This window comes from Saccopteryx leptura, chromosome 8 (genome assembly GCF_036850995.1).
Source record: "Saccopteryx leptura isolate mSacLep1 chromosome 8, mSacLep1_pri_phased_curated, whole genome shotgun sequence".
Lineage (NCBI taxonomy): Eukaryota > Metazoa > Chordata > Mammalia > Chiroptera > Emballonuridae > Saccopteryx > Saccopteryx leptura.
This window is the reverse complement of record NC_089510.1, coordinates 67,927,513-69,080,945: the sequence shown is the minus strand read 5'-3', so window position 1 is coordinate 69,080,945 and position 1,153,433 is coordinate 67,927,513. Positions and strand designations below refer to the sequence as shown.

The 1,153,433-nt window shown below is 42.6% G+C and overlaps 8 protein-coding genes, 4 non-coding genes and 6 pseudogenes across 21 annotated transcripts; 9 read left to right on the top strand and 9 right to left on the bottom strand.

Annotated features, from left to right (window-relative positions):
• Positions 1 to 38,317: 38,317 nt before the first annotated feature.
• Positions 38,318 to 58,684, top strand: EPHB3 (EPH receptor B3). Of its 2 annotated transcripts, XM_066347005.1 has the most exons (16): positions 38,318 to 38,881; positions 47,582 to 47,646; positions 48,817 to 49,489; positions 52,092 to 52,247; positions 53,016 to 53,366; positions 53,663 to 53,787; positions 53,958 to 54,117; positions 54,196 to 54,304; positions 54,663 to 54,715; positions 56,030 to 56,152; positions 56,283 to 56,530; positions 57,011 to 57,226; positions 57,338 to 57,487; positions 57,575 to 57,768; positions 57,869 to 58,024; positions 58,140 to 58,684. In XM_066347005.1, the coding sequence occupies exons 1-16, from the start codon at positions 38,764 to 38,766 to the stop codon at positions 58,246 to 58,248; spliced, it is 3,006 nt and encodes a 1,001-aa protein (XP_066203102.1). In that variant the 5' UTR covers positions 38,318 to 38,763; the 3' UTR covers positions 58,249 to 58,684. The 2 variants fall into 2 exon arrangements, with proteins under 2 accessions (XP_066203102.1, XP_066203101.1); XM_066347004.1 differs by having other exon boundaries at positions 57,011 to 57,487.
• Positions 58,685 to 91,479: 32,795 nt separating this feature from the next.
• On the top strand, positions 91,480 to 91,555 carry TRNAV-GAC (transfer RNA valine (anticodon GAC)). The gene has a single exon. It is a non-coding gene; the product is annotated as a tRNA-Val (tRNA).
• An 11,853-nt stretch (positions 91,556 to 103,408) lies between these two features.
• Positions 103,409 to 104,014, bottom strand: LOC136379439 (large ribosomal subunit protein eL38-like; annotated as a pseudogene).
• A 93,496-nt stretch (positions 104,015 to 197,510) lies between these two features.
• Positions 197,511 to 198,950, bottom strand: MAGEF1 (MAGE family member F1; the record flags this gene model as incomplete). Its single annotated transcript, XM_066346921.1, is given in 6 exon segments — positions 197,511 to 198,175; positions 198,178 to 198,317; positions 198,319 to 198,524; positions 198,526 to 198,591; positions 198,593 to 198,652; positions 198,654 to 198,950. Coding segments are annotated over 6 exon segments (963 nt in total), but the record flags the coding sequence as incomplete, so codon positions are not given.
• Positions 198,951 to 295,071: 96,121 nt separating this feature from the next.
• VPS8 (VPS8 subunit of CORVET complex) lies at positions 295,072 to 692,382 on the top strand. Of its 3 annotated transcripts, none has more exons than XM_066346811.1 (47): positions 295,072 to 295,110; positions 312,287 to 312,537; positions 313,337 to 313,405; positions 348,994 to 349,124; positions 354,131 to 354,224; positions 357,549 to 357,581; positions 358,519 to 358,573; positions 369,119 to 369,243; positions 373,481 to 373,567; positions 376,176 to 376,243; positions 377,837 to 377,990; positions 378,090 to 378,149; positions 379,801 to 379,908; positions 385,241 to 385,321; positions 388,436 to 388,606; positions 393,817 to 393,891; positions 394,726 to 394,761; positions 396,747 to 396,837; positions 397,272 to 397,318; positions 400,014 to 400,103; positions 425,466 to 425,512; positions 433,300 to 433,522; positions 436,792 to 436,881; positions 440,257 to 440,308; positions 458,301 to 458,343; positions 460,071 to 460,143; positions 460,436 to 460,555; positions 490,684 to 490,755; positions 510,217 to 510,336; positions 511,783 to 511,839; positions 516,992 to 517,074; positions 517,815 to 517,899; positions 519,022 to 519,120; positions 526,750 to 526,839; positions 532,259 to 532,305; positions 565,016 to 565,163; positions 569,190 to 569,279; positions 571,710 to 571,752; positions 574,998 to 575,101; positions 580,872 to 580,953; positions 581,289 to 581,371; positions 596,475 to 596,555; positions 598,165 to 598,334; positions 601,656 to 601,821; positions 624,964 to 625,017; positions 681,528 to 681,608; positions 691,033 to 692,382. In XM_066346811.1, the coding sequence occupies exons 2-47, from the start codon at positions 312,385 to 312,387 to the stop codon at positions 691,180 to 691,182; spliced, it is 4,281 nt and encodes a 1,426-aa protein (XP_066202908.1). In that variant the 5' UTR covers positions 295,072 to 295,110; positions 312,287 to 312,384; the 3' UTR covers positions 691,183 to 692,382. The 3 variants fall into 3 exon arrangements, with proteins under 3 accessions (XP_066202908.1, XP_066202910.1, XP_066202909.1); XM_066346813.1 differs by lacking the exon at positions 295,072 to 295,110 and adding an exon at positions 295,449 to 295,467; XM_066346812.1 differs by lacking the exon at positions 295,072 to 295,110 and adding an exon at positions 295,521 to 295,607.
• Positions 344,170 to 344,625, top strand: LOC136380057 (ubiquitin-ribosomal protein eS31 fusion protein-like; annotated as a pseudogene).
• Positions 352,906 to 352,981, top strand: TRNAT-CGU (transfer RNA threonine (anticodon CGU)). The gene has a single exon. It is a non-coding gene; the product is annotated as a tRNA-Thr (tRNA).
• On the top strand, positions 446,777 to 446,899 carry LOC136380268 (small nucleolar RNA ACA64). Its single transcript, XR_010746935.1, has one exon. It is a non-coding gene; the product is annotated as a small nucleolar RNA ACA64 (small nucleolar RNA).
• A 6,458-nt stretch (positions 692,383 to 698,840) lies between the features above and the next one.
• Positions 698,841 to 786,333, bottom strand: C8H3orf70 (chromosome 8 C3orf70 homolog). Of its 2 annotated transcripts, none has more exons than XM_066347146.1 (3): positions 786,313 to 786,333; positions 785,368 to 785,614; positions 698,841 to 701,782 (listed from the first exon to the last, which is right to left on the bottom strand). In XM_066347146.1, the coding sequence occupies exons 2-3, from the start codon at positions 785,561 to 785,563 to the stop codon at positions 701,226 to 701,228; spliced, it is 753 nt and encodes a 250-aa protein (XP_066203243.1). In that variant the 5' UTR covers positions 785,564 to 785,614; positions 786,313 to 786,333; the 3' UTR covers positions 698,841 to 701,225. The 2 variants fall into 2 exon arrangements, with proteins under 2 accessions (XP_066203243.1, XP_066203242.1); XM_066347145.1 differs by lacking the exon at positions 786,313 to 786,333 and adding an exon at positions 785,944 to 786,076.
• A 48,211-nt stretch (positions 786,334 to 834,544) lies between these two features.
• EHHADH (enoyl-CoA hydratase and 3-hydroxyacyl CoA dehydrogenase) lies at positions 834,545 to 872,433 on the bottom strand. The gene is made up of 7 exons (XM_066347143.1): positions 872,299 to 872,433; positions 864,773 to 864,876; positions 862,489 to 862,661; positions 857,458 to 857,569; positions 855,005 to 855,109; positions 838,778 to 839,119; positions 834,545 to 837,479 (listed from the first exon to the last, which is right to left on the bottom strand). Exons 1-7 carry the CDS (start codon positions 872,370 to 872,372, stop codon positions 836,218 to 836,220), a joined length of 2,172 nt encoding a protein of 723 aa, XP_066203240.1. The 5' UTR covers positions 872,373 to 872,433; the 3' UTR covers positions 834,545 to 836,217.
• On the top strand, positions 842,487 to 842,562 carry TRNAA-AGC (transfer RNA alanine (anticodon AGC)). Its single transcript has one exon. It is a non-coding gene; the product is annotated as a tRNA-Ala (tRNA).
• Positions 872,434 to 885,419: 12,986 nt separating the features above from the next.
• MAP3K13 (mitogen-activated protein kinase kinase kinase 13) lies at positions 885,420 to 1,060,918 on the top strand. Of its 6 annotated transcripts, none has more exons than XM_066348049.1 (14): positions 885,420 to 885,548; positions 1,018,851 to 1,019,410; positions 1,027,249 to 1,027,432; positions 1,033,021 to 1,033,212; positions 1,037,222 to 1,037,380; positions 1,039,438 to 1,039,596; positions 1,039,987 to 1,040,095; positions 1,047,074 to 1,047,183; positions 1,047,911 to 1,048,027; positions 1,048,907 to 1,049,044; positions 1,050,440 to 1,051,205; positions 1,053,811 to 1,053,881; positions 1,056,218 to 1,056,515; positions 1,058,118 to 1,060,918. In XM_066348049.1, the coding sequence occupies exons 2-14, from the start codon at positions 1,018,936 to 1,018,938 to the stop codon at positions 1,058,217 to 1,058,219; spliced, it is 2,880 nt and encodes a 959-aa protein (XP_066204146.1). In that variant the 5' UTR covers positions 885,420 to 885,548; positions 1,018,851 to 1,018,935; the 3' UTR covers positions 1,058,220 to 1,060,918. The 6 variants fall into 6 exon arrangements, with proteins under 6 accessions (XP_066204146.1, XP_066204148.1, XP_066204150.1 ...); XM_066348051.1 differs by lacking the exon at positions 885,420 to 885,548 and adding an exon at positions 918,725 to 918,786; XM_066348053.1 differs by lacking the exon at positions 885,420 to 885,548 and adding an exon at positions 918,737 to 918,790.
• On the bottom strand, positions 905,623 to 906,092 carry LOC136379538 (transmembrane protein 230 pseudogene; annotated as a pseudogene).
• On the bottom strand, positions 944,443 to 944,856 carry LOC136379537 (ubiquitin-conjugating enzyme E2 variant 2 pseudogene; annotated as a pseudogene).
• LOC136380256 (small nucleolar RNA SNORA33) lies at positions 1,051,732 to 1,051,828 on the bottom strand (annotated as a pseudogene).
• Positions 1,060,919 to 1,064,020: 3,102 nt separating the features above from the next.
• TMEM41A (transmembrane protein 41A) lies at positions 1,064,021 to 1,072,548 on the bottom strand. Its single transcript, XM_066347534.1, has 5 exons — positions 1,072,337 to 1,072,548; positions 1,070,415 to 1,070,568; positions 1,068,133 to 1,068,294; positions 1,067,477 to 1,067,615; positions 1,064,021 to 1,065,488 (listed from the first exon to the last, which is right to left on the bottom strand). The coding sequence occupies exons 1-5, from the start codon at positions 1,072,453 to 1,072,455 to the stop codon at positions 1,065,268 to 1,065,270; spliced, it is 795 nt and encodes a 264-aa protein (XP_066203631.1). The 5' UTR covers positions 1,072,456 to 1,072,548; the 3' UTR covers positions 1,064,021 to 1,065,267.
• A 3,181-nt stretch (positions 1,072,549 to 1,075,729) lies between these two features.
• On the top strand, positions 1,075,730 to 1,076,226 carry LOC136379536 (large ribosomal subunit protein eL21-like; annotated as a pseudogene).
• Positions 1,076,227 to 1,083,146: 6,920 nt separating this feature from the next.
• On the bottom strand, positions 1,083,147 to 1,141,245 carry LIPH (lipase H). The gene is made up of 10 exons (XM_066348029.1): positions 1,141,083 to 1,141,245; positions 1,111,341 to 1,111,708; positions 1,110,050 to 1,110,158; positions 1,101,995 to 1,102,096; positions 1,098,157 to 1,098,246; positions 1,093,621 to 1,093,788; positions 1,092,280 to 1,092,375; positions 1,089,923 to 1,090,034; positions 1,086,468 to 1,086,641; positions 1,083,147 to 1,084,004 (listed from the first exon to the last, which is right to left on the bottom strand). Exons 1-10 carry the CDS (start codon positions 1,141,156 to 1,141,158, stop codon positions 1,083,917 to 1,083,919), a joined length of 1,383 nt encoding a protein of 460 aa, XP_066204126.1. The 5' UTR covers positions 1,141,159 to 1,141,245; the 3' UTR covers positions 1,083,147 to 1,083,916.
• Positions 1,141,246 to 1,153,433: the final 12,188 nt, after the last annotated feature.

The following is a 1,153,433-nucleotide window of genomic DNA, read 5'->3' as shown; positions in this document are numbered from 1 at the left end:
TATTCTTTCCAAATTATTTTATTTTTATTTTTTGTTTTAATTTTTTATCTTTTTCCTTTTTCTAGATTATTCTTATTTACTATTCATTTTTCTCTTTGTTAATTTGGAAGTATTATTGGGCTTTTTCTAATCAAAAATATATTTTTTAATATATTTTTAAATGTTATTTATTGATTTAGAGAGAAAGAAGGGAGAGGAGAGAGATAGACATTGATTTGTTGTTCTACTTTTTTTTTTTTTTTTTTTACAGAGAGCAACAGACAGACAGAAAGAGAGAGAGATGAGAAACATCAGTTCTTTATTGCAGCACCTTAGTTGTTCATTGATTGCTTTCTTATATGTGCCTTGACCTGGGGTCTACAGCAGACTGAGTGACCCCTGGCTCAAGCCAGCAACCTTGGGCTCAAGCTGGTGAGCCTTGCTCAAACCAGATGAGCCTGCACTCAGCTGGAGATCTCGGGGTCTCAAACCTGGGTCCTCTGCATCCCAGTCCTGTACTCTATCCACTGTACCACCACCTGGTCAGGCTGTTTTTCCACTTATTTATGTATTCATTAGTTCATTGTTGTATGTGCCCTGACCAAGGATTGAACCCACAACCTTGGCATTCTAACCAACTAAGCTACCCAGCCAGGGAGAAAGTATATTTCTTTACAATTTTATCAAAACATGCTAACAACTCTCCTTTCTTAACATGTAAGTGTTCACTTTTTGTGTGCCCTTCTTGCCACAAGATAAACCCTTTAAAACATTTTTGCCTCTTGACTCTTCCCTCATTTTAAAAATTTCTTGTTTTTTTGTTAAGAAAGTTCAATGTTCTTGGTTTGTAATTAATATTAAGTTTTTTCTGTATGATTTAAGAGTTCTTACTTAGCACTTACATTACAACCACACTACAGTAATCCATTTAAATTTAAGTATATACAATACAGAGATCATTACTCAATAACTGTCTCCCTTCCTTTCTCATCTTTCCCTATGTGGAAGTCTATCCAGATTAATTTCTTATTTGATTAGAGTACATCCTTGGCATCTTCCTTTTACCTGACGGTGAGTGCTTTCTTGTCTGGTCATAAATATCTTTGATCATTGACCTTTCTTTCAATATCTGTAACTATTTCTTCTGTCTCTTCTAGTTTAAGGTTGTGGGAGAAAAACTTTTAGCAAGCTAGTAATAGAAGGAAATTTTCTTATATAATAAAGATATTTATGAAAAATATTTATGACAAACATTAAAATTGATGGTAAAATGTTGAAAGTTTTCACCTTGAGGTAGCAAATGACCGCCAATTATAGCACTTGTATTTAATGTGCTTTTGGAGATCCTAGCCAATATAATAAGGAAGATCAAAGAAATAAAAATTATACAAATTTAAAAAGAGGAAATAAAGCTGTCATTAATTATAGACAGTATGTGTATGTAGAAAATCCAAAATAATCTACAGACTATATATATTTTATTTATTTATTATTAAGTGAGAGACAGGGAGGCAGAAGTAGACTCTCACATGAGCCCCTGACCAAGATTCACCTGGCAAACCCCCTATGGGGGAATGCTCTGTCCATCTGAAGCCACTGCTCTGTTGCTGCACAACCAGCTATTTTAGCACCTGAAGTGAGGCCATGGAGCTATCGCTGGTGCCTGGGGCCAACTTGCTCAAACCAGTGGAGCCATGGCTGTGGGCAGGGAAGAGAGAGAGAGGAGAAAAAGAGAAAGAGAAATAGAAGGGGAGAGGTGGAGAAGCAGATGGTCACTTCTCCTGTGTGCCCTGACTGGGAATTGAACCTGGGACTTCCACACACTGGGCCAGTGCTTTACCACTGAGCAAACCAGCCAGCGCTGATATATTTTATTTAATAAGTGGATTTAGCAAGGATGTTGGAGTGCAAGGTAACCATACAAAGTGTAGTTTAATTGCTTATTATCATTACTGCATATGACAAAGAAATAATCTCACAAGCATAATGCAGACTGAAAGAAACAAATTATATTATTCCATTTAAATAATGTCTGCAAAAGGCAAAACTAAACTACAGTATATTGTTTAGGGATACATACATAGTTTATTTCAGAAATCAGTTAATACAGAAATTAGGAATCCTTCCAGCAGGAGGGGAGGATGAAGATTGTCATCTACAAAGAGCATAATGGGACAGGGGAAGAGCTTCTAGGGTGTTAAAGTGTTGACATATCCTGTTTCTATGTATATATTATATATATTATATATTATATACACAAATATATAATACAGTTTGTTATGTGTATATAGACTATAAAATTCCTTTTTTCTGTATGGAGATATATACCATATTTATCAATAGAAGTCTCAATAGCATAAGGATATCAATTTTCCAAAATTAATATATGAAATAATTGTTTTAATCAAAATCCCAACAAAGATTTTTATAGAATTGACAAGCTAATTTAATATAGACATATTTAACTATAAAATGCATGTAAAGTACTAGAATGAAAGATAAAAGAATTTAAAATAGTAATTTTGGAGTGGGGAAAGTCTAAGTAAGGGACAAAACTCAGAAGCTAAGAAATGGACATGTGTTAACATATTAAAACAAAATTCTGCATGGTGAAATACCAAATACCAAATAAAATATAAGTGAGAAGTTAGAAAAATAACTGCCACTCATATGTCAGATAAATGGCTAATTTCTTTCATATATAATGAACTTGTACAAATCAATTTTAAAAAAACACCCAGCCCAACAGAAATATGAGCACAGAGCAAAAAAAGATATGCAAATGAAGAAAAGCCTAAGATACTCCACTTCACTTATATATATATTTAAGGAAATACAAATTTAAAATGAGATAACTTTTTCATAAATAGATTGATAACCAAGTGTTAGCATGAATGAAGGCAATGCAAACTGCCATTCTCATATATTTGGTGGAATTTTAAATTGTTGTAATCTTTTTGGAGAGCAATTTGGCAAAGTCTATCAAAATTACACATGCATTACTCTGCCCATCCTATACGTATACTCTTATTTGTGTGTAAATCTGTATGTGAAAATATGTTGACTGCAGTGTTGCTATTTTAAAAGACTACAAACAACTTCATGTCTACCAATAAGGAACCAGGAGATGAAACTACTATGTAGTTATTTTTTAAAATTTTTATTGATTGATTTTAGCAAGAGAAGAAGGGCAAGAGAGAGAGATAAGAACATCAATCTGTTTCTGTACTTTCCCTAACTGGGAATTGAACCGCCAACCTCTGCACTTCAGAATGATGCTAACCAACCAAGCTGTCCAGCCTGGGCTACTATGTATTATTTTTAAAAGGAGCTAGATTTTATGTCAAGATCAGGAAAGATTGTAGGTATATTATTCAATTTAAAAAAACAAGGTGCTGAACTGTGTGTATTTATATGCTTCCATTCTCATCAAAATGGGTGGGATAGATTTTGGGAGAGCATAAATCATACATGATTGCAGGAGACTAAAATATTACAAGAATTTAGTAGCAGCAGATGTTTGGAGAAGGTTGCGGGGTGCCTGAGAACCTGAGGTGAGCAGGTGGGCAGTGGAGTTTTCCATGCATTTTTCATCCTTTTTACTTTTTTTAAAGCCAATCAATGCTGATCTTTATCTTTTTTTTTAAGACTCTCTTTCTTTCTTTCAGAGAGAAAGAGAGAGAGAGAGAGAGAGAGAAGAGAGAGAGAGAAGGGGGAGAGGAGCAAGAAGCATCAACTCCCATATGTGCCTTGACCAGGCAAGCCTGGGGTTTTGAACCAGCGACCTCAGCGTTCCAGGTGAACGCTTTATCCACCGTGCCACCACAGGTCAGGTAACTTTTTAATTTTTTTTAATATAAATCTCTTCTCCCACCCCCTTTTTTCTCCCACACACCTTTTTTTCAATTATTAGGTGCATTAAAATAAAGTCCTCCTTCTTCCAAAGGTTCTAATATTTTTTATCCTCTCAGAAAATTGGCTATGAAAAAGACATTCTTCCCCTGACCCCAATCTGCATGTTCATTTAAATTCTTTAATACTAGAAGAGATTCACAATTAAAATAATAAATAAAGATTTTTTCCAATTATGAAAGTGACTCCTGGAGACTGCTGAAATTTTGTAGAAATATAGAAATAAAGCAGGGGAAAAAAATCTAACAGAAGATATTAGATGTCTGTGAAAACCATACGAAACTCATTGCAGGGTTTTGAAGAAGACCTAAATAAATGAAGATATATGCCATGCTTATCAATGGGAAGACTCATTATCATACAGATGGCAATTTCCAAAAATTAATTTGTGAACTGACTGTATAAATAGAAATCCCAACAAAGATTTTGTAAAACAAGCTAATTCCAAAATGTATATGAAAATGTAAAGGACCTCAAACAGTTGCCAAGATCTTGAAAAGTGTGGGAAAACATGCTCTCATATCCAGAAATCAAAACTTATCATCTGGGTACAGTAATTAAGAGAAGGTGGTATTGCTCAAGAAAGCAAATAGTACAAGAGAACAAATCAGTGAGCCCAGAAACAGACCAACATACTTTGGAAAGTTTGATTTCTGGCAAAGATAATATTCCAAGTGACCAGAAAAGGATGGGCTGTTTAATAAATTGTTCTAGGACAACTATTATTCATAAGAGCAAGAAATCTCTCCATAACTACCTTTACAAAGACTCAAACCAAGGTGCATGTAAGAATAAATATAAAACAACAAAAACTTAATACTTTTAGAATAAAATATAGGGAGATTTATGACCTTGGAATAAGAAAGAGTATTTTAACGAAGCTACCCAAAGTATAAACTATAAAGAAATAGTAAATTATAATACATCAATATTTAAATTTTCTGTGCAGTAAAAGACACTGTAAAAAATTAGAAAACAAGCCACAACATGAATTATAATATTTGAAATATATTCATCTGACAAAGAATTCATATCCAAAAATATAAACAATTCTTACAAATCAGCAAGAAAATTACAATAAGCAATAGAAAAATAGAAAAAGGTTATGGATAAGAATTTACAGAATAAAAAACACAAATGAGTAGTACGAACAATGTCTAGCTTCGTAGTTATCAGGGAAATGCAAATTAAAAACATAAAAAAATAAGACTACAAACCCATTACTAGGGGGTAGGGTGGATTTTAAAATCTGACAATAGCAAGTATTGATGAGGTTTGGGAACCTCATCTATTGCTGGTATGATGACTTTGGAGAGCATGTTGCAGTAACCAGAACACTGAAGTCCGGCATCTTCCGTGACACTGCAGCCCCAATCTTAAGCATGGACCCTACAGAAACTCTCACACACGTGCTCAAGGAGACAAGGGCTATCATGTCCATAGTAGCATTGTTGGTCATTAGGACAAAATGCAGTCTAAATTACCATCATTAGGAGAATGAATAAATGTACAGTATTTAATATAATATTAACACAAAGTATATTATACAGTGAAAATAAATTCTTATTTAGAAAAAAAAAACTCAAACCAACCTAGAACTTGTGTGGTACCATGTGCCGGGTTCTGTTCTAAGATTAAAAAAAAAACCTGCCCTGGCCGGTTGGCTCAGCGGTAGAGCGTCGGCCTAGCGTGCGGAGGACCCGGGTTCGATTCCTGGCCAGGGCACACAGGAGAAGCGCCCATATGCTTCTCCACCCCTCCGCCGCGCTTTCCTCTCTGTCTCTCTCTTCCCCTCCCGCAGCCAAGGCTCCATTGGAGCAAAGATGGCCCGGGCGCTGGGGATGGCTCTGTGGCCTCTGCCTCAGGCGCTAGAGTGGCTCTGGTCGCAATATGGCGATGCCCAGGATGGGCAGAGCATCGCCCCCCTGGTGGGCAGAGCATCGCCCCTGGTGGGCGTGCCGGGTGGATCCCGGTCGGGAGCATGCGGGAGTCTGTCTGACTGTCTCTCCCTGTTTCCAGCTTCAGAAAAATGGAAAAAAAAAACAAAAAAAAAAAAACAAAAAAACAAAAAAAAAAAACCTAACTCATTTATTGAATGAACCAGAGCTACATTTATTAATGAGTCAACATGAATAAATCTCAGAAGGATTAGTTGACTAAAAATAGAAGTATATATATAGTACTTTGCCATGTATAGTACACAGAAGTATATATATAGTACTTTGCCATGTATGTCACGTTTGTAATATTTAAAATGGTATATAATGCTCAGGAATTCACTCATATTCAATAAAAATATAGAGAGAGGAGTAAAGCGGGTCCCTGAGGACCTGCATCAGGAAGAATGAGCATTTCTTTCTTTTTAAGTGTGAGGAGGAGAGATAGTGAGACAGAATCTCGCATGCGCCCCAACCAGGCAACCCCTGTCTGAGACGGATGCTCAAACCAATCCAATCAAGCCATTGGCTGTGGGAAGGGAAGAGGGCGAGGGGAAGAGGGAGGAAGAGAGAAGCAGATGGTCGCTCCTCTCTTATGTGCCCTAATGGGAATCAAACCTGGACATCCATATGCTGGGCTGATGCTCTATCCACTGAGCCAACTGGCCAGGGCTGAATGCTGCATTTCCAATGCTTAGTCCTGGCTAATTTATTATCTATACTTTGATGTGTCTCTAAAATAGTTCATAAAACAGGAAAAAGTAAAGGGACAAATTACCCACTGCCATTTAATCGATTTCCTTCCAGTCTTTCTTCTATGTTTATTTTATATAGTACTTATGATTATCTCATATGTACAAACTTTGTCACTTAATAAGATCATTTATCACATTATTAAAAACTCTTCATAAAACAAATTAATGGCCACCAGATGGGAGGGAAGTTAGAGGGGTCGATGAAAAAGGTGAAAAGGATTAAGAAGTACAAATTATCAGTTATAAAAAAGTCACAGGAGGCCTGACCTGTGGTGGTACAGTGGATAAATCGTCAACCTGGAATGTTGAGGTTGCCAGTTTGAAACCCTGGGCTTGCCTGGTCAAGGTACATATGGTAGTTGATGCTTCCTGCTCCTCCCCCCTTCTCTCTCTCTCTCTCTCTCTCTCTCTTTCTCTCTTCAGCCCCTTTAAAATGAATAAATAAAATATTTAGGAAAAATAAAGTCACAGGGAAGTAAAGCACAGCATAAGAAATATAGTCAATAATATTGTAATAACTATGTATAGTGTCAGATGGGTAGTAAATTTATGGGGTTATTTAAATGTGTAATCACTATGTTGTACACTTGAAACTAATATATTGTATGTAAACTATAATTGCAAAATAAATTAATTAGAAAAAAAGAAACCCTTTTTCATACATCTGAGTTTATGTTAATGAGGTGATTAAGACCCTCCGGATGGAGCTGGTTGCCAAAGGGCCACAGAATTAGAGGGCTGGAACTTTCAGCCCCACCCACTAACCTGTGAGTGGGAGTGGCTGAAGAATGAGCTGGCTAAACCGTCTGGACCAGTGAGATGTGATTAACTTCGGAATTGGCAAGCATACGTATGTATGTGCTGGGGTGAGGGCACACCCCAGCTCCAGGGGCACAGAAGCTCCTGTGCTTAGGACTCTTGCAGACCTCACCCTATGTACTTCTTTATCAGATGTTAATTTGTATCCTTTCTAATAAACCAGTAAACATTTCTTTTAAAACTTTGTAAATATTATTAATGGCAATGCCATTCCAACTTGTGGATGTACCATAATACGCTTATCCAATTCCCAACCTGTTGATTCCAATTTTAATAAATTCTCATTTTTCAGTACAAACAATGTGTGCTTTGGGGATATTGGGATTATTCCTTCTGATATATTTCCACAAATAGAATTACAGTGCTAAATTGTATTAAGTCTTCAAAGACTCGTAATACTCTGTATTATTACTTTTTTTTTTTAACCAAGAGTGGGACCAGTTCACTCACCCACCCCCAGCCGCACTTGGGTGACATTTCTTGTGCAGATTTGTCAGCACTAAATATTCTTGTTTTTTAAAATCCTTACTATTTTGATATGTGAAAAAAGTTTATTTGTATTATTTAAAATATATATTCTTTCAACTGCGTGTCAAACGTTTATAAAGGCAGAAAAGCTTTGCTGTTGAGGACACCGTAAGCCCTTGTCCTTGCGGAGCTGGGCACAGTGGCCTCGATGCTGGGGCAGGTGCAGCTCCGAGGGTCGCCTTTGGTTCTGCGGGACTGAGCGCCCACCCAGCCCTTCCCACACCCAGCGCTGTGGGGACTGCGGCTGTGGCCCGGGAGCCCAGCCTCCGCGGAAGCATCGTCCGGTCCCAGTTCACTTGCCGCTATCATTCTTTCCTGCCCGACCAGTTGTATCGCGTTCACCCCCGGCCGGGTCGGCTGGGGCTAATTTTCAGGCTTGCCTCACACCCGTCCGTGGGCCTCTTTTCACCAAGTGACACACTGGCCGTTGACACCCCGCCCACAGAGTGCGGGCACACAGGGTTCCATTCACCCTCCCTGGGAGGGGTGAGCCGGTGGGCGGGCCGGGCATCCTCCCCCGGGACCCCCGCCCCCACCTCATCTCGGGCCACACACAGGAGGGGTGGGACCAGAAGAGCTTTTTCTTTCCCATGGACAGGACTGGAATTTGGGTGGGAGGTGGGAATTGAGGAAGTTGCAAAGGGAGGAGTGAAGGGGTAGGTGAGAAGAGGGAGGCTGTTTCCCGGGATGGGGGAGTGAAGAAAGAGGCGATGGGAGGGAGACCGAGGGAGCGATTAGGGGCGACATTCAGATTGAGCTGGGGGTTACAGGAGAGGGAAGAGAATGTGGGAGTTAGTTACAGGACGAAAGGAATCTCAGGAGGGGCGGAGGCACTGCAAGCCTCTGCTGCCCCCTGGAGGGACCCGGGCAGTGGCTTTTGTCAAGGGTTCTGGAGCATAGATAGGACGTGGATGGAGTCTGCAGCTCTAGGCCTTGGTCCCGGTGGAGGAAGGTGTGGGCAGAGGTGCCAGTGTTCAGCCTGTGGGGAACAGGTGGAGAACAGGTGGGGAACAGGTGGAGAACAGGTGGGGAACAGGTGGGGAACAGGTGGGGAACAGGTGGAGAACAGGTGGAGAACAGGTGGGGAACAGGTGGGGAACAGGTGGAGAACAGGTGGAGAACAGGTGGGGAACAGGTGGAGACAGCGCTTCTCAGCTGTCCAGTCTCCTAGGAGGAGACCCTGAAAGGGGTCCAGAGGTCTTTGAGAATTGGAACCCACATGGAGGAAAGAGCATCTTGCTGGAGGGAGGGTCTGAAAAAGCACAAGGACCTCGGTGGGAAGCCCAGGATCCCCCAGAGACCAGCTGACTATGGGGTAAAACTACCACCAGCGAAAGATAAATTATGGTTTCGACAGGTTACGGAAGACTCTGTGGCCTTTAGAAACAGCAGTGTAAGGTGATGCTCCTCAAACTACTGGTCACATAAAGTCTCTGGGAGAGCGTATGAAAGTGTAGGTCTGACTCAGCAGGTCAGGGGTGGGGCCTGAGACTCTGCGTGTCTCACAAGCTCCCAGGCGATGCCTGTGCTGCTGCTTCAGGGCCACACCGGCAGCAGGAGTGTAAGAAATTGTGTACTGATGTAAAGACATGTCTAGGTTACATGATAAAGTGAGAGGAACGTCAATGTGGGAAGAACAGCATTTTGTTTTTTAAATTGTGTCTTACTTAAACATACAAATACATATACGTACATAGAAAAAAAGATGCAAAAATTACACCAACTGTATTTTTCCAGCAATGGGATTACAAAGTGACATTAATTTTCTACTTTCTGCTTATCTTTATTTTCTGAGTTTTCTTCAGTAAACATGTACTGCTATTGCATGAAAAACAGTTTCTCTCAAAGCTTCAAATATTATGTACTATATTTAAAAAGAGAACTCGGGCAGAAGTTCACAGATTTCTCTCAGTTGGGTTGGCTGCTCCCCTTCCTCCCACACTCTCCAGAGCATCCGTTTACATGCTACATGGAAGGGGCCCTCCGACCCTGGGGCTTGATGCTTGGGCTCCCTTCTATTCTGCTAAAGCTTGGTTCAGCCCCCCAACAAATGTGTGCTCACCTGAATGAGCATACAGAACAAGGTCCCACTGAGGTAAATTTGGTTATGCAAACTCTAGGAGTATGTTTAAATTGCACTGTGAATGTAAAATTTTCTTAGTGGTTATTGCTTACATTGCCTGTATTGTGTAAGCTGCTGAGCTTGGAGATCTTAGTGCTATAAATAGAAAACTCTTTTCATTTCTATGTTTTCTGGTCATTTATACTTTCTTATTGATCATCTCATTTGATCCTCTGAGGTAAACATTCTTATCTCCCTCTTGTAGAGGAAGAAATGGAACCTCAGAGAGTTAAATACACTTGCCCAAGGCCAACAACTAGTAAAAGACAGAGTACTGAACTTTTTAAACTCAGAATGTCTGACTCTAGACTCAAATTTCGTACTGAGGTGTTTTTCACAAGATACTGGACTCAGGTTCGGAAATCTACCTTGCCCGGTGCGTGCGCATCCATGTCTCCGGAGCTTTGTCTTCCCGTGTGTGAGTGTGGGGTGATAAGACCTTCAGCACAGCGCAGGCTACAGAGAGGGGAGCAGCATAGACTCAGGTAGAGCAAAGCTGGGCACCTGGAAGGGGCGATGTGATGATGGGGGGCATGGACATGGTGAGTTTATTCATTTCAAAGAAGGATAACATACAAATGAAATCTAGGAACTGATTACTGGGAACCATCTAGATATCCTTGAGATGATATTTTTTCTTCCCTAAACTTCTCTATAAAACAAGAAATGCTTATTATGGTTTCCCTTCATCTTTGAAAAGATTTAGTCTACCAAACAAATTGCATTTGTTAATTAATAATTGGTTCTCTCTTTTAAAAAATTATTCAGTCATTTGTAACTACCCTACAGCTTCTAATCAACGTGAAATATAAATATAACCACACAGAGCAGCTGCAGTTCTATATGAAAGAAATTAGGTATTTTATTTGGCTTATGCAGCTTTATGAGAAATAAATGTTTAATTATTGTTAAGAATTTAAAATAGTGAAAAAGACCCATGAACTTCCTAAGAAACTGTTCTAAAGAAACAATTTAATTTACAGGAAAAAAATGTATTTATAAAGATGTTCATTGCATTATTTATGATAATTAAACAGTGGAAAATCACTAAATATTCATCTGTAAATAAATTAGGGCACATTTGCATGTTTGCACAATAGCCGATTTTGCAGCCATTAAAAGTTCTGTTCAGCCTTAAGGAAGAGAAAGATTTCTTATGCAGAGCACCAAACCCAGAAGCTATTAAGGAAAAGTTGACAGATTTGACACCATAAATATTAAAAATGCTTGTCTTTGAAAGACATCATAAACAAAGTGAAAATACAAGTGACATACTGAGATAAATATGCAGGAACAATATTAAACCCATGTATTTTTATTTTCCCCATAAATCATGCCCTGCCACGCTTCTCTCCTCCAAGGCTGAGCCATGTACCTCCATGCCTGGAGAAGAAGGAGCAAGGACCGCCTGGGACCGAGAGGCCCTGGGGAATCTAGGAGTCTCAGTCCTGAGTTCCTTCTCCCCTTTGAAAGACGACGGTTTCCAGTGCCAGCCTTTGTAGAGAAAAGAAATGACTTTATCCTGAAGCTTGTCCTTTAATTAATCAAAGACCATCTTTGGTGGACTTGATCATAAGCATCTACAGAGGGAGAACTACTATCGAGAGGAAGTGGGAAAAATGCCATCCCTTCTACTCAGAGGATTGTGGGAGAAAAAGAAAGACAAGGATAAGAGAGCGATGCTGTGTCCTGTCCTGACTGTTGCAAATTTCTAGCCGAGTAGATTGAAGGAAACATCAAAAGCAGAAGACAGGCTTCGGACTCCATTTTTGTTTGGGGTTTTGGGATGAGAAGCCTCACGAGATACCTGCCTTGGAGCAAACTCTCTGCCTACCTGGGCAGAGAAGGGGCCGGCATTCAGCTACTCAGAGTTTCCCTGGAATTCATTGGCATGAAAGGTGTCCAGAATTTCCTGGACACCCTTGGGAAGGAAGAGCTGACCCTGTGAGGACTGGGTAGTCACTCAAGATGGAGCTGAATGGGAGTTGCAGCCAGGCTTCAGGGGGTGCAGAGCACTGATAGGGTTAAAGTGGAGAGGAATCCATTGAAAAGACCCTTGGACCCGAAAGAAGCTACAGAGGACTTTGAATTTCTTAACCATCGATGTAAGCAACAAGTCAGCAAGTTGCATGTGTAGTGACAAGATCAACAAGAAATATGGCTACAGAAGTCAGAGGAGCCAGAGGGTCATACAAGGACCTGGGCTCAGGCACCCGCATCTCCCATGCACCCCAATAGCAGAGAATTAGCAAGAGCAGGAGTAGAGCAGTTACAATAGTAAATAGGGCAACTGTAACAAAGAGATTATAAAATATAAAGCTGGTTTCTCTGTCAGACGAGAGTGGGCAGTGCATGTCCACGTGGCAGCTTGAAGGCGTCATGACTGAGTTCCATCATGCCATTTTGCTGTTCTTAACATTTGACTCCCAGCTCATGATTTAAGCCAGGGGTCTCAAACTCACGGCCCGCGGGCCGCATGCAGCCCGCCAAACAATTTTGTGCGGCCCGCAGACTAATCCACGAAGTTCAAAATATTTTGGATAAAATTAAGTAAGCCTAGGGGCCTACTTGTATTTTTCATTTCTCTAGCATCCTAGCTAGATATTAGCTTAGTTAACAGCAGTTGTGATGCGAACTACAGTTTCTGGTCGTTTTGTGACACTGAGTAAACTGCATGTACGATTGTGCTTGTTGTACTGATTTTTTTTTTGTTTTCAACTGCAGTGAGAAAAGTGTTGCGTAACAGTTGCCTTTTGTAGACCTAGTGCGGCCCGCCGAACGGCTGTGATCTTGCTCTGCGGCCCACATGCTGAGTTGAGTTTGAGACCCCTGATTTAAGCTGTCTATTCTAGCGCCTGGCATCTTGGATGTATTCCAGCCAGTGGAAAGAGGGAAAGCCTTAAGTCAAAGGCACACTCCTCTGCATTCCTCTAACAGGCATGATCTGGCAGTCATGCCTATCAGGGGTGCTCACATACTGTTGTCCACAGCCAGGTCATATTGCTACACTGAGCGGCAAGGGAGGCTGTGAACATCTTCTGCTGAGAGCCACCCAAATATCCATAGATCTCATCCACAGAGCACATGTTCCCTTCTCCAGCTCAAAGTTCAGGCTTTTTGGGTGCTGCAGGGTCCTCTCCCACAGATCCAGATGCGACTCTGTATGTCTGGTGACACACCCAATACGCACCTATGAAGAAGGATAAGGATGATTAATAAAAACTTCCATTCAGAAAAGGGAAGAATGGAAACCACACAACAGTCAGTAGTCTACAGCAATTCTAAAATCCTGCCACATGAGGGTTACAAACACTCCCTTTCCTGGAAGTGGAGTCAGTGCCTTGGTTTGTCCACCTGGTAGCCACTGGCGGTTGACCCCAGAGAGGATAGTTTAGTTTTGGGGGAGATTTTCCTCCATGGCCTCATCCCAAGTGGGCATTAAAGAGTGTGTCTTTTTGCCGGGACTCTTAGATTTCTCCACCTATTTCCTCCAGTACCTTTTGGGGGACCTATGAGTTACTTTAGGTGTCAAAACAATCACAAGTTTTCTTGGGCTCCACTTGCAGATATTTCAGCATTACAATTCCCTCCCAGAGCTACTAGTCCACTAGTCCATTTCTCTCCTGTCAGTGCCATCTGCAAGTAACCATAGTCAAAGTTCTTCTCTAGGCATGGTTTTGCACAAGGAAATTCTGTTCTTTCACGTTCTCACTGGCTTCTGACTCTACCCCTTTTGTTCTGGAAGGCAAATTACTAGTGGATCTCATAGACTCTCACGTTTAGTCTGTTTGGGTTTTGTCCTTAGTCATGAGGAATGGTTCTTACTCTAGGGCATGGTCCTTACTCTTCACTTCAGATTGGTTGGAACTCCTTCATCTCCCAACACTGTGCACCTCTGATGTTCCCATTCAGCCATCAGCCCCACTGTGGCCACTTTCTTCTAGGCCTCACGGTGTCTTACCTGCGCATGCTTAGTCAAGCCCTCGGCCAGGGACCACTGGAAAACCCAAATGTAAGCTTTCTAGCACCTTTATCCTCATGCAGCTCCCTCATCTTTGTTACCTTGCCTTGAAATCTCTCAAAAAGGAACTATACAGATGTGATTTAATTAAGGATTTTTCAATTGAAAAATTATCCCAGATTATTCAGGTGAGTTCCATGTAATCACAAAGGTCCTTAAAAGTGGAAGGAGTGGCAGAAGAAGTCAGAGTGATACAGTGTGAGAAGGATTGACCCGTGGTTGTAGGCTTTGAAGATGGAGGAAGGGGGCCATGAGCTGAGAAATGTGGGCAGCTTCTAGAAGCTGAAAAAAGTATGAAAATGAATTCACCCTTGCTATGGACTGTATTGTGTCTCCTCACAATTCATAAGATGTAGTCCTAACCCCCAGTGCTATGGTATTTGGAGAGGGGGCTTTTGGGGGGTAGTAAGTGGGGGCCCTCCTGATGGGATTAGTGCCTTTGGAAGAAGAGCTGTAAGACAGCTCCCTCCCCCATTACACCCCCATATGCGCATACAGCAAGAAGATAGCTATCTGCAAGACAGGAGGAACACCTCACCAGAACCTGACTGTGCTAACATTCACATCTCAGACTCCCAGTCTCCCAAACCATGAAAAAAAACCACAACATTTCTGTTGTTTAAGCCACACGATCTGTGGTACTGGTTATAGCGTAGAGCCTCTGGAATGGAAGGCAGTTCTGAGGACACTTTGATTTTAGTCTCATGAGACCTGTGTCAGACTTCTGACCTATAGAACTATAAAATAATATTACATTTGCCATTCTTTAAGCCACTAAGCCCATAGTAAGTCGTTACAGCAGCAATAGAAAACTAACACACCCAGCAATTCCTCTAGCTATTTACCCAAGAAAAATGAAAACAAAAAAATCCACAAGAGTTACTGTGTGTGAATATTTTTTCACAATAGTAAAAAACTGGAAAGAACTCAAATGTCCATGAATAAAAGAATGAATAAATTGTGGTCTATTTGTACAATAGAATACTATTAAACAATTAAGACAGAATGAACTATGGATATATGAAGTGTCATGCATAAATCTCAAAAACATTATGTTGGGTGAAAGAAAACCAGACATAAATGAGTACATAATCAATGTATGATTCTATTCATATGGTGTTCAAGCAGGGGCAAACTAATTTATGATGATAGAAATCAAAATGGTCATTCCCCATAAGGATTGAACACAAGGGAATTTTCTGGGGTGATGGACGTAGTCTACATTTTAAATAATATGTTTGTAACATAAGAGTAAAATTCAGTAACACAAAACCTTTTGTTACACATTTGAGATCTTTGCATTTTACTATATGTAAGTTTTCCTCAATTAAAAAAAGGGGGGATGTCTGGCCTGTGGTGGTGCAGTGAATAAAGTATCGACCTGGAATGCTGAGGTCACTGGTTCAAAGTCCTGGCCTTGCCTGGTCAAGATACATATGACAAGCAATCAATGAACAACTAAAGTAAAGCAACTATGAGTTAATACTTCTCACTCTACCTCTTTCTCTCTCCTCTCTCTGCAAAATAAATAAATAAAATCTTTCTTTTAAAACAATGGAAAAAATAAATATTGGGGGATACCTCACTCTCTAGCACAGGGGTCGGGAAACTTTTTGGCTGAGAGAGCCATGAATGCCACATATTTTAAAATGTAATTCCATGAGAGCCATACAACGACTCGAGTATGTTAGGCATTATCCAATAAAAATTTGGCGTTGTCCTGGAGGACAGCTGTGATTGGCTCCAGCCACCCGTGACCATGAACATGAGCGGTAGGAAATGAATGGATTGTAATATATGAGAATGTTTTATATTTTTAACGTTACTATTTTTTTTATTAAAGATTTGTCTGCAAGCCAGATGCAGCCATCAAAAGAGCCACATCTGGCTCGCAAGCCATAGGTTCCCAACCCCTGCTCTAGCATATCCTTTATGTATCCTATATTTTTTCACATAACATAAAAAACTCCCTTGTGCAATAATGTTTGCTGCTGTAATTGCTGAATCTAAAAATCCCACTGTCTAGCCTGACCAGGGGTAGCTCAGAGCATCGACCAGGGATGCTGAGGATCCAGGTTCAAAACCCTGAGGTTGCCGGCTTGAAATTGGGCTCATCCAGCTTAAGTGTGGGATCATGGACATGATCCCATGGTTGCTGACTTGAGCCCAGAGGTTGCTGGCTTGAGGCCCAAGGTTGCTGGCTTGAGCAAGGGGTCACTGGCTAAGCTGAAAACTCTTGGCCAAGGCACATATGAGAAAGCAGTTAATGAACCACTAAGGTGTTGCAACAAAGAATTGATGTTTCTCATCTCTCTCTTTTCTTGTCTGTCTGTCCCTTTCTATCTCTCTAAATTAATTAATTAATTATTTTAAATAAAAATTTCACTGTTTTAACACAAAAATGTTTCTCATTCAGCTGAAGCCCAAAATGAATGCTCATGATCTTGAGCAGTTCTCCAGGTAATTTTTTGTTTTTTAAGTGAGAGAAAGAGAGAGCGATGAGAAGCATTAACTCACAGTTGCAACACATTAGTTGTTCATTGATTGCTTTCTTATATGTGCCTTGATTAGGGGTTTACAGCTAAGCCTGTGACCCCTTGCTCAAGCTAGGGGCCTTGGGCTCAAAGGACCTTGGGATCATGGCTATGATCCCACGCTCAAACCAACAACCTCGTGGTTTCAAACCTGGGTCCTCAGCATTCCAGGCCGACGCTCTATCTACTGCGCCATTGCCTGGTCAGGTTCCAAGTGGTGATTTAAGAATCTATCTTGGCCTCCACCATCTCCAGAGCATGCTTCCAAAGTCAGGGCATTTGTCTGCAGCAAGCCAGCCGCAAGGTTAAAGCTTAGAGACAATGCAGGAGAGGTTTCAATGGAACAAGCCTGGCAGGGGCATTGCTTCTGCTCTCGCTCTGTTGGCCTGAACTTAGTCACATAGCCACACCTAACTGAAAGGGAGGCTGGTCATTGCAGTCTAGCCAGGAGCCCCAGAAGAAGGTGAAAAGGATTTGATAATGAGTTAGCAGTCTCTTTCACACCATATTATTAAAATCTCTTATTAGCAATATGTTAACTATTTACAATTCATGAGCAACTGTTCTAAGAGATTTACAGTCTTCAACAATTCTTTGAGGCACATACTAGTTTAATCTCTATTTTACAAATGAAGAAACAGAAGTATAAAGAAATGTGAGTGAGTTCTCCAAGTCATGCAGCTCAGAAGAGGTGGAACTTGGATTTGAACTCAGGCAGCCTGGGGTCAGAGGAGGTGGCCATAACCATTACTCTATGATGCATCCTTTTAAAGATTGCATAAAAAATTTAGATGAGCCAAATTTTACTCAACCATCTTTATACTGTTAGAGATTTAGATTACTTGTCTATCAGGGCTTTGCCAATAATGCATTACTGAACATTTTAAAGTCCCCCCCAAACACATTATGGATTGATTCCTTAGGATTAATTCTTTTTTATTTTTTGAAGTTTTCTAAATTAAGCTGACAAGACTCTGCTTCCTCTCTGAATTATGAACTGCATACAAATGACCTCATTATTGACAAGCCATTCATCATGAGATGTTAAACGTTTGGGTTCAGCTCTCTCAGTTTGTAAATTACTCTCTACAGAATATTAATCTGCTCTGGTTGATATTTGGCCCTGAAGACACTTGAATAGACAGGCAGTTTCCCACTTTAAACAACAGAGTTATGAATTTTTCATTGGAAAAGATCTCAGAGCCTAGCTAGTCCAATTCTTTAGCTGATGGGGGAAAGATAGTTCTAAAAATGTTAAGACAAAAATAGAAATTTTAGAAATTGAATCACATTTTTTACTTGCTAAAGGAACTTGCTTTCAAAGAGAGTCCATGAGAAATGCTGCAGTAAGAATTTAGCTTGTGAACAATTAGCCGCTGTTAAAGCCAAGATTCAGAAAGGGACCAAACTTTGAACTGATAAACTGGACCTCAGCTCTGGAAGTGATTTGGCTGTTATGAAATAGTAGTTACATAGAGTCCCTGTGTGTATCAAACACCTTGCTCAGCCTTTTTTACATGCTTTGTCTAATGTAACCCTTTCAGCAAACCTATGGGGTATATATTGTTAATATTTCTGTTGTACAACTAAGAAAACTGAAGTGTACAGAGGTTAAATAATGATGCATTAATTTTTAAAGATCATTCATTTTATTTTATTTTTTTAAAGAAATAAAGGTAGAGAGAGAGAGAGAGAGAGAGAAACACTGGCACTCATTGGTTGATTCTTGTAGGTGCCCTAACAGGGGATCAAACCTGTAACCTGGCGTGTTGGGATGATGCTCCAACTAACCAACTGAGCTACTTGGCCAAGGCCCCTGGGCTGATGCATTACTTTTAAAAGCAGAAAATCAGCCCCACCAAAATAGCTCATGGAACTTCATTAACACTGTTTATATCTTTTTTGAGACTTAGTTTATCAGGTCAAGATAGAGTGGGGACTCCACTCAGGGGGATAATACCCAAACCTTAAAATTCTCTTAGTTTCTCAGGTTAAAAAAAAACGGAATAGGATAGAAAGTTAACAAGTATGGCAAAAATCTAACCTTTCTTGAACTCAGCATGGGAGGGATGGGTTACTAATATTGATTGATTGGTTGATGACCTTTCAAGAAAGGTTGACCCACCAGGAAGTCTGTTATAGAGTTTCCATTCTCTGTCACTTGCTCACTCTCTTTCAAAGCTCTCCTACCAGGGGTCTGGGGATCCCTCCTTCCTTCCTTTTTCTCCTTCATCTTCTCCCACAGCTTCTTCCCAGCTTCTTTCAGGCCCCGCTTTCTCTGTCTCTCTCAGTCCTCCCCTGTCATTGTGGCCACACTGTGGAATCTTCTTGGAACTTTTCAGAAGGTAGAAGCCGGCTTCCATCAGACTTCAGCTGTTTAAATGAGAAATTCCTTCCCAGATGCCAATCCTTATCCCACAGCCCCCTTTCCTTGGAATACAGGGGTGTTACAGGGGTTGTCTATTCCCCTGATGACTGTGGAGGCTGAGCTGTCACTCACAGGGAGGGCGGGTTCCAGGCATGAGAATCAATGGGTTCTTTCTGGTGCTCCTGTGGGCACTGTGTGGGCTGAGGACAGCCAGGCACTGGATGAGAGCTTGGCCTGAAGATAACCTCCTAATTCCAGTGCCTGTGGCCTCTGGTGTGCCCACCTGGACGGTGGCAGCCTCCTCTGGGTCAGGGGAGGCGATTCCAGGGAGAACAGGCTCAGAGGGTGGTGAGGACTGTGTGGAAAGGGTCCTTGGTTCCAACCACCTGAGTCCAAGGCCGTTGGGACATTAGGTCTTGGGTTGACACTGGCTGGGGTGCTGGGAGACCCACAGGAGGAGTCACACAGGCTGACTTCCTCTGGAAGGAAAGACACACATGTGCGAGCGTGCTCATGCACACCACAGTCACACACATGAAGCATCAGTGATGTGAAGATACCCAAGCCCAGTGAAGAACTGGCTGACTGCAATGCTGCAGCCATTGACTCCATTCCAGTGGGCGGATGCTGGGCCTGTTGGACCTTACAACTTGGCCCGTCTCACCAGACCCAGCTCACAATGGGAAGTTCTGGCTACATGGTCCTTTGGCCCCTGTTGAAGATGGCATGGCTTTGGTGGAGAACCCCGGGGGGCTCTTTGTGAGTCTCCCATGGGAGCTGGCCACCAACCCCACTGGCGACTTTCCCATCACTGAAACCTTCAGCACCATAATGTCAGCTGGGTGACATGGCTCAGGTGCCAGAGCTGCTTGCATCTCGGGTAACACAGGCAGGGCCACTTGGAGACACTGAGGTGGGGCAGCCTGAGTAGGGGCTCACCTTCCTTCTCAGGTGTAGTTCTGCAAACTAAACACACTAAGTGCTTAGAAAAAGACCCAGCAAAAGAAATGAAGCTGTTCTTTGCTGGATTGCCTTGCATCCTTTTATATACATGTCCCCCAATTAACTGTGAGTTCCTTTAAGGCAAGATTGGAATCCCAGCCTCTCTACTTATCTAGCTGTGCGATCCAGGGCAAGCCACCTCACTTCTCTGAGCCTCAGTTTCTCTGAAAACGGGGGCAGTGTCGGAGCCCACAGCCCAGAGGTGTCGTGAGCGTTCCTAGGGAGAAAGCTCGCGAGCCTCTGGCGCAGGGTCTGCACAGGGTCAGCTCTCCTCAAAGGCTGGCTACCATTCTCCTTCCCTGTGATTCTCTGACAAAAAGATTCCCCATGCCAGCCCCAGCACTCAGTAAATCTGTGCTAATGTGTTAGTGGGTGTTGATGAGTTCATGTAACCTTGGGTCACATGTGGTTAGCATGTGTGCATTTTAATAGGCTCTTTTACAGTGACTCTAATGATGTGTGGATTGTCTGGGGGCTCTGGGGGTTGTTCTCTCAAGCTGTAAACTCACCGCTGCTCTGTTCTCCATTCTCCTCGGAGAATCTAGTCTCCCTCCTCTGCAGCCCGGCATCTGCCCACCGCCGCCTCCTCACAGGCTCTCAAAGCCCAGGACTGCGGGGTGCATGTGGTTTGTGTTGTGTGCACATGTGTATGTGTGCTGTTTGTATGTGTATGTATGTGATATTTGTGTTGTATGTATATATGTGTCCTATATAGTTAAGACCCCAGAAGCAGGAGAAAACCATGGACTGACCCTGCCTGGGTGCTACTTCCTCACCTACTTCTGAGGGTTCTGAGCCTCTTCCAGCTCCCCAGACTCGACTGTGGGCAGCACCTGTGCCCTGGTCTTTGTATCTCAGCATCTCAATCCACGTCTTTGGCTAAACGGGTGCTGAATGCAATAGTACTTCTTAGCTAATTGAATGGAAAAAGGCAACGCTGTGCTGTGCTGTAGTGCCCTCTAGTGGATTTTTTCTGAATTTCTCAATGTTTGCAGTTACGCTGGTCTTTGCACCCAAAAGCTCAGAAGATTGTCCTGGGAATCCAGCCAGGTTTGGCCTCTTGCTGTTGGTCATTCCTCCGCCTCCCACAAAATACAGCTCAGTAGGAGGTATGGGGTTGAAGCTGAGGTCAGTCTGGGGCAGGAGCTGATTTCAGCCTGTACCACCCAGGAGATAGAGTAGAATGAGTCTTGCTTACCCAACATCCAGCTTAAGAAATAAAATGTGACAGACACAATTGAAGTCTCCGAATTTCCCTCCTGACCTCCTCACCTCTCCTCTCTCCAACCACTGTCCCAAATTTGGTGCTTATTATTTTCATGTATGTTTATATACCTTTACCATATATCCAAGGATTTATAAAGTACGTAGTATCTGATTCCATATTTAGAGCATTTTATAGATGGTGTCAAAGAAAAAAATCCTCCTGCAGCTTTGTCTCTCAGAATTGTTTTTGCCATTTATCCATGTTGACACATATATCTCCAATTTATATATTATCACCGTTTCTTTTTATTGTGATATGCCATATTTCCCCATGTATAAGATGCACCCTTTTCCAAAAAATTTGGGTCTAAAAACTGCGTGCATTTTATACAGTGGTTGTAGATTTTTTTATTTACATGTTTCCATTTTTTCGCGCTTGTTTTTGCGCTCATTGTTGAAGACAGTGATTCATCCTCAGACACAGATGAGGACAAGCTAATGAATGGGAGTTTTGACAGTGATAAGGAGTTGTATGAATTTTATGATGAATAATACTTGAGTTCAATAACTTTATTAATACATTTTTTTTCAAATTTCAGACCCTAAAATTAAGGTGCGTCTTATACATGGGAGTGTCTTATATATGGAGAAATAGGTAATTGACATACAACATGGTATTAGTTTTATGTGTACATGATGATGCTTTGATACATGTACACATTGTGAAATGATTACCGTAAGTTTACTGAGCATTCATCACCATACAGTTACAATTTTTTTCTTGTAATGAGAACTTTAAGATCTACTCTTTTAGCAACTTTTAAATATACCCTTGTTAGCTATAGTCATCATACTGTATGTACATTACATCCCAGGATTATTTATTTATAACTAGAAGTTTGTACCTTTAATCACCTTCACCCATTTCACCCACTCTCCCACCCCCGCTTCTGTTAACAATCAATTTGTTCTCTGTAGCTATGAGTTCAGGTATTTGGTTTTTTTTTATTTAGAGTCCACATGTAATTTTGATCATGTGGTATTTGTCTCTGTCTGACTTATTTCACTTAGTATGATGCCTTCAAGGTCCATCCATGTTGTTGCCAATGGCAAGATTCCCTTCTTTTTATGGCTGAGTAGTATTCAACAGTACATATGTACCTCGTTTTCTTTATCCATCCATCTGTTTGTGGACATTTAGGTTATTTCCATGTTTTGGCTATTGTAGCAAATGCTGCCATGAACATGGAGGTGTGGATATCATTTTGAAATAGTGATTGTTTCCTTCAGAGAAATACCCAGCAGTGGTATTTCTCAGCTTTGGAATTCCTGGGTTATATGGTAGTTCTATTTTTAACTTTTTGAGAAACCTCCATACTATTTTCCATAGTGACTGAACCAATTTACGTTCCCACCAACAGCGCGCAGGGGTTCCTTTTCTCCACATCTTTGCCAGCACCTGTTATCTCTTGTCTTTTTGATAATAGCCATTCTAACAGGTGTGAGGTGATAACTCATTGCGGTTTTGATTTGCATTTCCCTGATGATTAGTGAAGCTGAGAGCTTTTTCATGTTCCTGTTGGCCATCTGTGTGTCTTCTTTGGAAAATTGTCTATTCAGATCCTCTGCTCATTTTTTTAAATAGAGTTCTTTTCTCTCTCTCTCTCTCTCTCTCTCTTTCTTTCTTTCTTACTTTCTTTTTTTTAATTTTTAGAGGGAGATAGGGAGAGAGAGAGAGATAGAAACATCGAGCTGTTCCTATATGTGCCTTGACCAGGGATTGAACCAACAACCTCTGAGCTTTGGGACGGATGCTCCAACCAACTGGGCTACCTGGCCAGGGCTTGGGATTGTTTGTTTTTATCATCACTTTTTAAAATCCATGACTCTGTTACTCTGTTAATGGCCCTTTAAGCTACTAGCATTTATTACTTTTTTTTCATGTGTTTATATCTTTATTGTCCATCTCCTCCCAGTAGAGACTTTGTCTTTGTTCACTGGCATTTCTTTAACAGCTATCACAGTTGTGGCACATAGTAAGTAGGCCCTCAATGAATATTATAAAACAATAACAAAATCAATCATTATGCTATTTGCAAGGTTGGCAAAAGAATCTCAAAATGCATGCATGCATGCATTATTTTATTATTATTTTTTTGTATTTTTCCAAAGCTGGAAACGGGGAGAGACAGTCAGACAGACTCCCGCATGCGGCCAACCGGGATCCACCCGGCACGTGCATGCATTCTTATGTTCACTAATTAATCCTTTTATTTGTTACTTTTAAAGACAATGTCTCTACAAACATTTTTGTTCAGGTGTCCTTTGCACACCCATGAGAATTTCACAGGGGTATACACCCAGAATGGATTCCTGGGCTGAGGGCATTGTGCTCTTCAAATTAATCGTGCAGTCTCCCCCACCCCCACCCCACCCCCGGTGTCAGCGGCATGCCTGCTGGAGTTTCTGTTGCTCTTTGCCCTCACCCACACTTAGTATTGCCAGATCTCACATTTACAAGCCTACCTTCTTATTCTGTGCTTAATAGCCTTTTGTGGTTAAACAAACAAACAAACAAACAAAATACAATGGAAGAATAGTTACACAGGGAATGCATCTAGGCTATATTCTTGGCTATGAAGTCCACAGAAAAGTCTGAATGGAGGTCACTAAGACAACCTGTGCTATTATGAATTCAGAACATCCTGCTGTGAATTATGGGGTGAGAGACACGAAGTGCATTAGGCATTTGGGCTGGCTAGTTGGCTATCTCCACCACCAATCTGTTTGAAGGCATTATCCTTTTGTCTTGACCTTTTATTTGAAAGAATAAATAGGGAGCCCAAACAAGTAGGCTTGCCTGAGGTGGTTTCAGTTCATGCCAGTTGTCTCTGCAAAATTACTAATAGCACCTTCTTGGACTCTTCAAAGTGTTCAGGTTTAAAAGATGAATTATATGGTCACAATAAATATAAAAGTGGCAATTCAGATCAATTTCCTATCCAAAGCACTTAGGTTTCTAATATTCTGCTGTGGTCAATGTGGATATGCACGAAGGCCAGAGAGCAAACCATAGGGGAAGAGCTACAATTGTTGCTACAGTGACAAGATTTAGGAGCCCCCGGAACCTTTCAGAGAGGGAGCTGACCACAGCACCGTTCTCTGTGGAGTTCGAGGCTCTTGGTCACTGCCCCTGGGACGGTCAGCTCCAGGGGCACCGGGAGCTGACCACAGCACCGTTCTCTGTGGAGTTCGAGGCTCTTGGTCACTGCCCCTGGGACGGTCAGCTCCAGGGCAGGTGGTGCCGAAAAGCCTGGCGGGTGTCCCCCTCCCTGTCTCCTCAAGATGGGAATCCGTTCCAGGCCACCAGACAGTGCTCCCTGCCAGCCCTTTCACGAACACAGTTCCTGGATATGTGCTTGGTGAGTTGTGGCCAAGCTCTTGTGACAACACCTCCTGGAATAACAAAGGGATCCTTTGTGGGAAGCCGGCTCCAGTTAACAGCTTGTGGATGGCTGGACTCCCTCTGGCACTTTCTTTTCTAGACAGCTCCCCGACTCCCATCTATTCAGTTCAAGACAATCTGGGATCCTACATAGATAATTGCGCCATTTGATCAACCTGAAGAGGTAGGTCAGGGCGGCCTTCCAGCATGAAAACTTCCGGAGGAGATGGAAGGACACAATGGGAGACCTGTGGTGGGAGGCAGCTGAGTGGTTCCCTTCTAGTTCAGCACACCTCCCGGGTGAAGGCTCCCGCTCAGCAGCGTGCCCCGTAACAAAGGCTCATCCTTAGAAGTAAGTCCACAAAGGATTGCCAACTCGGCTGCCTAGCCTTTTACTCTAAAGAGTAGACCCATTGAGGATCACTCCCACCAGTGGCGTTTCCAGACCCCTCTGGGGTCACCACCTCCATGGCATCTTTGTTGAGCTTCCACCCACGCTGGCCCGGATAACAGTGACCCTCTGGCTTTTGTGCTTTCTTCGTTATCACTGTGTGACGTGTGTGTGTGTGTGTGTGTGTGTGTGTGTGTGTGCACATACACACATGCCTGTCATTGCACAATGTCACCCTCAAAGACAATGACAGTATTTTACTTATGTCATGCACTATAAGACTCAATAAAACTTTGTTCAATGAAGAAATGAGACGATCCTTCACCTACAGGGAGTTAGTCCCAGAAGCAGACTTAATGGAGGGACTCAAATGATATGTCAAGGCTTTATTGCCTTCCGCCTTTCTTCTCTCGTTTCCTATTATGCAGACAGACTATCCCCATGTCCGGGAAGGATGGCCACCAGGAAGTCCCGAGTCACAGCCTCTCAGCTCTGGAAGTGAAGGTAGTAGCTGCATGGCCTCCCCCTAGGCCTTCGGTCATCCCTGGGCCATGGCACGGGGTCCCTTGGCTAAAGGGTCCATTAGAATCATCTGATTGGACTGGGAAAGAAGCAGTTTCCCAAAATGGGGGGATTAAGGTGATACTGAAGAGACAAATTAAACAGATATCCAGAGGAAACTCGAGGAATTCCTGGGAAAACAGATTCAGACCTGGGGACCAGGATGGATCCTGTGAGAGGGATGACTACGGACCTCTAATAACCACAGGCCAAGGAGGTCAGGCCTGGGGACCAGGATGGATGCTGTTAGAGGGATGCCTACGGAACCCTAATAACTACAGGCCAAGGAGGTCAGGCCTGGGGACCAGGATGGATGCTGTGAGAGGGATGACTACAGAACCCTAATAACCACAGGCCAAGGAGGTCAGGCCTGGGGACCAGGATGGATCCTGTGAGAGGGATGCCTACGGAACCCTAATAGCCACAGGCCAAGGAGGTCAGGCCTGGGGAGCGTTTACACGGACCATCGCCTCTGAAAGAACAGCAAGTGGTTCTATCTGCAGACCCTGAACATCAGCAATACTAGATACCTACTGAGGACCGTGCAGACACCGTGCAGCCTGCGGGAAGCAGGGGAGGGGTCGCCAGTCAGTAAACCACACGCAATTCCTGCCCTCATGTGGCTTGCCATCGACTGCGTGCCCACGGTCCGCTGAATGGCCCCCATGGCACCTCACTTCTCAACAGGCTTTGGTTCCAGGTTGATTGGGGTGGGCAGCCATCATCCCAATAGCTAATGTTCTTGGAACTGATGGCCCATTTCATCCTGGCAACAGCACTATGATGTAGGTTTTAGATTTAGGGTCAGAAACTGGCCCTAATTTAAGCAGAGAAAGAGAGAGGAAGAGAGAGGTTGAGAGAGAGAGAGAAGATAGGTCAGAAAATTGAAGGAAAGGCTGAACAGCCAGGCTTTGGACTGAGACAAGACCAGGACCGGCCGTGGCTGCACACGGACCCCGTCTAGAGGACGCTGCCCTCTGGCTTGGCTCCAGCTCCCTGTGTCCCTGCACCTTCTCTCCAGCCCAGCTCCCAGGAGGAGGCTCTGACTGCCCTGACCTGGGCCAACCACCCCTGTGGTCCCTGCACCTTCTCTCCAGCCCAGCTCCCAGGAGGAGGCTCTGACTGCCCTGACCTGGGCCAACCACCCCTGTGGTCCCTGCACCTGCCCTCCAGCCCAGCTCCCAGGAGGAGGCTCTGACTGCCCTGACCTGGGCCAGCGCCCACCCCTGTGTCCCTGCACCTGCCCTCCAGCCCAGCTCCCAGGAGGAGGCTCTGACTGCCCTGACCTGGGCCAGCGCCCACCCCTGTGGTCCCTGCACCTTCTCTCCAGCCCAGCTCCCAGGAGGAGGCTCTGACTGCCCTGACCTGGGCCAACGCCCACCCCTGCGATCGGGAGCAGGTTCTGCAGCCCCACCATGTGGAGTGGAGGGAGGCAGCTCACCCAAAAGAAGGGCGAAGAGGAGGGAAACATATCGGGGGTGGGGGTGACAGAAATAGTAGCTATGTTGATGTTTTATCTCTGTTTTCTATTACCCAGGTGTTGTTTAGCTCCATTTTCCAGGTAAGGAGACTGAAGCTTAGAGAGGTTACATGGCTTGCTCAAGGTCACACTGATGGCATGTGACCAAGACCCAACCTGCTTGATGCAGAGCCCACAAGCTCCATTTCTATGCCAGAGATGAGAGACTGGCGGCGGCACCTCACTCAATCACAAACGATAATTTAACAGAGCAACATAGTGGTTAAGAGTTTGGCGACCGCCTGACCAGGCGGTGGCTCAGTGGATAGAGCGTCAGACTGGGATGCGGAGGACCCAGGTTCGAGATCCCGAGGTTGCCAGCTTCAGCGCGGGCTCATCTGGTTTGAGCAAAGCTCACCAGCTTGGACTCAAGGTCGCTGGCTCAAGCAAGGGGTTACTCGGCCTGCTGTAGCCCATGGTCAAGGCACATATGAGAAAGCAGTCAATGAACAACTAAGGTGTCGCAACAAAAAAGTAATGATTGATGCTTCTCATCCATCTCCATTCCTGTCTGTCTGTTCCTATCTATCCCTCTCTCTGACTCTCTCTCTGTCTCTGTAAAAAAAAAAAAAAAAAAAAAAAAAAAAAAGTTTGGGGACCAGTTAGAGGGTAATTGTGATTAAACCGGCAAGACAAGAAAGACTAACTTACACCGAAGCAGAGGACAGGAGGATGTGAATGACCAGAGAGTATGAAAAGAAATGTTAAGTAACTAAAATCTGTCACGCGTGATAACCACTAGGATGGATGAAGGAAGGAGAAGAGTCTATGCAGTCACTCAGGTTTCTGGTGTGGGCACCTAGTGGACAGAAGTCCTTCGCTGAGACATGGAACCGGAAGGAGACAGTGTCGCAGTTGGAGTGGTCAGAAGACAGCTATACCTTTGGACAGCTTGCATTTGGAGGTGCCTGAGGGACACCCAAAGGGAGACATCCAGGGGCTAGCGATAGGTGGGGCTGGGGCCATGAGAGAGCCACGCATAGCTGGTCTCCCCAGGGGTCACAGCGTTTCAGGCAGTTCAGAATACTTTCTGGGTTCTGCAATTTTGTGAGAGAAGATACCAGGAAAGACGCCCCATCAGCACTGTGCCCCTTCCTGCCCTGGCCCCTCTCCCACCCTGCCTCACCTGGGTATGTCAACCCCAACATTTTAACCTCCGCGGCACTTCCTGAACAGAGCCTGCTGAGCCTCCTGCCCCTGCTTTACAGGAGCCCTCATTTCTTCTGGATAGCACTTATTACGTTCTCATAACTTAATCTTATCAGGGATGCTTTCCCCTGCCAGACCAGAAGCTCCGTGAAGGCAGAGACCAGGCCTGTCCTGCTCATTGCATCCCTGCGGGATGAGCACATCTGCCTCCTGGCCCTTTCTTTGCTTCCCTGCCTGACCCCCTTCCCAACTTCCAAGGATGCTGATTGACTTGGTCAGTTTCCAAGGTACAGATAGAGGCCGAGTCACCGCATATTACCACTAACCTACATTCCTGTGGCCTCGCTCTTCATCCTTCGCCTGTGCCACTGGGTCAGTGACACAACCCGGACTGCCTAGGGAGCTAGCCTCTTCTCTTCTCCTGTCTTCCCCAGGAATACTGGAGCACTTGGGAGGGCTCCTCGTTTGGTCCGGGAGCTCCTGGGAAGGTGCCGTCTGGGGTGTGAGGCTACAGGAGGCACCCCCACCACGGCGCCCGCAGAGAGCCCTGCCTCGGGGAACTGTGCTCTCCGCCAGCTGGTAACAAACGGTCACTTCGGTTTCTCATTTATTTTTACCCTCACAGCCTTGGGAACTTTATGGAAAGAGGGCTGACTTGAGGGCAGGATTTGGTCATTTCTGCGTTCTCTGGTCAAATTCCATCTACTAGACCAGGGGTCCCCAAAATTTTTACACAGGGGGCCAGTTCACTGTCCCTCAGACCACTGGAGGGCCGGACTATAAAAAAACTATGAACAAATCCCTATGCACACTGCAGATATTTTATTTTAAAGTAAAAAAAAACAAAACGGGAACAAATACAATATTTAAAATAAAGAACAAGTAAATTTAAATCAACAAACTGACCAGTATTTCTTTTTTTTTTTTTTTTTAATTTTTTTTCATTTTATTTATTCATTTTGGGGGGGGGGAGAGAAGGGGAGGGGGAGGAGCAGAAAGCATCAACTCCCATATGTGCCTTGACCGGGCAAACCCAGGGTTTCGAACCGGCAACCTCAGGGTTCCAGGTTGACGTTTTATCCACTGCGCCATCACAGGTCAGGCTATACATGTGGGGTTTTTTTTTTAATTTTTTTTTTATTCATTTTAGAGAGGGGGGGAGAAAGAGAGAGAGAGAGAGAGAGAGAGAGAGAAGGGGGAGAAGCAGGAAGCATCAACTCCCATATGTGCCTTGACCAGGCAAGCCAGGGTTTTGAACTGGCAACCTCAGGGTTTCCAGGTTGACGCTTTATCCACTGCGCCACCACAGGTCAGGCCTGACCAGTATTTCAATGGGAACTATGCTCCTCTCACTGACCACCAATGAAAGAGGTGCCCCTTCCGGAAGTGCGGTGGGGGCCAGATAAATGGCCTCAGGGGGCCGCATGTGGCCCGCGGGCCGTAGTTTGGGGACCCCTGTACTAGACCTTTCACCTCATTTAATTCCCGCTCAGGGGATGAAGGAAAGAAAGAGGGAGAACATGCACAAACCAGAGCCGGCTTCTACCCTAGAGCCACAATCACTGATGGAGATTTGTCCCTGGGAGGACCTATCTCTGAGTGTTTGAATTCGATGCAAACCCTGGGCTTCTGCTCTTGCATACGTGAACTGTGTGCCAGACACTGATGACAGATGCCACAACCCCTGCGTTTCATCCTCATGCATTTTCAAAGGCCCCTGTCAATCTACCAGCCAGTAGTGCTGTAAATGTCCACGGTGAATTGAAGTCAGATCTGAAGGGCTGTTAGGTGTTCAGCATTTTCTTGGCCCCTGAGTAATAAAAAAGTCTCGAACTGTCTGCACGCACACTGTGCTCACAGCAACTCTACAAGCTGGACGTCAAGTCTTCTCCTTATTTGACAAAAGAAGACAAGAGAGCTCAAAGAAATTCTGTAATGTAGCGGAGCACCCAGCACTAGAAATAATAGTTAACATTAATTTACAACAGTAAATGGCATTACCTTGTATTAAAGACCTACTGTGTGTTGGTCTTTAGACTTTTACATACTTCCCTCATTTAATCCTGAAAACTGTTCACTGAGGTTGGGTGTCATTATTTTACAAATGAGGAAACGGAGAGTCAGGTGAGGTGACTTGCTGAAGGTCACAAGCTGATAAGAGGCAGGGTCAGGTTTCTAACCCAGGCCGACCTGACTCTGAAGCCCTTCTTCCTTTCACTGTGGCCTCTCCTTCCAGCGGGGAGCAAGAGGTGCAGCAAGGACTCTGTGAGTAGCAGCAGGGGCCCAGACAGGCTGGACAAAATGCATTCTGAGGAGGAAAAAGCAATTAGGTCTGACCCCAGAGCGGCAGCTTCAGTAATCAGAGAGAAAAATATATCTGTCTCATCCCATGCCTGCTGGAACACTGGGCACACCAGGAGCCGTGTCTGGATGAGCTGGGAGAGAAGTCCAGGATGAAATTAGCCAGAGCCAGTACCTGGGAAGATGCTGGGAGTGGGGACCAGTAAGGAGGAGGGGCAGGGCACCCCAATGAGCCTTCCTTCCCCACCTGAGACCCGCAGCGAGGTCTGGCAAAGGCCTCTAGGTCTCCAGAGGGAAGGGGAGCAGGTCCATTGGCCCTGGTGGTCCTGAGTAGGCATCTTTAGGGATACTTTTGTATCAGGTGGAGGTGGGAAGGGAGGAGGGAAAGTGCAAGACTAAAAGGTACTGTTCTAAAGAGCAAAAGTGACTGACTTTTCCTCTGCTTGAAACGTTAAAACCCAAATTATATCTCCTTTGGACTGGACTCCAAACTCCTTAACTTGGCTGGCGGAGCTCTCTGCTATGTGGCCCAGCTGACCGTATCAGTGACTCTTGAATTGTCCTTGCAACCCAGACTTGTGATCTAGTGGTTCTCCTTACTGGCCCCCAACTTTAGACTCACCTGGGGAGCTTTTAAAACACATCAGTGCCGCCTGACCAAGTGGTGGCTCAGTGGATGGAGCGTCGGATTGGGACACAAAGGACTCAGGTTTGAAACACTGAGGTTACCAGCTTGAGCGCAGGCTCATCTGGTTTGAGCAAGGCTCACCAGCTTGAGCCCAAAGTCACTGGCTTGAGCAAGGGGTCACTCGCTCTGCTGTAGCCCCCTGGTTAAGGCACATATGAGAAAGCAATCAATGAACAACTAAGGTGCCGCAATGAAGAATTGATGCTTCTTATCTCTCGCCCTTCCTGTCTGTCTGTCCCTATCTGTCCCTCTCTCTATCTCTGTCACACAAAAAAAAAACCCAAAACAACAACACATCAGTGCCCAGGCTCTGTCTCAGACAAGGATCTGGGGGAGAGGGGCAGCCTTTATTTTTAAAAAACTCCCAGGTGATTCCATTGTGTGTCCAGGGCTGCTGTTCAGCCTTTTCCCTCTGTCATCAATCCTGGCCAATTCCTCTTCATCTCCAGACCTCAGCCTGGTCTAAAGCTCAGTGTCTGCCTCCTCTGGAAGCCTTTTGTGACCTCTGTTCTGGAGTTCTCGGCAGGGTAGGTCAGTGCCTGTCTATGCCTGCTCCCCATAGCACACAGTAACTGTTCAATAAATGGACTGAAAGGTTAAGTATCAAGCTAAAAATCTGTCTCCTTAAAAATCTCCCATATGCCTGACCAGGCGGTGGCGCAGTGGATAGAGCATTGGACTGGGATGCGGAAGGACCCAGGTTCGAAGCCCTGGGGTTGCCAGCTTGAGTGTGGGCTCATCTGGCTTGAACAAAAAACTCACTAGCATGGACCCAGGGTCACTGGCTCGAGTGAGGGGTTACTTGGTCTGCTAAAGGACAGCAGGCATGGCACATATGAGAAAGCAATCAATGAACAACTACAGTGTCGCAACGAGAAATCTCCCATAGTCCTTGATATTTCCTCCTTCCTAATTAAACATGAAAGACCCAGGCTTTTCCATTTTTAAACTTTCCCCAAATGTCTATGGGCCTTGGTCTTTAATTAGCAATTCTGGATCCCTCTGGGTCTTCACTGTCCTCCTGAGCCAGAGCTGGCTCTCTGTTCCTGCAAACATTAGTGTTTCCTCAAATAGCTCCTGGAAAAGGAAGCGTGGCCTCTCCAGTAGAAAAGATGGTTTGCAAACAAGAGCTCTGCACAGGCAGGCTCAAAGACAAGTAAAGCGTCCCCCTCTCTGGGAGGTGTTTAAAGCACCTCCACTTCAGATCACAGAGAGGTTTAGTCAATAGTCATCCATTTATTCCTCCACCTTTTGTCAAGGGAAGCCAGAATGGAGCTCTTGTCAGAGAAGGCATTGGTTGCAGAGTAGCGCCAAGAGAATGAAGAGGATGATCCAGGTAGGATCAGAAGCAGATGAAGGCAAGAAGCGGCCAACAGGGCATTAATTGTCTTTGGAACAGCTGAGAACCTTGAACGGGCCCAGACAACCTGAGGCAATTTCTGAAAGCAGCTGTGGAGAAAGAAGCCTGCACCTTTCTCACCTCCTCTGAATGGGTAGCTCGGAAGTGGGGGAAGGAGCCAGGAATCCACAGGGCATCCTTCTCCTGCCAACTGCCCAGGGCCTGGAGGAAAGCCAGGCTGCCAGCCTCCTGGGGCTTGGGAATGTGCCCGAGTCAGAGGAAACTGCAACCCCCCACCCCCATCATGGAGAGGAGGTGCTGACGCGAGTGCCCAGGCCCCTGGGGGATCCAGGGGACAGAAATGGCTGCTGCCAAAGTACTGGGTGTGTACAACTAGTCTTTGTTGTATTTCTAGCTCCATTGACTTGCCTTCTCTGAGCTCAGTTTCCTCACCTGAAAATGAGGGTTTTGTTGGACTAGGTGCTTCTAGCACTTGCTTTCTGGGGCTGGTGAGAAAACCAGGAAGCAGAGAGAGAAAGAGAGAGAGAGATTGTGATTCAAGGGAAAGACAGAAACTGAGCCCCCTGTCTGGGGTATTTGACATGCCTGAATGCAGCATCTGGCTCTAGACTGGAGGCCCAGACCATAAAAGAGGTGTGGAAAGACTCCCCTACATCTTGGGTAGGGGAAACTGAGGCCCAAGGAGCTTTCTTAAAACTCACACAAGGTCATATGGGCAACAGGCAAGGGACTTTTGTCCACTACAGGGATGGCAGTTCAGTGAAACTGCATGCAACTACCTGATAGGGCTGTCGGCAGCACCACACAGGCGTAACTGATGAGCGACATCTGCCACAGACTTGGGAAGAGGCAGTAACAGCATGGATACTACAGATCTGCTGTACTTACTGATTCATTTAGTGAACTGTTACCGAGACGCTACTTCATGCAAGGGCACTGGCATTTACACTCGGAATTCAGTGGTAAATAAGACAGGCCCCTGCCCTCAGGAAGCTTCTATTCTAGAAGGGAAGACAGGCACTATGCACGTAACCAAATGACTATATAATATAATCTCATCTAGTGCTAAGGAGAATAAGGAAAATAAAAGTAGAACAATGGGATAGGCAGTAATGGTGTAGCGGGGAGGGGGGAGATCAAAGTAGTCAAGGAGGTAACCTAACTTAAGCAGAGACCTAAATCCTGAGAGGAGGCAGCTCAGTAAGAGCTGGAGGAAGCCTGACCAGGTGGTGGCGCAGTGGATAGAGCGTCGGACTGGGATGCGGAGGACCCAGGTTCGAGACCCCAAGGTTGCCAGGTTGAGCACAGGCTCATATGGTTTGAGCAAAGCTCACCAGCTTGGACCCAAGGTCACTGGCTTGAGCAAGGAGTTACTTGGTCTGCTGTAGCCCCACGGTCAAGGCACATATGAGAAAGCAATCAATGAACAACTAAGGTGTCGCAACGAAAAACTGATGATTGATGCTTCTCATCTCTCTCTGTTCCTGTCTGTCTGTCCCTATCTATCCCTCTCTCTGACTCTATCCCTGTCTCTGGAAGAAGAGCCTCCAGGCAGAGGAAACAGCCTGTGCAAAGGCCCCGAGAAGACGCCAGCATTGAGGCTTCTTTGATGGCACGGAGAGGATCAGTGGACGAGATGGGAGTGGGGAAGCCAGCTGTCTGCTCAGTGAGCTCTTTCAGATATGTGACATGTCTCCCAAACAGCCAGTCCAAAATGACATGCTCAGTTTCCAGCCCCCTCCAACTAAATTGCTCTTCCACAGGTCTTTCCTTCTCTTCCCATAAATGATCACCCGTGCTGCTGCTCAGACCACTGAGCTACATACAAGCTCAGTCCTGTTACCATTAACTCTGGGCTGTGGCCTCCTCACTGGTCTCCTTGCCTTTACACTGGTCCTCAACCAAAGCCCCAAACCTCTCATCCAACCAATTCCACCATCACTTACTGCTCCAAAGCTTTCTTCTCCCACTTTTGTCTTTCTTAAAACTATCCCCAACCCACAAACTCAGGGACACAAATTTCTTATCTTTTTTTTCCCTCTAAATAGTTTATTTATTCATTTTAGCAAGAGAGAAAGGAAGGCAGAGAGAGAGAGAGAGAGAGGAACATCAAACTGCTCCTGCATGTGTCCCAACCTGTGATCAAACTGGCAACTCCAGCACTTCAGGATGATGCTGTAAACAACCAAGCTATCTGGCCAGGGTTCACATATTTCTTACTTTTTAAAAAAAGAATCTGGAGCCTGACCTGTGGTGGCGCAGTGGATAAAGCTTCGACCTGGAACGCTGAGGTCGCTGGTTCGAAACCCTGGGCTTGCCTGTTCAAGGCACATGTGGGAGTTGATGCTTTCTGCTCCTCCCTTCTCTCTCTCTCTCTCTCTCTCTCTCTCTCTCCTCTAAAATGAATAAATAAATAAAGTTTAAAAAAAAGATCTTAAAAAAAAAAAAAGAATCTGGAGTTGATCACAGCCACAGGGACACTGAGACCCAATTCAATTCACACACATTCCTCTAATTGTTCCCAAACTGACAGTGTTTCCAGTTCTGGCACTGGGCATTAATTATCATCGGGACCGTTTGTCAGGCCAATGCAGTGCTCCTGGCCTTGTGGCCAGTGTTTTGATAACCCTGCAAGGGAGATATAATTATCATCCCACCTCAGACTCAGAAGGTTTAGCTTCTTATAAGTTCCCCAGCTGGTTGACGGCTGAGCCAGGATTTGGAGTTAAGTCTCTCTGATGCCAAAGCCCAAACTTTTGCTTCTGCACTAAACTTCCTCCAAGACTTAAATGGGCAAAGGATGATGGGTGCTCAGAGACAGGTGCTTTGACTTCAGTCTTGATGTTTTCTTTTCCTTCCAAATCAGAGCCTGCTCCTGGGTTCCTTGGCACTACCTCAGCCTGGAAAGATAAGAAGTTTAGCACCTTCTGCCCACCTCGCCCTGAAGAGATGAAGGTGTTCCAGTCCTTATCTGGGCTGGCTTTCAGTCCCCATCCCTCCACCTGCCACCTCTCACGTCCTCTATGTTGCCAGGCGGTCACCTTCCTGCCATAGGCTGTTGTAGCCAGTACCCAGATGCCCTTCGGTTTGTCGGCCTCTTGATCAAGGAGCATTCCCGTGGGAACCATGGTGCCAACATCCGGTCAGGATGGGCCCTCTGATACTTGCTGGCCCCGCTGCCTCTGCGCCCCAGCCTAAGAACAAAGGAGCCGGGTGCCTGCCACCCAGCAGGCCGTGTTTGCCCAAGGCGAGGCCTAGCCTGGCACAGATGCCGCGCAAACAGGAGTGTCGGTTTCACAGATCCGCCTCACAACCAGCAGGCTTCAGCTGGGAGGTGTTGCTGCCAGGCCACCTGCTGAAACGTTGCCCTGTCCAACTCCAGTCAGCCCCCCAGGGCAGAGGGCACTGTAAGGCAAGCACTATACTATTCTCTGGGCCTCAGGCTCTCCAGCTCTACAACGAGAGAGTTGCACAAGATGACCTGCCAGGCACCTCTTGTGGTCTAGGGCCTTAAATGATGTTGCTGGAAATCCACAGGGCTTGAGAACAGATCTGGGAGGCAGAAGTACCTGGGGCTGGATGTGGAATCTGGGCCTCTGGCTCATGCATCCCCACCTCTCAGAGCTAGGTCCTTGAGCACTGAATGCATGACCCCATTTATCCAATGGAACTTCCAGAACTGGAACTAGAGACCTTCACAGTAAGATGATTGTTGCTGTTTTGCTTGTGAGGCCATCTAGAACCTGCTCTTACTGACTGCCTCCAGAAATCTTAGGGTAGCTGGAAAAGGCTCAGAGGGACCATGGAAGAACGTTTCTCCAGTTAGGACAGTGAGAGGCTGCATAGTAATAGTGATTCTCAGATGTCAGTGTGCATCAGAATCGCCTGGAATGCTGGTTTAAAATACAGAGTGCTGGGACCCTGTCTCAGAGATTCTGAGTTCCAAGATTCGAGGTGGGCTGGGTAGCTCAGGCTTCTGAGTTTTTAACAAGCACCTAGCTTATCCTTGGATCTCTGATGAAGTAGAATAAATAAGTCTAAAAACAATACATTCCTGGGTTCAAATCGCACCCCTGGTACTTATTAGGATTGTGATGTGGGGTAAGTCACTAAACCTTTCTAGATGTCAGTTTTGTTTGTAAAATGAGGCTATAATAACATCTATCTATTAATAAATGAGACCTATTGTTTCAGAGTGTTTATTGCACTGTGTAAATGTTTGTTGAGCAAATGGGGTAGAAGTCCATTTGTCTAAACCAGAAAGCTGCGGTTATCCTTGATGTCTCCATCTACCACGTATCTTTCAACTACTCAATCACAAATCCCATGAACTCCACCTTCTAAAACATATTAGACCTGCACACTTCTCTCTATCACCAGAGCCACCACCCTAACCCAAGCCACCATCTTTTTTTCTACCTGACCACTACACAGCTTCCTCTCTGATCCGATTTCCACCTTTGCCCAGCCATGCTAATCTGATTGGTTAGAGCCTCTGCTTCAAACCCTAGCTCTCAGGTAGGCCTTATGGGTTTAAAAAAAAATTCCTCTGCCTGACCTGTGGTGACATAGTGGATAGAGTGTTGACTTGGGATGCTGAGGTCCCAGGTTCAAAACTCTAAGGTTGCTGGCTTAAATGCAGTATCATCAGCATGACCCCAGGTCACTGGCTTGAGCAAGGAGTCACTGGCTGGGCTTTAGCCTCCCAGTTAAGGCACTTATGAGAAGCAATCAATGAACAATTAAAGTAACACAACTACGAGTTGATGGTTCTCATCTCTCTCCCTTCATGTCTCTCTCTAAAAATAAAAATAAATAAATAATTTTCTCTGGTTACTCTACACCTACTTCTACTTCTAAGCCTCCTTGCAGCCTCTCTCAGACTCTGCACTCAAGATCTGAATTTCTTTTAGATCCCTTTAATGAATATCAGTTTTTCTTACCCTGGAACTTCACACGTTTGCTCTGTTTGAAACAGCCACCACCCCCACTCCTAAACAACACATCATTCACATTTCAGCTCAAATGTCATTTCCTCAGGGCCAGACATAGCCATCCCCTCAAATGTGCTCTGGAAATTCTGTCCTTCCTTCATAAGACCTGTTACACTCGCTATAAAGACTTTATGACTGCCTCTACCCCTAAACTAGCTCCAAGAGAACACAAACCTCTGTCTTATCTATTGCTGTGGCTCCAATAGTTTCTGGAGACTTTGGCTCAAAGAAGGATGAAATACACGTCTGAATGAATAAGTGAATGACCAAAAAGTCCTTGGTCGCAGGATATGTTGACCTACGTGCTTCCTGGTTGTACCTAAACTGAATTTAGGGTCTGGACTCGAGAAAAGACCGACACGTGGGGACGTCCCTGGGCATGTATAAGCCACAAGGGGGCGCCCCCAGTTCATTGTATCTGAATAGCAGCTCCTCGGTTACTAATCGCCAAAGGACGACAGGAGACGGGGTTTTCTCTCTGATGGACAGTATTGCCCCGCCCAATCTAATTCATTTTTTCCTTGGCCCCGCCCACTTCAGGCCTCGGAGACCCTAAGGTTGGGCTTGATGGAGGCGCCGCCAACTGAACTACAACAGAGCGATGTGAGGGACGAAACCAGCTCTCCTGGAGGTCTGTGAGTGGGCGACCGGTGGCTAGGGGCGGGGCCTACGCTTTGACAGGCAGGCGGCCGCTCCCGCCCCTCTCGCCCAGAGCGGCCGCGCGAGCTCTGGGGACAGCAGAAGTGAGTACGTGAGCGCTGCTGCAAGATCGGTCCTCGGACCCCTGACTGCCTGCGCGCCCCAAGCCCCGTATCGGAGTCGATCCCGCGGCAGTCGGCCGGATTACCGTGCGCCCCGAACTACGACCACTTGACCGCTCTCGCCTTGGCCTGCCTGCCCGAGTCCTCGGGCTCCCAGCACTCCAGCGCCCCGAATCCTTCTGGACCGGTCCGTCCGGATTCCCGTGGGACCGACCTGCTAGCACCGCCGGCTCGGGGCGCCACCTCGGACCAGAGCCGCTCGCCTGGGTCGCACCCCTTCCTTGCCGTATCTCCCGGGACCGTGCGCGAGCCTTCCTCGGAGCCCGACGAGCGGAGCCTCCCCCGGGTGTCCTCACCCCCGCCGGCGCGGCTAGGCGCGGCCCGGCTTGGCTCCCGGAGCCCGCCTCGGCCATGGCCCGAGCCCGCCCGCCGCCGCCGCCGCCGCCGCCGCCTGGGCTCCTGCCGCTGCTCCCTCCGCTGCTGCTGCTGCCGCTGCTGCTGCTGCCCGCCTGCTGCCACGCGCTGGAAGGTGAGCGCGTCGGGGGGCGCGCCCCAAGGCTCAGTGCTCCGGCCGCCCGAACGTGGGCCGGAGAGGACCCGCGCGACCTGGGTCCGGTGCGGGCTGGGCGTACGTCGGGGGAGGGTCCCCCACCTACGCCCGCTTCTGGGGCGGGAGGATTGGATGACGAGGACGCCCACAGAGACGCCTCGGAGCCTCCGGCTGGTTCCGAGGCTAGCGGTCCACGGTTTGCAGGACCGCCGGCAAGTAGACTCGGGTTGAGCGTCTCCATGAATCCCGGCCCGCCGCGCGCTTTCGTGCGAGTAGCCCGCGGAGAAACGGGGCCCGCGGCCCCTCGAAGAGGCGAGGAAGTGTAGGCGACCCCAGGCAAGGCGGAGGCTCCGAGGCTGCCGCAGAGTTGAGGCGGGTGGGGGCAAAGCGGGACTCCTCGGGCTGGCGGGCGGCCTTGGGTAGGAGCCCGTTGGAGTTCGTTCATTGTGAGTGTGAATGCGTGTACCCCGCTTTGTCGGGGGATGGCTGCGGGGTGAAGAGGCAGGGGCCTGTTACTGTTTATGGTTCACCGAGTCCCACTGGAGGTGCTGTGTGCACAGACGTTGCACACCTCTCTGCGGATCCTCCACCTTCTAGCAGGACACCCCGAGTGCTCGGGTCTCCACTGACCCTTGGAGGTGGTGGGCTTTGCCCCAGGTAGCACTGGAGTGCGGTGCCCTAACCTATAAGCCGTGGGAAAAGGCAGTGCTTTTCAATGGGTCCTGTGAAGCCTGCCAAGACTGCTGCTGAGGGGGTAGCTCCAACTTCCAAGTGACACTTGGATGAACAGCCCAAGTGCTTTTGGCCCTGGTGGGAGAGCTCACACACATGCCACTTGACAGAGGCACTGACACTGGTCATGAACAACACGCACATACACAACTTAAAAAATTTCAGAACCATTAAACGAGGGAAGAAAAACCTTCTGTAAGGAGGAGGAAAGAGCACCACAGAAATAGGGGGAAGTTAGAATGTAGGTAGTACTTATTTTGGGGGTCTTTAACAGATCCATTCACTTTCTTAATTTAAGAACAAGAAGGACCTGGCTTCTGTGTAAACATGGTTTGTTCATTTGTTCACAATGGGTAAAGTTAAAGGTTGGAAGGGAAAAAAAGTTCCAAGAGAAAGGCATCTGCTGGTGCTTTCTGTTCTTCTCTCGGGGGAAAAATGATCCTACGGACTCCTATGCCTTTTATTTCTAAGCCCACTGGTCCTGACAAACCGATTCACACAAATGGACACATGCAAATTCAGACAGACACACTGAAGTTGCACCCACACTTGCGTGCACTCATCCATATGTGTGTGATAGGATCGCTGGCGTGAGAAACTAGTGTGGGGCTTTGTTTTTGATTGCCTCAAAGGTCTGAGCCAGGGAGCCTGTTGGAGTTCCCAGGTCTGTGTCTTAGCCCAGGAGGGGTAACACAGGCATACACACTTAGGAGCTATGTGTGCCAGCTCTAGAGCCCTTGTTTGGGGGGACAGTGGGTGCTGGTGCTCAGAGTGGGATGGGGGTGAGGTTTGGGTCAGGTGAGCTAGGACTCCCTGAGGGGGTTCTCCCCTGTTCCTTCTGTCTTTTCCTCCTTGTCCTCATCCTTTTTACCCCCCACCATCTGCTAGACCTCTGAGGTAGGCCCCTAGTGGGGAGCTGGCATCTAGAGACCAAGGAGCTGAGAGGCTGACTAGGCAGCAGAGACCTGATGAGCTGTGATCCCTATCCTGTCCCTCTCCTCCCCGCTCAGCTGTGAAGTGGGATCCAGGCTGCTTTCTGGCTGAGAGGCCAGGCCAGTGTGGGGTGCCCCTAGGAAGCAGCAGTGCCTTCTATGTGTGGCTTTCACTGGGTCCTTTTACCATCCTCAGACCTTCGGGGTTTTGGTTTGCAGTCTGAGAAAGAAAGGAAAAAAGAGAAGTGCCTCAGGGTGCTGACCCAGCCCAGCCCAGATAGTGCCCCTACCCACCTCCCGGCCTCCCCCACAGTGAGCTGGGATAGGATTGTGCCCACCACCGCCTAAGGCTGGTGTGAGGATCGAATCCTTAATGTGTGTAAAGTGCTTAGCACACAGCCATTGTTATTCAAGGATTAGCTGTTACTATTATTTTCATAGGGTTTGCTCCTTGGGGAACATCAGAAGTGAAAATTCACAGTTGTGCCCCTTCCCTGCTGGAGGCGATTACAGGAAAGAATAAAGGGGGGAAGAAAAGTTGGTCTGAAGAGAGAGAAGTTGTCACCCCACCTCTTTCTCCCTTGAGCTCCGGTACGGAAGGGGTGAGATGGGAAGAGAACTATCCCTGACTCCAGCCTGCCCCTCACCCCTATTCTGGGGCTGGAAGGGTGGGATGGGTAGACTTGGAGGTCCTGGGCTGTGAGCAGAGAGTGAGCACTGAAGATCTCTTCAGTGCCTCAGGCTTTATGGGGGGGGGGTCTAGCCTCCTTGCTCCAGCTTCCCACTTGGCTTTGACAGGATATGGTTTGCCTTTGGCCTAGGGGAGACTTTGGGTCTCTGCATCTGGGGGTCATTATATTAAAGGCTCAGGGTCCTTGAACTGAAGGTGCTGCCCCTCATGGACTGGTTCATTAGATACTATCTTGCACTTGGGTGCTAGGGTTCAACAAAACTCTGTATCAAAAGATTGCAGTAGTTTTCCATGAGGATGTCCTCCCTGGTTGAAGAAACACTTCTCCCCTTGCCTTTTGATTGATTACCCCACCCTCTAACACACACACACACACACACACACACACACACACACACACAAAATTGCCCTCGGATTTGACCACAGACACAGGGAAACAAGGCCACCTTGTTGCTCATGCTCCTTTCGAATAATGTTTCCCAGTTTCCCAAGCCGAGATCAGTCTCCCTTTCAGAACCAAGACCGGGTGTGGGAGTGGGATCCAGTAGGCGAAAGGACTAGGATCGGGGTGTGGGACGAGGAAGCCTGTTTGAACCGTGGGGCTCTTGTTTATACCTGAGATGGGTAGAGAGGGCTGAGCTGGTAACGCCAGACCCTTTTGAGGAAAGAGAACACAGTTGTGAGATCGCAAACCCGCGCAGCCCCCTCCCGGCCAAGCCACGTTAGCTGAGTTGTTAGCTGAGTTGCAGCTGCAGTGGAAGTGGTCCCTGAGGGGCGGGCAGTGTGCGAGTCCACCTCTTTCTCCGGTGGCAGCAGTGACCACTGTGGAGCTGGTAGCCGAGCGGGAACAACAGCCTGGGATTTTTGTGGCTGGCTCACTTGTTTGAGTTACCTCTGGCACCTCCCACCCTCCCTTCTTGTTTGTCATGAGCTGGCACTTCAGAGCCGCCGCTGAGGGACAGTGGCAGGTATTTGGGGGAGCCAGTCGCTTGTCACTGCTTTCCCTTAGCCAGAACTGCTGCTGCCACCGCTGCTGTGGCCTCGGCGGCAGCGAGCTCAAGCTGAAGCTGCCGTGGGCAAGGCCTCCGCCACCCGGCCTTACACTAATTAAACAGCACGAAGAGGCTGAATCACCAGGCCTGCATAGTTTGAAAATTGTAGCCCTGCCTGTTGTGCTGAGTCAAACTGGTTTGTCGGGATTGGGCAGCTGTGGTGGGGGGAGGAGAGACTGGGTACAGCTGGGCACCTGATGCGGTGGGAGAGGCCCCTGCCCCAAGGGCTGGCCCTGGCGCCAGGTCTCCTACTGCCTTCTGTCCCCAGACTACTGGCCAGACCCACTGTGACCCGGACCCATGGGAAGGGCTCAGAGGCCTCACCTAAGGGTTCACTGTCCCTCCACCCTTCTGAGGAGCAGGCTAGGCTGGGACTGGAGTGGGGGGCACGGATGAGCACCGAGGCATCTGGGCTCCCTGCCCTGTGCTTCTTCCTCCTGCTCCTCCCTCTCAGGTTTATTTAATTATAAATCCCCATGATCTGAGGGGAAGAATGAAAAACAAAATGTGTTCTCTGTTCTGAGATGCTCCCCATCCCTCCTTCCTAGAGTCGAGGGCCGTGGGGCCACAGTGGGGGCGGGGGGCGGGGGAGGTGGCCCTGAGTGCGTCCGGCTCCTCCAGGTCCCATGGCAGGGTGCCCCCAGGATCCCTTGCTCCTCAGGCTAACCACCCCGAGTGTGCAGGCTGGTACATGCGTGTACATACACCAACACATGAGAGAAGACTGGGGACAGGTTGGTGGGCTGGGGCAGGGACCCTGTGGGGTGGGGGGTGCAACTCGGGACGGCATGCGGTTCTCCCTCTCTGTAGGCAAGGCTCTGAGATGCGCCTTCCTGCCCAGACCACGGCCTCTCTGTCTTCCTGCCCTGCACACTCTGCTGGTCCAGCCCTGGAGCATGACCTTTCCACCACCTCAAATTCCCTGGGCTGGAATTTGACCTGGAAACATCTTGCTTCTATCTCTACAACTTTTTGGCTCCCTGCGCCTCACTGTTCCCAGGGTGGCATGTTGTAGGGCCTGCAGGTGTGGGCCCAGGCAGGTGGCAGGCTCCCAGCTGGTGCCCCTGTACCATGGTGGTCCAGGAAGCCCTCAGACAAAGGTTGGGTACCCTGTTCTCATGCTGGGCCCCCAGTTTATGTGTGGAAGTTTTGCCTGAAGTTCCTGGGGATCCATCTCTTCATGATGCTGCCCCCCCCCCAAGGACTCCGGGGCCCTTAGGACAGTGCCATTGTCCTGCTTGGCCAGAGGCCGTGCCTGAAGAGGCTGCACCCAGCCTCAGCCAGGATTATCTTCGTGCCCCTGCCCCACCCCTAGCCTTGTGACCTGTGACAGCTCCTGCCTGTGCCAGGATGACAGGAAGCCAGTCTGGGGCTCGCTCCTTCCCTGCACCTCTGGTCACTGCTGCCCCAGCGCCACTGCTTTCTGAGCAGACACTGCCTCCTCCCAACTCTTCCCGTAGAAAGACTGCACTTGCAGTATTGCATGTGTGTGAAGAGTGCACCTCTGAGGCTGTCTGTACGCTCCTGCGGCACGTTTCAGTGCAAAGGGGCCTGTGTGTGTGCAGTGGTGTGTAAGAGCAGGTACACCCTATATAGGAAAATTGGTGCTTGTGTTTGCACTTGACTACACTCAAGACTGTGACTTGTGACTGACCATAGTGTGTGCAGTTGGGTGTGTGTGCCTCTGTGTATGCCTCTATCTCAGGAAATCGGCACATATGAAGACTGTAAGAGTGAGTCTTGGCCCAGAGCAAGCCAAACCTGTGTGTAGGAAAGACTCACTGTATGCAGATGTCTGAAGAAGACTGCTTTGTTTGTACCATGTGCATCTGTGTATCTGAGAAAGACCGTGCAATGTGTGAAGCCTTGTGTGTGTTTGCGGGCAGCTGTGGCTTGGTGTGTTTTTGTCCACCATATGTGTTGACTTGTCACTCTTTGGCCCAGGGGTGGGGAATGAACCTAGCCACTGAGAACTGGATGGAACGTGTGCATCTGTGTGTTTGTGCACAGGTGAGGGCCACACAGCTGCTGCCACGTGGCTGTTCTCTGTGGCTCTTTGGAAGCCTGAGCGGTATTACTTCACTTATAAGCATCAAAGGCCCAGTACCAGAAAGTCCCCAGGCCTGGGGTCCACTTCTCTGCTTGCTTTTGGGGCCATTGAGGTTCCCTGGCTGACCTAGCCCAGTATCTGGGAGTGGCCAGCCCCTCTCTGGTCTCCCTCCGGTAGCCACATGGTGGAACAGAGAAGGCTAGGGTTGCAGGCAACAGCTGGAGAGTTTGGAGACTGCTCACTCACTTTTGTCCTTTTCCCTGTACCTCATATTCTTTAACCCTAGCACCCCCACAGACACACCACAGAGCAGAAAAAAGGTGGGCTATGTTGGTTTGGGTCTCTCCCTCCCAATGCCACGGATAGAGAGACTCTGCCCTCCCCACACACACACACACCGCACCACACACCCCTTTCTAAGGCTGGAAGCAGGCACCTCAGGTCTCTGTCTTGGTGAGGGAGTAGACCCCTCCCCTCCCCTCCCCCAGAGAGCAAGCCTCCTCCCGGTCAGAGTGACCGGAGCCCTTCCTCAGGCACACAGGACTCAAAATCCAAGCCCTCTCCTCATTAATGGGAAAAATGTGCCGAGATTGAGCGATGGCCAAGGCTGAGCGATGGCCAAGGACCGATCCCCTCCCTCCCTCTCTTGCTCCCCAGAAATTAAACAGAAATGAAGAGCCTCCCCCTTTCTCCTGCCCGCCCCCTCCTCCCACCTCCCACCTCCCACCTCCCACCGTCCCTCCCTCCACTCCCTCCCTCAGAGCCAGCGCAGGGCTTGTTTTAAACTGTGGAGGAATCTGGCTGGAGGGGGAGGGGGCTGAATATTTGGGTTTAAACAGTTCCAGATGGGTTTGGCACAGGCTGAGCAGAAGGAAGTGAGGGAGAGGGAGGAGGGGGCGGCTGAGGGAGCGGTGGGAGCCTTGCCTGCTCGGGCGGCGGGCGGGCGGCGGGCAGCGGGCAGACAAGCAGGCGGACTGGCTGGCTGGCTGGGGGAGGGGTGCTTTTGGCTGGGCTGGCTCCCAGGGACAGGACTACTTCGGGCTGCTGGCTGGGAAGAGGCCACTTGGCAACCTCCCTTCTCTGTCTCTGTCTCCTTAGACCTCCTTGTCTCCCCATCTCGCTGTCTTTTGTAGTGTGCCGCCGGCCATCCCAGCTGTCTGGTCCTAGCCGCCGCCTCTGCACATCCCTCCGCTCGGGCCGCCCACCACCCGCCTCCGGGAGGCCCCTGCTCTGCCCGCCAGCCTTTTTCCCCACTTGTCTCTGGGCCCCTGTTTCTGCCCATCTCCTCTTCCCTCTCATCCTCCTGCTGAATGTCTGTGTCTGTCTGCCTGCCAGAGGGGCCTGTCAGGCCACCGGGGAGGAGGCTGTGGGATCTCTCCCTGCAGCCCCTCCAAGGACCAGCGCTGCAGCCGAGAGGGGCTGGGGCCTTGTTCTCAAAGTGAGTGGCTGCTGTCTGGCTGTCCCCATTGCTTCACTTGAGGGCCTGGGGCCACAACTACCTCCTCCACCGTCCTCAGCGCAGACCCAGACTGCAGGGAACCAGCCAAGGCCACAAGCCTGGAGCCGGTGGGGTCTGGGTCTCCCCTCTGCGTGCCTTCAGCCTGCCCCACTGTTGATGTAGGGGCCTCCAGAAGTTCTGGGGTGACTGTCCCATTTCAGCTGAGAGTTGAGGGGAAGATGGCTGATTGCTCTGGCTTCTAGGCTGTAAGAAAGGAGTTGACACTTCTTTCTCCTCTTGCTTGCTCCTAAATCTGATCTTGGGGTCATGCTGTGAGAGAGCAGAGTTGTCCAGCCAGAACCCAGAACCAGGCTCCAAGGGGAGCAAGTTTATGTCAGAAACATGAACAGCTCCTCTTGTCGCTGAGCAGGGAAAACCAATAATAAAGCGCAACTCAGAATAGGATCGGTGCTGTGACAAAGCCCTGTCTGGCCCTGGATGTACAAAGGAGGGATCTGACCTGGACGTACAGGTTCAGGGAAGGCATCCTGGAGGAGGTGACTGCTTGGTTACCTTAAAGCAGTGGTCCCCAACCTCTTTTGGGCCACGGACCGGTTTAATGTCAGAAAATATTTTCACAGACCGGCCTTTAGGGTGGGTCAGATAAATGCACAAAATAAAATTATGCGACCGGTGTAAAAACTGTGGTATTTTAAAATATAATATAATTGTCGAACTTATGAGACAAGTGTCAAGAGTGAGTCTTAGACGATGTAACAGAGGGAATCTGGTCATTTCTTAAAAATAAAACATTGTTCAGACTTCAATATAAATAAAACAAAAATAATGTAAGTTATTTATTCTTTCTCTGCGGACCGGTACAAAAGCCACGGACCTGTGCCGGTGCGTGGCCCAGGGGTTGGGGACCACTGCCTTGAAGAACACACAGCAGCTTTCGAGGCTTTCTGTTCCTCTTCCACAGAGAACATATTGCAGCGAGGGTGCCCCGGTTAAGGAGTTAGTTGTGGAATCACGTATACCTGAATTTGAGCCACCTTTCAACCCTTCACCCTAACTCTTAGCCGTTTTACCTTAGGCCAACACTTACTTTACATGAGCTTTGGTTTTCTCTCCGTAAAAGGAGTATACCAACCTTTATCTAAAGATTATGGGAAGAATTGCACTAGCTCTGAAGGAGCTGGTCGGGTCTCGATGGCCTTCTTCCCACCCTCACAGAGCATTCCTGCCCCATCCCCCAGAGGTGGTTGAGTGGGAGGCCGGGCAGAGTGGGCTGCAGCCTGTCACTGCCCTCCCCTTCCCCTGGGTGTGCGCGGCGGGGCCTTTGTGTTGGGAATGGAGTCAGAGGAGGCCTAGGCAGCAGGGTCTGAAGCACACGGCCCTTTGTTCCAGGATAAAGGCCCTGCTGGCCCCTTTGTGTGGAGATTAGCAGAGACTGTAGGTGTGTGAACTGGCCCTGGCTCTTGCCTCATTAACCCGGACCTGGGGTCAGCCGCAGACACCCACTCTCAGCTGGCCTGACCTGACAGCTCTGGGCTGTGACAGGTCTGGCAATGGCTGCAGGGTCTTTTCCAGGGTAGGGGAGCTGAGGGCTTTGGGGACTTAGGGGAGGAGTGGGGTAGTTCCTGGTGGGAATTGGTCTCTGGTGTCCTGGCTTTTTTGTTTGTTTGTTTGTTTTTGTTTTTCTGGTGTCCTGGCTTTTACGGGGTGACTTCTTCCTATTCTGAGCTAAGCCCCTGACCTTTTTTCTTCTGTTGCTTTCCCAGAGACCCTCATGGACACAAAATGGGTGACGTCTGAGTTGGCGTGGACATCTCATCCAGAAACTGGGGTAAGACTTCCTCACCATCTCTCCTGAGTGTTGGTTGCCACTTGCGTCTCCAGCACCCATCCTCCTGGCCTTACCCCTTACCAGGACTGGGGAGAGGCCGCCTCTCTCTCTCTCTGCCTGTCAGTTTCACCCCTGCAGCATCCGCATCCTTTTCACTGTCACCTGCCTTCTTTATCTGATGGCCCATCCTTGGGGCATTTTTATCTCTCCCCCTTCATCCTGCCTGTGTCCCCCCTCCCATGTACCTTATCTTTGTCCTGTTCTCTGCCTGCCGCTCAGCCTGTCTCCAGCCTGTTCCCATCCCCTGCTGCCTGACAGCCCCTTGCACGTCCACCTGACTGTCTCCCTCCTTGCAGGGTTCCTGGGAAGAGCCCTGGCTTGGGAACCGGGAAACCTTGGGCCCTGATCTCTAACTTGCTCTGTGACTTTGAGCAAGGCAGTTACCTTTCTGGACCTCCGTTTCCTGACTGTTAAACTCTTGACTGCAGTCCTGACGTCTCTAAAATATTCTAATTAACCTCCCTAGTTGGCCTCCACAGCTACGACTAAGCTCTGGAATGCTAGGGTTGGGTAGCACTACAGGCCTTCAGTCACCAGTGGACTGTGTGACGTTGGGCGAGTCGCTGCCTGTGTGAGCCCTGGCTTCCTTTCCTCTAGAGTGGGAACAACAGGTGCACCTTCTAATGGGCTTGCTGTGAAGGATAAATGTGATAGCCACTTTTATCACATTTATCAGAGCAAGAATGCTTGTTCTGTGTCGGGCACTGTTACAAGCCCGTCACATGTGTCACTTCCACACAGCCCCATTAACTGCCAATCAGCCCTTCTTTACAGACAATGAAACTAAGGCACAAAGGTAATAATTGTTATGGCTAATACTCACATAGTACTTATCAATGCCCTAAGTGCTTATTCATTTAAAGTCATTTCTTCCTTGTATTCTTGCCATGTTACAGGTGGGGAAATGGAGGCACAGGGAGATTAAATGACTTACTCCTAGTTACACAGCAGGCAGAGAAATGGGATTTGAACCCAGATACAGTCTGTGTGTTCAGCTACTACACCACAGAAGCATCTCTGTGAAGTACAGATAGCAGATCTGGGCATGTGGTAAGCACCTGGCAAATGTTGGCGCTCACTCCCTGTCTTTTTCACTTGGTCCATGTACAGTGGGAAGAGGTGAGTGGCTACGACGAGGCCATGAACCCCATCCGCACGTACCAGGTGTGTAATGTACGTGAGTCAAGCCAGAACAACTGGCTTCGCACGGGGTTCATCTGGCGGCGGGATGTGCAGCGGGTCTACGTGGAGCTCAAGTTCACTGTGCGTGACTGCAACAGCATCCCCAACATCCCTGGCTCCTGCAAGGAGACCTTCAACCTTTTCTACTATGAGGCTGACAGTGATGTAGCCTCAGCCTCCTCCCCCTTCTGGATGGAGAATCCCTACGTGAAGGTGGATACCATCGCGCCCGACGAGAGCTTCTCGAGGCTCGATGCTGGCCGTGTCAACACCAAGGTGCGCAGCTTCGGGCCGCTGTCCAAGGCTGGCTTCTACTTGGCCTTCCAGGATCAAGGTGCCTGCATGTCGCTCATCTCCGTGCGTGCCTTCTATAAGAAGTGTGCATCCACCACCGCGGGCTTTGCCCTCTTCCCTGAGACCCTCACTGGGGCCGAGCCTACCTCACTGGTCATTGCCCCTGGCACCTGTATTGCTAATGCTGTAGAGGTGTCGGTGCCACTCAAGCTCTACTGCAACGGTGACGGGGAGTGGATGGTGCCTGTGGGCGCCTGCACCTGTGCCACCGGCCATGAGCCAGCTGCCAAGGAGTCCCAGTGCCGTTGTAAGTGGGGACTGGCCTGGGGGCGGGGGAGAGAAGGGCTTGGACCACACCTAGGCGCCCCCTATCCACTGCTTCCTACCTGCCAGACTGGTGTCAGGTCTGCGGTGGGAGGAGGAAAGTGAAGAGGGGTATCAGGTGCAGAGAATGTGGTAAATGAAGGGAGATAGAAGAAAATGAAGAGAGACACCAGGATAAAAAGAGAAAAAATGAAACTAGAGAGAGAGGAAGAGAGACATGGAGAATTCTTGACAAGGAAGTCCCTGGAGAAACTCAGGAAGCTGGCAGGTACCTGCTTGTCCTACTCCAACGGTACGCCTCACCCTGGAAGTTCAGCTGTGGGCACGGGGCTGTGCGCACGTGCGCCTGTGCCTTTCACTGTGCAGTCTAACTTGTTCCTTGGAAGGCGGTATTTATGCAAAAGGGACAGGGGCCCAGTCCCTGAAATCTGAGTCCTGTCTCTTCCTCCTAGCATCTGTGAGACTTTGGGCAAATTACTTAACTCTTTTTTTTTTTTAATTACGTGGGAGTTGGGGAGGCAGAGAAACAGACTCCCGATAGCGCCCCGACCAGCGCCCTTACCAGCTCCCCTACTGGGATCCACCTGGCAAACCTGCTGTGGGGTGATGCTCTGCCCATATGGGGCTTGCTCCGTTGCTCGGCAGCTGAGCTATTTTAGCACCTGAGGCGAAACCATGGAACCATCCTCAGCACCCAGGGCCAACTTGCTCGAGTCATTCGAGCCATGGCTGCAGGAGAGGGAGAGAGAGAGAAGGAGGGGGGGAGGGGTAGAGAAGCAGATGGTTGCTTCTCCAGTGTGCCCTGATCAGGAATTGAACCCAGGACTTCTACATGCTGGGCTGATGCTCTACTGCTGAGCCAACCGGCCAAGGCATTACTTAACTCTTGAACCTCGGTTTCCACGTTGCAGAATGGGGACAGTAATGATTTATTCATAGAAATGTAGTGGGGCTTGTATGGGTAGATGCATGTGAGGCCCCGGAGCAGTGCCTGGCACATGGCGAGCGCAAATGCTATATGAGTTTAGTTGGGATTTTCAGGAGCCAAAGGATGCCTAGGACCAGGGATTGTTTTGTCCTTATTTCCCACATGAGCAGGTTCAGAGGCTTGTCTCTGGTGACTCACCAAGACATGTAAGACCTTACAGTGTACTAGACTTCTCTTATTTGAGTCTCATCTCAACTTTATAAGCCCAATTCCAGTTATGTCCCCTATTTTGCCAATGAGAAAACTGAGACTCAAAGAGGTTATGCACTCAAGACCGCATAACTAGCACTGGGGGAGCGGGGCCATGCCGGATGAGGTGCCCCATGCCTTTTCTTCTGTCCCCTTGCCCGATTCTCTCTCCTGCAACTGGAAGCATGTAGCTGTGATGGGTGGGCGCTGGCTCTAACCACAGCCCTAAGTGTGAGGGGGCTGGCGGCCCCTACCTGTCCGTGAGGTCAGGCTTGGGTGTTGTCCGGAGAAGGTGAGCAGTGCCTTACCAGGCCTCTCTCACTTCTCTATAGGAACCTGCCCCAGACTTCCTCTTCCTAAGTGGAGAAAGGGGGTGGGGGTGATGAGCCTGACAGCCTGAAGAGGGGCTAACACTCTGCAGGTCCCTGGCAGGAAATGCATGCTGGTTCCCATAGCAACCAGCCTGGCCTGGCCTCTGCCCCCTCCCCCACTGGCTCAAAAGAGGTTGGATGGAATATCACCTTAACGCTGGGAGATTAAACCCCCGAGAAAGGCAAAGCCCCAACTCTAGGCATCTCACACTCTGGATGACCCTCCCTAGAGGTAGTCATTTCTAGATGGGGTGACCTCATGTCTTAGTGTGTGTCCAGGGGATTCCTAGTTTATGCCCATTGTCCTAACATGATTATTTCTAGTGACCCCTTTCACTCCCAGAATATTTCAGTTTGAACAATGTTATATGGCTATCACAGATTTGGGGATTTACGGAGCCCAGGTACAAAGAGTAGACAGCAGGAGGGACAGCAGAGAAGGGATGCGCAGGCATCCAGCTCTGGGCTCTCTTTGAAGCCTGGGGTTCCACTTGTGGATGCTTTGAGGCCTCTGAACTCCAGGTGACCCCAGCTTTCCTGCCTGCTTTCCTTCTCTCACTTCTCCTCAGCTCCACCCCTGCCCACGGGCAGAGGGAAACTGCTGCCCATCCTCAGCCTGTCTTGGAGTGGCCTTGAGGGTCCTATGATTTTCCTTGAGCTTCAGGGAGGAATGGGGCATCCCCAGAGAGTACCGAATGCTGCCAGCTCACTAGAGGTCCCTTTCTGTCTTCTGCTTCTTCCTCCTCTCCTAACTTCCCTGCTCAGTAAGCCAGGCTGTCCAGGCTGAAGTCTTCGACAATGAGGCCCCAGGTTGGGGGAAAGGGTCAGGAGGAATCCGCTGACCTGGGGTTTCCATAGGGCGAAAGGGCCTTTTGTAGCTGCAGCTGAAGTTAAGCAATACCAGCGTGGCCCCCACAGTCTAGGAGTGGAGGGGCCGAGACCTGTGCTGGGGAAGGGCCAGACTCTCATGGCGGTGTGGAGAATCGGTGTCTGCTGGGGCAGGGAGGTGAGCGCGTCCTTCCTCTTCTCCCCCACAGCCTGTCCTCCCGGAAGCTACAAGGCGAAGCAGGGAGAGGGGCCCTGTCTCCCCTGTCCCCCCAACAGCCGCTCCACCTCACCAGCTGCCAGCATGTGCACCTGCCACAATAACTTCTACCGCGCAGACGCGGACTCTGCAGACAGTGCCTGTACCAGTGAGTGCGTGAACGCATGTCCTCCCCTCTCTGGCTCCAGGCCTCGCCTCTGCAGGCTGCCCGGGAGGGCCACCTGGCACCCTGAGTATCTCCATTTTCCAGGTGGAGAAACTGAGGCTCAGGAAGTTAGATGTTGTGCTCAACATGGCACAGCTAGACAGTGCCTGTCCCTGAGCCAGAGCCCACGTCAGCCGGCTCAGCCCTTTCTCCAACATTTAATAAGCACCTACTAACTCCTGAGCTTCAGGAACTGGCTGGAGCCTTCTAGTCCATCTTCTGTGTAGAGCTGCTGCTCCTTGGCCCAGCTCGAACCCCAGAGAGGGGCCTCCCATCCTTGGAACAGCGTGGCGTCTCACTTTCTCCCGGCTCTGGCCTTTTGTGTGCCGGGCACCAGGATGTGGAGGAGAGAAAGATCCAGTCCCTGCCCCAAACACAACCTGGTGGGAGAAACAGATACGAAAACAAACAAGGACCATATAATGTGCTAAGTGTTGGGTGGGAGGGATGCCCAGGAATTGTGTTATGGGAGTGCAGAGGACAAGGGAAGGTGAATCAGAAAGGCTTCCAAGAAGAGGTGACATCTCAAGTTGAGCCTTGAAGTCTAAATAGGAGTCTGCCCAGTGAAGAAGTATAGGAAAGGTACTCTGCTTATTAAAGCAGATACAAAGGATAGGAGGTAGGAAGTAGGTTGGCGTGTGCAGGAACTCCGAGCAGAAGGGTGCTCCTAGGGCTCCAACTCACTGCCCTCTCGTCCCTCCTTCTCCACAGCGGTGCCATCTCCACCCCGGGGTGTGATTTCTAATGTGAACGAGACCTCGCTGATCCTTGAGTGGAGTGAGCCCCGGGACCTGGGAGGCCGGGATGACCTCCTGTACAACGTTATCTGCAAGAAGTGCCGTGGGGGCCCTGGGACCGGGGGTGCCTCGACCTGCTCACGCTGCGATGACAATGTGGAGTTTGTGCCTCGGCAGCTGGGCCTGACAGAGCGTCGGGTGCACATCAGCCATCTGCTGGCCCACACACGCTACACCTTTGAGGTGCAGGCAGTCAATGGTGTCTCGGGCAAGAGCCCCCTGCCCCCCCGCTATGCAGCTGTGAATATCACCACCAACCAGGCTGGTGAGGAGGGGACTCTGGAGGGAGGGCCCGGGTAATTTCCCTGCACAGAGTTGAGGTTTTACAGGGCCTGCCAGCAGACCACCAGGGCGTCCTGGGAACTGGGTCCTTGGGAAAGATACCAGGGCCCAAGGAGCCCCTGGTGAACTCCCGCTCTCTCCCCCAGCCCCGTCTGAAGTGCCTGCACTCCACCTGCAGGGCAGCTCAGGCAGCAGTCTGACACTGTCCTGGGCACCGGGTCCTTGGGAAAGATACCAGGGCCCAAGGAGCCCCTGGTGACCTCCCCCTCTCTCCCCCAGCCCCGTCTGAAGTGCCTACACTCCACCTCCACAGCAGCTCAGGCAGCAGTCTGACACTGTCCTGGGCACCCCCTGAGCAGCCCAATGGCGTCATCCTGGACTATGAGATGAAGTACTTTGAGAAGGTCAGAGACTTAAGGGGCAGCAGGAGGCCTTGGGAGAAGAAGATTACCCCCAGATAGTATCAGGAGCCCTTGGGAGTAAGGCTGGCTCTTGAGGGGCCATTGGGGTAGGCCTGGGGGTGAGCAGGAGCCTCTGGACCCACCGAGACGCCTCCTTCCTCCTGGTGTTACAGAGCGAGGGCATTGCGTCCACGGTGACCAGCCAGAAGAACTCTGTGCAGCTGGACGGGCTGCGGCCCAACGCTCGCTACGTGGTCCAGGTCCGCGCCCGCACCGTGGCTGGCTATGGGCAGTACAGCCGCGCGGCTGAGTTTGAGACCACGAGTGAGAGAGGTACAGACGCTCCATGCCCATCGGTGCCCCGGCCCACACTTGCCATCCCTTCACTCACCAGCGCCCTCTCGTCTCCAGGCTCTGGCGCCCAGCAGCTCCAGGAGCAGCTGCCCCTCATTGTGGGTTCTGCCACGGCTGGGCTTGTCTTCGTGGTGGCTGTTGTGGTCATTGCTGTGGTCTGCCTCAGGTACAGCACTCCCATGACCGACTAGAGTCTCCCTTTAGCACCCTAGTGGCCACATGCACAGATGAGTCATTACTTGGGCCCAACCTTCTTGGGCCCAGGCTCTCCTTGATGGAAAGTCCTCTCCAGCCCACGCCCACATTTTCGTCCTGTTCCCTTCGCACCCCCTGAACTGGCAGAGTGGACCAAGTCCCCTGAGTCCCTCGTCCAGAGACCGAGCAGCTGCTGCTGTAACCCCCAGCCTTGGGACCAGGCACTGGCCCATCCGCTGGGCACTCTGCCCTCCTGTGTGCCCGAGGGTCCCCTGAACAAAGGTTGCTGTGGGACTGGTCTCAGGACTCCCCTCCCCCTCCTCCTCCAGGAAGCAGCGGCATGGCTCTGATACAGAATACACGGAGAAGCTGCAGCAATACAGTGAGTTTGTGTCCTTAAGCTCTCTTGGTTCCCTCCGAGCTTGGAGGCTGGGTTTGGAGAAGCCTCCTCCTGCTTCCAATCAGTGCCATTTCCTTAGCCCCTGCCGCACTCCTGCCAGCTGAAGAGATGAATGAGATGTGACCCCTGTCCTCAAGGGCAGTTAGTTCCGTGAAAAAGACAAGATGCATATACACAGGAAACAATGAGAGAGCAATTAAGTGTTAAGCTGGGTGTTCCTGTTCTAAAGGGTTGTAAGAGTTCAGAGAAGAGGAAGGCTTCCTGGAGGAGGTGGCCTTGAGCTGAGCCAGCCAGGATGAGCAGGGTTTAGAGAGGTGGGGGAGAGCATTCTTGGCTAGAGGAGCCCCTAGAAAGTAATGGGTGGAGTAGGAAGAGTGTCCAACTGTGGGGGCAGTGAGAAAACTGGTCTGACAGCTGCTGGGAAGCAAGGCTCGGTAGTTGCGGTCAGTCCTTGGAGGGTCGTGAAAGGCAGCCGAGGAGTTGGGACTTGACTCCACCATAGGTAATGGGAAAGGCTCTCAAGCTGGGGAGTGATACAATGAGAGTATTGTTTTAGGAAGAGAGGCATGCAGGTAGTTTGGTGGGAAAAGTCCAGAGGCAGTGAGCCCAGCTGGGAGGCTGTTTCAATAGTGTGAGTGTTGAAGGCCTGGACAAGGTCAAGGGCAGTGTGAGTGAGGGGAGTGAGGGGAGGGGCACACTTGAGAGGTTTGACATGATGAGAGATGAGGGTAGAAGAGGAATCCCAGGTGTTTTTTTTTGGGGGGGGGGCAGACAGGAAGGAGAAGAGATGAGAAGCATCAACTCATAGTTGCGGCACTTTAGTTGTTCATTGATTGATTCTCATACGTGCCTTTATGGGGTGCGGGGCTCCAGCTAAGCCAGTGACCTTGGGCTTCAATTCAGCAACCTTTTGGGCTCAAGTCAGAGACTATGGGGTCATGTCTATGATCTCAATCTGGCAACCCTGTGATCAAGCTGGTGAGCCCACGCTCAAGCTGGTGACCTCAGGGTTTTGAACCTGGGACCTCAGCATCCCAGTTCAATGCTCTATCCACTGTGCTACCACTGGTCAGGCAAATCCTAGGTGTTTTTTATGGTCACTAGTTCTCACCGAGGGGATGGGAGGGGGGCGCTGTGGCTTCAACAGATAGGAATATGGAGCTATTTTAACAAGGAGGTCACAACCTATGCTCCCACCAGGGGTGACAACCAGAGGGTGCAGTCTGATGATGCATTCCCTCTCCATCCCCAGCCTGAAGAGCTGTCCCCCTTCATGCCCACCTCTTCTTCCTCTAGTTGCTCCTGGAATGAAAGTTTATATTGACCCTTTTACCTATGAGGACCCTAATGAGGCTGTCCGGGAGTTTGCCAAGGAGATCGATGTGTCTTGCGTCAAGATTGAGGAGGTGATTGGAGCTGGTGAGTCCCCAGAGGCACAGTAAGGATGAGAGATTGTGGAGGTTACCCAAGGGAGGACTGAAGCAAGCTGGGTATAGGAGCAGTCCCAGAAATAGCTTACTACCTGTGCCCTGTGCCCTGTGCCATGCAGGAGAGTTTGGGGAAGTGTGCCGGGGTCGACTGAAACAGCCTGGCCGCCGGGAGGTGTTCGTGGCCATCAAGACACTGAAGGTGGGCTATACAGAGAGGCAGCGGCGGGACTTCCTGAGTGAGGCCTCCATCATGGGTCAGTTTGACCACCCCAACATAATCCGGCTGGAGGGCGTGGTCACCAAAAGTCGGCCAGTCATGATCCTCACCGAGTTCATGGAAAACTGTGCCCTGGACTCTTTCCTCCGGGTAAGAGCCAGCGCCTAACCCACGCCCTGCCCCTGCCCCTGCCCCTGCCCCAGAGAACAGGGTTGGGCAAACCACCCCATCCCACAAGTCACACAGACCCTATTCAAGTCCATTAATATTTATTAAGGTGGCATGATATAGAGAAACAGCAGAGCCTTCAGAGCCAGAGAGATCAGGGTTCTCATCCTGACTCTCCTTGACTGCCTGTGTGACCTCAGGCTTTGCTTACCCTGAGTCTAGCTGCCCTGGTTGTAAGATGAGAGTGGTAAGATCTGTTTGGGTCCTCACTGGGATTGACTGAGATGTTGTATACAGATGCCTGCTACACAGTAGGGCAGCTTCGTTATTCTCAGTGCCCTCTGGAGACGGTCGCAGGGATAGGACATGAAAGGCCGGGAGAGGGTGGGCAGGCAGGCCTTGGGCAGACCCTGGGCCAGGTCGGAGTGGGAGGCCCATCCTGAGCTTGCTTTTTGCCTCCAGCTCAACGATGGACAGTTCACGGTCATCCAGCTGGTGGGCATGTTGCGGGGCATTGCTGCTGGTATGAAATACCTGTCTGAGATGAACTACGTGCACCGCGACCTGGCTGCCCGTAACATTCTTGTCAACAGCAACCTGGTCTGCAAAGTCTCAGACTTTGGCCTCTCCCGCTTCTTGGAGGATGATCCCTCTGACCCCACCTACACCAGCTCCCTGGTACAGGAAGCAGCTGGGAGGGAGACCGGGGGCGGGGCCAACCAGGCAGGGGCTCGGGGCTGGGGGCCCGCCTGGAGTCACAGGGTGAAGGGCGTGTGCCCCCCTCACCAGGGTGGAAAGATCCCCATCCGCTGGACTGCCCCAGAGGCCATAGCCTACCGGAAGTTCACCTCCGCTAGTGACGTCTGGAGCTATGGAATCGTCATGTGGGAGGTCATGAGCTATGGAGAGCGACCCTACTGGGACATGAGCAACCAAGATGTGAGTGGGGCAGAGCAGTCAGCGGGGTGGGAGCTGGCGGGGGAGCAGAGTGGTTGCTCACTCCAGGTCTCCCTGCTCTCGGCTCAGGTCATCAATGCCGTGGAACAAGATTACCGGCTGCCCCCACCTATGGACTGCCCCACAGCACTGCACCAGCTCATGCTGGACTGCTGGGTACGGGACCGGAACCTCAGGCCCAAGTTCTCCCAGATTGTCAACACCCTGGACAAGCTCATCCGCAACGCTGCCAGCCTCAAGGTCATTGCCAGCGCCCAGTCTGGGTCAGTACCTCTGCGTTAGCTGCCACCTGCTCTTGAGCCAGCAGCCCTGCCCCCTGCTTCCCTGTCATAGGACTCACCAGGCCCCTCTCTTCACCCACAGCATGTCGCAGCCCCTCCTGGACCGCACAGTCCCAGATTACACAACCTTCACGACAGTTGGTGACTGGCTAGACGCCATTAAGATGGGACGGTACAAGGAGAGCTTTGTCAGCGCAGGGTTTGCGTCCTTCGACCTGGTGGCTCAGATGACTGCAGAGTAAGTGTACCTCAGATTTGGAGGGGCAGGGCAGGGCAGGGGGCTCTGGACTGGGCCCAGAGTGGTGGGCAGGGGAGGAGTGGTGGGGACTGACCTGCCCTTGGTCCATCCGCAGAGACCTGCTCCGGATTGGAGTCACCTTGGCTGGCCACCAGAAGAAGATCCTCAGCAGTATCCAGGACATGCGGCTGCAGATGAACCAGACGCTCCCTGTGCAGGTCTGACATCCAGCTCCCTCCGGCTGTTTGCCCCAGGACTACACAGGGATTCTGACCAGTTGGCTGGACTATTGGACTTTTGGATGCCTGGCCTTAGGCTTTGGCCCAGAAGATGAAAATTTGGGGAGGGCCCAAGCTGGGACTTCTCCTCCAGGCCTGTGCTCCCTCCCCAGAAAGCGTTCCCAAAACCTCTTCATATTGAAGATGGATTAGGAGAGGGTGATGACCCCTCCTCAAGCCCCTCAGGGGTCCAGGCCTTCCTGCTCTCCAGTGGGGGATCCCCACCACCTCAGACTTGGCTATTCTTCAGTGCTGGAGGTCCTGGCGGGGGCAGGTTAGGAATAAGCCTGGGTTCCATAGGGCCCGGCCCTGGCAGGGGTCTGGCCCCCCAGGTAGGCATAGAGCAGTCACTCCCTCAGGAACTGGACAAGGGGACTCCAGGAATGGGGAAACGTGACACCCCTATCCCAAAGCCAGCTGGCACCTCCAGTTTGCACAGGGATTTGTTCTGGGGGCTGAGGGCCCTGCCCACCCCCGCCCTTGGTGCTGTCATAAAAGGGCAGGTAGGGGCAGGCTGAGGAGCTGCCCTTGCCCCCCAGAGACTGACTCTCAGAGCCAGAGATGGGATGTGTGTGAGTGTGTCTGTGTGTCTGTGTGTGTGTGTGTGTGTGCACGCACTGGCCTGCACAGAGAGTGTGGGTGAGCGTTTAAAAGCTTGGCCCTGTGCCCTGTAGAGGGGCCAACTGGGCCGTCAGCGGAATAAAGGCAATAAGATGATTCTCTGGCCCCTCTCATTCCGTTCCCAAGGCAGGATTCCCTAGTGCCTTCAAGTCTACACCCCCTGGCCGCTGGCCCTTCAGGATTCCCTGGAGTCATTGGGAGACCAGATCCAGGCCTATTCAAGCTCAGCTCCTCCTTTTGCATTAGTATCAGTACATCTGACTTCTTGGTAGTGGGGTGGTGACAGCAAGCACAAACTATCCCCAAGCTCCCTCTAAGGCCCAGGATTCCTGGGTGGTGGGGCAGACACTTGGATCAGGATGGATTTCACAAACAGCATCCTTTCACACCCATTGTCTCTGAGGGGAGCTCAGGGTAGAGAGGGTTGGTCAGCTCCCATGGTGACCTGGCTAAGTACAAAGGGGCAAGAACCCACTGGTGTTTAGATGCAGAGGCCAACAACTTTCAGCAAACATCAGCCCAGAAGTGTGGCTGTTCTTTTCTGAGCACTTACTATGCTCCAGGCATTGGGCGAAAATGCTCCAAATATACACGGATCTTATATATTTTAATCTAACAACAGCCTAGCCAGGGAAGGAAGTATTTCTATTTCCTTTTTACATAGGAGGAAAGGGGGAGTTTAAGTAACTTACCCAAAGTTGCTCAGCCAAATAAGTGAGGCCCGGGGCTGGGGTTCCCACCCAAAGACTGCCCGCACACTTGAAAGTTTCAGAGGATAAATAAGAACCAGGGAGAGGGTTAGGAAAACAGCTTCTGGAAACGTCAAAGGAAGAAAATGTGAGGGGTGCCCAGAGATCCCTTGGATGCAGAAGCGAGTGGCGACAGGGTAGGTGCAGTCGTGTCCGGGAGCAGCCCTTGGGCGGCTAACTCCTTGCTAGTATGGAACAGGTTTCCAAGGTACCTGCATAGTCTGTGGAAGGTCGTCGGCTGGACCCGGTAGGAGGAGGACAGCGGACAAATCTCAGTCTCTGGGTTCGCCTATCAAGGCCCCTCATACATCCAGTATACCTCCAGGCAGGCCAACCTTCGTAGGGGACTTCTGAGCGTGGTGGTCGCTAGCGGTTGGCGGGCCTGCAGGCCTGGAGGCTCGGAGCAGTTCTTGTAGATCAGGGGACCAGGCCGAGGAGGGCGGCGGCGGCAGGAGTCGGAGGCTGAGGGTTGCGTCCACCGGGCGGCGGGGCAAGGTGCAGGTTGCTGCGGCCACGCCACCCTCGCAGCGCGCTCCGACCGCGCCGGCCCCTCGGTTTTCCCCCACGGAGCCCAGCGCCGCACGGCGGGAGCTGGTCGGGGGAGGGGCGCTCCGTGAAGCTCCGGCCCACGGCGTCCCCCTGGCGGGGTGGGGTGGGAACGGAGCTCCTTTGTGAGGTCTCCTTTCTTCCCTGTTTGGGGATTCTGCCGAGGGCGGGGATGGGAGGACGATGCGGGGCCCGAGATTGCCTTGAGCTTAGGCGCCAGAGCTGTCTACGTCGCGAGGTGTCAGCCGCGGGGGGAGGGGACGCGGTGCTGCGTGCCGTCCTGCACACCCCGCACTGCATTCCCGGGCTGAGGTCTCAGATAAAGGGGAGGAGGCGCCCCAATCCCCTGCTCAAGGATCCACTTCCTATTCCTCAGGCTCTAGGATGGGGGAGGGCCGCGGCCCAGACCTCCTGGAGTGACTGGAGTGACACCCCCCCCCCCCCCCCCCCCCCGTCACTCTCCTTTTTAGCAGGAGTGTGGAATGGGGGCTCTGACGGAAGAGGTAAGACGTCGCCCCCTACTGGGTCCGCAGAGAGGGCAGGATCGTGGACTTGCAGTGGGGCGCGGGGGCAGGGAGCTGCACAGTGACCAGGGACACTTGGTGTGTGTGCCCCAGGCGAAAGATTTCGAGGGACCTCTTGAACCCAGAAATCCAGGGTACATAAGGCACTCTATTGGCTGTGCCGGGTGCAGCACACCGCACATGCCTGTCCACGTGTGTCCAGATAGCCTGGACAGCCTGCATGCACACCTCTCTCCTTTCACTCACACACGGAAACAGCCGGCAGGGGCACCCTCCACTTACCAAAGCCACACCCCCACCATGTGTCCAAGTCACCTCCCTTACTTAGGTTCACACATCTTCGGTTACAAGACCCTCCCTGGCCCCACCTTCCAACCCACATACCCTAAGAGGTGGGGGGAAGGGATGCGAAGAAGGAAGGACAAAAGCCATCCTCTTCCTTGCAGGCGCCTCCCCCTAGTGCATTCCTACCTGGGCGGCTTAACCAACCCAGTGACCTGTCGTATCTGAAAAGGCTGGCATGTCTTCAGACTCCTGAGCAGGGGTACAAATAGGAGTGGGCCATCCTTACAGCAGAGGAAGAAAGAGGGTACTCAGGAGGGGTCAGGTTTTCCTGGAGGCGCATGAGGACTAAAGGGAAGTGAGGTCTTAATCTGCCCAGTCTTGGTTAATTACACACACTCCTGGGGGTAAATTAGATCTCCATGTTAGTGCTTAGAAAGGGAAGCCAGTGGGAGGGGGTGTTGCAGTTTGAGGAGAGGAGAGGTAGCTCTCCCTTACCCCCCTTATCTCATCTGCCCCAGATGACCCATTTTTATTTAATTTTTATTTATTTATTCATTTTAGAGGAGAGAGAGAGAGAGAGAGAAGGGAGGGGCAGCAGGAAGCATCAACTCTCATATGTGCCATAACCGGGCAAGCCCAGGGTTTCGAACCGGCGACTTTGGCATTCCAAGTCGATGTTTCATCCACTGCACTACCACAGGTCAGGCCCCAGATGACACATTTTGTGTCCCTTTCTATGCCTGAACTCAGAGTAGGGACAGGTAGGGAGAGCAAGCTGCTCTGGGCTGTGCTCAACCCCTAACTGCCTCCCTTTCGTCCAGGGAGACCCCAGGAAGCAGGAACCTAGAGAGCAGCCCTTAGATCTAAGCCTGGGTGGCCAGACCCTTGATTAGAACCTGGAAAGTCTGGGGCAACTGGGGTAGTGCAGTGGGAAGGGCATAGATTTAGAGTGCAGGCAGAACTTGGGGTCAGCGCCCAGCTTCTGTGACCTTGGGTATGTTGACCTTTCTGTGCCTTGTGCCCTCATCTAGAGAAAGATGTAGTAATCTTCCTACCTTATGAGACTCTTATGAACATCAATCAGTTAATATGTGTAAGTGCTAGGATCATAGTAAGTCCTCAAAAATGTCAGCTTCAAATTAATATGAAGTTTAAGTAAAATATAGGAACAGATAGGAAAATGCTGAATAGTGCTTGGCACATAACAGGGTTCAAAGAAACCAAAGCAGTTGAGGAAATCCACCAACCCAATTCCACCCATGGAGATGCTGAACACTTTGATGCAGGCTTAGTCCAGGCCCTGGCCCACTCCCTAGGTAAAGGCTCCTGGGGCCTGGCTGGTTTGAAGGCAATGAGGGTGCGGAAGCTCATTAAAGGGTAAAGAATGCAGCAGGTTGCTGAGGGAGCCTGCTTTCTTCATTTCTCCCTTTAGCCCACTGATCCTGGGTCTGGGTGGGAGGCTCCTTCCCTCCAATATTCATTCATTCATTCTTCAAATATTTGCTAGATATCTATTATGTGCCAGGAACTGTGCTGAGCCCTAAAAGATACTAGGATGAACAAGAACAGAGACAGCTGCTGCTTCAAAGATCTCAGTCTAATAGGGACATGGAGGCTATTTAAACAATCATACAAAGAAATGTATATAATTAGAAGTTGAGGTAAATTGTGCCCATGTGGGATGGCATCACAACTCTAGGGACCTGAGCTAGTCTGGGACAAGGCTGAGGGCCCTCTAACCGGTTACCTGATACCCAGGAGAAGGAGCGAAGCCTCTGTTACCATTCAGGTCTCTTTCATCTTTGGGTGTCTGACCCAGAGTATATCTTCATTCACTGCCTCCCTCCCTCATTCATTTATTTATTCAACATACTTCATTGAGCCCTGGCACATGCCAGTCCCAGTGTGTGGAGCTGGGCAAGGAGAGATGAACCGCTACAGCACCACTCCCTGGCGGTGCACACAGCTCAGAAGAGAACACGGATAGATAAATCAACTAATATGACGTGATGAGGTAAGTGCTACAGCTAGGTAAACACCAGGTACTGGAAGGGACCCAGGCCAGAAATTCTGTCAAACAAGGTTTCCCAAGAAGGCAACTTGAACTAAGCCTTGGAGGCTGTTAGCAGTTAGCAAGAGGGAAGAAGAGAGAAGTATACACAAAGGTTCTGCAGCAGGTAAGAGCATGCCACTCTACTGGTTAGTGTCATTCGTACGGGACCCTGTTCCTTCCTTACTCCAGCTCAGAGGATGTGAAAGGAACAGGGTCATAGACATGACGTTAACCAAGCCTACAATTCCCCATAATTCATCATCAGCGAGGGCCATTTGCTCCCCACAATCCAGAGGGTCAGTCTTGGGCACCTGGTCCCAGCAGTTCTACAACTCCAGTGTTTTCTAGGCACTCTGTAGGTTGCTACTTCTGCAGTCCTCTGCTCTACCTCTTCCCTGCTGCAAGGCACATTTGCCCACCAGCATTTCTGGACCATGGTGCATTCTATCCCCATTTCCACAGAAGAGCTAGAAGAGATTACGTGGCTTACCTGAGGTCACAGAGGCAGTCAATGGCAAAGCAAGATTCAGATCCGACCTAACCCATCCATGCTTCTGTTTTCTTCCCACTATATTAGGGTACCTTGGATGAGGGCCCAGGGGAATCGGAAATGCTACTCCTGGAGGGCACACGCAGGCCCTTCCTGGGTGCTGGGCTCGGGGCCACTTCAGAGTGATACTCTCCCCCACAGGAAGGGGGCTCTGTGCGCAGGAGCAAGGGCTGCCTGGGCTCTCCTTTCTCTGAGAGGGGAGGGGAGAGAGAGGAGGAGAGCAAGGGTGGGGGCCCCAGGTGCTGAGGGCACTTGTCAGTCCAGTCCAGGAATGGTAGAGGGTTCCAGCTTGGGGGTGGCAGCACAGGTCGGACAGGCAAGCAGCTCTGTCCCTCTGCTTTCCCTCTCCCCCCTCTCTGTTTCCCATTAATTATTCCCATCTCATGGAAGAGAAATGAAAACAGGCTCAGGATCTGGCTAGAGGCCTGCTGTGACATCAGCCCCGAGGTGGCTGCGCTGACCCTGATGGTTGGGGGCTGGGGAAGACCCTCTGTTCCACTCTGTCCTGGCCTGACAGGGAGAAGGAGAGAGGCAGGAGACAACTCGCCCTTCTCTGGGCACTGCACCTCAGTAGGTGAGAGCAGTGCTTGCCTGAGGGGTCCAGGAAAGGGCGTGTCTGAGGAATGTGGGGGGTACAGGAGCTGGCTCTCTTTGGACACCGCTGCCTCCCACACACCCTGCCACTCCTTCCCCACAGCCACCCCAGCTCCACTCACAGGCACTGTTCTCCCATCATTCTCTCCACTTCCCCTTGCAGCCATCTCCTCTATTATTGAAATCTTCCCTCATACCACCTTCTTCCCACCCTGACCTCCCCGGCACCCTTTCTGAGGCTAGGGTTCACAGTCAGGCTACTTCTAGGACTTGGTTCATTGTCAGCCAGATTCTTCTTGGTTTTTACACGCAGACCTCCTCTTTCATTCCCAGCTGGCCTCCAACAGCAGAGCGGGCTCACCGCTTTGATCCTCGTTATCAGGTAGCCATCTCCTCCAAGACTGCAAGTCTGATATCCCAGGCTCCCATCACTTCCTCCTGTCTTCCCAGTTTGGAAATCTCTGGTCCCCACACCCCGTTTTCTCCTGAGCAGAGAGCCTTCTGGCGTGTACTTCTTTTCCTGCCCAATCTGGACTGCTCCTAGTCCCAGACATTCCCGCCATGATCTCTCTGAGCAATCCTTTTCTTGTTTTGCTGACTTCCCATTAGCAGCTGGTACAGACTTTTCTACACGACTCAAGCCCCGACTGGACTACTTCCTCACAGGCACTGAGCCTCCGACGATGAGATAAGTGAGGCACCCTCAGGAACCCTAGAGTTCAGTGGAGGAGAAAGATAAGTAACAGGGTGACCTAAGAATATTACAGGTGTCCCTGATGGGTTTTGAGGAAGAGAGTGACATCTTGTGAACAGTTATTTTGGGAAGTGAAGTGAGGCAGGTGTGGGCTGGATTGGAAGACAAAGAGATGGTGGCAGGAAAGCAGGGAAGAAGGCCACAGTCTAGGTGAAGGGTAATAAGGTCCTGGGTAGAAATGAGGTGAGGAGGAGGTGCTGTAGGGATGGCAAGGAGGGGGCAGGTAGGAAGGATCTGATCTTACAGTAATAAGTAGCAACATGCTTAGTGACTGATAGGGTGTGGGGAGGGGAGAGACGGTAAATATCTGAGCCTGGGTGATTCTCAGGACTGGAATTTGGGTATACTTTGGCACCATTTATTGGATTCAGAAAGCACAGGAAGAAGAACAATATGTGTGGAGAATAATGGGTTCAGTTTGAAGCTTTCAAGGGGAGATGCCCACAAAGTCACTGAATATATGATCTGGAGCTCAGGAGTGAGGTCTGAGCCAGAGTATTAGGCACAGCATGGAGACTAGGGATGAAGTTCAGAGAGTGGGCAGGATTGCCCGGGAGAGTTGTAGAGAGAAGAGAAGAGGCTGAAGTAGGTGTATGGGGAATGCCCTCCCCCCCAAACTGCTCCTACAGGCATCCTTCATGCTTCTTTGAGAGTTTTTATCACACTGCATTGTAAATGTTCCTGTTTGTTTTTGCTGCTCCTTAAGGGAGACACCACATCTTTTTTTTTTAATTTTTCTTTTTATTAATTTTTAGAGAGGAGAGAGAGTGAGAGAGAGAGAGAGAAGGGGGAGGGAGGAGCAGGAAGCATCAACTCCCATATGTGCCTTGACCAGGCAAGCCCAGGGTTTTGAACCGGCGACCTCAGCGTTCCAGGTCGACGCTTTATCCACTGCGCCACCACAGGTCAGGCAAGGAGACACCACATCTTTATAATGCATATTTCCTAGGGAGATGAGCATAAGATAGGGGCTCAGTGATGCCTGTGAGATGGATAGATAACACTGGGGAACAATTTTTTTTTCATTTTCTGTTGCATGTGGTTTTAGAACTGTTTCTATATATTTCTGCATCGCTGATTCCAAATCTGAAATTTGTTTTTTGGTGCATGCTCTAGTTTTTAATTTCTTTTTGTTACAGTTAATGGCATGCATTGGTTTTTAAATTGGAGTTAAAGGGCAACAACTCTTGGATTGAACATAACCACAAGGCAATTAATGTTTTACAAACATCACTTTTCCATAATTGTAGTTGTTTTTAAATGTAAAAAATTATTATCTGATAAAAACACCATCTTATTTTGTTTTAAGATTGAATCATGGCTTCTTCGAGTAGCCATAAATGTAAGAATAGTCCTGATACCTTCTGTTATATATGTGGCTGTTACACACTTCAACGTCAAAGGCGCAATATTTCATCATTTGTGACACGTGCATATATTGCCTATTTTCAAGTTTCCCTTGGTGATCAAGACAAGAATTGGGCTCCTCATATTGTGTGTCATAATGGTGAGAAAATGCTTCGTGACTGGACAAAAGGAAAATGCAAAAGAATGCCTTTTGGTATTCCCATGGTTTGGCATGAACCTAAGGACCACAGCAGTGACTGTTATTTCTGTCTGATCTATACAAAGGGCATCGGCAAGAAAAAATAGCATATGATCGCATATCCTAATATTCCTTCAGCAATACAACCTATCCCACACTCTGAGACACTCCCGGTTCCAGTTTCCAATGGTTTTATTTCTTGTAAGGATAAGAAAGTGAACATGGTGATCAAGTGTATTTTGATAAGATGCATGAGGAAATGGTTGTAGAATCTGAAGGGTCTTCTTCTGATGCCAAGCAGTCATTAACCCCTCAGCAGTTTAGCCAACCCAAATTGAATGACTTAGTAGGAGATTTGGGCCTATCAAATAAAGCAGATGAGTGGTGGTAAATTTCCTGCTAGAACAATAGAGAGGTTTCACGAAGTATCCTTGCTTTCTGTGTTTGTGGGATAGCCGAGCTCGGGAGAAACACTGGACACAGAAGGAGTGGCCAAAATGTGAATGAAGCTCTTGGAAGTAGGGAAGCAAAATATTGTGAATGAACCTGTAGTTAATCGACACAGGATCATTTTTCCCCCACTTTACATCAAACTTGGCTTAATGAAGTAGTTTGATGCTTCATTCTCTTTGAATAGAGAAAGTGAATGCTTTCAACATATTATTTCTGCTTTTCCTGCCTTGTCTTTCGAGAAGATAAAAGCAGGTATATTCGATGGACCTCAAATTTGAACCCTCATACGTGATGAAGAATTTGCCAGGAAGATGAATAAGGAGGAGAAAGCAGCATGGCAGTCTTTTGTGGCTGTTACAAAGAACTTCCTTGGCAACAAAAAAGCAGAAAACTATGAACTTCGGGTTCAAAGGATGCTGTTGGCTTTCTGTGACATTGGATATAACATGAGCGTTAAGATTCACTTCCTGAACAGTCACCTTGATAAGTTTCCCAAAAATCTTGGAGCTGTTAGTGATGAGCAGACTACTGCTAGAGCATCAAACGAGATTGTTCTCAACAAGTACACAAATACAAGAGCTACAAATGCAAATTTTTGCCTGAATAGAATTTAAATAAGTTTTGTGCAAATTTTATGATTAAAATAAATGTTTTAATATGTTCTATTTTGAAATTGTAGACAAATTCTGATGCAATCATATCTTTTAGTGTATTTACTGTATTATACAAATTATTATATTTTCACAAAGATGATGCCCAAGAAGACATTCTACTTCATTATGTTAAAGTAAATGTTGAAAATTTTACAATAAGATGAAAACCTAAAATCTTGAATTGCAAAAACACAGTAGCTTACAGGAAAAAAACTAATGTCAGATTTGAGATCAGCACACCCGAATTAGGTAAGAACAAGTGTTTTTGTGGATGCAACAAAAATTTTGTTCCCCAGTATAATAATATAATGTGTTGAGGGCTAACCACATGCTAGGCACCATTCTAAGTGTTTTACATTTAGTAATTCATTTAATCTTCAGGACACCTATACATTTCTGACTCTCAATGGACATGTACTCTTACCATTTCCATTTTACAAATGGGGAAGCTTAACTAAGAGAAGTTAAGTAACTTTTCCAAGGTCACAGAACTAGTATGTGGCAGAGCCAAGATTTGAATTCAGGTAGTCTAACTCCAGAGCTGATGTTTTTTATTCCCACACTATTCTGCTTCTCAAATAAAATCTTAGAATAAACACAACTATTTTGATTATAATTATTGAATGCTTACAGTGCCAGGCACTGTGCTAAGAACTTTATTAGATTTAATTCTATATAAATGAGTTAATGGATGAATATATTGATGGATGGAGTTAACTATATATGTATGTGTATACCAGTAGATGAATGGATGGGTGAATGAATGAATGAATGGGTAGATGAGAAAGTAAATGGGTAGATAGGTAGAGGGATAGATGGATAGACAAGTGGATGTATGCATAAATGAAGAATAGTTGAATGAATGGATGATTAGGTGCATGGATATGGGGATATATAGGTGGATGTATAAATGGTAGGATGAATGAAAGAATAGGTGTTTGGATGAGAGAATGTGTAGGTGGATGGATAGATGGATGGATAGATATGTGAATTGATGGAAGAATAAGTGAATGGATGAATGATAGAAGGATGGATGGAAGGATGAAAGAGAAATAAGTAGGTTAATGGATGAATAAATAAATGAGTAGATAAATGAATGGGTGGATGGAAAGATGAACAAAATAGTAGGATGAATGAATGGGTAGACAATGGCTATATGGATGAATGAATGGACAATTAGATGATTAGGAGTCGGGCTGATTGGATGAATGGATGGTTGGATGGATCAAGAGGAATGAATCACACATAATCATAACCAGGCACCAAACTTGGTCCTTAACCACTTACCTTCACCCCTGAGTACAGAGACATCCTGAAATGGATTCCAGTCATCCTGACTCCTTTCCTCCTCTTCTGCCTTGATATCTAGGGAAAGCACCTTTCAAATAAGAAGCCTAGGAAGAAGGCAAGTGGTTATTATTGTGGGGTTCCTCCCTCTGTCCCTATTATGGTATCTTTAATAGGTCTACCCTGGAGTCCCCCGTATCTGAGCAGATGCCAGGGTTGGACGGTTGTGATTAGAGTAGGAAACTAATAGGTATCACAGAAAGTGTTAAGGGTACAGTGTCAGGGGTGACGGGTGTTCTGTGGGTCTGGCAGGACAACCATATCTATTTTCAGGTAGAGAAGGGGTTTTAGGAGGTAACAGGCAAGACTAGACAGAATGAAGCCTTGCTGAGTTAAAAGGCAGGATCCATCTCTGAAGGCATCCAGTTGTAAGCCCTTGGCTCTACTGCATAGGAGCTGTGTGGCCATGAACAACTCAGCCTTTCTGAGTTTCCTTACCTGTAAAATGAATTCATAACATCTATCTAACGTGGTCACTGAGAGAATGAAACAAGATGATGCAAATAAAGTGTGCGGCATGTGGAAAACCTTTAACAAATGCTTTCAGAAAGTAATCAAGTGCCCTGGCCAGATAGCTCAGTTGGTTAGAGTGTCAACCTGACATACAAAGGTTGCAGGTTCAGTCCCCAGGCAGGGCACATACAGGAACAGATCGATGTCTCTGTTTCTCTCCCTCCCCCCCCCTTCCTTCTCTATCTAAAATCAATAAATAAGTTTAAAAGAAGTAATAAAGTATGTATATTTCATTTTTTTCCCCTGGGGGAAGTTAAAAGTAAGAGACCTGTGCCCTGTGTCTGTTTAGGAAGAAGTGTGGGGTTGGGGGGACAATGACATAGGTCTAGAGTCCCCATGGCCTCTGAGTACAGCACAGCTTCGTGGAACCTCCTTGAGAAGCTCCTCCTGCTTCCTGCCCCATAAGCTCCTTCCCCAGCCCTGAGCAGAAAGAAGTGGCATCAGTGTGCAGGAGGAATGGGAATTGGCCGTGGACCCCTGAGGGGTCCCAGACACCTCCACACACAGCCCCTGACCTTCCCTCCCTGGGTCAGGTGCCAGCAGGCAGGGCACCCAGCGCTGTGTTTAACAAAAAGATCTGCTTGTTATGGAAGATGAGCATGCAGACCCTAGCCCCAGAATGGCCCTGGGAGGAGAGGAGGCGGGTTCTTCCCCTGCCCTGGCATGGACCTTCTGCCACAGCCAGACCTTAGAGTGGAGCATGTGGATTACAGTGTGGGGTTGAGGGGGACAGAAACGGGATTTCTATCTTTTCCTTTCTGGTTGCTTTCTTTCACCTTATTTGTCTCACTCTATTTCCATTTTCAGATGGAAGAACAGAGGCTGGGGCTCTTGCCTTAGGTTTCACAGACACATTAAATATTAAATCGCTGGACATTTAACTGCTGGGCGCTTTCTCCTGCTAAACTGGGCTTGTCCTGGATTTGAACATAGGTTATATGAATGGAGGAGAAGAGCATGACTACATCTTATACTAGACATTTTACGTTGTTTCATCCCCATAGCAACCCTGTGAGGTTGTAAGGAAAATATTATTATCCCATTTTACAGATAAGGAAACTGAGGCATGGGGAAGTAACTTACCCAAGGTCACATGCCTGTAAAAGTTAGAGCCTGTATCTAAACGAGGGTCTCTGACTCTTGATCAGAGAAGGGGCCTTGAGGACAAGGACTACAAGGGTCTGGAATGAGAGGCAAGAGGCTCTAGCGGCACGGGGAGGAGTGGGGTGCCGTTTTGTTTGACTCGGCGCCAGGCCTCCTGGCTCCACATGCAGCTCTGCGCCAGGAGCCCGGCTCTGCATGTGCAAAATGAAGATGCTGAACTGGTGCCAGCAGAGCCATACCCAACCCCAGCCCCCACCCGAGGGCTCAGGAAATGACACACCTGAACTGCAGAACAGATTGTTGGACCTGTCTCCAGGATTACCTCCCAGGGGAGGGGCTGCAGCTGGTTGCTGAGCAGCCCCCAAGGAGGCAGGAGGGTCAGGCCTCCTGGCCGAGGTGAGCCCTCCAAGAGGACCCAGCCCCGCAATGTGGTGTGCTGGACACATCAGCCTGTGGGTCAGATGGCTGGGGCTCAAGTTCTGCTGTGTGATCTTAGACAATTTGCTAAATCTCTCTGGGCCTCATACTTTTTTTGTTTTATAAACAGAAGGAGACATTTTTTCTGCCTACTTTCTCAGCACAGGGCCTGGAGAAGAGACCTCCTACCCCATACCCCATGGTGGTCTCACTCTGTGTCAGAGTAGTCTCCAGAGAGAGGTGGGGCACAGGGATCTCTGCCTGATTTTTCTAGGGGCTGCCTGTAACTTTTTCCACAAATCTGGCTAGGCATAAGGGACAGTTTCCTCTTGAAACCCTTGCTGTGATACCTGAAACACAGAGCTTTTCCTGCTCCTGGGCTAGAGACTGTTGGGGAAGGGCAGGCGAGGATGGCTAGTGAGATGGGAAGTTGCTCTAATTTGAGAGCTAAGCTCTACTGTGGGCAGGGCTGAGCTCTGGGCTCAACTCTAGAACATCACCTGCCCCTGGCACAGGTAGGGTGACTGAGGCTCCAGTGGGACAGCCAGCGGAGCCCAAGCTCCCAGGGCCTCAGGCCTGAGGACAGAGCTCTGAGTGGCGAACCTCCGGCCGCCCTGGGCGATGCAAGCTGTGTGCATGCTGGGAGTGCCCAGGGGAGGGGAGAGAGCTGTTGTCATTTCAAGTGTGTGCTGGACTCCGTCCCTTCTCCTTCCACGCCGGCCCTGGCTGAGGCAGCCGCTCAGGCAGAAGGGAGGTGGGGGGAGGGGAGGGCAGAGCTTTGCAAAGGAGGAGGCAGGAATTCTGGTTGGAAATCATTCAAATGAGGCTATGAAACCAGAACCCTGTCTCAGAACAAATTGGCCAGATTTGGCCTGGGGGAGGGGGGTTACAAGGGGAGTGGAAGAGGTTGGGCCCCGGCTGAGGGGGTGGGATTGGCAGGGCTCCTACTCCTGTTCCCTAGAGGAGCCCAGGCCTAAACTGTGATGGGCAGAAGGGGGCGATCGCACCCCCCCCCCATTGCCTGTCATGATATCAGACGGAGAAGCCAGCCCCACCCCGGCCTCCCCCGACCCCCAGCCCGCCACCCATCTAGCCTGTCCTGGAGGAGATGGAGCTAGTCCATCACACACTCTTTAGAACTGCCCAGCTGTCACAATGCTCCTGTCCTCAGTCCTGCTCTGCCTCCGAAGCAGAGAAGCCCCTACAGCTCCATCATCTCCATCGTCTCCATCATCCCTAGAATTCAGTCAAGATTTCTGTTTCCCTTGTAAGTCCCTTGCTCTGTGCTGAGCCCTGGGATAAAGGGTGAACTCGGACAAGGTTAGGTAGGGAGGTGTAACTTTAAAAATGGATTCTCATTCCTTTTTTTAACTGGGGAGGTGTCTGGCGGGCCTCTCACAGAGCAGGGCTGCCTGGGCAGCTTGGGGAATGCCTCTGCTCCCCAGTCATGGGCTGGAAACAGAGGAAGGGTGGGCAGTGCGGGTTCACACGGGGTCAGGCAGGGGCCTGCCGCTGAGGAAAACCAAGGCCTTCAGAGACTCATCAAAGGAGCTGCTGTGTGAAAGAGGCAACCTTGAAGGGGTCACTGGGTTCACACTGCCTGGAGAGGGTGAAGGCCTGGTCTGACTGGGGGCTGGGGGAGGGGGCGAGGGGCAGGCTGGGCGAGGGGACAGGCTGGGCGAGGGGCAGGCTGGGCGAGGGGACAGGCTGGGCGAGGGGACAGGCTGGGCGAGGGGCAGGCTGGGCGAGGGCGCAGCTAGGCGCGGGGCAGTAGACTCCTCATCCAGCTCTGGCTCCCTGTCCAGCTGGCCACCCAGCCACAGGCGGAGCTCCAGAGAGGTCTGTTCCAGGGAGAAGCTCTGTCTGCCTGCCTGTTGTGGTCTGGGTGTCTTGGCCCCTTCTCAGAGAGGAAACGGGGTTCCTCGACCAGCCTGCCCCCATACCTTCATGTTTCCTCAAGGGCCAAAATCATTGTCAGAGCAAGAGGGAAGCAGGATGCAGACTAGCTGGAACCCTCCCCACCCCCCACCCCTGCTTGCCCGGATCTTTCCCTACTCTGATCCTAGCCCTGGGGTCTGTCTGGCTTGCTGCTCCTTCAACACTGCCTACATCGTGCAGGGTTCTGCCTTCTTCCCTTGTGATTCAAATCTCACTCTGTGGAGAGGGCACCAGAGACTGATCGGGCGCCCTGTCCCACTTTTCCCCAAGCCCACTGACCATCGGAAGATCTCACTCCCCACTATCTCCAGTGTGGACGGCTCACAGGCCTCTCGTGCTTCCCCTCCTGGAGTTATTAGAGGCCCCAGGATTCTCTCTGCTTGGCCCTCAAGGTGGATTCCCAGGTCTTCACTGACCTGCCTGCTTCCTTGGAGTATGGGTCTTACTCACCACTGCTGACACCCCCACCCCCCTCAGTGGTCTCAGAATCCTCCCTGTCCTCTCCTAGCCCCAGTGTGGACTGCGCATGCCCTAATGGGAACCTTAGAAGAAAGTCACTTCTGAGGGAATGAGGGGGGGTAACCGTGGCTCATCACAGGAGGGACATGGGCTGGACCTGGACATCCACTCTCAACCCCTCCTCTCAACAGAGGGGGCCACTGTGGCGGGTGAATGAGCTGGAGGGGGGTGGGAGGGGCAGAGGTGGTGGGGGAACTGGTCTTGTGTTGTTCTTGGCTTGGAGCCCCCAGCCCCAGGGAAATCCTGACTCTGTGGAAAACTGAGCAGGCAGTCAGGCAGGGGAGGAGGATTTGGAAGAGGAAGAGGAGGAGAAGGGGGAGGAGGACCAAGGGCTCAGGGCGAGGTGGGGGTAGGGACTCCTCTCATAAATCAATCCCACCAGCTCTCAGTCCTGACAAAAACCAGAGACCCAGCATCCCTTGGGGGCCGGGGCCGGGGAGGGGGGTTCAGCTCATCCAGTGGGCTTAGGGGAGGAAAGGATGAAATGAGGGGCAGCATCTTGTTCAGAGAGACCTGCTCCCCAAAAAAACAACAACAGGTGTGTGTGTATCAGAGGAGGAGTCTGAGAAAACTTCATAACTACAGAAGCTGAACCAGGGTGGGTATGACAAATTGATGGAGAAGGGAGGGAGTACCCCACTGGTCAGCAATTCAGAACACTTTTATCACCTTGAAATGTGGCCTCCTTCAACTGCTAAGGAACCGTGTGACTTCAGACAAGTTGTTTCAGCTCTCCAGGCCTCCCCAGATGGCTGAGCGTGCGGGATGGGTCCAGTCCCACCGTGGTGTCTCCTGACACCCCATGACAGCCTTTCTCAGTGCTTGGCAGGGGGGGAGAACATTGCTCTGGAGCTGGCAGGCCAACAGTTAAGAGTGTAGGCTGTGACCTGTGGAGGAACAGTGGATAAAGCATCGACCTGGAACGCTGAGGTCGCAGGTTCGAAACTCTGGGCTTGCCTGGTCAAGGCACCTATGGGAGTTGATGCTTCCTGTTCCTCCCCCTTCTCTCTCTCTCTCTGTGGCTTCGGGTGGATCACAGAACCTCTCAGATCCTCAGTTTCTGCATCTGTCCAATGGGCATAGTAATGCCTCCCCAGCATTGCTGTGATGCCAGTGAGTGAGACAACATATGTGTGAGTGAGACAATGTGTACTAAAGGGCCTGGTACGATAGAACATCAGCCAAAGATCATTGTTATTTTGTTTCTACCTCTTGGGTATTTGCAAGTCTCCCAGCCTTCCAAGGATCACTGCTTTCCTTTAACATGTACATAGCATAATAATCAAGTCGTTTCCATTCTCAAACCAGTGACCTTGACAACCTCACAACCCACCCCCTCAATATTTGCAAGGACTCCCGAGGTGTCTGTGCTTCCGCTCCCACTCACCCCTCTGCCATGGTGTTTTCCTGCAGTTGCCCCACTTGGCCAGTGCCCCACAGTCTGGACTTGTGCCTTGTGGACCATAACCAAAGTTCTGGGCTATGGAAGGACGATGCAGCCAGCATGGTGCAGCCAACCACGTGCACTTGAACATCAGCTGCACTGTCCTAACCACTTCCCTTAGTCTTGCCAGTCACTGAATTCTTCCTGCAGAGTCCGGCCTTTTCTGAGCCCTTCCCCTCTCGGTACCCCTCACAGTGTTCTGCTCCTGCCTCTTATTCCATCCACCTCAGAACCCTGTGGGTATTGACAGAGCCCCTCAGCACCCTCTTGTGTTGTCCTCCAGAGCCTGCCGAGCCTGGGCCTCACCTGGTTTCATTTCAACCAGACCCCCATTCTGATACAAGATATTTCAACCAGCAAGAGGAGCCGAGCTTTTTTTCTTTTAAGATTTTATTTACTAATTTTAGAGAGGGGAGAGAGAGAGAGAGAGAGAAGAAGAAGAAGAAGAAGAAGAAGAAGAAGAAGAAGAAGAAGAAGAAGAAGAAGAAGAAGAAGAAGAAGAAAGAGAGAGAGAAAGGAGAGGAGCAGGAAGCATCAACTCCCATAGGTGCCTTGACCAGGCAAGCCTAGGGTTTTGAACCAGCAACCTCAGTGTTCCAGGTCGACACTTTATCCACTGCACCACCACAGGTCAGGCAAAAGGGGATGACTTTTGAGGCCTATTCTGTGCCTCTGAGAGAATGATGAAGGGCAGCACTGTGTTTATTTCCTTAAAAAAATAATGTTTCTTTCATATCATTTCATATCTTTCATATCAACTATGTGATAATTATTATTTCCCAGGAAAGGAGCTTTGACCAATCCATCTTCTGCCCTAAGCTCGCCTCCCAACCCACGGACTCATCTCCTGCAGGGGTCCCCAAACTTTTTACACAGAGGGCCAGTTCACTGTCCCTCAGACCGTTGGAGGGCTGCCACATACAGTGCTCCTCTCACTGACCACCAATGAAAGAGGTGGCCCTTCCGGAAGTGCAGTGGGGGGCCGGATAAATGGCCTCAGGGGGCTGCATGCGGCCCGCGGGGCCGTAGTTTGGGGACGCCTGCCTAGAATGTATATGTGGGTGGTTAGGGAGTGGAGTGGTATTGGCCCAGGCCACTCCAGGTCCTTATTCTTGAGTCTGAACAGACCCACTGGGCTGGGCCACGCTGAGGGCACAGCTTGGGGTGAATAGGAGGGGGTGGGTATGATCCTCCCCTTGAGGCTTCTAGCTGGGGTTCCATTTCTGGGGAGGTCTTGCTTTCCTTTAGGACTTCATAACTTGAAGCAGATATAAGGGTCTGTGCCTTATGATGCATGGGGAAAGGAACTAAGAGACCTAAGAGGGCCTGGACTCTGCTGGGTGACTCTTGTGGGGACCAGTACCACTGCTGTCTGAGGCATGGGCTCCCCATGGTGAAGGAAGCATGAGGAACCTGGAGGAGAGGGATGGCTGGTATTCCCAGACAGTCCATTTCTTTCTTTCTTTCTCTTTCTCTTTCTCTTTCTCTTTCCCTTTCTCTTTCCCTTCCCCTTTTCCTTCCTTCCTTCCTTCCTTCCTTCCTTCCTTCCTTCCTTCCTTCCTTCCTTCCTTCCTTCCTTCCTTCCTTCCTTCCCTCCCTCCCTCCCTCCCTCCCTCCCTCTCTCTCTTTCTTTCTTTCTTTCTTTCTTTCTTTCTTTCTTTTTCTTTCTCTTTCTTTTTCTTTCTTTCCTCCCTCCCTCTTTCCATCCCTCCCTCCCTTCCCTCCCTCCTTCCCTCTTTTCTTTCCTTCTTTCTTTCTTTCTTTCTTTCTTTCCTTCTTTCTTACTTACTTTCTTTCATTCTTTCTTTCTTTCTTTTTCTTTCCTCCTTCCTTCCTCCCTCCCTCCTTTCTTTCTTTCTTTCTTTCTCTTTCTTTCTTTCTTTCTTTCTTTTTTTCTTTCTCTCTTTCCTTTCTGACAGAGACAGTGAGAGGAACAGATAAGGACAAACAGACAGGAAGGAAGAGAGATGACAAGCACCACTTCTTTGTTGGGGCATCATAGTTTCCTTAGTTGTTCATTGACCGCTTTCTTTATGTGCCTTGACTGGGGGGCTACAGTAGAGCAAGTGACCCTTTGCTCAAGCCAGAGACCTTGGGCTCAAGCCAGTAATCATGGAGTCATGTCTATGATCCCACACTCAAGCCAGAAGAGCCTGTGTGCAAGCTGGTGACCTCAGGGTTTGGAACCTGGGTTCTCTGCATCCCAGGCCAAGGCTCTATCCACTGTGCCACCACCTGGTCAGGCCCAGACAGACCTTTTATAAATACGTCTCCTCCACTAGATGCTAGCCCCCAAGGATGTGGCTAAGTCATGGATGTTGTGGTGGCCCTCTGAGCCCTCTGTTCTTGTGAGGCTTATCTTCACTTGAGTAGCCCCAGGGCTGGAAGGAGTCCAGCCAGTCAATCGGGAATGTTTAGAAAGAACTTTTTTTAGACAGCAGGGTCCCCACTATGCAATCTTCAAGACAAGTGGGCATCCAGCCTCTGGTGACCACTTCCAGGGACCAGGCATTCATTATCTCACAAGACCGGTCCCTCCTGGTTGAGTAGCTAAGTTGATTGAAAAGTTAGAAATGGAGACTCCAACAAGTATTCTTAGCTGGTGCCTCTGTGGGCGTGAAGAGGGATCAGGGAGCAGCTGCTGTGTCTCCCTGAGGAAGGAGGGTAAGGCAGCGCTGCCTGTTTAGGGTGAGGCCCAGGACCTTGGGGAAAAGGCTCAGGTCTGAAAAGCAAAGGGCAGAGGTTGAGTCTTTGCTCTGTCTTTGCTCTACCATTAACGCACTTTGTGGCCTAGAAGGAGTCCCTCCCTTCCCTGGGCCTCAGTTTCCATAACTGTAAACTTTACAGGCTGGATTTGGGGACTTCTAAGTTCCCTGCCCCTGGCAACGGATGCTCTTCCTTGAATCTATGAATAGCTAGTACAGAGGGATCAGGTCTTGGTCCATGGGGGCCGGGCTGGCTGAAAAATGCTCAGAGAATGGGCCTTGTGTGGGATGAGACAAGGTTCCCTTTCATTTCATGAGGCCTTGGCAGCAGCCCAGGGCCCACAGACTTTCCCTTCCGCCAAGGTCAACCTGACCCTGACCTGGGGGGCACAACTGCCTGGGGCAGTTGAGGTCAGAAGCTGGCAACTTAGAGGAACCAAGTGAAGAGGTTCAGATTCCCGTTCCCTGACTGGGGTGAGGGTCTGAGCAACTGAAGTTCTGTGTGCCTCGTGTTCAAGACAGTGACCCAGGGTCCCACCCCCTCTGCAGTCTTGGTGGTCCCTGGAAAGACCTCCATTGGTCTAAGTGTCAGATAAGCCTGGTATGGAATCCAGACCCGCTACTTACTAGCCCAGTGACCTTGGGCAAGTCACTGTCCCTCCTCATCTGGAAGTAGGGGACTTTAATTTCTACCTTGTACAGTTACTGGGAAGATAAGGAACATGTTAAGCATCATGCCTACAGCATGTGCTCAGTAGAGTATGGCTGTGATTATCATTATCAGAGGCCTAGCTAAGCAAAGACAGTGACAAGAAACCGGAACAAGACTGGACTCTCTTCCTGCTGCCTCAGCCCTCTGTCTCTTGGTCTGTTTGTTCATTAGGGCATTGGGGGCTTTCAATTTTCAGGCCCTAAAATCTGCACAATTTAAAGTAGTCAAAACAAACCCTCCACTCTACGTACACTGAGAGGGAACAAGCTCCTGGCCAGGCCTAATGGGTTCCAGGTGTGCTCTATGCCCTGCAGTTGCTGGCGTAGCCTCGAGAGCTGTGGCTGTGACTGCTCAGCTGGCTGGGAAGACTCAACTAGCCAGACCTTTCCGACCCCACCCTCCAGCCTGTGAAGAGTGCAGAGCGGGCCCTCTGGGCAGACTGGGCAGTCACTGTTGGGGGAGGACTAGAGACCCACTTGAGAACTACAGGTGGTATGTGGACAGGATTGCAAATCAGGGGTTGCCCTCAGCCCTCCTGTTTGGGTAATTATAAGTAATAGTAACTTTCTCAATAACATCCCATACATACAAACTTATTGTTATAACTCCTCAAAGTGCTCGATTCTGTTCTCCACAACACCAATTTGTAATTATAAATTTATTTACATATTTATTTGGTTAATTCTGCCTTTCTGCTAGACTGCAAGCTCTAAAAGGGTAGTCTGCTTTTTACTCTATCCCCAGTGCCTGGCACAGTGTTGTAGGTACTTGACAAATTTTTATGGAATGTATTTATGAATGAATGAATGAAATGGAGTCAGTGGGAGGCTAAGAGGAGTAGGGCAGAACCAAAGGCTGAGGAGCAGGACAGGTACGAGGATGAAGCTTTTGGAGCTGTCTATGGAACTGGGTGGGGCAGCACGGCCAGTGCCCCTGAGCAGCTCCGGGACGGGGCAGCTGAGCTGTAGGATCTCTTCACCTGTCTGGAGCTGAACTGCGGCAGCCTCCCCAAGGGAAGAAGTCAGACAGATCCTGTGGGCCAAGGCCTCTCTTGTATCTCTAGTTCAGGGGTCCCCAAACTATGGCCCGCAGGCCGCATGCAGCCCCCTGAGGCCATTTATCCGCCCCGCTGCACTTCCAGAAGGGGCACCTCTTTCATTGGTGGTCAGTGAGAGGAGCACATTGACCATCTCATTAGCCAAAAGCAGGCCCACAGTTCCCATTGAAATACTGGTCAGTTTGTTGATTTAAATTTACTTTTTCTTTATTTTAAATATTGTATTTGTTCCCGTTTTGTTTTTTTTACTTTAAAATAAGATATGTGCAGTGTGCATAGGAATTTGTTCATAGTTTTTTTTATAGTCCGGCCCTCCAATGGTCTGAGGGACAGTGAACTGGCCCCCTGTGTAAAAAGTTTGGGGACCCCTGGTCTAGTGCCTTACAACACAGAAGGGGCAGCAGCCGCTAACTTTTCCCCACTTGCCACTGACACTCTCAAAATGGAATTCAGAAAGGACCTCTCTGTATTTGGGCCACTCTAGAAAAGCCATGGAAAGCCTATCTAAAGTTAAAGGACAGATCTTTCCCAGCCTGTATTCCCTACCCCCTGGTTTCTAGGTCTGTTCAGCGCATGACATTCTCTCCATCCTTCAACCCCCACTCCTTTGCCCCAGTATTCTGGAGCTGTGGCGAGGGAAGTTGTTAGAAATATCTGGGTTTACAACCAGCTCTACCACTTTCTAGCTGAGAGATCTTGGGCACACTGAGCTCCTCCAAGACTCAGCTCCCTCATCTTTAGAAGAGAGGCACTAATCTCCACCTTGAATTATTTGCTATAGGGTTAAACAAGATCATGTGGACAGAGCTTTTTTAGTGCGGGCCATCTAGTAAGCACCCAGTGAAGACCTGGGCCCTCATTCCTGCTCTTGCCACCATCTATCTATGTGATCTTGGATAGGACTCATGACGTCTCTGGGCTCAGCCACATCTGTCAAACAAGAAGGTGGATCAGATCATGGTGATGGCCCCTTCCAGCTCTGACTTGCTTGGTTCTATTCTGAGCAGTGAGCCCCACCTCTGGGGCAGGGGCAACATGAACATTCTTTCAGCTCAGATTCAATCCAGGCACATGCTTGCCCAGCCCCATCCCTCACATTTAGCCTGTAGCTGTTGCCACACTGGCCGCACCCTTGGCACCGTGTCTCCCCCCAGCCCCACCCCACTTGCCGGGGCCACAGTGGGTAGCTCATTCCTGGGAAAGAATCAGGGAGGACAGAGGAAGAGGATGGGAGAGAAGAGGGAAGGGTAAAGAGTGACAGGAGGAGAGTAGTGAGGTGGAAAGGGTAGGATATGACCTTGAGCCCTCTGAAATTCTAGTTCTGTCACTTTCTGGTGGTGGGTGTCCTTGGAGAAATCTGTTTCCTCATTTATGAACTAATAATAATTTTTTAAAAAACCATCAGACTGCTGTGAAGATTAAATAAAATAATACACGTCAAGTGCCTGGCATTCTAGTTTTGTTCTCTGGGGTGCCAGGGACAAACACCCTTCCTTCAGTCCCCAGGGAGGGTACATTTCTATGAAGGCCCTGTGGGGGCGCTTGGGCGACTTTCTCGCGAGCCGGTCCTCACCTCGAGCCCTGTCAGAGCCCCCTTCCCCTGGGCTGGCAGCCTGGAGTCCTTGGCCAGGGAGCCCTAGCCCACGGAGAAGGGAAAGCTGAGGCCGAGCCGCCCCCCCCCGCCCCCCCGCCGCCGGCTCTCACCCGCACCGCCTCTGCCTCTGAACGAGCGTCTTTGATCTGCAACCTTATGGGGGATTAAGAGCCCGAGAGCCCCTCTCCCCGGGGTCCCCCGTTCCTCGCCGCCCTCCCTCCGGGCTGACCTCCCAGTCGGCGGCCCAGGCTGGGGGCTGGCTCCGCCGCCGGTGGTCCCCGCCGGTCCTGCCCGCCGCGCCTCCGGGCAGGCCACTTGGATTACAGGGGCAGCAACCGCGGCGGGCGGCTCCGGGAACCCCCAGGGCTGGGGCCCTGGGGGAAGGGGGCGGCGCGAGGGGGAAGGGCTGGGGGCGGGCGTGGGTGCAGGCTCGGTGCCTCCCGGCCATTTTGGCCGAGGAATCTGTGTAAAGTGTTTAAAAAGAAAAACTCTCCGGAGGAGGACGTAACCTTTTCTTAACATCTGGGGCTCAATTAGCTAATGACAGCAAAGCCTTCTCCGGTGTCGCTGACCCCTAGGCAGCAGCCCCGCTCCCCACCCCCGGTATTTATACAGCTGCGGCCCCTCGCTGGGACGCGGGGCAGGGGGCTTGGCTGGGTTATCTCGGCGGAGATCCGCCGCCCACCCCCAAAAAGAAAGGAAAGGCTTAGCGCACGGTCCCACCCGCCGCCCGCGCGGCCTCCTCGTCGCGCTCCCTCTTTCTTCCCCTCTCCCAAACACTTCGCGGCCTCGCTGCCTCCCTCTGGTCCTCTCGGCTCTCCCTCTTCTTCCCTCCCACTTTCGACTCTCCTTTCTCCTCTCCGCATTTTTGTTGCCTTTCCCTCTCCTCTCTTTGCTTTCTCCCTTTTCTCAACATTCTCCTTTGTCTCTCCTGCCCATCTATCTCACTCTACTCTTTCCCTCTCTGCTTTTTCTGCCTCCTCCCTTTCTTGCTCACCACCCTCTTCCTGTCTGTCTGTCTGTCTTCTCTCCTCTGTCTTTTCCCTCTCCCCAGTGGCCTCCCCTCTCTTTTTCATGCTGAATAGCTCCCTTGTTCCTGCTCTGGGTTCCTGTCTCTCCCTCTCATTCTAGTGATTCCTTCCCACCTTTGTCTCTCCCTGTCTCAGCTCTGAATGCCTCTCTGTCCTTTCAGAGGTGAATCCTGTCCTGGCGGCCAGGCAGAACCCCCCGAGGGGAGCGGGCCTAGTGTCCCCAGGCAGAACCGGGCAGGTCAGGGGCTGGGCACTCGCTGACTGCTCCAAGCCCCAGTGTGGAAAGTGGGAGAAAGCAGTGTTTAAGGCACCAACTCGTGGTTAGGACCAGAAGGGAACCCCAGGGGCTTCCCTAGATGTCCTGACATCCCAGCTCTGGGAATCTCGCCTTCCCTGCCACTCTGCCCACCCCAGCACCCGCCCGGTATTTTGAACCCAGATGCAAGTGCAGACACATCTTCCGCTTTGCCTTTCTTCAGCACAGTTTAAGACAGGCTGGAGTCTTTTTTTTTTTTTTTTAAATCACCAATACTAAGAAAAAAAAGTCGTAAGTGCAGACACTATAAATAGTAGAGTAACAAAAGAAGAGCACAGGATTTGGAAGGAGAAGAGTTGGGTTCAACTTGGAACTTTTCTTTTTAAACAATTATGTAATACTGGGGGAATCACTTTAGCCCCAGTTCCCTCATCTATAAAATGGGGATAATAATAGCTATTACTGACAAGACCGCAGTCAGTGGAAGATTAACTTTTTTCATTAGGGCATTTGCTTTTTGTTTTCCGAGAGCAAATCTTGGAATCTATTATTTTTAGAGGATAGCACCGTATTCCAAAAGTCTACTTCTTCCTCTTACAAATACACTAGGAAACTTTCACAGAATAACGCAAGCAGATAACATTTGCAAACAAGAGGGTTGGGAGGAGGTCCCAGAGCCCCTGGAAGCCCTTGGGTTGACGCTGGTAGGACCCTCGGCTCACCGTGCACGAGGCACTGCTGGCGGGTGCCTCGCAAACACGATCGCGAATCCTCAGGAGAAACAAACGAAAAGGGTATGATTGCTCCTGTTTTTCACCTGGGGAACCAGAAGCATTGTCCAAGTACCACAGATATCTCAGGGCAGAAGTTGGGCTGGAACAGGGCTCTCGCCACGGATAAGAGGTGCCAGAGGGAGGGGCTCTCGGGCCGGTTCCGCAGTCCGAGCGGGCGGAGGAGGGGCGCAGCCGGCCCTCTCCGGGGAGGCGGCGGGAGGTGGGCTCCACCCTTCGACTCCGAGGTGGCCGGCCTTCGGCGCTGGCGGGAGGGGGCGGGGTGGACGGTGGGTGCCGACCCCGTGCTGCCGCTGCGCCCTCCCCTCCGCCGCCCCCGGGACTCGCTCCCCGCGCGCCAGGCTCGCCGCCGGCACCGGATGGAGCGTCCTCAGAAGGCTGAATCTGCAGTAAGACATTCTCATCAGATCGCGTCTCCGGCAGCCGAGCGCTGCTGCCGGGGCTCGGCCGGGGCTCCTCCCAGCGCCCCTCCCCCGGGCCCTGGCAGAGCGAGAACCCGAGATGGTGACAGCAGAAACTGGAGCCCCGGCGCCGGGCGGCCGCGAGGGGCTGAGGCCTGTGCGGGCTCGGCTGCCTCTTGCCAAGGTCAATCAAACCCTCCCACGCTCGGGCGGCGCGCGCCGCGTGCGCCAGGCGGGGGGCGGGGGGCCGGAGGTGGGCGTTCCGGCAGGGGCCGAGCCGAGCGCGGCGGGGGCCCGGCCTCGGTGGACGCCGCGGACCCCTCCCCGGGCAGGTGCTCGGAGACTCCGGGGCGAGGGCAGGGGGACGGCGGTGATGGGGTGGGGGGTGCTGGGGCCTGAGGCTGGGACCCCGTCAGCGGCGTATGACCCACCCAGACGGAAACGGAGACTAATTAGGGACGTTTTTATGCTAATATGCACCTGGCTGGGCTTTCTTTTTAGGGCGAGAAAGGGTGTAGAGTACATAGGAAGAAGTTCCGGAGAGCCAAAAACGTCCGGAAGCACTTGATTCCCTGATAAAAGGCAACCCGGCTCCACTGCCCACCCGCTGTGTGGCCTTGGGGAAGTTACTTGGGGATGTCATTAAGTTTCAGTTTTCTTGGAAAAAGAGAGAACTTGGATCAGGTTTCTTCCCAGGCTCATTTACTATGGCAGCAAAGAGATGGAAGGTAGCCCTGAAGGTGGGTTGAAGACTGAATGCAGAAGTGTGAGGCAGAAGCATTCGACGTGGCTTCGGCCACTGGAGGAGCGTGTTTCCATGGGGGGCCTGTGGCTGTAGCCACTGTTGGCCAGAAGTGAAAGTGAGGGGAAGGAGCCCGAACAAAGGTTTCTGGTTTGATGGCAGGTGCACCAGGAGGTAGCTGGGTGGTAAAAGAATTATGGGCAATAGGGTAGGAAGCAGGGAAGAGAAGTGGCTGTTTTATGGGGGTATTCACCTGAGCTTAATCATAAGGCTGGGGTGGAGGGGAGGGATGAGTTGAAGACGCCAATGAGGGAAAGGGGAGATAACTGATGGGGTCGTGTCCTGAAGAAGGATGAGGGATGGGAGTTGGGCACAGGTGGGAAGGAGTAGGAGACACTTTGTGTGGTGGGTAGGGGATGGGGAGAGGACTTTTTGATGAAGGGGTCACTCTTCATTGGCCTTATGCAACTGAGTCCTCAGTGCCACCATTGAGTTGAATGAGGAACCAGAGTGGACCCAGGAAGAATCCACCATGGAGACTCCAGCAGGAGTAGGGTAAGGAGGATGGAGGGGCAACGAGGAGGGATGCAGTGGAGGTTGGATTATAGGAATTTGAAAACAAACTAAAAGAAACCTTTGATGAACAGGAGACAGGTGGCATTTTACTGAGATTGTCTATATATTATCTCATTTAATTTCTACCACACAGTTTGGTAGGTATTATTAACCCCATTTTATAGATGGGGAAATGGAGGCTCAGAGTGATGAGGAACCTGGCCCAAGGCCACTCAGCTGGTAACAGATGGAGGCAAGATATGAACCCATGTCTGTCTGCCTCAGAATGGAGGCAGCTTCCATTGGTGCTCCACTGGGCAAGCGTCCTGACCCTCAGGACTCAGCAGTGCTTCCTTCCCCAGGTGTGGTCATCCTGGGGCACTGACCCATTTGGCTGGGAGGAAGGGGCTGGGCTTTCAACCCAGTGCAGCCTGAACTTGGCAGGAAACCTCCACCCAGCTGAGAGGAGGGAGAAAGGGTGGGGTTCCCCCCTCCCAAATGAGCTCAAACCATATATGTTCTGGAACATGCCATTTTCCTCTTAATCATATATATATATTTAATTTTTTTAAGTTGTATAGTACTTCTTTGCGTAGATATTCCATTTATTGTTTATCTATTCCCCTATCCCTAGACATTATATTGTCTCCAAAGTGTTGGGGTCAAGAAACGGTGCCTTAGTATGCCTCCATCTTTGTAAGAGTATCTCTGCGCAGATAGAGGTAGATACGATAGAGTCATAGAAGTGGCATCAGTGGGTTAAGGGTACGCTTGTTTTAAATTCTATAGATAGAATTAAACTTCCCTACAAAGAAGTTATATCAATTTACACTGCCTCCATCAAAGTATGAGTGTGTCTGTTCTTTCACATCCTTGCCGCTGAGTATCATATAACATATACATATTTGCCAATCTAGTGAGTAAAAACCTTTTTCATTTTTGTTTTTATTTCTGTTTCCCTGAGTCTGTACAGCTCAACCAAATCCCATTAGCTAGAAAGCACTGTTTGTGAAGACCCGAAGAAGAGCTCAAGAGTGAGAAACAGAGATTTAGGGCAGCTCTGAGGAAGAACTGAATGTCAGTAAATGCTGTCAGGACCTAGATAAGGGAGACAACAGAATTCCTTCCTCTGAGCATAGAGAGTCCTATGCACCTTGGTGGGTGGGATACCCCCAGAGCTCAGAGTGAGGGCTGGCCAGCTAGGGTCTCATGCTCAGCAACCAGATATCCTTTGGGAAAAGCCTGGCTCCACAGAGTTATGGGAACAAGCTAACAGGCTGCACGGGGCAAAGAGGGCAGGTTTTAGGCAGGGCACAGGAATGAGTTCAGCTTCCTGAAAGAGCAAGGTAAGACCAGGGTGCTAAAGGAAAACATGCTCAGGTGGTAAATGAAAACTGGGAGGCCATAGGCTGGGGAGGTGAATGATGGGAAGAGAAGGGGACTCCAAAAACCTTAGCAAAGGAGAGGGGGAGTATGTGCAGAGTGGTGGCAGCACACGCTCCCCCACGGACATTTCTGTCCCCAGCCTATTAATAATAATCACAGAGCTGGTATTTTCTGAGTACTTATTATATAAGACATTGCTCTAGTGTTTTTATTTATTGTGTGTGTGTGTGGATGGGTGTGTTTTTAGAGAGAGACAGGAAGGGAGAGAGACGAGAAGCATCAACTTGTACATGTATCACTTTAGTTGCTCATTGATTGCTTCTCATATGTTCCTTTACTGGGGGGATCTAGTCAAGCCAGTGACCCCTTGCTTAAGCCAGCAACTTTGGGCTGAAGCCAGTGACTTTGGGCTTCAAGCCAGAGACCTTTGAGCTCAAGCCAGTGACCATGGTTTCATGTTGATGATCCCACATTCAAGCTGGTGAGCTTGTGCTCAAGCTAGATGAGCCTACACTCAAGCCAGCGACCTTGGGGTTTTGAACTTGGGACCTCAGAATCCCAGGTCGACACTCTATCCAGTGCACCACCACCATGCGCCATGGTAAGGCCATTTATTGAATAATGTTATCCTTGTAATAACTATGTAGTAGGTATAATTATTATCCCCATTTCACAGATGAGGTCATGGAGGCATAGAGTTAACTGGCTTTCCCAGCATCATGTAGCTAGAATGTGGCTAAGCAAGGATTCAAACTCAGGCCATGGGGCTTCAGAGCCCATGCTTCCAGAAACCAGTACATTTGTTTTCCTTAGCCAACATAATAATAACCGCCATTCACGGAGAACAGAGTAGAAACACCATTTTTTTGTTGATGTTTGTTTCTAATGCTTACAACAGTTCCATATAATAGAAGATGTTATCCTTAATTTAAAGATGATAAAAGTAAAGTTCAGAGAGGCTGAGGACCTTGGCTAACATCACCCAGCTAAAAATAATTTGCGCCAGAATTTGCACTCAGATATGTATGAATCAAAAGCCTCTGTCTTGGCCCTGGCCGGTTGGCTCAGTGGTAGAGCGTCGGCCTGGCGTGCAAGGGTCCCGGGTTCGATTCCCGGCCAGGGCACACAGGAGAGGCGCCCATCTGCTTCTCCACCCCTCCCCCTCTCCTTCCTCTCTGTCTCTCTCTTCCCCTCCCGCAGCGAGGCTCCATTGGAGCAAAGATGGCCCAGGCGCTGGGGGTGGTTCCTTGGCCTCTGACCCAGGCGCTGGGGTGGCTCTGGTCGCGACAGAGCGATACCCAGGAGGGGTAGGGCATCGCCCCCTGGTGGGCAGAGCGTCGCCCCCTGGTGGGCGTGTCGGGTGGATCCCGGTCGGGCGCATGCGGAAGTCTGTCTGTCTATCCCCGTTTCCAGCTTCAGAAAAATAAATTAAAAAAAAAAAGCCTCTGTCTTTTCCACATCATCACAGGCCTTTCACAATATAAGAGGAGAAATGATACAACTACAGAATGGGCAGGCCTGGAAGGGACCTTGGAAGCCATCTAATCTGAATCTCTGATAGATGGAGAAAGGGAAGGACAGAGAGAGTACATACCCAAGTTACATACAAATCTCACAACAAGACATATCTCCTGGCTCCTGCTCTTTGATGGGGATTGAATTGTTTGCCTCATCTCTGCAGAGGTGAGGGCATGTGAATGCAGCGTGGAGGGATAATCTCTTGGTGTGTGCATGTGCGTGTGTGTGTGTGTGTGTGTGTGTGTGTGTGTGTGGGTGGTGGGCGGAAGTTGGGACGGGGCTGTGTGTAGTGCTGGGAAGAGCCTTCCCTCAGCAGAAGGGGTAATTGGGAAGCAGAGAGGCAGTGTTGAGGGGAATCTAGGGAAGCTGTTCCTTTCTTGTAACTGGAACCTGGAACCCTCCCTCGATCCCCTCTCCATGCCCTCTCCCCGTATATACATATCCACCCTCAACCCAAGCAGAGCATGCGCTGGTGTCCTGGACAGAGCTTCTCTTGAAGTGTTCCAAGAGCCTCCCACCCTCTGGGTGACCCAAGGACTGCTATTTCACATTATAGGCCACCTGATAATCCATTGTCCTTTCCCAGGACACATGTAAAAATGCAAATTACCCTGAGACCCAGTGGCACAGTGCAAAGAGTATATGTCAGTCATTCACACCTTCCTAACACAGGCCATGTTTCTCAAACTAGAATATTCATCCTAAGAGTTCCTAAATTCTCTGAATATTTTTTAAATTTGGATTTTTTTGATATGAAAATATTTCAGCAGTTGTAAATTCAAAATTCTTTGCAGTTGAGCATTTTTAGAGACTAGGACTTCAATGCATCAAGTTGGTGTTGCATAAACATGGGTCTGAACTGCTAGGAATTCAGACGAGAACTGCTTTCCTTTCATGAGGTCCGTTCATACGCAGGTTTGGGAGACTCTAATCAAGTAAGACAGGTAGTCCAGAATTCTGGGCTCTAGTCTCAGCCGCTTGACCACCTGAGATCTCGATTTCTTCAGGTGTAGACTCACTCACTCTTCACCACTTCTGCATCCTCTCTGCTAGGCTTGTGCAGGTTGCTGTGAGGAATAGGAGATGGATGGGGTTCAAGCCTATAGGCTCAGATAAGCTGGTGCAGGCTCTGAGCTTGGCACCCTACTGTCTGTCAATTCAAGGCAGAGGGTGGGTAAAGGCTACAGGGTTTAGTAGTGGAAAAGGTCACTTCTACCTGGTGAGTACAGGTGTGCTAAGTGCCAGATCTGTCTTTAAGCTGGACCTTGAGGCAGGGCTACAGTGACCAGGAGTCTGGCTGTATAAGCAGAAAGGTTGGATGAAACAGGTCAGGTGGGGTGGGCTTATAGACAGAGCCGGGTGTCAAGTATGTTTAGGGGACTAAACCCCTAGCTAAAGGACCTCTGAGGCTACCTCATCCAACTCAAAGGTACAAGGGAACGTCATGAATCCTAAGTCAGTTTAAGTACCACCCTGCACCCCCACCCCTACTCTGGGTTACACAGCCAATTGGGGCCTTGCAGACAACAGTAAAGTAGGCAAGAATTTTTTCAATCTAAGCTGAGTTCCCAGCTTCAAGAATGTTTTCAAGGGGTCCAGCCCAAGTTGGCAAGCTCCTTTTCCACCACACACTCTATGAAGCCCACTATAGACTCCAGCAATTCATCTCGCTCCATCCCAAGACCTCCTAAGACACAGACCTGGGGGTATTTCATTTTTATTTATTGATTGATTTTAGAGAGACAGACAGACAGAAACATTGATCTGTTCCTGTATGTGCCCCGGCCAGGGATCAAACCAGCAATCTCTGCACATCAGGAAAAGACTAACCAACTGAGCTATCCATCCAAGGCCTGGGTATTTTAATTTTATTTCCATTCAACAGAACAGCCACATCCTGGCAAAAACCAAGGAGGATGGAGGTTGTTAGCCCACCTTTCCAGCTCCTCCTTGAGCTATAGTAATAGAACTCGGGGTGGTAAGAGGTAGGAAGGCCAGAACTCACAAGAGACCTCTTCAGACCCAACCTGCACAACTTCCTGGGTTGGGGGACCTCCAGTAGTTAGCTAACAGGGATTATAGTTTTCAGTCCTGGGTATGGACAGCCTGCCTACACTTGGTCCTGGGAACATTTTCCCTGGGCTGTGGGGGACTCTCAGGCTGTGCCCACGCTGTTGGGCTGGGAGAACTCCCTTATCACATAGGCTGTGTAAGGTCTGCAGCCACTTATCCTGTCTGGGCAGAGGGGGCTCATTGCCCCAGGACTAGCAGGGTAGGGGTGAGGCAGTCAGAATGAGGCTGGACCCAAAATGCCTGGAAACTTGTGCCCCCTTCCACAGCCGCTTTCACTGTATTCCCACTACCACTGTTCCCACAATCTCTGCCACAATCACCCCCTTAACCACCACATTATCACTGTCTCCTTCTCCACCAATATCTGTCCCCATCTCCACCACAAGCACTGTTTCCCTCTCCATCACTATAGCCACCACTGTCAATAGCTCTATCATGCTCATCACTGTCATCTCCACTATAACCACCACTATTAGCATGTCCATCTCCATTTCAACCATGATGTACATCTCCTCAGACATCACTACATCTTTCACCACTAACACCTCTGCCACAACCATCACTTCTGTCTCCACCATCGTCACCACCGCTGCCTTCCTCACCACGGCCATCTGCACCATTATCACCACCTCTCTCACCACCACCACTACCTCTCACCTTCCCTCACACTGTCCTGCCACCACCAGCTCAGTTACCCTGCCCCCTCCCCACCTCTGCCCATTGTAATCAATCCATCTATAGGACACAGAACATAGAACATAACAGTATTTTAGGTTAGTCCTTCAACTTCATATTTGCTCAACCCCAGAAAGGCCAACTCTAGACCCGATTTCCCCCATTTTTTCTTTGAGACTTCTTATGGAAGATGAAGGTAAATAAATGCTTTGCTCTTTAAGTTAGGGAAGATTATGTGTCTCTTGCCATTCCTGATTTACCAGGGCCATCATTCTGTCCTGGAAGAAAATTGGATTATTCTGACAGACTGTGTTCTTTGGAAAGCAGTGCTGTTATTACCTAATTCCTTATGACCTAGTGTTTGTAGATTGATTTTTTTTGACGATGTGTCCCAATAGTTTTCTATTATAGCAGCTCGGCTGATGGGCCCAGCACTTACAGAGGCATCTGCTCTTCCCCAGGTTTAGAGAGGCAGGGACAGGCTGCCTGAATCCTCCTCTGGTCTCCAGGCCCCTCACCAGTTCTCCATAAATCCCCTCAGAGTGAAAACTAGTGATCTGACTCCACCTTGGGCCAATTCCTTAAGTACCTAAGCATGTAAGTCATCAGGGCCTGTGGATGTGAATACTGTACACAAGCTCTTTTCTCATTCCCTCCTGGCTTCCTGCCGTCTCATGATCCCAAGCAGTGCCTCTTTTCAGTTTGCAGATCACAGATGACCTTTTTAGGCTAAGAAAAAAATTAAAAGCCTCTGCTTTTTAGTGTCATTGCTTTATGGGCTTTCTCTCCCCACCTCAGAACGAGCCAGCAATCTCCTGATCCCCTCTCTCTGGCCTGTTAGAGTTAGAAAATGTGTTTCCCATTCTTTGCTGCCTTGTGCAAGTTATATCTCATTTCTTTTTCTAAACTACTCTTCTGATTTTATCTCCACAGCCTTTTGTTTGTTTGTTTGTTTGTTTGTTTTGTTCATATCCCTCTTTCCTATCCTGGCCTGATCTCCACTTTCTTTGGCATGGCCATTATCATTTTAGTTCCCTGGGAAGCTTTCTGCATAACTAACAAGTAATCTCGGCCCTGGCCGGTTGGCTCAGTGGTAGAGTGTCGGCCTGACGTGCAGAAGTCCCGGGTTCGATTCCCGGCCAGGGCACACAAGAGAAGTGCCCATCTGCTTCTCCACCCCTCCCCCTCTCCTTCCTCTCTGTCTCTCTCTTCCCCTCCCGCAGCCAAGGCTCCATTGGAGCAAAGATGGCCCGGGCGCTGGGGATGGCTCCTTGGCTTCTGTCCCAGGCGCTAGAGTGGCTCTGGTCGCAACAGAGCGACGCCCCCTGGTGGGCAGAGCGTAGCCCCTGGTGGGCGTGCCGGGTGGATCCCGGTCGGGCGCATGCGGGAGTCTGTCTGACTGTCTCTCCCCATTTCCAGCTTCAGAAAAATACAAAAAACAAAAACAAAACAAAACAAAACAAAACACAAGTAATTTACAGGTCCCCTTGAGCTAGCTACTTTATGCATCAGGGTAGTTTCATTCTCTTCTAATTTTGTTGTCTTATGTGGACACTTCCAATTATCCTTAGAGAGTGCTTTGGTTCTTAAACTTAGTATTTGTGTTTTCAATCATGGTTCCCAATGCTTGGTATGGAAAGCTTTTAGAAAGGGTCAATGTTTCAATCTTGTTTGAGTTTATGCTTTTCTTCCCTTCTTTCAGATGCTGGTCATCTTTCTCAATACTCCCATTTCTTCTCCAGCACCTGCTCTCCGGGGTCCACACCGAGGTAGCCCCACAGGGAGGGGTCTAGTACCTGAATCTGGTCACTGGTGCCACACTAGAGTGTGGATGGGGACACTTGCCAGGACAGGACTGCTTGGTTAACAGGGAGGACTCTCTCCATTCATAAGCCCATTTGTTTATTCTTGGACTCCTCCCTCCCCCTTTTTTTTGCAACAGAGAGAGTCAGAGAGAGGGACAGATAGGGACAGACAGGAAGGGAGAGAGGTGAGAAGCATCAATTCTTTGTTGCAGTTCCTTGGTTTCCTTAGTTGTTCATTGATTGCTTTCTCATATGTGCCTTGACCAGGGGCTACAGCAGAGTGACTGATCCCTTGCTCAAGCCAGTGACCTTTAGGCTCAAGCCAGTGACCATGGGTCATGTCTGTGATCCCACATTCAAGCCAGCGACCCCACGCTCAAGCTGGTGAGTTCGTGCTCAAGCCCACAACCTCAGGGTTTCAAACCTGTGTCCTCTGCATCCCAGTCTGATGCTCTATCCACTGCACTACCGCCTGGTCAGGCCCTTCCTTCCCTTTAGAACTTCTATCGGGCCCTCCTAGCTACAGGCTCACAGGGCAGATGGGTCCTGCCGAGAGTCAGGTTGATAATGGCTGGGAGGAGCACTCTGGCTAGTAAGGTATACAGACCTGATATCAGATCAAATACAGAGAACGTGGTGATCGCGAGGCATGAGGTCGATGGTGTGTGTGTGATATGCTCTGCGTCTCCTGAGGGAGGCTTCTCCAAGAAAGCCGTGTTTGAGCGAGCTCTTTAAAGGTAGGAGGGTGTTTTCCAGGGAGAGAGATGCAGCAGGGCATTCCAAGTAGAACAAGGCATGCAGAGGCAGAAAGGACCATCTGGGACTGGCCATGTCGGGCCAGCTGAGTTTCCTCATTCCATGCAGGCCCGTGTTATTTGTTGTCATCTCCAAAATTGCCTCTTCCTTGAAGACTTTCTCTGGCCAACCTATGTCCTTGTATCCCTGAAGGGAGGCTTGGAAACGCATCCCTTTTCTTTCTTAGGTCTGTGACGGGAAATCCATGAGCCCTTCCTGTACAAACATAGCTTTTCATGGGCTGAGTCTGCTCATCTCTAACACAGTTTGTCTGGTGGACTACTCATCTGGCTGCACTCTGTTAGACATTGATTCTGTGAGGGTTTCTCTGACCTGCTCCTTCTCTCAGGGCAAAGTGTCTGTCAGCTCTACTATCATAGACTGTGCTTACTATTCTAATCACCCCTGAATCCTGGTCCTTTATTAATTGAATGAATTCCTTTTTGGCTTGACTCCTGTGTCTTGTATATTATTTTTCATTATTCCCATTTTACTGTATGTGTAACCTCTTCCAGGGGTCCCCAAACTTTTTACACAGAGGGCCAGTTCACTGTCCCTCAGACTGTTGGAGGGCCGCCACCTACAGTGCTCCTCTCACTGACCACCAATGAAAGAGGTGGCCCTTCCGGAAGTACGGTGGGGGGCCGGATAAATGGCCTCAGGGGGCTGCATGCGGCCCGCGGGCCGTAGTTTGGGGACGCCTGCTTAGCTATGCTCAAAGGATGGAAAGATTCATTCTGTTTCCAGAAATTCTTCCTATGGAAGACATTCTTGTTGCCTACTCAAGAGTCATTCTCTACAGTTTTCTTTGCTAATAGACATTGATCTTGTTCAAGCAGTTCTGTGCCCAGAGATACCTTTGCCAGTGATTGGTCAAAGATTGGTCTAAATCCTGCCAATGAAACATATAGGACTACTCTTCAGTTGGCTTCTGGGAAAGGTTTTTTCTTCTGAGAAGAAATGAGAGGTAAATGCCCCCTTTTATACCTTTTCCTTGTCTCTTGTTTGGGACAGAATTGTGGAAGGGTGTGATGTTTGGAGCTGTGGCATCCATCTTGTGACAGTGAGGCAAAGACCAAAAGAAGCACAGACATGGATCTAGCACCTTGGCATCACTGAGGAACTAAACAACCCCAGATCCTCTTACCTTCTAACTTCTTGTTATGTGAGGCAATTAAATGATGTTACTGCTTACAACAGAAGCAGTTGGGTTTTCTGATATTTGCAGGTGATGGCATTCTTAACTGAAAAATTTTGTGAATAAACTTTTACTTTGAAATAATCATAGACATTATACATTTGATGAGGTTAGGAAGCATTTACCATCCCGACAGTACAGAAGAACACGTACCACATCTACCGTGAGTGGGTCTCGGGAGGACTTTCCTTTCTGTCTGCTTTTCTGTCTGCTAACATTGAACCTCCCCTAGAAAGGGGAAAAAGCACTTCTTCCCTTGGACTCGGACTTAGGCTTTAGTCAGTCAACTCCGTCTAGTTTTCTCCCATTAGAACTAAGAAGAGAGAGTTTCAGGTCCTAGATTGTCTGCTTAGCAACCCACAAAAAAAGGTATTGTTACTCCATTTTGTAGATATATTGAAAGTCAGGTTAGTAAAGAGCCTGAGTGTGATTACACAGTAAGCAGAGAAGCACCATAGTGAGGTTTGCCCAAATGCATCATCTTTACACCTCAACACCTAGCCACCCTTGGGCTTAAATAATGTCAGCATCAAGCTGGTGGTGGCACCACAATGCTTAAGGTGGCAGCCCTGGAAAGGTGCCGCTCAGCGCATACTGCAGGAGTGTAACTGACCAAGGGCCTCAGCTCCCGAGTGTTGGTGCCAAGGCCATACTTCCCAGGGGCTGCTCCCCAATGAGCACTGGTCACAGCAGGGCTTCTAAGATGGGCCCAGTCCTGAGAGATGCAGGCCTCCTCTTGGGACAGTTTTAGCTCAAGGGTTTCCTACTGGCTTGGCAAAAACCTCTTTCGAGCTACGCTGCAGTCCGAGGCTCTGGCCGTCTAACCCTTTTCCTCCCCTCGCTCCCTGACAGGGTTTAGGTCTGTATCATGGTCTGACAGTTGCACACCTCCTCTGGCTCACCTCCATTTTTCCTTCAGAGATGTTTCTGCAAATAAATATCTTGCATATCTAATCCCATCACAGGGTCTGGCTTCTTAGAGGACCTGAACTAACGTGCTTTGGTTTTTAAACTTTCAAACTCAACCTGGCAACCTGTGTATAATGCACCTGGCATAAACTGTGTTGTTCCTTCTGTCTTTTCTTCTCAGGGTATATGAAGGGGTTCCTTTCTCCAATAGGTGCAAGTGGGACCCATGACCAGAATATGTGCATACCTGGAAATCTGTATCTTGATTTCAGAGAGTCTGAAGCACTCACCCAAGGGCACACAGCTCTCGCCCAGGCACGCACACATATACCACTGATGCATGGAGTGGAGAGACCACGTCAGAATGAAGAGATAGGGTCAGGATACAGTGTGGGGCAGGCGAAGACATGAGGAAGCAGCCCTTTCCTGCCCCTCCCAGTTTACTTCCCACAGTTGGTTTGTGTATTTTGGTGCCATGGCAACTGGCTGTGAGATCTGCAGGTGGAAGGGGAAGCTTAACTTTAGGATGCTGTGGTTAGCTTGATGGGCTTAGAAGATACCAGGTCCATACTGTAGCCTCCCAGCCTTGCTCCATCTTGTAGACACTGGCCAGCCAAGCCCTCAGTCATTGAGAAATGCCTTTTTCTTTTCTTTTCTTTTTTTCTTTCTTTTTTTTTTTTTTTTTTTTTTACAGAGTCAGAGAGAGGGATAGACAGGGACAGACAGACAGGAATGGAGAGATGAGAAGCATCAATCATTAGTTTTTCGTTGCGCATTGCGACACCTTAGTTGTTCATTGATTGCTTTCTCATATGTGCCTTGACCGTGGGGCTATAGCAGACCAAGTAACCCCTTGCTCGAGCCAGCGACCTTGGGTCCAAGCTGGTGAGCTTTTGCTCAAACCAGATGAACCTGCGCTAAAGCTGGCGACCTCGGGGTCTCGAACCTGGGTCCTCTGCATTCCAGTTCGACGCTCTATCCACTGCGCCACCACCTGGTCATGCAAGAAATGCCTTTTTCTGTACATACTCATACTGCCTATCCAGCCAGTTGGGCCCCCCTTCTCGGCAGTACCAGCTCTGATTTTGGAATTCCCTGCTCTCTTATGTTTGTCCACATCTTCCCCATCTCGCAGGGCTGAGTTCCAATCTTACCTCCATCTGGAAGCCTTCCCTGATTTCCCGAGTCCACAGAGCTTTCTTCTTCCTCTAAACTTGTCTAGCACTCACTGTACTCTTTGTCGCATTCACATTATAGTATTTGGATTTTATCCCGATCGAATTCAACCAGCTCCTAATATGTGTTAGTCACTGTGCTGAGTGCTCATGTGGGGGTCTTGGGGCTAAGTCGGCTCTGGGCTCATTAGACCTCCGATGGGACTATCAGATCATCTAGCAGCTCTGGCTTTATGACCAGAAGAGGCCCCCACTGGCTCCCAAGCTGGGCAGGACAGAGGGTGCGGGTTGGGGTTTATTAGAACCTTGCGTCTGAGTCCAGATAGGTCTCTGTCTGAGTCTCATTTTTCTCAGCTATGAAAAGAGAATGATAGTGCCTACCTCACAGACTTGTTCTGAGGACAAATAAGGTAATACATGTAAAGTACCTGAGTACAGTGGTAGACCTGTTAGTCCTCTGCCTCTCTCCATGCCAACCCCACAGCCTGCCCCTTTGAATCTACCTAAATGGAAACATTCTGTTCTCCTCTTCCCCTCAGGACTGTGCAAAGAACTCACTGTCTTGGGTCCAAGAGCTAAATGAGGCAGAGGCCTGACCACTGGGAGCTCAGCATCTAGTGCCTTCACACCCTGGGCCCTTCATCAGCTCTGGGACAGGAAATGGTATTGCTGTGTTAAAGATGATAGTGCCAGGGCTCAGAGAGGCTGAGCCCCACCGCAGATCACAGGGCTAATAAGCAGTGGAATTGGCCTTGGGATCACACCTGAGACGTAAGAGAAATCTGAAGGAAACAGAGAGAGCTCCTGTGACGGTATCAGTCCTGCCCAAGGAATTCTATAAATTCAACATAATGGCAATCAAAATCACAACAGGATTTGTGTGTGTCTGTGTGAAATTTAGCAAGCCAATTCTAAAACTAATCTGGGAGAATAACTGTGTTGGGCTAGTCAAAAAATATTTGAAAAGAAGCACAGTGAGGGCCTGGCCTGCGATAGCACAGTGGATAAGCATCGACCTGGAATGCTGAGGTTGCCATTTTGAAACCACGGGCTTGCCTGGTCAAGGCACAAAGGAGAAGCAACTACTATGAATTGATGCTTCCCGCTCCTTCCCCACCTTTCTCTCTATCTCTCTACTCTCTCTAAAATCAATAAATAAAATCTTTAAAAATAAAGAAAGAAGAAGTATGATGAGGGAGGACTTGCCCCATCAGATCAAAAAACATCACCAAGCTGTGCAATTAAAATGTGCCGGAATACAAGACATATGCACCAATGCTGTGGAACAGAGTTTAAAAGGTTTCTTATAAGAGAAGTTCAGTGTAGAATAGAGTAGCATTTAAAAGCAGTAGGGAAAGAATGAACTCTTCAATAAATATTGTAGAGACAATTGGCTATTCGTGTGGAAAAAAACCACAAAGATGATTTCTGTTTCACACCATTCACTAAATACATTCCAGATGGATTAGAGAGCTAAGTGTAAAAAAACAAAGCTATAAAACTATTAAAAGAAAATATAGGAGAATTTGTTTATAACCCTGGGGTAGGAAAGGCTTCCTTTAGCAAGACATAAACACAAAAACCATGAAGAAAAAGTTTGCTAAATTTGATTATGTCCAAATCTAAAACTGTTGTATGACAAAAAAACAACAACCCATAAATACTGTTAAAAGACAAGTGACAGATTGGAAGAAGGTATTTGCAATACTGTATATACAATTGAAAAAGATTAACAACAAGGATTATGTAATAAATTCCTACAAATAATAAGTAAAAGACAAACTACCCAAAAGAAAAAAAGTGATATTTCAGAACAGATGGGCAAATAGTTCGCCTCGGAGGAACTGCAAATGGCTAATAAACGTTTAACACAGGCTCAGCCTCACTAGTCATCGAAGAAATGAAAGTCAAGCAACACTGAGGGCAGCTGGACACCTTTTTTGCTGTTGGTAAGTATGGAATTTGTAGTGGTGTTTGGAGAGTGTGATCTGGCAGTGCCTGTGAAAATGCCAGTGCCCAAGCCTTCCCCACAATGCCGCGTCTCTCCCTGGAGAAGTGCTCCCAGTGCACGAAGAGGCCTGGCCCTGGGACCGTGCTGGGAGTGGCAGACTTCTGAGCAATCAGAAGTAACACAGATATTCATTAATAGAGAAAGGGCTAAGTACACTTTTGTTTATTCATTTTTTTAGAGAGGAGAGAGACAGGGGGGAGGAGCAGGAAGCATCAACTCCCATATGTGCCTTGACCAGGCAAGCCCAGGGTTTCGAACCAGCGACCTCAGCATTTCCAGGTCGATGCTTTATCCACTGTGCCACCACAGTTCAGGCAAGTACACTTTTGAATATCCACGTTAGTAATGGTTTTCTGAGGTCCAAACCAAAGGTAGCCCTTTGCACCCTGAAGTGAAAAGGTCTCATTATGAGAGAGAAGCAAGACTCAGAACAACTGGTTCTATTTATGTAAACACGGATGCACACTTTGAAACTATTGCACGAGGAAGACTATTTTGGGAATGTACAGTGTGTCCGTAAAGTCATGGTGCACTTTTGACTGGTCACAGGAAAGCAACAAAAGACGATAGAAATGTGAAATCTGCACCAAATAAAAGGAAAACCCTCCCAGTTTCTGTAGGATGATGTGGCAGCATGTGCGCATGCGCAGATGATGACGTAACACCGTGTATACAGCAGAGCAGCCCACGGCCATGCCAGCCGAGATGTGGATGGTACAGAGGAAAGTTCAGTGTGTTCTGTGGCTCGCTAAATTCAAATCTGTGACCAAAGTGCAACGTGAATATCGGCACGTTTATAATGAAGTGCCACCACCTAGGAATAACATTACTTGGTGAAATAAGCAGTTGAAGGAAACTGGCAGTTTGGTGGAGAAACCCTGTTCTGGTAGGCCATCAGTCAGTGCCGAGTCTGTAGAGGCTATACGGGATAGCTACCTAAGGAGCCCTAAAAAATCTGTGCGTGAGCCCACATTGAACTGCACTAAATAGGTATGAAACTGGGAGGGTTTTCCTTTTATTTGGTGCAGATTTCACATTTCTATCGTCTTTTGTTGCTTTCCTGTGACCGGTCAAAAGTGCACCATGACTTTACGGACACACTGTATATACTAAACTGACCATCCCTAGGGAGAGGAGTTCAATTGTGTAGGAGCCAAGGTGAGCTTAATCTGAACTATTTAATTTTTTTTTTTGCAGTGAATAATACATGTAGACATATATTACTTACATAATAATAATAAAATAAATTTCAAATAACTAGAAAAACCAGCTGTAACTCAATGCTCAGCAGCATATGTCCCTAGTTTTTAAGCCCTGCACCTGCCGGTGCCCTAGACCTGTTGCTTCGATCCCTTGCCTGGTTTCTGACTGCACACATTCCCCACTCTTCACGACCTCCACCCCACTGGGCTCCTGGCTTGGGTTCTTGTGCCATTGGTCTGGCCTGGGTCAGAAACAAAGGGGAACTGTACATTGCCTTAGCCCCAGAAGAGCATATGGTCTAGTATAATAAGAACTTCAGAAAAGATGTGGTTAGAAAAACTGAGGAAGGCTTCCTAGAGGAGACGTGGCATTTGAGCTGAGGCTTGAAAGATGGACCATTGCCTGACCTATGGTGGCACAGTGGATAAAGCATCAACCTGGAACACTGAAGTCGCTAGTTTGAAGCCCTGGGCTTACTTGGTCAAGGCACATATGGTAGTTGATGCTTCCTGCTCCTCTTTTCTCTGTGTCTCTGTCCCCCACCTCTAAAAAAATAACTTTTTAAAAAAGGAAGATGGATCATTTTTATTCCAAACCCTCTCTGCTCTCCTAATTATGTTGAAAACTACGTAACACCATTATAGAAGTGTTGAACAGAAAAAAAAAAAAACTCACGCATAATTGCATCCATCTAAGCCAACAACTTTTTTGAACTCCCTTCATGGCTTTGTCCACAAGGCATGCATACATTTACGCATTGCTGCGGACTGAATTGTGTTCCACCAGGATTCATGTTGAAGCCCTAACCCAGAATGAGTTGGTATTTGGAAAGTGAAGCCTTTGAAATATAGAAAGGGTCACGAGGGTGGGGTGCTCGTGGTGGGATTAGTGCCCTTGTAAGAAGAGGAAGAGACACCAGAGTTTCCCCTCCTCTGTGTGCATATACTTAGGAAAGGCCAGTGAGAACAGTGGGGAGTTGGTTGTCTGCAACCCAGAGAGTTCTCACCAGGCACAGACTGCCGGCACCTTGATCTTGGACTTGAATCTCCAGAACTGTAAGAAATAAATTTCAGTTATCTCAGCCAACTAGTCTATTGTATTGTTATGGCACCCCAAGCAGAGTATGCAGTTCAAATAATATATTTGATCATGTTTTGTCTTTTAATATAACATTTTATTGCAGCCCTTTTTCACATCACTAAGTGAAATTTATAATGATCACTTTTTTTTTTTTAACAATCGAACTTGACTCAAAGGAACCGCTGAGCTAAAGCCAGTCCTGATCACTTTTTTCAAAAAAAGATTTTGTTTATTGTTTTTACAGGGGATAGGTAAATAGCAAGAACTATCAATTCATAGTTGCTTCACTTGAGTTGTTCATTGCTTGCTTGTCGTATGTTCCTTGACCAGGGAAGCCCAGGATTTTAAACTGGTGACCTCAGCATTCCAGGTGGATGCTTTATCTACTGCACCACCACAGGCCAAGCTATAATGATCACTTTTAATGGCTGTGCAATATGCCATCCAGTGAGTGTACTATGATTTAATTACTCATTCCCTTATTGTTGGATTTTTTGGTTATTTCTTATTTCTAAAGCTATAATGAACATCCTTGAACATGTAGGGCTTTTTACCCCTTTTGGGTTATTTCCTTGGAACAAATAAATTCTCAGAAGTGGAAACACTGGGTCAAAATTTATGAACACTTTTATGGCCCTTGAAACACATTGCCAAATTGCTTTTAAAAGTATAGTTCCAGAATACACTGAAGGCTTTGTTAGGCTAATATGAAAGGTATAGGAATGGAATGGAGGTCCCAATTACAGGAAATAGCCTGTATAAAAATGTATTGACCAGGACAGACTTCTGTGATTTATTCTTGGAATGCCATCACATGGCCAAAACATAGAATTCTATGGCAGATTCTGTTGGTTGGCAAACTCAGTAGCCATTCTTAACCTCCTTCTTTCTTGGTATTCTCTCACCATAGAAGGCAAAAACTAGATAATCTGTTTCCCCGCTTCTTTTGCAGCTAAAAGTGGCCATGTGATTCCATTCTCTCCAAAAAGATGTTGGGAAAGGCTCTGAGAAGAATTCCTTCCTTGTTTCCTACTTCCTCCCATCCTCCCACCCTGTCTTCTTTCATTCTCTCCTTTCCTCCCTCTTTTCCTCCCTCCTTCCCTCCCTTCCTTCCCCTCTTTCCTCTACATTTTCAACCAGTTTATTAAATCTTTCAGTTAGCAAGTTAAAATCTTTTGATTTCTTGATTAAAGAGGAAAATGCCATTGGCGCAATCTCTCCTTGCCTTGAATGCAGATGGAAATACCTGGAGCTGCAGTAGCCACATTAAGATCATATGGTTGGACATGCATGAGAACAAAAAGCCCACATAGTGAGAATGGCAGAGGGCAAGACAAAATCCTTGATAGCACCCTTTGAGCAGCTGAGTCAATATCACCAATCATCTACCACTAACTTCTTGTTTTATGGGAGAAATAACCCCTTATTTGATTAAACCCCTGTTAGTCACATTTTCTGTTACTTCCAGTCCAGTGCTTCCTAATAGACATAAGACTTCACTGTCATGCCTTGTCTCTCTCAGCACCTGGGATTTAAATTATTTTAAATTGATTGCAGCCAGGAAGGAAGGAAGGAAGGGAGGGAGGGAGGGGGGAACGTTGATCCATTCCTGTATGTGCCCTGACCGGGTATCAAACCGGCAACTTTTGCTCTTTGGACCAATGCAACCAACTGAGCTATTCAGCCAGGCCTTTTTTTTTCCTTCCCTTCCCTTTTTTATTTCTTATTTATTGATTTCAGCCAGAGAGGAAGGGGGAGAGAGTGAGACAGAGAGAGAGAGAGAGACAGGACACCTGGGATTTATAGTCTAGTCGCATTATATTATAAATTAATAATGTCTCTTGGAACTGGTGACATAGATCTCTGACACTTAATACATTTACTGCCTGCCCGTCCCTAGTCTGGGTGGTGTTCCCATCCTAGCTCTGGATTCTCCTAGCAGAACTCAAAGTCTGAGGCTTGCTCCTATAGTCTCCGAGCCACCCCACATCCACCCCGTTTTTAGGAGCAGCCTTTAGGTCAGGACCTCGTGTTCTAGGTATACCAGTCACCAGCTCCCTTTGAGGTCTCAAGAAAATCTCAAGCCAAGAGTTTTGGATTCATTTCTGGATCATTCTCTTGCTAGTTGTATGATTTTGGTCAAGTCAATATCTCTGGACAACAGTCTTCTCATCTGTAAAATAGAGGTGATCATGCTGTTGGCAAGATTTAGAACAGCAAATCTGGTAACATGGTGGGAGCCCAAGAATAGTTTTTTATTTGAAAACAAGTGAGAATCAGAGAGGAGCAACAAGGAGCCCCATTTCCTCATGGAAACCAACCAGGGATGGAGTCAGTGTACCAGGTTGCATCAAGGTGGGTTTCAGGAGCTGTGTGGCTCCTGCAGAGATCTGGTGCTGGGAGTGATGCACGTTCTTCCCTCGTCACTGAGAATGGCACCTGTAGCTGGCCACACGGCAGCAGGGCCACATGCTGCAACAGGCCTTCCAGGGAAGGAAGGAGCCTCCGCTTCTGACCACGGCACCCGCGTGGCCTGCTGAGACGCGGAAGCTGGCGAAGTCGGCGTGTTGTCCTCAGGCCCCTGGGCTACAGCAGGGGTTGGGGGGCCCTGCACCCCTGTATGTGCCCAGAATCAGTTCACACTACTCGCCTCCCTTGCACAAAGTTGCAAAACCACTTCAGGTCTCTCTTGTACTTTCCTAGCTGACAATTCAAGGGCTACCTGCCCCAAGCCGAAATTGGGACATGTGCTCTGTCAAAGCATTCTTTCCATGGCTGAATGTACTTATTGAAAAGTTCTTTTTTTTTTTAATTTTTAGCTTTTTAATACGGCTCAGCGTGTGTGGTTCATTTCAGCTCCTTCACTGCCAAACCTGGGGGCAGGGACTGCTTCAGTCTCTCTGCTTTCTCTTCGTCTGTGATGACCAAGGTATAAAGGCATCTGCTGCACCAGACTTTAAAATCACATTACCCTTATTTTTCTTTTCTTTTTTGTTTTCTTACAGGGACAGAAAGTCAGAGAGAGGGATAGATAGGGGCAGACAGAAAGGGAGAGAGATGAGAAGCATCAATCATTAGTTTTTCATTGCAACACCTTAGTTCATTGATTGCTTTCTCATATGTGCCTTGACCATGGGACTACAGCAGACTGAGTGACCCCTTGCTTGAGCCAGCGACCTTGGGTCCAAGCTGGTGAGCCTTGCTCAAACCAGATAAGCCCACACTCAAGCTGGGGACCTTGGGGTCTTGAACCTGGGTCCTCTGCATCCCAGTCCGACACTCTATCCACTGCACCACCACCTGGTCAGGCTACCCTTACTTTTCTTGATCTTGACAGATTTGGCATCCTTTTGTCTGGCTGTGAGCAGGAAGTCCTTGATTTCTTCAATGTCACAAGGCATAGCTGTGTGCGGAGAGCAGGCGGCCGGCACAATGAGCAGCAAGATGCAGAGAACTGGAAAGTTCTTATCGAGGAATAAAAACAAACTTCCAGAGGTGTAATGAATCACCCTAATTAGAAGGAACACAAAATGTGCAAACGGAGCTGTCCTGAGGACACACTAATGACATCAGGACAGGTTTCCTTCTCAACAGCTGAGAGGTTGAAGTCCTGGGCTCGGGCGGAAGTGAGGAGGTGGACAGGGTGGCCATGGGCAGAGGTTACTTGCTTTGAACAAATTCTCCAGACAGTTTTTAAAAGCATGATGATTAGTGAAACCAGAATGAAAAGATGTAAATGGATGTAGTGTGAAAGCAAACCCAGGGGTCACAGAGAGCAGCTGATCAAAGGGTTGGCATTATCATTTTATTCACTCACTCCCTTGTGCCCTCTCCCCAGCTGGCCAGCCGTGTGGGTCCTGTACCCAACCCAACCCAGCCCCAGATTTCCCGTGTAATTGTCCACCCCAGACTGGCCCATGCACTGGGGGAGACCAGGTTCCGACTCCCTGTACACAGTTTCCATCTACCTTTAAAGTCACCCATAGCCTGAGGGAGGGAGAGAAGGGTGTGAGGCCCAGGACAAGGAGTCTCCACCATCCCAGAATAAAGGTGGGTCTCCTATTAAGTCTGGTCACCATCACCCGTGCCCCAGGGGACACACAACATACTCTCCTTCCCCAGTTTCCTCCACTCACCGTGCGAGAAAGCACTGTGCTTGGATGGCAGAGACCAACATTCTGATTCTGACTGGGTCCCAGGATCCCCTTGAAAGGAGCCAGTTGGGGGACAGGGGAAGCAAAATCTTGTCCTGCATCTTCCTGTGTGACCTCGGTCAAGGTAGTTAATCTCACTGAGCATCAATTTACTTATCTGTAATAAAGACCTCACAACCTCTCCCTTATAGGCCTGGTCATATGCAGAGCACCTACAGTGTGTCCGTAGTCATGGTGCACTTTTGACCAGTCACAAGAAAGCAACAAAAGACGATAGAAATGTGAAATCTGCGCCAAATAAAAGGAAAACCCTCCCAGTTTCTGTAGGATGATGTGGCAGCATGTGCGCATGCGCAGATGATGATGTAACACCGTGTACACAGTGGAGCAGCCCACGGCCATGCCAATCGAGATGTGGGCGGTACAGAGGAAAGTTCAGTGTGTTCTGTGGCTCACTAAATTCAAATCCGTGACCAAAGTGCAACGTGAATACCGATGCATTTATAATGAAGTGCCACCACATAGGAATGACATTACTTGGTGGGATAAGCAGTTGAAGGAAACCGGCAGTTTGGTGGAGAAACCCCGTTCTGGTAGGCCATCAGTCAGTGACGAGTCTATAGAGGCTATACGGGATAGCTACCTAAGGAGCCCTAAAAAATCTGTGCGTGAGCCCACATTGAACTGCACTGAATAGGTATGAAACTGGGAGGGTTTTCCTTTTATTTGGTGCAGATTTCACATTTCTATCGTCTTTTGTTGCTTTCCTGTGACCGGTCAAAAGTGCACCATGACTTTACGGACACACTGTATTTTATTGTCCGGCACATAGTAGGTCATTGATAAATAGTGACTCTTAGTATATAAAAGCCATTAAGACATATAAAAGTGTAAGGGATACCAACATTAATAATAATCATCCCATTTTCCTTGTTCCTCCAGGCGGAGGAGGTGAAGAGAGAGAACTATATTTTACAGCCATTTCAGCCCTGATGCCTGACTTCTCATGGGGCTCCTTGCATTGCTCTTAGGCAGATGGGGTCTAGCTAATTTCCATGGCAACTTTCCTCTTCCCCAAATCCATTCAGACCCACAGATCTGGTATGACCCTGTCTTAGGGGGCTAAGGTGTCACTCCCGCCCACGCCATAGCAGTCAGGGCCGAGAGCAGGGGTATCCCTCCCTGCAGCCACCAGCCCTTGCCACTCCTTGTGAGAGCCCCAGGAAGCTCTCCCTCCAGCTTTTCCAGCTCCCACACTCCTGTGCACGACCCCTTCTCACCCCTCCTCTGCCCCACTCAGCCTGCTCAAGAGCAATGGCAGCAGTGTACGTGGTGGAAGGGGAGACTCAGAGGAAAGCCTGCTCGCTCTACTTGTCTGCCCTGTCACCACATGCACCAGGGCTGGGCAGGTGGAACCCCTGCTAGATGTCCGCAGCCTGGGCTAGCCTCGCAGTCGGGTCCTCCTCCCTCCTCCCAACCCCTCCAGCCTGTGGGGATGGGGGCTGAAAGGGCGATCTTAATTTCTCCTGCTTCTCAGCACAGCTGGGAGAACCAGCAGGCAAGGGCAAGAGGAGGTGAAAGGCCAGGGGCCTAATCTACAAGCCACCCAGCCACCAGAGCCCAGCTTCCCTCCTAACAAGCCGTGCAGCAAGCAAATTATCTTTGTTGTTCCTGGGAAATCTGCAAGTACTTACCCGTGTAATTAGCATCTGTGCCTTGTGCCGGCAGTTCAGGTGAACAGGCCACGGCTATCCGGTGCCAGGCCGCCTGTAATCAAAACCAAAGCAGCCGCCAGGGTGCTCTCCAGCAAAGACGATGTCAAACTCAATCACCTGGGATGGCGTCCCCAAGAGCCAGGGCACACAGGGGCCTCAGTAGCTCTGAAATGCAAGAAAGGGATGGGTGGGAGGCCAGTGTTTCCACAAACCACCCTGGCACTCTGAAGCTGGGCCAAATAGAAGGCCTAGGGCCTGACCCACTGATGCAAAGGCTCTGGGCCAAAGTATCTGCATTTTAAGCAGCTTCCCAGGTGACTCTGATGCACAGCCCCAGCTTGGTAAGCACCGGATGTTCTCCGAGATCCCTTGGGTTGGCAGAGTAGTAATAGTGATAAGTATCATTTATAGGCATACCTCATTTTATTGAGCTTTGCTTTATTGTGCTTTACAGATGTTACATTTTATTTTTTACAAATTGAAGGCAAGACTATGCACCAGCAAAAAGATTGTGATTAATTTTATTGTAGTGGTCTGGAAGCAAACCTGTGATATCCCCTAAGTATGCCTGTATCAAATGCCTACTAGGTGCAGGGGCTTTACTTGTGTGTAAATCCGTTATTTCGTTGAAAGGTATGAATGTACCCTTTTAAAAGAGAATAACTGGCTTGGCTAGAGTCTCAGAGTGGCAGGGCTGAGAGTCTAACTGAGGTATGTCTTTCTCCAAACCTTGTTCAGAGACCCTCTCGAGTTAGTTCCCACCTGAAGCTATCTGTCCCGTGCCATGTGGAGGCAGGCTAAGGGCGTCTCCCCAACATTGCACACGGAGTGGCAGCTCCCTCTCTCAGCGGGGACAGCAAAGGTAGACACAAGAAGCTCCTGAGTGTCTTGTTCCTGTCCGATAGGGGAAGCTGTCTTCTGCTCCCTGCTCAAAGCAGGGAATAACACACAGCTCCCTTTCTTTCACTGGGACAGAAGGCGGCCCCTATGTAGAGCAGGAAGGACAGGCCAGATCGGACAAACAGGCAGGCTATAGGAGCAGGACTGAGAGCAGGGGCTCAGCAGCAAGCCCAGGAGGGAGGCGCTGCTCCCTTTGACAGCAGGAGGTGGCGAGGGCCGCTCTCCTGAATACCGCTGACAGAGATTGCATTTAAATAAACCCCGACTGTGTACACCCTTGGAGACTGAGGGTCCAGTCCAGACTCTGGGGCAGCCAGTGTGGAACTGGAGAGGAGGGAGCGGTGGTGAGGAGCAGCGGGTTGCACGGAGATGTACGGTGTATGCAGACGTTGCCTCCAGCCTGGATAGCACAGAGGCTGGGTTTTCATCAGTTTCTTAGTGAGGAGGAAATTGAAAATTAATATCAATATCCCACTGAGTAGTGTCCATAGTTTCCATATGTAATCATGCTTGGCTTAGCTAGGTAGTAAAATGTTTATGATTTTCTTTCCAAGGTTGAGTTTAGTCATTCTCAACGAACCATTTAGTTGGCTTCAGGAAGTCCTGCATTAAAGAACCCCTCTAGGTGATGCTATAGATGGATAGATACCTGGCTAGGTAGACCCTCCTGGCTGTTAAAGTGAAGGCTTGGGGCCCAGACTGCACAAGTCTCAGGAAGTCATCCTCCCAGACAGCTGTTTTGACAAGGCTGGGGCGCCACACGTTACACGAAACACTGGCTTGGCAATGAATGAACAAGACTGTTTTGAAGACATTTTATGGCATTTGTGACTCATATACAGGTATTCAAATAGTATGCCCCTACCTCCGGCGTGTTTTCGGTAAATCGAGGCATTGCTGCACTGCCAGCTCACCCCTGGAATGGAGCTAGGTAGATGTCATCATGGTCAGGCAAACTCTGGTGCTTCCTCCTGCTCCATCCTGGAAAAGGCAAGAAGTGCAGCAGCCTCTTGGCGCCTACCCTGATCTTTAGCTCACTCTACACTAGAAACGCGGAGACAGACTTAGAGACTAATGCGCACAAGCCCCTCACCATCTGCCGGGATCTGGAAGCAATGAGGGTGGTTGGGCAGGCTGAGGGCCTGAGGACCCTATCTCATCATCTGTCTGCACACACTCACACTCACACACACACACATGCATGTGCCTGCACATACCTGCTCACACAGAGACATAAACATTTATATACACACATACTTACACACAGACACACAGGCAGACACATCTTCACTCACAAAGACTCATAAACAGACTATACACACACCCAGAAATAGACATGTATACAACTGATATACAAAGAGACATATTCTAAAACATAGACTCATGCATGTATACAGATACTAACATACTTATACAAGACACACCCTTACCTTGCCACACACAGACTCTGTACTCTCAGACATACCCATGAGCACACACACAGCCCTTCTCAGTTGCCCTTTGGACAAGAGAAGTCAGTGTCTGACCCGCCATGTGTGGAATGCCTAGTGGTTGCAGGTGGGGTGAGGCCTCCTGCCAGGCCCCCCCCTGCTGCCCTCGTCAGGGCCACTGACAAATGTCCTGAGGGTGACCGCACACTCTGCCCGGCCTCCCCGTCTGTCTGATCTTCTCTCCCACACACCAGCAGCCTCTCTCACAATAGCATGGTATCCCCCACACAGCTTTTAAAACACACTAGCACACACACAAGCACACAGAGCGTGTTCTCTCTCTCTCTCTCTCTCTCTCTTTGTCACCATCTCACTGTCACACGGGGCTGCTCTGTCTCCAGCCTCTTTCAGTCACATCCACGCCATTTGCCTGTCAGCTTGCCCCCACCCCGCCCCCAGCTTTGGTCTTGTCTCGTGCACAAATATACACAGTCCCATGCATACACCCTGTATCTGTCTGTCTCCCACACGCATGAAACAACTTGAGCCATGGCAAGTGGGAGAGGGTGTCAGGCCTGATGGAAGCTGTTACTCTTAGCCTTGTCACTAAACACTTCCACCCCTCCCCGCTCAGTCCCTGCCCTGCCCATCACCCTCCCCACTAGACACCGACAGAGCCAGCCGGACCTGAGGCCAGTCTAATTCCCCATCTGTGGAGAAAGAGGGGAGGCAGTAGGGGATCACAGCCCAGCACTGCAAAGGAGGAGAAAATGGGATTATTTTTGTTGCCCCCACCACCCGACTCTGCCTCCAGCTGCTCAGAGAGCAGTTGTGTGGGGAATGATGGAAGGGAGGGGATTCGCATTCGAAAATACTTGTTGGTTGGTCTGAAACATTTGTTGCCATTGCTGATCCAATTCTGTGCATGTGTGTGTGTGTGTGTGTGTGTGTGTTGTTTATATGTGTAGGGTGCAGGCATCTGGGGGCATGAATGAAGACCCTGAGGAGGCAAGACTCAGGAGAGGGTATTAGGCAATGTCTTTACTAAGCATTTAAATTTTTTTTAATTGATTTTTTTTTTTTTTTAGAGAAAGAGAAAGGAAGAGAGAGAGAGAAAAACATCAATTTGTTGTTCCACTTATTTATGCATTCATTGGCTGACTTTTTTTTTTTTTTTTTTGAGAGAGAGAGAGACAGGAAGGGAGAGAGAGAGAGAGAGATGAGAAGCAATAGTTCATAGTCATGGCACTTTAGTTGTTCATTGATTGCTTCTCATATGTGCCTTGACTGGGGGCTCCAGCCAGTGACCTTGGGCTTCAAACCAGTGACCATGATCCCACACTAATGCCAGTGACCCTATGCTCAAGCAGGATGAGACTGCACTCAAGCCGGCAATTTTGGGGTTTTGAACCTGGGACCTTAGTGTCCCAGACTGACACTCTATCCATTGTGCCACCACCAGTCAGGTTCACTGGTTGATTCTTGCATATGCCCTGACCAGGGAATGAACTCACAACCTTGGCATATTGGGATGATGCTCTAACCAACTGAGCTACCCAGCTAGGACCCCTAAGTCATTTCTTACCCTTTTTGGCTTTGAAGCTGGGACTGGCCATAAGTATATCAGACCCCCAAATGAACCTCTGCTCAGCCGGGGACTGTCAGCTCCCAGAACTCACGGTGCCCCTGGGCTCTCTCTAGGCCTGCAGCTGCCAGGAGTTCAAGTGGCAGAGGTGGCGAGGGTGGCAGAGGGAGGAGTTCTATCCCCAGAAAGTCCAACAGATACTTCAAACCCAAAGGTCTTGGTCTTTTCTTCTAAATATCTCCTCCTCCTGGCCCTGGACAGGTGGCTCAGTTAGAGTATTGTCCCGATATGCCAAGATTACAGGTTCAGTCCCTGTCAGGGCACGTACAAGAATCAAACTATAAATGCATAAGTAAGTAGAACAACAAATTAACGTTTCTGTCTCTGAAAACAAAACAAAACATCTCCTCCTCCTGTGTTCCCTAAGCCGGACACTTCAGACGTCCCCAACTTCCTCCCGACCCCTCACCCCTTTCTGGCTGGGTTTCACATATTCTCTCTCAGAAGGTGCCCCCCAGAGTTGAGTTGCCTCCGTCTCGTGAGCGCAGCCTGGCCAGGACTGTCGCAGTGGCTGTGGGCTCGTCTCCCCACTCTCAGTCTCCCTTCCTGCCAGTCCATCTTTCAAATAGCTCCCAATGATTTTTTAAAAAAACATAAGTAAAACCTGACCTTTCACTCTCTGTTCAAAACTCTTCCCTGCAGCCGGCAGACAGCCCCCTGGGGCGGCCCAAGCAGCTCCTGGTCCCTGTCCCTGTCCCTGTCCTCGGCACCTTGCGGTTCCTTTGCTTGAAATGCCTTTTCCCTCTCTTCCACCTTAGGAATTAGAAACCAACTCAGCTGTCATTGTCCCTTATGAAAAGGTATGCCTCTCCCCACCTACCACTGTGTGGGTAGTTTTTAATCTTCTCTCTGCTCTGGTGCTTACACAGACCTTAATTCCTGCCCTTAAACCAGTGCCGTGGAGGGTCCCTCACTGACCCCCACCTCCCTGCCTTTGCCGGTTCAAGTCCCCCCCTTGGGTCCCGCCCTGCTTCTCTGTTTGACTCAGTCCCGGTTAGCTCGAGCCTAACCTTTCTCTGTGACGTACACTCCAGTCTCCATTCCTTTGGGATTTTCCGGTCTGTGGCCAACACTGGGCCCTGGATACCTTTTTTTTTTAATACTTTAAAATTTTTTCAATTACAGCTGACATACATTATTATTTCAGTTTCTGGTGTACGCCCCACTGATTAGACATTACAAACTTACTAAGTCCCGAGAAATCTCTCACCCACCTGGGCCCCTGTGTTGTCCACACTGCTCTCCCATATGGTGTGTGGTCACCCGAGCTGGCCTGTGAGCTCCTGACTCTCCTGACGGATGTTGGGGTGGAGTTGCTGTCACAGTGCCCCCATGGAGCTCGGAGGTGCTGGCTCACAGCCAGGGCTCAGGTTCTTTGGGGGCTCGGAGTGAGGGCACTGAGTGTAAAGTCCGGGAGAGGGAAGGGAAAGGGAGAAAGGAGCTCTCAGCAGGTGCTGAGTGCACACAGGTTTAGCCCCTGGGACTCGTGTGCACAGAGCAAGGCTGGGGACACAAAGCCTGGTCTCACTTGGCAGTTGTTGGCAAAGCCTGTCCTCAGCAGTGTTGCCAGAGGTCGGGGCCACTGGGCAGGCTCTTGCTCTGACATTGGCCTGCTGAGTGTCCAGGAGAGGGGGGTGCTCAGAATGGGAGAAGCAGAGATAGGGTAGCAGAGAGGCCGACTGGGAGAAAGCCAGCGATAGAGACCGAGAGGCCCAGGTTATGAGGGTGACAGAGACATGGTGACAGAGAAAGGGACAGATAGAAAGAGAGAAGATAGAGACACGATGCCAAAAGAGAGACCGACAATTCAGAGACAGACTGAGGTACTTAGACACACACACAAAGATAAAAACGAAGTCATAAAAAGGAAGAGAAAGTCAGAGAGAGACAGGTAGAAAAGGAGACAAAAAGGAAGGTAGGCAAAAAGGATAGGAGACGCAGAGAGGGGAGAGAGGCCAGATGTCAGGAAAGAGAGCGAGGCAGAGAGATAGGGAGATATAGACAGACAGGCACATGGGCGTGGGAGATCTTGAGAGAAGCTTGACAAACATGTGCCCGCACACAGGCAGAGGAAGCCAGGAGAGCCCCTGCAAAGACAGTCAAGGCGTCAGGGGGGACAGGCTCGTGGGGGTCAGGGCAGACCTGGGGTGGGGGCAGGAGGAGGCCAGGCTCTGGCAGCTGGATCCTCTCCTCGGCTGTACACTCGGGGAGTGCAGGATGGTCAGGGGACAGTCTGAAGGCAGGGCCGTGTGGAAGGGTTCTGCGGGGTCAAAGGAGAGCCTGCTGCAGCCTTTCAGCATCTGGAGCCACTCCCGGGGAGCGCCAGGAGAGGGGCCCAGACCCGAAAATAGCAGGTGGTGAGAGGCCCATGCCCAAGCCATGCCTAGAAACAGGGTGGGCCAGCTGCTCCCGGGTCCAAAGGGGCTTCCTGCACATGAAGCCTCTCAGCTCAGCAGAAGAGCTGCTGGCAAACCACAGGGCTGAGCCCATGGGAGACCCCCGCACGGACAGGGTCCTGCTCTGTGCCCGAGCCCCAGGTCGACCCCACAGGGCCTTGGCAACTCATCTCATTGTCCCACCACCCAACACAGAGAGCCCGTTGGAAGTCCCTCCTGCTGTCTAATTCAGATGCCTCCCACTACAAGTGCAGCCAACTCAACTCTGTAGGAGTTTTAAAAAAACACACACAAAAAACCTCCACCGAAATCTGAAATGCCACAGAGTGCTCAGACAAAGACTCCTTTCTGTACAGGTCCACTCCTCCTGCACCTCTCGCCCCCCTTCACGCCCTCCCTTACTGCAGGCTAAATTGGCAGTGGAGAGGTTTTGAGTCAACAAATGCAGTGGGCTGAGGAAGGGAGCTCTGAAGGGGATTCCTGTCTGGGAGACGTTTGCTGACAGCAGTTACTGTGACAACAAGGGAAGCCTGCAGCAGCCCCGCCAGCAGCCCCTGCCTCCTGCCTGCTGTCCCCTGCCCATTGCTCGCTCTCCCTACACCTCCTGCCCCAGTGCATTCACTTACTCACTCATTCATTCGTCATTTACTCAACTTAGCGATCTCGGGACATCAACCATGTGTCTAGCATCTGTTTGGCACTTTTGTGCAGGGGTGGGCAAAAGTAGGTTAACAGTTGTGACTATTCAAGAGTTTACTTTTGTATTGTCATTTATTAACTGTCATGTTTTCTATCTGAACTGTAAACCCACTTTCGCCCACTCTGGTTCTGAGTACTTCATTCAGCCCTCATGGCCACCAGTAAGTTCTCCATTATTCTGCCTTTAACAACGCAGAGAGCTGAAACCCAGTACACTGATGAGACTTGCCCAAAGTCCCACAAGATGACAGAAATGGAATTTGAACCCAAGAGTTGGTGTTGAGATTAGAACTCAGGTCTGTCTGGTCCCAAATCAGTCTGTGGACCGATGGCCAGTGCTAGGAAGCCAAGGACCAGGTAGTGAGCTCCATGAGAGCTGAGACTCCACCATCCTTAGCTGTACATCCCTACAATTGTCTCAGGGCTGGCACACAGTAGGTGTTTGTGGCATGAATGTTAACTTATCAAGGGGAGTGAAGGGGTCAGTGCAGTTGGGGGCCTTCAGAAGAGAAGGCCTTCTACTTGGAAAAAGCTGTACCCGGATTCTGCAATCCAAGTCCTCAAGGGCACTTGTGGAGTCCAGGCACTGTGTTAGGACCTCTAAATACAATTTTAAAAATTAAAAGAAGACATCTGTCTTTTGCCCTGAAGAAAGTATTTGTTTAGCTGGGGAGATGAATACATAAACAGGTAGAGGTGGAGGTGCTAGAGATATAAGTACTGAGTACTGTGGGAATCCGGTGGAGTGGGACCTAAATGTAAGGAGCAAAACAATAAAGCTGTTAACAAAGCAGTAAAGACAACATAGAAAAATATCTCCATGACCTCAGGGTAGGGAGAAACTTTAGGGAAAAACAACACATAAAAATAATGCTAGCCGTAGGGAGACGTTCTGTTCTTCAAAAGACACCATTAAGAGAGTAACAAGGGAAGTCAGGGGGGGAAGAGATTTTGCAGCACATACAACCAACAAATGGCTCATCGCCAGAATGTGTAAAGATTTTGCAAATGTGGATGCAGGAGACTGACAACCCAATGGGAAAATTGGACCAAGGAATTGAATATGCAGAAATCCAAATGGCCAAAAACATATGACAAGGTGCATGACCTGATTGGTAATCAAGGAAATGTTAATTAACATCCCAATGAGATTCTCCTATATACTCATCAGATTAGCAAAAGTATAAAAGTGTGATAAAAACCAAGTATTGGTGAAGAGGTGGAACAAGAGTCCTCAAATACCTCTTTGGAAGCAGCCCATCAGTATCAGTATAGTCAAGTCCAAGATATTCGCTTCCCAAAGGTGAATTCTCATACGACAATGTTCATGGCAGCTGTTGTTCATGAAGGCCTCGAACTGGAACTAACAGATATTGTAGATTGGGTAAACTGAGTACAGGGAAACAGAGAGGAGGACAATTCTACTGGAGGGGCTGGGCACCTGGGAAGGTGACCTCTGCATTTGTTCTTGGAGGATGAATTTCCCAGGTAAGAAAGAGGGAATGGATATAGATAAAAGTGAAGTGGTTACCAGGGAGAAGGGGGTGAGGGTGAGGGTAGTAAAAAAAAACAGGAAGGAAGGAAGGGAGGGAGGGAAGGAGGGAGGGAGGAAGGAAGGAAGGAAGGAAGGAAGGAAGGAAGGAAGGAAGGAAGGAAGGAAGGAAGGGAGGGAGGAAGCAGGCATTACAGACAGAAGGACTGGCAAATGGCCAGGCATGGGGTCTGAGCAGTTCCTGCTTGTCCTGGAGGCAGTTGGGTTGGGGGTGTCACAGAGAAAGGAGAACAGAGAGGGGTTCAGACTTGTAGAGTGTGAAGGCCTTTGTGGGCCCACTGTAGGAAGTTTGACTTAAATACAAAAGTGGGAGAGAGTCAGGGGCAAGGAGCAGTTAGAAGTGAGTCCAGTTAGAGGCTATTGTAACAGATAAGCAGCTTGATGGAAGGTAGAGAGTAGATTTGGGAACCAGTCACCTCTGAGACAGAATAGATAAGATGTAGGGATTGGGCATGGGGAAGAGGACAGGAAGGAGCTGAGGCAACTCCACGGTTTCTAGCTTGGGGAGGTGGGGGGGGGGGGTCCTGTTTAGGCTGTAACTGGACATCCAGAGACTGAAGGAGGGAGGGAGAGGTCAGAGGAAGGAACTACGAGGCCCAATTGGAAACATGCTGCTTTGGTGCTTCCTACAAGATGGACAAGTAAACATCCAGGACATCAGGACAAGCTTGGACATGGAGCCACAGATATCAAAGTTACTAGAGCAAGAAATGATGGGTTTAGATGAGAAAATTTGGGGAGCAGGTGCAGAGTAAGGCCAGAAGTCATAGATGGAGCCCTGGGAATCAGAGGTGGTGGGCAGAAGAGAAGTAAGTGGAAGAAACAGAGAAAAGATGGTCAGAAAGGAAGAGGAGATCTGGAAGAGGGTCATGGTATCACAGCGGCTAAGAAATGAAGGAGTATCACAAGGCTGGGCGGCCTGTGGAGTGCAAACAAGGTACTGGAACTCAGGAGGATTGGATTGGTAATAGCAGAGAGGACATGATGGAAACCGGGGGAGTTATGGTCTAAAAATCTTTATTTTCTCTGTCAGTTAAACTTGAAGGAGAAAGCAGACCAGAAGCCTGAAAGGGTGGTAAAGGGTTAGAACAGGAGCTGACCACCAGAGACCCAGTGGCCTGGAGGGCCAGGCTGACGTCAGAGACCATAAATCTGGAGTGGCACTAGTTTGCACGGTTGGGTGATTTTCCTATGCCTTCTTGTAGCCTGGGAATCATGATGGGGAAAGCAGACGACGGGAGTCCTCCAGGGCTGGGAAAGGCAGGATGAGGGGGTGTGGGAATCGAGGTGCCAGGGAGAATGAATGATGTGGCCAATCACAGGCAGGGCGATAGGGGAGGAAGTGGAGCCAGGAAGGGGTTGACAGCCTGGCAGAGTGCCTTGTCTGAAGCCAGCACTCCAGTCCCTTAGCTGAATGAGCAAGATAGAAGGGGAGAATTGGAGAAATCTCTGCGAAAGGAGACCCGGTTTTATGAGAGGAAAGCAAAAAAAGTTGTGGCTCAAGAGTTCAGGATTTTACAGGAGACATTCCAGGCAGTATGTGGTAGCTGAGGCGGAAAGAACAAGGTCATTGAAGATGGGGAGGTGGAGAATCCAAGAAGTGAAGATGGTGGGTTGTCCATATGGATATTGAAGGTACCCAAGATGATGGCTGGGGTTGGGATACAGAGAAGGATCATGAGCCTGGTGCCCAAGTCCTCAAAAGATGCTGAATGACCTATGGGTGAGTATGTGATATTGGCTAGGTTAGGTACAGAGTATAATGGCTGGATGGTGGGAACTGGAGGTCTGATTTTGAGTGACAGAGAGAATGTAATGTACTCAGGTGGCAGAGGGCGGTAGGAGAATGCTGACTCTCTCCAGCCAGGCCAGGTGCCACCTCCCGCAGGTTCCCCGAGCACTCTCTTTTAGGCCTTCATTGTTCTTTGAGTCTGACTCTACTTAACCCTTGAGTACGCACAACCACGATAAATGCTTTTCTCCCCTTAAAATCATAGGGCGAGACTATTCCATGAATGGATGTGGCCCGTATATATTGTGGACCCAAAATAGTCTGAGAAACAGATCGTGGATGTGGGACAAAGAGGCCTGGTCTTCAGCTTGGGATAGTGAAGTGCGGGGCTGTTCGGAGCAGTCATGCTGTCCCCTGGCCTTCTCTGCCCCTTGCCCATCTCCCTGGGACACGCAAAGCTTTCTACCCTTCAACCTCCACCTTGAAAATTAAGCCAACACAAAGAGATGGCGAGAGTCAGGGCATGACTAAGGCATAAGGCTCACTGTCTTAAATATCTACCCCTTCACCAGTTCTCAAAATCTGCTCAGCCTTCAAGGCCCAGACAAGATGTCACCTCTTTTCTGATCTCCCCTTCTCAATATCAATTTTTTGATAGCAAGATTCTTGGTCCCTCCATTTGGTGCTTGTTTCCTGCCAGTCTTAAAGTTGGGTCATTAAGACTAAGAGTCTGTATTTTCTATAAGACTTCATCCTTGATGACCTCTGAAGGGGCCGCGGAGACAAATAAGACATGGTCTCTGTGGGTAGGAGTTTGCATTCTGATGGTTATTATGTGAGTGAATTTGATTAATTTCCAAACCTGAAGGGTTAGGCTTCCCAAAGGCCAGTGTGTCCCCAGGGAGAGGGGATAGGAACCACCTGGAGAACATTTAAAAATTATGGAGGCCACACCCAAGCATTCTGATGTAGCTGGTGGGAGAAAGGGTTAGGACGTCTGAGTTTTTAGAAACCTCAGGGGGTTCTGAATCTTACTGTTAGTTGAGAATCACTATTGGGGAAATAAATGAAGTGCATTGGGGACTAACAAAGTAAGAAAAGAAAACCCAAACGCATTCTGTTCATATGATGGTCATACAAATGACAACCATTTACAGCCCTGCTTACAACCAAAAACTCATCCCTGTGAGGCACAGTAACAACTGGGCATGTCATTAGAAATGTCAGCTCAATTTTTGTAGGAGACATTAGATTATAACCATAAACATCTCAGGACTGGCTGGGTTGGTATATACTGTTCAGGCACCAAGTGCTAATCACCATCTTTCTCTCACTGTCTCTCCCCTCTTTTGTCTTTGAATCTTTTGGGTTCTGGAGCTAGATACCCAGAAAGAAGGAAATTAATGCATGCTGAGTATCTATCATATGCCAGGCACTTTGAAGTATATATTTATTTCATTTAATCTTCAAAACTTCCCTGTGTTGAGAAGTAGTGAAGAAAAAAACAGTTTAGAACAGTGACCTCTGCTGACCCAGGCTCAGGTAGCTCACTAGTGTGACCCTGGGACAGTTTCTTACCCTCCACAGCCTCAGGATCCTTATCTGTAAAATGGAGCTAAGACGATTTACCTCATCAGGCATACGATAAATGTTTAATACTTTATAGTTATTCATTGCTATCGCCCCCATTTTGTAGATGAATAAACTGAAGCCCAGTTGTAAGTAGGTATAGATATTTGCACTCAAGTCTGCTGGGTGGTCTAGGGTAGGCTCTTTCTTCTATGGCTTCACCTCCAGGCAGCCTGGCCTTGGTGTGTGTGCCATGGGCACCCTGGCAGAGGCTGTGGACCTTCCCCGGGGGCTGGGGTTGGGGGAACACCTGTGGCCGTTAGGTTTGCCTTTTATGAGCCTCTTCTACCACTGGTCCCTCCCCCCAAGTCTGCAGCACATTGACGCTCTTCCTGTTTGCTTCCTAGCAGATGGTGCTGGAATCTCTCTACACCAACTCCCATTCATAAATCACTGCCTTTCCCTTGGTACTGGGCGACTCTTCTAATTACAGTGGGGGAGGTGTGTATACATGGGTGTGTGTGTTTGAGGAGACATAGAGACTGCTGGCCAGAAGCTGCCACCTCTTTTTATTGGGGATTCAGCCTCTTTCCTCAGCAGTTCTCCCAGCCCACCCTGCTTTAAGAGGGTAGTCTGGGGTCCTGGCCTGAGGAAGGAGGCCTTGCTGGTGGTGTTTCCGACTTCATGTGGCACTCCCCCCAGCCCCACCAGAAGAAACCAGGCAGCCATTCTTAACTCCACACTTTCTGGCTCCAGGGTCTCTGCATGGTGGTAGGGCGAGGGGGGTGCATACTATTAACAGAGACCCTAATGTGTCCCTGGTGGCCTGATGAGTACTCGAGAGGTTGTAAGGGGAGAGGAGTGGTTGGAGATAGGGAAGGAGACCTGGTCCCAATCAGGTCAACTCTTATCTGCCTGGTGAGACTGATTGGAGGGGTGGGGAAGAGAATGACAAGCCGAGGGACGTCAGGCTGGGGACCCTTGCTGGGCACTTAAGCTAGACTCCAGAGCTCTCTGGGCCCCTTCCTGACCAAATATACCTGAGTGTGCAAGTAAGTTTGGATTTGGTTGTGGATCTGGGGGGTGTAGTGCTTGTTGTGTGAGGATGAATGGGCTTGTGTGGGTGGGGTAGGGCCTGGAGCCTGTGTGTTGGGGTAAATAAGAGCATCTTGGCGGATGTCTGTGTTTAGGGTGTGAGAAGAGGGACTTAATTTGTGTCGGAGTCTCAGGTGACAGGTATGAGGCATGGCTGTTGCTTGTTTACCATTGCGTGGATGTGTTTGGGACAGTGTGACACTGGCTGCGAGAGTGCACTGTGTGTGTGGTCCCTGTCCCCTCCACCCCCTCATTCTGAGCACCTGACTCTGAAGGTGTGTCCAGAGGTCCCGATTCTTCCCCCTAGCCCCTGGGACTCTGAAGGTGTGTCCAGAGGGTCTGATTCCTCCCCCTAGCCCCTGGGACTCTGAAGGTGTGTCCAGAGGGTCTGATTCCTCCCCCTAGCCCCTGGGACTCTGAAGGTGTGTCCAGAGGGTCTGATTCCTCCCCCTAGCCCCTGGGACTCTGAAGGTGTGTCCAGAGGTCCTGATTCTTCCCCCTAGCCCCTGGGCTCCACTTACCATCTGAGGCCTGAAGTTCACCATGGGCGGTGGGCGGTGGGAGGGGACAAGGGCACCCTCTCCTGTTAGCCTGAAGGCATTTCTGTCCCCACATCTCCACCTCGGAACAGTGGCCACCCTGCAGGCTCATGACTGACCTTCACTGTCTTTCCTCCGCAAATCCCTTCCCTGTTGAGACCCTTATAAATGGGATCCCACCTAGGGTCCTTCCCCAGGCGAGGCCACTTTCAGGGGGTCCTCCTTCTCCCTCCCCTGCTTCCAGAGAAGTCTGAAACTACCTGTCCATGTTCCCTCACCTGCCTCTTGCCCTCACTCTGGTATTAGGTGGCACACTGAAGCGAGGGGGGTGACAGAGGGGTGAGGGGGGGTGTGGACACCATAACAGAGGCAGCTGAGAGGAAACACTTCTGTTCTCCCCCTCCCTCCCCACTGCTCATCTTCATCCCTCAGTACCCCCCCCCCCCCTCAAGCAGCTCCAAGCTGTCCCAGTGGAAAGAGCCCTGGCTTTAGAATACAAGGCCCACACTTGCCACTTGTTAGCTCTGTCTCCAGCCACAAGTCATTGCTTTTCTCTGAAACAGTTTCTTCATCTGCAAAGTGGATATTAAAATATCCACCCGCCTACCTCACAGGATTATTGTAGGGACTGAGTGAGATCATGCATAAGAAAGTAGCTAGAAATGATGAAAGACTAATATACACATACTAGCTATTATTACTTCTGGTTTTTCTTTTAACTTACCAACACAGGTGGCCCTTTTCACAGACAGAGGACTGAGCCCTGGAGAGACTTGAACCTATGCTGCTCCTGTGGCTTTTTGCCAGGACCCCAGTCCCCACCACTCAGCCCTCACTCCTGGTCCTTAGCACAGGAGAGCCTGACCTTTGCTGTCCCTTCATCCACCTGCCCCACCTTGCCTGCTTTGAAAACTCTTAAGTATCCTTCAGGCAACAGCTCAAAGGGCACCTCCTCCGGGAAGACTTCCCAGGTTTGAGCAGAGTGGGAATCTCCTCCGCCAGGCTTCTGCCTCTCTGAACACACCTAGTGGCAGCTCTTATCAGGCTGCTCTTTAATTGTTTGTTTTCCCAACATAGTTTCACAATTACTGTGCAGTTTACAAACACGGACAGTGCAGTGTGATCCTGCTTTGGCAGCTCCTGCGAGCTGCCACCCAGGTGCTAGTTCCCACAGGGCCAGCCCCTGCCAGGTAGAACCACCCTTACCCAAGCTCCTACCTGTGACCACCCACAGCCCAGGGCCTTAACCCAGAGCCTGGCTCCAGGAGGCTCTTGGTAAACGGATATTGACTGAAAGAACATGTGAATGAGGGAAGAAGTAGAGACTCTGGGAACAAGACAGAAGGGAAGAGATGCTTCTTGTTAACATCTCTTTGTAAAAAAGCCTGCGAGTTCCTACATCCAGCTGGTGTCTGAATTGGGGCCAATCATAAAACAAGGAGGCCCCCGAGGCTGAGGGCAGCTGGCTCGCCAGTGGGCTTTATAAGGCAGTTTTATGGACTCAGCTGAGATGTGGTGATGAGAAGCCAGACTTTAAACATCCTCTTAAAGTTTGCTTTCACTCCCCTGGGCCTTGAGTTGAACAGAATTGAGGAGAAGAACTACTGAGGAGGTGCCCATGAAGGGATGATGAAGATAGCATCATCCACATGGACCAAAAGGAAGCAGGCAGGAATTGCAGCAGGAAGGGTATAAGTTAGATATGAGAAAGGACTTCCTTCCGTGGCTGGGCCAGGCAGAGAGTGATGGGAACGGAATTGGCTTGTAACCTATTGCTCTGCAACTTAAGAGAGTCATGTCATGTTTACTTCCTCCAGCCTCCACTGACCTTTCTTTCAGGAGAGCTACCACCTCTGCTCCCATCTCACCCTGCTCACTACTGATCTGTCTCCTGTTTGGAGCCAGGCAGAAGCCTCCAGAAGGAGGAAGAAGAGAAAAAGAAGCTGAGGTCAGTACCAGAATCTGCTTAGGCGCTGGGAGCCCAGGCTAAGCCCAGTGCGGCCAGGCTGTGAACACAGGGTCCCCATGATCTGAGATGCAAAGCTTTTCTTTCAACTTGCCCCCCACTCCACCCCAGCTCCACTGTTTCACTTGTGGAGAGAAAAGCAACCAGCCTGAAGAAAGTGCTGAGAAGACATTTAGGGCTGAAAAAAGGTTAGAGACAGGAAAGAGGAGAAATAAATGAGGGAAGGGGATTAGCATGCTTGGAGCCCACAGGGCAGGCTTAGGAGGGTGACCTCAGCCATTTTCACAAGCTTCAAAAAACGTAGCACCTCACACATGGGGACCCCCCACTTGTAGGGGCTCCTCGCAGGTGAAGGTCTTAAACACAGGGCTATTTGAATCAAGCCCAGGGCAGTTCCCTAGGGACTGCAGGGTTTCCACATGATGCCACCCAGGAAAGAGGCTCCGGGCTTGTTCTGCATGAACTCAGGTAGCCCGGGATGCTCCGAGCGCCAGTCCATCTCCCTGGGCCCACTGGGCCTGGGCTAAGCCGAGAGTTGCTCTTTAAGGCTGAGCTTGCGGCCAGGCTATCCTCTGGGAGGATTGACCACTATGCTCTTGAGAATTAACGGCTTTTCATCTGGGGCCAGCGTCCTCAGCCAGAGACCATGATCTTTGCCTTGGGGGCAGCAGCTCATTCTCTGGATGGAAGCCTTTAGTCTGAGCAGGATTCAGCACCCTCCCCTTCTGCAGTGATTGACAGCTCCTGCCTGCTGAGAGTGGTCAGGGTCAGGAGAAGCTTGCTCTTCAGCCCCACTCCTTCCCAGTGCAGGGGCTGGTGGGCCTGAGACCGGGAAGTCGAAACAGTGTTCTGCTAGGCCCACCCCATGCACACCCAGCCGTGAGCGCCTGGGGTGGGTGGGGCAGGGTGGGAGGGTGTGGAGATGGAGGGGGAGGCTTCCTCCCTCCCCGTCCCTGGCCTTGACCTTAGCAGGAGTATGGATGGCCCCAGCCCTTCCTGATTCTCCAGGGCAGCAGGGAAGGAGGGAAAGAAGGAAAGGGAAAGAACCTGGCTGGAGCACCTGTCACGTGCCAGGAGCTTCACATACATTAGCATTTAATCGTAACAGCTACAAAAAGGGAAAATTATTACCTTCATTTAACAAGCAACAAAAATGAAGTTCAGAGAGGTTAAATATCCCACTCAGGCCCACACAGCCAGGAAATGGGGGTACTGGGATTCAAACTCCCAGCTCTCCCAGCCTTGATCCTGCACTCTGGGGAGAAGGACTTGACCATCCTCCAGAACCTCCAGGCCCCAGGCATTCCCAGGCACACTCCATGTGTGCATCTGGCCTCTGGGGCCCAGGCTCCCAGCTCTAACAAACACCCTTCAGACTTTTCCGGACACTTCCCACCCCTGCTCCGGGTCCTTGGGAAAACCGGGTTGCCTTTGAAGGGGCCCCCCAGGCCCATCAGCATCTCTACTATTTCACACTTTCCCTTCAGGATCATCAGATGAGGAACAGCTGGGCCTGCAGATTTATTAGGGTTTTGCAAGTGATTCCATCCGCTGGCTCTTCCCTTCCCCAGCTAAGCCCCGCCCTTGCTGCCATTAGGAGTCTGGAAAGAAAGAGCAAAGGCAGTTCCTTTGTCACAGCCCCAAACCCAATGAGCTGGTATGATTTTTGCCTCTTGCACTCCTCATAGCAATGGAAAGAGCCATATATTGAGAGAGAGGGAGAGACAGACAGACAGACAGACAGAAAGAGAGGGAGAGAGGGTTTACTCTGTTTCAGAAAACAAAACACACAGAAGACCCAGATTTTCCTCCTATGTGACTGGAGGCAAGTCATGTAATCTCTCTAGGCCTCAGTTTCCTTGTCTAGAAATAGGAACAGTATCTACGCTGAGTACCCGGCAGGGAGGACGAGGGTGACACACCAGTGCTTTGTGCTCTCTGAAGGCCTGTCCCAGCCTCCTCCTCACTGTCCTGCACTGGAAACCTGGTGGTGACCTAATGTGTGAGCCCACCTCGGTGGCGCCTACCCTCGTATACACTGAAAACACAATGTGACCATGGAGTTCCCACCCCAGCCAGCCTTTGGAAATATTGAGCATTTCTTATTTTTCTTCTTTGTTTTCCAGGTATCACCTACTGACCTACACCTGTGTGACATGCATGTTTGGGAGCTCCCAGTGGTCATGTGACGTCAGGAGAGCCAAGGGGAGGAGGCGCAAGAAGCAGTGGGCGCTAAGGCACAATATAAACATTCAGTACCAAACAAGAAACAAAAGGCCCCAGCCACCCCAGGGGTCAGAGTTCCACGTGTGACCAGCAGTAGAAGAGCTGGGAAAACCCGCAGGGAGTTGAGCAGAGGCCCAGACTGCTGATGGTGTTTTAATAATAAATCATTATTCATTATTCTAATTATTAAACAAAAGATATTAATATTTGGTTAACTATTAAAATACTAATGATAGTACTTATGAATTAATGGCTCAGAATGATTATGATAGTTAGTGCAATAATGCTATGCTGAAGGAACTATTTTTGCTAATAGACAAATCAGAAAGCCATTGAGGTCTATAACTGTGATTGCATGACTGACAGGTAATGACAACAAAAAATAAGTATGTATGTGTCCAAATAAGAATGCAGATGTCAAAATGCCAATTGTCAACCCTGATTACCAAGCTTGGTCAAAGGGCTCCACCACAAAGAGGCTTTGTGCCGCCACGGCATGGCTTCCGGAGCCAGCGCAGGCAAGGGCAGCCGGCAGCCTGGGCCTGACGCAGGCTGAGTCCCACCGGAGCCTGAGAGTGGGCACTGAGAGAAGGTGGCTGTAGGAGCTCGAGGGAGGAAGGCTAGCATGGTGACTGTGGCAGGCTCAGGAGTACAAGCTGGCACAGGGTGATGCGGTGAGAGATGGGGGTGAGAATTGGCAGCAGAAAAGCTCTCGAACTGTGTGCCAATTCTGCAGCCAAGCATTGCAATATAGTCACCAGGTATTAAGAAAATAGAAATGGGATCTCCAGGCACCAGGCAACATTGGCAGATGAAGAAGACAGAAATTGAAAACATGGAAAGATGACGGCGTCCCAGGTCAGCAAGAGGCTCACCTATCCGTGCCAGAGGAGCAGGGATGGGCCGCTCGAACCAGAAAGACAACCATGCTTTACACCTGTAATTAGGCAAAATGCTTACTTTAGTTGTTTAATAACATTGTACTTCACTCTTTCCGTGATTTGGCGATTTACCAGGAATTCCTTTGTTTTAACGTTCCCACTTAAGAGCTTCAACTGGGATGGATCTGCCTAAACTTCTGGCATCTAGGCAGAACCATTCCCATTGGAGAGTCCAGAAAGAGACATTTTGACCAATTGATCCCAACTAGGGACAATGCTGTGTTCAAAATTCGCCCACAGGAATAAGCAACCCTATTAACAAAGATTTGAGATAAGCCCTGCTGTCTCTCTTACTGGGTAGAGAAGTAGGGTCATGTGACCCAGCCAAGAAAGAGCTCACCAGGTTTGTGATAAGTCAAGTGGGGAGGAAGTTTGGGGGCAGTGGTCTGTAACTTCCTCACTGGAGAAAACCTTCAGGAGTTATCTGAATCTGCTTTGAATTCTTCCAAGGTCCAGTTTATGCAGGCTCTTAATCAACGAGAAATGACAGTCACCTTAGATGTAGGCAAGGAAGCTGAAGCTAGACTGACTGGGAGAAGCGTATTTTTAAATACTCAAACATTTCCTTTGTGGAGAGGGGGCAGGGCTTGGGGTTCACACTCTACTTGGCTTGAATCCTTGGAAACCTAACGAAGGGCCTCACATTGTCTTTTTGTAATCATGCTTACCATGTGGTGTTAGAAAGAAGTTTAATGCATTAAAGAGCCAGCCATTCTGTAATGTAAAGTAGGAACATTCCTACAATGTAACAATTCCGCAATGCCTGAGTCTTTCAGTGAGTTCTAGGGCTGCCTTCCTCTGGCAGCCAGCTTGCTATGGGGCTGTGCACACAGTAGGTTCTCAAGACCATCCATACCCCCTCCCGCTCCTCATGGCCCAAAACATTTAAGGTTATTATAACAGGTCAGGTCTCACCGGCAGATTTGTTAAACCTCACACCATGTTGGATACAAATTCCTTACTCTAGTAACAAGTCACTCATTTCCCCTGCTTTGAAACAACAGTCTGCCCACGTGATGCCCAAGTGATGCTCATGTGCTGTCCACTCTTGTTCCTATGATGCCCACCTGACACCCACATGCTGTCCACTTGCTGTCCACGTGACGCCCGTGTGCTGCCCATGTGTCACCCACCATATACTCTCAGGTTCCTCAGTTCCAAGACAAAAGGCCTTTTTTACCCCCCTTTAATTCTGACTCGCCAGTGTCTGTTAGAAGTGCCCAGATGAATTACTTCTGTTTGCCTCCCTTACGGTGTGGCCCGCAGCCCTGTGGACCAGGCCTGTGCTTACCCTGGCCCTGGCAGGTTTCACATACTTCTCCCTGTCACTAGACTAATGGTTTCTCTAGAACACTTCAGCCCTCCAGGCTGCAGTGTCAGCAGCTCTGGGTGGCCCAGCGCACACTTCCTCCAGGTACATGTGAGTGTGCTAAAAATCCTGATCCCACCCACACATTTTGGCCTGGTAACCTCCCCCGTTTCACTTTGCAGCCTTCACATTCTCAACTCCCACATTTATATTTCATCAGAATCCACCCAGGCTCTCTGCAATCCCCCCATCAATCCACGGTGATGTTTTTGGCTACACCCTGCCCCTGGAAATGATTCCCCACCACTCCACAAACAGATAATGTGCACCTCCTTTTTCTCCCAGCACTTTCCCTTCTCTGCTCAACTATCCCGGGAAGGGCCAGGAAATGCGTTTAGGGTTCATTCGCTCATTCAGCAAAGTTGTCTGCATATCTATTACGCATAAGATCAGATTTCTTACCTTCAAGATTTATAATATAACCTGAGAGGAGGTGAGAAAAACAACAACAACCAAAAACACAACTAGTAATAACACGTGAGAAAGTGTCTTTTATGAGAGAGGTAGAGGGAGACAGAACACAGGAACGACGTAGCCTGTATATTCACTTTGGGAATTCTGGGTTATCATGTCTGAATGGTAAGGGACCTCTAGGAAACAGTAAAAAGGACTTTGGGTCTGATGGTCATGTCTCGGAAGACTCTGTTGGAGATTCTTAAAGACAATACAAAGGATGAAGGACCTCTGGCTCTGCCCTGTGGACCCAGAACTCACCTTCAGCTGGAAGGGAGGGAGAGAACATCGAAAGATCCAGCTTCCCTTTTCTAACAAGGAACTGAATTAGCTTCCTAAGAAGGGCTTCCCCTAATTTTGGAGTTCTTTTTGGCAATAAGCCCTGTTAATTGCTCTAAAGTTCACATGATTGTTTGAAGCAAAGATTATAACATTGCCTTGTGGGTTTTATAATGTATGCAGATGAAATACATATGATAACTATAACATAAAAGATGAGGGTAGGGAGTAAAGGACCTCTGTGGTTACAAGATTTCCACATTTTACTTGAAATAGTAACTATAAGTGGACTGTGAAAAGTTAAGGATATATATTGTAATCCCTGAGGCAAGCATTAAAAAATTAATGCAAAGCAGTAGAGCTACAAATTTAATAGATACATTTTAAATGGAAAAAATCCAAAAGAAGGCAGGGAAGGAGAAACAGAAATAGAAAACAGAGGGGGCAAATAAAACTAAATTCAACCATATCAATAATTATATTAAATGTTAATGGACTAAACATTTCAATGAAAAGACAGAGATTGTTAGAACAGATTTTAAAAACCTAAATATTTGCAGTCTATAAGAGAAATATTTAAAATATAAAGACATAGATATGTTAAAAATAAATGAACTAAAATAATATACATTCAAAAGATGGAGAGGCTATATTAGAATCAGATAAAATAGACTTCAAGAAAAGGGGATAAAGAGAAGACATTTTTATAACGGTAGATGGGTCAGTTCATCCGGAAGGGAGAACACTCATAACCGTGTATGGAACTCATAACAGTGCTTCAAACCCATGAAGCAAAAAGTGCAGAATTAGAGGGAGACATAGATAATACCATAATCACAGCTGGAGCTCTCATCAGTAAGGGTGAGTTATCTGATTGCACCTCCAGGACAAATGAATTTGGGAGGCCATCCCAGGGGCCAGGGCTGAGCTATGGGCTTTGGACTGTGGAGAGACACCTCAAGAGGAGGCCAGGAGGGAGCCAAGTAGCAGTACAGCAGCAAAGCTGGCAGAGATTCTGTGAGGCGCACACTTATAGTCCCCTGTGATGTCTATGGAGTGCCTACAGCTTAAGCCCCATCTGAGTAGGGAAGCAGTGGTTGAGGGATGTGAAGCTGGTTCCAAAGGTAGTGGTGATAGTGCCTAATGGTCACTTTTATTAGCTGTTCCAGAACAGGATGCCAAATAGTGGAGTGGAAAACAGCAGCAGAGGTGAACAAACAAACAAGCAAATACCCCCCACCAAAACCTCATTCGTTTCATTATTAACCACTCAGGATCACATTTAATATACCTGATGAGGTAGGCTCAGGAGTCAAAGACCACAAGAGCTAATCTTATCCTTAATTGTCACCAAGCCTGATGGGATCTGGAGAAACAAGAGGTAGCCCCGTGGTTCTCAAGTTTGAGTGGACATCAGACTCACCTGGAGGGCTTGTTAAAACAACTCTGGCCCCATGCCCAGAGTTTCTGATTCAGCAGGTAGGAGGTGGGAGCTGGGATGCCGCTGGTCTGGGAATCACTAAGGTGAGCAAAGCGCCAAGGGAGCCTAGAAGAGGGAAGAGCCTTTTTGGGCATACTAACTCAGTGTAGAAGGCCACTGTTGGAGGGCAAGGTGAGGGGACCGCAAGGTAGGGGAGATAGAAAGGACAGCGTGCATTTATGGGGACAAATTCTAATGTCCACGTAAGGAGCAGAGCAGAGAAGCCTAGTAAGATGGACTGACCTGAATCAGGCATGGCCTAGCTTAGAAATAAAGAGCCCAGACTCAGAAATCAGATCCACGCATTCAGATCCTATTTCTGCTACTTATTAGTTGCATGACATGAAAGTGGTTACCTAAACTCTTAGAGCCTCAGTTCTACAATCTGCAAAATGGGGCTAATGCTAATACCCACTCTCAGGATTGCTTGTGAGGGAGTGCAGGTCAACACTCGGCCCAGAGTAAGAGCTCAGTCAGGCAGTGCCGAGAGCAAGGCTGACGCTTACAGGTCCCGAGCACCTGGCTGACTCAGCTCTGGACTGATGTTGAGCTCTGCGGGCCTGGGCTGCATCTTTGGCAACAAGCTAGTCTGACAGTATTTATGAAACCCTTCCTGAGGACACTAAGCTTTTGGCTCAAAGAGTTCCAGGCCTCCATCTCAAGGTAGTCACTTCTCTCTAACTCAGGTTGCCCCTCAGACCTGCTCTGATCCTTCACAAGCCCCTGGGCAACCACTGGGAGGGGCTGAGACAGCTCCCCTGGGGCCCAGGCTGAGGAACTGCAGGCAGCCCTCTGGATTCACCTCACCCCCCACCCCCTCAGAGTTATCAGTTGGCATCCAATGGAACAAATGGCAGCAGCATTTAGGTTTCTTTTTTAAAGCAAGAAGCAAAGGGGACTTAGTCCATCTATATTAAGGAAAGGGGATGACTTTTTCCCCCTTCTCTGTGTTCTGAGATAAACGGGTTCCTTTCCATGAAAATCGAAACTCAGAGAAGAATCCTAGCTGCAGTGCTTTTAGATGGTGAGCTATAAGGGTTCAGAGCAATGTACAAGGGACAGAGAATTGTGCCTGTGCCCTATCTCCGCTTCTGGTGCCACAGAGGACCCCAGGGCATGGGCACTGGCTTCTGAGTGGCCCCTGGATGGTCTGAGCCTCAGTGCTGGCGGCTTTACAGGAATACGGTGGAAGTCTAGATTAAACTGATGTTTCCATAACCCCTGGGAAATCATCATCAGGCTCTTACTTTACATCTTCCCTGGGAGCCAGCCTGTTACCCAGGCCACCACTCCTTGCCCTAGTCTCATATAATTCAAGTTTATTCTTCCTCTTCTTACCAACCCACCACTAAGTCTTTAGTACGTCTTGTGGGCATGTCCTCGTAGGACCTTACAGGGATGGGGTGGGCAGGCATGGGTCCCAGAGACTAGTGTTAGTTTTCTCACCCTGCTCCTTTTCTCCCTGCGAGGCTTGTCCACAACCCATTCTGACCCTTCAGTAAGGGTCCCTGGACCCCAGTACCATCTCCACAAATCCCCATCCCCACTCCCTGCTTTCTGTCTTTGTGGTTTGAATGGAGCTCAGAGTAAAGCCAAGCTTGGTCATCTTGGGGAAGCATTGTTAGTGGTTGGAAATCATGAGTTCATTTTGAAAAATAGTCAAAGAAAATCCTGCTTAGGGAAGCAAGTTTCCCAGCAAAGGGAGAAAAAGCCAACTGGCAAAGTCCAACGAGAATAATTAGAAATAGTCTTTGGATTATTCACCTCGGGTACTCTCCACCCCCGTCTAACCGTCCTGCAGCACGGGTAACAGAGAGATACCACATTAAGGTGATGGTCCAGGAAGAATCAACTTAGACACGAAGCCAAATTCCTGAGCAGTTTCCACTGCAATCCAGGTTTCCTCACGCTGCCTTCTCCGACTCCTTCTTCATCCAAATGCAGTTCACATTATGTATCTGCTCCCTGGGGGCTGTTGGCCTTGGCAGATGTTTGCGGCAGAACCCTGGGACCAATCCAAGGGTTAGACCTTCTGGGCCCTGCGTGGGGGAGGCACCGCTTAAAGGTGTAGGTGGATTTATCTCATCAGCCAAGTATCGCCTAAGTGAGTCTGCATGAACAAAAGGACAGTGAACTCCCCTCACTTAGCCTTGCAAATCAGTTCCTCAACTTTCCCAGCCCATGTGGGGGTACTTTCCTCCCCAGGGATGGAGTAGAATAAATGATGCAGCAGCCCAGGTGGGAGGCAGGGGTCTGGTCCCTAACCGACTGACTCATCCCTCCAATCCTCCCCTCCTCCCCATCTTCTGCCCTAGCTTTAATTCAGCCTCCACCTTCCCTTGTCCCAAGGAGACGTCAGCCTCCCTGCCTCCACTCTCCACAAAGCAGCTTCTTAAAAAGCAAATCGGAACATGTGAATGGCTTGGGATTTACGCACAGGGACGACCAGATGTGGAGCTTTGCAGAGGCCTGGAAGAGAGATGGCAGGGAAAGCTCAGGCTGCCGCAGGCCCCTTTCTGGGTCCAGTGGGGCCAAGAGGCTTTCTATCAAGTCTGAGCTGGTCCGCGCTCGTCCAGGTCATGTGCTAGGGGAGTCGTGTCTCCCTTAGACTGTTATCACACAAACTGCTGAAAACACTTAAGCCCTACATTTCTTCAGTTACCCTGGGGAAGGAGGGCACTGCTCTCAGAGCCCCCCGTGCCCAGTCTGTGAGGTGCAGGCCCCGCAGATGTTTGTGGAGTGACTCTGCCCCCGAGGCATCTGGGAGTGCAGCAGTGTCCCGGCAGCTTTGCAGTGAGGTTGAGGGTGGATCACGTTTCTCTCCCAAGCCCTCCCCCAATTCCTCGGGACCCAGGAGCCAGGCCTCTGAGAGTTGACAGGCTTATTTTTAGTTTGGTTTCTGGCTCACGAGCCCTATTGTTGTTGTTTTTTTGTTTGCCTCATTTGGGCCAGGTCTTGTAGGTAGGTGTCTCCCAGGACTCTGACTTGGGCTGTTGAAGGTCTGCAGGCCATGAGCAGTTGGGAACAGGGAAGTCCCACCAACTTCCTGTCCCAAGGCATTGGCCGAACGCAGAGCACCTAGCCTGCTGCCTTGGGACCGGGACCAGCCTCCCCTTTTGGAGGGAGAAGGGACCTGGGCCTCCCAGAGCTGGGTCTTTGGTGACTTGGGGTGGGAGGGGTATAGACTCAACATCCTGTTTAAATTTGGCACTAGTCGCGTTTTTTTAACAGGGGTTATGACCCACCCTCCTCCCTCTCGCAGGCCTTCCTTACATATTCCTCTAATCAGTTTTTCAATTTTGGCTCTAATTCTGCTCTTCACCTTGGAGTTTGGGGCCTGACCAAGGAGGAGAGGTCTGATTTCTTGAATGCTGCCTCTGAATAGAGCTTACCCTTAAGAGGCTGCTGTGAAGCCCAGCAGTGGCCAGGAGACCAAAGACGGGAGAGAGGAGAGGAGGAAGGCACAGAGGAGGACAGTGAGGAGGAGAGGAGAGACAGAGGGTGTGCGTGCATCGGAGGGCACTGGGTTTCTGCACGTGGATGTGTTGGGATGGGAGGTGGTGATGCAGGAGCTCTGAGAGGAACGGCAAGAGAGAGGGGAAAATGCCTAATTACAGCCAGGCACAACTGCCCTGGAGCCCAGTCCTGGCCAGCTGGCCGTGTGAGCCGAGACTCTGCCGAGCAAACACCCAGCCCTCTGTGACTTCTAGGCGGAGGAGCCCACATTCCTGCCCAGCAAAGGCCACTTTAATCAAGGCTCCAGATCCTTCCTGCAGCCGCCCCGGGGGGGACTGTAACGCTGAACACATTAGTGTGCGAGATTGAAAGGTAACATTCTCATGGAGCCCCCGGAACAATGGGCCCTGGGTCTGGGTTTCATTTGGAGGAGCTGTGCGGTGGGAATTTCTCTAATCAAATAAAAGGAAAAAGAAAAACTCTATCGTTTGCAAACTTTAATGCTCTTAATTGTATTAATTTGAAAAACATACAAGGTCTTTCTGAGTGTGGTGTTGGAGCCTGACAGGAGAGGAAGCTCGGGACCAGGCTGGGAAGAGGCAGTCACCTGGAGGCAGAGAAGGGAGCCGGGAGAAGTGGCCAGTGTGGCCGAGGCTGAAGGACGGCCTGGCACAGACCCAAGTGAGGGGGTTCGCCTCTGCCTCCCCTCCCAGCCTTGGTATTCCCAGGGCCTCCATGGTGGCTGAAGAGGCCTGAGAGCTCCATCAGGCCACTTGGCTGGGACCTGCTGCTGTCACTCAGTCCCCATCTGCCCCAACTCAAGGGGGAAGGGCAGATCCCCTGTGCTCTGTCAGCACCCACCGCCCAGGGCCAGCTGCTCTTCTGACAACACACCCACCTTGAATCCTTGGATGCCTCCAGAAACCCACACCCCAGCCCGCCCCTTCACTCCCGCTTCACCCTACCCAACCTGCAAGAGCTCACCAGCCCCTTCCTGTCCAGACCACCATCTTCACGGAGGGTGCAGCGGCCAGAAACACCTGTGTGAGAGCAGAGTCCGTCAAGATGCGCTTCAGGCTCCCTGAGGCCTGACTACAGGCTTCCCTCCGCCAGGCCGGCAGGGCCAGGAGCTGGTAGGTGCTCAGATGTGCTGTTTCTCAGCTGGAGGAGCACTGCTCTTCACAGTGTCAGGGCTGAGGGACAAGGAATTGCGCCCTGCAGAGGGCTCTGAAGCCTGCAGGTTCCTAACCATGCTGAGGCACAGCCCTCCTTGGAAATCTGATGAGAGCTAGAGGACGCTATGCACACACATCTACACAAACACACACAGCCACACAAAGATGCACACACATGGACTTGCACATGGTTTCAGAAGTCTCACAAGCACCTGTCATCCATGTCCAAAGAGCCAGGTTAAATCCTGCTCCTGAGTCTTTTAGGACTTGCTAGAAGTCCTTCCAGGGGTGGGACTCTGGGCACCAAAGTCAGTGCAAGATAGGAGTGAGGATGGAGCTCTGGAGTTGGGCAGAGCCTGCAAGACTGGTGTCCAGTCCTGTGACTCACAGAGAGAGGAGCCAGGTGTGTTAGGGTTTACCCCCAGCTTCTCCATTTCAACCGGCATGACCTTGAGGCAGTTGGCCTTCATCTGTAGGAATAATGTAAACCCTCCCAGGGCTCTGCTGAGGATTAAATAAAGCATGCTAAATGTACAGCAAGCAGCGGGGGTCCCATAAATGTTGGTTCTTCTCGGGGGGGGGGGCAGTCCTTAAGTGACAATGGCAGGGGGTGGGAATGAGGTTTGGCTATGTGAACATGGGAGCTTCAGGCTTTGGTTTTTAGTGGCCACACAAAGGCCCCTCTTACTCTGTCCCATAGTTTCCTCCCTGAATTATTGTTGTCTGTGGATCCCTCAACTTGGGGTTCCTGTCTCATCCTTGAACTTAGAGTAAGCTTATCTCATTTCCTGAGTGTCCCCTCCTCTGTGAAATCCCTGGGAGACCTGACTCCCCAGGGAAGTAGGCTGGGGATGTGTTTTTATTCTTATTCTCCAGAAAACCAAAATTCTGAAAAGTTTGTTGACTTGCCTAAGGTTGCACAGTGGCAGAATCAGAACTAATATTCCAGGTAATGGCCTCCACTCTCTAGCCCCTGCCGTGAGCCCAAGCCATGTGACTACACCGTTCGGTCCCTGTGTGTATGTGAGCTTGCTGCATTTTACAGAACCGAAGTGTTTTGGCTCCAGGTCCACATTCTTTACGGCACCACACTGCCTCCCAAAGACAAGGATGGAAAACTAGGAGGCTTCCAGCACTCGTTTAAAATCTTCTTTGTGAAGAATTTTGTCAGCCATCAGCCAACACCACTTACTCAGAGCTCTGGGCGTGGACTAATGAGAGGACACAGTCTTTGCCTGGGCGGAATGCAGGCTCCCAGGGCAGCCAGACCCACCACCCTTGAGGGAAAACAGGAGAGAGCTGAGTCTCCCCAGTGTCTGCTGGGCTGATTCTGCCACTAACGATGCCTCTCCTGGCCTCAGTTTCCCCACTCGCACCATAAGAAGCTAGAAGCATAAGGTCTCTAAGGACACTCCCAGCACTAAGGTTCTAGGTTCTAGTATTCTGTGACATGTGACAGTGCTGCAGGCTAGGTGTGCCAGGCTCGGGGAGGCAGTGAGCAGCAGGGGTCGCAGGAAGGTGCCTTGGTCTGCTGTAATCTTGTAGCTCCGTTGTCTGCTGGAGTTCCGAGCTCAGGAGGGGCTCATCTGGGACACGGGAAGAGCCCTGGTGATGATGATTTGCAAAAGCAGGATGTGCTCAGGTTAGCAGGGCCTAACAGTGTGCTGGGGAACAGGCAGATGTGCTCCCTAAGCTGGCAGATGTTATTTTTTAAGAACTTCTGAAGGCAGAGTCCTAGGGGGCAGGGAGGCAGGGAGGGAACCTCATGGTCTAGTCTCTTCTGTGCCTCAGCAAGTGTTCAGTGACTTATGAACATGACCTGATTTAGTCCTCCTACCCATTCTGTTGAGGAAGAATATTGATTCCCCTACCCTGGCCCCCCTAGATCCATCCCAGCTTAGAGGCAAAAGCAGCCTATAGGATGTGTAAGGTTACCTGGCTGGGAAGTGGCAGGGCAAAGATTCAAACCCAAGCCCAGCTGGTACCAATGTCCAGGTGCTGTCCCCTCCACTGTGTCACCCTGTACCTCATCTCCTTGAGGAAGAAGTGCAAATGACACCATGGGCAGTTGAAGTTGGACACCAAGGAGGCAATGAGAAGGAAACCTCAAATGAAAGGGTTGCAAACTGGATACCGGTGCCTCAATTGGAGCAAATCTGGTATACCCAAGTTTAAAATAGCTCCTTATATCGGAACTCCTTCCCATATGAATTCATTCCCATATGAAAAAGAATCACTGGTTCTTTTCTTAAAGAAGCCAACTCCATTAGTGCATTAAAAACCCGACTCAAGTTGCCAAATGTGATTTCATATGCAATCCTTTCTCCCCACCCTCGGCCACAACATACTTCTCACTGCTGATCCCTAAGGAGTACTCGCCTTGCCTAAAGAGAGGTTCGCCGGTAGTGAGGGGGGCTGGTGATCAACATGGCAAACACATGTCCTGGATTTTCTAAGACTGGCTCACTTTCTAATATTAGGTTTCCATTGTCCCATGAGAACACTTGTAACTATCAGGCCTTGGGGACTGATGCTTTGGTTCATACAGTGTGGTCACTGTAGAGAGGAGAACACTGGTCTGTTAAACCCATTTTCCAGCCTGGTCGGGCTGAAGGGTAGGCCCGGTCAGAGAAGGGATGACATGGGGAACCCAGAGCTGAGTCTGTGAGGAGGGCTGGGGAATGATGGGTATGGATGAGTCAGCTGAGAGGCAGCCCCCTGGTTCCTGGGATCTATTAGCGAGCTTGCCATGCAAAACAGGCAGTTGCAAAGACCCAGAGCTCCTCCATGGGCACTCCGCTGCATGGGAAGTAGGAGGGCGGGCCCTGGAGGGTGGCCAGGGAAGAGCAGCTCCGTGATTAAAGGGTTGGAGAGCTAGACTTTTGAAGTGAGACTGGGATGGCCGGTTACTTATGCATTAAGCTCTGGGTCCTGCCTCTACCCTATGCCACCCCACCCCACCCCATGACCTAGCAACTTTGACCCACAGTCCAGCCCTGGGCCACACACAGGGCTGGCTCTGGGAGAGTAGCAGGGAAGGCAAGAATGCCAAAACCTTAACTGGGGACCTGGGGTGTACTGGCAGGGCCTTCACACACATGCGTTGTGACTCCTCCCAATGCACGTATGGGGGCTGGAGTCACTTTAGTTGTGGAGACACTGAGTTAAAGTGCTTAGCTCAAGACGACATGGCCAAGTGGAACAAGGACTCAGGTCTTTCCTGATTCCACCTCATTACAGCCAAATAGAAGAAACAAAGCATGAGGGTAGGGAAATGTGACTGAACCCCTCCAAGGACTGGGTGGTTTCCTCGGGGCTGTTTATGTGTAAAATGATAGTTCTCCAAGTAGTAGCAAGAATGAGGTTGGTGCTACATATCACTTAGGGAGAAGCTACCACATGCTCAAGATAGCTACCTGTAGTTCTTACAACAATATCCTAAGGGTAGTGTCATAATCTTCATTTTACAAATGAAGAAAGTGAGACTCAGAGACATTACCTGACTTACGGTCACAGAACTAGTAAAGGGCAGAACCAGGATTTTGAACTTGAATTGTTCTGTCTTCAAAGCCCACAGTACTTCCATCATTCCATGCCCTGACCTTACAATTACTGAAACTGCTGTATCTATGGGGAGGTGGGGTAGATGGGGTAGATGGGGTAGATGGGGTAGGTGGGGTAGATGGGGTAGGTGGGGTAGATGGGATAGATGGGGTAGATGGGGTAGATGGGGTAGGTGGGGTAGATGGGGTAGGTGGGCCAGGTGGGGTAGGTGGGGTAGGTGGGGTAGATGGGGTAGGTGGGCCAGGTGGGGTAGGTGGGGTAGGTGGGCCAGGTGGGGTAGGTGGGGTAGGTGGGGTAGATGGGGTAGGTGGGGTAGGTGGGGTAGATGGGGTAGGTGGGGTAGATGGGGTAGATGGGGTAGTTGGGGTAGATGGGGTAGATGGGGTAGATGGGGTAGGTGGGGTAGGTGGGGTAGATGGGGTAGATGGGGTAGGTGGGGTAGGTGGGGTAGATGGGGTAGATGGGGTAGGTGGGGTAGATGGGGTAGATGGGGTAGGTGGGCCAGGTGGGGTAGGTGGGGTAGGTGGGCCAGGTGGGGTAGGTGGGGTAGGTGGGGTAGATGGGGTAGGTGGGGTAGGTGGGGTAGATGGGGTAGGTGGGGTAGATGGGGTAGATGGGATAGTTGGGGTAGATGGGGTAGATGGGGTAGGTGGGCCAGGTGGGGTAGGTGGGGTAGGTGGGCCAGGTGGGGTAGGTGGGGTAGATGGGGTAGATGGGATAGTTGGGGTAGATGGGGTAGATGGGGTAGGTGGGCCAGGTGGGGTAGGTGGGGTAGGTGGGCCAGGTGGGGTAGGTGGGGTAGGTGGGCCAGGTGGGGTAGGTGGGGTAGGTGGGGTAGATGGGGTAGATGGGGTAGGTGGGGTAGGTGGGGTAGGTGGGGGTAGGTGGGGTAGATGGGGTAGGTGGGGTAGATGGGGTAGATGGGGTAGGTGGGGTAGGTGGGGTAGGTGGGGTAGGTGGGGGTAGGTGGGGTAGATGGGGTAGGTGGGGTAGATGGGGTAGATGGGGTAGGTAGGGGAGGTGGGGGAGGTGGGCCAGGTGGGGTAGGTGGGGGTAGGTGGGGTAGATGGGGTAGATGGGGTAGGTGGGGTAGGTGGGGTAGATGGGGTAGATGGGGTAGGTGGGGTAGATGGGGTAGGTGGGGTAGATGGGGTAGATGGGGTAGATGGGGTAGGTGGGGTAGATGGGGTAGATGGGGTAGGTGGGGTAGGTGGGGTAGATGGGATAGATGGGGTAGATGGGGTAGATGGGGTAGGTGGGGTAGATGGGGTAGATGGGGTAGGTGGGGTAGGTGGGGTAGATGGGGTAGGTGGGGTAGGTGGGGTAGGTGAGGTAGGTGGGGTAGATGGGGTAGATGGGGTAGGTGGGGTAGATGGGGTAGATGGGGTAGATGGGGTAGGTGGGGTAGATGGGGTAGATGGGGTAGGTGGGGTAGGTGGGGTAGGTGGGGTAGATGGGGTAGGTGGGGTAGGTGGGGTAGGTGAGGTAGGTGGGGTAGGTGGGGTAGATGGGGTAGATGGAGTAGGTGGGGTAGGTGGGGTAGATGGGGTAGGTAGGGTAGATGGGGTAGATGGGGTAGGTGGAGTAGGTGGGGTAGATGGGGTAGATGGGGTAGATGGGGTAGATGGGGTAGGTAGGGTAGATGGGGTAGATGGGGTAGATGGGGTAGGTGGGGTAGATGGGATAGGTGGGGTAGGTGGGGTAGATGGGGTAGGTGGGGTAGATGGGGTAGATGGGGTAGATGGGGTAGGTGGGGTAGATGGGGTAGGTGGAGTAGGTGGGGTAGATGGGGTAGAAGGGGTAGGTGGGGTAGATGGGGTAGGTGGGGTAGATGGGGTAGATGGGGTAGATGGGGTAGGTGGGGTAGATGGGGTAGGTGGGGTAGGTGGGGTAGGTGGGGTAGATGGGGTAGATGAGGTAGGTGGGGGTAGGTGGGTAGATGGGGTAGGTGGGGTAGATGGGGTAGATGGGGTAGATGGAGTAGGTGGGGTAGATGGGGTAGATGGGGTAGATGGAGTAGGTGGGGTAGGTGGGGTAGATGGGGTAGATGGGGTAGATGGAGTAGGTGGGGTAGATGGGGTAGATGGGGTAGATGGGGTAGATGGAGTAGGTGGGTTGATGGGGTAGATGGAGTAGGTGGGGTAGATGGGGTAGATGGGGTAGATGGGGTAGATGGAGTAGGTGGGGTAGGTGGGGTAGATGGGGTAGATGGGGTAGATGGAGTAGGTGGGGTAGATGGGGTAGATGGGGTAGATGGGGTAGATGGAGTAGGTGGGGTAGATGGGGTAGATGGAGTAGGTGGGGTAGATGGGGTAGATGGGGTAGATGGGTAGATGGAGTAGGTGGGGTAGATGGGGTAGATGGGGTAGGTGGGGTAGGTGGGGTAGGTGGGGGTAGATGGGGTAGGTGGGGTAGGTGGGGTAGGTGGGGTAGATGGGGTAGGTGGGGTAGGTGGGGTAGATGGGGTAGATGGGGTAGGTGGGGTAGGTGGGGTAGATGGGGTAGATGGGATAGTTGGGGTAGATGGGGTAGATGGGGTAGGTGGGCCAGGTGGGGTAGGTGGGGTAGGTGGGCCAGGTGGGGTAGGTGGGGTAGGTGGGGTAGATGGGGTAGGTGGGGTAGGTGGGGTAGATGGGGTAGGTGGGGTAGATGGGGTAGATGGGATAGTTGGGGTAGATGGGGTAGATGGGGTAGATGGGGTAGGTGGGGTAGGTGGGGTAGATGGGGTAGATGGGGTAGGTGGGGTAGGTGGGGTAGATGGGGTAGATGGGATAGTTGGGGTAGATGGGGTAGATGGGGTAGGTGGGCCAGGTGGGGTAGGTGGGGTAGGTGGGCCAGGTGGGGTAGGTGGGGTAGGTGGGGTAGATGGGGTAGGTGGGGTAGGTGGGGTAGATGGGGTAGGTGGGGTAGATGGGGTAGATGGGATAGTTGGGGTAGATGGGGTAGATGGGGTAGGTGGGCCAGGTGGGGTAGGTGGGGTAGGTGGGCCAGGTGGGGTAGGTGGGGTAGATGGGGTAGATGGGATAGTTGGGGTAGATGGGGTAGATGGGGTAGGTGGGCCAGGTGGGGTAGGTGGGGTAGGTGGGCCAGGTGGGGTAGGTGGGTAGGTGGGGTAGATGGGGTAGATGGGGTAGGTGGGGTAGGTGGGGTAGGTGGGGGTAGGTGGGGTAGATGGGGTAGGTGGGGTAGATGGGGTAGATGGGGTAGGTGGGGTAGGTGGGGTAGGTGGGGTAGGTGGGGGGTAGGTGGGGTAGATGGGGTAGGTGGGGTAGATGGGGTAGATGGGGTAGGTGGGGGAGGTGGGGGTAGGTGGGCCAGGTGGGTAGGTGGGGGTAGGTGGGGTAGATGGGGGTAGATGGGGTAGGTGGGGTAGGTGGGGTAGATGGGGTAGATGGGGTAGGTGGGGTAGATGGGGTAGGTGGGGTAGATGGGGTAGATGGGGGTAGATGGGGTAGGTGGGGTAGATGGGGTAGATGGGGTAGGTGGGGTAGGTGGGGGTAGATGGGATAGATGGGGTAGATGGGGTAGATGGGGTACGTGGGGTAGATGGGGTAGATGGGGGTAGATGGGGTAGGTGGGGTAGGTGGGGTAGATGGGGTAGGTGGGGTAGGTGGGGTAGGTGAGGTAGGTGGGGTAGATGGGGTAGATGGGGTAGGTGGGGTAGATGGGGTAGATGGGGTAGATGGGGTAGGTGGGGTAGATGGGGTAGATGGGGTAGGTGGGTAGGTGGGGTAGGTGGGGTAGATGGGGTAGGTGGGGTAGGTGGGGTAGGTGAGGTAGGTGGGGTAGGTGGGGTAGATGGGGTAGATGGAGTAGGTGGGGTAGGTGGGGTAGATGGGGTAGGTAGGGTAGATGGGGTAGATGGGGTAGGTGGAGTAGGTGGGGTAGATGGGGTAGGTGGGGTAGATGGGGTAGGTGGGGGTAGGTGGGGTAGATGGGGGTAGGTGGGGTAGATGGGGTAGGTGGGGTAGATGGGATAGGTGGGTTAGGTGGGGTAGATGGGGTAGGTGGGGTAGATGGGGTAGATGGGGTAGATGGGGTAGGTGGGGTAGATGGGGTAGGTGGAGTAGGTGGGGTAGATGGGGTAGATGGGGTAGGTGGGGTAGATGGGGTAGGTGGGGTAGATGGGGTAGATGGGGTAGATGGGGTAGGTGGGGTAGATGGGGTAGGTGGGGTAGGTGGGGGTAGGTGGGGTAGATGGGGGTAGATGAGGTAGGTGGGGGTAGGTGGGGTAGATGGGGTAGGTGGGGTAGATGGGGTAGATGGGGTAGATGGAGTAGGTGGGGTAGATGGGGGTAGATGGGGTAGATGGAGTAGGTGGGGTAGGTGAGGTAGATGGGGTAGATGGGGTAGATGGAGTAGGTGGGGGTAGAGGGGGTAGATGGGTAGATGGGGTAGGTGGGGGTAGATGGGGTAGGTGGGGTAGGTGGAGTAGGTGGGGTAGATGGGGGTAGATGGGGTAGGTGGGGTAGGTGGGGTAGATGGGGTAGATGGGGTAGGTGGGGTAGGTGGGGTAGATGGGGTAGATGGAGTAGGTGGGGTAGCTGGAGTAGATGGGGTAGGTGGGGGTAGGTGGGGTAGATGAGGTAGGTGGGGGTAGGTGGGGTAGGTGGGGTAGATGGGGTAGATGGGGTAGGTGGGGTAGATGGGGTAGGTGGGGTAGATGGGGTAGATGGGGTAGGTGGGGTAGATGGGGTAGATGGGGTAGGTAGGGTAGGTGGGGTAGATGGGGTAGGTGGGGTAGATGGGTTAGGTGGGGTAGATGGGGTAGGTGGGGTAGGTGGGGTAGATGGGGAGTGACTCAGGAGCCATCCTGGAAGCATCCTTAGAGCACAGGATAGTTGCCCCAGGAGGCCCCTTGCTGGTTAGCTGTTTCCAAGTGCCCTGTACTAGCTCATCTCCATGCTTTGGCTCATACTGATTTCTTCCTACATTAGAAACACTTTTTTTTTTAAACATATCAAATCCCACCCATCCTTAGTACTGAATTCAATGGTCTGTTCTCCTATAACTCTTCTGGATCTCCTAATTCTATCTGTGCACTCCCTCTCCGAATTCTCTGCCATTTGTGCGGCAGTGAGGTTGGGTCTCCCCATTTATCTGGCTCAAAATGGTTGGAGGAGAGAGATTGAGTTATGTTTAAGGAAGGCTTCCTGGCTGAAGTTTCAGAGTGTGGATTATGGAGTTCTAATTTGGGGAGCTTGAATGAGTCATAGAGCGCAGCTTCTCTTGGTGAATTAGGGGACGGGGCAGCGAGGCCCACCCCCGCGCCCACAGCCTCAGGCACAGCTGCACTCGGAAAGGCCTCTGCTTTCCCTCACCTTCCCTCCCAGGCCTGTGCTGCTCCTTCACGTTTGGAAGTCTGAGGTTCCCTGGCAGGCACCCCATAACCCTTCTTCTCATGCTGCATAATTGTGCTAGAGAAAACACTCTGGACCAGGGCTCCCACAGGCCTGGGGTTTGGTAGCCTCGATCTATGTGTGCCAGTGTGACCTTGGGCAAGTTAGCTCTCCTCTCTGGGCCTCAGAACTGACCAATGGGTGTTCCAATGAATTCAGGAAATACAAGGGTCAATAATAGAGTGTCCCTGCCCTCAAGAAGCTCCCAGTCTAGAGAGGGATTCATTCAAGTGAGTAGATCATTGTAAGTCAAGCGGCTACTTCTATAGTAGAAGGAATCTGAATAAGGATTTGAAGAATGATTGGGTGTCTGTCCCCTTTGGAGTTTTGTGGTCTAGATTCATTACCTGACTTTTATTCCTGACTTCTAATAATGATGTGCCCTGTGTTACTACTTGGTTTTCAGGAATGGTCCGGGAACCTCTATGGAAAACCTCAACTCAGCCATCATTTAAATTCTGGAAAAACAGTGAGCTCACAAAGGAAATGCATGTAAGATCGGGGTTAAGATCTAGAGAGGCAGGCCAGAAAAGAGTTTAAAGAAGAAAATATTCTTTAAAAAAACATATTTTTTAGATTTTTAAATTCATTTTTAGAGAGAGAGGAGAGAGAGAAAGAGAAGGAGGGAGAAGCAGGAAGCATCAACTCCCATATGTGCCTTGACCAGGCAAGCCCAGGGTTTCGAACTGATGACCTCAGTATTCCAGTCGATGCTTTATCCACTGTGGCACCACAGGTCAGGCTAAAGAAGAAAATATTCAACAACATTACGCATTAGAGGGACCAGAAAAAGATGAGGATGGGGAAAAGTAATACAATCATTAGAATAAGAAAAAAGACTGGAAGGAAGAATGCCAAAATGCTCGCAGTGTTCACCTCAGGGTGGTGTGATTATGTGTGGGTATCTTTTGTCTGCTCCTAGGCACCGCTCTGCACTTGCCAATTTTTCTACAATGAAGCATTTATTTGATAATTAAGGAATAGAATAATTGAAACTTGTTTAGGAAAGAAGCCATTGGAGACCTTGGTGAGAGCAGATGCAGGAGAGTTGTACCGCCAAGCCAGATTGCAGGGCATTAAGAGAGCGGCAGGGGTGAGGACGCGGAAGTGTGTGGGAACACTCAGCCAGGTCTGGCAGCGAGGGGAAGGGCAGAGGAGATACCTGGAGGCAGCGGGCCAAGAAAAGGTGTCTGTTCTGTATTTAATAGGAACTTTAAAAAGTAAAATTTCTTGAGTTAAAAAAAATCAAGATCATATAAAGGACTTTTGTGTCTCTTCAAGCTATATGACACAGAAAGAGGAAAATTTTTGAAATTTCTAGGACTCTTCTGTGGCTGTGAAGACAACAGAAAAAGAATTATATAAAGCTGGGATTTTTCTGAAAAATCCAGACTTTGTGGCTGTTTAATGTTTTGTTTTTTGGGGGTTTTTTTGGTTTCCAATCAGAGGAGAAGAAATGAATAAAGGAAAGATAAAGAAGAAGCCAGGCAGTCAGGGATACACATGTTCACAGCAAGCGTCATTCACAATAGACCAAAGCTGGAAGCAACTAAAGTGTTCATTGACAGATGAATGAACAAAATGTTGTCTATAACTGCAATGGAGTATTACTCAGCCTTAAAAAGAAAGGAAATTCTGAAACGCTGTACAACATGGATGAACCTTGAGGACGATATGCTCTGTGAAATAAGCCAGTCGCAAAAGAAAAGATACTTCCATTTATACGAGATATCTGGAGTCATCAAACTCAGCGAGACAGAAAGTAGGATGGTGGTTTCTAGGGGCTGGGGGCAGGGGTCAGTGAGAAGTTATTCTTTAAAGAGCAAGAGTTTCTGTTCTAGAAAATGAAGAAAGTCTGGAGATGGATGGTGGTGATGGTTGCATAACAATGTGAATGTACTTGATGCCGCTGAACTGTCCACATAAAAATGGTTAAGGTGGCCCCGACTGGATACCTCGGTTGGTTAGAGCATTGTCCTAAAGAACAGAGGTTGCCAGTTCGATTCCCAGGCAGGGCACATACAAGAACAGATTAATGTTCTTGTTTCTCTCTTTCTAAAATCAATAAAATAAACATTAAACAATGGTGAAAATGGTAGATTTTGTTATGTATATTTTACCACAATTTTTAAATTAAAAATAAATAAGTAAAAAAGAATTACAAAAGAAAGAGGAGGTGAAGGAGGAGGAGGAGAAGGAGCAGGAAGAGAAAAGAGGAAGGGCAAGAACTCCTGGTAGTCAGAACTCAGGGACGAGCTGGGTGTCCCATTAGGGATGGGTTTGGGCAAGCGCAAAGAACACTTTTTATTCAGGTCACAGAGCAAATGAGAAGGGTAGGTAAAGAAACAGGAGCCTGATGAAGGAGGATGAGGCCAGACCAGGTATCCAGGAGAGTCTGCCTGTCCGCTATGGTTAGGATTTAGGGAGCAGGTTGGAATGATTAACTCATTGATTTGTGAGGTAGGACTTTGGCACCAGCAGGACTATCAGCATTTACACAGCAGCTCCGTCTGAGGTAGAGAAAAAGCACCCCCACTCCCTTCCCAGGCAGACACAACCTCGAGGTTAGAGGGTTGAGTGAGTGGTCAGCATCTCTGCAGGAGTGGGATTCCCACCCCTGCCTGGCTGCTCGGCCGAGTGCTCTATACTGTCCAGAACCCGAATGTGCCCATCAGCCCTGTGTGCCAGGTATTGTGCTGGACACTGGAGAGTGTTCTGAGCTGTAGAAGACCCTGACGTATCCAGTGTTGCTAGGGTTGAGGGAACAGAGGACAGTCACGGACAGCACAATCCTGCACCCTGTACCTCATTTCTGCAGGGCACCCTGGCCAGGATACAGGGATAAAGAAGATGGCAGGGGTGATTGGGGTGGACACTGTCAAACCCAGTGCAGATCAAGGGGTAAGAGGTATAGGTGGACCACACTGAAGCGGTTGACCTGGGACCCAGGCCGGGGAGGGAGCCTGGCTTGGCTGGAGAGGAAGAAACCTGAGGACAGCAGATACGCATGAGGTACTAATTCTGCTTAGCACCTGGAGGAATGGCTGGTAGTGCCGGGCCTCCTCAGGCAGTGACGCTTCCCTGTACCAGCCTGGTACACAGAGATATAGATGGTCAACAGCACTGACTATTTCTGGACCATCCTCGGGGCAGGATGCTTACAACCAATCCTAACTAGAGGTTGTCTGACATGCCCGGTGACTCTGGTATGTGCTGCCTCTTCGCTGTCAGCACAAGATAATGATCTGTGGCCTATTTGTGGCCTGAGGGGTTGGGGAGACCAGGGTTCAAATCCTAGCTCTTGGCTCTACAATTTACAAGCTATATAACCCTGCGTAAGTGTCAAGTTTCTTTATTTGAAAAATAAATTCAATTATACCATCCCCTCAGGAGTTTATAAAAATTGAATGTGCTTTATATATATATATAAAGCACCTAGCACAATGCTTGTAAAAACTAATGAATGTTTACTAGATGTCACTTTACACACACGCACACACGCTTGATTGGAATGTCTATATCAGTAGGGTTTGTCACCTGGCCCAAGCTTCTACCTGTGTACCTGTGGGCACACAGAGACCTACTCGTTTGGTCTCCAGCCTTCCGTCTCCCCTCTGGCTCCTTCCTCACATCCAGTGTGCTTACAGACAGGGCGGCCTCTGCTGACCGAGGCAGGGCCTTGGACCTTCAATACTACGTTTGTTTCGTATTTGTGAAGAAGTAGGATGTAGTATACTGATCAGTACACTGCGGTGGGGAGGTGAGGGTCACTGTGACGAGGTGGAGGACACTGAGTGGAGGTGAGAGTCACTGTGACGAGGTGGAGGACACCGGGGAGGTGAGGGTCACTGTGACGAGGTGGAGGACACTGGGGAGGTGAGGGTCACTGTGACGAGGTGGAGGACACTGGGGAGGTGAGGGTCACTGTGACGAGGTGGAGGACACCGAGGAGGTGAGGGTCACTATGACGAGGTGGAGGACACTGGGGAGGTGAGGGTCACTATGACGAGGTGGAGGACACTGGGGAGGTGAGGGTCACTATGACGAGGTGGAGGACACTGAGTGGAGGTGAGGGTCACTATGACGAGGTGGAGGACACCGGGGAGGTGAGGGTCACTATGACGAGGTGGAGGACACTGAGGAGGTGAGGGTCACTGTGACAAAGTGGAGGACACCGGGGAGGTGAGGGTCACTGTGACAAAGTGGAGGACACCGGGGAGGTGAGGGTCACTGTGACGAGGTGGAGGACACCGGGGAGGTGAGGGTTACTGTGACGAGGTGGAAGACACCGGGGAGGTGAGGGTCACTGTGATGAGGTGGAGGACACCGGGGAGGTGAGGGTCAATGTGACGAGGTGGACGACACCGGGGAGGTGAGGGTCACTGTGACGAGGTGGAGGACACCGGAGAGGTGAGGGTCAATGTGACGAGGTGGACGACACCGGGGAGGTGAGGGTCACTGTGACGAGGTGGAGGACACCGGGGAGGTGAGGGTCACTGTGACGAGGTGGAGGACACTGAGTGGAGGTGAGGGTCACTGTGACGAGGTGGAGGACACTGAGTGGAGGTGAGGGTCAATGTGACGAGGTGGACGACACCGGGGAGGTGAGGGTCATTGTGACGAGGTGGAGGACACCGGGGAGGTGAGGGTCACTGTGACGAGGTGGAGGACACTGAGTGGAGGTGAGGGTCACTGTGATGAGGTGGAGAACACCAAGGAGGTGAGGGTCACTGTGACGAGGTGGAGGACACCGGGGAGGTGAGGGTCACTGTGACGAGGTGGAGGACACTGGGGAGGTGAGGGTCACTGTGACGAGGTGGAGGACACTGAGGAGGTGAGGGTCACTGTGATGAGGTGGAGGACACTGGGGAGGTGAGGGTCACTGTGACGAGGTGGAGGACACTGGGGAGGTGAGGGTCACTGTGACGAGGTGGAGGACACCGGGGGGGTGAGGGTCACTGTGACGAGGTGGAGGACACTGAGTGGAGGTGAGGGTCACTGTGATGAGGTGGAGAACACCAAGGAGGTGAGAGTCACTTTGACGAGGTGGAGGACACTGGGGAGGTGAGGGTCACTGTGATGAGGTGGAGGACACTGAGGAGGTGAGGGTCACTGTGATGAGGTGGAGGACACTGGGGAGGTGAGGGTCACTGTGACGAGGTGGAGGACACTGGGGAGGTGAGGGTCACTATAACGAGGTGGAGGACACTGAGTGGAGGTGAGGGTCACTATGACGAGGTGGAGGACACCGGGGAGGTGAGGGTCACTATGACGAGGTGGAGGACACTGAGGAGGTGAGGGTCACTGTGACAAAGTGGAGGATACCGGGGAGGTGAGGGTCACTGTGACAAAGTGGAGGACACCGGGGAGGTGAGGGTCACTGTGACGAGGTGGAGGACACCGGGGAGGTGAGGGTCACTGTGACGAGGTGGAGGACACCGGGGAGGTGAGGGTCACTGTGATGAGGTGGAGGACACCGGGGAGGTGAGGGTCAATGTGACGAGGTGGACGACACCGGGGAGGTGAGGGTCACTGTGACGAGGTGGAGGACACCGGGGAGGTGAGGGTCACTGTGACGAGGTAGAGGACACTGAGTGGAGGTGAGGGTCACTGTGACGAGGTGGAGGACACTGAGTGGAGGTGAGGGTCAATGTGACGAGGTGGACGACACCGGGGAGGTGAGGGTCACTGTGACGAGGTGGAGGACACCGGGGAGGTGAGGGTCACTGTGACGAGGTGGAGGACACTGAGTGGAGGTGAGGGTCACTGTGATGAGGTGGAGAACACCAAGGAGGTGAGGGTCACTGTGATGAGGTGGAGGACACCGGGGAGGTGAGGGTCACTGTGATGAGGTGGAGGACACCGGGGAGGTGAGGGTCACTGTGATGAGGTGGAGGACACCGGAGAGGTGAGGGTCACTGTGACGAGGTGGAGGACACCGGGGAGGTGAGGGTCACTGTGATGAGGTGGAGGACACCGGGGAGGTGAGGGTCACTGTGATGAGGTGGAGGACACCGGGGAGGTGAGGGTCACTGTGACGAGGTGGAGGACACTGAGTGGAGGTGAGGGTCACTATGACAAGGTGGAGGACACCGGGGAGGTGAGGGTCACTGTGATGAGGTGGAGGACACTGGGGAGGTGAGGGTCACTGTGATGAGGTGGAGGACACTGAGTGGAGGTGAGGGTCACTGTGACGAGGTGAAGGACACCGGGGAGGTGAGGGTCACTGTGACGAGGTGGAGGACACTGAGTGGAGGTGAGGGTCACTGTGATGAGGTGGAGGACACCAGGGAGGTGAGGGTCACTGTGACGAGGTGGAGGACACCGGGGAGGTGAGGGTCACTGTGACGAGGTGGAGGACACCAGGGAGGTGAGGGTCACTGTGACGAGGTGGAGGACACCAGGGAGGTGAGGGTCACTGTGACGAGGTGAAGGACACCGGGGAGGTGAGGGTCACTGTGACGAGGTGGAGGACACTGAGTGGAGGTGAGGGTCACTATGACAAGGTGGAGGACACCGGGGAGGTGAGGGTCACTGTGATGAGGTGGAGGACACTGGGGAGGTGAGGGTCACTGTGATGAGGTGGAGGACACTGAGTGGAGGTGAGGGTCACTGTGACGAGGTGAAGGACACCGGGGAGGTGAGGGTCACTGTGACGAGGTGGAGGACACTGAGTGGAGGTGAGGGTCACTGTGATGAGGTGGAGGACACCAGGGAGGTGAGGGTCACTGTGACGAGGTGGAGGACACCGGGGAGGTGAGGGTCACTGTGACGAGGTGGAGGACACCAGGGAGGTGAGGGTCACTGTGACGAGGTGGAGGACACTGAGTGGAGGTGAGGGTCACTGTGACGAGGTGAAGGACACCGGGGAGGTGAGGGTCACTGTGACGAGGTGGAGGACACTGAGTGGAGGTGAGGGTCACTATGACAAGGTGGAGGACACCGGGGAGGTGAGAGTCACTGTGACGAGGTGGAGGACACCGGAGAGGTGAGGGTCACTGTGACGAGGTGGAGGACACCAGGGAGGTGAGGGTCACTGTGACGAGGTGGAGGACACTGGGGAGGTGAGGGTTACTGTGATGAGGTGGAGGACACTGAGTGGAGGTGAGGGTCACTGTGACGAGGTGAAGGACACCGGGGAGGTGAGGGTCACTGTGACGAGGTGGAGGACACTGAGTGGAGGTGAGGGTCACTGTGATGAGGTGGAGGACACCAGGGAGGTGAGGGTCACTGTGACGAGGTGGAGGACACCAGGGAGGTGAGGGTCACTGTGACGAGGTGGAGGACACTGAGTGGAGGTGAGGGTCACTGTGACGAGGTGGAAGACACCAAGTAGGTGAGGGTCACTGTGACGAGGTGGAGGACACCGGGGAGGTGAGGGTCACTATGACGAGGTGGAGGACACCAGGGAGGTGAGGGTCACTGTGACGAGGTGGAGGACACCGGGGAGGTGAGAGTCACTGTGACGAGGTGGAGGACACCGGAGAGGTGAGGGTCACTGTGACGAGGTGGAGGACACCAGGGAGGTGAGGGTCACTGTGACGAGGTGGAGGACACTGAGTGGAGGTGAGGGTCACTGTGACGAGGTGGAGGACACTTAGTGGAGGTGAGGGTCACTGTGACGAGGTGGAGGACACCGGGGAGGTGAGGGTCACTGTGACGAGGTGGAGGACACTGAGTGGAGATGAGGGTCACTGTGATGAGGTGGAGGACACCGGGGAGGTGAGGGTCACTGTGACGAGGTGGAAGACACTGAGTGGAGGTGAGGGTCACTGTGACGAGGTGAAGGACACCGGGGAGGTGAGGGTCACTGTGACGAGGTGGAGGACACTGAGTGGAGGTGAGGGTCACTGTGATGAGGTGGAGGACACCGGGGAGGTGAGGGTCACTGTGACGAGGTGGAGGACACCAGGGAGGTGAGGGTCACTGTGACGAGGTGGAGAACACCAAGGAGGTGAGGGTCACTGTGACGAGGTGGAGAACACCAAGGAGGTGAGGGTCACTGTGACGAGGTGGAGGACACCGGGGAGGTGAGGGTCACTGTGACGAGGTGGAGGACACCAGGGAGGTGAGGGTCACTGTGACGAGGTGGAGGACACCAGGGAGGTGAGGGTCACTGTGACGAGGTGGAGGACACCGGGGAGGTGAGGGTCACTGTGACGAGGTGGAGGACACCAGGGAGGTGAGGGTCACTGTGACGAGGTGGAGGACACCGGGGAGGTGAGGGTCACTATGACGAGGTGGAGGACACTGAGTGGAGGTGAGGGTCACTGTGACGAGGTGGAGGACACCAGGGAGGTGAGGGTCACTGTGACGAGGTGGAGGACACCGGGGAGGTGAGGGTCACTGTGACGAGGTGGAGGACACTGAGTGGAGGTGAGGGTCACTGTGACGAGGTGGAGGACACCGGGGAGGTGAGGGTCACTGTGACGAGGTGGAGGACACTGAGTGGAGGTGAGGGTCACTGTGATGAGGTGGAGGACACCAGGGAGGTGAGGGTCACTGTGACGAGGTGGAGGACACCAGGGAGGTGAGGGTCACTGTGACGAGGTGGAGGACACTGGGGAGGTGAGGGTCACTGTGACGAGGTGGAGGACACTGGGGAGGTGAGGGTCACTGTGACGAGGTGGAGGACACTGGGGAGGTGAGGGTCACTGTGACGAGGTGGAGGACACCGGGGAGGTGAGGGTCACTGTGACGAGGTGGAGGACACTGAGTGGAGGTGAGGGTCACTGTGATGAGGTGGAGGACACCAGGGAGGTGAGGGTCACTGTGACGAGGTGGAGGACACTGAGTGGAGGTGAGGGTCACTATGACGAGGTGGAGGACACTGGGGAGGTGAGGGTCACTATGACGAGGTGGAGGACACCGGAGAGGTGAGGGTCACTGTGACGAGGTGGAGGACACTGAGTGGAGGTGAGGGTCACTGTGACGAGGTGGAGGACACCGGAGAGGGGAGGGTCACTGTGACGAGGTGGAGGACACTGAGTGGAGGTGAGGGTCACTGTGACGAGGTGGAGGACACTGGGGAGGTGAGGGTCACTGTGATGAGGTGGAGGACACCAAGGAGGTGAGGGTCACTGTGACGAGGTGGAGGACACCGGGGAGGTGAGGGTCACTGTGACGAGGTGGAGGACACTGAGTGGAGGTGAGGGTCACTGTGACGAGGTGGAGGACACCGGGGAGGTGAGGGTCACTGTGACGAGGTGGAGGACACTGAGTGGAGGTGAGGGTCACTGTGACGAGGTGGAGGACACCGGGGAGGTGAGGGTCACTGTGACGAGGTGGACGACACCGGGGAGGTGAGGGTCACTGTGACGAGGTGGACGACACCGGGGAGGTGAGGGTCACTGTGATGAGGTGGAGGACACCGGGGAGGTGAGGGTCACTGTGACGAGGTGGAGGACACCGGGGAGGTGAGGGTCATTGTGACGAGGTGGAGGACACCGGGGAGGTGAGGGTCACTGTGATGAGGTGGAGGACACCAAGGAGGTTAGGGTCACTGTGACGAGGTGGAGGACACCGGGGAGGTGAGGGTCACTGTGACGAGGTGGAGGACACCGGGGAGGTGAGGGTCACTGTGACGAGGTGGAGGACACCGGGGAGGTGAGGGTCACTGTGACGAGGTGGAGGAAACCGGGGAGGTGAGGGTCACTGTGATGAGGTGGAGGACACCAAGGAGGTGAGGGTCACTGTGACGAGGTGGAGGACACCGGGGAGGTGAGGGTCACTGTGATGAGGTGGAGGACACCGGGGAGGTGAGGGTCACTGTGACGAGGTGGAGGACACTGAGTGGAGGTGAGGGTCACTGTGACGAGGTGGAGGACACTGGGGAGGTGAGGGTCACTGTGACGAGGTGGAGGACACTGGGGAGGTGAGGGTCACTGTGACGAGGTGGAGGACACTGGGGAGGTGAGGGTCACTGTGACGAGGTGGAGGACACCGGGGAGGTGAGGGTCACTGTGACGAGGTGGAGGACACTGAGTGGAGGTGAGGGTCACTGTGATGAGGTGGAGGACACCAGGGAGGTGAGGGTCACTGTGACGAGGTGGAGGACACCAGGGAGGTGAGGGTCACTGTGATGAGGTGGAGAACACCAAGGAGGTGAGGGTCACAGTGACGAGGTGGAGGACACCGGGGAGGTGAGGGTCACTGTGATGAGGTGGAGGACACCAGGGAGGTGAGGGTCACTGTGACGAGGTGGAGGACACCGGGGAGGTGAGGGTCACTGTGACGAGGTGGAGGACACCAGGGAGGTGAGGGTCACTGTGACGAGGTGGAGGACACCAGGGAGGTGAGGGTCACTGTGATGAGGTGGAGGACACCGGGGAGGTGAGGGTCACTGTGACGAGGTGGAGGACACCGGGGAGGTGAGGGTCACTATGACGAGGTGGAGGACACTGAGTGGAGGTGAGGGTCACTGTGACGAGGTGGAGGACACCAGGGAGGTGAGGGTCACTGTGACGAGGTGGAGGACACCGGGGAGGTGAGGGTCACTGTGACGAGGTGGAGGACACTGAGTGGAGGTGAGGGTCACTGTGACGAGGTGGAGGACACCGGGGAGGTGAGGGTCACTGTGACGAGGTGGAGGACACTGAGTGGAGGTGAGGGTCACTATGACGAGGTGGAGGACACTGGGGAGGTGAGGGTCACTATGACGAGGTGGAGGACACCGGAGAGGTGAGGGTCACTGTGACGAGGTGGAGGACACTGAGTGGAGGTGAGGGTCACTGTGACGAGGTGGAGGACACCGGAGAGGGGAGGGTCACTGTGACGAGGTGGAGGACACTGAGTGGAGGTGAGGGTCACTGTGACGAGGTGGAGGACACTGGGGAGGTGAGGGTCACTGTGATGAGGTGGAGGACACCAAGGAGGTGAGGGTCACTGTGACGAGGTGGAGGACACCGGGGAGGTGAGGGTCACTGTGACGAGGTGGAGGACACTGAGTGGAGGTGAGGGTCACTGTGACGAGGTGGAGGACACCGGGGAGGTGAGGGTCACTGTGACGAGGTGGAGGACACTGAGTGGAGGTGAGGGTCACTGTGACGAGGTGGAGGACACCGGGGAGGTGAGGGTCACTGTGACGAGGTGGACGACACCGGGGAGGTGAGGGTCACTGTGACGAGGTGGAGGACACTGAGTGGAGATGAGGGTCACTGTGATGAGGTGGAGGACACCGGGGAGGTGAGGGTCACTGTGACGAGGTGGAGGACACCGGGGAGGTGAGGGTCACTGTGACGAGGTGGAGGACACCGGGGAGGTGAGGGTCAATGTGACGAGGTGGAGGACACCGGGGAGGTGAGGGTCACTGTGATGAGGTGGAGGACACCAAGGAGGTGAGGGTCACTGTGACGAGGTGGAGGACACCGGGGAGGTGAGGGTCACTGTGACGAGGTGAAGGACACTGAGTGGAGGTGAGGGTCACTATGATGAGGTGGAGGACACTGAGGAGGTGAGGGTCACTGTGACGAGGTGGAGGACACTGGGGAGGTGAGGGTCACTGTGACGAGGTGGAGGACACTGGGGAGGTGAGGGTCACTGTGACGAGGTCGAGGACACTGGGGAGGTGAGGGTCACTATGACGAGGTGGAGGACACTGAGGAGGTGAGGGTCACTATGACGAGGTGGAGGACACTGAGGAGGTGAGGGTCACTGTGACGAGGTGGAGGACACTGGGGAGGTGAGGGTCACTGTGACGAGGTGGAGGACACCGGGGAGGTGAGGGTCACTGTGACGAGGTGGAGGACACCGGGGAGGTGAGGGTCACTGTGACGAGGTGGAGGACACTGGGGAGGTGAGGGTCACTGTGACGAGGTGGAGGACACTGGGGAGGTGAGGGTCACTGTGACGAGGTGGAGGACACCGGGGAGGTGAGGGTCACTGTGACGAGGTGGAGGACACTGAGTGGAGGTGAGGGTCACTGTGACGAGGTGGAGGACACCAGGGAGATGAGGGTCACTGTGACGAGGTGGAGGACACCGGGGAGGTGAGGGTCACTGTGATGAGGTGGAGGACACCAGGGAGGTGAGGGTCACTGTGATGAGGTGGAGGACACCAGGGAGGTGAGGGTCACTGTGACGAGGTGGAGGACACTGAGTGGAGGTGAGGGTCACTGTGACGAGGTGGAGGACACCAAGGAGGTGAGGGTCACTGTGACGAGGTGGAGGACACCGGGGAGGTGAGGGTCACTGTGACGAGGTGAAGGACACTGAGTGGAGGTGAGGGTCACTGTGACGAGGTGGAGGACACTGAGTGGAGGTGAGGGTCACTGTGATGAGGTGGAGGACACTGAGTGGAGGTGAGGGTCACTGTGACGAGGTGGAGGACACTGAGTGGAGGTGAGGGTCACTATGACGAGGTGGAGGACACTGAGTGGAGGTGAGGGTCACTGTGACGAGGTGGAGGACACTGAGTGGAGGTGAGGGTCACTGTGACGAGGTGGAGGACACTGAGTGGAGGTGAGGGTCACTGTGATGAGGTGGAGGACACTGAGTGGAGGTGAGGGTCACTGTGACGAGGTGGAGGACACCGAGGAGGTGAGGGTCACTGTGACGAGGTGGAGGACACCGGGGAGGTGAGGGTCACTGTGACGAGGTGGAGGACACCGGGGAGGTGAGGGTCACTGTGACGAGGTGGAGGACACCGGGGAGGTGAGGGTCACTGTGACGAGGTGGAGGACACCGGGGAGGTGAGGGTCACTGTGACGAGGTGGAGGACACCGGGGAGGTGAGGGTCACTGTGACGAGGTGGAGGACACCGGGGAGGTGAGGGTCACTGTGACGAGGTGGAGGACACCGGGGAGGTGAGGGTCACTGTGACGAGGTGGAGGACACCGGGGAGGTGAGGGTCACTGTGACGAGGTGGAGGACACCGGGGAGGTGAGGGTCACTGTGACGAGGTGGAGGACACCGGGGAGGTGAGGGTCACTGTGACGAGGTGGAGGACACCGGGGAGGTGAGGGTCACTGTGACGAGGTGGAGGACACCGGGGAGGTGAGGGTCACTGTGACGAGGTGGAGGACACCGGGGAGGTGAGGGTCACTGTGACGAGGTGGAGGACACCGGGGAGGTGAGGGTCACTGTGACGAGGTGGAGGACACCGAGGAGGTGAGGGTCACTGTGACGAGGTGGAGGACACCGAGGAGGTGAGGGTCACTGTGACGAGGTGGAGGACACCGGGGAGGTGAGGGTCACTGTGACGAGGTGGAGGACACCGGGGAGGTGAGGGTCACTGTGACAAGGTGGAGGACACCGGGGAGGTGAGGGTCACTGTGATGAGGTGGAGGACACTGAGTGGAGGTGAGGGTCACTGTGACGAGGTGGAGGACACCAGGGAGGTGAGGGTCACTGTGACGAGGTGGAGGACACCGGGGAGGTGAGGGTCACTGTGACGAGGTCAAGGACACTGAGTGGAGGTGAGGGTCACTGTGACGAGGTGGAGGACACCGGGGAGGTGAGGGTCACTGTGACGAGGTGGAGGACACTGAGTGGAGGTGAGGGTCACTGTGACGAGGTGGAGGACACTGGGGAGGTGAGGGTCACTGTGACGAGGTGGAGGACACTGGGGAGGTGAGGGTCACTGTGACGAGGTGGAGGACACTGGGGAGGTGAGGGTCACTGTGACGAGGTGGAGGACACCGGGGAGGTGAGGGTCACTGTGACGAGGTGGAGGACACTGAGTGGAGGTGAGGGTCACTGTGATGAGGTGGAGGACACCAGGGAGGTGAGGGTCACTGTGACGAGGTGGAGGACACCAGGGAGGTGAGGGTCACTGTGATGAGGTGGAGAACACCAAGGAGGTGAGGGTCACTGTGACGAGGTGGAGGACACCGGGGAGGTGAGGGTCACTGTGACGAGGTGGAGGACACCAGGGAGGTGAGGGTCACTGTGACGAGGTGGAGGACACCGGGGAGGTGAGGGTCACTGTGACGAGGTGGAGGACACCAGGGAGGTGAGGGTCACTGTGACGAGGTGGAGGACACCAGGGAGGTGAGGGTCACTGTGACGAGGTGGAGGACACCAGGGAGGTGAGGGTCACTATGACGAGGTGGAGGACACTGAGGACGTGAGGGTCACTGTGACGAGGTGGAGGACACCGGGGAGGTGAGGGTCACTGTGACGAGGTGGAGGACACCGGGGAGGTGAGGGTCACTGTGACGAGGTGCAGGACACCGGGGAGGTGAGGGTCACTGTGATGAGGTGGAGGACACTGAGTGGAGGTGAGGGTCACTGTGACGAGGTGGAGGACACCAGGGAGGTGAGGGTCACTGTGACGAGGTGGAGGACACCGGGGAGGTGAGGGTCACTGTGACGAGGTGAAGGACACTGAGTGGAGGTGAGGGTCACTGTGACTAGGTGGAGGACACCGGGGAGGTGAGGGTCACTGTGACGAGGTGAAGGACACTGAGTGGAGGTGAGGGTCACTGTGACGAGGTGGAGGACACTGAGTGGAGGTGAGGGTCACTGTGACGATGTGGAGGACACTGGGGAAGTGAGGGTCACTATGACGAGGTGGAGGACACTGAGGAGGTGAGGGTCACTGTGACGAGGTGGAGGACATCGGGGAGGTGAGGGTCACTATGACGAGGTGGAGGACATCGGGGAGGTGAGGGTCACTGTGACGAGGTGGAGGACATCGGGGAGGTCAGGGTCACTGTGACGAGGTGGAGGACATCGGGGAGGTGAGGGTCACTATGACGAGGTGGAGGACACTGGGGAGGTGAGGGTCACTGTGACGAGGTGGAGGACACTGGGGAGGTGAGGGTCACTGTGACGAGGTGGAGGACACCGGGGAGGTGAGGGTTACTGTGACGAGGTGGAGGACACTGAGGAGGTGAGGGTCACTGTGACGAGGTGGAGGACACTGGGGAGGTGAGGGTCACTGTGACGAGGTGGAGGACACCGGGGAGGTGAGGGTCACTATGACGAGGTGGAGGACACTGAGGAGGTGAGGGTCACTGTGACGAGGTGGAGGACACCGGGGAGGTGAGGGTCACTATGACGAGGTGGAGGACACTGAGGAGGTGAGGGTCACTGTGACGAGGTGGAGGACACTGAGGAGGTGAGGGTCACTGTGACGAGGTGGAGGACACTGAGTGGAGGTGAGGGTCACTGTGACGAGGTGGAGGACACTGAGTGGAGGTGAGGGTCACTGTGACGAGGTGAAGGACACCGGGGAGGTGAGGGTCACTGTGACGAGGTGGAGGACACCGGGGAGGTGAGGGTCACTGTGACGAGGTGGAGGACACTGAGTGGAGGTGAGGGTCACTATGACGAGGTGGAGGACACTGGGGAGGTGAGGGTCACTGTGACGAGGTGGAGGACACCGGGGAGGTGAGGGTCACTATGACGAGGTGGAGGACACCGGGGAGGTGAGGGTCACTATGACGAGGTGGAGGACACTGGGGAGGTGAGGGTCACTGTGACGAGGTGGAGGACACCGGGGAGGTGAGGGTCACTATGACGAGGTGGAGGACACCGGGGAGGTGAGGGTCACTGTGACGAGGTGGAGGACACTGGGGAGGTGAGGGTCACTATGACGAGGTGGAGGACACTGGGGAGGTGAGGGTCACTATGACGAGGTGGAGGACACCGGGGAGGTGAGGGTCACTATGACGAGGTGGAGGACACTGGGGAGGTGAGGGTCACTATGACGAGGTGGAGGACACTGAGTGGAGGTGAGGGTCACTATGACGAGGTGGAGGACACTGGGGAGGTGAGGGTCACTATGACGAGGTGGAGGACACTGAGGAGGTGAGGGTCACTGTGACGAGGTGGAGGACACCGGGGAGGTGAGGGTCACTGTGACGAGGTGGAGGACACTGAGTGGAGGTGAGGGTCACTATGACGAGGTGGAGGACACTGAGGAGGTGAGGGTCACTGTGACGAGGTGGAGGACACCGGGGAGGTGAGGGTCACTGTGATGAGGTGGAGGACACTGGGGAGGTGAGGGTCACTGTGACGAGTTGGAGGACACTGAGGAGGTGAGGGTCACTGTGACGAGGTGGAGGACACCGGGGAGGTGAGGGTCACTATGACGAGGTGGAGGACACTGAGGAGGTGAGGGTCACTATGACGAGGTGGAGGACACTGAGGAGGTGAGGGTCACTATGACGAGGTGGAGGACACCGGGGAGGTGAAGGTCACTGTTACGAGGTGGACGACACTGGGGACGTGAAGGTCACTGTGACGAGGTGGAGGACACCGGGGAGGTGAGGGTCACTGTGACGAGGTGGAGGACACCGGGGAGGTGAGGGTCACTGTGACGAGGTGGAGGACACTGAGTGGAGGTGAGGGTCACTGTGACGAGGTGGAGGACACCGGGGAGGTGAAGGTCACTGTTACGAGGTGGAGGACACTGGGGACGTGAAGGTCACTGTGACGAGGTGGAGGACACTGAGGAGGTGAGGGTCACTATGATGAGGGGAAATGCTCTGTTAAGAGACTGTGCTGTCCTCCACTTCATACTTCTCTCTTACCTCCCTGCTTTTGTTTCTCCACTCTTAAATTAGACATCATGGATAGGGTCCTTTCCCTAATGTACCTACAAATGTCCCTCTGCAACAGCTACTACGTTGAGAACAGCCCTGCGGCCTCTTACCGGGCGCCCTCCGACCAGCACCCCCTGCTGCACCGCAGTGTCACTTCATGCAGTGCCCACATGCCAGGTCCGCCCCTGGGATCCTAAGGAGCCTGAGGCATGGCTGAGAGCATTAATGAGGGGATGAGCGGCAACAGGTGACAACTCTGCCCAGACTCACGCAAGCCCTCTGAGTGTCATGTGCTGTGCTAGTCAGGGGAATCAGACCTCCATAAAAACTGACCGTACTCTCAAAGGCTCTGTGGCAGAGGACATTGAACCCTAGATTCACCTGGGCTTAGAGAGCGGCTGAAGGCATAAACCCCTCCCTCCCTCCCTCCCTCCCTCCCTCCCTCCCTCCCTTCCTCCCTCCCTCTCTCCCTCCCTCCATCCCTCCCAGCAGCTCCCTCCCTCCCTCCCTCCCTCCCTCTCTCCCTCCCTCTCTCCCTCTCTCCCTCCCTCCCTCCCTCTCTCCCTCCCTCCATCCCTCCCAGCAGAAAACCAGCAACCGGATCTGCCTAGGAGAGTCTGTACAGCTGCCCTCCAGTGATGATCTCTGAGGGGGGTTTGAAGGAGGACTGCGGTAGAGATGCAGGGACCAGGAATTCCACATTAGACCTCTGGCTCCAGAAGGTTCTGACTGGTGGGGGATGAGTCCTAGGGAGGTTTTCTAAAACCCATGGGGACCTCAACAGAAGGATATGGTCTGTGATGGGGCTACTGCTTTTCTATTTAAAGGGAGGAAGAAGAAGGGTGGTCAGAGCACCACGCTGTACCCATCTCTCCCAGTCAAAATTTATTCATTTCCAGTCAAGAAAGGAGAGGGGCATGGAGGGAGAAAGAGGAGCTGGGTGGGCCGGGCTAGGCCAGCCTGGCGCTGGAGGGACTGGCCGCTGGGTAGAGGATGCTGTTTATTTGACTACGTGTATATTTAAAGGTCTCAGTTACAATGGGCCCCCGGCACTCTTTAACAAGCTGCAGCTGTCTGGTCGCTCATTTGCTTTCCTGACATCCTCCCTTGGCTGGGCCTGGGGGAGCAGTCCCCTCCCTGCTTGGAAGCTGACATTTCCCCCCCAGTCCTGGAGCCACCATGATGAATGGGGCTCTTGCCCCATGCAGACAAACGTCTTCCTGGAACAAGCCCTGTTAGTTTAAGACAAACAATCCCAGTTGACTCTGGCAAAGCCCCTGAATTGAAGGTCTCGGCCTCACCTGCCATCACCTGCCCCTCTGCCTGTGGGCACTGGGAAAAGACACATCAGCTCTAGCCACTGTCCTCAGGATGGGGATAGAGCAGGGTCTCCACGGTCAGCAGGGCCTGGATGCCTCTGAGGTGAGTCGACAGAGAGAACCAACCCTCCACTGAGAAGTGGAGAAGCAGGCAGGTCCTGGGAGAGCAGGGGCTCGGGTAGCGCGACATCCGTTCTCTGCTGCCCCCACATACGTCTGTGGGCAGCTTCCACCTCCCTGGGCCGCAGAGCCCTCAAACATAACCTAGGCCGGCTAGTTCCATCAATGGTTCTCATCCCTGGCTGCATATTGCGATCACCCAAGGAGCTCCGAAGAAATACCAATGCCCAGAGTTCTGATCCAGTTGGGTTTTAGAAACTGGCACCACCATCCCCCTTCCCGACAAAGCCCTCCAATGATTCTAATGTGCACTCAGGGTTGAGAGCCGTTGGTGTGGGTGGTTCCCAGCATCTCTCTGACTCAGGTTTATTAGGTCTTCCTTGAAAATTCCTGGTTCCTAAGCAGACACCTCCAGGAAGCCATTAATGTGCAGAATGTGGGCCCCAGAAGTTCTTGGGCTAGGAGTTCCTCCTGAATGAACCCACCTGGACCGGAGGAGGAAGGGACCTCAGAATTATCTGGTCCAAGTCGGTTTTAGAGATGGCAAAATGGAGCATTCTCTCCTCAGTGAAAGGAACTCCAGGCCGTACGGCAAGTGCTTTGTGAAGGTAAGCATCAGCACAGGAAATGATCCTCATTCCACATGGAAGGGTTGAAGATGGAAGGCAAAACTGGAGCACCAGGTTTACAACTCCTCTCTGTCCTCTCAACTCGACTGCCAGCCCTTTAAGAGCAGACACCAGACTCCTCCCCCTCCAGATCCTTTTCCTGACTTAGCAGTACTCAGCTGTGTAGACGGGTGGATGAATGGGGTGAATGCATGGGGCGTTCTCCTTTGGGGCATGCATCATTAGATTCATTTGTGGGTCACCTAGGCTGCTTCACCACTGTCACTGCTGTGAATAATGGAGGGGCTGGGGTTGAGGGCGGCACTAAGAACCTGTGAGCCTTGGAACTCAGGGAAGGGTCCTGAAACTGGTCTTGGCAGACTTGCTGGGAATGGCGGGGCTAGATCACACACCTGTTATACTACGTTCTGAATTTAAATCACCAAAGCCCATCGCACAGCATAGACAGGAGGGTCTTTTGGCCAAAAAGGTCATCTCGGCCAATGGATGAATGTGGTCCTGTAAGCATCAGGTGGGAAGGAGAGGGGCCCAGCACTTGGTGAGGACAGAAGTGGATGCTCTGAACTAGGTCTGACACTCTCACAAACTCTCAGTTCCTCCAAAAAGCGCCCAACAATCAACCAGCCACCCTTTGTTGAGCTCCCCTTGGGCAGACACTCTGCTCTGATGAAGGCACAAAGGTAAACAATAAAGACCCTGCCCTCAAGGTACTTACAGCCAAGGAGTAGAAGCTGTCAGAGAAAGAGCAAAGGGAACCACAGAAGAGGAAGTGCCTGACAGGGTCTGGAAGTTAGGCATGACACCTAGAGGTGACATTTCAGTTCAGTTGGGGTCCTTCAGGGTGGGTTCCAGGAATCTGAATTCTTCTAAAAATTCATCAAGGATTCTGTTGTGCAACAGGTTTAAGAATCATTTGGCTAGTGGATGGTGGGGAGGGCATCACAGGCAGAGGGGCCTACACGAGCGGAGGAAGGAAGTTGGTCCCAGGCCATGCAGGAAATGGCCAACAGTCAAATGTGTCTGGAAGCCAGCTTATTTGGGGGAAAAGGAGATGTGATTAGCGTGGGAGGATGGGCTTGAAATGCCTTTTTGTTAGAATAGTTTAGAATAATTCCCCCGGGAAGCAATCATCCGTTTCTGTCCTCCTCACTCAGCAGAGATCTCCCCAGGTTGCGGGGAGATCTGGTGCCGGTACCAGGCTTCGGTGCATTAAGTAATGCAACAATAAAATTTGGGTCATTGCAGCACAAAGTCCCCTTTATTTTGACAAGTGTAGTTTTTACTCTGAAGTGTTATCATAAATAATTAAATTAAACCAGTAAATGGCGTGTAGTGTGCTTTGCTGAAGTAACAAAGTCTCTGTAACCTCAGACACTGAGCCACTCCTCTGGGGATTCTTAGCTCAGAAACATTTGGGAATTTTCCAGAACTCAACGGTATATGAACTAGTCAAGGGAGAGGGCCGAGTGAAAGGTTCATCTCATTCCTTTGTTGCTCCTCCTTCCCATCAGTGTGTCCCCATTCCGCTGTGCCCCATCCTGGCATTTAACCTATGGTCATTTGAATTCCTAAGAGGGGTTGTTCCCCAGCCCCAGGCTGGCCCGATATTAGGGGGTCAGGACCTGGTGCATATGCTGGGCACTCGGTTTTTCCAGGACGCCTGCCCAGGCACCAGACCTCGAGAGGTCAGTGCTTCCGATCTTAAGGTAGCAGAGTTTGCTGGAACTCTCAGCACCATTGGAGACCTCACTCTACCTGCAGCTCCCATCGTTTTATAAATAGGAAAACCCAGACCCAGGGAAGTGAGGTGGCTTGTTCTGGTGCCTATTGGCTGATGGATGGGGATGAGCAACTTGCAGTGAGTGAGGAAGAGCCAGAGGCCCAAAAGGAGAACGTGCTGGAGGGACAGTGGCTGCAGGACAGAGAAAGGAGAAGTGGGGAGGACAGAAGGAGTGAGGAAACAAAGAAAGGAACAGAAGTGAGATTTCTTGGAGGGTGGGAAGTTTGAACCAGGCTCTCAGAGGCCATCCAGGAGGAAACCCTGAGGGATAACCATCAGGGTCCTCAAGCATCAAGACCTCTGCCCACTGCATTGAGGTGGTTCTTAAACTCTGTAGGAAAAAGTGAGAGTTTTCCAGTGGAGAGGGGAAAGGTGCTGGAGAGACTCCCTAAGGTAGAACAAGCTGGTTAAAAGCAGAAAGGAGCATTCAGACCCTCCACAAAGTGAGTGGACAGCCTCCCCTCACCACCCGCCCATCCTCGCCCCTCATCCTGCCTGCTAAACATCCTAGTATAAGATTCCCTCGTCCTCCTCGGGACCCTCAGACAGGGTGACGGCTGGCAGTTGGATGGGAGGAGGGTGCATTCCCATCACCCCTATTTTGGCAGGATTCCAGGCCTGTAAAACTCCATGCAGGGACAGCTCCCTTCTTAGAGCCAGAACTCTCAGTGAGAGTCCCAGAACCCAGGCTCCCTCAGAGTCTCAGGCCACTTCCAGGAACTCCTCGGGCCTCAGGGCTGAGCCAGCTCTGACTGTCACAAACAGGTATCCTGGATGGAGGAGCCCATCAGAATGAGGTGCCTGACAGCACACATGGCCTTTCCACCTGGCCCCTCAGATGGGGTGTTTTTCATAGCACCTGCAGTGGAAGGGAAAGCATGTTGTTCTAACTCCATGGAACACTGGGCTATGTAAACAATAGACATGGAGCTTGGAACAAAAATCACCTACGGGGCCAGCAGAGCCGCACCAGAAATCCCAAAGAGAAGGCAGCCAAGGATCTGAAAGTTCCAAGTGGCGGTGAACAGTAATACACTCAGAACAGCACATACACTCAGAACAGTAATACACTCAGAACAGCACATACACTCAGAATAGCACATACACTCAGAACAGTATATACACTCAGAACAGCACATACACTCAGAACAGTAATACACTCAGAACAGTACATACACTCAGAACAGCACATACACTCAGAGCAGCACATACACTCAGAACAGTAATACACTCAGAACAGCACATACACTCAGAACAGTACATACACTCAGAACAGTAATACACTCAGAACAGTACCTACACTCAGAACAGTAATACACTCAGAATAGCACATACACTCAGAACAGTAATACACTCAGAACAGTAATACACTCAGAACAGTAATACACTCAGAATAGCACATACACTCAGAACAGTAATACACTCAGAACAGTACATACACTCAGAACAGTAATACACTCAGAACAGTAATACACTCAGAACAGCACATACACTCAGAACAGTAATACACTCAGAACAGTACATACACTCAGAACAGCACATACACTCAGAACAGCACATACACTCAGAACAGTAATACACTCAGAATAGCACATACACTCAGAACAGTAATACACTCAGAACAGCACATACACTCAGAACAGTACATACACTCAGAACAGTAATACACTCAGAACAGTACCTACACTCAGAACAGTAATACACTCAGAATAGCACATACACTCAGAACAGTAATACACTCAGAACAGTAAAACACTCAGAACAGTAATACACTCAGAACAGCACATACACTCAGAACAGTAATACACTCAGAATAGCACATACACTCAGAACAGTAATACACTCAGAACAGTACATACACTCAGAACAGTAATACACTCAGAACAGTAATACACTCAGAACAGCACATACACTCAGAACAGTACATACACTCAGAACAGTAATACACTCAGAACAGTACCTACACTCAGAACAGTAATACACTCAGAATAGCACATACACTCAGAGCAGTAATACACTCAGAACAGCACATACACTCAGAACAGTAATACACTCAGAACAGTACCTACACTCAGAACAGTAATACACTCAGAACAGCACATACACTCAGAACAGTACATACACTCAGAACAGTAATACACTCAGAACAGTAATACACTCAGAACAGTAATACACTCAGAACAGTACATACACTCAGAACAGTACCTACACTCAGAATAGTAATACACTCAGAACAGTAATACACTCAGAACAGTACATACACTCAGAACATCACATACACTCAGAACAGCACATACACTCAGAACAGTACATACACTCAGAACAGTAATACACTCAGAACAGTAATACACTCAGAACAGTACATACACTCAGAACAGTAATACACTCAGAACAGTACCTACACTCAGAACAGTAATACACTCAGAACAGCACATACACTCAGAACAGTAATACACTCAGAACAGTAATACACTCAGAACAGTACCTACACTCAGAACAGTAATACACTCAGAATAGCACATACACTCAGAACAGTAATACACTCAGAACAGCACATACACTCAGAACAGTACATACACTCAGAACAGTAATACACTCAGAACAGTACCTACACTCAGAACAGTAATACACTCAGAATAGCACATACACTCAGAACAGTAATACACTCAGAACAGTAATACACTCAGAACAGTAATACACTCAGAATAGCACATACACTCAGAACAGTAATACACTCAGAACAGTACATACACTCAGAACAGTAATACACTCAGAACAGTAATACACTCAGAACAGCACATACACTCAGAACAGTAATACACTCAGAACAGTACATACACTCAGAACAGCACATACACTCAGAACAGCACATACACTCAGAACAGTAATACACTCAGAATAGCACATACACTCAGAACAGTAATACACTCAGAACAGCACATACACTCAGAACAGTACATACACTCAGAACAGTAATACACTCAGAACAGTACCTACACTCAGAACAGTAATACACTCAGAATAGCACATACACTCAGAACAGTAATACACTCAGAACAGTAAAACACTCAGAACAGTAATACACTCAGAACAGCACATACACTCAGAACAGTAATACACTCAGAATAGCACATACACTCAGAACAGTAATACACTCAGAACAGTACATACACTCAGAACAGCACATATACTCAGAACAGTAATACACTCAGAACAGTACATACACTCAGAACAGTAATACACTCAGAACAGCACATACACTCAGAACAGCACATACACTCAGAACAGTAATACACTCAGAACAGTAATACACTCAGAACAGTACATACACTCAGAACAGTACCTACACTCAGAATAGTAATACACTCAGAACAGTAATACACTCAGAACAGTACATACACTCAGAACATCACATACACTCAGAACAGCACATACACTCAGAACAGTACATACACTCAGAACAGTAATACACTCAGAACAGTAATACACTCAGAACAGTACATACACTCAGAACAGTAATACACTCAGAACAGTACCTACACTCAGAACAGTAATACACTCAGAACAGCACATACACTCAGAACAGTAATACACTCAGAACAGTAATACACTCAGAACAGTACCTACACTCAGAACAGTAATACACTCAGAATAGCACATACACTCAGAACAGTAATACACTCAGAACAGCACATACACTCAGAACAGTACATACACTCAGAACAGTAATACACTCAGAACAGTACCTACACTCAGAACAGTAATACACTCAGAATAGCACATACACTCAGAACAGTAATACACTCAGAACAGTAATACACTCAGAACAGTAATACACTCAGAATAGCACATACACTCAGAACAGTAATACACTCAGAACAGTACATACACTCAGAACAGTAATACACTCAGAACAGTAATACACTCAGAACAGCACATACACTCAGAACAGTAATACACTCAGAACAGTACATACACTCAGAACAGCACATACACTCAGAACAGCACATACACTCAGAACAGTAATACACTCAGAATAGCACATACACTCAGAACAGTAATACACTCAGAACAGCACATACACTCAGAACAGTACATACACTCAGAACAGTAATACACTCAGAACAGTACCTACACTCAGAACAGTAATACACTCAGAATAGCACATACACTCAGAACAGTAATACACTCAGAACAGTAAAACACTCAGAACAGTAATACACTCAGAACAGCACATACACTCAGAACAGTAATACACTCAGAATAGCACATACACTCAGAACAGTAATACACTCAGAACAGTACATACACTCAGAACAGTAATACACTCAGAACAGTAATACACTCAGAACAGCACATACACTCAGAACAGTACATACACTCAGAACAGTAATACACTCAGAACAGTACCTACACTCAGAACAGTAATACACTCAGAATAGCACATACACTCAGAGCAGTAATACACTCAGAACAGCACATACACTCAGAACAGTAATACACTCAGAACAGTACCTACACTCAGAACAGTAATACACTCAGAACAGCACATACACTCAGAACAGTACATACACTCAGAACAGTAATACACTCAGAACAGTACCTACACTCAGAACAGTAATACACTCAGAATAGCACATACACTCAGAGCAGTAATACACTCAGAACAGCACATACACTCAGAACAGTAATACACTCAGAACAGTACCTACACTCAGAACAGTAATACACTCAGAACAGCACATACACTTAGAACAGCACATACACTCAGAACAGTAATACACTCAGAACAGTACCTACACTCAGAACAGCACATACACTCAGAACAGCACATATACTCAGAACAGTAATACACTCAGAACAGTACATACACTCAGAACAGTAATACACTCAGAACAGCACATACACTCAGAACAGCACATACACTCAGAACAGTAATACACTCAGAACAGTAATACACTCAGAACAGTACATACACTCAGAACAGTACCTACACTCAGAATAGTAATACACTCAGAACAGTAATACACTCAGAACAGTACATACACTCAGAACATCACATACACTCAGAACAGCACATACACTCAGAACAGTACATACACTCAGAACAGTAATACACTCAGAACAGTAATACACTCAGAACAGTACATACACTCAGAACAGTAATACACTCAGAACAGTACCTACACTCAGAACAGTAATACACTCAGAACAGCACATACACTCAGAACAGTAATACACTCAGAACAGTAATACACTCAGAACAGTACCTACACTCAGAACAGTAATACACTCAGAACAGCACATACACTCAGAACAGCACATACACTCAGAACAGTAATACACTCAGAACAGTACATACACTCAGAACAGTACCTACACTCAGAACAGCACATACACTCAGAACAGCACATACACTCAGAACAGTAATACACTCAGAACAGCACATACACTCAGAACAGCACATACACTCAGAACAGTAATACACTCAGAACAGTACATACACTCAGAACAGTAATACACTCAGAACAGTAATACACTCAGAACAGTACATACACTCAGAACAGCACATACACTCAGAACAGTAATACACCCAGAATAGCACATACACTCAGAACAGTAATACACTCAGAACAGTACATACACTCAGAACAGCACATACACTCAGAACAGTAATACACTCAGAATAGCACATACACTCAGAACAGTACATACACTCAGAACAGTACATACACTCAGAACAGTAATACACTCAGAACAGTACCTACACTCAGAACAGCACATACACTCAGAACAGTACATACACTCAGAACAGCACATACACTCAGAACAGTAATACACTCAGAACAGTACCTACACTCAGAACAGCACATACACTCAGAACAGTACCTACACTCAGAACAGCACATACACTCAGAACAGTAATACACTCAGAACAGTAATACACTCAGAACAGCACATACACTCAGAACAGTACATACACTCAGAACAGTAATACACTCAGAACAGCACATACACTCAGAACAGCACATACACTCAGAACAGTACATACACTCAGAACAGTATATACACTCAGAACAGCACATACACTCAGAACAGTAATACACTCAGAACAGTACCTACACTCAGAACAGCACATACACTCAGAACAGTACCTACACTCAGAACAGCACATATACTCAGAACAGTAATACACTCAGAACAGTAATACACTCAGAACAGTAATACACCCAGAATAGCACATACACTCAGAACAGTAATACACTCAGAACAGTACATACACTCAGAACAGCACATACACTCAGAACAGTAATACACTCAGAATAGCACATACACTCAGAACAGTACATACACTCAGAACAGTAATACACTCAGAACAGTACCTACACTCAGAACAGCACATACACTCAGAACAGTACATACACTCAGAACAGTACATACACTCAGAACAGCACATACACTCAGAACAGTAATACACTCAGAACAGTACCTACACTCAGAACAGCACATACACTCAGAACAGTATTATACACTCAGAATAGCACATACACTCAGAACAGCACATACACTCAGAACAGTACCTACACTCAGAACAGCACATACACTCAGAACAGTAATACACTCAGATGCTGGTGAGGCGTCTGGTGGCATGGGCTTTTGTTTTTTTTGTTTTTGTTTTTGTTTTTAAATTTTTATTTTATTTTATTTATTCATTTTAGAGAGGAGAGAGAAAGGAAGAGAGAGAGACAGAGAGGGGGAGAGAGAGGAGAGAGAGACAGAGAGAGAAGGTGGGGAGGAGCTGGAAGCATCAACTCGGCATGGGCTTTTGCCTTGGGGCTGCTGGTCTTCTTTTGGAGGGTTATAGGGGCTGGTTGGCTGAGTGGCAGCCCTTTTTCTCTCTTGTCACCCAATGCAACCGTCATGGAGTGTGAGCAGGGGAGGAGCAGTGAGCTCAGCTGACTGGGAAAACCCCAACCCCATGAGGCCTGCGCCAACTGGGAAGCAGGTGGGCTACTGGTCCCCTCCACACCCCACAGACCCATGGGTCCTAGGCCACCTCTTGAGCAGTGACGACAAGGCAGGGATGGACAGGGAGAGGTGGCCTGCACGCTGGGTGGGATCTGATACTGCTCCCAGAAAGCCACTGTCGCTAAGCTGGCCCCTCAGGGAGCTCTTTCTGAGCTGACTCCCCTCACTGGGGCCTCTTCCTCCTCTGAGGCGTCTTCTACTCCAGGAAGTTCTCTCTGAGAACCAAGGCCGAGCTGGGCTCCTCTGTGCCTCACTGTATGTACCCTGTCACATTCAAGCTTTATCATCTCCAGTCTATCTTCTTAGGGCAAGTCTGAACCCTACTTGTCTCTGTGCCCACCTCCATATATAGTAGGTGCTCAATAAGTGCTTGGTGTATAGAACAGGGCATCTCTAGACAAGGCCTGATACTTAGAACTGGAGTTTTTAGTGGGAGGCTCCATTCTCCAGTGAGGCTGCACTTGGCCTAGGGGTACCAGTTGGGCGGAGAGGTTAGGAGCCAGAGCTGTGTGCACTGCCCTCAATCCAGCCATCCGTCTGTTCCCTGCCCCAGCCAGAGCCTAGTCCTCTTCACCAAGCAGGTCTGTGGCTACTGCATTCCCTCCCTGTCAGGCACTGTGGGGATGTGTGTGTGTGGCCAGGTTGGGGGGAGGGGGCTTTAAACAAACAGCCCCTGGCCCCAGTGAGTGCCAAGGCTCACCATAGTCCTCTCCCCAGACGGAGGCTGCTTGCTGGACCATGTGACAAGGAGCCAGCAAAATTCATTTACAGAAACGGATTTGGTGCTTTGCCTCCCACTCCCTCAGCCAGGCTACAGAGCGCCTGGGCGTCGCTCCTGCTCTCCCTCCCCCTTGGGCCTTTTACCCCCTAATCCGCTGAGTGGGGAGCAGTCACGTGGGCCCCCAGCTCTCGACAGGAAGCTGTCGGCACCACCGGCTCGAAGGGCCCACTCCCTCACCGCCCGGGGAAGGCAGGCTACCTTCCCCCAGCCTCGCTTGCTGAAACCCAACCCCTCTTTCCAGCTGTAGCACGAAAGAGCCCCAGGCCCAGCCTTCCCCGGGGACCCTGCAGCCTGCAGATCTCACGGTCAGGGAATTTTCCCTGCGCAGTGTTCCAAGCCGGCAGAGCCTCCAGAACAAAGGCCAGGGAGAGACAGCGACCTTTTCCACCCCTTCACTGCACACTCCCACCAAGTCAGGGCAGGGAGACGCAGTGGGCAGACCATCCGTTCTGTCGCATGGACGCTGTGCTTTGGGAAGCAATCCCTGGAGGAGCCAGGCCCAAATCAATTTGGAGCAGTCTCCAATTCTTTCAGCTCTTTCCCCTCAGGCAGGAAACTCTCAGATGCTGGTCCTGACGTGAGTTAAGAGTCAGGTCTGCTCAACAAGGCCTCCTCAGAAAAGGGTACTGCGAGTGGGTAGCAGGGAAGCACAGATTCCCAAACTCACTAACCCGGACCTGGGGAAAAGGCTATTGACAAAAGAAAACTTGGGCTTTTTGTTGTTATTCCCAAGAACAGACTATTCCTCAAAGTCAGCCAATAAAGTGTTATGAGGCAGCAGTCCTGGCAACAGTATAACGGAGTGGAAAGATCCCAGAGAGCAAGGAATGGTTCAAAGCACGGTTTCACCAGTTACTAGCCATGGGGCTGGTCCAGCTGTAGCAATGCCCCACGATGCGTTATCTACAACCCTGAGACAGGCTCATTTTCTCAACTGTAATATGGGACGATTACTATTTGCCATGCCCACCTCCACTGAGCAACTACTATGTTCCAGGTCTTAAGTTAATTGCTGGAAACTGAAAAGTAAGAGGATCTCCAACCAAGATCTCCCAAGACGGTCGCGTCAGATAACATGTATGAAGGTGTTTGGAAAACTGAAATATTGACATAGATAAGGACCGGCTGTAATGATCTCGTTAAATTTCTGTGAATGCGGCTGCTAAAGCGATTTTTAAAGTTTTCTCAAATGGTTTAAGTAAACCAGACCTGTCTCTGTAATCTGTCCTGCACTGTTTATTTGCTTAGCAAACCATTTCTTCATAGATAGTGCATAAGGAAGGACTTCAGACCAGCCTGAGGCAGAATTTTATTCCAGATTCAGAGAGAGTGGGGTCTGAATTAATTAGGTTTTTCTGTAGCTTAATGTATAAACCTGGGCTCAGGAAATTTGGCCTTTAAAGCAGGTGCCCTTTCAAATGAGGTGGGTTTCATGTGACTATTTTAACTTCAGCTCCATTACCCTTTATGGTCTACAGGGGTGGGGGTGGGGGAGCAGGTTGGGAGAGGTCTGGTGCAAGTCTGCTTCCGTGAGTGGGGAGCCAGAGGAACAGTAAAACAGCCCACTCCCAGCCAGGTAAATCATACTCGTGCCCTGCTGGGGTCTCCACCAGCTGGGGTGAGGGCAGGTGCCAAGGTTTTCAGTTCTACTTATGGGGCTGATCCCCTGCTGGGGTCTTTCTTCCAACTTTTATTAGCCCCTCATCATCTTTGGACTTTTTTCCTCCAGCTTTATTGAGGCGTAATTGACAAATACTATTGTGTATATTTTAAGCATACACACAATGTGATGATTTGATATACACATACATCATGAAATTATTACCACAAACAAGGTTCTCATCCACCACCTCACATAGTTATTATTATTATTATTTTTAGTGAGAATTCATAAGATTACTCTCTTAGCAAATTTCAAGCAGAGGTCCCCAAACTACAACCTGACCCGTGGGCACATGCAGCCCTGGGCGCATTTACCTGGCCCCCTCTGCACTTCCAGAAGGGGCACCTCTTTCATTGGTGGTCAGTGAGAGGAGCACATTGACCATCTCATTAGCCAAAAGCACGCCTATAGTTCCCATTGAAATATTGGTCAGTTTGTTGATTTAAATTTACTTGTTCTTTATTTTAAATATTGTATTTGTTTTCGTTTTGTTTTTTTACTTTAAAATAAGAGATATGCAGTGTGCATAGGGATTTGTTCATAGTTTTTTTTTTATAGTCTGGCCCCCTGTGTAAAACGTTTGCGGACCCCTGAGATACAGTATTATTAACTACAGTCATCATGCCTTACATTCGGTCCTCAGAATTTATCTTATAACTGAAAGTTTGTATCCTTTGACCCTCTCCCTGTCTCCCTTACCTCTCAGTCCCTAGCAACTGTCATTCTTCTCTGTGTCTAAGCTCAACTTTTTTTTTAGAGTCTACCTAAAAGTGATATCATACAGTATTTGTCTTTCTCTAATTTTTCTTAGCAGAGTGCCCTCTAGTTTCATTTATGTTGTAAATGACAGGATTTTCTTCTTTTTTTTATGGCTGAATAATATTTAATTATATGTTTATGTATGTATATGTGTGTGTGTGAGTGTTTATGTAAATATCGCATCTTCTTTATCCATTCATCTGTTGATAGACACTTACTTAGGTTGTTTCCGTGTCTTGGCTATTGTGAATAATGCTGCAACAAATATGAAAGTGCAGATACCACTTCAACGAAGTCATTTAATTTCCTTTGCATATATACCCAGAAGTGGGATTGCTGGGTCATATAGTATTTCTATTTTTAATTTTTTGAGAAAAATTCATACTATTTTTCATAATGGCTATACCAATTTACATTCCCATCAATGTGAATAAGGGTTCTCTTTTTTTCTACCTCCTTACTAACACCTGTTATCTCTTATATTTTTGATAACAGCCATCCTGACAGGTGTGGGATGATATAGCTCATTAAGGTTTTTATTTTCATTTCTTGATGATTGGTAATGTTAAGCACCTTTTCATGTACCTGTTGGCCATTTGTATGTCAGGTCCTGTGCCCATTTAAAAAATTTGGTTATTTGGCCTGACCAGGCAGTTGCACAGTGGTTAGAGCATCAGACTAGGATGCAGAGGACCTAGATTCGAAACCCTGAGGTTGCTGGCTTGAGTGCAGGCTCATCCAGCTTGAGCATGGGGTCATCAGCTTGAGCATGGGGCTGCTGGCTTGAGTGTGGGATCATAGACATGACCCCCATGATTGCTGGCTTGAGCCCAAGGTCGCTAGCTTGAGCAAGGGGTCACTCACTGTGCTGTAGCCCCCTGGTCAAGGCACATATGAGAAAGCAATCAATGAACAACTAAGGAGTTGCAACAAAGAATTGATGCTTTTCATCTCTCTCCCTTCCTGTCTGTCTGTTCCTATCTGTCCCTCTCTCTGTCTCTCTCACTGTCTCTGTCACACACACATACAAAAAAAATTGGGTTATTTGTATTTTTGCTATTGTATTGCCTTATATATTTTGGATATTAATTCATTTTTGGATATATGGTTTGCAAATATTTTTTCCTATTCCACAAATTGCCTTTTCATTTTGTTCATTGTTTCTTTGGCTGTGTAGAAACTTTTTAGTTTGATGTAGTCGCATTTGATTATGTTTGCTTTTGTTGCTTGTGCTTTTGGTGTCAGATCCAAAAAATAATTGCCAAGATCCATGTCAAGGAACTTTTCCTCTATATTTTCTTCCAGGAGGTTTATGTATTCAGGCCTTATGTTTAAGTCTTTAATATATTTTGAGTTGATTTTTTGTTTATGGTGTAAGACAGGGGTCCCCAAACTTTTTACACAGGAGGCCAGTTCACTGTCCCTCAGACCATTGGAGGGCCAGACTATAAAAAAAACTATGAACAAATCCCTATGCATACTGCACATATCTTATTTTAAAGTAAAAAAACAAAACGGGTCGGCCTAGCGTGCGGAGGACCCGGGTTCGATTCCTGGCCAGGGCACACAGGAGAAGCGTCCATTTGCTTCTCCATCCCTCCGCCGCTTTCCTCTCTGTCTCTCTCTTCCCCTCCCGCAGCCAAGGCTCCATTGGAGCAAAGATGGCCCGGGCGCTGGGGATGGCTCTGTGGCCTCTGCCTCGGGCGCTAGAGTGGCTCTGGTCGCAACATGGCGACGCCCAGGATGGGCAGAGCATCGCCCCCTGGTGGGCAGAGCATCGCCCCTGGTGGGCATGCCGGGTGGATCCCGGTCGGGCGCATGCGGGAGTCTGTCTGACTGTCTCTCCCTGTTTCCAGCTTCAGAAAAATGAAAAAAAAAAAAAAACAAACAAAAAAAAACAAAACAAAACGGGAACAAATACAATATTTAAAATAAAGAACAAGTAAATTTAAATCAACAAACTGACCAGTATTTCAATGGGAACTATGCTCCTCTCACTGACCACCAATGAAAGAGGTGCCCCTTCCGGAAGTGCGGCGGGGCGGATAAATGGCCTCAGGGGGCCGCATGTGCCTGCGGGCCAGGCCGTAGTTTGGAGACCCCTGGTGTAAGATATGGGTTGGATTTTATTCTTTTGCATGTGGCTATCCAGTAGGATTACTTGTTCTGGCTTATGGGTGGCCTCCAAACTCTCCAGCCATCCAGTGCCATCTTGGACTCTAGGATATAGGACACTCTTACTGAAGAATCTCTTGGCTGATTCTGAAACTCCTTACCCCAACCTAGGGATCTTTCCCACTTCCTCTTATTATTTGCCCAGTAGGATTCCAGGTCTATACCTTAGCCAGTCCAATGCAATAGCCACTAACAACATGTTGCTGTTGGGACTTGTGGCCAGTCTCAATTGAGATGCGCTTTATGTGTAAAAATACACACCAGCTTTTAAAGGCTCAGTGTGGAAAAGGTTATGTAAAAGATCTCATTAATAATTTTTATATTGATAACATGTTGAAATGATAATATTATGGGCATATTGGGTTAAAGATATATATTTTTGCCCTGGCCGGTTGGCTCAGTGGTAGAGCGTCAGCCTGGCGTGCGGTAGTCCCAGGTTCAATTCCTGGCCAGGGCACACAGGAGAAGCACCCATCTGCTTCTCCACCCCTCCCCCTTTCCTTCCTTTCTCTCTCTTCCCCTCCCACAGCCAAGGCTCCATTGGAGCAAAGTTGGCCTGAGCGCTAAGGATGGCTTTGTGGCCTCTGCCTCAGGCGCTAGAATGGCTCTGGTTGCAGCAGAGCGATGCCCTAGATGGGCAGAGCATCGCCCCATGGTGGGCATGTCGGGTGGATCCCAGTTGGGCACATGGGGGAGTCTGTCTGACTGCCTCCCCATTTCCAACTTCAGAAAAATACAAAAAAAAAAGAAAAAGATATAGATATTTTTTTATTTTTAAAAATTTAAATAAGAGGAGGGGAGATAGAGAGGCAGACTCCTACATACACCCTGACTGGGATCTACCCAGCATCCCCTGTCTGGGGTTGGTGCTTTGCCCATCTCGGGCCAATGCTTGTAATTGAGCTATTTTTAGCACCTGAGGAGGAGGCTCCATGGAGCTATTCTCAGAACCTGGGGCTAATGCACACTGGAATCAATCAAGCCATAGCTGCAGGAGGGAAAGAGAGAGAGAGAGAGAGAGAGAGAGAGAGAGAAAGTGAGAGGGGGGGAGGGGAAGGGGAGGAAAAGCAGATGGTTGTTTCCTCTGTGTGCCCTGATGGGAAATCAAACCTGAGACTTCCACACACCAGGTTGACACTCTACCACTGAGACAACCGGCCAGGGCCAAAAGATATATTTTAAAAATAAATTTCACCTGTTTCTGTTTAATTATTTAATGTGACTATTAGCAAATTTGAAATTACACCTATGACTCCATTTATGGTTCACATTATGTTTCTATTGGACAGTGCTGTCCTAAAGCATCAAGCACTAAAATACTGTCTGGATGGGGTGGTGGGCACATTTCAGTGACCTTTCTAAATCTCTGCTTCCTTTTGTCTCAAGTAAAATTAAATGTATATGCTTTAGATGACTGTTGGGAGAATTTAGGTAAGCTAATACATAGTTGTGGAAGCACCTAGCACAGGGGTCGGAAATCTTTTTGTCTGAGAGAGCCATGAATGCCACATATTTTAAAATGTGATTCCATGAGAGCCATACAACGACCCGTGTACGTTACGCATTATCCAATAAAAATTTGGTGTTGGCCTGACCAGGCGGTGGCGCAGTGGATAGAGCGTCGGACTGGGATGCCGAGGACCCAGGTTCGAGACCCCGAGGTTGCCAGCTTGAGCGTGGACTCATCTGGTTTGAGCAAAAGCTCACCAGCTTGGACCCAAGGTTGCTGTCTCCAGCAAGGAGTTACTTGGTCTGCTGAAGGCCCGCGGTCAAGGCACATATGAGAAAGCAATCAATGAACAACTAAGATGTCACAATGTGCAACGAAAAACTAATGATTGATGCTTCTCATCTCTCCGTTCCTGTCTGTCTGTCCCTGTCTATCCCTCTCTCTGACTCTCTGTCTCTGTAAAAAATAAATAAATAAATAAAAATAAAAAAAATTTGGTGTTGTCCCAAAGCACAGCTGTGATTGGCTCCAGCCACCCGCAACCATGAACATGAGCGGTAGGAAATGAATGAATTGTAATACATGAGAATGTTTTATATTTTTAATGTTATTATTATTTTTATTAAAGATTTGTCTGCGGGCCAGATGCAGCCATCAAAAGAGCCACATCTGACTCGCAAGCCCTAGGTTCCCGACCCCTGACCTAGCATATATTGAATATATAAGTTAACTCAGTACGTGTTGAATTCTTTTCCAAACCACAGTTCAAACATCTTCTAGAACAGTGGTTCTCAATTTGGGATGCACCTGGATTTACATAGGCAGCTTTTAAAAACTATGCTTAGGCCTGGCCCCCGTTCTGGGTCTGCATGGGGCCTGGGCATGAGCAGAATTTCAAAGGTCCCAGCTGCTTCTAACGCCTGGCCATGGTGGAGAATCCTGCTCTAGAAGAATTGTTCTCTCCTTTATCCCTCAGTGCTCTGACCCCCTTGCGTTACATGTGTCCTTTTAGCATTTTACATGTGTTTTGTACTACTTTAATTATAACCAACATTTCTGAAAGCCTACCAAATGCCTGCCACTTTACATATATTGCTTTTAATCCTTACCACAACTCTGCAAGGTGAATTAGATTAACACTGTTCTGCAGATGGGAAAGCTGGGGCTTAGAAAGGTTAAAGGAACTTACTTGTTCAATAAGTGGAGGGAAGACAGAGGGAAGTATTCAACCCGGCTAAGTCTGGCTCCAGAGTGTGAGCCATTGACCATTAGGCAACAGTGCCTTCATTTTAAATTCTTCAGTAACTAGAATATAGGTTTCCAGGAACAGGAATGATTTTGTTTTATTTACAACAGGGATCATGTGATGCATTCAGTACCCGCCTCGATAAATACCTTTTCAAAATAGGTGGTTTATTAAAGGCTTGCCTGAGTGTGAACAAGTTTTCTATTGTTGTAAGACTTTAAATAAATATAAACATTCTTAAATCAAGGGGTGAAAACATTTGCTTCCATCCACATGATGGATTCACCTGCAGCCATCCAAAGGGACAGATGTCTTGCACATGACATGGAAAGACAATTATGGTGTCATGACAAGTGGTGGGAAAATCTGGATCCACATTCTGGAAATGGTACAATTAAAATTATTTAAAAACATTAAAAACTTTTTTCCCATTGACTTGAGAGAGAGAGAAAGTGGAAGCAGGGGAAGAGAGAGAGAGAAACATCAACTCGTTGTTCCACTTAGTTACGCACTCATTGGTTGCTTCATGTATGTGCCCTGACTAGGGATTGAGCCCACAACCTCAGTGTACCGGGATGATGTTCTATTCACTGAGCCAAGGCCTAGAAACATTTTTTAAATAGAAAAGAGGTGGGAGAGCTGGGAATGAATGACATGAGAATGCTACTACGGGTTGTGTTATGGTGGTAAAATTACAGATAATTATTTTTCTTGTATTTTCCAAATCTTCTGTAATGAGTCTATATGACCTTTAGACAAAGTAGAAAGAAAAAATCCTTTGAGTTGACCCATCCCAACAAAAACCATAAGATCTGATCTGCACTCCTTTATCCTCTGCCTCAGTCCAGGCCACCTTGCCCCACCCTTTTGACAAGAACAGCAAGGGGAAGCTCAGCAGGGCTCCTTGGAGAGCCAGCCAGCCCTGCCATGGGGTGAGGACTGAGGCACTTTCCCCACAGCCAATCCAGGAGTGGAAGACTGAAGAGCTGCATCTTTCCCTCCATAAGCAGGACCCTGTTGTAATGCACTGAGCAGGAAGGGAAGTGGGGTGCCCTCTTTCTGGGCCTCCCAGTGCCTTTCACAGGTTTGGAGTCAAGCATGGGAGCAGCAACCCTTGACACTTGTCCCAGGCAGGCACAGTAGCCCTGTGGTCTTAGTCTGGTGCATGTAGGGCTGGTGGGTGTCCAGATGCACAGTTACTGAGAGGAAATGACTTCCCTCTTAGGCTCTCTCCTCTTTCCGGTGTGGCAGGGGACCCAGAAGCTAGGCCAGCCCACTGTGCCATTGGGGGCCAGCCCACTGACTAGCAGACAGTGGGTACAGAGGTTTTGAGCAACCTCAGGGAAATGATATGCCATCAGAGTCTCATCAGAAGAACGGCATAATAACCCCTGTTTGTCAGGGTTGTGATTAGGGTCCAATGAGAGAAGATGGGCAGAAAGCACTCAGCACAGGCTCAGCAAACAGCAGCTGTTATTGGTGCTTCTGTCTCCCTGGCCCCTCCTGACCTAGGTAGGCTCTTGGAGCTGGTCGAGGACCCTGGATTTGACTTTAGGGATCAGCTCCTTTTAGTGCTTTGCTCTCCTGACCCTACCGCTGAGGTTGTCTGGGAAGCCACATGACTTTAGTGGCCCCCTTGCCGTCTCTACTTCTCCCTTTACGTCTGCCTGGCTCTGGAGAAGTAAAGAAGTCCCTCGGGAGAGAAGCTCACTCTTCCTCAGAAGGTGCAGCCAGCATTCTCTTGCTGGAGGTCGGACAGTGATAGTGAAAGGGCTGACCTTGCCCTGACCCTCCCATCCTGGCGTGCTCCACTGCAGGATCCTTCAGGAGGCTGGAACTCTAGTCCAGAAGGTTCTGGTGGTATTCCCCCAGAAAACATACCCAGACTTTGGGGATATTTCTGAGGGACAGGGCTGTTTCATAGTACTTGCAGCATCATAGTACTTGCAGCACTGTAATAATATCCATGATGATGATGATGTAGCACTCTGCAGTTTGCAAAACACTTTTTTTGTTATTGTTTGTTTGTTTTAATTTTTGACAGAGACAGAGAGAGTCAGAGAGAGGGACAGACAAACAGGAAGGGAAAAAGATTAGAAGCATCAATTCTTTGTTGCAGCACCTTGATTGTTTGATTGCTTTATCATATGTACCTTGACCAGGGGGCTACAGCAGAGTGAGTGACCCCTTGCTCAAGCCAGCGACCTTGGGCTCAAGCCAGCGACCTTGGGCTCAAGCCAGCAATCATGGGATCAAGTCTATGATCCCACGTTCAAGCCAGCGACCATGCGATCGAGCTGGTGACCCTGTGCTCAAGCCAGATGAGTCTGTGCTCAAACTGGCGAGCTTGGGGTTTTGAACCTGGGTCTTCCGCATCCCAGTCTGACACTCTATCCACTGCGCCACTACCTAGTCAGGTTGCAAAGCACGTTTTCATACCTCATCATATTTACTCTTCTCAACAAACAACTTTTCAGGGTGATATTTTTATTATCTCTATTTCACCAGTGAGACCACTGAGGCTCAAAAGAGTAACTGATGACCACAGGGAAATGACAAAGGAATGTCTCCTGACTGCAAATCCTGGAGAGCAAACAGGGGCTCGGTCTCCTAGGGGTTCTCCCTTTGTTTTGAGCCCCTGAACATACCCAAAGGAGGTTCTTTCTTGTCTCTCTTCAGTAGAGAATGTGGGAATCTGATTAAAATGAAGAGGGGGCGGGAAATGGATTGGGAGGGGAGGTCCTGGTCCTTTTCCCCAGGCACTGGGTGTGAAATGTGCAGACGAGAAGGTGGATGTCCTGGTGCCATGGGTGGATTTCAAGTGTAGAAGGGTTAGCTGGCTCCCTACAATGCAGCCACAACTTTGGGGAAGAGAACTAAAGTCTCCTTTCTGGGTGCCCCTGGCAATGGGGGGAAATAGACATTTCTGGAAAGGCTTCCTGGTGAGCAAGACTCCCCACAGTGCCCAGAGGGGCAGGAAATGAAGCCCTGCTCCCACTTGTCCTGTGTCCATGTCATCTTCTCGGAGAATGGGAAGGATGGGGACAGTCTTGCTGAGACCAGGAGAGAGCTGCTGGCAGCCCTCCAGTCTCCATTTCCCGTCTGTCTGCAGAGAGAGTGTGGTGGCCCAGGATCCTACCACCTGTGAGGCCCAAACCCTGTGACAAAAATTTGTTTCAAGGACCTTTAGGCCCTGGCCGGTTGGCTCAGCGGTAGAGTGTCGGCCTGGCGTGCGGGGGACCCAGGTTCGATTCCCGGCCAGGGCACACAGGAGAAGCGCCCATTTGCTTCTCCACCCGCCTCCCCCCCCCCCCCCCCCCCCCCCCCGCTTCCTCTCTGTCTCTCTCTTCCCCTCCCGCAGCCAAGGCTCCATTGGAGCAAAGATGGCCCGGGCGCTGGGGATGGCTCCTTGGCCTCTGCCTCAGGCGCTAGAGTGGCTCTGGTCGCGGCAGAGCGACGCCCCGGAGGGGCAGAGCATCGCCCCCTGGTGTGCAGAGCGTCACCCCTGGTGGGCGTGCCAGGTGGATCCCGGTCGGGCACATGCGGGAGTCTGTCTGACTGTCTGTCCCCATTTCCAGCTTCAGAAAAAAAAAAAAAGAAAAGAACCTTTGACTTACAAATTGCTGTGGGATGCTATGGGGGGGGGGGGGGAGTCCTGGACTAAGTGTCCCGAAGCCAGCTGTCAGTTTAGTTTGGCCATTTCCTTTCCCTCTGCCTTTGTGGCAAACTATGTGGTGGTACTATTTTTGGCATAAGCAGCAGGAGCACCAATGTCCTTGTGCGCTGTCAGCCAGCTTCCCAAAGTGAAATCCTATCCTGGAGGTCCCAGGCACCTACCCCCCCAGGCAGGCTGGCCCGCAGAGGCTCAAACTAGTTCCTGGAAACTTTATGGCCTCTCTCTGCTCTGCTCAGTGCCTCTTTGAGATTGCTCAAATAAATAATAAAATAAGGCATTATAATAACAGTGACCATTTATTAATCACCTACCGTAGGCCAGGTGTTGTGCAAGGCATTTTGTTTATATTCACCTCATAAGTTCCCAGCATGTCCTGCTGCTTCTACATCCAGCTTCAGAAAGAGGAATACTATGTAGAGCAGTGGTCCCCAACCTTTTTTGGGCCACGGACCAGTTTAATGTCAGAAAATATTTTCATGGACCGGCCATTATGGTGGGACAGATAAATGTATCACGTGACCAAGACAAGCGTCAAGAGTGAGTCTTAGACGGATGTAACAGAGGAAATCTGGTCATTTTTTAAAAATAAAACATCGTTCAGACTTAAATATAAATAAAAAGGAAATAATGTAAGTTATTTATTCTTTCTCTGTGGACTGGTACTAAATGGCCCATGGGCTGGTACCGGTCCGCAGCCTGGGGACTGGGTTAGAGCAGCAGTCCCCAACCTTTTTTTGGGTCACGGACCGGTTTAATGGCAGAAAATATTTTCACAGACCAGCCTTTAGGGTGGGGAGGATAAATGCACAAAATAAAATTTTGTGACCGGCGTAAAAACTGGTATTTTTAAATATAATTGTCAAGCCTGACCTGTGGTGGCGCAGTGGATAAAGCGTCAACCTGGAAACGCTGAGGTTGCCTGTTCAAAACCCTGGGCTTGCCTGGTCAAGGTACATATGGGAGTTGATGCTTCTTGCTCCTCCCCCTTCTCTCTCTCCCCTCTCTATAATGAATAAATAAAATCTTAAAATATATATATATATATATAATTGTCGAACTTCCGAGACAAGCATCAAGAGTGAGTCTTAGACGGATGTAACAGAGGGAATTTGGTCATTTTTTAAAAATAAAACATCGTTCAGACTTAAATATAAATAAAATGGAAATAATGTAAGTTATTTATTCTTTCTCTGCGGACCGGTACCAAATGGCCCACGGACCGGTACCGGTCTGCGGCCCGGGGGTTGGGGACTACTGATGTAGAGAACATGGGTATGGTTTCCATTTCATTATATATGTGGCTAATAGAGTAGGTCCCATCCCCCCGCTAAAAAAAAAAAGACAACACATCGTTTTGACGGGAGAGAATAAGACTTTGTTTATGTTGTTTTCAGGGAACGTCCAGACACCTGAGTCTGTGCCAGGCCCGGAGCCGCTGGTGTCCACTGCGGGCACAACCCCTACAGACATGTCTCCTGTAATTCACATTTTTTTCTGGTCCCAGCTGTTCTTCCCATCAAAGAGGCTGTGTTTGAGATGTTTTTCTCTCCCTTGCTCAACAGCTAAGGTCTTTCCTATCAAAACTGGAGGGACAGAGCTTCTGGGTCCAGTTACAGCTGATGAACCATACAGGGGCCTGGGCAAGCCCCGCTCCAGCGCTGGGCCCTGGATGCTGCCGCTGCAGGGGCTGCCAGCAGAGTGGGGGTTTGCGGGGAGGGCTGCTGGTGTAGGGTGGAAAGGGGGCACATTCCTCCATCTGGTGGCAGGAGCTGGCTAGCCAGAGGCCTTTTTCACGGCCCAATGCAGTGCGGCTCTTGTGTTTATGAGCTTTGTGAGATTTAGATTGCTCTGTATTAGCCACAGGTTTTTTTGGGTCACATCAAAGGTTAGAAAGCTGTGGAAAGAGTTCTTTCCCCATGAATCACACTTCCCAAAAATCTAATTCTCTGAGAGGAGCCGGCTTGCTTTATGGAGCTGGCAGGCGAAAGGGACTAGCAGGGGCTCCTGGAGAGTTCTCCTGAAGAAACCTCTGGGAGGCTGGACAAAGGAATTCTCAAACAGGAGACGAGCCAGAGGAGGGGAACGACCTGCTGGGACCACGTTGATAGACTTGGCTTTGGGGATTGGGATGAGATGGCAAGAGGGCTTCAGGTGCTGCAGGCCTGGAAGGATTGGGCCCCTGCATTATACACCTCCAGGGAGAGCCCTGGCTTGTGCAGTTATGACCTGCATGGCTACACATAGCAACCTTGTCTTGTGTTACTCCCTCCTGGGTGAATAGGGTATCTCTTTAATGGACATCCATGAATCTTGGTCATAGATTATAATTATCTGTACCCTATTCCTGGCCACTTCATATTATACCTTTGAGGACAGAAGCCAGCGATATCTTCTTAGCATTTACTTTCTAACAAGGTACATAGTATATGCTCAGTAAATGCTTGTGAAATGAGTAAATAAACATTGTTGAAGGAGTTCTAGCATATGGGGACTGGTAGGCTAATTTAAGTATTAGGAGTCAAGAAGGGCTTTGATTTCTTTGAAGAAAAAGTACACCTGCCCTGGCCAGATAGCTCGGTTGGTTCAAGTGTCAGCCCAAGCAGAGAGGTTATCCGTTCAATCCCCAGTTAGGGCACATACAGGAATAGATTGATGTTCCTGTCTTTCTCTCTTTCTCCCTTCCTCTCTCTATAAAATCAATCAATAAAAAAAAATCTTTAAAAAAGAAAAAGTACTATCCAAATACACCAACTCCTTTAAGACGCAGATCGACCAGTACCTACTTCAGGAAGCCCCTGATCAATCTCTGTTCACTTACTTAACCCCACCTTCATTTCTCAGATACTTACCAGCCTCTTTCTTGGGCACTGCAGTCCTGATAGGGTGACAGACATACATGCTGATCATTGCAGGGAGTGACCCACACTGTCGGAAAGGCACACGTGAGGCATGTGCAGGGGCCACAGAACTAGGAAGGGAGTGGCCCGCTCACTGTCAGAACGGGGCTTACAGGGGGGGCTGGAGAGCAGACAAGGAGGGAGTCCATTGTCATGCTCTTTTACAGGCTTTGGCTCTCCTGAGCCCAGAAAGTCAAGCGTCTATTCCAAGGTCACATCGCTAATAACGACTCAACCCGATTCTGCAATTCTGTATCCTGTGCCATATCACCGCTTTCTATCCTCAAACCCAGGCATTGATTCCCTGTCCACCCGAAGCCCCCGTGGCCTCACAGAGCGTTTGATTTACAGGGAGGCCTCAGCAAGGGCGATAGAGTTTATTTCTGAGCCATCAGGTGACCTGTCTGGGCCTGCTTTTATCTGTGGTTGCCTTGTTAACAATCCAGCTTGTTCTCAGCTCCTTGCCTATCTAGCTCAACAGTTTGATGCTCTGCTGACCTACTTGGCAGCAATCATACTCCCTAGGCCCTGCATGGTCATCTCCCTCATGGTGATTTTTTTTTTTTTTTTGTATTTTTCTAAAGCTGGAAACGGGGAGAGACAGTCAGACAGACTCCCGCATGCGCCCCACCGGGATCCACTCGGCCTGCCCACCAGGGGCGAAGCTCTGCCCACCAGGGGGCGATGCTCTGCCCCTCCGGGGTGTCGCTCTGCTGCAACCAGAGCCACTCTAGCGCCTGGGGCAGAGGCCAAGGAGCCATCCCCAGCGCCCGGGCCATCTTTACTCCAATGGAGCCTCGGCTGCAGGAGGGGAAGAGAGAGACAGAGAGGAAGGAGAGAGGGAGGGGTGGAGAAGCAGATGGGCGCCTCTCCTGTGTGCCCTGGCTGGGAATCGAACCCAGGACTTCTGCACGCCAGGCCGACGCTCTACCACTGAGCCAACCGGCCAGGGCCCCTCATGGTGATTTATAGTGCCTTTGCACCCTCGGGCATTTGGACTCCAGGCTGTCATGGGGCATTGTGGGCCTCAGTCCTTCTGGGTCTGGGCACACCCCCACCAAGCCTCCTGCACTGGCTGAGCCCGGAGTCCCTGCCTTCTGCTGCCAGATATCCCCAGCCAGTCTCCTTTGCCAGGACGTCCTGTTTCCCTCAGCTCACCATCTGCGACACTGCCCATCCCTGCCTGCTAGGCTGCAATAGGAGAAAGGGCTTGGGCCTCACAGTCAAATCTGGTTCAACTCTTGCATCTGTCAGTTTTCAAAAGTTCCTTAACTTCCCTGAGCCTTATCTTCCTATCTGTAAAATGGGAATAATAATAACTATGTCACTGAAATATATGCTTAATATGTGAAAGTGCTCTTTTCTACCCTGCTACATGGCTTAGGAAGTGGAAGCTGATAGCAGCTACTGCTTATAAAAATTTTTCAAAACATTTTCACTATCTGGGCTTTGGCTCTCTTGAGCACAGAAAAGTTAAGTGTCTTCTCCAAGGTCGAGTGGCTAGTAGGAATGTCTCAAACGCAATTCTTCCACTCCATATCCTGTGACATACACCATCTCGCTTTCTGTCTTGGGTCTAGGCCTTGATAACCTGTCCTTCCTACTGCTTTAGTTTGACCTTGAGACAGAGAAAGCTTGATTCAACCCATTTTACAGTGAGGCAATTTGGGCTCAGTGAGAGTAAGTGAGTTAGTTGCCCAAGGTCACACTGCTCCTCAGAGGGAGCTGGAGGAGAACTTGTTTTGATTCTGCATTCTGAGGCCTCAAAATAAATCTTCACCTCCTTTATTCTCCACTGTTAGAGCATCCCATCCCTATTTTAAGACCTCTCTCCCCATGCTCAAAATGTCAGAGAGCTGGAGCATAATTCTGGCTCTTTCCATGGTCCCAAGCAGACCCTCAGTGGGTGAGAAGGACGCTCTGGGTCTTGGGGCGTAGGTTTCTGGGAGCAGAAGAGCACAGTGCCCAGGGCTGCGGGAAGGGGGTACTGCTGGTTGAGACCCTCCCCTCAGGGCCCCGAGTCGGCCCAGACTCTGCTCTTCCCACACCCCAGCCCCTGGCCAGGGCAGCCCTGCGGCCAGTGGCAGCTGCTGCCCAGCCCCCAACGCCAGGCTGCCAAGGTTGGCAGCCTCAGGCCACACTGCACAACTCCGCGCCTCTCCTCAGTTTATTCCTTCCAGATACACAGTTGCTGCTTTTTATTTGGATCACTTTTCTGTGTTATGCTATTTCAGTTGTTTTTCCAATCCCTCCCTCCACCCCCCTGCCTTTCCCGTGGCAGGATTCCTAAGAAGATGAGTTTTTGAAGAGAGCTGTAAGCACATCTGCTCTCTGGCTGCAGCATTCCAGGAGGGCCCCGTCAGGGGCGCAGGTCCAGGGAGCCAGGACAGGCTGGGTAGTGGAGGCCGGTGGGCAGGGTGCAGGGCCCCTGGCAGTGGAGGCCTGTCATGGGCACACTCACTGCTGCAGGCAGGGCTGAGCCTCAGGGATCGCGGGCGCTGCCAAAGTCCTGAAGCCGCAGCTCGCCAACTCCCTGGCCCTGCTGGCTGCGGCTGCTGGCTGTCTCGGCTAAGGTCTGTGACTGCCAGGCTCGGGGTGAGGGAAACAAGGAGGCTTCAAAGGCACTCTGACCGTCTATCTCCACTTTTGTCAACGGTTCTGAGGGGGTGCAGGTCCTGTGTGTGGTCGGTGTGGGAGTCAGTATGGGAGTGTGAGAGTGTGGTGGTTGCATGCAGGCTCAGAAGTACAGGGCCCGGGTTCAATTCCTGACCTTACCACCGATGGCCATGTGAACTCGGGCAAGTTACTGTGCAGTGGGGATGATGACATGTCTCCCTGGCAGCGTTGTTGACGAGGTGAACTGAGTTAATGCACGAAAATACTTCCTGGCACATAGTAAGTGCTTAATAAATGTTTCAGCTTGTATGTATGTATGTATGTGGTTAAGTATGTGGGTATGTATGGGTGTATGTATGAAATGTAGTAGATTTAGGTGGGGTGGTTCTTCTTGGACTTTGGAGTGGAGAATCGCCTGGGCAACTTGTTGAAGGTGCTAGCTTCTGGGCCTTACCCACAGATTCTGATTCAGCAGGTCTTGGTTGGGCTCGGAATTTACTCTAATCTGGAGGCTCTGGTAGTGCTGAAGCTGGCCCAGAAGCTGATCTGCAGTCACTTGAGGTGTCTGGGTGAACAGACCTTTGAAATCTTTGGACTCAGGTACATCGATCAGAGCTGCCTTGCAAAGGTAGGCAGAGACCAGATGAAAGGGTGGAGTGGGATGAGGCTAAGAGCTGGGCTAAGCTTTGAGGCTGACCCTTGAGGCTTGAAAAAGAAATGAAAGTTATGGGGGTTTTCAGCAAGGGATCGACAAGGTCCTACTAAGTGATTTGGGTTGGACCGGCTTGGTTTACCAGCCTAGGGCAGAGCCGCTGGCAAGAAGGGTGTAAAAGTGCGGTTAGCTCAAGACCAGAGCGGCAGAAGGGTCTGTGCTCTGAGAGGAGAAGAAGCTGTGTCTGGAGGAGGAGAGAACCTCCAGGTTGAGCAGTGGTGCCAATGCCCTCCTCCCTCAGGCTGGGCATCTGAGCCGCTGGCACAGCCTCCGGGCTGGGCCTGGGCGACGCGGGCTGTCCCTGCACCAGGGAGCCAGGCTGCGGCCAGACTCCAGGGCGTGGCTGAGGAGAGGAATCCAGCTCTGTCAACTCATTCCCTCAGAGCGTATAGTTTCCTGATTTATTTTTCTCTGCTTTTCCTCTTAGTAAAGATCTTTTAGAAAAATTCTTTTATTTATTTTTTGACTAAGTTAAGGAAAAAGGAAGGTGGGCTGTTCTGAGGCCAGAGAAAGGGCTGGTGGCCAGCTTCAGGGGAGAGACTGGGAGCCAGAGGCGGGGCCCCTGCTGCGGAGGTCCCCCTCTAGAAGCAGGCTGGTGGGGCAGCTCTGAGAGCTGGGTCCTCCTCACCTGAGATTTCCTTTCAGGTGGTGACTTTGATGAGTCTATAAGTGTGTACGAAGGTGAGTGACTCAGTGAATGAGTGTGTGTGTGTGTCTGTGTGTGTAGATGTTATGTGCACAGGTGAGTGTTATATGTGTGTGTACTCATTCAATTCATTTAATGACAACCATAAAATATTTACTGATTGTGTACTATGCACCAGACATTTGTCTAGGTGCCTGGGGGACACCAGTGAACAAAATGAAGACACCTGCCCTCGAGAAGCTTATACTTGATAGGGAGTTTGTGTATCTAGAGGGGATGGGTATGTGTTTGTGTGTATGAGTCTGCTGTGCACACATATGTGAAGAATGAAGAATAATAACAGGTGGGTGCACAGACAGACCTAGGTCAGGAACCATGTGCCATTTTCCAGGCATACCTCTGAACAAATTATTTAACGTTTCTTAAGTTTTCTATAAAATGGAAAAATAATCTCTTTCTTTCACAACTGTTGTGAGTCTAAATGTGAGAATACTTAGGAAAGCTCTAAGCACCTGGTATATGATAGTTGCCAAACGTTCTTCAAGTCTCCTGCACAGTTGGAGGAGATATTTCTTTCTTTCTTTTTTTTTTAAAATTATTATTCAGTGAGAGGAGTGGAGGCAGAGAGACTCCTGTATGTGCCTGGACAAGGATCCACCTGGCAAGCCCACTAGGGGGTTATGCTTTGCCCATCTGGGATGTTTCTTGATAGCTCAGCAACCGAGATTTTCTTAGAGCCTGAAGAGAAGGCCATGGAGCCATCCTTAGCCCCCAGGGCCCAATCACTCCAACTGAGCCATGGCTGCAGGAGAAGTAGAGAGAGAGAGAGAGAGAGAGAGAAGAGAGGGGGGGCGGGGTGGAAAAGCAGATGGGTACTTCTCCTGTGTGCCCTGAATGGGAATTGAACCTGGGACATCCATACGCCAGGCTGACACTCAGCCACTGAGCCAACCAGCCAGGGCCAGAGGAGATATTTCTACATGCATATACCAAGTGTGTGTTTGTGTCTGGGCAAGAAACTCCATTTGTCCAAGGTCTAAATGGGTTCTCCCTGAGTAAGAACCTTCTTCCTTAGGATATATCTTGTGGTGTGGAGATATCTCAGGTCTGATTAAAGGTAATAGTGCTGCCTGGAAAGTTCTGTTCCAAGCCACAAAGTCCACTATATAGTGGGGAGAGAAAAGCTAATACACCTGAAATCCCATGAGTTGGCCCATGTGAGCCTTGGCTTAGGTCTGTATGAGTTCATTCAGAGCAGTGTGACTCTGTTGTTCATAGTTCTGCTTTCAGTGAATACAAAGACTCTTGGTCACCCCTTAGTTGATATCCATCTACAGCAGGGGTCCCCAAACTACGGCCTGTGGGCCGCATGCGGCCCCCTGAGGCCATTTATCCGGCCCCTGCTGCACTTCTGGAAGGGGCACCTCTTTCATTGGTGGACATTGACCATCTCATTAGCCGAAAGCAGGCCCTTAGTTCCCATTGAAATACTGGTCAGTTTGTTGATTTAAATTTACTTGTTCTTTATTTTAAATATTGTATTTGTTCCCATTTTGTTTTTTTGTTACTTTAAAATAAGATATGTGCAGTGTGCATAGGGATTTGTTCATAGTTTTTTTTTATAGTCCAGCCCTCCAGTGGTCTGAGGGACAGTGAACTGGCCCCCTTTGTAAAAAGTTTGGGGACCCCTGATCTACAGCAATAGTCAGTTTCTCTTTTCCTAGTTTCATGACTCTCTGGCCGTGCTGCTTCCTTCTGAGACCTTCTTTTTATCTCCTGATCATTTGTAGAAGTAAATTTAGAAACTGGATACAGAGAAACCCCCAAAGGCAACTGTGGGACATGGACTGCATTTCTGGGTAATATGCTTAAGAGTTTCCAAGATCCTTGCTTTCTCCCACAGCAAGAGAGAGATGGGTCAAGTTCCTGTTTCCTTCCTCTAAACTCTCCCAAGGAGAAAGTCCATGGTTTTGGCTGTGTCCTCTAAAAGGATGACTCAGTGTGTCTGCCTTCAGCCTCAGTGTCCCTCCTGTGCTCTGTCTCTAAGTGTCCATCAGATGTCCAACTGAGCAACTGAGACTCAGTCTGCCCGAAGTCCTCTTTATCTTCTTGACCCCAAACCAGCTCCCTCCGGGCATCCAGCTGTTCTGATTAGACTCCAGTGTTCTGCCAGTCACTCAAGCTTGAAATTGCTGAGTCATTTCTCACCTATCCCTCTGTTTCATTTCCCTCATCTAATCAGTTATCTAATCAGTTCAGCTTATTCCCCCACCCAGTCTTTTCCCACCCCCATTCCTGTTGCCACCGCTCCCCTGGTCAGGCTTCCTCGACTCCTATTAGGACTATTGCAAGGTCTCCTACTTGGCCTCCCTGCCTCATCTCCTCCTTTACAACCAGCCAGTCCCCTCCTACAGCACCACCATGCACTCATTGCTGTCCCTCAGCCATGACCCCTAGCAGCTTTCTCTGCCCACAGCACCCTCTCCTCTCCTCTGTACACTCTCTGCTCAACCTAACTGGTTCCCTTGTGGTTCCCAGGACACCACGTACATTTCTGCTACCCTACCTTTGCTGGAGTTGTTGCCCTCTCCCAATGGGGCTTTCTCCCATTCCATCCCTTTACCTAAATTCTAGCCACTGAATATAGCACCTAACATTTTGAAAACATGATAGGAGAGGTGGGGAAAGTGGAGGGAAGGGAGCAATTTGCTTGAGGTGAATTTAGTTCACCTTGGGATAGACAGACTTTTGCTTTGTACTGAAACAATCAACATGAACCTCAAACTGTAGTCACTGTAAGCCTGAATGCAGATGTTTATTGTTCAGCAACATAAACAGCCATGCCTTTGGAGATAGGGGCTGCCTTTCCATTCCTTTCTTATTGAAGGTTTGTGGACAGGAATTGTGAAGGAAGGGAGCCTGCCCTGGTCCATGTGAAGGTGACTATTTTCAGCTGAAGTTTGGAGAGTTGCTTGCAAGATATCACAACCTTCCTGAGGATGTTGGAGAGGGCCTGGAACTATTGCTTTGGGACCCAGGTGACATATCTTGGCACAGAGCTGGGGAGAAGGACACTCTGTCTACCTCTTTACAGAATATAGTATTCTTCCAGAATCCTGGGACATAGAGGAGGCAGCAGTCATGGATGCTGGGGACCCCACAAAGAGCCTCTCCAGCGGAGGCCTCCAAGAGCCCCACACAGTGACTGCTGTGAATAGATGAATTTGTGACATCATCTGATATGACCCATTTGGAGCTCCCAGAAATATTTGAGAAAAATATTGCATGGAGTGAGGCTCAGTGTCATTGTAACTCATTGTTAAAGTAGCAACAAATCAGTTATATCCTAGGCAGGTGAAAACTAAATTCATAATACACCTTTAACAACCATGGTTATCTCTGGGTGCCATTGTCTTCTTTATATTTCTATGGAACATTTCATATTTTCCACTATAGTGCATTTGTAATTAGAAAAACAAAAAGCTATGAATAAAAGGGTATTTTCTCTCCCTTCCCCTTCTGGGCCCAGCGGAAGCTTCCACACTGCCTAAGGCTGCTGTGGTTTCTTCCCCTCCTGAACTCCTACAGTGACTCTGGAGTGTAGATCCCAGTTCATTCCTTGTTTCAAGTACTTGTGCCAGCTCTGTGAGCTTGGTCAGGTAAGGGCCTCATCCCTCCCCTGCGTTCACTCTGCATTCAGAAGCTTTCTCAGCACCTGCCTGGCCTGCTCCCATGTCCGCCTTCATGGTTGCTGTTTCATCTGCTAGAGCCCTCTCTGCCCCCATTGCCCAGACAGTTTTGACTCAAATGTCACCTCTTAGGGAGGCTTCCATATAGCTGCACACCTTCCCAGCACTCTCTCCCCCTCTCCTGCTTTATTTCTCTCCCTAGGACACAGATCTCCATCTGATGTGCTATGTATTATACTTCGTTATCTGTGTCATTATGCTTGTATATGTAAGCTCTATGAGGGCAAGGATTTTTCTGTCCATTTTGTTCTTTGCTGTAATTATACTACCAGTATGTATGCCTAGTAATGTATACTAGATGCTCAATAAATATTTGTTGAAAGAATACATTATATAACAATAGTTATCATGTACCAGACACTGTGGCAGGTGCTTAGTAATTCCCTCATTCTGTCTTCACAATGTTTGAGATAGGCAGCATTATCTCTCTTTAAAGATGAGGGAACCAAAGCTCAGAGAGGTTAGGTAACTTAGCTGAAGTCACATGCAATTGTATAGCAGAACGGGATGTTTGCTGTAGGGGCCAGGAGCTCCCATCTCAGGGGGTCTCCCCTGTCTTGTGGCTGGGCACTGAGGCTTTCCGTCTCTCCTTGGGCTCAACACCCAGCAGGCCTCTTTTTTTTTTTTTGTATTTTTCTGAAGCTGGAAATGAGGAGAGACAGTCAGACAGACTCTCGCATGCGCCCGACCGGGATCCACCCGGCACGCCCACCAGGGGCGACGCTCTGCCCACCAGGGGGCGATGCTCTGCCCACCAGGGGGCGATGCTCTGCACCTCCGGGGCATCGCTCTGCCGCGACCAGAGCCACTCCAGCGCCTGGGGCAGAGGCCAAGGAGCCATCCCCAGCACCCGGGCCATCTTTGCTCCAATGGAGCCTTGGCTGCAGGAGGGGAAGAGAGAGACAGAGAGGAAGGAGAGGAGGGGGTGGAGAAGCAGATGGGCACTTCTCCTATGTGCCCTGGCCGGGAATCGAACCCGGGTCCCCTGCACACCAGGCCGACGCTCTACCGCTGAGCCAACCGGCCAGGGCCAGCAGGTCTCTTGAATAAACTCAGGCTGGGCCTACTGCTTCCCTCATGCCGATTCCCACACTGCAGGGACCACAGAACTACAGCTCACAGGTATCATTTCTCAAAACTGGTCTCCTCACCTGACCTGTCATGGTGCAGTGAATAGAGCATCAACCTGGAATACTGAGGTCGCTGGTTCGAAAACCCAGGCTTACCTGGTCAAGGCACATATGAGAGGCAATCCATGAACAACAAAAATAAAGCAACTATGATCTCTCTCCCTCTCTCTCTAAATCAATAAAATCTTTTTAAAAAATGGGCTCCTCTTCCAATTTAGGTCACTTCTTGTGACAAAAGGCCCATGATCCTACAACCAGAGATGCCAACTTGCCTCTCCCTCTTCCTCTACTCTCTAGCCTGGGTTCTCTAGATTATGGTGTAAATGAACACAAGAGGGTTTTTTTCCTTCCCTCTCACTCATTTCCCCAAAGGAAAATCGGGCTGCTCCCAAAGAACTTTCTGAATACTAGCAGAGTGGAGCACCAGCAAGAACCCAGGAGCTTTAGGTCCAAGTTCTGTATCTGCTGCTCACTAGCTATGCTTGGCCAAGTCATCTAACTTATACATTGACAGAGCAGAATTATTCCTTCCCTGTAGCTGCCCTATAGTATTGTAATATTGGCAAATGTACAACCTGCCTCATGGTTGTTCAGATGCATAAGACAATGTGGTTATCATATTTAGCGCCACGTCTGACACATAAGACTTAAGGAAATGCTGGCTGTTATTGTTATTGGTCATGCCTGGCTCGGGAACTGGGCAGCAGGGTCTGCAATCAGCTGGTACGACGGGCTGTGGGCTGTAACTGATCACCACTCCAATCACTCACCAGACTCTTTCCTAGAGCTTCAGTTCTCAGAGTTCGTATTCCTTGTTCAAGGTCACAGCCATGACTTTTAAAAGCCCTTGATTAGGACACTTTCCAGAATACCTAACCTCCTAAGTGAGTACACTGTTTCTGCTGGGAGGTCATTGTTGCCAACGCCGCTGGGCTGCACAATTTGAGGAATAATTTGCACAAGCATCAATTGCCACCATGACCAACACGTGAAGCATAATTATCTCCAGTGAAAACTGTGATTGAGCCTGTGAATTGAAGCCTGATTTGCAGGGGCTGAAATTACCTGCCACCTCTGGAACACTACGTGCCTGCTAGATACTGGGCTGTAATCAACCTCAGCCTGTTTCCAAACACTCAATCTCCAAGTTCCAGCGTGTCGAAAGTCCTGCCTCTGGGGAGTGTCAAGATCCCTGCATAGTTTGTGGCTGCACTGAGACCTTTCTATTGTCCAAGACATGATTCATAGTTTTCAGGGGACTTTCTTTACTGTCTCTGCTTTCTAGTTGTAATATAATAGGTAGGACTTGGAGCAATCCATCTGTCACCACTCCACCAATAGCAATGCCCTGCTCTCCCGGCTCAATGGTTGACCTGGGAAGATCTAGTTCTATTTGTGGCTGAGGGGGAGGAGCTGGGGGATCCAGGCCTTCCTCCTCCCTCATGTGAATGACCGTGCACAATAGGAGAATGCATCTCTTGACCTCACCATGGTCAATGTCGGCTCTACACATGGGCCCAGAAGCCATACTGTGAGTACTTCTGAGAAGCTGACGATGGCCTGTGACATGGGAGGTCTTTCATCCTGAGCCAAGGGCACACATCTGCCAGCCCTTTGTACTACCTAAGAACACACTGGGAATCGTACTTGCAGGTCCACAAATGTTATTTGATTGTTCCATGGTATGAAGAACTTAATTCGAGGCTTAGTGGAGAGAGCAGACTAAAGATTGAGGCAACATGGCTTGAACAGGTGGTGGTACAGTGGAAAGAGCATCAGACTGGGGTGCTGAGGAGTCAGGTTTCAAACCCCGAGGTCACCGGCTTGAGCACAGGGTCATCCGGCTTGAGCGCGGGCTCACCAGCTTGAGCGCAGAGTCCCTGGCTTGAGCATGGGATCATAGACATGACCCCATGGTCACGGGCTTGAAGCCCAAGGTCACTGGCTTGAATCCAAGGTTGCTGGCTTGAACAAGAGGTCACTCAGTCTGCTAGAGACCTCTGGTCAAGGCACATATAAGAAAGCAATCAATGAACAACTAAGGTGCCACAATAAATAATTGATGCTTCTCATCTCTCCCTTCTTCCTCTCTCCCTTCTTCCTCTCTCTCTCTCTCTCTCTCTCTCTCTCTCTCGCTAAAAAAAAAAAAAAAAAAAAAAAAGGTTGAGCCAACATGGTCTATAAGAGCAAAACATGCTGAGTTTGAGCAAAAATACACATTTTCTATGTAGTCAGCACTTTGCAAACACTGGGGAGAGAGCAGGCAGAGCTGGGATCAGTGTTCACAGATATTTCTCCAACTTTATTTTAGCCTTCTTTTTACCCTTCTACAGGCCATTGTCTTGTCATAATTACCTTGGCTACACAATCCTTGTTTGTTTGTATTTCCAGAGAGACAGCAGTCTTTGAAGAAAGAACACAAATCTAGAGACAGATGACCCAAGTCTGGAAGGAGTCCCAAGATGAAGAAAATGTGTAATAGTGAAAAGTGCAGGCTTTTGACTGAGTCAGACTTCAGTTCCAATACTTTTTTGTGATACACTATCTGTGAGGCCTTTGTAGCTTATCCAAGTCTCAGTTTGCTTAGTGCAAAATAGAACAGATCGCTATCCTGTAAGATTGTTATAAAAATCATTAAAACATATGTAAAGCATAAAAAAGCTGGCTCATCTTAGGTATCGAATAAATGGCAAGTATTACCATCACTTACATCTGTAAAATGGAGATATTTAGTAATACCTACTTTGCAATGTGGTTGTGAAAACTAAGAAGAAAAACACCTTTGGTCTGTAGATGTTTAATAAACGGTACTGCTGTTAATTCTGTCTTTGCCAGGTATACACCTCTGACCTTCAGCAAAGTCGCCTCTGTCACTGATAAAATAGGGAGTATTTCTATTCTACTTCATTCTCAAAAAGACTGCAGTGGCAGCTGGAGATAATTACACACACTTTGCTTGTTTCTTAGAGTTACAATAACTAAAATCACACACACATATTGGAAGCCAAGAATGGGGAACAATGTGCTAGAATGAAACACATTGATTTGGGGGAGGGGGGGCAAGGGACTTGCGTTCTAGTCTTGGTGCTCTTTTGCTGACAAGAGGCAAATCACCAAGTAACCTGACCTTTAGGCGCACACAGTGCTGACATCTCCACAGCTGTGCGAAATAACTGTTTCATTCCTTGAGGGTAAGGCCAGTCTTCCCCTTTTAATCTTCAGAACCCAGCAAAGGCCTTGCCATAAAGTAGGCACTGTTTTATTTTTGTTTAATGAATTATAAGCTGCTCAGAAGTAGTATTTTTAAACTTCAGTTAACTTTTGCCCGTAAGTTTATAGCTTTGGGTCTCAGTCTGATTTGTTGGATCCCTGGGCACGTGTCTGAAAGGATTTTATTCCATGCTAACTTGAATGTACTCAGAAATGTTCGGCATAACTAAAGAAGAGGGGTAAAAAAACTGGGCATTTAAGGGAATAGAAAGCAGCTCTTTTATATATGACAGCTGCAGCAGTTTCACAATTCACCTAACACCCGTCTCTGGTTTCTGGTTTGGTTACCACTCCTCTAGGTTCCCTATTATTCTGTGTACCCATTCTATAGGATTTATGCCCAGAGTGGAGGTGGTAGGCATTGCAAAGTCCTGATCTGCTTATATAGATGTAGTTAAATATGTGAAGGATGCCTACTCCAAATGGGAGGTGGCAGCTGGAGCGTGACAGGTAGAAACACGGATGAGGACATTGGGCTTCCTGGTGCCAGAGAGATCTGAACAGGAACTTGTTGGTAGGAGGGGACACCATATGTGTCCTCCCCACCCACACTACATACTGTCCCAGAACTGTTACATTATTTGGTCTCTGAGGGCATTGGCAGAAGAGGGAACCTTGCAGATGTTAAGAAAAGGGATGGGGAAGACCAAAATGCTAATAGTCACCAGTGCTGTTTGTGCACTGTGATAAACTGCCTTGGAACAAGAGCACTGGCAAAGGTAGAGGTTTTCCAGATCTGCCATGTATCAAGTCTTCTTCCCCTGTTACTAAGGAAAATGTGATCCTAACAATTTTAATTCTATCTCCCCACTCCCAAAGTCTTCTTCCTCATTTCCCTGCCCTCCTCTCACAGACACCATCTTTTCTGCCTCTTCCCCAAAGCCTGAGTAAAGCCTCGCCCAATCACTCTTGCTGGGCTAGGTGTCCCTCTGTGGCCTTTAATGCACTGTACTGTAATTTCTAGTTTATTTAATTACTGTCCAGTTCTGAAAAGCAGGCCCTTTATCTTGTTCAACATCCTATTCCCAAATGCCCGAAATAGTGCACCACAGTGAAGATGATGCTCAGCAAATGTTTTATTTAGTATACCAGAGTGTACTTCTAATTTATTGCCATTTAAATTTTTCTCTGTATGCTATAATAGCTAAGCAAATAGAGATACCTGTCAGTCTTTTTCTTTAAAAAACAAAGTGTTGGGAAGATAGGCACCAAAGAACTATTTTTTTCCTGGTACCAGATCATCATGTTGCAGAGTTCCTTCGAACCATTCCAGTACAGCACTTCAACGCTGCATGATTTAAGATCAGAGAATAAAATACAAACAATTTCAAACCATTTTTCAAAACTCTTATTAACAAAATCCTATAAGAAAAAGTAGACCAATCTCATTTATAAACACCAATTTAACAGTGCATTAAATGTAACATAGCAAGATACAAAACTTAAATTCTAAATACACAAACACAACTCCTGCAGAATAACCCTCCCATTACCTATACTACTTAACTCCAACAGTAGCTTCCATAGTCATGGCGCCCCACCCCCACCCCCACCCTTTCTCAGCCCTCGCCAGGGGCGGATGCCAGCCCTAGCATTAGCTCTGGTCCTAACCCAAGCCCTCACGCTGGTTTCAGCTCTGGCCTTGGAGGCCTCATGATTCTGCACTGGCCAGGACTGGGGTTCCTTTTTATGGAGCTTGGACATGAAACCAGGAATTTCATCTTGTTGGTTTCCAGGTTGCTTTGGGGATCCCAAGATAATTCACATTCCGGTTGACTGTTGTGAGGTACCTGCGTGTAATTGAGGTATCGCTGCTGCATGAAATCTCCCATAATAAGCTTCTTCATGTGCCCAATGAGGTAGACACTTTGAGGAACACACCTCCAACCCACGCAGCATCTCCCAGGCCGGTGCCTGCCTGGCGCTTTTACCTTTCATGTAGATAAAGCCCAAGATCATCATTAAGAGACCCAATCCGGGGACATCGCCTCCCAGATCCTACTCTTCCTTCTCAAGAGGTTTCAGTTTGTTGATAAGGATATAAGTATATGGTGCTTTCTGCCAAGCTGATTAGCTCAAAACCAAGGACATACCGCAGACGTTCTGCGGCCCTAGCGATGATCTCAGGGAAAAAGATCCTTTAAGTCTCCGGTAACGTATTTCAGCATCTCGGAGCGAGCGATGGGGCTCTTCTTTTTTGCCTTTCACCAGCAGGAACTGCCCCAACTCCGCCACCGTCCGACCCAGACGGCGGTGGGCCCTGCGCCGGGCCAAGGCTTTGACTGCCAAGCGCCTCGTGCCTTTCCGAGTAAGGGCGGGCTCTGCACCCCCACCCCCACCCCCACCATCCCCGCCCTCAAGGCGCCAGGGTCCTCTCTGGGGCTTTCCTGCAGGTTGGGGCTCAGGGCCTCCTCCTGCGAGGCGGCAGGGTCTCGTCTCACCGTCCTGGCCGCCATCCTTCTGCCCCTCGGCCTGAGGAGTAGGGAGAGGCAGCTGTCAGGTTTCTGCAACAGGTTTTCCGGCAGCCAGGTACAGAGCGCGTGCACGGGCTGACGCGTGTGCGAGCCGCTGCACAAACCCCGGCGGAGCGCCTGACGGCGGCTGGAGCGGCGGGAGGACTAGGAGAGAGGACAATGCGGATTCCGTGGCTGCTGGGCAGCACCGCAGAGAACGCGGAACAGTCACCGCAAAGGTGCCGGCACAGACTCGCTGCACCAGTTCCACCCAGCACAGCCTCTATCCAACCCCGCGCGCCGACTCGCGGGGCTACTTCCGGCTCACTCCCGCAAGTTGGTAGCGCCGGGGCCGCACGAAGCCCCTCCCCTTCCGGTCCCCTCTGGGTTGAGGGAGACCTCGCTGCTTTTTAGGCTCAAGAGCTAAAAGGACCCGGTTTTCACATCAAGACATGCAGAGGTGGGGGGATGTTTCCATGTATAAGGATGAACTAGGGATGGAGTTCTAGCCTTGTCTTTCAGCAGGTGCTTACTTATAAATGTATGTATCTAGGATTTTGAGTGACCTATTCTGCCCCAAGTGCAGAGTGCATGGAGGTGAAAGCTGGGAAGTAAGGCTGTGCTGGCCAATTAGTGAAGCGCCTTGAACAGGGTGTTAGGGAGATTGAAAATTATTCTGAACACGTTGGGAAAATACTACAGCGAGATTTAAGCACAGGAGTTCCCGGACCAGTCTGTGTTTCACAGCAGTGTGGAGGATGGATTGGAGAAGATCAGACCAAAAGCTGGGAATCCAGTTTGAAGTATTATTATAGTGCAGAACAGGAACTGGGATTTGGCCTGGCTTGTTCATTGGTGTATAGCTCCCCGAACAGTACCTGCTACGTTGAGGTACTCCATAAATATTGTAAAATAGATGATGAAGGGGTAAGGATAGCAGATTCTACAGGGATGAAAGAAAAATGATGAGATATATTGAAGTACAACCGACAGAAATAGGGACTGTGAGGAAAGGGGATTTTTTAAAAATATCAAATTTTACTACTATTTTTTCTTTTGCATACCCTACTGTGAACTTTATTTCACTTTCTGCTCCTTTCCCTTCTCCTTCCTTCCTTCCTTTCCTCCCTGCCTGTCCTTCACTTTCTCCCTTTCTTTTCTCTCCTCTTTCTCTCTCTTTCTCTCCAGGATTCAGTTTAAATGCCACCATTCCAAAGCCTTCCTTCATCCCCATGAACAGAAGTTATTTCTTGCCATGTCTGAACCACCATAGCATTTTGTATTTATTTAACATCCACTTAAATAGACCTTATTATGTGCTAGGCTCTGTTATAACCACTTTTCAAATATTAATTTGCTTAATTCTCATTAATGTAGGTACTATTATCCCTATTTTATAAATATGTCTTTCCTATGGCATTTGTAATTTACTTGCTATATAATCTTGGGCAAGTTACCTAAACTCCCTGCTCAGTTACCTTATCAGTAAAATGAGTATAATATTAGAACAACATCATGGAGAGTATGTGAAGTTATGCATGTAAAGCATTTAACAGACTGCTTGGCAAATATTGAATGCTCAATAATGTTAACTATTATTTAATGTGCTGATACTGTGCTAAGTACATCTATTAGCTCATTTACTCCTCATAACAGCCCGGCTAGGTAAGTGCTGTTATTATCCCCATCTACAAGTGAAGCAATGCACAGAAAGGTTAAGTAACTTTCCCAACATCACATGATTGGGATTTGAACCATACAGTATAACTCTAGAGACCATGCTTTTAACCACTATATTAACGGATGTTAATTATTATCATCAACCATACCTTGTATTATAATTATTTTTGTGCTTATCTTATTACCCTCCAAAACCAAATATTCTAAAAGCTAGGGCTGTGTCTTTAACTTTTTTGAAGAGCCCCTTAGAGTTGGCACTCAGTATATAATTGCCATTGAATAAATGATGGAAGGCTTTACTTTTTTACATAGGAAATAGCGTTTATTTTAAGTAAATAGCTGACAATTAGACTTTTCTAGATATAACTACGGACTTAATTTTTAAAACTTCTGGAAATATATACCTGTTTGTACTATATGAATTACAAAATCCAAAAATGTGTGAATGAAGCAAGATGTTTATTATAGTCAAGCTTCAGGCTATTATTAGTTTTCATTGTGCCAAACGTTTTATGTACAGTATAATTTAGTCCTCGCAAATCCTTATTAAGAAGGTATTATTATTATTTTTAAAATGGGGAAACAGTCGCAGTGAGGTTAAATTACCTTCCCAAACCACCCATCTGTTAAGTTCTAGATTGGAAATAAGAATCAAGATTTGTCTATTTAGAAGTCTGTACTCATGACTGCCATGCTGGATTGCTGATTATCTGTTTCTCCTGAGGGTAGAGGGAACCACTCCTACTTAAAAGGACAGCACTAGAGAAAATAATCCACTTAACATAGCTTTCTTATATCAAACATTGCCAAGGAGATATGCAGAAGATATATGTATAGAAAGAACTATGGCTTGACCAGGCGTTGGTGCAGTGGATAGAGCATTGGACTGGGATGTGAAGGACCCAGGTTCGAGACCCCGAGGTCGCCAGTTTGAGCACGAGCTCATCTGGTTTGAGCAAAGCTCACCAGCTTGAGCCCAAGGTCGCTGGCTCGAGCAAGGGGTCACTAGGTCTGCGGTAGCCACCCTGTCAAGGCACATATGAGAAATCAAGCAATGAACAACTAAGGAACCGCAACGAAGAATTGATATTTCTCATCTCTCTCCGTTCCTGTCTGTCTGTCCCTATCTCTCTCTCTCTCTGACTCTGTCTCTCCCACAAGGAAAAAGAAAAGAAAGAACTATGTATCTCCTGCAAATTAGCAGTAATATGACAACTTTAAAAAAATGAATGAATAATGTACTCATCAAAAAAAAAAAAGGAACAAACTACTGATAAAACATGGATGAGTCTGGCAGACATGTTGAATGAAAGAAGAAAGATACAAAAGATTATATACAATATGATTCCATTTAAGCTGATGTTCAAGATAGGTTAAGCTAATCTGTGGTGATAGACATTAGAACAGTAAAGTGGGGTTGACTGGAAAGAGATATGCATGAACTTTCTGGGGGTGATAAGAATATTCTGTATTTTTGTTTCCAAGTAGGTATACATTTGTCAAAAGTTATCAAACTGTACCCTTAATGTATATGCATTGCATCTCACAGTATATAAATATACCTAAAAAATTATAGAAACAAGTTTTTTACTGAGGCATAATTGACACAATATTAGTTTTGAGTATGTAACAATAATTCTATATTTGTATATGTTGCAAAGTGATCACAGTTAAGTCTAGTTTAACATCCATTACCATACACAGTTAAAAAAAATTTTTTTTTCGCCTGACCAGGTGGTGGCGCAGCAGATAGAGTATCAGACTGGGATGCGGAGGACCCAGGTTCAAGACCCTGAAGTCACCAGCTTGAGTGCAGGCTCATCTGGTTTGAGCAAAGCTCACCTGCTTGGACCCAAGGTTGCTGGCTTGAGCAAAGGGTTACTCAGTCTGCTGTAGCCCCACAGTCATGGCACATATGAGAAAGCAATCAATGAACAACTAAAGTGCCACAACGAAAAACTGATGATTGATGCTTCTCATCTCTCTGTGCTCCTGTCTGTCTGTCCCTATCTATCCCTCTCTCTGACTCTTGCTCTGTCTCTGTAAAAAAATTAATTAATTAATTAATTAAAAAAATTTTCTTGTGATGAGAACTATGAGTGTGTATTTCTGTCCTTACTTTCTAGAAGAGGAACCTGAAGCTCAGGGTAATTAACTTGCCTAAAGTTACCCAGTGAGTAAATGGGAATGCCAGACCTAGTCCAGATATTTTTAACTGCAAATCTCATAATACTTTCAAGACCATTGGTGTGGCTTTCAGAATCAGATTGTCACTGAAATTCGCAAGATACAATGGCATGAATTTTATGTGACCTTAAGGGATACAGAATATGAAGCAGAACAGCATGCTGAGCTAACATTATCATAAAGGCCTTCAACAACCAGAGCCGACATCTAATGTCCCAATCATCATTTTGGTCTTTTTTTTTTTTTACTTAAGGAAAACTTTATTTAGCTTTCTTTTCAAAGCAATCTTGTTTTAAAGTGAGATGGGATTAAGGGAGAAGAAAGAACATGCACCCTAACACAGTCAGACACAAGAGGGAGGATGCTCACTGGACAGCCTTCCATGTCAGAACTTACCTGTCTTGGAAATGAGGTCACAGATTCTGGTAAGTCCATTGTTTTCTTTATTTTTCTGCTTAATGGTCTTCCCCAGCAAGTGGATATGCACAGGCTCACCTGGAAGGCCAAGGCCTCCTCTTGGGCCTTGCTGGGGACCTGGGTGAGCTCCTTGTTTGCCTGCTTGAGTTTCTCTTCTGCCTAGGGCTTCAGTGCATGGTGTGTTTGGCCTTCTTTTTCAGTTCTTAGTACATAATCCTCAATGTACTTCTTCAGTGGTTCTTTATTCTTGCTGCAGCCTTCAATAACTTCCTGCTTCTCAAACTGCTTTAAGTGGTCAGAGAAAGATTTCCTTTTCATGGGATTCTGGTCTGCAATAAGTTGGTCTTTTACTTTCAGAATCTTCAGGGTTCTGGCTTTGGCAAGTTCCTTCTGTTTCTGAGCCTCCTCCATCATTTGGGGCACAATCTCAAGCCCATCCATGGTCTTATCCCACTGTAGGTTCTTTACGTGGAGCTCTTCACACCTGCTCTTTAGCAACAGGGTCTCCCTTTGTGTCACTTCCACTGACTTGCCCAGGTCCTTCTGCCTGCGTGTCTGTGGAGGGAGCTTGTGCTAAGGACACATGGGTTGGTCTGGCCCAGGGATGCTCAGAGCTCCTAGGAAGTCAGGTTCTCCCAGCACTGCTGCAGGGAGACTCTCTGCCTGTGGAGGGTGGCTGCATGTGCCAGCTACTCCAGAGCCTCACCTCACCTTTCCAGTGCCAGAGCCTCACCTGGCTCTCAGCAGTGCCTCTTCCTTAGGGCCAAGGGCGCAGGGTGAGACGTGTGGTCAGCTGTCCAGGCCATGAAGGGCGAGGCTTATGCTGAAGAATTTGTGGTTTCCTGCTCACCTGCTGCTCAGTGGTCCCCACTGTGGTCTGCACCACAGGAGTGTCACTGCTGAGGTGAAATGAAGTAAAAAATTTAATGAGTAGGCCTTTAGCTGTAGGAGGTGGTGAGGGGTATGAAAGAGGAATGGACTGCTCTACCACTTGCCTGTCCCAGGATGCTACAGTGTTACACTGGGAGGGACCTAGACAATTAGTTTTCCAGTTTTCATTATGCCTGTGTAGTACTGGACAGGCAGACTGTTTAAACAATCCTGGTGAATAAAGTGGGTCAAATATATGATAAAGGGAGGAAACCGGGCTTTGGATGGTGAGTAATTAGTGGAATATACAGACGTCAATTATAATGTACACCTGAAAATCATGTAATCAACAAGTGTCACTCCAATAAATTTGATTTTTATTTTTTTATTTTTTCTTAGTGAGAAGTGGAGTGGCAGAGTGACAGACTCCTACATGCACCCCGACCAGGATCCATCCGGCAACCCCCCTACCGAGGGATGCTCTGGCCATCCGGGCCACTGCTCCATTGCTCGGCAACCGAGCTATTTTAGTGCCTGAGGCGAAGCCATGGAGCCATCCTCAGCACCTAGTACCAGTTTGCACCAGCAGAGCCATGGCTTCAGGAGAAGAGAGAGAGAGAGAGATAGAGAGAAGGGAGAGGGGGAGGGGTAGAGAAGCAGATGGTTGCTTCTCCTCAATCTGTTCCTGTATGTGCCCTGACTGGGGACTGAATCTGCTACGTCTTTGCTTTGGGATGACACTCTAACCAACTGAGCAGTCCGGCCAGGGCACTAGATTGAAACCTTCTTGAGGAAGGATCCTAGTAGCCTAGACTAGAGCCTTTGAAAGCCCACAGTGCCCAGCACAGTTTAGTATGCAGAAAGGGATGAGGGAGTTATCCTGAAAAAGGTGTAGGATGAATTATCCTGGAAATGTTCAGCATTGTGGATATAGGACACTTGTGTCCTAGAACAAAACACTGAATTAAGTCAGAAGACCTAATTCCGAGTTCTGGTGTCCCTCCTCAAGTACTTGTGCAGGAGACTTAATCTCTCTGGGCCACTGTTCCTTCATCTTTAAGGCCTGACAACCCTTGCTTTGCCCATCCCCATAGAGTTATGTTGAGGTTCAAGTAAGATTATAAGTGCAAACATACTTTTAAAGTGCTTTACCATTAAGGAACAAATATAAAATGTTACAGACTTTTTTTTTTTTAAGAGAAGTGGTAGAAAAATCTCAGTAATGAGTGTGACTGGCCTCTCATGCAGACATTTTGGAATGAGCTTACACATTCCTGTTTGAAAAAAACCGTCTGGCCAAAAAAGATTAAATAAAGAAATGTCAAGTCCTGACACTCCTTCTAAAGCCAGTGAATGCTTTGGTGGGGAGCCAGAGTTATCTTGTTGGATTCCTTCTAAACTTGGCAATAGAGTCCTCCAAACTCTGAGAGCCTTCTTCACACAGATGCTGAGTAATGTCTCAGCCCAGAGCTGAGTGAACCCCAACTGCATGGGTGCTTGTGTCTTTCCTGTTTCCCAGCAGTCTCGACAGCCGTGCAGCTGATCCGGCTCACAGAAGGGATCAGAGGAAGAGCTTTGTCCCACATTCTGGAGCCCACTTTTGTCACAGTAGAACGGGCAGAGCATGACGCCATGGGTCCTGTACGTGCGCCTAGAGTTGAGGCAGGATGGCTAGGCAGATGATTTGATCTGACTTGGGTAATGAAAATTGTTTGTTACTGTTTGAAGAGCAATTGTGTAAGCCACAGTACTCCTGTGTTGGGCTGCCTGTGACCCACCAGTGTCTGTAACGTAACACCCAACCCAGAGGAGGAGCAGAGCTCGGCCAGTGGGGGAGGGGAGAGATGCAGGGGGCACAGGGCCGTCCTTTCCCTCCTCCACTGTCCCACCCCCTCTCTAAACCTCGAAAGAGAGTTGGCAAGAAGGCATTTGCCACCTGGACACAATGAAGCCCAGTGCGAGGGGCAGGCGTGAGGCTGGCCTGGAGCCAGGACCCTGGTCTGAATGGCTGTCGCCAAGGGGCTGCCAACAACCCATCTCTATCCCTCTGAGGCTGGGCCAGGCCGGGGTGGGAAGTCCCCCCCCCCCCCGAAGGCCCGACTCACATCACTCCCTGGCGTGATCAGAATGCACGGGACACAGGCTTTGAGCAGCTGAACAGAGCCGTTTCCCTTCCGTGGGCCACTGGTTCATTTGGATTAGAGCAGGCTCTCCGAAGTCCCTTTGTTGGCTGCTTGTTATTCCGAACGCACTGAGCACTGTGCATTCATCTTTATTAGTTCTAATTGCTTCCCTATTCTAATGGGATCTTGATATTCCCATACAATTGAAAGGAAATGTATTCATTAAAATAATTCTTCTCCTAACTGCTGCTTCAAGCTGCTCCTCTAAGTGACATTGTCTCTCTAGCCCCAGCCTGCTGAGGCCTCTTATTAAGGCTCTAGTCAAAAGCCAACTTTGGGCAGCAAACTTTCCTCACAGGAGTTTCCAGACACTGAAGAGAGGGCGCTTTTTAATCGGCTCACACACTGAAGTGAAGTCGGAGGCCAGCTGGTGTAATTGGGGGTGCTGCTGCAGTGGGTGGGGGGAGAAGGGCTTGCCTCCAGCCCTGCGCCCATAACAATGACCCCTTTCTGTACACCAACTGCCTAATTTAGCCAGGGCTTTTCCTCCTGTCCTCCGTGTGAAGCTTTTTGTTTATGCCCCAGCAGTTCTAGGTATGTTGTCGGTGCAGGGCACTGAGTAGGTGCTCTGGGAAGTGGGAAGTCGCAGCTGTAGTCCCAAGGTGTTTATGGTCTCCGTGGGTGGCTCCAAACTCCTAGTCCCTAAAGGTGGGCAGCAGAGGAAAGGCTGAAAGCTCTCAGTATTGAAAACGCTTAATCAGATAGAGAACTTAGAAAAGCAGGATGCTATGTCAAAAAGCGTTTGATTTAATAACCAAAATCAGTCAAGCCATGAGATCATAAGGGTAACACAAGAATCTTCTTTGGGACATTGGGAACTATTGATCTGTTCGGGGGGAAATAAGCCAGTATATAAAAAAAAAGTGGCTACGTACATGTGTGGCATAAATAAAGTGCAATAGGAGTTTGGAAGCATGGAAGGGAGCATGCACTGAGCACTGTGCTGTCTCCTGAATCTCATTTAATCCCTTTAATAGACCTGTGAGAGAAGCATAATTAGTCTCCATTTTACAGATAATAGCTCAGAAAAGTTAGATAATTTAGCCAGTATCAACAGCTGGAGCCTGGATTTTTTTTTTTTTTTTTTTTTACAGGGACAGAGAGAGATGAGAAGCATCAATCATCAGTTTTTCTTTGCAAGACCTTAATTGTTCATCGATTGCTTTCTCATATGTGCCTTGACCGTGGGCCTTCAGCAACCCCTTGCTTGAGCCAGCGACGTTGGGTCCAAGGTGAACTTTTGCTCAAACTAGATGAGCCCGCTCTCAAGCTGGCGACCTCGGGGTCTCAAACCTGGGTCCTCTGCATCCCAGTCCGATGCTCTATCCACTGCGCCACCACCTGGTCAGGCTGGAGTCTGGATTTAAACACCAGCCTTCTGATTCCAAAGCACCAGGCTGTTTGCAGGACATCATGCTACCTCTCACGTTGTATCTGTCAGGAGCCATCAGAGGAAGTTTAATGTGGAAGGTGGTATTTGAATCCCTTTGAGACCTTTAGGGATGAGGTTGTCAGCAGATAGAGAGTGGGGTCTACCGGAAGGAAGGAAGAGCCTGAGCAGAAGCACAGGGTCTGGAAAGAAGCTAGCACAGCAGGAAATGACAGGCGTCCAGGTGGCCCAGCAACTGGAGAGCATGCAGGGGAGCAGAGGGAAGAAGGCAGGGATGTCTGTGACAGCCGCACTGTGAAGAGCCTTGGCTATCAGGAGTTTAAGTTCTATAGGCACTTATTTCTCCAGGGAGGATATTTGAGCCTCCGGATAAACACAATATTTCTTTCAGGAGCATCAATATTCCTTAAGGTGAATAATTTTAAACATCTTTATATTAAAAGAAATTCAGACATATCATGGAATAGAATGCAAAATTCTCATGAATTTTTAAGAGAAAACAAGATTTCAAAGAGAGCCTGGGTGTGCTGGTAGGAGCTTCAGGCTATGCAGTCCCTCTGGGGATGGAAGGCATTTCTTTTGTCTGCCATTGGTGTATTTCAGCGGGAAGGTGTGAGAAGTATTAATTTTGAATAAAATGTTTGATACCAGGTATAAAATAATTAGGTATATTTCAAGAAGCATGTCAGGGGCTTGGAAGATGGGTTGGACTGGGCAGAGACCGAGGGCAGGAGACTAGTAAGAGGCTGTTACGATAATCTCTGAGGAGACACCAGGAGCTCAGAGCTCACCTCTTTGCCCTGGCCTTTTTGGATGGGGCCACCTGATAGATGTCCCGCCCTGAAGCCGCTCTTTCCTTTTAAGGAAGGACTAGGATTAGACTAGGATGGCTGGTAATACTGTAGCAGAAACAGCCAAGTGAGGGCCTGAGCCTGGGCCAGGAAGGAGCCCTTCCAGAGAAGCGTTGTGCCCTGGCCACATCAACAACCATGCTGCCTGCTGTTTAGTGCCTGCCAGCCACCTTCAAGCCTATCAGAAGGCAAGTAATTGGATGGATAATTCTCTTGTAGGGAGGGGTGGCATGAGGGAGAGAGGTCCTGTCTTGTCGCAGCATCCTGCCATCTTAAACTGGTAGGCAGTGATGTTGTACCAAGCAAGGTAGCCAACAGACAACTTGTGGTTGAGAGACTCAAAGGAAGGAAGGAAGGAATAAGGCAACTCAGTTTAGGACCAAGGCTAGCTTTACTTCCCCTTAATCATCAGTAGATAGAGATAGCCCACCTTAGTTAGACTCTCCTTTTGATTGGATGATTTTTTTGATAGTTTAGAATATGTCTCTTGAAACATCATTTTTAAACAGTATTAAATCATTCCATAATGCTTTATTTTTTCTTACTTTAGAAGGGATTGTTTGTTGTATGTAGTGTATTGAGAAAACCTTGGTTATCAAAACAGACAAACAAACAAACAAAAAAACACCCTTAATTCTACCACTCAGGGATAACCATAGCTAGCAAATATCTTGATGTGTATCCTCCCCCAATTTTTCTAAGCATATACATTTTAACAGCATATAATTAAAGGTTAATACATGTGCCTGGGAAAGTCACATAGACATGATAAATCCATGAAAATTCCCAAAGACAGAAAGGCAGCATTGGATATATAAGACATTTTGGACAAAGAAGAAAGGAGGAGGGTGATGCAGTATTACCTTTCAGAAGTGAGAGTGGGCAATTTATACGTAGTTAAGGAAGAAGGGAACACACAGGGCAGGGAAATCCCCCTTGGTGTGTCAGAAACTCTGGGACACACGGGTATTCAGCCAACAGGAACCTGTCTGAAGCCCTCTTGTACTACCTTTCTTAATTCAAATTAGGCTAAGGCAGCATCCTAAGGTCTCCTTCCTGAAGCAGGATTTTCTGTTTGAATTTCTTGCGCAAGAAAGGGGGAGGGTCAAACGGTTCTGATTCCTTTGCTTCTTTCTTTTTCAAAACAATATTTTGATTTATTTTATTATTTGTCATTGAAAATTTATTGGGATGACACTGGATAACAATTAATTATAAGCATATACATTTTTACTTTTAATGGCATTATCTTGTATATACTGCTATATTGTATATACTGCTATATATGCATAATATATTTCTTCACATACTGTGTACTTTTTATACTAATAAATATTTTTCTATACTGTAATTATTTGTGGTTGAAAATAACCCACAGACCCCCATGTCACCTTTAATACCTATTACATATTTAGGTTTTCAGTTTTTCATTTTAAATACAATGTGGTAAACTTACTTGTGGCTAAATATTCACAAAGCAATATTGCAAATAATGTTTTCTTTTATAGTATACAAATAACAATTTCATTGCAGAAAAATAGAAGTTAAAACAAGAAAAATAATTATCGTATTTTTCGCTCCATAAGACGTACTTCCCCCCTCCCCCAAAAGTGGAGGGGAAAATGCCTGTGCGTCTTATGGAGCAAAAAATACAGTATTTTATTAAATATTTTAACACACCATTTGGTTCAGAATATTTTTTTTCTTATTTTCCTTCTTAAAACCTTAGGTGTGTCTTATGGTCAGGTGAGTCTTATGGAGCGAAAAATATGGTAAGCGCCTGTAATCCTACCATCCAGAAATCATATTCATTTACCTTTTAGAGCCTGTCCTTCCCAGCTTTATTCTGTGCATATACACTGCTCACAAAAATTAGGCGATATTTCAAAATGAATATGAAGTAATAATATATCCCCTAATTTTTGTGAGCAGTATCCATACATAATACATGCATCAAATAAAGTCTGTAAGTTTGATATAGATACATTTTATTAAATGAGACTATTCACCAACCCACTTTTCCTTCTTAATATACATGACTGTCCTTGCCATTAAATAGTGTTCAATATTGTTTTATTGCTTTCTAATAATACATTATACAAATGCACAAACATTTATTTATCCTGTTATTGTTCATTTGAGTTTTTCCTAGAGCATTCTTTCATTTGTTATTATTTCTAACAAGAGTTCTTTGAATATTAAGGATACTAAATTTGTCATGTTACAAATATTTCCTGGGTGATTATTTTTCTTTGAGGCTTGCTTAGGGTAAGTTTTTCTCTTTATTTTGTAATAGAGATAAAACATGATTATTGTACAAATGTTAGAAAATAGAGATAAAAATAAAAATAATTAAAATAAATAATTCTAAATCCTCCCCAACTTGAGATAACCACTGTTAATATTTTAAAGTGTGTCCTTCTAGAATTTCCTATTTCCCAATGTATTTAGGAATATGATTTTTTTAAAAAAAACAAAATTTAGATTGTTCTCTCTATATATTTCTGTGACCTACTTTATGCACTAAATCTATTTTGAAAATCTTTTGTGTCAACACAAATGAGTCAGTACCATTATGTATTAAAATAATTCTATTTTTAAGATAGACAATATTTTTACATAGTTTAAAAATCAAAACAATATAAAAAAGTATACATTGAGATATCTTGCTTCCACCCACATCCCTCTTCAACTGACTTTCTAATTTTTCCTCCCATAGGTCACTGCTTTTCATATTAGTTACCGTGCTGCTTTTTGAAAATACAAGCAAATGCAACTAGATATGCCCTATCATTTCTTACATAGAAGTTAGCATACTATATACATTATTAGGTACCTTGCTTTTGAAAAGCAATTTAATAGTATATAGTGGAGACTTTTTTTTTTAATATCAGTACATTGAGTACTTCCTGGTATTTCATGGTGTGGATGGACCTTAATATCTAGCCAATTCCATCTAATTAGACATTTGGGTTATTTCCAAATTTTCACAGTTATAAGCAGTGCTGTAATATATGCACATGTCATTTCTGTATGTATACAAATATATTTTCAGAAAAGATTCTGGGGGTGGGATTGATGAGTCAAGGGGTAAATATGTTAGTAACATTAATGGAAAATGCCAACCTGTCCTTGAAAGAGTTATAAATTTTGTATTCCTACCCACAGTGCATGAGGGTGCCTATTTCCCTACAACTTCCCCCAATCAGATGTATTTTGGATATTTGTAAATCTTAGGTGAAAAGTGGATTTATCATTGCAACTATGATCTGTATTCTTCTTATTATTAATGAAGTCAAACATTCATACGATTAAAGGCTATTCCTTTTTTCTGAAAATGGCTATTTTTACTATTGGGTTATTGGTCTTCTTGATTTATAGAAACAAATTTTGTATTAGAGTGATTGAAATGAGTTGTGATTTTTTTTCCAGTTCATCACTTGTTTTTTGGGTTTTTTTGTTTGTTTGTTTGTTTTTACAGAGACAGAGAGTCAGAGAGAGGGATAGACAGTGACAAACAGACAGGAACGGAGAGATGAGAAGCATCAATCATTAGTTTTTTCGTTGCGACACCTTATTTGATCATTGATTGCTTTCTCATATGTGCCTTGACCGTGGGCCTTCAGCAGACCGAGTAACCCCTTGTTCAAGCCAGCGACCTTGGGTCCAAGCTGGTGAGCCTTGCTCAAACCAGATGAGCCCACACTCAAGCTGGGGACCTTGGGGTCTCGAACCTGGGTCCTCTGCATCCCAGTCCGACGCTCTATCCACTGTGCCACCGCCTGGTCAGGCACTTGTTTTTTGTTTTTGTTTTTAATTATCATGATCATCATCATTATTATTTTCTACTTTGCTTATGGTGCTTTTACCACATAGGAGTTTCAGAATTTTTATATAGATGTATTTATCAGTCTTCTATTTCATGACTACTGGTTTTGAATTAATTAGAAAGGTCTTCACTACTCCAAGATTATAAAGGAGTTCTAGTATTCTTCCGGTAATTTATGATCTTTTGTGCATTTAAATCTTTGGTTTAGTTGACCATTTTTCCTGGGATAGTATGTAAAATATTGGTCCAGCCTCTATCTTTGCCCAGTTAGCTGAACACCATTTATTAAAAAAGTCTGTTTTTACCTCACTGGTTTGATATTTGTCATATACTAAATTCTCATATATATTTGGATCTGTTTCTAGGCTTTCTTCTATTCCATTGGCCTGTTTATCTATACAACATCACTTTTAGCAGTTGTATAATATTGCTTCTTATGCACATAGCATAATTTATTTGACTAATTCATTTTTGTTAAACATTTAGGTTGCTTCCAATTTTTCCATATTCTAAAGAATGCCTTATTGAATAAAATCTTTGCACATATTTTACATGTATGTACATGTGTAGTGGATCAGTATTTTCCTTTGGATAAAAATTTTTATACATAAGATTATTGGGCCCAAAGGTATGTGCCTTCTTAGGCTTTTTTTTTTGTCATACATATTGCCAAAATGCCTTCCAGAAAGACTGTACCAATTTACACTCCCTCTAACCTCATTATGAGTGCTGATTCCCCTTCACCCACGCCCACTCTCAGTATTATCATTCTTTGTAATCATTGCCAATCTGATCAACAACAAAAAAAGTGGCCTCTCATTGCTGTTTTAATTTGCCTTTCTTTGAATACTAGTGAGGTTGAATATTTTTTCAATTTATGGTGGCTTTTTGATGTACAGAAGTTTTTAATTTTTTATGTAGTCAAATCTATCAATCTTTTCCTCTATGGTTTCTGCTTTTGTTGACATGTTTAGAAAGTCCTCCCCCATCTTAAGATTATAAAATATTCACTTATATTTTCTTCTAGTACCTTTATGGTTTCATTTCCATCTTTATCCATCTGGTATTCATTTTGATGAATGGTGCGAGCTGGGAAATAACTTGTATTATTTATTTATTTCCCAAATGGATACCCTGATCTTTCATCACTGTTAAAATGTGTGTGTGTGTGTGTGTGTGTGTGTGTGTGTGTGTGTGTGTGTGTGTGTTTGTGTGTAAGTAACTATTCCTAAAATGAACAACTTATATAGCTGGATACTGAAGAGTACTCCAACTTTAGAATTTGAGTCATCATTAGAAATATCAGTTATAGTACTAAACAGGTATATATGGCATTTTCCAATATATATGGACTTTTGAGTCAAATCAACTGACATTTGACATTCAAATCCCAGCATTAAAGGTCCATGCTTGTATAACTTTTGGTGATTCTTCTTTCTCCCCTTCTTTTTATTGAATTTATTGGGGTGACACTGGTTAACAAAATTATACAGATTTCAGATGCACAGTTCTACAGCACATCATTTGTACACTGTATTGTTCACCACCCCAAGTCAAGTCTCCATCCATCACCATTTATCCCCCATTCCCTCTCCTACTTTGCCTTACCCTGGCAGTCACTACACTGTTGTCTGTGTCCATGAGTTATTTTTCTTTTTTTTTCTTTTCTTTTTTGCTCAATCCCTCTACCCCCACTACTTAGCTCCCCACTCCTGACAGCTGTCAGCCTGCTCTCTATCTATGAGTCTCAGTGATTCTTGTTGAGTCTTGCTTTCTTCTTCTGTAAAATGGGGCATTAATATTTGTCTCTTAGCACTGTGATGAGAATTAAATGAGGTAATGTTTACAGCAACTGTCAACATAAGCCTTAATAACATGGACAGTTAATGTACATCATTGCCCTTCACACTCAGCCCTCCCACTCCCCATCCCGTCTAGGGATCCCCTCAGGCCCTTACTATAAATAGCATATGCTGTAGAAGGGAGGGGTTGAGTGCTGTGTTTGCTTTTTATAGGTTTATTATCTTTACACTTGTGATCAGACTCTCATTTGTTATGTCTTGCTGCTTTTAGTGTCTTTTCATTAGTAGCTTTTTTCTTCCCCTTCTAAAGAGGCTGCTTTTAATGTATACCAGCAATGGAACCAGACAACGGGATTGTTAGAAGTATGTATAAATTAAGAGTAACTGGGATCTAAGTGAGGTCCTGAGGGCCTCTTCTGTTGTATAATGTAGTGGTTCTCAACTTTAGCTGCACCTTAGGATCACCTGGGGAATTTTTAAATATATCCACTCTTGAGTCCTACCCCAGACCAGTTAAATTGGACTCTCTGTTCGTGGGGCCCAGGCCTGGGTGTGTTTAAGCTCTGCAGGTAATTCTAACGTGCATGCAGGGCTGAGAACCATTGATTGAGTGCACTGGCTTTGTGAGCTCTGTATTCACACTTAGCTGTTGGTCTTCCCATCTGGTTCTCTCTCAAAATGTGCCCCAAGTTGGGGAGGTTGCTCTGTGAAGCAGAAGGCCAGATGGTAGAGATGTCAGGCTGCTGGGATTGCTAAAGAGAGCAGCTTCAAGTCTCAGGTCTATGTCATCTTTAGGTTACATACCTCTGGACATTTAGAAATGATGCTGACAGTTTCTGTTCAAAAGACAGCGCTGTCCCAGTCTCCTCCCAGGCATGCTTCCTGCCTCTTGAGGCTTTCTGGGACCACCATGGCTGAGGAGAGCGAAGATGATGAGAAACAAGCCTTCATAAAATACCATTACTTTTTATTTCTATTTTGTTTACTTGTATATTTGTTCTGTTTTTCTCTTGGTCCCTTCTCTGTCCCCCAGAAAACATGTAGGTGATACATGTTAAAGCTGCTTGGTTCCCAGCCTTGGTGGATCCATTCTATCCAGGGATGGAGGCACTCCAGAAGCCAGGCTTACTGACATTAACTATTGGTGGATCCACTTTGTCACCTGGCAAAATAGATACAAGTGTGCTCTATACAACCATAGGATGGGTCCCAACATTAAGTCTCTTTGGTACAAGATCAACCTTTATCTCATTCTCAAGATTTGATAACCTGTTTGTAGACTTAGCCAATGGACTTGCTCTCCTTCTAGGTGTCTCATCTGGTTCATCTAAAACTAGGGCCTCCTTGGTTCCATGAGACCCTGTGGGGAAGAGTCATCACCTTTCCTAATTAATTAAAACCAACTCCTCCAAGCTTAGCAATGGAGGGCAAATCTCTGTGGAAAGAGGTGAGTGAAATTTTTCATTGGGATTTCTCCTCATTGACATTTGTCAGTGTTACCACCCTCCAAAACACACACACACACACACACACACACACACACACACACACACACACAAGGAAGTTCAGACCAGGTCCTTCAGACCAACCTTTACTGCAGATTGGAGCTAACAAAATAAAAGAATAAACAGAGAGAGTAACATGACTCCATATAATCTTGTTTTCAAGATGTGACTTGATCATGAAGACTGAGCCTGCCTTTTTCTCATGCAGAGGCTGCCTTGTGTGGTGAGAATCATCACAGCAGCCCCGGAGTCGTGGCAGAAGCCTGGACAATTGCCCTCTGGAAATTTCAGAAGAATTCACTAAAAGAATGAAGCTGAGAAGGAGATGGGAATTCCCCTTCTATCCTCTGCCACCATCTGAATTCTAGTTTTCTGTCTGAGAAGCTGCTTCTTCCTGGGAAAACTAAAATGATTGCTTCTTTTTAGAGAAAGTGGGTCCTCAGATTCAAGTAAGATTTTGTGATCATTAAGGCTGCACATGAAAAGGAATGAGGTGGGCACACATGAATTCACCTCAGTGACATGACTGGTCTTGAAGTGCAGTGTGCATCCACAAAAGACAATGTTTTTTCTTCAGATATGTTCGTTCAGTCAAGAGGCAAAATTCATAACATTGTAAAGTACTCTTTGCTGCTGAATCATGATTGAGCCATAGGTGAGCCATCTAAGGGTTATTTATAGAACGCTGAGGAACTACTTTTATTTATTTATTTATTTATTTATTTATTTATTTATTTATTTAGAGGAGGGGAGGTGGATAAACTCCCAATGTGCCCCGGCTGGGATCTAGCCGGCAACCCCATCTGGGGCTGATGCTCTGCCCATCTGGAGCTGAACTATTTTTAGTACCTGGGTGGAGGCTCCACAGAGCCATCCTCAGCACCCAGGGCTAAGGTGCTTGAATCAATCAAGCCATGACAGTAGAGAGAAAGAGAGAGAGAAAGAAGGAGGGCGGAGAAGCAGAAGGTTGCTTCTCCTGTGTGGCCTGGCTGGGAATTGAACCTGGGACTTCCACACGCTGGGTCTATCACTGAGCCAACCAGACAGGGCCAGGATCGACTTTTCAAAGAGGTGTCATAGTTGTACAGGGAGAAAAAAAATACAAGAATCTGTAGCTTGGCCCTGGCCGGTTGGCTCAGTGGTAGAGCGTCGGCCTGGCGTGTGGAAGTCCTGGGTTCAATTCCCCGCCAGGGCACACAGGAGAAGCGCCCATCTGCTTCTCCACCCCTCCCCCTCTCCTTCCTCTCTGTCTCTCTCTTCCCCTCCCGCAGCGAGGCTCCATTGGAGCAGGGATGGCCCGGGCGCTGGGGATGGCTCCTTGGCCTCTGCCCCAGGCGCTAGAGTGGCTCTGGTCGTGACAGAGTGACGCCCCGGAGGGGCAGAGCATCGCCCCCTGGTGGGCGTGCCGGGTGGATCCCGGTCGGGCGCATGAGGGAGTCTGTCTGACTGCCTCCCCATTTCCAGCTTCAGAAAAAAAAAAAAGAAAAGAATCTGTAGCTTGCTGAGAATTTTTCTCTACCTGGAAGTCTATGGGACATAGCTCTGCCTATTTTGGTGCTGATTTCTTCATTCTCTCCAAGAGAAACCTCACCCCTGTGCCTCAGGGAATGGCCTTACCCTATGGCTCTAATCATACAAGAAAGTAGCAGGACACAACAAAACACTGGGGCAGAGTATGATGTGCTGATAGATTTACCTAACGCTGTCTTTGTGGCCTGTGTTCCTGGAGACTGTATGGCTATCGTTCTATGTTCTTATCATTGAATAACTGCTTCAACTCTGGCTTCCTGATCCTCAATGGAGCTAGTGCTGCCCCTAGAGGCATTTTAGAAATGTGTGGTGTATTTATGTTTGTTACATTGGTGGCAGGAGCACTACGACTTAGAGGCAGAGGGAATCAGATTTCTTGCTTTAGGTGGGGCAGTTTTGTTCTGCACTCTATGAAAGAAAAGAAAATTTCTTTCAGTTGGTCTGAGCCTAAAACCTAATTTTATTTTGTGTATAAAACAAGACACTTTTGCACAGTTTTAATATACACCGAAATTTTCATGAATGTTGCCATCATCATATAAATCGAGATGTTACTATATTTTATCTTTACCAGGACTTGTTCACCATTTCCAAAACCACAAATAACAACAGCAAAATGTTCATGGTACTTGAGTTGCCAAATAACACACCTCTATTCTTCTGCATTTGTTCACATCTCTATGAATATATAGTACTTATATTGTCTTGCTTCAGAATGTCAAATACAAAGAAGTACCCATAATATTCCAGTCAATGTTATTTTACTTCTCTTAAGTTCAAACTTATTCATAATAAGTAGGTACAGTTGTCATATATCTTCTAGTGTAGTTATACATTAGTATGTTAAAATCCATATTATTTTATCCTAAGTTATTTCCTTTTAGTTCTTTATTCTGAAGCTAGGGCAACATGTTGATTCTTTAAAAAGATTATGTGTGTAGCCTGACTGGGCGGTGGCGCAGTGGATAGAGCGTCCGACTGAGATGCGGAAGACCCAGGTTCGCGACCCCGAGGTCGCCAGCTTGGGCGAGGGCTCATCTGGTTTGAGCAAAGCTCACCAGCTTGGACCCAAGGTCGCTGGCTCGAGCAAGGGGTTACTCGGTCTGCTGAAGGCCCGCGGTCAAGGCACATATGAGAAAGCAATCAATGAACAATTAAGGTGTTGCAATGCGCAATGAAAAACTAATAATTGATGCTTCTCATCTCTCCATCCTTGTCTGATTCTCTCTCTGTCTCTGTAAAAAAAAAAAAAAAAAAAAAAAGATTATGCGTGTAAGTGAGTTATATTATCTATAATTTTTGTTTCAGAATAGTAAAGGTGAGTTTACGAATGTTTGCCGTAAAAAGGGAGCATTGGGTCAGGTAGGCTTGGGGTCCCCTGCTCTCGGCAACCACCTAGAAGATGTTTATTTCATCTAATTTTTACAACAGCTCCAGGAACTAGGTCCTATTGTGACCACTATTGCACAGAAGGAAACTAAGTCGCAGAGAAAGGAGATAACTTGCCCAAGGTCACATATCTAGAAAAGAGGAAAGCCAGGATTCTAGAGCCCTCCCAACACACTCTGCCTTCTACCCACCGTGTCTGCCCCATCTCCCGTGATTGTCCAGAAACTGGGGCCCTTCCACCTGGAAGCTCATCCTCTGGTTCTGCCAGGCCCTTTACAGGGACCAGCAGGGACTCAGAGTGAAAGAAAAGTGACTTTTCCCTTTTGGATAGAATTTCGGTTGAGTAAATCAACAAGAAGTGCTTTGCATGGAGCAGACCCCCAATAAACTTTGTTGGTTGAATGACTGAATTCATGATTTGGTAGTGTTTGGGGAGAGTGTGCTGGGTCCTTCGGAACAACCCTGGACTTTTAGTAATTGATCTCAGTAAACTGATGTGAGTTTCTCAGGAGTTGACACCAAGTTCACAGGGTTCCCAGCTCAAGTATGGACGTTTTTATTGTTTCCCTGAGGCTGAGGGATGCTGGCCACTCTCTTTTCCCCAGGAAGCACAGCTGTTGAAACAGGAACCAGCACATCTCCCTCACTCTTTCCTCATGCTCATTGACATGGGGCCCAGGTCCCGAAGGTCGGAATGTTCTCTAAATAACAGCCTTTCTTCATGCTCTTTGGTCTGTGATCTAACTGACCTAGGGATACCAACTCCTACAGTAGGCAGCGGGCAAAGGGCAACACTGTGTTTCCTATGGGTCTTTGGCAGGGTCCCACTCTGAGCTACTGCATTTTCTTTCTTTCTTTTTTTTCAGAGACAGAGAGAGAGAGTCAGAGAGAGGGATAGAGAAGGACAGACAGACAGGAACGGAGAGAGATGAGAAGCATCAATCATCAGTTTTTCATTGCAACATCTTAGATGTTCATTGATTGCTTTCTCATATGTGCCTTGACCATGGGGCTACAGCAGACCGAGTAACCCCTTGCTCAAGCCAGCGACCTTGGGTCCAAGCTGGTGAGCTTTGCTCAAAGCAGATGAGCGTGTGCTCAAGCCAGAGACCTCGGGGTCTCAAACCTGGATCCTCCGCATCCCAGTCCAACACTCTATCCACTGTGCCACTGCCTGGTCAGGCTGCATTTTCTTTCATTCAGCAAATGTTTTTAGAGGTCTTGCTGGGGTGCAGGGATGAGCAACAATATATAAACTCCACCCTCCAGAGACTCAGATTTAGGACAGAGGACTGGCTTCTGCAGTAAACTGTGGAAAAAGCTGTAACAAAGTAATGTTCAGAGGCCTTGGGAGCCCAAGAGGAAGGGTCATCGATCCAGACTGAGGAGAAGAGGGAAGCCTTCCTGGAGGAGGTGTTGCTGAGCTTACTCCAAAGGAAAGGTTATGATTTAGCAGAGACAATGGATGACTGTGTTAGTCAGGGTCCTAACAAGGAATCATGTGAGACACAAGTGAGGATAATTAGAGGAAGATTTATGCACAAACAGGTTATTTGCAAAGATATGGGCAGGGTATGGGGAAACGTGTCAAACCCAGGGTTAGGAGCAGCAGAGCATTCACCATCCCCAGGCCAGAAGTCGGGAGGGGACTGCTATATTCCGGAAGGAAAGAAAGTTTATCCTTGACAAAAGGAGTAACTTTCTATCTGGGACCAGCCGGCCTGATACAACCTACAGGCAGTGAATGGTTACCTTGGCTACATTCTCTCCTATCCTTCCATCTCTACTGGTGCTTCCCATTGGCCAGAACCAACCAGAAGACAGAGGACACTGGACTTTGTTTATGTGCCCCGTATTGGACAGGCTCTGGGGCACAGAGCAGGGCAGGCAGTGGGTCTGGAGGGGCAAGCAGATCTACTCGGCACACTAGTTTAGGGAAGACATTCCCAAGTAGAGCAGAGCAGTTTGTGAAGGCGGCAGTTGTGGGAGAGCGTGGTCAGTTGGGGAAGTGCATTCAGCCTCCGGGCCGGTGCTCGGAGGGAGCAGGGTGCGAGGTGTGCGTCAGGAAAGGCCTTGCATACATTTCTGAGGAATTTGAAAATCTATACAGGCCAAGGGAGCACTGAAGTCTTTTAGGAAGGAAGCGACATGATCAGGTTTGTGTTTTAAAATGGCCACTCTAGACCTCGTGTGCAGAGATGGTCTAGAGCAGTGATTTTCAACCTTTTTTGAGCCGCGGCACATTTTTTACATTTACAAAATCCTGGGGCACACCACCTACCAAAATGACACAAAATGACACTCTAACTGTTAGAATTTATTTAAAGTTTAAATAAATTACATTTATTAAAAAAAAGTTAAATAAAAAAGGATAACCCCCTCATATATACAGTCCCATGTAACATCCCTCATATATACAGTCCCACGTAACATCCTCTCATATACAGTCCCATGTAACCTCATATATACAGTCCCATGTAACCTCATATATACAGTCCCGCTAATAGATACTGGAGCTTTCATCAAGGTTGTGGGTTCAAATCAATTTGGCAAATACTCTCTCTATATAGAGACTGGACAAAATCAATTTTAGAAAATGTTGGGTACTTGTGTAACATCATAAGTCCTCAGAGCATCTCTACTATCAGATTGAGAAGTTTGCTTTCTAGGTAAGGATTCTGATAAATACTAGAGTTCTCCCTGAGGTTGTGGGTTCAAATCCCATGGTCAGCTGGGTGCAGGGGCCTTGGTTCTGTCTGTTTTGATGGTGTATATAAAGATTTGAGCTCTTTAAGAAGATGACCCTTCAGGAGGCCATATACAATATAGATAACATTGTGATGCATTGTATATCACCCTCTGTGGGGGCCTCTTTTAAAAAGAAAAAGGTCAAATATCTATATATATACCATCAGGATAGACATAACCAGCTGAGGCTGAGGCTTCATCTAGTGGTGGCAACATTTACCTCCAGTCCTGACCAGGATTAGAAATCGGGACCATGGGGAGGAGTAGCAGCTTCAACTACTCACCATGGTCACACAATGACAAGTGCGCCACAGCCCGAGCGGGGACCTTCCTGGGTGTGGATGAGAGGTGGCCTACTATTGGTTCATCGCTAGTGGTTGGGATGAATCCTAGAAGGTGATTGGTCAGTGAGCGTTCCCTGTGCCTCCACTCTTCCTGTCGCTGATAGCTGGAGGAATTGTGAGGGGAATGTTTATGTTCGGATGGAGGCGGCTGGTGGTGGGCTGGATAAATAGCCTCCGTGGGCCGTATCCAGCACGCGGGCCATAGTTTGGGGACCCATGTTTAATTTCCCCACGGCACACCTGACCATGTCTCACGGCACACTGGCTGAAAAACACTGGAGTGGTGGTCAACCTGGTCCCTATCGCCCACTAGTGGGCGTTCCAGCTTTCATGGTGGACGGTAGCGGAGCAACCAAAGTATAAATAAAAAGATAGATTTAACTATAGTAAGTTGTTTTATAAAGATTTATTCTGCCAAACTTAGTAAAAATCTGACATAAAGTACTTGATAAGTAATTGTTATTATATGCTTTAACTTGCTGTAACTCTGCTTTATAAATTTTATAAAGTAAAGTTACTTCCTTACTTTATAAATCACCATTACTGTGGAACTGGTGGGTGGTTGAAAATTTTACTACTAACAGAGATACAAAAGTGGGTGGTAGGTATAAAAAGGTTGACTACCCCTGATCTAGAGGCACCTTTCAGACCAGAGAAGGTGAGACCTCAGGACAGTGGCAGTGGGAAAAGAAAAAAGTGGATAGATTTGAGAGATTTTTAGGCATGAGATTCAAAATGTGATGGAAGATTGGGAGAATGAAGGAGAGACAGGTGTCAAAGGAAATGCCCTGCTTTTGACTTGAAGCTCAGGCAGGGGAAGGAGCAGGGAGTGAGCGGGTCCAGTTGTCACCTCCCCAGCTTTGCTTTCTAGATTCAGAAGATGTAGATGGTCCCTTACTGGCAGGACCTTTGGCTGTCAAGGGGGCTTTGGAGAGGCTTCCTAGTCATGCATCAGGGTAGCCTCACCTCAGCTGTTCCCAGAGCAAATCAGACTAGAGAACAGAAGTCACCTTCTGCTACCACTCTGTGGTCTACGAAGCCGGGGCCTGCTTCCCTCCAAACCCCTGCCCCTGCCCAGATGGAGAGGGGGTATGTTTTCCTTTAACGTGCTTCATAGCAGGGGCAAATGAGGCCCAGCTAAGGGGAGAGCGCCAGCAATGACGCAGAGCGCAGGCTCTGCAGGCGGGGGCGAGCTCTGGGGTCCTGTCATCCCCAGTTTCCTTCCCTGGCTGTTCTGAAGGCCCCATCTGTCCCCATAGGCTCATATTTCATCACTAGTAACTCTGAAGAACCTGCTATCCAGTAACAGGTCCCATTCCTTGGAGTGCTCTGCCCAGAAACCTGGAATAATTTTCTTTTGTTTTAGAGGGAAATGCTGAGGTAGTTCTTTCATGTTCTAAGAAGTTGGGTAGTCATGGCAACACATTAGGGTGGGGTGAGTGAGGTGGGGGGCTTCTTAGCAGCATTTCATTTCAAATGCCAGATTAAAGGAAAAGCTTCTTTGGAGTTTGCCTCATTAAGACATAGCTGGGTTCAGGCGTGCTGGCTGGTTTTCTGGTTCATCATTTTACGCATTACATTTTTGCCTACATTTCTCACCTGATGGACAGTCTTCTGGGACTTCTCCCTGAGAATCTTGGCTCAAAGACTTCTCCAAGAATTTCAGCTCTTTCTTGGCAAGAGAGGTGGTGGGAGTGTTGTCTTTGTTCCTAGCTGGGGCCTGTCCTGTAAGTCCCTTTCTTACAATGGGACTACCACTTTTAAAAAAAGAAAAAAGGTAACTTGTTTATTGAGGTTTTGTTCAGTCTATGGAAGGAAAGATGTTCACTGAGAAGTGATTTCATTCCACACTGCACTTTTGGTCCAGGATCTTTCTCCCAGAGTATGACCTGGCCCAAGGACAAGGGGAGTCGAAAGCTGGCTCTGCCCTGGGGCTCTGGGGACCCTTCCCACCGCTGTCTGAGGGGATCTAGGAGAAAGTGAAGGTGGAAACGTTTCACCCAGAGATTGAACCCAAGCGCTGTTTTCCTAAACTGAATGGTATATCCTGCCTTGGCGTGGCTTCAGAATTCTCCTTCAGCTGGGGCTGACTCCCCACTCCACCGCAGTCGAACCTCCTTCCGCAGCAGGGGATTCCAGTTCTGACCCACAGAAGATGCTCAATCCCATTACAGTAGTCCAGGTGTCAACTAAAATATTTCCCCCACTCAGTCACCAAGCCCTGTCCTTTATTCCTTCCAAGTCTCTCCTAGTGTCATCTTTTTACTAAGGTTCTTCTGAACACCAACCCCCATTTATTGAACACTTAATGAGAGCCAGAATTTCTATGTATCACTGAATTTAATAGCAGACACTATGATTCTCATCTTATAGAGAAGGGAACTGAAGACCCAAAATATTAATTTTTCCAGAGCAAAATAGCTGGTCAGAGTAAAGCTGGCTCTGTGTGATGCACACCCAGTGCTCTTTCCCCCATGCACACCCAGTGCTCTTTCCCCCACGACGGAGCCTGTGTCCTCGGCCAGCACCCCGGCTTGCATGCTCTCTCACTGGGTCTCAGCAAGCACTCCAGTGCAGACCTGCACCTCCTTTCTGTCCTGTTTTATTCTGGCCAGCATGTAGACACTGCATGGTCTTCCTAAAGCTCCCCTTTCATTGCTCCCCCACCAGGCTCAGTTTTGTGGTACAAAGACCACAGCTGTTTTGCTCACCACAGTGTCTATAGGACACAGAAAGTGCACAACAGGTGTTTACTTACTCACTTAGTGGATCAATGAAAAAAATATATTTTTCCTCCACCAGCCCTTCCCTCATTCTCTCTTCTTGGGTCCCTCCCAGCTGGAGCCACTGCTGCCCTCCGTCATCAGACAGACATGGCTTCCCTGGTGCCTGGGCCAATCCTGTCCAGACAGGTGGCATTCCATCAGAGTATGCAAGTGTGTTCATAGGGTACATTCCTATGGCACTTCCATAGCTCCGGCTGCTTCTGCTTCCGCAGGGAAAAGTAGTTCTGTGATAGGTCCAAGATCTGGGTGCAGGGGGTGACTCCTGGTCCCCTAAATGACCCTTGACTGATATGGTCCTCAACTCCCTCACATATCAGCCTTGTCCATAGAGTAGCCATTTACTAAGCACCTACTTGGTTGGGTACTTAACATACATTATCTTATTTAATTGATAAAAAACTCAAAAGGCCGATATTAGGATTTAGTTTTACAGATGAGGAAACAGGCTTGAAGGGATTAGTTCACTTGCTAAAGGACTCACAGATAGGCAGAGATGCAGGAGGAATTTGAGCAGTTTGTCTGTAGTCGAAGCCTTTGTATTTTTCCTTCACTGCCTTTTCCCGTCAGGGCTGGGCTTCTGCCATTTTTACCCATCAAACCTCTAAATCCTTCCTCATTTTCTGGGAACCTGACAATTTCAGGGGCTAATAATAGTAGTGAGATCAGGTACAATTGTGTGAACATCTAGATCTGCCAGAAGCTCCACCCCTATGAAGAGGTGCTATGATTATTCCCACTTTACAGACGAGGAAACTGAGAGACATTAAATGTCACCTCCAATGTCATATAGTTACTCAGGTGAGGGAGCTGAGAGTCAAGCCAGGCTTGTTGGAATGCAAAATTCATGCTCTTTGCTGCTCTGGCTGACTGGGAGTGGGCCTTGACAGTCCCCTGTTCCTCTCACTGCACCCCATTCCTAGCTGAGGTGCGGCCCCCCAAAGCCAGCGTGGCACTGCCTTTCGTCCTTGGGACTTCTGCTGCTCTTCCCCACCTGCCTGAGTTGACCTGAGTCGTGTTCCCCTGCCCCTCCGATTGCCGGGCTTGGCACTGCTGGCCACCCTGGCAGCCCCTGACCTGGCCTCTGCATGGAGATCCCGGGGTGGTTTTCATCCCCACCCCACGTGCCTGGTTAACAGGCTCTGATACTCTGCTCTTGTCCCTGCATGGCTTTCTCAGGTGGACTAAGTGAGTCTCAGCTCCTCTGTCTGCTTTCCTGGGTGTCCTGTAGTTCCCCGCTTCTATCTAGCAGCGAAAACCTCTTCCCTGTGGCCCCGTGGCCCTCACATTCGAAGCCAGTCCCTGTGGTTGACCAAGTATGGCTTAGGGCTTTCTGGGCATTGTGGTAATGCCCCTTGTTGTCTCCTGGCTCTCTGCTGACCAGCTGAATGCCCTGTTCTGCCCTGTTCTGCTGTTTGATACCTGCCTTTCTGCATTACCCCTGGCCCTTGTCTCCTCCGGCCTCTGAGTAGCTTGCCTAGTCACCTCTCAGCACACTGGGACATTTCCCAGCCTTTCTTTCTCAACAGCTCCCCATTTGGAATCTGCTTCACTTAGAGCAGAATCAACACTCAAGTAATAATTTATGCTAGCGGCCCATGTACAAGACCTTGAGTGGGGGCACTGAGACCTCCCAGCTGCTCCCTGCTCCCAAGACCCCTGTCACAGCCTCTGCCTGGTTTCTGCTGTTCTCCTTGACTCCCACTATTGCAGCGAACCCCTCCCCTTTCCTCACCCCACCAAAGCCTCCTATGTTCAGAAGCCCACTCTGAGGACTGTCAACTTGGCTTTTCAACATTCTTTGCACACAGACGAAAGGCAAACTGGGATAAATGGGAAGCTGGCAGGAAGAGCCAGTCTAGAACCCTGAGCTTGGCCCAAGGGCTAAAGGGGTAGATGGAGTCTCTGCTCACCCAAGACCCATATTCTGCTAAGCTCTCCTCTAAGCCATGGCAAGCTATAGCTTCCTCTTACCCAATGATTAAAATGTGCCAGGAATTTATATACCTCTCAGGTCCTCTAAGGCAGGTATTCGTTATTCCATTTTACAGATGAGGACCAAGGCTCAGAGAAATTCAGTAGCTTGCCCAAGGGCTTTGCTTCCTTGAACTTGTAATGTTCTTAAAAGTCAGGTATATGGGATTAACCCTATGGCATTCTTTGTTTCTTCCATTTGTACCCATCTTGCAATGAAACAGGGAACTCTTGAAGAGCAGAGCTGTTTCTGATTCCTGTCTGTGTCCCCGCCATGCTGGCTTATTGTAGGTGCTCTGTGTTACCTATTCTCCAGGTCCTTCTGGGAAGCCCAGGGCTCCTTAAGCCCAGCTCCCACTTTGATCTCAAAGGAATAAACCCACATGTCTTCCCCAAAGAAGTCTAGACCCCTTATCTGCAGAAGCTTTTTGGGAAATGGAGCTGAGAGTTACCAGGCAGTTTGGTGACTGTGGCCCTATGGGAGTAGAGTGTTTCCATTCTATCTTGTATATGGACGGTGTTAGGTCAGCGTCACCCTAGGAATTGCTGAACTGGTCCAATTTCTCCCCTTGTAGATGGCAAAGCCAAGAACTGAAGAGAGGGCATGTTTCCTGAAGGTCACACAGGGACAAGAGACAGAAACAACCTGACTCTCCGTCCGGGGCTCTTCCCACTGAGGATGCTTCCGCATCAGCTCAGTCACTGAGGTGCTGCCACCCAGGTCAGGCTTCTGGACGTCGCTGACTTTTCTCAGTTGCTTCTTGGTTGGAAGACTTTGTGCCTCGTCCATGGGAAGTGGGTATTGGCAGGTAAGACCACTAAAGGGCAAAATTGTTAATGTCCCTTCTTGGTCCCTGCAACACGACAAAGTGGCGGGCTCGGCTGCTGTGCTCATCATTGCCCACTCTCTCTCTGTTCCCGTTGGAAGCCTGGCAGGAGAGCAGTTGCCTCTGTGTGTGTGTGTATATGTGTGACAGAGACAGAGAGATGCAGAGTGAATAACAGATAGGGACAGACAGACAGGAAGGGGGAGAGAGGAGAAGCATCAGTTCTTCATTGTGGCACCTTAGTTGTTCATTGATTGCTTTCTCATATGTGCATTGACCGGGGGACTACAGCAGAGCAAGTGACCCCTTGCTCAAGCCAGCAACCTTGGGCTCAAGCTGCTGAGCCTGTGCTCAAACCAGATGAGCCCGCACTCAAGCCGGAGACCTCAAGGTTTTGAACCTGGGTCCTCCACATCCCAGTCTGATGCTCGATTCCCTGCGCCACCGCCTGGTCAGGTGGCAGTTGCCTTTATTTTGAGGACTATAATTGCTATGGGCCCATTAGTGGTACAAAGGTCTGTGCTCTTTGACCAGTCAAAGGGCCTGGCTATTCCTCAGCCTGACAAAATCAGTTGGGTTAGCTGGGAGCTGCCCTCCTCCTCCTCATCACCGTTTCTTTCAGAGGAGCGAGCTCTCTGCCATCTACTTATTTTCAGCTGAGTTATATTTTGCATAAAGTAAACTTAGCAAACAGAGAACACAGTGAGAATATATTTGGCTTTGAAGCGTCAGTGTTCTGACAGGCATTTCCTATTAGCTATCTCTGAGCCGACCAGCCCAGCTAGGTTTTGCTTAAGTGGCATAATTCTCCTGCAGTGGAGACAGCTCATTCATTAGTCATTCCAAAAGCCACATACAAAATATCCTTCTGTAAGCCAACTCCCCCAACCAGCTCCGCAGCCGCAGCCAGGGTGGAACAATGAAACTGTGGGGCTCACTGGGCCTGGCAAAGGTCAGCCTGAGAGCCACCTGTCTGCTGGCGTTGGAGGATGGCTTTGGCTCAAGCCCTCATTCCCTTTGGAGCAGGAAGGGTACATCTTCCTTTCTTGGCAGAGGCCTGGGGAGCCTTTTTGAAGGTGGGCGCCGTCCCATTTCACTACTGAGTCTTTTGCAATAACTTGAAGCCCTGACTGAATGCACTTTGTTTTGTTTTTATTATATATATATATATATATATATATATATATATATATATATATATATATATATATATATTTTTTTTTTTTTTTTTTTTTTTTTTTTTTTTTTTAGGTCCTAGAAGCTAAAGGTACTCATTCCAAGAGGAAGTAAAGGAATGTGTTCTTTCCTGCTTGGTTCTTTCAGCTGAACTCAGCCCTTCCTTGATTGGCATCTTGCATGCTCTTTTAATCCCTGCACAGTGAGGACTGATGTCCCCATTTTATAGACGAGGAAACTGCAGCTCAGAGAACGGAAGTGATTTGCCAAGGGTTGCACAGCCAGGGTTCAAGCCTGTTGGCTCCAAAATTCGTCTCTGTCTTCTCTTTCAGGAAACCTCCTTTGGGATAATTATCTTGAGTTTAAAAATGAAAATATGCATGGAGGTGATGGTTTCCTTTATTCAACTTCAGAACAAAGAGTGCCACTGTGTCCCAGACACTCAGAGCAGGGTGGGCTGAGAAGCCAGCGGGGAGAAAGCTGGGGAAGGATGAAAACTCCCTGGGATGGAAAGTGGGGCTGTGGGTTGGATATTTCTGATGGGGGCAGAGCTTGGTCTGAGTTGGGCCAGGAGCTGGGACTAGAACAGAGACAGGGAAGGGTTTGTTGTGGTTCCATGGTCCAGCTGGGGATTCTACATGTGCCCCACTGAAAGGGCCATCTGGCAAGCCTGACCAAGCAGAATGCCATGGGGCAAAGACTCCACTAACACAAGGAATGGGGGCAACACCAGAGGGGCACCAAGAGAGTTCCTGTGCAGAGGCCAAGAGCTGAGATTGTGAGTGCAGCTGGTGGTTGGCATCAGACTCCCAGGAGGGCCTAATTAGCACTCCAGGTGGACAAACACAGATGCCCAGGCCAATGGGGAGAGTGTGTGTATGGGGATAGAGACAGGCCAGATCAGAAGTAGAGTATATGTGTACATAAGTTAGGAATGAGAATCTCGGAGTCCTTCCAAAGGAGACCTCCAAAACTAAAACTCTCGAGTGGTGCCCTCCTGAGCCTGGCATTGAGGCCTTCCTCAGGCTGTCCTAACTCACCTCTCCAGCATCATTTCCCACCCTCCCCTTCATCCCTCCACATTCTGTGTCCAACTGCTTGTTGTTTCCAAACACTCACAGCACTTGTCCTCTACAGCTCTTCCACCTACTGTTTTCTCTGCATGTACTTCACCTCTCTCATCCAGAGCCCCACCTGGCAAACCTGTACTCACCCTTAAAACCCTGCTTAAATATATGTGGAAGCGTCTGACCAGGCGGTGGCGCAGTAGATAGAGTGTCGGACTGGGATGCAGAGGACCCAGGTTCGAGACCCCAAAGTTCCCAGCTTGAGCGCAGGCTCATCTGGTTTGAAGAAAGCTTACCGGCTTAGACACAAGGCCGCTGGCTCACGCAAGGGGTTACTCGGTCTGCTGAAGGCCCACGGTCAAGGCATATATGAGAAAGCAATCAATGAACAATTAAGGTATCACAACAAAAAACTAATGATTGATGCTTCTCATCTCTCTCCATTCCTGTCTGTCTGCCCCTATCTGACTCTCTCTCTCTCTGTCTCTGGAAAAAAAAATTAAAAAAAATATATATCTGGAAGCTTTTATTTCCTCAGGACACCTTTTTCTGAGTTCCTGACCCATTGTCTATAACCCTAATAAATCACTGATTCTAGTGCACTGTCAGGGACCCTGTCCTATTTTATCTCTAGATTCCCAGGACCTAATGGAGAGCCAGTATATAGAAAGTGCTCAATTAATTGATAAAGCAATGCAGCCTAAATGGCTGTATCATTGAGCCTCGATCTGGAATAAAAAATACACTTTATCTAAATAAGCCACCTCTCTGATGTTTGAACCCCTCATCTGTATTCCCAGCCTGATGTAATGTACATAAACCACCTAATCTGCTAACTGGCATATATGATATTAGATGTTCAATGAATGGCAGCTGATAGTATTGTTGTTTCTCAGGTACTGAAAACGGACCTAGAAGAGTTCATAGAAAGAACACTGAATCTGGAGTCAGGACTGTGGCTTTGCCTCTAGGACTCTATATGACTTTGGAGGCTAAAATGTCTATATGACATTTTAGCCTCTCTAGGCCTCAGTTTCTTCATCTAGAATAAGGGATACATTTAGATGTCCTATAATAGGGTCCCTTTCAATTCTGATTAAAACAATGCAAACGAAAGCAAGCATCCCCAATACATCTTAGGGATTCCAGTTCCGGTCTTCCTGGTGTGACCTATGAAATCAGTGAACTAGTCTTGACATTAATGTATCTTCCAGGGGAGTATGCTCTTCTCCCAGGCAGAACCAATCTTCAGGGAGGCAGAAACAACTCCTGGCCAAACTCAGGGCCAGCCATAACCCCTTTGCCATCCTGGAGAAGGAAGGAGGCAGTTTGTCATGGAGCTTGTGGCAAAATCTCTCTTCCTCCCCAACCACCATCTATGATTAGCTGTGTTCTCACCACAAAACTGCAGGGGTGTGTGCGGGTGAGTCACAGATGTTCAGATCACATTTATAGAGTGCTTGTAAGGTGGGGGGGGGTGCTTGGTGGCAGGGAGGGGGCTGTCAGAAGCACCCCAGTTCCTTTCCCTATCCCCAGCAGTTGTTGAAATTTTAAGACCCATGTATTTGACTTATAGAGTTTAAGAACCACTCTCTGATGCCACCTAGCTTCTAGGTGGCTCCTTATGCCAGGCCTCTGACACTCAGAGCACCTCTCCGAGAGATGGACAGGAGCTTGTCCCTCCTACTATCACCCCCATTCTACCTCACCCCACCCAGGAAGGCTGTTGTGAGGTCAGACACAGGCCTGGACACTCTCTCTTGAACCCCACTCTCTCTCTTGAACACCTCTCTCTCCGGTCCCTGCTATCCCCAGGGCTACTCAGAAGGAATCTGAATATCTCTCTAGAATTTGATGGTCTGAACCTCACAACCTCCGGGGGCTCCAGTGCCCACCACTCCCATACCCTAGGCTTACTTTGTGGCTGCTGATGTGAGGCAGGGCTATGACCAATGGCGGAGTCATAGCCCCTCTGAACTGAGCACACTGTTCCCAAATGTCCCCCTCCCGCCCCCTTCGCATCCAGCAGTAGAGAACCCAGAGCTGCATTCAGGAGCTGGGAAGGAGGTGGAGACCTCTTATGTGGAAGGGTTCTGGCAGGCGGGCAAGTCCCAACAGGTGGACCGGGGCTGTAGCCTGCAGACAGTGAGTCACCTGGGTCCCTACTGCTTACTGGACAGAGCCAGAATAATGACAGTAATAATAGAGATCCAGGGTGCTGTTATTAGCACCCACCTTTCCTCCCAGGACGGTATCTCCTGCATCCATCTGACAACCCTCGGAGGCAGGGAGGAGCTGAAGGCAGAGACTTTGTTGCCTGTCTTAAGTACAAGGGAAACTGAGGCCAAAGATATTCTCTGCTGAACCAGGTAATCCTGAGAAAAAGAGCTCTCTGCCTCCTAATGTCATTCTGCTATCAGGAGAGTCACATGGACCCACAATTAGTCTTCCTCACTGGCAAAGCTTTAGGTTCAGAAGCTGAAAGAACCCATATTTTTTTTGAGTTCTCATAGCCTATCTTCTAATCCTTACTTATAATAACCTTAGGGGGTAAGGATAACTATTTTCCCCATTTTACAGATGAGGAAATTAAAGTTCAGAGAAGTTGAGTAATTTTCTCATGGGCACACAGCAAAGGAGTGGCAGAGCCAAGATTTGAACCTGGTCAGTTTGACTGTGCCTTCTTAGCCTCCTGTGCATCCATAGCATCCACAGTCAAGAATCCCCAAATCTCTAAGGCTGGCTTCCAAGGCTTTTGGGCCTGGCCTTTTCCAATTGCCTTCCCCTCCCCAACTCACTGTATTTCAAAATTAGGGCTCTTCCTGGGGCTTCCTGGAGGCCAGCTTCCATTTTCGTCTTTGAGCAGTTGTGGAAAAGGAAAGACTCAACACTTTAATTTTGGGGTCTTAGTAATTATCTAGTATTCACCACCCACTCAACTCTACCCACTAGTTATTATAATAACAACAATAATAATTTAGAGAAGCAAAGATAATGATCACAGCATTCACTGGTCCCTCATTGAAGGCTGGACACAATAGATATAGTCTTGCCATTTTTTAATTTCAAAACGGTCCTGGACTTAGGAGTCAGGAATATTGGATTCTAGTCTTAGTTCTGGCAAGGATGCCGCACATCATATGGCTGAGTGAACCCCTAAATTCTTCCATGCCTTCATTTCCCCCTCAGTAAAAAGGGGGTAATAATCTTTTTTTTTAATTCTTTTTTATTATTATTAATTTTAATGGGGTAACATTGATAAATCAGGGTACATATGTTCATAGAAAACATCTCCAGGGGTAATAATCTTGCAAGATGTTGTGCTTTAAACTTCTTGAAAGAAAGTCCTAATCAGACAATTTTTTCTCTAAGTATCACCACCCCATAGTCCCTATTAAAAACAACCCAGCAGTCTGTTGCCTTACTGTTGCATTATCTTCATGCTCCAGTGTCCCGCTGGTCTGGCTGCCTAGCCCTGGGAAGGGTGCTGGGTCAGGCTGGGGGCTGATCTCTTGGTTGCAAGAGTAGTCTTGCTTTTCCAGCCCTCGCCCTCAACAGCTGCCTCTGCCAAAGCCCTAGAGCTAGAAAAAGCCAGGCCATTGCCTGAGCTCAATAAATGCTTTTATTAGTCCTTTTATTAATGATGGTGGGTATTTGTCGAGAAGCTGGGACAATAGTTATTCCAGTAAGAGGATATTAAGCTCCCGCTGACAGGTCTTGTATATCTAACATGCTCTGCCTCCCCCTCTCCCAAGCTGCTTTATTACAATGCACCATGCCCCTAGCCTCCTAGCAACTCCAAAAAGAGAGAGGAGGTGGGGCGGGGGGGGGGGGGGGTAGGGATAAGCTGCTGTCATTAAACATACAGGTCTTTTCAGAGGTTACTGTAAACCAATAGCTGGAAGCTTTCCTTCCCCCCTGAGAGCTTAGAAAGCCTGTGTGATTTTTGCTTTCTTTTTCTTTCTTTTTTTTTTCTTCTTTTTTTGGCCACCTCTGGACTCTTGGTTTTTTTATAGCCAGAGCTGCAGGCCATGAGTTGATAAAGGAGGAAGACGTTCTTGAACCATTTGTTAAATCTGAGACCATTCCCATTCTTTATTTTCAGCCATTTTACATTATTTTTAATTTATCAAATATTTAGAATACTTATTATATGCTTACAGTGTTTTGAATGCTTTTCAAATACTAATTTGTTTAATCTTTATAACATCCCTATGAGGTAGATACTATTATTATTACTATTATTATTTCACAGATGAGAAAATTAAGGCCCAGAGAGGTTAAATGACTTGCCCAAGGTCACACAGCTAATAAATAACAGCATCAGCTTTGAACCCAGGCAGGTGTCTCCAGAGTTTTTGCTCTTTATCTGAAATTTTAAAACTGAGCCTAGAAGAACTAGGAAATATTCCCAAAATCCAACATCTCTATTACTTTATCAAAGGGAGTTAGATATTTTCATGTAGAGGATACTATAATAAATTATAATAACCATCCCCAGAATCAGAGAAATCTGTGAGTTGCAAGGATCCTTAAAGGTCATCTGATCAAATCCTATGATGAAAACAAGAATTCTCATGGCAGCATCCCTCACCTGTGGTCCTCTAGCTTTCGCCTGAATACCCCTAGTGACAAGGACTCATTTCCTCACCTGCAGCCCATTCTTCTTTGCACACTCCTCGCTGCTAGAACAGAAAATTCTTCCTCAGACTGGATTGAAATGAGCTCCCTGTAACTTATTCTCATGTACCTACTTTCGTCCACTAGTGTTTGGTGGCAGGGAGGAAGCTTTATCCCCTTTGTGTAAGACATCCCCTAAAGTACTTGAAAACAGCTTTCATGTCGCCTTCAATCTTTTTTTCTCTTTGGGGTTAAACTTCCTTGGTTCTTTCATGATCCTCGTTTGTTATAATTTCCAGATTCTCCATCTTCCTGTTTCCACCCCTCTGATGCATGGTAGTTTGTCAGTGTTCATCCAGAGTGTTGTCAGAAGGAAACACGACACATCAGGTGTGATCCCGCCGTGCTGAGAAGGGCAGGATCATTGCCTCCTTCACCCCTTTCTCCTCCTTCCTTTGTGCTCTGTTTTGAGCGCCGCAGCCTAAACTTGCCTTAGATTTTTGGAGAGTCACATTATCCCCTTGACTCATATTGAGTTTGCAATTGATGTGTAGCCCATTTAGGTCCACCTTCCAAATTCTGAAATTATACAGTTGTGTTCTTTGTTTCCCAGAGCCCAAGGGTGGGGCTTTACATTTCCCATGAGTAAATTTCATCCCGTTAAATTCAGTTCCTTGTTCCAACCTATCAAGGTTGACTTGGAACCTTACCCTTTTACCCTATTTAGCGATTCCCCAATTGTTTTTGCATCATCTGAAATTTTAATGAATATTCTATCTGTGTCCCCATTCAGGTTGTCATTGATTTTTTTTTTTTTCCTTGAGCTGGTAGGAAATTTTCTGAGGTTGGGTTTGCAAAGGACTATGAAGCAAAGCTGGAGTAACCCCAAAGGGACGTTTTCTGTTTGAATCAACATGAAAGACTGGTGCCGTGCACTTCCTGGCTGTGAGTGGCTGGGTAACCAGGTAAAGACTCGTACAGCATCACTTCTGCGTCAGAGCCTGTGACCCATGACGAGGCAGGAAGCAAATATTGATAGCTTGATTCAAACAGCTGATTGTTTCCTGAATACCCTCTACCGACCAGTACTGAGCACTGAAAGGAGGATGTTATGAAATAGAAGCTAGGCCCACTCACTGTGAGGTCACAAACAGGCCTCCCAGAACAGAAAGAGTCAGGTGATCACTGTATGCACTAAGACCTCCAAAAGCAATAAAGAAGACATTCTTGGAATAAAGACCCCCCCCCCCCCCCAAAAAAAGGAGCTTTAGCACACTGCATGGAGTTTGAATAAGTTTTTCTTAGCTCAAATAACCATTCTCTTCTGTTATTCTTTAAAGGTCACACCTAAAAGCCAAAGAGTCAGACTGAGGCTACATCATTGGGGTTCATAGCAGGGGATCTCGGTTGATGCCAAAAGGTGTTGGAAATCAATTTAATGTCCCAATCTTGCTACCATTGGCCCTTTAAAGACTCTAGTCCACTCATGCCACATACCACAGGAATATATTTTCACTGTCTTTCTAATATTCACTCAAATTATTCTCCTTCTCGTCCATTCCTTCCCACTCCTTTTTATCTCCAGTTCCCACCCTTCCTCCCACACACCCCCTCAACACCCATCAGGAGTCTGGCATGCTATGGTGTCCCAGGTACCTAAGTTGGATGTAGCTGCAGAGACTGAGGTAGATTTTGGTGCCTATGGGTAATTCTTGGTGGGTAAGACTGTGGCACTTCCAAGATAGTCATGAAGCAGAAATGGAACCAGGTTGCTAAGTCCAGGTAGGGCAAGCCAAGAAGGCTGAAATGGGAGAGAGCATGGGGCCAAGTGGGAGTTAATATCTGGGGCAGAACGCAGCAGTGGACACTGAACTGGTGAGCAGGCAGGTCTTATGTGGCTCCTGTGACCCAGGCAGAGGCATTTTTCTTGGGGTTTGGGAAGAACCTCCCCAGCTCTGTGATTTCCTGCTTCACACTCCAGCCCTGATACCCAGGAAGACACCATTTTGTTCCCATAATGCACTATGTTAGTCGTCTGGGGCAGCATAACAAAAATACCATAGATTAGGTAGCTTAAGCAACATTTATTTCTCCCAATTCCAGAGGCTCGGAAGTCCAAGATCAAAGTACCAGCTGATTCAATATCTGGGGAAGTCCCACTTTCTAGTTAATTGATGGTCACCTTCTTATCTTGTCCTCACATGGCAGAAGGGGTGAGAGAGCTCTCTGGGGTCTTTTTCATAAGGGCACTAATTCCATTCGCAAGGGCTCCACCCTCATGATCAAATCACCTCCCAAAGGCCCTCCTCCTGATACCACCTCCTCCTGATACCATCGTATTGGGGATTAGATTTCTTTTTTTTTTTTTTTTTTTTTTTAGATTTCAACATATGATTTGGAGAGGGGGAACACACAGATATTCAGTCTATAACAGACCTGCTTTGTCAGTCTGCTAAACTTGATGTGCACAGCTACTCAGAACTTGGTAGGCATATCCCTTCCACTCAGAGGGCCTGCCACCTGCCTTAGCTTGTTGGAGCCCGCTAGGTGGACAAACTCACCTGGCCTCTTGCTCAGCTGGGTGGGGGGTGAGGCCACGGTCACTTAGTCTGCATCACACACTGTACCCAGTTAGACCTGGGCTCAGACAAAGGGGGGAGGGAGCAACCATAAAAGGATGGAAACCACTTTCTGCATAGAGTCAACGTTTCCATTAATTTAGTAAATTAAAACTCTGGTGAAGTCATTAAAAAGAAGATGAAAGTAAACGGAATCTGTGTTTTAGTCATATATGTTAAAGGAACACACAACCCTACACTTTGCTTGGGTTAGTACTCCACTTGACAATTTATCTTTCAGTTACCTCAGTCCAACCTTTGGCAGATCATTGGCCTTATTTTTCATTTTTATTATTTCCTATTATTAGCCAAATTCTTATTTGCTTGTGGTCTGATTCTTTCAAGTCTAGGCTTGTGGGCCTGTGTTAATTTTCAGGGTTGAGTTATTTATGTTGTGTTATAATCTAGCCTATCAATTTTCTACTCATTTTTTCCTCAAGATGAGCACTAATTCAATATGCATTAAAACCCTAAACCCAGGGATGGGAAGAAAGGGGTGAGACTGGAATTTGAGAACTGAAGGATTCTTTTTCTTTTTCTTTTTTAGATATTTTATATATATATATATATTTTTTAAATTAATTTTAATGGGGTGACATTAATCAACCAGGGTACATAGGTTCAGAGAAAACATCTCCAGGTTATTTTGACATTTGATTATGTTGCATTCCCATCACCCAAAGTCATATAGTCTTCTGTCACCTTCCATCTGGTTTTCTTTGTGTCCCTCCTCTCCCCACACCCCCCTCCCCCCACCCCCGGTAACCACCACACTCTTATCCATGTCCCTGAGTCTCATTTTTATGTCCCACCTATGTATGAAATCATATAGTTCTTAGTTTTTTCTGATTTACTTATTTCATTCAGTATAATGTTATCATGTTATCAAGGTCCATCCATGTTATTGTAAATCAGTGGTCCCCAACCTTTTTTGGGCCATGGACCAGTTTAACGTCAGAAAATATTTTCACGGACCGGCCTTTAGGGTGGGATGGATAAATGTATCACGTGACCAAGACAAGCCTCAAGAGTGAGTCTTAGATGGATGTAACAGATGGAATCTGGTAATTTTTTAAAAATAAAACATCATTCAGACTTAAATATAAATAAAACGGAAATAATGTAAGTTATTTATTCTTTCTCTGCGGACCAGTACCAAATGGCCCACGAACCAGTACCGGTCCGCGGCCCGGGAATTGGGGACCACTGTTATAAATGATCCGATGTCATCATTTCTTATGGCTGAGTAGTATTCCATAGTGTATATGTACCACATCTACTTTATCCAGTCATCTATTGAAGGGCTTTTTGGATGTTTCCCTGTCTTGGCCACTGTGAACAATGCTGCAATAAACATGGGGCTGCATGTGTCTTTACATACCAGTGTTTTTGAGTTATGTGGGTATATTCCCAGTAGAGGAATTGCTGGGTCACATGGTAGTTCTATTTTTAATTTTTTGAGGAACCACCATACTTTCTTCCGTAGTGATTGTACTACTTTACGTTCCCACCAACAGTGGCTGAGAGTTGAAGGATTATCTTTTTGTATTCCACCCAGGATCCTAGCCCCCGCAGGCAGGCGAAAGGCGGCAGGCAGTCCCACTTGCTGCTCACAGCTCTCAGTGAGAAAGAAAAGGAAATGGGAAGATAACACCAATAAAAACACCAGCTCCACCCAAATGACTCAAATGAAGGTATGTCTCTGAGTTGGTGTTTTCCTGTAACTTCAAGGTCTGAAGAGAAAATAGAACTGTCCAGCTCCTTGTGCTCAAATGGGAACTTCATAAATCTCCAGAAAGCCTCTGACCCTTTCTCTTTTCACTTTGGCTCTGTTTCCTTCTTTGCTGAAGGTCCCTATTTGTCAAAGCAGAAGGGAATTGCATCAGTCAGTTTTGAGTCAGACAAAACAAAAATAAGTGGATAGCCCTCCTTGAAAAGGAAAAAGTAGTGATGAAAATTTTTTTCAATCATCTGACTTATTAGGCAGCACAAAGCATGTTAGGGGAAGGTAGCCAGGATTTCACATACAGTGTAAAGGGGAGCAGTTTGAACACTGGGGGTTGGGTAGGAAATCAAGGATTTGAATTCAACCTCATGGTTCTCCCTCTCCCCCTGCAGGTGAGAAGAGATACACAGAGGGACAGAGCAGAGCAGCACAGGGACGTGCAGGTAAGAATGTGTGTGTGCAGGAGTGCCCGTGCAGGCGCTGACGTAAGGAGTAAAGAAAAGGTGCATAATGATAGTAAGAACCATGTGCTACACGCATCCATTCAATATGTATTTATTGACTGCTGCTCTGGGCAGGGCACGTTGTAGGCTCTGAGGATGCAGCAATGAATGAAACCAAGCTCGTGCCTGCAAGCAGCTTATGCTCTAGTGTAATACATGTCAGGGCTGTAACATACAGTATCTCTTTTACGAACCCCGTGGCTTGGTCTCTGTTATCCCATTCTACAAATGCTGATACTGAGGCACAAAGAAGTTTGAAGAGCTTGGCTGAGCCTCACAGTAGAGCTCAGCCAATATTTGGATTCAGGGCTGCTTGACTCCAACGCCTCTGCTTCTAACCCCCAGGACCTGACACCCACCCCCACAGGTGAGCCCCAAGCTGAAGCCCCACTGGCCCTGTGTTAGCTATCAGAACAGACCATTTTTCCTCCTTGAACCTCAGTCTACCCATCTATGAAAAAAAAGCGGTGGATTAGTTGATCTCTAAAATCTGTTCCAACTCTGGAGTTTTATGTTTATGGGGGAAAACCCTCTATATTGTTATTCTCCCTGCTCCCCAGTGTTTCTTGTGGAGTTAAGCAGGAGTTCAGTAAATGTTTGAAAAGAGATGAACACGCGGAGTCATGTTTCCCACACTGGGTTCCAAGGATTTCTTTCCAGGGATTTGGAACTATGAGAATTTAATTTTTATAGAACAGATTCCTCGAGGGTCCTCAGCTCCAGACAGAAATGGCTCTGGGTTTGCCCTCTGGCCAGCAGAGGAGGGAGAGAAAGGGGTGGGAGGGAGGGTGGGAAGAGGGCCTGCTGGGGGTTGGGACTCAGCTAGTTCAGGCCCACGGCTCAGAGCACAGGAGGCCAGGTGTGGTTCAGGCTGCACCCAGAATTCTGTGAGGATCTGGCTAGAATGTTTGAGGAGGGAGGGACCTGTTGCCAATTGTTAATGTGTGTGACCGAGCAAGGTGAGACGGGTCCCAGCTCTTCACCTTAACCCTGACTCACCTCACCTGGCCGGTCAGCTGCTCCTAATGTGAGCTTTGTCTGCTGGAAAAGTGAGGTGGCAATGAGAGCCCAGCTCACCGGAGGCTTAAATGCAACCTGGGCGCCCTGATAAGCTTAGTCAACTTATTAAATTACACAGGAAAAATCGAGATGGAATATTAATTCCACACACCTCTCCTCTCAGCCTGGAGAACCTGCCTTCCTGGGTTTCACTTTTCAAAGGCTGAAATAGATATGGAGATTTCACACTTAAAGGAGAAGGGTGCTCACTTCAAGTCTTTTCAAAACCATTTTGGTTCTGAGCTCAGTGGAGCCAGTGGTGACCCAGTCACCATCTGGCACGAAAGGTGTTAACTCGGAGTCTCCCTTCAACTCTAGACATCAGATTCAGAAACAAAGAGAATTAATTTCGGAGGCCCCTTCAGCGGCCCCTCCCCCTCCAGCCGTAAATTGAGAGCCTGTGTATTGACTTGCTAGGTATTAAAAAGTTAGGTCTGAGAGGTCACCTGCAATGCAGAACGCCAGGTGCCAGAGCTCACCCCACAGGGCAGATTATCTTATCAGCCAGGCTGATAAAACTCAGGAAAGTCTGGCCATAAGGAACAAATATTTATAAGCCCAACACCTTTCAGTTCCTAACCGATTAGGCACAGAATGTAAGCAGGAGCAGAGGGGTGAGTTAGCAGTCAACCTTGGCAGTGGGAGCCTGATTTTTGATCAGAACCTTCCTGGGCTTGTCAGGCCTCCGTAAGAGGGACATGCTGAACTGTGTAGGAGGCACTTTCACATCTGTCACCTCACATGACCCCACTGACAACCTGGTGAGGACAGAGCTAGTCTTACTCCCATAATACAGATGTGCAGACAGCTTAAGTGCCCTTTTACACAACTAGTCAGTGGAACCTGGACTCAAGTCTCCTGATTCCAGAACCTGTGTGCTTCCCACACACCACTGGTGGCCTCGACTTGTTCTCTGCTCACTCAGCTAGCCTTTAAATTAGCAGCTCCCCAGAAAGACCCCCACCTGCTTTGTCCTCGGTTCCCCAGTCACAGGCCCTGCTAACCTGATGGATGAGGCCAACCAACATGAGGAAGAGGTGAAGGAGCCAGTGACTCCGATAGAGATGGCTGTTGTAAGATAGCCCTGGGCCTAGCATACATCCCTGTGGTCTCAGCTGGGGTTTGGAATTCATTCCTTTCGGTCTCCAATTCTTTTCTGTTTATTGATTCTTCCTGGGAGAGATTATTAAAAGAGTAAATATGCCTGACAAGATGGTAGGGCAGTGGACAGAACATCAATCTGGGATGCTGAGGACCCAGGTTTGAAACCCCAAGGTCACTGGCTTGAGCACAGGCTCATCAACTTGAGCACTGGGTTGCTGTCTTGAGAGTGGGATCATAGACATGACCCCAGTGGTTGCTGGCTTGAGCAGGGGGTCATTGGCTCAGCTGGATCCCCCCCCATCAAGGCACATATGAGAAAGCAACCAATGAACAATTAAGGTGCTGCAACAATGAAGAATTGATGCTTCTTTCTTCTGGTCTGTCTGTCCCTCTCTCTCTGGCTAAAGAAAAAAGTAAATGTAAATATAAATACATTAGAATGAAAGTCTCTTGGTGTCAGTAAAAGGGTTACTGATTTTCTCTCGTGCTAGTGTGGAGAGGGTGTGGGTGGAAACTGGAGAAAGCCCCCTCCCTCTGGGGGCCTAGGGTTCTCCTCTGCCAAAGGTGCAGTCACATTAGATGACCTTAGACCTCACTACTGCTTGGACCTCTCAGGCCACGTCTCCTGGGCTGAGGTGCCCCTTAAGCCTTTTTATTTCAATCCTTAGCCATGAGAGTAAGAGTGTTTTGAAGGAAGCAATGTCTAAGCGGAGAAGAGAGGTGAGTAGCTGGGGTTAGGAGGCAGCTGGTGTGGAGGCCGGGAGGCGAGCGCAAGGCCAAAGCTTAGGTTACTAAAGGCTGAGGGATGAGGCTCGAGAGATAAGCGGCAGCCAGATCACAAAAAGCCTTGTTAAACCAAGTCTGGGAGCTTGGGCTCTATCTAAAGAGCAGCAGGGAGTCAGCGCGAATTTAAAGCAAGTAAGTGGCATGACAATGTTTGTGTTTCAGAATGTTCCCTCTGGTGCAAACCTAGAGAGAGAAATGGAGGCATAGGGACAGGAGAAGGTGATGGGAGGAGAAAGGGAATGAAAGAAAGACTCCAAGTGGACTTATTTCTGCTTCCCATCCCCCTTCCCCTGACCCAGGCCGGCCTAGTTCTGATAGCAATATTTGCGAGAGCAGTAATAATGGATACCATTTATAGATGCTTCCGTGCCTGGCACTGTGTGGGGTGTTGTGCATGCTTTGTCTCATTTAAGCCTCATATTACCCTGTGAGGTAGGAACTATTACCACCCATATTTTATAGATGAGAAAACTAGGCTCAGAGAGGGTAGGTGCCTTGCCTTGGGTCACCCAGCTGGCCAGTGGTAGCATGAGGACACAGCAGAGGTGTGGCTCATTCCAAAGCTCCTACTCTGAACCATTGGGTGCCCTGCATCTCAAAATGGCTGCACAGCAGTTAGTGTGCACCGTCCAGGGCTGGGCTGGAGGCCTGCTGGCCAGCTTCCTGCCGCTGAGGACGGTGAGAGCAGTCACAGTTGGTACAAGTATGATTTGCTGCGGATCCCCTTGAAACAAACTGCAGGCCTTTGTCTGGGGAGGGTGTGAGGTCTTCGAGAGATTTAGGCTGGTTCACCTTTGCCTGTCCGAGGAGACATGGAGCAGGGTCTGGGCTACTGCTCTCTATCCTCCCCTCACATGAACGGGCTTCTCGGACGCCTTGGGGCTTCAGGAACAACTTCCCTATCAAGGGGAACCAAGAAGTCACACTTCCGAGGAGACATGGAGCAGGGTCTGGGCTACTGCTCTCTATCCTCCCCTCACATGAACGGGCCTCTCAGACGCCTTGGGGCCTCAGGAACAACTTCCCTGTCAAGGGGAACCGAGAAGTCACACTTCCCAGAGGTTGGAGAACACAGGGAGAACGGCCACTGAGCTTTCACATGCTACCTTTTCCGAAAGCGGAGCAGGATCCCATGCCTGGGACACGGAGGCTGATTTAAGGGCAGGTGCACGGGGCACATGCCCTGGGCCCCGAATTCTGAAGGGCCACACAAAACCCCAACTTCACACTTTTTTCTAATGACACCAAGTTTGGTTTCATATGTGCAATTTTAACATTAATAGTACATAATATTTTTTATTTATTTAAAAATATGGTTAACATGTATTTTTATTTTCTCTCTCTTTTTTTAAAGGGCCCAATATTTTCTTCTGTGCCTGGGGCCTGGAGGGTACTTCAAAGTGGTTGTTAGAGCAGGGGCAGTCTCGCCAAAGGGGAGAAGGGCAGATTATTATCTCCAAAGTCGCCAGAGACCCTCAAAGGCAGCAGTGGAATTCACCCACCAGGAAGGAGTGCTGATAATGAGCATGGAGGTTGCCTTGCTGACAGCCAAAAGTGCAGGCTTCTGATCTGGACCTACCGTAAAGGGGCACCTTGGGAGAACCCCTCCCCTATTCTCTGTATCTCAGTCTCTCCATCTGATGAGGTAAGCCTGAAATCCCTCCTTTCCCGGCGCTGGATTCCGTCTCCACAGCCTGGGTGAGACTGTGGTCCAGGCTGGCTGGTTCCCAGCCCTTTCAACCCATCGGGGCCGCTCTGGAACCCAGCTGGGTAGCAGTCTGCCCCGTGGGCCCTCCCAGCCTGAGGCGGCTCAGCTCCCGGCTGCACAGTGCTCCTGCCCCACTCTCTACCTCACCCCAAGGAGACTAGCCATCTGGTCTGAGCTGTCAGTGGGAGAATAGGGCTCCTACACCTGCAGCAGGGAAACTGATTAACTTATTTTGCATCATTTTGCATTACCTGGCTCCAAGACCTCCAGTTTGACATGCAGATTTATGTAAAAGAGGCCTGACATGCAAATGAGCCAGGCCTACCACTTGTTTTAGTAATGGGGAGTGCCACATCACTCGTTCCTCCAGCCCAGCTGTTCTTCCCTCTGCCCGCTGGCTCTCACAGGCTGGGCAGGTCCAGCAGCCCCAGTGCCTCTGCTCTGTGCCAAGCCCAAACCAGGTGAGAAGTCAAGGAGACTGTGAATGAGGTCAGAAGGAAGGAGGAGGCGAAAAACAATGCTTCCCCAAGGAGTTTCTGGCTGAGTTATTTGTGAGAAGTGGAGAGATAGATGAACACACACAACAAAACAGAGAGAGAGGGAGAGAGGTGGATTCAGAGGGGGCCAGGAGACAGGGTTGCACAGCACACGTGGACAGAAAGGGACAGACGAACCCCAAGCAGACAGACGGCAGAGTCAGAAAGGGTGAAAGCACAGACAAGAGACAGGAGAGATGGGGACACAGGAGGGGCTGCTGTTGGAGGGGGTGGTGAGGGGAAAGAAACAGATTTCAGAGTTGCTGTGGAGGAAGCAGTGAAGATATAGCAGCAGCCTGACTGTGGAGGAAGAGTGCGGGAGGAGCTGGTGACAGCGACAGCTTGCTGTTGGGGAGCTGAGAAAAGCAGTAGCAGGCGGAAGCAACTGGACAGACCTGTGAGGAGAGATCAGGAGCTGCCCCTTGGAAACGCTGGCAGCAGCTTGGCTGCCACTGGCAAGCGCATCAGTGCCACTTCATCAGCCTTGATTGTACCCACCTATCTATATTTATACACACGCATATCTCTAGGCACGCACAGCCGTGAGCCACACAGGCACACACTGGGTAGAAGGAAGCTCTCTAGAGCCACTAGGCTCTAGAAAGTGAGCTTGACAGGTTATCTAGGACAGTAGTGCATCTGTCCCAGAACAGGAGAGTGTCAACTCTTCCTCAGAAGGCCCAGAGGAACGCCCACAGCCACCTCCCAGCTGGCGCTGGCCCCTTTAACACCAGCATGTCTGGTGCCAGGATGCTCCATACCCGCCTCCCCAGACTCTATCCTGTGAATGCGCTCAATTTGACCATGGAAGCAAGCAAGAGACAAGTCAAAAAAGGAAGAGGAAAACCCCTCGATTTCCCACAGCCTCTTTTGTAGGGAGGTTGACCTTGTGGAAGGAGGGGCCTCGTGTAGGCCCTGGGTGGGTGGTCTTGGAGTGCAGGGGGAGATTGGGAAAGCTTCCTGTGGCTTTGAGATACTCCCTTCTCCCACACAAGAACTCCAACAAGGGGACATTTCTTAAAACCTAAGGTGGTGCCCTGGCCGGTTGGCTCAGCGGTAGAATGATGGCCTGGTGTGTGGAAGTCCTGGGTTTGATTCCCGGTCAGGGCACACAGAAGAAGAGCCCATCTGCTTCTCCACCCTTCCCCTTCTCCTTTCTCTCTGTCTCTCTCTTCCCCTCTAGCAGCCAAGGCTCCATTGGAGCAAAGTTGGCCTGGGCACTCAGTGGCCTCTGCCTCAGGTGCTAGAATGGCTCCAGTTGCAACAGAGTAATGCCACAGATGAGCAGAGCATCGCCCCCTGGTGGGCATGCCGGGTGGATCCTGGTCTGGCGCATGTGGGAGTCTGTCTGACTGCCTCCCCGCTTCTAACTTCGAAAAATTCAAAAACAAAACAAAACACAGTGCTAAGGTGGCAGCACTGAAAGTACCCTCAGAGATCCAACAGTCCAAACTGTGATGGAGAAAGCCAATAGCTTGGTCAGTGCAGAATTAGGCTAAGGTACATTTTGCTAAGCAACTATCATTTCTTCCAAATTGCCCCCTTGGCATTGATGTGAGTTCTCTAACTTGCCCATATCAGTGCTGAACACACTCCAAGCTCCTTAAAGAGTAGGTGCTAACTTTGCTCTGAGACAGGTGAACTTCAAACGTATTTTGAAAGTTATGGGCACAGACCCTTCTGTGTCTTTCCCTGATGCCCTGGGAATACCTGGGGTAGCTTTGACTATCTCACCAGCTTGTACCTGCCGGTGTCCCAGCAGATAAAGCTAATTCGCAGCTCAGCCCAGTGAAGGGTACACCATGTGAACCATAGGATTGCACCTGGCAGACATCTGCTGTCAGATGGGGTCCCCAGGAACCCAGGTAATCTCTGGGAATCCCCCTCACTCATCTCACAAACATACGTGTAGAAGTGAGGGTCACCTCCTCAGATTCACATTACTGCCTGACATTGACCCAGTCTACTTGTTTCAGTCAGAGGTCATCTGGCTCCACTCTGGCCTGGTCCTTTGAGTCACTCTGGCCAGCCTCAAGGGTCACCTTTGTGTTATCTATAGTCCTGTGGTTTTTAACCTCTTGGGGTAAGGGATCCTTTTGAGAATGTGATTAACCCTTTGAGTACTGAGCTTTTTTCTATGCTCGCTGACTCCTGGGAGTGAGGTTTTTTTTTCAAAAATGAAATTAGTTACAGTTACAGTTTTATTAACTTAAAATCATGTTTGTTTGATAACCAATTTATGGAAACAAGAAGAACATACATTTGCATTTTTTTAAACGTTGCCTTACACATGTATGATGGTGCTCTGGATGGTCAGGAGGCACGAGGACGTACATGAACGCTCGTACTGCTCACGGGGTTAAGGCCATGGAGGTTCTCCCCAGGATGATGTCTCCATCCACAATGCATACAATGTCCAGAGATCCGTGGTCTCTGCAGCCCTCAGAACACGACAGATCACAGAGTCCTCCATGCATCTTCCAGCCTTCGGAAACCAGTGTGCGTATGTGGAGCCCCAGGACCCCACCCATCTGAGAGGCAACTGTAGCCCTGACAAGGTCGTATTCTAGAATACTTCCCACAGACTATCTTCTTTCCTTATTTCTGTCTCAGGTATTCGTTTCTAGGCAACTATTTCTTTTCTTTCTTTTTCTTTCTTTTTTTTTTTTTTTTGTAACAAAGACAATGAGAGAGACAGAGAGAGAGACCGATAGGGACAGACAGGAAGGGAGAGAGATGAAAAGCATCAATTCTTTGTTGTGGCTTCTTAGTTGTTCATTGATTGCTTTCTCATAGGTGCCTTGACTGGGGGGCAGGGGGAGGCTACAGCAGAGCAAGTGACCCCATGCTCAAGCCAGCGACCTTGGGCTTGAAGCCAATGACCTTTGGGCTCAAACCAGCAACCATGGGGTCATGTCTATGATCCCATGCTCAAGCTAGCAACCTCTTGCTCAAGCTTGTGAGCCTGTGCTCAAGTCGGATGAGCCCGTGCTCAAGCCGGTGAACTCGGGGTTTCGAACCTGGGTCCTCTGCGTCCCTGTCTGACACTCTATCCCCTATGCCACCGCCTGGTCAGGCTCTAGACAACTGTTTCTTCCATGTTGAAAGTCTGACCTAAGGTACTGCTTATCCCCTAGCTACACATCAAGGCAAACTCAAATGTCACATAATCCAAAACTCATTCCTACTTTCTGTTCATTCTCTCTCTCCCACCCCAGCCCCTCTCCGCAGTAGCACCCACCTACTCAGTTTGAGACTTTGACCTGTTCTGCTCTATCTCAGGCCAGGGCTCAGCTGAGCAGTAGATCCTGAGGCGGTTTCAGAGACGTGCAGAGTAGATGATACTCTCCAGAGAGTTGAAAGTTGGTAAGTCTTGTTTCCTCATCAGCCCAGGCAGACTTTGAATGGCCACATTTTCAGAAAAAGGGCCTCTGAGGGCAAGAGTGTATGCAAGGAGCAGAGAAGCCAGAGCAGGGGATGGGAGGAACAACCAGAGCAGATTCTCTCTGCAGATTCCAGCCCCCGAACACTATCCTGCCCCACCCCACCCCCACCTTTCCTTTCCCAAGAGCTGGTGATAGAGGAGGTTGTGAACTCGAGGCTCTGGGCTTGCCTGGAGATGCTGGGAGGCCTCCATGTGAAGAGGTAATGATGGGAAGGCCGGAGTCTCTGGGGGCCCAGGGCAGGGCAGGGGCATGGGAAGCTCCCTGTGGAAGGCCCGTACTCCGGGTGGGCTGGGGCTCTGAAGAGTGAGAGCAGGCCCCTCGCCAGAGAGGGGTCTGGCCAGCCCAAGGGGTGGCCCCGGCGTCCAGAGTGCTGTCGATGGAGAAAGCTGCTTAATATCCCCCTGGAACTCAGGAAGTTGGAACCCACACAGCTGATTATGAGGCCAGAGGAGCAATTTTAAAGAAAAAATTAAAAGAATTAAAGTTGGCTCAAGAGGGAGCAGATGAGAGGGAGCTAGGTGCAGGGATGGGGTTAGACGGGGTGTCTGCAAAGCCCCTGCATCCTGATCCTGGCTCGGAGGGCTTCTGGGGATGGAGGTGGGGGGCCTTGTTGAGGTGGAGTCTGTGGGTAAGGGTCAGTCCTGTTACCTCAGGGGGTCCTGAGGGCATGAGGGTCAAAGGTAGAATGCCAAGGAGGTCTGAAGATCATTGCGAGCTTGAGGAAAGGTAAGTTCATTTCGAGCTCTGAGAAGGGGTAAGATTATTGCGAGCTCTGAGAAGGGGTAGCGAGAGGCCAGGAATAGAGCTTAAGCCCAGATTTCCAGTCCCGGCAGGGCCATTGGAGGGGTGGCTACATGAGCAAGATTGGTCCTCTCCCCTGCCCCTCTCCTCCAGGCCTAGAAACTCTAGCCTGAAAATTTATGGCTAAGCAAGAAAGATAAGAAAGTATATGGTGGTGGTGGTGGTTGGGGGGCGGGGGCTATTACTTGCATAATGTGCATCGAGGCCATCCCAGGGCGGAGGGACAGGGACAGATGCTACTGCCCCAGGAGACGCTAGGTCGAAGGACAGTCTGGGTAACGGCCTTGTCCTGCTTCAGATCTAGACAGGAGAGTCAAGGCTGGAGAACAGCTGGGGCTCAGGCAGAAACTGGTGATTCCTCTGCTCTGCTGTCTACTCTAGTCACACATGTGTGTGTACACACACACACCCCACTTAGCCATCATTGCTCTCTTATTCCCCTCCCCCCAACATGCGCAGGCGCGCGTGCGCACGCACACACGCACACACACACACACATACTTAAACATACATTTAAATAACTTGCAGACGTATATTAACAAAAACATTCCATCTGGGCTGGGATTTCTCTCATTGCTTTGAATTCCCCTGGGTTTGAACTTGAAAAAAAAAATAGGAAGAGGCAAAGATTTGACTAATGTTGGGTTAAGGTTTTTTCTTACCCCTTTCTTTCTTGGTTACTGACTGCCAAGAATTTATGTTTGTAAAAGGAAAAGAATTAACTGTGTTGATTAAGAGGCAAACTCCCTGGAAGTGTTCTCTCTTAACCCTTTGATACCCTCTCAGTGAGAGATACTGGGGTTCACCAGAGGCCCAGAATCTTCCAAAGGGGCTGATCCCCCCAAAGGGAACTTATAGAACTTGCCCTTGGTGTGCAAGTGTGTGTCTCAGAGCAGGTGCATGGGTAAGTGGTGTGAGAGTTGTGTGTGGGGGTGGGTACTGTGGGGGGAGTGTGTGCGGGGTGTGAGTGTGCCCTCGTGGGAGTGAGCGTGGTGACTGCACGTGCATGTCTCTCAGCAGATGTGGGTGTTCTGGGAGTGTTGCAGTCTGCTGGCTGCACGGCAGAGCTCCAGGAAGGTAAGGGGGACTTCATCTTGACCAAACTAGTGAGAACTGATTTGGCAGGAGCAGGAGCCAGAATAGGGAGACAGAGGGGCTGGGGGTAGAAAGGCTTCAAGGGGGAAGCAGGTTCTTTCCTGATATCGAGCAGTTGTTACCATGGACTTTCAACAGCCCAAGGCTAACCCTGGCTATTGGTAGGTGTTCTTGAATGGGGAGCGGGGTGGGGGTGGGGAATTTTTTCCCCCTTCCAGCTCAGCCTAAGCAAAGGTCTCCCCTCCCCTTTTTCCTTTTACAGCTTTCCTGTCCCTTAGTTAGGACACCAGAGGGACTGAAGCCCCTGGGAAAAGGGGGAGCTAGGGCTGGGCTGAGAGGTCTGGCCCGTGCATATGCATTCAGCCATACAGAATGACTCATTTTCCCTGAGCCTTCCACTGAGTCTCACTCCTCCAGGACTTTGAGCAGGCTCTTTCCCTCTACCTAGACGGACCTTCAGTCTCTCCCTTGTTTAGCCAATTCCCGTATGTTCTTTGAGTCTTAGATGCCACCTCCTCCAGGAAGTCTTCCCTCCCCCATCAGTTAGTTGTCACCCTCTAGCATGACAGCACCCTGGGCACAGAGGCACTTTCCACATGCTGTAATCCTTACATCTTTTTGTCTGTTTTTCCTGCTAGAGCCTGCACTCCTTAAGGATAGAGGCACTGTCCTCATCCTGTGTCCCCAGTGCCTAGCGCCATGTCTGGCATAGAGCATGGGCTCAGTCAGTACTCGCCAAGTTTGATTTAAGGCCCTTGACTGCTGAGATCAATGTTGGTCATTCTACAGGTCGTGATCTAGAGCACCTTGTATGCCCCCATCATGACACTTACCACAAGACCCCAGGATTGTCTGCACGCATATTTGACCCTCTCGTTTTTTCTATAAGTTCCTCAGGGCAAGGATTGCGTTCAATCATCCCCAGAGCCCTAGCACAGCATCAAATAGTAAATATGTAATAAATGTTGAATGAATAAAAGAGTAACCAACTCATGGTAAATATTCAAGAACATACATAAAGTAAGCTGGCTGTGGCTGTAAAGATGATTAAGGGTTAGATACAGAGAAGAGACTGTGCTATCAGAGGAGGGTGGAAAAGAGAGAAGGGGAACGTTTATTGAGCACGTACTGTGTGCTGGCACTGGCCCCTCACTGCCCAAGGCATCTCGGGTCGTTATTCCACTCAGGCTCTCCTTCATCCTCTGAGGAAGGGTGACTTCCATCATTCGACAGACTAGGAAATTGAGAGTAAGAGAGGTTAGGTAATTTACCCAAGGTCACACAGCTGGTATAGGGTAAGCTGGGATCCAAACCCAGGTCTCTCTGAGCCCGAGCTTATGCTTCTCCCACGGTGCCATGGTTCAGGAAAGATGTGAGTTTGGGGCAGAGTTTTGAAAGGTGAGAGAACATGGCTTTGTAGAGAAGCATCTCAAGCCTAGGCAGGGGAAGGATCCAGGGTTCCCAAGAAGGCAGAATACTGGCTAGCTTGTAGCATGAGCTAACACATGAGCAGGAGGTAAGGACAGAGCGAGTGTGACAGGGCCAGCACCACTGTGGAGGAAGGCACAGAGCAGACAGAAGTCAAGGGAAGCCTTCAGAAATAGAGCTGACGCCCGCTCTGGAGAAGGCACTGGGTAGGATTTTCGAATGGAGCTAGAGCAGATGTAGGGCTTGTTGGGCGGCCAGCACGGTGCTGAGCACCATGTTGACACATTTTATTCTTTCTTAAAAATTTTACTTTTCAATTACAGTTTACATTCACTATGATTTTGTAGTCGTTTCAGGCATACAGCACTCTACAAAGTAGGAGGGCACTTTCAGCCTCTTGGTAGCTCAGCTCTGAGTTTTCAGGTACCCACCTGGCACTGGACATATTTATTACAGTATCAGTGACTACATTCTTTATGCTGTACTTTATCTCCCTGGGACTATTTTGTGGCCACCATTTTGTAGTTTTTAAATCCTTCACCTTTTTTCATCCACATCTGGGTATATGTGTAAAGAAACCCAAAACATTAATTTGTAAGAATACATGCACCCCTTTGTTGATTGCAGCATTATTTGCAATAGCCAGCTATGGAAGCAGCCCAAGTGTCCACGAATAGATAACTGAATAAAAAAACTGTGGTATATGTGTACACTGGAATATTACTCAGCCATAAAACAGAATAAAATCTTCCCATTTGTCCATGCATGGACCTAGAGGGTATCGTGCTAAGTGAAATAAGTCAGACAGAGAAAGAAAAATGCCCTATGATTTCACTTATATGTGGAATCTAAAGGACCGAGTGAAAACACATTTAATTATTACAACAAGGGTATGCAGTGGCTCTTTCAATTATCCCTACATGCTGATGGAGAAGTGGAGACCCAGAAAGGTTAGTAGCTGCCAAGGTCACAGGACTGACTAATGGCCATGAGAAGGGAGAGTGTGGCTCTGGAGGGCCCTCAGCATGGGAGGGGGGGGGGCAATGTGAGCCAGACTAGCAGGCAGAGCCTGGAGCAGGGGTCCCCAAACTACAGCCCCGCGGGCCGCATGTGGCCCCCTAAGGCCGTTTATCTGGCCCCCACCACACTTCCGGAAGGGGCACCTCTTTCATTGGTGATCAGCAAGAGGAGCATAGTTCCCATTGAAATACTGGTCAGTTTGTTGATTTAAATTTAGTTGTTCTTTATTTTAAATATTGTATTTGTTCCCGTTTTGTTTTTTTACTTTAAAATAAGATACGTGCAGTGTGCATAGAGATTTGTTCATAGTTTTTTTTATAGTCCGGCCCTCCAACGGTCTGAGGGACAGTGAACTGGCCCCCTGTGTAAAAAGTTTGGGGACCCCTGGCCTGGAGTGTGATCCGAACTTGGCTGGAGGGGCAGGAGGGGTCGAGTTAAGAAAAGACTTAAACCCAGGCCGATGAGTTAGGAAATCATCTGAGGCTGGGGAACACTTATAAGTGGGGTACAAAGACAGTTTCTGATGGCCAAACCTTCTCCATGCACGTGGAGAACTTGTCTTTGCTTCAGGGATTTGGGGGTTCATCAAGTCTGTCCCAGTCCCCATGAGGGGAGCCCCAAAGGACTATAACAATGTGGATCATCCCTAGGCTTCCCCCTGGAGAACTCTAACCTATTTGCCCTCTCCCTCCCCCTTTCCCCACCTGCGGGGGAGGAGGAGCCAAGCCAGAGAGGGAAGTGACAAGAAGGCTCTGCCTCTGGCCTTATGCTGATTCCTGCGGGATGCCCTTGTTCCTGCGGGATGCCCGGGATGCCCTTGTTCTTGCGGGATGCCCGGGATGCCCTTGTTCCTGCGGGATGCCCCGGAAGCCCTTGTTCCTGCGGGATGCCCGGGAAGCCCTTGTTCCTGCGGGATGCCCTTATTCCTGCGGGATACCCGGGAAGCCCTTGTTCCTGCGGGATGCCCCGGAAGCCCTTGTTCCTGCAGGATGCCCGGGAAGCCCTTGTTCCTGCGGGATGCCCGGGATGCCCTTGTTCCTGCGGGATGCCCCGGAAGCCCTTGTTCCTGCGGGATGCCCGGGAAGCCCTTGTTCCTGCGGGATGCCCTTGTTCCTGCGGGATGCCCGGGATGCCCTTGTTCCTGCGGGATGCCCCGGAAGCCCTTGTTCCTGCGGGATGCCCGGGATGCCCTTGTTCTTGCGGGATGCCCGGGAAGCCCTTGTTCCTGCGGGATGCCCGGGATGCCCTTGTTCCTGCGGGATGCCCTTGTTCCTGCGGGATGCCCGGGAAGTCCTTGTTCCTGCGGGATGCCCTTGTTCCTGCGGGATGCCCGGGATGCCCTTGTTCTTGCGGGATGCCCGGGAAGCCCTTGTTCCTGCGGGATGCCCTTGTTCCTGCGGGATGCCCTTGTTCCTGCGGGATGCCCGGGATGCCCTTGTTCATGCAGGATGCCCGGGATGCCCTTGTTCCTGCGGGATGCCCTTGTTCCTGCGGGATGCCAGGGAAGCCCTTGTTCCTGCGGGATGCCCGGGAAGCCCTTGTTCCTGCGGGATGCCCGGGAAGCCCTTATTCCTGCGGGATGCCCCGGAAGCCCTTGTTCCTGCGGGATGCCCTTGTTCCTGCGGGATGCCCGGGATGCCCTTGTTCCTGCGGGATGCCCCGGAAGCCCTTGTTCCTGCGGGATGCCCCGGAAGCCCTTGTTCCTGCGGGATGCCCTTGTTCCTGCGGGATGCCCTTGTTCCTGCGGGATGCCCGGGAAGCCCTTGTTCCTGCGGGATGCCGGGGATGCCCTTGTTCCTGCGGGATGCCCTTGTTCCTGCGGGATGCCCTTGTTCCTGCGGGATGCCCCGGAAGCCCTTGTTCCTGCGGGATGCCCGGGAAGCCCTTGTTCCTGCGGGATGCCCGGGAAGCCCTTGTTCCTGCGGGATGCCGGGGATGCCCTTGTTCCTGTGGGATGCCCTTGTTCCTGCGGGATGCCCTTGTTCCTGCGGGATGCCGGGGAAGCCCTTATTCCTGTGGGATGCCCTTGTGCCCGCTGCCCTGGAGCCCTGCACATCGCTCCCTCTGCGGTACCTTCCCCTCTCCATTCAGGGCAGGCCTACCTAGGAAGGGGACTTTTAGTCTCTTGGTAGCTCAGCTCTGATTTTTTTCCTTATCATCGGGAATCTGCCACCGTCCAGCCATGCTCCTTCGTGGTCTGGGTGAGTGGGGGTCACCAGCTCAGACCAGCCCCGTGCTTTGTCCCAGTAGTCCAGAGACATTTGGGGAGGCTGCCACAGCCGAGCCGTGGGCCACGGTAGAGGGCCACTCCCATACACTGTCCTGGTCTCAGAGTTTTACTTTTTTTTTTAAAGAGAGGTGCTTTGTATCAGAACACCAAGAGATGTTTTCTTGAACACCCATGTTCAAGAAATACTTTCTACCCAGCTTTGGAACTTTGGGTCTAGAGGGAACTGGTGTTCTGTGGACAGCCCTCCCCGCTCCAGTGACTTCTTTCATTGCTGCTGCAGAGCAGCCCCCGGCTGTCATCTCCTTACACTGCCCTGGGTGGGAAGTCATCTAAACACAGACCCTTGAAACATCCCCTCAAACTGTGTCTTTTCTTAGTAAAACATCTAGGGTCACCAAGCATTCTCACCTCCTCAGCCCATGGGACTCTCCTCATATCAGCCCCATAGGACAGGCAGTGTGGAGATTATTAGACCCATTTTACAGATGAGGAAAGTTAAGTCACATGGTTGATGAGTCACATCAGGTATACTGTTAGTTAGATTTCTAGGCAGTGGGACCAGAAGGTAGCCCAGGAGTGGTGGATGGGGTCCATGCAGCCAAGGAGATGGAGAAATTGGAGGGATGGGTGATCATAGTTTCTCTGTGCCCGAAAGTCCCATCTTGAGTCACTGCCTTTACTTCACCTACCCACCAGAAGTCTCCCTTCTGAGTAGTGGTGAGTCACTCTCTAGTGTCAGTGCTCTCAGCCAGGCCTTCTGCCTGGCTTTCGTAGGATCTGACTCAAGGCCCGTTTCAGGTAGGCCCCCATCTAAACAAGAGAAGGCGTTAGTCATCAAAAAAGCGCCCCATGAACAGTGTTTGGGCTCTTCGGAGAAAAGAGATATACAAGGCCTCAGGGGTGGTGGCAATAGTAGTACCCAGTTTCATAACCGCTTTGACAATTACATCGTGCATTTATTTAGCAGCTGTTTCCAAAGAGCTTCAAGCACCTTCAGGTTTATTAGGCTATTTGATCTCATAAAAGTCCCACAAGTGGGTGGTGATAGTTATTACCATTTTATAGATTAGGAAACTGAGGCTAGAAAGGTGTTAAGTGATTTGTTCAAGGCCTTGCAGCAAAGGAGTGGGGAAGCAGGGCTTCGTCTGTCCTGTTTCTGTAAGTTTCTCTAGGTGTTTCGTGCAAGGGACTCTCTTTTGGTGTCTACATTCCTATGAGGCAAGGTGTGGACAAAGAAGGTGACTGGCAGCAGGCTCAGAGAGTTTTCCTGCACAAGGTCACTCAGAAACAATGAGTCAGGCACCCTTATATTGAGGTCAGTTTCCTCTTTCACTTCCCCAAACAATTGCTGGGGAGTGAGCTCACTAGTTGCCTATACTCAGATCGGGAGCTTTTTTCAGGGTATTTGTATAGTTGCAGTAGTAGTTGTGATCTGAAGACGAGGCCAGCACTCTGACCTGGGACTCGCCTATCTGAGTCACCCATCCTCCAGCCAGGTCTGGGGTCCTCTCTGTCCCTCCCTGTCTGTGACCACAACTGCTGCACCGATTGTCCTGACCTGTGCTACCATTCCCATTCTATCTTCTCTGTGACTGATCTTTCGAAAACTCTTTCCCTTTTCATGAATTAGTGGATTCCCAGTACTTCCAGCCTCAGTCTGACAGTCAAGGCCCCACCCAGCCACATCACAAACTGTCTTTCCAGTCTTGGCTCCTCTCCCTCGTCCTCCTCTCCAAAACCCTGTCTTCAGCCAAGACTGTAGAACTTGCCTAGACGTGCTTTGTGTTTTCTCGACTGTCCTAGCATTCCCTGTCCGGGAAGCCACTCCCAGCCCTCTGCCCACTGGATTTCTCTCCATCCTTCAAAACCTATGGCATGTGTTGTCTCCTTTATTCTACCTGCTTGATTCCATCATGAGGAAGTGGTCTCTCCCTCCTGGGCGGCTTCACCTTTTGTATAGGTCTCTATATAAGCAGTGCTCTGATTGTGTATTGTGGTGATGGTGTAAAGCTTCGGATATTTTCAAAGCTACAAAGAGTGCAAAATTCTGCAATACAACTTGTGGGTGTGTGTGTGGGTGTGTGTGTGTGTTGGTACAAGAGATAAACACGGCTATGCAGAATACCTAAACACAAAGAAGGGGTTGAACATATACTGGGTTTAGAGTGTGTCAATCACTTTTGCTCTGCCAATGACTAGAGAGCCAGCTGTCTCCTTCGGAGGTCAGAGAACACTCACCATCAAGTCTACAAACACAGTTGGAGGAAGAAAGACTAGAGAGAGGGAGGATGTGAACAAGTATGTATTTGCTCACTTATTCTATTCTAGGCACTATGTTGGGTAGAAAATTTCATGTGAACACTGAGCTCACTTACCCGCACAATAGCTCTGACAGGTAGAAATTATTGCCCCCACTCTGCTAATGGTCAGGTTCCTTAGGAAACAGACCTTGAGAGGAAGACCTGTGTGCAGCAGGTTACCTGGGGGATGTTCACAGAACAACCACTGTAAGAGAGTCGTGAAAGCAGGGTGGGTGGAGGGAGAGGGCACAGGGCAGTGGGGCTGCCACAGGCCCTGGCTATTCCTAGCGGGCATGCTGAAGTGTGGGTGGCCCTTTGAAGGTGTTTCCCCAAGCAGGCAAGGGGCTATGTCATTAGATCCTCCTAGGAAGGGGCATAACTTAAGCCAAGAGCAATTCAGATAGAGCTTGGGACTGAGAAGTGCTGCCCAGCTCTGTGTGGAGGGCTTGGGGCCTGGCCTGGCCGCCTCTGTCCTGAGGCCCTGTGTGGAGGGCTCGGGGGCTGGCCTGGCCGCCTCTGTCCTGAGGCCCTGTGTGGAGGGCTTGGGGCCTGGCCGCCTCTGTCCTGAGGCCCTGTGTGGAGGGCTTGGGGCCTGGCCTGGCCTCCTCTGTCCTGAGGCCCTGTGTGGAGGGCTTGGGGCCTGGCCTGGCTGCCTCTGTCCTGAGGCCCTGTGTGGAGGGCTTGGGGCCTGGCCGCCTCTGTCCTGAGGCTCTGTGTGGAGGGCTCGGGGACTGGCCTGGCCGCCTCTGTCCTGAGGCCCTGTGTGGAGGGCTTGGGGACTGGCCGCCTCTGTCCTGAGGCTCTGTGTGGAGGGCTCGGGGACTGGCCTGGCTGCCTCTGTCCCGAGGCCCTGTGTAGCTTCCAGTGCACCTCAGAAGTCATCCTGTGCCCAAGAAGCTTATTTAGGAAGATCACACCCAGAAAGTCCCAATGGAAACTACCCAATGAAGAGAATGGTCTCCCCTTTTCTGAAAGATCTCTATATATTTGGTGTCAAATAATAGCAGTGAGAAGGCAGGTATCGCTGATCTAGTTCCTGATGTTTTCTGTTGCTATCTGGTTTTCACTCGCACTATGCGAACTCTGATTGTGGGATCCAAGTGTGATATTCAAAATATTTAATAGCCAGGAGAACACTCAGGACAGTTGGAGTGGGTGCTGGCATTCTGCATGCCAGCTGAACACGAATTAGATCTGGTGGGTTCTGAAGGACAAGCATGTATGTCCCCTGAGCGACATGTGCGGGGGAAGAACCCCGAAAGGGCTTTCTTCAGAAAACAAAGCAGAAGGAGGCAGGTTTCCTGGTTAAACTGGGAGGTCGGTTCAGCGTCTGAGGTGGAAATAGTAGTAATCTATGCTGTAAGCTTTTCCATTTTGCAAGGACTATGTCTTACTCAGTTCTGCATTCCTCCATACCTAGCACAGTAAAATTTGTTCCATGAAATCTGTATGACTCTGGGCTAGGCATCAGCCAGCTCTGTGCCTCAGTATATTCATTTATAAGATGAGAGGTATCCAAACCTTGTTTCTTCTTGAAACAGGAAAACCCCGTGAAGCCCCCTTAGGAGAAGGAAGGTGAGTGGGCTGGGTCCAGGGCCTCCTCCGCAGCTTTCACCAAAGCAACTCCCCTTGTATTTGTTTATGCTTCCATTTGGTTTCACTTAAACCAGCATTCCTCAGCTAAAAACAAAGCCTGGGAACCACCAGGCTGCATATGATATATGAGGTCCCTTACATGCAGCCCTGACATGCATGAATATAAGGGAGCGAATGGACCAATGGGTGAATGACTGACTGACTAAATGAATGAATGAACTCTTTGTGCACTGAACTAACGTAGGCCAGTCCCTGGTCACACCCATATTTGGAGCAGATGGCCAGCTGTCCTGGTTTAGTATGGAAACTTACACAGGGCTCGATCAGAGCTCTCCCGATGGCCTGTCCATCGCAGGGTTCTGTCTGTCTCCACCACAGCTACCGACACGAGGCCTCCTCCCTTCCAGGCCCCTCAGATGCCACCAGTCTAAACTGCACTTGTCTTGTTTGACTCTCCCAGTACGTTGACTCAGCTGGAAGAGGTACTGACAACAACAGTACGAGTCACTGGCTGGTTTGGCAAACGAAGCATTGGATTTTCTCTGTGTCTTGGGGTGCGGCATCAGATCTGGCTTGCTTCGGCTCTCTCCCATGGCAGGGAAGGGGTTCCCAGGGCCAGTTTTGGCCCTGCCCTCCCTCCCACCGTCCCTCCTTTCTTGCCTCTCTTCCTTTCTTCTAAGGCCGTGGTCCTCGATGGTGACTGCATGCTGGAATCACCTAGGGAGACTTAAAAATTACTGATGCCCAGAGATGCTGATTTCTTGGTTTGGGGTGTGGCCGTGGCAATAGGATTTGGTGAAGCTGCCCAGGGAATTGTAATTTGCAGCCAAGGTCTGAGGACATAGAATAGGGATTCCAACTTCAACCTAAACCGTTTCTAGCCGTGGGAGTCAGATGAGTCTGCTGGGTTTGGGGAAGCATGAGGCATAGGCATCTACTAGCAGTGGGGGGAAGGCAAGAGGAGAAGAGGAGGGGAGAGCATTGCACCCCCGCCCACTGCCAGCATCTGAGTCCTGTGGACAGAGAGGTGGAAGGGGCTATTTTCAGTAGGGGTCCTATGAGACTCAGAGACGTCAGTACTGTTTGGTGTCCAGGTGATAGGGGGTGGCAGAAACAGGGAGAGGCCCAGGACACCACGAGGTCCCAGTGCCCTGAGAACACTGGGTGGGCAGTAGGGCCACTGAGGAGCTTCGGGACAACGTCCGGGGCATGGTCAGCAGCATTCTTACAGGGTTGCCGGCATCAGAGAGCAAACAGGGCGGGCAGAGGGAAGCTCTGGTGAGATACCACATCCACTCACTGGTGGTATTGTCCATGCACACATGTGGGGCATTCCCACGGGGTCCCCCAAGTCACAGAGTGAGCCTATGGCAGATGGGTGCAAGCAGCAGTGAAATCTGGTGACTTCATTGATGGGGACCTACCTGGACTTATGGAATGATGAGGTTTGGGGACGTGGTCACAGAAACAAGCCACAGTGGTGAGACTGGCAGTGGCAGTGGGATGGTAAGGTACAACAGTGTTTCACCAGAGAAGCAGACATTTGCCACCTTCTCTGAAGTTCATCCCAGTTGGGTCAGTAACCGTGCAGACGCCCCTCCACGCGGGAGCTCCCCATGCAGTCAGGGTCCTCTCGGCTCAAGGCTTCTCTGCATGCATGTTCTCAATGAGAAGTATTTGCTTTGCTTCCTGTGAGTCCTTTCACTCTCTCTCTCTCTTTCTTTTTAAATCACATTTTCTCCTAAATTAGAAAACCTCTTTAATTGTTAGCAGGAGCTGGGGTTCTGCTCCTTGCATGGACAATATCATTAAACACCAGAAAATAAACAAATGGGAAAAGTTTAAGACATTTTCAAACCCTTTGCTTCCCAGAGGGCGTCTGGGGCCCTGGGCAGGACAAGGTTCTGCTGGCCTGGGTTTACACTGTGTTGATGATTTGACCCCTCCAGCTGTGAGAAGCCAAACTGACAGCAGGGTTGTTTTTACTAAACTTCCCAGGATTGCAAACTTGATTTGGGAGGCATTCGCACTGATTTGTGCTGTGGTCTCCAGCGACTGCACCGAGCTTCCTCCTTGGGCAGAGTGCATGATGGGAATGGGCCAGTGGCTCTCGTAGCTGACAGCTGTTGTAAACCATCGCTGTCCTCCAGAGCTATTCCACAGGGCTGAGGGAGAAGAGGGGAGCCGGGGGAGGAGAGGGGAGTGGGGGGAAGGGGTAGTGTGTGAGAACATTTCTTTCCATCTTGCTGAAATGTGAGTCTAATGAAATGATAATGAGGTTGTGGCCTTTAAGCTCCATTGAGCTTCTTGTGCATTGTAATTTTACCCAGAGTGGGGCTAGTTTTTGAAATGATTAAAACTATCGATTCCTAGGCCTGTATGGCTTGAATCAGAATTCATTAGGGGCCCAGAGGTGAGGGATAAACATTTCTCCCTCATCTTGCCAGGAAACACACCCTATTTGTGTGTGTGTTGGGCCTGCCCACCCACCTCTCCAGGAGGAGATCTTGTGATATGGCAGACAGATGGGTCCAGCATCCACAGAGCCACAAGTTAGGAAAATCCCAACTGTGAATCCCAATCCATTTTTCTGGGATCTCTTTCTTCTGTCGGAGAACGGAAGTTCTCAGTATTCAGTCTTGGTCTTATTTTCTTACAGGCACTGTAGATGAAATGTCTTCTCTGTAGAAAGAAACACACAGAAAAACTTTAGAAGAATATTAGAAGGAGAGACTCCACCTGGGAGCGGTAGCTGACAACATGGCCTGAACTTGGCTCCCCTGAGCACTGGTTATCTTTCTTGGGATAAAAAGAGGGGTTTCTCCCTCTGATTTTTGTTGTCACCACTGTGCTGGCTCCCAGGAGCATAAGATTGCTCCTTTCAAATTCTAGAGCAAGTTCTATAGAGCTGAGACAGTTTGGCATCTTAAAAAACAACCTTACTTGGAAAACAGTATGGAGGTTCCTCCAAAAATTAACAACAGAACTACCATATGATCCAGCAGTTCCACTTCTCTGTATTGATCTGAAAGAAATGAAAACACTAACTCAAAAAGATATATGTATTACAATGATCACAGTGTCCATTAATGGATGAATGGATAAAGAAATTGTGGTATACACACATAGACAATGGAATATTATTCAGTCATAAAAAGAAGGCAGTCCTGCCATTTACAACAACATAGACGGGCCTTCAGGGTATTATGCTAATAAGTCAGACAATGACAGAAAAATACCATATGATGTCACTTACACATGGAATCTAAAACCAAACAAAACCCCAAAACTGAACTGGGTGTCAAAAAACTGAAGGGGGTCAAAAGGTACAAACTTCCAGCTATAAAATAAATAAGTCATGGGATGTGATGTACACCATGGTGACCGTATTTAACACTGCATTGTATGTTTGAAAGTTGCTAAGAGTAGGCCTGAAGCAGACTGGCAGCAGTGTAAATGACTTAAGGAGACAGCTGGGATGCTGTCCTCCACGTGGGGAAAAGCAATCTGGCAAAAGTCCTCTTAAACCCCATCTCCTTTTTGTATAGCCTCACTGGGCAGTCATGGTCATAGGATGCACACAGCAATAATTATATTCAGACCAGAGCATCAGGATCCGCCGTTAAGGTCACACACACCGTGATCATGTTGACAGTTTGGAAATGCTGTGATACATTTCTAATTTTCCTGCTCGCCTATCAGGCATCCCCATCCTGAAACCCTCTCTATACTAGGCAAGTAAGGTGCCTTTCCTCTGACTTTCCAAATCGCCGTGGGCCTCTAGGGTCCCACATCTCACATCGTATTATTATCCCTCTCCTGTTTTTCTTTGTGTGGTCCCCACTAGACTGTGAGCTCCTTGAAGGCAAAGTTTGCATTTTATTTCTTTCTTGTATCCCAGCACAATGTCTGGCCCATAACGTACCTGGGGAGATGATTGCTGAGTGAATGAATGAAGAATCCATGATGGATGTCATTTGATTCTCAGAACAACCTTGTGAGTCAAGCAGGGTAGGAATATGAGCTCTGATTTCCTGGAAGAAAAAAAAAAGAAAAGAGAAACGGAGCCGCTAGGAGGGTAGGGCCTTGCGTAAGGTCACCTGACCCCGGAGCTGGCGCCAGGGCTGAGGTGCAGTCTCGCAGGCCTGAGAGCGCCCTGTATTCTGCTGCCCACATTTGCTCCAAGTCTCACAAGGCCCCCTGCCGTTTGTGAATCTCTGCAAAGGTGACTCCCACACAGGTGGTTCCCAAGTGGTTCATATCAAGGTTCCCTTTTATTTTCTACCCCTGTCCCACCCCCAGCACCTGGGCTTTGAAAGATTTGGCCTAGCAAAATGAACTGCAATTATGCAGCAATAATGACTCTATTTTCTCGTTTTTATTCATAAAAGACATATGCAACATGCCTCTCAAATCTTTCAATTGAGAGAAAACGAGTTTCCCCACCAGGTGAATAGGATTCCACCCAGAGACCGACAGTTGGACAGTTCACAGACCGCGGGCTCTGCTAGGGCTGGGGTCACAGCACTGCACTTGACAGCCCTTTCGGAGGGCCTCCATCGAGCCAGCGGCCGTCTGCCCTGGGTCTCTGAAGTTGCAGGAGACGGGCCATTTCAGCTGTTCCCTGCTTGCCTTCCCATCCCCGCTGCAATCAGCCGACCCTGACTTCTGGAGAAGCGTTACTGCGATGTGTCAGCTGCGCCCGGAGAGCCCGAGTGATGTGTTCCGAGAGCTGTCAGGAGAAAGGGTTTACAGTCAGTTAGGAACTGAAAACTCCTTCCCATGGAATTGGTGGTGGAATTTTAATACTCTGTCTCCCTCTGCCTGGGCACTTCCTTCCACCCTTGGCCTGCTCCTCAATGCACATGGAGCAGGGTGAATGTAGGAGGGTTCCCAGGGCGAGCAAACGGCTTCACTCGGTCCAAGTGTCATGACTGAAAACAGAGGTGAAGCTCAGACAGGACGCCAGCCTCCTGCCACCTGGTCCTCGTGTAGTTCGTTCTCCACTGCTCCCTTCCCTTTCAGCGCAGGGGTGAGGCCTGCAGAGGCCTGAAGGGAGGGGCAAAAAACAAAAGGCATGCTAGCCTGGCTTCTCCTTCCTTCCTTTATTCAGGCCAACAAATACTGAGGGCCCACTGTGTGCTGCTTAGGGAGCGAGGAGCTGGAGAACGAGAGGGTCACTGTCCTTGTCCTCATGCAACTCCTCCTGCTGCTGTTCAATTCCGATCAACCCACAGAGAATAAACAAAACAAAACAAACAAAAACAGGAAAAAGAGAGAGGAGGATACCAGATGAAGAGTCAGAGTTGGGAATGACCTCCCGGGGAAGTGAAACAGGAAGCCGGGCTCTCTGAGTGATTTGGGAAGCCCGGATCACCCACTCCTGCATTAATGGCTATGTGCCCACCACTCTTCTCTCCAGACGACCTGTCTACCACATCCACACCGAGAACTACAAAGCCTCTATTTCTTGCCCAGACTTCACTTTTGAGGGTCAGACCCCCTATACTCAACTATCTTTACCTGGGGATCCCAAAGGCAAACCCTCCATGACCATACTCACTGCCTTCCATCAGCTTTCCCTCAGCCTTTTATCAGCTCTTTAATTATCATCTTTGACTTCCGTCTTCTCCTTCTGTACTAGACCATGAGCAATTTGAGGCTAGTGTCCACTTCTTGGCTACCTCAGCCTCCCCAGCGCCCAGTGCAGCCCCTGGTTCATGGTGGACATGCAGGAATATTGGTTGAAAATGAGCAGTACCACTTTATAGAAGAGGCGGCTTTTATAGGATCAATTTTCCTAGTTTTCCCCTAAAACTCCTCTCATCTGTTTCTCCTCAAGAAAAGGCCATACTCTGCCTACAACTCTCAAGACTGTTGTTTTTATAGAATCAAAATGGAACCAGTAAGATTTTTTCATCCCATAGGGAACTCCTTTGACTAATTTGGGGGTGGAAGGACTGTCAGGACTTGCCTTTGTGTCCTAAGTCATCTTGCAAAGAACTGAATTTGCATATGTTAATATGGAGAACTGTAGCTATTTAATGAGAAGCAGTGGGCCATGTGGGTGAGCGGAATTCCTCAGAGTATTTTTTTCAGATGTCTTAATTCACTCTCTTTGTTGTAGTTCGGCAGATCCAGGTGTTTGGATTGAGTTGGTCCTAGTCCCCACTCCCCTCCCCCAATCCCTGAAGAAACAGATTTCTCTGGTCGCCAAATTCAGCCTTATGTCGAGAGAGTGATGGTGGGGGGAGCGTTCTGCCCGCCTGGAAACAACCCCGAGGAGATGGCCTGAGGGAGCCCAGAGGTTAGAGTGCAAGCCCAGGGGTTGGGGTGTGTGGATGTTCCTGATTGGGGGGGGACAGAATTCCAGAGACAAGAACCCTCTATGGAGACAGCCTGCTGGGCTTCCAGCCCTCCATCTGGGTTCCACTAAAAACACATTTTGCATGTTTCTGTTGTTCTTAAGTCTGGGTTTATTTCAAGGGGAAAATTATAAAGAAACATCTCTGCCTTTATTTCAACAGCAGCTTGTGCTTGGGTAGATTCTCGTTTGTCCGGCCTGTTCCACTTGGAAGTGAGAGGAGGGAGCCCGGCTGCTGGTGTCCCAGGCCACTGAGTCTGGCATCAGCTCTCACCTGCCCAGCTGATAGAAACAGCAGTGGACAGAAGAGACCCTTGGTGGTGTGAGAACGAGAGGAGGGGACTGGGGAAAGCACAGGGCAGGGAGGGAGCTGCTGAGGCTGCCCCACCCGGGAAATCTTCACGACAGAAAGGCAAGTGGCAGCATCCCCACGGGTATTTGAAAGCCTTCATCTCAGAATTAACTCCACAGGTGAGTCTGAGTTTTGCCCTGACACAAAGTCAGAGGTTGTGGAGACCCATTCTGAGGATTCAGATTCTAATCCAGTCTGAGAACCCTCGAGGTAACCTGGAGCCCTTGAACTTGAATCAGAAATACAAAGAATGAATGTCAGAGCTATAAAGGCTTTATAGAAAGGCCACCCACCCCAGTGGTTTCATTTCACAGGTGAGAAAACTGCAAGTTCAGGGAGAGGAAGCTGCTTATTCAGGCCACAGCCAGATTGTAGACTAGTCCTACAACCCAGGTGTCAGCACTGGTTGGCACTTATCTGTCACACTGTTTATGAGGATAAGTGAGTAGCCAGATCTCCACAGATGAGCCAAGAGCTCTAGAAACATGCCCATTCAGAGACTCACACATGTGTGCACACACATGTAACTTGGGTCTCAGACTGTCAGCAGAGGTTGTCAGTTCTTGCCTGCTTTTTTCCTCCAGGGTCATCTTGAACACTTGGGCTCCAGGCAGATACAGGAACTCAGAACACCATGGTTGATGTGGTCCTGTTTTTGTACAGAGCTAGTGTCAGACACAAAGAGAGAATTAGCAGCCCAGGACCTAGGCTCTGGCCTTCACCCAGCGGAGCAGTTCTTACAAAGCTCTCTCTCTCTTTAAGAAGAGCCTCTACAATGACACCTCAACTTGCTTAGGAAGTGCTTGGTTTCCCCCTGGTGGTCATGTCTGATATCTTCAGTCCCAACTCCCCAAAACTTCAGTCCAGTCATTCAGCAAATTTGTATCAAACCCCCTGGGGTGGACCAGGGAAAGACGTAGTCTCTAGAGGTTGGAGATTTATATGCAAAGTCACAATTACAATGCAGGCTGATTTGTGCTATTAGAGAGGTAAACTCAGGGTACAATGGAAGCTAAAAAAGAAGGGAGGGGCAGGGGTGTTATCCCAGCTTCTAGGCAAGGAGCCTAGGAAAGTTTCCTCAAGGAGTGTGTGTGGACATGCTTCCCAGGCTATGCATAGGCAATCAATAATTAACATGCATTTGTCTAGGAGTTTATAGTTTATCAAAATATTGCCTGAAACTTTCTAGTTTATCCTACCAACAGTCCCATGAGTTACATGTGATTGTCTTCATTTTACAGATGAAGTCGCTGAGGCTCAGAGAGGCTAAGTGATTTGCTCCAGCTCACATTCTTGTAAGTGACTCTTATTTGATTACTGAAGTTTCCAAACTACTCCAATGGACCAGACCGCCCACGGGGCGGTGGGTACACCAGACAAAGGTTGCGGGTGAGGGTTGACCATCTCGGCCGCAAAACGGTTGGTAAATTACAAGTTTGAACAATAAGCAGCTTGCTCCCATCCCTCAGAAAGCAGAGTTCTCTTCTTCCAGAGCTGTGCAGGTGTCTGGTGGGCCTTATGGGGCAAATGCAAACTGGAGAATCCTGGGTCCGGTGGCTATGGCAGTCTCATCACATACCTGGCGAAGATGGACATGGAGGGATATTTAATTTCCTCTTTACTACCATCGGGCATGTGGTTAGATCAGAGCTCTGGAGCACAACAGGACAGTGAAAGGCCCTTGCTAGACGGGGTCCTTCACAGCCACACTAGGGTTGGCTCGATTCTGGATAGGGAGGGTAACTGTAGGAGGAGCTGCATCTTTCACACCCCTGTCTACTGCCAAGCACAGGCTGCGGGTCCCAGTGGGCTCGCTGTGAAAGAGGAAGGGAACATCTGGTGCAGCTGGTTAAAAGCGAAGTGGCCAGCAGCAGTCGGGCAGTATCTGGGAATCATCCCCCACTGTCAGCCCCAGAGAGTGGCCTTGCGTTCCTGGCCAAGGAGGGCTGTGGATCTACGGAGACTCCCTCCCGCCATCTTCATGCCCCAGAACCCGCTCATCCTGCAGACACCTTTCCAGGACGTCTCGACAACCCCATTGCTGCCCTAGGGTCCAAGTCCCATCACTCTTTGCTTGGAGAGCTGCTTTGTTTCCCTGTGTTCTCCCTCTCTTCTCCCCAAAGACTCCCTGGACAGGGCACCACCAGTGCCTCAATCCCACCTGCTGGGCTTCCCCAGGGTGGGTCTGGACCTCTGGGTGACAGATATCTCCTAGGGGTAGGGGGCTGCCTCTGGAAAGGGGCTGGAGAAGGCTGAGGGGAAAGGCCAGGGATAAAGAGAGCTCCTGCTGCGGGGAATCACCAAGGGCGGCTTCAGCGAGAGACTCGTGGCTGTGGACCAACAGGGTGGGCTACTGCGCATATCAACATTCAGGTGCGAGACGATGTGAAGACTCTGCTGGGGCTCATCCTTCCTCAGGAATCTAGGTCCATGTGTGTTCTAAGGAGCTATAAAATGGAGATCCCAGGGAGCCATGCTTCCCAGGGGCAGGGCTCAACAAAGAAGGCCTTTTGGACCAAAGGAAATGGCAAGGAGTAGAGGCTTTAGATTCTATGAACCTTCACTGACAGCCTACCATGTACTCAGCACTGTGATAAATATATGTTCATAATAAATCTCATTTAATCATCACCATAGTCCTATAAGGTGATAAAACTCAGAGAGGTTAAGTAACTGCCCCAAGATCACAAAGCCAGTAAGTGTCAGCACTAAGATTCAAACCCATTCCTCCTAAGTCCTGTGTGGGCTATAATAAGAGCAATTTTTGACCTTGCTAATTTCTGGACAGATGTAGAGACTTCCGTGAAAGAGTCAAATATTTGGGAAGCCAAACGTTCAAGGGAAGGAGTGCCAGGTATTTTTGTATGAGTAGACTGTCCCTGCCATGGAGTGTGGGTCCCTGCCAGCTCTGCCCTGTCCCAGGACACATACTCTCTGCCACACATTTGGTTTTGCCAGTGCTCTATGGGACTGAATTTTCAAGGACTCCATTACTCCCCAAGCATACAAATGTCTCTCCTTTATTCTTCCCGTTAAGCAGATTTAAAGAATGAACTAAGAATCTTGGCCACCATTAATTTCACCGCCTATAATTATTTGCATCTCTTTTTTTGTTTGTTTGTTTGAGTCATTTATAGAAGCCCTTATGATTCCTTTAATCCCCTTTGGTGGAGCAATTCCATTCTCTTCTCTCCTAACCTCCTCTCTCCTGAATGTTCCACCCCACCCCCACCATGGAAAGCTTTAAATAATGCAGCAAATTCTCGTTTTCTTTCCTTTGCTCTGTTTCCAGATGGATTTTTCTCCCTAGAACATCCCTGGGAATCACTCTGTCAGACGCTTCACTGCCTGTCCCTTGGTCTTTACACTCATCTATCCCCTTCTACCCTGCCCCCCTCCCATTCTCCTGAAATTGCAATTTGCTGTTTTAATTATAGTTTCTCTCGCCACACTTGAGGGGTTTTTCCCTTTGCAGTCTTCTACCTCGCTTAGATTTTAATCCTTTCTTTCAGTACAGAGAAGCCATTAAGATTTCTAGATTCCTCTGAATGTGTGTTCTTAATAATGACCAATTCTTCTTAGTCTATGTATGATTTGATTGTTCAGATGCTGAGCAGTGAGGCCAGGGTGCCCCGTGTGAACAAGTGGCTTCCTCCAAGTGAAGACTGAATCGCCACTCTTGAAATGAAGTGTCCCTGGATCTGTCTGGTGGCTGCAGTCCTGGGGTTGACCATTTCCAAAACCCAACCATGGGCCTAAGTAGCTGGTCATGCGCCTCTTCTTCCCTGGCCAGCTGGTGAGAGCTTCTTTTTTATATATATAATTTTTTTTTAGATTTTTTATTTATTCATTTTTTAGAGAGAGGAGACAGAGACAGAGAGAGAGAAGGGGGAGGAGCAGAAAGCATCAACTCCCATGTGTGCCTTGACCAGGCAAGTCCAGGGTTTCAAACCAGCGACCTCAGCATTCCAGGTCAACACTTTTACCCACTGCGCCACCGCAGGTCAGGCTGGTGAGAGCTTCTGAGACTGTCTTTGGGTTCCATGACTTTTTCCTCGCAGGCTGGACCACCTTTTTGCCTTGACTGCAAACCTCCTTCATCACCAGCAGCTGTTTTCCAAGTGCCTGCTGGGCCCATGAGTTGAGGCCGAAGCTGGCAGTGAATCTGGGCAGGAAGAGAATGGGAAAGTGACTGGTGTTACTAAGAGTTGATGAGGCCTCCATTGGAGGGGAGGACCAGCAGACAGGTCTCTGATACATTCCAGGTGTAGAGGCTAAGCTACTCAGCACAAAGAGGAACTGCTTGAAAGCTGCCATCCATCCCATCTGGGCTCATAAGCCTGTCTCTGTTCTGTCCTTCAGGCAGGTATGTAGTAGTAGGTCAGCACTAGTAAAAGTCATATACTGTGAAAGCATGTAAACTTCACATTTGAGCCTGGCTCAGTCAGAAACATGAGTGCTCCAAGGTGACCTAACCTCCCTGGGAGGGAGCACTTCCCCCCCAGCTGCAGGGCTGATCTGATACAATGTCCACAAAAGGCCACTCATGGGCGACCCTGGTATTGTTACACAGGTGAGGACATGTGAGAGACATTCTCTCATCTCTTGGTCATTCATTTCCTACCCTATTCTAAAAGGGATTTGAGGTAAGAGACCCAGCTGGAAAATGGATGAAGGAAAAATGATTTTGAGACGTTAAAGCATAAGATACAATCTGGCTCTGTCCTCGATGGGAGTAAAGGAAGCAAACAGGTGAGTAGGGAAGATACAGAGGCCGAGGCCCTAGACAGTCTGGTTTCTGACACAAGGTTGATGTCTTCTTCACTTAGATGTGATTATTTAAGCCCCTCTAGAAAAGTTGCTATTTTTATTGATCTGTGAATAGTCAGCTGCATTCCCGTCACAGCTTTGAGACGAGTCCCCATTCCCGCTTCCAACTGGATTGCTGTTTCTCAGTCTCTCCCAGGCAGAAAGCCTGGAGCCCCCACCCCAGGGCACTCTGTGAGGGAGAGGAGGCTGGTCTGGGGCCCCGGGATGAGTTCAGGGCACAGAGGGGATTCAGCCATGCTGGATGCGGGGAAGGCCGGGGCACACCTCCTCTGGGTGGAGGGTGTGGTCAGAGACGGAGGGGATTCAGCCATGCTGGATGCGGGGAAGGCCGGGGCACACCTCCTCTGGGTGGAGGGCGTGGTCAGAGACGGAGGGGATTCAGCCATGCTGGATGCGGGGAAGGCCAGGGGCCGGGGCACACCTCCTCTGGGTGGAGGGCGTGGTCAGAGACGGAGCTGGGAGAGAGGCCGGCTGTTTAGGGAGCTGTAGGGTACGTCTGTCGGAAGGGAGGTTGCAGAGATGGTGGTGCCTGACCCGAGGGGGTCTTCAGTGCTGGGTGAGGGGCTGCTCTGTGTCCCAGAGCACGGAAGGCCTCTGAGCCCAGGAAAGCTGCAGGGGAAATCAGATTTTAGAAACATTTGCCATATATAGGATAAACTGGTGCACGGGGCCTAGTCAGGCTTTGGCTCTGAATCCAGCATGAGAGGCAAGAGCCTGGGTTAGCGTGTGCGGCATAGAAATGAAAGAGTAAAAAGTGAAACGGAAAGGACCTGACAGTAAGACAGGGGGATAGCCCAAGAGTGAGAGGATTTAAACATCACGAGAGTAAAAATGCACCAGGAGTGGGTGACAAGGATACTTTATGTTCTTGGAGAAGATTCCCAGAAGGGGCCTAGTTAGGTAGGTTGCTGTTCAGCCTCTGCTGTTTTGTGCACAAGTCAAGACAAGAACAGTGAAGAGATTTTCCACAGACCTCCCCCAGGAAACAGCAGATTGAGGTAGGTAGGGGTTAATGTGGTCTGCAAATAAACTGAAGATTAATCCTCAACAGTACTTAATGTAGGGTAAAATGTGATAAATTATTCACGTCGTGCGGTGTAATAAGCAGGCTGAGTCTGTGGCGCTGGGCCTCTTGAGTGGTCTGTTACACTTGGGTCTTCCTCTTACTCCTCTTATTTAATCATTTTCTGAACACCCGACTTAAATAGGTGTTTCAGCTCCCATTTTTTTTCCTTCCAAAATAAATTAGATCATACATTCATCTCATGACATTCTGACATTTACCATATTCTTACATTAAAATAAGCATGATTAGAAAGAAAAGAGCTCAGTAATTAGACACAGGAGAAAGCGGAAACATACTTTTCCCAAGGTTACCCCTCTGGCCTTCATGGAAGAAGGTCTGTTCTACAGAGAGGTTTCAGAAAGCTCGTTTGCATATGGGGTATTCCCAGTGTATGCTTAATCAGAGGGAATTAAATCTGGTGTCTTTAGTGCTGACAGGGATGCGCTCTCCTGTGGAACGGGATGCTGGGTAGAGGTCCTTACGCCCTCTAGGGTGTCTGTAAAATGTACTAAAATGAACGGGACTTTTGTAGAGAAAAGATTCTTGCTGGTGGGCAGTGAATTGCCCGTAACAATGGTGGGTTTGCTCTACCTTCCTAAGGTAGTCACTTCCAAAGGGTGCAAACGTCTGTGAGGAGAAGATCCTTGAGGAGGGACCATTTCTATCACAGTCTTACTGTCTATGGGACTTAACAGTTGGTGGGTAAGTGCTAAGCATCCACAAGGGAAGGAAGGTAAAGCAAGGCATGACCAGGACAGGGGAGAGAGCAGAGAAAGAAGAGAGGGGGAGCCTGTCAGGTGGTGGCAGACTGAAGAGTCAAGCAACAGGGAGACACGGCCCCTCGAGAAAGGCGAGCTGAGGTGGAAGGAGGGGTGCAGAGAACAGCCAGGGCTGGCAGCGATGCCTGGGAGAGAGAAGCAGGGCTCTCAGGAAGAAAAAGAGCCAGCACTGAGGCCCAGGGGAGAGTTCAACAAGGGAAAGAGCTCCAGGAACAGCACGGAAGGCAGTCTCCGTCCGTAGCCATCCTGAGGAGCCAAACTAAGGGAGATGTAACTGCGTGATCCCGAATCTGCTTCTTTCTGTAGAGAGCAGGGCACAGACACACAGGTCCATAGTTTTCGATTTCTTTACGGCATTGCTCTTTATAAAGTGCTTGGCAAACTCAAACTGCTCGCTCCTGTCCCTACCCAGTGACAATGCTGTGGGTATGTCCCTCTTGTCACTTCAACAGCCAGGCCAAGCAGGGCACTCGTGATACTCAACTACAAATACGAGACAGACAGGGACTGTTAGGGTCTGCAAAATTCTAAAAGCAGTGGTGGGCTCTTTGTGTTTCCCAAATGGGGTTTCAGTGCCCTGGGCATTCGGCAGATCTGGTGAGATCTGACCCTGGCCCTGACAGGGAGTTGCTTCCGTGGGAGGGAGCTGGCACAGATGGGCATGGCTGGGACACCGTGATGGATGGAGCCTTGTCTTGCAAGGGGGAGAACTGACAGCAAATGTTCAGAAGTAAGTTTCTTATGAATATTTAGCAACAAAATGTACATACCATATTTTGTCGGGTGAAGGCCATGGTTCCCATATACTACATTATGTAAGAAATCAGAGAGAGAGAAAGAGAGAGGAAGAGGAGGGGAGAGAGAGAGAGAGAGAAAGAGAGAGAAAGAAATGCAGCCCACATTTCCCAATGACTATGAAAAGCTGCTGACACTCAGATTTTTACTACTGAGACAGAGGCACCCGATGTGGTGTGTAACAGAGGGGTGAGAACGGCTGAAGGAAGAAACCCAGAATGTCTTTTGGGAGCTGGCAGTCGAGCCCCAAGATAAGGAGACATCAAGCTGCAGTCCATGCTGATGCTCCTCAGAGCACCAGGAGGGTGTAGCTGTCATGAGCTGCTGGCCTGGACACCCCAAAGCCCAGCTTGCAGCCCCCTAAGCAGGCACATCAGAGCTTTCCTATTCATGTCACTTAGCACAGGTGGTGAGCTGGATGTCAGGCTCACCTTCCTCTCCTCAGGTTGGCAGGGAGGCCCCGTGCCCAGACTCCCCTGGCACGACGGTGCTGAGGACAGCTGGTGGCGGTGTGGAAGCCTGAGATGGCGCGCCTGCGGGCAGCGGGGCTGCCAGGCGAGCTCGGAACACAAACACTGCAGACACTGCAGGAGAGCCGTGAACGGAAGGGAGAAGTTTGCAGCAGCCCCTTCCATGCAGCCCTTCTGACTGTCCTACAGAAGGTTGTCTTCCTTTCATTCAGTCAGTTAAATGGGATCAACATTTGCTGAGCCCACCTTTACAGACTGGCCCTCAAGGAGCGCCCAGTTCAGTGAGCTCAGTCTAAGGGGCAGACAAGTGAACCAGTCATCTCATCTTGTGTTAAATGCATGACAGATTTTTGAACAAGGTACAGAAATGAGATAGAATAGGGAGGGTTTTTTTGAGGAATAAATAATAATAATAAACCCAGCAAACTGTTGAGTATTTCTCATGTTCCAGACACAGTGCTAGAGCCTTCCAGCAATTAACTACCTTAATTATCCAGAAAGCCCAATGAGGTAGGCTCTGTTGTTATTTCATGTTACAGAAGAGGAGACTGAGGCACAGAGGGTTTAAGGACAGTGAGCCACGCACAGCCCGTTGTGGCTGCGGGTTGAGCGGACGATGGGAGCAGAGCAGTTGGAAGGTTATTGTGAGAGTGAACAAGGCAGCTGATGAGGAACTACCTGAATGAAGGCAGTGAAAGAGGACATCTTTTGGAAACAGTATTTAAAAGGTTGACTCAAGAGGCCTTTCTGTTTGACGGGATGTAGAGGGTAAAAAAGTGAGAGGTGAGGAGGATGAGTCTTAGGTTTCTGACTTGAGAACCACTGGGGTCACCTGTCAGGGTAGAAAGAGCAGGTCTGTGGGCAGGTGAAAATAGTGAGCCCATGAGTTCAATTTTGGCTGCATCGCTTTGGGGGTGCCTGGGGAACTCCCAAGTATGCAGAGAGCAGCAGGCAATTAGATACATGGATCTGGATGGCCGCTGGCCACTGTTCCATCTTTCCTGGCCTGTCCTGCAGACAGCTTCTCTCTGGGAGCACAATGACAGGAAACATTAGACGATGGAATCTGGAGTTGGCAAGGCTGAGCGTGATTAATGCAGAAGAAATGAAGTCAGTATTGGATGGCAGGAAAGCCAGACTCTGTTAGACACAGCAGAAAGTGATCAAAGCGGATGGGATAAAGGTGGTAATGGATGCTCAAAATATTCACTCCACAGACAGTGGGAACTCTTAAGTGATCTGGAGAGAGAAGACTTCAATAAAGGCACTGTCTTTTATTTTTAGTGTCAACTTTTAATTCAATACAATGAAATTTGTTGAACAGAACCATTCTATTCATTGATTCAACATTTCTTAAACACCTACTGTGTGCCAGGCCTCTTTATAAGGCCTGGAGATATAGCAGTAAATAGAATAGACAAAAACCCCTGCCTTGTAGAACTTATGTTCTGGTGAGACAAGGTGGGGAAACAAATGATAAAGCAAAAAAGAAGTGAAGTAGATAATATTTGGGTATCCACTATCTTAGACATCATCTTCGTGCCAATTAGGGAAAGGCCACTCCTCTGAGCTGAAGCAACCCTGTGCCTGGGCTCACAGCTCGGCCCGCAGAGCCTGGGCTCTTGCTCCTTCTGCCAGGCATCCGACCTGCACACTTTGCAGGGCAGCCCTGTACAGAAAGCCAAGTGCATGATGGAGAGAAATTAAACCAGATAAGGAAGACAGGTGGTAAAGCAGAAGCAGTGTTGCAACTTAAAAAGATGAGAAAGCCTCGTTGAGATGATGCCCTTTGAACAAAGACCTGAAGGTGGATGAGTAAGTAAGCCTTGTGACTCTCGGAGGGAAGAGCATTCCTAAGCAGAGGGAACAGACAGTGCAAAGGCTGGAGACTAGAGCACACTTGGCATATCTCAGGAGCAGAAAGGGGACTCAGGGAGCCGAGAGAACAACTGGGGACCAGATAATGCTGTGGAGGCCATCGTAAGGACTGTGGCTTTCACTCTGAGTGACAAAGGAAAGAATTGTGTATGAGGAAGGGGAGGCAGAAGATTTGACTTACTATTTAATGTGCTCCATCTGGCTGCTGGGTTAAAAATACAGTACAGGAGGCAGAAGTGGAAGCCAGGGACCCCTGAGGAAGCTACTGCAATGACCAAGGTGAGAGGTGGTAGCAGCTTTCCAAGGAGGAAGCAGTGGAAGTGAGAAATGGTCAGATTCTGAAGATATTTTGTGAAGCACAGAATTTGCTGCTGGATTGGATTTGGGTTACGAGAGAAAAATGACTTCAAAGTTTCTGACCCGAGCAGTGGAAGAATAGCGTTGCCATTTATTGAGAATGAGAAGGCTGCGGGAGGCAACATAATCAGGCACAATGTCAAAAACTTTAATTTGAGCACTGATTACAGCATAACCCTCTCCTGTAATAGACCCTGACCCTTGCAGCGGTCCCAAATTACAGAGGACAAAACTAGAAACCAGAATAACGTGTTTGAATCTTGCTCAGCTAATAAGTGACAGAATTAGAATTCAAACGGATCGGTGGGACACCAACACCCATGCTCTTTGACCCAAACCACATAATCTCAGAGAATTCCTTGCCCACCCAGGGACCAGACAGAAACTGGATCATGAGTTGAGGCTATATCCCTTCTAGCTCTGTAAACCCCGGGTCAGGATCTGGTTGAAGCAACTATAATAACACTCCTCTCTTGATCTGGGACCTACTGAGAGACGACATGAGAGTCATGCAGGTAAAATAAAATAACCCTGCTTTAGCTTTGATGAATGTGGGGTGGAAGAGGAGGCTTGAATGCACAGCCACCATGGGCTTCCTGACATCGGTCCCTTCGGCTAAGTGGGCAGAGCTTGGACATTGCAGGCCCCTTCCTGGGACCTTCTCCTGGACAAGCGACCCAGATGCCTGTGTCCTGCTGGCAGACCAGCTCTGAGAGAGAGAGGAAGGGACGGGAAGGGATTGAGCTTTGCATACTCAGGTCTTTCTCTAGGATTTACTGTCAGATAAATCACTTTCCTCACAGAAAGCCAAGTAATGAAGGTAGCCTACCCCCTACCCAAAACCTGGTGCACAAAAGACACTCAGCAATTGCGGAATTTTCTTTTATAACTAAAATACAAGCAAGCATTTGCTTCCTTGAAAACACTATAGAAGGCATTTTATATACACATTTAGTCCGCTGCAATCCCGTGAGGTGGGAACTATTTTATTTGTGTTTCACAGATGAGCAGATGGAGGCACTGATAGATTAAGTGCTTGACCAAGGGTAGAGCCAGGATTTAAACCAGGGTCAGACCACGGAATCAGCACACGTGCTCCCCGCACATGCTGGGAAGATCCCAGGCAATAAGGACATTAGAGAGACTCTTAGACATCAGTACGAAGTGTGCTGGGAACCAGATGAGTGAGCAGTTAAGTCTGCCTGGAGTTGGGGTAGAGGCAGAAGAAGTCATGAACAGTCACAGAAAGAAGGTGACAATTGACTTGGGTCTTGAAAGACAAGAAGGGATTAGTCAAAGGGACAAGATTAGAGGAGGGAAGAAATAGCCTTCCAGATGGAGGGAAGAGCTTGGGCAAAGACCCTGAGACTTGAACACCATGTGCTGTGGTTGAGGAATAATGAGAGGACCAGACTGCTCAAAATAGAGGTCACAAAGTGGCAGCCCACCCTCCGAATTCAACCTGAAGATGCGAGTATATACGTATTCATATATAATATAATATAATATAATATAATATAATATAATATAATATAATATAATTAATATAATATGATATACATATATAATATGTTATATATTATATATATAATATATGTATAAAATTGTCCAACATTTAAAAACTGAGTTTAAAAATTTTTCATAAAATTCTGGACTTTTGGCTTTTTTTGAAAAAAAAAATCAGAAGATATTGCCAGGTAACCCTAGGTTTGTGCTCCCATTTGACCACTTCTGTTAAGAGCTGAGAACATGCTATCTCCTCTGATGAACATGTGCTTCCTACCACCACCTCTGACTCCCAGCACCTGCCTGCTTCAACTTACCTGGCTTCCATGGGCCTTTGAGTTTGTAATCCTTGGGGTAGATACTCAGATTAAAGGGTCTGGTGTTCCATGCTTTAAATTTTATTCTGAAAGCAATCAGTAGTCTTTGAAGGCTATTAAACAGAGGCTCACATGCTCAGATGAGTACAAAAGACAGGATGGATGGAAGAGAGATGGAAGCAATGTTGTAATTATTAGGCCTGAGGGTACAAATGGATTCTCCTGGAGAATTCCTCTTCTGGCTGAAGCAGTAGTTATTCCAGGGGGGTCACTGTTGTGGGCACTGAACTCAGAGTCAGAAGGCCTGAATTAAAGATGGTTCTCCTTTTAAACACGGTTACCCCCACCTCTCTAGTAAGTTCTGCTATGTAGTGAAGAAGAAGATAAGCACAAATCCAGGTCCAAGTCCCTATTTTACCATTTGCTTCCTGAATCTTTGGCATGTCACTCAACTTCTCTGAGACTCAGTTTCCTCAACTCTAAAGGAGGTATAACATTACCGAATTTGCATGTTTGAATGTGTTTGTAGATGACAGAGGTCATAGGGAGAGCAGAGAATTCCTGGGATTGGTCTTATAGGAAGACCACCCCATCCCATGTGGGATGTGGCTCTGGGAATGTCAGCTATCTAGAGGTGGCACCAAACCCCAAATAGCTGGAGCTCCTGACGTCCTGGGGCTTTTACTAATGACACAGGCCACATTAAGCTACATGAACAAGAACAAATGCATAAGTACTTATATCCCCTGCCAGTCCCCACCTTCTTACACACACACACACACACACACACACGTTTGGTATAAAGGCAAAATCCCAGCATGTGGTCTGAGATGGACTCAGCTTGGGGTTGGGGCACGTTACAGGGGAACCAAACCTCCTGTGTCCTGCGTACAGTATTGTGGTGACTTAGGGACAGAGGCTGCACAATTAATCTGGTTCCAGGCTCTCCTCTCTTCTCTCCCTTCTCTGCCCTGCTGCTCCCTCCTCTCTCCTCCCCTTCACTGTCTCCAGCCCCGCAATTCATCACAGCTCTGTGTTCATGCCCTCTGTGACCGTGTCTCTCTGCAACACTAGTTCTGCATTTTGATGTTAAAACAATATTTTACCCATTATATGACAGCACTTGGAGGCTTTGCAAAGGCCTTTCACATCTGTTATTTCATTTGATTCTTGCCAGGTTGCTGTCAGGTAGGCAAGGAAGGTATTATTAGCAGGGGTGATAGTCAAAATATTTAACAATCAATATACTACGGGCCCAACCAATTGTAGTGGATGCAGTCCATAGGGCAGAGAGAGGGCCCTGGAAGTGTCCTACCTTGGTTAATGAAGGAAGGTCTGGGGGTGGGCGCAGTCCAGAGTAGGGGGCAGTCCCACCAGGTAGGTGAGAGAAGGGAGGGGGTAGACATGAAAGACTCGGGCAAGCAGCTCTTTACCAAGCAGTCTGGAAGAATTGCTGTGTTTCAAATGTATAACTGTACCAGTGCTACAGTTAACTTTGATGATCAGACCAATTATGCTGATGTAGGAACTGGGGTCCAGGGAGATCAGTAACGTGCCCAGGGAAAAGGGGAACCAGAAGTTAGGCCCCTGACTCCAGGGGCCGAGGTTTTACTCAGGCCACAGTGAGCAGGCTAAATGTAAGGGCCTTTGTTTGCATTGCCCTCCGATGACAGCACAGCAGCCTTGAACACTGACAGCTGCTGCTCTTGAAATCTGATCCCTGACCTCACACTTGTCTTCACACTTCTCTCACCAGTCTTCTTATCTATTCACTATCTCCTCCGTCTCACCTTTCAATGTGTCAGCATCATCCTGCCCAGAATTCCCTCACTTGACTGTTTCACTGATAATCTCCATTGATCCCCTGCTGTTATCTGGCTGATAATTTCCAGAAACTACTGGACACCCTATTTTGCCTCCTCCTGAGCTGCCCATGGACTATGTCCCCAGGCAGTCTCCTAGCTGCCCCACCTCAACATGCCCCAAAGTGGCCTCACCTCCTTCCCCTCCCAAATCTGCTCTCATGGTACCTAAAAACAGCAGCACCATATTTTTCTGTCCTCTAGACCAGTGTTTTCCAACCACCCACCCACGGACCCATCCACCAGAAATTCTGTGCTGGTCCAAGAAGGAGTTAACCACCCTGATGTTATACAAAGATTATAGAGACAATGATCTTAGTTAAATTTGCTTATGCTCCGGGTGATTTCTGCCTTAGCAGTCAGTCCCTGAAATAATTCTCTATTTTCACCAGTCCCCAGTGTGAAAAGGTTGAAAACCTCTGCCCTAGACCATGTAGGAGTCATCCAGCAGCCCACCCACAGCGAGTACCCCAAGATGGCAGTCCTCCTGCTGTCAGCTGGTGTTCTCAAATCCAGTGAAGAACAGCTCTGGTCAAGATTGAGGCTGGGGTCTGGTTTTTCCCACCCTGAGATCATGACTCTTATCTTCCCTTGCACTGACCTGTTTATCCTTTGATAAATATATTTTAATTTTTTATTAAACTAATACATATAATGTTTAGAATGCTAAGTTGTCCTACTAAGTTTAATTTTTTTTTTTTTTTCATTTTTCCGAAGCTGGAAACGGGGAGGCAATCAGACAGACTCCCGCATGCACCCAACCGGGATCCACCCGGCATGCCCACCAGGGGGCGATGCTCTGCCCCTCTGGGGCATCGCTCTGTTGCATCCAGAGCCAGTCCAGCTCCTGAGGCAGAGGCCACAGAGCCATCCCCAGCACCCGGGCCATCTTTGCTCCAATGGAGCCTCGCTGCAGGAGGGGAAGAGAGAGACAGAGAGGAAGGAGAGGGGGAGGGGTGGAGAAGCAAAGGGGCGCCTCTCCAGTGTGCCCTGGCTGGGAATCAAACCTGGGACTTCTGCACGCCAGGCCGACGCTCTACCGCTGAGCCAACCAGCCAGGGTGTCCTACTAAGTTTATAGTGAGAAATTGCTCCCTGCTTCATTTCTCCCGTCTTTGATCCTACTTCTTAGAGAGAATTTCTTTTACAATCATATTTTGTTGTTATTATTTCTTCTGGTGTATACTTCCATTTTTGCAAAGAAGGTGTTGGCAGATAAAATATATTATGCTCACTTTGTTAAAGATGGCACTGCCCACATGGAAGCCCATCGTCCAGGTGATTGCTTGGGATGGGCATGATTGTATTAATGTGTGTTGGGGGCGGGCTGTGGGCAGGCAGTATCCTTGTAGCCTGAGGCTTGGTTTTAGGACTAAGCCTTTCCCACCCTTTTTGATGTGGGGTGGTGCACTCTCATGAAGAATCCCATTATGCCTCAGATAAGTGATTTTATATTAGAGACTTCCCTATTTTGTGTATTGGATTAAAGGTTTTGATTTCTGCACTATAAAGTGGGGCAGACCGGGAGCTTGCTCTCTTGGGTCCTGAGATTAACATTAGAGAGGAGAGCAGGGAAAGGCCACGTGGAGGAGGCCAGGAGAAGCAGCCAAGATGGCGGAGTGCTGAAGGAGAAGACAGTTTGTGTAGAGTTTGTGCAGAGAGAAGGAGATGGGGAACAGAGGTGAATGAGTCTGGTGAGCTAGAAACCTTGGATTCTAGGAAACTCAGATAAGTCAGTGGCTTTGTGAGCACTGAATGAGTGGGTTTTGGAGCCCCGTGTGTGTTTTTACTTGCCTGCCGGGTGCAAGCTAGGATTAAAGATGATGGCCCACCAGTTCTTGGCTCTGTTGTTTCATTACCGACTGTCCGAATCCAATGCGAACCTGCGTGGGCCAGGCGGCTGTGATGGTGGCCGTGTATACTGGCTATACAGAAGGTAAATGTTTGCATTGTAATTTTAGATATTATCTATTGACTTCTGTCTCAGATGCTATCAATGCCACACCTGAATCCCTTTCCTTTCGTCACTTCCAACTGCTAAGGTCTGCATCTCCGTAGTGGAAGGCTTTGGGGCTCTGCCCTTGGACACAGCAGACTGCCACTCTTGGAGAAGAAGATGCCATATCCGCAACCCCAGCAGTCTTACAGTAATTACTCTCCAGAGTTGGTGTGTAAATACCTCTGCTGCCTCCCTTCCAGGTGGAATAATTCTGAAGCATGTGTTTGCCTCGTTTCCCAGAATTATCCTAGAGGAATTAAGCTTCAGTCACCCACAGTGGTGTCTGGTTTTATCCACATTTCCTATTGGTTGTTTTCCCTTTCCTGTATCATTTTCCCACTTTTCTATCACTGTCCCCAGCACTTCTCAAAGAAATTGTACTTGCTTGAAAATCTCTGTTTCGGGGTCTGCCTCTGGGGAAATCCAAACCAAGGAGCTTCCATAGGAAGATAAGGACTTATCTCTCACATAGTCCCCTTCCCAGAACACACACACAATAGAGACACACACACAACCCTACACTCTCTCAATATTGTTGAAGCATGGTTTTAGTTAAATCAACACTTAGCATTTACATTATCATGACTATGCCAATATTGTTCACAGCTGAGTGACAGAATAAACTATGATTGCATTTCTTTTTTCTAAATAATATTTTCCCCATAAGTTGATAATTGTTTCTTTTTTTTCTTTGCTCAGTTTTCTATGCACTTAACACTAATCCCCAAACTCTCTTATAGGCTAGAATTCTCTCTATGGTTAAACAAACAAGGTTATCTATACGTACATATGTTCTATTATTTTCCTGGAAGTTTCACTCCTGGAGCCTGAGATTTGCTTCCCCCAGTCTGGATTGGTTGCTTTCTTGGTTTGCTGCACAACCAACTTTCATCTTGAGCCTTTCTTTATCATCTTTCTGAAAGATCCTTTAGTCTTTCTCTTGTATTGGAATCTCGCCTTTTGGGGGGGTGATCCCATGCCTTCTTTTTTGGTTTATTCCTCATTGCATCCTTTAGTAGCTGTATAAGTCAAATTTTTAAAAAATGTCTGCAAATAACTTTGTTCATGTTTCACAGTTTGATTGGCTAGAGAATTCCAGAAAGAAAATAATTTTCCTTTAGAATTTGGAAGAAATGGTTCTATTCTAGCTTCCACCCAGTATTGCTTTTTATTTGTTTTTTTTATATATAGTTATTTATTTGAATGATATGTTTAATATTTATACATTGCCTGTTTTACCAGCTGTTTTAGGATATGTTTACACACTTTTGTATTTGAAATATTTATATGTAATTCCACGTTTTTTTTTTATTTTATGAATTCTTTTTTTTCAACATTACTGAGGTATATTTATAAAATTCACCCGTTTCAAGTGTACTTGAAATGATTTTTACTAAATTTACCAAGTTATACAACCATCATCACAAAACAGTTTTAGAACATTTTTACCACCCCAAACCCCTCATGCCCATTCATTGCTGCTCTTGAGAAGTGGGATGCATTTGGAACCCCAATCCTTTGTATGTGTCCTAATTTTCTCTCTAAAAGCTTTGAGGATCTGCTCTTTATTTCTGATGTCTGAAATATCACCGTGGTATATGTACCTTAATAAGATATTAAAAAAATATCCTGGAACCTTAAAAAATTATTTTTCTGGCAATTATTTCCCAAACTTGTCTCAGTCTCCTCTTTCTGGAACTCCTGTTGTCCTAATATTGAGTCTTCTGGAATAATTCTTTTTTTTTTTTCTTTTTTCTTTTTTGTATTTTTCTGAAGTTGGAAACAGGGAGGCAGTCAGACAGACTCCCGCATGCGCCCGACCGGGGATCCACCCGGCATGCCCACCAGGGGGCGATGCTCCACCCATCTGGGGCATTGCTCTGTCGCAACCAGAGCCATTCTAGCACCTGAGGCAGAGGCCATGGAGCCATCCTCAGCGCCAGGGCCCACTTTGCTCCAATGTAGCCTTGGCTGAGGGAGGGGAAGAGAGAGACAGAGAGGAAGGAGAGGGGAAGAGGTGGAGAAGCAGATGGGTGCTTCTCCTGTGTGCCCTGGCCGGGAATCAAACCCAGGACTCCTGCACGCCAGGCCGACGCTCTACCACTGATGGAATAGTTCTTTAATGTTCTTGTTTTTATTTCTTTTATTTGTTTTTTTTTTTTTTAATCTTTAATGCTTTACTTTTGGGAGATTTTCTCACTTTTTTTCTTTCAAACATATACACTTTTTAAATATTTGCTATTTTTATCTCCAAGAGCTCTTTTCTTACCTCCGAAGTTTCTTTTTCTATAGCCCCGTGACCTTGTTTCATGGGTGCAATGGTTTCCTTTCCCTCTGAAGATATTACTTATGTTGTTAAAAGTACTTTTTTCCCCTTGAATTATCTGTTTCTCCTTAGCTCAATAAAATCTCGACATCTGTGCATGGGGCTGGTTGAGTGCTGGACCATGCCTGAGGATTATCTGGTAGAAAGCTAATCTCTTACTGGAGACTCCCCCAATGCCAGTATCAGTAAACCTTTCTCTTGAATCAGTTGGTTGACCAGAAGACACCTCTCCAACCTTTTTTCTCCCGGCATTCCTGGAGCCCACAGGGGAAGAGGTGGGTGATTCCATTGTTCAGGATGGAAACTTTCCCTTAATCCTTATTTTCCACATGGTGCCTTACTGCTTCCATCTGCTTTCCCTGGTGTCCTTCCCAAGTCCAGAGAATATCTCCATATTCTCTGACTTAAAAGAAAATGTGCATTTTAACCACATTAGTTTCTAACACTCACAGTAATTCCATGAGGTAGAATATTAGCTTAAATTTTTAGGTAAGGAAGCTGATACTCTAAATATCTCTTGTATTTTAGTGAGTGGGGTATAGGAAAAGTCATCTGTATACAAGGACTAGGAGAGAGATTACACCTCCAACTCATCCTTATGTTTTCAGCCCAACTCCATTATATCAACTTCAGAACTACCTGGTACCTCTAATTTCTAAACTTTTCTGGAGTTTTGTTTTTTTCTGTTTCCATATAACATTGACTTCCTTCTTGAAAGCTTCTCCACCTACTGCCTGCCTTGCAAGCAGCTCTCTTTTCTTTATTAAGCCAGTTAATACTCATCCAACTACTATTTGTCTTCCAAATTTTTTTTGACATCTTCCTTAGTCTTCTCTCTTGTTCCTAGAGTCCCTGTGGGTTTACATTTTATTACTTTACTGTCATTTTAGGAACAGTGTCAAATGCATATGTTTAATGTGTCGAGTCAAACCAGAAACTCCCTTCCTGCTCTGCCGCCACACTCTTGGCCTGACTCACATTTCCAGCTGGACTGCTTACTGTCTCCCAAACAAGCTCTTTCTGGCCCCTTAGCTTTGCCAGTAAAGTTTATGAAATGCTCTCCGCACCTTCTCTGCATCCTTCAGGGCTAATCTCAGTTATTGTGTTCACGACAACGTCTCCAATTGTTACTGCTAAGAGAAAGCTTGCCCTCCTCTAATGACCGTTGCATGCTTTGCCTCTTCTAAGACACCTCCTACCAAGTGCTGTATATGTCCAACAGTTCCCCTATATAAGCTTCTTGAGGGAAGGAATAGTATCTTAAATCTCTTTCAACCAGATCGATATATATTTGTTGAATAATAAAAATTGTAATAATCACATATCTGCCCTACTGTGTACATTTTTTTAAGTGTACATTTTTAACCACATTGGCTTCTAACACAGTAATTCTGCAAGGTAGGATATTAGCTTCAATATTTAGATAAGGAAATTGATACTCCAAGATGTTAAGGCCCTGGCCGGTTGGCTCAGTGGTAGTGTCGGCCTGGCGTGCAGGAGTCCCAGGTTTGATTCCCGGCCAGGGCACACAGGAGAAGCACCCATCTGCTTCTCCACCCCTTCCCCTCTCCTTCCTCTTTGTCTCTCTCTTCCCCTCCTGCAGCCAAGGATCCACTGGAGCAAAGTTGGCCCGGGCGCTGAGGATGGCTCCGTGGCCTCTGCCTCAGGCACTAGAATGGCTCTGGTTGCAGCAGAATAACGCCCCGGATGGGCAGAGCATCACCCCCTGGTGGGCATGCCGGGTGGATCCTGGTCGGGCGCATGCAGGAGTCTGTCTGACTGCCTCCCCGTTTCCAGCTTCGGAAAAATACAAAAAAAAAAAAAAAAAAAAAAGATGTTAAGCAACTTGCTTAAGGTTTAGCAAGAGGAAGGAACAGAATTCAAATCCTGTTTTTTCTGTCTCTTTAAAGTATTAAGCCGAGATGCTGTATCTCAGTTATCTTTAAAAATTTGTTTTGTTAGTTACTGTTGTTTTGTTAACATGAGTACTTTATATTTTCTTCCACCTGTGTGCTCCTCCCAGCACTCTGTGTAGGTGCATTGCGGCTATCTTGTTCATTCCAAACCCTTGTCCCTCAAGCTAGAATTTTCAGCGTGGCCCCTATGGATTCATATCTGTCATTTACTAGGCATTTACTCTCTGCCAAACAATTAGTAATAAATATGCTTAAGGGTATAGGATCTACAGAAAGGCTCACATCTGAACTCTTCCACCTACTAGTTATGAGTGTGAGCAGGTTCTAACTTTTCTATGCTTCACTTTCTTCCTCTGGAAAATAGACTTAGTAATAGTTGATATCATGTGAGTGATGGTAAGAATTACATGAATTAAAACATGTAAACTTATTAGACCAGTGTGTACTAATTAATGTTATGTAATATTTTCCACATAGGTTATCTTGTTTAACTTAACTTCATACCATCCCTATCAGGTAGAAATTATTATCCTAACTACAATGAGGAGCACACTGTAGAAATATAAATTAAGCTCATGTCAGAATCATGTTCTTAACAGTCTGTTACACAACCAGAGAAACAGTTGCTATTTGTGGACACTTTTCCGGCTTTTAAAATTTGGACAATTTATGAACAAGAAGTCAGGACACCTTTGGTCTCCAGTACAAGTCTAGAGAGAATGGGCGAGCATCATTACTGTGTAGGGATCAGAGCCACCCTAGGCTGAGAGTGAGGAAACTGGGCTCCAGCCCTTACTGCTGAATGACATCCCCAACCGTACCCTCCCTTGGTCTCATTTCCCTCATCTGTAGGATGAGAGGTTGCACTGGCCATTTCCGAAAGCCCTTCAGCTCTCCTGCAGAGGCTCCCAGCAAAGCCCAGGTGTTATGATCTGAATGCCAGCTCCATCTGGTGGTCATGGGCCATAACCCAAACTCATTGACTCCCACTGCCATCTGGTGGCCACTAATGTCACATTAAGTTTGCAGGACATTTCAAACTAACACACACACACACACACACACACACACACACACACACACACACACACACACAGAGTTATTTTTATAGCAACCTGATAAGTAGGGCAGGTGTTGTACTGACTTTTGCCAACAAGAAACTGGTGCCCAAAATGGTGAGATGAATGGCATGGCAGGCTGGTAAGCTGTAAGATCCTGGTTTAAAAGTTTTTGGAATGTTAAGCTACCTCTGAAACAGATTTAGCTGATATTTATTGAAAACTTACCATGTGCAATGTGTTTCATATAGATAATTTCATTTAGTCTGAACACACAAATGAGAATGAGGTTAAATCATTCAGCATAGGGTGTGGCAGAGATAGGATTTCAACGCAGATTCTATACCTCTTCCCAGCCATATTTCTCCTCCTCAATGCCTGGGGCTGTCACATGGAACAACCATGCTATCTACTCTCCAAAATTCTGTACTTCCTCTTCAGGATAGAATCCTTAATTTTTAACTGGGCTGAGAGTCACCCAGAATAAAGATATATTTCCCAGCTTCCCTTGAAGCTAGATATGGGCAGGACTGGTGTAGGCAATTTCAGGAAAGAGTTTTTGAAGAGAGTGTACAAGAACCTTCTTTGCTGACAGCCTCTAAAAGAATCCCAGTGATTCTGCTTCCTGGAAGTCACACTCTTGTATAATTCCCCTCTTCTTGAACGTGGGCTGGAGCTAGTGCATCTAACAAATAGAATGTAGCAAAAAATGATGGAAAGTCACTTCCAAAATCAGCTTACAAAAGACTGTGACTTCCATCTTGCTTACATTCTCGATGGCTCTTTTTGCTTGCCTGCTTGGATGAAGCAAACTACCATGTTGTGAACAGCTTTATGGAGAAGCCCACGTGACAAGGCGCTGAGGACACTTGTGGCCAACGACGAGTGAGGAACGGAAGCCCTCAGTCCAATAGCCTGAAAGGAAGCAAATCCTGCCAGTAACCATATGAGTGATATTGGAAGCAGATCCTTCCCAATTTAAGATCTTCTAGCCTGGGCCAACACCTTGGCTGCAGATTTGTGAGAGACCCTGAGTTAAAGGACCCAACTAAGCCATGGAATTGAATTCCTGACTCACAGAAACTGTAAGATAATACATGTTTTGGTTTTAAGCCTCTAATTTTTAGAGTAGTTACACAATGAAGATGATTAATATACCTTCTTCATTCCTCTTTTCTTGCTTGCCAATTGGAAGGTGGGCGTGATGGTTGTTGCAGAGTCTGGGACCATGAGATAGACTTAAGAATTGAGGCCCTCCATGGAGAAACAACAAGACAGAAGGAGTCTGGGTCCTGACAGAGTGGAACATTGCTATTATTTTGAATTTTTTCTCATTCTTAGCTGAGTCTAACTCTTCATTTTTTCTGTGTGTGTGTGTGTGTTAAAGAGGTCATGTGTGTCTTTTTACATAAGCAAGGCTATCTCTAGGCAAAATGGTGAAATAGTTCAAATATGCCTCTGATGCCCTTTTTGTTGCTGCATCTTCTTTGCTCTTTCCTTATCTAATGCCCAGTCCTGTTCAGTGCCTGCCAACGACCTTATTTCTAGTTCAGGTCCCATCCCCAGACCTGCGTTTCCACCCTCTTTTGGCTATGAAGTTCCGACAGGGCTCCTGTGATGCCAGTCCTCAGTTTAAAAAGCTGGTAAATTCTGTGCTTGTTTCTTACAGGGATAAGAGGGGTGGAGATGGAAGGCAAAATACTCTAAGCAGATTTTCAATGATGTCATTTCTGGAACTGTGAAGTTATCAGGAGGAAAAATGCTTTTAAATAGTGAGATTTTCCAGGTTTCTCTCATCTAAGTGCATATGGGCTGTTATGTACTCTAAGGCTGAGGGGAAGAAAGATGTGCGGAGACCCTAAAATGAATGGGTGAATAATAAGTGAAAGGGCTGGTTGGCTCAGTGGTAGAGCACTGGCCTGGCATGTTGAAGTCCTGGGTTCAATTCCCAGTCAGGGCACACAGAAGAGGCAACCATCTGCTTCTCCACCCCTCTCCTCCCCCTCCTCTTCCCTTCCTGCAGCCATGGCTTGATTAACTCGAGGGAGTTGGCCTCGAGTGCTGAGGACAGCTCCATGGCCCCCACCTCAGGCGCTAGAAAATGGCTCCAGTTGCAACAGAGTAATGGCCCCAGATGGGCAGAGCATCGCCCCCTAGTGGCCCCTCTAGTGGATCCCAGTCATGCATGTGGGAGTGTGTCTCCCTGTCTCCCCTCCTCTCATTAAATTTTTTTTTTTTAAAGTGAAAGTAGCCTGCTGTCAAGAATATAAAATGATAGAGAATATAGATCTCTAGTCTTCCTTTTTTTGAGTGGAAAATTCACTCTTAATTTACACCTTTTTTATTTTGTTTATTTTTTAGAATTTTATTTATTGATTTTAGAGAGAGAGGAAGGGAGAGAGAAAGATGGATTTGTTGTTCTACTTATTTATGTAGTCATTGGTTGATTCTTGTATGTGCCCTGACTGCAGATTGTACCTGCAACTCTGGCATTTTGGGACAATGCTCTAACTAGCTGAGCTACCTGGCCAGGGCTAGATTATTTCTTTTTCTTTTCTTTTTTTAGTGAGAGAAGGAGAGATATAGAGACAGATTCCCACATGTGCCCAGCCAGGATATAGCCAGCAACCCTGTCTGGGACTGATGCTCAATCAACCAAGCTATCTTCAGTGCCTGGGGTTGACACTCAAACCAGTTGAGCCACTGGCTGCGAGAGAAGAGGGAGAGGGGGGGAAAGATGCAGATGGTCACATCTCCTGTGTGCCCTGACTGGGATTGAACCCAGGAAGTCCATACACCAGGCCTACGCTCCATCCACTGAGCCAACCGCCAGGGCCTAGATCTTATTTCTTTCATGACTTTGGGAAACAACTTATGATTCCCTAGTCCCTTAACTATACCTTCCTACCCCAGCTTCTTTTTTTTGTTGCTATTCTGGTAATGTTAGGATGTTAAAGTCAACTTCTCGCTAAAGATCAGAAGATTTGGACTTAAGCTCCCATAATTTATTTCTATTATGAATTTTAGTAAATATTGCATTTTAAAATTGTTTATTCCTGGCTAAGGGTCAGAGGCTGTTTCTTATAACAGTGTTTCTGGCACCAGGCACAGTGCCTAGCTCAAAGTAGCACTCAATACATGTTTATGTGTACTACAAGGGTTTTTTTTTTTTATTCTTTGGGAAGCATCTCAGGTCAGTGTATGTAATACCCCTAATAACCCTTCTATTCACAGATATAGAGGTCATTGCAGAATTCATTCATGTATTTAATAAAAAATTATGTAACCCCTACCATATGCTAAGTACTGTCCTATATGCTAAATGAAGCAGACAAAATTCTCAGCTCTTATGATACTTATGCACTAGTGAAGAGGACAGAAACTTAAAAGTAAAGGTTAAAAGGGTGGTGAGAGTGTGCTGCAGGGAAGGAGGAATGGTCAAAGGGAACCCGAGGAGACCACCATGGAAGAGGCAGCACGTGCTCCCATGTGTTCTGAGGGTGCCCTGCACTCAGTACAGCAAGGCAGGGGGCTGGTGCTGGCCAATGGGTTGTGAGCTGAAGGGTACATGTTGCTTTCAGAGTAAGGCAGCTCAGAGCTAGTGGGCCTTTTCTATCTCCTTGCCATGGAGAACTTGGAGGTCATGTGTTCAGCTGAGAGTTGTCACCAAATGGAAAGAACCTGGGTCCCTGAGACCTGAATGGAGGAGAGTACTCCTCCCTCATTTGCCTAGGCCTGGTATTTGTTGCCCTAATGCACTGGCATTTGAGCAAAGTCTCAAAGAAGGTGAAGGAGTGAGCCAGGTGTTTATCTCAGAGGGAAGCGCATTCCAGGCAGAGGGAACCCGAGAATGACGTTGGGCTTAGTTTGAGTAACTTACAGATAACCAATTTCACTTCTCTCCAGGCAGAGGGAACCCGAGAATGACGTTGGGCTTAGTTTGAGTAACTTACAGATAACCAATTTCACTTCTCTCCAGGCAGAGGGAACCCGAGAATGACGTTGGGCTTAGTTTGAGTAACTTACAGATAACCAATTTCACTTCTCTCCAGCCAACTTGGATATTTTGACTCCATAAAAGAACCCTGTACCACAGGTTCCTTTTTAAAAAAGGAAAAGAGGCCAATTTATTTTGTGATTGTAAGCAAAAAGGAAGTGACACAACTATCCATCTCCTAGGCTCTGCCCCTTGTTTCCAGGTATCACACATTTTTCCTTCAGGATATGTATGTCTTATTCTGGATGCAACGTTAACAGCAGTGTCTGGACAATGCTGTCCACCCTAACTCTCTTGGGAGAGCTGGAGCAGTAAAGCTGGGTGTCAGGCCATCATTCAACTGCAGCAGCCCTTGAGTGACGCTCCCCTTCTAGCTCCTGGCCATCGGCAGAGCTGGCCTCCACTGACTGCCATGCAGAAAGGTGCCTATACTACATGTGACATTTTTCTCACGGGTTTAATTTCTCCTAAGTCCACTTCACAGAAGTTCCATTTTAATTGCTATCTGCTCACTGTTTTGTCTCACTTAAAAAAGACAAGTTTAATCAATCCAAACATTTTTCTTTCTAGGTCTTACTGACCTGTACGAAGTTAATTTTTATGAATGGTTTATTTATTTATTTATTTTAAAATATTAATAGTGGCTTTCTTTTTTAAATTTTTATTTATTTATTTATTCATTTTAGAGAGGAGAGAGAGAGGGAGAGAGAGAGACAGGGGGGAGGAGCTGGAAGCATCAACTCCCATATGTGCCTTGACCAGGCAAGCCCAGGGTTTTGAACCGGCGACCTCAGCATTTCCAGGTCGACGCTTTATCCACTGCGCCACCACAGGTCAGGCATGAATGGTTTATTTTAAGCCAAATTATACTCTCTGCACCTTAAACATAAGGAAAGAAAATCATAACACTATTCTGTACATAAGAATTCCAATATTATGTAAGCTGACACCACTTTTACCATTGTAAAAAAACAAACAAACTCAATGTCTGTGTTAGAATAATTACAAAGGAAACTTAAGAAACCTCCTATACCAATGTTTCTCAAACTTAAATAACCTTAAGATTCCTTATAAAGGAAAAAGTTCTCACAGGTCTCTAGAGTTGGCTTAAGTTATTTTTATAATGTTACATACATATATATGCATATGTATAAACGGGCAGACACAAACCAAAGGAAAAGACTCATTCATTAAAGATTTTATGCCTTTATCAAACTAAAACAAGTTTATAAATTAAAAACAAACAAAACTACCAAATGAAGGAACTAAAATTTACTAAAATGTTTGTTTAATATAAAGAATGTTATTTTGCTGAAACCAAATTGTTCTTCTCAACATGAATATTTTCTGCAATGGCACAGACAGACCTATTTAACCACATACCGTGTGATGACTCAATCATCCCACTAAACTTTTTTTGTATGGTACACCACAATAAAATTTGGCTATAACATGGTATGACCACATCATTTATTTTTGAAATCCCTCTCTGTTTTTTCTCATACATGTGCAACAATTCAGTTAGTATTATTTGCGAATCACAAATGCAAACCTAGGCAGTAAAACTGCATTTCCAGAATAACTATAAAGGGTTGATAAATTTATAAAGATATTCCACCCGACTAGTAATCCAATACAAATTGAAATGAGAAGCAATTTCCTCTACCAAACTGGCAAAGCATTTTTGAAAGATAAAATAAATGTGGGTGGGTATGAGTGATGGGTATCCTTGAGCACTTCGGGTGAGAACAGGAAATGGCCTGACCTTTCTGGAAAGCAGTTTGGCAGTAGGTTTTCACAGACTTAAAGCTTTAAAAACCTTTGAATTAGTAATTCCACTTACAGGTTTCTATCCTAAGTAAACAATATTAAAATATGAGCAAAATTTTTAGTATGAGGATATTCATGGCAATGTTCTTGTTAAAAATGAAGAAATAGAAACCCCTTAAATGTCCAAAAATAATAAAAAAACTATATTATTAGTAATTATATAGTCATTACAAATAGTATTTGTGAACAACTTTAATAACTGTATATAGTGTTCAAGACATAACATTGAGCAAAAAGAAAAAAAATTAAGATATAAGACTATATATTCTATATAGTTCTATTCCATCAAAAATGTAAATATGAAAAGCAAAAGGCCCAAAGCCAAAACCATGGGTGCTTTTTTTCTGGAACATGGGCCATTTATGTTTTAATTTTTTTTTTTTTTAAATTTTATTTATTCATTTTAGAGAGGAGAGAGAAAGGGAGGAGAGAGAGGAGAGAGAGACAGGGGGGAGGAGCTGGAAGCATCAACTCCCATATGTGCCTTGACCAGGCAAGCCCAGGGTTTCGAACCGGCGACCTCAGCATTTCCAGGTCGACGCTTTATCCACTGCACCACCACAGGTCAGGCATATGTTTTAATTTTTATATTTCATGATTTTTCCAAGTTTTCTATAATAAGCATACAATATTCTTATTTTTAATTAATGTAAATAGCTCTGTAAAGCACAGTAGGTCAGCTGAGACCATCCTAAAACACTCTTTATTGTGAATTGGAATCACTTCCCAACAATATCCATCCGAAAGTCTCAGATTTACTTTCTACAGTTACTATAGCTACAGTCATGCCATTCCTCTGCTTAAGAACCTCAGAAGTCTCTTACCAGGCAAGTAGATGCCCTCCACCCCTCCCCAGCTTGGCATTCATTGTCATCCTGGATCTGGTCTCTGTCTCACCAGCCACATATCCCAGTGTAGTTCTAGCTCACTCTGCAGTGCTTTCAAACTATGGATTGCTATGCATTAGTGAGTCATGAAATCAAGTTAGTAACAACCATTAAAAAAATAGAATAGAATACACCAAGTTGCGTTGCACATGCTAAAAGCACTTACTGTCTCAGATGTACACATACACAGCATATGTATATATTCTAGGACATAGCTGAAATGTATTTATTATTGTGAGCGATGATCAAAGAAGTTTGAAAGCTACTACCAATGTCACAGCCACATCAGACCAGCAGGTAGTCTCTAACATTGCTTTGTTCAGTAGTATCCCCTTATCAACAGTTTCAGTTATGTGAGGTCAACCGTGGTCCAAAAATATTAAATGAAAAATTCCAGAGATAAACAATGCGTAAACTTAAAACTTCATGCTATCCTGGATAGTGTGATAAAATCTTGCTCTGCCCAGCTCCATCCTGCCCTAGAATTGAATTGTTCTTTCTTTCAGAGTATCCACACTGTACACACTACTGCCCGTTAGTTAGTTAGTTAGTAGCCATCTGGGTTATCTGATTGACTGCAGCAGTATTACAGTGCTTGTGTTTGTAACCTTTATTTTACTTAAAATGGCTCCAAAATACAAGAATAATGATGCTGGCAATTTGGAGATGCTAAAGAGAAAAAAGTACTTCCTTTAAGTGAAAAGGTGAACATAGTACAATGAGGTATTTTGATAGAGAGACCACAATTCACATACATTACAGTATATTATTATAAGTGTTTTATTATAGTATTAGTTATTGTTGTTAATCTCTTCCTGTGATTTATTTATTTATTTATTTATTTATTTATTTATTTATTTATTTATTGTATTTTTCTGAAGCGAGAAGCAGGGAGGCAGAGAGACAGACTCTTGCATGCACCTGACTGGGATCCACCTGGCATGCCCACTAGGGGGTGATGCTCTGCCCCTCTGGGGTGTTACTCTGTTGCAACTGGAGCCATTCTAGCACCTGAGGCAGAGGCCAATGGAATCTTGACTGTGGGAGGGGAAGAGAGAGATAGAGAGAAAAGAGAGGGGGAAGGGTGGAGAAGCAGATTGCCGCTTCTCCTGTGTGCCATCAGGAATTGAACTCGGAACATCCACATGCCAGGTCGATGCTCTACCACTGAGCCAACCGGCCAGGGCACTGTGACTGATTTATTAATTAAACTTTACCATAAGTATGTATGTACACATGAGTAAAAAACAGTACATATATATAAGGTTTGGTACTACCTTGGTGTCAGATATCCACTAGGGCTCTTGAAAGCTTGACTACCCTACTCCACTGGGGCTCTTGAAATGCATCCCTTGAGAACAGGGGTGGGTGGACTACTGTACTGCCTTTAATACCACTGTTCCCCAGCTAGGCATTCTCCCTGCTGTCTGCTGGAATCCTTCAAGGCCCTAATAAGACACCAGGTCCTTCCTAAGTGTTCTACCTTTTCCCTTTATCTGTGATCCTAAAACAATGGTGTCACACCTTTCATATACCACTCAAAACAGCCTGCCTTGTATGGCTATGTCTGTACAACCAGTTCTTAGACGAATAGTGCGTGGAAGGCAGAGCTGTGTTACCCATCTTCAGGTCGTCAAAGGCCCAGAAGTGTATGAACCTGGTTGATGCTCAATAATGTTTTCCCAACAGAATATTATCTGTATCTCTTTCCAGGAACATGTTGTGGTGCTCTTTATCTTTCCTTTCCTTTCCTTTTTTTTTTTTTTAACCATAGGCTCCCTGGAGCCAATGTTATCTACAGTGGTGCATTTAACAACCAGTTTGTCCTGAAAGCTTTCATCTTTTTCAGGAGGAATGAGAGAAATCAATATATGTTTTTATCCATTTTAAAAATATTTCCTTTATTTGAGAGTGTGTCTCTCCTATATTTTTGGTGTTAAGATGTATTTTTGTGGAGCAATGTTGATAAATTAGAAAATACTAGTTGGTTTTTAGTGTGTGGTTTACTGTCCTTACTTGGAAAAATAAAAAGCTGGCAATTCTATGTTCATCTTTAAAGACTGAAAGGAAAAATTACTGGTTGCAAACACCAAAAGCCTTGGGATCAATTCCACTTCTGGGATCGCTGAAGATCATAGGTTCACTTTCTTAAAGGCTAGATAAATTCATTGACAAAGGGCTGGAGAAAGACTTCTCTTCTTATTTCAAGGACTATTTATTGGGTCCGCGCACCCCTTCCAATATTTCTATTCTCTCATTCCCTAAGATATTAATCATCCATTATGTCCCCAGGATGAGACCGTGTATTTCTGGCCCTTTAAATGAGGGCGTGGTGCAGAGGGGCGGACCGCCTAGGAGAGACAGCTGTGAGCGGAGGAAAGCGGAAGCGTGGCCAACAGCGGTAGCTATTGCGCGTGCGTGAGGCTCGAGCAGGGGGCGGGGCCACGTGGGCCGGGGGGTCCTGGGCTGAAATGGCTACGGGCGCAGGTAAAGAATCTCCCTAGGAGGGTCGATGGGGGTGGGGACAGTGGTGAGGAGCTGTCGCCCCCGGCGGGAAGAGAACGCGCGCCGGGTTCCCGAGCCGCGGCCCTTTTCCCCGCGGGACAGCAGCGCGGCCTCGGGTGGCTGACGGAGCGGCCCCTGTCGGGCGGACTGGACCCGGGCCCACCCGCGGGGCGGGGTTGACTCGGGCGGAAGGGTGTGCTTTTCGCTTGGCTTGGGACTGGGTCGGGCATTTTCCACTTGCTGGTTACAAACGAATGGGAGGCTGAGAGACAGGTGCACCCGCTCCCCTAGATGTGAGATTAGGAGGCCGGTGATCACACCTTCCCCGGGACGGAACAGGTGTGCAGCGCTTCGGGCGTGGGGCACAGGTGTAGGCTTCTCCGTCCCTGGAGGGCTGGGATGAGTGTGCTCCCCAAGTGTGAGCCTGGGGCTTAGATCGGGAGATGGCGTGTCCACCTTGTAGAGTCGGTGCGCACTCGGTGAGTCTGGTTCCAGTTTCTCTGCCTGGACGGTGTGCCCCCGAGTGAGAGCAGCAAGAGGACAGGTGGTCTCTAACGTTCGAGGCCACTCCTGTGTCCTGGGTTAGTTCTCCCAGGTGTGGTACCTGGGGAAAGAGGGAAACAGCAGCCTAAAGTGTTTAGCTGTGTTTCAAAAGAAATTAGGGTGGGAGAAATTAAAGAAATTAGTAGGATCAGCGAGAGAGGCTCCATGGCCATTAGTAATCAAGAACACCTGGGGAGCCTTCTCCAACTAGGCATGTGTCCTCCATACTCTTATTAATATTAGACTAACATTAGAATGGACAGAAAGGTTTGTGTCTTCTGCATTGCCCGCGCTCTGCCACACCCTCCTGAGTGCCCTTACCCCTAAAAAAACCCCAAACCCAAGCCAAACATGGATGTTAATTGGTGGCACCAACTCTATTACAGATGGCTGTGATGAGATAATTACGTGTCGTGTGTGTTTGAAGTATATTTAATAAAAATAGGGATGGAAGATCTACATATGTTTGTGTGAGATACGGGTTTGCTCTTGGTTACGTTTAAGCAGAGTAGATACTGAATCCTCTGGCAATAGCTGGTCTGTTCCACAGAATGTAGTTGGGGTTGGGGAAGGATTCTGGTTGAACAATGGGGCTTCATATGTTAAAGTGACATACTTATATGTGAAAAAAATTTCTTTCCAGACCTCTAAATAATATGTTGATTTTCCTTTATATATTTTCCTTTGTGCCTGGATGGATGTTTTCCATCCAGCTTCCAAGCAGATGGATGTTTTCTGTCTTTGAGATTATTGTGACATCTTGATGATTTTTAGCTGTACTTTTTTTCATAGACATCTGAGATGCCAGATATCAGTTATGTATGTGAATGAAAAGTCAAGTCTTTTGAACTTAATGAAGTATATTTAACTTTTGATCTTTATATATAAAGTTTTTGCAGAGGTTAGTATCTCCTCTTGATCCACAGCTTCAGGTGTATATTTGTAAGATTATACTGTTCTGTTCTTAACTGAACTTTGAATTATGTTTGCATTATCTCCATTCTGTATAACAGCCCCTGTGTTACATCTTCCAAGTTTCCAAGCACTCAGAGTAAAGAGAAAACCCCTACCTTCAGTATTTACATAATCCAGGAAAGGATACTGATTGGCCAAATTGGAGACAAGAATGTCCTCTGCCTACTCTTTTGGCTAGGCAGATGGGGTGTTTGATTGGTACCACCACCAATATGGTTGGTGTGGAGGAGGAGCAGTTTTCCAGAGGAAGAAGGTGCTGGGATGTTGTAACCATATTCAAAGTTGCTTTTTCCTCTGAAGTTCAGCAAGAAGCCTCCTCTTGCTCTTTGAAATAATAAAAAATAAAAATAAATCTTTTGTGACTCCACATCCTCCTTGATATCTAACCCAGACAAACTGAGGTGACAATTTAATTAATTGGTAGTTAATTAAGATGGGTGGGAAGGACTCCTGCAACTGAGTGGAATCCTATCTTCTGTGAATTTAACTTCACCCGTACCAGTTCAGTGAAGAAGAAAAATGAATATATTTCAGCCTGCACAAGGCCCATGTGCTTTGTGGGAGAAATTTTCTGAGGTTGGGGTGAGTCTTTGATAGAGATTCTTATACACTGCTCACAAAAATTAGGGGATCGGGTAACATGCAAACACTCCAGTACTTTCAGCGTTTTGTATAGTACATTTGCACCAATGGAATAAAAGTTGGTTTTGCATCTCATTTGCATAATTGAACAACTTTCTTTGACTTGTCGTTTGCTTTTCTGATGTTCTTGTTTAATTTTAAAAAATCAAATGCCTTTTTTTATTGCTTCATATTCCTTTTGAGATATCCCCTATTTTTTGTGAGCAGGATAATATAAGGGAGTTCTTAGAAGCTGGAAAGTAATGATAATTTTTTTTATTCATTATATTTATAAAGCTGATGGGGTTTATACATAATATAGGTATTTGTTTTATATGTATTACAAGGGATTTAGATTTTTGTTTTCTGGAATGGGGCTATCAGAGTTGTGTCTGACAATTCCTAGTAGTAACTTAGCACCCCACACAGGTAGGTCTTAGGCACTGCTCTTTTTTTCTTTTTAAATGTCATTTATTTTTAAAATTAAATTTATTGGGGTGATATTGGTTAATAATGTTAATATGTTTCAACTGTAATACATCATCTGTATATTACGTGTGCTCACCCCCAATGCCCCGTCTCCCTCCGTCACTGCATATTTGACTCCTTTACCCTCATCATCCTTACCTCACTCCACTTTCCCTCTGGTAACCACACTTTTGTGCCTCTGAGTTTGTTTTATTTGTTCTTTTGTTGCTTTTGGTTTTATATCCCACATATTATTGAAATCATGTGGTTCTTGTCCTTTTCCATCTGACTTATTTTGCTCAGCATGATAGTCTCAAGATCTATCCATATTGTCACAAATAGCAGTATTTCACCCTTTTTATGTATGGCCCAGTAGTATTCCATGGTATATATATATGTACCACATCTTTACCCAGTTATCTATTGAAGGGCTTTTTCGTTTCCATGTCTTGTCTACTGTGCATAATGTTGTAATGAACATGGGGTGCATATATATTTTTTGTTTATTTATTTATTTTTTATTTTTTAATGAGAGGAGGGGAGGCAGAGACAGATTCCTGCATGCGCCCCGACCAGGATCCACTTGGCAAGCTCAGTAGGGGGCAGTGCTCTGCCCATTTGGGTCCATTGCCCTGTTGCAGCTGGAGCCATTTTTTAGCACCTGAGGCAGAGGCCATGGAGCCATCCTCAGCACCCGGGGCCAGCTCATTGAGCCATGACTGCAGGAGGGGAGGAGAAGAGAGAGAGGGAAAGATAGAGAAGTAAGAGGATGAGGGGTGGAGAGGCAGATGGGCACTTCTCCTGTGTACCCTGACTGGGAATCGAAACCCGGACTTCCACATGCCGGGCTGACTCTACCATTGAGCCAACCAGCCAGGGACTACATATATCATTATGGATAAATGTTTTCAAAATTTGGGGGTAGATACCCAGAAGAGGGATTGCAGGGTCATATGGTAGCTCTGTTTTTAATTTTTTTAGGGGGAATCACAGTATTTTCTGTAGTGGCTGTACCAATTTACAGCATATATGAATGTTCTTTTTTCTCCACATTCTTTCCAACAGTAGTTATTTCTTGTTTTATTGATAGTAACCATTCTAACAGATGTGAGATGGTATCTCACTGTAGTTTTAATTTACATTTCCCTTAGAGCTTGTGAAGTTGAATATCTTTCCATGTATCTGTTGGCTCATTGTATGTCTTCTTGGAGAAGTATCTGTTCAGGTCCTCTGCTCATATTTTGATTGGATTGTTTTTGATGTTGTTGGGTTGAATACGACGTTCTTTATGTATTTTGGATATTTTTAAAAATTTGTTTTTTCTTTACAGGGACAGAAAGAGAGAGAGAGTCAGAGAGAGGGATAGATAAGGACAGACAGACAGGAATGGAGAGAGATGAGAAGCATCAATCATCAGTTTTTCGTTGCGACACCTTAGTTGTTCATTGATTGCTTTCTCATATGTGCCTTGACTGCGGGCCTTCAGCAGACCAAGTAACCCCTTGCTTGAGCCAGCAACCTTGGGTCTAAGCTGGTGAGCATTTTTTATTTTGCTCAAGCCAGATGAGCCCGCGCTCAAGCTGGTGACCTCGGGGTCTTGAACCTGGATCCTTGGCATCCCAGTCCAGTGCTCTATCCACTGTGCCACCGCCTGGTCAGGCTATATTTTGGATATTATTATTTGCAAATATCTCTTCCTGTTTGGTTGGTTGCTTTTTTTGTTTTGTTGAAAGTTTCTTTTGATGTCTCTAAGCTTTATAGTCCTTTTTTTTTTTTTTTTTTTTTTTTTTTTTACTTCTACTTCCTGGCCTTGTAAAATGCTTTCAGAGACCAAGGTCCAAACGTTTAGTGTCTATGTTTTCTTCTATGTATTTTATTGTTTCAGGTCTGATATTAAAGTCTTTAATCCATTTTGAGTTTATTTTTTAGAATGGTGTCAATTAGCATTCTAGTTTCATTCTTTTGCATGTAGCTTTTCAGTGTTCCCGACACCACTTATTAAAGAGGCTTTCATTTCTACATTGTTTCTCTTTGGCTTCTTTGTCAAAAATAAGTTGCCCATGTACATGTGGTTTATTTCTGGACTCTCAGTTCTGTTCCATTGGTCTAGGTGTGTTTGTTTTTCTTTCTGGTATCATACTGTTTTGATTATTGTAGCTTTGTAGCATAATTTGAAGCCAGGGAGTATGATACTTGGTACTTTTTTCTCAGGATTACTTTGGCTATTCAGGGCCTTTTGCGTTTCCATACAAATCTGATGATTTTTGTTCTATTTCTTTGAAAAATGCCATTGAGATTTTTATCGGGATTGCATTATATCTGTATATTGCTTGCATAATATGGCCATTTTAATTATGTTGATTCTTCTACTCCATGAACACGAAATATTTTTTCATTTCTTTGTATCTTCTTCCATTACTTTCAACAATGTCTTACAGTTTTCAATGCATAGGTCCTTCACTACTTAAATTTATTTAAGGTATTTTTCCTAAATATATTTAAATATATTTATTAAATATATTTATTCCTAGGTATTTTAAATTATTCCTAGGTATTTTTTTTGTAGCAATTGCAAATGGAATTGTTTACATTTATTCCTAGGTATATTTAGGTAGGTTAAATTTATTCGTAGGTATTTTTTTTGTAGCAATTGCAAATGGAATTGTTTACATTTTTAAAAATTTTATTGTTAGTATGTAGGAATACAAGGGATTTTGTACATTGATTTTGTATCCTTCAACTTGACTGTATTTGTTCACTGTTTCTAATAGTTTTGGGTGGCTTCTTTAGGGTTTTTTTTATATAGAGAATCATGTCATCTGCAAAAAAGTGACAATCCTAATTTTGACACCTTTTCTTTCTCTTGCCTGATTGCTCTTGCTAGAACTTCAGTACGATTCTGAATAACGGTGAGAGTCGGTGTGCTTGTCTTGTTTCTGATCTTAGAGGAAAAACTCAGTTTTTCACCATGGAGTATAAGAGCTGAATATCATATATGGCCTTTATGTTGAAGTACTTCCCTTTTATACCCATTTTACTGAGTGTTTTAATCATAAGTGGGTGGTGTATTTTGTCAAGTGCTTTTTCTGCACCTCTTGATATAAACATATCTTTATTTTGTTAATGTGGTGTATCACATTGATTATTTGTCTATGTTGAACCATCCTTGTGCCCCTGGAATGAATCCTATTTGATCATGATATACTATCTTTTTAATGTGTTGTATTCAGTTTGCTAGCATTTTCTGTAGAATTTTTGCATATATATTCATAAGATATATTGGCCTGTCATTTTATTTTGTGTTGTCTTTGACAGGTTTTGATATTGGGGTAATGAGTTAGGAAATATTCCCTCTTCTTTTTTGGAAGACTTTGAGAAGCATAGGTATTAAATCTTTGAATGTTTGGTAGAATTCACTAGTGAAGCCATCTGGTCCTAGATGGCTAAAAAATCTTATTTTTTGAGAGGTTTTTGATGACTGTTACTGTTCATGATTCAGTCAAGAAGGTTATATATTTCTAAGAACTTACTTATTTTTTCTAAGTTATTGAATTTGGTGATGTATATAGCCTTTCACAGTATTCTTGTTTAGTGCTTTGTATTTCTGTAGTGTTCATTGTAATTTCTTCTCTTTCTTTTTTTTTAAAATTATTTATTTATTTATTTATTTTTTACAGAGACAGTGAGTCTGAGAGAAGGATAAATAGGGACAGACAGACAGGAACGGAGAGAGATGAGAAGCATCAATCATTAGTTTTTCGTTGTGTGTTGCAACACCTTAGTTCATTGATTGCTTTCTCATATGTGCCTTGACCGCGGGCCTTCAGCAGACCGAGTAACCCCTTGCTGGAGCCAGTGACCTTGGGTTCAAGCTGGTGGGCTTTTGCTCAAACCAGATGAGCTCGCGCTCAAGCTGGGGTCTCGAACCTGGGTCCTTGGCATCCCAGTCCAACGCTCTATCCACTGCGCCACTGCCTGGTCAGGCTAATTTCTTCTCTTTCATTTCTGAAGTAGTTTATTTGGTTCCTTTCTCTTTCTTTGTTAGTGACTTTAACCAGAGATTTGTCAATTTTATTTATCTTTTCAAAGAACCAGCTCTTTGTTTCATCAATTTTTTCTGTTGTCTCTTTGTTCTCTATTTTATTTAATACTGCTCTCATTTAAATTTTTTTCCATTGATTTGAAAGTGAGAGAGAGAGGAAGAGCGAGAAAGGGAAAGAGAGAAGCATCAACTCATTCCACTTAGTTCCACTTAGTTGTGCACTCATTGATTGCTTCTCGTATGTGCCATGACCGGGATTGGATATGTGACTGTGGTGCACTGGATGACACTCTATTCACTGAGCCACCCTGCCAGGATCAATTCTCTCATTTTTATGATTTTTTTGTTTATTTTATTGATTTTAGAGACAGAGGAGGGGGGGGGGGAGAGAGAGAGAGAGAGAGAGAGAGAGAGAGAGAGAAAGAGAAAGAGAGAAAGAGAGAGAAACATCAATCTGTTGACAGGAACATTAATCTGTTCCTGTATGTGCCCTGACTGGGGATCAAACCAGTAACCTTGTGTTTTGGGAGGAGGCTCTTACCAACTGAGCTATCTGACCAGGGTTCATTTTTATTATTTATTTCCTTCTGTTGACTTTGGACTTTGTTTTTATTTTTCTAGTTTTCCTAGGTGAAATGTTAGGTGTTTATTTGAGACTTCTCTTGTTTCTTGACGTGGGCCTGTAATGCTGTAAACTTCCTTTTTATTACAACTTTTGCTGCATCTAGAAATTCTTGATATGTTGTATTGTCATTCTCATTTGTCTCTATGTGCCGTTTGATCTCTTCTTTTATTATTTCTTTGATCCAGTCGTTGGTCAGTAGCATGTTGTTTAATCCCCACATATTAGTGGTTTTTCCAGATTTCTTCTTGCAGTTGGTTTCCAGTTTCAAAGCATTGTGGTTGGGGAATATGCTTGATATGATTTCAATCTTCTTAAATTTGTTGAGGCTAGTTTTGTGCCCTAACATGTGGATTCCTTGAGAATGTTCCATATCAGGCATTCTTCCTTCACTTTTCTTCTTCTTTTTTTTTTTTTTGTATTTTTTTTTCCTGAAGCTGGAAACGGGGAGAGACAGTCAGACAGACTCCCGCATGCGCCCAACCGGGATCCACCCGGCACGCCCACCAGGGGCGACGCTCTGCCCACCAGGGGGCGTCGCTCTGCCGCGACCAGAGCCACTCTAGCGCCTGGGGCAGAGGCCAAGGAGCCATCCCCAGCGCCCGGGCCATCTTTACTCCAATGGAGCCTTGGCTGCGGGAGGGGAAGAGAGAGACAGAGAGGAAGGAGGGGGGTGTGTGGAGAAGCAAATGGGCGCTTCTCCTATGTGCCGTGGCCGGGAATCGAACCCGGGTCCCCCGCACGCCAGGCCGATGCTCTACCGCTGAGCCAACCGGCCAGGGCCCACTTTTCTTTTTAACATTTGTTGTTCTGTATGTACTTCTTAAGTTTTAAGTGACCACTTTTCTCATTTAGACATTTACCAAGAGAAAGAAAAAGAAACAGTGGTTTGGGTACTTTCATAGTAGCAGCTTTAAGCACTGTGGGCCGTAGTTACCTAAATGTGCCTATTCTAGGGCTCAAGTAAACAGCTCAGGATACAGTAGCACTGTACTAACACAGGGCCTGTTTCTGAAGTGCATGAGTAAGGTGAAATTGAGTACGTTTGAAAAGTTCCTTGAAAATTGAGTACCCTTAAAGTAGCCTGGGAAGGAGTCATGTTGGAGACTGACATGCGATCTCTCAGGAAGTCCGGCACAGCCAGTTTTGCTCCATGTTGGAACAGCATGGTGTTTGTTATTTTGAGCACAGATGAAATTGATTGCTTATGTATGGTGTATGTGGCATGCAAAAACTGCGACTAACCAAAAGGATAGCAGATACATATTCCCTCTCCCAGGCTCACTCTGAAACGTACTTATTGAGTAGAACATATACAGAGTCCCCGGCTCTGTGTGAATCACTTTTTTTTCTTTCCCTTCGCTGAAGAATAATAGTTGAATTCCTGTAAACTGAATGGACATATGATACATTTTCACTGTTTCCATCTTGGCCTACAGATTGACTTAATGTAAAACAACATGAAACATCTGAAATGGCAGAGTTGTTTCATGTTACACATGAGCAAATGTGATCACTAAAAAATAAAATCAGTGTTATGGATTAAAAATCTCACCTTAGATGTAAAGAATAGAACTTGCAAGGTGAGGGACTCAGCACATTTTATTTTGAATGACCAGAGCTGCTGTTTGAAGCTCTGGAGGCCAATGATGAAGTGTTGCTTCGTTAGGGCTGTTTAGCTAGGGAAGGAGGGAGAGGATGACTCCCTGCTGGATTGGTGGGTTGATTAGCTACTAGTAATTAGGGAATACAGTGGTGAACAAGACAGATCTAGTCTTGGCTCTCCTGGAAAATGCATTCCAGTAGAGGGAAGGGAATGATGGCTTAGACACTAAAAAAGTTATTCAATGTGTTAAGTATAATAAAAGAGAACAGTTATAGGTGTGTATTAACAGGAAACCTAGTCGAGTTGAGCAGGACAAAAAAGGCTTTTTTAGGAATCAGTGTTAGCTGGTATCTGAAGGAAGAATATGATCAACAGTAGTTGACAAATCTGGTTAAATAAAGGTAGAACTCAATTATAACTTGGTTTATTATGGTATAGATTCCTATATGCTGTGAGACAATTCCTCTGAAGCTTAACAATTACAGGTAATAAAATTGATATGTTTAAATTGCAGCACAGGTGTTATTCCTGTCTTCCAGTTTCTATGTTAACCAGTGATGTGGAGTATTCAAAGAAGCATGGCCCGCCTGACTGGGTGGTGGCGCAGTGGATAGAGTGTCGGACTGGGATGCGGAAGACCCAGGTTCGAGACCCCGAGGTCGCCAGCTTGAGCCAGGGCTCATCTGGTTTGAGCAAAAGCTCACCAGCTTGAGCCCAAGGTTGCTGGCTTGAGCAAGGGGTTACTTGGTCTGCTGAAGGCCTGCGGTCAAGGCACATATGAGAAGGCAGTCAATGAACAATTAAGGTGTTGCAATGCGCAACGAAAAACTAATGATTGATGCTTCTCATCTCTCCGTTCCTGTCTGTCTGTCCCTGTCTATCCCTCTCTCTGACTCTCTCTCTGTCTCTGTTAAAAAAAAAAAAAAAAAGAAGCATGGCCCAGTTTTTATTGTATAGTTGGGGAGAAAAGACAAAGTCACATGGTAAGTTAACTAATAAATCAATATGAGGAAAGTGACATGGCACTGTTCTAAAAAAGATAAGCATTTCAGATTCAGAAGATGCTTGGGGAAAGGAAGGTGCCCAGAAGGAAAGAAAGGAAGAAAGAACTTAGATAAATGGCGAAGAAATGGAAAGGGAAGGTGAGCTACCATGAGCAGACATTGAGGGAAAGTGGAAGCTGTTCTTGAGGACTGAATACAAATAGTAAGTTTAGCTATAAAGGAAAGTTGGGTCAGCGTATGTTAGTTATGGAATCAGAGGCTTAGAATTTGGGATTTTATTTTGTAGGTGTTGGGGAGGTGTTAAAAATGAATCCATTTACTCAAGAAATATAGTAGAAAACCAATACAAGTGGATCTTCTATTGTATTTTTCTTCACAAAACAAACCACAAGAAGACAAAACAAAACAAAGAAATGAAAGAAAAAAAAATACTTGGTTTGGGAAGGCCAGACACAAAGTTGGCATATAAAATCATTTCCATATCGTGATTTTCTGATATCTTTCTGTGTATATAGTAAATTAAAAAAACAAACAACCACACTTGATTTGATTTCACTGTGATATGAAAAGTGCCTCAGAAGTCACTTTTACGAGGAAAAGAATGTCAGTCAATAAAATAGGATCCTGGAACTTGAGAATAGTTGGGAATGTTTGCCAAAATAAAAAAAGAAACAAAACAACAACAAAAACTGTTGAAAGAGCTTCATATTAACCTGGCCTAATCTAGGTCGCATTCTAGAGGTATTATTCAGTTGGCCAATGTCATAATCAGGTCATTGTTGTTTATATGGCACATACTTATTTTTTTAATGGTCCTTGAATCTGTTATTAATATTGATTGAGAATAACCTTGTTAATTAAGAGGGAACAACCTTGGGAACTTTCAAAATGTCAGATAATCTTACGTCAACTATTAAAATATTAGTTTATCAGCATTTAGAACAGAACAGCACACTGGGTAATCATGATTCTGTGACATACATTTTCTGTCATATTAATCTGATTTCATTCTGGGATTGACTAAGACAACTGATGTTGCCTTTTGTGTTGTCTGTAGATACTGTCCGGCATTGCATCATCTTAAGAATGATAAGAGCACTAGATCACCCAATGATTAGGTGAAGAACTAGTTGTAGGATTGTATCTCAAGAGGAAATTATCAGTGGTTTCTTGTTAACATTTGTACTGAGATAGCACTTAAGTAATATGTGAAGGCAGTATCTGCCTCAAGTGTGTATTATTATGTGTCATATAGTAAGCATTTCATCATTGTTCTGCATATTGAAATGAAGAGCTTGCCCAATAAATATTTGGGCAACACCGAGAAACAAGGGAGGGGTTAGTATTTCAGAGTGTTGGAGATCTTGTCAGAAACAGATTAACTGAAGTTTGTCAATACATTGTTTCCTAATGTTAATGTGACAAATTGTCACAAACTTAGTGGCTTAAAGCCGGGTAGATTTATTGTACAGTTCTGTAGTTTGCAAGTCCAGCATTGGTCTTATTAGGCTAGATTCCAGCTGTGGCGAGGCTGGGGTCCTTCTGGAGGCTCTAGGAGAGAATCCATCTCCTTGTCTTTTGCAGCTTCTAAAGACTGTTTGAATTCCTTGGCTCCTGGCAGATACCCTTTATCTTCAAAGCATACAAGATAGCATCTCTCTGCTTTTGTCACATCTCTTTCTCTGACACTCTTCTTCTGTCTCCCTTTAAAGACACTTGTGATTTCATTGGGCCCACCACATAATTCAGGATAATCTCCCCAACTCAAAATCCTAATATAATCACATCTGCTAAATCCTTTTTGACATGTAAAGTAGCATAGTCACAGGTTCTGGGGATTAGGATGGGTATCATTTAGCACTGTTATTTTGCCTACTACAGGTAGGTTCAGGCACAACTCAGTTTCTGAAAATTTTACAGCTGTTCTAGTGAACTTATTTTTTTAAATGAGCCTGTGACCCTTTGATTCAGCAGATCTATTTGGGTTGGAAAAATTTGTTGACTAACATAAAGAAAGGAAAAACTTCTGATAAACAACAAAAGTGGAAGTTGACGTAAAAACAGGCATAATTTTAGAATAAATGACACCATAATTAATTGAAAGTTTTTATTAAGCATGAGTGTTGCTTTGCTGGGGGCTGTACTAATCTTAGGCAAAACTTCACAGTTCATCTCTTGAAGAAACTTCTAATGTGGTATTAGAAGCATATCCTCCAATAAGGTTTTCTGATATGCTTAGCATGGGTTATATCTTTACAAAATACTAGATCTTGTTTCAGGGTCTTTAACTTTAGAAGAATTTGGAGATCTTGTGGAAATTTTAAATGGTAAGAGCTAATGTCTCTTGAAAACCTATTCTGGACTGACCTGTGGTGGCGCAGTGGATAAAGCGTCGACCTGGAATGCTGAGGTCGCCGGTTCGAAACCCTGGGCTTGCCTGGTCAAGGCACATATGGAAGTTGATGCTTCCTGCTCCTCCCCCTGTTCTCTCTCTATCTCTCCCCCCACCCAATAAAAATGAATAAATAAAATCTAAAAAAGTAAATAAATAAAAAAAATTTTAAAAACCCAAAAAACAAACAAACAAACAAAACCTATTCTGTGCCCCGACATTATTTTAAATGCTTTACAGTCATGGTATTGTTTATTCCTCAAGTAGCCCTGCAAACTAGGTAGCTGCATTCCTAGGAGTCAGGACTAGCAATTGTAAGCGACCAAGAAAAGAAAATTGGGGGAGTATGTTCGCTTATGTAGCCAAACTGCTGGAAGGCTGTGGCCAGAGCTAACTTCATAGAAGATGAACTTGGGGCCTGAATGATAACGGGACACTCTTTCCTCTTCTTTTCTGCTTGTGTTTTTGGGTTGATTTCATTCTTGCTAGAGAATCTGTACCTAGGATGTAAATTTTTAGGATGTACCTCTGTAGAGGTAGATCTCCAGTAACAGATGCATAGTAGGTGTTTGGTTATGTGTTGAATAAATAAACTTTTCTGCAGAACAGGGGGAGGTGGAGGGTGGGGGTGTTGCCTAATCTTATTACTCATTGTTTCGAGAACAGTAGAAATGACTTTTCCTCACCAGTGCCCTTTTAATGAATCCTAGTGATGGACTCGGGCTATTTTATGCAGTTTCTGTTACTAGGGGATTTTTGATTGGCAGTCTCCACAAGAACCACATGGTTTGAAGGAGCTGTTCTGTGTAAACAACACAAATGGCCACAGGAGTTTCTCTTACAGATGTGGAAATAGGCTCCGGAAGGGTAGACAGATTGACCCAGGTTACAGGTAGGAACTGGTAAAGTCCAGATTGAAACCTGATTTTAATTGACTCTTCTACTTGTGTGCTTTCCACTTTGCTACCACATCACATCAATCACAGGAGCACAGTGAAGGGAAGGTTGGAAAGGAAGTAGGGTAGCATAGCAGGACAATGTTCTTTTACTGGTGTTCACAGATGCTGAGCTGCTCTGAGAACCTTTAACTCCAGACAGGAGATATAAAAAAGAGCCAGAAATAAGTTGTTATCCTTTCTGAGTTATTTTGTAAAGACAAAAGAACGAAACAGTTTAGTTTACTGATCATTTATTTAGAACATTTTAAAAATTTATTGATCTTAAAGGGAGGTGGGGGAGAGAGAGAGATTGAGATTGATTTGTTCCACTTATTTATGTGCATTCATTGGTTGATTCTTTGTGTGCCCTGACCGGTGACTGAATTAATGACCTTGGTGTATTGGGATGATGTTCTAACCCAGTGGTCCCCAACCCCCGGGCCGCGGACCGGTACCGGTCTGTGGGCCATTTGGCACCGGTTCGCAGAGAAAGAATAGATAACTTACATTGTTTCTGTTTTATTTATATTTAAGTCTGAGTGATGTTTATTTTTTAAAAATGACCAGATTCCCTATTACATCCGTCTAAGACTCACTCTTGATGCTTGTCTCGGTCACATGATACAATTATCCGTCCCACCCTAAAGGCCGGTCAGTGAAAATATTTTCTGACATTAAACCGGTCCGTGGCCCAAAAAAGTTTGAGGACCAATGTCCTAACCAACTGAGCTACCTGGCCAGGGCCAGGTTATTGATCAATTAAATAAAAGTTTTTTTTTCCTGTGTTGTCTTTTCTACTATTAAAAAAATATATATAGATGAATAAATCTCAGCAACTGTCCTCAGGAACCACTGAATATAAATTAGATTGTGCATGTTTGCAAACATTCCTTGACCGATTGTAATCATTTTGGCTAAGTGGTACAAATAAGAGTGAACTTTTTATTTTTCATGAGCCAACGCAGTTTTCTTTGAAGAAAGGCATATAAACACTAGTATTGCTACTATATTTGGCTTACTGCAAAGGAAGCAGTACATTTAATAACTGAGACTGGAAAGATACTTTCTAATGTTGCCAGATACAGAGTACCCTCAGTTATGTCTTCTAGGAATATATTTCATAGTATGTGTTTTAGAACAGAGCCTTAGAGTCTATCTTCTGTAACATGTGAAAGAAATTAGTCTGTACTTGGTAATGTACCAAATGTACTAGCTAGAAAAAAATTGGTTTCAGTTCTTAAAAAACCAGTCTTCATGTTTTACACTTAGGAAGTATTAATTTCTTTTAGTATGGCAAAACTGAAACATTGAAGGAAGTGAAATTAATTGAAAGTACTAAAAAATGAACCTAGTTAGATAAAATGTTGTGTTTTGGGAATGTTATATATTTTTGACAAAACAACTAATTCGCCACTTCCTTTTAAAAAATTAGTTCTTTCAGTGGCTTAGTGATTGTCAGCCCCCCCCATTTGCCATTACTTCATTAAGGAGGAAGAAGAGTTTATATGGTAGGGAGAGTTACTGTTTTTATTATTACCGTTACTGTGGCATTGTTTTAATAGTTTTGTGTATGTGACAGAGACAAAGAGAGTAAGTCAGAGAGAGGAACAGATAGGGACAGATAGGCAGTAAGGGAGAGAGATGAGAAGCATCAGTTCTTCGTTGTGGCACCTTAGTTGTTCATTGACTGCGTTCTCATATGTGCCTTGACTGAGGGGCTACAGCAGAGCAAGTGACCCCTTGCTTAAGCCAGGAACCTTGGGCTCAAGCCAGCGACCTTTGGGCTCAAGCCAGCGACCATGGGATGACCATGTCTATGATCCCACACTCAAGCTGATGAGCCTGCAATCAAGCTGGATGAACTTACACTCAAGCCGGCGACCTTGGGGTTTCGAACCTGGGTCTTTCTCATCCCAGTCTGACACTCTATCCACTGTGCCACCGCCTAGTCAGGCTCTGTTTTATAGTTTTGTTTCTTTATTCTAAACAGGTAGAGCTAAGTGATGGAGGTTTTTGTGGTTTATTTAAAAAAAATTTTATTTAGAAATTAAATTTAATGGGGTGACATTGATCAATAAGAGTACATAGGTTTCAGGTGAACATCTCTATAGCATTTAAACTGTTGACTGCAGTGTGTGCTCATCACCGAAAGTCAGATCACTTTCCATCACCGTATATTTGTGTCCCTCTTTACTCCCTTCCCCCCTACCCTCTCCCCTTAGTAACCACTTTACTTTTATCTGTGTCTATGTGTCTCAGTTTGGGATATATTTGTTCCACTTCACTCCCCTCCTACAGCCCCCCCCCCCATGGTAACCACTTTACTTTTATCTATGTCCATGAGTTTCATTAAATATCACACCTGGCCCTGGCCGGTTGGCTCAGTGGTAGAGCGTCGGCCTGGCGTGCAGGAGTCCCTGGTTCGATTCTTGGCCAGGGCACACAGGAGAAGTGCCCATATGCTTCTCCACCCCTCCCCCTCTCCTTCCTCTCTGTCTCTCTCTTCCCCTCCTGCAGCCAAGGCTCCATTGGAGCAAAGTTTGCCCGGGCACTGAGGATGGCTCTGTGGCCTCTGCCTCAGGCGCTAGAATGGCTCTGGTTGCAACAGAGCGATGCCCCAGATGGGCAGAGCATCACAACCTGGTGGGCGTGCCGGGTGGATCCCGGTCGGGCGCATGTGGGAGTCTGTCTGACTGCCTCCCCGTTTTCAACTTCAGAAAAATAAAAAATAAAAAAGTTACACCTATGTGTGAAATCATAGTTTTTAGCTTTTTCTTACTTACTTATTTCACTTAGTATAATGTTCTCAAGGTCTATCCATGTTGTTGTAAATGACAATATGTCATCATTTCTTATGGCTGAGTAGTATTCTATTGTATATATGTACCACATTTTCTTTACCCAGTCCTCTATCGAGGGCCACTTTGGTTGTTTCCATGTCTTGGCCACTGTGAATAATTCTGTGATGAACATGGGGGTGTATGTGTCTTTGCGTAGCAATGTTTTTGAGTTCTTTGGGTAGATACCCAGTAGAGGGATTGCTGGGTCATATGGCGGTTCTTAATTTTTTGAGAAACCATTATACTTTCTTCTATAATGGCCATACATGATGGACTTTTTAAAGTATGGTCACTTGGAGTCTAATTATGACATAACCTAAAAACATTTAAAAGTAAATTTAATCATTAAATTTATAATTATTTCTTCCTGACTATATTTTTAGGTTTTTAGAAATTTTGCAGACGATTGTTTGCTAGACAATTTTGCAGTAAACTAAATTATCTGTTTCTTTTTGATATAGCATTATATTATTTAGAGCTGTGAAATCTATAAAAAATTATAGACACACCTTTTAAAAAATTTTTTTAGTATTTCATGTTTCTCTATGACTAGCTTTCTTTCTAGATATCTGTATTTAGTTGTGGAATTATTTTATCCCAGTATCATTGTTTCCTACTCTTAATAGATTTGAACCCTTAGATTTGCCAGTGTCATATTAAGTTACTAGCTATCCATTCTGGGCCCTTTGTATCTACACAAGGCTCCCTGAGAGATCTGTGGCCCTATATGGATTCCGATGACGAAATTGTGCTTATTTTTAGAGGAATTAGAAATCTACTCTGAGGTTTAGGAATATGAGGAAGGGGTTCATTGTAGTATTTAGCACCAGTTTACCCCTATGCTCTTAGTTACATAAATCTAGTTAGTACCAGGTCTAGTTTATCTCAAGTTTATCACTTTCACCAGACTTAAGACTTTGAGTGGTCGGTCACTTCTTAGACTCCTGAGTTAGATGTTCTCCTTTATGCTCCATAGAAACCCTATCCCCGTATCATACCCTGCACCTAGTATTGATTGAATTTCCACAAAAGGTTGACAAAGTAAGTCTCCAGCATGTCCAGTTGAGGAAATCTAAACAACATATTATTATTATTTTTTTTTTGAAGAGAGATCATCATTCAGGTCATCATGATCTAAAGCCAAAAAGCAAAACAAACAAAAACTTGCTTGGATCGACTGAAAACAAAAATTCCTAAAAGTAAATATGGAAAATGAACCAGACCATGAAAATGTGGAACAAAGCCTCTGTGCCAAGACTGCTGAAGAAGAATTGAATAAATCTTTCAATCTAGAAGCTTCACTTTCAAAATTCTCTTACATAGATCTGGACAAGGAATTGGAGTTCAAAAATGACCTGGTAAAAATTCAACTTTTGTCAGTGATGATGTTTAACAGAAATGTTGGTTAGAATGTACTTGAGGATTCAGAGATTCTAAATTTATCATTTTTGCATGGATTCATAAGACTACAGTTTTGTGAGATAATATCACTTTTCATCTGTATAGTTCATTTTAGCTTATGAAACACTTTAATACATGTTCTCATTTGAGCTTCACAATACTCTGATAATCTATTTTATAAAGGAAGAAACTGAAGTGCAGCTATATTAAATGACAAGATCATAGAACTTGTGTTAAGTTTTGAAATCTTATGCAATGATTTTTTCCCCTATTGATTTGGTTTTTGTGATCATAAAAATATTTGATGACAAGTTGTTTGACCTAATTATTCTCACTATAATTTATGAAATTACTATAAGAAATGCAATGTCAGAGCTTTGTATAGTGCTCATATGACTTATGTCTAAACTTGGAAAATTAGGGATTGTAATAAAACAAGCCATTTTGTCATGTCTAAGAAAGCAGATGCTAAAGTCCTTTAACAAAAGCTTTCTGGAAAGGGCCATTGGGATGCTGCAGTCAGTGCATATTTGTATTTGATAATCATTGAATATGTGGCTAGGAAAGGAAACAATTTCTTTTGACCTAACCCTTATCACCATGGATTTTTATTGAGTTGGCTCTCTCTCTGATCAGTTTGGTGGTATGTTTGTCCTTGATTGATAATGGTTCTAAATTAATTAAATACCCTCATGATTATAAAAGGAAAAAAAAATCATTGTGTGAGTTGAACATTCATTTCTTTTCTCTATTTAGATTGATGACAAGGAGTTTGATATTCCTCAAGTTGATACTCCTCCAACACTGGAAAGCATACTAAATGAGGTGAGTATATATTAACGATCATTTTATGGCATTATACTTCTGGGGTTTAGTGTATGTATTAAGATCTGCACTGTCCAATATGGGAGCCACTAGCCACATGTGACAATTTAAATTTACATTAATTATAGTTAAACAAGAATGAAAAATTCAAGTCCTCAGTTGTATGAGGCACATTTCAAGTGTTCAGTACTTCACACGTGGTTGGTGGCTACTAGAGGGAACAGCATAGATACAAAAATATTTCTATTCAGAAAGTTCTGTTGGTCAGTGCTGATCTAGAGATTGTAAGCTTCTCAGGGGCAGAAGCTTTGTCTTATTAATCTCTGTGCCCAGTATAAAGTCTCCTACTTGGTAAATTAAAAACAAATATGTTTTATTAAGTGAACAGAAATACTAAACTCATGTCTCTTTTGAAATTTGCATTATGTTTTGACAATGTTATCTCTACCAGTGATATTCCAATAGCTCATCCCCAGATACTGAAGAGAAGAGCATCTGCAATCCTGCAGTGTGCCTCATCATCCTTCTATATAAAAGAAAAAAACCCTCCATAGTTTATCTTATGAGTCCATCTCTCCTAAAAGTTTTTCAGACTTTTGAAATGATGTTATCCTTTTATGAATCAGTGGTCATAAAGGCTTTATAAGGGGACTTTATGTGGAAGTACATGTTTGTGAAGTATGCTGGGTTTTATGTTCCCTGCATCTGCTGACAATACTTCAACTCAGTCTTCTTGATCTTTTACAGACTTGCTTAAGACTCCCCTGGAAGATTTTTAGCTTCTAATCTGAGGAACATTTTTTAATGTATAAATCTATTTTAGATACATCGTTGTGTTTTCTAAAAGATAATGATACAAAAGTTCCTCAATAGAAATGGCCACTCATCCTATAACTCTAAGTGGGTTGGGGTTTGGTCTGTCTTACTTCTTTCCCATACTACTTTTAGAGTCATAGCCAACATTTTATTATGTATCTTTCATTTTTCTTGTATGACTTTTATTTCCACTTTTTATATTAGTTGATATTGCTTGCTGTCAACTACTTTGAATATATTTTAACTTCAAAAGTGTTAGATATGATCTGTGTTAAGATGTAAGCATTTTAAATTTTGACAAAGAAGGTTTTGATCCATGAAAGAATATCCTGTTACAGTGGTATTTATATATTGCTTTCTTTTTTTTTTTTTTTTTTTTTTTAGAAATAAATTTTTATTAATTTTAATGGGGTGACATCAATAAATCAGGGTACATATATTCAAAGAAAACATGTCCAGGTTATCTTGTCCTTCAATTATGTTGCATATCCATCATCCAAAGTCAGATTGTCCTCCGTCATCTTCTATCTAGTTTTCTTTGTGCCCCTCCCCCCACTTCCCCTCTCCCTCCTTCCCTCCCCCCCCCCAACCACCACACTCTTGTCCATGTCTCTTAGTCTCGTTTTTATGTCCCACCAATGTATGGAATCATGCAGTTCTTGTTTTTTTCTGATTTACTTAGTTTATTCCGTATAATGTTATCAAGATCCCACCATTTTGTTATAAATGATAATGTCATCATTTCTTATGGCTGAGTAGCATACCCTAGTGTATATGTGCCACATCTTCTTTATCCAGTTTTCTTTTTTTTTTTTTACAGTGATTAAAGCCTTTAGGCAAACTCTTGGCCAATACAACAACAATCTATAAAAGAGTGGTGTCCTTAACATGTTCACCAAGTCCAAGTTGGCACCAACACCATTCCAAATCCCTGCAAATGCAACCCAACCCCAGTTCAGTCCGTTAGGTGCTGTCACAAGGAGCAGGAGTCCAGGAAAAGTCCACATCCAGGAAAAGTCCGCATGGCACTGGAATTGTTGTCACAATTCTATACTTTGCAGCTCATGTCCAAGTCCCAATGACCGCTGCTTCTAGCTGGTAATGATTCAGGTAAACTGGAAAAGCCATCTGCAGCATGTGTGGAGATGGAGCTTCTGTTCTCCTCTGCCTGGAGAGATGAGACTAGGGTGCTTTTCCCTGGAGCTCTGCAACTGTGGCATGGTAAAGAGAACCTTGGGATACACTAAGCTGGGTGGCAAAGGTAAATTCATAATAGAAGTTGGCAAAAGGGGGAAAAAGAGAGCTCTAAATTAGGAGTAGGTCCCAGCCTGAAATATGAGTGGGGCATTGAGGTAGGAGGAATAAAGGAAACACTATATATTAAACAAAGCAGCAGAAAATAGGACTATCAGCACCCACAACAGAGATCTTCGAGGGAAGAATAAAAAACCTGACTATTCAGGCAAGACATAGTTAAGTGGCCCTTGTGCAAATGAGATCAGTTTACCTGCTTCTTGGAAGAAATATCCTAGGCTCATCCACAGTGTCGTAGATGGGGCCGACAGCCCTGGGCACCTTCAGCCTTCAGTGGCAAACCCCAGCATTCTGGGCAAGGTTAGGTCATAGGTGGCTGGAGCAGGGCTGGAAGAGACTGAACCCTCCCTTAGAGGAGTGAGGGGGAAGCCTACCTTTCAGTGTCCCTGTTTCCTCACAGCAGAGGCGTGTAAGCCTGGCAGGCTTTAGCTCAATGACCTTCCTTTCCACTATTGAAGCAGGACCCAGCTGGCATCCTATGAGACCCCTTTGGGGTGTTGGAGCCTTTAAGGGCGTATCCTAAAAGCTGGTAGTTCACCTGATCTCTATTGGGCTTTTTCTGCCTCTTGGTGCCTTAAAAGCCATGCTTAGAAGATCTCGTTGAGGGGTTTGAGGATCCCCATCTGCCTATATAAACCTTTTCCGTTTATCTGGAGCTATTTGGAAAAAGACAAAACAGTGTTATTAGCTGGATCAAATAAAAGAAGGTAGAAGTTTGCAGGAGAAAAAAATTTGGCGTCTCCTGTTCATCAGCATTCAAAAGAAATTTAAAAAATTTTAAGTAAAAAGCATGATATGGTAGACCCATAGGAGTTCCAGGATATGACTCCCCCCTTTAAAATTTTTTTAAATTGACCTTAAAATATTTGCTGGGTACACTTTAATAATATCTTGACTTTAAAGATTGTAAGAAATACCCATAATTTGAAAGGTTTGACAAAATATAGTAAATGCTTTTGCTACATATGCAGGAGCATTGTCCATTTTAACCAGTTTAGGAAATCCAATAATAGAAAAATGCATACAGACAATGAGCTATAACATGCTTAGCAGCCTCTCCTGTTCTGGCAGAGGTTACTATAAATCCAGAATAAGTATCCACTGTAACGTGGACATAGGACTGTTTGCCAAATGAAGGTTTATGAGTAACATCCATTTGCCAAAGTTGTCCTGGTAGGAGTCCTTGAGGGTTAACTCCAAATGAAGGGACAGATTTTAGAGTAGGACATCTTGGACAGGATATACCAATCTGCCATGCTGCTTCCCAAGAAAGTTGAAACTGTTTACACAGGGCTGCAGCGTTCTGGTGATGAATAGTATGAGACTGAATTGCTCGATCTGTCATGGTTGCTCCCAATAATTTTCTTTTGGGTAGCTTGATCAACGAGGGCATTCCCTTGTGCTAAACAAAGCTCCAGGGAGCATGGAGTGAGCTTGAGTATGTCCTATAAAACATGGAGCTCTATGTTGACATAGAAGTGTTTGAAGAAGGAGGAACTGCTGAAATAGTTCATCAGCAGTTGTCCCTAAGACAGCAGTCTTTATAGTGGAAACTACCATAAGTAAATATTTGCTGTCTGTATATAGATTAAAGGAGGAATATGGCAAATGCTGAAAAGCCATGATAATGGCATATAATTCTAGTCTTTGAGCTGATTTTAAGTTGACTGTTTCAGTATAAAGTTGTCCATTGATTTGCAAAAGCGATTTGCCATTTAGTGGAAGTTTCCCAGAGCCATTGTTGTTGATCCTTTGAAAAAAGGAACAACAATAATTTTGAGGCTCAAAACCTATAAGCTGTAAGGGTCGCCTATGCCCCTTGATAATCAAGGAGGCGACAAGATCAAAATATGGAAGTGTATTCCATGGGCTATTTAGATGGTTCAATGTGCCCAAGCTGTAGCTGCTCTTGTACCAATTGAGCAGCTGCCCTAAGTTTCTCCTGAGAAGGGGGCCATTGGTCTACCCATGCAGGATTATCTGATTTCCAAGTAATTGGGTCTGCACAATGCATTATTGGGGTAGTAGGAGCTACCAAGGCCCCTATGCTATATTTTGATATCCTAATCCACACCTTCTGGTATTGGGAGCCACTTCTATGGGGGTGAGAATTCCTCGCTGTTCTTTCCCTAGTCCCTTAGAGGGCAAAAATCCCTGATCAAGCATCTCAAAACTGACTAAACCCTTAGGACTGACAAGCAACACTCCCGTATTTTTCAAAACATCTCTACCCCACAAATTAACTGGCCATCCAGGGAGCACATAAGGCTTAAAAAATCCAGAATGACCTTCTTTTTTTTTTTTTTTTTGTATTTTTCTGAAGCTGGAAACGGGGAGAGATAGTCAGACAGACTCCTGCATGCGCCCGACTGGGATCCACCTGCCACGCCCACCAGGGGCGATGCTGTGCCCCTCCGGGGTGTCGCTCTGCCGCGACCAGAGCCACTCTAGCGCCTGGGGCAGAGGCCAAGGAGCCATCCCCAGCGCCCGGGCCATCTTTGCTCCAATGGAGCCTTGGCTGCGGGAGGGGAAGAGAGAGACAGAGAGAAAGGAGGGGGTGGGGGTGGAGAAGCAAATGGGCACTTCTCCTATGTGCCCTGGCCGGGAATCAAACCTGGGTCCCCGGCACGCCAGGCCGATGCTCTACCGCTGAGCCAACCGGCCAGGGCCCAGAATGACCTTCTTAATCTTCCCAATGTAAAAAACTAGAACTTTGTTGAGGGGATTTACTCTGCCCTATACCTTGTAATTCTGTGGCTGCTGCATGAGTGGGCCAGAAAGGAGGCCAGTGTAGCTTATCAATAACAGATACATCAGCTCCAGTATCTAAAAGTCCTTTAAATTTATGCCCTTGTATTAGTTCCATTTCAGGACGTTCCTGACCTTTTTTTTAAAAATCCAATTGGCAAAATCAGAGGAGCCAAATCACCAATTTTCTTGGGGCCCCTTTTGCAGGATGTGGCCTGAGAAGCAGAATTAGCATCCTTATACTATTCTTCTAACTCCCTGAATTAGACGTGAGACAAATTCTTTTATTTTATTTTATTAATTTTGATGGGTGACATTGATAAATCAGGGTACATGTGTTCAGAGAAAACATCTCTAGGTTATTTTGACATTTGATTATGCTGCATTCCCACCACCCAAAGTTCAATTGTCTTCCGTCACCTTCTAACTGGTTTTCTTTGTGCCCCTCCCCTCCCCCAACCCCTCCCTCTCCCCCCCCCCCACCCTGTAACCCCCATACTCTTGTCCATGTTTCTGAGTCTCATTTTTATGTCCTACCTATGTATTGAATCATATAGTTCTTAGTTTTTTCTGATTTACTTATTTCGCTCAGTATAATGTTATCAAGGTTCATCCATGTTGTTGTAAATGATCCGATGTCATCATTTCTTATGGCTGAATAGTATTCCATAGTATATATGTACCAAAGCTTTTTAATGCACTCGTCCTCTGACGGATACTTGGGCTGTTTCCAGATCTTTGCTATTGTGAACAATGCTGCCATAAACATGGGGGTGCATTTCTTCTTTTCAAACAATGCTATGGTGTTCTTGGAGTATATTCCTAACAGTGGTATAGCTAGGTCAAAAGGCAGTTCGATTTTTAATTTCTTGAGGAATCTTTATACTGTTTTCTACAGTGGCTGCACCAGTCTGCATTCCCACCAGCAGTGCAGGAGCGTTCCCTTTTCTCCACATCCTCGCCAGCATTTATTCTGTGTTGTTTTGTTGATGAGCGCCATTCTGACTGGTGTGAAGTGATATCTCATTGTGGTTTGAATTTGTATTTCTCTAATGATTAGTGATGTTCAGCATTTTTTCATATGCCTATTGGCCATCTGTATGTCCTCTTTGGAGAAGTGTCTAGTCATTTCTTTTGCCCATTTTTGGATTAGATTGTTTGTCTTCCTGGTATTAAGTTTTACAATTTCTTTATAAATTTTGGTTATTAACCCCTTATTAGACGCATTGTCAAATATATTCTCCCATTGTGTAGTTTGTCTTCTTATTCTGTTCTTATTGTCTTTAGCTGTGCAGAAGCTTTTTAGTTTGATATAGTCCCATTTGTTTATCCTGTCTTTTTTTTTTTTTATAAGTTTTTTTTTAATAAGTTTTAAACTTTTTTTTTTTTTTTTACAGACAGAGCCAGAGTCAGAGAGAGGGACAGACAGGGACAGACAGACAGGAACGGAGAGAGATGAGAAGCATCAATCATCAGTTTTTCATTGCAACACCTTAGTTGTTCATTGATTGCTTTCTCATATGTGCCTTGACCGTGGGCCTTCAGCAGACCGAGTAACCCCTTGCTCAAGCCAGCGACCTTGGATCCAAGCTGGTGAGCTTTGCTCACACCAGATGAGCACGCACTCAAGCTGGCGACCTCGGGGTCTCGAACCTGGGTCCTCCGCATCCCAGTCCGATGCTCTATCCACTGCGCCACCGCCTGGTCAGGCCTGTTTATCCTGTCTTTTATTTCACTTGCCTGTGAAGACAAATCGGCAAATATATTGCTGCGAGAGATGTCAGAGAGCTTACTGCCTATGTTTTCTTCTAAGATGCTTATGGTTTTACAGCTTATATTTAAGTCTTTTATCCATTTTGAGTTTATTTTTGTGAGTGGTGTAAGTTGGTGGTCTAGTTTCATTTTTTTGCAGGTAGCTGTCCAATTTTCCCAACACCATTTGTTGAAGAGGTGTTGTAAATATTAATATTGAGCATTACTCCAATATATGCTCTTACTTCCTTTGTCAAATATCAGTTGTCCATAGAACTTTGGGTTTATTTCTGGGTTCTCAGTTCTGTTCCATTGATCTATATGCCTGTTCTTATGCCAGTACCAGGCTGTTTTGAGTACAATGGCCTTATAGTATAACTTGATATCAGGAAGTGTGATACCTCCCACTTTATTCTTCCTTTTCAAGATTGCTGAGGCTATTCGTGTTCTCTTTTGGTTCCATATAAATTTTTGGAATATGTGTTCTATATCTTTGAAGTAAGTCATTGCTATTTTAATGGGTATTGCAATGAATTTATAAATTGCTTTGGGTAACATAGACATTTTAATGATGTTTATTCTTCCTAACCATGAGCACGGTATATGCTTCCACTTGTTTGTATCTTCCCTGATTTCTTTTATCAATGTTTTATAATTTTCCGAGTAGAAGTCTTTAATCTCCCTGGTTAAATTTATTCCTAGGTACTTTATTTTTTTGGTTGCAATGGTAAAGGGAATTGATTCCTTAATTTCTCTTTCTGACAGTTCATTGTTAGTGTATAAAAATGCCTCTGATTTCTGAGTATTAATTTTATATCCTGCCACCTTGCTGAATTCATTTATCAGGTCTAGTAGTTCTTTGACTGTGACTTTGGGGTTTTCTATATACAATATCATATCATCTGCACAATAATGATAGTTTAACTTCTAGTTTTCCAGTTTGGATGTCTTTTATTTCTTTTTCTTGTGTGATTGCTGTGGCTAGGACTTTCAGGACTATGTTGAATAAGAGCGGTGAAAAGGGGCACCCCTGCCTTCTTCCTGATCTTAAGGGAATTGCTTTTAATTTTTGCCCATTGAGTATGATGTTGGCTGTGGGTTTGTCATAGATGACCTTTATCATGTTGAGGTATGTTCCCTGTATTCCCACTTTGCTGAGAGTTTTGATCATGAATGGGTGCTGGATTTTATCCAATGCTTTTTCTGCATCTATTAAAATTATCATGTGGTTTTTCTCCTTTCTTTTGTTTATGTGATGAATCACATTGATTGATTTGCAAATATTGTTCCAGCCTTGCCTCCCAAGAATAAATCCCACTTGATCATGGTGTGTGATTTTTTTCATATATTGCTGGATCCGGTTTGCTAATATTTTGTTGAGGATTTTAGCATCTAAATTCATCAGGGATATTGGCCTATAATTTTCTTCCTTTGTGTTGTCTTTGCCTGGTTTTGGAATCAGAATTATGCTGGCCTCATAAAAGGAGCTTGGAAGTCTTCCTTCCTCTTGAATTTTTTGAAATAGCTTGAGAAGGATAGGAGTTAGTTCTTCTTTGAATATTTGGTAGAATTCACTTGTGAAGCCATCAGGCCCAGGACTTTTCTTTTTTGGGAGTTTTTTGATAACTGTTTCGATCTCATTTGTTGTAATTGGTCTGTTTTGGTTTTCTGATTCTTCCAGATTAGTTTTTGGAAGATTATATGTTTCAAGGAATTTGTTCATTTCATCTAGGTTGTCTAGTTTTTTGGCATACAGTTCTTCATAGTATTTTCTTACAATATTTTGTATTTCTGTTGTGTCAGTTGTTATTTCTCCTCTCTCGTTTCTAATTTTATTTATTTGAGTCCTCTCTCTTTTTTTCTTGGTGAGTCTGGTTAAAGGTTTATTGATCTTGTTTACCTTTTCAAAGAACCAGCTCCTGGTTTCATTGATTCTCTGTATTGTTTCTTTAGCCTCTATGTCATTTATTTCTGCTCTGATATTTATTATTTCCTTCCTTCTACTAGCTCTGGGCTTTACTTGCTGTTCTTTTTCTAGTTCTTTTAGATGTAGGGTCAAATTGTTTATTTGAGCTTTTTCTAGCTTCTTCAGGTATGCCTGTAATGCTATGAGGTTCCCTCTCAGGACTGCTTTCGCTGTGTCCCATGAATTTTGAGTTGATGTATGCACATTATCAGTCGTTTCTAGGAATTTTAAAATTTCTTCTTTGATCTCATTGTTTACCCATTTGTTATTTAATAACATGCTATTTAGTTTCCAAGTGTTTGAGTATTTTTCAATTTTTCTGTTGTGGTTGATTTCTAGTTTCATGCCATTGTGATCAGAGAAAGTGCTCGATATGATTTCATTCTTCTTAAATTTGTTGAAACCACTTTTGTGCCCTAACATGTGGTCTGTTCTAGAGAATGTACTATGAGCACTTGAAAAGAATGTATATTCTGCTGCTTTAGGGTGAAAGGTTCTGAAGATATCTATTAAATCAAGTTGATCTAGTATGTCCTTTAAGTCTGCTGTTTCTTTGTTAATTTTCTTTCTTGAGGATCTATCTAGTGATGTTAGTGGGGTATTGAAATCCCCTACTATTATAGTATTGCTGTTGATCTCGCCCTTTAAATCCATCAAAGTCTGCTTTATATATTTAGGTGCTCCTATATTAGGTACATAGATATTTATAACTGTTATATCTTCCTGTTGGATTGCTCCCTTTATCATTATGTAGTGACCTTCTTTATCTCTTACTATAGTCTTTGTTTTAAAGTCCATTTTGTCTGATATAAGTATTGCTACCCCGGTTTTTTTTTTCATTTCCATTTGCGTGAAATATTTTTTTTCCATCCTTTTATCTTTAGTCTATGTGCATCTTTTGTTTTAAAGTGTGTCTCTTGTAGACAGTATATGTACGGTTCCTGTTTTCTTATCCACGCAGCTACACTATGTCTTTTGATCGGATCATTTAATCCATTTACATTTAAGGTTATTATTGATATGTAGTTGTTTATTGCCATTTTATTCTTTAAAACTGTATTCCTCTTTTGCTATATTCTTTTTCTCCTTTGATCTGTTTACAACAAGCCCCTTAGCATTTCTTGCAGCCTTGGTTTGGTTGTAGTGAATTCCTTGAGTTTTTTTGTCTGGAAAACTTTTTATTTCTCTTTCAATTTTAAATGATAGCCTTGCTGGATAAAGTAGTCTTGGTTGTAGGCTCTTGTTCTGCATTACTTTGAATATTTTTTGCCATTCCCTTCTGGCCTCAAGTGTTTCTGTTGAGAAGTCGGAAGTCATCCTTTTGGGGGCTCCTTTGTAGGTGATAGCCTTTTTTTCTCTAGCAGCTTTTAATATTTTCTCTTTATCACTTAGCTTTGGTATTTTAATTATGATGTGTCTTGGTGTTGATTTCTTTGGGTTTCTTTTTAATGGAATTCTCTGTGCTTCTTGAACATGTGAGATGTTTTTCTGCCTTAATTGAGAGAAGTTTTCAGCTATGATATGCTTGAACAAAGTCTCTATCCCTTGTTCTTTCTCTTCTTCTTTAGGAACCCCTATGATGCAGATGTTATTTCTCTTCATGTTGTCACAGAGTTCTTTTAGAGTTTCCTCAGACTTTTTGAGTCTCTTCTTTTTTCTGCTCTGCTTCTGTGCCTTTATTTATCTTGTCCTCTAACTCGCTGATTTGATTCTCAGCTTCATCCATCCTGCTTTGAATTCCTTCCATTGTGTTCTTCATTTCTGATACTGTATTTGTCATTTCTGACTGATTTGTTTTTATTATTTCAATGTCCTTTTTTATTTTTATTTTATTTTTATTTTTTATTTATTTTTGTATTTTTTTGAAGCTGGAAACTGGGAGAGACAGACAGACTCCCGCATGTGCCCGACCAGGTTCCACCCGGCACGCCCACCAGGGGCGACGCTCTGCCCACCAGGGGGTGATGCTCTGCCCCTCCAGGGCGTCGCTCTGCTGCTACCAGAGCCACTCTAGCGCCTGGGGCAGAGGCCAAGGAGCCATCCCCAGCGCCCGGGCCATCTTTACTCCAATGGAGCCTTGGCTGCGGGAGGGAAGAGAGAGACAGAGAGGAAGGAGGGGGTGGGGGTGGAGAAGCAAATGGGCGCTTCTCCTATGTGCCCTGGCTGGGAATTGAACCCGGGTCCCCCGCACGCCAGGCCGATGCTCTATCACTGAGCCAACCGGCCAGGGCCTGTCCTTTTTTATATTTGCTATCTCTTTATTTAGGTGTTTGTAATGACCATCTATTGTTGTTCTAATATCTTTGAGCATCCTAACAATCGTTATTTTAAACTCTGCATCTGGTAATTTGGTTGTATCTGAGTCATTCAGGTCCTTTTCTGGGAATTTCTCTTGATTCATTTGTGTTGCATTTCTCTGTCTTCTCATTTTCTCTGTGTAAAAGAAGCTTTTAGCCACTGGAGTCCACTGGGTTTGGCCTCTGTTCCCTAGGTATGGTCTGTCTGCAGGCCCTCCACCCCCTCTGCTTTTGCTGCCGAGGGCGTTTGGGTATGGGCGTTGCCGGTGCCTGCCCCCTGGGGCTGTTGCTGTGGTTTCTGCCTCTTTTTCACAGGAGTGGCTGTGATCACGTGCTCGGGTGTACAAGCCTTGGTGGCCTTGGCCTTTGCCCCCCCCCTGTGGGTGGCGTTATGCTCGGCCCTGAGGGAAGTGGCGAGCACGTTTGCTCAGTTGTGGGTCTCTGCCTGTTTCTGGGCTTTTGCCTGCCCTTGCAGGAGGAGCCCGCTTGTGGGACGGCTGCAAACCTTGGCTCCGCAGGCGGGGCAGACTGCGTGCCTACGCTCAGTAGCGGGACTCTGCCTGTTCTGGGTTTTTGGCTCCACTCCTGTGGGAGGAGCCCCCTCCCAAGTCAGGCCACAAGCCTCGGTTCCGCAGGCAGGGCAAGGCTGTGCTCCTGCGACCTTTCTCAAGGGCGGGTGTCCACCCCTTCTGGTGTTCCCACCCTTCCCCCTGCAGGCTGGATTGCAGGCGGCCCACAGCTGGGCTTGACCACTTTTGCACACCCCCTCCTCCCCACCCGGGCAAGACTGAGCTCTTACCTGGGTCCAATGGTGGCCAGCCGGCTTCTGCCCTTGCCAACCGAACCATGTTTCCGCGTCCTGCCGCCGCCCGCCCTCTGGCAAGCCCTCAGCCGTGTGGGTGGGGGCGCTGCAGCTCATACCCTAAGACACTACTGTAGTCCCGAAAGCTCCCTCCTTCTAAGCGCCTCTGCTCTGAGTGCCATGGGAGAGCTTGTTTGGCTGGTGTCCTGCTTCCCTTTGCTGGTATTGCTGTTTCCAGGGGAAATATTCACTTCAGATTTGGGGAGTGACTCGTCCCAGGGGTTAGGGTGGCTGTCTCGCAAAATGTTTCTCCCTGTGCCTCCTAGATTACACTCTCTTCCTGCTACTCCGGTCCTCTCCTCTCGCCCCATCCCCCGGAGCCCCGAGTGAGTGGTTGTGAGAGAGGTTTTCTCTGCGATCCCTTTAAGAAGAATCCTGGGTCTGAGAAATGAGTCTCTTTCTCACAAACAGTATCCTGTCTTGTTTCCAGCTAAATACTGTCCATATGCCTCTTCTAGGCTCTGGGGCTGCAGGCTGGGGCTTTGTTCCTGGGATTCAGGACCCTCCCCTCTCTGCTAAACTCACTTCCCGCCACGCGAGTCTCTCCCGGCTGCTGTTCACTCCAGGGAGTTGGGAAGCCCTCTCCGCGTTTCTGCTTTTCCTACCAGTCTAGGTGTGACTTCTTCAGTGTTCCTTGGTTGAAGAGTCCTCTTAGTTTAGTCCAAAGTTGGTTTTTCCAGATGATAGTTCTTAAAATTAGTTTGTAATCCACTTTGGTTCTGGGAGGTGGAGGTTTGTACGTCCTCCTACTCCATTGCCATCTTGTCTTCTCTCTCTATTGTTTTCTAATATAGAGGAAATCATTCTTTACAGTTGTTGAGATTAATTTCAGTCAATTTTGTTAACATGATCTTAATCACATCTCATTTCAAGTATCTTACTAAGTGTGAAATAAAAACAACCTTAGAGGACTGTGCACAGAGCCCTCTTTGTACATATTTATATAATAATGGCAGAGAAAATAATGCTCATATGGATGAGATTGTAGTTCATATGAAGGAAAACCATCTTTGTAAAATTGACTACCTACTAGTGATAGTAAACACATCATTAGTGGTTTATCCTCAGCAGTAATTTGGGTGCCTTGTATATTTGGATCTTAGTGTTAGATACTAGGATTATAAAGTGCTATATGACTCTCTCTGATTTTGAAAGTGAATTGGGACTGAAAATGGCCAGGGAGCTACAAGATGGTGGCAGAGCAGGTAGACGTTACACTTACCTCCTCCCAGAACCAAACTGGAATTACAACTAAAATATAGAGTAATCGACCTGAATAACTAATGGAAGACTAGCTAAAAAGTCTTTTTTGTTGTTTTAAAGGTTGTATTTATTGATTTTATAGAGAGGAGAAAGAAATAGAAAGGCAAGGGAGAGGAGCAGGAGGTAGTAACTTGTAGTTGTTTCTCATATGTGTCTTGACTGGGCAAGTCCGGAGTTTTGAACCAGTGACCTCAGCATTTCAGGTTGATGGTTTATCCACTGTGCCACCACAGGTCAGACAAGAGAAGTCTTATAACCAAGGATTTATAGAAGATGCCACATTGAGACTGGTAGAGAGGGGAGAGATGTAAAAATAGTTGGCCCTGCTCTCGTGGGTGGTAATTGAGATTCTGGAGGGATATCTCAGCTGTAAAAGTTCCCCCTCATAATTGTAGGGTCCCAACCCCAAGCTGGGCTCTCCAGTCTAGAGCACTAAGGTCAGGAAGAGGTACCCATATAACATCTGGCTCTGAAAATCAGCAGAGTCTTTGTCCACCAGGGAAAGACAGACATCTGCTAGTGACACAGGCACCCTCTTAAAGGGCCAATGCACAAACACTCTTCTGTAGCCACTCATCCTAGGCTCTGGCGGAGGGAGGGTTGAGCAGAGTAGCGTCCTCTGAAGAGAGACTGGGGTTTATGGCTCTTGGGAGAGGGCTAGGGACAGCCACCAAGATACAGTACTTGTACTGAGCCAGTCTCCCATACTGACCATAGATGCCATCTCTCTTGTTTGGAGCACTCCCCTCCGTATAGCATCATCCTGGGAAAAAGCAATAGTTCCACCCTGTGGAGCTTGCTGAGGAGTTAGCTGCCTGGCTGAGGGTATCAGAGGTCTACATAGACTCACAGGGTGTCAGTGACCAAGTAGTGTGGCTTTGAGGTGGGGGCCATTCTCTCCATTTTCCCATGAACCTGACTGTACTTCTACGTCATGAGAGATCCACTAGTCCCACTCTCCAGGTTCCTGGTGACCCCACCCTCTCAACTCCATATGGCTCTTCCCTGGGGGAGATTTTCTCCCTGCTTAGATCTAGGCAGAATCTTGGATAGACAGAGTTATGTGGCCTTGGGGCAGGGGCCACTCCCCATGATTTTCACCAAGCTTGACTGTCACTTTCCCCTCACAGGAAACCCACTAGCCCCATCTTCTCAACTCCCCATGGCCCCACCCTACTGAGATCAGGCTCTTGGCAGAATCTTGGACAGACTGAGTTGTATGGCTCTATGAAGGGACCATTTCCCCCTCACCTGTCCAACTGGTGCAGAGCTCTCCCTTCCCATGGCCAAATCTCGGTCTTTTTGGGCTTGATAAACCTTGCTGACCTCACCATGAGGACTCTCTGAGACCCTGCCCCACCCACCATAAAAGTGTACAAGACCCAGCAGGTGGCAGCTAGACTTGGTATACCTTGGGACATTTGCTGAGTGACCTCAGACCCAGCACTGGTACCTAGTTTGAACCTATATCAGTCGGGGTGAACACTACTTGTCCCTACCTGGTGACTCACTGAGAACCTACCTCATGTGACTCGAGTACTGCTAGACATTTTTTCAGTGATTGAGCCTAGCAGGCAGCCACAGGTGGTGGCAGGCGGAGATGGATCTCGAGGTACCTTGGGACTTTTGCTGATCTGCCTCTGGGCCTGGTGCTGGTAAATGCCAGCCTTGGTGCACATACCCAGGTCCAGCAGAGGCAGCCACAAACTATGGTTTGCTTTGTAGCTTCAAAGAGATTGGCCAGGGCCAGTCACTGTCAGTATCTGACATTGGCCTGCATCAGAGTCCCTCCCAAGAGGACCAAAAACTAACATATCCCTTGGCCAGCTTCATATAACATCAGAACAGGATTCATTTAGCTTCATAAGCATCATATCCAGAGGGAGATCTCAGCAGGCACCAGACCCTTGTGAGGTAAATTCCATTTTGCGTGGTTAGCACCTGCACATCAGCTCATACACTGTGGGTGAGGTTGATTTTTACAGTCAGGCAGCCTGAGTATCAACTCCACACAGGAACGGGCCAATAGCAGTCAAGACTCAATTACAACAGGAGGGTCCACATAGCCCACACAAGGGACATATCTGGAGCACCCAGCTCAAGTGATCAAGGAAACTGTTATACTGGGTGCCACAGGAGATACCTACTACATAGGGCCACTGTACCAAGACTGGGAGTCATAGAAGATTTACCTAATACATGGAAACTTTTACAAAAAGGCAGCTAAAATGTGGAGACAATGAAACATGCTTCAAATAAAAGAACTGGAGAACTCTCCAAAAAAAGAGCTAAATTACATGGAGGAAAGCAATTTATCAGATATAGAGTTTAAAAAAATGGTTATGAGGGTGCTTAAGGAACTTAGAACTACAACAGCATGGAAAAGGACTTAGAAATTATAAAGAAGAATGAGTCAGAAATGAAGGATACAATATCTGAAATGAAGAATACACTAAAAGGAATAAACAGTAGATTGGATGAAGCAGAGGGTCAAATCAGTGAGTTGGAAGACAAGGTAGGAAAAAAACACTTAATCAGAACAGAAAAAAGAAAAGTATTTTAAAAAAATGAAGATAGTTGAAGGAACCATTGGGACAACATGAAGCTTAGTAATAGCTGCATGATAGGGAAACCAGAAGAGAGAGAGAAAGAAAGAGAGAGAAAGAGAGAGAGAGAGGGTACGCAAGGGATTGAGAACCTATTTGAAGAAATAATGACTGAAAATCTCCCTAACCTGGTAAAGGAAAAGACACAAAAGTCTAGGAAGCGCAGAATATTCCAAATAAGATGAACCCAAAGAGGCCTACATCAAGACACATCATAATTAAAATGGTAAAAGGTAAAGACAGAAAATCTTAAAAGCAGCAGGAGAAAGATAGTTACCTACAAGAGAGCACCCATAAGACTGTCAGCTGATTTCTCAACAGAAATGTTGCAGGCCTGAAGGGACTGGCTTGAAATATTCAAAGTGATGAAAAGCAAGGACCTGCAACCAAGGTGACTTTACCCAGCAAGGCTATCATTTAAACTTGAAGGAGAAATAACTTCTCAGACAAGAGAAAGCTAAAGGAGTTTGTTACCACCAAGCCTGTATTACATGAAATATTAAATGTTTTTCTAGATGAGGAAGAGGAAGAGGAAGATGGTTATAAAGAATGAAATGGTAATAAATACATACCTATCAATAGTCACTTAAAATATATATAGTTGAAAAGCATAGGGTAGCTGAATGGATAAGAAAAATAGATCCATATATACGCTGTCTATAGTATACCTTACCTCAGAATGAAAGATACTAAAAAGTAAAGGGATAGAAAAAGGCATTTCATGAAAATGAAAAGCAAGCTGGAATAGCAGTAGTTATATATACTGTTCACAAAAATTAAGGGATATTTCAAAATGAATATGAAGTGATTAAAAAAAAGCATTTAATTTTTTTTTTTATTAAACAAGACCATCAGAAAAGCAAACAAGTTAAAGAAAGTTGTTTGATTATGCAAATGAGATGCAAAACCAACTTTTATTTCATTGGTGCAAATGCACTATACAAAAGGCTGAAGGTACTGCAGTATCTACACGTTCCCCGATCCCCTAATTTTTGTGAGCAGTGTATGACAAAATAGACTTTAAAATAAAGGCTATTGTAAGAGACAAAGAAGGATGCTACATAATGTTAAAGGGAGCAATGCAACAAGAGACTATAACCCTTATAAACATTTATGCAAACAACATAGAAGCACCTAAATATATAAAGAAAACTGTGATGGATGTAGAGGGAGAGCACGACAGTAATACAGTCATGGTAGGAGATTTTAACAGCCCATTGACATAAATTGGTAGATCTTCGAGACAGAAAATCAACAAGAAAACAGCAGTCTTATAATACACTATATCAGATGGATTCAATTAATATTTTCAGAGCATTTCACCCCAATGCAGCAGAATATATGTTCTTTTCAAATGCACATGGAACATTTTCTAAGATAGACCACATGTTAGGCCGCAAAACAAGTCTCAATAAATTTAAGAAGATTGAAATCATATCAAATATCTTCTCTGGTCATAATGGTATGAATCAAGAACTCAGTCACAAGAAAAAACCTGAAAAATACACAAAGACATGGAAGCTAAAAGCATGTTAATAAACAATATATGGATTAACAATAAGGTCAAGGAAGAAATCAAAAGAGATGTTGAAACAAATGAAAATGAGAACACAACAACCCCAAATCTATGGGACACAGCAAAAGCATTCATAAGAGGGAAATTTGTAGCATTACAGACCTACATCAAGTAACAAAAGAATCTCAGTCTAACCATAACTTAAGGAACAACAAATAAAACTCAAAGTGAGCAGAAGGAAGGTAATAATAAAGATCAGAGAAGAAATAAAATAGTCTAAAAATACAAAAGATCAATGAAATCAAGAATTGGTTCTTTGAAAGGAAAACAAGATTGATGAACTGTTAGCCAGACTCATCAAGAAAAAAGGAGGTTACACAAATAAAATCAGAAATGAAAGAGAAATCATGGATGACACCAGAGTAATGGTAGCATGAGAGATACTCCTGATCTCTCCCCTTGAAATTTCAACAGTTTGAACAACTATAATGCAGTGAAGGAACCCAGCTGGGCTTGCAGGCTGAAAGATCTACGCATCAAATGGACTGAAGGTGGGATGGGTTGAAAAGGGGGATAGAAGATAAAACGCATTCATAGTTGGTCCTGGAGAGGAGAGATGCCAGAGTGACTGAGGTTTTCTTTTTCTTTGCTGGACTGAGGGAGGGAGGCTCATACTGCTTGAGTTTTGTTTTCCAAGAACCAAAGAGTGAACCCTGGAGTACCTGGGCCTCCTTCAGCTGGGAGGAGTAGAGAGATTGAGGGGCAGAGAGGATGGTACTTAACTAAGGTCACGCAGCCCAGCACAGGGTCATGGCCCACAGCCTGTGCTCTGTGTAGTGATGGAGAAGACCAAGGTGTGGGCCCCAGCCTTCCAGATCCTATCTCTCTCCCCTCATGGGTATGAAGAGTGGCAGTGGCAGAACTCACAACTGACTCTCCGGAGCCACTCTTCCCTGAGAAACAGAGGTGCTACATGTCTGATCCTCTGGTTCACTGAGATGTGGGAGTGCCCGGAGACCTGAAATCACCATTGCTAGAGCAGTAAAGCCTCAAAGCTATAAAGCTGAAGCTGTAAAGCCCTCACAACATAGCTTACCCATCAATGCAACTGCGACCTGGCCTGCATCATTACAATAGCAACATCACAGTGGAGTTGTACCCAAGAATTTCACAGAGCCAAAACTTGTAGTACAATGATACCTACTGGGAACAAAAGTAATCTCTAAAAACTAAAACATTATTTTCTTTTTTTTCTTTCCTTTTTCCCATTTGAATTTCATTATCTTTAATTTTTATTCTTACTTTTTGTGAGTGTTTTGATTTTGATTCTTTTACTCTTGTTATTTTTTTCTTTTTTTATATGAATTTCATTTTCTTCAATTTTTGTATTTCTTACTCTTATTTTTTTTGTGATGTTTTGTTTGTTTTTAATTTTTCCCCCATTTTTTCTCAATTTTTGCTCTTTTCTGTGGTTTTTCTTTTCTTCTTATTTTTAGAATTTGTATTTTTTCATTGTAAGTTTGCAATTGTTATTTTTCATTTTTTAGTGTTTCTTGTAAGAATTCTTAACAGTACAACTCTCAAATGCCTCCAAGGAAGAAGAAATCAAATACTATGGATACACAAGACAAAGATGTAGTTCAGAAAGAAAATGAAAAATCTTCATGAAAGCTATCTCAACTACATGAAAACCTTGGAGTTAAATGACAGAGAATTTAAAATTGAAGTCCTAAAAACATTCAATCAGGTGCGAGAAAACAGGGATAGGCAATTTAATGAGCTCAAAAAATAGATTAATGAACAAAAAGATTACTTCATCAAGGAGATTGAAACTTTAAAAAAAGATCCAAACAGAGATGAACACAATACATGAACTAAAAAATGAGTTAGAACAGGTCAGATAGAGGAGAGAATAAGTGACATTGAAGACAGGCAACTAAAGATGCTATAGAGAGGAGAAGAAGAAGAGAGACTCACAAATTTTAAAAAAATGAGAAAGCTTTATAAGAATTGTCTTGACTCCAACAGAAAGAACAATATAAGAATACTGGGTATATCAGAAGAAGAAGAAGAGAGAGAAGGGAATGGAGAGCCTATTCAAACAAATAATTGATGAGACCTTCCCAAGCCTGTGGAAAGAGAGCCTCAAATCCGAGAAGCAAACAATGCTGAATTACCTCAACCCAAATAGGCCTACTTCCAGGCACATTGTATGAAATTGTCACAAATCAATGACAAAGAAAGAATCCTCAGGCAGCTCAGCAAAAGAAAAATATAACATATAAAGAAAGGCCCATTAGGTTATTATCGGACTTCCCAGCAGAAACTCTATAAGCCAGAAGAGATTGGACTCAAACATTCAAAGTACTGAAAGAGAGGAATTACAAGCCAAGAATAATATATCATTCAAATATGAAATTTGAAGTTATCCTTCAAATATGAAAGGGAAATAAAAACTTTTGCTGACATACAGAAGCTGAGGGAATTTATCACCAGAAAACACCTACTACAAGAAATAATCAAGGGTTTTTTTTGACTAGATACAAAGAACAAAACAAATCAAAACGAAAAGTAAAAACTCCCAACAAGATCACAATAAAAACAGGGATAATCTGTGACAGCAATAACATAAAAGAGGAGAGAATAAGGATCAGCAGTAGCAAAGGAGGATGGAGTGCAGAAGCACTCATAAGACAATGGACTCTTGTAAATATGACAGTTTTTCTCTTAATAACCTAATGGTAACCACCCATGAAAATGCTACATAGTATTAAAAAAAAAAGGAAGAAGAAAAAGGGGGAAAGAAGTATGGAATACCACCGAACAAAAATAACTGACAAAAATAAAGAATAACCAAATGAGACATAGAGCTACCAGAAAGCAAAACATAAAATGGCTATAGGAAATCCTTCTGTCAATAATTACCCTAAATGTAAGAGGATTGAATTAACCAATAAGAGTCACAGAGTAGTCCTGGCTGATTGGCTCAGTGGTAGAGCATTGGCCTGGCATATGGAAGTCCTGGGTTCAATTCCTGGCCAGGGCACACAGGAGAAGCTCCCATCTGCTTCTCCACCCTTCCTCTCTCCTTTCTCTCTATCTCTTCCCCTCCTGCAGCCAGGGCTCCATTGGAGCAAAGTTGGCTCGGGCACTGAGAATGGCTCCATGGTCTCCGCCTCAGGTGCTGGAATGGCTCTGGTTGCAATGGAGCAATGCTCCAGATGGGCAGAGCATCGCTCCCTGGTAGGTATGTGGATGGATCCCAGTCGGGCACATGCGGGAGTCTGTCTCTCTGCCTCCCCGCTTCTCATTTCAGAAAAATACAAAAAAAAAAAAAAAAAAAAAAAGGCACAGTGTAGCATATTGGATCAAAAAGCAAAATCCAACCTTATGCTGCTTCAAGAGATGCTGTAAGGACAGAAGTAGACTCAAAATGAAATGTTGGAAACAATTCTCCAAGCAAATAATACCCAAGGAAAAGCAGATGTAGCCATACTCATATCTGACAATTCTGACTTCAAGACAGCAAAGGTAACCAGCGACAAAGATGGACATTCATAGTGATAAAGAGGACATTGTACCAAGAAGATATGACATTTCTTAATATGTATGCACCGAACCAGGGATCACCAAAATATATATCTATTAACTGATCTAAAAATAAAAACAGACAAAAACACAGTCATACTTGGAGATCTCAACACACCATTGACAACTATAGATCAATCATCTACACAGAAAATCAATAAAGAAATACTGGCCTTAAATGACACACTAGACCAAATGGACATAATAGACATTACAGGACATTTTATTCTAGAACTTTAGATTATACATTTTTCTCCAGTGTGCATGGAACACTATCAAGAATAGACCATATGTTGGGCCACAAAACTAACATCAACAAATTCAAGAAGATTGAAATTATACCACGTGTATTCTCTGACCATACGGCTTTGAAATTAGAATTCAACTGCAGAAAGGAAGTAAAGAAATCCACAAGAATATGGAGATAAAACAACGTACTTCTAAAAAATGACTGGGTCAAAGAAGAAATAAAAGCAGAGGTCAAAAGATACATATAGAGAAACAAAAATGACAACACAACATATCAAAATTTCTGAGATGCAGCAAAAGCTGTACTAAGAGGGAAGTTTATATCATTATAGGTTTATATCAAGAAACCAGACTGACCAGGCGGTGGCGCAGTGGATAGTCAGACTGGGATGTGGATGATCCAGGTTCGAGACCCCGAGGTTGCCAGTTTGAGTGCGGCTCATCTGGTTTGAGCAAAGCTCACCAGCTTGGACCCAAGGTCGCTGGCTCGAGCAAGGGGTTACTCAGTCTGCTGAAGGCCCACGGTCAAGGGACATATGAAGAAACCAGAGAGAAACCAAGTAAACAACCTAACATCACATCTTAAGGAACTAGGAAAAGAGGAACAAAGGCAAACCAAAGCCTGACCAGGCAGTGGTGCACTGGGTAGAGCGTTGGACTGGGACCCAAAGGATCCACGTTCAAAACCCCGAGGTCGCCAGCTTCAGTGTGGGCTCAGCCAGCTTGAGCATGGGTTCACTAGCTTGAGCCCAAGGTTGCTGGCTTGAGCTAGAGATCACTTTCTCTGCTGTAGCCCCCCAGTCAAGGCACATGAGAAAACAATCAATAAACAACTAAGGATACCAAAGAGCCGCAATGAAGAATTGAGGATTCTCATCTCTCTCCCTTCCTGTGTGTCTGTCCATATCTGTTTCTCTCTCTGTCTCTGTCACAAAAAAGAGAAAAAAAAAAGGCAACCCAAGGTCAGCAGAAGAAAGGAAGTAAATAGTAAAAATTAGAGCAGAACTAAATGAAATGGAGAACAAAAGACCTATAGAAAAAATTAATACAACAAAGAGCTGGTTCTTTGAAAGATCAATAAAATTGACAAATCCCTGGCTATATTCACTAAGGCAAAAAGAGAAAGGACTAATATAAACAAAATCTGAAATGAAAGAGGAGAAATTACCACAGATATCATAGATATACAAAGGGTCATAGTAGGATACTATGAAAAATTATATGCCACTAAATTCAACAATCTAAAGGATATGGATAAATTCCTAGAACTATACAATTCTCCTACACTGAGTCATGAAGAAGTAGAAAACCTAAATAGACTCATAAGCAGGGAGGAAATAGAAACAATTATCAAAAACATTCCTAAAAATAAAAGTTCAGGACCAGATGTTTACACTAGTGAATTTTACCAAACATTCAAAGAAGATTTGGTACCCATCCTTCTCAAAGTCTTCCAAAATATAGAAGAAGAAGCAATATTCCCTAAGACATTTTATGAGGTTAACATAACCCTCATACCAAAACCTGGCAAGGACAACACAAAAAAAGAAAACTGACCAATATCGCTAATGAATATAGATGCAGAAATCCTAAACAAAATACTAGCAAATTAAATACAACAACACATTAAGAAAATAATAAATCATGATCAAGTTGGATTCATTCCAGGAGCACAAGGATAGTTCAACATATGGAAATCAATTAACGTAATACACCATATCAACAAAACAAAACAAAAATCATATGATCCTATCAATAGACGCAGAGAAGGCATTCGATAAGACACAACATCCCTTTATGTTTAAAACAATAAAATTGGAATAGCAGGAAAGTACTTCAACATAATAGAGATCATATATGACAAACTATTAGCTAATATAGTAAATGGTGAAAAACTAAAAGGTTTTTCTCTAAAATCAAGAACAAGCAAGTCTGCCCACTCTCTCTACTCCAATATAGTTCTGGAAGTTTTAGCTGGAGCAGTCAGGCAAGAGAAAGAAAGAAACGGCATTCATATTGAGAAAGAAGAAGTAAAGATGTCATTTTTGGCAGATTACATGATCCTGTATATAGAAAACCCCAAAGACTCCACTGAAAAACTATTAGAAACAATAAACCAATAGAGTAAGGTCACAGGATACAAAATCAATATACAAAAGTCTATTGCTTTCATATACGCCAATGATGAACCCTTGGAAAATGAACCCCTCAAAATAATCCCTTTTACATTTGCAATAACCAAAAAATAAAATACATAGGAATACCCTTAACAAAGGATATAAAGCAGCAGTTCGCAACCTGTGGGTCGCGACCCCGGCGGGGGTCGAACGACCAAAACACAGGGGCGCCTAAAGCCATCAGAAATAGGCGACCCCTGTGTTTTGGTTGTTCGACCCATCGGGGTCGCGACCCACAGGCTGAGAACCGCTGATATAAAGGATCTATATACTGAAAACTATAAAGCATTATTAAAAGAAATAAAAAACAATGAAATGGAAAAATATTCCATGTTCATGGATTGGAAGGATCAACATAGTTAAAAGGGCCATATTACCCAAAACAATATACAAATTTAATGCAATTTCCATCAAAATTCCAATGTCATTTTTAAAGGAAACGGAACAACAAATCACCAGGTTTGTATGGAACCATAAAAAAGCCCAAATAGCCAAAGCAATCCTGAGGAAAAAGAATGAAGCTGGAGGTATTACAATACCTGACTTCAAATTATACTACAGAGCCACAGTAATCAAAACAACGTACTATTGACAAAAAAAAAACAAAACAAAAACAGACACACAGACCAATGGAACAGAATCAAGAGCCTAGAAATTAAACCACATATATATGGGCAAATCATCTTTGACAAAGGAGCCAACAACGCAGAATGGAGAAAAGAAATCTTCTTCAAGAAATAGTGCTGGGAAAATTGGAAAGCCAAATGCAAAAGAATGAAACTTGACTAGTTTGTCCCCCTGCAGAAAAATTAATTCAAAATGGATCAAAGGCCTATATATAAGATCTGAAACAATAAATTATGTAGAAGAAAATAGGTATTAAACTCATGAACCTTGGCTGCAGAGAACATTTTATGAATTTGACCCCAAAGGCAAGGGAAGTAAAGGCAAAAATAAATGAATGAGACTATATCAAACTAAGAAGCTTCTGCAAAGCAAAAGTAACTGACAATAAAACAAATAGGCAGCCAACTAAATGGGAGATATTTGCAAACAGCTCTGATAAGGGGTTAATATCCAAAATATATAAAGAACTCACAAAGCTCAGCAACAAACAAGCAAACAATCCAATTAAAAAATGGGGAGAGGACCTGAACAGACACTTCTCCCGAGAGGACATACAAATGGCCAACAGATATATGAAAAGATGCTCATCTTCACTAGCTATTTGAGAAATGCAAATCAAAACTACAATGAGATACCATCTCACACCAGTCAGATTGGCTATTATCAATAAGACAGGTAATAAACAAGTGTTGGAGAGGGTGGAGAGTAAAAGGAATCCTCATTCACTGCTGGTAGGAATGGAATGCAAATTAGCACAACCATTATGGAAGAAAGTATGGTGGTTCCTCAAAAAATTAAGAATAGAACTACGATATTGTAGGAATACAGCGTGAAGACTTGCAGTGTTAGGGTAAACAATTAGAAGCAGAGAGGCGCCCTAGGGAAAAAGCCCTGAGTGGACAAGAGTCCAGGACCTCTCTGACCCTATGTTGGAAACAGCAAAACAGCAGGATAAAATTCAGCAACAGAAAATTGTTTAGGCTCTCAGAAGAGAGAAGTCAGCATGTTCCTTGTCCTTTACTTCACCCCCTGAAAACTTCTGCTGTCTGCTTCCTTGAGTTATTTGTACTGGCTAATATCTGAGGAAGGGTGGGGATGAGGTTTCAGTCCTTCAGTCTGCAAACCGCGGTTGTTGCCTCCCCTCGGCCCATCAGAGCATCTGTTCTCTGGGTAGTTCATTGTCGTGCTGACAAGTGGTTCCCCATGTGAGGAATGAGACAAAATGACCTCCCAAAGCCTGGCAAAGGAAAAGGATATCCGCTCACCTCATCCCATTTGGTAAGGGACACAAGTAGCAGGGGAATTGCCCTTGAATGCTTGTGGCAAGGTCACTTTTAGGGATCAGGCCAGGGGATTTCCCTTTCCATTCGTCCCTCCCCCCTTTTTTTTCATCATGGGGAATTCCCTTTCCTCTGAGCAGCAGAGTCTCAAGTTATAGCTATGGGGACTCCTCAAAGCTGCAAGGTGTCAGATTAGAATTTAACTGCCCTCTTACTCACCATCAGACAACAGTGCTCTTGGTATCCAAAGGAGGGAAGTTTAGACTTAGAAGACTGGACCAGCACTTTTACCAAGACGATGGTTGAAGCAGTTGGGACAGGATATGAAACGACCCCTTGGGATTGGCAAGGGCTTTTAAGAATTGTTCTCACCACCTAGCCTGAACCTCAGACCAAGTCTTACCCCTAGATATTTTTACCAAGGCTAACCAGCAGGAAGGAGCGACAGAAGAAGAGAGCTTTGCCCCTTTTCCTTAAACAATAAAAAGCTGGAATGTTTGGTTTGGGTCAGGGCTCCTTTAAATCCAGAATTCCTTTAAAAACTCAAATTCCCCTCACCCAATCCTCCCCTTCACGTAAACAACTCCCCCCACACTGGGAGGGTCTGGGGAGTGTCCTTGGCACAAGGCCTTCAGGAGGGACCTGAGGGTTAGAAAAGAAAGACAGTCGTTGACCAAGGCCACAAACCTGTTAGAACTGGGGGAAAGAAGGACATTTTCAGTAAGATTACACACAGAGCCTAATAGCAACTATGTAGCTTGGCTTTTGTGTGTGCCCTGAGAGGCTAATTACAACTCAATCTAAAAATTACTTATAAAATTCCAGCAAAGAAAATTTAAAAAGACAATATGATCAGTTACTATTCTTGTGTTTATACAAATTACCAGGCCAAGTTAAAACTAGACTGAGATAATCAAAAACTAACTAAGATCATATTAATTTGGCTCTTTAAAAAAGAAAAAATAACTAAGGGTAATTTTAAGAAGAAAAAAAGGAGAAACCAGGTCATTTAAATATGTTAAAGCCTTCTCCTAGAGACCTGGAAACTACTGTAATCCTGAGAACAAAAGGAGAATGAACACCTCTTAATGGGAGGGGTCCTGCCAGGACTTCAATGTATAGAGAAAAAAAGGGGGACATTTTTAAAACCCAAGGAGCTTCGTAGCTCATCCCCTCCCTTTTCAGTTGTTTTGGAAGGCTGCCAAGGACAAATAAAGAGCCTTGCCTTCTCTACAATTATCAATAATACTGTAAAATATAAAGTTATGCCAAATTTTTTTAACCAGGTGGTCTAGAAAAACATTTGATATTATTAATCATTTTAAATTTGATTAATGTCTTTTAACAAAAAATGTTTTTAACAAAAAATGTTTTTTCTAGGTTCACAAAAGGTTCCTATTATGTCTTCTAAAATATGAGTTTGTTTGCCAATGAAAGAAACTGTTTCTAAAGGTTATGAAATACGTTCCTAAAAGAAAGTGTCGATCTAAATTGCTAATTACTGACTTAGTTGTTACTGACGGTTAAGGTTTTTAGAAATTGAGAATTCTGATTAATTAGAAAAAAATTGTATGGTTTTGATGATAAAAGGTATAGAGATACTTTTGAAAGGAAAAGGAAAAAGTAAGTTGTTCTGAAAGCTGGTTATTTCTGAATGGTAAAGGTTTGTGTAAGTTGCCGAAGGTTTGTGCAGGTTGTAAAATGTTTGTACAGAGGGAAGAAAAAAAAGAGAAGGAATTAAGAAAGTAGACAAAGGTGAAAAAAGAAAACAGAAGGACTTTAGAAATAGGATTGTACTGAAAGGAAAATAAAAAGGAACATTAAAACAGTCTTAGGGGCCTCAAGAGCTTGAGAAATTCACACAAACTTACAGGTATTATAGAAGGAGCCAATAGTTTTTTTAAACTCCTACTATGCAAACAAAAAAGGAGGAGTCAAGAGGAGAGACTCACTCCATAAGAACAATTGTATAAGGCTCCTTTGTATCCTTAATTTTTTGAACATTTCCTCATCTGGACTTACTGCCGCTGAGAAGCATTTTATACCAGCCAAGCAATGGCCCACACCTCTCATGTTGTACCAGGATTTATTAGCTGGCCCTGAGTGGCGGAGTCCAGTCAAATTACTAATACCAGTGAGGAATGTGAAGCCTCATCATGAGTTGGCATCAGCCCTGAGAAAGCAATCTGGTTCCGGAGATCCAGAAGCTGATAGTGAATCCACTTCCGGAAATGAATCTGAAAAAGAGGAGGACACCTAACTCGCTCCCAAGCACTCAGGGAGCACCTGGCATCACCTGAACACTTTAAAATATCTAACCAGGAGTGCTAAAGAACTTCTACAAAATATAGACATGCCTGTGATCCTTGAAAACCTGTTTCTCTCTATGCTTGCCCTTCACTTTCCACTGCAACCACCTAACCATCTTACTTTCTGTTAGTTTTACTAAAACAAGACCATATGTCCCAGCAATCTTGTACTGGGTATGTACCCCCAAAACTTGAAAACTTTGGTATGTAAAGACACTTGGACCCCCATGTTCATCGCAGCATTATTCACAGTGGCCAAGACATGGAAACAACCAAAGTGCCCCTCAATAAAGTATTGGATAAAGAAGATGTGGTACATATATACTATGGAATACTACTCAGCCATAAGAAGTGATGACATAGAGTCATTTATGACAACATGGATGGACTTTGACAACATTATACTGAGTGAAATAAGTAAATCAGAAAAAAAGCCAAAACTGTATGTTTCACACGTAGGTGGGATACAAAACTGAGAGTCATGGACATAGATAAGAGTGTAATGGTTACCAGGGGGAGGGGGATATGGAGGAGGGAAGGGGTGGGGGGGAAGGGTATAAAGAGGGACAAATATAATGTGAAGGAAAATGATTTGACTGGGTGATGGGTATACAATATAATCAACAGTTCAAATGCTATAGAAATGTTTACCTGAAAGCTATGTACACATGATCAGGGTCACCCTGTTAAACTTAATTTTCTAAAAAGGAAAAAAAAGAGAAATCACAATTGGCTCCAAAGAAATACAAAGGATTATAAGAAAATATTATGAACAGTTATATGCCAGCACACTGGACAATCTGGATGAAATGGATAAATTCCTAGAAACATAATTTTCCAAAGCTGAATCAGGAAGAATCAGAAAATCTGAATAGACAGATACAACTGATGAAAATGAAGCAGTAATCAAAAGACTGCCAACAAACAAGTCCTGGACTGATGACTTCATAAGGTGAATCTTACCAAACATTGAAAGAAGAACTAACACCTATACTTCTCAAAACTATTCCAGAAAATTCAAGAGAGGGAAGACTCCCATGCTCATTTTATGAGGTAGCATTATCCTAACTCTAAAACTAGATAAAGGCACTACAAAGAAAGAAAAGTATAGGCCAATATCTCTGATGAACTTAGATGCTGAAATACTCAGTAAAATATTAACAAACTGGACCCAGCAATACATTTAAAAGATCATACACCATGATCAAGTGGGATTTATTCCAGGGATGCAAAGTTGGTACAATATCCACAAATTAATAAATGTGATATACCATATAAACAAAATGAAGAAAAAATCACATGATTATATCAATAGATACAGAAAAAGAATTTGATAAAAACAGGCACCCATTTATGTTAAAAACTCTCAGCAGAATCAGAATAGCAGGAACATACCTTAATGTAATAAAGGCTGTATATGAGAAATCCACAGCCAACATCATACTTAATGGGCAAAACTACATGCGTTTCTTTTAAGATTGGGAACAAGACAGGGATGTCTGCTTTCTCTTATTCAACATAGTACTGGAAGTCTTAGCCCCAGCACTCAGAGAAGAAAAAGAAATAAAAGGCATCCAAATTGGAAAGGAGGACATAAAGTTGTCATTTGCAGATGACATGATACTGTATATAGAGAACCCTAAAGACTCCACCAAAAAACTACTAGAACTGATAAATTCAGTAAGTAGTAGGATACAAAGTAAATATCCAGAAATCAGTGGCATTTTTATACACCAATAGTGAACTATCAGAAAGTGAAACTAAGATAATAATCCCATTCACAATTACTTTAAAAAGAACAAAATACTTAGGAATAAATTTAACCAAGGATGTAAAAGGTCTGTACTTGGAAAATTATGAGACATTGATGGAGATACAAGTAAGTGGTGGAAGCATAGACTGAGTTCATGCATTGGAAGGATTAACATCATTAAAATGTCCATACTATCCAAACCAATCTATAGATTCAACACAATTCCTATCAAGATACCAATGGTGTATTTCACAGAACTAGAACAAATATTCCAAAAATTTGTATGAAACCATGAAAGACCTTGAACAGCAATCTTGAGAAAAAAGAACAAAGTTGGAGGAATCACACTACCTGATATCAAACTAGACTACATGGTCATAGTAATCAAAACAACATGGTACTGGCATAAAAACAGACATGTAGGTCAGTGAAACAGAATAGAGAGCCCAGAAATCAACCTATGCCTGTATGGTCAATTAATATTTGACAAAGGAGGCAAGAACATACAATAGAGTAAAAAAAGTCTTCCATAAGTGGTGTTGGGAATATTGGACAGATACATGCAAAAAAGGACCCCCTTATATCATATACAAGAATTAGCTCAAAAGGGATTAAAGATTTAAATGTTAGATTCAAATTCATAAAAATCCTAGAAGAAAGCATAGGCAGTAAAATCTTGGTCATTTCTTGTAGCAATATTTTTCCTGATATATCTCCCTGGGCAAGGGAAACAAAAGAAAAAATAAACAAATGGGACCACATCAAATGAAAAGCTTTTGGACAGCAAAGTAAACCATCAACAAAATGAAAAGGCAACCTACTGAATGGGAGAACATATTTGCCAGTGATACATCTGATAAAGGATTAGTATCCATATTTGTAAAGAATTTATAAAACAACTAAACACACACACACACACACACACACACTAACAGTTAAAACACGGGCAAAGGACCTGAGTAGATACTTCTCCAAAGAGGACATACCGATGGCCAATAGAATATGAAAAGATGTTCAACATTACTAATCATCAGAGAAATGTAAATTAAAACCACAATGAAGTATCACCTCATCCCTGTCAGAAAGGCTGTCATCAGCAAACAACAGGTGTTGGGGATGATGTGGAGAAAAGGGAACTTCTGTGCACTGTTGGTAGGAATGCAGACTGGTACAGCCACTGTGGAAAGCAGTATGGAGTTACCTCAAAAAAATAAAAATGGTCTGACCTGTGGTAAAGCGTTGACCTGGAATGCTGAGGTCACCAGTTTGAAACCTTGGGCTTGTGTGGTCAAGGTGTATATGAGAAGCAGCTACTATGAATTGATGCTTCCTGCTCCTCCTCCACCTCTCTCTCTCTCTATTTCTCTCTCTCTCCATCACTACCTTTCCCTCATTTTCCCTCCCTTTTTCTCCCTCTCTCCCCCTTTCCTCTCTAAAATTTTTAAATAATAAATAAAGTTAAAATGGAACTGCCTTATGACCCAGCCATTCCAGTCCTGGGAGTATACCCAAAGAAACTTGAAACACTAATTCGAAGGAATATATGTATGCACCCCTATGTTCAGTGCAGTGTTATTTACAATCACCAAATTTGAAAGCAGCCCAAGTGCCCATGAGTAGCTGAGTAGAATTGCCATCATGATGCAGATTTTTGTGAAATCCCTTATGGAGAAGACCATTGCTCTTGAGGCTGAACCCTTGGATACAGAAGAAATGTAAGGCAAAATCCAGGGTAAGGAAGGAATTCTTCCTGATCAGCAGACTGATCTTTGCTGGCAAGCAACTGGAAGATGGAAGTACTTTGACTACAACATTCTAAAGGAGTTCACTTTTCATCTTGTGTCAAGACTTTATGGTGGTGCTAAGAAAAGGAAGAAGTCTTACACCACTCCTAAGAAGAATAAGTGTAAAGAAAGACGGTTAAGCTGACTGACCTGAAATACTACTAAGTGAATGAGAATGGCAAAATCTGTCGCTTCCATCAAGAGTGCCTTCAGATGAATACGGTGCTGGAGGTTTTATGGCCAGCTATTTGACAGATGTTATTGTTGCAAATGTTGTCTGACCTATTACTTCAACAAACTGGAAGACATGTAATTATGTATGGGTTAATAAAAAACATGAATAATAACAATTTTAAAAGCTATGGTACATTTACATAATGGAATACTACTCAGCTGTGAAAAGAAGGAAATCTTAACCTTTTGTGACAGCATGGATGGACCTGGAGACTTATGCTAAGTAAAATAAACCAGTCAGAGAAAGACAAGTACCATATGATTTCACTTATATGTAAAATGTAGTCAACTAACGAACAAAATAGAAACAGACTTATAGATACAGAGAACAGACTGACAGTTGTCAGAGGGGAGGGGTGTTGGGGGTTGGGTGACAAAATTGAAGGGATTAAACAACAAAACCCACAGACAACAGTATGGTGATTACCAGAGGGAAAGGGGGAGGGGGTTAGGTCATAGAGGGAAAGGGGGATAAATGGTGATGGAAGGAGACTTGACTTTGGGTGATGAACACACAGTACAGTATGCAGATGATGTAGTATAGAATTATACATTTGAAACCTATATAATTTTATTTACCAATGTTACCCCAATAAATTCATTAAAAATTAAACAAAAATATGAAATTGGCCAGCCTTCATACCTCAAGGGAGCTTGGCAGGTAGATAAGTGAAAGTAAAAGTTATTTAAACTGTAGAACATTATGAAGACTGGAAGGGAGGAAATGTATTAAAGGAAATGATTTTTATTTTTTTAATTTTGATTTGATTTTAGAGAGAAAAAGTGGGAGAGAAACAATGATTTGTTGTCCCACTTATTTATGCATTCATTGGTTGATTCTTGTATGTGCCCTGACTAGGGATTGAACCCACAATGTTGGTGTATCAGGATGACTCTCTAACCAACAAAGCTATCCAGCCAGGGCAAACTAAAATGATTTTTAAAATGAAAAGGGCAGAAGTAAAATGTTTAATCACTTACTCCAGAATATGTGATTGCAAATGTTCTATAATGTCCATTAAAATCAACCTGGAGAAAGGCTGAGAAGAAATAGACATCCAGGATATTTTACAGAATGGAAAGGTAGTGATTACTGAGACTTCCTAAATCTTAGAATTTAGAGTATGAAATAATGTTACTAGGCTTGTCATCCTTTAAAACTGTGCTATCTCTGAGGTTTTTAATTTTGAAATTCCATTCTCTAACCATAACAACCTCCCCTGCTATTCCCTTCCATTAAACCTGTTCTTTGACCTCATCAAGACCAAGTCTCTTGATTCTGCCTAGTCTCCCAGTTGCTGAGAGGAGTCCTGGCTTCACTTCAATCCTACTGTTGCATTGTGCTGTCAGAAATTTCTTTTGAACTTTTTATTGAAGTATAACATACATATAGAAAAAGTGCACAAATCATAAGTGTACAGCTTGGTGAATTTTCACAAACTGAATACCCTGTGTAACCAGAATCCGAACGAAGAAATAAAACATTACTAGCACCCCAGAAATTCCTGTTGTGCCCCTTCAGTACCCATACCCAGGATAATTAGTATCACAACTTCTACCACCATTGATTACTTTGCTTGCTTTGAACTTCATATAAATAGTTATACAGTATGTTTGACTTATTTTTTTGAATATTGGTTTTTTGATTCATTCATATTTTTGCATGTAATTTTTCATTACATTTTTTGTACATACCATTAAATTTTTTTGTATATATCATTATTCTACTGTTAATGGGCATTTGTGTAGTTTTTTTGGCTGTGAAAAGTGTTGCTGTGACTATTCATGTCTTTAGCTATATATACACGTACATACATATAGAAACACATTTCAGTGGGGTATAAACCTAGGTGCAAAATTTCTGAGTAATCAGATATGGGCACGTTCAGCTTTGGTAGATACTGCCATGTTTTTGCAAAGTGCTTGTAATAATATATACTTACAGCACAATATATGGCAGTTCTGGTTACCCTATTCTCATCAACTTTTGAATTTTCCTCTTTTTCACTTAGCCATTCCTTCTTATAAGTGTGTGTCATGGTATCACATCATAGTTTTAATCTGAATTTCCATGGAGTACCTTAACATATATTTTGGCCATTTGGCTATCTCTTTTGTGAATTGCCTTTTTATATCTTTGCCCACTTTTTTATTGAACTTCTTTTAAAACTTATAGGAGTTCTTTATATGATATGGATATAAGCCTTTTATTAGATACATGTATTGCAAATATCTTCTTCCATTCTCTGGGTTACTTTTTCACTCTATTAATGGTTTCTTCTGATCAGAAGTTCTTAATACTAATGTAGTTCATAATGTTAATGTAGTTCAAAAATCTTACTAGGTTTTCCCATTATGGTTAGCTTCTTTGTTTCCTATTTAAGAAAAATTTGCAAATTCCAAGGATATGATTATGCTATCTTATTTTTTAAAATAATCTTTATTGTTCTACCTTTTACAATTATGTCTGCAATGCATCCGGGATTCTTTTGTGTATGATAGTGTGAGGTCTGAGCCAGCACCATTTACTGAAAAGAGTGTCACTTTTGTTTTAAATCAGCTGATCATATATGTAGATGTGACTCCATTGGTCTTTCTATATTGCCCTAATATCACATTCTAATGTTTGAGCCATTATAATAGGTTTTGATGTCCAATAGTTTCAATATTCCAGCTTTGTTGTTCTTCAAGAGTGCCTTACTTTTTCTTGTTTTTGGGTTTTTGGTTTTTTTTTGCATTTCCATGTAAGTTTGAGAGTCTCTAATTCACACACACAAATGCCAGCTTAAATTCAATAGCATTGGGTAGATTTTACATATCAATTTGGGAGACTTGATATCTGCTGTATAGCTGGTAATTTTAAATTCAGCCTAATTGATAACATCAGTTCTCTTCTTCACTTTTTCTTTGACTTATCCTGTAGGCTTTGAACCCTGGCTTAATTTAGCAGATCTGTTTTCTTTAATTATGTCCCAGGCTGTTTAAGAAAATCAAATAAGATTTTGCTTGACTCTCTTGTATAAGACCTTTGTGCTACAGTTCTTATTTCTGAATTATTTCCTTTCTCTTTGCCTACAGCAGTCATTCCACTCTTGTACAGCTCTCAAGTTATACAATATTTCCTTGATAATCCTAACATTGTTCTTAGAAGACTTGTGTATGGAGATATGTGAGAAGCAGTTGGAAATATGGGGCTAAACTCAAGAGAAATGTTGATACTGAAGACACAGATTTTCGAAGCCATTAGCATGACATGGTACTGGAAGGTATAGGTGCAGATTCGCTTGTTCATGTAGTGAGTGTGTGAAGCAGGAAGAGAACTAAGAATATAACCCTGGGGAGGAACATCATTTAAAGGCTGGGTAGAAGAGAAAATAGAGAATGTGGGTGAAAGAAGAGACCACATAAATTGGAGGACTATAAGCAAAGAGATGTACTAGAAACCAAGGGAAGAGAAAATTTCAAGAAGTAGGAAATGGTCAATAGTGTTAAATGATGTATAGAGGGTGAGAGCATGCTAACTGAAAATAGGCCAGTGGATCTAAGTATCTTCAGCAAGGGTAACTGTCAGTTGCTAGTAATGGGTGGAGAAAGTGGAGATAATGAGTATGGACTGTTCTCTTAAGAACATCGATGGAAGTGGTAAGGCACAAGGTAGTGCAGCTGAAAGAGAAGGTATGATCAGAACATTTTTCTTTACTATCTGTTGCTCAGAATCCACTTGTTCAAAGCTAAACTCCTCATTCTACCTTATCTGCTATCCTTCTGCTTTTTATCTTAGTAGTATCACCTTTTACTTAGTTGCTCAAGCTGGAAACCTTGGAATCTTTTTCTCTATTAACACCCCATCCATTTAAATGGTAACCAGGGACTTAGGATATTGTCTCAGTAATGCCTGTTTCATTATTCTTTCTCTTGACTTCTGTTGCCTTCCTAAGGTGACTCTCCTCTCTTTCTTTGATGTTACAATAGCCTTCTTACTGCCTCTGTTTCCCCCTCTACCCTCATTTATCTTCACACTGCTCCAATTATCTTTCTGAAACATGGTTCCCATCATGTGTGTCTGCTTAAAAACCTCAGTTGCCTTCCCACTGCCTACTCTATACGTGTACCAATTCATTAATCAAATGAGTATTGATTATGTGTCAGCATCTATACAGATTTGAATTTTAAGAAATATTTTGCAGCTAACAATGATCTGCATAACTGTTCTTCTTCCTGCTATAAGAAAGGAATTTTTGGAGTAAGCGTTTTATAGAAAGATATCTGTCTAGAATTGAAATTTAATTCTATACTATGTATGCCTCTCTGGTTAATAACAATTCACAGAAAAGAGATGAAAAGCAGAAATAAGCATGTGAATATTTTGGAAAAATCCATTAATGTCTATCTGACTTACAGATTTTTTGGAATTTTGAATTTATTGATCCATATTCTTTTAATTTAGACTGATGACGAAGATGAATCTTTTGTTCTCGAGGATCCTACATTGTTAAACATTGATACTATTGATTCACACTCCTATGATACTTCGTCTGTGGCAAGCTCAGATAGTGGTGACAGAACCAACTTAAAAAGGTAAGTATTTATTTGTTTAAATCACACTTGCATGTAATTGAAATATTTGATCATATAAAATGTAACTGTCTTTTTATAGAACAATATGGTCTGCTAAAACCCTGCATAGGAAGTAGAAGCTCCATTTGGGTGGAAATAATGTGGTTATTAGACCCTAAAGATTTTGGCACTGTTGAGGGGAGAGGTTAAAAAGGTGGATACTATGACCATGTCTTCTGTACCTCCAGTAGGAAGCCGTGATAACAGCCAGGGACTTCCAAAAGCAGGAGAGCCTTCAAGGGAGCACAAATAGAACCTGGCCCCGTGTAGAAACATGGAACTTGGTTTTCTACACCATCTTCTGTTCCCTATACTCCTCACCCCCTTTTTCCCACTCGCTAAGGTCAGCTCCAGCATTCCTTCACTCCTTTGGAATGGGTTCAGAGGAGAATCACAAAGATGATTAAAGATTTGGGAAAAGGACTTTTAACCCTAAATAAGTTTATTTTGGCTGCTTTTCACCTTCCAAATTCTTGGAGAGCACATGAAAAGGAAAGAAGTGGAGGAAGCATAATGTAAATACTTTATTGAATTCATGTGTAACTTTAAATGTTGATAAAGTTGTGTGTTTTTCCTCTCTTCTTAAATTTTGCCTGTATCAATGCTGTCTTCTTTAAGTTGTCAGCTTTTGTGCAGTAGGGGCCATTGCTGGGTATATTAACCTGTTCATCACTATTTACTACAAATAGATAACTCACATTTTTTTCAGCTCTACTGAGCTATAATTGAGCTATAACATTGTGTAGTTTTAAGGTATACAGTGTGATTCTTTGCTATACATATACTGGAGAATGATTACCACAGTAGGGTTAGTTAACACACCTCTGTCACCTCACATAATTGCTATTTCTTTTTGTGGTGAGAACATTAAGATCAGCTCTCTTAGTGACTTTTGAATATATACAGTGTTGTTAGCTATAGTCATCATGTTGTACATTAGATTCCTCAGAACTTATTCATCTTATAACTGGAAGTTTGTACCCTTTGGCTAATATCTCTGCATTTCCCCCACTCCCCAGGCCCTGCCAACTACTAGTCTACTCTTTGTTTCTATGAGTTTGGCTTTCTTAGATGCCACATATGGGACCATACAGTCTGCCTTTTTCTGTCTGATTTAGCAGAATATCCTCATGGTCCATCTATGTTGTCAAAATTGGCAGGATTTCTTTCTTTCTCATCACTAAATAATATTCCATGTCTTCTTTATCCATTTTTCTGTAGATGGACAATTAGATTGTTTCCATATCTCAGCTATTGTAAAAATGGTGCAGTGAACTTGGGAATACAGATATTTCTTTGACATAATGACTTCATTTCCTTTGGATATAGGCAGTCCTGGGTTATGAATAAGATAGGTCTGTAGGTTTGTTCTTAAGTTGAATTTGTATGTAAATTGGAACAAGTACATTTACCTATTAAATGCAACTTAGACAAATGTTTGTCTTAACATATTATTTATTTTTACCTTTCTGTGCATATAAATACACATTTTCAAATACAACTTTGAACAATCTTGAATGATGCAGAAGATGATGGACTTGTTGGAGAAGACGGGACTGGTGTTAGAGAGTCAGGGTTTGATTCTGATGCTGGAATCAGTTTCTTAAAGGAGGCATCAAGGGAGGTTTGTACAGAGCTTTTCTCTTTCTCACCATAAATGGCCCTGTGGCATCTCAGGCTTTTGGTAACTGTAGGGTAAACTTTGGTGAACTTCTCTGTATCAGGATTTTGCTCCTCTAACTTTGCCATTCCTGCTTCTGTGAGACAAAGTATTGGCTCATTCTTTTGTATAAAATGTTTTTGGTTCTGGAGTTTCTAGGTCCCTGTTTTCTTCCCTAAATGTTATCATCTGCTACTCTAGTTCCGTAAGGTCTTCATTGGTTAGTTCTTTGCCATGGGAGTCGAGTAATTCTGTATCATTTTCATTGATGTCCAACTGTAGTTAATTACCAATAACCCTTATGGTGCTTCATTTGTAAGTACAACTTTTACCTAAGTTGATATTTGTGACTTGGGGACTTACTGAATATACCTAAAGGTGGGATTGATTGATCACATGGTAGTTCTATTTTTAAATTTTTGAGGAATGTTTATACTATTTTCCATGATGGCTATACCAATTTATATTTCCCCCAACTGTGCAGAAGAATTCCCTTTTTTCTAGATTCTCACCAACATTTATCTCTTGTCTTTGTGATAATAGCCACCCTAACAGGTGTGATATCAAAACCCTAATATCTCACTGTGGTTTTGAAATGCATTCCCTGATGATTAGTTATGTTGAGTATCTTTTCATGTACCTGTTGGCCATCTGTGTGATGTTTTTAGATAAATGTTTATTCATGTCCCATTTTTTTACTTGGCTTTTATTTTTATTTATTTATTTTTTAGTATTGAATTGTAAGAGTTCCTGATATATTTTGGATATTAACCCTTTATCAGCTAGATGGTTTTCCCCTATTCCCTAAATTTTCTTTTTATTTTATTGTTTATTTCTTTAGCTATGCAGAAGTGTTTTTAGTTTGATGTAATCCCATTTATTTATATTTGCTTTTATTGCTTGTGCTTTGGGTATCATATCCAAAAGGCTGTTTGCCAAGACCCATGTTTAAGGAGCTTTTTTCCTGTTTTCTTTTAGGAGTTTTATGGTGTCAGGTCTATGTTTAAGTCTTTAATTCATTTAATTTTTATGAGTGTTTTAAGATAGGGGTATAATTTTTTTTCTTCTGCATGTGATTATCCAGTTTTCCCAGCACCATTTATTGGAGAGAGTATTCTTCTTTTTTTTTTTTTTTTTTTTTTTTTGTATTTTTCTGAAGTGAGAAGTGGGAGGGAGCAGACAGACTCCTGCATGCACCCTACTGGGGTCCACCCCGCATGCCCACAAGGGGGCGATGCTCCGCTGCAACTGGAGCCATTCTAATGCCTGAGACAGAGGCCACGGAGCCATCCTCAGTGCCCCAGCCAATTTTGCTCCCATGGAGCTTTGGCTGCAGGAGGGGAAGAGAGAGAGAAAGAGGGGGCAGCTGGAGAAGCAGATGGGTGCTTCTCTTGTGTGCCTTGGCCAGGAATCAAGCCCAGTTCTTCCACACACTGGGCCGACACTCTACTACTGAGCCAGCTGGCCAGGGCCAGGAGAGAGTATTCTTTTCTGCATGAGTATTCTTGGCTTCCTTGTCAAATATTAGTTGACCATGTTTATTTCAGGGCTCTCAATTCTGTTCCACTGGAATATGTGCCTGTTTTTATGCCAGTAGCGAACTGTTTTGATTACTATAGCTTTGTTGTATAGTTTGAAATCAGGATGTGAGATGCCTCCAACTTTGTTCTTTCTCAAGTTTGCTTTGGTTAACTGGGGTCATTTTGCATATCTATATACTAATAACAAAATGTCAGAAAAAGTTATAAAACAATTTTATTTACAGTAGCATCAAAAACAAAGTACTCAGGAATAAGTTTAACCAAGGAGGTAAAAGAGCTGTACATTGAAAATTATAAGACACTGATGGAAGAAATTGAGGAAGACACAAATAAATGGAAAGATATTCCATATTAATAGATTAATGTTGTTAAATTATTCATAATACTGAAAGCCATCTATAGTTTTAATATAATCCCTATCAAAATTTTATTGTCATTTTTCACAGAAATAGAGCAAATAGTCCTAAAATTTTTATGGAGCTACCACAATTTAAATGATTTTGATGATATGGTCACTACCTAATTAAAAGATGTGGTGTCGGCCCTGGCCAGTTGGCTCAGTGGTAGAGTGTCGGCCCCGTGTGTGGAAGTCCCGGGTTCGATTCCCGGCCAGGGCACACAGGAGAAGCGCCCATCTGCTTCTCCACCCCTCCCCTTCTCCTTCCTCTCTGTCTCTCTCTTCCCCTCTCACAGCCAAGGCTTCTTTGGGATCCTGGTCAGGTGCATGTGGAGTCTGTCTGACTGCCTCCCTGCTTCTAACTTCAGGAAAATACAAAAAAAAAAAAAAAAAGATATGATGTCTTCTTTTTGCCTACCTAATAATGCCAAAACCTCTTTGCTTGGCATCAGTCTGGACTCTGCTTACTATTTTGACTTAATCTCTAAGCATTCCCACCCCCATCCTCCTGGTTCATGCTTTTTGGATACTCACATCCCCCCATACTGTGCACTTTTTACATCTTTATGTTTCTGCTTTTGTTTTTTTATAGCCTGTCAGACTTCTAGTATCCGTCAAAGCCAGATCAGACATCTTCCCTTTTCTATAGCTGTTCCTGATAGCCCCCTAATAAATAGGATTAATTGTTAATTTTATTTCTGTAGTGCTTTATTTACTTTTTTCTAGCATTTATTCTTCAATTTAACAACTAGCTACATATTAGTCCCCCTAGGTAGTCTGTGAGCTCTTTGAAAGTAGGAGTCTGGACTTTAATATTTTTGTTTCTCCGGAGCATGCTTCTAGTCACATAGAGCAGGTACTCAACTCAGTGTTTGGTAAGTTTTAAAATTATTTTTTTGTATGATGATGAGTAGGTTAAGTGAAAGTTGCTGTTAGAAGGAGCAACAGAGAATGAGTAATGGGTGGGGAATTTGAGGTGGTTGGCTGAGGAGTGAGAGGGTGTTTATAGACAGGAGGAAGCCCGGTGGGCAAGGGTGGAAGGCAGGTAGAGGTGATGAGGACATGTAGGGTAAGAGGCATGCTCTACAGGCACACTTCTGCTGAGGAGCAGAAGCTCTTGCTACATTAAGGTGGGCAAGGAACAGTCTGAATAAGTGAAAAAGGAATGGTGGCTGTGTTCATTTTTCTGCTTGGCTTCTCTGAGGTTCAAGGTGGGTTTAACACAACCTCTTAATGTGGGACTATTAGACTCTTTATGCCTCTCTGCAAGACACAACTAACAGATAACATACAGTGTTTTTTCCCTGCTTTTCTTGTTTTTATGTGTTTTTTTTTTCATTCAAAGCTTTGAGACTTTTTTTTCTTATAGGAAGAAAAGATTACCTGATGCTTTTTCACTCCATGGATCAGTTATGCGACATTCACTTTTGAAGGGAATTTCTGCCCAGATAGTGTCTGCAGCTGTAAGTACTTTGTTCTCTTCCCCCAGCTTTACAACCTGCAATGGCATAATGAAGTAGGAATGAGCATAAAACAAAGCGCAACGCTTCTCTTGGCTCAGGGCTTAAGAAAAATAGAATCTGGCTTTCATGGGTTTTGTGTGATTATTTTTGATTCGTAAGACATGGCTATACATCTTGACATAGAAATTAGTGCAGCCATGAAATAAAGGTCTGCTCAGAGTCTTGAGTGTGCCTAAATGAAATATGGCAGCAAGCCTAAAAGAAACACTATCTGCCTTTTCTTTAAATTCCTTTTCAGTTTAGTTGCCATCTTGTGTATTTGGTTGAGGTAGAGTGCTTGTTTCTTTAGTCTTTTCATATGAAGAAATAATGGTTCAGAATCTTTTACAACTGAGTAATTTCATTTTGGTTTTTTTTTTTAGTAATTCACAACATCTTTTCATGCACCTAATTTCATTTCCTCTTTGAACTTTCATGGTAGGGAAAGCCATGTCCTATTTTCAAACGAGAAGACAGGTTTAGAGAGGTGATATTAATTCATCTTACATTCGGTTAGGAGATAGCAGAGCAATTACTCAAAATTGGGGTTTCTGGTTTCAAGTCTAGTGCTTCTTTGTTGTGAAATGGAGGTGACATTGGTGATTATGTCTAGTAGGTAATGGCTGGAAGAGAATCTGTGTGGGTTGTTTTTTTTGAAAATGATTTAGAGCACTGGGCTAATGCAAAAATATTTAATAGTTTATCAAGACAATAGGCACTGATTCTGGTATGTTTTATCAAATTTCTCTTTGACCCTAAAGCCTATAGTCTTTTAATTTTAGTTTTCTGAGTTCAATATATAGATCCTGTTTATAATGATGATGATGATGATGATCATGATGATGATGATAGATCTTGTATATATTGTCATAATGATGATGATAGATTCTGTATATAATGGTGAAAATGGTGATGATAATGATGATAGATCCTGTATATAATGATGATGATGAAGATGATGATGATGACGCCAGATTCATGCTTCAGGAACTTTGATGTATTTTATGTTTTTTTCATGAAGTTTAATTGGCATTTTGCATATTCAATGTGGACAAAGTTTTGATTTTTTAGGAGAGGGAGCGATTACTACAGAAGTGGCATCATGACACCATAACCACATCGCAGTTTTCAGGTTTATTAAAGAAAACTCTTATTGCAGATAGGAAAAATAATAACAATAGAAATTAAAAAAAAAACAAAGAAAGGAAAAGTATTCTCTGTGGGCAGTTGGTATACCCTGACCCAGCTCATATATCAGGAGGTCTATTTAAATAGAAAGATAGTCAAGCAAAGGAGGAAACCTGGGCAATTGTCCTTCTTCTTTTAGGTGGAGAGTAACTCATATTTTCTAGAATGGGAACCACCTGTTGAGGATTACATTTCCATGACGTTTTCTGAATTTAATCCTTATGTAGGTGATGAAATTCATTCCTTTCAAAATCAAGATGAACCAGAACAGTCATTTGACCCACCTGTGTAGTTTAAAAAATATTTTGAATAATGGAGACTGAACTAAAACTCAGACACTGAACAATGATTAGATAAATCTGTTATTTAAAAGGGTCTCTCCTCCTCCTCAAAGAGTAGGGGGAAATTCTAATAAATCCCAGAGTGTTTGCATTCTGTTCTTATTTCATTGCTATGGCCGAGCGCCTTTGGTATGTTAAAATGAAAACTGCTTTTCCTGTGACAGTCTTCTACTCTGCCTTCCCAATTCTGAATTACCAGCTCAATTTGAAGTGTATGCTTTTCTGTGATGGTTGGTTTATTAACATGTAAAGCTAGTTATATTTTTTGGTATCTCTCCTGAATAGTGGTTCAGTAATGCCTTCAGCCATGTGGATAGTGATGTTATTAGGGCCGCATGGGGCCTTGATCATCACGACTTTGTAATCCATGCCTGCAGAAAGAACACTTGGCAGAGATGAAACTTTTGGAGTTGTGAACTTGATTGTTTAATTTTGGAAACCTCCTCAAAGTAATATGACCTGTGACTATATTTAAAATTAATTCAAATTAAATTGTAAAGGATATTTATCATTTTAATGATTACCTAAGATAAAAGAGATATCTTAATATGGCGTTTTCGTAAAATGTGTCTACTCGTTAGACTCTCCTGGAGTGCTTATTAAAACGCAGGTTCCTGGCACTTCCCCAGTGTTAACTGACGTGGAATCTCTGGCAGTGTAGCATAGGGATCTGCATTTTGACAGGTATCCAGGTGAGTCTAATGCATCTGATTTCATAAAACCACTACCCTAAAATGTTGCAACACCAGCACTAAAATTCTGTAATCTCTAAAAGGCTTCCCACGCCTGTGGTTTTTAGTTTTTAAAGTTAACTGACTTCTGATTTCATTATTCAGGTTCCATTTTGAATGTTGTTTATGTTCTTCATCTGCTGTCTCATTCTTTTTCTCTGTCTGGTACACACATCAGTCATTTAGCAAGTATTTATTGCATACTTCTTAATTGTCAAGTGTTATGCTAGGCAAGCTTTACACACACACACACACACACACACACGTGCGCGCGCGCGCGCAGAGTTGTCGATAGACCGCTGTCCAGGACCTTGTACACAGCAGCCTTGGTGATTTTTCTCTGCATAGTCCCATGCCCTTTCTCATTAAATCCTGGGAAGCTCTATTAAGTCGGGTAAAATAGATTCTTCCTTCTGAGAGATTATTGTAACTAACTGACCACATTGTCAGAAACAGAGGTGATTAATATCCAAAAGGGTTAGCTGATTTTCCCAGGTTCATACAGTTAGTTACTGGTAAGGAGCTGGGACTAGCACTTAATTTTTGATTTTCTCGTGCTTGAGAACTGACTGACTATACCTTGCTCAGGTTTTATTTAGGGGTTATTGCATAATTGACTGGATAGGAAGCTCCTACTTTGAAGAAGAGTATCTTTTGCATGTGTTTTCTTTTTCTAAAACTTTCTGTACTCCTACTATTTTGACCCATAGTACTTATACTTTACTCACATTATTGAAACTAGAACCTCTCATCTCTCTCTTTTCCTTTACAGTTTCATTTATAATCAATACCTTTCCTAAAGTATCTGTTACAGTAAGTCAAATAAGATGACATTTTTCTCTTGCTCTTTATGCTTTCTTGGTGTATACAACTTCTGTAGTATCCTTTAGGGCAAAAACAAAGGTCCTATCTCTTGTATGAATTGATTTGAATCAAAATATATGTAAAGAAGAACGCCTTATACCAGTTTCTGTTTTATAATGAGAATATATTTTCAAATACCTTTATTTCTAAATTTCATTTAGGACAAAGTAGATGCTGGTTTGCCTACAGCAATTGTAAGTATACTTTAAATAATTCTTTAAAGATAAGTTTCTTATTTGCTTGGGTTTTCTTAGATTTATTCTTCTAATGTTTAAAAGTATTATAGAAATTATTGTAATAATTTATATAGTTTATTATCAGTAATCAGGTTTAAAAATCTATCCATGTTGAATGTTCTCTTTCTAGTGTATTGTTAGTCTAAAGGCTTTTGTTTGAGAAGCATATAATGGAATAATGAATAGCATTTTCCAGATTTATTTGTGTGTGGTTCTACCCTGCCCAAGTAAATTTGCTCCTTTTGTGATTTGGCCTCCCTTTGGTTATAGGAGTGGAAAACAGTATTTGGTACAATCATTTTCTGGTAAATAGTACACTTAACTGCTCTGAACTCTGTTGCTAGGCCTGCCAAGCAAACCTGAAGAGTGATTGTAGAGAACTGGGCATAGTAAAGCCCACTAGAGCCCTCTTTTCTTGACTATTTCCGGCTGCCTCCATAGCTCTTATTAATTGATTGGTGAGGAAGTTGGCTGAATTATGAACATTTTTGGTGCCTTTTGGCTCCTTTTGGAAATAAACTAGAGAAGAGCTTCCTAATCCCTTCCCCATACCTCATAGGAGATTCTTGGATGGGTAGCATAAGTGTCTCTCATTTTGTCTGGACCCCTGGATTTCTTGCTTTAGAGGAAGCTAAGTATCATGTTATTCTCTATAATGTTGAACATATGATAGTTTGGTTTTGTTACCCTTAGAGTAAATTTAGAGGGATTCCCAGAAATAAAATGTCCTGAGTTTCATTTCCTGTTTTGCCTCCTAGATGAAATTCTCTTTATTTGTAATATTATTGATATGCCATTTGGTGCCTAGAGAAAAGAAGATCAACAAATTCAAATTTGCTTATTCTAAGTCCTTGCTATCCTGTCTTAAAATAATAACCTTCCCTTTTGTTCTCAGGCGGTGTCCAGTCTGATAGCAGTGGGTACATCTCATGGATTGGCTTTAATATTTGGTAATTTTTCTAAGTATTTACTTTTTTATTTTAAAAATTAAGTATCCTTTTGGGTTTTATCATAGTTTACATAGTAAACTGCATTTTCTTGGAAAAAAACAAAAACTTGAAAAGTAGTTTTTTGATAGTCAAAAATTACTTGACTCAGCTTCATTTTGTTGCTTGTTGCAAATTTATTTTCTCTGTGAATTTATGAGTTATCACTTCTATTTACTGTCTGCAGACCTAGACAAAAAGCATATAAAGTTGGAAGGGACCTTGGGTTGTCATCTTGTCTGCCTTCAGTTGGTGGTGGGTGGCAGGGGTGACTTTTGATCCTAAATCATGTCTGAATAACAGGTATTCTAGAAGATCTCCAGGAAAGAGATTCCCAGGCATTCTTAGTAAATTTCAGTTCCTCTCACTAACAATAGATTCTTTCTAATTTACATTGTAAATCCCTCTAAAAATTTGTATCCCTTAATCACAGTCTTTTCTTGGTTGAGACAAGAACTTAACTAGTTTCACTTGTATGGTAGAAGTTGGTCTTTTCTATTTTCTCATGTTTTTACCCCTAATACTAAATAACCCTGGTTTCATTCATCTTTCTTTGCTTTTGGATTCAGTATTATGAGCAGAGCATTTTGTTTTGTTTTTTAATTTAAAAACTGTTAATATTTTTCTGTCATTTTTAGTGTTCTCTGGATCTTAAGTCTTTCATCTCTCTTAAATGGAATTCCTGATGACACTGTGTTTCATTAAGAAATTTAGAAGCTATTGTATAAGGATTACCTGAGAATACTTTAAGAGCAGAACCACAATTTGATCTCTGTGGGCCTTACGTCTTTATTTACCACATTAGTTATTTTTCCTTGTTTTTCAACAATTTGACTAACTTGATAAAATTTTCCATTATAGCAAAAGCCTTATTTAACATGTGATTTTCATACCTGGTCTTTTCAAAGGTGATTGATATAAATATGAGTTTTATTGTTTGGAGATAAGAAGAATGTAAACAAAAATATAATTTTCTTGAGAGAACTATAGAACTGATTCTTTAAATAATATTTCTCTTATTCTGTTATTGGTATATGTTCATAATTGAAAATTTAGAAAACATAGATGAGCAAAAGATTGAAGATATTAAATACCAAATTCTCCTATGCAGAAATAGTCCCTAACATTTCTGTATAGTCTTCTAATCTTTTCTGTGTGTGTGTGTGTGCGTGTGTGCATGCATGTGTATATATACCTCCAAATGGGATTATTTAATATATAATCTGCTTTTTCATTATTATGTGTATTTTTCTATGTAATTATATATTCATCTGTAACATTATTTTAATGGCTACATAATATTCTTTTAAATGGATTTATCATAATTTACTTAATCATTTCCTACTATAAGACATTTAGCTTGTTTCTAAATAAACAGTATAGTGATGAACATCTTTGTTCATGCATTTTTGTACATGTGATTACTTACTTAGGACAAATTCCTGAAAGTCCTAAGTCATACCCTGTGTCAGGGTATAAACATTTTAAACACTTACAATATGTATTGCCTAATTGTCTTCTAGAAAGTTTTACCAGTCATCAGGTATAGTAATGCCTGTTTCCCTGAGGGGGCATACTTGGTATTGGATTTGGAGAAATGATCTTAACGGTCTTTTAAGTAGAGTCCCGTTGTTAATACATATGAGATGATTGAGAACCAGAGAGGCTAAGTGACAGTCACAGAGCCAAAGTTAGAATCAAGAAATATGGAATTAGGCCTGACCTGTAGTGGCGCAGTGGATAAAGCGTCGACCTGGAATGCTGAGGTCACCGGTTCAAAAACCCTGGGCTTGCCTGGTCAAGGCACATATGGGAGTTGATGCTTCCTGCTCCTCCCTTCTCTCTCTCTCTCTCTCCTGTCTAAAATGAATAAATAAAGTCTTTAAAAAAAAAAAAGAAACATGGAATCTTAGATTAGTGCCCTTTCACCATTCTGAGAAATTCTCCTGTCCTGAGAGAAAAGGCCAATTCTAAGAAATATGAAAAAAAGAATAAGGTGATAGAAGATAGAATATAATGTATATATTCATCTGTCAGCAGAATGCATGTTGAGTTTTTGTTCCCACTTACCATTACTTTTTCTCTTATCTGCTTTAACATTACCTTCTTACCACGAGGTTATAAGGATATGTGCCTGCTTATAGTCATACCCATGTAGAGCTTACTGCAACAAATTAAAATGAATAATTTAAAAACTAACAGCAAAGAGTACATTATCTTTTGCTTCTGTCTCCTTAATTTCCTTGGGCGTGCTTCCTAGTTTTCTTTAGATCCCAGTAACTTTCTGATGAAATAGTAATTTTTTTTATAGTCTCATGGAAAAGCATTATGCCAAAGTGAATAGTTTGAGAAAGAATCTTAATATTCTGGTTATGCTTTGGGTTTTAAATTATGTGTTGATAAATTTTACTCATTTTTGTAGGAATCATATACCTATAGTTGGATGAGTTTTAACGAATGGATTAAAATTTGCTTGAAAGCCAGGGACAAATGGCCGAATAATAATACTATGAAGAGATCTGGGTTAAATCTGATTTCTTTTAAACATCTTTGATCATAGGTAAAACTGTAGAAGGAAGAACTATACTTGTTTAAGTATGTATAGATTCCTCTTTGGAATAGTGACCTGGGACATTGAAATAGTAGTCATGTTAAGCTTCATAAAGATTGATGTATGTTGCTTAGTCTTACGGAATTATAGATATATGGTAATTATTGTATTATATATCTTGGTTCTTACCTACATGAAGGATCTCAAAAATTCAAATCTTAATTAAGATGTTTTCTTATCCCAAGATCCTTAGTTTTTCATTTTTCGGGTTGTTAGCATACTTTAGTAGATTATCTTTATGAAATTGTTTTTGTTTTTATCACACTTAATTGTCTTGGATTTACTTACTGTTTTGTAATTTGAATATTATGTCTTTTATCCATAACTAATGCTTGATTATAATCATAAACTCTACAGACATCAATTAATCATATTTAGTATCATTCCTATAGATCAGTGGTCCCCAACTTTTTTTGGGCCACAGACCGGTTTAATGTCAGAAAATATTTTTATGGACCGGCCTTTAGGGTGGGACGGATAGATGTATCACATGACTGAGACAAGCGTCAAAAGTGAGTCTTAGACGGACGTAACAGAGGGAATCTGGTCATTTTTAAAAAATAAAACATCGTTCAGACTTAAATATAAATAAAACAGAAATAATGTAAGTTATTTATTCTTTCTCTGCAGACTGGTACCAAATGGCCCACTGACCGGTATCGGTCCGCGGCCCGGGGGTTGGGGACCACTGCTATAGATAACTAAGGTTGTCACTTAAACTCTTGAAATTTTACCTGTCTTTTCTCTGAACTTTTGAACTGATCTCTTGCTTTCTCTCTTTTGATCTTTCCTCCATGGATTCAAAGGAAAAGGTATTGTAATTTTGGTTTGCATGAGTGACTCCTTTTCTTTTGACCTTTTTAATGTTGAAAGAGAATGCTCTCAATTACAGGTAATACTCTTTTATGAAATGCTCATGGAAGAAAACCAGCTAATTGAAAGATTGTTTAAAGCAGGGAATTGTTAAAAATTACAAATTTGTGCATACCTTCAGTGTTTTATTTTAATTGAAAATACAGTGTGTCCGTAAAGTCATGGTGCACCTTTGACCAGTCACAGGAAAGCAACAAAAGATGATAGAAATGTGAAATCTGCACCAAATAAAAGGGAAAACTCTCCCAGTTTCATACGTATTCAGTGCAGTTCGATGTGGGCTCATGCACAGATTTTTTAGGGCTCCTTAGGTAGCTATCCCGTATAGCCTCTACAGACTCATCACTGACTGATGGCCTACCAGAACGGGGTTTCTCCACCAAACTGCCAGTTTCCTTCAACTGCTTATCCCACCGAGTAATGTTATTTTTATGTGGTGGTGCTTTGTTATAAACGCGCTGATATTCATGTTGCACTTTGGTCACGGATTAGAATTTAGTGAGCCACAGAACACACTGAACTTTCCTCTGTACCGTCCACATCTCAACTGGCATGGCCGTGGGCTGCTCTGTTGTATACACAGTGCTACATCATCATCTGCGCATGCGCACATACTGCCACATCATCCTACAGAAACTGGGAGGATTTTCCTTTTATTTGGTGCAGATTTCACATTTCTGTCGTCTTTTGTTGCTTTCCTGTGACCAGTCAAAAGTGCCCCATGACTTTATGGACACACTGTATATAAATATTCATTTTTCCCTTAATCTTTTGATATATACCAAAGTCTTTACTTTGAGTTTGTATCTGCAAGATGGAGGTCTGCAGCATCTTTTCTTTTTTCTTTTTTTGGCATAAACTCCATCAATAATGGGTCATGTAAAGTTTGCACTTTTAATTTAAAAAAAACATGTAAAGCTTAGGCACCTGTGAATCAATCAGAGTGTAAAATTCTAGATTTTTATAAAACTTCTTTTCAATCTTCTACAGTTACCTTGTCTACTTACTTTTAAAAAAATTTTATTTAGAAAATTAAATTTAACATTGATCAGTAAGAGTACATAGGTTTCAGGTAAATGTTTCTATAGCATTTGAACTGTTGATTATGTTGTATACTCATCACACGAAGTCAAATCATTTTCTGTCACCTTATATTTGTCCCTCTTTACACACTTTCCCCTGCCCCCTCCCCCCTTATTTCATGACAGTTTTTAAAGCAGTTTATCTTTACCAAGTTTTTCTAAAGCATTCATTTAGCTCTAATAGAAACAATAGCTGTCATTTTCATTTTATTTCATTAGTTCATGTATTATTAATTAAGTTTTAAAAGTATAGCACACTACAGTGGCATGAATGGCATGACCAGATTTGTCATTGAACACAAGTGACTTTTCATAAGCATCAGCATTTAGAAGGTAGCCAGTTAGCCAGGGGGGATTCAGTGTTACCTGGGCTCAGTCCGTAACCTTTACAGAGAGAATGAGAACTTTAATTCTGTGTGTTGGTTAGAGGGAGGTCAGGTAAAAGTATTTCTGCTTTTTTATAATCATTGATGAAAATGTATCTTAATATCTCTTTGCTTCTCCTTTGGTTGTAGATAATACTTTAATATGCTCAAAGGTTAAGGAAAGAGTAATATTGAGGAATGATGAATACTGGCAATAAAAGTAGAGCCCTATACACAATTAAATTTGATACCTCTAGAATCTAGGTATTTCCTAATTTAACAGTTTTTAAAAAAATTATTATTATTCAGTGAGAGAAGGGGAGGCAGAGACAGACTCCCACATGTTCCCCAACTGGGATCCACATGGCAAGCCCACTAGGGGGCGATGCTCTGCCCATCTGGGGTGTCTCTCAGTTGCTCAGCAACCTAGCCCTTAGCACCTGAGGCAGAGGCCATGGAGCCATCCTTGGTGCCTAGAGCCAACTTGCTCCAATTGAGCTATGGCTGTAGGAGGAAAAGAGAGAGAGAGAGAGAGAGAGAGAGAGGCAAGAGGGGGAAGGGTGGAGAAGCAGATGGGTGCTTCTCCTGTGTGTTCTGACTGGGAATCAAACCTGGGACATCCACATGCTAGGCCGATGCTCTACCACTGAATCAACTGGCCAGGGCCTTAATAATCTTTAGGAATTAGTTAAAACAAATTAAGGATGAAGAAATAGAGGATTGGGTTAATTTTATAGCTATCATAGGCTTTTGCATTATTTGTGACTTTCCTTTGCTATTCAGCACATTACTCTTAAACCCAGAATATGCTGAGGAGATCCACCCTAAACAAAGTATACTTTGAAGATATGCTAATAAAGAAAATAGGTATAATTCATTGCATGTCCAATAGATGTGTTTTTTGTGATATCTGGGCTTCAAGTTCTTTTAATTAATTGGTAAGCTATTGATTGTTAATAATAATCTCTTGCATTTTTACCATTTTGTAGTTTTAAAATTTATATAAGCATTTTCTTATTTAAGCTGTATGCCAATCCTGTGCAGTTTATAGGAAAAAATGATAGTCTCATTTCTTATTTCTTGCCCAGTCATTTGCTTCATAAGAACCCACTCCAATTTAAAAAAACCCAAAAACAACTCACATATGCCAACCAAATGTGGTTTTATGTGAATTTGTAAATGAAATTAGCTGTACACTAATTTAACTTTTCCCCCAACCATAGACAAAAGAGTTTCAGAGAGTGTGTGTGGGGGGGGATTAGAATTTTTCCATTTAAATTAATGAGATCAAGAGCCCCCTGGAGAGTAGAATGTGGAGAGAGCTTTTATTTTCATCTTTCTTGCTTCTGTCCATGTTCTTTCCATATAACTTCAGAATTTAAGTATTTGGAAGAGATTTTATTTTTATTTTTGTCAAGTACCTTTCCCCAAATTGTCCAGAATTATCTGGACTGCAGACTGTTAAGTTACTCTAGTCAAGAAACCTCTCCAATAAGACTCTGTTTTCATTTTCTACAGAAATCTACCTTTTCTTAGTTTAAATTGTATAATAGCTAGTTTGTTAATATAGTATGGTAAAATAGAATATATAAAGATGGGAGCAAAAATTGAAAAATATCTTTTGGAGTTAAAATAGATTATATTTTATACATTGTCATCACCTCATAGGCATGCTATCTTGTAAAGGGATGTTATAAAAATAGTGAATACATTGTAAAAATCAAGAAAATAGTTGAGAGTAATTTCATTAATACAGGCCTATGGGACATAAATTAAATACATCTTTCAGGCATGACCAAGGTTGATAATTTGGTGCCTTATCTTAGTGAGTTTTTAGTATCCATAGTCAGGAAAGCACAGTTACATTTGGGTTTTTAATCTAAAAGTCAGGTAAGTTGGTTTTCCTTTTTTCTCTGTTTCCCCTTTCTCAGTGGTACCCTTCTTTCCTATTTTATCGTACACCTTAATTCTATTCTTACTTTTCCTAAGCTTAATAGTCTAATTAAAAGTATGAACTTTGTTGGCCCTGGCCGGTTGGCTCAGCGGTAGAGTGTCGGCCTGGCGTGCGGGGGACCCAGGTTCGATTCCCGGCCAGGGCACATAGGAGAAGCGCCCATTTGCTTCTCCACACCCCCCCTTCCTCTCTGTCTCTCTCTTCCCCTCCCGCAGCCAAGGCTCCATTGGAGCAAAGATGGCCCGGGCGCTGGGGATGGCTCCTTGGCCTCTGTCCCAGGCGCTGGAGTGGCTCTGGTCTGAGGCAGAGCGACCCCCTGGAGGGGCAGAGCGTAGCCTCTGGTGGGCGTGCCTGGTGGATCCCGGTTGGGCGCATGTGGGAGTCTGTCTGACTGTCTCTCCCCGTTTGCAGCTTCAGAAAAAAAAAAAAAATACAAAAAAAAAAAAAAAAAAAGGATGAACTTTGTTAAATCAAAAAGCAGTAGTGATTTGTCTCTTAGTTTTGGTGGATCTTAACTGTATGAAGTTTGAATCTCAAAGCATTGATTACAAAGGATCCCAGCAGGATACCATTCAGACGCTACTCTGTAAACCCAGACTTGAGTGGCTTTGTGGGGCTGGCAAGGAATTACTGCCTTTATCCTCTTTCAGTTCATGCCTTGCCTACTTGCATGACCCAAAGTAGTGGTATGGATAGAACACTGTTGCCCGACTATTGTATCTTGCCAGTTTGCAAAACAAGGTGTACAGATTATCCGCTGATTGTATCATATAAGGCAGCCACAGCCGCGATAAAATAAGGATCATGGGAAACACCATTTTTTACAGATAGTTTCAGTAAAGCAAAATAAACTGTGATGTCATATTTATAGTAAGTAAAATAGACTAAAGGAAATTTTAATAATTTGAATTAAACTAGAGAGGGAGGAAAAAGTATATAAGGAAAAAATAAGGAAAATAATCTGTTATTGTAATAATGCTAGATATGACTAAAGATAATGACATTTAAATATATCAGCCCTTTTATATTTATGTATTTTACTCCTTTTTGAATGTAATCCTGGAAGGATAAAATGATTTCAGCCTGACTAGGTGTGGTGCAGTGGATAGAGCATCAACTTGGGACGCTAAGGACCCAGGTTCAAAACCCTGAGGTTGCTGGCTTGAGCATGGGCTAATAGACATGATTGTATGGTTGCTGGCTTGAGACCAAAGGTCACTGGCTTGAGCAAGGGATCATTGGCTCAGCTGGAGTCATCGCCCCCCTCACCCCCCATCAAGACACATATGAGAAGGCAATCAGTGAACAACTGAAGTGCTACAATTACAAGTTGATGCTTCTCATCTCTCCCCCTTCCTGTCTGTCTGTCCCTCTCTCTCCCTTTCTCTTAAAAAAAAATCTATAATGATTTCAGTAAACATTAAGTATTTTTTGTGTGCCAGATATCATACAGCCATCAGTTGTGTCAGAATTCCTTGGAAAGAAAGAGGTTCCTATTTGAACCAGCTTATGAACATAGAAAAATATTCTTACAGCATTCACTTTGGATGGGCAGGAGGACTTATATATTATTCCCTAGACCTGAAAATGAATGTTTTTCTAGACGCTTTCTGATAACTACATTTACCCTTATAGAAGGAATATTTGCAAATGTCAGATGCCTCTGAGTGCAAGGCACCATTCTAAGTGTTCTGGGAGTGTTAATTCACTCATAACCTTTGCTTAGAGCGGTCTTAGTCTCACAGTGGAAGTAAGATATATTTACCTCCAAAAAGTAGCATGTAGATAGTGTTAAAAAAATAGAATTCAACTGAGTAAATTTTAAGGATCTAATGGCTTTATTCAGTGATTCATAAATCAGGTGTATAACCTAGCACAGCAGTTTCAACCAGTGTGCCCCAAGAATTTTAAAAACATGCAGTACCCAACTGTTTATAGTTAGGGCCACTGACCTCTTTTCCCTTAGATTGTCAAATAAAAATATGACAACAGCACAGCAATAGCCATCCAGTGTGAATGAATCAAAATTATATCTCTTTTTTTGTCAGCTTGGCAAAACATATATTTCTTGGTGTGTCACAGAATTTTAGTAATTAGTTTATGTGTGCCAGTAGATGAAAAAGGTTGAAAATTGCTGTTCTAGCAAATAGACAGGAGCTCTAAGAAGCAATAAAAAATGAAAGACTTCTATAGGCAGAAGGGAATGGACAAGGAAATTAATACTAGCAAAAAGCAAATGACAAATCTCCTAATGACAGGGGTCTGTCAGGCAAGTGACCTAATTAGTACTGACTAGACAATTCCTGATTGACTGGTTTAAGATTCCATTCCTGGGAGAGATCGAAAGTTAACTGTTGCCTGACCCATGGTGGCGCAGTGGACCTGGGCCCCCGAGGTCACTGGTTTGAAACTCTGGGCTTGCCTGGTCAAGGCACATGTAGGAGTTGATGCTTCCTGCTCTTCTCCCCTTCTCTCTCTCTCTCCTCTCTAAAATGAATAAATAAATAAATAAAAAAAAAAGAAAGTATTTAGTCTCAGTTTAGTGATATGGGGCTTAGCAAAAGTGACTCCATTTGGGGCATGTTGTCTTGTTTTTAATACCAGTTAAGGAAAGCACAAACAATTGTTGGGGGAGTTGAAATCCAGATTGTGTAAACATAGGGGTTTATTTTTTCCTTCTACACAGTTAAATTTTGTAGGCATGCCTTCCTATATTTAAATATTTTATTTCATTGTTTTCAAGTGGGTACAATAATAACCACTATACAAAATAAACATTGTCTAGGAGATGCCTTAGAAGTGTTAATTAAAATTATTAGGTAATAAAGTTTAATGTTTGAGTACCTCCTGGAGATACCAGAGGTGATTAAGGCAAAACTCCTCTCTCTTAAATAACTTAATCTAGTAGAGATTTTAATTATTTGCTTTAACATATCAATTGTTATACTTAAAATAATTTTGTTAAGCCCTGGCTGGATAGCTCAGTTGGTTGGAGTGTCGTCCCAAAGCACAGAGGTTGCCAGTTCAGTCCTTGGTCAAGGCACATACAGGAACAACTCAATGTTCATGTCACTCTGTCTCTCCATGCCTCTCTCTCTAAAAAAGAAAAAAACGATAATAATTTTGTTAAATAATTAAATGCCCACCTTATAATTTTATTTTTTACTGTTAATTTGCTAGTAAACCTTTTCTTTGTGGATTAAATAAATATAAATTTCAGTCAAATTCTAAATTAATAAATTTTGGTTTTTGAAGTTTTAAAGATACTTTAAAAGATGGTATTCCCTAAGACTTTTCATTCTGAAAATAGTAAGAAACACAATTCTGAATGAAGGTGATAAAAGATGGTTTGTTTAAGGAGATACAAATTTCTTACAGATTTTTCCACTTATTATTAACAAGTTTTTTATTATGCTTCCTTGTAGATATTTTTTCTGTATTCTTAGAGTCTAATTCAATGCCAAGCCTCTAGTCGATGCTTAATACATATATTTAAAATGAGTGTAATTCATCATTTGATTCTTGCTATCTCCCAATTTTCTTTTTAAAACAAACCTATACTAAATATATATTTATTCACTTCTTTCATTTCTTTCACTTGATTTTACAAATTGTTTTCTTTAGATCAGAATCAAGCTTTGAGACTCTGTCTGGGTAGCACTAGTGTTGGAGGTCAGTATGGAGCTATCTCTGCCCTCAGTATTAACAATGACTGCTCAAGACTTCTCTGTGGCTTTGCTAAAGGACAGGTAAATATGAACTTTATTTCATCCATGATCAATGTTAAAATTTTTATTTATTTTTAATTAATTTTTAGAAATAATATAAGTTAATATCTTGAAAACCAAAACTTGTTATAAAATGACATGTCTGTAGTTAACTTGAGATTGCTCAGTCTGACTTTTGTCTTGTTCAGATCTTTAATAATTGTTATTGACTGAGCCAGACAGAGTATGTGATTTTTAAAAAATAAAGGTATAATTCACATATAACATTATATTAGCTTCAGGTGTACACATAATGATTCAATATTTATATACATGTGAAATATCACCACAGTAAGTCTGTTTACCATCTGTTACCATACAAAGTTACATAATTATTTTTCTTGTAATGAGAACTTTTAAGATTACACTCTTAGCAACTTTCAAATATATAATACAATGTTATTAACTGTAGTCATTGTGCTGTACATTACATGCCCAGGACTGATTTATTTTATAACTGGAAATTTATACCTCTTGACCCTCTTCACCCTTTTCACCTAACTCCCAGCCCTCCTCCCCTCTGGCAACCAATAGTCTGTTTTCTGTATCTATGAGTCTTGCTCTTTTGTTTGTTTTTTAGATTCCACATATAAGTGAAATCATATGGTATTTGCCCTTCTCAACATAATACCCTCCAGGTTCTTGCATGTCGCAAATGGCAAAACTTCCTTCTTTTTTGACTGAGGAGTAGTCCAGTGTGTGTGTGTGTGTGTGTGTGTGTGTGTGTGTGTGTGATCAGGGCAATGCAAATCAAAATCACATGAGATATCACTACACAGCTATTAGACAGGCCATGATCAAAACACAAGAATAAGTGTGGATGAGTGTGTGAAGAAATGAAATTCTCGTATACTATTAGTGGAAGTGTAAATTGGTGCAGCCACTAAAGAGTATGGTGGTTCCTTAAAAAACAAACAAACTAGAACTTCCATATGGTCCAGTGATTTTACTTCTGGGAATTTATCCCCCCCCAAATGAAAATATTAACTCAAAAAGATAATCTGCACACCCATGTTTACTACAGTATTATAATAGCTAATATATGGAAACAGTCCCTTCTTCTGGGACTCCTGTACTGTGAATGTTATTTCACTTGATGTTGACCCCTACGTTTCTTAAGCTAGCTTTATTTTTTTTATTCTTTTTTTTTCTTTTTGCTACTTTGTTTGGGTGAGTTCCACTGCTCTTTCAGATCACCAATCTTCTACTTTATCTGGTTTCCTGTTGAACCCCTGTAGTGTGTTTTTTTTTTTCAGTTGAGCTATTGTATTCTTCAACTTTGTGACTTCTATTTGATACTTTCTTATAGCTTCTAAATCTTTGTTGATGTTCTAATTCTTTCATTCTTCTGCCAAGTTTGGTGAGCATCTTTATTACCATTACTTTGAATTCTTTATCAGGTAAATTATTTATTTCCATTTTAGTAAGGTATTTTCTTCTCAGGTTATATCTTGTTCTTTTGTTTGGAACGTATTTGTTTCCTCATTTTGCTTGATTTTCGGTGTTTCTTTTTCTTCATTAGGGGAAGAAGGTGCCGCTTACAGTCTTGAAGGAGTGACCTTCTGTAGGAGATGAACCTTATTGTTTAATCTGGCCCTAACTCTCTTGTTTCTTGAACTTCTGTGATTGTATGAGCAGCCTGCTTTATTCTTGATTGGTCCCAGTTGTTGAGGGTTTGCCATGATCTGTCAGTGTTGCAAAGGGAAGGATCACATTCAGCACCCAGTTTCAGGATGATTGGAAACCAGACCCTTCAGCAGCAGGTTTTAAAGTATGCAAATATATACAGTCCTCTGGGACTGCAATTGTAAGCCCCGCTGGCCTCCAGACAGGTGATCTGCAGGTGTCCCCTGGGTGACAGTTGCAAAAAGTGGGGTTCCAGACAAGTATATAAACTCCTTTCTGGAAGGTACCAGCAAATAGTAGTGATACAGAAAGTGTGCAGAGATGACATATCTCAGCCTACATTCCCTGAGAATTCCTCTGTGGCCTCTCTGTGTATGGCAAAGCAGAAGCCTGCCCCTGTGTGAACTTCACACTGCCCTGGCTTTGGCAAGGCAGAGGGAGCACACAGGCCTGAGCGCACCCACCAGCTCTGGCGAGGCCACTGGACAGCGTTGGGCTGGGGTGCACCTGCTAGCTTTGGTGGGGCTGTGGGAGAGCACTGGTCTGGGACACTCCTGCCAGTGTGATGAGGGAGCAGGGGAGTGCAGGGGTGCGGCATGCCCTCCAGCTTTAGTGGGGAAGCAGGAGTGTGCTGTGACTACACACATCTGGCAGTAGCTGGAGAGGGCACCCATCAGCACTAGTGCTAACAAGGTAGAAGGGGAGCACAGGAAATGTTCTCAACAGCACGTCTGTTCCCAGAGAAGTCCCATCATTTCCCTGCCCTTTCAGCAGACAGTTTAATATTAGCAAATGAATCTCCTTCACATATAGTTTAGGCGCTTTTCAAATTTCTGCTTTTGTGCTGGGTTCCTGAACAAGTGAGTCTGCATGCAAACTCTTTAAGGGCAGAATCTAAGTTTCCTAACGCCCTTTGTGTTTCCTGGACATAAGCCTCTTCCTTTGTTTTCAAAGACAGGTGTTTTGGGCCTCGTCTCTCCAGAGCAGGTTTCAAGAGTAGGGGTACCTGATGTGGGAATGAGTTCCCCACTCCTCAGGGAGAACCTCCATATTTGTGCGATCTCTCCAGATTGTGGGTTGCTATGCTGCTGGTGGGTTTTTGGTGAGACTGCATCCTCTGCCTGTCCTACTCATCTTGATGTGGCCCTTTTCGCCTTCGTTGCGAAGGAGCTGTTTAGTAGCTTTTAGGCCTTTTCAGAGGGAAATATTCCATATGTATTTGTAAATGGTGTCCCCATGGGAGGAGATGAGTTTAGGATCTTTCCACACTGTCATCTTGAATCCCTTGACCTTTTGCATCTTTGATTTTTTTTTTTTTTTTTGTATTTTTCTGAAGCTGGAAACGGGGAGAGACAGTCAGACAGACTCCCGCATGCGCCCGACCGGGATCCACCCGTCACGCCCACCAGGGGCGATGCTCTGCCCACCAGGGGGCGATGCTCTGCCCCTCTGGGGCGTCACTCTGCGGCGACCAGAGCCACTCTAGCGCCTGGGGCAGAGGCCAAGGAGCCATCCCCAGCGCCTGGGCCATCTTTGCTCCAATGGAGCCTTGGCTGCGGGAGAGGAAGAGAGAGACAGAGAGGAAGGAGGCGGGGGGGGGGGGTGGAGAAGCAAATGGGCGCTTCTCCTATGTGCCCTGCCGGGAATTGAACCCGGGTCCCCCGCACGCCAGGCCGACGCTCTACCGCTGAGCCAACCGGCCAGGGCCGCATCTTTGATTTTTAATATCTTAAGTCATGTGTTTGTATAAGTGAATAGCTTTTATAAACAAACCAGGGTATTACAAAAAATTTACTTCCTTAAAGTAGATAATTATTGCTGCTTTTTAACTATACCATATTCCACTTTGTGTATTCTCATTACTATGCTCTTGGATACCTATTTTGGTATTTCTTTCCACTTCAGAAACTGGCAGTAAGTTATGGTTTTTCTCATTTTGTGACTTATACAATTGCTGGTTAGTTTGGTATTAAGCGTTTCCTGTAATTTTTATCAGACCTAAAGAAATGGACTCATTAAGGAAATTTCTTTGACCTGTCAGGATAAAAGCAACATTTAAAATCTAAAGGGAGCCCTGGCTTGGTAGCTCATTTGGTTTGAGCATTGCCCCAATACACCAAGGTTGTGGGTTTGATTCCTGGTCAGGGCACATACAAGAATCAACCAATGAATGCATCAATAAGTGGAATAACAAATCAATGTTTCTCTCTCTCTCTCCCTCATTACTTCCTTCCTCCCCTTCCTCCATTCCTCCTTCCCCCTTTCCTTCTTTCCTCCTTCCTTTCCTCCTCCCTTTCCTTCCTCCTCCCCTCTCTGCCTCTTTCCTTCCCTCCCTCTCTCTCTAAAATAAGTATATATATTTAATCTAAAGGGAAAAATATATTGAGTAGGATGAGGGGTGGATGGAGATAGAATGAAGGCCTTATGCTTTAATGCATCTGCAACCTTTAGTTATGTTTTAACTTTATAGTTCTTTGCCTGCAATGTTTATAGACCAGAGACCAGGAATAGATTATTTCAGCCAGAAGGCAAGACATTTAAGTCCAAGAAAGAGCAATAAATTTGTTTTTTAAAGAATTTCATTGTCTTGTAGATTACTATGTGGGATTTGGCCAGTGGAAAACTTCTGAGATCAATAACAGATGCACATCCTCCAGGAACAGCAATTTTGCATATTAAGGTAATATCTTTGCTTTCTTTTTATAGTAATTTTTATCATTTTGCCTTTGTATCTGTTTTAAAGTACGTTTCTTTATAAACATAATTCTTGAAAATGAACTTTTGTTTGACTAGCCCAACAAGATGCTTTCCCAAGTGAAAAACCAGAGTTGGGCTCGCATGGTAATGTTCAGCTGCAAGTTGTATTGATGTCTAATAAATATAACAGAAAAGAGTAAATTGACATGATCCTAGATAAGAGGTCGGAAGAAAAGACCAGCAGTACCCTGATGAAAATGCATGTGAGGATTTTAAAGGTCTTTCTACCTTTTGTTTAGTCCACCCAGATTTTATTGCTGAGATAGTGTTCTCAGTCACACTTTGTTGGGAGTAACCTGAGGTTTAAGGCACCAAATGTGAAATAAATGAATCTGTTGGTTTATTTTCTTTCAGTCCTCTAAAGGAAAAGCATTAAGATTTGAGTCTTGGCCTTTTCCTTACAGGCCTGAAAGAAAATAAACCAACTTAGCTGACAGATTTTATTTATAAATACAATGAAAACGTTGGTTTTTGTATATTGTCAAACCCATGTTCAGAAGCATAAAAGGTAAAGGACTATAACTGAGGAAGTCTAAAATTAGATTTTCTGGATTTTAATCAGGTACACATTTGGTTGCTTAGCTGCGCAGACCTCTCTTGTCCATATATATGCCTTTTAAAGCCTGAAAGCATCTGGAGTTTATGTGTCTGTATCTAGGTTAGTTACATAAAAGTCTTTTGTGAGAAAGCAGCATTGAAGCATTTAGCAACAATGAACATAAACAAGACAAGTAAAAGTAGAGAGAATTTCTTTTCTTTCTGAACATCATGGAACTTCGTCTTGACTTTTTTCCTTATGGCATGTACCCACTCCTAATGTGTTAGAGTTGTCTGTGTTTATGTTTTATCTCCTTTAAGAGATTAAGATCTTTGAAACCAGAATCTGTTTCTCATTTTTTGTATATGTGTTACGCATAGTAGCTGCTCAATAAATGTTTGGTTGAAGTAATAATTAGTTGGTGGTGTTTTAAGAAAGGTCAATCCATTTGCAGAAAAAAGCATATGCTTTGGGAGAAACAGTCAGAAACAAGCAATAAAGGCAGAGATAAAAGAGAAGGATGCAGCTGAGATTAAAGCATAGTAGCTGTAGATATCATGTTGCTTGGAAATGGTGATCAATGTGGTGGTGCATGCAGACACTGTGACATTGGAGAAAGGAGTGGCAAGAGATATATATAATTAGATACTTCGGAAGTTTTGGATTGACAGTATCCACTTGCATTTCCATACTCTTACTCTTTGTTCTCCAAACTTGATAGTATATCCCATCAATAACAGTTTGGGCTTGCAAATTTATATATATATACACATATATACTTAAATTAACATACTTCTGTACTAATATTTAAGTACATCATAAAATATACAAGAAGTAGGGGACTTCTATACTGTGCCTTTGTGTGGAGTTGAGGAATACGTAATTTCATGGTTCACCAACTGTTGGTGTTAGGGAGCCTAGTCACTGTATATGATACAAGTTAAATTATTCAATTTTGTGTTGTACAACAACCACATTTATCACACCTCATAAGCCCTTAGTAGAGTCTGTCATTGTGAAGATTATTTATTACTTTGAGTGTTGCATGGTTAGTAATAATAACTGAGGTATACTTGGTCAAAGAAAAGCAAGAGACAGACAGACAGGGACAGGCAGACAGGAAGGTAGAGAGAGATGAGAAGCATCAGCTCATAGTTGCAGCAGCTTAGTTGTTCATTGATTGCTTTCTCATATGTGCCTTGATGGGGGGGCTCTAGCCGAGCCATTGACCCCTTGCTCAAGCCAGTGATTTTGAGCTCAATCTATGATCCCATGCTCAAGCCGGCGACCTCATGTTCAAGCTGGCAACCTTGGGGTTTTGAACCTGGGTCCTCAGTGTCTCAGGCTGACACTCTATCCACTGTGCCACCACCCGGTCAGGCTGTTTTTATTCTTGAAAACAAGGCCACTATAAATGTGTCCAAAGTAGCCTACTCAGTTTAATAGCAAGTTAGAAAATGTTAATATAAGAACCCAAGTAGAGCCTGACCTGTGGTGGCGCAGTGGATAAAGCGTTGACCTGGAAATGCTGAGGTCGCCGGTTCAAAACCCTGGGCTTGCCTGGTCAAGGCACATATGGGAGTTGATGCTTCCAGCTCCTCCCCCCTTCACTCTCTGTCTCTTCTCTCTCTCTCTCTCTCTCTCCCCCTCTCTCTCCCCCCTCTAAAAATGAATAAATAAAATGAAAAAAAAGAAAGAAGAAAAAAAGAACCCAAGTAGAGAACTTTAGGACTTTTATGAAGCATAGTTTGTATATTTTTCTTTATCCTAAGGAATATGGTTTTGCTTTTTTAAAGCCACAGGTTTTTAAAGATATTGAGTCATTTTTATCCTGAATATATATAAGTTTGCATGTATAGAGTGATAAGCTAAGTCTAGCTAAGTTGATTTCAATGCTAAGTGTGTTTGTTTTTTATTTTAAAATTTTACAATCCCCACCCCTTACCTACTTAATACTTGATTTGTTGTTTAAATAAATTTTTTTTCTGTTTAGTTTACAGATGACCCAACTCTTGCAATTTGCAATGACAGCGGAGGCTCTGTTTTTGAATTGACATTTAAGTAAGAGATTAATGGACATTTGTTAACAAATGAAAAGACTAGCTCTGGTTAATGATTTGAAGTTGAGCATGAGGAGGTCTGGAAAAGCCATGGTATTGAAAATAGGTTATAGTTTTATATTACTGCCTGGGGAGGCTTATGGAACATACAGAGTTCCAGGCCTGGCCCCCAGTTTCTGTCTCGGCAGGTTTGAGTTTGGATCCGAAACCACTTCCCAGCGGGTTCGTATATGCTGTCAGTCTTGAGAACCACTATTCTGGAGCATTTCACTAATTCTGGGTTTAGGCCTCAGGCCCAGTTGATTATAAAACCATAATAGTCAGGTATAGGAAGGTTTTTATTGCCTTGGAATTGGCCAGTTTATTCTTTAAATAAGAGCAAAAACTGTCTAGATACATGGAAGAACACTTATAAAGCTGAGTTTAAAAAATAGAATATAAAATTCAATGTGTATTATGTTTCTATAAGTTTTTGAAAGTAAGGACTACATTTGTTTCTGGTATGTCTCATACCTTCTAGCAATGCTGAGCCCAAAGTAATTGTTTAACAAATACTGTTTATTTGTTCAGCTAGTGTTTATTGGGTGTCTCTATGTGTAGCCATTGTTCTAGGCACCAGAGCTGTAGCTGTGAACCAGACAGGTTGTTGCTCTAATTCAGGGGTAGTCAACCTTTTTATACCTACCGCCCACTTTTGTATCTCTATTAGTAGTAAAATTTTCTAACCACCCACTGGTTCCACAGTATTGGTGATTTATAAAGTAGGGAAGTAACTTTACTTTATAAAATTTATAAAGCAGTTACAGAAAGTTAAAGCATATAATAATAATTACTTACCAAGTACTTTATGTCAGATTTTTGCTAAGTCTGGCAGAATAAATCTTTATAAAACAACTTACTATTGTTAAATCTATCTTTTTATTTATACTTTGGTTGCTCTGCTACCGCCCACCATGAAAGCTGGAACACCCACTAGTGGGCTGTAAGGACCAGGTTGACTACCACTGATCTAATAGAACTTACATTCTAGTTGGGGTGGGGCTAAGGTAACAAACAATGAACCGACACACAAATGAAATAATTTAGGTCCTTACAAGTTCTGTGAAGAAAATAAAACAGGTCAATGTGCTGGAGTGCACTTGAGGCTAATTCAGGAAGACCTCTTTCAGAAGGTGACATTAGAGCAAAGATCTGAATGGTAATGTGGTCAACAGATATAAAGATCTGGAAGAAATGCTTCAGGCAGAGAGACATTCCAGCGCAGAAGCTTTGATGAGTTGGGCACAAAGAGCCTCCTGGAGCATGGGAAGAAGACAGGTGTGGCTGGAACATGGCTTTGTCTGGAACAACAGTGATGGGAGAGGGGAAAAGGCCGAACCAGATCATAGGGACTTTTAAAACATGGTAAAACGTTTGGATTTGATTTTATGTTTAGTGACAGATGACTGGAGTATTTTTAGAAGAGCAATAAATCTGATCTATACTTTAAAAGATTATGCTTTTGAGTTAGGAGGCTATTGTCATAGTCCAAGTTAGAGATGATCGTGCCTTGGGTCATTGCTGAATCAATTCTGAATTTTTTGGTACATTTCAGGAGAGTGATGGGAGTGAGAACCTGTGAATCTAGATGCCTGTTCAGTGGCTCCAAAGGTGAAGTGTGCTGCATTGAGCCTCTCCATTCTAAGCCTGACTTGAAGGACCATCCCATCACACAGTTTTCTTTATTGGCCATGGCGTCCCTAACCAAGGTAGGTGTATTTAGAAGGTGAAACTCAACTTTTAGAGTCTTTGAATACCAAAAAAGAAAAATTACTGGATAAATATTAAAAAATACTTTTCTCCTAAAGATACTGGTCATTGGATTGAAACCATCCTTGAAAGTGTGGATGACTTTTCCCTATGGACGGGTGAGTATGCCTCTCCACCTTTTTGTCAAAAAAAAAAACCATGTCAGGAGGTTGGGGAAAATACCTTTTAAGTGGTAAATTCTGAGAACCTGAGGCTGTCACAAAACTAAGTAGAATGGAATGCAGTACTCCAAAGGTTATTGTTTGGACTTCCTTCAATGTGCCCAAAGCAGCAGAAGCTGTTGACTAGAGCAGTGTTCTGGGGATCATGAGATCTGAGCTTTTCAATCTTTATTGCTTAAAGGTTTAGCTGCTGCTTATATTGAACTTAGAGTAAACACTCCACCATAATATCCAGCATGTATTGCTGTTACATACTTTCTCCTTGGCTTCTGCCTCTGGTATTTTACTTTGGGGGATGATACTTCCCAGAATTATTATGCATACCCAATTTCCCTTTTCTTTCCAGCTTCGATGCTTTAAGAGAAATATGGTCTTCCAGTGTGTATGTGAGGAGAAATATTGATAGGATAGGTTGGAGAATGATGGTAAAAACTAAGACTAGCTCAGAAAGCAGTGCTTATACTGAGGGAGATCAGTCACTCTTCTGTTTTCTTGTTGGTACTTTGCATATTTCTGGGGCCCAGTGGAAGCCTGGCAAAGCTGGTTTACACTCACATTAGTGTTTCTTAGGTTAGCTTCATTGGCTAATTGAGGTCTGTCATGGTGGTATGTGTTTGCATCTTTTTGTATGTTTTTATTGGTATTTGTTTCAACATTTTATTATGAACATTTTCAAACAAATAGAGAAGTTGAAAAAATTTACTTTGAACATCTGTATACCTACCATCTAAATTCACAATGAACATTTTACTGTATTTTCTTTATTATATATCCATCGCTCCATCTACTTACCAAATTATTTTTAGATTTATTTTCAAGTAAATTTCAGAAATCAGCATTCTTTTTCCTAAATATTCAGCATGCATGTGATTAGCCTGAGTTCAGTAGTTACCTAAGTTTTTTCTTTCATGTAAAATTTACATACAATAAAATACACAGATCTTTTTTTTTTTTTTTTTTGTATTTTTCCGAAGTTGGAAACGGGGAGGCAGTCAGAAAGACTCCCACATGCGCCCGACCGGGATCCACCCGGCACGCCCACCAGGGGGCGATGCTCTGCCCATCTTGAGGCGTCGCTCTGCCGCAATCAGAGCCATTCTAGCGCCTGAGGCAGAGGCCACAGAGCCATCCTCAGCGCCCGGGCAAACTTTGCTCCAATGGAGCCTGGGCTGCGGGAGGGGAAGAGAGAGACAGAGAGGAAGGAGAGGGGGAGGGGTGGAGAAGCAGATGGGTGCTTTTCCTGTGTGCCCTGGCCGGGAATCAAACCCGGGACCTCTGCACGCCAGGCCGATGCTCTACCACTGAGCCAACCGGCCAGGGCAAAATACACAGATCTTGAGTGTACATTTGCTGAACTTTGACAAGTGTGTATGCTTTTGTAACTCAAAGCTCTAGCAAGATGTGCAACATTATTGTCAACCCAGAAAGTTTCCTTGTGACACTTCCTACTCAATCTCTGCTTTGTTGGAATTTTAATGAGAAATTGGAAGACATATTAAGGAACACTAGTCAGATGGTATTTTCAACCAGTTTTCTCTTTGTCTCTTACTGTTAACTGTGATGACTTCCTTGGACCTTCTCCTCTTAGATGGATCCCTCCAGTGTTCCCCTGCTGGCATGGCACTTTGTGGCAGTGCACAATTATGTGAATCCCATGCTTGCTTTCTGCAGAGGAGATATTGTTCATTTTCTTTTGGTAAGTCCTAATATGATGCTAGATCTGTTATAAAGTTTTTTTATCAAAAGATATTTTTTTGATTCATCAATAATTTAATATTATGTCAAAGAAATATGCTATCATAATTCTTTGGAGAGAGAGTGACCTATTTAATTTTTGCTTAAGGCTTTAATGGTTAACATGGAAAACAATTGATCACCCTCTGCTCCATTCCTTTTCATGGTGTATTTCTCAGCTCCATATCCTTTGACTAATAAATAATTAATGCTGTATGTGTTAGTATAAATATGAATATACATAAGTATGTATTAATAATGGCTTACCTATATACGTATAGTATGTTTATTAGGAAGTATCATTGAATACCTGCTGTGTTCTCTACATCAGTGGTCCCTAACCTTTTTTGGGCCACGGACCGGTTTAATGTCAGAAAATATTTTCACGGACTGGCCTTTAGGGTGGGACAGATAAATGTATCACATGACCGAGACAGGCGTCAAGAGTGAGTCTTAGATGGATGTAACAGGGAATATGGTCATTTTTTAAAAATAAAACATCGTTCAGACTTAAATATAAATAAAACAGAAATAATGTAAGTTATTTATTCTTTCTCTGCGGACCAATACCAAATGGCCCACGGACTGGTATCAGTCCGTGGCCCGGGGGTTGGGGACCACTGGTCTACATTGTGATGGACACAAGAAGCAATTGAAGAAAGAAAGTAGAAAACATAGATTCTTCTTTCACGTAGCTTAAAATATTGTTTGAAAGGCAAAATCAGTATGCTCATTATTTCTAGGGAGAACAGTTTAAGGATTCAGCTATGTGATGAGAATGAAAAGTTGATATGTGTAGAATATGAAGGAGTTTATATGGACTAGAGAGGCCATGGAAAACTTTATGAAGGCTATATTGCAAACATTATAGGAGGGGTGGGTATGCATGTTGGGGGAAATAAGATGAACTGAAGGTATAGAGGTAAGAACGTGCCTGTCTAATCTCTTCTCAGGTGTCCTAGCTCAGTAAGTAAGTGCACCACTGTCCACATAGTTTCTCCAGCCAGATACCTAGCAGTCACCTTTTAGTTACCCTTCTGCCTTCTTTTCTGTGTCATCACCACATCCCGTTGACTCTGTCTTCATAATCTCCTGAATTTACTCTCTTTATGTCTCCCCTATTACTGCTTCCCTCGCCTAAACCACTGACATTCTCAGCCTGGGCTCTGGAGTAGCTTCCTAACAAGTCTCTGGCTTCAGTGTCCTTACATATGCTGTCACCTCTGCCAGGGAAACTCTGTGCACTCATCCACTTTATCCTGGCTCATGATTAACCCTGCCTCCCCTGACCTCCTGTACGTCTGTAAAACTTTCTCCTTTGCTAACATTCAGTGCTTTTTAAATTACTTGTCTAATATTTTTCTTCCTCAATGGACTGAAAGTTCCATTAATTTAAAGACCAACTCTACTTCTATATTTCAGCCATGAGGACAATGCCTGTATAGAGGAGATGTTCAATAAATATTTATAAAATTGATGACAGGGAGAAACCTACTGTAGAAAATAAAGTTGACTATATTGCATGGATCTAGATTAGAGGTTGGCAAACTATGCTTGTGGCCAAATTAGGTTGGCTTCTTGCTTTTATAAATAAAGTTTTATTAGAACACAGACATGGCAGAGTTCTAATAAATGGCAGAGTTAAGTAGTTGTGACAGAGACCATATGGTCTGCAGAACCTAAAATATGTACTGTGTGGCCTTATACAGAGTAAGTGTGCTACCCCTGATCTGGATCTTGTATAATTGGCCTAGATTGGTAATGGGAGCCATCATGGGTTCTTAAGTAATTGAAATGATAAAGATGTGATTAAAGTGATATTTTAGGATGATCAGTATAGAAATAGCAAAAAGAATACATTATAGGAAGGAAAGGGAAGGTTTTGATCTTGTTATAAAGCAGGTGTGAGGTTTTTGACAAGGATGGTTGGTTGTAGTGAGAGTTAGGGATGACATTTTGAAGTAAGGACAAGGTTTCTCATATAACTGGATCTAGGGACTGAAGGACATCACATTTTGAGTTTACATTTTAGAAGCATGAAATATTCAGAGTTAAGGTTAGGGAAGATTTGAATGTGCTGAGTTAGAAGTGAGGGTGGGACTCTCAAGTGTTGTATTGGGGAATGTCCTCTGGGCAAATGGCAATCCAGGTTTGGAGTACAAATGAGAATTCCAGGATAATGAAGGTAGTTGAAAGTGTGAAAATCAAAAGCTAGAGCATACATAACTTAGTGGACACTCATGCAAGCGAAAGGAAAAAGGAAAGGCAACAGGTAAGGAGGTTCCTATAAAGGCATGTAGAGGGAGGAGGCAAAATAGGACAGAACAGCATCATTTGAAGACAGAGGAAAAGTTTTGGGACAGTATCAATTCCAGGGTAATATAATACCAAAGAAAGATCAAGAAGACCACCAAATATAAGACCACTGGATATGCAGGAATTAGTTCATTAGAGACTTTTCAGAGGACTACTTTTCAATGGACTGGAGGTAGAGCTAGATTGTAGAGCCTTGTTAAAGAAATGGGTATCTAGAAGAGCAAACTGACGCAATAATAATATATTGTTTGGTTGCAAGAGGAAAGAGAATGATTGTGTATCTGTAAGAAGTGAATCAAGGTCCTGGCCGGTTGGCTCAGTGGTAGAGCGTCGGCCTGGTGTGCAGGAGTCCCGGGTTCGATTCCCGGCCAGGGCACACAGGAGAGGCGCCCGTCTGCTTCTCCACCCCTCCCCCTCTCCTTCCTCTCTGTCTCTCTCTTCCCCTCCTGCAGCCAAGGCTCTATTGGAGCAAAGATGGCCCGGGTGCTGGGGATGGCTCTGTGGCCTCTGCCTCAGGCACTAGAATGGCTCTGGATGCAACAGAGCGACGCCCCAGATGGGCAGAGCATCGCCCCCTGGTGGGCGTGCCGGGTGGATCCCGGTCGGGTGCATGCGGGAGTCTATCTGACTGCCTCCTCGTTTCCAGCTTCGGAAAAATGCAAAAAAAAAAAAAAAAAAAAAGGAAAAAGAAGAAGTGAATCAAGTAAAGGGTTTTGTTTTTTACTTGAAGATGGAAAAGTCAGTAACATGTTTGATAGTAAGCAAAAAGGCCCTTAAAAAGGAGTGGTTGAATCAAGGGAGGGATGGTATCAAACAGTGATGGATGAAGTGATTTTCTTTAGCAAGAACTTCAGCAAATCGTAAGTAGTTAATGTTGGCATTGATCTTTTTGATTATGAAACACCTTCAACAGATAAAAGATATGGAACAATTTAGTACTATTTTAATTTTACAAATGGGGAAACTAAGAAACGATAAGTGATTTGCCCTCGGGCACACAGCTGTAGTAGTGGAACTTACCGTATTTCCCTATGTATAAGACACACCCTTTTTGAAAAATGTAGGTCTAAGAACTGGGTATGACTTACATAGTGGTTGTAGATTTTTTTGTGTGTGTGTATTTTTTCTGAAGCTGGAAACGGGGAGAGACAGTCAGACAGACTCCCGCACGCGCCCGACCGGGATCCACCCGGCATGCCCACCAGGGGGCGACGCTCTGCCCCCCACCCCCGGGCGTCGCTCTGCTGCGACCAGAGCCACTCTAGTGCCTGGGGCAGAGGCCAAGGAGCCATCCCCAGCGCCCGGGCCATCTTTGCTCCAATGGAGCCTTGGCTGCGGGAGGGGAAGAGAGAGACAGAGAGGAAGGGTGGGGGGTGGAAAGCAAATGGGCGCTTCTCCTATGTGCCCTGGCCGGGAATCGAACCCGGGTCCCCCGCACGCCAGGCCGGCGCTCTACCGCTGAGCCAACCGGCCAGGACCTGGTTGTAGATTTTTTTACTTGCATTTCCCACTTTTCTGCGCTTGTTTTTGCGCTCATTGTTGAAGACAGTGATTCATCATCAGACACAGATGAGAACAAGCTAATGGATGGGAGTTCTGACAGTGCTGAGGAGTTGTATGAATTTTATGATGAATAAAACTTGAGTTCAGCCCTGGCCGGTTGGCTTAGCAGTAGAGCGTCGGCCTAGCGTGCGGAGGACCCGGGTTCGATTCCCGGCCAGGGCACACAGGAGAAGCACCCATTTGCTTCTCCACCCCTCCGCCGCGCTTTCCCTCTCTGTCTCTCTCTTCCCCTCCCGCAGCCAAGGCTCCATTGGAGCAAAGATGGCCCGGGCGCTGGGGATGGCTCTGTGGCCTCTGCCCCAGGCGCTAGAGCGGCTCTGGTCGCAACATGGCGATGCCCAGGATGGGCAGAGCATCGCCCCTGGTGTGCGTGCCAGGTGGATCCCAGTCGGGCGCATGCAGGAGTCTGTCTGACTGTCTCTCCCTGTTTCCAGCTTCAGAAAAATGAAAAAAACAAAACAAAACAAAACAAACAAAAAAAAAACTTGAGTTCAATAGCTTTATGTAATATATATATTTTTTTCAAATTTCGGGCCCCAAAATTAAGGTGCGTCTTATACATGGGGAAATATGGTAATTCTTAAACCCATCGCTCTGTATATCATGCTCCTTTACCAGAGTGCCCTTTCTTACAGGGGAAGTGACTTTGTGAAGTGAAGATAGGTACACGGAGGCCCTCATTAAGTGGTCTCAGTTGTTTGTTAAGCTTTCTGATGAGGTCAACACTGTAGTGATGGGACTGGAAGGCAAAGAGGAATTGGGTCTTCAAGGGAAAGGAAGACCTCTAGACATTACTATGGGGAGTGTACAAGGAAACTCAGGCTGAACTGCGTGGCGTGAATTTCAGTCGGGTCAGATGTTCATCATGCTGTGTCTCTTTTGCAGTGCTCCGTCTCCTTGGAGAAGAGTGGAGAAAGCAAATTATAAAGATGATTGAAGATTATAGAGTATATGTGTACATATATATATAAGCAAAATATTCACACTTGAGGTTCTTTGGAGAAATTTTGTGCCGTTTGTGCTACAATAGTATTATATATCAGAAAAGTCTAGTTTTGTCACTGCAGCCACTTTTTTTCTTTTAATGAACTTTTGTTTGACTTTGTCACACCATGTCACCAACCTATTTTGTGATTTAACTCTAGCTAAAGACAGTTCTTGATGAAGTTAGGTTCTGAATTATGACAGAGTGAATATTACATTACAGAGTTTGCTAATACTGACTACTAAACTACAAATGTGCCTTGGATTTTGTCACTTGTGTAGTAATTTATTTAATTTTTCAATAGTTTTGGCTTTTCCATTCTCTGAATGGAAATAATTTTCTAGGTGGAATATAATTAAGTATCTAAAAATGTCCCTCAAACAATAGCTGATGTTTTCGGTTTTCGTTGTTTTATTTTTTTCATCATCAGGTTAAGAGAGATGAATCTGGAGCAATCCATGTTACTAAGCAAAAGCATCTTCACCTATACTATGACCTCATCAACTTTACTGTGAGTATTCAAATTAACTATCCCCATTTCGTGCATGTAATTGTTTTAAGTCTATGGTGTATTAAAGCTATCAGGATTTCTGCCATGAACCATGCCTTTAGGATTATATAAAATATGGACAGAAGTGAAGTCTTGCTTATATTGAATCAAGTCTGACATTATTTTTCTTGTTTTTCAGCCTTATGTCTTGCTGAACAAATGTTTTCTTTAATGTCCTAATTAGCTCAAAAGGGGTTTTAGAAGAATTTAGATGGATCTCTTCAGGAGCATTGCTGTATTTTCTTTGTAAATATATTTTTATCCATCTGAGATTGTCCTAATTGGTTCAGGAACTTATGTAACCTATTCTTTTTCTTGTGGCTAAAAACTTTGCAAAGTTCTCTCTGTACCACATATCCCAGTCTTAAGCAACTTTTTGGTGTAAAAGAAAGATTATTTCTTATAGTGTCAAATTTTTTTCATTTTATATAGTATGTTAATCCTGTATTAGTATAATTATAATATTTCTGGGTTTCTATCATTAGTGCTTTTAGCATATCAATATCTGATATCCAGTGAAACGTTCTGTAGATGTATGAATATAGGTGACCCTAAATATAAAACAATACCTTGTTTTTCCAATAAAAATGCTAAAAATGTTTTTGCCACCAATTTGATAAAATGAAACATTTTGGGATTATAGATGAAATAGATCTTTATTATGTAGGATTTATAAATTTAGTTGCATGTTGCCTTTTCATCTCAGATATAGATTATTGATTTAGAAATAATGATTTTTCATATACACATTTTATGAAACAATTTTGTTCAACCTCTCATGCGTATAAGACATCAGTGTCTTTGTGATCATCAAAACCCCTATTGAATCATCTAACACAGTTTTCTAGAATTCATTGTCACTTCTGTTTAAGATGTTTGAGATACTGCACTTTTAAAATTGGCATATGGTTCTCCCTGGAAAATTATTTTCCAACCACAGATAGCCATTCTCCTAACAATACCACAGTGAATATTTCCATTTGTTCTGTGGCTTATCCAAGATGTGACCACTAAGTGCATTGCTCTGTAAATTACCTTTAAAAGGCTGTTTATAACATCAATAGTCATAATTATGAGAGTCTAACCTCAGGAATAATTGCTAAACTGCAATTTTTTCTCTCTCTCATTCTCTCTCTGTTTTAATCTGGTGAGCTTTGAAAGCATTTAAAAACTATTACTGAGGATGTATAAGGTTAATAAAAAATGAGTCTTTCCTAAATAATACTTTGTTTTTCAAAGTAAAGTGGTCAAGAGAGCAATTTATAGGCGCTCTTTGTAAAATATTTGAATATCAACTGTTTTCTGAGATAATTTCTTTTTTTAAAAAAACAGAAAAACAAACCCTTCTCTTATAGTAGCTACTGTACCTTGATAGAATATATATCTTCAGCATATGTTAAAAGAAAACTGATCCATTTTCAACTTGGTTGTCACTGATACGGTATTATGCAAATAACCTTTGATAACATGGGATAGGTCACATAAATCATCATGAATACCAGAGAGATAATGTGCATGGGGAATTATTTTGTTCCCTCTAATTTAGAATTCTAATTGAGCAGATCTTAAAACATTATTTCTTGGAGGGGTTGAGAGTTTTAAAAAATATATTTTAAAAATAAATCTTGGCGCTGGCCAGTAGGCTCAGTGGTAGAGCATTGGCCCGGCATGTAGAAGTCTTGGGTTCGATTTCTGGTCAGGGCACACAGGAGAAGTGCCCATCTGCTTCTCCACGCCTCCCTCTCCCCTTCCTCTCTGTCTCTTTCTTTCCCTCCCACAGCCAAGGCTCCATTGGAGCAAAGTTGGCCCCAGGCACTGAGGATAGATCCATGGCCTCCACCTCAGGTGCTAGAATGGCCCTGGCCACAACGGAGCAGCGCCACAGATGGGCAGAGCATCGCCCCTTGGTGGGCATGCCAGGTGGATCCTGGTTGGGTGCATGCAGGAGTCTGTCTGATTGCCTCCCTGCTTCTAACTTTGGAAAAATATAAATAAATAAATAAATAAATAAATAAATAATAAAATCTTATATGTAACCCAAGAAATTTATTATTTAATTAATATTTTAAAAATTATAATAGCATTTCTTAAAGAATATTCATAAAATATAATAGAGAAATAGAGCAAAGAACTCTCCTAATAATTTTAGGGAGGTTTTGAAGAATATATATATTTTAGATAGCTTCTATTTTAAAACATATATTACTTAAACACTAGCAATCATCCTTTGACCACTTAGGTTTATGAGATTTAATTTGCCCTTTTGTTTCATTAATGTAATAAAAACTAGAAATGCAGAAGTTTTTCACTTAAGTCATTTCTGCCAATGCACCTTTGAAAAAATTATATAAAAACCAATAAATATATCCTGTAATATAGCTACTAAAGATCTTGTTGGCCTTCTTTCAGACTATAAGAGTGCTATTTAATGCTGTCATACTCAATACTGTGCTGTGTACCTATGGTTCTCTGGGCTGTTTACTGAGTAGTTCTTGCTGTGATTGTATTGTCATCAAGTTATTAAATGGATAAGATTCTCAATGTATATACTACGTGGCTGTGAAAAAGAAGGAGATCTTACCTTTTGCGATGGCATAATGGATTTGGAAATTATTATGCTAAGTGAAATAAGCCAGGCAAAGAAAGACAAATATCATATAATCTCACTTATATGTGGAATCTAATGAACAAAGTGAACTGAGGAACAGAATAGAGGTAGAGGTGGAGTCACAGGGAGCAGAGGGACAGCTGTCAGAGGGAAGGGGGATGAGAGGATGGGATCAGAGAAGGTGAAAGGATTAGTGAAGTTATATATACATAACACAGAGATAAAGATAACAGGACAGCAAATCCCAGAGGGAAGGGGGGAGGGCGGGCAATGGGGGACAAAGGAGTGGGGGTAAGGGAGTTATATTGAGTGGGACACTTGAATTCATGTTAACACAAATTAAAATTAATAAATTAAATTAAAAAAATTCTCAATGTAATTTAACTGAGTGGCCAAGTTTTCTTCTTTTCCTGAATGATGGTGTGGAATGGACCTCACTCTTGTTTTGTTGTGTGCTTGAATTGCAGTGGATAAACTCACGCACAGTTGTACTCTTGGACAGTGTGGAGAAGTTGCATGTGATTGATCGACAAACTCAAGAGGAATTGGAAACAGTGGAGATCTCAGAATTTCAATTGGTCTATAATAGCAGCCATTTCAAATCACTAGCCACTGGAGGAAATGTTAGCCAGGCACTGGTAAGGGTAACTCATTATCTTACTGTTGATTTGATAAACTTGGTATTTTGTTGCTGTTTTGTTCTAGAAATAGAAACTCTGAGGAGTTATCTTTATGTCTTGAGGTGTTTCTTTAAAAGCCACTAGGTTGAGGAAGAGAAGAGTAAAGAGGTACAAACATATGGTGACCAAAAAAAAAAAAAAAAAAAGGTTGAAATGGATGTGAGTATGTTTATAAGTATTCAGGAAAGGGAACTAAAACAATAATTCCTGTTAACCTTCTATCCAATTTAATACCAAAGAGTTTTAAATTTTATACTAAAATGGTAAAATGAAATAGAAATGTCATGTGAAAGAAATTATAAAAGCAAAATATTTTAGAATTTAATCTGGTGGCACTAAATCTGATAGATTTAAGGAGTATATGACTAGTGACAGGTAGTCTGTGAGAGTTTGGAAATATTTGGGTGATTAGTTAAGGCATGAACAGGTATGGTGGTTGTGGGAATAAAAGGCAAAGATGGCTTTTAGAGAAAGAAAGATGTTTTAGGAATAGGAGATGAATGAAATGTTCATGCCAGGAGAAAAGGAAGACATAAATATTATCTTAGTATTAATTTTACTGTATTTTTGACAACCATAATAATGGCCTTTACAATTTACACACAATTTAAATTATTTTGAATTGTGATCTCATGTTTCCCAAGCCAGTAATATTTAAGCAGTAATCCTTAAACTATCATGAGGCTTCCCTGGGTAATTTCTTGAAAAAATTAGTAATGATGGTCATATTTAATGAATATCTGCTGTGTGATACGAAACCATTGCCCAAATCTCCCCAAGATATTATAACTTCAGAGCATAAAATATACATGAAAGGGTTTTCCAGCCTCAGAATTTCGAAACCAAGAAAACCCAGAATAAGGATAATGGTAATGCTATTCACTGTAGTAAGAATAATTACTGTTTCACACTTAGATGTTTTCTGGTATCTGAGTGGTTATTAAAAATAATTTAAAGTATTTTTTTAAAGTCAAGCTTTAAACTTGTATTTTCAGCTAAGGTAGAATAATGAGGACTGGGTTTACTCTCCTGGCTGGGGGAAAAAATTAGAAAAATGAATACCAGTCTTTAATATACTGGAAGTCAGGTAATGCAGGACAGCAGTCCCTGACAAAATGGGAAACAAATGACACGAGCCCTGTGAGTGTCTCAGTGTCTGTCCCTGAGAATGTCTCCATGTGGCTCATGGGGAGGAACCCAGCTGGAGCTTGGAGTGTTCCAGAAGTTGGAACGTACAAAGGGTTCCCCTTGGGTATTCAGCAGACTGCTAATCAATAGCTGCATATGAGGCAACTACCCAAGACCAGGGAAAGAAATGTTTGAAAGACCTGAGAGGAATTATAGCCAGCATTCACACTGGCTTGTTACACCAGCCAGATGGAAAACTTCATGATTCACAGGGCACTGGGTAGGTACTCAGGGGCAATTTGCCTCAGGCTAGGGGGGAATAATTAGGACTAGAGTAAACTCTGCCTTTGTCCCCAACAAACATCTTAAAAACAAGACCAGCAAGGCTCAAACTGTTTCCAAGTAACTTAACTCCTCCCAGATTGTAGCATAATAATATTGATAGGAATACAGAAATTTCCAGCACTCAGCAAGGTAAAATTCACAATGGTTGCCATCCAATCAGGGATTATTAGACATGCAAAGAAGAAGAAAAACACAACTTACACTGAAGAGAAAGATCCATTAAAACTGACTTAAACCTGAAACAGATGTTAGAATTAGCAAGGATATAACAGTTATAATTATAGTCTGTATGTTCAAGAAGTTAAATAGAGACATGGAAGATATTAAAAATTGTAAATATGACTTCTAGAGATAAAACTACAATGCTTGAGATGAAAAATACACTGAATATAAAGCAAAAACTAACAAAATTAAAAGGAGAAAGAGACAAATTCACAGTTACAGTTTGGGAATTTATAACTCCTCTCTCAGTAATTAATGAAATTACTAGACAGAAAATCATTAAGGGTATAGAAGAATTAAAAAAACACTATTGACCAATTTGACCTAACTGATGGTTATAGAGAATTCCACCCAACAGAAGCAAAGTACAAATTTTTTTCGACTACACATGGAGCATTTACCAATATAAGTTATGTGATAGACCATAAAACAAGCTACAACAGATTGTTGAAGGAATCATCGGGGTTACCCTGGAGATAACCTAAATATCTGGAGATTAAATAACACTTTTATAAAGAAACCATGAGTCAAAGAAAAAAATCTTAAAGGAAATGAGAATATATTTTGAAGTAAATGAAAATACAACATATCAAAATCTGTGGGGCCCTGGCCGGTTGGCTCAGTGGTAGAGTGTCGGCCTGGTGTGCAGAAGTCCCGGGTTCGATTCCCAGCCAGGGCACACAGGAGAAGCGCCCATCTGCTTCTCCACCCCTCCCCCTCTCCTTCCTCTCTGTCTCTCTCTTCCCCTCCCGCAGCCAAGGCTCCACAGGAGCAAAGTTTGCCCGGGTGCTGAGGATGGCTCTGTGGCCTCTGCCTCGGGCACTAGAATGGTTCTGATTGCAACAGAGCAACGCCCCAAGATGGGCAGAGCATCCCCCCTGGTGGGCATGCCAGGTGGATCCCGGTCGGGCGCATGCGGGAGTCTGTCTGACTGCCTCCCTGTTTCCAGCTTCAGGAAAAAAAAAAAAATCTGTGGTCTACAGTTAAATCAATTTCTGAGGGTAATTCATGGCATTAAAAACATACATTAGAGCCTGACCTGTGGTGGCACAGTGGATAGAGCATTGACCTGGAACGCTGAGATCGCTGATTTGAAACCCTGGGCTTGCTTGGTCAAGGTTCATACAATAAGCAATCAATGAACAACTAAAGTGAAGCAACTATACTTCTTGCTCCCCCCTTCTCTCTTTGTAAAATCAATAAATAAAATCTTAAAATAAAAAGGACTTAGAAAAGAAGAAAAATCTCAAATGATTTAAGCTTCTATCTTAATTATAGAAATAAAAAAAGCAAAAATAAACTTAAAGTAGATTGAAGGAAGAAATAAAGAACACAAATCAATTAAATAGAAAATGGACAAACAATAGAAAACCAAAGAATTGAAAAGCTCATTTCTTAAGAGATAAATAAAATTGATAAACCTCTAGTGAGATTAATCAAGGAAAAAAAGGGAAAAGACATAATTACTAATATGAGGAGTGAGAATGGTGATATCATTATAAACTCTATAGATACTAAAAAGATAATATGAATAGTTTTATGCCAGTAAATTCAACAACTTTAGATGAAGTGGCAAAATTCTTTGAAAGGCACAGATTACCAAAGCTGACTGAAGAAAAAATGAACAATCTAAGTGGCTGTACATAAATAAATAAATAAATAAATAAATAAATAAATAAATAAATTTTATGCAAAGAAACTCCAGACTCAGATAGCTTCACTAGAGAAGTCTTTCATATTTTAGGGAAAAAAAGGCACCAATTTCATATAGAAATCTTTTTAAAAATAGAGAAGAGAGCACATAACTTTTTTATGAGATTAGCTTATCTCTGATAATATAATCAGACAAAGACATTACAATAAAGAACACTACAGACCTATGTCCTCATACGTATAGAAGCAAAAATTCATATTAGGAAATAGAAACCAGAAGTGTTTAAAAAGAGTAATTATGATTAAATGATGTTTATCCAAGGCATGCAAAACTGGCTTAACATTAAAAAATAATCAGTGTAATTCACCATATTAGTTAATGATAAGAGAAAACCATAATATCATCTCAAAAGATATAGGAAAAGCATTTGACAAAATTTATTGTCCAGTTCTGATAAAACTCTTAGTGAAGTAGGAATAGAAGAGAACTTCTTCAACCTGATAATCAAGGGCATCCACCGAAATCCCACTTAAAGTATACTGCCTAAAACCAAACCAAACCCAAAGCCCTGATTGTGATCAGACTTATTCTAGAGAAAATATAGGAGACAGAGGGACATGTTAAAAAATTCCTTGAGGACACAATTAGCAAAATCCAGGTGGAGGAAACTCTATGGAATAAATGTTTCATTTTCTTCAATCAATAAACTTGAAGGAAAATATGGGGTGGAGAGAGGTGGAGGCAAAACCTATAGATTAAAAGAGACTTAAGAAAGTCTTACCAGCCAGTTCCAATATGTGGCCCTCATTCAGATCTTGATTCAGACAAATGAAATGCAGGAAAAAACACAACAAAACATACAACAAAAACATTGACAACATTTGACATTTATGAGATAATTTTAAATCCAAACACTGATGGGGTATTTGATATTGAGGAATGACTTAAGTTTTAAAAGTATGTTAGTGAAATTGTGGTTATATTAAAAAGGATTCATTTATTATGCATATACTGAATTTTTATAAATGAAATATTCAAAATCTGAAATTCTCTTCAAAATTATACTGTTACGGGGAAGTCAGTGGGAATATACATAGATGAGACAAGGTTGATGATGAGTTGACAATTGATGAAGCTGGTTAGTGGTTGCGTGGGGTTCATTATTTTATTCTCTCTACCTTTATGTATATTTTTTAATTTCTATAATGAAAAGTTAAGATAAATTGTCATAGTTATCTGTTATTGACCACATATATACATATTTTGGGAGATTTATAAATATTAATGTATTTAAACCTCATAGGAGCTGTACATGGTTTTTTGTCAGAAGTTTGACAGTCACTTAAGGCCATACTTAGAAAGTGACATGCCATATTTTGCAACCCAGATTTATCAAATGGCAGGTTTTGTTTCTATTTTGCTGGGCACGCTAATTCCTATATACTATGCTGCTTTGTCTTCCTGTTTCCTCTCCTGTTTTATGTTGATACTTGTTTCCAAGAATTTAGAGATACTATTTTCAATCAGCTCTATTCTTTGTCAGAAGCAGTGACTACTGTTATCCTAGAGTGGGCAGGTTGTAGCAGTTTTCTTTTAGATGTAGAAGTTGGCATGTTCCTCCCTCTTCTGAATCATAAAGACCATATATAAGCAAAGAATTGACATTCTCCTTCTCACCTCCCCCCCCCCACCACCAATATGGGGTGAAACCATGTTGACCTAAAATGTTGTCTTTATAATTGGCATTCTTTAAAACTTAATGAGACTTCTAATTCATGTTATTTTTACCTTTTCTGTTTGTTTTTTTTTTTTTTTACAGGCTTTGGTTGGAGAGAAGGCTTGTTATCAATCCATCAGTAGCTATGGTGGGCAGATCTTTTATTTGGGGACCAAAGTAAGCTCTTCCACTGTGACTTGGCATTTATTTGTGTTGGGATAGTTGGTGCTGAAGGAGGTTGCTGATAAAGAGGGCAGTGAATTTTGATTAGCAGCAATCTAAAACTTTTGGGGGTTAACTTCTCTAGTTAACTAATTTATTTTCTCCACTTATAGGCATACTTTTTACTTTTAAAAATTTTTTTTGTCACACAAATAGACATTTACTTTAAAATATAATATTTATTAGGAAGCAGGGATGATATGATCCGTAAAACTTGTAAGTTCAGGAGTTTCAGTTCTCTGTCCTCTTTTATTTTCATTTAGATTCTAATAGGATGCTTATTTTCTTGGTTGAGGGATATACTTTTATAATCTTCACATTTATGTTTTCATGACCAGAAAGACACCTTATCATGTCCTTCATTAGATCAGCTTAGGATATATTAAAATGCATTGAGGCGTTTGACTTAGAATGGAATCACTAGAATAGGAACTTTTTGTATGTCAGTTTGTTCCTGTGCTTAAAAAAAATAACCAAAACTAAATAAATAAAGCACACCATGGAGAAGAAATATTTTTTCATTAAAATTCAAACTATTTTCAAGTCCGTATAGCAGGAGTGGGCGTTCCTTGTCCCTTGTCTGTGGTATTAACTCCTTATTAACCTTTAAATGTTTGTTTGATTTATTCTTTAATGTGGGCCCTTGAGGACTCTTTAGTAAATGCTTCTAACTATAGTATGAAGTGTTTTTACTCAAAGAGATGTAAAATGAGTTGTGGGATAGAGACAAATGTGTCACCCAAACTGTTTTGTTAACGATGGTCCTTTTCATTTCCTTTTGTTTTCTAGTCTGTGTATGTGATGATGCTGAGGAGCTGGAGAGAGGTGAGTTCAAAGTAAACTTATGTGTTAGAGTTGAATTGTTAGCATCTTAATATTTGTTTTGACTTTGCTGAAAAGGATTATTTGGATTTGTGCTTTTTAATTTTAGAAATGTACATCAAAACCATTGTAACTGTTAAGTACCTGGTAATTAGGTTTGGCTACATACATCAGAAAATACAAAATAACTGTGGCTGCAACTGTTACTTCCAGTTTCAACAGTGGCGTCAAGCTTGCTTTCTTATATAACAACAACCTTGAAGTAGGCAGTATGTGGCTAGTGTGGCAGCTCCACGGTCCTTAGCACACTCTCCCGTTCCACCAGCCTGTTGTAGGCTCTAGTCCCAAGGTCATTTTATGTCTCAGTATAGATGCTGGAGCTCCAGCTGTTAAGTCCACATTCCAGGGAGAAGGAAAGAGAAGAGAGGGGCTGGCTCTTGCCTTTTTTTTTTTTTTTTTTTACAGGGACAGAGAGAGAGTCAGAGAGAGGGATAGACAGGGACAGATAGGAACAGAGAGAGAGGAGAAGCATCAACCATCAGTTTTTCGTTATGACACCACCTTAGTTGTTCATTGATTGCTTTCTCATATTTGCCTTGACTGTGGGCCTTCAGCAAACGGAGTAACCCCTTGCTTGAGCCAGTGACCTTGGGTCCAAGCTGGTGAGCTTTTGCTCAAACCAGATGAGCCTGCGCTCAAGCTGGTGACGTCGGGGTCTCGAACCTAGGTCCTCTGCATCCCAGTCCAACGCTTTATCCACTGCTCCACCACCTGGTCAGGCTGGCTTCTGCCTTTTAAGGTGACATCTCAGAAAGACCTAACAACACTTCTAATTACTTACCATTGGCTATAATTTGTTCACTTGGCTCCAAGTGGCTACAAGGGAGTCTTAGATATGTCCTTTAGCTGGTTTTATATTTGGGCCTTGTGGCTGCTAGTACAGTATGCTAGCTTATGCAGTCACTGTACTAGCTGGTGCTTTAAGAAATTTTTTTTGGAAATGAGATACTCACATAGTTATTAGAATAACTAGAAAGCCCGGCGGTCATACGAAATGACCGCTGTTCTAGATATTATAAATTGTAATTAAAATGATTTGTGCAAAGTTGTCTGCTAATTCAAACTGAATTACCCAGGGCAGGCGGCGAGGACGCCCCTTTGCTTAGTGCCCCACTGGGTTTCCCCCTTCTACTTGCTTAATTGCTTAAAGTAGAGTGCAATGAAGGAAACCACTGGCGGTACATTTCTTAAGAGCCACCGCTAGCTCAATAAATAAAGGTGATTTAAATAATAAAATGTTAATTCATATGTCAAAGATCTCTTTGTACACAACATTTCTTGTGTAGATCTTTCCATCATTTTTAAGCTCACCTTGCAGTGGACCATCAATTATTTTTAATTTTACGTCCGTTCTTTCACAAACTCTTGAACAGGCAACATAAAGTTGACCGTGTCCAAATGCAGGCTCAGGTAAAAAAATGCCAACACGCTTAAGCGTTTGGCCCTGAGACTTATTGATGGTCATAGCAAAGGCAAGTTTTACAGGAAATTGTCTACGTCTCAATTGAAACGGCAACCCTGTTTGAGATGGAGCCAAATCAATTCTTGGAATGACATGTATTTCACCTTTAGAGGAGCCAGTCAAAGACTTAGCTATTATGACATTATTTTTCAGTTGGAGAACCTCTAAAGAAATTATGTTAAGACATAGTTTTTATGTAAAACAGATGATTGCCAATGCAAAAAAATGTTCACCTTCCCCCTGACCCGCTCAATTTGCGTCCAGCCGTGGCAACTTCACCCCATTCGCTAGTACAGTTACACAAGCAACCAATAAGCTATCGGCGACAAACAGACACTTAAGCCGCATATAATAAAGATTATAGCTACTAAGCAACAACTTCTGGAAAGATATTAGGTAGAATAGGAGTTCTGACTTGTGATTGCTTAGATGAACAGATCTGACTTCTTTCATTTATTCGCTTTAGAGAGTGGATCATCTCCTGAAACAAGATTGTCTTACAGAAGCCTTGGCTCTTGCATGGTCTTTTCATGAAGGAAAAGCAAAAGCAGTGGTGGGTAAGTTAACAGAATACTGGTGTAGTAGATACTCTTCTGGAGTAGAGAGAATGAATAATACTAATCATTCATAGGACATGTTTTAGCTTAATGTTTAAGTATTTTATAAACAAGGTGTTAACCAAACCTTAGAGATTTCAGTGAAAAAGGTTAATGATAAATACAGGATATAGAATTCTAAATATCACTTTTTAAACTCTTTTGTTTCATAAGGAAAATTTACTAATAGAAAAAAAGGGAAGTGCATTGATATGCTGTCTGGTTTAGTAGCTGTGAGGTGTTCCTATTATGGCATATTATCCAACTCCCTGATACCAAAGGATTACTATAAGTATATGTATTGTTAGCACAAGTTATAAATAGAAGATCAGAACATTTTCACTCCTGAGAATGTGGATTAACTTTGTTTTCATTTGGATTTTGCTTCTCTGCAGGATTATCAGGGGATGCCAGTAAGCGAAAGTCTGTTGTTGCAGATCGAGTGAGTATTTTTCTTCTTTTTTGTTACAGAGAGAGAGAGAGAGAGAGAAAGATAGGGACAGACAGGAAGGGAGAGAGACAAGAAGCATCAATTCTTTGTTGCAGCTCCTTAGTTGTTCATTGATTGCTTTCTCATATATGCCTTGTCCAGGGGGGGCTATAGCAAAGTGAGTGACCCCTTGCTCAAGCCAGTGACCTTTGGGCTCTAGCCAGCGACCGTGGGGTCATGTCTGTGATCCTACACTGAAGCCAGCGACCCTGTAGTCAAGCTGGTGAGCCTGTGCTCAAGCTGGATGAGCCCACATTCAAGCTGGTGACCTTGGGGTTTCAAACCTGGGTCCTCTACGTCCCAGTCTGACACTCTATCCACTGTGCTACTGCCTGGTCAGGCTTCTTTTCTTTTGTCTATTTTTCTCTTCTTTTTCACAAGAGAGAGAAAGACAGACAAGAAGGAAGAGAAATGAAAAGCATCAGTTCTTTGTTGCGGCACCTTAGTTGTTCATTGATTGTTTTCTTATGTATGCCTTGACTGGGGGGCAGATGAGCAAGTGACCCCTTGTCAAGTGAGTATTTTCATAGGGTCTTTATTTCCCTGGTCAGATAGCTCCCTTGGTTAGAGCATTGTCCTGATACACAAAAGCTGCGGGTTTGATCCCTGGTCAGGGCACTTACAGGAACATATCGATGTTTCTGTCTCTTTCTCTTTCTAAAATCAATAAATAAAAAAATAGGGTCTTTACTAGGGTACAGCATAGATTTTCTTTGGGTATTTGCTAATAACCTTTTTTTTGAGAGAGAGAGAGAGAAAGCAGGGAAGGGAGAGGGAGAAAGAGAAGAGCAACAACTCTTTGTTCCATGTAGTTGTGCATCCACTGATTGCCTCTCATACATGCCCTGGGGATTGAGCCAGCAGCACCCTTGCTATCAAGCCAGCGATCCTGGGACTGAGCTGGCTACCCTGGGATCAAACCAGGAATTTGGCACTCTAGGATGTTGCTCTATGCACTGCGCCACTGGCCAGGGCCATTTCTAATAATCTTTGGACATGATTAGGTCAATGACTGCAGTCAAGAAGGCAGTGTATAAAAACAAGTCAGATTATAATTCTCTGCTGTCATCTTGAATGTTTTTTAAATTTCTTCTTACCATCTTTTCTTTTTTTTCTTGCTCACTCTCTTATGAAGATGATAAACTAATAAAATAACTGAAAACTATTTTACTACTTAAAGCAGAAACGAAGAAGAAGACTGGAATCTGGATTATTTCTGAATCTAATTATAGCCCATAGAAAGTTGACATTTGTTATTTTTTATAAATTGATTAGTAATTATGAGAAAGATTATGCAAGTGTGTGTGTTACCTGAGGTAACCTAGAGGACTGATATTTTATTACTATTAGCAATTAGTATTATGATTAATATGATTAATGCTAGTATTTACTGTTGGCTTAGTTTTCCTTGTCTAGACTTGGTTGAGTTCTTGGTTGAGTTCTTTTTTTATACTGTACTCATTTCTTTCCCTTTTAATTGTCAAGTGCATTGGTAAAAATTATATTACAAATTAGCATAAACCTTTAGAAAACGAAATTGGTTACTCTTTAAACTCAGAAATGATTTTTCTCAGTATCTGCTAAAATCTTTAGGGTTCTGTGCCCATCTGTGTTTTTTAGCAAACAGGATTACTGTGTTTAGAGCACAGGATTACTAAAGGGTGTAACTGTAGTACTTCATTTCCTGAGCAGCACAGATACTATTAAGGTCTAGAACAGGGGTTGGGAAACTTTTTGGCTGAGAGAGCCATGAACGCCACATATTTTTTTTTTTTTTTTCTGAAGCTGGAAACGGGGAGAGACAGTCAGACAGACTCCCGCATGCGCCCGACCGGGATCCACCCGGCACGTCCACCAGGGGCGACGCTCTGCCCACCAGGGGGCGATGCTCTGCCGCGACCAGAGCCACTCTAGCGCCTGGGGCAGAGGCCAAGGAGCCATCCCCAGCGCCCGGGCCATCTTTGCTCCAATGGAGCCTCGCTGCGGGAGGGGAAGAGAGAGACAGAGAGGAAGGGGGGGGAGTGGAGAAGCAAATGGGCGCTTCTCCTATGTGCCCTGGCTGGGAATCGAACCCGGGTCCCCCGCACGCCAGGCCGACGCTCTACCGCTGAGCCAACCGGCCAGGGCCCACGCCACATATTTTAAAATGTAATTCCATGAGAGCCATACAACGACCCATGTACGTTATGCATTATCCAATAAAAATTTGGTGTTGTCCCGGAGGACAGCTGTGATTGGCTCCAGCCACCCGCAACCATGAACATGAGCAGTAGGAAATGAATGGATTGTAATACATGAGACTGTTTTATATTTTTAATGTTATTATTATTTTTATTAAAGATTTGTCTGCGAGCCAGATGCAGCCATCAAAAGAGCCACATCTGGCTTGTGAGCCATAGGTTCCAGACCCCTGGTCCAGAACCTGGAAATATTTTCAGAAAAGATCAGCAAATTAGTACTAGTCCTGAGGCTGAAAGAAATTAGGCTGGGGTTTAAAAATTGGAAAATAAAGCTACTAAAATTTTACATTGTATTTTTCATATAATAACAAAGCCTGTTCTGTATTATTTAGGGGATCATCTATATTAAGTATTGAAAAACTTTAGAGATATATTTCAACTTCTAAACAAGGCTGTTTTCCTTTCAGATGGTAGAAATCCTATTCCATTATGCAGATCGAGCTCTGAAAAAGTGCCCGGATCAGGGAAAAGTCCAAGTGATGGAGCAGCATTTTCAGGTACCCCTTTGCAGGTGCTTCTAATAGCCATTGGTATCAATAGGTCTAGCATTGCTGTTTCATATTACTTGAGAATGGAACTTTCATGCTTTGCTTAAACAAGTTTCAGTATTCAAAGCTTTATTTCAGGGCTTGTGAAGCATTCAGTCTGATAAATTTTGCAGTAATAGGTCACATGGGAACAGATGATTAAAATGTTGGGAAGTGTTAGTGCTCAACTACTTAGTGCTGCACAGTAGAAAAGGCTCTAGTATGAGAGTGTACCTGTTATTGACACCTTATAGTTGCTGTCACCTTGCTAATGACTCACATTGATGTTAAACTAGGCTTGTTGAAGAAAAGGCAAACAACCAAGTTTTAAATTTAGTTCTCCTAGGGGTACCTATGATTCAAGACCAGATTAGTTACAAAAAGTAATGTAATCTCTAAAATATGAGAATGAAAGATCTTTAGTTTTTTTTGGAATTCAGTAAAAACTGATCAAGTAACAATTTTAAGGCCCGTCTAGGTTTTATTATGCAAATTTTTCATTTGTGGTGCTCTGCAGTTCTATTTGTTGTAAATCTCTGTTTATCCTTCCCAATTCCTAGAGCTCCCTCACCTCCCTCTGCCTCCTCTTTTAACAAATATTTGAGGATCTAGTACTAGGGGTCAGCGAATATTTTCTAAGAGGGGCCAGATGGGAAAATTTAGGGCACGGATGAAGTCTTATGTTTTTTGTTGTTGTTTTTTAGAAAACTTAAAAATATAAAAACCACTTTTAGCTCTATGAGCAATTCAGAAACATGTTGTGGGCAGAATTTGTCCCATGGGCCAAGTATGCTACCCTGATCTAATATGTGCTAGATAGACGTTGGGCCATAGTGAGTAAAACATATACAGTTCTTGCTATCTTAAAGTTTTACAACCTAGTGCAAATAACTTTTCTTGTATACCTTAATACATTTTTAGCAGAAATGTAGGGGTTTTGAAGTTCTTAGAGCAGGCACAGTACTTATCTTTTCATATCTCCATTTGATGCTCATAACTTTGGAAGGAATGGATGGATACGGCAGTTAACATTTGCAGGCAATCAGGAAGGTTTGGTTTCCTGCATTGTACTCTTTAATGCCGCAGTAGTAGGCTTCTAGCAGAGTAACTTTTGTTACTGATTATTTGGAGGTTCCTTAAATCTTATCAGTAAAGAAGAGAAATAAGCCCAGATAAATTTATAAAAATAGATCATTTAGAAGGAAAACATAGGTAGAAAGAAAGCGTTTGGGAACAAAACTGTTTGAGAGCAGTACCTTGTATATAAATAATTTTGTATGCCAATGCAGTATACATAGGAAAACAATATTTTAATGAGAGCATCCATTACTAAGGGGTGGTAGAGATGGTATTCATAAAAAGAACTCTGGCCATTGGAGGGTCTACCTTATTGAAAAGAAACATCTACCAGGGAACGAACACCAGAAGGGGCTAATGAGGGTATGTGTGTGTGCATATGGAAACCACCGTGCAAAGAACATGGTAGAGAGCTAGAAAAGAAGAAAAGAACAAGTGATGTTCTGATGGAAAAATATGAAAGAATCTCAGCATGACAGGGAAAGTCATGATGGTTTCTAATACAAATTATAAAATTAACAGAGAAACAAGCTGTCATAGCTGTAATAGAATGTGTTCTTTAACCATCTAGATTTCTGTGGGAGTTTTATTTTGCTAAATGCATATCTGATAAAATTTTTGATTTATTAATAAATCTCATAAAAGGTAAAGGAAACAATAGTGGAAACCATTATTCTGGATTTACCTTACCATTGATTGGGGAAGTGGAAGGAATAGACTCTTGAGAGAAAAATGATCACTTTATTTTAAAGATTGTAATAATGATGAAAAATATATTTACCATGAATTCTGTATTATAAAAAGCAGATATATCAGAAAAAAATATGGGCACAAGCTCATTGTTATAGGCTCCAAAAATCTAATGGGTTCACAAAGAACAGGAAATACTTTTTTTTCCTTTTCTGTTCTTTTTTAGAGAGAGAGGAAGAGAAGCATCAACTTGTTCCATTGATTGTTTCTCATATGTGCCCTGACCAGGGCTCAAACTGGTACCTCAAGGTCAAGTTGACTCTCTCAGGCTTGAGCTTGAGACCCCAAGGTCGAACCAGCAACCTTGACACTCTGGGGTCACACTCTATCCACTACACAACTAGCCAGGGCCCAGAACAGGAAATTCTTAAATTTTGACATAATAACCACAAATAATCCAAAAAGAAAGGAAACAGGGAGGAATATTGAGAGAAGTATCTGTCTACAAACAGAATAGCTACAAAAGATGGAGAGAGGCAGATAACCAAAGATAATGTGCCAAAAGCATCAAAGACTGTCAGAAAGAGTAGTACAATTCAGATTGTGCCAAACAAAATGCTAAGGGGCATGCAGAAAGGGTTTGACAAAGATTCACTGAGTTTATACTGCATCCCAAGTAATATATCATATAAAGGATATAACATTAATTTTATTTAATTTTCATAACAACCCAATGAAGTAGATACTGTTTTAATTCCCATTTTACAGATGAGGAAATTTAGGCTGAGAGAGGTTAAATGACTTTACAAGGTAATAATGCTGGTCAGTGGTGGGGCCAGGATGTAAATCCAGGTCTTTCTGACTTCAAAGCTCAACTCTTTTTTTTTTTTTTTTTTTTTAAATTTTTATTTTATTTATTCATTTTAGAAAGGAGAGAGAGAGAGAGAGAAGAGAGACAGAGACAGAAGGGGGGGAGGAGCAGGAAGCATCAACTCCCATATGTGCCTTGACCAGGCAAGCCCAGGGTTTCGAACTGGCAAAGCTCAACTCTTAACTAACCATTGTACTAGATTATTTTCAGACAAGTACAAGGAAAGGATGGGTGACAAGGGGTGATGTTAATAGATGATCAAGATAGACAATTACAACACATTTCTAAACTATTTAATGCTTGTTGTGTGGCAGGCATGGTCTGATTTATATGTATTAACTAATTTAATTTTTACCAGAACTCGTTAAGATAGGTACTGAATTATTCCTGATTATAAATGAGACTGAGGCACAGAGAGGTTAAGGAACCTGTTTCAGGTTACATAGTTAGTAAATGATAGAGCTGGGATTAGAATCCAGGAAACTGGGCTTCAGGGTCCGTATCTGGACTGCTACACTCTAGTATAGAACAACACTTCTTATTTTGCTTTCATTTCCATGAGCACAGAGAATGTTTTTAAAGTGGAAAACTCCAGATAAATATATTTAAGAGAATGGCTGATATATGTCACATATGTGACATATAGTTACATTATGATTGTTCAAACAGTATCCTGGGTTATAATTCAAAAGGTCTTGAAATGCAAACAATCTGAGCCATTGTTAATAATTTTTAAGTAAATTTGGATCAATTTTTTTAATTAAAAAAATTAACTTTAACAGGGTGACATTGATCAATAAAGTGCATAGGTTTCAAGTGAACATTTCTATAGCATTTGAACTGTTGATTATGATGTATACCCATCACCCAAAGTCAAATAATTTTCCATTGCTTTATATCTGTCCCTCTTTACACCCTTCCTTCTCTTCCTATTCACTCAAGTCCCTTCCCGCACGTTCCCTTCCCCAAGTAACCACTTTACTTCTATGTATGTCCATAAGTCTCAGTTTTATATCCCACCTATGTGTGAAATCATACATTTCTGAGCTTTTTCTGATTTACTTATTTTACTTAGTATATGTTCTCAAGGTCCATCCATGTTGTTGTAAATGTCACTATGTCATTGTTTCTTATAACTGAGTAGTATTCCATTGTGTGTATGTACCACATCTTGTTTATCCAATCCTCTATCAAGGGACTAAAGGACCAAAGGAACCATGGAAACTCTTTTGGTTGTTTCCATGTCTTCACTACTGCGAATGGTGCTGCGATGAACATGGGGATGCATATGTCTTGATGTACCAATGATTTTGAGTTTTTGGGGTATATACCCAGTAGAGGGATTGCTGGGTCATATGGTAGTTCTATTCTTAATTTTTTGAGGAACCACCATACTTTCTTCCATAATGATTGTACTAACTTGCATTCCCTCCAGCAGTGAATGAGCAGTCCTTTTTCTCCATGGCCTCTCCAATACTTATTATCTGTCTTGTTGATAATAGCCAATCTAACAGGTGTGAGGTGGTATCTCATTGTAGTTTTGATTTGCATTTCTCAAATAGCTATTGAAGATGAGCATCTTCTCATATACCTGTTGGCCATTTGTATGTCCTATTGGGAGAAGTGTCTGTTCAGGTCCTCTCCCCATTTTTTAATTGGATTGTTTGCTTGTTTGTTGCTGAACTTCGTGAGTTCTTTATATATTTTGGATATTAACCCCTTATCAGAGCTGTTGTTTGCAAATATCATCTCCCATTCAGTTGGCTGTCTTTTTGTTTTGCTGTCAGTTTCTTTTGCTGTACAGAAGCTTTTTGGTTTGATATAGTCCCATTCATTTATTTTTGCCTTTACTTCCCTTGCCTTTGGGGTCAAATTCATAAATTGTTCCCTATGGCCAAGGTCCCTGAGCTTAGTACCTATGTTTTGTTCTATGTAATGTATAGTTTCAGATCTTATATTTATGTCTTTGATACATTTTGAATTAATTTTTGTGTAGGGGGACAAACTGAAGTCAAGTTTTACTCTTTTGCATGGCTTTCCAATTTTCCCAGCACCATTTATTGAAGAGGCTTTCTTTTCTCCATTTTGTGTTTTTGGCTCCTTTGTCAAAGATGATTTCTCCATATATATGGGATTTTATTTCTGGGCTCTGAATTCTGTTCGTTGGTCCGTATGTCTTTTTTTTCTGCCAATACCATGCTGTTTTGGTTATCGTGGCTCTATAGTATAGTTTGATTCAGGTAGTGTGATACCTCTAGCTTCATTCTTTTTCTTCAGGATTGCTTTGGCTATTTGGGGTTTATTATGGTTCCATACAAACCTGATAAGTTTTTGCTCTATTTTTTTTTTAAATGACATTGGGATTTTGATGGAGATTGCATTAGATTAGTATATTGCTTTGGGTAAAATGGCCATTTTAACTATGTTGATTCTTCCAATCCATGAACATGGGATATTTTTCCATTACATTGTGTCTCTTTCAATTTCTTTCAATAATGTTTTGTAATTTCAGTGACCTTCACATCCTTTGTTAAGTTTATTCCTAAGTACTTTATTTGTTTTTATTGCAATTGTAAAAGGAATTGTCTTTTTGAGTTCATTTTTCAGAGTTTCATTGATGGCATATAGAAAAGCAGTAGACTTAATTTTTTTCTGAAGTTAGAAGCAGGGAAGCAGTCAGACGGACTCCTGCATATGCTCGACTGGGACCCACCTAGCATGCCCACCAGGGGGTGCTGCTCTGCACATCTGGGGTCAATACAAAATTGAATGAATGGCCTGAGCCAGTCTAACACCTGAGGCAGAGGGTATAGAGCTGTGCCCAGTGCCTGGGCCAACTTTGCTCCAATGAAGCCTTAGCTGCAGGAGGGGAAGAGAGAGACAGAGAAGAAGGAGAAGGGGAAGGGTGGAGAAGCAGATGGTCGCTTCTCCTGTGTTCCCTGACTGGAAATCAAACCCGGGACTTTCACAAGCCAGGGCCAGTAGTAGATTTTTGTATATTGATTTTGTATCCTGTGACTTTGCTGTATTGGTTTATTATTTCTAATAGTTTTTTTGGTGGAGTCTTTGGGGTTTTCTATATACAGGATCATGTCATCTGCAAAAAGTGATACCTTTACTTCTTTCCCAATATGAATGCCTTTTATTTCTTTCTTTTGCCTGATCGTTCTGGCTAAAACTTTCAGAACTATGTTGATAAGAGTGGAGAGAGTGGGCAACCTTGTCTCGTTCCTAATTTTAGAGAAAAATTCATCATTTTTTCACTATTTAGAATGATATTAGCTAATGGTTTGTTATATATGGTCTTTATTATGTTAAGGTACTTTCCATTGTGTGCTTTAAACATAAAGGGATGTTTTATATTATCGGATGCCTTTTCTGCATCTATTGATAGGATCATATGATTTTTGTTCTTTGTTTTGTTGATGTGATGAATTATGTTAATTGATTTCTGTATGTTGAACCATCCTTGTGCACCTGCAATGAATCCCACTTGATCATGGTGTATTATTTTTTAATGTGTTGTTGTATTTGATTTACTAGTATTTTGTTTAGGATTTTTGCATCTGTATTCATTAGAGATATTAGTCTTTAGTTTTCTTTTTTTGTGTTGTCTTTGCCAGGTTTTAAAGTATGAGGGTTATGTTGGCCTCATAAAATGTGTTGGGGAGTATTGCTTCTTCTGTTTTTTGGAAGAGTTTGAGAAGAATAGGTACTAAATCTTTGAATGTTTGGTAGAATTCATTTAAACCTTCTGGTCCTGGAGTTTTGTTTTGATAGTCATTTCTATTTAGTCTCTGTTTATAGGTCTCTTTAGGTTTTCCACTTCTTCATTGTTCAGTCTAGGAAGATTTTATGATTCTAGGAATTTATCCATTTCCTCTAGGTTGTTGAATTTAATGGCATATAATCTTTCATAATATTCTACTATGACCTCTTGTATATCTGTGATGTCTGTGGTAATTTCTCCTCTTTTCATTTTGGATTTTGTTTATATGAGTCCTTCCTCTTTTTTTCCTTAGTGAGTCTAGGCAGTGGTTTGTCGATTTTATTGATCTTTACAAAGAACCAGTTCTTTGTTATATTAGTTTTCTCTAGTTTTTTGTTCTCTATTTCCTTTAGTTTTGCTCTAATTTTTACTTTTTTTTTTTTCTACTGACTTTGGGTTGCCTTTGTTCTTCTTTTTCTAGTTCCTTAAGTTGTTAAGTTAGGTTGTATACTTGGATTTTTCTTTCTTGATATAAACCTATAATGATATAATCTTCCCTCTTTTACTACTTTTGCTGCTGCATCTCAGAAATTTTGATATGTCGTGTTGTCATTTTCATTTTTCTGTATATATCTTTTGATCTCTGTTTTTATTTCTTCCTTGACCCATTTTTTGTTTGTTTTGTTTTTTACTGAGAGAGAGAATCAGGTACAGACAGACAAGAAGGGAGAGAGATGAGAAGCATCAATTCTTTTTGTGGTGCCTTTGTTGTTCATTGATTGCTTTCTCATAGGTGCCTTGACTGAGGGGCTCCAGCAGAGTGAGTGATCCCTTGCTTAAGCCAGCAACCTTAGACTCAAGCCAGCAACCTTGGGCTTTAAGCCAGCAACCTTTGGGCTCAAGCCAGCAGCCATGGGGTCATGTCTGTGATTCCACACTCAAGCCAGCAACCCTGTACTCAAATTGGTGAGCCTGTGCTCAAGTTGGATGAGCCTGTCCTCAAGCCAGCAACCTTGGGGTTTTGAACCTGGGTCCTCTGTCCTCTGCGATGCTCTCTCCACTGCACCAGTGCCTGGTCAGGTGACCCAGTCATTTTTGGGAGTATGTTGTTTACTGTCTACATTTTTGTGGGTTTCTTTACTTCCTTTTTACAGTTGAATTCTAATTTTAAAGCCTTATAATCAGAAAATATGCTTGGTATGTTTTCAGTCTTCCTGAATTTGTTGATGTTAATTTTGCGGCAGAACATATGGTCTGTCCTTGACAATGTTCCGTGCACACTGGAGAAGAATGTGTAATCTGACGTTTTGGGATGAAATGTCCTGTAAATGTCCATTATGTCCATTTGGTCCAGAATGTTGTCTAAGGCTGATATTTCTTTATTGATTTTCTGTTTGCATGATCTGTCTAAACTGTCAGTGGTATGTTGAAATCTCCAAGTATGATTGTGTTTTTGTCTATTTTTAAATCAGTTAGTAGATGTCTTATATATTTTGGTGCTCCCTGGTTCAGTGAATGCATATTAAGAAATGTTATGTCTTCTTGATACAATGTCCCCTTTATTATTATGAAATGTCCATTTTTGTCTCTGGTTGGTTACCTTTGATGTCTTAAAGTCAGCATTGTCAGATATGAGTATGGCTACATCTGTTTTTCTTTGGATATTATCTGCTTGGAAAATCGTTTTCTAACCTTTCACTTTGAATCTACTTTTTTCCTTGCAGCTTAGATCTGTGTCTTGAAGGCAGCATATGGTTGGGTTTTGCTTTTTGATCTAATCTGCTACTCTGTGCCTTTTTATTGATGAATTCATTTTATTTACATTTAGAGTAATTATTGACACTTGAGGATTTCCTATAGCCATTTTAGGTTTTGTTTCCTGTAGCTCTGTGTCTTGTTTGGTTCTTCTCTTTTTTGTTTCTGTCAGTTGTTTTTGTTTGGTGGTGTTCCATACTTCTTTCCCCTGTTTCTTCCTTTTTTTTTTTTAAGCTGTGTTTCAGTAGTGGCTTTTTCTTAGGTGGTTACCATTAGGTTAAGAAAAAAATTGTTCATATGTACAAGAGTCCTTTGTCATATGAGTGCTTCTGCACTCCATCCTCCTTTGCTACTGCAGATATTTATCTCTCCTTTCATGTTAGTGTTGTCACAGATTATACTTGTTTTTATTGTGACCTTGTTGGAGCTTTTACTTGTAGTTTGGATTTGTTTTGTTCTTTGTGTCTAGGCAAATAACCCCCTTGAGTATTTCCTGCAGTGGGTGTTTTCCGATGATAAATTCCCTCAGCATCTGTATGTTTGTAAAAGTTTTCATTTCTCCTTGATAACTGAAGGATAACTGTGATGGATATAGTTTTCTTGGCTGGTGATTTCTCTCTTTTAGTGCTTTGAATGTTTGGGTCTACTCTTTTCTGATATGTATAGAATACCCACAGAAAAGAATAAAAAGATAAAAATTAAAAAAAAATCGAAAATGAAAAAGAGGAAAAGAAGAAGGAAAAAAGAGGGGAGGGAGCGGAAAGGAAAAATAAAGTTTGGTTTTGAGAGGTTTCTTTCAGTACACATTGTTGTATTACAACTTTTTGTTTTGTGAAATTCCTAGGCTGTCTGCGGAGATGTTGCTGTCACAATGATGTTGGTGGGGCCGCAGTCGTGTTGGTGGGTGGGGTGTGTTGTAAGGGCTTTACAGCTCTAGCAGTGGCGATCTTAGGCTTCGGGCTCTCTTTCCCATGTCTCAGCTGACCTGGGGACCGGATGTGAGCACCTCTATTCTTCAGGGGAGAGAGTGGCTCTGGAAAGCTAGCTGTGGGGTTTGTCTCTGTCACTGTCTGCACCGCGAGGTGAGGAGGCAGGATCTGGGAGGTTGGGGGCCGCCTTTTAGCTTCTGTCTGCCGAGTTCAGGCTGCAGGCAGACCACGGGAACACTGGCCATAACCCCTCACTCTGGCCACTTTGGTTTATCCCTCTGCCCCTCTGTCTTACCACTCTTCCTTGCAGAATACCTAGTCACTCTGAGTTTCTTTGCCATGCCCCTCAGACAAAATCTAAACAGCCTGAATTTCCCTCCTCCCCATAGTCCAGCAGAGAAAAAAACCCCAGTCAATCCAGGTTTGTCTCCTCTCCAAAGCCCACCGCAATTGTGTTTTATCTTCCACCCACCTTTACACCCCGTCCCACTTTTAGTCCATTTGGTGCATGGATCTTTCAGGTGCGCCTGTGAACACAGCTGGGCTTTCTTCACTGCATTATAGTTGTTCAATTTGTTGAAATTTCAAGAGGAGAGATCAGAAGTATCTCTCACACTGCCATTACTCTGAAGTCTCAGTTTTCAGTTCTCAATTAAGCATTTATGCCTAAGCAGAGGAGACATGATTTATTTCACTCAGGAAGACTGTTTTCTTCTGGAAAAGGTATTCTTCAGCCCATTAGGATCTTTGATGTACATGCACAGTTGGCCACAAATCTGCTGTTTTCAGTGTTTAATCCTAAAATGATTAAATCCTTAAATATTTAATCCTAAAATGATTAACAGTTTGACTCTAAAAGCCTATTTTTTGGGGAAAGAAAAATGTACTGAGGAACTATTTACTGATAACCCCAGTGTGGTTTGTGAACACTTTTTATGAGTTCATGTAAAAACGTCCATGTTAAACTCATGAATTGCCTTGATGAAAGGAATATGTGGACAGTATATTCATGGAATGCCTATTACATGACATCTTGATTTCATTAAGAGCATTTATTTGAATTTTCCATTATCCACATGAATGAAATATATTAGTAAATAGTAAAATAGTAAATAGATTTGCATCTAGATAAACATTCCTACCCAAAGTGTGTTCTTTGGTGGTTTAGTATTAGTTACATTGTAGGATTCTTTTATATTCAAGTTTCTATCTTTGATTTGGATGAAGATTTGAGTGGCTTGTTGAATTTATTCATTTATTTTTAATTTATTTATTTTATTTTTTGGTAAATATTTATTCATTTGAGAGAGGAGAGGGGGGAAAGGAGACACAAGGGCGTTGGAACAGGAAGCGTCAGCTTCCATATGTGTGTTGACTGGGTAAGCCCAGGGTTTTGAACTGACAACCTCAGCTTTCTAGGTTGACGCTTGATCCACTGCGCAACCACAGGTCAGACTGGCTTGTTGAATTTAGATGGCATCAAGCATCAGGGTCCAGAAGGATCTTGAAAAATAGCAGTCAAAATCATTATGAGTTGAAATTCAACAGGGATAAAAACATCAAGACTTCATTAAAGTCAAATAATTAAATTACATGAGTACTGGATTGGGAAGATGTAGCTGGACAGGATTTAAGTTGCCACGAATTTAGTAGGAGCCAATAGTGTGTTAAGACCTAGAGAAAGGAAAGTGATGCAATCCCTGGGCTACCTGTTAGAAATACAATCTCTCTTACAGACTGCTGACAGACTGAGCTATATCCCACATCTGGGATGGTGGGAGGTTTTAAAAACAACAGATAAAAAAAATACTGGGGTCATTTAATCTGAGGAGAAAATAAGTGGAGACATGTTTGCCTTCAGATGATGAAGGGCTGTCAGATGGAGAGTCACTGTATTGCTGTAGGGGACAGGCTTAGAGAGATTCTGAGATGCATTTCACTTTCAGATGACCTCATACTGATGTAAGCACTCTTGGATTTATGCTATTGAATGTATTGAAATAAAAGGAGGATGACAAACTGATCAGAAATGTTTTTTAAGACTATCTTTGCTGAGTGGGAAGATTTGAGATGCTGTATCAATATCAAAAACTATCATTAGAAACAAGTAACCTCTAATCCAATTAAAAGTGGTTTCTATTTTAGTCAAAATACTGAGAATTTTTATTTTACCAGTAGGTGGCACTCATGCCTGCTGCCTCAGTTTTTATGTTCACCTTTGCGAAAGGGCCTCACCTTTTCTTTAGAGTCAAATTATATAATGCTATTTAGTATTTCTGCTTTCCTCTAAGATAAATCAATATTATGTCCTGTCTTAACTATAGAAAACAGCTTTTGGATCTTGCGATGTTTTTAACACTCAGTGGTTCTTATTTACCTAAGAAAGATTTGACCTATAATTATAATTTAGTTATATAATAACTAGTAGGATTGAAAAGAATTAAAGTGTTCTTGTCTCATACATGCTGAACCTCGCTTTTACTTCTGGCCAAGTCTTTCTCATCCCAAAACAAAGTCAAATAGCAAACAGTCCCCCTCTTTGCCTCATGCCATACTCCTGCTTGCACATTCTTTACAAAGCCATCTTATAAGAGTTGTCCCCATTTCCTTACCATCTTCTTGTACCATGAATATAAATTCTTTTTTAAAAGATTTTATTTATTGATTTTAAAGACAGGAGAGAGAGAAAGGGGGGGGAGGGAGGACTGGGAAGCATCAACTCATAGTTGCTTCTTGTATGTGTCTTGACCCATCAAGCCTGGGGTTTCGAACTGGCAACCTCAGCATTCCAGGTCAATGCTTTATCTGCTGTGCCACCACAGGTCAGGGCTTTGCCTATAAATTCTGTGGACCTTTTTATTCCTCATTTTATTGATACTGAATAGCATTCAATATAGTTAATGACTTACTGAAACAGCCTGTCCATTGGACTTCTCTGGTATCATACATTCAAGGTTTTCTTCCTGTCTCTCTCACTATTTATTGACTTTCTTTATTCATCCTCCTCTTCTACATAACCAGTGAATGTTAGAATTCTTCTCAATGCTCTTTTATTTCTGTATCAGTGTTCCTCAGGAATTTGTCTGTGGACCGTTGCATCTAAATTGCTTATGAAGCAGTTTCATGTATTTTGAGTTATTTTATCTTTTTATACGCATGGTTTGTTTATGAAACAAGGTAGAGGTATAAATAAATAAACATGAGTCATTTTATTAATATGAGTCAAGCTAAAAGGATTTGAAAAATAATATAATTTTAAAAGATTTTAAAAATGAAGTCTTACATTGTTATCAGACTCTCCTTCCAGCTTCATTTGTGTTTCCACGGGAAGCAGATCATTGAAGACCATTGTTGTAGCAGCTGTTGGCATGTTTTTACATTAGAGTTCATGCCAAAGAGTGGGTAGAGACTAAAGCTGTTCACTGAGTGAGGCAGTAGGAACTTGCCTTGTCTAACTCATGCTTCCCTGGGATGAATGGAAGCAGGGAAAACTGTTTTGGTTTACAGTACACTGTCTTCTCCCTGAAGTTTGCATAAAATGCTGGTTCTGGCCCTGGCAGGTTTGCTAAGTGGTAGAGCCTTGGCCCAGCGTGTGGAAGTCCCAGGTTCAATACCCAGTCAAGGCACACAGGAGAAGCAACCATCTGCTTCTCCACCCTTCCTCTTCCCCTTCTCTCTCCCTGTCTCTTCCTCTCCCGCAGCCATGGCTCAATTGGCTTGAGTGAGTTGGTCCTGAGAACTGAAGATGGCTCCATGGCCTTGCCTCAGGTACTATAGTTCAGTTGCTGAGCAACCAAGCAACCACTCCAGATGGGCAGAGCATTGCCTGGTAGGGGGCTTGCTGGGTGGATCCTGGCTGGGGTACATGCAGGAGTCTGTCTTTGTGCCTCCCCACCTCTCAAAAAATGCTAATTCTGGGAGTTAGGTTTTTCCTAGATTATTTTATCATCATACCTGAAAAAAACCCTGCAAGTACACTCATATACATGAGAGAGATATCTATATCTGTATAGCTGTTCACGGTGTTTATATACCAATACTGGAATACCAGCTGCCTACCTCTGATAGCTTATATGTATCTATTATATATGTGTCTATCTATGTACCTGTGTTTAGGAAGGTTTATTTTGGTATATATATTCTAGGCTTTGCTAAAACTTTGAATCATTTTTAAACAATGCGTGATTTTTATTGCTTGATTGTCTTTTAGAATATACAGTAAATTATGAGAATTAATGCCATTGCTCCAGAAAGCAAAAGAATCTATACCTACTGTCCCATTTCTTTTCACATTATGCCTATGAGATAGGGAAAGCCAGAGATTATGTCTTCAGTTGGCAGATAGTGTGATAGTCATAATGCAATAAAACGATCAATTCAGTCACTCAAACAATTGACAGGCCTAAATTTAGATTTTCTGTTTGTTAGCTCTGTGTTTTATTCACATATCCACATTGCTTTCTTTAATAAGTCTTAAATATATACTAATATCTAACAAGAAATAACCTTCTGGCCCTGGCCGGTTGGCTCAGCGGTAGAGCGTCGGCCTGGCGTGCGGGGGACCCGGGTTCAATTCCCGGCCAGGGCACATAGGAGAAGCGCCCATTAGCTTCTCCACCCCTCCCCCTCTCCTTCCTCTCTGTCTCTCTCTTCCCCTCCCGCAGCGAGGCTCCATTGGAGCAAAGATGGCCCGGGTGCTTGGGATGGCTCCTTGGCCTCTGCCCCAGGCGCTAGAGTGGCTCTGGTAGCGGCACAGCGACGCCCGGGAGGGGCAGAGCGTCGCCCCTGGTGGGCGTGCCGGGTGGATCCCGGTGGGGCGCATACAGGAGTCTGTCTGACTGTCTCTCCCGTTTCCAGCTTCAGAAAAATACAAAAAAAAAAAAAAACCAAAACAAACAAAAAAAAGAAATAACCTTCTTTGGCCAGTTATGACGATGTGCATTGAAGAAGAGATTAGAGAAATACTTACTTTTTTTTATTCTGGAGACCAAATATTTAGCCATTTCTCAGGGGCATCATACTAGCTTGTGAGACTGAGAGGAATATATATATTTTTATTTTATTTTATTGACTTGAGAGAGAGAGAGAGACAGACAGACAGACAGACAGAAACATCAATCTGTTCCTGTATATGCCCTGACCTGAGATCCAACCAGCAACCTCTGCATATTGAGAAGACACTCTTAACTGACTAAGCTATCTGGCCAGGACTGAGAGGAATATCCTTAAAACAAGCATTGCTCGCCTGACCAGGTGGTGGCACAGTGGATAGAGCTTCAGACTGGGATGAGTAGGACCCAGGTTCGAGACCCTGAGGTTGCCAGCTTGAGCGCAGGCTCATCTGGTTTGAGCAAAGGTCAGCAGCTTGGACCCAAGGTCACTGGCTTGATCGAGCAAGGGGTTACTTGGTCTGCTGTAGCCCCACAATCAAGGCACGTATGAGAAAGCAATCAATGAACAACTAAGGTGTCACAAGGAAAACTAATGATTGATGCTTCTCATCTCTCTCCGTTCCTGTCTGTCTGTCCCTATATATTCCTCTCTCTGACTCTGTAAAAAAAAAAAAAAAAAAATTAAAAAACCCCACAAAAACAAGAAGCATTGTTCATTATGTTTGTTTTGAAAGACTTGAGGCAAAGAGCAGCTAATCAGCACACAGCACAGGCTGAACTTAAGGGCAGAAGGGCTGGAAATTTGCATATAGGCTTGATTTCTCAACATCCCTTGGAGAGGCATGTGTAGACCAGGTCTAGCTGGATGGACTGAAGGCTTTACTTCTCCATTCTTTCTTTTAGGGCTCTTGTGGGAACAGACTTCGAAATGGGTTAATTGGGGGAGTCACCTGAGTTTAGGCACTGGCTGCTCAAGGTAATTGTACACTAGTCCTGGCTGGGAATGTCAGCTGCCCAGCTCTGACTGCAGATCCTGTGGGAAGTTGAGTGCAAGTTTAGCCCTTGGCACTGGGGAGATGGAGAGCTACGCATCCCACCCAGCTCATTTTCAGGCATCTAGGAGATTACCACCAGGGGTATCCACTGGACAGTCTACTTTTCTCTTCAAATCAGATTCTAGGAAAGAAGGCTTAAAATATGGAAATAGATTTGGCTTTAACTCATATTTTATTTATGGTTTTAAATGTTTAAAGTTGATAAAGGCCTATTCTCTTTAAGAAGCCAGATTGAAAGCATTAATTTGGATGGTTTAGCCTTATTTGAGTTACGAACAGTTAGGTACAGGCATGAGGACTATGTATATCCTTTTTTAAATTAAAATTTTTATTTTGGGGATAATTATAGATTCACATTCAGCTGTAAGAAAGAAGACAAAGATCCTGTTGTACCCTTATCTTGATTTTCCCTAGTGGGATCATCTTGCAAAACTGTAGTACAATACAACCAAAGAAGCAGGATGTTGACCATTACAGTAAAGATACAGAACATGCTCACCACCACACAATTCCTCATTTGCCCGTTTACAGCCACACCCACTTCTGCCACTACCCTCTCCTAAGGCTCTAGCAACCACTCATTGTTCTCCATTTCTATTATTTTGAATTTTGAGAATGTTATATAAATGTATATAACCTTTTGGGATTGACTTTATAAACTCAGCATAATTCTCTGGTGTTGGTCTAGGTTGTTGCATCTATCAATAGTTCGTTGCTTTTTATTGCTGAGTTGTATTCCATTGAATGGATGTACTAAAGTTTGATGAACTATTCACCAATTAAAAAACATCTGAGTTATTTCCATTTGGGGGTTATTAAAAATAAAACTGCTATAAACATTTGTGTATAGGTTTCTGTGTGAACTGTTTATCTTATATCCTGCAGTTGTACTGAACTCACTTCTTAGGTCTAGCAGGTTTTATGTAGATTCCTTAGGTTTTCTATGTACACAATCATGTCATCTGTAAATAGAATCAGTTCTGTTTTTTCCTTTCCATTCTGTGTGTCTTTTTCCTCTTTTCTTGCTTTATTGCACTGGCTAGAACTATTATTTTTTCTTTAAATATTTGGTATAATGCTTCAATGAAACCATCTGATCATGAAGGTTTGGGTAGGAGTTTAAATTAAGAATTCAATTTCCTTAATAATTATAGGGATATTAAAATGTTGTGTTTCATATTGAGTGGGTTGTGATAATTTGTGATTTTTGAGGAATTGGTTCATTTTATCTAATTGTCAAATTTATGTATGTAGTGTTGTTCATAGTATTCCTTTATTCCCTTTTAAAATTTTTTGTTGCATTCAGAAAAATCATTCCATGATTATTCCCATACTGATTCAAGGATATATTTACATTAGGATAGAAGAAAATTTACCCCTGACCTACACAGTAAGCATGTAGGTCAGGAGTAGTCAACCTTTTTATACCTACCGCCCACTTTTGTATCACTGTTAGTAGTAAAATTTTCTAACTGCCCACCGGGTTCCACAGTAATGGTGATTTATAAAGTAGGAAAGTAACTTTACTTTATAAAATTTATAAAGAAGAGTTACAGCAAGTTAAAGCATATAATAATAATTACTTACCAAGTACTTTGTTGGATTTTCGCTAAGTTTGGCAGAATAAATCTTTATAAAACAACTTAGTATAGTTAAATCTATTTTTTTATTTATACTTTGGTTGCTCCGCTACTGCCCACCATGAAAGCTGGAATGACCACTAGTGGGTGGTAGGGACCAGGTTGACTACCACTGATGCAGGTTGAAGAGAAGTAAACTGGCAGAACCGCTGCTCTAGGCGAAGTACCAGGTGGCCTGTATTCTAACAAGCTGTGTGACTCTGGAAAATCACTTAAACTTTCTCAGGTTCCTCATCTCTAAAGGGAAATAAAAGCCCCTTTCTGGCCATCCTGATTATTGTGAAAGTGCTTTGTGAACTTTGAAATGTAAGATTTTAAAGGATTATTAGTTTCAGGTAAAAATATAGGCGGTGGCTATTCATTAACACTTACTACATTTTCTTTGCAAATACTTAGTTTTTTGTTGTTTTTGTTGTGTTTTTTTGTTTGTTTGTTTTTGCGAGAGAGAGAGAGACAGGAAAGGAAAGAAATAAGAAGCATCAACTCATAGTTATAAACTGCTTTAGTTGTAAACTGCTTCTCATATGTGCCTTGACTGAGAGGCTCCAGCCAAGCCAATGACCCTTTGCTCAAGCCAGCGACTTTGGGCTTCAAGCCAGTGATCTTTGGGCTCATTCCAGCAACCATGGGATCATTTTGATGACCGCATGCTCAAGCCAGTGTCCCTGCACTCAAGCTGGTGAGCCTGTGCTCAAGCAGGATGAGCCTGCACTCAAGCCAGTGACGTGGAGGTCCTAGGTTCGAAACTCCAAGGTCACTCACTGGCTTGAATGCAGGCTCATCTGACTTGAGCATAGGCTTGCCAGCTTGAGTGCAGGCTCATCAACATGATCTCATGATCACTGGCTAGAGCCCAAGGTTGCTGGCTTAAGTAAGGGGTCACTGGCTTGGCTGGAGCCCCCAGGTCAAGGCACATGTGAGAAGCAATCAATCAACAACTAATCTCAGGGTTCTCTCTCTTTCTGCATTCTCCCTATCTCTCTCCACTCCAGCAAACAGTAGCAAACAATCACCCCTCTCCATGGAGAGGTACAGAATCCACAATTTGCATTCTGCCACCCTGACGGCAAGCACTAGCAGCCTTTCATAGACTACACACACAGGGTGCTGCCCCAAGCCAATGCAACAACTAGGCAAAATATAATAAGCAAGCAAACCTGTGACAAACTTGTTTGCCCAACAGATCACAATCCCTTCTATTTCTTTGCCTGGTATATACTTTCGCCTAGCATTCTATTTTCAGTCTTTCTGGATCACTTTGTATTTGTTTCTTGTTTACAACATAGTGTCAACATAAGAAACATCCAAACCTGTAGAGATTTTAAAAAAAAATTATTTAGACAATTTTAATCGGGTGACGATCAACTAGAGTACATAGATTCAGAGAAAACATCTTCAGATAATTTTGACATTTGATTATGTTGTATACCCATCACCCAAAGTCAAATTGCCACCAGTCACCTTTTATTTGTTTCTCTTTATGCCCCTCTCCTCCCATCACCCCCTCCCTCTTTTGCCTCCTCCTCCCCCTGGTAACCACTGCGCTCTTATCCATGTCCATGAGTCTTAATTTTGTGTCCCACCTATGTATGGAATCATACAATTCTTAGTTTTTTCTGATTTACTAATTTCACTCAATATAATGTTATCAAGGTCCATCCATGTTGTCGTAGAGAATTTTTGTAAGAGTTTATTTGAGCCAAATTGATGACATACTGGGAAGCAAGACCTCAACTGCTCCAGTGAATGACACAGTTTTGCAGGTTTTTCTACACATTTGGAATTATGGAGAGAATAGGAAGATTACATGAAAGTGGTAGAAAGCAAGGTGGGGAAACTTCTATAACTGGATTACAGGATAATGAACAAGATTATGTCCTTTTTTGAGCGTGATTATGTTTCTGAGAGGTTAGAAAAAGAGGCACTTCAAAAGTATTGTTACCCTAGATTAGTGGTAGTCAACCTGGTCCCTAACGCCCACTAGTGGGCGTTTCAGCTTTCATGGTAGGCGGTAGCGGAGCAACCAAAGTAAAAGATAGATTTAACTATAGTAAGTTGTTTTATAAAGATTTATTCTGCCAAACTTAGCGAAAATCCGACATAAAGTACTTGGTAATTATTATTATATGCTTTAACTTGCTGTAACTCTGCTTTATAAATTTTATAAAGTAAAGTTACTTCCCTACTTTATAAATCACCATTAATGTGGAACCGGTGGGCAGTTAGAAAATTTTACTACTAACAGAGATACAAAAGTGGACGGTAGGTATAAAAAGGTTGACTACTCCTGCCCTAGATGAACAAAAATATTGCATAGGGCTTGCTTAAGGTTAAGGTAAACCTTTTGTAGACTTCGAGTATGTCTACCCACCATGACCTGCCCAGTTAGGAATTTATGATAGGATCACCTGTTGAGGTTACTTTCAGTTAGGTTTAGTATAGAGCCCCTTTATTTTGTCCACAATAGCACTGGGGGCTTGCTTTTTGAGATTTCAGATATTTGTTTTTGCAGATTCCAGTCTGAAAAATCTCAAGTGAGGTAAGCCAAACATTTTTATTGTTTTAAGAAAGGCTTTTTAAAAATTTTACTTGGCCCTGGCCGGTTGGCTCAGCGGTAGAGCGTCGGCCTGGCATGCGGGGGACCCGGGTTCGATTCCCGGCCAGGGCACATAGGAGAAGCGCCCATTTGCTTCTCCACCCCCCACCCCCTCCTTCCTCTCTGTCTCTCTCTTCCCCTCCCGCAGCCAAGGCTCCATTGGAGCAAAGATGGCCCGGGCGCTGGGGATGGCTCCTTGGCCTCTGCCCCAGGCGCTAGAGTGGCTCTGGTCGCGGCAGAGCGACGCCCCGGAGGGGCAGAGCATCACCCCCTGGTGGGCAGAGCTTCGCCCCTGGTGGGCGTGCCGGGTGGATCCCGGTTGGGCGCATGCGGGAGTCTGTCTGACTGTCTCCCCGTTTCCAGCTTCAGAAAAATACAAAAAAAAAAAAAAAAAAATTGTACTTGTACATGTACTACTGAATTTAGAAATGTATATTTAATTCTAATGAATACCTTTATTGTTATTGCATTATATAATATCCTTGATTCTCTATTTCCTTGGACATTGTTCCTTGCAATGATAAAAATTAGCATTTCTTTTTTTCCTTCTTCCTTCTTAATTCCTTTTTCATTACCAGATTTTAACTATTATCTTAGTATTTATTTTTATAGCATTAAACATACTTCTAGTTCGGATTTTAATTATGAGCTTTAAATGAGTCCTTTAAAGGTCACATCTTAACTACCAGTTTACAGATAGAGCAGTGAATCTTATCTACTTCCCACCTTCTTTCTTCTTTCTCCTTCCAATTTGTCTTAATTTAAATCTTTTTCTCATTGTCAGAGTGTTTGTTTTAGGCTTGCTCTTGTAGTTAAACATAGTTCATGCTCATCACCAGTGCTTTTGCTGTGGTTTCCCTAGTCATTTCTTGGTTGCTGAAGCAGTTTCTTCAAGAAAGGCTTATGAGAACAATATTTTCTGAGTTGTCCCATCTTCATATTATTGGTCTCTAGCTTTTATACTGAAACATATTTTGACTTTTCTTAAGGATCTTGAAAATACTGCTCTATTATCTGGCATTGAATGTCTCTGTGGGGAGATATGAGGCTAGCGAGAACTTTTATTTTTTCACTTTCAAAACTGACCCCTTTTCTTGTCTGTTTCTTAATTTTTGGAATCAAGTAACTTTATTGCATTGAGTCTCCCCACGAAATTATTCTAGGTTGTTTTCTGGCATATAATGTGCCCTTTCAATATGTAGATTTATGTCTCTTCTTTTTTAAGGGAAGTTTTCTTGAATTATCTTGAACTATTTCTTCTGTTCCATTGTTTTAGATTTCTTATTTAGGGACTCTACTTATGCATATATTAATGCTTTCTCTTTTACTTCCTCCCTCTTTCCTTCTGCCCTCTTCTTTCCCTTTCTAGTCTCCTCCCTCTCTCTCTTCCTCCCTATACAGGCTGGATCTCACCCATCACTGTACTTACCATCTAATCAAGAAAATGAAACACTTTCTTACTCAACATATCAATGTTATCTTTTTGTGTGTGTGTGACAGAGAGAGAGACAGACAGATAGGAAGGGAGAGAGATAAGTATCAATTCTTTGTGTTGCACCTTAGTTGTTCATTGATTGCTTTCTCATAAGTGCCTTGATCAGGGGAGCTACAGCAGAGCGAGTGACCCCTTGGGCTCAAGCCAGTGACCTTGGACTTCAAGCCAGCAATCATGGGGTCATATCTATGATCCCATGCTCCAGCCAGTGACATGTGCTCAAGCTGGTGAGCCTGCACTCAAGCTGAATGAGCCCATGCTCAAGCCGGTGTCCTCGGGGTTTTAAACCCGGGTCCTCTGCATCCAGTCCAGTGCTCTATCCACTGCGCCTCCACCTGTCAGGCCCAATGTTACCTTAATTGCCAAATCCAATAAACAATTTTCATATATTACTCATCCTCAGTGCTATATTAAACAGTGATAATCACTTCTTTTTGAGATTCTAGATCCTGTAGATATCAGTGACTGTGTGTTCTTATGATTTTTAAACCTCTGTGCCTGTTTCTGAGTTGGCTTTTCTTTTCATCCTCTGACTATATCATAAATACTGGTGTTCCTTCTGATTTACTCCATTGTCCACTGATTTTCATCTCTGTGTGGACAATTTATTTTATTTAATTTTTTTATTGATTGATTTTAGAAAGTGAGAGGACAGGGAAGAGAGAGAGAGCGAATGAGAGACATCAGTTTATTGTTCCACATGTATGTGCCCTGACTGGTGACTGAACCTGCAGCCCTGGTGTATCGGGATGATGCTCAACCAGCTGAGCTACCCGGCCAGGGTGGAACAAATTTTTTTTAAAAAAGATTTTATTCATTGATTTTAGAGAGAAGAGAGGGGGTATAAGGAATGGGAAGCATCAACCAATAGTTGTTGCTTCTCATATGTGCTTTGACTGGGTAAGCCCATGGTTTCGAACTGGCAACTTCAGCATTCCAGGTCAATGCTCTATCCACTACACCAGTGGTCCCCAACCTTTTTTGGGCCACGGACCGGTTTAATGTCAGGAAATATTTTCACAGACCGGCCTTTAGGATGGGACGGATAAATGTATCACGTGACCGAGACAAGCGTCAAGAGTGAGTCTTAGACAGATGTAACTGAGGGAATCTGGTCATTTTTTAAAAATAAAACATCGTTATCGTTCAGACTTAAATATAAATAAAACGGAAATAATGTAAGTTATTTATTCTTTCTCTGTGGACCGGTACCAAATGGCCCATGGACCGGTACAGGTCCGTGGCCCGGGGGATGGGGACCACTGCACTACACCACTATAGGTCAGGCTGAATAATTATTATTTATATACATTGTTTCCTCTCAAGACTTAGAAACCTATAATTCTAACTCAGATGTTTCAGATTACTATATCCAATTTCTTATTCAACATCTAAATAAAGATGTTCTTTAAATCTACTAGACCTTAGCCAAAGCTATAGCTACCTTCTTTCTTCTGATACCTCTTCCCATATTTCTTATCTCATTTTATGGCATTATCAGTCAACCATCACTTAAATTAGAAATTTAGAAGTTATTATAGACTTCTTACTATGCCTTTCAGCTTACAACCAAGTTGTGAGCAAGCTCTGTAGTTTTACTTTATAAATATTTCTTCATCCTGTTTGCTCTCTTTGATGCCCACTCTCACTGCCCCAGTCTCTCTCTTTCTTTGGCTACTGTAGCAGCCTTCCCTCTTCAGTCTTGGTTTTCCAGCTCTTCTCTTCGTAAAATCACCAGCATGACCCAAAAATATAAATCTAATGGTTTCACTCTCCATTATCCCTTTAGTTATATCCTTAGTACTTAATACCAGGCTAGGCACTTAATTCCTTATTTTATATCTTTAATTTAAAATATACTTTAATAATTTCTACTTGGTAATTGTATTTGATGTTCTAGCTGTCTGCTTGTGATGTTTACTTATGTTCTACTGATATTTACTTGTGATACATTATTTCATGAGGTGCTTTAAATTTTTATTTTGAGCGTGTTTTCAGTGGGGCTTTATCAGTAGGACTTATTCTCTGTTAAGCACTGTCTCTGGAAAGATTCTAAATTTACTTTCAAGTGCCTCAAGAGTGTCTTTTTAAGAACATTTTTGTGTTAATTTCCTTTCTTGATTGTCCTATACCAAGGAAGTAGATAGTATAAATTCAATTTCCAAATCTGCCTGCGGGCAGGGTCTTTATTGTGGATTCTTGGGAAGGAAAAATTTACCCCCATTGAGTCCTGGCTAAGACAACCTTTCTTTTAGTTTTTCTTTCTTCAAATTTTTTTTTTTTTTTAGGTGAGAGGAGGGGAGGTAGTGAGATAGACTCCGGCATGAGCCCTGACCAGGATCCACCAGGCATCCCCTGTCTGGGGCTAATAATCAAATCAGCCGAGCTGACCTCAGCTCCCAGGGCCATGCTTAAACCAATCAAGCCACTGGCTGTGGGTGGAAAACAGGGAGAGAAGGACGAGAGGGCAGGGGAGAGAAGCAGATACTCACTTCTCCTGTGTGCCCTGACTAGGAATTGAACCCAGAATGTCCATATATGCTGGGCTGACTCTCTATCCACTGAGCCACTGGCCAGGGCCCAGACAACCTTTCTTGTCATCTTCTGTGGTCTATAGGCAGATTTCCCCCCATAATTTCTTTTCACAAAGGATGCAGGTTTTCAAGAATTCTGGTTTTAGCCAAAATTTTTCTTCAATTCCTTATGTTAAAATGGTTCTAAGACTCAGCTTCTTTTTGGCATTAAGAAACAAACTCTTATGTCACTCTTAATGGCTTTCAGTTTTCTCTTGCAGGGGTCCCCAAACTTTTTACACAGAGGGCCAGTTCACTGTCCCTCAGACCGTTGGAGGGCCGCCACATACAGTGCTCCTCTCACTGACCACCAGTGAAAGAGGTGGCCCTTCCGGAAGTGCGGTGGGGGGGCCGGATAAATGGCCTCAGGGGGCTGCATGCGGCCCACGGGGCCGTAGTTTGGGGACACCTGCTAGAGCCTGGTCTTAGGAACTCAACTGCCTATTTTCAACAGTGTTTATTAAATTTACCCCCAGCGTTTCTAGGGAGCTCTCCCCCCTCCCCCCAGCCCTAGGTTATCTAAATTCTTATTTAGGGTTGAAACGATTTTAGTTCCTGTTTTGTGAGTTTTTTTAAATTAATTTTAATGAGGTGACAGTGATAGATCAGGGTACATATGTTCAGAGAAAACATCTCTAGGTTATTCTGACATTCGATTATGCTGCATTCTTATCTAGTTCCTGTTTTTAAAGAATCTCAATAAAATTTAAATGCAACCATGAAGAATATTGATGATTAAAGGGAACAGATAGATGAGTCAGCAAGAGCTCTATAATCCTTTCAGGGTGGTAGGTCCTGTTTCTGATATTTCTCTCTTTCAAATAATAAGTATTCCTCAGTTTTGTTCTTTTTGTGAAACAAGTGCTAGCACGTCCTATTTTCTTCACATAGTGCCTTCTCCTTCCTGATGGGATTTTTTCTGCCCAGAACCCTAGCCTTGTAGGATTTTTAAAAAAGGAAACCATTTCTCTGCAGCCAGCAGAAAATGAAAGAGTACTGCTTAGTTATGTGACAATTTTTAGTCTTAATAAGCTGTTTTTCCCTCAAACCATTTCTCTTAAAAAAGGCCAAAATTATGGGTGGCTGTTCACTTGATATGAATCTATACATGATGAATTTAAAGCAATCAAAATATTATGAAACTGAGAAGTTAAATCAACTTAAAATAGCTGGTTTGAAGGATTATGACAAAATATGGACAACCTTTATCACCTGAGCCACCAACAGGACCAACTATATATTATCATTTGATGTATTTTCTTCTGCTTTTTGTTTCTCTTCAAATTTTCTTTACAAAATTGTGAGACAGATACAATTTTTTACTTAATGTTTATTATAAGATTATTGTAAACTATAAGCTTGTAATATTTACATAATATTCTATTTAAGCAGAAAATTAATTTTATTCCCATCTAGTGTATTTAATTCTAATTTCTTCCTCCTGCTTCTGTACAGAAGTGAAACCTTAATACATTACAAATTTTCTTTCTTTTTTTACAGAGACAGAGAGAGAGTCAGAGAGAGGGATAGATAGGGACAGACAGGAATGGAGCGAGATGAGAAGCATCAATCATTAGTTTTTCGTTGTGACACTTTAGTTGTTCATTGATTGCTTTCTCATATGTGCCTTGACTGTGGGGCTACAGCAGACCGAGTAACCCCTTGCTCGAGCCAGTGACCTTGGGTCCAAGCTGGTGAGCTTTGCTGAAATCAGATGAGCCCACGCTCAAGCTGGCGACCTCGGGGTCTTGAACCTGGGTCCTCCGCATTCCAGTCTGACACTCTACCCACTGCGCCACCGCCTAGTCAGTCACAAATTTTCTTTCTTAAAGGTATTAGGATACATTTACAGATAGAATCACTATGTAAAAGTGTTTTCACATTAGTAAGACTTTTGACACATAGTGTCAAATTATTTACCAAAAATGTAGTATAAAGTTATATTTTCCCAACAGTTTTACATCGACCACTTTTGTTTTGTGTTGTGTCTACCCAATGAGCCATTGGACAAAGACAGGATGCTGATGCTTTCTTTATGGTTTCTCTGTAGGATATGGTGCCTGTCATAGTTGATTACTGCCTTCTGCTACAGAGAAAGTGAGTATACATTGCCCGTCAGATTCAATTATTTTGACCTCAGGTTGCCTCTTGTTTCTATTATAATTTACTGCTATGAATTTGCCTGGGTTTTTAAAATATGTTTTAATTTGCAGAAATTTGATTCTTTTGCAATACGCAGTCCATTTACCTAATAAAGTTAGCTTTTCCAGAATAGATGTTGTGGGTGTATTGTCTCTGTGTGCAGCAGGACAGTGGAGGTGAAGAACATAGCTCACAAAAGGGTGATGCTAGTCAAAGATCTTAAACAGTAAAAGTGTATGTTTTATGTACAGTATAGATACTCTTTTATGAACCATCACTAAAACACAGTATTTCATACCATACAAAAAGGGCAATATATTCATTGAGCTTCTGCAGTGTTGACTTACAGAGCCTTTTCATTAAAAAAAAAAATCAGTGTAAATAAATTCTTGATTAGACTTTGTTGGATTCAGTAGTAAATATGTAAATTAACCAAACTATACCGGTTCACAAATTTTTCACACTTAACAATAATAGCTCCCTGTATGCCAGGTGTTGTTCTAAGCCCTTTTACATAAATTTATCTAACTTTTATAACAACTTATCTAATTTTTAGAATAGTGAGGTAGATATTATCTTCATTTTACGTAGGAGTTTCCAGAGGCAGAAAGTCATTAAATAACTTGCCAAAGCTCATTGACACGTATTTTGAGAAGCAAAAGTAGTCTACTATAGGCAGTTGAGCTCCTGAATTAACCACTAGCTTTTGTACCACTTTCTGAGTGGTTGAGAAAAAATGTGAGGACCTACTGCAGATACTCCTAACATTCGATATTCATGTATCCTGAATCATAAACGGTCGGACCAAACTGAAAGTATCAGCAAGAGTTAGCAAGAGGACAGTTACTTGCTGTCAGATCTCTGAGTCACAAAGAGCTATAGAATTTGCTTCCTCAGGACTAAAATTCATTCCAATGTTTTAGCTATAGTGTTATATGTAATTATCCATTGAAATATGTTTACTCACAATTGGGTTGTTGTTGAGAATATTGTTTTATGTTACACATTATCTTTTTTATGGAGGCCTAAGGAAGAAATTTTTCTCAAGTGGTAGTACCAGAAATATTTTTTAATCTTCTGAACAGCTAATTCACTTTTACCTGATGGACAGTGAATTGTGTAGTTAATTACTGTTTCCTAGAAAGCTAAGAGCCATGATATGCTAACCTCACCTTAGCTTTTCTTTACTTAGTTTTCTCTTTAGCCCATTTTTCACACTTACTTCCTTATTATTTGTGTTTTTTAAAGCAGCCTGAATAGTTTAGCCTGACCAGGTGGTGGCGCAGTGCATAGAGCGTCGGCCTGGGACAGTGAGGACCCAGGTTCGAAACCCTGGGGTCACCGGCTTGAGCATAGGCTCATCCGACTTGAGTGTGGGTCATAGACAAGACCCCATGGTCACTGGCATGAGCTAGGGGTTACTGGCTGGAATGGAGCCTCCCACCATCCTCTCCCCCCCATCAAGGCACGTATGAGAAAGCAATCAATGAACAACTAAGGTGCTGCAACTATGAGTTGATGTTTCTCATCTCCCTTCCTGTCTGTCCCTGTCTGTTCCTCTCTCTCTCTCTCTCTATCAGTCTCACCCTCTCTCTTAAAAAAAAGTTTATCCAATAAAGTACATAGAAGAAGACATAGGTACTAAATTCATGGACCTGGGTTTTAAAGAACATTTTATGAACTTGACTCCAATGGCAAGAGAAGTGAAGGCAAAGATAAATGAATGGGACTACATCAGAATAAAAAGTTTTTGCTCAGCAAGAGAAACTGATATAAAAATAAACAGACAGCCAACTAAATGGGAAATGATATTTTCAAACAACAGCTCAGATAAGGGCCTAATTTCCAAAATTTACAAAGAACTCATAAAACTCAACAACAAACAAACAAACAATCCAATAAAAAAATGGGAAGAAGACATGAATAGACACTTCTCCCAGGAAGAGATACAAATGGCCAACAGATATATGAAAAAATGCTCAGCTTCATTAGTTATTAGGGAAATGCAAATCAAAACTACAATGAGATACCACCTCACCCCTGTTAGATTAGCTATGATCAACAAGACGGGTAATAGCAAATGTTGGAGAGGCTGTGGAGAAAAAGGAACCCTCATTCACTGTTGGTGGGACTGTAAAGTAGTACAACCATTATGGAGGAAAGTATGGTGGTTCCTCAAAAAACTGAAAATAGAACTACCTTATGACCCAGCAATCCCTCTACTGGGTATATACCCCAAAACCTCAGAAACATTGATACGTGAAGACACATGTAGCCCCATGTTCATTGCAGCACTGTTCACAGTGGCCAAGACATGGAAACAACCAAAAAGCCCTTCAATAGAAGACTGGATAAAGAAGATGTGGCACATATACACTATGGAATACTACTCAGCCATAAGAAACGATGACATCAGATCATTTACAGCAAAATGGTGGGATCTTGATAACATTATAAGGAGTGAAATAAGTAAATCAGAAAAAAACAAGAACTACATGATTCCATACATTGGTGGAACATAAAAATGAGACTAAGAGACATGGACAAGAGTGTGGTGGTTACCAGGGGTGGGGGGAGGGAGGACAGGGGGAGAGTTAGGGGGAGGGGGAGGGGCACAGAGAACTAGATAGAGGGTGGCGAAGGACAATCTGACTTTGGGCGAGGGGTATGCAACATAATTTAATGACAAAATAACCTAGACATGTTTTCTTTGAATATATGTACCCTGATTTATTAATGTCATCCCATTACCATTAATAAAAATTTATTTAAAAAAAAAAAAAAAAAAGTTTATGGATTAGTTTCACATATTTCATTTCATTTAATCCTTGTAATTACAATGTAAGAGAGAGAGAGAGAGGTAATTTATCTTTATTTTCAGGTGAGGAAATTGATACTAATACTGCTAAGCACTGGAATCAACCAAAATCTTCAAATTGAGATAATTATAAATGAGATAAAATAGTGTCTAAAAGAATAAATTTTGTTTAGACCAAAAAGGCATATTCTTATAAAATGATTATATCTACCTAGAATAGACCTGGTTCAGAGAAGCTGTTCAGTACCTGATGCTTGGATTAATGAAATAATTCTGCCTCCTGGTTTGCCAGGTGACTTGTGATCATTATCTTGCATATATGAACCCTGTCTCAGTAACATAAAGATGAAATGACCTTAGCAGTTATAAAATGAAGGATTATATAAGGAAAAAGAAAAAAAAAAAAAGAGTGCTTTCTTTCAGAATTATTTTGCGTTTGTACCAAGAATGTTTTTATAAAAAATGTAGCTTCATATAAACAATGGCATGTAGGTGATCTTGACCACTTGAAGCTTATATCACTTCAAGCTGATATCCAAAAAGAAACCATCATTCATATGACTTGAATTATATATAAATATGAACTAAAAGTATTTTTGTTAAATCTACAGTGAACCTGAAGTGGCATTTTGATAGCCAAGACTTTTTTTTAGTTTTGTCCAACATCAAGATTATTGTTTGAGAAACAGGAAAATCTAAATTATCTGGCATTGTTGAGGAACTGGATGTTTTAGATACTGTTTTCTTAATAACTGCATGTTAAAATTTTAAACATCAAAGCTGGGATGGGAGAAAGGGGCCATGCCTTTAATTTTATGACAGCTATATTGAGATATAATTCACATACCCTAAAATCACCCTTTTAAGGGGTACAGTTCAGTAGTTTGGGATATTTACAGAGTTGTGCAGCCACCACCACAATTAAGCAATACCTTTTTAAAGAAAATCTTTGCAAACTGTGATGCTTATATCAGAAAACAGCATTTTTAAGATAATTTCCATTTTTTTCTAAATTTTTCCATTGATTTGAGGGTGGTTGAGGGAGGTAGGGGAGAGAGCAAGAGAAAGGGAGAGAGAGAAAGAAAGAGAAGCATCAACTCATTGTTTCACCTTATTTTTCCATTTGGTTATGCACTCATTGATTGCTTTTCATACATGCCTTGACTGGGGGTCAAACCCACAACCTCTGGCATGTAGGGGTGATGCTTTATCCACTGTGCCACCCAGCCAGGGCTGAACATAATTTCTTACTTAACCCTTTGAGTAGTGAGTTTTTTCATGCTTGCTCACCCCCAGGAGTGAGTTTTTTTTTTTCCAAAAAATGAAGTTAGTTCCAGTTATGGTTTTATTAACTTCAAATCATGTTTGTTTGATAACCTATTTATGGAAAAAAGAAGAACATACATTTGCCTTTTTTTAATGTTGCCTTACACATTTTTAAAATAAATCTATCATACTCTAGATCAGGCATCCCCAAACTACGGCCCGCGGGCCGCATGTGGCCACCTGAAACCATTCATACAGCTCCCGCCGCACTTCCGGAAAGGGCACCTCTTTCACTGGTGGTCAGTGAGAGAAGCACTGTATGTGGCGGCCCCCCAACGGTCTGCGGGACAGTGAACTGACCCCCTGTGTAAAAAGTTTGGGGACCCCTGCTCTAGATGGTCAGGAGACACAAGGACATACATGAACGTTCATACTACTCCAAGGGTTAAAGTTCAGTTGAATTTTGCTTTTACTTTTATAAATAAAGAGACCAACTCAAATCAACTTTAGACTTATTAAGTCCCACTTATATTTAGTGAGGATTTATTTGTTTTGTTTTTGTTATGTATTTTTTTAAACTTATTTTTAATTGAATTTATTGGGGTGACACTGGTTAACAGAATTATACAGGTTTCAGAAGCCCAGTTCTATAACACATCTCTGTCCTGCATATTCTGTGTTCACCCTCGCTTCCCAGTTGTTACATGTTTAGTGTAGACTGTCAAATGTAAGGATTGATGCTCTTGCTTCCTTCAGATAGTTTCTGAATTTACAGTAATCAAAGCTGAGTTCTTCACTTTCTTTGAATTGTAAAATTGATGATGCACAAAGTGAATTTAGCCATTTCCTCTATCAATTCTGTTATGAATGATAATCTCCAAATAATTTCTCTAATATGAGTATTAACAAAGTGAAGTTATATAGAAAGAAGACCTCTTTGATGACCCTTTATTATGCAGAATGGATTTTCTGTTATACTGACTACAGGGAGGCTATGCTAGAAGAGACTAATAGCAGTTTTCTTTTTTGTTTTTTTTGTTTGTTTTTTTCACAGAGACAAAGAGAGAGTCAGAGAGAGGGATAGATAGGGACAGACAGACAGGAACAGAGAGAGATGAGAAGCATCAATCATCAATTTTTCATTGCAACACCTTAGTTGTTCATTGATTGCTTTCTTATATGTGCCTTGACCGTGGGGCTACAGCAGACCGAGTAACCCCTTGCTCAAGCCAGCGACCTTGGGTCCAAGCTGGTGAGCTTTGCTCAAACCCAATGAGCCTGCTCTCAAGCTAGTGAGCATGAGGTCTTGAACCTGGGTCCTCCGCATCCCATGTCAACGCTCTATCCACTGCGCCACCACCTGGTCAGGCACTAATAGCAGTTTTGAAGTTAGCCTTTCCTGTAAAGAAAGTTAGCACCCAGGAATATAATGCCTAGATAGATAAAGAAATACAAGAACTCAAAACTCTTTGTATGTATCTCTTTCTCCCTCCTTCCCTGATGCTCTAATAAATACTCTCCCCAGATGATGAAAGCATGTCTTAGAATTTTGCTTTGTTTTTATTTTAAGGTAGAAATGTAGATAGGAGTTGCTGAGTTTTATTTTTCTTGCTTCTTTATTATAGCCTCTGACTGGTTAAGAAAGAAACTTACAGCTTTGCCATTAATCTTGCCAGCACTGCGTGCTGCTGTGTCATAGGAGTGCCTTGCTTGTCAACTTTTATGCTCTGTTTACTGGATTTTTAGCTCTTTAATTCTCTTCCTCAGGGCTTTTTGTGCTGCACTGAGATATGTAATTACCTTCCCTAGCATGCTGCTTTAAACAACACATTACAGAGTGCAAGCTTTGGCGAATGTGACATTGTCTTTAAACTCATTAGAATGACTTTGTTTTGTTTTTCTTTCTTTTTGTTTGTTTCTTTTTTTTTTTTTCATTAGTTACTCTGTTACTCTTTATGTTTTTTACAGTAAGGCTTCATTAATCTCAGTTTCTTTTACTTGGCTAGTAATTGGTAATCACAAGAATGTGATGTATTATTGATTAAAATGAAACTAAAACAAAAAATACTCTTATAAATATGAAGCAAAGGGGAAAAACAATGCAAAAACTACGTTTGTAGATATGAGAAAAAAATTAATGGATATGGATTTTTCTCCAGGATATTGCAAATACTATTTATAGAAAAGTGGCATGTGGTTGTAGTGAGTTTCAGCTATTCATTTATCATCTGTCCCCTTCCAGGACTTCAGATGAGCCAAGACCCTATTCCACTCCTTTCAGTGGATGGACCATTTAGCATTTCTCACAATTGACATGATGCATATATAAAGAGATTATACCTTTAGTAAAAATAAGTACATAGAATCAGTACAATTTTTGTATTTCAAAACAATGAATGAATTAGTGAATGGTTCAAGGCAATACAATGCATAAATGAAAACTCAGAAAACATTTAATTTGCTAGTCATCAGAGAATTAAAAACAGTGAAGTTGTTTATTTTATACTTATTAAATTATATGGGGAAAAATAGTTGTCTGATGAAACTGTTATTATTATACATTGCTGGGGGCAGTGTAAATTGGTACTGTGACGGTTTTTAAAGATAATTTAGAAATACATTTCAAGAGCCACATTTTTTTCATATCTTTTAACTTAAGATACATTTCTAAACACAGAGTGACTAAGGGATTGAGCTCCCCAAATGGGAAAGTCTGTATATGTACATGTTCATTATGACATCACTCATAATATTAAAATACTGGAAATAAGTGATAAAGCTATCTATACAAGAATAGTTATGTAAATCCTGCTGTTTTAGCATATAGAACCACTGTGAGTTAGAATGGTCATTTCAAAAGTAGGTAGCAACTTAGAATAATGCTTATTTAATGTTGCATGAAAACAGAATTGAAGGAAAATAGAATTTAGAATTATATCTATGAAGAGTATAACTCTAAAAGTATTAATGGACTAGTTGAAGAAATATGAATGAATGGATAAAATATAATTATTGAGTATGGTGGCATTTAGATGAATTTAAAAATTTTGTTTCTGCAATAAAATTGTTTTTAGACATTTTAAAAACACTGAACATTTTCTTTTTCTTCTACTATTAGTCATCACTTTCTCAATCCTTTGGGTAGCAAATGGTAAAAACTGGAGAATAAAACAAGTTTTCTCTGAAGATCAGCTAGGAATATTAGATACCAGCAAAGAGGAAGAGATAACTTATGAATAGTCCTTTTTGATTTTTTTTTCCTACTCCATCATGTTCACTGTACTGCCAACTCCCATATGTGTTGTTTTTCCATAGCAGTGTGCCGTAATAGACTCATACAGGATTTAGGCCGTAAGGCTGAGTTCCAATTCTGGCTATGTTAGCTATGTGATTTTCAGCAAGTAACTTAACTTACTCAACTTTTCTCATTTGTAAAAGAAGTATTGGGAGAATTAAGGTAGTGTATACACACACACACACACACAGGTATATATACAATATACAGCATAGGTTTTTCACAATATAAAACTCCATGCAAATATTGTTACTGTTTTTAATAAACTTGTAAGTTGAAATAGAAAAAAGATAATATACTGAGCAGACTGTATTTAATGGGTGTTTGGAATGTTTCTAAAAGATTTTTTTCTTTCTGTTATAGAGATCTTTTATTTAGCCAGATGTATGACAAATTAAGTGAGAATTCAGTGGCCAAAGGAGTGTTTTTAGAGTGCCTGGAGCCATATATTTTAAGTGATAAGTTGGTGGGGATAACACCTCAGGTGATGAAAGACTTGATTGTTCATTTCCAAGATAAAAAATTAATGGAAAATGTGGAAGCTCTCATTGTACATCTGGATATCACCAGCTTAGATATTCAGCAGGTAAGTTTATAAACACTCTACTAATTTGCGGAATAAACATCATTCTTTTATTGATTATATGTTTTCATCTGATCAGGCTTCACTCTGTCATCTGTCACTTATTGAGTACTTTGGTAGATACCTTATAAACTTGGATGTCAGTATGTTTCTTATGTCTCTTCTTTATTGATCCTTCTTCATGTTTGTTCACTACTATAGTTTTCATTCTGCAAGTGAATTTCAACAATGAGTACTTTCACATGAATAATAAAATATTTTTACTTTTAAGAGTATGATACCATTTAAAAAAATAAAAGATAGATTCTTAGTTCAAATTTGATAATTTTCACACATTGAGTTTTGAAATAGTGTAAGAAGCAAATCACAGAATGTCTCAGAATGATCAGCCAGCCCATTGTTTAATAATCTACTTCCACTATATCTGAGATTTCTATGTTTTCAGTCCTTAATTGAGGAGCAATATGTATTCTGGCCTCAGACATTTCAGAATTTAACTCTTTATTTCCACATCAGCCCTAATAACAAACATGCCGTTTCTATCAAGGCACAAACGTACAAAAGTGCTAAGTCTCCTTCTGAGTTAAAATGTAGGAAACTTAGATCTTAAATAAACCAAAAGTTTTCTTTTTTTTATGTGCCAAATTACATAGAAATGAAGGGTTTGGAAAAATGGTTATTGTTTTCTTCCTGGAAGCTCTTTATGAGTGGCTGTGAGTTTTCAAAGTAAAGCCAGATCTTCTCTTATATATGCCTTTGTTTTATGGGTCATGTGGCATAGTTTTCACAGTCTAATAATAGGTTTAATAGTTTGAGTGCATGCTATCAAATAGCTTTATTTACCTATTACCAGTACAGAAGAAATTTTTATTTTCTTCTCTTTCCAACATTTTTAGCTTTTCCCCAATACTATATGTAAATGAATTCTAATCTTTTTTATGTTTAAACAATTTAAAAAATCTTTCCCTCACTTTCCCTTCTCTCCATATCAATCCTTCTTCCCTAGTGGTCCCCAACCCCCGGGCTGCGGACCGGTACCGGTCCGTGGGCCATTTGGTACAGTCCGCAGAAAAAGACTAAATAACTTACATTATTTCCGTTTTATTTATATTTAAGTCTGAACAATGTTTTATTTTTTAAAAATGACCAGATTCCCTCTGTTACATCCGTCTAAGACTCACTCTTGACGCTTGTCTCAGTCACGTGATACATTTATCCGTCCCACCGTGAAAATATTTTCTGACATTAAACCAGTCCGTGGCCCAAAAAAGATTGGGACCACTGCCCTAGGTTACTACCTCATCTCACTCTTCCCAGTCAGATTTCTTGAAACATTGTCTAAGTTGCTAGTTCCATTTTTTACATTCTAAAAACTCTTCAACTTTGCTTTCATTTTGGTTAGCAATGACTTGTCTACTATATCAACCAATAATCTTCAAATTTTATTATTCTTTCAACAGCATTTGTTCATTAATTCAAGGAGCATTAATTGTCAGGCTTGAAGGATGCTTCAGGGACCCTAGCGAACAATGCTTTCCCTCATAAGGCTTACATTTTAGCAAAAGTTTGACAATAAACAGATTAAAAATTAAACAAATCAGAAATATCCAAAAAAACAAGCATTATTTTAAGTCAAACAGGCAATGTGGTAGGGAGAGAATAGGTCTACTTTAGATTGGCTAATTATAGAAGGACTTTCTGAAAAAGTAAGATTGAGTCTGGAATCTTAATGACAAGAAGGAATCAGTAATGCAAAGCTCTTGGAGAAGATTGTTATAGGTAAAAATATCTAATAAAATATTTATATGCATGACATGGGTATAAAAGTAACAGATTAAAAGGCAAACAGATTTGGAGCTTCTTTGAAAGAAATAGACATTTCAGGGCAAGGTAAAAGTTTCAAGACAGATTACTCTAGTTTGCTTTAGGGGTAACAGAATGAGAGGTGAAGGTCAGGTATGGAAGAAGCAGAGTAACTAGAGGAGCTGGTCCAGGTCCTGGCCAGAGACAGCAGCAGTCAGATGTAGAGAGATGGCCTGATCTTGGATATGGTTTGGAGGTAGAACTGGTTTCTGATGAAGGATGTGAGGGGCGGGAGAGAATTTAAGGATGATGCCGAGTTTTTTGGCTTGAGAAACAAAATAGTGATTTCTTTAAGAAGTTGGAAAGACAACGTGGGGAGGAGGGTGGACTAAGTGTGGGGGACAAGATCAGGAACTCTCTTTTGCTGTTTCATTTTGAGATAAATACTGGTTATTCAGGTAAAGATAGCAAGTAAGTGGTTAGACACGTGGTTCAAAGGTTAGATGAGGACTGACACTGTTAGTCATAATTGAAGAGATGTGTGATCGTGGCACTGGCTGAGATGGTGGATAAGGAGAGAAGAGGTCCAGGAACATGCCTTTGTCTAGACAGGCTCTCCCATGACACCTTACTTTTGCTTTTTCTCTTACCATTATCATTCTCTTTTGCTGACTTCCCTACTTTTCTACTCCAGCCCTCTCATCATCACTTTATGGTATAGTATGGCTCTCATAGGAACAGAATACAGAGTACTATTGTATACTTCAGTCATCTCTGTTCCTCTTCCTAACTGTGTTCTCAGATTGATTTCTCTCCATTGTGAAACATTACAAGCTCCTTGCTGCTTCTGCCTACAGAGGTCCCAGTTTACATCTTTGATTTTGGCTCACATGCATGCATCCTTTAGGTCTGAGCTTACATATTGCTCCCTCAGGGATGACCTTCTGAATGTTCCAGACCAAATCAGTTCCTTTATAATGCTTGGCAGAGTTGTAAATGAATTATTTGTGTAATTGAGTACCTTTCCTAAATCATGGCTCACATACTGTATTGTGGCCCTCCCTTTTAGTTAGTGTCCAAGGTGGACGGAAGTTGTGTAAGGGTAGAGACAAGTCTGGGTTTCTTATCTATATCACTTGATCTCCCGTGCCTAAGAGAAGACCTGCATATATGTGGTTAGTAAATATTTGTAAAATCAATATGAAAAAGGGGAGAATAGAGACAAAATAAAACTAGACATTGGAGGATGTTTAAAAGTCGCTAGTATACTATTAAAAAGTAGTATTGAACACTCATTAGCTCTTATCATGGCCTTGTGTTTGAGTACTCTAGTTTCAGTTTTTTTCAGAGAAGGAATAAGAAAAATTAGGGAGAAAAATTCAAGATATTCTCCTTTCTTAAAGGTTTAAGGGAAATAATTGGTTAGTCTTATTGAATTGCATGGATCAAGCAACTTTTCTTTCTTACAGGTAGTTCTCATGTGTTGGGAAAATCGTCTTTATGATGCTATGATCTATGTTTACAACAGAGGCATGAATGAATTTATTAGTCCAATGGAGGTAAGATACTTACTATCTTGGAAACATATTTAATATTGTCTTTTAATGCTTTTTCCTGTTCTCTGCTTTAAATAATTTCTGTTCTCATGCAGTCATTTTAAAATTTCTTTTAGATTTATTAAGATTGTATGCATTTGGGAATTTATTAAATAGCCTTTTTCTTTTTTAAGTAGCCTGTAATTTCATATTTTCTACTATTGCTTTTTTATATCTGCATAAGTTGGTATTTAAATCCCCAGGAACAATATATAAAATTAAAAGTAATGCATGCCTGGTCTGACTGCTGGTGGTTCAAAACCCCCGAGGTCACCAGATTGAGCTCAGGTACATCCGGCTTGAGCACAAGCTCACCAGCTTGAGCGTGGGATCATCAACATGATCCCATGGTTGCTGACTTGAGCCCAAGGTTGTTAGCTTGAGCCCAAGGTCACTGGCTTGAAGCCCAAGGTGTCTGGCTTGAGCAAAGGGTCACTGGCTCAGCTGGAGCCCCTGGTCACATATAAGAAGCAATCAATGAACAATTGAAAGTAATGTGACTGTGAGTTGATGCTTCTTATCTCTCTCCCTTCCTGTCTGTCTCTCACTAAAAATAATAATAATAATAATAATGCATGCCTGTTGGACTTTAAATGTTTTTCAAAGAATTTTTGATATTATAATAGCTTTTTCAAAAGGTATAAGAAATTTATTATACCTCTTGTTTATAGTAAATGTAATATTGAGTAATACTATTTGTAGATATGTTCTGCTGGGGAAAGGTCCTGAAAATGATGGGAGGTCATTATTAATTGCTGATTTGTTGCTTTTTCAAGGTCAGGATTTTATAGCATTTATTATGTGAGAATAATTTCTTATTTTCCTTACCATTAGAAAAGAGCATCTAGAGAGCATTATCAAAAGAAAAGGAAAACCATATTCACCTTGTTATTTGCCTTCTATTTGAAGACAGAATTGTGGATAATGGAATGTGCCCTGCCAGCCCAATGCTTATTGTGATGACTGATGACCTGACTCAAAAGAGCCAGGCATATAGTGAAGGCATTCAGTCAACTTTTTCTTTTTTTAAATGTCAATCAATTTCTTTCATTTTTCAATTTTTATTTTTATTTATTTTAATTTTTTAAAATTGATTTTAGAGAGAGAGAGAGGGAGGGAGATACAGACAGAGAGAGAAACACTGATTTGTTGTTGCACTTATTTATAAATTCATTGTTTAACTCTTGTATGTGCCCTGACCGGGGATCAAACCTACAACCTTGATGTATTGGGACAACACTCTATCCCACTGAGCTACCTGGTCAGAGCCTGTCAACCTTTTTTCATATGTAATGGCCATCCAAAACTATCTTTAGTATTATTAAGTCAGCAATAATTACATGATAGTTCAGTCTTCTTTGAACACATTTAGCTTGGTAAGGTGAGAATCCCTCTGATTCTGAACTCCTTTAGTTTTGGGTACAGTCTTTTCTTGGTCAGTTTACAAAATGAGAGCCAGGGCTCTATTCCCCTGCTTTTCACCTGATTGTGTGTCAAATTAGTATTCTTTAGGCTTGAACACACATCAACTGCTTCCTCCCCCAGGTCTAGCACTTCTCTGAGAAAGAGTTGTCAGCTGCTGCCTCAGTGAGGTCCAGGGCCCACTGTCTCTGAGTGGTCTCTGTCCCCCTACTAAACTACAGTTAGGAAGAATTAATGCAATTCCTGTTTTTTCTCAAAATAATTCCTTAAAGTAGATTCTAATTTGATGCATTCTTTATTGATAAAAATGATTGCTAGTTTTTGTTATTGTTGCTTTTGAAGTTTTTGTTTTGTGTGGGTTTTTTGTTCTTCAAAATCTGGTTTGCATTTATACCTATACATCACAGATGGGCCATTGAGGTTGCCTTGTTTTGTATTAAGAGTAGTTTTCAAGTTTAATGACTTTCAGCAAGAGCTCAGTATTTGTTATTAAATAAGCACTAGGAGATTTTAGCAGTAGGAGGTTAGATGCATTCTATCAGTTCTCTTTTATAATTTCCTGCCTATAAGAAAATCTCTTTTCAGTGTTTAAAGTTTAGTTATTTCGGTACTTAAAGAGTTGTCTAAATTCAGGGGAGTTGTCTTGTCCTTTGAAATTTTCTAGAGTGAAAGACAGTCACATTTGAGATGACTGCTATAGTCTCTGAAATCTTTCTTTAGTTCTAGTTTTGGCTGCTTCTGAAGTACAAGTAGTGCCTTGTATTGAGAGGAAAACTTCCTCTATCAACTTATGTCCCAGTGTTGTGAGGAGGGCTGCAAATTTACTGATATTAGATTAATAGGAGAAAAAACAAGGTTTGTCCACTTGTGTACTAGGAGCTTACAGGAATGAGTAACTCACTGAATAGCCAGAGGTAAAAGTATATATACCAGTTTTTTTTTTGTTTTTGTTTTTTGCATTTTTCTGAAGCTGGAAACAGGGAGAGACAGTCAGACAGACTCCCGCATGCGCCCGACCGGGATCCACCCGGCACGCCCACCAGGGGTGAAGCTCTGCCCATCCTGGGCGTTGCCATGTTGCAACCAGAGCCACTCTAGTGCCTGAGGCAGAGGCCACAGAGCCATCCCCAGCGCCCGGGCCATCTTTGCTCCAATGGAGCCTTGACTGCAGGAGGGGAAGAGAGGAACAGAGAGGAAGGCGCGGCGGAGGGGTGGAGAAGCAAATGGGCGCTTCTCCTGTGTGCCCTGGCCAGGAATTGAACCCGAGTCCTCCACACGCTAGGCCGACGCTCTACCGCTGAGCCAACCGGCCAGGGCTATACCAGTTTAATAAAACATTCCGTGGGGAGGAATTTAGGGTTCTCTGGAAAAGTATAAATGGTTTTATTGGGCTTTTTTATACTAATGTACAGCTGCATTTGCATTTTTCATACTAAGGGTCAGTCTTCTCCCAAACAGAAAACTCCCTTCCAGGAAGGTCAGTTAGTTTTGCCATTAATTCTGTGTGTTTTCAAGGACTCTGCTTAAATTTAGATGTTTCTGTGGTTGTTGATTGTTCAGATATTTTTATTTTAAAGCTAACATTATTATTTTGGTGGGTTAGTAATTCCTTTGTTTGCTTTTTTTTTTTTTTTTTTAAGAAACCTAAGGGTATCTTTTATTAGAAATTATAATCTCAACAAAGACCTTCATCCAACTGATAATTATTAAATGGTTTCTTTCAGTGTTTATGACAGTGGTTGTTTTCTAGTGATCCTTCTAAAACAGTTCATGTTCACGTTAAAAGTTTTTCTATTTAATCTCAATAGCATCTAATTCAATCAGAAAAAGATGATTAATAGCCTAAGATTTTTTTATCCTTTTAAAAATATTTATTTCTAAAAATGATGATTGTTTTTCTATTTAATTTTCATGCAGAAACTTTTCAAAGTCATTGCCCCTTCTCTGAATGCAGGAAAGACACTAACAGGTATTTTCTAAGTCTTAACTTTCTTCTCGTCTTTTTGTATTTTAAGATATTATTGAATATCATAAAATTCACCAATTTTATGTGTACAGAGTAAATTTTGGTAATTGTATATAATCATGTAACCACCACTATAAGTACACTAGTAATTGTATATAATCATGTAACCACCACTATAAGTACACTGAAGAGTTTCTGCCTGCCCCTCGTGCTCTATCCTTTGCCAACAGTCCAACCTCTAGACCAGGGATAGTCAACCTGGTCCCTTCCGCCCACTAGTGGGTATTTCAGCTTTCATGGTGGGCGGTAGCGGAGCAACTAAAGTATAAATAAAAAGATAGATTTAACTATATAAGGTGTTTTATAAAGATTTATTCTGCCAAACTTAGCGAAAATCCAACATAAAGTACTTGGTAAGTAATTATTATTATATGCTTTAACTTGCTGTAACTGCTTTATAAATTTTATAAAGTAAAGTTACTTCCCTACTTTATAAATCACCATTACTGTGGAACCAGTGGGCGATTAGAAAATTTTACTACTAACAGAGATCCAAAAAGTGGGCGGTAGGTATAAAAAAGTTGACTACCCCTGCTCTAGACAATCACTGATTTATTTTCTGTCACACATTTCATGAAAATGGAATCATGCAATATGTAATCTTTGGTGTTTTATTTCTTTATTTTAGCATCATGTTTTGGAGATTCTTGTACGTTGTTGCATGTGTTAATATTTCATTCCCTTTTCCTGCTGAAGGTATTTCATGAATTGGATAGACCATCATTTGTTTATCTGTTTACCAGCTGATGGACATTTGACTTGCTTCCAGTTCAAAGCTATTATAAGCAATGCTACAACATTTGTGATGAGTTTTGTAACATTTTATTGTAAGGAAATGAGAGATTCACATTCAATTGTAAGAAATGACACAAGGGAGCCTGTATATATATACTCTTTACCCTGTTTCCCCATTGACAACATTTTGCAAAACTAAAGCACCATATCACAACCAGATATTCACATAGAAAAAGTCAAACTATGGAGTAGTTTTATCACCACAGGTATTCCGTATGCTGCCCTATCCCCCACCCCCATCTCTGATCCCTAGCTATGAATAATCTTTTGTGTGTTAAGGCATAAGTGCTCATTTTCTTGGGCAACTACCTAGGATTGGAATTGTTACCTAACGGTGTTGGTGGCAAAATTGGACCTCGGTTCATGAGTTCAGCAAAGAAAGAATTCAGAACCAAGGACCCAGATTATAAGAGAAAGTTTATTTAGAAAGTTACAGAGGTAGTAGAAGAGAATGAGGTGGGCTATGTAGGCTCAGAAAACAAGTTATAGAAGCAAAAGAAGGGTTCTTGGAGCTTAGGAGAGAGAAAGGCAAAGGGTAACGCTCCTGGGGGAAAGAAGAGGGAGAATGGGAAAGGTATGGGCAGGTTGTGCTCTCAACAGAGATAGCACACACTGAGTCCCTCTCTCGAGTGTTTCAGAGGCAGGGAGTGTATGGGAGGTCTTACAGGAGAATGTCAGTAGAAAATGAGTTTACGGGTATTCTGATTTCATCTGTCCTTGGGTATGGTTAGCACAAATGACAGTAATTAGATTTTTTTATCCATCTCCCTGAATAGGGTGATTTAAGCTATCTACCCTCTGGTTGCGGAGTTGTGTAAACCATTTACTCTTAAGTATCCTTCCTTGGTTTAGGGAAGATAGGATTTGCAATGTAACAAGATGGCTGTAAACTGCTTGTTTCAGTTTTCCTATTACACTTATCCTGGCTTACTAGCCTGTGTAGGAATGGATGGATTTTATGGTAAATGTATGTTTTACTTCTAAATTACTGCTATATAGTTTTTGCAAATGGCTGTACTATTTTGCATTCCCATCATCAATATATGAGAGTTCCACGTATGAGTTGTTCCATATCCTTGTAAGAACTTAGTACTGTACTGTCAATCTTTTTATTTTTTTTTAATCTCTTAAAATTTTTAGCCATTTTGCTAGCTGTGTGGTATCTCGTGATTTATTTATTTATTTATTTTTTTTTTTTAATTTTTTATTTTTTTACAGAGACAGAGAGTCAGAGAGAGGTATAGATAGGGACAGACAGACAGGAACAGAGAGAGATGAGAAGCATCAATCATCAGTTTTTTCGTTGTGACACCTTAGTTGTTCATTGATTGCTTTCTCATATGTGCCTTGACTGCGGGCCTTCAGCAGACCGAGTAACCCCTTGCTTGAGCCAGCAACCTTGGGTCCAAGCTGGTGAGCTTTTGCTCAAACCAGTTGAGCCCACGCTCAAGTTGGCAACCTTGGGGTCTCGAACCTGGGTCCCCGGCATCCCAGTCCGACGCTCTGTTCACTGCGCCACCACCTGGTCAGGCTCATTGTGATTATTATTTTTATTTTCCTAATAGTGATGTTGGGCATCTTTTCATGTACTATTGCCCATTCACATAACTTCTTTTGTGAATTGTCTTAAATCTTGAGCACTTTTTTGGATGTGGGGACAAGGTAGTATTTTGAGTTCATATTATTGAATTGTAAGAGTTTCAAGTGAGTGAACTCCTATCATAACTTACAAGAATTTTTTATGTACTCTGGATACAAGCCCCTTTTCAGGATATATTTTGCAAAAATTTTCTTCCAGTCTGTAACCTTACCTTTTTGTTTTCTTAAGATTTTTAAAGAACAGAAGTTCTCAATCTTCATGAAGTCCATTTTATTGATTTTTTCTTTTGTAGGTTTAGACTTTTGGTATTCTGTTTAAGAGATCTTCATCCAAGCCATGGCTGGTGGCACAGTGGATAAAGCGTCGTCCCAGAGCACCCAGGTCACTGGCTCCCTTCAGAGGTTGCCAGCTTCATCACAGGGTTGCAGGCTCAAGCCCAAGGATGATGGTTCAAGCCCTGTTCAAAGTTCAATCCTGAGGGTGCTGGCTCAATCCCGGGTTGCCGGTTCGAACCCTAGTCAGGGCACATTTGAAAAGCAATCAGTGGCACAACTAAGTGGAAAAACAAGTTGATACTTCTTTCTCTCTCTCTCTCTCTCTCTCTCTCTCTCACTCTCCTCCCCTCCACCCCCCTCCTCTCTGTTTCTCCCTCTCAAAAAAATTTTTTTGTCCAATTAATTTTCATATATGATGCAAGAAGATCAGGTTCAAGGATTTTTTCCCCCATAAAGCTATCGATTGTTCCTTTACCGTTTTTTTTCCCTTTACCACTTTTTGAAAAGATCATCTTGTTTCTTTTGAACTACCGTGACATTTTTATCAAAAATCTTTGACAAAATTAATTTTTTAATTAAAAATCAATTGACCATATAAGTGTGGTTTTGTTTCTGTGTTCTTTGTTACGTTCCACTGATCTATATGCAGAGGCGGATTAAGGTCGGTTGAGGCCCCTTAAAAAAAAGAGGGAAAATAAAAATACATATTAACCATATTTTTAAATAAATAAAAATTATTATGTACTATTAATGTTAAAATTGCACATATGAAACCAAACTTGGTGTCATTAGAAAAAAGTGTAAAGTTGGGGTTCTGTGGGGCCCTTCAGAGGATGGGACCCAGGGCACGCGCCTGGTGTGCCCGCTGTTAAATCCACCTCTGTTTGTATGTCCATACTCATACAAATAATATACTGTCTTAATTATTGTAGCTTAAACTAAGTTCTCCAACTTAATTTTACTTTTTCAAAATAAGTTTAGCTCATGTAGGTTTTAAAATTATGTAGTGCCTTTACATATGAAATTTTAAATTGGCCCATCGGTCCTTTTAAAATTTTTATTAGAATTTGTTTGGGATTACACTGACTCTATAAATTAATCTGGGTAGAATTGCCATCTTAGCATTACTGAGCCTTTTAATTATATGATATATTTCTCCATTTATTTTGGTCTTTTAAAATCAGTTTGCTTTCTCAAACTGCAGAAAGTCAGCTGGGATTTTGATAATGATTGCTTTGAATGTGTAGCTCAATTTGCAGAATATTGCTATTTTAACCTAATTGAGTCTTTCTGTTCATGAACACAGGGTATCTTTTCATTTAATACATCTTGTTTTAATTTCTTTCAGTGATGTTTTTCAGTTTACAGTGTACAGGCCATATACTTACTTCTTTTGTTAAATCTATTTCTAAGTATTATATTTGTTTTGATGCTATTATAAATGGAATTGGTTTTTTAATTTCAGTTTTGGAATGTTTATTCCTAGAGTATAAAAATAAAATTGATTTTTTAATATTGACTGTATGTCCTATATTATTGCTGAATTCATTTATTCTCATTTTTAATAGGCTTTTAAGAATTTTCTAAATGTACAAGGTCATGTCATGTTAGTAGAGATAGTTTTACTTCTTCCTTTCTCATTGTGCTTCGTTTATTTTTTTCTTCCCTAATTGGCCTTGCCAGAATTTCCAGTACATTGTTGAACAGAAATAGCAAGAGTGAATATCCTTATCTTTTTCCAGATCTAAGGGGGAAAGAAAGCATTTAGTCTTTCACCATTAAATGTGATATTAACGAGTTTTTCGGAAATGGCCTTATCAGTTTGAGGATATTTCCTTCTATTTTTAGTTTGTTGGTATTCTTAACATGAAAGAGTTGGAGTTTATCAAATGCTTTTTTCTGTATCAAGATAATCTTGTGGGTTTTGTCCTTTATTGATATGGTCTATAAGATTAATTGATTTTTGTATGTTAAGCCAATCTTACATTCTTGGGATAATCCCACTTGGTCATGCTGTATAATTTTTTTTACATGTTGCTGGAGTGAGTTGCTAGTATTTTTTTAAAAGTATTTTTATGTCTATATTCGTAAAAGACATTGTTCTGTAGTTTATTTTCTTTTCATATTTTTTTTTCTGGTCTTGGTATCAAATATACTTGATATTTGCTATACTTTCCTCATAGAATAAGTTGAGGAAATGTTCTGTTTTTTGGAAGAGTTTGTGAAGGACTGGTGTTCTGTCAGTGTTTGGTAGAATTTATTAATAAAGCCATATGGGCTGAGGATATTTTTTGTTGGAACTATTGAAATTACTAATTCATTCTCTGCTTAAGTCTTTGCAGATTATATATTACTTCTTGAGTCAGTTTGTTAGTTTGTGTACTTCCAGGAATGTGTTCATTTCATCTTTGTTGTCTAATTTATTGGTGTGTAGTGTTTATGGTATTCTCTTATAAGGTCAGTAGTGATATCTCTTATTACTGAGTTTTGTAATTTGCATCTTTTTTCCTTTTCTTGGTCTGTGTAGCTAAAAGTTTGTCATTTTGTTGGTGTTTTTAAAGAACCAATTTTGATTTTACTGTTTTTCTTTATTTTTCTTTCCTCTTTCATATATTTCAGTCTTTGTTTATTTTGCTTTAGGTTTAATTTGCCCTTCTTTTTATTTTATTATTATTTTTTTTTAGTGAGAGGAAGAGAGACAGACAGGAAGGGAGAGAGAGAAGCATCAATTCTTTGTTGTGGCACCTTAGTTGTTCATTGATTGTTTTCTCATATGTGCCTTGACCAGAGGATTCCAGCCAAGCCAATGACCCCTTGCTCAAACCAGTGACCTTGGGCTCAAGTCAGCACCCTTACGCTCAAGCCGGCAACCAGGGGTCATAGCTATGATCCCATGCTCAAGCTGGCGATCCCATGCTCAAGCTGGCAACCCCACACTCAAGCTAGTGAGCCCACACTCAAGCTGGCCACCTTGGGGTTTGAACCTGGGTCCTCAGCATCCTAGGCTGACATTCTGTCCACTGCAATACTGCCTGGTCAGTCCTTTTTAGTTTCTTGAGGTGGAAGTTTAGATTATTGATATGAAATCTTTCTTCTTTTCTAAAATAGATTTTACAGCTACCAATGCCTCTTTAAGCAGTGATTTAGCTGCATCCCATAAGTTTCGGTATTGTATCTACATTTTTATTCATTTAAAAGTATTTTCTAATTTCCCTTGTGAGTCCCTGGCCAGGTAGTTCAGTCAGTTAAAGTGTCGTCCTGAAACACCACAGTTGTGGGTTTGATCCTCGGTCAGGGCACGTATGAGAAGTGACCAATGAATGCATAACTAAGTGGAACAGCAAATGAATGCTCCACTCCCACCCTGCCATCTCTCTAAAATCTGTCAATTAAAAATGTTTTAAATACTGTTTAATTTCCACATATTTGTGAATTTCTCACTTTTCCTTTATGATACTGAATTCTAATTTCATTCCATCGTGGTCAGAGAACATACTTTGTATAATTTCTGTTTTTTCAATTTACTGGGATTAGTTTTATAGCTTCATATATGGCCTATCCTGGGGAATGGTCCATGTGCTCTTGAAAATATGTTGAATGTGTTTCGTTGTTGAGTCGAGTGTTCTGTAGATGTTTGTTAGGTAGTTGGCTTATAGTTTTGTTCAAGACTTTATTATCTGTTCATATTCTACTAAATTGTTCTATCGATTACTGAATGTAGAATATCAAAATCTCCATCGTGTTGGTTGAAATCACCTGCGGCTTTGGCTGTAAGCATGGGTGAGATTCAGCACCCAGAGCCACCGGGGGCCTTAGCTCACCGCCCACTCGAGGTGGAAAAGTGAAACCCAGGCCCCGACACGCAAAAAAATAAATAAATAAAGATATATCGAAATCTCCAAATATTAAAGTGTTTACTTCTTACTTTAAGTATATCAGTTTTTTATTTATTTATTTATTTATTTTTAAGTATATCAGTTTTTACTTCATTTTATTTTGTAATTTTAAATGCTCCTGCAGGCAGTTTACAGTTCTGCCTTAGTTAGCACTTCACTTTCTGCCTGTGCAGACCGTCAAAAGTCAGCCATAGGTTATAGACTAGGGTTTTTTCAGGTTTTTCCTGGGCACGTGCACAGCCCTGTATGTGTATATGCCCTTGTAGAATTTCAGAAATACGTCGGAGCTTTTGCACACCGCCCTGCAGACCTCCCTTTCTCCAGTTTTTCCTTTTCAGTTTTTTGGTGAAGTCTCTTTAGTCCCTTCTGGTAGCAATGCTTTGGCACCTACAAAGTTAAACTGCTGAGCTGATTGTTTTCTACAAATGTCCTGAAGATAGTGCTGTTTGTATAAAGTAAGCTCTGAGTCAGGACAAAAAAAAAAAAAGAAAAAGAAAAAAAGACAAGGCCTGAGAATGGAACTTTTAAGTAAAATGCCAGATAGGTCAAGTAGTAACAGTGCTCTGAAGATGGGGCTTTGAGGAGCTCCAAAGCCATTGTGCCTTCTCGCGTGGCTGCTGTTGCTGGTTTTCACACCGTTGTAGTTTTAAGGATGTTGGTTTTCAAAAATCTTTGACAAAATTAATTTTTTAATTAATTTTCTGTGTCTCTGTTATGTTCCATTGATCTATATGTCTGTAGTTTTAAGGGTGTTGGTTTTCAAAGCTGTGGTGAAGCTGGGAAAGGGGAATGGGACTAGGTAAACTTAGACCAACAAGAAGCTCACTATTCTTGCTGAGATTCAGCCATTATTCTTCAATAAGCACTCCTTGGATTGTTGCAAGCCATTAGGTAATTTTAGGAATTCTGAAAAGTTGATTTTGACTGTTTTTGTCAGTGTTCTCATTTATTTTTTGGAGAAACACATTTTTGAAACTTTTCTTCCACCATCTCATAGGTCAGTCCCTCTGGGTTTTGTTTTTGTTTGGTTGGGTCCTTGTTTTTCCTCTCTGTTCTTCTCCTTGGGTGATTTCTATTTCTATTACTCTACCTTCAAGTGTACTCCTTCATGTCAATTTAATTGTTAACAAAATCCACTGAGTTTTTATTTTCCATGGTTGTATCTTTCAGTTCTATCATTTTCATTTGGTTCTTTTTATTGTTTCTGTTCCTCTCCTACATCTTTTCATGTATCTGTTCAAATTTTCATGCATTGAAACATATTTTGTTATACTTCATTAAGGGTAAATATAATAGTTGCTTTAACATCCTCATCTGTTGTAACATTTTGTTCATTTTAGGATTGGATTTGATTGATTCTTTTTCTCTTAAGAATATGTTTTAGGCCCTGGCTGGTTGGCTCAGTGGTAGAGTGTCGGCCTGGCGTGCGGGAGTCCCGGGTTCGATTCCTGGCCTGGGCACACAGGAGAAGCGCCCATCTGCTTCTCCACCCCTCCCCCTCTCCTTCCTCTCTGTCTCTCTTCCCCTCCTGCAGCCAAGGCTCCATTGGAGCAAAGTTTGCCCGGGCGCTGAGGATGGCTCTGTGTCCTCTGCCTCAGGCGCTAGAATGGCTCTGTTTGCGGCAGAGCAATGCCTCAGATGGGCAGAGCATCGCCCCCTGGTGGTCATGCCGGGTGGATCCCGGTCGGGCGCATGCGGGAGTCTTAACTGCCTCCCCATTTCCAACTTCAGAAAAAAAGAATATGTTTGTAAGGCCAGGAGCTGGGGCCAGGGCCACCACTATCAAAGCAGCCTTCTGGCCCATGCAGGTTCACATTGGATTTGGACAGTCAGTAAAGAAACAACGGAGCCACAAACTGGTGGGCCATAGTCTTTAATTCTAGCTTGCACCCGGCAGGCAAGTAAAAACACACACTGGGCTCCAAAACCCACTCACATTCAGTGCTCACAAAGCCACTGACTTATTCGAGTTTCCTAGAATCAAAGGTTTCTAGCTCACCAGCCTTATTCTCCTCAGTTCCCCATCTCCTTCCTTCTCCCTGCATAAACTGCACACAAACTGGCTTCTCACTCAGCACTCCGCCATCTTGGCTGCTTCTCCTGGCCACATGGCCTCTTTCTGCTCTCTGCTCTGCTCCCTCTGCTCTCTCATGCTAATCATCCCAGGAACCAAGAGCGCAGGCTCCCGTTCTGCCCCCATTTTATAGTGTAGAAATCAAAACCTTTAATCCAATATACAAAATAGGGAAGTTTCTAATACAAAGTCACTTCTCTGAGGCATGATTGGATTGTACCGCCCCACATCAAAAAGGGTGGGAAAGGCTTAATCCCAAAACCAAGCCCCAGGCTACAAGGATTCTCAACACACATTAATATCACCTGGGTAATGGCCTCACGTGGGCAGCGCCATTTTTAACAAAGTGAGCATAATACATTTTATCTGCCCAACAATGTTTTATTTTCTTGGTTCTTCATATGTTAGATAATTTTTTGGATGGTATTTTGAATAGTATGAATGTCACATTGTAAAGATTCTGGATTCTGTTTTTTTTCTCCTTGGAAAAAATTTTCCTTTTGTTTTATCAGGTAATTTTCTTGGCTGGGGTTGAATTTGCAAACTATGTTTTTGCTGTGGCAGCTCCAGTCTTTCTTTCTTTCTCCCTTCCCTTCCCTCCCGTTCCCTTCCCCCTCCCCTCCCCTCCCCTCCCCTCCCTCCTTCCCTCCCTCCCTCCCTCCCTCCCTCCTTTCTTTCTTTCTTTCTTTCTTTCTTTCTTTCTTTCTTTCTTTCTTTCTTTCTTTCTTTCTTTCTTTCTCTCTTCTTCTCTTCCTCTCTTCCTCTCTCCCTCCTTCCCTCCCTCCCTCTCTCTCTCTCTCTCTCTCTCTCTCTCTCTCTTTCTCTCTCTCTTTCTTTTTCTTCTTTCTTTCCTTCCTTACTTTGCTGCTCTGCATTGATTCTGCCCCATGTGTGTAGCATAGAGGTCAGTCAGTGATAATGTAGATAGTTTGAGGCTCCTCTTTCTGGCCTTATTTTTGCAAGATTCCACCAATGTTTTAACTGTTCATTTTCTTAGCTTCTCTTCTCTAGTTTTCCAAACCAGAAAGATTGCTGATTTTCTCATGTGAGCCCTAGCTGCTGCTGTCCTTGTCGTACAGACTACTTAGTCTCTGACTGAAAGCCACAAGTGATCATAATTTATTTGTATACTTCCCTGTCTCCTTTTCTCTAAGCCCCTGAACTCCACGTGAGAGCCTGCATGTATCTCTTCACCTTGTAGTCCTTTAGGGAGGGAGCTCTAATCCTGGTTCTGACTTTTTCTCTTGGTCTGAGCTGCTTTGATTTTTTTTTCTTTTTAAGCACAGTTGGTTATGAAAGGACCTGGGATGTGGGTGGACAGTTTGGAGATCCCCTCTTTGAATCTTTCTCTTTTGGGATTCCCCTGCTCTCCCACATTTATGGTTTTGTGGATTTACTTTTCTGGTCCTCTAGGCCAGAAATATTTGGGCTTTTCTATTCCCGCCCCCTCCCCTGTAGTCGTCCAGCTCGCTGGGAACTACCAGTGTTGTGTGGAAAAACTGCTCAAGACACAAACTTGTCAAGAGAAGAGGGAGAAGCAGTCAAGAGAGACTAACCTCCCAAGTCTTCTTGTCCCAGAGCTTTTACTGATCAGAAGCAGAACAAAGGTAATAGGATTGCAGGGGAGGGAGATCAGGTGATAGGGGAAAGGATGGCTAATGTACTTCTTGTTGATATGGAAAAAGGGCTAGTTTTGGTCAGTACATTCTTTCTTTTGCTAATTAATAAGCACAAAGGGAAGATTAATCTATAAACCTCTAGGCTAATTTCTGAAAGCCCGTTCACATGCATTCCTTTGTGTTTGCACAAAGGTCACTCACCCACAGTTTCTTGCTGTTTGCATACGAGAAACCTGTTTCCCTGAGTCTGCAGCAGGGATTACATTCACAGTACACTCAGGGCTTTTTAACTCAAGTTCCTTAATCCAAGTTATAGAGGGTCCGAGATTAGATGGGTGATTCCTTATATTTCCCTCACCCCGATTCTGTGTGTGCAGTGCAGAGTGCATTTAGCCCAGGAAAAGGTTGGGAAAAAGACAAGTTACTTGTGTGGCTGCCAGTTTGAACTCTTTACAGTGAATGTGAATTTCCCAACAAATTTGTCTACTTCCATTGACTCTTCAGTAGCTCCAGATAGTTACTTTTAATATTATGTCTGGTTTTCATATTTTTTTCCCCCAGTAAGGATCGAAGGCTGGGGGATCATTTGATAGAGTTAGTTACTTATGCCTAAATTATCCCTGAACTAATCTTTTTGAAATAAAATAGAAAATTATGTATGTGTGTGTTTATCAGAAATAAAAGCAGAATATTGGAAATCCAAATAAAATTGATGAGCTTTTGCAACAGAAAAGTCTAAAAACATATTGGGGAGAGAAAAGGAGTAGAAAAGGGGTCAAGAAAATTAAATTCTGTGTCAGTTCAGTTCAGTAGACATTTACTATGCACCTCCTATATGCCAGACACTATGCTGGATGATAGGAACACAGAGATAACACAGACTCCAGGCTGTTAAACTCACAGTAATGGGAAAATGAAGATGGATGTGTTAAACAAGTATGTATAACTTTCTCTAGGAATATCATCAGCTTGGTGCATTCTGTCTGAGATTTCTAGCCATAAAGCTTTATCTAATTAGCCAGTGAACATGAACATGTTATACCAGTAAAGTGACTGCCACCATGTAAATGCTAATTGAATTGGATCAAGTAACATTTGGGACTTCCAGTTTCCAGTCTAGCATGTAAGGCTCTTAGAAGTCACCATTCTGTCTTATTCACAAGTAAAAAAGCTGAATAAACTGAAAAATGAACAGGTCTTCTTAGATTTACCAGTGAAGTGAGGTCACAGGCCAAATAGCTGCACTAGAAACTAGAGAGACAGGCAGGAACAAAGAATCACAACTTCCTGGAGCAGGCTCCTCTGCAGGAACCAGGGCTGGGACGGGAAAGCTTGAACTGTAGTTGATACATTGCCGGTAGCTCAATGTGGATAAGTCTGAGATGTAAAAACTCCAGGGGGCCCAGCACAAGAAAGCCTCCACAATTGTGTGAGATTTACCTCCAGGACTACTACCAGGTTCTCACAGTCAATACCAGACAAACATTTCTTGTGCTTTGGGAGGGAGAGGGAAAAGGAACCATTTTGAAATATGCTCATGTATCCTGTTTTTCTTCATTAAGCCTAGCACCAGGAAAGACTGACTCATTGAGATTTTATCAGAGCCTAATTTATGTGGGGGAAGGGAAATACCCAACTCCTTTAACCATCCTGTCACATGTAAGGGGGGGGGGAGGGGGCTGAGAAGCATTGTTGAAGTTCACAGCCCAGGGGCACAGGCTCACGAAAAGACTGAGACCTAATCATAGGTCTGTGGAGTGCTTCCCTTCCCCTCACAGTTTACCACAACAGAAGAGAGGCCTATTTACTGTAGTGCCTTTTACCTAGCACATTATGTGTGCTTTCAAAAATTACAAGCCATACTAAAAGGCATAAAACACAGCCTGAAGAGACAGAGAAATCACCAAAACCAGACTTAGATGTGGCAGTAATATTGAAGTGATCAGACCAGGAATTTAAAAAAATACTATGATTAATATGCTAAGGGTTTTAATGAAAAAAGTAGACAATATTCAGTAATGGAGGGATAATATAAGCAGAGAGATCGAAATTTTAAGAAATAATCAAAAAGAAGTCTTAGACTTTAAACACACTAACAGAAGTGAAGACGCCTTTGCTGGGCTTAGTAGCAGACTTGACATGACCGAGGAAAGAAGCTGTGAGCTTGAGGGCATAACAGTAAAACGTTAAAAAAAACTGAAAGCAAAGAGAAAAAGATTGAGAAGTGGAAACAGAACAGAATATCCAAAAACTATGGGACAACTACAAAAGATGTAGCATACACATAATGGGAATATCAGAAAGAAGAGGAGAAAAAGGAACAGAAACAATATTTAAAGCAACAATGACTGAGAATATTCCCAAATTAATATTAGAAACCAAACCACAGGTCTAGGAAGCTCAGAGAACACCAAACAGGATAAACAGCATAAAAACAACATGGAGACATAGCATATCCAAACAGAGAAAAATGAAAAAGATCTTGAAAGTCCAGAGGAAAAGAGCACCTTACCTGTAGGGGAGCAAAAATGAGAATTGCATCCTACTCCTCAGGAACCATGCAAGCAAGAAAAGACTGAAATAAAATATTTAAAGTGTTGAGAGAAAAACCCACCAACATAGAATTAAAAAAAATTTGTGTGTGTGACAGAGACAGAGAGAGGGACAGATAGGGACAGACAGGAAGGGAAAGAGATGAGAAACATCAATTCTTCGTTGCGGCATCTTAGTTGTTCATTGATTGGTTTCTCATGTATCTTGACAGGGGGGCTACAGAAGACCGAGTGACCCCTTGCTCAAGCCAGTGACCTTGGGCGCAAGCTGGTGAGCCTTGCTCAAACCAGATGATCCTGCGCTCAAGCCGGCGACCTCGGGGTTTCGAACCTGGGTCCTCCATGTCCCAGTTTGACACACTATCCACTATACCACTGCCTGGTCAGGCTTTTTTTTTTTTAATTTTATTGAATATTTAGAAAATTAACTTTAACAGGGCAACATAGATCAATAAGAAGACATAGGTTTTAGGTAAACATTTCTATATCATTTGAACTGTTGATAATGTTGTATACCCATCACCCAAAGTCAAATCATTTTCCATCACCTTATATTTGTCCCTTTTCATACCTTTCCCCCTACCCACTCTCCATCCCCTTCCACCACATCCTCTTCCCCCTAGTAACCACTTCACTTTTATCTATGTCCCTGAGTCTCAGTTTTATACCTCACCTATGTGTGAAATCTTAAAGTTATTAGCTTTACTGATTTTCTTATTTCACTCAGTATAATGTTCTCAAGGTCCATCTATCCAACATAGAATTTTTTACCCTACAGAATTATTCTTGTATGTGCCCTGATGGGGGTAGAACCTGGCATATGGGGACAATGCTCTAATCAACTGAGCTACCTGGCTAGGTTTAAAAGTTCTTTAGTGATGGGTACACAACATAATTAACAGTTTAAATGTTATAGAAATTTTTACCTGAAACCTATGTACTCTTATTGATAAATCTTACCCCATTAAATTTAATTTCTAAGAACAACAACAACAAAAAATGTTTTTAGAGAGAAAGAAAATACTGTAGGAGCCTTTTTTAAAAAAATGTTTATTTATTTTAGGGGGGGAGAAAGAGAAGGGGGGAGGAGCAGGAAGTATCAAGTCCCATATGTGCCTTGGCCAGGCAAGCCCAGGGTTTTGAACCGGCGACCTCAGCATTCCAGGTCGATGCTTTATCCACTGTACCACCACAGGTCAGGCCCTAGGAGCCTTAGATATAAGAAAGGAAGAGCAATGGAGAATGAATAAGTGAAGAAGGTAAGGTAAAAACTTTTATTTTTCTTATTTATTTCTGTTAAAAGATTTTATTCATTGCTTTTGCAGAGAGAGGAGAGAGAGGGGCAAGGGAGTGAGAAGTATTAACTCATAGTTGCTTTACTTTAGTCTTTCAGTGATTGCTTGTCCTGTGTGCCTTGACCAGGCAAACCCAGGGCTTTGAACTGGCGGCCTCAGCATTCCAGGTTGCTGTTTTACTCATTGCACCACTACAGGCCAGGCTATTTTTCTTATGCTTGATCTGTCAGATAACAATTTGTTCAGAATAATAGTAACAGTGTATTTGATTATGTATGGCTTGTTTGTGCATATGTGTATATATGCTTAAGTATAAATGAAATGAATGACAGCAAGGATATAGATATAGGAGGGAGGAATTAGGAGTATTTTGTTATTAGAAGGTCCTTGTGCTACCTGTGAACCATTGTAGGGCAGGAAGACTCAATACTGTCAACGTCATTTTTTCCTAGCTTAATCTGTAAATTCAGTGTAATCCCAATCAAAATCCCAGCAAGTTATTATTATTTTTTTTGGATATTGACAAACTGATTCTACAGTTTATATGGAAAGTCAAAAAACCCAGAATAGCTAAGTCAATACTGAGAGAGAATAAAGTTGAAAGATTTACTATAAAGGTACAATAATCAAGACAGTGTGATATTGGTGAAAGAATAGAAAAATAGATCAGTGAAACACAAGAGAGTTCAGAAGGAGACTCTTATAAACATAGTCGACCGATCTTTGACAGAGAAGCAATGCCAATACATCGGAGCAAAGGTATTCTTTTTGACAAAAAGGGGAGGAACAACTATACATCCACGTACAAAAAAAATGAATCTAGACACAAACTTTACCCTTTTCACAAAAAAAAGCTCAAAATGAATCATAGACCTAATGGTAAAATGTAAAAGTATGAAACTTCTAGAAGATAACATAGGAGATAGCCTAATTGATTGTGGTTATGGTGATGAAGTTTTAAATACAATACCATCCAGGAAAGAAAGGTACTATCTATGAAAGAAAGAAATGATTGCGCTGAACTTTGTTAAAATTCAAAACTTCTTTGCATAAGACAGAGACTGAGAAGACAATCCTCAGATTGGAGGGAAATATTTGCAAAAGACTATTATCCAAATAGACAAAAAATCCTAAAACTCAACAATAAGAAAATAAACAACCTGATTAAAAACAGGCATCTCACCAAAGAAAATGCATAGATCACAAGTAAGCATATGAAAAGATACTCAACATCGTTAGGGAATTACAGTTTTAAACAACAGTGAGATACCAGTACACACACCTATTAGAACAGCAAAAATCTGGGACACTGACAGAGCCAAATGTTGGCTAGGATATGGCACGACAGAAACTCTCATTTATTGCTGGTGAGAATGCAAAGTGGTATGGCCGCTTGTGGAAGAGAGTTTGGTGATTTTTCTTTTCCTCCCTCCCTCTCCCTCTTCCTCCCCTCCCCTTTCCCTCTCCCTCCCCTCCCCTCCCCTCTCCCTCCCCTCCCCCTCCCCTCCCTTCCCTCCCTCCCTCCCTTCCTTCCTTCCTTCCTCTTTCTTTCTTTTCTTCTTTTTCTTCTTTTTTTGTGAGACAGACAGATGGACAAGAAGGGAGTGAGTTGAGAAGCATCAACTCATAGATGCAGCACTTTAGTTGTTCTTTGACTGCTTCTCATACCTGCCTTGCCAGGGGGCTCCAGCCGAGCAAGTGACCCCCTTGCTCAAGCCAGTGACCTTTGGGCTCAGGCCAATAACCATGGGATCGTGTTGAGGATCCCACGCTCAAGCCAGTGATCCCACACTTAAGCTGGTGAGCCTGCTTTCAAGTCAGCGACCTTGGGGTTTTGAATGTGGGACCTCAGCATCCCAGGTTGGTGCTCTACTCACTGTGCCACCACCAGTTAGGCCAGCTTAGTGATTTCTTACAAAACTAAACATAGCCTTACCATATGACCTAGAAATTGCTCTCTTTGGTATTAACTCAAAGGAGTTGAAAATTTATGTCTTTATAAAAACCTGCACACCAATGTTTATAGCAGCTTTCTTCATAATTACCAAAGTTTAAAAGCAAAAAGAACGGATGACTAAACTGTGGTATATCCAGACAATGGAATATCATTCAGCACTAAAAAGAAATGAGCTATAAAGCCGTGAAAAGACTTAGAGAAAACCTATGCATATTACTAAGTTAAAGAAGCCAATCCGAAAGGGCTACATACTGTGTGATTCCAGTTATGTGACATTGTGAAAAAGGCAAAACTGTGGAGACAGTAAAAATATCAGTGTTCGCTAGTGGATAGTGGGGAGGGAAGGGTTGAGTAGACAGAGATTTTTAGGCAGTGAAACTATTCTGTATGACACTATAATGGTGGATACTTGTCATACATTTGGCAAAGCCTAGAGAATGTACATCACTAAGAGGAATTTAAACTTTAGGTGATAATGATGTGTCCCAGTAGGTTCATAGTTTATAAGAAATGTACTACTCTGTTACAGGATGTTGATAGTTAGGGGTGATTGTGTGGTGTGGGGATATGGATGGTTGTATATGGGAATCTCTGTACAGTCCTCTCAATTTTGCTATAAACCTAATTAAAACTTGTCTAAAAATAAAGTTTATTAATTTTAAGAACATTTTAAATTGAAGCAGTATGTAATTATTTAATTTTGAGCTATTCAAGTTTATTTTCACTTGTAACAGCACAGTTTTGAAGTATTTATAAAGGATTACTGATTAAATAAGAGATGTACTCTTGCTTTATGTTCAGTATTTATGTATCAAAAATAGAAACTTCAGCTCCTCATTATTACCAACCACAAACACTTTTTTTTTCTTTTGCAAGTGAGAGGAAGGGAGATAGAAAGACAGACTCCTGCATGCCTCCTGACCAGGATACACCCAGCAACCCCCGTCTGGGGCCATGCTCACAACTGAGCTATTTTTAGCACCTGAGGTGGAGGCTCCATGGAGCTATCCTCAGGGCCTGGGGCCAACACACTCAAATCAATCAAGCCATGGCTGCAGGAGGAGAAGAGAGATGGATAGAAGGGGGAGGAGGGGTAGAAGAAGCAGATGGTTGCTTCTCTTATGTGCCCTGCAAGGAATCAAACCCAGGACATCCACACACTGGGCTGACGCTCTACTACTGAGCAACTGGCCAGGGCCACCAACCACAAATTCTATAACCTGCATACCACAAGAATTACTGATCATTTTACCCACTTTTGGTGCTCTTTGTTCTGTTGCCCATGACTCCTTGGCATAAAACTTGGTGTATATTTCCAGTTTCTTTTAACCAAGAAATAGGTTTATATTGCCAGATGACAGAATCTTACATTTTTTACCTAAGTTAAAATACAAAGGGTCCTTAGGATCACTTAGTGAGTCTCTCAAACATTTGTGAAAAATGGCCCTCCCAGTCCTATAGCATTATAGGTGGTAAAAGTCATGTTACAAATGAGAAAACTTTATAATTATGCCTTAATATTAATTAATTGGTCATGATCTATAATTGGTCAACTCATTGCCTGCTCTACACCTGCTCCTGGTCCCAAGGAGACCAAGCCTTTGGTTAAGCGAACAATACATAGATCTCCACCCTCAGATCTGTTTCTTCTACATGTACCCTAGAATGTCTCATCAATCCTGAGTCCAATAAAAGAACATAATGGGAATTCTAAAAGTAATAATTAAAGTGGTCTTATTTAAGTTTTCTGTTACTTGGGGATATGATACTTACTTTTCCTTAAATGCCAAGTTTTATTTTTTGTTTCCATAAAACAGTTATATTTCTGAAAGGGTTTTGAGAGATTTGCTGATGATACTTTTTCTATTTTAGATGAACAAGTTGTTATGGGCAACAAGCTCCTTGTATATATTAGGTAAGAGATGTTTCATCTGTTTATGTCTGTTATACTCCTATAATTTTCCTCCTATGTTCTTAGAGGTGCTGTCATCCTTATCTATGTAGTGTTCTCATTTTCCCTTGTTCTCATGTATAGAAGTGTTTTTCAGCCATGGTTGAGTTTGTTCTCCCATGCACCTCGCCCCCACCATGAGTCATTTGGCAATGCTAGAGACTATCACAAGTGGGGATGCGGAAAGAGATGCTACTGGAATCTAGTAGGAAAAGGCCTGGGATACTGCCAAATATCTTACAATGTATAGGGAAGTCCCCACAATAAAGAATTATCTCTCAACATATCAATAGGGCTGAGGTTGAGAAACCATGAGATAGAGTACTTTTACTACTGATGGTATTGTGGGATGTATGCGGTCTATATTATCTATCAGGACCAGAGATTTAAATCATGAAAAAGTTAGTGGCAGAGGTAAAACTGCTGCTGGCACAGTTCTTTGCAAGAGACTACACAGGTTCAGAACTGTGTCCTAATGGAACTTTTAGGCAGATAACTGGCTGCAAGGGTGGCAAGCAGGTAAGCCAGTTGAAGAACCTGCCAGAACATCGCTGTAGCTCCTGTCTAGTGTCAGAATTCAGTTTGAAACCTATTTTATTTTATTATTATTTTTTTTTTGTATTTTTCTGAAGCTGGAAACGGGGAAAGACAGACAGACAGACTCCCGCATGCACCCGTCCAGGATCCACCCGACACGCCCACCAGGGGGCGACGCTCTGCCCACCAGGGGGCGATGCTCTGCCCCTCCCGGGCGTCGCTCTGTTGCGACTAGAGCCACTCTAGCGCCTGGGGCAGAGGCCAAGGAGCCATCCCCAACGCCCTGGCCATCTTTGCTCCAATGGAGCCTCGGCTGCGGGAGGGGAAGAGAGAGACAGAGAGGAAGGAGAGGGGGAGGGGTGGAGAAGCAGATGGACGCTTCTCCTGTGTGCCCTGGCCGGGAATCGAACCCGGGACCTCTGCACGCCAGGCCGACGCTCTACCACTGAGCCAACCGGCCAGGGCCGAAACCTATTTTATACTTTAAACTTTTTAGAATATACTGGTATCCAGCTGTCTCTAACACTCAAAATTGATGGCTAGTTTAAAGAGGTTTAAAATTCACACACACACACACACCTAAAAAAAAAGAAAAACAAAAAAATGAGGGTATATTCAGAAGATATTTTTGTAAGTGAGCCTACAAGGCAAGTCATTAGCCATAAGGAAGGTCTGATTTGGGGGTAAAAGTGATTCTAACTCTCCCTGAAGGCTTATCTGATTGCAGACATTTTCCAGAAATCTCTTAGCCTGGCTCCATCCCATCTTTAATCACCATTCTTAAAGCCACTGGTTTAAAAGCCTTGAAGAACATTAGGCTTTTAACAGGTAAATCATAGTTTAATGGTGCCATTAGGATTTTTGTAGACGCTGGGTATATGAATTTTAGACAGTCTCTTCTTGTTTCTTCTTGCCTCTATAGTGCAGCTTGGGTTTTTCCTAGGAAAATAAAAGAAATATGACTTAGTCACAGATGTGTTACCTCACCACCTTCCCTGTCACCCACATTTTCTGAACTGGCTATCATCTTGATCTGGGTTTGAACTAGACCTAACTTAAAAATCAAACTAGTATCTTGGGTTTGAGAAACAATGTGTTACCTGGAAGTCAGCCCATTACAAGTCACCAAATCTGTCCTCTTTCTTTTCTTCTAGCTGTTGTCTAGCGGGCCGTGCCTATCCCCTTGGTGATATCCCTGAAGATCTCGTTCCTTTGGTTAAAAACCAGGTTGGTGCTCTTTCCCAGCATTTTTGCCATTACACCTCTTAACATGCACTAGCAACAAATTGTCTGAAGGTTACACATGGGTCAGGAGCAGTCTATTAGCTGTAATAGGAGAGAGCGTGCATACCATCACTGAAGCCAATAGTTAGAACTGGCAGAGGTTATAGAAGTTATGACATGTGGCACTTAAAGTAAATTCAGCCTGCTTTTATTTTATCCAGATGGAAATAAATGCTTCAGCGAGATACTTTGCCAGGTGAGAAAATAATCAACTTTTTTCCCCCCAATTTGGCAGGTTTTTGAATTTCTAATTCGCCTGCATTCAGCAGAAGCTTCCCCTGAGGAAGAAATTTATCCCTATGTTCGGACTTTGCTACATTTTGACACAAGAGAATTTCTAAATGTATTGGCACTGGTAAGAGATAATATGATTTTATGGTGTTTTAAAAGCCAGGGTGATACTGTTTTAATAGAAAGAAAAACAAATAATAACCCTTATGCAGATACTGGTTTTCTGCCCTAGCAGTAAGTCAGTTTCAAATGCTTCATTTTGTTGTGCGACTCAATATTTCTAATTCTTCTTCCTCTCTTCATTCGTTCCCCTCTTACTTCCTTCCCCCTTCCTCCTCTTCTTGCTCCTCTCTCTTTCTCTCTTTCTCTCTCTCTGTCTCACTGTTTCACTCTCTCATCTCTTTCTAACAATTCTTATCAAAAAGTTGAAGAAAGCAGGGCTAAATGTGGTGCATCTTTGATTTCAAAGGTATATTAGTTGGCAAACTAACTATGGAAGATGGCTCTGAAGGACACGTGGTGGTGATGAGAGTTGAAATGGAACGTAGATGTTTCCTGCTGAAAAAAATATCCTTATACATGTTTAAAGATGCATTTGCATGAGGCATATTTTCTATGAAAATGCCCCCAGAGAAATAATTATATAAAACATAATTCCTCAAAAATAGTATTATACTTTTTAAAAGCTTTCAATAACATAGACAGTGCTTATATAATAAGGTTCAGAGAAGCATCAGGCTCACAAATGTATAAACACAAATATTGTATATGCACAATATTTAGAAAAATAATAAATCTAAGTCTTAATGATTATTTCTGTGAGATGGGGAAAATTTCTCTAATGAGCATGAAATATTTTTGTAAGTTGAATAATATAATAAACTTAAAAAAGTAAGTACCCATGGGAAGATCAATATTTCAATTATAACATAGTTTGAATTTATTTAATTTGAAAATCTGACTTTAGAAATAGTCACTTCTTACTTGCTGGGAGGAAGGGACAAGAATTTAGAACTGGAAGTCAGATCTAGTTGGTTTAGGTTAGGAGACCTTAGATATCGAGAAAACATGGAGGAACTCGGTGTTTGACACGTAAGGGCAAAAAAACAAGAAGTGTGGGGCGGGGCCTGCGAAGGGAGTGGTAGATAACTGCAAAGAATTTTACCTTATTTTCATTTTTTTTTTTTTTCATTTTTCTGAAGCTAGAAACGGGGAGGCAGTCAGACAGACTCCCGCATGCACCCGACCGGGATCCACCCGGCATGCCTACCAGGGGGTGATGCTCTGCCCACCCGGAGCGTCACTCTGTTGCATCCAGAGCCATTCTAGCGCCTGGGGCAGAGGCCACAGAGCCATCCCCAGCGCCCGGGCCATCTTTGCTCCAATGGAGCCTCGGCTGCTGGAGGGGAAGAGAGAGACAGAGAGGATGGAGAGGGGGAGGGGTGGAGAAGCAGATGGGCGCTTCTCCTGTGTACCCTGGCCGGGAATCGAACCCGGGACTCCACGCCAGGCCGACGCTCTACCGCTGAGCCAACCGGCCAGGGCCTTATTTTCACTTTTTGAAGGCTATGGTAGCACTGAAGGTCATTTGGAATTATGCTGATATCTGAATTATGGTATTAGGATTGATAGTAAGGCAGCAATACAGTCTCATTTGCTTGACAAATATTTGGGTGACTGGTGTATCATAGATACTCTACCAGGGGTCCCCAAACTTTTTACACAGGGGGCCAGTTTACTGTCCCTCAGACCACTGGAGAGCAGGACTATAAAAAAACTATAAACAAATCCCTATGCACACTGCACATATCTTATTTTAAAGTAAAAAAACAAAACGGGAACAAATACAATATTTAAAATAAAGAACAAGTAAATTTAAATCAACAAACTGACCAGTATTTCAATGGGAACTATGGGCCTGCTTTTGGCTAATGAGATGGTCAGTGTTTCCTCTCACTGACCACCAATGAAAGGTGCCCCTTCCGGAAGTGTGGCGGGGGCTAGATAAATGGCCTCAGGGGGCCGCATGCAGCCCGCAGGCCGTAGTTTGGGGACCCCTGTACTATACTAACTGGGGGTGCACTCTTGGCCGGTAGGACATAAACCCTGCCTTTGTGGAAGAAGAGAACCCAGACTTGTATATAAGTAGTTACAACACAGTGTAATACAGGCCATTGGAAAAGATGCTGTGGAAAACAGGAGGGAAATCTAATGGAGGTTTAGGGAGTTTCTTACATAAAATAACATTTATAACGAGTCTCAAAGGATGAGTAGAAGCCAGTCAGTTTAAGGTTGGGGAAAATATTCTACGCAGAAGGATAGAATATGTGAAAGGGCCTGGAAACAAGGTAGAGCAATTTGTGTTTCAAAGAATTGGGAAAAAATCAGTATGGCTGGATTTTTAAGTGTAAGGAATCCTTCAGAGAGAGACTGAGCATTGTAATCCATCAGAAGAGGTTTGGATTTCAGTACTAGATTAGTAAATAGCATTGAAGTCTTTTAGGTAGAAGAATATCATGATTTGTGATGTTGAGATATTCCTTCTGTGCATTGTATGAAAAATGGATTGAAATAAGATCGGAGGCAAGATGTTAGCAAATTTTTGTAGTAATATAGGTAGAAGATAAAGGTGGCTCGAATTAGGGCAGTGATAGTGGTGACATTAGGCCTAAAATTTAGGAGTTATTTTACAGTTGGATGTGAAAAGTAACACAAATGGGGAATCATCAATGATTCCCAGGTTTCTGGCTGGGTGAACTGAATGTCTAGTGGTTTATTTGTGGATTCAGTAGGGAATCAGAGGAGGAACAGGTTTCTCTGGAGATGGGATAGGGGAAAATGTACATAATTAGTTCTCTTTTGAATGAAATGAATTTGCATCAAGTATAAGCTGAATTTTTGAGTACTAAATCTAGAGAAATCGTAAGACCTAGGATGCTAAATCCTGGATTCACTGCCTGTTATGTCTACCATAATTGATTAACCACATGACCTTCCTTCTTCAGTTAATATAACTTAATAAAAGAACATTTTCAGATACATAAAAAAATTTAAGTGACAAATTTTTAAGCCACATTTTCCCAGTTTTTTCATTTAGGAATATTGTTTTCAAGCAAGGCTTTTCAATTTAGCTGAGTTATAATTTATACAAAATATAATTTTCCATTTTCCAAGAGAAGAGCTTGACAAAGGTATGCAGTCTTTTTTTTTTTTTTTTTTGGCTGTACAATTCTCTCTCTCTTTTTTAATTAATTTTAAAGAGGTGACATTGATAAATCAGGGTACATATGTTCAGAGAAAACATCTCCAGGTTATTTTGACATTTGATTATGTTGCATACCCCTCACTCAAAGTCAAATTGTCTTCTGTCACCTTCTATCTGGTTTTCTTTGTGCTCCTCTCCTCCCCTTACCCCCTCCCTCTCCATTCCCCCCCAACCATCACACTCTTGTCCATGTCTCTGAGTCTCATTTTTATGTTCCATCTATGTATAGAATCATATAGTTCTTAGTTTTTTCTGATTTACTTATTTCACTCCGTATAATGTTATCAAGGTCCCTCCATGTTGTTGTAAATGATCCGATGTCATCGTTTCTTATGGCTCAGTAGTATTCCATAGTATATATGTACCAAAGCTTTTTAATCCACTCGTCCACTGACAGACACTTGCTGTTTCCAGATCTTCGCTATTGTGAACAATGCTGCCATAAACATGGGGGTGCATTTCTCCTTTTGGAACAGTTCTATGGTGTTCTTAGGGTATATTCCTAAAAGTGGGAAAACTGGGTCAAAGGGCAGTTCAATTTTGAATTTTTTGAAGAATCTCCATACTGTTTTCCACAGAGGCTGCACCAGTCTGCATTCCCACCAGCAGTGCAGGAAGGTTCCCTCTTCTCCACATCCTCGCCAGCACTTATTCTGTGTTGTTTTGTTGATGAGCGCCATTCTGACTGGTGTGAGGTGATATCTCATTGTGGTTTTAATTTGCATTTTTCTAATGATTAGTAATGTTGAGCATTTTTTTATCTGTCTATTGGCCATCTCTATGTCCTCTTTGGAGAAGTGTCTGTCCATTTCTTTTGCCCATTTTTTGATTGCATTGTTTGTCTTTCTGGTGTTGTTTTACAAGTTCTTTATAAATTTTGGTTATTAATCCCTTATCAGATGTATTGTTGAATATGTTCTGCCATTGTGTAGTTTGTCTTTTTATTCTGTTCTTATTGTCTTTAGCTGTGCAAAAGCTTTTCAGTTTGATACAGTCCCATTTGTTTATCCTGTCTTTTATTTCACTTGCCCTTAGAGATAAATCGGCAAATAATATATTGCTGTGAGAGGTGTCGGAGAGCTTACTGCCTATGTTTTCTTCTAAGATGCTTATGGTTTCACGATGTATATTTAAGTCTTTCATCCATTTTGAGTTTATTTTTGTGAATGGTGTAAGTTGGTGGTCTAGTTTCATTTTTTTGCAGGTAGATGTCCAATTTTCACAAAACCAAGTATTAAAGAGGCTATCTTTACTCCATTGTATGCTCTTACCTCCTTTGTTAAATACCAGTTGTCCATAAAGCTGTGGGTTTATTTCTGGGTTCTCTGTTCTGTTCCATTGATGTATATGCCTGTTCTTATGCCAATACCAGGCTGTTTTGAGTACAGTGGCCTTGTAGTATAACTTGATATCAGGAAGTGTGATATATCCCACTTTATTCTTCCTTTTTAAGATTGCTGAGGCTATTCATGTTCTTTTTTGGTTCCACATAAATTTTTGGAATATGTGTTCTATATTTCTGAAGTATGTCATTGGTATTTTAATTGGTATTGCATTGAATTTATAAATTGCTTTGGGTAATATAGACATTTTAATGATGTTTATTCTTCCTAACCATGAGCACAGTATATGCTTCCACTTATTTGAATCTTCCTTGATTTCTTTTATTAATGTTTTATAATTTTTCAAGTACAAGTCTTTAATCTCCTTGGTTAAATTTACTCCCAGGTACTTTATTTTTTTGGTTGCAGTGGTGAAGGAGATTGCTTCCTTAATTTCTCTTTCTGACAGTTCATTGTTAGTGTATACAAATGCCTCTGATTTTTGAGTATTAATTTTATATCCTGCCACCTTGCTGAATTCATTTATCAGGTCCAGTGGTTTTTTGACTGAGACTTTAGGGTTTTCTATGTACAGTATCATATCATCTGCAAATAATGACAGCCGTACTTCTTCTTTTCCAATTTGGAGGTCTTTTATTTCTTCTTCTTGTCTGCTTGCTATGGCTAGGACTTCCAGAACTATATTGAATAAGAGTGGTGAAAGGGGACACCCTTGCCTTGTTCCTGATCTTAAGGGGATTGCTTTCAATTTATGCCCATTGTGTATGATTTTGGCTGTGGGTTTGTCATAGATGGCCTTTATCATATTGAGGTATGTTCCCTGTTTTTCCACTTTGCTGAGAGTTTTGATCATGAATGGGTACTGGATTTTATCAAATGCTTTTTCTGCATCTATTGAAATTATCATGTGGTTTTTCTCCTTCCTTTTGTTTATGTGATGAATTTCATTGATTGATTTGTGAATATTTACCAGCCTTGCCTCCCCAGAATAAATCCCATTTGATCATGGTATATGATATTTTTCAGATATTGCTGGATCCGGTTTGCTAATATTTTGTTGAGGATTTTAGCATCTATATTCATCAGGGATATTGGCCTATAATTTTCTTTCTTTTTGTTGTCTTTGCCTGGTTTTGGAATCAGAATTATGCTGGTCTAATAAAAGGAGCTTGGAAGTCTTCCTTCCTCTTGAATTTTTTGAAATAGCTTGAGAAGGATAGTAGTTAGTTCTTCTATGAATATTTGGTAGAATTCACTTGTGAAGCCATCAGGCCCAGGACTTTTCTTTGTTGGGAGTTTTTTGATAACTGTTTTGGTCTCATTTGTTGTAATCGGTCTGTTTAGGTTTTCTGATTCTTCCAGATTGATTTTTGGAAAATTGTATGTTTCAAGGAATTTGTCCATTTCATCTAGGTTGTCTAGTTTTTTGGCATACAGTTCTTCATAGTATTTTCTTACAATATTTTGTATTTCTGTTGTGTCGGTTGTTATTTCTCCACTCTCATTTCTAATTTTATTTATTTGAGTCCTCTCTCTTTTTTTCTTGGTGAGTCTAGTTAAAGGATCATCGATCTTGTTTACCTTTTCAGAGAACCAGCTTCTGGTTTCATTGATCCTCTGTATTGTTTCTTTAGCCTCCATGTCATTTATTTCTGCTCTGATCTTTATTATTTCCTTCCTTCTACTACATCTGGGCTTTACTTGCTGTTCTTTTTCTATTTCTTTTATAAACAGGGTTAAGTTGTTTATTTGAGCTTTTTCTAGCTTCTTAAGTATGTCTGTAGTGCTATGAACTTCCCTCTCAGTACTGCTTTTGCTGTGTCCCATAAATTTTGAGTTGTATGCTCATTATCATTCATTTCTAGGAATTTTTTTATTTCCTCTTTGATCTCATTGTTAATTCATTTGTTATTTAACAGCCTGCTATTTATTTTCCATGTGTTTGAGAATTTTTGAGTTTTTCTGTTGTGGTTGATTTCTAGTTTCATGCCATTGTGATCAGAGAAAATGCTTGATATGATTTTAATCTTCTTAAATTTGTTGAGACCATTTTGTGCCCTAACATGTATGTCCTAGAGAATGTACCATGAGCAGTTGAAAAGAATGTATAATCTGCTGCTTTAGGGTGAAAGGTTCTGAAGATATCCCTTAAATCCAATTGATCTAGTGTGTCCTTTAGGTCTATTGTTTCTTTGTTAATTTTCTTTCTTGAGGATCTATCTAGAGATGTTAGTGGGGTATTGAAATCCCCTACTATTATAGTATTGCTATTGATCTTGCCCTTTATATCCATTAAAGTCTCCTTTATATATTTAGGTGCTCCTATATTAGGTGCATACTTATAATGGTTATATCTTCCTGTTGGAATGCTCCCTTTATCATTATGTAGATACCTTCTTTATCTCTTTGTTTTAATGTCTATTTTGTCAGATGTAAGTATTGGTACCCCAGCTTTTTTTAAAATAAATTTTTATTAATTTTAATGGGGTGACACCAATAAATCAGGGTACATATGTTCACAGAATATGTCCAGGTTATCTTGTCAATCAATTATGTTGCATACCCATCACCCAAAGTCAGATTGTCCTCAGTCACCTTCTATCTAGTTTTCTTTGTGACCCTCTTCCTCACCCTTCCACTCTCCCTCCTGCTCCTCCTCCCCCCTCCTCCTATAACCACCACACTCTTGTCCATATCTCTTAGTCTTGTTTTTATGTCCCACCTATGTATGGAATCATGCAGTTCTTAGTTTTTTTTAATTTAATTATTTTACTCCATATAATGTTATCAAGATCCAACCATTTTGTTGTAAATGATCCAATGTCATCATTTCTTATGGCTGAGTATGTATATGTGGCTGCATGTATCTTTATGTATCAATGTTTCTGAGTTTTGGGGGTATATACCCAGTAGAGGGATTGCTGGGTCATAAGGTAGTTCTATTTTCAGTTTTTTGAGGAACCACCATACTTTCTTCCATAATGGTTGTACTACTTTACATTCCCACCAACAATGAATGAGGGTTCCTATTTCTCCACAGCCTCTCCAACATTTGCTATTACCTGTCTTGTTAATAATAGCTAATCTAACAGGTGTGAGGCGGTATCTCATTGTAGTTTTGATTTGCATTTCTCTAATAACTAATGAAGATTAGCATCTTTTTTTTTTTTTTTTATAATTTTATTTTTTTAATGGGGTGACATCAATAAATCAGGATACATATATTCAAAGATAACAAGTCCAGGTTATCTTGTCGTTCAATTATGTTGCATACCCACCACCCAAAGTCAGATTGTCCTCTGTCACCTTCTATCTTGTTTTCTTTGTGCCCCTCCCCACCCCCTATCCCTCTCCCATTCCCCCCTCCCCCCCGTAACCACCACACTCTTATAAATGTCTCTTATTTTCACTATTATGTCCCACCTACGTATGGAATAATACAGTTCCTGTTTATTTCTGATTTACGTATTTCGCTTCGTATCATGTTATCAAGATCCCACCATTTTGCTGTAAATGTTCCGATGTCATCATTTCTTATGGCTGAGTAGTATTCCATAGTGTATATGTGCCACATCTTCTTTATCCAGTCATCTATTGATGGGCTTTTTGGTTGTTTCCATGTCCTGGCCACTGTGAACAATGCTGCAATAAACATGGGGCTGCATGTGTCTTTATGTATCAATGTTTCTGAGTTTTTGGGATATATACCCAGTAGAGGGATTGCTGGGTCATAAGGTAGTTCTATTTTCAGTTTTTTGAGGAACCACCATACTTTCTTCCATAATGGTTGTACTACTTTACATTCCCACCAACAGTGTATGAGGGTTCCTTTTTCTCCACAGCCTCTCCAACATTTGCTGTTACCTGACTTGCTAATAACAGCTAATCGAACAGGTGTGAGGTGGTATCTCATTGCCGTTTTGATTTGCATTTCTCTAATAGCTAAAGAAGATGAGCATCTTTTCATATATCTGTTGGCCATTTGTATTTCTTCCTGGGAGAAGTGTCTATTCATATCCTCTTCCCATTTTTTTATTGGATTGTTTGTTTGTTTGTTGTTGAGTTTTATGAGTTCTTTGTATATTTTGGATATTAGGCCCTTATCTGAGCTGTTGTTTGAAAAAATCATTTCCCATTTAGTTGGCTTTCTGTTTATTTTGTTATCAGTTTCTCTTGCTGAGCAAAAACTTCTTAGTCTGATGTAGTCCCATTCATTAATTTTTGCCTTCACTTCTCTTGCCATTGGAGTCAAATTCATAAAATGCTCTTTAAAACCCAGGTCCCTGAGTTGAGTACCTATGTCTTCTTCTATGTACTTAATTGATTCAGGTCTTATGTTTAGATCTTTGATCCATTTTGAGTTAATTTTTGTACAGGGGGAGAGACTGTAGTCCAGTTTCATTCTTTTGCATGTGGCTTTCCAGTTTTCCCAGCACCATTTATTGAAGAGGCTTTCTTTTCTCCATTGTGTGTTGTTGGCCCCTTTATCAAAAATTATTTGACTATATATATGTGGTTTTATTTCTGGACTTTCTATTCTGTTCCATTGGTCTGAGTGTCTATTTTTCTGCCAATACCATGCTGTTTTGATTGTCGTGGCCCTATAATAGAGTTTGAAGTCAGGTATTGAAATGCCCCCAGCTTCATTCTTTTTCTTTAGGATTGCTTTGGCTATTCGGGGTTTTTTATAGTTCCATATAAATCTGATGATTTTTTGCTCTATTTCTTTAAAAAATGTCATTGGAAGTTTGATGGGAATTGCATTAAATTTGTATATTGCTTTGGGTAATATAGCCATCTTGATTATATTTATTCTTCCTAGCCAAGAACAAGGTATATTCTTCCATCTCATTATATCTTTTTCGATTTCCCTTAACAATGGTTTATAGTTTTCATTATATAAGTCCTTTACATTCTTTGTTATGTTTATTCCTAAGTATTTTATTTTTTTTGTTGCAATCGTGAAGGGGATTATTCTTTTGAGTTCGTTCTCAGTTGTTTCATTGTTGGCATATAGAAAGGCTATTGACTTCTGTATGTTAATTTTGTATCCTGCGACCTTACTGTATTGGCTTATTGTTTCTAGTAGTCTTTTTGTGGATTCTTTGGGGTTTTCGATGTATAGTATCATATCATCTGCAAAAAGTGATACCTTTACTTCTTCTTTTCCGATATGGATGCCTTCTATTTCTTTGTCTTGTCTGATTGCTCTGGCTAGAACCTCTAGTACCACATTAAATAAGAGTGGAGAGAGTGGACAACCCTGTCTTGTTCCTGATTTAAGGGGGAAAGCCTTCAGTTTAGTGCCATTTAATATGATGTTAGCTGATGGTTTATCATATATGGCCTTTATCATGTTGAGATATTTTCCTTCTATACCCATTTTGTTGAGAGTCTTAAACATAAAATTGTGTTGTATTTTATCGAAAGCCTTTTCTGCGTCTATTGATAAGATCATGTGGTTTTTGTTCTTTGTTTTGTTGATATGGTGTATTACATTAACCGTTTTACGTATGTTGAACCATCCTTGAGATTCTGGGATGAATCCCACTTGATCATGATGTATTATTTGTTGAATATGTTGTTGTATTCGATTTGCTAGTATTTTGTTTAGTATTTTAGCATCTGTATTCATTAGAGATATTGGTCTGTAGTTTTCTTTTTTTGTGCCATCCTTGCCTGGTTTTGGTATGAGGGTTATGTTGGCTTCGTAAAATGTGTTTGGAAGTATTGCTTCTTCTTCAATTTTTTGGAAGACTTTGAGTAGAATAGGAACCAAGTCTTCTTTGAATGTTTGATAAAATTCGCTGGTATAGCCGTCAGGGCCTGGACTTTTATTTTTGGGGAGGTTTTTAATGGTTTTTTCTATTTCTTCTCTACTGATAGGTCTGTTTAGGCTTTCTGCTTCTTCTTGACTCAGTCTAGGAAGGTTGTATTTTTCTAGGAATTTATCCATTTCTTCTAGGTTGTTGAATTTAGTGGCATAAAGTTTTCCATAGTATTCTACAATAATTCTTTGTATATCTACGGTGTCCGTGGTGATTTCTCCTCTTTCATTTTGGATTTTGTTTATATGAGTTCTTTCTCTTTTTTCCTTGGTAAGTCTTGCCAAGGGTTTGTCAATTTTGTTGATCTTTTCAAAGAACCAGCTCCTTGTTCTATTAATTTTTTCTATAGTTTTTCTGTTCTCTAATTCATTTATTTCTGCTCTGATTTTTATTATCTCCTTTCTTCGGCTGGTTTTGGGTTGTCTTTGTTCTTCTTTTTCTAGTTCCTTAAGGTGGGAAGTTAAGTGGTTCACTTGGGCTCTCTCTTGTTTGTTCATATATGCCTGAAGTGATATGAACTTCCCTCTTATCACTGCTTTTGCTGCATCCCATAGATTCTGATATGTCGTATTGTCATTTTCATTAGTCTGTATATATCTTTTGATCTCTGCACTTATTTCTTCTTTGACCCATTCATTTTTTAAAAGTATGTTGTTTAGTTTCCACGCTTTTGTGGGATTTTTTTCCTCTTTTTTGCAGTTGAATTCTAGTTTCAAGGCTTTATGATCAGAAAATATGCTTGGTACAACTTCAATTTTTCTGAATTTGCTGATGTTGTTTTTGTGGCCCAACATATGGTCAATTCTTGAGAATGATCCATGTACACTGGAGAAAAATGTATACTCAGTCACTTTGGGATGAAATGTCCTGTAGATGTCTATCATATCCAGGTGCTCTAGTGTTTTGTTTAAGGCCACTATGTCTTTGTTGATTCTCTGTTTGGATGACCGATCTAGAGCCGTCAGCGGTGTATTGAGGTCTCCAAGTATGATTGTATTTTTGTCAGTTTTTGTTTTAAGATCAATAAGTAGCTGTCTTATATATTTTGGTGCTCCTTGGTTTGGTGCATATATATTAAGAATTGTTATATCTTCTTGATTCAGTGTCCCCTTAGCCATTATGAAATGGCCATTTTTGTCTCTGAGTACTTTTCCTGTCTTGTAGTCAGCATTATCCGATATGAGTATTGCTACACCTGCTTTTTTTTGGATGTTATTTGCTTGGAGTATTGTTTTCCAGCCTTTCACTTTGAATTTGTTTTTATCCTTGTTACTTAGATGAGTTTCCTGTAGGCAGCATACAGTTGGATTTTCTTTTTTAATCCATTCTGCTACTCTGTGCCTTTTTATTGGTGAGTTTAATCCGTTTACATTTAGTGTAATTATTGATACTTGTGAGTTCCCTATTGCCATTTTATATCTTGCTTTCTGTTAGTTTTGTGTCTTGTTTGATCCTTCTCTTTTGTTTTTCTATCTTTTGTTTTTATTTGGTTGTATTCCATACATCTTTCCACTGTTGCTATCGTTTTTATCTCATGTGCTTCTGTGGTGGTTTTTTCAATGGTGGTTACCTTTGAATAATGAAAAGGGTCCCTACCCTGTTCATTGTAGCGAACTATTTTGTGAGTACTTTTGCACTCCATCGTCCTTTGCTACTGTTAATCTCCATCTTCTCCCCCTCTTTCTTTTTGTTGTTGTCACAGTTTAAATTTGGTTTTATTGTGTTCTTCTTGGAGCTTTTACTTGTGGCTCTGTTTTTTTTTTTGTTCTTTGTATCTGATTGGAGAACCCCCTTTAGTAATTCCTGGAGTGGGGGTTTTCTGATGATAAATTCCCTCATCTTTTCTGTATCTGTGAATGTTTTTATTTCTCCTTCATATTTGAAGGATAGCTTTGATGGGTATAGTATTCGTGGCTGAAAGTTCCTCTCTTTCAGGACTTTAAATATTGGGGTCCACTCTCTTCTAGCTTGTAGAGTTTCTGCTGAGAAATCTGATGATAATCTAATGGGCCTTCCTTTATATGTTGTATTCTTCTTTTCCCTGGCTGCCTTGAGAATTTTTTCTTTGCTGTTGGTTTGTGTCAATTTCATTATGATATGCCTTGGAGTAGGTTTGTTGGGGTTAAGAAAACTTGGAGTTCTGTTTGCTTCTTGAACTTGAGGCTTTAGTTCTTTCCACAGGCTTGGGAAGTTCTCATCTATTATTTGTTTGAGTATGTTCTTCATTCCATTTTCTCTCTCTTCTCCCTCTGATATACTTACTATTCTTATGTTATTCTTTTTGATGGAGTCAGATAATTCTTGTAGGGCTATCTCATTTTTTTAAATTTTTGAGTCTCTTTCTTCTTCTCTCTGTTGTGCCTCAAGTTGCTTGTCTTCTATTTCACTAATCCTCTCTTCTATCTGACCTGTTCTATTAGCTAAGCTTGTTACTTCGTTTTTCAGCTCGTGAATTGAGTTTTTCATCTCTGTTTGATTTGTTTTTATAGTTTCAATTTCCTTGGACATATATTCTTTGTGTTCATTGAGTTGTTTTCTGAGCTCCCTAAATTGCCTTTCTGTGTTTTCTTGTATATCTCAGAGGATTTTTAGGATTTCTATCTTGAATTCTCTGTCATTTAGCTCCAAGGTTTCCAATATATTAAACTTTTTCTCCATAGATTTTTCCTCATCTAGCTGTGTTACCTCTCTTTCTTTTGTATCCATGATATTCGATTTTCTCTTCCTTAATGGCATCTGAGGGTGGTTTTGTTGATAGTATTAATGAGATTTAATAAAGAATAAAAAGTTTAAAAAAATAATAAAAAAAAAATCGAAAAGAGTTGTTTTTTTAAAAAAAAATTAATAATGAAATAAAGAAAAATAAAATAAAATAAAAATTTAAAAAAAAAAAAAAAAAAAAAGGAAATTATTCCCCCCCTCCTTTTTTCCTCTCCTCTCCCTTCTTTCTTGATAAAATCTTGTGATGGACTGTGAAGTATAACAAACAATGCCTGTGATGGAGGGCCTGAATTGGGGAAAAGTAATAAAGGGGCAAAAAAAAAAAAAAAAGAAAGAAAAAAGAAGAAGAACAAAAAGAGCGTATGGACCCACAAAAAGCAAATAAGGAAAAAATTTGGGTCAAGAATAAAATGATTTGCTTTTAGGTGTTGGTTGTCTAAGAGTTATGATGAGAGGATTAAGAGGAAAACGGAAAAATGGGGGGACAAATTAAAAAATTACTATTGTATTTAGTGGAACAAGAACTATATAATATGGAGAGCCAGGGATGGGAGCACTGCTAGTGAGTTAAAAAGGTGAAGTAAAAACCCCCCAAAATGCCACAAACATAAGTTTGAGTCCCAGATAAGATAATTTGTTTGTTATTGAGGTTTGAATGAGAGGAGATGTAAAGGAGAAAGGAAGAAACTAATATAGAGGGAGAAAAGAAAGAGAGAGAGAGAGAAAAAAAGAGTGAACCACTAAAAGAAGATAAAAGAAAGGAGAGAGAGAGAGAGAGAGTTAAGGGTTTTGGAGTGCAACCCTCATAGAGAGAAAGGAAGAGAAGAGAAAAGATAATGGGAGATGTAACACTTATGGGTAGTGTAGTTCAAGGAGAGGAGAGAGTAAGACCGGTAGAGAGTTAATCGGCCAAATTGGAGGAGGAAAAAAAAGTATCAAGAATGAAGATAAGAGAAACGAACAAATATAATAAAATGGGATAGGTTATAAAGTCTGCAGATTATTCTTGATTTTGAGAGGTTATCTTCTTGCTTTTTCTTTTCTCTCCCTCTTCCTGGTCAGTGACTCTGTACCCCGGGTTTTGCCCCTTTGCCACGCTCAGGTGGAGGTTTGCAGTTGACAAGTGTCTATGGCAATGTCATGTATTGTGCTTTAGTCTCGTTGGCAGTCGAGGCTATTAGCATTTATAGGCTCCGACAGTGAGAGAGTCCGTGTTCCTGGAGCCTTTCTCCTAGTCTTTCCTTCCTCAATTAGTAGCCTGATAATCCAGCTATGGGGTTGCTGCTGCCTCTGCCTGGATAGTAAGAGGCTCAAAGAGCTGGCAACTCCCCATTCTATTTCTACTCAGCACAGGGCTCTGGGTAAGGCTCAGTCAGTCAGAGCTGCTAGCATAATCAGGCGGGCTTTCCGGCCATTCAAAGACCTCTGGCTCTGCCACTCTGTCCGGTAACACAAGCGGACGCCCACTTCCGGGGCGCTTGGAGGAAACTCTCACTCACTGGCTGCGCGCGCAGACCAGGATATCCGGCCAGCAGTCTCACGCTCTGAGTGAAACCCCCGACCGCAGGGAAAAGTTGCAGCGTTGGAATTGAGTCTCGCTCCGTCCCCGTGCGCGGCTTTTGCAAGGCGCTGGGGCGGCCCGAGATTCCGCTTTGGCCCACACAAAGGCCCCTGACTCTGCCCCTCTGTGCGATAACACGGGCGCGCACTGCCGAGGCACTCGGAGGAATCGCTCACTCCTTATCTGCGCGCGCAAACCAGGATATGAGGCCGGCCGCTTTCCCTCTGAGTGAAACACCCTCCAGTACGGAAAATCTCCACCGTTGGAATTAGTTCTCACTCCCTCCCGTGCGTGGCTTTCCCAGGGCGCTGGGGCTGCCCAGAGACTCTGCCCTCGGCCCACAGAAAGGCCTCGGACCCTGCCTCTCCGTGGGGCAACACGGGCACCCACTTCCGGGGCTTAGGAAGAAATCTCTCACCCACTAACTGCGCACCAACCAGGAGACCGGGTAAAATGTCCGCCCCGCTTGTCTTTCTTTGTTTGGGTTTGGCGCGAGTGTTAGCTTGTATTGCCCGGGTTGCCACAGGATCAGATTTTCCTTGGCTTGGATCTCCGTGCCACAGCCTGGTTCGGCCGTTTGTGTCGCGGCCTGGATGTATTCACCCCCTTTGCCCGCCTCAGTTTCTATATTCACAGTTACCAGAGAAAGCCGCCCTGTTTAGGTTAGTGAGGAAGGCGGAGCATTTCTTACTCCCTATTTCCTTCGGGGTTTGGTTATATATTTAGCCAATTTTTCCCTCAATCATACCTTTGGGTGTATTGCGAAGCATCTGGAAGCTCCAAGTATAGGTTTTTCTGTTTCTGGTTGAAGATCTTGTTGAGTTTTGGGGGAGATTTATCGGTATCGCTTCCTACCCCGCCATTACTCTGACGTCATCCTGATTGCTTTCTCCAGATTAGCATCTTTTGATATATCTGTTGGCCATTTGTATTTCTTCCTGGGAGAAGTGTCTGTTCATGTCCTCTTCCCATTTTTTTATTGGGTTGTTTGTTGTTGTGCTTTATGAGTTCTTTGTATATTTTGGATATTAGGCCCTTATCTGAGCTGTTGTTTGAAAATATCATTTCCCATTTAGTTGGCTGTCTGTTTATTTTGTTGTCAGTTTCTCTTGCTGAGCAAAAACTTTTTAGTCTGATATAGTCCCATTCATTTATCTTTGCCTTCATTTCTCTTGCCTTTGGAGTCAAATTCATAATATGCTTTTTAAAACCAAGGTCCATGAGTTTAGTACCTATGTCTTCTTCTATGTACTTTATTGTTTCAGGTCTTATATTTAGGTCTTTGATCCATTTTGAATTAATTTTAGTACAAAGGGACAAACTGTAGTCGAGTTTTATTCTTTTGCTTGTGGCTTTCCAGTTTTCCCAGCACCTTTTGTTGAAGAGGCTTTCTTTTCTCCATTGTGTGTTGTTGGCCCCTTTATCAAAAATTTTTTGACTATATATATATGTGGTTTTATTTCTGGACTCTCTATTCTGTTCCATTGGTCTGAGTGTCTATTTTTCTGCCAATACCATGCTGTTTTGATTGTTGTAGCCCTATAATATAGTTTGAAGTCAGGTATTGTAATGCTCCCAGCTTCATTCTTTTTCCTAGGGATTGCTTTGGCTATTTGGGTTTTTTTATAGTTCCATATAAATCTGATGATTTTTTGTTCTATTTCTTTAAAAAATGTCATAGGAATTTAATGGGAATTGCATTAAATTTATAAATTGCTTTGGGTAATATGGCCATTTTGATTATATTTATTCTTCCTATCCAAGAGCAAGGAATATTTTTCCATCTCATTGTATTTTTTTCGATTTCCCTTAACAATGCTTGTAGTTTTCGTTATATAGGTCCTTTACATTCTTATGTTTATTCCTAGGTATTTTTTTTGTTGTTGTTGCAATTGTGAAGGGGATTATTTTATGTTCATTTTCTAATATTTCATTGTTGGCATATAGAAAGGCTATGGACTTTTGTATGTTAATTTTGTATCCTGCGACCTTACTGTATTGGTTTATTGTTTCTAGTAATCTTTTTGTGGAGTCTTTGGGGTTTTCGATGTATACGATCATATCATCTGCAAAAAGTGATACCTTTACTTCTTCTTTTCCGATATGGATGCCTTTTATTTTTTTATCTTGTGTGATTGCTCTGGGTAGAACTTCTAGCACCATGTTAAATAAGAGTGGAGAGATTGGACAACCCTATCTTGTTCCTGATTTAAGGAGGAAAGTGCTCAGTTTTATGCCATTCAGTATGATGTTAGCTGATGATTTATCATATATGGCCTTTATCATGTTGAGATATTTTCATTCTAAACCCATTTTGTTGAGTGTCTTAAACATAAAGTTGTGTTGTATTTTATCAAATGCCTTTTCTGCATCTATTGATAAGATCGTGTGGTTTTTGTTCTTTGTTTTTTGTTTTGTTGATATGGTATATTACGTTAACTGTTTTATTTATGTTGAACCATCCTTGAGATTCTGGGATGAATCCCACTTGATCATGATGTATTATTATTATTTTTTTTTTTTTCATTTTTCTGAAGCTGGAAACAAGGAGAGACAGTCAGACAGACTCCCGCATGTGCCCGACCAGGATCCACCCGGCACGCCCACCATGGGGCAACGCTCTGCCCATCCTGGGCATCGCCATGTTGCGACCAGAGCCACTCTAGCGCCTGGGGCAGAGGCCACAGAGCCATCCCCAGCGCCCGGGCCATCTTTGCTCCAATGGAGCCTTGGCTGCGGGAGGGGAAGAGAGAGACAGAGAGGAAAGCGCGGCGGAGGGGTGGAGAAGCAAATGGGCGCTTCTCCTGTGTGCCCTGGCCGGGAATCGAACCCGGGTCCTCTGCACGCTAGGCCGACGCTCTACCACTGAGCCAACCGGCCAGGGAGATGTATTATTTTTTTAATATATTGTTGTATTCGATTTGCTAGTATTTTGTTTAGTATTTTAGCATCTGTATTCACTGGAGATACTGGTCTGTAGTTTTCTTTTTTTGTGTCGTCCTTGCCAGGTTTTGGTATGAGGGTTATGTTGGCCTCATAAAATGTGTTTGGAAGTATTGCTTCTTCTTCAATTTTTTGGAAGGCTTTGAGTAGAATAGGAACCAAATCTTCTTTGAATGTTTGATAGAATTCACTAGTATAACCATCTGGGCTGTTCTTTTATTTTTGGCGAGGGTTTTAATAGTTTTTTTTATTTCGTCCCTGGTAATTGTTCTGTTTAGGCTTTCTGCTTCTTCATGACTCAGTCTAGGAAGGTTATATTGTTCTAGGAATTTATCCATTTCTTGTAGATTGTTGGATTTGGTGGTATATAGTTTTTTGTAGTATTCTACAATAATTTGTATATCTATGATGTCTGTTGTGATTTCTCCTCTTTCATTTTGAGTTTTGTTTATAGGAGTCCTTTCTCTTTTTTCCTTGGTGAGTTTTGCGAAGGGTTTGTCAATTTTGTTGATCTTTTCAAAGAACCACCTCTTTGTTTTATTAATTTTTTATATAGTTTTTCTGTTCTCTATTTCAATTATTTCTGCTCTGATTTTTATTATTTCCTTTCTTCCACTGGTTTTGGGTTCTTTGTTCTTCTTTTTCTAGTTCCTTAATGTGTGAAGTTAAGTGGTTTACTTGGGCTCTCTCTTGTTTGTTCATATAGGCCTGAAGTGATATGAACTTCCCTTTTATTACTACTTTGCTGCATCCCAGAGATTCTAATATGTCGTATTGTCATTTTCATTTGTGTGTATATATCTTTTGATCTCTGCACTTATTTCTTCTTTGACCCATTCATTTTTCAAAAATATGTTGTTTAGTTTTCACATTTTTGTGCGGGTTTTTTCTTTCTTTTTTGCAGTTGAATTCTAGTTTCAAGGCTTTATGTTTAGAAAATATGCTTGGTACAATTTTGATTTTTCTGAATTTGCTGATGTTATTTTTGTGGCCCAACATATGGTCAATTCTTGAGAATGTTCCATGTACACTAGAGAAAAATGTATACTCTTGTCACTTTGGGATGAAATGTCCTGTAGATGTCTATCATATCCATTTCATTTAAGGCCAATATATTTTTATTGATTTTTTTGTTTGGATGAACAATATAGAGCCATTAGCCGTGTATTGAGATCTTCAAGAATGATTGTATTTTTGTCAGTTTTTGTTTTTAGGTCAATAAGTAGCTGTCTTATATATTTTGGTGATCCTTGGTTTGGTGCATATATATTAAGAATTGTTATGTCTTCTTGATTCAGTGTCCCCTTTAATCATTATGAAATGACCATTTTTGTCTCCGAGTACTTTTGCTGTCTTGTAGTCAGTATTATTAGATATGAATATTGCTACACCTGCTTTTATTTGGATGTTATTTGCTTGGAATATTGTTTTCCAGCCTTTCACTTTGAATTTGTTTTTATCCTTGTTGCTTAGATGTGTTTCTTGTAGGCAGCATATAGTTGGATTTTCTTTTTTAATCCATTCTGCTACTTTGTGTCTTTTTATTGGTGAGTTTACATTTACATTTAGTGTAATTATTGACACTTGTGGGTTCTGTATTGCCATTTTATAAATTGCTTTCTGTTAGTTTTGTATCTTGTTTGATTCTTCTCTTTTGTTTTTCTATCATTTGTTTTTGTTTGGTTGTATTCCATACTTCTTTCCTCTGTTGCTACCTTTTTATGTCATGTGCTTCTGTGGTGGTTTTTTCAAGGGTGGTTACAATTGAGTAATGAAAAGGGTACCTACCATGTTCATTGTAGTACATTATCTTATGAGTGCTTCTGTACTCTATCGTCCTTTCCTACTGTTAATCTCCGTCCTCTACCCCTCCCCTCTTTTTTTGCTGTCACAGATTAAATTTGGTTTTATTGTGTTCTTGGTGGAGCTTTTACTTGTGGTTTTGTTTTGTTTTGTTCTTTGTATCTGGTTGGAAAATCTCCATTAGTATTTTCTGGAGTGGGAGTTTTCTTATGATAAACTCTCATCTTTTCAGTATCTGTGAATGTTTTTATTTCTCCTTTGTATTTGAAAGATAGCTTTGATGGGTATAGTATTCTTGGCTGAAAGTTCCTCTCTTTCAGGACTTTAAATATTAGGGTCCACTCTCTTCTAGCTTGTAGAGTTTCTGCTGAGAAATCCGATGATAATCTAATAGGCTTTCCTTTGTATGTTGTATTCTTCTTTTCTCTGGCTCCTTGAAAATTTTTTCTTTATCATTGGTTTGTGCCAATTTCATTATGATGGGCCTTGGAGTAGGTTTGTTCGGGTTAAGAAAACTAGGTGTTCAGTTTGCTTCTTGAATTTGAGGCTTTAGTTCTTTCCACAGGCTTGGGAAGTTCCCGTTTATTATTTGTTTGAATATGTTCTCCATTCCATTTTCTCTCTCTTCTCCCTCTGATATACCTATTATTCTTATGTTAGTCTTTTTGATGGAGTCAGACAGTTCCTGTAGGGCTTTCTCATTTTTTAAAATTTTTGAGTCTTTCTCTTCTTCTCTCTGTTGTGACTCAAGTTGGTTGTCTTCTATGTCACCAATCCTACCTTCTATCTGGCCTGTTCTATTAGCTAAGCTTGTTACCTCATTTTTCAGTTCATGAATTGAGTTTTTCATCTCTCTTTGATTTGTTTTTATAGTTTCAATTTCCTTGGTAATATATTCTTTGTGTGAATTGAGTTGTTTTCTGAGCTCCCTAAATTGCCTTTCTGTGTTTTCTTGTATATCTCTGAGTATTTTTAGGATTTCTATTTTAAATTCTCTGTCATTTAGCTCCAAAGTTTCCAATATATTAAATTTTTTCTCCATAGATTTTTCCTCATCTATCTGTGCTACATCTCTGTCTTTTGTATCGTGATATTTGATTTTCTTTTCCATAATGACATCTAAGGGTAGTTTTGTTTATAGCACTTCGTTTTCAGTGTATGGGACTTCCGGATGCTCCAAGGATAGGTTTTTTCTGTCTCTGGTTGAAGAACTTGTTGAAATTTTGGGGAGATTTATTGGTAGCGCTCCTCATGGCGCCATTTCTCTGACGTCACTCCCCCCCAGATTTTTTTTCATTTCCATTTGCATGAAATATTTTTTTTCCATTTTTTTACCTTCAGTCTCTGTGTATCTTTTGTTTTAAGGTGTGTCTCTTGTAGACAGCATATGTATGGGTCCTGTTTTCTTATCCATGCAGCTACCCTACGTCTTTTGATTGGATTATTTAATCCATTTACATTTAAGGTTATTGATATGTAGTTGTTTATTGCCATTTTATTCTTTAAAGCTATATTCCTCTTTTACTATATTTTTTCTTTCTTTGTTCTGTTTACAACAGGCCCCTTAACATTTCTTGTAGCATTGGTTTGGTTGTAATGAATTCTTTGAATTTTTTTGTTTGTTTGGGAAGCTTTTTATTTCTTCTTCAATTTTAAATGATAGCCTTGCTGGATAAAGTAGTATTGGTTGTACGTTCTTGTTCTGCATTACTTTGAATATTTCTTGTCATTTTTTCTGGCCTCAAGTGTTTCTGTTGAGAAGTCAGATGTCATTCTTACGGGAGCTCCTTTGTAGGCAATAGCCTTTTTTTCTCTAGCAGCTTTTAATATTTTCTCTTTATCACTTAGCTTTGGTATTTTAATTATGATATTTCTTGGTATAAATTTCTTTGGGTTTCTCTTTAATGGAGTTCTCTGTGCTTCTTGAACTTGTGAGAGTTTTTCCTGCATTAATTTAGTGATGTTTTCAGCTATGATATGATTGAACAAAATCTCTATCCCTTGTTCTTTTTCTTCTTCAGGAGCTCCTATGATGCGGATGTTATTTCCCTTTATGTTGTCACAGAGCTCTTAGAGTTTCCTCAGATTTTTTGAGTCTCTTTTGTTTTTTCTGCTCTACTTCCATGCCTTCATTCAACTTGTCCTCTTACTCGGTAATTTGATCCTCAGCTTCATCCATTCTGTTTTTAATTCTTTCTATTGTGATCTTCATTTCTGATATTGTATTTGTCATCTCTGATTCTTTTTTAATATTTCAATGTCCTTTTATATACTTGCTATTTCTTTATTTAGGTGTTTGTAGTGACCATCCACTGTTGTTTTAAGATCCTTAAGCATTCTAACAATCATTATTTTAAACTCTGCATCCGGAAGTTAGGTTAATTCCATATCACTCAGTTCATTTTCTGGAGGTTTCTCTTGTGGTTTCATTTGGATTGCACTTCTCTGTCTTCTCATTATGTCTGTGTGTTTGGATGTGTGGTTTATAGAGCTGGTTGATTCTAGGTTTGGTGTTGTCTGCCTCCAATTTTTAGTTGTGTTATTTCTAGGTCTTCTTGGGTTGGCATCAGCTGTTATTTGTAATCCACTGTCCGATTTGGCTTTTCTAGTAGAGCACTTTGAATTCTTGATTTGTTTGTTTTCTTCTCTGTTTTCTTAATACCATGGTAGTTTGTTTTTTTTTACTGATCTCAGCAGGGGGCCTAGTTGAAACTGTATCCGGGAATGCAGGTGGGTATAACCTGAGACTCTGAAGGCCTGATCTGCCAGTTACTCTCTCAGGGGCGAGGTGTTTTCTCAGCTTCAGTAGGGGGATGTATTTCTCAGATCTCCAAGGAGACTTGAGTTTCTGCCCCTCCTCCCCACTTCTTGTTTTTAGCTGTGTCTTGTTGCGCTGATTGGAGCTGGAGAAATGTCTGGAGACTGGTCACTGGGAATCACTTTAGTCTTGTATTGTGGGGAAGGATCAACCCCTCCCCCAGCTATGGCCACCTCCAGCACTGGGTGAGTCAGCTTCTCAGGTCATCCCATGCATTCCTCTGCCCTTCACTGTCTGTCTCTCTCTCTCTCCCCTTTCCTTTTGGAAGACAAGCCAGCCCTTTCAACATACCTCATTCCCAGGTCCCCAGGCAAGTGGCTGTGAGCGATATTTTCTGCTCTTTTCCTTGGTGTGAGAGCCCTTCTGGCTTCTCAGCCTCACCCCTCCTCCGTTCCTATAAGCAGGGGAGACCCACCACTCCTCAGTGCTCCCTACCAGGCTCAGTGTGGCTTCTTCTTTGCTCCTTGGTTTTTGAGAGCTGTTCTTGTAGTCCAGAGTTGATTTTTCACACTGATTATTCTAAATTAATTTGTAATCTTGTTTAGTGGTGTGAGCTGGGAGTCTGTACATCTGTCTACCTGTATGCAATCTTGTAACCACTACTGCAGTGTAGATATAGAACATTTCCATCACCCCCAAAAGGTTACTTGTGCAGTTTTGTAGTCAATCCCAGTCCCAGCCGCAGTCCCTGGCAACTACCAACTACTGATCTGCTTTCTGATACTGTAGTTTTGCCTTTTCTAGAATGTCATTTAAAAAGAATCATAGGGCCTGAACTGTGCTGGTGCAGTGAATAAAGCATCGACTTGGAACACTGAGGTTGCTGGTTTGAAACCTCGGGCTTGCCTGGTCAAGGCACATATGGGAATGGATGCTTCTTGCTTCCCCCCCCCCCCTTCTCTCTCTAAAAAGTAAATAAATAAAAATTTTAAAAAAGTTTCCTTGTGTGAATTGAAAGGTTAGTTGGTATTTTAAAAAAAAGGAATCATAGACTTTGTAGTTGTATTTTTTTACTTCTTTCACTTAAAATAATGCTTCTGAGATATTCAAGTTGTTGCTTGTATCAGTAGATTTTTCTATATGTTGGCTGTGCAGTTTTCCATTTTATGGATATACAGTTTGTTGATCCTTCACCAATAGATGGTTAGTTTAAGGCTATTACAAATAAAGCTATTATGAACATTTACATATAGGCCTTTATGTGGACATATATTGTTATTTTTCATGAACAAATTCCATTCTTGGGTCATTTGTTAAGTATATTATTTTAATTCATAAGAAGCTGACAGTTTTCTGAATCAGTTCTACCATTTTATATTCCTACTAGTAGTATATGAGAGTGTGTGTTCTTTCATCTCACCAACACTTGGTATACTTGATCTTCTGTGTCTTTTGAATAACAGTTCTACATTTTAATAAAGTCTATTTTATCAGTTTTGTTTTATGAATCATGTTTTTGGAGTCATGACAAAGTAATCTTTGCCTAACCCATGGTTGCAAATATTTTCTAAAAGTTTTATTTATTTATTTAGTTTTTAATTTTTTTTTCTTTCATTTTTCCAAAGCTGGAAACGGGGAGGCAGTCAGACAGACTCCCGCATGCGCCCAACCGGGATCCACCCGGCATGCCCACCGGGGGCGATGTTCTGCGCATCCAGGGCGTCACTCTGTCATGACCAGAGCCATTCTAGCGCCTGAGGCAGAGGCCACAGAGCCATCCCCAGCGCCCGGGCCATCTTTGCTCCAATGGAGCCTCGGCTGCGGAAGGGGAAGAGAGAGACAGAGAGGAAGGAGAGGGGGAGGGGTGGAGAAGCAGATGGGCGCTTCTCCTGTGTGCCCTGGCCGGGAATCAAACCCGGGACTCCTGCATGCCAGGCCGATACTCTACCGCTGAGCCAACCTTCCAGGGCCTCTAAATGTTTTATGATTTTATGTTTTACATTTAGATCTGTGATCCATTTTGAAGAAATTTTTGCATGTGGTGCAAGGATTAGATGCAATTTCTTTTCTTTTACATAGGAATATCCAACTCTTAACAGCCCCATTTGATGAAAACACTATTCTTTCTCTACTGAATTGTCTTTGTACTTTGTCAAAGATCTGTTATCTATATATGTATAGGGTCTATTTCTCTATTCTACTCTATGCCAATGGACTGTTTGTCTCTCTTGATTTCATTACTACACTGTCTTAAAATCCTATCTCCGGCCCTGGCCAGTTGGCAGCGGTAGAGCATCAGCCTCGTGTGTGGAAGTCCCGAGTTTGACTCCCGATCAGGGCACACAGGAAAAGCACCCATCTGCTTCTCTACCTTTCCCCTTCTTCTTCCTCTCTATTTCTCTCTTCCCCTCCTGCAGCTGAGGCTCCATTGGAGCAGAGCTGCCCGGGCACTTGAGGACAGCTCCATGGCCTCCACCTCAGGCACTAGAATGGCTCTGGCTGCCACAGAGCAATGCCCCCGATGGACAGAGCATCATCCCCTGGTGGGCATGCCGGGTAGATCTTGGTTGGGCGTGTGCAGGAGTCTGTCTGACTGTCTCCCCACTTCTAACTTCAGAAAAATACAACCCCCCTCCCCCCAAAAATCATATCTCCCATGTTTATTTTTTTTTCAAAATCACTTAGTCTTTTGTAGGCTGCTTGCTTTTCAATATGAATATTTATAGTAATCTTGTTAATTTCTACAAAAGCCTCTGTGATAGGATGTTGATTAGGATTATTTCAATATTTAATCAATCAATTTGAGAATTGACATCTTAGCAATATTGAGTTTTCTGACCCATATTTTGTAGTTTTTGGAGTGATGAGGACTCAATGTAATGTTTTCTTTACTATTGTACAAAAAATTTGGATGGGTTAAAATTGCCTTTCTCTGACCTTGCTTTGTATACTGCTGTCTGGATAACTGATGTCAACCTGATTTTTCTTAACTTTCCCAGGGACTTAGTCTTTTCTCTAGAGGACCAGAATGCTTTTATTCCATATATTTAAAAACTAATAACTTTAATATATCACTTAAAATGGACTGTTCTGGTTCAGTTTTACGATACAGGATTGGGCAAAAGTAGGTTTAAAGCTGTGAGTATGTGAAACACAGAGTTTATTCTTTATTTTTTTATTTGTTTCATATTTTATTATACTCTTTTTTTAGATGAAAAGATAAATTGAATTTTATTAAAATAAAAACCTTCTGCTTTTTAAAGGACATTATTAAGAAAATGAAAAGCCAGGACACAGACTGGGAGAAAATAATCACAGTACATATATCTTGTAAAGGACTTGTATCCAGAATAAATAAAGACTCTTTCCAACTCAATAATAGGGAAAACAAACCAATTAAAAATGAACAAATGATTTGAACAGACACTCCACCAAAGATATAGGAATGACCAATAAGAGCATGAAAAATGCTTGATAGCATTAGTCATGGGAAAATGCAAATTAAAACCACAACAAGATACCACTTAAAGAACTTATATCACCATGTGGGGTTGTTAGAACTTCCATACATTATAAATGTAATGGAAAATGATACAACAACTTTGGAACACAGTTTGGCATTTTCTCATACAGTTAATCATCAATTACACCTCTAGGTATTCCTCTATCATACTTCTAAAGAGTTTATTCTTGTATTACTTATTATTATTATTAACCTACTTTTTCCGCCCCTGTATATACTATGGGCCCTTTTAATATGTGAATTTGAGTCTTTTTATTTCAAGGAAGATTTTCTCTCTTTTCTTTTTAATTAAGTGAGAGGCGGGGAGACAGATTCCCGCATGTGCCCCAACCAGGATCCATCTGGTGAGCTTGCTCACTACCAGGTGATGCTGTGCCTGTCTGGGCCACTGCTTTGTTGCTCGGCTACCAAGCTATTTTACTGCATGAAGTGAGGCTAGGGAGCCATCCTCAGCGCCCAGGGCCAACCTTGCTCGAACCATTCAAGCCATGGTTACAGGAGGGGAAGAGAGAGAGAGAGAGAGAGATGAGAGAGAGAGAGAGAGATGGAGAAGGGGGGAAAAGCAGATGGTTGCTTCTCCTATGTGCCCTGACCAGGAATTGAACCCCAGACTTCCACACACTGGGTCAGTGCTCTACTGCTGAGTCAACCAGCCAGGTCCCAGGAAAGTTTTCTTGAATTATAAATTTAATTATAATTATAAATTTAATTATAATAAATTGCTTTATTATTTTGCTCATCTTCAGAAGCTCTAGTTATTTGTATATTGTACCTCTATCTTTTGTATTTATCAGCTTTGCTCTGCTCTCTTTTATTTCCTTCATTTAAATTTCATTTTCTTGTTTCTTTTCATTTATAGTCTCTACTTCCCTTACTATGCTTTTGGACATATCTATTCTCTGTTGGGTAGCCTGTAATTGTCTTCATTTCTGAGATGAATTTGTCCTTTTATTTCAGTTTTGAGTTCAATTCACTTTTTTTTTTTTTTTCTTAAGTGGCAAGTGAGAAGGCAAAGAGACTCACACGCACCCCAACTGAGATCCACCCAGAAAGCCCCCTACCAGGGATGCTCTGCTCATCTGGGGCTGTTGCCTCGTTGCTTGGCAACCAAGCTATTTTAGTGCCTGAGGCAAGGCCATGGAACCATCCTCAGCACCTGGGGCCAACTTGCTCCAACCAAGGCATGGCTGTGGGAGTGGAAGAGAGAGATAGCAAGAGAGAAGGGAGGGGGGGCCGAGAAGCAGATGGTCGCTTCTCCTGTGTTCCCTGACCAGAAATCAAACCCAGGACTTCCACATGCCGAGCCAACACTCTACCATTGAGCCAACCAGCCAGGGCCTCAATTAGCTTCTATTTCGTATCTTCCTGCTCCTTCCTTGTTCATTTCTTTTTGGAATTCTTAAATTTCTGGTTTGTGATGTTCTTTCAGATGTATAATTGTATGTTTAAACATGTTGAATTTATGTCAGGATATTATAGTTTACAGTCTGTTTTGTGACTTCATTTTATTTTGTTTTATTCTAAGGTGCTTTCATTTGCTGTTTTATTCTTATTTATTGTGTTAGATTTTTTTGAATTAGCAATAATAGGTGATCTTGGCCTGACTAGGTGGTGGCGCAGTGGACAGAGCGTCAGACTGGGATGCGAAGACCCAGGTTCGAGACCCCGAGGTCGCCAGCTTGAGGGTGGGCTCATCTGGTTTGAGCAAAAATTCACCAGCTTGGGCCCAAGGTCGCTGGCTCAAGCAAGGGGTTACTCGGTCTACTGAAGGCCTATGGTCAAGGCACATATGAGAAAGCAATCAATGAACAATTAAGGTGTCTCAATGCGCAACGAAAAACTAATGATTGATGCTTCTCATCTCTCCGTTCCTGTCTGTCCCTGTCTATCCCTCACTGTCTCACTCTGACTCTCTCTCTGTCTCTGTAAAAAAATTAAAAAAAAATAAAAATAAATAAAATAAAAAAATAATAATAGGTGATCTTGTTGGAGGGTGGGAGAAAATTACCTACTGGTTTTTCTAGTTTGCATACCTTTCTTCATTTGCTACATTTAAGTGCAATTTCTTAAATAGTGGCTTTTTAGGGCAGTGATCCATCATCTTCTCAATAGTTGACATTATTTTGTTTCAGTAGGTCCTTTATTTTGAACCACTTCCTTTTTCACCATAAGCCTCGAAGGAATTATCTCCTCCTTCCAAGGTACCTCCCTCTAGTCCAAAAGCGGTATCTTACCAAGAACTCTGATCCACACTGGCCAGTTCCCTTCCCTTGATCTTCCTCTTAGCCTGTGGTTTGACACCCCCCACCCCCACCCCCAAGTCTCACACCTGACCTTAGTATCCCCTCCCCCCAGGATTCTATTTGATATTTAGGTGTTCTGCTACCACTGAAACCTTGTCACACCCTCCTTTCTTCTACCCAGTTCTATCCTGACTTCTTTGTGTTAGGGGCTTTGGAGCCAGCTCTCTTAATTTGGGGTATTTATTTTTCTAAGTTAATTTTATGTAAGTTAAAGTTTGTGGTATTTGCTGTGCTTCTAGTTTTCCCATTAACCTCGGTTATAGGTGATTGTTTTTGCTTTTTTTAAATTATCAAACAAGGAAGGTATATGAAGATATTAGGACAAGGTCCACAAACTTCAGCCTGTGTATCAAGTGCGGCTCCATTTGGCCTTTGGTCTGTGTGAGCTAAGAATATTCTTTACATTTTTAAGGGTTATAAAAACAGAAGAATGTGTCATAGAGATTGCATGTAGCTCACAAAGCTTACAGTATTTTTTCTCTGGCCTTTACAGAGGATGTTTGTTTACTCCTTGATTAGAATTTAGCCAACTCTTATTATCTTATACAAACCCTATAATAATTTTTAAGGGACTATAGAAAGAAGTTTTGTTTTCAGAAAGAAGTTTTTATGACCAAATTCATAGATGAGTTTAGACTTGAGTTTTAGGTCTACTTTTGTGATTCACAAATTCCATTATAACATCTATGTATATCAGTCCTCTAACAAGCACTGTATAATTAGAAGCATCTTTGTGAAATGATAATGTTTGAGCAATGATGTGCCATTTTGGTGGGAGCTGTTAACTACAATCAAAATATGTCATTATAGATATCATAATATTCATCACTTAATTATATTTATAGAAGTAAACTTTCACTATCTCTTTCCAAGCAGTGAATACATTCTGCCAAGAGGAAAATGGATAAGGAAAATATTTTTTACTTGTGGTTACTGCTGTAGTTTTATAATATATATATTAATTCTCCTAGTTTTATAATATATATATTAATTCTCCATAGTTTTGTGTTTTAGTTGAACCGCACTTATATTAGCAGATAGTAACTTCTATTTGTAGCTGCAGAGACTCGCTTTATCAGGCTGAGGTGGGGAAGATGTGTGCGTGAGTGTGTGCATGTTTGTTATTCTCATGAACCTGAAGATAGAGCTGAGAGGCTTTCTAGTCCATCTTTCTGTTTATAGGTAGGATCATATTTAACGCATTTAAATATCATAATATTTTCTATTTGAGCTTTCCAGACTGAGAGTTCCTAAGTCTCCTTGATAACTTGATAATTTTAGCATTCCTCAACTAAGTGCCAGCAAATGTCTAGTTGATAAAGAAGACTTTAAAAATAGTTTTTTTTTTCTGTAATTAACTAGATGGATCAGCAGTAATTTGTTTAAAGCGTTTACAATATGTCAGATAGGAGAAAGGAAGGAAGGGCATACTAATAAGAGACCAGCATGAGCAAAGGTATGTTGGAGAAGTTGGGGAAGTTCAGGGCCCATTTGAAGAACAGCAGGTGTTCTGGTTTGAATGTAACTATGATGTAATCTTGGAAGTTCATGGCTGTGAAATTCTTTGTTTTTTTTTTTTTTTTAAAAATCTATTGGCACAATATAGAGTCTATTTTCTTGTTTTAGGAAAATGAGCAGTAAATTTTTGTTATGTGAATTTAAACATTTCAAGAGCCAGATGTGCCAAGTGAAAACCATAGGAAAGATATTCAAGCCTTTCATCATTTCTTATTATTCAATAAATAATTTTACTTAAACTTTTTGATATGAATACAACTTCACTTCCTTCATATACGCATCCTTTAGGTACTAGGTATTTTCAGAATCGGATGCTCTCATTTACTTTGGTGCATGTTCTCAAAATACATTTGGCTCTACTTGAGCAGACATAAAATAAATGCTACACTTGGCAGTGTTTTGAAGATAGGATACCTCTTTCTTGTATGTAAGATTGAATATTTTAACATTGTGACAGTTTTATCATAATAATTGTTTTATAAATGTTCTTAGTCTCAGAATACCCTGCAATATTAAATACTGTAGCTTTCTCACTAAAAGCACCTTATTATTAAAGGTATATAAAGAAAAACTTGACAAGGAATGATTATCTTATTTGAGGATTTACCTATTTAGAAGAATTTAATATCCTGTTGCCTTCTAAAATTTGCAAATAATAATTAATTTAAAATTTTTTTCTCCTTTAGACATTTGAAGATTTTAAAAATGACAAGCAAGCTGTAGAATATCAACAGCGTATTGTGGATATTTTGTTGAAAGTAAGTATTTAAAGAATACATGTCTTTGTATTGATGGTTTTAAGAAAATTGAATTGTTCTATAGTAAGTTCTAAAGTAATCTTGTTTAATGAAACAATATGTTGCAATCATATAAAAATTTTATTATGATGTCTTTGCTTTCAAAAGTTGAATGAAATACTAATTATTCAAAAAAATTTAGACATTTCCCGATATGCCAAGGTTGTGGGTTCAGTCCCTGGTCAAGGCACATACAAGAATCAACCAATGAATGCATAAATAAGTAGAAAAACAATTCAATGTTTCTCTCTCTCTCTAAAATCAATAGGTAAATAAAAGTTTTTTAAAATTTAGACATGAAAGTTACAACTAAACTACAAAACTACCTTTCTGAAATCTGGCAGAATGGAAGTTCTACAACTAGAGAATTAAAGATGAAGCCACATCAAGAATGGTAGGGGGACAGAGATGCAGAATGGGCTGGCCCCACACCCACGTGTGGAAGGTAAAAATTGGGAGGAATGTCTCAGCTGCAGAGGTCCTCCCTAAAGAGCAAAGGGTCCCAGCCCCGCATCAGGCTCCCAGCCCACGGTTCCAATGCCAGGAAGAGAAGTTCCCATAACTTCTGGCTATAAAATCGAGTGGGGATTGAGGCCTGAGGAGGATGGAAGACTGCTAGAGCTCAGGCAGCTTTTCTTGAAGGACCCACACATGGACTTACTCAGACTCATTCCCTCTGAGTTCCAGCACTGGGAGAGCAGCTTGAAAGGTACCAGAGATATATGGGGAGGAACTGAATGGTCTGGCACCAGGTCAAGAGCTGGGGTGCAGCTTTCTCTCAGATGAATGTGCTGGTAGAAGTGACTGTTCCTTTGATGAGCCTTCCTCCAATAGAGCCAGCAGGCTGGCACCATTATCTAAGACTCCATCAACCGTGCTCACTGTTTGCCCCAGCCTGGTGATTTCTTGAGACCCCATCCCACCCAACTTTTGGGCCACCCAAGCTATTTCCAATGGCTTTCCATACAAATGGCCTGTCTTGGTTCATGCTTCAGATTTTCCTAAAATCTCTCAAACAAGCAGCATCTGGCCTCAGTGTGTCCTGTACCTCTCACCAAGTGGCCATAGGCCTGGTACTGCCAGCAGTTAGCCTTGGTTCACAGCTTAGCCTCACCTGGTCACCTCTAGCCCAGCACAAATAGTAGCTACCTGCAGATCACTTTGTAGGCCATGCCGGTTGGCCCCAGGCAAAACGCTGGCACTAGCTGACTTTGGTCTGCACCTCCTGAAGGCCCAGTGCACTTAGTGGAAAGCTTCAAAGCACATCAAAGCACCACCACCCAACCATCTTCACAAGCAGTACACTCAAGGGGTGGACTCAGCAGGAACCAGAACCCTGCTGAAGTAAGTCTTGTCCTGTAGGGTGGGCCCCTGCACAGCTGATCTTCCATAGAGGTCAGTGGTTAGTGGTTTCAGCCAGTCCTTGTAGCTGAGTGGCTTGGGCATAAACCTCTCCAACAGCAATCAAGGCTTAAATACAAGAGGAGGATATCTATATAGCCCACATGGGGTGGGGGGACACACCTCGAGGGCCCAGCTTGAGTGATCAGGGAGGTTGTGCCACTAGACCCTATAAAACACCACTACATGAGGTTACTCTACCAAGCCTGGGAAGTATAACAGCTCTACCTAATACTTAGAAACAAATACAGGAGGCTGCCAAAATGAGGAGACAAAGAAATATGTCCCAAGTGAAAGAACAGAACAAAACTCCAGAAAAAGAACCAAATAAAGTGGAGACGAGCAATCTGTTAGGTGCAGAGTTTGAAACAATGGTTATAAGGATGCTTGGTGAACTTAGAACCTCAGCAGGATAAAAAGAGCAGTCAGAAATGAAGGATACACTGACTGAAAAGAATAAGTTATAGGGAATCAGCAGTAGAGTAGATGAAACCAAGAATCAAATTAATGATTTGGAATATAAGGAAGCAAAAAACACCCAATCAGAACCACAAAAAGGAAAAAGAACCCCCCAAAATGAGGGTAGTGTAAGGAGCTTCTGAATTAGTTTCAAGCTTACTAACATTTGCATCAGAGGAGTGATGAAAAGAGAAGAAATAGAGCAAGAAATTGAAAGCCTTTTTTTAAAAAAAAAAAAAAACGACAAAACTTCTCTAACCTGGTGAAGGAAATACATATACAAGTCCAGGAAGCACAGAGTCCCAAACAAGATGAATGCAAAGAGGCCCACACCAAGGCACATCCTAATTAAAATGACAAAGGTTAAAGACAAAGGGAGGATCTTAAAGCATCAAGAGAAAAGTAATTAGTTACCTACAAGGGAGCTCCCATAAAACTATCAGCTGATTTCTCAACAAAAACTTTGCAGGCCAGAAGCGATTGACAAGAAGTATTGAAAGTGATGAAAAACAAGAATCTAAACTAAGATTGCTCTACCCAGCAAAGCTATCATTTAGAATTGAAGACTTATAAAGAGCTTTCTAAGCAAGAAGAAGCTAAAGGACTTTATCACCACCAAACCAGTGTTACATGAAACGTTAAAGGGTCTTCTTTTTTTTTTTAAGGGTCTCCTTTAAGAAGAAGAAAAAAAAAAGAAAAAAAATACCCATAAAATGGCAATAAATACATATCTATCAACCATAGATTAAAAAAACAAATGAACAGGCAGAAACAGACAGATACAGAGAATATTTTGATGGATACCAGATAGGAGGGGTGTTGGGAAAATGGGTGAAAAAGATGAAGAGATTAAGAAGTATAAACTGGTAGTTACAGAATAGTCATGGGGATGTATAGTACAGCATAGGGAATACAGTCAGTAATATTCTAATAACTATGTATGTTGTCAGATGGGTGCAAGATTTACCAGGATGATCACTTAGTAAGTAGTAATGTCTAATCACTGGGGTGGATATCTGAAACTAATATAATAATGTATGTCAGCTGTAATTGAAAAATAAAAAATAATTTAAAAATATGTGACAGAAACTAACCCACATGCTTTTCAGAATCACTTAATGAGAAAATATTTGATATTAAAGCTTTTTTAAGTTTGAAAAATAATTTAACATATCCTGACTTTAGACTGTATACTAGGATACAAGGGACTACTCTCGAGAAGTGCATATTGTGATAATTACTGTGGTAGTATGATTGCATGCGGTAATAGAGACTGACTACAGAGTGCTTTGAGAAGATAAATAATTGAAGAATCTTCTTTTGTTTCATACCAACATCACTGTGTTGTTAAGGTAGTGCCATAGTTTTACCATGGTGCTGAGATCTTAGGTAATACTTAAGAAGGATTTGAGGCAGACAAAGATGATCATCCCAGTCTAAATCTAACTAAATTCACTCCAAAGCTATTTTGAGATTCATGCTGTTGCTAATGAATGAATGCAGAGACGGATTATTTTCCTTTCACCAGGCCAGTTTCGTCTTGTACTTGAAAGCCTAGAATTTTTGTCTTGTTTATTTGGCTATAAAATGGAGATTTATTCCTCATAATGACTTTTAGATTATTTTGGATAAGAGACCAATATGAAAACGTTATTTTTTTGTGTATAACATTAATGCATTACATTTATAATAGTTCTTTATACTTTCCAAAGCACATTTGTACACATTATGTCATTTGAGCTATTTATTGACCTTGTAAGATAGCCAGTGATGAATATGAGATTAGACTTGCTAAATTTCAAAGTAATGCCAGTTTGATCCAGGTGGCTATTGTGGAGAATTTTTTTTGAGAGTACGTTTATTAAAGGTGGGTACAGTGAAACAAGAAAGGGCCTAGGACAGAACAAGCAACAGAGGAGAGACTAGGTGGGGCAGCTTTGGCTCTCTGGAAACATTATAGGAAAGAAGTCAGCTAAGGCAGGGCTGCTGGCAGCTCACTGGGAAGTCAAAGAAAAGAGGATCGTGGAGACAGGTTTAGGGGTTGGCTGGGGACAAGCTGCCACTGCCCATTGTTCCCCTGGTTGCAAGTCTCGAGGGGATCCCTTAAAGTTTAGGAGATTCATGCCCATGGGGGAAAAAGGGGAAGGGAAAGGCTCAGGCCTTCTCCTGGGAGGGAGGAAGCATGCCAGTATGGAGGATTTTTACCTAGACTTCCAAAATACCTCCCTAAATAGTCTTTGTACCTAATCTTGTCATCCTCTGATTTGTGTTCTTGCCTTTCCTCTACCTAATATTCTTCTATGCCTCCTTATTGAATCAGTTGTAAGTACGAGCTGCTATAGAGAAAATTTAAATAACAATAGTTTAATTTTTATGGGAATTTGTTTTTTTACATAAGAATTATGGAGGTAGGCAACCTGATCTAGTAGAGTAACTTTACAAAGTTATCAGGAATACACATTGCTTCTTTCTTACTGCTGTTATTTTTAGTACATGGTTTCTGCTTTTATTCCATAATGACTTCTGAGGTTTCAGCCATCACCTCTGTATTCTAGCTAGTCTGAATGCAGAAAGAAATGAAGATGGTATTTCCTCTCTTTATTTTTATTTTTTTTAATTTTTTATTTATTCATTTTTAGAGAGGAGAGAGAGAGGGAGAGAGAGAGACAGAGAAGGAGAGAGAGGAGAGAGAGAGAGAGAGAGAGAGAAGGGGGAGGAGCTGGAAGCATCAACTCCCATATGTGCCTTGACCAGGCAAGCCCAGGGTTTCGAACCGGCGACCTCAGCATTTCCAGGTCGACACTTTATCCACTGCGCCACCACAGGTCAGGCCAATTTCCTCTCTTTAAGAAAATTTCTTAGAAGTTATGGACTAGCCCTGGCCGGTTGGCTCAGCGGTAGAGCGTCGGCCTAGCGTGCGGAGGACCCGGGTTCGATTCCCGGCCAGGGCACATAGGAGAAGCGCCCATTTGCTTCTCCACCCCTCCGCCGCGCTTTCCTCTCTGTCTCTCTCTTCCCCTCCCGCAGCCAAGGCTCCATTGGAGCAAAGATGGCCCGGGCGCTGGGCATGGCTCTGTGGCCTCTGCCTCAGGCGCTAGAGTGGCTCTGGTCGCAATATGGCGACGCCCAGGATGGGCAGAGCATCGCCCCCTGGGGGGCAGAGCACAGCCCCTGGTGGGCGTGCCGGGTGGATCCCGGTCGGGCGCACGCGGGAGTCTGTCTGACTGTCTCGCCCTGTTTCCAGCTTCAGAAAAAAGAAAAAGAAAAAAAAAAAAAAAAAAAAAAAAAAAAAAAAAAGAAGTTATGGACTATAATTATGCTTATATCATGTTGATCAGAACTTAGATATATGACACCTTAACTGCTGAGAAAGACTGAAAAATATACTCTGTATTGTGGGTAAACATGAGTTTAGCTAAAAATAAGTTGTTCTAAGTTGTGTCTAAGTTAGGAAGGAGGAAGATGTTGAAGCATAGGTACTAGCTTCTGCCATACCCATCTAAATTGTTTATATTACTTCCAAGACCCTCCTGTATTTTTGGTCTCTGACTACTATTCTGTAACTGCTCCTCTCACTACAGCCATCCCCCACTGTATTACATACTTTTCAACAATATTAAATTATTGGAATTCATTGAAATTTTTGTGTCATCTTTATGGCTTATGTTCTTTGCATGAATTTTTTTTCATCCTATCTTGCCTTTTCCTTCCTTTTCTCTGCCTGGAAAATTTCTAACAATTTTCCAGTGTGTAACTCTTATATCATCTATAAGAAACTCTTAGAATCCTTTCCCACAAAAACTACAAGCATTTCCCTTAAGATGGGGAAGAAGACAGGGATGCTCACTTTCACCACTCTTATTCAACATAGTACTGGAAGTCCTCACCACAGCATTCAGACACGAATAAGAAATAGAAGGTTCCAAATTGGAAAGGAAGAAGTAAAACTTTCATTATTTGCAGATGACATGATACTATATATAGAGAACTCTAAAGAGTCCACCAAAAAACTATTAGAACTGATCAGTGAATTCAGTAAAATAGCAGGATACAAATAATTATCCAGAAATCAGTTGCATTTTTATAGACCAATAATGAACTATGAGGAAGGGAAACTAAGAAAACAATCACATTCACAATTGCTTCAAAAAGAACAAAATACCTAGGAATAGATTTAACCAAAGATCTAAAATACCTGTATTTGGAAAATTAAGACACTGAAAAAAGAAATTGAAGAAAATACAAATAAGTGGAAGCATATGTGTTCATGGACAGGAAGGATTAACATCATTAAAATGTCCATAATACCCAAAGAAATTCTATCAACATACCAATGGCATATTTCACACAACTAGAACACATTTTCCAATAATTTATATGAAATCACAAAAGACTCTGAATAGCCACAGCAATCTTAAGAAAAAAGAAGAAAGTTAGAGGAATCACACTACTTGATATCCAACTATACTACAAGGCCATAGTAATAAAAACAGGATGGTACTGGCATTAAAACAGACATATAGGTTAGTGGAACAGAATAGAGAGCCCAGAAATCAACCCACGCCTTTATGGTCAATTAATATTTGACAAAGGAGGCAAGAGAATACAATGGAGTAAAGACAGTCTCTTTAATAAATGGTGCTGGGAAAGTTGGACAGGTACATGTGAAAAACTGAAACTATACCACCAACTTACACCATACACAAGAATAGATTCAAATGGATAAAGACTTTAATGTAAGTCACAAAACCATAAAAATCCTAGAAGAAAATATAGAAATAAAATCTTGGACATTTTTTGTAGCAATATTTTTTCTAATATATCCTCTTTGGCAAGGGGAGCAAGAGGAAAAAGTGGGGCTCTTCTAAAGAAGTTTTTGCACAGCAAAAGAAACCATCAACAAAATGAAAAAGACAACCCAGTGAATGGAAGAACATATTTGCTACTATATCTGATAAAGGGTTAATATCTAAAATTTATAAAGAAGTGATAAAACTCAGCACACATACACAGAAACATACACATACAAAAGCAAGTCAATGAGGAAAGGAGCAAAGGACCTGAATAGACAATTCTCCAAAGAAGATATACATATGTCCAATAGAAATATGAAAAGATGCTTAAGGTCATTAATCATCAGAGAAATGCAAATTAAAACCACAATGAGATATCACCTTACACCTGTCAGATTGACTAACATCAGTAAAAAAACAAGTGTAGGTTACGGTATCCTCATGCACTTTTATGGGAATTTAGATTTGTACAACCATGGTGGAAAGCAGTATGGAGTTACCTCAAAAAATTTCATTTTAGCCCTGGCCGGTTGGCTCAGTGGTAGAGTGTTGGCCTGGTGTGCAGGAGTCCCGGGTTCGATTCCCAGCCAGGGCACACAGGAGAAGCGCCCATCTGCTTCTCCACACCTCCCCCTCTCCTTCCTCTCTGTCTCTCTCTTCCCCTCCTGCAGCCAAGGCTCCATTGGAGCAAAGTTGCCCCGGGCACTGAGGATGGCTCCATGGGCTCTGCCTCAGGCGCTAGAATGGCCCTGGTTCCAATAGAGCAATGCCCCAGATGGTGAGAGCATCGCCCCCTGGTGGGCATGCCGGGTGGATCCCGGTCGGGTGCATGCGGGAGTCTGTCTGACTGCTTCCCCGTTTCCAACTTCAGAAAAATAAAAATTAAAAAAAATTTCATTCCATTCTATTCTATTCTATTCTATTCTATTCTATTCTATTCTATTCTATTCTATTCTATTCTATTCTATTCTATTCTATTCTATTTCTATTCTATTTCTATTCTATTCCTATTTTAAAGTGAGAGTAGGGGAGATAGACAAACTTCCACATGCACCCTGACTGGGATCCACCTGGGCAACCCCATCTGGAGCCAATGCTTGAATTAACTGAGCTATCCTCAGGGCCCATGGCACTTGAATTACTCGAGCCACTGACTGTGAGAGGGGAAGAGAGAAAGAAGGGGGAGAGAGGGGAAGAGAAGCAGATGGTTGCTTCTCCTGTGTGCACTGACCGGGATTGAACCTGGAATGTCTGCATGCTGGGCCAATGCTCTATCCACTGAGCCAACTGGCCTGACTCTCAAAAATTTTTAAATGAAACTACCTTATGACCCAAAAATTTCACTTCTGAGAATTTATCCAAGTAAACTCAAACCACTAATTTGAAAAAATAGAGTATATGTACCCCGATGTTCATTGCAATGTTTGTTGTTTTTTTACAGGGACAGAGAGAGAGAGAGGGATAGACAGGGACAGACAGACAGGAATGGAGAGAGATGAGAAGCATCAATCATCAGTTTTTCCTTGTGACACCTTAGTTGTTCATTGATTGCTTTCTCATATATGCCTTGACCGTGGGCCTTCAGCAGACCGAGTAACCCCTTGCTTGAGCCAGCCACCTTGTGTCTGAGCTGGTGAGCTTTTTGCTCAAGCCAGATGAGCCCGCGCTCAAGCTGGTGACCTCAGGGTCTTGAACCTGGGTCCTCAGCATCCCAGTCCGACGCTCTATCCACTGTGCCACTGCCTGGTCAGGCCATTGCAGTGTTTTTAATAGCCAAGATTTGAAGCCCCCCAAGTGCCCATCAGTAGATGAGTGGATGAAAAAGTTGTGGTACATTTACACAATGGAATGCTACTCAGCCATAAAAAAAGAAGGAAATCTTACATTTTGTAACAGCATGGATGGATATGTAGAACATTATGAGGAGTAAAATAGAGAAAGACAAGTACCATATGATTTCACTCATGCATGGAATCTAATGAAAAAAATGTACTAACAACCAAAAAAAGATGGATTCATAGAGAGCAGGCCGACAGCTGTTGGGGTGAGGGTATAGATAAGGGGAAGTGAAGGGATTGAACAAAGATGGACAAAAAAAAAGAGAAACTCATAGACACAGACAACAGTGTGGTGATTGCTGGGGAGCCAGCGTGGCAGGAGGTGGAGGAGAATATGGGGGGCAAATGGTGATGGACAGAGACTTGACTTGGAAGAATGAACACATAATACAGTGTGAAAAGGTGTGTTGTAGAATTGTGCATCTGAATCCTGTATAATTTTATTAGCCAGTGTCACCCCAATAAATTCAATTAAAAAAAATTATCCTTTCCCACACTTCCAGTTTGATTAGTTACCCCTTCTCTGTATTCATACAACATTTTATGCTATACTTGGAAACCTGTTTGGTAATTGTATACATGTATATTTTCCTACCTGGACTTAAGCTTCTTAGAGACAGAATTTTATTTTGTAATTTTTAAAAATTTAATTATAGTTGACATGCAATATTATATTAGTTTCAGGTGTATAACATTGTGCCTCAATATTTTTTACATTATGAAGTAATCACCATGATAAATCTTATTACCATTTGTTACAAACTTATTAAAGTGTACAGTATTATTAGTAGACTGTATTCCCTGTGCTGTATATTATATCCTCATGATTTAGAAGTTGGTACCTCTTAATCCCCTTCACCTATTTTGCCTGTTTCCTCCATACCTCCATTCCTCCACTCCTCCATTTCATCATTCTTCCATTCCGCCATTCTGCCATTCCTCCAATCCCCTTCCTGCTGACAACCACCAGTTCTCTATCTATGGATCTGTTTCTGATTGTTTTATTTGTTCTGTTCATTAGATTCCATGTGTAAGTAAAATCAGGTAGTATTTATTGTTCTCTGACTTATTTCACGTAGCATAATATCCTCTAGGTCTATTTATGTTGTTGCAAATAGCAAGATTTCATTCTTTTTTATGGTTAAGTAGTATTCCGTTGTGTATATAAACATGACATCTTTATCTGTTTATTTGTAGATAGGCCCTTAGGGTTGCTTCCATATCTTGGCTATTGTAAATCATGCTGCAGTGAACATGTGGTGCACATATCTTTTCAAATTGGTGTTTTTGGTTTTTTTGGCTAAATACCCAGAAATGGAATGGCTAAATTTTATGGTAGTTTCAGTTTTAATTTTTAAGGACCTTCCATACTGTTTCCCATAGTGGCTGCACCAATTTACATTCCCACCAACAGTGTACTAGTGTTCCCTTTTCTCTATATCCTCGCTTCTTATTTCTTATCTTTTTGATAATAGCTACTCAATTAGGTGTGAAGTGGTATCTCATTGTGGTTTTGATAATTTTTTCATGTGCCTGTTATATGAATTATCTGTATGTCTTCTTTGGAAAAATGTCTGATCAGGTCCTCTGCCCTGATTTTTTAATCTGATTGTTTGACTTTTTGATTTAGAATTGTATGAATTGTTTATATATTTTGGATTTTAACCCCTTATCAAATACATCATTTGCAAATATCTTCTCTTATTCAGTAGATTGCCTTTTCATTTTGTTGATGATTCCTTGCCTTTGAGTAATTTGAAGTAGTCTCATTTGTTTATTTTTGCTTTTGTTGCTCTTGCCTGAAATGACATATCCAAAGAAATATTGCTAAGATTGGTGTCAAGGAGTTTACTGCCTATGTTTTCTTTGAGGAGTTTTATGATTTCAAGTCTTTCATTTATCTAATTTGAGTTTATTTTTATATATGGCTAAGAAAGTTGGTCTAGTTTCATTCTTCTGCATGTAGCTGTTCAATTTTCCCAACACCATTTACTGAAGGGACTGCCTTTTCTCCGTTATATATTCTCATCTCCTTTGTTGTTCTTTAATGGTCACTTTAACATGCCCAGAACACGTTTGGCGCAATGCCTGCAACTTTGTAGATGTTGAAGAAATGTTTAGTTGAATTGGAATTTAAATTACATTAAATTGGAAGAATGATCCAAATGAAGAGAATAAAGTTCCATAAATTACTTAAACTGTTACTATTGATGAATTGCTATTCTTGTATATCGCTTTGATAGGTTTTACCCTGAGTCAATGAGGAATGAACTTTTGAGATTATTTTCTTATTTCCAGTAATAGATTTATACTAATCTCTAAAAGTGTACTTCTGAAGGAGACAGTAAAAGTGGGAGTGTAGACAATGATCAGAGAACAGGCAAATGAACATCACATGTAAGGCATTTATTATGTATGCTGACTGGCTACAGATGGTGGGGGGTGGGGGGAGCTATTAATTTGTGAGTTTGTACAAGATTGCCCAGAAAATTTTGTAAGCCTAGGTCTGAAATAGTTAGGAGAGATGAAATGGAGAGGAAGCAGTATTTGTAGAATGACCCATGTCTACCATTTCAGGCAGACATTCGCTGAGGTGGCAAGGGAATTGGTTGTGAGTTAGAACTGGTTTCTCAAAAGGTATTTCAGGATCAGACTTTATTTTTCCTTTTTACTAAGTTTATTGGGGGTGACATTGGTTAATACAATTATATATTGAATAGGTTTCAAGTATACATTTCTGTGATACATGATCTGCATTTTATATTGTGTGCCTTTCACCTAAAGTCAGATCATCTTCTGTCACCAAATATTTGACCCTCTTTACCCTTTACTACTCCCCACCCCCTACCCTGTGGTAACCACCATACTGTTGTCTATGACTTTTTGTTTGTTCATTTGTTGCTTTCAGTTTTATATCTCATCTATGAGTGAAATCACTTAAGGAGTTGACATTTTAGAATAAAAGGAAGGGATAAAAGCAGAGGAGCACTAGCTGGGCCTCCACAGTTGAGTCCTCAGAAGGGACCTGCACACTGAAAAGCATGATGACTGGGTACTCGAAAGCTATAGAAAGCTCTCTGAATATTATAAATCTACAACACACACAGATTACAACTTGAAATATACTCTGTAATGATTAGTTACGTAGTTGAGCACGCTGTGATTGCTGGACAAAAGCAGGATGAGTAAAAGAAAGAAATAAAGTAAAGTAAGAAAAGTAGGTCAAAAGCTAGACCCCCAAGGGCATGTTTATAGTAGGAAAAATCTTTTATTTTTGAATGGAGAATGGAAGGAGGGAATTTATGACTTTTCGATTGAGAAGAGAGGGTACTATTCTTTAGTTAGTTGTAAGGTTGCCTCCATAAATGCAGCTAATCCAAGACAGTATGTGATCTTCTTTCTCGAACTGCTGCATTCTGTCTTTGTTACTGGCTCCATTATTCTACCTGCCTGTCAGGCTCAACATCAGTCATATTTAAATTTCTCCTTTAGCCACACCTTTCCACACGTATCTATACTCAACTGTCTCCTCTCTCTCTGCTGTGTCTTTTGCAGCTCTTCCTCCTTCCCTTTTCATTATCACTGCCCTAGTTCAGAACCCCTTTGTCTTTCCACTGGACTTCTGCAGTCACATAGTCTACCTTCCATTTCTTCCTTCTGTTATTTTATCATATACACTGCTGACGGTATAATTTTCGTAAGTAAGCACAGTACTGATCATGAGCAACTCTCCTGGTCAAACACCTTTTGTAGCTCCCCAGTTTTCTATGGAATGAGTTCTAGATATTTTACAATGACATTTGAAGACTAACCTTTTCTTTCTATCTACTTCTTGCTCGTCCTGCATGGTGCTACGGTCTAATGGAGCCTATACTGTCTCCAAACACTCTCCTGTGTTACTGTGTTCCTGCTTGGATTCTGGGTGGATCTCTGGTTGGATTGAACTCTCTCCTGACATTTTCCCATCCCAAGTTCCACGTGGGCTTTACAGTTTAGTTTAAAAGCTACTTTCCTCATTTCTTTTTAATTCCCTTTCTAATCACTTGAACTAAAATTCCCCACTGTGCTTCGGTAGTCATTTGTTCCGTTATAATAGTGCTAATAACATCATACTTTTTATTGATGATGTGTTTACCTATCTCACCTTGCTTTCTCATTTATAATTCCCTTGAAGGTATCTACCATAACATCTTTTTAATTAATTTTAATGCAGTGACATTGATAAATCAGGGTATATATGTTGCAAGAAAACATCTCCAGATTATTTTGACATTTGATTATGCTGCATACCCCTCACCCAAAGTCAAATTGTCTTCCGTCACCTTCTATCTGGTTTTCTTTGTGCCCCTCCCTTCCCCCTACCCCCTCTCTCTCCTTCCTCGCCCCTTCCCCACCCGCCCATCCCACCCCCTGTTACCATCACATTCTTGTCCATGTCTCTGAGTCTCATTTTTATGTCCCATCTATGTATGGGTTCATATAGTTCTTAGTTTTTTCTGATTTACTTATTTCACTCTGTTTAATGTTATCAAGGTCCATCCATGTTGTTGTAAATGATCTGCTGTCGCCATTTCTTATGGCTGAGTAGTATTCCATAGTATATGTGTACCAAAGCTTTTTAATCCAATCGTCCTCTGATGGACTCTTGGGCTGTTTCCAGATCTTTGCTATTGTGAACAATGCTGCCATAAACATGGGGGTGCATTTCTCCTTTTGGAGCAGTTCTATGGTGTTCTTAGGGTATATTCCTAAAAGTGGGATAGCTGGGTCAAAAGGCAGTTCGATTTTCAATTTTTTGAGGAATCTCCATACTGTTTTCCACAGAGGCTGCACTAGTCTGCATTCCCACCAGCAGTGCAGGAGGGTTCCCTTTTCTCCACATCCTCGCCAGCACTTATTCTGTGTTGTTTTGTTGATGAGTGCCATTCTGACTGGTGTGAGGTGATATCTTATTGTGGTTTTAATTTGCATTTTTCTAATGATTAGTGATGTTGAGCATTTTTTCATATGCCTATGGGCCATCTGTATGTCCTCTTTGGAGAAGTGTCTATTCATTTCTTTTGCCCATTTTTTGATTGGATTGTTTGTCTTTCTGGTGTTGAGATTTACAAGTTCTTTATAAATTTTGGTTATTAACCCTTTATCAGACGTATTGTCAAATATGCTCTCCCATTGTGTAGTTTGTCTTTTTATTCTGTTCTTATTGTCTTTGGCTGTGCAGACGCTTTTTAGTTTGATATAGTCCCATTTCTTTATTCTGTCTTTTATTTCACTTGTCCGTGGAGATAAATCAGCAAATATATTGCTCCGAGAGATGTTGGAGAGCTTACTGCCGATGTTTTCTTCTAAGATGCTTATGGTTTCATGGCTTTATTTTTGTGAATAGTGTAAGTTGGTGGTCTAGTTTCATTTTTTTGCAGGTAGCTGTCCAATTTTCCCAACACCATTTATTAAAGAGGCTGTCTTTACTCCATTGTATGCCCTTACCTCCTTTGTCAAATATCAGTTCTCCATAGAGCTGCGGGTTTATTTCTGGGTTCTCAGTTCTGTTCCATTGATCTATATGCCTGTTCTTATGCCAGTACCAGGCTGTTTTGAGTACAATGGCCTTATAGTATAACTTGATATCAGGAAGTGTGATACCTCCCACTTTATTCTTCCTTTTTAAGATTGCTGAGGCTATTCATGTTCTCTTTTGGTTCCATATAAGTTTTTGGAATATGTAATCTATATCTATCTATATCTTTAAAGTATGTCATTGGTATTTTAATGGGTATTGCATTGAATTTATAAAGTGCTTTGGGTAATATAGACATTTTAATGATGTTTATTCTTCCTAACCATGAGCATGGTATATGCACTTGTTTGTATCTTCCTTGATTTCTTTTATCAATGTTTTATAATTTTCCGAGTACAAGTCTTTAGTCTCCTTGGTTAAATGTACTCCTAGGTACTTTAATTTTGGGGATGTAATAGTGAAGGGGATTGTTTCCTTAATTTCTATTTCTGACTGTTCATTGTTGGTGTATAAAAATGCCTCTGATTTCTGAGTATTAATTTTTTATCCTGCCACCTTGCTGAATTCATTTATCAGGTCCGGTAGTTTTTTGACTGAGACTTTAGGATTTTCTATATACAATATTATATCATCTGCAAATAATGATAGCTTTACTTCTTTTCCAACTTGAATGCCTTTTATTTCTTCTTCTTGTTTGATTGCTGTGGCTAGGACTTCCAGGACTATGTTTAATAAGAGTGGTGAAAAGGGGCACCCATGCCTTGTTCCTGATCTTAAGGGGATTGCTTTTTATTTTTGCCCATTGAGTATGATGTTGGTTGTGGGTTTGTCATAGATGGCTTTAATATGTTGAGGTATGTTCCCTGTATTCCCACTTTGTTGAGAGTTTTGATCATGAATGGGTGCTGGATTTTATCAAATGCTTTTTCTGCACCTATTGAAATTTTCATGTGGTTTTTCTCCTTCCTTTCATTTATGTGATGAATCACATTGATTGATTTGCGAATATTGTACCAGCTTTGCCTCCCCAGAATAAATCCCACTTGATCATGGTGTATGATTTTTTCCATATATTGTTGGATCCGGTTTGCTAATATTTTGTTGAGGATTTTAGCATCTATATTCATCAGGGATATTGGCCTATAATGTTCTTTCTTTGTGTTGTCTTTGCCTGGTTTTGGAATCAGAATTATGCTCGCCTCATAAAAGGAGCTTGGAAGTCTTCCTTCCTCTTGAATTTTTTGAAATAGCTTGAGAAGGATAGGAGTTAGTTCTTCTTTGAATATTTGGTAGAATTCACTTGTGAAGCCATCTGGCCTAGGACTCTTCTATGTTGGAAGTTTTTTGATAACTGTTTTGGTCTCATTTGTTGTAATCGGTCTGTTTAGGTTTTCTGATTCTTCCAGATTGATTTTTGGAAAATTGTATGTTTTAAGGAATTTGTCCATTTCATCTAGGTTGTCTAGTTTTTTGGCATACAGTTCTTCATAGCATTTTCTTACAATATTTTGTATTTCTGTTGTGTCAGTTGTTATTTCTCCACTCTCTAATTTTATTTATTTGATTCCTCTCTCTCTTTTTCTTGGTGAGTCTAGTTAAAGGTTCATCAATCTTGTTTACCTTTTCAAAGAACCAGCTCCTGGTTTCATTGATCCTCTATATTGTTTCTTTAGTCTCTGTGTCATTTATTTCTGCTCTGATCTTTATTATTTCCTTCCTTCTACTACATTTGGGCTTTACTTGCTGTTCTCTTTCTAGTTCTTTTACATGCAGGGTTAAGTTGTTTATTTGAGCTTTTCTAGCTTCTTAAAGTGTGCCTGTAGTGCTATGGGCTTCCCTCTCATTACTGCTTTCGCTGTGTCCCATAAATTTTGAATTGTTGTATGCTCATTATCATTCATTTCTAGGAATTTTTTTATTTCTTCTTTGATCTCATTCTTAATTCATTCGTTATTTAACAACCTGCTATTTAGTTTCCATGTGTTTGAGAATTTTTGAGCTTTTGTGTTATGGTTGATTTCTAGTTTCATGCCATTGTGATCAGAGAAAGTGCTTGATATGATTTCAGTCTTTTTAAATTTGTTGAGACCACTTTTGTGCCCTAACATGTGGTCTATCCTAGAGAATGTGCCATGAGCACTTGAAAAGAATTCTGCTGCTTTAGGGTGAAAGGTTCTGAAGATATCTTTTAAATTGAGTTGATCTAATGTGTCCTTTCTTTGTTAATTTTTTTTCTTGAGGATCTATCTAGTGATGTTAGTGGGGTATTAAAATCCCCTACTATTATAGTGTTGCTGTTGATCTCGTTCTTTATATCCGTCAAAGTCTGCTTTATATATTTAGGTGCTCCTATATTAGGTGCATAGATATTTATAATAGTTATATCTTCCTGTTGGATTGCTCCCTTTATCATTATGTAGTGGCCTTATTTATCTCTTACTATATTCTTTGTTTTAAAGTCCATTTTGTCTGATATAGGTATTGCTACCCCAGCTTTTTTTTTCATTTCCATTTGTATGAAATGTTTTTTTCCATCCTTTTACCTTCAGTCTATGTGTATCTTTTGTTTTAAGGTGTGTCTCTTGTAGACAGCATATGTATGGGTCTTGTTTTCTTATCCATGCAGCTACCCTATGTCTTTTGACAGGATCATTTAATCTATTTATATTTAAGGTTATTATTGATATGTAGTTGTTTATTGCCATTTTATTCTTTAAAGCTCTATTCCTCTTTTACCATGTTCTTTTCCCACTTTGATCTGTTTACACCATGCCCCTTAACATGTCCTGCAGCATTGGTTTGGTTGTAATGAATTCCTTGAGGGTTTATTTTGTGTGGGAAATGTTTCATTTCTCCTTCAATTTTAAATGATAGCCTTGCTGGATAAAGTAGTCTTGGTTGTAGGTTCTTGTTCTGCATTACTTTGAATATTTCTTGCCATTCCCTTCTGACCTCAAATGTTTCTGTTAAGAAGTCTGATGTCATGGGGGCTCCTTTGTAGGTGATAGCCTTTTTTTCTCTAGCAGCTTTTAATATTTTCTCTTTATGACTTAGCTTTGGTATTTTAATTATGTGTCTTGGTGTAGGTTTCTTTGGGTTTCTCTTTAATGGAGTTCTCTGTGCTTCTTGAACTTGTGAGAGTTTCTCCTGCATTAATTTAGTGAAATTTTCAGCTATGATGTGATTGAACAAAGTCTCTATCCCTTGTTCTTTCTCTTCTTCTTCAGGAACCCCTATGATGCAGGTGTTATTTCTCTTTATGTTGTCACAGAGCTCTTTAAGAGTTTCCTCAGACTTTTTGAGTCCCTTTTCTTTTTTCTTCTCTGCTCTCATGCCTTCATTCCAGTGGTCCTCCAACTCGCTGATTCGATCCTCAGCTCCATCCAATCCTGTTTTTAATTCCTTCCATTGTGGTCTTCCTTTCTGATATTGTATTTGTCATCTCCGATTGATTCTTTTTTAATATTTCAATATCCTTTTTTATACTTGCTATTTCTTTAGGTGTTCATAATGACCGTCCATTGTTGCTTTAAGATCCCTAAGCATCCTTACAATCATTATTTTGAACTCCGCATCGGAAGTTTGGTTATTTCCATATCACTCAGATCATTTCCTGGAGGTTTCTCTTGTGGTTTCATTTGGATTGCACTTCTCTGTCTTCTCATTATGTCTGTGTGTTTGGGTGTTTTGTTTGTAGAGCTGGTTGTTTCTAGGCTTGGTGTTGTCTGCCTTCAGTTTTCTCTTGTGTTATTTCTAGGTCTTCTTGGATTGGCATCAGTTATTATTTGTAATCCACTTTTGAATTTGGGTCGCTTTGAAGTCTTGATTTGTTTGTTTTCTTAGCAGGTGATTGTCTTGTTTGCTGATCTCAGCAGGGGGCTTATTTGAAACTGTATCTAGGAATGCGGTGGGTATAACCCAGGGGTCTCAAACTCAACTCAGCATGTGGGCTGCAGAGCAAGATCACAGCCGTTCGGCGGGCTGCACTAGGTCTACAAAAGGCAACTGTTACGCAACACTTTTCAGTGTCACAAAACCAACAGAAATTGTAGTTCGTGGATTAGTCTGCAGGCTGCAAAAAATTGTTTGGCGGGCCGCATGCGGCCCGCGGGCCGCGAATTTGAGACCTCTGGTGTAATCTGAGGCTCTGAGGTCCTCTTCTGCCAGTTAATCTCTCTGGGGGCGGGTTGCTTTCTCAGCTTTAGTATGCGGAGGTGTATCTTAGATCTCTGTGGAGACCTGAGTTACTGTGCCTCCTCCCCACTTTTTGTTTTCAGCTGTGCCTTATTGCGCTGATTGGAGCTGGAGAGATGTCTGGAGATCTGTGCCCTGGAAGCACTATGATTTTAGTTTTGTGGAAGGATCAGTCCCTTCCCCAGCTATGGCCACCCCCAGCACTGAATGAGTCAGCTTTTCTGGTCCTCCCCTTCATTCCTCTGCCCCTCACTGTCTGTCTCTCTCTCCCCTTTCATTTTGGAAGGCAAGCAGGCCCTTTCTACACACCTCGTTCCCTGGTTGCCAGGCAAGTGGCTGTGAGCAGTTTTTACTGCTCTTTTCCTTGGAGTGAGATCTCTTCTGGGCTCTCAGCCTCACCACCCCTCTGTTCCTGTAAGCAGGGGAGATTCAGGCACTCCCTACCAGGTTTGTTGTGGCTTCTTCTTTGCTCCTTGGTTTTTGAGAGCTGTTCTTGTACAGATTTGGTTTTTCACGCTGATTGTTCCTAAATTAGTTTGTAATCCAGTTTGGTGGTGTGAGCTGTGAGTCTGTGCGTCTGCCTATTCTGCTGCCATCTTCAGGTAGCCTCTACCATAACATCTTATATTGATACATAGTAGGTACTCAGGATAGGAGAGCTCACTTAAAATAGAGGAATGATTGTGATTTTATAACTGTGTGTGATTGTAAAAAGCCCATTATGCAAAACCATCTGTTTAAGAAACTGCTTTATAAACAAAGAGAATCTATTCACTTCATTGATATGACTTTTTCCTGGGATACCCTCACTCTCAAGTTGTCTTACCTTTAAACCCCAAAGCAACTCCCTTCTTTCTATATTGATGGGCACATTTTTAGTAGGGGTTCTTTAAATTAAATTAATTTTAGTAAGATTCTCTTGTAACAACTCAAGAGGAAAACATGATTAATTTATCTTTGAAAGTTACCTCTCTAACAGTTCATTTCTCATCTAAATTGTGTCTAGAAATATGCCTAAAATCACTAAAATGCTCTCCTTTCAGAGTATGCAAGTAGTTGGGTTCTTTCTCTAAATGGTATTGCACTCAACTGTTGCACAGTTAACAAAAGAATCATTTCATGAGTCTTTGGTAATCAGGCTCCCCCAGCCCTTCTAATTGTGTATTTTTTGTGTCAAACCAGATGGTGTATTGAATAAATGGTCTCTTTCGCTCATCAGGTCATGGTGGAGAATTCAGATTTTACACCCTCACAAGTAGGGTGTCTCTTTACATTCCTTGCCCGACAGCTAGCAAAGCCTGACAACACTTTGTTTGTAAACAGAACTCTCTTTGATCAGGTGAGTGTTTTTAACAAAGAGAAATAGAATTGTTTTTATTATATTACTGAACATAAAAAAAAAATCACTGGATTACATGGTTTTTAAATATAATAGCCAACTGGATAAGTGTCTTATCAGGGAGAAACATGTTTTGGTTTCATTTTGGATCTAATTTAGGTTTTTATTGTTTTAATGATATATCTGGGTAGTATGACTTTGCCTAGTAACTTGGTGTTAAGGGAGTGTGGTTTGTGGAGATTAGTATAGAGATTCTGTTCTCTCCGTATTGTTACCCCAAATTGCCTAGCTTTCTTTGCTCAAGAATTTTCCAATTTAAGAATAACCCATCTCACTGGTAATAAATTATGTTGATCATCTGGAGGAGAGATTATTTTTATAAAATCTGAATGTATTTACAAATGACTTTGACTCTGAAAGATATCTCTTAATCCCAGTTAAATAGCTTCTATCTATCCACAGGTGGCAATGAAAATACTTTCTTTTATCCGTAGATAGTTGCTAATAATGATTAGCATTTATTGAGCACTTCATAGTGCCAGGCTCTGTTCCTGAGTTTTTTTCTTTTTTTTTTTCATTTTTCTGAAGCTGGAAACGGGGAGGCAGTCAGACAGATTCCCGCATGCACCCGACCGGGATCCACCTGGCATGCCCACCAGTGGGTGATGTTCTGCCCCTCCGGGGTGTTGCTCTGCTGCATTCAGAGCCATTCTAGCGCCTGAGGCAGAAGCCACAGAGCCATCCCCAGCGCCCGGGCCATCTTTGCTCCAATGGAGCCTCGGCTGTGGGAGGGGAAGAGAGAGAGACAGAGAGGAAGGAGGGGGGGATGGAGAAGCAGATGGGCGCTTCTCCTGTGTGCCCTGGCCGGGAATTGAACCCGGGACTCCTGCACGCCAGGCCGACGCTCTTCCGCTGAGCCAACTGGCCAGGACCTGTTCCTGAGTTTTATATGTGTTTATTAATTCAATGCTCCTAACAGTTCTGTAATTGATATAGCTGTTATCTCATTTTGCAGATGAGAAAACTAAAGACTGGAGAGGTTAAATCACTCATCCAAGGTTAATAAGTGTTGTTATTAGCAATAACTGTTACTATTAAGTGTTGATAAGGTTAGAATTCAAATTTAAGTGGCCTGACTCCAAAGTTCCTGCTTTGGTTGGTCCGTGGTATCAGTGATCTTAAAGTTAAGATGAGTATATGACACTGCCTTTAATCATGTTTCTAAACAGTAAAGAAATGTTTGTAAGGTAGATATGAAATAGTAGCATACCTGAACCTCCGGTGTCATGTACTGTGCCAGTCAGGGAAGTTACCATATGCCTGTGGTATTTTTTTCTGGTCAGGTATGAATGAATTGGAGGGAGAGAAAGGATAGTTGCTGTTTTCATTGCTAGTGTCATAGCATGTATGCTGATATCCAATAAAAAATGCCTTTTCTTTCACCAGGTCCTTGAATTCCTCTGTAGTCCTGATGATGATTCCCGACACTCTGAAAGACAGCAGGTATGAATTGCTAGAACTTCTTTTGCTAAAGAGTAGGAAAGAAGATAGAGTAAACCAGGAAGAATCCTTCTGTGCTAGTAGTCCTCACTAGGCAAAAAGGGAAAATGACTTGTGCCAAATCTAAATGCTAAGCTAGTTAGAAGTGCATATAAAAGGAAGGAGCTTATATAACACTAAATTCCTACGCTGACTGCACTTGTCTTGCATTCAATATAACATCAAAGAGAATACTTCATCTTTCTCCATGTGCAGCAATAATTAGCACCTGTTATAATCCTGCTCTTCACCAGTGTCATTAATCTGATAACCACTCCTTGCTGCTATGGCCCTGAACCAGAAAGAACTGCAGGATACTGAGTGTTAGGACACTCAGCTTGTGGGAGTATCCTTTAGCCCCACTGTTTTAGGACTATCTAGAGCAGGGATCCCCAAACTATGGCCCACGGGCCGCATGCGACCCCCTGAGGCCATTTATCCAGCCCCCGCTGCACTTTTGGAAGGGGCACCTCTTTCATTGGTGTTCAGTGAGAGGAGCATACTTCCCATTGAAATACTGGTCAGTTTGTTGATTTAAATTTACTTGTTCTTTATTTTAAATATTGTATTTGTTCCCGTTTTGTTTTTTTACTTTAAAATAAGATATGTGCAGTATGCCTAGGGATTTGTTCTTTTTTTTTTTTTTTTTTTTTTTTTTGTATTTTTCTGATGCTGGAAACGGGAAGAGACAGTCAGACAGACTCCCGCATGCACCCGACCCAGATCCACCCGGCACGCCCACCAGGGGCAACGCTCTGCCCACCAGGGGGCGATGCTCTGCCCCTCTGGGGCGTCACTCTGTCGAGACCAGAGCCACTCTAGCGCCTGGGGCAGAGGCCAAGGAGCCATCCCCAGTGCCCGGGCCATCTTTGCTCCAATGGAGCTTCGGCTGTGGGAGGGGAAGAGAGAGACAGAGAGGAAGGAGAGGGGGAGGAGTGGAGAAGCAGATGGGTGCTTCTCCTGTGTGCCCTGGCCGGGAATCGAACCCGGGACTTCTGCACGCCAGGCTGACGCTTCTACCACTGAGCCAACCGGCCAGGGCCCATAATTTTTTTATAGTCCGGCCCTCCAACAGTCTGAGGGACAGTGAACTGGCCCCCTGTGTAAAAAGTTTGGGGGCCCCTGATCTAGAGACTATCTGTTCCTTCCTCCACTAATCACTGTGACATAGTAACTGCTTGATGACCAATTCTTTCTACTTATGCAGCTTTCTTTTGGGTCCCATCTAAGAGTAGGATTCTTTAAAAGTTTACCCATTATAATTGTGAGCACTAGGAGAGTCAACCTACTTAAAATTGATTGCCAGACTTTTTGGACATAAGCTATAAAAATTAAATAACTTTGATAACTATGCTGATATTTTATGGTAATAGTGCACAGCTGGGAGGTTGAGACTCAGATAAAGAACATGGGATAGCAACAGTGACTTCTTTCTCTGCACTGTTGTGGCCCAGTGACTGCAGCAGACTATCTCAGAGAAAAGAACAGCTGCTAAAATTTTGCTTATCTCTTAAATTACATTGAAAACCAATAGTAATGTGAACCTTTATTTTTTTTCTATTTATCTACTGGCAGAAAAAGATGATCATGTTTTGCATGGTGTTACTAGATAAAATGATAAAAACTTTTTATATAAATAACTAAATTAGCCCTGGCTGGTTGGCTCAGTGGTAGAGTGTCGGCCTGGCGTGCAGAAGTCCCGGGTTCGATTCCCAGCCAGGGCACACAGGAAAAGCGCCCATCTGCTTCTCCACCCCTCCCCCTCTCCTTCCTCTCTGTCTCTCGCTTCCCCTCCAGCAGCGAGGCTCCATTGGAGCAAAGATGGCCCAGGCGCTGGGGATGGCTCCTTGGCCTCTGCCCCAGGCGCTAGAGTGGCTCTGGTTGCAACAGAGCGATGCCCCGGAGGGGCAGAGCATCGCCCCCTGGTGGGCAGAGCGTCGCCCCCTGGTGGGCGTGCCGGGTGGAACCAGGTCCGGCGCATGCGGGAGTCTGTCCGACTGTCTCTCCCTGTTTCTAGCTTCAGAAAAAAAAAAAACAAAAAAACCTAAATTAAACACAACTAAAAATCAAATCTAAATGTAAAAGCCAAACCTTAAAAGTAATCAATGCATAGTAAGGTCATTGGGAGTCCCCTTCAAGGATATCTAGTTTCTCTTTTTATTCATTTTAGAAATATAGGAAACTGATAAAGTAAGTTGCTGAAGTTCACAACTAAGATTTGAAACCAGTTCCTTCCCTTCTAATCCATCACTTTTCCCTTGTACAGGGTGTTATATATCAAAACTTGTTTGTACAATATTTTTATTATTTTTCAGTGGAGTGCTGATAAAAGTTTAACAATTAGCTCCTCAAGTGTAGTAGTTCTAATGTGACTGTTGGTTGATATTTTCATTTATGTAAATGAATAAAGTGAAAGTGCAGCAGTGAAAGCGAGTCAGGACTTCACTCATTCATCAAAGAAGTGACTTCTTGGCTGAATCAGATAACAATGTTTGAATATTTAAAAAATAACTCCTTAATTTTTTGTGATATCCACAATGTAATGGCTATAGCATGCACTCTTTTAAGTTTGCTTTATAAACATGATCTCCGTCACTTCAATAACCAAGGATTGGCAACCTTTTTTTGTAACTAGCCAAAGAGTAAATATTTCAGGCTTTGTGGGCCACATGTAGTATCTGTTACATAGTCTTTGTTTATTTGTTTTACAACCCTTTAAAAATGTAAAAAGCCCTGATTTGCAGAATTTGCCATTTTCCATGTTGTCAGCACTCCCAACATGATGCCAGTCATCATAGAGTTAGGAAGAGATGCATAGTGCGACAGCCTAATTAATATTTCCCCATACAGATTCAGTTACAGTAACTAACCTCAAGAGCATACATAGAAAAACGTAGTAAGATAATTACAAAATGGTGAGTTTTGACTACTATTTACTTTTATTTTTAATTTAATTTAGTTAATTGTGAGTTTATTAAACTTAATTTTTAACATTGACTGTGTTTAACAATTGACTTACAGAATTCCTGAAAATTTGACACTCAGTTCTAGTAGGTTGACAAGACTGGCTCCAACAATGGATTTCTATTATGTTATTCAAAATTGATGCTTCAGCAGATGAACTTGACTCCATAGATATTCTATATAACAGTACATTATAATACTCAAAATGGATTAAATAAGGGTTCTGTAATGTATAGTTTGGATAGGTTTCATTTTTTTTCTTTCTTTTTTTTAAACTTGAAAGTAATCAATTTCCTATGTTAAAAAATTGCTTTGTTAAATGGTTCCCTGGAGTTCTGAGAAGGGTCATATTACTCTGGATCGTGAACTTAAATATAAGGGAGAGCTTTCTCCTATTAACCTAATGACTATGTAATGATTATACTATATTTTGAGGTTTATTTATAAATATTGATGAATATCACATCCTAGTCTTTTTTTTTTTTTTTTTTTTTTTTGGTGAGAGAAAGGATGGGAGGAGGGAGATGAGAAGCATCAATTTGTAGTTACATCACTTTAGTTGGTCATTAATTGCTTCTCATACGTGCCTTGACTAGGGGATTCAAGCCGAGCCAGTGATCATGGGATCATGTTAATGATCCCACGCTCAAGCCAGTGACCTCAAGGTTTCACACCTGGGTACTCAGTGTCCCAGGTTGATGCTTTATCCACTGCACCACCACTGGTCAGGTGCTAGTCACCATTTCTTATTCAGCTACTTAGTGTTGTGAAGTTATTTATATGAACCCCAGCGCTTGTTTTTTATTGTGGTAAAAATGTATATACCAACATGATACGAAGCGAAATAAGTAAATCAGAAAAAAACAGGAACTGTATTATTCCATACGTAGGTGGGACATAATAGTGAAACTAAGAGACATTTATAAGAGTGTGGTGGTTACGGGGGGGAGGGGGGAATGGGAGAGGGATAGGGGGTGGGGAGGGGCACAAAGAAAACAAGATAGAAGGTGACAGAGGACAATCTGACTTTGGGTGGTGGGTATGCAACATAATTGAACGACAAGATAACCTGGACTTGTTATCTTTGAATATATGTATCCTGATTTATTGATGTCACCCCATTAAAAAAATAAAATTATATAATAATAAAAAAAAATGTATATACCATAAAAATTGTTTTTTTTACCATTTAAGTATAAATTCAGTGGCATTAAGTATATTGTCATTGTTGTACAACCATTGCTACCATCTATCTCTAAAACTTTATCTTCCTAAACTGAAACTCTGTACCCATTAAACAATAACTCCCATTACTTCCTACCCTAACTCCTGGCAACCATCATTTACTTTCTGTCTCCATGAATTTGATTATCTTACGTACCTCATATAAATGGAATTGATCATATAGAATCTTTTTGTGTGTGTGACTGGCTTATTTCGCTTAGTATTTTTAAGGTTCATCTATATTGTAGCATGTGTCAGAATTTCCTTCCTTCTGAAGGCTGAATAATATTCCATTATATGTATATACCACATTTTGTTTAGGCCTTCACTTATTTATGGACATTTGGGTTGTTTCCACCTTTTCATTCTTGTGAATAATGCTACTATGAGAAACACCAATGCTTCGTTAGAAAAAATAACATGTAAACATGCAGACTACCTGTGGACCATAATACATAAAGAACCATAAGAATTATAAGACATTAAAGCTCTAGACAAAAATTCACTTCTTAAAAGAATATATATGGACATTTTTAGCTAAATGGAGGATCAATTAGATGTTCTAATAAGACTTTATTTGCAAATACTGTGACATTCCTTACACATGTTTGAAACATAGATCCATTAATCTTTTTATGAGACTTAAATATAGTATTATCAACATTCTCATTGCAGTCTAACCCGTTATATATGTGAAAGCCAAGCCAAAACATCAGCAAGTAATAAGACAAAAGAAAAAATGTTTCAGTTATGATGTTAACAGTTATTTATATATATTATGAACAATGCAGAATTTAATATAGCAAATAAAATACAGTATTTTAGCACTATAATTTATGCAGTTTTGTGTGGCAGAATGGACTCTTAAACAGCTAGTAAATAAAAGTAGATTTTAAAGTTTTTTGCTCATTTTTTTTTACATGTTCAGGTCCTTTTAGAATTGCTGCAGGCTGGAGGCATAGTTCAATTTGAAGAGAGTCGGCTCATCTGTATGGCAGAAAAAGCAGAGTTGTAAGTTGTTTTAAAGTCATGTATTAGTTACAACTATTAAATTACGTTTCTGTAACTAGGAGCCCAGTTTATTGATGCATTGCCATTTTTTTTTATTAAGAAAAGCTATGCAAAAAAAACCCCTATGGTTAAAGTGTGTGCTTTTTAAATAGAGAAATTAGTAAAATTTGCAGAAATTAACAGTGAGTAAATTTGAAGTGTTTGTATATTTGTTTTAATTAAAAAATTAAATAGCAGTCTTATGATTTATTATTTTAGTCATTTTTAACTTACAATTTCCATAGTATTTTATAGATGTTAACAGTTATTTATATATATTATGAACAATGCAGAATTTAATATAGCAAATAACATACAATATTTTAGCACTATAATTTATACAGTTTTTGAATATTTCACCTGACATTTAATTCTGAATAGAGAAACTTCATATAATCAATTAGTTAATATCTAATATATTAACAATTTTTGGCACATATTGCTTTAATATTATTTTGTACTCAGTTTTCAATTTTCTTATAAACATAGTATTCAATAGCATGTTAAACCTATAATTAGAGGAATGGCATCTCTTCATTCCCTTAGATACTATAACTTTATTTAAAAGTAGAAACAACATTTACCATATTTATTTTTATTTTTTTTATACTAACCTGTATGCCTGAGAAAATTTCTTGAAACAATAAGCTAATAACTACTCACCTGTTTGGCACACTGAACTATTTCCTTTTATGTTCTAGCTATCAAATTTGTGAGTTTATGTATGAACGAGAACACCAATATGACAAAATTATTGATTGCTACTTACGTGACCCACTAAGAGAGGTAAGTTGAGAGACTGTTTGCCCTTTTCTCTTGCCCCTCCCCCCCAAGCCCCAACCAGTAGAAATAGCTATTCAGTAGAAATATTTGGACATATGTTTGATATATCAGGTTTTCATTTATTTAGTAGTTTCATTTATTTATTGAGTGTCTGCTATTAATATATACTGATAATTAAAACCGATATGAGGAAAGGCCTGGGTGAGGGCAGAGATTGAGCAAAAAAGAAGAAAAGGAGAAAAAAACTCGCAGACATGGACAAAAGTGTGGTGATTGCTGGGGCTAGGGAGGTGGGGAGATGTGGAAGAGGTAAAGGGGGATAAATCATATGGACAGAGACCTGACTTGGAGGGTGAACACGCAGTACAGTGTAGAGATGATGGGTTGTAGAACTGGGCACCTGAACCTGTATAATTTTGTTAACCAGTGTCACGCCAATGAATTCAATAAAAAGGAAAAAAAATAGTTCTTGCCATTTTAAATTTATAGTTTAGTGATGGAGACTGACTGTAAGAAACCAAACATATAATTACAAATTTCATGAGTGCTTAAGAAGTTGGGTGCAACTTTAGAGGATGATGGGCGAGCTGACTTACACACAGCAGCCAGAGAAGGAATCTCAGTGGAAGTGACATAAACTGACATTGCAATTTGAGAAGAAGCCAGCAGAGGCAACAATAAATTGTTCTGGGACAAGGAATCATATATGCAGAAGCCCTGAGGTGGGGGAAATTTTTGACATGTTCAAGAAACTAAATAGAGATCCTAGAAATGAAGCGAAGATCAGCATAAGTGGAGCGTAATAGACACCACAGGAGTGACTGGAGATGAAACTGGGAATGTAGACAGGGACCCCCAAGACTAAGCATGCTATTTCCTTATTAGGTTAATGAAATTGAGACCAAAATAAATTGGAACAGATTTGCAACTTTTAAAGAGTCTACCCTAAACTTTAAACAATTTACTCTTTCTCTTTAGTGTCAATTGTCTATCAGTTAACTATCTCCAAATGGTTTTCCATCTCCAAATAATCGATATTTACCAAGACTGGTACAGATAGTAAATAGTGAGTAAATATTGTTTGAGTGAATGATTGAATAAATTATATTCTCTTATGCTCCTCAGGAAGAAGTCTTTAACTATATTCATAATATCTTATCCATTCCTGGACACAGTGCAGAGGAGAAGCAGTCTGTTTGGCAGAAAGCAATGGATCACATTGAGGTGCTAATTCAACTAAATTTTTTAAACTTCTTCATTTGTATGACTGTCTTTCAAATTAAATTTATGCTAATTCAGCAATGGCAGTTGTCATATTATTAAGTTGATTTACTTGCAGACTAACATCTTTTTCAGGTACTTTATTCCATCTTATATTTGTATTCATAATATCTATGTCATATACAAGTTATTATATCATGACTTCTGAAAATAACTCATTTTCATTCAGTCATCTGGTTGACAAACTGGGAATATTAGTGGGTTTTTACAATATTCTTAAAATGATCCTGAGAGAATTCCTGGTCTTTTTCTCTAATACATAATGGGAGCTATTCTACCCAATCATCCAATGAAATTTTAGAAAAATTACTTAATGAGTTTTTCTTTCTGATGTATTTCTCTTCCTTATGTAAGAGAAGATTCTGATTTTGTTTATGCATGTATTTTATGAGAATGCAAGAGTTGCCTGACCAGTGGTGGCACAGTGGATAAAGTTTGTTGACTGGGATGCTGAGGACCCAGGTTCAAATCCCTGAAGTCACAGGCTTGAGTGCAGGCTTATCTGGCTTGAGCATGAGATCATCGAAATGATCCCATGGTCACTGGCATGAGGTAGGGGTTACTGGCTCGGATGGAGCCTCCCGCCACCCCCCCCCCCCCAATTAAGGCACGTATGAGAAAATATCAGTGAACAATAAAAAGTACAAGTTGATGCATCTCTTCTCTCAAAAAAAAAAGAGAAGAAGAAGAATGCAAGAGAACCGAGTTTTTTAAAAAACATGCTTATAGATGCCCAAGCAGAGAGACTAATAATGTACGATGAACATATGATCAGAACGCATTCTGAAAACAGGCTCACAAATCACTCCTCACTTTAGTGTCCTTAGGTTCATAATGTACAGTATACCTCAAAAACCAACAGAGCTAGTGGGTTTGTGGAAATTTTTTTTTATGATTCACTGATTATTGGGAAAAAAAGCAGTAATAAATGATGCTGAGGCAATCTGAGTTTTGAAAATAATATTTATATCCACAAAGCGTCTTTCCTCCTCCTTGTAGCAAAGAACAGGTGATGGGGTAACTTCTGATGATAGGTTTAGAGATGCAGTGAAAGATATGATTATTCAACATGTTTTTAATTTTTTATATATATGAAAAATGATAAAGAATGAGATCTGAAACTCTGAAAAAACATTGCATGTGATATGAATACTTTGCTCACATCCTGGTGGTTATAAAGTTTAGAAAGATCAGAAATGTGAACACATCTTATATGAAACATCTGGTGTGAAAGAAGTACAGTCAGTCATCAGATGTGTGGTCTGAAGTAATTTCCACACTTTCATCTATAGGATTGAGAACATATATATGTTATTTAATATTACGATATTCCTGCTAACAACAAGATGAATATATCTTGATGAAAGAACCCCAGAAAACCTTCTCCTACTTGAGTTATATCTTTTTCCCTTTAATCATTTTGTATTCTTTTTTCTTTCATCATCCCCTTTAAGTTTCCATAGTTACATTATGGCTCATTCTTTATGTCACTTAATCTACATTATGCAGCGGTTTGAGCACATGGACTCCAGACATCTCTGCATAATGTGAAATGTGATGAACTAATCAGTGAGCAAACAAATTACTCAGCAGAAAACTCACACTGGAGAACCAAGAAGTATTTTTGCTGTACAGTTATTTCTCCTGATTTTCTCCCAACATCTGCACTTTTTTTTTTCTAACCTTGAACTTTTTAATCTCTTAAGGTCACTATTTCAAGTATATAGACTTTGTTGAAGAATTTACACGGCTTCAGTAATGTAAATAAAATCAATATTTAATATATAGGGGTAAAAGTCCTTATAATAAAGTTTTCTGACAGTATTTACAGTGGTTCTTAACACTTTTGGAATTATAGACCTCTTTTGAGAATCTAATGAAACATTTGGACCTGTGCGTGTGCACATATTACGTAATTTTGTTTACAATCTCAGGGATCCACAGACCCCCTAAAAGCCACATTTAGATTGGGTCTGTAGATTACAGATAAGGAATCTTTAGTTTGGTTGGTTTTTCCAATATGAACAAAACATGTTTCATTAGATTATTTTGTATTTTTCCTATTCCCTGACTGGGGATCAAACCCACAACCTTGGCATATTGAGATGACACTCTACCCAACCGAGCATCCCAGCCAAGGCCTCATTAGATTTTTTAAAAATATTTTTAAATTTTGAAATATAGAAAGCATCCCCAAAAGTGCATAAAATAAATGTACAGGCCGTGGCCGGTTGGCTCAGTGGTATAGCATCGGCCTGGCGTGCGGAAGTCCTGGGTTCGATTCCCGGCCCAGGCACACAGGAGAGGCGCCCATCTGCTTCTCCACCCCTCCCCCTCTCCTTCCTCTCTGTCTCTCTCTTCCCCTCCCGCAGCCAAGGCTCCATTGGAAAAAAGATGGCCCGGGCGCTGGGGATGGCTCCTTGGCCTCTGCCCCAGGCACTAGAGTGGCTCTGGTCGCCACAGAGCGATGCCCCAGATGGGCAGAGCATTGCCCCCTGGTGGGCGTGCCGGGTGGATCCCGGTCGGGCACATGCGGGAGTCTGTCTGACTGCCTCCCTGTTTCCAGCTTCAGAAAAATACAAAAAAATATATATATATATAAAATTAAAAAAAATAATAATAAATGTACAGCTTAATAAAAAATTAAAAAGCAAACATCTGAGGCCCAATCAAGAAATAGACTTCTTTTTCAGTACCCCAGGCTGCCTTTGTATCCTTTCCTGATCATAGTACTCTGCTCTTATATTTATTATACTGTTTTTCATGATATTTTCTTGCCTTTCTATATACTGTTACTGCACATGCTTACATCCCTAAAAATTTACATTTTTATTTTGATTTTCTCTGAACTTGTAAATGAAGTTATACTTTGTATTTTCTCTTTTTTTCTCAATGTTTTGAGAAGTTTGTACATTTTTTTGTATTTAGCTGTGGTATATTTTTATTGTTATCTACTATTTCATTTTACAAGGATATCTTAGTTTGTTCATTCTGCTGTTAGTAGACATTTTACTTGTTTCTAGTTTTTTTTTTTTTTTTTTCATTTTTTCTGAAGCTGGAAACAGGGAGAGACAGTCAGACAGACTCCCGCATGCGCCCGACCGGGATCCACCCGGCACGCCCACCAGGGGGCGACGCTCTGCCCACCAGGGGGCGATGCTCTGCCCATCCTGGGCGTCGCCATATTGCGACCAGAGCCACTCTAGCGCCTGAGGAAGAGGCCACAGAGCCATCCCCAGCGCCCGGGCCATCTTTGCTCCAATGGAGCCTTGGCTGCGGGAAGGGAAGAGAGAGAGAGGAAAGCGCAGCGGAGGGGTGGAGAAGCAAATGGGCGCTTCTCCTGTGTGCCCTGGCCGGGATTCGAACCCGGGTCCTCCGCTGTTTCTAGTTTTTAACTATAAAAATAGTTCATTTGTAATTGACCTTAATATATGTATCTGAGCATAGCCACATGCATTTTTCTAGAGCAGCAATTTTCAACATTTTTCATCTAATGGCATACATAAACTAATGACTAAAATTCTGCAGCATACCAAAAGATATATTTTTTGTCAATCTGACAAAAAAAATAGGTATTATTTTGATTCATTCACACTGTATGGCTAGGTGTTGGCTGTTGTTTTTTTATTTGACAGTCTAAGGGAAAAGAGGTCAATGCACCTGACTAATCGGGTATAGAGTATTTTAAAAATTCTTGTGGCACACTGATTGAAAATCACTGCAGTAGGCCTGTGGTTCTGTTTGATCCCCAGGAGCATTATGGCATCAGTTGAGAACTTGCTAGAAATGCAGTTTGAGTCTTCACCTCAGACCTGTTAGATCAGAAACTGTAGAAGTGGAGCCCAGCAGTAAGTTTTAATAAGCCCTTTGGTGCTTTCGAGGCATGCTAACATTTGATAATCTCTGCACTAAAGCCTGTAACTGCCAGTTAATTGGGATGATCATCTTCAGGTGCCAACACTGAATGAGATTTTGCAATCTAGTGGAGTGTAATTATAAATACACACACACACATGAGGTTTTTTTGGTGATAGAGGCAGTGAAAAGGACAGATAGGGACAAACGGGAAGGGAGAGAGATGAGAAGCATACATTCTTCCTTGTGGCACCTTAGTTGATCATTGATTGCTTTCTCCTGTTATATTTTATTTGTTTTTGTTTTTTTTAAAGAGACAGATAGAGTGAGAGAGAGGGATAGATAGGGACAGACAGACAGGAACGGAGAGAGATGAGAAGCATCAATCATCTGTTTTTTTGTTGTGACACCTTAGTTGTTCATTGATTGCTTTATCATATGTGCCTTGACCGTGGGCCTTCAGCAGACCGAGTAACCAGCGACTTTGGGTCCAAGCTGGTGAGCTTTGCTCACACCAGATGAGCCTGCTCTCAAGCTGGCAACCTCAGGGTCTCGAACCTGGGTCCTTCCACACCCCAGTCTGATGCTCTATCCACTGCGCCACTGCCTGGTCAGGCTCTCCTGTTATATTTTAAATTTACATATCCTTAGTTACTAATGAGATTGATAGACATTTCATGTTTACTGGCCATTTAAATTCCCTTTCTGTAATGTGCCTATTCAAGTCTTGCTCATTTTTCTATTAGAATTCCTCCTGTACTTATTTTCAGGACTTCTTTATGTATCCTGCATGGTAATATTTTTCAAGGATACATGTTGTGAATATATTTTTCCACTTTATGGCTTTATTTTTCTATGATTCTTTTTAAGAAAAGTTTATTTTTAAGTAGTCAAAATAATTTATTTTTTCCTTTTACACTAGAGAAGTCCTTCATACATATTTTTGTTTAACAGCTTTCTTCATCTTTAAATCTTACGTTCACCTGAAAGCAGTGTTTGTATGGTGTGAGGTGAGGATCTTTACACCATATTAAGTTTTTTAAATATGGGTGCCTAATTTTCCCAGCACAGTTATTTTAATTTTTTAATTTTTTTTTACAGAGACAGATAGAGAGAGAGAGGGATAGACAGGGACAGGCAGACAGGAACAGAGAGATGAGAAACATCAATCATTAGTTTTTCATTGCGCATTGCGACACCTTAGTTGTTCATTGATTGCTCTCTCACATGTGCCTTGACCACGGGCCTTCAGCAGACCGAGCAACCCCTTGCTTGAGGCAGCGACCTTGGGTCCAAGCTGGTGGATTTTTGCTCAAACCAGATGAGCCCACTCTCAAGCTGGCGACCTCAGGGTCTCGAACCTGGGTCTTCCACATCCCAGTCCAATGCTCTATCCACTGCGCCACCACCTGGTCAGGCCCAGCACAGTTATTTTAAAGGTTGCCTTTCCCCACTGCTCAGCATGGCTACTCTTTCATAAGTATATCAGGGAGTTATATGCTTGGTCTGGTTTTCTGGGTCCTATTCTGTTTCATTGTTCTGTTATCTGTCACTGTATCAGTACCTCACTAGTATTTTTAATATTGTTGCTCTAAAATAAGTCTTTCTGTGTATGTGACAGAGACAGGGAGAGGGACAGATAGAGATAGACAGACAGGAAGACAGATAAGAAACATCAATTCTTCATTGTGGCTCCTTAGTTGTTCATTGATTGCTTCTCATATGTGCCTTGACTGGGAGGCTACAATAGAGCAAGTGACCCCTTGCTCAAGCCAGCAACCTTGGACTCAAACCAGTGAACATGGAATCATGTGTATGATCCCACACTCAAGCCAGCGACCTTGGGGTTTTGAACCTGGGTTCTCTGGCCTCTGCATCCCAGTCTGATGCTCTATCCACTGTGCCACCTCCTGGTCAGGCTATAATAAGTCTTGATACTATTAAAAGAGTATTGGTTATTCTTGACCTTTTATAATTCCAAATACATTTTAGACCAGCTTGTCAAATTCCACCCAAAAAAATGTCTTTAATCTTATGATTCTGACAGGAATTGCAATGAATCTATTAATCATTGTGATTGTAATTGACATCTTTACAATATTGAATCTTTCCATCTATGACCATATGGTATGACCCTTTATTCAGTATTTTTCTATAAAGTTTTATAATTTCTCTGCAGAAATTTTCCATCATTTGTTAGATTTACTGTCATAACTTTATATTTTTAGCATAATAATGCTATTAATATTTTTTATTTCCAATGTAGATACAATGTTTATTATAAGGATTTTTATGGAAAAAAATCTTTTATTTCTAGTATATTAATAGTTTTGTTGTGAAAAAATGTTATCATTATTGATATTAACCAGCTTTACACTTTGTGGATAAATGCAACTTGATCCTAATATATTACCCTTTTTATATATTGTTGAACTTTGTTCATATTTAGGATTTTTGTATCAATGTTTATGATTAATATTCATAATAATATTCCTTTCATAAATTGTTTAGGTATCAGAATTTTGCTGGCCTCATACAATGAACTAAAGAAGTTTCCTTTTTTCTATTTTCTTTAAAAGGTTAATTAATGTTGAATTTTTCCTTCCTTACATTGTTACTATAAGTTATAGGTGAATCTGTCTGGGTCTGGAGTTTTCCATATGAAAAAATCTTTGACTCTCCAGTGCAGGTTTTCTATTACTTAAATCAGTTTATTAAATTACATTATTCTAGGAATTTATCCATTTTGTCTGAATTTTCACATTCTTCACATTATAGTTTTTTATCCATTTAATGTCTACAGATCAGTAGTAATATTCCCTTTTTTCATTTTGATACTGATTAATTAGTTGTATCTTCTGTTTTGAGATGTTATATAAAAATAATACAAAATACAGGTATTTGATAGCTCGTTATTAATCTACAAATATTAACACAAAATTATTGGCTATATCATGAATGTTACAGTCACACTAACTTGTATACCATATATTTGACAATATACTGTGTGATCTATAGTTTGTCTTTGCATTTTAGCCATGTAACATGCAATTGTAAGAGTAGAACAGTAGGTCACTGAAACCAACTGAAAAGAGAGTTTCAAAAAGAAAAAGATAGTAGTGTCTGGGAAAGTTTAAGGAGAGGGCAAATTAGAAATCTTAGATTTAACAAAAAACCACTATTTATTAATAGTGGTTAATTAACAGCAGTCCCTCTTAGTCTCATGTAAGACTTATGACCTTAGGTTGATTTCTTAAGGCACTTATAGTTCAAAATCTGTCAGGTATCAGAAGTAAAGTTTTAGAATTCTTACCCAGAGAAACGGCAACTATAGCCTTTTTCTCATTTTTCAAGTTATAACTTTAAGTTCAAGGGTGAAATTCACAAACAGGGAATTTGGGGAGTTTTTGTTCCTTCTTTTCATTCTGTAGATATTTATAACCTAAATCCAGAGTTCCGTGCCTTCATTTTCTAAGAATTCTGAACTATCATTTTTTTTTCATCAAAATCTGATTTATTTTTACATGGTACATTTTAAACTTTACTCATTTACAATATTCCTTTAAATTGAAGCCCTATATCAAGGTCACCTGAAATGCAGTATAAAAGCTTATGAAAATCTTGAGGCAGGTGATCCTGCTTCATATCTGTGAGAATTCTATTTAAGTTAACATTAAAGACTTAACAAAAAGATTTTATCTTTTTCTTTTATTCTAGGAGCTTGTGTCCCTGAAGCCTTGCAAAGCTGCAGAGCTGGTTGCTACTCACTTTTCTGAACAGATTGAAACAGTCATTAAAAAACTACAGGTAAATATTTCAAATATATACTGAGAAGAAACATCTAGTGGAGAAAGTTATTGAATATTCACCTAAGAACTTTTGATTGTAGTAATTTGTTCAAGTAATAGTTGTTATTTAATGACAGTTTCTACACATTGTGTATGTGTGTTTGTGTGTGTATTTAGGAGCATGTGTGTGATGAACTTAGGCTGGAATGGGAGAGTTCATTTTTGTGCATAACAAATAGTAACATCACAAACATTTTGGGAACTATAACCTGTCCCTATTCCAGAAACTGTAATGCACAGAGGACCCTTTCCCTGCCCCACCTGGCCACATTTTCTTTATGCTACAAGAACTAGTCTTACTCTCTGTGAGGTTCATGTTATTTATTCAGACTTTTGTAATCCTCAGTTGGGGTTTATGCTGACTATATCAGATTTTTCTTGGAAACTCTTACCTAGAATACAGCTATATTAATGATGAATATTGAGATGCTCAGTTTGAAGTGTTAGTTGATGGACTTAGCATTGCACTTGTCACTACCATGGCTGTGCTTGTAGGAAGTTTTGCTCACTACTCTTGTGGTCACAAGTGATAAATGGAGGGAATAGGACAATGATGGGGCATAAAGCACAACCCAAAGTCCTCAAGTGACAATAATAATAGTAGGGGATAAGTATGCAAAATAGAAGCCAGAGAAGTGTGTGGGAGGCAGCTAGCATGACAGATAACGATATGGAATTCATTCATTTAAACACATTGTGACCCAACTGTGTACCACAGTCGATTAGGTCCTGAGAGGCACAAGTAAGGATTCAATCTTTTTTTTTTCCTTGTAGGACAGAGAACACTTATATAACCACACTATGATGTTATAAACACTATAGAAGGCGTATATAAAAAACGCTGTAGGAACAAGAGGAGTAATAGACTATATGAGAAGGCCCTAGCTGGTTGTCTCAGTGGTAGAGTGTTGGCCCGGTGTGTAGAAGTCCCAGGTTCAGTTCTCAGTCAGGGCACAAGGAGAAGCAACTATCTGCTTCTCCACACCTCCCTTTCCCCCTCCCTCCTTATCTCTCTCTTTCCCTCCTGCAGCCATAGCTGAATGGTTTGAGCAAAGTTGACCCCAAATGCTGAGGATGGCTCCATGGCCTTGCCTCAGGCACTAAAATAACTCGGTTGCCGAGCAACAGAGCAGCAGCCCAGATGGGCAGAGCATCAACCTGTAGGGGGCTTGCTGGATAGATCCCAGCTGGGGCACATGCAAGAGTCTATCTCTGCCTCCCCACCTCTCACTTGATAGATAGATAGATAGATAGATAGATAGATAGATAGATAGATAGGAGATAAATAATAGATTTATAATGATATATAATGATAAATAGATAAATAATTGACTATGTGAGAAAATCAGTCAGGAGTTTCCATACATGTCTGAACTTGGTCTTGATTGGTGTCAGTGTTCTAGGCAGAAAATTGGGAACAGCTTTCTAGATAAAGGGTTCTTTGTATGTAAATACTTGAAAGTATAAAGCAACATGCTTATTCAGAGAGTGGTCGGGTCTGTGTAAAGCTTGATGTGGTAAGGACAACTTTTCTCTAGTGGAGGAAACACTAGATTGAGCTATAAAAACTGTTGGAGGGGAGAAGTTAGAAATGTGGAGGCTGACCTGACCAGTGGTGGTGCAGTGGATAGAGTGTCAACCTGGGACACTGAGGACCCAGATTCAAAACTCCAAGGCTTCCAGCCTGAGTGTGGGTTCATCCAGCTTGTGCACAGGCTTGCCAGCTTGAATGCAGGATTGCTGCCTTGAGCGTGGGATCATAAACATGGCCCCCTGGTCACTGGCTTGAAACACAAGGTTGCTGGTTTGAGCCCAAGGTCACTGGTTTGAGCAAGGGGTCACTGGCTCGACTGGAGCCTCCCAGTCAAGGCAGATATCAGAAGCAATCAATTTACAACGCAAGTGCCAAAAAAGAAGTGTAGAGACTAGAAAATAGGAGTTTGGAGCCTGATATTACACAATCTTATATGTACTGCAAAGAAATTATACTGTATCTTCTGTGTACTATATGTTCTGTATTATTAAAGTTTTTTAAGCAAAGGATTGAGTGACATCATTAGATTCATTTTACAGAAAACTAAATGGAGTACTTTCTCCCCCCTATGAGCCATTCTTCTCTCTCAGGCCTGCATCTCCTAAACTCTAGGGGGCTCCACAAGACTTGTAACCAGGGAAACAATGGTCAGCGCAGCTCCTCCCTGGCTAATTCCCTGAGCCTGTCTCCAAGGCCCCCTTTTCTCTGACTTCCCAGTGAGCCGGAGCAGCCCCACCCTGGCTCACTTCTGTCACTGCGACTTATTTCTCAGTGAGTCAAAGCAGCCCTGCCTAGGCTCTCTGCTGATGCTGCTTCTATCCTGAACCCTTCCTTGTTTCACTGTCTCCAGCTAATAGACATACTCTCAAAGTCAAAAAATAAGAAGAAGAAAAGATAATTAAATGGAGAGTGGACTGGCAAAGAGAACAAGCAGAGGAGACAGACCAGTTAGACCAGTTAGAAGTGTCCAGGGTGAAGACAGGACTAAGACGGGCAGTGGAGAGGGTAGGCTCAGTGTGTGTGAAATAAAATGTATAAGGCTTGGAAATTAGTTGCATGAAATTGGAGGAATTAAAAATGACTCCCAGAGATCAGGCCTGATGGTCCAGCATGATGAGGCCCATTTACTCAAGATAAAACTATTAATTCCTGCTGTGGGCCCAAAACATTAAGTGCTAAGGATACAAAAACATAAAAATGTATCCTTGTGTTGAAGGAAGAAGACAAATAAGCCAGAAGATGATTGTAGAAAAGTTTGACTTAAGTGATGATAGAGCCCCGCCTAGGATACTGAGGAAGCACGTGGAGGGTCATCCAGTCCGTTCAAGTGAGGGGAGAACAGGAAGGCATTTCTTTCAAACTGCTCTAACCCATGAAAGGCCAGCAGTCCTGGTGACCTTTCTCATCTAGTGTCGTTGTTTAAAATGTAAGATTATCCACTGCAGGGTTTTCTTTTTCCTGTAGCCTCTGAAGATATTTAGAGGCAGAGAGGCCAGGTAAAATGAATATATGTAATGTCATTCATCAGCAATATATAAAAGCTGAAGTATCATGGACTAAATTAATTAATTTAAGAAAGAAAGGTGGCTATTTGTTGAGTTTTACACATTTCTTTTAAGGAAATGAAGTGGTTTTTTTGTTTTGTTTTTTGTTTGTTTTTACAGAGACAGAGAGTCAGAGAGAGGGATAGATAGGGACAGACAGACAGGAACGGAGAGAGATGAGAAGCATCAATCATCAGTTTTTTGTTGCGACACCTTAGTTGTTCATTGATTGCTTTCTCATATGTGCCTTGACTGTGGGCCTTCAGCAGACCGAGTAACCCCTTGCTCGAGCCAGCGACCTTGGGTCCAAGCTGGTGAGCTTTGCTCAAACCAGATGAGCCCACGCTCAAGCTGGCGACCTCAGGGCCTCAAACCTGGGTCCTCCGCATTTCAGTCTGACTGTCTATCCACTGTGCCACCACCCAGTCAGGCGGAAATGAAGTATTTAATTCAGACTTTTATTGATCATGTAAGGGAATCCTGTACACTTTTTATAAAGTACCTTTCGCTTTTGATGACAAGATGCCTCTGACCTATTGTTTTCAGAATGTTTGAAATAACAGATATGAACAGAATATTAAGTTTTAATCAGAAAGAGATTGTGTAAAGTAAAACAAAGTGATATGCCAAGAAAAAGATAAAAAAATTAAAGACTGATAAATATATTTAAAATGTATTCTAAATTACATTAATCCTTTTCAGTTTTTAGAGGCCCCTGTTTTTTATAGGTGAAATTTGTCTCAAAAAAGTAAAGAAAGGCCCTGAGGCCCTGGCTGGTTGGCTCAGTGGTAGAGTGTGGCCCGGCATGTGGATACCCCAGGTTTGACTCCCGACCAGGGCACACAGGAGAAGTGACCATCTGCTTCTCGACCCCTCACACTCTGCTTTATCTTTCTCTCACTCTCTTTTCCTCCCACAACCATGGCTTAATTGGTTCGAGTTCATGGCCCCAGGCACTGAGGATGGCTCCAGGGAGCCTCTGCCTCAGGTGCTAAAAATAACTCAGTTGTGAGCCTGGCCCCAGATGAGTCGAGTATCAGCCCCAGAGTAGGGCCGTAGGTCGATTCCAGTCAGATGCATGCAGGAGTCTGTCCATCCTCCCTTCTCTCACTTGGAAAAACAAGGGGAAAAAAAAGTAAAGAAAACAGAAAAACTAAACTATACATTTAATCCTTATTTCTACCCTGTGCAGAAGGCAGAGAAAATATTGCTGTTCTCTTTTTTAAATAAGAAAACTGAATTGCTAAGATAGTCACAGAGCTGAGCATTTGAGATCTTGCTTTCCAGCAATTGTCATCAGCTTGGCTCAAATAAATTCTTTTTTTTTTTTTTACAGAAAGAGAGAGAGTCAGAGAACGGGATAGACAGGGACGGACAGACAGACAGGAACGGAGAGATGAGAAGCATCAATCATTAGTTTTTCATTGCGCGTTGCAACACCTTAGTTGTTCATTGATTGCTTTCTCATATGTACCTTGACCGCGGGCCTTCAGCAGACCGAGTAACCCCTTGCTTGAGCCAGCGACCTTGGGCTCAAGCTGGTGAGCTTTTGCTCAAACCAGATGATCCCACGCTCAAGCTGGCGACCTCGGGATCTCGAACCTGGGTCTTCCACATCCCAGTCCATCGCTCCATCTACTGCGCCACCGCCTGGTCAGGCTCAAATAAATTCTTATAAAAAAGTTTTTTTTAAAGTCATATAGCTAATAATTGGAAAAAACAGAACCCAGATTTCATGGCATGTTAATTGCTAACGTGTTATAGTTTGCCATCTCTCCTTAGTTGATTATATTGGGGAGTTAATGAGCTTTTCTGGTGGTGGGTGTTAAGTGGGCCTCCAACTCCCACCCTGCCTAGATTAACTATCTCACATAGGCCATTGTTGCAAGAAGGACCAAGTGAGACAGTGTGAACCTATCAGTACAGCCAGAATTCACTATCAACAGAGCAGTTCAGAGCACCAGCCGATCCAAGCATCCTTATGCTGAAACTGTACTGGGATTTGTCTTAGAAGAGGCCTTTTTGGGGGGTGGGGGTTGTTTTGTTTTTTGTTGTTGTTCCAATACCAAGGTGTTTGTGTTTATTCTGCACTGAAAATAGAATATGTGACAGTGATTAGAATTAGTGAGAGGAAATGATTTCCAAATGATCAGGATTTCTTAGCTCTGTACAGAGGGCTTAATGGAAATAATCATACGCATGTGTACATTTTAAAGGGATATTCTAGAGTCGTTCTTTACCATGACATAGTTTGAAGACTGTGTTTTAATGCTGTATTTTTTTATTGTTTTTCTACTCAGAACCAGGTTTTGCTTTTCAAATTTTTGCGGAGTCTTCTTGACCCAAGGTACGTTGGTAACTTTAGTTTTTCATAACACATGGATTAGAAATAAAAGAAAATAAATTAAAGAAACTGGCTCATAGTATCCAAATAGCACATTCTGTTCTTGATTTTTAATATTAGTGGGAATAACAGTTAATAGATTATGCCAAAATATAGTACATAACCTGAGAATAGATTATGTCTTGAGGGGATACTCTTCATTAGAACATGAGTATACATGTTAAATAAAATAAACAAATGAGGACATGTTTTAGGAAGAATTTGATGACCAGCTAGCTTCCTCTTTCTGTCCCTCTCTTCACTCCTTCCTGTTCTCTTCACTCCTTCCTGTTCTCTTCACTCCTTCCTGTTCTCTTCACTCCTTCCTGTTCTCTTCACTCCTTCCTGTTCTCTTCACTCCTTCCTGTTCTGCGTTTTGTGCTGCAGATTGATAGCTTTACTTCTCAAAGTGAACACTGAGTCCCAGCCCACCTTTAAGTGTCTTACCTTTTAAATTTGCATTTGAAGTGTTTAATTCTAAAGAACTGTTCCAGGTGGTGTAAGAAGGAAAGTTTAAATGTTTTTTAAGTGCTTCCTAGTGGTACTCATCAAATAAAAACTAGCCCAAGGAGATGATGGATTTGTAAGCAAACAGCTCTGCATATTAGATCTTAACATTTTCTTTTGACTAATTGGAGTACATTGGGAGCTGAGGGTAATAACACTTAAAACCCTCTAAGACAGTCACATTTAACCAAAAGTGTGTGTCAGAATTACCTAACACTTAGAAATATATAGATGCCTGGGTCCTACCCCACAGGATCACTGTGGGTGGGGATATTTTTGATATACACCTAGAGTTAAGCATCACTGGCTTGAGTGTAATATTTCAAAATAAAAAAGCTTTACATTAGACATACAAACTTTTAAATTGCATTATAATGTACACTAGTCATTGAAAATGGTCATTTACTTAAGTGATTATAATATCAGTTTCGGTTATTAAAATATTCTGTGCTATTTTTAAATATCGATATACTAGTGATTTTGTTGATTGTACAATTTTATTTGAAATCTCAATCATTTAAACCTTGACAGGCTATGTGCCACATTTGAATTTAGTCATACAGATATGTGTATGCAGATGTTTAGAAAAGCAATCTGATATTTTCTCTCTGTACCCCAGTTCAAGACCTTTTCAAAGTATCTGTGTTTTCATTCTCTTTTCTCAGAATATTATAGAATCTAGATTTTTTTGGTTGGTTGGTTGTTTGTTTAGCAAGAGAGTGAGTGAGAGAGAGGGAGATGGACAGAGAGGGTCAGAAAGACAGGAAGGGAAAGAGATGAGAAGCATCAACTCATAGTTGTAGCACCTTAGTTGTTCATTGATTGCTTTCTCATATGTGCCTTGACAGGGGGTTCCAGATGAACCAGTGACCCCTTGCTATAGCCAGTGACTTTGGGCTCAAGCCAGCAACCTTGGGCTTCAAGCCAGCTATCTTTGGGCTCAAGCCACTGATCATGGGGTCCTATCTATGATCCCATGCTCAAGCCAGTGACCCCATGCTCAAGCTGGTGAACCCGCACTCAAGTTAGTGAGCCCACCCTCAAGATGGTGACCTTGGGGTTTCAAACCTGGGTCCTGAGTGTTTCAGGCTGGCACTCCATCCACTGCTTCACTGCCTGGTCAGGTGAACCTAAATTAAAATTTTTTTTCTATTAATGATTTGTGTTGTTCTAAAAGCCAATATGGGTCCTGGTCTACCCTTGTCATTAACTGATGGAGGTATGGGAGAATTGGAGTTGGCGTAGGAGGGAAGGGAGAGAGCTGGGGAAAGAATGGGGAGAGCAGGCGAAGTGGGGTGGAGGGAGATGGAGTGAAGGCCAGAGCGCGGAGCACTGGACTGGGGGAAGGGGTAGGAGGCACGCTGCCTCGGTTCCTAGCCGATTTTCCAGAGCCTTCTGTTTCTTCTCTTGTGTTTTCTCCAGTGTCAAATATATTCTTTTAGGACTTGGCTCCTCTTCTCCTAGGACCATTTACTTTAACCAAATTCTTTTTTCTCAACCATCCTACCTGGAGACACTCAGGCTGGAAAGACAGAGAAGGTTCAGGTTTGGACTTAGTCTTTTCTCACATGTAACAAAAGTATATAAGCCAATGGTGACCAAATCCTACTCTTTCAAAATAAAAAAATACTAATATTAGGTAATATAAATATATATATAGTCATTTGCTCTGACATTTCAGTCACTCCTTAATTTAAACTTCATAGTAATGAACATGGCACATTACAACAGTTTCAGAAGTCTTTCATGAAAAATCTTGCTCTGTTATTACCTACATCTAGATTTGAAAGGTGTTAATTAGATAAGACCCTTTAAGAATAGTGTGAAAGTTGTTTTGTTCACTAGCACCACAAATAATTTTACATTTACTCAAGTATGTTTTATCTCCCTGAACTAACCCTAACCAGTATAATTTCTCTAAACTAACTTGTCACACATTCTTCCTTCCTGTCATATCAATTTCGCTACAAGGTCCCCTCTGACCTACTTCAAAAAGAAGCAGTGTACCCAGAACCTTTATTTTTCCCTTTGCCCAAAAAGCAACATGACCTACAATGTTCTCACTTTTTACAACATCCAAATCGCCAGTTTTGCACTAGTCTAGCAGAAATTAGGATCTGACTGAGATTCTCCCCTTGACCAAACTGTACTCAGTCTCCTCTGAGTCTTCTCCTTAACCAGGTCTGACCTGGGCTTTCATGTCTGTCCTTGTAGCATCTAGTTTTAGAAAGACCCCTACCCTTGGTGTCTGATCACCGAAAATATCTGTCCAGATTCACCCCCTCACCCCAAGTAATATCTGATCTCCCTAGCCTGCCTTCAGTAAGAATCTTGTTAAGTCAGTCTAGCAAAGAATGACCTCACATTCTTAGTAATCTTCCACCCACTGACTGCCTCTTCAACCCCAGACCCATTGCAGCTATAAATCCCCACTTGTCCTTGTTGTATTTGAAGTTGAGTCTAATCTCCCCCCTACTGTCAAAACCTCATTGCAGTAGTCCCTATCAGGATAGTCCAAATAAAGTCTTTTTTTATTAACTTTTTAATTTATTGTGTTAACATGGATTCAAGTATCTCATCAATATAACACCCTCACTCCCCCAACAACGTGCCCTCATTACACCTCCTTTGTCCCCCCCCCACCCCGCTCCCTCCCCTACTTCTCTCTGGGATTTGCTGTCCTGTTGTCTGTATCTATGTGTTATATATAATATATATATATAAAGTCACTGATCCCTCCACCTTCTCTGATCCTGTCCCCTCATCCCCCTTCCCTCTGACAGCTGTCTCTCTGCTCCCCGTGACCCTGCATCAGCCTCTATTCCGTTCCTCAGTTCAGCATGTTCATTAGATTCCACATATAAGTAAGATCATATGATACTTTTCTTTCTCTGCCTGGCTTATTTTATTTAGCGTAATAATCTCCAGGTCCATCAATGCCATTGCAAAAGGTAAGCTTTCCTTCTTTTTCAAGGCTGTGTAGTATTCCATTGTGTGCTTGTACCACAGCTTTTTTATCCACTCGTCCACTGATGAACACTTGGGTGTTTCCAGATCTTGGCTATTGTAAACTATGCTGCAATAAACATGGGGTTTCATATCTTCTTTTGAATTACTGTTTTGGAATTCTTTGGATATATTCCTAAAAGTGGGATAGCTAGGTCAAAAGGCAGTTCCATTTTTAATTTTTTGAGGAAATGCCATAATGTTTTCCACAGTGGCTGCACAAGTCTGCATTCCCACCAGCAGTGCAGGAGGATTCCCCTTTCTCCACATCCTCACCAGCACTTGTTGTGTGTTGATTTGTTAATGAGTGCCAGTGTGAGAGGTGTGAAGGTGGTATCTCATTATTGTTTTAATTTGCATTTCTCTGATGACTAGTGACATTGAACATTTTTTTCATTTGCCTATTGGCCATCTCTATGTCCTCTTTGAAGAAGTGTCTGTTCAGTTCCTTTGTAACTTTTTAATTGGATTGTTTACATTTCTGGTATTGAGTTTTAGAAGTTCTTTATAACTTTTGGGTATTAACCCCTTATCAGACTTATTGGCGAATATGTTCTCCCATTGTGTGTGTGCTGTCTTTTTACTTTGTTAATGGTGTCTTTTGCTGTGGAAAAGCATTTTAGTTTGATATAGTTCCACTTGTTTATTTTGTCCTTAACTTCACTTGCCCATGGAGATATATTGGCAAAAATATTGCTATGAGAGATATTGAAGAGTTTATTGCCTATGTTTTCTTCCAAGATATTTATGGTTTTGCGACTTACATTTAAGTCTTTTATCTATTTTGAGTTTATTTTTGTGAATGGTGTAAGTTGATGGTCTAGTTTCATTTTTTTGCATGTACCTGTCCAATTTTCCCAACACCATTTATTAAAGAGACTGGCTTTACTTCATTGTATACTCTTGCCTCCTTTGTCAAATACCAATTGACTGTAAATGCATGGGTTTATTTCTGGGTTCTTCGTTGTGTTCCATTGATCTGTATGCCTGTTCTTATGCCAGTACCAAAATATTTTGATTATAATTGCCCTGTATATACTTGATATCATAAAGTGTGATACTTCCTACTTTGTTCTTCATTTTCAAGATTGCTGAGACTATTTGTGTTCTTTTTTGGTTCCATATAAATTTTTAGGATATTTGTTCTAGATCTGTGTAGTATACTATTGGAATTTTAATAGGAATTGCATTGAATCTATAGATTGCTTTGGGTAATATAGACATTTTGATGATGTTTATTCTTCCTATCTGTTGGTCAAATAAGTTTGTAAATATGATATATATGTTTGCTCTGTGTGTAGGGAACAGGCTGTAAGCAGGCCGGGTTGTTATAGCCTGAGGCTTAGTTTTAAGACTAAACTTTTCCCCACACCGGTGACCTTGCTTGATGTAGGGTGGTGCACTCTCATGAGGAATCCCATTATGCCTCAGATAAGTGACTTTGTATCAGAGACTTCCTTGTTTGTATATTGGATTAAAGGTTTTGATTTCTACACTATAAAGTGGGGCAGACCAGGAGCTTGCTTGCTTTCAGTTCCTGAGATTAGCATTAGAGGAGAGAGGAAAGTAGAGAAAGGTCACATGGAGGAGAGGTGATGCAGCCAAGATGGTGGGGTGCTGAAAGAGCAGCCTGTTTGTGCAGAGTTTATGCAGGGAGAAGGAAGGAGATGGGAAACAGGTGAATAAGACTGGTGAGCTAGAAACCTTTGATTCTAGGAAACTCAGATAAGTCAGTGGCTTTGGGAGCTCTGAATGGAAAGGGAAGTGTTTTCCCACTGTGTGTATTGCTTGCCTGCCGGGTGCAAGCTAGGATTAAAGCTAATGGCCCACCAGTTCTTGGCTCCATTGTTTTATTACCGTCTGTCCGAATCCTATGCGAACCTGCATGGGCCAGACTACTATGATGGTGGCCGTGGCTACTGGCCACACACTATCCATGAACACAGTGTATGCTTCCACTTGTTTGTATCTTCCTTGATTTCTTTTTTCAATTTCTTATAATTATCCGAGTACAAGTCTTTTACCTCCTAGGTTAAATATATTCTTAGGTACTTCATCTTTTCTGTTGCAGTAATGAAGGGAACAATAAAGTCTATTTTAAAAAGCATTGTGAGTAAGTTTTTTCTTTAACAGAGCATTGAATTAACAAGCCTGATTGTTTAGCTCCACCTTTAAAGAGATGTGTATGTGCCCTGACCAGGATCCACCCGGCAACACCCATCTGGGGCCAATGCTCTGCCCAGTGGGGCCATGCTTGCAGCTGAGCTATTTTTAGCACCTGAGACAGAAGGCCCATGGAGCCATCCTCAGTGCCTGGGGCCAATGTACTCGAACCAATTGAGCAGTGGCTGCAGGAAGGAAAGAGAGAGAGAAGCTGGAGGGGAGGGGTGAAAAAGCTGATGGTCACTTTTCCTGTGTGCCCTGAACGGGAATCGAACCTGGGACATCCACATGCCTGGCTGTTGGGCAAATTAGTCTGTAAAACTTGTGTTATTTGAGTTTGCTCACTTTCATTGTTAAAAATGGTGATTGGCAGCGCCAGGTATGTGATCTGTGAAATTGCAAATTATCTTCCTGCTTGGGAAGGGCCATTGTTATACTAATGTTGCTGGAGGAGAGATTTTCGTGCCAGAAATGTTTTAAAAAGAAAGGAGAGGAAGGAGGAGAAGGGAAAAAAGCCAAGATGGCAGGAAAAGAGAAATTAGCCAGTTTGTGCAGAGAGTAAGAAGCTGTTGGAATCCATGGGAGTCAGAAAAGACCAGAGTAACAGGCTATTGAAAGGAAGACAGGAACCCTGCCAGGCATTTCTCTGGGGAGAAGGGCATCAGTTACAGGCTATGAGTGAATTTTATAGGGCTTGGAAGAGCCTGAGGGGGTACTGAGTCAAAAGTTCTGGTATGTTCCCTTTTATGGTTTTAGGATTTCGGCTTTCTGGAATGCTCCTTCTTGGGCAGTTGTTCAGTTTTCTGGAACTCCTCTGCCTCAGGGGCAATTATCCAGTAAGTAAGGGTGAGGTCAGGCAGCCAGGTGGGACAACAAAAGGGCAGTTGGAATTTCATATATCTATCATTTCTCAACTCTGTGGTATGATAAAAAAGGAAAAGAGGCGGGGGGAAGGAGAGGGTATGGGGTTCAGGAAGGAGGTTTGTCTTGGACCAGCCATCTTCTGGAGCTACTTCCTGCTGTTATCCCTATTGGGGGCCTCCTTCATGAACCCCGCCTTGGGTAGTTGGAGTAGGGGTTGTAAAAGCATTTGACTGTAGGTAATCCTGGAGATTTCTCTCATTCGAGCCTACAGGAACTTGATAAAGAAAGAGGCAAGCATTTAAATTAGGTACAAAATTAGGATTGGTCCTATAATTGGTGCTAGCATCGAGAATAAGGGATTTTTCCACCATTGTTCAGAGTAGGGGTGTATTTATAGGGTTCCAGATTTTTCTGTTTCGTGAGGGCAGGTTTCAGGCTTGGTGTGTAGGGTTAGGTAGATTTTTTCCAATTTTCTGATTGGCGAAGGTCTGCAAGTGGTTTTGTAAGAAACTAGTGAACAAACGTAAGAGGCAGGGTCCAAAAGTTAGAAAAATAAATAGGAGAGTGAGTGGACCAATGAAAGGCAATAGTCAAGACACCCAGTTTGTGCAAAACCACTAATTCCATGTTTACGAATTCGCTGGGCTTTAGAGAGAGAGAGAGAGAGAGAGAGAGAGAGAGTGGGAATAAGACAGGGAAGTGGCCAGTCCCCCTGCTCCTAGACCTACTTCTGTAGAAATTCCTAAAGCAATAAGAAGAGGGATTACCTGTACAGCTCGTTTGGTCCTTAGATTGATGGTAGTGTACTAGGAATTGAAAGAGGCTCATGGGGTGGGATTTGGTTAATATTTGAGATGAGATAGATTAGGGTACAGGTTTCTGTCCAATTAGTAGGGAGACATATATAGGTGTTGGTCTCACACAAGTAGAAAGCCCCTGATTGGGTGAGGCACGTTGAGAGGTGAATAGAAAATAGAAGGACAAGGGGTCAGTTTTGGTTCTCTGTTTCTGAGTTCCAGATGGTTAGGGTGGAGGAAAGAGTCGCCCTTAGCAGCAGTGGGAGTTGTCAGGATCATGGTGTGTGGACCTGTCCACATGAAAGTCAATCCTTGGGTGATATAATGCTAGAAGCACCTCTTGGACAATCTTAGTTTGCTGAGTAACCTGTAAATCCTGCAAGTACTTAGGGAAAGGGTGGTTACATTTCTACACTTTGCAGTTAGAGTTTAAGTCCTAGTGACCACTGCTTCTAGCTGGAATTAGCAGCAGGTCCCAGCCTACAATAGGCATGGGGCAATGAGACAAGAGGAATAAAGGAGATACTATACATTAAATAAAGCAACGAAATCAGACTGTCAATACCCACAGTAGAAATCTTCGAGGGATAAATAGAACTCAAATATTCAGGCAAGACATAGTAGATGGCCCTTGTGTTTACAAGAAATGAGATCAGTTTATCTGCTACTTCAAAGAAATACCTTAGGCTTGTGAACAATGTCCTTGGGCCTTCATTGGCAATTCCCAGCACACTGGGCAAGGTCAGGTGACAGGTAACTGGAGCAGGGCTAGAAGAGACTGAACCCTCCCTCCATGGAGCAAGGGGGCAGCTTACCTTCTCGTGTCCCTCTTTCCACAGCAGAATTGTGTAAACCGGTGGGGTTGGGAAGCCTGGCAGACTTCAGCTCAATGACCTTTCTTTCTACTCTGGATCAGGGCCCCGATGGAATCCTGTGAAGCCCTTTAGGGTGCTGGAGCCATTAAGAGCGTATGCCAAAAGCTGGTATTTCCTGACTTCTTTTGGGCCTTATTTGCCTTTTCTGTTACTTCCTTGGGCATTACAGACCTTAAAAGCCATGCTCAGAAGATCTCACTGAGGGGCTTGACTAAGAGAGCAAAATTGGGAATCCAGTGTCTAAAGAAACCTATTAGACTAAGGAATGAAAGGATTTGATTTGTGGGGTAGGTGGTTGAAGACTACAGAGGGTCTGAGTTCGATCTAGGGTGAGACCTCAGGTGGTAGGGGTTAAGGTGATGCCTAGATAGACTATGGACTAAGAATGAAATTGAGCCTTAGTAGAGAAGACACGATATCCCTTCATAGTGAGGAAGTTAAGAAGGGTGGCTGTGTGTCTCCTTGAGGCAGATAGGGAGGGGCTGCAGAGGAGTAGGTTATTTATATATTGTAAGAGAGTACTAGTTTTGAGATTGTATGCTGTTAAATCCTGAGCTAGTGCCTGCCCAAACAGGTGTGGGCTGTTTTTGATCCCCTGGGGTAAGACAGTCCATGTAAGTTGCTGGGCTGCATTAGTGTCCAGGTCAGTCCAAGAAAAGCAAACAGAAAGTAAGAGTCAGGGTGTAGAGGAATGATAAAGAAGGCATCCTTGAGGTCTAGGACCGTGAAGTGAGTGGTGTTTGAGGGAATGTGTGACAGTAACTGATAGAGATTAGGGACTACTGGATGGAGGGGAATTACTGCCTCATTGATTAGGTGTAAGGCTTGTACGAGGCAATAAGCCCCTGAAAGTTTTCAAACAGGAATGATAGGGGTATTGTGGGGAGAGTCCATGGGAACGAGTAAGCCTGGTTTAAGAGGTGGGTAATTATTGGTTTAAGGCCTTAGAAATAGACACAGTTACACATTAAACAAAGATTTTACATACAAATTATGAATTAAGAAATTTAAATAAGTGCACTTGTTTCAATTCAAATTATAATAAAGATATTTTCTGATAAAGAGACAAAACAGATTACTCACTCACGCTGCTCAATAGACAACTTTGCTTCTTTAAGCTTTTCGAGATGGCAGGGAGTTGTCAGCATAGAGGGGAGGAAGAGAGAAAGCAGACGGATGGACAGTGCAAGCAGCTGGATAGAAAGGAGGGTCAGAATCCATAAGAGGAGGAAGTTGAGGTGCTGGTGGTGGCGCCATGTGGTCAGAGGCATCAAAAAGATTTAGAACTCTGAGGAGAGGGGAGAGGACGAGGGGTAGTGGAAGGCACAGTCAGTCTCTGAAGAGGGCGAGGGGTGGGTCAAAGAAAAAGAGACAGAGCCGCCCATCTATAAGGAGGGAGGAGGGGTTTAAGAACACAGTGGAGAAGGGAGGGACCCCTGGCCAGCAGGGGAGGAGAAAGAGAGGGACTGGTATTTGCAAGTGAGTGAGAAACAAGATTTTGCGAAGAGAGGGGACTTTCTAGAGGAAGAGACTCAAGTGAAAGAGATTTGCAGAGGGAACAGAGAGGGGTCCCGAGACAGGGGTGCCCCCAGGGGTCAGGCAGTAGGGGAAGAGAGTTGGGAGTCCGTGGAGAAGGAAAGATTAGGAGCGGAGGTTTTAGGTGAGGTTTCTTTGGCCAAAAACAGCCTGCGTGTAGAACAAGCGACACAGAAGTTAAGGACAGGAGTGAAGGGAGAAAAAAGCCTGCTTATAAGGAATTTCAGAAGCCTTTCCCTTCCAGTGGCAAAGATTATCTAGATCTGTCAGTATGTTGAAATCAAAGGTCCAGTTTTCAGGCCAATGAGAATCATTGTCGAGCCTATATTGAGGCCAGGCTGTGTTGCAAAGGAGAATGAGTAGAAGACAGCCCAACGGAGTTTGGTCAGATGGCTTTGACTGCGAAGAGCCCATTGTGGAGATTAGTGATCTATAGAGGGCGTCCCTGCCTCTAATCACAATCTCAAAGGAGAAAGCTCTCCTGGGAATGTGGAGTCGTTCTACTTAGGGGTTGTCACTGCCCAAGAAGGAGCTCAAAGAGAATATGGAGGGATTTGGCTAAGAGCTTAGACTTTTGGAATGTGCTGTCTCCTGAGACAGAAAAATGGCAAACCCCTCAAAATGTGAGGCTGACTGGAAAAAGCCGTCTGACGATGGATTAGGGACTTATGGGTTGAATTAAAGCCAACTGGGAGAGGGAAGGGAGAAACTCCTTACCTTTCTGGTCCAGCAGGGGTTCAGGACAGGGACAGATCACCGGTCAATCAACCTACAATTACACATCCAAAGAGAATCAGGGAGTAAGTCTGGGACGAGCTGCTGCTGTCCATTACTTCCCTAGTTGTAAATTTGGACAGCAAAAAGGGATCATCCAGGCAGTTAGTACCCTGTCCTAGGTTTTGGCACCAAATGTTGAAATCCATGGGAGTCAGAAAAGACCAGAGTAACAGGCTTTATTGAAAGGAAGACAAGAACCCTGCGGGCACTTCTCTGGAGAGAAGGACACCAGTTATAGGCTATGAGCGAATTTTATAGGACTTGGAAGAGCCTGACGGGGTACTGAGTCAAAAGTTCTGGTATGTGCCCTTTTACGGTTTTAGGATTTTGGATTTCTTGAATGCTCCTTCTTGGGGGGTTGATCAGCTTTCTGGAACTCTTCTGCCTCAGGGGCAATTATCCAGTAAGTAAGGGTGAGGTCAGCCATCCAGGTGGGACAACAAAATGGCAGTTGGAATTTTATATATCTATCAGAAGCCATATTAGCAGATGGGGAACCAGAGGTGACTGAGACTGGTGGGGCTTTTGATTCTAGGAAAAAACTGGAAAAGATTCTCCTGGTTGTGGAACCAGAGAATCTGTCAGTGACTTTGGGAGCCTGTGTGTTTGCTCTTCAGCCAGTATGAGACTTGAATAAAGGAATGGCCCACCATTTTTTTGGCTCCACTGTTTCTTTACCATCTGCCTGAATCTAACGGGAAACCTGCATGTGCATGGCCGCAATGGCGGCAGACCCTGGCCTTACTCTGATTGACGCTCTACTTCTGAGCCAACCGGCCAGTGCCCAATTTAGTTTATTTTAAATGGGTATGCTTGTTGACTAATCTGAAGTAAAGGATTAGAGTTTTGTCAGGTACTGGGAAAACTGAAGAGCGAAACTAGTGGGATATGGAAGAAGATCTTTTAGTGTTGACATAAGAATGTCCAGACCATAGAGCATTTTTATAAGAGCTTATTTGAGCCAAAAATGACTACTATTAAGGTGACCAACTTTTTTACAATGAAAAGGAGGACAAAAATAAATTGAAGAAAACAATATTGTAAATAAAATAAACATTTATTCATTGCAATAATAACACACTATAATGATAAATGCATAATAAAAACATTTGTAATATTTTATATTGTAATTATGCTTACACGCCTATTAATTTTTAATAATAATTGTAAGAAAAAAGTACTCATTTAGGTACAAATACTTCACATCAGACGCAATGGATCGACTCTGCATCGACCAAATACAGACATTTACAGATTAGTCTTCCAATATCAGAAAGGAGGAAATGTAGGAGGACACTTTTCAAGGGAGGATGAGACTTACAAAAGAAGGACTGTCCCCTCTAAAGGAGGACGATTGGTCACCTTACTACTTACTGTGAGTGAAGCAAGATCTCAAATGCTTCAATGAATGTGAACTTCTTTTACTACATTTGGATCAAAGGAGGAAACTAAGGAAGATTACATGGAGGGAGAAAGCAAGGTGGGGAAATCTCTTTGACTGAATTACAGATCATTAACAAGATTATATGCTCCTTGAGGATGGTTACACCTCCCTTGAGGGTGGTTACTCTGACATTTCAAAGCTATGTTAACCTAGATACACAGGAACATGGACAAGCCTTGTTTAAGGCAAAGATATACCTTTTAGTAATGAAGTTACAGGCCTGGGGCGAGACTACCCACCATGACTTGCCAGGAATTTATGATCGGATCGTCCTGTGAGGTTACTTTCAGTCTCCTTGTCAGATTATTACAGAAGCCCTTTTTCATTCACAATAGGGTGAAAGAACATCAAGAATAAGTAGACTGGCTCTGCCTAGCAGTTTTTCCTGGCAGACAAATTTAGACTATTTTTGCCTTTTATTCTTCCCTTTTTGTTCTTCTTAAGCAATAGAATTTTTTTAAACATCCAAGTTTATCTTCCCCTATGAAGCTCCTATAGAAGCATTCTACAAACTAGAGAAAAATGACAGAAAACAGTTATTTTGAGATGGAGGCTTCTTATGTGTTGTATCAGAACATTGCTTTCTTTCTTGCCTCCAAAACTTGAGTTAATAGGATCACCATTCTTGTATATATAGTTTATGCATGTTTGATTTAACATTTACAAGTATTCACTGAGTTGGTTTTGAAGAGGTAGCTTTTTATTTTGTGAACAGCATTTTTAAAGGAACAAACCATCTCGTTGAATTCTTATATATATTTTTGTTTTCTTCAATTTCTTTAAGTTATCTTTGCTCTATAAATAATGTCTTCAGTAGAATTAATTGACCTACAAAGATATTGGTGACATTTGTATGTAGAAAGATTAGTTTTGAGGGGAGGAGGTGGGGGTTAATCCTCCAGAAGCAAATTATTTGCCTGAATTGAGGCCAGAGTTTGAGAGAGAAAGGATTTGCGTCTTCTAATTCCCTTCCATGGGACAGCTGCCACATTGAGTCCCACTCCACCCCCACTCCCTGTGTGCATTCCTGCTGGCCACGAATTCTCATATGAGTTCTGATATATTCATATCCAGATGCAGGTCTTTTGTGCAGTGGGCATGCTTGAAAGATAATATGAAAGGACACTATTAGTTTTTGTGAGGCTGTAAGCTTCATAAGAAATAAGGAGAATGTGCAAGTGCATGTATATTCACAGCATTTTCCTGAGCAGGATTTTCTTGGTCATGTTGACTTAGTCTTTATTAACAATGTCCTGGAGGCCTCTGAAATATATGGTTATGATTTTCTTGTGCAAAAAAAAAAACATATAAAATGTCAGATTATATTTTTAAGTCTTTAATCAAAGTAAAGTAAAAATTGAACATTGCTAAGAGAAGGAATGTCTTTGCCAAGGAACAAAACCTAGATTATGGAAATGGTTGGTTGTACATTGGATTTAAATTGAGTTTGTTAGTGTTTTTATGTATAAGTTTTAAATTTTTTATTAATTTTAATTTATTAAGTTAACATGGATTCAAGTGTCTCAATATAACATCCTCAATTCCACCACAGCACCCTGCATTAGACCCCCTTTCCCCTTCTCTAACTTCCTTCTCCCTTCCCTCTGGGATTTGCTGTCCTATTATCTGTATCTGTGTGTTATGTATATATAATTTCACTAATCCCTTCACCTTCTCTGATCCTGTACTCTCATCCCCCTTCCGTCTGAAAGCTGTCCCTCTGCTCCCTGTGACCCCGCCTCTGCCTCTAGTCCGCTCCTTGGTTCTCTTTGTTCATTAGATTCTACAAATAAGTGAGATCATATGATAATTTTCTTTCTCTGCTTGGCTTATTTCACTTAGCATAATAATCTCCAGGTCTATCCATGCCATAGCAAAAGGTAAGATTTCCTTCTTTTTCACAGCCATGTAGTATTCCATTGTGTATATGTACCACTGCTTTTTTTAAAAAAAAAATTTTGTTTTCTTTATTAATTTTTAGAGAGGAGAGAGAGTGAGAAAGAGAGAGAGAGAGAGAAGGGGGAGGGAGGAGCAGGAAGCATCAACTCCCATATGTGCCTAGATCAGGCAAGCCCAGGGTTTTGAACCGGCAACCTCAGCGTTCCAGGTCGACGCTTTATCCACTGTGCCACCACAGGTCAGGCCGTACCACAGCTTTTTAATCCACTCGTCTACTGACGGACACTTGGGCTGTTTCCAGATCTTGGCTAATGTAAACAATGCTGCAATAAACATGGCAGTACATATCTTCTTTTGAATCAGTGATTTGGTATTCTTAGGATATATTCCTAAAGTGGGATAGCTGGGTCAAAAGGCAGTTCCATTTTTATTTTTTTGAGGAAACGCCATACTGTTTTCCACAGTGGCTGCACCAGTCTGCATTCCCACCAGCAGTGCAGGAGGGTTCCCTTTTCTCCACATCCTTATTAATTTTAATGCAGTGACATTGATAAATCAGGGTACATATGTTCTGAGAAAACATCTCCAGATTATTTTGACCTTTGATTATGCTGCATACCCCTCACTCAAAGTCAAATCGTCCTCCGTCACCTTCTATCTGGTTTTCTTTGTGCCCCTCCCCCCACTCCCTCCCTCTCCTTCCTCGCCCCCTCCCCACCCCTCCACCCCACTCCCTATTAACATCACATTCTTGTCCATGTCTCTGAGTCTCATTTTTATGTCCCATCTATGCATGGGATCATATAGTTCTTAGTTTTTTTTCTGATTTACTTATTTCACTCTATATAATGTTATCAAGGTCCATCCATGTTATTGTAAATGATCCGATGTCATCATTTCTTATGGCTGAGTAGTATTACATAGTATACGTACCAAAGCTTTTTAATCCACTCGTCCTCTGATGGACACTTGGGCTGTTTCTAGATCTTCGCTATTGTGAACAATGCTGCTATAAACATGGGGGTGCATTTCTCCTTCTGGAATCGTTCTATGGTGTCCTTGGGGTATATTCCTAAAAGTGGGATAGCTGGGTCAAAAGGCAGTTCGATTTTCAATTTTTTGAGGAATCTCCATACTGTTTTCTACAGAGGCTGCACCAGTCTGCATTCCCACCAGCAATGCAGGAGGGTTCCCTTTTCTCCACATCCTCGCCAGCACTTATTCTGTGTTGTTTTGTTGATGAGCGCCATTCTAACCGGTGTGAGGTGATATCTCATTGTGGCTGTAATTTGCATTTCTCTAATGATTAATAATGTTGAGCATTTTTTCATATGCCTATTGGCCATCTGTATATCCTCTTTGGTGAAGTGTCTATTCATTTCTTTTGCCCATTTTTTGATTGGATTGTTTGTCTTTCTGGTGTTGAGATTTACAAGTTCTTTATAAATTTCGGTTATTAACCCCTTATCAGACATACTGTCAAATATGTTCTCCCATTGTGTAGTTTGTCTTTTTATTCTGTTCTTATTGTCTTTGGCTGTGCAAAAGCTTTTTAGTTTGATATAGTCCCATTTGTTTATTCTGTCTTTTATTTCACTTGCCCGTGGAGATAAATCAGCAAATATATCACTCCGAGAGATGTCGGAGAGCTTACTGCCTATGTTTTCTTCTAAGATGCTTATGGTTTCACGCCGTACATTTAAGTCTTTTATCCATTTTGAGTATATTTTTGTGAGTGGTATAAGTTGGTGGTCTAGTTTCATTTTTTTGCAGGTTGCTGTCCAATTTTCCCAACACCATTTGTTGAAGAGGCTGTCTTGACTCCATTGTATTTCCTTACCTCCTTTGTCAAATATCAGTTGTCCATAGAGCTGTGGGTTTATTTCTCCATTCTGTTCCATTGATCTATGTGCCTGTTTTTATGCCAGTACCAGGCTGTTTTGAGTACAATGGCCTTGTAGTATAGCTTGATATCAGGAAGTGTGATACCTCCCCCTTTATTCTTCTTTTTTAAGATTGCTGAGGCTATTCGTGTTCTCTTTTGATTCCATATAAAGTTTTGGAATATATGATCTATATCTTTAAAGTATGTCATTGGTATTTTAATTGGTATTACATTGAATTTATAAATTACTTTGGGTAATATAGACATTTTAATGATGTTTATTCTTCCTAACCATGAGCATGGTATATGCTTCCACTTGTTTGTATCTTCCTTGATTTCTTTTATCAATGTTTTATAATTTTCCGAGTACAACTCTTTAGTCTCCTTGGTTAAATGTACTCCTAGGTACTTATTTTTTTGGTTGTAATAATAAAGGGGATTGTTTCTTTAATTTCCCTTTCTGACTGTTCATTGTTGGTGTATAAAAATGCCTCTTATTTCTGAGTATTAATTTTATATCCTGCCACCTTGCTGAATTGATTTATCAGGTCCAGTAGTTTTTTGACTGAGACTTTAAGATTTTCTATATACAATATCATATCATCTGCAAATAATGATAGCCGTACTTCTTCTTTTCCAACTTGAATGCCTTTTATTTCTTCTTCTTGTCTGATTGCTGTGGCTAGGACTTCCAGGACTATGTTGAATAAGAGTGGTGAAAGGGGGCACCCCTGCCTTGTTCCTGATCTTAAGGGGATTGCTTTTAATTTTTGCCCATTGAGTATGATGTTGGCTGTGGGTTTGTCATAGATGGCTTTTATCATGTTGAGGTATGTTCCCTGTGTTCCCACTTTGCTGAGAGTTTTGATCATGAATGAGTGCTGGATTTTATCAATGCTTTTTCTGCATCTATTGAAATTATCATGTAGTTTTTCTCCTTCCTTTCATTTATGTGATGAATAACATTGATAGATTTGCGAATATTATACCAGCCTTGCCTCCCCAGAATAAATCCCACTTGATCATGGTGTATGATTTTTTCATATATTGTTGGATCCGGTTTGCTAATATTTTGTTGAGGATTTTAGCATCTATATTCATCAGAGATATTGGCCTATAATTTTCTTTCTTTGTGTTGTCTTTGCCTGGTTTTGGAATCAGAATTATGCTCGCCTCATAAAAGGAGCTTGGAAGTCTTCCTTCCTCTTGAATTTTTTGAAATAGCTTGAGAAGGATAGGAGTTAGTTCTTCTATGAATATTTGGTAGAATTCACTTGTGAAGCCATCAGGCCCCGGACTTTTCTTTGTTGGGAGTTTTTTGATAACTGTTTCGATCTCATTTGGTGTAATCAGTCTGTTTAGGTTTTCTGATTCTTCCAGACTGATTTTTGGAAAATTGTATGTTTTAAGGAAATTGTCCGTTTCATCTAGGTTGTCTAGTTTTTTGGCATACAGTTCTTCATAGTATTTTCTTACAATATTTTGTATTTCTGTTGTGTCAGTTGTTATTTCTCCCCTCTCATTTCTAATTTTATTTATTTGAGTCCTCTCTCTCTTTTTCTTGGTGAGTCTAGTTAAAGGTGCATCAATCTTGTTTACCTTTTCAAAAAACCAGCTCCTAGTTTCATTGATTCTCTGTATTGTTTCTTTAGTCTCTATTTCATTTATTTCCTTCCTTCTACTACATTTAGGCTTTACTTGCTGTTCTTTTTCTAGTTCTTTTAGATGCAGGGTTAAGTTGTTTATTTGAGCTTTTTCTAGCTTCTTAAAGTGTGCCTGTAGTGCTATGAACTTCCCTCTCAGCACTGCTTTTGCTGTGTCCCATAAATTTTGAGTTGTTGTATGTTCATTATCATTTGTTTCTAGGAATTTTTTAATTTCTTCTTTGATCTATGATTCTTGATCCATTCGTTATTTAACAACCTGCTATTTAGTTTCCATGTGTTTGAGAATTTTTGAGTTTTTCTTTTGTGGTTGATTTCTAATTTTATGCCATTGTGATGAGAGAGAGTACTTGATATGATTTCAATCTTCTTAAATTTGTTGAGACCACTTTTGTGCCCTAACATGTGGTCTATCCTAGAGAATGTGCCATTAGCACTTGAAAAGAATGTATATTCTGCTGCTTTAGGGTGAAAGGTTCTGAAGATATCTATTAAATCAAGTTGATCTAGTATGTCCTTTAAATCTGCTGTTTCTTTGTTAATTTTCTTTCTTGAGGATCTATCTAGTGATGTTAGTGGGATATTGAAATCCCCTACTATTATAGTATTCCTGTTGATCTCACCCTTTATATCCATCAAAGTCTGCTTTATATATATTTAGGTGCTCCTATGTTAGGTGCATAGATATTTATACTAGTTATATCTTCCTGTTGGATTGCTCCCTTTATCATTATGTAGTGGCCTTCTTTATCTCTTATTATATCCTTTGTTTTAAAGTCCATTTTGTCTGATATAAGTATTGCTACCCCAGCTTTTTTTTTCATTTCCATTTGCATGAAATTTTTTTTCCATCCTTTTACCTTCAACCTATGTGCATCATTTGTTTTAAGGTGTATCTCTTGTAGACAGCATATGTACGGGTCTTGTTTTCTTATCCATGCTGCTACCCTGTGTCTTTTGATTGGATCATTTAATCCATTTACACTTAAGGTTATTATTGATATGTAATTGTTTATTGCCATTTTAATCTTTTAGAGCTGTATTTCTCTTTTGCTATATTCTTTTCTCACTTTGATCTGTTTACACCATGCCCCTTAACATGTCCTGCAGCATTGGTTTGGTTGTAATGAATTCCTTGAGTTTTTGTGTTTTTTTTGTCTGGGAATCTTTTTATTTCTCCTTCAATTTTAAATGATAGCCTTGCTGGATAAAGTAGTCTTGGTTGTATGTTCTTGTTCTGCATTACTTTGAATATTTCTTGCCATTCCCTTCTGGCCTCAAGTGTTTCTGTTGAGAAGTCTGATGTCATCCTTATGTGGGCTCCTTTGTTGGTGATAGTCTTTTTTTCTCTAGCAGCTTTTAATATTTTCTCTTTATCACTTAGCTTTGGTGTTTTAATTATGATGTGTCTTGGTATAGATTTCTTTGCATTTCTCTTTAATGGAATTCTCTGTGCTTCCTGAACTTGTGAGAGTTTCTCCTGCATTAATTTAGTGAAGTTTTCAGCTATGATGTAATTGAACAAAGTCTCTATCCCTTGTTCTTTCTCTTCTTCTTCAGGAACCCCTATGATGCAGATGTTATTTCTCTTCATGTTGTCACAGAGTTGTTGTCTAAGAGTTTCCTCAGACTTTTTGAGTCCCTTTTCTTTTTTCTTCTCTGCTTTCATGCCTTCATTCAACTTGTCTTCCAATTCGCTGATTCAATCCTCAGCTTCATCCCTCCTGTTTTTAATTCCTTCCATTGTGGTCTTCATTTCTGATATTGTATATGTCATCTCCATTTGATTCTTTTTTAATATTTCAATATCCTTTTTTATGCTTGCTATTTCTTTATTTAGTTGTTTGTAATGACCATCCATTGTTGTTCTAAGATCCCTAAGCATCCTTACAATCATTATTTTGAACTCCACATCCAGAAGTTTGGTTATTTCCATATCACTCAGATCATTTCCTGGAGGTTTCTCTTGTGGTTTCATTTGGATTGCACTTCTCTGTCTTCTCATTATGTCTGTGTGTTTGGGTGTGTTGTTTGTAGAGCTGGTTGAGTCTAGGCTTGGTTTAGTCTGCCTCCAGTTTTCAATTGTGTTATTTCTTGGTCTTCTTGGGTTAGCATCAGCTATTATATATAATCCACTTTTAGATTTGGGCTGCTTTGAAGTCTTTATTTGTTTGTTTTCTTAACAGGTGAAAGTCTTGTTTACTGATCTTAGCAGGGGGCTTATTTGAAACTATATCCGGGAATGCGGTGGTTGTAACCTGAGACTCTGAGGGCCTCTTCTGCCAGTTTTTCTCTCTGGGGGCATGGTGTTTTCTCAGCTTTAGTACTGGGAGGTGTATTTCAGATCTCCATGGAGACCTGAGTTACTGCCCCGCCTCCCCACTTCTTGTTTTCAGCTGTGTCTTGTTGCGGTGATTGGAGCTGGACAGATGTCTGGCAATCTGTGACCCGGAAGCACTTTAGTCTTTTGTTTTGTGGAAGGATCAGCTTCTCTCCCCGCTATGGGTGCCTCCAGCACTGGATGAGTCAGCTTTCAGGTCATCCCCTGCATTTCTCTGCCCCTCACTGTCTGTCTCTCTCTCTCCCTTTTCTATTTGGAAGACAAGCCGACCCTTTCAACAGACCTCGTTTCCTTATCGCCAGGCAGGTGGCTGTGAGCAGTATTTTCTGTTCTTTTCCTTGGAGTGAGAGCCCTTCTGGGCTCTCAGCCTCACCCCCTTCTTGTGTTCCTGTAAGCAGGGGAGATTCAGTCGCTTCCTACCAGGTTTGTTGTGGCTTCTTCTTTGCTTCTTGGTTTTTGAGAGCTGTTCTTGTAGTCCAGAGTTGGTTTTTCACGCTGATTGTTCCTAAATTAGTTTGTAATTCAGTTCGGTGGCGTGAGCTGGGAGTCTGTGCATCTGCCTACTCTACTGCCATCTTCAGTTCCCTGATTAACATTTTTTTAATTAAAGATTTGTCTGTGAGCCAGATGCAGCCATCAAAAGAGCCACATCTGGCTTGCGAGCCATAAGTTCCTGACACCTGGCCTGTGTTTTCTTCCAATATGTTTATGGTGTCGTGACTTACATTTAAGTCTTTTATCCAGTTTGAATTTATCTTTGTGAATGGTGTAAGTTGGTGGTCTAGTTTCATTATTTTGCATATATCTGTCCAATTTTCCCAACACCATTTATTAAAGATGGCGTCTTTACTTCATTGTATGCTCTTACCTGCTTTGTCAAATATGAACTGACCATAAAAGCATGGGTTTATTTCTGGGTTCTCTGTTCTGTTCCATTGAACTGTATGCCTGTTCTTATTCCAGTACAAACCTAATTGAACTGTATGCCTGTTCTTATTCCAGTACAAACCTAATTGAACTGTATGCCTGTTCTTATTCCAGTACAAACCTATTTTGATTACAATGACCTTGTAGTATAGCTTGATATCAGGAAGTGTGATACTGCCCACTTTATTCTTCATTTTCAAGATTGCTGAGGCTATTTATGTTCTTTTTTGGTTCCATATAAATTTTTGGAATACTTGTTCTTTATCTTTGAAGTATGCAATTGGTATTTTAATAGGAATTGCATTGAATCTATAGATTGCTCTGGGTAATACAGTCATTTTAATGATGTTTATTCTTCCTAGCTATGAATACAGTATACGCTTCCATTTGTTTGTATCTTTCTTGATTTCTTTTTTCAATATCTTATAATGTTTTGAGTACTAGTCTTTTACCTTCTTGGTTTAAATTTACCCTAAGTACTTTATTTTTTTTGTTGTTGCAATAGTGAAGGGGATTATTTCCTTAATTTCTCTTTCAGAGAGTTTTTTGTTGGTTTTTAAACATACCACTCATTTCTGAATGCTAATTTTATACCCTGCCACTGGGCCAAATTTATTTATCACATCTAGTAGTGTTTTGTAGGGTTTTCTATGTACTGTATCATGTCATCAGCAAATAATGACAGTTTTATTTATTTATTTCCAATTTGGATGCCTTTTATTTCTTCTTCTTGTCTGATTGCTGTGGCTAGGACATTCAGAACTATGTTGAATAAGTGTGGTGAAAGTGTGCAAGCCCTGCCTTGTTCCTGATCTTAAGGGGATTGCTCTTAATTTTTGCCCATTGAGTATGATGTTGGCTGTGGATTTGTCATAAATGGGTATGTTCCCTGTATTCCCACTTTGCCTGAGAGTTTTGATCATAAATGTTGGATTTTATCAAATGCTTTTTCTGCATCTATTGATATAATCATGTGATTTTTATCCTTCCTTTTGTTTATGTGACGAATCACATTTATTGATTTTTGGAAGTTGTACCAGCCTTGCCTCCTCGGAATGAATCCCACTCGATCATGATGTATGATTATTTTAATGTGTTGCTGTATTCAGTTTTCTAATATTTTGTTGAGAATTTTAGCATCTATGTTCATCAGGGATATTGGCCTATAGTTTTCTTTCTTTGTAGTGTCTTTACCTGGAATGAGTATAATGGTTGCCTTATAAAAGGAGTTTGGAAGTGTGTCTTTCTCTTGAATTTTTTGAAATAGCTTGAAAAGGATAGGTGTTAGTTCTTCTTTGAATGTTTATTAAAATTCACCTGTTAAGCCACTGGTCCAGGACTTTTGTTCGCTGGGAGTTTTTTGATAACTCTTTCAATTTCATTTTTTGTAATCGGTTTGTTTAGATTTTCTGATTCTTCCAGATTGAGTTTTGGAAGATTGTATGTTTCTGGGAATTTATCCCTTTCGCCTAAGTTGTCCAATTTTTTGGCATACAGATCTTCATAATATTTTCTTACAATCCTTGTATGTATTTCTGCGGTGTCAATTGTTACTTCTCCTCTCACTTCTAATTTTATTGATTTGAGCTCTATCTCTTTTTTTCTTGGTGAGTCTGGTTAAATGTTCATCAATTTTGTTTACCTTTTCAAAGAACCAGCTCTTGGTTTCATTGATCTTTTGTATTGTTTTTTAGCGTCAGTGTCATTTATTTTCACTCTGATCTTTTTTATTTCCTCCCTTCGACTTCCTCTGGGCTTTATTTGTTGTTTTTTTTCTGGTTCTTATAGATGCAGGGTTAAGTTGTTTATTTGAGCTTTTTCTTGCTTCTTACGGTATGCCTGTAATGCTATGAACTTCCCTCTCAGGACTGCTTTCACTGTGTCTCATAAATTTTGAGTTGTTGTGTGTTTATTTTCATTTGTTTCAATGAAATTTTTTATTTTTTCCTTGATCTCATTGTTAACCCATTTGTTATTTAATAACATGCTATTTAGCCTCCAAGTATTTGAGTATTTTTCAGTTTTTCTGTTGTAGTTGATTTTCTAGTTTCATGCCTTTGTGATCAGAGAAGATGCTTGATATGATTTCAGTCTTCTTAAATTTATTGAGACTTGTTTTGTGTCCTAACATGTGGTTTATTCTAGAGAATGTACCACGAGCACTTGAAAAGAAGGTATATTCTGCTGCTTTGGGCTGAATGATTCTGAAGATATCAATTAAATTCAGTTGATCTAGTGTGTCATTTAAGGCGTCTGTTTCTTTGTTAATTTTCTGTCTGGAGGGTCTATCCATTGATGTTAGTGGGGTATTAAAATTCCCTACTATTATAGTATTGCTGTTGATCTCGTTCTTTATGTTTATTAAAATCTGCTTTATATATTTAGGTGCTTCTATATTAGGTGGATAAATATTTACAATGGTTATATCCTGTTGGATCACTCCCTTATCATTATGTAGTGACCTGCTTTATCCGTTACTATAGCCATTGTTTTAAGTCTATTTTGTTAGATATAAGTACTGCTACCCCAGCTTTTTTTTCATTTCCATTTGCATGAAATACCTTTTTCCATCCCTTCACTCCCAGTCTATGTGTATCTTTTGTTCTGATGTGGTTCACTTGTAGACAGCATATGTACAGATCCTATTTTCTTTTTTTTTTTCTTTTTTTTTCTATAAATTTTTATTAATGTTAATGGGATGACATTAATAATTCAGGGTACATATATTCAAAGAAAACATCTCTAGGTTATCTTGTCATTAAATTATGTTGCATACCCCTCGCCCAGAGTCAAATTGTCCTCCGTCACCCTCTATCTAGTTTTCTCTGTGCCCCTCCCCCTCCCCCTAACTCTCTCCCTCCCTCCCTCCTGCGTCCTCCCTCCCCCCACCCCTGGTAACCACCACACTCTTGTCCATGTCTCTTAGTCTCGTTTTTATGTTCCACCATTGTATGGAATCATGTAGTTCTTGTTTTTTTCTGATTTACTTATTTCACTCCGTATAATGTTATCAAGGTCCCACCATTTTGCTGTAAATGATCTGATGTCATCATTTCTTATGGCTGAGTAGTATTCCATAGTGTATATGTGCCACATCTTCTTTATCCAATCTTCTATTGAAGGGCTTTTTGGTTGTTTCCATGTCTTGGCCACTGTGAACAGTGCTGCTATGAACATGGGGCTACATGTGTCTTTACGTATCAGTGATTCTGAGGTTTTGGGGTATATACCCAGTAGAGGGATTGCTGGGTCATAAGGTAGTTCTATTTGCAGTTTTTTGAGGAACCACCATACTTTCCTCCATAGTGGTTGTACTACTTGACATTCCCACCAACAGTGTATGAGGGTTCCTTTTCCTCCACAGCCTCTCCAACATTTGTTATTACTCATCTTGTTGATAATAGCTAATCTAACAGGGGTGAGGTGGTATCTCATTGTAGTTTTGATTTGCATTTCTCTAATAACTAATGAAGCTGAGCATCTTTTCATATATCTGTTGGCCATTTGTATTTCTTCCTGGGAGAAGTGTCTGTTCATGTCCTCTTCCCATTTTTTTATTGGATTGTTTGTTTGTTTGTTGTTGAGTTTTATGAGTTCTTTGTAAATTTTGGATATTAGGCCCTTATCTGAGCTGTTGTTTGAAAATATCAGTTCCCATTTAGTTGGCTGTCTGTTTATTTTGATATCAGTTTCTCTTGCTGAGCAAAAACTTTTTATTCTGATGTAGTCCCATTAATTTCAGATCCTATTTTCTTATCCATGCAGCTACCCTATGTCTTTTGATTGGAGCATTTAATACATTTACATTTAAGGTTATTATTGAAATTTACTTGTTTATTGCCATTTTATTCCCTTTAACATTTCTTGCAGTACTTGTTTGGTTATAATAAATTCCTTGAGTCTTTGGGAAGCTTTTTATTTCTCCTTCAGTTTTAAATGATAGCCTTACTGGATAAAGTAGTCTTGGTTTGCATCACTTTGAATATTTCTTGCCATACCCTTCTGGCCTCAAGTGTTTCCATTGAGAAGTCGGATGTCATCCTTATGGGGGCTCCTCTATATATAATCAACTGCTTTTCTCTTACAGCTTTTAGTATTCTTTTTTTGTCTCTTAACTTTGGCATTTTAAGTATGATGTGTCTTGGTGTAGGCCTCTTTGGGTTCCTCTCTAATGGGACTCTCTATGCTTCTTGAACTTTTGTGACTTTTTCCTTCATCAATTTAGGGAAAATTTCAGCTATGATTTCTTTAAACAGTTTCTCTATCCCTTGTTTGTTCTCTTCTCCTTCAGGAACCCCTATGATGCAGATGTTGTTTCTCTTCATGTTGTCACAGAACTTTCTTAGAGTTTCCTCAGTCTTTTTACACCTTTTTCATTTTGCTTCTCTACTTCTGTGCGTAGGTTTACCTTGTCATCTAAATCGGTCATTCGATCCTCTGCTTCACCCAGCCTGCTTTTGATGCCTTCTAGTGCCACCTTCATTTCTGATGTTGCATTTGTCATTTCTGAATGGTTTTTTTTCTTTTTTTTTTCACAGACAGAGAGTCAGAGAGAGGGATAGATAGGGACAGACAGACAGGAACAGAGAGAGATGAGAAGCATCAATCATTAATTTTTCATTGCGACACCTTAGTTGTTCATTGATTGCTTTCTCATATGTGCCTTGGCTGTGGGGCTATAGCAGACTGAGTAACCCTTTGTTCAAGCCAGCAACCTTGGGGCCAAGCTGGTGAGCTTTTGCTCAAACCAGATGAGTCCACACTCAAGCTGGCAACCTCAGGGTCTCGAACCTGGGTTCTCCACATCCCAGTCCAACGCTCTATCCATGTGCCACTGCCTGGTCAGGTCTGACTATTTCTTTTTTATGATTTCAATGTCCTCTTTGATGCTTGCTATCTCTTTATTTAGATGCTCATTATGTCCATTCATTGTTGCCCTAAGATCCTTGAGCATCCTAAAAATCATTATTTTAAACTCTACATCTGATAATTTGGTTACTTCCATTTCATTTATTTTTTTTTTCTGGGGATTTCTCTTGTTGATTCATTTGGGTCACATTTCTTTGTCTGCCCATTTTGTCTGTGTATTGAATAGCACTGCCTGAGTTTGAAATGTTTTGTGGATTTTTGTTTTGTGGATTTTATGAGGAAGATGGGCTTGGTGGTACTGACCTCCAGGCCACCTGTTTTCCTTGTTCTAGGAATGTTTCTTTGGGGTACTATTTTCCCTCCTATTGTATGTCAGTATTAAATGCAGTTAGCTCTTTCATGGTTATGGTTATTTCTTCAGGCTGGCTGGCTCTAAGGGTCAACCTTGATCATGTGTATTACACACTGTGCAATGTCTGCCCTGTTGGGTATATTTATTCTCCAGTGTCTGGTGCCTGCTAGACTTCTCCATTGGGTGTGCAACTTGTGTAGCTAGCTGAGTCTAGTGTTGGTGCTGGCTGCCACCCACTACCAATTGTGTTGGTTCTAGATCTTCTTGGGTTGGCTTCAGCCATTGTTTTTAACTCGCTGTTGGCTACATGTCTGCAGCTACTGTTCTTTTCACTGTTTGTGTCTGTATTTTTTGTGCGTGGGTAGTGTGGGAGGAGCCAACCTGCATATAAGGATCAGCTTTCTCCTGCTTAGAGATGACAGCAGTTCTGTAAAAGCCCCAAGCTCCATAAGATGAGCCTCAACTTTTCAGCTGCTCCACCTCCTCTTGCAGTTGCCTGGTCCTCCTACAGAGTCTTCTTTAGAAAGACTGTAGTGTGGGCTCAGACTGGCCTCATCCAACCAACCCCTTTACAGGTTGCAAGCTTATTGGGTTATGGCAGCTGAGGTCAGGAATACAACATTAGTGGGACCCCCTACTTCAGGGGTCTCTTGGTCAGGAACTCAGTACGGGGAATGTGGCCCCTAATCTAGAGCCCAAACCCTCAGCCACTGCTGGATACTCAAATTTTATTTTTCCTCAACAAGGTGAGCAGCAGATTCAGATCAAGTGGAGCCAACAGTCCACTCTGCAGAAGTTCTTACAGCTGGTGAGACCCTGGTCTCAGGGAGGAAGACTGAGAGAGTCCTCTCCAGGGACTGACTGTGTCCCCCCAAAAAGTGGTTAAGCCCCCCAACGAAATTCAACAATAGATTCACAGGGACCCACACTTTAAATGTCTGTGCTCCAACCCTCTCTCCTTCCCCCTGTGGAATCCAGCTCAGCTGGGTAGGATATCCCGCACCCAGGCTGGCTGACTGTGAAGCTCCACCCTATCCAATGGACATGAGCCGCTGTGCCGGTGCTGATCACAGAGAACGGAACTTGCCTCAGTTGGACCAGGTGTGAGGAGCCCTTCCTTAGGATGCCACTCTAGCAAGGGTTGTTAGGTCCTAAACTGATGCTCTCCGCAGCTGGCCACTGGATGTGCCAGCCCTGGGCCTCCCTGGCAAGAACCTGGTGCAGACCAGAGGGAGACACTGCCCGTGACTGGCCCTAAGCAATCTTCTTGGAGCTACAAGCAATCCAGAGTTTATGGTTCCCTCTGCTGGGCCCAGGTGCACATGGAAATATCAAGCTGCACACCTAAGCTGGTTTTTACCCACACTGGACCTGGGGAAAGGTTCACTTAAAAGGGCAAAGTCCTCTTGAGTCCTAGCCTGTGTCTGCTGGCTGCTGATTGGGCCTAGCCCAATAAAATCCTCTGGTAGAGTCTAGAGCAGGGGTCCCCAAACTACAGCCCGCGGGCCGCATGCGGCCCCCTGAGGCCATTTATCCAGCCCCCGCCGCACTTCCGGAAGGGCACCTCTTTCATTGGTGGTCAGTGAGAGGAGCATAGTTCCCATTGAAATATTAGTCAGTTTGTTGATTTAAATTTACTTGTTCTTTATTTTAAATATAGTATTTGTTCCTGTTTTGTTTTTTTACTTTAAAATAAGATATGTGCAGTGTGCATAGGGATTTGTTCATAGTTTTTTTTATAGTCCGGCCCTCCAACGGTCTGAGAGACAGTGAACTGGCCCCCTGTGTAAAAAGTTTGGGGACCCCCTGGTCTAGAGCCTGCGGCAATTCAGGGATTAGAAAGGGTGGTGGGTGTGGCTCCACCCCTTGGCCCCAGGTGTCAGTCTGTCCAGATGTTTTTCACACCTCAGTAGAGTGTAGCCCCAGAAGTCCAGTGGGTGTGGCCTTTGAGACCCAGAGGAGTGGTCTCCCTGCCCTCCAGACAGTTTCTACTGCGTCTCCCGTGAGGTGGAAGCACCAGTCTTAGACTCAGGAACATGTGGGGAGAAAGGTCCACCCTCAGTACCAGCAGACTTAGTCACTGACGTGCTCTCTGCTTCCTGGCCTCTCAGAACGACCCATCATTATGACTGGGGTAGGAGAGACTCCTGAGGGTGGAACAGTTGTTTTTCCCAGGCTGATATTGCTCCTCCCAAGAAAGATGGCAATTGCAGTATTGGAGAATGACTCAGCACAGGGGTTCCAGTGGCTGGTCCCCACAGTGTCTCTCCCTGGGCCACCAACTTCACACTTTCCTCACGTAAACTCTAGTCCTCTCAGCTCTCCCTCCACTGGAGCCCCAGGTTAAGTGGCTGTGAACAAGATTTTCTGCACGAGCCCTTTAAGACAGAGTTCGCATCTCTGAGAGCTCCATTTCTTTCTCAAAGACAGAAACCCAGCTCTTTTCACCTCCAAATGTTGTGTGGGCGCCTCTTCTAAGCTCTGGGGCTCTAGGTTGGGGCTCCTGGCCTTGGGCTGAGCACCCACACATCTCAGGGTGACACTCCCTACAGTGAGAGTCCCTCTGGACCCTCAGCTGCGACTCGCTTCTGGGAGTAGGGCAGCCCTTTCCTCATCTCCGCCCTTCCTACCAGTCTCGATGTGGCTTCTTTTGTGATCCTTGGTTATAAACCCCTGAGAACCAGTCATCAAAAATCTACCTTGTGGCTGTTTCTTCTGCGTGAGTCTTCCTCTTGTCTACCCGTGCTACCTCGGTTCAGGCACTCAGCCTCTCTCCCCTGGTCTCTCTTGTTGGTCTCCTAACCAGACTTCTTAATTCTACTTCCATTTTCAAACAGACAGGTAATGATAATGTCTCTTTTCCCCTTCTCACAATTCTTTCATTTCCCATTTTTCAAGGTAAAATCCAAACTCTTCATGGTGTGCAGGCCCTTCTTGATCTGATTCAGGCATATCCAGTTTCATTTTCTCATTCTGACTCTTTTCTTTTCCCCTTTATTCTGCATCAGTGCTGAACTAATTGTTCGTAGGATAAATTGCACATTGTCATACCTCTCTGCATATGTGTTTCTCCCTCTTAGTCCACTTTGTTTCCTGGAGAGCAATTTGCTTATATGTATTAAGAACTCAAAAGTTAGCTCTGGCCAGTTGCACAGTGGATAGAGTATTGTCTTGAAGCACCGAGGCACAGGTTCAATCCCATCCCAGAATTACCAGCTTAATCCTGAGGGCGCCGGCTCAACCTTAGGGTCGCCAGTTCAAGCCCTGGTCAGGGCACATATGAGAAGCAATCAGTGGGTGCACAATTAAGTGGAAAAACGAGTTGATGCTTTTCTCCCCCTCTACCCCCTCCTCTCTCCCCCTTTATCCCCTCCTTTCTCCCCCTCTCTCTCATCTCTCTCTCCCATCTCTCTCTCCCCTCTTCCCTCTCTCCCCTCTTCCCTCCCCCCTCTCCCCTCTTCCCTCTCTTCCCTCTTCCCTCTCCCCTCTCCCCTCTTTCCCCTCTTCCCTCTCTTTCCTCTCCCTTCTCCCTGTAAGGTATTTTTCCCTGCCCAGAAGGAAGGAAGGGGCGTAGCCACCAAGTGTGGAATAGCAAAGGCTTTATTGAGTACAGAGCGCATCCCGCCCTACGAGGTTCCCTGGCTCCGAGGAAAGATGGAGGCCAGGGAAGTCTCAAGGATTAAACCGCGTGAGGGATATTTAAAGGGTCCCTAAGGTGGTCGAGCTAATATGACGTGGTGAAATCTCACTGGCTGGCAGACGGTCGCTTTTTTCCAAAGGGCTCCTGGGAAGTTTCTTTTGGTATGCTTGGTTGTGGGCAGTCCTAGCCAAAGTTCGCGGGTCTGACCTTTCCCATTATCCACCGACCTTCCACTCCCCTCTCCCCTCTCCCCTCTCCCCTCTACCCTCTACCCTCTACCCTCTACCCTCTACCCTCTCTTTCCCCTCTACCCCTTCTCTCCCTTCCTTTCTTTGTGAAAAAAAGTTGTATATGTGCTTTAATCCAGTATTTCATTTTAGAAAATATATTTTAAGAAAATACTGTGAAAGCAGAAGTACTTAATATTCAAATACCTATATTAGCATTTATACACTGAAAAAGCTATTTTAAAAAGTGAATGGGAAATGGCTAAATAAACACTGAGATATATGAGCGTAACTGAATGCCAAATTGGTAAACATGGCTAAATGTAAAAATAATGCTAAACTGGAAAAATATGTAGCATTACATAGTATGCACTGTTGGGGAGGAAAAAATTTTACTCTGCGCTTCTAGGTTCTTTTGGCTGGTCTAATAATTAAATCTACATGAGACAGGTTAACAAGAGAAAATAACCATATTTAATTTTATATGTGTGCATGGGAATTCCACATACATGAATAAGTCAGAGACCCTGCATACGTGAGAGGGTTGAGACCGAAAAGTGAAATGAGGTGTCTGACATCTTGAGCTAAGAGTGAAGTAAGGCATCAGGGGCTTCGGACAGGAGGGTAATTCACATGACATCAAGAAGATCAAATGTTCATAATTACGTGTTTGCCCTGCTATATAAATAGGCAGTCACTTTCATATGGGCAACATTCCACTTTTAATTCTTTAAAAGAGAGGTAAAAATCTCTCTTGGGTTTGCAAGGTCTCGATTGTCTTCAGTTCAAAATAATCTGTGCGTGAAAGCAGCACACCTTGGGGAGCCTGTTCTGACCCCTTCAGCACGCATACTGTTTGTGTATGATTGAATGATAGAGGATGTGGAGAGATGTTGATAGCCTACTGCTCACTCTAGTCTTTGCCCCTGTTAAAGAACAAAACTTCAACTGAGTAAATTTAAAGGTCTAATTGGCTTTATTGAACGATTTTGAATCAGGAACATCCCACCTAGTAATCAGAGAGGTGCTCCATGCAGTTGTACAAAATGGAAGGTTTTTATTGCAACCAGCTAGGTGGGACAAGAAAGTTATTAGCAAAAGAAAAGAAAAGATTGGTTCAGGCCAGGGCACTTTTCTTTAAGTGAGGACTTATACTGTTTTCTGTAAATGATGATAAGAAGCATTTCTTTTACTGGTAGGAGGCTGCAGTTACAGGAGGAGCAATTATATTTAGATGCAGGGAATCTTTCCTAAATTAATGCTTTGTTGACACTTAGTCCTGACCAGAAGTTGGGTGATAAACTAAGTAAGTTCTGCTGCTCGGAGCTTTCTATACTTGCTAATGGGCTAATTCTGTATCTTCTCAAATTGGCTGTAAATCCCAAAGATGTTTTCTTTCTTTCTTTGTGTGTGTGTGTATGTCACAATTGCCTTTAAGGTAGCAGTTTGTTGACTGGCTATTCCCTTGGACCACCACTTCAGTGTTCTTATCACATAACTTGAAAATTATCTGTTAAGTGTCTGTGGCTAACTAAATAAACTTTGAGAGCAAAGACTGTTGCATTCATTGTTTCCCCAGCATTGGCCTAGCCTGGGCACATAATAAATAGATGCTCAATAAATATACATTAAATTGAACTTAACAAAATTAGACTGCCTTCAAATAGAGGAAACCAAATATAGAATAGAAGGGTGAAAAGTACAAGGACTAGGGCAACAAAGTCAGATATGACTAGGAATAAATCCTGTCAAAAACTGCAGGAATAGAAGATGCACATGATAACCCGGGGAAATGCTAGCTCTCTAGGTAGGATGGAGGTTGTGTCTCAGTAGAACACTGTTAGGTAAAGGGAAGAGGGAATGGACATTAAGGTGAGCCAGCTGCTTTTCAGATGTTGACACCATATTATAGTTGGCACTAATACTTTATCTACATCATACTTCTGTTAATATGTCTTATAAAAATGCAAGACTGTGAAGCAAATTAGGATTAGACATAGCATCTGTGAATGAATCACAGTATTTGTTTCCTGACATTTATTGGCAAAACCCTTTATAAGTATTGAAGATGTGAATATGCATCAAACCAAGCAAATCATCCCAATGAACAGATTCTCATGCATTCATTTGTGAAGGAAATAATGTGTGCTGGGAAATGATTAGGCAACATCAACATAATCAAAGCTTTAATAAGCAAACTATAGCATTAATGAATTTACATCCATCCATTTCTAACTGTTGCTTATCAGTCTTGCTTATAAATACAACTTGTTATATCCATTTCTCAAAGCTCTTTCTGTCAGTCATCTATTAGCTACCTGCTTTGCCATATACCCAATGCTAACTTTAATGGCTGTCAAAATTAACAAAGTCTGCGCACAGAATAAATCAGTGTTCTGTAAAAAAAATTGTTGTAGGCTTTGAGATAACCTGGTACCTACCCTCACAGAGTCTCTCCTCTTTTAGAGAAGACAGAAAATTGAAGAATTGCATCATGGTGTGATTGGTGCTAATGAGGGAAGCACAGCAGAGACAGCTGTTAAGACTGGAAGATGATTTATATATATAAATATATATAGTTACTCATGAATCAAATTGTTTAAACTAAATTGGGACATCTCTTTCTTTTAGAGCAACAGTATAACTTTTGGTATGATTTATTGGAGCCTGCGCTGAATATCAATTCCTTAATTATTCGATGTAAACTGAGCAATTTTGTGATCAGGGTGTCTCTGGTATAATATACAGTTTATCTTAATAATCTACGTAACAGTGAGATTTTGAGTTCATGATTTTATCTGACCAAAACATAGTCTTGGTTTTAAGATAACATAATTTTTACCTGTAGCCTTAATTATAGCTGTGATTGAATGATGCTATTCTTGCCTTTTACGTTTTCAGGGAAGGTCTTCATGTAAATCAAGAGTTGCTGCTGATATCTCCCTGTATTACAGAGCAGTTCATTGAGCTGCTGTGTCAGTTCAACCCAAACCAAGTTATAGAGACCTTGCAAGTCCTTGAGGGCTACCGCCTAGAAGAAACTATCCAGGTAAGGCCAATAATGTAGAGAAAACAAGAGTATATTTTTCCTAATCATTCAGCATTTTACAAATGAGCAAAGGGAGACTCACGTATTAAGTTACTTGACTAATCATAGCTAGTAAGTGATAGCACCTGAGATGGAACCCAGTTAGTCTTACTCCATAATGCATGCTTTTCTTTTCTTTTTTTAAAGATTGTATTTACTGATTTTAGAGAGAGGAGAGAGAGAAAAGGTGGGGGGAGAGGAGTGGGAAACATCAACTCATAGTTGCTTCTCATATGTGCCTTGACCAGGCAAGCCAGGGCCTCGAACCAGCAACCTGAGCGTTCCAGGCTGAGTCTGTCCACTGTCCCACCACAGGCCAGGCCTCAGTGCATGCTTTTCATTGCTGTGATAATAAACTGCTTTCACGTGTATTCTAGGAAAGTCAGAAATGTCACATGTCCATCATTATTATTTTATTAATCCAGTTTCACAGACATTCTTGCCAACATGACAAACATATAAAAAGGAATACAGTGAAAATAAATATTGAAAGGAAAAACCCAAGCTCTTGTTTACAGGCAGAGATGGGTACATAGCCCTCTCATGTAATAAGACAATAGGCTGAATGGCGGTTCGGAGACTTAGCACAGTCACTGACTTGATTCTCTTCCCTTATTTTCACCTGTTCACAAACGAAAATGAAAATGTATATTATGTATAAATACACCTACTCTAATTCACTACACGTGGCTAGCATGTCCGCTGTTTAAAATTTAAGCTGCCATTGTATCTTCTTTCTTTTACTATCAATGCTCGCTAAATAGTAACCTATATTTTCTGCATCCACCTCCTGAACTGCCCACACACTTAAAAAATTTTTAATTATGGAATATTTCAAATATGTAAAAATGTGCAGAAAGTATCAAATACATATTTATCCACAAGCCAATTTTATAAATGTTAGCGTTTTGCCATACTGACTTCAGATACTTCTTGTTTTGTTGTTGTTGTTGTTGTTTTGTTTTAGAAATAAAGCACTTATATTTTACTTTAAGGTACTTATACTTTAATTTGTTATGTCCCCCTCTCTCTCCTGAGGTCACCACTAACCTAAAGATGGGAAGTTTATCCTTCCCATTCATGTGGCTTATTTTTCATATTTACCTATAAAATACAACATGTATTTTTATGTGTTTTTAAAATTTCTGTTTATGGTGTCATACATATCCTCTTGCAAATTGCTTTTTTTCATTGATTTTTTTAATATCAATTTTATAAATTGTAGATATAGTTTATTCATTTTAATTGTCATGTAATAGTTTATTGAATGATTATGTTGCAGTTTATATATTTCCCTGTTCGTGGACATTCAGATTGTTTTCAGTCTTTTGCCGTTGCAGTGCTTAGCCATTAGGTTTCTCTAAGTAATATACCTGGAAGTGGAGTTCTGTGGACAGCAGAGTAGTTTCATTCTACTGAGACTGCCAAGCTGATTTCCTGTTTGCTTCTAGTCTCACCATCATTGTTTGGTATTTGCTGTTTTCCCATATCCTTGCTAATTCCTAGTATTTTGAGACTTCTTAATTTTTGCCAGTGGATCGGTAGCATTGATTTCTCATGACATTGAATATCTTTCCATATGCTTAATGACCCTTTGGATTTTCTTTTCTCTGAATTATCTATTCATATAATTTTTCCAGAGTTTTTGTCCTTTTCTTGCTGATTTTTAGAAGTTCTTTTTAATCTCTAGGTCTCTAATCCTTTGCTGATTTTATATGGTGAAGATGTCTTCTTCCAGTCTCTCTGGCATATCTTTTAACTTGGTTTTTAGTGACTTCTTTTTAATTTATCAGTGTTTTCCTTTAACTTTTCATCTTTTGTGTGCCAGTCTTATTTCCTTTCAACTTTGATGGCATAAAGGATATCCTCTTTTATGAGTTTTATAGGTAAGCTTTTTACATTTAAGCTTTTAATCCATCTGGAATTTATTTTTGTAAACAGATCAAGAGAGGGACTTACATTTTTTTTTCATGTGGATGGCTAATGGTCCACGGGGCGCTTTATTGTCCTTCCCTCACTGATTTATACTCCCATACTGTCATACACCAAACTGCCAGGTGTACACGGATCTGTTTGTGAATTCTATTCTATTCCTTTGCTCATTTTTTTTCTATAGACATACTACATATGTTAATCACTGTAGTTTTATAATAAGGCTTCTCATTCGGAAAAGAAGTCTTCCCGCCCTGGCCGGTTGGCTCAGCGGTAGAGCGTCGGCCTAGCGTGCGGAGGACCCGGGTTCGATTCCCGGCCAGGGCACACAGGAGAAGCGCCCATTTGCTTCTCCACCCCTCCGCCGCACTTTCCTCTCTGTCTCTCTCTTCCCCTCCCGCAGCCAAGGCTCCATTGGAGCAAAGATGGCCCGGGCGCTGGGGATGGCTCTGTGGCCTCTGCCCCAGGCGCTAGAGTGGCTCTGGTCGCAATATGGCGACGCCCAGGATGGGCAGAGCATCGCCCCCTGGTGGGCAGAGCGTCGCCCCATGGTGGGCGTGCCGGGTGGATCCCGGTCGGGCGCATGCGGGAGTCTGTCTGTCTCTCCCCGTTTCCAGCTTCAGAAAAATGAAAAAAAAAAAAAAAAAGAAGTCTTCCCTCCTCGTTCATTCTCTTTAAAGTTCTTTGGCTGCTCTTCGTCTCTTACTATTCCACATCAATTTAAGAATCAGATTGTCAATTTCCTTTAAACAAACATCTTCTGGAGTTTTGATGAAAAGAATACATTGACTTATAGATTAATTCAGGGAAGATTGACATCTTATGGTATTGTCTTCCCATTCAGAAACATGGTTACCTTTTTAAAATGCCGTTAATGCTCTTTGGTAAAGTTGTATAACTTTATGTAATATTTTTCATAAGGTTCTTGCACATATTTTCTTAAGTTTCTGCCTAGATACTTACACTTTTGTTAACATTTCAAAAGGAAATTTTTGAAATAACATTTTTTGTTGATTATTGCTGCTGTATATTCTTAATTTTTGCACATTGTTTTGTATCTGGCAACCAGGCTGAATTCTTTTGTTATTCAGTAGTTTCTAGATTTTTTATGACAATAATATTTTTTATGACAATAATTGTTTTTTTCTTTCCAGTCTTATACTTTTGTCTTATCAGATGTCTAGGAACTCTAGGATATTTTGAATAGAAGCAGTATTGTATGCATTCTTGCCTTGTTCTTGATTTTAAAATATTTTACATTAAATACAGTGTTGACTATAAGATTTTGTTAATTTTTATTAAGTTAAGAAAGTTCCATTTCCAATATGGGTAAGAGTGTTTTTGTATTGTTTTTGTTTCTGTCAAGAATGAGTACTGCATTTTATCAAATGGTCTTTCTGCATGTATTGAAATGACCACATTTTTCTCCTTTGATCTGTTAACCTGTTAATATATTACTTGTGCCTTCCTTTTTTCTTACTCCTAATAAGAAATTTAAAAAGTTTTACTCTGTATGTCTTTTCAAAGACTAATTTGGGATTTTTCAAATTTATTATTTCTCTGTTGTTTTTATGGCATTATATTCTTTTATTTAAGCTTAATTGGTATTTTTATTTTTTACTTATTAGAAACTCTTCTGACTTTATTAATCTTTTTTTAGCACCCACAAGTTGATATGTAGTATTTTCATTGTAATTTTGTTCTAAATATTTTGTGTTTAATTATACTTATCAATCTCTGGATTATATTATTACTACTTATGTAAGATAATACTGGTTACCTTTTCTCTAGTGGATATACCTCATTCGTGTGCATAACAATTTTTTAAATAAGTGAAAAATAAATGAATGCACTTAGTGTAGTCAAAATTCAAACTAGGGCACTGTAGGACCAAAAAGGCAAGTATTTGATCTTATACTATAAAGTAGTATACTAGTAAGTTACGATTTTATTATTTATTGTCATGTTGGGGTTTTTTTTTCATCTTTAATAAGATCTTCTCACTTCATAAAAAAGATTCATAAACAAAAATCTTTATCTTTTCTTGCTTCCTAGATTACCCAGAAGTATCAACTTCATGAAGCCACTGCCTATCTATTAGAAAAGAAAGGAGATATTAATGGTGCCTTCTCGATAATGCTAAAGGTAACATTTTACTATATTTGCTGTGTTATGTTTCTATCCCTTCATTAGTCTAGTTCTTTTCTTTTTGAAATGTAATTGACATATAGCATTGTATATGTTTTCATCCATCCATGGTAATTTCTTATGTTTCAAAGTAAATTGTAGGCAATAGTACCTTGTACCTCAATAATTTTATCATGCGTGTCATTGACTAGAGTTCAGTGTTTCTTTGTGGTACTTTCCCTTAGGTATTCATATTGCATTCAGCATGTTTTTGATATTTACCTCTGTTATTGGATGTACCAGTAGTTTGTCCTGTTTACTGCTGCGAGGTATATAACTGTATGAATATACCATAATTTATTCAGTCTTCTATCAGTTGCTACCTGGGCTAATTCTAGGTTTTGGCTATTATGAATAAAACAGCTATAATCATTCTTATTCATAAATGTTTTTTTTTCCCCTGGAGTCAATACCAAGGAGAGAATTGCTGGGTCACCAGATAGCTATAAGTTTAGTTTTATAAGAAATTTTCAGAGACTAGCCTGTGGTGGCACAGTGGATAAAGCATTGACCTGGAATACCACAGTCACCTGTTCAAAACCCTGAACTAGTCCAGTCAGTGCACATACAACAAGCAACCACAGAACAACTAAGGTGAAGCAACTATGAGTTAATACTTCTCGCTCCCTCCACCCTCTCCTATCTCTATAAAATAAATAAATAAAATCTTTAAAATAAAAAATGAAAGAGACCTGTGGTGGCGCAGTGGTTAAAGTGTCAACCTGGAATGCTGAGGTCGCAGGTTTGAAACCCTGGGCTTGCCTGGTCAAGGCACATAAGGGAGTTGATGCTTCTGCTCCTCCCCCACTTCTCTCTCTCTCTCTCAAAATGAATAAATAAAATCTAAAAACATTATCAAAAAATAAAGAAATGATCAGACTCCTTTCTAAAATGGTTGTAGTACTTTACATCCTACCAGTAATGTGTAAGTGTTTTGGGTGCTCCACATTCTCAACAACAGTTTGGTGTTCTATTAATTTTGGGGGGAAAATTAATTCTTTTAATTGTAACATATACATAACATAAAATTTACCATTTCAGTGGCATTAAGTATATTTACATTGCTGTGCAACCATCACCACCATCCATCTCCAGAAATTTACTGTCTTCTCACAAACCCATTAGAGAATTACTCCCCATTCCTCCCTTCCCCCCGCCTCTGGAAACCGTTCTTCTTTTAAACTCTGAGAATTTAATTACTCTAGGTACTACATCTAAGTGGAATCATACAGTATTTGTCCTTTTGGGTCTAGCTTATTACGCTCAGCATAATGTCTTCAAGGTTATTACACTTAGCCTCATGTTGTGAGGGCCTGAGCTGGTTGTGGTAGTGGTGGTGGAGGGGGAACAGGATGGGAATTTAAGAACTCACTGATTATTTGAATACAGTATAGGGTGAGTGCTTAATGACGATCCCATGATTTTTTCACTTAACATTAACCTTTAAAGGATCTCAAGAAAAGGAACAAATTTTTAGTAAAAGGGATATATTAAAGTCAGTTTTGGTGTATGTTAAGAAGCCTTTGCAATATCAGTATTTGATTATAGAGAATTCAGTAAAGCCGTGGACAATGCAACTGCATATTTAGGAGATGTCACATACCCATCTGTGCCCCACACTGTGGGGATAGACCTGTCATGTCCTTTTGTATTTTGTCCCTTTTTTTTCATAACCCAGTATGAATTTTATTCCCTTATCCAAAGCATGAATACATTCTAATCCTCACTACTGCGCTGCAGGAATGTCAGTGATGACTATGTGGACAGCACAACAGGAGCAGAAGTGGGACAAAATAAGTGATACTTCATATTTTGGGTCCCTTCTAATACTGCTAGCTATGCTTTCTGTGTGACAGTGGATAGAGCGTCAGCCTGGGATGCTGAGAACCCAGTTTCAAAACCCTGAGGTTACCGGCTTAAGTAACCAGAATTCTCTTCTAATGACAGGGACCATTTTTTTTTTTTTTTTTTTTTTTAAGTAAGAGAGAGACAGGCAGGCAGGAAGGAAGGGAGAGAGATGAGAAGCATCAATTCATAGTTGCAGTACCTTAGTTGTTCGTCGATTGCTTCTCAAATGTGCCTTGACCAGGAAGTTCCATCTGAGCCAGTGACTCCTTGCTCTAGCGACCTTGACCTTCAAACCAGTGACCTTTGTTATCAAGCCAGTGACCTCGTGCTCAAGCTGAATGAGCCTACTCAAGCCAGTGACCTCGGGGTTTCAAATCTGAGTCCTCAGCATCTCAGGTCGACACACAATCCACTGCACCACAACTGGTCAGGCAACAGGGACCATTCTTAATAACTTCATTGTTTCTTGGGTTTTTAAAAATATATGTCAATTTAATTATTTAGTGGATTAGAAATTAAACTGTTTATTTTACCTCCTAGAGACTACAAAGCAAACTTCAAGAGATAACACATCAAAATGAAAGTAAGTACTTGAGTATAAAATATAATTTTTTTATTTACCCCATTTTAAAGATGTTATCTAATAAATCACATTTATTAAGTAATAATTGGATTTTTCTGCACAATTATTGTTCATTTACTTTATCATTGATTCCATTTTAACTTGTTTTCAAGGGAGCATAATATGAAAGCGTGTAAACCACTCTTCACTGGTATTGACTTTTTTGTTATATTTCTGTACTTATGACTTGGTTATTATTATAAATGAGCTGCATAACTAATGTCTTAAAAATTACTATAATATGCTGAATAACAGCAGGGCAGAGAGCTTCTAATCAGTAAGTAATAGCCAGTGTTTCTGTACTGACTTTATATAGCACAAAACAGTAAAGTCTGATAATCTAGCATCTTGAATGGCTTTGTAACAGATAGATACTTCCCATTATATTTCTTGATATTTAAAAAATTGTGGTAAAATATGCTAACATAAAATTTACCATTTTAACCATTTTTTTAAGTACAGTGCAGTGACATTAAGTACACTTACATTGTTATACAACTATCACCACCGCCCATCTGCACAATTTTTCAATTTATACATTGAAATTCTATACCCATTAGACAGTAATTCCCTATTCCCTCCTCCCATTCAGCCCCTGGCAACCATCATTCTGCTTTCTGACTCTGTGAATTTGATTACTCTATCTATCTCATATAAATGGAATCATACAGTATTTGTCATTCTGGGTCTAACATTACTTTTAATATAACATCTTCAAGATTTATCTGTGTTGTAGCACATGTCAGTATTCCATTCCTTTGAAAGTCTGATTAATAGTCTGTTTTATGTATCTAGCACATTGTGTATCCATTCATCAATCAATGGATACTTGGGTTACTTCCACTTTTGACTATTGTGCATAATGCTGCTATGAACATCGGTGTACAAATATCTTTTCAAGTCCTTGCTTTCATATCTTATTTTCATACCAGAAGTAGGATTGCTGGGTTAAATGGTAGTTTAATTTTTTGAGGAATCACCATAGTGTGTTCTGCAGTGGCACTATTATTTTATATTTACACCAACAATGCAAAGGGGTTTCAGTTTTTCCACATCCTCACCAATAATTGTTTTGTTTTTTCTGTTTTCTTGATAGTAGCCATCCTAACGGATGCAAGGTGATACTTCATTGTGGTTTTGATTAGCATTTCCCTGATGATTAGTGATGTTGAACATTTTTTCCATGTGCTTATTAGCCATTTGTATATCTTCTCTGAAGAAATGTTTATTTAAGTCCTTTGCCCACTTTTGAATTGGATTACTTGTTTTCTTCTTGCTTAACATTTTCAAAATAGCCCTCCCGAAGTTCAGAGAATCACTTGATGGGTGATGTTTAGATTGTCCTACCTCTTTAACACACCAACACATTACTTGGACCCCTAGGCTCACACATTTCCCTAAGTGCCAACACCTGAATCCTCTAATGATTATTTGTTTTTGGAACCTCAATAAACAATTGGTTGACTTTTCCATATTTAGTCCAACTAATAAACCTTTAATTACTGTTTTTGTACTGTCCCTATGTATAAATTTGACTATGTTAGTAGGTTTATTGCATTTTTGAGATTTCCTTTTTCATTTTAGTGTTATAAGAATAATTTTTGCAGAGATTACATGAAATATTGAGAGAAAAGTAGGAATAATATTTCCACAAATCACTACAATAATGTGCAGGTGATATGTCTAGAAACGCCAGTTCCTTGAATTCCCATGAAGATAAATTTCTCAGCAGTAGTCTCATGTCTACCATTTACTTTCAGATTCAATTTTGACAGTATGCTTAAGAATTTTGGAAGATTTGCTGATTGTAATACATTGTGCTAGTTCTTCTGGGTTATGCACAGATGGCAAAACAAAGTCCTTGCCTAGAGAGCTATAGTCGTGTGAAGGAGACAGATAATGTAAATAAAAATTTATAGCGAAGGTAGAATCAAGTATTGTAGTAGAAGTATAGTAAGAATGACAAAGGATTGTGGGAAATTAAAGAACAATTTGTAACTGATTAATCAAAGATACTTTTGTGAAAGATGTGACCTTTGAAGTAGTTAGCTTGGAATGATGAATAGGAATTTGACAGGCAAAGGCCAGGAAAAAGGACCTTGTAGACCAAGGAACACACAAACAGGAAAATGCCTGGCCAGCAGCCTTAGAGTGTAAGAATAGTCTGGTGATACAAGAGCACAGAGGGTGAGAAGATGAGCCAGAATGTTTACTATGTTTACGTAGTGTCCGAGGTTTACTTAAATTCTATTTTTAAAATTAGAAGTCCTTGATGGTTTTTGTGGATGGGTTGTTGATGTGTATGTACTTATACTTAAGAAAAAGTTTAGTGAAAGTATAAAAGGGAGTGAGGGAGGCAAGATTTAGAAGTCAGAAGTTTAATTAGGAGACTGTTACAATAGTGCAAAGGAGGTGATATGGAGCTCTGCCAGGGTAAAATTGGTGGGCATGTGAGAGTGTGGAAGCAGAACTCACAAAATTGGTAATTTATTTGAATGCGTGGGTAAACAAGAAGGAAAGCATTAAAGATGACAGAAGATTTATAAACTCATTGTCTTAAAGATGATGGTTCCATTAATTTAGTTTGGAAATGTAGCAGTAAGAGCAGATTTAAAGTGAGAAAAATGACTTGGGTTTTGCATATACAAAATTCAATGTTATTGCAAGACATCAGTGTAGAAATAGATGTTAAAGTCTGTTAAAAATTCAACCTGCAGATTATGAAAGGAATAAGGATAGAATTGTATATTTGAAAGTTATTAGCAAGGATATGAGAGTTACAGTCCCAAGAGTGGCTAAAATTATTGAAAAATGAAAACAAAAGGGCCTAAAATAATACCTTGGAGGAATACCCACATTTAAGATATAGAGGAAGAAATGAGAGTAAGAAAAGTGAAAGATAATTTATTTCTATAATCTACAAATAGATAGTTGGTGATTTTCCATAGTTAAAGTTGATTAAAATGCTAAGTTTGATGTGCTTTATATATCCTATGACTATCAAACATTGATATGGAAAACTTGCACAGAATCACCTATTTTAATCTACTAAATAAATCTTGGCATCAGTTCTCAGAGGTGATTATATCATAGAAAAACTAAGGGTATACAGAAAAAAAAGTTTTAAGATTTTTAAGATTTTACAGAAGCTTTGAAATTATCATTAATTTAGTCTTAAATGATGTTAACAAATTTTCTGAATCTAGATACCAAAGAGGATCCATTGTTGAAGGATGTTGAAGATACCTTGGTGGAGACAATTGCCCTTTGCCAGAGAAATTCACATAATTTGAACCAGCAGCAAAAAGAGGTAGGAGAATGACTACTTAGGCATTTAAGAGTCTGTTTCAGTCTGAAACTAATTCTATTTCCATTTTCCTCTCAGCTACCTGAGTTCAGTTCAACTGATTTTAATCACTGTTTAGTGCTCCCAGGAGTATAGGACTCTCAAAGTTATTATGAGAAGTGCTTGTCTTCTTTGTTCTCATGAAAGGCTTTATATTCTTAGATTTGGCTGTGTTGCAGAACTTAAGTGTGTGAATACTAGATGTCCTTATTCTCTTTGGACTGAGATTTTGTGAATTCCGTGTAGTGATATTATGGATGAATCATCATTTATCATCTCTTCCACTTCCCATGGATGAAAATGAGCATGAAGAACTGGAGGAAAATCCTCAGGAAAACAGAGAAAGCTGGAAAAGGTCAAAAAAGGTTATGATACAGGAGTTCTCAACCTCAGCGGCATATTAGAGTCACTTGGGAAGCTTTGAAAAATCACAGCACTCAGATTGCACCCCACATCAATTAAATTAGAGTTTCTGCGGCTGTAACCCAGTCATCAGTATGCTAAAGCTTCTCACATGATTGCACTGTGCAGACCGAGTTGGAAGCACTGCTGTAACAGATTTCAGGCTACGAAAAGGGAGAACACAAAACTGAAGGAGGAATAGTTGAGCACTTGTGCAGGTGGGAGTTACAGCAGTGAAGTAGAAACTAAGGGGATGAGATGGGTCTTGACAGCCTAATTCTGCAATAGTTTTAAGAAGTCAAGTTAGCAGCATGCTATGACTTAACTCCTCTGGTTTCTGCCCCTGCAGGCAGTGGCCTCTGACTTGATACCACCTGGCCTCTTTCCACTGCCTGGTTTTCTGAAATGGGAAGTAGGATAATTGTTTCATGTGTAGTTAGCAATACATGTTACAGTGGAAATAAAAAACCTGGCATGTTTCTGCTCTTATGAGATGGGTAAACCTCTCCTTTACCTTTTTGTCAAGGATTTTTTAAGGTCATACATTTTGAAAACCTTTTAGAATATGAATTGTGTATATCAAGCACAATTACATAATATATGTTTTTTTTTTCCTTTATTAAACTTTTTTTGTGTGAAAGATACATACCCATCATTTTTTTTAAATCCTTCAATATAGAAAGTTATATAAAGGATATTTTAAAAAATTACCTTGTGTCCATATTATCACCCCAAAATAACCATCATTATCATTTGGTGAATATCACCCTAGATATTTTTTATCTGCCTAATAGGTTAACATAACTTTAGAAATATTGGATCAAGCCTGACCAGGCGGTGGCACAGTGGATAGAGTGTCAGCCTGGGACACAGAGGACCCAGATTCGAAATCCGAAGTTGCAGCTTGAGCGCGAGCTCACCTGGCTTGAGTGCGGGCTCATTGGCTTGAGTGCGGGATCATAGACATGACCCCATGGTCACTGGCTCAAACCCAGAGGTCGCTGGCTTGAGCAAGGGGTCACTAGCTTGGCTGGAAACCCTCAATTAAGGCTCATATGAAAACGCAATCAATGAACAACTAAGGTGCCACAATAAGGAATTGATGCTTCTCATCTCTCTCCCTTCCTGTCTGTCCCTATCTGTCCCTCTGTCCCTTTCTCTGTCTCTGTCTCTCTTGCTAAAAAAAAAAAAAAAAAAAAAGAAAATAAATTGGATCAAATAATCTTTTAAAAATAAATTGTAGAATTCAATCTCATTTAGGAAGCATATATAAAACTGAGCAATTGCTGAATTTCAAATATTTCTTCACCATACTATCTCTTCATAAATCTCAATAAAGCTTAGAAAACTCTCAACTGGAATAGATGGGAATTATTATGCTCATAATTACATTGCAGTTTTTATAATATCTATGACTCCAAGCCAGTAAAGAAATTTGCATGAACTCTTCCTGTAACCTCTCTTCTCCAACCATCTTAATTTTAATTAGTTGTGTTATTTTGCCTTATTAAGGTTAATAATACATTTTTTTCTGAATCTATAATTCCCATGACTGTTTAATCTTTATTAAAATGGATATTGGGTTTACACCAGTCCTTTTGCCATGATTTTTCCATCCCAAATTTTTATTTTCATTTATCTTGTGGTTAGCTGGCTATATTTGGACATGGTTATATTTTGAAGAAAAACACAAAAGGGCTAATATTGTTAAAGCTATGTTTATACATATTTGATTCTGAGCCTTTTTTATTTCTTAACCCTTCCATCTCTTCTCTAATATCTATTTGATACTCTTTCTTCTCCTAGAAATTTAAAGGAAAAATTACAATTATGTTTTATAAATAGAGCCATTCAGGTTCACATAAGCTGAAATATGTCCAGATTCACATATATTAGTGGTAGAATTAGCTATAAGACCCATACCTCCAGAACTCCAGGAATTGTTCTGACTGTATTTGAACTCTGTATCTCTTACTCAGAGATAGTGGCAAAAGAGAAATTTATTATTATTTTTTGGTCACAAAGCATCTGAGTTAGAATTTGTTTAATAAAGATTTTAGATGTTAAACTTATTTCTAGTCTTTGAAATTTTCACTTCTCTAATATTATAATTACACCATTTTCTGACTGTATGTAAAAGAAGTCTGTCCATAGGCAAGTCTGTCTGTCTCTCCCTCTCTTTGGCACACACATACACACCTCACACCACTCTCTATCCCCTATCCCCAACAACTGGTTTCTGCCTCATTTCTAAACAAGTTTCATAATAACAAAAAAAATTGAACGTTGGTTTTTATGTAGATAGTATTTTTGTGAAAATGCTAGATTGCTTTTATATATATAATACCAAACTTTAAGTTTGGGGGATTTTAATAGTTGTTTTGCCTTGTTTCTCTTTGCTTTGTTTTGTTTTGGAGAGAGTGAGAACAATGGCCACAGACACTAACTAGAAAAGTTGATGTGCCCAGAAACTTGCTAATGAACTGTCTGTAATATCTCTTTCTAAAACTTTCTTCAGAAAATGTAATATTAAGGAGTCTTTTCTTTTCTTTTTTTTTTTTTACAGAAACAGAGTCAGAGAGAGGGATAGACAGGAACAGAGAGAGATGAGAAGCATCAATCATCAGTTTTTCATTGCGACACCTTAGTTGTTCATTGATTGCTTTCTCATATGTGCCTTGACTGCGGGCCTTCAGCAGACTGAGTAACCCCTTGCTCAAGCCAGCAACCTTGGGTCCAAGCTGGTGAGCTTTTTGCTCAAGCCAGATGAGCCCATGCTCAAGCTGGTGACCTCGGGGTCTCAAACCTGGGTCCTCTGTGTCCCAGTCCAACGCTCTATCCACTGCGCCACCGCCTGGTCAGGCAGGAGTCTTTTCTTAAAGTTTGACCACAGGAAGTTGGGTCAACAGTCATTTCCCAAGGAGAATTTCTGCCTGTCCTATCTTTATGGTGCTACCCATAAATATACTGATTAGTTATAACAGAGAATATGCTTTTTCTATGCATATAATTCCCTGAAGAGAAAGCTGGTTGTTCTGTGACGGGAAAGTGATTCAGCTGTAGTTGTGTTGTCTCAGGGGTTAGGATCATCACTTTCACGGATGTTTATTTTAGCCTATGGGCTTTTGGTTATCCAGATAAAAATTTTAAGAATCAGTTTTAAAGAGCAAGAAAGGTAGAATATTTAAAAGGTATTACCATATAGTTAGGGTTAATGTGGAGATTTAGTTGAAGAAGAATAACTTCTATTTTAGGATATGAACACATTTTATAGCTATTACCTGTACAGCCATGCTTCCCCTGGTCTGCCATTTATAACTCAAGAATAGAATAACCTTTTAAATGGTAATTCTTCTAAATTGTCTGGATTAAACAAGGAAGTTTATAAATAAAATTTCAAAGTATAATATAAAATTCAAAACGGAAAAATTAGATATGCCATAGACAATTAAAAGACCATAAATGCACAGAAATAAATAATAGAGTTGTCAAAACAAGTTAAAATAGGCAAGTAAAGGGTGAACTAAGTAAAAAGTAACAAATGAGGAAACAAAGGAATTCATAGATACAGACAGCAGATTGGCGGTTACCAAAGGGGAAGGTGGGTGGGGGGCAAAATGGGTAAATGGGATGAAATATATGGTGACAGATGAAAACTAGACTTTTGGTGGTAAGCACACAATAGGGTATACAGATATTGAATTATAATATTGTACTCCTGAAATTTATATAATGTTATTAATGAATGTTACCTCAATTTTTTTTTGTATTTTTCTGAAGCTGGAAACGGGGAGAGACAGACAGACTCCTGCATGCGCCCAACCGGGATCCACCCGGCACGCCCACCAGGGGCGACGCTCTGCCCACATGGGGGCCATGCACTGCCCCTCCGGGGCATCGCTCTGTCTCGACCAGAGCCACTCTAGCGCCTGGGGCAGAGTCCAAGGAGCCATCCCCAGCGCCCGGGCCATCCTTGCTCCAATGGAGCCTTGGCTGCGGGAGGGGAAGAAAGAGACAGAGAGGAAGGAGAGGGGGAGGGGTGGAGAAGCAGATGGGCGTCTCTCCTGTGTGCCCTGTCCGGGAATAGAACCCGGGACTTCTGTACGCCAGGCTGACGCTCTACCACTGAACCAACCGGCCAGGGCCTGTTACCTCAATTTTTTAAAAAAGAACAAAATATAAGATTAAAGTTGATGAGTACTGGATAAAATAAATTAAAATTTCAATAAAATAAAGAATTGCCAGTATATAATATAGTTAAAGCCAGTATCTTAAGAACTTGAAGAAATACATAAAAACTCATTAGTATAAAACCCTGGCCTTAGAAAACCTCACGTGGGGGCAGATAAAGGCTCCTTAGGAGAGCTCCTCAGTGGGAGGTTATCCAGTGGGAAAGTCACTGGACCCTGATCCTGTCCCCTTAACAGGCTCCATATCTCCATTGCTGTGTGAGCTCTACAGTGTCAGAGAGCGGGTGCAGACCATGCACTTCCGTAAATAACCCCTTGTCCTGCTCTGCCGCCAGGACTAGGTTCCTCCTAAGGTTACTGTGTTAAGGTCTTTATCCAACAAGAAAACATGTTTGAAATTTCTAAAATATATTAGTTTGATTTTTGACAATAAAGATATTTCTTAAGGCTTAAGAGGAGCACAGAATTGAGAGTCATTCTACCAATTTACTGGCAGTGTGATTGTTGGCAAATTACTTAAGTTTTCTAAACTTCATTTTTCTATCTCAAGTGAGGAAAATGCTCACTGTATAAGGTTATAATGAGACTGAAATGAGAAAATGTTTGTAAAGCATTTAATACAATGACCAACATAATATGATAAATAAATTATAGATCTATTAACTGATTTCATGATGTGATTGGAAATATTAATTGAAATAATGTTAACTTCCACTTCTTGATTTATGATGGCTAAGGAAATACAAAGTAATGCTTGATAGAAGACAAAACTTTGGGTAACCTTTATCCATTTATCTTGCTTGACATAGCCGTAGAGAAATAGGGTAGGATAGCTCTGGGGTTTTCTGTTCCCTTCTGTGGTACTTGGGATTATTTAGACTTTGTCAATGACGCATTTATACCAGAATATATAATAACCCAGCAGGAGACTCTGTCCTGACTCCTTCATACCTGTCCTTTCCTGAGACACAAAAGATTGCAGTTCTAAGGTCTAAACTTACTTTTCAGCTTCCTTATTTTCCCAGGGTACATGGTAAAGATACCTGTTTTTGCTATGGTCCCTGTGAAACACTTTGCTGATGTTACTCATTCTGAAAAATAACGGTATTTTTGTTTTTCTTTGGTTTGTTCTGACATTACAGGCACTCTGGTTTCCATTACTGGAGGCAATGATGGCCCCTCAGAAGCTGTCTGGTTCAGCTGCACCTCACCCACACTCCGCAGGTGAGTTCCTCAGAGTCCCTGTATGCTGTCATACAATTTTTGTCTGCTGAAAATTAACACTGTGATACCTTTTCTCAGTATCATATTCTTATTGTATCTTAATGAAATTTTATTGTAGTGTTGACTTCATTTTCAGATTCAGGGCTTTCCATGGCACCAGTTAGAGAATATGTCTTGATTATTAGCTTTGCAATAATAGTTCATTTTAAAATATCAAACTGGCCTTGATTAGCTAAGTTTCTAGGCAACTATATAAATCCACTATTTTCCACTGACTTGTAGAAAAAAAATTCTTATTTTAAACTAATCTTGATATCAACATTTTATTAAAACAGCTCTGAAATCTTTGACTATGCAAGTTGTAAACAGCATGGCGACATTTATTGCCCTTCCATCAATCTTGCAAAGGATCTTACAGGTGAGTTAAAAGGGGGAAAAATTCACTGTTGATCAGGTTCAACTAATATTTAGTTATATATAAATAACAGGAAATAGTGTTAATGTTTAAATGTGTCTCAAGCACATTGCTGCTAAATTTTGGCGTGCGCTGAATCTCTATCTTACGACTCTCTTGTTGACTCCTTCGAGCTCTCCAGTGCTGTGGGTTTACTTGGCATACACTTGTGACCTTCAGTTAGGGTGTGGCCATGCAGCCTTCAGATGTGCAGTTACATGCACAAGCTTCCTAACTAGAAGAGTATTACCATTATTTCCAGCTGCTTATACTTTTTAGATTAAAAAAAAGATAATCTAGAAATTACATAAATAAAAGCATTTCTTAATTATTGGTTGTTACTTACGTTTTCTAACTACCCTAAAACTTTCTTTATACTCAAAACTCATCTCCTGTTTCGATTCTAGCTGACTTTGTGTCCAAAGCTTTTTGTAGGAAGCATCATTCCAGCCTGTTTCCTTCAGCAAAATGACCTGAACCTGTCCAACTTCAACAAGAGGAGAAAACTAAAAGTACATTAAGCTATAGTTTTAGAAAACTCTAGGAACATTCCTAGGGGAACAGCAAGAATTTTCCTTAGCGTCCATTTTGTGTTCTTTTACTTCATGCAGTAGAGACACATACACACAAAGTCAAACAGTAATATGATGCTATTACTCTTTTTAATTTACAAATGATTTTTACCCAATCAAGAATGTCCCTGTTAGCTCTCTTTTAAGACTTTCCAAGCTTTTCTTCCCAGCTGGTATTAAGCATCTGGGCCTTTGCTGATAAAGGCTACTGTATTCAGCAGTCTCTCCTCACATAGCACCTTATCACTTAGAATGTCTCTACACACATTATCTCATTTCATCCTTGTCATGTGTTGAATAATGCTTTGATATAGGCAATTTGTCTTATATCCATTTTAAAATACATTAGTCATAAGGTTTTTAATCATAAATAAAATAATATCTCCATAAGGCAGGAATACTTTAATTCACCAAGTAGATTAGAAAAAAAATGAAATCCTAAAGCCAAGAGTGGCTTCTCTGTCAGTGTGTGCATTTTGCTTTATGGTGAGCTTTAACCACACTTTCCGATACATAAATTATAATAAATAAAAATCTAATTTTCCCTTGGCAAAAGCACTTGTTTTTTTCATTCTGTATTTTAAAAATCCTATTTTTGAAGGCTTTTGCTATTTGAAAATCTTAACTTTATTTTGAATTATACTGGCATTCGTTGTAATTGTATTCTTAATTTCTACCCTCAGTGCTTAACTCCCACTAATCAGGAGGGTGTGCTAGTTCTCCAAGTCTTTATTTACACATTTGTGATTACTGTAATAATAATGCTACCTCATATTTGTGTAGTGATTTTGACTTTTGCAAGGTACATTCACAGATATTATCTCATGTAAAGCTTACAACAATCTCTTGAGGTAGGTATGGCTATTTTAAAAAGTTCTGTTGACGAAGAGTGAAACTCAAGTATAGTCTCTTAACTCCTAATTTATGGTCTTTCCCATTACATTATGTAAGGTTTTTCATTTGTTTTAGACCCTGGTCTTCTGAAGAGTTAATTATTAGTGAGTTTATTAATTATATATTACCCTATTTGGTTGTTACCTGTGTGGATGAAAGGCATTGTTCTTGCTCTAAATGGGCTCTTATAAGAGGGATAGAAAATAATGTTCTGAAATAACTATGCATAGAGTTCTAATCAAGTACTAGTGGCCATCTTTAAGGACTATGCTCTGAACTCCATGTGGGGTAATTGCCACTTTTACATCTCTCTGCTTTCAGTCCACAAGATTATAACAGGAGCAGCTATGTGAAGGCATGACCCTGCCTCTGGCTCCTCCTGGCTGATGAAGGGTGGGCAGCTGGCCTAAGTAGGGCCATTCAGTGTCCTTTACTAGAAATTTTAGAACTGAACTTGAGAAGTCAGGTCTCTATATTATATAAGATACAGTGTTCAGGAGCTGACAGTGACTACTTTTTTTATCATATGGACTTAACGAGTAAAAAAGTCAATCTACAGAGAGAAGAGAGGAATGAGGCAGACACAGAGGAGAGTAGACGAGCTATGTGAAGAAGAGAGAAAATATGGTTCCTCCTCAGGAACCAGGAGAGGAGACAGTGGAGAGAAAATCTTGATGGCATTTGAGTCCCACATTGTAGTTTTAGGCTTGCCTTCACTTCTTTGCTCCTTAAAACACCCCAGTACCTTTACAATAACTATATGTTTGGAATAAGTTAGAAAGAGTTGGGTTTCTGAATATATATTGCCAAAGGAGTACCAGTAAAAGTATGTATTTGAAATAGACTGGGGAATTGGGAGAATTTCCTGGAGGATGGAGGAGATATGTGAACTGAATATTAAAGAGCCTGGAGGAGTCAAGGAAAAAAGGAAATAGGACTTTCTCTAAGCAAAAAGAATTACATATACAAATAATTTGATGTAAAACATGATACATTTGGGGAGTTGTGTTTAAGTATTATTGGAACATAGGACAAAAATAAAGGTGTCAGGCTAAAATTTGAGAGACAGGCAGGGAATGTGTCCTTATTTGCTTTGTAAACCATGGTAAGCACTTTGGATTTTATTTTTAAACCATTAAATTCTCATCAAAGGGTATTTTTGCTTTTCTTTATTTTTTCATCAAAAGATTCTAAGCAGAGGAATAAAGGAATGAGGTTTCTCTTTAGAAAGATCACCCAGCGTAATGCGTACAGGATAAATTGGAACGGGTCAAGGCTGAAGGCATAGAGATAGCTAGAATGTAATAGGAACTCAAAGGTTGTTAATTGAGTTATATAGAATGGACAGTAGAAAATGGATTTAGAACTTGCTTAGTTGATAGAATCCACTTGACATTTTGGCCATTTAGGTGTGGGGGTATACAAAAGAACCCAGATCATTCCCTGATATCAGTTTCACAGGCTAACAATAAGCAGTGGGGGGCTAGAAACCTGGAGTTTGTAGGAAAAGGTAAGAAATAAATATAGTCTTGGAAATCATCCACATAGAAGTGGTAGTTAAATTCTTGAAATTTGACGGACTTGAAGAGGAAGTGAATTAGCGAGAAAAAAAGGCCAGAAATGGAGTTCTAGGAAATATCTAAGAATCAGAATACTTATATTTCCTATTAGTACAGAAAGACCTTGGACTATACTTTGCCTAGTACTCTGTTACCATCACTTAGCCTTGAGACACACAGCATATAATAGCTACTCAGTAAATATTTCTACATAAAAGTCAAGGATGGAGGAATTCTACTTCTGGCCAACATGGAGTAACAGAGACTGGATTTACCCTCCTGCGTGAAACAACTAGAAAATAGACAAAATATTGAAATAGTAGTTTCTTCAAAACTGGATATCAGGCAGTAGAGACAGTGATTACTAAGGGACAAGAAATAAACAAGGTGAGCCCCATTTGCTTCAACTTAATGTTTTGAGAGAGTTTCCAGGCAGTAGTGGAGGAAGGGGGATCCCAAGCAGTTTCCAGCATACTTATTGATTAAGGAGATGAAGCTGAGACTAGAGAGACTAAGATGGCCAGAGTTTGCAGGGCACATTCTGAGAGAGAACTCTGGAAATGTGCAGAAGACCTCCCTCAAGCATGATCTAAGTAAACTACCCAAGCCAAGGAAAGAACCAACTGCAAGGACTAGAGCAGGGGTCCCCAAACTACGGCCCATGTGGCCCCCAAGGCCATTTATCTGGCCCCTGCCGCACTTCCGGAAGGGGCACCTCTTTCATTGGTGGTCAGTGAGAGGAGCACATTGGCCATCTCATTAGCCAAAAGCAGGCCCATAGTTCCCATTGAAATACTGGTCAGTTTGTTGATTTAAATTTACTTGTTATTTTATTTTAAATATTGTATTTGTTCCCGTTTTGTTTTTTTACTTTAAAATAAGATATGTGCAGTGTGCATAGGGATTTGTTCATAGTTTTTTTTTATAGTCTGGCCCTCCAATGGTCTGAGGGACAGTGAACTGGCCCCCTATGTAAAAAGTTTGGGGACCCCTGGACTAGAGGGACTAATAGCCACAGCCATATAGGGCCAACAACAGTGTCCTTCCCACCAGTGAAGATTAGAAGACATTATAATTCACAGAACGTTGAGTAGAGTGCTCAGAGGTACTTAGTAATGGGAAACAATTAGCCCTACACTGAACATAGCTCCAGTCATGCCTTACAAATCTTAAAAGCAAGACATAAAAGGATTAAACTGTTTTCAAGTATATAATTTTTAGTGTGTGTGGGGGGGACAGACCGACAGGAAGGAAGAGAGATAAGCATCAACTTGTTGCAGCAATTTAGTTGTTCATTGATTGCTTTCTCATATGTGCCTTGATGGGGGTGGGGGGCTCCAGCAGAGCAAGTGACCCCTTGCTCAAGCCAGCGACTTTGGGCTCAGGCAGTGACCTTCGGCTTAAAGCCAGTGACCCTGCAGTCAAGTCGGTGAAAGCCTGTGCTCAAGCCTGCAACCTCGGGGTTTTCAACCTGGGTTCTCAACATCCCAGATTGGCACTCAATCCACTGTGCCACCACCTGGTCAGGCTCAAGTATAATTTAACTGCTTCCAAGACCAAAGCTTAGCAATACTATTAGGAATACAAACATATTTGGGTCCCAACAGTGTAAAATTTACAGTGTATGACATTGAACCAAAACTTGGAAACTATGCTAAGAAGTTCAAAAATAAAACACGGATATGACATATATATATATTATAATTAGCAGACAAGAACACCAAAACAGAAAAAAAGATTAGGCCCTGGCTGGTTGGCTCAGCGGTAGAGTGTCAGCCAGGCATGTGGAAGTCCCAGGTTTGATTCCCCGTGAGGGCACACAGGAGAAGTGACCATTTGGTTGGCTCAGCGGTAGAGTATCAGCCAGGCATGTGGAAGTCCCAGGTTCAATTCCCCGTGAGGGCACACAGGAGAAGTGACCATCTGCTTCTCCACCCCTGCCCCTCACCCTTCTCTCTCTCTCCTTCTCCTTCTATTTCTCCTTCCCTCCCACAGCCATGGCTCATTCAGAGCAAATTGTCCCTGGGCACTGAGGATGGCGCCATGGCCTCACCTCAGATGCTAAAATAGCTCGATTGCTGAGCAACAGAGCAACGGACCCAGATGGGCAGAGCATCATCCCATAGGGGGCCTGCCGCATGGATCCTGGTCATGGTGTATGTGAAAGTCTATCTCTCTGCCTCCCCACCTCTCAATAAATAAAAAAAAAATAGTGAATTTAAAGACTTAGTGATACAGACTATCCAGAATGAAACATGTTAAAGAGAATCAGAAAAATAAAAAAATGAACCACAGTATCTGCCCTGGGACAATCAGCTGTGGGGCACTTTTATGTGGTCCAAAATATATGTCCTTGGAGTCTGAAAAGGTAGGTGGAACAGAAAAAGTATTTGAAGAAATATTGGTTGGAATTTTTCCAAATTTACTGAGAACTATTAATATATAGTCAAATAACCCCAAACTAAGAAAATATGAAAACTACAAGGCATTTTATAACTGCTCAAAATCAGAGGAATGAAAATAAAGACTACGGCTGGCAGATTTCTGCTGAACACTTTTAACCACTTTGACCTAGTTGACATATACATATCAATTAGAACAGCAGGCTACCCATTGTTCTCAAGAGCAGATGGAACATTTAGGGAGATAGACCATGTTCTGGGCTATAAAACAATAAATCCAGTGTTTTAGATTTTAACTTTCCTAACAGGTTAGTGGTCTCATTGTTGCATTTATTTATTTATTTATTTATTTATTTATTTATTTATTTATTTATTTATTTTTGCAGAGACAGAGAGAGAGAGTCAGAGAGAGGGACAGATAGGGACAGACAGACAGGAACGGAGAGAGATGAGAAGCATCAATCATCAGTTTTTTGTTGCGACACCTTGGTTGTTCATTGGTTGCTTTCTCATATGTGCCTTGACCGCGGGCCTTCAGCAGACCGAGTAACCCCTTGCTCAAGCCAGCAACCTTGGGTCCAAGCTGGTGAGTTTTGCTCAAACCAGATGAGCCCGCACTCAAGCTGGCGACCTCAGGGTCTCGAACCTGGGTCTTCCGCATCCCAATCTGACGCTCTATCCACTGCACCACTGCCTGGTCAGGCTCATTGTTGCTTTAATGCACAGTGCTCTAATGAATAATGGTGAGCATCTCTTTTTTTTTTTGTGGCAGAGACAGAGAGAGTCAGAGGGACAGATAGGGACAGACAGACAGGAAGGAAGAGAGATGAGATCAATTCTTTGTTGCGGTTCCTTAGTTGTCTATTGATTGATTTCTCATATGTGCCTTGACCGGGAGTGGGGGGGGGGGCTACAACGGACCAAGTAACCCCTTGCTCGAGCCAGCGACCTTGGGCTCAAGGTGGTGAGCCTTGCTCAGAGCCGATGAGCCCGCACTCAAGCTGGCGACCTCGGGGTCTCGAACCTGGGTCCTCCATGTCCCAGTCTGACAATCTATCCACTGCGCCACCACCTAGTCAGGCTGGTGAGCATCTCTTCATGTGCTCATTTCCTATCTTTGTATTTGCATTGGTAAGGGAGCTCTTTAGTTCTTTTGCCCACCTTTTAGCTGTGTTGTTGTTGAGTTTTAATTATATTTTTTATACAAGTCCTTTATCAGATATGTGTTTGGAAATATTTTCCGCTAGCCTGTAATTTCATTCTCTCAACTGTGTCTTTTCACAAAAAATTTTAATGCAGTCCAACTTTTTCAATTATTTTCATAAATTGTGAATTTGATGTATCTAAAAACTCACCACCAAACCTAAGGTCACCCAGATTTTTTTCATGTTATTTTTTAGAAGTTTTGCATTTTATATTTTATGTCTGTGATCCATTTTGATTCATAGTTTTTTTGTGAAAAGTGTGATGTCAGTGTCTAGAGTCATTTTCTGCATGTGGATGTCCAGTTATTCCAACACCATTTGTTGAAAATACCATCTCTTTCCCCATTGAATTGTTTTTGCTCAATTAACTATATTTAAGGGGATGTATTTATTGGAACTCAAGTCTTTTTCATTGATCTATTTGTCTGGTCTTTCACCAGTACCACACTGTCATGGTTATTGTAGCTTCATAGTACATTTTGAAGTCGGGACATGTCCTCTGACTTTGTCATTCTTCAATACTGTGTTGACTATTTTGAGTCTTCTGTCTTTGCATGTAAACTTTAGGATCATTTTGTTTACAGTATACCCATAGAATAATATGCTGGCCTTTCAATTGAGACTGTTTGGTCTGGTTTTGGTATTAGGCCTCAGAGAACAAATTAGGGAATGTTACCTCCTCTTCTATTGCTGAGTATTTGTATCATTTCTTCTTTAAATATTTGGTAGAATAAACAAGCAAAACCATCTGGGTCTGGAGCTTTTTGTTTTGTAAGGTTATTATTTATTGATGCAATTTTGTTAAGAGATACAGACCTATTCAGATTGTCTGTTTCTTTTTTAATCTATTATTTTGTGTGTGAGTTTTGGTAGATTGTGTCTTTGAAGGAACTGATCCATTTCATTTAAATTATCAAATGCTTCCACGAGTTGTTTTATGTACCTAGGGTTATTATTTTTCTTTTTAATCCTCCTCCCTTATCATTATTCTTATCAGTCTCAATATTTAATTCACTTTAAATCTGCTCCACTAGAATATTTTCTGTTTCAGCACAGTGCCTGAAGCATAGTATATATTTACTCAATAAATATGAATGGATTCAATCACCTTAAGCAGTTCTCAGCTGTTTATAATGCACTTTATTTCCTTTATTCTCTGTGTACATTAAGCTGCGAAAGTAGCAGTATTTTCAAGTTTCTCATGAAGAAGGTGCCACTCAGAAAGATTAAATGACTTGCCTTAGTTTACTCAGTTAAGTGGACACAACTGGAACTGTAACCTAGGTCTTCCAACTGCAAATGTTAGATCTTTTCTTATGTCCTAACAGCAGCCATTTGCGTTTTTTTTGTTTGTTTGTTTGTTTTAAATAATTTTATTTTTTTAATGGGGTGACATCAATAAATCAGGATACATATAGTTAAAGATAACAAGTCCAGGTTATCTTGTCGTTCAATTATGTTGCATACCCATCACCCAAAGTCAGACTATCCTCTGTCACCTTCTATCTAGTTTTCTTTGTGCCCCTCCCCCTCCCCCTTTCCCTCTTCCTCCCCCCCCCTCCCCCCCCCCCCCCCCCGTAACCACCACACTCTTATCAATGTCTCTTAGTTTCACTTTTATGTCCCACCTATGTATGGAATAATGCAGTTCCTGGTTTTTTCTGATTTACTTATTTCACTTTGTATAATGTTATCAAGATCCTACCATTTTGCTGTAAATGATCCGATGTCATCATTTCTTATGGCTGAGTAGTATTCCATAGTGTATATGTGCCACATCTTCTTTATCCAGTCATCTATTGACGGGCTTTTTGGTTGTTTCCATGTCCTGGCCACTGTGAACAATGCTGCAATGAACATGGGGCTGCATGTGTCTTTACGTATCAATGTTTCTGAGTTTTTGGGGTATATACCCAGTAGAGGGATTGCTGGGTCATAAGGTAGTTCTATTTTCAGTTTTTTGAGGAACCACCATACTTTCTTCCATAATGGTTGTACTACTTTACATTCCCACCAACAGTGTATGAGGGTTCCTTTTTCTCCACAGCCTCTCCAACATTTGCTATTACCTGTCTTGTTAATAATAGCTAATCTAACAGGTGTGAGGTGGTATCTCATTGCAGTTTTGATTTGCATTTCTCTAATAACTAAAGAAGATGAGCATCTTTTCATATATCTGCTGGCCATTTGTATTTCTTCCTGGGAGAAGTGTCTGTTCATGTCCTCTTCCCATTTTTTATTGGATTGTTTGTTTGTTGTTGAGTTTTATGAGTTCTTTGTATATTTTGGATATTAGGCCCTTATCTGAGCTGTTGTTTGAAAATATCATTTCCCATTTAGTTGGCTTTCTGTTTGCCTTCACTTCTCTTGCCTTTGGAGTCAAATTCATAAAATGCTCTTTAAAACCCAGGTCCATGAGTTGAGTACCTATGTCTTCTTCTATGTACTTAATTGTTTCAGGTCTTATGTTTAGATCCTTGATCCATTTTGAGTTAATTTTAGTACAGGGGGACAAACTGTAGTCCAGTTTCATTCTTTTGCATGTGGCTTTTCAGTTTTCCCAGCACCATTTATTGAAGAGGCTTTCTTTTCTCCATTGTGTGTTGTTGGCCCCTTTATCAAAAAGTATTTGACTATATATATGTGGTATTATTTCTGGACTTTCTATTCTGTTCCATTGGTCTGAGTGTCTATTTTTCTGCCAATACCATGCTGTTTTGATTTCATGGCCCTATAATATAGTTTGAAGTCAGGTATTATAATGCCCCCAGCTTCATTCTTTTTCTTTAGGATTGCTTTGGCTATTCGGGGTTTTTTATACTTCCATATAAATCTGATGATTTTTTGTTCCATTTCTTTAAAAAATGTCATTGGAATTTTGATGGGAATTGCATTAAATTTGTATATTGCTTTGGGTAATATGGCCATCTTGATTATATTTATTCTTCCTAACCAAGAACAAGGTATATTCTTCCATCTCATTATATCTTTTTCGATTTCCCTTAACAATGCTTTATAGTTTTCATTATGTAAGTCCTTTATATTCTTTGTTATGTTTATTCCTAGGTATTTTATTTTTTTTGTTGCAATCGTGAAGGGGATTATTCTTTTGAGTTCGTTCTCAAATGTTTCATTGTTGGCATATAGAAAGGCTATTGACTTCTGTATGTTAATTTTGTATCCTGCGACCTTACTGTATTGGCTTATTGTTTCTAGTAGTCTTTTTGTGGATTCTTTGGGGTTTTCGATTTATAGGATCATATCATCTGCAAAAAGTGATACCTTTACTTCTTCTTTTCCGATATGGATGCCTTTTATTTCTTTGTCTTGTCTGATTACTCTGGCTAGAGCCTCTAGTACCACATTAAATAAGAGTAAAGAGAGTGGACACCCCTGTCTTGTTCCTGATTTAAGGGGGAAAGCCTTCAGTTTAGTGCCATTTAATATGATGTTAGCTGATGGTTTATCATATATGGCCTTTATCATGTTGAGATATTTTCCTTCTATACCCATTTTGTTGAGAGTCTTAAACATAAAATTGTGTTGTATTTTATCGAAAGCCTTTTCACAGCAGCCATTTGTTTTCACATCCACCTCACTTCATCAGGAGCCCTGGGGAGGAATGGGGAGTGACAGTTATTCAGATGCACAGTTGCCAAAATATTTACAGATTTTTTTTCAGAAGAGATGTTCCCATGATAAGAGGTTCTCAAATATCTTCTTAACCTCTAAATATGTATTCAGACTGATGCCTGGCACCTGAATTTTACAGATTTCTTTCAGATGATAAGTTAGTGTTTTTAAGGGACATATTTATGTTATAAACAGTCTGTGTTTGCTGCTTGCTTTTAATGATCCTCACTCTGTGGCAAAAGTGAGTCCTGGCTCTGAGTTGTTTATAGTTGTCTTACTGAGGGAGTTAAAGCAAACAAATGATTTATACGATAACTTGCTAAGGACATTACTCATATTTTAAAGTAGTGCTTGATTAGTAAAAATTTTAATTTTAAAACAAACCCCATTCATGATACAGTGGATAGTAAAACAAAAATAGGAAAAACATGGTCATCACATATTTTTTTAATGTGCTTTAAAAAAAAGTTTATGTAAAGTACCCAAGTCTGTTCTTTTATAGTTTACAAAAATGTTAAAGAAAAACCTCAGTAGTTATTCATTGCCGAAGAATCTAGCTGACATCTTTGGAAAATAATTTGAAAACCGTGTACATGCTATGCATTAAGCCTTGAGCTCTCTTTTGCATTCTATAATTTATATGTTGTACGAGCATGAGGTAATTTTCATGATTTGCCTTTAAATTATGCATAATACAATGAAATGTACTGATACAAATATAGACAGGACCTATAAAGATTTCTTCTTTTTACCAGAATTTAACCTTTTAAAGACCTCTTTATTCTCCAAGCCAGCAATTTTCAACCTTTTTAATTTGATGACACACATTTCTGTGGCACACCCAAAAATATATTTCTTGCCGATCTGCCAAAAAAAAAAATAGGTGTAATTTTGATTTATTCACACTGGATGGTTGTTGTTGTGTTGGCTGTTGTCATTTCTTTATTGACAGTCTAAGGGAAAAGAGGTCAGTGCCCCTGACTAAATAGTAAGTTTTTACATGTTTTAAAATTTTTTGAGGCACACTGGCTCTAAGTCACCCTTGTCATAAACAAATGACAGAGCTTTTCTGTGTTAAAACTATATTAGTGTATTGGATATATATATTATAGTAGATATTATATAGGTTTTTTATAATAGTGTATTAAACTATCTATTGATACTTTGGTAAGTAAGCATATTTATTTAGAGCTTGACCAAAAGCACAATTGAATATAAGTTTAGAAGCTTTAACATAGATTTGTTTTCATACAATGAAAATTAAAAGAAAAAATTGTCTGGTGGGTACCTGGCCTAAATTGTTTTTCTAGTGAAAAGTTAATCTGAGATATCGATAGTCTTGCCTTTTATAAATGGTCTGCATTAGTTTGACAGGTATCTTTAGCTTAGTGATATAATCTCTAGCCGTGAAACAGAAAATTGCCCCACTAAGCTGAAGTGACCAGTTCAAACCCAAAGTTGCAAACTTGTTCATTAGCACACAAAGGTGCAGTTGTTCTCTACCTCCCATATTCTTCAGCCTCAGGGACCAAGAACCTATGGTGGGCCATTTTATGCTGCTCTAGAACAACTAGAAGTACTGAAAGCCAATCTTAGTTAGAAACTGCAACTACTCAGTTGTCAAGAGCCATCATCAGAGCTTAGAATATACAAAGAGGCAAATTCTAAGACTATGTTGTGCAAGAGCAGAGAGACAAAATTTCTTCTCACATTTATGAACCTTTCTTCTAAGTTTTCATTCTTTACTGCTTTTGTCTTTCTTAGCATCTGAATTCATAGTTACTCTTATTGCACCGAGATTTTAAGAACTCCTACTCCCTAAGAAGAAACCAGAAATGTTACCCATACTTTCCAGCAAACATTGGTTCATCATTTAGTTATCTATATAAGTTATCCATATTATATAACTAACACTAGTTTATTAGTTTATGTATCTATACTTGGGAGACCAGTATTATGTGCTAATTGAAAACATAATTTCTAAAGTATCTAGATTTAAATCACAGTTTATCTCAATAGTTTTATAATCTTAAAGAATTTGACTTAACCTCACTGGACCTGAATTTCTTCATTTAGAATTGTTCTGGGAGGGATTCAGTGATATGGTAATAGTAAGTACTTAGCACTGTACTTGCACATGCTATCCACTTAATAATAAATAGCAGCTACTTTTATCATTACTGTATAGTTGGATTCTCCTATTTAGCATGAAAGAGTCATTTATGTCATATATAACCTCTTATTAGAGTGAAATAATAGACTTGATATACTCATTTGTTAGCAAAAAATTTAATTATAATTTTAAGCCTACCTTAAGGTGCTGAAAAAATGAGCACACAAATATGCTAGTGGGATAAAAATTGCATAATGCAACTTTTTGGAAGAGCAATTATGCAGTATATAACAGTACCCATAAAAATGCTCTTTGTGTCAGTAATTCCTTTTCTAGAAATATTCTCTAAGGAAGGCAATTTATACCAAAATTTGCAGTCACTAGCATTTGATAATAATGGGTAGGATTTGGGGGTATTGGGGAAGAAAACTTAAATGTCCAACAACATAAAATGGTTGAATAACATAGTATTTTTATACAATTCATACTCTGTAGCTATTATGAAATATTTGATGATATGGAAAACTCACAATATACAGTGTGTCCGTAAAGTCATGGTGCACTTTTGACCGGTCACAGGAAAGCAACAAAAGACAATAGAAATGTGAAATCTACACCAAATAAAAGGGAAAACTCTCCCAGTTTCATACTATTCAGTGCAGTTCGATGTGGGCTCATGCACAGATTTTTTAGGGCTCCTTAGGTAGCTATCCTGTAGCCTCTACAGACTTGTCACTGACTGATGGCCTACCAGAATGGGGTTTCTCCACCAAACTGCCGGTTTCCTTCAACTGCTTATCCCACTGAGTAATGTTATTCCTATGTGGTGGCACTTCGTTATAAATGCACCGATATTCACGCTGCACTTTGGTCACGGATTCAAATTTAGTGAGCCACAGAACACACTGAACTTTCCTTTGTACCGTCCACATCTCGACTGGCATGGCCGTGGGCTACTCTGCTGTATACACGGTGTTACATCATCATCTGCGCATGCGCACATGCTGCCACATCATCCTCTAGAAACTGGGAGGGTTTTCCTTTTATTTGGTGCAGATTTCACATTTCTATGGTCTTTTGTTGCTTTCCTGTGACCGGTCACAAGTGCACCATGACTTTACGAACACAATGTACTATTTAGTAACAAAAATAAGTAAAAGTAGGTATATATGAATGTCAGGCTGGTGACCATGGCCATGCCATGTAGGTTTACATTGGATTTGGGCAGACTGTAAAGGAACTGTGGAACCGGAAATTGGTGGGCCATTCCATTTATTAGAGTCTCACAGTGGCGGGCAAGCAAGCAAGCAGGGAAAACCACTTCTTTCTCCCCCCCCCCTCAGTTGGCAAGCAAACAGGTGAGGGGGGGCCAGAGGGAACCCCTTCTCCCACAAACAATAACAAAAAATGACCCCTCCCAATGGCAACAGGCAATCCAAAATCTACAGTCTGCCACCCTGAGGGCAAGCACTTGGCAGCCTTATGTAGACTATGCACATGTGGTGCTGTCCTGTGCTCATGCACCAATCAGGCAAAGTACAGGCAAGCAAGCCTAATACACTTGTTTGCCCAACATTGAAATACTCAGTTTGTACACTAAGAAAAACATTCCTATCTCTCTCCCTTTCTCTCCTCCCCAGAAAAAAAGACTGAGAGAATATACATCAACATATCAAATGTGTTTTCTCTGAGTAGTTGGATTTCATTTTTGTTTTATTTTTGAATGCTTTAGTGTTTTCCAAATTGTATATAATAAGTTACTTTGCAAACCTCGTATGAAAAGCAATAGAGGGAATATTGGGTGTCTGTTGTTTATGAGTAGTGACTTACTGAAAGAAAGCTTCAAAAAACTGAAAGCTGCTCCTTGGATCCATAAACTGACCTCCTAAATTGAAGTCTTGCCTCATAAACTGAAGCACTTTAGTTGGTTCTGGCTAAGAGGTGGCCAAATGTAGGGCCCAGGTACCAGGCGGAGTTGTTAGATAGCTTCTGGGTATTCGTGAGAACTCTGGTTGATTCGGCAAATAAATAAGAGCTTAAAGAGGGAGAGGTGCCTTTTAGTATGAAGGAGGAAAGGAAGCTTCTTGCAGAAACAAAATCAGAGTGAAATTTAATTAAGAAGATTAACAATCTAAGCAGGGGCTTGGATCATTTAAATTTTGTTTCCAAAATATTTGTGATGGCCAGCGGGAGACCAGTATACATTTCTAGTGGAAAATTCATGGAAGACAATGTTGTTTAAGGCTGGTGGCATGGCCGTGCAGATTCTCATTGGATTCGGGCAGACAGTAAAAGGAACTGTGGACCCGGGAAACGGTCAGCCATTAAGTTTTTAGAGTTTCGCAACAGCGTACAAGGAACCAGGTGGCAGGGATGGGGCCCTTCTCCAGCAAACAGTAGCAACAAATGGCCCCCCAATGGCCATAGGCAGTCCCAATCTACAATCTGCCGCCCTGAGGGCAAGTACCCGCAGCCTTACATAGACTGTACACACATGGCACTGCCCCGTGCTCACGCACCAATCAGGCAAAGTACAAGCGAGCAAGCCTAATACATTTGTTTGCCCAACATGTTGTGATTGTAGAAAACTACTCAAGAGTAATTGACTTTTTCAGATAATGTATATTTTAAAATAATTTTAAATACCAAGAACAGAATTACAATTTTTTGCAACTTTTTTTAAAATTAGGATCCAGTTTATGGAAAAGGAAAACTTGGAGAAATCCAGGGCCTTATTCTGGGAATGTTGGACACCTTTAACTATGAACAGGTAAGCTACTTTCTATTTCTCAGCCTCTCCTAAGGTAGAAAGAAGCTATTTCTTCTTCTTTGCCCCTATACTTTTTCTTTTAAAATTACCATCTATTTAGTGGAAGCTCAGTAGATTAAAATGTGTGGTTTTTAAAAAACTTTTAAACTTCTCTTGACCTGAATTCATTAATATATGTTTTATACACATGCACTCTAGAATGTGGAAATGCATCAAATTTGGATTCATTTTATTGTTTTGATTTGTTGGCAGAGGAACAGGTACATTTCAAAATCAAAACTGAAAAACTTTCTGGAAAAATAAGTGAATGTAAAGATAAAACCCATGAAAAGAAAGGGTAACATGAGCATAGGAAATTACAGAATAAAATTAAAAGAGTGTTCTTTTAAATAACCTGAAGCAGATAATTGCCACTAACCCAAACTGATCATTAGTTCTCCCTTAACTCAAAACTGCCTGTCGGTTTAATTCTCAGTAGGAGCCATGGAGGGGAACAGATTGTTTTCTTAATGTACTCCACAGTAACTCAAGAAGCCACCTAGGAAAAGTGCCATTTAGGCATGGTAGATACAATATCTGCTTTTTAAATAATCAGAAGAGAAAGAAACATCGGGCAGCAGAGCTTTTCTCGGGTGCTGTAAGAGCTGCAGCTATGCGAACGCCCAGAGAAGCAGCTGCTGCCCTACAGGCACAGACTGCGTGTCGGCGGGAAGCTGAGTGCAAGGCAGAGCATCTCTGGGAACTTGGGAACTTTGGAAGAGGAGGAGAAGATGGGGTGGATTAGAAAGAATTACATGTAGTTCTAATGGTTAGACCATTAGAATCACGTTCTGCATTACAGATAAAAAGCTAGGCTATATATATAGCAAGGTCAGTATATTTTTCCCCTTTGGGATTGACAGAAAGAACCCAACTGTACACCTAAGTGATGAGGTATATGTGAATGTTGAGGATTAAATATAGTGTGAACACAGTACTTTATAACACGTAGGGCCTTAAAAATGACTTGATGTGATAGTTGTGAAAAGTCTTTCTGTGACTTAATGACAGATGTCAGAGTCTTGTACAAAGTCAGATGACCTTTAAGTGCTGATCAGGAAACAGATCTCTCTGCCCCAGAGAGATGAAAATCAGTCATGGCCATTAACTTGTCCCATGAAAGGTTGTTTGAAATATTGCCATGGATGCAGTTTCTATTTAAAAAATCAGGGATATTTTTGTTATTTGTTACAATACTTTGAGCCATTCAGAGAGAATTTATTTTATACATGTAATAAATAAATAGATTTGGGTTTATCTAGTCATTCGAAAGCCATCAATACTGAATTAAGTCACAGAATGTGCAAATTTCTCAGGTGAAACTAGTAACAGTCTCTTAATTATTTTGAGAATCTTGGTGTCTGCACTTAATGTCATTAGCTCTGCACATTAAAGTTAACCACTTAATTTATTTATAGTTTTTTGAGGTTTATTTCATGCCTCTGTAGTGTATTTTAATTTCAGTTATTTGTGGTTTAAAACTAAACAACTGATATTTCCCATTCATCGCCTTTGTCTCTTTCATAATATAAACCATTATTTTGTTTGTTTTTGTTTTGGTCTTTCCTAGACCCTTCTGGAAACCACTACTAGCCTTCTAAACCAAGATCTCCACTGGTCGCTGTGTAACCTGAGAGCCTCGGTCACCAGAGGACTGAATCCCAAACAGGACTACTGCTCTATCTGTTTGCAGCAGTATAAGAGACGTCAAGAAATGGCTGATGAAATTATTGTCTTTAGGTAAAAGAGAGAGGAAATGTTGTACATATGGTGTGTGTGTGTGTGTACGTGTACACATGTGGTTTTACCAGACAGGAATACATGTGGATACACAGCCCCAGTCAATCATTCTAGCAGTGAACAAAGCAAGACAGCAGGGGTCCCCAAACTACAGCTGGCCTGGCGCATGCAGCCCCCTGAGGCCGTTTATCCCGCCCTGCCACACTTCCGGAAGGGGCACCTCTTTCATTGGTGGTCAGTGAGAGGAGCATAGTTCCCATTGAAATACTGGTCAGTTTGTTGATTTAAATTTACTTGTTCTTTATTTTAAACATTGTATTTGTTCCCATTTTTTTACTTTAAAATAAGATATGTGCAGTGTGCATAGGGATTTGTTCATAGTTTTTTTTATAGTCTGGCCCTCCAACGGTCTGAGGGACAGTGAACTGGCTCCCTGTGTAAAAAGTTTGGGGATCCTTGCAAGACAGTGTTCCTGCACTTATAGACCATACATTCTGCATGGGAGTCAGGAGAAATGGGTGTTTGGGTGGTCAGGCAATAAATAAATACAGAAATAAACACAGAGCACTAAGAGCTATGAGGAAAAATAAAGCACAGGTAAAGGGATGGAGGGATGAAGTGTTCAGGGTGAGAATGCTATTTTTTTTTGAGAGTGCTATTTTAAGGTACCATAATGAGGAAGAACATCTCTAAGCAAGTGACATTTGAGTAGAATGAGAGGTAGGTGTGAAGGCTCCGAATATATTGATATTTTAAGGGTAGAGCTGACTTGCTGGTGTATTAGATGTGGAGTGTGAGTTGCTTGAGCAACTGAATGAACAGGGCACCATTGTCTAAGATGAGGAAGAACAGGTATGAGGAACTGGAGGAATCAAGAATTTTGTCTTGAAGATGTTAGGTTTGAGATGGCTGGAGACATCCAAGTAGGGATGTCAGGTAGACAGTTTTTCTAGTCAGCAACCTAGAGAACATGTCCTGGAAATACAGATTTAGAAACTGACAGCATACAGATGATATTTAAGGCAACAGTACAATGAGAGAAGAAATCTAGTATAAAATGAAAGGTTTGATCTCAGGAGCAAAGACAGTTCACCTAGATTACTGTATATGGATAGAGGAAATATAAGATAAACTCTATAACCAAATTTCTTGAGTTCTAATCCTAACTTTTCTACTTACCAGCTGTGAGACCTTGACAAGTAACTTAATCTCTTTACATCTTAGTTTTCTCATCTGTAAATTGGAATCATAATGCTACTACCTCCTAGGGTTTTGTAAAGATTAAATGAGATAATTCACGTAACAGATTTGTTATCATGGTGACATATAGTAAGCACTGTAAAAGTGTTAGCTACTATTATTAGAGATACCAGAAGATGGGTAGATTTGGTGATAGGAAAGGGAAGTAGTTCTCATCACAAAAAAAAACTCACTCAATGAACAAGTATTTATTGAGCACCTACTGCATGCCAGGTCCTGTTCAAAAAGACAGTGTGCAGGAAACAAAGGATCTGTTCTCATGGAGTTTACATTCCAGTGACGGGCAGACAGGCGAGTAAAATGCCAGAGAGTGACTGCTATGGAAAAAAATAAAGCATGTTAAGTGAGATACAGTGTTTTGGGCAGGAAAGATATTTTATAAAGCATGGTCACGGAAAGCCTCACTGTTAAAGTGACTTATGAACAGGCAATTTAAAAATTATTAACAAAAATATAATTAACAATTAAAACATGATATAGAAGGAAGAGAATGTTTGGAACTACTAAATCATAAAGAATCATTAGGGAAAGTCTATTTAAGTAACATTTGATCAGAGACCTAAAAGAAGTGGCCATGCAATATCAGGGGAGAATGCCTCAGGCAGAGAATCAACAAGTGCGGAAAGCAGGCAGCAGGAATGTTCTGGGCATATCTAAGGAGCAGTGAATGAGTTGGTGAAGGAAACTTCACCAACTGAGCAGAGGGAAGGAAAGGAAAAATGATAAGAAATGACCAGACGAGGAGCAGAGGCCAAACTGTAGGAATTGCATCATATAAAGATTAAACTTGGTGCCGGACAAGGCATCAAAAAAAAAAAAAAAAAAGATTAAACTTTGCTCTGGGATGAGAAGCCATTGGGTGGTTTTGAGGATAAGATGGGCATTATCTGCCCTGTCTTAAGGATCACGTTGTGTGTTGAGAATGGACTATAGAAAGGCAAGGGCAGAAGTAGGCTGTTGCAGTTGTCCATGTGAGAGGTGGCCCAAGGTAGTTAATGATGAAGTAAAATGTAGTAGGGTTCTGGGTATATTCTGAAGGTAGAGCTTAAAGGATTTGTTTCTCGCTTGGAGATGAGGTATGAGAGAAACAGAATAGTCAAGCATGACTCCCAAGTTTTTGGCCTGAGAAACTAGAAGAATGCAGTTGCCATTTATTGAGATGTGGAAGGTTAGATGAAATCGTGCAGTGGGGGTCGAGTGGGCTGAAAGTCAAGAATTTTGAACATGTGAAATTTAAGTCCATTAACATCCAGATCTTGAGGAGACAGATGGGTGGGAATTAGGACAGAAGTCTGGGCTGAAGGTATAAATCGAGCTGTCAGCAGCATGTAGTGGTATTTTAAAGCTATGGGACTGGTATGAGAAGGGTAGTTGTGGAAAAGAAGAATATTGAGGGGAAAGACTGCAAGAGAAAGTTTATATAGAAGAAGAGAAAGGCTATCGAGACTACAGAAAAGGATTGGCTTCTGAGGCAGGCCAGCGTCTCAGGTGGGAGGAGTGAGGGACATCAGTGTAAGTGACTGGAAGGTATACTCAACACTGGGGTCAGGAGGCTCATTTGTTAACTTCATGTAATCAGTAAGGAATTCCTTCAGAGAAATAGTGTAAGAATTTACTGTGACACTGATATTTTTGTTAATGCTTAATCAAATCACAGCTTTTGCCTTGAATTTGTTGATGCAAATCGCTTCGGTTATTATCAAGCTACTTACATAATTGCGATTTTTTCCCCAGTTGACTTATTTCAAACTGTTTAACAATATTTGATAGTTTGAGAAATGAACAGAAGTCTAACTCACCCCCCAGGTGGTTTTAGTCAGAGAACTGTGATTCTGTACTTACTAACAGCCTAAGTATACAAATATGTGAGCCTGGATTTTAAAAAGAGACGACAGCAACAAGTTTGTTCCCTTTTTTGTTTCTTAACCTATACAACCATCAGTGCATTCCAGCACCAGAAATCTTCATCACTTACAAACACACTCCAACATAGCTGATGTTTATGATGTTTATGATGTTTATGATAATCAAAAGTACAAATTGGTTGCCTTTGTTTTGCAGCTGTGGTCATTTGTATCACTCATTCTGTCTGCAAAACAAAGAGTGCACCATCGAAATTGAGGGGCAGACAAGATGGATATGCTACAAATGCAGCTCAAGTAACAAAGTAGGAAAACTAAGTGAAAATTCTTCTGAACTCAAAAAGGAAAGGATAACTCCATCACAGGTAAGACTTGTTTCCATGGCAAAATGGAAATGTTCTTATAAATGTCGTGTAGGCCCAGCCTCATATTTTTCAGGTGCTATAGGCTTCAACAAATTTACCTAATGGGTATCTAGTGCATGACATCTATTCAGTCCTGTTTAGGGTAGAAGAGCTTCTCTTCCCTGCCCAGCACTAAAAGACAGGGATCCGAGAGCAACAGTAGTTATCTTCTACTTTTAAAAAGCTTAAGATCTATTTGAACAGAGAGAGGTGCATGCATCAGCCAGCTTAAGATCGTTTAACAAAGTAGGGGGTCAACGAGTACAAGTGCTACAGTAGTAATGAGCACCTATGGCTGAAGCATGCGGTTACACTTTGTGCCCTGACCGGGAATTGAACTTGGGACATCCACACGCTGGGCTGACATTCTACCACTGACCCAACTAGCCACGCCACGGTCTTTATTCATTTTATGTCCTTTCATTTTTCTTCTTAAACAGGCATTGGAGCAAAATTTGAACTCTACTGCTTAACAGCTTTTGGGTAGACAGGACCTGAGGGGTGCAGTGTGGAGGAGGAGCAGTTACTGGGGCTGCAGCTTGATCGCTGTGCTGTTCTCAGTTTCCTTCCCTTTCAGCATGAGAAATAGTGTCACTTTGCTGTTTCCTGCTCTTTCCTGTATGGCTCCCTATCCTGTAGGCAGCCTAAACATCACTTAGTGGCAAGTTGGATCTGTTGGGTTTTTCTTTATCTTTGTTTCATCAGCTTTCAGTGTTGTATCAGAGACAGACCCGAGAAAAACACCCTTAACTAGTTTCTTGCAGGTAACAGCTCGGAATTTCTATACTCCAAGGTAGGCGTTCATTTATGTATTCACGCGTTATGTATAGGACAGTGTGCCAGGCCCTGTGCTCTGTGCTGGGGGTACGCAGTAGACAAGACAGTTGCCTTGTGAAGTTTATAATCAGTGAAATTATAAACAGGGTTTGAATAAATGTTCTCAAGGGTTGTTTTTTTAATTTTTAATTAATTTATTTTTTTCTGAAGCTGGAAACGGGGAGGCAGGCAGACAGACTCCCGCATGCGCCCGACCGGGATCCACCCGGCATGCCCACCAGGGGGCGATGCTCTGCCCATCCGGGGCGTCGCTCTGTCGCGACCAGAGCCACTCTAGCGCCTGGGGCAGAGGCCAAGGAGCCATCCCCAGCGCCCGGGCCATCTTTTGCTCCAGTGGAGCCTCGGCTGCAGGAGGGGAAGAGAGAGACAGAGAGGAAGGAGAGGGGGAGGGGTGGAGAAGCAGATGGGCGCTTCTCCTATGTGCCCTGGCCGGGAATCAAACCGGGACTTCTGCACACCAGGCCGACGCTCTACCACTGAGCCAACCGGCCAGGGCTTAATTTTTCATTCTTTTATTTTTTAATTTATTGATTTTAGAGAGAGTGAGGGGAAGTGGGGGGTGACATGTTGTTCCACTTACTTATGCATTCATTGGTTTATTCTTGTATGTGCCCTGACCTGGGAACGAACCCACAACCATAGCATATCAGCACGACACTCTAACTAAGCTACTCAGTCAGGGCCTTCAACTTCTTATACCAATTCTGTCAATTCTCTGAACTGGGTATCCAACAATTCAATTCAATTCAATTCTGACACTAACTACTAGAAGTTAGCGTTAGACTCCCCAGGGTTAAGAGTTCACTGTGGCAGTTTATTCTGCCCTCACTTCATACACCAGATACAAATGGGGTATCCAGGTTACCCACACTCCGGCCTGACTTGGCAGACTCATGGGTCTGTTGTACCCTACCCCCTACCCAGGTTCAGTAATTCAACAGAATGAGTATAAGAACTTAGAAAAATATATTTACCTGTTTATTATAAAGGATACAATTCAGAAATAACCAAATGGAAGAAATGTATAGGGCGAGGTATGGAGAGCAAAGGGCACTGCTATACCCTCTCCTGGCATACCACCTTCTTACCAGCCCAGAAGCTCTTTGAACTTCATTTAGGAGTTTTTATGGAGGTTTCATTATGTGGTCATAATTGATCAAATCATTGGCATTGGTGATTAACTGAACCTCTAGCCCTCTCCCCTTCCCAGAGGTAGCAGTGGGGAGGGGAGGGCAGGGCAGGGTAGAACTTGTATGGTTTGTTCTTTCTGGTGACCAGCTGCCATTCTGAAGCTACGCAGGGGTCCCCAGCCACACATAATCTTATTAGCATATAAAAGGCACTCTTATTACTCAAGAGATTCCAAGAGTTTTAGGAACTATGTGACAGGAACCAGGGACATAAATCAAAAAATTTTATATTATATCACAAGTACATACAAGTGAATATACTGTAAGAACAGATAACCAATAAATCTAATGTAGATATGAGGGGTCATGGAAGGCTTCCTCAAAAACACCGTGTTAGCTGCCGTGAATAAACAGAGAAGTAAGCTAGACGAGTTTAAGTGTAACAGTAGGCAAGGAGGAGGAGTATTTCAGGCAGAGGGAACCTATATGGAACAAACATGCAGCATCTCTACTATAAAGCAGAAAAGAACCTAGAACTAGACATTGAGCGTGATTGGATCCAGAGGGCACAAGAGAGTGGTATGAGATAACAGCTAGTGATAAACGGGCCACATTCATTATGTTTATGTTTGTGCTAAAGGTATAGGGAAGATTTTGATGGGTTTTGAGGAAGGAATGATATGATATGATATGATATGATATGATATGATATGATATGATCAAAATAGGTTTTTGTTTTTCTTTTTTTGTTGTTTGTTTTGTTTGTTTTGTTTTTTTGTATTTTTCTGAAGCTGGAAACAGGGAGGCAGTCAGACAGACTCCCGCATGCGCCCAACCAGGATCCACCCGGCATGCCCACCAGGGGGCGATGCTCTGCCCATCTTGGGGCGTTGCTCTGCCGCAATCAGAGCCATTCTAGCGCCTGAGGCAGAGGCCACAGAGCCATCCTCAGCGCCCGGGCAAACTTTGCTCCAATGGAGCCTTGGCTGTGAAAGGGGAAGAGAGAGACAGAGAGGAAGGAGAGGGGGAGGGGTGGAGAAGCAGATGGGTGCTTCTCCTGTGTGCCCTGGCCAGGAATCAAACCCGGGACTCCTGCACGCCAGGCTGACGCTCTACCGCTGAGCCAACCGGCCAGGGCTGTTTTTCTTTTTAAAGTGGTATTTTTAAAAGAACATGGCAGCCTGACCTGTGGTGGTGCAGTGTGTAAAGTATCCACCTGGAATGCAGAGGTCACCAGTTCAAAACGCCAGGCTTGCCTGGTCAAGGCACATGCAGAAAGCAACTACTATGAGTTGATGTTTCCTGCTCCTCCCCCCTTTCTCTTTCTCTTTCTCTCTCTCTCCCTCCCTTCTCCTCTCTCTAAAAATAGTAAACAAAATCTAAATAAATAAACAAACACTGCAGAACTGAAAGGGAAGCAAGAATGGATACAGGGAGACCAAGAATATTGAAGTGATGTAGAGAGAAGTGGTAACTTGTTCTAGAATGGTAGAAATTGGGTTGGAGAAAAGGATACATATTTGAGATGTCTGCAGATGAGCACAGACATTAAAAAAGAGAATTCATTGTTGGAGTTAGAGATGTCTGCAGGACATAAAGGTAAGGATGTTTAATATGGTTTCCAGATTGGGAATTTTGTAAACTATACATCCAAAATGCTTTCTTGTTTGCATTTAGGGAAGGAAAGACAGGTCCTGTGATTTTCAGCATCTTTCCAAGCTGAAACCAAATGCAGATGGGAAACCTTTATTTATGCAGATACTTAAAGCATTACATCGTGGGGCCCTTCAGTTTTTTTCCTGTCAGTTATATCCTATGCATAAACAACTTGTGATTATATGCATATGGTGGCCTAGATATTACCATATAGATTTTTTCCCCCTAGATCAGGGGTCCCCAAACTTGTTACACAGGGGGCCAGTTCACTGTCCCTCAGACCGTTGGAGGGCCGGACTATAAAAAAACTTTGAACAAATCCCTAAGCACACTGCACATATCTTATTTTAAGGTAAAAAAACAAAACGGGAACAAATACAATATTTAAAATAAAGAAAAAGTAAATTTAAATCAACAAACTGACCAATATTTCAATGGGAACTATGCTCCTCTCACTGACCACCAATGAAAGAGGTGCCCCTTCCAGAAGTGCGGTGGGGGACGGATAAATGGCCTCAGGGGGCCGCATGTGGCCCGCAGGCCGTAGTTTGGGGACCCTTGCCCTAGATACTCCTGAGGGGCTAAAATAGACTCTTTTTCTTTTTTAAAAATTGCAATTACATATTATATATGTTGTGTACTTTAATACGTAATTTACCAAGAGTAATCACCTTCTGCTAGTTTTGACAGCCACCTTTACAATCAAGCTGTAGAGCAGTATGATTACTCTCCTTTAAAAGTCCCCTGTATTTCTCTGTAGTCAACCTCTCCCACACCCTCAACCCCTGGCAACCACTGATCTATTTGAAATTAATTTTTAATAGCACATGAGATAAGGATTGAGATTTATTCTTTTGCATGTGGATATACATTAAATTGCCCTTGTACCTTAATCAAAAAGTCAGTTAAGTATTTATGTGTGGTTCTTTTTCTGGTCTTTGTATTCTATTCCATTGCTCTAAATAGCTATCCTTTGTTCAGTCCTGTAGCTTTATAGTAAATCTGGATAACAGATAGTTTGAATCCTCTAACTTTGTTCTTTCTGACATTTTTTGGTCCTGTTTTATTTGCTTTTCCATATAAATTTTAAAATCAGCTTGTCAGTTTCTCCAAAAAGTCATGCTAGGATTTTATTGGGATTGTGTTGGATATGTAGATCAATTTGGGGAGAGTTGACATCATAAGAATATTGAGTCTTCCAATTCATTAACATATTTTCCAATTTACTTAGCTCTGATTTATTTCATCAGTGTTTTGCAGTTGTGGCATATAAATTTATATATGTCTTGTAAGATTTATTTCTAAGTGTTTAATTACTTCGATGCTATTGTATATTTTACTGTTTTCTATTTCAGTTTCTAACTGTTTATTTCTGGAACACAGAAATACAATATATTTTTGTATATTGACCTGTATCAAGTAACCAGTACCTTACTAAGCTTACTTATTAGTACTAATACTTTTTGTAGATTCTTTTGTATTTTTGACATAGATAGTCATATCATGTGCAAATAATAACTTTTATTTCTTCTTTTCCAATTCTATGCCTTTTATTTCTTTTTCTTCCATTATTGCATTGGCCTCCAGTATAGTACTAAATAGTAATAGTGAGACTAGATATCCTTGCCTTGTTACTAATCTTCTGGGGAAAGTGTTTAATTTTATATCACTAAGTATAATGTTAACTGTAGACGTTTTTGTATGTAACCCTTATATCATATTTAGAAAGCTCCCTTGTATTTCATGTTTTGCTGAGAATTTTTTCATGAATTGGTGTTAAATTTTGAAGCCATTTATACTACATTGATTGTTCTTTTCCCACATCCCCACACCTCATACAGTGAAGAAAGACAATAATCTATTTCATTGTCTTGATTCCTGCCTGCTCTCAGAGAAGCTTGACAAGTGAAATTATTTTGAAATTATAATACGTTTCAAAGGCAGCTTTATTTCTGAGGCCATCCCATTCTCCATGGCAGGAGAGATGAGTCAGCCTTTTCATTCTTTAGGGAACTTCAGTAAGATTACTGATCAGATCCTCTTGAAAATCTCTGATGCTTCCTAATAATGAAGCAAGCTTGAATGAAAACTATTTTAGATTTCTTAAGTTTTCTTCTAGCTGTGTGTCTTGCTTGTTTTTCTTACTAAGATAGTGTAAAAATATCTAGTAGGTTGTTAACACAAGAAGGAAAGAGGAAGTAAAATTTATCAAATGTATGCTTGAGATATGTGTATGCTAATAGTCACAACTTTTTTTTTTGTTTATTTTTTTCCAAAGTTAGAAGTGGGGAGGCAGTCAGACAGACTCTCACATGCCCCCGACCAAGATCCACCTGGCATGCCCACCAGGGGGCGATGCTCTGCCCATCTGGGGTGTTGCTCCACTGTGGCTGGAGCCATTCTAGCACCTGAGGTGGAGGCCATGGAGTGGAGCCATCCTCAGCGCCTGGGCCAACTTTGGTCCAGTGGAGCCTTGGCTGCAGGAGGGGAAGAGAGATAGAGAGAACAGGGGGAAGGGTGGAGAAGTAGGTGGGCACTTCTCCTGTGTGCCCTGGCCGAGAACCAAACCCAGGACCTCCACACACTGGGCCAATGCTCTACCGCTGAGCCAACCGGCCAGGGCCACAACTTTCAAGGGTAATATATTCCCTATTTTACAGTGGAAGGAACTATATGTAGCTCAGAGAGGAAGGGCCAGTATTTGAACTCAAAGTTTGTAGGACTGTCTTTACCTCCAGTTTTCTTGTCTCCATCCTGTTCTATTGTTAGCATTCTGGCTGTGTTGAAACATGGTAAAGTTTACTTTTCTTACCATTGTGTGAGCCATTCACATTTTTAAGTAAAAAACTTTTTTGAAATGAAAATTATAGCTTTTATTAAAAACTTTATTTCATATAAGTTCTCTTAATTTCCTTTGAAACTCTGACCACCGGTTAACTTCCTAGCTAGTGCATAGAAGATAACTGAGGTAAGGGTCTCAGTGACTCTGAAATCAAGCTGAGACTGCCAACCAGTTTCACCTGTTGCCATCTACCTCCAAAAGATACTGAATGCATTTGAAGCTTCTTGCCACCTTCATAGTGAGATCTTTCTATCAAGTAGCTTTTTGTTTCACCCTTTTCCAAGATTTATGATAATTGACTTTAACTTCTTCAGTTTCTGACTCCAGCTTAACAGGATACAACATTATAAGCAACAACATAAGTCTTGCTGCTCTTTTTCTGATTGCTGTTTTTACAACAACTCTGACATAGTAGGTGCCTTCCAACAGGTTTGCACAGACAAGGTGGGAGTTATTGTCCCAGAAATTCCCTGCTTTCCTCTGGAATACTTTTCTTCTTTACAAACAGGAAAAAAGTGAGTCAAAGTTTATTCTTTGCTTCTGATCTCTCCCCCTATTTAGCTTTAGAACTGAAACATAAGTCCACAGAGTAGACCTTGCCAGTCTCTGTGCTTCTTTGTTTTGCTTTCTCTGCCTATTACCCACAGATGAAATACATTGGAGTAACTAATTCAGCTGACAAACTCATTGTTCTATTTTCTCAACAAGTTATTTCAATATAATATAATTTAAATTTATCTTTGATTATTCCTTTATTAAATTTATAGTAACAACAACCTTCATTGATACTGATTAGCATTAGAAGAAATTAACTTGCTATTAATCTTAAAATAATAATTGTTGGTCAACAGGCAACTTGATATAAATTCGACGGAACATAATTGAAGATTTATTAGATTTAAGTTTTGACATTGTTATGTTATCAGCAGGGCTTAGAATTCTTGAGAGCTGATAATAAACTAACACATTATGCACCAGAAACATTCAAGTTGTTATTCCTTTGAAAACTTCAAAAACAAGAGTATTAGACTCATGAGAAAGTTTTTTATAATGTATCACTTGGTGTCTTCTCAGATTTGGATAAAGCATCCCTTCTAAGTAAGAGACAATTACATTAGTCAAATATCAGAGTTTTTTGTTTTTTTCAGTAAGAGGTAAATATCTGAGAAAGAAGGGGAGTATAAATAAACATATAGGTCTACTCATTCTTCATTTATGACAAATGGAGATCATTAAATGAAATAAACTGATATTAAATAAAAAAACTTGGAATGGTTTTTATTTCTTTGCTTTTAGAGTTGTCTTAGAAAATATTTTGTCTTTAAGGGTAAATTTATAAATAATGTCAGAAGGAAGTATTTACAACTTCCAAGAAATTATTCAATAAATGACATTTTATGCTCACTGTTGTAATTTTCTGTTACCCATTATACATTGCTTATATATTTTGGATTCCTACTATAAATTGGAGCTTTGGTTTACATGCTGTTTAATGAAATGGAAACACTAGTGTTAGGCCTTGTTTTTATTTGTCTATTTTTAAAGAATATTAGCTCCCTGTTAGAAATATGTTAGATTGAAATTAATGCTAAAAAGTGAGATTTCAGTTTTTGGTGATAGCATTTCTCAAAAGAATTTTTTTTTTTTTTTTTTGTATTTTTCTGAAGCTGGAAACGGGGAGAGACAGTCAGACAGACTCCCGCATGCGCCCGACAGGGATCCACCCTGCACGCCCACCTGGGGCGATGCTCTGCCCACCAGGGGGCGATGCTCTGCCCCTCCGGGGCGTCGCTCTGCCGCGACCAGAGCCACTTTAGCGCCTGGGGCAGAGGCCAAGGAGCCATCCCCAGCGCCTGGGCCATCTTTGCTCCAATGGAGCCTTGGCTGCGGGAGGGGAAGAGAGAGACAGAGAGGAAGGAGGGGGAGGGGGTGGAGAAGCAAATGGGCGCTTCTCCTATGTGCCCTGGCCGGGAATCGAACCCAGGTCCCCTGCACGCCAGGCCGACGCTCTACCGCTGAGCCAACCGGCCAGGGCCTCAAAAGAATATCTTTTAATTAAATGTACAGATTAAATGAAGAGTAATATATTTTAGAAGTACTGAGAGATGATGAATGATTCTAACATAAATGAATGTTTTGAGGAGACTTTTGCCCATTTTCCAATAATCCTTTTTTTGTGTGTGTGGAATTTCTTTTTTTTTTTTTTATAAATTTTTATTAATGTTAATGGGATGACATTAATAATTCAGGGTACATATATTCAAAGAAAACATGTCTAGGTTATCTTGTCATTAAATTATGTTGCATACCCCTCACCCAGAGTCAGATTGTCCTCCGTCACCCTCTATCTAGTTTTCTCTGTGCCCCTCCCCCTCCCCCTAACTCTCTCCCCATTTTCCAATAATCTTGTTATCCTTTAGTATTAAGTGACTCATTAGTTCAGCCAATATTTAATGTATGCCTACTTTGGGCTAACCTCTATTCTTGGTAATAACTATACATTGGTGAACAAAAAATATATAGTTCCTACATCATGTAGCTTAACATCTAATAAGACAGCTAGACAGTAATTAAACAATATATCAAATATGTCATTCATATTGTGATAGGCATGTAAGTGCTGCAAGAGGAAAGATGACAATGCTGTGGGAAGAGGAGCAGGAGCGGAATCTATTCAGGATTGCGTGTAGAGGGTACCTGTCTGCAGAGGTGACGTTTAAGCTGAGATAGGAAAGACAAGAAGGTATCAGCCGTGGGAAGAAGAGTTCAAGCAAGAAAGAACTATAAGCACAGAGGAACTGAGGAGGGGAGGAACTTGTTCAGGGAACTGAACACAGTGACTAAAGGGAACATGGTGAAGAATGAAGTTGAAGAGGTAGGCAGGGCCAGGTCCTGAATAGCTTATAAGATTCTGTCAAAGAGTCGATTGTACTCTTAAAGTGAAAATGGAAGGCTGTAACACAAGGGATTGATAGTGACTGTGGAAAGTGGATAGACAGCAACATCTCTGTTACCAGCCATGTCTTCACCTCTTTGCCAGAACACTGTAACAATCAGATTCTTAAAGTTCTATAAATTTCTGCACTTTCCTTTGATACAGAAAAGGCTTTTGTCCAAGAGGCTGAAGGGTGACAATAGTACCAAGAAGGTGTTTCTTGTCTTTACATAGAACAGAAGCTTTGATGGAAGTATGGCCAAAGGACATTTAAAAATTCCATTGTCCAGGCCCTGGCCGGTTGGCTCAGCGGTAGAGCGTCGGCCTGGCGTGCAGGGGACCCAGGTTTGATTCCCGGCCAGGGCACACAGGAGAAGCGCCCATTTGCTCTCCACCCCCCCTCCTCTCCTTTCTCTCTGTCTCTCTCTTCCCCTCTCACAGCCAAGGCTCCACTGGAGCAAAGATTGCCCGGGCGCTGGGGATGGCTCCTTGGCCTCTGCCCCAGGCGCTAGAGTGGCTCTGGTCGAGGCAGAGCGACGCCCCCTGGTGGGCAGAGCGTCGCCCCTGGTGGGCGTGCCGGGTGGATCCCGGTCGGGCGCATGCGGGAGTCTGTCTGACTGTCTCTCCCCGTTTCCAGCTTCAGAAAAATAAAAAATAAAAAAAAAAAAAAAATTCCATTGTCCAGTTAAATTTGAAAAAATGTTTAACTCTATCTGTAATAAAAGATATAGAGGTTAAAACAGCAATATGACGTCAATATTTTTACTTATTGAATAACTGGCAACTTTTAAATACATATATATTAAACTGTCATACATTAAAAATGCATATGCATTTATATTGATAAGAATGTGAGGAGTCAGACAATTCCATGCATTGCTAGTGGGAAGTTTGTGCAAGTTCCAATCCCTTATTTAAATCCCTTAGACCAGATATGTTTTAGAATTCAGGGATTTTGTTTGTTTTGTTTTTTAAAAAGGTAATATAGGCGCTTCCATTTCTAAGAGGATGCATTTTGAGTTTCTTGGTGGGGGAAAGTGGACAAAATACTTAAAACAGTGGTTTTTAAGACATTGGACCTCAAGCAGTGGAGGAGAGTGACTCCTGAGAAACAAGAAACAAATATGCAAACCCCAAGACTAACGCAGATTACTGCTGGGAGCGCGTTCCCAAGCCGCGGTGCAAGGGGAGGGGACTTCTCAGCCTCCCTGAGTTGAGGAGATAGAGGTGGGAATCCAGGGAAGGCGAGGTGGCTAGAGTCCACTGGACAGAGTATGGGACAGGAGGGAGCGATATACAGGGGGAGCTCTAGACATGTTCCGCAGGCAACTTTGAGTATAAAATTGAAGACTAACCCACTTGTGTGTGAGAGAACTACTCAGGGCCAGAAAAAGAAGCATCCAAAAGGATGAAAGGTAGCAGTGCCCCAGATTCACAGAGAGTCAGGAACAATGCTGGCCTGGATACTTGCTAATTCATTGGGCAGCATTGAGAGCACTAAGGTCTTGACCTCAGTCTCAGGGGGAAAGTTAACCCGGGACTAACTGCTGTTCTGATCCCACATACCAAAGCTTAAAAGCAAAACCTAAAAAGATCACATTTCCAAGTATTTTGACCACATTCCAGAACAAGAATATGTTCAAGATTAGAAAAATAGCTAACCCAACAAGGTAAAATCTACTATGTCTGTCATTAATAAAAAATTATGAGGCATTGCAAGAAAGCAAGAAAATACAAGTCATAAAGAGGAAAAAAAATAAACTATATGACATTCTGGAAAAGGCAAACTGTGGAGACAGTAAAAAGCTCAGTGTTTGCCAGGGGCTAGGAGGAAAGGAGGATGAATAAATTAAAGAGAATTTTTAGGGCAGTGAAAAGACTCTGTTTGATACTGTAATGGTGGATATATGTCATTATACATTTGTCCAAGCCCATAAAGTGTATAATGCCAAGAGTGAACCCCAATGTAAACTCTGGACTCTGGGTGGTAATGATGTGTCAATGTAATGTGTCATCACTTGTAATTAATGTACCACTCTGAAGAGAGATCTTAATAACAGGGGAAGCTGTACATATGTGGGAGCATGAGATATATGTATTATCTCTGTATCTTTCTCTCAGTTTTGCTGTGAACCTAAGACTGCTCTAAAAAAAGTAATCTTTTTTAAAAACCAGTTTATTAAAACTACTATAAATGATATAATTAGTTGAGAAGAACATTAAAACAATTATTATATTCCATGTGTTCTAGAAGATAGAGAAAAGATATAACATGTTAAATAGAGATATAGAAGTTATAAAGACCCAATAGAACATATAAATATTTAAAACTGCAGTGTCTAGATGAAGAACACACAGCATGATGGACATTGCAGAAGAAATGACTAGTGAACTTGACTATATAGCAATTGGAATTATCTGAAATCGAACACAGAGAAAAAAGGACTGAAAAAGAAACTAATAAAGCATTATTGAGCTATGTAACAACTTCAGGTAGCAAACTATGTGTGTAATGAGAGTCCTACAAGAATCAGGGGCAAAAATAATACAGAAAAAATATTTGAAGAAATGAAATACAGAGTTTAAATTCCAGTAATATCAGGGTAGCCTGTATTGGACAGCCCTTCTGTCAATAGCAATTATAAGCTCTAGACTAGTGATTTTCAACCTTTTTCATTTCATGGCACACAGAAACTAATTACTAAAATTCTGTGGCACACCAAAAAATACATTTTTGCCCATCTGATAAAAATAGATATAATTTTGGTTCATTCACACTGGGCACCTATTGTTGGGTTGGCCATTGTCATTTTGTTGTTTGACAGTCTAAGGAAAAAGAGGTCAGTGCCCCTGACTAAATAGTCAGGTGTTGCATGTTTTAAAAATTCTTGTGGCACAGCAGTGTGACACAACACACTGGGTTTAAATCACTGCTGTAGACAAAATATAAAAGTGCATTAGAGAACACAAACCTTAAAGAAGGCATGCAAAGTAGAGGAGCTCAACATTTAACCAGTTTTTCCCTTAGGGCGCTTCGCAGTTTGCCTTGGAGGACTGTACTACTAGGGGAAAAGAGCTTAAGAAAGTAGCATTCTGAGATGAAGAAACAGAGATCAGAGTTCAATAATACCAAAGCAGCTGTAAATTGAGGGAGGGGGCAAATCTCAGAAAGAAGGGTTCCAGGAAGGAGGGAGCTCCAAATCTTTTTATAGGTTTCAAATTTATACCTACATAATAATGCTCCAAGAAACCAGGGAGAAAGTAGCAGCAGAAGGACTAAATACGTGAGCAGAGGTTTGATTTCAGCAGCTGCAGAGTATTGTTTTTAGTGTGTCTTGCCAAACGGGGATTGGAAATACTCCACACATTTTGCACCGAAACTGCAGAAGGACTGTGCTTTAGGACTAAGGGCTGCCCCAACACTAAAGGCAAAAGCAAAATGAATCCTAACAAACCCAAAGCCCAAACTATTATAGGATCAGTGGGAAGAAGGAGTAAAATATAACTTTAAAATCAAGAGAAAAAGCATCTATATAAGCAGACCTATTGATGAACCACATATTGGAATTGGCAGTCAGGGACTTTAAAATAGAAATTGGAAATATGTTAAAGGACTTGAACGAAAAGATCAGCAGAATGATTGAACATATGGGGAAATCTCAGCAGATATGTGGAAATTATAAAGTAAAACAAAGTGTAAATTCCAGAACTAAAAAATATCTAAATGAAAAGTTCATTAGATATCAACAGCATTTTTAACACTGAGACAAACATTATCACTAAATTTGAAGACAGTTCAATAGAAATAATCTTGACTGAAGCACAGAGACTAAAAGGATTGAAAATAAGTTAGTAGAGCTTTCTTCACTTATCTTGACCTGTGAAATAGTGTCAAGAAGTCTAGCATACTATATTACTGAAATTCCAGAAAGCAAAGAGAGAGAGAAGTGGCAATGGAGTGACCTAATAATATCTGGATTTTTCCCACTTTTGGTGAAAAAAAATTAACCTATATGTCCAAAAAGCTTAGCAAATCACTAGCAGAATAAATATAAAGAAAATCATACTCAGATACATCATAGTCAAGCTGATAAAACCCAAGATAAAGAGGAAATCTTTAAAGCAGCCAAAGATAGACAATAATAAGAATGATGGATGACTTCTCACTTTGATAAAATGAGGGAAGCCAGAGGAAAAGAAAGTGTCATCTTTGAAATACTAAAAGAAAGGTAATATGGGACATGTATTACATACTATATAACATTCCCAGTGAGGTCTAGAGTAGCCTCCCATAATCAAATGCTTATGTAGGATAAATAAAAACTATAAACAACCCACTTCAGGTCAGGTTTTTCTATCAGGTAGATGACTTTTGGTGCCAAGTATTTTTTTATTTTTTAAGCGAGAGAGACAGAGAGAGGGACAGATAGGGACAGACAGGAAGAAAGGGAGAGAGATGAGAAGCATCAATTCTTCATTGCAGCACTTTAGTTTTTCACTGATTGCTTTCTCATATGTGCCTTGGGCCAGGGGGCTCCAGCAGAGCAAGTGACCCTTTGCTCAAGCCAGCAACCTTGGGCTCAAGCCAGCGACCATGGAGTCATGTCTATAATCCCACACTTAAGCCAGCGACCCCACACTCAAGCAGGTGAGCCCGTGTTCAAGCCGGATGAGCCTGCACTCAAACCAGCAACCTCAGGGATTCGAATCTGGGTCCTCTGCATCCCAGTCTGACACTTTATCCACTGTGCCACCGCTTGGCCAGGCGGTGCCAAACATTTTTAAAAAGAAATCTCTTTGGTTTCAGAGTTTTTTCATTTCAGAATTATAGGAAAAGGGTTTGTAGATACATCTCACTTATCAGGAGAAAATTTGGCAATATGTATTTTTACATGTTTCTACTCTGAGAAGCAGTGATCTAGAAGAATCTGTGTGATAGCCTGACTGGTGGTGAAACGGGATAGAGCTTTGACCTGGAACTCTGAGGTCCCAGACTTGAACGCTGACTCCTCCAGCTTGAGCACAGGATCATCAACATGATCCCAGGGTCACTAGCTTGAGCCCAAAAGTCACTGGCTTCAAGCCCAAGGTCGTTGGCCTGAACAAGGGGTCACTGGTTCAGCTTGAGCCCCCCACCATCAACACATTTGTGAAAAGCAGTCAGTGAACAACTGAAGTGATGCAACTCTGAGTTGATAATTCTCAATTCTCTCTCTCTCAAAGAAAAAACAACAGAAAAGAATCTGTGCAACAGAAATACATGAGGAACATGTGCCAAATATTATAAACAAGGATGTATACGACAGCATTTATTAATGGTGAAAAAATTGAAAACAACCTAAATGCTTTAGTGGCCTCTTAGTAGTTAGTTAAATTTGTCATGGTGTATCTATACAATGAGCGAACGCTTCCATAGCCATGAACAATCATGTTGTTTAAGAAGATTGGTGTGTTCAAATATATATTCTCAACATGTAACATGAAAATATAATAAAACGGTATGATTCTAAATGTTAATAATTATTATTGCTAATGTGGTTATGATTTTTACACTGTTTTGGTCTTTTATATTTTCTAAATCTCCTACAGTGAACAATGTGGGGTATTTTTGTAGTTGGAAGAATCAAGGCTTTTTAAAAAGAAAAAGAAAAAAACAAGGTGATAAGGTTTTTCCTATTGCTATTAAACTTTAGATCATATTGCTTCTGTAGGTTCGGAATCATTTTATTATCAAAGGTCACCAAAATTCAGCATTATTATTAAGGCCTTAGCTTAATATAGCAACCATATCCCTAGATCTAGGGTCTACACACCTGGATTGAAAGTGTCTCTTTTAAGCTGCATTGCCTGAGGCATTTCAAGAAGGAATCCCGTTAAATAAAACCTTTCGTGAGCAATACTGAACCATTTCTAATGCCACTTGAAACACCCTGGCTGACTCTCCAGAGAAGAGCTTTCTCAGAGAAATTGTCCAGCACCACATCTAGTTCTTGGCTTGTTTTTAAAAGTCTGTGGATTCTTTTATGAGGTCATTTTTTTCAAGCTTAAGTATCTACTTTGCTTTGAACATCTATTTTCTCCCTTTTCAAAAGGAACATACCAGAGTTAAAATTGGATCACATTTAGCAAGCTATATCATACATCTGGAGTAAATTCCAGAGTATTAATGTGATGGTATGTTAGAGCAAAGACTGTCAAGTCTAATTTTAGCAGACCTGCTAAATCTAAAAGGACAGTCTGGACAGCCAGCAGTTTTGATCCCCGAGGTGAGGTATGTTTTCTAAAGTTATTCTGAAAGTCAGAGTGGAAAGGCAAAAAGCCTGCAACATGGTCCTATTCGAATAGCTTGATGCCACAATGATAGGAATTGTCTTCATCATTTGTACTATAGGCCCTTTGAATTTGACTGTTAGAATAGAAAGAGGCTGAAGAACTTGAGTCCAATTGCATATTCAGTAATTATGCCTTTTCTTCATTCTAGACAGACAGTATCTAGTTTCGAACTACTTGTAATAATTTTGTTTTTCCTTAAAATTAATAAGTTGATATTCTGATTTTATATATTAGTCTCTATGTACTTAATATTTACTATATAGAATTCACTGCTGAAACTTATGGACTTGGACTTTTTTTGTGGGAAGATTTGATAACAAATTTAATTTCGTTTATAAATGTAGAGCTATTCATATTTTCTGTTTTGTCTTGGGTCCATTTTTGTAAGTTATTTTCCAAGGAATGTGTCCTTTTCATTTAATTTGCCAAATTTATTGTCATAAAATTGTTCATAATAGTGTCTTATTTTTTAAATGTCTTTAATGTTACATGTAGTAATTTGTTCTCTTTCATTGCTGGTATTGGTAACATATGTATATTCTCTTTTTCTTGATGAATCTAAATAGCAGTTTACTGATTTTGTTGGTATTTCCAAAGAACCAACTTTGGCAACCTTGTTCATTTTCTCCATTGTGTTTGTTTGTTTGAGAGGGGGAGGTGGACAGCAAGGGAGAGAGATGAGAAGAATCAAATGGTAGTTGCAACACTTTAGTTGTTCATACATTGCTTCTCATATGTGCCTTGACTGGCGGCTCCAGCCAAACCAGTGACCCCTTGCTCAAGCCAGTTACCTTGGGCTCAAGCCAGCAACCTGGGGGTCATGTCGATAATCTCATGCTCAAGCCAGCTCCCCACACTCAAACTGGTGAGCCAGTGCTCAAACTGGATTAGCCCATGCTTAAGCCGGCAACCTGGCAATTTTGAACCTGGTCCTCAGTGTCCCAAGTCGATGCTCTATCTACTGTGCCCCCACCAGCCAGGATCTGTTGTTTTTCTTTGATTTCTATTGCATTGATTTTTGTTTATTATTTTCTTCCTTATATTTAGTTTGGTTTTACTTTGAGCTTTTTCTGCTTAAATTGGAATCTTAGGGCCTTTGTTTTCAAACTTGCTTATTTTTTAATATAGCATAAAAATCTATGGATTTCTTTCTAAGAACCATTTTAGATGTAACCTGCAAATTTCTTTTAAGTGCTTTACTGAGGTATAATTGATATAAAATAAATTGTACTTGGAGTGTACAAACTTGACATGTGTATATGTCCGTGAATCTATCACCACAATCAAGATCCTTGACACTATTCGTCACCAACCAAAATTTACTCAGTTCCTCACTATCTCCCCTGTAAACCGCTGATGAGCTTTTTGTAGCAGTAAATTAATTAGCATTTTCAAGAATTTTAGATAGATGGGACCACAAGTTTACATACTTTTTTGGTCTGGCTTCTTTCACTCAGCATAATTATTTGAAATTCATTGACATTGTTGTATCAAAATTCCATTCCTACTTATATCATTTTATGGATATACCATAATTAATTATTTCACCTCTTGATAGACATTTGGACTTTTCTAGCTTCTGGCTGTTTCAGGTAAAGCTGTTGTAAAGATTTTGTACTAATCTGTGTATGGAGTGTACTACCTAGGAATGGAATAGCTGACTCATATGAAAACTTATGTTTATCATTTTAAGAAACTGCCAAACTGTTCTCCAAAATAGTTTACCATTTTACCCTTCTACCAGCATATGAGCATCCTACTTTCTCCACATCCTTGGTCTAGTCAGTCTTTTTAGTTTCGGCAATTCTAATAGGTGTGTAGTAATATCTTATTGTATTTCTAATTTGCATTTTGTGAATGACTTATGATGTAGTAAAGCATCTTTTCATGTTTTTATTGGTCACCTGTGTATTTTCTCTGGAAAAATATCTATTCACATCCTTTGCTGATTTTTTATATTTGAGTTGTTTGTTTTGTTGTTGAGTTTTAGAAGTTCTCTATACATTTTGAATATTAACTCCTTGTCAGATATAACATTTGTAAATATTATTTTTTATTCTGTGAGTTGCCTTTTTATGCTATAATGTCCTTGGTGCACATACATTTTTAATTTTGATTAACTCAAATTTGTTCTTTATTTTTTATTATTTTTTGTTGGTTTTTGTATTTTTCTAGAGAAGTGGGGGGGGCAGGCAGACTCCCGCATGCGCCTGACCAGGATCCACCCAGCATGCCCACCAGGAAGCGATGCTCGGCCCCTCTGAGGCGTTGCTCCACTGCAAACAGAGCCATTCTAGCACCTGAGGCGGAGGCCATGGAGCTGTCCTCAGCACTCGGGCCAACTTTGCTCCAATGGAGCCTTGGCTGTGGGAGGGGAAGAGAGAGACAGAAAGAAAGGAGAGGGGGAAGGGTGGAGAAGCAGATGGCGCTTCTCCTGTGTGCCCTGGCAGGGAATCAAACCCAGGACCTCCACACACCGGACTGATGCTCTACCGCTGAGCCAACCAGCCAGGGTCTTTTTTAAATTATTGTTGCTTGTGTCTTTGGTGTAATATCCAAGAAATTACAGCTAAATATAACATCATGAAATTTTTCCCCTATTTTTTTTATCTAAGAGTTTTATAGTTTTAGTTCTTGTATTTAGGTCTTTGATCCCTTTTAGGTCAGTTTTGATAGATAAAGAACCAACTGCATTTTTTTGCATGTGGACCTTCAGTTTTGCTGAAAAGACTGTCCTTTCCTCCATTAAATGATCTTGGTACCCTTGTTGAAAATCATTTGATCATATATGTCAGGGGTCAGGAACCTTAAGGGCTGAGAGAGCTATGAATGCCACATATTTTAAAATGTAATTTTGTGAGAGCCATACAATGACCCATGCACATTACACATTATCTAATAAAAATTTGGTGTTGTCCCAGAGGACAGCTGTGATTGGCTCCAGCCACTCGCAACCATGAACATGAGCGGTAGGAAATGAATGGATTGTAACACATGAGAATGTTTTATATTTTTAACATTATTATTTTTTTATTAAAGGTTTGTTTGCAAGCCAGATGCAGCCATCAAAAGAGTCATATCTGGCTCGTGAGCCATAGGTTCCCAACCCCTCATATACGTGATGAATCGCACTTGATCATGATATATGACTCTTAATGTGCTGTTGGATTCAATGTGTTAGTCTCTCTATTCTATTCCATTTGGTCTTATGTCTGTCTTTATGCCAGTAGTGCTGTTTAATTACTGTAGCTTTGTAGTAAGTTTAGATATTAGGAAGTGATATTTAACCCCCAATTTTGTTGTTTGTTTGTTTGTTTCCAAGATTGTTTCTATACAAATTTTAGGATGGACTCTTTTTTCCTCCAGAAATAAAATGCCATTGGGATTTTGATAGAGATTGCATTGAACCTGTAGATTGCTTTGGAATAATACAGTCTTAACATTATTGTCTACTAAAACATGAACACAGAATGTTTTCTATTTATCTTTGTTTTCTTTATTTCAGCAATATATTTTAATTTTCAGTGTACAAGTCAAAAGCCCCTTGGATAAGTTTATTCCTAAGTATTTTATTATTTTTGATGGTATGGTAAATTGTTTTCTTAATTTCCTTTTTATATTGTTCATTGTTAGTGTATAGAAACAAACTGATTTTTGTGTGTTGGTTTTGTATCTGGCTACTTAATTCATTTATTAGTTCTAACAAGTTATTTTTTGAAATCTAAATTTAGAGTTTTCTACATATAAGATCATGTTATCTGCAAACAGAGATAATTTTACTTTTTCCTTTCCAATTTAAATGACTTTTATTCTTCCTACCTAATTTCTCTGGCTAGGACTTCAAATGCTATGTTAAATAGAGGGGGCAAAAGCAGGCATTCTTGTCTTACTTCTTATCTTAGAGTAAAAGCTTTTAATCTTACACCATTGTGTATGATGTTAGCCTTTTTTTCTTTTAATATATAACCTTCATTGTGTTGAGGTAATTTCCTTCTAAACCTAGTTTGTTGATTGTTTTTATCATGAAAAGGTGTTAAATTTTGCCAAATAATTTTTCTGTATCATTTGAGATGATCATGTGCATTTTTTCCTTAATTCTGTTAATATGGTATATCACATTTATTAATTCATGTATGTTGAACCCTCTTTTGCCTCCAGGTATGCATCTCTCTTGATCATGATTTATTATCTTTTTAATGTGCTGTTGTATGCAGTTTTATCGTGCTTTGTTGAGGACTTTTGCATCTATGTTCATCACAGATACTGGTCTATAGTTTTCTTTTCTTGTAGTGTCCTGTCCAGTTTTGGCATCAGAGTACTGCTGCCCTCCCAAAAACAGTTTACAAGTGTTGCCTCCTCTTCAATTTTTTGAAAGAGTTGGAAAAGTATTGACATTAATTCTTTAAATGTTTGGTAGAATTTACCAGTGAAACTCTCTGGTCCTGGACTTTTCTTTGTTGGGAGGTTTTTTATTACTGATTTAGTTTCCTTATTAGTTATTGGCCTATTCAACTCTTGTTTCTTCATCATTCAGTCTTGATAGGTTGTGTGTTTCTAGGTTCTAATTTTTTTTTATTTCATTTTTGGTTCTTGGGTTATTTGAAAGTATGTTACTTAGTTCCTAAATATTTGGGAATTTTTCCAGAGATCTTTCTGTAATTGATCTAATTTATTTCTGTTTTGGTCTGAGAACATTCTTTGTATGACTTGAATTCTTTTAAATTTATTGAGAATAGTTTTATTGCCAGAAAATGGTCCAAGTGTACCTGAAAATAATATGTATCTACTTTTGTTCAGGGTGGGGGAATGTTCTGTATATGTCTGTCTGATCAAGGTAATTGTGTTGTTTACATCTTCTTTATCTTCTTTTATTTTTAATTGAGATATAATTGGCATGATAGTTTTAGGTATACAACATGGCGGTTTGATTCATTTATATATTTCAGTATCATTATTATAGTAGCCATAGTTAAAACACCATCATGTTTCCTAGCCACTTTGAAGTTTACAATACAGTATTTTTTACTATAGTCACTATGTTGTGCCTTATATCTCCTAAACTTATTCATTTACTAGTTGAAAGGTTGTACCCTTAAGCAATATCTCCCCAATTCTCCAACCTCCCAGCCCCTGGTAACTATGAGTTTTGTTTTGATGAGTTCAGCTTTTCTAGATTCAGCATGTAAGCGATATCATATAGTATTTGTCCTTCTCTGACTTGTCTCACTTAGCATAATGTCTCAAGGTCTGTCCATGTTGTCACAGAATTCCTTTCATTTGTGGCTGAATAATATTCCATTGTATATATGTATATCATATCTTCTTTTTTCTTTTTTTATGGAATTTATTGGGGTGACACTGGTTAACATTATACAGGTTTCAGGTGCCCGATTCTACAACACATCATCTGCACACTGTATTATGTGATCACCCCCCCAAGTCAAGTCTCTGTCCATCACCATTCATCCCCACTATACCTTCCTCCACCCCCCTCTATTCTTCTCCCCTCAGAAATCATCATACTGTTGTCTGTGTCCATGAGTTTTTTTTCTTTTTTTTTTTTACTCAATCCCTCTACCCTCAACCAACTCCCCTAACCCCTCAAGAGCTGTAATCCTGCTTTCTATGAGTCAGTCTCTATTTTGCTTGTTAGTCGAATTTGTTCATTGGATTCCATATATGAGTGAAATTATATGGTACCTGTCTTTCTCTGACTGGCTAATTTCACTTAGCATAATGTTCTCCAGGTCCATCCATGCTGTCACAAAGGATAAGATTTTCTCTTTTTTTTTACAACCAAATAATATTATATTTTTTATCCAATCTTCCATTGATGAACACTTAGGTTGTTTGCATACTTGACTGAATGTAATGTTCTGATCTCTCTTCAGATATATACCCAGGAGTGGGACTGGTAGATCATATGGTATAGTATATGGTGGTTTAAATTTTTAATTTTGGGAGAGCCACCATATTGTTTTCATAATAGCTGTACCTAAATTTACATCTCATCAAATATTTCTTTTCCCAACATATTCCCTTTCTCCAGATCCTCGCCAACATTTGTTATCTCTTATCTGTTATATAAAAACTGTCCTAAAAAAATAATGATAAATAAAAAAACAAAAACTGTCCTAATGCATTTGAAGTGATATCTCATTGTGTATTTGATTTGCATTTCCTTGGTAGAGCATCTTTTCCTATAGCTGTTGGCCTTTTGTATGTCTTTGTAATATATCTGTTTGGATCCTTTGCCTATTTATTAATTGGGTTTATACTTTCTGATTATCTGTCTGCTTGTTTTCTCATTTATTGAGGATGAGGTATGGAAGTCTTGGACTATAAAATCTATTTCTCCTAGCAGTGCTATCAGTTTTTGTATTATGTACTTCGAAGCTAAGAGATGCATAGACATTTAGGATTATTATATCCTCCTGATGACTTGAACCTTTTATTATTATGAAATGATAGTCTTTATCCTTGGTCTGAAATCCAATGCTATTATTGTATGTATATCTTTCCAGTCATTTTGCCTTTAACCTATGTGCCTTTATATTTAAAGTATGTTTCTTTCAGGGAGCATGTAGTTGGGTCTCATTCATTTATCTAATGTGACAATCTTTTTTATTCCTTCAAATATTTGAAGATTTCCTGGGCCATCAGTCTTCTCTTCCTTGGGCTAAACATTCCTTTATTATGGTTTGGCTGATACTTTATCTAAATTTTTACTACTATCATTATCAAACTCTTTTGTGCATGTTTTGTTCAAAAGGGGTGTTACAGCCTGGCCTGTGGTGGCTCAGTGGATAGACCTTCGGCCTGGAATGCCAAGGTTGCCGGTTCGAAACCCCGGGCTTCCCTGGTCAAGGCACATACTGCAAGCAAGCAATGAACAACTAGCCTGAAACAACTATGAGTTGTTACTTCCCATTCCATGCTCCCCTTTCTCTCCTGTCTCTGTAAAATCAATAAAGTATTTAAAAAAAAAAAAAAAAAAGGGGTGTTACAGCACAAAAGATAGTTGGCTTTGGCCTCTGTACATAATGCTGACTCTTGCATCTTGTATCGGTTGATTAACATTATCAACAGAAATCTATATCTATTAAGTTCCTCACCGTTTGGTTAAAACCAATCTGGACCATCTGTTCCACTATTCTTACTCTAATTGTATTTTTAGCTTGGCTAACTACTAACCTTTTGATCTCCAGAAAAATTTCAAAGGGAACTAAAAAAAAATCTATTCATTGTTACTCTTTAAAATGTCTGTTTTATCTTAGTTACACCAATTCTAGTTGAACTATTTTGAGCATGGGTCAAATAAAACTAGACTATAGCTAAGAGGATATTAAAATGTTTGCCTTTTTTTCTAGGTAAAAATGTCCCCATCCTGTCATCCATCCAAAGGGGATCCTGCTGTTAAGAAAGTAAGTTTTAAAAACAAAAACAACTTCCTCCTGTGTGTTTATTCTCTTATGTTGAACAATTTTCTCAAAATGTGATTTTTAATCATCTTAATGCCATCAAAAGTTCTTTCTGATTGGTTGCTTTAATAATGTACCACCAGGACTCTTTGCCTCTTCCAGAGAAACCAAACAGGGTTTGGACTAGGGTCTTACTGTTTTTCTAGACTTTTCATCCTCTCTAGCAGGTACACATCCTGGTATCAGTGAGTGATAGCAAATGAAATATAGTCTGGGGAAGAAAGCTGTATAGATAACTGATAGCTATGCCTCAAGAAGACTGGCCTGAGACATGAACATTTCAGCACATTCCACAGACAGTGTTCAGTAAGTCCTGTGGGGTAGAGCTATCTGTGCCACTTCAGTCCTTGACTGGACACTCTGTGGCACAGACCGGGTGTGAGTCTTCCCACTGAGCAGCCCTCAGGTGATGTGGAGAACCACTGCAGTCCGTCTCTTCATCTGTCTGCAGCGGGACAGGGGAAGCATGGTGAACAGCATGACATTTTTGCTGTGTTTTCTTTTACCACTTTTATTTTTCTGGTACTTGAAGTGTCCCTGGGTGTAGATTTTCTTTCCTTGCCCCCCATTTTTTGCAATTTCAGCCAGCATCCATGTTAGCGAAGGATTTTAGAACAAAAATAAAGCTTGCTGGCTCTGTTGAATAACAGCAGGTTCTAGCTCCAAAGCCAAAAGGAGTCTCTTTTCTCTGCCTTCAGAATTCCCGAGACATTTTCAAAAGAAAAAAAAATTAAAATGTTGTGTAGGTCCTGGTTGGCTCAGTGGTAGAGTGTCAGTCCAGCATGTAAATGTCCCAGGTTCAATTCCCTGTCAGGGCACACAAGAGTAGCAACCATCTGCCTCGCTGCCCCTCCCATTCTCTCCCCCCCCCCCTCAGCCATGGCTCAATTGGCTCCAGCAAGTTGGCCTCGGGTACTGAGGATGGCCTTTGCCTCAGGTGCTAAAAATTGGTTCCATTGCTGAGCAAAGGAGCAACGGCCCCAAATGGGCAGATCATTGCCTAGTAGGCTTGCCTGGTGGATCCTGGTCAGGGCATATGCGGGAATCTATGTCTCTCTGCTTCCTCTCCTCTCACTAAAAAAGAAAAAAAATGTCTAAAGGCTCTATAACAAGCTGCATGTGAAAATCTCTTTCACTGCTCCTCAAAACTGTTACAGTAACATGAGGAGCTGGAAAGAGCTTAAGTTATTTAGTCTCACTCAGTAAACACAAGAGGAAATTGGAATCCAGAGAGATTTTCTCCACCAAGCTCTCAAATGTTACCATGGGACACACTTTAAAAGCGGAGGTTAAAAACATGTGCTTTGAATTCAGCCAGCCTTAGGTTCAAAGATGGACTCTTCTACTTATTTATCTGAATAATCTTGAATTAGTCAGACTTTCCCTTTCTTCCTTTGTAAAATGATGGTGCTACTTCTCAGAATTGTACTGAAGATTAGGTAAGATACTATGCATTTAAGTTTCTAATACTGTGCTGACACATATTAAGTACTCAGTAAATTATTGACACATAGTAGTAAGTACTCAGCTGTTGTTGAAACTAGTATTAAAACAGGTCTCCAAGTTACTAATCAGATGTCCTTTCACTTTATTGTGCTCCTAATATATTATTGTCATTCAGCAAGTACAGTGGTACCTTGACACACGAGTTTAATTCGTTTCATAGCTGGGCTCATGACTCAATTTGCTCGTGTGTCAAATCGAATTTCCTCTTTTAAATTAATGGGAATGCAATTAATCCATTCTGTCCCCCAAAAACCACACAAATTTTTTGTTTTATATGCTTTTAAATAAGAAAATTTACTTTATAAATAACAAATGCATATATACAGTGTGTCCGTAAAGTTATGGTGCACTTTTGACCGGTCACAGGAAAGCAACAAAAGACGGTAGGAATGTGAAATCTGCACCAAATAAAAGGAAAACCCTCCCAGTTTCTGTAGGATGATGTGGCAGCATGTGCGCATGCGCAGATGATGACATAACACCGTGTGGGAGCAGCCCACAGCCATGCCAGTCGAGATGTGGACAGTACAGAGGAAAGTTCAGTGTGTTCTGTGGCTTGCTAAATTCAAATCCGTGACCAAAGTGCAACAGGAATATCAGCATGTTTATAACGCAAAGCGCCACCACATAGGAATAACATTATTCAGTGAGATAAGTAGTTGAAGGAAACTGGCAGTTTGGAGGCGAAACCCCGTTCTGGTAGGCCATCAGTCAGTGATGAGTCTGTAGAGACTATACGGGATAGCTTCCTAAGGAGCCCTAAAAAATCTGTGCGTGAGCCCACATCGAACATCGAACTGCACTGAATAGGTATGAAACTGGGAGAGTTTTCTTTTTGTTTGGTGCAGGTTTCACATTTCTATCGTCTTTTGTTGCTTTCCTGTGACCGGTCAAAAGTGCACCATGACTTTATGGACACACTGTATATGAGAGAGAATGTAAAGAAATAAACTGGTTTATGAAGTATATTTACCTTCAAGGTCAGGTGAAGATGCTGGCAGAGTGGGGAGGAACATTAGCACAACAGTGGTTCTTCCCAAGCAGGAAGGTAATTAGCAACTCCACAGACAACTAACTGCCCAGTGCCATTTTTAACAATAAAAGTGAGCAACCTCAAAAAACAAAAATTTGCCTGACCTGTGGTGGCGCAGTGGATAAAGTGTCGACCTGGAAATGCTGAGGTTGCCGGCTCGAAACCCTGGGCTTGCCTAGTCAAGATACATATGGGAGTTGATGCTTCCAGCTCCTCCCCCCTTCTCTCTCTCTCTGTCTCTCTGTCCTCTGTCTCTCCTCTCTAAAAATGAATAAATAAAATAAAAAATAAAATTTTAAAAAAAGAATTTTTAAAAACAAAAATTTTACAACTTCATTTGCCCAACATCCACCCCTTTTGCTCACTTTGCAATTTGCACCACAGGCATTCCTGTGCAAAGAATTAGGCATATCACACAAACAAATTACAGCAACATCATAAGCCATACAATTTCAACCAGACCTGCTCCCCCCTCCATCAGGGTCTCTCATGTTGTACAAAAGTCGCATGTCCATCCAACAAGGGAGCTGGTGCCCCCTCTGGTCGCAGTCCAAGGGTCAGTCCACGCACATGGGGCCTCAGGCCTCTTTCTCATTCCTGCCACCCTGGCAGCTTTTAAGACACTGCCCCAAGGTGGAGCATGTGGCAATGGCAGTCAACATTTCACCTCTGCTCCAGAGAGCATGCTGCCATCCACCCCTATGACCCATAATTATAGCAGACCTACCAGGGGCTTGGTAGGTGCTCTTTGCTGCTGAGCTTGTACCTTCTGGAGTCTTCAGATGGCAACTTCAGCCCCAGTCTCCTCATCCTCAGAAGAGGAGCTGGAAACACCTGCTCCCTCCGACTCAGAGCCACTCCACAGGCACGGCTCCAGCTTAGGCTCCTGCAGCTGCCGGCTCTTCACAACTTCCAGGGCAAACTGCAACTCACAAACCTGTAATTCCTTCTCCAGAGACTGCTCCATTTCCAGGTGCAACTCGCGAAACCGGTTGGCCTCCTTCGCCAGTGCTTGCTCCAGTTCCAGAATCTGCATCTCTTTCTCCCATGGCCATTCCAACTCCTTCCACTTCTTAGTTTGTAGGCCTTGGGCAGCCTCTTGCACAGAGCTCTTGGTTTCCTCTCACAGGGCTGTAAAACTCAGCCAGCCCACGGTCCCCAAAAGGACAGCCATGAGGAACCATCACAACGAGTCCTCTACCCCATCCCTCAAGGATGGTGGTTGCTCCATACCAGTCTGATCCGAATCCTGCCACAAACTATGCCGAATGTATGGCCAGTAGTCACGGCCGTTGTGACCATACACATGTAGGTTCCCATTAGATTCGGGCAGATGGTAAAAAAAAGTGGAGCCAAAAAATGGTGGGCTGTTCTTTTATTCAAGACTCATACAGGCCAACAAGTACATACACACAAGGCTCCCAAAGCCACTTACACATTCTCCAGTTCCACAACCAGGAGAATCTTCTCCGTTTTTCCTAGAATCAAAGGCCCCACCAGTCTCAGCCACCTCTGGTTCCCCGTCTGCACACCTTCTCCCTTCTCCTGTCTCTACAAACTGGCTTCTCCTTCAGCACTCCGCATCCTCGCTGCTCTCACTCTGCCATCATGGCTTCTTCCCTTCCTCTTTCTTCTCTCCTTTTTAAAACTTTTCTGGTGCCAAAACCTCTCCTCTAGCCAATAGTAGCATAACAATGGCCCTTCCCAAGGAGGAAGGTAAGCCGCAATTTGCGATCAACTGCCCTGTGAGGGCAAGCACATTTGGTGGCTGCCCAGCACCATTTTTAACAATAAAAGTGAGCAAAATCACAAAGAAAACCAGTTAGAAGGTGACAGAAGACAACTGGACTTTGGGTGATGGGAATGCAGCATAATCAAATGTCAAAATAACCTAGAGATGTTTTCTCTGAACATATGTACCCTGATTTATCAATGTCACCCCATTAAAATTAATTTTAAAAAGTGAGCAAAATCAAAAATCACAAATTTTACAAACTCATTTGCCCAACACTTGTGATTCAAATATCCGCTCATGACTTAAAGCAAAAAATCCTGCGAGTGACTGCTTGTTTCTCAAATTGCTCGTGATTTAAAGTGCTCATGTGTCAAAGTACCACTGTATTTTGTGGACACTGAGCTCAGAAATGGACTACAGAGGTGAAAAGAACAATCCTTGTTCCCAAGGATCTAAGTATTTTGGGGGAAGGTAGACAGGTAAACTGACAATTTTCATACGACTTGAACACCATGGCCAATGCACAGGTGCTCTGGGGCAGAGAGGAGAGGTCCTGTTCTGAATGACTAAACTAACTTATAGCCACACTTACGTGCTTTATGCTAAGAGTTCAGTGAAGAGGTTTGAGAAATAGTTAGCTGCTCCCTTACAACCTTGTTACTAGATTATAATGAAAGTAAATCCTACCATACTTATAGACATTTATTAAATAAATATTGACTTAGAAATAGGTTCATGCAACCTGTTTTACAACCTTTCTAATGTCCCAGGTGTCTATCAGAGATGTAGTAATGTTATAGAAGCAGGATTCTTTTACTCTTGTCATCAGCACCTGACATAGAGAAACGTCCTAAGCCAGTGACTGGACACAGGTGGCCCAAGTAGCATTCCTAAGTGATCAGATACAGACGTATTCCTTCTCCATGTAACAGTTGGGACTAGCTCTAAATTATTTTATCCTATCTACCTATCTTGAATACCTTTTATTTTAGCATTGAGGTTCATTTCTAACATTTACCATTCTGATACTAAGCCATTAATTTTAACAGTAGAAAAACTATTCTTGAGCTAATGAGCAGTCTTAGGTGTTGGTCAATGTATGAACAGCTGAAGGACTTAGTGGCTGTCCTTGGGAGTCCATTGTCCTGGGATATCTGAAATACGGATTGTTGGGTAGGGCCTGATCACCCCTGAGTTGAACTCTAAACTAAATAGCATATGCTTAATATCACACTGTTTATGGTGTCTAGAATAACTTTAAAATACATATTGTAACCTGTGACTCTCCTAGACTAAAAGGTCAGAGAAGGCTTCTTAGAGGAGGAGGTACGCCTGATCTAGCCTTGAAACCTAAGGGGAAAGTAGTGCAGGCAGACATTCAGGAAATGAGAAGGGCTCTCCATGCCTCCAGTGTAGGAGCATGCAGAAGTGGGTACAGTAAATGGGAGCCCAGCTCACAAAGAGCCTGTCTGACATTTGCTTTTTATCTTAAGGATAAAGGTTCCTGTCAAAGGTGAGATTAGGGGCAAACAGACAAATTAGAAGAATAAGGACAGTTGTCCAAGCAAGAGAAAAGGTCCTACACCTATGTAAATGGAATGAAGAAATAATAAATTCAAGTCTTAGTTATGTTTTTCCTCAAACAACTTTCTGACATCCTAAGTCTGAGTTTGATGTCTTTCCTTTCTGGAGCTCTTATAGCAGCCTGCACTAGTCCCAACGAGCACACTGTGTATCCCACATGAGGGCGGGAGCGCATCAGTCTTGTTTCCTGTTGTATCCCTACGTGTAGAACAAAGTGGTCATGCAATAGTTGTTATGTGAGAGTGATATGAAAGAGATTCCACAGGATTTCATGTTGTTTTGGGAAGTGATGGGAGAAAAGAAGTTTCTGGTCTGGATAGAGAATGACCAATGAAACATCATTTCTGTCCCAGGCTTATATTCCCAGCACAGTTTCTTATGGTCTGGGCTGTACCATCTGCAACACTCTGAGTGAGATTAATGTGAAAATCGGCACTAATGGTTACTCCCCTAGCCGAGTGTGTATTTTTATCTAAGTTTGTGTATGCATGTATATGTACATCTGCATGTAAATTCAGGTCATCATCCTGGAGCTGCTGCCTCTACTCTCAAAGTTGTATTGACAGATGGATGCACCAACAGTGAAAGAGCAACTGCCAAAGTGACATGTGTAAGAAACACAAAGGAGCAGTAGTGTTCTTGATTTGAGCCAAAAATTCTGTTGACCAAAATTTGGAGAAAGTGTTTGGTGACTCTGTTGTCATTATTGGCCCAGCCAGGAGCTGGACTCAAGTGCTGAGGAAACAGAAGCCGTGTCTGTAGGGCTCTGCTGAGCGCGGGGGATGGCATGGGTGTAGGAGTCGCTCTTCTGCTTTGCTGCCACCTGTTAGAGTCTGGCGGACTGTGTGAGCCTGTCTACAAAACGTCTTTTTGTAACACAAGCATTTTGGATTTTAGATTTTCTTTTTTCAAAGCTTTAGAGTGGAAATATTTATTATAGATATATAAATATATATATATATCATATAAAATTTGTGTATATTTATTTTAGATACGTAAAATTTCTCCTTAATGGGCTCTAACTAATAACTTCAGTAAAGTTGGAAAAGACGTTTCCTTAGAACTGTTTCGGTAGTTTTTGTTTGTTTGAGTTTTTTTGGGGGGGTGTTTTTGTATTGTTGTTTTTTTCTGAAATGAGAAGCAGGGAAGCAAAGAGACTCCTGCATGTGTCCAACCAGATTCACCCGGCATGCCCACCAGGGGGCGATGCTCTGCCCATCTGGGCTGTTGCTCTGTTGCAACCAGAGCCAGTCTAGCACCTGAGGCAGAAGCTATGGAGCCATCCTCAGCGCCCGGGCCAACTTTGCTCCATTGGAGCCTTGGCTGTGGGAAGGGAAGAGAGAGACAGAGAGGAAGGAGAGGGGGAGGGGTGGAGAAGCAGATGGGCGCTTCTCCTGTGTGCCCTGACTGGGAATTGAACCTGGGACTTCCACACGCCAGGCCGACGCTCTACCGATGAGCCAACCGGCCCAGGACTTCAGTGTTTGCTTGTGGATGGCCAGAAATTTATAAGTCAAGAAGCATTTCCCAAAATTAGGCACCTGAAACCTGTATGTTAACCAGTGTCACCCCAATAAATTCAAACAAACAAATAAGTAAATCATTCTCAGTGAAAAAGCTTAAAAATAATTCCCCTAGCCTATCATTTCATTAAATCACCTCTCTGTTCATTTTCAAGTCAGTGAATAACATTTTTATCTGCACAGTTCAAAAATTAAAGACATTTTGCCTTATTTTCTCTCTTCTAATCCAGTTCCCCTATCTCTTGAGTGTTCATTGAAGGACTAAAATGCAATTAAAATAAATGATACTTGGAAAGAAACAAAAAGAAGCATTTCCCCTGAGATAAAAGTTGCCATTAGCGTCCCATTACCATAAACTCCCTAGTGTAGATATAACCTGGAAGAGTTAACAATGTTTGTGGTGGATTAAAGGAGTTTAGAGAGTTAGTTGAAGGTAGCGTCAAAAAACACTCAGCTACGATGCACCTCTTCTCAACGACTAAAGAAACACCACACGACCAGGAATTGGTGTAGGGACTTGGGATTGTCACGTGCATGATAACCAGGGAAAGTGGTTTTATCTCACATCTCAGTCACAGAAGCGCGGTTACACTCTGAGCCATTTTTAGGCGAGCTCTGTCTAACTAGTGTGTTTGCAGAGCCTGGAGGCCAGGAGCTGCGGCTGAAAGGTATCCTCATGCTGGTGGACCCGCTAGAAGAGTCCACACTGATGTTCTCAGAGTGGCTTCTATTAGTTAGAGACGAGATGCTGGGCATGGCAGAGTATGAAGCATTTCTAATAGTTCTGGGTATATTCAGTAAATCCAACAAGTCTTGAAGGTGCGGGGCCTTTGAAGGACAAAGGTCACTGAATTATAATTCTTGCTGTCAACATATTTACAAGGTAGTGGTGACTAAGCTAAAGAATTTAATAGTCATACCTCCCAGAAATTGGTTAATAGTTTCTCAAGTATTCAAGTATATTATAACAATTTGGAGCTGATTTTTTTTGTCCAAGTGCCCTGGTGAGGTAAAATTTTTATAGCCAGTTCCCAGGCTTGCCCCTCATGTGAGGAATGTGGCTGTATATACTTGCTCATGATTTTTATTTACTCACAATGGGGGATATTTTTTGTTTTAATTTTTATTTTTAAGGGAAAAAGGCTCACATTGGCACTGTTTCCATAACAACAGGAAAGCTGGCTGAGAGTCCTCAGCTGACTGGCCCCAACAATGCTGGTTGCTAGTCCCTCCCAAGTCAAGGGCAACATGAAAAGGAGACAGCACAGGGATAGATGCATTTCCTAGCTGTCCTCTGACAGGGACTCAAGTGAAGATCCTGTTGCCTTTTCTGTCTCACCCTTCACTCTCCCCTGCAGAGATGCGAGTGAGAGCCCACAGGATTCACGCTGCCTTTTCCTTACAGTGTTTGTCTTAGTAATGCACATTTAGACGTACTGTGCCATTTGACTCCGTGTCTCTGCTAATAAAAAGAAATGGAAGCAAAGAACATGACTTGTTCTTTGTGTTTGCATAGGCAGGATGGAAGATGGCCTCAGGCCAGGTGCCTTTTATGCGGATGTGAAGAAGTTGGGTGCACTTGCCTTCAGACCTCGGATTTGGAGGTGTCCTTTGTGGTTCAGAGGACAGAACTGGTACCTGTGGGTGGCCACTGTGTAGATGGAGTATCAGCTTGGTTTGGGAATTTTCTGTTCATGGAACAAGTTACCTGGTGTGACCTAGTGCCTTTCTGTTACCAGAGGTGTTTGATCAGTGGCAGGATGTATCCCTCAAAACTGCTGCTGCAGAGGTTTTCCTGCCCCGGCTCAGAGGTCGGACTGGTTAATTTGAGAAGCCCTTACACTAGTGTTAAGATCTTATGAATACAGAAAAAAATCTTAGGTCTGCAGTTGTATTGAACTCATTGATGTACTGAATGATTTTAGTTAGACCATACATTTAACCTGAATTAATAGCATATGCTGTCTATCAAAGAAAAATTTGCTAAGAAGAGACTTTATTCAAAAAAGTTATTTCAGTAAAGAGAGGAAGGTTTGCCATAGGGAGAATGCGCTGGCCATATGATTTGCAAGGGTTTCAAAGATTGGGTAGAAAGGAAGCTTCTATATAGGGGTGGGGAAACAAGGCTAGAAAGAATGAGATTTGGAGGAGCAGGTGAAAGAATTGGACATTGATATTAAGTGTATCTCCTAGAGGTCTTCCAGTTCTCTGAAGGAGCCATCAAGGAGGGGCTGTGTGCCGGCTCAGGCTGAGGGTGAGTCACAGGCTGGGGCGGAGCAGGGAAGCCTAACTACAGTTTTCTCGTCAGTAAACAGCATTTTGTTCCAGTCAGTCATTGAGGATAAACAGTTCAGCTAATCTTTTATGAGGCAAAGAATGGGAATTGGTTGGTCTGTGTCTGGTTGCCATAGTGTAAACATAGTGGCATGGGAAACCCTAGCTCAGTCAATAGTCAGGGGTGTTTCTTTGCAATATGCAGTTTCCCAGAACAGGGTTGGGGGGTTTCCTTAACTGTCGCTGCTTTCCAGGAGCTCGGGGCTTAGGTGAAGTTTGACTGGGTCATGGCTCTGACTGCCACCGCCATGGTCTCCCCTTATTCCTCTCCGTGAGTGTGACCTGAAGTCCGTGCACTGGGCTTTTCGGAATCTTGCTTATTAGTCCTCAAGTAGAGGGAGAGAATGTCAGCTGCATTTACTAAGAGGGACAGTGGTGACCACGTGTGGCACTCATTCTTCTCACCTATAATCATGCATATCTTCTGGTCTGAAAAGTGAGACTAGCTGAGGATTTCATGGGATCTCAGAGTTCTTATCCAGTGCACAAATGTACTTCTCATCCATTTGTTTTAAGTGACTGTTTTCTTTTTTTTTTTTTTTTTTTTTTTGTATTTTTTCTGAAGCTGGAAACGGGGAGAGACAGTCAGACAGACTCCTGCATGTGCCCGACCAGGATCCACCTGGCACGCCCACCAGGGGCGACGCTCTGCCCACCAGAGGACGATGCTCTGCCCCTCCGGGGTGTTGCTCTGCCGTGACCAGAGCCACTCCAGCGCCCGGGGCAGAGGCCAAGGAGCCATCCCCAGCGCCCGGGCCATCTTTGCTCCAATGGAGCCTTGGCTGCGGGAGGGGAAGAGAGAGACAGAGAGGAAGGAGGGGGGGTGGAGAAGCAAATGGGCGCTTCTCCTATGTGCCCTGGCCGGGAATCGAACCTGGGTCCCCCGCACGCCAGGCTGATGCTCTACCACTGAGCCAACCGGCCAGGGCCAAGTGACTGTTTTCTAATGCAACATTTTTATTTCTTTAATGATTTTTACAAATTAATACTTTTTAGAGACGTTTTAGATCTACAGAAAAAAATTGAGGAGAAAGTACAGAGTTCCATGTATTTTCCCCCCTCCAGTTTTTCCTATTATTAACATCTTCCATTGCTGTGGTACATTTATGACAGCTGATAGTCAACATTGATACATTATTATTAATTCAAGTCCATAGTTTACTTTAGAGTTCACACTTTGTGTTGTACAGTCTGTGGGTTCTCACAAATGTATAATGAAATGTATCCCCCATTTACAGAGTAGTTTCATTACCCCCCAAATCCCATGTTCCACCTCATAATCATTATCTCTTTCCTGCCAAACTTCTGGCAGCTGCTAATCTTTTTACTGTCTCCCTAGTTTTGCCTTTTCTAAAATGTCATGTGGTTGGACAGTATATATAGGCCTTTGCTGATTGACTTCTCTCATTTAGTAACATCATGTCTTCTTGTGGCTTATTAGCATTTCTTTTTAGCATTGAATAATACTCCACTGTCTGGATGTACTACAGTTTTTTATCCATTCATCTACTAAAGGATATTTTGGTTGCTTCCAAGTTTTAGCAATTGTTACTAAAGCTTCTATAAACACTTGTTTGCAGGTGTTTGTGTGAACATAAGTTTTCCGCCTATTTGGGTAAATACCAAGGAGTGTTACTGCTGGGTCCTATGGTAAGAGTAGTAACCAGTTTTGTAAGAAACTACCAAGCTGTCTTCTGCAGTGGCTATCCTGTTTTGCTTTCCCACCAGCAATGAATGGGAGTTCCTCTTGTTCTATATTCTTGTCAACATTTGGTATTGTCTGTGTTTTGGATTTTAGCTAATCTAATAGGTGTATAGTGGTATCATTTTAATTTGCAATTTACTAATGACAAATGATAGTGAATGCTTTCTCATGTACTTATTTGCCATCTATATGTCTTCTTTAGTGAGGTATTTAAATATTTTCTGAGAGTTTTTAGTGGTGCACTAGGGTTTACCTGTGCATCTTAACTTTTCTGATTCAGCTTCCAATGTAAACTAGGTTAATTCCAGTTATGTATAGAAATGTTACTCCTGTATAGCTCTATTACCTTTACCCCTTTTTGGTATTATTAAATATAATCCATCTACTATATTATAATTATTACTTTATTATCTGTAGTCATTTCCTTAGCCCAATAAAGCTTTGCTTCTATCCATCTCCTTTGTGTAAACATATTACACCAATGGTTCTCAAAGTTTTTGAAGTCAGGGTGCATTTAAAATCCTACAAATAATTGTAGGCGCACTATATACAAATTTCTGAGAAGTATGTTATAATAAGTCAAATATTAAAGAAAAAAGTATAAAGTCCAAGCATGCTTTTATGGTAATTAAACAAAATAAATACAAAATTAAATTTATTCTGACATTAAAAAACATTTTTGTTACATTTTTTGTTATGCTTTTTAGAATTCATAAAAAAGAAGGGTTAAAAATTTAAAAAAAACAACAAAAAAAGTTATTTTGTTATATATATAGATACATTCTTAGTAAGATTTAGTAAATTCGGCAGGTCCTGGCACAAATGTGTTAAGTTTTTTCATTCTTGTGTTTCTGAGAAACATGAGCCTAATGTGTCCTAGCAATTTCTTCGATGTTTGGGCATATATTAGAAAGGCAAACTCATTTCCTCATCAATACATTGAAGAATTCCTCTCTTTCTACTCTTAATTGTGTTGAGTGCAGAAAACCCCCACCATACATATCATCTTAACTTTACACCAAACAAAGGATAGAAGAAACTTGCCTCCAGTCTTTCTGGGGAACATGGGGGGGGTAGTATAAACAATCTAGCACCACAGCTTAACAGCCTATTGCAGCCTAATCAGGCAAGTGAGGTGGGGGGTTGGGCAGACTGTCAGCTTACATCCAATTCCCCACACCTCTGTCCCCCAAAAATCTAAACTCCAAAAATCCTGTTGGTTTTTTGGTCTCCAAAAGGCACATATTTCTCTGTAATGCCAGAGGGCGCACCTGGAAATCTTCTAGGGTGCACCAGTGCGCCCTGGCGCACACTTTGAGAACATTTTAAATATACTGTATTATCCTGCTGCCTCTATTGTTTCTGCTGAGAAATCGACTGTTAATCTTATTGGAGTTTCTCTGCAAATAACTATTTGTTTTTCTCTTGATGCTTTCAAGATCTTGTCTGACTCGCAGCATTTTTAGTATGATGTGTGTGTAGATCTCTTTGCACCTATCCTGCTTGGAGTTTGTTAAGCTTCCTGGATGTATAGTTTATTGTTTTTCAATAAATTTGGGACTTTTCAGCAATACTTTCTTCAAATATATTTTTTTCTCCTTTCTTTCTCTCCTCTTAGTTTGTTATACCCCTTATACATTTGTTGCTGTACTAATGATTTCCTGCATCTCTCTAAGACTTCATTTTTCCTCATTCATTTTTTTCCTGTTTCACCTTGCACACTCTATTGATTTAGCATCAAGTTCGTTAATTCTGTTTTTTTTTAATATTTTATTCGTTGATTTTACAGAGAGAGGAGGGGGGATGGAACAAGAAGTATGTAAAGCCAGCAGGCACGGCCAGGGCCACTATCACAGCAGCCTTCTGGCCTATGCAGGTTCGCATTGGATTCGGACAGTCGGTAAAGAAACAACGGAGCCAAAAACTGGTGGGCCATCATCTTTAATTCTAGCTTGCACCCGGCAGGCAAGCAAAAACACACACTGGGCTCCAAAACCCAATCACATTCAGTGCTCACAAAGCCACTGACTTATCCGAGTTTCCTAGAATCAAAGGTTTCTAGCTCACCAGCCTTATTCTCCTCAGTTCCCCATCTCCTTCCTTATCCCAGATACAAACTCTGTACAAACTGGCATCTCACTCAGCACTCCGCCATCTTGGCTGCTTTTCCTGGCCTCCTCCATGTGGCCTCCTTCCACTGCTGGCTCTACCCTCTCTGCTCTCTCATGCTAACCTCAGGAACCAAGAGCGTAAGGTCCCGCTCGTCCTCATTTTATAGTGTAGAAATCCAAACCCTTAATCCAATATACAAAATAGGGAAGTCTCCAATACAAAGTCACTTCTCTGAGGCATGATTGGATTGTACCACCCCACATCAAGACGGGTGGGAAAGGCTTAATCCCAAAATCAAGCCCCAGGCTACAACGATCCCCAACACACATTAATATCACCTGGGCAACGGCCTCCACGTGGGCAGTGCCACTTTAACAAAGTGAGCATAATACATTTTATCTGCCCAACAAAGTATCAACTCATATTTGCTTCACTTTAGTTGTTCATTGGTTGTTTTTCATATGTGCCTTGACTGGGCAAGCCCAGAATTTCAAACCAGCAACTTCAGCATTCCAGGTTGATGCTTTATCCACTTCACTGCCACAGGCCAGGCTCAAGTTAATTAATTTTTTTTCTGTCGTTGAGCCCCTTTAGTGATCTTTTTAAATTTTTTTTTATAATTTTTTCAGAATTTCCATTTGATCCCTCTTCTATAATTTCCTTCTATTTATTGATATTCTTGAAAGGCAGAAACCACAGGCCAAACTGAAAACACAAGGCTAGTGTGTTCCAAAAGAAAATTTTATTTTAAAAATGCCTGGGTGCAAGGGCCTTAGACTGGTAAAGGGTGTCAGCCCCAAGCTGCAGAGGGAGTGTTAGATACAGGGGCTGGGGTGGATTAGCATATCTTGGTTTATGGCCTTGGTCAGCAACCTGATGGGTGGGGGTAGGGGGGCTCAGCTGTAGAAACACCTCCTCTGCAAGTTCTTCTGATGCAGCACAGGCCTAATCACATGGTCCTATCTGATGTCCTTGGTGAATCTTCAACAGCCAGGTCAGGTATCTCCCGGGAACATCCTGGTCCTGGTGCTTCTGGGAATTATTTGTGAAATTTCTCTCACAGACTCCCTGATTTCTTAGGATAGAAAGTAAAGATTTAAGATTAGTGGTTTAGCCCCTTCAAGATTTGACTTAAGTGAGTCTGGGCTTGGCAGCCCTGAGAGAAAGGGAAGCGGTCTTCCCTGCCTGTTTGCTTGTCCACCACTACGCAGCTTTAATAAACGGAATGGCCCACCATTTTCTGGCCCCACAGTTCTTTTACTGTCTGCCCAATCCAGTGAGTACCTGCCTGGCCACGGCGGCAACCACCAACCCATTTAAGTCATTGATAAAATACACTGCTCACAAAAATTAGGGAATATTTTATTGCTTCATAATCATTTTGAAATATCCCCTAATTTTTGTGAGCAGTATATTTGTATAAAACAAAGCCAAGGATAGAGCCCTGCAGCTCATCACCAGAGACCTAGGTAGTGTTATTTATAATAACAGTAGAGAGTTAATTCCTGTGATTTTTCTGCCTGGTAATATGACACCTCTTTGTGAACAGCACCAGATCGCAGGGTCTCACAGTGGGGCTGTATGTAAGACCCTGTCAGAGCAGCGTTGGCTCTGCATTCCGGGTCTGCCTCTCATGTATGTAAGACCCTGTCAGAGCAGTGTTGGCTCTGCCCTCCAGGTCTGCCTCTCAGTGTATGTAAGACCCTGTCAGAGCAGCGTTGGCTCTGCCCTCCGGGCCTTCCTCTCATGTATGTAAGACCCTGTCAGAGCAGTGTTGGCTCTGCCCTCCGGGTCTGCCTCTCATGTATGCACATGAACACCCTTATCAAAACAGTTAGTGCTATTATGTCTACCATCTCCTTGGAATTTTGCACCCTTCTGTGGTTTCAAGTATTCATCAGTTACAAATGGGCCTTTCCCCTCCAACAGTATTTCCTGATGAAGCTTTCTGGCACTTACATACCAAATGGCAGGGATCTTGTTTCTCTTCAGTATGTGTGACAGATTAACTAACAGCCTATTATTTTGCCTTAAAACAACTCAGTAGGCCATTCTTAATTGCACTGTGTTGAATTATCCCCAATTTTAAAGGCCATAGAATCCGAACAGCAGAGCTTTGCAGAGTCTGAGCTGCTTTAATGTATGTGGTGTTCTCAGGTGGCTGATAGACTGTTTCTGCAGAGTGTAACCTTCTTTCCTGACCGCTGTACCAAACAATTAATGTGCCACCCCTAAAAGCTCACACTGCTTTTATAGTATCAGAACACAGATCTGAGTATATTCAAGAAACAGTGCAAAATCTTTGGTTAAAGCAAAAGCGAATGAAGAGAAGATTAAGATGAAATAGGGGCTCTCCCGTCTGACAAAGTCATTGCCTTGGGACTTCTGTGTTTTGTTGTCTACACATGTCCTAGGGGCATTTTATTTGTGATTAATATTGGTTCTTCCATTACGGCATGATAAGTTTTAGCTGCCTGCTTTTAGTGAAATATCTACTGATGGTTGATACTATTTCAGATACAGTATATCTGATACTATTTCAGATACAGTATATCTTTAAAGCAGAGACCCCACTCCACATGGGTAAGTCACTTTTTAAAGTCAGTTAAGATTACAGGCTCTCCTGTAATGTGAAGTGTCGAGAAGGAAGACTGGCATTAATGAAGACTTCTCCAAGCTAAAAGTGAAATCCAGAGAGGCCACGTGAATGAGATAATCTCTTCCCCTTAAAGACTGCAAAGAAATTTCTGTACAATTTCATTTTCTTTTATACATTGCTGTTGCCACAGCAATGAAGTTGCCACAGACAGATACACATTTCCATCAGTAGTGTTGCCTTCCTCCAGTCAGTATGCACCTCACTACTGCAGAAGTCTCCTCGCTGCCCGCCTCTGTCTTCTGGAGCTCCAGGCCATCCTCCACTGCATCCAGTGATTAGGAAACTTCGGTGGCTCCCTGTGCTGACAGAGTTAACTCTGAAATGGTTTATATACTGACAGTTTAGGCCTTTGATGCATCACCAGCTCACATTTCATCCTCATCTTCTCTTCCTTTCCTTTTTTTGTAACCAAAGGAAATTTTTTATTGTTTCCTAAATGTAACCAAGTCCGCACGCATATATTTTTGTTCTTCCCTTTCTTTCCATAATCTGGTATGTCCTTCCATCACCCCCACCCCATAAGTGATGTCTCATTTTTAGCCTCCAATTCAAATTATGCTTCATTCATTCCAAAAATATTTACTGGCACCTACTGTTCATCAGGCACGGGTCTAAGTGCAAGGAGTCCTCAGAGAACAAAACCAAGTTTCTGCCTTCAAAGAGCTCACATTCTGGGGACAGAGGGTTCTAAGATATTAAATAAAGATATGGTATATTAGATTTTGATAAGGCTTTAGAGAAAAAGCATGATGAGAGAGATTAAAGAGGGTGTTTGCTATTTTATGTGGCAAGGTCGTGGTAACATTTTTTTTATTTGAAAAAAGTGCAAGTGCGGTACATGTGAGCATGAGGGAAAAGAGTGTTCCCAGCAGAAGTGCAGGAAATGCAGAGATCTCAAAGCAGGAAATGCTGGTGTGTCCCAGGAACAATTAGGAGACCGCTGCTTGGCATGCAGCCTGCTAGGTGTGGTGGTGAACACTTTTAGAGGTTCTCTTCCTCCTTGCGTTCTAGTTCACTGAGAAAATAGAAGTAAATGGAATCAGTTGAGAATATGGAGAAGTTGGAGAAAGAGGTGAAGGTATGACACGAACATCTAGCAGAGTGGCAGAATGAATAGACTAGGGCAATATGGGGGACACTCACAGTTCACAGTCATAAATTTAAATATCTGTGAACTGAATTGTCTCTTCCTCCAAATTCCAAATTCTTTTTTCTTTTTCTTTTTTTTTTAATTGAGTGAGAGGCAGAAAGCAGGGAGGCAGACAGACTCCCACATGTGCCTGACCAGGATTCACTCTGGCATGCCCCCTACAGGGCAATACTCAGTCCATCTGGGGCCAAATTGCTCAAACCATTCAAGCTACAGCTGCTGGAGGAGAGGAGAGGAGAGGGGAGGGGAGGGGAAGGGAGGGGAGGAGAGGGGAGGAGGGGAGAAAAGCAGATTGTCGCTTCTCCTGTGTGCCTTGACCGGGAATCAAACCTGGGACTTCCATATGCCAGGCCGAAGTTGTACTGCTGAGCCAAACTGCCAGTTGGCCAAGGCTTCCTCTGAATTCTTGTAGCAGTTATACTGGCATTTGGCATACACTCCCTTCTATATTGTCTTTGGAATTTGGCCTAACTTTCAACTTTTTATTTGTTGTTCTTTTTAAATGTGTTGTACCCCACCTGTCTTATCAGCTGCTTTGAGGCAACTTGCAATATACACACAACAGAAAAGGACAAAAACAAATCATTGAAGTGTCAGAAAAAAAATGAAAATATACCTGAGTCGAATTCAATCATGGTGTAAAAGCATTTGGGGAGGAAAAATCTTGAATGAGAACATTTTTTAATCTCTGCTATCTAAAACAGGACAGTTTATTGAAATTGGATAATATTTAAATTATTACTATAATTAGAGTGAGACCCCATGTTTGCATTGCCTCATTTTCATCCCACACATTCACCTTGATTCCCAGGGGAAAAAAAAACTTTATGTACTCAGTATATTGATTCCTTACAGTTTATTCTATCATGTCAGAAATACTCGATGAGGACTACAGTGATTGCCGTGAACCTCCTGAGAAAAGCCGGAGAGGCCTGGATGCTCTCAGGAAGTGCCCGGCGCAGTTTCCTCATGGGCACAGGGATTCTGGATAGGCACTGCCCGGCGCAGTTTCCTCACGGGCACAGGGATTCTGGATAGGCACTGCCCGGCGCGGTTTCCTCATGGGCGCAGGGATTCTGGATAGGCACTGCCCGGCGCGGTTTCCTCACGGGCACAGGGATTCTGGATAGGCACTGCCCGGCGCGGTTTCCTCACAGGCGCAGGGATTCTGGATAGGCACTGCCCGGCGCAGTTTCCTCATGGGCACAGGGATTCTGGATAGGCACTGCAGGGCCCCAGGGTCTTCTCAAGCCAGAGTTTAAGTTCTTGCCTCAAAGGGACCTTTCAAGATTTTTCCCCCTTGAGAAGCTTTTATTGATTATCATATTGATTGTAAAATGTCTATGATGATTATCGTACATATTTATATTGTTTCTAATAAGTCATCGGTGATCATTCTTATTGTCATGGATGCTGCAGTGCTCTCTTCTCCCATATTTCAGGAGAATGAAAAGCACTCATTCCCTTCAGCTGTTGGGAGTTTTAGCATCTGATAGCTTTCAACTCATCCTTCTTCAGAATGGTCCTTAACTAAAGAGCCTCTTCCTGTCACTGTTAGCATGTATCTCATTACTAGTCACTGAAGGGCTTTAAAGGCCAGAATACCTTGTCTTAATGAAAAACAATTCTTCAAGGCCAATTTGAGGCCCAGAGCTCTCTTTGGGATCACCTGAGTCCTTTTTGTGATTGCATCACAGTTGAACTTCTTCTCCCTTTGCCCAGTTCTGCTTCCTTTACTTCAAAGTTCCTTGCAAACACCCACCAATAACTTAGGCACACAGATCTTCATCTCAGAGTCTTTTTTTCCAGGGAAGCTAACCAGTCACATTGGTTGTATATGTCTTATTTTTATATTTTTATTATATTGTATATAATGTCTTTTTGCCCCTGGCTGCTTTCAAATTTTTCTTTCTCTTTGTTTTTTAGCAATCATATACCTAGGTGTGCCTTTCTTCATGTTTGTTTTTCCTGGGGTTCAGTAAGCTTCTTGGATTTGTATGTTCATGATTTTCATCAAAGTGGGAAAACTTTTGCCTGTTATTTCTTGAGATATATTTTATTCCAGTCTCTCTTTTTCTGGGCACCAAATTACATGTAAACCGGCCAGTTTAACATTGTTTCACAGGTTACTGGGGCCTTTTTCATTATTTTTACTTTGTTTTCTCTTTGTGCTTCCAGCTGAATAATTTCTATTGTCCTGTCTTCAAACTCACTGATCTTTTCTTTTATACTATTAAATCAACTATCAAGATCATCTTGTAAAATTTTTATATCAGATAGACTTGTCAGTTTTACAATTTTTATTCAGTTATTATTTTCTTCTTTCTACTTAGTATTAATTTGCTTTCTTTTTCTAGACTTTTTTTTTTTTTTTTTTTTTGGACAGAGAGGCGAGGATACAGGAACACTGAGTTGCTCCTGTATGTACCCTGAGCAGGGAATCAAAATGGCAACCTTTGCAATCTGGGTCAATGCTCCAACTAACCAAGCTATCCAGCCAGGGCAATTTTCTAGCTTCTTAAGGTGGAAACTTATGATTATTCATGTTAAGCCTTTCTTCTTACCTAATATAAAATTTTTAAGCTATTTATTTGTGTCTAAGCATTACTTTAGCTGCATCTCACAAATTTTGATAATGTATTTTTATTATCATTCATCTTGAAATATTTGCTAATTTACCTTGTAATTTCTTTGTTTACTTATTGGTTATTTAGAAGTTATTATTATTATTTTTTGACAGAGAGAGAGAGAGAGAAGGACAGATAGGGACAGACAGACAGGAAGGGAGAAAGATGAGAAGCATCAATTCTTCATTGCAGCATCTTTTTTTTTTTAATTTTATTTATTCATTTTAAAGAGGAGAGAGACAGACAGAGAGGGAGAGAGAGAGAGAGAAGGTGGGGAGGAGCTGGAAGCATCAACTCCCATATGTGCCTTGACCAGGCAAGCCCAGGTTTTCGAACCAGCGACTTCAGCATTTCCAGGTCGACGCTTTATCCACTGCGCCACCACAGGTCAGGCCATTTCAGCATCTTAATAGTTCATTGATTGCTTTCTCATATGTGCCTTGACCAGGGTGGGGATGGGGGCTACAGCAGAGCGAATGACCCCTTGCTCAAGCCAGCAACCTTGGGCCTCAAGCCAGTGACCCCTGGGCTCAAGCCAGCAACCATGGGGTCATGTTTGTGATCCCACACTCAAGCCAGAGACTCCATGCTCAAGCTGGATGAGCTCATGCTCAAGCCAGCGACCTCAGGGTTTTGAATCTGGGTCCTCCATGTCCCAGTCTGGCGCTCTATCCACTGCACCACCACCTAGTCAGGTTAGAAGTATATTATTTTAATTTCCAAATATTTAATGTTTCTCTAGATAATGTTACTGTCATGGATTTCTAGTTTAATTCTTTTGTGATCAGAAAGCATACCCTATAAGATATAAGTTTTTGAAAAGACAGAGTTTTTTATGGGCAAGTCTATGAACATAAATGTTATTTATGCACTTAAAAAAAGTGTAATTCAGAGTTCTTGAGTATATTTTCTATAATTGTCAATTAAGTGAAGACAATTAGTGTTATTCAGATCTTCTGTGTTCTTACTGATTTTTATTATTTATTTATTTATTTATTTATTTATTTATTTATTTATTTTTGTGTCATTATCTTACTATTAACTATAACACTATTGAAAGAAAGTGTTAAAAATCTCCAGTCATGTCTCTGGCCAGATAGATTGATTGTTTAGACTAAGCATTGTCCCAATATGCCAAAGTTGTTGGTTTGATCCCTGGTCAGGACACATATAGGAACAGATCAATATTTTGGTCTCTTTCTCTCTTTTCCTCCCCCCCCCCCATAAAATCAGTCAATAATTTTTTTTTTAATCTCCAACTATCATTGTTGATTTGTTCGTCTCCTTTCATTCTGTCATTCCTTAGTGCGTTCTAAAGTTCTACCATTAGGTGCATCTACAGTTATGGTTGTTATACAGGAGTTGACAAAAGTAGGTTTACAGCTGTGAAAACACAGTTTATTCTTATACTGTATTATCATTAATGAAAGCTGGCAATTTGAGTACTCACAAGATTGCACCTAAGTGCACTGTGCCATTGTGACATTCTTTTGAGTTAATATGGCTATTGTAATAATCATAACCGGCATGTCTCTTTCTAAACAAACTGTAAACCTACTTTTGCCAACCCCAGTATATTCCTGGTCTTTTAATCCTTTTATTATTATGAAATGTTCCTCTTAATCTCTAGTAATACTCCTTGTCTCAAAGTCTATTATCTATTCATATAGACATTTAAACTTTCTTATGATTAGTGTTTTCATTATGTATCTTTTTCCATTCTTTAGCTATCTATTTTTGTCTTTGTATTTAAAGTGCCTCACTTTGCAAACAATGTATAATTGACTCTTGATCTTTTAATCTAGTTTGACAGTCTTTGCCTTTCAACTGAAGAGTTTCATCTATTTAAATTTTGTTTTTAGATTTTTTTAATTCATTTTTATTAGAGAGAGAAAGAGAGAGAACAGGGGGAGGAGCTGGAAGCATCAACTCCCATGTGCCTTAACCAGGCAAGCCTGGGGTTTCGAACCAGCGACCTCAGCATTCCAGGTCGACGATTTATTCACTGCGCCACCACTGGTCAGGCTCATCTATTTAAATTTAATGTCATGATTAAATTTGTCATTTACTTTTTAAAACTTACCTGTATTTTGTTCCTTCTTTAAAGTTATTTGAATAGTTCTTAATATTTATTTTGTTCTTCTATGCTTTTGATTTTTTCTATTGCATTTTTAGTTGTATCTGCTTATTTTTTAAGTAGTAGCTCTAGGGATTACAGAATATATCTTTACCTTATTGCAGTCTGACTTACTGTCTTACTAAACAGAAAACATAGGATCTTTGTAATGCTATAGGTTCATTTACTGATCTTCCATTATTTAGTTCTTTTCCTAATTTCCATTTCTTTTTTCTTTTTTTGTGTGTGACAGAGATAGAGAGGGACAGAGAGCGACAGACAAGAAGAGAGATATGAGAAGTGTCAATTCTTCATTGCTGCTTCTTAGTTATTCATTGATTGCCTTGACTGGGGGGCTACAGCAGAGTGAGTGACCCCTTGCTCAAGCCAGTGACCTTTGGGCTCAAGCCAGTGACCATGGGGTCATGTCTGTGATCCCACACTCAAGACGGCAACCCTGCACTCAAGCTGGTGAGCCCATGCTCAAGCCAGCGACCTCGGGGTTTCAAACCTGGGTCCTCTGTATCCCAGTCTGGAGCTCTATCCACTGTGCCACCACCTGGTCAGGCCTAATTTCCATTTCTTTATTGAGGTTCCCTTATGTATTCAACTGTTAGGTCCATTCTCTCTTTAAATCCTTAAACATATTTATAAAATAGGTGTTTTAAATGTCTTGTCTGATAACCCAGTGTCTCTGTCATTCTGAGTTTGCTTTTATCAATTTCTTTCCTGGTTATAAATCATAATTTTCTACTTCATATATCTAGAAACTTTTTTTTTTTTTTATAAATAATTTTATTTTTTTAATGGGGTGACATCAATAAATCAGGATACATATATTCAAAGATAACAAGTCCAGGTTATCTTGTCGTTCAATTATGTTGCATACCCACCACCCAAAGTCAGATTGTCCTCTGTCACCTTCTATCATGTTTTCTTTGTGCCCCTCCCCACCCACTTTCCCTCTCCCATTCCCCCCTCCCCCCCGTAACCACCACACTCTTATCAATGTCTCTTAGTTTCACTATTATGTCCCACCTACGTATGGAATAATACAGTTCCTGGTTTTTTATGATTTACTTATTTCGCTTCGTATCATGTTATCAAGATCCCACCATTTTGCTGTAAATGTTCCGATGTCATCATTTCTTATGGCTGAGTAGTATTCCATAGTGTATATGTGCCACATCTTCTTTATCCAGTCATCTATTGATGGGCTTTTTGGTTGTTTCCATGTCCTGGCCACTGTGAACAATGCTGCAATAAACATGGGGCTGCATGTGTCTTTACGTATCAATGTTTCTGAGTTTTGGGGATATATACCCAGTAGAGGGATTGCTGGGTCATAAGGTAGTTCTATTTTCAGTTTTTTGAGGAACCACCATACTTTCTTCCATAATGGTTGTACTACTTTACATTCCCACCAACAGTGTATGAGGGTTCCTTTTTCTCCACAGCCTCTCCAACATTTGCTATTACCTGTCTTGCTAATAACAGCTAATCGAACAGGTGTGAGGTGGTATCTCATTGCCGTTTTGATCTGCATTTCTCTAATAGCTAAAGAAGATGAGCATCTTTTCATATATCTGTTGGCCATTTGTATTTCTTCCTGGGAGAAGTGTCTATTCATATTCTCTTCCCATTTTTTTATTGGATTGTTTGTTTATTTGTTGTTGAGTTTTATGAGTTCTTTGTATATTTTGGATATTAGGCCCTTATCTGAGCTGTTGTTTGAAAATATCATTTCCCATTTAGTTGGCTTTCTGTTTATTTTGATATCAGTTTCTCTTGCTGAGCAAAAACTTCTTAGTCTGATGTAGTCCCATTCATTAATTTTTGCCTTCACTTCTCTTGCCTTTGGAGTCAAATTCATAAAATGCTCTTTAAAACCCAGGTCCGGCCCTGGCCGGTTGGCTCAGCGGTAGAGCGTCGGCCTAGCGTGCGGAGGACCCGGGTTCGATTCCCGGCCAGGGCACACAGGAGAAGCGCCCATTTGCTTCTCCACCCCTCCGCCGCGCTTTCCTCTCTGTCTCTCTCTTCCCCTCCCGCAGCCAAGGCTCCATTGGAGCAAAGATGGCCCGGGCGCTGGGGATGGCTCCTCGGCCTCTGCCCCAGGCGCTAGAGTGGCTCTGGTCGCAATATGGCGACGCCCAGGATGGGCAGAGCATCGCCCCCTGGTGGGCAGAGCGCCGCCCCATGGTGGGCGTGCCGGGTGGATCCCGGTCGGGCGCATGCGGGAGTCTGTCTGACTGTCTCTCCCTGTTTCCAGCTTCAGAAAAATGAAAAGAAAAAAAAAAAATAATAAAAAAAAATAAAACCCAGGTCCATGAGTTGAGTACCTATGTCTTCTTCTATGTACTTTATTGTTTCAGGTCTTATGTTTAGATCTTTGATCCATTTTGAGTTAATTTTAGTACAGGGGGACAAACTGTAGTCCAGTTTCATTCTTTTGCATGTGGCTTTCCAGTTTTCCCAGCACCATTTATTGAAGAGGCTTTCTTTTCTCCATTGTGTGTTGTTGGCCCCTTTATCAAAAATTATTTGACTATATATATGTGGTTTTATTTCTGGACTTTCTATTCTGTTCCATTGGTCTGATTGTCTATTTTTCTGCCAATACCATGCTGTTTTGATTGTCGTGGCCCTATAATAGAGTTTAAAGTCAGGTATTGTAATGCCCCCAGCTTCATTCTTTTTCTTTAGGATTGCTTTGGCTATTCGGGGTTTTTTATAGTTCCATATAAATCTGATGATTTTTTGCTCTATTTCTTTAAAAAACGTCATTGGAAGTTTGATGGGAATTGCATTAAATTTGTATATTGCTTTGGGTAATATAGCCATCTTGATTATATTTATTCTTCCTAGCCAAGAACAAGGTATATTCTTCCATCTCATTATATCTTTTTCGATTTCCCTTAACAATGGTTTATAGTTTTCATTATATAAGTCCTTTACATTCTTTGTTATGTTTATTCCTAAGTATTTTATTTTTTTGGTTGCAATCGTGAAGGGGATTATTCTTTTGAGTTCGTTCTCAGTTGTTTCATTGTTGGCATATAGAAAGGCTATTGACTTCTGTATGTTAATTTTGTATCCCGCGACCTTACTGTATTGGCTTACTGTTTCTAGTAGTCTTTTTGTGGATTCTTTGGGGTTTTCGATGTATAGGATCATATCATCTGCAAAAAGTGATGCCTTTACTTCTTCTTTTCCGATATGGATGCCTTTTATTTCTTTGTCTTGTCTGATTGCTCTGGCTAGAACCTCTAGTACCACATTAAATAAGAGTGGAGAGAGTGGACAACCCTGTCTTGTTCCTGATTTAAGGGGGAAAGCCTTCAGTTTAGTGCCATTTAATATGATGTTAGCTGATGGTTTATCATATATGGCCTTTATCATGTTGAGATATTTTCCTTCTATACCCATTTTGTTGAGAGTCTTAAACATAAAATTGTGTTGTATTTTATCGAAAGCCTTTTCTGCGTCTATTGATAAGATCATGTGGTTTTTGTTCTTTGTTTTGTTGATATGGTGTATTACGTTAACCGTTTTACGTATGTTGAACCATCCTTGAGATTCTGGGATGAATCCCACTTGATCATGATGTATTATTTTTTTAATATGTTGTTGTATTCGATTTGCTAGTATTTTGTTTAGTATTTTAGCATCAGTATTCATTAGAGATATTGGTCTGTAGTGTTCTTTTTTTGTGCCATCCTTGCCTGGTTTTGGTATGAGGGTTATGTTGGCCTCATAAAATGTGTTTGGAAGTATTGCTTCTTCTTCAATTTTTTGGAAGACTTTGAGTAGAATAGGAATCAAGTCTTCTTTGAATGTTTGATAAAATTCGCTGGTATAGCCGTCAGGGCCTGGACTTTTATTTTTGGGGAGGTTTTTAATGGTTTTTTCTATTTCTTCTCTACTGATAGGTCTGTTTAGGCTTTCTGCTTCTTCTTGACTCAGTCTAGGAAGGTTGTATTGTTCTAGGAATTTATCCATTTCTTCTAGGTTGTTGAATTTAGTGGCATAAAGTTTTTCATAGTATTCTACAATAATTCTTTGTATATCTACGGTGTCCATGGTGATTTCTCCTCTTTCATTTTGGATTTTGTTTATATGAGTTCTTTCTCTTTTTTCCTTGGTAAGTCTTGCCAAGGGTTTGTCAATTTTGTTGATCTTTTCAAAGAACCAGCTCCTTGTTCTATTAATTTTTTCTATAGTTTTTCTGTTCTCTAATTCATTTATTTCTGCTCTGATTTTTATTATCTCCTTTCTTCGGCTGGTTTTGGGTTGTCTTTGTTCTTCTTTTTCTAGTTCCTTAAGGTGGGAAGTTAAGTGGTTCACTTGGGATCTCTCTTGTTTGTTCATATATGCCTGAAGTGATATGAACTTCCCTCTTATCACTGCTTTTGCTGCATCCCATAGATTCTGATATGTCGTATTGTCATTTTCATTAGTCTGTATATATCTTTTGATCTCTGCACTTATTTCTTCTTTGACCCATTCATTTTTTAAAAGTATGTTGTTTAGTTTCCACATTTTTGTGGGATTTTTTTCCTCTTTTTTGCAGTTGAATTCTAGTTTCAAGGCTTTATGATCAGAAAATATGCTTGGTACAACTTCAATTTTTCTGAATTTGCTGATGTTGTTTTTGTGGCCCAACATATGGTCAATTCTTGAGAATGATCCATGTACACTGGAGAAAAATGTATACTCAGTCACTTTGGGATGAAATGTCCTGTAGATGTCTATCATATCCAGGTGCTCTAGTGTTTTGTTTAAGGCCACTATGTCTTTGTTGATTCTCTGTTTGGATGACCGATCTAGAGCCGTCAGCGGTGTATTGAGGTCTCCAAGTATGATTGTGTTTTTGTCAGTTTTTGTTTTAAGATCAATAAGTAGCTGTCTTATATATTTTGGTGCTCCTTGGTTTGGTGCATATATATTAATAATTGTTATGTCTTCTTGATTCAGTGTCCCCTTAGCCATTATGAAATGGCATTTTTGTCTCTGAGTACTTTTCCTGTCTTGTAGTCAGCATTATCAGATATGAGTATTGCTACACCTGCTTTTTTTTGGATGTTATTTGCTTGGAGTATTGTTTTCCAGCCTTTCACTTTGAATTTGTTTTTATCCTTGTTACTTAGATGAGTTTCCTGTAGGCAGCATACAGTTGGATTTTCTTTTTTAATCCATTCTGCTACTCTGTGCCTTTTTATTGGTGAGTTTAATCCGTTTACATTTAGTGTAATTATTGATACTTGTGAGTTCCCTATTGCCATTTTATATCTTGCTTTCTGTTAGTTTTGTGTCTTGTTTGATCCTTCTCTTTTCGTTTTTCTATCTTTTGTTTTTATTTGGTTGTATTCCATACATCTTTCCTCTGTTGCTATCTTTTTTATCTCATGTGCTTCTGTGGTGGTTTTTTCAATGGTGGTTACCTTTGAGTAATGAAAAGGGTCCCTACCCTGTTCATTGTAGTGAACTATTTTGTGAGTACTTTTGCACTCCATCGTCCTTTGCTACTGTTAATCTCCATCTTCTCCCCCTCTTTCTTTTTGTTGTTGTCACAGTTTAAATTTGGTTTTATTGTGTTCTTCTTGGAGCTTTTACTTCTGGCTCTGTTTTTTTTTGTTCTTTGTATCTGATTGGAGAACCCCCTTTAGTAATTCCTGGAGTGGGGGTTTTCTGATGAAAAATTCCCTCATCTTTTCTGTATCTGTGAATGTTTTTATTTCTCCTTCATATTTGAAGGATAGCTTTGATGGGTATAGTATTCATGGCTGAAAGTTCCTCTCTTTCAGGACTTTAAATATTGGGGTCCACTCTCTTCTAGCTTGTAGAGTTTCTGCTGAGAAATCTGATGATAATCTAATGGGCCTTCCTTTATATGTTGTATTCTTCTTTTCCCTGGCTGCCTTGAGAATTTTTTCTTTGCTGTTGGTTTGTGTCAATTTCATTATGATATGCCTTGGAGTAGGTTTGTTGGGGTTAAGAAAACTCGGAGTTCTGTTTGCTTCTTAAACTTGAGGCTTTAGTTCTTTCCACAGGCTTGGGAAGTTCTCATCTATTATTTGTTTGAGTATGTTCTCCATTCCATTTTCTCTCTCTTCTCCCTCTGATATACCTATTATTCTTATGTTATTCTTTTTGATGGAGTCAGATAATTCTTGTAGGGCTATCTCATTTTTTTTAATTTTTGAGTCTCTTTCTTCTTCTCTCTGTTGTGCCTCAAGTTGCTTGTCTTCTATTTCACTAATCCTCTCTTCTGTCTGACCTGTTCTATTAGCTAAGCTTGTTACTTTGTTTTTCAGCTCGTGAATTGAGTTTTTCATCTCTGTTTGATTTGTTTTTATAGTTTCAATTTCCTTGGACATATATTCTTTGTGTTCATTGAGTTGTTTTCTGAGCTCCCTAAATTGCCTTTTTGTGTTTTCTTGTATATCTCGGAGGATTTTTAGGATTTCTATCTTGAATTCTCTGTCATTTAGCTCCAAGGTTTCCAATATATTAAATTTTTTCTCCATAGATTTTTCCTCATCTAGCTGTGTTACCTCTCTTTCTTTTGTATCCATGATATTCGATTTTCTCTTCCTTAATGGCATCTGAGGGTGGTTTTATTGATAGTATTAATGAGATTTAATAAAGAATAAAAAGTTAAAAAAAATAAAAAAATAAAAAATCGAAAAGAGTTTTTTTTTAAAAATTAATAATGAAATAAAGAAAAATAAAATAAAATAAAAATTTTTTAAAAAGGAAATTATTCCCCCCCTCCTTTTTTCCTCTCCTCTCCTCTCCCCTCTTTCTTGAGAAAATCTTGTGGTGAACTGTGAATTATAACAAACAATGCCTGTGATGGAGGGCCTGAATTGGGGAAAAGTAATAAAGGGGCAAAAAAAAAAAAAGAAAAAAAAAAAGAAAAAAACAGAGCGTATGGACCCACAAAAAGCAAATAAGGAAAAAATTTGGGTCAAGAATAAAATGATTTGCTTTTAGGTGTTGGTTGTCTAAGAGTTATGATGAGAGGATTAAGAGGAAAACGGAAAAATGGGAGGACAAATTAAAAAATTACTATTGTATTTAGTGGAACAAGAACTAGATAAAATGGAGAGCCAGGGATGGGAGCACTGCTAGTGAGTTAAAAAGGTGAAGTAAAAGCTCCCCAAAATGCCACAAACATAAATTTGAGTCCCAGATAAGATAATTTGTTTGTTATTGAGGTTTGAATGAGAGGAGATGTAAAGGAGAAAGGAAGAAACTAATATAGAGGGAGAAAAGAAAGAGAGAGAGAGAGAAAAAAGAGGGAACCACTAAAAGAAGAAAAAAGAAAGGAGAGAGAGAGAGAGAGAGAGAGTTAAGGGTTTTGGAGTGCAACCCTCATAGAGAGAAAGGAAGAGAAGAGAAAAGATAATGGGAGATGTAACGCTTATGGGTAGTGTAGTTCAAGGAGAGGAGAGAGTAAGACCGGCAGAGAGTTAATCGGCCAAATTGGAGGAGGAAAAAAAGTATCAAGAATGAAGATAAGAGAAACAAACGAACAAATATAATAAAATGGGATAGGTTATAAAGTCTGCGGATTATTCTTGATTTTGAGAGGTTATCTTCTTGCTTTTTCTTTTCTCTCCCTCTTCCTGGTCGGTGACTCTGTACCCCGGGTTCTGCCCCTTTGGCACGCTCAGGTAGAGGTTTGCAGTTGATAAGTCTCTATGGCAATGTCATGTATTGTGCTTTAGTCTCGTTGGCAGTCGAGGCTCATTAGCATTTATAGGCTCCGACAGTGAGAGAGTCCGTGTTCCTGGAGCCTTTCTCCTAGTCTTTCCTTCCTCAATTAGTAGCCTGATAATCCAGCTATGGGGTTGCTGCTGCCTCTGCCTGGATAGTAAGAGGCTCAAAGAGCTGGCAACTCCCCACTCTATTTCCACTCAGCACAGGGCTCTGGGTAAGGCTCAGTCAGTCAGAGCTGCTAGCATAATCAGGCGGGCTTTCCACCCACTCAAAGACCTCTGGCTCTGTCTGCCACTCTGTCCGGTAACACAGGCGGGCGCCCACTTCCGGGGCGCTTGGAGGAAACTCTCACTCACTGGCTGCGCGCGCAGACCAGGATATCCGGCCAGCAGTCTCACGCTCTGAGTGAAACCCCCAACCGCAGGGAAAAGTTGCAGCGTTGGAATTGAGTCTCGCTCCGTCCCCGTGCGCGGCTCCTGCAAGGCGCTGGGGCGGCCCGAGATTCTGCTTTGGCCCACACAAAGGCCCCTGACTCTGCCCCTCTATGCGATAACACGGGCGCGCGCTGCCGAGGCACTCGGAGGAATCTCTCATTCACTATCTGCGCGCGCAGACCAGGATATGAGGCCGGCCGCGTTTCCCTCTGAGTGAAACCCCTTCCAGCACGGAAAATCTCCACCATTGGAATTAGTTCTCACTCCCTCCCGTGCGTGGCTTTCCCAGGGCGCTGGGGCTGCCCAGAGACTCTGCCCTCGGCCCACAGAAAGGCCTCTGACCCTGCCTCTCCGTGGGGCAACACGGGCACCCACTCTCGGGGCCTAGGAAGAAATCTCTCGCCCACTAACTGCGCGCACGCCGATCAGGAGACCGGGTAAAATGGCCGTCCCGCTTGTCTTTCTTTGTTTGGGTTTGGCGCGAATGTTAGCTTGTATTGCCCGGGTTGCCACAGGATCAGTTTTTCCTCGGCTTGGATCTCCGTGCCACAGCCTGGTTTGGCCGTTTGTGCCGCGGCCCATATCTATTCACCCCCTTTGCCCGCCTCAGTTTCTATATTCACAGTTACCAGAGAAAGCCGCCCTGTTTAGGTTAGTGAGGAAGGCGGAGCTTTTCTTACTCAATATTTCCTTCGGGGTTTGGTTATATATTTAGCCAATTTTTCACTCGACCATACCTTTGGGTGTATTGCGAAGCATCTGGAGGCTCCAAGTATAGGTTTTTCTGTTTCTGGTTGAAGATCTTGTTGAGTTTTGGGGGAGATTTATCGGTATCGCTTCCTACCCCGCCATTACTCTGACATCATCTGCACTAGAAACTTTTGATTGTATGCTGGGCATTGTGTGGATGCTATGTTGTTGATCATTAAATTTTGTTGTCTTCATTTAGAGACTTTAAAGTTTTGATTCTGGCAGGCTAGTAACTTACTGTTAAATCAGCTACATATTTTTGAGGATTATTTTTAATCATTGTTTGATTAAACTCAGAATGACAGAGACACTGGGTTATCAGACAAGACATTTAAAACATCTATTTTATAAATACGTTTAAGGATTTAAAGAAAAGGATGGACCTAACAGTTAAATACATGAGGGAACCTCAATAAAGAAATGGAAATTAGGCCTGACCAGGTGGTGGCGCAGTGGATAGAGCGCCAGACAGGGATACAGAGGACCCAGGTTTGAAACCCTGAGGTCGCTGGCTTGAGCATGGGCTCATCCGGCTTGAGCATGGGCTCACCAGCCTGAGTGCAGGGTTGCCGTCTTGAGCAGGTCTAGAATATTTCTCTCCTCATACATTGCTTTTTGGTGGTCTCATTGGATACCCAGGGTTTTTATCAAGTTCTTTTTACTCTAGTTAGTTAGTATTCCCTTGTTCATCACTCTGCAGCCGTCAGAGTCTCCCTCCGTCTATCTCATAGACCCCCAGTAACTCTTCCTGCTGGCCTCTGGAGTCTTGCCTGCATGTGTACAAAAGCTTAAGGGGGCCCTTATATAGATTTATAAAGCTCCTTCCAACTCAGCTTTCTCCTCTTCATATTCGTGCCCACTGTCCAACCCCAAACTCCTGTCCCTAACTTCCCTAATTCCTCAGCTCAGCAAGACTGCCGTGCTCTACTCAGGCCTCCCTCCACGCCACAGTCCCGGGATGGCCTCCAGGTGCAATTCTAGGAAGATCACGGACTCCCTGTGTGTATGTTCCCTTCTATAAGGGATCATGATTCTGCCCTGCCTTTTGTCCAGTGTTTGAAAACTGCTATATATATTTTGGCTACTTTTATGTTTACTTTATGAATGGAAGAATTAATCTAATCCAGTACCATTACTTTACAGGAACAAGGTTTGGAAGTCTCTAGTTGGGTTTTAGGTATAATGAACAGTAGCTTAATATGTTGATTTCAGTCAGTTTCCATCTTCTCACTTTATTTCTCACCCCCCACCTGCCTACTGCTGAGTTCTACAAAGAGAAATGGTTCCAAAGCTTTTGTCACTTTTAGATAGCAACTTGGTGTCTAAAATAACTGGAATACAACCACAGTGCATCAGTACCCTTTTCCTTTGGTTTGCGATGACATTGTTAACTTATATTGGGTTTTGCTCATTTCAAGGTTAAACTTGCTTTTCCAGTTGATTGTATGTCCCTCTTGTTATCAGGTGATCGTTGTTTGGTCTATCTAGTTAAGATGCGCAGGAAGACTGGGACTGGAAATGTCTCAGCAATCATGGCTCTGATAAAAAAGCATTTAGGACCCTGCCCTCAGAGGAGCTCTTTGTCATAATTGCTACTCCACTGCAGCATCCATCAAGATAATTGTTTGACTTTCTTCTTAAGTAGGCAGCAATCAGTTAGATAATCAAGAGTAGAAAGCAACCCTTAATTACATGTATGAAATGAATGCTTTCCCTGTTTTGATTTTTTTTACACTTGATCTTAGCCAAAAGGCTGAGAAGTGATTGATTTTTTAAAATAAAGTCAATGGTAAGACAAGGGGGTATTTCTGACTACCAATAGGAAAATACCATCCACTAAGAAGCATTTTTTGTAACTACTTTCCATAAAAATAAGTATTTCTGAATTTTTTTAGATTATCCTTTCCTGACAAAAAGAAAAAGAAAAAAAAAAAAAAGTGGCCACAATATACCATATATAGCCAGAAGCCAAGTTTGCATAGGGTAGTACTCTCACAAAACAAACAGGTGTAGTCACCAGGAGTTGTCATCCAGCTTATTTCTCAGTACTGTCAGTTTTAATTTCCATCTGTAGTCCCTGTCCTAATATCTGTGGGTACTGCTGACCCTAGATAATGCTTCCTTTAGGGGTAGCAACAATCCAGCAGTTATAATCTGCTTGAGAGTTTGAGCTTTCTGTGTCAATGAGAGAGTTTAAGATGACCCTTTGTAATAATAATACCTGTCTAGATGATAGGCAGGTTTTAATTAACTTGAACAAGGAACTACATTATCTAAGTTTAAACTACATTCTGCAGTTGCCTAATCAGCTTTTTTTCTTTTTAATCCATTTGTTAGACATAATGAGGTCATCAGTTTTTGCCACCACAGATTTTCCAAGTTGGTTGCCTTTCTAAGCAGGAAAGACAAGAAGTAGGTAAGAACGGACAGGTAGAATATAAAGGTGTCAGATACTTTAATCAATTTGGGGACATTTTTTGTGTGTATGAGGGAGCAAATGGGTGAACAAATCAAACAAGAAAAAATACTGTGTTTTTTTGTCTAGCATAGCATATGTGGCACTAACCTTATGGATGGCCCCATCACGGATCCAGCGGGGGTAGGGGGTACTCAGGCAGATGCACTGTCCATTTCTCAGCACACTGGAAGCCCGGGATATCATACACTCATAGCACTTTCAGTCTGTCACAAATGTTAGCCCCCCTGTCTCTTACACACTGTACTTTAGCATGTCTGAATCTCAGTTTCCTCACATGTAAATTAAGAGACTGTAAATTCTGCCTCTTTGGGCTAACATACTCATTAAACACAAAAGAACCATATTTCCCCATGTATAAGACACATCCTTTCCCAAAAAATTTGGGGGTCTAAAAACTGAGTGCATCTTATACACTAATTGTAGTTTTTCTACTTGCATTTCCCACTTTTTCGCACTTGTTTTTGTGTTCTGTATGGCCAGTAGCCACGGCCACCATCACAGCCGCCTGGCCCATGCAGGTTCGCATTTGATTCGGACAGACGGTAATGAAACAACAGAGCCAAGAACTGGTGGGCCATTAGCTTTAATCCTAGCTTGCAGCTGGCAGGCAAGAAATACACACAGTGGGAAAACACTTCCCTTTCCATTCAGGGCTCCCAAAGCCACTGACTTATCTGAGTTTCCTAGAATCAAAGGTTTCTACCTCACCAGCCTTATTCACCTCTGTTCCCCATCTCCTTCTCTGCACAAACTCTGCACAAACTGGCTTCTTTCTCCTTTAGCACTCTGCCTTCTTGGCTGCTTCTCCTGGCCTCCTCCACATGGCCTTTCTCTGCTCTCCTCCTGCATGGGCTCCTCTGCCCCATTTTATAGTGTAGAAATCAAAACCTTTAATCCAATATACAAACAAGGAAGTCTCTGATACAAAGTTACTTATCTGAGGCATAATGAGATTCCTCATGAGAGTGCACCACCCCCTATCATGCAACAGTCGAGGGTGTGGGGAAAAGCTTAGTCTTAAAACTAAGCCTTAGGCTATAAGGACTTTGCCAGTTTATAGCCTGTCCCCCATACCCAATGCAAACTATAAGCAAGCAAACATACATATCATATTTACAAACTTATTTGATCAACACGCTCATTGTTGAAGATAGTGAGTGATTTGTCATCAGACACAAATGAGGACAAACTAATGGATGGGAGTTTTGACAGTGATGAGGAGTTGTATGAATTTTATGATGAATAAAACTTGTGTTCAATAACTTTATTAATACTTTTTTTTTTCAAATTTTGGGCTCCAAAATTAAGGTGTGTCTTATACATGGGAGCATCTTATACATGGGGAAATACGGTAGTCGGAATAAGGCCGGATACTAAATAGACAATAGGAAACTTGTTTTCTTCATTCGCCTCTGTAAGGCCAGTAGTCACGGCCAGGGCCACTATCACAGCAGCCTCCTGGCCCATACAGGTTCTCATTGGATTCGGACAGTCGGTAAAGAAACAATGGAGCCAAAAACTGATAGGCCATTTTCTTTAATTCTAGCTTGCACCTGGCGGGCAAGTAAAAATACACACTGGGCTTCAAAACCCACTCACATTCAGTGCTCACAAAGCCACTGACTTATCCGAGTTTCCTAGAATCAAAGGTTTCTAGCTCACCAGCCTTATTCTCCTCAGTTCCCCATCTCCTCCTTCTCCCTGCATAAACTGCACAAACTGGCCTTGTAGCATCCACCGGGTACGAGAACAAATGTTGGAGACTTTCAGGAGTTAAGATGTTACTTTATTGGCCAGTTTAACCTGCGCAGGGGCGAACTCCCGAGATGTCCGGAGACACCTTGCCCACAAGGAGCTGCAAATGGGAGCCGCGCCTGGAGCTTACAGCCAGGCCCTTATATATCCTAAGTGAGCAAGCATAGGACAGAAGCAGATGTGGCAGTTTAGCTATTGGCTAGGGAGGTCACATGCAGCATAGCAACAGGGGCCGGTTTTAGCTTAGTGGCGAATTTCAAACCTAAACTTCTGATAAGGGTCTCTGACCTTCTTTGTTCCCAGCCACACAGGAGCCATATCAGCACTCACTGTTCCTGCAATAGTTACACTCTTTGGCAGCTCCAGTACTCCCTGAATCTAACAGCCTCTCACTCAATACTCCGCCATCTTGGCTGCTTCTGGCCACATGGCCTCTTTCTGCTCTCCTCTCTGCTCTCTCCTCTAATGATAATCTCAGGAACCAAGAGCACAAGCTCCTGCTCTGTCCCTATTTTATAGTGTAGAAATCCAAACCCTTAATCCAATATACAAAACAGGGAAGTCTCTAATACAAAGTCACTTCTCTGAGGCATGATTGGATTGTACCACCCCACATCAAAACGGGTGGGAAAGGCTTAATCCCAAAACCAAGCCCCAGGCTACAGGGATTCTGCCTGCCCACAGAGACACACATTAATATCACCTGGGCAACGGCCTCACATGGGCAGCGCCGTCTTTAGCAAAGTGAGCATAATATATTTTATCTGCCCAACAGCCTCTCTTCCCCTCCCTTCCCCTCTCCTTCACAGAGCCTCCTGAGGCAGGCTATGCGGAGATTTTCTCTTAGTTGAGATATCTGATGTTGGGCAGTGTTGGGCAGATAAAATGTATTATGCTCACTTTGTTAAAGATGCCTTCGCCCAGGTGATATTAATGTGTGTTGAGAATTGTTGTAGCCTGAGGCTTGGTTTTGGGATTAAGCCTGTCCCACCCGTTTTGATGTGGGGCGGTACAATCCAATCATGCCTCAGAGAAGTGACTTTGTATTAGAGACTTCCCTGTTTTGTATATTGGATTAAGGGTTTGGATCTCTACACTATAAAATGGAGGCAGAACGGGACTTGGCTCTTGGTTCCTGAGGTTAGCATGAGAGAGCAGAGAGAGTAGAGCCAGCAGCGGAAGGAGGCCACGTGGAGGAGGCCAGGAAAAGCAGCCAAGATGGCGGAGTGCTGAGTGAGAAGCCAGTTTGTACAGAGTTTGTATCTGGGATAAGGAAGGAGATGGGGAACTGAGGAGAATAAGGCTGGTGAGCTAGAAACCTTTGATTCTAGGAAACTCGGATAAGTCAGTAGCTTTGTGAGCACTGAATGTGAGTGGGTTTTGGAGCCCAGTGTGTATTTTTACTTGCCCGCCGGGTGCAAGCTAGAATTAAAGACTATGGCCCACCAGTTCTTGGCTCCGTTGTTTCTTTACCGACTGTCCGAATCCAATGCGAACCTGCATGGGCCAGGAGGCTGCTGTGATAGTGGCCCTGGCTGTGGCTTCTGGCTTTACAGGCAGTGTAAAGGAGGCTGCTGTGATAGTGGCCCTGGCCGTGGCTTCTGGCTTTACAGGCAGTGTAAAGGAGGCTGCTGTGATAGTGGCCCTGGCCGTGGCTTCTGGCTTTACGCAGTGTAAAGCCAGTAGCCACGGCCAGGGCTACTATCACAGCAGCCTTCTGGTCCATGCAGGTTTGCATTGGATTCGGACAGTCGGTAAAGAAACAACGGAGCCAAGAACTGGTGGGCCATTTTCTTTAATCCTAGCTTGCACCCGGCGGGCAAGTAAAAATACACACTGGGCTCCAAAACCCACTCACATTCAGTGCTCACAAAGCTACTGACTTATCCGAGTTTCCTAGAATCAAAGGTTTCTAGCTCACCAGCCTTATTCTCCTCAGTTCCCCATCTCCTTCCTTATCCCAGATACAAACTCTACACAAACTGGCATCTCACTCAGCACTCCGCCATCTTGGCTGCTTCTCCTGGCCACTCCACGTGGCCTTTCTCTGCTCTCTGCTGTAATCTCTCTGCTCTCTCATGCTAATCATCCCAGGAACCAAGAGAGCAAACTCTCGTTCTGCCCCCATTTTATATTGTAGCTTCACAACCTCCAATCCAATATACAAAACAGGTAAGTCTCTAATACAAAGTCACTTCTCTGAGGCATGATTGGATTGTACCACCCCACATCAAAAAGGGTGGGAAAGGCTTAATCCCAAAACCAAGCCCCAGGCTACAAGGATTCTCAACACACATTAATATCACCTGGGTGACGGCCTCACGTGGGCAGCACCATCTTTAACAAAGTGAGCATAATACAAAACAGGCAGATAAAATGTATTATGCTCACTTTGTTAAAGATGGCGCTGCCCACATGGAGGCCTGTCCCCAGGTGATGTTAATGTGTGTTGGGGGCAGGCTGTGGGCAGGCAGGATCCTTGTAGCCTGGGGTTTGGTTTTGGGACTAAGCCTTTCCCACCCTTTTTGATGTGGGGTGTGTACAATCCCATCATGCCTCAGATAAGTGACTTTATATTGAAGACTTTCCTATTGTGTATATTGGATTGGAGGTTTTGATTTCTGCACTATAAAATGGGTGCAGAATGGGAGCTTGCACTCTTGGTTCCTGAGATTATCATTAGGAGAGAGCAGAGAGGAGAGCAGAGAAAGGCCACGTGGAGGAGGCCAGGAGAAGCAGCTAAAATGGTGGAGTGTTGAGTGACAGGGAGAAGGAAGGAGATGAGGAACAGAGGTGAATGAGACTGGTAAGCTAGAAACCTTTGATTCTAGGAAACTCCGAAAAGTCAGTAGCTTTGTGAGCACTGAATGTGAGTGGGTTTTGGAGCCCAATGTGTGTTTTTACTTGCCCGCCGGGTGCAAGCTAGAATTAAAGATGATTGCCCATCAGTTTTTGGCTCCATTGTTTCTTTACCGACTGTCCGAATCCAATGCGAACTTGCATGGGCCAGGCGGCTGTGATGGTGACCCTGGCCACTGGCTTTACATCTGACATCAAGCGTATTAACACAACATTACTAATGACACTAATTAGTATCAGCGCCAAGGTCAGTGTTTTTTCTGTGATGGCCAACAACATTCATAAACGCCCATGGGGTGCACAGAACTGCCCTCTGATTGTGTGTGAGGTCTCTCACTGAAGAACACAGCTTGTTCTTGACATCACTGGCTCTCACTGGGCTCCTGCGGCCCAGCCTTCTAAAATTCATTTTTAGGCAGGACACTGATAGTCGTAGCTCATTTCCATCAGCTGCTCTCTCTCTCTAGCTCTCACAAACCTGATGAGTTTCTTTAATGAGAGCAGAATCCTGAGGGTCACCAGTAGGTCAGAGGCCATCAGAGTTTTCAAGAGCGGGGCTTGGCATTTTGAGCCCCATCTATGCTTCATCTTCTCCTGACATAACCTTTTGTGTCCCATCAGGCTTCTTCTAGATTGATACCAAGAGCATTGCAAGGGAACAAAACCGATAGAGCTGGGCTGCCCACATTCAGATCCCCCCCAGCCAGTGGGCCTCCCACATTCAGATCCCCCCCAGCCAGTGGGCCGCCCACATTCAGATCCCCCCCAGCCAGTGGGCCGCCCACATTCAGATCCCCCCCAGCCAGTGGGCCGCCCACATTCAGATCCCCCCAGCCAGTGGGCCACCCATATTCAGATCCCCCCCAGCCAGTGGGCCACCCACATTCAGATCCCCCCCAGCCAGTGGGCCGCCCACATTCAGATCCCCCCCAGCCAGTGGGCCGCCCACATTCAGATCCCCCCCAGCCAGTGGGCCGCCCACATTCAGATCCCCCCAGCCAGTGGGCCGTTGTAGGGAATCACCTATCTGATCTTGGACCCTTTATAACTTGGTTTGGGGAATTTTAGTTAAAAAGCCCTGAGTGTGAATGGTGATGTGAATGTAATCCCTGCTGCAGATACAGGGAAGCAGGTTTCTTGGATGCAAATACCAAGAGACTGAGAGAGGGTGACCTTTTTTGTAAACAAAGGAATGCATGTGAAAGGGCTTTAGGAAATTAGCCTAGAGGTTTATAGATTTCCCCTCCCCTGCAATCCTGTTACATTCTTTCCCCTTATCAGCTCATCTCCCTCCCACAATCCTGTTACCTTCTGATCAGTAAATCTCTGGGAGGAGACTGGGGAGGGAGGTCCATCTCTCTTGACTGCCTGTCCCTCTTCTCTTGACAACAGTTTGTGTCATGGGCAGTTTTCCCACATACACTGGTAATTTCAGCAGGTGGGAAGACTACAGGCTGTGGGCACATCTCTGAACCCAAGACCTTAGTTTCTTCAACTGTAACATAAGGTTAACAAAAGGACCAAACTCCCGTTGTCTTTGCGATGATTGAATACGGGGTGTAGTGCTTGCAACAATAGGCAGCGCCCAGTGATTACTTGTTCAGTAACTATTAGCCACTGTGGTGGTGGTGGTGGTTGTTACTTCTTCTCACATCTTAAAAGACTTCAACCAGCATTTCCTTCCTACTGCAGTGAAAAGTCAGTGTCATGTGTTTTTCAATGTGATACCAAAGGTCTGGCTTTCTATAGATATTTTCTAGTCAGCCTTTCACCATCTGTAACCTCAGGCACTCTCTTTCCTTAGAACTGGTCATTCTAGAGCTGAGATGTTCTGCCAGGGACCTCCTCTCTCCAGCGAGCTTAGCAACATACATGCTTATTTCATTATTTCATTACCTAATTCATTATTAGCTGTAACCCATGGAGAGGGTTGAGGCCTTAGGAAATGAGGGTGTATGAGAAACCAGTTCTGTCTGAGCAGAGAGTGTTGTGCATGGCAGTTTTAGGAAAGGTGTTTTGTTTGCAGGGAGGAAGTATGGCTTCACTCTTACCTCTGAAGCCACTGTTTAATTTTAGGTAGAAGAGTTAAGTATTTAGGGCTAGTTTGAAATAGCTTGGGTTAAGGTGGCAGAAGTCCGAGGCCTATAACATGGAGAGAAAGATTTCAAAGTGAGGCCAGCAGCAGGCAGGGAGAAAAGTGGGGAAATGGTTCTCGTTCCACTCATACTGCTTACTCCACCTCTGCCCCCATCCACCAACAAATGCCAGAAATGCCAGGTGTAAAGCCAGTAGTCACGGCCACTGTAAAGCCAGGAGCCACAGCCACTATCACAGAAGCCCGGCTCATGCAGGTTCGCATTGGATTCGGATAGTTGGTAAGGAAACAACGGAGCCAAAAATTGATGGGCTGTCATCTTTAATCCTAGCTTGCACCCGGCGGGCAAGTAAAAATACACACTGGGCTCCAAAACCCACTCACATTCAGTGCTCACAAAGCTACTGACTTATCCGAGTTTCCTAGAATCAAAGGTTTCTAGCTCACCAGACTTATTCACCTCTGTTCCCCATCTCCTTCCTTATCCCAGATACAAACTCTACACAAACTGGCATCTCACTCAGCACTCCACCATCTTGGCTGCTTCTCCTGGCCACTCCATGTGTCCTCCTTCTGCTCTCTGCTCTGCTCTCTCCTCTAATGCTAATCTCAGGAACCAAGAGAGCAAGCTCCTGTCCTGCCCCCATTTTATAGTGTAGAAATCAAAACCTTTAATCCAATATACAAAATAGGGAAGTCTCTAATACAAAGTCACTTATCTGAGGCATGATGGGATTGTACCACCCCACATCAAAAAGGGTGGGAAAGGCTTAGTCCTAAAACCAAGCCCCAGGCTACAAGGATCCTGTCTGCCCACAGCCCGCCCCCAACACATATTAATATCACCTGGGCAACGGCTTCCACGTGGGCAGCACCATCTTTAACAAAGTGAGCATAATACAGTTTATCTGCCCAACACCTGGTAAAGGCTCTTAGAAAGCAGGGAAAGAAACAAAAAACACCAATCCAGAATCATATCAGGTCTCCCATGTCTGTCACAAACTGGGTCTGACTTCTCATGAGCTAGTGTAGGAAGACGGTTAGGAAAGGAAATGTTGGGATTTGTATGTCAGGACCTTACTTATTGTAAAGAAATGAACCAGGAGAACTCAGTCTTCTGGGGCTGCCCCTGTCTCCGTGTATGATGGAGAGGCTTTGTCTCCAGAATCACCAGTTCTGGCATCCCTGTTCCTAGGAAGCCAGCATTCAGGGCAGCAGTGGATCACGGCTGTTCTCCTTGTTTGTTCTCCTGTCGAAGCTTGAGGTGCTGGTTCTTGGTGAAGAGCCTGTGGACCCTGAAGCCCTGGTTTGCTCTCTTCCCTCCGGGGCTGTAATTACAGCTCTCAATTCCACCAAGTCTGTGAGTCACGGAGCTTTGAAATGTGCTGGCGCTGTGTGAGCCCAAGGTCTCCCTCCCTGGGGCTCTCCCGGATTAGAGGATCTCATTTCCCCCAGATTTGCTTCATTGTTGACCGCTACAAGGTCATTCCAGGGTTGTCACTGTTCTTCCCTCATAATGTGCAGCTACAGTTTAATTTTCAGCTCTTACTGCTAGACTTCATTATATGGAAATAAATTTGTGCTGGCAAATAGTATTAAATGTCTTTTTCTTTCTTTTCCAACAGGAAAATCACTCCTAACCAATTCTATGCTGGGGGGTTAGATGCCTGCAAATACGACGAAGGATGCTTTATATTTATAGATTTGCCAAACTGACATTGTGCTCAAAGTTCTTTGTTCCCACTTTTGTGCATAACACTGATTGGCAAATCAGTTTTCCACACAGCATCTTAGACTGAATCTATTATTTCTCTCCAGGGCTATCAGGGGTCTTCACTACCATCCCGCTAGCTGCTCACTCCAGTCTGCCTCTGATTAGGCTATAAAAGCCATGGTCAGCTTCTGTAAACAGTACCATCTTACTTGAAACTTTCATGCCTGTCATCTCATGGTCCCCCCATCTTCCCCTGATGGCAGAGCGCATCCAGGGTGGTACTGCCCTTGGATAAATCAGAACATAGACTGAGAGGAGCAACGTGAACTGCTCAAGCTGTGCACAGAGCGAGGACAGGACTAGCGCTGGGGGTCCTGATTCTCAGCCCATTGTTTTCTTCTGGGCACTCCTCTTTTCTCTCGGGGTGTTTTAGATAGCACAGTCGCAGTAATTGTGGCCATTTATTGAACATCCAGTAGGCGCCAGGCCCATACATTGTCTCTAATTCTCACAACAATTCTGCGAAGTAGGCTTTACAGATAAACTGAGACTGGGAGAAACTGAGTAACGTGGCCAGAGCCACTCTGCTAGTTGTGGCGATACAGTGGAACTGTCTGTCAGAGTCATGCCCTGTGCTTACTGCATTGTACAGGGTTTCTGAACAGTCCAGTGATCAGATATGAAGTAAAACAACTGCTTACTTGCCCTTCCCATCATCCCTATGATCAGCAGATAATTACTTCACAGTTGGTCTATGTGAAACACCGGGATAATCCTGGCTTAATGGCTCGCTTGGCTGGAACATTGAAACACCGGGATGGTCACTGGTGACAAGGGCCTGTCCTCAGGGAGCTCGTTGTCATGAAGCTTTCCTTCTGCTCTCTCCATTGTTTCTCTTCTGCAACGTCCACCCCTCCCTTTCATTGCCTGGTTTTCCCATTGTGTCAGCACTGTGCTCTGATGTCTCCCTTTCCCCGTTTCAGAGCCACACTGGGACTAGGCACACACGGCACGGGTCCCACAGAGACTGGCATTGTGTGCACCGCCTGCCAGGCCCTCCTGTGCCCTCCGGTCAGTAACACTTAGGGAGAACTTAGAGCGCCTGGCCTTCACCCCTGCTCTATATGCATTACCTTCTTCATCTTCTCAGCACCTTCATGGGGCTCCGTTGTTATCATTATTCCCACATTACCAAAACAAACAAAAACACCTAGCTGAGAGAGAATAGGTGATTTGCTAGTAATTGGTGACTCCAGGGCTTGGATTTAGGCAGATGCACTCCAGGCTCTTACCGCCAGCTGCTGAGTGTCACAGCACCTGGGAGGCCACCCTGCCCTCTGCAGCAGCCTTGGTCACACGAGTCGAGGGCTCTGCCCTAGGAAGTGCCGGGGCAACAACAGAAAGAGGTTTGTAAGAAGTCCTACTCTTTTGGTAAATTTTCTACCTTCTTAAAAGGGTTAGTACTTATGTCTTCTGATATTTTAAAAATAATCCTCCCCCAACAGTGAATTAAGTAAAACAAAATAGATATTTTTAGTGAGATATAGGACAAACATGCCATAACTCACAAGGAATCCTTACATAGTCCAAGTTCTTGAAAATAGGAAGGCAAATGCCAGTGAGTTCACACTGGGCCAGGAGAGCAAGAGGCTGCCTGCTCTGACTCCTAAAACAGACAGGTTAGTGTAAACCAGGATGTGGGGCTGTTCAGCTGATATCTGCTGAACACTGCTGGGTGTAGAACACTGGGGCCAGAAGGGTGAGTACGTGCAGTTCTGGTAGTCAAGGTGTTCACAGCCTAGCAGGGGAGACAGATAAACAGGTCGGTACTCCGGTGAGTGGAGCGATACGGTCATGCGTGGGTCACACAGAAGCTGATCTGCGGACAGGACTGTGGCACTCACAGCATTCCAGACAGGGGACCAGAACAGAGACTTCCACATCTCAGCATGTGCAAGAGTGTGTAATCTGGACCCCCAAATGGTGTAATTTCAGGGGCATTTTGATGGTTTATAGTGATAATGTGAAAGTATGTTTCAAACGAGGCCCATCTTGGCAAATACACAAAAAATAGTTATTAAACGTCAATAACCTCTCAAGCTTTGCTTATCCACATTGAAGAAGCTGAAATATTTTTTTGTGGAGTTTTAATATTCCAGAATGTGTGAGACTCTACACTCCTCTTGAATTGTTCACTTTTGCACCCCAAGGCGAATATAGTAAGGACTTGGGAAATATTTGTTGAACCACAGAACTGGCAGGGCATAGGCAGGGCATGAACCAGCCACAAAGGACAGTCTGCCTTCCCAGGGCCCTGGCCCTCCCCTCAGCCCCACCCAGCCCCCTTTCAGCCCATAGAACCATGAATAATACAGAAATTCCTTGACTCTGGTATTCAAGGTGTTCACAGCCCAGCCATGGGAGCTGAACAGCCCCCATCCTGGTTTACACTAACCTGTCCGTTTTAGGAGTTAGAGCCAGGCGGCCCCTTGCTCTCCTGACTGGCATTTGCCTTCTTATTTTCAAGAACTTGGACTATGTAAGGATTCCTTTGAGTTATTTAGTCGTTCCCTGTATGCTTCCTTTTTAAAAATACTTTCTTTCCAAGAAGGATTTTAAGACAGGTGAGCATCTACTAAGTCGTAGGCAAGTTTACAAATAGCTCTCCTGTTTCACCTCGAATGACTTGACTTTGCTTCCAGAAGGACCCAGGGAAACCCCAGCAGCTGCTGCTTAGTTCAGTCTCTAGTTGCCCAGGGTGATGGCTTGTGCACCCCCTCTTATTTCACACACGTGGAACAAACACTTTTCAATTTCTGATGGATGTCACTGGAGACCCCTTTCTTGGTGTCTTCAGGGAGTTTAGGGACCTAGAAGAGGAGTAAGATGATGGTAAGCCACCCTGCACACCTGTCGGTATGTCATGTTTGAAAGTGTGTGTGGTGTGTGTGTATGTGTGTGGTGTATGTGCATGGTGTGTGTATATGTGTGTGGTGTGTATGAGTGTGTGTGGTATGTGTGTTGTGTGTGTATATGTGTGTGGTGTATGTTTGTGTGCTGTGTATGAGTGTGTGTGGTATGTGTGTGGTGTGTGTATATGTGTGTTGTGTGTGTGATTGTGTATGTATGAGTGTGTGGTGTGTGAGTGTGTATGTGTGTGGTGTATGTTTGTGTGCTGTGTATGTGTGTGTGGTATGTGTGTGGTGTGTGTATATGTGTGTGGTGTGTATGAGTGTGTGGTGTGTGTGATGTGTGTATATGTGTGTGGTATGTGTGTGCTGTGTATGAGTGTGTGTGGTATGTGTGTGGTGTGTGTATATGTGTGTTGTGTGTGTGATTGTGTATATATGTGTGTGGTGTGTATGAGTGTGTGGTGAGTGTGTGGGGTGTATGGTGTACGTGTGTGGTGTGTGAGTGTATATATATGTGTGTGGTGTGTATGACTGTGTGGTGTGTGTGTGGTGTATGAGTGTGTGTATATGTGTGTGGTGTGTATGACTATGTGTGGTGTGTGTGTGGTGTGTATGGTGTACATGTGGTGTGTGGTGTGTATGGTGTACATGTGTGGTGTGTGAGTGTGTATATATGTGTGTGGTGTGTGTGTGGTGTGTATGGTGTACATGTGTGGTGTGTGAGTGTGTGTATATGTGTGTGAGTGTATATATATGTGTGGTGTGTGTGCATGTGTGTGTACATGTGAGCTTGCTGGTTTCTCCAGGTTTTCTCCTAGAACTGGAGTTTGTGAGGTAGAAGCCCCAGTTATGATGCTTAATTTGTTGTAAATTTTTTATTCATATTGGGCAAGTTTCCTAGCCTTTTTTTCCTCGATTTATACAATCCTGTTTACCTACTTAGGAAAGTAGATGTAGGGCTTACAGTTTAGTAAGTTTCAAAAAGAACCATGTGACAGGAACATTCTTTTTTAAATTTTTATTTATTTATTATTTTTTTTACAGAGACAGAGAGTCAGAGAGAGGGATAGACAGGGACAAACAGACAGGAACGGAGAGAGATGAGAAGCATCAATCATTAGTTTTTCATTGTGCGTTGCAACACCTTAGTTGTTCATTGATTACTTTCTCATATGTGCCTTCACCATGGGCCTTCAGCAGACCGAGTAACCCTTTGCTGGAGCCAGTGATCTTGGGTCCAAGCTGGTAAGCTTTGCTCAAACCAGATGAGTCTGCGCTCAAGCTGGCGACCTCGGGGTCTCAAACCTGGGTCCTTCCTGCATCCCAGTCCAACGCTCTATCCACTGTGCCACCTCCTGGTCAGGCGACAGGAACATTCTTATTCAATTTTCTTAGACCTGCTAAGATGCATGTAAACTCAATGAGTGTTGAAAGCAACATCCCTACTCGTGGTACCTTAGAAAAATGGGAAGGCTAGTAGGTCGGTTGATCTGGTAAAGTTGAATCAGGATGAGGCAAAACAGCTATAACCTGAGAGTGTCTTGTTTCCATTGAGACTCAGGAAGGACAGAAGAAAGGCACAGCCGCCCCAGGCTGCCCCCACAGCACAGGTTAGCTCCTTGCTGCTCAAAGTGCAAACTGAGGACCAGCATCTCAGCACCACCTGGGAGCAGGTGAGAAAAGCAGAATCACAGACCCCACCCCAGATTGCAAACCAGGATCTTCATTTTAACAAGCTCTCTCAGTGATTCTTACGCACATTCAAGTAGAAGAAGCACTGGAGCAGAAAATAGGGGTTGGAGCACCATGAGACTTCTGCACTTTCTGCCTCAATGAGCAAATTCCTTGCGGCCGTAGCCTTTCACCCTGTGCCTAGAATGGACTTGTCTGCCAGGAATATTTTCTGGGGGTGTGAAAGCGTGATTCTTCTTAACAGTCGCATTTGCTACTTTTGAACTAACATGACTCACTTTCCCCAGTGATTTGAGTAGGCTTCCAAAATATATGTAATCGGATGAAATAAATACATGAGGAAATCTAGATTTAAAAAAAAGTGTGTCTGTAGCCCTGGCCGGTTGGCTCAGTGGTAGAGCGTCAGCCTGGCGTGCAGGAGTCCTGGGTTTGATTCCCGGCTAGGGCACACAGGAGAAGCGCCCATCTGCTTCTCCACCTCTCCCCCTCTCCTTCCTCTCTCTCTCTTTCCCCTCCCACAGCCAAGGCTCCATTGGAGCAAAGTTGCCCCGGGCGCTGAGGATGGCTCTCTGGCCTCTGCCTCAGGCACTAGAATGGCTCTGGTTGCAACAGAGCAATGCCCCAGATGGGCAGAGCATTGCCCCCTGGTGGGCATGCCAGGTGGATCCCGGTCTGGCACATGCGGGAGTCTGTCTGACTGCCTCCCTGTTTCCAACTTCAGAAAAATACAAAAAAAAAAAAGTGTGTCTGTTAAAAAATAATTTAAAACCGGATTATAATAGCACACACAAATGTTTACCACCAAGTCCTGAACAGTTGCTGGTTATATGTAGCCAACCATTTAGTCCTGAGTTCCTAGTTATAAAAGCAAAAAAGAAAACACAATAACAAGTATACAGCAGTGATTTTCAACCTTTTTCATCTCACAGCACACATAAAAAACTAAAATTCTGTGGCACAACAAAAAATATATCTTTTGCCAATCTGACAAAAAAAATAGGTGTAATTTTGAGTCATTCACACTGGATGACCATTGTTGTGTTGGCTGTTGTCATTTTTTTATTTGACAGTCAAGGGAGAAGAGGTCAATGTCCCTGAATAGTTAGGTGTATTGCATGTTTTAAAAATTCTTGTGGCCCTCCAGTTGAAATCTGTGGTCTCCAGTGTCCAGCAAAGCTTTTACCGGCACAGGGTCTGGTGGGAGTTGATTTAGTGGTTTATTTAGTGGATAGTCATAAGTGGCCTGTACCCTCTACATTTTTGTAAGAAGTACATAGTTCATTTCAGGAGATTTTTTTTTCCTTATTATATCCATTCAAGGCAAAGGGCTATACAAAAGTAACTCCATAAGGACAGCATTTCTTGCTCTTGCCACTTTACTATTTGTTAACTTGGCCTTTACAACCTTGATAATTAACCCGCCTGGCCACCCCACCTCCATGCTGCCTTATTCAGTGCATTCCCAACTTGTTTCCATTCGGGCTTCCTTGTTAAACCTTATCACGGAGTAACCAGAGGTAAGAAAAGCTGAGCTCAGGATGACAGTCCCTTGTCACATGGACTGAGGGGGTGGCTGGCCCCACATCTGAGATTTTGAATGGCCAAAGTCATGTATCGTCCTCATCCTTAACCCACCTCGCTCCCTAGCTTGTGCCAGTAGTACTAAAGGGATTAGGAAAACTAGAGGGCAAGACTGTGTTTTCCACTTTTAAGTCTTTTGAAAGCACTTATATTTCTTCTCTTTGCTTTGTTTGAGCTAGGTTTGTAGTATTTCTTAAGCCTCTTTAGCTTTGATTTTTCCTGAGTATTTTACTAAGTATCTTGGAAATGTGATACTCCATGTACTTTCTCTCCAAGAATATGATTTTTCCTACCAAGTTTACTGAGTAAAGTAATTTTAAGTGTCAACACTACTTTAAACATTGTCAGATTAGACTGATTGTCCATGGACCTAGCGGACCCAAAGATACGAGTCTAACAGAATGGAAAGTAGAGCCTCTGTGGGTCCATTCTTCTTCTTTTTCTGGGTGCTGTTTTTGGATCACACTGCCCTTCAAAGGATTCCACTGAGCCATCCCCATATTCAGCCATCCCCGCGTCACTGGAGCATCAAGAAGAACTAAGGCCACTATGCCCTGGGATGGTCTCCCAAGCCTGCACACTGTCTTTGGGCACCACTGTGGGACCCCAGAAGCTCAGGATGTGAGCCTCGTCACTGACTTCTGCCTTCTGGATCTAAAAAGCAGATGGAGCTGTGGAATAGTTCCACATTAGACCAGCACTACTGCCTGTTTTCATTCTCTTAGCTCTTAGTAGGTTAATTCCCCGAGAGGTAGTAAAAGTTTTTATTTTTTAATTTTTTTATTGATTCATTTTAGAGAGGAGAGAGAGAGAGAGAGAAGGGAGGAGCAGGAAGCATCAACTCCCATATGTGCCTTGACCAGACAAGTGCAGGTTTCAAACCAGCGACATCAGCATTTCCAGGTCGACGCTTTATCCACTGTGCCACCACAGGTCAGGCGAGTGGTAGTAAAAATTTTGAGGAAAAGAAGCAAAGTCTTTCCTGGAAGACAAATTAAATTTACATAATCTTTTTTCCCCCCCAGATAACATCTTTAATGCCTTTTTAGTTTTACTACATATGGGAACACTCTCCTACATTATTTCAATTACAGTTGACATTCAATATTATTTTATATTAATCTCAAGTGTACAATGTAGTGGTTAGATATTTATATAATTTATGAAGTGGTCCTCCTGATGAGTCTAGTACCCACCTGGCACCGTACGTAGTTACTACAACATTATTCACTATATTCCCTATGCTGCACTTCACATCCTCATGACTGTTTGCAACCACCAACTGTACCTCTTAATCCCTTCACATTTTCACCCATCCTCCAGCCCTTTTCATCTGGTGACCATCAGTTTGTTTTCTGTGCCTATTGGCTTGTTTCTGCATCTCTGAGTTTGTTTCTGCTGGTTTATTGGTTTGGTTTTGATTCCATCATATGGTATTTTTCTTCCTCTTATCTCACTTATCACAATACCCTCTAGGTCCATCTGTGTTGTCACAAATGGTAAGATTTCATTCTTTTTTGGGCTGAGAATTATTCCAGTGTACATACGCACCACTTCTTCTTTGTCCATTGATCCACTGGTGGACACTTAGGTAGCTTCCATATTTTGGCTATTGTAAATAATGTTGAGGTGAACAGAGGGGTGCATATATCTTTTTGAATTAGTGTTTTCATTTTCTTCAAATAAATATCCAAAAGTGGAATTGCTCGGTCATATGGTAGTTCTCTTTTTAATTTTTTTAAGGAACCTAAATACCGTGTTCCATAGTGGCACTGGTTTATAGTCGCCCCAGCATTGTACAAGAGTTCCCTTTTTCCCACATGCTCACCAACACTTGTGTGTTGATTTATTGATGATAGCCACTCTGTCAGGTATGAAGCAGTATCTCACTGTGGTTTTAATTTGCAATTTCCTGATGTTAGTGATGTTCAGTATCTTTTCATATGTTTATTGGCCATCTGTATGCCCTCTTTGAAGAACTGTCTATTCAGGTCCTCTGCACACTTTTTAATTGGATTTTCTTTTTTGGTGTTGTATGAGTTCCCTATAGATTTTAGATATTAACCACTTATCAAATGTATCATTGGCAAATATCTTCTCTCATTCAGTAGGTTGTCTTTTTGTTTCGTTGATGGTTTCCTTCATCATGGAAAAACTTTTTAGTTTGATGTAGTCCCATTTGTTTATTTTGTCTTTTGTTTCCCTCGTCTCGAAGGACATATCCAAAAATAAAATTACTAAGAACACTATCAAAGAGTTTATTGCCTGTGCTTTCTTCTGGGAGTTTTATCGCTTCAGGTCTTACATTGAAGTCTTTAATCTATTTTGAGTTTATTTTTGTATGTGGCTTAGAAAGTGGTCTAGTTTCACTTTTTGTGTTTGTTTTTGCATGTATCTGCAGTTTTCCTAGCATCATTTATGTAAGAGACTGTCTTTAGCTCGTTGTTTATTCTTGTCTTCTTTGTCATTGATTGGTTGGGCTCTCTATTCTGTTCCATTGATGCATGTGTCTGTTTTTATGTCAGTACCATGCTGTTTTGATCACAATGGCCTTGTAGTATAGTTTGATATCAGAATGATACCTCCAACTTTGTTCTTTCTGAAAATTGCTTTGTCTACTCATGGTCTTTTCTGGTTTCATGTATATTTTAGGATTGTTATAGTTCTGAGAAGAATATCATAGGTATTTAGATAGAAATTGCATTGAATCTATAGATTGCTTTGGGTAGTATGGTCATTTAAAAACATCAGCACAATATATCCTTTCATTTATTTATATCTTCATCACTTATTTTTCTTCAGTCTTACAGTTTTCTGACTACAGGTCTTTTACCTCCTTGGTTATATTTATTCCCAGTTATTTAATTCTTTTGGATGCAATTGTAAATGGAACTGTTTTCTTAATTTCTCTTCCTGTCAGTTGGTTATTGGTATATAAAAATGCAATAGGTTTCTAAATATTAATCTTGTATCCTGCTACTTTACTGAATTCATTAGTTCTAATAGTTTTCTGGTGGGGTCTTGAGGGTTCTCTATACATGATATCATGTAATTTTCAAATAATGACAGTTTCACTTCTCTCTTTCCAATTTGGATGTGTTTTATTTCTTTTTCTTATCTGATTGCTGTAACTAGGACTTCCAATACTATATAGAATAAAAGTGGTGAAAGTGGACACCTGCTCTTGTTCATGATCTTAAAAAAAAAGCTTTCAGTTTTTTTACCATTGAGTACAATGTTAGCTGTGGGTTTGTCACAATGGCCTTCAACGTGTTGAGATATGTTCCCTCTATCCCCCCTGCTGAGTTTTTATTATAAATGGGTATTGGATTTTATCAAATGCTTTTTTTACTTCTATTAACATGATATGATTTTTATCCTTTATTTTGTTTATGTGGTGTATCACATTAATTGTTTTGCAGATATTGAACCAACCCTGCATCCCCAAAATAAGTAAATCCCACTTGATCTTTTTAATGTATTGCTGAATTTGGTTTGTTAATATTATGTTGAAGAGTTTTGCATGTATGTTAATCAGGATACTGGCCTATGATTTTCTTTCTTCGTAGCGTCTAACTGGTTTTGGTACTAGGGTAATGCTGGCCACATGAAATGAGTTTGGGAGCCTTCCCACCTCTCCAGTTTTTGGAATAGTTTGTTAACAATAGGTGTTATTCTTCTTTGAAAGTGGCAAAATTTACTTGTGAAGCCATCTAGTCCAGAACCTTTGTTTGTTAGGAGTTTTCTTATTACTGATTCGATTTCATTAGCAGTTATCAGTCTGTTCAGATTTCCTTTTCCTTCCTAGTTTAGTCTTAGAAGGTTGTATGATTCTACGATTTATCCATTTCTTCCAGGTTGTCCTATTTGTTGGCATATAATTATTCATAGTATTTTCATATAATTCTTTGTATTTCTGTGGTGTTGGTTGTCATTTCTCCTCTCATTTCTTTTTTTTTTTCTCTCATTTCGTACGTTATTTGGATCCTCTCTATTTTTTTTCCTGATGATACTATCTAAAGGTTTATCAGTTTTGATATTGGTTTCATTGATCTTTTATATTGTTTCTTTCAGACTCTCTCTATTTCCACTATGATCTTAATTATTTCCTTCCTTCTACTCTCTTTGGGCTTTGTTCTTTTTCTAGTTCCTGTAGGTAAAAGGTTAGATAGTTTGAGATTTTTCTTGTTCTTCAAGGTAGGCCTATATTGCTATGAATTTTCCTCTTAGAACTGCTTTGGCATGTCCCCATAGATTTGGGATCATTGTGTTTTCATTTTGTGGGGTTTTTTGGGGGGGGTTGTATTTTACCAAAGTTAGAAGCGGGGAGGCAGTCAGACGCCTGCATGCACCTGACCGGGATCCACCTGGCATGCCCACAAAGGGGCGATGCTCTGTCCATCTGGGGCATTGCTCTGTTGCAGTCAGAGCCATAGCACCTGCCATGGAGACTGTGGAGCCATCCTCAGGGCCTGGGCCAACCCTGCTCCAGTGGAGCCCTGGCTATGGGAGGGGGAGAGAGAGAGGAAGGAGAGGGGTAAAGGTGGAGAAGCAAATGGGTGCCTCTCCTATGTGCCCTGACCGGGAATCAAATCCAGGACTTCCACACGCTGGGCCGATGCTCTACCACTGAGCCAACTGGCCAGGACCTTGTTTTCATTTTCTTTTGTCCAAGGTATCTTGAGTTCTTCCTTGATCTCATTGATAATCCATTCAGTTCTCTTCTTGTAATTGATTTCCTGTTCATACCATTGTGGTGCAGTAAAGTAGCTTGATACAATTTCAGTCTTCTTAAATTTATTAAGACTAATTTTGTGGCCTAATATTTGGTCTACCCTGGAAAATATTACATGTGCACTTATAAAGAATGTATTTTCTGCTGCTGTGGGGTGAAATGTTCTAAAATTTTTTAATTAATTCTATCTAATCTAATTTGTCATTTAAGGCCACTGTCTCATTTTTGCTTTTCAGTCTGATTTATCCATTGATGTTAATAGGGTGTTAAATCCCTACTATTACTGTATTGTTGATCTCTCTATCTTCCCTTTTTCATCCCTTTACTTTCAGTCTGTGTGTCTTTTGATATAAAGTGGATCTCTTGTAGACAGCATATGTATGGGTCTTGTTTTTTAATGCATTCAGCCACCCTTTTTTTTAATTGAATTTATTGGGGTGATAATTGGTTAATAAAACCTTATAGGTTTCAAATGTGTAACTCAATAAAACATCATTTGCATATTGCATTGTGTGCTCATTTTGATATGGGCATTTAGTCTATTTACATTTAAAGCAATAGGTACATTGTTATTGCCTTTTTTTTTTCCTGAAGTTGGAAACGGGGAGACAGTCAGACAGACTCCCGCATGCGCCCAACAAGGATCCACCAGGCATGCCCACCAGGGGGCAATGCTCTGCCCATCTGGGGCATTGCTCTGTTGCAACCAGAGCCATTCTAGCGCCTGAGGCAGAGGCCACAGAGCCATCCTCAGCACCTGGGCCATCTTTGCTCCAATGGAGCCTCGGCTCCAGGAGGGGAAGAGAAACAGAGAGGCAGGAGAGGGGGAGGGGTGGAGAAGCAGATGGGCGCTTCTCCTGTGTGCCCTGGCCAGGAATCGAACCCGGGACTCCTGCACGCCAGGCCGATGCTCTACCACTGGGCCAACCAGCCAGGGCCTGTTATTGCCATTTTATTGTTTTTTTTTGTTGTTCTTTTCAGTTCCTTATTCTCTTGCTGTCTTCTCTTGTATGTTGATGACGTTTTATACTGTCATTATGTTGTCATAAATGATCCTATGTCATCATTTCTTATGGCTGAGTAGTATTACATAGTATATATGTACCACATTTTCTTTATCCAGTCTTCTATTGAAGGGCTTTTTGGTTGTTTCCATGTCTTGACCACTGTAAACAATGCTGCGATGAACATGGGCTGCATGTGTCTACGTACCAATGTTTTTGAGTTTTGGGGGTATATACCCAGTGGAGGGATTTCTGGGTCATATGGTAATGACAATAGGTGTTATTCTTTTATACTGTTTGGATTACTTTCTCATTTCTTGTTTCTTGCTTGTTGATTTTTAGTTTGTGGTTACCATTTGCTTCATATGTACCACCCCATGTTTATACAGTCTGTTTTTAAGTCAATGCTCACTTAAGTTCGAACACTTTTTTTTTTTTTTACAGGGACAGAGAGTCAGAGAGAGGGATAGATAGGGACAGACAGACAGGAACGGAGAGAGATGAGAAGCATCAATCATCAGTTTTTCGTTGGGACTCCTTAGTTGTTCATCGATTGCTTTCTCATATGTGCCTTGACCGCGAGCCTTCAGCAGACCGAGTAACCCCTTGCTCGAGCCAGCGACCTTGGGTCCAAGCTGGTGAGCTTTTTTTGGCTCAAGCCAGATGAGCCCATGCTCAAGCTGGCGACCTCGGGGTCTCGAACCTGGGTCCTTCCACATCCCAGTCCGATGCTCTATTCACTGAGCCACCACCTGGTCAGGCTCGAACACATTTTAAAATCACTATAATTTTTTATTCACCTCTTCCACATTTTTTCCATTCTTTTATACTTCTTTTGTGTATTTGTGTGTATCCCTTAATTTATTTTTGTAATTACATGTGATCTTCCTACTTTTGCTTTTAACCTATGTTGTAACTTTATAGTTTGTTGCTCCACTGCTTTTACTGTTTGCCTTTGTCAGTGAGAATTTTTTCTTATATTTTCTTGTTCATATTTTTTATCTTTTCTTCTTGAAGTCACTTTAACATTTCTTGTAATATTGGTTTAGTGGTGATGAACACCTTTAGCTTTTTATTATCTGGGACATAACTTCTAATACAAATCTTTTTTATTTTTAAGTTCAGATCCTTCTTGGGGAAAAATCTGGACATGAGAGCACTTTCTCAGAGTGGCGCTCCTGTCAACACTGAGACCCTTTCTCATTGAACACTTCTCCTCAAACACATTAGGTCTTTTTTTAGTAGTACTTTATATTCATGCCAAAAGCATTTACAGTAAATACAGAGTGAAGAAAGATCTCTTTTCACTAGTCTTAAACATAACATAAAAACACTTCTGAAATCAACATAGAACTAAAGGTATCTCTAAGTGTAGGAATGAAAGCCAGCATATACTGAGTCCTTGTGACATGCCAAATTCATGACACCTTAAATATGTATTGTATATAATTTAACTTTCAGTAACCTCATAAAGAAAGTATTACCCTCTCTCACTTTTAGGTGAAGGAGTTGAAGCTTAGCCTTAGAGAAGTGACTTACCTAAGGTCATACAGTAGGATAGTGTCAGAACTGGTATTCTAGTTTATTTCTGACTCCAGAGCTTATGGCTGCCTTCCACAAGATCCCGTTTCTTCTCTCTAGGTATAAGTTAGATAATTCACCAAGAGCAGAACCACAGTATTGGTATGTTCCATCACACTATTACTATAGAAATAAGTTCGAGTTCATCTCTCCCAAAAGTAGTAGGCCAACCTTGCAACCCCATAGGTGGTTCCCCGCTTTATGAGATGGGGAGATTACATGATTTTTCCTGTGTAATGCATCCCCACTACCACCTCAAAGAAGGGCCATCTTGGCTGACTATACTCAGCGATGGATACGGGAAGGCAAGGCTGGACAGAGCTGAATTTCTCTGCATAGTAAAGGCAAAGAGGGATCAAGAAGCCCTAAAGGAAACGGGTCAGTACAGGAAATTAGGGACCACACTAGGGAAAGCATCCACAGAGAGGTCAGCCTCGGGGCTGGCACCAAGGGACTTTAGAGGGACCAACCCGTTTCTTCTCTTTTCTCTCTCTCTCTCTTTTTTTGTTTTTTTTTGTTTTTTGTTGTTGTTGTTAAGTGAGAGGTAAGGAGGCAAAGACAGACTCCCACATGTGCCCCGACTGGGATCCACCCTGCAAGCCCCTACCAGGCAGTGCTCTGCCTGCCTGGGCTGCTGCTCCATTGCTCGGCAACTGAGCTATTTTAGTGCCTGAGGTGAGGCCATGGAGCCATCCTCAGTGCCCAGGGCCAATTCTGCTGTAACCATTCGAGCTATGGCTGTGGGAAGGGAAGAGAAAGAAAGAGATGGAGGGAGGGGAGGGTAGAGAAGCAGATGGGTGCTTCTCCTATGTGCCCTGACCAGGAATCAACCCTGGGACTTCCACACGCCGGGCCAATGCTCTACCGCTGAGCCAACTAGTCAGGGCTGGACCAGCCCATTTCTAATTAATGTTCAGTTTAATATCTCACTAATTGCTTGTAGCATGGATTTTCTTCAGACAAATGAAGGAAACAGCACATCCTATTTCACCGGTGGCCGAGGTCAGAGGCTGCCCATGGATATTCCTCACCTTACTGTTTTTTATTTCTCAGGCAACCTCAGAACCTGTTCTGGATCCACAGCAAATCCAAGCATTTGATCAGCTTTGTCGTCTCTACCGAGGAAGTTCCAGGGTAATGTTTGTGTAATTGTTTAAATGTTTAGTTCCTTATTTATAATTTCTATTCTAGAAATGTAGAGTCCTCAAGTCCTTGCTCCAGCCTCCTCCTCAGTCAGAAAAGTGCCCTTTTCTGTCCACGTGGAGTCCTGGCCCCAGGGAACAGTGAGAATTTGGAAAGGATGCAAAAGAAGTAGGACGGTATCTGTCCCTTACTTGCCATGGGCTGTGAGGACACAGGAGGGCATCTGCTTTTCCTAATCTTTCATCTGGGAGCCCTTTCTTTTTATTGATGACTGCCACATCTGCCCAAAGCCGCAGACCCTGCTGGACATCTGCACTGGTTGAATTTGTTGAGTTATAGTGACTTAACCAAATTAGAGGTATAAATGTAGGCTGCCTCGGACGCCTTCTGTAAACCTCACTCCAGATTTCTTCTGTCTGTGGCTCCACCATCTGTGACATCTGGCCTATACTCACATGGGTGCTCTAGCTCCATCCGTTACATCTGCATTCCAGCTAGCAAGATAGAGGAAAAGGGGGAAGAGCATAAGCCCTTTGTTTAAGGACAGCTCGTACAAGTTGTATGCACCACTTATACTTACTCCCGTTGTCCAGAACTTAGACACATGAACACACCTAACTGCAGCGCAGACTGGGGAAATTGGTCTTTGTCCCAAAAGGCCATGGGATAAAACTGTGTTATCCTATAACCGAAGAAAAAGAGTACAGATTGGGAGTGCTCTTCCTGTTCTGGCAGTCATGCCAGAGCATCAGTCTGGGTGTCGCGCTAGCATCTGAGAAGTGCACCTTCTCAGCCAGGTGTCCCTCGCCTTGCGCCTCTCTCTGGGTGGTGCCTTCTCTCATCCAGTCTGAGAACAGAAAGCTGGCAGTACCCTGGGTTTCTCTCTCCCGCTTCACACATTCCTTAGGGAGATCCTGCTGGCATCTTCTCTACATCTCCTGTGTATTTCTCCCCTTCCTTCCACACGGTCACAGAGGCCACTACAGGCCTTCAGTCCCTTCTACATGCTGCTGTCTGAGCACTCCTTCCAAACCCAAATGTACGTAACCACCCCCACCCCACCCCCACTTAAAATACTCTCCTGGATCTCCAGCACCTGAAAGCATAGTCCAAACTCCACCGCCTCCTCCATCCCCAGCTCACACCTCATTCCAGCTGGGCCAGACTTGTTCCTGAGCTTATCTTGCGCTTGCGCAGACTGCTTGTGTGCTCTGGACTCCCTTTCCCCACTCCCGTCCTTAGGCAAACATCTGCTGGGCTGCATGGAAGCCCAGGGGGGGAAATGGTGTTCCCTCCTTGAGAGGTGGCTTGGGCCGAGTTTTGTTCCAGACTTCTGCAGGGGTCTCCTGAGGGTGGTCTGGCAGCATTATGAACTGGCACTACCTCTGTCACTGCCCAGGAGTTATGCTGCTTCAAACTATTGAGCCACATTCAGGACTCATCAATTTCCAGATCACTAGGTTATAGCAATACAGTTGTTTTTTTCCTGGGAAATAGAAAATATTTTTTGTGGTTGATCTTTCTACCTCACACTGTCTGAATGTGGAAGAATCTGGAGTTTATGTAGCATCTGTTGCCTGTTCTCTTCTTAGCATTATATGTAAGTAACAGCACTTGTGGAGAACTTCACAATCTGGTGGGCAGCTGAGAGAGTCACAGAAGATAGGAAGTTGCATGAAGCAGAGATCAAGCAGAGCAAGGGATGTCTCTCTGAATCCTCTCGGGTGGCAGTGAAGTTCCTGGCAGGACTGCTTAAGCAAGCATACCCCTTTTCTGTCCTTGGCCAACGAAGTAACCTGCAGTTGGAAACACTGTTCTGAATTGTGAACTGGACCATACACACGTCTCTGAGCCAGGGGCTTGAGCTGGGTTATTTTAGATAAACTGTCACTTTGAACTTAAATTGGCCTTCAGTTGTCTCCTCAATTACTCCAACCACAGGTCATGAGTTATCCATAAAAGTGACACTGGATACACGTGAGCCTTGTGCCATTATTGCTTGGGTGAAGAGAGAAACCCTTGCCAGAGGTCAGAGAACTGGCAGGATATGTGAGTAGGAAACAGGGAACAGACATTATCTTCAGGGAAGGCAGACCGTGGGCAGCTCAGCCGAGCACAAGTTGCCACATGGGCCTGATTTTGAATCCTACATTACCACTCACTAGTGGGTGACTAGGACAAGTTACTTAACTTCTCAGGGCCCCAGTTTTTTTACCAGAGGGCTGATTGAGAGGATTAGAAAAACCAGACATGAGAAGCAGGCCCAAATGGCAGCATGGGTGGGTGCTGAGCTCGCCTTCTCCCAAGAACACGTGGAATGTGCACCTGTACTCAGAATTCCTCCTGGGAGACGCTGGGAGCCAGCGGAACCGCTTCTGCACAACAAGCAAGAAAGGGGGTCCCCACAGAGAAGGCCAGGGAACCACAGGACCCAGTGAGCGCCATCGTTCCTGTTTCCCCTGAAGCCGGATAGCAGCAGGAGCCCCGCCCTCCTGGAGCTGGACCCGCAGAGACAGGAGGCATCCCAGCACACGTCCAAGGGGCCTCCCACCTGGAGGCTGGTCCAGCGGGCACAGCAGTGTGGGGCCTCATACCCCGCTGAGCTGCACACACAAGGGGGCCCCCACCTGAGGAGAACGCAGAGCCAACAAAACATTGTGCTACCTGCCTGCAAGGATACCCTGTCCAAAGGAAGTGCAGAGATACTGGGGCACCCCTGTGTGCTCACGTAGGGCTACCCCTCCTGGAGAGGGCAGGGCTAGCAAAACACTGCAGGACTTGCCACAGGACTGCCCTCTGCAGAGGAAGTGCAGAGAGGGTAGGGCACTGCTGCACTCACACGGGGAGCCACCCACTCGAAGAAAATGTAGACCTAGCAAAACTTGTGGTACCACACACAGGGCTGCCCTGTGCAGAGTGAGCTGGGTGTGTGTGCAAGGCCCAACTGTGATCACAGACAGTTAAAGCAACAGGGCAGGGTAAGAGCCTCACCTGGAACCCACTCCTTCAGGCCAAGTAACAGATCAGGTATAGCACATGCCCACCCTGGCTACAGTCAACCTGCCCAAACTATCCAATACATCTATAGCCCATCTTTCAAGAGAGGGAGGGTAGTTATTCAGTGTGACTCACAAGAACAAACACAGACAGACAAAATGGAGAAAAAGAAGACTATGCCCAAATGAAGGAACAAGAAGAAACTCGGGAGAAAAACCCTAAGGCAATGGAATTAAGTATTATTTGCCTAATAAAGAATTCAAAGAAATTGGCATGAAGATGCTCAACAGACTTGAGAGCACAATAGAGGAAATCAGGCACTTCAACAGAAAGATAAAAAGTGTAATGAAGAGTCAATCAAAATGAAGCAGGCAGTAACTAAAATGAATACATGAGAAGGAACTGGCAGCAGACTAACTAATATAGAAGAAAGGATTAGGGACCTGAAAGACAAGATAGTAGTAATCACCCAATCAAAATCACCAAGTAAAAAAAGATTTTTTAAAATTATTTTTTATTTTTCCATTGATTGAAAGGGAGGGGTAAGAAAAGAGGGAAAGATGGGGGAGTGAAAGACAGAGAAGCATCAATTCACTGTTTCACTTAGTTGTTCCATTTAGTTGTGTACTTACTGACTGTTTCTCACACATGCCCTGAGGAAGGGGTGACCTTGGTGCACTGGGACATGCTTTAGCCACTGAGCCACCCAGCCAGAGCAAAAAAAGATTTGTTAAAAGTAAGAATAGTATAAGACAGTGTTTTTCAGCTGCTGCTCCACGAAAGAGTTAACCACCCTGATGATGTATAAAGATTAAATAGATAGACTATTGAAAAACACTGATATAAGAGATCTCTGGGATAACATCAGGCACCCTACCATTTGCATTATAGGGATTCCAGAAGGAGAAGGGGGGGCAGAATGTTTAGATAATGTCTGAAAACTTTCCTAATCTGGGAAGGAAACAGACATCCAAACACAGGGTTCAAACAAAATGAACCCAAAGAGACCCACAACAATACTCAAGGCATATTGACTTAAAATGGCAAGCATGAAAGACAAAGAGACAGTCTTAAAGGCAAGGTAATTGAAACATCAAATTGCATACAAGGGAAATGCCGTAAGGCTATCAGCTGATTTCTCACACAATTTGACAAGCCAGAGGGAGTGCCAGGACAAACTTAAAGTGCTCAAAGAAAGGGACCTATCTACACCTATAATACTGTGTCCAACAGGGCTATCCTTTAGAATTAAAGGAGGGAGTTTTCCAGACAAGTGAAAACTAAAGGAGTTCACCACCACTAACAGGGCCTTACAATTTTTGTTAAACAAGAAAAGTTAAAGGGCCTGACCAGTGGTGGTGTACTGGATAGAGCATTGACCTGGGATGCTGAGGTCCCAATTTCAAAACCCTGAGGTTGCTGGCTTGAGTATGGGACCATAGACATGATCCCAAGATTGCTGGCTTGAGCCCAGGGCTACTGGCTTGAAGCCCAAGGTCAGTGTCTTGAGCAAGGGGTCACTCACTCTGCTGTAGCTCCCCAGTCAAGACACATATGAGAAAGCAATCACTGAACAACTAAGGAGCTGCAACAAAGAATTGATGCTTCTCATCTCTCCCTTCCTGTCTGTCTCTGTCTGTCCTCTCTGACTCTGTCACACAAAAAAAGTAAAAAAAGAAAAGCTCAGATGGGCAGAGCATCGCCCCCTAGTGGGCTTGCCTGGTGGATCCTGGTTGGGGTGCATGCGGGAGTCTATCTCTGCCTCCTCTCCTCTCACTAAATTAAAAAAAAAAAAACATTGAAGAAAAACAACAAATTGAAAGAATCAAGAGAAGGGACAGCAAAGAACAACAAAACCCACCAAAAAACAATCAACAAAATGGTAATAAACACATACCTAACAATAATTATTCTAAATGTAAATGGAAGAAATGTTGCAAACAAAAGATACACTTTAGATTGAAAGACACACACAGACTGAAAGTGAAGTTATGAGTAAAGATATTCCATGCAAACAGAAATGAAAACGGGGGTAGCAAAACGTCACTTACATCAGACAAAATCAACTTCAAAACAAAGAATGTAAAAAGAAACAAAGGAGGTTAAATAACTTGAAAGGGGCTCAATCTAAGAAGAGAATGTAACAATTTTAAATATGCACCCAATTTAGGAACACTCAAGTATATAAAGCTATTCTTAATGGACATAAAGGCAAAAGTTAACAGTAATACTATCATAGTAGGGGACTATAATTCTCCACCTAATTCAATGGATAGATCACCCAGACAGAAAATTCATAATTAAATAATGGCCTTAAATGCCACATTGGAACAGTTAAGACATTTGTAGAACATTGTATCCAAAAACTATAGATTACATATTTTTTTCAAGTGCACATGAAACATTTTCCAGGATAAATCATATACTAGGCCACAAAATAAGCCTCAGTAAATTCAAAAAAATTGAAATTATATCAAGCATATTTTCTGACCACAATGGCATGAAACTAGAAATCAACTTCAGGAAAAAACACAAATACATGGAGGCTAAACAGCAAGTTTCTGAACAATCAGTGATTCAGAGATAATCAAAACCTACCTTGAGACAAGATGAAAGCAAACCTTACAGCAAAGCAGCTGTCAGAGAACTTATAGCTGCAGGCCTAGCTCAAGAGCAGGAAAAATCCCAAATAAACAATCGATTTTTTCTTACATTTTTTAAAATTTATTTTTAAATTTTATTTAGAAAATTAAATTTAACAGGGTGACATTGATCAGTAAGAGTACACAGGTTTCAGGTAAACATTTCGATAGCATCTGAACTGTTGAGTATGTTGTGTACCCACCAAATGCACAATCTAAATCTACAACTAAGGAAACTAAAAAGAGAGGAATAAACAAAACCCAAAGTAGAAGGAAGGAAATAATAAAGAGCAGAGTGGAAATAATGAAATAGAAAGTAGGAAAACAATGAAAAATGAATGAAATAAAGAGCTGGTTCTTTGAAAGAATAAATAAAATTGATAAGCCCTTAAACAAGACTCATCAAGCAATAGAGAGAATACAAATACATATGCAAATCACAAGTGAAAGAAATTAGAACTTCCACCACAGAAATATAAAGATCATTAAAGAATACTATGGATAATTATATGCCAACAAATCTAGAAGAAATGAATAAATTACGGGAAATATACAACCTTCCAATAGTAAACCAGGAAGAAATAGAGAATCTGAATAGACCAGTACTAACAATGAAAATGAAGCAATAGGCCCTGGCCGGTTGGCTCAGTGGTAGAGCGTTGGCCTGGCGTGCAGGAGTCCTGGGTTCGATTCCCGGCCAGGGCACACAGGAGAAGCGCCCATCTGCTTCTCCACCACTCCCCCTCTCCTTTCTCTCTATTTCTCTCTTCCCCTCCCACAGCCAAGGCTCCATTGGAGCAAAGTTGGCCCGGGCGCTGAGGATGGCTCTATGGCAGGGGTCCCCAAACTTTTTACACAGGGGGCCAGTTCACTGTTCCTCATACCATCGGAGGGCCAGACTATAAAAAAACTATGGGCAAATATCTATGCACACTGCACATATCTTATTTTAAAGTAAAAAAACAAAAAGGGAACAAATACAATATTTAAAATAAAGAACAAGTAAATTTAAATCAACAAACTGACCAGTATTTCAATGGGAACTATGGGCCTGCTTTTGGCTAATGAGATGGTCAATGTGCTCCTCTCACTGACCACCAATGAAAGAGGTGTTGCGTCGGCCTAGCGTGCGGAGGACCCGGGTTCGATTCCTGGCCAGGGCACACAGGAGAAGCGCCCATTTGCTTCTCCACCCCTCCGCCGCGCTTTCCTCTCTGTCTCTCTCTTCCCCTCCCGCAGCCAAGGCTCCATTGGAGCAAAGATGGCCCGGGCGCTGGGGATGGCTCCGTGGCCTCTGCCTCAGGTGCTAGAGTGGCTCTGGTCGCAATATGGCGACGCCCAGGAGGGGCAGAGCATCGCCCCCTGGTGGGCAGAGCGTCGCCCCATGGTGGGCGTGCCGGGTGGATCCCGGTCGGGCGCATGCGGGAGTCTGTCTGACTGTCTCTCCCCGTTTCCAGCTTCAGAAAAATGAAAAAAAAAAAAAAAAAAAAAAAAAAGAAAGAGGTGCCCCTTCTGGAAGTGTGGCGGGGGGCCAGATAAATGGCCTCAGGGGGCCGCATTTGGCCTGCGGGACGTAGTTTGGGGACCCCTGTTCTATGGCCTCTGCCTCAGGCGCTAGAATGGCTCTGGCTGCAACAGAGCAACGCTCCAGATGGGCAGAGCATTGCCCCCTAGTGGGCATGCTGGGTGGATCCCGGTCAGGCACATGCAGGAGTCTGTCTGACTGCCTCCCCATTTCCAACTTCAGAAAAATACAAAAAAAAAAAAAATGAAGCAATAATCAAAAAACTCCCAATAAAAAAATCCCAGGACCAGGTGTCTTCACAGGTGAAATCTACCAAACATTTAAAGAAAAATTTGTACTTACTCTTCTCAAATAAAGAGGACATGAAAAGACATTTCTCCAAAGAAATCCAGAAGGCCAACAGACATGTGAAAAGATGCTCAACATCACTAATCATCAGAGAATTGCAAATCAAAATCACAATGAAGTATCACCTCATCCCTGTCAGAACTGCTATCATTAAAGTCAACAACATAATGTGTTGGCAAGAATGGGGAGAAATGGAAACCTTCCTGCACTGTTGGTGCAACTGCAAACTGTGCAGTCACTGTGGAAAACTGTATGGAGGTTCCTCAAAGAACTAAAAATAGAACTGCCATATAGTCCAGCAATTCTACTTCTAAGTATTTATCCACAGAAAACAAAAATACTAATTCAAAGATATATGCACACCACAGCATTATTTACAATAGCCAAGATACAGAAGCAACCTAGGTGTAATGAAGAAGTGGTATATACAATGGAATATGACTAGGCAATAAGAAATGAAACCTTACCATTTGTGATAGCATGGATGGACCCATAGGGATGGTGCCAGAGAGGAGCAGTGAGGTGATAAAGGGGAACCCAGTGACACTGCAATCAGTTTGCACGGTGACAGGTGATCACTAGAATTAGTGACGTGATCACAAATGTCAAATCACTGTATTGTACACCTTAGGCAAATATAATATTGTATACCAACTGTACTTAAATTAAAAATAAAAACTTTTAAAGAAATAATACATATGTAAAGAACCTAGCATAGTGCCTGGCACCCAGAGGCACTAAACACAGTACCTGGGGCTCGGAGCACCTTGTGTGACGCTCGCTCCCTCCTCACAGCTGCCCTCTCCAGGGAGGCCTTGGGTGCGGAGGTCATCTGTTCTCTGACCGTCCAGGGCCTCTCGTGGGCCAGGCTGTCAGGCTCCCAACTTTTGCTGAGGCCTCTGAGGTAAAAGGGAGGACCCCTCGGAGTGGCAGAGCCTGGTTTCCCAGTGGGCTGGCATTAACCTCTCCTCCTGCCACTCGGTCCTTGGCAGGTCTTTCAGAACTGAGCCACTAACAGTGAGGTTTTCACTGGTGTCATTGGTGGGAATAGGGACGTTGGAAGCAGGGAGGAGAAGGTAGAGTCTCAGTTTCTCCTGACTCCCCGAAGTTTGAACTGGCAGCTGGGCACCCATTTGGAGCTATGCAGGTTACAAAAGGGAGCAGTCAGAGCCAGAGATCACAGCGCAGGGGTCTCCAGGTTTGAAATCCCGACGGCGCCAGATCCATCACAGGCTCACCAGCTTGAGTGCAGTCACTGGCTTGAGCATGGGATCATAGACATGACCCCACGGTCACTGACTTGAGCACGGGGTCACTCGGTCTGCTGTAGCCCCCTGGTCAAGGCACATGTGGAAAGCAATCAATGAACAACTAAGGAGCCGCAATGACGGGTTGATGCTTCTCATCTCTCTCCCTTCCTGTCTGTCTGTATCTGTCTGTCTGTCTGTCCCCCACACCTCCTCTCTCTCTCACTAAAAAAAAAAAAAAAAAAAAAAAAAAAAAAAAAAGGCAGGGTCCTTCACCCTAGAACTGAACGGAAGGGCGGAGTGCGACCAGCAGCGGGGAACCTGCACGCAGGGCAGGCCACAGGGTTAGGCTCCAGCCCGAGGGCAGCAGGCAGGGCAGCGTCCCCGTGTCCCCTCCTCTCGGAGCAGCACAGTTCAGTTCGATGTGCGGATGAAACACCTCAGTTCGCTCTTAGTGAAGGAGGGAATGTTTAGGTCCCACAAGATGAAGTGAATTTGTCCACAGTCACATGACTTGTCTGTGAGATGCAGACCTGGGATCCAAACCCAGTTTGTCTCCTCTTCCCACTGAGCAGCACTGTCCCTCATGTATTTGAGGTGGGGGGGGGGACTTGGGACACCCTCAGCCTTGGTTGACTTGTGTCCCTCCTGTGCAGCTGGCTCTCCTCACAGAACTCTCCCAGAACCGCGGCAGCGAGAGCTACCGGCCATTCAGCGGCCCCCAGAGTGGCTCAGCTTTCCACAGCATCTTCCAGAATGAGAACTTCCAGCTGCAGCTCGTCCCCCCACCTGTGAGCGAGGACTGATGCTCCCTGGGGCCTGGCCTTGGAGACCAGAGACAATCAGGGCAGCTGGGGAGGGAGCCCTCTCGGCTGGCTTGGCCCTGACGGCCTCCACACTCCTGAGCAGAGGACCCGAGGGGCGTTTCTGGGCCCAGGCTTTCTCCACGCCTGACACTCCCAGGGAGGACCCTGTCCAATCTGTGGTGTCACTGCAGCACGTCACTGGACTAGTTGATTCTGTTTTGCTTAAGCAAAAGAATGTCACATACCTCCATCCTGCTTTTTGAGAAAATGTGCTTTGCCTGTTGGGACTGTTTCCTGTCTCCTGAGCCTAGGGGACAGGTGGCGCTCATGCAGATGGCATTCTGGAGTCTGGTCCTCGTCACCTAGAGCTGGTGGCAGCACAGAGGGACTGCCGATTTTGCTGCAGGGGGGACAGGGAGCAGTGTTCAGGCTGCAGCACCACTGACTCGCATACTTGAGGGAGCCAGGGACCCGCAGGGGCCAGACCTCTCCTTTTGATGTGTTTCTGTTACAGCCCATCTGAGTGTCAGATGTTCCCTCTCTAACAATAAAAGCCCGTGTAAGTGCTGTAGGCTGCTGGCTGTGTCCAGCTCTCAATCTGTCAAGCCATACAGGACATTTGGAACACTTATTACCACAATTCTGTTTTATCAGCTGAAAGTCAAGGACTTGGATTGTGACAACACTACCCTTATTCAAATAAACAGCTCCGTCACTCCATTCAGAGCTGCCAGCCACCCAGGTGCTCCTGTGATGGGGACAAGGCTGCCACGGCAGCATTGTCACGTCTTGGCCCTGGGACTTGGCACAACATTGAACCCACGGGGCGTCACCACACAGACTCGTTCCACCTCCAGGCTGAGGTGCTCCGTTCTCATCAGTCCACTCGGGGGTGGTCAGACTCTCATGCACGGGCTCCCTTATGCTAACCAAGCCCACAGGAAATAGGTGTGTAAACTAGATGCCGATTTGCTGACCTTTAATAGACAGTACATCCTGCTTTGGCCACACGCGAGCTGTAATTCTCTCTCAGCTTCAGTTTCTTCCTATAAATAAGGCTGCTCTGAAGACGAGATGAAACAATGCGTGTAAATAGCTAGCACTGTGCAAGCACATGGCCACAGCCCTGGAATACCAGCTGAGCTTTTATTATACAGGCAGACTTCCCTTTCTTGTACTTCACAGCTTTTGTATATTTTACAGATTGAAGGCAAAATCCTCCACCAGCAAAAATATTGTGGCTTCTTAATTGCACCAGGCCATGCCAGTGCCCTGGGCCAGTCCCGTGATTCCTCCAGGGCTGCCTGCACCGCTCCCCCAGACCCGCACAGGCCGCTGCACCTACTTGATACTGGGTGCACATCTCTGAGAGAGTGTCAACCCCATTTTACATATGAGAAAGCTGAGGCTCAGACAGGACAAAGAAGTTAACCAAGCTGATACACCCAGGAGCAGCAGAGCAGGGGTGTGAACACAGAACTGTGATTCCAGAATCAAGATGTTACCCTCCCAGTTACAGATCAGAAAGGTTCTTGATGAGCTTAAAATTAAGGCCAAAGGAGTTTAATATTCTCAAAGTAAACTTGGTGACTGTCCTTCCTTCTAGTCTACAGAGCCAAGGCAGTTTACTGCTCAAGTCAGGGCCAAACACCAACAAATCACTCTCCTACGGCCCATCTCTCCTACCAGCTCCCAAGAATTCCTTAGCTTGTCATCCGAGGCACAGCACCACTGAACACATCACAGCTGCTCTCGATGCGGGCATGCCTTCCTAAGAAGAGACTCGATTGGACCTGAAGGGCTTTCTTGTCTCGGTGACTAAGTGCTGGCACTGGAAGTGACAGGCCTGAGTCGCACCCTGATCCCTGCCATCAGGCAGCCACTGTCACTGTCCCCTCTCATGGCACTTCGCACATGTTCTAGTCAGCAGTGATGTCACAGCCCGCCTTAGAGCAGTTCCATAGGGACAAAGACTGCTCGGCAACAGCAGCGGTCCTGTCATGGCCGTGGAGCGTGTTGGGGGAGCGGGTGCTCCTGGGGGCGGGGAGGTCAGAGCAGCCAGCTCCGAGGGCCGCTCCAGCCGCTGCTGAGCTCCAGCTGCTTTTCTAGGTCAGCTCACTGCGCTCACCCCGAGCTGTGACAGGCGGTGAGAGGAAGGATCTGGGGGCGGGAGACCCTTCAGCTGCCACTCGAGGGCGGGACTGTTCAGAATGTCTCCTGTGCTCTCTGGCGGAGAGGGGTGGCCCTCGGACAGGAAATTGGGGCCCTGGCAGAAGACGGGTGTGGGTTCTGGGTGGCCAAACAAAGCAGTGTCCATCACAGCTGCCACACTGCAAATATCTGGACACCCTAAAAGCATGGTTCCTCTAGGGCCCCAGCTTCAGTCAAATGCCCCCCCACACACTCGGCACCCGCCCCGCCCTCCTGCCGCCAGGGCGGAGCTGCACCCGGTTCACCAGAGGCACAATGGACTGCTGGACGGTGCCCGGTGTGGGGCACGGAGCCCGGTGTGGGGCACAGCCCCTCCACTGGCCCACGCCCCGCCCTCCTGCCGCCGGGGCAGAGCTGCACCCGGCTCACCAGAGGCACAATGGACTGCTGGACGGAGCCCGGTGTGGGGCACATGCTATCGGCTCTTCTGAAAAATAAAGAAAAGAAAGGTGATTTGCTCCACCTATAGTGAAGTCCTAGTGACTTTAGAAGGTGCTTTACAAAGTAACATTACCAACCAGCGCCTGCCTTGGGGAGGGCCAGGGAAGGTGTCTGTGGGAGAGGAAGGCCTACAGGGGCTTCGTCGATGGTGAATGCTTTAGTGTCAGTAAGAGCTTTAGGGATCCTTCAAGAAGCTGTGCGTTCCTACTCAGCTCTGCCTGGTGAGCACGTGTTTCCCAAGGGGCCTCTCCAGAATCCAATGCCTGTGATGTGCCCGGAGATGCAGGGACGGCCTCCTGGTGTGCTGTTCTCTGGGCAGCCCGGGGCCCACTCCAGGAGCCCAGGACATCTGAGCACAGCCGAGCTCCCAGAGAGCAGCCTCAGCATCAGTTCATCCCAGGGGCCCCTCCTCTCTGGGCATCCCTGGCCACCAGCCGCCTCCCCACCAGCCGCCTCCGTGCACTGACCTTGTCTGAAGCCTTCCCCAGCTACGGAAGGAAAACGGCAGTTTGACTCACCTTACTTCCACAGGTGGGTGTTTTCCCGTCTCCTACACTCCTGAGGTCAGGATTATGTTCTGTCCACTCCGGGTCCTCTACAGCACAGTACTTACAACAGAATGGGTATCACCACATTTTCTTTTAAAATCACTGTCCTTTTTAAGTAAACTGTTTATGAACAGAAATGTTCACAAACCATATGCATACAACTGGATTGATTCACAAAGTGAACACACCTGTGGAACCAGCACCCAGATCAGGCAAATAGAAATGACGAGCATCCCAGAGGTCCCCTTCAAGTCTCTGTTCATCACGCCCCGCCCCCAAGTCAAACACTGTCCTGACTTCTACCAGCAGGACAGCTTTGCGAGGGCTGGTCTCGGTGTGGGGTGATGCTGGGTGCGCAGGGAGCCCGGGGCGAGTGCGGGGAGGAGACAGGAAGGGAGAGGAGAGGCCCACGGAGAGGGCAGGCTTTGTGCAGGTTCGAGCTGAGGGAGTAGCACTGGCTGGATTTGGACTCCGAGGAAGTAGAGCTCTGGCCCAGCTACTAAGCCACCATGTATGACTGACTGGCTTACCTGCCTTGATAGTTGACTTAGCTCTTGGCTGCGTCAGCCATAATCTTACCAACCTTCTCTGTGCACCACAGTGTCACCAAGTATGGCAGATTAGTCGGGAAAATGCTTCATAAGTCTCAGTTCAGACACGTGCTTCGCTGATCCAGGGTGCTGTTTCTTGTCACCTTGCAATCACACCCTAGATCTCTTTCTTGGGATAAGTCACCTGGGGTCTTGCACTAGGTGACAGGGTAGGTGTCAGACAGGGCTAAAATGTCCCACCAGGCCCCTAGCTTTCTGATCTCCCATCTACAAAGTTACAGCAGAGCTTCAGGCTGAGGACTGAGAAAGACAGTAAGAAACAAACCCTCTCCTCCCTCTCCAACCCACTGGCCCAAGCATTTTCCAGCCATGCATGGCTGAAGGTCTGTCATGGGGTCACTCCTCAGTGGAGGCCACTCAGTTCCGGGACCAACCCCCTCCCGTCCCACAGGCGCACACCAGGAGGAGATGCTGTCCGCACCTGCGGGCTCTCCGGCCCCGTCCCAACCCCCAGTGGCCAGGCTCTGCCTGCACTCCCTGTCCAGGGCTCACCACAGCTCACTGGGTTAGTTTCTGGCTATAAAAGTATTATTAATTCATGTTAGAAAACTAGGAAAATTTAAAAAGCAAACAAAAGCACCTTTAATGTCTAGGCATATCTACTTAACCTTCCTTTTTACTTGCATTTCCTTTATCTGCCTGGTCCCTGAGGAATTCCGTTTGACCTCCAGCTGCCCCTCCTTGAGCCTTACTGTGGCGAACCTGAGTCCCAAGAGCCTGTCTTACCCACAGTTTTGTGTTGTTCAGAGCTACAGGCATTACCAGTTCCCAGTGATTGAATTGCAATGCGGGGGAGAGGCTAAATTAAAGTTTATTGCAGAATAAAAGTGTGTGCGGTCAGCAACTCTGAGAGGCTATAATGAAATGCCTTCTAGAACTTGGCAATACAATCATGTAGATTTAAATTAGTAGAATGCACACACAGTAGATGAGATTAACTGCAGAAGTCACTTTAAAAGACAAGTTATCTTTTGTGAAGACAGAAAGAGCTAGCCTTGAATGATGATCAAGATGTGATTAAACATGGAAGCAGCCAAGGCCTAACTTCAGAGACTGAGGTGTCTTGCAGAAAGACGCGAGTATGTGTGTCTGTGTGTGTTGGCAGAGGTCTGTGTGGATGTCTCCACAACACTGCCCGGAGAGCGGCTATGCTGGGGCAGGCATGAGCCACCAGGCAGTGGAAGGTGCTTGCTGGGTTAGGGACGGGAACAGAGCACCTGGTGCTCTCCTCACTGAGAAGGCTAAGAAGCCACCTGGCTCAGCGCCAAGTACCTTGAGGGTGGGAAAGGTGCTATAAGAGTAGACAACACAAGCAAAGGGCCAAGGTGGTAAGTTCTAGAGCCAAAGTGACTGGGTTCAAATCCTGATGCCCACTACTTAGAAGCTTTGCCACTTGGAGCAAAAATACTGACTTCCTGAACTCTTTTCCTGGTTTGTGAAATGGAGATGCTGAAATCTCCCTCAGGGATTGCTGTGAGGATTACTGGTAGAAAGCACTAAGGTAGGTGTTGAGCTTTAATTATTAATAATACTAACATTATTACTATTACTAATAAAAGAATTCATTTAGCAATCCCAGTGAGATCATTCAAAAGCCAACCCCAGTTGCTCTCCCTGGGTGTGCGAAATGTAAAAACAGCTCCTGGGCTGCCAGCCTGAGGTTCGGACCCTGAGCCTCAGGGACCGAGCGGATGCACCCCCAGGACCTGTGGCTGAACCCGGGCTGTGTGAACTGAATACAAAGTTGGAACCTTTGTGTGAAAGAAATACTGTTTGTGGGAGAATGTGTTATTTGTATAAAGCTAATGTGGCCAACAAGAACGTTCTTACAAAGGGCTCTGGGAGTTACTGGACAGCGCTATGAGCGTGCACTATCCACTGCCCTTAGGGAACTGGCGTCAGGTTTAAGTGGGATAATGATATAAATTGCTCATTTCCTGACACGATGTAAGCACACAAGATAAATGTTTCACATTTTACAAATGTGAGCTTTGTTTTGTTTAGCTCATTGTGTTACTTGAATCAGAACCGCTTGAAAGGGGGATTGCAGGGAAAGAACATTCCAAACTCAAAATATCATATTTGTGCTGTTACAAAAGAAAAAGAAAATCACATTTATTTTACAAGGTAGTTATTTTCCTAAACTATTAATACATAAAAGACAGTTGAGCTGTCTGTAGGAAAACAATATAATTTTAGGAAATTACAGAATGGTCAACATTGTGCTTGAAACTTTAAAACAGACATTTTAAAAAATAGCACAGTAAGTGAATGCAGTAAGGTATGAACAGCCTGAAAAGTGCACATGAACACAATGACATGGAAGCTCACTATTAAAACCTCTAGTGACAACTGGCTTTCAGACCTGTTCCAAATATTAGGAGCATGCGTCAATCTTAACAGAAAAAGGAACGCAAAACACTAATAGAAACATGGCTCTTTCCTAACAGAGTCAACTCTCAATTATCCACATTAATGAAAGGGAGCTGTGACATATAAAAAATTTTAAAGGTAAATAATTCCAGAATTAATTTTGAGAAATGCCCTTGTACCTGCCACCCCTGGAGTCCCAGCGCTGATAAAGGGGAGAACTTGCACTGCCGTCTCCCCTCCTCCCGGGGCCTCGACCCACACAGGACTTTCCAAAAAGCCCACACTAGGCCTGGCCTCTCTAACGTGGGTTCACAGCCCCTCTGGAGAGGGGAGTGGAAAAGAAGACTGCTAAAATTGTTTGCTGCATGTGAAAGGCCAGAATGTTTCAATAAAATGTTGCAAACAAGATGGAATACTCAAGAGCTGCCTGTATTAATACTGCTGTAACTCTGCTTGTTTCTGCCTAACATACACTGCACTGCCTTCGAGCCCTCAGGCCGCACCCTGCCACCCAAACAGAGACAGCTGCATAAAAGGAGCTCTGAAAGAACTGTGAGGTCTCAACAGGCCAGGAAGAGGAGGGAAGAAATAAAAGCTCACCCCCAAGACAGAATTACATCCCAGATCAAATCCAAAAGGCACTGCAGGACAACTTCAAGGCTGGGTTCCGATCGCAGTGGTTTGATTTTGTATAGCAGTGCCTTGAACTACAAGGACTGCAACCTTCTTTCTTCAGAGTTTCCTCAAATTCTCTTTCCAAATCTTGAAAATTACAAAGTAAAAAGAAAAACAATCTAGATTTGCTGGTACGTCCTCATTTGTTAATGTGCCAGCTAACTACAACCACAAAGTACGTTAATTGCTTTGTCATTTCTCAGAAATATTGTGAGCATATTTGAAACTTGAAAATTCTAAAATCAATCTTGGTTAGATAAGAAAGCTAAGTTCCATACAGCAATTATTGTGTATCTTCTACCTAACAGCTTTTACACCAACTTTGAAAAAGTAGGAATGGGGCCAGGTTTCTACAAAAGCCCAAGAAAGCAGTTTCTCCATCTGCAAAGCCCAACCCTCTGCTCCAGGTGACACAGAACCAGGTCCAAATCATAAAGCTGTCACATCTCAATGTACAAGTATTAACCAAAGGCTATTTAATTTGACTGTGTCCAGTGTCTATAATGCACATTGCATCTAAATAATTTCTAAAGTGCCTATAAATATGCTTATGCAAATGAGCAATATAATATCAGGATTACAGAGAAATTCTTTTATATAATATAGAACAGGACAGGCTTAGAATTTAAGTTAAAACTACACATTTTTATATCCTTATCAGTTGTTTTTGGAATGCAAGCATAAAGAAACAATTCTGGTTCAATCATATAATTTTCTAGAAAATTATTAATATCAACAGTGTTAGGACAAAAGATACTCTTCTTGTGCTTGTTTAGAAAAGGTTATTTTGAGATCCAGGAGCATCTAATATTTAGAATCCAATAGAACATCTCCAATTCTATAAAACAGTAAGTGAAGCTTAGTGAATTTTTAATTATAAAGAGATTGTGCAAATATTTAAATTGATATCAACCATTATTAAATCCAAAAATTCCATTAAAATTGTAGCTACTCTGAATGGCAGTTCAAGAGTTTTAAAAGTTATAGATATTACTGAGAAAGGGCCCAACACCAACAAAGCAGCTTCAGAAATGTGGCCCTGGGACGTTTAAAGCCATTTCCTTGGCTTTAAAGACCTGGCGGTTGACTTCAATTAGTTTGACAGGAATAGGGCCCAGAGCTGAGAACTGGTAGGGACGGCGCATGGGGAGTTCGGTGAGCTTGCCCGAGGCAGGCGCGAGGGTGCAGAAGGGGCCCTGATGTTGCTGTTACCACCCTGAATACACACGGCATTCTGAGAGCAGTCAGCTGGCCGCTGATCAAGGGAGGCACTGAGGAACTCATGCAGGGCTCAGCACGGTCTGTCCCTGAGCCCCTGGGCTGGGCGGGGGCCAGTGGAGAGCCCCTCGCTGCGCCCCCACCTCACCTGCCCTCTGCTGGGCTCCGTTCTTGGCGCTCTGCTCACCATCTTATTGGTGTGACTGTTGAGTCCTGACATTTCCTAAGCGGAAACCTGGTGCTGCATTCTCATTCAGCACAGAAAGTTGTAACTAACACCATCCTCCAAGGAATATGCATACTCTGCTTTCTAAACCCTGTGGATGTTTTGGGCACCTAGACCAAAGAAAGTGTTCTAGCCATTCACATAAACTGCAATACAACTAGGGAAGCAGGCTCTGCCAGAGTGATCTGTGAAGGAGACTTCAGGGAAGCACACACGGGCCTCTCCTTATTACTTAAAACACAAACTAACGTAACGGAGGAGAGGGTGCAGTAACGCCACGGAGCACGCGGTGAGGTCACAGAGCGCACTCCTGGACAGTCGGGGTGGAAGAAACAGGTCTCCTCCCACTACAACAATTCTAGTTTCGTGAGGCCGCACACATCAAATTTCCTGGATTCTTAACTATGCCTCACAGAGAGAATATTTGGAGAAATGGCAGATAACCAAGTCACACAGGAACACCTGGTATAAATGGAGAGTAGGTGTACAATTCTGAAAAAAGCTAAAGAAAGTTATTCACTACTTCTGTGTATGAGAAAAGAGAACATATAACAGACTATGAATATTACTGTAGGAAAGTGAATATTACACAAAATATTTTCTCCTGACTTAGCAATGAACTATTTCAACTGCTTTTGCATTTGCATAAAAACCCATGCATCATACTGAATTCTAATCCATTTCTCACCTAAGCCATTCTAATGCTTCATACATCCAAATGAAGCAGAATTCATCAAACCTATTAGATTCATTCCTAATCCCTAAAGGACTGCTGTCTTTAGCATTTCCATGCTAACTAAAACGATTACTGATATTTTCTTAAGACGTCAGATGTGGCTGCCTCCTAAATATAATACCTATATAACTTGCTTAAAGTTTTCCCCAGATTTGAAGAACAATTAGGAACAGCAGGGAAATATGCTATGACACATTCCCCCGCTACAAGCCAAGTGCATCTCCTTCCCCTGGGTTCCTGGAGCATTCTGGGTATTGCTACCTGCATGTATTGTCTCTGCAATTGGACTGTGGTTCCCACACGTGGGAAGTCAGATCGCACTCATTCGGTATCCCCACGGCCCCTTGCAGAGTGTAGGCACTCAGCGAGAGCTGAATTGAGCATGAGATTGAAGATGCCATCTCTTCTTAAATGAAGGGCTGGCTCAGCCCCGGGTCATAGAAGGTTGTGCAGACACTGGCCATAACTAGGGGCAAGCTGGCCCCCAGTCCCCCCTAGAGGGAAGCCAGGCTGCTGGCCCCAGCCCACGCAGGCGGTGGGGAGCAGGGGAGAGGAACAGAATGGCCTCTAGCAGGACACTGTCCATTCCCTCACGCTAGCCGACTCCCACACAGGACCGGCAGGGAGGTGCCTGTCAGCTTGCCGAGAGGACTGCCAGGAGCATTTCTGTGAGAGCTGGGTTTTCAGGACACTGTCTCCTTCACTCCGGAGGCTCCCCAACCTGGTCTGTGACACTCTGTGAGCCTCACTACATTGCTTACCAAGTCCCCAGGGAAATTAAGGCTGGGTAACAATTCATGACACCAGATGCTACATAGAAAGTAAGTCAAGATACAAAAGAAAATAAATAGCTTAGTTACAAGACTAATTTAAGAGTGAAGCTAGTCAGCAGGCCACTGAACTGCTATGGTTGTGAGGGGTAGAAAACACCAGCGCGCTGGGAAGGGAGCCGGCCAGCGCGAGCACAGAGCCCAGGGTGGCTCCGAGGATGGCGCCGGCCAGACTCACACGGTGGTTTCTATCGTTTCAATCACCTCCAGGTCAGACTGCGACGGGGAGAGGAGGGTAGACTCGTCCGGTTCCCAGCTGCTCTCTGGACTGTAATCTTCCTCTGAACTCAGTTCCGCTCCTTCCTCTGTGTCCTCATCACACGATTCCACATAGTGAGCCCCGATGGCATTGATCCCAGAGTCCTCGGAACTTGAAGGAGAAGAGCAGTGATCTATTTTTGGTGTATTGCTCTCTTTTGAAATTAAGGCATCGTGTGCAGAGACCTCCTGAGGGCTCCCTTTGTGTGAGTGTGGTGCCGGCTGCTTCTGCACATAACACATCTTCCCGTTAATGCATTTAACCTGATAGTTGTCAATAAAGAGGTCTGAGATCGTACAGTACCTTGGCGACTCGGGCGGGAGGGGAGGCTGAAAGACAGATGCAAATTTCAGAAAGTGTTCCGTGAGGGAGACGGAGATCTGAATGGTGCTGGGGGGCTCCCAAGGCTTCGCGGGGATCTCGGTGCTGGGGAGCTGCTCCACGGGTGTCATGGGCTGGTAGACGTACTTGCCTGTGGGGACACAGAGAAGGCTGTCAGAAACCTAAGCTTATCACACAAACTCCAGTAACGTGGCCACAGTTACATCCCAAGGACCCAGAATGTTTTTAAAAACATTTCAGTAACATCTCAAAAGAAACTAATAATAGACTCTTTCCTCATTGTTATAATCAATTAAAAACAGAGCATGGTACCTACCTAACATCATGGTATTTTCATCTAGAAAACTCAACACACTTTACAAATCTTAATTTATACTGACTGTTCCTAATATTTCTCAAGTGGGTAGGTGGGTACTATAATCTTTACTTTGTAGACAATTTTAAGTGATTTACCCCTCATACTAGATAAGGAATGCCCATGATATAGTACAGTAAAAACATAAGTTGTACGCCTGGCCTGTGCTGGAGCAGTGGATAGAGTGCCAATCTGGGACACTTAGGTTGCCGGTTTAAAACCCTAGGCTTGCCTGACCAGGCAGTGGCACAGTGGATACAGCGTCGGACTACGATGCCGAGGACCCAGATTCGAGACCCCGGGGTCGCCAGCTTGAGCGCGGGCTCATCTGGTTTGAGCCAAAGCTCACCAGCTTGGACCCAAGGTCGCTGGCTCAAGCAGGGGGTTACTCGGTCTGCTGAAGGCCTGCGGTCAAGGCACATATGAGAAAGCAATCAATGAACAACTAAGGTGTCGCAATGTGCAAGAAAAACTAATGATTGATGCTTCTCATCTCTCTGTTCCTGTCTGTCTGTCCCTGTCTATCCCTCTCTCTAAAAGAAAAAAAAAAAAAAAAACAAAACCCTGGGCTTGCCCGGCTAAGAGACATTCAACACACAAGCAATGAACTAGAGTGAAACAACTATGAGCTGATACTTCTCACTCCAGCTCCCTCTCCTCTCTAAAATCAATAAATCTTAAAACACACACACACACAAGTTGTAAAACAGTATTATATATGACAAAATAATTCTATTTTTATCTTTAATAATTATGTTAACATATCAATGAAGCTGCATTACCTTAAAATACAGTGTGTCCATAAAGTCATGGTGCACTTTTGACCAGTCACAGGAAAGCAACAAAAGATGATAGAAATGTGAAATATATACCAAATAAAAGGAAAACTCTCCCAGTTTCATACCTATTCAGTGCAGTTCGATGTGGGCTCACGCACAGATTTTTAGGGCTCCTTAGGTAGCTATCCCATATAGCCTCTACAGACTCGGCACTGACTGATGGCCTACCAGAACGGGGTTTCTCCACCAAACTGCCAGTTTCCTTCAACTGCTTATCCCACTGAGTAATGTTATTCCTATGTGGTGGCGCTTTGTTATAAACGCGCCGATATTCATGTTGCACTTTGGTCACCGATTTTAATTTAGCGAGCCACAGAACACACTGAACTTTCCTCTGTACCGTCCACATCTCAACTGGCATGGCTGTGGGCTGCTCCGCTGTATACACGGTGTTATGTCATCATCTGCGCATGCGCACATGCTGCCACATCATCCTACAGAAACTGGGAGGGTTTTCCTTTTATTTGGTGCAGATTTCACATTTCTATCATCTTTTGTTGCTTTCCTGTGACCGGTCAAAAGTGCACCATGACTTGACGGACACACTGTATATTCAACTTCATTCTGGAGTAACACGTAGAAAAGGTACATAGAAAACGTTAAGCCTTTGGGTTCCTAGGTCACTTCCAAGACTGGACATATATCATGCAAACACAATGGGCTGATAAAAACACAAGGAAAAAGCACCTGTCATACCTGCCTGGGAAACTATGTTTAAAATATACCAGGTATCTTCTTTTCCCCATTACCTGTAAAACGGTACTATTCCTTGACAGGCAACGTTAGATCAGGTACGAGCTAACCGTTTGACATGGGAGCACCTCTGCTTCCAAGCAGTACAAACAGGCTTCTTGGCCGAAGGGAGAAAAGGTAGACCCTGCAATCCACCAGCCCCAGGATTAGAGAAAGACATGTCCTGGCAGGGGACAGAGAAGGAACCTGGAGAACTTGGGCGACTACTCCCTTCTGTCCAGAGAGTAGTGAACAAAACACCTGGAATGGAGGTGGAGCTATGGTCTCTTCTGCTCTTCACTAGTGAGTGACGGGGGTTGAGTTCGGGAGGCTGTGGGGGCAGGCACTGAAAGACGCTTGTTGCAGAATGCAAATCAGGTTCATTCCAGCCCAAGTGACCTCTGGTTTAGTCACCTACTTGTCACAGCCACAGAAGGTTCCTGGCAGTTGATCCTCAGACCCGGAGGGGTCAGGGTTTTATTTAGTCCAAAGCCAGAAGCACTCATGAAGCCCGCCCTGGGGACGACATCTACCACCCTCACCTCACCTCCTCTCACCACCCCACCTCCTCTATGCTTCTTCATAATTAATTTCTCTGCTCATTCTCTCCTTCTTGATCGTTCTACCTCTATCTTTCCCTAATCCTCTCTCCTCCCAAGCTCTGTTTTTCCCCCTTAAAGTGTGATAAAAGAAGAAGTGCAGCTGGCAGAGGAAAATGAAGATACATTCCAGACCCACTTCCTTCTTCAGGTTACAGGCACTGAAGGAGCGTCCTCGGAGCTGGAGAGACCACCATCGTCTGGTGATCTGGGGCACGGATACAAAGCGGAAGGCAGAGAAGAAGGAAAAAAGACTAAAGATGGCCAGATGAGAAAGAGTAGTAAGCATTTTCAAATGTTATATAATACTATATTATTTAGTTAATAAGCACATATATAATGAAATACAACAAACTCATGTCAAGGATTTAGTTTTGTTAAGAGCTCAGAGGGGTACATTGCTCCAACCCCCCGTAATTTCTACCGTCTATACACTATGCTGTGAGTCTATGTTCACAATGACAGCCCAGAGGCATCACAAGATCCTAAATTAGCAGAAAGATTCAATTATGTCCACGCTAGTGTACTTATTAAGAGATAACATGGGCTAACACACGGCTACAATAGCAAGGACTGAAACAAAGGGGGTTCTGGACACTTAGCCAGGAAATGCAATAACTGTTATACTCTATTCTCTAAACAATCTTCTTAACTAAGGACTAACTGTGTTATTTAAGAAATAAATGCATGAGAACTTTTAAGTCTATAAATGAAAAGATACTCAGAGAATCAGGGCTTAGAGAAGAGCAAAGCAGAAGGAAGGGAAAGGAGGACCTAGATGCAATAGGACCATCAATTCCTCTTCTGCGTGGAAGGCCAAGAACTGAGAGCAGGGTCCCAAAGAGAGCTGCACACCATATTCACAACAGCATTAGCCACAAAAGCCGAAAGGTGGAAGCAACGCAAGCGTCCATGCTGAATGGGCACACACGGTGTGGACATACAATGAAACGCTATCCAACCTTAAGCATAAGCAGATCCATGCCACCATGAAAGCTGAGGACGTTATGCTCAGTTCAAAGACCTAATCACAAAAAGACGAATACTGTAGGATTCCACTTACGTGAAGCACTGAGAGGGGTCACCTTCACAGAGACATGAAGTAGAACGGTGTATGCCAGGGGCCGAGGGAAGAGGGAATGGGGGGCAGTGCTGATTAATGAGCAGAGCTTCCGTTCTGCAGGATGGAAAGAGTTCTGGAGGTGGGAGGTGCTGATGGCTGCACAACAACAGGAATGGAGCTAACACTACTGAACTGTACACTGAAGAATGGCTGTGATGGTAAATTTTGTTATCTGTACTTTAACACAATTTTTAAAGTTAAAAATTAGTATAATTCACTATATTAACCGACTGAAAGGAAAACTCTGTATGATCCAGGATATACAAGGTGGGGCAAAAGTAGGTTTACAGTTGTTTATATGGAAAATAATACAATAATTAATAACAAGAATAAACTTTGTTTTATGTACTTACAACTGTAAACCTACTTTTGCCCCACCCTGTATAAAGAATTGTTATAACTCAGTGATAAACAAATGCCTATTTTAAAAATGGCATGTGGCTATACAAGCCCAGCATGAGGGATCCCTGTAGTGATGGAAATGTTCTTTAACATTGCTAGCCTGACCAGTGGGGGTGCAGTGGGTAGGGTGTCAACCTGGGGTGCTGAGGTCCCAGGTTCCAAACCTTGGGGTCACCAGCTATAGCTGGAGATCCCTGGCTTGAGCATGGGATCATTAATATGATCCCAAGATTTCTGGCTTAAGCCCAAAGGTCGGTCACTTGAGCCCAAGGTCACTGACTTGAGCCACGGGTCATTGGCTCAGCTTGAACCCCTTCCCCGCCCCACGGTCAAGGCACATATGAGAAGCAATCAAAGTGAAACAACTACGAGTTGATGCTTCTCATTTCTCTCCTTTCTCTCTCACTAAAAAAAGCCGAATTGTGTCACTGTCCATATTTTGGTTATGATGCTGTACTATTATTTTGTAACTACAGTTGCCTTTGGGGGAAAATATACTGCTCACAAGAGGGGATATTTCACAATGAATATGAAGTGATAAAATAGCCCCTGATTTCTGTGAGCAGTACAGGTAAAAGGGTACCTCCCTTTATTTTTCTTTATATGCACATTTGATGAGAATATAAACTGGTACAGCCACTATAAAAAACAATATGGAGGTTTGTTTCCTCAAAAAAATTAAATATAGAACTACCTTATGATCCAATAATTTAAGGGTATTTATCCAAAGAAAATAAAAACACTAACAAAAAATTATATAGGCACCCCCACATTCACTGGAGCATTATTTACAATAGTCAAGATATGAAAACAACCTAAATGTCCCTTGATGGATAAGTGGATGAAGAAAATGTGGTATACATCATTGACATGATCCCACGGTCACTGGCTTGAAGCCCAAGGTCTCTGGCTTGAGCAAGGGGTCACTGGCTCAGCTGGTCAAGGCGCATATGAGAAGCAATCAATGAACAACTAAAGTGACACAACTATGAGTCGATGCTTCTCATCTCTCTCCCTTCCTGTCTCTGTCCCTGTCTCCCTCCCCCACCAACTAAAAAGAAGAAAGAAAGAAAGCAAAAGAAAAGAAAATGTAGTATATCGGTAATATATACAATGGAATATAATTCAGCCATAAAAAATGAACTATTGCCATTTGCAACATGGGTGGACCCTGAGGCACTGTGCTAAATGAAACGTCAGAGGACAGATACCATATGATCTCATTTATAAGTGAACTCTAAAAAACAAACAAAAGTAAGTTCACAGCTACAGAGAACAGACTGGTGGTTGCCAGAGGCAGAGGGTGAGGGTGAGGGTGAGGGTGAGGGTGAGGGTGAGGGTGAGATGAGGGTGAGGGTGAGGGTGAGGGTGAGGGTGAGGGTGAGGGTGAGGGTGAGGGTGAGATGAGGGTGAGGGTGAGGGTGAGGGTGAGGGTGAGGGTGAGGGTGAGGGTGAGGGTGAGGTTAGGGTGAGGGTGAGGGTGAGGGTGAGATGAGGGTGAGGGTGAGGGTGAGGGTGAGGATGAGGGTGAGGGTGAGAGTGGGGTGAGGGTGGGGTTAGGGTGAGGGTGAGGGTGAGGGTGAGGATGAGGGTGAGGGTGAGGGTGAGATGAGGGTGAGGGTGAGGGTGGGGTTAGGGTGAGGGTGAGGGTGAGGTTAGGGTGAGGGTGAGGTGAGGATGAGGGTGAGAGTGAGGGTGGGGTTAGGGTGAGGGTGAGGGTGGGGTTAGGGTGAGGGTGAGAGTGGGGTTAGGGTGAGAGTGGGGTGAGGGTGGGGTTAGGGTGAGGGTGAGGGTGGGGTTAGGGTGAGGGTGAGGGTGGGGTTACGGTGAGGGTGAGGGTGAGAGTGGGGTTAGGGTGAGGGTGAGGGTGGGGTTAGGGTGAGGGTGAGGGTGGGGTTAGGGTGAGGGTGAGGGTGGGGTTAGGGTGAGGGTGAGGGTGGGGTTAGGGTAAGGGTGAGGGTGGGGTTAGGGTAAGGGTGAGAGTGGGGTTAGGGTGAGGGTGAGAGTGGGGTTAGGGTGAGGGTGAGGGTGAGAGTGGGGTTAGGGTGAGGGTGAGGGTGAGGGTGGGGTTAGGGTGAGGGTGAGGGTGAGAGTGGGGTTAGGGTGAGGGTGAGGGTGGGGTTAGGGTGAGGGTGAGGGTGGGGTTAGGGTAAGGGTGAGGGTGGGGTTAGGGTAAGGGTGAGAGTGGGGTTAGGGTGAGGGTGAGAGTGGGGTTAGGGTGAGGGTGAGGGTGGGGTTAGGGTGAAGGTGAGGGTGAGAGTGGGGTTAGGGTTAGGGTGAGGGTGAGGGTGAGAGTGGGGTTAGGGTGAGGGTGAGGGTGGGGTTAGGGTGAGGGTGAGGGTGAGGGTGGGGTTAGGGTGAGGGTGAGAGTGGGGTTAGGGTGAGGGTGGGGTTAGGGTGAGGGTGAGAGTGGGGTTAGGGTGAGGGTGAGGGTGAGAGTGGGGTTAGGGTGAGAGTGGGGTTAGGGTGAGGGTGAGGGTGGGGTTAGGGTGAGGGTGAGAGTGGGGTTAGGGTGAGGGTGAGGGTGGGGGTGGGGTTAGGGTGAGGGTGAGAGTGGGGTGAGGGTGAGGGTGAGGGTGGGGTTAGGGTGAGGGTGAGGGTGGGGTTAGGGTGAAGGTGAGGGTGGGGTTAGGGTGAAGGTGAGGGTGAGAGTGGGGTTAGGGTTAGGGTGAGAGTGGGGTTAGGGTGAGGGTGAGAGTGGGGTTAGGGTGAAGGTGAGGGTGAGAGTGGGGTTAGGGTGAGGGTGAGGGTGAGAGTGGGGTTAGGGTGAGGGTGAGGGTGAGGGTGGGGTTAGGGTGAGGGTGAGAGTGGGGTTAGGGTGAGGGTGAGGGTGAGAGTGGGGTTAGGGTTAGGGTGAGGGTGAGGGTGAGGGTGGGGTTAGGGTAGATGGAATGGGTGAAAGAAATCAAAAGGTACAAACTTCTAGTTATAAAATAAAGAAGTCACGGAATAGAACATACTGCTAGCTTGGCAACTATAGTTAATAATATTGCAGTGCACATTTGAAAACTGCTGAGAGTGAATCTTAAAAGTTCTCATCACAAGATAAAATCTGTAACTACTAGACTTATTTAGTCATCATTTTGCAAGTATCCAATCATTATATTGTATACCTGAAACTATTATGATGTTGTGTGTCAATTATACCTCAATAAAAAAACTGCATGAGCCCTGGCAGGTTGGCTCAGCGGTAGAGCGTTGGCCTAGCGTGCGGAGGACCCGGGTTCGATTCCCGGCCAGGGCACACAGGAGAAGCGCCCATTTGCTTCTCCACCCCTCTGCCGCACTTTCCTCTCTATCTCTCTCTTCCCCTCCTGCAGCCAAGGCTCCATTGGAGCAAAGATGGCCCGGGCGCTGGGGATGGCTCTGTGGCCTCTGCCCCAGGCGCTAGAGTGGCTCTGGTCGCAATACGGCGACGCCCAGGATGGGCAGAGCATCGCCCCCTGGTGGGCAGAGTGTCGCCCCATGGTGGGCGTGCCGGGTGGATCCCGGTCGGGCGCATGCGGGAGTCTGTCTGACTGTCTCTCCCCGTTTCCAGCTTCAGAAAAATGAAAAAAAAAAACAAAAAAAAACACCCTGGGCTGCCTGATCAAGGCACCTGTGGGAGTTGATGCTTCCTGTTCCTCCCCCTTCTCTCTCTAAAATGAATAAATCAGGTCTGAAACCCCAGGCTTGCCCAAACAAGGCATATATGAAAAGCAACTACTGAGTTGATGCTTCCCTCTCCCCCGCTCTCTCTCTCAAATAAAAATCTTTAAAATTAAAAAAACGGCATGTGAATGTTTTTTTCAAAATATGTAATTTAAAACAATGAGAAAAAAATCCATAGAAGTGATTTGCACCCTTTTCAGAACATTTTATCAGAAGGACATACTACTGATATAGCTTATTACAGATGATGTTAACTTGAAACACTTGTTTAATGTGATATGTGTCTAAGCATTTCCATTGTAAAGTTAGTATTTTCCTCTTTGAAATTATTAAGTATCTTTGTAAGGAGATATTTTAAAACTATGCAAATATCCTCCTCATCACACTTTCTCCTACTAATTTTAGCACGCATAGGTCCTCCTTCCCATCACACTTTCTCCTACTAATTTTAGCATGCATAGGTGGGTGCGGCCTGCAACGATCACTGCTCTGGTGATCGCCAAGCAGTGATGTTTTACTTCCATCATTTCTTCCATATTTATTAATTAGAATTCTAGGAAGCAAGAGCTATTCCTTCTCCCTCATTTATTTCTTTATTCATTCAAGTATTTATTTATATAAATAGTGACTCACAGTTATTCTATTCTATGAATAATCCATTACTATCATGATTTTTGTGTTCAAACGTTCCAGAGTCATCTCTCGGGAGCTCCTTCAAGTCAGCCCACGGGTCCTGGCAACACGCTCTCATCTCTCATCTCTTTTTTTTTTTGAAGACTTCCTTACTTTCTGGCATCAGAAGCTCTTACTGGCTTTTTTATTTTTATTTGTATTGATTTTAGAGAGAGGAAGGGGGAGCAAGGGAGAGAGACACATCAATCTGTTCCTGTGTGTGCCCTGACCAGGGATCGAACCAGCCACCTCTGCACCTCAGGACAAAGTTCCAACCAGCCGAGCTCTCTGGCCGGCGCTGTACTTGCCCTGCCCCCGAACCTGCCATTTATCCAAGGGTCCCTAGTTCCTTTTCTTTTTTTCTTTTCTTTTTTTTTTTTTCATTTTTCTGAAACTGGAAACAGGGAGAGACAGACAGACTCTCGCATGCGCCCGACCGGGATCCACCCGGCACGCCCACCAGGGGGCGATACTCTGCCCATCCTGGGTGTTGCCATGTTGCGACCAGAGCCCCTCTAGCACCTGAGGCAGAGGCCACAGAGCCATCCCCAGCGCCCGGGCCATCTTTGCTCCAATGGAGCCTCGGCTGCGGGAGGGGAAGAGAGAGACAGAGAGGAAAGCGCGACAGAGGGGTAGAGAAGCAAATGGGCGCTTCTCCTGTGTGCCCTGGCCAGGAATCGAACCCGGGTCCCCCGCACGCCAGGCCGACGCTCTACCGCTGAGCCAACCGGCCAGGGCCCCTAGTTCTTTTTCTTAAGCACTTACACACATTCTTAAGTTCTCAAAATATTCCTGTAAACTAGAATCCTAGTTTGCTAACGACTCATTCAATCACTCACAATAGGAAAATGAAGACTTAATTCAGTACTTAACATCCACTTAAAAAAATACCATAACACTTAAAATAAACTTCACAAACCCAATAATTTATCTGGAATCTTTTTCAAAGAAGCTGAAATCACTTTCTCAATAATAAAACAAATTCTACAACACTGACTAAGATCACAAAAACCAGTTGTGTTCAATAAGTGAAAAATAAATTTCATGCATCTCCTTTTCAGAGAATCTGGTTCAACGCTTGCAGCTGTTTCTTGACTAAATACCAGTCAAAACCACTAAATAAGTAACTTTCGCTATTTTCTTAGAGTCCATGTTCATAATTTTTCTGATTGTTCTTCCCCTTTGGAGTCTTACAACACCTGTGAGACATGAAAAAGATTATGTTCTCATCTTAGGTCTTTGGTTAAAAAAAAAAAGGAGTGGAAGTTAATTACTTTCTCTACTCACTTAACAAGACAGGAGTCATTCTAGGACCTACGCCTGGTGACAGCCTGTGTTCTTTCTTCATAAGGATACTCATTAACTAATAAGGTTTAGATAATGTGCTTAATTACACTGACATTCTCTGTCATTAAATTTAGTTAATACTCCAATTGATAACAGTATAAATAACAGCAAACATATTTCCTCGAAGGAGTTTCTTTCTTTTGGTTGTAGGGCACAAAGAGAAGAGAAAACCCAAACAAAAGTAGAAAGTAATTTACATGCTGGTTAAGTTACTGTACGCACTATTAAACGACTTATTTTTAGGATCAGTTATACTTTTTTTTTTTTTTTTTTTTTTTTTTAGTGCACACACGCAAGAGAGAAACAGAGACTGAGAGACAGACAAGAAAAGAAAGAGATGAGAGACATCAATTCTTCGTTGAGGCACCTTAGCTGTTCACTGATTGCTTCTCATATGTGCCTTGACTGGGGGGGGGGGGCTACAGCAAAGTGAGGGACCCCTTGCTCAAGCCAGTGGCCTTAGACTCAAGCCAGCGACCATAGGGTCATGTCTATGATCCCACACTCAAGCCGGCAACCCCGTGCTCAAGCTGGCGACTTCAGGGTCTCGAACATGGGTCCTTAGCATCCCAGGTCAATGCTCTATCCACTGCGCCACTGCCTGGTCAGGCCAGTTGTACATTTTGATTCTTAAAAAGATACTTTGGGGGCAATGAGTTTCTGTTTTTACAGATAGCTTTATGACTGTTAGTGTGTGTCCCCTTGACACACAAAGTGCACCGCTCTCAGGGAATGCAAAGGGATTTTAAAACTAGCTTAAGTAAAATATAATTAGAAAGGTAAATCTACTGGAAATAAAATTGAGTGGCCTAAGGGAAACAGTATCCACAGTTCAGTTCTTTGATTTTATTTAGTGAATCACAATTATGTTTACTGCATTCCCAAGGGCATTCATTATGTTAAAAAGTTATGTTAAATATTCTCACTCAGCTGTTTCTGCAATGTGCATTATTTACTAGGTTGAACAGCAGTTCACAAACTAAAAGCAAAAGAACATATATTTATTATAACGAATATTCCGTGTGGCCTTATCCTCTACCCTGCTCCACTGACAGTCACTATGCCAATATTTTTGTACTTTGATCTACGAGAACAATAAAGTTCATATATTGCCCAATATGCTGAAGTTCCCAATCAGAAATTTATGCAAGATCCCAGAATTTTCAGTTTTCAAATTGTATAATCTCTATAAAGCGGGGGAACATAGTAATGTAAGGCAAAACCTTCATGAGACAGAAAATCATAAGCATAGTTTATTTACTCACCAAATAGTTACTGTCTACTGTCTACCATGCTTACAAACCACGCGTTATGCGGAAATACAAAAGAATACAACGTGTAATTGTGCTTCAAAGAGCTTCCATCACACTAGGGGTAGAAGACAAAAAAAAGTTAAGTAAAAATATACCAGAGTTAACCAGGCAAAGAATGGGAGCAGCCAGCGCGGCTAGAACATGCTGTCAGAGGGAGCGCAGTGGGGGCGAGCTGGAGGCCATGCCCTGCCGGCCCCAGGGGCCGGTGGAGGAGCAGGGGTTTCATCTCACACAGCAGAAAGACAGGGCACAGTCCGAAAGGGGAGAGTGACAGACTAGCTTTGTTTTCCTACTCCCTTCCATTTCTGTCTGTTTCTCTCACAGTGTGGGCACAGTCAGCCTAACGGAAACACTAAACAGACTTCAACAATCAAACTAGCGCCCCTCTCCCAGCTTCACACTCAGCTCCCCACTTACGTCAAATAGGTGAGACAGAACGGAGGAGGAGGAAGAAAGGACACTGAGACTTCCGGTCTGCAAACTCGGGGCCACTTGTGACAGCCTGAAGTACAGTGAGACCTGCCTTAAAGATAGCATTTCTAAAAGTGCCATCAACCAACCACAGAGAAGGCATTCAGCACACTGGCCAATTTACAGCTGTCAATCTAAAGAGAGCTATAGTGAAGGTTCTGTACTTCTTTAAACGATGTGTAGCCCTACTTGAAGCCAAGAGTTCTGGTTCAAAGGAAAGATACATGCAACAACTCTTAGGATTTTAACAACTAGCAGTGAACATCTGGGGGAAAGAGAAGAGCTGTAAAGCATCCCTTTCACAATTCAGTTTGGGCCACATAAACACCCACAAACACAAGAGGAGAGATACACACTGCACTGTGAGGCAGACACTGTACATAAGACACGAGCTCAGAGAAGAGGACTGGAAGTGCTGACTTGGAAAAGGCTCCACACTCGGGATAAGATGGTCAGGAGCTGCAGGAGGGGCAGGAAGACTTGCCGTTGCAGTCTAGCTGCTGCTGTCCCACCTGCCTCAGGACACAGGTGTCCCATTACTGACATGTGCCCAGGTGGGCCCAGCTCTGGACAGAGCTTCTGAGGCTGCCATTCAGGCACCTGCCCCGTTTATTCGTTTTCTAAAGCGGCTGAACAAAGTACAACAAACTTGGTGGCTTAGAACAACAGACCTTGACTGTCTCACAGCTCCGGGAGCTAGAAGCCTGAAATCGAGGCCTGAGCAGAGCCACACTCTGAGGACTCCAACGAAGGGTGTCCCGGGCAGCCCACGGCTCTGGCTGCATCGCTCCATCTCTTCCTCCATTTTCACATCACCTTCTCCTGTGTGTCTTCTCCTCTTCTGCTTCTTACAAGGACATCCTACTTACTATCTCATCCTGAGTTCCTTTAATTACCTCTGCAAACACCCTTCTGCTGACTGAATAAGGCCACACTCACAGGTCTGGGGTAGACATATCTCGTGGAGGGCCACCATTCAGCCCGCCACAGCCGGGATTTTGAGTTCCCGTCATCAGACATTGCCCTGGGTCGAAGGTGAACTGTCACGGTGGATGGTGTGGTGCAGCTGCACAGACCCTTCCTGAGTGTCAGGAGCCCTGTGGGGAACCAGAGTACTGCCCAGCGGCCACAGTGTGAAAGGAGGCCCAGCGCCCAGACAGCCGAGACAACTGGACTCTGGTCAGAGAGCTAATCTGCCTTCCTTCCATAGGTCTTTATCTCTGAGTTCCCACGGATCAGCTGCTTTGAGTTTTTCCACCTTTAGCCACCTTTTCAAGCTTCACCAGACCCTGTCCTGGGAATGAGTTGAAGAAAGCCGACCCCCAGATTAGCGCACATCCTCTACCAGTGGTACCCTTGTTCTTCAGCCTGGCACAGACCCACCACCAAGAAATGTTTGCAAAAGGCAGAAGGAATGATGGACGAAGGGCAGGCGGGAAGGCAGACAGAAGACAGGTCGTCTTCATTTGTCCCTCCAACCTCAGTCCTTCAAGTTTCTTCCTTGTACGGTCTTTCCCGGACCACAGCCCTGAAGCCTCATCATGCTGCAGCCGGCACATCTGCTATACGGATAGGAATCGTGGTGAAAGCTTGTCACACGGCTTTATGCTCTTCTGGAAGAAAAATGACTTCTCCATTTATAACTAGATACTCTACTGGGGAGGAGGGACTCAGAGCTGCACCGGCGTTTCCACTCCTTCTACGTTAGGGGGTTCATGCCGTTCAGAGCTTGGCCTGGGAGTGGGCAGATCTAGGTTCCAGGCCCAGCTGGGTCCCTAGTGATGGATACATGAATTTACCAAAACTTCGCTCGTCCAGGCTTACTCCCTGATTCTGTTTGGACATGTAATTGTAGGTTGATTGGCCGGCAGTCTAACCTTGTCCTGTACCCCTGTTGGACCAGAAAGGTTTTCGAGGACATCGCCTGGTTCAGACCTCACAGCACAGAAATTGACGACCTCTTGAACTGGATGAGGAACTTGGCTTGACAAGGTTCTCTTCTTGAGTTCTCTCCAGAAGAAGCAATAATTTTCCAATTTTTTCTCCTCTTTCTCCTCATCACCCCTAACCATATATTATAAAATTAATAACTGCCTTTCTTTTATATGTAACCACAGATGTGAGAAATGATGGATACATGAATTTACCAAAACTTCCAAACTGCCCTTTTGCTGTTCTGCTTGGCTATCTGACCTCACCCTTGCTTACTTACTATCGCCCCTGAAGCAGAACAGTTCCAGGAAGCTGGTCAGCTGCCCCGAGGAGAAGCGTTCCAGGAAGCTGATATTGTAGGACTGCAAAAGGGAGCATACCAGAATTGCTGACTCAACGCACACTTGCTCAAAGCTCTCCCTTAACCCTATTAAATATTTGCCTCAGAGTCTGTTTCGGTGCACTTCTCCCGGAGGAGTGCCCCGGCAGGTCTTTCTCCTCTAATAAAGCCCGCACACCTGGTGTTCGAGTGCCGTCTCATTCCTATACCTAGCACGGTGTGTAACCTTGACCAACACTCATTCCCTCTCTGGGCTCCAGTTTTTCTGAATATGAAATACACAATGAGGCAAAGTAGTCTCTGAAAATCACTCCACAACTGTGGTTCCTTAATGATGTTTCTGGGAAACCACTTTGTACTGGTTGAACCCAAGCTGAATTCAGACCAAAGTGAATTTCAATGTCCCCTACACTGGGAACTGACCTCACGCCACTCCCAACTCCGGCCCCCAGACGAAGTGACGCTCATTTGGAATGAACAGCCCGTTTCTGCAGGCCTGCCTTGACTCGTCTCAGTCCCAAGAATCCATGGCCTTGCTTCCCAAGAGCCTCAGACCAATGAACAGACCCGTTCTCTGGGAAAGGGCACACAACCTGTTCTCTGGGAAAGGGCACACAACCTGTTCTCTGGGAAAGGGCACACAACCTGTTCTCTGGGAAAGGGGACACAACCTGTTCTCTGGGAAAGGGCACACAACCTGTTCTCTGGGAAAGGGCACACAACCTGTTCTCTGGGAAACGGCACACAACCTGTTCTCTGGGAAACGGCACACAACCTGTTCTCTGGGAAAGGGCACACAACCTGTTCTCTGGGAAAGGGCACACAACCTGTTCTCTGGGAAACGGCACACAACCTGTTCTCTGGGAAAGGGCACACAACCTGTTCTCTGGGAAACGGCACACAACCTGTTCTCTGGGAAAGGGCACACAACCTGTTCTCTGGGAAAGGGCACACAACCTGTTCTCTGGGAAACGGCACACAACCTGTTCTCTGGGAAAGGGCACACAACCTGTTCTCTGGGAAAGGGCACACAACCTGTTCTCTGGGAAACGGCACACAAGCCGGAAGAGCCTTGTGTGACTCCAACAGCCCTTTACACACACCCATATCCACACCGTGCACACAAATCTTTTCAGGAGCCAACTGCTGGGGACAGTTTATAACTTTCTGTCTAGTTATCTGGGCTTGATTCATCTTTTTCAAATAAATCGATGTTTTCTTGGAAAGAAAGAAAGAGAGAGAGAGAAAAGAGGGAGGGAGGGGGAGGGGAGGGAGGGAGGGAGGAGGGAGGGAGGGAGGGAGGGAGGGAGGGAGGGAGGGAGGGAGGGAGGAAGGAAGGAAGGAAGGAAGGAAGGAAGGAAGGAAGGAAGGAAGGAAGGAAGGAAGGAAGGAAGGAAAAGAGAAAAAGAAAAGAAAAGAAAAAAGAAAGAGAGAGAGAAAGGAAAGGAAAGAAAGAAACATGGAATGTCAACTGGAAGAGCTAGGACTTGGGCAGGAGAAAGGACAGCGGCGGGCCTTGTACAGAAAGCCAGGGCGGAAGCGTGGATGTGTGCAGGTGGCGGGTGCCAGCCTGGCTCAGCGGAGCCTTCTGCGAGCGATCGGGACCAGGCTCGTTGCCCAGATCAGCTGGAAAGACAGCCACACCCTTTCCTTGCCTTGGAAGACCGGAGAAAATCAGAGCAACTCTGTTGAATAAATTGGCACAATCATACTCCTTGAACTTGCAGACACAAACGATTCCAGTTGGGAAAGAGCTCCTTTTAGGGCCAAAGAGTTCAGAAACATCCTGATAAGTAAGTCTTGTTAAAGAGGCAATAGTAAAAAACAGAGAGAGAAAAGCAGAGAACGAGAACTGTCTCAGGCTTGCAGTTCCTTCTAAGTGGCCAAATACGTGTTTCATGGAGCAAATAGATCTCTTTCCACTCAATCTGGAAAGTCCTACTTATCCACCAGAAGCTTTTCTGCAGAGGCTTTCAATACAGTAACTGGTTAAAAAGGTTCAGCCTAGGGAGTCTTCACCTAAGATTTGGCACTGAGGGTGAGATGAAGCATGAAAACCATATGTGCAGAAAGAAAAAGATGGCTGCTGGCAGAGCAGACACTCAAGCAGTAGGTATTAAGTGGCTGCACTCCACAGCACAGGAAAACACCTGCAGAGAAGCCTGGCTGAGGGAAAGAGATGTAAACAGGAAAGTGGCTGATTACGCATCATTATAAGAGGAGAAAACTGTATGAGAAGCTCACCTTTCTATCTAAAGATGGTGACAGCGGTGATGGTGACGATAGCCATTACTTTTGATTTCTTCATAAGTCTTTTTTTTTTTCTTGTGGGAGAGTCAGAGAAAGGGACAGATAAGGACAGACAGACAGGAAGGGAGAGAGATAAGAAACATCAATTCTTCGTTATGACACCTTAGTTGTTCACTGATTGATTTCTCATATGTGCCTTGACCGCGGGCCTTCAGCAGACCGAGTAACCCCTTGCTCGAGCCAGCGACCTTGGGTCCAAGCTGGTGAGCTTTGCTCAAACGAGATGAGCCCGTGCTCAAGCTGGCAACCTTGGGGTCTCGAACCTGGGTCCTCCGCATCCCAGTCCAACGCTCTATCCATTGTGCCACCACCTGGTCAGGCTCTTTATAAGTCTTGACCTTACCTTATGGACATTTTATGAGACCATCTCAGCCTTTCTCTGCACAAATCAATAGTGCATGGGTGGAGTTACCAAACTGGAGAGATTTTTTAAACTGCAGCTAGAAAAAAATTGAGAACAAAGAAACTCTCTGTGGGAGATGACACGAGTGGAGATCAGAACATGATAAAACTGGCACAATTTTCTGTCAGCCCACGAACACACAGCTGCCTAGTTCCTCAAACCCCAAGTAAGTTATCAGCAACCATTAAATCAATGGGCTGACTCCTGATAGACTAAAGCTAAGGGAAACAGTAAAACATCTGTCACATTCACCTATTGATCTGGGGATGAAAAGTTCTGAAATTCACAGGAAAGGATGCTAACCAGTCAACCTGATCTAAGCAAAATAAGATCTGAGGAATCTGTGTTTAGCTCAGTGGCTCAGTAGGGACACAGTGAACATTCACTGAATTATTAAAAATGTATCTTTGCTAAAAGTTATTATTGCAGGCAACTGGGCCAGCTCACTATTCGAGAACCTCATTTTCAAATTTATACAAACCAATATGGCATTCTGGAACTCTGTTTTTATTAATCAGTCACAAGAATCATAAAACATTCTAAATTATCAATAAGATATTATTTAAAAATCAAATTAATATTTATATATAAGAATTTATATTTCTCAATATAATAAAAGAAAATATATTTATGTTTTCTTCTTTAACCAGTTGTAATAATTGCCTCTCATTTCTCTTGGACCAGTCGTAGGGCAGCCACTTTCAAAACCAGTGCCACTGGGAAAATCCAGAGCGCAAGGGGTAAGAAGCAACACATTTAGTACTGACAGTTAAACAGCACCTCTACTTAACTATCCATTCTACTCCTGAATAGGGACAAGGATGCTCAGATGATGGGGCTCTGTCCTCGGACTACCTTTTCGTCACAAGTATTGGGTTGTAAAGTAGATGGAGGAAGTCACACGGCAGTTGACACTAAACAGTAAAGAGAAAAAAGAGGCCTAGAATACAGTATGCTGAGACTATAAATGTGCTAGGTATCAATTCCGAACTCCAAACTCTCCCTGCTGTATGTGCTCTGCCTTAGCAGACAGAGTCCCTGGAGGCCTGCTTCCTACAGCGAGCACGAGGCAGTGTCCTCAGCAGAGGGCCCTGGAGGGACAGAGCAGGAGAAAGGCGCTGTTCTGAGGGGCCAAGGGGGTGAACACCTGTCAGAGCTCCACCTCGACCACGCACCCAGGATGCTACGGCTCCCTGACAACCCCGCACGCGGCCTGGCCAGTGGTGAGTGTGCCACGGCTCTCTCCACATGGAAACCAGCCTTCGGAAGGCTTTCGGCCAGCCCCATGCCCTCCTGCCCACCCGGGCCTCTCCCCCACACACACGAGTGCCCATGCCTCCCGTGCACTCAGATGGCTACTGCTTGATTGTCAAGAAACTGCTGACCACACAGCCTGGGCAAAGCAGCAAACTGCTCTGCCATCTTGTAAGCCTAACTACATTTTTCTCCAACAAGATCTGAACCCCAGCCTTGGAGAGGGAACCTCCTTCCACTTTTATCCTTCTCGGGTATTCTCCTTCAGCCCTAGGAAATGACATCCAGTTTCCTTATATTTTATAGTCAATGATTTCTTAAAGTGTAATAGTTTCTTCATAGTAAAGTTCCTCCGTGTAATCCACTGTGTGATTCCCGTCTCCTGAATGGACTCCCAGTGATCCCATGACCAAGGTGAAGGAGTCGATTTCCTGTAGGTGGTACTTTCCTGACTTGTCTACTGAGATAACATAAGCATTATGTTAGGAAATTAGCTCTGGCCAGTTAGTTCAGTCGGTTAGACCATCATCCCAAATCAGCCAGATTGCAGGTATAATTCCAGGTCAGGGCACATACAGGAAGAAACCAGTGAATGCACAACTAAGTGGAATAACAAATGAATGTCTCCCTCTCTCTCAATAAATAAAATCATAGTAATAATAAAATATAAAAATTAAAATAAAAAAAATAAGTAGTTTATATATTTGGAACCAGTCTAATAGATATTAAATGTTATGTATTAAAGTATTGCCTGACCAGGCAGTGGCACAGTGAGTGGATAGAGCGTCAGACTGGGACACAGAGGACCCAGGTTTGAAACCCTGAGGTCACCGCCTTGAGCGCGGGCTCGCCAGCTTGAGCGCGGGGTCGCCAGCTTGAGCGCGGGCTCGCCAGCTTGAGCGCGGGCTCACCAGCTTGAGTGCGGGGTCGCCAGCTTGAGTGCAGGGTCGCCAGCTTGAGCGTGAGATCACAGACATGACCCATGGTCACCAGCCTGATAAGGGGTCACCCAGTCTGCTGTAGCCCCCCAGTCAAGGCACATATGAGAAAGCAATCAGTGAACAACTAAGGAGCTGCAATGAAGGACTTATGTTTCTAATCTCTCTCCCTTCCTGTCTGTCTGTCCCTATCTCTCCCTCTGTTACAAAAAATAAAATAAAATACTAATAATTCTTTTGATGTTTAAAATTAGTTAAACTGATAAAAAAAATTAAGTTTAATAGTAATAGGGGAAGATTTTAGAAGAATGCATCCTAAAACCTATTTTTAAAAAGAACATGCCTCTGCTACTTGAATATTTCTATGTCAGTAATCAATGTCAAACTAAGAAAAACAAAGAGAACTTACCGAATGCCCTTGAGTATTCTCCTCAAAAAGACTGGTATACAAAACTACTGAACTAAAAGTGCTTTTCCTGAAAAAAGCAGGAAAAAAGTTCAGAACCAGCTCTCATAACAGGACAACATATATTAACTTTCATTGCAGACTGAAAAACTCCAGCAGGCAGGTTCTACGTCAGCTCAGCGGTAGCTCTGTGACTGAGTGCAGAGCCCCATGCTGGCAAACACCGCACAGCTCACCCCTCAGCCTGGGCGCGCTGCCCGGGGAGAGGGCAGGGAAAAGGGACAGAGTGGAGGCGCTCGTGTCTGAAAAGCATGTGGAACATAAAAGGCAGAATCAACGATGTCTGAAAAGAAAATCTGATTACATGTGAAGTTCTAGAAAATATTGAGAGCAGCATGTAAAATAAGACATTATTTTAGGAGGTATTTATCTCAAGACATTCAGCACTCAGAGGCCTATATGGTGTTAGCCTATTGGTTCATCAGTGAGATTTGGTAATAGGATAATGCAGATTTTCAAATGAGACCTCTATGACTTTGATGATTTTTTTTTAATTATCACTTGAAAATATAAGGGCAAAAAGGGCCTGGCCAGGCAGCGGCGAAGTGGATAGGGTGTCGGACTGGGACACAAAGAACCCAGGTTCAAAACCCCGAGGTTGCCGGCTTGAGTGCTGGCTCATCTGGCTTGAGCCTGGGCTCACCAGCTTAAGCAAGGCATCACTGGCTTGAGCGTGGGATCATAGACATGACCCCATGATCGCTGGCTTGAAGCCCAAGGTCACCAGTTTGAACCCAAGGTCGCTGGCTTGAGCAAGGGGTCACTCAGTCTGCTGTAGCTCCTTGGTCAAGGCACATATGAGAAAGCAATCAATGAACAACTAAGGTGCCACAACAAAAAATTGATGCTTCTCATCTCTGTCCCTTCCTGTCTGTCTCTATCTTTCCCTCTCTCTGTCTCTGTCTCTGTCACAGAAAAAACCCCACCACCAACAAAAAAAACCAGTAAAAGAAAAGAAAAAAGGTAGCACAAGAAAGACCCCAGTGAAAAAACAAAGCCACAAGCCTTCAGGGGACAGGCTGTGCTCAAAAACACTGCCAGGGACACCAGCCTCATAGCAAGGAAGGAGCCCGTCCAGGTGCAGTCGTTCTGGTGTGCCTGGGCTAACCCAAGCAAATAAACCATTCTGAGAACTGTCTAATTGTGCAGATGGCTGTCTCACAGATCCCCAGATGCTCCTGAAAGAGGCATACCAATTGAGGATTTTTTTTAATGTTGCTAATAAAGAACCAAACAGAATTTCAGTGAATCCTTTGCAGACTATGAACCTAAAATGTCAGGTGAGATCTTCTGATGGTTTCAAACAAAGAGATTAATGATGCTTTCATTGTTTCTTTTGGAATACAAGCAGGCCACATTCTATTTGAGATAAATACCTCCTAGAGTTCATTGATTAATGCTAACGATTTAGAAAATCTCTAGTTTTCCCATAAAAACCTCAAAGGATTACAAAATGATGTGAAAGCAGAAAGCATTTTCCTTTAAAGTAAAGATTTTATGAACCCACAGAGAAAAAATAAAGATGTATTTATATATTATACTGCCTAAGGAACTAAATTCAAAATTATTCATTTTACAGCTTGGTGTATGTGATGCTTAATTTTATGTCTCAACATAGAGGGTGTTTTTGGATGAAACTAACATTTAAATTGATCAATTCTGGGTAAAGTACACTGTCCTCCATAATGTTGGTGGGTCTCATCCAATCAGTTGAAGACCTGAATAGAACAAAAAGACCAGCCCTTCTGAGCAAGCGGGAATTCTCCAGTAGACTGACTTTAGACTCTATATGTACCATGAGCTCTCCTGGGCTTCTAGTGTGCCAGCCGACACTACAAATTTTGGACTCGCCAGCCTCCATAATTGTGTGAGCCAATTCCTTATAATAAACCTTTCTATACATTGGTTGTTTCTCTGCAGAACACTCACTAATACAGTAGGACTTGTTTTACCTACAACAGTGATAAGATATTGCCATGACAATATAATCATGTATGTGCAACTTTAACATCTACTAACAGGGAAGAAATACTCTCAATTCTTTAGTTCAGTGCCCTTTACCTCGATGAGACCACCCAAAAGAGATATTTTACCTCATCTTCAACTGTCTCTCAGGCCAACTGGTGAGAAGCAGAACTTCTTCTAAAGGCAAACACACACGTGTATTATATATTTTATATTGACTAAACTGTATAGCTAGATGTAGTCTGATTCCATGCTAACAAAATGATGTAACTCACTTATCAGTGGGTTATTTCTTCAGATAGTTCTATCAAATTTTCTCATAAATAATGCCACCATGATTTTTTCCCGCTTGCTTTAGTTACCAATACTTTAGCTTTATAAATAGTTAAATGCTGATTTTTTCCTGACATTATTCGTGTGTGTGTGTGTGTGTGTCAGAGAGAGGGACAGATAGGGACAGACAGTAAGGGAGAGAGGTGAGAAGCATCAATTCTTTGTTGTGACTCCTTAGTTGTTCATTGATTGATTTCTCATATGTGCCTTGACTGAGGGGCTCCAGCACAGAGAGGGACTCCTTGCTCAAGCCAGCAATCTTGGGCTCAAGCCAGTGACCCCTTGCTCAAGCCACCAACCTTTGGGCTCAAGCTGACAACCTCGGGATTTCAAACCTGGGTCCTCAGTGTCCCAGGCAGACGCTCTATCCACTGTGCCACCACCTCGTCAAGTTGTGCATTATCTTTTAATTATAATACTATAACATGATCAGATGAACAGTAAAACTCCCTCTCTCTCCCTCTTCCTCCCCCTCTCTATATATGTTCATTTAATAGACTACAACTGAAGTGTCTAGAGAGCAATATGTAATTTAAATAAAGCTTGTGTGAAATCTGCTGTTGCTTCTTTGGAAGAATACTTGATAACAGAGGCTGCAGTCTTGTTTCCAAGAGACGAAGTGCTGCACTGACATCCATTCAGTTTCTACTTGGTTTTTATTAGTGATAGGGCCGAAAAAGTCTCACACAATATGATTAAAAATTTAATACCTTTGTAACTAAGAGATGGATATTCTTCCCATGATAGCCAAAATTGTGACAATTATTGCATTTTATGTTTAGGCACCACAGTCACATCAGAAGATAAATCTATCAATTTTTCTTTTTCACAATGATTAAGGGAGCAGGAGTTGATATCTTCCATGATTGGGATATTGATCCAGAGGTTACCTTTATGGAGATCCTCATTTTCAGGGTAATAATGGTCAAAGTTTTGAACTAATGCTCTTAAATGTTGACTTTTTATATTAAATATGAATTTCCAGTTGGTGTCTGTAGTAATCAAAAAGTCTTGGAAAAGTGGAAACATTTCTACATTTTCTTCCTGTATGCAACTTTCCCAAAGAACGATTTTCTTTTTTCATACATCTGTCTTATTTCTTAATGTAAAATGTTTGTGTTAAACCCTGAAGAGAAATATTTAGTTCACTGAAGAGGCTAAATATATGCACCATATATGCAAGCTTAGCCATCCATTCTTCATCAACAAAAGCTCTACTGACGCAGAGTTCTGCTCTTGCAGAAACTGTCACTGCTTCTCTCAGCTTGAAAGGGTGTGAAAGAACCAACCCTTTCTCTTGAGAGCCACCTCACTTCTGTATAGAGAAGATGTTGGTGCTGTGAATCCATGCTTTCACACAGTGTCATGAACAGTCTGAAGTTCAAACCTCAACTGTGAATATCATTGACGATCTTCACTGTGTTTAATTCAGGGGAAAGTTTCTTTGTAACTAAATGCTGCCAGTGAACCAGACAGTGCATGGACAACATTTCTGGATGTGCAATGTCCTTTATTTTACAACTACCCCCGAGTGATATCCAATCATGCTCACAGCAGTGTCCATACACACACTGACACACTCCCCAGTCTAAGCCTTCTGTTTGAAAGTACTCATAAAGAGCATTGAATATCTCTAAACAAGTGGTCTGACCAGGTAGATCAAAACAGAGCAGTCCTTCCCTAAAGTCTTTAACATCAATACACATCACGAAGCATAGTAGAATAGCATGGTTACTCATGCCAGCTGTTTCCTCAAGTTGAATGGCAAAACATTTTTATTTCTTTATCCCCTCTCAATTTGCTCTTCAATGTCATTGGCCATATCAACAATTCTTCTCTGAACAGTATTGTCCAAAAGTGGGATAGCCTCAAGTTTCTGTGCAACTTGAGTACCTAAAACTTTCCCAAGTGACACCTAAGATGCAAGGCTCTACTAATTCTTCACCAATAGTGAACTTATTTTTCATTTTCAATATTCAAAGGGCAGCTAAATAAGACATTTGAAGCCGCAATTTGTCACTAGTCATCATCTAGTAATTTGACTTTTCTGAGTTTTCACCCTGGCCAGTTTGTTCAGTGGTACAGCCGTGGCCCGGTGTATAAATGTCCCAGGTTTGGCTCTGAGTCAGGGCACACAGGAGAAGCGCCCATCTATCTGCTTCTCCATCTTTCCCCCTCTTGTTTCTCGCTCTCGGTCTCTCTTTTCCCCTCCATTGGGTAAACAAGTGTGTTAGGCTTAATCGCTTGTCCTTTGCCTGATTGGTGCGTGAGCACGGGGCAGCACCACATGTGCACAGTCTATGTAAGGCTGCAAGTGCTTAACCTCAGCGCAGCAGAATGTAAGTGGCGAACTGCCTGCCACCACTAGGAGGGGCCATTGCTTGCTACTGTTTGCCAGAGAAGGGTTTTTCCCCCAGCCTGTTTTGCCTTGTGAGTCCTACGACAGGAGAAGCAATTCTGCCTGCCTACTTGCTCGTCCGCCGTTGCGAGACTCTAATAAATGGAATGGCCCACCATCCTGTCTCCACAGTTCCTTTACCGTCTGCCCAAATTCAATGCATTTTGAATGGCAACCAGCACCCAGCCTTACATCTGGTGCAGCTGGCAGAATTTGGATCAGATCGGCATGGAGCTGCTAACACCCTTGAAGGGTGGGGTACAGGAGTGGTTGTTACTCTCCAGTGTATGGTTCCCCATGGCTCTCCTTTTGGGGGCTGTGGGCTGGCTGTTTTTTACATCCCTGTGAGAGGTACCCTCCTCCCAGGTCAGGAGCTCCAAGGTGAGCTGCAGATTGAGTGGCAGCAACAGAATGAGCTGTAACGATCACTGGAGAAAGAGCTGCGGGTCCAAGAACTGCAGGTCAGGCTACAGGCTGATAACCAGCAATAGCTTGAACTGGAGTGAGCACTGGAGAAGGAGGCTGACCGGGTTCGAGAGCTGCTGTATGAGATGCAGGCTGAACACCAACGGTGCCTGGAACTGGAACGGTCCCTGTAGAAGCAATTATGGGTTCACGAGTTGCAGTTTTCCCTGGAAGCAGAACGCTGGCACTGATAGTTGGTGGAGAAACAATCAATTGTGGGTTCAAGAGCTCGAGTCACAGCTTCAGGCTGAGAGCCAGCAGCCGCAGGAGTCGAAACGGTTGCCTGAGCAGCGTCTGTGCCAGCAGAGTGGCTCTGAGCCAGCGGGAGCAGATGTTTCCGACTCTTCTGAGGAGGCAGGAGCTCAGGCTGAAGCTGCCGTCCACAGACTCAAAGCCTGGCCAGTGGTCACCCAGGAAGTAAAAACCTAGCAGCTAAGAGTCCCTCAGGGCAGGCACCACACTTCCCCAGGTGGCAGAGCCCTCTGTGGACCAGCCCTACACCCAGGCAGAGCTGATGGAGTTGGGGGCACAATTAGGCAGAAACCTACTGAGCCCCTGGCAGCTTGGTTGCTGCAGTTGTGGGACCTAACGGTGGATGGCATCATGCTCTCCAGAACAGAGATGAAGCAAGTGGTCGCCATTACCACTCTCACTCCTCCTTGTGGCAGCATCTTCAGAACTGCCATGGTAACCCAGGAAACCATACCCTATTAGAATGGGCGATGGCTGTCATTCATAAAGTCTGGCAGAATGCCAGAGACTTGCCAGTAGCAGTGAATAGGTGGCTTTGCTACAGTGAGCCAGTAAAGGTCCTTTGGGAAGTAGGTATGAATAATGCTGCTTTCAACCTGAGGTCCCATGGCCCAGATGAAGTGTTTACAGCCGGGATGAGGGCCCTTATTCTCTGCAGTGCCTCATCTGCCCCTTTTAGGTCACTAGTGGCTATCTTGGGCCCCTATGTGAGGCAGCCCATCAACACGGTTACACAGATGGTAGCAGATTTGGGGGAGCTGGAGGCAGCACAGGGTCATAAAGCAGTGAGGGCTGCTGCCTGTGCGGCACCCACGATTAACAAGAGAAACGGGCCTGTAAAGGTTACCCAAACACAGATGCGGGCAGATGTGGTTGCAGCCGGGGCTGACAGAAATTGGATGGCAGGTCGAATAGAGTCCTGTTAGAGCTTTGGCGGCAGCTTGAGCCGGAACAGAAGTTCAAGCCGCTGAAAAAGCGAGGGAAGCAGGCAGCCCTGGCAGCTGCCAAGAAAATGGCGGACGTTTGGGTTGCGCAATTGCAAGATTACTTGCTGGAGACAGCCGTGGAAGAGCAGGATCCTCCCCAAGATCCTTTGTCCCAGTTTGAGTAGGGGTAAGGCTGAGAAACCTGCTAACAGGGATCAGCGGGGAGGCCTGAGGCCTCATGTGAAACTGGCAATCCACTGGTTGTCTTCTAATGTGCAGCAGGTGTTGGCATTAGAACGTAATAGCTGCTTTTTGGCAAAAGCAGCAGCAATAAGAGAACTGTCAAGGTGGCACAAGCTCAAATGTGTTTGACCCTGCCAAGCCTTACAAGCTTGCTGAGGGGGTTAGATGGGGTTGTGCCATGGACAGAGCACAGAGGGAAAGGCACTGATGTCTGTTAATAAACAACTGTGTGCCTAGTTGACTGTAAGGGACCTTTACCTTGGTGATTTGTGCAGACAGCTGGGCTGCCTATCATGGACTGATCATTGAGGGGTGTAACGGACTCTTGGACTGCAACCAGAGGGGGGCATCAGCTCCCTTACTGGATGGACACACCACTTGCGAACAGTATGCTGGATTTTGAATGAGAGACCTCGACTGGGGTGGGGCAGCTCTGGTGGAGGCCCTCCTGCATCGGGCAGCTGCTCCCATTCAGTTGCAGATACGCACCAAGGACATTTTACTCCAGCTGGGCTCTGGACGGCAGGGCAACATGCTCCTGCCTGCCCAACAGCCCTCCTTCAAGGCCAACAGCTTCAATGGACATGAACCTGGACTGTACAGGCCCTCACCTACCCTGGGTGGGGCTAGAGATGGGCTCCAGTTCGCACCTTGGGTGGAGTGCTCAGGGAGACATTGTGAGGGGTACTTTTGTAATTATTGTAATTGTATAACTTGTGCTGTTGCTGTACACTGTTTGTTGATGTAATGTACCTGGTTCCTCACACAGGGGCCATCGTGGAAGATCCTGTCATGTAGGCTATGAAGTGAGTAACCTTAGAGGGGTGGAATGTTGGGCAAACAAGTGTGTTAGGCTTGCTCACTTTGTATTTTGCCTGATTGGTGCTTGCCCTCAGGGTGGCAGAATGTAAATTGCGGACTGCCTGCTGCCCCTGGGAGGGGCTGTTGCCTGCTATTGTTTGCCAGAGAATGGGTGCCCCCTCCCCGGCCTGTTTTGGCTCCTGAGTCCTCAGAGAAAGAGAAGCAATTTTGCCCTGCCTGCTTGCTTGTCTGCTGTTGTGAGACTCTAATAAACAGAATGGCCCACCATCCTTCAGCTCCACAGTTCCTTTACCACCTGCCTGAATTCAATGTGAACCTGCCTGACAACTGGCACCCGGCCGGCCTTACACCCTCCCGCAGCCATGGCTTCATTGGAGCAGGTTGGCCCCAAGCACTAAGGAGTGCTCCACGTCCTCTGCTAAGGCACTAAGAAGAGCTTGGTTGCAAGCATGGCCCCAGATGGGCAGAGCATCGCCCCCAAGTGGGCTTGCCAGGTGGATCCTGGTTGGGATGCACACAGGAGTCTGTCTCTCTACCTTCCCTCCTCTCACTGAATAAAAAGGAAAAAAATTTTTTTTCTGACTTTTCTTTCAGTAATCTTTCAAAAAAAATCCATTGGCTTCTCCATAAGATCACTATGCTTCAAATGCAAATGATAAGTTTGGAAAATTTCATTGCATCATTTGACAGAATTTAAGAACATAATACATACAAGGGCCATGGAGATAAATCACTACCAGGTGCTAAAGTGAAAGCAAGCTTTAAATACTCCTTATCACTTATCATACTGCCCAAAGCTTCCCTTTTCCTTTTCGGTTTCTGTTGCACCTTCCAATTTATGAACATTTCTTTTTCACTGTTTCTTTGAAACTGGAAGTAATAGTGCTTCGTTTACTTTCAGTGGCATTGCTCCTTTTCTTTTGACTGTTGTTTTAGCTTTTGAAAAAGATTTAAATGGCCCTGGCCGATTGGCTCAGTGGTAGAGCGTCGGCCTGGCGTGCAGAAGTCCCGGGTTCGATTCCCGGCCAGGGCACACAGGAGAAGCACCCATCTGCTTCTCCACCCCCCCCCTCCTTCCTCTCTGTCTCTCTCTTCCCCTCCCACAGCCGAGGCTCCATTGGAGCAAAGATGGCCCGGGCGCTGGGGATGGCTCCTTGGCCTCTGCCCCAGGCGCTAGAGTGGCTCTGGTTGCGACAGAGCGATGCCCCGGATGGGCAGAGCATCGTCCCCTGATGGGCGTGCCGAGTGGATCCCGGTCGGGCACACGCGGGAGTCTATCTGTCTGCCTCCCTGTTTCCAGCTTCAGAAAAATACCAAAAAAAAAAAAAGAAGAAAAACAAAAAGATAAAGATTAAAATGTTTTGTTGTGTTTCTGTTTTCATTTTGTAGGGTTTAAAATTTACAGCACAATGACACTAAAACAATAATTTATTTGTTTTGTGGATTTTTGGGGTTTTTTATTAAGTGAGAAGCAGAGAGGCAGAGACAGGTTCCTACATGTGCCCTGACCAAGATCCACCCAGCAAGCCCACTATGGCGTGATGCTCTGCCCATCTGGGGCCGCTGCTCTGTTGCTTGGCAATGAGCTATTTTAGTTCCTGAAGCCAAGGCCACGGTGTCATCCTCAGTGCCCGGGACCAACTTTGCTCAAACCATTCAAGCATGGCTGCAGGAGGGGGAGAAGGAAGAAGCAGATGGTTGCCCCTCCTGTGCGCCCTGACCGGGAATTGAACCCTGGACTTCGATACACTGGGCCAACACTCGACCGCTGAGTCAAACGGCCAGGGCCACAATAATATATTTGTAAAGAATATGAACACGTTGTATAAAGGCAAGTGCATACACAACTATTTGTGCAAATGTGAAAAAATGTATTACTGAGAGAGGGATAGGGCTGGAAACGGAAACACGCAACAGAGAGTTTTATCATACTGCACATGGCAGTGCATCACGGTGTAAGCTGGTGCTTAGTTTCTGAATGCCACAACATCAGTCTGTCCAAACACTATTTGCACAAGCATGAGGAAAATGAACTACAGAATGAAAGTCATGGCCTACACATAACCTAGCTAGCCAAAAATGGAAACACACAACAGTGTAACATGGTACAAACAAGCTGGTGCCTGATTTCTGAACTCCATATGAACAATGCATTGAATACTATCAAAGTCTGCCCAAATGCTTTTTGCCTATTGCCCATTATTTGTAAGTGCTCTGGACAGTTCAAAAAGTTGTTCAAACAAGCCTGCAAGTTCCCAAGATATCTAAGACAACCTGAATAGAATTTTCATTGATGATACAGGCTGATAAGTGGAAACTTCCCTGTGCATAAGTGAATTCGACTACGATCATGGGGTCTATAATCTTCACACAACTTCGCAACTCTTGCGAAACAACAAGAAATTTCTGGCAGACCAGCTCCAGTCTGCAGACCAGTGGGTGAAAAACACACCCTAAATATATGTAATGTGATATAATATCACTTGGAGGTAGACTGACAGGTTTAATACTTTAAACCCTAAAGCTACCACTTAATTAACAAATAATCCAAATAATCATGACTAATTGACCAACAAAGGATACAAAATGGAACCATAAAAATTTCTCAATTAATTACAAAGGAGGCAAAAAAGAAAAAGGGAATAGAAAATAAAAATGTCAAGATGACACTCAAACGTAAGCGTATCAATGGTCACATTAAATGTAAATGGTTTACAATTGCAACATCAAGGATGGACCTAGAGGGTATGACAGTAAGTGAAATAAGTCAGATAGAGAAAGACAAATACCATATGATTTCACCTATATAGAGAATCTAAAGAATAAAGTTAACAAACAAACAAAATAGAAACAGACTCATAGATACAGACACTAATGGCTGCCAGATGGGTGTAGAGTTAGAGGGCTGGATGAAAAAGATAAAGGGATTAAGAAGTACAAATTGGTAGTTACAAAATGGTCATGGGAATATACAGCATAAAAAATATACTCACCAATATTGTAATAACTGTATGGTGACAAGGCGGTACTTTGTAAAGTACACAATTATCTAAGCACTATGTCATACACCAGAAACTAATATAAAATAATATTGACTGCGAACTGTAATTTTTTTAAAAAGTTTTTTAAAAATGTGTTTTAAACACTGATTAAAAGATAGAAACAATCAAATTGAACTTTTAAAAAACTAAGACTCAATTCTGTGCTTTCTAAAAATAGGCATTTCAAATGGAAAGACACAAAAAGGTTAAAAGTAAAGGGACATAATTAACTAATCAAAGGAAGCTGAAGGGGCTATATTAATATTACAACATAGATTTAAAGCAAAAAATATTACCTGGAATTTTAAACAGGTCATTTCACAATGAAAACAGGGTCACTTAATTAAAAGGCCATAAACTTTAAATGTTTATGCTCCTAACAAGAGTTTAAAAGTAGTTAAAACAAAACCCTACAAAATTTCAAACAAATAGGACAAATCAAATATAATCAAAGATTGACATAGTTCACTCTCCATAAATGAAAGAACACACAGAAAAAAAGTCATTAATAGTGTAGAATTAAAATAAAATATACCATCCATCAACATGACCACATCTTACCTTTTAGAACACTCCACCCAACAGTAACAGCATACACACTCCTCTCAGGTGAAATATTTACCAAGATAGGCCATATTCAGAGCCATAAATCCAGTCTCCATAAATTTAAATTTTAAAGAATTTAAGTCATACAAAGCACGTTCTTTGATCATGACGGAATTAAATTAGACCTGTAAATTGGTAGGTAAAAAAGTATTGCTGAGAAAAAATTAAGAAAGAGCTAAATAAATGTAAAGATATACCTTATTTATGAATTGGAAAACTCCAGTGTTATAAAATGTCAGTTCCTCCAAAATTGATGTATAAATGAAATACAATCCCATTAAAATTTTAGCAACTATCAAGTGATTCTAAAAGTCATGAAAATATGAAGAACCAAAACTAGCCAAAATAACAGAGTTGGAAAGCTAACATTACTTGAATTTCAGACTTAGGACAGTGCTGATTACTGGCATTAGGATAGATAAGGAGATCAATGAAAGAGAATTCAGAGTCCAGAAATAAATTTATACACATATGGACAACTGATTTTTGACAAAGCTGGAAAGGCAATCCAACAAAGAAAGACTAGTGTTTTCACCAAATGCTACAATAACAACTGGATAGACAAAACACACACACACACACTTAACAACCCATATAAACATCAACTCAAAATAGATCATAAATATAAATGTAAAATTTTAACGTATAAAATATCTGTAAGAAAACATAGGAGAAAATCTTTATCACATTGGCTTCTGGAAAGCTCTTTGGTGATACCTAAAGCATGATTAAAAAAACAAGTAGACAGCCTGACCAGGCAGTAGCACAGTGGATGGAGCATCGAACTGGGACACAGAGGACCCAGGTTCGAAACCCCAAGGTCACCAGCTTGAGCACAAGCTCATCCAGCTGGAGCAAGGGCTCACCAGTTTTGAGTGTGGGGTTGCTGGCTTGAGCGTGGGATCGTAGACATGACCCCATGGTTGCTGGCTTGAGCTCAAGGTCGCTGGCTTGAGCAACAGGTCACTTGCTCTGCCCCCCTACCCCCGGTCAAGGCACATACGAGAAAGCAATCAATGAACAACTAAGGAGCTGCAACGAAAAACTGATGCTTCTCATCTCTCTCCCTTCCTGTCTATCTGTCCCTATCGGTCCCTCTCTCTGTCTCTCCCCCCCCCCCGTCTCTGTCACAAAAAACAAACAAGTAGAAAAATTGGACTGTATCAAAATTACAAACTTCTGCTCCACAAAAATACTATTAGGAGAATGAAAAGACAAGCTATAGGTTGAGAGAAAGTATCTGCAAATCGTGTATGTGATAAAAGGACTAGTAGTATCCAAAATATATAAGGAACACTCAAAACTCAATATATTTATATAAGAAAAACAAGCCAATTAAAAATGGGTAAATGATTTGAATAGACACTTCACTGAAGAAGATATACAGATAGAAAATAAGAATATGAAAGCATGCTCACCATCATTAGTCACTACAGAAATGCTAATTAAAAGCACAATGCGCTATCACTACACACCTATTAATAAGAATGATTCATGCCCTGGCCAGTTGGCTCAGCAGTAGAGCATCGGCCCGGGGTGTGGAAGTCCTGGGTTCAATTCCCAGCCAGGGCACACAGGAGACGCGCCCATCTGCTTCTCCATCCTTCCCCCTCTCCTTTCTCTCCATCTCTCCCTTCCTCTCCCACAGCCAAGGCTCCATTGGAGCAAAGCTGGCCCGGGTGCTGAAAATGGCTCCATGGCCTCTGCCTCAGGCACTAGAATGGCTCCAATTGCAGTGGAGAAATGCCCCTGAGAGGCCGAGCATTGCCCCTTGGTAGGCATGTGGATCCTGGTAGAGTGCATGCTGCAGTCTGTCTGTCTGCCTCCCCACACTTCTCACTTGGGTAGGGGAGAATGACTCTAATTAAAAAGACTAACCATATCAAGTACTTGCAAGGATGTGAAGGAAATGGAATTCTCATACACTGCTTGAGGGAATGTAAAATGGTAAAACCAATTTGGAAAATAGCTTGACAGTTTTTTTAAACATATAACTGCCACATGATCCAGATAGTCTAACCCTAGGTATTTATTTACCCCACAGGGAAAAGAAGCATATATCCATACAAATATCTGTACATGAGTGCTCACAGCAGTTATATCTGAAATAGCCAAAAACAAGCAATAACACAAATGTCTATCAACAAGTGAATACATAAACAAACTGGTAGACCCATACAAGGTTATACTCAATAATAAAAAGCAATGAACTATTGGTAAATGCAGAACATAAACAACCTCAAAATAATTATGCAGAATGAAAGAAACCAGGCCTCCAAAAAAGAGCACATATTATATGATTCACGGTACATAAAACTCCAGAACAGCTATCAGCAAGGTTTTTCTGTGGAAGGTCAAACAACAAATATCTTAGGCTTCATGAGCCCTAAGGTTTCAGTTGCAAATACTCAACTCTGCCATTACAACACAAAAGCAGCCACTGATAAACGATGGGATATTGTTGTGTTCAAATAAAACTTTACAAAATGGCAGCCAGCCAAATGGAGCTCAAAGACCCTAGCTTGCCGACCATTGCTCAAGAAAATTGAAATTAATTAATAGCAACAGAAAGCAGACTGGTGATTGCAGCTGGGGATGGAGAAGAAAAAGGGGGACACGAGGAGGATGGAAAGTCAAAATTGCAAAATGACACTAGACTTTGGGGAGTGATGGATATGTTCACTATGTTGTCCGTGGAGACAGTGTCAGGGGTGTACACAAATGTCAAAACTTATCAAACTGTTCTATTTAGATATGTGTGGTTTACTGTATGTCACGAAGTGGTTAAAGAAGAATTACTAGAGGAGTGGGTTTGGAAGGGGCGACAGATGATGTGGACAGTCTTACACATACGGAACCCCACGTGGAGGTTCTTGGCCTACCACAAGCTCAGCCATTAAAATTTACTACAGTGGGTGCTAATAAATGATGACAATATATTATAAGGAAGACTTTAGGAAAAGTATACAACTATAAATCTACTAAGTGGTTCAAGTGTTACAGTGTGATAAGGATTCCATGGTACAATGAGATACATATTGTTAAGTTCTGGTCAGATGCTTACCTGAGTAAAAGGTGCAGCTGTAAAAATCATATATTAAAATATATGTGGAGGATTTAAATGTACTGGGGAAAATCAGAACTATTTTTAAATTTCAGTATTTTATCCTATGTTAAATATAAGGTGTGGGTTCATGATACCTTTAAATCCAGAGCCCCCATTGTGAGGTTGTAGTTACAGTATTTTTTCACTCCATAAAACACACTTTTTCCCCCAAAAGTGGAAAATGCCCATGCATCTTATGGAGCAAGTACGGTATTTTATTAAATAGTTTAACACACCATTTGGTTCAGAATATTTTTTTTCTTATTTTCCTCCTTAAAACCCTAGGTGTATCTTATGGCTAGGTGCGTCTTATGGAGCGAAAAATATGGTAATTGGCTTGCTATTCTCTGGCTTAATGGGTTCCTGGCCTTCACTTTGAAATACAGCAAAAAGTTTATCTTTGCAGAAATGTCAGGGAATGCTTGCATTGGGAAGGGACCTGACAAGGAAGTTTAAACCCCAGCAGGCCGGGACCTTTTGAACTAGCCCAGGACTCCTTTAGACAGTTGAGCCAGAAGAAAATCAATTTGGAGAAACTTTGGCACCACTTCAATCCACATACGAAAAAATATTACTTTGCACCCATAGAGACAACGACGTCAGCTGCTTTTTCCAAGACCCCTGACTAAACTATGAAAACCCTGCTCCATCCCTCCTGTTGCTGACACGGCTTTGGTCTGTCTTGCCTCACTTGCATCCAGGTGCATTAAATACCTTTTGCTTTTGGACCACACCAGCCTGTGTTTTCAGTTCGGCTCTCCCTGTACCCACCCATGGACCCGGGAAGGGGTTAGCCTGTCAGCTATCTCATACGGGATAAGGCAGTCTAGCTGGAGTTCTTTCCAAGTCAGACCTAGTCGGGGGTTTATAGCAACCTGCCAGTTGCCAAGAGAGGCTGAAAGGAGGCCTTCCCCTTCCCCATAGCCACCTTCCATTCAGGTACAAGGTGCTTTCTCCCGTACGGGACAAGGCAGTCCACTGGAGTTCTCTCCAGGTCTGACCTAGTTGGGGTTTATACCAACCAGCCAGCTGGCAAGGGAGACTGACCACAGGCTTTCCCTCCTCCCCAGTGGACCAGCCACCCAGCTTCAACCTTTCATTAAAAAGTTTATTGATAACATTATATGGAGTGAAATAAGGAAATCAGAAAAAAACAAGAACTGCATGATTCCATACATTGGTGGGACATAAAAACGAGACTAAGAGACATGGACAAGAGTGTGATGGTTACCAGGGGTGGGGGTGGGGGCATGGGAGGGAAGGAGGGAGAGGGGAAAGGGAGGGGGAGGGGCACAAAGAAAACTAGATAGAGGGTGACGGAAGACAATCTGACTTTGTGTGATGGGTATGCAACATAATTGAATGACAGGATAACCTGGACATGTTTTCTTTGAATATATGTACTCTGATATTGATGTCACCCCATTAACATTAATAAAAATTTATTTATAAAAAAAAAAAGTTTAACAATGGCCTGACCTGTGGCGGTACAGTGGGTAAAACAAAGACCTGGAACACTGATGTCGCAGGTTCAAAACCCTGGGCTTGCCCGGTCAAGGCACATATGGGAGTTGATGCTTCCTGCTCCTCCCCCCTTCTCTCTCTCTCTCTTCTCTCTAAAATGGATAAATAAAATCTGTAAATAAATAAACTTCCATTTGTTAAAAAAAAAATGTTTAACAATGACATTCCTCGGCACGAAAGAGGCTGCCGGCCGCAGGGCCCAGCCGGTCCTAAACCCGTGCGGATGCCCAAAGCCTTATATGGGCAGCCCTGCTGGCGCTGTGGGGCCCTCCCTCAACTTCTGTGACCCTGTGAACGGCGGGCCACTGTGCCTCTCTGTGCCTTACTGGCCTTGTGGGTAAAACTGCTCCTACTTCGTAAGGTTGAGGTAACCATGGTGAAATGGAAAGGAAAGGAGTAATTTCTGAATTCCCACGAGAACACCAAAGCCCTGACAGGACGTACTATTAAGACACCAGCGGATTCCAAGATGGCAGCAGAGTAGGCAGACACACAGACTGCCAGCTCACATCACCAAACTGGATTACAAATTAATTTAGGAACAATCATCATGAAAAACCAACTTTGGACTAAAAGAACAGGTCTCAAAAACCAAGGAGCAAAGAAGAATCCACACCAATCCTGGTAGGGAGTGCAAGGGCATGGTGGGGGCTCCTCTGCTCCCAGGAGTGAGGGGAAGCTGAGGCTGAGAGTCCAGAAGGGCTCCTATTACAAGGAGAGAGACCCTGAGAGATGGGGGCCCTCAGTCTCAGAACCAGAACCAGAGATCCAGTCTAGTATTCCAGGGACTGCAGGAGATAGACAGCATTGAGTGGGGATAAGAGTGAAAATTCTGTATGTGGGAAGCGGTGGGGTTGCCTTCAAAGGACAGAGAAGAAAATATTGCTCACAGCCACTTGCTGGGGCTCCGGGGGCTGGAAGGGCTGAGAGGACCGGCTTGTCCTCTGCAAGGAAAGTGGGGAGAGTCAGACAGATGGTGACTGGGAGAAGAATGACTGGGCTGACCTAAGAAGCTGACTCATTCTCCAGTGCTGAGGCGGCCATAGCTGGGGGAGTGGTTGATCCCTCTACACAGCACAAGCCTAAAGTGGTTCTGGGTGTCCCACCTCCAAAAAGCTCTCCAGCTCCAATCAGTGCTTAAGACACAGCCAAAAGCAGGAAGGGGGAGGGGCAGTAACTCAGGTCTCCAGGGAGATCTGAGATACATCTCACCTTACTGATACCGAGAACATGCCCCGCCCCCAGAGAGCAGCTGGCAGAACACCCCTTCAGATTCTCAGAGGTCACACCCACTGTGTTACAGGATAGTTTCAAATCAGCCCTCTGCTGAGTTAAGTACACTGAAAACAGAAAAATCAAGACTTTAAAGCAGCTCTACTAGTTAAGGAAACTACAACTGGAACAAGCCTGCAAGCCACACACAGAAACAATGGGTAGACAGAGGAACTTGAGTCATATGCATCAACAAGAAAAATCCCCAGAAAACGATCTGGATGAAATGAAAGTAATCAAATTACCGAATGCAGAGTATAAAATAATGATTGTTAGGATGCTTAAGGATCTCAAAACTACAATGAATGGACTTAATGAACACCCAAATAAAGAAATTTTAAGCATCAAAAAGGACACGGAAATCATAAAAAAGAACCAAACAGAAATGACAAACACATTATCAGAAATGAAGACCACACCAGAAGGAATTAAAAGCAGCCTGGATGAAGCAGAGGATCAAATCAGTGACTTAGAGGACAAGATAGGTGAAAGCACAGAAGCAGAACATCAAAAAGACAGGATCAAAAGTCTGAGGAAACTCTAAGAGCTCTGTGACAACATGAAGAGAAACAATATCTGCGTAACAGGGGTTCCTAAAGGAGAAGAGAAAGAATAAGGGATAAAGAACCTGATTGAAGAAAATTTCCCTACATTGATGCAGGAAAGAGTCATACAGGTTGAAGAAACAGAAAGAACCCCATTAAAAAAGAACCCAAAGACACCCACACCAAGACACATCATAACCAAGATACCAAAGCTAAGAGATAAAGAAAGAATACTAAAAGCCGCAAGAGAAAAACAGTCAATTACCTACAAAGGAACCCCCATAAGGATGACATCCAACTTTTCAACAGAAACACTTGAGTCCAGAAGGGAATGGCGGAATGGCATGAAATATTCAAAGTAATGCAGAACAAGAACCTATAACCAAGACTTCTTTATCCAGAAAGGCTATCGTTTAAAATTGAAGGAGAAATAAAAAGCTTCTCAGACATTAAAAAAACTCAAGAATTCATCACAACCAAACCAATGCTGCAATAAATGTTAAGGGGCCTGCTGTAGACAGAACAAAGGGGGGGGGGAGGGAATTTAGTAACAGAGGAATGTAGATTTTTAAAAAATGGCAATACACAAATACATATCAATAATAAACAAATGTAAATGGATTAAATGCTCCAATCGAAAGACATAGGGTAGCTGAAAGGATAAGAAAACAGGACCCATACATATGCTGTCTACAAGAGACCCACCTCAAAACAAAAGATACACATAGACTGAAAGTAAAAGGATGGAAAAAAATATCTCATGCAAATGGAAATGAAAAAAAAAAAAGCTGGGGTAGCAATACTTATATCTGACAAAATAGACTTTAAAACAAAGACTATAGTAAGGGATAAAGAAGGCCACTACATAATGATACGGGGAGCAATCTTACAGAAAGAGATAACCATTATAAATATCTATGCACCTAATATAGGAGCACCTAAATATATAAAAGAGACTTTGATGGACATAAAGGGCAAGACCAACAGCAATATTATAATAATAGGGGGTTTCAATATCCCACTAACACTACTGGATAGATCCTCAAGAAAGAAAATTAACAAAGAAACAGCAGAATTAAGATTCACACTAGATGAACTAGATTTAATAGATATCTTTAGAACCTTTCACCCTAAAGCAGCAGAATATACATTCTTTTCAAGTGCTAATGGTACATTCTCTAGGATAGACCACATAGTAAGCATAAAACGAGTCTCAACAAATTTAAGAAGATTGAAATCATATCAAGCATCTTCTCTGACCACAATGGCATAAAAATAGAAATCAACTACAATAGAAAAATGAAAAACTGAAACACTTGGAAACTAAACAGCATGTTATTGGATAATGAATGGGTCAACAATGAGATCACAGAAGAAATAAAAAATTTCCTTGAAACAAATGAAAATGAGCATACAACAACTCAAAATCTATGGGACACAGCAAAAGCAGTCCCGAGAGGGAACTTCAGGACTTCTCAAGCTATTTCAAAAAATTCAAGAGGAGGGAAAACTTCCAAGCTCCTTTTATGAGGCGAGCATAATCCTGATTCCAAAACTTGGCAAAGACAACACAAAGAAACAAAACTATAGACCAATATCCCTGATGAATTCAGGTGCTAATATTCTCAACAAAATATTAGCAAACCAGATCCAGCACTACATGAAAAAAGTCATACATCATGATCAAGTGGGATTTTTCTGGGGAAGCAAGGCTGGTACAATATTCACAAATCAATCAATGTGATTCATCACATAAACAAAAGGAAGGAAAAAAACCCATGATAATATCACAGATGCAGAAAAAGCATTCGATAAAATCCAGCACCCATTCATGATCAAAACTCTCAGCAAAGTGGGAATACTGGGAACATACCTCAACATGATAAAGGCCATCTATGACAAACCCACAGCCAACATCATACTCAATGGGCAAAAGTTAAAAGCAATCCCCTTAAGATCAGGAGCAAGGCAGGGGTGCGTTCTTTCACCACTCTTAATTCAACATAGTTCTGGAAGTCACAGCAATCAGACAAGAAGAGATAAAAGGCATTCAAATTGGAAAAGAAGAAGTAAAACTACCATTATTTGCTGATGATAAGATACTGTACATAGAAAACCTTAAAGTCACAGTCAAAAACTACTGGACCTGATAAATGAATTCAGCAATGTGGCAGGATATAAAATTAATACTCAGAAATAAGAGGCATTTTTATACACCAAAAATGATCTGTCTGAAAGAGAAATTAAGAAAAAAATCCCCTTCACTATTGCAACAAAAATAATAAAGTACCTAGGAGTAAATTTAACCAAGGAGGTTAAAGACTTGTACTGGGAAAATTATAAAACATTGATAAAAGAAATCAGGGAAGATACAAACAAGTGGAAGCATATACCGTGTTGTTCATGGTTAGGAAGAATAAACATCATTAAAATGTCTATATTACCCAAAGCAATTTATAAATTCAATGCAATTCCTATTAAAATACCAATGACATACTTCAAAGATATAGAACAAATATTCCAAAAATTCATATGGAACCAAAAAAGAACACGAATAGCCTCAGCAATCTTGAAAAAGAAGAATAAAGTGGGTAGTATCACACTTCCTGATATCAAGTTATACTACAAGGCCATTGTACTCAAAACAGCCTGGTACTGGCATAAGAACAGGCATATAGATCAATGGAACAGAACAGAGAATCCAGAAATAAACCCATACCCTTATTGACAATTGATATTTGACAAAGGTGGTAATAGCATACAATGGAGTAAAGACAGTCTCTAACAAATGGTGTTGGGAAAATTGGACAGCTACCTGCAAAAAAATGAAACTAGACCACCAACTTACACCATTCACAAAAATAAACTCAAAATGGATAAAAGACTTAAATGTAAGTCGTGAAACCATAAGCATCCTAGAGGAAAACATAGGAAATAAGCTCTCTGACATCACTCGCAGCAATATATTTGCTGATTTATCTCCACGGGCAAGGGAAATAAAGGACAGGATAAACAAATGGGACTATATCAAACTAAAAAGCTTTTGCACAGCTAAAGACAATATCAACAAAATAAAAAGGTAAAGCACACATTGGGAAAACATATTTGACAATGCATCTGATAAGGGGTTAATAACCAAAATTTATAAAGAACTTGTAAAACTCAACACCAGGAAGATAAACAATCCAATCCAAAAATGGACAAAAGAAATGAATAGACACTTCTCCAAAGAGGACATACAGATGGCCAATAGATGAAAAAATACTCAATATCACTAATCATTAGAAAAATGCAAATTAAAACCACAATGAGATATCACCTCACACCAGTCAGAATCAACAAAACAACACAGAATAAGTGCTGGCGAGGATGTGGAGAAAGGGGAACCCTCCTGCACTGCTGATGGGAATGCAGACTGGTGCAGCCTCTGTGGAAAACAGTATGGAGATTCCTCAAAAAATTAAAAATGCAACTGCCTTTTGACCCAGCCATCCCACTTTTAGGAATATATCCCAAGAACACTACATCAATGATTCAAAGGGAGAAATGCACCCCCATTTTTATCGCAGCATTGTTTACAGTAGCCAAGATCTGGAAACAGCCCAAGTATCTGTCAGTGGACGAGTAGATTAAAAAGTAGTGGTACATACACACAATGGAATACTATGGGGCTATGAAAAAGAAGGAAATCTTACTTTTTGCAACAACATGGATGGATCTGAAAACTATCACATTAAGTGAAATAAGCCAGGCAGAGAAAAAAATATATCATATGACCTCACTCATTTGAGGAATCCAACAAATAATATGAACTGAAGAACAAAATATAGACAGGCGGGATCAAAGGGTCCAGAGGGAAAGCAGACAGAGGGAAAGGGGATGAGAGGATGGGATGAGAGCAGAAGAGCAAATCCTGGAAGGAAAGGGGGAGGGCATTGCAGGGAGGGGGCAAGAGGAATGTTGTGGGGACCATGGGGAGGATGGATATATTCGGGGGACACTAGAATCTATGTAAACACAATAAATTAAAATAAAATTAAAAAACAAAAAAGTTTAACAATAACATAAAAGGGAAACCTTACCTAGACTAAAAAAGCCTGACAGTCATAATTTTCTAGTAGGGTTTAAATAAAAAAAATTTTTTTAATTTTCTACTGACCTGTGTTGGCACAGTGGATAAAGCATCAACCTGGAACACTAAAGTTGAATAAATAAAATCTTAAAAAAAAAAAAAAACTTAAAAATTTCTTTGTAGTAGGATTTTTGGTTTTCTTTTCTCTTGTTTTGTTTTTGTATTTTTTAATTGAGAAATGGGGAGGCAAAGTGACAGGTTCCTGCAAGCCCCCTATCAGGAGATGACCTGCCCATCTGGGGCCTTGCTCTGTTGCTCAGCAACCAAGCTATTTTAGCGCCTGAGCCGAAGCCATTGAGCCATCTTCAGCTCCTGTAGCCAACCTGCTCCAACTGAGCCATGGTTACAGGAGAGAAAAAGGAAGAGAGAGGGAGAGGGCGAGGGGAGGAGAAACAAAGAGTTGCTTCTCTTGTGTGTACTGACCAGGAGTCGATGCCAGGACATCCATCCACACAGTAGGGCAATGCTCTACCACTGACCCAACCAGCCAGGGCCTCTTGTTTTGCTTTTACAAGCACAGATATGCATTCTTCACTTATGCTATAAACTTAGTAATTTGAGTAAAAGGCCGCCTTTTTTTGTGAATGCCAGTGTCTCTGGCATTCTCTTCCCCTAATTTAAATTTGCAGCTTTTAACTGGCTTGCGTTCGTTTTTAAAGGCTTTATAGAAATGGAAGTGACTTTAGATGTCATCTACTCTTAACTCTCATATCTTACAAACAAAGAAACCAAGGTCCTGAAAGATAAAGGTCAACACCCACTTTTCTTGACAACAATAAGAAATCTTATGAAATCTGTATTAGTTTTCTGTGGCTTCCATAACAAACTACCAAACAACAGAAATTATTATTTCACAGTTCTGGAGGTCAGAAGGCCAAAATCCAGGTGTCAACAGGGCTGTCCTCCCTCCAGAGGCTCAGGGGGAGAATCCTTCCTTGCCTCTTCCAGCTTCTAGTGGCTCCAGGCTTCCTTGGCCTATGGCTACATAACTCGTCTTTGGATGGCCTTTTCTTCTTCTGTCTTCTTCTCTTCTGTTATAAGCCATCTGCCTTTGAATTTAGGGCCCACCTAGATAATAATGGAGGATGATCTCACCACCTTAACCAAATCACACCTTCAAAAACCCTTTTTCCAAGTAAGACCACATTCACAGGTTCCAGGGTTGAGGATGTGGACATATCTTTTTGGGACCACCATTCAATCTAATGGAGACACTACAGAATAATCAGTTAGAACTAAGTAAGACAGATTTCCTCCCTGTCTCTGACAGAGAAGGCGTGAAGAGACAAAGGTGGAACTGAGATAAAAGTAGTAGAAGGGGTGAGTACTGAAGGAGCAAAGGACAAAGCAAGTGGCTGCAGATTGAAAAGACAGCCTTAACAGACTTCATAATTTTGTCAGACATCAACTTTGAGATAACTGACAACTGTGCAAAAATATTTTATCTCACAAGTTGCATACAAATCTGTTTTGCAACTCGCCAAATGTTGGTTTGTTGCTTTTTTTCTTTTTAAGAATTTTAAACTCAAATTTCTTAGATAAAAATCCAGTTCCCAAAAGATTTATTTAGTTGGGATATGCCTGGAATCCTGCCAACAACAAGTCTGCTGACTTCTCAAAGCCCTGCATCCCACATGCTGTCAGCACAGACAGAGTGAGATTCACAGTCTGGCTTCTGGGTAACCTCCTCCTCCAAAAAGTTATGGAATCTCATAGGTAGTGAAAGGCACGAATTTAAGCCCTGACACAAAGCAACATGCTTATGTAGAAGATAAATCAGTTTTATCAATAAAACCAAAGATTTAAGTGAACCCTAGGTAGGTCTTCCTTTAGAAAAGTTTAGCCTTTGGTTTCCTATCCTCTCAAATTCCTCCCAGTCCCAAGAATCCCAGGTGTCACCAATGACTTCTGTATCAATTGTATGGTAGTTCCTTGTGGCTCATTTTCTGACAATATTTTGACCATATAACAAGACACTTGTTGAGTGAATGGTCATTGGCCCCTAACTCTCATCTTCTGGCTTCCCAGCAAGCATCCCTTTTCTCTATTCTTGTTTTCTTTCATCCTGTCTCTTAGACTTCAAACACTGCTTTCTATTGCCAAGTAATTCCATTACTTTCATATTTCACTACAAAACTTGTTTCTGCAAAGTTTTCAACAAATATTTCATATCAGCATCCCAACAGGCTAAAAATAACACATATGGTGTCTATATATTCAACCTATTCTCATCCAGTTTGCTTTTAACATTTTAAAAAACAAGTATTATGAAATATTTGTCTTTCACAAAGGCACAGAGAAAAACATAATGAGCTCGCATTGACCTATCACCCAGTTTAAAAATAAAACAACAGTGTAACTGGAGTCTCTGCAGTCACTTCCAATCTCATTTCCCATTTCCTCCCCACCCCCTCTCCTTGCAACATCACAGCAATAGGTAACCTCTAACTTGAATTTTTACTTTTATTATATCTCTAAATTTTATATGTCCAGACTAATAAAAATATTTTATTTTTTATATATTATATACCACCAAATCAACTCTCACTATACAATAATCAATAATCATGGTACTTGAAAGAAAGAAAGAAGAAAAGGAAAAGAAAAGGAAAGGAAAGGAAGGGGAAAGAGAGAGAGAGAGAGAGAGAGAGAGAGAGACTATAAGTTCAGGGAAAAAAAACCCTCCCATGACATTATTTCAAACCTAAGTCACTAAACATGAGCAAAAATTTTAACATTGTTATTTCAAAATTATAGCTACTATTTGACATGCACACAAATCCTATAGAGAATTGTGGTAAAAATAAAGTAGCATATCTAATATTTGCCTTCCTGTAGAAGCTTTTAACTTGACTAAAAAAAAAAAAAATCCACAACATGGAGAAAGTTAAAAGACAAATGAGATTCCTTAAGAACTGTGCTATACTTTTTTGATTGAATTATAAAATCAGAAGTTGAAGCCCTGGCCAGTGGCTCAGTGGATAAAGCCATCAGCCTGGCATATGGATGTCCCAGTTTGATTCCTGGTCAGGGCACACAGGAGAAGCGACCATCTGCTTCTCCCCCCTCCCTCTCTGCCATCTCTCTCTCTTCCTCTCTCGCAGCCAGTGGCTCGATGGGTTTGAGCATGGCCCCAGGCACTCAAGATAGCTCCACTGGAGCACATCAGTCTCAGGCCCTGAGAATAGCTCAGTACTTGAGCATCAACCCCAGATGGGGATGCTGGCTGGATCTCAGTCGGGGTACATGCAGGAGTCTGCCTCACTATCTCCCCTCCTCTCATCTAAAAAAAAAACAACAACAAAATAAAACAAAACAAAATGCAGAAGTTGGAAAAAAACACAAAATTACTTAAAGAGAATATTCCCTTTCTTTGAACATGGCTGCCTCATCTCAGATTTCTTCACAAAGTAATGGTTAGGAAAACCTTATCCAGTCAAAAATAATGGGCAAACATAAAAGGGACCATAAATAACACTAGGAGAAACATTTAATGAAACAATCCTATTCTTTAGTCTTGGTGAGCTTCTATATAGTGCCAAAAGGAGAATTCCGGTTATGATTTTATATTAAAAAAAAAGACACAATAGACTATTACTGTCAGAGCATAAAACAGTAATTAAGCCAACAAATATTTATAGGCACTTCTTAAGTGTCAGGGACAGAGCTATGTGAGGTGGGGAAGGGGAAGCGACAAAAGCCTAACCCAGGGGTAGTCACCCTTTTTATACCTACCGCCCACTTTTGTATCTGTTAGTAGTAAAATTTTCTAACTGCCCACCAGTTCCACAGTAATGGTGATTTATAAAATAGGGATGTAACTTTACTTTGTTAAATTTATAAAGCAGAGTTACAGCAAGTTAAAGCATGTAATAATAATTACTTACCAAGTACTTTATGTCGGATTTTCGCTAAGTTTGGCAGAATAAATCTTTATAAAACAACTTACTAATAGTTAAATCTATCTTTCTTTTTATACTTTGGTTGCTCTGCTACCGCCCACCATAAAAGCTAGAACGCCCACTATTGGGTGGTAGGGGTCAGGTTCCCTAATCCCTGGAATATAACAGGCTCTGCCTTAGAACCAGAAGCTGAAACAAATTAACAATTCAAATTTCAAATAGTATTGTACTTCCTAACTTGATTACTATAAGAAAATAACTAGCCTGACCAGGCGGTGGTGCAGTGGATAAAGCATTGGCCTGGGATGCTGAGGATGCAGGCTCGCCAACTTGAGTGCAGGGTCGCCAGCTTCAATATGGGATCATACACATGACCCCAAGCTATGATCCCACTGGCTTGAGCTAGGGGTCACTGGCTCAACCAAGGCTCCCTGGTCAAAGCACATATGAGAAAGCAATCAATGAACAACTAAGGTGCACAACTATGAGTTGATGCTTCTCTCTCTCTCCCTTCTCTATCTGTCCCTGTCTATCTCTAAAAAAAAAAAAAAAAAAAAGCCTAAACACAAAAATAACTAAACATAACCAAATGAAGTGATTTTGTCTCTTATGTATATATTGAGAAATATTAGGATTATATTAAAAGGACTTAATTACTCAGACATTTGAATATATCCCGATGTGGAATATCCTAGAAGAATTAGCAGCATTTCCCCTAATATTCCCTACCACATAAACATGGCCTTACAGGCTATATCTACAATAAATTAATGAAACAAAGAAGCTCAGATATGCAGGCCATTATAATTTTAAATGGTGGTAAGTATCTAGATTTTAATCATTACTTTAAAAATTCCCCACCAGAAACCTGTCCTAAAATATTTCAATTAAAGTAAGTTAATGTTTTTGAAAGCACTCAGCACACCATACTTGCTGATAGTGAATTCTTAATAAAAGTTAGAACAGCAATTAACCCCCATTTAAGGAGCAGTAAAGCTCATGAATATTTGAAACTACAGAAGCACAGAGTTTTACTAACTGAAAAAATCCTAGAAATGATCTTGTCTAATCCCGTAATTTTAAAAAGCAAGGAAACTGAGGCCGGATGACTTAAAATAGCTAGCAACAGAGCAAGGATTAAAATCCACGTCTCCTGACAAGAGACTAGTGCTTTTGAAAATTCTTTTGAGCTAAAATAATGAAGAAAAAAAATAGACCCACCATAAGCCTTGTTTTCAGTAAGAAGCCCCGGACTCTTGAGGCCAAACGCCAAACTCTTACTCCAGCTCTCACTGATGCGGTCTTAGGCAGCACGCCGCCGAAACTCTCTGGAACGCAGCTTTTGTAGATGAGGTTAGACTGGATCAGGGATTCTCAATCTTGGCTGTGTAGCAGAACCCTCCGAGTGGTTTTTACAAAACAGCACTGTGCAGGTCCTATCCCCCAGGATCCTGTTTCAAAGGGTTTGGGATGGTGCCCTGGGTACCACGTTTTGTAAAAGTTTTCCGAGTAAGTTGAATGTGAAGCCAAGATTGATCCACTGGACTAAATAATTTTTAAGGTCCCCTTTATCATCTAAATTTCTAATCCATTTTTTCTATTTGGTTGTAGTCATTTGGCTATGGGTGGATTAGACACAATAAATGAACATAAATCCAGGAATAAAAAGCAAACCTCCCCTGTTTAGACTTTGCAGACGTTCATGGTATGCATAGATTCTACACCTAATGCCTTAGCATAGTGGTCGGCAAACTCATTAGTCAACAGAGCCAAATATCAACAGCACAACAATTGAAATTTCTTTTGAGAGCCAAATTTTTTAAACTTAAACTATATAGGTAGGTACATTCCTTATCGAGGTAGCGCCCGCACGTGGTATTTTGTGGAAGAGCCACACTCAAGGGGCCAAAGAGCCGCACGTGGCTCGTGAGCTGCAGTTTGCCAACCTCTGCCTTAGCATTTATTTAGGCCTATTATGAAAAAAGCATCTTCTCCTTCCTGGACGTGTCCTTCTAATATAAAGAGAGCTTCATTAGTATCAAAGTCAAGGCTCTTTACACCTTTTCTCTTTCTATCCAAGGAGAGATAAAATGGCTGACCAAATGTGAAGAAAAACTACACACGTCTGGCTCAGCTACCTCATTTTGCCTTTTGGGAATGAACCAATCACAGAGAACACAGTTCTAACCTAGTTTTCTAAGGACAGTCTCTGCATTGGGACATGTCTCAGACCAATGCTATTAAGACTGGGTGAATAAGCCTTCTAATTCTGAAATTAGAGTTTGGAAGCCCACTTGCCAAACATAAACTGCATCCTCGAATTATATAAGCTGCATCCTCTAATTTAGGTGTTATTAGAAAGAGGATGTTTTGATTCTCTGATTTTTATTCATCTTATTTCTCAACTGGTTCAGAACCCAGTGAAAAAAGCAGAAAGCTATTTATTGGGTCCCCTCAGATATCTCAACAAGGCTTTCTCTGTATTAGATAATACCACAAGAATACAAAGATGATGTGCTTATTGTCAGTTGGCAATGTTCTGAACAAGTGAATGAACAAATGAACCAATAGATATTATAGTTGTTATGGACTGAATGTGTACCCCAAAAGTTCATGTGCTGAAATCCTAACCCCCAATGTGATGGTATTAGGAGGTAGGACTTTTGGAAGTAATTAGGTCATAAGGAAGGAGCTCTAATAAATGGGATTGGTGCCCTTACATGAAAAGACAACAAAAGAAATGATCTTTCTCTCCAACATGTGAGAATATAGCAAGAAAGCAGCCATCTATAAACTAAGAAAAGGGCTCTTACCAGAACGTGACTGTGCTGACACCCTGATCTTGGACTTCTAGGTTCCAGCGCCATGAGAAATAAGTATTTGTTGTTTAAACTACCCAATCTATGGTATATTTTTTATAGCAGCCCAGTGACTAAGACAATCCAGGGGTAGTCAAACTTTTTATAAAAACTGCCCACTTTTGCAGTGCTGGTCAACCTAGTCCCTACCGCCCACTAGTGGGTGTTTCAGCTTTCATGGTGGGCGGTAGCAGAGCAACCAAACAGCTGTGATTGGACCACCATGAAAGCTGGAATCCCACTAGTGGGCGGTAGGGATTAGGTTGACCAGCACTGCAAAAGTGGGCGGGTTTTTTTGACTGACCAGGCGGTGGCGCAGTGGATAGAGCTTCGGACTGGGATACAGAGGACCCGGGTTCAAGACCCTGAGGTCGCCAGCTTGAGTGCGGGCTCATCTGGTTTGAGGAAAAGCCCCCCAGCTTGAACCCAAGGTCGCTGGCTCCAGCAAGGGGTTACTCGGTCTGCTGAAGGCCCGCGGTCAAGGCATGTATGAGAGAGCAATCAATGAACAACTAAGGTGTTGCAATGTGCAATGAAAAACTAATGATTGCCCTGGCCGGTTGGCTCAGCAGTAGAGCGTCGGCCTAGCGTGCGGAGGACCCGGGTTCAATTCCCGGCCAGGGCACACAGGAGAAGCGCCCATTTGCTTCTCCACCCCTCTGCCGCGCTTTCCTCTCTGTCTCTCTCTTCCCCTCCCGCAGCCAAGGCTCCATTGGAGCAGAGATGGCCCGGGCGCTGGGGATGGCTCCTTGGCCTCTGCCCCAGGCGCTCGAGTGGCTCTGGTCGCAATATGGCGACGCCCAGGATGGGCAGAGCATCGCCCCCTGGTGGGCAGAGCGTCGCCCCATGGTGGGCGTGCCGGGTGGATCCCGGTCGGGCGCATGCGGGAGTCTGACTGTCTCTCCCTGTTTCCAGCTTCAGAAAAATGGGGAAAAAAAACAAAACAAACAAACAAAAAAAACTAATGATTGATGCTTCTCATCTCTCTCCGTTCCTGTCTGTCTGTCCCTGTCTATCCCTCTCTCTGACTGTCTCTGTAAAAAATAAATAAAAATTAAAAAAAAAAAAATGGGTGGTTTTTATAAAAAGTTTGACTACCCCTGGTAGAGACAGAATGTCATGTCTACTCAAGGATTATATTTCAACCAGAGGAAGTCTTATCCTTAAATCAGGGTTTCTCAACCTTATCAGTGACATACAAAAAGCTGTACATATTTAATTTTGTGTGTGTGTGTGTGTGTGACAGAGACAGAGAGACAGACGGAAAGGGAAAGAGATGAGAAACATCAATTATTCGTTGCAGCACCTTAATTGTTCATTGACTGCTTTTTTTTTCCTTGACAGAAAGAGAGAGAGTCAGAGAGAGGGACAGACAGGGACAAACAGGAAGGGAAAGAGATGAGAAGCATCAATTCTTCATTGCAGCTCCTTAGTTGTTCATTGATTGCTTTCTCATATATGCCTTGACGGGGGGACTAGAGCAGAGTGAGTGACCCCTTGCTCAAGCCAATAACCTTAGGCTCAAGCCAGCAAACTTGGGCTTCAAGCTAACAACCTTTGGGCTCAAGCCTGTGGCTCTGGGTTCAGGTCTATGATCCCATGCTCAAGCCAGTGACCCTGCGCTCAAGCTGGTGAGCCCATGCTCAAACCGGATGAGCCTACACTCAAGCTGAGGACCTTGGGGTTTTGAACATGGGTCCTCTACATCCCAGCCTGATGCTCTATCCACTGCGCCACTGCCTGGTCAGGCTGCACATATTTAATTTTTACAACTTAATGAGGTAGGAGATAAGTATATACCCATGAAACCATCACCATGCATCCATCATCCCCAAAAGTTTGGGCTGAATAATTCTTGTTGTGGAGGACTGTCTTTTGCATTCTAGGAAGTTTAGCAGCCTTCTTGGCCGTTATTCATTAGTTGTGAGTAGCAACCTTCCAGTTATAAGGACAAAACATATCTCCAGACACTGCCAAATGTTCCCTAGATAGCAAAATCAGCCATTGTTGAGAACCACTGCCTTAATTTTATATGTCAATACGGGAAAGCAAAAGTGTGACTGACTACCTGTTGAAAAAGCAAACAGAGAATCATAGAGTTCAACAGCCAGAAAGGTCTTTAGAGCTCAGGTAGTCCAACACTGTTGGTCAAATAAGTTTGTAAATATGATGATATGTTTGCTCACTTACAGTTTGAATGGGGTGTGGGGGACAGGCTCTAATCAGGCCGCGTCATTATAGCCTGAGGTTTAGTTTTAAGACTAAGCTTTTCCCCACACCCTTGACTGATTGCATAATGTGGGGTGGTGCACTCTCATGAGGAATCCCATCATGCCTCAGATAAGTGACTTTGTAACAGAGACTTCTTTGTTTGTATATTGGATTAAAGGTTTTGAATCTACACTATAAAGGGGGGCAGACCGGGAGCTTGCTCTCTCTCGGTTCCTGAGATTAGCATTAGAGAGGAGAGCAGAGAAAGGCCACGTGGAGGAGAGGAGAAGCAGCCAAGATGGTGGAGTCCTGAAGGACAAGCCAGTTAGTACAGAGTTTGTGTAGAGAGAAGGAGATGGGGAACAAAGGAGAATGAGGCTAGTGAGCTAGAAACCTTTTATTCTAGGAAACTCGGATAAGTCAGTAGCTTTGTGAGCACTGAATGAGTGAGTTTTAGAGCCCAGTGTGTGTTTTTACTTGCCCACCGGGTGCAAGCAAGGATTAAAGCTAATGGCCCACCAGTTCGTGGCTCCATTGTTTCATTACCGTCTGTCCGAATCCAATGCGAACCTGCATGGGCCGGGCGGCTGTGATGGTGGTCTGTGTATACAGGCTTTAGAAACACTATGCATTTTTAGATAAAAAACCACACTTAGGGAAATATTAATGTTTATTACCAGTCATTTATTGAAGCAGAGCCTCTTTTAAAATCAGCAACACTGTCAGTAAAAATACAAATAGAAGCAGAGCCTAGTTGAATTTTCTTCCTGAAAACATTAGTCAGTGTTATTTATGGAACTGTGACATATCACTTTTTAAATATGTGAAATATATTTCCTCCAATTCTGGTTCTTATAAGACCTGTGAGAAATCTTTAGAACCCATGCCCATTCGTAAAGACAAAAACCATGGTTCTCACTGTACGTGTATCACAAAAAATAAATAAAGACTAAAAATGACCATTGATGTGGGAAAAATAAAAGAAAATATTAATAAGAAGTACAGGACCTATTGCGTATTACTTGGTAGAGAAACAAGTGGATATTAACATGGTCTTGCCTTCTCCAGCCTATCTTCCACGGTAAACTTTCTGAGAAAGATTCTTCTAAATCACAAAGTTGATTATGTTCTCTCAGCTGGTTTCAAATCCTTTAAAGGGTCACAACATCCACCACCTTTAAGATGAAAACCAAATTTCCTAGAATGGTATGCAAGGCATTCCATGACTGCTCTGCTCACTTCTCCAGCACCAACTCTTTTTCTTCTCCCACACATACCCCACATTCCAGCCATTCTGTACCCCTTTTAGACCTCGAAAGATACCCAAGAAACTATCAGTTATAAGGACAGGTGAAAATGAGATCATCACAACTGTGTGAAATACTGGTTTATAAACCCATCCATCAGATACCAGGACTAGTGTTCCTTCTTCGGGGAACACTGCCCCAACTCCAACTCTACTACATTTTCTCACAGCCCCTTGGATCACTCCTTCACTCCTTTTAACACCATTATAGTTTTTACAATTATCTATGATTATTTTATTCATCTCTTTCTCCATATAGACTGTTAACTCCATAGAGCAGAAAGTGTGTCTGTTTTTACTCTCCAGTATATTCCCAATGTAGGTACTACATATGCCTGACATATAGTAGATGCTCAATAAATGTTTGTCAAAGAAATAAATGAATGTTCTTTTATATCTACAAGTCTTCACAGTTCTATTTTCTATCTATAATGACTTTCCTTTCCTTCTTTGTCTGGCCAAGTCCTGTTTTCCTTTAAAACTCAGATCAGCATCCTTCATCTTGGAAGTCTTCCTTGATCCCCAAGTCCAAGTTAGATACGCCACTTCTGTGCTTTCACAGCATGCTGGATATATTTTTATATAGCATATCCACTTGACCACAATTACCTATTTACTTGTCTAGCTCTCCCTGTCTCTCCTACTGGTCTGTGAGCTCCTTAAGGATAAGGGCTGTGTCTATCACCTGTATAAGCTCTTTAGGTAAAACAAGTGCCTAACATACAGGGGGCATTCAGTAAATGTTTGAATGCATACAGATGTGCATATACTGCATTTTATTACACAGGCTCACACCTGTCTGCGGAAAGCCGTACCTAGTGATAACATTATAAAAATAGAGTAAAGCTTGAATAAAACCACATTAAAATTACATTAAAGTTTTTCAGAAAGGACTGTGACCTAACAAAATAGCTTTAAAATTTTTTTACACTATTATTCCCCTTGGTGTGATTTAAAAATCACAAATTTTAAAACCACTATCAGAACACCAAAAAGAATTTTTAAATAATAAATCTGCTCTAGGAAAACAGAAAAGCTGAATGTTGTATTCTGTGCCAAGTTGAATCATTTAAAAATAATATCTCAAGAACCACTCTCTACCATGTTATTTCATTACTGAAAGGATAATTTAACATTCCGCATGAAAATATTGATAATTTTGCCCCTTTACAAACAATTGTAATGACTTCTGTAAATTTCTCCTAGGTTCCTATATTTAAAGAGAAGAGTTGGTAGCTATAAAGCAACTTCATTTTTCTTAGCACATGAACTATCCCTCCAGACTTTTGAAACATTAAACATTCTTCCAATGATTCTTCAAGGGACATAATTAAAACAATACAGGGATTGAAGCTTATGGTATTCAGCTGCTTCTACCAGAGCTCATAAATTACTGCACATTTGCCCTTGTTCAAAACTTAAGAATTTCAAGCTTATAAAAGCAAATCATTAAACTGACCACAAAGTCATTCTAAGAGAGAGCCTGTCCAACAACAGCCACATGACCACAAAACCAGCCCAGGGAGAAGATACAAATTCAAATTCATAAACAAGAGATCTCTTGTCTGTTCCCTTACTGCACTGATAACTACATCATAAAAATAGCATTTAAAATTTTCACATTCAACTCTCTAGAGATTCTATAGTTTTTTAAAAATCCATTTTACTGTCTGAAGAAAGGTCTCCAAATCTCTTTGTTCGGCAGATAAATTATATTATGCTCACTTTGTTAAAGATGGCACTGCCCATGTGGAAACCCGTCTCCCAGGTGACGATATTGGTTGCCCTTCTTGCTTGGGATGGGCGTGATTATATTAATGTGTGTTGGGGACGGGCTGTGGGCAGGCAGGATCCTTGTAGCCTGGGGCTTGGTTTTAGGACTAAGCCTTTCCCACCCTTTTTGATGTGGGGTGATGCATTCTCATGAGGAATCCCATATGCCTCAGATAAGTGACTTTGTATCAGAGACTTCCTTGTTTGTATATTGGATTAAAGGTTTTGATTTCTACACTATAAAGTGGGGCAGACTGGGAGCTTGCTCTCTCAGTTCCTGAGATTAGCATTAGAGGAGAGAGCAGAGAGGAAAGCGGATAAAGGCCACGTGGAGGAGAGGAGAAGCAGCCAAGATGGCAGAATGCTAAAAGAGAAGCCAGTTTGTGTAGAGTTTGAGCAGAAAGAAGGAGATGGGGAACAGAGGTGAATAAGGCTAGTGAGCTAGAAACCTCTGATTCTAGGAAACTCAGATAAGTCAGTAGCTTTGTGAGCATTGAATGAGTGGGTTTTGGAGCCAAGTGTGTGTTTTTACTTGCCCACTGGGTGCAAGCTAGGATTAAAGGTAATGGCCCACCAGTTCTTGGCTCCGTTTTTTCATTACCGTCTGTCCGAATCTAATACGAACCTGCATGTGAATGGCCACGATGGAGGCTCCTGGTCTTACAATCTTTTATCTATCTTTTCTACTGAAATTCTCCACCTCCCTTATCTCATACACAGAAATAACAGAAAATATCTTCCCATCACCTCCTGTAAGATGTCCCTTATATATGCCTAAAGATCACTATGGGCTCTCTATCTAGAATTACAGGAAGTAGAAGTAAAAAACTAATTTATTCTGGTATTAGAATTAAAGTAAGCTAACTCTTCTGGGAAGAAATTAACCAGGTTAAAGAGTGGGACAAATAATGAGATAATAAGTAAAAAAGTACTATGAAAAACTAAATTTGTTATTATAGAAATACAAGCTTTTTATAATTTTTCTCAATTTTAATTAAAAGTCTAATTCAGTGATTCTCAAACTTTTTGAAGTCAGGGTGCATTAAAATCCTACAAAGAATTATAGGTGCACTATATACAAATTTCTGAGAAATATGTTATAATAAGTCAAATATTAAAAATATATATATAAAGTCCAAGCGTGCTTTTATAACTAAACAAAATAAATATGACAAAATTAAATTTATTCTGGTATTAAAAAACTTTTATGTTACATTTTTTGAGTTATGCTTTTTAAAATTTGTAAAAAAGAGGGGTGAAAAAATTAAAAAATGACAAAAAAGTTATCTTTTTTATATATATAGATACATTCTTAGTAAGATTTAGTAAATTCGGCAGGTCCTGGTGCGAATGTGTTAAGTTTTTTCATTTCTGTGTGAGAAGCATGAGCCTGATGTGTCCGAGCAATTTCTTCAATGTTTGAGCATATATTTGAAAGGCAAATTCTCATTTCCTTGTCAATACACTGAAGAATTCCTCTCTTTTTACTATTGTGTTGAGGGTAGAAAATTCTAATTCATATAAATAGGATGTTGAAAATTGTAGTAAAATATTCAAAGCTTTTTTAGATATTGCCACATATTCTTCTTTTATAGAAATCCAAAAGGCTTCAAGAGACTATTTCTTATGTTTAATCATCAATCCACGATCAGTGAATATAGCTGCCAGTTCTTCTTCTGTTAATGTTAAACCAAAATCACTTGAAGCTTCCATGAATGGGTTTCTAATCCAATCATATTGTTCAGTGTTAAGTGATGGAAAATAAAAACCCAATTTTTTTTCTAAACTTATTAAATGTTCACCTATTATTGGAAGTGTTTCATTTATGCAAATGTTATTTACCAACGGAAACATTTCCAAATTACCTTCACCAGCTTTTCTTTTCCAAATCTGTACTTTTCTCTGAAATGCTTTCATTTTGTCAGTGGAAATGAGAATATTTTCTTCTTTCCCTTTCATGCTAGTATTCAAAATATTGAGCTGCTGAAATATGTCAGCCAAATACTGTAACCTGGAAATCGAAAATTCACAAAGAATGAGGTTACAAAAACGTAACTGTTTCATCTCTTCAAAAAAACGCAAGAAGTTCTTGCCCTGGCTTGTGTACAGGGATAAGTACTTTTCCCCTTGACAACTACCTCATCTTAGTGTGTAAAAGCAGTCGTCTGTGTTGTGAATTCATATCGATGCAAAGTTTTCGAATAAACACAATTTGACAAGTCTTGTTTTAATAAAGTTTACCATCTGAACAACTTGACCTAAAACTCTCTTAATTTTTCTCCCAATGTTTTTGCCATTAAGGCCTCCTTATGAATAAAACGGTGAGTTATGATAACATTGTATTTTGTTTGTTTGTTTTTTTATTTTTCTGAAGTTGGAAACGGGGAGGCAGTCAGACAAACTCCCACATGCACCCAACCGGGATCCACCCGGCACGTCCACCAGGGGGCGATGCTCTGCCCATCTAGGGCGTCGCTCTGTTGCAACTAGAGCCATTCTAGCACCTGAGGCAGAGGCCACAGAGCCATCCTCAGCGCCCGGGGCCAACTTTGCTCCAATGGAGCCTTGGCTGTGGGAGGGGAAGAGAGACAGAGAGGAAGGAGAGGGGGAGGGGTGAAGAAGCAGATGGGCGCTTCTCCTGTGTGCCCTGGTTGGGAATCGAACCCAGGACTCCTGCACACCAGGCCGAAGCTCTACTACTGAGCCAACCGGCCAGGGCCATAACATTGTTTTTTACAAAAGATGTAAGACTCTTAACACAGCCTACTGTGGAAGGGGCATCATCCGTACAAATGCCTACACACGACTTCCATGTTAACTGCCATTTATCAAGATAGTTATTCAAAATGTTAAAAACATCTTCACCTTTTGTAGACACACCTAATTTTTTGCAAAAAAGAAACTGATTTACTACTTGATCTTCATTAATAAAACGGACGAACGCTAAGAGTTGCCCTTGTTGGTAATGTCTGTTGACTCATCAACTTGCAATACAAAATTTGAATACTGAAGCTTATTACTGCATATGTTTTTCTTGATATCAGAAGACATTTCTATAATACGCCTGTGAACTGTATCGTTGGACAAAGGAATCTTGCTTATTTTCATTGCTGCTTAATTTCCTAGCATTGTCATGACCATTTTTTTTTTGCATGCAGGCAAAATAAGTGACTCACCTGAAGTATGAGCTTTCATATTTTTTGCTATCAGTTCTGAGACTTGATAAGAAGTGATTTGAGCTTTATCAGAAACCATCTTTATACTTTTAAAAGAATTTGCTGCTTTTGTTTGCTGTTCAGACAATATCTTGAAAAAACTTACAGATTTATCTTGTAAATTAGAGTGTATAGTTTTAAAATGTTCCCACAATTTACCAGGAAGCAATGATTCATTTGCCATTTTACATCCACATAATGAACATAGCGATAAAGGATGATCTTCACTTCCGGTCCAAGTGAAACCAAAGCTTAAATAACTTTCATTATACTTGCAAGTAGGCCACGATTTTGCTTTCTTACTTGCCCTTAACTTTTGCTCACTTCCAGAATCGGATTCTTCAATCTCACGCTTCTTTTTGAGAAATCTGTCCATTTTATTTGGGTGTATATATCTAAAAATAATATAATGATGTGTTAATAATAAATATAATAATGATGTGTTAACAAAAAGAGTGGTAGTTCCGTAATAAAATGGTATAATAGAGTAACTATATTTATTTTTATATCTGGGCACATGCCGCAAACCAGCACAGCTAGTAATTCCAGGTCCCGAGTGGGAACAGTGCAGAATTAAGAAAATACGGGGTCGGGGGCACAAAGAAAACAAGATAGAAGGTGACAGAGGACAATCTGACTTTGGGTGGTGGGTATGCAACATAATTGAACGACAAGATAACCTGGACTTGTTATCTTTGAATATATGTATCCTGATTTATTGATGTCACCCCATTAAAAAAATAAAATTATATAAAAAAATAAAAATAAAAATAAAAAAAAAAAGAAAGAAAATACGGGGTCGGGAAGGTCCTGTAATTGCTGTTGGCAAGAACAAAGCACACCCAAACACTGCATCTTGCTTTATTTATAGGGCAAAGTGAGGCCATTAGCAAATCTTAACTTTACACCAAAAGATAGAACAGGGGTTGGGAACCTTTTTGGCTGAGAGAGCCATGAAAGCCACATATTCTAAAATGTAATTCCATGAAAGCCATTCGACCACCCGTGTACGCTACTGTTGGGTAGATAAAATGTATTATGCTCACTTTGTTAAAGATAACAGGAGGAGGCCGTCGCCCAGGTGATATTAATGTGTGTTGGGGTGGGCTAAAGGCAGGCAGAATCCTTTAGCCTGGGGCTTGGTTTTGGGATTAAGCCTTTCCTACCCTTTTTGATGTGGGGTGGTACAATCCTATCATGCCTCAGAGGGTGACTTTGTATTAGAGACTTCCCTGTTTTGTATATTGGATTAAGGGTTTGGATTTCTACACTATAAAATGGGCCGGGCTGCTGTGATAGTGGTCCTGGCCGTGGCTCCTGGCTTTACATTTGGCGTAGTCTGTGGCAGGATTCTATACAGATCGGCAAGGAGCCTTTGAGCGGTGGAGTAGAGGACTGGCTAGTGTTAGGGTTCCCCATGACTGTCCTTTTGGGGATTGTAGGCTGGCTGACTTTTATAGCCATGCGTGAGGAAACCGAGAGCTCTGTGGTAGAGGCTGCCCGGGACCTGCAAACCGAGCAGTGGAAGGAGATGGAGCAAACGCAGGAGAAACCGATGCTGACCCTGGAGCTGGAGGAAATGCTGGAGGAGGAGGCCAACCAGGTGTTCGAGATTCGCCTGGAAATGGAGCAAACGCTGGAGGAGGATTCAGAGGTTCGTGAGTTGCAGCTTGCCCTGGATGTTGCGGAGAGCCCGCAGCGGCAGGAGGCCGGGGCTGAGGCTGAGGCTGAAGCTGAGGATGAAGCCAATACCGGAGCTGCAAGGTCTGTGGAGCAGAAGGTGGCAGCGGACGGAGGCTCGAGACCGGCAGCCGAAGCTGGTGTTTTCAGTTCCTCTTTGGAGGATGAGGAGAATCGGACTGGAGTTGCAATCCGCAGTCTCCGGAAGATGAGAGCCCAGCTGGAAGGAGCACCTACTACGGCCCTGGTAGGTCTGCGATTTTGGGACATAGGGCTGGACAAGCTTTCCGGAGCAGAGATGGAAATGCTGACTGCCATTGCCACGTGCCCCTCTTTGGGACAGTGTAAAACCTGCCAGGACGGCAGGAATGAGGGGGGTGGCTGATGACCCACGTGCGTGGACTGATTTCCTGGACTACGACCGGAGTGGGCATTGGCTCCTTTGTTGGATGGACTTACGGATTACGGATTTTGGACAATGTAAAATACCCTGATGGGGGTGGGGGGTGGCTTTGCTGGAAGCACTCCCCTACCCTGGGAAGCTTTTCCCGTGGCTAGAAAGAAGACCGAGGACATTTTTGCACTTTGGGCTAAGTGCTCAGAGACTGGTGAAATGTACCTTTGAAATTGTTGAAACTGTATGATTTTTGCTGTTGTAATCTGTGTAATGTTCTAATTTCCTTGCACAGGAATGCTGGTGATGTAAATTGTGGGTAGTAAAGTGAGCATAGGGGTGGATTGTTGGGCAGATAAAATGTATTATGCTCACTTTGTTAAAGATAACAGGAGGAGGCCGTCGCCCAGGTGATATTAATGTGTGTTGGGGTGGGCTAAAGGCAGGCAGAATCCTTTAGCCTGGGGCTTGGTTTTGGGATTAAGCCTTTCCTACCCTTTTTGATGTAGGGCGGTACAATCCTATCATGCCTCAGAGGGTGACTTTGTATTAGAGACTTCCCTGTTTTGTATATTGGATTAAGGGTTTGGATTTCTACACTATAAAATGGGGACGGAATGAGAGTTTGGCCGCTTGGTTCCTGAGGTTAGCATGAGAGAGCGGAGAGAGTAGAGCCAGCAGCGAAAGGAGGCCACGTGGAGGAGGCCAGGAGAAGCAGCCAAGATGGCGGAGTGCTGAGTGAGATGCCAGTTTGTGTAGAGTTTGTATCTGGGATAAGGAAGGAAATGGGGAACTGAGGAGAATAAGGTTGGTGAGCTAGAAACCTTTGATTCTAGGAAACTCGGATAAGTCAGTGGCTTTGTGAGCACTGAGTGTGACTGGGTTTTGGAGCCCAGTGTGTATTTTTACTTGCCCGCCGGGTGCAAGGTAAGATTAAAGGTTATGGCCCACCAGTTTTTGGCTCCGCTGTTTCTTTACCGACTGTCCGAATCCAATGCAAACCTGCATGTGAATGGCCACGATGGCGGCTCCTGGCTTTACAGCTACGCATTATCCAATAAAAATTTGGTGTTGTCGCAGAGGACAGCTGTGATTGGCTCCAGCCACCTACAACCATGAACATGAGCGGTAGGAAATGAATGGATTGTAATACATGAGAATGTTTTACATTTTTAACAGTATTATTTTTTTTTTATTAAAGATTTCTGCGAGCAAGATGCAGCCATCAAGAGCCACATATGGCTCGCGAGCCATAGGTTCCCGACCCCTGGGATAGAAGAAACTTGCCTCCAGTCTTTCCAGAGAACATGGAGGGTAGTGTAAACAATCCAGCACCACAGCTTAACAGCCTTTTGCAACCTAATCAGGCAAGGCAGCTTACAGCCAATTCCCCACACCTCCGTCCCCAAAAATTCTAAACTCCAAAAACCCTGTTGGATTTTTGGTCCCCAGCAGGCACATATTTCTCTGGAATACCATAGGGCGCACCTGGAAATCTTCTAGGGCACACCAGTGCACCCTGGCGCACACTTTGAATACCACTGATCTAATTAATCTCTAATGTCTTTAGAAGATATATAAGACTAACTTATAGAAAGGAACTAAGAAGATCTAGAAATTATTTCTTGTAAAAACACTTTTTTAGGTCCTGGCCAGTTGGCTCAGTTGTACAGTGTTGGCCCAGCACATGGATGTTCCAGGTTTGACTCCTAGCCAGGGCACACAGGAGAGGTGCCCATCTGCTTCTCCACCCATCCCCCTCTCGCTTATATCTATCTATCTATCTATCTATCTATCTATCTATCTATCATCTATCTATCTATCTCTTCTCCTCCCCTCCTGCAGCCATGGCTCAATTGGAGCAAGTTGGCCCCAGGTGCTGAGGATGGTTCCATGGCCTCCACTTCAGGCACTAAATAATGGCTCTGGTTGCAACAAAGCAATGTCCCTGATGGGCAGAGCATCGCCCCCTAGTGGGCTTGCCAGGTGGATCCCTGTCCAGGCACATGTGGGAGTCTTGTCTCTGCTTCCCCTCCTCTCACTAAAAAAAAATAAAACTTTTTTTAAAAAAGTCCAAGTAAACTGACTCCTCAAAAAGTCCAGATAATTGACACATGGAGAATACAAGGCAGATCCACATAAACATTAAAAAATTGAGAGACTGAGAAACAACTTTTATGAGTTAAAGTTATAGAATGATTTAGCTCAGAAGATTTTCCACTCAATTTCCTCTTCAATTTTTTTATTAGTATGTTATCATAAAATAACAATATATAAAACTAAACATAAACCTCTTATGCTTAGCCTGACCAGTAGTGGTACAGTGGACAGAGTGTCGACTGGGACACTGAGGTCCCAGGTTTGAAATCCCAAGGTCGCCAGCTTGAGCACAGGATCATCAACATGATCCCAAAGTTTCTGGCTTGAGCCCAAAGGTCACTGGCCTGAAGCACAACATCGCTGGCTTGAACAAGGGGGTCACTGGCTCAGCTGGTGCCTCCAGTCAAAGCACATATGAGAAGCAATCAATGAACAACTAAGGTGCTGAAACTACAAATTGATGTTTCTCATCTCTCTCCCTTCCTGTCTGTCTCTCTCAAAAAAAAAAAAAACACACACACACAAACTTTTATGCTTTTTTTTTTCTTTTTGTATTCTTCTGAAGCTGGAAACAGGGAGCCAGTCAGACAGACTCCCACATGTGCCCGACCGGGATCCACCCGGCACACCCACCAGGGGGCGATGCTCTGCCCATCTGGGGCGTCGCTCTGTCGCGACCAGAGCCAGTCTAGCGCCTAAGGCAGAGGCCATGGAGCCATCCCCAGTGCCCAGGCCATCTTTGCTCCAATGGAGCCTTGGCTGCGGGAGGGGAAGAGAGAGACAGAGAGGAAGGAGAGAGGGAGGGGTGGAGAAGCAGATGGGCGCTTCTCCTGTGTGCCCTGGCCGGGAATCGAACCCGGGACTTCTGCACGCCAGGCCGACGCTCTTCCACTGAGCCAACCGGCCAGGGCCCAAACTTTTATGCTTTTATCTTCTACACTACTACAAAACAGAAACTTGTAAATTAAACATATAAACAATAAAACTAACAATAATCAAATTAGCAACATTAATTTAAAGTGACAATAATGCTGTTTTTTAAACAGTAAACTGCCGATTGAAACCTCACCATGCTACTCATTGCCATGGCTCAGATTCTTTTGAGTGTGTCAGCTCTGAAGTCTATAGTGAGTGCTTTTATAAAATAATAAAATTCAGATGTTATACCTTTATGATCAACAAATCTATGAAACATAGTTAAGGATGTAAAATTCTCATTTCTAAAACCTCATCAGAAATTAATTGTAAAATTAAATTCTGCTGTAAATAAATTATTCACAATACTTACACCTTTCATTTCTGGGATAACAAAGCAACAATGTAGTTGTAAAAACAATGCTTCTAAACACATTTTAAAATAAGGTCATGGCCCTGGCCGGTTGGCTCAGCAGTAGAATATCAGCCTGGCGTGTGGAAGTCCTGGGTTTGATTCCCAGTCAGGGCACGCAGGAGAGGCGCCCATCTGCTTCTCCACCCCTCCCCCTCTCCTTCCTCTCTGTCTCTTTCTCTTCCCCTCCCTCAGCCAAGGCTCCACTGGAGCAAAGTTAGCCAGGGCGCTGAGGACAGCTCCACAGCCTCCAACTCAGGTGCTAGAATGGCAAATGGCTCCAGCGGCAATGGAGCACCACCTCAGATGGGCAGAGCATCACCCCTGGTGGGCATGCCGGGTGGATCCCAGTTGAGCACAAGCAGGAGTCTGTCTGATTGCCTCCTCACTTCTAACTTCGAAAAAATAAAATAAGGTCATGAAGGACTTTAGGTCAAGATGGAGAAGTAGGTAACCATTTTGCTTGCCTCCTACCACAACCACATTAAAATTACAACTAAATTATAGAACTGTCATTGAGAACCATCTGAAGCCTAGCTGAGAACCACCTGAAGACTAGCTAAACAGAAGTTCTGTAACGAAGGATATAAGGAAGAATCCACAATGAGACTAGTGTGAGAGGCAGAGAAGTAGAATGAGAAGGTCCCACATCCACAGCACGGTGGTTAAGAATCAGGAGGGTTATCTCAGTTGTGAAGGTTACTCCTGAGGACCCAGGGGTCCCAGCCCCACACCTAGCTCCCCAGTTCAGGGTACCAGTGCCGGGAATAGGAGTCCCTATAACAGCGGTTCTCAACCTGTGGGTCGCGACCCCGGCAGGGGTCAAACGACCAAAACACGCGACCCACTGGGGTCGCGACCCACAAGTTGAGAACCGCTGCCCTATAATGTCTGCTATCACATCCAGCAGGGATTGCATCTAAGTGAGATGATGGAGGGCCACTCAGGCATTCTTCTTGAGGGGCTCACACATGGACTCACTCACATACAAGCTCACTCACTCTAGGTTCCAGCACAGGGCAGCAGCTTGAAAAGTATCAGGACATACAGAGAGGAACTGAGCTGACTAGCTTCCAGGTGAGAGCTAGAGGGCGGGGGGCAGGGGGCAGGGGAGCTCCCTCCATGGACAGAAGCACTGACAGACTTCATTGCTCCTTTGTTGAGCCCTCTCCCATCGAGCTGGCAGGTGCAGATAAGTGCCAAATATGGGTTCCCATTAACCTAGCTAACACTGTTCACTCCACTCTGGTGATTCCCCAAGACCCTGCCCCACCCAACTTGCGCACCCAGCCCAAGCCACTTCTAGGAAGATTTCCACACAAGCAACATGCCTCTGCTTGTCCTGCAAACTTTCCTAAACTCTCTGAAAGGTCCATAAACTCCAAACAAGCAGCGGTTGGAATTGGCATGCCCCATACATCTTGCTAAGCAGTCCAAGCCTGGCACAAGTTTTAACTGGTCTCAACTTCCACTGTAACTCCCATTAGGTGGCCCCAAGCCTGGCATAAGCTTCAGCCAGTATTGGCTCGAAATGAAACTTCAACTAAGTGGCCACAAAACCAGCACAAGTGGTAGCTGGCCTCAGATCACATTGTGGTGCCCATCAAAGGGCCAAGTCCAACACTAGTGGGAGCCAACCTCAGTTCACAGAAAAACTCTCCCAAGTGCCTCCAAGCACAGCACAAAGAAGCAATCAAACAAAGGTCATTCGGCAGCTTCCACAAAGTGTCCCCAAGCAGGCATAAATGGTGGCTGACCTTGGCCTGGACTGGAGCCCCTCCCAAAAGGCTCCAGAACCAACACACCCGGTGGCCACTTCAGACCACACCAGAGCACCACCAAATCAGCCTCACAAACAACATAGCTGCAAGGCAGACTTGGCTGGCACCAGAGCCCCACTAAAGCAGCCTCACTCCAAGGGGGCAGGCCCTGCGTAACAGTTTGTCCACTGTAGTCATAGTAAGCACTCAAAGACAGTCACCCTGAGGGTCGATCCCACCACTGACATGCCAAAAGCAATCACGGCTCAATGACAACAGGAAGGCACACAAATGGGACACTCCTGGAGCACCCAGCTCCGGTGAACAGGGAAACTTCACCCCTGGGAGACCTACTATATAATGCCACTCTGGCAAGACTGAGAGACGGGGGTGGGGGACAGGTATAAAAAATAAAATGACAATAAATAAATACCTAGCAATAATAACTTTAAATGTAAATGGATTAAGTGCTTCAATCAAAAGGAATAGGGTAGCTGAATGGATAACAAAACATGGCTGTCCACAAGAGACCCACCTCAGAACAAAGATACATATAGACTGAAAATGAAGGGATTGCCTGACCTGTGGTGGGCAGTGGATAAAGCACTGGCCTGGAATGCTGAGGCCACTGGTTCAAAACCCCAGGCTTGCCCAGTCAAGGCACATATGAGAAGCAACTCCTAGTTGAGGCTTCCTATTCCTCCTCACCCCTTTCTCTCTCTCCTCTTTCTAAAATATCAATAAATAACATCTTTTTTAAAAAAAAGAACGAAAATGAAGGGATGGAAAAAGACATTCCATGCAGATAGAAATTAAAAAATAAAAGCTGTGGTAGCAATACTTATATAAGACAAAACAGACTTCAAAACAAAGGCCATAACAAGAATCAAAGGACATTACATAATCCTACACAGGTCAATCCAACAAGAGGATATAACTCTAGTAAACACATATGTACCCAATTTGGAGCATCTACATTAAAATCTCAGTGCACATCAAGGGAAAGACCAATAGTAAGAAAGTTATACTAAGCCATTTTAACATCCTACTGACATCAATGGATAGATCTTCCAGCCAAAAATATCAACAAGGCAATAGCAACCTTAAAGGACACACTAGACCAGGTGGATTTAATTGATATTTACAGACCATTTCATCCCAAAGCAGCAAAATATACTACTTTCTTTTCAAGTGCACATAGAACATTACCCAGGACAGAGTACATGTTAGGACACAAAATAAGTCTTAATAAATTCAAGAAAATGGAAATCAATTCAAACATCTTCTCTAACCACAATGGTATAAAACTAGAAATCACAAAAACTGAAAAACACAAGCACATGGAAGCTAAATAATTAATGCTACTAAACAAGAAATGCATCAACAATGAGATCAATGAAGAAATCAAGTTACCCTGAGACCAATAAAAATAAACACACAATAAACCAAAATCTGTGGGACACAGTGAAAGCAGTACCAAAATGGAAATTTGTAGCACTACAAGCCTACCTCAAGAAATAAGAAAAAATCTCAAATAAACAATCTAACCTTATATCTAAAGAAACTAGAAAAATAATAACAAAGCCCAGAGCAAGTAGGAAGAATAAAATAATAAGGATGAGAGTGAAAATAAATTATAGAGACAGAAAAATACCAAAGATCAATGAAACCAAGAGCTAATTCTTTGAAAAATGAACAAGATTGACAAACCTTTAACCAAATTCATAAAGAAAAAAAAAGAGGACCCAAATAAAAAAAATCAGAAATGAAAGAGGGGAAGTAACAATTGACATCACAGAAATACCAAGGATTATAAGAAAATATTGATAGTATGAACAACTATATGTCAACAAATTGGACAACCTGGACAAAATGGATAAATTCTAAAAACATAAGACCTTCTAAAATTGAATCAGAAAGAATCATAAAATTTAAATAGACCAATTACAACTCATGAAATCAAAGCAGTACTCAAAGAACTCCCCTCCCAGCAAACAAAAGTCCTGCATTGGATGGCTTCACAGGAGAATTTTATCATTCAAAGAACTAACATTTATCCTCAAATTATTTCAAAAAAATTCAAGAGGAGGGAAGGATTCCACGCTTATTGTATGAGGTCAGCATTATCCTAATTCCAAAACCAGATAGACATTACAAAAAAAGAAAATTATAGGCCAATATCCCTGATGAACATAGATGCTAAAATCCTCAACAAAATATTAACAAATCAGATTCAGCAATACATTAAAAAGATTACACACCATGATCAAGTGGGATTTATTCCAGGGATGCAAGATTTGGACAATAATCACAAACCAATAAACGTGATATACCATATAAACAATTGAAGGACAAAAATTACATGATCATATCAATAGGTGCTGAAAAAGCATTTGATAAAGTCCAGTACCCATTTATGCTAAAAATAAAAACCCCTCAGCAAAGCAGGAAAAGCGGGAACATACTTCAACAAAATGAAGGTCATATATATATGACAAAACTAAGCCAACATCATACTCAATAGGCAAAAACTAAAAGCATTTCCCTTAAGATCAGGAACAACACAGGGATGTCCACTTTTACCACTCTTATTCAACACAGTACTGGAAGTCAGATAGTACAGCAGTCAGATAGTAAGAAGAAATAAAAGGCATCCAAATTGGAAAGGAAAAAATAAAACTGTCATTATTTGTAGAAGACATGATATTGTATATAGAAAACCCTAAAGACTCCACTAAAATACTACTAGAACTGATCATATAATTCAGTAAATTATCAGGACACAAAATTAAAATTATCAGGAATCAGTAGCATTTTTATACACCAATAATGAAATCTCAGAGAGAGAAACTAAGAAAACAATTCCATTTACAATTGCAACAACAAAAAATAAGGTCCTTTGGAATAAATTTAATCAAGGAGGTATAAGACACTGGACCCCCTTCTTACATTATACACAAAAATAAACTCAAAATGGATTAAAGACAAATCTTAGACTTGAAACCATGAGGCAGTAAAATCTCAGATATTTCTGTTAGAAATATTTTTTTTTTCTGATTATCTCCTCAGGAAAGGGAAACAGAGGAAAAAAAATAAATGGGACTACATCAAACTAAAAAGTTTTTGCATAACAAAGGCTATCACCAGAATGAAAACAACCCACTGAATGGGAGAACATACTCACCAATGACACATCTGGTAAGGGAGTAATACCCAAAATTTATAAAGAATTTATACAGCTCAAAACCAAGAAAACAAACAATTCAATTAAAATATGGGCAAAGGACATGAATAGACAAACAAATAGCCAATAAACATATGTAAAAATGCTCAACATCACTAATCACCAAAGAAATGCAAATTAAAACCACAATGAGATACCACCTCCTGCCTGTCAGAATGTCTATCATCAATAATTAACACACTGTTGACAAGAAGGTGGAGAAAAGGGAACTTCTGTGAGCTGTTAGTATGAATGCAGATTGGTACAGCCACTGTGGAAAACAGTATGGAGTTTCCTCAAAAAATTAAAAATGGAACTGCTTTATTCTACTTCTGGGAATATATCCAAAGAATCCTGAAACACTGATTCAAAAGAATATATGCACCCCTATGTTCATTACAGTGTTATTTATAATAGCTACTACAATTTGGAAGCAGCCCAAGTGTCCGTCAGTGGATGAGTGGGTAAAAAAGCTGTGGTACATTTACATAATGGAATACTACTCAGCCATAAGAAAGAAGGAAATTTTACCTTTTGCAACAGCATGGATGGATCTGTAATTATACTAAGTAAAATAAGCCAGCCAGAGAAAGACAAATACAGATGATCTCACTTATTTGTGGAATCTAATGAAAAAAATAAAAACAGACTCATAGACACAGTGAACAAACTGACAGCTGTCAGAGGGGAAGAGGGTTGGGGTCTGGCTGAAAAAAGTGAAGAATGTAAGAAAAACATTCATGGACACAGACAACAGTATGGTGATTGTAAAAGGGAAAAGGGTGTGTGGGCGGGCAGAGGAGGATAAAGAAGACAAATGGCGATGGAGGGAGATGACTTGGGGTGATAAACACACAATACAATGTACAGATGATGTGTTTAAAATTGTACACCCAAAACCTGTACAATTTTGTTAACCAGTGTCACTTCAATAAATTCAATTTTTAAAAATTGTGATATAAAAAGTACATGTAAGCCCTGGCCGGTTGGCTCAGCGGTAGAGCATCGGCCTGGCGTGCGGGGGACCCGGGTTCAATTCCCGGCCAGGGCATATAGGAGAAGCGCCCATTTGCTTCTCCACCCCTCCCCCCTCCTTCCTCTCTGTCTCTCTCTTCCCCTCCCGCAGCGGAGGCTCCATTGGAGCAAAGATGGCCCGGGCGCTGGGGATGGCTCCTTGGCCTCTGTCCCAGGCGCTAGAGTGGCTCTGGTCACGGCAGAGCATCGCCCCCCTGGTGGGCAGAGCGTTGCCCCCTGGTGGGCAGAGCATCGCCCCTGGTGGGCGTGCCGGGTGGATCTCGGTCGGGCGCATGCGGGAGGCTGTCTGACTGTCTCTCCCTGTTTCCAGCTTCAGAAAAATACAAAAAAAAAAAAAAAAGTACATGTAAAGACAGTACTTAAAACAGTTATGTTATGAATGAGGGGCAAAGAGATAAAAACAGAAGGTTTCTATACTTTAACTTACCAAAGGGCACTAAAACTGTGATAATCCATATACATATAAATGTAATACCTATAGCAATCTCTAAAAAGCTACACAGAGAACATTCCAAAACATTACAGGTAATCAAAAAGGAAATTTACAGAATATCCAAGTAACTCATAGGAAGGCAAAGAAAGCTAAGAACAAAAAATAGGGAGAACTAACAGAAAACAGAAAATAGAATGGCAGACTTAGTCCCTAACTTATCAATTATATTAAATATAAATGGTCTAGGCCCTGGCTGGTTGGCTCAGTGGTAGAGCGTAGGCCTGGCGTGCAGGAGTCCTGGGTTCTATTCCCACCCAGGGCACACAGGAGAAGCGCCTATCTGCTTCTCCATCCCTCTCCCTCTCCTTCCTCTCTCTCTCTTCCCCTCCCATAGCCAAGGCTCCACTGGAGCAAAGTTTGCCCAGGCGCTGAGGATGGCTCTGTGGCCTCTGCCTCAGGCGCTAGAATGGCTCTGATTGCGGCAGAGCAACGCCCCAAGATGGGCAGAGCATCGCCCCCTGGTGGGCATGCCGGGTGGATCCCGGTTGGGCGCATCGGGAGTCTGTCTGCCTGCCTCCCCGTTTCCAGCTTTGGAAAAATACAAAAGAAGAAGAAGAAAAAAAAATATATATATATATATAAATGGTCTAAATATATCAATTAAGAGACAAATTGGCAGAGTGGCTTAATAAACAACTTATGCTGTCATAAGAAATTCAATTCAAATTTAACAGTATAGACCCTTTGAAAATAAAAGGGGGGGTAACTATGTCATGCAAACATTACTCAAAGGAACACAGATGTGGCTATATCAAATAAGGTAGACTTCATAGCAAAGAAAATCATCATAGAGGGGGTCATGAGATAATGACAAAAGAGTAAATCTATTACGATGACACAGCAATTCTAAATATGTATTCACCAAACACCAGAGCTGCAAATATATGTGACGCAAAAACTGACAGACTTAAAAAGAAAAATAAAACAAATCCACAAATTAACAAGAAACATCAATACTACACTTTCAACAGCTGACAGAACACAGAAAATAAGCAAGGACATAGAACTCAACACAACCACTCAACAAAATCTAATAGACCTTTGCAGAACATTTCACCCAACAGCAGAGTAGAACACCCAGTGTCTTTTCAAGTATCCATGACACCAGGACCATATCTTGGGCCAGTAAGCAAACCTCAACAGACTTAAAAGAATAAAAATCCTACAAAGTGTGTTCTCTGACCACATGGGATCAAATTATAAATCAATTAACAAAAATTTAACAGGAAAATCTCCACAGTTGTAAACTAAATCACACTTCTAAATAATCAATGAATCAGAAAAATGTCTCAAGGGAAATCAAAGCATACATTGAACTAAATTAAAAATAAAACATAAAAACTTGTAGTACACAGCTAAAGCAATGCTGAGAGGGATTTTTATAGCAATGAATGCATTTATGAGAACAGAAGAAAAGTCTCAAATCAAAAATCTAAACTCCCACTCTCAAGAGGCTAAAAAAACAAAAGCAGTACAAAATAAACCCAGAGCAAGCAGAAATTAGGATATAATAAAGACAAGAGCAGAAATCAATGAGATTGAAAACAGAAAAACAACAGAGAAAATAAATGAAACAAAGAGCTGGTTCTTTGAAAGGTTCGATAAAATTGACAGACCTCTTGGAAGACTGACAGAATAAAGTGAAAAGACACATATTATCAGTGTCAGGAATGAAGCAGGGATATCCCTCAAGTCCATGCAGATATCAAAAGTATAATTAGGGAATACTTCAAACCACTCTACATACATAACTTTAACAGCTTAGAATAAAATGGACCAGTTCCTCAAAAGTTACAAACTACCACAACTCATCCATTGGTAATCTTTTGAATAGGCTCTTAACTATTCAGGAAATTTAATGTTATTTTAAAACTCCCAAGAAAGACATCTCAGGGCCCAGATGATTTCACTAAAGAATTCCAACAAATGTTTAAAGAAAAACTAACATCAGTTCTAAACAATCTCTTCTAGAAATTTGTAGAAGAAAACTTTCCAATTCATTATGCTAAGCTAGTAATAACCTGATCCCCAAACCAGACAAAGAGAGTACAAAAAAAAACCCCAAAAACAAACCCATAGGCCAATACCCTTCACAAATATTGACATAAAAAATCCTTACCAAGCTATTAGCAAATAAAATTCAGCAATTTTAAAAATAATTATACATCATAACCTACTGGGATTTATTCCAGCAATGAAAGGCTGGTTCAGTATTTAAAAATCAATCAATATAATCTATTATATTAACAGACTAATGAGGAAAAATCACAATCTTATCAATTGAAGCATTTGGCAAAGCTTGACACTCATTCATGATTTTTTTTTTCTTTTCAGAGTACATCAAAGCTGGGGACAGTGAGACAAGAAAGGGCTAGGGACAGAAGAAGCCATCGGAGAGAACGCAGGTGGGGCTGCTTTGGCTCACTGGTAAGTCAGAGAACAGACAGACAGACTCGGGGTGAGCCTGGGATGAGCTGTCGCTGCCCACTGCTTCCCTGGTTGCAAGTCTCATAGGGCCCTTAGAGTTTAGGAAATGCACGTTTCATTCATTTTTTTGTTTAACTTTCAGAAAAAAAAGAATAGAAATTTTCTCAACTTGATAAGGAGCACCTAGAAAAAACCTACTAACATTATACTTAAAGATGAAAGATCCTTGTACAAGGATGAGGGTACAAAACACAGATAAATATTCAACTTTTATTCAACATAATCCTGGAAATTCTAGCCAGAGGAACAAAGCACAAGGGAAGGCAAAAAATAAAACTGTCTCTACTTACAGATGAAATCACTGTTTATGTAAACAATTCCAAAGAAAGTATTTTTTAGACAAACTTTTAGAATAAGTCAGTTCAGCAAGGTTGCAGGATGAACACAACTAGCAATGAACACAAGGACACTAAGACTAAAAACTCAATACTGCCTGACCAGGCAGTAGTGCAGGAGAGTGTCGGACTGGGAAGACCCAGGTTCAAAACCCCGATGTTGCTGGTTTGAGTGCAGGCTCACTAGCTCAAGCACCAGGTTGCTGGCTTGAGTGTGGGATCACAGACATGACCCCATGATAGCTGGTTTGAGCCCAAAGGTCACTGGCTTGAAGCCCAAGGTTGCAGGCTTGAGCAATGGGTCCCTTGCTCTGCTGTAGCCCCCGGTCAGGGCACATAGAAAGCAACCAATGAACAACTAAGGTGGTGCAACGAAACTTCTCATCTCTCTCCCTTCCTGTCTGTCTGTCTCTATCTGTCCCTCTCTGTATGTCAAAAAATCAAAAAAACAAAACTCAATACTGCCTGTGGTGACACAGTAGATAAAGTGTCAACCTGGAACACTAAGGTCGCCAGTTCAATTCCCTGGGCTTGCCTGGTCAAGGCACATATGGGAGTTGATGCTTCCTGCTCCTCCTTCCTTCTCTCTTTCTCTCTCTCTCCCCCTTGCTCTCCTCTCTAAAATGAATTTTAAAATCTTAAAAAAAAAGCTCAGTATCTTTGCAATCAGTCAAAAATGTAAATACTTATGTGTAACTCAAACAAAACATACAGAATTTATACACTAAAAACTATACAATGCCAGTGAAAGAAATCAAGGATCTAAATAAATGGAGCACTATACATTAAACATATAGTAAAGATTTCGATTCCCCCAAAACTGTTACACAGGTTTACCAACAATTCCTATCAAAACCTCAAACAGATTTTTGTAGATATAGACAAGATTATTCTACAATGCATATGGAAACAAAGGAACAAAAATAGCAAAAACAATTTTGAAAAAGGAGAGTAAAGTGGGAAGAATCTGTCTACCCAATTTAAACTTACATAGCTATAGTAATCAACACTGTGTGTGGTATTGGCAAAGGAACAGACACACAGCTCAAAAGAACAGAAGAGAGGGCCTAGAAACAGACCAACGTAATAAAGCTTTGGCAAATGTTAAAGAAATGGAGAACAAATCAGTGAATGCCAGATGAATGAGGGTTTGGGGCAGGAGGCAAAGTGAGTGTAGGTATAAAAGGGCAACATGAAGTATGCAGTGATGGAAATGGTCATTTTGTCTGTATCAGTGTCAACTTCCTGGCTGGGATACACGGTACAGCCACTGGGAAACTAAATAAAAAAATACACAGAATTTCTATTATTTTTCACAACTACAAGTAAATCTTCATATTATCTCAAAATAAAAAGTTTAATTTAAAAAGAATGAAAAAAAAAACCCAAAACTGATTAGAATGAGAAATAAATGAACCTAACTGATAACCATATAGAAAAAAATTCATCTAAGAACTCAAACACATTGCTCTAACTATACATCCTTTCTAAGGTATACTCTAATGACTAAAACTGCAGAAACTACTGAACTTTACTGATCAGTTTGTTGTTGGTAGTGGTACTAATGTAATAATCCCTCAACTTGTGGGTAGCTGAGGCTACAGAAAATGAGTCAAGATTATGATGTGCTGGAAACCAGGATTTTTACCCATGGAGAAGGGAGGTATATACAGGGTGGGGCAAAAGGAGGTTCCCTGTTGTTCGTAATGGAAAATAATGCAATAATTAATAAATAATACAAAAATAAACTCTGTATCTCATGTACCCACAGATGTGGACCGCCTTCTGCCCCAGCCTGTAGTGGAATGGGGAAAGGTGAAGGATGCACCATACCACACACAGACGGCCCAGATCTGCACACTGAGGGCCTCAACTGCAGTAACATCCAGTAGACATCAGCACACGAAAAGCCCAGATAATAGTTCCTATAACATTCTCCCCAAAAGAAACCTGGGCTTCTTGGAAAAATAGATGATTTCTGGCCCGAGACAGAGAAATTATTAGATAAACCTGAAACATTTTTCCATAAAGCAGGGAAATGCTCAAAAAATGATAGGGACTTACCAAAAAACAAACAAAAACACACACAGGAGTTAGCTTGAAGGGGTTCTCACTGGCCTAATTTAAGACAATTTGAGCATCAAAAAGAACTACAGTACTTGACAAAAAATATTGAAAGAAAAAAGAATCAAGTTGTCTAAGGCAGTAACTAAAAAAGAAGGGGCGCAGGGAGAGAAGAGAAAGCTCTTCTTTACAAACAAAGCCATCATATGGTTCAGGAAGAACACGATTACCAACCCCAATGTAATGTGATTTACACAAGCATCTTCAGTCATTGGGTTAAAAGTTGTTGGAGAACAGGATATTCATTCAACGTCAGAGAACCACCCCGCAGATTATTTGTTAAAAACAAAAATAATTTTAAAAAGCAGAAATTACAAAAAGGAAAGGGTGTCTTTCTAATGCAGATTTGGAGTTACCACCTAGCATGAGCGACAGTGGAACAACCTGACATTTCATGTCTCCTCCTGTGATGCTGTGGAAAGGATACAATGTCACCTTTGTAATAAACAAAATGTTTAGCCTAAATCTAATTATGATAAAACAATTAGTAAAATACAGGACACTCCATAGACAGTTAACCTGGATTCTTTAAAAATGTAATGTCATCCCCCCCTTCTTTAGATTAAATAAGACTAAAGTAATATAATAATAAAATGTGATGTATGAATCTTAATTGGGCCCTGGTTTGAAAAAAAAAAAAGCCAGTTATAAAAGTCATTTTTTGACAAACAAGGAAAGTATATATTAGATGTTATTACTAAATTAATGTTAATTATCTTAATTATGATTAGTAGAGTAGTGGTTATATAGGAAAATGTCCTCATGCCTAAGAGAGGTATGCTGAAAAATTTAGATGTGAAGTATCACAATCTCTGCAACTTACTTTAAATAGTGTTTTTTAGAAGTGTTTGTAGACAGAAAAAGATAAGCAAATGAATATAACAGGATTTTCTTTTTTCTTTTAACTTTTAAATTTTATTTAGAGAATTAACATTTCTACAGCATTTGAACTGTTGATTATGTTGAATACCTATCACTCAAAGTCAAATCATTTTCCATCACCTTATATTTATCCCTCTTTATACCCTTCCCCCCACCCCTCCCCTCCCCCTCCCCCAGGTAACCACTTCACTTTTATCTATGTCCACGAGTCTAAGTTTTATATCCCACCTGTGTGTGAAATCATACAGTTCTTAGCTTTTTCTAGGATTTTCCACAAAATATCAAACTATACATTCTAAGTGTTTTTATTTCACCAAAGGTCTGCTAAAATGAGACACAGAGGAAAACATATATCTGTATTACACCAAAACATCTAGTTTTAAATGGACAAACAAGCATGAGGGAGGTTTAAGAATTGTTCTGAATGAACTGTTTTGGGGCATTGTGCCAACACAGCTCGAGGGATGTATCATATTATATGTTGCTGGCACTCCGGATGATGCTTGTTTTTGGCAGCATGCTTGCAGAATACTCTTAAATATCAGAAATTTTAAAAACAAAACAATAAGAATGGGAGAAACACAACACAAAAATTCTATGAATTTGAGTAAAGTAATTTGCAAAGACTACAATTCAGTCTGCTGTGTCCAGCATTCCAACAGCCAAGGTACCTACTGCCTGGCACTTCTGCTATTTCTATACAAAGTCAGTATTCCAAGTGATGGCCAATATCACCATGAGATTCTAACAAGACTTTTTGATCATTCAAGTTAACTATGTTCAGTTTCACTTTAACATATTGCAAGTTCTGTAATATTCTGATCCTTTAAAATCTGTTGAACCATATTTGATATCTGACAGCTCTCTATTAACTGGTATATCTGATTAGCCACAACTATCTATTGCTTAACAATGGTGGAAAACAGTATAGAGTAGGGAAGCAGGTGTTGCAGCATAATATAAAATTTCATAATTAAAAAGTAGATATGCATCACAGAATAACTTACAAAACAGACCTTCCAACAATGAAGACAATAAAAAAACTCAACATTTTTCTAAGTGTAATATTCAAAACGCATATTTTTATGATCATTGTTAATTTATTTTTCTTTTTTGGGGTATTTTTCTGAAGTGAGAAGCAGGGAGGCACAGAGACAGATTCCTGCATACACCCAACCAGGATCCACCTGGCAAACCCACTAGGGGGCGATGCTCTGCCCATCTGGGGCATTGCTCCATTGCAACTGGAACCATTCTAGTGCCTGAAGTGGAGGCCATGGAGCCATCCTCAGTGCCCAGGCCAACTTTGGTCCAATGGAGCCTTGGCTGCGGGAGGGGAAGAGAGAGAGAGAAAGGAGAGGGGGTGGAGTGGAGAAGCAGATGGGCACTTCTCCTGTGTGCCTTGGCTGAGAATCGAACCCAGGACTTCCACATGCTGGGCCAATGCTCTACTACTGAGCCAACTGGCCAGGGCTTGGTCTTAGTTATTTTTGAGTATTTAATTGAACAAATGAGTAAGGTCACAAAGTGAATTCCAGACTAACCAGGACATGTGTGTTAGTCAAGTTGGATTTGCAGTCTCTGACAATGGTCACACTACAAGGCTGATACTGTTAAGTCACCATATTAAGAGTGAGGAAACCCAAACCACATAACCAGTAAGTCAGCAGAGCCAGGATCCAAACACAAAGTCCAACTCTAAGGCCTGGCCTCAGGGCAACAATACTAGCTAGTGTTTCTGTTATTTTTTTGAAGAGAGGCTGATGCCATCCTTTACTGAACACCTGCACTAAGTACTTAACTTGTGTCATTTAAATCTTCACAACAGCCCTGTGAAGTAGGATTTTTATCTCTATTTTTCAGAAGCTGAGTGAGGCTGAGTAATCAGTCCAAAGTTACACAGCTAATAAATGGAAAAAAACTAGAATTCAAAACCAAGTGTGTCTCATTCCACGGCTCTTGTCCTTTCTAGGGCTACACTCTGCCTTCCACATTCTACATATAACCCATTCCTTATTTTTCAAGAAAGCAAATCTTCTACCACACAACTTTTGGTTGTTAATCATGTGTTTCTATATTTGTTTAGAGTAACACAATGTTTCTGAAAATATTCTTTCTTATAATTAATGAGATTTTACAATATGAGGGAACAAAGTGAGGGTGTTAGAATGCAGGAAATTATCACAGGAAGGGCCTCAAGAACTGTTCAGTTCAAATCCCTAAGTCCAGAGGCTTGGAAGGCAGTAATAATTAATGGTAGGACAGAAGTCAAGCCTTCAAAGGGCTTGCACCAGCTAGGGATCAGCTGAAGATATGATATGACTGAAGCTTCATATTATACAAATACATTACTAAATGTTTTTTAAAAAGTTTTATAAAGTTCTCAACCAATCCAAAAATCTTTACAATGTATATTATTGCCCTTCTCTTAAAATAATATACCAGGGATGGCCGGTTGGCTCAGATGTAGAGCGTCCGCCCAGTGTGTGGAAGTCTCAGGTTCATTTCCTCAGCCATGGCATACAGAAGAAGTACCCATCTGCTTCTCCACCCTTCCCCCTCTCCCTTCTCTCTCTCTCTCTATTCTCCTCCCACAGCCATGGCTTGAATGGTTTGAGCAAGTTGGCTCTGGGTGCTGAGGATGGCTTCATGGCCTCACCTGAGGTGCTAAAAAATAGCTCGGTTACTCAGCAACAGAGCAGCACCCCCAGATGAGCAGAGCATCCTGGTAGGGGTCTTGCTGGGGTGCATGCTGGAGCCTGTCTGTCTGCCTCCCCACCTCTCAATTAATAATAAATAATAATAATAAACCATTCTCATTTTACTTATTTACTTAAATCCTGCTTGTTCCAAAAAGAATTTAAAACAGCTGAAATCATTCTCACTGAACTGTAAGTGGAATCAAGAGACTCAGAGTTCTGGTTGCCAATCGGTTTCTATGATTCTGATGCACATGAACCATATGGGGCCAGGGCTACAACATATGACCTTCAACAAATTTTCTAATCTACAAAAATGATAACAGTGGAGCAGTGGATAGAGCGTCGGATCAGGACACGAAGACCCAGGTTCAAAACCCCGAGGTCACCAACTTGAGCATGGGCTCAAATGGTTTAAGCAAGGCTCACCATCTTGAGCCCAAGGTCACTGGCTGGAGCAAGGGGTCACTCACTCTGCTGCAGCCCCTCAGTCAGGCACATATGAGAAAGCAATCAATGAACAACTAAGGTGCTGCAATAAAGAATTGATGCTTCTCATCTCTCTCCGTTCCTGTCTGTCACTGTTTGTCTCTCTGTCTCTTTCCGTCACAAAAAAAAAAAAAAAAAATGATAACAGTACCTGTTTCACAAGGCTGTTGCAAGGTTTCAATGAGCTGACACATGCAAGACTACAACTATGCTCGTATATAAGCATTCCTTGTGTTATTGTTGAAGTTGATGTACGTCCACAATTGAAGCAACACTTGGATGGAAAAATACCCATCAGCTTTCTCTATCTTTGGAAAAGCTTCAAGGAAACTCAGGACTTGATCTCACACTTATCCTCTTAATATCTGTATCCCTCTTCCTTTAACTACCACACATAAGAAACCTCATTCTTAAAAAAAGAAAGAAAAAAGCTTCAGCTGAGCCCTCCATCTAGTCAAACTACACACCCCCCTTTTTTTTGCTAGTTTTCACTGTCAAACATCTTCAATACATTTTCTGCAGCTACTGTTATTTATATGATTGAGATGTCCCTTAGAAAAACCAGCTGGCATCACCCTGGGGGAGACCAGAGCTTGATTCTGTGAGCTGCGCAGCAGCAGAAAAACAAAACAAATAGAATAACACAAAAAACCACAATGCTAATATACTAACTAGTGGACAGAAGTATATTTGGCCTAAGGTCCCAACAATTAAATCCTCTAATCAACTTCTTCTCTCCCTATAGGAAATCTATAAACATAACCAAATTATAACCAACTGTTTGCTGGGATAGGCCAGTCACAGGGACCAGCCAAATTTAAGCCTCTGGGCAGTGTACCACCTTCTCTGAACAGCACTGAAAATCACTTCCAAATCCTCTCTTTCCAAGTCCCATTTTTCTATATTTCCACGCTGCCCGTCCACCTTCTGCTGTGACAGTCTTTCTTTAGATATGTTAATATCTATTAGACTACATATATCAAGTCCCACTCTTCCGGCTTTCAACCTGAAAGAGACAGCGACATCTTTAAAGGTGTATTCTGCAGAAAACTGAGCTCATCTATTATGTGATTTTTATTAAGCCAATTCTGAGTTCTGGTGGTGGCACCTACATCACACCACATACACACCCCTCACCCACTCCATCCAACACCTTCTCATCGCCTTATCTTCCTGAGCTCCTTACTCGATTTTATTCTCTACCCCACAAAAAAATAAGAACTCTTTGCACTTATCATTCTTTTGTATTTCATTACTGAAATTGATACAATTTGCCACCCATTTCCAAAAAAAGAAAGAAAGAACTAGAGAGGCACATCAGAGAAGACACGCACCCCCCAAAAGAGAGAGAGAGAGAGAAAGAAAAAGAGAAAGAGAGAGAGAGAGAAAAGAAAAGAAAAGAAAAGAAAAGAAAAGAAAAGAAAAGAAAAGAAAAGAAAAGAGAAAAGAAAAGAAAAGAAACAGCCCCTGAACTAGTGAGCATTCAGTGGATTCTTTAGTGCAGGGGTCGGGAACCTATGGCTCACCAGCCAGATGTGGCTCTTTTGATGGCTGCATCTGGCTCGCAGACAAATCTTTAATAAAAATAATAATAATATTAAAAATATAAAACATTCTCATGTATTACAATCCATTCATTTCCTTCCCTCTCACACAGGTCATTGTATGGCTCTCATGGAATTACATTTTAAAATATGTGGCGTTCATGGCTCTCTCAGCCAAAAAGGTTCTCGACCCCTGCTTTAGTGGGTGGATAAGAAGTACTCTGGTCTCTACAACTGTAGGGCTTGCACTGACTGAAATCTCTGGTCATAAGTAACTTTAGCTGAGATGTTAACTGCCTTCCTTAAATGGAGTTGTGCCTTTTATGCCCTAGAAGTTTCAAAGTTAAATATAAGTATAAAAGATTTTTAGTAGTCAAATAACTTCCTGTTCAGAAATGGACACAATTTTTGAATTTTATGAATTTGGGACATTTAAGAAAACCTTAAAGATCACTGTACTTATAAATATAATATATTAGATTTGAAAGTATTAGTTACCATCTACCAACATTTTATCTCAACTGAAGTCCTTAAAAAGAAAAAATATGTTACAATTATTTAAAAAGAAAACTTTCCCCATCAATGGTTATAATGAAGCTTAAAAAAAAAGAACTGTTGATTTTGTTCATTAATTTTAAATTGCTGTATCGTACCTATGGTGGTTGAGAGCCCAGGTCATAGACGCAGACAGGCCTGGATCCAAATCCAGACTCCGCTCCTTATTAGGTATATATGTTCATGGGAAAGTTATTTAACTTCTCTAAGCCCTTTTCCTCAACTGTAAAGTGGACAGAATGATATAATTGGCTATTTAAGTGCTTAGCATAATAAGCTTATTCTGGCAAAAAGTAATCACTCAAGAAATACTATTATCTCTGTGTTCTCAGCTCCTGGCATTCTATTCTCTTCCCACCTTGAGAAACCCACTGCCTTAAATAGCTTTGACTAATACTGCAATTAAGTATACTCCTGAAGTTAGTGTTGCAGGACTAAACCTCTCGCCCTCTTCTTTAGTAATAAAATTACTATTTGTATATTTCACCAATATCTAAGAAATAACCTGCTGAAACTGATTTCATCTCCCTACTTTTTCTTAAAATATTCAATTCCCTTTGCTTCTGCAATATGATAGTTTTCAGATTTTTCTTCTCTAACCATCTCATCTGAGACTCTACTGCCAGCTCTTCCTCCTACCTATACCAACTCTAAGTGTTAGTGCTCTAAAGGGAAAGTATTTTCATTTCTCATACTGTAGTCTCTCCCTTGGTGAATCTCATGCTTCATCATGTCTAAAGCTGCAATCTATAAAGAAGTAAATGGCTTCCATATTATCTTTGGCGCAGACCTTCCCTCTGAGTTCTAGATCATTAGAGCCAACTGCCTATGGACATCACTGTGTGATGACAAGGCAGGTTAAACTCAATAGATCCAAAACTAGATTCATGGTCTTCCTGAGTTCAAGATCCAAAATGCGACTCTTGACCCATTATTATCCAAACCTAGTTTTTTTTCCAGTATTTTATTATTAGTGCATAAATGGTACTACCATCCATTCAAGTTGCCTAAGACAGTATTCTACAAGTCGAGAAGTTATCCTTTATACAGCTTTCCTCTTCCTCCCTCTCCAAATCTAATCTATTCCGACTTCCATTATATAAAGTATCTTTATGCATGAATTTCAATCTATTTTTTTACACTAATACCAAAATAATCTCCCTTGCTGGTTTCATTCCCCTACAATCCGTGTTATCACTATAACACCAAGGTCTCTATCAAATGAAATACCGGACCTTATATATATCTCATGACCTTATATTCTGCTTAAAGGGTAGGATCCACATTTGTATTTCTAGTGTCCATAATAATGTCTTACAAAGACAAGGTGCTCAGTGCATGTTCAACAGAATTAAAGGAATTCTGCTTAGGACTGATGTAATCTTTTTGAATGCCAGAAAGAAAATAGTAGTTGTGAATGCTTCTTTTCAAGAAAAATTATATTTGGGCATAAAAAAAAAGAGAGGTAGAAAGAATTGATGGCCAGTATAGGTGACGAGACTGTAACTTAGCATCTTGATGCTCTAAATGAAACAAAGTACACTGTGAATGTGATCACTGAATCACCGCCAGTGAAAAAGGCAAGGAGACTTGGAAGGTTGCCACAGACTGGAATAAAGCAAATATACATAGGTCAGACTTTCTTTTAATGGAAAGAATTGCCAACAATAATCCAGTATACATGACATCAACCTTTTCCTAAATTCAGATTATTTAATTAAAAAATAGCTTCCAACCACTTGGAATAAAAAGTGGTAAGCATCCGTAAAACCAACCTGAATTATATTAATCTAATTTCCTTTCTTTTTTTTTTAACAGTATTTATAGATAGATCATACATCAAAAAGCAGTACAAATACAGTAGTATACAGGTAGGATTTCAACAAGGTATTTGACCAGGTTCTCATTATATCCACATGGAAAAGATCAACATAAGATGGGTAATAGTACAATTATGTGGCTAGGTTAATTGTTTGAACAACCATAACAAGTGCTCATTACTGAATTGCTATCTACCTGAAGAACAGTTCTACTGGCAAGCCTCAGGACTCAATCTATGGCTTTCTCCTGTTCAACAATGTTATCAGTAACTTGAATGAGTATGTGAAAAGTTGGCATCTAACATGTGGCTGATATAAAACTAGGGGGCTCATAATATACATTATGAAAGAGCCAGAATATAAAAATATAATAATAAGACCATAAAAATGGGCTCATTCTAATAAAATGAAATTTAATAAGGAAAAATATCTAAGGCCTCAATTAATACCTGTGCCCAAACATGTCCTATAACTGTTAAATGGACAAGCAATGTGACTTAATAGCCACATACATAAAACACACACATAAACAATGGCTTTAGTCGACCATAAACTTAGTTTAAGCTGACAGCGGCCAGCTCAATATGATGTTGATATTAAAAAAGCTAATGTGATGCATGTTACAGCAGTAGCAGTATTTCAAATGTGGGAGACAGGAGTCCTGCTCAACTCTGGACTGATCAGACCACATCTTGGATACTGTGTCACAGTCTTCAAAGTATCTTATTGATCTTTTTGGGACATACTCAGAACAGAGTAATCAGGATTCTTGGGAGTCTGGGCACCATTCCATAAAAGGAAAGACAGAAAGAAACAGAGATTTATAAACAGAACACAATGTCTTCAGAGGAAGATGATGGCAACCTTCATTCAGTCATTCAACAAACATGAGTTTCAAACCTATTTCAGTACTGACATTGCAACAGTGTCTTGGTATATAGAGAGAAGATAGTGAGAAGATAGTCTATGCCAGTATATCTAAAGAGTTGAAACAGCCTGACCTGTGGTGGCACAGTGGATAAAGTGTTGACCTGGAAATGCTGAGGTTGCTGGTTCGAAACCCTGGGCTTGCCTGGTCAAGGCACATGTGGGAGTTGATGCTTCCAGCTCCTCCCCCCTTCTCTCTCTCTGTCTCTCTCTCCCTCTCTGTCTCTCTCTCCTCTTTAAAAATGAATAAAATAAAAAAATTTTAAAAAAAGAGTTGAAACAGTCATGCATTAAAAGAAAGACTGCATTGTTCTATATAATCTATATAATTTCATAAGGTAAAAAGTAGGGCCAATGGAAAAAAGTTAGAAAGCAACTAACTTCAGCTTTATATAGGGAAGAGAAGTATTCTAAGAGTCAAAGCTCTCTAACAGAGGAAGAAGCTGCCTGAAAAGACTGCAGGGTTCCAGTCACTAATGGTGTACTTAAGAAGGGAGACTGCTACAAGAAGACTAGCACTGAATTGGACCATCTTCAATTCTACATTTCCCCAGGGAAATAAATGGACTCTCACCAGATTCATCCTACTTGTGTACTTCAGCAACATGGGTTTCCTACAGTGGCTACTTTCAACTCTGTATCCTGTTCCCTACTAAAGTGATGCTTTATAACTGGGAATGGATCTGAGAGCAAAAGGAATAGTGAGATATAGGAAGAAACTGACCCATCCGCACACAGAACAAAAAAATGTAAGAATTTATTACTGTAAAACACATATAAGTATCTGTCCTTTAAGTCATAAACTCATTTAAAAATATTCTTTTATATTCAATTAATATAAGAAAGGATTTATTATCTACTGCATCTCTTGTTGGGAGCCATCTTTTTCTAACCAACAAGGAAAAAAAATTTAACTTAAGATCACTTCAAGAATTTGTGTCCTAATAAGCATGCCAAAACCCTCTATAATAAGGTTATGTGAAAACTGAGTTTGCAATATATTTCTAATAAGAAACGACTCATCGGATATAGCAGGCTAAATACCATGAACCAATCAAATTGTGAAAGTGTAATTAAAGGGCTGTTTAAGTTTAATCCATTTTCAAAATCCCAGACAGGATAAACAAAAGAGAAAAGGCCTAGACCATTTAGTTCTGGCTTTTCTAAACTGGTAAGATTATTTAAAGTTACTTTCATTCATTTTACTGTGTAATTTTAAGTCTCATATATTGGTTCTATATGCTGAAGCTATTTAAGGAGTTCACCCTTCTTGTGAATATTAACTTCTTGAAAGCATTCCCTCACACTTCAGCGCTTTCTCAACTGGATGCAATAAATGGGCCACAATTCGATTTCCAAAGGCTCTTTCTCTTACACAGCTGCACAGAAAGACAAGAGTGAGAAAGGGGAGAATCTTTAACCATCAAGGTTTTGTTTGTTTTTTAAGGCTTCCCCTCCCATTGCCATCCACTCCTATGGCTCTCAACCATTTCTGAACATCCTGCCTGGCCGTTTCGGTTTAAAAAGAAAAAGAAAAAGAAAGAATAGCTTCCAGTTTTCCTGGGACAGGGAGTTCCCCTCTCGTAGAAGTGGCTAACGTTAGGCTCCCCCCGGGATTTCATCTCGTTGCCAAGGCAGCGCCAACCCTAGTAGTCCGGCGCGAGGGCAGCTTCCGCCCGGCGGGAGCCTAGGGCGGCCCCAGCCTGCGGCAAAGCAGCCGGGCCGAGCCCAGAGCCCCAGCCGTGACCCCGGACGGCCCAGGACCGCGGCGCAAGGCGGGAAGACGGGGCTCCACTTACAGTGACACCATCCTAGGTGACAGCACCAGTGCAGCTTGAAGCATTTGCCATGGCTGTGTGTGGCACAGATGGAGAGCCCGTCGCACGGCTGGAAGTCGGGTCTGCGGGCAGCACAACTCCGCGCCAGGGCCTGAGCCTCGTCCACTTTCTCGCTCTTCCAACCCCGCTCGGGCGCCGGGGCCGCCGCCGTACTCATTTCCTCTCCCTCCGCGGAGCCGAGACCCAGAGAGCACGGGAGAAGCGGCGTCTGGGCGGACAGGAAACCCGGTCGGCGACAGGCGCGGGAGGGCGCGGCGGGCCGGGAGTCACGCCAGCGCGGGGCGACGGCGGAGCGCGGCGGTCCCAGAGCTCGCCGAGGTGCCGCCCGGGGCTCTGCGACGGGGGGCTGGGCCTGCCGCCTCTCCCCCTCCTTCCCTCGCTCCCTCCGCCGCGGCGCCGCGCGCGCGCACGCACACACCGCACACACACACTGCACACACCGCACACACCACACACACCACACACACGCGCGCGCTCGCAGCGGCTAGAGGGGCCGACCACCGCGTTCCTCCGCAAGCCCAGCCTCTTCACACACACCTTGTGGGGGAGCGCGGTCGCGGGCGTACCCTAGTGTCAGCGAGGCCAGGCCACACACACTCCCATCCCTCCGAGACTGGCCTCAACCGATGGAGGGCCGTTATGAGTACACGCGCGCCTTGGCGGCTCGGTTTTCACATGCACACTGCCACCCCCCCACACACACCCCGCCCCGCCCCAGCTGGGTCAACTCCAGGACTCACGCCCACACCAGCACTCCACTGAGGACTGTGCGCACCGAGGACACGCCCACCAGGACCACTCAGTGGCTGGTCCCCGCGCAGCTGCGAGCGAGGCTCTCTCTCTCACTCACACACACTCTCGCACACACACGCATCTCTCTACACGCGTCTCACATTTCCCTCGTACCTCCCAGGGTGTCTGGGCACAATATCCCCCAGAGGCGTGCGCACGTCCTACGTCCGAAGCCAAAGCCGCCAGTCCCCGCCCCCACGCGGGAAACCCCAGTGCCGCACCCGCACCTGGTACTGGCCTTTAATAACCCTGCCCATGGCCGCGCTGAATACAGCTGGGGCTGCAGTTCAGCCTTGCTGAGCGGGAAAATAACCAATCTGTGTGCTGCGATGCTGTGGCGTCTGTGTGCTTTGCATGTGTGGTACACGGGATTGATATGTAAAATGTGTTGAATGTGTGCGCAATTTGGTATGTTAAGTAATGTATATGGGTATATGATTTTTACACGGAGTATTGTGGTGGGTACGTGTGTAGTTGGATGGTTTGTTGCATGCGTGGTACATGCGGTGTGTGTGTGGTGTGCGTGATGCACGTTACTGTTATGTGGAGTGTTTGATGAGATGTGTGTATATGTACCATAGATGCATATGATCAATGTGGAGTGTATATGGTGTGTGTAATATGTGTGTAGTGGCGTATGTGTGTATTCGTGTGTACCTGGTATATGGGTGGTTATGGTTGTTATATAGATTGTGTGGTATGTGTGTAGCCATGTGGTACATGTGCCTGGCATGTCTAGTGTGTGCCCAGTGTACTGGGTGGAGTTTTGTATGTGTGGTATATGTGGGTGTAGGCACACAAACAGGACTCATGTTTGCCTTGGGCTCTGTGTGCCTTTTTGCATGTTAATGCCTGCCCTAGCCAGCAGGTATGACTGGCTGGATGACTGCAGCTCCCCCACATAATCAGCTTGCCTTCTTCCCTCCTGGGGACAAGTTGCTCCAAATAGATTTTCCATGCCAGTCTGGACTGCAGAACCCATCCCAGGCTGGATTCAGTGAAGAGAAAACAAACTATTTGCTCCCAGGGAGCATGATTGGGAATTCATGTTTCTCTGCAACAAGGCTGAATGCAGCCTGAGCAAAAAAGGAGAGCACCTCTCTCTTTATTTGCCAATCGTTTTTCATAGCAGAGGAAAGTGCCTATAATTGCCAAGGTTCAGGGAACAACAACAAAGCTTTCAGTACAAATGCTGTATGAGAACATGTTTATGCCAGGTTCACTTTCTCCATATTTTATTCCTTTCCTGCTTTGCACTGACAGACTCATCATAGTTTTGAAGTAACCAAGTTCATCTTAAGCACTGAAAATCCTTGCTTCCGTAAGCAGTCTTTCATAATGTTCCCTTTTATTTAACCGTGGCTTAAGATATAATTTGTATATATCTTGCTCTGACAAAGTCTTTATTAGGCGTTGGGGAAAGATTCAATTTGGTGGCAAAGGTATTTCTGAGAAAAATCTGAATCAAAATCTCAAAATATGGTTTCCCCAAAAGCCTGACATTGTAAATTATAAACATGAAGCATCATCTCTTCAGACTCAGCCCCAGGTGCCTCCCCAAAATCCTATACTCTCATCCCTGACTTATAAAATCTACCCATCCCTGCTGTTAATTTCACAGTCTGACCCACCTCAAAATAATTTGAGTAAAAGGAAAACTTAGTCAAATAAATCCATAATACATTATTGCTGTAGCAAGCCAATCCAGAATTTTTCAAAGGGGGATTCCCAGCTCTACTACCTGATTATTCTCCTTCCCCAACCTATAAACTCACTCTACCACTGTCTATGTTATAAAAGATCTCAGAATTCTTTCAGTATTTCAGTAACTAATATTTAAACAGAATCCTTCCACTGGTTTTACTCTAGGGTGAACCATGTTATATGATTCTACTAATATATAAAACCATACCATCTCAGCTACTGAAAAATGATCATTAAAAATAATGCAATACAGCACCTTAGCCAGTAGGCAATGGTAGTTACCCAAATAGCCTATTTTATGTCAGCCACATGAGTTGAGGCTGAGAGGCCTTTACATTTGCTGTAAAATAAAACTCATTCCATCCCTTTGCCCAAAAGATATCATTAATCTCCACTGTCTGCAGTGCAGCAGGAGGAGGTAAATGTGCTGTGACCTCTAACACGTACACACACAGCCTTCAGGAGGTGTTGTCAGGATACAAGTTTTTAAAATTTTTATTGTAGAAAATGAAGCACCTACACAACTAGAGAGACTGGAGTAATGAGCCCTCATGTACCCGTCACCTGGTTGCTATAAACATGAACTCATTTGGAAAATCTTGTTTCATTTATAGTTCTGCCCACTCCTGACCCCCATCCTGCCACTGGATTATTTTGATGCAAATCCCAGACATTATATAATTTCCTCCATAAATATTTTAGCATTTATCTCTAAAGGAACTTTTAAAAACCATAACCCACAATACCATTGTCACATAATAGGATACAATTTGATCATAAATATGAACTTGTCTGATAGCTGCTAAGTAGCTCTCCAGCTCCCCTGTAAGAATGCCATTCCTTCTGCCTGGAATTCTCCCCTTTTCCCTACCTTTCTCCCATCTGTGTTATTCATCACCTGTGCCCAGTACTTAGCACAGAGAATAATTGTTGAAGTAGTGAAAATTATTTCATCTCAGACTTCCAAAGGCTGGAAAAAAGTTCATCTGTGGTAAATTGTTTTCAAATACAGGTAAATAATTCCTATCATTACCCTCCCTGTAACTACACCCTCCCACACTGACTCTGAGTTAGCTATGTGTATTAGTTGTATTGTTTAACAAATCACTCCCAAATTAAAGCAACGCAGTATCTGTGGGTCAGAAACCAAGGCATGACTTAGCTAGATCCTCTGCTGCAAAGTCTCTTATAAGGCTGCATTCTCATCTAAAAGTTCAACTGGTGAAGCGTCTGTGTCCAAGCTCACTCACTGATGGGTTGTTGGCAGATTCAATTCTCAAGGAACTGTTAGGCTGAGAGTCCCAGTTCCTCACCGGTTGTTGACTAGAGGGCGCCCTCAGTTCCCTTTCCCATGGAACTCTCCATAGGGCAATTCACACGGAGCAGCTTGCTTTACCAGAGCAAGCACGTAAAAAGAGTCAGAGAGAGTGTCACAGTCTTTTATAAACTAACATCAGAAGTGATATCCCATTACTTTTGGCATATTCTATTCATTATAAACAAGTCAGGAGGTCCAGCTCTCACACAATGGGAGGTGATTACACAAGGGCATGATATCAGAAGGCAGGAATCACTGGGAGTCATTTCTGAAACAGCCTACCATACCATGTAACTTGTTTTAGCCGATAGGAGAATAGCAAACATGGCATAGTAAAAGTTTCCAAAGATTATGTCCATTGGGGTTTGCTCTCCCTTTCTGCACTTGGGAACCTGAGACCACCATGTATAAGCAAGCCTTGCTGGAGGATGAAATGGAAAAATAGCCTTATGGAGGAGAATGGAAATATCCCAGCTGATGAACAGCCAATCCCCAGGCAATGTTCTGTCAACCACTAGAACTAATAGTGAGGCTATATGAGGTCTCCTAGACACTCCAGCTGATCAAGGAAGCATGACAGAGATCTGCGAACCCAGTCCTGACCAGAACAACCACTGGGACAAACTACAGAATTGCAAGCTACATAAAATGATTGTTATTTCAAACAACTAACTTTTGGGTGGTTTCTTATATAGTAAAAGCTAACTGATTCACCTACCAATTCTCTCATGTAGACAAAGTAAATGACGAGTCAGGAAACTAAATGATTTGCTCTATGTCACAGTGCAGCAGGCAAAATGGAAAAAGTTCTCTAGGCCCTGGCATCAGAATAATGCAGGTGTTCAAGTCTAAGCTCAGTTGTTTTCTGGCTGGGAGATCTTGGAGACTCCCTTAGGCTTTCTGGACTTCTGTTTCTTTATAAGCAAAACAAAACAAAACAGAAGTTTTTCCAGAACATCTTTTAGGACTCAAAGCTATGACTTGTCTACTGGGTCATAGAGCAGGGGTTGGTATCCTTTCAGTTCAAATGTCATCTGTGAATAGCCAGAAATCCCCTTCCTATTCTATTGCATGTAGCTGTCTAATGCGAATGTGAGTTATGCCTAGGCACAACAAACATTCTGAACACTTTGATAAATTGAGTCATTACAAATCAGTTACTTTTTGGTTGCTTGATTGAACTGAGTAAGTAATTCCACTATAGTTATAAATAACCTGCTAGTAATTGGTCAATTTGTCATGTTAAAGCAATTAGCATGATGAAGTAAATGGAGAAGCTTCTAAATGAGGTGCAACTAAATGAGAAGTCTTCTGTGGCGAGGGAGGATGCCTCGTTCGCATTGCCACTGGCATAACAGACCCTCACCCTCCCTTCTGGTGGAAAGAACAAAAGCTTTGAAATCTGAATGGAATCAAAGCTCAGCTCCAGTACCACCTAGCTGGATGATCTTGGATAAGTTATTTAGCCTCATGTCTTAAATGAGATATGAGATTTGCAATTTCTACCCCATTCACATACAGCGAACATTAAATGTAATAACATGTGGCGAACCTAGCCCTGTATCTGGCTCATTGCAGATCCTCAATAAATATTTGATCTCCTGTTCCTGGCACCTCTAAATAGCACCCTGTATGCGGGCTCTTTATGCTCTAATCCTTCCCTGACAACGCTGAGAAGCTCTCTAAAATCTGATCATATCATACTTCTGGCCTTAAAAAACTTTGACAGGCCCTGGCTGGTTGGCTGAGCAGTAGAGCATTGGCTTGGCATGTGGAAGTCCCAGGTTCGATTTCTGGTCAGGGCACACAGAAGAAGTGACCATCTGCTTCTCCAACCTTCTCCTTCTTCCTTCTCTCTCTCTCTTCCCCTTCTGCAGCCATAGCTCAAATGGGTTCGAGCAAGTTGGCCCAGGGTGCTGAGGATGGCTCCATGACCTCACCTCAAGTGCTAAAGTAGCTTGGTTCCTGAGCAACAGAGCAGCAGCCCCAGATGGGCAGAGCATCATCCCCTAGTGGGCCTGCTGGGTGGATCCCGGTCAGGGTGCATGTGGGAGTCTGTCTCTCTGCCTCCCCACCTCTCACTTAATAAATATAAATAAATAAATAAGAAAAACTTTGACACTTCTCACTGCCTACCGAAAAAAATTCAAACTTTTTTGTAGGCTATCCAAAGTCCTTCCGACCTCTTCTCTAGCTACCCTTCCCCATATCTCCCACTCTGTCCCCTGGATGGCTTTGTTTCTCGACAAGTAATATTCTCTCCTGTCAGCCCTACACCGTCCCTCATCCTTTTCCCATTGCTTTGAATTGCCTGACCCCATTTATGCACAAGAAATCTTACCTTCAAGTTCCAGCTCAATTGCTACTTGAAGTTCCATTCCCTCTGCCATATTCAAGGACATGCTACCACTTGGAACTTCAAGTAGAGAGGCAGGTACTGTGTATCTCTAGTGCCTGTCATTGTGTTGCATAGTCGGAGACTCCCAACAAATATTTTTGAAGGAACATGTTAAAAGGCTTATGACTAAAAATTCATAAATAGTATGGAAAGGCAAAACATTTCTTTGTCAAAACTGAGACCCCCTAGAACTAGGAGATACACAAAAATGAGACTCAGGGACATGAACAAGAGTGTGGTAGTTACCAGGGGGAGGGGAAGAGAGGAAAGGGAGGGGGTGAGTGGAGGGGAGAGGCACAAAGAAAACCAAATAGAATGTGACAGAAGACAATCTGACTTTGGGTGGTGGGTATACAACATAATCAAATGTCAGAATGACCTGGAGATGTTTTCTCTGAATATATGTACCCTAATTAATCAATGTCACCCCATTAAAATTAATTGTCTAAATAAAAAAAGAAGAAGCCTTACTTAATAAACTGGCTTGTAATCTTACTGAATCTCTTACATCTATAGGCAACCTAAGCAACAACAACTGTAGGCTCGAAGAGGTATTTCAGATATTGCAAGAATAATAGACCCATAACATGGAAATATTCATGGTCTCGCGTTAACCTTCCTATCTAGTATCACAAAGGGCAGCTTTCCCCCCCAGTCTCTTATTGTGCCAACATCAAAGGCAAATAGGAAACAGATAAACCCTGAGCCCATCCAAAATAACAGTTTTTGAATTATTAAAACGGTGGAAGTGGTAGATATTTGTGGATCACCTTAATATGATTTTCAAAATTCATAAATCTATCCTTCAGCTGCTCTTTGAAAAGAACATACCAGTTTCGTGCCAATTTGTCTTATCAACTAGAGAAATATTTTTATCTCTGAAAAAACAGTCAGTGGAAAAATAAACCTCCAGAGTCAGTATTGAACATAAAAGGGGAGGGCAAAAAGGCCAGTCATTAATCTGCCAAGCAATCAGCCTCCTGTGGGCATCAATGCATAGCCTCAGTGTCCAAGCCTAGAAACCACTGGGCATTTCCTGAGTGATAGGATGTGACACTAACAGAAGCAGGATCTAGGTCAACTTTGTGCTCCACACAACACAACCTGTTCTTTACGCTCCAATGGTCCACACTTAACTTCTGGAAGCAATAGACCTATCATAATTTTGAAACAAGCACACTCTGGCTTCTTTTAATGGTAGCATACACAAACATTCTGCCATTTCCATTAAAAACATCTTTTTTTCTTGATGATTAGCAATTAAAATAATTCAGCTTTAATTAGCTCATTTCAGTAAGCAGCTAAAGGCTAAAATGACAGTGAAGAGCAATCTGGAATACAACGATTGATTTGTGGATCATAAATGAGGCAGCTGCAGTACCGCATGCAACTCATGACGATGCTGGCTGGCGTCAACACTCCACCCACACCCAGGGACCCAAGCTCGTAGGCAGTGCTCAGGCTCCTTTACCTACTCCACAAACAGTGACTGAGCATCTTCTGTGTGCTGGGCTCTGGGCTGGATACTGGAGAAATCAGAAGAGAGACAGACACCAATCATAAGAGTATAAAAGGTCATTTGCTTTGCTTGAGGCATTTAAACAAACCACAATAAAACAATAAGGGAGAAATTGATACATCTGCCCAGAGCCATCAAAAAATATTTCACAGAAAGAATGAGTTAGCATTGGTGATGCAGACAAGCTGGGCAGTGGTATTATGGGGAAGAGAACAACATGCATGCAGGCAGGAAAGGCCAAGGGTCACTCTGTAAGTCTGTCTTGCTTGAAAGTAACGTGGGCCTGAAGAAGCAGTCAGACAAAGAGTCCGAATTGGTGGGCAGGGCCAGCTCAGGAAAAACTCTGCAAAGTTTAGATTTATTCTCCTAAATGGAAACAGTTATAGGAAATTATAAACAGCCTGACCCGGAGGTGTTGCAGTGGATAGAGTGTCGGCCTGGTACACAGAGGACCAGGTTCAAAACCCCAAGGTCACTGACTTGAGTGTGGGCTCATCCAGCTTGAGCGTGAACTCACCAGCTGAAGCGTAGGGTCACTGGCTTGAGTGTGGGATCATAGACATGGCCCCATGGTCACTGGCTTGAGCCCAAAGGTCACTGGCTTGAAACCCAAGGTTGCTGGCTTGAGCCCAAGGTTGCTGGCTTGAGCAAGGGCTCACTCACTCTACTGTAGCCCCCCAGTCAAGGCACATATGAGAAAGCAGTCAATGAACAACTAAGGTGCTGCAAAGAAGAATTGATGCTTCTCATCTCTCTCCCTCCTGTCTGTCTGTCCCTATCTGTCCCTCTCTCTGTGTCTCTCTCACTAAAAAAAAAAAGGAAAAGGAAAAGAAATCATAAACCTAACAGATTTGTAAAGTCTAGCTGCTCTTCAATGGATCATTGAGGCTGATCTATACTGGGGAACGCTGGAACTCCATTTGTTTATAACCTCCACAACACAAAACACAAAACACAAAACACAAACCACTGCCTCATGTGGGGGAAGTTGTGGCAGGAAGCCTCTAACATGGTCCCCAGTGATCACCACTTTCTGATATTCACACTCTGCATAATTGCCTCCCTTGAGTTGTAGACTAAATTTAGCAACTCCATAAGTAGTGATGAAGTCACTTCCAAGATTACAAAGACTAAGACTTCTGTTTCTATCTATCTATCTATTTACCTATCTATCTCTCTCTCTCATCTCATCTCTTTCTAAGAGAAGCCAACTGCTGTGAGTGGCCCAATGGAAAAGCCCACGTGGCACCATGAGAAGGAACTGAACTCTCTGGCCAACAGCCAGTAAGGACCTAAGGCCTGCCAACAACTACATGAGTGAGTTTGGAAGTCAATTTTCCCAATTGAATCCTGAAAGGAAATCACCGCTCTAGTCAACAGCTTGATTGCAGCCTTGTAGGAGACCCTGAGCCAATAAGCTGCACCCAGATTCTAGACTCACAGAAACTATGAGGTAAGAAATGTTTGTTGTGTCGCAGGTACTTTAAATAATGAGGGCATTATGCTGAGTGAAATAGACCACAGAAAGACAAATACCATAAGATCTCACTAATATATGGAATATAAAAAAACACACACACATAAATGTAGAAAACAGATCGGTAGATTAGTAGTTGTGAGACAGAAGGGAGTAGGAGGAGGAGTGAAACGGGTAAATGGGTGAAGGTGGTCAAAAGGTACAAAATCTCAGTTGTAAAGTAAATAAGTCATGGAATGTGATGTACAGCATGGTGAGTACAGTTAATAATACTGTATTGCATATTTAAAAGTTCCTAAGATACAATAAATTAAAATCAATAGAAGAAAAGCTTCTAAGATAGTAAATGATAGATACATGAATTGACCAGGGATTACAACAGCCCTTTTGCTGTTCCGCTTGGCTGCTTGACCCCACCCTTAATTACCGGACAATCGCCCCTGAGACAAAGGAATTCCAGGAAGCTGGTCAGTCACCCCAAAGAGGACTATTCCAGAAAGCCGAACATACCAGCACACCCTTGCTCGAGGCTATTTCCAACCTTATAAAATTTTGCCTCAGTCTGTTTTTGGGGCCCTTCCTCCTGGAGAAGTGCCCCAGCAGGTCTTTCTCCTCTAATAAAGCCTGCACATCTAATGTTCGAGAGCCGTCTCATTCTTACAGTAAATCTTAAAAGTTCTCGTCAGAAGAAAATAATTGGTCACTATATGTGATGATGGATATCAACTAGACTTATTATGGTGATCATTTTACAATATGTACATATACCAAATCATTCTATTGTATACCTGTGTATGGCCAGTAGCCGCGGCCATCGCCATGGCCATGCGGGTGCAGGTTCTCATTAGATTCAGGCAGATGGTAAAGAAACTGCAGAGCCAAAAACTGGTGGGCCATTCCTTTAGTCTAGCCTCGCAGCTGGCAGGTGAGTAAAAACACACAGGGCTCCAAAACCCACTCATTCAGAGCTCATAAAGCTACTGACACATCTGGGTTTTCCTAGAATCAAAGGCCCCCACCTTCTCAGTCACCTCTGGTTCCCAATCTGCACATCTTCTCCCTCCTCTTTGCTCTCACCCTGCAAAAATGGCTTCCTACTCTCTGCACAAACTGGCTGCTTTCTCTTTCCCTGCCATCTTAGCTTCTTCCTCCTTCTAAAAAACTACCGGGGGCCTGACCTGTGGTGGCGCAGTGGATAAAGCGTCGACCTGGAAATGCTGAGGTCGCCGGTTCGAAACCCTGGGCTTGCCTGGTCAAGGCACATATGGGAGTTGATGCTTCCAGCTCCTCCCCCCTTCTCTCTCTCTCTCTCTCTCTCTCCCTATCCTCTCTAAAATGAATAAATAAATAAAAAAAATTAAAAAAAAAAAAAAAAACTACCGGGGCCCACAAAGACCCCTCCTCCAGCATACATTAGCATAACAAAGCCCCTTTCCAAGCAGGAAGGTAATTAGCAGTTTCACCTGGGCAGCGCCATTCATGTGGGGAGTGGCCATTTTTAACAATAAAAGTGAGCAAACTCAGAAAATACAGATTTTACAAACTCATTTCCCCAACAACCTGAAACTAATATAATGTTCTATGTCAATTATAGCTCAAAAACAAAGGTTAGTACAAAATTAGTTGCAGGAAGATGATGTGTAGCATTGCAGCATTGGAAGCCTCTTCCAGGAATCATCTTTACAGTTAGCTCCAAACAAGGTCCATGGTAGCTGCATTTGGAAAATGAACCCTTTCTTTTCCCCAGCTTCAAAGGGATAAGGATAAGGCTTGCTTTCTTTCTCTGCTACTCCTTTCTACTTGGCTACTCATTCCTACTTTATCTTCTGTGGAATTCGGGGCACTACTCTTACTCCATCTAGGGTGGGAATGGGGCTTCTTCTCTCCCACAGCGGCTAGCCCTCCCCAGGGAGCTGCTGCCCCCTCTCCAGGGATTTTCATGCTTTACTCCCAGAGAGAGAGCCACACCCCAGTGGTAGCTGTTGTGATTTCCAGGAGGCACAGAGCTGGGAACTCCACACCCTCCCTACATCTCCCATGGGTGTCCATTCAAATGCTTATGTTTCTGTTTGGAAGCTGAAGGTGTAAATAGTTTTGAAAGTGACTAAGAGGAGAGTTTTGCAGATTCAAAAAATTGACAAGATTGCCTAAAGAAAGTGTCCCTTTTATTACTCAGGAAAGGGAAGTCTTAGAAAAGTGATGAGTGATAAGGCAAGTTGCCCAATGTCACAAAGCAGTCATTCCACAATCTGTTCCTGGTGAAGAAAATAGAAATCATATTTTGTGATTCCAAAGCTTCTGCTCTTCCTTCCACCTTGAAGGTGGAAGCTTCTCTGCTTTTAGGCATTTTAACTTTTGATTAGTCCTTTTCATTCTCTACCCGCTATTGGTTAGTAGGGCAATGTTTTGAAATTGTGATATTACAGGCAAGGACTCAGCAGTGCCCAAACCCTGTCTTGTCTGCCACTCCCCTCTCAGCTCCAAGGAAGCCAAGTACAATAAATAATCATAGACTGTGAAACAAGATAATTCTCTATTAAGATGACCTAGGCATTCACACTCCAATGTAAAGCTCGCTGGTGAAAAACTAAGTAGGGCCTCCTCTTGGAATGTCTCTGCCCTCTGACCATATGCAAAGAGGAGGAAGTTTAAGAAAAAGGGAACTATATGGCCAGGCTTGCACAATAGGCCTTGGCTGAATCACTTACCCAAATGCATGGTTAGGAGGAAAGTAGAAGAGAGGAGTGACTGGCTGGGCCTGATTTATCTACAGATAGAAGCGATACAGAAGTACAAGAGAGAAGTGTAAGGCCAAGGGCCACCGCCATCATGGGCGTTCACATGCAGGTTTCCATTAGATTCAGGCAGACGGTAAAGAAACAGTGGAGCCAAAAAATGGTGGGCCATTCCTTTATTCAAGACTCACACCGGCCAATGAGCAATGCACAGGGAAAACACTTCCGTCTTCATTCAGTCAGAGCTCAAAAAGCCACTGACACATTGTTGGGCAGATAAAATGTATTATGCTCACTTTGTTAAAGAGGCCGTTGCCCAGGTGGTATTAATGTGTGTTGGGGTGGGCTAAAGGCAGGCAGAATTCTTGTAGCCTGGGGCTTGGTTTTGGGATTAAGCCTTTCCTACCCTTTTTGGTGTAAGGTGGTACAATCCTATCATGCCTCAGAGAAGTGACTTTGTATTAGAGACTTCCCTATTATGTATATTGGATTAAGGGTTTGGATTTCTACACTATAAAATGGGAACGGAGCGGGAGTTTGCTTCTTGGTTCCTGAGATTATCATTAGAAGAGAGAGCAGAGGAGAACAGAGAAAGGCCACGTGGAGGAGGCCAGGAGAAGCAGCCAAGATGGCGGAGTGCTGAGTGAGATGCCAGTTTGTGTAGAGTTTGTATCTGGGATAAGGAAGGAGATGGGAAACTGAGGAGAATAAGTCTGGTGAGCTAGAAACCTTTGATTCTAGGAAACTCGGATAAGTCAGTGGCTTTGTGAGCACTGAGTGTGACTGGGTTTTGGAGCCCAGTGTGTATTTTTTACTTGCCCGCCGGGTGCAAGGTAGGATTAAAGGCTATGGCCCACCAGTTTTTGGCTCCATGGTTTCTTTACCGACTGTCCGAATCCAATGTGAACCTGCATGGGCCAGGCTGCTGTGATGGTGGCCCCGGCCCTGCCTGCTGGCTTTACACACATGTAAGGTATTTTTCTCCGCCGAGGAAGAAGGAAGGGCATAGCCATGAAGTGTGGATAAGCAAACGCTTTATTTAGTACAGCGCTTCCCACCCCATGAGGTTCTCTGGTCTGGGGGACAGGGGCCAGAGAAGTCGTATGGAGGAAACCGTGTGGGGGAAATTTAAAGGGTCTCTAGGGTGGAGGCGAGTTGATATAACGTGGCAAAATCTCACTGACTGGCGGACAGTTGCTCTTTTCCCAAGGACTCCTGGGAGGTTTCTTTTGGCGTGCATGGGTGTGGGCGGTTCCAGCCGAAGTTCCCGGGTCTGGTTCTTCATATGACCCTTCCCCCATTGTCCACCAACCTTACATTCCGATTTGTGTTAGATAGGGGCGCTGCTATTCGTCTGGCTACTTCCTGCTGATTAGGGGACGTTGTGGGAGGGGAGATCGGAAGGTGGTGGTTTTGAGGGGTATTGGGAGGAACATCTGATTGACCGTGACTTGTGACTCGAGAAACTTCGGATGCGGACCTGTAAGGATTTTAAAAAAAAGAGGAGCAATAGGAGGATCTGCAGGGTCCAGCCTTTTGGTGAGCCGGAGATGGGTAGGGCCACTGGTTCCAACTGCCAGCGGTCCTGTATGGGGGCAAGCTTGAGGCAAAACTGCATGTCAGGAGTGGCATATGAAGGGGAAAGGAAGGGGTCCCATTCACTCCCATAACTGTGAGGGAACTAGAGGTCCAGAGTGTGATGGCAAAACAGAGAAGGTAGTCCCCGTGTCCATAAGAAATGAGATGGGCCCTGGCTGGTTGGCTCAGTGGTAGAGCGTCGGCCTGGCCTGCAGAAGTCTCGGGTTCGATTCCCCGCCAGGGCACACAGGAGAAGCGCCCATCTGCTTCTCCACCCCGCCCCCTCTCCTTCCTCTCTGTCTCTCTCTTCCCCTCCCGCAGCCAAGGCTCCATTGGAGCAAAGATGGCCCGGGCACTGGGGATGGCTCCTTGGCCTCTGCCCCAGGCGCTAGAGTGGCTCTGGTTGCGACAGAGCGACGCCCCAGAGGGGCAGAGCATCGCCCCCTGGTGGGCAGAGCGTCGCCCCCTGGTGGGTGTGCCGGGTGGATCCCGGTCGAGCACATGCGGGAGTCTGTCTGACGGTCTCTCCCCGTTTCCAGCTTTGGAAAAATACAAAAAAAAAAAAAAAAAAGAAATGAGATGGACTTACCCGCTATTTGCAGCATTACCCTGGGTTTGGTAAGGGTGATGTGGGTCTCCGAGTCTGGTTGTGTCAGTTGTCCATGAGGTCTAGGAGTTCGAGCGGTGGGCCTGCCAGGCTGGTTTGGCCTCCCATTTCGGTGGCTTGTCCTCTACGTAGAGGCACTGAGGAAAAGCCTATTGCCCAAAGGGGCAATCGCTCCGCCAGGGACGGGGCTGCTTGCAGTTGGGGCAGGGGCACTGTCGGGACCAGTGACTCTCCTTGCCACACTTAAAGCAAGCTCCTGGTAGGATTCCTCTCTGCAGCCCGAACTTGGGTCAGGCACCTCCTGTGCCTTGTCCCTGTTGCTCTGCCAGCCTCAGGGCTGCCACAAGAGCCTGGGTTTGGAGAATTACCTTCTGCTGCATGCAGGCCTGGGGAGTAGCCTCGGCCTTTTTCTACTAGTCATGACCATTAAAAACTTTAAATGCCATGTTCACAGGTCCCAGATAGGGGTTTAGGGGCTGAGAATAAGATGAGGGGGTTCCTGGGGAGCCTGGCACCCAGATCCGGCCAGAAATGCTGGAGCCAGAGGCAGGACAGGGCCAGACCTTCCTGCAAGAAGATTGGGGTTGGGCTGTGGGGTCAGGATTCCTGCAAACCTGCGTGAGGGCAATACCTGGCAGAGGAGGGGTTTAAGAACACAGTGGAGAAGGGAGGGGCCCCTGGCCAGCAGGGGAGGAGAAAGAGAGACTAGTATTTGCAGGTGAATGAGAAACAGGATCCTGTGAAGGGAGGGCAGGGATCTCCTGGAGGGAAGAGACCCAAGTGAAAGAGTCCACAGAGGGACCAGAAAGGGATCCCGAGAGAGCGGCGCCCCTGGGTGTCAGGCAGGAGGGGGAGAGAGTTGGGGGTCGGGTGAAGGAGGAAAGATCAGGAGTGGAGGGTTTAGGTGAGGTTTCTCTGGCCAAAAAGAGCCTGCACCAGGGAGCAGGCAGCACAGAGATTAGGACAGGAGCACAAATACTAGAAGCCCTGAATGTAAGGGATCTCCAACCAGTTCCCAGTTCTTTTGGCAATAGTTAAATTGGTGATGATGTTAAAATCAAAAGTCCCTTCAGGGAGTCCCTTCACCTGGTTCGATTATCCAGTGGGTTCTGTGGCCTGGCCACAGTGGAGAAGAACAATTTCTTCTTCTTTAGGGAGGGAGAGATTTCAGATAAGGCGCTCCAGGAGTGTTTTTGGATCAGGTTTAGATTCCTGTGCCTCTATGGCCACCCTCAGTTCTCAGAGTGATCAGAGATGAGAATTAGTGTCCCGCAACTCAATCTCTGGCCACCAGACAGTTAGGTAAAGTGGGAGTGACTGGGATGTCTCCACAGGCACACACGCACTTGGAACAGAAAAGAGGTCCCTGACACAGCTGCGATTACGGACAGGGAGTCTCAGCTGCGATTACGGACAGGGAGTCTCGGCGGAAAGAACTGAGGGGAGGCTGGAGGCAGGGAACTTACCGCACCATGTGCCGAAGTGGGTGGAAGGTCGGAGATCGTGGTTCTTCCTCCGAAGGGAAGGGGAGAGGAGCGGCACCAGTGGGCTTCAACTTCTCCTGGGTTTCGGCACCAAATGTAAGGTATTTTTCCCCACCAAGGAGGAACAAAGGGCATATCCATGAAGTGTGGAACAGCAAAAACTTCATTTAGTACAGTGCATCCCACCTGACAAGGTTCTCTGGTCTGGGGCCAGGGGCCAGAGAAGTCTCATGGATGAAACTGCATGGGGGATATTTAAAGGGTCTCTAGGGTGGAGGCAAGTTGATACGATGTGGCGAAATCTCATTGGCTGGCGGACAGTCGCTCTTTTCCCAAGGACTCCTGGGAGGTTTCTTTTGGTGTGCATGGGTGTGGTCGGTTCCAGCTGAAGTTCCTGGGTCTGGTTCCTCATGTGACCTTTCCCCATTGTCCACCGACCTTACAACACATTCTCTGGTTCCACAACCAGGAGAATCTTCTCCGGTTTCTCCTAGAATCAAAGGCCCCACCAGTCTCAGAGGAGCTCACAAAGCCCCTCACCTCTGTTTCCTATCTTCTCTCTTCACAAACTCTGCCAAAACATGACTTCTCCCTTCTCTTTTCAATACTTTCTGGCACAAAAACCTCTCCTCCAGCACACATTAGCAAGACAACAGCCCTTCCCGAGCAGGAAGGTAATTTGCAATTTCACAGATCACATACTTGGCACTGCCCAATGCCATATTTTAACACTAAAAGTGAGCAAACTCAAAAAATACAAATTTTACAAACTTATTTGCCCAACAAGAAGCAATTAGGGCCTGACCAGGCAGAGTGGCGCAGTGGATAGAGCATCGGACTAAGATGTGGAAGACCCAGGTTTGAGACCCCGAGGTCGCCAGCTTGAGCACGGGCTCATCTGGTTTGAGCAAGGCTCACCAGCTTGGACCCAAGGTCGCTGGCCTCAGCAAGGGGTTACTCAGTCTGCTGAAGGCCCGCAGTCAAGGCATATATAAGAAAGCAATCAATGAATGTTAGATTCAGGGAATACTGACATGCTGGGGCTGCCAAGAGTGTACAAGGTCCCTGTGACACTGAGAACAAAGAGTTCAGCAACATCCTGCATTGAGTCAGAGACCCTTATCAGAAGTTTATGTTTGAAATTCTCCACTGAGTAATACCCCCCTGTAACTGCGCACGACCTCCCTAGCCAATTGCTAAACGCAAAATTCGCTTCTGTATGAACCGCTTGCTTGCTACGCTATAAAAACCCCTAGACTGTAGGCGCTCGGTGTGACTCTGGTGACTGCCACCTGAGCTCACCCCTGTGCAGGTTTGTTTTTTTCTTTTTCTCTTGGCCATAAAACTTTGTCTGAAACTCTCCAAACGTCTCCAGTGTTTGTTTTACCCGGCGAGTGCAACATGAACAACTAAGGTGTCGCAACAAATAACTAATGATTGATGCTTCTCATCTCTCTCCGTTCCCATCTATCTGTCCCTAACTATCCCTCTCTCTGACTCTCTCTGTCTCTGTAAAAAAACAAACAAACCCCCCCCAAAAAAAAAAACAAAAAGAAGCAATTAGGTTTATATACTTTAGTAAATGTAGCCTGTATTAGTTAGCTGGTGCTGCATAACAAATCATTCTAATACTTACTGGCTGACAACTGTAAGGTTGGTCAAAGGAGGACACCCAAGTTCAGATTAAGAAAAGTATATTAGGGGATCATCTGCTGGACTGACTCCTAAGGCAGAGGTCAAAAACCAGTTCTCTAACAGGCAGGGTTAAATAGGGGATTCGAGGGTGGGGGCTAATAGTCATTAAGGAAAAATGTAGCTTTCAGTGATTTATGTCAGATTAACTGTAAGTAAGCTAGGGGACCTTCACACCCGGGTTAGTCACCCAGATGCCCAGGGGGTAGTGACCTGGAACACCCAGTTTGTTAGTGTCCCTTTGTCCACTTAAGGGAGGAGGGGGTCCTGGCCCCCACCTGCACCAACAATCATCACTGACCATCTCTTACAGTTTCTGTGGTCTGGGATTCAGTCAGGACATAGCAAGGGGGGCTCTTCTCTGCCCCACAATTCCTGGAGCCTCCCCTGGGAGACTCAAAGGCTGAGAAGTGAACCCATCTGAGGGAGCATTCACTCACGTGTCTGGTGGTTGGGAGTTGGCCAGAACACTCAGACATGGTGTTTGTATGTGGCTTCCTCAAAACAAGATACATGTCCCAAGACAGAGCCAAGTGGAAGTCACGTTAACTTTTATGACCAGCCTCAAAAGTAAGGCAGCATCTCTTCTGCTTTAATCATTTTGTTGGGGCAGTGACAAAGTTCTGTCTGGGTCCAGAGGGAGAAAGCAGTCCCCACCTCACAATGAAGCATATCAGTATCATACGGTAAGAACAGGAGAGAGAAGACATTTTTGGAAAATACAATCTGTCACATAGCCCAACTGATATCTTGGGTTCTGACCATTCAGATTAGAAACTTTTTCCAATAAATAAATAAATAAACAAACAAACAAACAAACAAATAATAAAACTTTATTTATTTAAAACTTAATTAATAAAACTTCACCCTTCCAAACCAAACCAAACAAACCTAACACTTCATTGTAGCGTGCCTGAAAAATTCACATGAAAGTTAATTTGTCTTAAAACTATACCAAATGTTAAATTCAAATCCAGTAGAAGTTATTAATCATGTATATTTCAATAGAAATCCACTGCATTTGAACTGACAGCTAACATACTAACATTTATTAACAGCTTACAATGTGCCACATACCATGTTAACAGTGCTCACAATCTCCCATATAATCTTTACAAAAATAATCTATAAGGTAGGTCCTGGTAACCACCCCCACTTTACAGATGAGGAAGCTGGAGGTGCAGGGAACTTCAGTAATGTGTTGAAGGCAGTTCAGCTGGTAAGTTCTAATGCTGAGACTGAACTCAGGCAGCCTGAGTCTGGAGTTCATGCCCCACTGCATTATTATTACATGGGGAGACCTCATGCAAACCAGTTACAGGGGAAAGAGCATTGTGAACACCTTTATTAAAAAAAGAGATAAACATAATGAAGTAAAACTTTACTTAAAATATTTAGTGAGGGGAAAAAGTAATGAGTCAAGAGAAGAAAAAAAATGATGAACAAGAATATACATAAATTAGAGACAAAACCAAGTTAGTATATTGTAAAAGTAAAAAGTGTTTTTTTAAAATAAATGACTATTGATTCAAGCAAAACAAGCAAAAAATACAAATTGATAGGTTTAGAAATAAGAACATAATAAATATATAACCAAATGGGTGCTTGCTTACAAAAATATTAAGCACTGTGACAGATCAAATAACTAGAAAAGAAATATAAGCAGTAACCCCACAAAGATGCCTGGCCCTCATTTTTCAAACTTTAGGAAAAAAATCCCTGTTACAAGAACTTTAAATGTATATGCTTGTGTGTGTGTGTGTGTTATGTTATCAAATTTATTTTATTAAGTGAAATGATTAATTTCAAATTATAGGTCAATCTCATTAGTGATCATAAACATTAAGATTTTATGTTAGCAAAAGGAAAGAAAGATACTTGACATGTACTAGTCACTATGCTTAATTCTAGAAACAGAAAATTGGTATGAAGTAAAACTAATATAGCACATCACATGAACAAGAAAATGGAAATTTTATATATATGTGTATATAGTCTCCAAAGAGATTTTCATAAATTATTGGCTATAATTCTTATCTCTTTCTGACGAAAACATTTAAAATCAGAAGATGTTGTCATTTAGAGATTTTTTTTTTTTTTTTGTCACGTAGAATTTAGTTCAGTGATTCGCCAGAAAAGCTGATTCCTGGTCTGCATTGTTTAAACTCATCTCTCTTATATTAGAATATATCCTTTAGTGCTGGAGGATGAATGCAGAGAAAGGGAGGTTGGTAAAATATCAGCATCTTGAGGCAGGGACCCTGCTATCTTCGGACTGCGGCACTAGAGATCTAGGATCTAAGGAGAGATAAATTTAAGAGACTCACGTGTGTAAAATATCTTACTTAGCAAAGCCCAAGGAAGGGGCGTTGGAACAATTGTTTCAACTCTTCTAAACAGAAAACTAAGGCATTAGCTATGTTGAATTTCAGTCTGAACATGATGAAGTGTGTATTAGAAACAAGATTTTATTCTTTTTTTTTTTGTATTTTTCTGAAGCTGGAAACGGGGAGAGACAATCAGACAGACTCCCGCATGCGCCCAACGGGGATCCACCCGGCACGCCCACCAGGGGCAACGCTCTGCCCACCAGGGGGCGATGCTCTGCCCCTCCGGGGCATCGCACTGCCGAGACCAGAGCCACTCTAGCGCCTGGGGCAGAGGCCAAGGAGCCATCCCCAGCGCCCGGGCCATCTTTGCTCCAATGGAGCCTTGGCTGCGGGAGGGGAAGAGAGAGACAGAGAGGAAGGAGGGGGGGGGGGGGTGTGGAGAAGCAAATGGGCGCTTCTCCTATGTGCCCTGGCCAGGAATCAAACCCGGGTCCCCCGCACACCAGGCCGACACTCTACCGCTGAGCCAACCGGCCAGGGCCTGATTTTATTCTTAAAGAAGAAACACACATTGGTTTTCTCAAATCAGGATATATCTTTTCAAAAATGTTGTCAATAAATATTCAAGAAGAAAAGAAAATGTTATGTATAATTATTAGAAAGGGAGAAACAAACATATCTATTTTACAGATGGCATGATTGCAGATCTAAGGAAATCAACTAAAAATGACTGAAAGTAAGGAGTTTAGCTATAGGACTGACTTAAAAAATTGTATGTATGTATGTACCATATTTCCCCATGTATAAGACACACCTTAATTTGGGGGCCCGAAATTTGAAAAAAAAATATATTACATAAAGTTATTTATACAACTCCTCATCACTGTCAAAACTCCCACCCATTAACTTGTCCTCATCTGTGTCTGATGAGGAATCACTATCTTCAACAATGAGCGCAAAAACAAGCGCAAAAATGTGGGAAATGCAAGTAAAAAAATCTACAACCACTGTATAAGATGCACCTAGGTTTTAGACCCCAGATTTTTTGGAAAAAAGTGCGTCTTCTACTTGGGGAAGTACAGTATATATACGGGGTAAGCAAAAGTAGGTTTACAGTTATGAGTACGTAAACTTTATTCTTGTATTATTATTTATTAATTATTGTTTTGTTTATTTATATTACAACTGTAAACCTTCTTTCGCCCACCCCTGTATATACCATATGTGTATGTATTGTATGTATACATATATACTGATATATAACAAGAAAATTCTATAAAAGTAAATTCTGTTGTTGCCAATACAACAAAACCAGATTAAATACATAGGAATTGATTTAACTTGTGGCAAGTTTTATTCAAAGAATAATAGAAAGGGTTGCTAATAAGTTGAGTGCTATACCATACCTACTCCTGATTAAGAAAGTAAATATACTACTGTTTCCAAGGTTAATGTGTAGATTTATCAATTAAAGCTTCAGCAGGTTAATTCAAAGTTCCTAACAAACAGGAGTGCTGTTCCTTCGGTATAGTAACAAGAAGAATGCCAAGAATATTTATTTTTAAAAAACATAACGATTATTGACTCATCCTATTGTGTTTTTTAATTTACTAAACTTTAAAATATATTATAAGGTGATAATTATAAAAGCAATGGAACACTAGGTTAAAAACAAAACAAATTGTTGAATCAGAAAACAGACATGTAATAGATTAATTCAAATCCTAAGTGTTTCATTGATAACAAATCAGTAAGGAAAGGAATCATTAATAAATGCTATTGAGACTATTAGAAATTGGTATAAAGATGCATTTACTTACATATATAGTAATTAAGAACAGAACTGCAATCAGATCATCTTTGGCAAATTTCTTAATATTTCTAAGTCTCTTTATCCTTCTTGGTGAATGGGATTCATGCTCTTAAGGGTAGTTTTAAGGAGTAACTTAGATTATGTATGTAAAATGCTAGCATAGTGCCAGGAACATAGTAAACTGTGTTATCATGAGTCAGAGTGTTAAATATAAACTAGAACAAACAAACTGGTTAAATGATCTAGAAATACAAACAGAAAAGCATGTTTATCCCCATGGTGAAGAAAAAAAATTTTTTAATCATAGGGCAGACAAGATGGATGTACAAAATTTTTAAAAAACAAAACAAAACATAACTTTCCAACAAAATGTATTACTGAGAATAAACACATATTGTTGAGCTCCGAAGTAAGGTAGCTTTAGAAAGAGTGTTGCCAGGCCCTGGGGTGAGAGACTGAATTTCAGGATGGCTGACAGTCTCACTCTCTATTTGTCAAAAAGCCCTTCCAGTGGTGTGCCCAGGGCTTTCCACCTGAGCCTGAAGGATCTCAACCTAGCGAAGTTGGTCCCCTTCCCTCTTCTATCATCCCTTTTGGCTAGGTTTGTCCAGAGTCTTTTTTTTTTTTCTTTTAAGGAGACAGAGAGACAGATAGGGATAGACAGGCAGGAAAGGAGAGAGATGAGAAGCATCAATTCTTCATTGCAGCTCCTTAGTTGTTCAGTGATTACTTTCTCATATGTCCCTTGACCGGGGGGCAGGGACTCCAGCAGAGCAAGTGACCCCTTGTTCAAGCCAGTGACCTTGGGCTTCAAGCCAGTGACCTTTGGGCTCAAGCCAGCAACATGGGGTCATGTCTATGATCCCACTCTCAAGCCAGCGACCCTGAGCTCAAGCTGGATGAGCCTGCATTCAAGCCAGCAACCTCGGGGTTTCAAACCTGGGTCTTCACTGTCCCAGGCTGACACTCTATCCACTGTGCCACCGCCTGGTCAGGCTGTCCAGTCTTAAGATTCCTCTTCCAGCCTGGGGTCCAGAGGAGCTTCGTGTGGGCCAGATGGGTTTGTGGCTTTCCCTGCCAATGCTGCCGGCTGAGCCGTTCTCCTCTGTCCCCAGGGGCTGCTTCCTCTAGCACGGCTCTGGCCAGTCCAGCTGCCCCTGCCAGCTGCCTCCAGTCTCATGTCCTCTTTACCCCTTCACCTCACCTGATTAATATTCATTGCCTTTTTTTCTCTAGTAATCCCAAATTGCATGTCATTCCTACAACTGAACTCTAATCAATATGCTTTCTGTTAGTCAGGATTCTCCGGGGGGGGGAAAAACCCAACATTGTATATAAATATATAAAGAGGTATTTTATGAGGAATTAGCTCACATGATTATGGAGGCCGAGAAGTCCAGATTCAGGAGAACTGATGGTATAGTTCCAGTCCAAGTCCAAAGGCAGGAGAAGACTCATAGCCTCTCTCCAAGACAGTAAAGTAGAGAATTCTCTCTCACCCTGCCTTTTTATTCTGTCAGGCCTTGAATGAGGGAGGCCCATTCACAGTGAGGAGAGCAATCTGCTTTACTCAGTCTGCCAATTTAGCTGTTAATCTCATCGGAAAAACCCTCACCGACACACCCAGAAGTAAGATTTAAAAGCACATCTGGGCACCCCATGGCCCAGTCAGTTGACACATCAAATTATCTATCACAGCCTCGCCATGCAGTTCATACCTGCAGACCTCTGTGCCGGGACTATTCCCTTTTGTGAGCCACCTTCCTCTTTTCTCTTCATCTGGATGGTTATTTTATTCTTTATGACTCAAGTAATGTATCCAGGAAAACTACCTTCACACATGCTAGCTGAAAACTTTCTTCTAAGCATCAACACAACCCATGTTTTTCTCTCTGACTACATCGCATAATTCCTTATGGTCTGGAGACAGTCATATCTCTTAGGCTTCTTGGTTCTTAGCACAGTGACTGGTTCACAGTTGTGCTCAGATACCATCTGCAGCTGTTATCCGACTCCTGGCCACTAGTCTGACATCACCGTCTATCCCCCTGAAGCTGCTCATACCAACTTATTAAAATACTACTGCCCAGGCCCCACCTGAAATCAAATAAGTTGTGGTCTCAGGGTGGACCCAAGTGTCAATCTTTTATCAAAGCTTCCCAGATTGATTTGCCTGTGCAGCCAGAACTGAGAACCATCCGTTTACAATGTTATTTAGAGCCCAGCTAAATGATTAACTTAATTCTAAGTCTGACTAGGCAGATAGGAAAGTGCACTCTGCTGATGATGTGGTTGCTATGCAGAGATAAGGTGATTGATGAAGCATCTCATTTCCCTCAAAGTGCTTCCCCTCCGCACCCCACCCTCATGAGGCTGAATGCTTAGTGTCACCGCTTCCACATCTTCCCAGAGTGTTGTTTGTGTGTGGGGTTTTTTTTAACACTTTTATTTATTTATTATTATTTTAGATTTTACTTATTCATTTTTAGAGAGAGAGAAGAAAGAGAGAGAAGGGTGTAGGAGCAGGAAGCATCAACTCCCATATGTGCCTTGACCAGGCAAGCCCGGGGCTTTGAACCGGCGACCTCAGCATTCCAGGTCAATGCCTTATCCACTGAGCCAGCACAGGTCAGGCTGAGTATTGCTATTTCAACTCTGGGAGCTGGCTTTGAATGGTGCCTCAGTAATTCACAGGCATCCACATCACTTGCTTGCCTTTACTTCTACCCAGGGGCTGGGCCACTTTAGCTGGCATTGTAGTACCTCATCTTTCAGGCACTGCCTTTGGAGTCCAAGGGTTACATAATAACATGGGGACAAACCAATTTGAGCCTGAAATACATAAAATTTTAGGGGGCCTCTTTAAGAAAGAAAACATAAAAATCACAAGTCACAGAATTGCTAGGCCCTTCCCAAAGTTTCGAAGAGGGCCACACCCTGAATTTTGAGTTTCAATTACTTTAGGATAGACCTGCTTCTAATAACAATAACTATCATTTATTGTGTCAATCTGCACTGGAGACTTTTCATATATACCTCTCCTTTCCACAAACAAACAAAGTTGTCTTATCCTCATTTCACAAATGAGGAAACTAGTTCAGAAACGTTTGTTACTTAACCCAGGTTATGCAGGGATTACGCATGTGGAACTAGAATTCAGACCCAGTTCTGGCTGGTTCCTAACCCAGACTCTTTCTACCACACCAGCAGATCTCAACATCTACAAAGGTTGAGGACCCCTAGGGCCTGGGGTTATTAAGAGAGGCAGGCAAATCCATACATGTACCAAGTATTTTCTGTAGACTGAAAAATTAATGTGACTTGCATATGTGTGGAATGCCTTCCACATTGTGTACATACTGTTGTAGTTAATAAAATAAAGTCATTTAAAAGCACAAGTGTAACTAAATAGCTTTAATCACTGTGTCCTTTTTCAATCAACAAATATGAAGAGTATAACTTTTATAAGGGCACTTGCAAAACTTTTATGTTAAAAGGGCCCTGGTGCTCAAAAGGGTTGGAAGCCCACTGTATTACTGGCACAGTGGTAGAGCTCAGGTTTTTTCTTTCCATAGGGCTCCAAATTCTCAAATAGTGGTCTCTATAATGAGGGACTATAAGACAAACCATTGGGATAAATGAAGAAAATATCAGAAATTCTATTTGTATTTATTTTGACCCTCAGCTTTAAAAATGTCTGTATATGTTTATGTTTCATAAACTATATATTATTACGGTGCCATATGTATGTGATTAAAAATAGGCACATATTGCATGGAGTAATAGTTAAGAGCATAAACCCTGGGGTCAGACTGCCTGGGTTAAAATCTTGGGTTTGTCCCATGTGTCCTTGGGAAAAAATCTTTTCTGTTCTTCAGTTTTCTCATCTGTAAAATTGAGATAAGAATAATACCTACTAGCCCTAGCCAGGTGGCTCAGTAGCTGAAGAGCTAACCCAGCGTGCCAGAGGTCATGGGTTGAACCCTGGTCAGAGCACATGCAAGAAGCAATCAATGAATATACAACTCAATGGAACAACTAAGTAAAACAATGAATTGAGCCTTCTCTCTCTATCTCTCTCTCTCCCTTCTCCCCCATCTTTCTCTTCTTTCCTCTCTCTAAAATCAGTGAAACAATTAAAAATAATAATAATGCCTACTGATAGATATGTGTATTCCAAACTGCCCTCTTGTTGTTCCGCTTATCTGTCAGACCTCACCCTTACTGGACTGAGACAGAGGAATTCCAAAAAACTGACAAGCCGCCCCAAGGAGGGGCTCCGGACATACTAGGACTTTTGATTCAACACCCACATGCTCGAAGCCCCCCAAGGAGGAGCATTCTGGACATGCCAGGACTTTTGCCTCAGTATCCCCTCAAGCTCTATATAACTCGCCCCTAGTCTGTAACGTGGTGCACTTCTCCCTCGAGAAATGCCCAGCAGGGTTCCTTTCTTCCTTTCAATAAAGTCTGTTACTCTGGTCTTTTGGACTCCCATGGATTCCAACACCTACCACATAGGGTTGTTGTGAGAATTAAATGAGTTAAGACATGCAGAATATTTAGAGCAGTGATCTGCAATAGTAAATACCATCAAGTTGTTTCTATGATAAACACAATTATTACAATTATGCTTATATTAAGGCATATTCTGGGTACATACACACACACACTCTCTCTCTCTCACTCTCTTTCTCTCTCTCTACCAAAAAAAAAAAAAAAAAAAAAAGGATGTGGCCTTAAAAGTTTGTTAGCTACTGTTCTAATTATTCTATTAACTATTGTAGAAGCAAAGAAACAAATGCTTCTGGGCCATCAGATCAAGATTCCTCCTCGAGTTGCCTCCTTGTGCTTAACCAGCCTCTAGTCTTGGGATCTAGGCTAGTGCTGCCAGTTCCATAACTCCTGAAGAGTTAAAGGAGGGCGCTAATGTGCTGGGATTATGTCTCTTTGTGTTGTCCTCTGGCCCAGCCCTGCCCAGGCATGGGAGACAGACTGCTACACAGAGCCTTCCCTCCGATAACTGGGGGATGGAGAGATGGAGAAACAAGGCTCCATTTACAGCGGCTTCCCATTCCCACCAAGGAAGAAGAAAGGGGTCTGTGTGCTGGGGCTGCTCCCCTGCCAGCAGCCCGGCAGCCCAGCTGCCGACCCCCTGCCCCTGAGCTCTGTTTGCCCATTTCTGGGCGGAGGCACCAGGAAGTGGAACATCAGCTGCAGAGAAAAGGAGAAAAGAGTGCATTGAGGTTTGCTCATGCTGCCTGCTTTTCTTTCCCCTTCTGCTCCTTCCAGTCACAATCTCACAGTCTGTATCCTACGAAGTCTCAATATCCTCAAGCACAGAGGGTTGCTCCTCTTCCTCTTCTGTCTCCTTGGATGCCACCATCTCAGATTCCTTTCTTCTTGAAGAGAAGCCCCTGAGGACCTTTGCAAAGTCCCACCCCCACTCTTAGGTCAGCCCCTCATTGGCTCAGATAAACATAACTTATGCAAATAACTGTAGGTGATTAGGCACATCATTATGTAGGTAGTGCCTTTCCTTTTCTCATACCAATTCTGATGATACTAAGAAAAAGTAACAATAATGATTAAATTCTGCCACTTGGGATAACACGGATGAAACTTGAGGGCGTTATGCTAAATGAAATACGTCAGAGACAGAAAGACAAATACTATATGATCTCATTTATACATGGACTCTTAAAAAAAACTTATAGAAATAGTGGATTGGTGGTTGCCAGGGAATAGGAGGTGGGGGAAAGGGTGAAGGTGGTCAAAGAGTACAAACTTCCAGTTATGAGATTAATATGTCCTGGGGATCTAATATATAGCATGATGACTATTGTTAACAATACTGCATTGTATACATACTTAAAGTTGCTATAAGAGTAGATCTTAAATGTTTTCAGCACACACACACATACACACACATACATGATAACTATGTGTTACTGGGTGATGATATGTTAACTAACCTTATTATGCTAATTTGTTCACAATATATACATATATTAAATCATCACATTATACAACCTAAACTTACACAATGTTATATGTCAATTACATCTCAAGAAAGCTGGGAGAAAAATAACTAAAAGATGGAGAATAGGATCAATGTATAAAAGGTAAAGGAGCTGAACTTTAATCTAGAAAAGAAAATGTAATAGCTATTTCAAAGCCAGATTTCATTTCACAGTGAAAATGGAATCTTTCACCCTCAAATTTCCATAAAACCCTCACATCCATAGCAAATTATAGAATCTGACTACTTATAGCTATTGTCTCCCCATTGAAATTAATGCCTCTTAGAAAATGTTCAAGTGGACTAATTGCTATTTTTACCAATAGCTCATACTATTACATTGGTAATACAGTCTATATTATACACTGAAAAAAATCTGAGTTTTTTAACAGACAAATAGCTTTGTAGAAAGGACCATAAACCTAACAGTTCAATTAGTATTATAAAAACTCTTGTCTACATTTTAAAGAATTAATAAAGCTGGCTTTTCATGAACCATTTAAAAATAAACAATTGGGTTTTTAATCAAAACAGTGTTATGATGTTCACTATCATAATTGAACAAAATCTACAAGAAAATTATGTATATCTTATGTAATTTTTTTAAGTTTAGGAAAGGTTATTTGAAGCCAAGTACATGATGATCACTGGAAATCTAATAATTTCAAATGCTGTTGCAGCTGAAATTCTGTCTCCAATTTCCACCCACTCAGATCGCTTATTCTTTTCTTTTTCTTTCTTTCTTTTTTTTTTTTTTACAGAGACAGAGAGAGAGTCAGAGAGAGGGATAGATAGGGGCAGACAGACAGCAACGGAGAGAGATAAGAAGCATCAATCATCAGGGTTTTTTAAAAATTTTTCTTACATTCTTTTATTAGTTTCCCTCCCAAATGTTCCATTAAATCTCCAAAAACCAATAAGTAGTTTTTATTTCCCTCTAAACTTTTGCAAATTAGCTGTTTCCCTCCCTTTCCTGAAACAGTGTCCCTGGAGCCATTATCACCTGCTCTCAACTGTCTTCTAGTAAACAGTATTGTTGTTCCCCTTTTTAACCATGATAGTTTTAAACTTTACAGTGATGTGTCTTTGTCCGAGTCTTGATTTACTCATTATAGGTAACACTAGGCAATGTCTTTCAACTCACAGATTGGTTTTCAGTTTTGGAGAACGTTCTTGTAATTGTCTTTGAATTTCTATTTTCTCTTACTGAAACTTTTTTTTTAATTTTAATGGGGTGACATTGATAAATCAGGGTACATATGTTCAGAGAAAACAGCTCTAGGTTATTTTGACATTTGCTTATGCTGCATTACCATCACCCAAAGTCCAATTGTCTTTCGTCACCGTCTAACTGGTTTTCTTTGTGCCCCTCCCCTCCCCCAACCCCCTCCCTCTCTTCCCCTTCACCCCGTAACCCCCACACTCTTGTCCATGTTTCTGAGTCTCATTTTTATGTCCCACCTATGTATGGAATCATATAGTTCTTAGTTTTTTCTGATTTACTTATTTCGCTCAGTATAATGTTATCAAGGTTCATCCATGTTGTTGTAAATGATCTGATGTCATCATTTCTTATGGCTGAGTAGCATTCCATAGTATATATGTACCAAAGCTTTTTTATCCACTCGTCCTCTGACGGACACTTGGGCTGTTTCCAGATCTTCGCTATTGTGAACAATGCTGCCATAAACATGGGGGTGCATTTCTTCTTTTCATGCAGTGCTATGGTGTTCTTGGGGTATATTCCTAACAGTGGGATAGCTGGGTCAAAAGGCAGTTCGATTTTTAATTTTTTTGAGGAATCTCCATACTGTTTTCCACAGTGGCTGCACCAGTCTGCATTCCCACCAGCAGTGCAGTAGCGTTCCCTCTTCTCCACATCCTCGCCAGCACATATTCTGTGTTGTTTTGTTGATGAGTGCCATTCTGACTGGTGTGAGGTGATATCTCATTGTGGTTTTAATTTGCATTTCTCTAATCATTAGTGATGTTGAGCATTTTTTCATATGCCTATTGGCTATCTGTATGTCCTCTTTGGAGAAGTGTCTATTTTTTTCTTTTGCCCATTTTTGGATTGGATTGTGTGTCTTCCTGGTATTAAGTTTTACAAGTTCTTTATAAATTTTGGTTATTAACCCCTTATCAGACGCATTGTCAAATATATTCTCCCATTGTGTAGTTTGTCTTTTTATTTTGTCCTTATTGTCTTTAGCTGTGCAGAAGCTTTTTAGTATGATATAGTCCCATTTGTTTATCCTGTCTTTTATTTCACTTGCCTGTGGAGACAAATTGGCAAATATATTGCTGCGAGAGATGTCAGAGAGCTTACTGCCTATGTTTTCTTCTAAGATGCTTATAGTTTTACGGCTTACATTTAAGTCTTTTATCCATTTTGAGTTTATTTTTGTGAATGGTGTAAGTTGGTGGTCTAGTTTCATATTTTTGCAGGTAGCTGTCCAATTTTCCCAACACCATTTGTTGAAGAGGCTGTCTTTACTCCAATGTATGCTCTTACCTCCTTTGTCAAATATCAGTTGTCCATAAGGGTGTGGGTTTATTTCTGGGTTCTCAGTTCTGTTCCATTGATCTATATGCCTCTTCTTATGCCAGTACCAGGCTGTTTTGAGTACAATGGCCTTTTAGTATAACTTGATATCCGGAAGTGTGATATCTCCCACTTTATTCTTCCTTTTCAAGATTGCTGAGGCTATTTGTGTACTCTTTTGGTTCCATATAAATTTTTGGAATATGTGTTCTATATCTTTGAAGTAAATCATTGGTATTTTAATCGGTATTGCATTGAATTTATAAATTGCTTTGGGCAATATAGACATTTTAATGATGTTTATTCTTCCTAACCATGAGCACGGTATATGCTTCCACTTGTTTGTATCTTCCCTGATTTCTTTTATCAACATTTTATAATTTTCTGAGTACAAGTCTTTAATCTTCCTAGTTAAATTTATTCCTAGGTACTTTATTTTTTTGGTTGCAATGGTAAAGGGGATTGATTCCTTAATTTCTCTTTCTGAAAGTTAGTATATAAAAATGCCTCTGATTTATGAGTATTAATTTTATAAATATATCCTGCCGCCTTGCTGAATTCATTTATCAGGTCCAGTAGATTTTTGTTTTTTTTTTTGTATTTTTCTGAAGCTGGAAACGGGGAGAGACAGTCAGACAGACTCCCGCATGCGCCCGACTGGGATCCAACCCGCACGCCCACCAGGGGCGATGCTCTGCCCACCAGGGGGCGACGCTCTGCCCCTCCGGGGCGTCGCTCTGCCACGACCAGAGCCACTCTAGCACCTGGGGCAGAGGCCAAGGAGCCATCCCCAGCGCCCGGGCCATCTTTGCTCCAACGGAGCCTTGGCTGCGGGAGGGGAAGAGAGAGACAGAGAGGAAGGAGGGGTGGGGGTGGAGAAGCAAATGGGCGCTTCTCCTATGTGCCCTGGCCAGGAATCGAACCCGGGTCCCCCGCATGCCAGGCCGACGCTCTACCGCTGAGCCAACCGGCCAGGGCCCAGTAGTTTTTTGACTGAGACTTTAGGGTTTTCTATATACAATATCATATCATCTGCAAATAATGATAGCCGTACTTCTTCTTTTCCAACTTGAATGCCTTTTATTTCTTCTTCTTGTCTGATTGCTGTGGCTAGGACTTCCAGGACTATGTTGAATAAGAGTGGTGAAAGGGGGCACACCTGCCTTGTTCCTGATCTTAAGGGGATTGCTTTTAATTTTTGCCCATTGAGTATGATGTTGGCTGTGGGTTTGTCATAGATGGCTTTTATCATGTTGAGGCATGTTCCCTGTGTTCCCACTTTGTTGAGAGTTTTGATCATGAGTGGGTGCTGGATTTTATCAAATGCTTTTTCTGCATCTATTGAAATTATCATGTGGTTTGTCTCCTTCCTTTTATTTATGTGATGAATCACATTGATTGATTTGCGAATATTGTACCAGCCTTGCCGCCCAAGAATAAATCCAACTTGATCTTGGTGTATGATTTTTTTTATATTTTGCTGGATCCAGTTTGCTAATATTTTGTTGAGGATTTTTGCATCTAAATTCATCAGGGATATTGGCCTATAATTTTCTTTCTTTGTGTTGTCTTTGCCTGGTTTTGGAATCAGAATTATACTCGCCTCATAAAAGGAGCTTGGAAGTCTTCCTTCCTCTTGAATTTTTTGAAATAGCTTGAGAAGGATAGGAGTTAGTTCTTCTTTGAATATTTGGTAGAATTCACTTGTGAAGCCATCAGGCCCAGGACTTTTCTTTGTTGGGAGCTTTTTGATAACTGTTTCAATCTCATTTGTTGTAATTGGTCTGTTTAAGTTTTCTGATTCTTCCAGATTAATTTTTGGAAGATTATATGTTTCAAGGAATTTATCCATTTCATCTAGGTTGTCTAGTTTTTTGGCATACAGTTCTTCATAGTATTTTCTTACAATATTTTGTATTTCTGTTGTGTTGGTTGTTATTTCTCCCCTCTCATTTCTAATTTTATTTATTTGAGTCCTCTCTCTTTTTTTCTTGGTGAGTCTGGTTAAAGGTTCATTGATCTTGTTTACCTTTTCAAAGAACCAACTTCTGGTTTCATTGATCCTCTGTATTGTTTCTTTAGCCTCTATGTCATTTATTTCTGCTCCAATCTTTATTATTCCTTCCTTCTACTAGCTCTGGGCTTTACTTGCTGTTCTTTTTATAGTTCTTTTAGATGTAGGGTCAAATTGTTTATTTGAGGTTTTTCTAGCTTCTTCAGGTATGCCTGTAATGCTATGAACTTCCCTCTCAGGACTGCTTTTGCTGTGTCCCAGTTGAGTTGATGTATGCTCATTATCGTTTGTTTCTAGGAATTTTTTAATTTCTTCTTTGATCTCATTGTTTACCATTCATTATTTAATAACGTGCTATTTAGTTTCCAAGTGTTTGAGTATTTTTCAGTTTTTCTATTGTGGTTGATTTCTAGTTTTAAGCCATTGTGATCAGAGAAAGTGCTTGATATGATTTCAATCTTCTTAAATTTGTTGAGACCGCTTTTGTGCCCTAACATGTAGTCTATCCTAGAGAATGTACCATAAGCACTTGAAAAGAATGTATATTCTGCTGCTTTAGGGTGAAAGGTGCTGAAGATACGTATTAAATCGAGTTGATCTAGTATGTCCTTTAAGTCTGCTGTTTCTTTGTTAATTTTCTTTCTTGAGGATCTATCTAGTGATGTTAGTGGGGTATTGAAATCCCCTACTATTATAGTATTGCTGTTGATCTCGCCCTTTAAATCCATCAAATTCTGCTTTATATATTTAGGTGCTCCTATATTAGGTGCGTAGATATTTATAATGGTTATATCTTCCTGTTGGATTGCTCCCTTTATCATTATGTAGTGACCTTCTTTATCTCTTACTATAGTCTTTGTTTTAAAGTCCATTTTGTCTGATATAAGTATTGCTACCCCAGCTTTTTTTTCATTTCCATTTGCATGAAATTTTTTTTCCATCCATTTATCTTCAGTCTATGTGCATCTTTTTTTTAAGGTGTGTCTCTTGTAGACAGCATATGTATGGGTCCTGTTTTCTTATCCACACAGCTACCCTATGTCTTTTGATCGGATCATTTAATCCATTTACATTTAAGGTTATTATTGATATGTAATTGTTTATTGTCATTTTATTCTTTAAAACTGTATTCCTCTTTTGCTGTTTTCTTTTTCTCCTTTGATCTGTTTACAACAGGCCCTTTAGCATTTCTTGCAGCCTTGGTTTGGTTGTAGTGAATTCCTTGAGTTTTTTTTTTTTGTCTGGAAAGCTTTTTATTTCTCCTTCAATTTTAAACAATAGCCCTGCTGGATAAAGTAGTCTTGGTTGTAGGCTCTTGTTCTGCATTACTTTGAATATTTCTTGCCATTCCCTTCTGGCCTCAAGTGTTTCTGTTGAAAAGTTGAAAGTCATCCTTATGGAGGCTCCTTTGTAGGTGATAGTCTTTTTTTCTCTAGCAGCTTTTAATATTTTCTCTTTATCACTTAGCTTTGGTATTTTAATTATGATGTATCTTGGTGTTGATTTCTTTGGGTTTCTCTTTAATGGAGTTCTCTGTGCTTCCTGAACATGTGAGATGTTTTCCTGCCTTAATTGAGGGAAGTTTTCAGCTATGATATGCTTGAACAAAGTCTCTATCCCTTGCTCTTTCTCTTCTTCTTCAGGAACCCCTATGATGCAGATGTTATTTCTCTTCATGTTGTCACAGAGCTCTCTTAGAGTTTCCTCAGACTTTTTGAGTCTCTTTTCTTTTTTCTGCTCTGCTTCCGTGCCTTTATTTATCGTGTCCTCTAACTCGCTGATTCGATTCTCAGCTTCATCCATCCTGCTTTGAATTCCTTCCATTGTGTTCTTCATTTCTGATATTGTATTTGTCATTTCTGACTGATTCTTTTTTATTATTTCAATGTCCTTTTTTATATCTGCTATCTCTTTATTTAGGTGTTCATAATGACCATCTATTGTTGTTCTAATATCTTTGAGCATCCTAACAATTATTATTTTAAACTCTGTGTCTGGTAATTTGGTTATATCTGATTCATTCAGATCCTTTTCCAGGGATTTCTCTTGACTCATTTGTGTTGCATTTCTCTGCCTTCTCATCTTCTCTGTGTAAAAGAAGGTCTTGGCCACTGAAGTCCACTGGGTGTGGTCTCTGTTCCCTAGGTATGGTCTGTCTGCAGGCCCACCACCCCCTCTGCTGTTGCTGCCTAGGGCATTTGGGTATGGGCGTTGCCAGTGCTTGCCCACTGGGGCTGTTGCTGTGGTTTCTGCCTTTCCTTCATGGGGTGGCTGTGATCACGTGCTCAGGTGTACAAGCCTTGGTAGCCTTGGCCTTCACCCCGCCCCCCCCGTGGGTGGCGTTATGCTCTGCCCTAAGAGCAGTGGCGAGCACCTTTGCTCAGTTGAGGGTCTCCGCCTGTTTCCGGGCTTTCGTCTTGCCCTTGCAGAAGGAGTCCGCTGGTGGGATGGCTGCAAACCTTGGCTCCACAGGCCAGGCAGGACTGCGTGCCCACACTCAGTAGTGGGACTCCACCTGTTCTGGGCTTTTGGCTTCACCCCCATGGGAGGAGCCAGTTCCCAAGTCAGGCCACAAGCCTCGGTTCCGCAGGTGGGGCAAGGCTGTGCTCCTGCGCCCTTGCTCAAGGGAAGGTCTCCAACCCTTCCTGGGTTCCCGGCCTTCTCTCGCAGGCTGGATTACAGACTGCCTGCAGCTGGGCTTGACCACTTTTGCACATCCCTCTTCCCCAGTCAGGCAAGACTGAGCTCACACCTGGGCCCAGTGGTGGCCACCCAGCTTCTGCCCTTGCAGACAGAACCTCGCTTCCACGTCCCACCGCCACCTGCCCTTGGGCGAGCCCTCAGCCGTGTGGGTGGGGGCGCTGCAGCTCAGACCCTAAGACTCCCTACTGTAGTCCTGAAAACTCCCTCCTTCTAAGTGACTCTGCTCTGAGTGTCATGGGAGACCTTGTTTGGCTGTTGTCCTGCTTCCCTTTGCTGGTATTGCTGTTTCCAGGGGAAATATTCACTTCAGATTTGGGGAGTGACTCGTCTCAGGGGTTAGGGTGGTTGTCTCCCAAAATGTTTCTCCCTGTGCCTCCTAGATTACACTCTCTTCCTGCTGCTCCGGTCCTCTCCTCTCTCCCCGTCCCCCGGAGCCCTGGGTGAGTGGTTGTGAGAGATGTGTTCTGCATGGCCCCTTTAAGAAGAGTCCTGGGTCTGAGATATCAGTCTCTTCCTCACAAACAGTATCCTGACTTGTTTCCAGCTAAATACTGTCCATACGCCTCTTCTAGGCTCTGGGGCTGCAGGCTGGGGCTTTGTTCCTGGGATTCAGGACCCCCCCACTCTGCTAAACTCACTTCCCGCCATGCGAGTCTCTCCTGGCTGCTGTTCGCTCTGGGGAGCTGGGCAGCCCTCTCCGCATTTCCGCTTTTCCTACCAGTCTCAGTGTGGCTTCTTCAGTGTTCCTTGGTTGAAGAGTCCTCTTAGTTTAGTCCAAAGTTGGTTTTTCCAGATGACAGTTCTTAAAATTAGTTTGTAATCCACTTTGGTTCTGGGAGGTGGGAGTTGGTACGTCCGCCTACTCCATCCATCGCCATCTTGTCTTCCCGCAGGAGCTGATCTTTTTTTCCAATCATCAGTTTTTCGTTGCGATACCTTAGTTGTTCATTGATTGCTTTCTCATATGTGCCTTGACCCTAGGCCTTCAGCAGACCGAGTAACCCCTTGCTTGAAGCAGCGACCTTGGGTCCAAGCTGGTGCCAGATGAGTCCACGCTTAAGCTGGCGACCTCGGGGTCTCAAACCTGGGTCCTCCGCATCCTAGTCCGATGCTCTATCCACTGCACCATCGCCTGGTCAGGCAGATTGCTTATTCTTTATGGAACTGACCCACATTACATCCATGCATAAGCTCTAGGAGCCCACAGAACATTCTGTCTAATGTTATAAAACCAATGTTACTAAAGAACCATCATTAAGCTTATGAACTATATTCTATTGCTTAGTTAAAAGTGGATCCCCAAATGGAATTTTTAAGAAAACTTCTTAGAAGCACCATCTAGTGAGGAAAGCAGTAAAAAACCTATTCTCAGTATCCCCAGTTCTTGGAAGGATTTATTTAAATTTTACTTAAAGTTTGTTCTATTTTCCAAAATAGAGTCTAAATTTTGAACCATTACAGAGGACTGGTTGTACAACTGAAAATATAACAATGCAGCAAAACATTTTCTGCAATAGTACAGATTTCAAATGTTCACACATTCAAGTATCAAATACAGTATTCTTTTTTTTTTTTTTTAGTGAGAGAGACAAAGTTGGAGAGACAGATGGGGATGGACAGACAAGAAGGGAGAGATGAGAAGCATCAATTCTTCATTGCAGCACCTTAGTTGTTCATTGACTGATTTTTCATATGTGCCTTTACTTGGAAGCTACAGAAGAGTGAGTGACCCCTTGCTCAAGTCAGTGACCTTGGACTCAAGCCAGCAACCTTGGGCTCCAAGCCAGTGACCATGGAGTCATGTCTATGATCCCACACTTAAACCAGCGACCCTACATTCAAGCTGGTGAGCCTGTGCTCAAGCCAGCAACCCCAGGGTTTAAAACCTGGGTCCTCAGCATCCTAGGTAACGCTCTATACACTGTGCCACCACCTGGTCAGGCTCAAATACAGCATTCTTAAGTTTTGTATTTTTTGAGGAAATATTATCTGACATAAAGGGAATTTGTTAATTATACAACAAAAATATGATTTTATTTTAGTGCTTTGTAATTATTTTTTAACTTAAGTCACAAATTAGGAAAAATTTTATTGCATCATGCATTCCATAGTCAGGAGTGGGCAGATGAGGCAAAAATTAGGTTATTAATAAAAATTCAATCTTTATACTACCTAATGTTAAACTGTACTAGATAGTTTTGAAACAGACAATGGATGAGCAATCTTTTCACAGCTTTCCTTAAGTCTTTTTAAGATAACCTGAGCTAATCCCAAAATGCAGAACACAAGGTGTGAAATTTTAGAATGGCTAGATTCAAACAATGGGTAAATTAAGATTTTAGTTTTTTAATTGAATTTATTGGGGTGACATTGGTTAATAAAATTATATAGATTACAGGTGTACAATTCTTTAATACATCATCTGTATATTGTATTATGTGTTCACCATCCCAAGTAAGGTGAAATTTTATTTCTTCAATAAATATATTGAACATCTCTTGTGTACCAGGTAACTAGTCCAGTTTCCAGACACAATAAACAAAACACCTAAAATGCCTGTTTTCAATGAGCTTAAATATGGCCAGTAGTCACCACTGTTGTGGCCATGCACATGCAGGTTCTCATTGAATTTGGGCAGACGGTAAAGAAACAGTGGACCCAAAAAAGGGTGGGCCATTCCTTTATTCAAGTCTCACACTGGCCACTGAGCAAACACACAGGAAAAGCACGCTTCCCTTTCACTCAGGGCTTCCAAAGCCACTGACACATTCTCCAGTTCCACAGCCAGGAGAATCTTCTCTGATTTCTCCTAGAATCAAAGGCGCCACCAGTCTCAGTGGAGCTCCCAAAAGCCCCTCACCTCTGGTTCCCCATCTGCACACCTTCATTCTCTCTGTTCTCACTGCAAACATGGCTTCCTTGTCTCTGCCTCTCCTCTCTGTCTCTGCAAACATTAGCAAGACAATGGCCCTTCCCAAGCAGGAAGGTAATTTGAGATCACATACCTGGCGCTGCCCAGCTCCATTTTTTTTACATTAAAAGTGAGCAAACTCAAAAAATACAAATTTTACAAACTCATTTGCCCAACAAGGGCTTAGAAAATAAAAAATAAACAAATATATAATATGGTAGATAGTAATTATGCTATGGAGAAAGTACAGGGTCAAGGAGCTAGGAAGTATAGGGAAGGGCATGGTTGTTATCATACATTGGTAGTCAGAGAAGGACCTTCCAAGAAGGTGGTATTGAACTCCCTGCTTCAAACATAAGGGGAAAAGGGAAGGAGTACACTATGCAGATAACTGAGCGAAATGACTTTTAGGCAGACAGAATAGGAAGTGCAGAGACCTGCGGCAGGAGGTTGCTTGGCATATTCAGAGAACACCCAGGAAGCCAGGCTGGCTAGGGCAGAATGATCTAAGCAGAGAAGTAGGAGATGAGGTCAGGGAGGTAGAGGGGCTAGTTCACATAGGGCCTGTGGCATTGTAAAGAATCTTATTTTTATTCTAAATACAATGGAAAGTCACTGGAGAATTTTAAATAGAAGAGTTGCTCTGCTGCTGTGTACCAACACAGTAGGCCATAGTAAAGCAAGGGCTGAAACAGGGAGTCCAGCTGGGATGATACTGCTTCAGGGAATATCATTTAGACCCAGGAAAGAGCAGAAGGGGCAAGGATAAGTAACTGTATTCTGAATATATTTGCAAATATAGCCACTGAGATTTGACGATGGGTTAGATGTGGAGAGGGAGGTAGAGAGGAGTCAAGGATGACACAAAGGTGAATGTCCTGAGCAAGTGGTGGGAGGGAACAGCTGTTCACTGAGAATGGGGAAAGCTGGAGGCAAGACCTGTGTTGGTGGAGACTGGCAAATATCAAGAGTTCAATTTTGAAAACATTAAGTTTTAGATATCCATTGAACATCCAAATGTAAAGGTCAAGTAGATGGTCAAACAGGGAAGAGGTCCAGGCTGAAAGTGTGAATTTAAGAGGTTTCAGTATGTAGGCTACATTTAAAGCCAGGAAGTTTAATGAGACCACCAAGAAAGCAGGTGTACCTAAACAAAAGAAGCACTCTTTTCCCTGGTCCCTGGGGCCGGCCACCACTCAAAGGTGAAGGAGATAAAGATCCAGCAGTGGAGACTGAGAAGGAAGCTACTGGGCTGAAGGAAACCAACCGCGTTGGGAATTCTGGAATCAGGTGAAGCAAGCTTTTTAAGGGAGAGGGAATAATCGATGCGTCAAGTAGGATGAGAACCAGGAATTAACCAGGGGACTCAGCAATAAAAGAGTCATTGGTGATGTTGGCGAAAAGTAGCCTTGGTGGAGGCGTGGGGACACAAGCCTGTCTGGAGTAGGTTCAAGAAAGAATGAGAAAACAATAGGAAACACAAAGAATAATTAACATAACAGTTTCACTATGAGGAAAAGGGAGACAGGATCAAGATTTTTTTTGAGATGGAAGAACTTTTTTTTAAATAAAAAAAAATTTTTTTTTAAGATGAAAGACCTTATAGCTTGTTTATATGCTGGAAAGAAGCCACCGACAGGGACGCTGATGAAGCGGAAGAGAGAGGAGAGGACGCTGGGAGAGAGGAGTGTCTCTGAGTGGGTGACAGAGGATGTATATAGAGCACGGTGAAGGAGTGGGGCTGTGTAGGCACCAGGCACACGGGCGTCTCATTCACAGAACTAGGAGGGAAGGCAGGATAAATGAGCTCAGATGCGGGGAGGTGAGTAGATGTGTTGGTGGATGCCCATGGATGTCCTCTTCTGTTTGTTTCTATTTTCTCTGGGAAGGACATCAGCTGAGAAGGAGGATGGAGAAGGAGGTGATGAAATTTGGAAAAATAAGCAGTATGAAATAGTCATCTAGAAGAGTGGGGGAAATGAATGGACTTGAGAAAGGTAATTGGATAGCCTCCTTGAAGTTAGTGGGCATTAATATTTTAGTGACCACCTCTTTCTGTGAATTCCAGTACTAATAGTCTACCTTATTCATTGGACGTGTGACACATATCCTATTATCATTTATCTGGTTTTGAGAGTCTTATCTCTTCCCCTACCCTCTCTTTTCTAATGATACCTCACCTGCTTCCAAAAAGGTCTGAAACAACTTAGATGCAATAAAGAATTATTTAAAACTACATACCTGGGGGCGTCAGGAGAAAAAAGGAATATATTTGTGATCCAGTGCTGCTGCAGCTGTGTGGGAAGGTCTGTTTAATTCTCAGGTGCAGTGTTATCAAGTCTGCCAAGTTACTATGTACCTAAAATCACATCCTTCGACCTGGACTCTACCACTAATAAAGGTGATGTTTGGTCCCCATAGCTACTTTTTTTTTTTTTTAATTAAGTGAAAGGAGGGGATTTAGAGAGGCAGACTCCTGCATGCACCCTGACTGGTATCCACCTGGCAAGCCCCCTACTGGGGATGCTCTGCCCATCTGGGGCCACTGCTATGTTGTTTGCCAATCAAGCTATTTTAACGCCTAAGGTGAGGCCACAGAGCCATCTTCAGTGCTCCAGGCCAACTTGCTCGGAACCACTGGAGCTATGGCTGCAGGAGAGAAAGAAAGAGAGAGAGAGAGAGAGAAGGAGAAGCAGATGGTTACTTCTCTTGTGTGCCTTGACTGGGAATCGAACCCAGGACTTCCACACTCTGAGCCGACACTCTACCGCTGTGCCAACAGTCCAGGGCACTTTATGTTTCATTTCTCAGTTTATTCAGAAGCTGCCTGGTGAAGCATTCATTGGAGATTCCCTTGAAGATCCTAAAAATTTAGGCCAAGAAGACTAAGGAATATTCAGAGAATATTTTGCAACTCGAGGAGATTTTGCTGATGCAAACTGTGAATTCTAGAGGACTCAAGGAAAGGATTTGTAAAGTTAAGGAAAACATGGCATCAGATTAGATGTAAAGAGATGTACAAGAATGAATCTGGGTGATGGGGGGTGGCTAGGAATTTTGGGCTTCTTGTAGTGAATGATCCAAACAGGGATGGGGTATGATGAAAGCAAGGCAGAAAAGGTCTACAAGGCAGAAGCTGTGATGCTCTGCCCAGACCACCTCCCTCAGTACTAAGGCACTTATTTCCTAGCTGCTGGGAGTACTGGTTGTCGGGAGAAGCTAAGGACTTAAGTTTCTCTAAGGATTTTGACCTTGGCTGAAGGTAGATGCTTTGTCCAAGGCCATACTTCCCTCCACTCTTCCCATATCCAGAGGTAAGTGAAGGTTGAGATAGAAAGGCTTAATTCTCTTGCTTCAATTCAGGCCATCTCTAAATGGCTGTCAGAGCTCCCCAAGAGTCTGCTAAAGCTTCTACTATATCTGCCTCGTAGTTCAACTCCTTCTGCTCAATCTTGCTTTCTTCATTCCACTACAGGTACTGTTCCCAAAGGCACTCACCGTAGATCACCTGCATGGAAATATCTACCCCAAAGTCTCTTTCCTGGAGAACTTGGTCTATGACAATTCCTCACAGAAGGGGTCCTAGAAAGCGAACTCTTAAATGGGATTTTGGAGCTGGTTCACAAAGCAGCTAACCATCAATGAAAACGGCATCACTGGTGGTCACTAGAGTATCAATAGCTCCTCGCATGCTGTTACCGCGCAACAGCTAAAACTTCCATCAGTGGAAAAGTTAGAGTGAGATCGCTGTGGGAGGTAATGAGGGCAATATCTCGGGCATTTGAGAGGTTTATAGGAAACTGTAATTACAGGGAGTCAAATGGCTGTTGCTGGAGGCTATTACTGCATTAGAGAAACACAATAAAAGGTGTGGAGGTGACTAATTACCAACATGAGACAAACTGTGAAGACTGTGAACATCAGAGAACTTCCCTAGCATCACTAAGACACTACTCTGTAGTCACAGGGCAGAAAAAGCAAAGGGTCAGCCCCAGGACTTAATAACAAAAGAAGGGAAATGGAGGTTTCAGAGAGGGTGAAATTCTCCTGGCATTTCTGCTGTGCCCATGTTAGGGTCTTGAATGGGAAGAGGTGGAATCTGTATCTTACAGTTAGGACATCTGAGTCAATGAATTTGAAATCTCAAATATTGAGACTCCCCTGAATGTTTCAGGCCTGCAGAAGAGGCCCACCCCCTCCTTGCTAAAGACTTGTGCACCCCCCTTGCTCAAAAACAATTCAGAGGCTTCTGTCTTGCAAGATACATGCCCAGCTTAGGAAATCCCTTCTCTCCTGGCCACCAGAACAACAATTCGAGTTAACTCACAAACTAGCCCATTCAGGAGAGCAGTGAGACAACCAAGGGACAGGAGGGTTCATCTCCTCAAGGAGCTCTAGGATGTAGTTCACACTATCAGCAGAAGCCTGGAGAGTGTGTTTGAGAGCGGCCCCTGAGGGTGCTGGATCAGGGGGGCAGAACATGAATTTTGGTAGGGAGAATTTGTCAATATGGAAACACTCTTCATGATACAGGACTTAATGCCCAGGCAAAGACTCTAGGACACATGACTAACATGCTGCTAGGTTGGCTCTTGGAGGCTTGGAGAAACTGATGGCACACTTGCTAAAATAGAAACGCCAGCATTGCCATGGCTGAAGATGGAAGAAGGAATCAAAAGACTCAGAGAAGTGGCTGAAAGTAACAATAAATGGGCCGTGGCAAATAGTCTGGATGATTGGTCAGGGCCTGGACAGAGCAATCTTAGAAGATAGGGGACAGCAAGAAGTAGGGGATTGAGGGATGGAACTATGGGAGTAGGCACAGAGTGTGAAGAGGTGTGCATCACATGTTAATGCCATCCAATAAACATCTACCCCAGAAGATGAGTTAAGCAACCAGGTAGATATAGTGACTAAGCTAGCTGATATCAACCGCGCACCACCATTGCTTACCTTAGCACGGGCACAAGAGCCCCATCAACAAAGCAGGCTTGGTTGAAGGGACGGAAACTATGCATGAGCCCAACAGAATAAACTCCTTCCCACTCTCCAAGGCTGATCTAGTTGCAGAATGCACACTTTGCCCAGATGCTGCACTATCCTTCAAGGAGACCAACCAACCACATGGTGGTTAGCCACTTACATCAGAACTCTTGGGTCAGCAGGTCAGTGATTCATCGTGACTGGAATTGACATATATTCTACAAGTGAGTTTTCCTTCCCTGGCTGTAGGGCTTCATTTTCCAAGGACCTAGAGAGGATATGAACCAGCGATACAAGAGTCTACATAATACTGCATTAGAACAAAGGACACACTTTAAACAAAGTAGGGCTGAGGTGGGCATATGAATTCCCTACTCTGATCACATACTACACTGCCCAGAAGCTACTAGCTTCCCTTATAGAGTCATGGAATATCTCTTTGAAGGTGCCACTGAGGAGCTAGTTTGGAGTTGATATTCTGTGAGGATGGGGTGCCATCTTTCAGAGTTTAGTGAACATCATGAATGAGTAACCATTATATATATATATGGTTATATTCCTAAACGTTAAAATACAAGATTATAGGAACCAAAGACTAAAAGTACAAGTGGCCCCATATATCATCCCTGCCAGTGACCTACATACTTGGGAAATTTTGCTTTCTGTACCAGCAACTAAAACTCTGAGATCTAGAAGCCCTGGGTCCTAGAGGGGAAATGCTTCCCCAAGGAACAGAGTTAAGTGACTTTTTACTGCTGTGTGTGCCATTCAGTCATTTCTAGCTTTTTGTGCCAAGGAAAGGAGTCACCACCCTGGCATGGGTAATTGACCGTGATCACAGGAGGAGGCCAGACTACAGATAAAACATCATCAAGGCTATAGAGAAAACTTAACTAATATAATTAACAAGTTTATTTTATTTTATTTTTTATACCATTACCCCCTGTGGTTATTGACGAGGAGTGGGATTATAGGTAGCTTTTTTCTTTTTCTTTCTTTTTTTTTTTTTTTTTTTTTTTTTTTTTTTTTTACAGAGACAGAGAGAGAGTCAGAGAGAGGGATAGACAGGGTGTCAGACAGGAAGGGAGAGAGACGAGAAGCATCAATCATCAGTTTTTTGTTGCGCATTGCGACACCTCAGTTGTTCATTGATTGCCCTCTCATACGTGCCTTGACCGCGGGCCTTCAGCAGACCGAGCAACCCCTTGCTCCAGCCAGCGACCTTGGGTCCAAGCTGGTGAGCTTTTCTTCACACCAGATCAGCTTGCGCTCAAGCTGGCGACCTCGGGGTCTCGAACCTGGGTACTCGGCATCCCAGTCCGACGCTCTATCCACTGCGCCACCGCCTGGTCAGGCTAATTAACAAGTTTGATCTTAGAATTCCACATTTATCAAACAGACTGCAGTTCTTTTCTAGCACACATAGAACATTTATAAAAATTGATGACATGTGAGACAAAAGAAGTCTATTAACAACAAATATCAGAAAGTTGCTAGTATATGGATCACTGGTTTCCAAACATCTTTGATTGTTCCCCGTGCATTGTTACAGTTTGGGTTCCCTGAGAAGCAGACTCTGAAATGGAGATTAGTATGCAGAATATTTAGGGATTGCATTTGGGATTAACACCTGCGAAATAGAAGGGAAGGAAATGAGAGGGAGCAGAGGGAGAAGTTGAGCTGCAATGCAATAAATCAGCACAATGTCACTGGGAGCTCCAGAGCTGTCAGCCCTTCAGAGTTGGAGCAAGAGGATCAGGCCCTCACCCTCCTGCACTGAGCAGTCATTGGATGCAAGCTACCTTCGAAAGACATTGTGACCTTGAGCAAGGCAACCCCCCCAAAAAAGTCATTCTCTGGCAGCATTCCTAGCAGCTGGGAGAATAAATCTTTCACGCCTATAAGAGGATCTAGGTACTACATTACATACTTTTATAGTATACATCTCTAATATGCAGGATATTTACAACACCTATATTTTTACAATAATATTGACATATATGTATACTATAAAATATAATAGAAATGTATAAAAGGTGAGATAATGAAATAAATAATACATTAAAACATTTTGCTAATAGGTGATGGTTTCATACTATTAACTTCATCATAAATGGTAGGTTATAAATCAGTATTTCCGATAATCTTGACCACTTCAACATTTTTTTGGCTAACTCCTTGCCAGGTCTGACTGAATCGTTCTATTTTGTGACGCAGCTGACGAGGGGCTGACTCCAGAACTCCCGGCTCTGCCATTTTCCTGTTGTTCACCTCTTCTTCCATCACCTGTGCTTTCTTTCAAGGAATCTTTTGCAAGGGTTAATTAAGTTACATTTGATAATTTAGTCTAAATATCTGCCTGGCCCAGCATGCATAATTTGAAAGGAAACGGAAAGAGGGAGGATGCCACCATCAACCTCTCTGCATGTCAGCACTTGCCCTCCTCCCTGAGGAAACTTTGCTGCTGACCGGTGGCTGCTGGCCTGTGGCTGCTGGCCTGTGGCTGCTGACCTGTGACTGCTGACCTGTGGCTGCTGGCCTGTGGCTGCTGACCTGTGGCTGATGACCTGTGGCTGCTGGCCGGTGGCTGCTGACCTGTGACTGCTGGCCGGTGGCTGCTGGCCGGTGGCTGCTGACCGGTGGCTGCTGACCTGTGGCTGCTGGCCTGTGGCTGCTGGCCGGTGGCTGCTGACCGGTGGCTGCTGACCTGCGGCTGCTGGCCGGTGGCTGCTGGCCGGTGGCTGCTGACCTGTGGCTGCTGGCCTGTGGCTGCTGGCCGGTGGCTGCTGACCTGTGGCTGCTGGCCTGTGGCTGCTGACCGGTGGCTGCTGGCCTGTGGCTGCTGACCTGTGGCTGCTGACCTGTGACTGCTGGCCGGTGGCTGCTGGCCGGTGGCTGCTGACCGGTGGCTGCTGACCGGTGGCTGCTGGCCTGCGGCTGCTGGCCGGTGGCTGCTGGCCGGTGGCTGCTGACCTGTGGCTGCTGGCCTGTGGCTGCTGGCCGGTGGCTGCTGACCGGTGGCTGCTGGCCTGTGGCTGCTGACCTGTGGCTGCTGGCCGGTGGCTGCTGACCTGTGGCTGCTGACCTGTGGCTGCTGGCCGGTGGCTGCTGACCTGTGGCTGCTGGCCCGTGGCTGCTGACCTGTGGCTGCTGACCTGTGGCTGCTGGCCTGTGGCTGCTGACCTGTGGCTGCTGGCCGGTGGCTGCTGACCGGTGGCTACTGGCCAGTGGCTGCTGACCTGTGACTGCTGACCAGTGGCTGCTGGCCAGTGGCTGCTGACCTGTGGCTGCTGGCCGGTGGCTGCTGACCTATGACTGCTGGCCTGTGGCTGCTGGCCTGTGACTGCTGACCTGTGGCTGCTGACCTGTGGCTGATGGCCTGTGACTGCTGGCCTGTGGCTGCTGGCCTGTGACTGCTGGCCTGTGGCTGCTGACCAGTGGCTGGCTGAGATGCAACCTGGGGAAAGCGGCAGCGTCCATTTGTCCATGAAATGTTGTTATTATTTTTTAGACAACAATAGGTGGCAGTCATAGTTCTAAGTGTTTTCTGTCTGCCCTCTGTGGATCACCTTTCACACTGCCGTGGGTAGGGGCACCCCATGTTGGAGATCTCTGATCCACTGGGCAGAAGGTTAGTGCTCCCCAGATTCAGCACCTCTGTTCTGGTCAGTGCTGAGAGATCCTGCTTCTCAAATTACTCTTCTTTTCCTGGGTCATTGTTGACCACCTTTTTCTTCTGATAATACGCTCTGTCTTTGTGAGTATTTTTATCTCTAAGTAAGTAGGAGTCAATTTGAGGTTCAAGTAGGCCTGTGAGACTGTTTTCTACAAAATGTTGATTTAGCCTTGGCCAGAAAGCTCAGTAGGCTAGAACATTGTTCTGAAGCATTGAGGTTGTGATTTGATTGCAGGCCAGGTTACATACAGGAACATATTGATGTTCTTGTCTCTCTCTTTCTCTCCCTTCCTCTCTCACTAAAATCAATAAAGAAAAAAATTTTAATGTTGATTTAGAGTCCTATTCCATGGTTCTTACTGGTATCTCTATGAACTTCCAACAACAATTAAATGTGAAACATAACATTAAAATGTGTGAGCAATTCAACATGGAGTTGAAAACCACATCACAGTGGCATATTTTTGTCTTAAAACAAAAAATCCTGTTTAATGAGGCTAGAATCTCAAACCTGTGCACCAGAGTTACCTATGACACTGAGAAAAACAAAAACCCCATTAATTCTTGGATCCCACCACCATTAGCTTTATGTTCCAGGCAAAAAGATGGAGGCTAGATAAAGAAAAAACAGTCAAAGAATGCCCATCATCTGACTCTTAGTTAGGTTCCCGAAAGCTGCAGTGAGACACTGCCACTTACATCTATTATCTGGCTCTAGCCAAAGAAGCTGACAAATATATTGTATATTTTGAGCAACCAAATACTCTTCTAAAAATTTGGAAGTTTATTACTACAGAAAAGGAAACAGTAGGCTTATAGCCAAAACTTACAAATCAACAACTCTCCAGGCCTTGAAGGCTTCAGGGACCCAGTGCACTGATTTTGGTTGGGAAGCCTTAGCCCTACCTCATCCTAAGGGCCTCACATTCTGGCTAGAATTAGCCACTGCTCCTGTTAGCACTGCTTCCTCTTTGAGAAGGCGGACTAACTCTAACCATGAAATACGTATATAAGATGCATTCCATCAGCTCTGCCTGTGTCACCCTATCAGATGCTTTCAGGCACTCGTTCTGCCAGGCTATTTTAAGTTTGGTGAATGAGAACAAGTAAATATTACAACTGAAGTACGCTGAAATTCTTTGAACAAGAATTAAAAACCCCGTGTCACTCTCTCATATATTTTCTCAGGATTCCAGGGGGAAAAAAGTACTAGGAAGCACAGATAAGATGTAATCTTTGTATAAAAACTTGGTCCCTTTGGGGGCATCAATCTAAATGGAGACTTTCCCTCTATGCTTGTCAACTAACCTTTGTTTAGAAAGAAACTTACAGCGATAAACAGAAGAGTTTCTGGCTTGAAATCTATATGAAGTGCCCTGGAAACAATACCAGGGGTTGCACAACTCTAGGGGTGTTGTTTCCATTATATCTCTGCGAGTGGCAACCCCTTGGACCAGCGTATGAAATGGTGTCCCTCAAAGTAGTGTGATGCTGCTCTCCTGCCCGGAAAAGGTGTAACTTGTCTATTAATCTCAGAATATGTGTAAGCCGGCAAGTAAGCAGATGGCACTGAGAGTCCGAAGAGTAGCCAAAAACTATTCTGTTCTTGGGAAAGCTGATTTTAAAGATACTTCAGTGAACTTGATTTATATTAAGCTCATCAATGGCTACCAAAAGGATTCAAGCAATCTATGAGCCCACAATATTTCTGATTTATCAGGGTCTATTTTAAAGACAAATGTGAGACTCTAGAAATTCTGGGTTCCTACAGTGCAGAAGAGTATGATTTGCATACATCATTCTGTAACATCATTAATCAGGGGAGTTTAGGATCCTTCATTTTATCGCACTCACACACACCTGTTCCTGCTGGAAACGAATAAGCAGATAGCAACTGCAGCTGCACAGTGCCGTTCCTGATTTCAATAACATCATTAGTCTCATCTTTAAAGCTAGAGTATGATGGCAAAGCTTCAAGCGTGTTTTTACTATATCCTTCTCATCAGAATCAATTACCATTGGAACACATTTTTAAAATGTCATTCAGAAGCTGGGTTTTCTTTTAGATACTTTAAAAATTATTAGAAATAACAACAAAGAAAGCTTTTTAAGCAAGTGCGTTTTCGAGGGTGAGATAGCAGCACATCCTGGAAGGTCTCATCATATTGTTTTATGTAGGACCCAACAAATTAGAATTAGATTTGTCACCTTTGACATAAAGTAAGAATAAATAAACTCGTATTTCCTCTTCCTATTTTATTTATATAAAATGTTGGTTCTTAACCTTTATTGGGTCATAAACATTTAGGAGAATGTGGTATCTCTTCTAAGAAATGCATTCAGATATATATAAACAAACATTAACATAAAATTTCAGAAATTACTGACTCATAAAACCTACTCCTAGATACTCTAGTTTCAAAGTCCCAATCTAGAGGATAGTGTAGGGTGAAAATGAGTTTTAAGAACACAATATAAAACCTACTAAAGGTCTAAAGAAGAAAAAGTTAATGTGTATATGTTTATATTAATTTGAAAAAAAGTCACTTTGGAGGCAAAGTTACTATTTTCAAGAATTTTTTCTATTGACATCTTTAATTTCAAGGACAAATTTATATAAACCCCAGTAATGTATATCTTAAAAATTATTTTAAATTGAACTGCAAGTCAAGGCACACTCTAGGGGTGTTTTGTTTTTCTGCTGTTATTTTTACAATAAAAAATATATTATATTCATTCATTCAAGATTTCTCCACCAGAACTTTTGATAGTTTTGTTTGGGTTTACAACAAAACTATCATAAAACAAAAGATCATAAAAACATCATCACACTGAAGTACAAAGCTTGAGTTCATTTATTTATTTATTAAAAAATTTATTAAGATAGAATTACACACCATATAATTAACTCATCTAAGGTATACAAGCCAGTGGTTTTTAGTAGATTCACAGTGTTAAGTAACCATCACCATAATAATCTCAGAACATTTTTTCATTAACCCAAAAAGAAATCCTGTGCCCATCTGCAGTCACGCCCCATTCCTCAGCTGCAACCAATCAAGTTTTAAGCAACCTCTAATCTGCTTTCTGTTTCTGTAGATCTGCTTATTCTGAACATTTCCTATAAATGTTCGCACAATATGTGGGCTTTCATGGCTGAGTTCTTTCACTTAGCAAAATATTTTCAAGGTCCATCATGTTGTAGTACTTCACATGTATCAGTACTTCACTTCTTTTTATTGCCAAGTATTCTATTGTATAGCTATTCCACTTTGTTTAGCCATCCATCAGTGTTGGACATTTCAGTTTGTTTTCAATTTTGAGCTATTGTGAATAATTCTACTGTAAACATTTGTGTGCAAGTTTTTGTTTTGACCAACCCCTCAACTTTTAACCACACAAAACATTAAGAGTCTTATGACAATATTATAAAAAATTTGTTTTGTAATAATTTTAGATTTTTCAAGACTCAACCAGTTCCATACCCAACATCACAAAAGTTTGTCATGTCAGGAAAAGTGGCATCATTACAGAATCTAAATCTAACACCAGATCAGAGGAGGTTAGATGTTAAGATCCCTTCTTATACTAAATCAACAACTTGCTGCTATCTATTATTTCTCCATGAATAGAAAAGTAAAGAAAGACCAGGGCATCCCCTGACAGTGAAGGGAAATCATCAACACACATTATGAGCAAGCATCAAGCGCAACTGCGCACATGTGTGACTGAGCCTTGGACGGAAGTGGTAATGTTCAGTATGACTTGCCATGCTACTCGGAGTTCCCCATTCTGGTTTGAAGTACTTGGGCCCTACACCAATTTCCAACTGTGTCTTGCCTACAACTTCAACTCTGTTCTGCCTTTAATATCTTGTGTCTCCTTGGGCAACTTTTCATGATCACTCGTGGAGACTCTTACTGCTGACTCTACCCTGCCAACTATCTCCACTCCACCTCCGAGACTATGAACTGAACTTCATCACAGGCATCCGTGCTGGATTAATGCCTGCCTGGACTCCAGGTCTGCCAAGGGTTGTACAAGATGCTCAGGGGTGGCACAACGAATGTTTGTTGAATGAAGGATCCATAAGATTTCCTATCAGAGCTATGTGTGTGAGGCAAAAGGGGGTCAATATTAATTTATAACTTAGTTGCTTTTATCAGCTTTGTTAGTTGATTATATATTTCTCCAATGATAAAAGCACTTGGGAGACTCAAATTTTTCCTGAGGCTCTCTTCTTAGCTATTAAAGTATTAACATGAGTTCATTCACTGAAATTGAAGTAGTTTATCTGATAGAGACAGATTCAGAGGCATCGGAAGCACACCACTGAATATTTGACCCATTAGCATCATCAGACAGAGGACCCAAAGAGGAGGTTTACCTGATTATTTCTTTAACTTTGTATTTCAGAGCAATCTTATTTTGGATCTTTAGATTGAACTTCAATGAAATTCAGTGAGCATTACCTGACGCCAGCAGGTGAGGCATAACCTGAAAGGCTGAATCACAATTTATTGCTGGGCTGTCCTGCCAACCTTTGCCATTCTTTCAGAGGAGGGTTTCCATGGGAAGCCAGTTTTTTCAGATAGTGACAGGGCTCTAGTTGCGGAATATCAAGATTCTGCCTGTAATATTTCTGCAACTTCTCTAGCACTGTGGGCAACCCAACTGTGGACGCATAGAACATGGGCCCACCCTTGTGCCTTGGCCATCCATACCCATGTAAATAGACAACATCAATATGCTCTGGGCTAGAAGCTATCCCATCTTCCAAGATACGAAATGCTTCATTGATGAGTGAATATAAGCAGCGCTCGAGGATCTCATCCTTGCTAACCACACGTGGTTCAATGTGATAGGTTTCTCTGTACTGTGACAGCAATTTGGAAATCCAGGGATCAGGTTTGTGAATCCTACCCAGTGGCTTGTCATATTGGTACCAACCCTTACCTGTCTTCTGGCCAAATCGTCCTGATTCACAGAGCATATCAGGAATAGGGCAATATCTCCTGTTGCCTCGCTTTCGGGCAGGAGTTCCTGGAGGCAACGTCGGTCCAGTAAGACCTTGCCCCTTTCGAGATTTCCAACCCACATCTAACCCAGCAAGATCAGACACTCTAAAAGGTCCCATTTTGAAACCAAAGTCTTCCAGCACCTCATCTATCTCCTCTGGCATACTGCCATCTTCTAACAAGAAATATGCCTGATTGTAATAAGAATTCAACATTCGATTCCCAACAAATCCAAAACAGTTGCCTACTACTACTCCAATTTTTTGTATCTTTTTTGATAAGTTCATAACAGTGGCAATAGTAGTGGGGGAAGAGTATCGGCTGGGAATTACCTCTAACAACTTCATGACATGAGCTGGTGAGAAGAAATGGGTGCCAATGACCAAGTGAGGATGATCAGTGGAAGAAGCTATCTCATCGATGTCCAGAGCTGACGTATTGGTGCACAAAATAGCTTCTGGTTTGCACACAGCTGACAGTTCAGCAAAGACCTGTTTCTTCAGGTTCATTTCCTCAAATACTGCTTCAATGACTAAATCTACACCATGGAGCTCTCTCATAGATGTAGTTAACCTGGGTTTTGGTCCTGACCAATGATGGCCACTCTGCTGCATTTTGGACCCTTCCTTTTCCAAGAGGGAAGTTATTATCCTGTTTGCAGTGTCCAGCTGCTTCTTGTCTGATTCTACCGCAATTACAGGAATCTTGGCCTTTGCAAAAGAAATGACAATGCCTCGACCCATTGTTCCCAAGCCTGTAGATAAGAGTAAAGGAGGAAAAAAATGATATAATGGTATTGAGAATTGAACAATTACACAGTGGATGCAAGCCATCTGTGGCAATGTGGCATTTAAAGAGATCATTTCAAGGAATATAAATGGATTGAATACTAGTTAAGGCTAGACACTGTGTTAAGTGCTTTAGAATATATAACAGTGAGTATGCTTCACACACACTATTAAGAATTAATAAACAAGTTAAACAAAGTTGCAAGATACAGGATCAATATACAAAAATCAATTGTATTTCTACACACTCACAATAGGCAATCTGAACACAAAATTAAGAAAACAATTCCGTTCAGAGTAGCATCAAAAAGAATAAAATACTTTAGAATAAATTTAATGAAGAATTGCAAAACCTATACACTAAAACACAGAAAACATTGAGAGAAATTAAAGAAGACCTAAATAAATGGAAAGAATCTCATGTTCATTATTCAGAGGCTTGGTATTATTAAGATGGCAATATTACCCAAAATTATATGCAGAATCAGTGCAACTCTTATCAAAAATATAACCTTTTTTGCAGAAATTAACAAGCTAATCCTAAAATTTATATAGAAAGAAGCCAATCAGAGAGCTAGCTTCTGAGGAAAGAAGACACTTGTTTGGGAAAATTCCACGGGTCAAAAGTAGGGAAGCCCTTGTTTGAAGGTTCAGATAGATATGAGGATAGTGGGTTTTCTTTTTTTAATTTAGAAATTAAATGTAATGGGGTGACAATGATCAATAAGAATACACAGGTTTCAGGTAAACATCTCTACAGCATTTGAGTCATTGATTGTGTTGTGTGCCCACCATCCAAAGTCAAATCATTTTCCATAGATAAAAGTGAGGATAGTGGTTTTGAACTAGGAGAAGTGAATGGTTCTAGGGACCAGAAGGACAAAAGACTTCACCCCAAATAACTAGCTACAGGAGTGACAGGACACACCTTAAAATGTAGTACAAATAATCCTTGTTGGGAAAGCCCACGTGTGACATTCATAGAAAGAAGAGGCTGGGATGAGTGAACAATGCCTGGAGTCTGAATCCGACAGACTTGCCGTCAGACTCTTACACTACCTGCGTTTAGCTCCTTGTTGAGGTTAGTGTCTCTAGGCTTCATATGTAAAATGAAGACAGTTCATTGGCTGAGGTGAAAATGAAGTTAGCTAACACATGTAATATATTTAACATAAAACCAGGCACCCAATGGCCCTAAGCAAATGGTAGCAGCACGTTACAAATGCAGATTTGGAGAATGACATTAACTACCCCATGTTCTTACCGAGGACGCCAACTGAGGAGATGGGCCGAGACGACGCTGTTTTCCAGGATGCTCCAGAGGGAACTGACCACTTACTTGCATTCCTCTCAGCGAAGAAAGCATATTGCAGGGCTCTAGCCTGCCCCGATTGCCGCAGGTACAGAAACAGTTCCTCCTCCTTCTTGATGCCCACCTCATAGGGATACTGTACAGCAGCCTGGACTGCACGAACGCACGTCTCCTGAGAAAGGCACCCAGGATACTGCTTCCGCATTTTCAGGAAGGCTTCACTGAAAATAGAGTCCATGTTGGGCAAGATCTGAACTGGCCTGTTGAAAAGTCTACGGGATTCTAGAGACTGATCTGAAAGAAATAAGAAAGAAAATCAGATCTTTGGAAATGATACTTATACTAAGGGAAAATGAGTAAATAATAATAATGATAATAATTTGTTCAGACTCAAAGTACACAATTAAATACTATTCAACAAGATAGTTAATGTGGTCCTGGCCAGTTGGCTTAGTGGTAGAGCATCGACCTGGTGTGTGGATATTCTGGGTTCAATTCTCAGTCAGGGTACACAGAAGTGACCATATGCTTCTCCACCCCCTCCCTCTCCCTTTCTCTCTTTCTTTCTCTCTCTCCCTCTCCCACAGCCATGGCTCAAATGGTTCAAGAGCATCAGCCCTGGGTGCTGAGGATGGCTCCGAGAAGCTTCTGCCTCAGGCAATAAAAATAGCTTGGTTGCAAGCATGGCCTCAGATGGGCAGAGCATCGGCCCTAGACAAGGGTCACCGTGTTGATCCCAGTCAGGACGCACATAGGAGTCAGTCTCTCTATTTCCCCTCCTCTCACTTGGAATAGAAGGGGGAAAAATATTTAATGTAACATTAATACCAAAGTCTCTAATGTCTTTGCAACTTAGTTCCATAAGAATTTAATAGCTCCAAAGCAATTTCAAGTTATTTAGTTCAGGCATAAAAGCAGCATTTTCCTATTATTCCAATTTTATAATAGATTAAATATTAATCTGTCAGTTTAAGGAAAATAGCTCTGAGTTAATAATATTTTAGATTCAAAGTAATTTTAACTTGATTCTTTTTTTTTTTTTTACAGAGAGAATCAGAGAGAGGGATAGACAGGGACAGACAGACAGGATTGGAGAGATGAGAAGCATCAATCATTAGTTTTTCATTGAGTGTTGCAACCCCTTAGTTGTTCATTGATTGCTTTCTCATATGTGCCTTGACTGCAGGCCTTCAGCAGACCGAGTGACCCCTTGCTCTAGCCAGTGACATTGGGTTGAAGCTGGTGAGCTTTTTGCTCAAACCAGATGAGCCCGCGCTCAAGCTGGCAACCTCGGGGTCTCGAACCTGGGTCCTCTGCATCCCAGTCCGATGCTCTATCCACTGCGCCACCACCTGGTCAGGCTTGATTCTTAATAGTATCAAAAACTTAAAAATACATAGAAAAAAAAGACAGTGTAATATTGGTACAAAGATAGACATACAAATCAATGTAGAAAAACTGAGAGAAATAAATCCTTATAATCATGGCCAATTGATTTTCAATTAAGGTGCCAAAACAATTCAATGAGAGAAAAAAGAAGAGTTTTTTCAACAAATAGTGCTGAGACAACTGGATATCTATATGCAAAAGATAAATAAACTTAGATCTTTATCTAATACCATATATAAAAATTAACTCAGAATGGATCATAAATCTAAGTTATAAAGCTAAAACTATAAAAATTTCTAGAAGAAAACATAGGAAAAACCTTTGTGACCTTGGGTTAGACAAAGTGTTTTTAGCATGATCCATGAAAGAAAAATCAATCAATTCAACTTTATAAAAATTAAAAACTTCTGCACTACAAAGAACACCATTAAGAAAATTAAATGATAAGCCACAGACTGGGAGAAAATATTTGTACAGTAGACAGAATAATGCCTGTCCTCCCACTCCTGCCAAATGTCCCCTTCTTAATTCCCAGAGCCTATGAATTTATTACCTTACATGGCAAAGGAACTCTACAGATATGATTACGGTTAAAGGCCTTGAGATGTGGAGATTATCCTACATTATTCAGGTGGTCCAATCTAATCATGTGGGTCCATAAAGAGGAGAACCTCTCCTCGCTATAGTGAGGAGAGATTTGATGAAGAAGGGTCAGAAAGATGCAACATGGTGAAGACTAAACCTGTTGGTGATGAGGTGGCTTTGGAGGTGGAGGAAGGAGGCCAAGAACCAAGAGACACTGTGGCTTGTAGAAGCCTTGGTCTTACAATGCACTGAACTCCACCAACAATGATTCTCCCCTACAGACTCCAGAAAGGAGTGAAGCTGCTGACACCTAGATTTTAGCCCAGTAATACCCCTACTGGACTTTTGACCAAGAGATTGCTAAGAGAATAAATTTGTTATTTAAACTGCTAAGCTTGGCCCTGGCCGGTTGGCTCAGTGGTAGAGTGTCGGCCTGGTGTGCAGGAGTCCCGGGTTCGATTCCCGGCCAGGGCACACAGGAGAAGCACCCATCTGCTTCTCTACCCCTCCCCCTCTCCTTCCTCTCTGTCTCTCTCTTCCCCTCCCGCAGCCAAGGCTCCATTGGAGCAAAGTTTGCCTGGGCGCTGGGGATGGCTCTGTGGCCTCTGCCACAGGCGCTAGGATGGCTCTGGATGCAACAGAGCGATGCCCTGGATGGGCGGAGCATCCCCCCTGGTGGGCATGCCAGGTGGATCCCAGTCGGGCGCATGCGGGAGTCTGACTGCCTCCCCGTTTCCAGCTTCGGAAAAATGCAAACAAACAAACAAAAAAACTGCTAAGCTTGTGGTAATTTATTATCAAAGCAATAGAAAATACAGTTTGAAAATCAAGTATCTAATAAAAATTCATGTCCATAATATATAAAAAACTCTGATGACGTAGTAAGAGGAAAGATAACCTAATTTTTAAAATTTATTTTTTATTTATTGATTTTTAGAGGGAGAGTAGGAAGAGAGAAAGAGAAACATCCATGTATTTGTTGTTCCACTTATTTACACATTCATTAATTAATTCTTGTATGTGCTCTGATGGGGGCTCAAACCTGCATCCTTGGTAAATTGGGATAATGCAGTAACCAACTAAGCTATTCCACCAGGGAGTAACTCAATTATTTAAACAGGCAAAACTTGAGTGGCTATTTCACCAAAGAGGATATGCATATGGCTAACAAGCATGTGGAAAATGATTAACATCATTAGTCATTAGGGAAATGCAAACTCAAACTACAGTGAATGTGTAGGCAGATTTTAAACATCATTTCTGAGGTTAAAGTATAAAAATCTCACTCTCTTCCTCTCTCACTTCCTCACTCTGATGGAAATCAGCTGCCAAGTGTGAGTTGCCCTTTGGTGGAGCCCATGTAACAAAGAGCTGAAGGAGGTTTTCAGCCAATGACAAGAGAGGATCTGAGGCCTTTAGTTTACTGGGCCATAAGGAACTGAATCCAACTAACACCCACGGGAGCTGGGAGGCAGATCCTCTTCCAGTCTAGCCTTGAGATGAATCCAGCCCCTTCAACGCCTTGAATATAATGTTATGTGAAATCCTAAACCAGAGGACTTAGCCAACCATACCCAGATTCCTGACCCACAGAAACGGTAAGATTTTAATGAAGGTTTGATTTTTGGGATAACTTGTTATGCAGCTATATATAACTAATATAGACCCACTAAAATGATTGCGATCAGCCCTGGCCGGTTGGCTCAGTGGTAGAGCGTCGGCCTAGCATGCGGAGGACCCGGGTTCGATTCCCGGCCAGGGCACACAGGAGAAGCGCCCATTTGCTTCTCCACCCCTCCGCCGCGCCTTCCTCTCTGTCTCTCTCTTCCCCTCCCGCAGCCAAGGCTCCATTGGAGCAAAGATGGCCCGGGCGCTGGGGATGGCTCCTTGGCCTCTGCCCCAGGCGCTAGAGTGGCTCTGGTCGCAACATGGCGACACCCAGGATGGGCAGAGCATCGCCCCCTGGTGGGAAGAGCGTCGCCCCATGGTGGGCGTGCCGGGTGGATCCCGGTTGGGCGCATGCGGGAGTCTGTCTGACTGTCTCTCCCTGTTTCCAGCTTCAGAAAAATAAAAAAATAAAATAAAATAAAAAGACATCAATATCAAATGTTGTTGATGATGTGGAGTAACTGGAACCCTGGTACATTGCTTGTGAGAACATAAAACAGTACATCCACTTTAGAAACCAGTTTAACAGTTTCTTAAAAGATAACAAAGTTATTGTTCAGCCCAGCAATTCCACTCCTAGGAATCCATTGAAGAAAAATGAAAACATATGTCCATATAAAACTTAAATGAATATTCACAGCAGCATTATTCATAAGAACTCAAAAATGGAAACACTCAAATACCATCAACTGATGAATAGATAAAGAAAATGTGGTATAGCCATGCAAGAGAACACTACTCAGCTATAAAACAAACTACTCATACAACGCTACAGAAGAACCTCAAAAACAAGCTAACTGAAAAAAAAGCCAGATGCAAAAGATTACAAGTTGTGTGATGCCATTTATAGTATTCAATATATGTGCAGAATAGACAGACGCATAGAGATGGAAAGCTCTGTGGTTGCCTAGGGCTAAGGCTAGCTGCAAAAGGGCATGAGGGGACTTTCTGGGGTACTGGACAAGTCTGAAGACTGATTTATGGAGATGGTTGCACAACTCTATGGGGTAAAATGTGCCTCATTAAAGCTATTAAGAATATTCTAGAAAAGAATTTATCAAGACCTTTAAGAGGATAATGTAACATTTTATTAAGAACATTAAAAAAAAGACTTTAATAGAGAAAGAGCTCATGTTCCTGGGTATAAACAGTTAATAGCAAAAAAGTAGAAATATTCTCATATATGTATATCATATATAAATTTCTAATCAGGATTTTTACTCTTCTATTTATTTAATTTCAATAGAATGTTTCTAATGTTTGCATATAAGAATAAATACATAACAAATTACATTATTAAAACTGTTTTCTAAAACAATATACTATAAAATATTTTCTAAAAAGTGCTACCATCTCAAGAATAAACCATTGTATCAAAAATGTACATATGAGTTTAGACAGAAAACCTACCAAATCTTATAGAGCAGTTTCACTATAAAAAGACATATGAATGTGAGCCCGTCTGGCATTCCTGTATGTGCCCGATGGAGAGTGAGTAAGATTAGGATGTAATCACGTCCGCTTGGAAGTATATCTGTGAAGCATTGCATAATTTCAACCTTTTTAGCCTAGGAGGGGAGAATATTTTAATGCTTGATTTTTATGTAGAATTGAAAAGAATGGATTTTAAATTGTTGCTTTCCCATATAATGTTAAGAATAGGATTCGAGAAAGGAAGGAAAGATGGTAGTTAGCTGCATGCAGTCCTTGCTCACCCTGCTTTTGTTGGAAAAATATGAACTCTACCCAACAGGCTACCAATTACTTGCTTATTTACCCCAGGAGTTAGCCCTATCCTCAACTTACGGGCAGGCAAGCTCAGCAGAGAAGGATGGAAACCTTTCCATGACCTGATTTAATTTCTGGTGGTCCAAAAGGAAGATAAGAGTGGACAGTAGGAAGAGGGGGAGGGAGAAGACAAGTGTGTGAAAGACCAAGTAGATGAGGGAAGGGGGCTGAGCTGTCAGTGTTGTGGCATAAACAGAGGGCTTGGAACAAGCACAGATTGGAATTTCTTAGCGGATCCCTGTCCTTGTGACATTGCCACTGTTCCTACCATGTTGGACTGACTTCTCAACACCATAGCACATATCAGAGTTATTTGAGGAGTTTAAAAAGTTCAGATGCCCAAGCCCCACTATAGATGCAGTTAAGGGTTTTTAAGGGCGGAGCCTGGGCACGAGTATTTTTTTTAATTCAGCTATTAATTTTGTAGTGTCACTTCTGGGAGGTCCAAGAACAGAGTCAGTGGTGGGCTTCAGCTGGTTCGCACTGATTTGGCAGAACCGATACCTAGTTTTTGTTGAGTTTGGCGAACTGGTTGTTAAAATGGCACTTGTAATCAGGGTTCTCTCTAAGATGAGCAAGAAGTATCAACTCCCATATGTGCCTTGACCAGGCAAGCCCAGGGTTTCAAACTAGCAACCTCAGTGTTCCAGGTCGATGCTTTATCCACTGCGCCACCACAGGTCAGGCTCACTGGAAATACCTTAACTAACAATTTTATTGGTTTTTTTGTCAAGTATTATTTAATATTTTTTCATTAATATTTTAAAACTCTGTCTTATAAAATAATCTATACCTCTTTGTGTACCTCTTTTATTGTTTTCATTTAAGTATTAAATGCATGAAATACCTTTTCTTATATCTATTTTTTATACTTAAAAGGGTCATTAGGGCAGAGAGCCGGTTGTTAAATTATTTGAATCCTGCTACTGAGCATGGTGTTATGTCAGACACTGTATCAAGGACAACTATAGCTCCTGGAAAGTTTGCCCTGGGCCAGAGTTTGAAAAGGAAAAAGAAGAGAAAAAAAGAAAAGAAAAAAGAAAAGAAAAAGAAATAAAAGGAAGGAAGGAAGGAGGGAGGGAGGGAGGGAGGGAGGGAGGAAAAGAGAGAGGGAGAGAAAGAGAGAGAGAAAAAGAAAGAAAGAAAGAAAGAAAGAAAGAAAGAAAGAAAGAAAGAAAGAAAGAAAGAAAAAGAAAGAAAGAAAGAAAGAAGAAAAAGAAAGAGACAAGAAAAAATAAAAGTCAAGCCTGCTTAATGATGTTCAGTCAAGATTGCCGATCAGCATAATCCTGTTATCCTAGGGATGCTCAGAACCTCTCAGGGTGCATATGTGCATTCTGGGAGCTACCCACAGCACCTAACCAGATCAGCCTAGGGGTCAAGTGAGTTACATTCACTGGAGTTTGGGATCAGAGCACCATCAGAGATGGTTTTTCCCTGTACAATTTCCTATCCTTTTCCTGCTGTAGCTATAACTGAAGGGTGTTATTATCTTACAATTTCAGTTTACTGCCACAAAATATATTCAGAATTTGGGTCTATAGGCCTAGTGTTTTCAAAGGGTATTATTATACATGTGATAGTTTTAGAGTTCTGGTAGTTTTAAAGTCACTCAGCTGTACCTACATAATAAGAGAGGCAAGTATGAGCAAGTCAGCACCAGCATTGCCTGCACAGGAAAATGGGTGAGAGAGGAACTAATTGGTGATTCAAATATGCTTATGGTTAAATTCTTTTCTTGACCCATTCACATTTTTTCTTCATTTTTCAAGGTTTTCTAAGGCATAATATTCAAGTTTTGATTTTTAAAAAAGTGAATTATGTTCCTAATGGAAGAAAAGGAGGTGATTATTTTCCAGCCTTCCTATATGGTAAACTGACAGGAAGAGATTTTCTCTGCCTAGGATAAAGAGAGACGGAATACACCATTTATAGAAATGGTTTCCTAAGACATAAAGGATTCTCTCTACTCTAATGCTGATGTACATTGAGCTATCTCTGTCAGAGAAACTCTGCAAAGAATAGCAGAACAACTGTACTTTCCCAGGCTTGCAGGAGGTCACCCACAGAAGCTGGGTAGTATGTCCAAAGGAAGTTAAATTTAGACACATGCTTAGGCCTCCTATGTAAGGCAGTGTCACCCTGACCTTGTGAAATATGTTTAAGTAAATGTTGACAAAGAGTAAAAATTACAAAGAGCAAAAGATAAAATAAAGAGAAAGGCAGATGAAACCACTAAGGTTTTTTTTAAAGTCACAAAGCCAAATAACCAGGGTCTTTAGACACAATTAGAATTGTTACAAAAGGCTAACACAGCCAGTGCAGTCACAGTAACAGGACCAAGGTTCATGACAGGGACAAAAGCAGAGCATTAGGCTCCCAGTTGGATGTCCCCTGTGCCCATTTTGAATAACAGCACACCCTTTCAGCTTCATGCCAGAAACATGCAGGTAGTAATGAGTTCTTACTCAGTTTGGGTAAAAGCAGTGCAAACAAGTTCTTAATGTAAGTGCAAATAAATAACATTTTATAGAACCCTCCTTCCCCCAGTTTTGCCAAAGCAACTGACTTGACCAAGTAATTCTGAATTGCTCTGCTAAGTCTATTGCACTGCAATTGTCTGAGAGGCTTCATATAACCACAGCATTAAGATACATGAAGCTGCTTGACCAACGGTGATGCAGTGGATGGAGCGTCGACTTGGGATACTGAGGACCCAGGTTCTAAACCCAACATCACCAGCTTCAGCACAGCCTCACCAGCTTGAGCATGGGATCATTGAAATGATCCTATGGTTGCTGGCTTGAGCCCCAAGATTGCTGGCTTGAGCCTAAGGTTGCTAGCTTGAGCAAGGGGTCACTGGCTTGTCTTGAGCCCCCTGGTTAAGGCATGTATGAGAAGAAATCAATGAACAATTAAAGTAGTGCAACTACCAGTTAATGCTTCTCATCTTTTTCCCTCCCTGTCTCTCTCTCTCTCTCTGTCCCCACACCTCTCTTGCTAAAAAAAAACACACAAAAAAACCCACAAAACATGAAGCTAATTACTTTAACTCTCCAGGATACACATTAAGTTTGTAGAGAAATTTGCAGCAACTTCTCTAATCACATTTTTAGATACGTGCTAACCTTCTACAATCCACTCCCACACAAAACTGGCTCTAAAACCGCTGATTGCAACATTGCCCATTGGAAATTCTTTCTCTCCTTTCATATTGGATGTGAAAACTAAATATGTACTCTTTTTTTTCTTTTCCTTTTTTTTTATTAAGTGAAGACGGGGAGGCAGAGAGACAGATTCCTGCATGTGCCCTAACTGGGATCCAACTGTAAAGCCCCCTATTGAGTGATGCTCTATCCATCTGGGGCTGCTGCTCCGTTACTCAGCAACCAAACTATTTTAGCACCTAAGGTGAGGCCATGGAGCCATTTTCAGTGCCCGAGGCCAACTTTGCTCAAACCATTTGAGCCATGGTTGTGGAGGTGAGGGCTAAGAGAGAAAGATAGGGTAGGAGGAAGGATGGAGAAGCCAATGATCACTTCCCCTGTGTGCCCTGACCGGCAGTCGAACCTGGGACTTTCACACACCGGGCCAATGCTCTACTACTGAGCCAATCAGCCAGGGCCATAAATATGTACTCTTAATCTTTTTTTTTTTAAGTCAATATTTCAGCAGTGGGGTTGGAGGTAAAAATGTGGGTGGGAATTTTTAAAATTGAAACATGATTCATATACCATATAAGTCATCATTTTAAAGTTTACAATTCAGTGGGTTTTAGTATATTCACGAAGTGTGCAACCATACATGTACGAATTCTAACCATGCCTTTCTAACTAATTTACTAATATCTTTAAGACTGCAGGTAGTGCTTATATGCCAGGTGTAAAAAGTCAAAACTAAGAAAAATTATCTCCATTTTTACCCTTGTTTTTCTACATCGATTGTTCTCAAAGTGTGGGTCCAAGAACACAGCATTAGTATCACTTAAGAACTTGTTAGAAATGCAAATTCTTGGGCCCCACCTCAGAAACACTAAATCAGAAAGTAATAAATGGGGTCCTATGATCTGTTTTAACAGACCTTCCAGGTGATTCTGATGCACAGTAAACTTTGAGAACCATTGCTCTAGAATCTAGACTCTAGATCAGCAATTTTCAACTGTTGAGCCACAAGAATTTTTTTTTTTTTTAGCCACAAGAATTTTTAAGACATGCAACACCTGACTATTTAGTCAGAGGCACTGACTTCTTTTCCCTTAGATTGTCATATAAAATATTGACAACAGCCAACACAACAATGGCCGTCTGGTGTGAATGAATTCAAAATTATACCTATTTTTTTTGTCAGATTGGCAAAAAATATATTTTTTACTGTGCTGCAGAATTTTAGTAATTAGTTTATGTGTGACATGAGATGAAAAACTTGAAAATCACTGTTCTAAACCAAGACAATTGTACAAGCTTCACATAACTATAGATAAGTATTAATATATCTTATTATTGATATATTTTATAATAAGTATTATAAAATCCAAATATCAATGATGTCAGAGTAATGGCAGTGTGAGAGATACTCCTAATCTCTCCCCTTGAAATTTCAACAAATTGAACAACTATGATGCAGCGAAGAAACCCCAGCTGAGCTTGCAGATGCACCTGAAAGATCTGTGCACCAAATGGACTTAAGGTGGAATGGGTTGAAAAGGAGGGTTTAAGTTAAAACGCATTCACTGTTAGCTCTAGGGAGGAGACAAACCCAGATTGGGGTATTTTTTCTCTGCCAGACAATGGGAAGAAAGGAAGCTCAGGCTATTTGGATTTTGTCTGAGGGGTACAAAGAGGGAAACACAGAATGACTGGGTCTTCTTCTGCCAGAAGGAGAGGTGAGATAGAGGGGCAAGAGGGGGAAAGAAACCAAAGTGGCCAGAGCAGAGTCATGGTCAGAGTTCCCGTGGTCTGCCTGCAGCCCTCACTTGGCAGAAACAGAGAAAACTAAAATGTGGCCCCCAGCCTCCCAGATCCTGCCTTCCTCACCTCAAAGTATGGAGAGTGACAGAGACAAACCCCACAGGCAGCTCTACAGAGCTACTCTCTCCCTTGAAGAACAGAGGTGCTCTGCATCCAGTCCCTAGGTCTGTTGAGACATGGGAAGTAGCACCTGGTAGCCTAAGATTGCCATTGCTAGAGCTGTAAAGTTGGAAAGCCACAGCCATAAAGCCTCACAACGTGCTCCACCCACCAACATGACTACAGCCCTGCCTACATCATTGTGACAGCAACATCTCAGCAGAGGACAGCCCAAGAACTTCACAGAGGTAAAACTTGTAATACAGCAACACTTACTAGAAGAAACCTCTCTAAACTAAACAATATTTTTTATTTTTTCTTCATTTTTTCCTTTTACACTTTTTTTCTTTCTCTCTTTTGATTTTCATTTTCTTAATTTTTGTATATTTTATTCTTATTTTCTTCTGGGTGTTTTGTTTTTTAGTTTCGATCTTTTTTCTGTGGTTCTTCTTCTTGGCATAATATTTTAAATTTTTACATTTCTTATTGTATTTTTTAAATTTTTCAGTTTTTTTTTTTTTTTTTTTTTTTGTATTTTTCTGAAGCTGGAAACGAAGAGAGACAGTCAGACAGACTCCCGCATGCACCCGACTGGGATCCACCTGGCATGCCCACCAGGGGCAATGCTCTGCCCACCAGGGGGGCGATGTTCTGCCCCTCCAGGGCGTCACTCTGTTGCGACCAGAGCCACTCTAGCGCCCGGGGCAGAGGCCGAGGAGCCATCCCCAGCGCCCGGGCCATCTTTGCTCCAATGGAGCCTTGGCTGCAGGAGGGGAAGAGAGAGACAGAGAGGAAGGAGAGGGGGAGGGGTGGAGAAGCAGATGGGCGCTTCTCCTGTGTGCCCTGGCCGGGAATCGAACCTGGGACTTCTGCACGCCAGGCCGACGCTCTACCACTGAGCCAACCGGCCAGGGCCTAATTTTTCAGATTTTTAGTTGTTTTTCTGTTAGAATTCTTAAAATTACAACTCTCAAATGTCATCAAGAAAGAAGAAATTGAATACCATGGCTACACAAGACAGACATGGTTCAGAAAGAAAATGAAAAATCTCCAGAAAAAAACCTCAATCACATAGAAACCATGAAGTTAAATGATAAAGAATTCAAAATTGGCCCTGGCCGGTTGGCTCAGTGGTAGAGCATCGGCCTGGCATGCAGGAGTCCCGGGTTTGATTCCTGGCCAGGGCACACAGGAGAAGCGCCCATCTGCTTCTCCACCCCTCCCCCTCTCCTTCCTCTCTGTCTCTCTCTTCCCCTCCTGCAGCCGAGGCTCCATTGGAGCAAAGATGGCCTGGGTGCTGGGGATGGCTCTGTGGCCTCTGCCTCAGGCGCTAGAATGACTCTGGATGCAACAGAGCGATGCCCCAGAGGGGCAGAGCATCGCCCCCTGGTGGGCGTGCTGGGTAGATCCCAGTCGGGCGCATGCGGGAGTCTGTCTGACTGCCTCCCCATTTCCAGCATCGGAAAAATGCAAAAAAAAGAGAAGAATTCAAAATTGAAGTTCTAAAAATACTCAACAAGATGTGAGAAGACACCAATGGGCTCAGAAAACAAAATGAACACCTCACCAAAGTGACTGAAACTTTAAAAACAGAGATGAAGAAATCAATACATGAATTGAAAACACACAATGGAGAGAAAAAAACATCTTCAATAAATGGTTCTGGGAAAACTGGAAAACCACATGCAAAACCATGAAACTTGACTACAGTTTGTCCCCCTGCACAAAATTAATTCAAAATGGATCAAAGACCTAAATATAAGATCTGAAACAATAAATTACATAGAAGAAAACATAGGTACTAAACTCATGGGCCTTGTCTATAGAGAACAATTTATAAATTTGACCCCAAAGGCCAAGGAAGTAAAGGGAAAAATAAATGAATGAGACTACAACAAACTAAAAAGCTTCTACACAGCAAAAGAAACTGACAACAAAACAAATAGCAACCAACTAAATAGTAGATATTTGCAAACAACAGTTCCAATAAGGGGTTAATATCCAAAATATACAAAGAACTCACAAATCTCAGCAACAAACAAGCAAACAATCCAATTAAAAAATGGGGAGAAGGCCCTGGCCGGTTGGCTCAGCGGTAGAGCGTCGGTCTGGCGTGCGGGGGACCCAGGTTCGATTCCCGGCCAGGGCACATGGGAGAGGCGCCCATTTGCTTCTCCACCCCCACCCGCTCCTTCCTCTCTGTCTCTCTCTTCCCCTCCCGCAGCCAAGGCTCCATTGGAGCAAGGATGGCCCGGGCGCTGGGGATGGCTCCTTGGCCTCTGCCCCAGGCACTAGAGTGGCTCTGGTCCCGACAGAGCGACCCCCCCCCCCCAGGGGCAGAGCATCGCCCCTGGTGGGCATGCTGGGTGGATCCCGGTTGGTCTGTCTGACTGTCTCTCCCCGTTTCCAGCTTCAGAAAAATACAAAAAAAAAAAAATGGGGAGAAGACCTGAACAGACACTTCTCCTTGGGCTCAAGCTGGTGAGCCTTGCTCAAACCAGATGAACCTGCACTCAAGTCGGCAAACTCAGGGTTTCAAACCTGGGTCCTCCATATCCCAGTCCGACGCTCTATTCACTGCGCCACCACCTGGTCAGGCTCACCATATTGTTTTTTTAATCTTTTCCAATTTACTTGGCAAAAATTAGTGTCTTTCAAAGTCCTAAGTTTTTCATTAATCATCAGTTTTAAAAGCATTTAAGAATTAAGCATGCACTGGCCCTGGCCAGTTGGCTCAGTGGTAGAGTGTCGGCCTGGTGTGCAGAGGTCCCGGGTTCGATTCCCGGCCAGGGCACACAGGAGAAGCGCCCATCTGCTTCTCCACCCCTCCCCCTCTCCTTCCTCTCTGTCTCTCTCTTCCCCTCCTGCAGCCAAGGCTCCATTGGAGCAAAGATGGCCCGGGCGCTGGGGATGGCTCCTCGGCCCTCTGCCCCAGGCGCTAGAGTGGCTCTTGTCGCAACAGAGTGACGCCCCGGAGGGGCAGAGCATCGCCTCCTGGTGGGCAGAGCGTCGCCCCCCCCCCCCCCCCCCCCCCCCCCCCCCCCCCGGTCAGGTGCATGCGGGAGTCTGTCTGACTGTCTCTCCTGTTTCCGGCTTCAGAAAAATACAGAAAAAAAAACCCAAAGAATTAAGCATGCACTTACTTTAGGACCCAGCAATACTACTGTTAGGTATTTACCCAAGTGAAAGGGAACATAGCTACAAAGGTTTGTGTAGGTCCAAAGTGAGCAACCTAAATGTACATCAACTGGTAAATGGATAAACAAATTGAGATATATCCATACTATGGATTATTTTCAGTAATAAAAAAGAATAAAATGTTGACACATGGAACAACATGGATGAATGTCAAAAACATTATGCTAAGGGAAAGAAGTCAAACACAAAAGATTACATACTAAGTGTGTGCTTCCCTCTATGAGAAGTTCTAAACAAACAAAACAGAAAGCAGGTCAGTGGTTGTCTGGGGGAGTGAGTCTACTGGAAAGAGGCAGGAGAATACTGTTTAGGAGGATCGAACTCTATTTTCTTCATTGTGACTACATATCTGCAAACAATTACAAAAAATTTCACCAGACTCTATACTTAAAATGGGTGAATTTTTTGTGTAAATTATACATCAATACAGCTGGAAAAATGGAAAAGAAGAAAAAAAATCATTTATGAAAGTTTGGGTATAAAACTTACCTGTTTTCATTTTTGCATATTTTATTTAAATTTTTGTCTCTATTCATACATATTCTATGTAGCCACAATTATAGAATATATGTAAATTTATTTTTTAAACATTTGTATACACAAATAATTATTCATATTTCTACATAGTCTTCATGACTATAATATAGAATATTTATACATAATTGTCCAAAGTCCAGAACCATTTACTTTATGCTGAATTACCAAATTTTAAGCAGAGGATTCCTCCTCAATATTTGGCTGCCATCAAGTGGACAAACTGTGAGATGTTGCTGAGATTGTGTAGACTTTCATAAATTTTATAAATAAAAAAATTGTTTGACATTTTTAATTTAAGTTACTTTTAAAGTTAAAGAAATTAAGAAAATAAAAACAGACAATTTTATAAATGTACTAGACCATGATTCTCTTTTATTTCTCAAAATAATTTAACTCTCAAATCTGAATCTAGGGAAATCGGTTTAGGGAAAAGAACTTCCTGTTGAAATCAAGTTATCTAAAAACTAAAATCATTGGTGTATACAATAGTCTATCTAAGTGCCAAACCAAAAAAAACTTTAGGGACCTCTAAATGTAAAAGGCCTTTGCAGTTGGCCAAGCAGGTGACTTCTAACAAAACAATAAGCCCTTTCAGGAGGCACAATGAAACCAGTGATGAAAATGTGGTGAAGATTGCTTACAAGGCAGAGAAAGACAGCAGGAAACTCATTCCCATTTGGGCAAAGACTTACTGTCATCCTCTTTATGAGTCACCAGGACTTTTCCCCACATACCCTGGCCTCTCCAGCTCCATCTTTTCTGAAGGCACTGAAACAGTAACCGGCTAGAGCCACAAAAAGAAAGATTACGGGTATTTTGCAAAAGTGTTCGGTCCCTACCAGGGTCAACAAAGGAATTACTCTTTTGAGAAGAATGCCTTTGAATGACACTGCGCCATTGCTTGCACCAAGGAGGGAGATGAATCCCCTGCTCTGCCTGTAACCAACCCTCTTTCCAATGACTTTTTCTGTCACTTTTTAACCCTCCTTCATCTTGCTGCTAACTTCCATAAATTAGAAAGGAAGTTAAAAAACAAACAAACAAAAAACTCTAGGAGTGCCACACCAGAGAACTCTGAAAGGAATGTCATGACTCTAAAGCAGGGGTCAGGAACCTATGGCTCGCGAGCCAGATGTGGCTCTTTTGATGGCTACATCTGGCTCACCGATAAATCTTTAATTAAAAAAATGTTAAAAATATAAAACATTCTCATGTATTACAATCCATTCATTTCCTACTGCTCATGTTCATGGTTGCGGGTGGCTGGAGCCAATCACAGCTGTCCTCTGGGACAACACCAAATTTTTATTGGATAATGCGTAACATATACAGGTCATTGTATGGCTCTCACAGAATTACATTTTAAAATATGTGGTGTTCATGGCTCTCTCAGCCAAAAAGGTTCCTGACCCCTGCCATAAAGTGAGAAACCAGTGAGGGGGAAAACAGCTCACTGACACAGCATTATTGTGGTAAGTTATAGAGCCTGTCGTTTACTTGCTTGTTTTAACTGTAATTTTAGTTCTTAATAGGAAATACATTCATTTAATAAAAATTTGGAAGCAATAAAAAACTTGACAATAAAGTCTTCTCCCAATTGTGTCCCTAGCTGGCCAGCCCCATTCACAGAGAAATCATTAACTGTTTCTTATGAGTCCTTATGGAGATATTTTATACACAAAGTTACATATCTTCATTTTCATGTAGACATTCAATTCCATCCCCTTTTTCTTGTTACACAAATGGTAAACCACTATACACAGTGATGCTTTTTCACTTAATACTATATATCACAGAATTCATACCAATACATAGAGTTTCTCATTCATTTTAAAGCTGTGTCATATTGCATCACATGGATGTACCATAAGATATTTGAGGAGTCTCTTATTAATATATGGACATTTAGTTTGTTTCCAATTTTGGGCTATTTTTATCACCTTCTTACCTAAAATGCCCTGGGCAAATTTGATGGCACTTTCAACTGGGTCTGAGTTGACAACTTCATCTAGAATACCCAGCTTGAGAGCTTCATGTGCCCAAATATATCTTCCTAAAACAAAACAAAATAAATCAAAGAATGATGTGTGAGATTAAAGCAAAAGCATTACTCTCTATAGTAGGGAGGGCATCTGTCGTGGATATTAACATCTATCATTAAATAAAATAAATAAGCAGTACCACACTGACTGTTGTAGAAAGATCACTGAAGAGGCAACCAGAAAACGGGTTCACTTCTACCTTTTACTATTTGCGTCACCATGAAGAACTATAGAGGACTACCATTTAATAGGAATAATTATGCTTATCTTAGTAAATCTGTGTGTTAAGTGAAAATAACATATTCTATTTATATTCTATAAATATCTATAGATGCACTTCATAAACTATAAATCTTTATATAAATATGATTGTTATAAATTATAATAATAGAGGTAGTAGTAGCATTTCATATCATATGCACCAAGGGCTGTCACTGCTTACAAAAAAAAAAGACAGTGCCTAAAGATAAATATGGTTGGGTAGACAGGAAAAAAATGTATTAAGTTGGCATTATATGTTTTTGTTTTGTTTTGTTTTTTTACAGAGACAGAGCCAGAGAGAGAGGGAGAGACAGACAGGAACGGAGAGAGATGAGAATCATCAATCATCAGTTTTTCATTGAGGCACTTAGTTGTTCATTGATTGCTTTCTCATATGTGCCTTGACCCTGGACCTTCAGCAGACTGAGTAACCCCTTGCTCGAGCCAGCAACCTTGGGTCCAACCTGGTGAGCCTTGCTCAAACCAGATGAGCCTGCGCTCAAGCTGGCGACCTCGGGGTCTCGAACCTGGGTCCTCCGTATCCCAGTCCAATGCTCTATCCACTGCGCCACCGCTGGTCAGGCGGCATTATATGTTATAATCAAATTTACACAGGATAAAAAGGGTGGATTCCCACCATTTCTTTTGGCTACCCAGAATCTTAACCCCTCCCACAATTTGTAGAATCACTATTGTCTGAGCTTTGGAGCCCCAGCTCCTATACAGGAGATGAAAAGGAAACAGAGATAATCAGATAATTTTTCTTTCAGACCCATGACAGCAATCAGTGACACTAAGCAATAGTAACAGCTTAATCTCATTTCTCAGGTAGTGACATCTACTGTCTGGTGGTGGTGCCAGGAGCATCTAGTGCCCAGTGGTGGCTCTGGCAGCCTCCAGTATAGAATGGCAGCTCTAGGGAGTTACAGAAGGTTGATACATTACTTGCCTTCTTGCCAATACCATCTTCCTTCTGAAAAGTGATAATCAAGTCATTATTGGTGGCAACAATTCCAATCTTTGTTGCTTTTATAGACAGTGTTGGTGGATGGCACCTCTGAGACAAACCCTCTGTTCCTAGTTCTTATTAGTGCTTCAAAGAGCTATAAATGGGTCTTCTTCATCAGATGGACAGTTCAATAATTTTTGGCAGAGGTCACTCTGTAACAGTAGTGTTTGGGCAATTTTCTGGAAGTGCTTTGAAAATAGGCTTCCAGATTTCCTCCTGGGGTGAGGCGGGTGGTGGGGAGAGGGTTAGTGGCTTCAGGCGTCAAGTCTCTTGTGTATAAAATCACTTGGGTAAGGGGTGAGTGAATCAGCCTCCTCAGGTTCATTTAGTCATTTCCACACTGAAACTTGCAATCTTTCCTTGAAAATTATGGTTTTAATTTCTGATTCTATTACAATTTATAAATTAGATCTGAATATGATATACTTTATGAGAACAGCACTATCTATGAGCAGATGCTTGAGCTATAATAACCCCTAAGTGTGATTAGCACTCTGTATATATACTTTCATTTAGAAGACATTTACATTTGATCTTCATGGTCACATCTGAGAAGCTCTCAAGGAAGGTATTTTTTCCATTTTGCATACAAGAACATTGACAGACAAAAAGTTAAAGTATCCTCTTAAGCCTGACCAGGCGGTGGCGCAGTGGATAGAGCATCGGACTGGGATGCGGAGGACCCAGGTTGGAGACCCCGAGGTCGCCAGCTTGAACGCAGGCTCATCTCGTTTGAACAAAGCTCACCAGCTTGGACCCAAGGTTGCTGGCTTGAGCAAGGGGTTACTTGGTCTGCTGAAGTCCCACGGTCAAGGTACATATGAGAAAGCAATCAATTAACAACTAAGGTGTTGCAACAAAAAATTGATGATTAATGCTTCTCATCTCTCTCCATTCCTGTCTGTCTGTCCCTATCTATCCCTCTCTCTGACTCTCTCTCTGTCTCTGTAAAAAAAAAAAATAAATAAATAAAAATAAAGTATCCTCTTAAGATCGCATAGGTATGGAATGATCAAGCCAGGATTTTTCTGAATCCTAGTTCAGTTCCTCACATTGATCTAGGCGACTGCTGGCAGGGTTGATACTGACCTGAGGTAATTAAATCAAGTGCAGCGGGAACTCCAATAAGTCTGGGGAGAAGCTGGGATCCTCGTGCACCAGGAAGAAGTCCTAATTTGACTTCTGGGAAGCCAACTTGAGCCTATCAAAGTTTAAAGTCATGAAGGTCATTAGAATGAGATAACAGGTAAAGTTAGAGTGAGCATTCCCCTGCATTTCCCAAACTCTTAAAAATGATTTTCATAGAATTCAACAAGAGTTTCCAGAAGGCAAATTATTACACACCCTCTCATTTAATTTAATTAACAGCATAGAAAGATTTGTGCTGTCCCTAAGTCTTTATGTTGAAAAACATCCCTAGAATCTTGCACATTTTTTTCTGACTTTGTTATGATCTGTCCCAGTCAACAAAAATAATAGTCTCCAGAAACAGCTTTATGGAGCCCTAAAAGATCCGGTCAGCCATGAAAGTAAAAAGATACCCACAGAATGGAAGAGAACATTTTTAATTGTATATCTAGAATATATAAAGAACTTTTACAACTCAATAATAAAAATACAAATAATACAATTAAAAACAAACAAAGGATCAAAATAGACATCCTCCAAGAAGAGCTATAAATGGCCAATAAGCACTTGAAAAGATGCTCTATATCATTAGCCATCAGGAAAATATAAATCAAAACCACAGAGGCCACTTCACATCCACTGAAATGGCTATAATAAAAAGGAAAGACAATAACAAGAGTAAGAGAGAATGTGGAGAATATAAAATCTTTATACACTACTGTTGAGAATGAAAAATGGTGCAGCCAATCTGGAAAACAATTTGCCAGTTCCTCAAAGGTTATACACAGAGTTACCATACGATCCAGCAATTCTACTCCTGAGTATACACCCAAGAGAAATAAAAACATGCCCACAGAACAAAACTTGCACACAAATTTTCATAATGTCACTGTTCATGAAGACAAAGAAAATAGGAACAACCCAAATGTCTATCAGCTATCAACTAATGAATGAATAACAAAATCTGGCATATCCATACACGGGATTATTATTCAGCCACAGAAAGGAATGAAGTGCTGATACATGCTACAACATGAGTGAACCTTGAAAATGTTCGGCTCAGTGAAAGAAGCCTGTCATAAAACACAACACATTGTCTATTCCTTCTATATTAACTGTCTGGAATAGGCATGTCTGTAGAGACAGAAAGTAAATTTGTGGTTACTTAGGATTGGAGGAGGGAGGATAGAGAATTACTCGTAAAGGATATGAAATTTCTTTTTATGGTAATGAAATGTTCTAAAACCAACTGTGGTAGTGGTTGCACAACTGTGAATATACTAATATACCACTGGACTGTATACTTTATAGGAGTGAACTGTATGGTATGTGAGTTATATCTCAATAAAGCTGTTATAAAATGAAGAAGGAAAGTCAGTAACCTTAATCCAGACAAAAGGGTAAGCTCCAGTCTCTTATCATATAATTCTCCTAGCCATTTAAAAGTGGCCAAAGTTCTATTAGTCATTTTACATGTGCAAAAATGGGAGAAGGGTACTTAAATACAGACTGCAATTTACCCAGGTTGTGACACTAATAGCTCCAAAATACTTAGCATATTTGAGCCTCTCTCACACAAGAGTTTCCTAACATTCATTCACCATTTTTTTCTTCCACTGTTCATCCCAATCCCCTTACTTATTATTACTTGTAAATTAGATCTGTACTCAGTGTGCAGAAGTTGACGGTAAGAGAAACAACAACAAAAAAGGGTATTTAGAATGTATCTTTATAAACTTTCATAAAAAATTAAAATAGTGAAATAGTTAAATAATTTATTGTAAAAATACATGATGAAAAATTATATAGCTATTTAAAATTATATTTTTAGAGAATATGATTAAAATTTGCAATAAGATTAACAGCAATTTTCTCATTAGAAACCATGGAAGCCAAAAAGTACTGGGATGACATATTCAAAGTACTGAAAGGAGAAAAAACTGTAAAAAAAAGAATTCTATATCCAGTAAAACTAGCCTTTGAAAATAAAGGCAATTTAAGCCTGACCAGGTGGTGGTACAGTGGATAGAGCGTCGGATTGGGAGGCGGAGGACCCAGGTTCAAAACCCTGAGGTCACTGGCTTGAGCACAGGCTCATCCGGCTTGAGCACAGGCTCACCAGCTTGAACGCAGGGTAACTGGCTTGAGCATGGGATCATAGACATAACCCCATGGTTGCTAGCTTAAGCCCAAAGGTCACTGGCTTGAAGCCTAAGGTCGCTGGCTTGAGCCCAAGGTCACTGGCTTGAGCAAGGGGTCACTCACTCTGCTGCAGCCCCTTGGTCAAGGCACATATGAGAAAGCAATCAATGAACAACTAAGGAGCCGTAACAAAGAATTGATGTTTCTCATATCTCTCCCTTCCTGTCTGTCTGTCCGTATCTGTCCCTCTCTCTGACCCTCTCACTGTCTCTGTCACAAAAAGAAAGGAAGAAAGAAAGAAAGAAAGAAAGAAAGAAAGAAAGAAAGAAAGAAAGAAAGAAAGAAAGAAAGAAAGAAAGAAAGAAAGGTAATTTAAGACATTCTCAGATAAAAACTGAATTTGTTGTCAACAGATCTTCCCTAGAAGAAATACCTCAGACTGAAATGATAGGACACTAGACAGTAACTCAAATCTGCATGAAGAAATAAAGAACAATAGTAAATCTTAACTACATAGTTAAATATAAAATACAATATAGTATAAATGTAATTTTTGTGTCTTTTTTTTCAATTTAATTTAATTTTATTTCATCTTTATTATTATTATATTTTAAGTAAGAGGAAGGGAGATAGTGAGACAGACTCTCACATGTTCCCCTACCAGAATCCACACAGCAACCCCTATCTGGAGCTAATGCTCGGATCAACCAAGCTATTTTTAGCACATGAGGCTGACACACTTGGATGACCCAAGCTATCCTCAGTGCCTAGGGCCACACGAACCAACTGACCCACTGGCTGTGGGAGAGGAAGAGAGAAGTCGGGGAGAGGGAGGGGGAGAAAACAGATGGTCACTTCTCTTGTGTGCCCTGACCAGGAATTGAACCCCAGACATTTATATGCCAGGCAGACACTATATTCACTGAGCAAACCAGCCAGGGCTCAATCTAATTTTTAAAACCACAACATAATTATAAATTTTTGTTGATGGGCACACAATGTATGATATAATTTATGACAATAACATCATAAAGGGGGTGGGTAACAGAACTATACAGAAGCAAATTTTTTGTATATTATTAAAATTAAATTGGCATTAATCTGAAATGGACTGTTATAAATTTAAATGTTAATTGTAATATCCAGGGTAAATACCACTAAGAAAATAACTAAAAAATATATAGTAAAAGAAACAGAATTATAGGGGTACTAAAAAATACCTATTTAATACAAATGAAAGTATTAATGGAGGAATTGAGGAACAAAAAAGATATTAAGACATAGAAAACAAATAGCAAAATGACAGAATTAAGTTTTTCCTTATCATGATTACATTAAATGTAAATAAATTGAACTTTCTAAAAGGCAGATTGGCAGAATGTATAACGACTATTTAATAATACACTAAATATAATGTTAATATAAAAGATAGAGTACAAACAAAATACAATAAAGTTTCAAATGTAGTTTAAAAAAAATTGCAGCCTGTTCTTTGATGGCTGAGTGTGGATAAAGCATTGACCTGGAACACTGAGGTGGCTGGTTCAAAGGCCTGGGCTTGTTCACTTAAGGCACATATGACAAGCAATCAATGAACAACTAAAGTGAAGCAACTATAAGTTGATACTTCTCGCTCTACCCCCTCCCTCTCTCTCCTCTCCCTGTAAAATCAACAAATAAAAATCTTTCCAAAAATAAAATAAAAAAATTGAGAAAGGAAAATATATAAGAAAAAGATGACATAGGAAAAATACCAGAAGGAAACAAAATAGAATGTTAATTGTGGTTACTTCTAAACTATGAGTTTATGGTGATTTTAGTTGCGTTTTCATACTTTCCCGAGTATTCTAGTTTATTACAATATGACTATTATCTTTATTATTAGAAAACTATATTACTTTACAAATATGTTATTATTATAAGACTGGTATCACAGACTCTATTCTACATAGTAGCCCAAATTAAATCTGTTTCCAGAAATAAATAGATTCACTAGTTTGGTCCTGTTTTTTTAAAATTGAATCTATTGCGGTGATACTGGTTAATAAATTACACAGGCTTCAGGTATACCATTCCATAAATACATCACCTGTACAGAATATTCACCAACCCAAGTCAAGTCTCTTGTGATATTTTTAAATAAGAAAGTGTCTTCTTAGGTACTGGTAATTATAAGGAGCCACAAAACTAAAATCTTAGAAATAAGAAATAAAAACTTAAATAAGTATGTATACTTAGGGGAAATAGTAAAAATATATTTACCACCTCCTACTGCATGAGCATGGCTCAGTGAAATTTGATGTGGGTCATGGTACTGGAGCAGAGTCCTGGGCAACCTCCAATGACCCAGGAGTTCCCTTTCAGGGGTCGTCAAACTTTTTATAAAAACCGCCCACTTTTGCAGTGCTGGTAGACCTGGTCCCTACCGTCCACTAGTGGGCGTTCCAGCTTTCATGATGGGCCAATCGCGGCGCTGTTTGGTTGCACAGTAGGGACCAGGTTGACCAGCACTGCAAAAGTGGGCGGTTTTTATAAAAAGTTTGACGACCCCTGCTAGATGGTGAATTTTATAGGGAGGCCTAAGGGGTAGGGTTAGGTCAGGAGAAGCAAAGGGACAGCCCGGGGACTCAGGATAGCAGCTATTTACCAGAATAGATATAGCATTTTAACAACCGGTACCACTGAACTGGTACATAACAGCTGAGCACCAGGGCTAGAAATTACCTAAAAATTGTCAACCAGTAAGCAAACCGTTTAAAATAATCACTTCGGATGCTTACAACTACATTTAGAGCTTGTCCTAAAGAAAAAGCCCACACACCAAGTCCCACAGGGAGCCTCAGCTGTTACCTCTGCATGGGCAATCCTATAGTGACAGCCCAGGGCCAGCTCTAGTCCGCCTCCTAGAGCCATGCCTTGGATAGCTGCCACCAGCGGCTTCTCACTTCTTTGAATTTCATCTATAAAATTTCCCAGTGAGAACTGAGAATTAACAGGAGCACTGAAGCCATGGATATCCGCACCTAAGGACACAAATACAAGGAAAAGAGAGTTGGAAAGACCTGGGCTTTTTTACATAACAATAAGGTATCAGATCATTCTTAAGGAATCTCAGAACCTCTTTGCACCCCTGAAATACTTTGTCCTTTGGGTAGAGACACAGTAAGGGAACAAAAAAAGCCTGGAAAATGTAGGTCGATATAAAAGAAAATCCTAAAATCTTTTTTAGAAATTCTATAATCTTTTAAAATCTGTCTTTCTATAGGTAGCAATTTACCTTCAGAAAAAATAAAAAGCTCAGAGAAAGGGAATAGAGATTCTCCTACAATGATCATTATTCTGAGATTGAGCCATCCCTTTCCATTTTTTTTTGCATGATACTGCTCACCAATCCTATTCACAGCAATCTCCAGCCATATCTTTGTTATGGGCATGAGTTATTACGACAGAAAATCTCAGGGTAACATGCATACATATTTGTGAATTATATGTTAATCAACCAGCTTAGAATTGTTTTTGTGATAGATTTTTTGTGATCAATAACACTAACACATTTATTGCTTTTTCTAATTATAAAAATATACAAAATTATAAAGAACCTAAAGATCACCCCAAATATCACCGCACACACATAGCAATGTAATATATAGTAAATTCTTAGTTTCTTTTTCCCAAAGCATGTATGTAAATGATTTGGGACCTTGAGTAAGACAAAGGTTTACCTTTGTCTCAATACCTTAATGACTGATGTGAGAATTAAATGAAAGTTTACTATAATATACTAGATCTCTAGCAATATTGAGAACATTCTATAAAATTGTTTTTTTATATTTTCCTTTTTTCCCATATAACAATATACATAGTAAGCTCTTCCCTAAACATGTACTCCTTGAAAGCATTAAGCTTAGTACAAATTAAAAAATTAAAGTAATTATTTCATGTTTAGCCTATTTGTCTTATTTTATTTATTTATTTATTTATTTATTGCTATCTGCTCCCCATCTAATATCAATTCAAGGATCATGCTTATTTTCATTAACTCATCATATTCTTATTTATTTATTCACTTTAGAGAGGAGAGACAGAGAGAGAGAGAGAGAGACAGAGACAGACAACGGGGGGAGGAGCAGGAAGCATCAACTCCCATATGTGCCTAAACAGGAAAGCCCAGGATTTCGAACTGGTGACCTCAGCATTCCAGGTTGATGGTTTACCTATTGTGCCACTACAGGTCAAGCTAACCCATCATATTTTACACTGTAGTCTATTATTACCATTATTAGTAGTAGTAATATTACTACAACTACTTGAGCACGGGGTCACTAGCTTGAGTGTGATATAGGTGTGACCCATGGTCGCTAGCTTGAGCCCAAGGTCACTGGCTCAGCTTGAGCCCCTCAGTCAAGCATGTATGAGAAAGCAATCGATGAACAACTAAATGTGCCGCATCTATGAGTTGATGCTTCAAATCTCTCTCCTTTTCTGTCTGTCTCCTCTCTCTCTTGCAATAATAACAACAAAAAGTGACATGGTCACTGAGATAGGTGATTATCAGAAGAAAAATGAACTCCATTTCAAGAGTGAAATAAAAAATAACGTTCATTAAATATCTTCATGTAAGCTCTGCACTAGAGCTTTCCAGATGTTATCTTATTTAATTTCTCAAAAACCTGTGTAGATTTTATTGTATCTACTTTATAAGTATAGAAATTGATTTTTTAATTAAATGTATTGAGGTGGCATTGGTTAATAAAATGATATAGGTTTCAAGTTTACAATTCTATTATACAATTGAAGTTCAGGAGATTAAAGAAATTTTCTCAAGTTCACATATGGTGAAGATATATACATAGCAGGTACGTACCAGCAGGTATATACTAGTGCATGTTACAGCTATCAAGCCTACAACTAAATTTCTTACAAGGTCCAATTCGATATAAAAGAGAGTAAGGTCAAACTCTTCTCTGGGTCTCTCTTGTGATTCAGGTCTCTTTCTCTAGTTTCTCATTCCCACTCAAGTCTCCAACATCCATTATCAAGACTATGGTATTACCCGCAGGGACAGCTAATGCAGTATCAATCTGAGTCTGTGGCTGGACACCAGACATACTGGGAGAGGGTTAGATACTGGTACCTGCACAGAACTTGCCATCTGCTCCACAAATCACAATGGCTTTTACTGTACGATCTGTTAGAGCTTTCTGTAGTCCCTCTTTTATTCCTCTGGTGACAGCCAAACTAAAGAAAAAAAATATATATCAAGTATTAGAATTAAATTTCTACTGTCTCAAGAGTTTTTTTTTCTTTCCTAAAATTTAAAACTAAACACATACACAATGGATAAAAACTCTAGACACCTATTATTAAGTTTTCACTGATTTCAACAAATAATATATACAATATATATAACACTGGGGAACAGTTTTTTCATTTTCTGTAGCATGAGGTTTTAGAACTATTTCTATATATTTCTGCATCGCTGATTCCAAACCTGAAATCCGTTTTTTGGTGAGTGCTCTAGTTTTTATGCAATTTTAATTTCTTTTTGTTATAGTTAATGGAATGCATTGGTTTTTAAGTTGGAGTTAAAGGGCAACGACTCTTGGATTGAACGTAACCACAAGGCAATTAATGTTTTACAAACATTACTTTTACATAATTATAGTTGTTTTTAAATGTAAAAAATTATTATCTGATAATTTTGTTTTAAGATTGAATCATGGCTTCTTCGAGTAGGCGTAAATGTAAGAATAGTCCTGACACCTTCTGTTATATACAGTGTGTCCGTAAAGTCATGGTGCACTTTTGACCGGTCACAGGAAAGCAACAAAAGATGATAGAGGCCCTGGCCAGTTGGCTCAGTGGTAGAGCGTCGGCCTGGCGTGCAGAAGTCCCGGATTCGATTCCCCGCCAGGGCACACAGGAGAAGCGCCCATCTGCTTCTCCACCCCTCCCCCTCTCCTTCCTCTCTGTCTCTCTCTTCCCCTCCCGCAGCCGAGGCTCCATTGGAGCAAAAGATGGCCCGGGCGCTTGGGATGGCTCCTTGGCCTCTGCCCCAGGCGCTGGAGTGGCTCTGGTCACAACAGAGCATCGCCCCCTGGTGGGCATGCCGGGTGGATCCCGGTCGGGCGCATGCGGGAGTCTGACTGTCTCTCCCCGTTTCCAGCTTCAGAAAAATACCAAAAAAAAAAAAAAAAAAAAAAAAAAAGATGATAGAAATGTGAAATCTGCACCAAATAAAAGGAAAACTCTCCCAGTTTCATACCTATTCAGTGCAGTTCAATGTGGGCTCACACACAGATTTTTTAGGGCTCCTTAGGTAGCTATCCCGTATAGCCTCTACAGACTTGTCACTGACTGATGGCCTACCAGAACGGGGTTTCTCCACCAAACTGCCGGTTTCCTTCAACTGCTTATCCCACCGAGTAATGTTATTCCTATGTGGTTGCACTTCATTATAAAAGTGCCTATATTTACGTTGCACTTTGGTCACGAATTCTAATTTAGCAAGCCACAGAACACACTGAATTTTCCTCTGTACCGGCCACATCTGAACTGGCATGGCCGTGGGCTGCTCCACTGTATACACGGTGTTATGTCATCATCTGCACATGCGCACATGCTTTCACATCATCCTACAGAAACTGGGAGGGTTTTTTATTTGGTGCAAATTTCACATTTCTATCGTCTTCTGTTGCTTTCCTGTGACCGGTCAAAAGTGCACCATGACTTTATGGACACACTGTATGTGGCTGTTTCACACTTCAACGTCAAAGACGCAGTATTTCATCATTTGTGACACGTGCATATATTGCCTATTTTCAAATACCCTTTGGTGATCAAGACAAGAATTGGGCTCCTCATATTGTGTGTCATAATTGTGAGGAAATGCTTCGTGACTGGACAAAAGGAAACTGCAAAGGAATGCCTTTTGGTATTCTCATAGTTTGGCGTGAACATAAGGACCACAGCAGTGACTATTATTTCTGTCTGATCCATACAAAGGGCATCAGCAAGAAAAAATGGCATACGATCGCATATCCTAATATTCCTTCAGCAACACGACTTATCCCACACTCTGAAACACTTCCGGTTCCAGTTTTCAATGGTTTTATTTCTTCTAAGGATGAAGAAAGTGAACATGGTGATCAAGTGTATTTTGATAAGATGCATGAGGAAATGACTGTAGAATCTGAAGGGTCTTTTTCTGATGCCAAGCAGTCCTTAACCCCTCAGCAGTTTAGCCAACCCGAATTGAATGACTTAGTAAGAGATTTGGGCGTATCAAAGAAAGCAGCCGAATTATTAGCCTCCATGCTTCAAGAAAAGAATGTACTTCACCGGTCAGCTAAAGCAATGGTCCTCAACCTTTTTTGGGCCACGGACCGGTTTAATGTCAGAAAATATTTTCACGGACCAGCCTGTAGGGTGGGATGGATAAATGTATCATGTGACCGAGACAAGCGTCAGGAGTGAGTCTTAGACACATGTATCAGAGGGAATCTGGTCATTTTTTAAAAGTAAAACATCGTTCAGACTTAAATATAAATAAAACAGAAATAATGTAAGTTATTTATTCTTTCTCTGCAGACCGGTACCAAATGGCCCACGGACTGGTACTGGTCCACGGCCTGGGGGTTGGGGACCACTGAGCTAAAGTATCCCATTTCAGGAAGTGTAAACAAATTTTTGTGGACTTTTTTTTCCGAAGACAAACACTTTGTTTACTGTCATGATATCAGTAGTCTTCTCAGCCAGCTAGATGTTACCACTTATAGTCCAACAGAATGGCGGCTATTTCTTGACAGCTCTAAGCGGAGTCTGAAATGTGTTCTCTTATACAATGGTAATGTTTATGCAGTGGTTCCAATTGGTTATTCAACTCCTCTGCGAGAAGATTATAATGACATAAAAATTGTCCTTGACTTTCTGACATATGAGGAGCATAACTGGATCATTTGTGTGGATCTTAAAATGGTAAATTTCCTGCTAGGATAACAGAGAGGTTTCACGAAGTATCCTTGCTTTCTGAGTTTGTGGGACAGCTGAGCTCGGGAGAAACACTGGACACAGAAGGAGTGGCTGAAACATGAAGCTCTGGAAGTAGGGATGCAAAATATTGTGAATGAACCTGTAGTTAATCAAGACAGGATCATTTTTCCCCCACTTCACATCAAACTTGGCTTAATGAAGCAGTTTGTTCAGGCTTTGAATAGAGAAAGTGAATGCTTTCAACATATTATTTCTGCTTTTCCTGCCTTGTCTTTCGAGAAGATGAAAGCAGGTGTATTCGATGGACCTCAAATTCAAACCCTCATACGTGACAAAGAATTTGCCAGGAAGATAAATAAGGAGGAGAAAATAGCATGGCAGTCTTTTGTGGTGGTTACAAAGAACTTCCTTGGCAACAAAAAAGCAGAAAACTATGAACTTCTGGTTCAAAGGATGCTGTTGGCTTTCCGCGACATTGGATGTAACATGAGCATTAAGATTCACTTCCTGAACAGTCACCTTGATAAGTTTCCCGAAAATCTTGGCGCTTTTAGTGATGAACAGACTACTGCTAGAGCATCAAATGAGACTGTCCTCAACAAGTACACAAACGCAAGAGCTACAAACGCAAATTTTTGCCTGAATAGAATTTAAATAAGTTTTGTGTAAATTTTATGATTAAAATATGTGTTTTAATATGTTCTATTTTGAAATTATAGACAAATTCTGATGCAATTATATCTTTTAGTGTATTAGTGTATTTATTGCATTATATAAATTATTATGTTTTCACAAAGATGATGCCCAAGAAGACATTCTACTTCATTATGTTAAACCAAATGTTGAAAATTTTACAATAAGATGAAAACCTAAAATCTTGAATTGCAAAAAAAACCTGTAGCTTAGAGAGAAAAACTAATGTCAGATTTGAGATCAGCACACTCAAATTAGGTAAGAACAAGTGTTTTTGTGGATGCAACAAAACTTTTGTACCCCAGTGTAATGAATTAAGCACTGAACTGATTAAATAAACTTTTAAAAACAGTATTTCTCTTCACTCTGCTATAACTTTGAACACTTAGAATTGGCACTATCAAGTTAAAAATACGATTGTACATCTTTTAGATACATTGAAAGGGGTTTGTAACAAAATATATACAACAAAATATCACTCTAAGATGAGTGCTGTAGTAGAACAAAGAAAATGATGTGGAAGTTCAGAGGGAGAAGAAATTACTTTTAATTTGTCATACTCACAAAATACAAGAAAATTGAGATACTCTAAAAGGATCAGATGTGACAGGGGCTGAAAGTTTCCCCAAATATCCCTAGCTCCCCACCTTATTCAAAATATTAAACATGTGGTTTTCAGCTGGATACAGAGCTGCCCAAAATAAAGACTACATTTCCCAGCCTACTTTGCAGTAAGGTCAGTCCAAGGCATTAAGTTCTGACTAATGGGAATAGAAGTGGCATATGCAACTCTGAGGAAGAGTCCTTAAGGACTCGGAAAGCTTTTTTCTTTTTCTTTCCTCCCAATTCCTGGCAGGATTGCAGAGGTGATGATTAGATCAGGACAGCCTTTATGGACCCAAAGTTGGAACCATATATTGAAGATGGCAGAGCAAAGGATAAAGAGAATTGGGGTCCTTGTTGAGTGTGGAGTAGCCATACCATTCCAGGACACTGCTATGAGAGAAATCAACTTTTTCTTGTTTGATCCACTATTTTGAGTTTTCTCTCACTGACAGCCATACCTAATCCTAACTAATTTAGGAGGTAAAGGCAAATTCTGGGAAAGAAAGTACATGTAGTAGATTTTGCCAACTTTCATTAGATGAGGGGAGTCATCAACAGGGAAGATGGTTAAAGCCGAGATTGAATGAGTCTGCTGAAGGAGAAGAAAATAGCTGAGATACACCCTCGTTTAAGAAGTTGAAGGGGCGCAGCAGAATAATTCAGCACCAAGGGCCAAGAGAAAGGAATTTGCCAAGAAGCAGGGGATCAATTAGTGCCAAGGGATGGTGAAGGAGAATCTAGGAGAAGTGCTGAGGAATTGCTTCTAAGAAAAATGATGGAACCAGTGTCTAATTTGTTCTTTCATGGAATTTTGAGTAGTCTGGGTGAAATGTCTGTTCTTTAGCACAGAGGGTGGAAAAAATCTTAATACAAAATGAAACACAACAACAAACTTTTATAAAAGCCAGATTGTTCAGACATCAGCTATGAGTTAAAACCTCACAGAATAAAAGAGATACATGTCCTTGATATGATAATTCCCTTTCACTTAATTATTTTCATCATTTAACCTAGATGAAATCAAACAAAACCTCCTGCCTTCGACTGTTAATTAGAAGCCAAATCTGCTAATGAAAAACAGATTCTGAATCATCCATAATGCTGAAAAGTCCAAAAGGCACATATTTCCTTCTGGGTAAACGATAGTTGCAAAATTAGCCCAAATAAGCTTAATCAGTACCGAGAAGAGTCTGGCTTTTCCCATTTCACCCAAACCTAACACAATGATGAGGCCTAGTAATCAGACACATCCTACATTAGTAAACATGACTAGCTAACTAGCAAAAGAAGGATTTAAACCATTTGTTTGGGCCAAAATAATATTCAAGTAAGAATCTCTTTTATTCCTAGTGGGATAGGAAGAAATAATTTTCCACATAAAATTAGAAACATGAAAGGGAAAAGGAAAGAGGGAAAAAATACAAAAACCCACAAAACAAAACAAAAAAATGAGAACCTGTTAAACTGTATAAACATGGTATTCTCTAATAGAACTTCAGTCCTGACCAGGGCTACCCAGGACACTGAGAACCCAGGTTAGAAACCCCGAGGTCACCGGGTTGAATGCAGGCTCACCAGCCTGAGCACAGGATCATCAATATGATCCAAAGGTCACTGGCTTGAAGCTCAGTGTGGCTGGCTTGTGCCCCCCAGTCAAGGAATGAATGAGAAATGATCAATGAACAATTAAAGTGATGGAACTATGAGTTGATGCTTCTCATCTCTCTCTCTTCCTATCTCTCTCTCAAGAAAAAATAAATGTAAAATACAATAAAATAGAACTTCAGAAGCAGATAGGGAAAAATATCAACAAAGTATTTATTCCCAAGTGGGGGAAAACTTGACAAAGCTGAAACAACTCCTGAGTAGCAGGTTCTATTGGTAGGGGCTTGAAACAAGTCTTTGATTAATCTAAATAATGATAGCTAACATCTGATAAATGCCAGTTTATAATCTCCAGCACATTTAAACCTCACAACAACTTCATGAGGTAGATACTAACATTTCTCCTGCAAGGTAAGTGACAATGGGTTAAATACCATAAACCTTAAAAATAGCTATTAAAAAATAAGGTATTTGACTATGGAATTTTCCCCCTCAGGTTCTTAATGGGCATGATTTCCTATTATGAGCAGAGGTTGAGGGAGACAGTCCTAATACCTTATAATTCTAATTAGACTCTAATGGTTAGAATACAGACAAGTCCAAATCATATTGCTGATGTTTTTCTTTGCAAAACCGAAATAACAAATATTTTGCTTTTTTTCTGAGAATGGCAAGCAAATGAACATACCATCCTTGTGTGATTTTATTCCTGTAATTCTTTTGTATTATTAAATGCATTGATTCATATTAAATTCATATAAAATATAAGAATTATATTAATACTAATGATAAAATCAAATCTGATGACAGGATTAAAATTCAGTTAAAATGAGCAGGTTTCCTTATTTCAGCCTTTTTTTTTCTCCAGCAGCATGTAATAAGAATTTTAAGCAAAAATCTTTCTCCTATACTTTATATAGGCATTGTAAATGATCATTTCTGCTAATCCTACTCCTTGCAGATGGGAGGCTCTATCCTAGTCTACTTTTTTTCAGAGATATGGAAGAAACAAACCTTTATAATAACTTTATTAATTTTCATAAAAGCAGAATCAATCTCACTTTTTAAAGTAATGCTTACCGTATTGCACAAATCTGAGTTAGAGAGCTTAACAAAAAGGTGCTCACGATGGAAAGAAAGAAGATAAAGTGCACAAGAGTTTTTCAGAAAATCCTATTTCATAGGCTAATGCTGACATGGGTCTTCTACTGAAGCACTAAGGTCTTGAGGTTTAGAACAGATCAGGAGAAGATACTTTGCATGTCTAGGCCAGGGGAGAACTCTCCTTTACTCACTGTTTTGGCATTAATGGGGATCTTTATTTACTGTTGTAAAGTGTGAAGCCACATTGTCCAATTCCTAAAGCTTTTAGTCAGACACTGTCAGGATGGCCTGGACTGGAGGCTGGGGAATAAGGGATCAAGGTCCAGCCAGCGTTGCACTAAAAACTGGAATAGAAAGTAGGCCTGAGAAGTCCAAGTCGCAAGCAAGCAGGAGGGTTCAGCACGAAGTTGGCATTCGCAGACCCGGTTTGAGTCCAGCTCCCCTACTTCGTAACCATCAGTTCCCATCCCCTTGAAATGGAAACGAAGGTTCTCTGCTAAGATTAACGCAATTAACCTATGGAAAAGGCCCTGGCTTAAGACTTCGTTCAGTTTGAGCCAGGGTCTTTCTCAAACCAGCAGAGAAGAGTCAGAGCCTTTACAGCAGGCAGGCCAGTACAGCCCCGCTGTCCCCAGTCTGGAGGCGACCTGAGCCCGGTACCTGAGTGCGTTGACCGGCGGGTTTCGGAGGCGAATCAGCGCCAGGCCGCTCTGCAACCGCGAATACTCGGCCATGTTTCTCACTCGCCTGGGTCGCCTCCGCCTCCGGCCAAAGGACGCTAGTTCTGTACCCCGCGCGCCGGGCCGGCCCCACGAGGAGGAGCGCCCGCTGGGCCAATGCGAGCCCAGCGCCGCCTCCCGCCTGCCCGCGGCTCCCAACCTACTGACGCCCAGGCAGTGAGCACCTATGCTCCCTCGGTGCTCTGCAAACGCTTATCCTCTCTTTCAATTTACTGGCTACCCCTCCCTCACCCCATTCCCATTACTGAGTACATCGAGAGAACTTGGAAAATGGGTGGAATTACCAGCAAGTCGGGGTTTGCAATTCCCTGACTCAGAGGGACAAGTTTCTCTGGACGAATTGAGATCACTAAATTGTGGAGCTGTTCTCATCACAGGTTTCATCTTCATGATCCTTAGCAAGAACAGAGGTAGGGGTTCTGACAGTGATGTGATAACAACGCAAACCTGGAACATAAAAGACGTGCATCATGCATTTCAACTAAATGGGTATGCTACTAACATGATACATACTAACATGTCTGTGTAAATATCACACAGAGGCGGATTTAACGGTGGGCACACCGGCTGGGCGCGCCCTGGGCCCCAACTTCTGAAGGGCCCACAAACCCCCAACTCTACACTTTTTTCTAATGACACCAAGTTTGGTTTCATATGTGCAATTTTAACATTAATAGCACATAATATTTTTATTTACGTAAAAATATGGTTAATATGTATTCTTTTATTTTCCCTATCTCTCTCTTTTCTTTAAGGGGCCCAATATTTTCTTCTGCGCCCAGGGGCCTCAACGACCTTAATCCACCTCTGAACATGAACCACATATTTACAAAACACTCAAACGACAACAAATTTTAACAATAATTAAGGACTATTTTTACAAGTATTCTTTTACTTCTCATAAATAGAAACAGGTTCCAAGCTCTAGGAAAGGACCAACTGCATGGAAGCCCTAGAAACAAGTAGCAGTGTGAAGGGATCCAATCATTAAGGATGGCCAGCCAATCACAAACAGCCCAGTGTAAACGCCTCTGAGCACCAACGATCAACAACAAACTTCTTACAGGTCATATCTTTATGGATCTGAAAACTCACCAGTCCCTGAACTCCCACCTGGCTCCAAAACGATGTAAAATCAACAGTTTGCCCTTCTTACAGAGATCGTGCACGGGCAGCATAGCTTTTCCTTTTTATAGGAAGCAATTAATTCAGCTCTGCCCTCTGATTTCAGATAACGGAATCTAGGGGAACTCCAGCATAGAATCGTAGCCGCTCTGAATGCCGCCAGGAAGCCCACGTAGGCAAGGCTTAACAGTTTTGAATGGCTTGAAATTTCTTCTGGATCAGGATGGCGTGGAGCTGTTTTAAGACAGTTTCTCATCTCTATCTTTGAGAAATCAGACACAAGTCATTTCTTATTTGTATTCCTGGTTTCAGTTGAACACAGAACTTTCTGCTTTGTGGCCTCCCACCTCCCACTACCCCACCCCCCCACTTCCCCGTCTCTCCCCTTAGGCAAACTTCTGGAAAATGTAAAGTTTAAGAGAGTGCTCACTCTCAGGTTCCTGCACATGTTGACCCTGCCTTGCTCTTCAACAACAGAACACCTGGTGGGTTCCCTGTCATCTGTCATCTAGCCCTCCTGTTTGGTGTCATCCTGTGGTACTAGGGACACAGGGAGCCAATACCATGCTGATGTTTCTTTAGCTGTCTGTGTAAATAATAAACTGCCTAAGTCTATTCTGGGCTCCTATAGGCCAAATCTAAGTGTGGCAAGTCAGTTCAGCAGATGCTACCATGGTACAGCTTACAGACAACTTGACTGTTGACTGTCTCTTGATCGTTGTGATGAATTGTTATATTCTCAGATAGTCTTCTCATTCAATTTGCCTCAGTAAGTGCTACTTAACAGGGTGCTGGGCCTCTTGGCTAAGGTACTTCCACATGATTTGTATGTTACTGCTTTTCATATTAAAATGTCATATTCATTGCTGTCATGGGATTGCAATTCACAAAAGCAGATCACTTGATCAGAAGCGGTTCATTAAAGCTTAAAAGAAAAATAGAAGAATGTAAATATAGAAATTTTGTGCTAGAACATGGACATATGCACTCACACTAAGAACAGGGATGGCTACCTAAGGTTGACTTGCCCTGCATCAGTGATCTATTAGCCCTGGAACCCAGGGTGTTGTGCTGTGAAACTTCATTTTATAGTGACATGAAGCCATCAGCACCGACTTCTCTGATAAACCAGTCAGGTTTTCCTAGAACAAACACGAAATATTGTTTTCTAGCAGGATTGATAAAATATCTCACAGGTGCTCTTTCCCCTTTTACTGTGGGGTAGGAATGAACACAAGACCCCAGGGGAGAACAGAGCCAGACATAGAACCCTGACTTCTCAAATGATTTTGTGGAGGAGAGGTGCCCTGCTGACTGGAGCCAACATGGACTGTTACAGGAGAAAGACAGACATCTTTGTTTAAGAATTTCAACCTGTGCTGGCCCTGGCCGGTTGGCTCAGCGGTGGAGCGTCGGCCTGGCGTGCGGGGGACCCGGGTTCAATTCCCGGCCAGGGCACATAAGAGAAGCACCCATTTGCTTCTCCACCCCGGCCCCTCCTTCCTCTCGGTCTCTCTCTTCCCCTCCCGCAGCCGAGGCTCCATTGGAGCAAAGATGGCTCCTTGGCCTCTGCCCCAGGCGCTGGAGTGGCTCTGGTCGGGGCAGAGCGAAGCCCCAGAGGGGCGGAGCATCGCTCCCTGGTGGACAGAGCATTGCCCCTGGTGGGCGTGCCGGGTGGATCCGGTGGGGCACATGCGGGAGTCTGTCTGTCTGGCTGTCTCTCCCCGTTTCCAGCTTCAGAAAAAAAAAAAAAAAAAAAAAAAAAAAAGAATTTCAACCTGTGCTAACTAATATAGTGAAGAAATGAACAGTGAGTACACTCTTCCATGGTGAAGTTGGCTGACATTTGAGAAGAAAAACTGCCCACATAAATGTTGAAAATAGAAGATGAGATATAGTAATTTCTTCACTATACCATCAATAGCAGTAATGACAATTTCTATAATTTCAAGTGACTCAAGTGTTGAGCCTTAGAGATACACACACCTGCATATTCAGTATCTTAATAATGAAGATAAGCTATCAAGATTCCTAAAGAAGACCCGCTGTGGTAAAAATGACCCAGTCACTTTGATTATCTTCACTGGTTGAAATAAGTCCTAGGACTTTCAACTCCCTGATTCTACTTTTGTTATATGTTAAGTCTCTCTTTAACACACTTTCATCAAATATTTAAAGATGCTAATACGTCTTCCTAAGCCTGCTCTTTTTTAAAAAAAATTTTTGACAGAGATAGAGAGTCAGAGAGAGGGATAGATAGGACAGACAGACAGGAAGGAAGGATCAATTCTTTGTTGCGGCACCTTAGTTGTTCACCGATTGCTTTCTCATGTGTCTTGACAGGGGGAGGGGGCTACAGCAGAGCAAGACTGGGGGGGCTATAGCAGAGCGAATGACCCCTTGCTCAAGCCAGTGAACTTGGGCTTCAAGCCAGCTACCATTGGGCTCAAGCTAGTGACCACAAGATTACATCTAAGACCCTATGCTCAAGCCAGCGACCCCATGCTCAATCGGCAACCTCAGGGTTTCGAACCTGGGTCCTCCACATCCCAGTCCGATGCTCTATCCACTATGCCACTGCCTGATCAAGCTAAGCCTGCTCTTTATAGTCTCTTTTTCAGGAAGAACCATTTCTCATAGGATCAGTTATCTCTCGTTTGAGACACTCTTCATGTTTGTCAGTGACCCTTTGATTGGCATTTGTTCTCTGTATTCTGCACCTGTCATCAGTCAGGTCATATTCATGTTTCCTTAACTCATGTTCACTCTTTCTCTTTTTTCTTATCCATAAAGACATTTTTTACCCTTTTAAGTTTCAAGTGATGACCTTTTTTCTTTAAAGGATAATTAATTTTTATTGAGACAAAGTTTACACACTATACAATTCACCCTTTAAAATGTGTACAAATCAGTAAGTTTTAGTATATTCACAAGATTGTACACTATCACCACTCTCTGATTCCAGAACATCCAAAATGAAATCCTGTACTTACCACTCCCTTTTCTCCTTGTACCCTGGAAACTACTAATCTACTCAAATAGAGAACACTAATCTGTCTCTATGGATTTGCCTATTCTGGATATTACATATACAGTAGATGGAATCACACAATATGTGGCCTTTTATGTCTGGTTTCTTCCACTTAGCATAATTTTTTTAAGATTCATCCATGTTGTAGCATGCTTCAGCAGTTCATTCCTTTTTATTACTGAATAATAGTTTATTGTATGCATATATTACATTTTGTTTAGCCATTTATCAGTTGATGGATATTTTGACTGTTTCCACCTTTTGGTCAATATGAATAATGCTATTATAATTTCATGTACATGTTTTTGCATAAACTACATTTTTAATTTTCTTGGGTATAAACCTAGGAATAGAATTGCTTGATCATATGGTAATACTATGTTTAAGTTTTTGAGGAACTGCTAAACTGTTTGGCTCCACTTGGCAAATAATTCATACAGCAGTGTATGAGGTTTCCAATTTCTCCACATCCTTTGTCAGTACCTGCTGTCCATTTTTAAAATTCCTATTAGGCCGGTTGTTTTTAAATATGAATTATATTGCCTCTTTCTTTGTCAGTAAGGTTTTTTCTTTTTTGAGTGAATGCACATTTAGAATCTCTCAGGCTTATGAAAAACACTCAGTAAAAATAGTCTAATTATTGGCCATGATTAGTTGTATGTTCCTTTGAGATGAATCAAATTGAATTGAGTCTTTCTCCTGGGATTATATTTCTATTAGCTTTGAATAGCAAACAGGATTCAAACTAATATACCATGGATTGTTAAGGTCAAAGTAAAACAGGAGGTATTACTCATACCTTCATTAATAGAATTGTCAAATGTTTTAGCATCTGTTATTTGTTTCCAGGTTTTCCTATCAAAGTGCCTTGATTTTAAACCTAAAGATGATGCCAACGTGATTGTAGCTTTGAGAAATCCCAAGGAAAAGGAAAGGGGCTAGAAGACTAAAGATGGGCAAATGTTTGCATTATTGAATAGGCAAAGAAATGACAAAAGATGTTGTAGACTGGTAACTTTTAAATGAATACCTTATGAAAATTTGGAATAGGAGATGGTTTGTGAAAAGGAAGTTGAAATTACCAAAGATATATTGTATTTACTAAGAACAAGATATGCCAAATTAATTCCCTTATTGTTGAAGTTTGCATTTAAAAAAAAAAATTCAGTGAGAGGAGGGGAGGCAGAAACAGACTTCCCCGTGTGCCCTGACCAGGATCTACCCAGCAAGCCCTCTAGGGGGCGATGCTCTGCCCATCTGGGGCCATTGCTCCATTGCTCCAAACGAGCTTTTCTTAGCGCCTAAGGTGGAGGCCACAGAGCCATCCTCAGCACCCGGGGCCAACTCGCTCCAATCAAGCCATGGCTGCAGGAAGAGGTGAGAAAAGAAAGAGTGAAGGTGGAGGGGGAAGGGTGGAGAAGCAGATGGGCACTTCTCTTGTGTGCCCTGACCAGAAATTGAACCAAGGACATCCACACGCCAGGCCAACACTCTACTACAGAGCCAACTGGCCAGGGCCAAAGTTTGCATTTTGTGGAAGATGCAAAGACATGCTGTCCAGGCAATTCCAGCTGTCAGCTTCTTCAAGATCTACCTCAGCTGCAGAAAGCCACCTTATTTGAGATCATACTTTTCCTGGGGCAGACTGTATCCAGTATAAAGGGCTGGCCATTTCAGCTGGACACACAATACTCTGAGGGCAAATGATATTCCCTCTCTAGAGCTCCCTCCCATGTGGGCTGACACTTCCTTGGACCTGATTACTAGTTCAACTTCTTCTTCTGACCAATCCTGCTTCCTGTCCATTCCTAATAATAATCTTTCTCCCTATCTCTGTATCAGTGTCTACTTCCAAAGAAACTCAGACTGTGACAAGTTTTCTTTAATATCAAGCAAAAGCATCTGATTGAGATTTGGTAGGAAAGTCTGAACCTGTTCATATCTAGAGGAAGTTAAATGCACTCATGATCTCTCTTATCAAGTTTGCATTGTGTAAATTTTTGAGCATACACAAAAAATTAGAAAGATTATAATGAACACTTCCATATTATTAAAAAATATGCCTCAGACATGATTTCATCCATAAATCCAGTGTACTAATATTTGCTTTGAAATGCAGTACAATGCCTTTTGCATTCTCCTCCCAATCCCACTTGCATTCCTCCTAACCAAATTTCTACATATGGTCTCATCTATTCTGCCTCTTTCCAAAGCTTTCAAAAGAAGAAGTATTTTAATAGGAGAAAGGGGCAGTAGTAGGAGGAGATGGAAAGGCCCTGGAATCCACCCATTCTTTCACTTCCTCAACAAACATTTTAGACGTGTCATTTCCCAGTCTTTGAATACTCAGTTGTTTCCTATATAAGTCATTGTTCAGATAGGTGATGACTTTGGTCAGAAAAACTAATAAGAAAGAGGAAGGTGGCCCTGGCCGGTTGGCTCAGCGGTAGAGCGTCGGCCTGGCGTGCAGGGGACCCGGGTTCGATTCCCGGCCAGGGCACATAGGAGAAGCGCCAATTTGCTTCTCCACCCCTCCCCCTCCTTCCTCTCTGTCTCTCTCTTCCCCTCCCGCAGCCAAGGCTCCATTGGAGCAAAGATGGCCCGGGCGCTGGGAATGGCTCCTTGGCCTCTGCCCCAGGCGCTAGAGTGGCTCTGGTCGCGGCAGAGCGACGCCCCGGAGGGGCAGAGCATCGCCCCCTGGTGGGCAGAGCCTCGCCCCTGGTGGGCGTGCCAGGTGGATCCCGGTCGGGCGCATGCGGGAGTCTGTCTGACTGTCTCTCCCTGTTTCCAGCTTCAGAAAAATAAAAAAAAATAAAAAAATAAAAAGAAAGAGGAAGGGAGTATGGGAGCAAAAGTAGGAGAGAGGAAGCTAGCTAGTGGTCATAGTGGGAAGTGTCATCCATTTTTTTCTACTAGGCAGGGTAAGATTTACTCTAGAAAGGACCTTCAAGAGGAAATGAAGACCCACAAGTGATTTAAGGTCATAGGGTTAGTTAATAGCAAAGCTAGGTATACACCCAAACAAATGAACTCTAATACCTGTATAAATTGTGATTATTTGAAACTCCTACAAAATGCTGTTCATATGATTTAAATTTTATTTAAAACCTCATATTTTGTATTTATTTTTATCACGTTATGGTATATTGGTAGCAGAGGGAGAAAACTGCATTGGTTGAATGAAGGAACCAAATGAATCTATGATAACATTGACACTGAATTATTTCTCCATTAAGAGTTCTGCCTCCCTCACAGATAGGAAGCTCCGTAAAGGCAGGGATTCTCTTACGCATCTTTGTATTCCTAATGCCTGGCTTGGTGTTGTTCATGCCTGAAGGAATGAACGAATGAATGAAATTAGGAGGCTTAGATTCTAAAATTGATTGCCACTGTCTAACTTTGCGACTTTTAGCAGATTATTTAAACCCTATGGTACATAGATTGATTAAAGTTGTCATTGAACTTTTTTATAATAGAGTTGGAAAAAACCTTAAATTTTATCTATGCCAACTATTCTACAGGCCTATGAGATTACTTGATTATTTAAAATACAGACTCATTACCAATATTTTACTAACAATACCTATGCTAGTTTTGTCATATTTCTAAAATAAAGGTTAAATATTTAAGAGAAATTGCTTCCCATAAAGAAGTCTAAATAAAGTTGCACTGTGTAAAATGAGCAGTGATTTCAGAGTCTTTATTTTTATCTTCTGGAACTGCGTGTGTTTGGTTAGGTAGCTAGTAAGACATGAGTTGGGACAAGCAAAGGGGGGAGGGATAAATTGCCCTCGTGCATTCCTGTGCATCTGCAGGGTCTAGATCAGGGGTCCCTAAACTTTTACACAGGGGGCCTGTTCACTGTCCCTCAGACCATTGGAAGGCCGGACTATAAAAAAACAACAACTATGAACAAATCCCTATGCACACTGCACATATCTTATTTTAAAGTAAAAAAACAAAACGGAAGTAGTACTGTACGTGAGCAATGCTGCGCTTTGCGGCACCGCCACGTACAGTACTTCAGGAGCACAGGATGCATCCTCACACTGACCACCAATGAAAGAGGTGCCCCTTCCGGAAGTGCGGTGGGGGCCAGATAAATGGCCTCAGGGGCCGCATGCAGCCCATAGGCCGTAGTTTGGGAACCCCTGGTCTAGATGAATCTTTAAGCCAGAACAGGTCTTACCACACCCAGACTTGAAGTTGAAAGTTCCCTGATATGGTATCAGCCACTTAGAAGTATGATGAAGACAGATAAACAAGAGGGAGAAGCTGGAAAAAACGGGAATGGGAAAGTCCAGGAAGTAAAAGCCCATAGATACCTAAACTCTGTAACCGATTGGAGTACTCATTCTCTCAAGTGAGTTGCCCTCTCAGTCCTTTTTGGGTATTCCTGTATTGCCAATAAACCTGGCTTTGCTTGCTGCACTTTCTCTCTCTCTCTCTCTCTCTCTCTCTCTCTCTCTCTTTTTTTTTTTGTATTTTTCTGAAGCTGGAAACTGGGATGCAGTCAGACAGACTCCCGCATGCACCCGACCAGGATCCACCCGGCATGCCCACCAGGGGGCGATGATCTGCCCATCTGGGGCGTCGCTCTGCTGCAACCAGAGCCATTCTAGCGCCTGAGGCAGAGGCCATGGAGCCATCCCCAGTGCCCGGGCAAACTTTGCTCCAATGGAGCCTTGGCTACGGGAGGGGAAGAAACAGACAGAGAGGAAGGAGAGGGGGAGGGGTGGAGAAGCAGATGGGCGCTTCTCCTGTGTGCCCTGGTTGGGAATCGAACCTGGGACTCCTGCATGCCAGGCCAACGCTCTACCACTGACTGAGCCAACTGGCCAGGGCCTGCACTTTGTCTCTTTATGGAATTCTTTCCTTCAAGAAGACAATAATTGAGGTCTCGTTGTTTCACTGGTAACACTTGGATCAGTAACTTATTCCTGTCTGGCCAGTTAAAATTGAAGGTAAATCTCATAGGAGATAATACTTAATCTCTCATTTCTGAGTAAATATAAGAAGTTTGCTAGAGTAGAGGGGGCTACTGTGTTTGAAATGAACCCAGAATGACCAGACCAGATGCTCAAGTTATTAACCTAAAACTAAATGGCCATTCAAAGTGAGCGGCAACAAGCATTTATTTGAGATAAAAAACAATCATTTTGGGAGAAATCACTGACTCAGGCAGAAACCCAAATAGTGTTCCCATTAGAAAACAAAGGCAAGTGGTATTTATGAGAAGGAAAAGGGGAGAAATTATATCAATAAAAGGAAAGCATTTCTATGGTGCAGAAAAGCTAACCTAGTGATGCTAATTTAAAACAATGCTTTTATTTTTCAGTCCAGTAGTCACATCTGCTCTCTTATTATGTTTGCAAATAGTTCTTTTGTACACAATGTTGATTTAGGCCCAGTCCAAAGGTTATTTTGTCCTGTTTTAATATTCCAAACGTTTGCCTGACCAGGTGATGGCACAGATAGAGCATCGGCCTTGGACACTGAGGACTGTAGGTTCAAAACACGTCGCTGGCTTGAGCACGGGGTCACCAGCTTGAGCGTGGGATCATAGACATGACCCCATGGCCGCTGGCTTGAGGCCAAGGTTGCTGGCTTGAGCAAGGGACCACTGGCTTAGCTGGAGCCCCCCCAGTCAAAGCACATATGAGAAAGCAGTAAACGAACAACTGAAGTGCTGCAACTATGAGTTGATGCTTTTCATCTCTCCCCTTTCCTGTATGTCCCTGTTAGTCCCTCTCTCTCTAAATATATATATTCATATTCCAAAGGTTTGAGGCCCATGATAAGCAAGGCATTTCCTCTGGGATGGCAGCTCTGGCTTTACTTTAAAATGGATACATTTATATTATTTTAAACGAAATTATTATCAGAATTGTGTAGTATCTTCTAGGTTACATTGCTCTCATCTCTTCTGGACTGAATTTTCTGGATTTTCTTAGTCCTTTTTTAACTCGAGAGTGAAGGTGTTGAAGGTGGATCTGCTTTTACCTTATTAACACCTTGAGACAGATTTGGAGGGTGGTGGTGGAGGTGGTGAGCATTTTGAGATTCCACTTCTGATTCTAGCCCTGCCACTAATTGTATGACTTTTAGTCTCTTGCTTCTTTGGATCCAATTTTCTTTATTTGTAACAACAGGTTAACCAAATGATTATCTCTAAAGTTCTTTTCAGTTCTAACCTTCTTTGAATTATTTTGTTCTAAGGGTAAATTCTCAGGAAACAGCTGAGCTGTTTTCCTCTGGTTTTGTTTTTTTTTTCTTATTATTATTATGTCCATAATTTAAGTATTTCCAGGCTTGGGTTTTATTCATCTTTCCCCAGTATCTATTGATAGAACAATAACCAAGCAGGTGATTTAAATTAAAGTTGAAATTAGTTTTTGTTTGTTTTGTTTTTTGTTTGTTTGTTTTTTTACAGAGACAGGAAAAGACAGGCAGGAAGGGAGAGAGATGAGAAGCATCAATTCTTTGTTGCAGCTCCTTTGTTGTTCATTGATTGCTTTCTCATATGTGCCTTGACGAGCTACAGCAGAGCAAAGTGACCCCTTGCTCAAGCCCGCTACCTTGGGCGCAAGCCCGTAACCCACGGGGTCATGTCTATGATCCCATGCTCAAGCCAGTTATTTAACTTATCAAGGTAACAGCATTAAGATTGAGGCAGACTTGGAACTACGCAGCACAACCCCAGAGCCGGCACTCCACTGGGCAGAAGAATCAGAAAAATCACTAGAACAATTTCGTGATTTTTCCTAGGAGGACAGACGATTTTGGAGTTCAAGGTACAGAAGGAGCAGAGGCAAGTGTCTCCAAATGAGAAGACTGCAGAAATTGTCAAAGAAGTTTGAAAAACTAAAAAAGTGCACTTCTCCAGGCTGGATTACACAGCCGGCGATTAGGAAAGCAGGCGGAAAAGAACTGGTAAACAAGATCTGCCTGGGTCCCGGGGAAACAGAAGAACAGGTCGAAAATGAAACAGAAGTACTGGGCTCTTAGCCGGACTACCGGTCTAAGTGGCAATCGACCGGAAGTGAAGCACGGGAAGTCCCACCCTGAAGGCGGTACCAGGTGGTGGAGGGCGTCGCGATGGGCTGGGAGGAGCTTGTCTAATTGTCCTGGGACCTTGGCTCCGTCGCAGGTAACGTACTGGCTGAGCTTGGACCTGGGCAAGGGTGGGAGGTAGGGTTGGTGGCCCAGTTTGTTCCGGGCCCCACGCTCTGGCCGGGGGAGGTGAGTCTCACATTAGGGGGTGGCCCGGGGAAAGGCTCGTTGGCGTGGGACTCCCTGGAGTGATAGGGATACGAGGAACTTTGGGAACGGGGTCGTGAGGGCCGAGTGGTCGATAAAATAAAGACAGGCCGAGTCTTCCAGGAATCGGTCCAGGCTGGGGCTCACGGGCTCCGTTGCTTTGGCGCTCAAGGGTGGAGCGATGGAGCCTCGGCACTGAGATGAGCTGACCTCGAGTTCATGTTCCACTCTCATTGACCCCCGGTGCTGTTCTCGTCGGGGACAGGGACTCACTCGTCTTTTCAGCTCTTCATCCGGGACAGTGCTCTGCCACTATTGGGCATTCTTTAGATGCTGTGGAATAGGAACTAATAAACGTACGAAACTGATTCTGCCTCATTGGGAGGGGCACCTCCAGAATTTCAGTGTTCTTGCCACTGAATGTAGAAGTGACTCCAGTTTAGTTTGTTGACCACTGGCTATGAGGATGCTGGTGCAGTAGAGATTCAGGACATTGTTGTTTTGTGGTTATTGAAATTTAGAAATGGGTCTTTGTATTTTGTCCGGTGTAGGTAGAGAGGATAAGGCGGTTAATTTGGCTTCTTTCAGGTTTCCTTTCTGGAAAGACCTTCCCGGTGAACGATACCGGGGAGGAGTTGGCCATCAAATGATAAGCTACAGTAGTACCACTGAACTCCTAATTTGTATTCTAAGTGCTTTCTTTTTATAAGTATGAACTCAGTTTCCTTTTCTTAATGTTTTCATTCCTATACTGGAGTACTTCTTACATTTGAGGTGTAAATGTAAATGAGAATTATTTTATAACAAAGATGAAAATAGTAATTTATAAAACTCCAGTGAGAGGTTTCACCTCGTGTGTTCACATAAGGTTAACTTCCAAGCAGTTGTAGGAAGCCTCCAAAAGAATAAATCCCTGAAGATTAAATTGTTCCCTTTGTAAACGGTTTGTTTAGATGTCTTAAATGTTATGAAGAGTGGGAATAGATTTAAAGGACAAGCACCGTAACCAGATTGTTTTCGGTTGTCAGGCTGTGTAATGGGATCTGGGCACCAATCACTATCTAGATTCAGTCCCATGAGATGAAAATAGCTCCTGAGAGGTTCTGGAATCTTATCATTACATTGGATATTATGGAGTAGGAAAACCAGAATTTATGGCCTTTTTTTTTTCTTTTTTTTACAAAGAGAAGCTAATAAGCGTCTTTGGATTTAAAAAATATAAGATGTTCTTAAAAATAGGTTGGAAAAACCAAAAAGTAGACATTTGAATAAATATTGCAGTCATTTAAATTTAAAAAGTTTGCCTGCCTTTCAAACTTGTTTTCCCAATGTTTGGAAAGGGTTGGTGTCCAACCACTCCCATCACTGTACGCTCTTACTAAGGTGTCAACTTTACAGTTTGTATAAATACGGTACAAAGTAAGGTTTTGAGATCCTCTAGATTTACATTAATATTGTCTTACTTAAAAATAAAGTCTAATTTTGCTACCTCAACCTGATGTTCAATGTCATTCCCACTTATTTTGCACATCTAAATGTCTGTATTCATAATGGTAACTATGATATGTAATAAATTGGTATCCAAGTGGTAACTTAGATATGTGGATTGACATTCTTGAGGTTTTCAGTTTTGCAGAACACTGTATCCATGGACTCTAACATGGACTTCATTTAAAGAAATCCACGGACCATTAACGGACAAAAACATGAGTCATTTTGTATTGTGGCATTCATATCCTAGCGCTTTGGGAAAGGTAAGTTATTGACTGTTTTATGTTAGATGAGAGAATAACCCTGGATTGATCTAGGAACTTGTAGTATTGTAATTGAAAAATATAAACTGAATCTCTTGAAATTATTTTAATGTGGACCTTCCAAAGACAGGTTTGTTTCGTGTTTATGAGACAGTGGTTACTATTTCCCTATAAAATTGATCAGAAATTAAAGTGATTGACAAAGTATATTATTTCTCAAAGATTACGACTCTGCTTTTTTTTTTTTCTTTCTTTTTTGAGAGAACTTTTTTCAACACTTTAGAATCTGGTAGAGTATATCATGGATACTCTGTAGGTTTGGGACCTCAAATAGTTATTTAAATCATCTTACATCCAACTTTGGCACTGCGATAATATAGGTCTCAACTCATCTGGCCAATTTTATGTCTTAGGTTGAAGCAAGAAAAGAGGCCCCAAAATGTCTTTTTTCCCCTTATCCTGCCTTATTAGTGCTATTTTCTTTTTTTTCTTCTTCTTTTAAAATATCTCTTAGATGATTCATTCTTTGGACCTTTTATCTTTCTATCCCAGGGAATAAAATTTCTCTCTTTCTCTATTCTACCATTCCTAGTTTAGGAGTTTGTTAAGTTTTAAAACTTTAACCTCTAACTTTGTGATAATGTTTGGCAACTTTTAATAACTAAGCACTAAACACGGCTTTTCCTGGTCTCCTTTGTAGATGCCCTGGCTTCTTATTTAGAATTTGTTCAATTCTAAAATCAGACAGTAGTTCTAGGAATTCCTCTTTTGGATATATTTGCACTAGCACACAAAAATTTGTATACAAAGATATTCATCATATTATCATTTTAAATTAAAAAAAAAAAACTAGAATAGCTTAAACATTTCTCCACCAAGTTCTGATTAAATAAATGCCTTCATACAATGTAGTACTTTGTAGCTCTTAGAAAGAATGAAGCAGACTCATTGATGGAAATATGGAAAAATCTCTGTGAGATTGATTGTTAACTAGAAAAACAGTATAAAACATATAGTGTTTTCATTTGTGTTTTTAAAAGCACACATTTATATATATACATGCAAAATTTCTTCATACCTATACAATACACTACTATGATAAGTCTATCCACACCCACCCCCACGTGCACACTATTGACGCAGGTACTCCTGAGGAATGAGACTATATAGGTCTAGATTAGGAAGAAGACTCATATTTTTCTGTATACTCTTTCTAGTGGATTAAATATTTTTTTACTGTGAAAATGGCTTTATTTTTATAATACTAAGAAACAAACAGCAAAACTTTAGACTAATTTCATAATTATGGGCGCCATTTGACTTTTGTCCTTATAATTACTTTCACTAGTCAGAGGAATGAGGTTGCACAAGTGAGTTAAGTTTTTTTTGTTGTTTGTTTTTTTACAGAGCTGCATGGAAGGGTTAGTGATATTATAATAGATTTTTAACCTTGACATTAGATTATTACTCTTAATAAGGATTTTTGATGAACTAAAGTGCTTAGTGCTGCCAAATTCAATACTGTTATAGCATGTTGCTGACTTCATGAGGTGATATGGATGATACTTCATTTACAAGCTAGGTTTGTATTACATTGGCAAGGTTCTTTTGAGCGTCTATTACTGAATAGGATGGATTTTGTTTTATTTGAATTGGTATTTAGGGGCTCTACTCTGTAAACAAATCTTAGTTATAATTACACTTTTAAAAAAATATTGATTGATTTTAGAAAGACAGAGAGAGGAAGGGAAGAAGGGGGAGAGAGAGAGAGAGAGAAAGAGAGAAGCGTTTCTTATTCCACTTGATTGTGCATTCTTTGGTTGCTTCCCATGTGTGCCCTCACCGGGATAGAACCCTTAACCTTGGCATTTTGGGACAGTGTTCTAACTGACTGAGCTAAGCAGCCAGGGCTATTGCACTTTGTTTTGATTTCTAGAATTGGCCTAATGCATTAAAGAGAACGGCCTGTTTTCTCTGTTAGTAAAATCAGTAAACCAGAAAGGTCATTTAAATATAATAAATTTAGATAATACAGATAACCTTATTTTGTGTTGATGATATTACTTAGAATTGGCTGATTATTTGCTTTGGGACTCAGCAGAAATTTCTGGTGACTTTCACTTCTCTAGCTATGTATGTCTTTCCACACTTTCATTGTGGGAAATTTGGAATAATAGTAATAGGTGAATAAAATGAGTTCTACAAGAAATTTAAAGATAAAATAATCTTTGTTTTATTAGTAGAATTTTGTTTGAAACCTGCTTGAGAATAAGTTATGTAAGATACCTACCCATAGGATACCACTGATTGTGTAACTTGTTAAAACCAAAGTGAAGGCCACTAATCTAGGGGCTGCGTCATGATTAATGGAATAGAATAGGTTATGGTAGGTCAGGTGTTCTCTATATACCATACTTTGGCAGAGTATTTTGCTTATAATCATTGCTGTTAAATGATTTGCTTCTTGAGAGCCTTGAGTTTAATCACAACGAGCCACAAAATGAAAATCATTGGGCAGGATGCCTAGAATGGGACTTCTTGCTCTTGCTAAGAGATTGGATAGTAGTAAATTGAATCTAAGGCTTGATTGTGTTTTCCTGAGTCAAGGTGAATATAGTAAAGATAAAAAATAGAAAGGAGAGGAACATGAACATAAAACTTACATATAGATAACAGAATTGAGGGAGATACATGTATATGTATGTCTGTGCACATAATATGTGATATATATAAAATATGTATATATTATTTCACATATATATAAAAATATTTCTGAAAACAAAACAATTCTAGGAAGATACTCAGTTAATCCCAAGAGAAAAAGAAGTCAGAATTTTAAGGCCTCAGAGCTGGACCTGTCATAGGCTAATTCATGATTGTGAGAGCAGCTTAAAGAATTTTGTATGTTTTAGGATCATTACAGGATTTAATGGGAAGGTAGACAAAACCCTGAGAGTGAGACAGTTTAAATCTAGTGTTATGTTATGGTTAAGGGTATATCTTTTAAGATTCTGTTCTTGGTATTGTTTTGGGGAGAGGAGAAAGAAGGGAGAACTCAAAAATTTATTGCTGTTCACCCAAGTGTCCATCAGTGGACCAGTGGATTAAAAAGCTGTGGTACATATACACAGTGGAATACTACGTGGCCGTGAAGAAGAAGGAAATCTTACCTTTTGTGACAACATGGATGGACCTGGAAACTATTATGCTAAGAGATATAAGCCAGGCAGAGAAAGGAAAATATCATATGACCTCACTCATTTGAGGAATCCAGTGAACAGTGTGAACTGAGTAGTGGAATAGAGACAGAGGTGGGATCAAAGGGACCAGAGAGAAAGCAGACAGAGGGAAAGGGGATGAGAGGATGCGATCAGAGAAGGGAAAAAGAGTGATGAAATTATATAAATATATACATAACACAGCGTTATTGAGAGCAGGAAAGCAAATCCTGGAGGGAAGGGGGAGGGCATTGGAGGAGGGGGCAAGGGGGGGGTCAAGGGGAACGGGGTGGGGGATGTACTCAGTGGGACACTTGAATTTATATAAACACAATAAATTAAAAAAAATTTATTGCTGTTCAATTTGAATTTGAGCTGCATCTACAAGTCTTTACTAGCATTCCAATTGTGTATGACCAAGATGGAGTAACTAGATCTATCAACCTATAAAACATAAATGTACAAAATTTGGTTTCACTGTTAGATATACCTTGAAGGAAAAGAGGATTATGTTAATTATTTTTGTGACTACATGAAACAACAACTATGATGACCTGCGTTGAAGGGGACAGGGACTATTTTGTTCAGAAAATAGAAAACTTTGGAAGAGTTGGAGAAACTCCTTAGGTGGTACATTTGTTCTATTGAGGCCAAAATTAATTCTAAGAGAAGGTATAGAACTAGACAACAATCGAGTAGATGGTGTCAGGAGGCAGTGAACCCCAGGCCATTGAGTTACTTAAGCACAGTTTGAACATCAGGAATGTTGCAGAGGGGATTTCTCACTGTGTGGAAGATTGCACTAGATTAATATGAAATTCCTTTCAAATCTAAGGTTTTTTTATAGTGTTTTTTTTTAATAGTATGAGTATATGTTCTGTTATCTCTGCATTTAAATACTGATAGCTTACTTATCCACCAAGCTCCACTTACCCATAAACAGGAAATTTAAAAATTAACCTGAGCTCCAAAATTATAAGACACAAACTATATGCTTTTCTCAGGTCCTTACTCAGTTTATTTACTTTTTTGTAGACATAGTTCTAATAGGCTTAATTACCTGGTATCTAACTGCACAGTGCATTAGAAGCAGCAGATTGTTAGTGTGCCAAGTGCTCCTATTGGAGGCAGGCACGCTGACAAACAAGGGCAAGGAGAAAGTCAGAAAGCAGACCAACTAATTTTAAAATTATAGTAACCCGGGCTTATTTGATTAAATGAAAACAGCTGTATGGTTAATGGATATTCAAAATGATAAGCTTGACTGAACTTAAATAAGTTATGTTCAGTATGTTCTATTTAAGAAGAATGTGAAATTTTAGAAAGATCTCTTCAGTGTGTTAAATGACAAAAGACGGATATTTGGCCTTTGGAGGGGCTTCATTGTATAGTAGTAGAAAGAGCATGGACTCTAGAGTAGTAGAGTCAGGTTTGAGTCTGGCCTCCAGTATCTACTAAGTGTTCTGTTAATTAAGTTTATTATTCCAAGCTTCAGTCTCATCTGGAAAATAGGAATTTACTGAAGAGTAAAAGATAATATATGTAAAAGGTTTGCCAGTATTAGGTGATAAACAGATAGTAGCTATTATGTTTCATTATTACCATAAAGTACCTTAACTGTTTTAATTGTACAGGTAACCCATGTCTACTTTACAAAAAGTAGTATATAGCTTTATATATACTATATATGGGGGGGGAGAAATAGTAGGATATATATATATATACACACACACACACACCAAAATTATAGAAGGGGTAGAGTCACAGATAATCTTCTACCACTGTTAATATTTTAGTGGCATGTGTTATTTTAAAACTGCTTTGACATTCCTGCAGGGTTTTTTGTTTATTTGTTTGTTTGTTTGTTTGTTTTTTCTGAAGCTGGAAACGGGGAGACAGTCAGACAGACTCCCGAATGCGCCTGACCTGGATCCACCCGGCACACCCACCAGGGGGCAATGCTCTGCCCATCCAGGGCGTTGCTCGGTTGCAACCAGAGCCACTCTAGCACCTGAGGCAGAGGCCATGGAGCCATCCTCAGTGTCTGGGCTAACTTTGCTCCAATGGAGCCTCGGCTGCTGGAGGGGAAGAGAGAGACAGAGAGGAAGGAGAGGGGGAGGGGTGGAGAAGCAGATGGGCGCTTCTCCTGTGTGCCCTGGCCGGGAATTGAACCTGGGACTTCCGCACGCCAGGCCGACACTCTACCACTGAGCCAACCGGCCAGGGCAACATTCCTGCAGTTTTTGACATTCCTGATGGCACTTCTGAGAAGTGGCTGTTGAAACTGAGTCTACATTACTACTCTTGGGAAACTTTAAATTAGTCAGTACATGTTCTAATCAGAATATACAGTGAAAGATTGTGACAGGGCACAATGCTGATTTGCAGAAACCTTAGTTCTGGTACATTTTGTTGTATTAAAACCAGTTTTGTAGAGTATTGGGTGTAGGTTGATGTTCTGGAGCCCGAAGACCTGAGTTTGAATCCTGACTCCATTATTTCCTACCTGGGTAATACCTGAATTTCTTCTCTGTGCCTCAGTTTCTTCATCTGTAAATTGAAGGTAATAGTATCTAATTCATGGTGTTGTTATGAGGACTAAATGAATTTATAGAAAGTGCTTAAAGCAGTGCCTGGCATAAAATATAGACTCAGTAAATATTACTTGCTATTTTTATTATTATTTTCTAAAAGCTTATGGTTTTCTTGAAAAAAAAAGGCAGGTCTATAGGAGCACATAAACTAAAAAGAAGCAAGTCAGACATACCACTAAAGTAGTGGGTAAGATTTATAATATATGTTATTCATTTGAGCCTGCAAAATGGTCTGAATTTTTTCATTCTATGGCCTTGTTACTTTTTTCTTCCTGTTTAAATATTTTCAAACTATAATATTCCTGGTTCATTTTCTTTCTCTACCCCATGAAATTAACTTCATTTTATGCCATGTCTTTCAACAAATATTTTGGCCATGCTTTCAAAAAACAAAAGCCCTTTACGACGATCAGATGTCATGGATAATGATCAAAGAGATTCAGGAAATTATCGTTAAGTCAGTTTATCTTACTACAGTCTGAGATGGTATGGTAAGAATTTTAATTTTTGTTTCGATTTAAAGTGAAGAATATTAAAGAGATAAGCCAATGAACATATGATGTCTGTACACTATATCTTTAAAACTCTTTGTTTCCTTTTTCTTTATTCTTTTTTATTTTCTCTTTTGTTCTTTCAGCATGCTCTCTAGTGATCTATTTAATTACTGGCCAAAGAGTTATAGCTTTTCAGATTCCTTTAAACAAGTTTATTAGACTTGCTAGTAGAAATTTTTTGTTTTGTTTTGTTTTGTTTTAAAGCATCAAGTACAAGGTTTTGAAGATCCCGAGGTCTACCACCATTATGCATTCAAGATTTGAGTTTGAATAACTTCATCAAGACTTAGACCTCTTCAGAAGCCTCAAGTCTCATCTGCATTAAAGTTCTCCATTGAACTCTGTCACAAAAGTAAAAGCCTTAAGGGACTAAAATCCATTAATATTATACATTCCATTTTATATCCTTTTCTCTGGTCTCTCCAATTTCCTTCCCTTTCAGGGTCTTTCATATTGCTTATGTTCCTTTAGACTAGAGCCAGGGAAACCGTGCTTTCCAAATGAATCCAGATCCTGTGGCCGTAGGGTTTCAGTGTTCCAAGAGCATAAACTTGGCATGATAAATTTAAAATCACATCTTTTGCTGTATCCTAAAAAAAACTTGAGTCAGCAATAAGAAAAAGGATGAAGTGGCAAAAATACTTGAGGTCAGCTCATACTCTCAGAGGCTATGTGGTAGAGAAAAGAGCCTCAATCTGAAAGTTAATGGTTCTTACTCCCTCTGCCTCTTCCTAGGTTTGATAACCTGGAAAGTCCCTCGACCGCTGTCAACCTTAACTTCATCTGTAAAGTAAATCTGAAAATATTTTCCCTGCCTACCTCACAGGGTTGAGGATCAGATGAAATAATGTGCCTGGAAAGGACTATTAGATAAAATGTGCGGTACAGACATGGGCCTGTTACATAGTTGTGAGTCATTCCCTCGGTCCTTGATCCCAGGAAGGAAGTGGTTTAAGCACACTGAAAGCTTAAACCACTGGGTACATGGGAACAAGGCTTTGTGATTTTTTTTTTTTTTCAAAGTACATAGAATACTCTTGTAGGCTAATTCTAAGGAGGAAGACTATACATTTCATTCATAAGTTAGCATTGATTATGCTCTAGAGCTGTTATGTGTTGTAATATATTTGTGGTTTGCAATATGTTAAAAGTTGTGACCTGTGGGTTTTTTTTTATTTTTATGAAAGAGCAGAAAATTTCCCAATGCATCCCACCTGGTAAGAGTAAATACTGTTTTAGCTATATATGTGTGTGAATGTGTATGTTTGTATTTGTGTACTTGGTCATTAAATAAAATATGTTTTTCCTATGAGTTGCAGTTGCTGTTATTCTAGGAATATCATTTTAGTACTAACGCTTTTCTCTGCATTTGGATTCCTAGGGAACTGTTTCTTTTTACTTCATACTACTTGTAACAAAAGACTTAACAGTTAATATCAGTTTGACTTTTGGTATAATTAATGAGATTTTTAAAATATGTTTCAGAATACAGAGAAAGCCTATAGATCTTCTGAAATTTTGTTTAACATCTTAATGCCGTTTATTCTGACATCCATACTGTTAATAACGTTAAAGATTGGTTCAACTCATGTTAGTAGAAACATTTTATAAAATGTTTTTTCTTTTAAAATTTTTTTACTTTTATTTTTCTGGCCTGATGGAAAACAAAAGGTTTCTACTTAGCTTAGCATTGTTTGAAGATTTCCCTGGAAGGAAGGGCTATAGAGAATATGGTTCATATGACTAGGAGTCTGATGTTCTCTAGAAGAGAAAATGCCATTTTTTTCTCTGAATAACTAAATTTATTGATAATGATTTAAAATAAATAAGTCTTGGCTCAGTGGTAGAGCGTCGGCCTGGCGTGCAGGAGTCCCAGGTTCGATTCCCGGCCAGGGCACACAGGAGAAGCTCCCATCTGCTTCTCCACCCCTCCCCCTTTTCTTCCTCTCTGTCTCTCTCTTCCCCTCCTGCAGCCAAGGCTCCGTTAGAGCAAAGTTGGCCCAGGCACTGGGATGGCTCTATGGCCTCTGCCTCAGGCACTAGAATGGCTTTGGTTGCAACAGAGCAACGCCCCAGATGGGCAGAGCATCGCCCCCTGATGGGCATGCCGGGTGGATACCAGTCGGGCGCATGCGGGAGTCTGTCTGCCTCCCCATTTCCAACTTCAGAAAAATACAAAAATAATAATAATAATAATAAAATAAATAAGTCACTGACATTAACTTTCTCTAAAAACATATCCACCTTTTTGGTAATAGCATTGGTTAGGAATAGGTGACTTATATTATCTATGAATAACAATAGGGAATGGATTTTTCTTCCAAGGGTTGTATATTCCAATTCATTGGCAAAGAACTGATTCTTTAGTATATTGAACAAATGCACTTAGTGCCCTGAGAGTCTTTATTTACATTTGGATGGAATATTGTAGAAAATATTGATATCCTCTCCTTACAAATTATATAAATGTATATAATCCTAGCAACATGAATGTCAGAAGTTTGAAAATGTGGAATCCAACTGCTTCATTTTTTTCTGAACAGTCATAACCAAATTTCACGCATTGGTAGAAACAAAACAAATCACACAGATTGAGCAAATCGAGGCTCTTTTGTGTATGGTGATTGCAACAGTGGCATAAAGGTTTATGATTATATACAATAAACTTTTTGTCATTCCTCCCCCCAAAGGATCACCTTGATATTTATCTTTTCTCCGTGGAAAAGGTAGACTGCCCACAAAAACAGTCAAGAAAAGTATTTAGGCATCCTTGACCATCTTTGATCTTCAACCCTCATGAGTCTCATCAAATTCTGTCTTTTCAACCTCCTAAATATCTTTCAAACTATCCATCTCTTGTTCTCACATTCACTCCACTTCTACTGCCATCAACTTTGTGTGCACTTCTACAGTAGCTCTTGACTGTGTCCTGGATTCTCCCTTCTCTTTTCTAATCTTACTGTTTTTAGTCTCTTAAAAAATGCAACTCTATAATCTTTTTGGTCTTCTGCTTTAAACTCTTAGTATCTTATTACCCTTAGACTTCAACCCAAAATCTTTAATCATTTTTCTGTGCCTACTTAGCTTCAACCACAATGGCCTTCCAATTCCTTGAAGATGCCATTTTTTTCTTTTTCATGGATTTTTGCAATACTTTCTGCTTGGAATGCTTTTGTCCCTCTTATACTTCTTTACTTAACTCACTCCTACTTACGTTACTGATCTCACCTTAAATATTTTTTTCTTCAAAGGCCTTCCCCCATAGCCCAGACTAGAGTAGACTGTCTTCCCTCATTATTCTTTCTTAAATCACCTAACACAGTTGTAATTATTTGCTTAATCATTTGTTAATATTCTTACCCACAAGACTAAAGCTTCACAAGGACAAGGACTGATTTAATGTGTTTTATTTATCACTGATGCATAGGGCTTAGGGAAATCCTAGTAAATAGTATGAAGTCAATAAACATTTGTGGACTGATTCTTTCCACAGCTATTACCCGTCATTTAAATGTTTCACATACTGTAAAGTCTTCTGGGTTATTTAACTTCTGTTTAGAACCTTTTAATTGCCTCTCATCTCTAGTTATAAGCCAGAGTCCTTACAATGGTGTCCTAGGCCTTACCCGATCTGCCTTCGCTCTCCCCTCTCTCCACTATGCCCTAAGAGCCAGCCCTGCCATCTGGTCACCTAGCTAATCAGAAATACAAAGCTTTCTTGTGCCTCGGGCACTTTTTACTTGCTATTCCTAGACCCTAGAATGCTATTGCCTTAGATATATCTATGTGGTTTAATCTCTCCTTCAGATTCTTCAAGTCATGGTTTGTCCCTTCAATAAAGCCTTCTCTGACCATTTTATTTAAAATTGTAGCCTCACCACCACCCTCTGCCATCCCTATCCCTCTTCCCTGCTTTATTTTTCCCCATGGTATTTACCTCTGACACCATTTACCAATGTTTCGCCTGATACATGGTAGGCACTTAGAATTTATTTATTAAATGAAAGAATTTAACTTGTACTCACAGAGATGCATAATTGTGACAATGAGACCTATTACCTGAATTGTAGGGATTTAATATTTTAAGTGATTTTAAAAGTTGAGTTAATTAAGTTTATTTATATCTTGCTCTGTTCTAAAAAATATTTGATGTGGCTTTTAAAAATACATATAGTACAAAAGGTTGAAGACATATAAAGAGAAAAGTGTAATAGTAACAGTAAATTGAGTAAAGTCTATGTATGGAACATCTTTAGTGGCTAAAGGCAGGTTGTAGATTTGACTCATTATGAAATATTTTTCTGTAGCATAGGTCACAGACATTTGAGTCTTACATAGGAACACAGAAAACCTACTTGATTTAACTATACAATTGTGAAATTGCTCTTCTAGAAAAACTTGCTTTCTCTATTAGGAAATTACCTGTGGTATAAGGTGTACACAGAGATGACAGTCATGGCTACCAGCCTCTGCTTATATTATGTCCAGGACGTTTCTAGGGTTGATCCAAACTTAGTGATTGGATATTTTTGAAAGTCTGCTCTCAAAGATACCAACCAGTGCATTAATTACTCTAGTTTCTCCAACTTTAATCATGAGGTAGTATGAGATTCCGGTGGTTGTAGCTTTCTTCCTTCTGAAGTAGATAATTGGTGACTTAGAAGTAAGTGTTTTGTTTTGCAATATATACTATACATTTGTCAAATCATACTGTTGTACACCTTTAACTAAAACAAGGTTATATTTCAATAAAACTGGTTTTAAAACAATCAACCATGTTGATTAGGGTGGAGGACTGGGATTACAGCAAGTGAATTAGACTTCTAAGTGAAATAAAGTAAATCAGGAAAAGCTAAGAACTATGATTTTACACATAGATGGGATATAAAACTGAAATTCATGGACACAGAAAGAAGTGAAGTGGTTACCAGGAGGAGGGAGAGGGGGAGTAAAGAGACAAATATAAGGTGATAGAAAATGATTTGACTTTGGATGATGGGCACACAACACAATCAACAAACAGTTCAAATGCTATAGAGATGTTCACCTGAAATCTACTCTTATTGATCAGTGTTACCCCGTTAAATTTAATTTCTAAATTAAAAAAATTCCATTTGTCATCTATCAGATTAGCAAACAAATAATAGTTTGGTAATGCCAAGTGTTCACAAGACTGTGGGGAAATAGGCACCCTTGTACACTGTTCCAGGGAGGGCAATTTAGCGATGCCTGTACATTTTGAATGCTTGTTCTCACTGACTCAACAGTTCTACCAGTAGGAGTTTACACAAGGAGTATACTGGCAAAATCATTCCAAAATCATGTACAAGGATGTTTAACATTGTAATAAAAAACTTAGACATAAAAAAGAATCTTTCACTAATATAGTAGCCAAAAATCAGCTACAATGTGTGTGTGTGGGACAGTAAACAGTATATAAGTATATGTCTTTCTTTTCATGGGATATATACTTTTGTAATTTTGTCTTTTCTGGGGTGGGACATTTCAAACAGTCTTAAGAATTGCAAAGACAGCTGCAGGCTGAGATAAAGCAGGGTATGGACTGCAGAACTTTAAACTGCTATACTTCATTAAACAGAACTGGTATTTTGAGGCAAGAAAAGACTATTTAGCTAAGTGGTGTTCTGCTGGCAAAATGTGCTCTTGAGTTTTTCTTTCCTTTCTCTTTTCTATTTTTGAGCTGAATATAAATAGGACTTTTTGAATTCAAATATTCTGTCCGGCCCCATTTTTCAGGGTTGAAAGAGGGGAACGAAACCAACACTAGACTTTTAGAGAAATAATAGAAATATGTATTTTGTTAAAAAATCATTTCTGCTCTACATATTTCAAAGAAGTATGTAGACATAATGAGAACACCACAGAACCATTAAAATGGACAGTTCTCATAAAAGGAAAGTAATTTTACCAGAAGCATTATAAATAATGTACTGATTAAATGGTCATATGGAGTTATAGTAAATTTATAATTATACATGATTTTTAAAAATTTTTTTCTTCTTCCAAGTGAGAGGAGGGGAGCTAGAGAGACAAACTCCCATATGCGCAATGACTGAGATCCACCCAACAACCCCTGTCTGGGGCCGATGCTCTGCCTCATCAGGGGCCATGCTCACAAACCGAGCTATTTTTAGCACCTGAGGTGGAAGCTCGATGGAGTCGTTCTCAGCACCCAGGGCCAACTTTGCCCAAACCATTTGAGCCATGGCTGCAGAAAGGGAGGAGAGAGAAGAGTGAGAGAGAGGGAGAGAGAGAGAAGGGAGAGGGATAGAGAAGCAAATGGTCGCTTCTCCTGTGTGCCCTGACTGGGAATTGAACCTGAGACATCCACATGCCAGGCCAACACTCTACCACTGAGCTGACAAGCCAGGGCCAGTATATATTATTCTAAATAATTTATATATATATATATATATATTTTTTTTTTTCCTGAAGCTAGAAACGGGGAGAGACAGTCAGACAGACTCCCGCATGCACCCGACCAGGATCCACCCGGCACGCCCACCAGGGGGCGACGCTCTGCCCACCAGGGGGCGATGCTCTGCCCCTCCGGGGCGTCGCTCTGCTGTGACCAGAGCCACTCTAGTGCCTGGGGCAGAGGCCAAGGAGCCATCCCCAGCGCCCGGGCCATCTTTGCTCCAATGGAGCCTTGGCTGCGGGAGGGGAAGAGAGAGACAGAGAGGAAGGGGGGGGGAGGGGTGGAGAAGCAGATGGGCGCTTCTCCTGTGTGCCCTGGCCGAGAATCAAACCCGGGACTTCTGCACGCCAGGCCGACGCTCTACCACTGAGCCAACCGGCCAGGGCTATTCTAAATAATTTAAAATGTATTACTTGAATGTACTTTACATATTTACTAGAACATTGGGTTCATTTTTAAAGAAATCAAGCATCTCTTCATTTTGGTGTTTGGTGAGTAACAGTAGAAAACCTGAGAACAGACAGAACTATCTGTGTAAAAATAATGCAAAGGCCATCATATCTTCTAGCATAAGTTGTGTAGAAGCAGAAAGATCTTGTTTTTAGTAAAAGTGTTGAAGTGGCAGAAAGAAAATGTCTCCCAACTTCTTTGTTGACATAAATTTTGCTATAGTGAGGACAAAAGTAATATGTCCAGGCTTTTAACTTACTGTTTCCCAACTGTTATTCAGAATGCTAACACAGCTAAAAGACTTTAACCAAGAGGGTTCTTTAATAAGTTTGGAAAATGTTGCATTCTTTTTTTTGGAAACTTTTAATGCAAATTAGCATTTTTCAAGCTTAGTGTGGCCACAACTCTTTTGCTCATAAAATCTGAATAGCATTTGGAATAGTGTACCAGGAAATGCCATTCTAGATTTAAATATATATTTAAAATATATGTGTACATATATATGTTTAATAATATATTCTGTGACAGTATTTGCTATACTTTAAAACTAAGTAAAGCAATAAAATTTTCAAAATTTTTGTTCAATACTTAGTGAATATAGATGTTAAAATATAAATTATTCTGAAATTGGTACATGTAAACTAAATTGAATGTGTAGTCATTGAATAATTTGTACAGTGTTGATAGTCACTTGTCATTTCGGAAACACTTTCTTTACTTGGTCTCCAGTATGTGACACACTGTGGGCTTACCTCCTACTACTCTCAGTATTACTTCTACCTAGACTCATTTCTCTTGTTGATCTTAGTTAGACTCAAGGCTTTAATAACATCTTTACTTGAAAAATTTTTATTTTTTTTATTTTTTTATTTTTCTGAAGCTGGAAACGGGGAGAGACAGTCAGACAGACTCCCGCATGCGCCCGACCGGGATCCACCTGGCACGCCCACCAGAGGTGATGCTCTGCCCACCAGGGGGCGATGCTCTGCCCCTCCGGGGCGTCGCTCTGCTGCGACCAGAGCCACTCTAGCGCCTGGGGCAGAGGCCAAGGAGCCATCCCCAGCACCCGGGCCATCTTTGCTCCAATGGAGCCTTGGCTGCAGGAGGGGAAGAGAGAGACAGAGAGGAAGGGGGGGGGGGGGTGGAGAAGCAGATGGGCACTTCTCCTGTGTGCACTGGCCAGGAATCGAACCCAGGTCCCCCGCACGCCAGGCCGACGCTCTACCGCTGAGCCAACCGGCCAGGGCCTTTACTTGAAAATTTTAATCTCCAGCTCAGACCCTCCTCTGAACTCCAAAACTTCCAATTTAATATTTCCATTTGTATGACTAATATTCATCTCAAACTTAACATGTTCAAAGTTGAACTCCAAATATTCCCTCTCATCAAACTTCTTTCAGTATTTCCATCTCAGTAGACAATTACATCCTTCATGTTTCTCAACTCTAGAGTTATCCCTGAGTCCTTTCTCTCATATCTACAGTCTGATCCTTTAGAAAGTCTTGTCTCAACGCTAAAAATTTAACCAGAATCTGATCACCTCTCCTGCTCCCCCTCACACTTGCCTCCTATTTTATCTTCTTGCTTTTACCCTTGCCCCTTTCACTTTATTAACACAATTCCAAAGTGATCCAGTTAAGACAATCCATGTCAAGTCACTCTGCTCAAAATTCCAAAAGCTTCCTATCTCAATAATGAAAACCCTTTACCTCTTTGACCTGATCTCCTACTTCAAGATTCTCTTGCTTCAGCCTACTTTCTGGGACTTTGCAGGTGCTGTTTCCAGTTCTTGGAAAGTTCTAAATACCATGTGGCACTTTTCCTTACCTCCTTCAGGATTTGACACAGAAGTCACTTCTTCAGTGAGGTCTAACTCCCAATCCCTCTTTTTTTTCACCACACACTCCTCCTTCTCCTCTTTCTCCTCCTCCTCTTTCTCCTTTTCCTCCTCCTCCTCCTCCTCCTCCTCCTCCTTCTCCTCCTCCTCTTTTTCTTCGTCCTCCTCCTCCCCCCTTCCTCCTCTCCCTCCTCCTCCTCCTTCTCCTCCTCCTCCTCCTTCTTCCTTTCCTTTCCTCCTCTTCCTCCTCCTCCTCCTCTTCCTCTTCCTCTTCTTCATCCACCTCTTTCTCCTCCTCCTTTTTCCAAGTGAAAGGGTAGATAGACAGACTCATGCATGCATCCTTATGGGGAGCCACCTGGCAAACCCTCTTCAGTCTGGTACTGATGCTCACAACTGAGCTATTTTTAGCACCTGAGATGGAGGTTCCACAGAGCCATCCTCAGCGCTCACTTCTGAATCCTTTTTCTTCCTTTCTTTTTCTCCTTAGCACTTCTCACTATGTAATATTCTCTGTTTTCCCTTATGTATCTTATTTCTTTCTTGCAGTACTAGAATTTAAGCTGCATGAGGTCAGAGGGAATTGTTTTGTCTTTTTTGTTTGATTAATCTCTGCTATAATTCCATTCCTAGAACAGGGCCTGGTTCATAGAAGGTATTAACTAAATATTTGTTGAATGAATTAATGAATTACTCATTTATGGAATTAATTAATTGTCTTAATTACCTGAATATAATATTTAGTTTCCTTAATGTGGCAGAATATTAAATAATGATTGGATCTATATAGAAATCAAAGTTTTGAAATAATGGTTAAAATCCCATTTGAGTTGAGAATTTCTCAGACTGTCAGTATATACAGTGTGTCCATAAAGTCATGGTGCACTTTTGACCGGTCACAGGAAACAACAAAAGACCATAGAAATGTGAAATCTGCACCAAATAAAAGGAAAACCCTCCCAGTTTCTGTAGGATGATGTGGCAGCATGTGCGCATGCACAGATGATGACGTAACACCATGTATACAGCGGAGCAGCCCACGGCCATGCCAGTCGAGATGTGGACGGTACAGAGGAAAGTTCAGTGTGTTCTGTGGCTTGCTAAATTCAAATCCGTGACCAAAGTGCAACGTGAATATTGGCGCGTTTATAACGAAGCGCCACCACATAGGAATAACATTACTCGGTGGGATAAGCAGTTGAAGGAAACTGGCAGTTTGGTGTAGAAACCTTGTTCTGGTAGGCCATCAGTCAGTGCCGAGTCTGTAGAGGCTATACGGGATAGCTACCTAAGGAGCCCTAAAAAATCTGTGTTGTGAGCCCACATTGAACTGCACTGAATAGGTATGAAACTGGGGGAGTTTTCCTTTTAGTTGGTGCAGATTTCACATTTCTATGGTCTTTTGTTGCTTTCCTGTGACTGGTCAAAAGTGCACCATAACTTTATGGACACACTGTATTTAGACTCATTAATTCAATTACTGTTCATTAGCACTTGCTATTTTCAGTTATGCTGTCAGTATGCAATTAGAAATAATGTTTCCACAAGTTAGAATTCAGTAAATTGTTCCTAAATGAGTAAGGTAGACATAGTCAATATAGCTGTAGTATTTTTTTCTGAACTTGCCATAGCATATACAAATAGATATGTAGAGAATGGTAGCTAATTTAATTGGAGAAAATAAAAGAGTACATATACTAAATAGAAAAATAACTAAAGAAATTTCACACAAGGGAAGAAAAGAATGACTTCCAAGTTTGTATGAGCTGTAATGCAACTGCTTTTATAACCATGTGGTATTAGTTACAGACATCAAAATATGAGTAGCAAGACTGAAAACCACAATTAGATATCAGTATTAAGAGCGTTATTTTGAAAAACAAAACAAAACACCCCAAATCTAACCCAAGGATCAGAAATTGGCATGGGTCCAATTCAGAGGAACCAGCATTAGTGTATGTATTGCAGATTTGTGTTAAGAATGAAGACAAAAACAAATACCAAGATAATGAAGATTTATGATTCAGTTTGTTCAGAGATTTAAATGATAACTATTGAATATTAAAATGTGGTAACATTTTTTTTTGACAGAGACAGACAGAGTCAGAGAGAGGGACAGATAGGGACAGACAGACAGGAAGGGAGAGAGATGAGAAGCATCAATTCTTTGCGGCATCTTAGTTCTTCATTGATTGCTTTCTCATATGTGCCCTGACTGGGGGTGGGGTGGGGGCTCCAGCAGAGCAAGTGACCCCTTGCTCAAGCGGGCATCCTTGGGCTCAAGCCAGCAACCTTTGGGCTCAAGCCAGTGACCATGGAGTCATGTCTATGATCCCATGCTTAAGCCAGGCACCCTGCATTCAAGCTAGTGAGCCTGTGCTCAAGCTGGATGAGCCTGCACTCAAGCTGGGGACCTCGGGGTTTCGAACCTGGTCCTCTGCATCCCAATTTGATGCTCTATGCACTGTGCCACCACCTGGTCAGGGTGGTAACATTTTTTAGATGTGTAATTTCTGCCAAAATTAATAAACAGCAAATAAATGAAACAACGTGTTTTCTTGAGATGGTTTTAGATTTGTAATTATATGTGTAAATTAAACTCTCAAATCAAAAATGTTCATATTAAATTATGGGAATAGAATTTTGCTTCTGTTTGGGGTGTTATAAATTGCAGGAGAATATTTCTCCTACCCTAACACTGAGAAAAAGGCTGATAATCCACAAAATCAACTTACTGAAACCATTAGAGAGTTGAGGTCACAGGCAATCAGGTGAACTGAAATGCCAAAGAGAGACAAGCCCTTCCTAAGAGAGATAGGACATGGGAATTGTTTTTGCCTTTGGCAGAGCATAGGAGGAAGAGACAGCCACCATTAAAATAGATAAGAAGAGGCCCTGGCTGGTTGGCTCAGTGGTAGAGCATCAGCCTGGCGTGCAGGAGTCCCGGGTTCGATTCCTGGCCAGGGCATACAGGAGAAGCGCCCATCTGCTTCTCCACCCTTCCCCCTCTCCTTCCTGTCTCTCTCTTCCCCTCCCGCAGCCAAGGCTCCATTGGAGCAAAGTTTGCCTGGGCGCTGAGGATGGCTCTGTGGCCTCTGCCTCAGGTGCTAGAATGGCTCTGATTGCGGCAGAGCGACGCCCCAAATGGGCAGAGCATTGCCCCCTGGTGGGCAGAGCGTCGCCCCCTGGTGGGCAGAGCATCGCCCCCTGGTGGGCGTGCCGGGTGGATCCCGGTCGGGGTCATGCGGGAGTCTGTCTGCCTGCCTCCCCGTTTCCAACATCAGAAAAATACAAAAAAAAAAAAAAGATAAGACGAAAGCAACTAAAATTTAATGAATACTTAAATTCTAAGTATGGGCTAGAGTAACAGTTTAAAATAACCAGGAACCCAAGATGCCAGGGGAGACTGCATTCATTTTAAACTCTTTTCTGTGGACTCCTTGTATTAGTTTCTTAGGACTGCCATGACATAAGTATCCTAAACGAGAATGACTTAAACACCAGAAATTTATTCTTTCACAGTCCTGGATCCTAGAAGTCCAAAATCAAAGAGCTGGTAAGTCATGCTCTCTTTCTGAGAGATCTACAGAAGAATCTGCTCCGTGCTTTTCTTTTAGCTTCTGCTGTTCACTGGCAATCCTTGACTTGGCAAGGATGCTTTGTGACAGTTTAACTCAAATCTCTGCTTCCATCTTCACATTGCTGTCTTCCTTATACATATCTGTGTCTCCTCTCTCTCTCTCTCTCTCTCTCTCTCTCTCTCTCTCCCCAATCCCTCCCTTCCTCTCCTATCTTGACCATTTTTTTAGTATACAGTACAGTAGTATTAATTACGTACACATTGTGCAATGGAACTCCGGAACTTTCCATGTTACAAAACAAACTCTATGCCCATTGAACTTTTTCCCTTTCCTCAGCCCCTAGCAACCATCATTCTACTTTATGTTTCTAGAGTGACTACTCTAGATACCTCGTGTAAGTGGACTCGTGCAATATTTGTCTTTTTGTGACGGGTTTATTTCACTAGTGTAGTGTTCTCAGGATTCATCCATGTTGCAGCATATGGCAGGATTTCCTTCTTTTTAAAGGCTGTATAATTGTCCATTTTATGTATATAGCACATTTTCTTTATCAGTTCATCCACTGATGGACATTTAGCAACATTTAGGTTGCTTTTCCATCATGGCTAATGTGAATAATGTTGCAATGAACATGGAAGTACACATACCTCTTATTCTTTAGGATATACACCCAGAAGTGGAATTGCTGGATCATCTGGTAGTTCCACACTTAATTTTTTGAAAAACTGTCCTACTGTTTTCTAGAACAGCTGCACCATTTTACATAGTGCACAGGGTTTTGTTTTCTCATATCCTTACCAATACTTGTTATTTTCTGATTTTTTTTGATAGTATACATCCTAACAGATGTGAGATAGTATCTCATTGTGGTTCTGATTTGCATTTCATTGCGAGTTAGTGAATTTGAGGATCTTTTAATATGCTTTTTGGCCATTTGTATATCTTTTTTGGAGAAATGTCTTTTCAAATCTTTTGCTCATTTAAAACCAGATTATTAGTTTGTTGTTGTTGAGTTGTAGAACTTTTTTTATATATTCTGGACATTAACCCCTTATCATATATATGGTTTGCAAATATTTTTGCCCATTCTGTGGTTTCTTTTTACTTTGTTGATTGTTTTTTTTGGCACACAGAAGTTTTCAGGCTCAGTGCAGTCACATTTGTCTGTGTTTGCCTCTGTTGCCTGTGTTTTTTGTGTCATATTCAATAAATCACTGCCAAATTAAATGTCGTGACTTTTCACCTATTTTTTTCCAGGAGTTTTATAGTTTATGATCTTATATTATTTAATGCAGTGGTCCCCAACCCCCGGGCCATGGACCGGTACTGGTCCGTGAGCCATTTGGTACCGATCCGCAGAGAAAGAATAAATAACTTACATTATTTCTGTTTTATTTATATTTAAGTCTGAACGATGGGCTGAGGTGGGTGCTTGTCGTCAAAGTCTGGAATGTCATCCTCGGAGTAACCATGATAGCCTTTGGATGTATAGTAGTCAATGCGCAGGTGGTAAAATCCTGGCAGGAACACCAAAATGCCAATGATCAGGATGGGAATGGCCCGGTCTGCTCCCCCTTTGCTGATATAACCCACCAGCAGGAGGGAGCCTATGATAATGAGACAGGCGCCAATCAAAAACAGCACTGTAGCAAGTGCGATGGCCTTATACGGGATCTCAGGAGGACTTTTCTTAAACTGAAGGTCAATGTAGCCATCATCTGTGCTGGAGAGCCTTAAGAATTTCACCTTACTACTGGGGATTCCAGTAGTCAGGTTGGTACGAGGTGGCATCATAACACACTGATACGACTACAATCGGAGCGCCGTGCCCGGCAGACCGCGCGCCGAAGCTCACTCCCCGTTGGAAAGAGATGCTCCCTGACTTTCCTTTTTTTTTTTTTCTTCCCCTGACTTTCTTTAGTTGTGTCTTTTTGTAGCACTTTGAGCATCTTTAGGGTTTTGTTGTTGTTGTTTTTTATCTTTAGTGAGAGAGAGAGAGAGAGAGAGAGAGACAGACAGACAGACAGGCAGGCAGGAAGAGAGATGAGAAGCATCAACTCTCAGTTTTGGCTCCTTAGTTGTTCATTGATGGCTTCTTATACATGCCTTAACCTGGAGGGCTCCAGCTGAACCAGTGACCACTGCTCAAGACAGCGACTTTGAGCCTAGTCCCGTGAACTAGGGCTTCAAGCCAGTGAACTTGGGGCTCAAGCCAGAGACCATGAGTTCATGCCTATGATCCACGCTCAAGCTGGCCACCCCACGCTCAAGCTGAATGAGCCCGTGCTCAAGCTGGTGACCTTGGGATTTTGAACCTGGGTCCTCACATCCCAGGTCGACACTATCCACTTTGCCACCACCTGGTTAGGCACTTTGAGCATCTTTAAGAATTATTTTGCATTTTTTTTGTCAGGTAATTTATAGACCTCCATTTGTTTACAGTCAATTTTAGAGGTTCATTTAGTTTCTTTGTTTGGGTCATGTTGATATGCCTTGTTATTTTTTGCTGGGATTAGTGCATTTGAAAAAACAGCCATCTCTCCCAGTTCTATAGACTGGTTTCATATAAAGAAATACCTTCATCAGACAGCCCTGCTATAGATTCTGGGGGCCTCTCAAACCTTTCTGTAGGGATGCATCATCCCTGGGCTTGGAATGTGCCTTCCCTAAGAGACATTCACCTGTTTTCTGGAGTTTGTAATCTCTTGCTCCATCTGGTGTTCGTCTTTGGTATTGCATGTTTTCTGGTGCTGCAGCTAGCTTCTGTGCTCTAGGAATCCAAAGTATGCCAATGACCTCAGCTCTCCCAGTCAGGTGAGAGAAACCAGTCTTTCAGGCTGCCTTCCCAAAAGCTGGCACATTACACAGACATTCTCTTCTCTTTCCCTCCTAATGGAGAAGTTGCAAGTTGGGTGTTTACTTGGATCAGGATGAACTGTGCCAGCTTGGAGGAAGGGCTATAACAGATCAAATGAAATGGCTTTAGTACCCATGTCAATGAGGCTATTTAGGCTTTGAGTTTTCCTGGGGTACTACAATTTCTTAACTGCTTTCTGGAAGCCACATAAATGGTTTTTAGATCATATACTGTTGTTAAGTTAACGTCTCTGGGGAATTAGATCTAGGACTTTCTATTCTGCCATCTTGCTGACCTCATCTCAACATGGTTACATCTGCAAAGACCCTGTTTCCAAATAAGTCACATTCACAGATACCAGAGGTTAGGACTTCAACTTACCTTTTAGGGGAACACAATTGCACTAACAGTAGCTTCCACTGGTTCTCGTAAAAATGGGGGCAAGACAGAAGATTGGAGAGAACAATGTTTTAGAACTCATAGTTACAAACTCTGCCACTTTACTAGTCATTTTCTCATATGAAGCAAAAATATTTTTTATTTGTAAAACTTAAGTTTAATATTTTTAATATTCTGTTCAAATTAGAACATAATTTCTATATTTAAAGAGCATACCCTTTAGTGTAGGATATACATAGAAGATAGCACTTGTTTTTTGATAATGGATGTGGTTACTATGGAGACAAAGAGTAGGAAGTGATCCTGACCAGACAGAGCATCAACCTTGTATGCTGAAGTCCCAGGTTTGAAATCCTGAGGCCGCTTGGGTGAAGGCTCAACGGCTTGAGTGCGGGGTAGCAGGCTTGAGTGTATAATCATCAACATGATCCTATGGTCACTGGCTTGAACCTAAAGGTCGCTGACTTGAAGCTCAAGGTCACTGGCTTGAACTCAAAGTCACTGGCTTGAGCAAGGGGTCACTAGCTCAGCTGGTTCCCCCCAGTCAAGGCACATATGAGAAACAATCAATGAACAACTGAAGTGCCACAACTACGGGTAGATGCTTCTCATCTTTCTCCCTTCCTGTTTCTCTTTTTCTCTCTCTTAAAACCCCCCAAAAAGAATAGGAAGTTATTAACTGGAGAAATGGGGTCAGCTGGAGATATTGCTCTATTTTTTTTTTTGAGGGTCGAACAGTTTTAAATTTTTACAGACATGACCATCAGGAATACAAAAACATTACTCATTCCTAAGTGTCTAGCTTACAAAATGTTCACTTGTATTTAGGGCAGAACAAAAATTCTGCCAGTTCAAGATAAATTGGTACTTTTGAATGTAAAGTCAGTCCGTTTCAGACTATGTCCTTGCCTTCCTCTCCTTGGGGTGAGCTAAGGTACTAGGTGTCTTATGTAAGGTTCTGACCAGGGGAAGAGTGTCTGGTGTGAGACCAGTCTTGGACCTCATTAACTTGCAGTTGAGGGCCGCTTGTCCCCCTGGCACAGACTTCCTTCCTTCACAGTGGGGTCCACATCAGGGCACTCTGAAGCAAAACTCTTCATACTCAGGGGGAAGAACAGAAGACCTTTGTGTTTTCAGGGTCCAGGCAAAGGTCCACTGGAGGTAGGGTAAAAGCAAACACTTTCTGCGCGGGGAAGGTGTGGGAACATCGCCACCGGCAGCTGCTGCTCCCCGGTGTTCTGTGTGGGATATGGGGTGCTGGAGAGTTTTTTGCAATGTTTTCTCACAGATACAAGGCAGGGTTTCACTGCCACAGGGTTGGGGTGGGGTACAGAAAACCCATTCCCGAGGCCTCGGTGCATAAGGACTGCCTAAGATTGAGGCTGGACCAAGAGAACCAAGATAGTTATCACTGAGTAACAGACATTAACACTTTGCCACTTGGGGAAGGTTAAGGATACAGAGAAGGAACCTCTTCTGTGACTACTGAGAGAAGAGGGTGGAGGAATGGGAGCCTGCAGTAAATCCCTTAAGTATCTTATACTCCACACTAAGCACAAAGTAGCAGCTGCCCACTGCTAGAGGAGGGTACACTGAAGGAAACTACAGCAACAATAAAGCAATAAATCAGCTGAACTACTGAATAGATAATGTCTCTGGAGTTTCAGTTACCTGGCTGCAGAATAGAAGAGTAAATATGCCTGTTTTCAATTGTAGCTATTCTTTTTCACAATTTGTGTTGTCATTCTACAGACAATGTCTGGCATTCAATCAAAAATTACAAAATATGTGAAAAAACAACCCATTTTCAAGAGATAAAGCAATCGATAGATGTAGACGTAGAAACGACTCATTACTATCAGACAGGGACTTTAATTATGATTAATATGTTGAAAAATCTAGTAGAAGTGGAATCTGAGTCCATAATTAATCCCCGTTCCATTAACATAACTACCTTAAAACCTAGATGATATAAAGCATTTTTGGTTTTGCTTTATTTTGGAGTTTTTAAAATTTTTATTTTCATTGAAAGGAAGTTAATTCAGATTTACTTATGAGAAACCTGTCCTTCCCAATATAAGGTGATTATGAAACTAACCCCAAACCACTGAAAATCACAGTCATAATCAACAGTGGGAATAATATAGAATAGAAACAAAATATTTCCTCAATCTAGGCCACGCCTCTAGTTTTACCCTTGACATTTCTTTCCCTCATTTTCAGAAGGTGAAAGTACAGTAAGTGTTGCCCTGGAATTAGAGCTCAGTCATCTATCTTGCTCTCAAAAGCTGTTTCAGGACAGGAAAAAATTAAACATTTCACAATCTGAGTTCCCGCAGAATGATACTAGTGTTTCCAAAGCTGAGATGAGGGATAAGTGACGATATGGAAAAAGAGAAGAGTGTCAGGGAAAGTTCAGCACAGGGAAGACACTTTTCCATATTTTTCTTTAAAACTATCTACACTATTTTATACCAGTGGCTAGAGTCTCTGTGAAACAACAGGGAACCTCGTGGTCCTGAGGACCTTTAGGGCCTGGGCTGCCAAGAAAATAAGTAGACAGGTCTCGGGCTGAGCAAACACATGGAATCACAAGGCCAAGGTTCTTAAAGAAAAAAAGGTGGGGGGAGGAAGCAAAGAGTACTACTCTCTGGAGTAGGGATGTTCCTAAGAAACTCTTTCTAAAATAGGAGAAAATTAAGGTACCAATCATATCAAAGTACCACTGGTTGGAGCTCAGTTGAGACATATAATTTTGAGACATAGTTTAGTTCAAAGCACCCTTTGACCGAACTCCTAGGAAGTTGTCTTTAAGTTCCATCAAAACAGCCTGGCTTTCTTCTAGGAAGTTGAGTGTAGCTTTCTTTCACTCACCACCGTGAATGTCAGAGCAGAAAATAGCTAGAACAGAGAAACATGAAGGAACACAAAAATGAATGAAGAGGAATGGCACTGACAGCACAGTGGCAGGTGCTGACTCCCTCATTCTTCAACAGGAATGACCAGGTACTTGAAAAGCTATGCCATTTTATTTTCACTACTTTTTCTTCTCACATCTCTCTCTCTTTTGTACTTCAGTTTGGATAATTTCTACTGACCTATTTTCATGTTCACATATTCATTCTTCAACTGTGTCCAGTCTGTTGATAAGCCTGTCAAAGAAGTTCTGCACCTTGGATATATTTTATTTCAGTATGTCCATTTGACTCTTTTTACAGTTTATATTTCTCTACTAAAACTCCTCATCTGTTTATGTATATGCCCTACCTTTTCTACTTTCACCTTCTGAAAATGAGGGAAAGAAGTGTCAAGGGTAAAACTAGAAGCGTGGCCTAGATTGAGGAAATTTTTTGTTTCTATTCTATATTATTCCCACTGTTGATTATGACTGTGATTTTCAGTGGTTTGGGGTTAGTTTCATAATCACCTTACATTGGGAAGGACAGGTTTCTCATAAGTAAATCTGAATTAACTTCCTCTCAATGAAAATAAAGACTTTAAAAACTCCAAAACAAAGCAAAACCAAAAATGCTTTATATCATCTAGGTTTTAAGGTAGTTATGTTAATGGAACAGGGATTAATTATGGACTCAGATTCCACTTCAGCATGATATATTCAGTGTTTGACATTTTTAACAGTGTCCTGTCTTTGATAACCTGAAGCTGTATTAAGGGTGAATTTCTTGAATTGGGTAAATATGTGAAGTTTTTCTGTGTATAATTGATCCTATGGATACATAATGTCACACATATTTAAATTTGAACTTTTCTTAAATAGCCTAAGGGAAGGAAAAGCTGTTCATTTTGTATAAAGTTTATTGATTCATTGTGATATCCAAGTTCAAGGTGCAGAGACTGATACCACTTGGCATACCGTTCTAATGTATCATGTGAAAGTGGGTTCTGTGTGAAACACCCAGACAGGTGCTCCAGCACTGACGGGGAATTCCAACAAGGTCACTCACCCATTAAAACTTGAAAGAAAATTTTTTTTAAAAAAAAGGAAAAAATTGCCTTTGTGTAAACATTAACTATCTGCTTTTTAGTGGGTTTTTTTTTTAAATATTAAAGGGAGAGCTCAAACTAGATTTCTTTTCTGGTTCAAAAAGGCAAATTTAATTAATTTGGAGGTTAAGTTTATATCATTGTGGTCTATTATATCTCTCTGCATTGGCAAAATATCTAATGCTTAGAGATATGGCTTTCACAGTCTAGCCCTTAAAATACAAGGAGACAAGAGTACAGGCATGAATTCCTTAAAAAGAGATCATTGTGTTTTTCTTGGTAGTTATATCAGTTGAAACAGACCCAGATCTCACTCTTGAAGCTTTATAAACCTGCCCTTAAATGACATCGACAAACAGCAGGCATTTGACGAAGCAAACATTGCTGGATATACATGATGAATTAAACTATTGTCATACTGTAAATGTCTTTTGTGTGGTCTAAATACACAATGAAATGCTGACTGTTTAGGCAAAAGCGAGAGGAGTTATTTTTCCATAGGGTGGCAGTTTATTTAGTCCTGAGTCTTTAAATCCATATTTTATTTAATGTTAAAATTCACATATATGGTGCCTCATAAAATAATAGCATATTGAATTTAGTTTTAATTTTATTTACTGTATAACTTCTAATCTTTGCTTGTTGTGGTTGTGTATGAGTTGGTAGGCCTTTGTGAAAGGCTCCGTGTCTGACCTGCAGGGGCTGTGCGACCTGGTACCCTGTCCCTCCGAGTTCATGTAACTCGTGCTGCTGCAGAGATGGCAGATGCTTTTGCTGTCTACCTTTGGACAAAGCAGGGCTTTTATAAAGGATGTTTATTAAATATTGAGTAGATAGAAGATATTTATAGAATAGTCATAAGGCTTATTGGAATAATTATATAGAGAACATATGTTAGCTATACAGCTCAGTTCAAAAATGTAATATTACCATTAACTCGACTCTCCTGTGTATTTCTCTCTGAACCCAAACTTTTGTTGCTCCCTCAGAGGTAAACAAAGTTCTGAGTTTTGTGTTAGTTTTCTTGCTTCTTTCCATGTTTTTTTTTTTATTTTTTTTATCACATCTGTATATTCCTAAACAGTTTATTGATTAGTTTTATGTGTTTTTAAACTTTATAAAAATGGAATTATATTGTATGTGTTTTTCTGGAACTTACTGGGTTTTGCTCAACATTATAGTCTTAGATTTACTCAAGTCAATGCACATAGCTATTGCTCATGAATTTTCACTGCTGTATAATATTGCATTGTGTGAGTATTCCATTAGCAAATGAATTGATTGATGGACATTTAGGATAGTCTAGTTTTGTTTTTTTTTAAATCTATTCATTTTAGAGAGAAAAGAGAGAGAGAGAGAGAAGGGGAAGGAGCAGGAAGCATCAACTCCCATGTGTGCCCTGACCAGACAAACCCAGGGTCTCCAAATGACAACCTCAGCATTCCAAGTAGACGCTTTGTACACTCTGCCACCACAGGTCAGGGTTCTCTTTTGTTTTGTTTTGTTTTAAATTTTTTAATGTTTATTTTTTATTTTTTTAGAGAGTGAGGAAGGGAAAAAGAGTGACAGAAACCATCTGTTCCTGTATGTGCCCTGACCAAGGATTGAACCGGCAACCTCTGTGCCTCAGGAAGATGCTCTAACCCAGGAGTCCCCAAACTTTTTACACAGGGGCCCAGTTCACTGTCCTCAGACCGTTGGAGGGCCAAACTATAAAAAAAACTATGAACAAATCCCTATGCACACTGCACATACCTTATTTTCAAGTAAAAAAACAAAACGGGAACAAATACAATATTTAAAATAAAGAACAAGTAAATTTAAATGAACAAACTGACCAGTATTTCAATGGGAACTATAGGCCTGCTTTTGGCTAATGAGATGGTCAGTGTGCTCCTCTCACTGACCACCAATGAAAGAGGTGCCCCTTCCGGAAGTGCGGCGGGGGCCAGATAAATGGCCTCAGCGGGCCATAGTTTGGGGACCCCTGCTCTAACCAACCGAGCTATCAACTGGGCCAGGATAGTCTAGTTTTTAATGATCCAAACATTGCTCCTATGTGTACATATATCTCTATTTGTATCTGCCATACATATGCAAGAACTCTTCCTAACCTTTTCATGTCATAGCACACACAGAAAACAACAGATAGTATTTATCCAATACATGTATTGAAGAAGCTGTGTCTCTGGCCTGGGGGCCTCTGTTTGACTGGAGGGCTGAGGAGCTCCGTCTGTGGGTATAGCTATCACCCATTCATTGCATGCTCAGGGACCATAGTATGGCAGTTGGGGAGCTCTGCTCAGGTGTATACCAAGGAGTTAAATTGCTGGTTTTATGAACACCTTTCTTCAACTTTTCTAGGTAATACCAAATTGCAGGAACTTTTTTTTGTGTGTGACAGAAACAGAGAGAGGGACAGATAGGGACACACAGACAGGAAGGGAGAGAGATGAGAAGCATCAATTCTTTGTTGCGGCACCTTAGTTATTCAGTGATTGATTTCTCATATGTGCCTTGATGGGGCGCAGGGGCAGGGGGGGGCTCCAGCCAAGCCAGTGACCCCTTGCTCAAGCCCTGGGCTTCAAGCTCGCAAACTTTAGGCTCAAGCCAGTGGCCATGGGGTCATGTCAACGATCCCACGCTCAAGCCAGCGACCCCCTGCTTAAGCTGGTGAGCCCACACAAGCTGGATGAGCCCACGCTCAAGCCGGTGACCTCAGGGTTTCGAACTTGGGTCCTCTGTGTTCCAGTCCAACACTCTGTCCACTGCACCACAACCTGGTCAGGCCCAAGTGCCCCTTTATAGAAGAGAAGAGTGAGTTTGTAGCCCTAAAAGTAAGAAGGTGACCTCCTTATAACAACATTCTACACTTGTATTTTAGAATTTATCTTAAAAACTCATGCAAATTTTGCATTCTTTTCTCTGTTTCAACATATTTTGATTTCTAGATAAAACTGATGCCATGTAAAGATTTGCCCTATGGCTTCAAATACCGCAGTTTGAGGAGCATGATAATAAATAGAATCCAATTTCCCAAAGCCCTTTAAATGCTTCCTTGTGAGAAAATGTTAATGTCTGTAGTCTGTAGTCGGGGCCCCATTTGGGCTTTACTGAAGGTATAAATGGTTCTCTTGAGTCCCCTCTGCCATCAGTGAGCTCTCTCTGTTTTTTTAACCAACTGTTTAGTAGTCCTTTGTGTGCCATTTCTTGCATAGTGCACTTCATGGAACCCTTCTTCTTTGATCTTTATTTTATCTTGGTCTCTCTATCCAGTTTCTTTTCAAAACTCTGGCCATTCCTTCCCTGTCTGCTTTGCTCCTCCTCTCTTATAATGGTGCGGCTGTTCCCAGGTAAGTTTTAGCTTCTTTCCTCACTCGTTATCGCCTTTCTCAGCTACCCCAGTTTTGTCTTCTCACTTGTAATATGCAGGTGCCTTTGGGACATTTTAACTGGGACATTTTAGGGTCACCTCATACTTGGCATTTATAAACTCACTTTCATATCCCCATTGCCCTGGCATAGTAGGTACTTACAAATATTTATTGAATGAATTAAGGAAATGAGTCTCCGTTTTCTTTAAACCAGCTTCTTCTAGTTTTCATCTTTTCTCATTGGTATCACTGTTCTTACCTCTGCTCTCTGCTATTGCAAACGTTTTGTTGATTTTTTCTTTTGAAATAGATCTTATATATGTATTCATTCTTTTCATTGTATTTTCATGATTTTAATTCTACTGATGTCCTTGTTAGGTCATGCCAAGCTTATTCCTACAGTTTATACCTGGCCTGCTTAGCTCCAATCCCTTCTCTTTCCAAGCTATTTCCACCATAGCTACTCTAATAACTTTTTAAATGTGTATTTATTTCTTATTTCATAAGCATTCAATAAAATCCAGTAGCCATTTATGATAAAACTCTCCGCAAAGTGGGAATGGAGGGAACATAACTCACTGTAATGAGGGCCCTAGGTGACAAACCCACAGCAAATAGCATACTCAATGGGCAAAAACTACAAGTGTTTTCCTTAAGATTGGGAACAAGACAGAGATGTCTGCTTTTACCACTTCTATTCAACACAGTACTGGAAGCCTAGCCATAGCAATTAGACAAAAAGAAGAAATAAAAGGTACCCAAATTGGAAAGGAAGAAGTAAAACTGTCATTATTTGGAGATGACATGATACTGTATATATAGAATCCTAAAGATTCCACCCAAAAGCTACTAGAACTGATAAATAAATTCAGTAATATAGCAGGATACAAAATAAATATCTAGAAACCAGTTGCATTTTTATACACCAATAATGAACTATCAGAAAGGGAAACTAAGAAAACAATCTGATTTACAATTACATCAAAAAATACTGCCCTGGCCGGTTGGCTCAGCGGTAGAGCATCGGCCTAGCGTGCGGAGGACCCAGGTTCGATTCCCGGCCAGGGCACACAGGAGAAGCGCCCATTTGCTTCTCCACCCCTCCGCCGCGCTTTCCTCTCTGTCTCTCTCTTCCCCTCCCGCAGCCAAGGCTCCATTGGAGCAAAGATGGCCCGGGCGCTGGGGATGGCTCTGTGGCCTCTGCCTCAGGCGCTAGAGTGGCTCTGGTCGCAATATGGCGACGCCCAGGATGGGCAGAGCATTGCCCCCTGGTGGGCAGAGCGTCGCCCCATGGTGGGGGCGTGCCGGGTGGATCCCGGTCGGGCGCATGCGGGAGTCTGTCTGACTGTCTCTCCCTGTTTCCAGCTTCAGAAAAATGAAAAAAAAAAAAAAATACTGTAAAATAAATATAACCAATGATGTAAAAGACCTGTGCTCAGAAAATTATAAGGCACCAAAGAAAGAAATTGAAAAAGATAAAATAAGTGGAAACATATACCATGTTCATGAATTGGAAGAATTAACATCATTAAAATGTTCATATTACACAACACAATATAGATTCAACACAATTCCTATCGAGATACCAATGGTGTATTTCACAGAACTAAAACAAATATTTCAAAAATTTATATGGAACGACAAAAGTTTGTAAAGAAAATGATCCTCATTAAGAGACAGCACTGAATTTTTAAAAACTGCTCATATCAAACTGACCACATTTCCGTTAACAGTAGAGTTCCAGTGGATTAGTATGTTATAGACATATCTTTATTAAAACATTTTATTCTCCTGATATGTTTGATAAATTTAAAAAATATGAGGTGACTTAGTAGCTGATTAAAGTGTGTACTCAAAAAGTATTGATTCGGCCTGACCTGTGGTGGCGCAGTGGATAAAGCGTCGACCTGGAAATGCTGAGGTCACCAGTTCAAAACCCTGGGCTTGCCTGGTCAAGGCACATATGGGAGTTGATGCTTCCAGCTCCTCCCCCCCTTCTCTCTCTGTCTCTCTCTGTCTCTCCCTCTCCTCTCTAAAATGAATAAATAAAAATAAGAAAAAAAAAAGTATTGATTCATGGATCAGTGTCAAACTGAAGGTCTCTAATAACAGGACTCTGTTCTGTGTTTCAGAACTCTGTTCTTGCTATTGACTACTCAGTGTTTATTTACTAATAACTTCTTGAATCCATGGGAATTAAGTAGATGCAGATAGCCTTAAAAAGGGGTACTGCTTATGACAAAGTACACAGGCATGATTCAAAATTGTCTTAATAGTTTGGAAGGATGGGCTAAAACCAATAAGGTGGAATTTCAAAGGGTTGAAGGTAAAGCTCTGCATTTCATTTCCAAAATTAGTTGGAAAAAAGAAATGAGAGTAGAATCAGGCACCTTGCTAGTCTGTGTGATCAAAACTTAGGAATCCACTAACTTCAGAGTATAATGCATTAAAAATATAAAACAATCTTGAATTGTAAGTATAGTGTCCAGATTAAGGAATTTGGTAATTCCACAGTTCTTCTTTCCTTCAACAGACCTCATTTGTAGTACTCTATTCAGTTCTAGGTATTATATTTCAAAGGGACATTTTTGAAATTAAAGTCCCTGTATTATTTTTCTTTTGATGCCATAACAAGTTATCACATATTTAGTAACTTAAAACAATGCAACTCTTACAATTTGTATGTCAAAAATCCAGCACGGATCTCTCTGGGCCGATGTATCTCAGGGCTGCGTCCCATTCTGGAGGCTCTAGAGGAGAATCTGTTTTCCTGCCATGTCCAACACAAGAGCCAGCAAGAGCAAGTCAAGTCCTCACTTCACCTCTCTGACCACAGCCGGGAAAGGTGTACTGCTTTCAGAAGACTCGGGTGATTACTTTGGACCCATCTGGATAGTCTGTCTCCCCGTCTTAAAGTCCTTAACCTTAATCACTTCTGCAAAGTCTCATCTGCCAGGTAAGGTAAATATTCACAGATCCTGGTGATTAGGGTGTGTACATCTTTGAGAGGGATGGACCATTCATTATTCTGCCGACTCAGAGGATCACCAGGAACAGTGAAGGAGCTAGATTGGATACAGAGAATGAGACAAAGAGGATTTGAAGATGATCCCCAAATTCCATTCCTAGGCAAGAATTAGATAGTGTTTATAAAATGATTAGTGCAGTAAGTACATAATAAATGGTTTTTTATTTGAAGGAAGTACATAATAAATGGTTTTTGATTTGAAGGCTAATACTACAAATTATAGACATATAGTAGCTCAGAAGGGAAAGAAGCTTAAGGATGTGAACGGGGATGAAACAACCTAACGTTTTGTCTGGCAAAACAGAATTTGAGATCCACGTTCTCACTTTACATTAGATCAGCAGAAGGTTTCAATGTCAGAAAGCACTAAATTTAACAAGAACTCTGTATTATTTTCCTAACTGGTAGAAGTTGGTGATAATGGGGGTGATTGGAGGCTGCAGTAGAAAAGCCATTTCCTGGACATTTTTTGCCATGATTGCACAATGTATAGATTCTGAGGAGAAGGGGAAAGCTCTTATCAAAGGAAGAAAGCAAGATTTTTGAAGGTCAGTGGAGATATATATATTTTCCAGGAACAGAATCCCCTCTGAAACCGAAGCCCAGCCATCAGAGGCCATTGAGACTTTTTAGGCTTTCTCTATAATCTCCCTTACATTTTTCTCTTTAAACACAAGAAAGTCGACCTGTAAGAAGTTGCTGATAAGTTATCAAGCAGGAGTTAAATGAACAAGCCCTCCCACCTCCCTCATGGGGTGGTAGCTTCCAAGGCCGCAGTAAATGTGTATCAGTGTGAACCTGATCCAGAAACAGCCAGTGAGGGAACAAAGTTTAGTCTGTGAAGAAACAGGTGGCTTGCTGGTAGTTTCGTGCTGTTTGTCCAAACTTCAACTTGCTGTGGTGTAAGTAAGTTTTGATTTGAAAAATTATGGTATTTGAATATAAAAAGGATTGTAGGAATAATTTCCATCTCAGATTAAATTAGGGTCCTGCCTGACCCTAAATCTTATGTATAGACCTACTTAAAAAGTTTCAACATTTCACAAGTAGTTTTATGTTAAAAATAAGAAATGAAAAGGAGACAGCCATGGAGTTTTCCAGCAAGTGTTCTATTAAGACAGGTCCCGCTTGCGTACAATGGTTTTTAATGTGTTGTCTTTGGTTGAGTGAAGTTGTTTATAGTCAGAAAATAGAAGTGAGTGAATGTATGTCTGATGCCCAGAGATTGACTGTTTCTAAGTAGTGCTTGGATTTTTCCCTGATATTCTTTCTGGTTGCTTTCCCTTTAGTTTAGGTTCATGTTGCAAGTTTATGTTAGCAAATATTTAATATATAGTCTCTCAGGTAATTAAACTGAAGGTGTTGATATCAAATAAATAAATGCAAATAAAGTAGAACTTTAATATTATGTAATAAGATATTGGGATTCTAGATTTAAGAGAATAATATATTTTCAAAGAGGAGGATGTGAAATGGATGAAAATGGCAAGTGACCTTAGAAATTTCATGTATCTTTGAAGAAATCTGTTTTTAAGATTTTGACATATGTACAAATTTTTCAGTACTGTAGTGTATAAAATACATTTCATATATGAAATTAGAATTGCTTTATTTCAACTGTTGTATTTCTATGTTGAGATTAGGATTCCAGGAACTATACATTGTTACACAAGCACTGACTTTATTGAGTGCAGCTATGAGAATGTTAAGGTGCATTTGGTTTGGAGAGGACGGTATTTTCTATTTCCGTTTTGTTACAGTATTAAAAATAGCTCTTGGTACTAGACAATTTTATGAGTTTGAATATAGAAACAATGTTTGATGTGGTTTATATATGAAAGTTATATGCCTGACCTGTGGTGGCGCAGTGGGTAAAGCGTTCACCTGGAATGCTGAGGTTGCCGGTTTGAAACCCAGGCTTGCTTGGTTAAGGTACATATGGGGTTTGTGCTTCCTGCTCCTCCACCTCTTCTTTCTTGCTCGCTCTCTCCTCTCTCTCTCTCCTCTCTAAAATGAATGAAAAATCTAAAAAATAAATAAATAAATTATACACACACACACACACACACACACACACAAAGTTATCAAAGTTAGCTACTGGCCTTTCAAATCAACTCAGGAAGTGCTGAAGATTGTTTATATAAAAATACACTGGATTTCCCCTTTCCTCTGTCATCACTCAAATCTCAGGGACACTCAGTCCTGGGCTGAGCCAGAGCACAGACCACGGTGCTGAGCCCCACCGACCCCTGATAGAATGGAAGCTCAGACACACTGTCCTGAGCAGGCTTTGGACTGGACCGATGTAAAACTGTACTCATGTTTTAGATTGATGAATTTCAATGGATTTAGGTTCCTGAGCTGATTGACTTCCCCAACTCAATAGCTGGGCTAGGTTACTTATTTAGTTGTTGGTTTATGAGGTGGGACATTGGGGGCTGGGGGGTCCTGGCAAAGGAGCCAGCGTAACAGGTAAGACTGCTACCATGGAAGCAGCTATTTCCTAACCGGATTTGAAATATTTCAGTGTTATCACAACCTGAAAGGCCATACAGGTGTATACAGGCTGAATTTTTAAAAAGACCCTTTCAGATATTTTTAAAAACCTCCAATAGCTGTCTCTAATATTTAAACCCTTGCTCATACCCTGCAAAGCCCACACGTTCTGCGTTCTGACCATTTGCTTAACATCATTGCCTAGCATTGCTGTCACTCACTTTGCTCCAGGTACGGAGGTGTCTTTGCCGTTTCCGGAAGACGTCAGGCTTGTTCCCGCCTCACAGCCTCTGCTGCCTGGAAGGCTCTCACCAATGTGTCTCTTCCTTCCCTTCATTCAGATCGCTACTCAACACCACTGCCCCACTTCTCCTGTATTTCTCCTGTTTTGTTTACCCTGTTACAACTTTTTAAAAAAGAAAAATAGCTACCTGGCATTATTTAATTTATTTTATTCAATATATAAACAGTCTTCCTCACTAGAACATAAATTCTATGAGGGCAAGAATTTCTTTGACCAAATACAAAGTACAATGTATACACCATGATCATGGATTATTACACTCAAAATTGTTAAGATGCCAATTTTTTCTAAATTAATCTAGATATCCAATGTGATCCCTATCAAAATTCCAAGAGGCACTTTTGAAGAAACTATCAAATAATTCTAGAATTTTCTGGAAATGCTACTGATATGGAATAGCTAAAACAATCTTGAATAGGAACAATGAAGTGTGTGATTTATAATATATGATTTCAAGACTTAACTGTAAAGCTACAATAATCAAGTATTGTTCTAAAGATAGACAGATATATCAATGTAACAGAATAATGCATCCAGAAATAGATCCCCACATATAAGGTCAATTGATTTTCCATCAAGATGCTGAGTCAATTCAATGGGAAAAGAATAGTCTTTTTGAACATGTTGCTAGGAAAAATTGGATTTTCTTATAGAAAAAAAGAACCTTCACATCTTTCTCACTTTGTACCCAAAATTAAATAGACTGGCTCATTGACCTAAACATAAACCTCAGGACCAGAAAGTTAGAAGAAGAAAAAAAGGACAATATCTTTGCAATCTTGAGGTAGGTAAAGATTTCTTGAGCAGGACACTAAAACACTAACCATAAAAGTAAATTAAAGGCCTTGGCCAGTTGGCTCAGTGGTAGAGCGTTGGCCTGGCATGTGGAAGTCCCAGGTTTGATTCCCGACCAGGGCACACAGGAGAAGCACCCATCTGCTTCTCCACCTTTCCCCCTCTTCTTCCTCTCTGTCTCTCTCTTCCCCTCCCACAGCCAAGGCTCCATTGGAGCAAAGTTGGCCCGGGTGCTGAGGACAGCTCCATGACCTCTGCCTCAGGCACTAGAATGGCTCCAGGTACAGTGGAACAACGCTCCAGATGGGCAGAGCATCGCCCCCTGTTGGGCATGCCAGGTGGATCCCAGTTGGGCACATGCGGGAGTCTGTCTGACTGCCTCTGTCCTTTTAACTTTGGAAAAATTCAAAAAAAAAAAAGTAAATTAAATAAAATCAGATGAGCTTATATACTTATTGTAAGGCTTCTCAGGACTTTTAATATGTTACTGTTTCTAGTAAGAGAGTCAAGCAGCATTCCCCAGTCTTGACCACTGAATCCTGTTTTCATGTGGAGTGCTCAGCTGCAGGAGTGAGTATGTTGTACTTGGGCAAGTGTTGCTTTGCTTCTCCCCTCAGACATACTGTTTTTGAGAGCAGTAATAAGTTAATGATCAGTTTCTCTTTATATGTGTTTATAGATGTGTGTATGTATGTGTGTGTCTATGCACGTGTACATGTACACACGTGGACATGCACAGTGGGCTCTGTCACAGCGGCTTTCTCAGGTGCTGTCTCCTTTAATCATCTCTGTCTATGCCTCACCTTCCTCATCTGGAAAATGAGATAATACTTCACTCTGCCTTCCTTACAGGACAACAAAAATCATAGCCAGATAATAAAATACACTACTTTCAGCATTACTCTACAATTTAAGGAATAAATCATGAATTCCATGTTGAGAAATACATACTAGTGTTTCCATAGCAAAATGGTGTGATGTATCCTGGTAAAATTTATTTCAAAATACATTTGCCATACAAACAGCAGAAACAATTTACACGGGATATTCTACAGACATCAAAGACAATGGGAACACCTGGAAAGTATGGAACAACCATTTTTCTCAGCAATAAATGTAACAAAGTAAACACTTCACAGTACTTTATGACACACCTCATCAAAGAACACCAGGCAAGAGAGCTGCTTAGATGAACCAATAGGAGTAGGATAACAACTTAGAGGACAATAGAAAGAATTTTACATTGAAATTGAATTGTAGCCTGTATTAAGATAGGATCAACAGAAGGATGAGAAGTACCACAGAAGGCACCTGGAGTTGTGGGGGTCCAGTGGACAGATGCCTGTATAACTTGACTGCTTATTAACCTGGACCTGAGAGCTAGAAGAAGCTTGATCTCTTTTCAAGCAGCCTGATCCTTTATTATGATCAGAATGGAAGGGTTGAGAGCTACTGAACCCCACCTCTAGGCTGTCTTTCCATTGTCCTTACAGCTTTCAGAATTTAATAAGATGGTGGGGGTCGGGGACACTGGCTAGCAAGTGCTTGGGAAGTGGCAGGCTTTCCTCACTTAGGTTCCCTAAAATAACTAAGGGGCTGTAAACTAGCAAATTCATCAATGAATGACCATAAAAAGTTACTAATTGAAGTATTAAAAAAGGCTGCCTATATTATCTATTATCTGGAAAATGAATAAAGTCCATAGGAATAGACATGGAAAATAAAGTGGCTTATATTTCTGCTTTGAGAAAGTATAAAAGAGAAAGTAGGCCCTGGCCGGTTGGCTCAGTGGTAGAGCATCGGCCTGGTGTGCAGAAGTCCCGGGTTCGATTCCCGGCCAGGGCACTCAGGAGAAGCGCCCATCTGCTTCTCCACCCCTCCCCCTCTCTTTCCTCTCTGTCTCTCTCTTCCCCTCCCGCAGCCAAGGCTCCATTGGAGCAAGGGTGGCCCGGGCGCTGGGGATGGCTCCTTGGCCTCTGCCCCAGGTGCTAGAGTGGCTCTGGTCGCGACAGAGCGACACCCCAGAGGGGCAGAGCATCGCCCCCTGGTGGGCAGAGCGTCGCCCCCTGGTGGGCGTGCCTGGTGGATCCCGGTCGGGCGCATGCGGGAGTCTGTCTGACTGTCTATCCCCATTTCCAGCTTCAGAAAAATACAAAAAAATAAAGAGAAAATAATTTTGCCAGAACTTTTCCTATTGAAACATGCAAGAATGAAGTGTTCAAACAATACACTTCAGAAATCATGCAAAACACAAATTAGAAACAATAAATAGCAAATTGGAACTTACCAACGTATAGGTGGATGTTATAGTGCAGGTTCACTGACCAAAGACAAAGGACAAAAAACATGAAAATCTTACAACCCAGTGCAGACATTACCTTCACTCAATAACATGACCAATACACCCATCAAATGAATTCTTTGATTTTGATATTTATTTTTTTATTTCTAGCATTTTCTTTTGATTTTTTGTTTGTGCTTTTCATCTCTGAGGTCAAATTCTCCATCTGGTCATGTTCCTCTTTTTTACTAGATTCAGCAAAGGGAGTCATTGTGGTGGCAGTTACAAGAATCTATACATAGTTTACCTGTTTAAAGCAAAAATAATAACAACACATGATAAAATTAAGAGCATATAAAGAAGTTGTATAATATAATATGAGGTAGACTATAATAAGTTAAAATTATATAATATAAACTCTAAACAGTGCTTCTCAAAGTGTACTCTGACCAGCAGCAGAGCAGCGACACCTGGGAATCTTCTGAGGAGATGAGGTTCTCTGGCCCTACTGCAGACCCAGCTGAATCAAAAACTCTAGAGGAATGGTACAACAGCTTTCTGTGATTCTGATGCATGCTGAAATTTAAGAAGCAGCACTTTAGAGCGAGGGTTGGGAAACATTTTCTGTAAAGGGCCAGATAATAAATATTTTAGGCTTTGTGGACCATGTGGTCTCTATAACAACTACTTAATGCTGCCATTGTAGCTGGAAGTAGCCATAGACAATACATAAAACAGGCAGCCAGCTGGATTTGGTGCATGTGCTGTAGTTTGCCAACTAATGCTTTAGAGCAATCATTAATACACACATGCACACGCACACGCACACATGCAAATGCAGAAATACAACTAAAATGCCAAAGGAAAACAGAATGAGATATTTAAAAATATAGACTGTCCTCAGTTTGCAAGGTAATATGGGACCATAAAAAAAGATCAAGCAGAATTCATGCAAAGCACTTTTTTATTAAGCAAGAGAGAGAGAAAGAAAGAGACAGAGAGGGACAGATAGGGACAGACCGAAAGGCAGAGAGATAAGAAGCATAAATTCTTTGTTGTAGTACCTTAGTTGTTCATTGATTGCTTTATCATAAGTGTTTTGACCCAGGGATGAGGGGGCTGTAGCAGAGTGAGTGACCCCTTGCCCAAGCCAGTGACCTTGGGCTTCAAGCCAGCAACCTTTAGGCTCAAGCTTGCAACCGTGGGATCATGTCTATGATCCCATGCTCAAGCCAGCGACCCATGCTCCAGCTAGTGAGCCTGTGCTCAAGCCAGTGACCTCAGGGTTTTGAACCTGGGTCCTCTGCATCCTAGGTCAATGCTGTATCCACTGTGCCACCTCCTGGTCAGGCACAAAGCGCTTTTAATATCAAGGGGAAAATTATGATTATTCTGTGATTTTTAAAACATTGTCTCCTGATCAGGCAGTGGTGCAGTGTCGACCTTGGGAGCAGGCTCACCGGCTTGAGCGTGGGGTCGCTGGCTTGAGCATGGGATCATAGACATGACCCCATGGTCGCTAGCTTGAGCCCAAAGGTTGCTGGCTTGAGCCCAAGGTTGCCAGGTTAAGCACAGGGTTGAGTGTGGGATCATAGACATGGCCCCAAGGTCTCTGGCTTGAGTCCAAGGTTGCTGGCTTGAGCAAGGGGTCGCTCACCAGTTGGAGCCCCCTGGTCAAGGCACATATGAGAAGGCAATCAATGAACAACTAAGGAGCCACAACAAAGAATCTATGCTTCTCATCTCTCTTCCTTCTTGTCTGTCTGTTCCTGCCCCCACACCACGCTTAGAAAAAAAATTTTTTGCCAACATTTTTGGCTGAGATGGAAGGAAGAAGGGTATTTTATTGACTGAAAAGGGGCATCAGGGAACTTTCTAGAGTTCTAGAAATGTTCTAGGTTTTGTTTTAGGTGGTGATCACATGGATTTATAGAATTGTTGGCCCTGGCCAGTGAGTGGCTCAGTGGATAGAGCGTTGGCCTAGCATATGGACATCCTGGGTTCGATTTCTGGTCAGGGCACACAGGAAAAGTGACCATCTGCTTCATTCCCCCTCCCTCTCCCTCTTCTCTCCTTCGTCCCCTCCCACAGCCAGTGGCTGGATTGGTTCAAGCGTGGCCCCAGGAGCTGAAGATAGCTCAGTTGGTCTGAATGTCAATTTCCGATGCTAAAAATAGCTCAGTTGCATTGTTCACAGTGGCCAGGACATGGAAACAACCAAAAAGCCCATCAATAGATGACTGGATAAAGAAGATGTGGCACATATACACTATGGAATACTACTCAGCCATAAGAAATGATGACATCGGATCATTTACAGCAAAATGGTGGGATCTTGGTAACATTATATGAAGTGAAATAAGTAAATCAGAAAAAACCAGGAACTGCATTATTCCATAGGTAGGTGGGACATACAAGTGAGACTAAGAGACATTGATAAGAGTGTGGTGGTTACGGGGGGAGGGGGGAGAGGGAGAGGGAAAGGGGGAGGGGGAGGGGCACAAAGAAAACTAGATAAAAGGTGACAGAGGACAATCTAACTTTGGGTGATGGGTATGCAACATAATTGAACGACAAGATAACCTGGACATGTTATCTTTGAATATATGTATCCTGATTTATTGATGTCACCCCATTTAAAAAAAATAAAATTATTAAAATTTAAAAAAAAAATAGCTCAGTTGATTCGAGCTTTGGGCCCAGAGGGAGGTTGCTGGGTGGATCCCGGTCGGGCACATGCGGAAGTCTGCCTCACTGTCTCCCTTCCTCTCACCTAAAAAAAGAAAACATATTGTTGATTCATTAAACTGAACACTTGAGATCTGTGCAATTTTTGTAGGTAAATTATATGTCAATCAAAGATTTTTTTTTTTTTTTTTGTATTTTTCTGAAGCTGGAAACGGAGAGAGACAGTCAGACAGACTCCCGCATGTGCCCGACCGGGATCCACCCGGCACGCACACCAGGGGCGACGCTCTGCCCACCAGGGGGCGATGCTCTGCCCCTCCGGGGCGTCGCTCTGCCGTGACCAGAGCCACTCTAGCGCCTGGGGCAGAGGCCAAGGAGCCATCCCCAGCGCCCGGGCCATCTTTGCTCCAATGGAGCCTTGGCTGCAGGAGGGGAAGAGAGAGACAGAGAGGAAGGAGGGGAGGGGGTGGAGAAGCAAATGGGCGCTTCTCCTGTGTGCCCTGGCCGAGAATCGAACCCGGGTCCCCTGCACGCCAAGCCGACGCTCTACCGCTGAGCCAACCGGCCAGGGCTCAATCAAAGATTTTTTAAAGCACAAAATAAGGAATAAAGTCTGCTGTTCACAGTAGGTAATAGTTCTTATTACAGATAAAATAAAATAAGTTATGGGGAATAAACATAAATTCTTCTGGAAGAGAGGTAAGGAAGACAGTCCAGGTAGTGAAAACATTTGTAGCACTTGGGAGGAGGTATGGGAATGAATGAAGTTGGGGCACTGTTCTGTGTGATGGGAAACTATCAAACGATTTTCATCAGGGGAGTGAAAAATCGGACTGTATTTTAAGAATGTTATTCCTAAATGAATTGAAGGTGAAAGGTTAGAAATTGGAAGATACATTTAGAGACTATTGTTACAGTGAAGAGGAGAGTTGAAAAGAAGCTAAGACAAAGACTCTGGAAATCAAGAGAGGGAGAAAGCCTGAGTGACATTTAGATGTAGTGGATTGGATTTTTTTTTTTTTAATTGAGAGCAGGGAGGCAGAGAGACAGCCTCCCACATTGCCCCAACTGGCAAGCCCCCTATGGAGCATGGTCTGCCCATCTGGGGTGTTGCTCCTTTGCTCTGCCTAAGGTGTAGGCCAAGGAGCCATCCTCAGCCCTGGGGGGCCAACTCACTCAATCAAGCCATAAAGGCAGAAGGTGGAGAAAGAGAAAGAGAGAGGAGAGAGAAGATGGAGGGGGAAGGTTGGAGAAGAAGATGGTTGCTTCCCTGTGTGCCCTAATGGGGAATCAAACCTGGGACATCTATACACAGGGCCAATGCTCTACCACTGAGCCAATGGCCAGGGTCAATTGATTGGATTTAATGACTGGATTGATTTAAATACGTGTTAGCCAACATTGGTGAGCCATGCACTATGCTTTGGGCACTCATGCTTTATCCCCTTCAAGCTTCACAGTAACCATAGGTAGGTATGACATCATCATCTTTATTTTATAGCTGTTGCTAGGTAACCTGCCTAAGGTTACACAGGTTGAAAGTGGCAAAGCCACAGTTTATAATGTACAATTTCTCAGTAACAAATTGCAAGAATTTAAAAGAGAATTTTTGTCCAAAATTGCTAACATAATAAGAGAAAAACAATAATGGAAGGCTAATTTCATAATCAAATGTAGAAAAGTCAATCAAATATTTGGAATATACAATATATGTCATATTTTCAAAAAACAATTAGCTAGAATTTTACATGAATATATTCCTTTCTTTCTATATTAATTTTCCTCAAAAATCTTAGCAGCAAATATTAAGTTTATTAGTATACATAAGAGAAAACAAAATTGAAATTATATTTCAATATTATAAAAGGAATCGATATTTTTTCACATAAAATATAAGAAAATATTTGTCATAAATAACATGATGTTTAGGAATATAAACCAAAGGTTACATTTAAAACCATATGAAAGGTTCCTAAGCATTGCTAAAGGAAAACTATATACATTAAGTTCCTCAAAAAAGAAAATTTGTATCAATGACACTGATACATTTTAACATTTTAACAACATAATTCAAAAAATATTCCCTCCCCTCAAAATACTACCCAATAAAAATTTTGAATTATTTTTAACAGTGATCTCAAATTAGATTAAACAAATGTTATCAAACAAATTATCATTCAATATCTTTAATGAATATATACTCCCTGATGAAAACTAGAGTTATACCTGACAGTAGAAGGTGGTTCAAAATCAGTAAAAGGTGAGGCTAGTACAATCATTATGAAAACAGTGTGGAGATCCTCAAAATATTAAAAGTAAAACTACAGCATAATCCAGCAATCCCACTACTGGGTATATATCCATAGGAATTCAAATCAAGATTTGAAGAGATATCTGCTCTCCCATATTCACTGCAGCATTTTTACACTAGCCAAGATATGGAAACGTTTCTATCAGTGGATGAATGGATAAAGAAAATGTGGTGTATCTCCACAATGGAATATCATTCAACCATAAAAATGAAATCCTGCCATTTATGACAACACAGATGAATTTGGAGGATATTATATTAAGTCAAATAAATGAGAGAAAGACACTGTCTTATCTCACATTGTAGAATCTAAAAATACTGAACTCATACAAACAGAATTAGAATGGTGGTTACCAGGCAATGGATGTGGGGAAAATAGAAGATGTTGTTTATAGGACACAAGATTTCAGTTATAAGATGAATAAATTCTGGATATATAATATACAGCATCAGGACTATAGTTAGTAATACTGTATTTGATACTTGAAATTTGCTAATAGATCTTAAATGTTCTCACCACATACACACAAATGGTAACAATGTTAGGTGATGATGTGTTAATTAACCTGATTGTGGTAATCATTTCACAGTGTATATGTATATCAAACCATCACAGTGTTCACCTTAAATATATATGATTTTATTTGTCAATTACATCTCAATAGAGCTGGGAAAATATTTTTAAAAGAAAAGTAAGGATATCAATTTTATAATAAGATGATTTATTTAATAGGTGGTATATAAGAATGACTACAAAATATTTTTGCAGGATTTATAAATAAGAACAAAGTTCCTCAATTTATTAATATCACATGTACATGCCTTTACATTACATTTTCTCAAGTATGGGTAATGTTTATATTTTAATGTTAAGTTTTAAATGCAGGACATAAAACTACATTAAGATGATGACCCTAGGATGGGTAATTAATAAACATGCAATAAAAAGACTGAAGATAATGTGAAAAAAACATTAACAATGGTTATTGTGGGAATTTTTTATTTTAAGTGAGAGGAGGAGAGATAGAGAGACAGATCCCTGCATGCACCCGGACCAGGATGCACCTGGCAGCCCCTATCTGAGGCCAGTGCTCAGATCAACCAAGCCATTGGCTGCAGGAGGGAAGAGAGAGAGGAGGGGGAGAGGGAGGGAAAGAGAAGCAGATGGTCACTTCTCCTGTGTGCCCTAACTGGGGATTGAACCTGGGATGTCTGCACACTGGGCCGATGCTCTATCCACTGAGTAAACTGGCCAGGGCCACTATTTTTAATTTTTCTTTTAATTTTTAAAAACACAAAAAAGTCATTTTAAAAAAGAGTCAGCACCAACCTCTGGAAACTGGTGGTATCTATTAAAGCTGAGCCAGAAGCTGCTAACATTTACATCTGTACGTGTGTACAGTGCATTTACATTTACTGAACGCTTTCTATGTGTCAGGCTTTATCCTGAACACTTAATATATGTGTTGAGTTGAAGTGTTGAGGGTGGACATCCTTGCCTGTTTCCAATTTTAGGGGAAAAGGATTTCATGTTTTATTATAGTGTTATAAGTTTTTTGTAGATACATTTTATCAATTTAAGGAGGTTCTTTTGTATTCTTAGTTTTACAAGTATTTTTATCGTGAAGGGTTGTTAAATTTTATCAAATGCTTTTGCTGTATCTATTGAGATGGCCATAAGGTTTTTCTCTTTTATTCTCATACATATTATATTGTTTGGTTTTTCTAACATTAAACCAACTTTACATTCTTGGGATAAATGCCACTTTGGTTATATTGTGTTTTAAAAATGTGTTTAAAAATTCACTGGATTCAATTTACTAGTGCTGGTTGGAGCATCTTTGTATCTGTGTGAGATGCAATGAGGAATATCAGTATCTATGAGAGATAGTGGTCTCTAACATTCTTTTTTTAATAATGTCTTTGTCATGTTTTGGTACCAGGGTTATGCTGACATTCTAAAATGAATTAGAAAATGTTTTTTTCTCCTGTTTTCTGAGTTTGTGTAGAATCAGTATTATTTAGTAGTAGTAATAAGTGGTAGTTAGTGGTGGTAGTAAATATTTTCTTAACTCCTGATTAAGTCATGTAAGTTGGAGGGTTTTTTTTCTTTTTTTAATTGAAATATAATTGATATATAACAATATGTTAGTTTCAGGTATACAACATAATGACTTGATATTTGTATATATTTTCAAAATTAACACCATACTAAGTCTAGCTAACATCTATCACCATACATTGTTATAAAAAAATTTTTCTTGTGATAAGGACTGTTAAGATCTACTCTCTTAACAACTTTCAAATATGCAATAAAGCATTATTAACTATGATCACCATGCTGTACATTACACCCCATGACTTAATTATTTTATAGCTGGTAGTTTGTACCTTTTGACTCCCTTCAGTCATTCCTTCCAGCCCCCACCCCTGACCTCTGTTTACCACCAATCTGTTCTCTATATCCATGAGCTTGCTTTTTTTTTTTTTCTGAAGCTGGAAACGGGGAGAGACAGTCAGACAGATTCCTGCATGCGCCCGACCGGGATCCACCCGGCACGCCCACCAGGGGTGATGCTCTGCCCACCAGGGGGCGATACTCTGCCCCTCCGGGGCATTGCTCTGCCGTGACCAGAGCCACTCTAGCGCCTGGGGCAGAGGCCAAGGAGCTATCCCCAGCGCCCGGGCCATCTTTGCTCCAATGAAGCCTTGGCTGCGGGAGGGGAAGAGAGAGACAGAGAGGAAGGAGGGGGGGTGGAGAAGCAAATGGGCGCTTCTCCTATGTGCCCTGGCCGGGAATCGAACCTGGGTCCCCCACACCCCAGGCCGACGCTCTACCGCTGAGCCAACCGGCCAGGGCCATGAGCTTGCTTTTTTACTGTTGTTTTTTCTTAATTCTATATATAAGTGAGGTCATACAGTATTGTTTATTTCTGTCTTACTTGTTTCACTTAGCATGATACCCTCAAGGTCCATCCATGTGTCACAAATGGCAAGATTTTATTGTATTTTATGGTTGAATAGTATTCCATTGTGTGTGTGTCATATCTTCATCCATTCATCTGCTGATGAAGATGTAGACTGTTTCTATATTTTAGTTATTGGAAATGATGTTGCAATGAACATGGAGGTACATAAATCTTCTTAAGTTAGTGTTTTGGTTTTCTTTTCTTTAGATAATACCCAGAAGTGAAATCATGGTTCATATGGTTGTTCAATTTTTAATTTTTTGAGGAACCTCCATACTCTTTTCCATAGTGGCTGCTCAAATTTGCATTCCCCTCAACAGTGCATAAGGGTTCTCTTTTCTCCACATTCTCACCAACACTTGTTTTTTCTTACCTTTTTTATAACAGCTATTCTCACAGTTGTGAGGTGATAGCTTATTATTGTGGTTTTGGTTTGCATCTTCCTTATGATTTGTGATGTTGAGCATCGTTTCATGTACCTGTTGGCCTTCTGTGTGTCTTTTTTGGAAAAATATCTATTCAGATCATCTGCCTATTTTTTTAATTGAATTTGTTTTTTGTTTTTTGGGTTTTTTTTTTTGTTTTTTTTTGCCAATGAGTTATATGAGTTCCTTATATATTTTGGATACGGACCCCTATCAGATACATGATTTGTAAATATTTCTCCCATTTAGTAGTTGCCTTTTCATTTAGTTGATGATTTCCTTTGCTGTGCCTAGAGTTTTCTTTGAGAGGCTTTTCTTATGAATTGGATTAATTATGAATTCTTTAATAAACATGGGTACTTTTTTCTAATTCTTTTTAGTCAGTTTAATTAATTTATATTTTTCAAGATCTCTTCATATTATCTTAATTGTTGCATCTATTGGCATAACATTCCCCATATTTCTGTATTATTCTTAGTGTCTTCAGTATCTGATGTGTGATCTCTTCTTCATTCCTAATATTGGCAATATTTTATTTTAGTGTTTTTAAATAATAGACCTTGTTAATTTTACGTAGTTTTAGGTTTCTACAAAAATAAGCAGAAAGATGAAGAGTTCTCATATTCCTGCTCACCCCTATCTATAAGGTCTACCTGAAAGTTCTGTCCGTTTCTATAACAAGTTTCGACATGTAAGCACATGTTTATTTGACGCATGTGTGCCTCTCTATTTTTATCACTTAATGTATACATACTGACGTAGCAAATTAACTAAAACAAAGTTTAGAAAAGAGGCTGGCGATGTTCAATAGGAAGAACATCATACTGCATCATGATAATGCCAGGCCACATGCTGCTTTGGGGACTCGTCAAAAAATTGCAGAACTAGGCTGGGAAATTCTGTCGCATCCACCATATTCCCCGGACTTAGCACCCTCTGACTATCACTTGTTTTTGTCCTTACAAAATTTTTTGAAGGGCAAAAAATTCAAAAATGAAGAAGATATCAAACAAGCACTGGTTCAATTTTTCACATCAAAAGATAAAACATTTTTCAAAAATGAGATCTACAAATTGCCCTCACACTGGCAAGAAATCATTAATAATAATGGCAATTATATTATTTAATAAAGTTTATTGACGGCAAGAAAAATTTGTATTTTGTTTTATTCCAAAAATGGACAGAACTTTCTGGTAGACCTTACTTTTCCCTATTTTAATATTTGCAGTAAGTAGTGTGATACCTTTCTCAGAATTGATGATCCAGTATTGATAACATTATTAATTAAAGTTCCATAGTTTACATTAGAGTTCATTCTTCATGTTGTAGATGCTACCGGTTTTGAAAAATATATAAAGACATGTATTCACATTACAATATCATCCTGAATAGTTTCACTGCTCTAAAAATCTGTGTTCCACCGCTTCATCCTTCTTTTCCTCTCCTGAGTTCCTGGCAACCACTTTTTACTATCTCCACAGTTTTGCCTTTTCCAGGCTGTCATATAGTTAAAGTCATATGTATGTAAACCTTTCAGATTGGCTTTTCCACTTAACACAAATTGTTTTTTTATTCCAACCCCCACCATCAGTCTTGCTGAGATATTAATAGTTTTATTAATATATTTTTAAGACCTGTAGGTTTTGTTGAGTTTTTCCTATTTTTTTTTTATTTCATTGGTTTCTGTGCTTTATTATTTCCTCTGTTTGCTTTGGGGTAAGTTTGCTCTATACTTTCTATTATTTATTTTTAGTTTAGTATGCTCTACTTTTTTTTTTTTTTTTGGTGGAAACAAGATCATTGCTTTTAAATCCCTCTCTAAAATACACTTTAAAAAGCTACAAAATTTCCTGTAAACACTGTTTTAGATCTACTTTGCAATTTTGATATGTTGTTTCTTAAATTAAAAAAATTTTTTTTAGTTTGAAGTCTTTATTTTATTTTATTTTTAGAGAGAGACAGAGAGACAGAAGAACAGAAAGGGACACACAGACAGGAAGGGAGAGAGAAAGATGAGAAGCATCAATTCTTTGTTGTGACACCTTAGTTGTTCATTGATTGCTTTCTCATATGTGCCTTGACAAGGGGGCTCCAACAAAGCGACCCCTTGCTCAAGCCAGCAACCTTGGACTCAAGCCAGTGACCTTTGGGCTCAAGCCAGCAACCATGAGATCTATGATCCCAAGCTCAAGCTGACAACCCTGCGCTCAAGCTGACGGACCCATGCTCAAGCAGGCAACTTTGAGGTTTCAAACATGGGTCCTCAGCATCCCAGGCCAATGCTTTATTCACTGCCAACACCTGGTCAGGCTGAAATTTTTTCTAATTTTTCTTGTGATTTTTTATTTCACCCATGGATTATTGGATGTGTTTTTTAGTATCCAAATATTACAGGGACTTAAAAAAACAAACCTTACTTAACATATTTAAAAAAATACATATCTTATGGATGTCTGAGTTAGTTTATAGATGATTAGTAACATTGTAAGATTTCAGTCTTTTAAAATTTATTGAGGTTAATTTTAAGGTGCAGAATAAAGTCTATATTAGTGAACTGTCTTTGTGCTTATTCTGCAAAGAATTCTTATTTTGCATATTTTCTGCAGTTAAGTGCAGCATTCTATGAGTGTTAATTAGGTCAATGGTTGATAGTATTGTTTAAGTCTATCTGCTTACTGGTTGTTGTTTTTTGTTTGAGGTTTTTTTTGTGGGTTTTTTTTTTGTCTAGTTCTATCTACTACTAACAAAAGAGGTTTTAAAATCTCCATGATGTGGGCCCTGGTTAGTAGGCTCAGTGGTAGAGCATTGGCCTAGAGTGTAGATGTCCCAGGTTCAATTCCTGGCCCAAGCACACAGGAGAAGCACCCATCTGCTTCTCTACCCTTCCCCCTCTTCCTTCTATCTCTCTCTTCCCCTCCTGCAGCCAAGGCTCCATTGGAGCAAAGTTGGCCTGGGCGCTGAGGATGGCTCCATGGCCTCTGCCTCAGGCGCTAGAATGGCTCTGGTCGCAACAGAGCAACACCCCAGATGGGCAGAGTATCGCCCCCTGGTGGACTTGCCAGGTGGATCCCGGTTGGGCGCATGTGGGAGGCTGTCCCTCTGCCTCCCCACTTCTCACTACAGAAAAATGCAAAAAAAAAATTTTTCCATGATTGTAGGTTTATGGTTCTCTCTTTAGTTCTCTCAGTTCTATACTTTGAATACACCCACTTTAACATTGTTATGTCTTCTTGATGAAGTAGTCATTTGATTGCTATTAAATCTCCCTGTGATCTCTGCTAATATTCTTTGTCTTGAAGTGTGCTTTGTCTGATAATGTAGTCACAAAAGCTTTCTTATGCTTAGCATTTGTGTGGTATATCACTCCCCACATCACTTTTTTCTTTTAAGGTGTCTGTGATTTTTATATTTGAGATGTATTTCTTATAAATACATATAGTTGAGTCTTGCTTTTTATTCAGTTTTACAGTTTCTACCTTCCAGTAGATCTACATTTAATATATTTATTGATATGGTTGCACTTAGGTGTGCTTTTTTCATTATTTTCTCTTTATCACATCTGGATTTTGTTCCCTACATCCTTGCTTTGATGGACTGATTTCAGCTTATCAAATATTTTGTAGTACTGATTTCAATTGACCTAATGACTAGTTAGGCATGTCTTTTTTTGTTTGTTTAGGGATATCTTTATTATATGTTTTAATACTTCCTCTAGAGAGTTCACTATGTATCCTTAAATTATTACATTCTACTTATTAACATATCATTTCTTATAAAATATAAACACTTGAAATAAACAATATGACAATAAGAAAACAAAAGAAGGGACATAATAGAATTATATTGTGTAGGGTTACATGAGGGATACTTGACTATTGAAACTCTTCAGTGCCTTGCCTGTGGTGACGGATAACTGAACCTACACAGATGACAAAATTGTGTAGAATATAATTCACATGCAAATGAGTACAAATAAAACTGGGGAAATCTAAATAAGACCAGTAGATTATATCACTGTCACTATCCTGACTGTGATATTATACTATAATTTTACAAAATGTTACCATTGGGGAAAAACTGGACAAAGTTTACAAGGGATCTCTCTATTATTTCTTGTTATGTGTGATCTTGATAGAAATTACAGCTTAAAAATGTTCTTGGTATAAAGTAACCAAATTTGATTGCTTAAAGTCAAGGGCCTTTCAAGTATCAAGGCTTCTACTTTTATTGACATATTATAAAAATACAATAGTCAGCACTGCTTCACAGTTCCTATTGCCGGGCTGGCAGGGTGGGAGAAGGGGTCAGAACAGTGTTGATGAACTTGCCTGCCCTTATGGTGCCAGATGTGGGCTAGCTGTGTACCCACAGTCCTTCGTTGCCATGGCCCAGCCTAGAGACACTCTCATAAAAGTAATTATTGAAATATTAAACCCAATCTCTTGTGCTCATGCAGGACAGGGTTAAAATGATCCTAGCCCAAAGAGATTTATCTGCCTTTAAGAACTTACAAAAATAAAATTCTGTAACTTTATTTAATAAACAGATGTTTTTTGAACACTTTTTTATCTTAGTACTCTGCTAGATGCTGAGGATACAGGGATGAAAATAACAGTTACTGACTTCAAGCCACTTAGGGTTTGTGCAGAATACAAACTTATACCTTTGTCATTACTATACACATGTATTAGAGATATTCCCAGGGTGCTGGGAAACACACAGATTCAAGGAAGTCACCATAGGATTCTGAAGGAAGGGATAGTTGAACAGAGTCTTAAAGGATAAGTAGAAGCGAGGAAGAGGTGACAGGCACTCTAGGGAGAGGCAACAGCAAGACTGTAAGTTAGAAGCAGTTCACACACAGCACAGTGTGGTTGTTTGGTGGGTGAGTGGGTGAATGGCATTCCCTACAAAATTCATATTCACCCAGAACCTCAGACGGTGACCTTATTTGGAAACGGGTCTGTGAAGATGTAATTATTTCACTTAATATGAGGCCATGTTGGATAGGGTATGCTCTAAATCCAATGACTGGTGCTTTATAAGATGAGGAGAGGACACGCAGAGACATATGTAGAGAATAAGGCCATTCATCTGGCCAGGTGGTGGTGCAGTGGATAAAGCCTGAAGCCCTGAGGACCCAAGTTCAAAACCCCGAGGTCCTGGCTTGAGCACAGGGTTGCCAGCTTGAGCATGGGATCATAGACATGACCCCAAGGTCACTGGCTTGAGCAAGGGGTCACTGGCTCAGCTGGAGACACCCCCCCCCCCCGTCAAGGCACATATGGAAAAACCAATCAATAAACAACTAAGGTGCCGCAACTATGAGTTGATGCTTCTCATCTCTCTCCCTTCCTGTCTGACCCTCTCTCTCTCTTTCTCTTCCTCTATCTCCATCTCTCTCACTTAAAAGACACACACACACACACAGAGAGAGAGAGAGAGAGAATAAGGCCATGTGAAGACAGTGTAGAGGCTTGAGTGAAGCAGTTAAAAGCCAAGAAATGGCAAGGATTGCTAGGAAACACCAGAAATTAGGAAGAGGCAAAGAGAGAGAAAGGCCCTAGTGACACCTTGATTTTGGACTTCTAGTCTCAAGAACTGTGAGGTAATAAATTTATGTTGCTTTAAGCCACCCAGTTACTATAATTTGTTATAGTAGCCCTAGGAAACTAGTGCAGTATTTAAACCAAGTCTGTTTTCCATATGTTAAGCCCATTGTAGAGGTTTTGATGTCTACCAATTCTTTTATTCCTCACTACTTCTTGAAGTGACTAATTCCTCTCCCTTGAGTGTAGGCTGGACTAATGACTTAGTTCTGATGGGTGGAAGGGAGGAGAATGAGTGAGAGTGTGCAGCTTGCAGACCAGCTCAAGGGTTGGCAAACTACAGTCTGCGAGCTGACTGCCTATTTTTATAAATAAAGTTGCATTGGAACATACCATGCCCGTTTGTTTACATATTGTATGTGGCTGTTTTTGCACTAAAATGACTGAGGCGAGTAGCACGCAAGCCTATGCTGACATGCAAGACCAATATTTGCTATCTAGCCCTTTAAGTACAAGTTTGCCAATCCCTGAACTAGGTCATAAAAAGCACTGCAGCTTTTTGCTTGATCTTAACTGGCTCTGGGGAAGCCCAGCTGCCTGTCACTAGGACACTCAGATAGCCTCGATGAAAGGCCCACATGGCAAGGAACTGAAACCTCCTACAAACAAACGGCTGTATCAGTGAACACTCTTAGAAGTTGCTCCTCAAGCCCCAGTAAGCTCTCAGATGATGGCATCCTTGGTCGACACCTTGACTGCAACTTCGTGAGAAACCCTGGGTCAGAACCATACATCTGGCTGCTCCCAGATCCCTGACCTTCAGAAACACTGTAAGATAATAAATATTTGTTGTTTTAAGCTGCTATATTTGGGGCAATTTGTTTTGCCACCATACATAGATAGTACACTCTTCCTTCCCTTCTGTGGTGAGCCCTGCGGCCTGCAAGCAGCTCTGTGTGTCTTGTCTATGCTACAGGATTTTGCTATCTTAGAAACATACTGGAAAACGAGACTTTTTTTTTTTTTTAAGGTTTGGATTGCTCAGCAATTAGACAGCAGAGGGCACCCTGGCCTCACCTAGATTCCTACCTCTGGTGCCTTTTATTATTATTATTATTATTATTAATTTTACTGGGGTGATAGAAAACGAGACTTATATAGTGAAACTCCCAGGTGACAGACAAGACTTCCAGGAAACAAAGGATATTGGAAGCAAGGGCTGTATCTGCTATATTTTTCATAATTCTCCTTACTAACAGCACTATGTATGATCATTGCTACTGATTTTAACTATCACTAACAAAATAATTAGGCTATACCCCATGCTTATTTGAGTCGTCAGGCGGAATGTTTGCTCGGTCATGTTACTCACTGTTACTTATATAAAATGGAGTACTCTACTGTCTACTCTAAAGTAGGCCTTTATAATCTTTATTCGGTGTGTCTCTAGGGTTTTAGTTGTTTTCTATAAATGTAAACCAGATTGTCTCTAGTTGGCATGGTGTTAAGTTCCGTGGTTGCTCTATTGTTGCATAACAAGTGTTCTTCCAAGAAGTTTGGTCGTAATGAACAGGAAACTGCTAAGTCAAAGGGAAATTTTGAAAAGAAGAGACATGAACATGCTTATAGGCAAAGGAGAAATCCAGGCACTAAGAAAAGACTGAAGATTATATATTTATCTGTGCCAAATGAATATTACACAGTAGGTGCTCAGCTATATTAATTGTCTTACCCCTCTCCTTATACAGTCGTCTTAACTTTTTTTCCTTTAAAAATATATTACACTGCTCTACTGTGTGTCACACATAGCATTAAATGCCATAGCAACCAAACTGAATATATCCCTGACTCCTTTTTCTTTATGTCACATCCAGCTTGGAAAAACCATTAGCCATTTCAACAATCACTTTCTCCAAGTCTTGGTTTCTCTAACCCTAGATAACCTCTGACTTTGTGCCCAATACACAGCACCTCCCTAATTATATTTCTGCCACCCCATTGATTGTTTTACCTCTTCAGTTGGGTCCTCACTGCTGATTGGTGGCCTTTAATTCATATCTATTTGCATTCTCCACAGTAGCTATCCAAACCTCCTGCATTCCTTATGATCCCAACTCTATTAGTCTTTTCACTAGTTGACTGTGCCTCCTATAATGAAGTTTCTCAAATTCCTTCCTACTCATAATATTTTATTACCATCCTCACTTTTATATTTTCTTGCAAAACAAAATAAGTAAGTACACACACACACACACACACACACACACACACACACCCCTATACACACCTACCTTCCGGTCAAGACTTTTAGTCCTAAACCCTACCACATCCTTGAAGCTTATCCCAGCCATGGCCATCCTTCACTTCAGCGAGAAGATACATTATCTGCTATAGCACAGTGTATTACAGAATCATTTCCAGGCCACCTCTGCTATGAAACTTAATATATCCCTTAAAATTTGAAGAAGAAGAAAACTATAACAAGATTTTTTAGTTAAAAGAGTTTAAATAAGCTAAAATACACTGCTCACAAAAATTAGGGGATATTTCAAAGTGAATATGAAACAATAAAAAAGGAAGCATTTGATTTTTTAAAATTAAACAAGAACATCAGAAAAGCAAATGACAAGTCAAAGAAAGGTTTTTGATTATGCAAATGAGATGCAAAACCAACTTTTATTTCATTGGTGAAAATGCACTGTACAAAAGGCTGAAAGAACTGGAGTATCTGCATGTTCCCCGATCTTGAAAGTGACATCCTGAAATTTCCCAGCCCTTGCAGTGCCCCTGCAACACAATTTGCCTGAATGTAAAGCCTGGAGAGTCTGGAAGCTGGTCAAACACAGATGACAGTGGCAACAGCACTTGGAACATCCCAAAGTGTAATTAGCAGACTGTGGAATCACTTTCAAGAGACTGGCACAGTGCAAAGAAGATGAGGTCAGGGTCGCCCATCTGCCACAACAGCAAGACATGACTGCTACTTGACCTTACTGGCAAGAAGGAACAGGTGCAGCAATGCAGCAGAGCTGTGGGGACAGTTTCTTGCTGCCACTAGACGACAGATATGCACCCAGACCATACAAAATTGGCTCCATCATGGACCGCATGCCCAGCAACTGATGGTATGCATTCTGTTATCTGTTGAAAACCATAGAACCCATAGAAGGTGGCTGATGAGCATCGTCACTGGACCTATGATGAGGTCAACTGTCCTCTTCTCTGATGAGTCACGGTTCAGTCTGCAACCTGACAATCACCGTGTGCTGATCTGGTGTGAACAAGGAACACAGGAGAATCCACGTTTCATGCAAGAAAGGGACTCCTTTGCTGGTGGTGGAACCATAGTGTGGGCTGGCATCAGCATTGGTGGTCGAATTAACCTCCACATCATCAGAAACGGATCGCTGGCTGCTGTCAGATATCGAGATGAGGTCCTGCACCCTATAGTGGTACCTGTGCTGGAGCAGTTGGAAACAACTTTCTTTTCACAGATAATAATGCAAGGCCCCACCGTACGCATCTCGTCAACAACATGCTTCAGGAGGCAGGAATCAAATGCACGGACTGGCCTTCACGTTCTCCAGACCTGAATCCCATTGAACATGCTTGGGATGCACTGGGAAGACGTCTGGCAAACCGTCCAGTGCCTCCCACAACACTTCTTGAGCTGGAAGTTGCCCTGGAACAAGAGTGGCAGAGGATCCCACAAGAACTGCTGGACAGTCTAATCCTGTCCTGCCCCATCGCTGTCAGTGTGTCTGGCAGTCTCGGGTGACCATACACCCTACTGAACAGTCAGTGTGTGGCACTTTCATCCAATCTGACATGCTTCTCTTTACCCCCACCAGTATGTCATTTGCTACTCAATCATGATAATTGAGTTTGCATCTCATTTGCATAATTGAACAACTTTCTTTGACTTGTCATTTGCTTTTCTGATGTTCTTGTTTAATTTTTAAAAAATCAAATGTTTTTTTATGGCTTCATATTCATTTTGAAATATCCCCTAATTTTTTGTGAGTAGTGTAACAATGAGTATTTATTAAATACATTAGCAAATTTTAAAACTTAATTTTTTCCAAGAGCACTACAGGTATATTTTATACATGATTTAGAAATTTAGATGAAAATTAAAAGAGAAGAAAATAAATTTTCACTCTCTATCCAGAGATAACCATAGTTAATATTACATATATTCTTCTAGTTATATGTATATGTGAGTTAGATCATGTGACCTAGTATCATGTTACTTGCCTTTTATCACACTTTGACATTAATAATTTTACCTGTTCTTATATATTTTAGTATATAATTTAGAAGGGTTTTAAGTAGTCTATTGTAAAGTTTTACCATTCTTTATTGCACAAATGCTCCCTTTGGGTATATTATAATATTCCCTTTTTTAAAAATCTTAAGACTAACTTTAATCTCAAAATCACATATCCATACACCTATTTCTTTTTGCTGATTTCACTTAAACTTAAATGCATGGTTTGCCAAACAATGACTATAAATAAATATTTACCATCTCTGTTACATGTAATACACAGAAACAGCTTTTAACAAACATTCACTGACCTTCCCTATGACATTTTTTTTATTATAAATATAGGTATCAAAATAATCCTACACTATTTTTGATACTATTGGTAATCAACATCCACATCAAACATTAAAACAATTTGGGACAATATTCATTGTACTTTAGACAATTTATTAATATTATTATTTTTAGTGAGAGAGAGAGAGACAGACAGACAGGAAGGGAGAGAAATGAGAAACATCAACTCATAGTTGAGTCACTTTAGTTGTTCTTTGATTGCTTCTCATACATGCCTTGACTGGAGGGCTCCAGCTGAGCTAGTGACCCCTTGCTCAAGCCACCGACCTTGGGCTTCAATTCATTGATCTTTGGGCTCAAGCTAGCAACCATGAGATCATGCCGATGATCCCATGCTCAAGCAGGTGACACTGCGCTCAAGTTGGTGAGTCTGCGCTCAAGTCGGATGAGCCTACGCTCAAGCCGGAGACCTCAGGGTTTCAAACCTGGATCCTCAGCATCCCAGGTCGACTCTCTATTTACTCCACCATGACCTGATGAGGTTGTAGTTTGGACAATTTAAGCTGAAGCTCTTTCACTAAGTAAGATGGTTAAAGAGTGCCATTTTTTTTCTTTCTTGAGATTTTTATTTTAGAAACACACATGCTTCCACTGATCTGACACTTCTCACCATACTTTCATCTTGTAAATCTGAATTCTATTTTGAGTATTCCAGGATTATATTTAAATGACTTGAAAATATTGTGTTGCAGCCCTGGCGGGATAACTCAATTGATTAGAAGCATCATCTTGAAGCACAGAGGTTGCTGATTCAATCCCTGGTCAGGACACATACTGGAACAGATCTGTGTTCCTGTCTCTCTCTCTCTCTCTCACTCTCTCTGTCCCTTTCTCTCTCACTAAAATCAATAAATAAAAAATTAATAAAATATATTGTGCTGCATTTTTTCCTCTCATTACCTGAAAACATAATGTGTATAGTGTAGATATATTAAATATATTCTTAAAAATGTCCGAGTCATGTTTAGCAGCTGGAATTAATGTGTGGGTATTTTCAGGGGTGGGATTCAGCTGGTTTGCACTGGTTCAGCAGAACTGATACCTTATTTTTTGTTGAGTTTGGAGAACCAGTTGTTAAAATGGGACTTGTAATCAGATTTCTCTCTAAGGTGGGCCCTGGGCAGCTACCCAATGTGGAAACCACAAATTTACATTTCTTACTCTTTTTTAATGTTCATCTGCCCAACAGTATACAGTGTGTCCATAAAGTCATGGTGCACTTTTGACCGGTCACAGGAAAGCAACAAAAGACGATAGAAATGTGAAATTTGCACCAAATAAAAGAAAAACCCTCCCAGTTTCTGTAGGATGATGTGGCAGCATGTGTGCATGCGCAGATGATGATGTAACACTGTGTATACAGTGGAGCAGCCCACGGCCATGCCAGTCGAGATATGGACGGGACAGAGGAAAGTTCAGTGTGTTCTGTGGCTTGCTAAATTCAAATCCATGACCAAAGTGCAACGTGAATATTGGCGCGTTTATAATGAAGCGCCACCACATAGGAATAACATTACTCGGTGGGATAAGCAGTTGAAGAAAACCAGCAGTTTGGTGGAGAAACCCTGTTCTGGTAGGCCATCAGTCAGTGACGAGTCTGTAGAGGCTATACGGGATAGCTACCTAAGGAGCCCTAAAAAATCTGTGCGTGAGCCCATATCGAACTGCACTGAATAGGAATGAAACTGGGAGAGTTTTCCTTTTATTTGGTGCAGATTTCACATGTCTATGGTCTTTTGTTGCTTTCCTGTGACCGGTCAAAAGTACACCATGACTTTACGAACACACTGTATTCTAAGCGCCTGTAGTAAAAATTGCAAGTGAGGACGCCAATCAGGAAGCAATATGGAAATATCTTAAATAACAGTTTTATCGTTTTTTGCCAGGTATTATTTAATATTTTTTCATTAATATTTTAAAACTTTTTTATAACATAATCTAGTTTTGTGTGCCTCTTTTATTGTTCCTATTTAAGTATTAAATGCATGAATTAATAACCTATCTTTCAGTATGTCATTTTTTTCTATTCAAAGCCGTCATTAGGGCAGAAAACCAGTTGTTAAGTTATTTGAATCCCACCATTGGGTATTTTGTATTGTGACATTTAATCAGGACATTAACATGAGTGGAAGAGCTTTATATTTTCTTTGGACATCATCAGACACCTTAGCTCTTGGAGTTTAACTCTAATGCTATAGAATTGTGCCATTTTGCTTACACTGGCATGCTCCGTGCATCTACCATTCCACTGGAATTATTTATCCATTCATGTTAATTTTGGTAACAAAGCTAACTGATGAAGGAGTTTTGGATATTTAGGTCCACATTCTACTTTCAGGCTATATATTCTGTTTTCATAATTTGTCCTTGGTAGTCCAATAATCACACCCTTCCACCTTATAAGTGTCACATCCTCTTCATCTTCAAGGCCCCAGCTAACCGTACCATCACCTACTCCTTTCTGTCCTTCTTCAAGTTCTTCCAACAAGTGAAAATCATGAGGAACTTTAATTCCTGTGGAGATTGCCATCTTCTCCTGCACCCCATTTATTTTGGTTTTAAATAATTATGTGATGAAATCTTTTTTTTTTCTTTCTTTTCTTTTCTTTTTTTGTACTTTTCTGAAGTTGGAAACGGGGAGGCAGTCAGACAGACTCCTGCATGCGCCCGACCAGGATCCACCCGGCACGCCCACCAGGGGGCGATGTTCTGCCCATCTGGGGCATCGCTCTGTCACGACCAGAGCCACTCTAGCGCCTGGGGCAGAGGCCAAGGAGCCATCCCCAGCGCCCGGGCCATCTTTTGCTCCAATGGAGCTTCGGCTGCGGGAGGGGAAGAGAGAGACAGAGAGGAAGGAGAGGGGGAGGGGTGGAGAAGCAGATGGGCGCCTCTCCTCTGTGCCCTGGCCGGGAATCGAACCCGGGACTTCTGCACGCCAGACCGACGCTCTACCACTGAGCCAACCGGCCAGGGCCTGTGATGAAATCTTTATAGCTAGATTCTTTGTGAAAATTTCTGATTTGTTTAGAATAAATGAATTTTGGATCAAAGGATGTTTACATTTTAAGCCTGCTGATACCTTTTGGCAAATAATTGTACTTCTAAAAAGTTGTAATTGTTATTTAATCATGAGCAGAATATGAGTGCCTGTTTTTCCAAACCCTTTCCAAAGCAATTTATTATTATATAAAAAAGCAATCTTAGCCACTTTTGCAAAGAGAAATTGGTATCTCATGGTGTTTTAATTTGCATTTCCTTGATACTGAAGTTTCACATTTTTCTTAACGGTTATATTTGTGTGTGTGAATTGCTTGTTCACAAACCTTTTCTTCTCCTTCCACCACCCTGATTATTTCTATGTTTATCTCCCTTGATAATTTTTGAACTCACAGTTGTTCAAATTAGTAAACGTGTATTTTGTACTTCATCTTCCTGGTAGCTCTGAATTGGGTTTTTCTCAACACAAAGGGTAGACTGGTTTTTGCATATGAGATAGACTAGAGAGAAAAATGACATATAATATATATATATAATAAGTAGATCATGTTATCTTTGTCTTCTCATGGACATAGTTACACCAAATCACAAAGGAGCAATCCTTGCTTACCATTTATGGTACCATATGGTTGGCCCTATTCTGTCATTTCATTGGGATCATTTTCAAACACTGCCTCATTCCCATGGGACCATATACAGCTACCATTTTGTAACAAGATCATCTTTTCCTAGGATTATTTATAAGGTTGTTTGCTTTCTTTAGCAATGGTGAGAGATTTAGAGCACTTAGGGATGGGGTTTTTCATTTGGTCCTCCAGCCCACTTTCATGTTGTTCTCTAACCGCCCATTTTTGTTTTGTGAGTTTTTTCTTATTATAAAAGTAATATATGTTCATTTATAAAATATAAAATAATAGAAACTAATGATGCAAAAATCACATAAAAGTCTAATATCTAGACATCACCCTCGTAATTATTTGGAGGATTTATATTTAGTTTTCTTTTCTATTTTTACACATGTACAAATATATATTTTAAAATAACTTGAGATCATACTCTATAGTTTGTATCTTTCTCATATAACATCATACAGTAAGCATTTTCATTATCTCTAAAGATATGATTTTTAAAAAATTTACTGAGTTTAGAGAGAAGAGAGAAGAAGAGAGGCGAGGAGTGGGAAGCACCAACTTCTAGTATTTGCTTCTTGTATGTGCCTTGACCCGGCAAGCTTGGGGTTTTGAATCCATAACCTCAGTATTCCAGGTCAATGCTTTATCCACTGTACCACCACAGGTGAGGTGAAAATATGATTTTTAACAACTATATTTCTTTGTGTGGGTGTACTGTATTCATTTAATAATTTTTCTATATTAGACATTTAGATTATTTCTAAAATTTTAACTATTACAAGTAACACTATGTTGAATACCTTTGTGTTCTAATTTTTGTCTATATTTTCTATTACTTCTCTAGGAGAGATTTCCAGATGTTTAAAATTTCTAGGTCAAAGACACATCTTTTTGAGAGCCAAATAATTCATAATAGCTTTGAATCATTTGGTTATGGTTATTAAAAGTAGTATATTTGAGTAACAATTTTTTTTTGTATTTTCCTGAAGCTGGAAACGGGGAGAGACAGTCAGACAGACTCCCGCATGCGCCCGACTGGGATCCACCCGGCACGCCCACCAGGGGGCGACGCTCTGCCCACCAGGGGGCGATGCTCTGCCCCTCCGGGGCGTCGCTCTGCCGCGACCAGAGCCACTCCAGCACCCGGGGCAGAGGCCAAGGAGCCATCCCCAGCGCCCGGGCCATCCTTGCTCCAATGGAGCCTTGGCTGCAGGAGGGGAAGAGAGAGACAGAGAGGAAGGGGGGGGTGGAGAAGCAAATGGGCGCTTCTCCTATGTGCCCTGGCCGGGAATCGAACCCGGGTCCCCCGCACGCCAGGTCGACGCTCTACCGCTGAGCCAACCGGCCAGGGCCTTTTTTTTTTCTGAAGCTGGAAACGGGGAGGCAGTCAGACAGACTCCCGCATGCACCCAACTGGGATCCACCCGGCATGCCCACCAGGGGGCGATGCTCTGCCCCTCCGGGGCGTTGCTCTGTTGCAACCAGAGCTAGTCTAGGGCCTGAGGCAGAGGCCATGGAGCCATCCTCAGCACCCAGGCCAACTTTGCTCCAAGATAGAGAGGAAGGAGAGGGGGAAGGGTGGAGAAGCAGATGGGCACTTCTCCTGTGTGCCCTGCCTGGGAATTGAACCTGGGACTTCCACATGCTGGGCCGATGCTCTACTGCTGAGCCAACCGGCCAGGGCTCAGGAATTTTTCTTTTATTAAAAACTACCCCACAGGCTCTGGCCGGTTGAGCGTCGGCCTGGCGTGCGGGGGACCTGGGTTCGATTCCCGGCCAGGGCACATAGGAGAAGCGCCCATTTGCTTCTCCACCCCCCTCCTCCTTCCTCTCTGTCTCTCTCTTCCCCTCCCGCAGCCAAGGCTCCATTGGAGCAAAGATGGCCCGGGCGCTGGGGATGGCTCCTTGGCCTCTGCCCCAGGCGCTAGAGTGGCTCTGGTCGCCCCGGAGGGGCAGAGCATCACCCCCTGGTGGGCAGAGCATCGCCCCTGGTGGGCGTGCCGGGTGGATCCCGGTCAGGCGCATGGGGGAGTCTGTCTGACTGTCTCTCCCCATTTCCAGCTTCAGAGAAATACAAAAAAAAACCCAAAAAACTACCCCACAGCCTGACTAGGTGGTGATGCAGTGGATAGAGCATCAACTTGGGATGCTGAGGACTCAGGATCGAAACCCTGTTTTTGGGTTGAGCACAGGCTCATCCAGCTTGAGCGCAGGTTTGCCAGCTCGAGTATGGGATCATAAACATGACCCCATGGTTGCTGGCTTGAAGCCCAAGGTCACTGGCTTGAGTCCAAGGTCACTGGATTGAGCAAGGTGTCACTGGCTCAGCTGGAGCTCCCGGTCAATGCAAATATGAGAATGTAATCAATGAACTACTAATGTGCTAAAACGAAGTATTGATGCTTCTCATCTCCCTCCTTTTCTTTCTGTCTGTCCCTGTCTGTCTCTCTCTCACTAAAAACAACAACAACAAAAAAACCTACCCCATGTAGAATATCAGATTTTTAAAAATATGCCTTAATTTTTTTATATTTATTGACTTTAAAGAGAGGAGAGAGAAAAACATCAATTTATTGTTCCACTTATTTATGCATTCATTGGTTGATTCTTGTATGTACCATGACCAGAAATCAAACTTGAAACCTGGCATATTGGGAGGACTCTCTAACCAAATGAGCTTCCCAGCCAGGGCTCAAATATGCCTTTTTTAAACAACTGTTTTACAAAATATAAAGCATTGCATTTACCTCTCAATATTGTTTTGGGGCGACCAGGTTGTCCCAAAACCCCATCTGGGTAAAAGTCTGTGTTTCCTAATGGCTCCCTGTAGCACAGAGTTGAAAGAAAATATACTAGGCTTTATATGATATGGTGATATGATACATGAAATGATTGATGCTATATGATGTAATGATGTTGACAAAGCCACTTAGACTGTTCTGTGTAGCTTATTTACTCTCTTCATGCAACATTACCTTATTGATCACCATTCAGAGTTCTGGAAAATTGGTATCCTAATTAAAAGTAAAAAATGATGACATTGATCTTTCTACTTCTCTGACTTATAAATTATGCTTCAGCAATAATATACTACATATTTTCTTTTAAGTTTTTCGAGCATATTTTTCAAGTTTTCAGTAGGTGGCAGCAGTGGAAAGCACTCTTCCATTCGTTTCAAAGGTAGTCAGGCCTTGATGGTAGACAGTATAAAGGAACTTGCCCTACGTGTGATGAGCTTTGTGAGGGAGGCTGCTCCTGGGATGTTGATAAAGCATGAAATTTGTGAGTATTTTATAGCCCAGCTAAGAAGTAAGCTCCAACAAATGCTCTTCTTGGGAAAATGCATTTTATTTTTCAAATGCTGTCGTCATGTTTACTAATTATAGTATGTTTTACTTTTTTTTTTCTGGAATCTTACTCCCTCCTTCACCTCATTTTATACTTATAGTGAAAGCTTCATTAAGACACCAGCCTCTTCTTCAGAGGAGTGGCCTTTTGAATGATGACCATTTAATACAGAGCCTTTTGTAATTTAACAGGCTAAAAATACATGCTAACAAAATGTGGCCTTTTGAGACCACAGTTCCCATTATGGGTGGTCTTCAATGAAGTTTCATTTTCCTGATTTTAAAATTCAAGATCCATACATATTTCAAGAATATTATTAGCCTTGGCTGGGTAGCTCAGTTGGTTACAGCATCATCACGATACACCAAGGATATGGCTTCGATCCCCAGTCAGGGCACATATGAGGATCGACCAATGAATGCATAAATCAGTGAAACAACAAATCAATGTTTCTCTCTCTCTCTCTCTAAAATCAATCAATAAAAAAATAAGAGTATTTGTAATAATTGTCTTTAGATCATAATATTTCCCCTAAAGTTGGATGAGCATTGTCTATAGTCCATTCACAACAGGACCAACCTCACCACCACAGGGGATCTGAGAGCACACCTGGTCTATTTCTAGACTCTGATGACTGGTGGCTGGTATGTACCATAAGCTGGGAGGAAACTGTAAGATAGGCCTAGAGGTTGTGGGTTTTCAGAGGAAAGGGGAACACTTGCTACATAAGGCAAGTGAAAGCTAACGGTTATTTTGATGCTGGAAAGACCAGGTTGCTCTCAACGAAGAGCAACCAGAGGCTATAGGAAAAACATGGAACTGGAGGCAATGGCTTTCCTTTCTACCTTTCTTAGGTTGACCTCAGAATGAAAAAACAAACAGATTAGGATTTAGGAACAAGGTGTAGGTGGTCTGGAGTAGTTCTTCCTAGTCCAAAGAATAAGGTTGGGGGGAGTGGGCTAAAGCATTATTTCACCCTTCAAGCCCTCCCAGCTCAAACTCTGTTATGAATATGTATTAAAAAGGAAAGTTTCCAGTTCTAGACTGTATGGTTCTTCAGGGCAGGGACTATGTGCTTATCATGAGATGTCAGTTCAACTCCAGCGCACACGGAGTGCCCTGAGTTTTTATTGATGAACAAATGACGTTACCTCACAGTGACCCTCCCCTCTCATCCTTTCTCTCATATCTTTCTCAAGTGCCCCTTTCCTCCTGCGTCCTTTAGCAGGCTCTGTGCTTCCTTACAGAGCTGCACACTGACTCTCCTCTCAGCTAGAGCACCACTCTTAGAGAAAGGCTCCTGCAAGAGAAGGGCTTTTGTGGCCTGGCCAGTACAGAAGAGATATCCAGGCTGGAGGCTTTGGGGTGGTTTTTAAAAGATAAAAGCATTAAAACTTTCCAGGCTAAAGTAAAAGAAGGAATTTTACGAGAATTGAAAATATCTTCCAGGCCCTGGTATGTTGAATTGAGTTTCAGCAGAGCCCTTAAGAATTGATTCAAGTATTCTTGAATCATATTTTCTGCATTTCCAAACAACTTGTTATCAGGAAGTGATCTGCTTCTATAATACTTTTATGACCATTTCTACTTAAAGGTTATTGGATCTCTAATTGCTTGGGCCTGTTCTTGTTTGGCCTTAGCTTAATAGTACCATATCGTATAGTTGTGGCTAGAATTTTCTCTTGTGTTAGATTGCAGATTCTTTTGAGACAAAACATGTGATTTTAAAAATCCTTGTTGGCTTTCCTTTAGAACTGAAGACAATATTCTGTGCCCTGGGAATACTGAGTGAATTTTCACTGTGTCAGGAAAAGAAAGAGGCAGAATTAATGGTCCCTGTTACCCAACCTCCTGTAGAATGATGTAATAATATAAAAACACTCAGGAGACCTGGGATCAATCCTGGGCTCTACCACGAATTCCAAGACTATGGACAAGTCTCTGAACCTCAGTTTCTTCACATATAAAAAACAAAACAAAACAAAAGGAGACAGAGTAGATTTGAATTTTTAGGATTCTCCCAACTCCTTGATTCTCTGAGTCCGTATTTTTTCTCAGGATGTCTGGAACAATAGTGCTTATTTATCTCATTTAGGTAGCAATCACTACCTACTAACAAGCTATATTAGCTGGGGTACAGACCAAGCAGCAGTAACACAGAGCCTCAAGCAATTTTATGGCTGAAAAGGGAAAACTGTTATGACAGCCTTCATAAACAAACCTAAAGTAGGCAGGCATTTCAAGAAAGATAACTCTGATTTATCAAAACAGTCAAAGCCCAAGGTCACTTCTGTTTTATTTCCCTGCCATTGACTGGGTGTGGTCATGACCTGCATGGTGGAAGCTGACTCACCAAGAACACCAGGGGGTTCCACACACCACTTCCATTCACATCCCATTGTCTACAACTTAGTCATGTGTCACATCTACAGCCAGGAGAATAGAAAAGTCTTTAGCAGCATGGTATGTACCCACCTAAAACTGAAAAGTGGGTGTGGGGTAAAGATTCTATAACTAAAAGGTAAGAGAGGAGGCTGGATACTGGGGGGAGGGGACAGTCCTCACTACTATGCCTTCTATTATGATTTTAAGTCACTCTAACAATTTTTATTTCACTGTTTATTGTGTTTCTCGTATCTAATGATTTGTGATGTATGCCTGTACTTATAGCCCAGAGCACATGTCAAGGTATCTTGAACATAGATGTCATTCAATAAAATATGTTTAATTTATGGATTGATTTTTCAGAGTATCTAAGTAAGTACTGTCACCAGCACACACACACACATCCCATACCCTACTCCATCTACATACTGCTTGTTCAGTGAACATTACATATAAAACTTTTATTCTCAACCCAGTTGAGGAGACTAGATCAGTAGTCCACTACTATGAGCAGTGAAATTTAAAAATATATATTATATGTCAATTGATTAATTTGGGGCAGGTTGCTACTAATAGCAACTACTGTCTTTTCTTACTTCTGGTAAAGATAATTCTACCCTATTCTAGGGTAGCATGATTGCACATCATGGAAAACCAAGTGCTTTCCAGTGTGGTGGCATTGTTTGTTTGTTTGTGAGATAGAGAGAGACTGGAAGGTAGAGATGAGAAGCATCAACTTGTAGTTGCATCACTTTAGTTGTTTACTGATTGCTTCTCATATGTGCTTTGACCAGGGGTCTCCAGCCAAGCCAGTGACCTCTTGCTCAAGGCGGTGACCTTGGGTTCAAGCCAGTAACCTTGGGATTCCAGCTGGCTACCTTTGGGCTCAGGCCAGCAACCATGGGGTCATGTCAATGATTCCACACTCAGGCCAGTGACCCTGTGCTCAAGCTGGTGAGCCTACGCTCAAGCTGGATGTGCCTGTGCTTGTGCTCAAGCCGGTGACCTCCTGTTTTGAACCTGAGTCCTCAGCATCCCTGGTTGACACTCTATCCACAGTGTCTCCACCAGTCAGGCAGAGTATACACACTTTTATCTGGCTTTTTCACTCAATATAATTACTTTGAGATTCATCAATGTTGTAGAATGTATCAACAGTACATTTCTTTTTACTGCTGAGGAATATTTTCATGGTATGGATTGACCACTGTTTATTCATTCACTTGTTGATGGACATTTATGTTGTTTTCATTTTGGGGCTATTACAAATCAAGCTATTGTGTACAAGTTTTTGTATAGGCATATGCTTTCATTGCCTTTGGGTAAAAGCCCTAGGGGTGAAATGACTATATCATATGGTAGGTATACGTTTTACATTTTAAGAAATGCTGGCTTGGTTTAACAGTTTCTGTTGAAGGAGAAACCAGGACAGCAGTTCTTTTTTTTTTTAATAAATAAATTTTTATTAATGTTAGTGGGGTGACATCAATAAATCAGGGTACATATATTCAAAGAAAACATGTCCAGGTTATCTTGTCAATCAATTATGTTGCATACCCATCACCCAAAGTCAGATTGTCCTCCATCACCTTCTATCTAGTTTTCTTTCTGCCCCTCCCCCTCCCCCTTCCCCTCTCCCTCCTTCCCTCCCGCGCCCCCCCTCCCCCTCACCCCCGGTAACCACCACACTCTTGTCCATGTCTCTTAGTCTCGTTTTTATGTCCCACCAATGTATGGAATCATGTAGTTCTTGGTTTTTTCTGATTTACTTATTTCACTCCGTATAATGTTATCAGGATCCCACCATTTTGTTGTAAATGATCCGATGTCATCATTTCTTATGGCTGAGTAGTATTCCATAGTTCAGGGGTCCCCAAACTACGGCCCGCAGGCCACATGCAGCCCCCTGAGGCCATTTATCCGACCCCCGCTGCACTTCCGGATGGGGCACCTCTTTCATTGGTGGTCAGTGAGAGGAGCACATTGACCATCTCATTAGCCAAAAGCAGGCCCATAATTCCCATTGAAATACTGGTCAGTTTGTTGATTTAAATTTACTTGTTCTTCATTTTAAATATTGTATTTGTTCCCGTTTTGTTTTTTTACTTTAAAATAAGATATGTGCAGTGTGCATAGGGATTTGTTCATAGTTTTTTTTATAGTCCGGCCCTCCAACGGTCTGAGGGACAGTGAACTGGCCCCCTGTGTAAAACGTTTGGGGACCCCTGCCATAGTGTATATGTGCCATATCTTCTTTATCCAGTCTTCTATTGAAGGGCTTTTTGGTTGTTTCCATGTCTTGGCCACTGTGAACAATGCTGCAATGAACATGGGGCTACAAGTGTCTTTACATATCAATGTTTCTGAGTTTTTGGGGTATATACCCAGTAGAGGGATTGCTGGGTCATAAGGTAGTTCTATTTTCAGTTTTTTGAGGAACCACCATACTTTCTTCCATAATGGTTGTACTACTTTACATTCCCACCAAGAGTGAATGAGGGTTCCTTTTTCTCCACAGCCTCTCCAACATTTGCTATTACCTGTCTTGATAATAATAGCTAATCTAACAGGTGTGAGGTGGTATCTCATTGTAGTTTTGTTTTGTTTTGTTTTTTCATTTTTCTGAAGCTGGAAACGGGGAGAGACAGTCAGACAGACTCCCGCATGCGCCCAACCGGGATCCACCCGGCACGCCCCCACCAGGGGGCGACGCTCTGTCCACCAGGGGGCGATGCTCTGCCCATCCTGGGCGTCGCCATGTTGCGACCAGAGCCACTCTAGCGCCTGAGGCAGAGGCCACAGAGCCATCCCCAGCGCCCGGGCCATTTTTGCTCCAATGGAGCCTTGGCTGCGGGAGGGGAAGAGAGAGACAGAGAGGAAAGTGCGGCGGAGGGGTGGAGAAGCAAATGGGCGCTTCTCCTGTGTGCCCTGGCCGGGAATCGAACCCGGGTCCTCCGCACGCTAGGCCGACGCTCCACCGCTGAGCCAACCGGCCAGGGCCTCTCATTGTAGTTTTGATTTGCATTTCTCTAATAACTAATGAAGATGAGCATCTTTTCATATATCTGTTGGCCATTTGTATTTCTTCCTGGGAGAAGTGTCCATTCATGTCCTCTTCCCATTTTTTTATTGGATTGTTTGTTTGTTGTTGAGTTTTATGAGTTCTTTGTATATTTTGGATATTAGGCCCTTATCTGAGCTGTTGTTTGAAAATATCATTTCCCATTTAGTTGGCTGTCTGTTTATTTTGTTGTCAGTTTCTCTTGCTGAGCAAAAACTTTTTAGTCTGATGTAGTCCCATTCATTTATCTTTGCCTTCACTTCTCTTGCCTTTGGAGTCAAATTCATAAAATGCTCTTTAAAACCCAGGTCCATGAGTTTAGTACCTGTGTCTTCTTTTATGTACTTTATTGTTTCAGGTCTTATGTTTAGATCTTTGATCCATTTTGAGTTAATTTTAGTACACGGGGACAGGCTGTAGTCGAGTTTCATTCTTTTGCATGTGGCTTTCCAGTTTTCCCAGCACCATTTGTTGAAGAGGCTTTCTTTTCTCCATTGTGTGTTGTTGGCCCCTTTATCAAAAATTATTTGAACATATATATGTGGTTTTATTTCTGGACCTTCTATTCTGTTCCATTGGTCTGAGTGTCTATTTTTCTGCCAATACCATGCTGTTTTGATTGTCGTGGCCCTCTAATATAGTTTGAAGTCAGGTATTGTAATGCCCCCAGCTTCATTCTTTTTCCTTAGGATTGCTTTGGCTATTCGGGTTTTTTTATAGTTCCATATAAATCTGATGATTTTTTGTTCCATTTCTTTAAAAAATGTCATAGGAATTTTGATGGGAATTGCATTAAATTTATAAATTGCTTTGGGTAATATGGCCATTTTGATTATATTAATTCTTCCTATATTTTTCTATCTCATTGTATCTTTTTCGATTTCCCTTAACAATGCTTTGTAGTTTTCGTTATATAGGTCCTTTACATTCTTTGTTATATTTATTCCTAGGTATTTTATTTTTTTTGTTGCAATCGTGAAGGGGATTATTTTTTGGAGTTCGTTTTCTAATATTTCACTGTTGGCATATACAAAAGCTATGGACTTTTGTATGTTAATTTTGTATCCTGCGACCTTACTGTATTGGTTTATTGTTTCTAGTAATCTTTTTGTGGATTCTTTGGGGTTTTTGATGTAAGGATCATATCATCTGCGGCAGCTTCCCGAATCATAACTTGTATCTCAGAATTTCGCTCAGATCTTGAAAAATACCGACTGAGTCGCAGCTCGTATCTTAAAAATATATATATATATGTTGGTCTGCTCGTATCTCAAGGTACCATTGTATTATAGTGTAACTTTTTAAACAATAATTATACATATCTCTCTGAAAATATATCCAACTGTTTTAATACATATTTCTTGTGTAAGACTCCAAGTCAAATTATCTTTTTTCTTACAGACTAGCATAGTAAGGGCATAGGTTCTTCTAGAGACTGCTGCTTTATTTTATACTGGTTTTGAAACTTCTAATTATTTAGCCTTTTTGTGTCTAACATTCCTCATCTTAAAATGAGGATTAAAATACCAACCTCGGCCCTGGTTGGTTGGTTCAGTGGTAGAGCGTGGAACCAGCATATGGAAGTCCCGGGTTTGATTCCCATTCAGGGCACACAGAAGTGACCATCTGCTTCTCCCTCCCCCTTTTCTCTTTTTCTCTCTCTTCCCCTCCCACAGCCATGGCTCATTTGATTTGAGTGCTTCACCATAGCCCTGAGGATGGCTCCATGGAGCCTCTGCCTCAAACACTAAAAATAGCTCAGTTGGCGAACTTGAGCCCCAGATAGGCAAACATCAGACCCAAATGCAGGATGCGAGGTGGATTCTGGTCGGGACACATGCAGGAGTCTGTCTCTCTATCTCCCCTCCTCTCACTTAAATTAAAAAAAAAACAACCCTGTAGAATTGCACACCTGGAACCTATATAATTTTATTAACCAGTGTCACCTCAATAATGAGAGAGATATATAAGGCTTTTAGCACAATGCTTGCTATATAGTACAAATAGGTAAAAGTCAGTGACTTTAAAATATCAAAGCTAGAGCTTGCTATTGAAAGAGATGGGGTCTTAAAAATGTTGAACATTTGATAATAACTAAAATTTATAAAGAATATATAAAACCCGGCCCTGGCCGGTTAGCTCAGCGGTAGATCGTCGGCCTGGTGTGCGGGGGACCCGGGTTTGATTCCCGGCCAGGGCACATAGGAGAAGCGCCCATTTGCTTCTCCCCCCCCCCCTCTTTCCTCTCTGTCTCTCTCTTCCCCTCCCGCAGCCAAGGCTCCATTGGAGCAAAGATGGCCCGGGCGCTGGGGATGGCTCCTTGGCCTCTGCCCCAGGCACTAGAGTGGCTCTGGTCATGGCAGAGCGACACCCAGGATGGGCAGAGCATCGCCCCCTGGTGGGCAGAGCTTTGCCCCTGGTGGGCGTGCCGGGTGGATCCCGATCGGGCGCATGCGGGAGTCTGTCTGACTGTCTCTCCCCATTTCCAGCTTCAGAAAAATACAAAAAAAAAAAGAATATATAAAACCCAACACCAGGAAGGTAAACAACTCAATTAAAAAATGGGCAAAGGACTGAATAGACATTTCTCCAAAGAGGATATATAGATGGCCAGTAGGCATATGAAAAAATGTTCAATGTCACTAATCATAAGAGACATGCAAATTAAAGCCACAATGAGATATCATCTCACACCCACCAGAATGGCTTTCATTGGCAAATCAACACACAACAAGTGCTGGTGAGGGTGTGGATAAAAGGAAACCTTCCTGCAACTGCTGGTGGGAATGCAGACTCATGCAGCCACTGTGGAAAACAATATGATGTTTCCTCAAAAACTTAAAAGTGGAACTGCCGTTTGACCCAGCTATCCCACTTCTAGGAATATATCCCAAGAATCCTAAAACACTAATTCAAAAGAAGACATGGACCCCCATGTTCATTGCAGCATTGTTTGCAAGATCCAAGATCTGTAAACAGCCCAAGTGTCCATCAGTAGATGAGTGGAGAAAAAGGCTGTGGTACATTTACACAATGGAATACTATGCAGCCATAAAAAAGAAGGAAATCTTAGCTTTTGCATCAGCATAGATGGACATGAAGATTATTATGCTAAGTGAAATAAGCCAGGCAAAGAAAGACAAATATATACCATATGATCTCACTTATATCTGGAATCTAATTAACATAATAATCTGAGGAACAAAGTAGAAACAGAGGCATGGACACAGGGAACAGATGGACAGCTGTCAGAGGGAAGGAGGAAGAGGGAATGGGATCAAAGAAGGTGAAGGGATTAGTCAAAATCATACACACACAACATCTCTATACAGATAACAAGGTAGCAACAGCCAGAGTGAAAGGGAAGTGGAGGTAGGGAGAGGGGCACATTGGGGAAATGGGGATGGAAAGAGACTTCGCAGGGGGCATGGGGGGCATGATGTGTGGTGTAGAGGGTGTTATATTGAGTGGGACACTTGAAACCATACAGTAAATTAAAATTAAAAAACATTTGAGAATGACAAAGGCAGTAATAAAGCACAAACACTATCTGAGAGTTAGAAAATAGAATTTGAAAGTTAATCTACCAATGTATTGAAATTTTTAGTATCAGAAAAAGAACTTTCATAGTACAAGCAATGTGATAGTAATTGGGGTGTCTTGAGTATGACAGAAGAGAATCAGTTAATGACATTGTGTTAATAGGACTCTTTTGGCTGAAAGTTAATATCAAACTGGTTTAAGTTCTCCAAAAAGAGAGTCAGAGAGAAGGGAGTGATGGACTTACATCATTGGGAGCTCCAGCAGAGTAACTAGCTTTGGACATCTCTGAAATTAGGTGCTCAGTTACTGTTTTTAGGAATCTTTTTTGCTTTATCTCTCAGGTCTGCTTTCTCTGTCCTGTGTATGGACAAAGCTGACAGCTCTCTGCTTACATTATACTGAGTATACTGATTAGACAAATATGCTCCCTCTGCCTCCAATAGTTGCAGCAAAGGTCCTGGGCATGGCTTGGATAATTCTCATTGGCTGGCTTAGGTCATGTGTCTGTTATTTCATTCATCATAAGACCAAGAGGGTGAGTTGGCCAGCCTTGTGCCACAGGGTCACTCTTGAAGCCCTAGCTTCAGGTAGGGTTGATACCATCTGAACCACTTGGACTGAAAGTTGGAGATGCAGGGGCAGACAAAAAAAAAAAGCAGATGTCCACTATTCCCATATTTTGATCTTCCAATTATGTTGCCTGTACTCTAAGGCTAAAGTGGAAATGCCAAATAATATCTAGCTAAAGAAGGGGTAATTAAAACAGGATCAGAAGAATAGAAGCTAGGTGACTTTTTTTTTAACATGACCTCTCAGAAAGTAGCACAAATTTTATGTGAGTAATTAGTAATATAGAAAGTTTCCTTTTATTCTCTCAGTATGTTAAGTGCCTTTATAAACTCAAGATACTGTTTTTAGTCTCCCAAAAGTTTGGTTTATGGTACCATGCCAGAATTTGACTATTATGGAGTAATGTATGTCAGGGGTGTTAAATATTTTAATAATTGAGAAATCCATTTGCTTTTGGTTTGTTTCAATGCATTTTTATTATCGATTAGAGAAGAATTTTTATATATCCCATTTTTAGTCATCCTTTTGACAGAGATAAAACATTAAAACTTCATTAAGCTATTAAGATTTATTCTAAATAGCATATAAAATTTCCAGCAATTCCTCTTCTTCAACTGACTGTATATTTCATTATCTTTTGATAAAAAATATTGAAGACTTCAAATCCACTTACCTCATGATATTCTTCAAAGTTTGCCATAAATGTGTGACCTTTACTTTAGAGTTTTATTTTATCATGAAGATGATTGTAGGATTTACCAACATGAGACTTGCAGTTTTTTTTTAAGTTAATAGAGACGTATTTAGTCTACATTTTTATTTATAGTGTACCTTTTCAAAAGGGATTTGAAGTGCTTATCATGAAGTATATATACAATAAGGTTAACATAAATGAGCTCAAACCCAAAGCAAGGATTAAAAAGCAAATATACTCAATATAACACAAAAGCTAAAATAAAGTGTAGATAGGTATAAGTAGATAGATTGACTTGAGCATAAACTTGGCTCTGAGCTTCCCAGAAGCAGGGACAAAAAATGGAAATTAGTGGATTAAACTGTTACCATCTAAAAGATGAATGACTAATAAGTCTTCAACAACAAAAATCTTTTCCCTGGTAGTAAGTTTTAAAATGACTTCCCTTATGAATTTCTTACATGTTGCATCATGCAGGATAATGGACAACACAGAAACAACATGATAAAAGTACACCATAACATTAAAATCTAACTTAATGATAGTGATTCTAAAGGGTAGTAGCTGACAATATTTATCCTATGTAGCTTGTTCCTGATACAAGGTTTTGATTTTAGTGGTACTTATAAGAATGTTTTTCCTTAGATGTTTCTCAAAAATCGCTTTCTCACGTAGGCATTTAATGGGAGCTGGATAGCAACAACAGAAAATTGAAGTAATGGTCTGCTGAGGTTTTTGAAGATTGCATTGTGAACATTGAATATTGAAATCACTACTAAGAATCCATATGCTTTGAAAACTGGGAAAGTTAGGATTAATATTCTGATATGGATGGAAATGGAAAATTCTGAGCAGTGTTCCCACCTTAGTTTTACTTATTTTTATTTTTTCAGGTGAGAGGAGGGGAGTTAGTGAGGCAGACTCCCACATGCACCCCTACTGGGATCCATCCAGCAACCCCATCTAGAGATGATCTTCGAATACTGAGCTATTTTTAGTGCCTGAGGCTGATGTGTCAGACCAACTGAGCTATTCTCAGCATCTGGGTCCACTCTCCAATTGAGCCACTGGCTGCAGGAGGGAAAGAGGGAAAGTAGGGGGAATAGGAGGGGGAAGGAAGCAGATGGTTGCTTGTCCCGTGTGCCCTGACTGGGAATCGAACCCAGGATATCCATATACTGGGCCCAAACTCTATCCACTGAGCCATCAGCCAGGGCTTTCCCACCTTGTAGACAGATTGTTTTTCGTATTAGTTCATATCATTGCATACAGACTACATCTTTACAGAAAAAAATGTAGCTTTTTTATTTAGTTAGTTTTTATAAAGAGGGTTTTTGGTCAAATAGTTTAACTTACTGAGGGTTTCCCCCCTCTGCTTCAGAATCTCATAGACTATAGAGTATTTCCCGGCTTCCCAAAGGAAAATGATTTGAATAAGCTTTTTGGGGGAAAGATGTATCACTAATACATATTTTTAAAATTTCCTGCTAAGATCTGTTCAGGCTTTATTATAGCAAAATAAAGATTTTGTGTTCTTTTCTTTGGTTTTTATTGTTGGAACTGCACAGTTGATGAAATCTTTTCTTTTTATAACATTAAGTGGAAAGCGGAGAGACATACTCCCGTATGTGCCCCCCCCCCCCCAGCAAGTCCTCTGTGTGGTGATGCTCTGCCCATCTGGGGTGTTGCTCTGTTGCTAGGCAACTAATTGATTTTTTTTTTTTTTTAGCACCTGAGGCCAGGCCACGGAGCCATTGTCAGCGCCTGGGGTTAACTTGCTCAAACCATTTAAGCTATGGCTGTGGGAGGAGAAAGAGAGAGAGAAAGAGAGAGAAAGGGGAGGTGTGGAGAAGCAGATAATTGCTACTCCTGTGTGCCCTGACCAGGAATTGAACCTGGGACTTCCATACACCGGGCAATGCTCCTCTACCACTGAGCCAACTGGCCAGGGCTAAAATCTTTCTTATTGAGAGAGCAGAAGGGTCCATGGTTTTTAAATAATAGCAATAAAACAAAAACTGCTACCAGTATTATTCACTGAGTATCTTCTATATGCAGGTGTTGTGCCAGACTCTTTCCATGTGTTGTTTTATTTAACTTCCACAAAATAGGCAGAGACTATTATTATCCTCATTTTAATAATGAGAAAATGAAACTCAGGTTTCCCTGACTTTATGTAACTAATAAGTGGCAGTAACAAGATCTGAACCAAAATTTTTACTGGATTTTAACTACTATACAGTGTTGCCTATAAAAGAAATCTAAATCTTCAATGCATTGGCATTTGAGGTCATTATATTATTTTTTATCCTCGTATTTCTGACAAAAATTGCCACAGGGTCATAATACTTTGGATTTTTATCAGATTCTGGCTTAAATAAGTTATTTTTCTGTAAAAAACACATTTTTTCTCAAATAAAAACCCATATTTTTATATCAGAATAATTATACCTTAATTTCTATTCTTAAGTTTTTTTCTAATTATGAGTTTTGAATGTCTTCTTAGGAATGAGACCAGAGTGATCTAGTCATAATTGAAGTTGAAAAGGTTCATTTGCTTCTTAAAAGAGCTTTCTCACCTTGATAGTGACTTTGTAGTCTTCTACACTTAGCCTGTCCACATGCTGAAATAAAAAAATTACTTGTAATGATGAGACTTGGCTTGATATCTCTCAAATTACTGTGTCCCATACTGTAGCCACCAGCCACATGTGACTATTTATTTTTTAAGTTAATTAAAATTAAGTAAAATTTAAAATTCAGTTCCTAGACACCTTTCAAATGCTCAGGAGCCACATCTGGCTACTGTCTCAGCCAGCGAATGATAGAGCATTTCTATCAGCACAGGACCTTTCCCAGCATCGTTGCTCTGGAATGGGGATTTTTCATGGCCCTCTCTCCCTGCCTTCCTTCTGTCCCTAAAACAACAATGGCTCCCTCCAAAAATGACTGCTACAGCTTTAGTAATCTGGAAAGACAACTTATCTTTCCAATGATTTCCTGTGATATTTGACATGGAGAAAGTTTTGTTGGCCCAGCTAATATTTTTGCAGTACTGGGAAGCATGCTCACCCAGACTGAGACAGTTTACTATAATGCAAGTCCATAGAACGGCTAGTTTTTATTTGCCAGATTACATGAACCAACATCTCAGGTGGCAGTTATTAGAAGCGTTCTTAGACTGTTTTGTTGATTTGCTTCAGAGACTACCCCGACCCCTGGTGGATGTATTGTTTCTAAAGATAGTGCCGTCAAGCCTGACCAGGCAGTGGTGCAGTGGATAGCGTCTTGGACTGGGACACAGAAGACCCAGATTCGAAACCCCGAGGTCGCTGGTTTGAGTGAGGGCTCATCTGGCTTGAGCAAGGGCTCCACAGCTTAAGTAGTGTGGGGTTGCTGGCTTGAATATGGGATCATTGACATGATCTCATGGTCTCTAACTTGAGCCCAAAGATTGCTGGCTTGAAGCCTAAGGTTGCTGGCTCGAGCAAGGGGTCACTCGGTCTGCTGTAGCCCCCCAGTCAAGGCACAGATGAGAAAGCAATCAATAAACAACTAAGGTGCCACAACAAAGAATTGATGCTTCTCATCTCCCTTCCTGTCTGTCTGTCCCTATCTGTTCCTCTCTCTGTCTCTGTCTCTGTCAAAAAAAAAATAGTGCTGTTAAACCTTACAGCAAATGTAAGCTTTTGTAACAGATTAGCCATTTTATTGACATAGTCCACAAAGAGGTTGCTTGTCTTCTATGAGTTAGTCTGTAATATTTTGGAAGAAATTTTTTTCTGTAAATCTGATTTGTTTAGCATATCCTGGTTGGTTTTGACTGCTGTTAAAAGAAACAGATGTCTTTTCTTTTTTGTCATTCCACTTGTAGATTCTAAAATAATGTGAATACATGGACATATTGCTATAGGCCAATATGGTGCCCTCAGGCCTATGAAGAAAATACCAGTACTGCATTGGTTTTGAGCACTCCCATCTTACATAGTTAAATTTCTTCAGTTTATTTTTTTCCATAATGATATTCCACAGTAAGCTCCTGCAGAGAAATTTGTTGAGCATGATGTTTGCCAATGATATTCTATTGCTTTAGTATATAGAACAGCACACTGAACATCTTTGCTGGAAAGTTTTCTTTTTCCAAATAAGCTAAGCAGTGTGCAATATTTACCAGTGTAGGGTTTGAATTCTCCATAAGAAAGAGGCAAATGTTTTCCTTCTCTCAGCTGTACAAATAATCTGACTGAGAGAACAGATCTCTGTTCAGAATGTTCCTGGTCACCGGACACTTCATAACTGAGGCCTTTATTAATCACTATTGTTCCAGGTTCAAGGACTTAAGGCCATTTCCCAAATTCAAAAAGTTGTGATCAGTATTAGGAAAGTATTGGTAATTGTGAAACAAAGTGATAGGACACAGGGGCTGCAAATTATATTAATCTCCACTTTTGTGTAATTTTGAACTTCTTTAAATAGTAAAGAAATGTCACAAGTTATTTGTGTTTGTGCTATTGAGGTATATGAGTTCCTTATGTATTTTGAAATTAACCCCTAATCAGATATATGGTTTGCAGATATTTTGTAGTGCTCTTTTCATTTCATTGATTATTTTCTTTGCTATGCAGAAGCTTTTTATTTTGATGTAGTCCCATTTATATATTTTTGTTTCTGTTGCCTGTGCTTTTGATGTTATATCCAGGAAATTATTGCCAAGACCATTGTGAAGGATGGGTAAAGAGCTTGAATAGACATGTCTATTCCAAATAAGACATACAAATGGCCAACAGGTATATGAAAAGAAGCCTAAGGTCATTAATTATCAGGAAAATATGGATCAAAACTACAATAAGATATTACCTTATATTCTTAGGTTGGCTATTATTAAAGAATAGAAAATAGTATTGGCAAGGTTGTGAAGAAAATAGAACCCTTGTACAACTTTGTTGGTGAGGTTAGTAGGAATGTAAATGGTGCAGCAGCTATGATAAACAGTATGGAGCTTCCCCATAAAAGTAAAATAGATCCAGCTATCTCATTTCTGGGTATATGTATTAAAATTTTGATTCAGGATCTTGAAGAGATATTCATAATCCCATGTTCATTGCAGCGTTATTTCCAATGACTAAGAATGGGAATAATCCAAGTGTCAGTTGCAGATGATGAATGAATAAAGAAAGTGTGGGATATACACACAAAGGAATATTATTCAGTCATGAAAAAGAGGAAATCCTGATGTTTTTTGATAACATGGATGAACCCGGAAGACATTATATTAAGTGAAATAATCCAGTCTCAAAAAAGACAAATACTGCATGATTCTACTTGTGTGCGAAATCATATAGCCAAACTCATAGAAACAGAGAATACAATAGTGACTGCCAGGAGCTGGGAAGAGGAAATGGGGAGTTGTTATTCAAAAGGTATAAAGTTTCAGTTATGCTAGATGAATAAGTTCTAAAGATGTGCTATAAACATAGTGCCTATAGTTACAACACAATATTTTATTGTGTACTTCAAAATTTGCTAAGAGTGTGATCTCATGTTAAGTGTTCTTACCACAAAAACCAAAACCAAAAACAACAAAGAATCCACAAAAGAACACAGGGAAACTCTTAAAGATGTTAGATAAGTTTACTACCTTGACTATGGTAATAGTATCACAGATGTTTGCATAGGTTCAAACTCATCAAATTTTACATATTAAATATGTACAGTCTTTGCATATCAATTATACTTTAATAAAACTGTTAAAGTTTAATTTTTTCAAATGTCATGAACTCTTTGGATGAATTTAATACAATTGTTTTAGCTGTTAAAAATGAGATATTTTACTAAAATCAAAATTTGCTCCAAGATTCATTAAGAGCTCTTTGGGAGCTGTGTCTGAGTGGAATGTTAGAAGTTTATTAGACCAATGAGGAAATGTTCTACCTAATTAAAAAGTAGCAATAAATTACTCTTCCACACCCACTTTTGATGCATCACAAAGGTCAGCAAGATGATATTGTTCTACAAAACAATTATATTTATGTAATATTGTCTTACATATTCTTATTTCCTTAGTCACTAAGTTGTTTTGCTACTATTTTGCTCTGACAAGTCTTGGTGTGCAGGGCAAACATGTCCCTTGGTCATCAGTTTTGGAAACTATTTCCCTGACTTTGATTTTTTTTTTTTAAATCACCAGATCAAGCACATTGCTGAAGAGCAAGAAAAGTGTTAAAGAAAATAGCTTTAACAAATAAAAGAGTTTCATTTCTCTATATCCATTTTTGGTAGAATTGATTTCATTTAAATTCTATTTTGATCCTCTGATTCAATAGCAATAATGTTTTCGTGACTATCACAGCTTGAAAATACACACCCGCCTAGCACAGGTACACACACACACACACACACACACACACACACACACACACACACACACCCTCCTCTATCACAGCGACTCTCTCTCTTTCTCTCTCTCTCTCTCTCTCTCAGCCTCTAAGCCTCTCACCCTCTCACCCTCCTCAAGCTGCCAGTCTGTCTTGAGGCTGTGGCAGACGCCTGATTGGCAGGCTCTGTTTATTCTGTGACCAGATTCCTCCTAAAAGGAGGCAGGCCATTCCTGCCTGAAGCCTATTGGCCGGAACTGCTCTGGACCCTCCCTTTTTTTTCATGGCACACACCACAGTAGTCTGTGCGGAATCCTAAACCAGACCAATTTACATCCATTCATGAATCTGTGACGTCAGCAAGCCTTCGGGCTCCTTTGCGGTGGGCTGTTGGATTGTGTGGGTGGAATCCCCCACCCCCTTATTTTTCCAATTCTGCAAGGCTTTTTAAATTAATCTTTCATCTTTTTAAAGCAAGAAAATGGAACTGCATGTGTAGGAATTCTTCATTGTTGTGAGTATCGCACTCTATTTTTCTGTTTCCTCAGCATATATTTCACAAGGACAGATGGAGAATGTGTTTGGGATTTGAGGTGATTAAAAAGCTGATATTATCGAGGGAGACAAGGTAAGAGAGACAGACAGATAGAGACAGAGAGAAACCTGAAACCCCCGTTACAGCTAGGAGCCTCTGAAAGTGACAGCTGGTTTTCCTTTGCTTGTTTGCCTGCTAGACGTGGACATTTTTCATTTACGGTTCTGCACGTTACCTCTGGATGCTGGCTTGGCTTTCCTTAAAGGGAGATTCATTTCTCTGCGCGATGATGCGGATTGTATTGAAGGAAAAGCCTGGAACTGATACCAGAAAGGTGCTGGGGAAAGCTGGGCCAGCTAGAAGGAGCAGGCTCTGTCCTGCTGACCGCTTGTCTTCCTTCCTACTGTCCTTTCTGTTGTTTCTCACCCTTCACCTTGTTCTTGTTTCAAAATTGTGTAATTGTGTGACAACCAATATCTTGAGATTGTAATTTGGGGAAGATGAATACTTGTCCAACCATTTCCCCCAAAAGCTTTTATTATGGGAGCTGTAGTGGTGTGTTTATATGTATTTGTAGCTCTTTATGTCACTCTGCATACTTTATTTATATTTTTAAGAACCTAAAAACCTACACCAGAGACAAAAGAGAAATTATTCTTAAATTCTGACTTTCTCATATCCCCTAATGAAAACTAAGGTTTCTTAATATATCCCATAATTATATTGTGTGAATACATACATGACTATTTTTCTAAGATACTGAAAATAGTTTATTTGACAGTGTTTGGGAAACATGGAAAAGTTCTGATATGTTCACTGTATTCAGTTAGTTTGATAGTTTGCTTGGAGTTTTAACAAAAAGTTAGTGTTTGTGATTGAATATTTTTTCCAAGGCTCTAGTTTATTCTGGTGAAAATTATGATAGTAAAGAAGAGAGATGTGACATTGTGACACGTTCCGCCCTGGGCAGCTCCTGAACCTGAATAATCCAATAGCATTTTTCAACTGCCTCACTTTGAGCAATTTATATTCTAGTTTATAGCTGTACCTGGTTGTCCTTTCTAGTGAGAGAGGAAGCAAAATATTTGTTATTTCTTATCACCTAGCCTTGTCATGTTTACCTTGTATAATCAATATTTAGTTTTGAGAATTTCATATTCTAATCTTTTCTCATGAAACAAGGCGTCTAGATTATGGCTCTAGTGATATCTTTAGAATTTCCTTATTAATGACTCTTCCAACTATAAACTCATTTCATTTCACAATTACCTGAGGATTTAGAATTCTGTTTTGTTTCTCATCTTGGCATTGCCCTCACTCCTTGTTTTTCTGAGTTCATTTAAACTCACTAGTGTTACAAAGGGAGAGCTTCTGCCTAATTCTGAACCAGATCTTTGTCCTATATTCAGACAACTGTGGTTTCATATTTTGCTATTTTTTAATGTACTGGGTTAAACAAATGATATAGTTTCCTATCTTTGTAAACACCTAGACTTATTTCAAAAATTTTTGGTGTGTACCTTCCGAGACTTTGTTGAAAGTAGCAATTTCAGAGTAATTTTAAATTATTGAACTCTACTAGATCATTGCCAGATCAAAAGACTGAATTCTTAGGATTAAAAAAAATGTGTTTAATAATCAGACTCATCATAAGAGATAATGATCAGATTCTGTTTTTTTTATATACGTTTTGCTGAGAGAAAGCTTTATTTCCATGCAAGAAATATAGTCTGCATTATGGATTTAGTAAAGTAAAACTGTCCCTTTAAGACCGAGAGTGGCTATAGAATTTCCCTCTCTTCACTCTTAGTGGCTGTGTTCTAGATTATATTTATTTTCATGTATAGTGTACTTGTAGGGAAAAAACAATAACTCTTAATTGTTTAATATCAAACAATAAAATCCTGTGTATCAGTGACTGTCAATAGATGGCTTTCTGTTTAAAAATTGAAGCTGCTCCAGAAGTAGGAATTAATTTATTTAGTAAACAAAGTCAGTCAAAGCAGAGCCATGTCCTGAGGAACTGCCAAAAGAATGGCTCCTAAGGGCGAGAGGCTACATCTAATGGTATATGATGAAGCAACCACACCTTGGATGGCAGAACTGGTCAGTTTGGTTTGCACTGTCTACCTACCCTCTCTTGATGTGCTACCACTGAATTAATTACTTGGGGAGTTCAGATGAATCGAGATAGTCAAGATGGCCAATTCTGCCAAGCTGGCAGCCTGACCCTTGCAATTTTAATTAAAATAAACAACTTTTCCCCCCAAACACTCTTTTACTTTAAAAAATTGTAAAGGTATCACTTTTCTGCTCTGTGTTAGTTATTATTCCTTAAGGATAAGGAGGAAGGAAAGATTTAGAAGATGCCATCTTTGCCCCTAAGGAATCTAGAAGGTGAGTTACTATCCAAGATACAGTGTGTGGATCATAAACTGGTCTCCATAAATAGACTTTAAGATTGGAATTACCTGGGGGCAGATGCTCACTTGCTCTCTTTCTCTACCCCCCCCAACATCTCTCTCTCTTTCCTCTTCAGTGATTTTTAGTACTGTATATTTAGAGAGTTGTTCAGCCCTCACCATGATCAATTTTAGAACATTTCATCGCTGCAGAGGGAAACCCCACATCCATTAGCAGCCGATCCTCATTTCCCCTCAGCTCCCTCCCCCGCCGCCATCCCTGGGCAACAACCAATGTGATTTTATATTCAGATTTGCCTGTTCTGATCATTTCATAGAAATGAAATCATTCAAGGTATGGGTTTTTTTTAATGACTAGCTTCTTTAGCTTCTTACGAGGTTTTCAAAGTTCATCCATGTTATAGAATATATTAGTGCTTCATTCCTTTCTGTTACTGAATATCACATTGTACAAATATACTACATTTATCCGTTTCATTGATGGACATTTGGGTTGTTTCCACTTTGGACTGTTATGAATACTGCTACTATATAAATTTGTGAACACTTTTTTGTGTGAAAATATGTTTTTATTTCTCTTGGTTATATACCCAGAAGTAGAATTACTGGGTCATATGATAACTGTACAGTTAACATTTGCCGGAAATACAAACTGTTTTCCAAAAGCTGCTGCACCACTTTATATTTCCAGCAGCACTGCATGAGGTTTTCTACTTCTCCACATCCTCACCAACACATTATTTTTCTTTTTGACTACAGACATCTTTGTAAGTTTGAAGTGGTAACTCCTGTGGTTTTGGTTACATTTCCCTAATGTCTAATGATTTTGAGCATCTTTTCATGTGCTTCTTGACCATCTGTACTCTTCTTTGCAGAAATGTCTGTTCTATTCACCTTTAGCCCATTTAAAAAATTAGTTAACTGTATTTATCTTTTTTATTATTGAATTTAAGTGTCCTTTATATATTCTGGATACAAGTTCTTTATCAAATATATGGCTTGCGAATATTGTGTTATATTTTGTGGGTTTTCTTTTCACTTTCTTGATGTTGTTTGCTGCACAAAATTTTAGATTTTGATAAAGTTCAATTTCTCTATTTTTTCTTTTGTTGCTTGTGCTTTTGGTGTCATAGCTAAGAAGGTTTTGCCTAACCCAAGGTTTAGGAAAATTTACTCCTGTTTTTTTCTAAGACTTTTATAGTTTTAGCTCTTACATTTAAGTCCATTTTGAGTTCATTTGTGTGCTTGGGTTCAATTTCATTCTTTTGAAGGAGGGTGTCTATGCAGGTCCAGCAATATTTGTTTACAAGACTGCTCTCCCACTCCTCCCCCAATTGAATCGTCATGTCTTCCTACCAGGAAACTTAAAAAAATACTGATGCCATGCTCCTGCCTCCAGATTCATATTTAAGTAGTCTGTGATGGGCCTAGACATCTGTATTTTATTTTCTTTTTCTTTTTTTTTTTTTTTTTTTTTAATTTTTCTGAAGCTGGAAACAGGGAGAGATAGTCAGACAGACTCCCGCATGCGCCCCACCGGGATCCACCCGGCACGCCCACCAGGGGCGACGCTCTGCCCACCAGGGGGCGATGCTCTGCCCCTCCGGGGCGTCGCTCTGCCGCGACCAGAGCCACTCTAGCCCCTGGGGCAGAGGCCAAGGAGCCATCCCCAGCGCCCGGGCCATCTTTGCTCCAATGGAGCCTCGGCTGCGGGAGGGGAAGAGAGAGACAGAGAGGAAAGCGCGGCGGAGGGGTGGAGAAGCAAATGGGCGTTTCTCCTATGTGCCCTGGCCGGGAATCGAACCCGGGTCCTTCACATGCTAGGCCGACGCTCTACCGCTGAGCCAACCGGCCAGGGCCGACATTTGTATTTTCTAAAAGCTCCCCAGATGATTTTAATTTGCAGCCAGGGTTGAAAACTATTGGTGTGGACAAAGGGATAGTCTTAGAAAAGAAGAGGAGAAGATGAGTTAAGACACACAATTCTGATATGGAAATGAAAGAAGTAAGGAATATTAAGAAGATTCAGGCCCTGGCTGGTTGGCTCAATGGTAGAGCATCAGCCTGGCATGTGGAAGTCCTGAGTTCGATTCATGGACAGGACACACAGGAAAAGTGATCATCTGCTTCTCTACTCCTCCCTTCTCCCCTTTTTCCTTCCCCCTCTCCTCCCCTCCCACATCCATGACTCATTCAAGCAAGTTGGCCCTGGGCACTGAGGATGGCCTCACCTCAGGTGCTAAAATAGCTCAATTGCCAAGCCACAGAGCAGCGGCCTCAGATGGGCAGAGCATTGCCCCATAGGGGGCTTGCTGGGTTGATCCAGTTGGGGCACATGTGGGAGTCTGTCTCTGCCTCCCCGCCTCTCATTTAATAATAATAAAAACTAAATTGAATTAAATTTTAAAAAAAGATTCATACCAGAAAGCATGGATTTTCTTGCTAAGTAGGAGTTAGTCATTTTCAAAGGGTGAGGACATAATTGGAAGTTAGTGAAATATGTTAAATTAAAAGAAGAAAAGAAACTAATATTTATTAAGCACCTTCTACTTGCCTATAAATCTGCTAAGAGCTTTCACATACATTATTTCATTTAAAATATAACCCTCACCCTGGCCAGGTAGCTCAGCTGGTTAGAGCATTGTCCTAATACACCAGGGTTGCAGGTTTGATCCCCAGTCAGGGTACATACAAGAATTAACCAAAAGGCCCTGGCCAGTTGGCTCAGTGATAGAACATCCACCTGACATATGGATGTCCCAGGTTCAATTCCCGGTCAGGGCACCCAGGAGAAGCACCTATCTGCTTCTCCACCCCTCCCCCTCTTGTTCCTCTCCCCCCCCCCTTCCTCTCCTGCACCCATGGCTTGATTGGAGTAAGTTGGCCCCGGGGGGGGGGGGGGGCTGAGGATGGCTCCATGGCTTCACCTCATGTGCTAAGAAGAGCTTGGTTGCTAAGCAATAGAGCAATACCCTAGATGGGCAGAGTATTGCCCCCTACTGGGCTTACTGGGTGGATCCCAGTCAGGGTACATGCAGGAGTCTGTCTCTCTGCCTCCCCTCTTCTCACTGAATTAAAAAAAAAAAGGATCAACCAATGAATGCATAAATGAGTGGAATAACAAATCTATATTGCTTTCTCTTCCTCTCTCTCTCAAAATCAATCAATAAAAATTTAAAATACAACCTTCATGAATATGATGTAGGTACTATTACTCCCATTTTACAAATGAGAAAACAGGTTCAGAAAGGGTCTGACTCAGGGGTCCCCAAACTTTTTACACAAGGGGCCAGTTCACTGTCCCTCAGACCATTGGAGGGCCGGACTATAAAAAAAACTATGAACAAATCCCTATGCACACTGCACATATCTTATTTTAAAGTAAAAAAACAAAACGGGAACAAATACAATATTTAAAATAAAGAACAAGTAAATTTAAATCAACAAACTGACCAGTATTTCGATGGGAACTGTGCTCCTCTCACTGACCACCAATGAAAGAAGTGCCCCTTCCAGAAGTGCGGCGGGGGCTGGATAAATGGCCTCAGGGCGCCGCATGCGCTCCGCGGGCCGTAGTTGGGGGACCCCTGGTCTGACTCAATTTTCAAATTCAGTTCTAATTCTTTTTTTTTTTCTGACACAGATAGCGAGAGAGACAGAGAGAGGGACAGACAGGAAGGGAGAGAGATAAGAAGCATCAATCCTTCGTTGCAGTTCCTTAGTTGTTCATTGATTGCTTTCTGATATGTGCCTTGACACAGGGGCTACTGTAGAGCGAGTGATTCCTGCTCAAACCAGCAACCTTGGGTTCAAGCCAGCGACCTTTGGGCTCAAGCCAGCGACCATGGGGTCATGTCTATGGTCCCACGCTCCAGCCAGAGACCCCATGCTCAAGCTGATGAGCCCATGCTCAAGCTGGATGAGCCCGCACTCAAGCTGGTGACCTTGGGGTTTCGAACCTGGGTCCTCTGCGTCCCAGTCCAATGCTTTATTCACTACACCACTGCCTGGTCAGGCTCAGCTCTAATTCCTAATCCCATTATTTCTCTTCATTTACCATGAATTTTGATCATTGAGTCCTACCAGGAGTTGTTATTGGTACAGTCCAGCATGAATCTTTCATCTTCTGTAGGACTGCTCTGGACTGGACAAAGGGTAAGAGAAGTATGGTGGTTGGGGTCATACAGGGATGTGTTGGCACAGTAGAAGATACAAGAGTGGGAGTAAAAGATTTTCATGTGACACCTAGTTATGGAGCCGAGGCTGGCTATACTCTGCCTAGATGCAACTGGCAGGAAGAAGTCTAAGAGGATGGAGGGCCAATATCTGAGGCATGCAAGGATGAGCAAAGGGAATTATTTTGAGACCACGATGGAAAAGAGGATATATCAAATAAAATCTTTAGGTGTAGAAGTGTTAGCATTCATTTGATCAACAAATATTATTGAGCATTTACTATATGTTCTCTGTACTGAGTACACAGCAGTGGAAAAAACACAAAAATTCTTGCCCTCTTGGGCTTATTTTATTGGGGTAGACAAAGAATGAATAAGTAAATTGTGTTTAGATGATGATAAATGTTAAGGAGCAAAATAAAAGTGGGAGGGGACTAGAGACTGCTGGGGTTAGGGAAGAGTAAAAAAGAGACCCTTTGGCCTGACCTGTGGTGGTGCAGTGGATAAAGCGTCGACCTGGAAATGCTGAGGTCGCCGGTTCGAAACCCTGGGCTTGCCTGGTCAAGGCACATATGGGAGTTGATGATTCTTGCTCCTCCCGCCTTCTCTCTCTCTCTCTCTTCTTTCTAAAATGAATAAAAAATAAAAAACAAAAACAAAACAAAAAAAGAGACCTTTTTGTTGTATAGTCTTTGTGCAGACATAGATTCCTCGAAGAGACTGAGGAACCATCTAACTGAGGTTGACCAGTCAGGCATTTTGGATAAAGAGTTCTAAGTACTAAAACTTAAAGTTGATAGTATTAACCTTTTGTTTACCACTTCATCCCAGCACCCAGCAGAGTAGACATTCATGAACATTTGTTTATTGTGTGACACAATTTTTTTGGATTAGTGAGTTGTCCACTGGGTGGAGGCCAGGGCAGGGCTGGTGCTTGGGAGATATTTTCAAACTCTGCGTGCTGTCCTATTAGTATTGATCCTTCTAGGTATGTTTGTAAGTAAGTAAAATGTAAACCTTTTTTCTCTACCTAGAAAATTGCTTATATTAATAATGGATAAAAATCAACACGACGTCTTTTACCTTCCATAAGGCACAAGATGCGATGAGAGAGGAATTGGACTAAGACTACGTACAAGGACCTATATAGCAGTCTCAGGTCACCTTTGGCAAGACATCTCCCAACTTTTTAAATTTTTTTCTCAGCTTTGGATTTAACATACAAGATGAAGAAATTGTTTTTCATGATCTCAAATGTCCTTTCTAACTTTAACATGGTAGAAGGATCTTACAATCTGGTTATTACCAAGATCAATAGGCAAGTGACAATTTCTAAGACAATTTGGTTAAAATCTTTTACTCTATTTCTTTCATAGCAACTTTGTAGAGGTTTAGCCCCCTTGGGACGCTGCTATACTTAAGGAGGCGGAGAAAGTGTCAGAAGTGTCACGAGATACCTGGGTGACATACAAAGGTTAAATCACTTTCAGATTGCCCAGAGACTTCCTTGTAAGTGGGAATAGAGTCCTGATGAGATCTGACCTTACCATCCTTTAGCATGCCCGTCATAAATGTCATCTGGCTTAGCCATTGTTCTTTGTAGTCAAGAGAGAGCTTTCATTACATGAGAATTTGGGAGTCTGGGCTAATATGGGATGTGACTACAGATGATCTATCTAATAACCTCAGTTTTGTTGTGTGTTGTAGCCTTTTCCTTGACCTGACTTTCATTAGTGCTATTAAGAAACAAAACTCATCATATTAGCACTTTCTGTCCGTCTCTTACTACCTCCTATCATTCTCTAACTCAGGCTGAAGCTTGATGAAGATAGAAAGACTGCAGTAAATAAGAAAATGAAGATGCATTAAATGAGTATAACCAGTGTTTGAAAAAAATAAGATTTTGTCATTTGCATGAGGGTTACTAGCTTTTGAAAATTACTCTTTTGTCCAAATAAGAAGTTGGTTGATGGATTGGTGTTTTAAATTTGCAGATCTTTTTTGTCAAAGAAAAAAAATAAATTAAAAATATTATAAAAAAAATCTGTTTTATATTTGTGTTCATCAATCTAAAGTTTTTCTTATATCCTTTTTTATTTGTATAAATAGTCAAGCAGAGAAGGCTAATGCTAGTCCTAACATCTACTATAATTTCAATAGTGGTTCCATTTAGTAATAATACTTATATGTGTAGCAGTGTGGTGAAAATAGCTTTCAGAAAGAAACGATATATTGCAGGACAGTCCTAAGAGAATGTGTAGTAACTGTGCAATTTTAGTTGTTTAAAATTTTTGAGGAAAAACAATGTAAGACAGATGGTATTGTTTTTAGTGTGCTTATTTGTATTGTAAACTCCTGGGCTGGGGGTAGTAGTAGAATTGAACTTGACTCGAAGGATATGTTCGTGAAATTCTAGATTCTGAGGGCAAAGGGCTTAGAAGTAACCAAAGACAAAGCACTGGAGAAAGGTGATGGAGGACCCAGGGAGACTGTGGCCGAGCTGATGGCTCAGGGATGGGTTCAGGCAGGTGCAGCCAAGACAGCGGTTTCCATCTTTAACCAAAGAAAGTAGAGCCGGGACCCAAACTGAAAAAGACGTTTTTAGAGACCTAAGGAGGGCTATCACAGTTGCTATTACAAAAGAGAGCTCAATTTGCAAAACAAGCCCACTGAGGCCTCTTGTTACCCCCAAGGCACTGAGCCTGCATTTCTAGTAGCTGGCCCGCCTGCCTTTAATGGGACACATTAGGCTATCTGCAGGCGTGTATAATTGAGACTCCTGAGATCAAGCCCACCAGAATACAAAGCCATGACCACTTTTCCCAGGGAAAATAGTCTTTTGAGGAAAGTGAGATTAAGCATTTTACTAATTACTCACCAGTTATTTCCTGTCATATAATAAATTCAAATACATATGTACACTAAGGAGAAACAGATGCAGCATACCTTTGGATATTTCTAGTCACTGTTTTCTAGGTGTAAATTACAGGCTCATTTAAAACCTTTGCCAAACGTAGAAACTCCTGGGAAATACCCACCTGAGACTGCAGCTGCTAGGGGTCAAGAGCCAGTGTGAAAAGACATTGTACTGCTTTGCCAGGTTTTCCCTCCCTTCTCCTCAGCTCCCCCCTCCTATTTCTGGCCATGTTTGAACAGAATTTCTTCCATCTGTTTGTCTAAGCAAAAATAACTGAACATTTGCTTTGTACTGCTTATGTTAATTTTCAAACCTAGGCTCTAATCTCATCCTTAAATATTCTCAGAGACTTGGAGACCAGAGTAGATTTTTGTGAGAAGAAAAAAACAATTACATAATCCGTTATGTTTTCTGTAGTGATCTTTTCTCCAAACGGGGCTCTGCCCACACACACTGAGACAGAACTCACTCCTGTCACCTGCTCTCCTCTGATCAAAGTTGTCTACGTTGATGCGGATTTCCCTTAACTGAATTTTGTACCTTTGATAGTGGCTTTTGTTAGAATCAAAGTGCCTTTGCCATGGATTGTTTTATAAATACTTCTCTCTTTTTTCTGCTACCTATTTGAAAGACCATGGAATAGTTTTAAAAACAAAGAACAGCAAGCCAACCAGATTCTAAAAGCTTTGGACCAAGTCTGGAAAATAAAGAGAAATGACCAAGATAACCTCATTATTAATGCCGAGCGAAAGGGCCTGTAGGGCAAGGAAAAGGGGTCACTGCAAAGGAGTACCTATTCAGGTCAAAAAGAAAATAATGTCATTACTATGAAAATAGTTTGCCAGGCTCGTGATCGATATGAACCATAGTTGTGCTTTACCTGAACTGCATATGACCTGTACTCAGAAATGTATTTACTCTGGAGAGTAGTTATGCATTGGAATGGACTGTGTCCTGGGCTTGGAGATTCAGGGTGAGAAAACTTAGTCTGGAGGCTTTCATCTTCTATGAGAAATCTCTGGTTTATTCCTGAGTAGCCGCAGTCAAAGACCAAAGACCAGGAAACTAAGGTTGGGAGCCTTGTTTTGAGACCTAGTCCTTTATTGCTGTACATTGTCACAGAAAACCAAAAAAGAAAAAAAAAACATTTCTTTGACAAATTTTATGAAGCAGATTCTTCAGATTATCTTATTTCTGTATGTAATTCATAAAATATAACATCTTTATGAAAAACTACTCAATAAGAATTTTTTCAGATACTTTAATAGATTATTTGATAGAATGTTCCTAAATAATAAGAGAGGAAATAATTTTTTAAACTATATTTTTGTTTTTCAGTTGACCCATCCATATTGGCCGTTCTCCACCAGCCATGACAGGGTCTAATCAGTCGGACCATTCTGGCTGGCTAACCCACCTCCACAAAACCTGGCCCTATTCGCTGATGCTTTCTTTTTTTTTTTTTTGTATTTTTCTGAAGCTGGAAACAGGGAGAGACAGTCAGACAGACTCCCGCATGCGCCCAACCGGGATCCACCCGGCACGCCCACCAGGGGCCACGCTCTGCCCACCAGGGGGCGATGCTCTGCCCCTCCGGGGCGTCGCTCTGTTGCAACCAGAGCTGCTCTAGCACCTGGGGCAGAGGCCAAGGAGCCATCCCCAGCGCCCGGGCCATCTTTGCTCCAATGGAGCCTCGGCTGCGGGTGGGGAAGAGAGAGACAGAGAGGAAGGAGAGGGGGGTGGAGAAGCAGATGGGTGCTTCTCCTGTGTGCCCTGGCCGGGAATCGAACCCGGGACCTCTGCACGCCAGGCCGACGCTCTACCGCTGAGATGCTTTCTTTTGATGAGCTATAAACCAATTATTTTCTTCTCTTTCTTCTACCAAAAAAAAAAAAGCATTAGCAGTTTAAAAACCTGAATCCTGCAACAGACTTACCCATGGACCAGCTTACACAGTGCTTCTCCTAGTGTGGTCCCGGGACCATGGACATCAGCCTCACCAGGAGACTTGTTATAAATGCAGGTTCTCAGGCCAACCCCCAGAAATTCTGAGGGCCTAGGCATCTGTTTTAACAAGCTGCAGGTGAAGCTGATGCATACTGATGTTTGAGAATACTTGACTTACAGTAGCGCTTCTCAGACTTTTAATGTGCATAGGAATCATTTGAGGATTTTATTAAAAACCAGATTCTGGGTAATGTTGTCAGCATCTAATTCGCTTCCAGGTGACACGATGCTACTACTGGTCCATGGACCCCAATTTGCAAGTAGCAAGAATTCAAAGTGACAGCTCCTAACGGACTGAACTGGGGGTTGGGTTGCATTTTCAGGGATCTGGAATGGTGTTGGTGAACATGTTAAGGACACTACTCTTTTATGGATTGTTGTTGTATTGACCAAGAGTTTGCTTAAAGGCTTTAATCACTGTAAAAAAAATAGAAGACTGGATAAAGAAGATGTGGCACATATACACTAGGGTATGCTACTCAACCATAAGAAATGATGACATTGGATCATTTACAACAAAATGGTGGGATCTTGATAACATTATACGGAGTGAACTAAGTAAATCAGAAAAAAACGAGAACTGCATGATTCCATACATTGATGGGACATAAAAACGAGACTAAGAGACATGGACAAGAGTGTGGTGGTTATGGAGGGGGAAGGAAGGAGGGAGAGGGGAAGGGGAGGGGGAGGGGCACAAAGAAAACTAAATAGAAGGTGACGGAGGACAATCTTACTTTGGGTGATGGGTATGCAGCATAATTGAAGGACAAGATAACCTGGACATGTTTTCTTTGAATATATGTACCTTGATTTACTAATGTCACCCCATTAAAATTAATAAAAATTTATTTATATTAAAAAAAAGAATCCAAAGGATTGGCACAAGCTACTCCAAGAACTACTGCAATAAATAGGCTCTATCAAAATTATAACTACCTCAGTAGTTCATGAGGAAATACTTCTACAGGAAGAAGAAGTTTTGTGAATTAAAATATTAATCACAGCATTCTGTTAATAGAAAAAAAAGAAATAGCCTAACTCTTCAATAATCAGGAAATGCAGTTGATAGTCATTACGTGCAAATTTAGTATTTGTGAATTCACCTATTCAATAAAATTTATTTTTAACCCCCAAATCAATACTTGTAACACTTTACGGTCATTCACAGACATGCGTAGAGCAGTGAAAAACTCGAGTTACCTAAAGTGTATGCACCCAGCTGAGATGGGGGAAGGCAACAGTTCTGCCTTCTTGTTTCAATGCTAATACTGTAAAGGGGTGACCTTTCAGAAGTTGATTCAGTGCCCTGTTTTTTGCATGATTGTGCTTTTTGTTGGAGATGTTGCTTTTTAAAATAGCCTCAACCAGCCTGACCAGGTGGTGGTGCAGTGGATAAAGCTACAGCATTGGCCTGGGATGCTGAGGACCCAGGTTCCAGACCCTGAGATCACCTTTTGAGCACAGGCTCATCTGGCTTGAGCACAGGGTCGATGGCTTGAGCGCAGGGTCACTGGCTCAGCAGGAGCCCCCTGGTCAAGGCATATATGAGAAGCAATCTATGAACAACTAAGATGCCGAAACTACAAGTTGATGCTTCTGATCTCTCTCCCTTCTTGTTTGTCCCTCTTTCTGTCTCCCTTTCTCTCTCTCTCCTTTCCTAAAAAAACAAACAAAAAAACAACGATAGTGCTGACTAATTCCTGAGTGTCAGAAGGCTATGATGTGCCTTATGGAGAAACTAGGCTTTGTTTAAGCATGATTTTATTGTGCTGTTGGCCATAAGTTCAGTGTTGATAAATCAACAATGTATAGTAAGTAAAGTTTCTTTAAACAGAAGCACAAATAAAGCAAGGTTGTCAGTTGACAAAAATGTTGTGACCAGCTAATCCTGTATTTCCCCTAGGAGCAGTGGTTTGGTATTCACTAGGTCAGTGTTTGTGTTGACTTTATACAACACAACTATCACAAATAATAAGAATTAATTATAATTAATAGCCAATTGATATAATATATGCTATCATTTAAAAATGATAAAATGATACTGATGAAATTATGCAATCATATGAAAAAAATGTTTGCTGTAGTGATTAAGAGAAAAGAAACAAGAGACAAAGTTTCAAGTAGAGGACAATTAGTTATGTTTAAAATTTATTGAAGTACACTAAAATTTTTTGAGTTAGGGTGATAGAATTATTTTTTATCTATTTCTCAAATTTTTATAATATTGCCATATTGCTTTTATAATGTCACATGTTAAAACTTGTCTTCCTAGTTATTTGGCATTGTATCCATGCCCTGGCTGCATTTCTTCTGTGCTCCTGTCCTGAAGTTCTGCTTCCAGAGTTCCTGCCTGTCCCTGCTTAGGAAGTGGAGGTGGGAAGGACTTTGCTTAGGCCTAGCAAAATTTGTCTTACTAGTTATTTCAGAGGCATTAGGTAGTAAGAGGGGCCATATTTTCACCTTCACGAGTGACAGAGGCAGTACTTTCTGGTTAAGGAGCTGACCATATTAGGAAGGACTTACTAACATTAGTATAAGAAAGTATGCTGTGTTAAAGCAAATAAAAATTGTTCCCAGTCACACTGTGAATATCCAGTGTTACACATTGGAAAAAAATCCAGCGTGAAATCCAGATTACACACCTCTAGCAAAGGTAAACCAGGTACTTGATAGATACTACTGGAATCATGCTTGTAATTAATTTGTCTTGCCTAATCATAGCTTCTCTCATTTTGACATTTTCCCACTCTTTTGACATTGTTGAGAACTTGGCTTCTAAAATTAGGCAGGTGATGGTTGAATCCTGGCATTTCTGTTTATCAACTACCTATGCCTTGTGTAAGTTATTTAATGTCTCTAAGTTTCCCGCAATTATATCACAGGGATAACTCTAGGACCTAGTGAGTGTTCAATGAAGGGCTAAGCACAGTGCATAACATATACAGTACTACTCCCTGAATAAGTCGTAGTTGCTACTATATTTGGCTTCATTCCCTTTATTGACTGTCTACTGTGTGAAAAAAAAAGGCTGTCAGTTGATGACTGAGGAATTAAAAAGAGGTATTCCTGTCCATAAACATTCCCAGTCAACTTATAGAGATTGATATATATACTATATTATCATATAATAGAACTGTGGTTCTCAAACTCCTTGATCTCAATATCAAAAAATTATTGAGGACTACAAAGGACTTTTGTTTATATGGGTTATATCGTTTACATTTACCATAGTTGAAATTAAAACTGAGAAAAAATTTAAATACTATTTTTTAAATAAAAACCATTGCATATTATCATAAAGAAATTTTATTAATGAAAAATAACTGTAGCTCCCATACCTCCAAATATTGTGAGGAAACTAGTATTAGAGAAGAGATTTTTGCATGTTTCTCTAGTTTCTGATATAATACATTAGATCAGTGGTCCCCAACCCCCGGGCCGCAGACCAGTACCGGTCCATGGGCCATTTGGTACCGGTCCGCAGAGAAAGAATAAATAACTTACATTATTTCCGTTTTATTTATATTTAAGTCTAAATGATGTTTTATTTTTAAAAAATGACCAGATTCCCTCTGTTCCATCCATCTAAGACTCACTCTTGACGCTTGTCTCTATCATGTGATACATTTATCCGTCCCACCCTACAGGCTGGTCCGTGAAAATATTTTCTGACATTAAACTGGTCTACGGCCCAAAAAAGGTTGGGGACCACTGCATTAGATGATAGCTAGGTCTTCATCTCCATTTCTGCTTTTATCTGCTGTTGTATCGAATGGCTTATAGTAACCACTGAGAAATTTCACTGTATACTTGTAAGGGAGTGTCAATAAAAAAATAAAATAATGTCTTTATTTTTTAAGAGGATTTTTTATATGTATTAGGATGACATTGGTTAATAAGATTATATACGTTTCAAGTGTACATTTCTGATACATGATCTGCGTATTGTATTATGTGCCCACCACCCAAATTCAAATCACCTTTTGTCTCCATATATTTGGCCCTCATTACTACCCCACTTACCCCTCTTCCCTCTGGTAACCACCATACTGTTATCTGTGTCTATGAGTTTCAGTTTTATTCCCACATATGTGTGAACTCATGCAGTTTTTAGCTCTTTCTGATTTACTTATTTCACACAGTATAATGTTCTCAAGGTCCATCCATGTTGTTGTAAATGTCATTATTTCTATATATGTGGTACATATATACATCTTCTTCCATTGTATATATGTACCACATCTTCTTTATCCAATCCTCTATCAAAGGACACTTTGGTTGTTTCCATGTCTTGGCCATCATGAATAATGCTGCAGTGAACACAGTGGTGCATATATCTTTGTGAATAAATGTTTTCAAAATCTGAGGGCAGTACCCAGAAAAGGGGTTCCTGGGTCATATGTTCATCCTAATCTTAAGTTTTTGAGGAACATCCATACCATTTCCCATAGTAGTTGTACCAGTTTACATTCCTATGAGCAATGAATGAGGGTTTCTTTTTCCCCACAACATCTTATTATGAAAATAGTTCTGACCTTACAGACCCCCGAAAAGTTCTCAGGGATCCCCAGGAGTGCCCAGAGCACACTATCAGCACCACTGCATTGAATGTGAGTATGAAGAAGAGAAAGAATAGCTAACATCTATATTATGCTTACGTATAACATTTATTATTGTGCCAGACACTATTCATAGTGATTTACTGTATTTCCCCATGTATAAGATGCTCCCATGTATAAGATGCTCCAATGTATGATGCACCTTAATTTTGGGGCCCGAAATTTGAAAAAAAAAAAAGTATTACATAAAGTAATTGAACTCAAGTTTCATTAATCATAAAATTCATACAACTCCTCATCACTGTCAAAATTCCCATCACTTAGCTTGTTCTCATCTGTGTCAGATGACGAATCGCTGTCTTCAACAGTGAGAGTAAAAACAAGTGCGAAAAGGCGGGAAATGCAAGTAAAAAAACTACAACCACTTTATAAGACGCACCCATTTTTTAGACCCCAAATTTTTTGGAAAAGGGTGCGTCTTATACATGAGAAATACAATATATACTTAAACTTCACAACAACTCTATGAGGAAAGTGCTATTATTATTTTTCCTAACTTCCAGATAACATCAAAGCACAAAGGGCTAGTTCCTCAAAGTGGAGCCACATTTAGTTTCAGATACTCTGGATCCAGGGTTCGAACCCTTTTCTATGCTGCTGTACTACTCTCCTACTTGGGAACTAAGGAAGATTTCATAGAGAAGACATTTTTCTTAAGGGATATGCAAGAATAGGAGTTCTTGTAAATGATCTTGAGAGAACACTTCATGGCTACTAAATATAGAACAGGATTTTATTCTTGGGAATGTTTTCAGCCTTCAGTTTTAACCAATAAGCTGCTTCTAAACCACTTTACATTCAGATTTTTTAATTGCATGAACGGCACTGCCCTATATATACCAGTCTGTCCAGGGTTCCAAGGGCTGCCAGTTAATGCAGTTTCAAGGCTAAGAAACAAGATTGCCCCATGTTTTTATTGTGATAAAATATACATAACATACAATTTACAATTTTAACCATGTTTAAGTGTACAGTTCAGTAGCATTACATACACTTATATTGCTGTGCAATCATCATCATCATCTATCTCTAGAACTTTTTTTTTATTGTTTTTTTAGAGAGAGAGGAGTGAGAGAGAGAGACAGAGAAAGAGAGAAGGGGGAGGAGCAGGAAGCATCAACTCCCATATGTGCCTTGACCAGGCAAGCCCAAGGTTTCGAACCGGCGACCTCAGTGTTCCAGGTCGACGCTTTATCCCACTGTGCCACCACAGGTCAGGCACATCTCTAGAACTTTTTTCCCAAACTGAATTGCTCTACTCATTAAAGAATGATGTCCCCTCCCCCTCCCCCCAGTCACTGACAGTTAACATTCTACTTTCTGTCTCTATGAATTTGACTACTCTAAGTACTTCATATTAGTGAAATTATTCAATGGTTGTCCTTTTGTGATGGCTTATTTCACTTAGCATAATGTTTTCAAAGCTCATGCATATGTGATGTATTGGAATCTCCTCCCTTTTTAAAGGCTGAATAATCAAGCCAGAGTTTTGTTTGTTAAGAATAAATCATGGACCTGACCAGGAGGTGGTGCAGTGGATGGAGCATCAGCCCGGGATGCTGAGGACCCAGGTTCACCAGCTTAAGCGCAGGCTCATCTGACTTGAGTGAGGGGTCCCTTGCTTGAGTTTAGGATCATAGACATGACCCCATGGGTGCTGGCTTGAGCCCAAAGGTTGCTGGCTTGAAGCCCAGGGTCAATGGCTTGAGCAAGGGGTCACTGGCTCAGATGTAACCCCCCAGTCAAGGCACATATGAGAAAGCAGTTAATGAACAACTGAGGAACCACAACAAAGAATTGATGCTTCTCATCTCTCTCTCTTCCTGTCTGTCTGTCCCTGGCTGTCCCTCTCTCCCTCCCCCCCCTCTCTCTCGCTTAAAAAAAGAAAAAGAATAAATCATGGACACAAGACCTAAGGAAATATCAGTTAATAAAAAAAAAGAATGTAAAATACTATAAATTTAAAGAAAGTAACATAAACCTGTAAGTACTATTCTATGTCTTATTACAAAACTGCTATCTTTTTCTTTTTTTTAAATTGATTGATTTTAGGAAGACAGAGAGGGAAAGGTGAGGAGGGGAGAGCATTTATTTGTTGTTCCACTTAGTTGTGTGTTCATTGGTTGCTTCCTGTATGTATCCTGACCAAGGCTTGAACCCGCAACCTTGGTGTTTCTGGATGATGCTCTTAACTAGCTGAGCTAACTGACCAGGGCTTACAAAGATATTATTTTCAACATTTATCCTAAGAGTCATGATGTTCTCTGGAAAAGAAGAATTTAGTAGGAGATTGAAAGAAAAAAAAAGGAATGGCTGGGCAACGCTAGCAGCCAGGCTGAATACTGCCAGACTCTGCTTTCTGTTCCCTTTCTCATGCTTTTTCTGCTCCCAGCTCCTTTCCCCCATCAGAGAAAGGAAAACAAAACCTTCTTTCTAGGAATGGCCATTTTATGGAACTGTTCACAATTTAAAATGCAGATCAGTTGAATATTTGACTCTATAAAATAAAAGCCAAAAGAAACAAGTACATTTCTATTTGATCATAACCTGTGGTTTTTGGGTGAGGGATGTGAGGAGATGGCTCCTGTGGATCATGGTCCTTGAGAAGGATTTGTACCAAAAAGTTATTATTATTATGGGACCGTGCAGAGAACTGAGCTTTCAGAATATGTTCTCGAATGACTAGAGTACGCTCGGCACTGGGCTAGGCACTGGAGACATCGCAGTGAACAACCTCGTCATGGCACTGCCCTCACAGAATTTACAGACCAGGAGAGTAGATAGTTACAGAGCAATTATAATATAGTGATATGTGCTCTTAGCGGTGGGCGGGTTGAGGAAGGTGAAAGAATACAGGCAGCTAGAGGAGAACATAAGTAGAGCATCTAACACAGACTTAAGGGATCTAGGAAGGCTTCCTTAAGGAAGTGATTCAAGACATGAACCCTGAATAACAAGCAAGAATTGGGTGGGAAGAACTGTACAGAGTGTGTGGCATGCAAAGAAGACTGCAAGTGCTAAATTCCAAAGGCGAGAGTGAGAGCAGAGAGTGAAGGGGGTGAAGAATATGATTGAATTGTAGGGCTGGTATCAAACAAACATGACGCTAGAGAAGCAAAGCATGTCAAGAGGGTCGGTCTTTATTCTAGGAGCAGATTTTATAAAGTTGAGTAGTATGTTCAGGATTACATGCTAAGAAAAGCACTAAGGCTATGGAGAGAGTGGAATAAGATGGAGAGACTAGAGATAAGGATAAAATTAGGGGATTGTTAAAATAATCTAAGCAGAGATGATGATGACCACAGGAAGGCCCATTGCAATGGAGAGTTGTGCACCACTTAAGAGATATTCAGGAATTTAAAGGATACTTTTTAAAGGGTAAAATAATGATTCATACACACAAATTGATTGTGTCAAAGATTTTATTTAAGTCACTAATTAATGAGGGAACTGGTAGAATGTGTAAGAAAAATTCAGAGAACACACATATATGTAGGCACTAGGGTGATGCTGAAATGAATGTGCAATTAGGGGCAAACTGATTAGTATCCAGAGGGCATTAATAATCAATTGCATTTCACCACATACAATTCATTTTCATTTCCATGGACAAGACTCAGTTGCATTACTAGTGTGCTACCATTTTCAGAGGTACGAATATCTCCAAAACAAGGACAGCCTCACATAAACTAGGAATGGTGAAGTAGACTTGGATACTCAGCAATTTTTTTCTGCCTGTTATGTCTTCGGTAATTTGAAAGAGAAGCATAGTAAGAAACAGGTTCAGGGAAGATAATGCACAGAGAAGTACAGGGTTGGGACTATAAACCAGAGATGCTTATATTATGGCAGTAGCAGAGGAGAACAGGAATGTGATGAAAGGTGGGATTAGCTGACTACAAAGTTTGAAGAATTATTCCCAGTAGTCCTCTTGATTTATAGTGTCAGTGTTAGGACTCTTCATTTATCCTGTGTCCCTCTGTGCACTGGTGCCTAACACCTACTTGCCTGGCATAAAAGCTTAAAGAATGATGTTGATTAAGAATGTTGAGTTAGGGCCCTGGCCGGTTGGCTCAGCGGTAGAGCGTCAGCCTGGCGTGCGGGGGACCCGGGTTCGATTCCGGGCCAGGGCACATAGGAGAAGCGCCCATTTGCTTCTCCACCCCCCCCTCCTTCCTCTCTGTCTCCCTCTTCCCCTCCCGCAGCCAAGGCTCCATTGGAGCAAAGATGGCCCGGGTGCTGGGGATGGCTCCTTGGCCTCTGCCCCAGGCGCTAGAGTGGCAGAGCATCGCCCCCTGGTGGGCAGAGCATCGCCCCTGGTGGGCATGCCGGGTGGATCCCGGTCGGGCGCATGCGGGAGTCTATCTGACTGTCTCTCCCCGTTTCCAGCTTCAGAAAAATACAAAAAAAAAAAAAAAGAATGTTGAGTTAGATGAAGTTATGAGAGCAGGCAGGGAGCAGTATTACATTGGTGACTACTTGTAGCCACTAAGTGGGAGGGCCCAGCACTGCTGCTGAGACCTGGCAGGACAGTTGATGCTGGAGCACAAGCAGGGCCAAAGTGGGGACCGGCTGTGATGGAGAAGGAATAGTGTCGTACAACTTGAGAGCACCCCTCTGATCACTCTGGATGCTAAGAGGTTGAAGCCTGGACACTCCTGGATTCTAACCATATAGCAGAGAAAATGAGACTTAAGTCATGATGTGATAAATTCAATAATATGACCTCAAAAATATGCATAATGTGTTTTTGATTGAACTAAATTGATTTAATGAAAATAACACTGAGGATCGAGAACCATGTCCTGTTTATCTTTCTATCCCTTGGATACCTAGCATAAGATCCGGTAATTAGATTTCACAATGAAAACTAATATATTGGATTATGGCCTAAAAGAGTTCACGAGCTTGCCCCAGATCATACAGCTGCTTAAGTCAATGGTTCTCAAAGTGTGCGCCAGGGCACACTAGTGCACCCTAGAAGATTTCCAGGTGCGCCCTATGGTATTCCAGAGAAATATGTGCCTATTGGGGATCAAAAAACCAACAGGGTTTTGGAGTTTAGATTTTGGGGGAACAGAGGTGTGGGGAATTGGCTGTAAGCTGACAGTCCGCCCAACCCCCCACCTCACTTGCCTGATTAGGTTGCAAAAGGCTGTTAAGCTGTGGTGCTGGATTGTTTACACTACCCATGTTCCCTAGAAAGACTGGAGGCAAGTTTCTTCTATCCTTTGTTTGGTGTAAAGTTAAGATGATATGTATGGTGGGGGTTTTCTGCACTCAACACAATTAAGAGTAAAAAGAGAGGAATTCTTTAATGTATTGATGAGGAAATGAAGTTTGCCTTTCAAATATATGCCCAAACATTGAAGAAATAGCTAGGACACATCAGGCTCATGTTTCTCATAAACACAAGAATGAAAAAGCTTAACACATTCATGCTGGGACCTGCCGAATTTACTAAATCCTACTAAGAATGTGTCTAGATATATAAAAAGATAACTTTTTGTTGTTTTTCTATTTTTTAACCCCTCTTTTTTACGAATTCTAAAAAGCATAACTCAAAAAATGTAACATAAAAAATGTTATTTAATTTCAGAATATATTTAATTTTATTGTATTTATTTCATTTAATTACCATAAAAGCACCCTTGGACTTTATATTTTTTCTTTAATATTTTACTTAATTATTATAACGTATTCCTCAGCAGTTTGTATATAGTGCACCTACAATTATTTGTAGGATTTTAAATGTGTCCTGACTTCAAAAAGTTTGAGAACCACTGGCTTAAGTAAAGCTTCTAGGATTCATACTCAATTTTTCTGATACTAAAACTCCTGTCACCAGGATGAGTGATTACACTACAACATCTCATGGAATTTTCAGTCTACCAATTATTAAGAAAGATGAAAAGGTATTTTTAAAATTTCTTATGTTTTTAGTAACTAAAATATAACTGCAAAATTTAGATAAGCTTTTTCTAAGACGTAACTTTTTAAAAGGACCTAGTTTGGAATCAGATGGGCCTGACAAGCTATCTACTAACCTAGTAAACTTGAACAAGTTATTTAACCTCTCTGACCCTCAGTTTTTTTTCTCATCTATAAAATGATAATATTAACCTCGATGAAGGTATAAAGATTAATTGAGATAAAGTATTTAAAATAGATAAGCATTTAAAAAATCAATGTTTTAACAGATACTGGCATTTTTTCTTTTAAGGCACTTACTTTATACCAAAACCTGCCTTTATTTGAACATGGCTATATTTAGTACTTAGTTCCTTTGCTTAAGTCTTGATCCATCTAAATTTAGTTTTTCCAATATAATTTTGGTAGAAATATTTTTATTTCTTGATATGTGTACCACTTATTTCAAGTACTTTGTTTTTCTCTCTCTCTTCCTAGTATTCTGACTTTTCTCTTGCGTTCCGGTATTTCCAGGCTTTACCTGGAAATGTTTCCAGAATCACATTGCTGGATTACAACTTAAATTGGGTTTGGTTTGTTCTAGTTTTTTAGGTCCCATTTATTATTTCTCAGATGCAACAGGCATTTCTAATTTAACATCTATTTCTAATTCAGCTTTTCAAAATACCGTCACAATTCAAGATTGTTTTAAAAATACTTTTTAGAAGTATTTCCTGGAAGTCCATAACTAAATTATTTTCCTCTGACATTTCCTGAATATATGCAAATATCCTGAAGTCATAAATGGAAAGATATACCTATCAGACCTCTTGTGACAAAAGCATTTGAGGAAGTTTAAAATGGTATAATAAGGATTAGATCAGCTTCCCATTGTTGAGGAAGAGAAATGTTACTAAACCGTGGTAGAGCTCAATATTTCTTCAGAGAAGGGTTAATAGTACCTGCTTAGCCAACTTCCCATGGCCATTATGAGGGTCAAATGAGATTAAAATACAGGGTGGGGCAAAAGTAGGTTTACATTTGTGAGTACACGAAACACAAAGTTTATTCTTGTATTATTTATTAATTATTGTATTATTTTCCATGCAACTGTAAACTTACTTTTGCTTAACCCTGTATATGCAGCTACTTTGGAAACCCAGTATGAAACTGTAAGAGAACACAGTGATTATTGTTATTCTTCGCACTCTCCTCATATAAGTCATAAGCACACAGGATAGTGGAGCACAACCCTAAAGGAAGTGTCTGTGTGCCCCCAAACTAATGAGAGCCGGTCATGATATTCTTCCTTCTCTTAGCTTTTCTGACTGGCAATCAGAAGGCTTAATGTGATGAAAGCCTATATGCTGTATTTGTGACTAAAGGCATTTAGACCTTTTCATTGCTGGGTGTTGTGTTTGTAGAGTTATTTACACCACCTAGCAACCTGGCCCAAGACAAACAGTCCCTATTAGCTACACAGTGACTGGCTATACCTGTGATTGCTCTGTTAATGTAACAGCAAACATTTACGTATCTAGAAGATGGCATTCCCCTCTCTGCCCCTTTTACTGTTAAATTAATATTTTTCTCTATTTGTTTTATGGTCTCCAAAACTAATGTGTACAATGAGAGAATTGAAAGACATAGGAGAGGTCATTTGGTTCAATCATCTAGGAGTCTTACAATTTCTCTGATAGATTGAGCATTTTCAGTAATGGGAATGCTAATCAGTTTTGAGATACTCTTTTCCATTGTTAGATTGTGCTGACTCCTTAGATTCACAGAATGTTTTTTAATCATTAAAAGGGGTCTTAGAGACCATTAGTTCATTTCCTTCAGTTTGTAGATGACAAAATTGAGGCCCAAAGAGGTTAGGTGACTTGCCCAAGGCCAAACTACTAATTTATGGCACAGCTGGGACTCCTGACCCCTAGTAGCTTATTTCCAAATCATTAAACTGCAAAGTGACTGAAGTCATAAACATTGAGTCATCAGTCTGATTCTTATAGTATCTTTGTCTTAGAAGTCATAGGGCCAAAAAAGACACAAAAACACATTTTTCTGCCTGACATAAGGGTTGCTGAGTGGACTGGAGCCAGAGGCTTTTTAATATTCCTGTCAGGCTTTGGTCCAGGCCCATCAGTGGCAATGTGGGGGAGACAGGAGCAGAGCCTGCCATATGCCAGGGGGACTTTGAAAGGTCGCCTGGTCTGTGCCTTCCGTCTGGAAGGACTGCACCTAGAGGAAATGTGCAGACTTTGTCCTGTGGAATGACTTGCTGGAAGCTGTAGGGTCACCCCTTGCCCTGTGGGGGGGGGGGTGTGTGAAAAGGAGGACAGACACTGATTGGCTCTGATGGGAGACGCTGAGAGACTGAGAGGGATTTGAGGTATATGGACAGATTAGGGTGGAGGGAGGGCCATTGGAAGTGGTGTGCTATAGAGAGCTGACAAGCAATGTTATCTCTTCCGAGAAATAACCAAGAGCTTTAAAAGGAGGACCTGGCAGCCCCTTTGAGCCTGTGATCCAATGGGCTAGCCTTAATATCTTTTTAGTTGTAGATGTAAAAATATTTATTTCAGGCTCATCAGATGCACCAGTAAGAAAGACATTTTCACTCTAAATTTCAAACTTTTGACCTCATATCCTTGTAAAGACAGATGATCAGACTCATTCCCCAAAAGCAGAAAGCTTCAGTTGTTATTATCTATTTATTAATCTATGTACCTCTAGAATAAGCATGTATCATGGCCTGTCTTCATTTCTGTTTGTGGCTATCTCCCCTATTAGACTTGTGTTTTAAGAAACAGGAACTTTGTTTCTTTAAGTATGAAATATGTAAGGCATTCTAAAAGATAGAGAGTCTGCTGTCTTCACACCTTTATATTCCCACGTAGCTTCTAAGAAGCACTGTACAGCACCTAGCATACAGCAGGCACTCAGAAAGGGTAACTGAATTACAGCCTTAACTTCCTTCTTATGCCTGTACAATCCTCCTTTTTGTCCTTGCAGATCTGTAGACTCAGAATCATTTTCTCTGGGGCCCTACGCTCTCAGGGTCAATGCAAATATACACTGATATTCATGGAAATGGCTGCTCTGAAAGGTTCTTGAAACAGCAGTGCCCACATTTGACAGTTCTAATTGTAGATGATGTTAGAACTCAGGAGTAAAGTGTTCTATTCAGAAGACTTAAATTTTAAATAAAGAAATGAAACAAAATAAAGGTGTAAATAGCTGATGGGAATATGGATGTGGCTTTAAATGGTAAAATTAGTTTGTTATTTGTGCACACTGTTGCATCCTTTTACCATGACTGATTTTTTGAGGAGAATCAAACATTGGCTCCTGGAAAGACGGTGGGTTTTAAAGACAGGAAAACCATTGGGTCGAGGGAAGAATAGGAAGGAGATTATTCACGTGTGTATGAAATGTGTGGGATAGGGGAGGGAAGGAGCTCAGTGTTTGATTCAGGAGGGTTATCAAAGACACAAAGGAAAAATGACAAAATAACCCTTCTGAAAAGAATAATACTGATCATCAACCTAATAAAGTGAGTCCATAAAATTGATAACTTTCCTGATGTGAGTAAACTAATTATGTGAAATTTTTCCCTCATATTTGTTGCCCCAACAATATGTAGTCCTTTGTCCCAGTTTCAGTTTAGCTACTTCCTTATTCCGTCTCCAACTGCCTGGCCTGATGGAGTGCCCGAGAAACTGGGAGCCCCGCCCCACTCCTCGCGTCCCTGCTGCCACTCACTGGTGGTAGCAGCTCCTCATCACCACAGGGAAACTCCCTCATCATCATGCCCAGGCAGCCACTACGGCCCATCAATTCCGTCTTCTATCTCTCAGATTCTTTACACAGTAGCTTTTTTTCTATCCTCCATCCATCTTCCACCCTTAAACAGAATCATCTTTCAAATCTAACGTGCCACTTCCCTTAACCTCTCCATACTTCTCTGCCTGTAGGGGAAAAGAAAGTCCTCTAATCTACCTGTCTAGCCCAATCTCTTACAGCCCTTATCACCTCCTACCAGCCCTGCTGACATTTCCCCCTTTCCCAGATAACCACGTGGTTTCTTTCACACTTCTTTGCATCCGTGCAGGGTCTTTCTCTTCCTTAGACCTCTTTCCTGGTTATCCTGGACAGCAATTTCCTCTTCCATAGACTTCAGAAGTGTGTACCCATCTCCCCCAGAGAGCTTCTGATCCTACATAGTAATCATTTATTTGTATGTTTCTCCTTTAACAGGTGAGCTCCGCCAGAGCAAGGGGCCCCTGTCTTGTTCATCTTGGCATCATCCTTATTGCTTAACCCAGAACCAGCGCTATGAGACTGATGAAGCATTTGCTGAATCAGTGAATGAGCTGAATAGAAAATACCTGATAAGCGACCACCTTCCTCACAGAAATGGGAGTTTCTAGTTGTAGTCTTGTCATTTAGGTAGCACGTCTGACGAGTGCCTTTTTTAGATGGCTGTTGTGAGAACGGACGTCAATAAAAGTTTTTGAGTATCTGTGAAATGTGTCTAAGCTAAGGCATTAAACAGTAATATCAAAAACAAAACAAAAAACAGTTGTTTTAGCTTTTCTAAGTTGTATTCTCTTGCTAAGAATAATCCAGGTACCCATTATGGCTTAATGTAAGACCTCAAAAAATACCTTAATTTTTGTCACAGTTTGTAATTTTCTGATTATTTCTATGAACTTGATTTTCTGCATCTTTCTCCTTCTTATTAGGATCATTTCTGTCTTCTTTCTTCTTTTTACCTGGTTATGCCTGCTTTACGATGATCATATTTAAAGGAAGTAGTCCAAAGCAGCTAAGCCCTTAGCTTGCAGTGAGAGGCAAGGAGAGGAATCCGCCCGTAGGGCACTGTTTGGGGCTGTGCAGTTTTATACAAGTCCGTGCACGCCAAATCGCATAGCTTCTTGCTAGGTTAACTTCTCAGTTTTCACTAGATGGTAAGTAATGTCACCTTTTACTTTTCAAAACATTAAAAATAGATGAAGGAGCTCCGAACCTATTGTTTGTTTGTTTTGCCAGAGCTTCTCAAATCAAGTCCCCTCTAATTTCCTATATTTAAAGTGTGCCAATTTTCCCTAAAATTTCCTGAATTCAGAATTTTGCTGTGGGGCTTTGGATGAGGCAGGGTTGGGGGAGAAGGGCGGTGCCTGAGAGTTTTGAGAATCTGACTGCGGAGCCCCCTGTTTGGACTCAGAGCGGCCCTGTTTCTCCGCCCCTTCCATGGACCGCTGCACTGATGGATACGCTCTCCTGGGGGAGCTCCAGGGATCAGCCCTGCGCCCATTACCATGCAGCAGGATTATCATTTACAGCCCAGATGGTGACTGACTGCCCCACCACTCCCTATTTACTTTAGTGAAGTGGCAGAGGTATTAACTATGCAATTGCTTCTCTCTTTTTAAAATAATTTATGCTATTTGCAAAGGGCTCTGTATAAAAATACTTATGAAAACATTGAAAAAAAAAGTTAGATTTCATCTGAATGCAAAGAACATTATGTGTTATAATAAAATATAAACAACCACATGATCAGGCTTATTTTTTTTGGTATACCCTCTGTGTGGAAATGAGTTTTTGAGGCACAAAGTCTGGTCAGAATACTGAGCTTTCTTTTTATTCTTATTTCTTTTAAGATTTTATTTATTCATTTTAGAGAGGAAAGAGAGAGAAGGGGGGGGGGAGCAGGAAGCATCAACTTCCATATATGCCTTGACCAGGCAAGCCCAGGGTTTCGAACTGGCGACCTTGGCATTCCAGGTGGACACTTTATCCACTGCGCTGCCCCAGGCCAGGCAGGTTACTGAATTTTCAAAGGAAAATTTTTACAGGAGGGTGTCAGATCTTTCTTCTTCTTGGTTGGTTGTTAAAGCTTATGGATCTACCTCTTACATAAAAACCCTCAATACTTGCATGCCAGGTTCCTGCCAATAGAACTTTCATTCTTAGCTACTTAAGTTGTTTTTGAAAGCTTGGGTGTGATAAACAAAGGTCAAGGAAGATTTCCTGAAGGAGATGCAGTCCACACCCTTCTGGATTCGATCAGATTTGCAAAGAACTATGATTTTACTTTGAATCTCTTACTGCCACTGTTTCTTTTCTGGACTATTTTGGGGGTGTTCCTGTATGGAGAGGTACTTTAAAATTCCTGGGAGAGATGTGACTGGATTTGCTGTGAGTGTGTTGTAGAGGCTATTTTACCATTCTGTGTGGATTGGCAGAAGACCAGGCTTTGGTATGAGTAAACACTGCTTCTCCTGGACAACTGATATGTTTTTATCTATCTTGAATAATTAATTATGTCTTTTCAGCCACTCAAAGTTCTGGTCCAAATTTGTGAACCATCCTTTGTAGTTGATAACATATAAATTATTTTTGTCTTCTGGTTTTTACCTTGGGTTTTCTGTTTTGTTTTTGACATTTTATTTCTATTTTCCCTTCACTTATTTACCTATTGTACTGTGTGCTTTTTTTTTTTTTACTATGAGCATTTTTCCTTTTTTAGGACAAAGTCCATGTATCTGTCTCCTAATATGTATTTGTTTATTGAAATCAATTCAAGAAATCAAGCTTATCATAGTCAGTCTCAAATAAAACCATTATATTATTATTTTTGAATTTTAGTATGGAGGTGTGTTTTGTGTTTTTGAACTCTTAAGATCTTTAACAGCTCCACAATGTGAGCCCTGGATAGCATTTATTAGACAGGATATAGAGGCCAGATGACGCCTAGAAGTCTTCCTGTGTAATTTAACCCTGGGTGCTGTGTTGTTTGGCTTCACTGGCCACCAAGTGTGCATATATAATTATGTGCGTGTGTGTAAAAAGCCCAGCCCTGATAGGAAAGGAGGGAGGAACATCATTAGCGGAGATTAGATTTGCCTCTCCAGCTGGGCAGTGTGCCTCTGAATTCCAAGGGCTTTCCCCAGTGTAAATGATCAGACTGACCCAGCTGCTGTTGAGTTCCCCTCTGGCTGAACTGCTTTCGCTAATGCTGTTAAGCTGTGGCTCAAGAGGCAACATGTCCGGAGGTTCTAGATATGTCTTCTTCATGTAAAAAGAAAAACCTACCTCCTTCTCATATTCACAGGATAGTGGTACACAGTCTTCTCAAATCAAAAATTAAAAGGTAAAATGGATAAAAAACACAAACTATGTGCCAAATTTTAGCTACACATATAGTACTTTGAACATTGTTAGTAGACTGAACTGTAATTCCTGTTCAGCTAAGGCAAATAGGAGTAACCTGATCCAAAGAGTTTCGTTCTGAACAGTGGAGAGTATCTGATTTTAGATTTGCTGCTGTTCTGAACTTGGTGAAGTCTCAGCAAATTAACCCCACTTCGCACGCTGGACCAAATACAGGTTCAGGCCACAAGAGGGTCTTGTCTGAAGGCCCTCAGCAACAACAGGACACTCCTATAAAAACTTGCACCTTTTTAATATCACATGAAGCTCAAGGCTTATCATACTACACATATCAATTGGTTGAGTAGAATTCACAGATATAGTAAATGATCTGTTTCAGTTTTCTCTATTAAGAATTAAGGCTATATGTGTGTGTTGTACTAATAATCCATCTCAAAAGGGCATTGTGTTTTCCCACCATGATTTTATTGCTTAACATAGCCAACTTATGGATATACATAACCTAATGGTCAATATATCCATTGAGGGTCAGGGATAATAAATGTGCAGATAATATAGGAACTGTAATTGAGTGATTGTTTTAAATCTTTTTTTTAAGTCAGTAATAGTTTTTTTCTTAACAGGTAACAAAATTATCTGACCTAAATGGGGTTTCTTTTTCCCTTCCTTTCTTTGCTTTTCTTTTGGGGAAAATGATAATAGACTGAGGAATAGGACAAAACTATATAGAACAAGGAAATCAGAGAGCAATGGGGCTGTCCACTTACCAGTTTTTAGGACTGTAAGTGCCCAGCACAGTCCCTTGGCCCTCAGTCACCATCAGTTAGCAGCTGCCATAGCAGCGATACTTACACTCTGCATAAATAGCAGCCCAAATAATGCATCCATTTAAGATTAAATAATGGATGTGATTGAGAATTTATCTTACCTCCTACTAGTGAAGACTTTATGAAGAGGGGGATTTGAAATACAAAAGACTGAGGAAAGAGAGAGCCTGAACTTTCAATGAACAGAAGAATGGCATTGTGAGAACAGGTGAAGGACTTAGCACTTCTCCAAGAAGGGCTCTCTTCTAGTTACCATTATTAGCGAAGCAGAGAGAAAGCAAAAGGGTGGGGATGGGATAAATCCTGGGGGGAAATTGGTGACAGACATTCACACTTGAATGTGAGAACTGCTTTACTCATATCCAGGGGTAGAAACTAGGTGGATTATCACTAAAGTTAAAGCTGGTGATCAAGTCAGTGGAGTGGGTGGATAACCTGTGCTGCTGTACATGGTCCTGTGCTTGGTTTTATTTACTTGTTTTTTAAGTTTTTTTAAAAATTGATTTGTGAGAGAAAGAGGAAGGGAAAGAGATAAGAAGGATCAACTTGTAGCTGTGGCATTTTCCTTGTTCATTGATTGCTTCTCATATGTGCCTTGACTGGGGGGCTCCAGCTGAGCCAGTGACCCCTTGCTCAAGCCAGCGACCCTGGGCTCAAGCCAGCAACATTTGGGCTCAAGTCAATGACCATGGGATCATGTTAATGATCTCACACTCAAGCTGGCAACCCTGCACTCAAGTTGAATGAGCCCTCTCTCAAGCCAACAACCTTGGGATTTTGAACCTGGGACCTCAGTATCCAAGGTCAATTCTTTATCTATTGCACCACCACCAGTCACACTAAAGATTTACTTAATTCTGTTTTGCATTGTAGTTACTGTTTATTTGACTATCTGTTATATACTCCTTGAGCTTAGGACTGTCTACTGTCTCTATTCTATCATCCACAGCATTGTTACACAATGTCTAGCACAGGCTCAGTGCATGCTTACTGAGTGAGTGTCTTTGCCCATTTGGGCTGCTATAGCAAAATACCACTGACTAGGCACCTTACAAACAACAGAAATTTATTGCACACAGTTCTGGAATCTAGAAGTCTGGGATCAGGATGTCAGGTTGGATGAGGCCCTCTTGGTTGTATTCTCACATAGTGGAAGGACAAGGGATCTCTCCAGAGCTTCTTTTACAAGGGCACTAATCCCATATACAGGTATGCCATCCTTATGATATAAAGACCTCTCAAAGGCCTCACCTACTAATACCATTACCTTCGGGGGTTAAGATTTCAACAACATATGAATTTTGGGGCAATACAAACATTTTAGACCATAACAGTGAGTGAATTGGGGGAACTACCCTAGATATTTTGTGTGGTTAGAGTACTTGGTTGTAATTCCCTAAAATGAAACAACCAGTTAACATCAGTTGATCTTGTTGGAAATAGTATTTTTTTTTTTTGTATTTTTCTGAAGCTGGAAACGGGGAGAGACAGTCAGACAGACTCCCGCATGCGCCCGACCGGGATCCACCCAGCACGCCCACCAGGGGGCGATGCTCTGCCCACCAGGGGACGATGCTCTGCCCCACCAGGGGGCGATGCTCTGCCCCTCCAGGGCTTCGCTCTGCCGTGACCAGAGCCACTCTAGCACCTGGGGCAGAGGCCAAGGAGCCGTCCCCAGCGCCCGGGCCATCTTTGCTCCAATGGAGCCTTGGCTGCGGGAGGGGAAGAGAGAGACAGAGAGGAAGGAGGGGGGGGGGTGGAGAAGCAAATGGGCGCTTCTCCTATGTGCCCTGGCCGGGAATCGAACCCGGGTCCCCCTCACGCCAGGCCGATGCTCTACCACTGAGCCAACCGGCCAGGGCCTGGAAATAGTTTTGATTCTTAGATTTACTGGACTTGTTTAAGAGAGAAATAATAAAAGCAAAGTTGTAAGTGGAAGTGAGGCCCCCTAGAATTGTGTAGTGTTGTGACTCTGGGTGAAAGGGTAATGAGAGTCCAGGAGTGGAAAAATTAAAAAAGACTGGAGGGCCCGGATTAGCCAGGGAAAATGACCTAAAACAGTTCCAAGTCAGAAAAACAGGAAGCCGAGGGTACCACTTGCCTCTCAATTTCCCATCCCTAGCCAGCAATTTAGTTCTCAACTTTCCTTTTTGTAGCACCTTCCCTTAATTAAATTATAATGCCATGTCAAGAAAAGGTTTGAAATAAAGCCAATAACATGGTAGGCCTATTTAAGGGTACCTAAATACATTTTTTATTTTATCACTTTGACTCTAAAACTAAATGCGAGCTATTGAGAAATTTTATAGTAAAGACTAAAATTTTCATTCTACCTAGATTGTGTGAGTAAGGAGAGAGCAAATAAGAGAATAAACCAGAATGGAATCTGAATTTACTGGGTTAAGTAGTGGACTTTTCTTTGAGCTTCTCTGTGAACATAGCCAATCATATCTTTAATTCTGTCTCATGGGATTAGGTATATGTAGGCTAAAGGAAAAAGCCATTAATTCCAAAACCTGAATTATCCAAGGTTAACGTCTAAGTCATTGGTACAATTGGTGAGCCATTCTAATCTCATTGTCATTTCAGTGAATATGAGAAAACCATTGAGTGGGTTAGGAATAAGAGCTCTGTGATTCCTCATAGGTATTTAATGAGTCAGTTTCATATTTTAAATTTTGTTGCTCAATTCATGTTAACCTAGTGAGGTTGAATGGATGCCCCATTTCAAAACCCACTCTCACTAATGAATCTACTTGCTCTTATGGTGGGCAAGTGAAAAAGGGCTTTGTGGAAAAATTCATCAAATGAAAGTTGGAAATCATAGAGTGGGATGGGACCATCACAGAAGGGATGTGGGGTGTTTTCCCACAAATTTGTACCCAGTAAAATAAGGGAAAAAAATTAATATTGAAAGCATGCCTGGAAAGGAAATAAAATAGAAATATTAAAGATTTTATGGGGAGCACACTTTGGTTTACCTCAGTACATGAGGAAAACGATTTACGGGCTGATTATGCGTTTGTCTGTGAACCCTCAGGAGATAACCAGTGTCTCTTTCTTAGCCATTTGCTGCCAGCAGAACCTGGATCTTTACCTCAGCCATTAACTCAGCACTGGTTCTGAGGTGGGAAACTCTAGGGCTAGCTTTCAGATTCTAAGGACACATAACCTTGACTGTGCTACACTCTTACCTCATTTTATTCTCTAGACTCACCTCTATGAACTTTGATTTAGACACACCCAGAGGTACCTCTGACTCAAAAGGTATTGAGGCTCTAAATACAAAGTTAATTTTAATGTATACATTAATGGAAAGTCTTAACTGTAAAGCAATGTGATTACATTTTAACAAAGCTTGCCACAACTTACCCAACTAAATGGGCTCTGTCTTTATCAAGAGCATCCTAGTAAAAAGTGTCAGGAAAAGTATCAGTGGCCTTGGAATGCTGATTGTATTGAAGGAGCCTGTTCTGGCACTTCTATGTTTGTGCAGGACAGCTGAGGGACTTGGCCTTCAGAATGCCATTTGCAGATCTCAGTATTGAAGATAAGGGGAAGAAAAGCTTAAGTCGATCACCTCTCCCCCCGGCCCTGCCCCTGTTAACTATTGTTAAGGTGGCCAATCATCCTCCTTCAGGGAGGACAGTCCTTCTTTTGTAAGTTTCATCCTCCCTCGAAAAGTGTCCTCCTACGTGTCCTCCTTTTTGATATTGGAAGACTAATCTGTAAATGTCCATATTCGATAGATGCTGAGTCGATCCATTGCGTGTGATGTGATGTGATGTACTGTATTTGTATTTAAATGAGTACTTTTTTCTTACAATTATTATTAAAAATTAGGCATGTAAGCATAATTACAATGTAAAATATTACAAATGTTTTATTATGTATTTATCATATCATAGTGTATTATTGTTGCAATGAATAAAATGTTTGGGTTTTTTTACGATATTGTTTTCTTCTATGTATTTGTGTCCTCCTTTTCATTGTAAAAAAGTTGGTCACCTTAACTATTATACTGCTTTCTGTCCTTATAGCTTTGTCTTTTCTGTAAATGGATTTCATATCAATGGAATCATATAGTATGTAGCCTTTTGTGTTTGGCTTTGTGCTTTCAAGATTCATTCATATTGTTAAATGCTATATCTTTTTTTCTCACTTGCCTTTCAGCTTAGTGGAATTTGGTGGGGGAAAAGGGAAGCCATAAATAAAATGTTTATGTTCAATCCACCATGTTTATCTAGAAATCTTATTTAACAGTTTTAGAAAATAAATCAGAAAATTTGAGTATAGAGAGAAACCATTTGAAGATATTGGGTTCTTGTTTATAGTAAGCACTTGATAAAATTTCTGTTAGTTTGATTTGAATCTGACAACCCCAAAAGGGAGTTTTATCTTCTCTCCAGTGTACAAATGAGATATTTATATAATTTGTTGAAGACTTCAAGCTGGTAAGTAGCAAAGCTAGGATTCAAAGCAATGAGGTCCTTCTGACTTGAAATCCCAGATTCTTTGCAATTACAACACATCGTAAGTATAATGTACTCAACATGGGGAAACAACTATTTATGCTATACTGGGCTTCTTTACAGTCTGGTTCATTACAGTTCTGGAGAGAAATTTGACATAATAATAGGTTATTCCCAAATTAAATTTGCTCAGTGTACTGTGTATGGCCAACTCTCTAATGTGTTGGGCATCATCAGGAATCTGGCAATGAAATAGAAAACTTTGCTCTCTTTAATACACAACCAGGGAGTAGTGACTTTCAGAGAAAAATTCTGGGACAGATGAAGTGAAGTTGGAGATGGATCAGCAAGAACAACTGAACTGATTCAAGGGAGATGTGTCCTGCTTTAGAAATGCAGCCTGAGTTTTTAAGACCCATCAGTGTTAAAGAAAAAAAAAGTTGATATTTATAAAATTATCGTGTAAAAACTCTGGAGTTCTAGACTTTAAGAACATCAGATAAAACTTGAAAGTCTTTTGGAATAAACTTTTTTAAGTATCACTTTTAAATTTTGAAAAGGCATTTTTTACCTCAGTTTATTAATTCATCGAACCTCTATTAGTGTCAGGTTCCATTCTAGGTGTTGGGAAGAACAGTACTAAGATAGTTCCTACCTTCAGCAAGCTTCTCTTCTAGTGAGAGAAACATATGTGTTGTAGAGATCATTTACAGCATTAATGTTGGTGAAAAAATAAAGGCATTAAAGTTTAATATAAAAATAAGTTTAAGGCCCTGGCCGGTTGGCTCAGCGGTAGAGCGTCGGCCTGGCATGCGGGGGTCCTGGGTTCGATTCCCGGCCAGGGCACATAGGAGAAGCACCCATTTGCTTCTCCAACCCCCCCCCCCCCCTTCCTCTCTGTCTCTCTCTTCCCCTCCCGCAGCTGAGGCTCCATTTGGAGCAAAGATGGCCCGGGCACTGGGGATGGCTCGACCCCCCGGAGGGGCAGAGCATCGCCCCCTGGTGGGCAGAGCATCGCCCCTGGTGGGCGTGCCGGGTGGATCCCAGTCAGGCGCATGCGGGAGTCTGTCTGACTGTCTCTCTCCGTTTCCAGCTTCTGAAAAATACAAAAAAAAAATAATAATAATAAGTTTAACACATGAATAAGATTTTTGAATAAGTTGTGAAGAGAAACAAGTGATGTTTATGTTCTATCCATTCCTTTTGGAAGTAGAAGTTCCAAAAAACAATTACCCCCCCCCAGCCCTTGCAAGAGGCATGGTACCAGGCTAAAAAGGCCACCGTCAAGAATAAAATGATTTGCTTTTAGGTGTTGGTTGACTAAGAGTTATGATGAGAGGAATAAGAGGGAAACAGGAAAATGGGGGGACAAATTAAAAAGTTACTATTGTATTTAGTGGAATAAGAACTAGATAAAATGGAGAGTCAGGGATGGGAGCACTGCTAGTGAGTTTAAAAGGTGAAGTAAAAACCCCCCAAAATGCCACAAACATAAATTTGAGTCCCAGATAAGGTAATCTGTTCGTTATTGAGGTTTGAATGAGAGGAGATGTAAAGGAGAAAGGAAGAAACTAATATAGAGGGAGAAAAGAAAGAGAGAGAGAGAGAAAAAATAGAGGGAGCCACTAAAAGAAGAAAAAAGAAAAAAGAGGAGAGAGAGAGAGTTAAGGGTTTTGGAGTGCAACCCTCAGAGAGAGAAAGGAAGAGGAAAGAAAAGATAATGGGAGATGTAACACTTATGGGTAGTGTAGTTCAAGGAGAGGAGAGAGTAAGACCAGCAGAGAGTTAAACGACCAAATTGGAGGAGGAAAAAAAAAAATCAAGAATGAAGATAAGAGAAACAAACGAACAAATATAATAAAATGGGATAGGTTATAAAGTCTGTGGATTATTCTTGATTTTGAGAGGTTATCTTCTTGCTTTTTCTTTTCTCTCCCTCTTCCTGGTCAGTGACTCTGTACCCCGGGTTCTGCCCCTTTGGCACGCTCAGGTAGAGGTTTGCAGTTGATAAGTCTCTATGGCGATGTCATGTATTGTGCTTCAGTCTTGTTGGCAGTCGAGGCTCATTAGCATTTGCAGGCTCTGACAGTGAGAAAGTCCGTGTTCCTGGAGCCTCTCTCTTAGTCTTTCCTTCCTCAATTAGTAGCCTGATAATCCAGCTATGGGGTTGCTGCTGTCTCTGCCTGGATAGTAAGAGGCTCAAAGAGCTGGCAACTCCCCACTCTATTCCCACTCAGCACAGGGCTCTGGGTAAGGCTCAGTCAGTCAGAGCTGCTAGCATAATCAGGCGGGGCTTCTGCCCACTCAGAGACCTCTGGCTCTGCCCCTCTGTCCGGTAACACGGGTGGGCACCCACTCCTGGGGCGCTTGGAGGAAACTCTCGCTCACTCTCTGTGCACAGACCAGGATATCAGGCCGGCAGTCCCACCCTCTGAGTGAAACCCCCACCCGCAGGGAAAAGTTCCAGCATTGGAATTGAGTCTCGCTCCCTCCCCATGTGCGGCTTTTTCAGGGCACTGGGGCGGCCCAAGATTCCTCTTTCGGCCCACACAGAGGCCCCTGACTCTGCCCCTCTGTGGGATAACACGGGCGCCCACTCCTGAGGCACTCGGAGGAACCTCTTGCCCACTCTCCGTGCACGCCGACCAGGATATCAGGCTGGCCGCCTCACCCTCTGAGTGAAACCCCCGCCTGCATGGAAAAGTTCCAGCGTTGGAATTGGCTCTCGCTCCCTCCCCGTGCGTGGCTTTTTCAGGGCGCTGGGGTGGCCCGGAGATTCCGCACACAAAGGCCCCTGACTCTGCCTCTCTGTGGGATAACACGAGCGCCCACTCCTGAGGCACTCGGAGGAATCTCTCGCCCACTATTTGCGCGCTCCGACCAGGAGATAGGAGCGAATGGCTGCCCTACTTGTCTTTCTTTGTCTGGGTTTGGCGCGAGTGTTAGCTTGTATTGACTGGGTTGCCACAGGCACGGTTTTTCCTCAGCTTGGATCTCCATGCCACAGCCTGGTTCAGCCATTTGTGCCGTGGCCTGGATCTATTCACCCCCTTTGCCCGCCTCAGTTTCTATACTCTCAGTTCCCAGTGAAAGCAGCCCTATTTAGGTTAGTGAGGAAGGCGGAACATTTCTTACTCCCTATTTCCTTCGGGGTTTGATTATATATTTAGCCAATTTTTCGCTCGACCATACCTTTGGGTGTATTGCAAAACATCTGGAGGCTCCAAGGATAGGTTTTTCTGTTTCTGGTTGAAGATCTTGTTGAGTTTTGGGGGAGATTTATCGGTATCGCTTCCTACCGCGCCATTACTCTGACGTCATCTCAAAAGGCCACCGTCATTTCACAGGTTCTTCAGTTTACAGGGTGATGTGTCTTCTTCTTTACTCTATAGAGCCTTGTGATTGTAATTCACACTATGCTTTTAAAAAACAGCTAGACATAATGTACATAAATTTGCAAACAATTATCTAGAACCAGAAAAAGAGAGACAAAAACATTCTCACACCACCAAGTAGACGTTGTAAAAGTCAATGTACCAATTTTCATAGTTCATTCATAAGAAGCTTCTTCAAGCCTTTGTACAAAACCTTTGAACAAGCTTGGTTATCTGGTTTCCTAGTCCAGGACAAATTATAAGGACAATTAATTACTCAAGCAGATTTACTAAAAGCTATAAGAAGTGATGGCTAATGAGTTTACTAGCAGCTTTATACCAGACACTGAGACAGAGGAAAATTTAAATTAACTGAACAACCCAATAATAAAAGATCATTAGCATTTTAAAAGGATTTTGAAAACAGATTTGTTAGTATATATTACTTTTAATAGTAACTTCTGGGAATTTTTAAATGTTAACTTTTTAAAAGATATAATTTATACACAACTGTTTAGGAACATGTGTACTGAAAATGTGTGCTTGTAATGAGCTAAAGTTATAATTTCTGAAGGGAAGCAGCTAAATATGTCTTTAAATTCCATCCTCAGTAATATTAATCAGCATTGTTTTCTATCACAAATAGTTTGTTATTCTGCATTTATTTTCCTTTTCTTTAGAAATGTCTTGTACATTTATTATTTTTTAACACTTAGAATAAATATTTAATATTAATTGATGTTCTTCCTTGTCATCCTCATCTTGGACAGATGAGACTTATCAAGGATCCTTTAGTAGTCTGCAAATTTCAGCTATATATTAGGAGTAGAAATGGAAACTATCCCAATGAATAATTAAGTAATGGGTTTGGATTACTCTCTAGCGCAAAGTCAAACTCACATTCCAAAACAGAGACAAAATACAGGTAAAAAACGATTGATCTTTGCCAATTTCAAATTTTGATTCTTGGTAAAGCTCAAAATGTTCATTATCCATTATTTAGGATATCATCTTGATTGAAACATTACCTTAAAAATTAAAACTTAGGACTGTTTCTATGAGCAAAAACACTATTAAGGAAAAATGTAATAATGTAAAGCAATGGGATCTTTCACTAATATGGTTTTAATTACTTCACTATTAAAATTGGACATTAGATCCAGAGTCTAGAGTTCTTTGTGCCTCCTGGAGTGTTTATTCTGATTATCTGTAATACAGTCTTCTCTAGGAAGTAACAAGAGCCGTTAGTGATTTGGTAGAAACTTCTGGTCCTGTTTATTCTTCCCTCCAATAGCCTTCCCCTAGTTTTCTGCCTTTCACCTACACTAGTACTGTGATTAGGAACTTCAAAGAAGAGTAATTATAGAATAACAATAATCCAATTACAATTTTAAAATTCTCCACAAATGACTGTTGAAACTACTTAGATATTTGAAAATCATTCCTTTGATTCTTCTGATGGTTTTAGATACCTGGCTGTGGCCCCTTGGAAAATCCTTTAGCCCTGGCCGGTTGGCTCAGCGGTAGAGCGTCGGCCTGGCGTGCGGGGGACCCGGGTTCGATTCCCGGCCAGGGCACACAGGAGAAGCGCCCATTTTCTTCTCCACCCCCCCCCCCCCTTCCTCTCTGTCTCTCTCTTCCCCTCCTGCAGCCAAGGCTCCATTGGAGCAAAGATGGCCCGGGCGCTGGGGATGGCTCCTTGGCCTCTGCCCCAGGCTCTAGAGTGGCTCTGGTCGCGGCAGAGCGACGCCCCGGAGGGGCAGAGCATCGCCCCCCGGTGGGCAGAGCGTCGCCCCTGGTGGGCGTGCCGGGTGGATCCCGGTCGGGCGCATGCGAGAGTCTGTCTGTCTCTCTCCGTTTCCAGCTTCAGAAAAAAAAAAATACAAAAAAAAAATCTCTGCTTTAATTTGGTCCTGGCAAACCATCACTAGAATGAGTTGTACTTAAATCATTTCATCTACAGGTAGTACTAAAATTTGGTAGCAAACCTGTTACTTTAAAGGCAGTACTGGAGTTCTATGCATTTAGCAAATCCCACATACAAAGGGAAGCCACAGTTTTTATTAATCCTCACAACAAAAATGTTATACTAATAAAGCATGTAGAGCACTGCTGTCCCATAAGACTTCGTGTAATGATGGGAAGTTGTATTTTGCATTGTCCAGCATGGTTGCCACTAGCAACGCATGGCTACTGAGCACTTGAAACAGACTAGTGCCACCAAGGAACTAAGTTTTTTATTTGATTTAATTATAATTAATTTTAAGTACAATAGCCATAATTGATAGTGCAGGTATAGGGATTTAATGTTAATTGAGAATAAAGTAAACCCTACAGAAAAGGGACACATTTTAGATTCTCCACTTATTTTTATTTGTTGCTAAGGATTTTTACCTTTCATCTTAAGTATAGAACTGCAATTCAAGGTAAGACATGCATCTAGGCCATATTTTTCTGACTTAGAGCTTTCTTAATGAAGTAGAAGCCCATTACAGTATTGACAGTGGGGTGTGGGGTGTGACTAAGGTTGCTGGCTTGGAATTGGGCTCAGGCTCAGGCTCTGGAACTGAAGTGGAACTGGGGTCAACTCCTGTCTTTACCACTAGGTAGTTGTAGGGCAGTTATTTAAACTCTATGCCCCAGTTTCTTTCTTTATCAGTTATGATCAGGGGTAGTAATCGTACCTTTCTCAAAGGCTTGATATGCAGATTAGAGAAGTTAATAAAAGTGTTTAGAGCTGTGAGTGACAATGATCTCAGTAAATGTTAGCTATTGTTATTTATATATTACTTATCACACTGCTCTGTGTGCGTGTGCATGTAAAGTTCTCCCATCCAAAAAATAGATTGCACCTCATCAAATCAGGTCCTGTACTAGGTGCTGAGGCCAGGTAGGAAGGAAAAGAAGAGGGTCAAGGTACAGAGATAAATAATACTTGGTTTCTACTCCTAACAAATTTACAGACTAATGAGGATGAGTTAGTTCTCTTGAAAAATAGAACTCATGACCCACTCATTGCTCTGTCCAGTTCTAACAATCTGTGATTCTATTATTTCTAAGCTATACCTGACAAAGCAATGCAAGGATGGCAGAAGGACCCTTGGCACCTACTTGCTTGTTAAGTATGTGGAGGTCTTGCCCAGAAACAGTCTATGTGGGATATGCAGCGGTGTGGGAAATGCCATATGTCATTGGAAGTCTATTACTGATGCTCTTCAATAGCTCTATTATATTAAGCTGGCACTGAAGAATTTGGTTTTAATGTTACATAGTATAACACAGGTACAGAATATATATTATTTATATCTCTGCTTTGGTTATATTTTACTGTTCAACTATACAGTGCAAATACTGACAATAAATTCAATGGAAAAAGAGAACTTTCACAATATAATTTCATTCAAAAATATTTTCACTTCTCTCTTGCCCTGGCCAGATAGCTCAATTGGTTCGAGTGTTGTCCCAAAGGGCAGAGATTTCTGGTTAAATCCCTAGTCGGGACACAGACAGGAACAGATCGATGTTTCTCTCTCTCTCTCTCTCTCTCTCTCTCCGTCTCCCTTGTTCTCTTGCTAAAATCAATAAATAAAAAAATACTTTTTACTCCTCTCTTACTTGGTTAGAGCCCTGAACAGTACAGAACCATACAATTCTTCCTAAGCAGTACATTTAAGAATTATGCTTACATCATCGCCCTATGACAACCATATATTTTAACAGTAATAGTTGGCATCAAGATACCTCTTTATAGCTTGAAAAGCACTCCATTATCTCATTGAATAGCACATAAATTGCACGAGGAAGGCTGTTTTTTAGAACTCATTTGTGGAAAGCTGCCTCCACTATCTAATCACAATATGGATGTCATTTAGTTTTCATTGGTGAACTGCCTTTCTGTAGCCTATTACATGGTATTGAGACTTGGGGATTACCTAAATGTAATAAACAATATTTTAAATATTTAGAGGGGGAAAATTTCCCCATACTTCAGCCTAGGCAGAAAGAACAGATTATCCAATGGATACCCAACTGCTACAGAACCCATGACTGACACCAGAGTTTACGTTTACTCAACAAACCAAAAGATCCAGAAGCCAGAGATAGGACTCTTCGTAGCCAGTGCTCAGCTCTACAGTTGCATGTCCAGCTTTAGCCATTCTGCCTCTGCCTTTAGCAGCAGGATCTCCACTGGAACAGTGCTTAGGATCAGATCTCCTTTCTGTCCTCAAAGCACCCTGTTCTGTGCCTCTAGAGGTGGACTTCTAGAGACTGCATCAATGGACTTTCTTGCCATCTGGTTTTCCATTGGGATCAACCAATGGGAAATACCTGCAAGATCTCAAAGAGCAAGAGGAGAGTAAGGACGGAATTCATTATTAATTCCCCTGGCTCCCACCCTATCAGGTCATCACTCTTTGGTGGCATCGCTCTCTGCCTAAGGCTACAGCTCCTGTCCGGTGACCTTCTATCGCTGTGCTCTGAGGGTTCTGGTAATCATTTGTCCCCTGCAGTTAACAGCCTCCTGACTATTACTAACTTTAGAGAATAGCACCCTGTTGCTTTTCCTGCCCCTGCCTCACTAAGTAGTCTCTTATTCAACTCTCCTTGTTTATCCCATTTGAGTGTGCCACCTATTTCTTGCCGAGAACTGGGCTAACATAGGGTTCTAAAAAAACTTCTCTGATAGTGCCTATTTTTGCTATCATATAGGCAGTGTTCACACAGACTTCAGAAAATCCTAATTCAGAAAAATGATGTACAGCATAAAGAGTTTTCTTCAATTTAATCCCTAGTACAGTTAGGATATTAATTAATCTCTATTAAGATTCTGCTTATTTTTTTTCTGTAGAAACGTAGTCTACAAAAGAAGAGACATAATCTTTTCCTATAGGTATTCTCTTGAATCAGTGTAATTATCTCCTAATTTAAAAATTTGGAAATTAGTTTTTTCTCCCAATTATTAGGATCGCCTAGCATTCACATTCTCCCAAATGTATGATAGCTACATAGGGCCTTCATTTTATTCTTTCAATTTAGTTAAAACCTGGAATGTAAAATAAATGAAATTAAAGACAAAGAAAATTAAATATGAAAAAGAAGTTGCATACCTCTGGGATTTTTCTCTCCTATTTTCCATCTTACTTTTGTCCTCTTCTTTGTGCTTCCATTTATAATTTTAAATGAATGTTATAAGCTCAACATGCCTCAATTTCTGTGTATATTGATCTATCTCCCTCTTCTCATTCTTTCACTTCCTTTAAGAAAACTTTACTGTGTTCCCTTTACCATTCCTTTGAGCATATTGACATATATCTTTTTATTCTTTTTGTTGTTGTTGTTAAAGATTTGGATAGCTAACAAGTATTAAGGATTCACTGTGTACTGGATAAATATGTTATATATACATTATCTCATGTAATTATCTGATTGGTTCTATGAGGTGGACTCTGTTGTTATTGACAATTATAGATAACAAAATGGAGACTGAGAGAGTAAGGTCAAAGTAACGACGAATATTTGAATCACGGTCTTCCTCCAGTGCTTTCCGTCTTAGACCCTCACGCTCTTGTTCTCTACATGATGATGTGTGTAGGAGTTTTTGAGTTGCTTGATTGGGAAACAATAAAGTTTGTATTATAGCCTAAATTTTTAAACGTAGTTTTTTTTTTGTGTTTTTTTTTTTTTTTATAGAGACAGAGAGAGAGTCAGAGTGAGGGATAGACAGGGACAGACAGGAACGGAGAAATGAGAAGCATCAATCATTAGTTTTTCGTTGCGCATTGCGACATCTTAATTGTTCATTGATTGCTTTCTCATATGTGCCTTGACCACGGGCCTTCAGCAGACCGAGTAACCTCTCGCTTGAGCCAGAGACCTTGGGTCCAAGCCGGTGAGCTTTTTGCTCAAATCAGATGATCCCTCGCTCAAGCTGGCGACCTCAGGGTCTCGAACCTGGGTACTCAGCATCCCAGTCTGACGCTCTATCCACTGCGCCACCGCTGGTCAGGCCTAAACATAGTTTTAATTTTAAATAATTTCAATTGTCATTTTAACTGTTCTCCTAAACTATTTGTCTTAAAGAGAGTCATAGGTTTCCAAAAAGAGAGGGGAAAGGCTCAAAGTAACAGAAGAAAATGGACTAGCACTTATTGAGTGCTTACTGTATCCTTGATGCTTCTATCAGGGACCAACTTGAGTTCAGTTTTATGTATTCTATAATCCTCCCTTTTGTTTCTTTTAAATTAAGATATGTCTCTAACTTCTCCTTTTCTGTGAATAAATGTCTTGCTCTTTGTTTCTAAAGATCATTCTTAACCAAAGGTTGTTTTGTTACCCTAAATGCATGGGTTTTGGTGCCTTAGCATATAACTTGGAAATAATTAGATATGCTCTTGTGTCGTTGTCTCTCCTGAGTTTCAGTTCTCTTAGTCATGATTATTCTACCTTTTCCTATGGAATATGACTCCTACTAGTGGAAAAGGTAAAAACAAAATAAGAGTTGTCAACTTTTATTTCCTTATTGTCATCTGTTTTTTATTCATTTTTTTTCATTTTGAATTTATAATATTTTTGTGTGTGACAGAGACAGAGAGAGGGACAGACAAACAGGAAGGGAGAGAGATAAAAAGCATCAATTCTTCATTTTGGCACCTTAGTTATTCATTGATCACTTTCTCATATGTGCTTTGACCAGGGGGCTACAGCAGACCGTGTGACCCCTTGCTCAAGCCAGCAACCTTGGGCTCAAGCTGGTGAACCTTGCTCAGACCAGATGAGCCTGCACTCAAGCTGGCAACCTTGGGGTTTCCAATCTGGGTCCTCCACATCCCAATCTGACGCTCTATCTACTGCACTACCGCCTGGTCAGGCTGAATTTATAATTATTCTTAAACCTGTTTGCAAGCCTTAGCACACACTGACAATGAGATTTCCTGACAATATCCTTAATGTTTCATATTATTGGTCATATATACAAATGTAGGTAAATTAGCTCATTAATCTAAGTGTTTAAAGCAGCGAAGATTTGGATTGAAAACATTTTTTTGTTTTTTTTCACCACCCAAGTCAAGACTCCTTCCATCACCATTTACTCTTCTTATACCCTCTTCTACCTCCCCCACCCCTTTCCCTCTGGTAGTCACCTACTGTTGTCTGTGTCTGTGAGTTTTGGATTGAAAACTTCTGATTAAACAAATAATACATACTAACAATAGAAATTTAGGAAAATGGAGAAAATTTAAAAGAACAACAGTAATAACCACTGTTGACCATTTAAACCAATTTTCTGTTTTCTTGTAATGCTTATATATTTTTATACTTATTAATATTTGTATATTTAAATACAATATGTCTATATCTTATTTTTAAGACATTTTTAACTGAACTTATTTAGTTACTGATGTTCTTCATTTGGCAAGTCAGATAGGTCAGGAAATGTTGATTCTGTTCTAGAATATTAACACTAAAAATAGTAGACAGGGTGGTGCAAAAGTAGGTTTATAGTTGTTTGTATGAAAAATAATTCAATTAATAAATTATAATGCAAAAGCCTGACCAGGCAATGGTGCAGAAGATGGAGCGTCAGACAGGGGCGCAGAGGACCCAGGTTCAAAACCCCAAGGTCGCTGGCTTGAGTGCAGGCTCATCTGTTTTGAACAAGGCTCACCAGCTTGAGCCCAAGGTTGTTGGCTTAAGCAAGGGGTCACTTGGTCCGCTGTAGCCCCTCAGTCAGGGCATATACGAGAAAGCAATCAATGAACAACTAGCGTGGCGTAATGAAGAATTGATGCTTCTCATCTCTCTCCCTTCCTGCCTGTCCCTGTCTGTCCCTCTCTCTGTCACACACACACAAAAATATAATAATAATTATGCAAGAATAAACTCTGTGGTTTGCATACTCACAGCTATAAACTAGTATTGCCCGACCTTGTATATTATTTATAGGAGATTTATAGGGGTTATAGAGAAATCATTTCTTTGGTCAAGACTATGCTTAGCCTTTGACTTAAGTTACATTTGAAGCCTCATAAGTATCCATTTCTTGATAAGTTTATAGTTACAACTCCTAAAATTAAGCATCTTTATTCATTTTAAAACCTACATTTTAAAGTTATTTTGAGTTTAACCATGGTTGTACTTACAAGTATTAGTATTCAGAAGGCGATACATCAACATGGAAGATTTGCCTTTTTGTAATTTTAATTTTTTGCTGACTCCAGAATACTTCAGTATTATTAAATATTCATAATCTTAACCAAAATATAGGTGTATGGTAACCACTGGATCAATTTTTTTGAATGCATGATTGTTGAGTGAAATGTCATAAAGAAGATGAGGGGAGGTAGGTAAGTAGATTCGGTTGGTGTGAGGTTATTATCCTCTCAAATAGAAGTTTTATATGGTTCAAAGTTCTGAGAGCAGGTTAGGGGTAAAAGCACGACTGTAAGCCACTCTCTTGATCTGATTTTAAATCACACGTTTATCATTTTAATTCCATTAAAAAACTATTAATTATTTCAAAATTCAAATCAAGATCTGGATGACAGGCCTCTATCCTAGGAAGATCATTTTATGTTATTACTATGAACAAATAACTTAACTCCAGTTTTAAAATGGGAAGGATACCCTAATAGCAGAAATCTCTCTTATACTCTAGATACTACCATATGAATTTTAGAGAAATAACCAGAAGGTTAGGGTGGCGGGGCTGTTTTATTTTAAGGCAAGAAAATCCCAAATAAAGAGAAGACAGCTTGGGATTCAATCAAGAGATTTCAATCAAGAAATCTCAGCAATAATGCGTACGTTAAAATTGTAGTCATTTTTAGTCATACTGAAAACTTTATGAGGCAAAAATTTTCCAAAATTTTTGATTTACTCATTTTTATGATGTAAAACTCAAAATATGTTCTATTATAAAATGATCCTTTATTAGCAACATGGAAAATTTTATGTTATATAATAAACACAAGACTTTAGAAGCCATATGGCCACATCGCCTCTTCCATTCCTCCTTTTCTCTGTGCTGGACTCATCTTGGCACAAAGCCAAGGTAATTTCCAGAATTTGGCAGTGCCCTGGCAAACGCACAGCTGCTGCTGTCTCCAGCCCTTGCCTACTAATTTTGCACAAGCCACTTCCTCCTCTTGGTGCTGAGACGCTCCCAGGGCAGGGCTGTGTGCTTGGGGGGCAGCTGATGAAGCCCTTGTGTAAGGGGCGAGCGTCCCCTCACCTGCAGCCCTGCCACCTCGCCCTTTACGCTCTGCTCTTCTTTATCTTTTTTCCACTTGACTCTCAGTGTTTAAAAATTTTGCCTCATTTCCTTCCTTTCCCCTTCTAATAAATACTATTCTGACTTATTAATTAAAAGATCCAGTCAGTTCCCATGAGGGCACCGGAGCCAGACCCGGGCAGGGAGAGGAGCTGAGGGCAGAGACGAGGCAGCGGGGCTGCGGACGCTCCCTTGGGTGCACGCACCACCTTCCTCGCTGTGCGGTGGTGGGTGTGGTTGTGCACACAAACACCGGTGAGATTTAGATAGTTTCATCCTCCTACACTCTTCTGAAATGTAGAATCAGCTCCGATCATATTCGAGTACAGTCATGGCAATGATTTCTTTCCCTTTGTTCTTATGTCTCTCCATTTCTCTGAGGCCTTTGTTGGCTGAAAGTGGACTTGCTACTCTTGATGAACAGAGGCAAGCCTCTTTGACCACACATCTTTATGCACACCTTGAGCTGTCCCTTGCCCCTGCCCACTCTCAGAACAGGGCTGAATCTCCAATGGCTGGGTGGCCTGTCACTGCCCCATTGACAGGGGCAGGGGCTTGTACTTCTTTGGGGGGAGCTTTAGTGCATCTAGAATAACACTGAATTACTATTGCTTTTGTTATCAGTGGTCATACTATCATGGCTATTTGTTTCTCTTATCTGAATGAACAACCAGACTAGAAGAAGAGTTTAGGATGAGGAAGGGGACTCATCCCAGCTCTGCCACTACTTAGTTGTTATACTAAGTGATCAGCAATCTGTCTGAGGTTTGCTTCTTATGTGTAAAACAAGTGAGCTGGTCTGAATTCCTTGAAGGTCCCATTATTCCTTGATCTCTTTATATCAAATTGAATGTGCTGACCATACTGAAGTTCTCTTCTTTAGACATCCCCAATGCCAGTGGGAACAGGTCCACTTCACGTGCACCCTTAATCTCTTGGGAATGGGGAGACATTACAAAACAAACCATGCTTTTCTAACTTTTTGTGTGTGAGCCCATTCCTATATGATGTCATCAGGGAGAAACTCAGGATAAAACTGGACAGAACGGAAATTTACCAAGAATGAATATAAAATCCTGTAGTTTGATTCAAAGAACACATTGCATAAATAGATGTTTGGCTGAAATTCACATATACATTTGAGTATTTGCATTATCCTCAAGTCTGATGTGAGCCAATAGCATAATGGATACCCTGTGCGGTATAGGATAACTGCGTGTCCCAGCGGCCAAGGCAGCCTGGAAGGAACTGCTGAGGCAGTGGCAGGTCAGGTGTCTGGAGTCAGCAGTCTTCAGACAGAGAGCAGCAGAGCAAGGTTGGAGAGGCCAAAGGCAAGAGGCAGCTCAAGGTTGTGGCAGGAGATCAGCAATAAAGCAAAATGAGCGACGCAGTAATGTCAAAACTTAGAGATGAGCACAAAAGGAAGCAAGTGGGGAGGATGGGGCGGGGGCAGGGAGTCCATTCAGCAAACAGCTATTGCTGTAACAAATGAATCCAGCTTTTCTTTTTCTTTCTTTCCCTTTTCCCTCCAACCTTATATTCCCAGGCAGCTTCCCAGCCCCTAAATCTGTCCATGCCCTCGAACTTAAGTTAGCAGTCACTTCCCTGTCCTGGTGGCGTCTGCCTCCCTGCCTCTGCTAATGCTCTTATTCCCCCAACTTCCTTTCTTGTGTCCGAAACACATCTTTATTTCAAACATTCATCTCAAGTCCTGCCTTTTTCCTTCAGCCCAAGTTAACTATTCCCACCCCCATTATTGCTTTTCTTCTCAGAGCTCTACGTAAAAGAATATGGTACATTTGTCATGGGGGGGGGGCAGACAGGAGGTGACTCCCTCATGTAATTATTAACTCCTTAACTAGTTTGTAAGCTTTGAAAGGAAGGAACTGTGCCTTACAGAGACTATGGTACAGGGAAGAGTTTGGGGTTAAAGAAAAATAATCTGGTATTCAGTCCTGGCTCTGTGACCTTTAGCACCTACGTGTCACTAAAGGCTTTAGTCTCCTTTGAAAACAGAGATAATGATTCCATGCTCTGGCTTCCTTACACAGGGGATAAAATGTTTGGATCAAGATCAGAGGCCACAGTATTTTGTAACCTGTGAAGCATTCTAAGAAAGTAAGGAATTATCGTAAGAGGTGCCATCATGTCATAAAAAAAGACAAGGAAATTTAGGAATCTGAACTTTCAGTTAGATTTTAACTTCTACTCTGCCACTTACTCCATATATGGCCTTAGAAAAGTTTCTTCTCTATAAAATGGTAAGACACTCTTATAGGGATTATTAGTGTTGGAGCTAGTTTATACACAAATTTTTAAGAGCCAATTGTCAAATATTTAGTAACTTTGCAAGCAGGTTGTTAAATTGTTATTAGCTTGAAATCTGCCATGATGGGTGTATTTTTTTCAGGGAAAACACACACTACAAATTGGATTGTTGGAGTTTTTTATGAAGAGCTGGTTTACCAGCACATTGCTGAATTATGTAAACAGGGCTCTATAAATTGTAAAGCTCACCTGACCAGTGGTGACAGTGGATAGAGTGTCAACCTGGGACACTGAGCTTTATGGTTTGAAACCCCAAGGTTGCCAGTTTGAGCATGGGCTCATCTAGCTTGAGCTGTGGGGTCACTGGCATGAGTGTGGACTCATTGACATGATCCTGTCATCGCTGACTTGAGCCCAAACGTTGCTGGCTTGAAGCCCAAGGTTGCTGGCTTGGCTGGAGCCCCCTCCCCTTCAAGGCACATATGAGAGGCAATCAATGAACAACTAAAATTGCCGCAACTATGAGTTGATGCTTCTCATCTCTCTCCTTTCTTTTCTCTCTCACTAAAACAAAACAAAAACAAAACAAAACAAAAAACCCTGTGAAGCTCTTTGTCTTAATTATCATTAAAAGTAGTCATGACAACAAGGAAGGGTCTGTGTCCACAGAGCCTGGTTTACTGCATGGCACAGCTCTTAGCACATATTTAATAAATACATCTTTAATTTAAACCGAGTTCACCCTTGATTATTTTGATACTTCTTCCCCTGAGCTAAAAGAGCACCCATCTTTATCTTTCTTCAAACCCCTTTCTACAAAGTGCCTTTTAAAAATCAGATAAACAAAAATAAAAGCCTGATTCAGTGCATGACACACACAGTAGGCTTTAAAACCTTTATGGCTATAACTGAGCTAATTACATTCTTTCCAAATCTTTTCTCTTGATAATTTAATTCTCAGTTAATGACATTGCTCATCTATCCATTATCTTAAGTAAGTAGGCTGAAAGTTATTCTTCTCTTCCTTTTCCTTACCCACCCCTATGTCTGATCAATCACTAGATCTTACCAGTTCTGCCTCTTAAGCCTGTCCCCTCATCCTCATTGCCTGTTTCCTGGTTCATAGACAGCATCTTCTCATTGGGTCCTCACGTGGCAGAAAGACAAGGAGCTCTTTGGGATCTCTTTTATAACATCACTAATCCCATTCATGAGGTGCTCACTCTGATGACCTACTCACCTTCCAAAGGCTCTACCACCAAATATCAACACAATGGGAATTGGGTTTCAACATATGAATTTGGGAGAGATACAAACATTCAGTATATAGCAACATATTAATGCAGAATGCTGGGAATATCTTGAAAAACATGACAATATAACCACCTCCACCATCCTCCCCCACTCAGTTTAACCACCTAGAATTAACTATTGTTAATTCTCTTTTTTTCTTTTTTAAATTTCTGTTGACTTCATTAGGGTGACATTGGCTAATAAAATTAAATAAGTTTCAAGTATACAATTCTATAATACAGTATCTGTATGCTGTGTTGTATGTTCGCCACCCCAAGCCAAGACTCCTTCATCACCATTTATCACCCCTTTGCCCTCTTCCACCTCCCTCACCGCCGCTCTCCTTCTGTTCATCACCATACTGTCTGTGTCTGTGAGGTTTTTTTTCTTAATCCCTTCCATTTTTTCACCCAGTCCCCTGAGCCCCCTCTCTTCTGACAGCTATCAGTCTGTTCTCTGAGTTTATGAGTTTGTTTTTATTTTTTTTTTGTTCATTTTGTTCATTACATTTCACATATGTAAAGACATATTTGTCTTTCTCTGACTGGCTTATTTCACTTAGCATAATACAGACAGTCCTTGGGTTATAAATGAGATAAGTTCTATAGGTTTGAAAATGTTTAAGTATTTGTATACACAGAAAGGTAAAAATAAATACTATGTTAAGACAAACATCTGTCTAAGTTACATTTAATAGGTAAATGTACCTGTTCCAACTTACATACAAATTCAACTTAAGAACAAACCTATAAGACCTATCTTGTTCATAACCCAGGGACTTCCTCTACTTTCCAGGCCCATCCATGCTGTCACAAAGGGTAAGATTTCCTTTTTATGGCCAAGTAGTATTCCATTGTGTAAATGTACCATAGCTTTTCTAGCCACTGGGCCGTTTCCAAATTTTGGCTATTGTAAATAATGCTTCAGTGAACATAAGGGTGCATATTTCTTTTGAATTAGTGTTTTTGAGTTTCTTTGGAGATATACCTAGAAGTGGAATCACTGGGTCATAAGGCGGTTCCATTTTTAATTTTTTTAGGGCTCTCCATACTGCTTTCCACAGTGGCTGCACTAACCTGTATTCCAACAAAGAAGTCATGAGGGTCCCCTTTTTTCCATATCCTTGCCAGCACTTTTTTTCTTTATTTACTGGTAATAACCACCTGACAGGTGTGAGAAAATATCTCATTGTGGTTTTTTTAAATTAAATTTATTGGGGTGACATTAGTTATTAGAATCATATAGGTTTCAATTTTACATTTCTGTGAGACATGATCTGTAGATTGGAGTGTGTACCCACTCCCCAGTCAAATCATCTTATTGTTAATTCTTTAGCTGTATCCTTCCAGTCCTTTTTCTTATATATGTGTTTGTGTATCCTTTGAAATAAATTTTAAAACAGTTTATGTTGTATATATTGCTCTATCCTGTATATTAATTTGTCATGGGCATTTTCTCATGTGAATAAATACTCTTTCACAGCATGATTTTTAAATTGCTGCACAGTATTTATTCCATTATGTGGATATACACCACTGTTTAACTGATCCCACTGTTTCAATGTCTTTATTATTATAAGCAGAAGTGTAGTAGTGCTAATGAGTAAAGAAAGGGTGATCTCATGTCCTCCTCTGGTTTCCCCAGGTTTTGGAGCCTTCTCTTACATCAGAGCTCTATTCAAATAATCCTCTGAGTGTCATCTCAGGACCTTGGGCACACTCATGGCACGATGGCTGACCCTCAGGAGCACCTGAGCTGCTCCTCCTCTCTACACGTAACCTCCAGTGAAAACAAAACCTTCAATGCACTACAAGATGAACTCCCACCAGTGGGGAGCCTCCTTTCCCCCAAGCTCCTTAAGGACCAGCAAGAAAAAGGGGTGGTGCAAACAGAGCCCACTGAGGGCCTGAACAGCCCCATCGCCACAACAGTGTTGACCAGTGTAAGCGAGGATTCCAGGGACCAGTTTGAGAACAGTGTTCTTCAGCTAAGGGAACAAGATGAATCAGAAATGGCCATGTCTCAGGGGAACAGCAACACTGCAGATGGAGAGGGCATGAGTGGAACTGAAGACATCAAGATTCAGTTCAGCAGGTCGGGCAGCGGCAGCGGTGGGTTTCTCGAAGGATTGTTTGGATGCTTACGGCCTGTGTGGAATATCATAGGGAAGGCATATTCAACTGATTACAAGTTACAGCAGCAAGGTAAGCTATAGTGTGTACCTGGAAGATATTTCTTGTGTAAACACACCATCGCCATTAACTGGGTAAACTTTGACCTGTGAGTAAATTAAAGAACTAGTGCAGCCCTGGCCGGTTGGCTCAGTGGTAGAGCGTCGGCCTGGCATGCAGAAGTCCCGGGTTCGATTCCTGGCCAGGGCACACAGGAGAGGCGCCCATCTGCTTCTCCACCCCTCCCCCTCTCCTTCCTCTCTGTCTCTCTCTTCCCCTCCCGCAGCCGAGGCTCCATTGGAGCAAAGATGGCCCAGGCGCTGGGGATGGCTTTTTGGCCTCTGCCCCAGGCTCTAGAGTGGCTCTGGTCGCGGTAGAGCATCGCCCCCTGGTGGGCAGAGCGTCGCCCCCTGGTGGGCGTGCCGGGTGGATCCCGGTCGGGCGCATGCGGGAGTCTGTCTGACTGTCTCTTCCCATTTCTAGCTTCAGAAAAATACAAAAAATAAAAATAAAAAATAAAAAAGAACTAGTGCCAAATGAATACCCATATCAATATCCCATAGACTTTCTGAATGGAACAGACTCACATTTGGTTGGGGCTTTTTCGGTTCTAAGCCCATCGTTTATGGTTGTCCAGTCCAGTGGTGCCCAAAGTAGAGTCCAGATAAGACCATCCACGTGTTATAAGGAAGAAAATGTTAGAGCATCTGTTCCTTTTATCTCATCATTTTAAATTTCTATTTTGATGCATGTTTTTATATGTTATATTTGGTATGTTAATAAAGTTGTGCCAATATCTAATTTATAAATAAATTGCATAATATTTTCAAATTAAAAATATTATTTTGAAAGTTTACAAAATCAAAAAATCTGAGGGCCACTGGACTAATCCAACATCAGAGAGCACACAGGGCACTGCCCGTGACTGCAGGCCTGAGCTGGGTGCTGATGAAAGGAATTTCTTTCTTATAGTTCAGGCACAGAAAGCTCACATTCTGAGGAAAGACAAATATCTAAACATCCTTGAGAAATATCATTTCTAGATTCCACTATTCTTTAAAAAGTAAGTTTTTAACTCCCATCATTGTGTAACATGTATATTCATATATTCCAATTCAAGCATTATGATTTTGAAGTGAACACATGGCCCTAGTGTTCTTTATAACTTTATTTATGATTTTTAAAAAAATTTCTATTCCTCACAGACTCTAATGTGAGTCTGTTCCATTCAGATATTATAATAAAGTAATATCTGCAGAAAATTTGGAACATACAGGTAAGTTCCCCCCCAGAAGTTAAGGTAATCTGTGATCCCCAGTATCCCGAGAATAACTACCGTTAATGTTTTTGGTATATTATGTTAGTCTTTCTGTGTGAGGATATGTGGTATATGTGCCCTTAAAAAAATAGTCTTACTATTTTTATGATGTTCACATCATAATGTGAACATTTCTCGTATCATCAAATATACTTCATCAGCATCATTTTTAATGGCTGCCTAATATTAAATTGTGTGAACAATTTGTTCACTATTTTTAGTGATTATAAGCCACACTGCAATTTCTATTACTTAATTTTTGCACATATATTTGATTACTCCTTATGATAAATTCATAGAAGAGGAATGGTTGGGTTTAAAAGGTTCGCTGCTTTTAAGGCCTTTGATACATACTTTGTAGCCTTGTATAAATGATTCAGTTGTTATGAGATCTCTCATTTAAAATTTTTGGAAAGGAAAAATATGGGCCAGAAATAAGACTGTTTTATTTATTTTATAACTCGGTCTTGGACTCTGTGACCCTCCCTTAAAAGTATATTCATTTCTTTTCTTCAGGACTGTTGACAGCTTTTGTACAACAGCCAGACAGCATTAGTCACCATTAATCACTTTGCCCATGCATTCTGTTTTTCCTGTTTGAGAAATACTTATCCTAAACCAATACCAACCTCTCCCTCTACCCTTCTCCACAAGTGGTTGGAATTCACTGGTATATCTGTCAATGCCACACATACTTTTCAGGATTTGTGAACCACAGCCTTCATTCTTGCTCCATGCAGAAATTCTGTCAGTACCTACATTTTGTCTGTCTGTCTGTCTGTGTCTCTAGCCTTTTCATACATACTCTCATACTCTGCACATCTCACCTTTTCCTCCCTCCATGATCTTAAGGTTTCAAGGAAATTAAAAAATCATTTCTTGTCACTATAAGGTTGGGGACTCCTCTGTTACACAGTCTTATTATTTCTTCAATTAGGAATTTTTTTTATAATAATTTTATTTTTTTAATGGGGCGACATCAATAAATCAGGATACATATATTCAAAGATAAAAAGTCCAGGTTATCTTGTCTTTCAGTTATGTTGCATACCCATCACCCAAAGTCAGATTGTCCTCTGTCATCTTCTATCTAGTTTTCTTTGTGCCCCTCCCCCTCCCCCTTTCCTTTTCCCTTTCCCCCCTCCCCCCCATAACCACCACACTCTTATCAATGTCTCTTAGTTTCACTTTTATGTCTCTCCTACGTATGGAATAATGCAGTTCCTGTTTTTTTCTGATTTACTTATTTCACTTCGTATAATGTTATCAAGATCCCACCATTTTGCTGTAAATGATTTGATGTCATCATTTCTTATGGCTGAGTAGTATTCCATAGTATATATGTGCCACATCTTCTTAATTAGGAATAAAGATAAGCACAAAGAGGAAAGAAAATGATTTATCATTCCTCAATCCAGAGATAACTGCCTTTAATTTATTATTCTCTAGAATTTCCCTCTTTCATGCTTAGACACAAAACCTACAACTATCTGCTTAAGTGATAAACTGCATTTTATTTTTAGGGTGTTAACTTGTCCAGTCTCATAATTATTCAATATTTTGGTGGCAAGTATAAGGTGTCAGAATCCAAATGCAATGTTGAAGTTCAGACACATTAAGAGGCATGTTCTGTGTCTATGGAAAGAAGCCTTTAATTTTTTTTTTACCTACAAACTTGTATTTAACTTGTCTTCCAAATGATTATGTGACATGCAGAAAGGCTTATTGCAGGAATAAATAAGAAATGGGCCTGGTCAGCTTAAGCTTATAGGGACAGAGCAGCTGCCTAACTCCTCAGCAGATGACAAGGTATCCTACGGTGGGCGGTGTTGCTGTGGGCTGTGAAGGAGATTTGCTAGCCAGACACTACATATAGTTTTGTCCTTGTCAGCTCTGGGATCAGGGAGGTAATCTTTAATCCTGGATTACAGTCAACCAAAGGATAGCACATGTAACAGATGTGTTCCTGCATTTGGTACTTATGAGGAAATTTCACTAGATTTTAAAAAATTTTAATGATGTCCTCATCTCCTATTTAGTTTGTTGGTAGTGAAGTCCAAGTAAGGTAGTATTATGTGTGATTGCAATCTTTTATTTCCAAATAGTTTCCAGTCTCAAAGCAAGTGTTGTGATAGGTTTGTCAGAATAAACAAAGGAGAATTTATGCATTAAAGTGGGTGGGCATGTGGCTTTTTCTCAGTAGCAGGAATCGGGGTGGATTTTGGAATTAAGATAGTAGTCATAGTGATGAATCAGAGAGAAGACAAAAGCTGGGGACGAGTAGCAATGGGACAGATGTCAAAGCAGCAGAAAGTCTGGAGCTGACCCTGAGGGAGCACAGACAGTTTCTATTGTTAGGAGGTTAATGATCTCGCTCATTAGTGATCTAGGCCCCCAATTTTTCACATTGTTATTGCTACTTTTTTTTCCTACTATTTTTCTGTTTCTTGCCTCCTTACTAGATATGACAGGGACATTTTGGACAGGGCAAGAAGACTAAATCACATCCATCGATTTTACTTTTTACAATTAGTTCTAGTAAAAAGATGGATTCAAAGATGGTTGAAGTGTTATTTTATTTTATACTTTGTATTCTTGAATTACCGATGCTATTCCCTTTATTGTTTCACAGATAATTAAGACTTGGCTGAATAATGCATGCATGAGCTACTGCTGGTAGAGGAATATTTTATTCATTATAATATCCTCAACCTTTGATATCTGAGTTCCAGAGTTGTATTTTAATAATTTCATTTATTTCTCATTCTATAAAGATACTTAATAATAGACACTATTTATTAAAAATATAGTAAATTACAATGTGACTGTTGTAAAATGGTATGAAAAGAAAGGGTTATTTAACAAATTATTTTGAAATCACTAAATAACAACATGGAAAAAATTAACTTAAATCAGTCCTCACATCATACATCAAAATAAATTCAAGATGGATGTAAAGGTTAAACTTTTAAAAAATCAACTATAAGTCAACTCTTAGATATAAAGTAGCCAGTAGAAGAAATTACAAAGGAAATTTCAGCAAACCCCAAAAATATTTTGATCAAAAAATAATAAAATGTAATGAAAAGGGCTTTTGTAAAAAACAAAACAATGACAACAAAAGAAACATTCTCTTCATATTTTCGTCATTTTTTTTAGCAAGAGAGAGAGAGCACGCGTGTGAGAGAAGAAGGGAGAGAGATGAGAAGCATCAACTCCTAGTTGCAGCACTTTAGCTGTTCGTTGATTGCTTTCTCATAAGTGCCTTGACCAGGGGCTCCAGCCAAGCCAGTGACCCCTTGCTCAAGCCAGTGACCATGGGGGTCGTGTCTATGATCTCACACTCAAGCCAGAGACCCCGTGCTCAAGCTGGTGAGCCGGTGCTCAAGTTGGCAACCTCAGGGTTTCAAACCTGGGTCCTCACCATCTCAGGCTGACGCTCTATCCACTGTGCCACCGCCTGGTCAGGCTCTCTTCATACTTTCAAATAAATAGAGAGGAACCTCCTTTAAGTTTATGAGAAGTACAAGACCCTAGTAGATAAATGGACAAAGGACAAATTTCACAATCATACAAAGTACATGTATTAAACAAATGTAAAGAAAATATTCTATATCACTAGCAATTAAAGTAGCACTAACTTGTAAAACACTTTTATACCTAGTTAAATTAACACCAAAAAGTAATTGGCAGTATTCATGGCTGGCAGAGTTGTTGTCAAAGGGACATGCATTGCTGCTGTCAGCAAAAACTAGCAAAATTGTTTTGGAGAGCCATTTGGAGTACCTATATACCAAGATCCAGGAAACAGTACTCTTTAACCTAAGGACTGAGTTTGAGGAAATGATATAAAGAAGGAAAAAAGTATTTTAATTTCAAATTTAAATTAGAAACAAAATGGTAGAAAGACTTAAGTATTAAAAAGGGATGAGGGCACAGTAAACAGCTATTAAAACTTATCATACACCTGACCTGTGGTGGCGCAGTGGATAAAGCGTCGACCTGGGATGCTGAGGTCGCCGGTTCAAAACCCTGGGCTTGCCTGGTCAAGGCACATATGGGAGTTGATGCTTCCTGCTCCTCCCCCCTTTCTCTCTCTCTCTCTCTCTCCTCTAAAATGAATAAATAAAAAATTTAAAAAAAGAGAAAAACTTATCATAAAAACTATATTAATGCATAGGAAATACTTAATACATGAAAAAGAAAAAATTACACATTACATACAATTTTTACATAGCTGTATACATATAAACAAAGACTAGAAGAGAAGATGAAAACTGAATATGATGTGGAATATCAGCTAAAATACATGTTTTTCTGGTTTTCTGATATTTTCTAATGTTTCTAGTACTTAATGGTAAATAAAGATTGAGTAAAACTCAACAAAAATTAGGTGTCAGTTCTGCCAAACCGGGGTGAACCAGCTGAGTCCCACCGCGGGAAGCACGCCCATGATATAAAACCACCTTTGCTATAATTCTTTCTGCTCTGTGTGCGCTTGGGGCAGAGGCCAAGGAACCATCCCCAGCGCCCGGGCCATCTTTGCTCCAATGGAGCCTTGGCTGCGGGAGGGGAAGAGAGAGACAGAGAGGAAGGAGGGGTGGGGGTGGAGAAGCAAATGGGTGCTTCTCCTATGTGCCCTGGCCGGGAATCGAACCCGGGTCCCCCGCATGCCAGGCCGACACTCTACCACTGAGCCAACCAGCCAGGGTCTGTGTGCTTATGTTTTGAAGATCATGTTTTCACCATTGTGATGAGAAGCCACATTTTATTAAGATTCTACAGAATTTCTTTTCTCTTAAAGTAGGAAAAATTCTAGCAGAGGAAAATGTAGTTTTCTTCTAGGTACTGATGAACTCTTTCTGCTCTTTTTTCACATGGTAAATGGTGAGTTGATTTGCTTTCAAGACCAAAATATCTTCAAAGCTATCTCAAGACTACCTGGTTCAATGTTCTGCAAAGAGAAGCGTTTTAGTGATCAGTGATCCAACAAGAATTCTCATAACCTTTAGCATTGCAGTCCTCCTCTCCTCACTCTGGGGGGCTCCTAGCCCTTTGATGCTCACTTCTTACCAGTGCAGTGATAGTGCCCCGGCCAGAGGGGGGACAAAGAGAAGGATCCATGGATTATATTAAGTTTCACAAGATTAAAGCACAGATTGATTGAACTTTTGAAGTGCTTTATTTTAAATGGCATTTAATTCATTATAAGATAATATATACTCACAGTTAAATTTTTTTAATACAGAAAAGGACAGAGAACAATATGAATCACTAATAATACCACCACTTAGAAATGACTCCTGAGGCCCTGGCCGGTTGGCTCAGCGGTAGAGTGTCGGCCTGGCGTGCGGGGGACCCGGGTTCGATTCCCGGCCAGGGCACATAGGAGAAGCGCCCATTTGCTTCTCCACTCCCCCCCCTCCTTCCTCTCTGTCTCTCTCTTCCCCTCCCGCAGCCAAGGCTCCACTGGAGCAAAGATGGCCCGGGCGCTGGGGATGGCTCCTTGACCTCTGCCCCAGGCGCTAGAGTGGCTCTGGTCGCGGCAGAGCGACGCCCTGGAGGGGCAGAGCATCACCCCCTGGTGGGCAGAGTGTGGCCCCTGGTGGGCGTGCCGGGTGGATCCCGGTCAGGCGCATGCGGGAGTCTGTCTGACTGTCTCTCCCCGTTTCCAGCTTCAGAAAAATACAAAAAAAAAAAAAAAGAAATGACTCCTGTTACATTTTTGGTGCAAAAAAATAAATTGATCTCTAAGAAAAAGAGAAAGTTGAAAATATTGCATGTTGTGAGTAAATATGACTAATGACACGTGGTTACTTCACAAGAGGCGGTGTGGTATAGCGGATAAAGAACAGTCCCTGAAATCAACCAGTTCTGGAGCTTTGGGCCCAGTTCTGCCACTTACCATCTATTGACATTGGGTAACTTAACCACTGCGTATCTTAGTTTCTCAACTTTAAATAACCAAAATAAGGCCAAACTTGTAGGATTCTCATAAGGATTAAGCACATGAGATATGTTAAGCACTATACTAGTGTCTGGCATATAGTAACTACTAAATAAAAGGTAAATACTAATACAGGTATTATCCATAATTAGGTTCTTAAGAGAGTATCATTGAAAATTCACTCAGCAAAGATCAACTGAACATCTGACTAGAAATTTGAAGAGGAATAAAACAGCACTTAGAATGGGTGATGGGGTAGGGATAGTGGCATAGAGACAGACAAGTGAATAGACAGAACATGCAAGCTTGAAGTGAGGAGGTAGGAATGTCAGTATGTGTTTTGTTTGAAGGAGAGTAATTGTAGATTTCTGATCTGCTTGATTTCATTGGTTAAAAATTGACACAAATGAATACATGGGAATATCTGATCTATAGTATCAAGGCCCACAGATAGGTTCTATCTTTTGGTGATTTACCAGGTGGGAGACAAAAGGAAGAGGTCATTTTGGGTGATGGTAAAGTTGTTACCTTTAAAATAGCCTTGTAGAACAGTCCCTAAGCAAATTTCAAGACCTTTTTAAGCTTGTTTCTCACTTGCGTGCCTAGATACTTGGGAAGTGCCATTTGAGGAGATCTCAGAGCTGCAGTGGCTGGGTAGTGGAGCCCAAGGAGCTGTCTTCCTGGGCAAGTTCCGAGCGGAGGAGGTGGCCATCAAGAAAGTGAGAGAACAGACTGAGACGGATATCAAGCATTTGAGGAAGTTGAAGCACCCTAACATCATCGCTTTCAAGTAGGTCAAGGCTTTTTTTTTAAAGAAATAGAGAAATTTTCTTTCCCTCAATATATACATATAAATTCATGCTTTGAATTACTCTATAGACTAAGCACTGCACTAGCTGCTTTGCTGGATACCAAAAAACTATTAAACTAGAGTCATGTCGCTAAGGTGTTTATTATCTAGAAGTCCTTTTAGCCAGAGGATGCCCTGCTTGGAAAGGGTGCATATGGGACAGAGAGTGAGAAAATGCTTCCTGCCAAACACAGATCTGCTAAATCCAACCTCATTTATCAATAGGATGACAGGGTCACCTCCAGATAACCTAAATGTCCTAAAATTCAGTTAAGAAAAAAAAGCTACCATCTAAGTGATCAGAGAACACTTTGTTCCTGTGCTATAGATGTGCTTTTTATTAGTTCCTATCAGCATCCCTCCTTCAATGTTAACTGGTAATAACAGGTACCGTCAGAGCATTCCTCCCTGCCTCGTTGTTGGCTAGGTCGCTTTTCAAACACTCAGCTTTCTAAATCGAATGATACAGAGTAATTGATGATAGTAAGTTTTGTGCTTGTTTTCATTTCACAAACTAGTTGTTTTCAAGATCTTTATAGTTTAGACCAACATTTTCATATTATTGGCAGGAATCCCTAGCAAAAGAGGGAAACTTAAAGGTAAATTAGTGGAAATCACCACATTTGGCAGTGCTGAGCTCTAAATATACACAATCTCTTCTGCCTTGAGTTCCCTCTTACAGCTTTCAAATTGTGCCCTAGGCTTGAGCAAGTGAATGGAAAGTGGCTTTAGAAAAAGAAACAGGAGGAACAGAAACAGTAGCCTTTAGGTGGAATGAAAGTGTAGAAACTAGCCTGACCAGGCAGTGGTGCAGTGGATAAAGCGTCGGACTAGGATGCCAAGGACCCAGGTTCGAGACCCCACGGTCGCCAGCTTGAGCGAGGGCTCATCTGGTTTGAGCAAAAATTCACCAGCTTAGACCCAAGGTCACTGGCTCCAGCAAGGGGTTACTCGGTCTGCTGAAGGCCCGCAGTCAAGGCACATATGAGAAAGCAATCAATGAACAACTAAGGTGTTGCAACGCACAACGAAAAACTAATGATTGATGCTTCTCATCTCTCCATCCCTGTCTGTCTGTCCCTGTCTATCCCTCACTCTGGCTCTCTCTCTGTCTCTGTAAAAAAATAAAATAAAATAAAATATTTTTAAAAAAAAACAAAAAAATAATGATTGATGCGTTTCATCTCTCCGTTTCTGTCTGCCTGTCCCTGTCTGACTCTCTCTCTGTCTCTGTTAAAAAAAAAAAGTGTAGAAACTAGAACTTCTTTATATATTACTTTTATTATATTATTAATATAGTGTAATTAATATATTATATATTTTATTACATATACATGAAAAGAGTATGACCAATGAGGCTACAGTTAAAAGTGGAATAACTTATAAATCCCTCTTCCCTAAACTAGACGGAACTTCTCCCAGCTCCCAAGACGGATCCTTTCTTGATAAAATTCTCATTATATAGCTAAATATGTGGTGTAATCATTTTTAATTGGAACCACATCCCCAAAGTAAGGCTACGAAGGACAAAGTAAGATACAGGTTTTATATAATGAGTTCAAATGATTACTAAGGCTGAGTTTTGATCCTCTAACAAGACCTTTTATGGAAAGAGAGAAGGGTGTAAAAAGAAGAGACGCATTTAACTAGGATGCTAAATAGAGTGCTTGGATTTCTTTCCCTGTGGGAGGAACATCCGTGCAGAGGCAGAGAGCTCCAGCTGCTGTAGTGATTCTATCCCTGGTGGCCCTCGTTGGGCCAAGAGGATGTAAGACTAAAACAAGACACCCTAGAGACCAGCTCTAATCTTTCCAAAGATGATCAGTTCAAAAGACAATAGGAGGATTATTTCTAAGCAAACTACCAGAGACTCTCTTCTTTCTTTCATTTTATTTCACTGAGAGGATCTTCCCTCCCAGTCTGCTACACCATCCCAAATGAAAGGAAGGGCTTTCATTTAACTAAACATTGAAGCTCAGATCACTAGGGTGCTGGGTTTGAGAAACAGAACATTCTATAGATTAGCGTGGCCTTTTGGCCTCCTGAAATGAAACAGGTCATGCCTCCCAGGTAAGAGGGCTTTCCAGGCAGAATTGTGTCTTAAGAGGATGGGTATGAGAAGCTTTATTTTTCCTTCCTTTCTTCTCTTTCTTCCTTTTCCTTTGCAGCTTTTCTCCCCACCTCACCCTCTGACTCACCTACCTGTACATGCACTTTTCAGCATTTTGGACAAATATTGCCATGCTGGTGCCCAACTCTTTAAGCTGAAGGTACTTGATTAGTTTTTACCTCTGCATGGAAGACGATAGTGAGACTGTGTCCCTGGCCCATTACACACGCTCTTGAGGCTTGTGCAGTGTTATGTCTCAGTCATTTGTGCCATGTGTTGCCTGGCCAGTGAGTCGTTCAGGACCGTCTGGAAGACATGAAGGCCAGATTAGATTTTAGTACATCTCTCTGGACACGGGTTTCTGTGCTTATAGCTTCTTTTGAAGTAATAACCATTTACAGAAGGGAAAGAGTGAGGGAAGAATACTATATTCTTTTTTCTTCCAATTTTTTAAGGCAATCTCATAAGAAAATTCAACCTGACTGCTCCTAATGGAACTGAGTGCCAAGGGGAAGAAAAGGTGGAAATTAGAAGTGATTACAGCGCTGTTATTTATAGCTAGTCTGAAGCCTTGTCATAGTACAAGGCTGATGGAGTGATTGCTTCTCATTCGTTAGGGAGGATGAAAAGTGTGTACCCCATCGCTGCGAGACCCCTCCTGTCTGTGTGACAAGTTCAAACATAGTTGAACAGAATGCCAACTAGCTTCAAGCAAATATTTATTTTGATATTCTTAAGTGTATTACATTTTCCTGCCTTACTCATTATTCCTCTGTGATGAAAATTAAGTTGTCTCTTTGTAGTTGCTGTACACTCTTGCTCCACTGAGGTTTCCTAAAAGTCAAGTAACAGAAACTTGAAACAATTTTTTCATTAAAAATCAAGATTAGAATTCTGGGTAGCTTAAAAAATGGTGGAGAAATAAAAATATCTTTGTGGCATTTGACAGGCACATCAAAGCAGGGAAGATGAAGACTAATTACTTAATTTCTTTATAACTTGCTATTTATAAGACTTTCACATAATCACAAGCCATTATAGCCTTTAAACTCCTTCATCACTTATAACAGCCTAAGAGATAGAGCAGGAATTGATGGTTGGCTGAGGACTTCAGCTGGGTTTCTAGTAGGTAGAGTACTCTTAATAACAGAGGATCGGCCCTGGCCGGTTGGCTCAGTGGTAGAGCGTCAGCCTGGCGTGCGGAAGTCCCGGGTTCGATTCCCGGCCAGGGCACACAGGAGAAGCGCCCATCTGCTTCTCCACCCCTCCCCCTCTCCTTCCTCTCTGTCTCTCTCTTCCCCTCCCGCAGCGAGGCTCCATTGGAGCAAAGATGGCCTGGGCCCTGAGGATAGCTCTGTGGCCTCTGCCTCAGGCGCTAGAATGGCTCTGGTTGCAACAGAGAGATGCCCCGGATGGGCAGAGCATCGCCCCCTGGTGGGCGTGCCAGGTGGATCCCGGTCGGGCGTATGTGGAAGTCTGTCTGACTGCCTCCCCGTTTCCAGCTTCAGAAAAATACACACACACACACACAAATAACAGAGGTTCACATATGGTAATTTTTCTTTTTTTCGTATCCTCAGAAACAAACCATGAATTAAAATTTATTATTTCCTCTTTTATAAGAAAACAGTATTAATATAGGCATCCCCGATATGCTTGTCTCTACTGAGGTTATAGACATAAAAAGGAGGCAGTGTGGTGCACTGAGTGGAGCATGGCTTTGAAGTTAAACAGACTGGATTTGAATCCCAACTGTCACTTGTTAGTTGTCTGACCTAGGATAAGTCACTGTCCCTCTCTGAACATTACCTGTAAAAGTGGAAAAGGTACTATCTATCTTACAATGGCATAGAACAGACTAAATAAAACAATTAAATAAACATGTAAACCTGCTTGACAAATAGATGTTCTTTCATGTTAGTGCCCCTCCTCCCATTCCTCGCCCCTGCACATGTCTGTGTGAAGGCTTTGTCTGCAAAGAAAGTCAAGGTGGCCTGACCAGGTGGTGGCACAGTGGATAGAACATTGGTCTGGGATGCAGAGGACCCAGAGGACCCAGGTTCAAAACCCCGAGGTCACCGGCTTGAGCACAGGCTCACCAGCTTAAGTGCAGAATTGCTGGCTTGAGTGTGGATCATAGACATGACCCCATGGTCACCGGCTTGAAGCCCAAGGTCGCTGGCTTGAGCCTGAAGGTCGCAGGATTAAGCAAGGGGTCATTTGGTCTGCTATAGCCCCCAGCTAAGGCACATATGAGAAAGCAGTCAATGAACAACTAAGGAGCCACAACAAAGGACTGATGCTTTTCATCTTTCTCCTTTCCTGTCTGTCTGTCCCTCTCTTTTCCTCTCTGTCTCTCTCTCATTGAAGAAAGAAAAAGAAAGTTTAGGTAAAGTTTAGAACTATTTGTCAGACTTGCTATGGCCATCTAGGCCCTGTGGTAGACAGAAAAGAACGTGAAGCCCTCTCTCTTCAAAGAGCCTGTAATCTCTATCAGGAGAGAAAAAATCGCATGTAAAAAACCATGGCTGCCTGACTTGAGGTGGCTCGGTGGATAAAGCATTGATCTGGAATGCTGGTGCCAGTTGAAACCCCGGGCTTGCCAGGTCAAGGCACATACAAGAAGCAACTACTATGAGATGATGCTTCCTGCTTCTCCCCCCACTTTCTCTCTCTCTCCCTCTCTAGAAATCAATATATTAATTAAAAAACAACAACTCATGGCTGCTATGTGGCATTGGAATTTAGAAATGAGGAAGAGCTCTCTGGACTGGAATGATCAGGCAGGGCTTCATGGGAAGATGTAGGAACTGATGGAAATACAGGTTACACAGATGTGTGTAACACATTGTATAATGTTATGTTTATTCTAAACAGAAATGTTTTCAAAGATTATGTAATATAGAAAATTGATTTTTTTTTAAAATCATTCCAATTATTATAGTTGTCCTAAATTTGAGTAATTTAAAATTTAGCAAATAATTATAAAAATAGCAATATCTTAAATTCTCTCTTTCTGCGTATTATATATAAAACCCTCTATTTAATTTTAAAAGGAAGATATTTAAATTATTCTTAATAGTGTAAAGCAAGAAAATACTCAGCCCATGCAAAGCCTCAGGAAAGGGTGCTTTGTGTCCCAGAATGGCATGGACCTACCAGATACAGCATAGCATATACAGATATCTGCAGTGATCAAAACAAACTAAGATTGTCTATATGCCTAGTAAAGAAACCTGTAGACCAGAGGGTTTTTAATGCTTATATAAGAATCCAATGCATTTTAAAAATAATTTGGGTAAAGAATTAGTCTTAATGGTTACATTTATAAAATATTCCTAAAATATAAGTATGTATGCATATATGTTTGTTTCTGTGTGTGTACTTATTTATGTACATATTTGTGTTTTCTTTAAAGGGGTGTTTGTACTCAGGCCCCATGTTACTGTATCATCATGGAATACTGCGCCCATGGCCAACTCTACGAGGTTCTGCGAGCAGGCAGGAAGGTCACACCTAGACTCTTAGTAGACTGGTCCACGGGGATTGCAAGTGGAATGAATTATTTGCACCTTCACAAAATTATTCATCGTGATCTCAAATCACCTAAGTGAGTACTGGAGCTGATTTTTCAGCTATTTGGTTTTATTGCTTTGAAATAAGGAACTCTATCAACCATAGTTGAAGTTTTCAGACACCATACTTTTGTTTCAGTTTAAATCAGCACAGTAGGCAATGCTATTTGTGTATCTTATGGATTATTATTGACCTACTTACTTATCTCTATGGCAGATATGTTCAGGCACCTAGCAGTAGTTTTCTCTTTTTGTCACTTTTTAGTTGTACAACATGAAACAATTCATTATCTGAAGTACTCACCTTTCATCATGTTGAATAATGCCAAACTTCCTCACATGAAGGCTAGATTTGTTTTCTTGGTGTGTTTCCAGAAAAACATCTCTTAAAACTAAGTTTCAGAAATGTATTTAATACAATCAGATAAAAGTGAATGAGTAGCCTGACCAGGTGGTGGCGCAATGGATAAAACATAAGCCTCGATGCTGTTTGAAATCCCGAGGTCGCTGTTTGAAACCCTGAGGTGGCTGGCTTACACACGGGCACATCCAGCTTGAGCATGGGCTCACCAGCTTGAGCGAGGGATCGCCGGTTTCAGCGTGGGCCCATAGACATGACCCAAAGGTCGCTGGCTTGAGCAACGGGTCACTGGTTTGCCGCCCCCCCCCCCCCCATCAAGGCACATGTGAGAAAGCAATCAATGAACAACTAAGGTGCCACAAGTATGAGTTGATGCTTCCCATCTCTCTCCCTTTCTGTCTGTCTGTCCCTGTTTATCCCTTTCTCTCTCTCTAAAAATAAAAACTAAATAAATAAAATAATGGATAAAAAAAACAGAGGCAAAGAGAAAATAAAAACATTAGAACTAAAGCTTGTTCACAAAATATGTATCATGAGATTCCATACAGTTATTAGAGGTGGACTACATATTTGCTTTGAGTTTTCTAGAGTCTAAGCAAAAAAAGAAAGAAATAGTTATAAGGTTCACAGTGACCATAAGAAAAATACAGCCTGACCTGTGGTGGTGCAGTGGATAGAGTGTAGACCTGCAATGCTGAGGTCACCAGTTCGAATCCCTGGGTTTGTCCGGTTAAGACACATGCAACAAGCAACAAGCAAGCAATGAACAACTAAAATGAAACAAGTATGAGTGGATACTTCTTGCTCTCCCTAGCGGCTAGGGCCTAGCCTCTATAAAATCAATAACATAAAATCTTTAAAGAAAACATAAAAATACAAACATTATTTAAGAGAAGCAAAGTGTTTCTAGTAATCTCTGTTTTCAGAAAGACTCTTGACTACTAATAACCACTTTAAGAGGAGTGTTTATTCAGTTCCTCAAATTGCATAAAGGAAAGAAAGGAATTGATAAAGTATAATTATATTTAAGTATAAGTATATTTCAATGTGTGTCCTGTTTTTAAACATTATTTCTGTTATTCCTCATCACATTTTGGTTTAGAGAAGCAAACATATTTACATCTGCTCTTGTGATTTACAACATATTTTTATATCCATTATCACATCTGCTTTGATCTTGGCAAAAACTGTGTGGGATAGCCCTGGCTGGTTAGCTCAGTTGGTTAGAGCATCAGTCCAATATGCCAACGTTGCAGGTTTGATCCCTGGTCAGGGAACATATGGGAAGTGATCAATGAATGCACAACTAAGTGGAACAACAAATGAATACTTCTCTCTCTCTTCCTCTCTCTGTCTTTATAAGGTCAATCAATCAATAATAATAAAAAATATATGTATTAAAAAAAACTGTGTGGGATAGATGTGACAAGTATCATATTCTTATTTTATATAAGAGAAAGTAGGGCTCAGAGCCCAAAGCCATGGAGCTAGGACTTGAACCCAGAACTTTTGGACCAAAGACCACTGCTTCCTACATCATCCGTGAAGGTGAGGGATTCACAGGGGATCTTACCTCTGCTCCATGGAAGTTACAAATCAGTCCTTGATTATAAACTTCAAAGGAGCTCTTAATTATCACCATAGGTCTCAACCACATGTATTACAATCGTAAGCTCATTGAACAAGCTCCTCTTGCTTTACTGCAGATAACTTTATTATGTCATGTCCGTTCCTTCTGTCTACATTCTCAGCTCAGCCTGTTGCTTTTGTCATCTGCTACTTACACAGAAAATACTTGCCTGAGGCCTCTCTAAGTGGGCTTCTTTTGAATCACTTTATTCTCCATGAGAATTAATTTTATAGGAAGAAGTAAAAAAATTTTAGAATACATAAAAATCACACACTCCTGTCATTTAAAGATTAGAGTCAGTTGGTTGCCCAGTAAGCTTGTCCTTCTGTTATTAGTACCATCCTGACCCCCTGGCAGCCTGGCCTCTTCGGGTTCCAGGCTGACTTTGAAAAATCAAAGATCAATCTGGCTTTGTTGTAAAGAGAGATTTTACTGCCCACCATAAATCTTTAGGGTGTGTGACCTTTGTCTCAGAGAAGATTTCACGGAAGTGTCAACATCATGTCTTCTCTAGTACCCTCCCATGTCGAGCTCCTCTTGTCATGCCAACAGGGCCCTTACAGAGCAGTACAAAAGAGACAGAAGGGGAAGTTTCTAGTGTTTTTCCTTCTGGGGCTTATCACCCTTTCTGACTCCATGGTTTACGATACCATCAATTCTCCAATGATCTCAAATAGCCCGTGATATTTTAAATCCTTATGCATTTTCACCAAGACTAACACCATTAAATCAAAATTCCTAAATTATGTGAATTTTAATATCAGGTGCAAAACCAGGGCTTGGATGTGGATGAAGGTATTCTAAAGCAATTGTAAGCACTGAGCTGTTTGGTAAAGAGAGAGCTATGTGGCATTGCAGCAGAGGGGGGCAAATATGAAGTCTTCAGTTCAAACAGAAAGGAGGAGATAGACTGAGAAGTTTCCTTTTTTCCCACCATCTTGATTTTGGTACTATTAGAGTATTAAGCCTTCTTATTGTTAAAAATAGGACTCTACACCATTAAGCCTCTGAATCCCTAACTCACTGACATTCTGAAGTTCTAAACAGGCTATTTCAAGTAAACTCAGTCTAGTGTGTGAGGATGTTAATATGTTGGATTTACCTGGTACTAGATTGTGTTCATCTTTAAAGCTAGCAAAAGCAGTTTGCCCCAGGTCACATTTCAGATACCGGTAACTACCATGGAAATTAAAACATGAGTTGTATAGAATCCACTTAAGCTTAAATTTATTCCTGCTTTTCCTCATCAACATTAGTGGAATCCCAAGATATTTATCAGCCTTTTAATGTAATGAGTCTCTAGTGTCATGATCCCATGTGTGATTTTCGTTTAGTGCCATCATTTAAACAGTGTTTTAAAAGAAGTGGGATTTTTTTAGTGGGTTATCTAAGACTGGCAGGGTGGACACCAATATTAATTGAGCATGGGTGCTTTCCTTATTTAATTCAAACAAAAATTCTATGAGGTCATTAATACAGGCCCATTATCCCTTATCCAAAACTCTTAGAGTAGGATGATTTCAGAGAGGTAACGGTGCATTTACCTTACAACCCTAGCGAAGACTGGGGCAGCACCCAGTCATCAGCCACATTCATAGCAGATTTGCTATTAATAAATTGTGTAGCAAATCCTATGATAGTCACATAAAGTGGAATAAAGTGAGTCTGCTGTATATATATCTGAAAAAATAGTTATACACCATTTTCAGCTTTTTGCACCTTTGAGTTGTGGATAAGATAGTGTGAACTGAATTGTCTCCATCCTCCGGGTGAGAAAGCTGGCTTAGAAGAATGAAGAAAGTTGGCAAAGCTCACACAGTGGTGGAGGCGGACAAAACCAGGTGGAAAAGCCCACCAGGCTGTGCTGCCTCGCGAGTAGAATGGTGCAGTTTCTGGTGTATCACTGGTGTCCTAGTAATTCTGGAATTAGTAAGCTGAGTCAAAAGGTCGAGGGCAGCAAACTCTTCATGTGCCGATTTGAGACATGCTTTTTCATGAGTGGTGGTTTCATCATGTTTACTAATGATCTGGGTGTTCTCATTTCTTTTTAAAGTGTTTTAGTGACTCACACAGACGCAGTAAAAATTTCAGATTTTGGTACATCTAAGGAACTCAGCGATAAAAGTACCAAGATGTCCTTCGCTGGCACAGTCGCGTGGATGGCGCCAGAGGTGATACGGAATGAACCTGTCTCTGAAAAAGTTGATATATGGTGAGTTTCGCCACTGTGCCAACTAGAATGCCTGTACTCACTTTCACCCACTAGCATTTTTCTCCATCAACACTTCGACTTTCCCAAAGTCTGCTTTAGTGTTCTTCTGGTTGACTGCAGGCTCATGTTAGCTGAGCTGCCCCATTGCAATGATATATGGTAAGAAGGACTGGGATAGGAATTAGGGTAACTGTCCTTTCAGAAAATCTTTGGTTCTTAGAACCTTCAGAGAATATACTCAACCTTCTAGAAAATGGAAAGTTTACTTTAAATAACCATTTAGTATAAAAGTCTTCCTGGCCCTGGCCGGTTGGCTCAGTGGTAGAGCGTCGGCCTGGCATGCGGGGGACCCGGGTTCGATTCCCGGCCGGGGCACATAGGAGAGGCGCCCATTTGCTTCTCCACCCCCCCCTTTCTTCTCTGTCTCTCTCTTCCCCTCCCGCAGCCAAGGCTCCATTGGAGCAGAGATGGCCCGGGCGCTGGGGATGGCTCCTTGGCCTCTGCCCCAGGCGCTAGAGTGGCTCTGGTCGCGGCAGAGCATCGCCCCCTGGTGGGCAGATCGTCGCCCCTGGTGGGCGTGCAGGGTGGATCCGGTCGGGCGCATGCGGGAGTCTGTCTGACTGTCTCTCCCCGTTTCCAGCTTCAGAAAAGAAAAGAAAAGAAAAAAAAAAAAAAGTCTTCCTGAAACATATTACATAATTCTCACCTTCTTGAATAAAATACTTTAAACAAAATTTACCTGTTCTTGGTGACTCAGGCCATCGTAATATGTATCAGTGATCCACTGATGTGATATACTTCTGTGCTTTAGACCTACTTGAGTTGGACAGGGCTGTTTGTCCTTTTATGAAGCAGCCCTGTGGGCTACGCTATTTTGTTGTTGTTGGCCTTTTTAAAAATGTTTATCAATTTCCTCTAAGTCTTTGCCATTAACAGTGTATTTCCCTGTAGTTGCTTTTCTTCCATTCTTAAAATTGACTACTAATAACTTTTAGGCTTAAAACCAAAATAACAGCATATATTAAAATTGCATGTAACACCAGAGTAAATAAGATAAAGAAGAAATGTGGGATCACTTGTAATTTGGGTAATTATTATAAACGTGTCCTTCTCAGAGATTATACCAATTTATGTTTCCAACAGAAATGTATAAAAATATCTTCTCAGTTTTACCAACAAAGTTAAACTTTTGGATTTTTGCCAACCATGTAGGTTAAAAAAAAAAGTATCTTTGGTGCAATTTTAATTTGCATTTCTCTTCTTATAAATAAGGTTGTACATTTTTTCATGTTTACAAACCATTTGTAATTTATTTGTGAACTATTCTGATTTTTTGCTAAGCTTTCTGATCTTTATTATTATCAATTTATAAGAATATTTTATATATTAAGATTAACCTTTTGTGTATATGAATTACAGATACTTTTCACATTTTCTTATTTTGCTTATGGTGGAATTTGTTTCCATGCCAGATTTTCTTTTTCATCATTCTCTCCCTTTATAGCTCTGAATTTCATAATTAGAAAAGCCTTCACCACTCTAAGATTTTTTTTTTAATTTCCCATGTAGTCTTTCAGGATTTTTATGGTTTCATTTTTTATATCTAAATCTTCAATTCATTAAGAATTAATCTTTATGTATAATGAAGTATAAATTTAATTTTCTCTCCAGTTGTCCCAACAGCATTTATTTATTTATTTATATTTTTCCCATTGAATAATTAATTTTTCCCCACTGGTTTGAGATGCCACTTTTATCATATATGAATTTCCTATATGTATTTGGTCTATTTCTGGAATTCTGTTCCATTCCATTAGTCTGGCTGTCTATGCACCGGAGTTAATTCCCGAAGCTTTGTAAAGTGTCTTCCTATCTGGTAGTGTTGGGTACCCCTCACTGACTTTCTTCTTTAGAGTTTTCTTGGCTGTTTCCATTTTTCTTGTAGCAGTATTAGAATTTTAAAACTGGTACACATTTGGTTAAAAATTAATGAAGAGCTAAAATACAAGTCAGTCTTTCTGCACTGTCTTCTGTACATGTTCCTGGTCCTGCTGCAGGTCTTTTGGAGTGGTGCTTTGGGAACTGCTGACAGGGGAGATCCCTTACAAAGACGTAGACTCTTCAGCCATTATTTGGGGTGTTGGAAGCAATAGCCTCCACCTTCCGGTTCCTTCCACTTGCCCTGACGGATTCAAAATCCTCATGAAACAGACATGGTAAGAAATATATTTCTCCTAATATTCTTTTACCTTCTTCCTCAAAACCATATTTACAACTTCTCTAAAACTACAGGGAAGTCTCTCATATGTATTAGGAGTCTTACCTGGTAGTATAAACACTAGGAGCCTTGGAACTATTTACAAACAAAGAATTTAGTACATCTTGAAGTAATAGGCCTTAGTAAATGATAGTCTTATTACTTTACCAGTCCTAAGGGATTACTATCAAACAGGTCACTGATCCTAGAGATTTGCTTTCCATCAACACTGCCTGAGATATAGCCATGCATGGAGTCAAAATGTTTTTTTTTTCATAAAGTAGAACAAAATCTTTATCTTCCTGGACATAACTCCTGAAATGCACAAGCTGCCCTTTTTTACTTTTAGGCAAAGTAAACCTCGCAACCGACCTTCTTTTCGGCAGACACTCATGCATTTAGACATCGCGTCAGCAGACGTCCTTGCCACCCCGCAAGAAACTTACTTCAAGTCCCAGGTAAGTCAGGCAGCTTTCTGCCAGGGGCTACTGGACAGAGAGACAGGGAACTCTCAGTGAGAGCAAGTCATTCTTTAAAAAAGCCCGTTCTGATTCTTATAACAATTGTATCATTCCATCACTGTGAAACATTAACTACAATACCTTATACATTTGACATTTTTGGATTTTTTAAGCACGTCTATTATTTTCTCAATTGAAAAGAACACGTATCAGAATCTGATCTTCATAGCAGGTTCTCGTAAAACTGTTGAAAAGAAAAAGATGATATGAGAGCTGTAATGTATATATATCCAAATTAGAATTACTGCTGAATTTCATGAAAGTATTACTATCTTTGTAGTAGATAAGGTAAAGTACAGAGGAGAGGAGTTAAATACCAGAAAGAGCCCAGGATAGAATGAGGCCCAGAGAGAACCTTTCCTTTAACTTTATAAGTCACTTAGTAGTAGCAAATACAATATAATTTAATGTAGCTGTTAGCTCTTACTGCATTACAAGCCATTTCAAAATTTGTGAAACAATACACTTTTGTTTAGCTCACGATTTTGTGGGCTGGGAATTTGGGCAAGACAGCTGTGCTGCCTTTGACGGGGCACACTCACAGGCCTGCAGTCGGTTGACAGGTCGGATGGGAGGCTGGCAGGTTCCAGATGGCCTCGTTCACAAGTCTGGCAACTGGTTGACTATTAGTTGGAGCACCTCAGTTTTTCTCCACATGGCCTCTTCTCTTGCAGCAGGCTAGCTTGGGCTTGCTCACATAGTGTTCTCAGGGTGACAGATGCAGCGAGAGAGCAAGCTCCAGAGTACAAGTGATTTTCAAGCCTGTGTATGCAGCACACATGCTAATGTCTCATCGGCCAAAGCCAGTCACAGGCCACCCCAGAAGGAGAAATAGACGTCACCTCTTGATGAGAGAATAATCTGCCATAGCACATTGTAAGGGCATGGGTGCAGAGAGAGGGAAAGAATTTGTGACTATTAAGTTAAAATTTTGTAAATGTCACAAGGACTGGTGGTCCAGCCGCTATCAGTATGGATAGGGAGTGGTGGCAGATAAATGTACATGAGGTCCTTCTCTCTACCAGAGCGAGGCAATAGCAAAAGGAGTAAAATGGGATGAAGCTACGGCTTTCAAAATAAATGTGATGATCCTAAATGCTGGCTTTATGCCTGCAGGATTTCTCAGCAGTGTTGCTTTCTCTCACTCATGTAACTGTGCTTCTAAGTGAATTTTTTTTTTTGTATTTTTCTGAACCTGGAAAGAGGAGGCAATCAGACAGACTCCCGCATGCGCCCAACCGGGATCCACCTGGCATGCCCACCAGGGGCGATGCTCTGCCCATCTCGGGCGTCGCTCTGTCGCGACCAGAGCCACTCTAGCGCCTGCGGCAGAGGCCATGGAGCCATCCCAAGCATCCAGGCTATCTTTTGCTCCAATGGAGCCTCGGCTGCGGGAGGGGAAGAGAGAGACAGAGAGGAAGGAGAGGGGGAGGGGTGGAGAAGCAGATGGGCGCTTCTCCTGTGTGCCCTGGCCGGGAATCGAACCCGGGACTTCCGCACGCCAGGCCGACACTCTACCACTGAGCAAACCGGCCAGGGCCCTAAGTGAATTTTTGTAAGATGAATTCCATCTCCACAGTATTTTCCAGTATCATTTCAAAGATTTACTCTCAGAGAAGATATTTTATTACCAGTTGGTGTTTCAGTCTACTCCTCAGAGCCTCCCATCTGCAGAGGGTGATGAGTTTACCTACCAGGGAAGTGTATGTTGAGAAGAGTACTGGATGGGAGGGGCCGTCCAAGGAGTTAAACAGGTCCTCCAATAGCTTTACTATCTGCCCCAACCCAAGGCTCAGAGTATGTGCTTCTCAGGCTGCTGATGAACACCGAGAATCTATGCCCATCAGACACTGAGGATATCTTAATAAAGCCCCAGGGTTTAGGAGTTTCTAAGGAACAGTGAATCAGAGATTCTTAGCCTGTTTCCCAAAGATCCAACACACTTTCTGTAAGCCACAAACTTAGCTCTCTCCCCAACCATGTCTTTAAATGTTTAGTTAGACTTGCCCCTCTAAATTTTTAGTGTTTCTGAGGAATTACTATGTAAGTAAAGTGCTTGATCTTACAGAGAAGAAGAGTATGTAGGAAGTTGACTTAATATCATTTCCTATGCTCTTCAATATGCATTCCGATATTGACTGTTACCAAACAGTGGACAGCACATTCTGGATCTCCTTTAGAGCTATGAAAATTATTGCCTCTCTAGTCAAATACAGGGAGGTCTGGGGCACTGGAGCAGTCATTGGCCAAATAGCTTCTGTTAGTATTCAGGAAAAAAAAGGTCCTTTTGTGAAGTGAAAAAGAATGATAATAAGTACTCTCTAGGCAATCTTTCAAACTGTAAGGTCTGGTGGCAATCACAGCTTTGCTTCCTTTACAGTAAAACTGTACATCCCACAATTCTGAAAATCACTTTCAGTGAGTGTGCTAAGTCACAAGCTGTTGAGACAGTATAACTGTATATACTTGAAAAACTTCAAGTTCTAAGCTGATTTTACTTGAGTGTTTCAGAATATCACTTCTTAGCCAGTACAACATATTCCGAGCCCCAACCATATACAAAGCTCTGTATAGTGCAACTAAGCACCGATAGCATCCTTACTTATACTAACTCACTTTTATCAATACATGCAGTGCTAAAATTCAAATCAAAAAGAAATGGTTCTTTTGGAGCAAGAATATGAAAGGGAGAGGAAGGAGATAGAAGGGAAGGAAGAGAGGAAAACTTTAGTACATTGGACACCTTTTATTTATTTATTTATTTATTTATTCATTCATTCATTTATTTAGTGACAGAGAGACAGAGAGGGGGACATATTGGGACAGACAAACAGGAAGGGAAAGAGATGAGAAGCATCAATTCTTCGTTGTGGCTGCTTAGTTGTTCATTGATTGCCTTCTCATATGTGCCTTGACTGAGGGGACTACAGCAGAGCAAGTGACCCCTTGCTCAAGCCAGCGACCATGGCTCAAGCCTGATGAGCCTGCACTGAAGCCGGCAACCTCGGGGTTTCAAACCTGGGTCCTCTGCGTCCCAGTCTAATGCTGTATCCACTCACTGCACCACCACCTGGTCAGGCGACACTGGACATTGTAATGCTGTTGGCGGGCAGACAGTAGAGAACGTGCAGAGCCGGAAAGTGTTGGGACATAACCATTTATTGGAGGCTCGCAAAGTCAGGCAAGCAAATAAACAATAAAAGTGAAAGAGCTAATAAACAAAGGAAAATCTGCTATTCGCAGTAAGGGTAAGGAAGCAAGGAAAACCGCACCTCACAGTGGCGGGAGAGCCATCTGGGAGAATCACCACCCAGGGGAAGCACCCGTAGCCTTATACAGGCTATGCCCACGTGCCTCTGCCACGTGCTCATGCACTAATCAAGCAAAGTGCTTGCAGCCAGTAAACCCGCGAGCAAGCCTAACACACTGCCCCACAGGGTGCAAGAGCTTCAGTTCTACTGATTGAATAACTGGAAGGCAGAGAAGACAAAAACCTAAACATTATGGCCTTTCCGAGGCCTGATGTGATAAAGACCCATTGATAGCGATAACCCAAGCTTCACTGCAATTTTTCCTTACCTGCTTACACAGGACATAAGTTCCTTGTGAAGCAACCCTGCCTCCCTCCTCCCACTCTCCACATGCATTTTGGGGGAAATCCCCATAAAAAGTAAGGTCTCAAATAGCCTCAAAATAACAACATCTGCTCTGCTTTCCACTGACTGGCTAGACACAGCAGTCTCCCGCCGGGCATCTGCTGGGTGTTACTTTGTTGGCTAGCACTATTTTCTTCTAAAAGACCATAGTCCTTGAGGTCGCCAGTTCCAAACCCTGGGCTTGCCTGGTCAAGGCACATATGGGAGTTGATGCTTCCAGCTCCTGCCCCCCTTTTCTCTCTCTGTCTCTCTCTCCTCTTTCTCTCTCCTCTCTAAAATGAATAAAAATAAATAAATAAATAGAAAATAAAAGACCAGAGTCTCCAGCTGGCATCCCCTGGGTGCTGCCGTGTCCTTAAGGCACTGCTGTCATCCACTGGGAGCCACTTCCTGCTGCACCTGAAGCTCTGGACCTCACAAGGTTCTGAAGCTGCACATTGTTCTGTTTACACAATGAACTCTACCTTTCTTCGTTGAGTTACACCTTATTAAAAGTAAGAGCAGTGCTGGTTGTGGCAGTATTTCACAGGTACTTGAGTGAAACACTGGAACATGCCTGTGACGGTGACTTTGTCAGGGTCGAGTTTGTGCAGGACTCCTTTGTCCTGCCTGACTGATTTCTCTCAGAGGCCCATCAGTCCCTGTGCAAATTGGTTTCAGATATGCCCACACAGTTCTGAATGGCAGGTTAAATGCCATTGGAACTGTTATTACATAAAGACTCTGAGTGTATGTGATGGAACGCCAAAGTTACCATCTACCAGTAAAGGACGCCTTTGGGGAAAGCGTTGTTAATCAGTACCTGCTATTGTCCCACACCCCGTGTTCCTTCTTCTCAGGAGGGAACTTCTTTTTGGAAATTCACTTTCTTATGGTTTTCATCATCAGAAGATTCTCTTGAAGTTTCCCAAACCCATAAGCTAAATATCAAGAGGTTTATTTCCTCCAAAATTAATTTTTTTTAAAAAATCTGTGATATCTGATTCCCCACCACTAGAGGGAGGTATTCCTTTTCCTGATTCCTTTAGGTATTATACTGGAATCCAATGGCAAGGTTTTGTACAAAAGAGGGCACTTTAAGACCTAAATTTGACCCTGCTCCTTATTCTTTTATGTTCTGACAACTCTTTATTGTAAATCTTTGGCCTCTTAAAGCTCAGTACTCTTCCTACTTCATGACTTTGATCTGATGGTCGAAAGAACAGCATTACCTGGGGCTCAACCAAACCTGTACTTACTGCTTAGATACTGTCAAAGACTGTTACCAAACAATGGACAGCACATTCTGGATCTTGGCTTTCTAATGGTGTTGTTTGGAAGGTTTGGTGCCCTAAAGTCAACTGACTGACAGAGATCTTTCTCCAATGGTCAGTCAACAGATACATACAAACACCCACACACACATACACACACATAGCATATTATAAATGAATAAGCAGGATAATCACTTCCTAAGTAATTATAATTTCCTGGCCAGTTGGCTCAGTAGTAGAGCATTGGCCCGGCGTGTGAAAGTCCCAGGTTCGATTCCCAGTCAGGGCACACAGGAGAAGTGCCCATCTGCTTCTCCCCCTCTCCTTCCTCTCTATCTCTCTCTTCCCCTCCCACAGCCAAAGCTCCATTGGAGCAAAGTTGGCCTAGGCGCTGAGGATGGCTCCATGGCCTCTGCCTCAGGCACAAGAATGGCTCTAGCTACAATGGAGCATCGCCCCCTGGTGGGCATGCCAGGTAGCTCTCGGTCAGGTGCATGTGGGAGTCTGCTTACTTTTGAAAAATACAAATAAATAAATAAATGAGAAATGGCAAATTTTGGGAGAAACCTGAAATTTCACAATAACTTAATTGTAATTTGTCTTCCATGATCTAGAAAGATCATTGTTAACATGAATCTAACAATAATAAAATGGCTCTGGAGGAAGATTATACAATTAGAAACATTTAGTGACACCTGTAACCTTCACTGAAAATCATCTTAATCTCATTAACTTCCTGGGATGATATTCTATACATAATTTGAGGAAACATATTCTTTAGTTGTTTTTCTAGAAACTGCTTAGACTATATTCCAGCAGAGGTTTTCCTGACCCCTAAAATTTAGATAAAATTGGTTTGAAATTCCATGCCCTGTGGAAAGACCAATGTCCAAATACTCCTGTGAATTTCTGGAGATCTATAATTTTATGGCCACTCTGGCTCTGCCTTCCTAAAATTCTTGGCCCCATCCCTGCCATGTTGTGATTGTTCCTTTAACTTTGTCCTGTTATTGGCCCAAACATGAAGTTCAGCACCTTTCCTTGATCTCTAAGAAAACAAAAACACTCAGCCAAAGTCAGAGTGAATGTCAGGAGACTTTGCTAAAGGTTTGGGAAATTAGAGGAGGCTGACATTTTGAACAACTGAAATCACATATTAGACATCCATTTCTGTCTTGAAAATTTCATCAGCCCACTAAATTGTTTGGGCATACTACAGTGGTACCTTGAGATACAAACAGACCAACATACAAATTTTTTAAGATATGAGCTGCGACTCGGTTTGTATTTTTGTTCGAGATCCGAGTGAAATCCTGAGATATGAGTCGTGATTTGGGAAGCTGCCGCTAGTTGGCGTGTTGGCGCACGGGTCCAGTATCGGCAGTTTGATATACGAGTTGACTGACTTACGAGCTCGGTTACAGAATGAATTAAATTCGTATCTCAAGGTACCACTGTATTTTTCTTTCCCCTCTTCCTCTCTTCTTCTGTCCATTCCCTCACTCCCAAGTTCCTGTATAATTCTCTGTATTTTAAATTCTGATTCCTGCTGTTCTTGCCTCTTGGGTCTTCTACTCCAAATACTTTTTCAAGATATTTTCATACATAAAACCTAAGAGGAATGCTGGTGCCAGTGTGAAGATGATCATATTCTCGCCGACATCCTTGTACCGTATGGTTATCAGAGCTAGTCTTTCTGGCCGGGCTCTCTCAGCCACCATCTTGACTTGCAGAGCTAGTGTGCTAGCTGTGATGTTTCTGGTAGCCTATCCTGCAAAGAAACTGGCAAAGGGAGATAGCATTGCATGTTGGACTAAATACAAAAAGTGGGGTGAGGTGTGGGGTGGAGACACATTTTCATGAGTTATTTTGCTATCAACTAATATTAACTGAACATTATTCTGTGAACTTCTTCAGGAAAAGCATGCAGGAAAAAAATCTTGTACAAGATCCTAAGTCTGTATCGCGGATTGAGTATTAACAAAGTCTAATTTGTTCTCACCCAGGCTGAATGGAGAGAAGAAGTTAAAAAACATTTTGAGAAGATCAAAAGTGAAGGAACCTGTATACACCGCTTAGATGAAGAGCTGATCAAAAGGCGCAGAGAAGAGCTCAGGTGAGCGATCTCTCCTGCACCTCGTCTCGTCCCCAGGTCTTCAGATATTAGCAGGAACTCTGTGTGGCTCACCATTGCACTTCCTACACATCTTTCACTGTACTATTTATTGTGATTCTCTTCAAATTTGCCCCTAAAACCTAAACCTCCTTTATATCACTGTCTTATCTTCTCCCCCCAACTCTTATCCTCCTTTATTATATCTCTGCAACAGAGATTCCTGGAAAAATGCTGTTTGTCCATTCAGTCCCTGTCCTAGTGACATGGAAGTTAGACATTTATGAGATATAGTCCCTAGTTTCAAGATGCTTATAATATTTTAAGGGATACAAGACAGGTTCATGGATAACAAGTATAATTAGATAGGATTTGTGCTGTGGACAAGTACAAACAAGTGATAATGGCGTCAGCTCTAACTGCCTATTTCCATTAACATAAGAAATTGCCAACACTACCCAAAGGCTACAAATTATATACAAATCACATTCACATTTTATCTGTGGCCCTCTTGGCCATTCTGTATGGCTGGACCTGGCCCTAAGGATAAACCAGTGGGATCCCACTGCACCTTGGCTGATTCATTGCATTGGACAAGGGAGCCTTAAATTTAGAGAGCCCTTGGGCAAATCCTTTTGAGATAAACCATCCTGGTTCTTATTTCATTAGAGCTGATTTTTTGTTCTCCCCTCGTTAGTCAATTACATTGATCCTGTGTTTTCTTTGATAGGCATGCTTTGGATATTCGTGAACACTATGAGAGAAAACTTGAGCGGGCCAATAATTTATACATGGAGCTGAGCGCCATCATGCTGCAGCTGGAAGTGCGGGAGAAGGAGCTCGTTAAGTGTGTATCCAGACTGCACCTGCCCTAGTGATGTAGTGTCTCCATCAGCAGCAATGTGCTGCTCTTCCATGTTACTGCTACTCAGAACTGGCAGATATATTTTATTCATTCACTCAACAGTCCTCCGGGGACATTTTATGTGCAGGTCCCTGCCCATGGGGAGGTTTACAGTTGAGTGGAGTTCTAGAGGAACATGCACTTGAAAGATATTTGCAACTTCACCCGCAGAACAGCTCAGAGAAGGGGTCCTCATCTCATGAAGAGCTATGTTGAGGGTGGGGTCTTAGTGCCCTCTGGGGAAGTGAGGTGGCTTCTGCAAGGGGTTTAAGGTTTTCCTGAGAATAGCAAGAAAATCCTGGGGTCCTGACCAAAACAACAGCTACTGAAATAAGTAGACTTCTACCATTGCATTATATCTCTCATGAGGTGTATTAGGGAAGGGGAGGTCCGTGTCTGAGTTCACCTGTGAGCTCAAGGAAAAACTGAAGTCGGGTTAGTTTGAATCTAATATCTTTTACCCCTTTTTACCTGAATAGCAGCTTGTTATTCAAACAGCCTGTACCTGGTAAGTGTGGCTAGAATCTGTGGGTGGGTTTAGCCTGTGAAACATTCTGCCCATCTTTTCTGTCTGCAGTGACTGAGATGGGCTTTTCTTTTATTAAAGATTTTATTTATTGATTTTAGAGAGAGGAGGGAGAGAGAAAGGCAGGGAGGTGGGGAAGAATGGAAAGCATTAACTCAAAGTGGTTGCTTCTTGTATGTGCCTTGACTGGGCAAGCCCGGGGATTTGAACCACTGACCTCAGCATTCCAGGACGACGCTTTATCCACTGCGCCACCACAGGTCAGGCTGAGATGGGCTTTTTCCTTCATTGTGCAGACGTGAGCAGGCAGTGGAAAAGAAGTATCCGGGGACGTACAAGCGACACCCTGTTCGCCCAATAATCCACACCAACGCCATGGAGAAGCTCATGAAAAGGAAAGGCGTGCCTCACAAACCTGGGATGCAGACCAAACGGTGAGACCCTGTGCTGACTGGATGTTCGGATAAATGGGAAGATATCCCCCTAAAAACACATTATCAGATGATGGTGGGTGTGGCCACTCTACCTCACCATTAGCACACTTGCCTCTAGATAAAACAGAGTGGGGCCTGACCAGGCGGTGGTGCAGTGGATAGAGCATCGGACTGGGATGCGGAAGACCCAGGTTCGAGACCCCGAGGTCTCCAGCTTGAGTGTGGGCTCATCTGGTTTGAGCAAAAGCTCACCAGCTTGGACCCAAGGTCGCTGGCTCAAGCAAGGGATTGCTCAGTCTGCTGAAGGCCCATGGTCAAGGCACATATGAGAAAGCAATCAATGAACAACTAAGGTGTCGCAACAAAAAACTGATGATTGATGCTTCTCATCTCTCTCCGTTCCTGTCTGTCTGTCCCTATCTAAAAACCTCTCTCTGACTCTCTTTCTCTGTCCCTGTAAAAACAAACAAACAAACAAACAAAAAAACAGAGTGGGAACATAAGAGAAAGTATAAGTGTATCATGGACCCTAGGAGTCCATGCTTTAGTCTCTGAGGCATAGATGTTTATTATCTTAGCATGGAGTAGGGAAAAGAGAAATAAACCGGGGGCCAGACAGACCTGGACTGAAATCCTGGCTCTGCCAATTACGAGCCGTGTGATTGGGGCCGTGCCGCTCACCCTCTTTCAACCCCAGGAGTAAAATGCTATAACTATAGCACATGCGATTTTCTTTTTTTGACCCCTAATGCACAGAATTGGGCTAATTAGAATTCTTGATTTATGCAACCTTGGTCCACAATTGGCCCACTTTTACTTCTTTATTTAGTTAGTTGAGTCCCTACTATGATCAAGAGTCTTTGTTAGTGTCCTTCACAAAAATGAAGAAGACAAAGTCCCAGCCCTCGAGAGGGCCGTGTCTAGACCGAACTCCCTGAACTCAGCCTCATTAACCCGACCTTTCCTTCTCTGGTGCCTGAACTCTTTCCTTTGTGATTCCCTTGTAGGATCTATCCAGATCCATTGTCGGACAGATTTCTGATCATGGGCAAATGCCCAGCCTATATGTTGGCATATTGGCCCCAAGCTGATAGCTAATTCTATGAGGAAGAGATCAAGAAGCCTGTAGGGTCGAATTAGAATTTAAAGGGGATTGTGTACCTGGCCACAGGCACAGAATAAAATCCAGAAGGCACAAAGGGAATCCTCTGTGAGTAAACATCTAGGTTGTTTCTAAATTTCTGCTCTTTTGGGCAATACATTAATACAGTATCTTCAAACATACATTTTTGTGCCATCCATTATCTCCCTGTATGAGACGGTGTACTTTAAGGCTTGGGATACAGTTCTACAAACTTTTATATGTTTAAAACTAAACCTGTCCTGTTCCCCCAGGCCAGATCTGTTGAGGTCTGAAGGCATCCCCAGTATGGAGGTGGCTCCTGCTGCCTCCCCTCTGTCCGGAAGCCCCAGAATGTCCACCTCAAGCAGCAAGAGCCGATACCGAAGCAAACCGCGCCACCGCCGAGGCAACAGCAGAGGCAGCCACAGTGACTTTGCAGCTATCTTGAAAAACCAGCCAGCCCAGGAGAACTCTCCCCACCCTGCTTATCTACATCACGCTCAGTCCCAGTACCTTTCTCTGCAGCCACACCAGCAGCCCCTTCCTGCCACATCCCAGAGTCACCATCCCAGGCTCAATGTGCACGGACAGGACATTGCAGCCTGTGCCAACAACCTGAGGTACTTTGGCCCGGCAGCAGCCCTGCGGAGCCCGCTCAGCAACCACGCTCAAAGACAGATGCCTGGCTCCAGCCCTGACCTCATCTCTACAGCCATGGCGGCCGACTGCTGGAGAGGCCCTGAGCCGGACAAGGGCCAGGCCGGCCCCTGGGGCTGTTGTCAGGCTGACCCGTATGACCCCTGCATCCAGTGCAGGCCGGAACAGTGTGGGTCCTTAGATGTTCCCTTTGCTGAGCCAGTGGGGAGGAGCCCCGACCTTTACAAATCACCAGCACACAATCTCCTCTCAGAAAATGCCCAAGGTTCTGAGAAAATGGAAGAGAGTGAGTTCCACGGCTGTCGGGCGGCCTCGTCCCCTGGCGCCCCCCATCACACCACCCCGCCAGTGCTACCTCGGAAAACGCGGCCCCTTCAGAAGGTAGGTGGGGCGACAGCGGTGCATGCCGCTGCCTTTGTAGAGTGGCAGAGCCTGTCATGTTCTGTGCATCATAAAACATGCATAAAACAGGTACCTTTTGTAAAAGGATGAGCTAACAAATGCACAAACAGAAGCTTCTTTTAAGTACTTTCTTTTCACTCTGTTCAAGTGATGGACTTAGAAAAACATTTTGAGAACTATTGAACCAGTGGACTGATGGAAATATACATCATTTATTAATAGATAACCAGCCATATATTAGGGACATATAATCACAGTAGTTTGGAAACCATACTCTAGTCTAGTCCTGAGGGACATTGCAAGAAGGAAGGACCCCATTATAAAACAGGTTTGGTTCACACAGTATTCTCTGTCACCTCAGGGAGATTCCTAGAGTACATTTACAGATCCCAGACTTTGAGATTTGTAGTAACCTCATTAATCCAGCATTTCCCTCACCGATTTGACCACACTGCCTTTTAAAATAATGTCAATTAACCCCCCATGAAACTAATTTTCTTTTTTTTCTTATAGCCATTTTCAGGGACCTTAATGACTTTAAATGTCTTTAAGGCTCATAACATGGCTTTACTATTGCCAGCTTTCTCCAGTGGAACTAATTTTCTTCACAATGTATTTTGGAAAACATTGCCTTAATTAATAGCCATCATGAACTAGTGAGTTCTCAGTCATTGAAACCTGTTCCTTGCTTCCTTGCTTACTGGCCATCTTGGGTCTCTTAGCTGAGGGGGCAGCCCACCAGTGTGGTTATGAGCATGAGCTTGGGAGTCAGATGGACCTGAGTTCAAAGCCAGGCTCTTCCACTTAGTATCTCTATGAACCTTGGTGTCATTGTCTACGAAATGGGGCTAATAATAGTGGACCCTGCCTCATTGGTGGATATGAGGATTAGATGAATTAATACATATAAAGCATTTAGAACAAGGCCTGGTACATAGCAATCTTCCAAAAATTGTGAGCTCATTTTGCTGATGAGTTAAAAATAAGATTATGTATGAAAAGTATTTAGCACATGGTAGCTAGCCACTCAATTCTAAGTATTGTTTCATAGCACCATCCTTACTCATCAGAAGTTTGGGTCTGAACTAAAATGTACATGAGAATGTTTTGGTCAACTGGCCCTCTAATAGGAAAGAAGTTGAAGCTGAGGACTGCTGCCCAGAACTGCATTTCGTCCCCCACAGAAAGGGCTACTGCTAAGTATTCCCAGGAATTAAACTGTGTTTCAGGCGGTACAATAGATTTAGGCTACTCCAGTCTCTACTCCCCCACTCCTATGGCCAGTAACATGTATTTTTTTTGGCAGGGTGGGTAACAACTTTCTTGAGATGTAATTCATATATCATACAGTTTTCCTATTAAAGTGTACAGTTCAGCTCTTTTTATTCAGAGTTGCACAGCCATCACCACAACTAATTTTCATCACCCCAAAGAAACCTTGCACCCTTTAGCAATCCCCCTTCCCCAGACCCCTCCCAAGTAACAAGTATCTTTGAACCATTCCAATGCCATTTTGGAGCCTTCTAAGGGTCTTCAGGCCAAGGAGCACACACCTTATACATTTGATCTCGTTAGAACCGCGTTCCCAGAGGGCAGTTCAGCTTCTCTCTACTAAGATACACAACCGTGTGTACCCTGGGCTGAAGAGCTCGTCTCAGCAGTCAGGATATCTGCGTCCCCGTCTTTCCCACTCAGAAAGCAGATCAGAATGCAAGCGGGTAAGACTGACCTTCAAAATAAATTGTCCTCGATCTTTGGTACAATTACTTGGACCCAATTGCCTACCTCACAAAGGATTATAAGAATCAGTGCACCATGATGCTGTGGTTAAGGACAGTTGGTGTTAGTGTGGCTATTCCTATGCACTTGAAGAGAAATGGAATTGTCCCTGTGAGGGAAGATCACCTACTCAGGACACTTACCCAGCCTCCCAGATTGACCACAGAGCCCCAGCAATCATGAGGCCTCATGCTGACACAATAACATACTAAACACCTGCTCTGTATGCAGCATTGTATTAATGGTGGAGTGAGGGCTAGAGTTCAATAATATATGGTCTGACTCTCAAGTAATATGTCTTAGTAGTGGAGATGATACAAGCATAATAAGTATAATATCAGTGGAAAAGTGGTACATAAAAGCAGGAAAAGTAGTTGGGCTTTGAACAATTGAAAGATCACTTGGTGGAGTCTCTGTGACAAAGCCTGGAACCACTAGTGATAGTGATTACATGAGACTCCCCTAAACTCCAAGACCTCTTCTCCAGTTTCCTCTGTCACTCATCTCTGGACACTTTCACTGAGGCTTCGCCTCCCCGAGGACAAAGATAACATTTTATTCAGTTCTGTATGTCTTCCAGCAGCTAGTGCCAGGCCTGTCATCATGGACATCCAGGAAAAGTTGCTAAAAGAATAAATGAAAATAAATATGTTTAAAGATGACACTTAGCAAGCTACTACTCAATGCCTATTGATAAATGAATCTTTGTAAGGACTCAGTGTGTGTGTGTGTGTGTGTGTGTGTGTGTGACAGAGAGAGAGAGAGAGAGAGAGAAATAAAACTCTTTTCTCCTTGTTTTCCTTAGAGTGGAGAGGAGTCCTCCGAAGAGGAAGAAGGGGAAGTAGACAGTGAGGTTGAATTTCCCCGAAGACAGAGGTAAAACCATCAAACACACGATTGCTCTCCGTGTAATCAAAGAAATCCTGAGTGTGCCACCCTTCCTGTTCAATTGCATGTCACTGTCTGCAGCCACCCTGTAAGGAAACTTGCACTCACTACTTCTGGTTTCCCACTGCCACATTTTGGCAACTGCCGATGCACAGCCAGTCCCAGGTTATCAGAATTCACTTCGTAAGGACTTCAAGATGAAGACCATAAGTACAGATTCAGTTACAACTGGGAATACAGTGGGCAGCTTATGAGGGAGGGCCATGTGTTTTATGGATATTTTATTGGTTTCTAGTGTACCTCCCTGAATTAGTTAGCTTGGGCTTCTATAACAAAATAGCATAGACTGGTGGCTTAGACAACAGAAATTTCTTTCTCACAGTTCTGGGTGCTGGGAAGTACAAGATTAAAGATCCTGGTGAAAACGCTCTTCCTGGGTGCAGACAACAGCCTTCTTCCTGTGTTCTTATATGTTTAGAGGTGGGAGAATGAGAGAGAGAGAAAGAGAGAGGTATCTTCCTCTTTTTATAAAGCCACATTCTATAGGATTAGGGCCCCATACTTATGACCTCATTTAACCTAATTATCTCCTAATAACTCTATTTCCAGATTCAGTCACATTGGAGGTTAGAGATTCAACATATGAATTGGGGGAGGGAGGCACACAGTTCACTCCATAGCACTCCATGCCTTGGATTTTATGTCTCAAGTTGATTATAATTGAATTAGATTAGTTGAGTCTTCTTCCTTCCACCCAGCCTCAGAAAGAGCTTCCTGTTTAGCCAGCAATAGTAATTTTGCTTCTAGGATTAAAGAAAGACCACAGCCCCCTACATCTAGAATAGAACTACTCCTATGTAAATGCATGGAAGGTAGTGTTACCATTTTTGCTAGTAGGCATTTTGTTCTTGAACAGTAGAGCTCTGAGAATCCCTGCAAGGCTTGTGTACCTGCCTGGACACAGGAATTCCCTGCAAACCAAGGGACTTCAGGTCCTTTAGTAAACTGTATTTTGGGTCCCCGCACTGTGCACAAAAGTGAAATCTGTTCTCATCTCTTGAGCTGTTCTTGCCGTGAAGCTACTGCTGTCTTATTGTCTGCTTGGACACAGTTTTATCCTATGCAACCAGACTGAGCCTGAGTAAAATGTACTCATTCTATTGGCATCACAATGATGTTACTAGATTTTGTTCCTATGACACACCATGAACTCAGCCTAGCTAATGGTTTCCCACTTTTCTTTTTTTGTTGTTCTATGTTCTATGATGCAAATTATATTTGTTTTTTACCACATGGTTTGCTTTCTATAATATTCTTCTCCCTGTCTCCCTAATGGATGACCAGCCTTGAGAACTTGTATGAGTCTTACCTTCACTCTCCTTTCCCATATTGGCTTTATTCTTGTGACCTTGACCACCCCCAGCCCACCACTTGGCCTGGTCATCAGCCAGGCTCAGATCATATGCCATCAAAGTCACTTTGTACAAAGAAATGCAGAAAGATCAGACAGTGCCAGAGGGAAAGGCAGTCTCCTTTTATTATTTGTCCTGTTTTGTTTTTAAACTAGTAGAAGCTAACAGCATTCTTATTTACTAAGGTACTTGTAAACCATAGGAAAGAAGTGAGGAACTTCCACAAATTTTTCTCCCACTATTCCCCCACCCCCAAACTTTGTCTTATCAGAGCAAAACCCAGATGTTAATGGGAATGAGCCACTGAGTGGCTGGGCAGTGCCCACAGCTGCAGTGAATGTTCCTTCCAAGCTCATTGCTGCTGGGTAAGGGTTGACAGGGTGGTGAAGGTGCTCCTTCAGGGCTGCACTGCCGGCTGGGGCGGAGGGGCAGGCAGAGAAGGACACTGGGTGGAGTGTGAACAGACTCACCCAAGCCACAGCCCTGCCTTTTCTGATGGTGTGGCCTTGAACAAGTCGTTTCCCTTCTCTGGTTCTAGTTTTCTGATCTAGAAAATGAGTTAGACCAATCTCCAAAGTCTCTTTCAGCCATGAGGATCTGGGATTCTGTGAATAAGAAGCAAAATGGCAATCTGAACTTTTCCAGACCATGCATAGGTGTATGCAGTATGATGAGAATAGCTGATGTTTTTAAAAACCAATGGTAGCCATCAGCTTTGAAGATGAGCCACATAAACATAAATTTCCCTCTCAGTTGCTTTCAAGTTAAATAGTATTAGCCTATCTGGATTTGACTTTCTCTAAAGGGCAGGAAAATCTCTAGGTGACCTCTCACCAGGGCTACGATTCACAAACAAGGTAAGGAAAGTAATTGTTCCTGTAATTAAGTTATTCTGGTTCTTTGTGGTTCTAGACCCCATCGCTGTATCAGAAGCTGCCAGTCATATTCAACCTTTAGCTCTGAAAATTTCTCTGTGTCTGATGGAGAGGAGGGAAATACCAGTGACCACTCAAACAGTCCCGATGAATTAGCTGATAAACTTGAAGACCGCCTGGCGGAGAAGCTAGATGACCTGTTGTCCCAGACTCCAGAGATTCCCATTGAGATATCCTCGCATTCCGACGGGCTCTCGGACAAAGAGTGTGCCGTGCGCCGCGTGAAGACGCAGATGTCTCTGGGCAAGCTGTGTGTGGAGGAACGTGGCTATGAGGTGGGGCCTCTTCCCTTCTCCTCTCATCACTTCCCCTACCTGTGGCTCTGTGGAGTTAAAACATGCTCAAGTCCCAAGGTCCTTTACAGTTATCATTTGGTATAGAAGATACAACACTGGCCCTGGCCGGTTGGCTCAGTGGTAGAGTGTCGGCCTGGTGTGTGGATGTCTGGGATTCAATTCCTGGCCAAGGCACACAGGAGAAGCGCCCATCTGCTTCTCCACCCCTCCCCCTCTCCTTTTTCTCTATCTCTCTCTTCCCCTCCCGCAGCCAAGGTTCCATTGGAGCAAAGCTGGCCCGGGTGCTGAGGATGGCTCCATGGCCTCTGCCTCGGGTGCTAGAATGGCTCTGGTTGAAGCAGAGCGACGCCCCAAATGGGTAGAGCATCACTCCCTAGTGGGCGTGCCGGGTGGATCCCAGTCAGGATCCATGCGGGAGTCCGTCTCTCTGCCTCCCCACTTCTTACTTCATAAAAATACAAAAAAAAAAAGAAGATACAACAACTGCTTTCATGGAGTAAGTAAAAATACATAGATAACACAGCTCCCAAAAATGAGGGTAGTTCTCCCAAATGAGGTACAAACATTGAACTGCTCGGGAACCCTTCATTCCAAGATTTAACTCAGATCTCACCTCCTCCTGGCCCTGTCTCGCAGTCTGGGTGAGGGTATGGGCCTCCCTCTCCCATGTCTCCACTATCCCTTGATGATGCTGTCATAGCACATGTCAGATTTTAGTTCATATTTGATACTGCCGTTCGAGAAGCAGGATAGCACAGTGGTTGAAATTGTGTACCCTGGAATCTGACTACCTAGATTCCTTTCCAACATCCCACAGCATTTAAAAGGTAGATCTTTGTCAAGGAAAGTTTAACTCTGTGTAAGTCTCACTACCAAATGCTGCTTAAAATTAAAAAAAAAAAAAAGAAACCAATTTTCACATATACAGTTTTCCTTTTCCTCCTAGAGGAACTAATGCCCTCTAAGACCTTGGGTGCAGTGTGATGTTGGCCAAGCCACTTAACTTTTCTGTGGATCAGTTTTCTTATCTGTAAAATGGGTATGATAACAGCATCTAGCCTGGCCTGTGGTAGAGCAGTGGATAGAGTGTCAACCTGGAATGCTGAGGTCACTGATTCAAAACCCTGGGCTTGCCCAGTCAAGGCACATATGACAGCAATCAATGAACAACTAAAGTGAAGCAACTATGAGTTGATACTTCTTGTCCCCCACTTTCTCTCTGTTAAAATCAATAAATAAAATCTTAAGACAAAAACTCACACACAAAAACACCCCAGCACCTGTTTCGTAGTGTTCTTGTAAGGGTAAGGGGACTAGTAGATGGAATGCACTCACAGTTGTGCCTGGAACACAGGAAACGCTATTTAAGTGGGGCTCTGGTTGTAACTGTCATCGTGATCATCATATTTATAAGTCATCTTTTTCCATAAGCCCCACAGGACAGGACCTGGTCTCATCTCTCTTTGCAGCCCCCTTACCCACCAAACCAGCACAATGCTTGTCATGTGGGAGGTGTTCAATATATGTTTACTGACTGATTGCAGAAATGAATTAAGGTTTTATTTTGTTTTGACCCTGCAGAATCCTGCGCAGTTTGAAGAATCGGACTGTGACTCTTCAGATGGGGAGTGTTCTGATGCCACAGTGAGGACCAATAAACACTACAGCTCTGCTACTTGGTAATGAGAGAACACCCAGCCTGAAGATGTCGTGACAATACTGGCATTTCAGATCCACCCCGCGCCCCATTTCTTCCCGTTCTCCCTGCTCCTTCATCTGGGAAGAGAGCTGCCCCAGATTTCTTACCCCTAGAAATGAGCTGCAATAACAGGAACATGAGACTTTGCAAATCTCTGGAAAAAAATATCCAAATGAAATTAAGTCTCACTGAACATTTCAATCAAGAATGGCAGGGATCTATTTTATTGAATATTCTAGCTACTGTAACATTGATATTTATTTTTGTTTGACATTTTAACACTTTGTACTGTAAAGATTGAACTATCTATAATATATAGAGAGACAATAATTTCTTGCAAAAAAGAGAGAGAGAGAGAAAGAACTGGAATTTAGGAGCAACATTCTTGGGAATTTGTGGAGCCGAGAGGTATTACTGCTGCTTGAACAGGGGACCAGTTCTTTTGGCCACAAATGACTGAAGAAGAGCCAGAGCAAGACATGTTGAGCTTTTTAGAAAACAAAACACAGCGAAAGAGAAATAATTCCAGGTAACTTGTGAACAGACTACATCAAGTTCAACCAGCTTATTCGATGAATGATGGAAATGACCTAGAAAAGTTTGGTGACCAGACACTTGCACCCAAGGTCTTTGAGGGCATTGCTTCCTCTAGGAGGAAAAGGAAAACCATATATGTGAAAATTGGTTTCATTTTTTTTTTTAATTTTAAGCAGCATTTGGTAGTGAGACTTACACAGAGTTAAACTTTCCTTGACAGAGATCTACCTTTTAAATGCTGTCATTGTCATTATTTTGACAAATGTGTTACCTTGACCAATGTGCCATTTTCTTGTAGCCATTTTCTTTCTACCTATTGACTACTTCCTTTAGGGAAAAGAGAAGGAATGAGGAGGAGAGAAGGATGAGAAAAAGGATTTTTTAAAAATTTATTTAAGTGAGAGGCAGGGAGGCAGACAGACAGATCCCACATGTGCCCTGAACAGGATCCACCTGGCAAGCCCCTTACTGGGCCCTGCTCATCTGGCACCATTTCTCTGTTGCTCTGCAACCATGCTATTTTTAGCACCTGAAGCAAGGCCATGGAGTCATCCTCAGCATCTGGGGCCAACTTGCTTGAACCATTCGAGCCCTGGCTGTAGGAGGAGAAGAGAGAGAGAAAAGGGGGAAAGGGTAAAGCAGATTGTCACTTCTCCTGTGTACCCTTAATGGGAATCAAACCCGGTACTTCCACATGCCAAGCCAATGCGCTACCACTAAGCCAACCATCCAGGACTGAGAAAAAGTAAATTGACAACAGTGTTAGAAAAGCAAATGTGGAATGTGTAGAAGTAGATTGCCAGAATGTCTCAGTTCCACTTTGTGGAGAAGACGGAACCACCCTTCTCTGGAGCCAGGTTACTTGTCTACTAGCAACATACTGATTCAAAAGGAGAACAGATTTTGGAGGCAGCTAAGATGTGTGTGTGTGAGTCTGTCCAATGCCCAATCCCAAACCATCCCGTGTTCATTCGTTAATCATCCTGTCCTATAAGCTTTAGTGATTGGCCACCACTACCAGAATAAGGGCAAAATAAGCAACTTGCAAAAGGCACCCCCTCTCCCACCATACAATAACATTTTTGTTAAATGCTATTTGTAAAATATCTTTTACTTCTCTTTGGATCAATGCAGTTTTAAATAATTGGATTTGTAAATCTGTGGAAAGAACAACGGATGCTGAGCAGCAATTAGGATGATTTTACCTCCGCCAAGGCACGAGGTCCTTCCTGTCCACAGTCTCGGGCTCTGAAAAGCATCCAAGGGATTTGATGGTACCTCAGCTTTAAGCTAATTTTTATGTAGAATTTTACATAAAAACAGACATTGGCTTAGTTCCTGTCTTTGTCTCCAAGATAGATTACTGTCACACAGTGTCTCTAGGCTCAAGACCTGAAGATAGCTAGACTTTCCAACACGGCATCATGTCGGACATTAAGAAAGACTGACTTACACAGAAGGGTGTTAAACCAGTTCCGGTGCAACAGAAACGTTGCCCTCTCTGGATTTCACCGACTGCCTCAGCCAAAAAGGAAAAGCAGGAGGGAATTCAGAGCAGTTCCTTTTGCTTGTTTGATCCCTCCATTTGTTTACAATTTATGTTGAGATATTAATTTAAAATTTAGTATCTATAATTTATAGCTCTTATGTAAGATGAAGGAAAATGTTTAACTTATACAGAGAGCAGTATTGTTTGCATTAAATTATTCCATTTTGTATAAATTATGTAGCTGGACTACATGAAAGCTCTTAAGTTATGGCATTATTATCGTTGTTATTTTATTTTATAATAATTATTATCATTCTCATTTTCTGTCGACCAGAAGGTGTGGTTTACAGTGTAGCACAATGATTGTGTTTATTGCTAACCATGAGTTACTACGAATTTTTATGATTTTTATGAAGGAATGAAAATGGAACTGCCAGTTGGGAGCTCTCCAGTATTCGTCTTAGGTGCACTGCCTCATTGTCTGTGCCCAGCAATCACCGAGGATGCTGTGTTCTGGTCTGGAGCGCAGCGGTACATTGGGATTTTTGACTTGATCATGACAGCTCCTGGGGCGGGCAGATGACGGGTGGATGGACAAATAGTTCGAAAGCTGTAAACTTTCTCAAGTTTCTTAAGAAATAAAATCATGAGACTACACTAGAAGCAAAAAGAGAATTATTTAATGCCCTAAGAGGGACAGACCTAGAGAATTTCTGCATGGGGCCCCTGGGTTAGGTAGTTCTACAACCTGGTAGCATAGTTTGTCATCTCGTTCCTGCCAGATGCCACAAAACCAACCTTTTTTCTCCTGGTTAGGAGTAGCAGGGAAACTAAAAAAAGAAAGAAAAAAAAATATATATGCATGACATAAAATGCCTAGATGTGATATCATCCTATTTCAAGACTAGAGAAATTCTAGAGAGGCTTGATCATAGGGCTGGAAAAGTACTACCTTGAAGAGCCCTATTTTCCATCCTCTGACTGCAGACCACACTACACTGTGACTTGTCTCTGAGACAAGAGACACCACACTCCGTGTCCTCTTTCCATCCAACATAAAACACTGACACCAGCTGGTCCAGTTCTTGTCGCCCCCTCCCCCCATAGTGCCAAGAAAAACATGACAATGTCTGTCTTACACCTTTCAATCACGAGCTTCCTGGAAAACCCCCACCTGACAGCTCCTACTTCCCATTAGCTTTGTGACTTCCCATCTTGACTATCTGTCATGATAATGCCATATAGACTATCTGGATTCAATATTATAAGCATGTTAGGGGAGTACACAGCACTGACTCACTGTACTGTCAAGAGTTCAATAAACTATTTTTTTAGACGTGACTAGAGGCTTGAGAGAAGTGTCTCTAGGTTAAAAAGAGAAATGCCTTGTCTGTCCCAGCCTTGCCCCTTCCAGGCTGCCAGAGGTGATCAGAACAGTTCTGAATCGGTGTGTTTCCTTGAGAACACGCGGTCGCACGCGGTCGCCTGAGGAGCGCTGAGTCCAGAGCTCCGCGAACTGAAGAGCTAATTCTTCAGTCCTAGCCGCTGGGCCACGGTGCTTCCAGGACCTCGCAGGCTGTGATTTCGAGCTTTATTGTCAATGGAAAGTTTATTGCTTGGGACTAATGTCCACATTCATTTAGTGTCTGCTTTTGGCAGCAGAATAATGAGTTTTAATTTGTGTTGCAGATGGGCATTTGTTTCTGATTTCTATTTCTAGATCATGTCCTCTGAATAACAATTCCTTTTTAAAGTGCTTAGCAGAGAAACTGAGAAGCCTGCATCCACTTTGAAATTATAATAAACCTTCAAGTTTAGACCTATTTGCAAGATTGTGGGGGGCCTAACACAGAAAGGTGACACACTGGCTAGCTCTGTTGTAAGAGGATCTGGTGTGGCCCACTTGCAGCTCAGATATTTTAAAACTTTGGTGTCAACAAATCCATCTTGCAAGAATTAAGGATATTTTTAGTAGAATTCAATAAGTACTGTACATCCATATCAGGGCTTCTTTGTGCTAAATTTTCCTCTTACCGCAGGTAATAGATTTGATGGGTTGGGGTTTGCCTGGTACCAACCCAACTTTAAATGCCTCCCTCACTGTGAGGCATCAACATCCTTCCAGTGCAAATGCATCCTTATTGATCAAATGAGTTACTCTTTCCCCCCCAGCCCCGTATATCTTTTTTTCCCCTTAAAATGTTCCTACTTGAAGTTCCTGGAACTGAATTCTCCAAAATAGAGCATAATACTTGGACACCTAGGAATCCCTTCCCTGCTCTCCATATAGTGTGCTATACTGTTTTGCCACTAAGCTAGAAACCAAAATACCACCTCCTATCACCATCTACAATCTACACTCTAATCCCCCAAGCCTAGCGTCATTTACTGACCACCCTATTCTTTCCTGCTGAGCCTGGTCACAGCCTGACCCGCACACACAGCCCTGGGAGCGACAGCTGCCGCTCGACTAGAACTGGTGTGCAAGGGGGAAGCCAGCCAGCCAGCTCTGAGCTCCTAACTAATTTCCCAAGGGAGGCTTGAGACCCAGTTAGCCCTGACGGGAAAAGGACAGGACGACACCAGTGTTCTGTGGGCCCCACCCCACGCTCTCCGGAGGCAGCAGCATCGGGAGGAAAAAGGCCACTTGCCTCCACCCACTGCCCTTTGGGACCACTTCCAGTGGAATAATCTCCAGTCACTGATCAATTGAATTCCAAAATGTGTGTCCTCATTTACATCAGTCCATTGTGTTAAGTGTGTTCCTCCCTCGCCTTCTGTGCACAGAGTTAATGTTCAGTCTGTTACTTGCTTCTTCCTTTGACTCTGTGTGACCAATGTACCAAAACAATGTGACCTTCTTTTCTAAGAACCCTCACTTGTGCTGTCAGTATGAATTTAGTGCCTTTCCAGGCAGCAAGGTTTTTCTTCTTTGCTGACCTCATTCACACCACCAATGTTACCAACCTCACAGACCAGCACACAGAATCACATTAGCCTGCTTGTTTGCATGTTATAGTTCAGACATCTAGTCAAACTGGAATGAACTAGGATGCCAAGCCCCTTTCAATGTGGAGCAGAACTTCTTTCTTGTGGTCAAGTCTCAGAACGAATTCCTGCACCTGCCTCCCCTGTGGTCTCCACACTGTTAGTTCCCTGCACCTGCTGGTTTCTGATGCCGGCTCCCTTTGTACCGAACAATTGTACAGCAATGGGAACGAGCAACTATCAAAGCAAACAAATGCATGGAATTAAACAAAAAGTGGACTTCACTGTGTTTTTGGTCATCTTTTCCTAAAGGTACTGGTCGTGTCCCGAGAGCTGCCTTCACAAATCTCGGCACCTGTCAGGCTTTCGGGAAATGAAGACTACCTCACTGCGTCCCCACAGCCAGGAAAACAAGACAGTAGAAAAGCTGGTTTCTGTGGCTCGAGCACTAGACACATCCAGAGAGGACGAACACCAGTACTTCATGTTGTTGTGGTTTCTTCTTGATAAGCCTGTGATACCCTAGATGGCCCTCTGCTTCTTCCCTATGGCCTTCCCGCTGCCCGTCTTATAGCTACGGAGTGTTATCAGTGACCCCACTATAAAGTGAACACAGAGAGGAAAGAGGTGAAAATGAAAATCTGGCTTCCAAGAAACAATACTGGTACAACACCTGAGTGGAGCTAAGACACCTCTGGACGGTCTGACTTTCAGCCCCTCCCGATTCCCGCTGGCAAGGGGAAGCGAGTGTTAGCAACACACACAGACACATTCCACACACAACACTGGTATCCATTTATTTGGGAAATTGTTTTGCCTGTAAACTCACAACTAATAAGGCACATTGTTGCATGTCGTGGGGGATAAGAGAGACCAACGTGGCCATCCTGCGGGACATCCTGCAAAGGGGCGAAGTGTCGGGCTTCCTTGCTCCGCCTCCCCACTCCAGGGACACGAAAAGCCGTGGACGTCACAGTCCAGCTGGCCTCCTCTGCACCCCCCGACCCTGGTTCATCAAGCTTCTTTTAAAGCAACACATCTTTTAAAATGAAGTCCTTGCTGTTTGGGGGGTTTTCTTTCTTTTTTCTTCCCTTTTCTGAACATACAAGTACAAAAAAACCCAAACAATGTTTGGGAATTAATCCTCAAGAATGAACAGTCTCAAGAACTCATGTAGAACGTGTGGCCTAGATTAAAGCCTTGGCAAGATTCTTGGCCAAGCCAAACCCGAACGCAGCAGATCATGCCCAGGGGCAACCATTCTGTTAATAAATGATGGGTTTTATTAGCTTCTTTCCCTTTTTATGGAAGAGGTAGGTCATCAGCAAAAAAAGTACGAAAGAAACACTCTTCAAGAGACTAACAAGGTGAAGAGTGATGTGGGTTCATGTCATCATTTACACTAATAACAAACACCAGGGACTTAAGAGAGTGAACACCTGTCACAACAGCCTATCACTTTACAAAAGAGGCACTCTGACAAGGACAGTCAGCATCCTCCCTCGAGGTAGCTCGGGGCTTGGCAAGAGGCAAATACAACAGGTTATCCAGAGTTCCTTGTTATTCAATAAAATACAAACAGGATTTTCTAAGAGACTATCCATTTCATAGTGTCCTAATATACCAGGGCTGGGTTGAGAACCTGATATAATTCACCTTCTAGAGTACAGTGTCCTTTATGATAAGACTGCACACAGATCAATCGTGTCCAAACCACCTGTTGAAGGTATTTAAAAAATGAGGGCCCTGGCCGGATAGTTCAGTTGGTTAGAGCATCGACCTGAAATGCAATGGTTGCTGGTTCGATCCCCAGTCAGGGCACATACAAGAACAGATGTTCCTGTCTCTCTCTCCTGCTCTCTCCCTTCCTCTCTCTAAAAAACTAACAAAATAAAACATTAAAAAAATTTTTTTTAAGTTAAAAAAAGAAAAAAACAACGGAGGGCTGTCGAGGACCACACCAATTACACATATGTATGAGGGCGAGAGTCCAGGGCCACAGCAACCCGAACTCCAGCTCACGTGACCTTTCTGCTATTCAGATGATTGCTGCTGCTTGTTGCACTCAGATGCAGGTCCTTCCGACTAAGTTTTTTAATGAGGGCTCCAGGAACTAAGGCGACCAGAGCGATGGCCAACAGCTTCAGGACAGTTTCCCAGGAGAAAAGCGCATCCAGAGAGGTAAGGGTTGACAGGATGGAGCCTGTCTGCACACAGATGAAGTTGTAGGGGATCAGACCTGCAAGAAGGAAAGGGAAAGAGCCTTTTACTGGGCGTGGGTGTGCAGGGGCAGGAAAGGAAGAACACTAACCATTCAGAAAAGTCACCATGAATTCCCAACAGTGACTCCAGGTTTGGTTTTTCCCCCAGCTCCTAACCCCTACACATATCACCTCTTTCCCTTCTTTTCTACTTTTCCCCTCCTTTCTTCACTTCCCATATACACCTGCCTTGTTCAACAAAGGGACAAAAATATATACACTACAATAAGAGAAAGATAAAGATTTTCACAGGAAAAACAAAATGAGTGAATAAAATAAGGGGTCACTTAGGACAAAAATGCATGAGGGTCACCCATTTGCTAGAGGTGGGCCCCAAATTTGGTCTGAGTACCTAAGCCAAGTAAGAAATACCCGCATTTAGGATATTTACTATTTCTAAAATATACTATTTCTAATAGGTCATCAAATTCACCAGATCCTAACAGTCTCAGTGGTGGCGAGACAGCCTGGTGGCATAACAATCACCTGGTGAATTTATTAACACACGTCTTCAGGCTTCCCCCCAAGAACTCTGGGTACCAGGTCTAGTAAAGCCTAGCAACCTACATCTGAAAAGCCTTTCCCCTCCCACTCATTGAAATCCTTCTATAGAGGTGCCTCAAGATCACAGACCACTCACTATCACACAGCCTGTCAGAGGTGGGCCTGGAACTCTGGTCTCCAGAGCCCTTCCACGCTTTGGACCACCTAGGTTATTCCAGGCTGAGGACTGGGGCACTAAGGCACTCAGTCTGAAAGCTGTATGACCAGAATTAACTGTGGTCAGTTTTGCTTTAAGATCTCCATTTCTTTCAAGTATCTAAGTATCTGCTATTAATAGCAGCTGTTCAACCACAGATTTGTTATATCTGACCTAGACACCCTGAGTACTCTTTCCCTCCATGCTCTAAGCAGGGGTCCCCAAACTTTTTACACAAGGGACCAGTTCACTGTCCCTCAGACCACTGGAGGGCCGCCACATACAGTGCTCCTCTCACTGACCACCAATGAAAGAGGTGCCCCTTCTGGAAGTGTGGTGGGAGGCCAGATAAATGGCCTCAGGGGGCCGCATGTGGCCCGCGGGCCGTAGTTTGGGGATGCCTGCTCTAAGATTTACGAAGACAATCCTTGCCTTAGGCTTAGAGAGAATGTTTTACTTCTTGGAGAAAATACTAGCCACTAACTTAACAGAGTGTTAGCAGTTACTGTTCTGATAAAGGTGGTCCAAGGCCCTACTTGGAGAAACATTGACTGCTCTAGCCCCTCATCTAACAGGTGTTCCACTGAGGGTACGCAGCTTGCTGAAGGTCGCACAATTGTCAAAAGTCAAGAAGGAACTTCAGTGGTACCAGATCTTGCTAAGGCAGATCTCAATTAAAACAAGGGCAAAGCCCCAGGTCAGGTGCAATCCCAGGTCAGGGCATATGAGGGAAGCAACCAATGGATGCACAACTAATGTGGAGCAACAAATGAATGCTTTTTCTCTCTCTCCCACCCCTACCTCTCTGTTTCCCTAAAGTCAATCCATTAAAAAGCTTAAAAATGTTTTTAATAAACAGCAGTCCTTCACTCTATTCCTGTTCCTCTCCTCTATCACTGTTTCTTCTGCCCACATACCCTCATTCCAACCCCGCTTTTCCAGCTAGCATTACTGAGCACCTACCATGGGCCAAGCCCTGTGCTTCAGATTACTCCTCTAATCCCAATGCCTAGCAGTGTTCACTGCCCCACAGGCACTAAATATAGCTGCAGAATGAACAGTCCTATTTTTCCAAAATTATTCTTATGAGTTTTCTAGTTTAAGCCTGAGTAGATGTGAAGTCAGGATTTCAGCTAGTGAGACGAAAGATGCTCTTCACGATAGCCTGTGCTCTCAGAGGCAGGCACATGTCCACGCCCTGGGACCCAGGGCAGGCCCCCAGCAGGCCAACTCTGATCACTCAAACTTCCTCCACTAGCTTCTTACCAATCAGAACAGAGAAGAAGAACTGCCCAATAGGGATGTTGAGAATCGGGGCCGAGAGGTTCAAGAACCAGTTTGGTGTCATGGGGAAAAGTCTCAAAAACAGTAAGAAAAAAAACAAGCCGTTTCTGTTCTCATCCACCTGCAACCAAAGAAGACAAGGCCATTAGGAAGCAGAAGAGTTTCCAGGTACTGAATATCTGTCGGTGCCTAGATACTGTTCTAGATACTTTATAGACTGTGTTCCCCAATCTCCCAATGACCCCCCGGGGCAAAGACTGTTTTCCTTGTTTTTAAAACAAGGTACATACGGCTCAGAAAAGTCAGGAACTTGCCTAAAGTCATGGAGCTCGTAGGGATGGAGCTGGGATTTGATCCCAGGTCTGTGTCTCTTGGAAACATCAAAAGAATCCCTGGGGCCCTAGCCGGGTAGCTCAGTTGGTTAGAGTGTCATCCCAGTTCACCAAGGTTGCTGGTTCGATCACCAGTCCAGGCACACACAAGAATCAACCAATGAGTGCATAAATAAGAGGAACGACAAACTGATGTCCGTCTCACAGAGCGGAGGAACATTGTGGGAAATCCCTGCCCTCATCCCCCTCAGGTCCACAAGGTGACTCTATGGGAGCCCCACACTCAGATGTACCCCTCCCACTTACCTTCCTCTGTAGTAGGGTCACTTTTTCAGGAAAGTAGGAGACCACCAGTTGTTTGCCAAACATACTGGAAAGCAGGTAGCAGCATGTGGCACCCACTGAAGTCAACACACAGCACAGCAGAAGCCCCAGCCATGGCCCAAACAAAGCGCCAGCTAAAACATTCTGCAAAGAAAACAAACCCTCGGCCATGAGAACCAGCAGCAGCTTCCTCATCCTGGAGGTCAAGAGTCATAGGTTCTCTCCGCCCTCCTGACCCAAACCCGACTCCTACTTTATTTATTTTATCGTTTCCATTTATTTGAGAGAGAGAGAGAGGATAGGAGAGGAGGCATTCAAAAAGTCTTAGATGAACAAAAATGAAAAAGTGAGCCAAGTCCTGGCCAGATAGCTTGGTTGGTTAGAGCGTCATCCTAATACGCAAAGGTTGCAGGTTCGATCCCTGGTTAGGGCACATACAGGTACAGATTGATCTTTCTGGTTCTCCCTCTCTCTCCCTTCCTCTCTCTCTAAAATTAATAAAATAAAAACTTTTTTAAAGTGAGCCAATATTTCCTAAATGCAATTTAGCTGGTTAACAACACCCTGCCAAACACGGAATCTAAGACAGAAAGTAAAAGGGAACTTGGAAGTGAGATGATGGGAATCTACTGAGCACCTACTATGTGCTAAATGCTTCACTGCATGTCTTATTTAATCCTCACTATGGCCCTGTGTCATATACTATCCTTACCCCATTCCGCAGGTGAGAGATTAAGTATCGTGCCCCAGATCACACCAGGCGGAGACGAGATTCACCTCCAGGTGGCAGCTGGCTCTTTGCCCTAAAGAGGGATCAGCTCAAGTGGGAAGGCAGGTACCCAAGGAGGCAGCCCCTGACCTCAAGGACCATGCACCTCCCTGTCTCTCTCGGCATAGACACATCTGCTTTCCTTCCAGTTTCCAAGTGAGAAACTTGGAAGCAGATCCAGCCTAAGCCTACAGCAGAGAAAAGACGCTGGGGCAGGAGAGAGCAGCAGGACAGGAAGCGGCTTTCGGGACTTCCTGCTCCACCACTCAAGTACTCAACAGGGGCTTGAGGGCCAGTGTGTGCCCGGCCCCACCGCCAGGCCCCACCGCCGTGCCAGCCACTCTCCACCCACTGTTTCATTTAAGGCTCCCACGTAATAACCCTAGGGCAGTGGTCCACAAACCCGGGCTCAATCAGATTGAGGACGTTTTTAGCAAAGGCCAGCTTAGGAGTTCCCTAATTAAGTTAATAACAATGTACCTAAGTTTAAGTTTAAAAAATTTGGCTCTCAAAAGAAATTTCAATCGTTGTACTGTTGATATTTGGCTCTGTTGACTAATGAGTTTGCCGACCACTGCCCAGGGGGTTACAGAGGAGTATGACCATTTTACAGACAAGGGAACAGGTTGGAAAAGTGGTTTGCCCACAGCCACACAGCGGGGACTCAAACTCACCCCCTGCTCTCACATACATATACATTTACACAGACAAGTTTAAGATGCTGCTAGGAGGAGTGCAGATTATTCACTATAACCTTAGATGGCAACTGATGAAAAGCATCCACCAGCCAAAGAATACGCTCAGGTCTAACACCTGACAAGTCAGAATGACTTGTTCTCTCCACACCAAGGAAGCTTCCCAATCATGTACAGCTTAATATCCCCGTGAACAACTTGCATTGTTCATCACTTATAAAGGCGCCTCCCTGAGCTGGCAAAGGAATACAAGAGTTAAGAATAAAAAATAGGCCCTACCCTTAGGGAATTCAGGAATTCACAGACTAATGGAAAAAACAGTTTTTTGGGTTGTGTCTTTTTTGCAGGGGGGCTCAATCAGAAGGACTTGGTCCCTCTGAACACAGATTTTTAGAAAATCAAAAACAGTGCCAAAATGCAGAACATAATAGCTCTGAAGAGGAAGAGTTGACCCAGCCCAGGGTACATGTGTGTGTCTCTTAAGGACAGTGCTCCACAGCTCTCGATGCCTTCGAAACAAAAGCGGCACACCTGAGAGGAAAGGCAGACCCTGCAGCTGGGTGGAGGTGGGTTCTGACCCCAATCCCGCCCCCTCCCTTGAACAGTCAGCTTCTTCCTACATTATAAGACGGTTGGGAGAATTAAAAAGGTCATACAGGTAAAACAACTAGGACAGTGCCTGCCACAGGGAAAGTAGTTACAGTAGATTGTCCTCTGGACAGTGTGATTTGCAGCCTAAGGGTCCCTCAAAAGACAGAGGTGGCTTCCCAACAGGCACGGAAGGAAGACATAGCACTGACCAGTAAGCTGGAGCCAGGGATGGCAAAGCACTGTTTGTAGAGGTAGGCACTGCAGAAGAGCAGGAACACGTAGGCCTGGTGCTCCTTCCGGTAGTCTCGAAGGACCTCAGAGAGCTCCCGCAACTCCGCCAGATCAGAGGGGAACCACAGTGACCTGGAGATTTGGAAAAGCAGACAGAAACATGAGTCCAAATCAGCCTAGGACTTATAAAGGTCACTTATGGTGTTGTCTTTCCAAAGTAGGTTTATGAATGCACTCATTATCTGGTCTGCTAGGAATATGCACATAATGGGACCCCACAGGAAGATGGGTGACCTGATACAACACAGCAGAGCAGGCAGAAGAGCCCTGATTTGGAAACAAAAGACCTGGGTTAGCATCTGAACTCTGCTACTATCCAGCTGTGTGATCTTGGGCTTGTCCCTGGGCCTCAGTGCCCTTATCTGAAAATTTAGGGCTGGTGTTAGCTCCCCTTTAGCTCTGAGGTCTTATGATCTATTCTTAAAAAAACAAATGAATTCATTTCCAGGCTAGCACTAAATGTCTTTAATTGCCTTCCTTTTAAGGGGCAGACCCTCCCCCAGAAACTTTAGGCCAAGGACAATTCATACTTCACACTGCTCCTGGGTTACCAGGTAAAACGACTGTCTTATTAGACAGTAACAAGCCAATTAAAGACTCTCTTGGGCCCTGGCCAGATAGCTCAATTGGTCAGAGCATCCTCCAGTAGCATAGAGGTTGTCAGTTCCGTCCCAGGTCAGGGCACATACAGGAACACATCAATGCTTCTGTTTCTCTCTCACTCTCTCTCTTCCTCTCTCTAAAATTAATAAAGTAAACACTAAGAATAAAATAAAGATTCTCTCAGAAAGTATATTTGTACTGCACCATAAACATAACCTTCTTGATAATGTCGGGCTTGAAACCAACCCTTTCAAAGAGACTGCTTTTTCGCCCTGCTCTTTATCTGGTCCTCAGTGCACTCGGACTCCTGTACAAGGGTTACAGTGCAAAGGCTACTTTGCCTCTGCCATCTGAACAACCCTTAGATCCATCAATGATCCATTGTGAGCAAACCCTCCTAGTTCTCAAAATGTTTCTGTTAGTATATCTGACACTTGTGAAAAACCTCCTCATCTAGAGCAAAAGAATACAGCAACTGAAAACAATTGTCCTAATATTCAAATACTAGTAACATCCTTGACACAAGGTTGTGCCAGGCATACCGCCATGAACTTCACAGACAGCAGCACTCACACAAACCAGCCCGGCAGGTATTATTATATAGCGCCTCCTGCCGCACGCAGTCGGTAATGAGACGGGGGAAAGGAGAGACAGCCAGAAGCGAGGAGCGGCCCGACCATTCATTCCTGCATAATTAAAGTTGTCCGTACAAGGTTTCACTTGAAGACGGAATGCCTTAGACTCCCAAGGGCAGATCTAAATGATGTGGGGTGAAGAGGACGACGGGGAAAGGCTGGGAGTAGTGAAGAAGGCGCTACGGTTGCAAGCAAGGGCGAGGGACGACTGCAAACGGGGTTAGAGCTGAGCCTGTCGAGGCGATAGGAACGTGAAAGGGCAAACGAAGCCACGGCGCGAACGGGGCGCGCGAGCCGGCTGCGCCCGGGGTAAAGCGCCGCATTTCCCTCCGCAAATCACTGCCCACAGGCACCGGCGGCGGCCCGCACAGCACCCCCGCGCCGCCGGCAGGTCCCGGCCAGGACAGCCCGGCTCCCCTCCGTCCAGCCTGTCCGAGGCCATGCAGACGCCTGGATACCAGACCCCTCTCACCTGTCCTAGAACGGAACCACAAACCCAGGCCCTGTCGCCCCGGATCCAGGAGCTCGAATCTCCGATTCCCAGACCCTCTCCTCGAAACTGGCTCCCTTCCTCGACCGGAACAAGGGTCCCCGCCACGCACCTGCCTTCGGTCTCCTCGGCGGAGCGCCGCGTCACTCCGCGGGGCAGTCGCGTCGACAGCAAGTACAAGGCGAAGGTGCAGCCAACGAAGACGAGCAGCAGGCCGAGCAGGGAGCGCATTGCGACGCGCTAACCGGACTCACTGGACCGCGGAGGGGCCTGGAGCCGCCGCCTAGGAGCCCGCTGCGCGCGGCCGGGGACAGGGGAACGCGTTTGCAGACGGACTAGGGCGGGAGCCGCGCCAAGCCCCGCCCCAGTCCCAGGCCACGCCCAGGACCCGACTCCGCCCACCAGCCCTTGGGCCGAGGTTACGGTGGAAAGCTATCCGTTTAGCCCCACACCGTGCATGCCTGTCCTTTTGTGTTTCTTTTTTTTTTTTTTTTAATTTTTCTTTTTTTAAATGTTAATCTCTGTCTCTTTCTCCACTGATTTGTAGGTTCTCTGCCAGGCGCTGGGAGATCCAGGAGCAAATCATGAGCCCTGCCCATAGGGAGCTTGCTGTCTAATGGTCAAGACAACCTTGTCTGCAACCAGCTGTAAAACAAAGCAAATGCAGCCAGTGTAGCAGCAGGGGCTCCAAGCAAGTGTGGTGAGACGGAGTGACCACGGAAATTACCAGGATTGACATTCCCCCAAAGAAAGTCAGGATTAGAAGCCAAGTCAACCTGCGTCCTAAACCAGTGGCCCTACACTGCATGGATGAGGAGGTAGTGCTTGAATTTACCTTAAAAGATGAGCAAGAGGCCTGACCTGTGGTGGCGCATTGGATAAAGCGTGGACCTGGAAATGCTGAGGTCGCAGGTTCGAAACCCTGGGCTTGCCTGGTCAAGGCACATATGGGAGTTGATGCTTCCAGCTCCTCCCCCTTCTCTCTCTCTGTCTCTCCTTCTCCTCTCTAAAATGAATTAAAAAAAAAAAAAAAAAAAGATGAGCAAGATTTCCACAACTGAGAAATAAGGGAGACAGAGAGGTGGGGGCCCAAGTGAAGCACCAGAGTCCAGGTTCAGTGAAGTCTAAGGTGCACAGAAAATGAATGAGAAGTTGGGGACAAACCATAAAGCATTGAAAGGCAGGCCTAAGAAATTGGATTTTTTTTTTAACGTTGTACGGCCTTGACCAGTTTGCTCAGTGGTAGAGCGTCAGCCGGCGTGTGGTTGTCCTGGGTTCAATTCCCAGTCAGGGCACACAGGAGACATGCCCATCTGCTTCTCCACCCCTCCCCCTCTCATGTCTCTCTCTCTCTCTCTCTCTCTCTCTCTCTGTCTTCTCCTCCTGCAGCCATGGCTCAACTGGAGCGAGTTGGCCCCAGGTGCTGAGGATGGCTCCATGGTCTCTGCCTCAGGCACTAAAAAGAGCTCGGTTGGTAAGCAATGGAGCAATGCCTCAGATGGGCAGAGCGTGGCCCCCTAGTGGGCTTGCATGGTGGATCCCAGTGGGAGCGCATGTGGGAATCTGTCTCTGCCTCCCCTCCTCTCACTGAATGGAAAAAAAAACAAACAGCAAAAGTAATTAAGCAAAAGAATTATATAATTCCCATTTTAGGATGTTTGCTCTGGCAAAGGATTAGAATACATTTTGAGTCGATAGTTGCAATTGTCCTAATGAAGGATGCAGGCCTGAGCCAGGACCACAGCAGTGGGAATGAAGGGAGGAAGATGGTCAGACTGGGAGGAGTTGAGTTGGTAGGACATACGCTTGATTAAATGGAGAAAGGACAGAGAGGATTCCAAAATGTCACAAGCCGGAACAGAGAAAGCATCCTTGTCATACCATTTCAAAGCACCTCTTGAGCCAAATAGGGAGCACTTATCAGAATTCAAAATGTGCAAGATCCTAGCAATTCCACATCCAGGAATTTATCTTATCAATATGCCCTTCGATGTTTACATCCACCCCTCCCCTGTTCCTTCTGTCTCTCTCTCTCTTTCTTTTTCCTTCCTGCAGCCATGGCTCAATTGGTTTAAAGGTATTCTCTCAGCTTTGCTTTAATATTAAGAAATTGGAGCCCTGGACTGTGGCCCAGTGGATAGAGTATTGGCCTGGCATATAGATGTCCCAGGTTTGACTCCTGGTCAGGGCACACAGGAGAAGCAAACACCTGCTTCTCCCACCCTTCCTCTCCTTCTTCTCTTTCTCTTCCTCTCCCACAGCGAGTGGCCCGATAGGTTCGAGCATGACCCCAGGCGCTGAGGGATAGCTTGGTTGGTCTGAGCATGTTAGCTTCAAATGCTAAAAATAGCTTAGTACTAGAGTATCAGCCCCAGACAGGGTTGCTGGGTGGATCCTGGTCAGGGCTCATGCAGGAGTCTACCTCACTATCTTCCCTCCTCTCACTTAAAAATAAAAATTAAAAAAACAAAAAGAAATTGGAACAGCCTAAATGCCCATCAGTTGGGGGACTAGCAAGGTTAGTTATGGTATATTCACAAATGCAACACTATGTTGCTTCCTAAAAGGAGGCAACTCTATATATTCTGATACAGTTCAATCACTAGATAGGTAAGTTACATTGTTAAAGTATGCTATGACTCATTTGTGAGAAGAAAATAAAAAGATACACTATCTTTTCAAAATACTAAAGCATTTATGAATGAAATGATTTGATGTCTGGGATTTGCATCAAAATAATGGGATGGGCCCTTGGTCTGTTGGCTTGGTGGATAGAGCATTGGCCCAAGGTATGGGTATGGACATCCTGGGTTCAATCCCTTGTCAGGGCACCTGACCATCCCTGGCTGGTTGGCTCAGTGGTAGAGCATCAACCTAGCATTTGGATGTCTTGGGTTTGATTTCCAGTCAGGGCACACAGGAGAAGTGCCAATCTGCTTCTCCACCCCTTCCCCTGTTCCTTCTCTCTCTCTTTCTCTCTCTTCTGCTCCCTCAGCCATGGCTTAATTGGTTCAAGTGAGTTGGCCCCAGGTGCTAAGGATGGCTCCATGGCCTCGTCTCAGGCTTTAAAATAGCTCAGTTGCCGAGCAATGGAACAACAGCCCCAGATAGGCAGAGCATCCCCAGGTAGGGGCTTGCCAGGTGGATCCCAGTAAATCAGGTTGCATGCAGGAGTCTGCCTCTCTGCCTCCCCAACTCTCACTTAATAAAAAAAAGAGAGAGAGAAGCAACCATCTGCTTCTCTTTGCCTCCCTCTCCCCCTTCTCTCTTCCACTCTCACAGCCAGTGGCTCAGTTGATTCAAGCACCAGCCCCGGCACTGTGGATAGCTCAGTTGATTCAAGCACCAGCCCCAGATGGAGGGTTGCCAGGTGGATCTCAGTCAGGGTACATGTGGGAGTCTCTCTATCTCCCCTCCTTTCACTTAATAATAATAATAATAATAATAATAATAATATAATAATAATGGGATGGGCCTTTCGGCTAGAACCTCTATGTTCCAATAATTCACCAAAATAACCAACACAAAGGGAAAGAAGATAGACGCCCAATGCACACTATACGTTCTCTAGGACTTTCAGAACACGGAGTTGTTCCTTTCACCACATACATGCAAATCTACAAGACAAGTGAAATTGCAGACATCAAGGGAATGGGCACTGTTCCAAAAGAAATGCCCCACAAATGTTCCCATGGCAAAACTGGACAAGTCTACAGTGTCACCCAGCATGCTCTAGGCATTGTTGTAAACAAACAAGTTAAGGGCAAGATTCTTGCCAAGAAAATCAATGTATGTATTGAGCATATTAAGCACTTTAACAGCTGAGATAGTTTCCTGAAATGTGTGTAGGAAAATGGTCAGGGAAGGAAGGCAGCCAAAGAGAAAGGTACCTGGATTCAACTGAAGCACCAGCCTGCTCTGCCCAGAGGCGCTCACCGTGTGAGAGCCCGTGGGAAGGAGCCTGAGCTGCCGGGACCCTTACCCTGTGGATTCGTGGTGTGATAAGTGTAAAAAATAGAAGACATCTGTACCGTTAAAAAATATTTCTCTCTCTTAAATAAATAAATAAAATTAAAAAAAAAACAACTTAAGCCTGACCAGGAGGTGGCGCAGTGGATAGAGCGTTGGACTGGGATGCAGAGGACCCAGGTTTGAGAACCTGAGGTCGCCAGCTTGAGCGCGGGCTCATCTGGTTTGAGCAAAAGCCCACCAGCTTGAACCCAAGGTCGCTGGCTCCAGCAAGGGGTCACTCGGTCTGCTGAAGGCCCGCAGTCAAGGCACGTATAAGAAAGCAATCAATGAACAACTAAGGTGTTGCAACATGCAATGAAAAACTAATGATTGGCCTGACCTGTGGTGGCGCAGTGGATAAAGCATCAATCTGGAAATGCTGAGGTTGCCGGTTCAAAACCCTGGGCTTGCCTGGTCAAGGCACATATGGGAGTTGATGCTTCCAGCTCCTCCCTCCCTTCTCTCTCTCTCTCTCTCTCTCTCTCTCCCCCCTCTCTATAATGAATAAATAAAATCTTTGAAAAAAAAAAAAACAAAAAAAAAAAACTAATGATTGATGCTTTTCATCTCTCTCCGTTCCTGTCTGTCTGTCCCTGTCTATCCCTCTCTCTGACTTTCTCTCTGTCTCTGTAAAAAATAAATAAATAAATAAAATTTAAAAATATATATTTCTCTTAATTGAGTAAAAGTGTGATGTCCCTTCCCCAAAAGAAATATTAAAAAAAAAAACCCAAAACTGTATGTCCTAAAAAAAATAATAGGATGGGAGTTTAGTGGGTAGGGATATAAACAGGATTTGTATGTTTAAAATTTTTCATTTTAAAAAATGGGTGTGGGTCCAGCAAGTGGATGTACCAGGTTTGATTCCCAGTCAGGGCACACAGGAGCAGTGACCGTCTGCTTCTCCACCCCTCCCTCCTTCTCTCTCTCACTTTCTTTCTCTCTTCCTCTCCCACAGCCATGCCTTGATTGATTCAAGCACATTGGCCCTGGGCACTGAGGATGGCTCTGTGGAGCCTCAGCCTCAGGCTCTAAAAATAGCTCAGTTGTGAGCTATTTTCTATCTCCTCTCCTCTCACTTGGAAAAGAAGGGAAAAAATAGGGGCAAGTGGTTTTGGCCCTCTATTCTTATTTTCTCTCTTTAAACCCTCTATTCCAGCTGATCATGCACCGTGTTAGTTCATGCCTCTAACAATACTCTTGTCTTCCATCTGGCTAAAAATTCCTCATCTTTCCTCAACACCCAGGGCAATTGTCACTTCCACTGAGAAGCTTCCTCCAGCTCCTACAGTTAGGAAAATGGTGTTCCTTCTCTATGCTTGGGCTCCTTCTCTGTGAAGTGTCTCTTCCTATTATTGCAAATTCTTTGTTCCCATGTCATGATACATCTCCTCAGTGGGCAGTAAACATTTTTACAAATGAAACAATATCTCATCAATCTTTTTGTCTGTTCTGACCCTTAGCCCTGTGCTTGGCTTAGAATTAGAACTTAATAAATATTTGTTAATAGCTCAGGGTCTAAGCAAGGAAATGACTAGTTGTTTGGTTTGGCATATGTTGATTTGAAGAAGTCAAAGGAATATAGGAGGAGAGAGAGTGAATGAACTTGTGACAGAAATGTGCAGGGGAAGGAGCAGAGTAGTGCACAAGACGGCAAGGCTCCTACTCTTTTTTTTTTTTTTTTTGTATTTTTCTGAATCTGGAAACAGGGAGAGATAGTCAGACAGACTCCCGTATGCGCCCGACCAGGATCCACCTGGCATGCCCACCAGGGGGCGACGCTCTGCCCACCAGGGGGCGATGCTCTGCCTCTCCGGGGCATTGCTCTGTTATGACCAGAGCCAGTCTAGAGCCTGAGGCAGAGGCCAAGGAGCCATCCCCAGCGCCCGGGCCATCTGCTCCAATGGAGCCTTGGCTGCGGGAGGGGAAGAGAGAGACCAAGAGGAAGGAGAGGGGGAGGGGTGGAGAAGCAGATGGGCACTTCTCCTGTGTGCCCTGGCTGGGAATCAAACCCTGGACTTCTGCACGCCAGGCCGACGCTCTACCACTGAGCCAACCAGCCAGGGCAAAGCTCCTACTCTTAAGGACTTGACCCTCCCTTGGTTGAGGGAGGGCATGGAGAAAGATGTAGTTACAGAGCATGGTAAGTGCCACGGAGGAAGCAACATGGCGAAGCATTTTCTACTCCAGTGAAACGAGTATCAATATCCCACTACAGATGAGTAGATCAGCAGGGGTTCAGATGCAGTCACTCTGCAAAGTCCACAGCGATGAGGGCTAAACGAGACTCGAGCTCTCGTCTGCCCCTCCTGAGTCCACGCACTTTCCCCTGCCCTGTACTGTCTCTCATGAAGCAGGTGAAAACTTAGAGCTCAGACTGAACATTCAGATTTGGATGTCATCTGTCTAGAGCAGGGGTCCCCAAACTATGGCCCGCGGGCCACATGCGGCCCCCTGAGGCCATTTATCCGGCCCCCACCGCACTTCCGGAAGGGGCACCTCTTTCATTGGTGGTCAGTGAGAGGAGTATAGTTCCCATTGAAATACTGGTCAGTTTGTTGATTTAAATTTACTTGTTCTTTATTTTAAATGTTATATTTGTTCCCGTTTTGTTTTTTTACTTTAAAATAAGATATGTGCAGTGTGCAAAGGGATTTGTTCATAGTTTTTTTTATAGTCCGGCCCTCCAATGGTCTGAGGGACAGTGAACTGGCCCCCTGTGTAAAAAGTTTGGGGACCCCTGGTCTAGAGGAAAGAGTTGAAATGAGGGGAGGGGAAGTAACAGCAGCTAATTTTCATTAAGTACTTAATATGCTCAAGACCTCACAGTAAGCATTTTACACGCAGTCATCTGTTTATTCCATATAACAACCCTCATTGAGGCAGGAACTGTTAACAGCCACCACTTTACAGTCCAGGACATGGAAGCTTAGAAGAGTTAAGTTGACAGAGGTGACATACCAGCAAACGTAGTCTAGTCCGTAACCCTCCAGTACCTTTGTGAGAGAGAAGACTGAAATCAGAAGCCAGGTTAGGAAATAGTGGGACCAGATGGTTCATTCAAGGATGCTGGATGAGAAATGTAGGTGGAGATGGGAGGTATTTTGAGAGCCCAAGAAAGACTGTTAGAAAACAAACCAGTGCTCAGTGCAGATCCCGTGGAAAAATCCAGCAAGGAAACCTGAAGGTTGTGGGACTCAGCCAACATGCAGTGGTAAGGAACCTTTGACAGAGTTGTTTTGGGAAATGCAAACCTAATTCCCTATAAGCTCACTACCCAAGCCTCTGCTTGTTGCCCTGGACTTACTCCCTTTCTTCTCCCCCTCAGAATCCTGTTCTGATTCCTCCTATCCAACTTGTCTGCTTGGGGAAGAAGCCCTGGACTATGTTCCCCACTCCTAACCCACCTCCATTCTGATCTCAGTCTCCCCATTTCTCTGGGCCCCCAACCCAACACCTACAGAGCCAACTCTAACCAGCCATTGCACCAACTGCAGGCTGCACCAGCCTCCATGAAGACCATTTGTTTACAGTTCACACCGAGGCAGCCTGACCACGGACAGCGGCACCCCGCCCCCCACCAGGGACACATGCAGGACTGGGAAGCAGGGGGGTGCCAATGGCTAAGGGAAGTGAGAGGGAAGAAAAGGCAAGAGGTTCCAGTGAGAGTGAATTAGCCGGGCACTTACCATGGCTCTTTGTCAATATCATTCAACCATTCATCCTCTTTTTCTGGCTTAATCAGCTGTGCACAGAGCAATTGAAAGGAGCAGCTTCGATGAGTACATGATTTTGCCCCCCCCCCCAACCATAACTGACTGGAACAGGATGGCTATCCTCCCCAACAGAGTCCAAGGGTTGGTTCCTCTCCTTGAACTTTGGACTTAGTTCACCTAATGAGTGCCTGAAGACCCAATGGTCCCGAGGACCACAGTGGTCTAGCTGCTCTGTGGAGAGAGCCGAGCTGAGTCAGAGAGATTTATGTCAGAGCACTAGGGTTAATAAAGGTCCATGACTCTTGTTGCTGAAGACTAGGGGCTGCCCCCCTCCCTGCCCTTGCTGAGGTCTGATGGTCCAGCTCCTCCTGAGTTTCTGTAAGTAATTGCTCCAATAAAATTTGGGTTAGTATGAGTGGATTTCTGTTGCTGGCACCCCACATCTTCTTGGCCAAGATGGGGTTTTGCAGATCTGAAAGCATGGGGCAGGAGTCCAAAGGGGGGAAGTTCTAAGTTCAGAGTTTTAGAAATGACAGTTAAGTGTGTTGGTGTTGCCTGACTTGTGGTGGCACAGTGGGTAAAGCGTCAACTTGGAACACTGAGGTCGCTGATTTGAAGCCCTGGGCTTGCCTGGTCAAGGAACATATGGGAGTTGATGCTTCCTGCCCCACTTCTCTCTCTCTCTCTCTTTCTTCCTCTCTCTCTAAAATGAATAAATATATATAAATCTTTTTCTTTTATTTTAAGTGTGTTGGTATCCCTCCTTCGGATCCTAATGCTGAGTCCACTCCATCTGCTGAACAGACATTTAATGAGCATCCGCCTTGTGCCGGATGTGGCGCTAGGTGCTAGGGTGACCAAGACAAGTAAGCAGAAGCTGCTCTTGAGACACTCACAGTCTCGGAAGGGGTGCAGACATGGAAACACATTACAGCGCGGTGTAATAAAAGCAGTAATGAAAGCACGTGCAAGTTGGCAGAAAAGAGGATGGTGGAAAGGCGTCGTGGAAAAACAAGCAAAGAGCTCTTTGAACCACAGCTTGGAACCATCCAGGAATGCTGAAGGGCTCTGGAGGATTAGCAAAGGCGTTAAAACGGAGGAGAGCAAAATCTCCCAGGCTTCCAGATAGGTAAACATGCTGAAGAATGGTGTTGGGAGCTGTGGAAGGTTCAAAGAGGAATGGGAAAAAAGTTAACCTCTCTTTTCCAGAGAGCCTGGGAAGTGGGCTATGGGCCTCCAGAGATAAGGGAGAAGATAATAGCAAGTGTGCCTGGGAGGGAACTCAATGGGAAGAGAAGGGTGGAGCCTTCAGGGAAATAAGCTATGGCTGGGGGAGGGAGGTCATTACTTAAAACTGAACATGGTTCCATAAGGCCCACAAGGTAACAGAGAGTGTTCATAACTATTTCCTGGGTGCAGGCGCCACACTACGTACACAGCTCCTGCCTTGTAGAGCAGTCTATTAGAGAAAATAGGTGTTAAACAAATAATCACACACATAAACGTACAAAAATACAGCTGTAAAAAGTGCTTCAAAGGAGAAGTCCAGTGTGCCATGGGAGATGAGATCGGAGCGACTCCTTCTGAAGCGACAAGTGAGCTGAGATCCACACACTAACTAGAAGATAATTGGTGAAGATGGCCGGGAAAACGGTAGACTGCATCTTGGATTTGGGACTCAGACAGAAACACAGACAAAGAAAAGGGAGGAGAGGCAGGGATAACAAGAGACTGAGTCCAAAGTTCCCAGGGCCTTGGGAGAAAGGTTCTGAGAAGAGAGTGATCACACCTGTCCCTGCCTTCATTTCTCCTTATCACTGTTAGATGAAACTCTTTGAAATTCATCTCCACTCCAGTGAACAAACTTCCTTCCTTCCTTTACTCCTTTACCCATTCGTTCATTCATCTATCCAGCTGGTCCACGGCAAACAAGGTACCGAGCTCTAAGACGCCAAGAGAAGAAGCTAAGGGAGACCCCCTGGCCCAAGTATTGCAGAAATCAAAGGAGGACAAAAACAGACAACTAGATGATGGAAGTAGGATTTATTAAAGCCAGCGAAGCACATGGGGTTTGTAGCTCCAGAACACAGGCTCCCTGAAGTTGACTTTCTTACAGGTTATATACCTTTGCGGTATCTACGCCATGGGCATGTGATTTCTTTCTTTAAGTTTTCCCAGGGCTCTAGGAGAGGGGAGGGAAGGTTTCAGAGGGGTCAGCAAGGGGAAGGGGTTTCCAGATCACATACATCATTACATACAGATCCTGCTATTCGTGCTTTGTATTGTAACTATGGGATCTAGTTAATTTATCACTGGCTGACTCGGTTACCCCTGCTGGCTCCTTTCCCTTGTATTCCTTTCGTTTCTTCCTTCTCAGGGAAGAGGAGGCCTGCCCCTCCTTCCTCACCAGGAGCTGAGAGATGATAGAAATGCTTTCCTGACACTTTCTTGCTATTGTTCTGACCCACAGCCTGCCAGGCAAGGGAAGGAGGCTAAAGAAGTGACTGTGCTAATCAAAATGCAGAACAAATAAAACACTAAAAAAAAACCAGGGCCTACAGCACACTGATCTCTCCATCCACAGTGGCTGAGGGAGCAAGGGGAGGAGGAGGAAGGGTGATAAAACGTCCATGTGGGCAGGACCATTGCTGAGACTTATTTCTTTCAGAGTTTGGTCCTTTGCGGTAGGCATCCCTCACTTAGTGAAAAAACTCTGTATTACATGTATAAAAACGCGCCACACAGGAGCATATTTACAGAATTCTATAATTTATAAGAGAGAGTCGTTTCTTTAAAATAAGGGCTGCACTCACAGAAAGCAGCGGAGGGAGAATCCCTTGGGTGAGGAAGTCCCTGGGCCTGCCTTGCTCAGGAAGCACAGGGGGCTCCCCACAGTGGTCACAGCTGTGGGAACATGACATTGACCCCTTTGGCTCTGTCCCCACACTGGCCATCTGGCCCCACAATGGTCCTCCCTTGGTTCTGGCCTCTCTGGCCTTGGTCCCTGGGCCTCTTGGCTTGGCTGCTGTAGTCATTCCACATTCAGGGATCACACATGGTGGTGGGAACTCCTCAGACTGGAGGCTTCCAGTGCTCCCAGAGGAAAACGGTTTATGCTTTGAAGTCACATGTTAGCAACATAACTTATTTCCCATTATTCTAAAAGGCTACCATTAATTACCTCTAACAAGTGAGTGTGTATAGCATATATTTATTTTGCAGCTAGGCATTTTCTAGATTTTCTTCAATGATCATAGATTACATTAGTAAAAACGAAAAAGAAACATTTTTTCCTCTTTAGAACAGGTGGGAAGCCAGGCCTGTGCGCCTTTCTTGACTTCCCAGAGCAGACAGCCCAAGACAGAAGCTGGTGTTGGTAAGGAATAGCTCTCTTATTGCATATTAGATAAGCCATATAAAAATAAATAAAAGTATATTCACATTTATCAAACCACTCACAGAGTAGCACCCATGAGATTCCAAAGACCCCTTCCCAAACTGGCCTCCCAGGCTTGCTCAACAACCCTGTGAGGTAGGTCAGTCTCCGTTCCCTGCTGCACACGGGGACCCAGAGGAGTTTGGCACAGGGAACGTGGAGTCAAGTCCAGGGTTGAGGTCTCCAGCCAGTCTTTCCCTTTAAGATGCTTGTCCGACTGAAGGGACCAAACGATCGGCAGCAGAATTGCAGGTCTGAACGAACGAGGCCCCAGGATGCAGCCAGACAAGGCACTGGGCTGCCCGGGGCCTGGCTATTTCTGACTTGCCCTACTTACGAGCTCCCTGCCCAGGACTGTTCTATAATCCAAAGCCATTTGACATTTTGCAATGTGACATTCACAGGACACTACTGGAAAAAATCCTGGTTATTCCATACTTTTTGTGCCTTGAGGAAAAGGTAAGGTGAAGCTTTAAGCAAGCCTGCTGTAGCTTTCTTGACGTTACTCATGCTCATGTGTCCTGAGAAGTTACATCTTTAACTGTGGGCAGAGAATAGGTTGGAAGACTGTTTCAATGTTTTCCAGCAGAACAAGGTCATACCGACACAGCTGGGGCCTGTGAAAAGAAGACAAAATATTATTGTCAATAAAATAATAAAACATCCCATTCTAGTAAAATAACTTGTATTATATCCTTAGGTTAATATTATCTCCTAATGTTATAAGAAAAGGCATATGGTAAGTAAGCAAAGTAACATTAATAACAAGAAAGCAGGATGTAAAATTTTATTTGACACATAACTTCAACTAGGCTTAGCAGCAGTAATAGAAAGCAGATTAGAAAGAAATAACCAAAAATATTAACAGTGGTTTATGCTGAATAATGACATTATGGGTGATGTTTTCTACTTTCCAAAATATTTTTGTTATTAAAGGAGAGGTGGGGAGGCAGGGAGGCACCTGGCAAACCCCCTACGGGATGATGCTCTACCATTTGGGACCAGCTCTGTTGCTTGGCCACTGAGCTATTTCAGCACCTGAGGCAAGGCAATGGAGCCATCCTCAGCATCTAGGGCCAACTTGCTCAAACAATTCCAGCCATGGCTGTGGGAGCAGAGAGAGAGAGAGAGAGAGAGAGAGAGAGAGAAGGAGAGAGGGAAGGAAGGGGTGTAGAAGCAGAAGCAAGCAGATGGGCACTTCTCCTGTGTGCCTGACCAGGAATCAAACCCAGGACTTCCACACTCTGTCCCTGAGCCAACTGGCCAGGACCTTACTTTCCAAATTTTTTCAAGGAACATGTATGCCTTTGGTAATCAGGGGGAAAAGTATTAAGAAGTCCCAAAGTTTTAAGATGTAATGACTCTCCTCTTAGAAAAATATTTTAAGGTACCTTAAATCCTTAGGAAAAAGGAATTTGGACAGTACTATCTGAGCTCTGACCAGTTTTCTCAGTGGATAGAGCATCGGCCCAGCAAGCAGATGCCCTGGGTTCACTCCCTAGTCAGTGCACACAGGAGAAACAACCATCTGCTTCTGTTCCCCTCCCTCGTCTCTCTCTCTTCCCCTCCTACAGCCAGTGACTCCATTGGTTTGAGCATCGGACCTGGGTGCTGAAGATAGCTTGGTTGATTCAAGCTGTGGATCCCTGAGGCACATGCAGTAGTCTGTCTCTCTATGTCCCCTTCTCTCACTAGAAAGAAAGAAAGAAAGAAAGAAAGAAAGAAAGAAAGAAAGAAAGAAAGAAAGAAAGAAAGAAAGAAAGAAAGAAAGAAAGAAAGAAAGAAAGAAAGAAAGAAAGAAAGGAGAGAGAGAGAGAGAGAAAGAAAGAAAGAAAGAAAGAAAGAAAGAAAGAAAGAAAGAAAGAAAGAAAGAAAGAAAGAAAGAAAGGAGGAGAGGGGGGAGGGAGGGGAGGGTAGGGGGGAGGGAGGAAGGGAGGAAGGGAGGAAGGAAGGAAGGAAGGAAGGAAGGAAGGAAGGAAGGAAGGAAGGAAGGAAGGAAGGAAGGAAGGAGCTGCTCACATCATTTCATTTCTTGTCTCTCTCTATCCAGGGATTGGATGCTAGGATTATAACTATGTGGCATTAACAAAATACACGCACCATCACAGCTGTTTCTCCTCTCTTTTTGTCTCTGTCTCCACACACATGTGCACATGCATGCACAAACACATTGTTATTTACTTTTTTTTTAACCAGTTGACAATGGGTCATTTACCACCTAATTGTTCAGTATGTATTTCCTAAGAACAAGGATACTCTAAGTGCAGTTATCAAATTTAACATTGATATAGTACTTTCATATTGTATCAATGGAATATAATATTCCAATTTTTCTGTATATTTTTTATACTAGGCCCTTTTATCAGTTTGCCAAATTATATGAGGTTTTCTTCTCTACAACAAATTATCATCTTGCAAAGCAACATGGGTAGAATGATTAGGGAGGAATTTTATAGCTCTAAACATATAAGATTATATCTTTGAATTAATGAGTCACTTATCTCTAAGTGCATACCAGTAAAATTTTCTTGGATTACAGAGCTACTTGTTTTATCAAGTCTATTTTTTGAAAACCCCTCACTTGCCTGACCAGGCAGTGGTGCAGTGGATAGAGCATCGGACTGGGATGCAGAGGACCCAGGTTCGAAACCCCGAGGTCACCAGCTTGAGCTCTCTCTCATCTGGTTTGAGCAAAAGCCTACCAGCTTGAACCCAAAGGTCACTGGCTCCAGCAAGGGGTTACTCGGTCTGCTGAAGGCCCGCAGTCAAGGCACATATGAGAGAGCAATCAATGAACAACTAAGGTGTTGCAACGCGCAATGAAAAACTAATGATTGATGCTTCTCATCTCTCTCCATTCCTGTCTGTCTGTCCCTGTCTATTCCTCTCTCTGACTCACTCTCTGTCTCTGTAAAAAATAAATAAATACATAAATAAAATTAAAAGATATGAAAACCCCTCACTTCCTTCGTTGTGATAAATAAAGTCCAATTGTAGCATTAGACCAAGCAGACTGGACAAGAATCAACATCATCTTGGGAAAACATGGGCTTGTCAAACCCTGCCTATGTATGGCTTACCGCTCTGGATGGGCAAGTGACCTTAGCTTCATTCGGAGAATCCTGAGCTTGTACTTCGGCCCTATGATAGACCCTGTAGAAAACACCAAAGAAATGGCTGCCACTTTATCCAGATCTTGATTAAATCTTGCAAGCAGACTCACTTGCTGGTATTTCTGAAATGTTGCAGGTTCACTAGAAGGAAGAAATAATACTTTTAAATGGATATAATTTGCTAGTGAAAGAAAAACAATTATGAAGCTTACAAATTACTAGTATTTGACTCCATAGCCTGCAATAGCCGACTTCATAGGCCAAGTCCACTTGATTCCAAAAGACTACGTAAGCAAAGCTGCTGACCCCCGGACTAATGACATATCATGACTTTAGAGAGGTACGTGCTACCTCCTGTATGCTGAGCAGCATCCTCAACTCTTGTCACATGTCTCCAGTCCCCTGAAAACTTCCACAAGGTGAGTATTATTATCTTCATTTTACAGGCAGGGAAACAGATGTTTTTAAACGATAATTTTTTAAATTTATTATTATTTTTTTTTTTTAATTTTTTTTTTCTTTCATTTTTCTGAAGCTGGAAACAGGGAGAGACAGTCAGACAGACTCCCGCATGCGCCCGACCGGGATCCACCCGGCACGCCCACCAGGGGCGATGCTCTGCCCATCCTGGGCGTCGCCATGTTGCGACCAGAGCCACTCTAGCGCCTGAGGCAGAGGCCACAGAGCCATCCCCAGCGCCCGGGCCATCTTTGCTCCAATGGAGCCTTGGCTGCGGGAGGGGAAGAGAGAGACAGAGAGGAAAGCGCGGCGGAGGGGTGGAGAAGCAAATGGGCGCTTCTCCTGTGTGCCCTGGCCGGGAATCGTAAATTTATTATTATTATTATTTTTTTAGTGAGAGAGAGACAGACAGAAAGGGAGAGAGATGAGAAACATCAACTCATAGTTGCAGCACCTTGGTTGTTCATTGATTGCTTTCTCATATGAGCCTTTGCCAAGGTGCTCCAGCTGAGCCAGTGACCTTCAGCTCAAGTCAGTGGCCTTTGAGCTCAAGCCAGCGACCGCCAGGTCATGTCTATGATCCCATGCGCAAGCCAGCAACCTCAGGGTTTTGAACCGGGTTCCTCAGCATCCCAGGCCAACACTATCCATTGAGCCATCGCCTGGTCAGGCAATGACAAAGTTTTTAGTATGTGAGTTAAACCTCAATTTTTTAAAAGATTAAAAGAAGAAATACATCTGAAACAGGGACTTAGGGAGAATCATTAGGTAGATAATGACCTTGAATGTGCCTGCATTTGCACCCATAGTCTGGTAAGAATGGATAAAGTCAAAATACATACTCTAATATCACTTCCTTTACCTTAAATTGTAAAAATAATACTAAAATGTTAACATTACCTTGCAAAAGAAAAGGAGTCATTATCTCCCATGTAATAGAACAACTATTTCCTTTTTTCCTACATATTCTATGATTGGTGATGACTAGTTCACAAACATGACTAAAACGAGAATGATTAAACGTGACTAAAATAAAGATGTTAAGATCTCTATAGTAATCAAGATAAAAACCTCCAAATTTAGGAGTTCTTACATGGGAGAGATTTACTATGCAAAATTAGAACTTCTAAGACATGTAAAGCAAATATGTAACCAATTATTGGCATGAATACTCAAACTCTGCTAGGTGAACACTCACAGTTATATAACTACACAAGCTTCTCTGCTGTTTCTTTGAGTTGCCAGATGAGGCCTCTACCTAGCTTCCTCACTGAAAGTCACAGCTCATAAACTACCTGAGGCTGGTTCCCCAAGACGTGCTATACCTAGTGGAGCCCTCCTTGAAAATGCTGCCCCACTGTGGGTTTGAGGACATTGACACTAGTGAGGTCTCTGAACCACATCAATGAGGGAACCCCCCTAAAGCCCATTACTCACAAACCTGATGTATGGTGGGGTAGAGGAAGCAATACAGCTTAGTGGGAAGAATAGACTGTAGTGTTTAAAACTATGGACATTGGGGTTGGATAGACCTGCCTCTGATTTCACCTAATTTGCCTTCATCGGCCAGCTGTGTGATTTTGGCCAAATCATTTGACCTCTCTGAGCCTCAGTTGCCTCATATATAACATAGAGATGTTAATACTACTTAAGAGGGTTTTTGTGAGAATTACATTAGCCGATGTGTGTAACACACTTACTTCAATAAACAAAGATTATTATTATTATCCAAGGATGTGTTTTTTGTTTGTTTTTGTGACAAAGACAGAGAGAGGGACAGAAAGAGGGACAGATATAGACAGACAGGCAGGAAGAAAGAGAGATGAGAGGCATCAATTCTTAGTTGCATCTCCTTAGTTGTTCATTGACTGCTTTCTCATATGTGCCAGCGACCCCACACTCAAGCCAGATGAGCCCATGCTTGAGCCGGTGACGTTGGGGTTTCAAACCTGGGTCCTCAGCATCTCAGGCCAACACTCTATTCACTGTGCCACTGCCCGGTCAAGCTTAAGTGGGTTTTTTTTTTTTTAATGTTTATCTTTTTTTTTCTAATTTGTTTTTAATTTTTTATTTATTCATTTTAGAGAGGAGAGGGAGAGAGAGAGAGAGAGAGAAAGAGAGAGAGAGAGAGAGAGGAGAGACAGAGAGAGAGAGGGGGGGGGAGCTGGAAGCATCAACTCCCACATGTGCCTTGACCAGGCAAGCCCAGGGTTTCAAACTGGCGACCTCAGCATTTCCAGGTCGACGCTTTATCCACTGCGCCACCACAGGTCAGGTTAAGTTTTATTCTTAATATACTTTCATATCCTGAAGTTTTTCACTTGGTATATCATAAGCATTTTATTGAATATGTTTCATAAATAATCTCAATTTATGAATAATATTCTTTTACATGAGAATATCTAAATTAACCATTTCCTCACTGTGAGATTTTTCAGGTATTTTTAATTTTCTATTGAAAGTTACGTTTTATGAGTTTGAAAAACATACACGTATGCTTCTACATATGTATATGCATAGTATGAGCTCACAAAATAATAGAAACATTTGTGTATGGGGGTGGGTGCCTCTGATGGTGGGATTGTTGATATGAACCAAGAAGTTGCTCTTTTATTTTACATACCCCTTTACCTTTTAAATCCTTTATAGCAAGAAAAGATGACTTTTGTAATTAATGCTTAAACAAAGGAAAGAAGAAGAGGGAGAAGAAAAGAGAGGGGAAATGGAGGGCAGGAAGGGAGAAGAAGAGAGGGAAAGAGGGTGAAAGCAGGCAAGAGTACTCCTTGCACCAATTGCATTTGCAAAGAGCCTGGAGCTCAAGAGCCACGAGAAACAATGAAACAATGTCCCCTTGTACCTTTTGTAGAACAAAGAAAAATATCGATAAGAATATATGTATGGGATTTAATTTCTCCAAGCAAAAAAGAAAATAACAAACTGCAAACTATCCCAACCCAACTTACTGATTGATTTTGGATTCTGTGGTGATTCCAGCTTTGTCTCTCAATTTGATTGTAATGGATCCTCTTCTTATGTTCTTGTTCCAAGTTATAATATCCACAAAGTAATGATATACTGCAAAACCAGGAGAAAATATAGTTAAAGAGAGGTACTCTCAACTGCTCCCCTAAAGGGTCAGTTCCTAAAAACCCAACGTCCCTGATAACAGAGTTTCTTTTTTTAATTTCTCTCTAGTTTCTCTGCAAATATCCAGGGCAGAATTTTCTAATGTTCCTTTCAGTTCTCTTTGGTGAAGATGGCTTGAGTGACAACGGAATTCAATGCTGCCCAGTCACCATGTTGAGGCACAGCCACTGAGTCAGTATTCCCACCTCACTGCACGAGCTCTCCCACCTACTGCTGCGCGTGACTAGTTCACTTCAATCCTTGCCCATCTAGAATAGACTGGCCAGGTGGCCATGTAGAGACCCTGCACAGCTTACAAGGTCTTCTACTACCCGGGCCACGCCCACCAGCCTATCCAGCCCCCTCCTCACTTCTTCAGTCGGACCACACCACCTGCACGGCCAAGCTCCCTCTCGTTCCTGGGCCTTCCCCTCGCTGGGACACTCTTACTTTGCTCCCCCTGCAAACTCATCAATCAGGTTTCAACTTAATGTCACTTACTCCAGGAGGCCTTCATTGACCCTCAGATTAAGTCAGGTCTACCTCTTGGGGTTCTTATCATGCTCTGGGATTCTCCCATCATTAGTCAGCATACTTTACTGTATTTTCAAAATGTGAGAAAAAAATTATAATAAAAAATGGTAGTTGAATGGATACATCTATACAAATATTGCCTGGAAAATGTCTTATGAAGTTACAAAAAATTAAACTAAAATAAACTACAATAATAACTGGGAAGGACAAAAGGGAGGATTATTCTTCTTTGTAATCTCAGTGGTAGCACCTCATAAGCACCCAATATAGTCTTTAATTTTCTTTATTAATTTTAGCAAGAGAGGAAGAGAGAGAAAGAGAGACATGAACATCAAGATGTTCCTGTATGTGCCCTGACTGGGGATTGAACCAGCAACCTCTTCACTTTGAGACGATGCCCTAACCAGCTGAACTATCCTGCCAGCACAATAAATTCTTATATAATAAGTAAAAGTGGCCTGACCAGGCGGTGGCGCAGTGAATAGAGCATTGGACTGGGACACGAAGGACCCAAGTTCGAAACCCCAGGGTCACCGGCTTGAATGCAGACTCATCTGGTTTGAGCAAGGCCAAGGTCGCTGGCTTGAGCAAGGGGTTACCTGGTCTGCTGTAGCCCCCCAGTCAAGGCACATATGAGAAAGCAATCAATGAACAACTAAGGTGTCTCAACAAAGAATTGATGTTTTTCATCTCTCTTCCTTCCTATCTGTCCCTCTCTCTGTCTCTCTCTGTCTCTGTCACAATAAATAAATAAGTAAGTAAGTGAAAGTGCATGACATGTTCAGAGTGCTTTTCTTTCTCTCTACTCTTTGCTCCCCAAGGTCAAGGATGCTTTGTGAAGATGGAGATCCCACCACGATATTCATATTTCCTATCCTTGATCAGACTGGCAGAGAAAGGGAAAGAAGCTCATGGAGATGGTTGTCCCACAGAGAAGTAAGGTAAGCCCCGGCGTTGGTATTTCCTGACCCACTATTGCTCAAGAGCCTGCCCCATTTGAACCTGGCAGACACAAAACCCTGGGCTGCCTCCACACATGGCTCTAACGGAGGGAAACCTGGTGATCTGCAAACTCTTTTACAAGGGTTGCTCCCAAGAAAAGTGAAAAGAGGGACAAGATTACAAGACATACATCTGCCCAGAAAAATTCCTCCTTGCTTCTCAGGGCATCTTCTCTGTTACCCCACTTAGCTCCCATCAGAAACACCCAACTCTCTCCACGTCTTTCAAAGGTCAGCATGGTTGCTTTGGAGCTGGAATAGACCCACAGGTGTGGCTCACACCTGATTTTTCCTAGCCCCAATTTCATGTCACTTGGGGACCAAGCAATTTTCTAGAAGATGTTAGTGATTAGAATGGCCATCCAGTGAAGCAAACACCTATGATTTGTTGAGATTTTAATTTGTATAACCCAGAAGATAGGCATTCTTACCCCCCACTTCACCTAGCAGGACATTGAGACTCAGAGAGGTTAAGTGCCTAGACCAAGGTCACACAGCTATTATTCAGTAGAGCCAGGATTCAATCTAGGTCTTTCCAGCTTTAAAGTCCATGCTTCACCACGGCCTTCATTTGCTAAGAAGTAGCCAGGACGCTGAGACTCAGCCAATCGTAAAATAAAAGGATTAGACAAAAGCAAACAACCACATTCACCACTCACTGCAGAACGGGTTCTCCTCAGCTGTGTCAAAGAATGCTTTAGCCATAGGAGGATCTTGCGCCCTTATATAGTCTTTCCAATCATCAGCATAATAACCTGTAAAATAAGTTGGGGAAATGTAACGTTAACAGATATTATATAAATGTAAAAGCAGTTGGGAAGGTAGAGAGAACAGCGAGTGTGCCGTCACCACTCAGATAATCTCCCTCACACCCACCCTCGTGGTGAGGACCCTGCCCAGCACCAACCACACCCTGCTCGCTACCCTATCCCTAAGAGCTGGGGCTTGCAAAGGGACCCTACTGTGGCTTTTCCTCCTTTCTACTGACATTACATCACCTAGCCCTGGTTCTCAGTAGCAGGGGTGAGGGAGTGGAGAGAACTATTTTCAGCACTGATATTTTTACCCATAATAGCAGCACTCTTACAAAGCAATGTGGGTTTTTTTTTAACTATAATGGGGCCCCTAAATTGCACAGAACCTGGGTTTTGTATATGACTATGTCCCCAGGCAGGTGAATGTCCTCCTTCATATCTACCTCTGCAGGAAGGAGGTTGAGTACCATCCATGGGGTCTCTGTCTCTTTCCTCTGTCCCCGCTCCTAGAGAGCTGCCTCTGCCTTCTGTCTTAACTAATCTGGAGTGGGACCCAGGCAGGAATATTTTTTAAAAGCTTTCTAGGTGAGTCCAATGTACAATCAAGGTTGAGAATCCTTTGTCTATAGCATAACCCAATATTAACTTGGGTTTTTCCTTTGGGAGCCATTAGGAAATTCTCATGATCATCTGGTGCCAAAGTCATCACCACCCGAAATGTTTCTATTAACCCTTAGCGAATATCCAAGCAGCCTCCACAGCATCTATCCCCCCTATCCCCCAGTACAATGCACACACGAGAGCCAGAGTGTGGCACAGAGGCACTTACAGACAGGAAGTGTTAGAAGGGATCATTCTGCAAGGTTCATGTGACAGAAGGGGTCACTGTGACCTTCCCCTAGCAGAGAGGTTATGTGCAACGAGGTGTTACTGTCCCCATAGGAGCAGACTAAGTAAGGTGATTATGCCCTGGGTGGGCTTGGAAACTCTTCTAGAATCTTCTTTTTCATGCTAGAATAGAGTGCCAAGAGAGGTTGCACTGCCTTCTGTATAAAATCCTATACAGATTGCTTTTCTAATATTGATTAAGAAATACCAGAGTACTTCACAGAACAAATTGGCTAGAAAGAACAGACTATATAAATTTTCAAAAAGCATACAATTTTTCAATAGTAAAATGGTGCTGAGATTCCTACCAAAACTTTCTCTTTGTTAATGAGAGGGGAAACCGCATCTTGGACTCACCCAGATGTGGACAGGACATGTTCTGTGATATACTACAGTCGACACACTTGCCATTCCTATAATCCCGGTAGGAGTCACAAGGATATGCAGTGATGGAACAGTTCTCTCTCAGGGAAGAGAGGTACAGGTACACAGACCTCTGGTGGTCACATTTAAAATACTGTAATCCTGGGGTGATTAAAGAATACAGTAGTTGTAGCAATTAATAATAGTATATCACATACGGCATACACACACACAAACACAATTTATTATCTGCCTCTTATATACCAGGCACAGTACTAACAGCTTCAGTATAATTCTATTCCATTTAATCCTTATAAAAACCCATACATCAAGATCCATGCTGGCAAGTGACAGGAGAAAAGAAGATAGACATTTCGCAGGACATTGAGACTCATAGAGGTTAAATGACTTGATCAAGGTCACACAGTTATTATGCCATAGAATCAGGATTCAACCTACATCCTTCCTTTGTCAGTGAAATGGAGAAGAAACATTCAATGGCAGTCAGAGCCAGATGTTTTCAGCAGAAGACAAGTATGTTTATACTGTTAAAGATATCAAAAGAAACTATGGCGAAGGAGAGGGTTGGTAGAGGAAAATCCCCAATGAAGGCAAGCAGAAGAGAAGAGATAGTTTTGAAAAAGGATGATGGATGACTCCACACAGGGTCCAGATGAAGTCATTCAAAAAAGGTCTCAAAGATGGGAAATCAATGGAGATAAGGCTCTGAATAGGGAACAGTGAACCCCGTGAAAAGAGGAGTTATGTCTGTGAGCTAGTAGTTTGAAGAGGCACTGGGCGCTGGGGTCTCAGCAACATTTCCTCCTTCTCAAAATCCCATTCACGCCCCCTGAAGAACCCAATATTCATTTATTATCCTTGGAAATTCCACTTGCAAAAACAGTGAAGTTAGTAAGAATACAGGAGATGTGCTCTATAAGCAAAGCATGTTATCTTTGTCTGCTCATGGATGTAGTTACACCATATCACACAGGACAGGATTGCTTATCATTTATGGTACCATATGGTTGGTCCTATTCTGTCATTTCAGTGGGATCATTTTCAAACACTACTTCATTCCCATGGGACCATTTTGTAACAAGATCATCTTTTCCTAGGATTATCTGTAAGGTTGTTTACCCTTCTCTAGCAATGGTGAGAGGTTTAGAGCACTTAGGGATGGGCTTTTCATTTGGTCCCCCAGCCCCCTTTCATGTTGTTCTCTAACCGCCCATTGTTGTTTGGTGAGTTTTTTTCTTGTTATTAAAGTAATATATGCTCATTTAGAAAATATAAAATAATAGAGAATAATGATGTAAAAATCACATAGAAGTCTAACATCCAGAGAGCACCCTAATAATTGTTTGGAGCATTTGCATTGCATCTTCTTTTCTATTCTTACACATGTACTAATATACATTTTAAAATAACTTGGGATCATACTCTATAGTTAGTATCTTTTTCATTTAACATCATACTGTAATGATTTTCATTAATCTCTGAAAGTATGATTTTTAATAATTATATTTCTTTTTGGTGGGTGTACCATATTTATTTAATAATTTTCCTATATTGGACATTTATATTATTACTTTTTTTTAAGACTTTACTCATTTTAGAGAGAGAGAAAAAAAGAGAGAGATAGAAGGCAACGTGGATTTGTTGTTCTACTTATTTGTGCAATTATAGGTTGATTCTTGCATGGGCAGGAAAAGAAGGGCTGGGGATTTATCTCACCCACTGAAGGAAAGAGTCTGAGGTCTTTTAGTTTTGTTTAAAGACTTTATTTATTCATTTTAGAGAGAAGAAAGAGACAGAGAGACAGAAAGAGAGAAAGGTGGGGAGCAGGAAGCATTAACTCCCATATGGACCTTGACCAGGCAAGCCCAGAGTTTCAAACTGGTGACCTCAACGTTCCAAGTTGACATTTTATCCACTGTGCCACCACAGTCCAGGATAGATTATTTCTTTTAAAATAACTATTATAAATAACACTGGTACTTGAAAAAGGTATAAGTGATACCTTTACACTCTACATTTCCTATTATTGTCTACATTTCCCATTATTTTTCTAGGAGAGATTTCCAGATGTTAAAAATTTCTAGGTCAAAGACACACCTTTTCAAGAGCCAAATAATTTATAACTTTTAATTATTTGGCTATGGTTATTAAAAGTAGTATATTTGAGTAACAATTATTAATTTTTAAAAAGACTTTATTCATTATAGAGAGGGGAGAGAGAGAGAGAGAGAAGGGGGAGGAGCAGGAAGCATCAACTTCTACATGTGCCTTGACCAGGCAAGCCCAGGGTTTTGAACCAGCAACCTCAGCATTTCCAGGTTGATGCTTTATCCACTGCGCCACCACAGGTCAGGCCCAATTATTAATTTATAATTTATATTTATACCACCTCTACCTTCTCAAAAAAATTTTATTAAAAACTATCCCATATGAAATGTCAGGCTTTTTTGTTTAATTTGAGGGGGTATTTTTCTGAAGTGAGAAGTGGGGAGGCAGAAAGACAGACTCCCACATGCGCCTGACCGGAATCTATCCGGCATGCCCACCAGGGGGTGATGCTCTGCCCATCTAGGGCATTGCTCCATTGTAACTGGAGCCATTCTAGCACCTGAGGTGGAGGTCATGGAGCTGTCCTTAGCACCTGGGCTAACTTTGCTCCAATGGAGCCTTAGCTGCGGGAGGGGAAGAAAGAGACAGAGAGGAAAGAGAGGAAGGAGAGGGGGAAGGGTGGAAAAACAGATGGACTCTTCCCCTGTGTGTCCTCGCCGGGAATTAAACCTGGACATCCACACACCAGGTTGACGCCCTACCACTGAGCAAACCGGCCAAGGCCAGGAATGTCAGGTTTTTAAATATGCTTTTATAAATTTTTTATTTATTAATTTAACTTTTAAAAAAATTTTTAATGAGAGAGAGGGAGGTGGGGGGGGGCGGACAAGAAAAGAGAGAAATGAGAAGCATCAACTTGCAGTTGCAGCACCTTAGTTGTTCTTTCATTGCTTTCTCTTATGTGCCTTTACTGGAGGGCTCCAGCAGAGCAAGTGACTCCTTGCTCAAGCCAGGACCTTGGGCTCAAGCCAACAACTATGGGGTCACGTCTATGATCCTACACTCAAGCCAGCGATCCCATTCTCAAGCTGGATGAGCCTGTACTCAAGCTAGCAACCTTGGGGTTTTGAACCTGGGTCTTCAACATCCCAGGTCAATGCTTTATCCATTGTGCCCCCACCTGGATGTGGGAGACTGCAAGCTGGCAAAGCACCCGCAGTTTAAGACTTAGCCAAAGGTAAGCTCTTCCCGACAACTCCATATTGGCTATGAAACTGAGTATTTCTACTCGTTCCATCCCCCCACCTCACTAGCTCGATTAAGTTGCTAAAGGCAGTTCTCTTTTTACCCACTGTTTTGTTAATTTAAGATGTTATGCTTGGTGGAGGGTTTTCTGCACTCAGGAGATTTCCTAATGTAGCTCAGAATTCCCGAGGTAGCTTGGAGGTGTGACTTTGTATCAAAGTTTCTTTTGTTTTGTAAAATAACTCTGCTTTGCATTATAAAAATAAAGCTTTTTGCGAATGCAGGCAGCTCTTGTAGGAAAAGCGGACAAAGAGACCTCCCAATCCCATCCTTTCTTCTGTGTCTTTTTTTCTCAATCCTCCATTTCCACTCAAGACCTGCAAAATTATTTGCCGCACTGGTTTGCGACACCTGGTCAGGTTTTACTTATTGATTTTAGAAAGAGAGGAATGCCCTGGCTGGAAAGCTTGGTTGGTTGGAGCGTCATTCGGTAAGCAGCAGGAGTTGCCGGTTCGATCTCCAGTCAGGGCATGTACAGGGACAGATCAATATTCCTGTCTCTCTCTCACTCCCCCTTTTTCTCTCTAAAGTCAATAAATAAACTTTAAAAAAAAAAAAAGAAAGAAAGAGAGGAAGAGAGAAAAACATCTATTTGTTATTGTACTTACTTATGCATTCAGTGGTTGATTCTTGTATGTGCCCTGATCAGAGATCATACCTGAAATTTTGACTTATCAGGACAACGCTCTTACCAACTGAACTACCCGGCCAGGGCTCAAACATGCTTTTTTTTTTTTTTATTTCTCTGAAGTTGGAAACGGGGAGGCAGTCAGACAGACTCCCACATGCACCCGACCGTGATCCACCCGGCATGCCCACCAGGGGGCGATGCTCTGCCCATCTGGGGCATTGCTTTGTTGCAACCAGAGCCATTCTAGCACCTGAGGCAGAGGCCATGGAGCCATCCTCAACACCCGGGGCAACTTTTGCTCCAATGGAGCCTTGGCTGCTGGAGGGGAAGAGAGAGACAGAGAGGAAGGAGAGGGGGAGGGGTGGAGAAGCAGATGGGCGCTTCTCCTGTGTGCCCTGGCCGGGAATCGAACCTGGGACTCCTGCATGCCAGGGCAATGCTCTACCACTGAGCTAACTGGCCAGGGCCTCAAACATGCTTTTTTAAAACCACTATTTTGCAAAATATAAAGTATCTGCACTTACCTCCGAATATTGTTTTGGGGCAACCAGGTTGATCCAGTCCTCCATTTGGGTAGAAGTCTATGTTTCCTAATGGGCCCCTGTAGCCCAGAGCTAAAAGAAAATTGATAGATACATGAATTCACCAGAACTTCCAGCTGCCCTTTTGCTGTTCCACTTATCTATCTGACCCCACCCTTGCTTACTTACTATCGCCCTGGAAGCGGAACAGTTCTAGGAAGCTGGTCGACCGCCCCAAGGAGAAGCGTTCCAGGAAGCCGGAATCATAGGACTGCAGAAGGGAGCACACCAGAACTGCTGACTCAATGCACACTTGCTCAAAGCCCTCCCCACCTTAATAAATTTTTGCCTCAGAGTCTGTTTCAGTGCTCTTCTACCAGGGAGAAGTGCCCGGCAGGGTTCCTTTCTTCCTTTCAATAAAGCCTGTTACTCTGGCCTGACCTGTAGTGGCACAGTGGATAAAGCGTAGACCTGGAAATGCTGAGGTCGCCGGTTTGAAACCCTGGGCTTGCCTGGTCAAGGCACATATGGGAGTTGATGCTTCCAGCTCCTCCCCCTCTCTCTCTCTGTTTTTCTCTCTCCTCTCTAAAAATGAATAAATAAAAATTTTTTAAAAAGTTTAAAAATTTAATTAATAAAATTTAAAAGTAAATAAATTTATATATAAAAAAAAAGCTCGTTACTCTGGTCTTTCAGACTCCCATGGACTCTTATAAGAATATACTATGCTTTATACTGCTTTGAAATTTTCACATCTCATAGCTCACCTGCTTGCAGAATGAAGGTAATACTTGGCAACTACACAGTAAGAATACAGTTGTTTCACAGAGACATTTTTTCTAAGGCAAACAATTGCTGAATACCACACCAGAGTACTCAAGGAAGGTGTCCAAGGGTTTTCTTTTACCAGTGGTTGTACCACAACAAGGATGTACAATGAAATGATCACTCTGCTCTGTCCCCTTCATTCTCCCCGGGTTCTGACTCCCCTTCTTCTCCCAGACATCTGGATATAAAGAACCATCCTTAACATCACCCCAAACCCATGATGTATACCCAATCCCAGAGAGGAAATAAGACCCATGAAATGGCCATGAAGATTCACAGAAAGCTGGTAGTTCAGAATCAATCACTCTGTGTAAGGAGATATAACACTTGATCATGTGTTTCACCTTAAGGAAATAATATGAGACAGAACCAACAAAAACAGGAAATCATGCACCGAGATCCAGTTGCACATATGGAAACATTTGCACACATGGTGTGTAAAGCAACCTGTCCTTGATTGGTCAAGATGATCACTTTAAAAATAAAAAGAGCCCTAGGCCCTAGCCGGTTGGCTCAACGGTAGAGCATCGGCCTAGTGTGTGGAAGTCCTAAGTTCGATTCCCAGCCAGGGCACACAGGGGAAGTGCCTGTCTGCTTCTCCACCCTTCTCTCCCCTTTCTCTCTGTGTCTCTCTTCCCCTCCTGCAGCCAAGGCTCCATTGGAGCAAAGTTGGCCCAGGAACTGAGCATGACTCCATGGCCTCCACCTTAGGTGCTAGAATGGCTCTGATTACAACTGAGCTATGCCCCAGATGGGCAGAGCATCGCCCCCTGGTGGGCATGCCAGGTGGATCTCAGTCAGGCGCATGCAGGAGTCTGTCTGTCTGCCTCCCCCGCACTTCTCACTTTGGAAAAATACAAAAAAAAATAAAATAAAAATAAAAAGAGCCCTAGCCTGACCTGTGGTTCCATAGTGGCTAAAGCATCAACCTGGTACGCTGAAATCACCGGTTCGAAATGCTGAGCTTGCCCAGTCAAGGCACATAGAGAAAGCAATTTCAGTGGATGCTTCCTAGTCCTTCCCCCGCTTCTCCTTCTCTCTCCTCTCTCTAAAAATCAATAAATAAATAAATAATCTTAAAAAAAAAGCCTAACCAGGTGGTGGCACAGTGGATAGAGTTTTGACCTGGGATGTTAAGGTCCCAGGTACAAAATCCCAAGGTCGCCTGCTTGAGCTCAGGCTCATCTGGCTTGAGCACAGCCTTGTCCAGTTTGAGCATGGGGTCACTGGCTTGAGCATGGAATCATTGAAAAGATCCCATAATCACTGGCTTGAAGACCAAGGTTGCTGGCTTGAACTCAAGGTCATCGGCTTGAGCAAGGGGTCACTGGTTTGGCTGGAGTCCTCTAATCAAGGCATATATGAGAAGCAATCAATGAACAACTAAAGAGATGCAACTGCAAGTTGATTCTTCTCTCTCCCTTCCTTTCTCTCTTTCTCTCTCATTCTCTCTCACACACAAAAAAAATAAAGTAAAAAATAAAAAATAAATAAAATAAAAAGAACCCCAGCCGGATAACAGGTTAGAGTATTGTCCTAAAGCTCAGAGGTAGCCAATTTGATCCCCAGTCAGGGCACATACAGGAACAGATGTTCCCGTTTCTCTTCTGTTCTCTCCCTTCCTCTCTCTAAAATCAATAAAATAAACATTTTTTTTTTTTTTTTTTTTTTTAAAGATTTTATTTATTCATTATAGAGAGGGGAGAGAGAGAGAGAGAGAAGGGGGGAGGTGCAGAAAGCATCAACTCCCATATGTGCCTTGACCAGGCAAGCCCAGGGTTTTGAACCGGCAACGTCAGCATTTCCAGGTTGACACTTTATCCACTGCGCCACCACAGGTCAGGCAAAATAAACATTTTTTAAAAACAAAAATAAACACCTGACCAGGCGATGGCATAGTGGATAGAGAGTCAGCCTGGAATGCTGAGAACCCGTGTTTGAAAGCTTAAGGTCGGCCTGCCTGTGGTGACACAGTGGATAAAGCCTCAACCTGGAAACCCTGAGGTTGCCGGTTCAAAACCCTGGGCTTGCCTGGTCAAGGCACATATGGGAGTTGATCCTTTCTGCTCCTCCTCCCTTCTCTCTCTCTCTCTCCCCTCTCTATAATGAATAAATAAAATCTTTAAATAAATAAATAAGAAAGCTCAAGGTCGTTGGCTTTAGCTTGGGCTTGCCAGCTTAAACGCGGGGTTACTGGCTTGAGTGTGGGATCATAGACATGACGCTATGGTCACTGGCTTGAGACCAAGGTCAACAGCTTGAGCAAGGGGTCACTGGTTCAGCTGGAGCTCCCTGGTCAAGGCACATATGAGAAGCAATCAATGAACAACTAAGGTGCTGCAACTATAAGTTTATGCTTCTTTTCTGTCTGTCTGTCCCTGTCTGTCCCCCCCTCCTCTCACTAAAATATATATAAATATATAAATAAATAAATGAAAATAAAAATAAGAAGAGAAAAGCACCTCCACTCCAGCAAGAGATCCTGAATACCTGTATTTTTTTTTTTCCTTACAAAGACAGAGAGAGAGAGTCAGAGAGAGGGATAGATAGGAACAGACAAACAGGAATGGAGAGAGATGAGAAGCATCAACCATCAGTTTTTCATTGCGACACCTTAATTGTTCATTGATTGCTTTCTCATATGTGTTTTGACCATGGGGCTGCAGCATACCAAGTAACCCCTTGTTTGAGCCAGCGATCTTGAGTCCAAGCTGGTGAGCTTTTGCTCAAACCAGATGAGCCTGCGCTCAAGCTGGCAACCTCAGAGTCTCGAACTTGGGTCCTCTGCATCCCAGTCCAACGCTCTATCCATTGCGCCACCACCTGGTCAGGCCTGTGTACCTGTATTAAAGCAACTTTTCTTCAAGATATCGGTGAATTTGGAACCCTACCAGGTAGGAAAAGAGAGAATCTGGAGGAACTTGACCTGCCTTGCATGACATCCCCCCAGAATGAGACTCCATGGGAGTTTGGGGAAGGGGGAATCACTGACCCACAAGTACAGGAATATTACCATCAATGTCAGAGTGTATGACGTCAACGAACTGTGCATCACTGTGATATAATCTGTCTTCTGGCAGTTTTTCACTGAATAAAGGGCCAGCAGGGTCAAGACCTAGAAGAAAAACAGAGGTGGTCTGGCAGCCTCACACCAGGAGTCACCTGCAGCTGGACTTTTGATCTCTCCCCTTGAGAATGGCTCACAGGCCTCAGGGCACCCAAGGGTAGGCATGGATTTACATTCTCATCCTGCTTTCCACAGCTCTGTAGCCTTTTCCCACAGTAGAGACAGTTACCCTGCAGTGCCCCTGAGAATGGCATCCAGACTCCACTGGAGATATATCTGTGCACAACTCAACAGCAGAGAGCGCACAGACACAGGGGGCGGGGACCCGTTCCTCAGGAAAAAGCACCTAAGGTTGCATATAAAAAGCATACACTATACTTATCTTTATCCCATTTTAAATGGCCCAGAAACTTCATTCAACCTTTCTTTCTTTACAGTTTCTATTTTTACTCCTATATACTAGCCTAGCAGTTCTCAAAGTGTGCACCAGGGTGCACTGGTGCGCCCTAGAAGATTTCCAGGTGTGCCCTATGGTATTCCAGAGAAATATGTGCCTGTTGGAGACCAAAAAACCAACAGGGTTTTTGTAGTTTAGATTTTTGGAGGACAGAGGTGTGGGCAATTGGCTGTAAGCTGACAGTCTGCCCAACCCCCCACCTCACTTGCCTGATTAAGTTGCAAAAGGCTGTTAAACTGTGGTGCTGGATTGTTTACACTACCCCCCATGTTCCCTGGAAAGACTAAAGGCAAGTTTCTGCTATCCTTTGTTTGGTGTAAAGTTAAGATGATATGTATGGTGGGGGTTTTTTGCACTAGGTAAAATTCTTGGGTTACCTTGGAAACGTGATTAGAGATCATTGATTTGCTAATGGCCTCACTTTGCCCTATAAATAAAGCAAGATGTGGGTTTTGGGCATGCTTCGTTCTTGCCAGCAGCAATTACAGGGCACTCCTGACTCCGTATTTTCTTAATTCTTCATATTTTCTTAATTTTGCACCGTTCCCACTTGGGTCCTGGAATTACTAGCTGCGCTGGTTCACAGCATGTGCCCAGATATAAAAATAAATATAGTTACTCTATTATACCATTTCATTACGGAAATACTGCTCTTTTTGTTAACACATCATTATTATATTTATTATTAACATATTATTATAGTATTTTTAGATAAATACACCCAAATAAAATGGATAGATTTCTCAAAAAGAAGCATGATATTGAAGAATCCGATTCTGGAAGTGAGCAAAAGTTAAGTGTAAATAAACTAGGAATTGAAGGCTGACAGGCAGAATTTAATTTATAGCATTTTCCATCACTTAACACTGAACAATATGATTGGATTAGAAACCCGTTCATGGAAGCTTCAAGTGATTTTGGTTTAACATTAACAGAAGAAGAACTGGCAGCTATATCCACTGTGGATTGATGATTAAACATAAGGAATTGTCTCTTGAAGCCTTTTGGGTTTCTATAAAAGAAGAATATGTGGCAATATCTAAAAAACTTTGCACATTTTATTACAATTTTCAACACCCTATTTATGTGAATTAGGATTTTCTACCCTCAACATAATTAAGAGTAAAAAGAGAGGAATTCTTCAATGTATTGACAAGAAAATGAGAGTTTGCCTTTCAAATATATGCCCAAACATTGAAGAAATCGCTAGGACACATCAGGCTCATGTTTCTCATAAACACTAGAATGAAAAAAGTTAACACATTCACGCTGGGATCTGCCGAATTTACTAAATCTTACTAAATATATATAAAAAGATAACTTTTTTTGTTGTGTTTTATTTTTTAACCCCTCTTTTTTACAAATTCTAAAAAGCATAACTCAAAAAATGTAACATAAAAATGTTTTTAATGTCAAAATAAATTTAATTTTGTCATATTTATTTCATTTAATTACCATAAAAGCACACTTGGACTTTATATTTTTTTCTTTAATATTTGACTTAATTATTATAACATATTTCTCAGAAATTTGTATATAGTACGTCTACAATTATTTGTAGGATTTTAAATGTGCCCTGACTTCAAAAAATTTGAGAACCACTGTACTAGCCCATAAGCTCCACACGACAAACCTGTGAGGGAGGCAAGGTAGCTATTATCATTTCCATTTTACAGATGAACGAACTGAGGTTCAGGGAGATCAAGTGTCTTAACCAGAGCCACAGACTCACAATGCAATCACCTGTCTCTGCTGAGCTCTTAGAGATTTTTGCCATGAGTTTGGCAAGCTCAGTAGGAAGGAGTGAAACTCTCTGGTCAGGTGAGGTAACAGACCAGGTATCGAAAGTGGGTGTCAATTTCTATAGAACTGACCCATCCCTTAAATGCCTGAGTGGATTTCTTGCCCTCAGTGGATGTTAGCTGCGCATGCCTCACCATCATTAGGAAACAGCTGTGAAAACAAGACGGCAGCTCCCAGGATGCTGTGACTAAAAAAATGACAAAGCACCAGAGGTTCAAATAGGCCCAGCTTACTAGAAACCTCCAGTGAAGAAGGTTCAAGGGACAGAGGGAAGATCTCATCCATGAATGTCATTTTAAATGACATCTCTCCCCTTTCTGGTGTTATATATAAAATCCAACAGACAGACAGCATCTCTGCCTCAACTTTCCTGGTTCTAGCCTCAATCTCTCCATTCCCCCTCTCTCAACGCTCTTCCTTCCTTGAGGCTTGTCTTTATTCACTTCATGTCTTTATCTCCTTCCCCCACCTCCAGCTTTTCTTATTCTGTTTGCTCCCAATTGATACTGATGTGGGGGGAGAAGGATGAACACCCAGGCACCATGTCTGCAAGATATTCTCCACAAAAAAAAGGAGAAATTAATAACCTTGGAACGAGTTTGCTGGGGAAGCCTCCTCTGCACATAAGACAGCGCCACATCTGGTGTAAGGAACTGAACAGGGACACAGTGAGAGCCCTCCAGATCCATGGCGGATAAACTGACTTGCTATATAAAGTCCAAACCAGGGCAATTTTAAGAGTGATGAATGTGCTATTAATAATTATACCAGGACTCAAGGCACAAATAGGGACTATCACAGTAAACTTGGGCATAATGATCTCCTTAGTGATAGCCATAGCAAATGATCAGTTTAAAATGTCAGCCAAAAATCACAGCTAAGCTGTCCTAAAAAGCCATGTACACTGGCATCAGGCAGATGTCACATGGAGCCCCAAACCTAAGACCAATTAGCTGTGTGACCTTAGGCAGGTTACTTTACTTTACTGAACCTCAGTTTTCTTATGTACAAAATGGAGGCAGAATTAATAGTTTCTTCAGAAGACATAAAAGGACAGGAAAGATCTGAATCCAGAACATTTTGAGGTTATGATAGAATAGAAACAAAATGAAAAAAAAAAAATGAAGCTCTTTCTTGTTGCTCTAAGATCACCAGGCATGCCTAGACGCTCATCCCTGTATCTTACTGCAGCATTAACTGGTTTGAGAATTTGATGACATCAAGCATTTTGCATGCAGTTTCAGGGGTCTCTGACTCTCATCCCCAAGGTCACCGTGAAAGCAATGCTGTCCAAGAAAAATATACTGGGTGCCACATCTATAACTTAAAATTGTCAAGCAACCATTTAAAGAAAGAAGTAAAAAACAAACAAGGAAAATTAATTTTAATAGTACATTTTATTTTACCTAGTTTATTTAAACCAATAGATCTAAAATACTACTTCAACATGTAAACAGTATGAAATTTTTTGAGATTTTACACTTGATCTTAGTTAGCAAAAGGCCGAGAAGCGATAAGAGATTTTAAAACATATTTTTGTAGTCTTCAAAATTTAATGTATATTTTGCACTTATAGCACATCCCAGTTTGCTCTAGCCACATTTCAATGCTCAGTATCCACGTGTGGCTAGTGGCTACTATGCTGGACAGCCCAGCTCTACTGTTGTTTCTCAACGTGTAGTGTTCAGACCTCTGGCATCTTTTAATTAAAAGTATAGACTCCTGGATCCAACTCCAGAGATTCTGATTCAGGAAGCTGACATTCTATCAGCACCCCAAGGTAATTTTTTTTCTAGTGAAGGAAAGAAAGAGAGAGAGAGAGGGATAGACAGGGACAGACAGACAGAAAGGGAGAGAGATGAGAAGCATTAACTCATAGTTGTGGCACCTTAGTTTCTCATTGATTGCTTCTCATATGTGCCATGACCAGGGGCTCCAGCCCAGCCAGTGACCCATGCTCAAGCCAGCGACCTTGGGCTTCAAGCCAGCAACCAAGGGGTCATGTCTATGATCCCACACTCAAACCAGTGACTGTGGGCTCAAGCTGGTGAGCCCATACTCAAGCTGGCAACCTCATAGTTAAGGTTGAGAATTCAATTTAATGTATTATCAAGTGATGTAGGTACTTGAAATAATTTTAAATCTATTTATATTCTGCTATCTTCTGTTGAAGAAGTTCATGAGAAGCAAATCTAGGAGCTGTGCCTGGACAGGAAAAGCAAAAGGAAGGGCGAAAGGAAGAAAGGAACGTGGAAGAGATGAAGCAGCCTAGGTAATTAGCATTCTGACCTAGCTAATTAGCCAGCAGAACCAGCCAATGCTTGGGACCCAGGAGTGAATTGTGTCCTTGGGTAACAGGCCGAATTCTACCCCATAATCCAGTGAGCCCACTCAGGCAAGGCCCTGAGAGGTAAGCGGAAAAGGGAACTACATGCTCGACCCCTGACACTGCTCTCAGGGACAGCTGAGATTGACCTTGGAACTCAGAAAAGATGAGGGGTCGGGAGGACTTGGGAGAGTCAGTGGAAAGAAAACTGAGCTGTGAACTGATGGCTGAGTCCAGGTCACAGAGCAGGGCCCCGGGGGCCCAGGAGTGGCAGGAAGGCTGGCTGAAGAAATTTCCATGGTCGGAGACCTGGTTACACTGCATTCACATCCTAAGTAGTCCTGGAACAGGTTTGCTGGGAAACTGAAGAGCGAGCCTGGGGATTAAGTAGAATAAGGCAGTGGTGGTCAGGGACCAGCTCAGAGAGCAGATTATGTCCATCTCTCCCCAGACTCTGTGGTCAGAGATGTCAGGATGGTAGCTTGAATCAGCCACGGTGGAAGTATCCTCACCATGGAAATCAGCAAACATTACAAATCAGTGCCTTTTCTTCCTTCCTTTTTTTTTTTTTTTAAGATTTGGTTGGCTTCTAAGCACCACTGGGAAAAGCCTTCCCAGCCAGAAGAGGAGCTCTCAATAATTAAGGGCCACAAGTAAATTCAAGCCATCTGTCCTTTGTATCTGTAAGGGAAAAGGAACCCTTTTTTTAAAAATTTTTTTTATTTATTTATTCATTTTAGAAAGTAGAGGGAGAGACAGAGGGAGAGAGAGAGAGGAGAGACAGGGAGAGAGAAGGGGGGGAGGAGCTGGAAGCATCAATTCCCATATGTGCCTTGACCAGGCAAGCCCAGGGTTTCGAACCGGCGACCTCAGCATTTCCAGGTCGACGCTTTATTCACTGCGCCACCACAGGTCAGGCCGGAAACCTTTTTTTTTTTTTTTTTTTTTCTGAAGCTGGAAACGGGGAGAGACAGTCAGACAGACTCCCGCATGCACCCGACCGGGATCCACCCGGCACGCCCACCAGGGGCGACTCTCTGCCCACCAGAGGGGGATGCTCTGCCCCTCCGGGGCGTCGCTCTGCCGCGACCAGAGCCACTCTAGCGCCTGGGGCAGAGGCCAAGGAGCCATCCCCAGCGCCCGGGCCATCTTTGCTCCAATGGAGCCTTGGAGCCTTGGCTGCGGGAGGGGAAGAGAGAGACAGAGAGGAAAGCGCGGCGGAGGGGTGGAGAAGCAAATGGGCGCTTCTCCTATGTGCCCTGGCCGGGAATCGAACCCGGGTCCCCCGCACGCCAGGCCGACGCTCTACCGCTGAGCCAACCGGCCAGGGCCTGGAAACTTTTTTTTAAAGTAAGGGTACATTGCTTTCTAATATGGAAGTAGAAGTCAGACCCCCCCCCCCCCCAACCCTCCTCCATTGAGGAGGAAGAAACATGATGAATGCAAGGGAAGGGAGCCTGCAGAATTATGGATGAACTGCTTCCTATAGTGCTCTGAAAGGGTGCTTAGAGCCTTCCTTGCTCACAGAGAAAGGAAGATAGAACTTATCTGAAAACCCCTTCCTCTTCTCTTAAAAGTTTTTTTTTTATTTTTAAGATTTTATTTATTCATTTTAGAGAAGAGAGAGAGAAAGAGAGAGAAGGGGGAGGAGCAGGAAGCACCAACTGCCATATGTGCTTTGTTTGACCAAACAAGCCCAGGATTTCAAACCGTGACCTCAGCGTTACAGGTCGACGCTTTATCCACTGCCCCACACAGGTAAGGTGTCTTTTCTTAAAAGTTTTTAAGACCTTAATTTACAAATTCCAACACTTATTCTCTGACCTCACCTAAACTCACCCTCCCATCCTGGAGTCATGAGAGTGACGTATACCTCTAGACACAGGGATCACGAGCCCCTTGCATGAAAACCTGTACTCTGTAAACGTACATAAGATATAAGAAATCTAACTTCGGAGAACATGTGTTTTGTTGACTCTGTTGGGGTCACGCAGCTCCACCGGCTAAATAAATCCTACTCCTCCCTTCATGAAGTTGTCTGGGCGTTTTTGTCTGCCTTTGATTCCTGCAATACTAAAACATGATAATACTTTTAAAAACTGAAAAGAGCTTGGCTCAGTGGTGGAGCGTCGGCCTGGCGTGTGGGAGTCCCAGGTTCGATTCCCGGCCAGGGCACACAGAAGAAGCGCCCATCTGCTTCTCCACCCCTCCCCCTCTTCTTCCTCTCTGTCTCTCTCTTCTCCTCCCGCACTCGAGGCTCCATTGGAGCAAAGATGGCCCGGGCGCTGGGGATCGCTCTGTGGCCTCTGCCTCAGGCGCTAGAATGGCTCTGGTTGCAACAGAGCGACGCCCCAGAGGGGCAGAACATCGCCCCCTGGTGGACATGCCGGGTGGATCCCGGTCAGGCGCATGAGGGAGTCTGACTGCCTCCCCGTTTCCAGCTTCAGAAAAATGAAAAGAAAAAAAAAAAGAAAAAATGAAAAGAGCTTTGCTTCCCTAGGAAAATAGGAAAAAGTTGGCCTTTGGGGTGAAAGTGAGGAAAAAACACCCAGGAAAAAGAATGTGACCTCAAATACCAGCAAATGGTGTGTGTGTGTGTGTGAGAGAGAGAGAGAGGATGAAAATGACTTGCCCAGGGCTACCTTTCAAGTTAAGCAGCACATTCAAACTTGTAGCCCTAAAGCTTACCTCTCAAATGTAGTAGGCTTGCATCATTTACCTCTCCCCTCCCTCCTTATTCTACCTTTCAGATTCCCTAAATTTAAAATACCTATTTCTAAGTGAGGATGGATTCTGGGAAAGGTATGAATGGAAGAAGTCTTACATCTCTGAAGAGAAAGCCTCCCTCAGCCTTTCATTTGTAGTCGAGGAAAGTCACTTTAGCACTAGGCAGAGACCCCAGCAAGAGTTTGTTTGGGATTTGCAGAGTGTTTTTATTCCATTTTAACTTGAAAGCTGATATTCAGAGAGTAAACTTCAGCCATCAAAATTCCCATCTCATTTTCCTATCATGAAACTCCAGCTGTGCCTAGAAACAGAAACGTTTTAGGTAACTAGTTCAAGTTACAGTGTTCTGAATTAAATGAAAGGAAGAAGGATATCTGCTTGAGGCACAGAGACCAAATCCCCATGGGACCTAGCTGTTTTCCAAGCCTTAGGAGAAATAAAGTCACCAATGATCTTTTCTATGGCACATAAAATTTACAAGGTGCTTTTGCATAAGTCTTATTAAACAATAACCTGACGTCAACATTGCAGTGGCATTCGTTTTGCACAAGAGGTCACATGGTCAGAGACATTAAATAATTTGGATGAGTTGGCTTCCAACCCAAGGGCCTGGATTGCCTACATCATGTTTCCCCAATGAATACTCTGCCCAGGCCAACCACCCCATGCCTATCACAGGAAGCCTTACCTGTAATTCTCCCCAGCTTCCCATTGTACTTCTTTCCAACAAACCCGGCTATGTGGGCTCCTAGACTTACTCCAATCATGTAAATGTTGTCAAGAGAAGCTCCTTTGTCCTGGAATTTCAAGAGGTCCATTATTATAAATTGTGGAGAACAAGGACTTGACAATATTTGAAGAAATGTCCTATCTGTTGATTTTGCAGAAACATTCCTAAGCACTTTATATCCATTATCTCACTAAAATGCCACAACATCCCTGCAAAGTAAATACTATTCTTTTGATTCTATAGATGAGGAAACTGGGGCCCAGAGTTGAAGTGCTCTACTCAAGGTCAGGCAGCAGGGAGGGGTCAGATTCAAACCAGTCTGTTCAGCTCCAAACCTGCGCCTTCACCTTGGTGCCATGGTGTCTCCATTCATGCTATTTCTGAAAACCAAGCCAAGATATCTTCAAAACATTCTTGTTTGGGGAGAAGGGCAACAATATATTTTCATAAAAATTTTTTTTTCTCTTCATGCTGGCTCAGTTAAATAAATTCACCATAGAGAGGAAAGGAAAGAAGGAGAGAAAGAAAATAGGGTGGGAATGGATTACACAGTGACAGTCAGTCATGTGTCATTCTAATCTTTACTTTCTCAGGGCTGTGGCTCAGACAGGGAGCTCTTATAAAATTACGCGGCCGCTGGCCATGCTGACTCCCTCTGAAGCAGCCCCGAAACCACGTCACTTTTTCTTTTCATGACAGGAGTCACTCATGAGATCGCTAAGTAAAATTTAAGATTTATTTAATCTTTATAAGTCCTCTGAAGACATAAATCATGCATACACGATCAAGTGCATCGTTCTACTTTTGGACAATCTTGTCACTAAACTTATGGCATTTTTAGAAAAAGAAACGGCTATAGAAGTTAAGGAAGCTCCAGTCATTGAAGCCAGGAAACCCTTAGATAGAACCTTTCCCACCCATAAGACACCTCTCCATGAGTCAGAAAAATATACCCCTTCCTCAGCACACTTTGCTGACGTTTGTTGGAAAATTATCTTAAACAAACATATAAATCTCAATGTCTACAATGACCAGGATGCTCCCTTAGATGAGTGCCTCGTGCAGTGAAAAGCCCATACAACCATACATGTAGGCCTTCCCTCCAGCACTCCCCTCCACCTTCCTTGGGGCTTATTTGGGTCTGCAAAATTGTCCCTTCTGTTCACTGCAGACATCTCTTTGCTTTACCCTTCATATAATGGACCGGTTTCAATTGAACCCTAAATCATTTAAGAGAATTTTCCCTTACCAACATTTGGTCAATAAATTCCTTCAAGACTGTTGCTACTTTTTTGCTTTTACTAGAAGCATGGCTGTATATTACAGTTGTAGCTCCTCGATTCCAATCAACAACAATCACGTTCATGTCCTCTACAGAGAGCAAACCCTCTACTAACTCCTCCATCCAAACTGGAGGGGAGCCTGTCGGCCTGAATCCATGGACAATGAAGGTGGTTTTCTTGGTCATGTTCAAGTTCCCCAAAACGGTGGAGTTGATGATTTGTGCGCAGGTCAGGTTTCTTCTGGAGTAGAGCATCAACCTCACACTTAGTCCCGTACCGACCACTGCCCTGGGAAAGCTCAGTCTGGTGAACAAGGGACATGTTTCATCTGTGTCTGAAAATAAAAATTAGGTGATATCATGACAGTTCTTTCCTTAGTTGGGCATCAAGTCCTACACTCGTTGGAGTTCTATGTGCCTTACAGCAGCTAGAAAAAGGTTAGATCTATTTGCATGAAGTTGCAAAGTAATACCTGATTCAGAGTTCAGACATAGTGACTTTTTCACCAGGAAAACAATCTTTCCAAATTCTACCTCTTTCGAGGTCTAACACCAAAAGTCACCTCAGTAAAGCCTTCTCAAACTCTACTAGGTTTTTTTTTGTTTTTTGTTTTTGTTTTGTTTTCTGTTTTGTTTTGTTTTTGTATTTTTCTGAAGCTGGAAACGGGAGAGACAGTCAGACAGACTCCCGCACGTGCCCGACTGGGATCCACCTGGCACGCCCACCAGGGGCGACGCTCTGCCCACCAGGGGGCGATGCTCTGCCCCTCGGGGCGTCGCTCTGCTGCGACCAGAGCCACACTAGCACCTGGGGCAGAGGCCAAGGAGCCATCCCCAGCGCCTGGGCCATCTTTGCTCCAATGGAGCCTTGGCTGCGGGAGGGGAAGAGAGAGACAGAGAGGAAGGAGGGGAGGGATGGAGAAGCAGATGGGCGCTTCTCCTATGTGCCCTGGCTGGGAATCAAACCCGGGTCCCCCGCACACCAGGCCGATGCTCTACCGCTGAGCCAACCGGCCAAGGCCAAACTCTACCAGTTTTAAGACTGTTCTCTCATCCCATAACTCCCCCAAACCCTTTACGGACCTCTTTGATAACACACTGAGATACTTTGGGGGTGTATTATGGGTATTTATGTACATGTATGTCTATGCTGCTAGACTGCAATCTCCTTGGAATCGTGTCTTACAACCTTGTGTATCCCTCACTGATCCAGGCACACAGTAGAGGATTCAAGAACTGAAACTGCATGGTCCAGGTGCCTCTTTCCTTGTCTAGGGCATCTGCTTAAGACCGTAGTGGAGAACGGGATATGCTGTGCCACGAGCCGTTTAGTAGTATCTGAAACTGTTGACCACCGTGGTGGTTTTGAACCCTATCCTTCTTTGTTTCTCAAAGCAGCACTTTCAAGCACTCATCCCGCTGAGTAGGCTCTAAGGACAGCCTTAGAAGAAAAGCTAGGGGTGGGAGCCCTGGCCGGTTGGCTCAGCGGTAGAGCGTCGGCCTAGCGTGCGGAGGACCCGGGTTCGATTACCGGCCAGGGCACATAGGAGAAGCGCCTATTTGCTTCTCCACCCCTCCGCCGCGCTTTCCTCTCTGTCTCTCTCTTCCCCTCCCGCAGCCAAGGTTCCATTGGAGCAAAGATGGCCCGGGCGCTGGGCATGGCTCTGTGGCCTCTGCCTCAGGCGCTAGAGTGGCTCTGGTCGCAATATGGCGACGCCCAGGATGCCAGGATGGGCAGAGCATCGCCCCCTGGGGGGCAGAGCAACCGCCCCTGGTGGGCGTGCCGGGTGGATCCCCGTCGGGCGCATGCGGGAGTCTGTCTGACTGTCTCTCCCTGTTTCCAGCTTCAGAAAAATGAAAAAAAAAAAAAAAAAAAAAAAAAAAAAGCTAGGGGTGGGGAAGGGAACAGCAGAGATAAGCCTGGGGCATCTTGTCATGGCAGAAAGTAAGAGGATGTTTAAAAACATGTCATGAGGATACAGGAGCCAGCTTGAAAGGGCTTCCACTCAACAGATCTGGGTTAATGTGAGCACAAAATAATTAAAGACACTAATAGAATATAGGCCTTTGGGGAAAAAAAGAATTCAGGATTCCATACAAATAAATAGACAAATAAATGGAGGCAAGAGGAGGATTCTTACTTCCAGTATAATGCTGAATGCCACTGGTAAATGTGGAGTGAATGCTAGAGTTGATACTAATTATTTTGCAATCGTCAAAACAAAGACAGGTTAGGCAAGAGTCATCAATGGATGCCAAACCAAGTAGAGGTGGGTTCTAAGGAGGAGCAGAGGAGTATGGTCTTAAAATGCCTCCCACAGATTGCTTATTAGTGATTGGAAAAAAAGTAGTAATATATGGTGGAGAAACTGAACAACATCTTGATTAGGTTATGCAAATGAATATCACTAACAAAGGACAGATAGAGAGCATGTGCCTCGAACTATAATGCACTAAGGAGGACACAACATCACTTATGTAGTATTTCAGTGGGGAATACATAACCTGAATCAAACCATGAGGAAAAATTAGGCAAACACAAATGAAAAATATTCTCTTTCTTAGAAAAGGTCAATGTGTAAATGACAAACAAAGGCTGGGGAAATAAAGAGACAGGATAAATAAATGCAATATCTGGTCTTAGATTGCATTCTGTAATGAAAGAAAAATAAGTACTGCCATGGCGGAGTAGCCCAGTTGGGTGGAGAATTGTCCCAATATGCCAAGGTTGCAGGTTCAATCTCCAGTCAGAGCACATGCTAGATCAACCAGTGAGCCTTTGAATAAGTGAAACAACACATTGATGTTTCTCTCTCTCCTTTCCTCTCTCTAAAATCAATCAATAAATTTTTTTTGTTTTAAAGTTTTTCTTTTTAAGATTTTATTTATTTATTTTAAAGAGGAGAGAGAGAGAAAAGGGGGGGCGGGATAGCGGGAAGCATCAACTCCCATATGTGCCTTGACCAGGCAAGCCCAGGGCTTCAAACTGGGAACCTCAGTGTTACAGGTGGATGCTTCATCCACTGCGCCACCACAGGTTAGGCTAAAATATTATATATATATATATGTATATATATGTATATATATACATATATATGTATATATATATGTATATATATGTAAAAGGAATTATTAGGTCATTGACAAAATTGAGATATAGACACTATTAGATAAAAGTTTGGTATCAATGTTAAATTAATTGAGGTTGATCATCCTACTATGGTTAGGTAAGAGAAAAATTTTAATTCTTAGGAAATACAACTGAAGTAATTATCAGTAAATGTCCAACTTAGTCTCAAATGATTCAGAAAAATAAAATAGGGATGGAGAGATAAACAGCAAACAATAAAGCATATGTAGCAAAATGTAAACAATAGGTGAATCTGTAAAACATTGTTGGAGTTCTGTGTATTTTTTTATTCTTATCGTTTTTAAAACAAGTTAAAAATTATTACCAAATAAAAAGCTTACATAAAGGAAGAAGAAGGGGGCCAGGACCATATCACTGACATACAAAGTGGGGGGGGGGTAGACTGTGAATTTTGATATCAGAAAATAGAAGTAGGTAGGAACGCTTAAGACTTCTGCTTGGCCTGGTCGCATAGTTCACTTGGTTAGAGCATCATCCTGAAGTGCACAGGTTGTCAGTTAAATCCCCAGTCACTGTCCCGGTCTCTCTCTCTCTCTCTCCCTTCTCCCCCCACTCCCTCAATCAACACAGTAAACATAAAAAAGAAAAAAAATATTTCTGCCTGACCAGGCAGTGGCTCAGTGGATAGAGCATTGGACTGGGAAGCGAGGACCCAGGTTCGAAACCCCGAGGTCACCAGCTTGAGCACAGGCTCACAAGCTGGAGAACAGGGTCTCTGGCTTGAGCGTGGAATCACAGATATGACCCCATGGTCACTGGCTTAAGCCCAAAGGTCACTGACTTGAAGCCCAAGGTCTCTGGCTTGAGCCCAAGGTTGTTGGCTTGAGCAAGGGGTCACTCAGTCGGCTGTGGTCTCTCAGTCAAGGCACATATGAGAAAGCAATCAATGAACAACTAACATGTCGCAACAAAAAATTGATGCTTCTCATCTTTCTCCCTTCCTATCTGTCTGTTCTATCTGCCCTCTTTCTTGTCTCTCTGTCTCTGTCACAAAAAAGAAAAGAAAAGACTTCTGCTTGAAAGGAAATAGAGGGTTATAAATAAACTAAAGATCAAGTTGCAAGATAAAAGGTGGTGGGAAGAAAGTAGAGCTTTGGGGTTCTTGGGTATGGAGACAGGGTGTTATTTTTGCAACGTTATATAAGGTCTTGGTCAACAACCATGACCAAATAACAGTTAAAAGTAAATCTCTGCTTAACACTGGTATCCAGTGACACAATAATATAATGATTGGAAAGACTATATTGTCTTTTTAATTATAAAAATTATTTAAAACTGTGTTGTGACCCACTTTCCCACATGCTGCTAGGGTGAGAGAGGACAGCCGAGTAGGAGGTGAAGTGGAGCAACAAACAATCCCCAGCTGAAAGCTGGAGATGGCCCTGTAGGACAGTCAGGAAGGGGGCACAGCCCTGCAGCAGCCATTCTTGGAGGAAACAGAAGGGGAAGGCTTTTGACTTGCAACTGGCCAACAGAAGACAAGAGAAACTTGGGAAACATCTGTTCTGCCTTCCTCCAGTAAGAAGTTAGAAATCATTTGCCCTGGGGTCCTATTCTCAGTGAATCTACACTTACACACCCAGAAATTGCTGCTCCCTGATTCTGAGCCTCAGAGTAACCTTCATCCTGGTGTCTATACCCTTTCTTAATAGCCTGGGTCCATTTGTGTATGCTTTTATTTGAAACTTCCTACAAAAAGTCTGGTACTCAACAGTAAGTGAAGTTCCAAAATAGAATAAGCAAGTGCTCACTTTGGCAGCACACATGCCTAAATAGAATGAGCATAAGCTCAAAAGAAAGTTAAAAATTGGCATACCTGAGGAAGCAAGAAAAAGTTCAAATAAACAACCAAACCCTACATCAAAAAGAACTAGAAAAAGAACAACAAATAAAGCCCAGAGGGAGTAGAAGGAAGGAAATAATAAAGATCAGAGAGGGAAAAAATGACATAGAAGCTAAAAAAACAATACAAAAGATCAATGAAACCAAGAACTGGTTCTTTGAAAAAGTAAACAAGATTGACGAATCTTTAACCAGACTCATCAAGAAAAAAAAGAGAGAGGACTCAAATAAATAAAATTAGAAATGAAAATGGAGAAGTAACAACTGACACTGCATAAATACAAAGGATTGTAATACTATGAAGAGCTATATGCCAAAAAAATTGAACAACCTAGATGAAATGGATAAATTCCTAGAACCATACAATCTTCCAAAACTCAATCTGAAAGAATCAGAAAATTTAAACAGACCTATTACAACAAATGATATTAAAAGTTATCAAAAAACTCCTAGCAAACAAAAGTCCTGGACCAGATGGCTTCACAGGCAAATTTTACCAAACATTCAAAGAAGAACTAACATTTATCCTTCTCAAGCTATTTCAAAAAATTCAAGAGGAGGGAAACTTCCAAATTCTTTTTATGATGACATAATACTGTATGTAGAAAATCCTAAAGTCTCAGTCAAAAAACTATTAGACATGATAAATGAATTCGGCAAGGGGGCAGGATATAAAATTAATATTCAGAAATCAGTGGCATTTTTATACACAAACAATAAACTGTCTAAAAGAGAAAATAAGGAAACAACCCCCTTCACTACTGCAAAAAATATAATAATAATAAAGTACCTAGTAGTAAATTTAACCAAAGAGGTAAAAGACTTGTACTTGGAAAATTATAAGACATTGAAAAAAGAAATCAAGGAAGATACAAACAAGTGGAAGCATATATTATGTTCATGGATAGGAAGAATAAGCATTATTAAAATGTCTACACTACCCAAAGCAATGTATAGATTCAATGCAATTCCTAGTAAAATAACAATGGCATACTTCAATGATATAGAGCAAATATTCCAAAAATTTAAATGAACCCAAATAGCCTCAGCAACCCTGAAAATAAAAAAATAAAGTAGGAAGTATCACACTTCCTAATATCAACTTATACTACAAAGCCATTGTAATCAAAACAGCTTATTACTAACATAAGAACAGTTATACAGATAAATGGAACAGAACAGAGGACCTAGAAATAAACCCACACCTTTATGGCTAATTGATAATTGACAAAGGAAATAAGAGCATACAATGAAGTAAAGACAGTCTCTTTAATAAATGGTGTTGGAAAAATTGGACAGGTACATGCAAAAAATGAAACTAGACTGCCAACTTACACCATTCACAAAAATAAATTCATAATGGATAAAAGACTTAAATGTAAGTCGTGAAACCATAAACATCTTGGAAGAAAACATAGGCAGTAAACTCTCCGAATCTCTCATAGCAATATTTTTGGCTATTTATCTCCACGGGCAAGTGAATAAAAGGACAAAATAAACAAATGAGCCTGACCAGGCGGTGGCACAGTAGATAGAGCATCGAACTGGGATGCAGAAGGATCCAGGTTCGAGACCCCAAGGTCGCCAGCTTGAGCACGGGCTCATCTGGTTTGAGCAAAAAGCTCACCAGCTTGGATCCAAGGTCGCTGGCTCCAGCAAGGGGTTACTCGGTCTGCTGAAGGCCCACGGTCAAGGCACATATGAGAAAGAAATCAATGAACAACTAAGAAGTCGCAATGCGCAACGAGAAACTAATGATTGATGCTCCTCATCTCTCTCCATTCCTGTCTGTCTGTCCCTGTCTATCTCTGCCTCTGTAAAAACAAAAAAAAAAATCAAAACCAAATGAGACTATATCAATTTTAAAAGCTTTGACACAACAAAAGGCACCCTTCCCCCCTCCACCTTTCCCCCCTCCTTCTTCTCTGTCTCTCTCTTCCCCTCCCTCAGCCAAGACTCCATTGGAGCAAGGTTAGCCCAGGTGCTGAGGATGGCTCCATGGCCTCCGACTCAGGCGCCAGAATGGCTCCTGCAGCAATAGAGCAATATCCCAGGTGGGCAGAGCATCGCCCCCTGGTGGGCGTGCTGGATAGATCTCGGTCAAGTGCATGCGGGAGTCTGACTGCCTCCCTGTTTCTAACTTCGGAAAAGTACAAAAATACAAAAAAAAAAAAAAAAAGGCGCAAAAGAACTGAATAGACACTTCTCCAGAGAGGACATACAGATGGCTGATAGGCATATAAAAAAATGTTCAAGGCCCTGGCCGGTTGGCTCAGCGGTGGAGTGTCAGCCTGGCATGCGGGGGACCCGGGTTCGATTCCCGGCCAGGGCACATAGGAGAAGCGCCCATTTGCTTCTCCACCCCCCCCTCCTTCCTCTCTGTCTCTCTCTTCCCCTCCCGCAGCCAAGGCTCCATTGGAGCAAAGATGGCCTGGGCGCTGGGGATGGCTCCTTGGCCTCTGCCCCAGGCGCTAGAGTGGCTCTGGTCGCAGCAGAGCGACGCCCCGGAGGGGCAGAGCATCGCCCCCTGGTGGGCAGAGCATCGCCCCTGGTGGGCAGAGCATCGTCCCTGGTGGGCGTGCCAGGTGGATCCTGGTCGGGCGCATGCGGGAGTCTGTCTGACTGTCTCTCCCCGTTTCCAGCTTAAGGAAAAAAAAAAAAAAAAGTTCAATGTCACTAATCATTAGAGAAATGCAAATTAAAACCACAATGAGATACCACCTCACACCAGTCAGAATGGTGCTCATTAACAAAACAACACACGATAGGTGCTGGCGAGGGTGTGGAGAAAAGGGAACCCTCCTGCACTGCTGGTGGGAATGCAGACTGGTGCAGCCACTGTGGAAAACAGTATGGGGTTTCCTCAAAAAATTAAAAATAGAACAGCCTTTGACCCAGCTATCCCACTTTTAAGAATATATCCTAAGAATACCAAATCACTGATTCAAAAGAAGATATGTACCCCCATGTTTATGGCAGCATTATTTACATTAGCCAAGAGCTGGAAACAGCCCAAGTGTACGTCAATAGACAAGTGGATTAAAAAGCAGTTGTACATATACACAATGAAATACTATGCGGCTGTGGAAAAGAAGGAAATCTTACCTTTAGTAATGGCATGGATGAACCTGGAGATTATTATACTAAGTGAAATAAGCCAGTCAGAGAAAAAAATATCATATGGTCTCACTTATATGCGGAATCTAATGAACAAGGTGAACTGAGGAACGTAATAGAGGCAGATGCAGGGTCACAGGGAACAGAGGGACAGCTGTCAGAGGGAAGAGGGATGAGAGGATGGGATCAGAGGTGAAGGGATTAGTGAAATCACATATATACAACACAGAGATACAGATGACAGGACAGCAAATCCCAGAGGGGAGGAGGAGGAATTGGGGGAGGGGACAAAGGGGTGTAATGGGGGGCACATAGTTGGGGGCTGGGGGTGTTATATTGAGTGAGACACTTGAATCCATGTTAACACAATAAATTAAAATTAATTTTAAAAATATTCATGAGGATGTAGAGTACAGCATAAGAATTATGACAAATAAAATTGCAATAAATAAAAAAAGTTTTAAAAAGAAAGTTAAAAATTAAGGAGGCTTTGAAATCCCTCACTCTATAGAATAGTGAGTCCCAAACTCACACATTCCTCCTTTACTCTACACTGTCAGGTACCATGTGCAGTGAGGCATGCTCTCAGTATTTCCTTTCCCCTGCCCCAGCTTTTTCCAGATATAATTGACTAATAACATTGTATAAGTTTAAGGTGTACAATATGATGATTTGATACAGGTATATATATTGCGAAATGATTACCACAATCAGGTTATTTGTTAACACATCATCATCTTACTAGTTACTTTTGTATGTGTGACAATAAGATTCATGATCTACTACTCTTTTAACAAATTTCAAGTATACAATACATCACTGTTAACTATAGACACTATTCTGTGCATTAGATGTCAGAATTTATTCAGCTATGTAAGTACGCCCTCCATATGTTGGCCCCTTTCATTTTCCTCTTCCTGTGGATTGTGTGCTCAAACTTGTCTGGTGCTTGTAGGGCAAGTCCCAGAGTAAATAATTGACTGTTTAATCACTTTATTGAATAGGAGGTGCCACAGGATAGGGCTGAGTCTCTTGGTCTTTGCCAACACTAAAACTAGGTTTTGTTCCTGGTCATGCGACTGACTCACGAGGTAGCTGGGGGAAATTATGTTATCTTTCACTTGCCATTTACTTGCTTAAGAGAGGACTGCTGTGGAAATAATTATGAATGAGTTCAGACTGGAGAAGACACAGATCCCTTCCCAAAGAAAGGAACTGTTTATCATATCTGTTTATTTTGAGCCAAATGAGTAATATTAAGCCAGTGTGTCAAAAGTCACGTAACTGAGTTTCAGAGAAGACTCAAAGTTTGGCCCCGAGCTATTTTTCAGCAACAGCTGCCAACTTTCATGTCTATGGAATGGCTCCACTAATCTCCTTGACTTGCTCAGTCTTTCCTAGAAGTTCTTAAAAATTGAAAGTTAGTGAAAGGCAAAAAGAGCAGTACAAGTGAAATTTTAATTTTTCATTTGATAAAACCACCCTTATTTCATTTATTTTAAATGACTTAAGTTTTGTTATTGTGTTGTTTTTAAGTGAGCAGAGGGAAGATAGTGAGATAGACTCCCACATGTGCCCTGACCAGGATCCACCTGGCATTGCCATCTGGGGCCGATGCTCTAATACCGAGCTATTTTTAGTGCCTGAGGCTGACCCTTGCCAACCCAGCTATCTTTAGCACCTGGGGCTGACACTTGAACCAATCAAGCCTCTGGCTATGGGAGGGTAAGACGGAGAGAAGAGAGAGGAAGAGGGGAGAAGCAGATGGTTGTTTCTCCTGTGTGCCATGACCAGAAATAGAACCTGGGATGACCATACACCAGGCCAATGCTCTATCCACTGAGCCACCTGCCAGGGCAGACTTAGTTATTTTTATAATGGCACTGTGCTCTGGAAAAGTCCATTGCAAGTATTGAGTGAGAAACAGATTTTCTAGTTCCTCTCTTCAATTTTAAATATTACAACAGCCTTACATATATTACCTCCCATCCTCAGAGGAAAGGCATACTTCAATCCACTAGAGCAGGGATCCCCAAACTTTTTACACAGGGGGCCAGTTCACGTCCCTCAGACCGTTGGAGGGCCGCACTACAAAAAAATCTATGAACAAATCCCTATGCACGCTGCACATATCTTATTTTAAAGTAAAAAAAACAAAATGGGAACAAATACAATATTTAAAATAAAGAACAAGTAAATTTAAATCAACAAACTGACCAGTATTTCAATGGGAACTATGCTCCTCTCACTGACCACCAATGAAAGAGGTGTCCCTTCTGGAAGTGCGGCGGGGGCCAGATAAATGGCCTCAGGGGGCTGCATGCGGCCCACGGGCGGGCCGTAGTTTGGGGAACCCCTGCACTAGAGTCTCCTCTACCCTAGATTCTATGCCAGGTGGCGTTTTCCAGGGAGAATTAGGTATTAATGAAATAAAACACACAAATGAGTAGAAAACTGCAACCTGTGATATATGCTATGTAACAGAGATATAGTGTAAAATGAGAATTTAAGTAGGGAGTATGGGCCCTGGCTGGATGGTCGGTTGGTTAGAGTACCATCTGGAAGCACAAAGCTTGCCAGTTTGATCCCCAGTTGGGGCACATACAGGAGCAGCTTGATATTCCTGTCTCTCTCTCTCTCCCTTCCTCTCTCTCTGAAATCAATCAATAATTTTTTTTTTAAAAAGTAGGGAGTATAGCCTGTTCTGAGAATCAAGAATGCTATTCTCTTATCATCTGAAAACAATGTATTTAGATACCAACAATAGGGGCACTTCTTTTACAAACTATAACAACATTACACTGAGGGCAAGTTCAAGTTCCCCAAACTATTAAGTTTTAGTTTTATAAATTTTTACTTTCATTACCTACCCTTAATGCTTCAGGAATTACATCCTTTTTTTTTTTTTAGATTTTATTTACTGATTTCAGGGAGAGGAGAGAGAGAGGTGGTGGGATGTGGGAGTAGAACAGGAAACTCAATTCATAGTAGTTATTTCCCGTATGTGCCTTGACCAGGCAAGCCCAGGGTTTTGAACCAGCGACCTCAGCATTCCAGGTTAAGGCCTTATCCACTGCACCACCACAGGTCCGGTTATATCCTTTCTCATTATACAGTATGTTTTATTTGCATTAAATTTCACCAAATGACAGTAAAGCCATATAGTTTTTTCTTTTTGTTAACATTTGCTAGCATGTTTTTATCCTTTTAAAACCTTTGACTCCCACCTGACCAGGTGGTGGTGCAGTGGATAGAGCGTCAGACTGGTATGTGGAGGACCCAGGTTCAAGACCCCGAGGTTGCCAGCTTGAGGGTAGGCTCATCTGGTTTGAGCAAAGCTCACCAACTTGGACCCAAGGTCGCTGGCTCGAGCAAGGGGTTACTCGGTCTGCTGAAGGCCCACGGTCAAGGCACATATGAGAAAGCAATCAATGAACAACTAAGGTGTCACAACAAAAAACTGATAATTGATGCTTCTCATCTCTCTCCATTCCTGTCTGTCTGTCTCTATCTATCCCTCTCTCTGACTCTCTCTTTCTGTCTCTGAAAAAACAAAATAAAAAAAACCCTTTGACTCCTATTAACAGGTCTTACATATAGTATCTAGTTAGGTTTTATTTTATGACACAATCTGAGTGCCTTAAAAAGTAAGTGAATTCAGATTTATAGGCATAACAGATATAATTGGTATGAAGATCACAGAAGTGCCTTACTCAGATATGCCTTTAAGATAACCTTCTTCAGCCTGGTCTGTCATGGTGCAGTGGATAGAGCATTGGCCTGAGATGCTGAGGACCCAAGTTCAAAACCCTGAGGTTGCCAGCTTGCGCACAGGCTCACTAGCTTGAACCTAGGGTCGCTGGCTTAAGCATGGGATCATAGACATGACCCCATGCTCACTGGCTTGAGCCTAAAGGTTGCTGGCTTGAAGTCCAAGGTCATTGGCTTGCCTGGAGCCCCACCCCCACCCCCAGTCAAGGCACATATGAGAAAGGAATCAATGAACTGTAAATTGATGCTTCTCTCTCTCTTATCCTGTCTGTCTCTGTCTGTCCCTCCATCTCTCTCTCTATCACTAAAAAAAAGCACACATGACAAGCAATCAATAAACAACTAAAGTGAAGCAACTATGAGTTGATGAGTTAAAGCAGTGGTAGTCAACCGGGTTCCTACCGCCCACTAGTGGGTGTTCCAGCTTTCATGGTGGGTGGTAGCGGAGCAACCAAAGTATAAATAAAAAGATAGATTTAACTATAGTAAGTTGTTTTATAAAGATTTATTCTGCCAAACTTAGCGAAAATCCAACATAAAGTACTTGGTAAGTAATTATTATTATATATTTTAACTTGCTGTAACTCTGCTTTATAAATTTTATAAAGTAAAGTTATTTCCCCACTTTATAAATCACCATTACTGTGGATCCGGTGGGTGGTTAGAAAATTTTACTACTAACAGAGATACAAAAGTGGGCGGTAGGTTTAAAAAGGTTGACTGCCCCTGAGTTAAAGAATCAATCTTTAAAAAAAAAGAGAGAGAGAATCTTCTTCAGGGAGCACAGTTAGGTTGACTGTGCCTCCAGCTGCCCCACATTCACACTGAAGCCATCCTTCCCTCAGGCTGCTCCCAGCGAATGTCTGTCTGACCACCGGGGAGTCCCGGAGCCAGGCCAGGCAGGCCATTCCTGCCTCATGTGGGTGGGATTTTAGGAACAGACAAGTTTGGCTCAGGGACTCCCCATCAGGCTGGAAGAAATATCCTCAGAACTGTGCTGAAGTTTGTCCTACCCAATCCTTCCTTTCCCCACTCCTTTCTCAGAGATCAGACTGCATCTTGATAAGAAGACTCTCTTTGCCTACTCTTCCCTGTCCCCCTCCCTTTACCCTTCACACACATTTCCTGCAGTAGATCTTTTGCAGGTCCAATCCCATCTTGGTTTCTTTTTTTTTTTTTTTTAATTTTTTATTTATTCATTTTAGAGAGGAGAGGGAGAGACAGAGAGAGAGAGAGAAGAGAGACAGAGAGAGATGAGGGGAAGAGCTGGAAGCATCAACTCCCATATGTGCCTTGACCAGGCAAGCCCAGGGTTTCGAGCCAGCAACCTCAGCATTTCCAAGTGGACGCTTTACCCACTGCACCACCACAGGTCAGGCCCATCTTGGTTTGAGAGAGAGAGAGAGAGAGAGAGAGAGAGAGAGAGAGAGGCAGGAACATCGAGCTGCTCCTGTAGGTACCCTGACCAGGGAATTGAACAGGCACCCTCCCTGCTCCAGGACAACGCTCCAATCATCTGAACTATCTAGCCAGAGCTCAAAACTGGGTTAAATACTGTAATGCTCTGTTTTCTCATTGTCCTGCTGTCTTGGTTTCTATAGCTATCTTTTGCTGTGCGATTGCCCTGTCTCTCTTTGTTGTTTTCATTTATGTAGTCATTGTCTTTCTGAGAAGTTTATAGCCTGCTTTACTTCTTTTGGTGTTAACCATTATAACTTTTTTATTATTATTATTTATTCATTTTTAGAGAGAGAGGAGAGAGAGAAGGGGGAAGGAGTAGGAAGCATCAACTCCCATATGTGCCTTGACCAGGCAAGCCCGGGGTTTTGAACTGGCAACCTCAGCGTTCCAGGTCGACGCTTTATCCACTGCACCACCACAGGTCAGGCCATTATAACTTTATAGAAAATGTTTAAATCTTATTTCATGGGATGTAAATGTGTCAACTATAGGCCACAAGTAGACTACATACATAACTGCTCCACACTTAGGTACATTTATTCAGACTGAATTATCCAGCAATGTGAACGCCCAGCAAGGATTCGGAGGGGCATTCGGAATCTGTGTCTGACTGCTGGGGAGCGTATTGCTGGCTTCTGTCATGTGTCCTGCTACTGACCTCTGTCAAACCAATTTATTTCCTTACTCTGCTCTAGTCCTTGCTTTAGTAACTTGAGACAATATCTAGTGATCCTGTTATACATGATGAGGGCATTAGTAAGCACACTCAATACTTCTCCCCACTGACCTGACTTCTACATCTTGGTTTTTATTAGTTATAAAATTATTTTTAGTTCACCTGGTTATTCCATTTTTAGTTTACAAATAAATTGTAAGCCTCTAGCCTGACCTGTGGTGGCACAGTGGATAAGGCATCAAGCTGGAATGCTGAGGTCACCAGCACAAAACCCAGTCAAGGCCCATACAGCAAGCAACAAGTTGGTGCTTCCTGCTCCTCCCCACCCCTTTCTCTCTCTCTCTCTCATCTCTCTAAAATCAATATATAAAATCTTTAGAAAAAACAAATAAATATTTAAGCCTCTACATTGGTATATCAATCACAGAGATTTCCTGTTCTATTTACTATATGTGTTCTAACTCCTCATTCCCTACCAAGAGAGATGAGAAAATTAAGGCTCTTATTTTGCCTCTCATATTTTTCTTCCTCAGTCATACACACACTCACACAAATATACACTTTTTGCTCCCACTGTCAAAATACAGTTGCTCCTCATTATTTCTGGATTTTATACTTGTGAATTCACTTACTTGCTAAAATTTATTGTAACCCCCAAAATCAATACTCATGGTGTGTTTGTGATTATTCATGGATTTGCAGAGTGTGGCAAAAATTTTGAGTTGCAGCCTGACCAGGTGGTGGCGCAGTGGATAGAGCATCAGACTGGTATGCAGAGGACCCAGATTCAAAACCCCAAGGTTTCGGCCCTGGCCAGTTGGCTCAGTGGTAGAGTGTCAGCCTGGCGTGCAGGTGTCCTGGGTTCGATTCCCTGACAGGGCACACAGGAGAAGCGCCCATCTGCTTCTCCACCCCTCCCTGTCTCCTTCCTCTCTGTCTCTCTCTTCCCCTCCCGCAGCCAAGGCTCCATTGGAGCAAAGTTGGCCCAGGCACTGAGGATGGCTCTATGGCCTCTGCCTCGAGTGCTAGAATGGCTATGGATGCAACAGAACAACGGCCCAGATGGGCGGAGCATCGCCCCCTGATGGGCATGCCGGATGGATCTCGGTCGGGCACATGCGGGAGTCTGTCTGACTGCCTCTCCGTTTCCAACTTCAGAAAAATACAAAAAAAAACAACAACAAAACAAAACCCCAAGGTTGCCTGCTTGAGCGTGGGCTCATCCCGCTTGAGCAAAGCTCACCAGCTTGAGCGAGGGATTGCTGGCTTGAGTGTGGGATCATAGACATGACCTCATGGTCGCTGACTTGAGCCCAAGGTCGCTGGCTTGAGCATGGGGTCACTTGCTCTGCTGTAGCCCCCCAGTCAGGCACATATGAGAAAGCAATCACTGAACAACTAAGATGCCACAACAAAGAATTGATGCTTCTCATCTCTCTCCCTTCCTGTCTGTCTGTCTCTGCCTTCTTATTTCAACTCATAAAAAATACTTTTTTTAAATTTTTTTTTAAAATTCATTTTAGAGAGGAGAGGGAGAGACAGAGGAGAGACAGAAGGGGGGGAGGAGCTGGAAGCATCAACTCCCATATGTGCCTTGACCAGGCAAGCCCAGGGTTTTGAACCAGCGACCTCAGCATTTCCAGGTCAACACTTTATCCACTGCGCCACCACATGTCTGGCATAAAAAATATTTTTTAACTGTCTATTCAATGCCACATTTTTAAATTGTTTTAAATTTATATATATACACACACACACACACACACACACACACACACACACACACACACACACACATATATGGGGGGGAGAGGAAGAGAGAGAAACATTGTTGTTCACCTATTCATGCATTTGTTGGTGGATTCTTATATGTGCCCAGACTGTGGATGGAATCTGCAACCTCAGCATATCCAGACAATCTCTAAGTAAGCTACCAAGCCAGATCACTGCTGCCATGTTCTTTTTTTCTTCTTCTAGTGCTTTTCTTGACTGATTTTTCTGTTTAAAATGGTCCCCAAGAGTAGTTCTTATATGCTGTCTGATCTTTTTAAACTTACAGAAAATACATGTTAGATAAGCTTTTGCTCAGGCATGAGTTATAGTGCTGTTGGCTCTGAGATAAATGTTAAGGAATCAAAATATTGTATATACTAAATTAGATATCTTTAACCAGAAATGCACACCGTAGCCAGGTGGCTTGTTTGATTGTCCTGGTGCACCAGGGTTGTGGGTTCAATCCCTGGTCAAGGAATATGCAGGGGTCACACACAATGAATGCATGGATAGGTGGAACAATCAATGTTTCTCTCTCTCTCTCAAATAAGTGAATAAATTTTTAAAATTTTAAACAGAAATGCACATAAAAGAAGTTTATGTATTGCGCAATCAACAGAAATGTTAACCAGAGGTTCTCGGAAACCTAACCCTATACTTTCCACAGGAGAAATGGTCCACTATTTGCGAATCCAGTATTTACAGTGATTTTGTAGAACATAGCTTCCATGAATAATGAGAATGAGCTGTATATAACAATTCTCTTCGGGAACCATAGCTTCCCAGTTATACAGTTTTAGTTCTATAATGTGCACCATCATTGCTTACAGTGAGTCCCTTTCCTAGGCTTCTCCATTCACCTACAGGGGAAAAGCTCTTGCTGTCTTTCCAAGAGGGGCTAATAATGAATAATATATTTCCTAAGTTCATTCATATCTGTCAATGAATTCCTTGGCCTAAATGATGACCTGACTTTAAACAATATTTTCTCCCCAGGACTTAAAGATATTATTATTCTACTTTCTTCTTGATGGAAGTTATTTCAGAAAATGTTTCACTTTAAATATTGTTTTTCTCATGTCACATACGTGAAGCACTCTTTCCTTATTCTGAAATAACTTCCCTCTTCAGCATGGAAGATCCAAGATAACTGATCTAAATAGATCAGTTTATCTGTTTATCAATTTAATCTGTTTATCCATTGTTGTATTCCCAGTATCAGAAACAGGGCCTGGCTCACAATTGGCATCGATAAATGTTTACTGAATAAATAAATATCAACTTGTTAACACATTATTCAGCCATTCAGAATGATCCATATGAATACTACAAAGAGGGTATAATATAAGGTTTACAAAATAAATGAAGTATGAAATGGCATATACATTCAAACTATGTCAAAATATATCTGCAAAAAATATATGTATCTGTAGATGACAAGGCCTGGAAAATAATATGAAAACAAAAATGGGCCATGCATCCCATTTCTGATGTTCTTAGTTTAAAATTGCCTATGATCATTAACACTTTTCCTCTCAGAATTAGTAACAGTACTGGCCAGTTAGCTCAGTGGTAGAGCATCGGCCAGGCGTGTGGAAGTCCAGGGTTCAATTCTCAGTCAGGGCACACAGGAGAAGTGACCATATTCTTCCCCACCCTTCCCCTCCTCCAGCCAAGGCTTGATTAGAGTGAGTTGGCCCTGGGTGCTGAGGATGGTTCTATGACCTCCACTTCAGGTGCTAAAATGGCTCCTGTTGCAATGGAGCAAGGGCCCCAGATAGGCAGAGCAGCGCCCCTTAATGGGCTTGCTGGGTGGATCTTAGTCAGGGCACATGCAGGAGTCTGTCTCTGCTTCCCCTTCTCTCACTAAAATAAAAATAAATGAATAAAAAATAATAATTAATAACATTTTAAGAAAATGTCAAATTCACCTTAAATTCGCCTTATTTGGGGCCATATTAAAAATTGGTATAAGCTCCTTGAGGGCAGGTACTGTGTTATTATTTTGTCCAGTGTTCCCAGCACCTATCATAGGAACTTGTCTTGTTGTCAGGTCCTAAATTCTCAGGCAATTGCAAGCATGCAAGTACTAAATTTTTTTTTTTTTTCATTTTTCCGAAGCTGGAAACAGGGAGAGACAGTCAGACTCCCGCATGCGCCCGACCGGGATCCACCCGGCATGCCCACCATGGGGCGAAGCTCTGCCCACCAGGGGGTGATGCTCTGCCCATCCTGGGCGTCCACTCTAGCGCCTGAGGCAGAGGCCACAGAGCCATCCCCAGCGCCCGGGCCATCTTTGCTCCAATGGAGCCTTGGCTGCGGGAGGGGAAGAGAGAGACAGAGAGGAAAGCGCGGCGGAGGGGTGGAGAAGCAAATGAGCGCTTCTCCTGTGTGCCCTGGCCAGAAATCGAACCCGGGTCCTCCGCACACTAGGCCGACACTCTACCGCTGAGCCAACCGGCCAGGGCAAGTACTAGATATTTGCAAATAGCAAATTTGTTCAATTGTTTCACCCTTATAAATGTAGTTTTTAAGTTCTACTTTATGATTATTTATGTGTCTTCAGGAAACAAATCTCATTTTGGTTATGTTTTTGTATTATTACAAAGTCAAGTTCGCTCAGGGGTAGCATTAACATAGTCAAACTGAGTAACCACAAAACATGTTAAACAGGTTTCTAAAGCTTAACCTCTCCTGTTAGAGGTTATGTGAAACAGGAGAAACCTGGCCTTACCTTTTCAGACTACTTTGAAATTCAATTACTGTGAAATGCCATTCCTTGTTGACAAGTGGAAAACCACAGTGGAGTGGGTGTAATCCCATAAGGATTACAGACTCCTATGCAGAACAGGACTGATGATCATTTATTGCCTTCCATCTGTTACATTAAAAGAAACATGTCCAAGTATGACATCAAGGAAATCTGGCTTTACCATCTTCAAAGATAACATATTTGTGCCTGAGATGTTTTGTTATAATCAAATGCACTGTCACCATGGGCCAAACCCAGTATGCCCATTTTAATATGTACTGTCCATGGCTGCCTGCCTGTTATAAGGCAGAGCTGAGAGATCAACAGCCCCAAAGCTAAAAGTATTTACTATCTGCCTCTTTACAGAAAATAGTCTACTGTCTTAAACAAAAATACAACACAATTTTAGAAAGAGCACAGGTTTTGGAGTCACACCTAGATCTGAGGTCCAATTCCATGGTGTACTAGTTATGTGACCTCTGGTAATTAAATTACTTAACCTCACCTGGCCTGTGGTGGCGCAGTGGATAAAGTATCGACCTGGAATGCTGCAGTCCTTGGTTTGAAAACTTGGGCTTGCCTGGTCAAAGCATGTACAAGAAGCAACTACTATGAGGTGATGCTTCCTGCTCCTTCCCCAGCTTCTTTCTCACCTCTCTCTAAAATCAATAAATAAAATATTTAAAAAGTAAATAAATAAAATAAATTACCTAACCTCTCTGGGCCTCCGTTTCCCCTGTGCAAAGTTATCATCATCATGGCAATCTGTTAGGGTTCCATGTGCTTCCGGAGGCAAACTGAGCCTGAAGCAGAATAAAAACACTGGATATAATGTATTTATCAAAAGGTCCTCCTCTGTTTTCAACCAAGTGTGAAAAGTTCATAAAAGTTCTACATTAGAAAAAAGAAACATGACTACAGATATAATCCTCTGCACCATTCAATCTGTTCACACACTGTTGTCAACCCTTATGAACCACCCAGCGAGGAAATGAAGGTGGCGTGGGCCCAGGAATGGCTGCTTAATCAGAAATTACCTTTCCTATTTATTGTACAATAACACAGAGTTGTAAAAAAAAAAAAATAGTCTATCTTTATTTAAAACTTCGATATTTTGTCCATCACAGATTTATTTCCATCTATTAAAAATATTGCATTCAGCCTGACCGGGCGGTGGTGCAGTGGATAGAGCGTCGGACTGGGATGCAGAAGGACCCAGGTTCGAGACCCCGAGGTTGCCAGCTTGAGCGCAGTCTCATCTGGCTTGAGCAAAAAAAAAAAAAAAAAAAAAAAAAAGCTCACTAGCTTGGACTCAAGGTTGCTGGCTCGAGCAAGGGGTTACTCAGTCTGCTGAAGGCCCGTTGTCAAGGCACATATGAGAAAGCAATCAATGAACAACTAAGGAGTCCCAACGAAAAACTGATGACTGATGCTTCTCATCTCTCTCCGTTCCTGTCTGTCCCTGTCTATAACCTATCCCTCTCTCTGTAACAAATAAGTTAATTAATTAAAAAATATATTGCATTCAGCCCCACTGCATAGCTCAGTTGGTTAGAGCATCGACCTGATACGCCGAGGTTGTGGATTTGATCCCCTGATAGGGCACATATGAGATTAAAACAATGAATGTATACATAAGTGGAACAACAAATCCATGCTTCTCTCTCTCTCTCTAATATAAATAAAAATGAAAAACTGTAAAATAGATTGCATTAAATAAAATAAATATTGCATTAGAATATTATTCATGCATATAGTTATGCATGAATAATATATTTATTATGCTTTATTAATTATGTGTATATTATCATTTACATGAAAAAATTAAATGATATTAAAGTATCACTTAAATATTGCTATAAAATATCATAAAAAAGAAAATATATTTCACTAAAAACCATAAATGTAATTTATCTTGGTGTCCCTTCTCCCCTTAAATTTGCACCTCATGAGCACCTCACTTTCTTACCCTAACCCTAGGCCTCCTGTCAGGACTGTGTGATAATTAGAGATAATATCTATGAAGTATCCAAGGCATTACCTGGTCATAGTATATGCTAGAAAAATTGGTAGTTGTTACTGATGTTAATGATACCTTGGGTTAATAGTATAGATCTCATAGAGTAGGCGTGAAGACTAAATGAAATAATATAGGTAAAATCACTTAGCATGGGATTTGATATAAAGCAAGTGTTCAATAAGTATTTATTCTTCTCCTTTCATCATTTTGGAAAGATTCTGGAATGAAGAAAATTTTATTGGCTAGTCAGTATACAAGTGACAGTGCCTCGCCCTAGCCATGGAACTGGATTTGGTTCTGGCTCAGTCATTAACAAGGTAAAACAAATAGCCTACTTGGGCCGTCAGTTTTCCCATATTAAAATGAGAGGTTGAGCCTGACCTGTGGTGGTGCAGTGGATAAAGCATCGACCTGGAATGCTGAAGTAGCTGGTTCGAAACCCTGGGCTTCCCTGGTCAAAGCACATATGGGAGTTGATGCTTCCTGCTCCTCCCCCCTTCTCTCTCTCTCTCTCTCTCTCTCTCTCTCATTCTCTCTTGCTCTCCTCTCTAAAAATGAATAAAAATTTTTTTAAATAAATAAAATAAAATGAGAGGTTGATTCCTCATTCCTTAGAGACTTAACTAATTTCTAGCATTCCTTTTAGACACAAAACTCTAAGATCTGCAAGCTAGCTGATTTGGAAAGACAATAGGCCTCTATTCAGAAAAACAAATTTCCAGGGCATTCTTATAACCAAAGACAACCTAAATCTTAAAAAATAAGTATAGAAATAAATTTAAAAATTATTTTATTTTATTTTATTTATTGATTTTAGAGAGAGGAGAGAAAGAAAGGGGGGGGGGGGGGGAGCGGGAAGCCTCAACTCATAGTAGTTGCTTCTTAAATGTGCCTTGACCAGGCAAGCCCAGGGTTTCCAACTGGCAACCTCAGCATTCCAGGTCAACACCCTATCCACTTCACCACCACAAGTCAGTCTAAAACTTTTTAACGTCAATTAAAAGACTGAAAATAACCATCCTTTGTCTTATAATTAAAATGTTGACCATATAGTTGTTTCGTCACCTTTATTTCAAGCAGGAATTTTCTTGGTAATTAAATACCCTTTAGTTAACAAACATGATTCCATATGCTACAATAAAGATAAATCTTGAAAATATTTTGGTAAGTGAAAGAAGCTGGTCACACACACGCACACAAAACACATATTATGTGATTCCATTTATATGAAATGTTTTGAATGGTTAATTCTATAGAAACAAGAAGCAAACTAGTGCTTGCATAAGGCTGGGGTATGGGGAGAGAGGGAAATTGGGGTGCACTAGCTAAAGGGCACTGGCTTCCTTTCTGAGTTTATAAAAGTGTTCTAAAATCGACTAGTGATGGTTGCATATATCTGTGAATACACAAAAAACCCACTGAATTGTACACTTTAAATGGGTGAAATGCATGGTATGTGAATTATATAGGAAAGGCCAAGGTGAAAAGATGAAGTCTTTTGAAGGTGATGGGGTAGAGGTTTTACTTTTTCTGTCCAAATCAAAACAGGCCCTCAGTTTCCAATTTGTTTTCTTTCTCCTTGGAGACTGAGGTTGATGGATCTCATCTCTATCACTGAAGGTTAAATAAAGCCCCCACCATGCTCACTTTTTTTCATGGAGAGGTGGGTCTGTACCCACTCATGTGCAGGCTTAGGGACTAAATATGACATATATACTTTTCTCTTTGCTTGAGAAAATTGGATTGACAAAATGCCCTCTTGATTGAAAGGACATTTCTGCTTTTAACCACCAGCTATATTTCTTCTAGGAGACAACCCAGAAAATAGACAGCTGTTTTCCTAGATTGGCTGATTTCATGAGTCAGTTAGAAAGTCCCTGAAGGTCAATCAGCTTAAGCACTGACAACCCCGGATGAAACTTCCGAAGGCTCCTTCGCTCTGTCTTCACAAGGCACACTGCCCTGAAACTACATAAAGCTGCCCGTGCTGTCCAAATGTCACACTCAGTACTGGCTTTTTAGTTTCTACCTGTTTTTGGAAGACCCGATAATATTCCCACATTTCTGATTGATGGAAAATTTCTACAGAAAGAGGAAACACCTCATTCACATCCAAAAAGATGATGGAGTTGTGGACAGAAATAACCCTCTGATAAAGAATTGTGAGTATGCGCAAGAAGAGAGAAAGTTCTGCCTTGACTGGATAGCTTGGTTGGTTAGAGCATTGTCCCGATGCTCAGAGGCTGTGGGTTCAATCCCTGATCAGGGCATATACAGAAACAGATCAATGTTCCTGTATCTCTCTCTCTCTCTCTCTCTCTCTCTCTTTCTCTAAAATCAATAAATAGCCTGACCTGTGGTGGCGCAGTGGATAAAGTGTCAACCTGAAATGCTGAGGTCACCGGTTCTAAACCCTGGGCTTGCCTGGTCAAGGCACATATGGGAGTTGATGCTTCCTGCTCCTCCCCACTTTTCTCTCTCTCTCCTCTCTAAAATGAATAAATAAAAAATAATAAAAATCAATAAGTAAGTTTAATTAAAAAATAAAATAGAAAGTTCTGATATTCTATAAGAGTCAATAAGCAAAGGTGAATTCATATTATACCACTCAATATGGTTGAATTAGGTTATTAAAAATAAAAATATCGCCTGACCTGTGGTGGCGCAGTGGATAAAGCATCGACCTGGAAATGCTGAGGTCGCCGGTTCAAAACCCTGGGTTTGCCTGGTCAAGGCACATATGGGAGTTGATGCTTCCAGCTCCTCCCCCCTGTCTCTCTCTCCTCTCTCTCTCTCTGTCTCTCTCCTCTCTAAAATGAATAAATAAAATAAAAATTAAAAAAAAAAATAAAAATAAAAATAAAAATATCAGTTTCACTTGGACCAACGGTTGATGACATTCAGTCCACTAACTTCCAAACCCAAGTGACAGCCATGAAATTCCACCTAATTTAACTTTGCTGCATGGTATCTAGACAGAAAGTAAAGCAAGCATGGCTCTGACACATACTTCTTTTATTTCAAGTTTTGGGTTCCAAAGCATGTTCAAGCCAGCGATCATTCCCCATTACCACACCACCCTCAAATATGACACAGATGTGTGTTAATAACTTCTTTAGAACAGAAGTCCAGCCTGATCAGGCAGTGGCACAGTGGGTAGAGCGTCAAACTGGGATGCGGAGGACCCAGGTTCGAAACCCAAGGTCGCCAGCTTGAGCGCGGGCTCATCTGGTTTGAGCAAAGCTCACCCGCTTGAGCCCGAGGTCGCTGGCTCGAGCAAAGGGCCACTTGGTCCGCTGTAGCCTCCCAGTCAAGGCACATATGAGAAAGCAATCAATGAACAACTAAGGAGCCGCAACAAAGAATTGATGTTTCTCATCTCTCTCCCTTCCTGTCTGTCTGTCCCTCTCTCTGACTCTATCTGTCTCTGCCATAAGAAAAAAAAAAAAAAAAGAACAGAGGTTTAAAGTCAGGTATACTGGCTCAATGCTGCCTGAAAATGTCTAGAGATTCAGACCAAGAGTAAGAGATGATTTGTTCAGCATTCTGCATATGTTAACTGATGGAGCCGCGATGTTTCCAGTAAGCCATACTGAGCACACTCATATGTTTGCTTGAAAATACTTTTCTGAAAGAATTTCCAGGCCTCGACCTATTGGCTCAGTGCTAGAGTGTCACGCTAGCATGTGGATGTCCTGGGTTTGATTACTCGTCAGGGCATACAGGAGAAGCAACCATCTGCTTCTCCACCCCTCCCCCTCTTGCTTCTCTCTCTCTCTCTCTCTCCACCCCCCCCCCCAGCCCCTAGCCATGGCTTGATTGGTTCAAGCGAGATGGCTTCAGGTGCTGAGGATGGCTCCATGGCTTCCACCTCAGGTGCTAAAATGGTTCCAGTTGCAACAGGAGCAATGCCCCAGATGAACAGAGCATCGCCCCCTAGTGAGTATGCTGGGTGGATCTCAGTGGGATGCATGTGGGAGTCTGTCTCTTTGCCTCCCCACTTCTCACTAAAATGAAAGAAAGAGAGAAAGAAAGAAAGAAAGAAAGAAAGAAAGGGAAAAAATGAATTTCCAAAAGTCCCAGAAATAAAAAATCTCTTTTAAGCCAGAAAGTTTGCATTGGAGAAATCAGAATATGAGTTTTTTTGTTTTTTGTTGTTGTTTTTTTTTGTATTTTTTCCGAAGCTGGAAACGGGGAGGCAGTCAGACAGACTCCCGCATGCGCCCAACCGGGATCCACCCAGCATGCCCACCAGGGGGCGATGATCTGCCCATCCAGGGCGTCGCTCTGTTGCGACCAGAGCCATTCTAGCGCCTGAGGCAGAGGCCATGGAGCCATCCCCAGCGCCCGGGCCATCTTTGTTCCAATGGAGCCTCAGCTGCGGGAGGGGAAGAGAGAGACAGAGAGGAAGGAGAGGGGGAAGGGTGGAGAAGCAGATGGGCGCTTCTCCTGTGTGCCCTGGCCAGGAATTGAACCTGGGACTTCTGCATGCCAGGCCGACGCTCTACCACTGAGCCAACTGGCCAGGGCCAGAATATGAGATTTTTAAAAGATAAATTAAAAGGGGAAGGTGACATGTCCTTGCCATGAAATTCTACTTAATTTTTTAAGTATATAAAGTAACTCAATGTATATTTTTATACGAAGGACCACCTGATTTTGGCATTAAAAACCTGTCCTGAGCTAAATTGTGAGGAATTCACAGGAGCCAGGGAATTTCTCTGGTCTCTTACCACTGCAGCCCCACCCCTGGGGCAGAGGCGGCAAAAAGTACCTGGGCACAATGCCATCTTGGCTGGAAAGACATCTCTGCTTTTAATTGTATTCTTTAGGATACAATTTAGAAAACAAATCAGATGCCAGGTTTCTTCATTCTCATCTCTTAATCATGTGCAAAGTATGTGCATTCATAACCCCCCACTCACCTTTCCTTTTGCGTTAGAGAAAGATGAGTCACACACACACAAAATTATAAATCAGTTGGAGAGGATTTTCAGTACATTAAGAAATAATTCTCTGTGTTTGACACTAAGCTCTTTTCTCTAAGAAAATATCTACCTAGTTTTACATGTTACCGTAGGCCGAAATATTGATAACAGAGTAACTTTAAAAACTACTTATGAAAACAGCCAGGCCTGACCTGTGGTGGTGCAGTGGATAAAGTGTCAACCTGGAAACGCTGAGGTTGCTGGTTCAAAACCCTGGGCTTGCCTGGTCAAGGCATATATGGGAGTTGATGCTTCCTGCTCCTCCCTCTTCTCTCTCTCTCTCTCTCTCTCTCTCTCTCTCTCCTCTCTATAATGAATAAATAAAAAATCTTAAACAAAGCAAAAATAGTTGACCTTTAAAAAAAAAAAAGGAAAACAGCCTTACTTTAACATCAGACCATGTGCCTTGGACAACCTGTAGCTGAAAAACCTTGAGGGTTTATTAACAATGCGTATTCCAGGGTCTCCTGAGTCTGATCTCTGGGATTAGAGTCTCTGTGTTTTCAACAAATTTCTGGGGTAATTCTGGTGTGCACTAGAGTTTGCCTTGTACACTTCTAAGATGATGGCAAACATTCCCATCATGATTTCACAGAGGTTAGAACAAAACAAAAATCTCCAAAATTAAATGACTTGCATCCTTGGGATATCTGAATTACCTCCCAACACTTGCTAATTTTTGGACTGCAAGGCAAACAAAACAAAAGCAAAAAGTGATTAATAATTCTTGCTATCAGAAGCGTGTTATTCAACACCCTCCCCCATAAGAGTTCCAAGGTCACAGTTTTGCAGATACTGAGAAGTTAGATTAAGTTTACAGCTGTAATTATGTTATTTCCTTCTAGCCACAGAAATTTATTGTGGTGTCTCTGTCTGCTTAGATTCTATCATGCAGCAGTGAGTCTTCTAGAAGCAATTTAAAATAAGACTTTATTAATGAGATAATATTAAGTAAAAAGGTCACAAAAACTTAAGTTTCTACTTTGTAAATAGACATATATAATGTGAGACTGGAAGAAGTGACCACAAGTCATTACTAGGTTTTTTTGTTTTTTGTTTTTTTTTTATTTTATTTATTCATTTTGGAGAGGAGAGAGAGGGTGGGAGAGAGACAGAGAGAGAGACAAGGGGGAGGAGCTGGAAGCATCAACTCCCACATGTGCCTTGACCATGCAAGCCCAGGGTTTTGAACCGGCGACCTCAGCATTTCCAGGTTGACGCTTTATCCACTGCGCCACCACAGGTCAGGCTACTAGGTTTTTGTGTTATGGTTGATCTGGTCTCTCCTTATGCTACTCCTAAATTTATGTTCATTTTTAAAATTAAAAAAAAGAAAAGATAAACATGCTTTTAAAATGTTGACTTCTCAGTTAAAGATATCATCACTAGTTAAATTTTAACTTACTGTTAAATCAACTTCAAAAGCACAAAGTAAGGCCTGACCTGTGGTGGTGCAGTGGATAAAGTGTCGACCTGGAAACGCTGAGGTCGCCAGTTCAAAACCCTGGGCTTGCCTGGTCAAGGCACATATGGGAGTTGATGCTTCTTGCTCTTCCCCCTTCTCTCTCTCTCTCCCCTCTCTATAATGAATAAATAAAAATCTTAAAAAAAAAAAAAAGCACAAAGTAAGAAAATTTATTTCCTGACCCCATTATTCCACTTCTGGAAATATATCTGAAGAAACACAAAATACTAATTTGAAAGAATATATGTACCCTTATGTTCATTGCAGAATTATTTACAATAGTTAAGATTTGGAAGCAGCCCAAGTGACCATCAGTAGACGAGTGGATAAAAAGCTGTGGTGGCGCAGTGGATAGAGCGCCGGACTGTGATGCAGAAGGACCCAGGTTCGAGACCCCAAGTTCCCCAGCTTGAGCGCGGGCTCATCTGGTTTGAGCAAAAGCTCACCAGCTTGAACCCAAGGTCACTGGCCCCAGCAAAGGGTTACTTGGTCTACTGAAGGTCCGCAGTCAAGGCACATATGAGAAAACTAAGGTGTTGCAACAAAAAACTAATGATTGATGCTTCCCATCTCTCTCCATTCCTGCCTGTCCCTATCTATCCCTCTCTCTGACTCTCTCTCTCTCTGTCTCTGTAAAAAGAAAAAAAAAAAGGAAATCTTACCCTTTGTGATAGCATGGATGGACCTGGAGATTATCATGCTAAGTGAAATAAGCCAGTCAGAGAAAGACAAGTACCATATGATTTCACTCATATGTGGAATCTAATAAACTAAAAAAACAGAAAACAGAAATAGACTTATAGTTAGAGGACAGACTGACAGCTATCAGAGGGGGGTGGTTTTGGAGGCTGAGTGGAAAAGGTAAAGGGATTAAGCAAAAATATATATATATTACTAAGCCTGAAATTCTAATACAACTGTTTTAATTTTTCCATTTCCCTTCTAAGCTTTATTTATAGGCATACATACATAATTTTAACATAGTTAAAATTTCAGCTTGTCTACAAATTTGAATTCTGCTTTTCCTACTTTGCATTATTTTATAAACATGTTTGCACATTTCTGCTTAGTTTCAAAATTATTTTAGTTTTAAATTCTTATTTATTGATTTTAGAAAGAGAGGAAGGGGAAGAGAGAGAGAAATAAAAAACATCAGATTTGTTGTTCCACTTATTTATGCATTTATGAATGGCTCTGACCAGGGATCAAGCCCTCAGCCTTGGCATACTGGGACAATTCTCTAACTAACTAACTGAGCTACCCAGCCAGGGCTTTCAGGCCTTCAAAACTATTTTAAAGGCTTTTTTTTTTTTAAGTAGATATATACTGGCTCTGGCTGGATATCTCGGTTGGTTTGAGCTTTGTCCCAAAGCACAGAGGTTGCTGGTTTGATTCTCAGGGTACATACAGGAGTATATCTCTCTCCCTTCCTCTCTCTCTAAAATTAATAAATAGGCCTGACCTGTGGTGGTGCAGTGGATAAAGCGTCAACCTGGAAATGCTGAGTTCGCCGGTTCAAAACCCTGGTTTAAATATATTTTTAAAAATATATATCTAAAAATAAATAAATAAATAAATAAAATAAAATTAATAAATAAAAATTCTTTAAAAAGTAGATGTACTGTACCTAACCCATTCCTGTACACAGGTATATTTCCATTGTATATAGTTTCAAGTTATTATAAATAACAGAATCATATGTGTATATAAGTTCTTTTTCTTTTAAAAAGTATTTTTTTTCTTTCTTTTTTTTTTTTAAAGTATTTCTTTAGAATAAATTCCTAGCAATGGTTTTACTACTTCAAAAGGGAATGAGCATTTTTATGGTTCTTAATATATAACATATTTTCCTTCAAAAAAATTGTAACACATTAGCATAACCTGTGTGAAAAAGAAATGGGTCCCTAAAAAGACTGAGAGATGAGGTGTAAAGTATTTTAAAAGTCTTTTCACTTTACTTTTGTTAGTGGTAAATTTTTACTTTTTTAATAATTAATTATGATTAATGATTTTTAAGCTATCAATATGTCAAGCACCATTCTAAGGGGATTACATATATAAAAATTATGTTTTTCTATAAGAACAATTTCAATGCATGAAAACTACAAAAACCTACCCTCTAGCTCTGGCCGGGGAGTGCAGTGATTAGAGCACCCTCCCAATATGCCAAGGTGGCAGGTTCGATCCCCAGTCAGGGCACATACAAGAATCAACTAATGAATGCATGAATAAGTGGAACAACAAATTGAAGTTTCTCTTTCTCCCTCTCTCTCTCTCAAATCAATAAATAAAATGATATAAAAATCAAAAGCAAAAAATCCTACCCTCATATGTTACAACTTCTAATAAAAAATTACAATTACCAGAAAATAAATAACCTTATTTCATAGAGGTGAAAAGGCACAGAAAATTTAACTATGAAAAAAAGAACAGTATTCTAGATTTTTCAACATATTTCATTTTTGTACCTCAGAGGAACAAGTTAATTCAAAGAAATGAAACCTTTTTTATTCCTGAGAAAAAAAGGTTTTTTTCAGAATTAGAAAATTCATTTCATCTGTATCTTTTTTCTTAAAAATGATTGGCTGAAACTTAAAAAGTCCATTAAGGAACTGGGATGATAAAATGCATTATGACATTAATACTAGCAAAGTTTTTTCAATAATGAAGGGAACCATTCATAAATGACCTACCTGATCTCACCAAGCACATCAGACTGATGAAGAAGAAGAATCTCAGCATATGGAAACTGGAGAGAGTATGTGTCATGGTCACAGCAAAGATTTGCTTCGTAGAGCCCTAGAGTTTCAACTGAGGGCTTTGCTCAGAGAGAGTTCAGATAACTAATCCGGAGGTGTGGTGACAACAGGAAGTTCCTGAGGGACTGAAGCAGGTCCCAACCCTTTCAGGATATTTGACTCCTCCTCTTTTCAATAAAAGTCTGGTGTTTCTACCTTACACAATTTTATGCATATCTTAATATTAGAATACATATTTGCAGAATGACGAATTCAAAATAGTTTCATTCTTTGTGGGAGGTTTATTAGTCATTTGGCTTGGTGTGTTGAAATCAAGTGTGATCTGAGATATTTTCCTCTCCTGTTCTTGTGAATGAAACAAATCCAGTTAGTGTTCTATTGGCCTGTGTATACAAAACTACTCTTTTATGTTAATTTACACACTCATTCCTCATAGGGCAGTCTTTAGCTTATATTAAGAACACTTCATTAAGTCCAATTATATACCTACTGTTAGGTCGTTCTAAGAAGGAAACCAGGCCAGACATGGGGAAAAAAACAATTTATTGGGGCATCTGTGAGCAGATGGGCTGAGTCTTAAATAATGTCAGCCCCCAAAACCCAGGGAGTCAAGCCTTTATAGGGTTAGTGAGCAAAGCTAGCCAGGAGGTTAGCCTTGACAGGGAGCCAGGAAGTTAGCCTTGACAGGGAACCCTGGGGCAGAGAGATGGTTGGTCACTAAGCAACAGAATGTTTAGATAAGTAATGAGAGGAGAGCTATGGGAACCACCCTGGAGCCAAATCATTGTAAGTTTTTCCTGGCTAATTGAGGTTTTGATAAGGAGTCCTGGACTCAAACCTAACATTCCAACCTTTTGTTGTTTAAGGAAAAGGGCCAGAGGTCTCTTCTTCCATAGCTACTTGCTGCTTGTTAGGGTTGCTGAAGCATTTCCAGGGAAGAAATGAATGGGAGTTGGCTGGTTGTCTATACCTTTCTTCTGAAGTTCTGGCGAGGGACTAGTATGAAATGCTGGCTTGAAGTAGCATAATCTCTCCAATGGATTGGTCTGTAAATGCCCTAAGGTGGTACTGGAGAAAATTAAAGCAAGGATGAGGAGGGCTATAAGACCAATGAAAGTGAGTAGTAATACATACCAATTGATCTTGTTTTGTGATAGGGTGCCAAGGAACTGTACAACTTAGTATTAGCAATGCCATTTTAAAGAGGAAAAGTCAGACGTCTTACCCCCTCCTTTCTGTAGAGAATGGAAAGAGAAGTATGCAGGAGCTTCCTGATTTACAAGAACAACTGGGTCATCTAGTCATAGTTTAGCTAATTCCTAGAATTCTCTGAAAGGGAGCCTGGAGCCACTTGCCACACAGAGCAAAGAAGATAGAATTTATCTAAAAACCTTAGAAAACAATGTTTATGTACCTTAATCAAGAATTCCTAGGCCCTGACTGGTTGGCTCAGTGGTAGAGCGTCGGCCTGACGTGCAGGAGTCCCGGGTTTGATTCCCGGCCAGGGCACACAGGAGAAGTGCCCATCTGCTTCTCCACCCCTCCCCTTCTCCTTCCTCTCTATCTCTTCCCCTCCCGCAGCCAAGGCTCCATTGGAGAAAAATTGGCCCGGGCGCTGAGTATGGCTCTATGACCTCTGCCTCAGGCACTAGAATGGCTCTGGTTGCAACAGAGCAATGCCCCAGATAGGCAGAGCATCGCCCCCTGGTGGGCATGCTGGGTGGATCCTGGTCGGGCGCATGCAGGAGTCTGTCTGACTGCATCGCTGTTTCCAACTTCAGAAAAAAAAAAAAAAAAAAAAAAAAAAAAAGAATTCCTATAGTAGCCTGACCAGGCAGTGGCGCAGTGGATAGAGCATCGGACTGGGATGCAGAGGACCTAGGTTCAAGACCCTGAGCTCACCAGCTTGAGGGCAGGCTCATCTGGTTTGAGCAAAAGCTCACCAGCTTGAGCCCAAGGTCGGTTACTCAGTCTGCTGTAGCCCCATGGTCACATATGAGAAATCAATCAAGGAACAACTAAGAAGCCACAATGAAAACCTAATGATTGATGCTTCTCATTTCTCTCTGTTCCTGTCTGTCTGTCCCTATCTATCCCTCTCTCTGACTCTCTCTGTCTCTGTTAAAAAACAAAGAATTCCTATAGTATACTCTAAAGTCATGAGAGTAACTATACCTCTAGACCAGGGGTAGTCAACCTTTTTATACCTACCGCCCACTTTTGTATCTCTCTTAGTAGTAAAATTTTTTAACCACCCACCGATTCCACAGTAATGGTGATTTATAAAGTAGGGAAGTAAAAAAAAAAGTAAAAAAATAATAATAATAAAAATTTTAAAATAAAGTAGGGAAGTAACTTTACTTTATAAAATTTATAAAACAGAGTTGACCTGTGGTGGTGCAGTGGATAAAGCGTCGACCTGGAAATGCTGAGGTCGCCGGTTCAAAACCCTGGGCTTGCCTGGTCAAGGCACATATGGGAGTTGATGCTTCCAGCTCCTCCCCCCTTCTCTCTCTCTGTCTCTCCTCTCTCTCTCTCCCTCTGTCTCTCCCTCTCCTCTCTAAAATCAATAAAAAAAAATGGTGCCACCAATAAAACAGAGTTACAGCAAGTTAAAGCATATAATAATAATTACTTACCAAGTACTTTATGTCGGATTTTTGCTAAGTTTGGCAGAATAAATCTTTGTAAAACAACTTACTATAGTAAAATCTATCTTTTTATTTATACTTTGGTTGCTCCGCTACCTCCCACTATGAAAGCTGGAACGCCCACTAGTGGGCAGTAGGAACCATGTTGACTACCACTGCTCTAGACAAAGGGATCACGAGCTCCTCCTTACCCACCCCAACCCCTATGTGATTTGGCCTATAAGTTCAGTCACAGAATTGTAGGAACTTTCTACATGATTTGGGATTGTGCCCCGTGTAGCTAGCCAGCTAATAAATAAACTCCTTTAAAATTTCTTCTGACCTGACCAGGTGGTGACGCAGTGGCTAGAGCGTCAGCCTGGGATATGGAGGACCCAGGTTCGAGACCCCGAGGTCACCGGCTTGAGCCCAAGATCGCTGGCTCAAGCAAGGAGTCACTCGGTCTGCTGTAGCCCCCTGGTCAAGGCACATGTGAGAAAGCAATCAATGAACAACTAAGGAGCCGCGATGAAGAACTGATGTTTCTCATCTCTCCCTTCCTGACTATCCCTCTCTCTGACTCTGTCTCTGCCACAAAAAACAAAAACAAACAAACAAAAAATTTCTTCTGTATCCTGCCTTGATGTCTCTATGTAACCCATGGATTAAAGTACACTACTTTACAACAGTTTAACCAAGCATCCCAGGTGTTAGGTTGACATTCTCTTATCTTAGCTCTTTCAGTTAGAGCTGCCTCTCCAACTAGGCCTGATTGATTGACATAGAAACAGCATTCCTCTTCTAGGAAGAGGCAAAGTCCCCCGTGCAGGAAGGCATCCCACAGAAAAGTGAAGAGATCTTCCTTCATGTTGCAGCATTGGGAAGGAGGAACTTCTATCAAATTGAGGACAAGCCTGACCTGTGGTGGCGCAGTGGATAAAGTGTTGACCTGGAACGCTGAGGTCACTGGTTCAAAACCCCAGGTTTGCCTGGTCAAGGCACATATAGGAGTTGATGCTTCCTGCTCCTTCCCCCTTCTCTCTCTCCTCTCTCTCTAAAAATGAATAAATAAAAAAAAATTTTTTTTTTAAATTGAGGACAAGATCATAGAATAAAGTGACCAACTTTTTTACAAAAATAAATTGAATAAAACAATATCATAAATAAAAGAAACATTTTATTCATTGCAACAATAATACACTATAATATGATAAATGCATAATAAAAACATTTGTGCCTGACCAGGTAGTGGCGCAGTGGATAGAGCGTCGGACTGGGATGCAGAGGACCCAAGTTTGAGACCCTGAGGTCGCCAGCTTGAGCACGGGCTCATCTGGTTTGAGCAAAGCTCACCAGCTTGGACCCAAGGTTGCTGACTCGAGCAAGGGGTTACTCATTCTGCTGAAGGTCCGCGGTCAGGGCGCATATGAGAAAGTAATCAATGAACAATTAAGATGTCACAGCGAAAAACTGATGATTGATGCTTCTCATCTTTCTTCGTTCCTGTCTGTCTGTCCCTGTCTATCCCCCTCTCTGACTCTCTCTGTCTCTGTAAAAAATTAAAAAAAAACACAAAAAACATTTGTAATATTTTATATTGTAATTATGCTTACATACCTATTTTAAATAATAATTGTAAGAAAAAATAATGTTATCTAAATGAGTAATTTTCCATTAAATATTTTTTTGTCTATGAATCATCTTGTAACAATATATTGGAAATATCTGAACAAGAAATATCCTTCATATTGAATTTTACGGCAAGTGCTGCAGCTGAGTATCAACATTCAATCTCGACTTCTCACTTGTCCAAAAATCGTTAGCAATTGAAAAAAACTCTTTCAACTGCTGCATTAGTTCCAGGGCAGCAAAATGTAAATTGAACAAGAATAAATAAATTTTCACATGGAATATGGTCATTTTTGAAATGGCTGAATATTTCCACCCATCTTTTATCAATTTTGACGTGTTCATTTTCCCATTGTATTAATTTTTCAGAATTTAAATATACAATCAGTCTTCTAATTTCTTCAAAGAGACAATTGTCATCTATTTTGATGTCTGGCATTTCTTTAGATAAAAACTCGACAAGATTCAATATCTGTTCAATATACTTGCAATGAAGTAAAAAAACACCATTGAAAACTGTTATTTCCTGTGATGTTTGTTTCAGATTATTCTTTGATATATTGAAAACATGTCTAGTAAAAATTCTGCACTTCTTTGATAAACTTTTTTGTTATGCCCAAATTTGATTCCTCTAAGTCTAACAATTTTCCTTTTATAATTAAAAGAAGAAATTTTTCAAAAAAATTAAAAAAATAGAAGTTTTTATTCAAAAGATTTATATTGAAGGATAAAGTCATTCAAAATAAGACTAACTTCTGTAGCTGAAATGTGTTCACCTTCAATCTTTTGAATTGTTTTGTGAAAAATAGATGCTTGATTATGTACAAAATACATTAATATCTCAGATATTTTATTATTGAAAAATGATTCCAGGATTTTAGAACATTTGTCTAAAATTAAAAAAATATGAATAGAGAGGCTCAAATAATTGTAGAATACACTCTATAGCAAGTGTTAGAGCAAGCCATCTAACTTTTGAATATCCTAAATTTTTTTTGTATTTAACATTTGCTTCTTCACAAAATTGTTTGAAAGTAGCAACATGAACGGCAAAATGACTAAAATGCAAATAAATTGTAGTTATTATTACTTCTACATCAATTGGCATGGCACATGACGCTGTGTTGATTGCATTTGACAAAATATGTGCATTACAACCTATTCCTAGTATTTTCTTTTGTAGTAACTCTTGAAAATTTACATTTGTATTATCAGCTGTTAGTGCAACAACTTTGGATTTCAAATTGTTTTTATTTATTACTCTGTATAGGTGGTTTGATAAAATTTCAGAAGTTTCGCCCTCAATGGATTCTAAATTTTAAATTTTTACTTGAATGCCCTTGGTAACATTAAAATATCTTACTATTATTGGATACAGTTTAATTTCATTATGATTTGATGCATCAGATAAAATCGTTACAAATGCTGTAGTTTCCAAGTCCTCTGTAACTATTTTGTCACAGTAATTTTTTTTTTTTGTCTTTTTCTGAAGTTGGAAATGGGGAGGCAGTCAGGCTCCCGCATGTGCCCAACAGGGATCCACCCGACATGCCCACCAGGGAGCGATGCTCTGCCCATCTGGGGTGTTGCTCTGTTGCAACCAGAGCCATTCTAGCGCCTGAGGCAGAGACCATGGAGCCATCCTCAGCACCCGGGCCAACTTTGCTCCAATGGAGCCTCGGCTGCGGGAGGGGAAGAGAGAGACAGAGAGGAAGGAGAGGGGGAGGGGTAGAGAAGCAGATGGGCGCTTCTCCTATGTGCCCTGGCCAGGAATTGAACCCGGGACTCCCGCATGCTAGGCTGATGCTCTATCACTGAGCCAACTGGCCAGAGCTGTTATAGTAATTTTTAAATACTGATTTCAAAATAGCCTCGCGTTTTGTCCTGGCACATGAAAATTTTGCATTGTGAAACTTTTTCAATAATTTAGTTATACAATCCATACTACAAAAACTTTGATTGTGAATTATGGTATGAAATGCAAATGTTCCCTCCATTGCAGCCAATTGTTTTTCATTTTCAGAATAATTTGAAATTTTAAAAAAACTTGTTACTTTACAACTGAAAGTTGATGCATCTAATGATTGCTTATGTTTGTTGGTGGTCAAGTGTTTCATTATTGCTGCTCTGCCTCCAACTGCAATACAAAATTCTCCGCTGCAAGTATTGCAGAAAATAGTGGTATCTTTCTTTGATACGAGGAATAGAAAAAATTTTTTCAATTTATCATTGAAATGGCATTTTTTCTTTTTTTCTTTTTCCATCCTTTACATGAAATTAAAAACTAAAAATAAAATATAGAGCTATATGAACAATGCAAGCACATTAGGAACTGAAAAAGTTACATCATGGTAGGTGAATTTTCCAGAAGCTAAATTAACAAAACTAAATATCAAACAAAACCACTAATTTGGAGTGATATTTGGGTGAATATATCATTTTCTAATTAAAAAACGTCTGTTTTATGCAACTATTTAATCAAAATGCATTATTAATAGATATGGTTTGAAGTTAGATTTCCACTTTAAAACTCAAATTTTAGAAAAAAACTTTTAAATAAAATTATATGTATTTGGAAATTATTAAATTAATAAAATGTGAATTGTGCTTACCTGTCTATGATTGAATATTCACTGAGAAAGAAATAATCTTGAGTCTACAATGTCATATGTGCTGTGTCGTGTTCCAGTAAGAAATACACAAGGCCATTTGCACGTTCAGTATATCGCACGCGCTCTCAAGGTCTCCCGTGTGGAACGCATGCATCTCATAATCGCGTCTCGCCGCACTGTACTGATCCTTGAAGAATTGTCATGTTAAATACAAATACATCACATCACACGCAATGGATCGACTCTGCATTGATCAAATACGGACATTTACAGATTAGTCTTCCAAAATCAAAAAGGAGGACATGTAGGAGGACACTTTTCGAGGAAGGATGGAACTTACAAAAGAAGGACTGTCCTCTCTAAAGGAGGACAATTGGTCACCTTATTATTATCCAAAAACAAGTACAGATAGTTCTTTCTTGATCTAGATTTAGTATAAATTTGCACACATTGACTACAAATGACTTGGCTTACCTCATGTGGAGAAATAATAGCCAGCACCAGGCCTTACCTAAGCTAATCTATGGCCAATTAAATGTGTTTATAAGCCCTGGCTGGTTGGCTCAGTGGTAGAGCGTCGGCCTGGCATGCAGGAGTCCCAGGTTTGATTCCTGGCCAGAGCACACAGGAGAAGCGTCCATCTGCTTCTCCACCCCTCCCCCTCTCCTTCCTCTCTGTCTCTCTCTTCCCCTCCTGCAGCCGAGGCTCCATTGGAGCAAAGATGGCCCGGGTGCTGGGGATGGCTCCATGGCCTCTGCCTCAGGCGCTAGAGTGGCTCTGGTCGCAACAGAGCAACGCCCCAGATGGGCAGAGCATCGCCCCCTGGTGGGCATGCTGGATGGATTCTGGTCGGGTGCATGCAAGAGTCCGACTGCCTCCCCGTTTCCAGCTTCAGAAAAATACAAAAATAATAAATAAATAAATAAATATGTTTATGTTGCCCTGTCCAGATAGCTTGGATGGATGGAGCATCGACCCAAAGCACACAGTTAGTTGCCGGTTCTATCCCCGGTCAAGGCACGTACAGGGACGGATCGATGTTCCTGTTTCTCTCTCTCCCTTCCTTCCTCTCTTACTAAAATCAATAAATAGCCTGACCAGGCAGTGGCGCAATGGATAGAACATTGGCCTGGAATGCAGAAGAACAGGTTCAAAACCCCAAGGTCTTGGGCTTGAGTGTGAGCTCATCTAGCTTGAGCTCAAAAGTTGATGGCTTATGCTCAAGATCGCTGGTTTGAGCAAGGGGTCACTGGCTCAGCAGGAGCCCTACACCCTTCATCAAGGCATGTATGAAAAGCAATCAATGAACAACTAAGGTGCCACAACAAAGAATTGATGCTTCTCATCTATCTCCCTTAATTTTTTTAAAAAATGTGTTTATGAATGTGAATGCCCAGTGAAGCTAAGTGCCTGTTGGGCAAATGACTTTGTAAAATTTGTGTTTTTTTAGTTTGCTCAGTTTTATTGTTAAAAAATGGCGCTGGGCCTGACCAGGTGGTGGCGCAGTGGATAGAGCGTCGGACTGGGATGCGGAAGGACCCAGGTTCGAGACCCCGAGGTCGCCAGCTTGAGCGCGGGCTCATCTGGCTTGAGCAAAGAGCTCACCAGCTTGGACCCAAGGTCGCTGGCTCCAGCAGGGGGTTACTCGGTCTGCTGAAGGCCCACGGTCAGGGCACATGTGAGAAAGCAATCAATGAACAACTAAGAAGTTGCAACGCGCAACAAGAAACTGATGATTGATGCTTCTCATCTCTCTCCATTCCTGTCTGTCTGTCCCTGTCTATCTCTGCCATTGTAAAAAAAAAAAAAAAAAAAAAAAAAATGGCGCTGGGCAGTGACGTGTGTGCTTGCCCTCAGAGCAGGGCAGTTGTTTGTAAATTGTGGATTGCATTCCTGCTTGGGTGGGGCCATTGTTTTGTTAATGTTTGCTGAAGGAGGGATTTTTGGTTGCAGGCCAATTTGTGCATGGATGGATAGAACAACAAATTGATTTTTTTTAAAGATTTTATTTATTGATTTAAGAAAGAAGAGAAAGAAAAAGGTGGGTGGTGGGTGAAGCAGGAAGTACCAACTTATAGTAGTTGCTTCTCGTATGTGCCTTGACCAGGCAAGCCCAGGGTTTTGAACCAGTGACCTCATCATCCAAGGTTGATGCTTTATCCACTGTGCCGCCACAGGCCAGGTCCAATCGATGTTTCCCTCTCTCTCTCCCTTCCTTTTCTAAAATCAATCAATAAATAAAAATTTTAAAATATATAATATGATTGAGACATGTAAGAAATCAGAGCTTGGCCTGACTTGTGGTGGCACAGTGGATAAAGCGTCAACCTGGAAATGCTGAGGTCGCCGGTTCGAAACCCTGGGCTTGCCTAGTCAAGGCACATATGGGAGTTGATGCTTCCAGCTCCTCCCCCCTTCTCTCTCCTCTGTCTCTCTCCTCTCTAAAAATGAATAAAATAAAAAAAAAGAAATCAGAGCTTGGGCCCCTGGCTGGGTGGCTCAGTGGATGGACTGTCGTCCTGGCATACCAAGGTCAAGGAATCAATCCCTGATCAGGGTCTGTGCAAGAGGCAACCAATGAGTGCAAAATTAGATGGAAAATTAAGTGTAACAACAAGTTGATGCTTCTCTCTTCTCTCTCTTTCACTGTCTCTCTGTGTTTCTTTCTTTCTCCTTTCCCCGCACTCCCTCTATTTTTCTTTCAGATCAATGGAAAATTTTTTAAGTAAATAAATAAAAATACAAGGTTTTGCCCTGGCTGGATAGCTGGGTTGATTAGAGCATCACTCCAATACACAAAGGTTGAGGGTTCAATCTCTGGTCAGGCAGGGCACCTACAGGAACAAATCAATGTTTCTTTCTCTCTCTAAAATCAATAGATAAAAATTAAAAAAAAAATATATATATATATACACAAAGTTAAAAATGAAAAGGAACTTAGGGCTTGGACTACCAGTGCTCAAGCTTGGCTTTACTAAAGGTCACTTTCAGAGCCCTGCCAGACTTCTGTTCTGGACTTCCATTTCATTGTACAGGTACCACCACTGCAGACACCTGCGTAGACTGATGCCCACCTCTCCACCTGCAGACCCTGCCAGTGACTGAGACTGGATGCTCGTCCTGCTTGCTTCGATCAGGTGAGCTCCCCATTTCTGTAACCCGCATGTGACTCTATTGGAGTATTGGGGAGGTCTCCCCTAATAAAGCTGGCATTGTGGAAAGACAAACATATGTATGTGAGTGACTCTTTTGGGGAATACTCCTTGCTCATAACACTTTTTTTTTTTTAGAACTTCTAGTATGTAAAAGAATTTGCCTTTGTCTTGCCAGTGTGCATACTGGCCTTGCTAAAGCAATTTCTCCTTGAAAGGTTCTGTGCAGCACTCTGAGTACAAGTAGTTACTGAAAGCACTGGATTTGCACTGATTTTGTTTGATACAGTGTCTGTAATAAAGTCATGCTTTCTGGAATAAAGCAGTTCTATTCCATGAAAAATACTTCTTAAGCCCAAAAAGTAGTATGCAAACATTTTCCTTCTTGTTTTGTGCTAAAACTACCCTTCAAAATTATTCACATAATAATGTTAAGTTAAAATAAGTATATTATCTATTCGCAAATCAATCAATGTGATTCATCACATAAACAAAAGAAAGGAGAAAAACCACATGATAATTTCAATAGATGCAGAAAAAGCATTTGATAAAGTCCAGCACCCATTCATGATCAAAACTCTCAGCAAAGTGGGAATACAGGGAACATACCTCAACATGATAAAGGCCATCTATAACAAACCCACAGCCAACATCATACTCAATGGGCAAAAATTAAAAGCAATCCCCTTAAGATCAGGAACAAGGCAGGGGTGCCCCCTTTCACCACTCTTATTCAACATAGTTCTGGAAGTCCTAGCCACAGCAATCAGACAAGAAAAAGAAATAAAAGGCATCCAAATTGGAAAAGAAGAAGTAAAAATATCATTATTTGCAGATGACATGATATTGTATATAGAAAACCCTAAAGTCTCAGTCAAAAAACTACTAGACCTGATAAATGAATTTGGCAAGGTGGCAGGATATAAAATCAATACTCAGAAATCAGAGGCATTTTTATACACTAATAATGAACTGTCAGAAAGAGAAATCAGGGAATCAATCCCCTTTACCATTGCAACCAAAAAAATAAAGTACCTAGGAATAAATCTAACCAAGGAGATTAAAGACTTGTACTCGGAAAATTATGAAACATTGATAAAAGAAATCAGGGAAGATACGAATAAATGGAGGCATATACCGTGCTCATGGTTAGGAAGAATAAACATCATTAAAATGTCTATATTACCCAAAGCAATTTATAAATTCAATGCAATACCGATTAAAATACCAATGACTTACTTCAAAGACATAGAACACATATTCCAAAAATTTATATGGAACAAAAAAAGAACACGAATAGCCTCAGCAATCCTGAAAAGGAAGAAAAAAGCGGGAGGTATCACACTTCCAGATATCAAGTTATATTATAAGGCCATTGTACTCAAAACAGCATGGTACTGGCATAAGAACAGGCACATAGATCAATGGAACAGAACAGAGAACTCAGAAATAAACCCACAGCTCTATGGACAACTGATATTTGACAAAGGAGGTAAGACAATACAATGGAGTAAAGACAGCCTCTTCAACAAATGGTGTTGGGAAAACTGGACAGCTACCTGCAAAAAAATGAAACTAGACCACCAACTTACACCATTCACAAAAATAAACTCAAAATGGATAAAAGACTTGAATGTAAGCTGTGAAGCCATAAGCATCTTAGAAGAAAACATAGGCAGTAAGCTCTCTGACATCTCTCGCAGCAATATATTTGCTGATTTGTCTCCACAGGCAAGTGAAATAAAAGACAGGATCAACAAATGGGACTTTATCAAACTAAAAAGCTTCTGCACAGCTAAAGACAATAAGAACAGAATAAAAAGACAAACTACACAATGGGAGAATATATTTTACATAGCGTCTGATAAGGGGTTAATAACCAAAATTTATAAAGAACTTGTAAAACTCAATACCAGGACGACAAACAATCCAAACCAAAAATGGGCAAAAGAAATGAATAGACACTTCTCCAAAGAGGACACACAGATGGCCAACAGGCATATGAAAAAATGTTCAACATCACTAATGATTAGAGAAATGCAAATTAAAACCACAATGAGATATCACCTCACACCATTCAGAATGGCGCTCATCAATAAAACAACACAGAATAAGTGCTGGCGAGGATGTGGAGAAAAGGGAACCCTCCTGCACTGCTGGTGGGAATGCAGACTGGTGCAGCCACTGTGGAAAACAGTATGGAGATTCCTCAAGAAATTAAAAATCGAACTGCCTTTTGACCCAGCTATACCACTGTTAGGA

Excerpts from the sequence above, each read along its gene's own strand:
- LIPH (XM_066348029.1), bottom strand. The coding sequence starts at position 1,141,158 with ATGACACATACTCTCTCCAGTTTCCATATGCTGAGATTCTTCTTCTTC. Across the intron at positions 1,090,035-1,092,279 it reads TGAGGAGAACCCGTTCTGCA|TATATCATTACTTTGTGGAT; the intron begins GTGAGTGGTGAA and ends CTGGTTTTGCAG. Across the intron at positions 1,086,642-1,089,922 it reads ACAGAATCCAAAATCAATCA|TGAACCTGCAACATTTCAGA; the intron begins GTAAGTTGGGTT and ends TCTTCCTTCTAG.
- EHHADH (XM_066347143.1), bottom strand. The coding sequence starts at position 872,372 with ATGGCCGAGTATTCGCGGTTGCAGAGCGGCCTGGCGCTGATTCGCCTC. Across the intron at positions 839,120-855,004 it reads ATTTGCCCAGGGCATTTTAG|ATCAGTCTCTAGAATCCCGT; the intron begins GTAAGAAGGTGA and ends TATTTCTTTCAG. Across the intron at positions 837,480-838,777 it reads CTCCTCAGTTGGCGTCCTCG|GCTTGGGAACAATGGGTCGA; the intron begins GTAAGAACATGG and ends TCTTATCTACAG.
- C8H3orf70 (XM_066347146.1), bottom strand. The coding sequence starts at position 785,563 with ATGAGTACGGCGGCGGCCCCGGCGCCCGAGCGGGGTTGGAAGAGCGAG. Across the intron at positions 701,783-785,367 it reads TCACCTAGGATGGTGTCACT|GCAAGTACGTCTACCAGCCC; the intron begins GTAAGTGGAGCC and ends GTGTCCCCACAG.
- MAP3K13 (XM_066348049.1), top strand. The coding sequence starts at position 1,018,936 with ATGGCTGACCCTCAGGAGCACCTGAGCTGCTCCTCCTCTCTACACGTA. Across the intron at positions 1,027,433-1,033,020 it reads CCTAACATCATCGCTTTCAA|GGGTGTTTGTACTCAGGCCC; the intron begins GTAGGTCAAGGC and ends TTTTCTTTAAAG. Across the intron at positions 1,040,096-1,047,073 it reads AAACTTACTTCAAGTCCCAG|GCTGAATGGAGAGAAGAAGT; the intron begins GTAAGTCAGGCA and ends GTTCTCACCCAG.
- EPHB3 (XM_066347004.1), top strand. The coding sequence starts at position 38,764 with ATGGCCCGAGCCCGCCCGCCGCCGCCGCCGCCGCCGCCGCCTGGGCTC. Across the intron at positions 38,882-47,581 it reads CTGCTGCCACGCGCTGGAAG|AGACCCTCATGGACACAAAA; the intron begins GTGAGCGCGTCG and ends TTGCTTTCCCAG. Across the intron at positions 58,025-58,139 it reads GTGGCTCAGATGACTGCAGA|AGACCTGCTCCGGATTGGAG; the intron begins GTAAGTGTACCT and ends GTCCATCCGCAG.
- TMEM41A (XM_066347534.1), bottom strand. The coding sequence starts at position 1,072,455 with ATGCGCTCCCTGCTCGGCCTGCTGCTCGTCTTCGTTGGCTGCACCTTC. Across the intron at positions 1,067,616-1,068,132 it reads TGACCCTACTACAGAGGAAG|GTGGATGAGAACAGAAACGG; the intron begins GTAAGTGGGAGG and ends CTTTGGTTGCAG. Across the intron at positions 1,065,489-1,067,476 it reads CTTCTTCTCTGTTCTGATTG|GTCTGATCCCCTACAACTTC; the intron begins GTAAGAAGCTAG and ends TCCTTCTTGCAG.
- VPS8 (XM_066346811.1), top strand. The coding sequence starts at position 312,385 with ATGGAAAATGAACCAGACCATGAAAATGTGGAACAAAGCCTCTGTGCC. Across the intron at positions 373,568-376,175 it reads CAGCAATTTTGCATATTAAG|TTTACAGATGACCCAACTCT; the intron begins GTAATATCTTTG and ends TTTTCTGTTTAG. Across the intron at positions 519,121-526,749 it reads AAGCAATGGATCACATTGAG|GAGCTTGTGTCCCTGAAGCC; the intron begins GTGCTAATTCAA and ends CTTTTATTCTAG.